This window comes from Scyliorhinus torazame, chromosome 7 (assembly GCF_047496885.1).
Source record: "Scyliorhinus torazame isolate Kashiwa2021f chromosome 7, sScyTor2.1, whole genome shotgun sequence".
Taxonomy (NCBI): domain Eukaryota; kingdom Metazoa; phylum Chordata; class Chondrichthyes; order Carcharhiniformes; family Scyliorhinidae; genus Scyliorhinus; species Scyliorhinus torazame.
This window is the reverse complement of record NC_092713.1, coordinates 73,197,654-74,351,086: the sequence shown is the minus strand read 5'-3', so window position 1 is coordinate 74,351,086 and position 1,153,433 is coordinate 73,197,654. Positions and strand designations below refer to the sequence as shown.

The window sequence follows — 1,153,433 nt, the reverse complement described above, 5'->3', positions numbered from 1 at the left end:
AAGTCACGGGGAACCTAGGTACCAACTGGAAGCTCTACAGGCAGCGATTTGACCTGTACATCCGTGCCACCGAAAAACAGAATGTCTCGGATGACTCGAAGATTGCAATGCTCCTCTTCTACGCAGGTCCGCACGCAACCGACGTTTTCAACTCACTGGTGTTCGAAGAAGGCGAAAGCCAAGCCAAATATGACACGGTCATCCTCAAACTGGACCAGCACTTTCAAGTTGAAGTAAATGAAAGTTTTGAAAGATACCTCTTTCAGCAACGCCTGCAAGGTAAGGAGGAGCTTTTTCAACCCTTTTTGACGCACCTCCGGATTCTAGCGCAGTCCTGCGGTTACGGCACCACCACAGAGTCCATGATCAGGGACCAGATTGTTTTTGGCGTTGCCTCTAGTGGCCTACGCCAGCAGCTTCTTAAAATGAAAAGCCTCACCTTAGCGTCTGCTGTGGAAGCCTGTGTCCTCCACGAAAATGCTACCTGCCGTTTTGCCCGATTTCAGGCGTCCGAGTTGGCACGGAGGGGGTCCCCAGCCGTCGAATCGGCAAGCCAGGCCGCCCACGACGTCGAACGCATCCAGGCCGTCGATTACTTCCCGACCCACGGCCCGGACGACAGCGGCCGATTCCCGCGCTTTTCGCGGTCTCCCGCGCAGGTGCGCGCCAAAAATAACGGCCACAATGAGGGACGCACTGCGCAGGCGCGCCCACCGCAAGATCGCACTGCGCATGCGCAGTGGCGCAACGAACGCCGTGACGTCATGACGTGCGGCAATTGTGGAGCTCTACATTTAAAAGGGCAATGTCCTGCAAAAAACCGACAGTGCCACAGATGTGTCACGATGGGCCACTACGCAGCCCACTGTCGTTCGGCTCAACCCATGGATCCCGCGCATCCTCGACAACCTCGCAGACGAGTCAGGACCGTCCAGCCCACGCATCAAGACTTCCAGTTAAGTGATGCAGATGACCAGGATGCCTTCCGAGTTTCCGTCATTGATGTCAACAAGGTCAATGCCATCAATCCAGCCGATGAGTGGTGTGCCACCCTGACGGTCAACCCGAACTCGTCGCAAGCCCATTAGACTGGACTTATAATACCGTTCATATGTTTAACAAGTTGCACAATTTTACATGATAACCTGTTGTTGTTTATCGTTCCAGAGGTCGTCTGACTGGACAACTGTTCAAGTTTTTTTTTTCTCTTCTTCTCTCGTTCGCATTTATGTTATGTTATGGTACAACTTGGCTCATGTGACGCACCCGACATCGCCCCATGTACATAGTTCCGTCATATGCACATGCTGCACACGACACACACACACTCCTAGATGCACTCACGACACGATCATATTTATCACCACGTAGGCACATATCTTTGTAAAAAGGGGGGATGTCATGATATTCAAACACACACATCATGATGGACACACTAACAGGCAAATCAGAGTACACAACACCACAACCAATCACAGACAAGAACACCAACCATATAAAAAGCACGAGCACGACACCTGGTGGTCAGTAGGTCTGGGGAGAAGGGAACAAGAAAGAGCTGTTAAAACACCACAAGCAGGGAATCCCCCACGTGCAGAGTGCAAAGACCAAACTGTAAATAGTAAGTTTAAATAAAGAAGCGTTGTACCATATGCAACTGTGTTGGCTCATCTGTGTGTCAGAACACCCAACACCACAGCATTGTGGGCAGCCCCATGCCGTCAGGAAATCCCCGGGCATGGGTACACTGCCGGGCGCAACAGAGAATCCCGCCAGCGGAGAATCCAGCCCATGATATTTACCTGTGCAGCAACGCTAATCGGGTATTCCTCATATCATGTTGCTTCTTTAAATACTGCTAGTTGAAACAAAAATATGAATTGATCAATCAACATTCCATATCCCTATATTACATAACTGTCTTCCGACACTGGAGAGTTAACATTGTTTTTTCATAATCTTGGTCCACCCTCTTCAATATTGATCTGTAAAGCTATAGAATGTATCCTGTCTGATTTATCAAACTGCGATGCTGTCATGAGGTTCCAATGATATGTTAAGTCTGCAAGTCGCAGGATATCAACCCTCCATTTAACCCACCAGCTTTCATTATGCTAATTTTCCTTAATATTTTTAAGTCGGATTGCATAGAAGACAACAGTAAAGCATACAAAGTATGCATCACCGCGCAGTTTCATTAGGGCTAAAGCTAAACCCCCTCGGAAAAGCTCAAATTTACTTCAGAATAGCAAAGGAACAAAATAATTAGTCAAATCCAATCGGCTTTTACTATAAATAATTGTGTTTTTGTTTTATTTCAAAAAATACAAACTGAGGTAGACTGCAGTGAAAAACAAGATTTAAAGACTGCAGAAAACTCTTATTTCTTCTGCAGAGCAACAATACCGGCACCTTCAATCAGCCAGAAGCTGCGAGCCATAAACTTCCTCCACTGCTTTATTAGAAAGGCAGATCCATAAAAATTCATCAGGATAATGTGGAGATGAAGCTCGTTTGAACTGCCATCAAGCAATCAACCAATCACTCATACCATGGCATTTACAGCACATCTCATTCCCCAGTTCCTTAAGGACAATTGATTTTCCTGATACCATTAGCATAAAAGCAAGGAAAATGACTGCAGTGCAATATTTTTGGAAAGTTCCAGAAGTAGCAGTGCATCAGAGTGTAACCATGTTAATAAGCAAGTGTACTGCAGTAACACTTTTCAAAAATAAGACCACAAGTAAGCAATTTGAAATACAAATAGACGCAATCAGAAAAAATTAATTAAAATAAATAACATTTTGAAAGAAACTGATCATTAGGCAACATCTAGCAACCATTAGCGTTTTCATAAACTGCAGATTTCCTATTACACATTCCAGAATACGGAGCTGCCTTCTATGTTTTTATTATGAAAAGACCCTACCCCCCTGGGGTTGGAAGAAGTACATGAATATTCACAACATCATCATTATCTTAACCTAAAGAGAAAATTCTATCACACATATTTATGATAATTTCTTGCAATGTCCATTAAGCAAATGACCATAATTTTCAAACAGCAGACTTATCATTTCCCACAAAACAAACATATATTTATCCATAATGTGGGTAGACAAATGCAAGGCTAATTATAACAATACCAAACAAAACTAATTTTAGCAACATACAGTCGTTATGATTTTGCAGCTAAAACATTGCGATCCATAGGCGCAGTTCAAGTCCTGGAGCTGTCAGTCACTCCAGCCCTTTGAATCAGCCAGCCATGTTAGCTCATTTTTCATCTAGGCCTTGAGATCCTCACAAGGACATAAGGCCAGGTGGGGGGGGAGGAGGGAGGAGGTGAAATGCACCCCAGACAGCAGCACAGAACAGGAGACAGTGAATATCCACTCGTTCTACACAATCCGCCCAATTCTCATTTTCACTGACTTCAAGTGGGCTGCTGATTTATCGTTGCTTGTTTTGCATGACTATCCAAAATGAGTATCGGGGGAGGATGGGGAGGGCAGTTAGCGAGAAAAAGCAGAGTGAGAAAGAAAGAAGGGCTGGGAGAGAGAGGAGGGGAACAACCATGAAAGAGCACAGGTGGAAAAGAGAGAAAGAGAATAGGAGGGGTGGGGATTAAAGATAGAGAATAGTAGGGATAGGAGAAAGAGAGATGGGGAAATGGGAGAAAGACGAGATGAAGGAAGAAGGGGAGGGGTGGGAGAGAGTATGCGGGAGGAAGGAAAAGTAGAGAGAAGAGGTGGAAACAAAGACAAAGGTGGAAAGGGTGAGGTACAAAGAGATGTAGAGATAAGGCAGGGGCAAACGAGAGTGGAGAAAATGATTAATGGAGGCTCACAATGCTACCAACATCTTAGGAACATTGTAACCACATACCACTTTTAAATGCACATATTCTGGATATTTTACCCCAAACTAATGTGGGAATAGCTTCACCACTTGGACTTTAGCGGATGAGGAAGGCAGCTCATTACCACCAAGAGCAAATAAGGACAGCCAATAAATGCTGGCTTTGCCATTGAAACCATCACATCTCGAACTGAATAAAAAATGTTCAAAATATGGGGAGAGGAAATATCATTCTTCGTTAAACACCATATATAAAATAGTGCTAATGCTGGGCTACATTAACGTCACCTTCAAGACCGACACATATATATTTTTGGGAGAATAGAGATACTTTTAAGGTGCTGACATCAGAGTAGCATCGAGGTTTTGGGAAGGTTTGGGTTTGGGCCGTGATTTGTGGCATGGGTGCGGTTGCTGGATGTGGCATCAAGGGCAAGGGTGAGGACGAATGATATGAGCTCACGAAGCTTTGACTCAAACAGGGGTACGAGGCAGGGAAGTCCGCTATCGTCATTGCTGTTTGCGCTGACCATAGGGCTGTTGGCGATAGCTCTCAGGGGAATTATGAGAGGACAGATGAAGCATTGGGTGTCGCTCTATGCCGATGACCTCTTGCTGTATGTTTCAGATCCATTGGAAAGTATAGGAAGGATTACGGGCCGTTGGGGAGGTTTGGAGGGTTCTCAGGGTACAAACTGAATGTAGGGAGAAGCCAAGTATTCCCGGTGAAAGAGCTGGGACAGCGGGCTAATTTAGGGGAGATGCCATTTTTGGTAGCAAGGGATAGGTTTAGGTATTTGGGGATTCAGGTAGCGAGGGAATGGGCGGGGCTCCATAAGTGCAACTTAACAAAGCTGGTGGAGGAGGCCAGGGGGGATCTTAAGAGGTGGAATACACTGCACTTAACATTGGCGGAGAGGGTCCAAGTGGTGAAAATGAATATTCTACTGAAGTTCTTGTTTATCTTTCAGGCTCCCCCAATCTTTATACCAAAGGCCTTTTTTTGGAAAGTGGACACGATCACCTCAGACTTTGTATGGGCGGGGAAGGGCCGAGGGTGGGGAGGACCTCGCTACAGAGGCAGAAGCAGCAGGGGGGTGTTGGCGTTGCCGAACTTGCTTCATTATTATCGGGCAGCGAATGTGGACAAGGTGTGGCAGTGGTGGGAAGGGGAAGGGGTAGAGTGGGTTAGGATGGAGGAGGACTCTTGTAAGGGGTCTAGTTTGAGGGCTATGGTGACGACAGCATTGCCAATGGCTCCAAGTAGGTATTCAGGGAGCCCGGTGGTGCAGTCCACGGTGAAGACATGGAATCAGCTGAGGAGGCATTTTAGGATGGAAGGGATGTCGGTGCTAACGCCGCAGTGCGAGAATCATGGGTTTGAGCCGGGGGGGAATGGATAGTGTATACAGGGGGTGGAGGGAAGTGGGGCTGGTCAAGGTGAGGGATCTGTATTTGGAGGACGAGTTCGCCAGTCTGCAGGAGCTAAGGGAGAGGGTAGAGCTGCCGAGGAGGAGTGAGTTCAGATATCTGCAGGTCAGGGACTTTGCATTAAAGGTCTGGAGCGGGTTCCCTAGGTTGCCGGGATACACCTTGCTGTTTCCTCAAACAGTCCAAAGACGTGCGGATTAGTTGAATTGGCCATGCTAAATTGCCCTTAGTGTCGAAAACATGTTAAGTGGGGGTTGCTGGGTTACGGGGATAGAGTAGATACGTGGGCTTCAGTAGGGTGCTCTTTGTGTAAGGGCCGGTGCAGACTCGATGGGCCAAAATGGTCTCCTTCTGCAATGTAAATTCTATGATTCAATGGACCATGTGGTCTACTCCTGCTTGTACTCTTGCAGATTGATGCACAGTAGAATTTTATAAAAATGGTCCTGAGCAGCATGTGGCAATCTGACTTTTAATCAGTTGTATTATAATACTAAAATCTCCAACACAACCACCAGTGCTTGCATTTCATTGTTAGCAGAGATAAAGAATTATTCCTTTGAAGTAGTTACAGGCCTAATATTTACTGTGGATACAAACAAAACTGCTTGCCTATCAAATAGAAGTTACAGAGCAGAAGGAGGCTGTTCAGCCCATCGAGTCTGCAAAGCCCACACCCCCATCCTATCCCCATAACCCAGTAACCCCACCCAACACTGAAGGCAATTTCGGACACTAAGGGCAATTTAGCATGGCCAGTCCACCTAACCTGCACATCTTTAGACTGTGGGAGGAAACCAGAGCACCCGGAGGAAACACACGCAGACACGGGGAGAACGTGCAGACTCCGCACAGACAGTGACCCAAGCCGGGAATCGAACCTGAGACCCTGGAGCTGTGAAGCAATTGTGCTAATCACTATGCTACCGTGCTGCCCTGAAATGAATCAGCCCTCCACATATTATACACAATGATCAAATAGTATACATAAAAGGACATTAGTTATACCCGCCAGAATAAATTACACAGATTCAAAGACCCAAAATAAAATAACACGCCGCTCTGCAAAAAAGAGCCAGAGTTTCACGTTCAGAGGTCGGAATGGGCTCAACCCGACCAAACATAAAATAATCACAAATGGCGTTGGGTGTGATTGCGCACATGCATAATTTCGAGGTCAGTAGGTGCACACACTAGTCACATATATGCCCACCAACAATTAAAGGGTCAATAAAGGACATTAACATTAATTGCATGGGCAGACACACAATGCCTGTGGCTTTGAAGGGCACAGTGACCCTCAACGTCTCCTCATCCAGTTCTTTTCAAGGCTCAATTGGGACATGTGGGGGGGTGACTCAATCAGCTGCACACAGTTGCGTGAAGTTGGTGATTGTCACAATCTTCACATCTGTCACATCCGCACATTTGACCACTACCAGACAGACAAAGCCAGTCAGATGGTGAGAGCCAGAGCTTCGCAGTGATGGCAGGGGTCCCCAAGATCCAGAGTACAATAGATTGCGCTCATGAGCCCATCAAGGTGCCAGCAGAATAGCTGGGAGCTTTCGTCAACCGCAAGACTGAATGTGCAGATCATCTGTGACCATAGGACACAGATTTTGCAAGACTGTACCCATTACCCAGGGAGCTCACATTGCTTACATCTTGTGGTACTCACAGGGACCAAGGTTGCTCGTGGCTCCTGAAAGATTGGATGGATGGCTCTTGGGTGACAAGGGTGATCCTTGAAAAGTTAGCTCATGACCTACTTGCTCACCCAAGAATTGAGGCATGGAAGAGATATAACAGGAGTCGTAAACCCACAAGAGTGGTGGTAAAGTGGACCATCGGGCTGCTGAATATGCGCTCCAGGTTCCTTGGCCGACCTGATTGCAGTATCCTCCAGTGTGTCTCCCTTATAGCATGCTGCACCCTACACAACCTGTTTCTGGCAAAGGGGGATCCACTGGAGGCTGAGGAAAGTGAGACAGCTCCACAGGCCAGGGAGGATGACACCACTGAAGGCTGAAGGGTCTGGGGAAGAGCCTGGGGAGGCAGAGGGTGAGGACATTGAGATGGACAACAGGAACCTTCAGGGACGCAACAACACCAAGGATGCTTTGGTACTACAAATCTTCAAACATGTATCTAAGGCTTCCCCATGCCAATGATAGTGCAAGCAATCATTAATAATAATAATCGCTTATTGTCGCAAGTGGGCTTCAATGAAGTTACTGTGAAAAGCCCCTAGTCGCCACATTCCGGCACCTGTTCGGGGAGGCTGGAACGGGATCTCCGCTAGATCTCCCTGCTCATCCCGTTGGACATCCTACATCTGTAGCCTGATAGACATTTCCAGAGGCTCGTCACCTGCCTCTGACTCAGCACGGTCCTCTTCACGTGTGTTTTGTCCTCACTGCTGTGCATCACCTGCAAAGCTGACGACACTAATGCCCACCAATGAATATTTGCACTGGTGCCTGGGTTCTGAGAAACAGTGCGGGTGCAAAGTCTTCCTCAGAGATTAATGGGGGGGGGGTGCTCGAGGTCGGCAACAGCTCCTAAAATGGTGCATCTGCGGGAGGAAGATATAATATCAGTACTCTCAATCATCATTGACAACATGAAGGGTGGGTGAGCTGAGATGACAATGGAGGCCTGCAACATGGTGCCATAAGCGTTGCAGCTTCAATGAGCACTCTGGCTATGACATCTCCATTTCAGGTGAAAGCGTTGTGTTCTCGATTTTACTTTACCTGGATGGCTCGGATGCGTAGTGTTGAATAAAGAACACAAAGCTTTGTTAACAAACAAAACTATAAATTTATTGCACTACTAACTAAGATTCAATCACATTCCTAAAGTAGAAGGTTTCTCTATTAAACGATGCGATCTCTAACTAGCAGACTTTCTCAAGTACAACTGTTCTCTCTCTCATGCCTCACTATCTTATCCAGCTCTCTCCCAACTCGTGATTCCCAGAATCCCCAAAGTCACATGATATATATATGACTGTTCTGTGGTTCCCTCTAGTGGTAAGAAGCATTATCATTAACTTGTTAACTCTTTACATCCCAGTCAATATACATATCATTACAGAAAGGACCCCATAATGTTTGCAGTACTCACCGAACAAACATCTGTGAACTGCACTCTTATCTTCATCTGACACCCTCTGTCTCACCAAAACCCAAGGAGCAAGTTGGCTGGTGGCACTCCAGCTCCAGGGCATCGCTCTCATACTTTGTGAGGACATAAAGATTTTGAACATCACCAATCATTCTTCAGTGCTCCACAGCATTATGACTTTCTTCTCCTAACAGGGGAAAATAGTGCTTCCTCTCCCTGAAGGTCCATTTCAGCTTGCCCCCCCCACACACACACACAATCCCTACCTACCCCCACCCACTCCCCCCTCCTCCCCACCCCAGACATGGGCAATTAGTAGTGCATGCACTGAGGACAAGCAAGCTGACATTCCAGCCTTGGCAGCACGTGTTTCAGTGCCACTCTCTTAGACCCCTGAGCATCCCGAGGAATGGGCACCCAACTATAATTTTCCGCACAGGTCCATGCGATCTCTGCACTTACCCATGCCGACCGTAGATCATTGAATCTCTTGTGGGGTACTGAAGTAAGACCATAAGGCATAGAAGCAGAATTAGGCCACTCGGCCCATCGCGTCTGCTCCGCCATTCAATCATGGCTGATATTTTTCTCATCCCCATTCTCCCGCCTTTTCCCCATAACCCCTGATCCCCTCATTAATCAAGAACCTATCTATCTCTGTCTTAAAGACACTCAGTCATTTGGCCTCCACAGCCTACTGCGGCAAAGAGTTCCACAGATTCACCACTGTCTGGCTGAAGAAATTCCTCCTCATCTCTGTTTTTTACAAGATTGTCCCTTTAGTCTGAGATGGTGTCCTCTGGTTCTAGTTTTTCCTACAAGTGGAAACATCCTCTCCATGTCCACTCTATCCGGGCCTCGCAGTATCCCGTAAGTTTCAATAAGATCCCCCTTCATCCTTCTAAACTCCAATGAGTACAGATGATCGTACATTCCTCATACGACAAGCTGTTCATTCCAGGGATCATTCTTGTGAACCTCCTCTGGGCCCTTTCTAAGGCCAGCACATCTTTCCTTTGATACGGGGCCCAAAACTGCTCACAATACTCCAAATGGGGTCTGACCAGCGCCTTATACAGCCTCAGAAGTACATCCCTGGTCTTGTATTCTAGCCCTCTCAACAAGAATGACAATATTGGATTCCTAATGCCGACTGAACCTGCACGTTAACCTTAAAAGAATTGTGAACAAGGACTCCCAAGTCCCTTTGTGCTTCTGATTTCCTAAGCATTTCCCCATTTAGAAAATAGTCTATGCCTAATTCCTCCTTCCAAAGTGCATAACCTCTCACTTTTCCACATTGTATTTCATCTACCTCCTCTTTGTCCACTCTCCTAGCCTGTCCAAATCCTTCTGCAGCCTCCTTGCTTCCTCAATACTACCTGTCCCTCTGCAGATCTTTGTATCATCTGCAAAATTAGCAATAGAGCATTCAGTTCCTTCTTCCAAATCATTAATGTGTATTGTGAAAAGTTGTGGTCCCAGCACCGACCCCTGAGGTACACCACTAGTCACTGGCCGCCATCCTGAAAAAGACCCCTTTATCCCCACTCTCTGCCTTCTACCAGTCAGCCAATCTCTATCCATGCCAGGATCTTACCCTTAACACCATGGGCTCTTAACTTATTTAACAAACTCCTATGCAGCACCTTGTCAAAGGTCTTCTGGAAATCTAAATAAATCACATCCACTGTTTCTCCTTTGTCTAACTTGCATGTTACCTCCTCAAAGGACTCCAACAGATTTGTCAGACATGACCTCCCTTTGACAAACCCGTGCTGACTCAGTCCTATTTTATCATGCACTTCAAAGTACTCCGCGATCTCATCTTTAATAACAGACTCTAACTTTTACCAGTGACCGAAGTCAGGCTAACCGGCTTATAATTTCCCGTCTTCTGCCACCATCCCTTCTTAAACAATGGTGTTACATTAGCCACTTTCCAGTCCTCTGGGACCCTTCCTGCCTCCAGTGATTCCTGAAAGATCACCACCAATGCCTCCACAATCTCCTCAGCTATCTCTTTTAGAACCCTGGGGTGTAGTCCATCCGGTCCAGGTGACTTATCCACCTTCAAACCTTTCAGTTTCCCCAGAACCTTTTCCTTAGTGATGGCCACTGCACTCACCTCTGCCCCATGATTCTCTTGGAGCTCTGGCATCTCACTAGTGTCTTCCACCGTGAAGACTGATGCAAAGTAACTTGTCTGCCATTTCTTTGTTTCCTATTATTACTTCTCCAGCCACGTTTTCCAGTGGTTCAATGTCTTTTTTTGCCTCTCTCTTATCTTTTATATATTGAAAAAAACTCTCCCTATCTTCTCTTATATTACTAGCTAGTTTACACTCATATTTCATCTTCTCTCCCCTTATTGCTTTTTTAGTTGTCCTCTGCTCGCTTTTAAAGGCTTCCCAATCCTCTGGCATCTCACTAATCCTCACCACTTTGTGTGCCACGTCATGCCCACTGACATGGATGACAACCTCTGCCCAGGCCTTTTTGGCCAGGTGAGGCAGCCATCTCTTGCCATCCCTTCACATGAGGAAATGCCGCCTGGTACTGACCTCCTCAATCAGGATTCCTAGGCACTCAGCGGAGAAACAGCGGAGTGCCCACCCGACTTGCCCGCCCACCTTCCATGATCGTCAGGTGCTGAGGTCAACCAGGTACGGTTAATGCAAAGCTTCCAAAAACCTCCCTTAGCCTCCCCATGACTCCTGGCAACCTTAAGGGAACTGTCTCTGCGGTTTTTAAACCTCCCGCCGGGTTCCCATTGGACCAGGCACCCAACACATACATAGATTGTTGACCAATAATATTCCATGACTGGATCAGAGCAAATCAGCTCTGTTTGGGGTGCATATAAAATGAAAAGTGAGCAATTCAAGATGGCCACGAGGCGATTCTACTAGGTTTTGCAGTTGGAAGGAGCAGTGAAGGGTCACTTCTGGGATAGACTTCTTACATCCCTCGAAATTTGAGAATTTTACCTAGCAAAAATCGGAGAAAGAAAAGCCAAAGCCTATAATGGAGGAGACAGTATATATTCTTAATTAAAAGTCTGACTGCTCATAAGTTATGAATCATCCAATAATACAAATTAAGACATTTGAATAAAACAGCACCTCAGGACATCTTCTTGAAATAATTCTGGTAGATAATTCAATTTAACAATTCCAAAATACGAATTGACTAATGAACAAAATAAAAATCTGAAAGTGGATGTTAGACATGAGCCCCCACATTTCAATTAAAAAGACAGACAAGTCTTGTATTAATGTTCTGCTTTTCCTATTCCAAAGTCCTCCAAAGCCAGTTAATTATTTTTAAAGTATATCACTGTTGTTTGTGGGCAAGCACAGCTGCCGATTTGCACACACCACCGTCACATAAATAGAATCATAGAATCATAGAATTTACAGTGCAGAAGGAGGACATTCAGCCCATCGAGTCTGCACCAGTCCTTACAAAGAGCACTCTAATCAAGCCCACATCTCTACCCTATCCCCATAACCCAGTAACCCCCACTTAAACTTTTTTGGACACTAAGGGCAATTTAGCGTGGCCAATCCACCTAACCCGTACATCTTTGGAAATAGCATTCAGAAGAAGAATCAGTTAATCTCTTTTGGGGTGTTGGCCGGAAGGAAAAACTTGTAACTCAGAAAGATGCCATGAGATCCTTTACATTCACCGGAGCTCCTTCACATCTCATCCAAAAGACAGCACATCAATTAACAGAGCACGTCAATGCACTAATAACTGAGAGCATCAGCCTTGGTCATACATTCAGGGCCCCTGATTCACAATTTCAACAACTAACCACCAACAATTAGTTTTATTTAGTATTCAGTCTGGGACTAAATTAAATCTGTGGATGATCTTCAACTGAATCAATTTGCTTTGTTTGTCATAGGGGCTGGTTTAGCAAGGGGCTGGTTTAGCACAGTGGGCTAAACAGCTGGCTTGTAATGCAGAACAAGACCAGCAGCATGAGTTCAATTCCTGTCCCAGCCTCCCCGAGCAGGCGCCAGAGTCGCATGCATTCTGCCTCCCACTTCAGAGACTTTAACAACAAAATATAATAATTTGTTTGAAGGCCTACTTGGCACCTAGTATACTTAGCACCGAGTAGTTGACAGATGCGGTTAATTCAATTCTTCCACAGATTTTATTAGATCCCACATGGAATGCAAAATCAGCTATATATCTGAAAAACTCCTTTTGAGAAGCAATAGTAACTGATAGTTATCCAAAAATAAGTTTATTGGGATTACTCAGAGTTTAAGACTCAGTCATCTTCATTTTATCAGCATTGTTAGTGATGAAAAGAGTTCAGTCCTACTGATTTTTTAAAATTTAAATATTTTTATTCTCCTTTTTCACATTTTCTCCCGCATTTACACCCATCAACAATAAACAATAATCAGCAAGATATGTCAATCCCCATAATAACAATGATCCCATCCGCCCACCAACCCCCAAACATCAGCCCGCATGTTTACATAAACAAATGACAAAAAGGAATCAGGGATTACCCATAGCCACCCTTAATCTACACAGCCCCCCTCCCCACCCCCCCACCCCCAACTAATGTTCGATGTTATCCAGTTCTTGAAAGTGCATAATAAATAGTGCCCATGACTTGTAGAACCCTTCCGAGCTTCCCCTGTTCGAACTTAACCTTCTCAGGGGTCAAATATTCTAACAGGTCCCCCCGCCACGCCAGGGCACTGGGTGGAGAGGCTGCTCTCCATCCCAGCAGGATCCGCCTTCGGGCGATCAACGAGGAGAAGGCTATGATATCTGCCTCCGCACCCGTTTCCAACCCAGGCTGGTCCGACACCCCGAATATGGCCTCTTGGGGACCCGGGTCCATTTTCACACGCACCACCTTGGAAATTACCCTAAACACCTCCTTCCAGTACTCCCCTAGCTTTGGACAGGACCAAAACATATGAATGTGATTAGCGCCCCCCCACCCCCGCAACGCTCACACACATCCTCTACTTCTTCAAAAAAATCGGCTCATCCTCGCCCTCGTGAGTACGCTCTATATACCACGTTCAGCTGTATCAGCCCCAACCTCGCATATGAGGTGGAGGCATTCACTCTCCGGAGCACCTCACACCAGACCCCCTCCTCTAAAACCTCTCCTAGCTCTTCCTCCCACTTTGCTTTGATCCCTTCCAGTGGTGCCTTATCCTCTTCCAAAATAGCTCCGTACACCACTGACACTGCCCCCTTCTCCAGTCCCCTTGTCGTCAACACCTCCTCCAGCAATGTGGAGGCCATTCCTCTGGGAAGCTCTGTATCTTCTTCCTGGCAAAATCCCGAACCTGCTTGTACCTAAACACTTCTCCCTGCTCTAGCCCATACTTCGCTTCCAGCTCCCTCAGTCCTGCAAACCCCGAAGAAACAAATCTTTTAGCGTCTTAATCCCCTTCTCTTCCCATTTCCGAAAACTTCCATCGCACCTCCCTGGCTCAAATCTGTGGTTCCCCCGAATCGGCATTTCCCTTGACCCTAAACCCAACCCGAAGTGTTGGCGAAACTGCCTCCAGATTTTCAATGAAGCTATTAATACCGAACTCCATGAATATTTCCCCGGAGCTATCGGGAGCGGCGCTGTTGCTAGTGCCTTCAGCCCCGACCCCCTGCACAAACTCTCCTCCATTCTGACCCACTGAGAATCAACCCCTCTGACCCAGCTCCGCACCTTCTCCACATTCGCCACCCAGTAGTATTACAACAGGTTCGGGAGACCCAAACCCCTTGCCTGCCTTCCCCTCTGTAGCAGCACCTTTCTCACTCTGGCCACCTTTCCTCCCCATATGAATGAGGTAATCCTTCCCTCCATCTCCCTGAAAAAAGCGTTTGGGAGGAAAATCAGTCGGCATTGAAAAATAAACAGGAATCGCGGCAACACATTCATTTTAACCGCCTGTACCCGATCCGCCAGTGACAGAGGAAGGCCGTCCCACCTTGCCAGATCAGCTTTCACTCTCCCCACCAAACTAGTGTTGTTGTACCTGCAAAGCCTCCCCCACTCCCGGGCAACCTGCACCCCCAGATACCTAAAATGAGTCCCTGCTCTACGGAATGGCAGCCCCCCCACCCCTGCCCCCACCCCCGGCCGAGACACCACAAAGTACTCCCTCTTCTCCAGGTTCAACTTGTACCCCGAGAAAGACCCAAATACCCGCAGTAGCTCCAATATTCCTCCTATCGACGCACTCGGTTCCGACACATACAGCAGCAAGTCGTCGGCATATAAGGGCACCCTATGCTCTATCCCCTGATTAATATACTTATTAAAAATATGAATCTGAGGGGACTGACATTTTATAATGTCAGAAAAGACCACAATCAAATTTGGGATGGGGTGTAGATGTAGAGAGTGGATACAGAAATCTGACACTGCTTTCTGTGCCGTGGTCAGCAGTCAGGCTCCGATTGGATTAGGGGACATGAGGAGGCTATGATCTGAACACTAGACTATGATCTGAACACTAGACTAGGCCAGTTGTCCTTAAATTTTTCCATGCTTTTGATGTTGCCAGAATTGTTTTAAATCTGATTACCATAGTTGTGTTGCAGTTTAGGGTTTATAAAATAATTGGGCAGGATTCTAATAAGTTCACAGTTGGAGAAAATGGCAGCAATCTCTGAGTTCACAATGGGTAGACTCTGAAGGTGGAATTTTCCCTAAATTGCAGTGTTGGATCAGGTGGGAAAATCTGTGTTCAACTCGCTGGCTTCACAGATTCATTTTCTTGCCTGATCAAACAGCAAATTTAAAAGTGCTGGCAAGGATCACATAGCCAGTTGGGTGGGGATTCGGGAGAGGTCCGGGGCGCAAAACATGTCGGCAAAGCTGGTTTCAGAGATTGGGATTTCAAAGTGAAGTTGAAGGTCCCACCTACAGACATCAGGGCCAATCCCCCCATTGAATATCTGGAACCCCCCCACATGAATATTGGGATCCCCCCATGAACATCAAGACCCCGACGGGCATGGGGAACACCATGTGAACTCCAGGGTCTGGTAAACAAGACATGAAGAAGAAGATGAAAACAGGAAGAAAGCAGCATAAAGGTGATGGGCGGGATTCTCCGTTGGACGATGCCGAAATCGGGAAAGGCGATTGGGCGAAGAATCGGTTCCGACGCAAAATCGCGGCAGGGGCCGATTTGACGCCCAATTGGAATGCTCCAGCACCTTGACAACTGCGTCAATGTGTTCGGAACACGTGTACAGTAAACACGTTTGCATTCCATTAGTAGGCCCGACCCGGTATTCTCCAGGGCCGAGTTCCCGATGGCGCGGTTCACTTGTGCTTTTAGAAATTGTGAAACCGGCCTGGTGGCTAATGAGGGAGAAAGAGAAGAGGTAGGACCCGGAGAGAAGCGACTGCGGGCTGCCGGGCCGGACACTGGCCGTGCTGGCTGGGTTGGGGGCGGGCGGGGGGTGGGGGAACGGGGAGGGAGGGAATGGGGGGAACAGGCCAAGTGACCAGGGTGACCCCCCATGGGACTGGGGCGGTGTCCAGGCATGGACTTCCATTATGGTGCCCATCTTGCTGCGCACCCACTGACCGCCCACCTTGGCCCCTGGTTCTACAGAGTGACACCGACCATATGGGTGCCCCCACCCCACACCCCATTGGAGAGGACACCTGATCCCGGTGACTGTGAAGGTGATGGTTTCTCTGAACCTTTACGCAACAGGGTCCTTCCAGGCGCCGAGTGGGGACCTGTCCGCGATCTCACAGACATCGGTGCACTGGTGCATCCATGCCATCACGGAGGCCCTATATGCCCAGGCGGATCAATACATCCATTTCACTGTGAACTTTGCCCACCAGGCAGCGGTGATCGCTACCATCAACGGGATTGGATCATATTGGAGTTGCTTATTGTCAGGAGCACCGAGGTGCAGTGAAAAGTATTTTTCTGTGAGCAGGGGTCTCCCGAGTCTCGGGTGGAGGGCTGGCGTCCGAGCTGCTCCCATCATTGCTCGGTTCATGGGGGGGCTCTGGCTGTGGCACTGGCTGGTGGCTGGGGTCGCCAGGTGTACCCGCCCCATCTCCAGCAGATCCTGCAAGACAAAACGCATGATTAGACCGTGGGCCGAGGGGGTGGGGGGGAGGTGGTGGTGTTGGGTGGGAATGGGGGTGAGAGTGGTGTGGGGGTGAGGATGATGTGGGGGTAAGGATGGTGTGGGGGTGAGGATGGTGTGGGGGGTTGTTGGGGGGGAGTTGACACATGAGTCACAGGCACCCTCAACTCAGCGGGGTCTCACTTCCTCGCCGAGCTCCACCTCGATGACCTCCCTATCCTCCGGGCCGTCAATCACATCCAGGGCCCTCTACTTTGCCACAGTGAGGGGCTGCAGGTCTGACGGTCCCCCTCTTTTCTTCTCCCGCTCCCGGCAGTTGTGCGTGGCCTTCTCATGGGGGGAGGGGCACAGAACATGGCAGTGTCAGGCAATCCGACTCATGCAGCCCAGCGGGTCGTTATGTGATGGCCTCAGTGGCCAGGGCACCCGGCCATGGCAGCTGGTGTGGTGCAAGGTGGGTGTTCAGCCGCCCTGCGGGGGTGGTGGGTGGGGGGGGAGGAGGGGGGTGTAGAGGTACAGATGTGTGGGACAGGGGTTTGTGCCAGGGGCACAGTGCTGCTTACTCACCCTGGCCGTCCTGAGGAGGATGTGCAGGTTTTTCCGGCACTGCTGGCCGGTCCGGATGGTGTTGCCCACAGCGCTCACAGCCTCTGCCACCTGCGCCCAGGCACAGTAAACAGCGGTGGCTGGCAGCCTCCTTCCCCGGCTGTGGTACAGGGTCATCCGCCGCTCCTCCACTGCGTCTAACAGGGTCTCCAGCTCGGCGTCTTAGTACCTTTTCAAATTGTGTGTGGGGGAGGGGCGGGGGGAGCGGGGGCTGTAAGTGACAAACCTGAGGGCAGAGATCGTATTTAGCATTTAATTTTACAGTAAAAATCATCTAGCGTCAGGGCCATATAGTTAATTGTAACTCAATCTACCAATAATTCAAGTGTTTTAAATTAATTAATTAGTGCTTAAATGTCACTCAGCAGGGTGCAGTGCTCCAACTGTGAGATGTGGCAGATCTGTGATGCTTCCAGCGTTCCGGCCGACTACATCTGCAGCAAGTGTAACCAATGGCAGCTCCTCACAGACCGCTGGTTCAGTTGGAGCAGCAACTGGATGCACTTAGGAGCATGCAGGTGGCGGAAAGCGTCATAGATAGTAGTTATAGAGATGTGGTCACACCCAAGGTGCAGGCAGAGAGATGGGTGACCACCAGAAGGGACAGGCAGTCAGTGCAGGAATCCCCTGTGGTTGTCCCCCTCTCGAACAGGTATACCGCTTTGGATACTGTTGGGGGGGAATAGCCTATCAGGGGAAAACAGCAGCAGCCAGAGCAGTGGCACCACGGCTGGTTCTGATGCTCAGCAGGGAGGGTCAAAGCGCAGAAGAGCAATAGTCATAAGGGACTCTATAGTCAGGGGCACAGATAGGCACTTCTGTGGACGTGAAAGAGACTCCAGGATGGTATGTTCCCTCCCTGGTACCAGGGTCCAGGATGTCTCCGAAAGAGTAGCGGGCATCCTGAAAGGGGAGGGCAAACAGGCAGAGGTTGTTGTACATATTGGTACTAACGACATAGGCAGGAAGGGGCATGAAGTCCTACAGCAGGAGTTCAGGAACCTAGGCAGAAAGTTAAAAGACAGGACCTCTAGGGTTGTGATCTCGGGATTACTCCCTGTGCCATGTGCCAGTGAGGCTAAAAATAGGAAGAAAGAGCAGCTAAACACGTGGCTAAACAGCTGGTGTAGGAGGGAGGGTTTCCTTTATCTGGACCACTGGGAGCTCTTCCGGGGCAGGTGTGACCTTTATAAGAAGGATGGGTTGCATCTAAACTGGAGAGGCATAAATATCCTGGCCGCGAGGATATCCAGGCTTTGAGTCTGGAGAAGGGTGTGTAGATAGCCTGGGTCACATTGAGATCCAAAAAGACGTGGGGCGAAATTCTCCGTTATCGGCGCAAAATCCGCCGATCGGCGCAAAAAACGGCACAAATCCGACTTGCGTCACGTCGGAAAAATGGGTCTAAAGTCTCCGGCCCGAAATGGGCTAGCAGCGACGTAACGGGATCCGCGCTTGCGAAGTGGTTCACGCCGTGCGGCGTGTATGACGGCTCATAAGGCCGCGCTGCTCCCCCCCACCCGACCGGAACACCCGACTGGATGGCTGGCCGCCGCTCAGCCCCGGGGTTCGAGTCACGGGATGTGGAGGCGCTCCTGGACACAGTGGAGCAGAGGAGGAACGCCCTGTATCCCGGGCACGGCCGCAGAGTTGCCCCACGCCACAGCTGGCGTCTGTGGAGGGAAGTGGCAGAGGCCGTCACCGCTGTGGCCCTAACACAACGGACAGGCACCCAGTGCCACAAGAAGGTGAACGACCGCGTCAGAGGAGGCAGGGTGAGCCTCCCCATATCTCCCCTCCCCCATATCCCCCCCTCCCCCATATCCCCCCTCCCCCATATCCCCCCTCCCCCAATTCCCCATATCCCCCCTCCCCCATATCCCCCCTCCCCCATATCCCCCCTCCCCCATATCCCCCTCCCCCATATCCCCCATATCCCCCCTCCCCCATACCCCCTCCCCATATCCCCCCTCCCCCATATCACCCCTCCCCCATATCCCCTCTCCCCATATCCCCCCTCCCCCATATCCCCCATATCCCCCCTCCCCATATCCCCCATATCCCCCTCCCCCATATCCCTCCTCCCCATATCCCCCCTCCCCCATATCCCCCCTACCCCCTATCCCCCCATATCCCCCTCCCCCATATCCCCCCTCCCCCATATCCCCCTCCCACATATCCCCCTCCCCCATATCCCCCTCCCCCATATCCCCCCTCCCCCATATCCCCCCTCACCCATATCCCCCCTCACCCTATCCCCCTCCCCATATCCCCCCCCCCATATCCCCCCTCCCCCATATCCCCCCTCCCCCATATCCCCCCCTCCCCCATATCCCCCATATCCCCGTGAATCCAGCCCTAACCTTAACCTCTGCAATGCACGCGCAACCGATGGCGTGCATTCATATACCTGCCTAACAGTGTTGCCTTTTACCCCTGCCACCACCCCCCACAGGAGAAGCGCGCACACAACACCAGGGAGCATGTGAGGACTGGAGGAGGCCCCGCTGATGAGAGGCCACTGACCGAACACGAGGAAAGGGCCCTGGAACTGGCTGGCGGACCTGACGACCGGGAGGTTGCTGATGCAGAGGTCGGGGGCATACTAGCAAGTGAGCCACTGACAGTCCGTCCCCATATGCCCCCTCCCCTATATCCCCCTCCCCCATATCACCTGATCACTGCCTGCGTGTCTAACCATGCATGCTTCATTGTGTATCGCAGGACCAAACGTCCAGGAACCCATCCCCGCAGATGCAGACCGCCCGCAGGATGCCCCTCGGAGGCCACGGGAGACAGAGAGACCCGGACCCTCCAGCATGCGACGCCCGCAGGATGCCCCTCGGAGGCCAAGGGAAACAGAGAGTCCCGGACCCTCCAGCATGCGACGCCCGCAGGATGTCCCTCGGAGGCCACGGGAGACAGAGAGACCCGAACCCTCCAGCATGCGACGCCCGCAGGATGCCCCTCACACACCACGGGAGACGGAGAGACCTGGAGCAACAGGGAGACGACACCCCCGTCACGTGCGGGAGCGACCACCCAGCGACGAGGGGGGCAGCCACAGGCCCCCGCCACATCCGAGCCAGGACACCACTACCCAGGACATCACTACCCAGGACACCACTACCCAGGGCACCACTACCCAGGACACCACTACCCGGGACAGCACTACCCAGGACACCCCTACCCGGGACAGCACTACCCAGGAAGACGAAATACCGGACAGTGACTCAGAGTGGAGTGGTGGAGACAAACCCCCACCCCAAAGTGCCATGGACTCAGAGTGGGACAAAGAGCACGACACAACGCCACTGCTGTCACCAACACCCTCCACCATCGCAGAAACACTCACCTCGGTTGGGCACTTTAGTGAAGAGGTGTCTGGTACACTCACTGGTGCGCACAACACAACCGTCCCGGTACAGCAGGTGGAGGTAGGAGCAGCAGAGGGGCCGGGCGGTCGGAGGGCAGCCCAGCCCAAGCGAACATCTGCCGCCCAGATGGATCCCGGGTTCCTGGAGTTTCCACACCCACACATAGATCCGATGCAACCACCGACCCGGAGACGAGCGAAGAGGGTGACGGCCGGCTTGAGGCGGCTGCAGTCGCAGGTGGAGGAGTCCACCCGCGTCCAGGAGCTGGGAGTGGTGCCGGTCATGCGTGCCACCCAGGCCGACACCACACGGGTGGCGTCCGCGGTGGAGGCAATGGGTGCGACGGTGTCAGACATGGGGAACGGTTTGCGAGGCCTGGGGCTTTCTGTGCAGGCGGCGTCTGTGGCCCAGGACATGGCTGCCCTCTCACAGGACGCCGTGAGCCAGTGCCAGCGCCTGATGGCAGAGGCGCTCAACACCATAGCCCAGTCTCTGCAGGCCATGGCCCAGTCTCTGCAGGCCATGGCCCAGTCTCAGCAGGCCATGGCCCAGTCTCAGCAGGCCATCGCTGAGGGCATCGGCGCCAGTGGCCATGTGCGAGCCGGCGTCGCACTGTCACAGACAGGGTTTGCCAACCCCCTAGGCTCCATGGCTGCAAACCTGCAGACCCCTGTCGATACCAGCACGGGCCTCCAGGACTGGCAGCGCCAGATGTCGGGGGGGCGTCGGATGGCCAGTCCGTTCGCATCCCCCACCCATGTAGAGGCCCGGGCCGCAGCCTGGCCCATCTAGGCCAGGACGCCCCCGGAAACGGCCGCCAAAGGGATCCAGTGTCAGAGGGCCGGAATCACAGGAGTCCACCTCCAGTTCTGCTGTACCGTCTGGGGAACCACGTAGACGCATAAATATCCTGGCCGCTGGAGGGTCGGAGAATGACGCCCGAGGTGTTGGGCATCTTGAAAAATATTACGGTAAATAAGTCCCCAGGGCCAGATGGGATCTACCTCAGAATACTGAAGGAGGCTGGAGAGGAAATTGCTGAGGCCTTGACAGAAATCTTTGGATCCTCACTGTCTTCAGGTGATGTCCCGGAGGACTGGAGAATAGCCAATGTTGTTTGTTCATTTAAGAAGGGTAGCAAGGATAATCCAGGGAACTACAGGCTGGTGAGCCTTACGTCAGTGGTAGGGAAATTACTGGAGACAATTCTTCGAGACAGGGTCTACTCACATTTGGAAGCAAATGGGCATATTAGCAAGTGGCAGCTCGGTTTTGTGAAGGGGAGGTTGTGTCTCACTAACTTGATAGAGTTTTTCGAGGAGTTCACAAAGATGAATGATGCAGGTAGGGCAGTGGATGTTGTCTATATGGACTTCAGTAAGGCCTTTGACAAGGTCCCTCATGGCAGACTGGTACAGAAGGTGAAGTCACACGGGATCAGGGGTGAGCTGGCAAGATGGATACAGAACTGGCTAGGTCATAGAAGGCAGAGAGTAGCAATGGAAGGGCGTTTTTCTGATTGGAAGGCTGTGACTAGTGGTGTTCCGCAGGGATCAGTGCTGGGACCTTTGCTGTTCGTAGTATATATAAATGATTTGGAGGAAAATGTAACTGGTCTGATTAGTAAGTTTGCAGACGACACAAAGTTTGGTGGAATTGCGGATAGCGATGAGGAACTGACAGAGGATACAGCAGGATTTTGATCGTTTGGAGACTTGGGCGGGGAGATGGCAGATGGAGTTTAATCCGGATAAATGTGAGGTAATGCATTTTGGAAGTTCTAAAGCAGGTAGAGAATATACAGTGAATGGTAGAACCCTCAAGAGTATTAACAGTCAGAGAGATCTAGGTGTGCTGGTCCACAGGTCACTGAAAGGGGCAACACAGGTGGAGAAGGTAGTCAAGAAGGCATACGGTATGCTTGCCTTCATTGGCCGGGGCATTGAGTATAAAAATTGGCAAGTCATGTTGCAGCTGTATAGAACCTTAGTTAGGCCACACTTGGAGTATAGTGTTAAATTCTGGTCACCACACTACCAGAAGAATGTGGAGGCTTTAGAGAGGGTGCTGAAGAGATTTACAAGGATGTTGCCTGGTATGGAGGGCATTAACTATGAGGAGAGGTTGGATAAACGCAGTTTGTTCTCACTGGAACAACGGAGTTTGAGGGGCGACCTGATAGAGGTCTACAAAATTATGAGGGGCGTAGACAGAGTGGATAGTCAGAGGCTTTTCCCCAGGGTAGAGGGGTCAATTACTAGGGGGCATAGGTTTAAGGTGAGAGGGGCAAGGTTTAGAGTAGATGTACGAGGCAAGTTTTTTACACAGAGGGTAGTGGGTGCCTGGAACTCGCTGCCGGAGGAGGTGGTGGAAGCAGGGACGATAGTGACGTTTAAGGGGCATCTTGACAAATACATCAATAGGAAGGGAATAGAGGGATACGGACCCCGGAAGTGCAGAAGATTTTAGTTTCGACGGGCAGCATGGTCGGCACAGGCTTGGAGGGCCGAAGGGCCTGTTCCTGTGCTGTACTTTTCTTTGTTCTTTGTTCTTTGTCTGCGGACCTCAGGGCTGTCCTCCTTGCTGCCATCTTGTTGGCTGGGATGGTGTGTGTGTGTGGTGAGTGCAGTGTGTATATGCGGCTGCAGCTTGTCAGCCTTTGGGTGTCAATCAAGAATCCGGCGAATCTGGCACCATTTCTCATTGGAATCGATTGTGTTCCACGTGGCGCCGGTGCTAGCCCCTTGACAGTAGCGGAATCTGTCCAGGTGTGCGCCTGTTTTTCTGTCGTAAAGGTCCATGGATTCTGCGCTGGCGTCAACACTTAGTCTCAGAAACAGAGAACCCCGCCCGATGACTTGAGATATGGATTTACTAATTGTGCCATTGCAAATCAGGATTGAAAGTTGTGTGTTATGTGCAGGGAAACACAGGCAAATGAAAGTTTAAAACCCTCAAAACTTCAAAGACATTTCAAGACATGGCTAGTTCAAGGACAAACTTGATTTTTTTCAATGGATGCCGTGAGATCTTAAATCATCAGTCATTATCAGAAATATCGGACTGGATTCTCCGATTTTCAGGCTATGTCCTGACACCGGCATGGGAACGGTGGCATTTTACGACTGAAAATTCGGCGCAAAACGGCCACCCATGCTCCGGTTGGTGGGGGGCTGGCAGGCAAGCAGCGTAGAGCATCCGACTCTAGCTGTTAATACGGCCGGAGAATTACCGGATCCGCGGCCGCGCATGTGCATGGCGGCGTCCTGCAGCGGCCGCGCAGTGAAACATTGCACCGGATGCGCGCGGACCCGGCCTGCCAAATAATGCCCCCCTTTTGGCCGGCTCACGACCCCGGGACCACCCCCCAACAGTGCCACCAGCCCCTGCCAAAGTCCCCTCTGCCCGCGGATCGGCTCTTCCCCGACTGTGGCGGCACTGGACTGAGTCCGCAGCCGCCACGCCGAGTTCCTGACAAATAATAGCTTGAGAGACCCATGCCGTCGGAAACTCGGCTGATCGGGGGCAGAGCATCGGGGGGACGGCCTCAGGCAACATCCTAAGGCTGTTGATACAGCGTGTGGCATACTCCTAGCGTACGCCACTTTGGAGGAGGCGCAGCATTGCAAAAGCGGTGCCGCCCCCGATTTGAAATGAAAATTGCTTATTGTCACAAGTAGGCTTCAATGAAGTTACTGTGAAAAGCCCCTAGTCACCACATTCCGGCGCCTGTTCGGGGAGGCTGTTACAGGGAGGCTGTTCAGCGCGAATGTTGATACTCCGGTCGATCGCCGAACGTGATTTTGGCGTCGCCGACCGGAGAATCCCGCCCACAATATTGAATAGCAAAGCAAGTGAGATCATGAGGACCAAGCAGGCTCACCTGTCACATTAAAGGTAGGTGAAAATGGTGGGCCGTGAAGGTCGACCGGCGTGGGTCGTGAAGGTAGGCCAGCGTGGGTCCCGAAGGATGGCCAGATGGGAAAAATGGGTCCTCAGTCCATTATGGGTCCTCAGTCGGTGAAGATATTCAAGACGAATGTGATAAATTTTTGGATACTAAGGAAATCAAATATTTAGGGTAGAATATTGTCAGCTCAAGAGAAACATTTCTTGACTGAACATTTGTAAAATGTTTGAGGTGCCACTTCAACAGAGTGCTAGCGGATTCATTACACTAACAAATGGACTGTCAATTCCCTTGGACCTGTGGGACAAAATTGTTCTGGTAAAACCAATTTCATGGTGCTGCAAATTGTTTTTAATCAAAGCTCTTTCAACTGTTACGATCTCTGTAGCGACCAATAGTTTTTAAAAATCAATTCAAACTTCCAGTTAACTGTTGAAAGAGTGACACAACAGGATTTTACATAGTAAAACTTTTACAGTATCAAATAAACAAAAAGAATTATCAAATAAACAATATTTTCTTCTTATACATTGATCTACAGAAATAATCTCCCATTCAAGGAATGCGTCTCTCCATCCAAGGATCATGTAGCCTCCTACATTCTGCTTGGCAGCCCAATTAAAGGAGACCTTCTTCTCTGCTGACCGTGATGTCAACTGCAGTCTTCCTGTGATTTTGATTTGTCGGGAATGTCACACAAATGGCTTGCTCTGCACTCATTCCCATAACAACATGAAGTACATTAGCCTTGTATCTAGATAGAAATGTTGATTAGTTATTCTTTGCTTTAAAGCACTTGCATCTTAGAAGTAAATGGACAATTTACAGCACAACTGCATACAACCCAATATTTCCAACACCTTCTGGGACTTTGGGAGACTCAGAGCCTGTTCATCATGGGTACAAATCCCATTATGGCCCATTGCCCAGCCGGCGTAACGGAGCATCCCACCGGCGGGGTGAAACAGAAATGTGGCGCGGTGGGGCAGAGAATCCAGCCCCAGGTCCCTGATTTCCATGGATCTGAATTCATTAAAATGTCCTTTTATGGCTTAACGCCATGTCCTTGAGACCATAAAGCATAAGAGCAGAATTAGGCATCTCAGCCCATCGAGTCTGCGCCACTAATGTCCTTATACGGCTTAACGCCACTGTTTCTGGCAGCATTCGTTGTCTCTCTCCCCCCCTCCCCCGCCCCTGTCAGCATGAAATCACGCCAGCGGGAATCATCACTGGCTTTTGAAAACCCATTTCGGACAGAGATGAAGATAATTTTTTTCATCCAGAGAATGGTGAGCCTGTGGAATTTGTTACAACAGAAAGTAGTTGAGGCCAAAGCATTGGACGTTTTGAAGAAGCAGTTAGATATAGCACTTGAGGCGAAGGCGATCAAAGGATATGGGGGGAAGGCGGGGTTAGGCTATTGAACTGGATGATCAGCCATGATCATAATGAATGGTGAAGCAGGCTCGAAGGGCCGAATGGCCTCCTCCTACTTCTATTTTCTATGTTTCTATGCGGTGGCCATGCCAAGAGCATAGAAATGACTGTAGCCCCAGGTGGTGAAGGACATGGCACTGCCTCTTGGCACCCTTGTCACCCTAGCACTGCTGCGGGACCCTGTGTTTGAAAATGACTGATCCAAAGCCCTCTGGGGGTGGAGAATTTCAAAAATGCATGTCCCTCTGAGTGAAGATATTTCACATCATCTCAGGCCTAAATGATCAGCCCCTTATCCTGAAACTGTGAGCCCTGGTTTCAGACTCCCCAGCCAATGGAGACACGCTGTCAGCATATAGTCTGTCAAGCCCCTTAATAATTTAAATGTTTCAATGAGATCAGGGCTGAAATTCACCATCCATTTGCTGGTGGTGGGATTATCCAGTACTGCCGGCAACGCAATCCCGCCCGTGGGTTTCAAAGCTGCATGGGGTGGCTTCAATAGGATCAGAGAATCCCGCAGCCCGCGAACGGGGCACCGCCTCCCGCTGCCGATAAACACATGGCTGGGAGGCCGGAGATTCCACCCCACCTCTCATTCTTCTAAATCTGCAGGGAATATAAGAAATAGGAGCAAGCATAGGCCAGTTGGCCTTCTCAGCCTGCTCTGCCATTCAACAAGATCATGGCTGGTCTTCTGCCTCAATTCCACTTTCCTGCACTATTTCCCTTCCTTTAATTCTGTTAGTACAAAAAAAAACTATCAATCTCTGTCTTGAATGTACTCAACACCTGAACATTCACAGCTCATTAGGATCGAGAATGCCAAAGATTCACAAATCTTCAACACCTCACTTCTCCACTCTGAGGTCCCCAGCTCCTTCAAAAAGATGACCATAATACCAGTACCAAAGAAGAACAAGGTAGCCTGCCTCAACGACTACCGACCGGTGGCCCTGATGTCTGTTATCATGAAATGCTACGAGCGGCTAGTCATGAGGCGGATCACTGCCAGCCTCCCAGACGGTCTCGATCAACTGCAATTTGCCTATCACCGCAACCGGTCCATGGCAGATGCTATCTCCCTGGCTCTACAATCAACGCTCGAACACATCGACCACAAGGATACCTACGTAACACTGCTGTTCATCGGGACTTCCGGGTGCGGCGATGACCAGCTGAGTCGCACGTTTCGGCAGCTCCCGGTGGAACGGACTTTTGGGCTCTTAATAAGAGCCCCAACGGCAATTTTAACGGCTAAAAGTACTGTGCGGTGAACCAGAAGGGAATCCCCCCTGGATACGGATCAAAAAAGGAGAGGAAGGTGGCCGGGTTGCGGTGGATCCTTTAGAGCAGCGGCAAGGAAGGCAAGCGAAAACCAAGATGGCGTCGGAAGGTGGCAGTTTAATATGGGGCCCTGAACAACACGAGTTTTTGAAACGCTGCGTGGAAGAACTTAAAAAGGAAATGAAGAAGGAGCTGTTGGCCCCGATATTACAGGCGATCGAAGGGCTAAAGGATGAGCAAAAGACCCAGGAGCGGGAGCTTCGGGTCGTGAAGGCAAAGGCTGCCGAGAATGAGGACGACATACAGGGCCTGGTGGTGAAGACGGAGATGCACGAGGCACACCATAAACGATGTGTGGAAAGGCTGGAGGCGCTGGAGAACAACGCGAGGAGGAACAACCTAAGGATTCTTGGTCTTCCTGAAGGTGCGGAGGGAGCTGACGTCGGGGCATATGTGAGCACGATGCTGCACTCGTTAATGGGAGCGGAGGCCCCGGCGGGTTCGCTGGAGGTGGAGGGAGCATACCGAGTGATGGTGCGAGGACCGAGAGCAGGAGAAATTCCCAGAGCCATAGTGGTGAGATTCCTCCGTTTTAAGGATAGAGAGATGGTCCTTAGATGGGCAAAGAAAACTCGGAGCAGTAAGTGGGAGAACGCGGTGATCCACGTATACCAAGACTGGAGTGCGGAGGTGGCGAGAAGGAGGGCGAGCTTTAATCGGGCCAAGGCGGTGCTTCACAAAAAGAAGATAAAATTCGGAATGCTGCAACCGGCAAGACTGTGGGTCACATATCAAGGGAGGCACCACTACTTTGAGACGGCGGATGAGGCGTGGACTTTTATCGTGGAAGAAAAATTGGAATGAGCGGGTTATTAAAAAAGAACGTTTGAAACAAAGTGGTGGGGCGAGTATGGGGGGGCGAAGAGGGGGGTAAAAAGGGGGGAAAGAGGAGTTTTATGTTATTAATCCTGCGATGTGGTAACTTTTCTCTCTCCCACAGGAGGTGGTGGGGGGAGGAGGGGAGGTGGAGGAGTTGGGGCGTTGGCCATTGGGGGCGGGGCCAAGGGGGAAGCGCGGGCTCGGTTCCCGCGCTATGATAATCATGGCGGGAATAGGGAAGCAGGAAAGAGGGGGCGTCGCACGGTGCGAGCCGAGGTCACGGGGGAAGCCGCGGTCGGCCAGAGTTTGCTGACTTCTGGGAGCAACATGGGGGGTGTAACTACGCTAGTGGGGGATCTAGCGGGGGGGTGGGAGGGGGGAATTATTGGGCTGCTGCTGCTGGGGAGAGGGGGGAGCTGGTATGGGGTGAGATGGGCGGGGGGGGCACCGCCTGGGGGGGACACAGCTGCGTGGGAACCGGGTGAGGAGCTGGAAAAAGGGGATGGCTAATCGGCAAGGAGGGGGGGGTAAAAAGCCCCCCAACCCGGCTGATCACGTGGAACGTGAGACGGCTGAACGGGCCGATAAAGAGGGCACGGGTACTCGCACACCTTAAGAAACTTAAGGCAGACGTGGTTATGTTACAGGAAACGCACTTGAAACTGATAGACCAGGTGAGACTACGCAAAGGTTGGGTGGGGCAGGTGTTCCATTCGGGGCTAGATGCGAAAAACAGGGGGGTGGCTATATTAGTGGGGAAGCGGGTAATGTTGGAGGCAAAGACTATAGTGGCGGATAACGGGGGCAGATACGTGATGGTGAGTGGCAAACTACAGGGGGAGACGGTGGTTTTGGTAAACATATATGCCCCGAACTGGGATGATGCCAATTTTATGAGGCGTATGCTAGGACGCATCCCGGACCTAGAGGTGGGAAAGTTGGTAATGGGGGGAGATTTCAATACGGTGTTGGAACCAGGGCTGGACAGGTCGAGGTCCAGGACTGGAAGGAGGCCGGCAGCAGCCAAGGTGCTTAAAGATTTTATGGAGCAGATGGGAGGAGTAGACCCGTGGAGATTTAGCAGACCTAGGAGTAAGGAGTTTTCGTTTTTCTCCTATGTCCACAAAGTCTATTCGCGAATAGACTTTTTTGTTTTGGGAAGGGCGTTGATCCCGAAGGTGAGGGGAACGGAGTATACGGCTATAGACATTTCGGATCACGCTCCACATTGGGTGGACTTGGAGATAGGGGAGGAAACAGAAGGGCGCCCACCCTGGAGAATGGACATGGGACTAATGGCAGATGAGGGTGTGTGTCTAGGGGTGAGGGGGTGCATTGAAAAGTACTTGGAACTCAATGATAATGGGGAGGTCCAGGTGGGAGTGGTCTGGGAGGCGCTGAAGGCAGTGGTTAGAGGGGAGCTGATATCAATAAGGGCACATAAAGGAAAGCAGGAGAGTAGGGAACGGGAGCGGTTGCTGCAAGAACTTCTGAGGGTGGACAGGCAGTATGCGGAGGCACCGGAGGAGGGACTGTACAGGGAAAGGCAAAGGCTACACGTAGAATTTGACTTGCTGACAACGGGTACTGCAGAGGCACAGTGGAGGAAGGCACAGGGTGTACAGTACGAATATGGGGAGAAGGCGAGCAGGTTGCTGGCCCACCAATTGAGGAAAAGGGGAGCAGCGAGGGAAATAGGGAGAGTGAGGGATGAGGAAGGAGAGATGGAGCGGGGAGCGGAGAGAGTGAATGGAGTGTTCAAGGCATTTTATAAAAAATTATACGAAGCTCAACCCCCGGATGGGAGGGAGAGAATGATGGGCTTTCTGGACCGGCTGGAATTTCCCAAGGTGGAGGAGCAGGAAAGGGTGGGACTGGGAGCACAGATTGAAATCGAGGAAGTAGTGAAAGGAATTAGGAGCATGCAGGCGGGGAAGGCTCCGGGACCGGATGGATTCCCAGTTGAATTTTACAGGAAATATGTGGACTTGCTCGCCCCGCTACTGATGAGGACCTTTAATGAGGCAAAGGAAAGGGGACAGCTGCCCCCGACTATGTCTGAGGCAACGATATCGCTTCTCCTAAAGAAGGAAAAGGACCCGCTGCAATGCGGGTCCTATAGACCTATTTCCCTCCTAAATGTAGACGCTAAGATTCTGGCCAAGGTAATGGCAATGAGGATAGAGGATTGTGTCCCGAGGGTGGTCCATGAGGACCAAACTGGGTTTGTGAAGGGGAGACAGCTGAATACGAATATACGGAGACTGCTAGGGGTAATGATGATGCCCCCACCAGAGGGGGAAGCGGAGATAGTGGTGGCGATGGATGCCGAGAAAGCATTTGATAGAGTGGAGTGGGATTATCTGTGGGAGGTGCTGAGGAGATTTTGTTTTGGAGATGAGTATGTTGGATGGGTGCAGCTGTTGTATAGGGCCCCAGTGGCGAGTGTGGTCACGAATGGACGGGGATCTGCATACTTTTGGCTCCATAGAGGGACAAGGCAGGGATGCCCTCTGTCCCCATTATTGTTTGCACTGGCGATTGAGCCCCTGGCAATAGCATTGAGGGGTTCCAAGAAGTGGAGGGGAGTACTTAGAGGAGGAGAAGAACACCGGGTATCTCTGTATGCGGATGATTTGTTGTTATATGTAGCGGACCCGGCGGAGGGGATGCCAGAGATAATGCGGACACTTCGGGAGTTTGGAGAATTCTCAGGATATAAACTGAACATGGGGAAAAGTGAGTTGTTTGTGGTGCATCCAGGGGAGCAGAGCAGAGAAATAGAGGACTTTCCGCTGAGGAAGGTAACAAGGGACTTTCGTTACTTGAGGATCCAAATAGCCAAGAATTGGGGTACATTGCATAGGTTAAATTTAACACGATTGGTGGAACAAATGGAGGAGGACTTCAAGAGATGGGACATGGTATCCCTGTCACTGGCAGGGAGGGTGCAGGCGGTTAAAATGGTAGTCCTCCCGAGATTCTTCTTTGTGTTTCAGTGCCTCCCGGTGGTGATCACGAAGGCTTTTTTCAAAAGGATCGAAAAGAGTATCATGAGTTTTGTGTGGGCCGGGAAGACCCCAAGAGTGAGGAAGGGATTCTTACAGCGTAGTAGGGATAGGGGGGGACTGGCACTACCGAGCCTAAGTGAGTAATACTGGGCTGCCAATATCTCAATGGTGAGTAAGTGGATGGGAGAAGAGGAGGGAGCGGCGTGGAAGAGATTGGAGAGGGCGTCCTGTAGGGGGACTCGCCTACAAGCTATGGTGACGGCCCCATTGCCGTTCTCACCGAAGAAATACACCACAAGCCCGGTGGTGGTGGCGACTTTGAAAATTTGGGGACAGTGGAGACGGCATAGGGGAAAGACGGGAGCCTTGGTGGGGTCCCCGATAAGAAATAACCATAGGTTTGCCCCGGGGAGAATGGATGGGGGATTTGGAATATGGCAAAGAGCAGGAGTAACGCAACTGAAAGATTTGTTTGTGGATGGGAATTTGCAAGTCTGGGAGTGCTGACCGAGAAATATGGGTTGCCCCAAGGGAATGCATTCCGGTATATGCAACTGAGGGCTTTTGCGAGGCAACAGGTGAGGGAATTCCCGCAGCTCCCGACGCATGAGGTGCAGGACAGAGTGATCTCAAAGACATGGGTGGGGGACGGTAAGGTGTCAGATATATATAGGGAAATGAGGGACGAGGGGGAGATTATGGTAGATGAGCTGGAAGGGAAATGGGAAGAAGAGCTGGGGGAGGAGATTGAGGAGGGGCTGTGGGCGGATGCCCTAAGTAGGGTAAACTCATCGTCCTCGTGTGCCAGGCTAAGCCTGATTCAATTTAAGGTGTTACACAGGGCGCATATGACTGGAGCACGGCTCAGTAAATTTTTGGGGGTAGAGGATAGGTGTGCAAGATGCTCGAGAAGCCCAGCGAATCATACCCACATGTTCTGGTCATGTCCGGCACTACAGGGGTTCTGGGTGGGGGTGACAAAGGTGCTTTCGAAAGTATTGGGGGTCCAGGTCGAACCAAGCTGGGGGTTGGCTATATTTGGGGTTGCACAAGAGCCGGGAGTGCAGGAGGCGAGAGAGGCCGAAGTTTTGGCCTTTGCGTCCCTAGTAGCCCGGCGCAGGATACTGTTGATGTGGAAGGAAGCCAAGCCCCCGGGAGTGGAGACCTGGATAAATGACATGGCAGGGTTTATAAAGCTGGAACGGATTAAGTTCGTCCTAAGGGGATCGGCTCAAGGGTTCACCAGGCGGTGGCAACCGTTCGTCGAATACCTCACAGAAAGATAGAGGGAATGGAAAAGAAGAAGGCAGCAGCAGCAGCCCAGGGGGGTTGGGGGGGGGGGTGGGGGTGGGGGGGGGGGGGGGGGGGGAGGAACCAGAAGGACTCTCAGGGTTGTTAATATATATGTATAATATGTATAGGTCGTTGCTGTAAATAATTGTATATTGGACTGTTAAATCATATTTTTGGAGAGTGTTTATCTGAGACAAGGCAGTTGCCATTTAGTTTTAGTTTTCGTTTTTGTTATATATTATTTATTCTTTGTTTATAAAATAGGTCATTGTTATTTATACTGTTATATTATTGTGTAAAGGATACACAATGTACTGTGATGGTTGACCAAAAATTTTCAATAAAATATTTTTTTTTAAAAACACTGCTGTTCATCGACTACAACTCCGCCTTCAACACCATTATCCCAACAAGACTAATAACCAAACTCTGCAATCTTGGACTTGACCCCTCCCTGTGCAGCTGGATTCTTGACTTCCTCACCAACAGACCGCAATCTGTCAGGATAGGCAACAGCACCTCATCCACAATAGTCCTAAACACTGGGCCCTCGCAAGGATGTGTGCTCAGTCCTTTACTGTACTCCCTATACACACATGACTGTGTGGCAAGATTTAACTCCAACTCAATCCATAAGCTTGTGGATGATACGACTGTAGTGGGCCACGATGAATCAGACTACAGGAGGGAGATAAATCACTTGGTTGCATGGTGTACCGAAAACAACCTCTCTCTAAATGTCGGAAAGACCAAGGAACTGATCATCGACTTCAGGAAGCGTAGCACGACACACAACTCTCGTTTGCATCAATGGCTCCGAAGTGGAGATGGTCGATAGCTTTAAGTTCCTGGAGGTCACCATCACCAACAGTCTGTCCTGGTCCACTCACGTTGATGCAACAGTCAAGAAAGCCCAACAACATCTCTACTTCCTACGGAAGCTGAAGAAATTTGGTATGTCTGCATCAACTCTCACAAACTTCTACAGATGTGCGATAGAGAGCATCCTATCCATCTGCATCACAGCCTGTGTATGGCAACTGCTCGATCCAAGATCACAAGAAACTGCAGAGTGTGGTGAATTCAGCCCAACGCATTACACAAGCTTGCCACCCCCACATTGATTCTGTAAACACCTCCCGCTGCCTCAGGAAGGCAGACAGCATTATCAGAGACCCCTCCCACCCAGGCATTGCCTTCTTCCAGACCCTTCCATCAGGCAGAAGGTATTAAAGTCTGAAGACCCGCACATCCAGACATAGGAGCAGCTTCTTCCCCACAGCTACTAGACTCGTCAACGACTCCCCCTTGGACTGATCAGTCCCCTGTAAGAACACTATTCACGACGTCCTATGCTGCTCTTGCTCATGAAATTGCTTTGTTTGGCCCCTTGTTCCGCACTGTAACCAATCACTGTTTGTCGATGTACCATTTGTCAATGTTCTCTGTTGATTATTCTCTTTGTCTAATATGTACGTACTGTGTACGTTCCCTCGGCCGCAGAAAAATACTTGTACTTCGGTACTTGTGACAACAAATCAAATCAAATCTTTGAGTGAACAAATTAGCATCTCACTCCTAAATGGCCAACCTCTTATTCTGAGATTTTTGCTCCTGTGTTCTAAATTCCCCAGCCAAAGGAAACACAATCCTAGAATCTATACTGTCAAGTCCATTAAGCATTTTATATGTTTTAATTAGTTGACCTCTCGCTCTTCTAAACTCCAGGAAACACAGGCCTTGTCTATGTAATGTTCTCTGTTGTGTCTATCAGGATGTTTTGAGAACGTAGTGTTAAACAAAGAACATCAAGCTGAGTTACTGAACAAAGCTGATTTATTTACACTACTTAAATGAGATTTGAACAATTAAACTATACCTCTAATTACAGAACGTTACACTATGCAACTAATCTATCTCGGGCGAGATTCTCCGTTTCCTGACGCCGGTTTTGTAATCGGTGATCGGGCAGAGAATCCATTTTTACGGCCAATTCGGGGACGGTGCCTGTTTTACGCAGGTTGCGCATGCTCTGCTCCCTCCGAAATGGCGTCATCACGGCGCGCACTGCACGCCGTTGGGAAGGCCTCAAGACGTCACCTGAAGGCCCTCCCCCGCTGCTCCGCCCCCGATGGGCCGGGTTCACAACAGCGTGGGGGGCGTGTGTTCCCAGCCACGCAGGAACCCGGCGTGGCGGCTGCGGACTGTGTCTAGCGCCACCAATGTCGGGTGGGAGCCGTGCTGCTGCCTCGGGACTTCCCAGCAATTATCAGGCTGTTTATTTCGTAGAGGCCGGGCGTTTTATACGTGGCGCAGCTCCTAGCCACTTACCGGTTGGAGGATCGGTGCGGGGACGGCGCCAATTTTTCCCACGTAAAACACCATGGATTCTCCGGACATAGCCTTAAAATCACAGAATTTGGCCTCTCACGTCTAAACACCTTTTCCCAGAATTCCAGGAGTCACATGATATTTATGTGACTGCTCCTTATCTCCATATGGTGGTGAGAATTATTAACATCAAATTGTTATCCCTTTGTATTCCTCACAATATACATATTGTTATAGTCTACACAATCTCTGCTCAGACAACAATTCCCTCCTCCCAGAAACCAATCAGGTGAACCTTTGTTGCAATCCCTCGAGGGGAGGATTACACAATTTCAGGCTCATTTCATTGGGAGCAATATATTAGAATGGATATGAGGATTGGTTAATGGACAGAAAATAGAAAGTGGGAATAAAGTAGAAATGTGTCAAATTATCCATTTTACGTACTGCTGATACTCTGCCCACGTCTCACTGCAGTATAGGACTGTGGTGACAACAACTGCTCTATACACAAGGATTTTTATTGAATTGCGAAAGTCTTTGTTGTCAAACATGCATTGCATAAATTTGTACAAGTCTGAGCTGCCGCAGCTGAACCAGTGTGGGATCTCCTCAACAATAGCATTTTGAGGAAGGTAGTTGCAAATTTACAGCAAGTGCTCAACATACACCAGAGTCTCTCCTTCAACACATATGGGAGGTGGGATATTTGGCTGACTAGATCTGGGATGACATCAGCAGCCGCTGACGCTCCCGCGCATTTCACCGGCCGGGGAAGTCCTTTCGGCCCCGGCTGTCGTGGCGCCAAAGGCCTTCCACGCCAGCCGGTGGAACGGAAACCACTCTGGCGCGCGCCTTGCCCCTCACGGTGAGGGCTTGGCCCCTAAAGGAACTGCACCTTTGGCGTGGCCCGACGCCGGAATGGTTCACACCACTCCATCCCGCCGGGACCCCCCACCCCGCCGGGTAGGGGAGAATCCCGTCCAAGATATTTACAGTCATATCATCAAGAAGCAGTTGCAGAATTATGAAGTATCTTAGACATCCAAATCTCTGGTGCACAATCCACAGAGCCTCACGATTTGCTGAGTCAAATGTTTTGATTAAGTTGATGAATGCAGGGAAGAGTTCCTGGTGTTGTTCCCGCCATTCTTCTTGGATTTGACTGGCAAAAAAGATCCGATCAAGTTTCCTCTGGAAGGTCTAAAGCCACAGGAAAAAGGTGATTCAGGAGTCATAGAGTCATAGATGTTTCCAGCATGGAAACAGGCCCTTCGGCCCAGCTTGTCCATGCTGCCCAGTTCCTATCACGAAGCTAGTCCCACTTGCCCGCATTTGGCCCACATCCCTCTATACCCACCCTCCCATGTAGCTGTCTAACTGTTTTTTAAAGCCTCTACCATGGCCTCTGACCTCTCGTTCCAAATGCTCACCACCCTCTGTGTGAAAAGATTGCCCCTCTGGTCTCTTTTGTATCTCTCCCCTCTCACCTTAAACCTATGTCCTCTAGTTCTAGACTCCTCTACCTTTGGGAAAAGATGTTGACTATCCACCTTATCTATGTTCCTCATTATTTTATAGACCTCTGTCATGAGAATGTCGCTTTAAGAAATGGTTAGCTGCTCAAGTTACTGCAGTGATGTCAGAGTGTGGGTGGAGCTCTGGTTCTGCTTTTTACTTTCACTTTGAGAAAAGCTTGGGTGTGTCTGTCTTTTTGGTTTCATTTTTCAGTGTGTTGCCCCTGAAGTCAGACAAAGCAGCTATACTGTTGATCTCTCTGCCATGAAGGACTATCTCTTGATCATTTGGTGAATTCAGAAATTTAAATGTTTTCAGTATTGAATGTAAACCCTGATGTGCTTCTGTTTAAAGTTTGTTAAATCTTTTAGGTGTAAAAGGACGGCATACAGGTTATTTAGTGTTGTATTCTTGATGGGTGGTGTATTTGATTTACTGGTTGCTAAGATGTTCACTGTTTGTTTTTAGAAAGGTTAACTTGAGTTCATAGAATAAACATTGGTTTGCTTTAAAAAATATTTTTAATTTCTGCTGTACCACACCTGTAAAGTGGGCCGTGTGCTCCCCATACCACAATCTATTCAAAGTTGTGGGTCAGGTGAACTCCACTTTGGGATTTTCTAAACCCTGACCCATAACACCTCTATAAGATCACCCCTAAGCCTCCTATGCTCCAGGGAGAATGTGTGTCAGGATTTCCCTGCTATGGACAAGAGAGAAATGCCTCAATAATTTCCACAACATGATTTATTTCCCTTCTTGAGATAGTTACAATTGTCGTGAGGGCGGGGTCTTTTTCCTCCCAAATCCGTAAGATGAATATCTGATGTGAGCAAAAGTCCAGTAGCTTTGAAGACCTCAGCTGGAATACGATTGGGACTGTAGGCATTTGTTGTTTTTCATGTTTGATTGCTAGTTACAGCTCTCCCATCCCCCACTCCTCGTGGAAGCACCCCCGGCCAGCAGCACAGCTCCCGCCGACTGTGGCGGCACTGGACACAGTCCGCAGCCGCCACACCGGGTTCCCGACCACTGAGACCACACGTCTCCCGTGCAATCGGGAACTCGGCCCATCAAGGCTGAGCATTGGGGCTGTACCTTCAGGTGACGTGCTGAGGCCGTTCCAACTGCATGCGGCGCGCACTGCGATGATGCCGTTTTGGTTGGGGCGGAGCATACAAATCCTGCGTCAAACAGGCGCCGCCCCCAATTTCAGCATCAAAAGGGATTCTCCGCCCGATTGTCAATTTCAAAATCGGTGTCGGTGAGCGGAGAATCCCGCCCTAAGTGTTGACGCCAATGGAGAATCCATGGATTTTACAACCAAGAAACCAATGCCGCATCCAAACTGAATCCGCTAGCATTGAGGAGCTAACAACAGTGCGGTGTGGAAAACACCCAATTCCAATGAAAAATGGTGCGGGGTACGCCGGGTCTGTGATCCACACTCGGGAGGCTGACACATTACTTTCCCTACACACACTCATCCCAGCCAATAAGATGGCACTGGTTGTGCTGGAGCAGTCCATACAGCTGATGGGTCGTCTGGGGCCAGAGGGCACCCTGGGGGGGCCTGTGGGGATACATATATGACCTGTGGCACCAGGTTCAAAGCGGGCTGTTAGCAGTCTGCGCAACTGCATGGTTGCATTGCCAGCTGTGGCAATGGTGCTCTGAGTCCGTCCACCCTGACTGCACAGCCCACCTCCTGGCCACCCCCTACTACTCCCCCCAGCCCTGGGAGAAGCCCCCCGGCCAGCGGCACAACTGTCAGCACACTATGGCTATGTTGGACACTTTTCATACCCCCCCTCTCTCCCTCAGCATCCACCACGTTGATTTCACGATTTTTAAAAGCACAAGTGAGCCACGCCATCGGGAACTCGGCCCATCGGAGGCGGAGTCTCGCAGAGGTCCTGGAAGTACCAGGTCGGGCCTGCCAATGATATGCAAACTTAACACTATTTTAACAGAACAATAAACTAAAATAAACCTATATATATTCTCAACAGTCCTGGTCTCCTTTTAGCTTATTAACAGGTGGCATCTTTTAAGGCAACAGTTACCTCCCGTAACAGCCTCCCCGAACAGGCGCCGGAATGTGGCGACTAGGGGCTTTTCACAGTAACGTCATTTGAAGCCTACTTGTGACAATAAGCGATTTTCATTTCATTTCATTTCATTTCTTCTTTTGCAGCCTTTAGGTTGTTCATTTCCATATATTGTGCATTAAGCTGTCCAATTCCAACCAATTTTTCTTGGTATGAATGTATTTGCTGATCCAGTAAATCTTTAAGCATAGACTGATGCCCTTCTTGTATGCACCTCTGTTTACTTCCTTCTTCAGCACATCAATGACCTGCTGTTCATCCTGAAAGTACCCAACATCCTTTTATAACTTGTGTTTTTCTGACTGAGAGATTGCTAGCTGCAACTTAAAGCTTTCTGTCTGATCTTTGAACTCTTCAAGTTGTCGTGTTGGGTGTTCGCTATACAAACAAACCAACATGGTTGTAGATGGTACAACTCTGTTTTATTATTCTTGATAACATCTACTGTATACTTCTGGCTGTGGTTCGTACTTTACCAGTTAACCTGTGGACCCAACCCTTGCACTATCTTAGAGAGGCACTTAGCACATGGTATATGTCTGAGCGGCAAGCTGTGAGCTCTGTGCTCTGAGCTATCTCCTGCTGGAATGAGCGGGAACTGTGGTGTTCCCCGTTTTATATTGCGTGTGCTCTCACTGGTGATTGGCTGTGATGTTGCGTGTGTGTTGATTGGTCGGTTGATCTGTCCATCAGTGTGTGTGTGTTTGCACCATGATATGTTTATATGAATATCGTGATATCCCCCCTTTTCACAAGAATATGTGCCTATATGGTAATAAATATTGGTGTGTACTGAGTGCAGCTGAATATGTGTGTGCAATATCTACAACATGTACATGAGGCAAAACTATATACATAGGAAGGTGTCAGGTGCAACATAGCAACGAGGTTGTACCATAAACAAAACAAGTGCAATCATCAAACATCGAAAGAGAACTCCTGGAACGACAAAAAGAGAAACACATTAACATTGATGCATAACAATTCAGTGAGTCCAATGTGCAAACAGGCTCATAAGTCCAGCCTAGTGGGTGGGCGACGAATTCGGGTTGACCGCCTCAAGGGTGGCGATTCTCCATGGACGACTGGCCGAGTTCCCATAAGGCAAGGGAGCCCGTTGTCCCCGCTCTTGTTCACGCTAGCGATCGAAACCCTGGCGATAACCCTGCAGGATGTGAAAAGCTGGAAGGGCATCCAGGGAGGAGACAGAGAGCACAGTCTCACTCTATGCGGATGACCTGCTCCTATATGTCTCGAAGCTGCAGGGAGGACTGAAGGCAATACTGCAAATACTGAAAGAGTTTGGAACCTTCTCAGGCTACAAACTTAACCTGGGCAAAAGTGAAGCATTCCCAGTGAACCCAAATACGGGAGGGGCAGAGCTGGAGGGGCTCCCGTTTAAAACAGCCCAGAACAGATTCCGTTACCTGGGGATCCAAATGGCCAGAGACTGGACACAGATCCAGAAGTGGAATCTGACCCGCCTGGTGGAGGAAGTAAGAAAAGACCTTCAACGGTGGGGCTCACACCCTCTCTCCCTGGCGGGGAGCATGCAGACGATCAAGATGAACGTACTGGCAAGATTCCTCTTCCTGTTTAGATCCATATCGATCTTCATCTCCAAGGCCTTTTACCAAAATGTAGACAGTTTAATCATGGCGTTTGTGTGGAGGGGTAAGAACCTGAGAATTCCCAAACCGACACTGCAAAGGAGGAAAACCAAAGATGGCTTAGCATTACCAAACCTGCAGTACTACCATTGGGCAGCAACGTCAGAAAGATTGAGGGGATAGATAAACCAACCCCACTCACAGTGGGTACAGATGGAGGAGACCTCCTGCAAGGGAACGACCCTCCAGATCTTGACTACAGCAGCGCTCCCATCCCCTCGGCAAAATACACATCAAGCCCAGTGGTAGCGGTCACACTGAAAACGTGGGCCCAATTGAGACAGCACTTCGGGCTAATTAAGCTGTCCCCCATGACTCCCATCTGCGGCAATCACAAATTCCCCCCAGCCATGCTAGACACCACCTTCAGGAAATGGAGACGGGATGGGGGCACACTGGCAGTTAGGGACTTTTACGTAGGGCACAGACCAGCGACGCTTGATGAACTGACGAAGGAGTGGGAACTGCCGACAGGACAGGAAATGAGACACCTGCAAATAAACACTTCCTCCGCAAAGAGACAGTAGGGTACCCCGGGGTCCCGGAGACTGCACTATTAGAAGACCTAATAAGTACAGACAGTAAAGAAGGGGGACGATGTGGGAAAATGTATGGACAGCTGCTGGGCAGAGCCCGAACACCACTGGACGAGACCAGATGGAAATGGGAGGACGAATTGAGGAGAGAAGTGGGGTGGGGACTCTGGAGCGAAGCACTGAGCAGGGCCAACTCCACATCCTCCTGCGCAAGGCTCAGCCTAATGCAGCTCAAAGTGGTGCACAGAGCACACCTGAGCAGAACCCAAATGAGCAGATTCTTCCCGGAGGTGGAGGACAAATGTGAGCGGTGCCAGAGGGGCCCGGCCAACCACACCCACATGTTCTGGGCTTGCTCCAAACTTGCTGGGTTCTGGACAGCCTTCTCTGAGGCAATGTCCAAGGCTATGGGGGTGAGGGTGAAGCCATGCCCAATTGTGGCAATCTTTGGGGTATCGGAGCAGCCAGAGCTACACATGGGGAAGAGAGCCGACGGCCTAGCTCTCGCTCCCCTAAGTGATATGGGGGGGAAGGTGGACCAGGGTATTGAACTTGATGATCAACCATGATCATAATGAATGGCAGAGCAGGTTAACAGACCAAATGCCTGTATGGGTTTCACCCCCACATCCCAAAGATGTGCAGGGTATGTGGATTGGCCACTTAATTGGAAAAAAAAGAATTGGATACTCTAAATTTATTTTTTTAAAGATCCTGATACTACTGTTTTTAACCAATTTCTGGATTCTTTTAATTTATTTCCCCCAATCAGTATAAACTTTGCTCAGTTCCTCTCTCACAAGTGTAACAGCTTCATCTTTCTTAAACTTTAATTAATGCTCCAAAACTCAAATTCATCGACATAGTTCCACAGCATCAGCATTATTTACAGCCAAGTCATTTTATTTTAAAGCTCTATCTTGCTTTTGTTTTCTCCAGTAGTCTGGAATGCTGACATTCTCTTCTGCTTTGTCTCTTGTGGCTTAGAGTATGCAGGCAGCCTTAATTCACACACAAACAATTTGTTTCCCGCTGTCTTAAACTGTGTGGTCAGTCTAATATTTCAGGCTGTTGGACTTTAACCTGCTGATATTTCAGGGTCATTTTAATCTCAGAAGTCTGACCTTTTAACTCGTTGAACACCTCCAGTCAAACAATTGTTCTTTACAACAGATTCAGAGATAAGCCCAAGATTAGATCAGTATCATTAATAGACAATTTAGACACCACTCCCACCATAACAGAACCACTGACTAAAGCAGTTTTAATTCTGCAGAATCAAAGACCCCTCCCACCTGTTTTACTCACTCTTCCAACTTCTTCCATCGGGCAGGAGATACAAAAGTCTGAGAACACGCACGAACAGACTCTAAAACAGCTTCTTCCCCGCTGTTACCAGACTCCTAAACGACCCTCTTATGGACTGACCTCATTAACACTACACCCCTGTATGCTTCACCCGATGCCGGTGTCTATGTAGTTACATTGTGTACCTTGTGTTGCCCTATTATGTATTTTATTTTATTTTATTTTCATGTACTTAATGATCTGTTGAGCTGCTCACAGAAAAATACTTTTCACTGTACCTCGGTCCACGTGACAATAAACAAAATCCAATCCAGATGCTGGGAGAGGCCTCCACCATCTCACAAGGAATCGCAACCTGGGCCCCATCCATTCTCGCATGCTAATGTGGGTTTTAAATCCACTTAACTATGCTAACGCCAGATCTAACCTGCCCCCGGCATCTACCAGCCTCCCTAGCTGGACCCCAGCAGGCACCGATTGGTACAAGTCCACGCAAACGTGGATCAGGCAGAACAACACCTGGAGGGTTTCCCAGGCTATTTGAGACCCTGGGTAACCAGGGACAGACAGGGTAGGGTGGCATCTAGGCTCTAACCCTGGCATCCAGTCACCTTGGCACTGCCAGGCTGGCACTTTGGCACTGCCACCCTTGCACTGCCAAGTCAGGGGTCAGTGGGGTGCGCAGCAAGATGACTGCCTTGCAGGCCATGGCAATGGCGGTCCATGCCTGGACACCCTGATACCAGAGGGGTCACCCCAACCCCATGGCCATCCCCTGGTCAACCCCCACTCCTCCCGCTCCTCCCGGCAGACTTCCCCTCCCCCAACCAGCCCACGACTGTGCCTCTAGGAACGTGTCCTACCTCCTCTCCTTCTCTCAGCAGCCACAGCATCTGTTTCCCCATTTTTAAAACCACAAATGAAATTCGCCGTTGGTAGTTGGGGGAGGCGGTGGCATAGTGGTATTATCACTGGACTAATAAACCAGAGACCAAGAATAATGCTCTGGGGACCCAGGATCAAATCCTGCCACTGCAGATACCGAAATTTGAAATAAAAAAAAATTGTGAGTTAAAAATCTAATGATGACGATGAAACCAGTGTCGATTGTTGTAAAAACCCATCTGATTCACTAATGTTCTTCAGGGAAGGAAATCTGCTGTCCTTACCTGGTCTGGCCTACATGCGACTCCAGATTCACAGCAATGTGGTTGACTGTTAACTGCCCCCTCAAGGGCAATTAAATAAATGCTGGCATAGCCTGCGACGCCCGCATCCCATGAAAGAATTTTTTTTAAATTCCTCCTGCAGAGGTAGAGCATTGCGGAGGCCCTGGAGAATACTGAGTCAGGCCCGTTAATGATATATCAGCGATGTTCACTGTACCTGTGGCGGAGAACGCATTTTGACACCGCTGTCGAGGCACCGTAGCATGACATTCCATCGGACACCGGCCACGATGTTCGGCTCACATGCGATTCTCCGCCCAATCATGATTCGTGATTCCGGCGCCGCTGGATGGAGAATCCCGCTCTTTGTATATCATACCTTGGGAGTTGCTATTCTCCAATACTACATTTTTAAAAAAATATTTTTATTAGTATTTCCAGTTTTTACAGAGTAACAACTCAAGTGAATCTGGTATCTACAAACAAGTTTTGGCTTATTTACAATGTTTTTTACATGAGGTTCCCCCCCTCCTCTCACCCCCTCCTCTTCCCTCGTTGGTAGTTTAGTTCCCCTCTTAGTGTTGCCGTCTGCCCTGGGTGCCCCGTATTGTGCTCCGCTTCTTTCTGCTGGGGCTTTTATTGTTTAGTGTTGGGGGGGGGGGGGGTGTTACGTGGCCCTCCCCCTCATCCCCTGCCCCCGTGCTTTGTTTTCTGCTTCCCTTGGGTTCCCTTCCCTCGCCCCCCCCCCCCCCCCCCCCCCCCCCGCCTCTCCGCCCTTACTCTTGTGTGTGCCTTCCCTTGTCTTCCTCCTTCTCTTCCCCCCTCCCCTTCCTAGTCGCTATTGGCTTTGGACAGGTCTTGGAACAGGCTGATGAATGGCCCCCACGCTTTGTGGAAGCACTCGTCCGACTCTCGGATGGTGTACTAGATCTTCTCCAGGAGGAGAAACTCCGCCAGGCCTCCCGGCCAGTCTGCAGCTGTGGGTGGTGCTGCTGATCGCCAGCCGAGCAGGATTCTCCAGCGTGCGATTAGGGATACAAAAGCCTGGGTGTCGGCCCTCTTCCCCGTATGAAGATCTGACTGGTCCGATACCCCATGGACTTCCACTCTCGGGCAAGGATCCACACTCACCCTCACAACCTTGGACATCGCCTCGAAGAAGGCTGTCCAGAACCTGATAAGTCTGGGCCAGACCCAGAACATGTGGGCGTGGTTGGTCGGGCCTCCCTGCACCATTCATATTTTTCCTCCACCTCGCTTGATCTGCTGAGCACTTCTACATTGTACTAGCATGCAGGTATGTACATCCCACTTTCGTTTAAAAAACTTACTCACCCGCCCCTTCCAATGGAGCATAACTGGTCACAATGCAACTTTTACATTACTTGCTATTCCTTCTCACCCCTTCCCCTGCAACATGGTTAGATTCTGTAACTTTATAAATTAAGATGGTCTTGAAGCTTAACAGTTCTTCCACTTCTCAGCCTGTTGCCGTTAGAGGAATGGTAGTAGTATTCTGTATTTGTGGATTCAGAAATCCATTTGATTTTTGCGTTTCTTTGAGTTGCATTTAATTTTATTAATAACCATAGAATTCCTTCAACCCCAACCCCCTGAAAGAGCACCTTCACCAAGGCCCACTCCCCACCCTATCCGCATAACCCCACCTAACGTGGGGATTTAGGTTTGGACACCTAAGGGGCAATTTAGAATGGCCAACCCACCTAACCTGCACACCTTTGGACTATGGGAGGAAACCAGAGCACCCAGAGGAAACCCACACAGCCATGGCGAGAAAGTGCAAACTCCACACAGTCATCCAATTGAACCCAGGTCCCTGGCGCTGTGAGGCTGCAGTGCTAACCAGTGTGCCACCCCACAATGTCTGCTTTTTCCGGACACTGTCGGTTAGTCCTGTTCCTTCCGATGGGAATGTGCACTCCATTCATTCCTAGAGGGGACATGAATTTTCTTTATCCATTGTGGCGGCCATGTTCCCGCTGGACATTGATGTTTTATAAATGGAACTTTTCTGTCCACCTGTTTCACCATTTCAGCAAATCATTTGTTTGCTGTTTAATATTCAAATCATTTTTCAAGCTTATGAACCTATTCATTCAGTCCAGCAACTATTCTGGTAAGTTCCGTTGTCTTTGTTTCAAAGTTATCTGTGAGATTCTTTTACAAGATTACCAACTTCAGCTGGGCATTCAGTTCCTTTTGGAGCCTTTCTTCCAGGATCACTAACTGCTTGGGTACTTCCGGACTAGATCATCAATTTGTTTCCTAGGGTTTTCTTTTTTTGCTTTTAAAGTCTGGATATGCTCTTCCACACTGCACATGCAAACTTTCATTTCCTTCAGGTTGGATTGAACTTCAATTATTTCATTGCTCTTTTCACAACTCATGTTCCATATGTGAAAGTTGGCTCTGTACACTGACCAGCTTTTCCTGAGCAGGATATAATTCATGTGTGCCATCCTTTAAGCTCGCATTCTTTAATTTTACTTCTGCTGGTTGTATCTGAGGCTCTTCGTGCTCCTTTGTGAGAACTTTTACTTTTCCTTGCAGCTGTTCAACCTTTTCTTGACATTCTAGATTCTTGGTTTTAATTCCAGCCATCTCATTTTCAACAACTCAATGAATCCCAGTACGGCTGAGACATCCAAGTGCTTTTTCTTCCAGCTCCTTGCACTTCAATGTAAGATTTGATTTTCCGATCTTACTTCCATATTTTCCTTCTCTATCTGTAGCAGAACTTTGTCCTTTGTTTTGGTTTCACTGTTGGACAGCTCTGTCTCTGGGGAAATCTTACCTTGTTTCAGTTCTGTAATTGTGCTACCCATGGCTTCATTATCCACTCGCAGCTTGGAAAGTTTTGTGGCTTTTCCTTTCAATGCCTCGTTTTTCCATTTAGGTGGTTCCTCAGCTCTTCAGTCCCTTTCTCGCGGCCTTCAACTTCCTCCTATAAGGAGCATTGCTAACACTTTTAGCATGTGAAGAAACTTCAACACAGTTCTTCCTTTTCTTTGCAGAGCTCGAGTGCTTAAACTTGAGTTTTCTTGTAATTCATCAGAGTTTCCTCAAGTTTCTTCTTCTGTTCTTCAATTCTGCTGTTTAGGACAGGCTTCATTTAGGGTGGCGCGGTGGCGCAGTGGTGAGCATTTTTCACTGCGCTTAGGACCTGGGTTCGATCCCGGCCCCGGGTCACTGTCCGTGTGGCGTTGTCACATTCTCCCCGTGTCTGCATGATTCTCACCCCCACAACCCAAAATGGGCAGGGTAGGCGCATTGGCCACACTAAATTGCCCTTTAATTGAAAAAAAAAATGAATTGGGTACTCTGAAATTATTTTTGAAAAAGACAGTCTTCATTTCTTCATGCTGCTGAACGGTAATGCATACCTTTTGCATTTGATCTTGAAGGGCAATCAGCATTCTTTCATGTCCCGGTGCAAGGAGCTCACTCTATATTTTTTATAATATGGAAACATATGTATTTCTAAATTATAAAATCTTTCAAACTGGACAAAAGCTTTACAATGACTGATTCACAGACTGGGAACTTCCTGACATTCAGAACAGCTGCAAACTTGTTATGACTGAAGAGGCACTAACAACCCTGGGCGGGATTCTCCATTTTGCCAACAGCACACCCATTCCCGTAGGTTTCCCGGCAGTGTGGGGTGGTCACAATGGGAAATCCCATTGGCAGATGGCGGGAACGGAGAATCCCGCTGCCGGCGAGGGCACAACGCCCAGGAACACACGACTAGCGGACCGGAGAATCCCACCCCCTGTGCTTGCAGAGGCCTAATTCCAAAGGGATTGTACAAAGACACTTTACACTTCAAAGGCAGGCTTTGGCCAATGGAGATAGCTACCGTCTGCTAGGACTAAAGACCCTGAAATCTGTGGTAAATGTATTAATAAATGAAACATTTACCATTGCAATATCCAGAACAGGAATTCATAGATTCATAGAATATACACCCTTTGTCCAAACCTAGCGGAAGAAGTGGTAGTTATGTCACATGACCCCCCCCCCCCACCCCCCCCAAGCTGCCAAAACCTGTAATATTGTCGTGTGAAATTAAAAGAATGTGTGCCATCTTCCATTAACAAAACAGCAGCAGAGCCAGGGGCGAAATTCTCCGGAAACGGCGCGATGTCCGCCGACTGGCGCCCAAAACGGCGCAAATCAGAAGGGCATTGCGCCGCCCCAAAGGTGCAGAATGCTCCGCATCTTTGGGGGCCGAGCCCCAACCTTGAGGGGCTAGGTCGGCGCCGGACAAATTTCCGCCCCGCCAGCTGGCGGAAAAGGCCTTTGGTGCCCCGCCAGCTGGCGCGGAAATGACATCTCCGGGTGGCGCATGCGCAGGAGCGTTAGCGGCCGCTGACGGCATTCCTGCGCATGCGCAGTGGAGGGAGTCTTTTCCGCCTCCGCCATGGTGGAGACCGTGGCGGAGGCGGAAGGGAAAGAGTGCCCCCACGGCACAGGCCCGCCCGCGGATCGGTGGGCCCCGATCGCGGGCCAGGCCACCGTTGGGGCACCCCCCGGGGCCAGATCGCCCCGCACCCCCCCCAGGACCCCGGAGCCCGCCCGCGCCGCCTTGTCCCGCCGGTAAGGTAGGTGGTTTAATCTACGCCGGCGGGACAGGCATTTTAGCGGCGGGACTTCGGCCCATTCGGTCCGGAGAATCGAGCGGGGGGGGCCCGCCAACCGGCGCGGCGCGATTCCCGCCCCCGCCAAATATCCGGTGCCGGAGACTTCGGCAACCGGCGGGGGCGGGATTCACGCCAGCCCCCGGCGATTCTCCGACCCGGCGGGGGGGTCGGAGAATCTCGCCCCAGGAGCTCTGTCCAGGTTTAAATTGTCGGCCCTCATCTACACTGTTCCAATGAGAACATACAAATCTCTCTGCCTGTGCCAACTAAAGGACTAATTCATCTCGACATGCTTCTCCCATCATAGAAGCCAGCTCGACTGGAAAAGTGGATCACCCAGTATCAGGTTCAACCTGCTAACTTTGCTGAAGGAATACACCTTTGCTTCTGGACTCTGGGGTCAGGTGAAACTCAGGTGAAACAATCATTCTAATTTTGTCTGTGGCCTTTGCCCTGTACCTCTTTCTTTCCCTTATCTCCCTTTTATTATGTGAAGTACCAGAGATTACATAGTGGCACCCCCCTCCCCATGTTTGAGTGTGTGTAAAATAAACAAACCCGACCTTGAGTTTGCTGTGGGGTTATTAATAGAGGATTGGGTCGCTCTAAAACTGAGGGATTGGAGAAAATACACCACCATTCATAAAGAGGGAAATCAATTTTTTTAAAAGACCTTTCTCTTTATGAATGGGCTGTTTTAAATTAAACCCACTCGTGTCCATAACATTTAAACTTTTCTCGTTCACCTCTTGCCAACTCACTGTGGGCTTCAGTGCATTGTTTTGTTGCTACTTATAGTTTAAATGCTGCTTTTTCAGAAGTACTATTTAATGTCCTTTTAGCTTCTCATGTTTTTCCATGGCTGCATATTGATTCTTCACGGAGTTTTTCAGGGTCACAGTGTCTTTGCGCGCCTTTTCTGCCTGGTGCTTTTCCTGGCTGCACACCTGCTTGGGTTTTCCCAATTCCTGCTTTGATTCACCAACTGTGGAACTGAGGGCTTTTATTTCCTCCTGGTACCTTTGTGCCATCTCTGAGATTTGTTTGTTCAGATTTCAAACAGCTTGTTTATTGAAGACTTAAGTTTATTGTGATTTTCATAGATTTTCTTTTTTTTTAAAATATATTTATTAAGAATTTTAACACGGTTTTTCACCCTTACAAACAACCCCCCCCCGTAACAAAAAGAAAGAAAGCGCACATAGCAAGACATGAACATAGCAAATCGATATGATACAGAGCATGGTACATTGGATTCCTCCCGTACATGTCAGTTTTCCAGATCCTTCATGTATTTTCTTGCTCAAATACCCCCCAAACAAGCCCCCCCCCCCACGCAGGACATCCCCCCCTCCCCTCCCCCCCCCCCACCCTCCTGGGTTGCTGCTGCTGCTGACCGACCTTCATCTAACGCTCCGTGAGATAGTCTAGGAACGGTTGCCACCGCCTGTAGAACCCCTGCGCAGACCCTCTCAAGGCAAACTTTATCCACTCCAATTTGATAAACCCTGCCATATCGTTTATCCAGGCCTCCACGCTGGGTGGCTTCGCCTCTTTCCACATTAACAAGATCCTTCGCCGGGCTACTAGGGACGCAAAGGCCAGTATGCCGGCCTCTTTCGCCTCCTGCACTCCCGGTTCGTCCACTACTCCAAATAGTGCTAGCCCCCAGCTTGGCTTGACCCGGACTTTCACCACCTTAGATACTGTTCCCGCCACTCCCCTCCAGAACCCCTCCAGTGTCGGGCATGACCAAAACATATGGACATGGTTTGCCGGACTTCCTGAGCACCTCCCGCATCTGTCCTCTACCCCAAAAAACCTACTCAACCTCGCCCCCGTCATGTGCGCTCTATGAACCACCTTAAATTGTATCAGGCTAAGCCTGGCACACGAAGAAGAGGAATTAACCCTACTTAGGGCATCAGCCCTTAGCCCCTCCTCAATCTCCTCCCCCAGCTCCTCCTCCCATTTACCCTTTAGCTCCTCTACCAACGCCTCCCCCTCTTCTTTCATCTCCTGATATATCGCCGACACCTTGCCCTCTCCGACCCATACACCCAAAATCACCCTATCTTGAATCTTCTGTGCTGGGAGCAACGGGAACTCCCTCACCTGTCGCCTCACAAACGCCCTCACTTGCATGTACCTGAAAGCATTTCCCGGGGGTAGCCCAAACTTCTCCTCCAGTGCCCCTAGGCTCGCAAACGTCCCATCAATGAACAGGTCCCCCATTCTTCTAATCCCTGCCCGATATAAGCTCTGAAACCCTCCGTCCATCCTCCCTGGGACGAACCGATGGTTACCCCTGATCGGGGACCACACCGAGGCTCCCATCGCTCCCCTATGCCGTCTCCACTGGCCCCAGATCTTTAGCGTTGCCGCCACCACCGGACTCGTGGTGTACCTTGTCGGCGAGAGCGGCAGCAGTGCCGTCACCAGCGCCCCCAGCCTCTTCCATGCCGCCCCCTCTCCCTCCATCACCCACTTACGGATCATCACCACATTGGCTGCCCAGTAGTAGCCACCCAGATTCGGCAACGCCAACCCTCCTCTGTCCCTACTGCGCTCCAGAAACCCTCTCCTTACCCTCGGGGTCTTATTCGCCCACACAAAACCCATAATACTCCTGCCTACCCTCTTAAAAAAGGCCTTGGTGATTACAATTGGAAGGCACTGGAACACAAAACCTCGGGAGGACCACCATTTTGACCGACTGCACTCTACCCGCTAGCGAGAGCGGCAACATGTCCCATCGTTTGAAGTCCTCCTCCATCTGCTCCACCAGCCTCATCAGATTAAGTTTATGTAGGGCCCCCCAACTCCTAGCTATTTGGATCCCCAAGTACTGAAAGCTCCTTTCCGCCCTCCTCAGCGGTAGATCGTCTATCCCCTTTCCTGGTCTCCTGACTGTAATACAAAAAGCTCACTCTTCCCTACATTAAGCTTATAGCCCGAAAAATCCCCAAACTCCCTTAGAGTCTGCATGACCTCCACCATCCCCTCCACTGGATCCGCCACATACAGCAACAGGTCGTCTGCATAAAGCAATACTCGATGCTCTTCTCCCCCTCGGACCACCCCCCTCCATTTCCTAGACTCCCTTAATGACATGGCCAAGGGTTCAATTGCTAATGCAAACAACAGGGGGGACGGGGGCACCCCTGCCTCGTCCCACAATACAGCCGAAAATACTCCGACCTCCACCGATTTGTAACCTCACTCGTCACCGGGGCTCTGTGTAGGAGCTTAACCCAACTAATAAACCCTCCCCCGAACCTCCGCAGCACTTCCCAGAGGTACTCCCACTCTACTCAGTCAAAGGCCTTCTCCGCGTCCATAGCCGCCACTATCTCTGCCTCTCCCTCCACCGATGGCACCATTATCACGTTTAGGAGCCGCCGCACATTGGTGTTTAGCTGCCTGCCCTTTACAAATCCCGTCTGGTCCTCGTGAATCACCCCCGAGACACAGTCCTCGATCCTCGTAGCCAGCACTTTTGCCAGCAACTTAGCATCCACGTTGAGGAGCGAGATCGGCCTGTACGACCCACATTGCAGTGGGTCCTTGTCCCGCTTCAGGATCAACGAGATCGTCGCCTCAGACGTTGCCGGGGGCAGGGCCCCTCCCTCCCTTGCCTCATTAAAAGTCCTCACTAGGAACAGGGCTAACAGGTCTACGTACCTCCTATAGAACTCAACCGGGAACCCGTCCGGTCCCGGGGCCTTCTCTGCCTGCATACTCCCCAGACCTTTGATCAGCTCCTCCAACCCAATTGGTGCCCCCAAACCAGCCACCTCCTGCTCCTCCACCCTCGGGAACCTCAGTTGGTCCAAGAATTGTCGCATCCCCTCTTCCCCCACTGGGGGCTGGGATCTGTACAGCTCCTCATAGAAGGCCTTGAATGCCTCAATTTCTTTCGTCGCACTCCGCACCGTAGCTCCCCTTCCATCCTTGACTCCACCTATTTCCCTCGCTGCCATCCTCTTACGGAGCTGGTGTGCCAGCATCCGGCTCGCCTTCTCCCCATACTCATACATCGCCCCCTGCGCTTTCCTCCACTGTGCCTCTGCCTTCCCTGTGGTCAACAGGTCGAACTCCGTCTGGAGATGTTGCCTTTCCCTGAGTAGTCCCTCTTCCGGGGCCTCTGCGTATCTCCTGTCCACTCTTAAAATCTCCCCCACTAACCTCTCCCTTTCCATGCCCTCTATATTCTCCCTATGAGCCCTGATGGAGATTAGCTCTCCCCTGATCACCGCCTTCAGCGCCTCCCATACCACCCCCACCTGCACCTCCCCGTTATCGTTGGCCTCCAAGTGCCTTTCAATGCACCCCCTCACCCTCCCACACACCACCTCACCTGCCAGCAGTCCCACATCCAACCGCCACAACGGGCGTTGGTCCCTCTCCTCTCCCAACTCCAGTTCCACCCAGTGCGGGGCGTGATCTGAAATGACTATGGCCGAATACTCCGTTCCCTCCACTTTCGGGATCAGCGCCCTGCCCAGAACAAAAAAATCTATCTGGGAGTAGGCTTTGTGCACGTGGGAGAAAAAAGAAAATTCCCTGGCCTGTGGCCTGGCAAACCTCCACGGATCCACTCCCCCCATCTGATCCATAAACCCCCTAAGCATCTTGGCCGCAGCCGGCCTCTTTCCGGTCCTAGATCTGGAGCTATCCAGTGCTGGGTCCAACACCGTATTAAAATCCCCACCCATTATCAAGCTTCCTACCTCCAGGTCCAGAATGCGCCCCAACATACGCTTCATGAATCCAGCATCATCCCAGTTCGGGGCGTATACATTGACCAATACCACCCACGTCCCCTGCAACTTACCGCTCACCATCACGTATCGACCTCCATTGTCCACTGCGATATTCTTGGCCTCAAACGACACCCGCTTCCCCCCCAATATTGCCACCCCTCTGTTCTTCGCATTCAGCCCCGAATGGAATACCTGTCCTACCCATCCCTTTCTTAACCTGACCTGGTCTGCCACCTTCAAATGTGTCTCCTGAAGCATGACCACGTCTGCCTTCAGTCCCTTCAAGTGCGTGAACACTCGGGCCCTCTTTACCGGCCCATTCAGGCCCCTCACATTCCACGTTATCAGCCGGATTGGGGGGCCTCCCACTCCCCCCCCCCACCCCCCCACCCTGCCGACTAGCCAGCCCCTTTTCTAGGCCAGTCCCGTGCCCGCGCCGCCCTCAACCTCCAGTCCCCCAGACGGGGGACCCCCGCCCCGACCACTTCTTCTGTGTCCAATTCCTCCTCGGCCAGTGCAGCAGCAACCCCTCCCCCCCCCGCCCCGCCCCCCCCCCCCGCTAGACCCCATGTCTAGCTCTTTTGCTCCCCCCATAGCAGTCCCGTAAGTCAGCTGACTCCTGCTGACCCCAGCTTCCCCCGCCGTCCCATTGACCCCCCCCATGTGGGAATCTCCCAATCAATGTGCGCTCCTCCATTCCCCCCCGCCCCATCCTTCCCTAGCGTGGGAAAAAGCCCGCGGTTTCCTGAGCCTGCCCTGCCCCCTCTGGCGCAGCTCCTGTCGCGGCCTTGTCTCATTTCCCCCATCCCCGAGCCTCCCCTCCCTCCAGCACCGGCGCCCACCTTCTCGTACAGTCTTCTCACCCGGTCCCTTTCCCCATCCCCATCCATCACCCAACCCGTGGAACATTTCCTGCGCGTGATTAACACCCTATGTACAACAAACATCGAACATCCCCCCCACCCTCACAAACCCTCAGTTTGAGTCCAACTTTTCAGTTTGGATAAAGGTCCAAGCCTCCTGAGGCGTTTCAAAATAATGATGTTGATCCTTGAATGTGACCCACAATCGCGCTGGCTGCAGCATTCCGAATCTCACTCCTTTCCGATGCAGCACCGCCTTGGCCCGGTTGAATCCTGCTCTCCTCTTTGCTACCTCCGTGCTCCAGTCCGGGTAGATTCAGATCTCCACATTCTCCCAGCTGCTGCTCCGCTCTTTCTTGGCCCATTTCAAGACCCTCTCTCTGTCCGTGAAACGGTGAAACCTCACCACAATCGCCCTTGGCAGCTCATTAGCCTTGGGCCTCCTCGCCAGCACCCGATGTGCCCCATCCAGCTCCAGAGGCCTCGCAGGGCATTCCGCACCCATCAGCGACTCGAGCATCGTGCTCGCATATGCCCCGGCATCGGCCCCCTCCACTCCTTCAGGGAGACCCAGGATCCAAAGATTCTTTCTCCTCGACCTGTTCTCCAGGTCTTCGAATCTTTCCGCCCACCTTTTGTGCTGCGCCCCGTCGGCCTCCAACCTCAGTGCCAGGCCCAAGAATCTCATCCTCGTTCTCATTAACTTTTTTCTGCACCTCCTGGATCTTTACCTCGTGGGCCTTCTGGGTCATCCCTAATCCTTCAATCGCCGACAGCATAGGCGCCAGCATCTCTTTCCGCAGCTCCTCAAAACAGTGCTTAATGAACTCTTGCAGCTCCGGCCCGCCTTCCACTTTATCTCAGGCCGCCGCCATCTTGTTTTTCTTCCCTCGCTTCTCTCGCTGCTCCAACGCCGCTTTTTTTGCCGTTTCACTTCTTTTCCGTTCCATATACAGTGAAGGGGGACCTTGCTCTCACCTTCCCACACGGGACGTCTTCTAAAAATTCCCGTTGGGGCTCCTCTGGAGAGCCCGAAAGTCCGTGATCGCGGGAGCTGCCGAATCGTGCGGCTTAGCTCCGCATCGCCGCAAGCGGAAGTCTTTTCATAGATTTTCAAGGGGCTCGGTACGGGGACCCCAGCTATTCACTATATATATTAATGATTTAGATGAGGGTACTAAATGTAATATCTCCAGGTTGGCAGATGACACAATGTTGGGTGGGAGGGTGAGCTGCGAGGAGGATGCAGAGATCCTTAAGTGCAATTTGGACAAGGTGTGAGTGGGTAAAAGAATGGCAGATGCAGTATAATTTGGATAAATGTGAGGTTATCCACTTTGGTAGAAAAAAAACAGAAAGGCAGATTATTAAAATTAATAAATTAGGAGAAGGGAATGTGTAATGAGATCTAGGTATCCCCATCCACCAGTCACTGAAGATGAGCATGCAGGTGCAGCACACAATAAATAGTATGTTGACCTTCATAACGCGAGGATTCGAGTGCAGGAGCCGGGATGTCTTGCTGCAATTATACACGGCCTTGGTGAGGCCACAACTGGAATATTTTGTGCAGTTTTGGCCTCCTTATCTGAGGAAGGATGTTCTTGCTCCAGAGTGAGTGCAGAGAAGGTTTCCATGCTGCTTCCTGGAATAACAGAACTGATGCATGAGGAGAGATCGAGTCAGTTAAGATTGTATCTGCTGGAGTTCAGAAGAATGAAAGGGGATCGTATAGAAACTTATAAAATTCTAACAGGACTAGACAGGGTAGATGCAAGGAGGATGTTCCTGATGGTGGGGGTGTCCAGAACCAGGGTTCACGGGGTAAACCATTTAAGACAGAGATGAGGAGAGATTTCTTCATCCAGAGAGTGGTCAGTCTGTGGAATCTGCTATCACAGAAGGTAGTTGAAACCAAAATATTGTGGGCAGGGTTCTCCGTTGCCCGACGGCGAAATCATAATTGTCGATTGGGCGGAGAATCCCTTCCGATGTCAAAATCGGGGGCGGCGCCGGTTTGACGCCAGCTTTTGAGTCTCTGCCCCCTCCGAAATGCCGTTATCGTGTCGCACACCGCGCACGTGTTGGCCCGTCATCGGAAGGCCCTCCCCGATGCTGGCACTGAGCCGCTGAAACTGAGAATCCAGTCCACCATGCTTTCAAAAAGCAGTTAGATATAGCACTTGGGGCAAAGGGGTCAAAAGGATATGGGGGGGGAGGCAGGATCAGGTTATTGAGTTGGATGATCAGCCGTGATCACAATGAATGATGGAGTAGGCTCGAAGGGCTGAATAGTCTCCTCCTGCTCCTATAGTCTATGTTTCTATATATACTCAGCTTGAGCATTACATCTCAAATCTTCCAGTTCAGCTCTGATGTGAACAGTTTCCTGCAGAATAGTTTAATTTACTTTTTGCAAATTTTGCTTCTTTTGAGTTTCCTCAGATAGCTTTCCTTCATTCAGAGCCATCTGCTCACTCTGCACTGCCATCTGCTGTTTCATTTTGGGTACTGTTTGTTGCTCCTTGAAGGCTATCTGTGCAGTAACAGGATTTTTTTTCAGGGTGGATCTGCAACTGTTGGTTGTCTCTGTGTGATTTTCTCACACTTTTATTCAGGTTCAGCCTGGTCCATGCAGTCATGGCTTTTTTTAAAAAACTTTTTAAAACTTTTAAAACAGCAGCAATCTATACCTATTTTCCTTTTTTCAATCCTGCAGGAACATTTCTCCCCAAACCAGATGCCAGCGGCGCAACTGAAGATTTTGTTCCTTCGAATCATACAGGTTTTTATCCACTCTGTTGTTTTTGTTTTAATAAGACCATAGGAACTAGGAGCAGGAGTAGGTAATCTGGCCCCTCGAGCCTGCTCCACCATTCAATGAGATCATGGCTGATCTTTTGTGGACTCAGCTCCACTTTCCGCCCGTACACCATAACCCTTAATCCCTTTATTCTTCAAAAAACTATCTATCTTTATCTTTATCTTAAAAACATTTAATGAAGGAGCCTCAACTGCTTCACTGGGCAAGGAATTCCATAGATTCACAACCCTTCGGGGTGAAGAAGTTCTTCCTAAGCTCAGTCCTAAATCTACTTCCCCTGATTTTGAGGCTATGCCCCCTAGTTCTGCTTTCACCCGCCAGTGGAAATAACCTGCCCGCATCTATTCCCTTCATAATTTTACATGTTTCTATAAGATCCCCTCCTCATCCTTCTAAATTCCAACGAGTACAGTCCCAGTCTACTCAACCTCTCCTCGTAATGCAACCCCTTCAGCTCTGGGATTAACCTAGTGAATCTCCTCTGCACACCCTCCAGTGCCAGTACGTCCTTTCTCAGGTAAGGAGACCAAAACTGAACACAGTACTCCAGGTGTGGCCTCACTAACACCTTATATAATTGCAGCATAACCTCCCAGTCTTAAACTCCATCGCTCTAGCAATGAAGGACAAAACCCCATTTGCCTTCTTAATCATCTGTTGCACCTGTAAACCAACTTTTTGCGACTCATGCACTAGCACACCCCGGTCTCTCTGCACAGCAGCGTGTTTTAATACTTTATCATTTAAATAATAATCCCTTTTGCTGTTATTCCTACCAAAATGGATAACCTCACATTTGTCAACATTGTATTCCATCTGCCAGACCCTAGCCCATTCACTTAACCTATCCAAATCCCTCTGCAGACTTCTGATATCCTCTGCACTTTTTGCTTTACCACTCATCTTAGTGTCATCTGCAAACTTGGACACATTGCACTTGGTCCCCAACTCCAAATCATCTATGTAAATTGTGAACAATTGTGGGCCCAACACTGATTCCTGAGGGACACCACTAGCTACTGATTGCCAACCAGAGAAACACCCATTAATCCCCACTCTTTGCTTTCTATTAATTAACCAATCCTCTATCCATGCTACTACTTTACCCTTAATGCCATGCAGCTTTATCTTATGCAGCAACCTTTTGTGTGGCACCTTGTCAAAAGCTTTCTGGAAATCCAGATATACCACATCCATTGGCTCCCCGTTACCTACTACACTGGTAATGTCCTCAAATAATTCCACTAAATTAGTTAGGCACGACCTGCCCTTTATGAACCTATGGGACAATTTCCATTCAGATGTCTCGCTATTTCATCCTTGATGATAGATTCCAGCATCTTCCCTACTACCAAAGTTAAGCTAACTGGCCTATAATTACCCGCTTTCTGCCTACCTCCTTTTTTAAACAGTGGTGTCACATTTGCTAATTTCCAATCTGCCAGGACTCCCAGAGTCTAGTGAATTTTGGTGATTTATCACTAGTGCATTTGCAATTTCCCTAGCCATCTCTTTTAGCACTCTGGGATGCATTCCATCAGGGCCAGGAGACTTGTCTACATTTAGCCCCATTAGCTTGCCCATCACTACTTCCTTAGTGATAACAATCATCTCAAGGTCCTCACCTGTCATAGCCTCATTTCCATCAGTCACTGGCATGTTATTTGTGTCTTCCACTGTGAAGATCGACCCAAAAAACCTGTTCAGTTCCTCAGCCATTTCCTCATCTCCCATTATTAAATCTCCCTTCTCATCCTCTAAAGTACCAATATTTACCTTTTTTTGTTTTATATATTTGCAGAATATATTGTTTTAATTAATTTCAGCTCAGCACGTCCACCACATATCATAATGTTGGCTGTAGACCATTTCTGCAGCTCTCTTATTGCTGTCCTCTGAATGTTAAGCTCTGAGATTGCTGTCTATTCTAAAATGTAAATAGTGTTTTTTTTTGTATTTGTTCACCCTTCCTGTGTTTGGACTCTGCCTCAATCAAGTCTGGCAATGGTCCTCCATGCATTCTGCTGGATTCCATCAGCCTCCACCTCTGTAATGGAGGCGGGGGTTTGTGACCCTTCCTGGTGGTGGGAGCTTTGTAGACTCCGGCATAACAGGAAGATGCTGTCGGCAGCCAATGGCAAGCTGCCTCCGCCACCGGAAAACATACCATGGGCGTTCTGGAAAATTCCACCCGGCGTTTCCTATTTCAGACAATCTTCAATTGTCTTCAATTTCGGCGCATGTCTCTCTCATGCCAGGCTTCAGTTTCTTTAATTTTTCATACCTTGGGATTCTGTTCTGGGTTCATTCATTTACCATTCTTAAAACCGTTGATCACCATATGGGTTTGTTTGGTGACTTACTGAGAGGTCCATAGACCTGTATGTTCAAACATGAACATGAACTATCCTTAACTATGTACATATCCCAGTTACTGCCGTGCCTGGTGCTGCTCCCATGCAGGTTCCTTCGATACTGTTCTCTGAGTCTATTACCACGTGACTCTATACGTCATACTGTGGGTGATGCTATTGTCCAGTCCCACATTAACCCTTGCTCTGCTGAGCGCCTTTACATTATAATGGCATGCATGCACATACAACAGGGAGTAGGAGTAAAGAGTAATTAATCAGAGTAGAAGGTGGGAAATGGTGTTCCATGACGATCAGAGCTGGGACCACTGCTGTTCACAATTTTTGATAATGGTTTAGACTTTGGAATTCATTTCTAACCTGGTGATGACACCACATATGGGGGGGAGAATAATCAATATTGAGGAGGACTGCAACAAGTTGCGAGAAATTATTAACCGACTTGCAGAATGGGCATATAAATGGCAAATGAATTTCAACATAAATAATTGTGAGGTACTACATTATGGCCAAAAATAAGTTGCATTTTTCTTATAAATTGCAAAGCTAAATGGCACCAAGGGAGAAAGGGATGTGGGAGTACAAATGCACAAATCAGAAAGCAGGGACACATAATTACAAGGCCAGAGAAAGGCAAAAAACAAGCACTCAAGCTTTTTCGAGATAAATCAAATTGAATAGTAAAGAAGTTAAGCTAAACCTGCATAAACCTTGGATAGATCACATCAGAAGTGTTGCACTTAATTCTGTTTGCCTTTTATAAAGAAGTTATAAAGGCACTGGAAAGGATGCCAAAAGAGTTTACAAGGATGATTCCAGAAATGAAGGAATCTATCTATCAGGGGAGAATGTACAACCTGGGTCTCTTCTCTTTCTCTGGTGACCTAAAGACATCTTTAAAGTTATGAGAAATTTTGATAGAGTCGACGCAGGGAGGATTTCAATGCAGCTGAGTTGCACTCAGTGGAGAGGCCGAAAGTGGGGTGAGGAAGCCGTATGTCAAAAAAGCAGACTTTGTTTTCTTTCTTTGACTGAGCCACAATATTAGCATCCTATTTCTGGCTTTCCCAACCAAAGAGATTTAAATAGCAGCAAAGTATATATACACAGCTTTATGAATTTAAAGTGCCCAATTCCTTTTTTTTTCCTAATTAAGGGGCAATTTAGCATGGCCAGTCCTGCACATCTTTGGGTTATGGGAGCTGAAACCCACGCAGACACGGGGAGAATGTGCAAACTACACCCGGGGCCGGGATCAAACCCAGGTCCTCGGTGCCGTGAGGCAGCAGTGCTAACTATTGCACCAACGTGCTGCCCCTCCAAATTTCAACAAAATCTACATCAGTTGATACAAGATGCTTCTGTTTAAAGGTAACATATTTCTAGATGAGGAAATTGTGAATTTCTAAATGGTTATTTGATGACAGGTGTTGGGGTTAAGGATTTATCTGGTGCCTTTTAGTTTACTGATTAATTTGTGTTTTGCAGTTTACTATTAAACCAGTTCCAATTCCCACCATGATGTATTAAAAAAGCACCATCAATGCATCATATTGAGTGCTAACAGTGCCTGCTTGGTGAGCAGGCAATAGCACAGTTATAGTCAATGTCTGTTAGTTAATTGAACAACACCATCAGCAGCTGCTTTATGGATATTTGCTTTTCTTATTTTTAATATAATTCTAAATGCTACAATTATTGATGCATCAATTAAATAGACAATATTAATTCTAGGTTTCATAAACAAGGGGGAGATTTTCCATCCCCATTTTCGGCAGGTGACAAATGACGGCAAGGGAGGATATTCCAAAAGGAGGCCACAAACGCCGTCAGGATTTCCGGTTCCGATGTCCCTGCCCCCCACCAAAGGCGTAATGGGGTCCTTGCCATTAAAGGTCGTGAACCCTATTTTGATGTCATTTACCAGACATTTTAATAGAATTTTCAAACAACTCTATCACCAACCACTTTTGGTATTTCCCCAGGGCAATGCCGGGAGGGTGGGCTTCAGGTGGGGAGGTCCATCGTGGGGATTTCCCTGGGGGCCATGCGTATGGTGGGGATGTTCTCCTGTCAGTGTGGGGGAACCTTTTTCTTCTATTTATTTTGTTTCGATTTAAGCGACTCCCTGATCTCTTGAAGGTCAATGTTGTTGGCGGGACAGCCTCTTGCCGGCGTTACCTCGTAGGACCAACCTTCAGAATTTTGTTTGACCAAGTGCCAAAAAATATGGTGGGAAAAGCCAGCAATGGAGCCGACGGACGACACAACACTTTTCCCGCCTGAGTGGACAGCAGACAAAAAAACGGAAAATTCTGCCCATAATTCTTTTTTGATAAATGTGAAGGACTTGTCCAGTTAAGTGTACATATTTGGAATTTTGTTCGCAATACCATCAATACTATAAACCTCTGACATATTTTTGACATTACAACATTTGAGATCATTTGGAGGGGTTCTTTTGGAACTGCCGAGTGTCAAATGATTGGATCAAGCTTTGTAATTTGGGGCTGTTTATTTTTATTGAACCATCTTCTGGCTGATGCTTTGGCTTAAAAATAGAATGCAAATTTATAACCAAATTTGTGCCAAAACCTTTAGCCGAACTAACATTTGAATACCATCAATCTGTCCAAAAACCAAAGACAGCCTTTCCAATTGAGATCAAATTCTTTGGCCGGGATTCTCCATTCCCCCCCCCCCCCCCCACTCTCTGGTTAGCCCACACCAGCCCACCCCTCACACCCATCTGATAGAGCACTAAGGCTGGTTTTAACAGTGGTAACAGGTGTTTAATGTGAACAAATATTTACAGATTTGTGCCCTAGCCCCTATAACTAAACTGTGTCTTGCACCAATTTAACTGGTGTCTAACTTTCTGGCCTTACTGGCCCTAACTCTACATCTAGGTGGTTCCCCAGACGGTACAGCAAGAGTGGAGGCGGCCTGCTGTGATTCCCGCGGTGCGATCTGGGCCCCCATTGGCGGGAGGCTTCTGGGAGACCAGGCCTAGATGGGCCCAGTTGCTGCTCGGGTGTCCCAGGTGGAATGGTGCCACCCCGTTCTGCCCGCTGCCCACCAGACGCACCAGGGACAGGAGGGGCAGAGTCCGAGGTGCTGTCCTGCAGGACTCACCGGCACAGGCCCCATCATCGCGTCCTCCCTCGGGGTGCCTGATGGCCCCCGGGCTACTCCATGGAATGTGGGTGCGAGTGGAGTTATCCCCTGAGGCTCCCCCGCCACCTGGCACTACCAGTCTTGGAGGCCCGTTCTGGTCTCGACCATGGAGCACAGGGAGTAGACCATCTCCATCTGGGACTGCATCACATCACGCTGCGACTGTGCCACTACCTTCTGAGTTTGTGTCACATCAGCCAGTGACTGCGCCATCTCTTTCTGGGATTCGGCCATCTCCCTCTGTGTCTGCATCACGTCAGCCAGTGCCTGGGCAATGCTGCCGACGTTCCCAGCCATGGCCTGCTGTGACTGGGCCATGCTCAGGAGCGCTGCTGTGATGTCCAGGTGGCTCTGGTACATGGTTGCCTGTGTGATGGCAACCTTGTCCTGGGCTTCGGCCAGCACCTGCACAGAACGTCCCAGGCCTTGGACATACTGATCCATAGCCATGACCATTGCCCCCAATGCCTCCACCGCAGACGGCACCGGTGCAGTGTTGGCCTGGGTGGCACGCATTGTCGGCATCACCTCCTGCTGCTGCACGCGGTTGGACTCCTCGAACTGCACGTGTCGGTGCTGGATGCTCGGCGACAATCCGTCATGTAGCCCCTGGCTCTCGACTGCATCGCCACTATAGATGGGACCGTCTGTTCCAGAAGCCCGAAACCCGTCTGGACGGCAGCTAGTCCCTGGGGTCAGCCTGCCCTCTGGTCGTCCGCTCCCTTGGGTGTTCCTACCTCCACCTGCTGTATCGGAGCAGCTGTGTGGTGCGCACCCAGGAGCCTCTTCACTAAAGTGCCCAACCGAGGTGAGTGTCTCTCAGACGGTGGAGGATGTTGGAGACAGCTGCGTCAGAAAATCTGTGTCATCCTCCAACTCGAGCTCCAGGATCTCCTGGGTCTCGGGCAGAGGGCTGGTGTTCAAGCTGCTATCCCCGTCACTGCTCGACTCATGGGGGGTCTCCGACTGTGGCACTGGCTGGGGGCGGGGGACGCCAGATGAACCCGCCCCATCACCAGCAGGTCCTGCAAGACACAAGACAAGATGCATCATTAGACCGCGGGCCGAGGGGTGGTGGGCGTGGGGGTGGGAAGGGTTGGGGTGTGGGTGGTGTGGGGGTGAGGGTGGTGTGGGGGTGAAGTTGACACATGTCATAGGGAATCACAACTAAGCGGGGTCTCACTTCCTCGCCCGCGGCCGAATTCCACCTTAGCGACCTCCCTTTCCTCTGGTCCTCCGACCACGTCTAGGGCCCTCTGCTCTGCCACAGTGAGGGGCCGCAGGTCCGGCTTCCCACCACCAGACCCACACTGCCAACGGCACCCATTTCAACTCATAATGGCTGAGACATTATCAGTCCTGAAACCAAAGCCAAATTCCAGACTCTGAATAATTATCCTTTGTGGAAGTCACTGTGGAGAAGCAAGGTAAAATGACCCAAGACTGTGGTCCTTTGAACAATCTAATATCACCTTTCTGAGTTGTGCAACTTGTCTGCTGTTTAACATCCAACTGGCAGGTCGCACAGACACTCTGTCCATGTTGGACCTCCAGCCCACCTCACCTGACTCTACTGGATGATTTTATATCCTCGCCTACAGAACTGATGCAATCTCTGCGTGCTTAATTCATCAATGCCACCTGAAAAAGTGAATCTTACAACACTGGTCTCCAGCCAGCTGACCATCGAATGCCTACGTGACCATCAAATTCCTCATTGGACTCTGGCTTTGGCACCCTGGAACTCAGGTGAACCAATCTTAATTTCCTCTATGGATCCTGGACTATAAAACCTCCTTTCCTCTATCCTTATCCTACTTTGTGAAGTTGGAGTGGTTTTGAGTATGTACAATAAACTAACCCACTGAGTTAATCGTAACTCAAATTTGCTGTTGGATTATTAGATCAATTGGATCACACAAAACAACGAGGGGTTGAGAAAATACACCACCGCTTATTCGAAAGAAAACTCATTTGAAACAGCTTGCTTTTATGGACAGGTGATAAGAGGAGAACATTGCTGTTTGAACTGACCCCCTCCTATCTGTAACATACTGAATTCCCTTGCTGCAGCACATTTATTTGACAACTTAGCAAATGTTTTGACTTTTTGCTTGAAGCCAGCATTTTGCTTCTCTTTTTTGCTGGAGGACCTATTTTCTGTTTGACAAGTGCCACACACACAGCCTGCACTCTACACATATCTTAAACTCTTACGCATCATGACAGCGTGGCTCATGTCACCTGCTTTATTCCATGCACTGACTTATAAAGTGAGTAAAACATGCATTTCTGCGATGGGAAAATTGAGGCCAACTCCGAATGCAAGCATTTCTCCAGAGAAAAGGAAAGTTGACTGATCTGCAGAGTAGAGGCCTAAAACATGACTTTTGGGGTACAGAAAATGGGGTCACCTTATACTGCAGGTCAACTTATACGCCTCAATCTATGGGAAACATTTAGTCTCTCCACCATCAGCACAGTATGGCTACAGTGTGCATCAGTGTTTATGGGAGATGGTGATAAAGTCACTGGACTCGTAAACCAGAGGCCTGGGCTAATGCTTTGAAGACACAGACCCAAATCTGACCACTGCAGCTGATGGAATTTAAATATAATTCATACATCTGGAATATAAAGCTAGGTTTAGTAATGCTAACCATGAAACCACTAATTGTAAAAATACATTTGGTTCACTAATGTCATTTAAGGAAGGAAATCTGCCGTCCTTACCTGCTCTGGCCTATATATGACTCCAAACCCACAGCAATGCGTTTGACTCTTGGCTTTGCCACAAATGTCCACATCCCTTGAAATCTACAGCATGCACAGCAACTAGCCAAGCCTTCTTCAACAGCACCTCTCAGACCTGCGACCTCTACCACCAATTCCAAGCAGGTCACACATCATCCTGACCTGGAACTATAGATTTTTAAAATTGAACCAGGCTACACTTGTATCCTAGGCCCAGACAGTAAGCTTCCAACTATTATTTCAAATTAAATGAAATGTAAATTTAATTCACAGGGACAGGGAGGTCCTCAGAGCACCACAAACCATTCACAGCTAATAAAAATACTGTTGTCGTTTTGGGAAATATGGATTCAAATTTGCACAATGCTATATTTATATGACCAGAAAATATTTAGTTTTTAGTGATGTTGGTTAAGGGATAAATATTGGCCAACACCGAGAGAACTCCCTTGTTCTTCTTTAAGTAATGCCACGGGATCTCTTATGTCCGTTATGATGACCTGATGAGGGAAGGACCATTCACTATGGTAGGGGAGTCTATGAGGTTGATTAATAAAACATTTCTGAAACTCTTGAACAGCGAGAAATATTTTCACACAAAGGCTGCTGTAGAATGGAATGCTTTGCTGTAGGAGAGTTTGAGCAATAGGCAAATGTGTCCTTCAAGGGAAACCTGGATAACTATTTTCTTTTTATTCATTTACAGGATGTGGGTGTCGCTGGTTAGGCCAGCATTTATTGCCCATCCTGAGTTTCCCTTGAGAAGGTGGTGGTAAGTTGCCTTCTTGAACCGTTGCAGTCCCTGAGGTGTAGGTACTGGGGTCACCTTATACTGCAGGTCAACTGCGCTGTTCAGGAGGGAGTTCCGGGATTTTGACCCAGCAACAGTGAAGGAACGGCGATATATTTCCAAGTCAGGATGGTGAGTGGTTTGGAGGTGGTGTGTCCCAGGTATCTGCTGCTCTTGACCTTCTAAATGGTAGTAATGGAAGGTGCTGCCTAAGAAATCTTGGTGAGTTCCCGCAGTGCATCTTGTGGATGGTACACAAGGCTGCCACTGTTTGACAGAGGTGGAAGAATTGAACGTTTGTGGAAGGGGACGCCATCAAACAGGCTGCTTTGACCTGCTTTGTCCTGGATGATAACAAGCAATTTGGGTGTTGTTGAAGCTGCACTCATCCAGGCAAGTGGAGAGTATTCAATTACATTCCTGACTTGTGCGTTGTAAATGATGGACAGGCCTTGGGGGGCGGCGGGCGGGGGGGGGGGGGGGGGGTTACTCGCCGCAGGGTTCCTGGCATTTGACCTGCTCTGGTAGCCACGGTATGTATATGGTTAGTCCAGTTCAATTTCTGGTCAATGGTAACCCCCACGATGTTGATAGTGGGGATTCAGCTATAGTAATGCCATTGAATGTCAAGGGACAATGGTTAGATCCTCTCTTATTGGAGAAGGTCAATGCCTGGCAATTGTGTGGGATGAATGTTACTTGTCACTTGTCAGCCCAAGCTTGGATATTGTCCGAGCCTTGCTGCATTTGGACATGGACTGTTTCAGTATCTGCAGAGTCGTGAATGGTGCTGAACATTGTGCAGTCATCTGCAAACATCACCACTTTTGAAAATGAAATGAAAATAGCTTATTGTCACAAGTAGGCTTCAATGAAGTTACTGTGAAAAGCCCCTAGTCGCCACATTCCGGCGCCTGTTCGGGGAGGCTGTAACGGGAATTGAACCGTGCTGCTGGCCTGCCTTGGTCTGCTTTCAAAGCCAGCGATTTAGCCCTGTGCTAAACAGCTTTTGACCTTATGTTGGAAGGAAGGTCATTAATGAAGCAGCTGAAGATGTTTGGGCCTAGGATACAACCTTGAGGAACTCCTGCAGTGATGTTCTGGTGCTGAGATGGTTCACCTCCAACCACCACAACCATCTTCCTTTGTGTCAGGTATGACTCCAACCAGCAGAGAGTTTTCCCACCAGATTGCCAGTTTTGCTAGGGCTCCTTGATGCTGTTCTCAGTCAAATGCTGCCTTGGTGTCAAGGTCAGTTACTCTCACCTCACCTCTGGCATTAAGCTCTTTTGTCCACTTTTGAACCAAGGCTGTAATGAGGCCAGGAGCTGAGTGACCCTGGCGGAACCCAAACTGAACGTCCGTGAGCAGGTTATTGCCGAGTAACTGCCGCCTGATAGCACTGTTGACGACTCCTTCCATCACTTTGCTGATGATGGAGAGTAGACTGATAGGGCGGTAATCGGCCAGGGTTGGATTTTTCCTGTTTCTTTTGTGCAGGGCATATCTGGGCAACTTTCCATATTGCCGGGTAGATGCCAGTGTTGCAGCAGAGAATGTTTGAAGCAGAGAAAGGTACAGCAAAAAGATACAAAATAGATGGACATGATTCACCCAAAAAATGACTGTGTCATTTTGGACATATTTGGCGGGGTGTTTCGCGTCGGCTGCATTGACGAGATCACGGCCTGTATTCACCCGCACTTAGTGCAAAAAAATGAACCTCCACGTGATTCTTGCCATGCCTGGCTCCCTTGCCACCTGATTCACCTTACTCACGCCTCAGCTGCTTTCCGTTAACAAGGGGGAGTGCTTTTAAACATTCCCTCAGCACTCACTTCCAGTCAAGTAATGGGAATGCCAGCATGGAGATCTGTTCTTCACTTTGGGGATGCCGACCTGGCCAGGCTTCTCGACGCAGTGGATGAGAAGCCGGGCACCCTGTTCCCGCGAGGGGTTCGGAGTACCAGCAACAGGGTCAGCAATGCCGGCTAGGAGGTAGTGGCAGCTGCAATGAGTGTGGGCAGCATGACAAGGAGGACCAACATCCAATGTAGGAAGAAGACGAACGACCTCCAATGAGCTGCAAGGGTAAATTACCACCTTTCTCCTGGCATCAGACCCCCCTTCCACCCTTCGATTTCCGAAACCCTCTCCCCCCAAATCCACTAACTGAAACCTTGCACCCTCCAAACATCCAATCTTCAAGCTTGTTCCTCAAAACCCCCTGGACTTACTAGCACAATCCTTTAATATTTAGGTGAGATGCCCACACATGCCACTTGCTGTAGGCCCCTCTGTCCCAAAAAGAGTGCAGCTCACATTGCTCCCTCTTTGTTCCTGCAGGAGAAGATAGCCCAAAATAAGATGCCAGCGATGCGAGGCCTCATCTCCATGAGGAACGGGCCCTGGAGATGGCGGGCCCTGGAGATGGTGGACATGCATAAGGATAGAGCAGTGACCGACAGCGAGTTTGTGAGGGAAGTGAGGATCCACTGTCCCTTCATCCAGATGACCTGTGATGATAATGATGATTTGATTTATTGTCACATGTACCAAAGTATTATGAAAAGTATTTTTCTGCGGCTGAGGGAACGTACACAGTACGTACATAGTAGACAAAAAGAATAATCAACAGAGAACATTGACAAATGGTACATTGACAAACAGTGATTGGTTACAGTGCGGAACAAGGGGCCAAACAAAGCAAATACATGAGCAAGAGCAGCATAGGGCGTCGTGAATAGTGTTCTTACAGGGAACAGATCGGTCTGAGGGGGAGTCAATGAGAAGTCTTGTAGCTGTGGGGAAGAAGCTGTTCCCATGTCTGGATGTGTGGGTCTTCAGACTTCTGTACCTTCTGCCTGATGGAAGGGTCTTGAAGAAGGCAATGCCTGGGTGGGAGGGGTCTCTGATAATGATGTCTCCCTTACTGAGGCAGCGCGAGGTATATACAGAAACAATGTGGGGGTGGCAAGCTTGTGTGATGCTTTGGGCTGAGTTCACCACACTCTGCAGTTTCTTAAGATCTTGGGCTGAGCAGTTGCCATACCAAGCTGTGATGCAGCCGGATAGGATGCTCTCAAACATCTGTAGAAGTTTGTGAGAGTCGATGCAGACATGCCAAATTTCTTTAGCTTCTATAGGAAGTAGAGACGTTGTTGGGCTTTCTTGACTGTTGTATCAACGTGAGTGGACCAGGACAGACTGGTGGTGATGGTGATCCCCAGGAACTTAAAGCTATCGACCATCTCCACTTCGGAGCCATTGATGCAGACGTCATGCTACACTTCCTGAAGTCGATGATCAGTTCCTTGGTCTTTCCAACATTTAGAGAGAGGTTGTTTTCGGTACACCATGCGACCAAGTGATTTATCTCTCTCCTGTAGTCTGATTCGTCGTTGTTTGAGATACGACCCACCAGTCATATCATCCACAAACTTATAGATTGAGTTGGAGTTAAATCTTGCCACACAGTCATGTGTGTATAGGGAGTACAGTAGAGGACTGAGCACACATCCTTGCGGGGCCCCGGTGTTGAGGACTATTGTGAAGGAGGTGTTGTTACCTATCCTGACAGATTGCGGTCTGTTGGTGAGGAAGTCAAGAATCCAGCTGCACAGGGAGGGGTCAAGTCCAAGATTGCAGAGTTTGGTTATTAGTCTTGTCGGGATAATGGCGTTGAAGGTGGAGCTGAAGTGTATGAACAGCAGTCTTACATAGGTATCCTTATTGTTGATGTGTTCGAGTGTTGATTGTAGAGCCAGGAAGATAGCATCTGCTGTGGACCGGTTGCGGTGATAGGCGAACTGCAATGGAGCGAGACCATCTGGGAGGCTGGCGTTGATCCGTCTCAAGACTAACCGCTCAAAGCATTTCATGATAACAGACGTCAGGGCCACCGGTCGGTAGTCATTGAGGCAGGCTACCTTTTTCTTCTTTGGTACTGGTATTATGGTTATCTTCTTGAAGGAGGTGGGGATCTCAGAGCGGAGGAGTGAGGTGTTGAAGATGTCTGCGAATACAGTCGCCAGCTGGTCTGCGCAGGCTCTGAGTGCTCGCCCAGGGACTCCGTCTGGTCCATCGCTTTCCGCGGATTCACTTTCAAGAAGGCAGATCTTACTTCTGAGGCTGTAATAGTGGGTATGGGTGCGTCCAGGGCTGTTGGGGCGGGTGGCACTGATGCATTGGCTGACTGCTCAAAGCGGGCATAGAACTTGTTCTGTTCATTGGGTAGGGAGGTTCCAGCCCCAGCTATTCCGCTTTGTGGCCAGTGATCTTGTGTAGGCCCTGCCATAGTTGTCGTGGGTTAGTGTTGTTGGCCTGGGACTCTAGTTTGTCTTTTTACATCCCTGATGGCTTTCCATCCGTCTTACCTGGATTTCTTATTTAGGTCAGGATCGTCAGACTTGAACGCCTCAGTCCAGAACTTCAGCAGGGAGTGAACCCTTTTTTTGAGCCGGGGTTTCTGATTGGGAATACCCGTATTGTCTTCTTTGGTACACAGTCCTCGACACACTTACTGATGAAGTCTGTGACAGTGGTTATGTACTCGTCCAGGTTAGCTGCCGCGGCCTTGAATATGGACCAGTCCACAGACTCCAAGCAGTCGAGGAGGATGTCCTCAGATGCCTCGGACCAGCACTGCACGGTTTTCTTGACTGGCTCAGCTTGAGTTGCTGTTTGTAAGCCAGAAGTAGGAATAACGACTTGTGGTCGGATTTGCCGAAGTGTGGTTGGAGAATGGAGCAGTAGGCACCTTTGATGCTCGTGGAGCAGTGGTTCAGGGTATTTGCACCTCTGGTGGGGCAGGAGATATGTTGATGGAGTCTCAAGTAGGTTGTTGAAGTCCAACAAAATTATCCTTCCCTTTCACTGACCACATGTCCATTGTCTTGCAGGATCTCAATCTGGTAACGCTGGGCCAGCCAGAGTCATGCTCCCCCCCAACCATCCAAGAGGAGAGCTCCAAGGAGAACATGGGCAATTCGTCACAGCAATCACCCTCACCTTCCACCAGTGCACACCTCGGTGGGCGACATGATTAGACAACTTCTTGGGCACAATCTGTTGAGCACCACTCATCTGCTGATGCACATCAGGTGGAGGCAGGAACATCCAAGGGAGTCAGCAGTCGGAGGTCTGCTGGATCCCAGGACTCAGCTGGGTCCCAGACAGATGTTGAGCCTTTGGACAAGATTCTCCCAGAGCTGATTCAGATGACAGGACATAGCCATGATATTCAGGAGGGGCTGTCAATAACATTCCAGCAACTGCAAGGCCAATTGGAGGAGGTCCAAAGCCTTCAGGTGCAGAAGATGGTGCCTGCATTGCATGGCACCCAGGCCATCCCTACTATGAGCACAATACAGCCAGGGTTAAATCATGTCTACAAAGCAAGATTCAATACAAAATAACTTAAAATATTCATTCTAGACTTAAAATCAAGAGTAAAGTAAAAGTAAAATCCAAAAATCCAAAACACTGGTGGGGTCTTCTGGTCCCTCTGAAGGTGACCCCCCCATGACGGGCTCCCCAACAGCGCAGTCAGCGGGCAACGCAAATGGCCATTGCCTTTGGTGGGGCCCGGTGGCCCCATCTGCGAGCAATGGCAAGTTGTCTGCACCATCAGAGAAACCTATAATGGGGGGCTGGAAAATCCCAGCCTCCATTTTCTAAATTAAGTTTATTTGTAGATTTTTTACAATGTATTCACTGCAGAAGAAAATCAAGATCCAAAACTCTCCAAATCTTTCATGTTGCCGTTCTGTATTGCTTAGTTACCTACTTTCCATATTCAACGGTATTATATTAATAATTTGCATTACGGAGCATAAATTAGCATTTCATATTATATCTTCCCCACAGACATCAGACCATTAAGAAACATTGGCATCTAGATATACCTAATTCACACATATAACTGTGACCTTGCTAGTTTCTCATTAATTGATAAAAAATATATATTTTAAAATATTGCTTTAAGTATTTGGGCAGCACGGTAGCACAAGTGGATAGCACTGTGGCTTCACAGCACCAGGGACCCAGGTTCGATGTGCACAGTCCAAAGATGTGCAGGTTAGGTGGATTGGCCATGCTAAATTGCCCTTAGTGTCCAAAAAAAAGTTAGGAGGGATTATTGGGTTACGGGGATAGGGTGGAAGTGAGGGCTTAATTGGGTCGGTGCAAACTCGATGGGCCGAATGGCCTCCTCCTGCACTGTATGTTCTCTGTTCTATTTTTCTTATTTTTCAAAGGATGTGAGAGTCACTGGCTAGGCCAGCAATTGTTGCTAATTCCTAATTACCTTTGAGAAGGTGGTGGACGTCCCCTTCTTGAACCGCTGCAGTCCATGTGGCGAAGGCACTCCCACAGTGCTGTTATGGACTTCCTGGATCTTGACCAGTGGCAGTGAAGGTTGCCCCGGTCAGGCTTTGATGGGAACTTGCAATTCTAAGATTATTTGTAAATAGGAGCCTTATGAAGAATTAAGAGTTTTTTTAAATAGATTTAACTCCTTTCGTCTGATTAGGAGGAGGACAACTAGCGTTTTCAGCAGAACTCGCATTAAAGAGGCCTGGATATATTTGTTCCAATATGTAGCTGTATGAACCTATTTTTGTCTCTGAAGCCAGACTGTGCTGAGCATCAGCCAGGCGCAAATGTTACACTAAATGCCCAGCAGGTGGTACCATTTATTCTCTCACAAAATAATGTTTTCATTCCAATTCTGCCAGTTCTTTCAACAAATTCAAGCATTGCTAATTTTTATTTTTTTGAATCAATTTAAACAGCTGAAACTATTGTATATTTTTTTTAATAATGCACATCATGATACACTTACTGGCACAGCAGCATGCAATTAAATATAAAAATACCAGCTAAAATGTACAAGCAGCAACCCCCACAGGTAGCTAATTGATATTTATCCTGAAGTGCCCTTTTTTTCCCAGGACTGAAACCTTCCTATTTGAGAATAAAATATACGAATTATACACAGGCACAGTTCGCTTTTCTACCCTCCCAGCATGTGTCAATGTCTACCAATCACAGAGACAGGGGACTGGGAAATCAGAATGCCTGTAGCAGTCAGCGTCGCATCATATGATTAAGGATATTTCCCCCTATTGTAAAATCAGAAAGCATGCAGGTCACATTCGCATTTTTCTGCACAGATAGGATTATTTTAATCTAGGTATGGAAATCCTTACAAAAGAAAAACTGTGTCAACAATCTAACACCAACGGATTCAATCACTTTCTTGTTTGAGGAGGGCAGTTTTATTGTAATGTGTAGGAGTAGCACTTCTGCCTGAGTTGTAAGATATGAGTTTGCATCCCACTTCAGAGACTTGAATATGTAATTTTGGCTGACACCTCCGTGCAGTACAGAGGGAATGCTGCACTGTTGTGGTCTTTGATCTGGCTCTTAGATCAATGTAAAAGGTTTCATGACACTACTCAAAGAGGGGACATCTCCCATTGCCATAGCCAATTGTGGCCAAGTGGCCAACAGCCTGAAAAGTTAGGCCAGATACAGAATTGGGCAATCTAAATTAAACAGCAGCAACAGCTTGAGCAGCCAGGCCTGCTGGGAATTCGGACAAGCCCAAGTAAACACAGACACTGGACAGAGGTGAGCAAGGGCAAGTCTGGACTTGTCCTGGAAGCTGGGACCAGAGGTGCTTGAACTTTACCAAATAAATAAGAAGTCTTACAACACCAAGTTAAAGTCCAACAGGTTTGTTTCAAATCACTAGCTTTCAGAGCACTGCTCCTTCCTCAGGTGAATGAAGAGGTATGTTCCAGAAACATATATACAGACAAAGTCAAAGATGCAAGTCAATGCTTAGAATGCGAGCATTTGAAGTTAATTAAGTGTTTACAGATCCAGAGATAGGGTTAGCCCCAGGTTAAAGAGGTGTGAATTGTCTCAAGCCAGGACAGTTGGTAGGATTTCGCAAGCCCAGGCCTGATGATGGGGGATGAATGTAATGTGACATGAATCCAAGGTCCCGGTTGAGGTCGTACTCAATGGTGCGGAACTTGGCTATAAGTTTCTGCTCGGCGATTTTGCGTTGTCGTGCGTCCTGAAGGCCGCCTTGGAGAACGCTTACCCGGAGATCAGAGGCTGAATGCCCTTGACTGCTGAAGTGTTCCCCGACTGAAAGGGAACATTCCTGCTTGGCGATTGTCGCGCGATGTCTGTTCATCCGTTGTCGCAGCGTCTGCATGGTCTCGCCAATGTACTACACTTCGGGACATCCTTTCCTGCAGCGTATGAGGTAGACAACGTTGGCCGAGACACATGCAAACAGGAAGCTTGAGAAACTCGGCATCACCACCAGCATCAACCAAGCCTCCCCGGTACCACAGTAGAAAACAATACAGGGAAATCTATTGTCAACTTGTCGGACTACACCCTTCAACCAGACGAAATCAAAGTCCTCAGCAGAGGGCTCAATTTCTGCACCACCACCAAAATGGACCCCATCAGTCTCGCGGCAGACATGGAGGAATTCATCAGGCGAATGAGGCTTTGGGAGTTCTTCGACAGACCACAAGAGGCCGACAGCGAACCCAATGAGTCAACCAATGAACTGGAACAGCAGACCGAGAGATCTGCGGTGCGGCAACCGAAGAGGAAAGAGGCGAATTGGACCCCTCCGGAAGGCCGCTGCCCTAGACTCGACATGTATGCTCAAGCCGCAGGAGTCGCATCAATGCCAGATTCATCAGTCACATTCACAAGACAGCCCCGAACGTCACCCAAGCACAATGCAACGTCATCCGCGCTCTCAAGACCAACCGCAACATCGTATTCAAACCAGCAGCTAAAGGAGGGGCCACTATCATACTGAACAGAACGGACTACTGCAAAGAAGTATACCGACAACTCAACAACCAGGAACACTACAGACACCTGCAGATCCGACCAGGGATCTGTATATATGTTTCTGGAACATACCGTGTGCTCACCCTAATTTGGAGGCGTACCTGAACAAGAGACCCGGGCTGTTCAAGTGAAGACAAGCATCCAGCAGAGGGCAGTAGAGCGGAGCTGCTGATTGGCAGTTGCAGGGGAAATTTGCATACGTCCGTGTGCTCACCCTAACTTGGAGGTGGTTTGTGGAGGAGCTCTTGTCAAGTGACACTTAAACCCGAACCACTTCTTCAGTTTTTCCCTCCCTACCCCCTCCTCTAACCAAAAAAAACAACCGCTGTAAGGATCAAGAGGAAGGCTCGAGGGCAGGTAGAAGTGGAAAGTTGAACCGTGACGTCACAGCCTGCTGGTAAGGGATTGGCTGGTGACTGGTAAGTAGTTTTTATTTATTTTCCCTCAGGTGTTATCGTGCGGGGCGCAGAGGTTGCTGAGTGAGTGCTTGCTGAGAAGGGGAGTGAATAACAGGTAAGCTCTTTCTTTTTTTTTTATCTAGAGGGGATGACAGGGAAGGTAGTGCAATGTTCCTCCTGGAGAATGTTTGAGGTGAGGGACGCCATCAGTGTCCCTGCTGATTTCATCTGTGGGAAGTGCACCCATCTCCAGCTCCTCAGAAACCGCGTTAGGGAACTGGAGCTGGAGTTGGATGAACTTCGGATCATTCGGGAGGCAGAGTTGGTCATAGATAGAAGCTTCAGGGATGTAGTTACTCCGAAGAATAAAGATAGATGGGTGACGGTGAGAGGGGCTGGGAGGAAGCAGTCAGTACAGGGATCCCCTGTGGACGTTCCCCTTAATAACAAGTATACCGCTTTGGATACTGTTGGGGGGGGGGGGACTTACCATGGTCAAGCCATGGGGTACAGGTCTCTGGCACAGAGCCTGTCCCTGTTGCTCAGAAGGGAAGGGGGAGAGGAGTAGAGCATTAGTCATTGGAGACTCCATAGTTAGGGGGATAGATAGGAGATTCTGTGGGAACGAGAGAGACTCATGGTTGGTGTGTTGCCTCCAAGGTGCCAGGGTGCGTGATGTTTCGGATCGTGTTTTCGGGATCCTTAAGTGGGAGGGGGAGCAGCCCCAAGTCGTGGTCCACATAGGTACCAACGACATAGGTAGGAAAAGGGATGGGGATGTAAGGCAGGAATTCAGGGAGCTAGGGTGGAAACCTAGATCTAGGACAAACAGAGTTATTATCTCTGGGTTGTTACCCGTGCCACGTGATAGCGAGACAAGGAATAGGGAGAGACAGGAGTTGAACACGTGGCTACAGGGATGGTGCAGGAGGGAGGGTTTCAGATTTCTGGATAATTGGGGCTCATTCTGGGATCGGTGGGACCTCTACAAATGGGATGGTCTGCACCTGGACCGGAGGGGTACCAATATTCTGGGGGGGAAATTTGCTAATGCTCTTCGGGAGGGTTTAAACTAGTTCAGCAGGGGCTTGGGAACCTGAATTGTAGCTCCAGTATACAGGAGGTTGAGAGTGGGGAGGTCATGAGTAGGGTTTCAAAGTTGCAGGAGTGTACCGGCAGGCAGGAAGGTGGTTTAAAGTGTGTCTTCTTCAATGCCAGGAGCATCCGGAATAAGGTGGGTGAACCTGCGGCAGGGGTTGGTACCTGGGACTTCGATGTTGTGGCCATTTCGGAGACATGGATAGAGCAGGGACAGGAATGGTTGTTGCAGGTGCCAGGATTTAGATATTTCAGTAAGCTCAGGGAAGGTGGTAAAAGAGGGGGAGGGGTGGCAGTGTTAGTCAAGGACAGTATTACGGTGGCAGAAAGGACGTTTGATGAGGACTCGTCTACTGAGGTAGTATGGGCTGAGGTTAGAAACAGGAAAGGAGAGGTCACCCTGTTAGGGGTTTTCTATCGGCCTCCGAAAAGTTCCAGAGATGTAGAGGAGAGGATTGCAAAGATGATTCTGGAAAGGACTTTAACTTTCCAAATATTGACTGGAAACGCAATAGTTTGAGTCCATTAGATGGGTCTGTTTTTGTCCAATGTGTGCAGGAGGGTTTCCTGACACAGTATGTAGATAGGCCAACGAGAGGCGAGGCCGTATTAGATTTGGTACTGGGTAATGAACCAGGACAGGTGTTAGATTTGGAGGTAGGTGAGCACTTTAGTGATAGTGACCACAATTCGATTACATTTACTTTAGTGATGGAAAGGGATAGGTATATGCCGCAGGGCAAGAGTTATATCTGGGGGAAAGGCAATTATGATGCGATGAGGCAAGACTTAGGATACATCGGATGGAGAGGAAAACTGCACGGGATGGGCACAATGGAAACGTGGAGCTTGTTCAAGGAACAGCTACTGCGTGTCCTTGATAAGTATGTACCTGTCAGGCAGGGAGGAAGAGGTCGAGTGAGGGAACCGTGGTTTACTAAAGCAGTCGAAACACTTGTCAAGAGGAAGAAGGAGACGTATGTAAAGATGAGACATGAAGGTTCAGTTAGGGCGCTCGAGAGTTACAAGTAAGCTAGGAAGGACCTAAAGAGAGAGCTAAGAAGAGCCAGGAGGGGACAGTAAACCAGGGTGAGTAAATTTGCAGATGACACTAAAGTCGGTGGAGTTGTGGACAGTGCGGAAGGATGTTACAAGTTACAGAGGGACATAGATAAGCTGCAGCGCTGGACTGAGAGGTGGCAAATGGAGTTTAATGCAGAAAAGTGTGAGGTGATTCATTTTGGAAGGAATAACAGGAAGACTGAGTACTGGGCTAATGGTAAGATTCTTGGCAGTGTGGCTGAGCAGAGAGATCTCGGTGTCCATGTACATAGATCCCTGAAAGTTGCCACCCAGGTTGAGAGGGTTGTTAAGAAGGCGTACGGTGTGTTAGCTTTTATTGGTAGAGGGATTGAGTTTAGGAGCCATGAGGTCATGTTGCAGCTATACAACACTTTGGTGCGGCCGCATTTGGAGTATTGCGTGCAATTCTGGTCACCGCATTATAGGAAAGATGTGGAAGCACTGGAAAGGGTGCAGAGGAGATTTACCAGAATGTTGCCTGGTATGGAGGGAAGATCTTATGAGGAAAGGCTGAGGGACTTAAGGCTGTTTTCGTTAGAGAGAAGAAGGTTAAGAGGTGACTTAATTGAGGCATACAAGATGATCAGAGGATTGGATAGGGTGGACAGTGAGAGCCTTTTTCCTCAGATGGTGATGTCTAGCACGAGGGGATATACCTTTAAATTGAGGGGAGATAGATATAAGACAGATGTCAGAGGTAGGTTCTTTACTCAGAGAGTAGTAAGGGTGTGGAATGCCCTGCCTGCAACAGTAGTGGACTCGCCAACACTAAGGACATTCAAATGGCCATTGGATAGACAGATGGACAATAAGGGAATAGTATAGATGGGCTTTAGAGTGGTTTCACAGGTCGGTGCAACATCGAGGGCCGAAGGGCCTGTACTGCACTGTAATGTTCTATGTTCTATGTTCCTACAGAAACTCAGCACCCATGGACCAGTTGAACCAGGAACGTTCCTCATCACAATGGACGTCTCGGCACTCTACACCAGCATCCCCCATGACGACAGCATTGCTGCAACAGCCTCAGTACTCAACACCGACAACTGCCAATCTCCTGATGCAATTCTGCAACTCATCCGCTTCATTCTGGATCACAACATCTTCACCTTCGACAAGAAGTTCTCCATCCAGATGTACGGAACAGCCATGGGGACCGAATTCGCACCTCAATATGCCAACATTTTCATGCACAAATTTGAACAAGATCTCCTCACCGCACAGGACCTTCAACTGACATTATACACCAGATACATCGATGACATTTTCCCCTTTGGACGCACGGCGAAGAATCACTGAAACGACTACACAATGACATCAATAAGTTCCATCCCACCATCAGACTCACCATGGACTACTCTCCAGAATCAGTTTCATTCATGGACACACTCATCTCTATCAAGGATTGTTACCTCAGCACTTCGTTTTACCGCAAACCCACGGATAACCTCACGATGCTCCACTTCTCCAGCTTCCACCCGAAACGCGAATGAGGCTCTGGGAGTTCTTCGACAGACCACAAGAGGCCGACAGCGAACCCAATGAGTCAACCAATGAACTGGAACAGCAGACCGAGAGATCTGCAGTGCGGCAACCGAAGAGGAAAGAGGCAAATTGGACCCCTCCGGAAGGCCGCTGCCCTAGACTCGACATGTATGCTCAAGCCGCAGGAGTCGCATCAATGCCAGATTCATCAGTCACATTCACAAGACAGCCCCGAACGTCACCCAAGCACAATGCAACGTCATCCGCGCTCTCAAGACCAACCGCAACATCGTATTCAAACCAGCAGCTAAAGGAGGGGCCACTATCATACTGAACAGAACGGACTACTGCAAAGAAGTATACCGACAACTCAACAACCAGGAACATTACAGACACCTGCAGATCCGACCAGGGAACACACCCGCCAACTCAACAGACTGATCAAGACCTTGGATCCAGACCCTCAAAGCACCATACGTGCTCTCATCCCACGTACTCCCCGCGTTGGAAATCTCTACTGTCTCCCGAAAATACACAAGGCCAACACACCAGGCCGTCCTGTTGTATCAGGCAATGGGACCCTGTGTGAGAACCTCTCTGGTTACATCGAGGGCATCTTGAAACTCATCGTACAAGGAACACCCAGCTTCTGTTTCGACACAACGGACTTCCTACAGAAACTCAGCACCCATGGACCAGTTGAACCAGGAACATTCCTCGTCACAATGGACGTCTCGGCACTCTACACCAGCATCCCACATGACGGCAGCATTGCTGCAACAGCCTCAGTACTCAACACCGACAACTGCCAATCTCCAGATGCAATTCTGCAACTCATCCGCTTCATTCTGGATCACAACATCTTCACCTTCGACAACAAGTTCTTCATCCAGATGCACGGAACAGCCATGGGGACCGAATTCACACCTCAATATGCCAACATTTTCATGCACAGGTTTGAACAAGACCTCCTCACCGCACAGCACCTTCAACCGACATTATACACCAGATACATCGATGACATTTTTTCCTTTGGACGCACGGCGAAGAATCACTGATACGACTACACAATGACATCAATAAGTTCCATTCCACCATCAGACTCACCATGGACTACTCTCCAGAATCAGTTTCATTCATGGACACACTCATCTCCATCAAGGATGGTCACCTCAGCACTTCGCTTTACTGCAAGCCCACAGATAACCTCACGATGCTCCACTTCTCCAGCTTCCACCGTAAACACATAAAAGAAGAAGCCATCCCTTATGGACAAGACCTCCGTATACACAAGATCTGGTCAGACGAGGAGGAGCGTAACAGACATCTACAGATGCTGAAAGATGCCCTCTTACGAACGGGATATGGCGCTTGACTCATTGATCGACAGTTCCAACGCGCCACAGCAAAAAACCGCACCGACCTCTTCAGAAGACAAACACGGGACACAACCGATAGAGTATACTTCATCGTCCAGTACTTCCCCAGAGCGGAGAAACTACAACATCTTCTTCGTAGCCTTCTTTGATGAAGATGAATTTCTTGCCAAGGTCACCCCCACTACTTGCCTTCAAACAACCGCGCAACCTCAACCAAACCATTGTTTGCAGCAATGTGGTCCACGACACCACACAACACTGCCATGGCAATCTCCTCAAGACGTGCCAGATCACCGACATGGGTATCACCATTACACGTGAGAACACCACCCACCAGGTACGCGGTACATACTCGTGCGACTCGGACAACGTTGTCGACCTCATACGCTGCAGGAAAGGATGTCCCGAAGTGTGGTACATTGGCGAGACCATGCAGACGCTGCGACAACGGGTGAACGGACATCGTGCGACAATCGCCAGGCAGGAATGTTCCCTGCCAGTCGGGGAACACTTCTGCAGTCAAGGGCATTTAGCCTCTGATCTCTGGGTAAGCATTCTCCAAGGCGGCCTTCAGGACGCGTGACAATCACCAGGCAGGAATGTTCCCTGCCAGTCGGGGAACACTTCTGCAGTCAAGGGCATTCAGCCTCTGATCTCTGGGTAAGCATTCTCCAAGGCGGCCTTCAGGACGCGCGACAACGCAAAATCGCCGAGCAGAAACTTATAGCCAAGTTCCGCACACATGAGTACGGCCTCAACCGGGACCTTGGATTCATGTCACATTACATTCATCCCCCACCATCTGGCCTGGGCTTACGAAATTCTACCAACTGTCCTGGCTTGAGACAATTCACACCTCTTTAACCTGGGGTTACCCCTATCTCTGGATCTGTAAAGACTTAATTACCTGCAAATGCATGCAGTCAAAGCATTTTCTTGCATCTTTGACTTTGTCTGTATATATGTTTCTGGAACATACTTCTTCATTCACCTGAGGAAGGAACAGTGCTCCGAAAACTAGTGATTTGAAACAAACCTGTTGGACTTTAACCTGGTGTTGTAAGACTTCTTACTGTGCTCACCCCAGTCCAACGCCGGCATATCCACATCTTGACCAAATAAGGACATTATTTTGTGTATTGCCCTGTATCGGTCAGACTCAACGACACCTCAGTTCCAGTATCATACAATCATAGAATTATACAATTTACAGTGCAGAAGGAGGCCATTCGGCCCATTGAGCCTGCACCGGCCCTTGGAAAGAGCACCCTACTTAAGCCCACGCCTCCACCCAATCCCCGTAACCCAGTAACCCCACCGAACCTTTTGGACACTCAGGGGCAATTTAGCATGGCCAATCCACCTAACCTGCCCATCTTTGGACTGTGGCAGAAAACCGGAGCACCCAGAGGAGACCCACGCAGACGCGGGGAGGAAGTGCAGAGTCCGCACAGTCACCCGAGGCTGGAATTGAACCCGGGTCCCTGGAGCTGTGAGGCAACAGTGCTAACCACTGTGCCACCGTGCCGTCCGTATCAGCCAGTCTCAATGGCACCTCAGTTCCAGTATCAGCCAGAATCACCGGCACACCAGTCTAAGCCCAGCAGTCCAATTGCCAAAACATGGGCAGAGAGAAACTCAAAGAGATGTAAACAGCAATTTTAACCCTAGTCGATTATTATAGGGGGTTCCACGAGATTGGTTAAATAAGTGTAGACAAAGATAGGGAACAAAACAGCATTTTCTGGTTGACTGTGGGTTCAATTCACCGGAGTCTTTGGGCAACTGCATAGAATTCAGTTAATGGCATAAAATTCGTAAAATTGGACCAGGACCCTCGTGTCACACCCCACCGAAGGGGGTAGGAGGGTAAAATTTTTGACCCCACCAACGATACACATATGGAGGCACGGATGCTCAGAAGGATGGCCCGAGCCTGGGAAAAAGAGATTCAGGAAATACAGAAGGCAAAGGCGAATAAAAACAGGACAATGAATCCTGTTCAGACAGGCCCAAACCCTGGCCCAATATGAGGGAGACAGAAGCAGAGGGGGTAATTCTAGATGTTCCCCACCACCATGCACTCATTTCACAGCGAGAGGTAGCGATTAGCCAAGGCATCCACCACAAGGGAGGTGCTCCAATTGAGGCCGGATGGGCCATTATGTCAGAGTACAGAGCACCCTGCCAACAGCCGCAGGGACAGGGAATGGGACAGAGACCCCGAACCATGCCACTAGAGGGACTGGCGAGACAAACCATTGTAGCCCCAGTGAGAGAGACTGGGGATCCCACCACCCTATTTCCCCAGGTGGACACAGGTCCCAGGGCTTAACGGTGTCAGGCCTTACCAAGATGGGTGGGTGTGTAGCGTCAAATGGGACAGTGTAGGGCGCCCCTTGATAGAAGGTGAGGTAGGAGGCCACCTCGTTGAGTTCTTATGGGATACAGTGGATCCTCAAGACCCTAAACAGACCCAGAGACATCAACACAACATGGCGCACTAGAAAGAAGATTAGTTTAAGTGGATTCACAAGGTACTTATGGGAGGGAATCAGAGACCAAGCCATGAAAGTTCTGATTAGGGGGCCTAGTATGTTACCACCCGGCCACACTAGTGTGGTGTTGGGTGCTCTGGTGCACAGATGAGTATGTGGTACAACTCTATTTTATTTTAACTCTTGTTTACAGTTCGTTCTGGATACTCTGCACGTGCTGTCTCCCTGAGTGTGTCGTGTAGCAGGTCTGTCCTTGTCCGTGTCTCCAGCTAATACTGACCACCAGGTGTCGTGTTTGTGCTTTTATATCTTTCTGTGATTGGTTGTGGTGTTGTGTGTTCTGATTTGTCTGTTGGTGTGTCTATCATGATGTGTGTGTTTGAATATCATGACATCCCCCCTTTTTACAAAGATATGTGCCTACGTGGTTATAAATATGATCATGTCGTGAGTGCATCTAAGAGTGTGTGTGTGTGTTGTGTACAGCGTGTGTATATGACGTAACTATTTACATGGGGCGATGTCGGGTGCGTCACAATAACAAGGTTGTACCATAACAAAACATGAATGCGAGAAAAAAAACAACTTGAACAGTGGTCCGGTCAGACGATATCTGGAACGATAAACAACAACAGGTTATAATACAGAAGTGTTTGACTTTTTTGAACGTATGAACAGCGTTATAAGTCCAGTCTAATGGGTGACCGCCTCAAGAATAGGCTGGTCCTCAAGCCGGTTCAGCTGTGGAGATTTGGGTTCACACTGGTTCACCTTGGACTGTTGGAGGTGATGCTGTTGCCGAAGTCTCTACTTTTCCATTTGTTGTACTTCGTGCAGTGCTTGGTTTTTCATTCGTGCAAATATAACATCTTTGTTAGTGTTGCCTTGGCTGTGGTTTGGTTTACTAAGTTTTTTTGCTGGCCAGGTGTATATTGTAGCGCGTTCTAACAGCCTATAACACAGTTCCTTCGTGTATTTCTATGTGCTGAGATGTTACTGTAGTTAGTAAGGCCTTAATTATCTGCAACTGAACACCTTCGTTGGTTTGTGGTCCTTGAGAACAACCACATATTGTCTCTATAATTCTATCAATTAATTTTTGTAAACAGCCAGATGATGTGCTGACTATGCGGGGACATTTCGACTGGCATGCCAACTCAAAAGGGAGAAAATACTTGTCTGCTTCAATAAAGTTTGCCCTGGATTTGACAGGTGGCAAGGTCCCAGAAACAGCCTTAGCTTCTGCATGGGGAGGATTTTAGCTGCTGTGGCCTGGTCACGGGTGGCGATGGAAGGGGCACGATCCGTGGCATCTCCACGAAGTCATCCTTGGGAACCAGTGGAGGATCAGTTGCGAGCGTGGAAGGCGGCGCAAAGCTCGCTGATTGCGCCTACGCCCCAATCCATCCGCCCTGCATGCCAGGAACAAGATGGAGTCTTTTTTCTTTTTATGTTTGTGGTGGACGGCATCTTGTAGCCGATGGGTCGTTGCCATCGAAGAAGCACCATCACTAATATCATGCAAGGCGATGACTGTGCCAGATGTGGAAGTTTGCCGAGACCGTGCACGCTGGTTCCGGCCACCTGCTGTGCCGGAAGGGCGACTCCGCAGAGAAACGTCGAAGCATGTCGCCTTGGAGAGAGAATTGTTGCTCGCATCAACGTCTGGCGATGGCGCGAATTGGTGTGTCCGTCTTGGACCGCCGGTGCTGGTCGCCACTGCCGACCCAGTGGGACTGCCACGCGATCCATTCCCTGTCGCCGTGGCATCCGCCGTCACCCTGAGTGTGCCATCACCGAGGCCGCGACACCGCCCGTCCGGAGCAAGGTCTGGCGTGCGCGAATCAGAGTCAGCGCTTGGCTGCTCCCCATCTGGAGTCCCAACAGGCTCACTGGAGGCAGCCGAGATTCCCTGAAGCTGCACTTCTGGAGTCGGAACATGCAGGAATGCACCGACCAGTGGAGAGGCTCGAGCCATCGAGGGTGGAAGCGGTGCGCCGCCACCGCAGTAGTCAGTGGTCCCACCGTGATCGTCGAGTGCCTCGGTACGCACTAGGCGAGGTCTGTCACCTTGCACCTTTTGCATGGGAAGTGGGATGCTGTCGTCACTCGTCTCACATCCCGTGGATAGATCCTCAGTAGCTGCTTGCTGTTCACTAGGGTTGGGTAAATTGTCAGAGTTTTCATCTGGTGGTGCACACCATGTCGGTGGGCTGTCATTGTCTTGCCGTTGTCCTTCATTTGGGCTTTTCTTCTTTGGAATTTTAAATCTTCCCCCAGACATTGCAGAACCTTGTTTATTACCCCCAAATTCTCCCATATGTATGGTCTCGAATATAGGATCCAATGTTTCTATCGACATTGTACTATTTTCCAAAGAACATTCCGGTTCACTTTTCTTCTCAGGTACCTCATATGTATCTTTGTCTAATGTACATGCCTTCATGGTCTCTGGGTCTGATTTTGCTGGGACTGGCATGGTCACAGTCTCTCTTTTACTGTTCTCAATTGCCCACATTATACTCCCCATACATAACTGCTTAATCACTGGGGTTAGTGTGGTTAAACATATAGGTAATTTCTTTAGCAAATCCTCAGTATCCTTCTGTGACCGTGCAGCATTATTAATCTCTGTTCGGCTACAATGATTCTGAAGGTCAGCGCATGAACCTTTTTCCTTCGGGCTTGGAAGAGGAGATTCCTTTGGCTTGTCTTCAGTTGGGCTTGAACAGTCATCAGCGCTGTGCCCTTCATTGTAGCATGAGAGACCGTCATGGTCATGCTGCTGTGCAGTGGAGCATGGTAGGCTGTCATAGCCTTCGCGCTGTTCACGTGAGCATGGCAGACTTGCATCGTCTTCCGCTGGTTGGTCAGGAGAGGTTGCTAGACCCTCATGGTCTTGTTCCTGCAAGGACTGCGCATTGGAGTCAAGCGTTTCTTCTATCGTGGAGGCTGTCCACGAGCTCTCTGTGGAGGCTTGTGACACTGGAGTCACTTCTTTTTCGTGCAAGGGCTGCGCTCTGGAGTCTTGCGTTTCTGCAATTGCGGAGTCTGTCCACGAGCTTGCTGTGGAGGCTTGTGACACTGGAGTCACTTCTTGTTCGTGCAAGGACTGCGCTCTGGAGCCTTGCGTTTCTGCAATTGTGGATTCTGTCCACGAGCTTGCTGTGGAGGCTTGTGACTGTGGAGTCACTTCTTGTTCATGCAAGGACTGCGCTCTGGAGTCTTGCGTTTCTGCAATTGTGGAGTTTTTCCACGAGCTTGCTGTGGAGGCTTGTGACTCTGGAGTCACTTCTTGTTCATGCAAGGACTGCGCTCTGGAGTCTTGCGTTTCTGCAATTGTGGAGTCTTTCCACGAGTTTGCTGTGGAGGCTTGTGACTCTGGAGTCACTTCTTGTTCATGCAAGGACTGCGCTCTGGAGTCTTGCATGTCTTCTTTCATAGAGTCGGGAACGCTGAGCGGGACGTGGACCATGCTCTGTGTGGCAGCAGGCCGCTCTCTGTGGGCTTGCACCGCTCCCTGTCTGTTAATGTCAGGCTGCAGCATCATCCGGCACTGATAAGTTGGGACGTCATATCTGCTGGGTTGAAGATCTTCAAATCCGAAAAATGAATCCGCATCTGCGTCGGATTCAATGTGGGGGCCGCCAATGTGCAACACGAAAGGTTCGTCCGAGTCATAGTCGTATAGGACCACGGAGCTATCATTGGGCTCGCGAGGTCCGGAAACACTGTAAAGATCGTCATCGAAGTATTCGAGGTCGGAATCATCGGCTTGTGCGTAGGTAACTGCTTGTCGGAGGGTTCTTCAGAGGTCAAATTCATCTCCTGGGTCAATTTGCGGCAATGTGCTGTCATTCCAGGTGAGGGAAGGTTGTTTTACAGCTTTAACAGATTTTTGTTTTTTTGATTTGGGACGTTTCCCTTTTAAATTGGATTTGGGACGTTTCCCCTTTAAATTGGTGCGGTCTGGGGCCTCTGACATCCTGACGCTCGGTATGTAGCACGTAGGAAGCGACTGCGCATGCTCAGATCGCTATTCCTTTACCGATGGCCGTTTTCTTGACTGCGCATGCGCAGCATCTCGCGCATGCGCAAACGAAACTTCCGGTTCTGCGCACTGCTCGCGCAACTGTGCTAGCTTGATACCTTTAGCAAGATGGCCGCCGACCTCGATCCAGCCCTCTCTCAGGCCCGGGATTTCGGCCTCTGGGAATTCGGGCTCCGGGATCCCGGCCACGAGGCGAGTACTGCCGCTTTTCTTACCTTTACTTGCCGATTGGATTGCGTTTTCTTCACAGTACTTGGAGAATTTGTCCAGGACTGCCTGGTAATCGTACCTTTGCTGCCTCCTGAAGAACCTGAACCTTGTGAATATTTCTCTTGCCCTTGCACCGGCGATGGTGAGGAGAAATTCAATTTTTTCGCTATCATCCAGGTCTTGGAGTTCAGCTGCCACCAGGAACAATTCGAACACTTGCCGGAATCGCCGCCAGTTTTCGCGGAGATCGCCGGGGCACTGGAGCGGCTGCGGAACCGGGAGCTCTATCATTTTGCCTGGGCACTGCTGGTTTTCTGTGTACACTGAGGTATGCCGGCAGGTATCGATCCACTCCTGTACCATGTGGTGTTGGGTGCTCTGGTGCACAGATGAGCCAACACAGTTGTATGTGGTACAACTCTATTTTATTTTAACTCTTGTTTACAGTTCGTTCTGGATACTCTGCACGTGCTGTCTCCCTGAGTGTGTCGTGTAGCAGGTCTGTCCTTGTCCGTGTCTCCAGCTAATACTGACCACCAGGTGTCGTGTTTGTGCTTTTATATCTTTCTGTGATTGGTTGTGGTGTTGTGTGTTCTGATTTGTCTGTTGGTGTGTCTATCATGATGTGTGTGTTTGAATATCATGACAACTAGTAGACCTCCGCCCAGAAACAGAGCACATCCTGGGCCCTGACTTTATGCGTAAATGCAAACCAGTCCTTTGATCCGACAAACTGCTGGGTTTGGTAGATGGTCGAGGCAGATGAATCCCTGGTGGAAGTTTCCAAAAGGGAAATATACCGACAGGGATTGCACGATGGGAGAACTGTGGATAAAGCCCAATGACTGATACCCGCGAGCACAGGGAATCTGCAAGCATTTGCAAGCCATAAGCATAACTGTGGCTGGATAACAGGGAGGGGGGGCTAGTGATAGAAGACCCCGACCCAAAACCCCAGAAAAGATAAGGCTTCCCTAAACAGGCTGAAGGTGAGGTAGTCAAGGTAATAAAAAGCCTACTATGGCAGGGAGTACTGCAGATAGCCTCCACCAACAATTCCCCATTTGGCCAGTCAGGAAACCGGACAGTTCTTGGAGGCTGACAAATGACTACCGTGAACAGAATAAAACAGTCGCAATCACGCACCAACAATAGTGACCAGCCACAAAACTGTGATGAAACAGGCCCCTCAGGCCAAGTGTTTCACGTGCTGGACAGAAGCAACGAGTCTTGATCGATTCTCCCAAGTAAACAGTACCAATACAAATTGTGCATTCTCTTTTCAGCGTCAACAATACACGTGGACCTGCTTTCCACATTTATATCCCATCAGCGACTGGCGAAAGGGCTGGAAGGATTTTCATGGCTCAGCTGCCTAATTCAATATGTTGACAACCTACTGCTTTAAACGGACACCAGAGGGGGACATTTGAAATTATTAAATGAACTATAGATCCTTCTCACCTCATTGGGGTTAAAAACGAATCCCAAAAAGGCAGAAATCTTGAAATCCCAGGTCTCAGGCTTGGGAACCATAGTCACCAGGGAAAACATGGGATCAAGAGGAAACGTATTGAGTATATAGCCCACTTACTCCTACCCAAAGAAGTGAGCTTGTTGCGTTCCTTTCTAAGCTTGATGGGATATTGCGGGAACCATGTGAAGGTTTTGCCACCAAAGCCTCCCCACAATCAGATCTGTTGAAAAAGAATGCCCCTTGGGAATGGACTGAGCAGCACACACAGGCAGTCTTATAATTAAAACATTCCCTAGCGAAGGCCCTAGCACCACAGGTACCAGACCCAGAACTCCCCTTCGCACTAGAAGTTGCTACCACAAATGCAACACTTGGGGCCGTACATCTACAAGAGTGCCACGGGAGACACGGACCTGTGGCCTATGCTTTCTGGCTCCTAACCCCAGTAGAATAAACTTTCTCGCTGTGTGAGAGATACCTCATGGCTGTTTTCTGGGTGGTACAGCACTTCACAAACATCCCCACCAAGATGCCAGGGACCCACGTTCAATTCCGGCCTTGGGTCACTGTCTGTGTGGAGTTTACACATTTTCCCCAAGTCTGCGCGGGTTTCCTCCGGGTGCTCTGGTTTCCTCCCACAGACCAATGATTTGCAGGTTAGGTGGGTTGGCCATGGTAAAATTCCCTTTGGTGTCCAAAAGATTAGGTGGGATTATGGGGTTAGGCTGTGGGCTTGGGTCTTGGTAGGGTGCTCTTTCAGAGGGTTGGTGCAGACTCAATGGGTCAAATGGCCTCTTTCCGAACTGTAGAGATTATATGATTCTATAAGCCCTCAGGCTGCTGAACTAGCAGCCGTGCTTATGTAGTTAGCCACCCGGCTGAGTTCCCCTCACCGGCAGTCATACACTCGGACAGCAGGCATGTCTGTAATAGTTTAACCGACGTCCTGCCATTGTGAACAAACAAAGAACAAAGAAATGTACAGCACAGGAACAGGCCCTTCGGCCCTCCAAGCCCGTGCCGACCATGCTGCCCGACTAAACTACAATCTTCTACACTTCCTGGGTCCGTATCCCTCTATTCCCATCCTATTCATGTATTTGTCAAGATGCCCCTTAAATGTCACTATCGTCCCTGCTTCCACCACCTCCTCCGGTAGCGAGTTCCAGGCACCCACTACCCTCTGTCTAAAAAACTTGCCTCGTACATCTACTCTAAACCTTGCCCCTCTCACCTTAAACCTATGCCCCCTAGTAATTGACCCCTCTACCCTGGGGAAAAGCCTCTGACTATCCACTCTGTCTATGCCCCTCATAATTTTGTAGATCTCTATCAGGTCGCCCCTCAACCTCCTTCGTTCCAGTGAGAGCAAACCAAATTTATTCAACCGCTCCTCATAGCTAATGCCCTCCATACCAGGCAACATTCTGGTAAATCTCTTCTGCACCCTCTCTAAAGCCTCCACATCCTTCTGGTAGTGTGGCGACCAGAATTGAACACTATACTCCAAGTGTGGCCTAACTAAGGTTCTATACAGCTGCAACATGACTTGCCAATTCTTATACTCAATGCCCCGGCCAAAGAAGGCAAGCATGCCGTATGCCTTCTTGACTACCTTCTCCACCTGTGTTGCCCCTTTCAGTGACCTGTGGACCTGTACTCCTAGATCTCTTTGACTTTCAATACTCTTGAGGGTTCTACCATTCACTGTATATTCCCTACCTGCATTAGACCTTCCAAAATGCATGACCTCACATTTGTCCGGATTAAACTCCATCTGCCATCTCTCCGCCCAAGTCTCCAAACAATCTAAATCCTGCTGTATCCTCTGACAGTCCTCATCGCTATCCGCAATTCCACCAACCTTTGTGTCGTCTGCAAACTTACTAATCAGACCAGTTACATTTTCCTCCAAATCATTTATATATACTACAAAGAGCAAAGGTCGCAGCACTGATCCCTGTGGAACACCACTGGTCACAGCCCTCCAATTAGAAAAGTATCCTTCCATTGCTACTCTCTACCTTCTATGACCTAGCCAAAAGCGAGGCCTGTGGGAGGCCAGAAGATTCATATCGGCAGATGGGAAACCTCTACCATCCGCCCCCCTGCTAATATACATTTTTCAAACTGCCCAAGGACAGGAGTATGGAATCATCAAAGTCAAGGCACACCATGGAACCTCCCCAACCAGAAACATGGGGGCAGATGAATTGGCTAAGTAGGGCGCACGAGAGGGAGATCTATGGCAACTCCCGATTTCCAAGCAGGTAGACGCCATCGCTCTGAGCCAAACTAAGGTTGATGATCTTAAACAGGTGCAGAGCAGCAACGATGAATTAAAACAAATCCAGGCGGGAACACATCTCTGATAAGCTCCTATGACAAACGGAAGGACAAATTGACAGTAAAGGACAGACTTGTCCTTAAAGATGGACAATACGTGGTACCAACGCAGGACTGGAACCAAATTATATACAATGTCCAGGGCCATCAAGGAGCCTTTGGGGTGAGGATTAAGGGATTATGCTGGTGGCCAGGAGTAGGTAAAAATGTACGACACCAGCACCGAACCAACACCGCCAAAGTCTCAGCGAACATCCTTGAGCAGCAAGTCTTCACTCGGTGGGGCCGTCCTTGCAGAATAGTCAGACCAGGGCACTGACTTCACAGCCCAGATAATGCAGAATGTGATGAGTCTATTTGGAATTGACCAAAGGTTCCACATTGCGTATCATCCCCAGTCCAGCGGGATCGTGGTGAGGATGAATTGCACCCTAAAGGGATTGCTCAGAAAAGCTGTCCAGCAGAACAACACAACCTGGGATATAATCCTGCCCTTCGTATTAATGCTGGAGTGGAACACAGTTGCAAATTCCACTGGAATCCTTCCCATCAGCTCCACTCTCACAGTACGAGAAAACGAAACCCCAACCCATGGTCAAAAGGAGAAAAAGACGGGTAGTGATCTGACCACAGAACACGGGGTACATATGACACCGAGACCCATGGAAGTATCTGGTTTGAAGCTTCAATGATGAGGCCATGGAGGAACCAATTCCCGGTAGCCAGAGCTCTCCTACTTAGACAGTAACTCCTTCCAGAAAACATATGGGCACTGCAGCCCCTAATTGGCTTTGTTTTCAAAACCAACAAACCAAGCCTTCATGTAGCCCCAGCCAACAACAAGTTTTTTTAGTGGTCCCCCTCATCATAGGTACATGGCTGGTAATATAAAAAGGGCACAGTCCGCATCCTGATACCGAGAGGCTCCTTCTATGGCCTTCTTCAATGCTCTTCAAGGCTCTAAGTTTTGCCTCATGTATTCATTTCTTCACATCAGCCTCTATGCTTCGGTCGAATGCAGCTGTCGCACATGAAGTCCTGCTTCTATGCTCAAGTTGTATCCTAATTTTTTTAAATTCTCCTCCTTTTTCACATTTTCTTCCACATTTACACCCATCAACAATAAATAATAATCAGCAAGATATGTCAATCCCCATAATAACAACGATCCCATCCGCCCACCAACCCCCAAACCTCAACCCGCATGTTTACATAAACAAATGACAAAAAGGAATCAGGGATTACCCGTAGTCACCCTTAATCTACACAGCTCCCCACCCACCCCCCCCACCCCCCCCACCCACCCCCCAACCAACGCCATCCAGCCTCTGAGAGAGTACCGTACATGATACCCCAGAGTTGTTCCCCCCCCCTCACTCCCGTTCACTGGGCGGCTTAAACCGGCCAGCGTGGAGGCCCCCGCCCGGGTCCCTTTCCCCCTTGCCCGGCCCTAGGAAAGCCCAAAGATCCCCTTTTAGCACACAAACCCCACCTATCCACCTACACCCCAAAGAGCCCTCATTTCGAGTGAAAGTTCCGTCCCTTCCTTTGTCCAAATATATACCACATTGGCTCCTTTAGCCTCTACACCCGCGCGCAGTGATACAAAAAAGAAGAAAATACAGTCATGAGGTTACATCGGCACATGGCCATTCCTCAATTTGTCAGTTCTGCCACAGTCCTTCTGCCTTCGCAAACTCCTCCGCTGCTTCCGCCGTTCCAAAATAAAAGTCCCTGAGCTTATAAGTCACCCTCAGCTTCGCTGGATATACAATGCCACACTGCACCTTGCTAATGTACAGTGCCCTCTTCACCCGGTTGAAGGCAGCCCGCCTCCTCGCCAGCTCCACCGTAAAGTCCTGGTATACACGTATACCAGCTCCAGCCCACTGCACCACCCGCTTCTGCTTGGCCCAGCTCAGGACCTTCTCCTTCACCCTGTACCTGCGGAAGCACAGAGTCACTGCCCTTGGCGGCTCACTCGCCTTTGGTACAGGCCTCCACGACCGATGAGCCCGATCCAGTTCATATCGAGAGGGATCCTCCCCCTCCCCCAATAGTTTTGCCAGCATCGCGGCAAAATACTCAGTCGGCTTCGGTCCTTCAACTCCTTCGGGCAGCCCCACAATCCTCAAATTCTGTCGCCTGGATCTGTTTTCCAGGTCTTCCATTTTTCCTCGCAGATCCTTGTTAGTGTCCATCACCTTCCATATCTCCTTCCCCATCGAGGCAAGTTGATCACCGTGCTGCAATAACGTCTCCTCCACTTCCTTCAGTGCCTCCCCTTGCTCTCGCACCTCCGCCACTGCGCTCGCCACCGCCGTCATCACCGGGGAAACCGCCTCCTCCACCAGCGCACTCAAAACCTCCCTCATCTCCTTCCTCACCATCTCCATGCATTTCTCAATCTGCGCCAACTGCTTTTCGAATTCCGCAGCCATCACCTTAGTTATTTCTTCAGCCGTAAGCACTGCAGCCTCCCCTGGTGCTCCAGCCTCCATTTTCTTTACTGACCCCGTGGTGACCTTTCCACTCCCCAGCGGACTTTCAGCCGCTTTTTTCACGGCCGTTTTTTTGCTGTTTTTTGACATCCTTCTTCTCTGTGCGCTGTCTCCTGACTTTTACTGCCGTCACTGGCCCTAGGACCGGGCGTTACTCCCCAACAATGCCGTTCCCGAACGGGAGCCCTCCAATGCGCGGCTGCCTCCTGCCCGCAGTCACCGGAAGTCCGTTGTTTCCTAATTTTAACCGCACCTTGTGACACTGGATAAAATTTCTCCTCCGAGGGTCAATGTACAGTACAGCTGTGTAGGCCCTGAGGGAACGCCACTCTGGTTTTACTCCTTCAGGTTGTGGTCCTGCCATTAGACTTGTAGACAAGTTCAGTTTCGATGGCAAACTTCTTAGAGTTGCCAGTAATTGGCTCTCTGGTTCTGGAATTCCACGTTGGAAAAGGAACTATCACCCCATCAGTCCCTTTGTCTTCCTGAAATGGTCATGAAAGGGAAACACAGTTCATCGTGTCTTCTTTCTTTGTGAAGTCCTTCCCAATTCATATTAAGCCATACTTGAGTCCATTCCAGTTTGGACAATCTGCATGAATTCTGGAGTCCTTTTGGCAGACGTCCCAAACTGGGTGAAGCTGGCAGCCTCATTGCAAACCATTCCAGCTCCAACGTCCAGAAAACATAACATGACTGGTACTGGCAATTATTTCTTCTCATAGTGTAAATATCCATTGTTGTGGCAGCTGCAGCCCTGGCATGGTCCACCAGCTCTGCCAAAACCCCAAGTAGAAACTCATGAGCGATTCTTTGAGGCCTCAATCATCCTTGTTTTTGTTTTTGCTGTGCTCGTATTCTTCTCCTCATGAGATTTCACCTCTTTTCGAACCATGCGAAGCATACATTTTGCTCCTGTCCTGGAGTATCACACTCATTCTCAGCAACCATGCCCAATTGTCCAGCTATTCCATACCGACACCACCTACCCGTAGGTGGGTAACCACCTTTTACCATGACTTCTGTGGCTGCAAAACTCTGCGTATCATTAGCTGCCGCCTTTTCCTAGTTTACGCAGAATAAAGAAAGACCGGGTAAAGTCCTGATCCCAGCATCAAACCCCTCCTTATCCCAAGAAGCATCAATTTAAACACGGATGCATGACTGCATACAAGCTCGAAACTTCAGAATTTGGGTTAAACCCTCAAAACTCTGGCCAGGCCTGAATTTACACCTGACAAAGTTGACATAGTAAAAGTAAAGGAAGTTGGGAGAATTGATTCCAAAAATGTTTTCAGGGAAAGATTCAACAAATATCTTCACGAGTGGAGAAGAGAGGGTATTTAGGATAAACAGATATTAATTAAGAATAATAAGAGGTGCTACCTTGATAAAAAAAAAAAATTGTGATCAAAACCATGAGAGGCAACGCAGGGGTCGTCCTTGCAAGTCTGATGCAAGTGTTGAAAGGAACCTACCAGACAAGAACTCACCCCGAGCTACCCAGGATACATGTGGTTCTCCCCACCGAATGAATGCAAGGACGGTTCACCACAATGAGAGTATGATGTTCAGATATAAAAATTCAGCAGGTAGTATCTAGAAAAATAAACAGGTGCTCAGATTGCTACTATCTGAGTGTGGAACCCACAAGTGATTGGTGGGGATTCTCCAATAGCGGGTGCACTGAAATCAAGCGTTTGGCCACTGGTGGGGAAGAAGGACTGGAATTAGGTCAAAAATGCCCAGGAAACCTTATAGATGAGGAACATGCAGCCTATGAAATAAGAAGCAGGCTAAAACAGGCCATGAGTACACCCCCCCCCGCCCCCCCGCCCCCCCATTTGTCCTGAAGCCAACCTGGGACCACAAGATGGGTTTGTTTAAAGACACGCAAGCAAAGCACAGAATGACAATATCCATCGCAAATTAGTGCCTGTGGTGGTAGACATAACTAGAATTCAGCTGCCAGAATGGTGTCCTCCCCAACTTAAGAGACTATCCCTCACTTAATCTGCTGGTTACTGAAAAGGGAAATGGGAAGTGATGATGGTAGAGCCAGACCTAGACTAAAGGATCACAGAAAGAGGGATCCAGTTAACCATCTGGCAACTGCATACGGGGCAGGGGTATCCACAATGAATACCTTTGATTTGACAAATTCTATGGACAGTGGATGATAGAGCAGTTGAGGGAGAACCTCACACAAGCTAGCAAGGGAAAGGTCCCATCCTGAATCAGCAACGAGCAAATAGAATACTGTACGGCAGGAAGGAAAACGTATCAAACTGCCAGTTGTGGCAACTGACCATGGTCTGGCTTAATTATTTTTTAATAAATTTAGAATACCCAGGTCCTCAGTGCCGCAGTCCCAGTGCTAACCACTGCGCCACATGCCGCCCATGGTCTGGTTTAATGACACCTGCAGAGGGTAAATCCCTAGGAATGGTATTAGGGATTCCGTTAATCTTAAGTAATAAAATCGGGTTGAAGGTCTTTGAGATTGAAAACATAGGCATTATCTATCTAAGAGGGAATGTGAATGGGCGACGATGGCACCCTACCCTATGCTGTTGAGAAAGAAGGGAGGCTTGTAGGTAGTACTCAGGACAAATGCCAACAAACAGACGAAGTAACCGTACGTCCATACCCAGTATTTCTGAACGAACATGCCCTGTGTGGTTTGCGGACGAGCACAAATTTGAATTGTACAATAGAGGCTCGGAACCTCGACACTGATATCACTTGTGTAGCCTATAGAGGGGGAGGGAGAGTAATGCTTTATAACCTCACTCAAGGAATATCAGTCCCGGGTCGTCAACATGTGACGTCACCAACATTACCTTTTGCATTAGGCCTTACATACCAGCCAGGAGAGGCCTAATCAAATTGATTGACATAGGGTAGCAAGGATAATCCAGGGAACTACAGGCCGGTGAGTCTTATGTCAGTGGTAGGGAAATTACTGGAGAGAATTCTTCGAGACAGTATCTACTCCCATTTGGAAGCAAATGGACGTATTAGCGAGAGGTAGCACGGTTTTGTGAAGGGGAGGTCGTGTCTCACTAACTTGATAGAATTTTTCGAGGAGGTCACAAAGATGATTGATGCAGGTAGGGCAGTGGATGTTGTCTATATGGACTTCAGTAAGGCCTTTGACAAGGTCCCTCATGGCAGACTGGTACAGAAGGTGAAGTCACATGGGATCAGAGGTGAGCTGGCAAGATGGACACAGAACTCGCTAGGTCATAGAAGGCAGAAAGCAGCAATGGAAGAATGCTTTTCTCATTGGAGGGCTGTGACTAGTGGTGTTCCGCAGGGATCAGTGCTGGGACCTTTGCTGTTCGTAGTATATATAAATGATTTGGAAGAAAATGTAACTGGTTCTGATTAGTAAGTTTGCGGACGACACAAAGGCTGGTGGAATTGCGGATTGTGATGATAGTCAGAGGATACAGCAGGATTTAGATCATTTGGAGACTTGGGCGGAGAGATGGCAGATGGAGTTTAATCTGGATAAATGTGAGGTAATGCATTTTGGAAGGTCTAATGCAGGTAGGGAATATACAGTGAATGGTAGAACCCTCAAGAGTATTGACAGAGAGATCTAGGTGTGCTGGTCCACAGGTCACTGAAAGGGGCAACACAGGTGGAGAAGGTAGGCATGCTTGCCTTCATTGGCCGGGGCATTGAGTATAAAAATTGGCAAGTCATGTTGCAGCTGTATAGAACCTTAGTTAGGCCACACTTGGAGTATAGTGTTCAATTCTGGTCGCCACACTACCAGAAGGATGTGGAGGCTTTAGAGAGGGTGCAGAAGCGATTTACCAGGATGTTGCCTGGTGTGGAGGGCATTAACTATGAGGAGAGGTTGAATAAACTCGGTTTGTTCTCACTGGAAAGACGGAGGTTGAGGGGGCGACCTGATAGAGGTCTACAAAATTATGAGGGGCATAGACAGGGTGGATAGTCAGAGAGTTTTCCCATGGTAGAGGGGTCAATTACTAGGGGGCATAGGTTTAAGGTTTAGAGTAGATGTACGAGGCAAGTGCTTTACACAGAGGGTAGTGGGTGCCTTGAACTCGCTGCCAGAGGAGGTGGTGGAAGCAGGGACGATAGTGATGTTTAAGGGGCATCTTGACAAATACATGAATAGGATGGGAATAGAAGGATACACACCCCGGAAGTGGAGAAGATTTTAGTTTAGACAGGCAGCATGGTCGGCACAGGTTTGGAGGGCCGAAGGGCCTGTTCCTGTGCTGTACTTTTCTTTGTTCTTTGTTCTTTATATAGAATGGAAAAGACCCTTGTTAATGCGAATGACAAACTCCGGCAGACCCTTGGACAATATTTTGTGAAATGCGACACCGGAAAAACTACGGAAATCTGGACACGGTTAGCCAAAGTCCACAGAACCCTCTCTAAGGTAGTACAGCAGACGAAGGAAATAAAAAGGGAAATTGAAGAGATTAATGTAACTACTTGGTGGGAGGAGTGGGGCTTGAATATACAGATACCCCATGGGTCCACATCCTCTCACAACTGGTTATATCGTGTATCCTATTCACCGTTAATTTATCAAACCATACTCACAGTAAAATTCATCAGATGGAAAAAGAAACTAACTCAACAACTAAACATTGAAACAATGCTAAGTAGGTGAGAACAGGAGGGGCTACTAAAGAATATATAATGACATTACTTTGGCTATGCATTTCCTCTCAGATTAACTTTGGATTTCAATGTGTTGAAATTTTGTATGGGTTGGTTTCTTTTTTATTTTGATAATGCATTTTTGTACTTCAGACAAGTGAATGTTTTAGTGACAATATTACGGGTATTAAGTGCAGTCGTGTGGCTCCAGGGATTTAGACGGTCTGCCTGGGACCCCGGTATTTGCTGGTGGGAGAGCTTGGTCATGTTTCTGTGATCCTATTCGCTGATGCTCATTGGATCAAGAGGAGGGTCTGCGGCCAAGTGGCCAATGGCTTGAAAATCTAGGCTAGATGCAGAATTGGACAATCAAAAGTAAACAACAGCCAACAGCTTGAGCAGCCAGGCGAGCTGGGAATTCAGACAGACCACGTAAACATAGACACGTGTCAGAGACAAGCAAGGACAAGTGTGAACTTGTCCTGGAAGCTGGGACTGCTCTACCTTGACCAAATAAGGACATTATTTTGTGTATTGGCCAATATCAGCCAGACTCACCGGCACCTCAGTTCCAGTATCGGCCAGTGTGACGGGCACCTCAGTTACCATATATGGAAAGGGCTATGTGCACCTGAGGATGGACCCAGGGGGTCCATATATGGAATCGGCAAGCCCATTGAGTGCTGCAACCACCACCACCCCCCTCCCCCCACCCCATAACCTCATTGGCTGGAAGCCAGAGAATTTTCCAGAAAGGGCGCGAAAGAGATAAGCATAAGAAGAGACATCTGTGAGCTGTAGGCCACACCCCAGCAAAGACTCTACCTCAGCGAAGAATCGACCACCTAGAGAATGCACGGCTACTACAGAAGAGGGCATGTGAGACCAACCTTCACGAAGAAGACCCTGTGTTCAGAGGCCAGGTCATAGGAATTGGCAGAGTTCAGCGAAGGCAGCCTGGCCAAGCTCAACTGCACTGGGAGTATCTCAGATGGACAAAACAGTAATGATATCTTTATTACAGTGACTACATTCACAGACACTAAACTTTTTTAATTTTTAATTTTAAAAAAATTGATATTTTTCCAGAAGACTCCTGGAAATACATAAGATCGATCTTACTGAATCCTCCTAAAATCTCCTGCACAAAGAAGTTTCTATAAAAGGATTAAACAGTCATCTCCCCTCTCTGAATTTAACTATTTGGATTTGTTTTTAAAAGAGTGATCCTTTTTGAAATATTGTTGGTTGAAAATATTTGAACCAAATAGCTATAAAGCCATAGTAGGTCAGTTAATGATTATACAAGGGCTTATATGTCCTCACACATGCAGCTGCTGCCATCTATAGGCATGTGTTTGTTTTGCAATTTTGATAACCTGGCCTCTGAACACTCTTCGTGAAGCTTGGTTGCAATTTGTGCTATAAAAAATTTGAAGTAACCCCAAACATCAAATAGGTTCTTTATTCATTATCTTTATTCATTATTTAGTTAGTTTATGGCAGGGGTTAGGTTACAGGGTGTTGTTGCTAGGGGGGGGGGGGGGGGGGTAGTTCTGCTGACGAGGGAGGGACCTAGGTGTGGGATTATGGAGGAGGTCGGAGGTGGGGGCTGCCAGAAGGCGGGCCGGGGGAAGCGCGACACAGGGGCTGGAGGCGGCCCCAAGAAAGAAGATGGCTGATCGGTGGGGCGCGGATGGGGCGGGGGGGGGGGGCACAGTGCCCCTCAACCAGGCTGATCACCTGGAACGTCAGAGGGTTAAACGGGCCGGTAAAGAGGGCACGTGTATTCGTGCATCTGAGGGCGCTGAAGGCAGACGTAATAATGCTTCAGCAGACCCATCTGAAAGTGGCGGACCAGATCAGATTAAGGAAGGGCTTCCACTTGGGGCTGGACACTAAAATCAGGGGGATTGCGATTTTGGCCAACAAACGGGTGTAATTCGAGGTGGGCAGCACAATCTCGGATGTGGGAGGTAGATTTGTCATGGTGAGTGGCAAGCTTGAGGGAATGTATATGCCTCAAATTGGGATGATGTGGATTTTATTAAGAGACTGCTGGGGAAGATACCTGACCTGGACTCGCACAGGCTGATTATGGGAGGGGATTTTAACACAGTCCTTGACCCCGGCCTGGACCGGTCGTGTTCAAGAACGGGTAAGGTGCAGGCAATGGCAAAGGAACTGAGGGGGTTTATGGAGCAAATGGGGGGGGGGGGGGCTGATCCATGGAGGGCTAGTTGGCCGATGGGGAGGGAGTTTTCGTTCTATTCACAGTTCCATAAGGTGTATTCCCGAATTGATTTTATCATGAGCAGGGATTTGCTAGCAGGGGTGACAGACGTAGAATACTCGGTGATTGCTATTTCGGACCATGCCCGCACTGGCTGGATCTGCAGGTCTGCAAGGAAAGTTTTCAGCACCCTCAATGGAGGCTGGAGGTCGGTTTGTTGGCGGACGAGGCGGTGTGTGAAGGTGAGGAAATGTATGCAAATCTACCTGCAGGCCAATAACACAGGGGAAGTCTCAGCTGCGGTGCTCTGGGAGGCGCTGATGGCAGTGGTGAGAGGGTAGCTGATTTTGATTAGAGCACATAGGGACAGGACAGACAGGGCAGAAATGGACCGACTGCTAAGGGAGATCTTACAGACAGACAGGAGATATGCGGAGACCCCAAAGGCAGAGCTATTAAGGGAACGATGAAGGCTACAGACTGAGTTTGGGGTGTTGTCCACAGGTAAGGCAGTGGAGCAGCTTAGGAAGGCGAGGGGTGCGATTTACGAGAACGGGGAGAAAGCCAGTAGAATGCTGGCACAGCAACTGAGGAAGCGGGAAGCGGACAAGGAAATAGGGAAGCGGCCGGGGAAATAGGGAAGGTAGTCGACGGGGGGGAAACTTGGTAGGAGATCCGGCAGGGTTGAACAAGATGTTTAGGGACTTCTATAGTAAGCTTTACACCTCAGAACCCCCTCCGGGGCTGGAGGGGATGAGGCACTTTCTGTATGGACTGACCTTCCCAAAAATGGGCAGGGGATTGGTAGACGGTTCAGGACCAAAGAAATATTGAGTGGCTTGAGGGCCATGCAATCGGGTAAAGCCCCGGGGCCAGATGGGTATCCGGTGGAGTTTTACAAAAAGTTCTCTGAGATAGTGGGGCCGGTGCTGGTTAGGGTTTTTAATGAGGCAAGAGACAGAGGGGTTTTACCCCCTACAATGTAACAGGCCACCATCTCCCTGATATTAAAACGGGACAAAGACCCGGAGGCATGAGGGTCCTATAGGTCGATCTCTCTGCTCAATGTAGATGCTAAAATTCTGGCCAAGCTCTTGGCAGCTAGGATTGAGGACTGTGTGCCAGACGTCATTATGGAAGATCAAACCGGGTTTGTCAAGGGCAGGCAGCTGGTGGCCAACCTAAGAAGGCTGCTGAATGTGATCATGATGCCCCCGGAGAGTAGGGAGGTAGAGGTAGTTGTGGCAATGGATGTCGAGAAGGCTTTCGATCAGGTAAAGTGGGACTATCATTGGGAGGTGCTGGGACGTTTTGGGTTCGGTGGGGGCTTTATCGACTGGGTCAGATTGTTGTACCAGGCTCCAGAGGCGAGTGTGAGGACGAATAGGACGACATCTGACTATTTCAGACTGTACCGAGGCACAAGGCAGGGGTGTCCCCTCGCCCCACTGCTGTTTGCATTAGCAATAGAGCCGCTGGCAATTGCCCTGAGAGCTTCAAGGGGCTGGTACGGGAGGGGGGGTGGCGGAGTTTCATTGTATGCCGATGACCTTCTCTTATACATCACGGATCCAGTGGCTGGGATGGATGAAATCATGTGGATCCTGAAGGAATTTGGCCGGTTCTCGGGGTACAAACTGAACATGGCAAAGAGTGAGTTGTTTGTAGTCCAGGCGAGGGGCCAGGAGGGTAGGTTGAGGGGGCTGCCATTCAGGCTTGTAGGGGACAGTTTTAGATACTTAGGGATATGGGTGGCGCAGGACTGGGGCCGTCTGCACAAGTTGAACTTATCTCAGTTGGTGGAGAAAATGAGGGCTGAGTTCCGGAGGTGGGATGCGCTCCCACTGACACTAGTGGGGAGAGTGCAGACGGTTAAAATGACAATCCTCCCGAGATTCCTCTTCGTCTTCCAGTGTCTCCCCATTTTCATCCCGCGGTCTTTTTTCAAGAAGGGCAATAAAATGATTATGGGATTCGTGTGGGCGGGAAAGTCCCTGTGGGTGCGGAGATTGGTGCTTGAGAGGAACCAAGGGGAAGGGGGGCTGGCGCTGCCAAACTTTAATAACTACTAATGGGGGGCCAACATAGCTATGATAAGGAAGTGGATGGGGGATGCGGGGTCGGTTTGGGGGCGAATGGAGGCCACTTTGTGCAGGGGCACCAGTTTGGCAGCCCTGGTTATGGCCCCCCTGTCGCTCCCGCCGGCGCGGTACTCCACCAGCCCTATAGTGGTGGCGACTTTGCGGATCTGGGGCCAATGGAGAAGGCACGTGGGGGGAGTGGGAGCATCGGTTTGGTCCCCAATTTGCGACAATCACCGGTTTGCCCCGGGGAATATGGACGGTGGGTTCCGAGCATGGCGTAGGGCTGGGATTGAGAGGTTGGGGGATTTGGTCTTGGAAGGGAGCTTCCCGAGCATGAGGGCATTAGAGGAGAAATTTGGGCTGGCGAGAGGGAATGAGTTCAGGTACTTGCAGGTGCGGGACTTTCTACGCAGACAGATTCCATCCTTCCCGCGCCTGCCATTTAGGGGGATCCAGGACAGGGTAGTGTCCAGCGGATGGATGGGAGAGGGGAGGGTCTGTGATATATATAAGGAACTTATGGGAGCAGAGGAGACACAGACCAAGGAGCTGAAGCTTAAGTGGGAAGAGGAGCCCGGGGGTGAGATGGAAGAGGGCTTATGGGCGGACGCGTTGAGTAGAGTAAACGCGACTGCAACATGCGCCAGGCTCAGCCTGATTCAATTCAAGGTCGTCCACAGGGCCCACATGACAGTGGCCCGGAGGAGCAAATTTTTCGGATTGGAGGACAGGTGCGCCAGATGTTCGGGAGGGCCGGCGAACCATGTCCACATGTTTTGGGCATGCCCAAAACTCAGGGGGTACTGGCAGGGGTTTGCAGATGTTTTGTCCCGGGTACTGAAAACAGGGGTGGTGATGAGTCCAGAGGTAGCTATTTTGGGGGTTTCGGAGGACCCGGGAGTCCAGGAGGAGAGAGAGGCTGACGTTTTGGCCTTTGCTTCCCTGGTAGCCCGGCAACGAATTCCATTGGCATGCAGGAACTCAAAACCTCCGAAGTCGGAGGCCTGGCTATCGGATATGGCGAGCTTTCTAAGTCTGGAGAAAATTGAGTTTGCTTTGAGAGGGTCACTGTCAGGGTTCGCCCGGAAGTGGCAACCATTTGTCGACTTCTTCACGGAAAATTAATCATCAGTGGGGGGGGGGGGGGGAGGCGGGAGGGGGGGGTTAGGGTAAAGTAGATTAGCGGGGTAGTTAGGCTGGTCCTTGTAGGAGGGGAGCTGGTTGTCTTGCACTGTAATGATTGTTTTTTGCACACTGTTTTATATTGTTGTTGTTTATTGTGCCAAAATGTCTTAAAAAAATTGTTTATCAAAAAAAAGAATACAACACAGCAAGCTTGTAACAAGTGCAATGTAATGATTGTGGGGGACTTTAATCTTCATATATAAGCTGCGACAATCAAATTGGCAAAGGTGGTCTACAAGGTGAGTTTGTTGAATGTTTCCTGCAGCAATACATTGTGGAACTGACTAGGGAAAAAGTTATTTTAGATGTAGTATTGTGCAATGAGGCAAAGTTAATTAGTAATGTCATAGTAAAAGATCCACTGGGAAATAGTGCTAATAATATAATTGAATTCCATGTAATGTTTGAAAGTGACATACTCCAATCATAAACAAGAATCTTAAAATTAAATGTAATTAATTGCATAGGCTTGAGGGGAGAACTGTCTAAGTTTAATTGGGTAAATAGACTGAAAGGTAAATAAATAATGGGAAACATTTCAAGAAACAATTCAAAATGTTCAACAAAAATACATCAAAAGACAAAAAACAGCAATAAAGACCCATCCATTGCTCACTCAGAAAGTTAAGAATAGTATTAAATTAAAATAAGAAGCTTATAATGTTGCAAGTCTGGGTACTGAGAGTATTTTAGAAACGAGCAAAGGGCTACCTTAAAGTTGATAAAAATAAAAAAATTGAACATGAGGGTTAGCTGGCCAAGTTTATAAAATCAGATTGTAAGAGCTTTTAGAAGTATATAAAAAGAAAGAGAGTAGCTAAAGTAAATGATAGTCCCTTAGAAGTAGGACAGGAAAAATTGTGAAGAATGAGGAAATTACAGTTATTGAACAAATATTGTGTGTCTCTTCACATTGGAAGACACAAATTGCATACTAAAATAGAGGGTGGTCGAGGGGCTAATGAGAGTGAGGAAATGTTTAAAAGTACGAGAGAAACTTGTGGAACTAGTATCTAACAAATCCCCAGGACCTGATGGCCTATATCCCAGGATTCTAAAAGGGATAGCTGTCGAGATTGTTGATGCTTTAGACATGATTTTACAATGGTCCCATTAGAGTGGAAGTTACCAAAAATAACACCACTTTTCAAGAAAGGAGGGAAAGACGATAAAGTACTATAGGCCAGTTAGGCCAGACATCAGTCACTGAAAAAATGCTGGAATCCATTCTTAAGGAAGTCGTAACATTACATTTAGAAAAGAATATTATGGCTGGAACAAAGTTGACATGGTTTCACTGAAGGGAAATCCTGTTTTGACAAATTTGTTGGAGGTTTTCAAAGATGTAACTATTAAAGGGAGACAGAGAATTGCCTGTGGGTGTAGCATACCTGGATTTCCAAAAAGCAAAAATAATAAGGTGCCACACAAAAGGCTAAAATGTAAGATAAGGGCTCATGGAGTTGGGGTGGTCTATTAACATGGATGGAGAATTGGCTGATGGAAAGGAATCAAAGAGTAGGCATAAACATGGCATTTTCAAGTTAGCACACTGTAACTAATGGAAAGTCACAAGAATCAATGTTGGGGAATGTCACGAGAATCAACGTTGGGGTCGCAGCTATTTACAAGTTACAAGTTATATTTCTGACTTAGATTGAGAGAAAGAGAACAATGTATCCTAAGTTTGCTGATGATGCAAAGTTAGGTGGAAATGTAATAAATGAGGACAACACAGGGCCCTGCAAAGCGATACAGACCGACTAAGCAATGGGCAATAAGATGGCAGCTGCAGTACAATGTGGTGAAGTGTGAAGTTATTCAGTTTGGTCATAGGAATAGAAAAGGTGTGAATCTCGTAAATGTTAATGTTCAGAGACATTTGAGTATGCTGATGCACGGAATGCTGAAGGTTAGTACACATTGCAGCAAGCAATTAGGAAGGCATTTGCCTTTATTGCAAGGGGATCAAAGTACAGGAATAAAAATTTTGCAACAAGGTGAAACCACATTTGGAGTACTTTGTGCAGCTTTAGTCTCCATATTTAAGGCTGGAGGTACTTGCATTGCAGGCAGTACAGCAAATGTTCACCAGATTGGTCGCTGGGATGAGACAGTTGTCCTATGATGAGAGGCTGAGTAAATTGGCCTTATATTTTCTGGATATAAGGAGGATGAAAGGCAATCTCATTGAAGCATGCACAATTCTGAAGGAGCTTGATAGGTTAGACACTAAGAGATCATTTATTTTTATATTAAGTTCATTTGAGAGCACACAGATTATAGCAGAATTACAACCGACAATTGTATATCCAAATTAATTCATATCATAGAATTGACAGTGCAGAAGGAGGCCATTCAGCTCATCGAGTCTGTACCCGCCCTTGGAAAGAGCACCCTACTTAAGCCCATGCTTCCACCCTATCCCTGTAACCCAATAACCCCAACTAACCTTTTGGACCCGAAGGGGCAATTTACCATGGCCAATCCACCTAACCCACACATCTTTGGACTGTGGGAGGAAACCGATGCACCCGGAGGAAACCCATGCAGACATGGGAGAAAGTGCAAACTCCACACAGTCACCCAAGGCCAGAATTGAACCCAAGACCCTGGAGCTGTGAGATAGCAGTGTTAACCACTCTGCCACCGTGCCGCCCATATGAATTGTGAGTTTACAGAATTATTGCAATGTCAAGGTACCCTAGATTCTGACATACAAAAGAATGCCTGTGATACGCATCCTCTCAATTTTCTTTTTAATTCTTTATACATACAGGTACCAGTCAGATTGAGCAAGATAGGAACAGGAAACACAAGCTTTCACTTCTCTACTCATTGAAAACTAAGCTTTGTGTATGAATTTCATTCACTCACATCTAAATGCTACTCTCTCTCTCTTGTCCTGTTTGTGTATTGTATAAACCCCTTTGTTGAGTCCATCAGGAAGTATTCGGACTTAAGAGGAGTGATGCGCCCAGGCAGCAGAGGCACTCAAGTCAAAGCATCCCTGTACATGGATAATGTAACTGTCTTCTGCTCAGATCCACTGTCGGTGCACAGGCTGATCAACCTCTGCAACCAGCTCAAACTGGCCTCAGGTGCCAAGGTAAATTGTGGCAAGAGTGAGGCCATGTTCTATGGGAACTGATCTGACCGTTCCCTTATCCCCTTCACTATCAGGTCAGAAAGCCTGAAGTTGCGGGGGATATGGTTTGGTGGGACCAGGGCATGCGTTAGAAACTGGAGGGAGCGAGTAGGTATAATGAATCAAAAACTGGGCATGTGGAAGTGACACTCTCTCTCCATTACAGGTAAGAACCTGGTCCTCAGGTGTATGGCACTATACATTGTGAAGGGAGGCCCATTTCTCACTCCTGCGCTGTAGCAATCACCTGGACTGTTTTTCACTTCAATTGGAGGTTGAAAATGGAACAGGATGTACAAAATTCTGAATAAAACGGGGGGAAAACATGTTCAACATCTCCCTAATCCTGATGGCCACCTTTGTGTGTGGCTGCATCACGCTTTACAGAGAGCCACGGTACACAAACCCCAAGTGTCACTACGTACTGAGGTTCTATCTGCCCCCAGTGTTGTGAAGGACGAGTCTGGCTGGACTGCAGGAGAACGCTTCAAGTACTTAGACCATGCTGTACCACCTGTCCCTCCTGGAATAAATTATGCAGAGAAACACCTTTGACCACAGGTCCATCAGACAATGGTCTACATGTAATGTCCTGGAGGCCCTGCTGAAAAGGAGATGGTGGTTCCTCTCAGATGGTTCACTGAGCAAACTGTCAAAGTCATTTAGTAGAATGCCTCAACACCAGAACTTTCAAACAAGCACAATGACCTAACTTGGCTGATGGTGAGAAAGGCCCTCCCCATCAGAACCTTCCAACATGTCTGGAGTCTCACCCCATCCGCATGCTGCCCTCGAGGAGACTATAGTGGGGAAGCGACCATTGTGCACCTCCTTGTAGAATGTGCCTTTGCAAAGAAAGTCTGGAGAAGGATGAGGGTTTTTTTGTCACTGATGCTCAATCAATAACTCCAGAAGCGAGATTGGAGACAATTGAAGACTTTATTACACTAGATGTTTCCCCCAGCAGCGCAGGTACAGAATGCAGCTGCTGGGGAGACACGGGCTCTTATACTCTGCCTTACTGGGCGGAACCAGCAGGCAGGCTTAACCAATGAAAACAGTACCTTGTACACCAATGGTCTTACAGCATTACAGGGTACTGTAATACCTCTAGTACCAACTACCACATTCACGGTTCATCCCGAGCAGCTCTGTGACGCAGGAATCTTTGCTCTACGAGCTATTCCCAGGGGCACACGCCAAGACAAACATCAGCTGTACAGGAGAATTATCACCCCAGTGAAGACGCTCTTTGGTCTCCCCGAAACCTGTTGGTCTTCTAGTACACAGAGTTGTCCCTGACACACTAAAGCTTGGGGTAGCTATTTCAGAGGCGCAATGGGGGAATGTCGCTGTCTGAGACCATTCTATCATAGTGAACTGAAAGGGGTGGGATTGTGTACAGTAAATATCACATGTATCACAATTATGTGGAAGTACCTCAGAGTGCCACTTGATCGAGACACTTAAATGCCTTTGCACCATTTGTAATTGCCATTTTGAAATGTCTGTAATGTTCCTTTCACTGTATTCAAGCACCTCAGAATGCAACGTGATCGATGAAGAAAACCTGAATAATATTGCACTTTGTGTGATGTCCATTTTGAAATGTTTGTAATGTTCTTTCAGATATTTTATGAATAAAGTATATTTTTGCAACAAAAAAAAGCCAGTTAAATTTCAATGTGACCTGTTGACAGAAGGTTCCAAGGTTATTTCTAATATTACATTATTTTCAAAAGAACCCCAGAATACTGTTAAACTTAGTTCTGCATTACTACTGCAGCTTGTGAACAGCACTATAATGTGATATATCCTCTTGGTGGTGTATTTGCAAGATAATATAACTACTCGGTTGTGCTGATGCAAGTCAAAACTGCTTGTAAAAAAAAATGTTTGTTTTTGCAAACAACACACACAACATCTGAATGGCAGAACTGACTTTTAAATTTGTGTAACAGTGAGAAGATGTCCCAGTTAAGAAGTGTCTGATTTGCCCTTAATACCACATTGATGCAATCAGCTACATACACTCCTGTCGCAATATTTAAAAGGTTGTGGAAGTGACAAATACAATACAGCACTTTGTCAACATTTGTTTACATTTCAATATTATCAGGACACAGTGATAGTTGAAATGTATTAGAAACAAAGAAAATGCAGTCTATTTGAAAAAGACACAGCTACAATTTTGATAGGGGTTTGCACAGAAATGTGTAGCTGCAGATATTTTGGTACAGATGTAGAGAAAGCAGAACGTAAGCAACAGCCAATCTGAAATAACTATACATTCTCTTCGGATCATAGAATCCTGACTGTGCAGAAGGAGGCCATTCGGCCCATCGAGTTCTTCTGAAAAGACATAGGCATTATTGATACAAAGAGAATATGATTTTAGTTAAGAGAGAATCACAGAATGGTTACAGCACAGAAGTAGGCCATTCAGCCTATCATGTCTGTGATGGCTCCCCGAAGGAGCAATTCACCTAAACTCCACACTCCCCCCTTCTCCCTGTAGCCCTGCACATTCAACCTTTTAAGATAATCTTAAATGAACCTGCCTCCAACATTATTCATTTAGTCACAAAATTATTGTATTACCATATCTTTTAACCTCTTTGATTATTTCCTCTCTCTGAGAACTTTAGGCTTAATTCTGCGGAGTACATTTATATATTCGGAGGCCGATCCCAAAATGCTTTAAGATGGACTTCAGTTCTATTCTTTACTGCTGCAAGATAAAACACACATGGATAATCGTAACTAAACTCTTACTCCAGAAGAAAAATGTTGAATTCTGTTAACTCCTGCATAAATCTCACGGCATTTCCATCTCATCTCTTCCATCCAGCTCAGAATAAACGCATTTTATTCAAACTTGTGTCAAAGTAGGTTACAGCAAATAAACATCCCGGGAAACATTCTTCCCAACAATCAACTATACAATTTGTACATATTTTCCTCCTTTTTCACCCCTCCCCCGCAAGGAACAGCTCCTCAAACACGGTCACAAATATCCCCCACCTTTTCTCGAACTCCCCTGCTGAGCCCCTTAACTCATACTTTATCTTCTCTAACCGCAGGAAGTCGTGCAGGTCACCCAACCATGCTGCTACCCCCGATGGTGATGCCGGTCGCCACTCCAGCAAAATTCGTCGCCGTGCAATCAGAGAGGCGAAGGCCACGACATCGGCCTTCCTCCTCTCCATGAGCTCCGGCTTCTCTGAAACCCCAAATATCGCCACCAAAGGGTCCGGGTCCACTCCCTCCTCCACTATCCTGACAAAGACCGCAAACACTCCCGCCCAGAATCTTCCCAATTTTCCACAACCCCAAAATATGTGCGCATGATTCGCTGGCCCCCGCCCACACTTCTCACACTCATCTGCTACCCCCTGAAAGAACCCACTCATTCTTGCCTGAGTCATATGCACCCTGTGCACCACCTTGAACTGTATCAGGCTCATCCTTGCACAAGAGGAGGTCCCGTTTACCCTACGCAATGCCTCACTCCATACCCCCAATTGATCGCCATTCCCAACTCCGCTTCCCATTTCTCCTTGATCTTCACCACCCGCTCGCCTCCCTGCACCCCCAGCCACTTATATATATCCCCGATTCTTCCCTCCCCTTCCACATCCGGAAGCAGCAGTCGCTCCAGCAGGGTGTATTCCGGCAATCTAGGGAACCCCTTCCAGACCTTTCACGCAAAGTCACTAACCTGTAGATACCTGAACTCACTACCCCTCGGCAGCTCTACCCTCTCCCTTAGCTCCTCCAGACTGGCGAACCCTTCCTCTAAATACAAATCCCTCACCTTGATCAGCCCCAGTTCCCTCCACCTCCTGTATACACTATCAATCCCCCCCGGCTCAAACCCATGATTCGCACACAGCAGCGTTAGCACCAACATCCCTTTCAACCTAAAATGCCTCTTCAGCTGATTCCATATCTTCACCGTGGACTGCACCACTGGGCTCCCTGAATACCTACTCGGAGCCATTGGCAATGCTGCCGTCACCATAGCCCTCAAACTAGACACCTTACAAGATTCCTCCTCCATCCTAACCCACTCTACCCCTTCTCCTTCCCACCACCGCCGCACCTTATCCACATTCGCCACCCAATAATAATGAAGCAAGTTTGGCAACGCCAACCACCCCTGCTGCCTCTGCCTCTGTAGCAGGGTCCTCCCACCCTCGGCACCTTCCCCGCCCATACAAAGTCAGAGGTGATTGTGTCCACTTTCCGAAAAAAGGCCTTTGGTATAAAGATCAGGAGAGCCTGAAAGATAAACAAGAACATCGGCAGAATATTCATTTTGACCACTTGGACCCTCCCCGCTAACGTTAAGTGCAGTGTATCCCACCTTTTAAGATCCTCCCTGGCCTCCTCCACCAGCTTCGTTAAGTTCCACTTATGGAGCCCGTCCATTCCCTTGCTACCTGAATCTCCAAGTACCTAAACCTATCCCTCGCTACTGTAAATGGCATCGCCCCTAAATTAACCCGCTGTGCCTGCTCATTCACCGGGAATACCTCACTTTTCCCTACATTCAGCTTGTATCCCGAGAACTCTCCAAACCTCCCCAACAGGCCCATAATCCTTCCCATACTCTCCAATGGATTCGAAACATACAACAAGAGGTCATTGGCATAGAGCGACACCCGATGCTCCCTCTGTCCCCTCATTATCCCTGTGCCCCTCTGCCGACCCCCTGAGAGCCATCGCCAACAGCTCTATGGCCAGCGCAAACAGCAGCGGTGAAAGCGGGCACCCTTGCCTCGTACCCCTGTGTAAGTGAAAGCTTCGTGAGCTTGTATCATTCGTCCTCACCCTCGCTCTTGGCGCCACATACAGCAACCGCACCCATGCCACAAATCTCGGCCCAATCCCAAACCTTCCCAAAACTTCGAACAAGTACCGCCACTCCACCCGATCAAATGCTTTCTCTGCGTCCATGGACACCACCACCTCCGGTACCAGAGCTCTCAACGGATTCATCACCACATTCAAAAGCCGTCTTATATTACTCGTGAGCTGCCTGCCCTTCACAAAGCTTCTTTGATCTTTTGCAACCAGCCCCGGGACACAATCCTCCATCCTCCCCGCCAACAACTTAGCCAATACTTTCACATCCGTGTTCAACAGTGATATGGGCCTATCTGACCCACATTCATCCAGCTCAGAATAGGCTGAAGTCTTAACTGAAACAATGCCACAAAAAGTGAGTTTGTAGCAAATAATGAATGTAATTTGGTACTGAAGTGTGAAAAAAACTGGATGACTTGCGGTGAAGTAATGTATGGGAAGACGTGCACAAGATGGCTCTTGTTGGAGAACTGAACATTTTGCCCTTTTCCTTGGTGCTTTCTGCACGTGAACGATGGGAAATTCTCATTGTTTTCACATGTAGAACCATAGAATTCCTAAAGTGCAGAAGGAGGTCATTTGGCCCATCGAGCCTCCACCGACCCTCTGAAAGAGCATCCTACCTAGGCCCACTCCCCCGCCCTATCCCAGTAACGCCATAACCCCACCTAACCTGCACCTTTGACACTAAGGGGCAATTTAGCTTGGCCAATTCATTTAACTTGCACATCTTTGGACTGTGGAAGGAAACCAGAGCACCCGGAGGAAACACACACAGACACTGGGAGAAGTGTTTCACACTAAGGCCGGAATTGATGCCAGGACCCTGGAGCTGTGAGACAATGGTGCTAAGCACTGTGCCATCATGTCCAATCTGAGGTATATCCTCAGATTGATTTCTTTATTTTTGATAGGGTTCTTCTCCCTTCAATGGTGGTGGCTGAGCATTCAGCAATTGTTATTTTGGAACATGCCCCACCCAGAGTCCACCCAGGAGGTTAGACACCATACTGTTAGCTGATTAAAAAATTATGAATGTGTGTCCATGGCCAAAGACAATTATATAAAATCTAATAGGTCCGATTCAATTTCACCTTCCACATTATGGGAGGCTGTTAAGATGGTCCTCGGGGGGGGGGGGGGGGGGGGGGGGTGGGGGGGGGAGTTATCTCTTACAGGGAGTATGTGCTGAAGACAGCTAGGGTGGGGCAGCAGAGGCTGGTGGATTCTATTCGAGAGGTGGATCATCAGTACTCGCTTGATCCTACTCTGGAGCTATTGGCAAATAGAATAAAATTACAGACCCAGTTTGAGCTATTGGGCGTGCTTGGGTGGGGGGGGGGGGGGGTGCTGCTCCCAGGCCGCCGGAGGCCCCCCGGGTGGTCGGGTTCTGGACAGGGTGGTACCTTTCCACTTATGGGCACCAGTGCCTGGGTGACAGTACCAAGCTGGCAGGGACACTGCCAGGGTGCCAGGCTGGCAAGCCAAGGTGCTTGGGTGCCAGGTTGCCCATGCCAGGGATTGGGCTCAGCGATGCCATGCCCTTAAGAAGTGGGATGAAGGGGGCTCAAAGAACCCCTAGGAGCTAAGTTGGGGCAGTGGGGAGGTCCAAAGGCAATGGTGGGGATTCTGAAGGGGTCAAAAGATCAGGGTGGCGTTTAAATATGGTGTCCCGATCTCCTGCACTCAGCTCGTCAGTTTGCAGTCTGTAGTGGATTTCACTGTAGATTCATTCATTCAGGTTCTCTGTATAGCAAGCTAGCTTTTCTGGAGAAAGAGACAGAGCAAGAGAGAGAGCAAATCATTGTCTGTCAGCATCCAGGATTCAAACTGAGCTCCTTGTGTCTCTGAAAATCATTCCACTCAGATAACTGTTACCGGACAGAATACAGCCATTTGGCCAATCCCGTCAACCATTCAAACCAAATTCCGCCACACAAAGTCTGAGTTCTCCTGGTTCAAACACTAGCAGAACAATGTACTATGTTGCAACTTTTTGAATTCCTCATTCTCTCGGCTGCTTGACTTAAAGATACAAGTTCATTAAGCATCCATGGAACAAAACTGATAATAGCAAAAATAAGAAAAGTGGAAATAAGGGAATCATCAGGAAGCACCCTTGCACTCTCCATAGCACAGAAGTCCTCGAGTCAGTGGAAGGGTATTTGCTATAAAGGGTTGGAGCATTGGGTGTATGTATGCGGGTGGCCTACTTCTTTATATTATGGACCCAGCCACCTCCATAGACAGCATAATAAAATTGCTTAGCACCTTTGGCTCCTTCTGAGGGTATAAATTAAGCTTCGGGAAGAGTAAATGTTTCCCAGTTTACCCTCCTTGGAGGCGAGTCCAATTGGGGACGTTACCTTTTCACTTTTCCAAGACAGGTTTTCACTATCTGGGGGCTGGCTGACCCACAACTGGGCCTCACTTCAAAAGTTGAACTACACAAATCTGGCTAATGGTATCAGAAGAGGTTTACAGAGGTGGAATTTCTCTATCCTTGGTGGGTAGGGTATTAAAATGAACGTGCTCCTGAGGTTTTTATTTTTCTTTCAGTGACTTGCCATTTTTCTCCCAAGTCCTTTTTTACCAAGGTCAATAAATTGATATCCTCTTTTATTTGAGTAGGTAAGAATCTTCAGCGTTCTGCCTCAAAGGGACAGACAGCAAAGGCGCTTGGCCCTCTCCAATTTATTGTTCTATTATTGGACTTTTAATATTCATAAAACACTGTTGTGGATTAGTGATCCCGAATCTATTTGGGGACAGGATCATTCCTGCTCTACTTCTACTCCTCTTGCCATTGTCACTGCACCCATTGCCTTTTCCTCTCGCCAGATCTTCCTCAAATCCAATAGTGGGGCGGGATTCTCCGAGCCCGCGACAGGTCGGGGAATCGCCAGGGGCACTGGAAATTCCCGCCACGTTGCTCCGACTCCGGGACACGATTCTCCGGCAACCGGAGAATCGGCGCCAATCGCGCCCGCACGGTCACCGCGGCGCCGATCGGGGGCTGCTGAAAGAGGCCCCCACAGCGAGTCTCCGCGGGCAACCGAACAAACTCCCGCCGAGTTCCGCCGAGTCCCGCCAGTATGGTTCCAACCTGGTACCACCCGTCAGGAGCTCGGACCCGCGGCCGCAGTGGACGCCCTGGTGGGGCCCCGGGGGGTTGGGATCTGACTCGGGGGGGGGGGCCTCTACAGGGTCCAGGCCCGCAATCGGGGGCTTCCAATCGGTGGGCACCCGCGATCTGGAGGGGGCCTACCACCTTCCGCACGGGCCCACTGTGGTCTCTACCATGTTGCGAGGTGCCGGCACGGAGGCGGCAACCACGCGCATGTGCCGGCACGGAGATGGCCATCGCGCTCATGCGCGGACCTGCGCCAGCCGTGCAGGGCCGCCATTCGGCGCCGGAGCAGCGCGCAGCACTCCGACGCCGTGCTGGCCCCCTGAAGACTGCTGAATTGCTGGGATAGGAGGCCCGTTGATGCCGGCGTACACCACTCCGGTGTTTACGCCGGGGTCAACACTTGGCCGGGATTTGGGAGAATCCCGGCCGTGGCTTCCTCTCTTAGGATTTGGAAACACTTTGGACAGCATTTTAAGTTCCTTTCCCTTTCTCCACTGACCCCTATTTGCAACAATCACCTTTTAGTGCCATCTGGGTTGGACCCAACATGTAAAACTTGGGAAGTGAAGGGCCTGGGGCTTTTTGGGGACTTGTTTCTGGAGGCGAGGTTTGCCAGTTTTCGGGAGTTAGTTGATACATTCCAGTTGCCCAACTCCAGCTTGTTTCGGCTTTTCCTTCCTTTCCTCTGACACCACGTTCTTCCTTGATGAGGATTGGATTGGATCGGATTGGATTTGTTTATTGCCACGTGTACTGAGGATTCTGTCCCTAGCTAGGCCTGGCATGGAGTCTATTTCAGATCTATATGGCCATATTCTTTTGTTGGATTCTGCTCTGTTCAGCGGTGTGAGGGTGAAATAGGAAAGTGAATTGGGTCCCATTCTTATTGATGGAGCGAGGTCCTTCACAGGGTTTACTCCACGTCCTCATATCCCAGCTGAGCCTGATTCAGTTTAAGGTCCTTCACAGGGCACATTTGATTAAGGCAAGGATGAGCGGGCTTTTTCCAAATGTTGAGGGTAGGTGTGATCCCAGTTCTCTTGGCTCGGCTAGCCATTCGCACATGTTCTGGTCCTGCCCCAGACTCATGGGCTTCATTCTTTAAAAGCATGCAGGAGACACTCCATGTGGAGTTAGATCCGTGTCTGCTGGTGGCCATACTGGGTGTGTCGGATTCGCCGGTAGATGCGGATGTTGTCGCTTTTGCCTCGTTGATAGCCCGAAGGTGAATATTGCTCGGTTGGAGGTCTCCCACTCCACCCTGTGCCTCTGCTTGGTTGGGTAAGTTGATGTCTTTTCTGCATTTGGTGAAGGTCAAATCCACCGTTAGGGTGTCGGTGGAGAGACTCTATCAAATGTCGCAACCATTTAATTCCTTTTTTAAGCAGTCACCGTCAGTTGTTAGTGGGTTCGGTTGGGTTTTGTATTTAAGTTAATTATGGGTTGTGTTTTGTTTTACTTCTATATTTGATTGTGGGGTTCTTTTCTCTTTTGTATTCTTTGGTTTTGATTTATTATAAAAACTTTTTAATAAACATATTTCTTTTAAAAAGGAGGAACGAGCAGTGCTCCAAAAGCTAGTGATTCGAAACAAACCTGTTAGACTTGAACCTGGTGTTGTAAGACTTCTTACTGTGCTCACCCCAGTCCAATGCCGGCATCTCCACATCGTGATTTTTAAAGATCAGTGTCCTGGGACTATTTTTAAAAATTTATAAGCCATGCCCAATTCTATCCAGTTCATTAAACATTACTATAGCTCTAGCCCTCTCTTCTTTAGCTCTCCCTCTCTGCTTTAGTTCTTATCTGTTCTGTGATGAAATAAAACAACTCCAGTAAGTTCAATACCCCTACATCTACAATTTTGCCAGCTTTACAAATTCATAGAATCCATGGAATCGTCACAGTGCAGAAGGCCACTCGGCCCTTTTCATCTGCACAAACCCTCTGAGAGAGCACCCTACCTAGCCCCTCCCCCCCCCCCCCCACCCCCCTCCACTCTATCCCTGTAATCCCACCTAACCTGCACATCTTTGGACTGTGGGAGGAAACCGGAGTACCCGGAGGAAACCCACACAGACACGGGGAGAACGTTCAAACTCCACTGCATTGGCAATTGTATAACAAGAAAACATTGAACGGATCAATGTTAAGCCAGGTATAAAGCACCAACTTAATAAGTGAGAAAATGTATTTTTATATTAAATTCATATGAGAGCACGTCGGTTGAGCCTTTTAACGACAAAGTTGTTAAAGCGGATATGCATTGATGAGTGAAGGTCAAGGAACCCCGTGCTAAACGGCGCCCTGTTGAGGTCTCGGAGGGCACGGCCGTTAACTCTTGGTTACCGGGTGAAAGCGACGTCCGGGTATTTAAATGAGCCTTAAATATGTTGGGCGTGATCCAGATCGCACCGGGTGGAGGGAGTCGGGTGACGCGCGGTCAGCCCAGTGCCTGGTGGGGAGCCCGATTTGGGGCGCTTGCGGGATTCATCCGGCGCGCTCAGATCACGCCGGGTGCAACGCGATTGCTGAATCGCGCCCATGATATTTAACACAAAGTTTCAGACAGCGTTGCTAAGATTATACTGCCAAAATAGCTTCCTCAAATAGTTTATTTGTAAAAGCTGTAAAATAATAAGTATAAAAAGATTCAGCATAAATCTTTCTGACTGATCAACAATTAACCTGGTTAATTCTGTCAAGAAGAATCATTTTTGACACGTCTAAACAGGTAAAATGTTCGACTTCATCATAAAACTGCTGATCCGTGAAAGAGAGTGCAATTGTGTCACAATTTTAATAAGTCACAACATATTACATCCTGTTTTATTCCATTAAATCAACTTTTTCTCACAAATTAGAGCTTTTAACATCTAACAAGTCAAATTTTGTTGATATGATGAAGATGAATTGCATATGTACCCACTAGTTTCAGATACTTAAAAGTAACAAGAAAAGATGGCCAAAACACTACCAGTAAGTAGTTTGTGCTGGAAGCCTAGATGGAACATCATTTTGATGGTTTGTTGAAATGGAAAGTATCAGGAGTTGCACAGAGATGGTAGTGACAACCAAAAGGTCAGCAATTACGTTTCTCTTTCAAAAATTGCATAGCTGTGGTTTCTGCAACTCGATCTGACATTTTCAAACACCTGCATGCCTGAATGACACGCTCCAGTTCATAATTAATAAGGACCAAGGATATAGCATCACGCCACTGCAAATCACCTGATCATCCGAGGCTTGTAATAAGGTTTGCCTATAGCATGTTTTTTCAAACTCTTAGAAACTTACGGTTCCCAGATAGGTCAACACAGCCTAACTGAAAGTTTCAACAGACTTTGATGGGGAACATGAAGAGTTTGTTTTAAAGAGGCAATTCAAAGGTATTCCTTAATTCCATAATACTGAAAGCAAGCCAACTTGCAAATGGTACTCAAAGACAAAAATTAGTTGTACAACTTGATAAACTAATTTTCTCATGGAATAACAATTATTTATGAGTATCCTGTTCGACACTCTCATAACAAGGTGCCAATTACATGCAAGGGGCGCGATTCTCCAGAAAAATTTCCAAGAGCTGTTGTGAGCGGGAACTGCTGCGAGTTTCCTGACACGAGGCCAGCAACACTATTCAACTTTAATTGGTTCACTTAACGAGGCGTCATGGGCTTTTTCACCCCGAATGCCGACTCGCCAGCTGATTCACCGGGACCGCGCTCACCAGCCCCCCTCTAACAATGTTGAGCAGCACTTAGGATGCACTTGCTCAGCCAACCCCATCCAGCTCGCAACAATGGCGCAGAGGAGACCGGCCCCAAGATTCAGGGATGCTGACCTGGGAAGGCTCCTGGACACAGTGGAGGCCAGGAGGGATGGCCTGTTCCCCCAAGGGTCCTGGAGGGTGAGCCACAAGGCAGCCAGGGCTGCCTGGGATGAGGTGGCAGCAGCAGTCAGCTCAGGCAGTGTGACCAGGAGGACTGGCCTCCAGTGTCGAAAGAAGGTCAATGATCTACACCAGGCAGCAGGAGTAAGTAGACACCAACCCTCCCTCAATCCCACTCCCCCTTCACCACCCCCTTCCCCTCACAACTGTGAACCACGCGTGTGGCTAACGATGTCCTCTGTGTTTCCCCTCAGGAAAATCTCTCCGGGAGAGGGCCCAGACTGGCGGAGGGGTACCGGAATTGAGAATCCTCACCTCTTTCAAGAAGCGGGCCCTGGAGGTGACAGGGCGGTCACCCATGTGGAGGCGAGCGGATGCCGCAGAGGTGAGGGACCACCAGGCTCCATCCGGAGGACCTGTCAAAAGTGAGCAGTGATTGTCTTACTGACTGACCCATCCCTCCCACTGAGCACATGTCCATTCTCCCGTAGATCCACCCGACAGCGCTGGCCCATCCCAGGCGGCACCTTCTCCTGACTCTGAGGAGAACACGTCGCAGGAGAGCTCCGAGGATGCAACTGTTGTAGTCACGGCACAGTTGTCATCCCCACCCTCCACCAGCGCAGATACACACACCTCGATGGGAAACGTTAGTGGTCAGACTTCGGGGGCACAATCTGGTGAGCCCCACATTGCTGATGTACATCAGATGGAGGCAGGAATCTTTAGGCAAGACAGCAGTCGGTGGTCTGCTGGATCCCTGGACCTAACTGGGCCCCAGCCTCTGGCACAGAGTAACCCGGGCTGATGGAGACGATAGGGAGCAGCCGGGATGTTCAGAAGGAGTTCAGCGTCACTCCAGCAGATCCGTAGCCGATTGGAGGACCCCAGAGGCTACAGGCACAGGAGATGGCGCCGACAATGAGTGGCACCGAGGCCAACACTTCTAGGATGGCGACCGCAGTGGAGAATCTGGTGCATGACGTCAGTGATGGCCAAGGCTGAGGATCTCGGCAGTATGTCTGCCTCACTGGGGGATGTCACCCAGTACCAGGCCAACCTTGATGAGGTTTTGTGGGACATGTCCCACTCTCAGGTGGGAATCGCCGAGGTGCTGCGGAGCCTGTCCCAGTTGCAGGTGGGAATCACCGAGGTGCTGCGGAGCCTGTCCCAGTTGCAGGTGGGAATCGCCGAGGTGCTGCGGAGCATGACCTGGTCACTGGGGGATGTGTCGCAGTCACGGAGGAGCATCAGCGAGGGCATCGACACGATGGTGCGCACCATGGGGAACCGGCAGGGCTGGCAGAGCCAACTGCCCCTCCATCCCAAGGTGAACCACAGAGCCCCTACCGATGAGGAGGGGGCGCTGTGCCAACACCGACCTATGGGACACGTCCCATGGAGCGGCGATGGTGGCCACCAGCACTCCCGAGTTCCAGCCCTCTGATGAGGCCGCATCTCGGGGTCAGCACATGGGACAGGGCGGCATGGCTGTGCATGTGTCCTCCGACCCCAGAGCCCCCAGAGGACACCCGCCAGGGGCATCGAAGGCCACAGGACGAGGTAAGCAGTTGGCTGCCTCCACCTCAGATTTGCATTCTGGGAAACACCAAGGCGTAGTGGTAGAGCGAGGAGGGCCAGGCACTTTGAGGATCACTGAGGGCACTGGTGTAGGGGGGAGGGATTAGGTAGAATGTGGGGAGGGGATGGGGTTGGGGGCTGGGGGGTGGCACTCTTGGGAATGGGGTATTGCACATCACAATAAACAACTATTTGCACAACCATTATGATGCCTCTGTCACTTTCTTCCGCAATGTGGGCTGACCCCAGAACCCTTTGCCTGTCTCTCCAGGCAATTCCCCCCTCCCTGTGGCACGCTCCCACCCTCCGGTCGTGGTCGTGTCCCGAGAGCTGCGTCCCATCCCCTGGGTCTTCGGTTTTTGGCTGCTGCGTGTGTGGTCTTGACTCCTACATAGAGTGAGGCATCAAGATTTGATTGGAATGCTAGGCAATGACTCCCACATGCTACATGGCCCACCTACCCACGGGAACCCACTTGGCATTTTGGTGCACGATCAATTGCACAAAGACTAAAGTTGGGTACAACTGTGGCTTTATTACAGTCAGATGCATGGCCTCCTGCTGCAGCTGGCGAAATGGCAGGGCACTGGAGGGCATGCATATTTATACAGTTCTCCGTGGGCGGGGCCAGCTGGCAGGAGCTACCGGCGAACCTGTAGTGCAGATCCTACCTTATATCAGCGGCTACAACTGTATTCACATGGTATGATCAGATATGGAGGTACCGTGATACCTCCTTAGTGTCTGGAGGATATTTACAGTCATGGCAGATATATACAGTCAGTGTTTATTATTTACAGTTACAGATCGTTTGAGATGAAGCAATCAGTCGGTCGGGTGCCCTGGTCGTCCTCTGGGATCGTCTGGGCCTCGGTGGTGATTCCGGTGGGAGTCTGCGACTCCGGGAGCATGGCTCCGGCCTCCATGGCAGCTTCATCATCCCTAGATGGCGCTGGTGGGGAGAGCGGTTGACCTGGGAGGGGGGCGCCTGTAGGGGGCGTCGGTGGGTGGGAGGGCCCAGGCAGGAGCGGCGGGAGGACTGACCCTCCTGTGAGGTGCTGCGGAGGGGGTGGGAGTGACCTGGGAGGGGGTGCGCGTGGGGTTCCGGCGGGCGCCAGGTCTCGTAGGGAGACGGTATCTTGTCGACCGTCAGGGAACGCCACGTAGGCGTACTGGGGGTTAGCGCGCAGCAGCTGGACCCTCTCGACCAACGGGTCCGACTTGTGCGCCCGCACCTGTTTTCGGAGCAGGATGGGTCCGGGTGTCGCTAGCCAGGTCGGGAGCACGGTCCCGGAGGAGGACTTCCTGGGGAAGACAAGGAGACATTCATGGGGTGTCTGATTGGTGGTCGTGCAGAGCAATGACCGGATGGAGTGGAGGGCCTCCTGGAGGACTTCTTGCCAGCGGAGACTGGGAGGTTCCTGGACCGTAGGGCCAGTAGGACGGTCTTCCAGACCGTTCCGTTCTCCCTCTCTTCTTGCCCGTTCCCCCGGGAGTTGTAGCTGGTCGTCCTGCTCGAGGCTATGCCCTTGCTGAGCAGTGTTGGTGGGGATGCTTCTGCTGATCGCAGAAGTAGCAGTGCGCGCATCGGCGTGCGGCAGGCGTATTGCGAAGGCAGGGCCCCAGCTGAGGAGGTCATCGGTGGGGTCCAGGAGGGATAGGAAGGGGTAGAAGGGTGGGCTGTGCGCCGAGAGAGGTACGATTGTACATTATGGGATGCAACCATCATGGAGAGCGACAAGGTTTTTGTCTCCGCCAGTTCGATTGTAGCCCCTTCCAGCAATCGTTATCGGATGCGGTCCGACACAATCCCCGTCACAAAGGCATCGCGCATGAGGAGATTCGCTTGTTCTGCGGCCATGATGACCTGACAGTCACAGTTCCGGACGAGTGGAATTAGGGCCCGCCAGAAGTCTTCGATGGACTCACCAGGTAGTTGCGAGCGGGTGGCGAGTACATTCCTGGCGAAGAGCGTGTTCGCCTTCTGCGCGTAGTGTTCCTTAAGGAGTTCCATTGCCTTTGTGTAAGTCGTGGCATCTTGGATCAACGGGAACACGCTAGAGCTCAGTCTGGAGTACAGGGCGTTGATCTTCTGAGCCTCCTTTGGCAAGGGGTCCGCCGCGTTGATGTAAGCCTCGAAACATGCTAGCCAGTGAGTAAAGTCTTTCCTGGCGCGGGCGAGTGCGGATCCAGCTGCAGGCGATCGGGCTTAATTCGGATATCCATTCTGTGGAAAATCTGACTGTAATAAATTGATGCACGATCAATTGCACAAAGACTAAAGTTGGGTACAACTGTGGCTTTATTACAGTCAGATGTGTGGCCTCCTGCTGCAGCTGGCGAAATGGCAGGGCACTGGAGGTCATACATATTTATACAGTTCTCCGTGGGCGGAGCCAGCCGGCAGGAGCTACCAGCGAACCTGTAGTGCAGGTCCTACCTTACATCTCCTATTACAGTGGATCACCACACATTTGTCAGGTGCTCACTTATCCATGATTGCTACTTCCGTCTTAGCGATTGCCTTCAGCCACATGGCCAGAGGCCTCAGCAGTTGGTGGGGGTTATGGGTGATTGGTGGGGCAGACAGGGTTTGCCCCTAGAATAGGGTTGGGATCCAAGGGTTGGCACGGTGGTACTGTGAGTGATTCCCCCCCCCCCCAGTGCCTCCCCCCCAACCTCCAATGGCAGCCCACCCTGCGGAGGCTCCCCCAGCCCCTGCCGAGAACTGGGTGGAAAGCCCCCGGTCTCTTTGCCTGTGAGTAAAGATTGCCACTCACCTCCTTGGTTCGCCACAGAAGCCCTTCCGCCAGGTTCACGTTTTTAAAAAAGGAGTACTAATCAGCTCCAGCATGAGCACTTGCTGGGGAGGTCGGTAAATGACAGGAGGCCATTGGACCATAGGTGGCTCTTGTTAATTGTATGGAAATAGCGATTAAGTGGTGATAATTGGTTTCTCGCCACGCTACGGCGAGATTCCGAATTCGCCTACAGGAGCGGGCCGGTTGCATCGCAAATTGTTTGCTGCCTGGCGCAGGTCCCGTTTTTGGCCTCCCGCTATTCACCGGCCTCGTTATGCTTGAGCATGAGTGTAACGAGGCCGGAGGTTGCACCCAAGAGCAATGACATGATACAAAATCATTTTTAGATGAGCTATTTTCTTTTTCATTTTTATTTGGCTAGTTCATTAGTAGCGCTCCTGTCTCGGAGTTAGAAATTGAGGTTTTCACACCAGTGCATTGTTGAAGGTGCTGTCTTTCAGACAAGACATTAAACAGAGGCCTTGGTTCGATTTACTTGCAGTTCTCAATTTGAAATTATTTTCTTGAGCGTTTCTGTGGGCCTGTTGGAGCTTGCGTATATGCACAATGGCCACAGGATGGCAGTAGTGCTGGCTTATAGAATGATTCATATATGATACGAAGCAGCACAGATATTAAAAACACTTCAACTATTGCAGCGCATACTCCAATACCATTGGTCAAACTGTCTTTTTCTGGAATATATTCCCAAGATTTGGTCAATTCTGGCAAAGCAGTCATTCATTGCTCATCCCGAGTTGCACTGATACAACTGAATAGCTGCTTTGGCCACTTTAGTTCGGAGGCAATCACATTTGGTGTGGGACTGACGTCAAACATAGACCAGACCAAATACAGACAGGGTGGGCAGAATTCTCCAGCCTCCCAGCCCCGTGTTTCTCGGTGGAGCACCACTCTCTGCCTTCAGGATTTTCAACTCTCGCCGCTTGTCAATGGGATTTCCCATGGAAGACATCCCACGCCACCAGGAAACTCGCGGGCTGCCAGCGGAGAATCCCAGCCCGCTGGGATTAAGAATAAACAAAAAGTCATGAAAATCTGACACCTTCATGGTCACATTTTATGATATCCATTTTTTTTTAAATTCCTAGTTATTATTTGTTGTGAGGGCCACGAAGAATCCAGCACGAGTTTCAAGGATACAAAGAAATAACATTTATTTGCAATAACATACATCTACACAACAGCAGCAACCTCACTTGCTGCTTACTCCTTCCTGCTGGTTCCAAACTGGCCAGCTTTATTTATACAGGGAGTCTGCTAATGATTTCTCCGCCCCCCTCATTGGGGAAGCTCATACTCCCACAGGATTGTGGGATTGTCATTAGTCCCCAGCCAATGGTAAGCAGGTAGGTTATAACATCCCTCCCCCCCCAAAGTCCAAGGAATCCACCGAAGACCCTGGCGAAGGAGGGCGTCGGCCTAGTTTTGTCGCAGGCCGGACACCATTTGCACGCGGCGCTGGATCAGGCGGCGTGTAACGAGATGGAGACCGGCGCTTCCGTGATAAATGGCATAACGGTTGTACATCCACGGACCGTGGGCCCGAGGATTCCCCCTCTGATGCGTCCTGTGTCTCCATCTCGGAGTCAGAGTCTGCTGCCTCTGTCATCTTGGCGTCTCTATCTCCGCGCGGTTCTGTAACGACCTGCGCAGGCTTTGAGTGAGGCACCAGAGGAAGATTGTGAGGAATACTTTCCATTGTGTCTGGTCTCTGTGGCTGTAGAAATTAGCTCCGGGGGCGGGGAATCTTTGGAAGGGATAGTCTTCTGCACCGAACGTGGTCTACATGTTTGCGCTGGAGACGACCCTGGGCTTGAACCTGGTAAGATATAGGGTCCGTTTGGCGAAAGATTACGCCAGGGACCCACTGGGCACCACCAGCAAAATTGCGAACGAACACTGGGTCACCGGGCGCAAACTGCCGAATCGGCCGATGCCGAGAAAATCCCTGTCCCTGCCGTTCCTGTGTGCGGCGTACTTTTGCGCCAATGTCCGGGAAAACCATACTAAGGCGGGTGCGAAGTCTCCGGCCCATTAGGAGTTCTGCGGGAGCTACCCCAGTCACCGCATGGGGGGTGGTCCTATACGAAAACAAAAAGCGAGCCAGTCTCGTGTCCATTGACCTGGAAGACTGCTTCTTTAGGCCTCGTTTGAATGTCTGCACTGCGCGCTCCGCCAGCCCATTCAAAGCCAGGTGGTAAGGGGCAGTGCAGATATGGCGTATGCCATTCATCTTCATGAAACTCGCAAACACCTCACTGGTGAATGGAGTGCCGTTATCCGTGACCAGCACCTCGGGGAGGCCATGTGTACTAAAAGACAAACGCATCTTCTCAATTGTTGCGCAGGACGTTGTGCCTAGCATCTTACGCACCTCTAGCCATTTAGACTGGGCGTCGATTAATAAAAGGAACATGGATCCTTGAAAAGGGCCGGCGAAATCCACATGCAAGCGTGCCCAAGGCCGCCCTGGCCATTCCCAGTGATGTAGGGGCGAGGCCGGCGGAAGCTTCTTGTGCTCCTGACAAATGGAGCAGTTTTGGGCCACCTTCTCAATGTCGGTGTCAAGGCCTGGCCACCAGACATAACTCCAAGCCAACATTTTCATTTTGGTCACACCTGGATGCCCATTGTACAAGTCTCATAGTATCAGCTCCTGTCCTTTTTCCGGGACAATCACACGTGTCCCCCACAAGAGGATGCCGCCTTCCACACTGAATTCTGACAGCTTGGAGGAATATGCCCGCAACTCGCCTGGGAGCTGTCTATGCTGCCCACCATACAGGACTATGTGCCGAACCTTTGACAGGGCTGGTTCCGTCTGGGTCCACTCACGGATCTGTGATGCCGTGACAGGCAAGGTGTCCATAAAATTTAGGGTTGCAACCACCTCACCGGTCGTGGGGGTCGACATGGGGCTGGTCGATAAAGGCAATCGGCTCAGTACATTCGCTCTGCGTTCCTGGTTTGTGCTCCAGAGAATACTCGTAGGAAGCGATCAACAAAGCCCAGCGCTGGATCCGTGCGGAAGCAATGGGCGGTATTGGCTTATCCTCTCTGAAAAGTCCCAGCAGAGGCTTATGATCAGTCACGATAGTGAAGTGGCGACCATACACGTACTGGTGGAAGCGTTTCACCGCAAAAACCACTGCCAGGCCCTCCTTCTCGATCTGCGCGTACTTTTTCTCCGCTGCAGTCAATGTGCGGAAGGCGAACGCTATCGGTCGCTCGGCCCCATTCTCCATCTTGTGGGACAGGACGGCCCCAATACCATACGGGGCTGCATCACATGTGACGAGCAAAGGCTTTCCAGGATCATAGTGGGTTAGTAACCCAGACGACGACAATTGTTGCTTTACCCGCCGGAAAGCGGTTTCTTGCGGCTGACCCCCAACCCAGGTGTGATTTTTCTTTCGCAGAAGGTGCAAAGGGGCCAGCGTAGTTGCCAGATTGGGGAGGAACTTCCCGTAATAGTTTACGAGGCCGAGAAAAGAACGAAGATGCGAAGTGTCAGTCGGGGCGGGGGCCTGTTGAATCGCGCGCACCTTCTCTGCGACGGGGTGCAAACATTTGCGGTCTACCCGATAACCCAGGTAGACTACTTCCTTCGCCTGAAAGACGCACTTTGTGCGGTGTAAATGGACTCCAGCCTCCGAAAAGCGTCTAAGGACAGCCTCCAGACTTTCCAAATGTTCCTGCTCCGACGTCCCTGTGATCAAAATATCATCTAAGTAGACAGCGACACGCGGTAAACCTCTCAAAATGCCCTCCATAACGTGTTGGAAAATAGCGCAGGCAGAGGATACTCCAAAGGGCAACCGTGTATATTCATACAGGCCCCGGTGTGTATTAATCGTTACATATGGTCGGGAGGCAGGGTCCAGCTCCAACTGTAGGTAAGCGTGACTCATATCTAATTTTGTGAACGAGAGTCCACCTGCAAGCTTCGCGTAGAGATCCTCGATGCGAGGCATTGGATATCGGTCGAGTCGGGAAGCCGTATTCACTGTAAGTTTATAGTCGCCGCACAAGCGAACAGTGGCATCTGGCTTCATTACAGGTACAATTGGTGCTCCCCAGTCAGTGAAACAGACGGGCCTGATAATACCCAAAGTCTCCAAATGAGTGAGCTCCACTTCTACCTTCTCGAGCAAGGCGTAAGGCACTGGGCGCGCCCGGAAATAGCGCGGCGTGGCTCCTGGTTCGACTTGGATACGGGCTACGGCCCCTTTTATTTTCCCCAAGCCGGGCTGGAATACATCCGGGTATCGTCCCAGCACCTCAGTCAACCCTCCAGAAACTGTTTGGAGGATGTGCTGCCACTGCAACCGCAAATGGCGCAACCAGTCCCGACCCAACAGGCTGGGCCCATGGCCACGCACTACGATAAGTGGGAAACGCCCCTCCTGCAGTCCATAAACAACAGGGGTCATCGTAGTTCCTGCAATGTCCAATGGTTCCCCCGTGTAGGTGGCCAACCTGGCCTGTGAGTCGGTTAATGTAAGGGTCTGTATACCCTGCTTGATGCGGTCGAATGTCCTCTGGGCGATCACGGAGACCGCTGCGCCAGTGTCCAACTCCATCTCAAGCAGGTGACCATTGACCCGTATTGTCACCTTAATGGGGGCCACACAGGGAGCTGCCACACAATGCAGCTGCAGGCAGTCGTCCTCCGTCTCCATGTCCTCAGGAGTAGTCGCCGCAGGTTCATCCACATGGAAGGTACGGCCCCTGGGCTGGTCCCAGATTCGGTCGGAACGACGGCGCCTCTGGCACCCCCAGGACCGGCGTCCACGACGGGGTCTGCGCCTACAAGTCTGACACGGACATGGCTCCTCATCCATTGGTTCTGGAGTAGGCTCCCTTCTGGGAGGAATGTCTGAAGGCCACTGGCATCATCCGGACATCGTCTCGCCAAAGGTACCGCAGGAGTGCGGGGGGACGTTTTCGGATGGAAGGGGTTGCGCCCCAAGGCATGCACTTCCATTCCCTGTATCTCCTGCACTCCTCATTCTGCGCTCTCTCGGGACAATACTATTTGAATGGCCTGTTGAAAAGTCAATGTTGGCTGAGCTAACAACTTTCTCTGGGTGGCCGCATTGTTAATACCGCAAACCAAACGGTCACGTAACATTTCTGACAAGGTCTCACCATAGTCACAGTACTCCACAATCCTGCATAGCTTGGATAGAAAGTCGGCAAGGGATTCTCCTGGGGTCCTCTCAGCGGTATTAAACCGGTAACATTGGACTATCGTGGATGGGGTTGGGTTAAAATGCTGCCCCACTAAATTCACAAGTTCATCAAACGTTTTGGTATCCGGTGCAGCTGGGTAAGTAAGGCTCCTAATCACCCCAAATGTATGCGGGCCGCAGGCGGTGAGCAATATGACCGCCTGACGCTCGTTTTCGGTGATATTGTTTGCCCGGAAATAGTAACACATCCGTTGTGCGTACTGGTTCCAGCTTTCCAGCGCAGCATCAAAAACATCCAAACGTCCGTACAGAGGCATAGTGTAACAGAAAACAACTTCCAACCTGTATCCAGCTAAGTTTTGTCACACACACACACACACACTGGATTATTAGTCCAGGCTCCAACTTCCAAATAGAAATGGCTTTTATAACACATGGCCAGATTTCAGTTTCACATTAGTGTTGGTGCCAATGAAAACAAAACCTAATTGAATTCACTTGAATTTTTAATGATCACAAGAATACAAAATCAGCTAAATAAATAAAATATAGATTTTTGAATGTGTTTCTGGGCTATCCAAAGTGGATACAGTTTTCACTCACAAATACAATGAAAGCAAAGCACTGTGGTTGCCGGAATCCTGAAATAAAACGGAAAGTGCTGGAAAAACACAGCAGGTCTTGCAGAATTAGTGGAGAGAACCTTAAAGGGGGTTTAGCGTCCTCAGCACCAGGATGGGGAGAGAGAATGTTACAAACTGACATGAGCCACTTTGGACCAGAATGGGAGGAGTAATGAGTGGAGAGGTATTTCAGTTTACATTGCTGAGCTTGCAAATACTGTCCATGTCACAGTTCAGGGAGAGCTTGATATGCACCATGCACTGGCCATCATTTCAGGGTTGAGGATTTTTCAACATGTAAACAAAGCTCTTGAGCCCACATTCACTGATGGATCATTAAGAGAAAGAGGACCTTTGAAGGCTAATGCTGTCACTTGTCTGTTTCTCATTGATGGTGCAGAGAGGTGACCATCAGGAAGATGGAGACTGGATTTATCGCTGCTGCATCAGTGCTTACAGACAGCAGAGAAGATTGTGACAGACACTTGGGTCACCAAAGGGAGGAGCAATAATGCCAAGACAAAGGGCATTCCACCAGCCGCAGGGAATGAGTGCTCACAGAGATGTCATACGTGGATGGTTTGCAAAACCCAGGGGCCGGGATTCTCTGAGCCCCCGCTGGGTCGGAGAATCGGCGGGGGGGGCGCGAGAATCCCGCCACGCCGCTCTGCCAGGGGCCGCTGATTCTCCGGTCGCCAGAGAATTGGCGCTAATGTCACCCGCTGGAGAGGCCTCCACGGTGGCCAGGCCCGTGATCGCGGGCTACTGATCGGCGGGTGTGCTCATTCTAGGGGAGGGGGTCTATGTTCCTCTGCGCCGGGCCCCTGTAGGGCTCCGTGTTGCTTGGGGACCGGCGCGGAGATGGCCATGGCGCACACATGCGCGGTCCCGTGCCGGCCGTGTAGGGCCGTCTTTCGGCGCCGGAGCAGCGCGCAGCACTCTGCCGCCGTTCTAGCCCACAAAGAAGGGTCTGGAGGCCTGTTGGTGCTGGCGTCGCACACGCCGGTTTTGACGCCAGCGTCAACACTTGGCCGGGATTTCAGAGAATCCCGGCCATGGTCTACAGAACTCACATCTCTTATATGCAGATGAGCAAGAACCAATGTTGCCAATGGCTCCACATGTCCAGGGATCAGGGTGACTCACATTTGTCACATTCTCCAGGAATTGGCTCCCATGGGAACTGGGCTGGCATCTAGTGGCTGTGAAAGTAAAATAACCAGACTAAAATAATTTCCTATGTAAAACAAAACCTCTGCATCTAGGGCTCAAGTTCCTTTTTGGCAAGACAGTGGCTACACGACTGGTTCCTGCCAGGGCTACACTGGGATCCTCCGTGGGATCTCTCAAGTATCCAAGCACAAATGAGCCCACCGACACCCTTTTTGTCAAGACTCACAATTACGTCAATGTCGTCAGAGACAAGCTAGGATGCCAGAGCTCTGGGCTTTGCTGAGCTTACTGGATTCCCACGGCTTCAGAAAACCATCAACTGCACTCATGTGGCTATAGAAAGCTCCATGGCAACAGGAATTTCAATACATAAACCGGAATGGCTACCACTAGCTCAATGTACAGTCTGTCTGTGACCATAAGAAACTGATCATGCAGGTTTGCGCCAGATACCCAAAAAGTATGCATGACTCACATCTCGAGTAGATCTCGGATTTGGGACATCTTCGGGGGACAATATAGGGTCCAGGGTTGGCTCCTCGATGACAACGGGTACTCGCAAAGGACATGACTGATGATGCCCATGAGACAGCCTCAGACTGCTGTAGAGATGGTACAACTGCTACCTGAGCTTTGGTGGAGCAAACCTGAAGATATGATTCCAGTGCCTGGACAGATCTGGCAGAGCACTCCAGTAGAGTCCCCAGAAGGTGTCACGAATCATCCCAACTTGTTGCACGCTGCACAACCTGGCGCTGCAAAGGGGGGGAGGCCTTGCCAGATGATAAGGTGGAGAAGCTGCACATCTCCTCCGATGACGATGCTTCAAAGGGAATGAGGATGATGACTCCAAGGAAGCCGAGGCTGCAGGTGAAAAGGCCAATACAAAGGTCAGATGAGGCAGACGTGTGGTGTGAGGCCCTCATTGCTACCAGATTCCACCAGAAGTATGATGAGTTGCAATGAGTATTCTCTTGGTCAAGTGCCCTCCATCATGGACCAGCATGAACACTAACATTGCTATTCCTCTCATTTTATCCTTGCATTTCAGTATGAGAGTGAATAGTCACACATCAGGCACACATTGTCCTGATACTTTGAAGCAGATTCGGGAGCATGTGTTCTTGCTGAGATGAGGTGCGAGCTGGAGGAGGGAGTCCTGGCATCAGACATCAGAAGACCCTGCCCTTCAAGTACCCGCCCAGCTTCCCAGTCACAATGGTGCCCTACAAGAGGTAGGAGCTTTTGCGCAATCCTCAGTATATTCGCGGAAAAGGCCGGGTGGAGTGGGACTATCTATGGGAGGTGCTGGGGCGATTTGGGTTTGGTAAGGGCTTTATCGACTGGGTCAGGCTGTTGTACCAGGCCCCGGAGGCTAGTGTAAGGACGAATAGGACGACCTCGGACTATTTTAGACTGTACCGGGGGACAAGACAGGGGTGCCCCCTCTCCCCACTGTTATTTGCGTTAGCTATAGAGCCGCTGGCAATTGCTCTGAGAGCTTCTAGGGGCTGGAAGGGGCTGGAAGGGGGGGGGGGGTGGAACATAGAGTTTCACTGTATGCGGACGACCTGCTCTTATACGTATCGGATCCAGGGGCAGGAATGGGCAAAATTATGGCGATTTGGGGGGAATTTGGCCAGTTTTCGGGGTATAAACTGAATATGACAAAGAGTGGATGTTTGTAGTCCAGGCGAGGGGTCAGGAGGGTCGGCTGAGGGAACTGCCATTTAGGTTAGTAGGGGACAGTTTCAGGTACTTAGGGATACAAGTGGCGTGCGACTGGGGCCGGTTCCACAAGATGAACTTGTCCCGGTTGGTTGAACAGATGAGGGGCGAGTTCCGGAGATGGGATGCGCTCCCGCTGTCGTTGGCTGGGAGAGTGAAGACGGACAAAATGACGGTCCTACCGAGATTTCTCTTCGAATTTCAGTGTCTCCCATTTTTCATCCCGTGGTCCTTTTTTAAGAGGGTTAATAAAATTATCCTGGGCTTTGTGTGGGTGGGTAAGTCCCCGCGAGTGAAGAAGGTGATGCTCGAGCGGAATCGGGGGGAGGGGGGCTTGCGCTGCCGAATTTTAGCAATTATTACTGGGCGGCTAACATGATAAGGAAGTGGGTGGTGGGGCGGGGTCGGTTTGGGAGCGGATGGAGGCAGCTTCATGTATGGGCACCAGGCTGGGGGCATTGATAACGGCACCGTAGTGGTGGCGGCCCTGAGAATCTGGGGTCAGTGGAGGAGGTACGTTGGAGCAGTGGGAGCATTGGTCTGGTCCCTAATATGTGACAATCACCGGTTTGCCCTGGGGAGCTTGGATGGGGGATTCCGAGTATGGCAGAGGGTGGGAATTGAGAAGATGGGGGACTTGTTTTTAGAGAGGAGCTTCCCCAGCTTGAGGGCGCTGGAGGAGAAGTTTGGGTTGGCAAGGGGGAATGAATTTAGATATTTACAGGTGCGGGACTTTCTGCGCAGGCAGGTATCATCATTCCCACTCCTGCCACTACGGGGCATCCAGGATAGGCTAGTGTCTAGGGGATGGGTGGGAGAGGGGAGCGTCTCGGACATCTACAAAGAACTCATGGGGGCGGAGGAGACGCAGACCAAGGGGCTGAAGCGTAAGTGGGAGGAGGAGCTTGGGGTGGTGAGATGGAGGATGGCTTATGGGCGGACGCGTTGAGCAGAGTCAATGCGACCGCTACATGCGCAAGGCTCAGCTTGATACAATTCAAGGTGGTCCACTGTGCCCCCATGACAGTGGCCCGGATGAGTAGATTCTTTGGGGTGGAGGACAGGTGTGTAAAATGTGCGGGAGGACCAGCGAACCATGTTCACATGTTCTGGGCGTGTCCAAAACTTAGGGAATATTGGCAGGGATTCATGTCCAGAGTATTGAAAACAAGGGTGGCAATGAGTCCAGGGGTGGCAATTTTCAGGGTGTCGGAAGACCCGGGAATCCAGGAGGAGAAAGAGGCAGATGTTCTGGCCTTTGCTTCCCTGGTAGCCCGGAGACGGATACTGCTAGCTTGGAGGGGCTCAAAGCCCCCGAAGTCGGAGACCTGGCTAACTGACATGGTGAGCTTCCTCGGCCTAGAGAAGATTAAGTTCGCCTTGAGAGGGTCACTGTTAGGGTTCACACGGAAGTGGCAACCATTCATCGACTTCTTCGCGGAGAGTTAATCGTCAGCAGGGGGGGGGTTAGGGTAGCGTAGACTAGGGGGGTAATTAGGCGGGTCTTGGCAGGATGGGAGTCGGTGATTGCACTATGTCTATTGTTCTTTGTACATTGTTTTTATACTGTTGCTGTTTGTAATGAGAAAAATACCTCAGTAAAATTGTTTATTAAAATAAAAATCCTCAGTAGATTCAGCTGTATGCCTTCAATTTGACAAGGTTCCTTGGGAGATCTATCAACACACTGTGTACCATCGATAGTGAATCAGATCATTCACATTTGGGACAAGGCAGCCAATGATGTTCCACTGAGGTGACTCAGTCATCTCTGATGCATTCATCAAAATCACACTGACATCCAGCACTTTCAGTCAATGATCTTGGGCTGCATTTACCCTCAGCTTGATGTGGATATGGACCACCTGAGCATAACAACATCAAACACGAGCCTGCCAGATATTAAAAGTCTCCCCTTTAACACAGATATTGTCCCCTCAAGGCAAGCCCTGGCTCTTCCAAAGTCCAAAACATTCAGACACCATGGAAGTCCTCAAGGACACACATCATTGCGAATAAAGAGCACTCTCCAGCTTCAGTACATCTCGCTCCTATCCCATTGCTCCCCTCCACAGTGTCTAAAGCAACAATGTTTGCTTCCAGAGCCTGCTCAGAGGCTGTACTGCTCACCAGATATCACCATTTGGAATTTGCATCAGTGACTTCAGCGAGTGCTCAGATGAGGGGATGCACAGTGCTCCATCCCTCGTTTGTGACAAGGGCCGTGTCCTCACAATGGACACAAGTACAGGGTGAGACACTCAAGGTTGGATGTTTGAGTGCCAGGTTAATAATGAGGCTGAGCTTCATGACCTTGAGGTGGAAAGGTGCTCCCACTTATTGGTGCGTTTAGCAGATGTAAACTCGGAAAGTCAAAAACATGGTTGGCTGACAGCAGCACTCAAACTCTGAATGTGGGCTGATAGCATGAAAAGCCTGCCGAGAGGAAGAGAGCACACGGAGTTGCACGATATAAGATTCTTCCCCATGCATGATCACATCTCTCCTTGTAAACTTCATCTTCACCTTACAGTAAAGTAAATGGGGTAGAAGAACACCTCTGCTTCAATCTTACACAGCCAAGCATGAATATGACATGACCCTGCAAAGCCTCTGAACACATACACAACATTAAGGTCAAGGCATCACTGGTACTGAGAATGATCAGGGTAAGGGCCACACTCTGTGGTGAAATAGAAACACACGGCTGAGACAAGAGGCATATGATAGTGACATCTGGGATAAGTGGGGTTGGTAACATGGTATCAGGCCTGAATAGCAACAACACAGCTCATCATAGAAAGGAGGCATACACAAGAGGGGGTGTGAAATAGTTGCAATTCTATTTACATTTGTGAACATGATATGTATGTTTGGACACTCAGGCCACCATTGTGCTCCTAAATCCTTCTAACTTTCCTAACTCTAACACTACATCTTGGTGCTGCCCCAACATCTGCCACAGAGGTGGAGGCAACCTGCTGACTTTGATGACCTTGGCGGCTGTCATCTGGAGGGCTGAGGCCTGGTGGGCCTCAGCCTGCTTTGGGTGTCCTGCTGTGGGGCAAGTGCATCCTTCTCAGCCTGTGGAGCTGGAGGTGATTTGGATGGCCAGAGAGTCACTTGGATCGATGGCCACGGGGTGCCCAGCTGCTGGTCTTCCTCCCTATGGGTACCCGAGGGCCCCTGGCTGACTCCCAAGGAGAAGGGGCGATTTGAGTGAGATCAAAGTACCCTGCCCCCCCCTCTCACATGGCCACTGATAGATGCCACCAAGAGCTATAGTGATCAAGTGCAGTACTTGCATCAGTGCAGGACCAATGTCCTGAACCAAGGTCTCCACGGCGTCCGCCATCTGCCAGTGTTGAGCTCAGTGCGTTGGCATGCCGACGCTATCACCTCAGACTGAACGGGGACAGACTCCTTCACCATCCCTTGTAATCTGTGGAGTGCAGCTGACATCCCTCCCTGATGTTCCTGTGATTGTCGCTGCAGCTCCAGCAACTGATTTAAGACTGGCTCCAGAGGCTCATCATGTGACTCAGACTCAACAGAATTGTGGCCTCAAGCAGTTCTCCGAGTGCCAGCAACCTTGTATGTCCCTGCCTCCATACGCTGTGGACCAGATTGTGACCCTGAGCCTGCTCTAGAACTTGGTCCCATTGAGGTGTATATCTCTGCGCTGATGAGGGGGGTTGTGGGTGAGCACTGTGATGAATCTTCAACTGTGCTGTCTCCAGGTTCTTCCTCGGAGTTGTCATCGGGGCTCGAGCTTGGCTGGCTGAGGACGTCAACCATTTGGCTGAAATTCCTATGAAAGAAAGTAGAGCTAATTGGTGCATGCAGCTGACTGGAAAACAGGTCAACGCACTCACTTTAACACTGACTGAGAGATGAGCTGTTGCAGGATCCTCATGTAGGTGTTTGCCACAACCTCATCATTGCCACAGGCATGGTCCATGTCCTCTCCAGACAGCTCTATGGTGCAATTTTGAAAGGGAGTGAGAACCTTGAGTTGAGGCCCCTAGGACCTCCCCTCCTTTTATTGCGTGTGAACTTGTCCTGCATTAGGATTGATGGAGAAAATGTTATTAAGACACATGCCAGGGCAGATAATAAGGATGTCTGGCACATGTGGGTGGTGAGGGGATCCATGGACGGGATGAGGACACAATCTCCAGATGAGCCCCAATGGAGATGTGAGGGTAAGAGTGAGTGATGAGGTCATTTGAGCTGACAGTGAGTGAGATACCAGTGAATGTGTGATGGGCTGATGAGTGTGTGAGTTGAGAGTGATGAGATGGTTGACTTACCCAGATCATTTATCCTTTTTCTGCATTGGAGGCTGACCTCTAGTGGGCAGTGTTAACTCTGATCATCACTACCACCGCCTCCCGACCCAAGTGGTGAGGTTGGTGGCCCTCGACTACAGCGGAGGTACAGGACATCACGGCGGTCTCCACAGCATCCAGCAGGTGGCAAGGGGAGGTCTTGTGGGCTGCCGTCTTAGAGTCATAGAATCATATAGCACAGAAAAGGCACTTTGGACTTCCGGTGGTGGGGAAATGCTGAACGGACGCACGAAAGGTGACTCTCCTCCTGGGAACTCAACTGTCAGCACTTTTAACCCAAAATAGCCTACTCAACCCGGGAATTCCACCCCCGCCGGCCACTCTCCTCCCAGATCACAATGAAAGAAACATGGCAAGCAACAATAACCCGAGGAGCCAAAGAGACATAAGAGGCAGTAAAATCCAGGAGAGAAAGACTGAAGGAAATAGCTCAGGTGAGGGACAGCAGCGGCAGGCTAGTCGCTACGCCGGAAAGGGTCAACGAGGAAAGGGTCAGCGAGGGCTTTGTGACTTTCTGCCGGGGCTGAACACCTTTGGGCCCCCCGAGGGGGACTCGTGAATGAAGCAGTTCCTTGACTGACTGGACATGCCAGTTGCGGAGGAAGGGAAGAGACGGGGCCTGGAAGCACCATTACAACTAGGAGAAGTCATGGAGAGTATCAAGTCCAAGCAGGAGGGGAAGGCGCCAGGGCCAGGTGGATTCCTGATGGACCTCGACAAAAGATTTGTACCTGCATTGATCCTGAACCTATGGGAGATGTTCGCTGGCTCACAGGAACCGGGAGCAGAATGGGTGAAGGTGGAGGAGAGTTCCTGCATAGGGGCGTCCCTTCAAACCCTAGTCACAACCACACTCCCATCCCCACCCCATCCCTGACCAAACACTCGAGAAGCCCAGTAGTAGTAGCCACGCTCCAGACGTGATACCAGATGAGGCAATACTTCGGCCTAACCCAAATGTCCACCATGGCCCCCATCTGCAACAAACAAAGGTTTACTCCCACAATGATGGACACCACCTTCAAAAGGTGGAGACAGAATGAGAGGACACTGACGGTTAGGGACATGTACACGGACGACAGAGTAGCAACCCTGGAGGAACTCACGGAGCGCTTACAATTGATAAAAGGAAACGAGCTAAGACATATTCAGGTGAAAAACTTCCTGCGTAAGGAAACAATGATGTAACCCCAGATACCAGGACATTCGATAGTCGAAGAACTGGACCTGGGCCACCTAGGGAGGGGAAACTGTGGGGACCTGTCTGGACGACTGTTGGAGGAGGTACGCGCCCCCCTGGATGAAACAAGGGAAAAATGGGAGGAGAAACTAGGCATAGAAAAACGGGGAGGACTCTGAATCGAAGCACTGTACAGGGTGAACTCCACCTCCACATGCGCAGGGTTTAGCCTAACGCGGCTAAAGGTGGTGCACAGAGTGCACCTAACCAGAGCCCTAATGAGTTGGTTCTTTCCGGAGGTGGAGGACAAATGTAAACGGTTCCATGGTGGCTCAGCCAACTACACCCACATGTTCCGGGCCTGCCTCAGACTTGCTGGGCAATGGACAACCTTTTTTGAGGCCATGTCCAGGGTTGTGGGAGTGAGGGTGGACCATGCCCAAAAGTGGCGGTCTTCGCGGTCTCAGACCTGCCAGAACTCTTTATGGGGAGGGGGACCGATGCCCTAGCCTTTGCCTCTCTGATCGCCCGCCGGAGAATCCTGCTCGGCTGGCGATCGACAGCACCACCCAAAGCTGCAGACTGGTTGTCCGACCTGACGGAATTTCTCAAACTGGAGAAATAAAATTTGCCATCCGAGGTCGGAAGAGGGCTTCCACAGGATGTGGAAACCGTTCACCAACTTCTACCAGGATCTGTTCGTAGTCAGCAACCAATAGAATAAGGCGGGGAGATGCAAGCAAGTAACGGGATAGAGATGAAAAAGAAAGAGTGGCGGGGGGGAAGGACACACAAGAAACTCAAGACTAACAAGGGACTAAAACTATAGATGGATATCAGTAAATATGTGCCAGGACAAACTGAGAACAGCAACAAAGGTACGTCAATCAAGGAGGTGGGAGTTGGGGGGGAATGTGGGATGTGCTTCCGCGATTCCTGTTTATATTTCAATGCCTGCCAATTTTCCTGCCAAAGGCATTTTTTAGAGAGATTGAAGGGATGATTACCTCGTTCAAATGGGGAGGGAAGGTGGCCAGAGTTAGAAAGGTGCTACTACAGAGAGGAAGGCAGGTGGGGGTTTGGGTCTTCTGAACCTGATGTATTATTACTGGGCGGCGAATGTGGAGAAGGTACGGAGCTGGGTCAGAGGGGTTGACTCCCAATGGGTCAGAATGGAGGAGAGTTTGGGTGGAGGGTCGGGATTGAAGGTGCTAGAGACAGCGCCGCTCCCAACAACCCCGGGGAGATACTCAAGGAGTCCGGTAGTAATAGCATCATTGAGAATTTGGAGGCAGTTTCGCCAGCACTTCGGGATGGGGGCAGGGTCAAGGGAAATGCCGATTCGGGGGAACCATAGATTTGAGCCAGGGAAGTGGGATGGAAATTTTCGGAGATGGGAGAAGAAAGGAATTAGGACACAAAAAGATTTGTTTCTTGGGGGTTGTCTTGCGGGATTGAAGGTGCTGGGAGCGAAGTATGGGCTGGAGCAGAGGGAAATATTTAAATACATGCAGGTGCGAGACTTTTCTCTCTTTAAAAAATATTTATTTCAAAAATATTTTTTATTCTCCTTTTTCACATTTTCTCCCAAATTTACACCCAACAATAAACAATAATCAGTGACGAACGTAATGTCAATCCCCATATCAATAGCAACGATCCCATCCTCCCACGAAACCCCATACATTAGCCCGCATATTAATAGAAACAAATGACAAAAAGGAATCAGGAATCACCCATAGTCACCATTAACACACACAGTCTCCCTCCCCCCAACCCCCCCCTCCCCCACCCCCCACCCCCACCCCCAATGTTCGATGTGATCAAAAGTGCACAATTAATAACGCCCATGAATTGTAGAACCCCTCCTTCCTTCCCCTCAGTTCAAATTTGACCTTGACAATCGTTAAGAATTCCAGCAGGTCCCCCCGCCACGCCAGGGCACAGGGTGGAGAGGTTGATCTCCACCCTAACAGGATCCACCTTCGGGCGATCATGAGGCGAAGGCTATAACATCTGCCTCCACACCCGTTTCCAACCTCGGCTGGTCCGACACCCCGAATATGGCCGCTCGAGGACCGCGTACACCATAGAACATAGACCATAGAAAAATACAGCACAGAACAGGCCCTTCGGCCCACGATGTTGTGCCGAACCTTTGTCCTAGATTAATCATAGATTATCATAGAATTTACAGTGCAGAAGGAGGCCATTCGGCCCATCGAGTTGCACCAGCTCTTGGAAAGAGCACCCTACCCAAGGTCAACACCTCCACCCAACACTAAGGGCAATTTTGGACACTAAGGGCAATTTATCATGGCCAATCCACCTAACCTGCACATCTTTGGACTGTGGAAGAAAACCGGAGCACCCGGAGGAAACCCACACACACACGGGGGGATGTGCAGACTCCGCACAGACAGTGACCCAAGCCGGAATCGAACCTGGGACCCTGAAGCTGTGAAGCAATTGTGCTATCCACAATGCTAACGTGCTGCCCTTAAGAACAAATTAATCTACACTATATCATTCTACCGTAATCCATGTACCTATCCAATAGCTGCTTGAAGGTCCCTAATGTTTTCCGACTCAACTTTTGGGCTCTTTTTAGGGCCTCCAGCGGCATTTTTCCGACGGTTCCCAGTGTGGGAAGGTGATAGTAACATTTCCCCGGCACTGTATGGATTGGACCAGGAGTGGAGCGGTGAAAAAAGTAGTTTTGGAGCAGAGAAAAGTGCGAGGGAGGAAAATCAAGATGGCGGCGGGCGGAGACCAGGCAGCGTGGGCGCAGTGGTCGCAGGAGCAGCAGGAGTTTCTCCAGCGCTGCTTCACGGAATTGAAGGCAGAGCTGTTGGAGCCGATGAAGGCTTCGATAGACAAGCTGCTCGAGACCCAGAAGACCCAAGGGGCGGCGATCCGGGAGGTGCGGCAAAAGACCTCGGAGAACGAGGACGAGATCTTGGGCCTGGCGGTGAAGGTAGAGGCGCACGAGGCGATGCATAAGAAATGGCAGGAGAAGTTCGAGGACATGGAGAATCGGTCGAGGAGGAAGAACCTGCGGATTCTGGGTCTCCCGGAGGGAGTGGAGGGGTCGGATGTTGGAGCATACGTGGTCACAATGCTGAACACGTTGATGGGCGCGGGTGCCTTCCCGGGGCCCCTGGAGCTGGAGGGGGCCCACCGAGTCCTGGCGAGGAGGCCCAAGCCCAACGAGCCGCCGCGGGCGGTGCTGGTGCGGTTGCACCGCTTCGTGGACAGGGAGTGTGTCATAAGGTGGGCAAAGAAGGAGCGGAGCAGCAGGTGGGAGAATGCAGAGGTCCGGATATACCAGGACTGGAGCGCGGAGGTGACTTACGGGAGTGCTATGGGGGAGCAACGCAGCTAGGGTGGGGGGGGATGCTGGGTTGCTGCTGCATTTACCGAGCTGGAGCCTGAAGAGAGAGTCGGGGCGGGGGTCTGCCGCTGGGGGGAACGGAGAGTGCGGGAGGCGCGGGCACGCGGCTGGCCTAGAAAGGGAGATGGCTAATCGGCATGGGGGGGGCAGCCCCCTGATCCGGCTGATAACTTGGAATGTGAGAGGCCTGAACGGGCCGGTTAAGAAGGCCCGTGTGTTCGCGCACCTGAAGGGACTGAAGGCAGATGTGGTTATGCTCCAGGAGACGCATTTGAGGGTAGCAGACCAGGTTAGGCTGAGAAAGGGGTGGGTAGGGCAGGTTTTCCACTCGGGGTTGGACGCAAAGAATCGAGGGGTGGCGATTTTGGTGGGGAAGCGGGTGTCGTTTGAGGCACTGAGCATCGTGGCAGACAATGGAGGTAGGTATGTGATGGTGAGCGGTAAGCTGCAGGGGGTGCGTGTCGTCTTGGTGAATGTGTATGCCCCGAATTGGGACGATGCCAGATTTATGCGGCGCATGTTAGGCCGGATTCTGGACCTGGAGGCAGGGAGCTTGATAATGGGGGGGGTGGGGGGGGACATCAACACGGTATTGGATCCAGCATTGGACTGCTCTAGATCCAGGACGGGTAAGAGGCCGGCGGCGGCCAAGGTGTTGAGAGGGTTTATGGACCAGATGGGAGGAGTGGACCCATGGAGGTTTGTTAGGCCGGAGGCCAGGGAATTCTCTTTCTTTTCCCACATCCATAAAGTCTACTCCCGGATTGACTTCTTCGTTTTGAGCAGGGCGCTGATCCCAAGGGTGGAGGACACGGAGTATTCGGCCATAGCCATCTAAGACCATGCCCCGCACTGGGTGGAGCTCGAACTAGGGGAGGAGAGGGACCAGTGCCCGCTGTGGCGCCAGGACGCGGGTTTGCTGGCGGATGAGGAGGTTAGCGGGCGGATCCGGGGGTGCATTGAAAGCTACCTAGAGGTGAACGATAATGGGGAGGTCCAGGTAGGGGTGGTCTCGGAGGCGCTGAAGGCGGTGATTAGGGCAGAGAAATCTCCACTAGGGCCCACAAGGAGGGGAAGGAGAGGAGAGAGAGTGAGAGGTTGGTGGGGGAGATTTTAAGGATGGGTAGGAGGTATGCAGATATGTGGGTCGTATAGGCCAATCTCTCTCCTCAACGTGGATGCGAAGCTGTTAGCGAAGGTGTCGGCTACCAGAATTGAGGACTGTGTTCCGGGGGTGATCCACGAGGACCAGACGGGTTTCGTGAAGGGAAGGCAGCTAAACACAAATGTGCAGAGGCTCCTAAATGTAATCATGATGCCTGCAGTGAAGGGGGAAGCGGAGATAGTTGCGGCTATGGATGCAGAGAAGGCCTTCGATAGGGCGGAGTGCGGGTACCTGTGGGAAGTGTTGAGGAGGTTCGGGTTCGAGGAGGGGTTCGTTAGTTGGGTTAGGTTACTGTACCAAGCCCCGGTGGCGAGTGTGGCCACAAATCGGAGGAGGTTGGAATACTTTCGGCTGTACCGGGAGACGAGGCAGGGGTGCCGCCTATCCCCCCTGCTATTTGCATTGGCAATTGAACCTTTGGCGATGGGTTTGAGGGAGTCCAAGGACTGGAGGGGGTTGCTGCGGGGGGGGGGGGGGGGGGGGTTGGGGGGGGGACGCCCGGGTATCACTGTATGCAGACGATCTGTTACTGTATGTGGCGGACCCGGTGGGGGGGATGCCAGAGGTGATGCGGATCCTCAGGGAGTTTGGACACCTTTCCGGGTATAAGGTCAACATGGGGAAGAGTGAGCTATTTGTGATACACCCAGGGGACCAGGGAAGGGGGATAGAGTTTTCGGTACCTAGGGATTCAGGTGGCCAGGAGCTGGGGGGCCCTACACAAGCTCAACTTGACGAGGCTGGTGGAGCAGATGGAGGAGGAGTTTAAAAGGTGGGATATGCTGCCACTCTCCTTGGCGGGTAGGGTACAGTCGGTGAAGGTGACGGTGCTCCCGAGGTTCCTTTTTATATTCCAGTGCCTCCCCATCCTGATCCCTAAGGCCTTTTTTAAGCGGGTCAGCAGGAGCATCATACGATTTGTATGGGCAAAAAGACCCCGAGGGTGAGAAGGGTGTTTCTGGAACGGAGCAGGGACAGAGGAGGGCTAGCGTTGCCCAATCTGTGTGGGTACTACTGGGCTGCCAATGTGGCGATGATACGCAAGTGGGTAATGGAGGGGGAGGGGGCAGCGTGGAAGAGGCAGGTGATGGCGTCCTGTGTGGGCATGAGCCTGAGAGCGCTGGTGACGGCATCGCTGCCGCTCCCGCCGACAAGGTACACCATGAGTCCAGTGGTGGGGGCGACCCTCAAAATTTGGGGGCAGTGGAGACGCCACATGGGGGGAGGCAGAGACTTTGGTGTGGTCCCCGATCCGAGAGAACCATCAGTTTGTCCTGGGGAGAATGGATGGGGGGTTCCTGAGCTGGCACAGAGGAAAAATTCGGGCTCCCCCCTGGAAATGCCTTCAGGTACATGCAGGTAAGGGCGTTTGTAAGACGGCAGGTGAAGGTATTTCCGCTGCTGCCAGCACGTAGGATACAGGATAGGGTGCTCTCGGGGGTGTGGGTTGGAGAAGGCAAGGTCCTGGCGATCTACCAGGAGATGCAGGAGGAGGAGGAGGCCTCGGTGGAGGAGCTGAAAGGTAAATGGGAGGAGGAGCTGGGGGAGGAGATAGACGAGGGTACGTGGGCTGACGCCCTGGGTAGGGTAAATTCTTCCACCTCTTGCGCCAGGCTTAGCCTGATACAATTTAAGGTTCATCACAGGGCGCACATGACAAGGGCGAGGCTGCGTCAGTTTTTTGGAGTGGAGGACAGGTGTGTGAGGTGTTTGGGGAGCCCAGCAAATCATGCCCACATGTTCTGGGCGTGCCCAGCGCTGGATGAGTTCTGGAGGGGCGTTGCGAGGATGGTGTCTAAGGTGGTAAACACCCGGGTTAAGCCGAGTTGGGGGCTCGCACTATTTGGAGTATCGGACGAGCCGGGAGTGCAGGAGGCGAAAGAGGCCGGCATTCTTGCCTTTGCGTCCCTGGTAGCCCGGCGGAGGATTCTGCTACAGTGGAAGGATGCGAGGCCCCCAAGCGTGGAAGCCTGGATCAGCGACATGGCAGGGTTCATTAAATTGGAGAGGGTAAAATTTGCCTTCAGAGGATCTGTGCAAGGGTTCTTCAGGCGATGGCAACCGTTCCTAGACTTTCTAGCGGAGCGTTAGGAGGTGGTCAGCAGCAGCAACCCGGGGGGGCGGGGGGGTACTTGGTGTTTACAACTGTGTTTATTATCGTTTAATGGGGGGCTTGTATATTGGGGGAATACGTGACATAAGCTATAAGATGTTTATTTATGTGTTGTTTGTTTTTTCTATTTCTGTAAGGGGGGGTTTGTTGAAAATACGTTAAAAATTTGAATAAAAATATTTGGGAAAAAAAACGTTTTGTACAGCATAACCTCCCTGCTCTTAAACTCTATGCCTCGGCTAATAAAGGCAAGTATACCATATGCCTTCTTAACCACTGTATCCACCTGCCCTGCTACCATAGGTCTTCTTGGCTTTCAGAGCCATGTCTTCAGTGAAGCAGTGCTGGGCTGCAAGCATTGGGAAGGCTGTACGCTGCTGCTGTTTAAATATGATGCGCACAGTGAAGAAGCAATAAGGTTACGGCGGGTTGGCCAAATTCGAGGCTGCCCGCCCATGATCTGGAATGCTACTGTGCGTACACAATTAATGAGGCAGAAAGCAGATCATACGGCCCAAATATCTGTCATTGCAGCTGGCAGAAAAATGTCATTTTTCACACCCGCTTCTACCCTTAGTGCAATGAGGAGCAAAACCCACACAATGTTTTGAGTCAAGTATGAATCCTCCTCAGAATCTTTGGTTTCTGGTCATTTTCACTACGCCCACTCTTTTAAAAATTCCTGCCGAGAAGCCAGTTTTATAATACTAGGAATGTCCCATTGTACTTTTGGTAGTTGTTTTTATAGCTCAATTAGGTTTAACTGCTGCAGTGCACTTTTACAATACTGTTATATCTTTAAGCACATCAGCATTCCTTTGCTATTTTGGAATATTTTACATTTCTCAATTCCTGCACGACTAGTCCAGAAGAACTGCTGAAGAGCAATTTATAAATAGTTAGAAGATTAAGACAAGATGATCTCTGTTGAAATGTTGTAAATTAAAGGCTGCTGGAGAAAGTGAAAATCATTGGGCGGAATTCTCCGTTTCTGAGGCTAAGGGCTGGATTCACCGTTTTTCAGGCCAACTGCCGACAACGGCATGGGAACTGTGGTGTGTTACAAAGCCAAAATTGGCACCGAATCTTCACCGATCCTGCAACCAGTGAGGGGCTAGCAGCCACGCCGAGTAAAACTCCCAGCTCCCACTATATAAACGGCTGAAGAATGGCCGGGTCCGTGGCCGCGCATGTGCACCGTGACGACCTGCAGCAGTCGCGCGTAAAACATGGCGCCGGCCATGCGTGGACTCGACCTGCCAAATAGTGTCTCCCTGGCCAACCCCCACCAGTCCCCCAGCCCTCGCGGAAGCCACCCCGGTCAGCAGCACGGCTCCCGGCCGACTGTGGCGGTGCTGGACACAGTCCGCAGTCGCCACGCCGGGTTCCCAACCACTGAGACCACACGTCCCCCGCGCGGTCGGGAACACGGTCCATCAGGGGAGGGCCTTCAGGTGACGCGCCAACGCCATTCCAACGCCGTGCGCTGCGTGACGCGATGATGCCATTTTGGGCAGGGCGGAGGATAGGAAACCAGTGTCAAACCGGCGCCGCCCCAATTAGGGCGTCAGAAGGGATTCTCCACCCGATCGGCAGGAATCCTGCCCTAAATGTTGACGCCAGCGCAGAATCAGTTGGACTTTTACAACAGAAAAACCAGTTCCACATCTGGACCAATTTCTCTACTGTTGAGGGACTAGCACCAGCCCCACATGGAACACAATCGCAAAAACGGTGCGGGATTCGCCAGGTCCGTGATTGACACTCGGGAGGCTGACAAGCTGCAGCCGCATACATGTTACATTCCCCACATACACTCATCCCAGCCAACAAGATGCCACTGGTTGCTCTGGAGCATGCCCACACAGCTAATGGGTTGGCTGGGGCCAGGAGGGTGCCCTGGGGGGGGACCTATACAACCCATGGCACTAAGTTTAAAGCGGGCTGTTAGCGGTGTGGGCAGCTGCATGGCTGCTTTGTCAACTGCAGCATGGTGTTCCCTGCCTGTCCACCCTGATCCCACAGCCCACCTCCTGGCCATCCCCCACTACTCCTTCTGGCCCTGGCAGAAGCCCCCCCCCAGCCAGCAGCACAACTGCCAGCAAACTATGGCCATGTTGGACATGTTCCGTACGCCCTCTCTCTCCCTCAGCAGCCGCCACGCCGGTTTCATGATTTCGAAAAACTCAAGTGCACCACGCCGTCGGCAACTCAGCCCATCGGAGGCAGAGAATCACGGAGGCTCCGGAGAATACCGGGTCGGGCCCGTTAATGATATGCAAGTGGTATCTACTGTATGTGCATTCCAGAACACATTGACGCCGCTGTCGAGGTGCTGGAGCATTGCGATTTGGCGTCAAATTGGCGCTTGCCACAATTTCAGTGTCGGAACCGATTCTCTGCCCAATTACCTTTCCCGATTTTGGTGTCGGCTAGTGGAGAATCCCGCCGATTATTTATATTTATTGCCGCCTTATTTTCAGGATGGTATATTAAACAACGGGCGGAATTTTCCAAAAAAATGGCAAAGTGTAATTTCCAACGAGAAAATCGGTGCGTTTCCCGTCAGCCATGGACTGATTTGTTCCAGGAGTGAGAGTATAAGAAATAGGGCTTTGTTATTTTACAAACAAACTTTATTAAAACAAAGAAAAGAAAGCAATATTTTAACTTTTAAACTTCACCTCTAACATTAGCAGATTACATGTAATTTCTTAACCTTAGCACACTAGTTCACATTAAACAGCACTTTAACAGAACATACAACTCTCATGCCACTTACACAAGAAGACAAAGGCAATACTTGCATTTACGAAGCAATTTTTCTTCTGTTAGGAACATTCGTTCAGAACCCTTTTTCAAAGCATGCCTCGATGACAACTTTCATGACCTCTCTCAGTGGATTTCCAAAGCCTTCTCCCCTACCTGTTCAAAATAGGATTTTTTCTCTTTCTCTCTCTAAGCTCTGCCCAAACCCTCGAACAAGGTTCTCTGCAGGGGTTTCCATACTCAAACCCATCAGCGTTATCTTGTCTGATTGACCACTCCCGTTTATACAAAAGTACAGAGCCATGCTATGGCATGCAACAAACCTCCCAGTGATGGACGAAAAGGCCATCAGATTTTGTAATGGACTAATAGCTGGTCAGACAGGAGTTTCCCAAAGAACAATGGGGCATCCTGTATATTCCCACGAAAGGGTTTTTAAGTCTGACTGAGACAATGTAACTCAGCCAGGTGTGGGCATATCCCTCTGACTCCATGCTAGCAGTATTTTGCCTCCGTCGGTTTAACCCCTAAATTGGCTGCTGCATCTTAATCTAATTTCTGGACCCAATTTCCTAATATCTCCCATGCGTAACAACCAGATGATCAGTCTGAAGTGAAGGGTTTGTTGTCCAAACCCTTAACCACGCCATGTACGAAAACCATCTGCCTTGCCTTGCAGGAACTGAAGAGCCTGACCCATCAACCAGCAATGTTCCACCATTTACCCTCAAAAGCACCTCAGAGGAGGACATGGATGAAGCATCACAGTTTTCACCTGCACCATCCACCATCACAGAGACACACACCTCGGTGGGTGAATTTAGCAGTCAGGCTACTGGGCCACTTTCTGGTGAGCACCACGTTGCTTCTGATGCACATCAGGTGGAGGCAGGAGCATACCAGGTATTGGACAGTCAGAGGTCTGCTGGATCCCAAGACACAGCTGTGCCCAGCCAGGTGCCATGCCCCTGGGCACATTCATCCTCCAGCTGCTTGAAATGCAAAGGCAGAGCTGGGAATACCAGGAGGGGTTGCCACTGCAAGGTCAAGTGGAGGAGTCCCAAAGCCTCCTGTCGCAGGAGATGTTGCCATGATGCGTGGCACACAGGGCAACACTGCAAGGGTGGCGGCTGCAGTGGCAAGCCGGAGGCAAGACGTCAGACCCATGACTGCTGAACTCCGAAGCATGGCTCAGTCCATGAGGGCCATGGCTGAGGGGTGCAACACCATGGTCCAGACAATGGTGAGTCTCCAGGACTGGCAGTGCCAGATGACACTGAGGCTTCTGGAGCTCACTCCAGCTGCTCCTCTGTCCCATGGACTAACCCGGAGGCCCACAAACACCAGGAGGGAGAAGGAGCACCTCCCCGGGCCTTCCATCTAGGAGAGCCTGGGAATGACCAGCCCTTCTGATTCCCCCCCCCCCCCCCCCCACCCTTCCTGATACTGGTGCAACTTGGGGCAGTGGGCTCAACAGGTTGATGTGGCAACACCAGTACCACTCGAGAATAGGCCGGGGCCCTCCAGGTCCCAGCTCTCCAGAGGATGCCCACCAGGGGCATCTCAGGCAACAGGGTGTGGAAGGCAGCAGGCCATCTCCACTTCTGATGTGCATCCTGGGAATACACCTAGATGGTGTGGGAGGGTACGCAAGGCTAAGGAATTGTAAGGGCACAGAGTGGGCATGGGTGAGGTTAGGCGCAGCTGGCTCTTTATCAAATGTCATAAATGCACATGTTAGCACATTAAAAACTCTTGTTCTTGTTGTCTGTAAAACATCAGACACTTCGACCGGATTATTATTCGGCCATTTTACCCAGGTTCCCTTATTTGCGAGATGAACAAAGGATAAATACAAGTTTACAATTCAACCAAATTTATTATCGCACACAGTAAAACAGTTACCCCCTTTAAATGATCCCAACTACAACAATCCCAAGATTCTTATACTATCTGTGCTGATGAACTCAATCGAGTTCAATTCTCTGAGGCTCGGTTGTCTCAGGCCTCACATGCTGTTTCCTTCTGTCCTCTAGCCCACGGTCGAACCTTCTCTGTTGCATCTGCATTGAATCTTCGCTGGGGAGGGTCCTGGTGGTCGATTATTATTCCCCTCTTCCAGTCTTTCCAGAAAGTTCTCTGGCTCTCAGCCAATGAAGTCTCAGAGCAGGGGTTGCATCACCCAATGATTGCAATTCTGCAGGACACCAAAAACCCACCCCCAGGTATATTGTTCACACATAACTTTACTCCACATATGGTAACGGTGGAATATCTGGGTGCCAGAAAGTCTAGCTTCATCTGGGTAATCCACAACAATCGATCCATTAGAATGGGACCGATTAACTCCTGATGTCCTGTTTACAGGGTAGGCCCAGACTTGTCCCAACTGTCTGTCTCTGCTCAGAGTATTCAAACTTGGCTGTTCGAATTCCCATCAGGCCCGCCTGTGGGCTGGCTGTGGCTGTGATTTAAAATGTCCAATTATACATTAGGCCTAAAATTCAGGCTGTTGTCCATTTTACCACATTTTTCACAGCCTTCTCAATGTTGTTAACCCTCCTACCAGTGGGATATCGCTTCACCACATCTGGGAATAGCTCTTCTCACAGACCCTCAGAGTCAGGCAAATGGTTAGGCCCTTCAAAGTTAAAACAACATAATTCCTGAAAGGTCTTAGGCATTAATCAGTGCACCCTAGACCCTTGCTGCTAATCCCCCTCTAGTGTTGTGCGACAAAGAGATCCAGGGCTGAACCACATTTGCACATGAGCCGGGGAGTCAGCATGCTGGCAGCAGACAGGCAGGAGTCAGACATAAGCAATAGCTGAGATGCATCACAGGGGTTTTCCTCACTGCAAGTCGTCATCACCCTCCTGCCTTTTCTGATCAGCAGGTCAAGGAATCCCCAAGCCCAGCACCCTGCTGACTTAGGTTTACTGGAACTCTCCTGTGGTTGCTAAGGGGTTAGCACAGTCTTTGCGGGGGGGCATTTCTTGTGCTGTCGGAGAACATGGTGTTCCTATAGTGTGAAGCGGGAAGCAATGAGGGCAGCCCTCGTGAACCCTCACCCACCCTGTCATCCACCCTCCGGCTCCTCGCCAGCCTCTTACTCCTCGCCTTTCTCCTCATCCGAGGCGACGTTCCACTCTTCCAGGTCTTCATCAGTAAGGTGGTCACCCTGCTCCTCCTGCTGCTGTGCCAGGTTATATAGGGCACAGCAGACCATCACGATGTGGAAGACCCTCTGGGAACTGTACTGTGGGGTCCCACCGGACATTATCTGTAAGGTATGATTCTGTGAGTGAAAAATGAAAATGGAAATCGCTTATTGTCACAAGTAGGCTTCAAATGAAGTTACTGTGAAAAGCCCCTAGTCGCCACATTCCGGCGCCTGTTCGGGGAGGCTGTTACGGGAATTGAACCGTGCTGCTGGCCTGCCTTGGTCTGCTTTCAAAGCCAGCGATTTAGCCCTGTGCTAAACAGCCCCTGTATGACTATGTCAAGCTGTTGCTTAACTAGCCTGTGAGACAGCTCTCCCAACTTTGACACAAGCCCCCAGATGTTAGTAAGGCCGACTTTGCAGGGTCGGCCGGGCTGGGTTTGCCATTGTCGTTTCTGGATCCTGAATGGCGGGTGGTCCGTCCGGTTTTATTCTTTTTTTTGTGTTTTCACAGCGGTTGAATACAACTGAGTAGCTTGCTAGGCCACTTCAGAGGGCATATAAGAATCAACCACATTGCTGTGGGTGTGGAGTCACACGTAGGCCGGATCAGGTAAGGATGGCAGATTTCTTTCCCTAAAGAACACTAGTGAACCAGGTGGGTTTTTACGACAATTGGTTTCATGGTCATCATTAGACTTTTAATTCCAGATTTGTATTGAGTTAAAATTCCATCACCTGCCGTGGTGAGATTTGAACCCGGGTCCCCAGGTCATTATCATGTGTCTCTGGATTACCAATCCAGTGACAATACCATGCCACTGCCTCCCCTCTTGCTGACCATCTTGAAATTGTGACCCTAGTCACTGATTTACCAAATAGTGGAAACAGAATATCCTTCTTTACCCTGTCAAAATTCTTCATAATTATGAACACCTCAATAACACCTCAATAAGGTCACCTCTTAATCTCTCTGCTCCAAGGAGAACAAGTCCAATTTCACCAATCTTTCCTTGTATCTAAAATTTCTCATTCCTGGTATCATTTTAGTAAATCTCCTCTGCACTCTCTTGGGCTTTAACATCCTTCCTTAAACAAGGTACCCAGAACTGAACACGATACTCCAAATGTGGTCTGACCAATGAGGTGTAGCATCAGTTCCTTGCTTTTATACTCTATGCCTTTATTTATAACCCAAGATCCTCTAAGCCAGGGTTTTTCAAACTCAGGGTCGCGACCCGCAGGTGGGTCGCGGGTGGGTGTCGGGAGAGTCGTGGAGTGATCGGTTGTGGCGTTCCCGATCGCGGGAAGAAGTTCCCAATTGCTGCGACCGGCTTTTAAGAATGCAGGCCACGGGCAGCCCCCGATTGGTTGCGGTGTTTGAGGGGGCGGGCGGCGCGAGGCTGGACTGTGTGCTGGTCACTGCGCGCAGAGCGGTGGTGGGGTGGGAGAATGGGCTGACGGGCATCCACATGGACACAATGCTAACAGTGATGGCTCCAGCTTGGAGCTCCGCTCTGGTGCTCGCCCTTTGCCGCTGCTCGGCTCGTCCCCCATCACCGATCGGCAGTATGCAACCTGCGGCTACTTGGTCAATCCGGTCAACGGCCAGCACAACGTCCATTTGCACTCACACAACGGTAAGTACTGGTCGGGAAGTGGTCTGTGACTGGGGTGGATGCAGTGAGAGGAAGCCAGGCCAGGTTTGTCAGAATACCGATTAAACGAGACCAGTCAATAGGGCTGGCATATGTGAACACGGGAAGAAACCTACACAGTTATCACTTTGTGTCGACACTCTCTGGAAACCAGGAAGTAAGTGCTTTTGGTGAGAATGGAGCAGGAGGTAACTTGGATGTTTGGATCGTGCGATGCAGTGGATCCAGTAAGAAATAGTGTGACATTGTGTGTGTTTGATTGTACTTTTTTCTAGAATTGGTTACATTTCTAAAGAAATGGGAATATATTTAAAACAAAGTTTGTGTGTAAATGTAGGAATGCACATGCTCAACTGAAGTTGTTTTAATTTTTAGCAGTAAAAAGTCATAAATTTAGAAAAATTAGGTATTAGAAATAAAGATTAAAAGTTTTTTTTAAAATACCAGCTGCGGCCAGCCTTTAAATATGAACGATGAGTCTTTCTGCAAGAGGCAGCGGCAGAGAGAAGGTCACGCGCCCGGCATGTGCAAAATCATAGAGGTGAGATTCCTCCAATTTGTAGCTGCCAGCAAACAAGCAACAGGACTGTGTAAAGAACTGAAGAAGGGTCATTTTGTAATAAGGTAGAGAGGGCCAGAGATACAAACAGACCAGGATCTCACAACTGAATCTGCTGGAGAGAGCTTCACAGGAGAGTCCAAAGCAGGTCAAGGCAGTGCTGGTGTGAGCTGCATGCCAAGCTCCAGGGCCTCTGGTGAATAAACAATTAAGAAGAAACTGAAATCGGGAAGAAAGCAATATAAAGACAATTTCTTGAGGTATGGCTTTAATTGTGCCAATGTAAATCAGGATGCAAAGCCCATGTATGTTATATGCTGGGAAGTACTGACACATAGGACGGGATTCTCCTGCAATCGGCGGGATGGTCCGACACCGGCGCCAAGAACGGTGCGAACCACTCCGCCCTCGGGCTACCCAGAAGTTGCGGAATCCTCTGCACTTCCGGGGGCTAGGCCGGCGCCAGAGGGGTTGGCGCCGCGCCAATCGGCGCAGAAGGGCCGGCGTGTTCTGGCACATGCGCAGAACCGCCGCCGTGTTCTGACGCATGCGCAGGGGGTTTCTTCTCCACGCCGGCCATGGCGGAGTCCTACAGAGGCCGGCACAAAAGGAAGGAGTGCCCCCACGGCCAGGCCCGCCTGCAGATCGGTGGGCCCCGATCGCGGGCCCCCGGCCACCGTGGGGGACCCCCCTGGGGCCGGATCCCCCCGCACCCCCCCAAGGACCGCACCAGCTGGCCTACCAGCCAGGTCCCGCCGTGTCCATGTCCATTTCACGCCGGCGGGACTGGTTGAAAACGGACGACCGCCTGGCCCATCGGGGCCCGGAGAATTGCCGGGGGGCCACTGCCAATGGCCCCTGACCAACGCGGCGTGATCCCCGCCCCCATCCGAAAACCGGCACCAGAGAATACGGCAGCTGGCGTTGGAGCGACGGGGTGGGATTCACGCCGCCCCCCAGGGATTCTCAGACACGGCAGGGCTCAGAGAATTCCGCCCATGAAGTTTAAAACCCTCAAATCTTCAAAGGCATTTGAAGACTAAGTATGGCAAGTTCGAGGACAAACCGCTTGATTTCTTTCAAAACATGCAGCAAGAACTTAAATCGTCAGCTGAAGTCCTCAGCAGAAATGTAACATTGACTGACGAAGCAAGAGAGATCATGAGGACCAAGCAGGCCCACCTGCCGCATGAAAGGTAAGCAATAATGGTGTGTTGCGAAGGTCGGTCGCTAACGTCAGCCGGTTGGTAAAAGTGGGTCCCGGGAAAAAAAGTTTGAAAAACACTGCTAGAAACCTCCTTAACAACTGTTTTAACTTGCCTGGCCACCTTCAGAGAATTATGGCCTTGAACCCCGGGACCCTCTGCTCCTGTACTCCCCTCAAAGTTGTACTATTGAGCCTATATTTATGGAACTTTCAAAAATAACTAATCAAAGAGTGGTCACAAAGAGTAGTCTTAAAAGGAGTACAGCTTGAATAAGGTGTAAAAGTTGGGAATTTCTCCAGGAAGTATTGGCTGAGTATATCTCAAAGTGAAATTTAGTCCAGCATATTAAATTCTATTTGGAACTTGAAAAACAGCAAAGGAAACTGTAAGCTGGTTAGTAGAAACTGCCTGTCAGAGGCAGTTAGCTATCAACCAGCTGTAAGTGATTGCCTGAATAAGCACTAATTGTGGGCAGGAAACTGAATCATCATTGGTAACGGGTGTGGCTCAAAAAAGGTGGGGGAAAAACAATGTTTATTGCTAGCGTTGTGCGTGCATTGTTCTCGTGCTTTACTCCATTGCATCATTACGAGCAACAGAGTAGGGAGTTGTCAGGAGGAAAGGTGCTTATTAAACAGTTTACTAAGAGGCAGCAGTAATGATGCAAGTTGAAGTGCTTCACGCTGCCCGTTGCTTGTGGTTTGTAAAATTGGCAAATTTTGTTTCGACTGGTACCCAGGAAGACACATTTTTCTTCACCTTGCTGGTCACTATCTAAACTTGGCCAAGAAAAGCTCTGCACACACCACCACTGTAGGATCTCTTATTTTCTAATAAGAGACGTGGTCCGGTGGTAGTTTGAGATTGAGTTTATTACAAAACTTGGTTAGTGCACTTTCAAACACAAACAAGGAAACAAAAGCCAAGCAGGGTTCGCACTGTTGCTTCACAGCTCCGGGGTCGCAGGTTCGATTCCCGGCTTGGGTCACTGTCTGTGCAAAATCTGCATATCTTCCCTGTGTCTGCGTGGGTTTCTTCCGAGTGCTCCAGATTCCTTCCATGGTCCAAAAATTTGATTCTCCAACAGTTACAATATTTTCAAAACTTGGTTTTAATATTTCCCCACAACCACCCTTCCAAATGCATTTTAAAATCATTTGTAGACCCCTGCCCTTATTGTGAAGATACTGTGGAATACTGGACTGGCATCAGATCACCCATTTGTTACCTTGGCTTTCTTCAAGAGAGCAGTTATCAAACTACTAGATAAACAAAATAACAATAACATTTGAAGACTGCAGCGTATGTCATGTGGCTGAAACTCCAGGGTCAAATCAGTGCTGACAACCCTAGTTCCATACTATTAAGTAAATACATAAAATCAACAGGGTTATTGAAAGTATTTTGCCACAAGAACAAAACGTTTATCTGGCAGGCTGGGCACAACGGAATGATGTCATTGGATTTCTGTGCATGTGCGGACTAGCGTGCATGTACAGATGGGTATCGGTGGCCATCTTGCTCAGCCACCTTGGGTTGTCAAAAGACACAGTGGTATAAAAATCAATAGTGGATGAGATTCTCTGGCCTCCCCGCGGTGTTTTTCCCAGCATGGGATGCGGCCTGATGTTGGCCAGAGTTGGGATCTTCTGGTCCTGCCGCTGTCAATGGGATTTCCCATTGAATCCGCCCTATGCCACCGGGAAACCCGCGGGCGTGCACCATCCGCGAGACCGGAAAATCGTATCGGCATGAAGCTGGAAGATCTTGTCCAGTATCTACTGATGCACAATGTGGTTGCAAATGGATCAGACAATGTGAAAGTTGCCCTAGAGATTTGGTGCAAAGAGGAGGGAGGTATTGTTTAATGCCACCAATATTTGAAGTGGCTTATGAAAACTTGAGGCAGTAAGTAATTTGAACTATTATCTAGTTTCAATGCAAGTTGATTTGCAGAAAAAGTAAAAAAAAGCTTACAAACTAAAAAGTTGATATAAAAATTCAGAGTTGTTGGGAATCCTTGATCCGACACTTACCTGTGATTCTCTCCATTCCAGAAGCATTTCCTTCCATTATGTACCTTAGTTTAGCACAAAATGATTGTCTTTTACAGCATCTCTACAGTCAGGTACTTATCCAGAGAAAAAGTCATAACTGACTTCTCATTGACAGCCAGCTCAGGTTAGCAAAAACTTAGATATTTACAGAACATTTCATGAACTCGGGACATTCAAAAGTACATCAGCCATTAGAAAGGCCAGGATACATAACATAAAAAGGCACAGCAGCTAATTTTCACACAGAAAAATGTCACAAACAGTAAAGTCAATCTGACTTTAGTGATGTTGGTTGAGGAAAAGGCTTTGGTTCAGACAAAGCGGCAACTTCTCTGCTCTTCTTTGAATTGTACCCACCTGGGCCTCACCCGTGGACCAACGTCAGTCGGAGGCACTCAATGCCATAAATAACCGCTTGCAGAAGGCCTCCCATAACGATGATGGCTATTTGAAGTGGCAGAGTCTGATGAGAATAGTTGAGTCAGGAGAGTGTGTGACATCGTATTTTGTCATTGCAAGAGATGCAAACTCATGATGTTAGACAACAGATATGCATGGAAGTATATCTGCCTTCATTGCTATAATGCAGATGGAGAAGGAAGTGATGGAGATTGGTTGGTTGGAAACAGGCTAGCCCCACCCAGGGGGCAAGGTTGGTGTGAAGTTCAAAGAGAGTGAAAAGAGTGAAGTTTGTGGATGCCAATCCTTCTCACTCATGTTTGCAGCAGTGCTCTGTGGCTCTTGATGACCACCTGATGCTACGGAGGAAGAAGTGGGTGGGCACAGATATTCTTAACAGCACTCTTGTATCTCCTGCCTGAGGGCATTGGAGCCACCTGGGACCTCAAAAAGCCACCATCTAAGGAGGCATCATCACATCAGTCCAGCGCACCCTCCATCAGTCTCAGTGGACATTGTTGCACATTGAGAATGGTTGGCACCAACTAGTGAGCATGGCACAGATAAACCAAAGCAGATAACGGAATCTGTGACGGCTGATGTCAATCTGTATTGGAAGATTAAAGACAGGCCCAGTAATGTTCAGCTTCATGCAGACAGTGAGCCTCAGGGTTCATCTGCAAAGCAATTGATACTAAAACAGTAAGGTGCAGTGTGTGGACATCTGGAAGATTTCCCAGAGTTTGGTCACTGCTGCATGCAGACAATAGAGGAATCCATTATTGTCATTATTGACGCCATGTCTTGGCGTATGAGCAAATTGCCCCCTACATTCAGAGAACAGCAGCCATCATGGAGAACCACACATAGCAGACCACTGAGCGCATGCAAGGGATGTGCACCAGCCTACATAGTATAGTCTGATCTTTGACCAGTGTGGAGCGTTGGCTGTCAAGTAGGCCAAGATGCATGAATCTAAAATGTTCCTGGCATTCGTGATGGTCCTTCGGTCCCTTAGACAGTGATTAATGCTGCATCCAATCCCAATGGCAGAGGCTGTCCATGGAGATGCAGGTGGCAGGACTCCACAGCCTAGAGTTCTATCTGCTGAAGACATTTTGTGCAGCATAATTGCAAGGCCAGCAGCCTGCCTTTAGATTACCTCCAGCCACCATGAGAGCACAAACTAAAAGAAATTGGTATCAGTAGAGAAATGCTGTTCAGAAAATTGATGGGATTGAAGACCAATAAATCCCCAGGACCTGATAATCTACATCCCAGATTACTTAATAATAATAATCTTTGTCAATAATAATAATCTTTATTGTCACAAGTAGGCGTACATTAATACCGCATTGAAGTTACTGTGAAAAGCCCCTAATGAAGTGACCCTAGAAATAATGGATGCATTGCTGATCATCTTCCAAGATTCTATAATGTGGAGATGCCGGTGTTGGACTGGGGTGAGCACAGTAAGAAGTCTTACAACACCAGATTATAGTCCAACAGGTTTGTTTCAAATCACTAGCTTTCGGAGCACTGCTCCTTCCTCAGGTGAATGAAGAGGTGGGTTCCAGAAACATATATATAGACAAAGTCAAATACGCAAGACGATACTTTGAATGAGAGCATTTGCAAGTAATTAAGTCTTTACAGATCCAGAGAGAGGGGTAATCCCAGGTTAAAGAGGTGTGAATTGTCTCAAGGCAGGACAGTTGGTAGGATTTCACAAGCCCAGGCCAGATGATGGGGCTGAATGTAATGCGACATGAATCCAAGGTCCCGGTTGAGGCCGTACTCATGTGTGCGGAACTTGGCTATAAATTTCTGCTCGGCGATAAATTTCTGCTCGGCGATTCTGCATTGTCGCGCGTCCTGAAGGCTGCCTTGAAGAACGCTTACCCAAAGATCAGAGGCTGAATGCCCTTGGCTGCTGAAGTGTTTCCTGACTGGAAGGGAACATTCTTCCCTGGCAATTGTCACGCAATCTCCGTTCATTCGTTGTCGCAGCGTCTAGATGGTGTCGCCAATGTACCACACTTCGGGACATCCTTTCCTGCAGCGTATGAGGTAGGCAACATTGGCCGAGTCGCATGGGTACGTACTGCATCCCTGGTGGGTGGTGTTCTCAGGTGAAATGGTGGTACCCATGTCAATGATCTGGCACGTCTTGCAGAGATTGCCATGGCAGGGTTGTGTGGTGTTGTGGTCGCTGTTCTGAAGGCTGGGTAGTTTGCTGCAAATAATAGTTTGTTTGAGGTTGCGCGGTTGTTTGAAGGCAAGTAGTGGGGGTGTGGGGATGACCTTGTCACCAATGGGGCAATGGGCGGAACTCCTGGCACAGGAGCACCTAAAGCTGAGGGAGTCCATCAAAGAGGACCTCATGGAGACCGTGTATGCAGCCATAGCAATTGCTTTGGCCCCCTTCAAAGAGGCCCCGGAAGAGACAGAAACCAATGGAGAGACTGTGTGGGAACTGGAGGGAACTGCAATCGACCAGGGTGACCGGATCAGCGCACTAGAGACGGAGGTGGAAAGGTTAGTGTTGGCCCAGGATGCACTCAAAGGGAAGGTCGAGGCCCTGTAGAACAGATCCCAGCACCAGAATCTGAGGATTGTTGGTCTGCCTGAGGGTACGGAGGGCAGGAACCCAACAGACTATGTAATGCGGCTGCTGGGGAAATTGGTCAGTGGGGGGAAGCTTCCCCAAACCCCCAGAAGTGGACAGATCCCACAGATCGCTCAGGAAAACGCTCAAATCAGGAGAACCACCAAGGGCGACCATTGCAAAGCTCCACCGATACCAGGACAAGGAGAGGATCCTAAATTGGGCGAGGAGCATGAGGTTCTGTAAATGGGAGGGCCACGCGATCCATATATGCCAGGACATTGGGGCGACCTGACCAAATTTCAGGCTGAGTTCACCGGGCCAAGGCAGCCTTATTTAAGAAGAAAGTTCAGTTCGGAATGCTTTGCACGGCAAAACTGTGGTAACCCATAATAACAGGAAGTTCTACTTCAACACGTCGGGTGAGGCGGAGGAATTCATCAGGAAAAACAGGAAGTCAGCAATAATGGACACAAAGGGACACGAAGATGTTACTTGTCTTTTCATGCCAGGCTTATCTCTACGTATATGTCCACTGGAATGACCACCAACGCACCCCGGAGGGGAGGGGGGGGAAAGAGGAACAAAATGGGCCAAAGATAGGAGGAACTGTTCCCAGGAGGAGAGCCACTGGATGAGCGAGTATGCGAGCATGCAGAGGTAAGAGGAGAGGGAGGGCCACGGTGCAGCTCCCGAGAGGGAGGGAGCACCTGGCAGAAGGGGGATGGGTAAACTACCAGGGTGGGGAGAAGGGGGGTGGTAGAGAGCAAGTGGGGGGTAGTGCAGGGGGAGGGAGATAGATGGGCGGAGGAGAGTAGGATGCTGGTTTCAACAGGTCACACGTGGGGACGGCCAGAACAAATAACACAGCGGCGGCCATCTTGGGTGGCCCCTGGACAAAGTGAAACCCCGGACTGCTGGGGCACATCACGTGTCTGACCCCACAGAAGGAGGGGGATAGAAGTCCCTCCCCCACCCCCATCAGGATGGTCACCTGGAACGCAGGGGACTTAACAGCCAAGTGAAGAGATTGAGTCTTCGCCCATCTGAAAAGCCTGAAGGCCAACATAGTCTTCCTCCAAGAGACACACCTGTGGGAGAAGGATCGGCTGAGGATTAGAAAGGGGTGAGGGTGGGGCAGGGTGCCCATATTGTTCAATAAGAGAATGAACCTTACAGCAACAAAGACGGTGACAGACACAGGAGGATGGTATTTAATTAGCGGTGTCCTGGAAGGGGCACCAGTGGTATTTGTGAATGTGTACGCCCCCAACTAGGATGATGCAGACTTTATAAAAAAGACCATGGCAGAAATCCCCGACCTAAACTCCCACTGACTCATCATGAGGGGGGACTTTAACTGTGTACAGGACCCATGGACGGACAAATCCTGCCCCAAATCAACGAGGCAGTCAGCCATGGTGAGAGAGCTGAACACCTTTATGGAGCAGATGGGAGGAGCTGGACCCATGGAGGTTCACACACCCATGGGAGGAGCTCTCCTTCTCCCAAGTCCCGCAAGGTATACTCCCGCATTGATTTCTTCACAGAAGGGAAATTGGTGCTTCCAGATATATTAAGGGCGGAATATTCCACAATTATAATCTCCGACTATGCTCCGCATGGCGTGGATGTGAGGTTGGAAACAGGCCAGACCCAACGTCCCCCCATGGAGGCTGCACCTAACCCTCCTCGCCAACAAGGCCTTCTGTGAGAAAATATCACAAGCTATCAAGGGATATGTAAACTGCAACCAGAACAGGGAAGTCTCACCCTCCACCTTCTGATTTGAAACAAACCTGTTAGACTGTAACCTGGTGTTGGAAAACTTCTTACTGCACATTCTGGGAAGCGCTGAAGGCGGTAATAAGTGGAGAAATAATCACAGAAAGGCGCTTACGGGCAGAAAGGAGAGGGCTGAAAGAAGAGGACAGAAAGGAGAGTTGGTCGACTCCATACTGGATGTGGATTGATGATACTCCATGGCCCCTACTGTGAAACGACTGGCGATGAGGGGAAAATTACAAATGGAATTTGATCTGCCCTCCATTGGGAAAGCAGTGCACCAACTCCGCCAGACACGGGGGACCTTTTGTTTCTTTTTTTTAAATTTAAGAGTACCCAATTATTTTTTCCAATTCAGGGGCAATTTAGCGTGGCCAATTCACCTACCCTGCACATCTTTTTGGGTGTGGGGGTGAAACCCAAGCAGACATGGAGAGAATGTGCAAACTCCACCTGGACAACGACCCGGGGCTGGGCTAGAATCCGGGTCCATGGCGCTGTGAGGCAGCAGTGCTAACCACTGTGCCACCATGCCGCCCCTTCGGGGGACCTTTTGTGAGCACGGAGACGAGGCCAGCTGCCTGCTGATAAAGCAAAAGCCACAAAGGAAATAGCTCAGGTGAAAGATGAAAACAGAATTCTAGTCACGACATTAGACAGGGTCAAAGAGGTCTTTGTGACCTACTACCAGGATCTGTACACCTCCGAACACCTGGACGGGGACTCGAAGATGAGACAGTTTCTCGACAGACTGGACATTCCAGTCATGAGGGAGGAAAGAAAACAGGGACTGAAAGCACCACTAGCACTGGGGGAGATCATGTAAAGTATCAACTCCATGCAGTCAGGGAAGGCACCAGATCTGGACAGATTCCCAGTGGACTTATAAAAATAAATTCACGCAGCACTGGCCCTGCACCTGAGGGAGATGTTCAATGACTCGCTATCAAGAGGGACGCTGGCCCTAACAGTCCTCTAACAGAGAGAATGGAAGTATCTTCTGGAGGTACTAGAACGGTTTAGGTTTGGGCCAGGATTCACCTCATGGTGATAGCACTCCCATGATATTTCCTGCTGCACCGAGGCACAAGTCAGGATGCCTCTTATCCTACTGCTATCTGCCCTGGCAATCGAGTCACTGGCCATTGCCCTTAGATTGGCGAAGGGGTGGCGAGGCATCCAGAGATGAGACAGAGAGCACAGAGAGCTCTGGGCAGATAACCTGATCCTCTACGTCTCAGCATGGGAGGAATAATAAAACTCCTAAGGGAGTTTGGAGCCTTCTTGGGCTACAAACTCAATCTGAATAAGAGCAAAATATTCCCTGTAAATCCGCTCAGGGGAGGGGGACAACACTATGGGCTAGTGGCAATGTCTGCCATGGCCCCCATCTGCAGAAACCGTAAATTTGCCCCAGCAACGTTAAACGCCTCCTTCAAAAGTTGGAGACAGGACAAGGGGACACTGCTAGCAGGGGACCTATACGTGGACGATAGGATGGCGACTTTGGGGGCACTGACAGACAAACTACAGCTCCAAAAAGGGAATGAGTTACGATACATGCAACTAAGGAACTTCCACCACAAAGAGACAACAACGTTCCCCGACAAGCAGGACATTTCCTGCTGGACAGATTTCTGACCGCGGGCGAACTAGGGGACGGTAACTGCGCCGACATGTACGGACCACTACTGGAGGAAACAAGGTCACCATTGGACGAGACAAGGGAACAAAGGGAGATAGGGGGAGAACTAGACATGGAAATAGGGGGAGGACTCTGGATCAAAGCATTGGACAGGGCAAACTTCATCTTCTCATGTGCAGGGCTGAGCCTAGTGCAGCTAAAGGTAATACACAGGGCACACTTGAACAGAACACACAAGGGGGTTCTTCCCCGAGGTGGGGGACAAATGCAACCGGTGCCAGGGAGGCCCAGCCAACCGTGCCAACATTTTCTGGTCCTCTCCCAGAGACCGCCTTTTTCGAGCCCATGTCCAAGGTTGTGGGGTGAGGGTGAAGCCGTGCCCAAAAGTGGCGGTCTTCAGGGTATCAGAGCAGCCAGAGTTCTTTACGGGGAGATGGGCAAATGCCCTAGCCTTTGCCTCCCTGATCGTCCGCTGGAGAATCCTGCTCAGCTAGGGATCAGCAGCATCACCTGAGGCCGGGGACTGGCAGTCCAACCTGGCAGAATTCCTCAAATTGGAAAACATAAAATTCAGCATCATAGGAGCGGAAAAGGGCTTCCAAAATACCTGGAAGCAATTCACCAACCTGTTTGAGGACCTGTTCATAGCCAGCAACCAATAAGGGAAAGGGGGAGGGGGGGACGGAAACGGACAACGAATCATCATAGAATTTACAGTGCAGGAGGCCATTCGGCCCATCGAGTCTGCACCAGCTCTTGGAAAGAGCACCCTACTTAAGCCCACACCTCCACCCTATCCCCGTCACCCAGTAACCCAACCTAACCTTTTTGGACACAAAGGGAAATTTAGCATGGCCAATCCACCTAACCTGCACATCGTTGGACTGTGAAGGAAAAGTAGAGAGAGGAGGGAGGGGGAGCAGGCGGGGGGGAGGGGGAGGGGGGGGGAGGGTTGTGGAGGGGAAAGGATCAGAGAAAGAGGAGGGGAGTAAACAACCCAGAACACAGGGGAAACAGGGCTGAAGGACCAAAAGGGCATCAGAGAGAGGAAAATAGCCCAGGAAGGATGTCCATTACAACAACTAGGAGGGCACACCTGGGTGACCGCAAACAAGCCCTTGGCACGTTTTAATACCAGGGAGCCACATATAAATAGCTGAACAGGGCAACTGGGGGCCTAAAGCAAACAGGCTTTAAGTCTGTACATATGTTCTCAATTCACATTTTACTCTGTGTAGCCACTTAAAATGGCCAACTCCCGATTCAAAATGGCGAACGGCAAAGGCTGATGGGAAAGTCAGCCAACAAGACAAAAACGAGCAGCTGCAGGTTGGCTGTGTATTTACCTCTGGAAAGGCTAGACAAGATCGATACCAGCAACCATCAGCATAACAAAACACCAGCCATCTGCATACTAATGAGCAATCCCCGGGAACAATAAGCAACATTTAGACACACAAAGCAAAACCAGACTCTTCGGCGCCAGCAGAAATCTACACAAAAGGAGGTGAACGACCACCTCAAGACCGCTCATCGATCAGGGAACCGCTCCAGCATTGGAGAAAATCGAACCAAGTGATTGGGACAAAGTCCAATCACTTGGGACCAGGTACAGGGTCGGCCCCGAAAGGCGGGAAGCCCCTGGGGACTATAAGAATTGAGCCCCAAGTTCAAATCGCTCTCTTCCAGCTCTTCTTCTTCGGCTCGCTGTCAGCTCTTCCAGCTCTCGTCACTCTTCAGCAGCCGACCAAATTTGTAAGTCTTACTTCAACGCTCGCTACGAGATAGGCGCTCCTAGCTACCAGTCTGTACCAACTTCGAATCCCACAGCCACAACCCGAACGAAAGGCCATTTGTTTCCCTGACCTGGTGGGCCAGTTCCAAGTTAAGTATAGGCCTGTTAGTTGTAAGAAGTAGCTTAGACGTAGAATTTATGCATGAATAGTGATTACTGTGTATAATAAATGTGCTTTGATTTAACTCTTACTAATCGGTGTATTGGATTATTGATCATTACTCGGACTTGAACCACGTGGCGGTATCATAAAGATACCTGGCGACTCGAGAGCAAAGGTGATAAAACAGAGCAATTAAACTAAGGCAAAATTAGCAACATCTGTGTGGTACATTCTTAATGCATCCCTTTTATTTTTTATTACTTGTTCTTGTCTCATGTGTGTGTAAATACTGGTGTAACAACATTGTTACCAGCCAAATGTAAATAACCAATAAAAGTACTGTTTAAAAAAATGTTACCACCTGAGGAGGTAAGAAATTTGATTCCATGAAGCTTCTTTATTAGGACATTCTATTTTGTGAAGAATTTGTTTTACTGTTTGGTTATATTTCCCTCACATTCCAATAATTAAACTATATGAAAGGGTTAGAACATTTGACTAGATGTTGGAATACTGAAGGACAATATCTGGGGCTTACATCTCAGGTAAATTTAAAGATATTCTTGACCATGAAAAAAGTACTAGGTTAAAGTCAAATCTGCAAATATTTAAGTAAATACTTGTATGCAAAAGTGATAAGCTGTAGCTCGTGATGCACTGATTCATGCCCATGGTTTTGGCGTAGGTTTACTTCAAAGCTCAGCCCATGCCATCTGGCGGAACATAAGATTAATTTCCTATTGAATTGTTAGATTCTCAAGGGGGAATCGTCTCATTTTGCTGCTGCATATCTTCTAGCCAGATACTGATCAGCATTGGTAGAGATTGGGAGTAAATTGTTTGCTTACCCTCCTGATCAACCAGCAGTGGAGTGAGAGGCAGAAAAATTAAAAGAAGAAAAAATACAAAAAGTGGCTTAATTCAGCTATCCCAACAATTCATTTGCAATGCCAGGCTGGGACCAGTGACCTGGTGACCAAACACCCAGGGTGATAGGGGTTTAAATGTGGGGAGTGGGTTCAGGAAAGGACAAATTTATATATCTGAAGAGAAAGGATAAGGCTGTAGAGCAGAATAGTCATTTGGGTAAATTCAAGCAGATTGTATCAGGAAGGTATGGAGCGTTTTCTAACAGTAATAGAGCATTGGCAACAGGGGCACATTGGCAAGAATAGTAAAAAGTTAAAATTAAGGCATCTTATCTGAATATGCAACACATTTGTAACGGTATAAATGAATGAATGGCATTAGTCGCCATTACCAAGACAGGGTTTCAGGGTGAATAGGATTGGGATTTAAATATTTTAGGGTAGCTGACTTCTAAAAAAAGATAGGAAAATGGAAAGGAAGGTGGAGCAAGCCTGATAAAAGAAGAGATAAAGGCAGTCGGGAGAAAGGACCTAGGTCCAGAAAATCAAGATGTAGAATCAGTATGGTTAGAGCTAAGAAATAATAAATCACAAAAAACACAACTGGGGGTTCTTTAGCCCTCCTTACATCTGAGTATGTGCTGGACTGAGTATGAATCAGGAAATTAGACAAGAATGTAGCATGTACCATAATCATGGTATTTAATCTGCATATAGATTGGACAAACCAAATTAGCAAAATGAGTTTTGGAAAACATTTGAGACAGATTTGTGGAACTGTATTCCAAGGAACCAAGCAAGGAACAGGCTATTTTAGATATGGGTATTGTGTAATGAAACACGTTTAGTAATGTTATAGTAAAGGATCTTATGGAGAAGGTGAATATAGGGGACATACAACGTTGCCAAAACAGCAAGTGTGGGAATTGAGAATGATTTGAAGATTCGCCAAGGAATCGATAAAGAGAATGAGATAAACTGGCAAGAAATATAAAAAATAGATTTTAAGAGCTTTTACAACTATGTCGAAAGGAAATGATTAGAAAATGTAAAAGTGGGCCTTACGGAGGCAAAAGGAAGAGAAATGAGAATGGGGAATAAAGAAATTGCCAAGCTATTAAACAAATAATTTGTGTATGCCTTCATGGCAGAAGACAGAAAGAACACAAACAATTGTTGGGAAGCAAGAGTATAAGGAAAGTGAGGAACGTAAAGTAATTAGCGTTAGTACAGAAAAATTACTGGAGAAGAAAATGGGACCAAAGCTGAAAGATTCCTTGGACCTAATGACCTATAGACTTGGTTTTAAAAGAGGTGGCTGAAGGGATAGTGGGTGTAATGGTTGTGAACTTCCAGAATTCTGGAGACTCTCGAATGCTCGCCATGGATTGGAAGGTAGCAAATGTAGCCTGCTGTTCAAGGAAGGACGGGAGGGAAAACAGGGAAACAAAGGCTTGACATCAACAGTAAGAAAAATGCTAGAACCTATTATTGAGGACAGGGTAACTGGGCGCTTGGAAAACTATAATCTCATTAAGCAAGGTCAAGTCAGTTTTATAAAAGGGATCTACTAAAAAATTTTGAGGGTGCAACTAGCAGGGTGTAAAAGGATGAACCAGTGGATGCAGTACATTCAGAGTTTCAAAAGGCATTAAATAAGATACCACAGAAAAGACTGTTACATAAGGTATGGGCGTATGGTTTGGGGTTAACACATTAGCATGGGTTGAGCATTGGTTAACAAACAGAAAACAGAGAGTGGGACTAAATAGGTCATCTTTGGGACGGCATGCTGTCATGGGTGGCATGCTGCAAGTATCAGAACTTAGATCTCATCTATTTGCAATTTATCTCAGTGGCTTAGGTAATATGACCAAGTGCAATATACCTAAGCTTGCTGATAAGACAGAGCTAGGTAGGAAAGTAAGCCATGAGGACTATATAAAGGAGTTGCAGACAAATATAGACCAGTTAAGTGATTAAGCAAGAAAGTGGTAGATGGGATAATGTCAACATTTCCTGACAGTATTAAAGATATAGATCTCTCCATCAAGAAATAAAATGCTGTTGTTTGTTTATATATATACCACAATGGCTAAGATTTTTTTTAAAACAGATGCATAACCAACCGTTGCCACAAACAATATTTTATGTCAGCATCACTAAAAGTACATATTTGATTCAGTCTTAAAAACATTTATTGGAAAGTTATGTTGTGAATTGACCACCTGTTGTGGAACATGCCTGATTTTAATTTCTGTTGAGTTTGATGCAAATGAAAATCGGGCACTTTGTATAATGGGCAGCCGATCTGGAGCATCAGTTTTCCACCTGAGGGTTGCAATTTAAAAATCTACCCATGTGGAGTATGCATGAATAGCTCAGAGTGACGTGCCTTTTGTTTTTCTCTCTCCACTTGTGGGGAAATACTAATAGCTCTGCTTGACAATAGTGACTGAAATCATAGAGCCATATTCTAGGAAATTATAGGTGTGAACTTACTTCCAACATTGCACCACACTGCACTATATAACAATGCAATTATTTAACCAAAGTGTCTTTCAAGTGCTTACTATGTTATTCCCCATCATTATCTTATTCAAGGACATATATATTTTTTCCATCATAAATAAACTCTGCAGTAACTATTTATCAATACATGATCACTCCTTAACTAAGTGATTAAGCAATCAGTCTGATGAAAAGCAACAGCTTCGACTCCTGTTTGTATGTAAATTTACAGACTCAGTTTCCTTTTTTAAATAAATTTAGAGTACCCAATTCTTTTTTCCAACCAGGGGCAATTTAGCATGGCCAATCCACCTATCCTGCATATCATTTTGGGTTGTGGGGGTGAGACCCATGCAGACACGGGGAGAATGTGCAAACTTCACACAGACAGTGACTCAGGGCCGGGATCAAACAGACTCAGTTTCCTAATGCTCTATTTTTCCTTAACTTCAAAATGCTAAAAAATGTCAAATTAAAATAAGGTTCAATTAGGTATTTAATCAGTATCGGGGACAAAGGAAAAACAGGTATAAAATATTTGTGAAAGAACAGAAAAGAGCATATTCAATTTATAGGCAAATATCAAGTTACTAATTCTCCATAATGTAATGGGAATTGATGCTAACTGAATTTGATAAAATGTGATTTCTGACAAATATATTCTAATTGTGGATTTATGTGGAAACAATTTAAGCAATCAAGTTATGGATTTCCAGTCTGAAAGTGTTGATTACTCACAAGAGGGGCACATGTCCTGAGGTATCACAGTCACTGGTGCTTTAAGGAGCAGTTGAAAAATGATAACTTGCATCAGTGTTCTAATAAACTGATATAATATGGGTCCTTTCCATGATTCCCCCATTCAAGCAGATCCCAAACACATGTAAACTGTCCAGGAGAGTTTCCAAGTGGAAGTAAAATCAAATGAATAAGAAAAAATACAGAGGATTAGTCAAACAGTATGGATTTTGAATTCCAAACAGCTGCCAGCTAAAAAACTCTTTTGTCAGAGGTCTGGGAACAGGTCAGGGGTGCTTACCTTAGAGAATGGTGTTGGGATAAGTGGCCACAGGGAAAGAAGAAAATAACAAACAATATATATAGGGAAGTAAAGAGTAGTCATTGCCAATTCCTCAGAAAGTCGCTTCTTGCCACAACAATAATAATTTCCCATGTTTATGAAATACAAAAAATTTACAATCACAGTAAACTAATCTGTAGGGTAAATGCATTACTGCATTGCTGTAGAGTATTTTATATCTAATTTCATTTTCTTTATTATCGATCTGCCTCGGAAGTTACGGAAATCTTGGCCATAGTAAAATAGAGGATTAAAAAATCAGTCCATATGAAGAAATACCCAGTTTCGACAACTCAGCCCAGACCAGTCTTACACATAATATCATTCATGTGGGTACCTTCCGATCAGGGTTGACAGGAAGCTGGGAGAAGGGTATTGGCCTGGCCTCTTGATTCAGATTGTTGCACAATATAGTTGTCCTTAAAAATAAAGGGTATGCATCGTAAAAAGATCTAATAAACAGGAGGAAATCAAAGGATGTTGCGTCATCTAGGAGTTGCAGAATTTCACCTCGCGCCTGGAAAGAACCCCCAACTTCAGTCAGTCTTGCGATTAATCTCTTACCTGTAACACCGCACATAACCCCCTCATGTCAGCTCGTGACTTCATGGACTATCCGTAATACTTGTATAATGACAGTTGGATAGACATTTAACCAGAATTGTATGACTTATGACAAACCATTGACACGTCAGTGCTTTTTTTGGACAAAATGCAGCCTTCCTTTGGAATGGAAACTGATAAACCTAAAAGGCGAGATCACAACTATAGCTACAGAAAACAGAGACAATCCATTTTAACTCATTTATCCAGGACAAAGAAAAAATGACCTCCCCTACTGGCATGACATTTAGCTGTGCCTTATTTTGACATCCATTATTGTACATGAAAGGACATTCCGACTGTCCCCGTCTCCTTTGGTAAAGAAGTCCTGGTGTTGTTTTAAATTTCACTTTCACCAGTTTCGACATATATCCATGTTATCGTGTACCCTGCCTGGTGTGCCATGTACGTTACGCTACTTACACATTCGACATGCACCTTATCTGTGCTTTACTTGTATAAAATCCTTTTAGTTTCCTTTCAATGTTAAAGAGTCTCCGTTACCCCAGTGTTCCTTGTAATTCAATCCTTTGAAATTAGAGATTAGCATCGCTGCTCTTCTCTGCGCAATTTACAAGATGCGTGTCTTGGTGACCAAAGTTGAACACGGTATTCAAAGATCCTGAAGCAATGTTATTATTGCTGTGCGCTGACCTTCACGGACAGAAATGATTCCTCATGAGATATTGATTTACATAATTACAGTCATTTGCTTTTTTTTTAAAGTACCTTTGAGTTTCCTATCCAAAGTGTTATATCGATATGAAATAAGCGAAATCTGTTAGGTGTACTGGCAGGGGCCTCCCTAATAACATTAGCTGCCATTAAAACTTGGGACATAAGGGGGCGCTGAAGCACAAAACAAGCGGGAAGAGGGCGGCACTTTGAATTCAATACTTATGTTTTCATTAATAATCCCGCGCAAGGTAATTTTCACCAATAATTTGTGGCGGCGTTTATCATTAAATATCGTTTATCGTTTCAACATCATAATTAGTACAGAGCATAAAAGGAAAACTACCCTCATTGTAGCTGTGCCGGGACAAAAACTTTATTACTGAATAAATGCTCTGATAAATGTGTCTCTCAACGCCAGGAGCTCACTTCTTTTAAAGTTACAATTAAGAAATGTCGCAACTGAACTCTGCTGTTGTAACAATTCTTCCTTCGACAAACAGGATAGTCAAGCATCGGGTTTTCAATTATATCAGCAGCATTTTCTAAAAGCTGTTTTAAAGTGTAGCACCCGGACGCACCATTCTGCAAACTGAACTTTTTTTACTTGATGTACTTTATTTATTTTATTTACTTTTTGTACTTTTGTGTCCGCAATATGAAAATAGATAAAGACTTGAATGAAAGGAATACGTGAAACATTTGTGTCCTCAAAATAACGGACTACTGTTGCCTGAGGTTACTGCACTTTACAGAAATTAACGACAATTGAATTCGATCCTTTCAACAGCTAAACTCGTCATTTTTTTTCCTGAACTCGAATACAATTTGCTGCTGATTGAACTCATTAGCTTGTCAGATGGTCTTTACCTTGCATTGTGCTGTATCAAACACAGAGGCCGGTTGCTGATATCTGCCTCATTGCATTTCAGACACCTGCGAGATCTAAGACAACTTTTTCACCAATTGGACAAATTAGTTACACTACTCCAAATGCAATATTTATGTTTTCGTGGTGCATTTATAAGGTTGCATATTTCTTAAATTTAAAACAATCACGGGCACACTCGGTGCTTTAAACCAAGCCGCCAGCTGTACTAACCGCGACCTGGAGAGTAATTGAACAATGGGAGCTGCGAACCCTCAGAGTGGAGACATTTACAAAATCCGTGCTATTTCTTGATAAAAATATAACCTTGCAAATTCTTTCTTAGCTGGGAGTGTGGAGTCCTCGCGCCAAATGTAATAAAAAGTTTCAACTTCTCCCATTGTTTAATGCAAACCCGATTCTCTCTTATTTTCGTAGGAAAGCAAATCCTCTAATGCGTGTTGCCCGCAGTGATCTTGGGGTTCGCGTTGCACTTGAATCGCCTTGAATGTCTGGGAAATTCCGTTTCTTTTTGCTCCCGAATCCTACGATTTGTGAGCAAACGCCAAAACTGGTGCAATCGCCCGTTTCAATGAACGTCGCCAACTTTAACCTGTAATTTTCCTCAAACTGTTGGTGCGATATTGATTTGCTTCTTGCTGCCGGTCTCGCCAATTCATTGGTTGATGATCCGGCACATTGACTCCTTGCACACACTGTCTGCTGTTTGGAGTTTGTGTGAAACATTTCAAGATTATAACTTGGTCCCCCAAATTAACGAACTGTTTTAAATGATAAAAAGTGAAAATATATCGATTTGTTGTTACAAAGTCTGCGTTTCGATCAAATGCAAATAACGTAACGCAGGCCCCTGAAAGCAGCCAGAGAGACATTTGTGTAAGAAAAACATTTCGCGGCCAATGTAAATTTATGAAGTGGGAATCATGTATGGGTAGTTAGGGTTTAGGGCTGGGGGAGTTGGGTGTGTTATTGTGGGGGGTTTGCGTGTGTTGGATCTCTGTTGTTTGAAATGTTAAAATTATAAATGCTTCAATAAAATATTTTCTTTAAAAAACAGTAAATTTATGAAGTGTTTACGGTGCAATTACGGTGTTTTGCTGACATTAGGAAATTGACTCTATTACGTTTAGACTATCTCGGTGCTTTTTTAACTTTAGAATCATTCAAATCGCCTTGTATTTGCCTCGACGTTATTTAATATTGATACTGCACGTGTAATTTTTTTAAAATATATTCTCCAAATAATCATCAAGTTAAATATATCTGAAGGAGTAAGTCCCCTCAAAATACACTTACACCCACCCCCCTTTGCACGCTGTGGCGACAGGTACTTAATCACCGTTTTGGTTTCGGTTTTCATGGTGAATATTAAAAAATAATTTTCCCAGCCGTCAGTAATATACGTCGTTTTCGATGTTTAAAGCTACTGAGCAGATAACTATTTGCATTTCAAATATTTCAAAACGTGCCGAGCTTCTGATATATAGTTCGATTTTGATTTTCTCAAAAATGCCATCTTTCGAACCAGTTTGATTACGTATAATGTCTGCACTTAAGAAAACTTATTAATACCCTGCCTGTAAATACTTAGTGGATAAATCAGTTGATGTTGCCAAAATATTATATGGTGGTGTGTTTATAATTTTAAAAAATAAATACTGAAACAATGTGGCATCAAGAAGCAGGGTGTGGTGAAAAGTCGGATTAATGTCAACACTCGGTTTTAAAATAGGTGGAATATTCAGCGATGAGACACCAAAGCAAAAGACAGAAATTGTGTGACCTCACACAACCGCGGTAGCAATTCTCTCCGAGTCCTGACGCCCGCGACAGTAATCCCAGATATCGAAAGTTATCCTGAACAAATTCAGCTGTGAAGGTTTATTCAGATGTTGGCTACTTTCCTGGGACAGACACTCTGCTACCATCTTAAACACAGTCTTTTTTTTCCAATTAAAGTGGAATTAGGCAACGCAACCAAGTTAGCCGGCTATTAAAGCCCCAGTTTATTAAATCGTTGTATTGTAGCCATATTATGTTTCACTGACTGTAAGATCTAGGAAAAGTTTTGTAACATTGCCGATCTGCTTGCAAAATGTGTGCTGGATTAATAGGCGGGATTATTGCACAGGGTCCATTAAAATAGCGCAGCTATGTCGCATTTTTACCATATGAAGGACGATATTGGTCTGTGAAAATAAAAATTGGAGGGGAAGGGGGGAGTAAACATTTGAGGACAAGAAAACCCATCAGGGCAGCTGATAGAAATTTCCCTGTTCCAAACAGGTTTCATATTTCCCTTCCTGGGCACCAATATATGAGCGGCGGCTGGAAGTTCAACATTGTCCTTTTAGACATGATGTTTACCCAGCCATACTTGATGCAAGAAAGTAAATAGATCAACTCAGCCAGAGTGCCGTTTAGCAGGATTAGGTTGCCATGGTTACGAGTTTGATGAGTTGTGCAATCTTAATTCAATACAGTGAGCCACTTTTTATTATATGTCGACGGTCATAAAGTTTTAATGTCAATCGAGTATATTGTTCCGTAGGAGTTACAAACATGATGCATTTCATGAATCAATGATGGCTTTTTCCTTCCGTGCCCTTCGAAACAATTGGGAGGCAGGTTTGACGGGACAACCCTTCACCAACCCTGTGTTCGCTGGCACCAGGAAATTCCTTTAACATTTTCGGAATGAACACGCGATTTCGATTGCCACAGACTAAATATTCACGATCTCCTGACATTCCTCACTTGTAAAGAAACCAGCCAAACGTACTCAAATTGTGCTGTCAGCTTTGGCTTGGTTAGCGATTTAAGTCAAAATACATGTCCAGAAATTTGTTCACAAAATAACTTTTATTTCTATCAAATGCAACGCACATAACTTTTGACTGTTACACGAAAAAATAAACGCTAGAATCAACACGGATCAGCATCAAGCTTCTATATACAATGCAAATGTGTGAATGGACATCTCTACCGACTTGCTGTAGCCTTTTCCCACAACTACAAATGCGACTAGTTTTCTTTACGTTCGATATTTACACATTTTCCAACGTCTACTTGAAATAAACAGTTGCAAAAACAAGTCCTAACTCAAAGAACCTAGAATATATTTAATCGGCATCTTAAACAGGCACATAGAACGTTGTCCCTCTTCCATTAGAATATCGTAGTTTCTACATATTACATTAATAATTTAGGATTAATTCAGTTTTGCTTATAGACATTACACTTGAGTATCTAAGTACACAATAATCAAAGGAATTCCGTGATTATGGCTATGAATTACAATACCAGCGAAATATACCGTTAACAAAATTGCACGTTAGCACGTTATTGTACAATCATGTTTATTATTATTAAATATTTAACTTTCTCCTCTGCATGTTCTAAAATAGGCACCGGGAAATTACTAACAATCCGGCCGGTGCTGTGTGAAATGTTAAGACGCCTCAGAATGTTGGGACTTACTGTTTATCCGGGTTATTATTTACAACTGATCCGTAAAGTCCATTAGTGTACACTTGATCTTTGTGTAAGTTGGACCTATCTCGCATGAGGTCGCTGAAGGCGTAATCCATTGGTGGACGAAAGCCCAGTGTTGGGACAAGACCTGTTGTGGAATAAGGCGTCATGAAAGCGAGTCCCCGACTATGGGCTGAATATGCTAAGCGAAGAGGATTGAGTCCGAGATGTGGCCCAATGGCATAGGCGTTGGGATCTGTAGTAAAATGGGCCGCATTGGGCTGGAGCGGTGAAAAGGCAGACCTGTTGCCCAGGGTCCCAATGGCAGGAGGCACGGCCCCAGCTACCAGAGGTCGATGTGATGTGGGCCCTTGGACAGTCTGATGAGTCCTGTCCCGGTGCCAAGTTTCATCGGAAACCTTTTCTTGCTCGCGGTTGTTTAGAATCTGCTCGATGGCCTGGACCACGTCCCCCCCACAGCCCTGAAGGACCAGCTCTAGAACACTTCTCTTGTGCGAAGCAAAGACTCTGGTGAGAATTTCAATGGGAGTCCTCTGCCGGGCACCTGTGGACGGGGTGCCCTCCCGCTCATCTTTCTCTGCCTCGGACCCAGACTCAGAGCCCAGCGGCGTGATGGTTCTTGGGCTCTCCTGTCCTTCTTTCAGAACTTTACAGATGGGAGAGCTGAGGAAGGACTCCCCGTCCCCGTTCTCGGAGCCAGATCCGTGACGAGCGTCTGGCGATGAAGTGCCGGGCACACTGCCAGTGCCCGACTCGCTGTCCCCGGACATGGCCTTCACTAAGGACTGCTGTGGGGTCCCAGCTCGTGGCAATAAACTCTTTTGAAATAACTCGTACTTCTGGAGTTTCGATTCTGCAAATCAAGAAATGCAAACTGTTTTAACCTATTATAATCCAATGTGGTTTTATTCTCAGATTCTCACTGCCTGGACAGTTATAAATGACCAGTTGAAAGTTAGCACAAGGCAAGTGGGATTTTGAAACTTTCTGATGTGCATACAAGTTGTATCTTTGACAAGTCACAGTTTGACATTGATAATTTTACTTACAATGATGTGTACTCTGACTGGATCAACTGTATTCAGAATCAGAGGACAGCATATGATGGTTATATATTCAGAACAATTCTCAATGTTGATTTTTCAGATCTTTAAACCGCTCCCCAAATAAAGGAGGAGCGATTATCTGAAACATTTTTTTTGTCAGCGCTGCATTTAAATTGTATTTGGAATTACTTTGCTTCTTAATCATTACTTTTCATTGAATAAAACGTTATTTTTTAAATAAGGCCTGATAGGCGACTTCTCCCATCAAACAGAAAATGGCAGCAAAAGATTTGAACATCAATAATTTGATCAAAGAGAGAAACAGACACCGCAGTGTGTTAGGATTACGCAAATTATTCTTAACATATTGGGAGAATCGGTGTATTTGATTAGTATAATGGATTGCTAAATTGCCTTTCATTATTTCATAATGTGAATTTACAGGGATTAGCATGTGCTGCGATTAATGTTAAACGGATTTGCCTTGTGTTAGTTTTAATTTGAGAGGCAGGAAAATCACATTTTCTTATTTATGCACCATGAAACTGTACAAATATTGTTTAATCTGCATGCAGGAAATAGAGAGAAACATAACTGAATGTTCTCCTGAAGCGAATAACAATGTCCAAATAATTGATCAATTAATTACACACAATTTTTACAGCAGGAACTGGTTATTTTTCTAAATCATAATCTGCTGTAAATTTAGATTCTAAAACGGCTGAGGTATTCATTGATCCAAGTTTTAGGTTGAATTACATTGCAAATCCGAGGCCCAAACCAAAGCTTCAGTGAGGATCAATACCGGGTGAGGCCAGGTCAAGGTGAACTTGTCGGTTTCGTTTCTTCAACTAAAAGCTTTCCGCGCGGCAATTTGATCTTGGGGTAAAAACACTTAGCTAATTATTTAGAAATGTTTATCAAAAAGTAGTGCGCGTTGATTTATGGAAGGTATTGTTAACAAAGTCTTTAAAATAAACTGCAGGCTTTTTTGAGGTAAAACCCCTTCCTTCTACCTAAAGCTGATCCAATATTTGATGGATTTTGAATCGACTTTTTTCGAATTCCCGCGAGTGTGAACAAAGAGTTTTCAATCCACCAGATAAAAAAAGTTTTGAAAACTTTTGAAAAAGAACCTTTTACCTGTGTTACCCTCGGGGCAGACTGACCCAAAGACGTCGTAGGAAGAGCGGGAGGGGATCATGCCGTTGGCAGCCGCAATGGCCAGTCCCTCCGCCGTCCCGTACAGCAGTTGCAGCTCCCGGGCCTCGTTTTCTTCCTGTGCCTGCTGCCTCCTCAGCGCTACCTGGGCCGCCATCACTCTCTGCCTCTCGGCGATCAGGGTGCACTTGGCGCACATGCAATCCTTCCAGCGACAGTAACGTTTGTGGCCCTTCAGAGCCGAGACCACCCCGTGGTTTCTGCAGCGGGCGCACTTGGGAGTTCTCGGGTACTTTTCGGTGGCGCGCAGCAGCAAAGGCGGAGCACGGAGCAGTGCCGCCGACACCGAGACAGGTATGGTTGTCGGAATAGTCTGGGCGGCAGAGAGCTCCGTACGCAATTCCATCACTTCAGGATAGATTGCTGCCGAACGTAATGCGATTGCTTCAAATTGCAGTCTCGGACTAGTTCTTGAACTCTGCTGGACACCGTTGAGACCGCCACGTATTAATGGGTAGGAAAGACAGTAGGAGCCGTGTGGGAAGAAGCGATGATATGTATGACATTAGCATTAATGCTGCTGGATACAGAGGTTCAATGAGTCCAGTCCCGCGCTCTCTCTATTGTTGCTCCTTACGTTTTCATTAGAATGAAATTGACAACATGTGGCGCCTGCGATTGGCCGAATGGCACGCGGGCGAAAGCACACTTCTGATTGGTTATGGTTACTGTTACCTAGTGTCCACCTGAACCTTGCAAAATAACCAAGTGAGCATTACAACAGTATCTTGTAGATGCAACTGTGGCTATGCTAAAGTTGAAGCCTTTATTTTACACTCTGTAGTTAATGCCTTTAACACTGGTAACCAAGTTCTACTTTCTATTGCAGGCCGCCGTTTTAATGATGATGTAATTACCAAGTAACCCAGAAGTTGAATTCTGGGTAAGTAGCAAGTCTACTTTTATTAATTATTTCCTCTAGTAATTGCAGCAACAACAAAAAAAGGAGGGTTTAAACCAGGCTGCTGTCATCAACAGATACAGCTTTTGGAAGAAATAGTACTCTGTTTTATACATTCCAGATCCGTGCTCCAGCAAACCAACATTGTCATTGCTCCCATTGTCAAATCGATATACTTCACCGGCTGCGACCCGCTTTGGGACGCAGGAAAATGCAATTTCTTTCAAAGTGAAACAATTATAACTTTGAAATTGGCATGAAGCGATGTCATCGAATCACGGGTTCGCCAGTAAGTTTTATATACCTTTAGCATGGGTAATACTACCATGGCTCATCCAGAAAGAGGGCAAACTACAAGCGATATAGATCTGGACAGAAATGAAAGCCCTTCGGGGCATTGCACACCAAATCTATTGTCTTCTCTCATCCAAGAAATTGTGATATCAAAAGTGAGAACTCCGTTTATGTAATTTTGTATCCAAAATAGTTTTTTTTTTAAATTCTATATAAATAAACCGCAGTAGAGAACTTGCTCTTCCGTCATCATTGGGGCGAAGAATAATTTTAGTCGCGGAAATTCCGCCACAAGACAATACTTCTGGGAGAGGTACGGGTGAGTAAAGCAAACCGATCCGTGTAGCCGCAAAAAACAGTTCCCGGAAATGGTCGGCGGTGTTCTTGCTGTTGCTCCCGTCTCCTCTCAATTAATGATCACACAATGTGCAACTTTACTTCATGGCTCCCACCAAACTGTGTTGCATTTCCTCCACAACTAAGGACACGCAAAGGAACCAAAATAGAAACGCGTTCTTTATTTAGTCCAACAAGTGAACATCAGAGACGCCAATCTGGGACAGCGAAACTTCAAAATATGTCATGTGAACTGCATCGTTGAAATGTTAAAAAAAACATGAGTATTTTGAAGAGCTAAAACTAGAAAGAGCGACAGAGTCCTAATTAAATGCGGTCTTTCTATCTAAAGCCTGTCGCCCCGTGAAATATTGGAGTTTAATGTTTGACTGTTGATAGCAGAGGTCCCAGCCACAAGATGAATCAATGTTTATTGCAGCTGAAGGTTTGCCTCAGAACAGCAGCGTCAAACATTTCGAGTGTGGTTTATTTTGTTTCCATAATTGGTGATAATTAAGATTAATTGACAAAACATGTCTAGCTATCCACCTGATTTAATTAATTGTCCTGGCGCTTATCCGTTTACAACGCAACATAGTATTATTTAAACAACGTTGCAAAATTGTTGGAAACAACAGCCAAACGAGAGAGAAAAATGTTCTGAATTTGAAAAGGTCCCGCCGAGATGCCGGTCTTCAAACTAACATAAATCAATCAGTTGTCAAACACCTCCTCCTTTATTAGAGCAGGCGGCCTAATTTAACTGGTAATTTCATCCGCCGCTCGCTTTTATTCACTGCAAGGTGCATCGTTTAACCTGAATCGACCAGATTATTTGGAGCAGATTTCGCGCCTCCATACCAAAGAATTGCGGGACGCGGTTTTAATCAAGAGGAAGGGCAGAATGACAGGTCTATGTGGTTATGTAATTCACGTGATATTGACTGCTAATTGGATGTGTGAAATGATAAAGCCCTTGGCTTGCAGAATATAATGTTGTTGCTTGGGTTTATAACATCGAATTCTGTCACCAGGGAAGTTCCAATAGATTATTTAACCCGGCTTTCTGTAAGAGCTGGAAATGTGCAGGCTGAAACATTTTCTACGCTCCATCTTCGCATTTTGTCACGATTTGGAGTACACAGATAATTCCCCCCCCCCCCCCCCCAAAAAAAAATGCTTGGAAAAGGTACCGTTGACAACACGAGATGCTGAAATGCACAGCCGGTCAGTCAGCATCTGCGAAGACACAATGACAGCAACACCTAGTGTCTGCCCGGAATGTAGCATTTAAATCCTCCTCCTCATCTCTTCCCACCACACACACTAACCGCATTCCGTTCACAGGGGCACCGCCGTTTGTTTCAGTTTGCAATGCTCAGCCAGGAAAATATAGCAATAAAGGGACATTTGTCGATTCGTTTAAAAAGAGCGGCCTTTAACGGACAACCTCTCCCTTTTAAACCGTGTTATCTCTCATTTTAGTTCGAATGCATAAATTTTGGTCAAAATCACGCAACGGGTGAGATGTACACGAGGGAAAATTAAACACGACTTAACCAGAACACGGATTGAAATAACTTTGACAGCAACATGACGGTGATGCAATAATAATCAGTTGGAAAACAAAATGTGTGCACATATTGTTACAAACGTTGAAGCCATCGAGTGAAGGAACATCGTAGCTTTAGCCGTGGTTACAAAAGCAAATTTTCTGGGTACGACATGTTATCGAAATAGGACATTGATTGCTAGTGTTTTGTACTCAGGTACAAAGGTGAATGCTGCAACTGCTTATTTTAAGTGGTCTATTTGTTGTTAAAATCTAGATCTAAATTAATTCGCACCGAAAGGGTAAGTCTCAGTTGGTATCCTGTACAGTGACACCAAACTGCTTTAATGAACCTATGTGGGCATGGAAGTAAAATACCATTGTCGGTGTTTCACCTTTTCTGCAATGGGATTAGGCCGAGATCAGGTATTCCTGAGCACTCCCAAAATCAGTATTTGTTGTTGGCGTTGAACAGCGATATACAAATCAATATATCTACAACAAAATATTTATTAAAATGAGCCTGTGCTTCAACGGAGAATTGCCGAGATGAAAGCGCCACGTACACCATCCAATAATAATGTGTATCCAGTTTTAACTGATACACGGCTTGTGTCACTGTTTTCAAAAAATGAACAATCCTGCATGGTGACGGTCTGGTCCCTTCCAAAGCACATATGATGTTGAAGGTTGGTTGCTACATCATAAATGCCTTTATTTTTTAAAAAAATCAGGACTTATCAATGTGCATCCTTTTTTTAATACTCTTTTTACTAAAGTTTTTGAAAACAACATACCAGGATCCTTTTAAGTGTGTAGCTATTATAAAAACTTTCAAATGTACTGACACGTGTGCATAATTTGAATTTAGCTAAATTACGTATTTATCTTTTGAAAAGTTATTAGCGGTATTCTTCTGGTAGATATTCTCACTTCTGCCTGTCAATTCAGTAACAAAACTGCCCAGTATTAATACTTATGCAAGTACTCTGCTTGAATTATCCGTAAGTGTTTATTATACGTCCTCTCTCCTTTTGACAGATGACAGTCCTCATGTACCTGCTAATGTAAATGGTCTTTAAGGTTTCATTTGTTCCAGGGCTGTTCCATTGACTTTTTCATTGTTTACTGAATGAATCAGTGTAAGTAAATGCCATCTGTTTCCCGCTGGTTTAATCTGCACCTTTAATTACCCAGCCAAGAGTCTAATAGAGATGATATTAAACTAAATCTTTTTGACATTAAAAGTAATTATCTCAGGACGAATCTTACACGAATGAATATTACCTCGAAGACATCCGATTTTGACGCTCGCTTTCACAAACGTCACTCAAGTAGATTTACCCAATATTTAAGTTTTCGCACACGGATGTCATCACGTAGTTGGTGTCAATGTGTTGATTAGCTTGTTTCATGCGGTTCGAATTACAACATAAAGATATCATTTTAAAAAATAAAGAAAGCTCATTGCCAACATTCTGAATGTTACATATTGATAAACAAAGTCTGTAAATTACATCTACATTTCATATTCCAAGGTCCGGGGTCTCATTTCGCGTTTCATGTCGATATATGCAGCCAAATAACTTAAGAAAGACGATATTTTGTTTATTTTCAAAGTGGCGGTCATATTTTTTGAAATTGACCTCGATAAATTTAGGAAATAAACGAATTACTCGCCTCGATTTATTCATGCATTATGTTAATAATGAAAAGAATCGCCGCTTCATAAGCAGCTGAAGTATACGCACCCCTTGTATTTATACATGTAAACGAAACGTGTGCACAATAATCACTTATTGTCGTCACAAGTAGGCTTCAATGAAGTTACTGTGAAAAGCCCCTAGTCAGTATACATGCAGTGCTAACTGTCAAACTTCATCTTGTTAACTGGGTTAGCCTCTGGAAGGCCAGAGATTGTAAAAGCGGTTTTATATTTGGTTAACCCGTGTTTACTGTGGTCTCGGTTTAAATCCAACCATCGTTTCAGTGTGACCGAGTCACTTCTTCCTTCAAATAATCCACCTTTGAACAAGTTATTCTTTCTCGGCTATTCTGGAACAAATCCAGGAACATTTTCTTAAAACCCGTAGACGATTGGGTTTTTCCAGGTTTTTAAATTTTCACAAAGGGGAATGATTGACCCAACATATGTAGCAGCATGCTGCTGACCCCTGGCTCCCTGGCGCGGTATTCTCACAGTTTGCTGGCTGTTGCAGTCCCACCTGAAGGCTGCCCAGTCCCGGGTTGCTCCCCGGAGTGGGAGCTGAAACAATTAGGTTACTACAAGGTTAGAGTAGCACATATAACATCAGATAAGCTTTGGGAAACCCAGCACTTATGCACGCTTCGTCTCCTAACTAAGTGTTCATTAGGTTGTTAACCTCTTTGAGAAGCAAAGGGCATGTGATAATGTCCCCTTCACAAATACAATCCTTCCCTTAAGGCAGTTTACAAAACGTAAAAAATAACTGCAGAAATACAGAATTGCATGATACAGTTTTTAATTTTAATTATTTGCAGAACGACAGGGGCAATATTTAATTTAAATGTTAACTGTGTTTAGTTTTCATTTCTGATTCAAATGACGTGCAGATTCAAAACTGCGATTTGAATTAGCACGTTTCAATAAAAAGGCACGTGAGATATATTTTCTCCTTTAGATCAATATATCCATTTTCTGTATTCATTTTTGATGACCCTGGTACTATTGTTGGAGGCTATTTAAAATACCTTTACAGTTTCGTGCCTAGCGCTGGAGTTAACATTTGTGGCACAACCATGTTTGATGCGTGGATGTTGCATTAATGAACTGTTCTCCGCGTTATAATTTTCCCCAAATCACCTCCAGATCGTTGTTGTTGAATGCAAATCAATATTCCCAACAACATTCCACTTTAGACGATTTGCTAAACCGTATTAGCATACGTGCATGTCTGTAATATATGTGCAAGGGTTTAGGGTTTTGTATACAAGCTGGTAATTGTTTTATCTAAATTTCTTAAAGTACCAAGTCCCACGTACCAAAGATCACACATTGTCCTGATACGAGTTGGGTTAAAGGCAACATCTGACAGAAGGCTGTCCATGCCCAATTCATTCTGTTTAATCGCCTTCCAAGAATCGCTGCTGGCAGCGTGTCGGAGCTCTTCAAGTCTAGAAAGTGAATGGCTTTTTAAGCAAACAGCCTCACCTATAAAGACATCCGCCAGTTCCGTTTAATAATGCTCTTATTTCTAATTGATGGAGTTCCAGGGAAGAGCCCGAAATGAGTAACTCTGACCAGATTCCCACAGCTATTGTGTGGATTTTCGGTTCTTTTAGGACCATTTCTGTCTCTCTCTTTATTTTCCAACCCCTCGGGCATGGATTAAAGCGTCAGACAATTTTATCTTCGCACCTCTGCGCCGGTTAAAGGCACTTTGAGGTAATGTGAATAGGGGGGCTTTAAGAGAGAAAAAAAAGTTGCATGTTATTATAACTGCACCACTGACCATTCTGAAAGGGACTACGGCAACTGTAGGAACAAACATCTACTAAGTACTAATTGATCACTTAAAACGACGGACTGTGCACTACATCTTTCGGAGACTAGCTTCAAAACTGTTTACAAAGGAGATGCGTTGGTTTAATACCGACACCAATAGCAATAGCACGTGTCTTTTTATGCAACTAAAAATAAGTTTATTTTAGGGTTACGCAGAAATAGTGCTGGTTACTGCAATGAAAACGATCCTAATTAGATAATTCAGAGGAGTATTTAATCTGGTCGTCCAAAGTAGTCTAATGTGATTCGCTTCAAACTTCATTAGAATAGTTGATTAAAATTGTACGTTAATAGTTGATTAAAGTTATATATCAACGGCACTTATTTCCTCTCTATGAAAACGATTTTCATTTCTTGTGCACCAGGTATTCGCTGTAATTAAAATTCAAACCCCGTCACATACATCTGCTTCGTCTTTGCCAAATGAATTGAAGAGGAAAAAAAGATTGCATTTAGATCACAGATGGGTGCAGGTTTTGGAAGAAATTTGAGAAACACCATTGTCCGAAATCAAAACTCAATGTGTTGCCTGAAAGGAGTATTCTTTAGCCTTCGGAGTTGTATTAGGCTTGTTTTTTAAACTTGAAGTGTTCCACACAATCACTCCGCTCCTAAATGTCACAACCATTCTGATTCCAAGCGTGGCTGATTCTAAATGTTATAAAAAGCTAAAGAAAAAGAGTACAATTATGAAGCAATAATTATGCTACTTAGTTCGCACGCCAAAGCTTCCAAGGAAGCCGTTTCTCGCAGCCTAGACGGTCACCGTGCCTGCTAGCTCTTTCTGCAAAAGGAGGTGGGTAGATGTAGTTGCCAAGAAGCTTATCAGATTTACAGCTCCAGGAGGAATGCAAAGAGTGATAGTAAAGACAATCCCAGACAACAAAACTTGAATTTAATTATCTGGAGTTCAACGTAAAGATCATCAAATAATATACACCGAGGTAGCTATTGGCGCAAAGGATTCTCAAGAACTAGGATTACAGCCGAATAAAAAAAAAACATAAATGTACATCATATTACTCCGGAGTTTGTTTTTAATAGATAAAGGTCCAAAGATGCTTAACTTTAAACCAAAATCTATGTAGAAAATCAGTGGTCCAGCTTTGATTTGTACCGAATGTATTTCCATACGGATCCCATAAAACGTTACCTCGCTGAACAGCATTGAAATTCACGGAGGGAAAACATTGGACATAACTATTTAATTATATGTACCTTATTTCTAATCACATGCAAAATAGAAATATGTTTATAAATACCAATATCCTCCATAATTTGCTCCGCGTGTTTTCTGTTATATGTAGATTAAATTATATCAATATTAGTGTATGAATGTGAATATAAACTTTTCTTTCCATTAAGACGCTGGCTTCCGATGGGAGATCAGTAACTGTTAATTTGAAATGAAAAAAAAAGGACTCGATACCCTAGCGTGTTGACTTGTCCAGTATTTAATTAAAATGCCATCAATTTCTTGGTAATTAATTAGAGGAAGTACAAACAAAGGTAAACAGTGTACAATTTTACTGTTAAATATTAACAGTTAAAAAAATAGCAGCAAATAGAAATATAAACTTCCCTCACTGTCAGAAAGGCAGATGCAATTAAAATAGTGTGGCAAAGGCTGGGAGGTTTCAATGTTTTTATCCTGTTCTTATTGTATCGATATCAATTGAATCCTTGGTTAGTATTTAATAAACAAGCAAAGCTAACGGTGCAATTGTGTATCCGAGTCCAGCTTAGGTTTACTAAATAAATCATCTTCCTTTTTAAAAAAAACATGCAAACAAGAATTACATTGCCATTGTTTGAACTACACGCATTTACTCAAATTCTATCTAACTCTATTACGTTTTAAGAGACACTTCTAGACATAAATGATGAAAAATAATCCACGGTTTCCATTCAACATCAGTATTACAAATTCTAAACAGGCATTACTATTTAAAAAAAATAAATTGGACTGTACAGCTGGCTCTTAGTTAATCTCGTGAAGTCTGAAAGGTTTCCTGCGTTGGAAATAAAATGGCAAAAACGCTCAGGTTGAACCATAGAGTATAGAACAGCAAAACTATTTCATACGTTGCAACTGAATACTACTGGGCTTGTGTGTTATAAACAAATCCAGACAATTGATGTACAACAATAATCTGCCTTTACCCGAGGATTTTTGGAAGCTTGTATTCCTTTATTCTGCCCGTAATGACAATCGGTTGCATTATTTGTGTCTACCTGCATAGATTCTGCTTCTGGGTCTTTTATTATTAACTGTATCCATTTTAATGCGTTCATTTTAAGACTCTACGTCAGTGCAGCTTAATCGACTGGGAGTATTTCCCATGTTTTACCGCTCTCTTCATGACCAGGAGCAATAGCTTCATGAAGATGGATAGTTTGGAACACATGCAATTCAAAAATGTCACAGATAGACAAAATAAAGACAGGAACTCTGAAGAGCAGCGCTATGTAAGGACGTTTCAGCTTTGCCCATTTTACCCGGGGCTTAATCAGTCAACTTAACCCATTTACCTTATGGAACAATTGTTTCATCACAACATTTAAAACTCATCCAGAATTTTTTTTCGGCAGGGCGTTATATTGTGCTTTATATTGTGCGTTGAATGTAATTTATGCAGAGGCGAAATTCCATTTTTACATGAACAATAACCCGGGACTACATGATATTGTGGAGCACATTGAGATTTGATATCTTCGAACAGGATTATGTGGAAAGAAGAAAGCAAAGTAATTAAATATGAAAGTAGATAGATGCATGGTACGTTCCGGCCTCAGTAACCAGTTTGACTGCTACCCTGCCACATTCGCTGACTAACTAGGCGACCGTAAGGACTGTTGCAAAGTTATTGGATCTCAAATGTTAAATTAATGTCACAAATTTACCGAACAACCCCATTAGTCACCACTGGAGTGTGATATTACTCTCAGAAAATCCCAGTTTAATGCGATGCACCAACTCACTCGCAGAGAGGTAAACCACATTAAATGCTAGTTTATAGTTAAGTTGTCATTAAGTTGTTGTTTCAAGCTTGTGAAAATGTATTCTTTTTTTGATCTAATACCTGAAATGTTCAGTTAAATAATGCGGTCAATAATGGTCCCTTCCCAGCGAATTGTTGATTAAGCTCAACTATCAAGAATGATTACATCAAGTGAATGCTAGCAATGCGATTCGGGAGCAGGCTCTTAATGATAACTGGATGTGTCTTTTGAAAAAAGTCGATTAATCCTCCATCCCCTCCAAAATGCAACTTCTATGCCAGCGGTCTAAATTTCTTCAACGGATAATTATTGGTTTTAAAAACACTTGCGTGCGAATGAAAGAAATGCCATAATTGTTTTGTTAAATCAAAAAGACATTGCAACAGGCCTGGGATCGCCTGGAGCGACTCGTTAAAACCACGCGATGACTATTTTTTTTGTCAAATCTGTTGCTTGCGTTTATTCATTTGGAAATGAGTGCGGCTCACAAAGCCATTCCAAATTCCAGACTGGCATCTTTAAAAGGTGTTAAAAGACTGACAGGCATCAAAGCAAAAACTTTCAGACTTTAGTTACAACACGTGTACAGATGGCAGGGGGGTTGTCTTTGAGGAAGTTCGCGCGCGGACTTTGATGAGCAAAGACGGAGCCTGTGTAAAGCAGACAATGAACTATAGGCTTCGATCTATCGACCTTTTGATTAAAACTGCATGGGAAATGTGTACACATGGCGGAGAGCAATGCACAAAAACGGAGTTAGGGCGCTCCATTCCAAACGCCAAGAACGGGTTGCTGCAGTGCTTTTAACCAGATCAGAAGTATTCGACTCGTAGTTGTTCAAGATGAGAGGTTTCCAGAATTGATCACCATATCGACATGCACCGGCACGTCGTGTCACATTTCCATTCTGTGAGGCGAGGAAGAGAACTTTCCAGAACACAGCAACACATCCGAGCTCACACAGCCTTTACCTTTTGCTTCACTATTGAGCACAGTGTAAGCTTGGGGGGATGTCACTAATGAATAATATTGCCGCTGCGCCCGCAAGTACATCCTTAGTTGGAGCAACTCAGCTGGTGCATATGTCAATATTTCTGTCCGCCAGCCAAGCTTCCAGGTCCCTGAAAAAGCGTCCGGGGAAATAGAGAAGGTGTCACCTTTCTAACTTGGGGAAGAGGCTTGTTAAATCTTCCCGCCCGTCCCATGGCATTGTCAGTCCCCATGTCCAACTCAGCCAAAAGCAGGTCAGGATTGAATTGCACAAGTCCAGTCAACGTTTCCCATGACAAACACAAGAACCTCACAACTCTGCCCCTAACTTTACTGGAATCGGCCCAAATTCCAACTCCGCGCCCAAGTTTACTATCGATACTAGTCCTTCCCTTGTTCTCCAGATTCGGCAATATAAAGAGATCGGGAAGATAATCGATATTTACACCTCACAACAAAACACACCTTACATCAACGTTTCAAGATGAACCTCCTCACAAACCTGTCAGCGTCAGATTTGTGCAGACGTTTTAAACAGATGTTGCACAGAATCATTTTGCTTCGACTGTGCAAAGGGACACAGGGCGCACTCTGCCATTAACGCTATGAAATTATATTTTGTATTGTGAAACGAATGGAATTAAACTGACCACCCAAAATATGTGCGAGTCTTGACCAGGTAAATGACATGTGAGTCTTGACCAGGTAAATGACATGTGTGAGTCTTGACCAGGTAAAGGACATGTGTGTCTTGACCAGGTAAAGGACATGTGTGAGTCTTGACCAGATAAATGACATGTGTGAGTCTTGACCAGGTAAAGGACATGTGTGAGTCTTGACCAGATAAATGACACGTGTGAGTCTTGACCAGGTAAATGACATGTGTGAGCCTTGACCAGCTAAATGACATGTGTGAGCCTTGACCAGCTAAATGACATGTGTGAGTCTTGACCAGGTAAAGGACATGTGTGTCTTGACCAGGTAAAGGACATGTGTGTCTTGACCAGGTAAATGACATGTGTGAGTCTTGACCAGGTAAATGACATGTGTGAGTCTTGACCAGGTAAAGGACATGTGTGAGTCTTGACCAGATAAATGACATGTGTGAGTCTTGACCAGATAAATGACATGTGTGAGTCTTGACCAGGTAAATGACGTGTGTTGGGAGTGTGATCCACAATTGGAGGAGCGGCTTCCTGGCGTGTGCAGCCCTTCCATTGAAGTCGCATCTTAAGGTTCAAACCAGCCGAATGATTGTATAATAATCGTATCAAAATTACACAATCATTTATTTAATATTATCCGACTTAAAACTCAAGCAATAGGCGAAACGAACTTCCCTCAGTGACGGAAAACAAAATGCCATTTTCACATGGATGTATTTTCACTTCTACTTGATTACGTATTAAGTGACGAGGTAGCAGAACACACTTCTGTTTTCAATGATCTGTTATTGAAAAACCATAGTTAAATGCAAATCGTGCTCGTCTTTACCGTGACCGAATTTATGGCTGGAATACACAGTGCAGGTTACAAAACCCGACACAGACCATTCATTCATTATTAAAGCTGGCACCGAAATCTCAGCATTAGTGGGAGAAAGTGAAGATATTTCAGCTGAATTGGAAACCACAGCAATCGGTCATCTCACCTGGGAGGTTAGCCAAGGAAGGAAATGGTGGGAAATATTTATTGCTGATATTGACACGACCAATTTTGTTGAAGATGTCAAATCTTAATAAACAATAAAAATGTGTTAAATCTTCAAACTGTAACATAACTCTAGTCAAGATACCTCGAGGAGGAAGATTTTTGCCTTGCACAGATCTCCCGGTCTCCGGATGGTCCCAAGGGAATCGCCCAAAAAGTTTGAACTTCCGATGGGTAATTCCCGTCGAAAAAGTCTCCAACTCGGAGTTAGAGCGAAGACTGGCCGGTTCGGACTTACCTAGATGGTTACCCCGGTAACAGACAGAAAATTCCTCCGGTAACTATACCACAGACATCCCGGGCTGTCCCTCGACACCTCTGACTTCCTCCCACCCAACCTAGCTGGCCAGCACCAACCTTACCCCGACAAGTCCTGACTAGCCCCTGACTTCACCCCACCACCCTACCCAGCGACCACACTGCCCACCAATCACCCCACCCATTGGTCACCCTACCCACCGACTATCCTACCCACCGACCACGCTACCCAGTGTAGCCATCTGGGATGGCCACTTACAAATAGGGACAGAGAAACTCGTAAAGCCTATCGGGTAAAATGGACAAGCCAATCAGGCAGGCTCAGAGCCTGAAAATGTATATTTACAACCACGGAGTCTAGACGGTATCGAAAGTCCGAACAATTAGCATTTTGATGGGCCGATTAGCATTGGACGGCCCATGACCAACAGAACAAAGGACTAGTACTCGAGAGATCGGTACAGTCCCAGACATTTCGGCGGCACTCCCTGTTCAGGGGACGCGTAAACAACGGGGTCAGTGACCGCTTGGGACACACCCAGCTATCCAGATCCCCGCCCACTTATTGGTTAGGAATCGAACGGAGTGATTAGGGATCACCCAATTAGTGGGGTCCAAACTGAAGGACCGCCCAAAAGAGGGCGAAAACCCCCAAGTAGAAGAAGAAGAGTTCGCCATATGTCCATCCTCTCTTGGACCTGGTGCCCGGTCACGACCATCTCCAATTGCAGCAACACCAGAAGCAAGTCCAAGTTCAACGCTCGCTACCAGACGGATGAGCCTAACTGAGCAGCAGTCACTCCGTCGAACTCGATAGATCCAGAATCGAACAGCGGCCACTGTTTCTCTGACCTAAGCCGGGTGCCCGAAGTTAAGTACAGGTTGTCTTAGTCGATAGGTGTAGTTAACTAGTAATGTTTATGTTGCATGACTAATTGTGTGTAAATAAAATACCCTTGACCTTGAACTAACTAACTGGTGTTTGGCTCTTTGATCAATAGCCGGTTGAACCTTGTGGTGGTATCATTTGATACCTGGCAACTCTGAGCATTAGAACATAGATATGAAAAGAAAGAAGGGCAAACCCACTGATTGCCATAATTGGAACAGAGCCATAGAAAAAGACAGAGGAAAAGAAAAGACAACAGTTATTGGCGACATCTGACGGGACTCGATCCAGAAGTGACTGTGTCACTCCGAGAGAACCCACAAACGTGTTTGAATTAGAATCCAAATTTGGCAAAGTAAAAGAAACCACAAGCGAAACCAGTATCGATCAAACCTCCAGAATTCGGAAGTGTGTAATTTGCATGCGTACTAACAAAGGGATATAAGGTAAACTCGATAGATCTTGTTGTGTGAAACTTTCGGGAGTTGCGTAAACCGGAAAAAAGCTTGAACCGTACCTGTGTTTGCACCACCGTTTTATTCCCCCTTGTTCCAAATATCCAGTAGACAGAAGTAATTGTAGGGATGGCCATGAAGGCAATGGAACACCTTATGCATCCACATGAGCCCGAGGTCACAGCAACCAATAGATCAGAACAGTGTCCCGTATGGGAAGACAAGCTTAAGAGAGACCTAAAGGGAAAAGGATGGCCCCTATGGTCGGAATTTTGTGCACATGAAGAAACAGGTCCTGGCAGCATAGGACAGACTTGGTGGGACAGCCTGACCGAGATTCATAAGAAAAGTTTAAACAAGGTTCGTAAGCCGATGGCAATCGTGTCCAGTCTGGCACAATTGCGAGGCACAGAGTAAGTCGTGAGGATGCTCCGCAAGCAGCTTGAGGAGAAGGGGAGAAGTAGAGAGGGAGATATTAGTGAAAGCGAGAGATTAAATGTGCAGCTCCGGGAGCAGTTAGTGGCAAAGGACAAGGAGATGGATGATGTCAAGAGGGCACACCAATCTTGTCTCGCCCACCTTAGCAGCTCCCAAATTCAGTATTATAAGGCCTACCAGAACACGCAACGTGCTGTAATGGTAAGAGAAGAAACAGAGAACCAGGTAGAACAGTTGAGGAAACAGTGCGATGATTTAAAGGCAGCCCTCCGAGCACTCCACAGTTCCACCATGGTACAGAGGCAGAGTTCGGTGGACCATGCCACGTGCAGGCAGCAAATTGCAAAGTTGCAATCCCTGCTATCTGTTCAAAATGGATTCAGAGACACCTTTGGCCTACAGCTAGATCAGGAAGACGGCCCCGATTGGCAGGAACTCAGTGAAACGGTCCAATGGTACGTGAGTGAGACCAAATATCAAGATAGAGCTCCCCAGGCCCCGAAAAGAAAAGCACCTGCACCACCGACTGCACAGGCAGCACCCAACCCAATGAATCCCGTCACCACGCAGTGCAGGGTCACCACAGAAGAACAATCCGATTTTGTGTATAACTATTAACTATTACCCAGTTAAGAGATGCCCGCGATAAGATTGAGACTTTCCACCCCACATCAGACCCACACCACTTTTTCGAACTAGTGAAGCAATAGACCGTCATGTACCGTTTAGACGAAAAGGAAGAGGTAAAGCTCATAGTTATGTGCCTTGGCCCGTCAGTTAGTTCAGCCCTTCCCGACCCACAAAATACAGGAGGAGGTAGCCTCCAAGAAATGAAAACAGCCATTTTAGACGCCATAGGCTAGAATAGAGGAGATCCGGTAGAAGGACTCAACCGGTGCAGACAGAAAAAGGGAGAGCATCCAACAGCATTTGCTGGACGCCTCTGAATCCATTTTACTGCTGTATTTGGTGAGTTAGCCCGCGCCCATTTATCAGCAGATGATACGGCCAAATGGACCCGTGCGCTAGTATCCCATGCCACAAAGGCAGGACAGAAGGCATGTGCCAGTTATGACCCCTCAGACCCGGCACACAATCAAGTGTGGGTTCTGAAACGCCTATTGAGAGCTTGGGAACAATCTGTACAGAGAAAGACAGAGCAGGAGGGAGAGATGCCACAATGAATCCAGTAAGGGCACACCAAGACCCCGCATGGGTAAATGAAGGCAGAGGTACAGCGCAGCACCCCAAGACACAAGAATGTTATAATTGTGGACACGAAGGACATTATGGCTGAGAATGCAATGCCCCCTCAAAGCAGCAAAGGAATCAGCACACAAATGGCCCCCCAGAAACAATGCCAGACCCATCCACAGTGTTAGCGCCTGACCAGATAATTCGGCCATGAATGGCTCCAATTGATGGTGTTCAGGGTCCCCAACTTGGGTCTGCGATACCCTTTGGGATAAGTCCGGAAGACCGGTAGTTGCAGGCACAGTCCGGGGACACCCCGTAGAGTTCCTTTGGGACACGGGAGGGTCCCGAACCATGTTAAACTCCTCCACCATGTACCAGAGAGAGATATGGCCCACAACGGACACCATTACCCTTAGTGGCTTTCCAGGTCACCTCCAGCAGGGACACATCACAGCCCCTGTGGATGTACAGCTCGGTAATATTAAAACAAAACACTCGGTCATTATAGTAGATTTACCCCAGGTGGCAGAACACATCCTAGGCATCGATTTCATGAGTACACACAACCTTTCATTCAACCCAGTCAACCAATGTATATGGAAAATGGCTAGAGCAGTGTGAGCCCCCACCACGCTCACAGTAGGAGATTATGCCCATAGAATCAGCTCAGTAGGAGAGTACTGGTTTGATCCACAAACCATTACCACAGACAAAGTAGTTAGAGAGGTCTTGAAAAGACATAAAGCAGCATTTGCCCAGCACAAGCACGACTGCAGCAAAATCCCAGGTGTTGTAAACATTACAGGTCCCGATCCTAAGCCCCAGAAACGGCACGGCTTCCCCCAGCAAGCCGAGGGAGAGATAGCCAAGGTAATTCAAAGCTTATTAAATCAAGGAGTGATTCGACCCGTAGCATCGACGAATAATGCCCCGATTTGGTCAGTAAGGAAACCTGATGGTTCATGGTGACTGACCATCGACTACAGAGAATTGAACAAAGTGACCCCCCTAGCAGCCCCCACCGTTGCCACGAGTCCCAAGACCATGTTGAGACAGGGTCTCCAGTCGAAAATTTTCACAGTATCGGATATCAGCAATGGCTTTTTGTCCATACCACTGGACAAAGCATGCCAGTATAAATTTGCGTTCACAGCAGTACATGTGTAAGTGCCTTCCACAACTCCCCCTCAATTTTTCACAGACAATTGGCAAACGGCTTATCTAAATTTTCCCGCTCTGAATGCCTTGTTCAGTATGTGGACGACTTGCTCCTACAGATGGACACCAAGGAAGAGCACATTTCGCTTCTTTCCAAATTATTAGGACTACTCACCAAAATTAGATGCAAAATTAACCCCAAGAAAGCCCAAATCCTCCAGGAAAAAGTCACATATTTAGGTACGGTCATCACGCTTGGGAAGCGTGAAATGGAACACAAACGCATTGATTCCATTGTAAATTTGCCCTTGCCCCAAAACGTTACAGCACTCCGGTCATTTGTAGGACTGGTTGGATATTGTAGAAACCACATAGACGGTTTTGCCACAAAACAGCCCCACTTTCCGAGCTCCTGAAGAAACAGGCCCCATGGAAATGGCTTCCACAGCACACGGATGCTGTGGATGCGTTAAAACGCACCCTGAGCACAGCCCCCGCTTTGCAAGCCCCAGATCCACACTCCCCATACGCGATAGAGGTAGGAACCACCGGCCGAACCCTTTCGGCCGTACTCCTGCAGGAAAGGCATGATCGTTTAGGACCCGTAGCTTATGCCTCATGAGTCTTCGAGTCAGTGGAACAGGGAGTTTCAGCCTGAGAAAGGCACCTGTTAGCAGTTTTCTGGGCGGTACAGTACTTCTCGTAAATAACTGGACTCAACCCAGTAACCAGCACACCCCGACACTGCTTTTATTGGACGGCAGACTAAAAGATGGCACAGTAAGCCAATTCGAGCAGCGCGATGGACCCTACTTCTGCAGGGACGTGACATTACTGTAAAACGGACAAAAATGCACACATTTCTGGCCGATAATTTGCACTACGCAGGAACCCCACAAGTGCGAGATCATAGCCCCCAAGTACTGTACAGGCCCCTTTGTTCCCAAGTCGGTACCAAGAAAGACAGGTATCAAACCACAGACGGTCCAGCCCACAGACAAAGCATTGAGAATTTACGTAGATGGCTCCTCCACAGTCCTTGATGGAAAAAGGGTCACAGGATGTGGGATGTATGTAGAGGACGCGCAAGGACGCGCTTTAGAAGGAATTGCTTTACAGTTGCCTGGACACTTAGGATCGCAGGCAGCCGAGTTAGCAGCCATCGCGTACATTGTCCAGCACCCCGATTCATTCCCGACCCCAGCAGACATATATTCAGACAGTTTGTACGTCTGCAACAGCCTAACAGAATTCCGACCCCTGTGGGAATCTAGAGGATTTATTTCCGTCGATGGAAAACCTCTACCCTCAGCCCCACTGCTCAAACATATCCTTCAGACAGCTAAATGCAGGAAATATGGCATAGTTAAAGTAAGAAGTCACCATCGTTCCTCCCCACCCAGTAATGTGAAAGCTGATGCCCTAGCGAAGGCAGGTTCATGGCATGGCCACTTTTGGCAACTCCCCGAGAGTGCCCCAGTACACGCAGTTCAGGTCTCACAGACCAACATCCAAGACTTAGCCCAGGCACAGAAGGAAGACAAGGCATTGAAGGAAATTTCGAAAGGAAACTTCCCAGCCCCCTACGAAAAGTTTAGGAATTCCTTAACGATCCATGAGGGAATCGTTTTAAAAGATGGCATTTATGTATTCCTCACCCAGGACAGGAATGAGATCATTTGTAAGTTCCACAACGGACATGGACACCAAGGGATTGAATCCACCCTTGTCCACCTCAGACCTCTCTGCTGGTGGCCTGATTTGAAAACCGACGTATCTCATTGCGGTGAAAACTGCTTGATTTGTGCACAGAACAACCAGATAGGTATGCGAAGAAAGCGCAGCTATGACACATCCGCCCTGTAAATAGCCCGTGGACAAACCTCCAGTTAGATTATATTGGTCCCCTCTCCCTCTGCAGAAATGGATACAGGTATGTGTTGGTAGTAATCAACACATTTATGAAATGGGTCGAAGCTTTCCCCTCAAGGACAAATACAGCCAAGGCCATGGCAAAGATCTTAACCAAGCAAATGTTTACTAGATGAGGACTCCCCGTAGTATTGAGTCGGACCAAGGTTCGCACTTTACAGGCAGGGTCATGAAAAATGATATGATCATTTTTGGTATAAAGCAAAATTCCACATTTCCATCACCCACAGTCCAGCGGCATTGTGGAACGTATGAATCGGACACTAAAGGCCACACTTAGAAAAATGGTGCAGAAGCACAACACGACATGGGACACAGTGCTCCCATTCACACTGATGTTTATTAGAAACACAATGTTGAGTTCAACAGGATATACCTCCCATAACCTCATGACCGGATGACCCACGAAGGATACTGAGTATTTATTTGGACTTGACCCATGAGAAAGCAGTCCAGCACATGGTAGAAAATATTAAAGCAGCACAGCTCGCTGCAGCTGTTCGACTATGCGTTAAACGAAGAGCAAGGCCTGCAGTACACCAGACAGAGTATGCAGTCGGAAGGCAAGTGATGATAACCTTATACAACCCCAGCTCATTCCTCTCCCCTAAATTTGCAGGACCCTATTCAATCTCGGACAAAGTAAGCCCCTCAGTTTATAAAATCACGTATCCGAACAGAAAATCAGGATGGTTCCATGTAAACCAGCTTAAGGTTTATGGAACGCAGTGCAGCACTCGCACCACCTCTCATTGGCGATGGCAGACAATGAGGACCCACCCACTGACGACCCAATCCCCCCTCCCCCAGCAGAAGTAGCACGTCCACAGACACAACCTTGACCCCGCCCCCAGAATCAAATTTCACCCTGACGCTTGATTCGGCTGCTAGCGACAGCGAAAGCACAACTGAAGCCCCTGAGAGACACGAACAAAGGACCCACGAACCAGGGCCCAGTCACTACAGCCCCAGTGACACTGACCAGGATATGTTCAGCCCCTTAGAGACAATTTATTTGCCCACACCGGAACCTGACCCACCACCTGATGATAGCGACAACCCCCCCTGCCCAGACCGCCCTACGGAACATAACACATTGGCACCGTGATAATTCCTGTCATCTAACAAGGAATGACGAAATGGACCCCACATCGGCACACGCCGCGTTAGCACGAAAACTCCACACGTGAGTTTGGCACCTGGGAGATGGTGATGACTCCGAGTCTGACTCCCACCATGGTCACCCCTTCGAAAATCTTTTTGGAATGGAACCTTGAGGTGTCCAGATGATGAGAGTCAGGAACCGATTGAGATTTACGGTGTCCTGGACTCTGATGGAACCTGCCCGCTTTTATGTTTAATTATTTTAAATGTTGTACGTCCTCTCTTGTACGATTGTGTGTGTCGGCCTCATGGACACTTTCTTGATACAGTCATAACTACTCTTCTGATGCCACATGGCAGTTAGAGAAACAAGTTTGTTGGAGCCCATATATTTACAAATTCTTACCGCTCTTGGAAGGTCACTCAGGCAGTGGAGTAATGGCATTGATCCCTGCCCTGCCTGAGGACCCCCTATAATTTGGTCAGCCAAGTTCGGGCAGTGGAGCAACGGCACTGATCACCGCCCTACCCGGGGATTCCACCCATTCTTGCCCTGCCGCGGATCATACGCATCCCATTCGGAGAATTGTTTTCGAAACTCTTTTGCTGTTCTTTTTCATTCCTGTGGTTTAAAGAATGCAGTTTGCCACAACTTTTGCCCCTTTCCGGCGACCCTTCAGTTGCTAACCCCCCCCACCTACTATTTACATGTCAGAATCACTTGGTTGGAAAAACGAGTTTGCAGAGGACGGAGAAATTGTCCGCCCACTCAGTCCATCAAACACAGGCTGCGAGAGTGCTCGCACTGTGACAGAATTTTTTTTTTGGATGTCTTGTCTCCAAAATGATTGTTAAAAAAAAAATGAGGGAGTCACATATGGTGACAAATTCTAATGGAAAATTGATGTCAAGGAGAAACAGACAGACAAACGAGATATTAAACAACACGATTGTAATAGATACTATGCTTGTTCCCCTAGGAAGATACGAAGATACGAAGACGGAAAAATGCCTGAACAAGATGAAGACGACCCTGATGATCTACGTCACGATCGTCGCTGGAACAGTACCGTTGCGCGCGTTACACACCCCTACCTCCCCTACCACACAGGCCCCGAACACGACTACTCAACACAGCACCCCCAGCCTGGACACTACACCACACATAAACGCAGCCACCGATACCCCCACATGGTGTGAGAATCTCGTTAAATGGTACTCCCTGTCATATACGGTAGAAGCCTTACTAGTGATAGCCATATTGTGCAGTGTCATCCAGACAATTAGATTGCGGAAATGGAGACGGAGAGCCTCCCGCCCTCCAGTTTACTCATTTAGAGCCCCTTTCCTCGGACTCCAGCAAACCCCACACTCTTTCTGAACCTTCCTCTTTAATAAATTCCACGGTTGTTGTTTTGTTAATAAAACGTATGTTTCTGTGTATGAATGTTAGTGATAAGAAGAAATGTGATTTTGCTATTGGATTTTTGTATTGTAAGATAAGTTCTTGGATTGTTAAATAGCAGCATGAGTGTAGTCTTGTTAGAGACAGAGGTTCCCTTTTTTTTTTAAATGGAATGTTAAATGGCCCCTTAGGAATTTGTAGATATGTGTTGTATTTGGGAAATTTAGGTAAATGTTTTTGACCCATAGGACAGAATAGGGTAGAATCTGTCCTTGATTAAGGGTACCCGGCGTTTCAGAGAGCAGGAGAAGACCCAGTATTGTGATCCTTCACGCTTCGAGTTGAGGATTAAGAGGACGGAGTGTAGCCATCTGGGATGGCCATTTACAAGTAGGGACAGAGAAACTCGCAAAACCTAGCGGGTAAAATGGACAAGCCAAGACTCAGGCAGCCTCAGAGCCTGAAAATGCATATTTACAACCAAGGAGTCCAAACGGTATCGAAACTCCGAACAATTAGCATTTTGATGGGCCGATTAGCATTGGATGGCCCATCTACACCAGAACAAAGGACTAGTACTCGAGAGATTGGTACAGTCCCAGACATTTCAGCGCCACTCCCTGTTCAGGGGTCAGTGACCGCTTGGGACACACCCAGCCACCCAGATCCCCGTCCACTTATTGGTTAGGAATCGAACGGAGTGATCAGGGATCACCCAATTAGTGGGGTCCAAACTGAAGGACCGCCCAAAAGAGGTTGAAAACCCCCGAGTATAAGAAGAAGAGTGCGCCATATGTTCGTCCTCTCTTGGACCTGGTGCCCGGTCACGACCATCTCCAATTGCAGCAACACCAGAAGCAAGTCCAAGTTCAACGCTCGCTACCAGACGGATGAGCCCAGCTGAGCAGCAGTCACTCCTTCGAACTCGATAGATCCAGAATCGGACAGCAGCCACTGTTTCTCTGGCCTAAGCCGGGTGCCTGAAGTTAAGTACAGGTTGTCTTAGTCGATAGGTGTAGTTAACTAGTAGTGTTTATGTTGCATGACTAATTGTGTGTAAATAAAGTACCCTTGACCTTGAACTAACTAACTGGTGTTTGGCTCTTTGATTGATAGCCGGTTGAACCTTGTGGTGGCATCATTCGATACCTGGCGACTCTGAGCATTAGAACATAGAAGGGCAAAGAAAGAAGGGCAAACCCACTGATTGCCATAATTGGAACAAAGCCATAGGAAAAGACAGACTAAAAGAAAAGACAACACCAGCGACCACACTATCCAGCGACAACACTATCCACCGACCACCCTACCCGCATTTAACGTTTACTCCCCCGAATACAGCAGCTAGTCCTGTAAAAAGGGAGCACGGCTTTTGCACAGAAACATAGAAAATAGGAGGAGGCCATGTGGCCCTTCGAGCCTGCTCTGCCATTCAGTATGATCATGGCTGATCATCCAACTCAGTAACCTGTTCCTGCTTCCCCCCCCATATCCTTTCATCCCTTTAGTCCTGAGAGCCTATACCTAACACCTTCTTGAAAACATACAGGGCGGGGATTCTCCATATCAGAGACAAAGTGTTGATGGCGGGACAGAGTCGATGGTCTTCTACGACAACTAAATAGGCGCTGGTCCCGGAGCAATTCAGGATCCGTTAATGGACACATACTTGGAACACAATCAAATCCAATGAAAGACACTATGTCCGATTCGCCAGGGTCGGGATTGCCACTCGAGAGGCTGACAAGTAGCAGCTGCAGTAAAGCACTCCACTCCACACACACTCATTCCAGTCAACAAGGTGGCAGCATGAAGAGTGGCACCCTGCTTTGCAGACACCAAGCTGGAGACCCTGTTGGACACCATGGAGGAGAGGCGGGTTACCCTGTACCCAGGGGTGGGAAGGAGAATGCCACCCACTGCCATACACCGGGCCTGGGCATAGCTGGCAGAGACCATGTGTGCCAAGGGCCTTGCTGCCAGGATTGGCCAGCAGTGTTGAAAAAAAGCTGCACGACTTCCTCAGTGCAGCCAAGGTGAGTAGGCAGCACTGTGTCCCGGCACCAACCCCACACACCCGGAGGGTGAGCGGACCGCACATGCTGGCAGTGTACGCGCACCCCACTCTGTGCCACATGCACATGCTCCTGGTGAGGAGACCATGAAAACCTCAATTTTCCCTTGGTTTAACCTGTACCTGGAGAACTTCCCAAACCTCTGAAGCAGTTCCATTATACCCCCATCGATACCTTCGGCTTCAAGACAGATAGGAGCAGATCATCTCCATATAGGGACACTCTATGTTCTATCCCATCCCTCACAATCCCCATCCACAACCCCAGGCTCCTGAGAACAATGGCCAAGGGTTCTATAGCCAATGCAAACAGAAGGGGAGACATAGAGCACCCCTGCCTCATGCTCCGGTGCAATGCAAAATACCCAGAGTTCGAATTATTCGTATGCCTTTGCTTCCTTATATAGCAGACACACGCATGCCCCAAACTTTGGTCTGATCCCAAACCTCTCCAGTACTGACATCAAGTAACCCCATTCTACCCAAATGAACGCCTTCTCCGCATCCAGAGCCATCACCACTTCCATCTCCCTTCCCTCTGCCGGAGAGAGGACCACTTTCAGCAACATGTTAGAAAACCTCTTAACGAACCCTGTCTGGTCCTCCCGGATCACTTCTGGGAGACACCCCTCCAGCTTTAACGTTAACATCTTTGCCAAAATTTTGGCATCTACGTTCAACAGTGAAATGGGTCTATACGACCCACACTCCACCGGGTCCTTATCTTTCTTTAGCAGTAATGAGATGGAGGCCTGCCCCATCGTTTGTGCAAGGCACCCCTGTCTATCGCACCTTCTAATATGCCCACCATCAGTGGAGCCAGCCTGTCTTTAAACTTCTTACAGAATTTGACTGGGAACTTGTCGGACCCAGCCGCCTTCCCTGCCTGCATCCTCCAAATTGCCTCCTTCACCTCTTGCACCCTCATCGACTCCTCCAAGCCTGCTCTATCCTCCTCTCCCAACCTCAGGTACTCGACCCCATCCAAGAACTTCCTCATCGCCCGTTCCTCCTCTGGAGGCTCCGATCTATGTAGGTCTCTATAAAATTCCTCAAATATTTCATTAATCTGCTCCGGAGCCACCACCAACTTCCTCACCTTATTCCATATCCAAACTATCTCCCTTTCCTCTGCCTCCCTTCGAAGCTGGCCAGCCAACATGCGTCCTGCCTTCGCTCCATACTCATATACCGCCCCTTTCACCTTTCTTAGCTGACGTAGTGCTTTCCTCATAGACAGCTGACTGAACCTCGCCTGTAGTTCCTTCCTCTTAACCAGGAGACATGGGTCCGTTCCCTCAGTAAACTTCCTATCTACCTCCAAAATCTCCTTTATCACACTTTGCCGTTCTTCCCTCTCCATCGTCTACCTTAGCCTTGAACAAAATCGTCACCCCTAGACCACCGATTGCAAGACCACCCCCATACAACTAAACATCACATACTTCTCGACCACCTTCCCAATCTTCTCACAGAAGCTCCGGTCTGCTAGTAATCCACATTCATTCTCCAACCCAGCCTTTGAGCTGCCCCCTTTTCCAATATCACATCCATCCAGTGTGGGGCATGATCCGAAATCATAATTGCTGAGTACTCAGATCTCTGAATCCCAGCCAATAGAGCCTTTCCCGCCACAAAAAAGTCAATTCTTGAGTACACCTTGTGCACCAGGGAGGAAAAAGAATACTCCCATATCTCTGGATGTAGGAACCTCCATGAATCTACTCCTCCTAGCACCCCCTTAAGCCAATGCTTTCGCCTCCCCCAGATTGGGACAGCGAACACGGCCGGGACTTGTCCACCTTCGGATCCAACACATGTTCCAATCTCCCCCTACTATCAGCTCATGGATATCCAGATCCGGGACAGTACCCATCACATTCTTTGCAAACCCCGTATTGTTCCAGTTGGGACCGTATGCACTCACTAATGCCACCAACCTACCCTCCAGTCACCCCTCCCTACTACGTACCTGTCTCCCTGGTCCGCCACCACCTTCTCCATCGGAAACCTCACCCTCTTACCTACCAGTACCTCAAACCCCAAGCCCTACTCTCAAAACCGGAGTGGAATACCTGACTCACCCAGCCCTTCCTAAACCTCACCTGACCTTTCACCCTCAGATGTGTCTCCTGCAGCATCACTACATCAGCCATTAAGCTCTTCAAATGAGTGAAAACCTTAGATATCTACACTGGTCCCCCTAACCCCCTCACATTCCATGTTACTATTCTGACTGGGGGTCTCTCATCCCCCCCCCCCCCACCCCCACCCCCACCCCGCACCATCATCATAGCCCCGGGTCCTGCCTCTCAGGCCTAACCCACCCCTTCTTTGTCAACCCCCCCCCCGCAAAATCAACAAAAAAAAAGGGAAACCCGAAGCCCGAGACAGACCCAGCGAGAGCAGAGGAGCGGGGGAAGTGAGAGCAACCTCAGGGTAAGGAACAGCAGCGGGGAAAGAAAGGGAGACAGACAGATGGCTGGAAGAAAGAAAACCACCAAGGTGAAGGGACAGCGAGACGCAAGCAGCAGCAGCAGCGAGGGTGAGGCGCATGAACGGCGGACGCGCAGGCAGACGGCCCCACAAGACGAGACGGAGGTACAGGCAAGCCTGAAAGGGAAAACGATGGCGGACCAAGCAGTGGAGCGTGAGCAGGACGCAGCGACCAGCAGAAAGGAGGTGCTCTGGTCGGAGCTCCAAGCAATGATGAAGGAGACGACGCACAAAATGCAGCAGACAATCGAAGGCCTGGAAAGGGAAGTGAAGGCGCAGAAAAAAACGATTCTGGAGTTGGAGAGGGCCGCCTCGGACCCGAGCGACAGGGTGGTAACCCTAGAAGCCGAGGTCAAAAGGTTAGTAATGGCCCAGGGGAGCCTAAGAGGGAAAGTGGAGGACCAGGAAAATAGGTCCAGACGGCAGAACATTAAAATTGTGGGTCTGCCAGAGGGGATAGAGGGCAGAGACCCAACAGGCTACATCACCCAAATGATGGGCAAGTTAATGGGAAAGGAGGTATTCCCAAACCCACCGGAAATAGACAGGGCGCACAGGTCGCTCCGACCCAAGCCCAAAGCCGGGGATCAATTATTGCAAAGCTGCACCGGTTCCAAGACCGGGAGAGAATCCTAAAGTGGGCCCGGCAAACGAATCAGAGCACGTGGGAAGGGAAGACCATAAGGGTGTATCAGGACATTGGGGCGGACCTGGCCAAAAAGAGGGCTGAGTTCAACAAGGCGAATTCAGCAGTGCACAAAAGCAGGTAAAATTTGGGATGTTATTCCCGGCCAAACTCTGGGTAACATTTGAGAGGAAAGAGCTGTATTTTAACACCCCAGCGGCGGCTGATGAGTTCGTTAGAGCGAACAAGCTGGGGGAAGACCACACGCAACCACAATGAAAGCCACAGGGATAGAAAAGGAAGAGAAAACCAGAACAAAGAGCAGAGGACACACCGCAAACAAGGACAATGGGCTCATTAACTGTGCACATGTGTGTTATTCCTTGCGCGGGACTGTGCTGCCTCGTTTCAGAGCTTGTCTCCTCCCTCAATGCAGTGGGGGGGGGGGGGGGAGTGGAGCGAGGGAAATGAGGGTGAGAAAAGCAAACAGGAGGGCGAGACAAGGGTCAGTAGGAGAAAGTTAAACAGGGCCAGAACTGGGCGAATACTGGGAGGAGGGCCACCGTACTAGCGAGGAGGGCCAGCACGGGAGGGCAGGAAGGAAGGAGGGCCGCGGAACGCCTCTCAGGGGAGGGGGAGCGCCTGGCACAAGGAGGGGAGGCGGGGCAGAAGGGGGAGAGGGAGAACGTGGGGGGGGGGACACAGGGGCTGGGGGGGGGGGGAGGAGTCAGGGGGAGAATGCAGAACAAAAGAGAAGCAAAGAGAAGGGTGAGAGTGAAGCAGTACAGACATCGGCCTCAGCGGGCAGGGAGCAGAGCGAGGAACCAAGAGGGTGCCGCAAACAGCCACTCGAGAGGGCATTAGGGCGGAGGGACACCCCAGAGCGCACCCGTGTGGTGTACACACAACTGGTGGCCACATTGAGTGCCCCCTGGACAAAGGGAAACCCCTGAGCGCTGGGGCCCGACCCCATGGTGAGAGCGGTGACCCTGGCCATTTTGGACGGCCCCCTAGCAAAAGGAAACCCCGGAGTGCAGGGGCGCCTCCACCAGGTAAGTATGGGTGATCCCACAGGACCGGGGGGGTCAGGAACCCCCCCACCAGGATTGTGACCAGGAATGTAAGGGGACTCAACGGCCCAGTGGAAAGATCCAGAGTGTTCGCCCACCTTAGAAGCCTAAAAGCAGACATTATCTACCTACAAGAGACGCACCTGAGGGAGAAGGACCGGCTGCTGGTAAGGAAGGGCTGGATGGGACAGACGTACCACTCATGCTATGGGACGAGGGCTAGAGGGGTGTTGTGTATTGTACTCTGGGAAAACACAGGCTGCAACTGGATGCAGCTTTAACCAAAAGATACTCCAGACCTTGAAGTTAGTTCAATCAGATTTATTGAACCAGTAGCACAGTTAGCATAGTTCTCTATGAGTTCGACTCTCTGCTAACCTCAGTGTGGTTACTCTGTCTGACTGAACCAGACTAGCTCTTAGCCACATGCTGGAGGTGTGATACTATACATACAACCTGACTCACTCTGTAGATGTTCATCAATGGAAAGAGGCGGAGTGTGAGAGCCTCGTGCCTTTTATAGTGAGATACCACCCCTGAGTGTCCTGCCTGCTCATTGGTCATGTCCTGTTCTCTGTGTTCCTTAGCTGCCCGTCTGTATATCATGACATCTCCCCTTTTTAAAAATGTTTTGTTGGCACATGGGAACGTACTTACATGTGGTGGCATATATCAACATATTTACAAGCGGTGGTATATGTGAACGTATTTACATGTGAAGACAGTGTCTAATGTGAGAAAACAGAACATAGCAAACAAAACAAATGCTCATAGAATTTACAGTGCAGAAGGAGGCCATTCGGCCCATCGAGCCTGCACTGGCTCTTGGAAAGAGCACCCTACCCAAGCCCACACCTCCACCCTATCCCCATAACACAGTAACCCCACTCAACACTGAGGGCAATTTTGGACACTAAGGGCAATTTAGCATGGCCAATCCACCTAACCTACACATCTTTGGACTGTGGGAGGAAACCGGAGCACCCGGAGGAAACCCACGCACACACGGGGAGAATGTACAGACTCCGCACAGACAGTGACCCAAGCCGGGAATCGAAGCTGGGACCCTGGAGCTGTGAAGCGATTGTGCTAACCACCATGTGCTGCCCTTATGTTCATAAGTCCAGTCTCTGGGGCTTGCGTCTGATCCTTGTTGACCGCCGGAGGGGTGGCGGTGGGGACGACGGCGCCTTGACAGGCGGGATGGAAGCCTGACTGGTGGCCTCGTAGTTCGAGGTATGAAATGAAAATCGCTTATTGTCACAAGTAGGCTTCAAATGAAGTTACTGCGAAAAGCCCATAATCGCCACATTCCGGCGCCTGTTCAGGGAGGCTGGTACGGGAATTGAACCGTGCTGCTGACCTGCCTTGGTCTGCTTTCAAAGCCAGCGATATAGCCCTGTGCTAAACAGCCCCTGGCTGTTTTTTATCAGGAGGTGGCAAAACAACGGACAGAAATGGAGAAGAAAGCGGTTGCGGGCAGGCAACTTTGCGCAGTGCCCGTCTGTTTTGTCGCACAACAGAACCGTCAGCCATACGTACAACATACGAGCGGGGCGCAGCCTGTCGAACAACGACAGCTGGAGCAGACCAGCCACCATTCGGTGTCTTGATCCTGACAGTGTCTGCCGGGGATAACACGGGCAAATCGGTCACATGAGCATCATCGCCCTGCTTTTGCTGGTTTCGGAGCTGCTGCACCTTCTGCAGCACCGGGAGGTGATCCAGGTTGGGCAAGTGTATGGCTGGAAGTGTCGTCCGCAGGTCCCTGTTCATCAGGAGTTGAGCCGGTGACATGCCAGTGGACAGTGGGGTCGCCCTGTACGCAAGCAGCGCGAGGTAGGTGTCAGAAGCAGAATCTGCGGCCTTGCAGATGAGCTGTTTCACAATGTGCACCCCTTTTTCAACCTTCCCATTGGACTGTGGATAGTGTGGGCTGGAAGTGACATGTTTGAAACGGTATGACTTGGCAAACATAGATCCGTTGGAGACCTCGTGGCTGTTGAAGCACGGGCCATTGTCACTCATGGCAGTGAGTAGGATACCATGCCTGGAGAACGTCTCCTTACAGGCTGTGATGACGGTCCGAGATGTGAGGTTCGAGAGCTTCACGACTTCAGGATAATTGGAGAAATAGTCAATAATCAACACGTAGTCACGACCATTGGCACGAAAGAGGTCGATGCCAACCTTGGACCACAGGGAGGTCTCGATTTCATGCTGCTGGAGCGTCTCCTTGCTCTGCACTGGCTGGAAGCGTTGACAGGTCGCACAGTTGAGGACCATGTTCGAGATGTCCTGGCTAATACCGGGCCAGTAGACAGCCTGCCTGGCTCTGCGTCTGCACTTCTCGACACCCAGGTGACCCTCATGGATTTGGTGGAGCACCAAGCTCTGGAGACTGAGTGGAATGACAATCCGGTCCAGCTTGAGGAGGATACCAGCAATCACCGTCAGGTCGTCTTTTACATTGTAAAATTGAGGACACTGCCCTTTCTACCAGCCATTGGCGAGGTGGTGCATGGCACGCTGCAAGAGGGGGTCTTTGGCTATCTCTTCGCGGAGACGAACCATCTTCTCATCAGACGCCGGGCAGGGTGCTAGCACACAGCTGCACCTGTGATTCAATCTGCCGGATGATTTCCAGCGGTTCACTCGGCAATGTGATGGAGCGGGGCAATGCATCAGTGATGATGCGCTCCTTGCCAGGCGTGTCCACTAAGCCAAAGTCGTGCCTTCTGAGTTTGAGGAGGATGCGCTGCAACCGAAGCGTCATGTCGTTCAGGTCCTTGTGGATAATGTGGACCAGAGGCCTATGATCCGTCTCGACTGTGAATGTCGGCAGGCCGTGGACATAGTCGTGAAACTTGAGAATGCCAGTGAGAAGACCCAGGCATTCCTTCTCCATTTGCGCAGACCTTGTTTCGGTGGGCATCATGGCCCTCGATGCGTAGGCTACCGGTGCCCAGGATGAAGTGTCATCGCTTGAAGCAGCACTGCACCGATGCCATCCTGGCTCTCATCTGTCGAGATCTTCGTCTCCCTGTCTGGGTTGAAAAATGTCAACACGGGTGCATGGGGAGCTTGACTTTCAGCTCAAACCACTCTGCCTGATGTGCTGCCTTCCACTCAAAGGCAGTGGACTTTTCACCAGGTTTCGAAGGGCCGTGGTGTGTGAGGCCAGGTTTGGGATGAACTTGCACAGAAAATTGACCATGCCCAGGAAGCACAACACCACCTTCTTGTCTTCAGGGACCTTCATGGCTTCGATAGAACATAGAACATTACAGCGCAGTACTTGCCCTTCGGCCCTCGATGTTGTGCCGACCTGTGAAACCACTCTAAAGCCCATCTACACTATTCCCTTATCGTCCATATGTCTATCCAATGACCATTTGATAGAACATATCAACATTGATAGAACATGGCCTTGACCTTATCTGTGTCCGGGTGCATGCCCTGCTGAGAGATCTGGTCACCTAGGAACTTGAGTGTTGACATACCAAAGCAACATTTGGACTTGTTCAGCTTCAGGCCATTGGCATGGACACGGTGGAATACCTGCTGGAGACAGGAAACATGCTCCTCAGGGGTCGTGGACCATATGATGATGGCGTCCATGTACACACAAACCCCTTCAATGCCCTCCATCATCTGCTCCATGATGCGATGGACGTTCTCCGATGCCGAGACAATGCCAAACGGCTTGCGATTATAGCAGTATCTGCCAAACGGTGTGTTGAAGGTGCAGAGTCTTCTGCTGGACTCATCCAGCTGGATTTGCCAAAATCCATGTGACACATCTAACTTGTTGAAAAAATGTGCGTGTACCATCTCACTGGTGAGTTCCTCCCACTTCGGGATGGGGTAGTGTTCACGCATTATATTCTTATTGAGGTCCTTGGGATCAATGCAGATGCGCAGGTCTCCCGAAGGTCAGTCGGTTCGGTTACCTTGGAAATGATGTCCTGTTGCTGAAGATCCTTGAGCTGTTCCTTCAGGCGCTCCTTCAGTGGAGCCGGGACCCAGCGTGGTGCATGGACCACTGCTTGGCATCAGGTCGTAGCAGAATCTTGTATTGATATGGCAGCGTGCCCATCCCGTCGAACACATCCAGATACTGAGCGAAGATGTCGTCAATGCCGGCCTGAAGATCCACATTGGAGGATGTCATTGTGTAAACCTGCTGCACGAGGTTCAGTTACTTTCAGGCATGCGCGCCAAGTAGGGAGGCCCTGTCTGGCTGGACAATTTCAAAACGTAACCGTGCATGGGTGCTCCGGTTGGAGACGAGTAGATGGCAGGATCCCAGTGCCGTGATGGCATTTCCGTTGTAGTCCAGGAGCCTGCAGGCTGCTGGAAGGACGTTGGGGGGCTTCTTGATGCATTTGAAATCTGCCTGTGAGAGGAGGTTGGCAGAAGCACCTGTGTCCAGCTTAAACTGGATGGAGCAGTGGTTGACCTGCATCACCGCACGCCATTCGTCCGCAGAATCCACAGCGAGGATGGATTCAATTTGTGATGAGTTGGATGTGGCATATTCACATTTGGTAATGATGCCCACACAGTAGGCGGAGTCCAGGCATTCTTCCTCTGGGTCCGTTGTGCCGCCAGGATCAGAATCCTGTAATCGTTGTTGCACACTCTGAACGCGCCGTCGTCTGAATTGGGAGTGCTGGCCCCTGACTGGTGGTGCAGACCTGCACAAGGCTGCATAGTGTCCAGGCTTCCCGCAGTTTAAACATCGCCTGCCTCTTGCAGGGCAGTGTTTCTTTAAGTGGTCGTTGCCGCAGTTCGAGCACATCATGACATCGGCGTCCTGAAGCTCCACACATCGTTGCACATGCGCAGTGCGGGTGTCGGCCGCTTCGTTATCCCGTTCGCATAGTGCATGCGTGGGGCCCCGGGAAAAGCGCGCAAAATGGCCACTTTCATCAATGCTGAGGCGCTGCATCCGGGAGATGGCCTGCACACTCTCTGCCTCATGGGCAGAGTTTCTCATTTTCAGCCGATCAGTACTGGGCATAGCGATTTTTCGCATGCTCATGCACTGTGCATGTTTCAATCGCGACTGACAGAGTCATATGCTTTATTTTCAGTTGCTGCTCCCTCAGAGGATCAGAGTGAACTCCAAAAACGATTTTGTCTCTGATCATGGAGTCAGCAATATCACCAAAGTTGCAGGACGGCGCTAGCAGGCGGAGGTTAGTTAAGGAGTTGAAAGATTCATCTTTACCTTGTAGACGTTGTTTGAATATGTAGCGCTCGAAGCTTTCATTGGTGTCCACTTCACAGTGACTGTCAAACTTGTCCAGAATGGTCTGAAACTTTGTCTTGTCCTGGCCTTCGGTGAAGTGAAAAGAGTTGAAGAGTTCGATGGCCTGATCACCCGCTGTTGAGAGGAGAAGCGCGATCTTCCTTGCATCAGACACACCCACGAGATCTGAAGCTTCGATGTACAGCAGAAACTTTTGCTTGAATGTCCGCCAGTTGGCACTGAGATTGCCGGAAGTCCTGAGCTGGTGAGGAGCCTGAATCTTCTCCATTGTGCCGGGATCCATTCGCTGGTTGTCACGGAACGGACTGAGGTAAACCACCTACATTAAGCAGTCTCCTGGTAGCATGTTGTGTTATGTACTGTGGGATAACACAGGCTGCAACTGGATGCAGCTTTAACCAAAAGATACTCCAGACCTTGATGTTAGTTCAATCTGATTTATTGAACCAGTAGCACAGTTAGCACAGTTATCTATGAGTTCGACTCTCTGCTAACCTGAATGTGGTTACTCTGTCTGACTGAACCAGACTAGCTCTTAGCCACGTGCTGGGGGTGTGATACTGTACATACACCCTGACTCACTCTGTAGATGTTCATCAGTAGAAAGAGGCGGTGTGTGCGCGCCTTGTACCTTTTATAGTGAGATACCACCCCTGAGTGTCCTGCCTGCTCATTGGTCATGTCCTGTTCTCTGTGTTCATTAGCTGCCTGTCTGTCATTCATTATCTGCATGACTGCATATCATGACAGGGAGTAGCAATATTAATTAGCAAAAGGACGAGGTTTACGGGAACCAAGACAGTTTTGGACCCAGGGGGAAGGTACGTCATGATCAGCGGTGTCCTGGAAGGGGCATCTGTCATACTGGTAAATGTGTACGCTCCCAACTGGGACGACTCAGAATACATAAAGAAGACCATGGCGGAAATCCCCGACCTTGACAGACACTGACTGATTAACTGCGTGCTGGACCCACTGACCGACCGATCAAACCCCAGAACGGGGAAAACATCTGGCATGGCTAGGGAGCTAGGGGCCTTCATGGAACGGATTGGGGGCGGTGGACCCATGGAGGTTTCTGCTCCCGGGAGAAAAGGAGTTCTCGTTCTTTTCGCAGGTGCACAAGGTATACACCCGTATCAACTTCTTTGCAGTGGGGAAATCGGTGCTTCCAGGGATCACGGGAACGGACTACGCCGCGATTGTTATCTCCGACCACGCTCCACATTATATGGATGTGAGGTTGAAGACAGGCCAGGCCCAGCGCCCCACATGGAGGCTGGACACGGACCTACTGGCCAACGAGGCTTTCTACCAAAAAATATCGCAGGCCATAGGTGATTTTGTTAGTAACAACCAAAACGTGGAAGTCTCACCCTCCACCTTCTGGGAGGCACTGAAGGCCGTGATCAAAGGAGAGATCATAGCCTACAAGGCAAGTAGAGATAGGGAAGAGAGGGTGGCCAGGCAACAGCTAGTGGACTCCATTCTGGAAGTCGATAGAAAATACTCCGAGGCCCCGACTGTAGAGCTGCTGGCGGAGAGAAAAAAGCTGCAAATGGACTTTAACCTGCTATCCACTAGGAAAGCTGTGTAACAACTCCACCAGACACGGGGGACCTTCTACGAACACGGAGACAAGGCTGACCGCCTATTGGTTCACCAGCTGAGAAAGCAGGCAGCCATGGGGGAAATAGCGCTGGTTAAGGATAGCAAAGGCAGACTGGTTACAGAGCCAAAGGAAGTCAATCAGGCATTTGAGACCTTCTACAGGGGACTGTACACCTGAGCCCCCCGACGGGGTTGCGGGAATGAAACAGTCCTAGACAGACTGGAACTGCCAGTGGTGGGGGAAGACAGACGGGGGGAGCTGGAAGTACCAATAGACCTGGGAGAAATCATGGAGAGCATCAGCTCCATGCAGGTGGGGAAGGCACCGGGACCCAACGGGTTCCCAGTGGACTTCTACAAACAATTCGCACCAGTCCTGGCCCCACACCTAAGGGACATGTTCGCGGACTCGCTGGCAGGGGGTACCCTGTCCACCACGCTAGCGCAGGCCACAATCTCACTAATAACCAAAAAAGATAAAGACCTGACGGAAAGTGGATCATACAGACCCATTTCACTGCTGAACGTGGATGCGACAATACTCACAAAGGTCCTGGCCAAAAGGCTGGAGGGCTGCTTACCAGAGATGGTTGCAGAGGACCAAACGGGCTTTGTCAAGGTTAGGCAGCTCACAGCGAACATCAGGCGGCTGTTGAATGTGATAATGACCCTCCCCGGGGAGAGAACACCAGAGGTGATTGTCTCCCTGGACGCAGAAAAGGCCTTCGACAGAGTCGAATGGAACTACCTCCTCGAGGTACTGGAGCGGTTTGGGATAGGAGCGGGATTCACCGCCTGGGTGAGGCTCCTATACAACGCTCCCAAAGCGAGTGTCCGAACTAACACCACCAGCTCTGAATACTTCCAGCTACAGAGAGCAACAAGACAGGGCTGCCCCTGTCCCCACTCTTGTTCGCGCTAGCGATCGAACCCCTGGCGATAACCCTGCAGGACGCAAAAAGCTGGAAGGGAATCCGGAGAGGAGACAGAGAGCACAGAGTCTCACTCAATGCAGATGACCTGCTCCTCTATGTCTCGAAGCCACAGGAGGGACTGAAGGCAATACTTCAAATACTGAAAGAGTTTGGAACCTTCTTGGGCTACAAACGTAACCTGGGCAAAAGCGAGGCATGCCCAGTGAACCCAAAATGGGGAGAGACAGAGCTGGAGGGGCTCCCATTCAAAACAGCCCAGAACAGATTCCGTTACCTGGGGATCCAAATAGCCAGAGACTGGACACAGATCCAGTGGAACCTGACCAGCCTGGTGGAGAAAGTAAGAAAAGACCTTCAATGGTGGGGCTCACTCCCACTCTCCCTGATGGGGAGAGTGCAGATGATCAAGATGAACGCACTGCCAAGGTTCCTCTTCCTGTTCAGATCCATCCCGATCTTCATGCCCAAGGCCTTTTTCCAAAACATAGACAGGCTAATCATGGCTTTTGTGTGGGGGGGCAAGAACCCGATGTCATGATATTCAAACACACATATCATGATAGACACACCAACAGACAAATCAGAACACACAACACCACAACCAATCACAGACAAAGACAGGAAACATATAAAAGCACAAACACGACACCTGGTGGACAGTATTAGCTGGAGACGAGGACCAGGACAGACCTGCTACACGACACACTCAGGGAGACAGCACGTGCAGAGTATCCAGAACGAACTGTATATAAGAGTTAAAATAAAATAGAATTGTACCATATACAACTGTGTTGGCTCATCTGTGCACCAGAGCACCCAACACCACACCTGAGAATTCCCAAACCGGCATTGCAAAGAGGAAAAGTCAGAGGGGGCCTGTCTCTACTGAACCTACAATACTACCACTGGGCAGCAACGGCAGAAAAAGTGAGGGGATGAGTACAAGAACCCAACACAGATTGGGCATCCTGTAAAGGAACGACCCTCCAAGCCCTGGCCACAGCAGCACTCCCATCCTCCTCAGCAAGATACACAACGAGCCCAGTGGTAGCGGCCACGCTGAGAACGTGGACCCAGTTGAGTTCAGGATAACCAAAATGTCCCCTATGGTCCCCATCTGCGGCAATCACAGATTCCCCTCAGCCATGCTAGATACCACCTTCAAAAGATGGAGGCAGGACGGGGGCACACTGACGGTCGGGGACTTCTACGTTGGGCGCAGACTGGCGACACTGAACGAACTGACGAGGAAGTGTAAACGCTCAAGAGGACAGGAATTGAGACACCTCCAAATAAAGCACTTCCTCCGCAAAGACACAGTAGGGTACTCCGGGGCCCCAGAATGCACACTACTAGAGGACCCGATAGGCACAAGCAGCGAGAAGGGGGGGGGGGCTATTTGGGAAGATATACGGACAGCTACTGGACAGAGCCCGAACACCACAGGACGGGACCAAACAAAAATGGGAGGACGAATTGGGGACAGAGGTGGGATGGGGACTCTGGAGCAAAGCACTGAGCAGGGTGAGCTCCAACTCCTCCTGCGCAAGGCTAAGCCTAATGCAGCTCAAAGTGGTGCACAGAGCGCACCTGACCAGAACCCGAATGAGCAGGTTCTTCCCGGAGGTGGAGGACAAATGTGGGCGGTGCCAGAGGGGCCCGGCCAACCCCACCCACATGTTTTGGGCTTGCCCCAAGCTTGCTGGGTTCTGGACAGCCTTCTCCGAGGCAATGTCCAAGGTTGTGGGGGTGGGGGTGAAGCCATGCCCAATAGTGGCAATCTTCGGGGTGTCGGAGCAGCCAGAGTTACACATGGGGAAGGGGGCCAACGCCCTTGCTTTCGCTTCCCTAATCGCACGCCGGAGAATCCTGCTCGGCTGGCGATCGGCAGCACCACCCACAGCTGCAGACTGGCTCGCTGACCTCTCGGAATTTCTCCACCTGGAGAAGATTAAGTACGCCATCCGAGGGTCAGAGGAAGGCTTCCCGGATACTTGGGGGCAGTTCGTCGGCCTGTTCCAAAACCTGTTCCAGGCCAGAAACGAGGAGTAAGCCAGGGAAAAAAAAGATGAAGAACCAAAGGACTGCACAATCTGGGGGAGGTGCGGGGGGGAGGGGAGAAAGATGGGGAAACCACAAGAGAAGAGGAAGGGGAGGAGGAAGGGGGGATATCATAGACCGATCCAGAGTACCAGGGTACAGTTAGTCAAATGAAGGACAAAACAAACCTCTCTGTAAAATAAAAGCAAATTAGCGCGGGCAAGAAAAATGTAATGTAGAAAAGTAACAACTGTTTATAAATATGGGAAAAGTCAATAAAAAGATTTTCAAAGAAAAAAACCCATGGTAAAATAAACATTTCCCCCCCCAGCCCAATCTTCACACACCTGAACCATACAACAATCCGCCCCCCCCCCCCCCCCCCAGAATACTGGAGCTGCTGACATTTTTAATTTTCCCCGAGAAAGTCGATGAACAGCTGCCACCTCCGGACAAACCCTAACATTGATCCTCTTAAGGCAAACTTTATTTTATCGAGACTGAGAAACCCAGCCATGTCACTAACCCAGGTCTCTACACTCGGGGGCTTTGAGTCCCTCCACATTAATAAGATCCGCCTCCGGGCTACCAGGGAGACAAAGGCCAAGACGTCGGCCTCTTTCGCCCCCTGAACTCCCAGATCTTCCGACACTCCAAAGATTGCTACCTCCGGACTCGGCACCACCCGTGTTTTTAGTCCCGTGGACATTGCCTCAGCTAAACCCTGCCAAAACCCTCTCAGCTTCGGGCATGCCCAAAACACGTGGACACGGCTTCCCGTGCACCTCGCACACCTATCCTCTACCACGAAAAACTTGCTCATCCTAGCCACTGTCATGTGTGCCCGGTGGACTATCTTAAATTGTACCAGGCTAAGCCTGGCGCACGATTAGGAGGTATTAACCCTGCTTAGGGCTTCCGCCCATAGACCCGCCTCTATCTCCCACTTGCCCTTAAGCTCCTCCACCGGAGTTTCCTCCGCCTCCGAAAGCTCCTGGTAAATATCCGATACCTTCTCCTCTCCCACCCTGGTACTGGAAACTACTCTATCCTGTATCCCCCGTGGCGGCAGCAGCGGAAAGGCCAGCACCAGTTTTCTCAGGAAGTCTCGCACCTGCAAATACCTAAAACCATTCCCTGCTGGCAATTTAAATTTATCCTCCCAAGCTTTCAAGCTGGGAAAGCTCCCATCTATAAATAGATCCCCCATCCTTCTAATTCCTGCCCTCTGCCAACTCCGGAACCCGCCATCTAGCCTACCCGGTACAAACCTGTGGTTGTTATAAATCGGGGTCCAAATCGATGCTCCCTCCTCTCTCTTATATCTCCTCCACTGCCCCCAGATCCCCAGAGCCGTCACTACCACCGGACTTGTGGAGTATCGGGCCGGCGAGAACGACAGAGATGCCGTTACCAATGCTCCCAGACTGGTATCTTTCCAGGACGCCGCCTCCATCCACTCCCATGCCGACCCCTCCCCCACTACCCACTTCCTGATCACGGCTATATTAGCCGCCCAGTAGTAATTGCAGAAGTTCGGCAGCGCCAATCCACCCTCCCCCCGACTACGCTCCAGCAACACTTTCTTCACTCGCGAGGTTTTACCCGCCCACACAAAGCCCAAAATAATCTTATTCACCCGCTTGAAAAAGGCCTTAGGGATGAAGATGAGGAGGCACTGAAAGACAAACAGAAATCTGGGGAGGTCCGTCATTTTCACGGTCTGTACCCTCCCCGCCAGTGATCGTGGGAGCATGTCCCATCTCTTAAAGTCTCCTTTCATTTGTTCTACCAACCGGGATAGGTTTAACTTATGTAGTACCTCCTATTTCTGGGCCACCTGGATTCCCAGATATCGAAAGCTCTTCCCTACCATTCTAAGCAGCAGCTCTTCCAGTCTCTTCTCCTGCCCTCTTGCCTGGATCGCAAACATCTCGCTTTTCCCCCCATATTCAATTTATACCCTGAAAAAGTGCCAAATTCCCCCAAGATTCGCATTACTTCCCCCATCCTCTCCAACGGGTCCGAAATGTACAAGAGCAGGCCTTCTGCGTAGAGCGAGACCTGGTGCTCCACCCCCTCCCCCGAACCAGCCCTTTCCAGTTCCTAGAGGCTCTTAACGCCATGGCCAATGGCTCTATGGCCAGAGCAAACAGTAAGGGGGAGCGGGGGCACCCTTTCCTTGTCCCACGGTGTAGTTCAAAATACCCTGACCTCAGTCGGTTCATACGCACACTCGCTACTGGTGCCTGATAAGAGCAATCGCACCCAGTCAATAAAGCCCTCACCAAACCCAAACCTTCCCAGCGCCTCCCACAGGTAATTCCACTCCACCCGATCAAAAGCCTTCTCCGCATTCATCGCTACCATCACCTCCGCCTCCTCTCCTTCTGAGGGCATCATAATAACATTTAGAAGCCTTCGAACATTGGCCTTGAGTTGCCTGCCCTTAACAAATCCCGTCTGGTCTTCCCCTCTCACCCCGGGACACAGTCCTCTATCCTTGTGGTCAGTATCTTAGCCAGCTGTTTGGCATCCACATTCAGTAGAGAAATCGGCCTGGATGATCCACATTGCTCCGGATCCTTCTCCCGTTTCAAGATCAATGAAATCGAGGCCTGTGACATGGTTGGGGGGAGGACTCCCTTCTCTCTTGCTTTGTTAAATGTCCTCACCAGCAGTGGGCTCAATATCTCTGAAAACTCCTTATAGAATTCCACCGGGTAGCCGTCAGGCCCCGGGGCCTTGCCCGACTGCATGCCCTCCAGCCCCTTATTTCCTCAATCTCAATTGGGGCTCCCAGCCCCTCCACCAGGTCCTCCTCCACCCTCGGGAACCTCAACTGATCCAGAAATTGCCTCATCCCCTCCACCCCAGCTGGGGGTTCCGATTCATATAATTTACTATAAAAGTCCTTAAACACCTCGTTCACCCCCGCTGGGTCCAGGACAGTATTAATGTCTCTACTCTTTACCTATCGCCCTGGCCGCCTCTCTTTTCCTGAGCTGGTGCGCCAACATTCTGCTTGCCTTTTCCCCGTACTCATAAATCGCCCCCCTTGCCTTCCTCAACTGTTCCACTGCTTTCCCTGTGGTCAACAGCCCAAACTCCACCTGCACCTCCGCCGCTCCCTCAGTAGCCCTGCGTCCGGGGCCTCCGAGTATCTCCTGTTCACCTGGAGTATCTCCTCCACTAATCTATCCCTCTCAGCCCATTCCACCTTTCCTCTATGGGTCTGTATCGCGATTAATTCCCCTCTGACTACTGCCTTCAAAGCTTCCCAGACCGTCGCTGCAGAGACCTCCCCCGTATCATTTGTTTCCAGGTAGTTCTGGATGGACTTGTTAACCTGCCCACAGACCGCCTCGTCTGCTAGCAACCCCACATCCAGTCTCCACAGCGGGCGTTGCCCTCTCTCCACACCAGCCCGTAGACCACCCAGTGCGGGGCATGATCTGACACTGCAATTGCCGAGTACTCAGTATCCACCACCTTCGGTATTAGCGCCCTACTCAGAACAGAAAAGTTGATGCGAGAGTATACCTTGTGGACATGTGAAAAAAAGGAAAACTCCTTCGTCCTCGGCCGTGCAAACCTCCATGGGTCTACTCCCCCCATCTGTTCCATAAAACCCTTCAATTCCTTTGCCACAGCCGGCCTCCTCCCTGTCCTGGATTTTGACCGGTCCAATTCTGGATCAATGGACTGTGTCGAAGTCCCCTCCCAAGATCAGGTTATGTGACTCTAAGTCTGGGTTCTTACCTAACACCCGCTCATAAATTTCACGTCGTCCCAATTCGGAGCATATATGTTCACAAGTACCACTCGCATCCACTTCAGCTTCCCACTCACCATTATGTACCTACCCCCCTTGTCTGACACGATTCTCCCTGCCTCGAATGCCACTCGTTTGCTGATCAAGTTTGCTATCCCACTGGTCTTTGAGTCCAGTCCTGACTGGAACACTTGGCTAACCCACCCCTTCCTCAATATCATCTGGTCTGTAACCTTTAGGTGCGTCTCTTCTAGCATTGCCACGTCCGCCTTCAGTTCCCTCAAATGCGTGAACATGCGGGCCCTCTTGACCGGCTCATTCAGTCCTCTCACGTTCCATGTGATCAGCCTGCCACGTCCGCCTTCAGTTCCCTCAAATGCACGAACACGCAAGCCCTCTTGACCGGCCCATTCAGTCCTCTCATGTTCCATGTGATCAGTCTGGACGGGGGCTTCCAACCACACCCCCCAACTAGCCATCACCCTTTTTAGGCCAGCCTCGAGCTCGCGCCCTCTGCTTCCTCGAGTCCCCCACCCGTCCTCCCATTTGTCCCCTAGTAACAGTCAGCAAAGCAGCTCCCCTCTCCCTCCCTCCCCCCACTAGCAACACTAAAAACTCAATCCCCAAGTCAAGCTCCAGCTTAGCACCTGTCCACTCCCCACTGCACTTCCGAGAGTCAGCTGACCCATGCTGACTCAATAGCTCCCGCCCCTGGCACCAAGCAGTCTGTCTCCCTATTGTACACTCCTCTCTCCCCCCACATGAATAAACATTTTAAAAGCATCACTTTCCCCAGTAAACAAACAAGAGAAAGAAAACAGTGAAGAAACAATCACTTTCGAAAAATAGTCACCCAAAAAGCAGAACTAAATTCAAAGCCACCCCCCCCCCCCCAACAAGGTCCCTGCAAGACAGATCCATCCACACAGCCCATTATTTCACATAGAACTACTCAAATTTTTACAATCCAGCACCACAAATCGCTGCCACTGTACTCCTCAAGGCTTAACTGTCTTTTAATTCGCCTCCAGTTTCTTTTCTTTAATAAAGGTCCATACTTCATCTGGTGTTTCAAAGTAGAAGTCCCGTTCCTCATGTGTGACCCACAGACGGGCTGGGTACAGCATCCCGAACTTCACCCCCTTCTTAAAGAGGGTCGTTTTTGCCCGATTGAACCCAGCTCACCTCTTGGCCAAATCCGCTCCCAGGTCCAGATAGATGCGCAACTCACAGTTCTCCCACTTGCTGCTCCGTTCTTTCTTGGCCCACCGCAAAACGTGTTCCTTGTCCATGAAACGGTGAAAACATACCACCATGGCCCTCGGCGGTGCGTTCGCTCTGGGCTTCCTCGCGAGGGCTCTGTGCGCTCTGTCCAATTCCAGGGGCCGAGGGAACGCCCCAGCCCCCATCAACTTCGCCAACATGTCCGTCACATAAGCCTTTGCATCCGATCCCTCACTGCCTTCAGCGAGGCCAACAATTCTGAGATTCTGCCTCCTGTACCTATTCTCCAGGTCCTCCAGCTTCTCCTGCATTCTTTTCTGGCAGTCGTTCATCATCCCCACCTTGCTTTCCAGCACGGTTATATACTCCTTGTGCTCTGACAACTTTGTTCGACCTCCTGGATCGCGCTCCCGTGGGTTTCCTGATTCTGAACCATTTGATCAATCGAAGCCTTAATCGGGTCCAGCGTGTCCTTCTTCAGCTTGGCGAAGAAATCCTCGAAAAACTTCACCAGCTGCTCCGTCGCCCACTGTGCCGTCTCCCCGCGGTCCTTGCCCTCCGCCATGCTGTCCCGTGTTACCAGCTCTGCTTGCGTCTCCCTTATAGGACTTTGTCGTCTCACACGGCCACTTCTGGTCCAATTCTCTATACACCGGAGGGGGATTTTTCCTTACTGTCTCACTCTTCACTGCTTTATCCCATAAAATCCGAAAAAAACGGGAGAAAAAGGTCCAAAAGTCCGTTACAGGCGGGAGCTATCAAATGTGCGACCTACCCCTCCATGGCCGCCACCGGAAATCAAGATTTTGCCTCCTTGACCTGTTCTCCAGGTCCTCCACCTTAGCTTTGAACCCTTTATTCACCTCCGCAACCCTCCGTAGGTCCTCACCCATTGAAGTGATCTTGTCCAAAAGAGAAAATCTCAACAGATCTGGCAGCATCTGTAAGGAGAGAAAAGAGCTAACGTTTCGAGTCCAGATGACTCTTTGTCAAAGTGATCTGGTCAGTGTGCTGCTTTCAACTTCTCTCCTTGATCTCTTATCTTGGCCGCATTCTTCAACACCGCCGCCTTTACCGGAGCCATCGCCTCCTCCACCCACGTTTTCATCACAGCCATCATTTTCCTTCGCATAACATCTATATGCTTGGTGAACAGCCTTTCAAATTCACCAGACATCACTTTGATCAAAGAATCCGCTGTGAGGGGACTGGCGCCACACTGTGCTCCTACCCCACCATAATCTTTTCCGCTTGAGACATCGACTCGCTCGATGACGGGTTTTCGTTCGCCCCCTTCTTTCCGCCGTTCTTCTTCTGGACCTTTGACATCACACCCTTCTCTAAAATCTTCCAACACCGAGTTATACAAAAATCGACCCTGGGATTGGGCTATAAAGATTGAAAAACCATAATTTCGGGTAGGAGCGTCCCCACTAGCGACCTCCGCTTGCATGATGCCACCGAGAGCCCTCAATCACCATCCTAAGCGGCTCCACTAGGTCCGCCGAGGCCTCCTTCCTCTGCTGCTGGAAATTATTTAAAAACTCCACCAGTTGCTCTGTCGACCATTGGGCGGGCAGCGCTGCCCCCTTGCCCTCCACCATCTTGACCTGTAGTGCACCACGAAAACTGCCCTGCTACAGCTGCTCTCTCTTTCTCGTAGTGCTTCTCGTCCTCTGAGCCATATGCCAGACGCGCATTACCTTCCCTGGCCACTCACACACCTTTTGTTCTCAAAAAGCCACCCTTGTTTAGCACAGGGCTAAATAGCTGGCTTTTAAAGCAGACTAAGGCAGGCCAGCAGCGCGGGTTCAATTCCCGTACCAGCCTCCCGAACAGGCGCCGGAATGTGGCGACTAGGGGCTTTTCACAGTAACTCTATTTGAAGCCTACTTGTAACAATAAGCGATTTTCATTTCATTTCATTACAGGTGGGGAAGGAACAACAAAATCCACCTTGAGTGGGAGCTGCGAAATGTGTGACCTCTCACTCCACGGCCGCTACCAGTAGTCCCTAATTTATTGCTGTTTAATTCTAGTAAAATTTAATACCTTCCTTTCCAAACACAGAAAAAAACTTTCTTGATTATTTATGCAACTCCCTACTTTAAAAAAAGTTAAAATGCCAGATATAAACAAATCCTTAAAAAGAACAAAAAAAATCACCAGTGAAATAAACTGTTAATCAAAAAAAAAAGCATATGTAGCTGATGTGGTTTAACATGTATGACCTGCCTGTTAGTGCACCACAATGGGTGCAGTCTATTAGTGCACCTGCGTCCCTTTGTAATGGTTACTTTTAAACAGAATTTGAATGGCAATTCTGACAACACTATAAATTTAACTAAATGCTAAATGAACCAATTTAGTAACACAAGGTGTGGGACAAAATCAATTTAGTACCATAGCAAAACCTGAAGGAATAGGGTTAACTGATGTGGGTGGCTTACATGAAGTGTTTTCCCTTTGCTTGTACCTAAGTGACCGTGAAATGTAATCGGTCACTGACAAGATGAACAGGCCCCAAAACCATTCCCAGGCGTTTTACACATGAAAACTGTGGGCCGTACCAATTTTATTTGCTGGAATATCACAGGGCTGTGCACTAAGGGTCAGAGGCCCAATATTCATGCTCAGCTGTGAAACATTCCTGCAAATTCAGCCATTTCATAAAGCAATTTCTTCTTTCCCCTGGACAAAGTGCAGCAATTGCACATTTTCATTACGTATCCCGGACATGGGCAAAGAGATGACAATCATGGATGTCTGATTTGACAAAAGCCTTGCTGAAATCAGTTTGAATCCTGAATTTGGTTCACCATACTTATGATTATTGCTTCATCCAGAAATATTAAAACTTTTATTCTAAAGAAAATAATTATTTCCATATGGTTTGTGGGTACTAAAAGAGATATTATGGAGAAACACACCAGCCTCCCCAAACAGGTGCCGGAATGTGGCGACTAGGGGCTTTTCACAGTAACTTCATTGAAGCCTACTCGTGACAATAAGCGATTTTCATTCATTCAAATGCATAGCTATGACTTAATTTGATATAGATACTGTTTAGCAAAAATAGCAGCACTGACCCATCAGGCGTGGCATCGGCTCCTTCCTCTGCGACTGGATCCTGAACTTTCTTTCTTTTCTTTTAAACTATTATTGGGGTGGTGAATGCAGAGAAGGTTCAGGGAGGCGGGGCCTTTGTGGTAAGGACTGAGGCGAGTTCACGTAGGGGGTCAGGGCTGCAGGCGCTGGCAGCGACGCCTCTCCCTATGGCCCCAGGGAAAAATTTGGCGAGCCCAGTGGTGGTGGCCACGCTGAATATTTGGAGGCAGTTTCGGCGGCATTTTAAGTTGGGAGTGGGTTGCCGATCAGGGAAAATCACGGATTTGAGCTGGGGAGGATGGATGAGAGGTTCCGGGGATGAGAGGAGAAGGGGATTAGTGAGATGAAGGATTTGTTTATGGGAGCTTGGGTGAGCTGAATGAGAAGTTTGGGTTGGCGCGGGGGATTTTCTGGTACATACAGGTGCGTCACTTTGCAAGATAGGTCTTTCTGACCTTTCCAATAGCACCCATCTCCTCGTTGTTGGAGGCAGTGCTGTCAGCAGTGGTGTTGGAGGGAGGGTCTTCTCTGTGATCTACAGGAAGATTTTGGAAGAGGATAAGGAGTCCATGGAGGGGGTTACTGCTAAGTGGCAGGAAGAGCTGAGGGCGGTGCTGGAGGAGGGATTGTGGTGTGAGGTGCTGCATAGGGTGAATGCCTCAAATCCATGTGCAAGGCTAGAAATTGATAAAGCTGAAGGTGGTGTACAGAGTCCACCTGACAAAGTCAAGGAAGAGCCAGCTGTTCGAGAAGGTGGAGGATGTTTGTGAGCGATGCCCTGCAAATCATGTGCATATGTTTTGGTCCTGACCAAAGATGGAAAGGCTTTTGAGGGTGGTTTTCAGCACCATTTCAGGGGTTTTGCATGTTGATGTGCAGCACAGTCCCTGGAAGCCATACTCAGGATGTCAGACTGGACAGAGTTGCAGATATTTTTAGCCTTGGCTGATTACTCACGGGCGGGTCTTGTTGGGATGGAGGTCAGCATCTCAGCTTCTCCACCCCGTGTCTTGGCGGAGGCGGCGGGAGAAACACCTGCTGGAGTTCTTATTCAGGGAAAAGATGAAATTTGTTGGGGGGTGGGGGGGAGTTGTGATGGATTCTACAAAAGTTGGGTTTGTTCATTCTGCATTTTGGAGAGTTGGTTGTTGTTGACTGATGAGGGAGGGAAGGAGGGGGAGGTATGGGTTAGTGGGGGGGATTTAATGTGGGTGGGTTTGTTTTAGTTGTAAAATGTAAATATGTTGAAAATTTGGATTAATGCACTCCTGGGAATAGTAATTGAAAGGGGCAGTGATAAACCTTTAAAGGGGAAAAATGCTGCAAGGCTATGGGGAAAGAGCAGGGAAGTGGCACTGAAGACATGGTCTCCTCCTATGCCCCCTCTCCTCCTTGCCCAGCCCCTGTATACAAAATTATTTGGAGTTTCATGATTACTTAAATAGTAGCGTTTGCGGCATTTACAAACAGGCTCCCTCCTCCGAGGAATGCTTACTCAATCCAGCCTGGGGTTCAGCTGGATCACCTGTTCAGCAACTCTGCAATTCGACTAGGAAGGTATCACAGCTTTGATCAGAGGCCGAGAGTGATACCACCACGGCCGAATAGCCACGGCTCAGTGCAGCCGGGGGGGGGGGGGGGGGGGGGGGGGCAGAAGAAGAGTTGGAACTCTTCTTCCCCCTGGAGCTGAGTTATCAGACCAGCAGGGGAGCCGCGGCCAAGCGCTGGATCCTGCAGCCGCGGGCTCGAGTTGTAACCAATGCGGACATTTGCACCACGTCCGCGGCTCGGGGCCGTACTCACTATCGCAGCTCGCAGCGCAGACACTGGTACTTGGGCGGCTGTTCCTCACACACGCCGCAGATCTTCATCCGGCCACAGCTCCCCACAGACAAGAGCTGGACTTCCGCCTGTGCCGGCTTCCCCAGGACTGCCCGCCCCCATTACTGATCCTGAACTTTCTAACCCACAGGCCACAATCAGTAAAGATAGGTAACAACACCTCCTCCTACGATCATCCTCAACACCGGTGCCCCACAAGGCTGTGTCCTCAGCCCCCTACTATACTCCTTGTACACCTGTGACTGTGTGGCCAAATTCCCCTCAAATTTGCAGATGACACCACAGTAGTGGGTCGGATTTCAAACAATGACGAGACAGAGTACAGGAATGAGATAGAGAATCTGGTGAACTGGTGCAACGACGATAATCTCTCCCTCAATGTCAACATAACGAAGGAGATTGTCATTGACTTCAGGAAGCGTAGAGGACATGCCCCTGTCTACATCAATGGAAATGAAGTAGAAAGGGTTGAGAGATTCAGGATTTTAGGTGTCCAGATCACCAACAACCTGTCCTGGTCCCCCCATGCCGACACCATAGTTAAGAAAGCCCAACAACAACTCTACTTTCTCAGCAGACTAAGGAAATCTGGCATGTCACCTACGACTTTCACCAACTTCTACAGATGCACCATAGAAAGCATTCTTTCTGGTTGTATCACAGCCTGGATCCTGCTCTGCCCAAGACCGCAGGAAATTACAAAAGATCGTGAATGTAGCCCAATCCATCACGCAAACCAGCCTCCCATCCATCGACTGTCTACAATTCCCGCTGCCTCGGAAAGGCAGCCAGCATAAGTAAGGACCCCGCGCACCCCGGACATACTCTCTTCCGCCTTCTTCCGTCAGGGAAAAGATACCAAAGTTTGAGGTCACGTACCAACCGACTCAAGAACAGCTTCATCCCTGCTGCCATCAGACTTTTGAATAGACCTACTTCGTATTAAGTTGATCTTTTTTCTACACCTTGCTATAACTGTAACATTATATTCTGCAGTCTCTCCCTCCTTCCCCGTGTACGGTATGCATTGTTTGTACAGCATGCAAGAAACAATACTTTTCACTGTATACCAATACATGAGACAATAATAAATCAAATCAAAGGAAATGCAATGGTATACTGTCAGGAGTGTCCCTAGGAGAACTCAGCATTGACTCTGGACTCCATGAAGTCTTATGGCATCAGATCAAATAAAGGAAATTAAGCCTCCCATTGATTGTCGCATATCACCCTCCCTAACTGGTAAATCAATGCTTCTCTATGCTGAACACCACTTGGAAGAATCATTGAGGATAGGTAGCAAGGGCACAGAACATTTTCTGTGTGGGGACTTCAATATCCATCACCAAGAGCTACTCAATAGCAGCTGTACTGGCCAAGATGGTGGGTCCTAAAGGACATTTTTGCCAGATGGGCAGGTGATGAAAGAACCAATGTGATGTGTCAACCTACTTGGCTTCATTCTCACCAATCTACCCATTGAAAATACAACTATGACAATAATGCGAAGAGTGGTAACTGCAATTCTTGTGAGGTGAAAACCTGTCTTGACACTGAAGACACCCTACATTGGGGTTTTTGGCACTACCACTGTGCGAAATCAGATAGACTCAGGATAATCTAGCAGCTCAAAACTGTGCATCCATGAAGTGCTGTGGACCACCACTAGCTGCAGAATTGCGTTTAGCCACAATCTATAAACTCACGGCCAGACATAATCCTCACTCTACAATTATAAGCACTGAGGTACAAAGACACAGTGGACAGGGAAATTAGGTTAAAAGTCAAGATGATGGATAAGCAGTGGAGATATTTCAGAAGTGTTAACAAAGATATATTCCATTGAGAAAGAAGGACTCCATGAGAAGGATGAACCATCTGTGACTAACCTATAAAATTAAATGTGATATCAAATGAATGTTGTGCAGACTTGTGGTAGGCCAGAGATTGGGAGAATTTTAGAAACCAGCAAAGGATGGCTAAAAAAAAAAATTTGGAGAGCTGATGCAGATATGATGGGCCACATGGCCTCCTTGTGCACCATAACTATTCTGTGAAGAAAACGTTGGTCCCTTAGGGGATGAGACTAAGGAGTTAATAATGGGAAACAAGGAAATGGTGAAAGCATTAAACAAATATTTTGTATCTGTCTTCATTGTAGAAGATTCAAAAAGCATCCGAGAATGGAATAATCAAGAGATAAGAGGAACTTAAAATAACAATTCGAGAAAAAGTACTTGAAAAACAAATGGGTCTGTATCCTGGGTTCATCAGAATTATTGGATACATTGATTGCATTATTCTAAAATTTCCTAGTTTGCGGAAAGGTCCCAGCGAATTGGAAAATAACAAATATAAGGCCCCAATTCAAGGAAGGAGGGAGACAGAAAGCAGGATACTATAGGCCTGTTCACTTAACTGTCACTGGGAAAATGCTGGCACCCGTTATTAAAGACATAGTAGCAGGACATTTAGAAAGTCATAACACAATTAAACAGTAAACATGGTTTTATTAAAGGAAATAGTCTTTCAAAATTTATTCCGATTCTTTGAGGATGTAACAATCAGGATGGGTGAAGGGGAACCAGTAGATGTAGTGTATTTGGACTTCAAAAAGACATTTGATACGGTGCCATATACAACACAGGATAAGAGTCCATGGTGCTGAGGGTGTATATTAACATGGATAGCAGATTGGTTAACAAGAGACTTACGATAAATGGGACATTTTCAGGTTGACAAACTAACTAGTGAGATGCCACAGGGATCAGTGCTGGACCCTCAGCAAGTTACAATCTATAATAATGGCTGAAGAGACAGGGTAAACTACCAAATTTCCTGATGATACAAAGATAGGGAGTAAAGCAAGTTGTGAGGACACTGAGCGGAAATTTACGACTCTTCCCGCTGGCAGAATTTTCCACTCTCAGTCAATGGACCTTTGAATAGCTTGCTGAATTTTATAGCTCTGTTGTTCCTGAGACGGGTTGATTAAATTCCACCCGATGAGTCTGTAAAGGAACAAAAGTGGGCAAACATTTGACAGATGGTGTGCAGTGTGGGGAATGGAAAGTTGTCTACTTTGTTCGGAAGAATAGAAAAGCAGAATATAATTTAAATGGAGAGACCATGGAATGCTGCGGTACAGAGGCTGTCCTTGTACATGAATCACAGGATGTTAGCATGCAGATACATCAAGTAATTAGGAAAGCAAATTGAATGTTGGCATTTATTGCAAGAGGAATAGAGTATAAAAGGAAGGTAGTCTTGCTACAATTATATAATGTATTGTTGAGACCACACCTACAGTACTGTATACAGCCTTGGTCTCCTTATTTAAGGGGGGAGACACTTGCATTAGGAGGAACTTCAGGAGAAGATTCACTCGGTTGATTCCTTGGATCTACGGTTTGTCTTATGAGGAAAAGGTACAACAGATTGGGTCTGTAATCATTGGAGCTTAGAAGAATGAAAGGTGATTTAATTGAGGACCTGAGGGGGCTAGACAGGGTAGACACTGAGAGGATCTTCCCCTTAAGAGGGAATCTAGAAAATGGTGAGTGAATTGGGGGGGGGGGAGGGGGGCACAATTTCAGAATAATTTGATACCATTTAAGATGGAGTTCAGGAGAAATTGCTTTTCACAGAGGGCTGTTAATCTTTGGGATTCTCTGCCACAGAGAGAAGTGGACACTCGGTCATTGAAAATATTCAAGGCTGAGTTAACAGTTTTGATCTACAAGGGTGTTAATGATTATGGGGGAGGGCAGAAAAGTGAAGTTAGGTCACAACCAGGTCCGCCACTATCTACTGAACAGTGGAGCAGGTTCAAATGGCCGAATGGCCTACCCCTGCTCCTATTTCTTATATAAGATGTAGAGTAGGGCATGTCAGGAGTAGCACCAGCCATACTTAAAGTTAAGGCAACTGGTGAAGCCACAAAACAGAACAATGCGCATGCTAAGCAGCATGCAGAGATATGTGATCCCACAACCAATGGATCAGATCAAACTTCTGCAGTCTGGCCACACACAGTCTTGAATGGTGGTGGATAATTATACAACTAACAGGAGGAGGAAGCTCCAAAAAAATCCTCATCAATAATGTCAGAAGAGACCAGCATGCTAGTTCAAATCACGAGTCTGAAATATTTGTAAACATCTTCATCCAGAAGTGCGAAGTGGATGATCAATCTTGGCCTCATGCCCGGGTTGCCATACGCTCCTTTCACTGTCGACACTTGGCTTCGGCTTGCCATCGGCGTTTAAACCCAAGGTGGTTAGCTCCTTCCCAAATGTTTTTCCTCCACTTAGGGCAGGGAGTTGTAGGTATCAGGGCTCTGAGGATGTCTGTGAAGCATTTCCCCTGCCATCCTGGGACTTGTTTGCCAGGTCAAAGCTCAGAGTAGTGTGCTTGTTTCAAGAGTCTCGTGTGGGGAATGCAGATGATGTGGCCCACCCAGCGGAACTGATCGAATGTGGTCAATGCTGGGTATATTCACTGACTTTGGTGAACCTATCCTGCCAATGGATTTTCAGGATCTTGTGGAGGCAATACTGGTAGTACTTCTCCAGAGCTTGAGGTGCCTGCTGTACATCGTCCATGTCTCTGAGCTATATAGGAGGGTGGACATCACTACTGCAATGTAGAACAAGTGCTTGGTGACAGGTCTAAAGTCATAGCCTTCAAACACTCTCTTCCTCAGGTGACCGAATTCTGCACTGGCAAACTGATGGTGGGGAACCTTGTCGTTGATGTCTGGGGTTCCCATATGCAGGCGGCGGAGGTTGAATAGATTCCAGTTTGTTCTGTAGTTTAGCCCCATTCCAGCAGGGAGCTTGCTAAGGGTGAGATGGAGCACTGCATGATTTCACACTTTGGAGCACACATTTTCTTTAGCTTTTTTCCAATCTACCCCAATGCTCTTTTTGGTCTCATGTTATCCATGAGATACTCCCTTGGATTCTATACCTCCTTAATTGCTGGCCACCCAAACTCACACCCCAGCATTATGCTAGCTAACATCATCAATGACCCTTCTTCAAAAAAAAATGTCAGAGGTGGAATGGTCGCTGATGATTCCACACTCTTCAGTACCGTTTGTGATCCTCAAATATAAAAGCAGTCTTTGTTCATATGACAACATTCAAGGACAGCACGGTGGCGCAGTGGTTAGAACTGCTGCCTCACGGCGCCGAGATCCCAGGTACAAACCCGGCTCTGGGTCACGGACCGTGTGCAGTTTGCACATTCTCCCCGTGTTTGCGTGGGTTTCGCCCCAACACAAAAGATGTGCAGGCTAGGTGGATTGGCCACGCTAAATTTCCCCTTAATTGGAAAAAATTAATTGGGTACTCTAAATTTAAAAATAAATAATTATGACAACATTCAGGCTTGGGCTGACATATGGTGCAAATGTTATTACCACTTAGGTGCCAGGCATTGACCATTCCCAACAGGAGAGAATCTAAACATTTTTTCTTGACATTCAATTGCATTACTATTGCTGAAATCTCCCACGATCAATATCCTGGGAGTTACCAATGACTAGAAACCTAGCTGGACCAATCATACAAATACTATGACTGCAAGTGTTCTTAGGTTGGGAATTCTGCAGCGAGTAACTCACCTCCAGACTTCCCAAACCTGTCCATCATCTCAAGTCAGATAATATCCTTCACTTGCCTGAATGAGTGCAACTCCTTAAGAAGCTCAACGCAGTCCAGGACAAATATCATCCCATCCACCACCCTAAACATTCACTCACTGATCCAGACAAAACAGTGACAGCAGTGTGTACTGTATTCAAGATGCATTACATCAACTTGCCAAGGCACCTTCAACAGCACCTTCAAACTAGGATTGCCAACTGTGATTAAATGTATTCTTGGAAGTTTAATCATGACATTCCCCCATGCGCCAGCGATGGACACATCCATCCTTCTGATACACTGGACGGGATTCTCCCATTCGGCGGCAGAGTGTCCATGCCGTCGGAAACGCTGGCACATTTCACGACGGCATGAACGGGCCGCTGGGAGTACCAATTCTGGCCCCTACAGGGGGCCAGCATGGTGCTGGAGCGCTTCACGCCGCTCCAACCTCCCATCCCAGTGTGAACTGTGCGACGTGCCAACCCGCGCATGTGCAGTGGCACCGCCGTCAAGGAGGTCATGCACAGTGGCACCGGCGCCAACCCGCGCATGCGCGGTAGCCTCCTTCAACGTGCCGGCCCCGCGCAACATGGAGCGGGAGTTCAGGGGCCGGCACGTAAGAAAATAGGCTTGGGGAGCGAGTGGCCCCATCGGAGGCCTCCCCCGGGGTCGGAGCCCCCTTTACCCCCCCCCCCCCCCCCCCCCCCCACAGACAGACCCTGCACGCAGAGTTCCCACCGGCTGCGACCAGGTGTGGACGGCGCCGGCGGGACTCTGCCTTTTTAGAGCGACCGCTCGGCACATCCATCCCGGAGAATCGGCAGCCCGGCCGCGTAGAGCGGCCCACAACCGGCGCCGTGCCAAACACGGAAATTCTCCGCGCAGCGTGCTGGCATCAGGGCGGCGTGGCGCGGTTGTGAGGATTTTCCGGCCCGGCGTGGGGCTGGGACAATCCCGCCCATTGTGTTCCAATGCCAATTGGAATGCAAAAACACTCATTACCCAATTGGACGACGCTGGACTGTCAGCCAAATAGACCTTATTTCCCATTTTCAGTATTTTTATATCTGGTAAGAGAAATATTCAAAGAAAGTAACAAAAAACATTTTTTTTCATAGATTATCATAGAATTTAGAGTGCAGAAGGAGGCCATTCGGCCCATTGAGTCTGCACCGGCTCTTGGAAAGAGCACCCTACCCAAGGTCAACACCTCCACCCTATCCCCATAACCCAGTAACCCCACCCAACACTAAGGGCAATTTTGGACACTAAGGGCAATTTATCATGGCCAATCCACCTAACCTGCACATCTTTGGACTGTGGGAGGAAACCGGAGGAAACCCATGCGCACACGGGGAGGATGTGCAGACTCCGCACAGACAGTGACCCAAGCCAGGAATCGAACCTGGGATCCTGGAGCTGTGAAGCAATTGTGCTATCCACAATGCTACCGTGCTGCCCACATGTCGTATTAACTTTTCTCCAGGGTTGTGCACAGCAATGTCCTGGAGACTTCAGGCCAATCCTGGAGGGTTGGCAACCCTATTCCAAACCCACAGCCCCCACCACCTTGGAGGGCAATGGCAACAAATGGATGGAACCTCACCCCCTGTAACTTTGCTTCCAAACCACACACAATCCAGACTTGAAATTATATTGTTATTCCTTCATTGTCACTGTATAAAAATCCTGGAACTCAAGACTTCTGGTGGCATAATGTAGGGTGAAGATGTGCATGAGGTGGCTCCCACTGGAGGACTGTACTTTCTGCCCCTTTTTTTAGTACCACAGATTGTTTACTGTTGAAAACCCACATATTTATTTTAATTAATATCTTGTGTAGCTGAAATACCCAAAAATATCAGGGGAAAGAAGGCTGAGAGCAGAAGTTCGTTGATGGAATCTGAGGCCTTTCAGAGCACATCGGCAGGTAAAATGGCGGAGTCAGTCTCTGGTGCCGTCACTCCACTAAAAGCCGAGGTGCTTTCCAGTAAGGAAGGAATTCGAAAAGCACCGATGAATTGTGTCAAAAGATTTCTGGAAATCAATTGAAGATTTGGCCCTTCCCCCCCATTCGAAAACTAATCAGATCATGGAAGCCCAGGGAGCCACGATCAAATATGTGGAAATCGCCCTTCTAAGGGCCACAGTGATTGGATTGCCTTGTAGTAAGTGTACCTACACCAGGTGGATTGCAGCAGTTCAAGAAGGCAGCTCATCACCATTTTATCAAGGGTAATTCAGGGTGAACAATAAATGTTGGTCTTGCCAGTGATGCTCAGGTTCTTCCTCTTTGAAAACCACCATCATTACCTCATCCACAAACTCTATAGACTTTGAACTTGCTGTTATCCTTCAAGGTAATGTTCATCTTTCCCACAACTCCATTTGAATCTCCGCAGGTTCCTGTCGATCACAGTACCACAATGGTTCCAACCAAGTCATAAATAAAAGGTTCTGTTCCCCTTACTCTGATCTTCCTGCAGTAGGAGGATTTAGTTTTGCTCCACTGTTAACACCCTATCTCCATCTGTCTGTACCACAGCACTCTACAATTCCAGCCTGAATCTTTCCTCCTTTAAAACCCTCCTAAAAACCAAACCTGTTTGGCCAAGCTTTTAGTCACCCCTCCTAAAATTCTTCTTTGGCTTGGTGTGCATTTTCTTTCTTCCACTTTGGAACTAAACAAACATAAAATAGTACAATGGAAAAAAATATTTCAAACAGGAATGTAGATGGCAAATAATATAAGATATAAAAACAGATTTGTAGCATGATGTGTGAGCATAATAGCCAATTCTTTTGGCAAGTCCAATGAAGTCTTAAGACAAACGTACAAAATCACATTTATTGTCAAAAGAAAATATTGCAATGCACTTGCAGTTGAAATGTTTTAATATAGTGAAATGCCTGTCAAAAATAATGTCATTAGAAGTGTGTGTTAACTACCTGCAGGTTTCACGTTATTTTAAAACCATATATCTTAACAGTGAAAATTATTACAAAATGTTATTGCTTTCTTTTTTAATGACACAATAGTAACAGAAAAGATTTGCACAGTATGCCAAATTGCCTCCATTACCTGTAAGGTGCTAGCAGACCAGTAGTACAGGGTAATTTACCCCAGGCTGTAGTCAAAGGTTGAAATCTATATGATGATAGGGACTGGTCATCACTGCTTTACAGAAACTTAAATGGTTGAAAAGCTGAATGCTTTTCATCCATGTTTCAAGATGCAAGCATTATCATCTAGTTAATTTTATCAATTGATTTCAGTTCACACCACCTTTAAGACTAACATAACACGTTGTATGTGTTATACATGTCTCATTTGATATAGTTAAATGAGATTCATATAATATAAACTGTAAAGTTTGATTTTTAAAAAGATTAGGGCTTAAAATCATCCATGAAAAAGAAATGTTGCCATTTACAGTAAAATTTGGTGTCTTGGTGATAGCAACACAAAACATTGGTACTTAGCTTTAGAAATAATGGAAATATTAGAGTAGAATTTCTTTAAATTTCAAATATTGAATACTGCATTTGGCAAAATGGTCAAACATTGTACCAGTCTATATAAATATGCCATCAAATACTGCATTTAAAGTCTTATCAGAGGACAGAATACTTTCCTGTAATCACCATTCCCTAAACAGGCCAAGTTCACACAATGCAAGTCCAGATTTATTAATTATATGGTAAAAGTTCATCAAAATTTAATTCCCAAATTTTCTACATCTTCTTGTCCTAATTAAATCATGACCAAGAGTATCTTGATATAAATATATATTTCCCGACAAAACCATCTTAATGGTGGGCCTCCACATTTTACATGCCAAGTATTCCTTGTTCTTTCCTGCATTGTGAAAAATCAGCTCGTCTTACTTCAGCAACTGTAAATTATTTTGTTTATTGATTAAAATTATTTTGTTTCCTGATTAAAAATCCTAGATATTTTGAAGCCCGTTGCTTGGTAATTATTTTACAGGGTTATTCATCAATCTCCCATCAAAAAATTTAACTGGTTAAATGTATTTTTCTGCTTCGCATGAAGGCCATATTCCTTCCACAGATTTGTCTGGTAAATGGGCACTTTTGATATTCAATACCAGGCCTGATCAATGAACGCTATGGTTGCCCAACATTCACTGGCAGCATTTATTGGTTTGCAAATCTCTCAGCTGTTCCAATTAAAAGTATCTCAACGATTAACTGACAAGATACAAAAAAGACTGACAAAATACAAGAACAAAGATGGCTGGTGCTAACAGCCACATGATCCTAACAAATACAAAGTTAGTCCTCTAGCAATTTAGCTTTTTAGGTTAATTCAGACATGTCATTGGAAGGAACAAACTCCTCATTATTTCCAACATGGTTTGCTGTAACTTGTCCAGATATCCACATTAGCCAATAACTCAAGTTGCAGTGTAATTCACAGGGCAGCAATACAAAGTATGTTATTACATTTTGAGCTTCATGGTGTCGTGATTCCTGGGAATTTTGCAAGTTACTAACTCATTTGCAATTGTATCTCATTGTTGTTGCTGCAAATACCATACCCTTAACTTTATGTTTTGTCAGACGTCCATTAGAGCGCAATCCTGGGTGGCATTTGCATCTATCTTGATACGTTGCAGAATCTCTTGAAGGTGAGATGTCAATGATGCCTGTGGTACATCAAGTACCTAGCAATCTCTATCCAGATAAATCCAATGGGTATGGCAACATATTAATTATTTTACGGGACTTGTTAACAAGAGCTTTGGACTAATGATCTTGAGGCACGAGTTCAAATTCCAACATGACCACTGGGAAATTTAAATTCAATTAGTTGCTTGGTAGTACAGAACTTGGGAGTACTGCTGAAAAGAGGCATGCTGTCCAAGCTTTTTGTCTTGCGCTCATTAGAACAGACACAAGAATGCCAAATTTCAAAGGGAGCAACAATTTATACTGCATGAGAAAAAGGTGCTGATTGGTTGACAAGTTGAATCGGAATGGTGGAGGTGTTGCTATGGAGAATGCACCAGGGAACTATCTCCCCTCATGCTTTTGTTTACTACAAAAGGTGCAATGACTAGACATGTTACTTTTTCGTGCAGAGAACAGGTCCCTGCGTATGAATATATGTAGCCTCTAGCAAGTGTTAAGCAAATTGTGAGTTTGACTAAAGAGCCCAATCATTTTTTTTTCAATTAAGGGCAATTTAGTGTGTCAATCCACCTACCCTGCACATCTTTGGGTTATGGGTGTGAGACCCACGCAGACACAAGGAGAATATGCAACCTAAACACGGGCAGTGACCCGGGTTCTTGGCGTCGTGAGGCAGCAGTGATAACCACTGCGCCACCATGCTGCCTTTCGACTTATAATCTTCAAATGGTTGTCAACATACTTCTTAGCACACAGGATTGCTCAACTAGTGCTGTCCAATCATGGAAACACATCTAATGTTAGACATTATGTTCTGAGTTTTGCAAGCATAAGCTGGTTGAGTATAGTTCATAGTCCACCTAATGCAAACAAGCAAGGGGCGTGTTGTTTGATACAATCTGACGGCATTGAATTGGCATGATTTGTGTGGAAGGTAGGGTGTCTTTTTGGCTTGACGACAGCATCATGTTAATGCAAAATACCACTCAAGTATAGTAGCAGCGTAAAATGGCAAGCTTCACCTGTTGCTCAAATTATGGCATAGCGGTTAGCACAGCTGCCTCATGGCGCTGAGATCCCAGGTTCGATCCCGGCCCTGGGTCACTCTCTATGTGGAGTTTGCACGTTCTTCCCGTGTGTCTGTGTGGGTCTCACCCCCACAACCCAATAGATGTGCAGGGCAGGTGGATTGGCCATGCTAAATTGCCCCTTAATTGAAAAAAAAAAATTGGATACACTTTAAAAAAAAATTGTTCAGATATTTAATCTTATAAAGGTAATCTGAGGTAGACTGGACACTTCTCAGGTCCAAAGGTGGTGGCCTCATTCTGTGATTGGACAGAACTTGCTAAACAGTGCCAAGGGTGTTAAGAATTAAACTAACAACCAATTTAAGATTATCACTTTGGCTCGCAATAGCGGCTCACTTAAAAGCCTGCCAGAATCCAGATATTCATATGCATTGTGCCTTTTAAAATAAATTAAACAAAAGCATGGGGGACAATAGTTCCCTGGTACATTCCCCATGGCAATGCCTCAACCAGAGAGGACTTGCCAACCAATTAGTGCCCTTTTCTCATGGAGTATAAATTGTTGCTCCTTTTTTTCCATCTGTCCTGATGAGGCAAGACAAAAAACTTCGACAGCACGTCTTATTTCAGCAATATTTAAATTTAATAATTTTTTTACAAATCAGAAATAAAAAGCTCGCATCAGTAGTGGGGATCATGAAACTACAGGATTGTCATAAAAATCCATCTGATTCACTCATGACCCTTTGAGGAAGAAAACTTATGTCTTTACCCAGTCTGATATATATGTCGCTCCAGGCCCACAGTGGTTGACTCTTAACTACCATCCAAATTGCCCAGCAAGCCACTTTATTATATTCAAAAGGCAGCTCATTACCATCTTCCAGGGGAATTAGGGATAGGCAATAAATTCTGGTCTTGTCTGCGATGTCCACATTCCATGAAATAATAATACTAGGGCGTTGCTTTTTTAATAAAATATTTTGGTCAGTTCTTGAACTGATAGTTTGCAATATCATGATAATCGACAAACCAGTTACAGAATATAAAAGATAACTGTGATCATTTTACATCAAGATAACTCCAAATATAAAGGCTTTTGATTAAAGAGAATACCATTTTGCATCTCCATCTTAAGATTGTCCTCAGACAGTCTGATATACAATGAACCCTTGGAACTCTTTTGGGTGGTGAGACTTAGAAAGCACCAGGAATCTCTCCAAGCAGGAAAAGGTTGAAATTTACCATGGTATGAATAACACTTGGAACATTACTGAAACTTCTGTTGAAAGCTTGTCTCAAAAACATTGAATTTTAGTGCTTGACCATTCTTCATGTGCTGAAAATAGGCCACTTTACAGTAACATTTTCCTGCATTCTTTCCAAATGATGATTTTATTGTTTTCTTCGTTATCATCTAGTGTTTGCTAAATGCTCCAATCAAGTTGGAATCTATCACCAGTTTCTAACAAAGCATTCCACATTATTTTCTTGAAAAGGTTTTTTTTCTATATTCCCCTTCATGCATCTTATTTTAAAATTGTGTCCTTTTTGTCCTGATTTTATCATTAAAATAATCTGTTTGGCATTTATTCCTTTATGATTTTGCACACCTCTATTAAATTTCTCAGTCCTAGAGAATGCAAGATACATGTCGACGAGCAGTTCCTTATAACTCATACCCATATTTCTGTTATCTGCTTTGCTTTTTTCCCCAGGCTATTCCCTCAATGAGCAAGTGCAAAAACTGCACATGCTATTCCAGATATGGCCTCGCCATCATACTGTACAGGAAACCTTTGTTCTTGCCTTTAATTTCTTCTGATATAATCCCGACTTGAACATCAGCTAGATCTCTTTGTTTGCCAACCACTCTAGGAATTTACCAAACTTTCTGATCCCTTTTTAAAATAATTGTTCCTTGAACTGGTTTTATTTATTTGTTCACAGTATGTGGACGTCACAGGCTAAACACATCTTTAATTGCCCTCGGGAAAGTGGTGGTGAGCCGCCTTTTTGTACTGCTGCTGACCATGTGGTGTAGGTGCACCTACATTGCTGTTAGTAAGGCAGTTCCATGATTTTCATCCAGTGACAGTGAAGGAATGGTGATATGGTTTCAAATGAACTTGCAGGTGGTGGTGTTCCCATTCATTTGCAGCCGTTGTCCTCCCTAGGTGGCAGATTTCATGGGTTTGGAAAGTGCTGTTTACGGAGCCTTAGCGAGTTGCTACAGCACATAATGTAGGTGGTACATGCTGCTGCCACAGTGCATCAGTGGTGGAGGGAGTAAATGTTCATGATGGTGTGTCAATCAAGTGGGCTGCTTTGATGTGGATGGTGTGGAGCTTCTTGAGTGTTCTTGAGGGTTGAGCTTCTGGAGTGTTGTTGGAGCTGTACCATTCCAGGCAAGTGGAGGATATTCCATCAATATTCTAACTTGTGCCTTGTAGATGGTCGACAAGCTTTGGGGAGTCAGGAGGCAAGTTACTTGCTGCAGAATTTCTGGCCTCTGACCTACTCTTGTAGTCGCAGTATTTATATGGTTTATATTACCTCTATTAAATGACATTTGTTGCTTACCTGCACGTATTTCTAAATTGTTTATACTTGTAATCTTCTGCATTCTTGTCAATTTGCTACTTTGCGTGGTTTGAACATAAACACACTTTTGTCAGCATCCCAATTATGTCTAAGTGGGTGACAACATTTTTTTAACATATTAAGTTGAAATGTCTGTAATCTTGCTTTTTTGGCATGCATTTCATAAATACAAATGAACAAACTTGGCATTTATATAGCATTTTTCATGACTTCAGGACACCCCAAAGCAGCCAATTAATTACTTTTAAATGTAGCAAATGGCTTTGTTGACACTTTCCTTCAGGCATATGGCTTGTAGTATGTAAAATGAACAGTTTGTATCAAAGCTACACTAATCACATGAACAATAAAATGAAAATAGAATGTGATGTCGAGGAATCTCATTACAATAGAAAATAAAAACCATGTGCAATCTAGGAGACCGATATCTGTAGAAAATGCCCAGAATGTTAGCAAAGGATAACTTACTCTTACCATGTGTTTGGGGCATAAAAGTTTTGAATAGTCTTTTCTTTACACCAATTTATTCCTGTCCCATTCTGATGATGCAGTAATATATGCCTGAAACTAGTTATTTTTCTAACTCCCTGAAGGAGGAGAAAAACAATACCATGCACATGGAAATGATGAGTTCAATAAGTAATACGGCTGCAAATAGAAAATGATATCCGTATTACATTTTACCAAAGCTGAAAACCAAATAAGAAAATCATGTGGTATAAAAATCATACACTTTCTAAATAATACTGTTAAATCTCAATGGCCAAGAATGACCCCATGCCTACTGTGAAATCATAAATTAGGCTTTATGTAGAAATCCAGACATTGAATTATGCACATTTATGAGCAATGTCTCAAGTATGTATTTGAATTAAAACAAATACAGAATTTTAAATCAAAGCACTTGCTCCAAAAATTGGGCAAATTGTAATACAGGTTTTGTGGTTGAATGGGTACAAAGAAACCAATTCTAACTAATATAATTCACTTCACCTTTGAATAGTGCATTGATGAATAAACATAGGCCAGAATAGTGTGAAGGGTGTAAATCAGTGTTCATCACAGATTGCTATCCTCCTATATATCTTTGTAAACATCTACAATTCTTGTGAGGTTGGCAGCATACAGGCATTTTACAATGGTGATGTTGATTTAGGGGTTCTGGAAGAGGCAGATAGTTGTGGCATGTGGCTGGACAAAACAAAGGAGGATCTTGCAGCTTTTGGACACAAGCTGAGCTTTTATCAACTATCTGGGAAGTCAGAGTCCCATGGATCAATTCATTCCTTTGCTTCCAGGAAGAGTGTTTCCTGAGGATAGAGTTTCATCTCAATTAATGTTTCAGTAGGATCAAACTGAGACACCTGTTTAAAAAAAAAAAGAGTATATCATTACATTGCTTCAGTACAAATTTTGTGATGTGTTTAATTAGCTTACTGTTTCACCAGCACAAAAAAAAGAGATTTGAACCAATATAAAAGCAAAATATTTTGGAACCAGTTCTGAACCTTCTGGCAGACCTGTTGAGCTTTTTCAATACTTTTTGTTCTTAATCATAGATTTGATCCATGTAGGGATATTTTATTAATAGTATAGAAGTAGAATATTCAGTAAGAGTTGTCCTCATTTTCCACACATAATAGATCCTATCCCTCGAAATAAGAAACACATCTGAACAAAGGTTAATTGCTCATTTAACCTGGAATCACAGTACCTCAATTGCCATTCACCATACATTGCTATTTTCTGTTCCATTTTCTGTGCCATTTTAGCTTTATTAGTCACATTTGTCCTTTCCAGAGCATAGAGTTTTGTTACTAACTTGATCAGAAATTTGGACATAGGAGCTTGGGTTTTAAGAACTATGCATCACATTTCCAAGCTTTTTAGTCTTCAATGCAGAAACCATGTGGAAGGGAGCGCAGCAAACAGCGTTGAGAAACCTTGGAGGCCAGCACCTACCAGCAGCTTCAATAATGTCAGGATAAGACACATGATAAATATTCAAATTTGACACCGAAGCCGAAGCAATTGATTGCTAATCACTGAACCACCCACAGAAATGCTAATCAGTCGGGATGAACTGATTTCCCTGGTACAGATGATGGGAAATATGCTGGATGATATATTTCCCTTATTTGCATTGCATCACAATGCACCCGTTCCATATCTTGGCCAACATCGTTCCATACACCCAGCAGGAAATCCCACAAGGGGCAAGAATGGCTGTGAAGTTGCCAAATAAAACTGTTTTTATAATTCTCACCTTTGCCCAACTCAGTTCCACTGAAAAATCTGTACAGGGAGGGCAGGAGATCCCTGTTGCATACATTGCTGATGATAGGACTCAAAAATGGTTCAGGCAAGAGAGAAAGAAATATGAATTGTATGATAGTGCTAAGTCTGAATATTTACATTAACAGATTTGAGTCATTTTTCAGCGTTCTGGTTTATATTATGGTCCCCAGCAGTATATTATGTGAAGATCAGAAAAGGAGAAATGACACTTGTGACATTGTATTAAGATTTCATGTCCAAGTCTATAAAAGTTATTAAAGCTGTTCAAAAAATTGTCAGTTAAGTAACAAATGAAAGTAACATTTAAACATTGCTCCACAACAACTAGAGCGTAGTGCCCTAACAGGAACTATTGTGCAAGTGCACTGGGCTGGTGAGAAGGTCATTGTGGTTCATTAGAAGAAAAATTCCTGAAATTCAGCAAACAGGTGGGATGCTAAAACAATGAATATAGGCTGAGAAGTATGAATTATCATCATCATTCCCTGTCATTGCACTGTTGAAGTACTTGAATACTTTTCAGTTGTAATCAATAATGTTAATGCTTACCTTTTAAGTCCATATTTACCACAAAACTTCAGTCGTGTGAACAAAGCACCTACCATGCTAAATTTCTATTTTAGTCAGCTGGTTATACTTTTAATTTAATGAATGAGTTCACATAAACTATTAAAAGATATTTTTTTAAGTGAAAAATATTTGTAATGGCATGAAACTTCCAAAAGAAATAAAAAGCCCAATTTAAACCTATTGTTCATAATTTTTTTTTGATAGATCATATGATGTAAACATTAGCTAAACACTAAAAACGAGGTTGCTTTCAGTCAATAGCCCTGAAAGGGGTCACAGGGATTGTAATGCAGGCAGCAGACCAACTTCAGGCTGCCAGCTAATTTCAATGATTCCAGCTTCCAGCCAGCACCAACAGTGTTGTTGACCATCAGGACTTTGCAGGAGAAACGTATCGGGAGTAGCTAGCACCATTTCATACTAACCCACACCTCTTAAAGGGGAAGTGGAATGAGGTAGGATCAGGTACTGATACGTGTACACACGTGGAGAATACTACAGAATTGCACAACATGGGAGAAATTGGTTTCAAGATTTCTGGAGGCTTCAATGGACACTTACCAGAGGAGGTGGAAAGAAGGCCTTTCTTTATATGCAGAGCCTAGAGGCCCTCAAGATATGCCCATAGAGTGCAGTGGGAGCAGCTAGTTGCAGAGGTAAAATGTCAGGAGTCGAGCTTCATGCTCTGGATGCAGTTTCACAAGAAGTTTAATGAAGCTCACAGGTGTGTTCAAGATCAGTGGATACATCTTTTTTTTAGAAAATATTTTATTGAAGCATTTAAAATTTTCACAGTTTAACACATTAACATTTCTTAAAATATATTTAAAAAAAAAGAACCCCCCAAAAAAACAATGTCCCCAACTGCCTGCGCCCTATTTCCTAGCTATCCGTATACGGAGTTCCCTGTCCTTATTTAACACTGCCATGCCTCCTATTTTCTTCCCCCCTCCCCTAACTGCTGACATTCAATTTTCTTTGAAGAAGTCGATGAAAGGTTGCCATCTTTGGGCAAACCCCTGAGTTGATCCTCTCAAGGCAAACTTGATTTTCTTCCAGGCTGAGAAACCCTGCCATATCGCTGACCCACACACCTGACTTTGGGGGCTCCGAGTCTCCCCCCCATCTCAGCAAAATCCGTCTCCGGGCCACCAGGGAGGAGAAGGCCAGGACATTGGCTTCCCTACCCCCCTTGGCCCCCGGATCATCCGAAACCCCAAATATTGCCAGTTCTGGACTCGGGGATACCCTCCCTTCCAGGACTTCTGATATAACGTCTGCAAATCTCTGCCAGAATCCTCTCAACTTCGGACATGCCCAGAACATATGCACATGTTAGCCGGACTACCCCCACACCGCCCACATCTATCCTCCACCTCCTCAAAGAACCTGCTCATCCGGGCTACCGTCATGTGAGCCCTGTGGACCACTTTGAACTGGATCAGGCTAAGTCTGGCACAGGACGAAGATGAATTAACTCTCTTCAAGGCTTTTTCCCACTTTTCCATTTCCAGCTCTCTTCCCAGCTCCTCTTCCCACTTCTGCTTTACATCCCTGATCGGGGCCCCATCCCACTCCATCGACTCCTTGTATATCACCGAAGTCCTCCCTTCTCCAACCCCAGTTTTTGACATCACATTGTCCTGTAGTCCCCTCAGGGGGAGGCGAGGGAAGCTTGGAACCTGCCTCTGGAAAAAGTTCCGGACCTGAAGATATCGAAACCCATTCCCACCTGGTAACTCAACCTCCTCCTCTAGTGCCTCCAAGGTCGGAAAGCCCTCCTGGATAAATAAGTCCCCAAATCTCTCAATCCCTGCCTGCTGCATCTCCTGAAGTCCCCATCCAGCCTCCCCGGGATAAACTGGTGATTGTTACAGATCAGAGACCACACTGACGCCCCCTCTAATCCCATGTGCTGCCTTCATTGCCCCCACACCCATAGGGCTGCCACCACCAAAGGGCTTGTAGAGTACCGAGCTGGCGAAAATGCCGTTAGTAAAGCCTCCAAACACGTGCCCTGACAGGATGCCGCTTCCACTCGCTCCCAGGCGGCCCCTCCCCCACTACCCACTTCCTGACCATCGATATGTTGGTTGTCCAGTAATAATTAATAAAGCTCGGGCGGGCCAGGCCCTCCTCCATGTGATCCAGCTCCAGAAGTGCCCTCTTTCCTCTCGGGGTTTTCCCCGCCCATACAAAACCTGTAATCGCCGCATTTATTTTCCTAAAAAAAGCCTTTGGGACAAAAATCAGAAGGCATTGAAAAAAGAAAGGCAGTCTTGGGAGGACTGTCATCTTCACCGTCTGGACCCTTCCTGCTAACATTAGCGGGAGCATGTCCCACCTGTGGCAATCCCTTTTCATTTGGTCGATCGCTTTGCCCAGATTTAACTTGTGGAGCTGCCCCCACTCTTCAGCCACTTGAATCTCTAAATATCTGAAACTCCCCGCAACCACTTTAAAATTAACTCCCTCAGTCTCCTTTCCTGTCCCCGCGCCTGGATCACAAACATCTCACACTTTATCGTATTCAGATTGTAGCCTGAAAATCGCCTAAATTCTCCCAGTACCTCCATGATTTCAGTCATCCCCCTACCGGGTCTGTAACATAAAGCAGCAGTCATCCGCATAAAGAGAAACCCTGTGCTCCACTCCCCCCTCACTATTCCACGCCATGCACTCGATGCTCTAACGGCCATTGCTAAAGGCTCTATGGCCAGGGCAAACAGTAATGAGGAGAGCGGGCATCCCTGCCTTGTCCCTCTCACGAGATTAAAATATTCTGACCGGGTTCTGTTGGTTCTCACATTTGCCACCGGGCCTGAGGCAACAGCCGGACCCAGTCCACAAATCTCTGCCGAACCTGCCTAAGATATCCCATAGGTACTTCCACTCCACCTGGTCGAAAGCCTTCTCCGCGTCCATGGCTACTACCACCTCAGCCTCACGCCCCTCGGCTGGTATCATTATAACATTGAGAAGCCGCCTAATATTAGACGTCAGGTGCCTGCCCTTCACGAACCCAGTCTGCTCCTCACCTATTACCTCCGGGACACAATCAGCTATTCTGGTGGCCAAGATCTTTGTCAGTAATTTAACATCCACATTCAAAAGGGAAATTGGTCTGTACGATCCACAGCTCTCCGGGTCCTTGTCTCGCTTCAGGATGAGAGAGATTGATGCCTGTGATAGCGTTGGGGGATGCATTCCTAACTCCTTGAATTCATTGAAAGCCTTGACTAACAGTGGTCCCACTAGCCCCGAAAACCTTTTGTAGAATTCCACTGGGAATCCGTCAGGTCCCGGGGCCTGACCTGTTTGCATTGCCCCCAATCTGTCTATCACTTCACTGAGCCAAATTGCCCCCCCCCCCCCCGGGTTCAGATTCGTATAAACAGCTATAAAATTCACGGAACACGTCATTAACCGCACCCGGGTCCCTCACTACTTTCGCCCTCACATCCTTAATTTTCCCTATCTCTCTTGCCACCTTCTGCTTCCTCAGCTGATGTGCCAACATCCTACTAGCTTACTCCCCATATTCGTACACTGCCCCTTTTACCCTCCTCAGCTGTCCCTCCGCCTTGCCTGTGGAAAGGAGTCCAAAATCCATTTGAAGTCATAGAACATTACAGCGCAGTACAGGCCCTTCGGCCCTCGATGTTGCGCCGACCTGTGAAACCACTCTAAAGCCCATCAACACTATTCCCTTATCGTCCATATGTCTATCCAATGACCATTTGAATGCCCTTAGTGTTGGTGAGTCCACTACTGTTGCAGGCAGGGCATTCCACGCCCTTACTACTCTCTGAGTAAAGAACCTACCTCTGACCTATATCTATCTCTATATCTATCTCCCCTCAATTTAAAGCTATGTCCCCTCGTGCCAGACATCACCATCCGAGGAAAAAGGCTCTCACTGTCCACCCTATCCAATCCTCTGATCATCTTGTATGCCTCAATTAAGTCACCTCTTAACCTTCTTCTCTCTAACGAAAACAGCCTCAAGTCCCTCAGCCTTTCCTCATAAGATCTTCCCTCCATACCAGGCAACACTCTGGTAAATCTCCTCTGCACCTTTTCCAATGCTTCCACATCCTTCCTATAATGCGGTGACCAGAATTGCACGCAATACTCCAAATGTGCCGCACCAGAGTTTTGTACTGTTGCAACATGACCTCATGGCTCCGAAACTCAATCCCTTTACCAATAAAAGCTACCACACCGTACGCATTCTGAACAACCCTCTCAACATGGGTGGAAACTTTCAGGGATCTATGTATATGGACACCGAGATCTCTCTGCTCATCCACACTGCCAAGAATCTTACCATTAGCCCAGTACTGTTATTCCTTCCAAAATGAATCACCTCACACTTTTCTGCATTAAATTCCATTTGCCACCTCTCAGCCCAGCGCTGCAGCTTATCTATGTCCCTCTGTAACTTGTAACATCCTTCCGCACTGTCCACAACTCCACCGACTTTAGTGTCATCTGCAAATTTACTCACCCATCCTTCTACGCCCTCCTCCAGGTCATTTATAAAAATGACAAACAGCAGTGGCCCCAAAACAGATCCTTGTGGTACACCACTAGTAACTGGACTTCAGTCTGAACATTTCCCATCAACCACCACCATTTGCCTTCTTCCAGCTAGCCAATTTCTGATCCAAACTGCTAAATCACCCTGAATCCCATGCCTCCGTATTTTCTGCAGTAGCCTACCGTGGGGAACCTTATCAAATGCTTTACTGAAATCCATATACACCATATCAACTGTTTTACCCTCATCCACCTGCTTGGTCACCTTCTCCAAGAACTCAATAAGGTTTGTGAGGCATGACCTACCCTTCACAAAACCGTGTTGACTATCTCTAATCAAATTATTCCTTTCCAGATGATTATACATCCTATCTCTTATAAACCTTTCCAAGATTTTGCCCACAACAGAAGTAAGGCTCACTGGTCTATAGTTACCGGGGTTGTCTCTACTCCCCTTCTTGAACAAAGGGACAACATTTGCTATCCTCCATTTGCTAAGTCTCTGGTGCTCTTTCAGGAGCTCCTCATTCGGGGACTCCGCATATCTCCTATCCACACGCAAGATTTCTCCTACTAGCCAGTCGAGCTCTGCCCCTTCAGCCCTCTCCCTATGGGCCTGAATCAAAATATATTCCCCTCTGAATACCGCTTTCAATGCCTCCCACACAACCCCAGCCGTGGTCTCTGACGTGTCGTTGGTGTTTATATACCCCCGAATGGTTTCCCTCACTCGCTCACATATCTTATCGTCTACTAACAACCCTGCATCCAGCCTCCACTGTGGGCGCTGAGAGTTTCCAGTGTTCACCTGTAGGTCTAGCCAATGTGGCGCATGGTCCGATACTACGATTGCTGAATACTGTGTCCACTACCCCCGCTTATAATGTTTTGTCCAATATAAAAAATAAAAAAAAAATCGATCCTGGAGTACACCTTGTGAACATGAGAGTAGAATGAATATTCCTTACTCCTTGGCTTCTCAAATCTCCACGGATCAGCACCTCCCATGTGCTCCATGAACCCTCGCAGCTCTTTTGCCATTGCTGACACTTTCTCCGACCAAGGATCTAAGACCGAATTAAAATCACCCCCCATGATCAATCAGTGTGAGTCGAGTTCCGGGATTTTCCCAGCATCTTCCTAACAAACGCGACGTCGTCCCAGTTTGAGGCATTTATATTCACCAGCACCACTGCCATTCCCTCCAGTTTCCCACTCACCATGATAAATCTGCCTCCCGGGTCTGTCACCATTTTCCCCACCTCGAACGCCACCCTTTTGTTAATCAGGATGGCCACCTCCCTTGTTTTGAAGTCCAATCCTGAATGAAACACCTGCCCGACCCATCCTTTATTCAGTCTAAATTGATCCTCCAGCTTCAAGTGTGTCTCCTGTAACATGGCCACGTCCGCCTTTAACTGTCTCAAGTGTGCGAACACACAGGCCCTCTTGACCGGCCCATTCAGGCCACGAACATTCCACGTAATAACCAGTCAGGTCGGGGGGGCTCTTGCCCCCCTCCCCTGTTGATCAGCCATGACCTGTCAGAGGCCAGCCCCTAGCCCATGGCTCGCACCTCCCCAGATCCTCCCATCGGCGGCAACCGCCATCTAGTCTCCATCTCCAGCCTCCTGGAAGTCCCCAAATCGTCAGCAGTACCCCCCCTCCTCCTCCCACCTCATCACTTTTCAGCTCACCCACCACTTTGCTTCCATGAGTTAGCCTTACCAGCTAACCTAGCAGCTCCACCCCTGAAGCCTAAAAGTCTACCCGCTGCTTGATCTTTTACACCCCAGCTCTTAACATAAGTTTTCAGAACAATAGCACCTTACAAATGTAAGGTAATGCATTTTGGAAGGTCTAATGCAGGAAGGGAATATACAGTGAATGGTAGAACCCTCAAGAGTATTGAAAGTCAAAGAGATCTAAGAGTACAGGTCCACAGGTCACTGAAAGGGGCAACACAGGTGGAGAAGGTAGTCAAGAAGGCATACGGCATGCTTGCCTTCATTGGCCGGGGCATTGAGTATAAGAATTGGCAAGTCATGTTGCAGCTGTACAGAACCTTAGTTAGGCCACACTTGGAGTATAGTGTTCAATTCTGGTCGCCACACTACCAGAAGGATGTGGAGGCTTTAGAGAGGGTGCAGAAGAGATTTACCAGAATGTTGCCTGGTATGGAGGGCATTAGCTATGAGGAGCGGTTGAATAAACTCGGTTTGTTCTCACTGGAACGAAGGAGGTTGAGGGGCGACCTGATAGAGGTCTACAAAATTATGAGGGGCATAGACAGAGTGGATAGTCAGATGCTTTTCCCCGGGGTAGAGAGGTCAATTACTAGGGGGCATAGGTTTAAAGTGAGAGGGGCAAGGTTTAGAGTAGATGTACGAGGCAAGTTTTTTTACGCAGAGGGTAGTGGGTGCCTGGAACTCGCTACCGGAGGAGGTGGTGGAAGCAGGGCCGATAGTGTCATTTAAGGGGCATCTTGACAAATACATGAATAGGAAGGGAATAGAGGGATACGGACCCAGGAAGTGTAGAAGATTGTAGTTTGGTCGGGCAGCATGGTCGGCACGGGCTTGGAGGGCCGAAGGGCCTGTTCCTGTGCTATACATTTCTTTGTTGTTTGAGTGCAAAAAGCAAACACAGCCTCCACTTAAGGCCCAAACTCAATGGCCCACCCCTCCCCCTTTACAACATCTTATCAATCCCATCCCCTTCAAACAGAGCCCCAAACAATAGAAGTGTAAACAAACAGGGTAAATGGAGAGACAGAAAAAATTATTTATGTAAAAACTCGAACAGATGTCTTTCCCTCTTAGACCATCTTAATTTGAAAACTCTTCTTCTCCCCCTCCATTCTTTTTTTTTCAGTGGATACATCTTCAAATGGCATTTTTCATCCAACTGCACCACAGCCTCAGACATGCTCACTTGCTGTACTCGCGTCACTCACCACCCAACAATCCATCAATATGGCCTCATACATGACATTCACAGGCTAAGCATTGCTGCAAGCCTCACACACAGATTAATCAGCCTGCACACCATCAGCTATGCAACCACAACAGCTGAAACATATTCCACCACAGACTAGGCAGTTTTGCACTGCATGTCAGTCATACAGTCATCATACTCCCTTATTTTTCTGAGCAACGTATTCTGTACTTCTGAGAAATGGGGCAGGTGACAGCTTGTCCTAACCTACCTTCCAAACATAATTCCCCTGGCAATGATAAACCTATTTCCAAAGGTGTTGCTCTTAAATCCAACTCCAACTATATTCCCTATACACATACGACTGCGTGGCAGAATTTGGTTCCAACTCCATCTGCAAGATTGCTGATGACACGACCGTAGTGGGTCGGATCTCGAATAACGACAAGTCAGAATACAAGAGGGAGATCGAGAACCTAGTGGAGTGGTGTAACACCAACAATCTAACCCTCAATGCCAGCAAAACTAAAGAGTTGGTCATTGACTTCAGGGAGCAAAGTACTGTATACACCCCTGTCTGCATCTACGGGGTCGAGGTGGAGATGGTTGACAGCTTCAAATTCCTAGGAATGCGTATCACCAAAAACCTGTCCTGGCCCACCCACGTCGACACTACGACCAAGAAAGCACAACAGCGCCTTTACTTCCTCAGGAAACTAAAGAATTTTGGCATGTCCGCACTGACTCTTACCACCTTTTACAATGCACCATAGAAAGCATCCTATCTGGCTGCATCACAGCCTGGAATGGCACCTGCTCGGCCCAAGATGGCAAGAAACTTCAGAGAGTCGTGAACACAGCCCAGTCCATCACACGAACCTGCCTCCCATCCACTGACTCCATCTACACCTCCCGCTGCCTGGGGAATGCGGGCAGCATAATCAAAGACCCCGCCCACCCGGCTTCCTCACTCTTCCAACTTCTTCCATCGGGCAGGAGATACAAAAGTCTGAGAACACGCACAAACAGACGCAAAAACAGCCTTTCCCCACTGTCACCAGGCTCTTAAACGACCCTCTTATGGACTGACCTGATTAACACTACACCCCTGTATGCTTCACCCGATGCCGGTGTTTATGTAGTTACATTGTGTATCTTGTGTTGCCCTATTATATATTTTCTTTCTTTTCATGTACTTAATGATCTGTTGAGCTTCTCACAGAAAACTACTTTTCACTGTACCTCGGTACACGTGACAATAAAGCAATCCAATCTCCTTACTTTGATGGAAGAATTGGTAGTCACCATCACAGAGTGGCCAATGATAAGGTCGCTGCCAACGGTGGGGCTGAAATCATCAAAGATGATAACTTCATATCTACACTTACTCACTTCAAACGTTTCTCCCATTCCACAATCTTTTCTGATTTAGAAACTGCAGATGGTTTAAGCAGGAAGCATTTGCCTTCTCCATTGTGCCTTCACCATAATCCTACACTTGTGTCTTTCTTCTTTTGAATACCCAAGAATTGCGAATTGGTCTGGCAATGGTGGAGTTGGAAAAGATGGAAGAGCAGAAAGGCAACAATGATCATCACCATACCCTCGCACTTGCAGCCACCAGCACAGTTACTGACATTATGCTGTCCTCTAAATTGTGCACAAAGTTTGCACTGTCTCAGAGCACAAGGAACACGACGACAGGCACAACTTTGGGAATACATAAGGGTGATAATTTGACTTTTATATGCAATATAGCTCAATTTTATTTCTAAATTAAGTTTGCAATGTTTATTTTGTGGTAGCTTTTATTTTGGCCAAACAGATGATGCGATGATCAGTCACAGAGAAAAGGTAAGGTGCAAGATTGTTGGTGAATGAGGAACTGGGGATGCACCTCTGGTGTTCACCGAGGATCTCTCCTTGCTCCCTTCCTATTTCTCAAATATATGATGCCCATGGCCAACTTCATCTGAAAGTACTGCATTAGTTTTCACATGTAGGCTAACAAAGCCCAGCTCCACCTTACCACCACATCTCTCAACTTCTCCACTGTTGTTAAATTATCTGCTCATCTGATATCCAGTACTGGATGACAAATTTACTTCAATTAATTATTGGGAAGACTGCTCCCATCTCCAAATGTATTTCCCAGCTTCCTACTCCATCCCTCTCCCAATCAATTGCTGGAGACTAAACCGCACTGTTAGTAATCTTGGTGTCATACTCAAGATGAACTTCTGGCCGAAGCTCTGGAATTCCCTGCCTATATCTCTGCTTTTTCACCTCACTTTCTTCCTTTAAGATACTCCTGAAAACCTACTTCTTTGACGAACATTTTGTTCATCTGACCTAATATCTCCTTACGCGGCTTGATAAGGCACATTATGTGGCTTGCAAAGCAACTTGGATGTCTTGTTATTTTTTATTAATTTCTTCTGGCTCCAAGTCTTGAGCACCATTGTCCCTCCCCACATCCGGAAGGAAATTACAACTGGCAAGCTGTGGCGTTACGGTGATGCAGTGGTTAGCATTGCTGCCTCATGGCGCCGAGGACTCGGGTTCGATACTGGCCCCGGGTCACTGTCCGTGTGGAGTTTGCACATTTTCCCCGTGTCTGTGTGGGTCTCACCCCCATAACCCAAAGATGCGCAGGGCAGGTGGATTGGCCACGCCAAATTGCCCCTTGATTGGTAAAGAAATGAATTGGATACTCTAAATTTATTTAAAAAAACTGGCAAGCTATTGAAGAAGATCTACGCCAATCCAAGACTGCCCGTATTTAATGGACTCCTCAACCCACCAGCAGTACACCTTCCTCTTCACGCACCCCATATGGTTAAACCCACTCTGCTGAGGAGTAACAGCTGATAACCTGTGGCTGGAGGATTAGCAGGAGAAAACGTCAATCAGAAACAACTCTCTCACCACAGATCCCACTTTTTGTATAGCCGGCTTTGATTTCCCATGGTGACAGTGGGTCCTTTTAAACTATTTCTGATGTGGCCAAGGCTTCTGTGCAGCCACTCAGCCTCAGTGGGATCACCAAGATCATCCAGATTGCAACTGTGGTGCAGTCCAAGCAAGGGCTCACATTGTCAGGAGTGTCCTCTAACAAAACCTGAAAGCAGGCTTGAAGAACTCCATCTAGCCACTGACAAAGCTTTGCCTAGCTCTGTGATGGTGCACAGGCTAAATAAATAAATTGAGTAAGCAAACTCAGTGATCTCCCTTGTCCTGCAGTGAACAGGAAACTATAAGATAATATACATATTGCCCACTCCAACCTGCAAGGAGCCAGACACATAAATGTTCATTGTCATGGTCACCTTCAAGAGCCACGAACAATGTAGTCATTGCCCAGCTCTGAGGTACAGTGGTTGCAGGCTGCAGATTTCTGCGATTTTGCCCTTACAGATGCGCAGACATCTCTCACATTTTTTTGATGAAGTTAAGTAAGGATATTGATCCCTCATATCCCTAACAGATATAGTTTCCCACTGATAGCTCTTCTCCCCACTCTTCCTCCTCCCTTTTCCAGCAGTTTGTCCTGCCCTGCATGGTCTCTGTTCATCTCCAAGTCACAATGTATTCCAAGGGGAATGTCTACTAGTGCACCAATTAGAATGAACCAGAACATCAAAGTAGGACAAAGTAATACTACACACAAAGTCATAAAACATTGAAACAATCACAAAGATGCATATGATCAAAATTTGAGTGTTGTACAAGATAGGCACAATCAAATTTTCAAAATACTCTGATTTGTCGCAGTACTTTCCTGACATCCAATATTGGATGGGAAAGGATTTTCTCCGATAAATATTGGGAAGACCAAAGTCATTGGTCCGCGGACCCCGCCAAACTCTGTTCCTTAGCCATATTCCATTTCTCTCTATAGCTACATAGTTTGAGGCTAAAACAGACTATTCTGCTGCTAAATCAGACTATTTTGAACTTTGATGTCCTAGTTGATCCTGGACTGAGCTTCTGACTCCATATGTTCACCGTCACAAAGACCATTTACATTCATTGCCGTAACATTGCCCATCGCTCCCCCACCTCAGCTCAAATGATACAGAAACCTTAATCAATGCCTTTATTAACCCTGGAATTTACGATTCTAATGCTTTTCTGGTTGACTTCCCATCTTGAATCCTCCATAAACTTGAGGCCATCTAAACTCTGCTTCCTGTCTCCTAACTTGCACTAATTTTCACTTCTCCTCTGCTCATTGTCCTACACTGGCAATGCTTGAATTTTAAAATTTCACTCCCTTTCTCTGCAATTTCTTTTTATCCCACAACTCTCAGGAGATCGCTGTGTCTTGCAATACTGACCTCTTGTGCATCCTGGATTTTCATTGCTCCAGTTTGCAGCTTATGGTGGGGTCGTTTCCTTTACCTCTATCTGCCTGCTGCAGCCAGTTGCTGGGGCTTCTTTCCTCACTTTCACAAACTGCAGCATCCACATGCCTAACACTGGCTATTTCCAGGTCAATTCCTAACCAACACTGACAATAGATTCAAACTCTGTCTTGTTGGCAGTTATAGTTGACATGTCAGATGCAGCTACTTCCTCTGCTGGGGAGGATGAATTTACTTTGTTGAAAGTATTATTTCAGCGTTTGTCATGACTTGAGCAGGTGCATTGTTTGTAGAACATGAAGTGAAAATAGCACTGCAATATTAGGTGTACTAAACATTTCTTATAGTGCTGCCCACAGCCTAAATTCATTGGTTGGATCACGGATGTTGTGTTGGTAAAAATATTAACTCCAGCAGTTAGATGCAGGCAGGCATTTCATGTGAATACCACATTGACAAGGCAATGTTCTGTCTTTTGATGTCACATTTTGGACAATGTGATATAGCAACTCTGCAAAAAGAGTGCCAGTTATCCGCGCGCTGCTTTATTTTTTCCTTAGGTTATGGACCTTAAATCAATATCCAACCTCGCTTTGTTGGAAAAGGCAAATGAAAATCAGAATTGGTCTGCTAAAATATGGGATGGAGTACATTTGGAATCTCTCATCATTAGCAGTGTTTTGCCCCAGTTGTGCTAACACAAACATGGTAACAACTCACGCAGCTATTTTTCTTCATCTGAGTATTTTTCATTGATGAAACCTAGCTTTCTGATTGGGTACAGGTTACAAAGAAGGTGAATTTCATCAGTGGGAAAGATGTCTTTTGGAATATAAAATTTGGATATTTTAATCACACGGCCAGTTGACAGCACTTTTTTTTAAAGCAATCACTTGTCTTCTGTTATGTGGATCTGGGCTCAAACGCATGGTGGCTTCAGAAGTTAGCTGATGTATGGTGAATTCATATAACTTTTCCAGCAAGACAAGGTTAACTTCTACTACCCGGGTGAATCACCCCGAAGTGGGAGAAGTTGGGAGTGTACAGAAAATCTGCAGGTAGCTAGGAGTGATGATTCCATGACTTTCTGGGAGTTAAAGATGAAAGTGTTGTTCAATTTATTTCTTCGTTTCCCCAGGGTGCTCCTTCACATATCTGATCATCTTTCATTTTTCTTGGGGTGGAATGTTTTGTACTTAATAATAATAATCTTTATTAGTGTCACAAGTAGATTTACATTAACACTACAATGAAGTTACTGTGAAAATCCCTAGTTGCCACACTCTGGCACCTGTTCGGGTACACTGAGGGAGAATTCAGAATGTCCAAATCATCTAACCTTTAGCTAACCATATTCACAAACTGTTCTTTCCACTTGCTGATATATTGCACTTAGGTGGAGGAAGTACATTTCCGTACAACAATTAATCTAGGTTGGGAATGGAATTCAGATGCAGTGAAAAATGTAACTGGTCAGGTAGAAATTTTACTTCAAATTAATCCAAAAACTGTTCAGAGGACAAACAGAGCAATTAATTTAAAAAGTATTTATGTGGGAGACATTTTTGATTTCAATTAATAAATAAGTTATATTAAAATGAAGATCAGACTGTATCCATTATATATTTCAAAATTTCATAAGCTTTATTTATTGTGATAAAAGTGTGGAGGATCACTTGTTTATGTTTCCTCACTTCGGAGAATCCATTTGCTGCAATCAATTGTGCTAGAGTATTGTAATGATATTACACTGGGATTATTTATAAATCTCAGCACAAACGTGTGTACCAGAAAGAGGTATTTTCTAGCTCTAACTCAGATCAGCTTTGTTTTGCAGGCTTGCATCTAATTCGACAGCACTTCTTTTCAAATCCCTACAGGTAACTCTAATCTGGGGAGTTGAGCAAGGATGGCAGGAGCCAGATGCAACCACACCGTACAACTCTGGTAACAATGACTGAGAATACAAATATGTTCTAATGAACACTGTTCACTCAACTGTAACCATACAAATTAGGCTGTATTCAAGATCAATACGCGGATCTATTTTAACAGATAAATCTTTGTTGAAATTTTCAACTCCATGCTACCGGTTAAAATGCTAATAATGGCCTGAAATTGTAAACTTAATTTATTTACCTGCAAGGCTGCATGAGGGGAACACATGCATATGGACTATACACAGGGATCGTGCCTCTTGTTGCCCTTCAAACAGTGAATTCCCCAAGGACAGCAGAGTTTGCAAATGTTTACACCATTATCCAATTAACAGACAATAACACTCGAACATCTGTCAACAAACAAAGCTGTTGTTTTGCTTCGCTCCAAGGCATTTCTGTTCATTTGGCTTGTCTGTGAACTTAATTAACACACCATACTGGCCTATTGTAAATAAACTTTCTGTTCTCTTACTTTTTCATAGGTCTTTATAATATTCTTTTGTCAGTTTATTCTACTTTTTTAATACCAACCTTCTATGGTGATTTAATTTACTTGTTTCACGAAGGGTATAATGTGCATCTATATATTTCCTCAAAAATGGAGATGAAAAACAACTTGAACAGTGCATTTAGATGCAGCGCGACAGGAGAAAATAAAAATGCACATTGACAAATTAAGAGATAGAACAACACCAGAGTGACACACACAGATGAGGCATTTTCTTCACACTTTTATTAGGATCACTCAAACATTAGTTTATCTTCTGCCACTCTTTAATAAACATAATAAAGTTTCTCAATTTGACCCAAACTCATCAGGGCAGCATGGTGGCATAGTGGTTAGCACTGCTGCCTCACAGCTTCAGGGTCCCAGGTTCAATTCCGGCATCCGGTGACTCTGTTTGGAGTTTGCACCTTCTCCCCGTGTCTGCGTGGATTTCCTCCGGGTGTTCCGGTTTCCTTCCACAGTCCAAAGATATGCTAAATTGCCCTTTAGTGCGCAAAAGATTAGGTGGGGTTACTATAGGGTGGAGCCATGGGCTTAGGTAGGGTGCTCTTTCCAAGGGCCAGTGCAGACTCGATGGGCCAAATGGTCTCCTTCTGCAATGTGAATTCTATGATTCTATAATCTGGGCCTCAGTTTTTATCATAGAATTTACAGTGCAGAAGGAGGCCATTCGGCCCATCGAGTCTTCACCGGCTCTTGGAAAGAGCACCCTACCCAAGGTCAACACCTCTACCCTATCCCCATAACCCAGCAACCCCACCCAACACTAAGGGCAATTTTGGACACTAAGGGCAATTTATCATGGCCAATCTACCTAACCTGCATATCTTTGGACTGTGGGAGGAAACCGGAGCACCCGGAGGAAACCCACGCACACACGGGGAGGATGTGCAGACTCCGCACAGACAGTGACCCAAGCCGGAATCGAACCTGGGACGCTGGAGCTGTGAAGCAATTGTGCTATCCACAATGCTACCGTGTTTTGATAAACAGCATAAAACATTATGGCCCAGATCTTCTGAAAACCAGCAATCAGAGTTGGATTGCACCTATGTTCGAACTGTTCCACGTCTAGACACTGTTCTGTATTTCTGGCTTCCCCAGAAATGCAGAGTCCATCGAAAGTTCAATTCCAGTGTTGTAGCATTGGGAGAAAGCCAGGGCATGCCCCTTTTTAGAACACTAACTGCCATATGGTAAGTTTGAAAAGAACTTTTATTGAGGATTTTTGTAATATACAGAAGATAATTGTGGACATACATTGAAAACAAAATAAAAAAAATAACCTTGATTATTGTCACAAGTAGGCTTAAATTAACACTGCAATGAAGTTACTGTGGAAATCTCGCAGTCGCCACATTCCGGCGCCTGTTCGGGTACACGGAGGGAGAATTCAGAATGTCCAATTCACCTAACAGCACGTCTTTCGGGACTTGTGGGAGGAAACCGGAGCACCTGGAGGAAAGACACAGGGAGAACATGCAGACTCCGCACAGACAGTGACCCAAGTGAGAATCGAACTCAGGACGCTGGCGCTGTGAAACAACAGTGCTAACCACTGTGCTACCGTGCAAAAGAAATATATATACATCGGTCATCTTCAGTTATTTACGTCGGTTATTTTTCGTTATTTACAATGCTTACAGCTTCTTGATTTTCATTTTCCAGTAGGCGTTTGGCTCTGGTTGGGCCCCCTGATCCCCTCTCCCCCTTTTCTTCCTGACCCCACACTCCATTCTGGCTGTCTGGCGTGCCTTCTTCCCTCGTCTGCTCTTGTGTCCTGCTCCAGTTGGATTGGCGTGGTGCCGCGTATTTTGCTTTTGCTGGGCTTGGTTGGGCTCCTTGCCTCTTTATTCGACTCCTCCCATCTCTCTCCTTATTATACCGTGGCTACCCTCTCCCTTCCTTTGGCTTATTGGCTGTTGGCTACAAACAGATCTTGGAACAACAGGGTGAATGGCTCCCATGTTTTGTGGAAGCCCTCTTCCAATCCCGGATGGCAAATTAAATGTTTTCCTTCTGGAGAAATTCTGGTAGGTCAGGCAGCAAGTCTGCAGCTATGGGTGGTGCTACTGATCGGCAGGATTCTCCGGCGGGCGACGAGGGAGGCAAAGGCAAGGGGGTCGGCCCCCCCTCCCCAGGAAAAGATCTGCCTGTTCTGATACCCTGAAGACTGCCACTTTGGGGAAAGACTCCACCCTCAACCCCACCATCTTGAACATTGCCTCAAAGAAGGCTGCCTAAAACCCAACAAGTCTAGGGCAAGACCAGAACATGCGGGTGTGGTTGGCTGGGCCTCCTTGGCACCATTTGCATTTGTCCTCCGCCTGTGAGATGAACTTGCTCATTCAGGTTCTGGTTAAGTGGGCTCTGTGTACCATTTTCAGCTGCATTAGGCTTACCCTTGCGCATGTGGAGTAGGAGTTGACCGTGTGCAGTGCTTCGTTCCAGTGTCCCCACCCTATTTCAAACTCCAAGTTCTCCTCCCACTTTTCTCTTGGCTTGTCCAGTTCTGTGTTAGCCCTCCCTAGTAGTCACCCATATATGTCTCCTCAATTACCCTTCCCTGGGATGTCCACATCCATGAGGTTCTCTAACAATGATTGTTGCGGTGGTCGCGTATGTCCTCGTTTACCTAGTAAGAAGTTTTTGACCTGCATGTATCTTAGTTCGTTCTCCATTCAGCTGGAACTTCTCTGTTAGTTCCTCGAGTGTTGTCAATCTGTTGTCAGTATAGAAGTTCCTGTCAGCGTCCCCCCTTCCTGTTTCCATCTTTTGATGGTAGTGTCCATTGTCACGGGCGTGAACCTGTGGTTGTTGCAGCTGGGGCCTTGTCGGCCATTTTGGTTAGCCCGAAGTGCTCTTGCAGCAGGTTCCACGACCGGAGTGTTGCTACCAATATTGGGCTGGTTGAGTATTTATTCGGTGGAGATGGAAGTGCCGCGGCGGCTAGTACCTGGAGGGAGGGGCCCTCCTCCATAAGCACCCACTCCGCTTCTGGCTCTTTTATCCACCCCTTTACCCTCTCCGTTGTTGCCGCTCAATGGTAATATTGCAGGTTTGGGAGGGCTGGGCCCCCCATGGTTCTCGTTCTCTTCAGTACCCGTTTTGGGATCCTTGTGTTCTCCTCCCCCCCCTTATTTTAACTTCCTCCATTCGGCTGGTCAGGTTCCATTTGTGCATCCTTGTCCAATTTGGATCCCCAGGTAACGGAATGTGTGTTGGGCCTTGATACACGATCAATGACCACTAAAACGAGGTTGTAGTCCAACTGAAGGCTTTAATAAGCTATATGTTTCCCCCAGCAGCTCAGGTACAGAATGAGGGCTGCTGGGACGGCACGGGTTCTTATACTCCGCCTCCCAGGGCAGAGCTATTATACACTCTAGCCAATAGCAAGCATACAGGTTCTACCAATGGTACTTTAGCCTCTCAGGTACCGTAATACCTATAATACCACAGGCCTGTTTAAATGGCATTCCCTCCAGCTCCGCCCCTCCCCCTTGCGGGTTCAGCGGGAAGACCTTGCTTTTGCTCAAGTTGAGTTTATAGCCCGAGAAGGCTCCAGACTCTTTCAAGACTCATTCCTTCCATGCTGCTTTGCGGGTCCGAGACGTAGACATGCAGGTCATCCACATAGAATGAGACTCTGTGCTCTCTGTCTCCTCTCCAGATCCCCTTCCGATTCTTTGCCACTTTAAGCACGATCGCCAGTGGTTCTATCGCTAGGGCGAACAGCAGCGGGAATCCCTGCCTGGTGCTCCTGTGCAGCTGGTGGTATTTGTCCGTATGCTCGCTGTGGGGGCGTTGTACAGGAGTTTCACCCAGGCAGTGAACCCCGCTGTTGCCCGTTCTCTGAGCTCCCTACCTGCGTTCCCCTTATCCTGTCCTGTGCTCTGCTGCCTTCAACCTTTCCTTCGTCTCTTTCTTCCCTCGTCCCCAGACCAAGGCAATGCAGTCCCGCGCAAGGTGTTCATCAGTTAGTAAATCAGAAAGTAAAAATCTCTTCCAATGAACTCTTCATTGCAGTCCCTGCTGCCGCTTCTCGAGTTTGTTTTCCAGGACAAACTTGTCCGCATCTGCCTTAGAATGTGACCCAGACTGTGGCTAGGTACAGCATCCCAAACTTTACGCCTTCGCCCTGTTGGATTCTGTCCTGCCCTTGGCTAGGTCAGCCCCAATATCCTGTAGATCCAAATCCTGTAACCTTCCCAGTTACAATTCTTTGTTTGCCTCGCAGCATTTGTTCCCGGTCTTGGTACCGGTGCATTTTGGCAATTATCGCCCTCGACTGTTCCTCGGCTATGGACTTTTGGCGATGTGACCGGTGGGCTTGGTCTATTTTTGGTGGGTTGGGAAAGCTATCCTTTCCCACCAAATTGCCCAGCATTTGGGCCCACATAGTCCGTTGGTTCCCACCTTTGATCCCCTCCGGCAGGTCCACAATCCGTAGGTTTTGATGCCTTGATCGGTTTTCCTGGTGGTAGATTTTCCCCTTCAGGCTCCCCTGTGTCGTGACCAGCCTGGCCACTTTTCTGTCTAGGGCAACGATCCGGTTATCCTGGTCTGATGCGGCTTTCTCCGGCTCTTTAATGGTGTTTTCCTGAGCTTCCAGTGCCTCTCCACCTTGCCTAGGGCCACCTGCATGGTCGCCAGAGCTTCCGCAACGCACCCCTGACCACAGCTTGAATGTTGGTTTTTGTCTCTTCTTTTGTTCTCTCAGTTCCCTTGAGAGATACATCCTCCAGCCATCCTCTAGTGTGCGGGGGCTTCTCGTGCGGCTGGCGGGTCGGTCCTTCTCGCTCTGCCGAGGCCCGAGCTTAGCCGCCTTGTGCGTCGGCCGGCTCGACCGGTTGCTTCTCCTGGCTTTTTCAACTCCAGTTTCCACGCGGCCGCTGGAGTGGCTGTTGTTTGGTATTTTTCCTTCGTATTGCTGTTGGTTGAAGTATGGGAATGTTTTATCCTTTGTATTAGCGGGTCATTTCGGGTGAAAAGAGCCTATTTCCAGGTTTGTGGGAGGGGAGCCACCTGATGTGCGACTTCTCAGCACATCCCCATCTCCGGAAGCCGGGATACTGGAGGAGTTGTCCTGGATGACTCGCCATATGTTAAGTTTAAATGTCCAGTCTGAATGTGAATGAATGGGTAGGGAAGGAAGGGGAGTGATGTAAGTGGGTAGGGTGGCAAGTGAGTGAGGTGGCAGATGAGAGGCTGGCACGTGGGTAGGTAGCATGTGCTTGTTTCAGAGCTTGTTGAGTTGGGTCAGGAGGGATAGTCAGGTCAGTGGTTAGTCAGGTGGTAGTGGATAGTCAGATCTGGTTGGTGAGGCTTGGTTGGGTGGTCAGGGGCATTGTCAGGAGTAATCGAGATGTCAACCCAGGAGTTAGACTAAGATTGTTCTGGGTAATCATTCAGGTAAGTACCACAGAACTTTCTGAAGTCTCTGGTTCCGGCTCAGATTTGGAGACATTTAAAAAAAAAATATTTGAGTACCCAATTCATTTTTTCCAATCAAGGGGAAATTAGGGGCTGGGGTTGGTTTAGCTCACTGGGCTAAATCGCTGGCTTTTAAAGCAGACCAAGGCAGGCCAGCAGCACGGTTCAATTCCTGTACCAGCCTCCCCGAACAGGCGCCGGAATGCGGCGACTAGGGGCTTTTCACAGTAACTTAATTGAAGCCTACTCGTGACAATAAGCGATTTTCATTCATCATTCATTTTCATTCATTTCATTCAAATTAGCATGGTCAATCCACCGACCGTGCACATCTTTGGATTGTGGGGGTGAAACCCACGCAAACACAGGGAGAATGTGTAAACTCCACACGGACAGTGACCCAGAACCAGGATCGAACCTGGGACCTCGGCGCCGTGAGGCAGCAGTGCTAACCACTATGCCACCATGCTGCCCGATTCAGGGACATTTGGAGAGATTACCGGAGAGCAGAGAAATTTCCTGTCGGAAGTTTTAACCTCCCCAGCAATTTCCATGGTGGTATTGGGTTGTACAGCCAGACTCGACGATCCGGAAACTGGAAGATCTCTGCCTATATATTGCATTGTGATATTGTTTCATCCTTTATTTAAAAGTTTAAAGCAGTTTTATAAATGTAAATTATATTACATATTGCAATCCATAATTTTTCTCTCTTAGCTGTTTGATCTGACATTGCGATCCTGGAAGGAGTAGCCTGTCAATTTTAAAAACAGGCATTGCTCAAGTCTTCTAAACCTATAAAGCAATAAATCTTTGCGCATACACATATATACGTAATATTATGTTATCTTTCATAGACAGTCAAATGGTGTCTTAAGGTGAAATGGAATTTTGGCCAGAGATAATTGGACCAGAGTTGAAGTGATACTCCAATCTCCATCATAAATTATATATTCCATTATACATTCCCATATACTAGCCTCACAATAGCAACTATCAATAGAAACATGTTATACTATTATTCTACTATGGTGGGGCTATCAACTTCTGTGAAATCTGTATAATTTAGTCTTTCAAATTGAGTTAATTCTGATGACAATCTGAGATATGATAAACTGTAAAACCCAATTAATTACTGCTCTCCAATGGAGTGGTTTATTTTAAACCAAGCATTTCTCAGGTTATCTGCATTTCCTACTACATTCATAAACAGAAAGTTGTTTTAAGTTGGGGCAAATGTTTAAGTTATTTCAATTATCACAAGTACTTACTGGGCTCAATTTCCAGATTGTATCACCACAAAAGTAACAAACAGAAGTCAATGTGATTTACTAGCGCTAAGGCTTGGAAAGTACATCAATTTTATCAAGGGTCAAAATTCAAATTCAATAAATCTCTTCCTCACCCACAAGACTTTGTATAGAGGATATAATATATACATTGCCCCTGCTAAAAAAAAGTCCTCATTTTGAGTTGCTGCTTGACCAGCAATAGAAACTACATTTATATTCTAGATAAGCATCTGATTTATGTTCTGGATCACTTAGCAGGCATTCCGCTGGATATTTCTAGTTCCCATACCTAATAATTTCAGCAAATTCATACTTTAAAAAATAAATTTAGAGTACCCAATTAAAGGGCAATTTAGCGTGGCCAATCCACCTACCCTGCAAATCTTTGGGTTGTTGGGGTGAAACCCACGCAAATACGGGGAGAATATGCAAACTCCACACAGACAGTGACCCAGAGCCGGGATCGAACCTGGGTCCTTGGAGCAGTGAGGCAGCAGTGCTAACCACTGCACCACCCTTGCAAATTCATACTTACCCTGACTTAAAAACAGCAAGACTATAATATGAAACAACTGCTTCCATTCTTATTACCACTCCCTTTTTGTATTAATAGGTTACACAAGCTTGTGTAGGACTGCACATTCTGGAAGATAATATAGCCTGATCTAGTAAGAAGCAGCTACTAATTTAAAAGTACCAAGTGTTGGAAAAAGCAATGAGAGCAGTTATTTCACATCTACCATGTATTTAATAATCTCAATATTTAAACCATTAGTTAATTTAGTGAGTAAAGGTGGTGTAAATGATATTAAATACAAAAGTTAACAGTAACACCACTATATGCAAAATTAATGTTCTGGTAATCAGGTGTAAATACTTATGAAACATAAAATTAAGTGTTATAATGTAAATTGTTAAAGCAACAAGCCAATATAAACTGTTTGATTTTTGAACTAAAATAAAATTCAAAACAGCATTAAACAACTGTAGTGCATTGTTCTTATCAGCATGATCAATCCTTCATTAAACAATAATGGACTAAATTAAGCTTCTCCCTAAGCTTGGAAGCAGCTGAATTTTAAGTGGGAGAAGACATTTCAAGGGGTTATTAACATACACACCACTTGTTTATGAACAAATAACAGAATTCACTATGTCTCTCATTAGTGGCAAAATGTCAAAACCGTTGTAAAATGAAATGCTACTTTTCAAAATTAGCAAACTGCTGAAACCAAATCAGAAGAGACCTCAATTTATTTTCCATCACAGCTGTTTATAAACAACAAGTAACTGAATGGGGGTGATTTCATTTCATGCATAGATTTGAAAATTTTAATTGGCGTTAATAATAAAATCATTTAAGATATATTTTAAATAGGGGTTGAATTTAAATAGACTATTAATAAATCCACTAAGTATATGTGCATTAGTCAATATTAAATTACAGTTAAATGACTTGCTGTATCTGCTTCTAACACAATCTTGTTTTGTTGCAATGCCAAGTAAAAGGCTTTCTGTATCTTTTTTTCCTGATTGAATACATTTACATTACATTTTGGGTTGCTCTGTATTATTATTTTGTCCCATGGGAAAAATGTCCTATGGTCCATTTTTCTGACTCCTTGAGTTTTTGTCATTTCTCAAATTGAAGTAGTTTGTACCTGCCACGTAGTAATTCCTGTTCTTAGATAGACGAGTATCTTAAAGTATGTCACACTGGTCTATGGACTTTGTGTGTAGGCTGGTGCAGGGAAAATTTACAAGGCTAATATCAGAAATGCCGGGTATTCAGGAAAGAAATGACTGGCTGGGTCTCTTTTATTCCTTTTGTAAAACAGATGAGGGATGACCTAATAAAAACAGTTCTTTCAAATTATGAAAATGCTTACTCTTGTGGGTAAGAGCATAACTAGAGGTCATTAATATACAATAGTTAGTAAGAAAACTAATAGGAAATTCAGTAGAAACGTCTTTACCCTGTGATGAGAATGTGGGACTTGCTGCTGCAGGGAGTAGTTGAAAAAAATACCATGGATGCATTCAGGGCAAAGTTAGACAAACATGAGGAAGAAGGGAGTAGAGGGTAATGAAGATAGATTGATAAGGACAAAGGTGCAAGTGGATTATAAACACCTATATGAACTGGTTCGATCAGATGTCCTGTTTCTGTGCTGTATATCCTTTATAAACGCTTTGAACAGGTAGTGGAATTTAACCATAGCTATCAATTTGGCAAATGTACAGAAAAATTTGGAAGACAAGTACAAAATGTCGAGATTAATTTTATTCACAATAACAAGTACCTGAGAGTAGGTAAACATCCTTTAAGATAACGGTGGATCTTCTGGTATTAACTAATGGTCTGCATTTGGAATGTAGGCACCAAAGTTTACAGTCCTCTTTAATAGGTACATCCAATCAATAATGCTTGGTCACAATTTGAAGATTATTCCATATGTCAACTTTGCAATTGTTGTCCAAAGGCATTTTTTTGAAATTGGCCCAAAGAGCAGTGGTTCAGGGCATTTTTAGGTTCCCCTAGAGATAATATGCACCTAACCTACATTATGAAGGGTCTGATTAAAGTACACCAAAATGGACAAGTAAATAATCTTGCAAAAATGCAGTTATAAATTTGGTGCAAATGCATATTTTTGTGCATTTCTTAAATGTATACTAGAGCTGAAAGGCTAATAACAAAATATTATGGGTTTGTAACTGGCTCTGAACTCAAATAGTAGAAAAACATAATGTAATATTTCTTTGAGTAGACCAGAACTGACCATTCAGATTTTTGCTCCAGTCAGCCCTGAATGTAGATCCCAAGAAATAGATCATGTTATCTAACTAAAGATATCATATTTTAATTGTTTTTTTGCAAAGAATGAACAAGCTAACAAAAAAGATGCATGACAAACTATAGGCTATAAAAATATAATGGTTCAGATGAAAGGTGCTATAGCAAGTGAGCACTGAAGGAATAGGAGGCTCTGCATGGTGAGCCACAATGACTTGGAAAGGTATTTCTGCATTACGCACAGCTTCTTCGATTCCACTGAACAGCAGCTCAAGACAACAGAGGGTGCAATGATGGAATTATACCCCTCATCTAAAGTGATTTGCAGAAAAGATCAAGGAACCCATTGAACGTGTGTTGCAATTGAACGCAAAATTTCCCATGCCCCCTCCTTGAGCTCTGCTATCAGAATATTCTTTGCACACAAAGATTTCCAGTGCGTACACGTAATGTTGCAATGTGTATTATTTGTGTGTAACTAAAATGTGGTGTGTTTTGATTCAGTAAATATCACTTGCAGTATTACAATAAGTGGACATCAAGCTCTTTTCCCATACACCACAGACTGAAATTCTTGCACTTAGAGTGACATATTTTCTCAACAGTGTTTTTGGCAAGCCATAAATATCTCCACTACGCAACAGTAACATATAGTAGTCAAAGCACAGTTAGGAACTCTTCATATGTTGACTGATCTTTTATGAATTTTGAGCACTTTGTTTTTGTTATATTTCATTTAAAAAAAATACATTTGGAGTACCCAATTATTTTTTTTTCCAATTAAGGGGCAACTTATTGTGGCCAATTCACCTAACCTGCACATCTTTGGGTTGTGGGAGCAAAAGCCACGCAGGCACGGGGAGAATGTGCAAACTCCACATGGACAGTGACCCAGAGCCAGGATCGAACCCGGGATTTCGGCGACGTAGGCAGCAGTGCTAACCGCTGCACCACTATGCCACCTGTTTTTGTTCTATTTCAATAAAAAGACCAGTTGTAGACTGTAGAAGCTGCTGGGTATAAAATAGATGGGTCCAATTATAGAAACATGCATTTCAAGGGTGGTGGAGGGTTTTTTAAAGGTGACCCGGATTCTTGTCATAAAGGAGGCAGGAGTTAACGCCGTTTCTTTAAAATTGGCATTAGCTCTATTTTAGACTTTATATTATTTGAAGCAAGCCTTTTGTTCTTCTTGGAGTAAAGTCTAGATCGTGAGCACAAACCCTCTCTTTATTCAGTGCTATTATTTGAAAAAGTCAAAGTACCAGACTCGTTATTGGCTTGGCTCAAAAAGAAAACATGTGCCAAACTGAAAACCTATAATTCAGCATTAGAGATGCATTTAAAATATGCATGCATAATATTAAAGTAATTGCCACTTCGCAAAGAAAGACTGGACAGTGTAATTGCATTCTCCACCTGTTCCAAAATTAATACTGCACTGGCAGTGATATTATAAAGAGATTATTAATAAAGGCAGAAGGGTAAATGACTCCATGAATACTTAAGTAATTTTGCTCAAGTCAGAATTGCGCAAGCCCAAGGTGAAGGCCATGCGGTATAAAGAAAAAGTATTCTAAAATGTTAATAAAATCTGAATTAATAAATAGATATATCAAGGAGTGAGAATGTGAAATAAGTGGGCTTTCATTTGATACAGTCATAATACAAACAATCAATAATCTGAGGATTCTAATGGCTATTGGATAACCATTCTTGCAATTTATGCCATTATATAACATGTGCATGGTTGCTGCCTTGCAATTAACTTCAATACATCTGTCACTTTATAATTTATGTCCTGTAACATGTTTAAGATGTTCTTCTCTTGATTATTTCATTTTTCCTACATTTGTTTAAGGCCTGCTTAAGACCTCACAGCTGTGTGGTAGTTTTTTTCTTTCAAAAAACAAGCAAAATACCAATGCAGTCCTAAATGTTACTTGATGCCCAGAGGAATGTTTTTTAAACCACATATGAGATAATGCTGGTGGAAGAATTTAGAGGTTAAGCTTTTGAAAGCTTCCACAGCAGATGTTAAACATATTCCATCTGGTCACATTTATTAAGAGTTGGTTTTCATCTCATTATCCTCGTAATTCAGAAACTACATAAAAGTATTTTGTATCTGACAACATTATTGTGCAATATAAATATACTTCAAAGTAAAAAGAAAAATAATTGTAAAAAATAATCTATTTGGAATTCAGATCAAGTTACTTGAAAGTATAATCTTTGTTTTAATCTTTCCAAATTGAATGCACATGTAATAAAAACTGTAGCATGTTCATGAAAAGATGATATGAAGCACTTACGTCTCTTCTGGGGAAGGTGCTCAGCAGTTTGTATTCATCCTTTGGGAAACCTTTGGAAGCCACAAAATCAAAGACAACTTGGAGCCTGTTGCTTGCTAAGAAACGCCGTTCAAAGAATTCCCCACGCGGTGTTCTGATGCGTAGTTTGCTGACAAGTTCAGTGCTTTCCTCTCTTGGTTCTGGAGGTAATGATTGCTCAAGGGACAATCGAATAGCCTGGATAAATAAAGAAACAAAGAACTTGAGCAAGCCCTCAGGTCAACTTTATTCTTTATCCACCAACTTTGAGGAAAAATAGTGACCAGGCCAAAGGCATTCCCATTTCAATTAAGGGAATTACTACATTACACCTTGATATACACTAATGGTACAATTTAATGAATAGATTTATGTACATGGAAAGTGTAATACATTATGACTATTGTCTGAAGTATTTTAGCCATCGTATTTTTAAAAATAGGATCATAACTTGAAGGCTGATGACAGCTATAATCTGTTTTCAGTTATTTCTGGTTATTAAGTATGTTTTGCAGATCAGGTACTGACAAACTGTGAGGTTACAAACTAAATTAGCAAGTTTATAAAAATCCTTTCTAAAACGTCAAAGTTTTTAATAAATCTATTTCTCTCTGACCCTGGGCTACTATTTGTATCGTATCACATTTATGTTTTTCTTGCAATTAATGTTAATTTACTTGCACAATTAAAAATTAATGCCTTTCTTAGATGGTAGAACAAGTTGCATTACAACAGAGTCTAAGGGCAGGATTTTTCAGATGGCGGGGTTTCCCATCCCAGTACTGGAAAGGTCAGAGGGGAACACATTCATGCCGATCACAGCAGTCCCACAGATATTTAATGCTCTTAGAAGTCTTAGTTGGCTAGAGGGGGCTCATCCAGTCCTCTCTTGGACAGAGGTCCCACCTCCAAAATTCCTGGCCAATATTTCCAGCAGCTCCAGTGACAGCATGATCAGGACTGGGTCTACAGGCAGTCACCAGATTTTAAGTCTGGAAACCAGGGCCAGTAAATGCAGGTGAGGGTGGATGGGCCACGCTAGGCTTCTAACGCCCCACTTAAAATTGTGGCTAGAGTAGGAGCAGGCTAGATCTTCAACTGGAGGAATAGGCAGACCAAAGGTTTGGCAGTTGTGTGGTCAAGGGAAGTGGTGAAGAGTTGGAGTTGGATGTCATCAGTGCAAATATGATGATGTACAATGTAGAGCAGATGAATGATACAAAGAACAAACTTGCATTTATCAAGGACCTTCCATGGCATCCCAAAGTGATTTGAAACCAACTTAGTACTTTTGAAGTGTATAGTCACTCCTGCAATGTAGGAAATGTGGCAGCCAATTTGCTTACAGAAGGTCCCACAAACAAAAGTCTTGGCTAAAACATTTGGAATAACTTCCCTGCTCTTTTTTCTATATAATATGGGATCTTTCATGCCCACCTGAGAAAGCAGTTGGGGCCTCAGTTTAATGCTTCATCGGAGTATAGAGTATGTAGAGTACTATAAAAAGTATTGTAGGACTGCGATAGCATGACATTAAAATCATGTTTAGATCAGTTCAATTTTTCAAAATATGTGGGGTCAAATAGGGGATTGTGATTTTAAAATGATGCAACTGTATTTAGCTTTGATCATATTAATATCACAACACACACAGAATGATCACTCTGCCATTTTATACTTGCAAACTAGGATATTATCAGATAAGCCGTTTTCTTTTAACAATCAACAGTAGATAGCTCATCAGTGGTGCAAAAGGTATAGTTCATGCCCCAAAGCACTCCAAAATTTGTTCAATACTAACTAAATAAAATGATTACACGATAACATAGACATGAACCATAAAAGGTTATCTATGAATTACCTTGATCAGTGATTACTGGCAAATTGCGCAAGTGTTCTGCAAGTACTTCCTTTCTGCAACACTTGCTCCTTGTTACATCTTTGTCACACTTTTTATGTCAGTGTTTTTCATAATGCATTCTAATGTTCACACTTTTATTTTTAACTGTGTAAATTGTTACACTGTTTGCACAATCATGGGTGACTGCAATATATTTCAGTATCTTGATTTTGTTTAGGTGTTATAACTATGAGGGAGAGTTAAGTTCATTTCCTGCTTCATAATAACGATGTAAAGTTATTATTTTGTCCTACATAGTTATTTTCTATTGTCTTTCAGCGACTCAAAATCACATTCTCAGCATCCTGGAGTAAGTGTCCTCTAATTTCCTGATTCTGACTATGGAAGTAGAGCCAACTAAATACACAGCAGTATTCAAAACACATACAAATTGCTGGTTGCGAGGCGACACAATAGAACAGTAGTTAGCACTGCTGCCTCACGGTGCTGAGGATCCGGGTTCGATCCCGGCCCCGGGTCACTGCCCTTGTGAAGTTTGCACATTTCCCCCGTATTTACGTGGGTCTCACAAAAGATGCGCAGGCTCGGTGGATTGGCCACACTACATTGCCCCTCAAAATAAATGCTGATTGTGGGCCTCAGCTTCTGGCCCTATTCTTGCAGTTTGGCCACTTTGTCCATATTTTATTCTGACATGCTCCTCCTCCACTTTCTGCAGTGGCTTCTGTTCTGGCTCCAAGTCAATTAGAACTCCGACAACTGTCCAGCCTTATTTTCTTGCCCTGCTGGATACATCCTGGTTCAGCTGCACAAGCTGACATCTTACCTTCTCCTTTTGGGGTACCCTAGCTCCAGCACAAAGACAGGCTACTGAAGTTTCTTGATTTACCATGTGCACCCTATCTCTTCATTCAACATCAAAGGCCAATATTTTGGCTTACCTTGCTGTACCGATATCAACACAATATTGCTGGTTAAAGGAGAAGACATTACACCTAACAGTTTAAGCAGCTGATCTTGCTCTCTGACTTGGGTCTACTAGACTTATACATATTTTTTAAAAAGTCTTTTTATTATTGGTTTTGCATTTATAATAACATTGCAAGGAACATTACACAGAAATAAAGAGATATTTACAGAGTGGGTATATGAGGCAAAAAGAAAAGAAAAAATAGGAATATAAACAGGCATGTATACAAAGATAACGTGCATACAGATGCGGGGACCCTCACTTTGGGCCCCCAGTGATCAGTCACCACAACTGTGCCGTATTAACTTTATGCATGTTGCCTCCCGGTATTAAACCATACCGGGGCGTGTTTGGTGCTATCAGGGCGTACCTTATTGCCATTATTGTGATCGCACCCACGTGTTTCTTTGCCCTTCGTCCCCCTGGTTCCTCTGCCTTGCATCCTGGCTACTGACCCCCCCCCCTCCCACCACCTCTAATCTTCCTCTGTTGTCTTTTTTAATTACGGCCCTCCCTCCCCATCCCCTCTTCCCTTATTGGCTGCTGGTTACAAACAGGCCTCGGAACAGGCAGGTGAATTGCTTCCACTTGTGGTGAAAACCTTCCTTCGATCCCCGAATGGAGAATTTTATCCTTTCCAACTAAAGGAAGTCCGCTAAGTCGGAAACCCAGTCCGCGGCCTTGGATGGTCCTGATCTCCAGCTGAGCAAGAGTCTTCGGCGGGCGATCAGGGAGGCAAAGGTTAGGGCGTCTGCCCATAGAGTTCTGGCTGTTCCCATATCCCGAAGACCGCCACTAGTGGGCATGGCTCCAGCCTCACAACCTTGTACGTGGCCTCGAAAAAGGTGGTCCAGTACCCGACAACTCTGGGAGAGGACCAGAACATGTGCATGTGGTTGACCGGGCCTCCCTGGCACCGTTTGCTTTTGTCCTCCACCTCTAGGGAGAATCCGCTCATGTGAGTTCTTGTCAAGTGCGCCCTGTGCACTACCTTTAGCTGCGTTAGACTCAGCCCTGCGCAGGAGTAGGATGAGTTTTCCCTTTGCAGCACTTCAAGCCAGAGTCCTTCCCTTATCTCCATTCCCAGCTTTCCCTCCCACGTCACCTGCATCTTGTTCAGCAATGACCGTACCTCTTCCAATAGTTGGCGCAGCTACCGTCCCCCAGTTCGTCCGCGGTCAGAAGTCTGTCCAGTACAGAGTGTCCTGGCAGCTGGGGGAACATTGCTGTCTCCTTGCGGAGGCTAGAGCTTGTCCGTCAGTTCCCCCAGTGTCACCACCCTGCCGTCATGTAAAGGTCCCCTACTGTCAGTATTCCTTTGCCCTGTCTCCACCTTTTAAAGGAGGGGTCTATCATCGCAGGAGTATATCTGTGGTTCTTGCAGATGGGGGCCATAGTGGACATTGCACCAGTCCAAAGTGGTGCCTGAGTTGGTTCCATGTTCTCAGTGTGGCCACCGCCACTGGGCTTTCTGAGTATTGGCTTGGGGGAATGGGAGTGTAGCCGTGGCCAGAGCTCGCAGGGCTGTCCCCATGCAGGAACTCGCCTCTGTTTTTACCCATTCCGCTCCAGGCTCTGACCCATCCCCACACACATTCTGCAATGGCTGCAGAAGAGGATTGGAAGTGCCAGGCCCCCCATATTCTTCCTTCTCTTGTGGATCCTAGGGTTCTTCACCCCTCCTACACACACAAACGGCAGGATTAATTAGTCTACTTTGGTGAAGAAGACCTTGGGGATGAAGATCAGGAGGGATCTGAACAGGAAGAGGAACCCAGACAGTACGGGGACAGCACGGTAGCAAAGTTGCTTCACAGCTCCAAGGTCCAGGGTCCCAGGTTCAATTCCCGGCTTGGGTCACTGTCTGAGCGGAGTCTGCACGTTCTCCCTGTGTCTGCGTGGGTTTCCTCCGGGCGCTCCGGTTTCCTCCCACAGTCCAAAGATGTGCAGGTTAGGTGGATTGGCCATGCTAAATTGCCCTGAGTGTTCAAAAGTGTTGGGTCGGGTTGCTGGGTTATGGGGATAGAGTGATGGTGTGGGCTTGGGTAGGGTGCTCTTTCCAAGGGCTGGTGCAGATTCGATGGGCTGAATGGCTTTCTTCTGCACTGTAAATTCTGAGACTATGAGACGTTCATCTTAATTATCTGCACTTTCCCCGTCAGGGTATCGGAATTTGATTTGGAACAGCTTGAATGGCAAGTTCCCCAGCTCCGCACCCCCCCCCCCCCCCCCTCCCTCCCTCCCTCCCCCCACCACCACTCAGGTTGAGTTTGTAACCCGAGAAGGTTCCAAACTCCCTTAGGAGTTCAATTAGTCCTCCCACGCTGGCTAGGGGTTTGAGACGTAGAGAAGTAAATCATCCACATAGAGTGAGGCTCTGTGCTTCCTGTCTCCCCTCTGAATGCCTCTCCATCCCTTTTGCTGACCTTAGAACGATGGCCAGCAGCTCAATTTCCAGGGTAAACAGGAGCGAGGACAATGGGCATCCCTGCCTTGTGCCTCTGTGTAGCCAGAAGTATTCAGAGCTGGTGGTGTTCGTCCGTGTGTTTGCCATGGGAGAGCTGTACAGTAGTTTCACCCACGAGGTGAACCCTGGTCCAAACCCAAAATGTTCCTGTATCTCCATCTGACTCTGTGAAAGGCCTTCTCTGCGTCTCGGGAGATGATCACTTCTGGTGTCTCCATCCCGGTTGGGGTCATCATCTCGTTCAGCAGGTGTCTGATGTTCGCAGGTAGTTGTCTGTCCTTGACACAACCTCTCTGATCTTCCCCGACCACCTCTGGGACGACCTTCCATTTGCCTCGCCAAGGCCTTCACCAGGACTTAGGGGCCAATGTTTAGAAGCGAGATGGGTCTGTATGACCCACACTCCGTCGGGTCTTTTGTTTATTTTAGGGATCAGTGATATCGAGACCTGTGCCAGCGTGGGCGGCAGGATACCGCTCGACAGCGAGTCATTGAACATTTCCCACAGGTGCGGGGCCATTGTTATAAAGTCCACCGGGAAGCCATCTGGAGCCGGTGCCTTTCCTGACTGCATGGGGTCAATGCTCTCCATGATCTCCCCCAGTTCTAGTGGTGCTTCCAGTCCCAGCCTCCTTTCCTCCCCCACAGCTGGTAAGTCCAGCCCGTCAAGAAACCACCTCATCTAGGAGTCCCCCTCTGGTGGCTCGGAGGTGTACAGCTCCCGGTAAAAGGTCACAAAGGCCTCATTGATCTTATCTGATGCTGTGGCTAGTTTACCATTCCTGTCCTTCACCTGCGCTATTTCCCTGGTGGCTACCTGCTTTTGCAGCTGGGTGAGCTAGCAGATGTTTGGCCTGGTCCCCATGTTCGTACGAGGTCCCCTGTGTCTGGTGGAGTTGGTGCACTGCTTTTCTGATGGCGAGCAGGTCAAATTCCATTTGTAACTTTTTCCTCTCCGCCAGTAGCTATACGGTCGGGGCCGTGGAGTGTCGCCGATCACCTCCAGCTGTTGCCTAGCCGCACTCTCCTTCCTGTCCCCGAGTGCCTTGAACACTATTAGTTCCCCCCCTTATCACTGCCTTCAGTGCCTCCCAGAATGTGGAGTGTGAGACCAACCCTGTTCTGGTTGCAGGATACGTACCCATCGATGGTTTGTGACATTTTCTCACAGAATGTCTTGTAGTCGGGAGGGCTGTGTCCAGCCTCTGTGGGGAGCACTTGGCCCGACCTGTCTCCAATCTCACATCCACATAGTGTGATGCCTGGTCGGAGATTACTGTTGCAGAATATTTTGCCCCTACCATATCTGGAAGCACCAAATTACCCGCCACAAATAAGTCAATGCAGGAGTATACTTTGTGGACTTGGAAGAAGAAGACCTCCTCCTCTCTCAGGTGGTCGAACCTCTATGGGTCCACCCCCCCATCTGCTCCATAAAGGTGCTCAGTTCCCTTGCAATAGCCAATTATTTCCCTTATTTGGGGCTGGGTTTATCCTTCCTTGGGTCCTGTACACAGTTGACGTCTCCATCGATGAGTTGGTGGGAGCTTAGGTCTGGGATTTCTGCCATGGTCTTTTTGATGCAGTCAGTGTCATCCCAATTGGGGCATACACTTTCACAAGCACCACTGATGTCCCTTGCAGGACACTGCCAACCATTACATACCGTCCCTCCGGGTCCGTCACCGTATTCATTGTTTTAAACGCTATCCTTTTACTAAACAGTATAGCCACCCCCCTCGCCCTCGTTCTGTAGCATGTATGGTAGGTCTTATCCTCAGTCAGTCCTTCTCCCCCAGGTGCGTCTCCTGGAGGAAGACTATGTCGGCCCTCAGGCTTTTCAGATGAGCGAAAACTCTGGATCTTTTTACTAGGCTGATAAGTCCTTTCATGTTCCAGATGACTATTCTGGTGGGGGGGCTTCTGTCCCTCCACATCCCCCTCCTGCAGGGTCAGTCATACTTACCACGTGGACACCAGGGTTTCCCTTTCTTTGTGGCCACCCAAGATGGCCGCTGTTGTCTTCTTTGTTCTGGCCACTGCCATGTGTGACCTGTTGTAACCAGCATTCTAAACCCCCCGCCAGAGCCCGATCCGCCGAGCCCATCTGCCCTTGCTGCTCCCCCTACCCATTGCCTCCCCCCACCACCCCTCCCTTGACCCTTCGCTGCCCCTCCCCCAAAATGTGTCATTGTCCCCCCCTTTCTGCCAGCTCTCCCACCCTCTCGGGAGCTGCACCGCTCCCCCTCCCCCAACTCCTCCTACTTCCGTGCACCAGCATATTTGCCAGCGTGGTGGCTCCCCCCGCCCCCCGGGAGCAGCTCCCCCTACCCTCTGCTCGTTTTATTCCTCTCCCCCCTCTCCCTTCACGTCTCAGTGTACCTTTATCTTCTCTCCCCTACCCCCAGGTCATGCAAGTGCGCAGCATAGAAGTCGAAGTCACATTGTTCATATACGTCCGCTGCTTTTGTCTTCCCAGACCGTTTTTCTGGATGAACTTGTCTGCGCCCTCTGATGTGTTAAAATAATGTTCTTCATTGCTGCACTTTACCCAGAGTCTGGCGGGTACAGCATTCCGAACCAAACCTTGTTCATGAATAATGCCACTTTGGTCCCATTGAACCCAGCCCGGCGCTTAACCAGATCGGCCTCAATGTTCTGATAGATTTGGATTGTATGTCCCTGTCATCTAAAGGACCATGTGCTTCTCGCACAGTTTAGAATTCACTCCTTGTCCTGATATGTGTGGGGTTTGCCGATATTCGCCCATGGGGATTCATCTACTTTGTGCATTTGCCAGAGCGACCTTTCGGCCCGGTCTACCTCTGTGCCTTCAGGTAATCGGACAATCCTTAAGTTCTGGTGGCGAGACCAGTTCTCCTGATCTTTCACCTTCCTCTTGGGCACTCTCTGGATTGTCACCAACTTTGCAATTTCTGAGATGTTCAGGGAGCCCAGCGAACCATGCCCATATGTTTTGAACATGCCCGGCACTTACGGAATTTTGGAAAGGCTTTGCAAAGGCTATGTCCAAGGTCTTGGACACTCGGGTAAAACCAAGCTGGGGGATAGCGATATTTGGGGTATCGGATGATCCTGGAGTGCAGGAATCAAAAGAGGCCGGAGTTCTGGCCTTTGCCTTCTTGGTAGCCCTGAGAAGGCTCTTGTTAATGTGGAGGGACGCGAAGGCCCCAAGCGTAGAGGCTTGGGTCAGTGACATGTTGGGGTTTCTCAGGTTGGAGAAGATGAAGCTTGCCTTGCGAGGGTCCTTGCAGGGGTTCTCCAGGTGGTGGCAACCGTTCCTTGACTTTCTTGCGGAACGTTAGATGGAGGTCAGCAGCAGCAGCAATCCGGGGGGGGGGGGGGGGGGGGGGGGGTTGATTTCATTTTATTTGTAAGGGGCAAATGCCCCACCTTGTTTTGTTTGTTAAATTGTTAATTTGTTAGGGGGTTAAGTTGTTTTTGTTGGCATATTATTTTGTTCTCATTGCATTATATTTTCTTTTGTAGTGGTTTGTAAAAATTATTGGAAAACTTTGAATAAAAACATTAAAAAAAACTTTGCAACTTCTGCCTCGAGCGAGGCATCACAGTCGCTCAGGTCTGCGTCGGCTTTCTCCAGTTCCTGCACTGTCGTCTCTTGGGTCTCCAGTCTCCACTCCGTTTGTGTCAATGCTTCTGTGAAGGGGGCCAGTGCGATTTCTATGGTTGACATGATGGAGTCTCTGAGTTTTTGGAGCTCCATCCACTGCCCTATCGGTGGGTGGGCCAGTGTTTGCGGAGATCGCTCTCGATCTGCCATATCCTGCTCAGCTCCGTCGGCGTGTCTGCGGTCTGCATCTTCCTCCCCTGACTCGTGCTGTTTTTACTATTTTCCAGCTCTATGCCTGGTTTGAGGGCATTTCCTCAGGTGGCTGTTAGATTAGGGTAAGGGTGTTTTTTTGTTGTTGCGGTGTCTGATTTTTGGGTTAAAAGGGCCTATTTTGACGTTTCCAAGGGAGGGCCACCTTTCTTGCGACTGTTCAGCACATCGTCACCACTGGACATTCTGTGTCTACTTAAGCACACACAAGGGCTAGAACAAAACAAATGCACCAATTTCATTCCACATCAGCTCCTCATCCCCCTTATATCTACCTCCCTATATCTAACCCCCCTCTCATGTTGCCCACTGTGCCTTGCTTAGCCTCTCCATTTCTGCCGCTGTCCTCCCATGCCTCCCACTCCTCCTATATCCCTTCTTTGCCCTCACCACTACCAACATCCCCACCCCTGCGGTCCCTCCACTTTCTCTCACCTGTTGTTCTGCTCTACCCTCCCCACGCAACCCTCCCTCCGGCTGGGCTGACCATATTGTTGCCACTAATTACTTTATGATGCAGCCACTTGCTTCAAGCTTTAATTCGTTTTGATCCTTTCACTTACAAATACACATGTTCGTGCATATGTATATATAAAAAGTCTTGCATTCTCCTTCCAGATCCACAAATATTTAACACTATTAGCAATGCTGTTGTTTTTAAAGAACAGAGCGTTTAACTGACAAAAATAAAGCAATTGTCTAATCAGGGAATAAAAATATCAGCAGCTCATTGAACTTCTTTACATATTGTCAATTCCCAATGTTACTTTTCTCCAAGGCTTCTAAATACCATGTGAGTTAACAAAGAAGACTGCCTAACAAGTACAACTTTGTTCATCAAAACAATTAGATTGATAATGTTAATAATACAAGGTAGAACAAATACCAAGCTGAATAAACATTAATTTGCCCACGAGAAAAACAAATAAAGGAAGATGCTTTATCCTTGCATAGAATACCTACAGCTGTATCTGAAAATTAGCAATTGAACAGAGATTGTGGGTAAGCGAATACAATTGTGTGAGAAGCAACTAACAGTCAGCAAGATCTAAACATCAAAACATAAGCAGCAGACATATTGCTAATAACAGTGAAAGCTTTCTAAAGACCATTTCTGCAGGTAAACATCTTCTATTACACTGGCTTATGACAAACAAATTCATTGAGCTACAATAAAAAGGTGACCCAAATGCATCATCACAAAATGGACATATGGAGGTCAATAACTGAGGGTTCATGTGTAAAATCCAAATTATTTGTGATGGTAATCTAACTCCGCCTAATTGCACATAACTCTTCTGCTAAAAAGTCATTGTCTCATAATCCAAATTGGCCCTTTCTCTGGCCCTGTTACATAGGCCAATTGTAGCTTTGTCTACATGCTTTGTGAAGATCAATTATAACTCGGCAGAGATCAGGCACGGAATCAGAGACCGTCTGGATTGACTGAGCTATGCAACATTGTTTAGATATCTAATGGATCATCAATAACTTATATTTATTTATTATCATTAATGTAATGAAATGTAACTTTATGGGAGCACTGCAAATTAAATTATGACACCAATCCACATAGGGAGACTCTAGGTCAGATGAACAAAAGCTTGGTCATGGTGTTAGGTTTTGAAAAATATTTTAAAGAAAAAAAATCAGGTGGAGTGGAAAAGAAAGGAAATTCCAGAGTTTAGGTCCTAGCAAACTGAAAGCACACCAGCACCAATGCTGGAGTGACTATAATGAGGGTTGCTCAAAAGTCCAAAATTAAAAAACTACAGGTATCACTGAGGGTTGTGGGGCTGGTGGAGATTATGGAGATAGGAAAGAGTAAGGCCATAGAGTGGTTTGAGAACAAGGAAGGACATTTTAAAATCGCATGGTTGATTGACCAGGGGCAAATGTAGGTCAGTCAACACATGGGTTATAGGTGAATGGGACTTAGTGCAAGTTAAGACATGGCACTGGAGTTTTGGAAGACTTCAAATTTATTGTAGGTAGAATCTGGGAGACCAGTCAGGAGTGCATTGAAATTGTCAAGTCTAGAACCAACAAAGGCATGAACAAGGATTTCAACAGAAGATGAGTTGAAACAGGGGCAATGTCAGGCAACGCTATGCAGGTGGAAATAGTTGGGCACAGGTTGAGACGGACGAGGAAGGAAAGTTTATCTTTGTCACAGGATGTCATTTGTGGCTTTGATAAGAGCTGTTTTGGCACTGTGACCAGATTGGGCTGATTCAAACATTAAAGAAAATTTGTTTTGAAACTTCATCAATTTGTGCTCGTGCAAAGATTTTACCAGAAGCTTATCTCGGGTTCAGCTGTGACATCAAGGTTATGACAGACTGGTTTAGCCTCTGACTAAATCGAGTTGATAGGCAGTGTACAGAGTTTGGAGCAGAGACCATAGAAAATGGATGTAATCTTGAGTAATTGGCATGGTGGCCAGCTTGATGGAGTACAGCTTTAACAAAATTCTCAACTCAGGAATTTCATGACTGTTGGACATCTGAGCAGAGAGCCAAGAGGTGATGATTAAGGAGTGGTCTGAAAGAGGAAGCAGGACACAGCGAGACACGAGAGCTGAAGCTCAGGGGCTTTAATTAGGTAAGCAGACAGGTGATTGGTTGGTTGGTGAGTTTTACATTTTTCCCTCTAAACTAGTAGAGCAGTTGAAATTAGTACAAGGAAGATGCAAGTACACCGTTGGATTTATAGGTGAACAAATTAAACAACTTACTATAAGAACCGAAAAATTGTCGAGTAATATTTCCAAATTAAAAATCGAAATAGTGAAATAAAATATAAGGATTGCAGGGTAAGTGATATCCTGCAGCTGCAGCCTTTGGGAACTTGCGGACACCAATGTGATCCACAGCAACTACATCTACAGTAAGTGCCAGACACCACTAACACCATTTCTGGGTATGTTCTGTCTCACCGGCACAGTAGTGTACAAATCGGGAGGGAGTTGCCCTGGGAGTCCACAACATCAACTCTGGGCTCCTATGACGTCTCATGGCTTCAGGTTAAACATGGGCAAAGAAATCTGCTGATTACCAGCCACCATCAGCTGATGAATCAGTACTCCTCCATGTTGAACACCACTTGGAAGAAGCACTGAGAGTGGCAAGGGCGCAGAATATGCTCTGGGTGGGGGACTTCAATGTCCATCACCAAGAGGGGCTCAGTAGTACCACCACACACCGAGCTGGCCGGTTCCTAAAGAACATAGCTGCTAGACTGGGACTGTTTAGGGTGGATGCTCCACTTCTCCAGCTGTCACCCTAAACACATTAAAGAAGCCATCCCCTATGGACAAGCCCTCCATATACACAGGATCTGCTCAGGCGAGGAGGAGCGTAACAGACATCTACAGGCGCTGAAAGATGCCCTCATACGAGCGGGATATAGCGCTCGACTCATCGATCGACAGTTCCAAAGCACCACAGCAAAAAACCACACCGACCTCCTCAGAAGACAAACACGGGACAAAACTGACAGGGTACCCTTCGTCGTCCAGTACTTCCCCGGAGCGGAGAAACTACGACATCTTCTTCGCAGCCTTCAACACGTCATCGATGAAGACGAACATCTTGCCAAGGTCATCCCCACTACTTGCCTTCAAACAACCATGCAACCTCAAACAAACCATTGTTTGCAGCAAACTACCCAGCCTTCAGAACAGCGACCACGACTCTACCCAACCCTGCCATGGCAATCTCTGCAAGACGTGCCAGATCATTGACATTAGTACCACCATTACACGTGAGAACACCACCTACCAGGTATGTGGTACATACTCGTGCGACTCGGCCAACGTTGTATACCTCATACGCTGCAGGAAAGGATGTCCTGAAGTGTGGTACATTGGCGAGACCATGCAGACATTGCGACAACGGATGAACGGACATTGCGCGACAATCGCCAGGCAGGAATGTTCTCTTCCAGTCGGGGAACACTTCAGCAGTCAAGGGCATTCAGCCTCTGATCTTCGGGCAAGCGTTCTCCAAGGCGGCCTTCAGGACGCGCGACAACGCAGAACGCCGAGCAGAAACTTATAGCCAAGTTCCGCGCACATGATTACGGCCTCAACCGGGACCATGGAGTCATGGTGCATTACATTCACCACCCCACTATCTGGCCTGGGCTTGCAAAATCCTACCAACTGTATTGGCTTAAGACAATTCACACCTCTTTAACCTGTGATCATCCCTCTCTCCAGTTGCTCCGTCTGGACCTGTAGACTTAATTACCTGCAAAGACTTGCATTCAAAGTATCGTATTGCATCTTCGACTTTGTCTATATATATATATATATATGTTTCTGGAACCCACCTCTTCATTCACTTGACGAAGGAGCAGTGCTCTGAAAGCTAGTGATTTGAAACAAACCTGTTGGACTTTAACCTGGTGTTGTAAGACTTCTTACGAAATGGGATAGACTTCGAACAGATCTAGCAACTCAAGACTGGGCATCCATGAGGCGCTGTGGGCCATCAGCAGTAGAATTGTATTCAACCACAATCTGCAATCGCATTGCCTGGCATATCACCCACTCTACCATTAGCACAAAGCCAGGGGACCAACCCTGGCTCAATGAAGAGTGCAGGAGAGCATGCCAGGAACAACATCAGGCATTCCGAAAAATGAGTTCTCAACCTGGTGAAGCTACAACACAGGACTACTTGTGTGCCAAACAGCATAAGCAGCAAGTAATAAACAGAGCCAAGTGATTCCATAATGAACGCATAAGATCGAAGGTCTGTTGTCCTGCCACATCCAGCATTGAATGGTGGTGGACAATTAAATAACTCACTGGTGGAGGAGGCTGCACAAATATCCCCATCCTCAATGATGGAGGAGCTCAGCACATATGTGCAAAAGACAAGGCTGAGGCATTCGCAACAATCTGCAGCCAGAAGTACCAAGTGGATGATCCATCTCGGCCTTGTGGTAACATGATCAAGGTCTAGTTTTAAGGCCGATTAAATTGGATATCCTAAATTAGAGCATTAGGCATTTTAAAATCAAACACAGTCAAACCTCAGGCAGGCCAGACTTGACTAAGGTCAAATATACAAAGACACAGAAACATATCTAGGCCTGTCCCATCAAAGATCATCGCACTCTACTGTGACCCAGCAGGAAATCATCGCACCCAATTGAAATGCACCGGCCTTTAGAAGCCCAGATCGGGCCAGACCTTCTATCATCTAGAGTTCCTGTCATTACCTTATAAGGCAACAGGTTACATGTAAGCAACACCATGGAGATGGACACCTGGGGGTGGGCCTCTGTGTCCTGTCAGGCAGACATCAAGAAACCCACTGGCTATTGGGACCCCCTCATTGGCCGGAAACCAGAGAAGTTTCTGGAAAGGCGGGGATGGAGAGGGATAAAGGTACGCACCTCAGACACACCAGCAGCAAAGACCCGGCGAGGGAGGTGACCTTGACCATCCAGAAGACTGACCCGAGAATGAAGGAAGGAAGGAGCTGCCATCGAGACTGACCTTCGTGACGACGGATCAGAGGGGCTCAGAGAATCAGTCCTGCAGTTCAACCAAACCATCTTTGCGGGTAGTATTCTTGAATCTAGGTATCCTCTTGTTTTATGTGGGTAATTTAAGGGTTAATAGTATTATTAATAAACTTATTGAACCTTTACTTATGTTTGTCTTTTGTCCATTTTTCAACTAAGGGCACCTGGGAAAAAACTTTGATTGATATACTGATCGAGGACTCTGAAATTTAGCAGATACAACAGTCTCCTCCGGAGGTCCCCAGCATCACTGATGTCAGTCTTCAACCAATATGATTCACTCCACGTGAAATCAAGAAACGGGTGAGGACATTGGATACTGCAAAGGTTATTGGCCTGACAATATTCCGGCAATAGTTCTGAAGACTTTTGCTCCAGAACTGTCCGCACCCCTAGCCAAGTTGTTCTAGTACAGCTACAACTGGCATCTACCCAGCAATGTGGAAAATTGCCCAGGTCAGTCCTGTACACCAGAAACATGACAAATCCAACCCAGCCAATTACCGCCTATCAGTCTACTTTACATCATCAGCAAAGTGATGGCAGGAGACATCAACACTGCTATCAAGAGGCACTTACTCAGCAATAACCTGCTCACGGACGCTCTTTGGGTTCAGTCAGGGTCACTCAGCTCCAGACCTTGGTTCAAACATGGAAAAGTGCTGAATGACAGAGGTGAGGTGAGAGTGACTGCCCTTGACATCAAGGCAGCATTTGACTGAGTATGGCATTAAGGAGCCCTAGCTAAACTGGAATCAATGGGACTCAGGGGGAAAACTCTCCACTAGTTGGAGTCATACCTGGCACAAAGGAAGTTGGTTGTGGTGGTTGGAGGTCAATCATCTCAGCTCCAGGACATTACTGCAGGAGTTCCTCATAGTGACCTAGGCCCAACCATCTTCAGCTGCTTCAGGGCAGCACGGTAGCACAGTGGCTAGCATTGTGGCTTCACAGCGCCAGGGTCCCAGATTAAATTCCCCGCTGGGTCACTGTCTGTGCGGAGTCTGCTCGTTCTCCCCGTGTCTGCGTGGGTTTCCTCCAGGTGCTCCGGTTTCCTCCCACAGTCCAGTGACGTGCTTGTTAGGTGGATTGGCCAGGCTAAATTGCCCCTCAGTGTCCAAAAAGGTTAGGAGGGGTTATTGAGTTACGGGGATAGGGTGGAAGTGAGGGCTTAAGTGGGTCGGTGCAGACTCGATGGGCTGAATGGCCTCCTTCTGCACTGTATGTTCTATGTTCAATGACCACCCTTCTATCATAAGGTCAGAAGTGGGGATATTTGCAGATGACTGCACAATGTTCAGCACCAGACAATTACCTCAGATAATGAAGCAGTCCATGTCCGAATGCAGCAAGACCTGGACAATATCGAGGCTTAGGCTGACAAGTGGCAAGTTACATTCACGCCACACTAGTGCCAGGTAATGACCATCTCCTACAAGAGAGGATCTAACTACCACCCCTTGACATTCAGTGGCACGACCATTGCTGAGTACCCCACTATCAACATCCTGGGGGTTACCGTTGATCAGAAAGTGAACTGGACTAGCCATATTAACATTATGGCTACCAGGTCAGGTCAAAGGCTAGGAATTCTACGGAAGTAACTCACCTCCTCACCCCCAAAGCCTATCCACCATCTCCAATGCACAAGTCAGGAATGTAATGGAATACTCTCCACTTGCCTGGATGAGTGCAGCTTCAACAACACTCAAGAAGCCTGACACCATCCAGGACAAAGCTGCCCGCTTGATCGCTCCCCCTTCCCCAAACATTTAAATCCTCCACCAACGACGAACAGTAGCAGCCATGTATATCATCTACAAGATGCACTACAGTAACTCACTGCAGTCCTTGGACAGTACCTTTCAAACCCATGACCAATACTATCTAGAAGGACAAGAGCAGATGATACCTGGGAACCTCACTCCCCTCCAAGTCACTCACCACCCTGACTTGGAAATATATTGCTGTTCCTTTATTGTTGCTGGGGAAATATCCTGGAACTCCCTCCCTAACAGCACAGCGAGTGTACCTACACCTGAAGAACTGCAGGGGTTCAAGAAAGCAACTCACTACCATCTTCAGAAGGGCAACTAGGGATGGGTAATAAATGCTGTGCTAACCAGCAACGCCCATATCCTGTAAACTAATAAAAATAAAGTGTTTATCGTTTGAGGAATTTTGGTTCAGAGTTGATGAATGTGTATTCTTGTATATATTACCATGACCTGTTCACAGGAAGTGACATGTCTGTAGGACAGGAGCTCTCACCAGTGTGGTTACAGGCATGGTGTGTAAGAACTGAAGGTCTTATAGTGAACCATTTAAGTTCCAGTCCTTTGCTATAATTCCTGTACAACCCAGCAATTTTTAAAATAGGGATGCTGAAGGTAGAACTGGAAGAGCCTCAGCTCTTGGCTTTTTCAACAGGTATGGGGGTTTTTCCTGCATTTGAGGAGAGCAGGGACTGCAGAGATGATGAACAAACTGACCACAGCACCATTTTTCTATTGAGGGGTATGAGCAGCTCGGAGTAAATTAAATGCAGAGCACAAAGGTAATAATCTCTGGAGTATCTCCTAAGAGATAAGCGAATTGCCATAGTTGAAATAAGATCAGAGTGTTGAATGTGTGGCTCACAGATTAATGTAGGAGAAATAGGATTGGGTTCTTGGAACATTGACACCAGTAATGGGAAAACAGAGCTGTACTGTTGCGACGGCCTTCACTTGAAAAATGCTTAGATCAGTATCCTGGTGGATTGTATAACCAGGTCTGTAGAGAGGGTTTAAAACCAATTAGTTGGGGTGGGTGGGGTGGGGGGGGGGAAAGAGAAGGAGAAGCATGACGGTTCACATGAGGTGAAATTTAGAAAGTAAACGAGTAAGTTCAAGGCAATGGTGCAGGGCAGTGATATGATTAATGATAAGTAGAGTGTGGCAGAAAGGGACAGAGCGTACACACATAACAGTGCATCAACATATTGGGTTAAAGGAAAGAGAAATAGTAAAAAAACTGAAATAAATGCTCTTCATCTGAACATTTGCAGCATTCGTAACAAGATGAATGGATTGACAGCACAAATAGAAATAAATGGATATATGATAGCCATAAGACAGATGTGATTGTAAAATGATCAAGGCTAGGAATTGAGTTTTCATGGCTATGTCGCATCTCAGGAGCATACAATGTAATGAAAAGGAGGTGGAATAGCTCTTTTAATAAGGGCTCAGTCCAGTGAGAAATGATCTTGGCTCAGAAGGTCAAGATGCAGAATCAGCTGGTGGAGATAAGAAATAGCAAGGGAAAGAAGTCACTGGCAGGGAGTAATTTACAGGCCCCCTAACAGTAGCCAAATCATAGGTCAGAGTATAAATCAATAAGCAATTGGGGTTTTTAAGAATCATGGGCAATTTCAATCTTCATATAGATTGGATGAATCAAATTGGCTACAAGGGTAGGTCAAAAACTGGGAATTCTGCATTGAAGAACTCATCTCCGGACTCCTCAAAGCTTGTCCATAATCTAGTGTCAATGGGTCAAAATCGTGGAACTCCCTATCGAACAGAAATTTGGTTGTATCTGTATCATATGAACTGCGGTGTTTTAAGCAGGCAGTTCACCACCAAAAGCTCGAGCACAATTAGGAATGGGCAAAAATGCAGGCCTTGCCAGAGACAATAAAATTGCAAGAGTGCTTAATAAAAAAAGCTTCATTTTTTTGCAACAATGCAATTAATAGTCGGTACCTCAACTTGTACTGTCTGAAAAAGATGTTTGCTTGCTCCGTGTGATCATTTTAGATGCATTGATGCATATAAATAATAAAAATTAAGAAAGGTTCAACTGGTTTGTTGAGTTTTGAACAAGGTATCGCCTGACTAGTAAGTAATAAGAATATTTGTTTTCCATTGACAGTAACACCTGAACCAAATAATTGATTAAACACAGATGAAATCACCTGTTTGTTAATCCTGGGAGTGAGGCATTACTTTGTTTCTCACCTCTTAAAACAAACCTTTATCTTGCTTCCATTTATTGCTTATATGTTTTGAGGCAGAAGAAAATTTGTATCGACCTCAGCAGTGGTATCATATTTAACTGCATTAAAATTATTTGTTTCAGACATCATTGAATCTCAAATTCTACAGGGACATTTTTTGTATGAATAAATTGATTTATAAGAGTCATAATTTTAACCGGTCATCTACATGGTGATCATCAGCAGTTTTGCTTCCCTATTTTTGCCACTAATTTGTAAAAATGCAATATTTAATTTATGTTGAAAATAGTGTAAAGTGGGCTATTTTCACCAAAAGGATAAACTGATTTATTCACTCTGAGCAATATCATGGGAGATCTTGTTTAGAAAATAGTCTTAGGGATACTTCAACATTATGCAGGCCACCCAGAGAAAGCAAAACTGCACAAATTAGCTGCCACATTTCAACGTTATAACACTTCAAAAATATTTCATTGGCTTGAAAACCTTGGAATGTTGTGTGGCATCCTTGTCTCACCGGAGTGTGCCATACAACCTAATAGCTTCTCAATACACCGGATGGGCCGCACAACATCATCGGGAAAGCGAAGGGTGGAGGGGTTTGCCTCCTTATCAAGCACAGTGGTTAGAACAATTGCTTCACAGCTCCAGGGTCCCAGGTTTGATTCCTGGCTTGGGTCACTGTCTGTGCCGAGTTCTCCCAGTGTCTGCGTGGGTTTCCTCCGGGTGCTCCGGTTTCCTCCCACAGTCCAAAGATGTGCAGGCTAAATTGCCCGTAGTGTCCAAAAAAAAAAGAAAGGGTAAGTGGGGTTACTGGTTATGGGGATAGGATGGAGGCATGGTCTTAAGTAGGGTGCTCTTTCCAAGAGCCGGTGCAGACCCGATGGGCCGAATGGCCTCCTTCTGCACTGTAAATTCTATGATTCTATGAAAAAACTCCTCCTGGTGCTTGGAGTGGCGACCCTGTTGAACTACTGCTTCCTGGACCTCGAATAGCTGACTATGAAGTGCCGCCCATACTACCTTCCACGGCAGTTCACTTGTGTCATCATCACGGCGGTTTACATCCACCCCAGGCGAAAATGAAGAAGGCGCTTGATGAATTTTACACCGCTATAAATAATTGTGAAAAAGAATATCCGGAGGCCTCGTTCATTGTGGCCGGGGACTTCAACCAGGCCAATCTCAAGAGTGTACTGCCAAAATTTCACATCTCCTGTCCCACCAGGGGCGGCAACATCTCTGACCACTGCTGCACAAACATCAAGGGCGCCCTCAGATCCATCCCACAACCGCACTCGGGCTCGGGTATCACCCCGACACTCTACATACCTACCCTCTGGTCGCGGGTATATCCCCAGTGCTGCCGCCCAGCTCTTGGGTGTGAGATTGTTGGCTGCTGCCCCTGCGGTTGTGGAGCCTCCAGTGTCCAGGCCCCTCAGTCCGAGTGGGATACTAGGCAGTACACTCGCCTGCGACATGTCAACCCACAGGAATTCACAGGTTGGAACCGCTGTCACTGAGCCCCCCCGCTTCAGACTTGGCTCGGTACCCCCATTTTCCAAGATGGCTACTTACCTCCTCCGATCCCCACAGCAGCCATTTCATTAGCTTCCGTTTTTAATAGGTGTGCTAAACGACGCCCGCATGACCGCTCTCTGGGGAGCCTGTTCGATCACAGGAGGCCGTTAGATAGGGGGTCCTCCCCATTAATGGTGATTATTGGTTTCTCGCCATGCTGTGGCGGAATCTGCACCTTGCCAATGGGAGCGGACCGGTTAGATCGGAAACTGATTTCCAATTTTGGACTCTCCAGCGATCTAACTGGCTCGCTTGGATTAGTGCCTGACGGGATGCAGCCATTAGATCACGCCCAATACATGCAAAATTCCTACATTTATCACAGTAGTTTCTCAAAACCATTACCTTTTATTTACAACAAGCATTTACACATTTAGACTTGTAAGATTGGAGCTTCTGCTTCTCCCAGATCTCTTACTTCAGTCATTGTAGCAGCATAATGTACATTATCCCTTTATTAACATCTCCCCACAAGTCTTTATCCCCATCATATTTATATCCTCCTACATTGCCCCTCAAAATCTCATACGTTTACTCTCTGGGGTGCCTTGAACAATCTCCCTCATCATGTTTTGATCTCTTTTTGAGGTTGAGGATCTTCTGTACTTTTCCTTCTGTCAGTGTGCGTGATTTCTCCTGGGTGCTATAGGGCTTCTCCTAAGTCTATCTTCTTCTTCACCAGGATCTGAGTAGAAAGCCCAACCTTCTATTGGCTTTCTCACCAAGGATATTAAGGTGCTGTGGTTTCTCCTCATGGTAGCCTGGTCTGTCTCAATCCGTACGATCTTGGTTGTGGAGTTTTTCAATGATTATGCCTTCCGTCTGTTTGTCTCAGACTCATACTCTCTCACTAGGCCTCAGCAATGGTAACTCTTGTAATCAAAGTCCGAGCCTGGTTGCTTCCCCTTTTTCTTTCACAATGTTTTACCCTCTTGTGGTGATATTGGATTTGAAGTTTTTTGGCAGAGATGGAAGCTTGCCCCTCTCTCCATCTGCTTGAGGATAACAAGGTGAACTGGGTCCATGAATGAAGCCATATTCATTTGTGAAATTGTGGAATAGCTCATTAACAAATTTGCAGTCCATTGTCAGACACTAAGATGTCCAGGATGCCATAAATTCTCTTGAGGGATTCAATGTCTGTTTCAGCTGTGATACAATGCAATCTGTATATTTCAATCTACCATGAGTAGTAATCAATGATAATAAGGAAGGTTTTTCCTTTAACTTCAAATAAATCCATTCCAAAGGTGCTCCCTTGATGAAACTGTCTGTTTACTCCACACAGTTAAGACATCATTTCTTCCCTTGCACATACTCTGTGATGAAGCTATATCTCATCATCTTAGTCTGCATTGTATGCTCTATGTTCTTGAACCACTGGATTTTAGGCAGCATCTTTGCAATTTCTTTCATGTTCAAACGGGTGACTAATGGCTTATGATCTGTTTAGATTTTGAAATGTAGTCCCATAACAGTCTGAAGATTTTGCACATGCCCATGTTGCTCCCAATGCTATGTTCTCTATCGTGGCATTTTGTTCTTCTGTTTCTGTTAGTGATATAGAGGCATAGTAGACTCTTTTGTGCTTACCATCTCTCTGCACTTGAAATAAAACTGACCCCAGACCTGTAGATCATACATCTGCTGCTCCTATGGTTGATAATTCTGGGTCGTAATGTACCAACACTTCAGAAATGATTAAAAGATGTTTGATTCTTTCAAAAGCATTTTGCTAGTCCACATTTTACTACCACTGTTGACCCTGTGTCAACAGCTGCCTCAAGGGTTGCTGATCTCTGCTAAATTTGGCAGGAACGTGCCTATTTGGTTGCCATCCCGAGGAATCTTTGAGGCGCAATTATATACCCGAGTTGTGGAAATTCTTCGATTAATTTTCCTTTTTGAGGATCAGCTATGATTCCAGTGGCTTATACTATGTGACCTAGAATCTTGATCATAAGTTCAGCGAACTCACATTTTTCATTCAATTGGGGACCAAGGGCAATGTGTCCAAGTTTGCAGACGACACTAAAATGAGTGGTAAAGCAAAAAGAGCAGAGGATACTGGAAGTCTGCAGAGGGATTTGGATCGGTTAAGTGAATGGGCTAGGGTCTGGCAGATGGAATACAATGTTGACAAATGTGAGGTTATCCATTTTGGTAGGAATAACAGCAAAAGGGATTATTATTTAAATGATAAAATATCAAAACATGCTGCTGTGCAGAGAGACCTGGGTGTGCTACTGCATGAGTCGCAAAAAGTTGGTTTACAGGTGCAACAGGTGATTAAGAAGGCGAATGGAATTTTGTCCTTCATTGGCAGAGGGATGGAGTTTACGACTAGGGAGGTTATGCTGCAATTGTATAAGGTGTTAGTGAGGCCACATCTGGAGTATTGTGTTCAGTTTTGATCTCCTTACCTGAGAAAGGACGTACTGGCGCTGGAGGGTGTGCAGAGGAGATTCACTAGGTTAATCCCAGAGCTGAAGGGTTGGATTACGAGGAGAGGGTGAGTAGACTGGGACTGTACTCGTTGGAATTTAGAAGGATGAGGGGGGGGGATCTTATAGAAACATATAAAATTATGAAGGGAATAGATAGTACAGATGCGGGCAGGTTGTTTCCACTGGCGGGTGAAAGCAGAACTCGGGGGCATAGCCTCAAAATAAGGGGTAGTAAATTTAGGACTGAGTTTAGGAGGAACTTCTTCACCCAAAAGGTTGTGAATCTATGGAATTCCTTGCCCAGTGAAGTAGTTGAGGCTCCTTCATTAAATGTTTTTAAGATAAAGATAGGTAGTATTTTGAAGAATAAAGGGATTAAGGGTTATGGTGTTCCGGCCGGAAAGTGGAGCTGAGTCCACAAAACATCAGCCATGATCTCATTGAATGGTGGCGCAGGCTCGAGGGGCCAGATGGCCTACTCCTGCTCCTAATTCTTATGTTTGACCTACATCCTGTAAGACTTTCAGGACTGCTCTGATTCTGCAATCATGGAGCCATGTTTAAATATTGTCCAAATGGCATATTATTCCTTCCATGCCTTCTGCAGTGTGAGAAATTGTTCTGTGGAAAATATTTTGTTCAGATACAATTTACTAAAACAATAACGACTGAATGTTGTTCCAAATATGATCAGCAATCTGGATTCTTTTGGCCAGAGCCAACTGCCAAAATCCACTGATTGCATCCAATTTGGTAAATAAAGTATTTTTGGCTAGTTTGGCAAGGAGCTTAGTAGAGTTAAATCTAAGCAGATTCTGATAGAGCCTCTTGGCTTTGGGACTGTAACTACTTCTGAAAACAATTTTGTTGGCATGGTGACTCGCGAACTAACCCCTTGTTGCTGTATCTTTTCAATTTCACCCTCGACTTTGTCCAAGACTGGGTATGGGGCTTTCCTCAATGTAAGGAGGCAAACTGCTTTCGCATTAGCTTGGACAGTGATATGGCTCTTGGTTTCTTGTTCTCATTCCTGAATATTTTTCTTAACCCATAATTATCTTGTGAAATATAAACTGTATGCACATGAACTCTGAAATTCTGAAAGGTATTGGGATACACAGAGTTGTCGTAAAAGGAATTCAATGTAAAGAGTGAAGTTGGAAATTTGAGAGTAGAAGTTCTCTGCAGTATTGGTGAATTGATCATAAATTGAAATTAGTTTAATACTTTAAAACTTGAAAGAAACTTCAAACTACTTAACAGAAGCTGGCTGTTAGTGACAGTGAACACTGTCAAGAAGCTGCAAATGATTTGAACAGGATCTAAATATAGGGGCGGCACTTGGCGCAGTGGTTAGCACTGGGACTGTGGTACTGAGGACACAGGTTCGAATCCCGGCCCTGGGTCACTGTCCGTGAGGAGTTTGCACATTCTCCCCGTGTCTGCGTGGGTTTCACCCCCACGACCCAAAGATGTGCAGGTTAGGTGGATTGGCCACGATAAATTGCCCCTTAATTGGAAAAAAATAAATAATTGGGTACCCTAAATTTATAAAAAACAAATTTTTTAAAAAGGTGAAAAAAATAATGGGTTCAAAACACAGTGAGCAGGAAGCATTCTGAGTAACCGTAACTTGAGTGTGGCTGAAAAATGTTTCTAAATGAAAACAGACACAGTAGTCAGTAAAAGGAGTGCAGCGTAAATAGTATAAACTTTGAGAATTTAGTGAGATAGGGACTTTGGCTCGAAATGAACAGAGGTCTGCTGCTCTTTGCCTTGCAGTGGTTCATGTAAACATGGTGTAATAAGTATTTAGTTTTTTTTTACTGATGGTGTTTTAGTGCTAACTGTGAGTTAGCGTTTGGAGATAGAAAATAAACTTGTGTACTGCTGAGAAAATACATGTTGCCAAAGCTGTTTGTCTTGCACTCATCAGGACAACTTGTAAGAATATAAAATGCAAAAGGTACATCAATTTAAACTTTAGGAGAAGCGACTGCTGATTGGTTGGCAAGTGAACACTTGATCGTTACAGCCATTGCCCTAGAGAATTAATAGATGACTGACAGCTCCAACTGCCAAACTTTGTTTATATTCAAACTAGGCAGGTTGACTGATTGGTCAATGCATTGCTCTGGGAAATGAACCAGAGAATGGCTGTCATATTTTGGTTAGTTGCATCAGGCGCAATGTGTGCACATGGACATTTTGCATGCAAAGAACAGGGTCGTGTATTAACATAAGTAGCTTCCAGCACATGCAAGTGTACCACACTGAAACTGACCGATAGTCTTAAACTGGTTGTCAGCATAATGCTTAGCACACTCAAGATTGTTTATCACATGTTGTCCAATTATGGAATTACATCTAATGTCAGACCATGCTTTGTGTTATGCAAGCACAGGCTGGTTGGGTATGGTTGGCACCTTGCCTGGTAAGAACAACTGAAGGGACATGCTGTTTGATACCATCCGCCAGTCTTTGGGATGTGCAGCTTACATACCTAACATTACACTGGCACTGAAATTTATATCCCGCATTATTCATTTGTGTGACAGGCAGAACATATTTTTAGATTGATGGCAGTATTCTGTTGGCACTGAACACCACTCATTGTAGCCACATGAAACCTGTTGCTCAAATGTTTAAGATATCTTACCATTCCAGAGTAACCAGAGATAGACTGGGCACTTTCCAGGACTGAAAAGTGGCAGTCTTAGGCCCATTCATTAGTTCGCACAAGCAATGACTGATCAGGGTAGTCATTATCTCTTAGGATGGCTATGAGGTGCCTTATATGACTTGGCCGATTTTCACCTGCAACGTGAATGTCTGGTAGTGTTGTGAGGGCTCAAAGCTAACCCGGACATGCGTTTCTGTAATCCTGGCAAAGGGACTGTCCACTGGCTTCAGCCCCTTTGAATTAATTTACAGGCATGAAATGAGGGATTTCCAGAAGCTTTTAAAAGAGAAGTGTCTGAAGCCCAAGGAGGACACCTCCATGTTAGAGTACGTCTCCACATTCCGGGAACGGTCCCCCGCTTAAACCCCTGGCTACCAGGCTGGCAAACACCAGGTGCTCAGTTAACTCTCCCAACCTGAGAGCAGCTGGCCACCCAGCTCAGAAAACTTAAAGAAATCTAAAATGATCAGCTAGGGCATATCACCCTAATAGTCCAGAATGTGGTCGTCGAAGATACTCCACCGATAAAACTAAAGCCCTTCTGGCTGAATCCTGACAAACTGGCTGGGGTCAGGCAGGAAATCCCCAAAATGCTGCATTATGATATAGTTGAGTCTAGCTCGAGTAGCTGGAGCTCCCCCCATTGAATCCAAACCAGATGGATAAAAATGGCTTTGCATTGACAAACTGAATGTAAAGGCAATAACCAGGGTCGATTTCTGTCCAATCCCACACCTTGAGGATTGTATAGACAGGGTGGACTACTCGGCCTACCTCAGCAAAATTGGACTTTTAAAAGACTACTGGTATATTTCCATGCATCCCAGGGCGAGAAAAATCTCAGCCTTTGTCACACTAGGTGACCTACACCAGTCTAAGGCCCTTTTGGCCTTAAAAACACCCCAGCAACCCTTCAGAATTTGAGAAACCAGGTAGCAGCTAGACTCAGCAATTGTACAGTGTACCTGGATGACTTACCACTTACAGCAACACCGTGAGGGATCACTTAGACCACCTGGAGGCAGTATTCCAGGGTCTGAAAAGGGCAAACCTTGTTGTGATGTTGGCATAAAGCAAGATCACAAAGACCAAAGCGACTTACCTGGGACATGTAGTGGGACAGAGAAACGTAATACCCTGCAAAGCCAGATTATGTGCCTTGGTCCATTTCCCTACTCTCAAAAACCAGAGGGAAGTCAAATGCTTTCGAGGGATGGATGTGCGGGTTTGACCAAAAGCTTGTCCTGAACTTCAGCACGTAAGCTGCCACACTAAAAAGAAACTCAAAGGTGGTGTTTACAAGAGGTGTGCAAAGAGGCTTTTATAAAATTGAAAGTCATCTTGGTAAATGAGCCTCAACTAGCTGACCCAAACCTTTTAGGAGGCCATCTATGGGTAGGAGCCATCCCACTCCAGGAAGATGATTCCAGGATTGAGCGTTAGTTGGCTATACTTCCAAAAATCTCAGCAATCACCAAAAAAGGTACTCCATGGTCGGGAAAGAAGGCTTCGGTTCCCTTCACGCTTTCCAGCATTTTGAAATCTATGTTCGCTCAGGCACCGAGAGATCCTAAGCTTGTTTGGCCTTTGGAAATGTTCATGTTACATTCCTGGAAGCCCAGGGCAATTTGCTGTTAACACCCAACACTAAGCACGACTCTGGGCTGACACAAAGCCGACATCAAGCCTACCTCCTTGAAGCCTGGTTCTGCCATTGCCTGTAAAGGGGACCAAGTCTCTGTACATCAACCTCATCTTGCTGTATCATCACCAACATTTAAGGAATTTGGCGACTCCTGTTTTTAGCCAGCTGAACCTGTCTGAACTTTAATTCCTATGTAAAGGAGCCCTCACTGGGCTCTGTCATTCTGTTTAAATCAACTTACTTTCTGCTTATTTAAAAATGGACTTTCTGGGACCAAGGACATGTTGCTATAGGTCACATGATTTGCAAGTTGGACACAGCTCTAGAAACTTCCAACAGTACTTGTAGGTCAAAACTCAACCCTCATCTTTGTGGAATCTCACACCTATCATTGTGTGGACCCATTACAATCAATCAAACAAGGGAACAGCAGATGGTCTGTTCCCCCAGCCTGGACTTAGAGAGGCATTGAAACCCATTATACCTGCAGAGGCTAATAGCCACCATCTATCTCCTAAGGTGAACTATGGATTTGGACCAGAGACATGAAAACTGATTATTAACCTGAAATTTACTCATCAATGGGCAACACCACAGGACGCAAGCTCCTTTGGCCTTTGGAAAGTTTTAATGTTACATTCCTGGACACCCAGGGCAATCTGCTGTTAACATCCAACACCAAGTAGGACTCTAGGCTGACAACAAAGCCTGTGTCAAGTCTAATCCTCCTTGAAACCTGGTTCCCCAGAAGATTCCTGCCATCGCTTGTAAAGTGGACCAGGACTCTGCATGCCAACCTAATCTTGCTGCGTCATCACCAACTTTGAAGGAATTTGGCAACTCCTGCTTTTAGTCAGCTGAACCTGTCTGAACTTTAATTCCTACGTGATGGAACCCTCACTGGGCTCTGACATTCTGTTTAAATCAAATCTTACTGTCTGATTATTTAAAAATAGACTGCAGGGAAAAGCATGAAGGAACCCTCACTGGGCTTTGACATTCTGGACTCTAATATTCATGGAAAATAATATTACTTTTTTTTGTTCCAAATTATTCCTAGCTGTAAAACGTTTTTCTTTTCAACTCCTACTTGTGTGCGTGTATATGGTGCGATGACCATCCTCCGGGTTTCACTGCATGAATAAACACTGCTTCTGATTTAACCATAAAGAGGAACGCTGTGAGTCATTTTAAAATTAAATTCACAAACAGAAAGTTCGGAGGAACACAGCCTGTTTCAGAAAATTAAAATACCCTGCTTAGGGAAAAATAAAGGAATTTCAGTCTGCCTCTCCCCTGTCCGTAACACAGGAAATGGAGTGAGGAGGTGTACTCAAGGTAGTTGCAGGAATCTATAGGCTTGTAGTGAATATTGCCAGAAATGGAAACAGAGAAGTCAAGAAGGGAAGAATCAGAGATGGACCAGGTGAAGAGAGAGAGAATGGTGGAAATCAAAAACAAAGTTGATTAAACTTTCTAGTTCTGGTTGAGAACAGAAGAGGCACCAATCCCTCAATGTACTGCATAGAACTGGAACAAAGGGAAGCTCCACATTTCTCACAAAAAGGCAGGCTGATAGGTACCCACGCAGTTACCCAAAACAACACATTTTATTTGGAGGAAGTTGAAGGAGATGTTCAGTTACTCGTTCAGCCAAGTGGAAGTTTAAGAGAGAAGCACAAAGCTTTCAGGCTGTCCATGTTGCGAGGTGAAGGTGTAGAGGGACTAGCCATCTATGGTGAAAAGACGACAAGTTAGCGCCATGCAACTGGAAACTGTTGAAATGATGTAGAGCATCAGAAGTCACAGATGTCGGTCAGCTGAGTTTTGACTCATTGGGCATTGGCACCAGTTCTGCGCAAAGAGGGGATTAGACCATTGGGAAGGCAGTCACTTGAACTATGCTGGAACCAGTGTCCTGTCAAATTGCATAACCAGGACTGTACAGAGGGCTTTAAGCTACATAGTGGGGGGTGGTTGGGCAGGAAGAGGGTTCACGTGAGGGAACAGTTATAAAGTTAATGAGAAAGAACAAGACATTATGGCAGGGTTGTGATATGGCAAATGATATTCAGAGTGTGACAGAAAAGGACAGAGTAGAATCATAAGAATTAGCCAGCAAATAGGGTAGGGAAAAATTGGTAAAAAGACATAAATTAAAGGCTCTTTATTTGAATGCTCGCAGCATTCTGCCTGGTTAGCAGACAGGAAGCAAAGCGTTGGAATAAATGGGTCTTTTTCCGATTGGCAGGCAGTGAATGACTAGTCGGGCACCGCAGAGATCTGGGCCAACTGTTCATATTAAATATTAATGATTTGGACGAGGGAACTAAACGTATTATCTCCAAATTTGCAAATGTTACAAAGTTGAATGGGAGGGTGAGCTGTGGGGAAGATGCAGAGATGCTTCAGCGGGATTTGGACAGGTTGAGTGAGTGAGCACATGCATGGCAGGTGCAGTATAATGTGGATAAATGTGACGTTATCCACTTTAGTAGCAAAAATAGGAAGGCAGACTATTATTTGAATGGGTGCAAATTGAGAGAGGTGGATTCTCAGTGGAAGCTTGGTGTCCCCGTGCATCAGTCGCTGAAAGTAAGCGTGCAAGTACAGCAGGCAGTAAATAAGGCAAATGTCATGTTAGCCTTCATAGCCAGAGAATTTGAGTATAGGAATAGGGATGTTTTACTGCAATTGTATAGGCATTGGTGAGGCCACACCTGGAGAATCATGTGCAGTTCTGGTGTCCTGATCTGAAGAAGGATGTTCTTGCTATGGAGGGTGAGCTGCGAAGGTTTACCAGGCTGATTCCTGGGATGGTGGGACTGTCATATCAGGAGAGACTAAATTGGTTAGGACTATATTCATTGGAGTTCAGAAGAGTGGGAGGGGATCTCATAGAAACTTATAAACATCTAATAGGATTAGACAGGGTAGATTCAGAAAGAATGTTACCGATGGTGGGGGAGTCCAGAACTAGGGGCCTTAGTTTGAGGATAAGGGGTAAACGTTTTAGGACTTGGTGAGGAGAAATGTCTTCACTCAAAGAGCGGTGAATCTGTGGAATTCACTGCCACAGAAAGTAGTTGAGGCCAAAACGTTGTGTAATTTCAAGAAGGAGTTAGATATAGTTCTTGGGGCTAAGGGGATATTGTGGGGCGGGGGGGGGGGGGGGGAAGCCCGGATCAGGGTTTTGAACGTGATGATCTGTCATGATCATGGTGAATGACAGAGCAGGTTCGAAGGACTGAAAGGCCTCCTCCTCTTTCTATTTTCTATGTCATAATAATAATAATCGCTTATTGTCACAAGTAGGCTTCAATGAAGTTACTGTGAAAAGCCCCTAGTCGCCACATTCCGGCACCTGTTCGGGGAGGCCGGTATGGGAATTGAACCCGCGCTACTGGCATTGTTCTGCATTGCAAGCCAGCTATTTAGCCCACTGTTCTAAACCAGCCTCTATAACTATGTAAGTTTCTATGTATGCAAGGTGGATGAATTGATAGCATAAATCAAAATAAAGGGGAATGATATGATAGCCATTGAGTATTGGCTGCGAGGCAACCAAGGCTGGGAACTAAATATTCAATGTTTTTTAACATTTTGGAAATTGGCAAAGGTAGCCTTGAGGATGAGTTCATAAAGTATTCCATTTTCTTTGAACAATACATGCTGGAACCAACAGGAACTAGCTACTTTAGACTTTGTAATGTGTAATGAGACAGGGTTATTTAATGATCTCACAGTAAACGATCCTTGAGGCAAGAATGATTATGGGATGAGATTTTTTGTTTGAGGGTGAGAAATATGGGTCTGAAACTAGCGTTCCAAACTTAAATAAAGGCACTTACATAGGGAAGACAGAGTTAGCTACAGTGGACTGGGAAAATAGTCTAAAAGGTAAGACGGTAGAGAAGCAGTAGCAGACAGTTGACTTTCAAAGATACGTTGAGAAAGGAAGACTCTACGAAAAGGGTGAGCTGTCTGGCTAACTGAGCAAGTTCGGGATGGCATTAAATTTAAAGAAAAGAACAATGCTGTGAAGATATCTTATGTGGCTGAGTGTCATACGTTGTTTTATAACATTCCTGTGAAGTATATTGGGACATTTCATTACGATAAGGTGCAAAATCAGTGTAAGTTGTTGCTGTTTTAAAGTGGAGAGAGATGCAATTATTAATCGAAGTGGAGCATAGGATACTCATTGTTTAAGCAAAAGTAATTTAAAAATACAAAAAAAAATACGATGCATTAAAGTTAATCGTGCTTCTTCTCAATTAAGATTTTGATGGAGTGTTAATGGCGAGACCACCTTAATGAAGGTAACAAATATTAGTGCTTAAAACATAAATATATCAAAATTTCAGTTAATATAAAGGTTTACCTCACGTTCTTCTTCTTGTTCTTTTCTAATCTGTTCTTGACGCACCTGCTCTGCTATTTCTCTTTCCTGTGCTTCCCTCTTGATTTATAAAAAAATAAATACATTGGAATTTGAACACACTAAATTAAAAGCAATTGAGGAAATAATTTTTTTTAAAAAAGTAGTTGAAGAGCACTGTTTTATCTTTTCAAGATCTATTTCTTATTAATGAAAAAAAAGTACACGTATTCCTTGATAAAATTTATTAATTTATTTAATATGTATACATTTCTAATACAAAAGATAAAAATGTCCCCTTGATTGCATCGTGTATTTGAAAGAAATGCTTAAAAAAAGATAAAACAGTAGGGGTGGATTTCATTAAATCCTGACACACAAACAATTTTTATTTTTATAATGCCTTTAAGGTTGTAAAAGGGCTCAAGGTAATTCACAAGAGCATTATCAAATAAATTGTGACATTAAGCAACCTATTTGGTCTACTGACCAAAAGTTTGGTCAAAGAGGTAGGTTTTGAAAAGTGCCTTGAATGAGGAGCATTCAGGATGTTTAAGGGAGGGAGATTTTGGCAGGCAGTTGAAGGCACAGCCCTACCAATGGCGACGTGATTAAAACCATGATGCTCAAGAGGCCAAAACTGGAGGATTGCAGATATCTCAAGGGGGTTCTAGAAGGTTCAGAAAAAGGAAAGGGAAAAGCCATGGAAGGATTTGAAAACAAGGATGAGAACTTAAACAAAAAAAGACGCATTACTGGACTGGGAACCAATGTAGGTCAGTGAGCACAGGGGTTATGGGTAAATGGGACCTGGAACAATTATTTACCTTTACTGCATCATGGACAATTTACTTTGGATGCAACCAATCTGTCAACTTAACGGATAATTCCAACATTGCTGCAGGAACCTTTCCTGGTTGGCAGCCATGTCAACCTTCAGTAAGTGGTTTTGGAAAGATTCTTTGGAGCTTGTTTTTATCCCAGTCAGAAGTCAATTTTTCTAGTGTGGACACTTCCTCCAAAATGAATGATGAAATATGGGAGACTGAGGAAAACAAATAAATAAACTATTTTAAATGTTTAAAAAGATTTAGAAAAAAATAGAATAGGACAGACACAGGCATCAAGAAGGGATAACATATGGTCACAGTCATCCAGAATGTTTTTGATCAGGCAGTAGAGAGGAAGAATGGAAACCAGATAAAAGGGATTCATGACAAGGGATTAAGGGGGAGCTGAAAGAATTGGGGTAGAGATGCTGCTTTCCAGAACCTGAAACGCAAGGGAAGCTGGAAATTGGCTGGTAGTTTGACAGGACACAGGGCTTCAGAGTAAACCTGTGTGTTTGTTGGAATTTTATAGATGTTTAGATCCAAGAAGCTAAATATTAGGATTTATTTCAGTGGTAGACCAGGAAGACTGGTATAACCGCTGAACCTCCCAGTAGTCTAAGGTTTTATATATAACCCTGAAGTCTTTTAATGGCCCCTTCATATCTTTTTCATTAATTACAATACAATAAATCTAGGTTGTCACATTCACTGTTTTGGCTGAATTGTGAAATGAACAATCAATGACTTAAGGTGAAAAGATTTCAACACATTTTTGGACTATAAACACTAAATCACATAAGTCATATGGTCAAAAGCACAAACATTAAAATCCTTGCTCCAAAATCCATTGTAATCAATTAAAATTGGATCAAAATTAACAGGCTTCTTTATATTTCAACAATTAACTAAATGAGAACTTCCACATTTTTTTTATTCACAATTACTCTTCATATCTGTTTCTGCACCATGAACAGCGTTGCGTTAAAAAAACCCAGCAACATTTGTGAAAATGCGGAAAATATCAGAGTGGCCTTTCAAAAATAAATGTTTATTCGTTCTTGGGATGTCAGCATTAATAGCATGGCCAACATTTATTCCCTATTCTGGTATCCCAAGAACAAATAATGAAAAATATTTATTTTTTAAAGACCAGCATTATATTTTCCAAACATGTTTTTACTTACCAGATTAATCGCCTTTGACAACATATTTTAAAGCTTTTTTTGCATAAATTGTGAAATGAGTTTAAAAAGCAATTTAGTAAAATTCTGTAACTGGGCACATTTGACTGATGGTCTTATATTGTGAGATAATGAAACACTAAGCTACATTTCTCCTGGTACAATAAATATTGCTCCATTATGGAGGTCAAACTGACATTGTTTTAAAAAAAATTAAGATCTTAATTCCAGTTGAAATATAACTCCAGTAGACACCTTTAAAATGAATAATAAACAAGACATGAACAAACCTTAGCACGATCTGCTTCTAGAGAAACTCTGTATGCCTCATCCTGCTCTCGTTTCACCTTTTCCCTTGCTTCACGTTCATCCTTACAAAAGTAACACATTGAACAAAATTAGTGGTAACAAAATCATACTTTATATAAAAATGCTTTAATTGGCTCTGTAACATGAAAAGTTCCTTCTAACTTCAGTTTGCTGTGTGCATCTGGCTGGTCGGCTTCTGAAGTACCTTTAAAATTGACTTGCCGTTGCGCAAGCACGCATTTTCAAGGAAATGTTATTTGTAAATGCCCGGTTTATCCCATGCACAGCACATTCTTAATTTCTAGGATGAACATCGGTGCTGTGGGTTTGCCCTGTACTGAGGTTTTGTGAACAATTTAATATCTCAATTTCAATGATTAAACTTATTAAGGTACAAAGACAATGCATTATATTATAATATATTAATATTGGAACAGCTAGAATTGCACAGACCTTCTTTGGATTAAATTAATATAAAAACATCCATACAGCTTTAAGAGTCTTCCTGCAATTACAGTAGTCTCCAGGAAGCATCCAGCTTCATTCTGGCTAAATATGAAATGCCAAGAAATACCCTGGAAGTTGTGTTGCCTCAGTTGTCAATGTATGTCATGGCCTTAATGCTTCATTGAAATCATAAACTATAAAAAATTACGACAGGATTCCACTAAAACAAAAAGGCTGGCAATGAAAAGCAGACAGAAGACATATTTTGTTTGAAGGGCACCTGTTTCTTTGGGGATATTCCAAATCGACATCTTACCTTCAACAAAATGTAGAAGATGGCCACTTTGGAACATCAAACCTCCCCCCCTCCCGCCCCCTATCAAGATTGTACAATTCATCAAATCCAATTAATATGAGGGAGATGACCAACCTTAAAGGGAGTAGTTTAGTGATAAAGCTCTACCCAATTCTGGTAACAATCAGCATTATGATGGATTCAATATTCAGTCGCCACCTGCTGTGCAGGCACTAAGTTTAAGATAGTGCCAGAACTCGGCCTCCTGCAGTGTTCCAAAGAAGCTGAATGTAAGCTGGAGGAACAACACCTCACCTCATCTTTCAAGTCAGCATTTCACAGGCTTCTGGACTCAACGTTGGGATCAACAATTTCACAACTGTAACCTCTGCCCCCATGGTGTTTCCGTTCTCTCTGAGAATTTTGGTTTTACTTTTGTTTTTCTCTGGTTTTTGCTTTTGGGTGGCATTTGTTCACCATTTTGCCATTCACATCTTCTCAGGGCACATTTTCTGTTCCTTTATTGGTCCTATCACCATTCCCTTTACCTTGCACCAGCAACTCTTTTGCCAATTAATCTCCCTTTTGTTCTTTTTCTCATCCTTCCCCTCTTTTCTTTGCTTATAGCTTTTCTAACTTTTGACAATTCTGATGAAACTTGAAGCATAGCATGTATTTATCTTTCCATAGATGCTGCTTGGTATGCTGAGTATTTCAAATATTTTCTGTTTTTATTCCAGATTTTCAACACCTACTTTATTTTATTTTTGTGAATTAACAACAATTCTATAACTCATTCTTGCCATTAATGTATTGCAAACAGAACAAGAGGTTTATAGTTCCAGCCAAGCACAAGGAGAAATTTCTTTGGAATATACATCAGCCCATCCTTCAGCGATGGTCTAATTAACTTGAAAGATGGCTTCAAAGAAAACACATTTTTTCAATGATTGTAAAGAAACTGGATGATTATGATTCTTATTTTGCTTATCTTAGGCTTTAATTAAATGTAATGGAGTAAAATTATTTTTGCCCTTGATTTGCAGCAGTAAATCACATTTTTGTCCGCCATTTCTAGTCTACAGAAGGGTTCCCACAAGTTGATTTCAATAAAACATGAGGATATGAATGTGGAACCATAGAGCACATAGGGAGTTCTGACTGCTCTGATACCCCAAAGACTGCCACTCTCGGGCATAGCTCCACCCTCAACCTTGGGCATCGCCTCGAAGAAGGCTGTTGTCATGTGAATGTTCCTTTAAGAAATGGGTGTTTATCAAATGGCTGCCATGATGTCATTGTGTGGGTGGAGCTGGGCTCTGCTGTGCTCTTTACTTTCGTTTTGTGGGAAAAGCTGTTTTGGCTCTGTGTTTAGTTTCGCTTTCAGTTGGAGAGCTGCATTCAAACCAAGCAGATGTTTGTATTGATCTCTCTCTGCAATCTAAAGAAAGTAATACCTGTTTCTGTAAGGAATGCAAACCTACTGTCTTTGTTAAAAAGGGTTTTTTGACTTATGGATGTTGTTTGGTAAGTTATTCAGGGTTATCTATAGAGTATTGTATCTTTTTGGAGGGTTATCAGTGTTGGTAGTTGGTAAGATGTTTACTGTGGGTTTATAAAATGTTGATTTGATTTGTCACATGTACCGAAGTACAGTGAAAAGTATTTTTCTGCGGCTGAGGGAACGTACACAGCACGTACATAGTAGACAAAAGAATAATGAACAGAGAACATGACAAATGGTACATCGACAAACAGTGATTGGTTACAGTGCGGAACAAGGGGCCAAACAAAGCAAATACATGAGCAAGAGCAGCATAGGACGTCGTGAATAGTGTTCTTCCAGGGAACAGGTCAGTCCGAGGGGGAGTAAATGAGGAGTATTGTGGCTGTGGGGAAGAAGCTGTTCTTATGTCTGGATGTGCGAGTCTTCAGACTTCTGTACCTTCTGCCTGATGGTAGGGTCTGGAAGAAGGTAATGCCTGGGTGGGAGGGGTCTCTGATAATGCTGTCTGCCTTCCTGAGGCAGCGGGAGGTGTATACAGAATCAATGTGGGGTGGCAAGCTTGTGTGATGCGTTGGGCTGAGTTCACCACACTCTGCAGTTTCTTGCGATCTTGGACCGACCAGTTGCCATACCAGGCTGTTAACTGGATTCATAGAATAAACATTGTTTTTGTTTAACAATACTTTTAGTTCTCTGTTGCATCACATCTGTAAAGTGGGCCCTTGTGCTCCCCATAACCAAAATATATTAAACGTTGTGGGTCAGGTGAACTCCATGATACTTTGGTGTTCACTGACCCCTGGCCCATAATAAATTGGGGGCTCGTCCGGATAAAAGTCTATCTTTCGTGATTGGGTTGGTTTAGTGAATTTAAAGACAGTGAGCGGTGAGCATATTTCTGTTTGCTTTTCAGGTGTGGTATTCCAGTTTACGTAGGGAGTATGTTGTGGACAATGGCTCTTTCAGAGGCTCGGAAATTTTTTGGGGTGAAGAAGGTCACACGCAGTACCTTACGAACAGTGACTAAAAAAAGGCTTTTAGATTTGGCAAAAACATTGCAGTTAACGGTACCTGACAGCATACGAAAAGAAGAGGTACTTACGGCGGGAGCTGAGCATTGAAAGTTGCCCGAGATACAGTCTGACTCATTAGAAATGGCAAAAATTCAGTTACAGATTAAACAACTGGAACATGAAAAAGAATTAAAGCAACTCGAATACGAAATGAGGGAAAAAGAAAGAATAGCCCGAGCAGAACAAGAAAGAGAAAGGGAGGTACAGATCAGGGAAAAAGAGAGAGAGAGGAAAGGGAAAAAGAGAGAGTTTGAACTTCAGAAAATGGCCATTGAACATGACAGTCAGTTAAAATTGGCGGATGTAAAGGGAAACCTACAGTTGGAGGATAGTGATGAGGATAAAGAGAAAGAGCGTCGTAGTCTAAGGCTTGGTGGGGATCTATTTAAATATGTCCACGCATTGCCAAGGTTTGACGAGAAGGAGGTAGAAGCCTTTTTCATTTCATTTGAGAAGGTGGCTAAACAAATGAAATGGCCACAGGACATGTGGGTATTACTGATTCAAACAAAGCTGGTAGGTAGGGCTAGTGAAGTGTTTGCATCACTATCAGAGAAGGTATCTGGGTTGTATGAGGAGGTGAAAAAATCCATCTAAGGTGCATATGAACTAGTGCCTGAAGCCCACAGACAAAGGTTTAGAAATTTAAGGAAAGAACCTGGTCAAACATACATTTAAAAGAATCAAACAAAGTAATTCTGATAGGTGGATAAGGGATTTGAAAATAGACCAAACCTATGAAACTCTCAGAGAAATTCTATATCTGGAGGAGTTTAAAAATTAAATTCCTGATATAGTGAGAACTCGTGTGGAAGAACAGAGGGTTAAAACTGCGAGATTAGCAGCAGAAATGGCAGATGATTATGAATTTGTAGCCATGTAAAATGGCTAACTCCCGATTAGAATGGCCAAACCCCAATTTAAAATGGCGAACGGAAGAGGCTGATGGGAAAATCAGCCAACAGGACTCAAACAGACAGCTGCAGGTAAAACAGTGTATTCACCTCTGGAGAAGTCAGACCGAATCGATACCTGCAGCCATCAACATAACAACACCCCAGCCATCTGCATATAAAGTAGCAATCCCGGGAACAATATGCTATAAATTAGTAACACAAAGCCGACCCAGACTTTTTGGCGCCAGCAGGAGCTGACACAAAGAGAGGTAAACGACCACCCCTTGATCAAGGAATCGCTCCAGCATTGGAGAATATCGAACCAAGTGATTGGGACCAAGTCCAATCACTTGGAACCAGGTACAAGGTCCGCCCCGAGAGGCGGGAAGCCCCTGGGGACTATAAGAATAGGGGCCAAGTTCGAATTGACCCTTCTTCCCTTCTCCTCCCGGCTGCACCCTTCTTCACTCTCTCCAACAACAGCCGAAAGAAACGCAAGTCTTACTCCAACGATCGCTACCAGATAGACACTCCTGACTATTGACCTGTACCAGCTTTGAATCCCGCAGGCTCAGAACCCATACGAAAGGCCATTTGTTTCCCTGACCTGGTGGGCTATTTCCAAAGTTAAGTATTGGCCTGTTAGTTGTAGGAAGTAGCTTAGAGGTAGAATTAATGTACAAGTATTGATTGCTGTATATAATAAATCAGCATTGATTTAACTCTTACTAAGCGGTGTGTTGGATTATTAATCATTACTCGGACTTGAACCACGTGGCGGTATCAGAAAGATACCTGGCGACTCAAGAGCAAAGGTGACAGAACAAGAGCAATTAAACTAAGGCTAAAACGAGCAACAAATTAGTTCATAAATCAAAGTTTGGTTTCTGACATCAGTTTCAGACTGTGAGGGATAGAAACTGGAGAATAGAGAAATACTCAAGTGGCAGAGATAAAGGAGATCTGATTGGAGATAATAAGGAGGGTGGAAGAGAAATGAAAAGTTTCAAATGTTTTCACTATAATAAACTAGGCGATGTAAAGTCACAGTGTTGGTTACTGAAGAAAAGCACTGGGAAGGCTGATGTGATAAAACAGAATAAGTCAGTGGGGTTTGTTAAAGTGGTAAAGGAAAGCCCATGTGAAGCATAGGAGGCACAAAAGATTGTACAGCCTGATCAAGAGGTAATTGATAAGAAGATGTCAGATCTCTTTAAAGAATTTACTTGTGTGGGTAAAGTTTACTCAGGTGTACCAGGAGTAGGTAAAGAAGTCACAATTTTAAGAGATACGGGAGCTAGTCAATCTTTAATGGTATGAGATGAGGAGTTATGTAGTTTGGGAAGAATATTGCCAGAAAAGGTGGTAATATGTGGAATTCAGAGTGAGAAGAGTAGTGTTCCATTACATAAGGTGATGTTGGAATGTCCAGTGAAGAGTGGTGAAGTGGTAGTAGGAGTAATAGAGAAACTATTTTGTCCAGGAATACAGTTTATCTTGGGTAATGATATAGCTGGATCGCAGGTGGGAGTGATGCCTACTGTGGTTGATAAGCCAGTGGAAAATCAGACAACTTTGTGTTGAAGGACGAATATCCTGGGATTTTTCCGGATTGTGTAGTAACACGGTCGGAAAGTCACAGGTTAACACAAGAGGAGAAAACAAAGAGTGAAGATAAAGTTGAATCAGAAATGATTTTTGATCAGATGGTTGGAAAAGAACAAGTGAAGGATGAGGCAGATATTTTTAGTTGAGGAAAATTGGCAGAGTTACAACAGAAAGATTTGGAAATAAAACGGATGTATCAGAAAGCATACATGGAAGAGGAATCCGAGTGTATACCAATGTTATTACCGTAAAAATTATGTCTTGATGAGAAAATGGAGACCTTTACATATGCAGGCGGATGAAAAGTGGGCAGAGGTTCATCAAGTGGTATTGCCGGTAGCGTATAGAAAGGAGGTGTTGAGAGTAGCACATGAGGTACCAGTGGGGGGTCATTTGGGAGTAAGGAAAGCTAAAATACAAAAACATTTTTACTGGCCTGGACTACATAAAGATGTAATTAAATTTTGCCGATCATGTCAGACATGTAAAGTGATAGGGAAACCTTAAGCAGTGATAAAACCAGCACCCTTAATACCCATTCCAGCATTTGAGGAACCTTTACAAGGGTCTTTATTGATTGTGTAGGACCGCTTCCTAAAACGATAAGTGGGAATCAACATTTTTTGACTATAATGCATGTGTCTACTAGGTTTCCAGGGGCCATTCAAGTACGCAATATTACAGCTAGAAAGATTGTGGAGGAGTTACTTAAACTCTTTACCAGATATGGACTACCCACAGAAATACAATCAGATCAAGGATCAAATTTTACCTCAAGGTTATCCAAAGAAGTTATGGATAGCTTAGGAATAAAACAATTTATATCAACTGCGTACCATCCAGAATCGCCATGAGAATTAGAAAGGTGGCATCAGACATTAAAGACAATGTTGAGGGCTTATTGTGAAGATTATCCAGAGGATTGGGATAAGGGAATTCCAATTGTACTGTTTGCAATTAGGGATGCACCTAATGAGTCAACCAAATTCAGTCCTTTTGAAATAATTTTTGATCACGAGGTAAGAGGACCACTTAAATTGAATAAGGTAAAATTGGTGAGTGAGCAGTCGGAACTTACATTATTGGATTACGTGTCAAATTTTAGGGAACGATTAAATTGAGCAGGGGAATTGGCTAGACAACATTTAAAAGTTGCACAACGTGTGATGAAACGGGTAGCGGACAAGAAAGCAAAAGTTTGTAGTTTTGCCAGTGAAGGTAAAGTTTTAGTATTGTTACCAGTGGTAGGTGAACCTTTAAAAGCAAGGTTTTGGTGACCTTATCAGATTGAAAGGAAATTGAGGGGCTAGGCCGACGCCGGAGGAATTTCCGCCCTGCCAGCTGGCGGAAACGGCCTTTGTTGCCCCGCCAACTGGCGCGGAAATGACATCTCCGGGCGGCGCATGCGCGGGAGTGTCAGCGGCTGCTGACAGTTTCCCACGCATGCGCATGGAGGGAGTCTCTTCCGCCTCCGCCATGGTGGAGACCGTGGCGGAGGCGGAAGGGAAAGAGTGCCCCCACGGCACAGGCCCGCCCGCGGATCGGTGGAGCCCGATCGCGGGCCAGGCCACCGTGGGGGCACACCCCGGGGCCAGATCACCCCGCCCCCCCCCCCCCAGGACCCCGGAGCATGCCCATGCCGCCTTGTCCCGCCGTTCAAAAGGTGGTTTAATCCACGCCGGCGGGACAGGCAATTTATCGGCGGGACTTCGGCCCATTCGGGCCGGAGAATCGAGCGGGGGGCCCCGCCAACCGGCGCGGCCCGATTCCTGCCCCCGCCGAATATCCGGTGCCGGAGACTTCGGCAACCGGCGGGGGGCGGGATTCACGGCAGCCCGTGGTGATTCTCCAACCCGGCGGGGGGTCGGAGAATGACGCCCAGGATACTTTTTACTTTTGTTTTGTGCTGAAAGCTGTTTTGGCTCTGTGTTTAGAGAGAAGGCATTGAGAAGGTGGAAGAATCAGCTTTTATTTCCAAACTGGATTTACTTAAATGTTACTCGCAGGCACCTTTATCCGAAAGGGTGAAGGAAATTTCATATTTTGTGACTCCAGATGGTATATACCAATTCAAAGTTATGCCATTTGGCATGAAAAACGCCCCAGCCACATTTCAATAGTTAACTAACAAAGTTGTTTCAGGATTACCCAATTGTGCAGTATACATAGACGATCTGTTAATTTTCAGTCAGATAGGGAAAGAACATTTAAAGCATCTGATGGAGTTATTAGATTGACTTCAGGAGGTGGGTTTGGTGGTAAACCTAGCCAAAAGTGAATTTGGAAATGCCCAAGTCACTTTCCTTGGCCATACAATTGGACGGGGTAGAATGGTCCCACGGGATGTGAAAACAATGTTATTGGGGAGTTTCCAATACCCTTAACATGAAGGGAAATAATGCGATTTCTTGGCACGAGTGGATTTTACTGGAAATTTGTGCCGAAATTTAGCAGTGTGGTCGCTCCACTGACGGACTTGCTAAAGAAGCGTAAAAAATTTCAGTGGACAGCGAATTGTCAACAGGCATTTGATGGCCTGAAGGCTGTGTTAACCGATGCTCCAGTGTTAGAGAATTACAAGGGGCTCTGTGATTGGATTGAACTAAAGTATCTGACCTTAAAGAGAAATGCCAAGGTGTAGAGAAATGGATGGATTGTGCAGAGACGTTCATGTCCAAAGAGAATGTCAATCAAGAGGGATTCCAGTTGGAGGAAGAAGAACTAAAACGGACTATGTTATTATAAATGTTTGCGTGTATTGTTTTGTTAAAAAAAAAGTATATTCACTGTCAATATTTCTTAAAGGAAAGTGAAAAGGTGAAAAATGAAACCATATTAAAGTTGATTGTTTATTGTTTTTCTTGGGGGTGGGGGGGGGGGGGTGGGGGAGGTGTCATGTGAATGTGCCTTTAAGAAAAATGTGTTTTATCAAATGGCTGTAGTGATGTCATTGTGTGGGTGGAGCTGGGCTCTGCTCTGCTTTTTACTTTTGTTTTGTGCTGATAGCTGTTTTGGCTCTGTGTTTAGTTTCGCTTTCAGTTGGGAGAGCTGCAGTCAAACCAAGCAGATGTTTGTATTGATCTCTCTCTCTGCAACTAAAGAATGTCTCCATATCACTTGATGATTTCAAAGTAATACCTGTTTCTGTAAGGAATGCAAACCTACTGTGTTTGTTCAAAAGGGTTTTTTGACTTATGGATGTTGTTTGGAAAGTTATCAAGGGTTATCTATAGAGTACAGTATCTTTTTTGGGGGTTATCAGTATTGGTAGTTGGTAAGATGTTTACTGTGGGTTTATAAAATATTAACTGGATTCATAGACTAAACATTGTTTTGTTTTAAAAATACTTTAGATCTCTGTTGCATCACACCTGTAAAGTGGGCCCTTGTGCTCCCCATAACCAAAATCTATTAAACGTTGTGGGTCAGGTGAACTCCATGATATACTTTGGTGTTCTCTAAACTCTGGCCCATAATACTGTCCAGAACCCGACAAATCTGGAACATGGCCAGAATATGTGGGCGTGGTTGGCCGGGCCTCCTTGGCACTGCTCACATTTGTCCTCCACCTCGGGAAGAACCGACTCATTCGGGTTCTGGTAATGTGAGCTCTGTGTACCACCTTCAGCTGCATTAGGCTTAGCCTTGCACAAATGGAGGTGGAGTTGACCCTGTGCAGTGTTTTGCTCCAGAGTCCCCACCCTATTTCAAACCTTAGGTTTTCCTCCTATTTCTCCCTTGTCTCATCCAGTGGTGAGAGTGCCCTTCCCAGTAGTCACCCATACAGGTCCCTGCAGTTTCCCTTCCCTATGGTGTCCGCGTCCAGTAGGTCCTCTAATAGCTTTTGTTGCAGGGCCGTGGGTATGTCTCTGTTCTTCTACCTAAGAAGGTTTTGACCTGCATATATCTTAATTAGTTTTCCCCGGTCATTTGGAACCTCTCCGTTAGTTTGTCTAGTGTTGACAGTCTGTTCTCTGTGTAGAGGTTCCTGACTGTAAACGTCTCCCCCCCGGTCCGGTCTCCACCTTTTGAAGGAGGCATCCATTTTGGTTGGCGCAAACCTGCGTTTGTTGCAGATGGGGGCCTTAATGGACATCTCAGTTAGACCGAAGTGCTGTCGTCGTTGGTTCCACGACCGGAGTGTGGATATCACCACTGGGCTCTTTGAATGCCTGGTTGGTGGGGGTGGGAGTGCTGCCGTGATCAGGGCCTGGAGGGAGGTCCCCGCTCAGGAGCCCTCCTCCATTCTTACCCATTTGGTCTCCGGCTATATTATCCACCCTTTTACCCTTTCCGCTGTTGTTGCCCAGTGATGATATTGCAGGTTTGGGAGAGCTAGGTCCCCCATGCTTCTTGTTCTGTGCAGGATGTTTTGGGGGATCCTAGCCGTCCCCCACATGCCATGATCAAATTTTCTGCTGAGTTGAAGAAGGCCTTGGGGGTGTCGATCAGTATGGATCTGAACAGGAAGAGGAACCTGGGCAGTGTGTTCATCTTGATCGTCTGCACCATCTCTGCCAGGGAGAGTGGGAGTGTGTCACACCTTTGCAGGTCCTTTTTGACTTCCACCACCAGGCAGATTCCACTTGTGGACGGTGTCCAGTCATGGGCGATTTGGATCCACAGGTAGCAGAATTTGTTTTGGGCCTGTTTAAATGGCAGTCCCTCCAGCTCGGTCCTTCCCCTTGCGGGTTCACTGGGAAGATCTCACTTTTGCTCGGGTTGAGTTTGTAGCCCTAGAAGGTTCCAAGCTCTTTCAAGAGCGCCATGATTCCCTCCATGCTGCTTTGCGGGTCTGAGATGTAGAGGGGCAGGTCATCCGCACAGAGCGAGACTCTGTCCTCTCTGTCTCCTTTCCGGATCGCCTTCCAATTCTTTGCCGCCCTGAATGCGATCGCTAGTGGTTCAATCGCTAGGACGAACAGTAGCGGGAACAGCGGGTATCCCTGCTTTGTGCCTCAGTGCAGCTGGTGGTGTTTGTCCGTCCGCTTGCCATGGGAGCACTGTACAGGGGTTTCACCCAGGTGGTAAAACCCTTTCCAAGTCGGAATCGCATGAGGTACCTCCATTCGACTCTGTCAAATGCCTTTTCTGCGTCCAGGAAAATGATCACCTCTGGTGTTCTCTCCCTGGGTGGGGTCATTATAACGTTCAGCAAGCGCCTGATGTTCGATGCTGGCTGTCTACCCTTGACAAAGCCCGTCTGGTTTTCTGCCACCACCCCTTGTACGCAGTTCTCCAGTTGCTTGACTAGGATCTTGCCCAGTATTTCGCGAATACTTTTAGCAGCGAAATGGGTCTATCGGACCTGCAGTCTGTTGGGTCTTTTTTCTTTTTGGCTATCAGTGAGATTGAGGCTTGTGCTAAGTTTGGCAGCAGGGTGCCCCTCACCAGCGAGTCCATGAACATCTCCCGCAAGTGCGGGGCCAGTGCTATCGCGAATGTTTTTTAGAAGTCCGCCGGGATTCCATCTGGTCCCGGCGCCTTCCCCACCTGCATAGAGATGATGCTCTCTGTGATTTCTCCCAGTTCTAATGGTGCTTCCAGTCCCCGTTTCCTATCATTCCCTACAACTGGTATGTCCATTCCATCTAGGAACTGTTTCAACCCCAAGTCCCCTGCAGGGAGGTGTACAGCCCTGAAAACCGTGGGTCTGCTTGAGGGGTGGAGTGCCCGAGGCCGACCGAGTACTTTGCAAAGATGTTTGTGGAGTTGATGGGGAGGGGGAAGAATCCTCCCGCTACGAGTTGGACATGGCACATTGGTCTCTCAGGCCGAAGCCCAAAGCGAATGAGCCACCAAAGGCAGTTATAATCTGGTTTCATTGGATCCACGTGAAGGAGAAGGTCTTGAGCTGGGTAAAGCAGAGACAAGATTTGAAGTGGGAAGCCATTGGTATACGAATATACTAAGACCTGAAGGCGGAGCTGGCAAGAAGACGGGTGGCCTTTGGATGGGTGAAGGCGGCATTGTATGGCAGCAGGTGGCAATGAATGGTATTGGAGTGAGATTTGGAGTGGCCTACCCTGCGAAATTGAGTGTGGCGCACAATTTGAGGAATTTTTATTTTGAGACAGTGGAGGCGGCGAAAGCGTTCGTTAAGGACTGAGACTGAGATGAGAGTTGGGATTTGGACTTGATTGGTAGGGGTAGGGGTGGCGCTTTTCTTATTGGGTGTTTACTATTTGATTGGGGTTTTGTTTTCTGTTTCTTGAACGAGGGTTTTGTTTCTATGTTTTTGGGTTTTGGTTTTCTTTTTTCCTTATGGGTGTGGTTCTGTATTGTTTCTTGGTTTAAAGGAGGTGAGTTTTGGGAGCATGTGAGGCCAGGTTACTGAGGAGGGAGAAGGAGACACTGGTAGGGGGTCACCGCACTAGCAAACAAAGGTTGGTTAGTGAACAGGAGAGTGGTGGGGGGTGGGGCCGTGGTCATTGGGCTTCGTTGAGCAGGTTACGATGGACCTGGGAGATGTTAATGGTGGGGAGGGGATCGATACTTGGTGAGGTGTTTGCAAGAGGACGTGGGTGGGGGGGGATCCGGGGAGGGGTAAATCGACTGTAACAAAAGGATGGAGTGGGCCTGGCCGGATGGACAGGGCTCAGGAAAATGGTTATGGCGGATAGGAGGGGCAGGGGGTGGTGAGAGACCCTCAGTCAGAATGGCGATGCGGAACATGAGGGGATTGGGGGACTGATGGGTTTCCGGTTGAATTCTATAAAAGATTTAAGGATAGGCTGGTGCCGTTGATGGTGAGAATATTTGAGGATGTGATGGTTAGGGGTGCCTTGCCGCAAACAATGGGGCAGGCCTCCATCTCACTGTTACTAAATAAGGACAAGGATTCAGTGGAGTGTGGGTCATATGGGCCCATATCTCTGCTGAATGTGGATGCCAAGATACTGGCAAAGGTGTTGGTGTTAAGGTTGGAAGGGTGGAAGGGTGCTTCCCAAAGGTGATCGGGGTAGATCAGATGGGGTTCACAAAGGGAAGACAGTGAGGAATGTGAGGAAGTTGTTGAACGTGGTGCTTTCTCCGGCAGAGGGGAGAGAGACGGAGGTGGTGGTGACGCTGGGTGCAGAGAAGGCATACAATCGGGTGGAGTGGAGTTATGGTGGTATTGGAGAAATTTGGGATGGCCTAAGTTTGTGGCGTGGTTGTAGCTCCTATAAAAGGAGCCGGTGGTGAGCTTGCGCACAAATAACATGAACTCAGGGCATTTTGCATTGCACCGGGGAATGGGGGGGTTGGACAAAGGGTGTCCTTTCTGCAGATGATTTGCTGCTGTATATTTCGGAGCTGAGTTCTTCAGTGGGGAGCATAATGGTGTTGCTCCAGAGATTTGGGGTGTTTTCAGGGTACAAATTGAATTTAGAGAAAAGTGAGTATTTTGTGGTTTCCCCACCGCGAGTGGGTGTGGGGGGGCTGCCATTTCGCTTGGCGACGTCATATTTTAGGAATTTGGGGGTGCTGGTGGCCCAGGATTGGGCAGGGCTTTGGACGTTTAACTTCACTAGCTTGCACAAAGTTTATTCCCGTATTGACTTTTTTGTTCTGGGCAGGCCGTTGATCCCGAAGGTGGCGGACGGAAGACTTGGCGATTACAGCCTCGGACCATTTCCCGCACTGGGTGGATTTGCGGCTTAGGGAGGAAAGAGGGCAGCGTCCGCTGTGGAGACTGGATGTGGGGTTGTTAGCGGATGAGGTGGTTTGCGGGCGGGTAAATAAGAGTATCCAGAACTACCTGGAAACAAACGACACGGGAGAGGTAGCGGCAGCGACGGTCTGGGAAGCCCTGAATGCAGTTGTTAGAGGGGAACTAATATCGATCCGGTCTCATAGAGAAAAGAGGGAAAGGGTGGAGAGGGAGAGATTGGTGGAGGAGATATTTCGGGTGGATAGGAGATATGCAGAGGCCCCGGATGCGGGACTCCTGAGGGAGTGGCGCAAGCTACAGATGGAGTTTGAATTGTTGACCACAGGGAACATAGAACATTACAGCGCAGTGCAGGCGCTTCGGCTCTCGATGTTGCGGGAGGTCATGCGGATCAAGCGGTAGAACAGCTGAGAAAGGCTAAGGGGGTGGTCTATGAGTATGGGAAGAAAGCGAGCAGGATGCTGGCGCACCAGCTTAGGAAGAGAGAGGCGGCCAGGGAGATTGGTGGAGTAAAGAATAAAGAGGGTAACTTGGTCTTGAAGATCTACGCGGATAATCTCCTTCTGTATATTCGGACCCACTGGAGGGGATGAGGGAGGTCATGCGGATCTTGAGGGAATTTGGCAGTTTTTCGGGGTATAAACCGAACGCGGGGAAGAGCGAGTTGTTCGTGATCCAGGCTAAAGGACAGGAGAAGAGACTGAGTGAGCTGCCGCTGAGGAGGGTAGAGAAGAGCTTTCGCTACCTGGGAATACAGGTGGCTCGGAAGTGGGAGTCGTTGCATAAGCTTAATTTGACCCGGCTAGTGGAACAAATGGAAGGGGATTTTAAAAGATGGGACATGCTCCCGCTGTCACTGGCAGGGAGGGTACAGACCATGAAAATGACGGTCCTCCCCAGATTTCTATTTGTATTCCAGTGCCTTCCCATCTTCATCCCGAAGGCCTTTTTCAAGCGGGTGATCATCTCGGGATTTGTGTGGGCGAATAAGACCCCACGAGTACAGAGAGAGCTGCTGCAACGCAGTCGGGGGGAGGGTGGGCTGGCGTTACCGAACGTTTGCAACTACTACTGGGCGGCCACATAGCCATGATTAGGAAGTGGGTATTGGGGGAGGAGTTGGCACGGGAGCGGCTGGAGGCGGCGTCTTGTAAAGGCACCAGTCTGGGAGCGCTGGTAACGGCACCCCTGCTGTTCTCGCCGGCCTGTTACTCCACAAGTCCGGTGGTGGTGGTGGCACTGAAGATCTGGGGCAGTGGTGGAGACACAAGAGGGTGGAAAGCGCGTCGGTCTGGACCCTGATATGTAATAACCACAGGTTTCTACCGGGCAGGATGGATGGCGGGTTCCAGAGCTGGTAGAGGGCAGGTATCAAAAGGATGGGTGACCTGTTTATAAATGGGAGCTTTCCCAGCCTGCAGGCGCTGGAGGACAAATTTAAACTGCCGCCAGGGAACGGCTTTAGATATTTACAAATGCGGGCCTTACTGAGAAAACAGGTGGTGGCCTTCCCGCTTCAGCCACAACGGGGGATACAGGATAGAGTAGTTTCCGGTACCTGGGTGGGGGAGGGGAAGGTGTCGGACATCTACCAGAAACTGCTGGAAGCGGAGGAAACCCCGGTGGAGGAACTTAAGGGAAAATGGGAGGAGGAGTTAGGAGAGTTAGGGCTGGGTCTGTGGGCAGAAGCCCCAAGTAGGGTCAATTCCTCCTTATCATGTGCTAGGCTCAGTTTAATCCAGTTTAAGGTGGCCCACCGGGCACACATGACGGTGGCGAGGGTGAGTAAGTTTTTCGAGGTAGAAGACAGATGTGCGAGCTGTGCGGGAAGCCCAGCAAACCATGTCCATATGTTTTGGGCATGCCCGAAGCTTGGAGGGTTCTGGCAGGGGTTTGCCAAGGCAATGTCCAAGGTGCTAGGTACGCGGGTGGTGCCGAGTCCAGAGGTGACGATCTTTGGAATGTCAGAAGACCCGGGAGTTCAGGGAGTGAAAGAGGCCGACGTTCTGGCCTTTGCCTCCCTGGTAGCCCGGAGACGGATCCTTTTGATTGGAGGGACTCGAAACCCCCGAGTGTAGAGACTTGGGTCAATGACATGGCTGGGTTTCTCAGCCTCGAGAAAATAAAGTTTGCCTTAAGAGGATCAATGCAAGGGTTCTCCCAGAGGTGGCAGTCGTTCGTCGACTTTCTTGGAGAAATGTAAAATGTCGGCAGTAGCAGCTTTCTGAGGGGGGGGGGGGGGGGGGGGGGGGGTAAAGTGTTGTTTTCGGTTATTTCAGTTATGTAGTCTGTGAAGATAGAGCCGATTGGGGAAATGTCTATTTTTTCACCATGTTACTGTTTAATGTTTACTGTTCTTTTCCTGTTATTGTTATAAAATTTTACAAATACTTCAATAAAAATATTTTTTTTAAAAAAAACTTCACTAGCTTGGTAGGGAAGTTGAAGGCATGTTTGCTGAGGTGGGACAATCTCCCTCCATCGTTGGTGGGCTGGGTGCAGGCAGTAAGGATGAATGTTTTGCCGCGACTCCTGTTCTGGTTTCAATGTCTGCTAGTCTTTTGCCAAGGCATTTTTAGGGGGGTGGACAGGCTGGTCTTTTATTTGGTTGGGCAGGGAAGGTGGCCAGGATTAGGGAGGTGATACTGCAGAGGGCACGGCGGACGGGAGGGCGGGGGCTAGGCCTCCCAAATATGTTATTTTATTATTGGGCGGAAAATGCAGAGAAGATTGGGGTTAGCGCAGGGAGGGGGAAACTATGTGGGTGAGGATGAAGGCGGATTCTTCAGGGGTCGGGATTGTGGGCGCTGGCAATGGCGCACTCCTGATGGCCCCAGAGAAGTATACGGCGAGTCCGGTGAGGTGGATACACTGAAGATCTGGAGGCAGTTTAGACAGCACTTTAGGTTGGGAGTTGGTTTGGGGGAGATGCCAATTAGGAAGAATCATGGATTTGAGTCTTGGAGGATGAAAGCAAGGTTTCAGGGATGGGAAGAGAGAGGGATTAAGGAAATGAAGGATTTATTTCTGGGAGAGCGATTGGCGAGTCTGGGGAGTTGGTTGAGAAGTTTGGGCTGGTGTGGGGCGAAAGCTTCAGGTATATGCAGCTGTGTGACTTTGCAAGGAAGGTTTTCCTGACCTTCCAGATAGTGCCCGTCTCCTCGCTGTTGGCAGAGGTGCTGTCAGCGGGGGATTTGGAGAGGGGGCTTGTCTCGTCAATGTACGGGAGGATCTTGGAGGAGGATGGGGTGTCCATGGAGGGGGTTAAGGCGAAGTGGGAGGAAGAGTTGGGGGTAGGGCTGGAGGAGGGTCTGTGTTGCGAGGTGCTGCGGAGGGTAAATGCCTCGGCTTCGTGTGCGAGGCTGGGGCTGATACAGCCGAAGGTAGCGTATAGGGCGCATCTCACAAGGATAGGATGAGCCAGCTGTTTGAAGGGGTGGAGGATGTCTGCGAACAATGTGGGAGGGGCCTTGCGAATCATTTATATATGTTTTGGTCCTGTCCGAAGCTGGAAAGGTTTTGAAGGACGGTGTTCAGCATTATTTTGGAGGTTCTACATGTAGACGAGAGCCCGGCCCCCTAGAAGCCATATTTGGGGTTTTGGACCTGCCATAGTAGCAGGCGAGTGTGGGCACCTCGCTGATTGCTCATAGTCAGGTCTAGTTGGTCAGCTTCTCCACCCTGTGCCTTGACGTGATGGGGGGACATGCTGGAGTTTTTGACTCTGGAAAAGTCTGAGGGGAGCAAGTGATGAGTTCTACAATTGTTGGGGCTTGTTCATCATGCATTTTCGGGAGTTGGTTACCATTGTTTGTTTGGGGGGGGGGGTTTGGATGGGCTGGGGGTTATTTTGTGGGGTTGCTTTGTATTGTAGAAATGTTGGAAATTTGAATATAAATACGTTAAAAAAAAGAAAACCCTTTAACCTCAGTTGACTCAGTGCAAAAACTGAGTTGGCCACCACAGACATTCATGATCTACAGTTTCTAAGTAACTGCAGTGTCACTGTCCATTCGACACCAAATTTGCAAGTCACTTTGGATTTCTTCAATTCTGCATACAAGAGACTTGGCCTTATCTCGAATGTTGCCAAAACAAAATTCATATCAACCCAGTCTTAGTCAGTCAAATAGCCCACATCCCATATATTGAAGGAGTTTTACAGCACAGTAATAGGCACTTTGGCCCATTGTGTCTGCGCCGGCCATCAAGAACCTATCTACTCTAATCCCATTTCCAGCACTTGGCCCGCAGCCTTGTATGCTACAGCATTTCAAGTGTTCATTATTATCTAAATACTTAAATGTTGGAAGGGTTCCTGCCTCTTCCACCCTATCAGGCAGTGAGTTCCAGATTCCAACTACTCTCTGGGTGAAAATTTTTTCCGTACATCCCCTCTAAACCTCCTGCCCCTTACCTTAAATCTATGCACCTTGATTTTGACTTCTCTGCTAAAGGGATAGTTCCTTCCTATCCACCCTAGCTATGCCCCTCATAATCCTATACACCTTAATCAAGTCTCCCACAGCCTTCTCTCCTCCAAGGAAAAGAGCCCCAGCCTATCCGTCTCTCTTGATAGTGGAAACACTCCAGCCCAGGCAACAACCTGGTGAATGTCCTCTGCACCCTCTCACGTGCAATCACTTCCTTCCAATAGCAACAAGAAATGTACACAGTACTCCAGCTGTGGCCTCACCAGCGTTTTATACAGCTTCATCATAACCCTCCTGCTCTTATATTCTATGCTTCTGCTAGTAATCGCAAGTATTCCATATGCCTTCTTAACCACCCTATCTACCTGTTCTGCTGTCTTCATCCCTAGTTGCATTTGAGAAGGTAGTGGTAAGCGAAAAGGGATGACCAATAAACGCTTTCCCAGCTAGCAACACCCACATCCTGTGAATGAATTTTTAAATAAAGGTGCACAGTCCAGGTCTCTCAGTAGTACAGGAGCGCGGTGATGACAACTGTCCTGTACACTAGGACTTGTGTTGACTTGTGACACATAAGAGTGCTAGGGAAATTCCAATAATGTCTCCGTTGCGTCCGTTGGATTCATTGGGAGGTCTATCAAACTAATTCTAGTGCTGTTCTTGAAGCCAGGCCCACATGCATTCAGGCAAAATTTCCGTAAAATCAACCACCATGAATGGACACTGTCCAGATGGCTGAAAAGTGTCTCCACTGACAGGTCCTGTTTTCTCAACTCTCAAATGGCCAGTGTTCCAGAGGAATACAAGTAAAATGGTTCAAAGACTCTCTATAGTTCTCCTTGATGTGTGGCAGCATTGACATTAATGACTGGGAGAGGGCAGCACGGTGGCGCAGTTGTTAGAGCTGCTGCCTCACGGTGCCGAGATCCCAGGTTCGATCCTGGCTCTGAGTCACTATCCGTGCGGAGTTTGCACATTCTCCCCATGTTGGTGTGGGTTTTGCCCCCACAACCCAAAAGATGTGCAGGGTAGATTAATTGGCCATGCTAAATAGCCCCTTAATTGGAAAAAATGAATTGGGTACTCTAAATTTATTTAAAAAAAATTAATGACTGGGAGGAGCTTGCTATCAATTATTCAAAATGGTGACAACCTGTCCATCAAGCTGCATCATACTTTGAGTCCAAACACCTTAATGATGGGGCAGAGTGGCAGCAGAGAAAGAAAGAAAGGAAGCAGATCCTGCACTCCAGGATCCCACTATCCCATGGAATGTCCTGCCCTAAGATCTGCGTGTTAAGGTTCAGTCTGTTCAGCTACATGAAGGCCAAGCAGAAACCTGCAACAGACTACGTGTCATCAGGCCCACCCACCACAGAATGCAGTTCAAAACACCCGGTTGCATAATTAATGAGGTCGGAGTCAGAAGATATGTCGTCTCCCACCAGCCACCACAGTGGAAAACACCACGTTCCTAGCCCCTGCCAGAGGACTGAGTCCCAGATGGGAGATTGTCACCCATAGTCTCAGACCTATTCCCCTCTCCCTCAAAATGGATGTAAACTTCAATCATTTTATGGTCGTTGCTACCAAAGGGCGCCTTCGCTATGAGATCAATAATTAATCCTATCTTGTTGGACAATGTCAGGTCAAGTATAGCCTGCTCTCTGGCTGGCTTTAGAATGTGCTGTTCTAAGAAACTACCTGCAAACATTCTATGAACTCATCTTGGCTACCTTTGCCCATCTGACTTTTATAGTCTATATGTAGATTAAAATCGGCCATGATTATCGCCATGTTAGAAATTAGGGGAATGCACGAGGTTAATAGTGAGCTTGAAATGATAACAAAATAACAGACAAGTAATAAGACTAACAGACGACTCGAAGAATAATGAGATGCGATTTGCTCAGTAGCAAGATTAGTAGGCATCGAGAGACATTGAAGAGCGAATGGCCACTTCAGAAACATTGGCCGGGATTCTCCGAAAATGGGGCTATGTCTCCACGCCTGCCGGAAAACGGGCGCGAATCACTCCAGGCTTTTTCAAAAAGTCCGGAGTATTTCTCTGATTTAAAGTGGGATAGCAGGGCCCAGGTGTGCGCCACGCAGCTCCTGCTGCTGATACGGGGCCCTGCATGCCCTGCCGTGGGTCCGCGCATGCGCGTGGCAGCCTTTTTCACGCTGGCCCCCACGCGACATGGCGGAGTTACACAGCGGGCCGGCGCGGAAGAAGATAGGCCCCCCCCCCTGGATCCCGCCTGCCCGCCGATTAGTAGCCCCCGATCGCGGGCCTGGCCATCGTGGAGGCCCCCCCACACCAGGACGGCCAGCGCGGCCGCGAGTCCGAGCTCCCGCCAGGTGGAACCAGGTTGGAACCACGCCGGTGGAACTCGGCCGGTCGATCGCGGAGAATCGTCACGCTACAGTTCATCCATCCTGTAGCCTCCCCCACTCTTATCTAAACAAGCTGGAAATAAACTCAAAACCAGTTAAGACAATTTCAAGAACCGACAGTCCTGCACTCTTGGCTCCTGGGTCATAAGAACATAAGAACTAGGAGCAGGAGTAGGCCATCTGGCCCCTCGAGCCTGCTCCGCCATTCAATGAGATCATGGCTGATCTTTTGTGGACTCAGCTCCACTTTCCGGCCCAAACAGCATAAGCCTCAATCCCTTTATTCTTCAAAAAACGATCTATCTTTATCTTAAAAACATTTAATGAAGGAGCCTCTACTGCTTCACTGGGCAAGGAATTCCACAGATTCACAACCCTTTGGGTGAAGAAGTTCCTCCTATACTCAGTCCTAAATCTACTTCCCTTATTTTGAGGCTATGCACCCTAGTTCTGCTTTCACTCGCCAGTGGAAACAACCTGCCCGCATCTATCCTATCTATTCCCTTCATAATTCTATATGTTTCTATAAGATCCCCCCTCATCCTTCTAAATTCCAACGAGTACAGTCCCAGTCTACTCAACCTCTCCTTGTAATCCAACCCCTTCAGCTCTGGGATTAACCTAGTGAATCTCCTCTGCACACCCTTCAGTGCCAGTACGTCCTTTCTCAAGTAAGGAGACCAAAACTGAACACAATACTCCAGGTGTGGCCTCACTAACACCTTATACAATTGCAGCATAACTTCCCTAGTCTTAAACTCCATCCCTCTACCAATGAAGGACAAAATTCCATTCGCCTTCTTAATCACCTGTTGCACCTGTGAACCAAATTTTTGCGACTCATGCCCTAGCACACCCAGGTCTCTCTGCACAACAGCATGTTTTAATATTTTATCATTTAAATAATAATCCCTTTTGCTGTTATTCCTACCAAAATAGATAACCTCACATTTGCCAACATTGTATTCCATCTGCCAGACCCTAGCCCATTCACTTAGCCTATCCAGATCCCTCTGCAGACTTCCGGTATCCTCTGCACTTATTGCTTTACCACTCATCTTAGTGTTGTCTGCCAACTTGGACACATTGCCCTTGGTCCCCAACTCCAAATCATTTATGTAAATTGTGAACAATTGTGGGCCCAACACTGATCCCTGAGGGACACCACTAGCTACTGATTGCCAACCAGAGAAACACCCATTAATCCCCACTCTTTGCTTTCTATTAATTAACCAATCCTCTATCCATGGCACTACTTTACCCTTATTGCCATGCATCTTTATCTTATGCAGCAACCTTTTGTGTGGCACCTTGTCAAAGGCTTTCTAGAAATCCAGATATACGACATCCATTGGCTCCCTGTTATCCACCGCACTAGTAATGTCCTCAAAAAATTCCACTAAATTAGTTAGGCACGACCTACCCTTTATGAACCCATGCTGCGTCTGTCCAATGGGACAATTTCCATCCAGATGCCTCGCTATTTCATCCTTGATGATAGATTCCAGCATCTTCCCTACTACCGAAGTTACGCTCACTGGCCTATAATTACCGGCTTTCTGCCTACCTCCTTTTTTAAACAGTGGTGTCACGTTTGCTAATTTCCAATCCGCCGGGACCACCCCAGAGTCTAGTGAATTTTGGTAAATTATCACTAATGCATTTGCAATTTCCCTAGCCATCTCTTTTAGCACTCTGGGATGCATTCCATCAGGGCCAGGAGACTGGTCTACCTTTAGCCCCATTAGCTTGCCCATCACTACCTCCTTAGTGATACCAATCCTCTCAAGGTCCTCACCTGTCATAGCCTCATTTCTATCAATCACTGGCATGTTATTTGTGTCTTCCACTGTGAAGACCGATCCCAAAAACGTGTTCAGTTCCTCAGCCATTTCCTCATCTCCCATTATTAAATCCCACTTCTCATCCTCTAAAGCACCAATATTTACCGTAGCCATTCTTTTTTGTTTTATATATTTGTAGAAACGTTTACTATCTGTTTTTATATTCTGAGCAAGTTTACTCTCATAATCTATCTTACTCTTCTTTATAGCTTTTTTAGTAGCTTTCTGTTGTCCCCTAAAGATTCCCAGTCCTCTAGTCTCCCACTAATCTTTGCCACTTTGTATGCTTTTCCTTCAATTTGATACTCTCACTTATTTCCTTAGATATCCATGGTCGATTTTCCCTCTTTCTACCGTCCTTCCTTTTTGTTGGTATAAACCTTTGCTGAGCACTGTGCAAAATCGCTTGTAAGGTTCTCCACTGTTCCACCATAAAGTCTTTGCTCCCAGTCTACCTTTGCTAGTTCTTCTCTCATCCCATTGTAATCTCCTGTGTTTAAGCACAAAACACTCGTGTTTCATTTTACCTTCTCACCCTCCATCTGTATTTTAAATTCCACCATATTGTGATCGCTCCTTCCGAGAGGATCCCTTAACTATGAGATCATGAATCAATCCTGTCTCATTACACAGGTCCAGATCTCGGACCACTTGTTCCCTCGTAGGTTCCATTACATACTGTTTTAGGAAACTATCGCGGATACATTCTATAAACTCCTCCTCAAGGCTGCCTTGACCGACCTGGTTAAACCAATCGACATGTAGATTAAAATCCCCCATGATAACTGCTGTACCATTTCTACATGCATCCGTTATTTCTTTGTTTATTGCCTGCCCCACCATAATGTTACTATTTGGTGGCCTATAGACTACTCCTATCAGTGACTTTTTCGCCTTACTATTCCTGATTTCCACCCAAATGGATTCAACCTTATCCTCCATAGCATCGATGTCATCCCTTACTATTGCCCAGATGTCATTCTTAAATAACAGAGCTACACCACCTCCCTTACCATCCACTCTGTCCTTCAGAATAGTTTGATACCCTCAGATATTTACCTGTTAACTGCCTCACTTGCAGTCACACCTTCCTGTCCCTGACCAAATCAGAATATCTTATCCTAAAGGGGTGTAACCACCTCTTGGAATAAAGTATACAATAATAATTTCATCATAGTCATTGTTAGTCACATAGGTACTTTAGTGTATTCATGGCATACATAGAAGAATTACATAATTTGCAGCCATGACCACAGAAGAAAAGTAACTGAGAGAAAGCCTGAATTTAACATATTTTTCTATTATTGCGACAGATTAGACAAACCTCTTGAACGTAATGCTGTGTTTTGTACAAGTGTCTAATGTCAATATCACCTGGTTTTGTCACCAAGTTGTTGCTTTCAAATACTAAGAGCAATAATTAAGGGTAATCAAAGCTATTAAACAATTTCAGTCTCCTTTACATGTGTAATTTTGGGCAAACAATTTCTATCAAAATGATGTTAGATATCATGTACATAACATCATTTTCACAAGAGATGTATGTATTTCAGTTATTAATCATTTATTCTTGCCCTCTCAGCATTGTGTCATTGGTGCAACCATCATCAATCCCCATCATTTCAATTTCATTTTCAATTTCACCAACTACTGGTCAAACTAACAACATGATTTGACTAAATTTTAAATCTGCTCACCAAAAGTCAATTATTTAATTATGTCAAGGTGGTTATTGGCAGTATTTAAATTTTCTTTATTACCATGTTAATAAAACTGCTGTTAAATTTGTTTCCAGCAGTGCTAGTCACTTTTGCATGGAGTTTGGGCATCTGCCATTTAGCAGTGTGCCCATATTCCACAGTATTCAACTATACCACAACCTAACTCAAGCAATTCACACCTCTTTAACCTGGGGTTACCCCATCTCTGGATCTGTGAAGATTTAATCACCTGCTAATGCTCGCATTCCAAGCATTGTCTGGCATCTTTGAATCTGTCTATATATATGTTTCTGGAACATACCTCTTCATTCACCTGAGGAAGGAGCAGCGCTCCGAAAGCTAGTGACATCGAAACAAACCTGTTGGACTTTAACCTGGTGTTGTAAAACTTCTTACTGTGCTCACCCCAGTCCAACACCGGCATCTCCACATCATAACTCAAGCAAGTAACGATAGGGCCCTCTTATGAGCTGAAGCTTTTGTGCCATCTTCAATCTTTCAAAGACAATCTGAGAAAACCTGAGGCGTAGTCAGTCATTAATTGTAAATTCTTTATGCCTTAGATAGCAAATGCGTACACAGTGAAAGTAATGATCAGACTAAATCAGTACACGCAGTTCTTATTTAGGGATACAAAATAATGAAAATGGTAGACGTTCCCACAAATGGATCAATGCTTCACATAAGCTACTGTATGTACTTCTAACTACCCTCCTTCACACTTAAATCTCCTGAGTCTGAATGAAAACCCACCCTAGAGCACCTTTAATCTCCGTGCTCATAACCAGAGGAGTGAGTGTGCCAGACAACCTGCCAAGCGATCAGGACTTTCGATCACAATGTCTGTGATGTGTTTAGCTATACCAAGATGAGGAAATAAACTGCTTCTATTACCTTTCTGGAAACAAATTTAATGCTTGGCTCTTTAGCATTTGAATTAACTTTCATCATGGTGTTTTAAAACAAGAGTAGGGGTGCAATTTAACGGGAAATGAAAGAGTGTCTCATGTCGGGCGTGTTCAGCCAGGTGTTTATGAGAATGACCTTGCTATTAAAAGGGACTCTGCTTCATTTCTGAGCCTGGGTGAGGAACGCCCTGCCGAGGCTGCATTCAATCCCATTTCCCGCGCTAACGTGCTCTGCTCGTCAGTGCAGGAAGATATGGTGCCCCAATCTCTAGCACAACCCTCCACCACAGCCTCCAATCACCCCCAACGTCTGAACTCGCCAATTAGGAGGTCATCGAGCCTCCCCGCACCCCACCTCATAAGGGCAGGGCACCCCAGGGCCCGATCCCCGGCACGGGCAAATTGCTACCTAAGCGCCGTGTCACGGCCAGCCTGGGTGTTGTGTCACGGGCAGCTTGGCGCCATGGCACTGTGGTACTGACAGGGCACCCATGTGGAATCAGGGATGCCAGTGTATCACCCTTCCCAGAGTCTGACCACTCAGGGGCTCCTGATCACCTGGGAGACCTCCCCCAAAGTACCAGTACATCTGGTTCACGTTTGTGGAAACCAGTGCTAAAAGGCGCCCACTCGGGGTCTCCGAAGCGAGACCCTGTTCGATCCCGGGTGCTGGGTAAAACCGGCACAGATATATTCAAGTGAGACTAATTGTTCACTTGAATATGCAAATCTGGATCTTGACTTCATAGGGCAGGAGGATCCAGGTCACGACACCTTGCAAGATCTCGTGAAGCATGACGACGCCGTTAAATCCCGCGAGATTTACCGGCCTCATTGTATCCCGCATTGGGCGCGATGAGGCCAATAGAATGCGCTCTTGGTCAATTAGCCTTTTGACTTGCTCGCCCATTCAATGGGATCACAGCTGATCTATGCCTAACTCTACATATATCATGGGAACCAAAGTTGTGAAGCCATGAAAGTTTTTAAACCAAGTGGGTGACACACAAAAATATTTTTTGTGCCAAGTCCCATAATACGTCTGGATATTAGAAATCGATTAACCTCAGATTTAAAATTTCTAATAGAACTAACATTAATTATCATTTGCAGAAGAAAGTTTCAAACTTTTGCCACCCTTTGCGTATGCAAGTGTTTCCTAATTTCATTCCTGAAAGGTTTGGCTCTAATTTTTAAGACCATACCAAGTGAGAGATTCCCTACGCAATGAAAATAGTTTCTCCCAATCTACCCCATCTGTTTCCCTTAATATCTTGAAAACATTGATTAAATTGTCCGTTAACCATTTAAATTTCAAGGAATAGAACCCTAGTTTGTTCAATCTCTCCTTGTAATTTAACCCTTGAAGTACAAGTATCATTCAGATAAACCTAGGCTGCACTCCATCCAAAGTCAATATACTTCCAAAGGTAAAGTTTCCAGAATTGCTCATTAGGTTTCAGGTAACGGTCTAACCAGGGTTTTGGGTAGTGGTGACATACCTTTAACACTCTTTTACTCTAGATATAAAGACCAGTATTCCATTTGCCTTTGTGATCGTTTTCTTTACTGTTCACAACATTTTAATAACCTATATATCTACACCCCCCGAGTCTCCTTGGACTGTCACCGTTTTGGGCATTTCAAAAAGTATCTAGTCTTATCCTATTGGTCCTATTCCTTCTGTATCCAAAGTGGATCACCTCACATTTGTCCAAACTGATTGTTACAGTTTTGTCCATTTATTTAATTTTCCAATTTTTTGGTAATTTACTTTAAAATAGAGTTAAATATAACTGTTCCAAAATCCTTTTTGTGAAATAAAATTTATCAAAAGTTTCAAAAATAACTTGCAAGGTTTACAGTCTGAACTTGAGTTAAGATCCTAGCTCTGATGGAAGTACATTTCCATATTCTCTTGATTAAAACATCCTCATTTGCAAAGCAGCTGAGATAAAGAGGAACCATGAAGGTTCTTAAACCAAGTAGATGATGTTCAAAAATAGTTTTTGTTTCTGAATGAATGGGAATTGTCACAAATATTTTCATTTATGTGAAGAAATAATTCTTTCTGACAAGCTATTTCTATAAAATGACACACAATAGTACTAGACATTTGCCAACTGAGATTATAAAGCTAGATATGCAGATTGCAATTTTAATCACATGTCATGATTATAAACTACACACATTAATTTCTGTAAATGTTTCACCCAAGCCAGTGACACATTTGAACTTGGTTGATAGCTTTATGGTAACTGACAATGCATGCAACCCAAATTTTTCAATCAGGTGCAGTGGCAAGTCAAAACTATTTAAGATCAACTCCATTCATCTTGTGTAAAGCAGACTTCCCATGAATCGCAGTAATTACACTGAATGAGTCAGTCATTCAAGCCTCTAAAGCTCCAAGTAACATTTCTGTATTTCAATAATATGACAACCTGCTTTTACTCTTTGAGCTATACAATACAGTTTTAACACACTCGTAAAGTCATATCACAATTTTATTTTTGAACTTCCATAACTAAGATTTTATTCAATTGTGATCTATGAAAAAATTAAATAAGACTAGATTCTCTGGTAAAACAATTAAAAGCAATGCTTATTAACTTTTTCAGAATAGTTGAATATATTTCTTGTTGAGAATGCAAATGAAGTTTATGGGTTTACAAGGACAGCTGGAGGAACTTCAATACAATTAATAAAATCCAGAGACTTCCGGGTGCGGCGATGACCAGCTGAGTCGCACGTTTCGGCAGCTCCCTGTGAAACGGACTTTTGGGCTCTTGATAGGAGCCCCAACGGCAATTTTGACGGCTAAAAACACTGTGCGGTAAACCAGAAGGGAACCCCCCCTGGATACGGATGGAAAAAGGAGGAGAGAGTGGCCAGATTGCAGTGGATCCTTTAGAACAGCAGCAAGGAAGGCAAGCAAAAACCAAGATGGCGTCGGAAGGTGGCAGTTTAACATGGGGCCCTGAACAACAAGAGTTCTTGAAATGCTGTGTGGAAGAGATCAAAAAGGAAATGAAGAAAGAGCTGTTGGCCCCGATACTACAGGCGATCGAAGGGCTAAAGGAGGAACAAAAGACCCAGGAGCGGGAGCTTCGGGTCGTGAAGGCAAAGGCAGCCGAGAATGAGGACGATATACAGGGCCTGGTGGTGAAGACAGAGACGCAGGAGGCACATCAGAAACGATGTGTGGAAAGGTTGGAGGCACTGGAAAACAACGCAAGGAGGAACAACCTGAGGATTCTTGGTCTTCCTGAAGGTGTGGAGGGAGCGGACGTCGGGGCATATGTGAGCACGATGCTGCACTCGTTAATGGGAGCGGAGGCCCCGGCGGGTCCGTTGGAGGTGGAGGGAGCATACCGAGTGATGGCGCGAGGACCGAGAGCAGGAGAAATTCCCAGAGCCATAGTGGTGAGATTCCTCCGTTTTAAGGATAGAGAAATGGTCCTTAGATGGGCGAAGAAAACTCGGAGCAGTAAATGGGAGAACGCGGTGATCCGCGTTTATCAAGACTGGAGTGCGGAGGTGGCGAGAAGGAGGGCGAGCTTTAATCGGGCCAAGGCGGTGCTTCATAAAAAGAAGATAAAATTTGGAATGCTGCAACCGGCAAGATTGTGGGTCACATATCGAGGGAGGCACCACTACTTTGAGACGGCGGATGAAGCGTGGACTTTTATTGTGGAAGAAAAACTGGAATGAGCGGGTTATTAAAAAGAACGTTCGAACAAAGTGGTGGGGCGAATGTGGGGGGCAAAGAGGGGTTTTATGTACTAATCCTGCGATGTGGTAACTTTTCTCTCTCCCACAGGTGGTGATGGGGGGAGGAGGGGAGGTGGAGGAGATGGGGCGTTGGCCATTAGGGGCGGGGCCAAGGGAGAAGCGCGGGCTTGGTTCCCGCGCTATGATAATCATGGCGGGAATAGAGAAGCAGGAAGGAGGGGGCGTCGCACGGTGCGAGCCGAGGTCACGGGGGGAAGCCGAGGTCAGCCAGAGTTTGCTGACTTCTGGGAGCAACATGGGGGGAGTAATTATGCTAGCGGGGGATCTAGCGGTGGGGGTGGGAGGGGGGAATTACTGGGTTGCTGCTGCTGGGGAGAGGGGGGAGCTGGTATGGGAGAGGATGGGCGGGGGGGCACCGCCTGGGGGAGATACAGCTGCGTGGGAACCGGGTGAGGAGCTGGAAAAAGGTGATGGCTAATCGACAAGGGGGGGGGTAGGAAGCCCCCCAACTCGGCTGATCACGTGGAACGTGAGAGGGCTGAACGGGCCGATAAAGAGGGCACGGGTACTCGCACACCTTAAGAAACTTAAGGCAGATGTGGTTATGTTACAGGAAATGCACCTGAAACTGATAGACCAGGTTAGGCTACGCAAAGGATGGGTGGGGCAGGTGTTCCATTCGGGGCTAGATGCGAAAAACAGGGGGGTGGCTATATTAGTGGGGAAGCGGGTAATGTTCGAGGCAAAGACTATAGTAGCGGATAACGGGGGCAGATACGTGATGGTGAGTGGCAAACTACAGGGGGAGACGGTGGTTTTGGTAAACGTATATGCCCCGAACTGGGATGATGCCAATTTTATGAGGCGGATGCTAGGACGCATTCCGGACCTAGAGATGGGAAAGCTGATAATGGGGGGAGATTTTAATACGGTGTTGGAACCAGGGCTGGATAGGTCGAAGTCCAGGACTGGAAGGAGGCCGGCAGCAGCCAAGGTACTTAAAGATTTTATGGAGCAGATGGGAGGTGTAGACCCGTGGAGATTTAGCAGACCTAGGAGTAAGGAGTTCTCGTTTTTCTCCTATGTCCATAAAGTCTACTCGCGAATAGACTTTTTTGTGCTGGGTAGGGCATTGATCCCGAAGGTGAGGGGAACGGAGTATACGGCTATAGCCATTTCGGATCACGCTCCACACTGGGTGGACTTGGAGATAGGGGAGGAAACAGGACGGCGCCCACCCTGGAGAATGGACATGGGACTAATGGCAGATGAGGGGGGGTGTCTAAGGGTGAGGGGGTGCATTGAAAAGTACTTGGAACTCAATGATAATGGGGAGGTCCAGATGGGAGTGGTCTGGGAGGCGTTGAAGGCGGTGGTTAGAGGGGAGCTGATATCAATAAGGGCACATAAAGGGAAGCAGGAGAGTAAGGAACGGGAGCGGTTGCTGCAAGAACTTTTGAGGGTGGACAGACAATATGCGGAAGCACCGGAGGAGGGACTGTACATGGAAAGGCAAAGGCTACATGTAGAATTTGACTTGCTGACTACAGGCACTGCAGAGGCACAATGGAGGAAGGCACAGGGTGTACAGTACGAATATGGGGAGAAGGCGAGCAGGTTGCTGGCACACCAATTGAGGAAAAGGGGAGCAGCGAGGGAAATAGGGGGAGTGAGGGATGAGGAAGGAGAGATGGAGCGGGGAGCGGAGAGAGTGAATGGAGTGTTCAAGACATTTTATAAAAAATTATATGAAGCTCAACCCCCGGATGGGAGGGAGAGAATGATGGGCTTCTTGGATCGGCTGGAATTTCCCAAGGTGGAAGAGCAGGAAAGGGTGGGACTGGGAGCACAGATCGAGGTAGAAGAAGTGGTGAAAGGAATTAGGAGCATGCAGGCGGGAAAGGCCCTGGGACCGGATGGATTCCCAGTCGAATTCTATAGAAAATATGTGGACTTGCTCGCCCCGGTACTGACGAGGACCTTTAATGAGGCAAAGGAAAGGGGACAACTGCCCCCGACTATGTCTGAAGCAACGATATCGCTTCTCTTAAAGAAGGAAAAGGACCCGCTACAATGCGGGTCCTATAGACCTATTTCCCTCCTAAATGTAGATGCCAAGGTCCTGGCCAAGGTAATGGCAATGAGAATAGAGGAATGTGTCCCAGGGGTGGTCCACGAGGACCAAACTGGGTTTGTGAAGGGGAGACAGCTGAACACGAATATACGGAGGTTGTTAGGGGTAATGATGATGGCCCCACCCGAGGGAGAAACGGAGATAGTAGTGGCGATGGATGCCGAGAAAGCATTTGATAGAGTGGAGTGGGATTATTTGTGGGAGGTGTTGAGGAGATTTGGTTTTGGAGAGGGGTATGTTAGATGGGTGCAGCTGTTGTATAGGGCCCCAGTGGCGAGCGTGGTCACGAATGGACGGGGATCTGCATATTTTCGGCTCCATAGAGGGACAAGGCAGGGATGCCCTCTGTCCCCATTATTGTTTGCACTGGCGATTGAGTCCCTGGCGATAGCGTTGAGGGGTTCCAAGAAGTGGAGGGGAGTACTTAGGGGAGGAGAAGAGCACCGGGTATCTTTGTATGCGGACGATTTGCTACTATACGTGGCGGACCCGGCGGAGGGGATGCCAGAAATAATGCGGATACTTGGGGAGTTTGGGGATTTTACAGGGTATAAATTGAACATGGGGAAAAGTGAGTTGTTTGTGGTGCATCCAGGGGAGCAGAGTAGAGAAATAGAGGACCTACCGTTGAGGAAGGTAACAAGGGACTTTCGTTACCTGGGGATCCAGATAGCTAAGAATTGGGGCACATTGCATAGGTTAAATTTAACGCGGTTGGTGGAACAGATGGAGGAGGATTTCAAGAGATGGGATATGGTATCCCTGTCAATGGCAGGGAGGGTGCAGGCGGTTAAGATGGTGGTCCTCCCGAGATTCCTCTTTGTGTTTCAGTGCCTCCCGGTGGTGATCACGAAGGCTTTTTTTAAAAGGATTGAAAAGAGCATCATGGGTTTTGTGTGGGCCGGGAAGACCCCGAGAGTGAGGAAGGGATTCTTACAGCGTAGCAGGGATAGGGGGGGGGCTGGCACTACCGAGCCTAAGTGAGTATTATTGGGCCGCTAATATTTCAATGGTGAGTAAGTGGATGGGAGAGGAGGAGGGAGCGGCGTGGAAGAGATTAGAGGGGGCGTCCTGTAGGGGGACTAGCCTACAGGCTATGGTGACAGCCCCATTGCCGTTCTCACCGAGGAACTACACCACAAGCCCGGTGGTGGTGGCTACACTGAAGATTTGGGGACAGTGGAGACGGCATAGGGGAAAGACTGGAGCCTTGGGGGGGGGGGGGGTCCCCGATAAGAAACAACCATAGGTTTGCCCCGGGGGGAATGGATGGGGGATATGGAATGTGGCAAAGAGCAGGAATAACGCAACTGAAAGATCTGTTTGTGGATGGGAAGTTCGCGAGTCTGGGAGCGCTGACCGAGAAATATGGGTTGCCCCAAGGGAATGCATTCAGGTATATGCAACTGAGGGCTTTTGCGAGGCAGCAGGTGAGGGAATTCCCGCAGCTCCCGACACAAGAGGTGCAGGACAGAGTGATCTCAAAGACATGGGTGGGGGATGGTAAGGTGTCAGATATATATAGGGAAATGAGGGACGAAGGGGAGACTATGGTAGATGAACTAAAAGGGAAATGGGAAGAAGAGCTGGGGGAGGAGATCGAGGAGGGGCTGTGGGCAGATGCCCTAAGCAGGGTAAACTCGTCGTCCTCGTGTGCCAGGCTAAGCCTGATTCAGTTTAAGGTATTACACAGGGCACATATGACTGGAGCACGGCTCAGTAAATTTTTTGGGGTGGAGGATAGGTGTGCGAGGTGCTCGAGAAGCCCAGCGAATCATACCCATATGTTTTGGTCATGCCCGGCACTACAGGGGTTTTGGATGGGGGTGACAAAGGTGCTTTCAAAAGTAGTAGGAGTCCGGGTCGAACCAAGCTGGGGGTTGGCTATATTTGGGGTTGCACAAGAGCCGGGAGTGCAGGAGGCGAGAGAGGCCGATGTTTTGGCCTTTGCGTCCCTAGTAGCCCGGCGCAGGATATTGCTAATGTGGAAAGAAGCCAAGCCCCCGGGGGTGGAGACCTGGATAAATGACATGGCGGGGTTTATAAAGCTAGAGCGGATTAAGTTCGTCCTAAGGGGGTCGGCTCAAGGGTTCACCAGGCGGTGGCAACCGTTCGTCGAATACCTCGCAGAAAGATAGACGGAATGGGGAAAAGAAGGCAGCAGCAGCAGCCCAGGATCGGGGGGGGGGGGGGGGGGGGGGAGAGGAGGAGTAACCAGAAGTACTCTCAGGGTTGTTAATATATACTGTATAGTATGTATAGGTCGTTGCTACAGATAATTATATATTGGACTGTTAAATTATATTTTTGGAGAGTGTTACTTGTGACAAGGCAGTTGCCAATTAGGGCTAGTTTTCATTTTTGTTATTTATTATTTATTCATTTTTTGTTTATAAAATAGGTCATTGTTATTTGTGTTGTTATAATATTGTGTAAAGGATGCACAATGTACTGTGTTGGTTGACCAAAAATTTTCAATAAAATATTTAATTAAAAAAAAAATTAATAAAATCCACAATTCTCATTAGTGGTGATCATGAAACTACTGGGTTGTTGCGAAAACCTATCTATTTCTGTGATTTGTTTTAGGGAAGGAAATCTGCCACCCTTGCACAGTCTGGCCTACATCAGAACCACAGGATAAGTAGCCTCTCAATTGCCCTCTGAATGGCCCAACAAGCCACTGTTTCAAACTGCTTCAGAAGAATCAAAAAATAATAAAAGCAGACACACCATTTGGCATTTAAACAACACCCTGCCTATTTGACCCTGCAAAGTCCTCCTTCCTAACAGCTGGGAACATCAGACACACTTGTGAGAGCTGGTCCACAGACTAGTCAAGCAATAGCCTGACATAGTCATACTCACAGAATCATAACTTACAGACAATGTTCCAGGCTCCTCCACCAACATCAAGAAGTTGTGGCACAGTGATATACAGTCAGGGAGGAAGTCCTGGGAGTCCTCAACATTGACTCCTGACCCCATGAAACTTCATGGTATCAGGTGAAATTTGGGCCTCCTGCTAATTTTGCACTGAATGCCCTTCCTCAGCATCTGAATTATGTTGAACACCATTTGTGAAAATACTGAGGATAGTAAGGACACACAATATTTTCTGGATGGGGGCCTTCAATGTCCAGCTCCAAAAGTGGCTCAGCAGCACCACTACTAACTAAGATTGCCAAGTCCTGAAGCACATTTATGCTTGACTGGGCCCGTGGCAGGTGGTGAGGGAACCAACAAAAAGGGAAATTTGCTTAATCTCTCTCAACAATCCACCTGTTGCAGATGCATCTCTCCATGACAGTATTGGTAAGAATAGCCACTGAACAGTGCTTGTAGAAATGAAATTCCTGTTTCACACTGAGGATACTGTTCACTGTGTTGAAGGGCACTACTACCTATGAGGCATGTAAATAGAACGGAGATAACATTTGAATTTGACACTCTGGCCATCAGCAGAACTGTATTCAGCCACAATCTGTAAACTAATGGCCCTCACTCTAACATTACAATCAAGCTAGGGGATTAACACTTCTTCAATGAGATGTACAGACGACCATGCCAGGAGCAGCATAAGGCATACCTGAAAATGAACTGCCAAACTGGTGAAGCTTCAACACAGGTGTATTCAACGCAGGCTAAACAGGAGAAGTTGTATGTGATAGATAGAGCTTTGCAATTACACAACCAACGATCAGATCAAAATTCTGCAGTCATAGAATTTACAGTGAAGGATGCCATTCGGCCCATCGAGTCTGCACCGGCCCTCAGAAAGAGCACCTGACTTAAGCCCATGTCTCCACCCCATCCCCATAACCCAGTAACCCCAACTAACCTTTGGACACTAAGGGACAATTTAGCATAGCCAATCAACCTAACCTGAACATCTTTGGACTGCGGGAGGAAACTGGAGCACCCGGAGGAAACCCACGCAGGGGAGAAAGTGCAAACTCCACACAGACAGTCAGCCGAGGCCGGAATTGAACTTGGGACCCTGGAGCTGTGATGCAGCAGTGCTAACCACTGTGCCACCATGCCAGTCCAGCAGAATGTGGACAATTAAACAACTTAACACAGGAGGTGGTTCTGCAAATGCCTCCAAGGGCTGTTTAGCACAGGGCTAAATCGCTGGCTTTGAAAGCAGACCAAGGCAGGCCAGCAGCACGGTTCAATTCCCGTAACAGCCTCCCCGAACAGGCGCCGGAATGTGGCGACTAGGGACTTTTCACAGTAACTTCATTTGAAGCCTACTTGTGACAATAAGCGATTTTCATTTCATTTCATTTCCTGATGGAGCCCACAATGTTGGTGCAAACAACAAGGCTGCAGCATTTGCAACCATCCTTAGCTAGGAGTGCTATGTGGATGATCCATTTCAGCTTCCTCCTGTGGACCCTAGCAATAGTCCCCAATCTTCAGAATTAAATTTAGTACATATATCATCAAAAAAAGACTGAAGGCACTGGAAGAGACTTTGGGCCCACAAAATATCCTGGCTGTACTGCTAATGACTTGTGCTCCAGAACTAGCCATAACCTTAGCCACAATGTTTCAGTATGACTATAACACGGTCATCTATCTGGAAATGTGGAAAATCGCCCAGCTATGTCCAGTCCACAAAGGACAAATCCAATTCAGTCCTGTCAAATACTGCCCCATCAGTCTACTTTCAATCATCAGCCAAGTGATGGAATGTGTTGTGGACAGTGGCACTTACTCAGCAAAAACCTGCTCACCAATGTTCAGTTTGAGTTCTGACAGGGCGACTTGGTCCCAGACCTCATTATAGCCTTGCTCTAAACATGGACAAAAGAAGTGAATTCAAATGGTGGGGTGAGAGGGACGGTCATTGTCATCAAGGCAGCATTTGACTGGGCGTGGCATTAAGTGATGGACAATAAATGCTAGCTCAGCCAGTGACACTCACATCCCACGAACAAATTTAAAAAAAGGGACCTAAGCAAAACTGAAGTCATGGAAATCAGGAGGAAAACTCTCAACTATGGTTACAAAAGCAGGTCAGAGGCTGGGGATTCTGTGCAGAGTAACTCACCTCCTGACTCTCCAAGGTCTGTCCACCATCTAAAAGGCACAAGTCAGGAGTGTGATGGAAATCGCTTCATTTATCTGAACAAATACAGCTCCAACAATGCTCAAAGATACTGAAAACCATGCAGGACAAAGCAGCCTGCTTGACTGGCACCCCATCCATCACCTTCAACATTCAATTCCTCCACCATTGGCGCACACTGGTCAAAGCATGTACCATATACAGTAACTCGTCAAGCTTCCTTTGACAGAACCTTCCAAATCCCTGATAGGAGGACAAGGGGGCATTTCGGCATTACTTACTCTCACTTTCCTAACAATGTTTTGGTGGTCAGATTATTTTCTCAGGTTAAATTTTAAATTGGAGAGGAGGGTAAGTATTACTCCCTACCGAGGAATTCCCAACCGTGGCAGATTTTGAGGAGAAGGCATGTGTTTCCCTGAAGGGAGGGAGGAAAACTTTGCGAACAATTTATGTCAGGTCGCTCCTGCCCAGCAAGCAATTGCAAAGTAGCTGTGTCAGAGATATTGGAGTGTGCGTCCTGTCCAACTTCAGAAAAAAAATTCTGGAAAAGCTACATAAAACACAAAACTTACAGGTCTCAAGCCAAGTGTAGAAACATTTTCCCATATAATCTATAACTTGTAATTAAATTTTAAACAGTTTCATAACATTGCAGGTGCACTGAAAAGGTAGAAATGCTAAGTAAAATCAGGGTACAAATTAAAGACTGATGTAGATGATACTGTAATCTGCAATAAGGAAATGAAAGAATTGTTATACGAATACGTTGCATCTCACTTTACAATAGATGAAGAGGACAAACTACTTGCAGCACAAGCCAAAATAAAAACTCATGGTGAGGAAATTAGATTTAATACAAATGTAAAATGGGATAATGGAGAAAATAATGAAAGAAATGTTAGAATAATAATCAAACTGAGACACAACAATTTCCAGGACCAGATGGTTCCTCCTTTAGGGTAAGGGGATTACAGATGTGTTAGCGATATCCTCCCAAAGCTCTCTTGATTTGGGAATTGTGACGTAGGATTACAGAAGTCACCCCACCACTTAAAAAGAGTGGGAGATTGGGGGTAACTATAGGGCTGCAAGTTTAATATAATTTGTAGGGAAGTTACTAGATTTTATTTCTGGGGAAGAGTCAGTGGTAATTGGAAACATTTAAGCTGATCAGAGAGTCACCATATATGTGTGAAAAGTCATGGCTAACTAATCAAGTAGAATTTTGTGAGGTCGTTAATATGGTGGAATATAAATATATATAAAAAGTGCTCCAATTTGGAAACAACCTTGCAACAGGATTTGAAAATTGCTTTGGAGGTAGGGGATCAAAGATGGATAAACTTAGTATTTTCTGAATGGTAACTAGGGACTATTCAGAAGCAGAACAATTTGGGCATCCACATTCACCAACCACCAAAAGCAAGTGCAAAGTTACACAAGACAACAAAATGGGACATTGTTTTTTATCACAAGGGGGGTTGGAACATATGGGGAAGACGTTATCCTTCAATCGTGTAAAGCTTTGGTAGGTTCCCATCTAGAGAATTTGGCTCAGTTCCAGGTACTGCACCTCAGGGTCATATTTTCCATTGTGGGGGTGCAACGCAGATTTATCAGAATGATATCAGGGTTTACATTATGACATCAAGTTGCATTAACCTGCTTGTAGTCCCTTGAGAATAAAGAGTGTTTAATTGAGCTGTTTAAAGTAATAATAGTTCCTCTTCATATGTTCAATTGAATTCTATTTTCTGTGGTGTTGGCATCCAGAATAAGAGGTATGATCGTAAAATCAGAACCAGGCCATTTAGGAGTGAATCAACAAATACCTCTTTCCATAAAAGGGTAACATAAATCTGGAACAATCTTCAGTCATGATCTGACTGAATGACAACATAATAATAAAAACAAAATACTGTGGATGCTGAAAATCTGGAATAAAAATAGAAAGTGCTGAAAAAACTCATCAGATCTGGCAGCATTTGTGGAGAGTTAACATTTTGATCCAACAGGACAACTTCTCCTACTGCATTCTTCCAGCATTTTCTGTTTTTATTATGCAAGTGTTAGGAATGTTCAGTATACAATTAGCTATGTAACGTCATTTCGGGAGTATGAGAATGATCAGCTTTGATGGGAAATGGGTAAAGAAGGCCGATAGCTGTTACAGGGAAACAAGCATGAAACACTTGCTCTGCGGCAATCCCAAACACTGTATATGTTTTTTAAAAATATATTTTATTCAAGATTTTTTGGCCAAACATAACAGTACGTAGTGTTTCTTTTAAACAACAATAAAGCAATATAAATAACAGTGGCCAGTTTTAAACAAATAAATAAATAATATATGAACAGAAACAAAAACCAAAGTAAATGGCAACTGCCTGGTCAAGAATAAATACTCTCCAAAGATACAATCCAACAGTCCAATATACATTACCTAAAACAAGTGCCTATACATATACAATAACATCCCTGAGAGTCCGTCCGATTCCTCCCCCTCCCCCCCTCCTCTCCCCTCCCCTCCCCCCTCCCCCCCTCCCCCTCCCTCCTCTCCCCCTCCCTCCCCCCCTCCCCCTCCCTCCCTCTCCCCTCCCCCCCCTCTCTCCCCCCCTCTCTCTCCCCCCCCACCCCCCCCTCTCCCCACCCCCCCCTCCTCTCCCCTCCCCCTCCCCCCTCCCCCTCCCCCCCCCTCCCTCCCTTCCCCCCCTCCCTCCCTTCCCCCCCTCCCCCTCCCCCCTCAATTGTGCTACCCCTGCTCTTTGCCATGCTCCAAATCCTCCATCCATTCTCCCCGGAACAAACCTATGGTTATTTCTTATCGGGGACCGCACCGAGGCTCCCGTCTTTCCCCTATGCCGTCTCCACTGCCCCCAAATTTTCAATGTAGCCACCACCACCGGGCTTGTGGTGTATTTCTTCGGTGAGAACGGCAGCGGTGCCGTCACCATAGCTTGTAGGCTAGTCCCACTGCAGGACGCCCTCTCCAATCTCTTCCACGCCGCTCCCTCCTCTTCTCCCATCCACTTACACACCATTGAAATATTGGCAGCCCAGTAGTACTCACTTAGGCTCGGTAGTGCCATCCCCCCCCCTGTCCCTACTACGCTGCAAAAATCCCCTCCTCACTCTCGGGGTCTTCCCGGCCCACTCAAAACTCATAATACTCTCCTCGATTCTTTTGAAAAAAGCCTTTGTGATCACCACCGGGAGGCACTGAAACACAAAAAGGAATCTCGGGAGGACCACCATTTTAACCGCCTGCACCCTCCCTGCCAGTGACAGGGACACCATGTCCCATCTCTTAAAGTCCTCCTCCATCTGTTCCACCAACCGCGTTAAATTAAGCCTATGTAATGTACCCCAATTCTTGGCTATCTGGATCCCCAAATACCGAAAGTCCCTTGTTACCTTCCTCAATAGTAAATCCTCTATTTCTCTGCTCTGCTCCCCTGGATGCACCACAAACAACTCACTTTTCCCCATGTTCAATTTATACCCTGAAAAATCCCCAAACTCCCCAAGTATCCGCATTATCTCTGGCATCCCCTCCGCCAGGTCCGCCACATATAGCAACAAATCATCCGCATACAGAGATACCCGGTGTTCTTCTCCTCCCCTGAGTACTCCCCTCCACTTCCTGGAACCCCTCAATGCTATGGCCAGGGGCTCAATCGCCAGTGCAAACAATAACGGGGACAGAGGACATCCCTGCCTCGTCCCTCTATGGAGCCGAAAATAATCAGACCCCCGTCCATTCGTGACCACGCTCGCCATCGGGGCCCTATACAGCAACTGTACCCATCTGATATACCTATCTCCAAAGCCAAATCTCCTCAGCACCTCCCACAAATAATCCCACTCCACTCTATCAAATGCTTTCTCGGCATCCATCGCCACCACTATCTCCGCTTCCCCCTCTGGTGGGGCCATCATCATTACCCCTAGCAGCCTCCGTATATTTGTATTCAGCTGTCTCCCGTTCACAAACCCAGTTTGGTCCTCATGAACCACCCCCGGGACACAATCCTCTATCCTCGTTGCCATTACCTTGGCCAGAATCTTAGCGTCCACATTCAGGAGGGAAATAGGCCTATAGGACCCGCATTGCAGCGGGTCTTTTTCCTTCTTTAGGAGGAGCGATATCGTTGCCTCTGACAGAGTCAGCTGCCCCCTTTCCCTCACCTCATTAAAGGTTCTCATCAGTAGCGGGGCCAGCAAGTCCATATATTTCCTATAGAATTCAACTGGGAATCCGTCTGGTCCCGGGGCCTTCCCCGCCTGCATGCTCCCAATCCCTTTCACTACTTCCTCCGTCTCAATATGTGCTCCCAGTTCCGCCCTCTCCTGCTCCTCCACCGTAGGAAATTCCAGCTGATCCAGAAAGCACAACATTCTCTCCTTCCCATCCGGGGGCTGAGCTTCATATAATCTTTCATAGAATGCCTTGAACACTCCATTCACTCTCTCCGCTCCCCGCTCCATCTCTCCCTCCTCATCTCTCACCCCCCCTATCTCCCTCGCTGCTCCCCTTTTCCTCAGTTGGTGGGCCAGCAACCTGCTCGCCTTCTCCCCATATTCATACTGTACACCCTGTGCCTTCCTCCATTGTGCCTCTGCATTACCCGTAGTCAACAAGTCAAATTCTAAATGTAGCCTTTGCCTTTCCCTGTACAGTCCCTCCTCCGGTGCCTCCGCATATTGTCTGTCCACCCTCAGAAGTTCTTTCAACAACCGCTCCCTTTCCCTACCCTCCTGCTTTCCTTTATGTGCCCTAATAGATATCAGCTCCCCTCTAACCACTGCCTTCAGCGCCTCCCAGACCACTCCCACCTGAACCTCCCCATTATCATTGAGGTCCAAGTACCTTTCAATACACCCCCTCACCCTTAAACACACCCCCTCATCTGCCAATAATCCCATGTCCATTCTCCAGGGTGGACGCTGTTCTTTTTCCTCCCCTATCTCCAGGTCCACCCAATGTGGAGCGTGATCCGAAATAGCTATAGCCGTGTACTCCGTCCCCGTCACCTTCGGGATCAGTGCCCTTCCCAAAACAAAAAAGTCTATCCGTGAATAAACTTTGTGGACATAGGAGAAAAACAAAAACTCCTTACTCCTAGGTCTACTAAATCTCCAGGGGTCTACTCCTCCCATCTGCTCCATGAAGTCCTTAAGCACCCTAGCTGCAGCCGGCCTCCTTCCGGTCCTGGACCTCGATCTGTCCAGCCCTGGGTCCAGCACCGTGTTAAAATCTCCACCCATTACCAACTTCCCCACCTCTAGGTCCGGGATACGTCCTAACATACGCCTCATAAAGTTGGCATCATCCCAGTTCGGGGTATATACGTTCACTAAGACCACCGCCTCCCCTTGCAATTTGCCACTCACCATCACGTATCTGCCCCCACTATCCGCCACTATGGTCTTTGCCTCAAACATTACCCGCTTCCCCACTAGTATAGCCACCCCCCTGTTTTTTGCGTCTAGCCCCGAATGAAACACCTGCCCCACCCATCCTTTGCATAATCTGACCTGGTCTATCAGTTTCAGATGCGTCTCCTGCAGCATAACCACATCTGCCTTAAGTTTCTTTAGGTGTGCGAGTACCCGTGCCCTCTTTATCGGCCCGTTCAGCCCTCTCACATTCCACGTGATCAGCCGGGTTGGGGGGCTCTTTACCCCCCCCCCCCCCCCTTGTCGACTAGCCATCTCCTTTTTCAATCCAGCTCCTCACCCGGTTCCCACGTAGCCGTATCTCCCCCCAACGGCGCCCTCCCGCCCCACCCCATACCAGCTCCCCCCCTCTCCCCAGCAGCAGCAACCCAGTTAACCCCCCACCCCCCCCGCTAGATCCCTCACTAGCGTAATTGCACCCCCCATGTTGCTACCAGAAGTCAGCAAACTCTGGCCGACCTCGGCTTCCCCCCGTGACCTCGGCTCCCACTGTGCGAGGCCCCCTCCTTCCTGCTTCCCTGTTCCCGCCATGATTACCATAACGCGGGAACAAAGCCCGCGCTTCCCATTTGGCCCCCCCCCCCAATGGCTGGCGCCCCCAGCTCCTCATCCTCCCACCCCCCTCCCCCACGACATGGGGAAGAGAGAAAAGTTACAGGGTCGCAGGATTGACAACTTGGGAAATCATCTCTTCCCCCTTTTCCCCCTCTTCACCCCACATATTCGCCCCACCACTTTGTCCCAAACGTTCTTTTTCTAGCCCGCTTATTCCAGTTTCTCCTCGACAATAAGTGTCCACGCCTCTTCTGCCGTTTCAAAGTAGTGGTGTTTCCCTTGATGTGTGACCCACAGTCTTGCCGGCTGCAGCATTCCAAATTTAACCTTCCTTTTGTGCAGCACCGCCTTGGCCCGATTAAAGCTTGCCCTCCTTCTCGCCACCTCCGCACTCCAATCTTGATATATGCGGATCACCGCGTTCTCCCACCTACTGCTCCGAGTTTTCTTTGCCCATCTGAGGACCATCTCTCTGTCCTTATATCGGTGAAATCTCACCACTATGGCTCGAGGAATTTCTCCAGCCCTCGGTCTTCGCTCCATAACTCGATAGGCTCCCTCCACCTCCAACGGGCCCGTCGGGGCCTCCGATCTCATTAACGAGTGCAGCATCGTGCTCACATATGCCCCGACGTCCGCCCCTTCTGCACCTTCGGGAAGACCAAGAATCCTTAAATTCTTCCTCCTCGCATTATTCTCCAGCACCTCCAGCCTTTCCACACACCTTTTGTGTTGTGCCTCGTGCATCTCTGTCTTCACCACCAGGCCCTGTATGTCGTCCTCATTCTCAGCAGCCTTTGCCTTCACGACCCGAAGCTCCTGCTCCTGGGTCTTTTGCTCCTCTTTTAGCCCTTCAATCGCCTGTAATATCGGGGCCAGCAGCTCCTTCTTCATCTCCTTTTTAAGTTCTTCCACGCAACGCCGCAGGAACTCTTGTTGGTCAGGGCCCCATATTAAACTGCCTCCTTCTGATGCCATCTTGCTTTGTGCCTGCCTTCCTGGCCGCTGCTCTAGAGGATCCACCGCAATCCGGCCACTTTCCTCTCCTTTTTCCATCCGTGTCCAGGGGGGATTCCCTTCTGGTTTACCGCAGTGTTTTTAGCCGTTAAAATTGCCGTTGGGGCTCCTATCAAGAGCCCAAAAGTCCTTTCCACCGGGAGCTGCCGAAACGTGCGACTTAGCTGGTCATCGCCGCACCCGGAAGTCAACACTGTACATGTTGTGGTGCAGATCTCAGGAAAAAGGAATTATGTAAAGCCCTGCCAGCCACAACTAATGTGTCATTGGTGCTATTTTGTAGCATAAAGTTATATATCCTATGAGCATTCCCATCATCTTTCCTACCCACTTAACAACATGAGGGCTGCACAACAGTATACACATTTACTGATTGGTGAAAGATAAGACAGCTCTGTAAAGACAGGTTGTTTGATGGGCTGACAGCTCTGTGATTCATGACTTGAAATGCAGAGGAGTCAAAATGTTGACTGTAGTGTTGCACAATTTTCAATGCTAGAGAAGGATTGCAAAGCACAAATCATTCCTTCTATCATGTGATGGAAGCCAGGCATCAATTTTAACTTCTGGGTGGTTGGCTGGCAGTGTGCAGCACAGCCAACTGTTCTGGGAGGGTTAAGAGACAGCTACAATTCAGGACTCCAGCTGCATTGCAATTTGAAGGGGAAAATACAATTTGAAAGTAAACTATCGGAGAACATAAAAACTGACTGTGAAAGTTTTTATAGGTTTGTAAAGGGAAAAACTAATGTTGGCCCCTTACAGTCAGAAACAGGGGAATTCATAACAGGAACAAAGAAATGGCTGAGGAACTTTGTACTAAATTTGTACTTTACTTCTGTCTACACAAAGGAAGGTATGAATAATGTACCGGAAGTTCTGAGAAGCGTAAGTTTTAGTGAGGAGTTGAAGGAAATTATTACTAAATAAATTGTTTTGGAGAAATTATTGGGATTGAAGGTGTACCATCTCCAGGGACTGATAATCGTCAACCCAGAGTACTTAAAGAAGTGGCCCTAGAAATAGTAGATCCATTGGTGGTCATTTTCCAAAATTCTTTGGACTCTGGAATGGTTCCTGGAGGGTAGTGAATGTAACCCCACTCTTCAAAAAGGGAGGCAGAGGGAAAACGGAACTATAGACCAGTGAGCCTAACATCGGTAGTAGGGAAGTTGTTGGAGTCAATTATCAAGGATTTCAAGCACAGCATTTGGAAAGCAGTGGTGTAATCAGACAAAGTCAGCATGGATTTACGAAAGGAAAATCATGTTTGACAAATGTACTAGAATTCTTTGAGGATGTAGAGTTGATCTAGAACCGGTGGATGTGATTTATTTAGACTTTCAGAAGGCTTTCGACAAGGTCTCACATTGTAGATTAATATGTAAAGTTAAAGCGCACGGGATTGTGGGTAGTATCTTGAGATGGATAGAAAGATGGTCAGCAGACAGGAAGCAAAAAGCTGGAACAAATGGGTCTTTTTCTGCTTGGCAACAGTGACTAGTGGGGTACCGCAGTGATCTGTGCTAGGACCCCAACTGTTCACATTATATATTAATGATTTGGACAAGGGAACTAAATGTATTATCTCCAAATTTGCAGATGATAGTTGGATGGGAGAGTGAGCTGTGAGGAGGATGCAGAGATGCTTCAGCAGGATTTGGATTGGCGGAGTGAGTGGGTGCATGTATGGCAGATGCAGTATACTGTGGATGAATGTGGTTATTTATTTCAGTAGCAAAAATAGGAAGGCAGATTATTATTTGAATGGGTGTAAATTGAGAGAGGTGGATACTCAGTGAGACCTTGGTGTTCTCGTGCACAGTCACTGAAAGTAAGCATGCAGGTACAGCAGGCAGTAAAGAAGGCAAATGGTATGTTGGCCTTCATAATGAGAGGATTCGAGTAAAGGAATAGAGATCTTTTCCTGCAATTGTATAAACAAAGAAGCACAGGAACAGGCCCTTCGGCCCTCCAAGCCTGTGCCGATCACGTGTCCTATCTAGACCAACCGCCGGTATCCTTTTATATCCCATCTGTTCATGTGCCTACCCAGATAAATCTTCAAGGTTGCTAACGTATCTACCACAACCACCTCACTTGGCAGTGCATTCCAGGCCACCACCACCCTCGTGTGTAAAAAAAAGTCCCCAGCACATCTCCATTGAACCTTTCCCCCCTCACCTTGAACTTGTGCCCCCTCGTAATTGTCATTTCTACCCTGGGAAAAAGCGTCCGACTGTTCACCCTATCTATAAGCCTAATAATTTTATAAACTTCTATCAGGTCGCCCCTCAGCCACTGTCTCTCTAGGGAGAACAATCCCAGTTTATTCAATCTCTCCTCATAGCTAATACCCTCCACACCAGGCAACATCCTGGTAAATATTTTCTGTACTCTCTCCAAAGCCTCCACGTCCTTCTGGTAGTGCGGTGACCAGAATTGGACACAGTATTCCACATGTCGCCTAACCAACGTTCTATATAATTGTAACATCATTTTTGAGCTTTTATACTCGATACCCCGTCCTATGAAGGCAAGCATGCCATATGCTTTCTTGACCACCATTTCCACCTGTGCTGCCACTTTTAAGGATCTGTGGACCTGCACGCCCAGATCTCTGTGTCTCTATGCTCCTGATGGTTCTGCATTTATTTTATAGCTCCTACCTGAATTGGATCTACCAAATGCATCACCTCACATTTGTCCGGGTTAAATTCCATCTGCCATTTCTCTGCCCAATTTTGCAGCCTATCTATATCCTGTTGTATTCTCTGACAATCTTCATCACTATCCGCAACTCTTGCAATCTTAGTATCATCTGCAACTTGCTAATCAGACCGGTTACGTTTTCTTCCAAGTCATTTATATATATTACAAAGAGCAGAGGTTCCAGTACTGATCCCTGCGAAACACCACTAATTACAGACCTTCATTCGGAAAAACACCCTTCCACTGCTACCCTGTCTTCTATGGCCAAGCCAGTTCTGGATCCATCCAGCTAGTTCACCCCTGACCCCATGTGATCTAATCTTTTGCACCAGCCTGCCATGAGGGACCTTATCAAATGCGCATCAAATGTGTGTAGGCATTGGTGAAGCCACACCTGGAGTATTGTGTGCAATTTTGATGTCCTTATCGGAGGACAGATGTCCTTGCAATGGATGGAGTGCAGTGAAGGTTTACCAGGTTGATTCATGACATGGCGGGACTCTCATATGAGGAGAGACTAAGCCGGTTGGGATTATATTCATTGAATTTAGAAGAGTGAGAGGGGATCTCATAGAACCGTACAAAATTCTAACAGGATTGATTTAGAAAGAATGATGGTGGGGGAGTCCAGAACTAGGGGTCATAGTTTGAAGATAAGGGGTAAACCTTTTAGGACTGAAGGGAAGAGAACTTTCTTCACTCAAGAGTTTTGAATCTGTGGAATTCGCTACCACAGAAAGTAGTTGAGGCCAAAACGTTGTGTAATTTCAAGAAGAAATTAGATCTAGCTCTCGAGGCTAAAGGGATCAAGGGATATGGGGGCAAGGCGGGATCAGAGTATCGAACTTGATGATCAGCCATGTTCATAACGAATGGCCGAGCAGGCCCGAAGGGCCGAATGGCCTCCTCCTGCTTCTCTTTTCTATGCTTCTAAATCGGTGCCTTAACTATATCATTGGGATCCCCGTATGCATGAGGAAGAGGCTCGTCACTCATTTCCAGCAGGTATTTCAGCTGCCCAGTAGTATATATTGTGAAAGTTGCAGTGAGTGGGCTGATAGTCATGTTTAACAGGGTAGTAAGGCAACTAACCTCACTTTCGGGTTCACTTTGTTTTATTAAAGTAAAAATTGTCCTCCATAAATTCAGTGTACAGTTTCTCAATCCCAATTGAAAAGCATAGTTTGAAAGTAGAAAGACAGTTCAGGGGGATGAATTAACAATTGTAAAACATAGCTTTCGATCATTTTAATTTGAAAATTAAGGCATTATTTTAGATGAATGTTCATAATTTTATTTATGAGTTAAATTAAAAATACTGGGTTTCCAAAAATCCAGTAAGTTTATACCACTGAAAAGCAATTTCAATTTCAAGAAGGGCTGCCAGTTGTGCAACAGTGACCATTTTTACAGTAATAAACTTTGACAGCTGAAATAGAAGAATGCACTGTGGAGATATTATCAAATACTGCTGTCTTTAAAATGAACCCCACCCAGTAAACTTGTCAGAAAGAGTTACTGTAATCCATAGAATAGTCTAATCCTCAGGCAAAAGAGTCAGACAGCAAAAGACAGGTGTGCTAAGTTCCAATACTTGTGGTCAACTATGTGTATCTACTCATTAGCTTTGTATGTGACAAATTCAAAAATGTTGTGGTCTGTCATGCAACACTAAGGTATCAATCATCTGGCAATTTAAACATCTTTGTACAAAGCTTTCCAGTGTGAAGTACTCCTACACAAACTCAAAATTGAGACATTTCCATTTGCTGGACCTGACTGCAAAGGTTTGAATTTGCATGCTGCTGGAGAAATACAAACCCCAGCAAAACTCATCTAATTTATTGGTTCCTTGGAGTTAATTAAAGCTGAGCTCATATTTGTTTTGTTCGCTATACTTATGCCAGATTGTATAACTTTTGCAGTTCATAATTTAATATAAATTTCGCAAAATCACCCCTCCATATCAATATCAAATCAGTAACTTGTTCAATAATGTTACAATGAGCTTTCTTGAAAGTCAGATGAAGGGACTTGAAGGTGTGCTTCATAAATTATCAAAAGTTAAATTTACAAGATTGTAATAATAATAATAGCTTGTTGTCACAAGTGGGCTTCAATGAAGTTACTGTGAAAAGCCACTAGTCACCACATTCCGGCGCCTGTTTGGGGAGGCCGGTACATGAATTGAACCCATGCTGCTGCCTTGTTCTGCATTACAAGCCAGCGATTTAGCCCACTGTGCTAAACCAGCCCAAGATTGTGGTGCTGTTACTGTGGTATTAATTGTATTTTTAAGAAAAAGATTAAGGTTTCAAACTGACAAAACTGAGATTTTCTACACTGATAAACAAAAGTGGATATCAATGATATAGCTTAGCTACATTTCTTTGTGCGTGAACCAGTTTGTTGACTTAACTTTTTTCTTCTTCCGTTTACTTATGTTTTCTTTAATAATGCATTCACGTTTTTCAAATGGATCTGGGACTCCTTTATTGACAGCAAACATATACTGTCTCCTTTTACAAATGTAATCTTTGTGTGGCTTTCTGACAGTTCCTGCTATTAAAACCTAAAATCCTGTTTCCTTTGTCAAAGATTGTAAAAACGTGGACTAGATCAACATCTTTCACAATTGAAGCAAAAACACCATGATTGGAAACAAAACGGATCATATGATGCAAGACCAAGGCTCTGAATTTAATTCTGGGTCAATTTTCAGTGGGTGAGTTAACTTTTTCAGTTTAAACCTCATCTATTACAGCCAAAAACAGATATTATATTTTCAATCTCTAGATTTCATTATAATCTCACTACCAAACAGCAATGTATAGTTTAAAACAAGGGTGCAATCCCTTGTGGCAGGCTTTATTTCCAAAGAATGTTTTCAGAAATGTGTAAGAGACAGATCATAAAGTACTCAAAGGATTCCTCCCTGGACATCCTACAGGAAGAGGTGAGGGTCAGGAGAGAACGTTGTTTTCCATGAATGTCAGGAAGATCGTCAACCACTGCATTCATAAATTTGACATTATCAACTTCGCAACCCAGATCGCAGATTCAATGACTGCACTGATATAGCAAGAGTGAGCATGATCATTTAACCCTCTTTCTTTCTGCAACATATGTCAGCAGTCCTTCCTCGCCCTCACCCCTTTCCTCCTAGCACAATGTCTTGTTACACAATCTCTTTGTTCTCATGCCACAAATTCAACTCTTCCTTATTTTTTTCACAAAAAGTCTGCAGAATCAGCTGGTGAAAGAAGGAATGAATGCTCAAAGGGATGAACGCATGACAATGTGGGAGAATCCAGCTAAGAAGGTCATGCGGTGCTGGTCCGAGGAAACAGAAGAGCTTCTACGTGACTGCTTGGAGAGTGGACTGGTCCATATTTAAGAACTCAGCGACCAACTTAAATGAGTACGCCACCACCGTCACAGACTTCATCAGCAAATGTGTGGACGACTGCGTGCCAAAGAAAACGTACGTTCCCCAACCGGAAACCATGGCTCAATGGCGAGATTGACTCCTGACTGAAGGACACAGCTGAGGCGTTCAAGTCAGGCAACCCTGACCTATACAAGAAATCCAGGTACGACCTCCGCAAAGCCACCCGAGATGCCAAGAGAGAATATCAGACCATGCTAGAGTCACAGACTAGCATTACAGACTCTCGGCGGTTGTGGTAAGGCCTAAACAACATAACGGGCTACAAAGCGAAGCTCAGCAGTATCTCCAGCAGCAGTGAACACCTACCCGATGAAATCTATGCTCGGTTCGAGCTGGAAACCAACGATCCGCTGTCGAGTGTCCCAGCAGCCCATAACACACACATACCCACCATCACATGCTTCCAAAGTCAGATCGGTTTCCTGAAAGTGAACCCTCGGAAGGCAACGGGTCCTAAGAGCCTGCCTGGACCAGCTGGCAGATGTGTTCATAAGAACTAGGAACAGGAGTAGGCCATCTGGCCCCTCGAGCCTGCTCCGCCATTCAATGAGATCATGGATGATCTTTGTGGACTCAGCTCCACTCTCCGGCCCGTACACCATATCCTCGAATCCCTTTATTCTTTAGATAGCTATCTATCTTTTTCTTAAAAACATTTAAAGAAGGAGCCTCAACTGCTTCACTGGGCAAGGAATGCCAGAGATTCACAACCCTTTGGGTGAAGACATTCCTCCTAAACTAGGTCCTAAATCTACTTCCCCTTATTTTGAGGCTATGCCCCCTAGTTCTGCTTTCCCCGACCAGTGGAAACAACCTGCCCGCATCTATCCAATCTATTCCCTTCATAATTTTATATGTTTCAATAAGATCCCCCCGCATCCTTCTAAACTCCAATGAGTACAGTACCAGTCTACTCAACCTCTCGTCATAATCTAATCCCCTCAACTCTGGGATCAACCTAGTGAATCTCCTCTGCACTCCCTCCAGTGCCAATATGTCCTTTCTCAGGTAAGGAGACCAAAACTGAACACAATACTCCAGATGTGGCCTCACCAACACCTTATACAATTGCAGCATAACCTCCCTAGTCTTGAACTCCAACCCTCTAGCAATGAAAGACAAAACTCGATTAGCCTTCTTAATCACCTGTTGCACCTGCACACCAACTTTTTGCGACTCGTGCCCCAGCACACCCAGGTCCCTCTGCACAGCAGCATGTTTTAACATCTTACCGTTTAAATAATAATCCATTCTGCTGTTATTCCTCCCAAAATGGATAGCCTCACACTTGGCAACATTGAATTCCATCTGCCAGGCCCTAGCCCATTCACCTAACCTATCCAAATCCTTCTGCAGACTTCCGGTATCCTCTGCACTTTTTGCTTTACCACTCATCTTAGTGTCATCTGCAAACTTTGCCACATTGCACTTGGTCCCCAACTCCAAATCATCTATGTAAATTGTGAACAACAGCGGGCGCAACACTGATCCTGGAGGGACCCCACTAGTTACAGGTTGCCAACCAGAGAAACACCCATTGATCCCCACTCTCTGCTTTCTGTTAGTTAACCAATCCTCTACCCATGCTACCACTTTACCCTCAATGCCATGCATCTTTAGTTTATGCAGTAACCTTTTGTGTGGCACCTTGTCAAAAGCTTTCTGGAAATTCAGATATACCACATCCATTGGCTCCCTGTTATCTACTGCACTGGTAACGTCCTCAAAATATTCTACCAAATTAGTCAGACACGACCTACCCTTTATGAACCCATGCTGCGTCTGCCCAATGGGACAATTTCCCTCCAGGTGCCCCGCTATTTCCTCCTTAATGATAGATTCCAGCATTTTCCCTACAACCGAAGTTAAGCTTACCGGCCTATAATTACCCGCTTTCTGCCGACCTCCTTTTTTAAACAGTGGTGTCACGTTTGCTACTTTCCGATCCTCTGGGACCACCCCAGAGTCTAGTGAATTTTGATAAATTATCACTAGTGCGTTTACAATTTCCCTAGCCATCTCTTTTAACACTCTGGGATGCATCCCATCAGGGCCAGGAGACTTGTCTACCTTTAGCCCCATTAGCTTGCCCAATACTGCCTCCTTAGTGATTACAATCATCTCAAGGTCCTCACCTATCATATCTTTATTTCCATCAGTCACTGGCATGTTATTTGTGTCTTCCACTGTGAAGACTGACCCAAAAACCTGTTCATCTCCTCAGCCATATCCCAGTCTCCTATTATTAAATCTCCCTTCTCATCTTCCAAAGGACCAATATTTACCTTAGCCACTCTTTTTTGTCTTATATGGACAATGGACATCTTTAACCTGTCCCTACTCCTCTCCGAGGTCCCCACCTGCTTCAAGAAGACCACCATCATACCAGTGCCAAAGAAAAACCAGGCGAAGAAAAACTCAATGGCTACCATCTGGTGGCCCTGACTTCAGTCGTAATGAAGTGCTTCGAGAGGTTGGTCATGAAGCGCATCACCTCCATACTCCCAGAACGCCTTGATCCACTGCAATTCGCATACCACCGCAACCGGTCCACAGCAGATGCCATCTCCCTGGCCCTACATTCATCCCTAGAGCACCTCGACAAGAAGGACTCCCACATCAGACTCCTATTTATTGACTACAGATCAGTCTTCAACACCATAATCCCAGCCAAGATCATATCAAAGCTCCAAAACCTAGGACTTGGATCCTCATTCTAGATCCTCGACTTTCTAACCCACAGACGACAATCAGTAAGAATAAACAACTCCTCCTCCACAATACTACTCGATACCGGGCCCCTGCAAGTACTTAGCCCCCCTACTATACTCCCTGTACACACACGACTGCGTGTTTGCTGACGATACGACCATAGTGGGCCGGATCTCGAATAGAGCGAGTCAGAATACAGGAGGGAGATTGAGAACCTAGTGGAGTGGTGCAGCGACAACAATCTATCCCTCAATGCCAGCAAAATTAAAGAGCTGGTCATTGATTTCAGAAAGCAAAGTACTGTACACACCCCTGTCAGCATCAACGGGGTCGAGGTGGAGATGGTTAGCAATTTCACATTCCTAGGGGTACACTACTCCAAATATCTGCCCTGGTCCACCCATGTCGACGATACCACCAAGAAAGCACAACAGCACCTATACTTCCTCAGGAAACTAAGGAAATTCGGCATGTCCACATTAACTCTTACCAACGTTTACAGATGCACTATAGAAAGCATCGTATCTGGCTGCATTACAGCCTGGTATGGCAACTGCTCGGCCCAAGACCGCAAGAAACTTCAGAGAGTCGTGAACACAGCCCAGTCCATCACACAAACCTGCCTCCCATCCATTAACTCCATCTACACCTCCCGCTGCCTGGGGAAAGCGGGCAGCAAATCAAAGACCCCTCCCACCCGGCTTACTCAATCTTCCAACTTCTCCCATCGGGCAGGAGTTACAAAAGTCTGAGAACACGCACAAACAGACTCAAAAACAGCTTCTTCCACACTGTTACCAGACTCTTAAACGACCCTCTTATGGGCAGACCTGATTAGCACTACACCCCTGTATGCTTCACCTGATGGCGGTGCTGTGCAGTTGCATTGAGTACCTTGTGTTGCCCGATTATGTATTTTCTTTTATTTCCTTTTCTTTTCATGTACTTAATTATCTGTTGAGCTGCTCGCAGAAAAATACTTTTCACTGTAACTTGGTACACATGACAATAAACAAATCCAATCCAATCACATAGGCTTCTTTAGCCTGGATTGTCAAGCTTTTCTGAGTGTTGTACAGCTGCAGTTATCCAAGCAAGTGGAGAGTATTCCATCACACTACTGACTTGTGCCTTGTACAAAGGGAGTCAGGAGTTACTTGTGGCAGAATACCCAACTTTTGACTCATGTTTGTAGCCACAATGCGTATGTGGCTTGTAAGTTTCTGATCAATGGTAATTCCCAGTATGTTGATGATGGGGGATTCATTAATGGTAATGCCACTACACGTTGAGAGGAGTTGATCGGAGTGCCTCATTAGACAGTGCCTGGAGCAAATGCCATTTATTAACCCAAGCCTGAATGTTGTAGATTAGATGTCTTGCTGCATGTGAGCATGAGACTGCTTTATTATCTGAGAAGTGGCAAAGAGAACTGAACAATGTGCAATCATCAGAAAACATCCCCACAAGTATTCTACCAGAAATAACTCTTGATTCCCTTTGTACAAGGCACAAGTCAGGAGTGTGATGGAATACTCTCCACTTGCTTGGATAACTGCAGCTCTACAAACTCAGAAAAGCTTATGACCTTATGATGAAGGGAAGATCATTTAGAAAGTGTCTATGGATGGTTGAGCCTGGGAACTGCTCTTAGGAATTCCTGCAGCAACACCATGGAGTTGAGATGGTTGGCCTCGAGCAACCACAACCAATATTTTATTTGCTAGGTAATACTCCAGGCAGTGAAGAGTTTCTCACCAACGTTCGACTGACTTAAATTTTATTTGGGTTGCTTGATGCCACACTCAACAATGCTGTCTGATGTCAAAGGCAGACGTTCTCACTTCATTGCTGGAAATCAGTTATTTTGTCCATATTTGGGCCAAGGCTGTAATGAGGTCTAGAACTGAATGATCTGGGTGAAACCTCAAGCAAACACTGATGAACACGTTATTGGTGAGCATTGCTTGTTAACATTGTCAATTATCCTTCGTTTATAGGCTGGATTTCATTTGTCCAGCTTTTTGTAGATAGGACATACTTTAACAATTTGCCAATTTGTCAGATAGATGCCAGTATCGTAGTTGTACTGAAGTAGCTTGGTTCGAGATGAGAGCAGTCCTGCAGCATAAGACATATAGATTTTGCGATTGAGTGTGCTCAACCATTTCTGGAAATCGTATTGGATGAAGTGAATTGGCTGATGATTGTATTCTGCAGTAGTAGGAATCTTAGTAAGGGGCCATGATAGATGGGTGCAGATGACTCTTCAGTTATCCTCATTGAGGGTGGGAATTTTCATGGAGTGATTCCTTGTTTAATTCTTCACCCCCACTTACAACTGGGTGTTTCAGGACTGCAAAGCTTTTGTCTGATTGGTTAATTGTGGGATGGCTTAGCTCTGTCTATAACATACGGTTTCCACTGTTGAACATACTTATGGACCTTGTTATGCCGCTTCATCAGGTTGGCACCTCATTTTAAGGTGCAACTTGGTGCTGCCCCTGGCATGTTCTTCTGCTCCCCACATTGAACTAGTGTTGGACAATTTAATTTGATGGTAAAGTGAGGGATAATCTGAGCCATGAGGGTACAAGATTCTGGTGTATTACTGTTGATGGGCCACAATGCCTTATGGATGTCCAGTTTTGAACTATGAGATTGGTTCAGAATCTATCGCATTGAATAAGATGGTAATGGTGCACAACAAGATGGGAAGTGCCCTCAGTATGAAGACAAACTATTGGTAGTTACAATGATTATCTTCACTTATTTGGGGAAATTGCTAATATTTTGGTCAGCACAACTGGTTTGCTTAATGACATCTCTGAAGTACTGTATTTAAGAGAAAAAACATGGGTAATCATGTATTGGATCTGATGTTCGGAAACAAGCCTAATTTGGTATTAGACCTTCATTTGATAGAAAAAATCCTGCGAAACATTGACAATAATGTTATTAGGCTCAATGTTCTAAAGGTACTGAAAATCTACAAATAACTCCAGGTTTCAAAATGGCTAATTTTATCAAAATGTTGATGGATTTGAAACAAATCAATCAGTGAAGCCTGCTTGGGTGGGGATGCAACTGATGTTGAATATAAATGGCATGTTTTAAGTACAAATTAAAATAAAAAGTCATGTACATTCCTGAAAGTCTGAAGGAGTTGGAATGGTAACATACTTCGATGGATGACTGATCATGTATAAAGACGGAAAACATATAAATAAAAATGTGTTTATAAACTAAAAATGTACAATAGCAAATAAAATAAAGGCAAGTGCTATGGACAATTGAAGAAATTGGATTGCTAAAATGTTACTGGAGAAGTGTAGCAAACAACCGTAGTAGTGATGTTCAAAAATTTTATTTAGCTATGCTAAGAATCAAAGACTGCATTTGGCCACTGAATGATGTTGAAGGATAGATTAGAAAGAATTCTGTGTATGGCAGAGATGTTAAAAGAGCACTTTGCATTATTTTTATTCTTCAAAATGATGCTCAACTGACAGCATTAAGTGGTGGTATTTACAGAAAGAGTATTCATATAGATGATGATATCATCTTAGGTAGAATAAGGAGCCTTAAAATCAGCTGCTAGCCCAGAAGAATCAACCAAATGGTCCTTAAAATGAGGAGACAGATGCTATAGGAGTCTCTTGTTTGTACATTTAATAACTTTCTTGTGGTGGGGACAATTTTGAAAGAATTGAAGAATTCATATCGTGCCTTTCATGACCTTGGGTTGTCCAATCGCACCTTGTACCCAATTAAGTACTTTTTTGAAGTCCTGTCGTATGCAGGAAAAATAGTGTAGGATACTGAGGTTTTGGAAAGAGTGCAGACAAGGGCCACAAGATAAATTCAGTTTTAAACAATTTAGTTATCTGGATAGCTTAAAATAGCAGGATAGAAACAGAACATGCTGGAAATACTCAGCAGGACTGGAAGTATCTGTGAAGACAGAAACAGAGTTAGCATTTCAGGTCAATGACCTTTCGTCAGAAATGAGTAGTGTGCTTTTGTTTCACTTTGTCTACTTTAGAGAAACAGACTCGGGAATTTGATCAAGGTTTTCAAATCACGAAGATTCAGATTACATCCACAAGAAAGAATGATTTCAACTGGATTATTTTCTCTCTGCATTCTTCGGCATCAGAGTACCAAATGACTCTGACTCGACCACCTCTGCTGGCAGTGCATTCCACGCACCCACCACTCTGTGTAAAAAACCTACCCGGACGTCTCTCCTATATCTTCCTCCAATCACCTAACAATGGTGTCCCCTCGTGACAGCCATTTCCGCCCTGGGGAAAAGTCTCTGGTTATCCACTCTATCCATGCCTCTCATCACCTTGTACACCTCCATCAAGTCACCTCTCGTCCTTCTTCGCTCCAGTGAGAAAAGCCCTTGCTCCCTCAACCTTTCTTCATAAGACATGCCCTCCAGTCCAGGCAGCATCCTGGTAAATCTCCTCTGCACCCTCTCCAAAGCATCCACATCCTTCCTATAATGAGGAGACCAGAACTGGACACAATATTCCAAGTGTGGTCTAACCAGGGTTTTATAAAGCAACAGCAAAACCTCGCGGCTCTTAAACTCAATCCCCGGCAACACACCATAGGCCTTCTTAAAAACCCCATCAACCTGGGAGGCAACTTTGAGAGATCTATGTACATGGAATCCAAGATCCCTCTGATCCTCCACACTTCCAAGAATCCTGCCTTTAACCCTGTATTCAGCATTCAAATTCGACCTTCCAAAATTAATCATTTCACATTTATCGAGGTTGAACTCCATCTGCCACTTCTCAGCCCAGCTCTGCATCCTGTCAATGTCCTGTTGTAACCTGCAATAGCCCGCGACACTATCTACAACTACACCAACCTTCGTGTCATCGGCAAACTTACTAACCCACCCTTCCACTTCCTCATCCAAGTCATTTATAAAAACCACAAAGAGCAGAGGTCCCAGAACAGATCCCTGCGGGACACCACTGGTCACCGACCTCCAGGCAGAATACTTTCCATCCACTACCATTGGCTGTCTTCTTTCAGACAGCCAATTCTGTATCCAGACAGCCAAAATTTCCTGTATCCTATGCCCCCTAACTTTCTAAATGAGCCTACCACGGGGAACCTTATCAAGTGCCTTACTGAAATCCATATACACCACATTCACTGCCCAACCTTCATCAATTTGTCTCGTCACATCCGCAAAGAATTCAATGAGGCTTGTGAGGCATGACCTGCTCCTCACAAAGCCATGCTGACTATCTTTAATCAAACTATGTTTTTCTAAATAATCATAAATCCTATCTCTCAGAATCCTTTCCAATATTTTGCTCACCAGACGCAGGGGAACAACATTCGCCTCCCTCCAATCATCTGGTACTAATCCAGTGGAGAGTGAGGACGCAAAGATCATCGCCAAAGGCGCAGCAATCTCCTCCCTCGCTTCCCATAGTAACCTTGGGTATATCCCGTCAGGCCCAGGGGACTTATCTATCCTGATGCTTTTCAAAATTTCCAGCACATCCTCCTTCTTAATGGCAACCTGTTTGAGTCTATTAACCTGGTTCGCACTGTTCTCACGAGCAACAAGGTCCCTCTCTCTAGTGAATACTGAAGCAAAATATTCATTTAGGGCCTCCCCTATCTCCTCAGATCCTAGGCACAAGTTCCCTCCACTATCCCTGAACGGCCCTACTCTCACTCTGATCATCCTCTTATTTCTCACAAGTGTAGAACGCCTTGTGGTTTACCTTAATCCTTCCCGCCAGGGCTTTTTCATGCCTCCTTCTAGCTCTCCTAAGTCCATCTTTGAGTTCCTTCCTGGCTACCTCGTAACCCACTAGAGCCGTGCCAGATCCTTGCTTCCTCAACCTTACATAAGCCTCCTTCTTCCTCTTGACTAGAAGCTCCACTTCTCTTGTCATCCAAGGCTCCTTCACCTTACCATTCCTTCCTCGTCTCAGTGGGACAAAGCTATCCAGCACTCGCAGCAAGTGCTCCTCAAACAACCCCCACATTACTGTTGTGCATTTCCCCAAGAACAACTGTTCCCACTTGATGCTCCTCAGCTCCTGTCTAATAGCAGTATGATTTCCCGTCCCCCAATTAAATACCTTCCCATACTGTCTGTTCCTATCCCTCCCCATGATTATGTTAAAGGTCAAGGAGTTGTGATCACTGTCACCGAAATGCTGTCCCACCTAGACATCTGACACCTGGCCTGGTTCGTTGCCAAGCACCAAATCCAATATGGCCTCCCCCTAGTCAGCCTATCTACATATTGAGTCAGGAATCCTCCCTGTACACACCTGACAAAATCTGCTCCATCCAAACTACTTGCAGGAAGGAGGTTCCAGTCAATATTAGAGGAGTTGAAGTCACCCATGCCAACAACTCTGTTACTTCTGCACTTTTCCAAGATCTGCCGCCCAATCTGTTTCTCCATCTCTCTGCTGCTATTGGGGGTCTATAGAAAACATCCAATAAAGTGACTGCTCCTTTCTTGTTTCTGACTTCCACCGATACTGACTCAGTAGACAAACCCTCCTTGACTACTTCCTTTTCTGCATTTTTGTTTATTAATTGATATTTTGTGTTTATTAATATCTTCATAATACAAAAACAGAAACCATTTAATCACCAAGAAAACAAAACCATCAGCTTGCAAGCCAGCACATGCTGTCGCCCCCATCCCCAAAAGGTGGCCCCACATTGGTGGAAAGGTGCCCAAATGAGCAACACAGACCACCGGAAAATGACACACAATGTGGGGCATGGCAGAAGAGAAAGAGAGAGGACGGAACGGTTCAACCCAAAAACATTTCCATTGAACAAAACAACCAGCTTTCAAGCCAGCAGACGGTCACTTCTCTCCCCACCCCCAACCTAACAGTAGCTCCACATAGGTGGAAAGACGTCCAAATGAGCAGCACAGACCACCAGAAAAGGACACACTCTTGCCCTGCCCCAAAGGCAGTCCCACATCACTGTAAAGGCGCCCAAAGGAGCAGCGCAGAACACTGGAAAAGGATAGACCGATGTGGGGCATGGCGGAAGAGAGGGAGAGAACACCCCTCCCCTCCCACGAGGAAGCCTAGTTCAACCCAAAAAAGAAACAGCTCCATTACACAAAAAATCAAGACAAAATACAGGGTAACCACAAAAAGCCAAACCCCGCCACGCCCAACAAACAATGAAGAACAACACAAAGCCACCAGCACTTAAGCCATCCAGCCCTCCCCCCCCCCCTCCCCCACTTCTCCCGATTCCAGCAACAGCCCCACGTTGGTGAAATGGCACCCGCAAGCAAGATAGTCCATCGGAAAAAGGACAGGCAGAACACGGCTGAAGGGAGAGAGAAAAAACATCCCTTCCCCTCACCAGCACCAGTGCCTGAATCCCTGGTGCACAGAAGCATGAGGGACTGCAACTGGCGAGCACCCGGCTGCTAGGCACAAAAACAATAAACAAAAAGAGTACAATAACAAACATACAATTCCCCACCAGTGAGACAAAGACCAACATCAGTGCAAAGAGTTACACAGTCAATTGGGCTGCCGCTCTGCCACTCCCACAGTACCGGCATCTGGCCTTCAGACACCATCCAGTTCAATGACTGCAAGAGCAAGTTCTTTCTCCTCCACCATCTGCCTGGCAGCAGGCCAACCAAAATCTAATCCTTGCTTCACTCCAAGATTTTTCAAATATAAATTTAGAGTACCCAATTATTTTTTTTCCAATTAAGGGCCAATTTAGTGTGGCCAATCCACCTACCCTACACATCTTTGGGTTGTGGGGGCGAAACCAACGCAAACACGGGGAGAATGTGCAAACTCCACAAGGACAGTGACCCAGAGCAGGGATTGAACCTGGGACTCAGCGCCGTGAGGCAACAAGGCTAACCCACTGCGCCACCGTGCTGCCCGCTTCACTCCAAGTTGGCAAGCAAAAAGGCAACCATACACAGCAAATACACAGCACCAGGCGTAACAGCTGCAGGCAGGCCGCTTCTCTTCTTTCCCTCCCCTGCTAGCAGCTTGCGGCAGCAGGCTCCTCTTCCCCTCTATCCAACCGGTAGCTGCATTGTTCTCCCATATCCAGGCTTCAAAGTACAAAAAGGCACCCAGCATCCAAAATAAAACACCAGGTCTGGAAACAGGTTACAGCCAAAACAGCAGGAGCTCAGAGAAACACAACTCCAGCCAGCAGCAAGTGCAGGCTTTGGCAAATGTTAAGCCAGCTCCATTGTTAAAGGCAGGTGATGTGCATTGCCTCGACTATAAATGGACACAGTTGGAACAGTTGGCTTTGGGGAACAGAAAGATGCTGGCACTCTGCTGAGATGTGAAAATAAATCTGCTCAAGGTAAAAGACCAGCCTCATGCTTATACTTTCTTCACATGCAATTATCGGTAGCAGAGGATGAACAGCAAGTCTGGGTAATTGGTTGCTGTAAAAGGAGGTTTTTGACTCCATCCTCTGAAGGAGAAGCAGCATACTGCTGTTGACAAATTTAAATTACAGGATGGCAGAAAGATGATGCAAAATACCAGGCCGAGACTATCCACTGATTTTCTCGGAGATGAAACCGGATGAGCAATGGAAAACTGAAGGTGACCCATGGACATGGGTTGCTTCATTATTTTGAAAAATGTATGTATGGCTTTGACTTTGTCATTTCTTGAAAACAGTAAGATTAGGAGTATTTTCTGAATGGAACGTGAATGATTTGGATAATGAAGAGGGATTGAACATTCTGATACTATTTTAGATAAATTCTACAATAAGGATGACTCATTGAAAGCATATGAAGCACAGTTACCCTTTGATAGATTGAAGAAAACAGATGATCAGTCCATAGAGGAATGTATCATGGACTTTGACAGATGGTATAAAAGACTGAGGAGATTTGAACTTTAAATCCCTGAATCTGCATTGGCATTTAAGTTTCTTGATTGTGTATGCGCTTCTCATGTCAACAGACATTTGGTATAGATCGGGGTTCAATTTCAAAGTAAAGACTTTTTTTTTAGTCTATATGACTGCTGCCCTAAACATATTCCTGGGAAGGCAGTCATTTCAAGCTACTTTCCTCGTGAATACAGATAACTCTGTGATGAGGCAACGGTTGGAGCATTTGATGGTGGCTGGGTTTAGAGATCGACAAAACATTAAACACAGATTCCAGTTCAAAGATGGGATTATTGGTAAACCATCTGAAGATGGTGGTACTTTTAACCAATTTGAGGGTCAAGACAAAAAGTCGGTCTCGGATGGCGACCGCAGATGCTTAACTCTAAGAAAAATATGGGGAATGGTGAATCAATGTTATCGGCTTCATTCCAAGTATGCAATGCATTGCCCACAGCGAAGGAATCACTTTTTGAAATAATGCATGAAACAGATAATTCAGAGGCTGAAAATATGATGGGAACTACCATGATGGAATTGTGTCGGCCACTGAGAATTTGGACCCAGTGATGTGTATTTTAACAGCTGATTTATTCAACTGTGCAGTTTTAGATAGTGGTTACACTTCAAAGTGTGTGGGATGGACTAACATAACCGTTACCTGGAGTTTCTTGATGAGGCAGATCAACAGAAGGTCGAAGAGTATGAAAGTGTTACATGTTTCAGGTTTGGAGATGACAACATGTTAATGCCTTCCAAAAGTGTAGTGAAAAGAAAATAATGCGCGTCATCCAAAGGGTAGTATTTTCTTGCAGGATAGCTGGGATCAGCCTTTTCATTAGTGCAGGTGGAGGCAATGGCATAGTGGTATTGTCGCTGGACTAGTAAACCAGAGACCCAGATAAAGATCTGGGGACCTGCGTTTGAATCCTACTACGGCAGGCGATGGAATTTAAACTCAATAAAATATCTGGAATTAAAAATCTAATGATGACCATGAAACCATTGTCAATTGTCGTAAAAACCATCTGGTTCCCTAATATCCTTTAGGGAAAGAAATCTGCCATCCTTACCTGGTCTGGCCTACATGTGACTCCAGACCCACAGAAATGTGGTTGACTCTTAAATGTCCTCTGAAGTAGCCTAGCAAGCCATTGAGTTGTATTCAACCGCTACGAAAACACAAAAAAGGAATGAAACCGGCCAGCCCATCCGGCATCGAACCAGGCACCGGAAACGACAATGGCAAACCCAACCCTGCCTGTTATATTACCCTTGATGGTAATATGTTGTGTTCTTTGTCTTTTGTTCCAGAATGGTCCGTTGAGTTGATGATAAGGAATCCACCAATCATTGGGTTGAAATAAAACAAATTTATTGTCTACCGATTAATTAAATGAAGTTCGCACAACCTACTGAGCTATAGTTAATAATAAAATAATACTGAATCTGTCTAGCAGTAATCAATAATCTCTAATAATATCCTCGTGTTAACTCTCTCTAATCCCTCGTGCTGATCTCAGGCTTTCTTCTTTGCTAAACCAGAATTCCCCGAGGTCTGATTTATATACAGAGAAATGGTGGTGTCCTCTAGTGTTTGAATTACACAGAGATGTAATAATTAACCCTTCACTAGCTTGCCTATATACATATCATTGCACTGCCGACCTTGCAAAGTCATCCTTCCTAACATCTGGGGGATTGTGTCAAAGTTGGGAAAGCTGTCTCACAGACTAGTTAAGCAACAGCCTGACCTAGTCATACTCACAGAATCATACCTTACGGACAATGTTCCAGACACCACTATCACCATTCCTGGGTATGTCCTGTCTCACCGGCAGGACCGACACAGTAAAGGTGGCAGTACAGTGGTATATAGTCAGGAGGGAGTTGTCCTGGGAGTCATGAACATTGACTCTGGATTGCATGAAGTCACATGCAATGGCATCAGCTTAAACATGGGCAAGGAAACCTCCTGCTGATTACCACGTCCCACCCACTATCAACTGGTGAATCAGTACTCCTCCATGTTGAATACCACTTTGAGGAAGCACTGAGAGAGGAAGGCGCAGAATATGCTTTGGGTGGGGGAACTTCAATATCCATCACCAAGAGTGGCTCAGTAGCACCACCACAGTCCGAGCTGGCCGGGTCCTAAAGGACAGAGCTGCTAAACTGGGACTACAGCAGATCCATGACAGAATCGGTAGAAGTAACCACCGCACAGTCCTTGTGGAGACAAAGTCCTGGATTCAAATTGAGGATACCCTCCATCGTGTTGTGTGGCACTGCCGCCGTGCTAAATCGGGTAGACTTCGAACAGATTTAGCAAATCATAGAACATAGAACATTACAGCGCAGTACAGGCCCTTCGGCCCTCGATGTTGCGCCGACCTGTGAAACCACTCTAAAGCCCATTTAGACTATTCCCTTATCGTCCATATGTCTATCCAATGACCATTTGAACACCCTTAGTGTTGGCGAGTCCACTACTGTTGCAGGCAGGGCATTCTATGCCCTTACTACTCTCTAAGTAAAGAACCTACCTCTGACATCTGTCTTATATCTATCTCCCCTCAATTTAAAGCTATGTCCCCTTGTGCTAGACATCACCATCCGAGGAAAAAGGCTCTTAACTGTCCACCCTATCCAATCCTCTGATCATCTTGTATGCCTCAATTAAGTCACCTCTTAACCTTCTTCTCTCTAACGAAAACAGCCTCAAGTCCCTCAGCCTTTCCTCATAAGATCTTCCCTCCATACCAGGCAACATTCTGGTAATTTTCCTCTGCACCCTTTCCAATGCTTCCACAGTCTTCCTACAATGCGGTGACCAGAATTGCACGCAATACTCCAAATGCAGCCGCACCAGAGTTTTGTACAGCTGCAACATGACCTCATGGCTCCGAAACTCAATCCCTCTACCAATAAAAGCTAACACACCGTACGCTTTCTTAACAACCCTCTAAACGTGAGTGGCAACTTTCAGGGATCTATGTACATGGACACCGAGATCTCTCTGCTCATCCACACTGCCAAGAATCTTACCATTAGCCCACTACTCTGTCTTCATGTTATTCCTTCCAAAATGAATCACCTCACACTTTTCTGCATTAAACTCCATAAAAGACTGGGCATCCGTGTGGCGCTGTGGGCCATTAGCAGCAGCAGAATTGTATTCAACCAAAATCTTCAACCTCATTGCCCAGCATATCCCCCACTCTACCATTAGCACTAAGCCAGGGGATCAACCCTGGTTCAATGAAGAATGCAGGGGAGCATGCCAGGAGCAACATCAGGCATCCCGAAAAATTAGGTGTCAACCTGGTGAAGCTAAAACACAGGGCTACTTGTGTACCAAACAGCAGAAGCAGCAAGTAATAGACAAGAGCGAAGCGAATCCACAACACTCACATCAGATCTAAGCTCTGCAGTTCTGCCACATCCAGCCGTGAATGGTGGTGGACAATTAAAAACTCACTTGAGGAGGAGGCTCCACAAATATCCCCATCCTCAATAATTGAGGAGCCAGCACACATGTGCAAAAGACAAGGCTGAGGCATTTGCAACAGTCTTCAGCCAGAAGTGCCGTGTGGATGAACCTCTCAGTTTCCTCCAGAGGTCCCTAGCATCACAGATGTCAGTCGCACCCCTAGCCAAGCTGTTCCAGTACTGCTATAACACTGGCATCTACCTGGCAATGTGGAAAATTGGCCAGGTGTGTCCTGTAGACAAGAAACAGGACAAATCCAACCCAGCCAATTACCACCCTATCAGTCTACTCTCCATCATCAGCAAAGTGATTGAAAAGTAATCGACAGTGCTATCTCAGCAATAACCTGCTCACGGATGGTCAGTTTGGGTTCTGCCAGAGTCACTCAGCTCTTGACCTCATTACAGCCATGGTTCAAATATAGACAAAAGAGCTGAATGCCACAGGTGAGGTGAGAGTGATTGCTCCTGACATCAAGGCAGCATTTGACCGTGTTTGGCATCAATGAGCCCTAGTTAAATTGGAGTCAATGGGAATCAGGGGGAAATCTCTCCGCTGGTTGGAGTCATACCTGGCACAAAGGAAGATGGTTACAGTGGTTGGAGGTCAATCATCTCAGCTCCAGGATATCACTTCAGTTCCTTCAGCTGCTTCGTCACTGGCCTCCTTCCATCATAAGGTCAAAAGTGGGGATGTTTGCGGATGACTGCACAATGTTCAGCACCATTTGCGACTCCTCAGATAATGAAGCAGTCCATGTCCAAATACAGCAAGACCTGGACAATATGCTGGTTTGGGCTGACAAGTGGCAAGTTACATTTGCGCCACACAAGTGCCAGGCAATGACCATCTCCTACAAGAGAGGATCTAACCACCACCCCATGACATTTAATGGCATGACCATCGCTGAATCCCCCACAATCAACATCCTGGGGTTGCCATTGATCAGAAACTGAACTGGACTTGCCATATTAATACTATGGCTACCAGGTCAGGTCAAAGGCTAGGAATCCTACGGCGAGTAACTCGAGTAAATCCTGACCCCCCCAAAGCCTGTCCACTATCTCCAAGGCACAAATCAGAGTGTAAAGGAATACTCTCCACTTGCCTGGATGAGTGCAGCTCCAACACCGCTCAAGAAGCTCAACACCATCCAGGACAAAGTAACCGGTATGGTTGCTCCCCCTTCCACAAACTTTGAAATCTTGCACCAATGACGAACAGTGGCAGGTGTGTGTACCACCTACAAGATGCACTGCAGTAATTCACCAAGAATCCTTAGAGAGCATCTTCCAAACTCATGGCCACCGGCATCTAGAAGGACAAAAGCAGCAGATACCTGGGAATCCCACCACCTAGAGATTCCCTTCCAAGTCACTCTGGAAATATATCGCCGTTCCTTCACTGTCACTGGGGCAACATCCTGGAACACCCTCCCTAACAGCAATTAGTGTACCTACACCTCAAGGACTGCGACGGTTCAAGAAGGCAGCTCACCACAACCTTCTGAAGGGCAACTAAGGATGGGCAATAAATGCTGGCCTAACCAGCAATGCCCACTTCCCATAAATGAATAAAAAGTGTAGTTTCGAGTGACATATCTCCATTGTTAAGCAGATGCTCCATGAACAAAAAGCACAGATGACGTGAGACATGAAGAAATGTGCGTGGGAAGACTGTGAATCTACATTTCACTAGGTTAGGCATTACTGTCTATCAATAAGGAAGCTAGAAATTTCTCATTAAAAAGCTCAAGGAGTCTTGTTAATTCTGGAATAAGAATTTGGTGTACAAAATTGTGATTATTTGGAAGTTGCATTGACAGTTTGCACCTCTGGTGCCATAAAACGAAAGGCTTTACTACGAGGTGCTGTATAAAGAATATGACTACCTTATTGAGCAAGTCAGGGCTTGATGTGAAATTTGTATAAAATATGAGAAGACACCACCACATCCTATTGTGAGCTTGTCACTAGCCAGTGACTTTTACGACGCAGTGGCTATAGACTTAAATGTATGATACAAAGCTGGGGATTCTTTTGTTACACTGCATAGAAATGAAGAACAGATTTAGCGTATCCACTGTAATACATGGCTAAGACAGATAAATCATTGTCAATAAGGCATGGAGAAATGAGTGGGAACAGGATTAAGAACACCAACCAAATTACTGACAGGTAATGCTGGGGAATTTGCCAATTAGGAATTTAAAAACGTGTGAAAATTTGAATATCGTAAGTTATGCACACCATGGTTCAGAGCCTGCTCAGTAATGGTCTGTGAGAGAAACCATGGATGACATGTTGCAAAAATATTGGTTGATCAACCAGATTGTAAATTGTAAATGGTGCTGGCATGAGCAGTATATGCAAATAACTCTTTGCAAATGGTTGAGGGGTGCAGTCCATACCAGTTGGTTTGTGGCAGGAATCCAAATTTGCCTTTGGTCCTATCAGATGCCCCTCGTCTCTGGAAGAAACTTGCATTATCTCTACTTTTTCTGTTCATCTGAATGCTTTGCGCACAGAAAGACTTACATTAATACTCGTGATTAGAACTAGTGATAATTTATCAAAATTCACTAGACTCTGGGGTGTCCCAGAGGATTGGAAAGTAGCAAACGTGACACCACTGTTTAAAAAAGGTCGGCAGAAAGCGGGTAATTATAGGCCGGTAAGCTTAACTTCGGTTGTAGGGAAAATGCTGGAATCTATCATTAAGGAGGAAATAGCGGGGCACCTGAGAGAAATTGTCCCATTGGGCAGACGCAGCATGGGTTCATAAAGGGTAGGTCGTGTCTGACTAATTTGGTAGAATATTTTGAGGACATTACCAGTGCAGTAGATAACGGGGAGCCAATGGATGTGGTATATCTGGATTTCCAGAAAGCTTTTGACAAGGTGCCACACAAAAGGTTACTGCATAAACTAAAGATGCATGGCATTGAGGGTAAAGTGGTAGCATGGGTAGAGGATTGGTTAACTAACAGAAAGCAGAGAGTGGGGATAAATGGGTGTTTCTCTGGTTGGCAACCTGCAACTAGTGGGGTCCCTCAAGGATCAGTGTTGGGCCTGCAGTTGTTTACAATTTACATAGATGATTTGGAGTTGCGGACCAAGTGCAATGTGGCAAAGTTTGTAGACGACACTAAGATGAGTGGTAAAGCAAAAAGTGCAGAGGATACCAGAAGTCTGCAGAAGGATTTGGATAGGTTAGGTGAATGGGCTAGGGTCTGGCAGATGGAATTCAATGTTGCCAAGTGTGAGGCTATCCATTTTGGGAGGAATAACAGCAGAATGGATTATTATTTAAACGGTAAGATGTTAAAACATGCTGCTGTGCAGAGGGACCAGGGTGTGCTGGTGCACGAGTCGTAAAAAGTTGGTGTGCAGGTGCAACAGGTGATTAAGAAGGCTAATCGTGTTTTGTCTTTCATTGCTAGAGGGATGGAGTTCAAGACTAGGGAGGTTATGCTGCAATTGTATAAGGTGTTGGTGAGGCTACATCTGGCGTATTGTGTTCAGTTTTGGTCTCCTTACCTGAGAAAGGACATAGTGGCACTGGAGGGAGTGCAGAGGAGATTCACTAGGTTGATCCCAGAGTTGAGGGGATTAGATTATGACGAGAGGTTGAGTAGACTGGGACTGTACTCATTGGAGTTTAGAAGGATGCGGGGGGATCTTATTGAAACATATAAAATTATGAAGGGAATAGATAGGATAGATGCCAGGTTGTTTCCACTGGTCGGGGAAAGCAGAACTAGGGGGCATAGCCTCAAAATAAGGGGAAGTAGATTTAGGACCGAGTTTAGGAGGAACTTCTTCACCCAAAGGGTTGTGAATCTCTGGAATTCCTTGCCCAGTGAAGCAGTTGAGGCTCCTTCTTTAAACGTTTCTAAGAAAAAGATAGATACCTTTCTAAAGAATAAAGGGATTCGAGGATATGGTGTACGGGCCGGAGAGTGGAGCTGAGTCCACAAAGATCAGCCATGATTTCATTGAATGGCGGAGCAGGCTCGAGGGGCCAGATGGCCTACTCCTGTTCCTAGTTCTTACGTTCTTATTAAAGCAGATGTTTCAGAGAAAATTTGGTGAAATGTACGGCACCACATCAGGCTGACAGGAATACAGTTTAGTCAACGAGACCTGGCCCATTCACTGTGCTTTCTGGCCTTCCACATCTTCACTGCATTTTGCCAATCCACAGGTCTTCTTTCCTGACCTACATCCTGCACATTTAACCAATGTTTCTATTTACCAGTGGATTTTCCTGCCCTTCCTGTGATTGGTGGCACTTTGACCCCTTTAGTAGTAGGCAGTGAGGGAAAAGTGGTATTTGTACAACACGGGAATCAAACCATTAGGTTCATTCTTCGGGACTAACTGGTACTGGCTTTACCTTTACAGATTTGGAACAAAACACAGACAGTGAAGAGGCACTGTGCATTTTACATACATACATATTGGGCAATTATGAGTTGTTGACTGCAGCAAATAGAGAATTGACTGACTAGAAACACTGAAGAGCAAGATAAGGCTATTGATTCAAAAGTCCAACTATCCAAAGGAGGAACTAGTTAACATACATGCCAGAATAAGTATGTATAGAAGCTTCAGTAGAAATGTTAACTTTGGTGAAGAGTCACATAGGTTAAATTGTCAGAAGTAAGGTTTTGATAAAATTGCAAAGGCATTTGTATCAGATTTCAAAATTTAATTTCTGCAGTTACAAAGAGAAAACATCCGTAGATTGGGTTACTGAAATCCAGTTCTGAGAGGAGTTCAACAGTTGACATAATTTGAAATATTTTATACCAATTTAATATGTGTAATGTGACAACCCTATGCTTAATTAACTGGCCATAACTGAGATCAAGTATCTCCCAGGCAAGAGGTTAAAGAAACCAGAGTTCTTGCTCTGATTGAAGAAAGGTTTTGTGTGAACACTGGATGAGGATAAGGTCAGGCGCAATAATATTCACTCTGCACTGACTGATGCACACAGATAAGTAATTACTTGGATAAGATAGTGAAGGCTATCACAATTCATGGAATAGTGTTCTGCAGCATGTGAACAACATCAGGAGTGAAGGGAATTATATGAAAAAAATTTGAAAGTTTTTCTTTAAAAAAAAAAAACTGAAAATGCCAACTCCAAATTTCAATAATGAGAGCAATTTGTTTTAAAATAAACATTGAGTATGTGTATGTTCGTTGGATTAAAAAAAAAGTACATCAAATGCAAAAAAGAAGTTTGGAAACTCCTCACTTTTAAAAGGAGTACTTTTGTCTCAATTAATTTTTTTTTCATCTTCTGAAAATATTTTGCAAGTCCTGTATTGTGCCTCCAATTTGCATTTTAAGAAAAGAATAGTTTTTAAAGTCCGAAGATGGTCTACGGTCGCAGCAAATAAAACATATAAATATTTTCACATCTCTTTACCTCATCCCTTATATCCTCTTGTTGTTGAGCTGCGAAGATCTCCATGGCATTAATCAGCCGCATCATCAAATCATCTACTGTTGTATTACCTAGCAACAAAGGAACACAACCGAGCTTTAAGCTATTAAGATTAATGTATGTTTGATGGAGGCAAGCAATTTCAGCTTTCATTAGAAAGGTATTAAGTAGAGGCACAGTTAAAAAAGGTATGAATTCAAGATTGGATTGAATGTATTAAGTGGCAGGACAGCTATTTTTAACCACATACTTAAACACCCTTGTTTTTAGTTTGCAAGGGAAGATCCATTTGTGAATATTATACTTGATAGAAGAAAAATCTTGAAAAAGATTAATTTACCAGAAAGCATTTTGTGCATCATGCATAGACACAACATAAATCAAAGTACTGTATTCAAATGTTCTCATCCTCAGAATAAACATTCACCAAAGTGACAAATACAATTATTGGATTTTCTAATTTCTGCCGTTTGTCTTGATTGTTCCACAAACAAATTACACTCAGAATATTAATTTTCTACTTGAAATTACCTTGAATCACGTTCAAAACTTCATTGGATGATCGTTTCCCCATTATTATGAGTAGTAAGGGAAACTGATCAGTTTTGTATGTCCGTATGGTTTGGGCCACAACACTACCAAAATGTCTTGTGCACATGCTCAAAAACCTGTAGAAAGAGGGAAAAAACACAACTTGGTCAAGAAAAGCATTCAATAGTCTTTAACCTGTAACTGAGTCAAGCACAAAGCTGAAAATGTTTTTTGCATGAATTAAAATGTATTTCAATATTTTTCAACAGGCTTTGAAAAACATCCTAATCTTTATAATATCCCATATATAAAATGCTCTCAATTGTGCACGTTTGAGATAACGTGCTTGTGTGCCAGTACATATGTATTCGTGAGAGAGAAAGGGTGAGAGTCAGACAGATATCATGGGACTTACTTTTCAACTTTCTGCAGAACCGCAGCAACTTGACATCTCAGCAGAAAATTTACAAATAACAATAAGTGTGATGTGGGCAGGTATGGGAGACATGAAAAACTTTTTCAAAAATCCAGTTTTTGTTGAATATAAATTATAAATTCAAAGTTTTACATGGGATAGAGATTTTAAATTTTATTCAGCACAACACAAATAAAAATGAATTTGTTTGTGTTGGGAGTAGAGGGGATGATTCAGTGTATTTATGTATTAAGAAGTTTAGTTCACGTTGCAATTAATTGAATTCACATCTCTAATCATTGCGATAAATCTTTCACAACTGGTTACCTCATGGCTGCATACTATATTTGAAGAATGAAAAGTCAACAAAGCAATATTTCCTTTTGCAAAATGGCTGATAGTTTGCTAAATGTTGCATACCTAAATAGTCATATTTATTTATGATGATCGCAGACTATAGTAGGGAGGGTTGGAAATTGTTCTTCAAATAAATAATTCAATCTGTTAGAATGTGGTGATTAAATTGGGGGGGGGGGGGGGGGGAGAATTCCACATCCAGAACGGATCCCACAAGCTATTTCCCAATCCTGAGATGCATATGATAAATCTATTCCATTATATTTTAGAAATAAAATTCTTTTACTTCTAATTCAGTTTACAATTGTATTTACTTTATAGATTTCAAAACATTCAAACATCTTCCTTAAAAGGTCTTCAGTAAAAATAATATTCTGCCACATTATCAATTGTAATGAAGTAGAAAAAGATACAAAATCAGATTACCTAGCTTTTTGGCATAAACATGTGTTTAAACAGTACTTCAAACAGCTTCAATTTTTATTTTTTCGATTTATTTTGTTTTAAACTAAAAAGAGAATGCCAAATTTCTTTTATCTATATTCCACAAATGCAACTTGCCAAGATAGGACCAAGTTGTTCAAAGTGAACAATGTTCTGCAACTTTACGGATGGCTAAAATGGACAGCTGAAGGGGTTTTTTGTTTTGCAATTAGATTTAGAACATTTGTCAATTCTAAAAAAGCTATTGATTTTACATATTAAAACACTTGAATATTACATATAACTGACCCTGGTTTTGTCTATTCAATCAACTGGTAAGTCAAGGGGTAGATTGTACCTGCACCAGCAGGTTTAAGTGGAGACCAACATTACAACTATATATGAAAAAATGCAATCTGATTTTACATCTAAATATTTGATGGTAACTCAAATGCCATCGTAATAATGAAATGCAAAGGATGGAGTGCAAATAGAATTTTTTTTGCAGAAAATCCAATTTAATAGTCTGCTGCTCAGATAGCTAGAAATATAATCTGAGGAATGTGGAATAAAACACGGAATGGTGGCACACTGAATATGACCATTACATGAAAATAAATTAAGTAATATATTCTTCTTATTGGTTCAAATATAGAACTATTTCTTGGCCTTGGTTCCAGCTATCATAATTTCTGTGAAGAAAATATCCAGCTATATAAATAACTAAGAAAATGTTGAAGCATTTTCACTAAAAAATTAAGAATAAAAATGATCTGATGTTAGGAATTGCCTCCAAGACAGTTGGCAAGGCCCCCCCCCCCCCTTTGGTTAGTGTATATGTGAAGGAATGAGAGTGCAAGTATCAAAGTGAAAGCCTCCATGATTGTGAGTGAGACAAATTTGTGAGAGTCGAAGATAAAGTGTGTCTATGAGCGAGTATGTGTATGAGAGAGAGGATGAGTCAGACAGATATCATGGGACTTCGCTTTCAATGTTCATAGATCATAGAATTTAAAGTGGAGAAGGACGCCATTTGGCCCATCTAGTCTGCACCGGCCCTTAGAAAGAGCACCCCCTTAAGCCCACGCCTCCACCCAATCCCCGTAACCCAGTAACTCCACCTAACCTTTTTGGACACTAAGGGCAATTTTATCATGGCCAATCCACCTACCTTGCACACCTTTGGACTGTGGGAGGAAACCGGAGCACCGGGAGGAAACCCACACAGACACGGGGAGAACATGCAGACTCCGCACAGACAGTGACCCAAGCCGGGAATCGAACCTGGGACCATGGAGCTCTGAAGCAAATGTGCTAACCAATGAGCTACTGTGCTGCCCTCCGTTCTGCAGAATCACATTCTAAAAGAGAACTGCTTGACATCTAGGCAGAAAATTTACAAAAAACAATAGTGTGATGTAGGCAGGTATGGGAGACAGAGAAAAAAAAATCAATTTTTTGGAATATTACACAGATTAGGTTAAGTAAAAATTTTAAATGAAAGTTTTATGCAGGAGAAAGTTGTTTGTCACTCAGCGCAACACATATAAAAATCAATTAGTTTGTGTTGGGGATAGAAGGGATGTTTGAGTGCCTTTAAGTGCACCCCCCGATTACAAATGAGTAAAAATCAATCTAGCTACTGAATTTAATGCTATTAGATTTTTAACATTTAAAACTCTATTTCATTGCATATGTTTGCCCGATGGAAACAGAAACACAGAAAATGTACAACATAGAATATAGTCATTCTGCATCCAGTCTAATCCCATTTTGTACCTCTTGGTCTGTAGCCTCGTGGTTACAGCACTTCAAGGGCACACCTAATTATTTTTATTAAGTTATGATACGGGTTTCTGCTTCTACCACCCTTTGTGGCAATGAGAGTTCCAAACCCCAAATGTCCTGTGGGTGAAAGGATTTCTCAACTTCCTTCTACAAAAGAATATCCCAAATTTTCTTGTGTGCACTTCACTCCTGGTCTATACATTTGTTTTGTAGGTATATAGGCATATATGGACACCACCAACAGCTGTTGCATTGTAGGTGGTACAACAAAAGAATGTAGCTGGAAAGAAGCAAAAAAATGTCATCCTCCCCTTTGGGCAAGAATAGAAAAGTATATATTTTCCATAGCCTCAGGTTCATCACTACAGGAGCTCCTCAGTAATCCTTGACTGAACGAAAGATACTGTAGGCAAGGAAGTGATCTGGGGAGGGGGATTTCATGAACGGTGTGGCACTAAAGGCCATGGGGAAATGGTTGGATTTTCTCTTGTTCAAAATGGGAATTACTTGTCACGTAGGTGGCATGAATGTTACCAGTCATTTGTCAGGCAAAGCCTATGCAGGTTGACATAATAGTTTCTTGTCATTATCTATGAAGAGTTGTACACTGCAGAATCAATGTGAAAGCTCCAATCATGATCTTAGATTGGAGGGATGGTCGTCAATGAAGAGGGATGGTCGTCAATGAAGAGGGATGGTCGTCAATGAAGAGGGATGGTCGTCAATGAAGAGGGATGGTCGTCAATGAAGAGGGATGGTCGTCAATGAAGTATCTGAAGATCTGAGGAACACCTTCAGTGATGCCCTGAGGTTGAGATGATCGGCCTTTGAAAAACATGCTATTCCTTTGCATCAGGTGTGGTTCCAGCCATTGGACGGTTTCGCCTTTCATCCCTATTGATTTCAAGAAGTCAATGTTAAGGCTCGTTGGTTCCATACCCAACTGTGTGGTGTCTTCAGAGGCATTCAGCTTACGTTAATGGCTGGATCAAAACCACGATGAGTTCTAGTGGAACTTGAACTGAGCATTGATAAGATATTGGAGCACTAAACCATTTGCAATATTTAGTGTCAATATTCTAGTTTGGCTTTTCACAATTCACAATAAAGGTATCTATTTAGTAAGAAAATGTAATTTAACAAATAATGAGTCAATTTGGCCAAAGTATATTCAAAGCAAAACTATATTTATTAACTTCTTGCCTCATAGCCATCGACAGCACAAAAGGAGCCCATTTGGTCCAATGCACGTGGACTCTGAACAAACTTTCTACTTTCCCTACACATTACTCCCATATTTCTTTTACATCACATACATACACCAGGAACAACTCCTCCACTATATCATTGCTAGTTTGGTTTGGCCAATCTATAGGTAATTTAAAGTCACCTATGGTTACAGTTGTGCCCTTGATAAAAGCAAATTACTGCGGATGCTGGAATCTGAAACGAAAGGGAAAATGCTGGAAAATCTCAGCAGGTCTGGCAGCATCTATAGGGAGAGAAAAGAGCTAACGTTTCGAGTCCAATGACAATGGCTTTGACAAAGAGTCATTAGACTCGAAACGTTAGCTCTTTTTGCTTCCTACAGATGCTGCCAGACCTGCTGAGATTTTCCAGCATTTTCGCTTTCGTTGCAGTTGTACCCTTATTGCACACATCTTTGATTTCTTGTTTAATACTTTCCTTTACATCTTTACTACTGTTTGGGGGCCTATAGCCAACCCCCAACAACACTTTCTGCCCTTGGTGTTTCTTATCTCTACCCATATCGATTCCATGATGTTACGAGCCAAATATCCTTCTTCACTATAATATTGATTTCCTCCTTTATTAACAATGCTATGCCACGTCCTTTCACTTTTTGTCTGTCCTTCCCAAATACTGAATACCCCTGGATGTTCAGTTTCCATCCTTGGTAACCCTGCAGCCATGTCTCTGTAATTGTAACTATATCATAACCATTTATATCTATTTGCACTGCCATTTGATCTACCTTATTACCAATGTGAATGCATTAACACAAAATCCTTTAGAACTTGTCTTTTTAACCTTGTTAGTCATATTTGCTTTATTTTGCATTATGATCCTATTTGTTTCTTGCCCTTTTTTTTGCCTTGCACTTTTGCTTCTTCCATTTCTGTCCTTTATTTCTATCCTTGTTCCTCCCTCCCCTATCTCCCTGTTCAGTTTCCCATCCCCCTGCCACTCCAGTTTAAACCCTGCCTGACAACACCAGCAAACAACCCCCTGAGGACATTGGTCCAGGGCCCCACCCAGATGCAACCGGTCTTGCTTGTACTCATTTCACCTTCCCCAGAACCGGTCCCAATGTCTCAAGAACCTGAATCCCTCCCTCCAAGAAATTTTATCACACGGCCTAAGTACCAGAAACGAGTGCTACGACCATTCCTTCACAAGTGACAGACCAAGATTTTGAAAAAAACTGGCAAGACTATATTTGGAATTGTACATACTTCGTTAAAGCCTATCAATAGTGGGGGCGGCACAGTGGTTAGCACTGTTGCCTACCAGTGCCAGGGACCCGGGTCCATTTCCGACCTTGGATTGTCTGTGTGGAGTTTGCACATTCTCCCCGTGTCGTTGTGGATTTCCTCTGGGAGCACCAGTTTCCTCCCACAGTTCAAAGATGTGTAGGTTAGCTGGATTGGCTTTGCTAAATTGCTCCTTAGTGTCCAAAGGTTAGGTGGGGTTAGGGCAGGGATTTGGGCCGAGGTAAGGTGCTCTTTCAGAGCGTCGGTGCAGACTCGATGGGCCGAATGGCCTCCTTCTGCACTGTAGAGATTCTATGAATACACCACTTCCCCAGCTACATATTCATCTGGTATATCCTGTTAGTTTTACTCTCACTAGCCTGTGGCACTGATAATAATCCTGAGATTACTATCTTTGAGGTCGATTTATTTAGTTTACGTCCTAACTCCCTATATATTCTGCTCTAGCGACCTCATCCCTTTTTCTACCTATGTCATTGGTACCGGTATGTACCACAACCAGTGGTTGTTCATTCTCGTGCTCTGCAGCCGCTCAGGGACATCCTTGACTCTGGCAATCATGGGTTATCTAGGGCTTCAACTCCATTTTCCCACCTGCTCCCCATATTCAGCTCAAGAGTGCAAAATGAAACTAACCTCAGAATGAGGTCTGACTGCCTGTGCAGAACATTCTGGAACGGACAGCCACAATCAGCATAAAGTGTTAGTCGAGACACGGGAATTTAAAACAGCTTATTGGCTGCCAGCCAAGTCCATCAAAAGGTGTCATCACTGAGGCCAGACCAGGCAGCACATCGTACCGGTGGTTTCCTGAGGCCAGGCCAAACAGCACACCTGGCCGGGAATTTCCTGTTTTTTTTAGAAAGCAGAAATCCATCTGAATGGAATAGGTTCCCCAAATTGTCCAGGAACAAAAATTATAAAATCGAAAAAGAACAAACTACAAGGAAAAACAAGGGATGGACAAGAATTTACATGATCCCTAAAAGAGGCACAGAGCAAAAATTGTATGTTTCTCTTTGCATTAGAAGACACACATTTCAGTGAGGAAATGAATATCAGCAGAGAAACCTGAAGGACTAAAATCAATCAAATCCCCAGGATCTGATGCACTCTAGGGTACAAAAAGGAGATAGCCAGCACATTCACTATCTCTGTAGCTATGATTTTCCCAAATTCCTTCAATTTGAGAATGGCTTCACAGGAATGGAAGTTGGCAAGCATAACACCATTTTTCCAGAAATGAGAGAGAGAAAACACTAAACTACAAGCCAGTTAGCCTCACAAAAGTTGTTGGAAAAATGCTAGAATCTATTATTAAGGAAGTCTTTTTAACACATTTGGAAAAGCAAAATGTGATTAGAACAAGTTAGCATGGATTTGCTAAGGGGAAATCCTGTTTGACAAATTTATTAAACTTATTGTGTAACTATTAGAGTAGATGAAAAGGGGAACCAGTGGACATCACTCAATTGGATTTCCAAAAGGCATAAGGTACATGACATCGACTGGTTTCCCTTTATCTACCCTAGTAGTTACATCCTCAAAAAATCCCTTTCTTAAATTTGACAAATTTAATATGGCACCAAAGATTAATAGGCAAGAGTGATCATGGAGTTGGGGCTAGTAGAATTGGTTAACAGGTAGAAAACAGAGTGGGTATAAATGGGACTTTTTCAAGTTGTCAGGCAGTGAATAATGGAGTGCCTCAAGGAAGTGCTGGGGCCTCATCTATTTAAAATCTATATTAATGATTTAGATAAGAAGACAGAGTAAGGTCTCAAAGTTTGTTCATATTACCAAGCTAGATGAGAAGACAAACTGTGGGGAGCAGATAGAGAGGCTACAATGTGATATAGGCAGGTTAAATGAGTGGGCACCAAGATGGCTGATGGAATATAATGGAGGGAAGTGTGAAGTTATTCACTTTGGTCATAAGAATAGAGAAGCCGAATATTTTTAAAAAGGTGTGAAACATGTAAGTATCAAAGAGACTTGAGTGTGTTAGTGCAAGGAATGCAGAAAGTTAGCATGCAGGTGCATCAGCAATTGATAAGGCAACTGACATTGGAGTACAGGAATAAAGGTGTTGTTCAGGGTTTTGATGAGACCACATCTGGAATACTGTGTACAGTTTTGGTCTCCATAAATAAGAAAAGAGACGGTACAGCAAAGGTTCATTAGATTGCTTCCTGGGATGGGAGGTGATGCGGGGAAAAGTACAGCTATTCGACTTTAGTGTACTTTAGTCTTCCACTCACGAGAAACCAGACGAAAACCCGTGTTAAAACTAGGCCTCTATTACAAGCTCATAGCAGGGGCTAGTGCCATTCCTAGTTGGGATGCCAGCGGGAACAGATTCAAGAACGGTACAGACAGATATACTTTGAGATTCGGTTACAAGAAATGAGCATATACCAAACATTTGTTACTAGTTATCCATGTCCAATCATGGCTATCAATTAAGGTAATGTATTATTATAATGTCGGCAAGTACTTATTTGTCTCTACTTATCTACTAACTGCTGGACACGAGCAAGATAAAGATATGCCTGAACTGTGGTGTCCCATTCTCCCATCCCATTGTCCAGTGTTTTTTAAGACCCATGAGCAGCAGCTGCATAATGGTCAATTCCATTTCTGTCTTTAAGAATATACCAGTTAGCATGCAGCAGCCTATTGTTTTAAACCCTTTCAAGGGGGTTATCCCATGATGAGATGTTGAGTAAATTGGGCTTATATTCTCTGAATTTTAGAAGAATGAGGGCAATCTCATAGAATATAGAACAGTACAGGCCCTTCGGCCCACGATGTTGTGCTGACCATTTCTCCTAATCTAAGATCAACCTAACCTACACCCCTTGAATTTACTGCTGTCCATGTGCCTGTCTAAGAGTCGCTTAAATGACCCTAATGACTCTGACTCTACCACCTCCGCTGGCAGTGCATTCCACGCACCCGCCACTCTCGGTGTAAAGAACCGACCTCTGATATCTCCCCTACGTCTTCCTCCAATCACCTTAAAATTATGTCTCCTCGTGACAGCCATTTCCACCCTGGGGAAAAGTCTCTGGCTATCCACTCTATCCATGCCTCTCATCACCTTGTACCCCTCTATCAAGTCACCTCTCTTCCTTCTTCGCTCCAGTGAGAAAAGCCCTAGCTCCCTCAACCTTTCTTCATAAGACATGCCCTCCAGTCCAGGCAGCAGCCTGGTAAATCTCCTCTGCACCCTCTCCAAAGCATCCACATCCTTCCTATAATGAGACGACCAGAACTGGACACAATATTCCAAGTGAGGTCTAACCAGGGTCTTATTAAGCTGCAGAAAAACCTTGCGGCTCTTAAACTCAATCCCCCTGTTAATGAAAGCTAACACACCATACGACTTCTTAACAACCCTATCAACATGGGTGGCAACTTTGAGGGATCTATGTACGAGAACCTCTAGATCTCTCTGTTCCTCCACACTTCCAAGAATCCTGTCTTTAATCCGGTCTTTAATCCTTTATTCAGCATTCAAATTCGACCTTCCAAAATGAATCACTTCACATTTATCTAGGTTGAACTCCATCTGCCACTTCTCAGCCCAGCTCTGCATCCTGTCAATGTCCTGTTGTAACCTGCAACAGCCCTCGACACTATCTACAACTACACCAACCTTCGTGTCATCGGCAAACTTACTAACCCACTCTTCCACTTTCTCATCCAAGTCAGTTATAAAAACTACAAAGAGCAGAGGCCCCACAACAGATCCCTGTGGGACACCACTGGTCACCGACCTCCAGGCGGAATACTTTCCATCCACTACCACTCGCTGTCTTCCTTCGGCCAGCGAATTCTGTATCCAGACAGCCAAATTTCCCTGTATCCACATGCACCCTAACTTTCTGAATGAGCTTACCATGGAGAACATTATCAAATGACACATTCTCCACGTGTCTGCATGGGTTTCACCCCCACAAACCAAAGATGTGCAGATTAGGTGAATTGGCCACGTTAAATTGCCCCTTAATTGGAAAAAATAATTGGGTAATCTAAATTTATATAAAAAAAGAAACATATAAAATTCTGACAGGGCTGGACAGACTGGATGCAGACTGGATAAAGTTCAGGCATATCTTTATCTTCCTCAGGTTGGGGGTAGGCCTAGAATAAGGGATCACAGTCTCAGGATACACTGTAGGCCATTTAGGACTGAGATGAGGAAAAACATTTTCCCTCAGAGGTTGGTGAATCTGTGGAATTCTCTGCCACAGAAGGCTGTGGAGGCCAAGTCACTGAACATATTTAAGAAGGAAACAGATAGATTTCTAGACTCTAAAGGTATCAAAGGGTATGGGGACAGGGCGGGAGTATGGCACTGTGATAGAGAATCAGCCTTGATCATATTCAATGATGGAGCAGGCTTGAATGGCCAAATGACCTACTCCTCACTCCTATTTTCTCGGTTTTCATGTTTATTTTTTTTTAACAAAAAGGATTTTTATTAAGGTTTTGCAGAATTTTTCATAATAAAACAGTACTAACAATAATAACAAAACAAACTAGGGTGAACATTAACATAGTGCAAAAAGAGAATATACAATAACAATTAAATAGACATCACTCCACGCGACTCAATCTTCCCACACCATCCCAATGAAGCACTCACCGCACCCCCCCCTATGGATTGCTGCTGCTGCTGACATTTAAATTTTCCCAGAGAAAGTCGACGAATGGCTGCCACCTCCGAGAGAACCCTAGCGTAGACCCTCATAAGGCAAACTTTATTTTCTCAAGGCTGAGAAACCCAGCCATGAAGTTAACTCAAGTCTCCACACTCGGGGGGCTTCGAGTCCTTCCACATTAATAAAATCTGTCTCCGGGCTACTAGGCAGGCAAAGGCCAAGGCGTCGGCCTCCTTCTCCCCCTGAACTACCAGGTCTTCTGACACTCCAAAGATCGCTATCTCTGGACTCGGCACCACCCGTGTGTTAAGCACCTTGGACATTGCCCTCACGAACCCTTGCCAGAACTCTCTAAGCTCCGGGCATGCCCAAAACATGTGGACATGGTTTGCAGGGCTGCCCTTGCACCTCATACAACTGTCTTCTACCCCAAAACACTTGCTCATTCTCGCTGCCGTCATGTGTGCCCGGTGGACCACCTTAAATTGAATTAGACTGAGCCTGGCACATGATGATGAGGAATTAACCCTTGTAGCCAGTTAAAATGTCTGATTCCCGATTAATTTGGCCAAAACCCGATGTAAAATGGCTAACTGAAAAGGCTGATGGGAAAAGCAGCCAACAGGGCACAAACGGACAGCTGCAGACAGAACAGCGTTTTCGGCTCTGGGGAAGTTGGCCCAGATCGATACCTGCGACCATTAGCAGCACATCAACCCAGACATCTGCAGTTTAATCGGCTAAGTTTGACTCCAGCGATCGCTACCCGATAGAGACTCCTAGCCATCGACCTGTATCAGCCTTTGAATCCCACAGGCCAGACCCCATTTCGATAAGCCATTCGTTTCCCTGACCTGGTGGGCCATTCCCAAAAGTTAAGTATTGGCCAGTAGTGGTAGGTAGTAGTCTAGAAAGTAGGATTATTGTGTAAGTATTTATTGCTGTACATAATAAATGACCGTGGATTTTAATCTTACTAAGCGGTGTGTTGTCTTATTAATCATAACTAGAGCTTGAACCACGTGGCGGTATCAGAAAGATACCTGGCGACTCGTGAGCAAAGGTGATAGAATTAGAGCTAATAAAACTAAGGCTAATAAGAGCAACAAATTGGCAACTCCGGCGGGACCCGATCTAGAAGTGGAAAACCACTCCGGGAGAACCCAAGAAATTTGAATCTAATCCAACTGGAAACAAAAAAAACCACAAGTGTTCAAGCGGTTCTGGTTAATAATTCACAATTCGGAAGTGTGTGTATGCATGCGTAACTAACAGGATAATAAGGTAAAACTGATAGATTTTGTTGCGTCAAAACTGTCGGAAGTCGGTATTTTCAGAAATTAGCGCAAGCTGTACCCGCATCTACGACACCACCTTAGCCCCCTGTTCAACGCCTCATGAATCCCGAAGAATTTGCGGTCGCAGTGACCAGCAGCAGGAGAGTGGGACAGTGTCCCATTTGGGAGGAGGAGATTTGGAAATATCTCAAGGGCAAAGGATGGCCCATGTGGGATGATTTCTGCAGTAATGACGACTCAGGTCCCGGAAGTATAGGGCATACTTGGTGAGAGAACATGAGTGAAATCCATAAGAAGTGCTTAGCAAAAGCGCGCAAGCCGATGGCAATTGTGTCCTGTCTGGCACAATTGCGAGGCACAGAGGAGGTCGTCAGGACGCTCCGCAAAGAGGTAGAGGGCATACATCGTATGAGTAAAGTCGATGTCTGCGAGGTGGAGAAAGAAAATCTGGAGTTAAGGCGGAAATTAGTGGCAAAGGACGAAGAGGTGGCTGACGCCAAATGGGGTCACCAGTCTTGTCTGCCGCATTTGAGTAGTTTCCAGTCCCAGTATGAGAAGGCTTATCAGGACACGCAGCGTGCAGTCCTGGTAAAGAAAGAGACAGAGAAGCAGGTGGAGACGCTACAGAAGCAATGTAGTGATCTCAAGGCAGCCTTGAGAGCGCTCCACGCTGCAACCACGGAACAAAGGCAGAGTACCATAGACCATGCGAAGTGCCGAAAGCAAATTGCAGACCTGCAATCACTGCTTTCTGTCCAAAAAGGATTCCAAGAAACCTTTGGGGAAAGTTTAGAACAGGAAGACGGCCCTGATTGGGAAGAATTGCAGGAGACAGCGCAGAGATATGTTCAGGGAACATGTGCGCAGGGAATGCCCCAAAGGAGGAAAGCACCCCCACCCCCCCACACAGCAGGTAGTTCAGGCTCCGATGAACCCTGTAACAACCCACCGCACAGCCACATCAGACGAGGTGGAATTCCTATATTCCACCCCCTTCACAGTGACCCAATTACGGGACGCGTGTGCAAAAATCACACCGTTCCTCCCCGCTTCAGACCCACACCATTTCTTTGCCACCGTCAAACACCAGGCGACCTTGTACGGCCTGGATGAGAAAGAGAAGGTAAAGCTCATGGTCCTAAGCTTAGACCCATCGGTAGCAGCAGCCCTTCCCGACCCACAGAACGTAGGAGGAGGCACCCTTGCAGAAATGCATACCGCGATCCTGGATGCGATCGGGTATAACCGGGGTGACCCCGTGGATGGCCTAAATAAGTGCAGACAGAAGAAGTCTGAACACCCCACAGCGTTCGCAGGACGCTTGTGGATTCACTTTGAAGCCGTTTTCGGAAACGTAGACCGTGCCCATTTGTCCCCAGATAATATGGCCAAATGGACACGCGCCCTTATCTCCCATGCCACAGAAGCAGGACAGAATGCCTGTAGTAATTATGACCCCTCGGAGGAGGCTCATAATGAGAAGTGGGTGGTAAAAAGATTGTCCCGTGTTTGGGAACAAGCGGCTCTCAATAAACCTGCCGCTAAAACCCCCGAGGAAAAGCAAGCCGCCGCAGGCGTGCAGGCAGTAAGAACCACTCTTCACAACCCCACCTGGGTAAGCGAGGGAAAGAGTAGCCCCGCAGCAAAACCGCAAGAATGTTACAACTGCGGACAGTTGGGACATTTTGCCAAAGAGTGCAATGCCCCTAAAAAGCCACAGAGAGCCCAACAGACAGGCACTCTCAGTAAGAAAAAGGCAGAGCCCATACATAGCGTTAGCACCCGGTCGGATCAGACAGACTTGACTGGAACGGACTGACGGTGTACAGGCTCCCCCAGTTGGGTTTGCGATACCCTTTGGGATAGGTCAGGACGACCCGTAGTCACAGCGAAAATTCGGGGACAGCCTATCGAGCTTCTCTGGGACACAGGAGGGTCCCGCACCACCTTAAATTCCTCCACCCTTGGTCAGGACACGTGGCCCACTACAGCCACTATCACCCTCAGTGGCTTCACAGGCCATTCACAGCAGGGACACATCACAGCCCCTGTACCCATCCAAATCGGAACCATTAGCACAAAACACCCCGTAGTTTTAGTCGACCTGCCCCAAACAGCGGAACACATTTTGGGAATCGACTTCATGAATTCCCACCACCAATCTTTCGATCCAGTCAACCAGTGTGTCTGGAAGATGGCGAAATCCGCTAGAGCCCCCGCAACGCTCACCATAGGGGACTACATGAACAAAATTAGCGCAGTAGGCGAGTTTTGGTTCAACCCCACCACACTCAGCACGGACCGACAGGTTAGGGCAGTCCTGCAAAAAAACAGGGCAGCATTCGCGACCCACAAGCACAACTGTGGACGGATGACTGGCTCCGTACAAATAACAGGACCGGACCCTAGACCCCAAAAGCAGTACGGATTCCCCCTAGAAGCAGAGGGAGAAATCCTAAAGGTTATAGAGAGCTTATTAGGGCAGGGCGTTCTAAGATCGGGAGCCTCAACTATGGCCAGTAAGAAAGCCCGACGGATCATGGCGCTTGACCATTGATTATCGGGAACTCAATAAAGTCACCCCCGCAGCAGCCCCCACCGTAGCAACAAGTCCCGAGACCATGCTCAAACAGGGACTCCATGCCCCATATTTCACGGTTTTGGACGTCAGTAATGGATTCTGGTCCATTCCATTGGCAAAGGCGTGCCAGTATCAATTTGTCTTCACTTTCAGAGCGCAGCAGTACACGTGGACATGCCTGCCACAAGGCTTCCACAACTCCCCCTCCATTTTCCACCGACAGCTGGCAAATGGACTAGCGAAATTTTCTCGCCCCGAGTGTCTGGTACAGTATTTAGGTGATCTACTACTGCAGACGGACACAAAGGAAGAGCACATTGAGCTTCTGTCCGAACTCCTGGAATTATTACATTCCATTGGATGTAAAGTCAACCCCAAAAAGGCCCAGATATTGGAAAAGAAAGTGGTATATTTGGGTACTATTATCACACACGGCAAACGCGAGATCGAGCACAAAAGAATTGACTTGATCGGTAAATTGCCCCTTCCCCAAAACGTTTCAGCCCTCCAGTCATTTTTAGGACTGGTTGGCTACTGCCGAAACCACATCGACGGTTTCGCCAGCGAGGCAGCGCCCCTCTCAGACCTCCTAAAGAAAGGAGCCCCCTGGGAATGGCTTCCGCAGCATACGGATGCTGTGGAATCATTAAAACAGTCGATCATAGCCGTCCCCGCACTACAAGTTCCAGACCCGCTTTCCCCTTACGCCATAGAGGTAGCGACCACAGACCGCACCCTTTCAGCCGTGCTCCTACAGGAACGGCACGACCAGCTAAGACCTGTGGCTTATGCCTCCCGAATTTTAGATGCTGTGGAGCAGGGATTCTCAGCCTGTGAGAGGCACCTCCTCGCAGTTTTCTGGGCAGTCCAGTACTTTTCATACATTACCGGACTGAACCCCATCACCATTTTGACCGAGCACACCCCCACCCAACTTTTACTAGACGGACGACTTAAAGACGGTACCGTCAGCCAAATCCGCGCTGCTAGGTGGACCCTTCTCTTGCAAGGACGGGACATCACAGTCAAACGGACAAAGACTCACACATACCTAGCGGACAATTTACAGTACCCCGGAACCCCCCATGAGTGTGAAATCATCTCGCCCCACCATAATACATGCCCCTTTATAGCTAAAACACCCCCCAGAAAACTAGCCACTCCATCTCAGAGCCCCCCTCACCCGGACACATGTGACCCCATTAGGATCTCTGTGGACGGATCTTCTACAGTCTTGGATGGGCAACGCATAACAGGTTGTGGGATTTATGTGGAGGACTCGCAGGGACGCGCCCACGAGGAAATCGCATTAAAATTACCCGGACACTTAGGCGCGCAGGCGGCAGAGCTTGCGGCCATCGCCTACATTGTAGAGCACCCAGATTCCTTCCCCAGCCCAGCAGACATGTATTCAGACAGCCTATACGTCTGCAACAGCCTCACCGAATTTCTGCCCCTCTGGGAAACAAGAGGATTTGTTTCCGCGGATGGGAAACCCCTCCCCTCAACCCCACTACTCCGCCATATTTTGCAAAAAACCAAGGGCAGGACTTTTGGCATTATAAAAGTCCGCAGCCACCATCGCTCCTCCCCCCCCTAGAAATGTAAAAGCCGACGCACTGGCTAAGGCAGGATCCAGGCATGGGTACTTTTGGAAGCCCCCCGAAAGCGCCCCAGTGAGTGCAGTTCAGGTCACGCAGACTAGGATCGAAGATCTAGTAGAGGCCCAGAAGCAGGATAGCGCTCTCACTGAGATCGTGAAAGGGAAGTTTCCAGCCTCCTACGAGAGATTCAGAAATACGATAACCATACATGACGGTGTGGTGTTGAAAGACACCCTTTATGTAGTTCCTGAGCAGGATAGGAACCAATTAATCTATTTATTCCATGATGGTCATGGACACCAGGGAATCGATCCCACCACAGCCCACCTCAAACAGCTTTGTTGGTGGCCAAATCTCAAGGAAGATGTATCCCATTACATTGAGAATTGCCTCATCTGCGCACAGAACAACCCAGATAGATATGCCAAAAAGGCACAACTCAGCCACACCCGACCCGTTAACGGCCTCAGGACTAACCTCCAGATCGATTTTATAGGTCCATTGCCCCCTTGCAGGAATGGCTATAAATATGTTTTGGTGGTCATAGACACTTTTACAAAGTGGGTGGAAGTATTTCCAGCCCGCACCAACACCGCAAAAACAACAGCCAAAATCCTAACCCACCACATTTTTACAAGATGGGGACTCCCCCGCAGTATTGAATCGGACCAAGGTTCTCACTTTACGGGACGGGTCATGCAGAACGTCCTCACGATATTTGGCATAACCCAAAAATTTCACATTGCGTACCACCCACAGTCGAGTGGTATAGTGGAGCGCATGAATCGGACCCTAAAAATCACCCTCCGAAAAATGGTCCAGCAAAACAACACCACTTGGGATTCTGTCCTCCCCTTTGCGCTGATGTTTTTGCGTAACACTGTTTCCACCTCCACAGGTTACACCCCACACACCCTCATGACCGGACGCCCCATGAAAGGGACAGAATACTTGTTAGGTTTAGATCTGACCAGCCCTGAAGTTAGGGCCCTCACCCACGAGAAAGCAGTTGAGCAATTAGTTGCCAATGTGAAAACGGCTCAGTTAGCAGCCGCAGTTAAATTGGGCACCAAAAAGAAACAGAGCAAGGCCTGTTTCGATAAGGCAGTACATGCAACGGAGTATGATATAGGACAACAAGTGATGTTGTCTGTGTATAACCCCAGCACATTCCTGTCTCCGAAATACTCGGGTCCGTACTCCATTACGGATAAAGTAAGCCCATCGGTATATAAAATCAAATACCCAAATGGTAAGACTGCGTGGTTTCACAGAAACCAGTTAAAAGCTTATGGAGCCCAGTCAAACCACAGCCACCACGTCATGCTTGACGCAGCAGACCACACCCTGCCCACAGCCAACGTAACCAGACCAACCCCCACCACGTCCAGCCCAGACACGGACTTGCCCCCGACTCCAGCCCCAAAATCTACACCCCGCCCCGGAACGCCCACAGACTGCAGCAGCAGAGACAGCGACTGTGACTCTGACGATAGCCACAGCACGCCTCCCTACTATCCCCATACAACCGGACCCACACCCAGTGACTCCGATTTTGACTCCAGTGATCCCTTCATGATCACTTTTCTAAACAAACCACACCACCGACCACCGAACCACACGGACAACCCCGACTTTGTCCCCACACAACTCGACAAAACTCATTGGCACCGCGACAACTCCTGCAGACTCGTCCGAAACGATGAATGCAACCCCAACTCACATCACGCAGCCCTCTCAACATTAATTCACTCCAGAGTTTGGCACCCGGGAGAAGGGGACGACCTCGAGTCGGACCCCTAATCCGCCAACCCCTTTGCGACCCTGTTCGCAACAGAGAACTGAGGTGTCCACATGATGATTTAAAGGAGATACTTGGGAGAAGTGTTGTCCTTCCTGATGGAACCTACAAGATGTTTTATGTTGTTCGTACGTTGGTTTAAGTGTTGTTCATTCGACAGGAGAATTTTTTCCACCCGCTTGTTCAGCGGTACCAACTTGTCCACAGATATCTGGTCAACAGACCAGACACTTGTTCAATGGAACTAGCTTATCTGCAGATACCTGGTCAGCAGACCACACGCTCGTTCAGAGGAACTAGCTTTTCAGCTGATACTGGTTCGGGTATTCGAGGGTAGAATCACAGCAGCAACCTCACCATGATGACATTTTTGCCCGTTCTTGTCGGTTGCTCAGGCAGTGGAGAAACGGCATGAGACCCGCCCTGCCTGGGGACCCCCCCGTTGGTCAAACACGCTCGGGTAGGGGAGATACGGCATTGGTAGCCGTCCTACCCGGGGACTCCATCCAAATCTTACCCGTCGCGGCCCATACACACCTCATTTAGCATTTTCATTTCAAAAAGTTTCACTTTTTTTGGCGACCTTTAGGTTGCTGCCATATGCTATTTACATCCTAGAACATTGGGATGGTAAATCAGCACTGGTCCCTCACTGGGAAGTGTGCCGTGTCCTAAAATTTGTTTTGAAAAAAAAATGAGGGAGTCACACATAGTGACCAAATATAAGGGTATAATTGGCCCCAAAAAGGACAGACACACTAACATACCGGATATTATACCAAGATAGTTACAGATACTATGCTTGTTTTACAGAACTCCAGAAGCTCCAGGACCGGAGAAAACAGAGAACACAAAGAAAATAAAAAGAAAGAGGACAGCCATGAGGACTTCTTTCACCGTGATCAAAATCTTTCTTTTAGACATTTGGTTGCGCGGGAACGCGGACCCCATTACTCTAAACCTCCCTGCCGTTAATGTTTCACTGCCCCGCAGGACCCAAAGCCCAGTCACCAGTGACACTGCATCCTCCTGGTGTGACAGGTTCATAACCTGGTACTCCATGTCTTACGTAATTGAAGCACTGTTAGCGTTGGCGATACTCTGCTGTGCAGTGCAGACTATGCGCCTCCGCAAATGGAGAAGGAGAGCGTACCGCGCTCGAACCCCGGTATATCGGATCCAATCCCCTATATTCGGGTATGACCAGACCCCAGCGACCTATAACACAATAATAAAGAACATGCACTTGCGTTTTTCTGTAAATAAAAGATGTACAAAACTTCCATATACAAAAAATGTATGATCCTGAGCTTGACTGCCAAGCCAGGAAAGAGTATATTGAAATTTATGATTGCGACCTCCGGGTGCGGCGATGCGGAGCTAAGCCGCACGAGTCGGCAGCTCCCGCTACCATGGACTTTCGGGCTCGCTAGAGGAGCCCCAACGGAGCTTTTTTCGCCAAAAACTGGTGGGGAAGGGAAGAGAAGGTCCCCCTCCAACGCCTATGAAACAGACCCGAAGTGCAACGGCCAGAAAAGTGGCACTGGAGCAACGGGAGAAGCAGGGTTAAAAAAAACAACATGGCGGCAGCCAGGGACAAAGGGGAGCTGCAGGAGTTCATCAAGCGCTGCTTCGAAGAGCAGCGCGAGGAGATGCGCAAGGAGATGCTGGCGCCTATGCTTTCGGCAATTGAAGGACTCGGGATCACCCAGAAGGCCCACGAGGTTAAGATCCAGGAGGTAGAGAAAAGAGTCAGCCAGAACGAGGACGAGCTGTTGGGCCTGGCGGTGAGAGTGGAGCAGCACGAGGCACTACACAAGAGGTGGGCGGGAAGACTCGAAGGCCTGGAGAACAGGTCGAGGAGAAAGAATCTGCGGATCCTGGGTCTCCCTGAAGGAGTGGAGGGGGCTGATGCCAGGGCTTGAAGCGATGATGGGCGAGGAGGCCCCTTCGAGGTCGCTGGAGTTGGACGGGGCACACCGGGTGCTGGCGAGGTAGCCCCAGGCAAATGAGCCGCCAAGGGCGATGGTGGTGAGGTTTCACCGGTTCACGGACAGAGAGTTGGTCCTGAAATGGGCCAAGAAGGAGCGGAGCAATAAGTGGGACAATGCAGAGATCCGAATATACCCAGACTGAAGCACGGAGGTGGCAAAGCGGAGAGCGGGTTTTAACCGGGCCAAAGCGGTGTTGCACCGGAAAGGAGTGAAATTCGGAATGCTGCAGCCTGCGCGACTGTCTGTGGGTCACATACAAGGGCCAACACTATTACTTCGAAACGCCTGAAGAGGCGTGGACCTTTATACAAACTGAAAAGTTGGACTCTAACTGAGGGTTTGTGAGGGTGGGGGGAGATGTTTGATGTGTGATGGTTGTTGTATATAGGGGGTCAATCACATGCAGGAAATGTTATATGGGCTGGGGGAGAGAGACAAGGCCACGACAGGAGCTGCGCCAGAGGGGGCGGAGTGGGCTGTGGAAAGCGCGGGGTTTCTCCCGCGCGCGGGAAGAAAGGCGGGAAGGGGAACGAAGGCACGCATATGGATTGGGAGACTCCCACACAGGGAGGTCAATGGGACGGCGGGGAAGCCGGGGTCAGCAGGTATCAGCTGACTTACGGGAATGACATGGGGGGAGCAAAAAAGTTAGACCGGGGTCTGGGGGGGGGGGGGGGGGGGGAAGGGTTGCTGCTGCACTGGTTGAAAAGGAATGAGATACAGAGGAGGTGATCGAGACGGGGGCCCCCTGTCTGGGGGACTGGAGGGTGACAGAGGCGTGGACACAGGACTGGCCCAGAAAAGGAGATGGCTAGTCAGCAGGGGGCGGGGGGAGCCCCTCCAATCTGGCTGATAACGTGGAACGTGAGGGGGCTGAATGGGCCCGTGATGAGGGCCTTCTATGAAGAGCTGTACAGATCCCAGCCCCCAGCGGGGGAAGAGGGTATGAGACGATTCCTAGACCAACTGAGATTCCCGGGGGTGGAGGAGCAAGAGGTGGCTGGTTTGGAGGCACCAAGTGGGTTGGAGGAGCTGAGCAAGGGTTTGGGGAGCATGCAGGCGGGGAAGGCCCCGGGACCGGACGGGTTCCCGGTGGAGTTCTGCAGGAAGTACGTAGACCTGTTGGCCCCGCTACTAGTGAGGACCTTTAATGAGGCAAGAGAGGAGGGGACCCTACCTCCGACAATGTCGGAAGCGACAATTTCTTTAATCCTAAAGAGGGACACGGACCCACTGCAATGTGGATCGTACAGGCCGATCTCGCTCCTCAATGTGGATGCAAAGTTGCTGGCAAAAGAGCTGGCCACGAGGATCGAGGACTGTGTCCCAGGGGTGATTCACGAGGATTTGTAAAGGGTAGGCAGCTAAACACCAATGTGCGGCGGCTCTTAAACGTGATAATGATGCCATCGGTGGAGGGAGAGGCGGAGATAGTGGCACCTATGGACGCGGAGAAGGCCTTTGACCGAGTAGAGTGGGAGTACCTCTGGGAGGTGCTGCGTAGGTTTGGGTACGGGGGAGGGTTTATCAGTTGGGTTAAGCTCCTTTACAGAGCCCCGGTGGCGAGTGTAGTGACGAACCGGCGGAGGTCGGAGTACTTTCAACTGTACCGAGGGACGAGGCAGGGGTGCTCCCTGTCCCCCCTGTTGTTCGCATTGGCGATCAAACCATTGGCCATGTCATTGAGGGAGTCTAATAAATGGAGGGGGGTGGTTCGAGGGGGAGAAGAGCATTGGGTGTCGCTATATGCGGATGACCTGTTGCTGTATGTGGCGGATCCAATGGAGGGGATGGTGGAGATCATGCAAACTCTGAGGGAGTTTGGGGAGTTTTCGGGCTATAAGCTCAATGTAGGGAAGAGTGAGCTCTTTGTATTACAGGGGGGGACGAAGAAAGAGAGATAGGGGACTTACCGCTGAGGAGGGCGGAGGGGAGCTTTCGGTATCTGGGGATCCAGATAGCCAGGAGTTGGGGGGCCCTACAAAACTGAATTTGACGAGGTTGGTGGAGCAAATGGAGGAGGATTTTAAAAGATGGGACATGTTACCGCTCTCGCTGGCGGGTAGAGTGCAGTCGGTCAAAATGGTGGTCCTTCCGAGGTTTTTGTTTGTGTTTCAGTGCCTTCCCATCGTGATCACTAAGGCATTTTTTAAGAGAGTAGGTAGGAGTATTATGGGGTTTGTGTGGGCGAATAAAACCCCGAGGGTAAGGAGAGGGTTCCTGGAACGCAGTAGGGACCGAGGAGGGTTGGCGCTGCCAAACCTGGGGAGCTACTACTGGGCAGCAAATGTGTCGATGATCCGCAAGTGGGTTATGGAAGGAGAGGGGGCGGCATGGAAGAGGATGGAGATGGCGTCCTGTAAAGGAACGAGCCTGGGGGCGTTGGTGACGGCACCGCTGCCGCTCTCGCCGACAAAGTATACCACGAGCCCGGTGGTGGCGGCAACGCTAAGGATCCGAAATAGGCCGGCATTCTGGCCTTTGCGTCCCTAGTAGCCCGGCGAAGGATCAGTGGAGATGGCACAGGGGTGTAATGGGAGCATCGGTGTGGTCCCCGATCAGGGGTAACCATCGGTTTGTCCCGGGGAAGATGGACGGGGGTTTCCAGGCCTGGCAGCGTGCGGGGATCAGGAGAATGGGGGACCGCTTCATTGATGGAAAGTTTGCGAGCCTAGGGGCACTGGAGGAGAAATTTGAGTTACCCCCAGGAAATGCATTCAGATATATGCAGGTGAGGGCTTTTGTGAGGCGACAGGTGAGGGAATTCCCGTTGCTCTCGGCACAAGAAATTCAAGACAGAGTGATCTCGGGTGTCTGGGTCGGGGAGGGCAAGGTGTCGGAAATACACCAGGAGATGATAGAAGAAGGGGAAGCGCTGGTAGAAGAGTTGAAGGGTAAATGGGAGGAGGAGCTGGGGGAGGAGATCGAGGAAGGTCTGTGGCTGATGCCCTAGGTAGGGTTAATTCCTCCTCCTCGTGTGCCAGGCTCAGCCTGATACAATTTAAGGTGGTTCACAGAGCTCACCTGACGGGGGCGAGGTTGAGCAGGTTCTTTGGGGTAGAGGACAGATGTGGAAGGTGCTCAGGGAGCCTGGCGAACCATGTCCATATGTTTTGGTCATGCCCGGCACTGGAGGGGTTCTGGAGAGGAGTGGCGGGAGCAATATCTCACGTGGTGAAAGTCCGGGTCAAGCCAAGCTGGGGGCTAGCAATATTTGGAGTAGTGGACGAGCCGGGAGTGCAGGAGGCGAAAGAGGCTGGCATTCTGGCCTTTGCGTCCCTAGTAGCCCGGCGAAGGATCTTGCTAATGTGGAAGGAGGCGAAGCCCCCCAGCGTGGAGGCCTGGATAAACGATATGGCTGGGTTTATAAAGTTGGAGAGGATTAAGTTCGCCTTGAGGGTCTGCGCAGGGGTTCTACAGGCGGTGGCAACCGTTCCTAGACTATCTCGCGGAGCGTGAGAGGAAGATCGGTCAGCAGCAGCAGCAACCTTGGGGGGGGGGGGGGGGGACTGCCTGGGAGGGTGGATGAGCAAGTGATAACATGAAGGGTTGGGGAAACTGGCACGTATGGGAGAGAGCCAGTGTACAACGACGTGGAAATATATCATTTTGCCATGTATATATCTTGCTCTGTGCGATTTCTCGTTATTTTGTTACGGGGGGGGGGGGGTTACTGTTTGTAAGGGAGAAAAATTGTGTTAAAAAACTTCAATAAATATATTTTAAAAAAAAAGAAATTTATGATTGTTGTTGTATGTTTTAGGACGATTGGATAATGCAATGTTTGGTGAGTGTAGTATATTTAGGTGAAAATAGAGGTTCCAAGTTTTTATTTTTTTGGATGCATGCCCCTGCCTGACATAGCGCCCTTAGAATTGTTTAGGTAAAAACTTTTGGTGCATAGCTAGGGTCAGAGTAGTGGCCATGTAGAGGTGTCCCCCCCGGTCAGGGAACGGAAAGGACAAAATTTATGTGATCCTTCACGCTTCACGTTAGGATCACAAGTAGGGGTTGTAGCCACCTAAAATGGCTGATTCCCGATTAATTTGGCCAAAACCCGATGTAAAATGGCTAACCGAAAAGGCTGATGGGAAAAGCAGCCAACAGGGCACAAAAGGACAGCTGCAGACAGAACAGCGTATTCGGCTCTGGGGAAGTCGGCCCAGATCGATACCTGCGACCATTAGCAGCACATCAACCCAGACATCTGCAGTTTAATCGGCTATCCCCGGGTAAAATTGCAACATATTAGCAATTGAATGCCGATCCAGACCTCTCGGCGCCAGCAGTGGCCGAGACAAAGAAAGGTGAACGACCACCCCCCGATCAAAGAATCGCCCCATTATTGGAGCATATCGAACCCAGTGATTGGGAACAAGTCCAATCACTTGGGACCAGGGTTAAGGTCCGCCCCGAGAGGCGGGAAGCCCCCGGGAACTATAAAAATAGGGGCCAAGTTTAGATCGACCCTTCTCTCCCTTCTTCTCCTGCTCGCAACCTTCGCAAGAACCATCGACCAGCAACCGTAAGTTGGACTCCAGCGATCGCTACCCGATAGGGACTCCTAGCCATCGACCTGTATCAGCCTTTGAATCCCGCAGGCCAGACCTAATTCGATAAACCATTTGTTTCCCTGACCTGGTGGGCCATTCCCAAAAGTTAAGTATTGGCCAGTAGTGGTAGGTAGTAGTCTAGAAAGTAGGATTATTGTATAAGTATTTATTGCTGTACATAATAAATGACCGTGGATTTTAATCTTACTAAGCGGTGTGCTGTCTTATTAATCATAACTAGAGTTTGAACCACGTGGCGGTATCAGAAAGATACCTGGCGACTCGTGAGCAAAGGTGATAGAATTAGAGCTAATAAAACTAAGGCTAATAAGAGCAACACCCTGCCCAGGACTTCTGCCCGCAGACCCGCTACCAACTCCTCACCTAGCTCCTCCTCCCACTTGCCCTTGAGCTCCTCCACTGGGGTTGCCTCGCCTCCTGTAGTTCCTGGTAGATATCCGACACCTTCCCCTCCCCCACCCAGGTGCTGGAGACCACCCTGTCCTGTATCCTCAGTGGCGGCAGTGGCGGAAAGGTCACTACCTGTTTTTTCAGGAAGGCTCGTACTTGCAGATATTTAAAGGGGTTTCATGGCGGCAGATTCAATTTGTCCTCTAGCGCCTTCAAACTGGGAAAGCTTCCGTCTATGAACAGATCTCCCATCCTTCTGATGCCTGCCCTCTGCCAGCTCTGGAACCCACCATCCATCGTACCTGGGACAAACCTGTGGTTGTTACATATTGGGGTCCAGACCGGCGCTCCCTCCACCTTCTTGTACCTCCTCCACTGTCCCCAGATCCGCAGTGTCGCCACCACCACCGGACTTGTGGAGTAACGGGTCAGCGAGAACGGCAAAGGAGCCGTTATCAAAGCTCCCAGACTATTACCTTGACATGGCGTCGCTTCCAGCTTCCCCCACGCCCCCCCCCCGACTGCGTTCCAACAGCGATCTCCTTACTCGCGGGGTCTTATTCGCCCACACAAAGCCCGAAATGATCCTACTCACCCGCTTAAAAATGGCCTTAGGGATGAAGATGGGGAGGCACTGAAAGAGAAACAAAAATCTGGGGAGGACAGTCATTTTCATGGTCTGCACCCTCCCTGCCAGTGACAGTGGTAGCATGTCCCACCTTTTAAAGTCCCCTTCCATTTGCTCCACCAACCGGGTCAGGTTGAGCCCGTGCAGGGCATCCCATTTCCTGACCACCTGTATACCAGCGAAAACTTTTCTCTACCATCCTGAGCGGCAGCTCTTTCAGTCTCTCCTCCTGCCCCTTGGCCTGGATCACAAACAACTCGCTCTTTCCCATGTTCAGTTTGTACCCTGAAAAACTACCAAAATCGCTCAAGATCCGCAGAACCTCCCCCATCCCCCCACAGGGTCCTAAATGTACAGGAGCAAATCATTCGCGTATAGCGAGACCTGATGTTCCACCTCCGCCCCCCCCCCCCCGCCGAACCAGTCCCCGCCAGTTCCTTGAGGCTCTCAGCGCCATAGCTAGCGGTTCCATAGCTAGGGCAAATAGTGAGGGGGAGAGGGGCACCCCTGCCTCCTTCCCCGGTGAAGCTCGAAGTACCCCGACCTCAGCCGGTTTGTCCATACACCTGCTACAGGCGCCTGGTACAGCAATTTCACCCAGCCAATAAAACCCTCACCAAACCCGAACCTCGTCAGTGTTTCCCACAGGTACTCCCACTCCACCCGGTCAAAGGCTTTCTCTGCGTCCACGCCGTTACCACCTCCACCTCCCCTCTCTCTGAGAGCATCATAATAATATTCAAAAGTCTCCGGACAATGGTATTGAGTTGTCTGCCTTTAACAAACCCAGTCTGGTCTTCCTCTATCACCCCTGGGACGCAATCCTCAATTCCTGTGGCCAGAATCTTAGCGAGCAATTTGGCATCCACGTTTAAAAGCGAAATCGGCCTGTATGACCCACAATGTTCTGGATCATTCCCTCGTTTAAAAATGAGTGAGATCAAGGCCTGTGACATTGTTGGGGGGAGGGTTCCTTTCTCTCTAGCCTCATTGAAGGTCCTCATCAGGAGTGGGCTCAATATTTCCAAAAATCTCTTATAGAATTCTACCTGGTAACCGTCCGGCCCCGGGGCTTTACCCGATTGCATGCCCTCTATACCCTTGACAATCTCCTCCAATTCAATCGGGGCCCCCAGCCCCTCCACCAGGTCCCCTTCCACCTTTGGAAACCTCAACTGATCCAAAAATTGCCTCATCCCTTCCGCTCCCATCGGGGGCTCCGGCTCGTATAGTTTACTATAGAACTCCTTAAAGACTCCATTCACCCCCCCTGGATCCAAGACCATGTTACCCTCCTTATTCTTTACTCCCCCGATTTCCCTGGCCGCCTCCCTCTTTCGCAGTTGGTGTGCCAGCATTCTTCTCGCTTTCTCCCCGTACTCAAACTGCCCCCCTTGCCTTCCTCAGCTGTGCTACTGCTTTCCCGGTATCCCCCCATGATCAGGTTGTGTGACTCTAAGTCCGGGATTTTGCCGAGCATGCGTCTCATAAATTCCACATCATCCCAATTCGGAGCGTAGACGTCCACAAACACCACCCATTTTCCACTCACCATTATATACCTGCCCCCCTTCTCTGCCACAATTCTCACAGCCTCGAATGCCACACCCTTACTGATCAGAATTGCTTCCCCCCTGGTCTTCGAATCCAGCCCTGAATGGAACACCTGGCCTACCCATCCTTTCTCAATCTCATATGATCTGCAAGCTTTAAACGTGTCTCCTGAAGCATTGCTACGTCTGCCTTTAACCCCTTTAGATGCGCAAACACGCGCGCTCTTTTGATCGGCCCATTCAAACCCCTCACATTCCACGTGATCAGCCTGGATGGGACTAATCACCCCTCCTCCCCAGACTAGCCAGCGCCCTTTTTTTGGCCAACCTCGAGCCCGCGCTCTTCGCTTCCTCGAGCGCCCCCACAGGGAGCCACCGCCCCCGACCCTCAATTGGTACCCCGAAATTGATACCTCCTCAGTCACATCCCCCCTCCCCTCCCCCCCAACAGCCCCACGACACAAAACCCCCCGCCAAGGACCAGCTGAGCACTTGCTCACCCCCCACTACGCTCCCGAGAGTCAGCTGACCCATGCTGACCCCGGCAGCTCCCACCCCTGGCGCCGATCAGACTGTCGCCTCATTGTCCGGACCCCTCTCCCCACATGAATAAACCAATTATACTACCTCTCCAGCCCCAGTGAGTAAATAGTAATACGAAACGAAAAATAAACAGAAGACACTAACATTGCCCCGTGAGGAGACAATTGTTGAACCACGGCGCCAACTTCCCGAAAAATCACACTAAGTACAGGGCCCCCTTCCCCCTCCGTATCTCAACTTTGCCGAAAACACAACTTCCGGTTGCAGCTATGCGGAGCTAAGTCGCACATTCGGCGGCTCCCGCAAAAACGGACTTTTGGGCTCTTTTCAGGGCCCCAACTGAACTTTTTCGACGTTTCCCGGTGTGGGAAGGAGTCTACAACAGCTCCCCATCAGTATATGGCTTCAACTAGGAGTGGGGCGACAGAAAACGTGGTGGCGGACCCGAAGAAGGTGCCGAGGGAAGGAGGACAAAATGGCGACGGGTGGAGACCAGGCAGCGTGGATGCAGTGGGCGGAAGAGCAGCAGGAGGGTATCACGCGCTGCTTCAGAGAGATTAAAACGGACCTGCTAGAGCCGATGAAGGCGTCTATTGATAAGCTGCTGGAGACACAGACGGCCCAGGGCGTGGCGATCCGCGAGGCTCGACAAAAGATCTCTGACAATGAGGACTAGATCATAGGCCTGGCGGTAAAGGTGGAGGTGCATGGGGTGCTCCACAAGAAATGGCAGGAGCGGTTTGAGGAGATGGAGAATCGGTCGAGGTGGAAGAATCTGCGGATTCTGGGCCTCCCGGAGGGGCTGGACGTGGGGGCCTATGTGGTCACCATGTTAAACTCGCTGATAGGAGCGGGGTCCTTCCAGAGGCCCCTGGACCTGCAAGGGGCCCATAGAGTGCTGGCGAGGAGGCCCAAGGCTAACGAGCCGCCGCGGGCGGTGCTGGTGAGGTTCCATCGGTTCGTCGATCGGGAGTGTGTGCTCAGGTGGGCCAAGGAGGAGAGGAGCAGCAGGTGGGAGAACGCGGAGGTTCGGATATACCAGGACTGGAGTGCGGAGGTGGCGAAGAGGAGGGCCGGGTACAATTGAGCGAAGGCGGTGCTGCACAGGAAGAGGGTGAAGTTTGACATGTTGCAGCCGGCGTGACTGTGGGTTACCTCCAAGGACCGGCACCACTATTTTGAGTCTCCGGAGGAGGCGTGGGCCTTTGTTCAGGCCGAGAAGTTGGGCACAGATCGAGGGTCGGGATGGGTGATTGGGGACTGCGGTTGATATGCTATGTTTATTTCTGTTTCGAGGGGGGGTGCCTTTGTATTGCTCCGGGTTCCTTTTTCTGTGTTTTTCTCTTTTGGGTCGGTGCAGGTGGCTGGGGCGGGTTGGGCACTGTTTTGGTTGGGTTGGTCAGGGGGGGGGGGGGGGGGGGGGGGGCTCTTGGAGGGGGGTAGGTAAACGGAACAGGGGGTGTGGATGGCGGTGAGATGGGGCCCCGAGGGGGAGGCCCGAGTCAGGGGTGAGGGGTCCGGGCCTGTAAAAGGAGCTGCGTCAGAGGTGGCTGTGCCTGGTCGGTGGAAAGCGCGGGCGAAGGTCTTAGCCACGAGGATTGAGGATTGTGTGCTGCAGATCATCCACGAAAACCAGACGGGGTTTGTGAAAGGCAGGCAGTTGAACGCGAATGTGTGGAGGCTTTTGAACGTTATCACGATGCCGGCGAGGGAGGGGGAGGCGGAGATAGTGGTGGCGATGGACGCTGAGAAAGCCTTTGATAGGGTAGAGTGGGGGTACCTGTGGGAGGTGCTGAAGAGGTTTGGGTTTGGGGAGGGGTTTGTCAGGTGGGTTAGGCTGTTGTATGAGGTCCCGATGGCGAGTGTGGCCACAAACAGGAGGAGGTCCGAGTACTTTCGGTTGCACCGAGGGACGAGACAGGGGTGTCCCTTATCCCCCCTGCTCTTCGCACTGGCGATTGAACCCCTGGCTATGGCACTGAGGGAGTCAAGGAACTGGAGGGGGTTGGTACGTGGTGGGGAAGAGCACAAGGTGTCACTTTATGCAGACGACCTGCTGCTGTATGTGGCGGACCCGGTGGGAGGAATGCCGGAGGTAATGAGGATTCTTAGGGAATTCGGGAACTTTTCGGGGTACAAGCTCAACATGGGGAAGAGCGAGCTGTTCATAGTTCATCCAGGTGACCAGGAGAGGGGGATTGGCGAGCTACCACTAAAAAAGGCGGAGAGGAGCTTCAGGTATCTGGGAGTCCAGGTGGCCAGGAGCTGGGGGGCCCTGCATAGGCTTAATTTTACAAGACTAGTGGAGCAAATGGAGGATGGGTTCAAGAGGTGGGACGCGTTGCCGCTGTCCTTGGCGCGTAGGGTGCAGTCAATCAAATGACGGTGCTCCCAAGGTTTTTGTTCCTATCCCAGTGCCTCCCCATGTTTATCCCAAAGGCTTTTTTCAAGCGGGTTAACAGGAGTATAATGGGGTTTGTGTGGGCGAGAGGGACTCCGAGGGTGAGAAGGGTGTTCCTGGAGCAGAGTAGAGATAGGGGGGGACTGGCGCTGCCCAACCTCTGTGAATACTACTGGGCCGCCAATGCAACGATGGTGCACAAGTGGGTGATGGAGGGGGAGGGGGCTGCATGGAAGAAGCTGGAGACGGCGTCTTGTGTGGATACGAGTCTGGAGGCGCTGGGCAACGGCGCCGCTGCCGCTCCCTCCAAGGAGGTATACCACGAGCCCGGTGGTGGTGGCTGCCCTCAAAATCTGGGGCAGTGGAGACCCCATTACAGGGGAACCAACGGTTCACCCCAGGAAGAACAGGTGGAGGGTTTGCGGGGTGGCACAGGGCAGGGATACGAAAGTTGGGGGACCTGTTTGTGGATGGGAAGTTCGCGAGCCTGGGTGAGCTGGAGGAGAAGTACGGGCTCCCCCCCGGGGAACACCTTCAGGTACTTACAGATAAGGGCGTTTGCCAGACGGCAGGTGGCGGAATTCCCGCGGCTACGGCCACACACAATACAGGGACAGGGTGCTCTCGGGGGGGGGGGGGGGGGGGGGGGGGGGGGGGGGGGATGGAGATCTCGTAAACTTACCAGGTGTTGCAGGAGGAGGAGGAGGCCTCGGTGGTGGAGGTAAAAGGTAAGTGGGAGGTGGAGTTGGGAGAGGAAATTGAGGAAGGGACGTGGGAAGACGCCCTGGGGAAGGTGAACTCTTCCTCATCGTGCACGAGGCTCAGCCTCATACAGTTTAAGGTGCTGCACAGGGCACACATGACCGGGACAAGGATGAGTTGGTTTTTTGGGGGTGAGGACAGGTGTGTTAGGTGTTCAGGGAGCCCAGCAAATCACACCCATATGTTCTGGGCATGCCCAGCGCTGGAGGAATTTTAGAAGGGCGTAGCGAGGACGGTGTCGAGGGTGGTAGGATCCAGGGTCAAGCCGGGCTGGGGGCTCGCAATATTTGGGGTGGCAGAGGAGCCGGGAGTGAGGAGGCGAAAGAGGCAGGAATTCTGGCCTTTGCGTCCCTGGTAGCCTGGCGAAGGTTTCTTCTTCAGTGGAAGGATGCGAGGCCCCCATGCGTGGAATCCTGGATCAACGATATGGCGGGGTTTATTAAGTAGGAGAGGGTGAAATTCGCCTTGAGAGGGTCGGTACAAGGGTTCTTCAGGCGGTGGCAACCGTTTTTGGACTTCCTGGCAGAGCGGTAGACACTGGTCAATGGCAGCAGCAACCCGGGCGGTGGGGGGGTCACTTTATTATTTTTTGTTTTTGTTATTCACACTGGAGGGTCTGAGGGGGTGTATATACTTGTTGTATTAAGTCGGGGTGTTAATGTTAATTTATTATTTATGTACTGGGGGGGGGGGGGGGGGAGGTGGGTATGGAGGGCTGTTTTTCTGGACTGTGTTTTGTACTTAACCCTGTTGGGTTCCTTTTTCATTTTGTTATTGATATTTTATGAAAACCTTTATAAAAATTATTTTTTTTAAAAAAACTTTGCAGAAAACACTGCACCCTCCAGCCACCACCACAGCCCTTACACGCACCCAACTTTGTATATAATCTTATATTATAAACGGTACCGGTGTTATCCAGCCCCGCCGTCGCATTCCACCAAAGCTTAACTGCCCTTTAATTAGAGTTCAGCTTTTCTTGTTTGACGAATGACCACGCCTTGTCAGTCGTCTCAAAATTGTGATGCCGTTCCTTGTACATGACCCATAGCCTCGCTGGGTGTAGCATCCCAAATTTCACCCCCTTGCTGAAGAGGGTCACCTTCACCCAGTTTGAATCCAGCACGCCTCTTGGCTAGCTCCGCACGCAGGTCCTGGTAGATGCGTTTCACGCTGTTCTCCCACCTGCTGCTCCATTCTTTTTTTGCCCACCGCAAGACAAGTTCCTTGTCTGAGAGGCGATTAAATCTCACCTCGGCGGTTCATTCGCCTTGGGCTTTCTTGCGAGGGCTCTGTGCGCCTCGGCCAGCTCCAGGGGTCGAGGGAATACCCCCGTCCCTATCAGCGCCTCCAGCATTTTGGACACAAATGCTCCCGCAACCGACTCCTCCACACCTGCCGGGAGGCCCACAATTCTCAAGTTCTGTCTCCTGGACCTGTTTTCCAGGTCCTCCAGCCTCTCCTGCCACTTCTTGTGGAGGTCATCCTGCGCGTCCACCTTAAGGGCAAATACAAGCAACTCATCCTCATGGTCAGATAGCTTTTTCTCAATCTCCTTAATCGCTTTCCCTTGTGTCGCCTGAGTTGCGATCATTTGGTCTATTGATGCCTTCATCGGGGCCAGCATGTCCTTTTTAAGATCAGCAAAGCATCCCCTAAGGAACTCCTGTTGCTCCTGTGACCACTGCGCCCATGCATCCTGGTCTATACCGGCCGCCATGCCGTGCCTCGGCGCCACTCCGTACGCTTCTGTCTTTTGGGACTTAAACGCTTCACCCGGCCACTCCTGGTCCAGCTATTCAAACAACAGAGAGGGAACCCTTTTGGCAGTGTTCGCTTCACTAATCTGCCCCAAAAAGTCCGTGAAAACGCATGAAAAAAGGTCCGAGAGTCCATTCCAGATGGGAGCTGCCGAATGCGCGACCTACTCCTCCATGGCCGCCACCGGAAGTCTCGTCACCGCTTCTTCAATGGCCTTTGCGAGATCCTTTCGCAGTTGTTCCCTCTGCTGCTGGAATTCAGCTTTAATAAAGGCCATCAAGTCATAAGAACATAAGAACTAGGAGCAGGAGTAGGCCATCTGGCCCCTCGAGCCTGCTCCGCCATTCAATGAGATCATGGCTGATCTTTTGTGGACTCAGCTCCACTTTCCGGCCCGAACACCATAACCCTTAATCCCTTTATTCTTCAAAAAACTATCTATCTTTATCTTAAAAACATTTAATGAAGAAGCCTTTACTGCTTCACTGGGCAAGGAATTCCATAGATTCACAACCCTTTGGGTGAAGAAGTTCCTCCTAAACTCAGTCCTAAATCTACTTCCCCTTATTTTGAGGCCATGCCCCCTAGTTCTGCTTTCACCCGCCAGTGGAAACAACCTGCCCGCATCTATCCTATCTATTCCCTTCATAATCTTATATGTTTCTATAAGATCCCCCCTCATCCTTCTAAATTCTAACGAGTACAGTCCCAGTCTACTCAACCTCTCCTCGTAATCCAACCCCTTCAGCTCTGGGATTAACCTAGTGAATCTCCTCTGCACACCCTCCAGTGCCAGTACGTCCTTTCTCAAGTAAGGAGACCAAAACTGAACACAGTACTCCAGGTGTGGCCTCACTAACACCTTATACAATTGCAGCATAACCTCCCTAGTCTTAAACTCCATCCCTCTAGCAATGAAGGACAAAATTCCATTTGCCTTCTTAATCACCTGTTGCACCTAAAAACCAACTTTCTGCGACTCATGCACTAGCACACCCAGATCTCTCTGCACAGCAGCATGTTTTAATTTTTTATCATTTAAATAATAATCCCTTTTGCCGTTATTCTTACCAAAATGGATAACCTCACATTTGTCAACATTGTATTCCATCTGCCAGACCCTAGCCCATTCACTTAGCCTGTCCAAATCCCTCTGCAGACTTCCAGTATCCTCTGCACATTTTGCTTTACCACTTATCTTGGTGTCGTCTGCAAACTTGGACACATTGCCCTTGGTCCCCAACTCCAAATCATCTATGTAAATTGTGAACAGTTGTGGGCCCAACACTGATCCCTGAGGGACACCACTAGCTACTGATTGCCAACCAGAGAAACACCCATTAATCCCCACTCTTTGCTTTCTATTAATTAACCAATCCTCTATCCATGCTCCTACTTTCCCCTTAATGCCACGCATCTTTATCTTATGCAACAACCTTTTGTGTGGCACCTTGTCAAAGGCTTTCTGGAAATCCAGATATACCACATCCATTGGCTCCCCGTTATCTACCGCACTGTTAATGTCCTCAAAAAATTCCACTAAATTAGTTAGGCACGACCTGCCCTTTATGAACCCATGCTGCGTCTGTCCAATGGGACAATTTCCATCCAGATGCCTCGCTATTTCTTCCTTGATGATAGATTCCAGCATCTTCCCTACTACCGAAGTTAAGCTCACTGGCCTAAACAAAGGACGCAGAATGCCAAGACAGAGCTAAGCGATTCCACAACCAACAGATACAAAGCTCTGTAATCCTGCTACCACCAGTTGTGAATGGTGGTGGATAATTTAACAACAGGAGGAAGTGGCTCTACAAACATTCCCAGTTAAATTGATAGAGGGGCCCAGCACATGAGTACAAAGTTGAATTTGTAACCATCTTCAGCCAGAATTGCCAAAGTGGATGTCCCATGCTGACTCTCATCTGATGTCCCCTCTATCATAGACCCAGTTGTCTGAAAATTTGATTCAATCCACCTGACATCAAGAAATAGATAACACACACCAGATGCACTGGCACTACCAGACAAAATAGCAAATTGCTCAGAAATATCCAGTCCACAAAAATGAGGACAAATTTAATCTGGCCAATTACCACCCCATCTATCTACTCTCAATCATTAGCAAAGCAATGGAAGGTGTTGTGGATAGTGCTATCAAGTGGCACATACTCACCAATAACCTAAATTTCTCTCTCCAAAGATGCTGCCAGATCTGCTGAATATTTCCAGCATTTTCTGTTTTAATTTCAGATTTCCAACATCCACAGTATTTTTGTTTTGGAAATAACCTGCACACCGATGCTAACTTCAGGTTTCACAGAACCACTCACTCCAGACCTCATTAAGGCCTTGGCGCAAACATGGATAAAGAGTGGAATTCAAGAGGTGAGAGGAGAGTAACAACCATTGATGTCAAGGCAGCATTTCAGAGTTTGGCATCACGGAGTCCTAGTAAAACTGAAGTCAGTGGGAATCTGGGAAAACTCACCAATGGCTGTAGTTATATCTAGCAAAAAGGAAGAAGGTCAATCATCTCATCGCAGGACATCACTGCAGGAGTTCCTCAGTGTAGTGTCCTAGGACCTAGACCCAAAAATCTGAAATTGCTTTATCAATAACTTCCCACCATCATAAAGTCAGAATTGGGGATTTTTTCCCCCTAATAATTGCAGTGTTCAGTTCCAGTCACTATTCCTCAGGTAAAGAAGCAGTCCTCTTCTGAAAGACCTGGATAACAATACAGCTTGGGCTGGCAAATGGTGAATGGCAGCACGGTAGCATTGTGGCTAGCACAATTGCTCCACAGCTCCAGGGTCCCAGGTTCAATTCCGGCTTGGTTCACTGTCTGTGCGGAGTCTGCACATCCTCCCCGTGTGCGCGTGGGTTTCCTCCGGGTGCTCCGGTTTCCTCCCACAGTCCAAAGATGTGCAGGTTAGGTGGATTGGCCATGATAAATTGCCCTTAGTGTCCAAAATTTCCCTTAGTTGGGTGGGGTTACTGGGTTATGGGGATAGGGTGGAGGTGTTGACCTTGGGTCGGGTGCTCTTTCCAAGAGCCGGCGCAGACTCGATGGGCCGAATGGCCTCCTTCTGCACTGTAAATTCTATGATCAATACTGACAGCAAGAGAGCTCTAACCACCTCCCTTGAATTCGATATAACCATCACTGAATGCCCGAGCATCAATATCCTCAGGTTCACAGTTGACCTGAAACTTAACTGGACTAGCCACAAAAACAGGTCAGAGGTTAGATATTTTGCAGCAAGTAACTCACCTCCTGAGGAACTTGCAGGTGGTGGTGTTCCCATGCATCTGCTGCCCTTTTCCTTCTTGGTAGCAGGGGTTGGGGTTTTAGAAGGTGCTGTCAAAGGAGCCTTGGTGATTTGCTGCAGTACATCTTTTAGATGGTACACACTACTGTCACTGTGATTCAGTGGTAGAGGGATTGTCGGTTTAAGGTGGTGAATGGGGTGCCAATCAAGCTGGCTGCTTTTCCCTGGGTAGTGCCAATTTTCTTGAGTGCTGTTAGAGTTGCAATCATCCAGGCAAGTGGAGAATATTCCATCACACTTCTGACTTGTGGTGTGTAGATGATGGACAGGCTTTGAGGAGTCAGCAAGCGAGTTACTCGGCACAGGATTCCCAGCCTCTGACCTGTTCTTTTAGCCACAGTATTAATGTGGCTAGTCCGGTTAAGATTCTAGTCAATGGCAGCCTCTCCCCCCCCCCCCTCCCCCCCCTGTCAAACCAGATATTGATAGTGGTCCTGTAAGCCATACCTTTGTTGAATTTACTATTTAAAGTGCAATTTATCTTTTTATTTGAAGCACTGTTGAACGGCTAATGATTTAAGTATTTAGATTTTGATTTGTACGGTTACAGTAAAATTTTAAAAAGTGATATCTTGGGAGTTGCTGCGGAATCCCCATCTCTTTTTTTAAAAAAATAATTTTTATTAAAGGTTTTCATAAAATATCAATAACAAAATGAGAAAGAAAAAAGAACCCAACAGGGTTAAGTACAAAACACAATCTAAAAAAGCAACCCCCCAAACCCCTCCCCCCGTGCCTAAATAATAAATAAACATTAACACCCCGACTTAAGACAACAGGTGTATACACCCCCTCAGACCCTTCCAGTGTAAATAACATAAACAAAAATAAAGTAAACCCCCCCCCCCAGCTGCTGCTGCCATTGACCAATGTCTAGCATTCTGCCAGGAAGTCTAAGAACGGTTGCCACCGCCTAAAGAACCCTTGTACCGACCCTCTCAAGGCGAATTTCACCCTCTCCAATTTAATGAACCCTGCCATATCGCTGATCCAGGATTCCACGCTTGGGAGCCTTGTATCTTTCCACTGAAGGAGAATCCTTCGCCAGGCTACCAGGGACGCAAAGGCCAGAATTCCAGCCTCTTTCGCCTCCTGCAGTCCCGGCTCCTCTGCCACCCCAAATATTGCGAGCCCCCAGCCCGGTTTGACCCTGGATCCTACCACCCTCGACACCGTCCTCGCTACGCCCTTCCAAAATTCCTCCTGCGCTGGGCATGCCCAGAACATATGGGTGTGATTTGCTGGGCTCCCTGAGCACCTAACACACCTGTCCTCACCCCCAAAGAACCTGCTCATCCTTGTCCTGGTCATGTGTGCCCTGTGCAGCACCTTAAACTGTATGAGGCTGAGCCTCGCGCACGAAGAGGAAGAGTTCACCCTCCCTAGGGCATCTGCCCACGTCCCCTCTTCGATCTCCTCTCCCAACTCCTCCTCCCACTTACCTTTCAACTCCACCACCGAGGCCTCCTCCTCCTCCTGCATCACCTGGTAAGTTTCCGAGATCTTCCCCACTCCCACCCACCCCCCCGAGAGCACCCTGTCCTGTACTGTGTGTGGCAGTAGCCGTGGGAATTCCACCACCTGCCGTCTGGCAAACGCCCTTACCTGTAAGTACCTGAAGGTGTTCCCCGGGGGGGAGCCCATACTTCTCCTCCAGCTCACCAAAGCTCGCGAACTTCCCGTCCACAAACAGGTCCCCCAACTTTCGTATCCCTGCTCTGTGCCACCCCGAAAACCCTCCACCTGTTCTTCCTGGGGCGAACCGGTGGTTCCCCCGTAATGGGGTCCACGCCGAGGCCCTAACTTCCCCCCTATGCCGCCTCCACTGCCCCCGAATTTTGAGGGCCGCCACCACCACCGGGCTCGTGGTATACCTCCTTGGAGGGAGCGGCAGCGGCGCCGTTGCCAGCGCCCCCAGACTCGTACCCACACAGGACGCCGTCTCCAGCCTCTTCCATGCAGCCCCCTCCCCCTCCATCACCCACTTGCGCACCATTGTCGCATTGGCGGCCCAGTAGTACCCACAGAGGTTGGGCAGCGCCTGCCCCCCCATCTCTACTCCGCTCCAGGAACACCCTTCTTACCCTCGGAGTCCCTCGCGCCCATACAAACACCATTATACTCCTGTTAACCCGGGAATCCCCATCTCTTGACCTGCTCTTGTAACCATAGTATGTATATGACTAATCCAGTTCAGTTTCAGGTTCACGGTAACCCCCAGAACATCGATAATGGGAATTCTGCAACTGTAGTATCATTGAATGTCAAGGGGAGATGGCTAGATCCCCTCTTGGAGATGGCCATTGCCTGGAATTTGTGTGACATGAACGCTACTGATCATTTATCGGCCCAAGCCGGAACGCTGTCTGGTCTTGTTCCATGTAGACATGGACTGCTTCAGTATCCAAGGGGTTGTGAGTGGTGTTTAACATTGTGTAATAATCATCACCGAACATCCCTACATTTGGACCTTAGGGTGGAGGGAAGGTCATTGATGAAGCTGAAGATGGTTGGGCAAAGGACACTGTCCTGAGTCCTCCATCATCGCTGTCAAAATGATGGAACACCCTATCTAAAAATACTGCAGTGTACCTCCACTGCATGGACTGCAGCTGACTACCATCTTCTAAAGCACAATTTGAAATGAGCACTAAACGTTGGCTTCAGCAGTTACATCCACATTCCATGAACAAATAATTTAAAAAATAGACAGCCCCTTAAAGTTAGGATTTCTATCCAACATATTCCTCACAAAATGTTATAGTCAGTTGGTGGGGGGGGGGGGGGGGGGGGGGGGGGGGGGGGGGGGGGGTGGGGGGGGTGGAGAGAGAGAGAGAGAGAGGAGAGAGAGAGAGAGAGGGAGGGAGAGAGAGCGAGAGGGAGAGAGAGGGAGAGAGAGAGGGAGAGAGAGAGGGAGAGAGGGAGAGGGAGAGAGAGAGAGACGGAGAAAGAGAGAGACAGACAGAAGAAAGAGACAGAGAATGAGATGAGATTCAGAGACAGAGAGAAAGAGAGAGAGGGACAGAGAGAGGGGAAAGAGGTCATATATATTTCAAGTAACAATTTTTGAGGCACAGAACTATTTTGGATTTGCAATATATTTATGCTTGGAATTAGTTTATGACTTTTAATTTGAGGTGCTATATATAACTTCCCTCATATAAAGAATCATTCATTAGTATTTGGACTATGTGTTTATTTTCAATGTTTAGGTTGCCTTATATTTGAAGCATGGAGGGAACACGTTTGTCAATCCCCCACCTCTTTAACAATTATCTGACAAGGTCTAGTGATATTATTCTACTGAGACAAATACCTTTTATCCCAGCTTCTTGTGTTGCTAGGAAATCATTTACAAGTGCACCATCAAACAATACTGTAGTAATTATGAATAATTGACAAGGAGAAGTGAACAATGAACAAGTCCATCTGAAACCTTACACTAATAAAGTCATTAGATGCTGCCCTTTCGATGGTTCTTTAAAACTTCTGAAGTTACAGGAATACACTAGCTCATTTGTGAGGATACTGCTAAAGAATAGATGCTGTTGGCAGAAAGCAGGTCTAGTGTTAAACCATGCTGCAAATTGATCTCGACATATCAAAAGCTGTGGAGAAAAGGAGAAAATGAGAGTGTCCAACATAATCCAACGGTAATAGGAGCCCCGAAAAACCAGGAAGAAACAGTGGGAAAGTGACAAAGGCTCCAGATGTTGTGGAATCTTAATCTTTTGTAAAATAGTTTGTAAAGGGCTCTACTCAGGGAGCCCTAAATAAGGCTGATACTTTAACTACCTCTTTCTACACACAACGTGCACAGACGGAACGTTTAGATGACTACTCTACTGGAAAACAGTTCAGATCATGTGCCCCTCTGTCCCTCTCCACAGAATAACAATTAAACTCCATCTGTTTCCTAACTACCTACAGCGAAATCCCTATTCAGTAGGCTAAGCAGCAGGACAACATAAAACTTTGGAAGCCGTGTCCTGCACAGAGGCCCACACCTGTAGTGGATTTGCAAATGGGTCAAATGGGACCAGCACGGTCAACTGCTCTCCATCCAGGCATGCATCATTCAAAGCCCTGTTTGTGCCAAGGGTCAGCAGCTGTGAATATGGTTAATTACTTGATGATTAGGAATGACAGGTGAGGAAAACCTGCTGAAAGGTGCCCAAGCTACTTAACACTCTAGGTTGCATGGCAGATGCAGGAGAAGGAAGGGTGCAATTCCCAACATGCACACCGTATTAGCCTATAGCTGCACAATACCAAATAAACACAATGTCAACACGCTGAAATTAACATGCGAGTAAACTGTTAAAAACTATTCACAAATATCGTCAATTCTCTCTGTGGCATGAATGCTAGCTGACATGTCAATTCTGCTTTAGACTAATAATTATCTGGATTTTCATCTGTCAACAACAAACTGCTGGGACACATACAAAAAAGCTTTTTAAAGGACTACCAGAAAGAAAATTAAAGGTACTATAAAGGTCATTAGTTGTCATTTTGTTCAGTAAATTTACAACCCCACTTTTCAAGAGCAAATGTTTTTCAAATTTGTTACTTATAAAAATCTTGAAATAGTAAGTGAAGAGCAAAACAAAACAACTCCAGGCCACCAATTCAGCTTGAGGATTACAGATGGCTGCAAAGGATATTCTTACTGGGCCAAATTATGGAACAAGGCAGAGTTCAATAATGCCAACTGGTAGCTGAAAAGATTAATTACCAAATAAAACAAAAGTATGACTGTATTTTACACCTGCAATATCCCATCGAGAATTAAATTGTCACAGTTAAAATGAATTTCCACAGTGAAGAAATATTTCTGAATAACACGGTCATTAACGTACCCTTGAGGAATTTTTTGAAAAATACCACGTGTCTATTATTAAAAGCTTTATATCACAATGTAACGTAATATTGTGTGTATTGCATTCTAAGCTTGTGCCCAGCTTTCAGTGATGTGACTGGCCCATGGTGTGGTGTATGCAAAGCCCAAATTCAATTTAGCCAGATCACACCATGAGCCAATTAGATCCTCTCAATTTACTTTTATCATTTCCATCATTCATATTGTAAGTAAAGGGAAAATCAGGTTAACAAAGTGTTGTAATGTAGAACTGATGATTTTAGACAGTAGTAATGTTAATTGTAAGGCTGTGTGAGTAGGGAAGTAAGATTAAATATCAATATTGTTACAATGCATTAACATTTAAAAAGCAATCCACATACCTAATTTTTTTTTAAAAAAAGTATTTTTATCCCAAATTTAACATTTTTACATGTTACAACAAATTCAAACCCACCCAACACATTAAACCTCACACACACCCATACCTCACCCCCGCCCCCCCCTCAACAGTCAATGGTAACAACTCTCCAAAATGCAGAATAAACAAACCCCAACTTCTGTAGAACCCACCACTCTTCCCCTTTAGAGCAAATTTCGCCTTCTCCAGGGCTAAGAACCCCAGCAGGTCCCCCACCACTTGGGAGGCACAGGGTGGAGAAGCTAACCTGCACCCCAACAAGAGCCGCCTGCGATCAATCAGTGAGGCGAAGGCTAAGACATCTGCCCCCACACCTGTCTACAACTCCGGCCGGTCCGACACTCCGAATATGGCTTCCAGGGGTCCAGGCTCCATATCAACATGCAAAAACCCTGAAGTGGTGCTGAAAATTGTCCTCCAAAACTAATCCCCTTCTCCTCCCATCCCTGAAATGTCGCATTAATCCTTCCCGGCTCAAATCCCGTGGTTTTTCTGATCAGCTCCCCCCCCCGCCCCCCGATCCCACTCCCAACCTAAAATGCTGCCGAAACTGCCTCCAAATCTTTAGCGTGGCCACCACCACCAGACTCCCTGAATACTTACCTGGAGCCATCGGGAGTAGCGCCATTTCCAGCGCCCGCAACCCCAACATGAGCCCGCCTTGATCTTTACCCACAAAGACCCCGCTTCCCTAATCAATCTATGACCCTTCACTGCATTCGACGTCCAGCAACAGTACATCAGGGGCGCGATTCTCCGACCCCCCGCTGGGTCGGAGAATCGCCGGGGGCTGGGGTGAATCTCGCCCCCGCCGTGTCCTGAATTCTCCGCTACCAGAGAATCAGCGGGGGCGGGAATCGCGTCGCGCCGGTCGGCGGGCTCCTCCCGGCCCGCAGTGGGACAAAGTCCCGCCGCTGTCAACCCTCACCAGCCTGCATGGATTGAACCACCTACCTTACCGGCAGGAGCAGACAGCGCGGGCGGGCTCCGGGGTCCTGGGGGAGGCGCGGGGGGTGGCCCCAGGGTGGCCTGGCCCACGATCAGGGCCCACCGATCGGCCGGCGGGACTGTGCCGTGGGGGCACTCTTTTTCTTCCGCCTTCGCCATGGTCTTCACTACGGCGGAGGCGGGAGACCCCCTCCACTGCGCATGCGCGGGGATGCCGTGAGCGGCCGCTGACGCTCCCGCGCACGCGTCGCCCGGCGAAGTCCTTTCGGCGCCGGCTGGCGTGGCGCCAAAGGCCTTTCCCACCAGCCGGCGGGGCAGAAATCACTCCGGCGTGGGCCTAGCTCCTCAAGGTGAGGGCTTGGCCCCTAAAGGTGCGGAGAATTCCGCACCTTTGGGGCAGCATGACGCCGGAGTGGTTCCCGCCACTCCATTACGCCGGATTCCCCCGCCCGGCCGGGTAGGGGAGAATCCCGGCCCAGACTCGGGAGGCCTGCCGTCCCTCTGCAACACCATCTTCCTTATCCTGGCCACCTTCCCCACCCATACAAACATAGAGATCAGCCTATCCACCCCTCTTAGAAAATGCCTTTGGCAAAAAGACTGGCAGGCACTGGAACAGAAACAAAAATTGTGGTAAAATGTTCATCTTCACTGCCTGTTTCGGCCCGCCAGTGAGAGCGGAAGATTATCCCACCTCAACAAATCTGCCTTCACCCTCCCCACCAAGCTAGAGAAATTTAACTTCCGAAGTCCTGCCCAGTCCCGGGTCACCTGCATTCCCATATACATAAAGAGAGACGCTGCCAGACGCTCACCCACCTCAGCCCTGCCCCGGAGAAGAAACCACAAAATACTCACTTTTCCCCAAATTCAGTTTATACCCTGAGAACGTCCCAAATCTTTGGAGCAAACCCATTGTGTCCCCACTGAGCAGCCCGGCACCAAAATGGATAATAACAAGTCATTGGCATACAAGGACACCCTATGTTCCACCCCCACCCCCCTCACTATCCCGAGCTCCTCAGCGCAATGGCCACGGTTTCTATAGCCAAAGAAAACAGAAGGGAGGACATGGGGCACCCCTGCCTTCTTCCCCGGTGTAATGAAAAATACCCTAAATTCATTTCATCATGCGCACGCTCTCCACCGGTTCCTTATACAGCAACTGCACCCATGCCACACATTTTAGCCCATTCCCAAATTTCTCCAACACAGCAATCAAATAACTCGACTTCATCTGCCTTCTCTGCATCTAATGGCAGCACCACCTCCAACTCCCTTCCCTCTGCCGGAGAAAGCACCACATTCGGCAGCCGCTTCACATTCAATGACAACTGATGCCCTTAACAAACTCCATTTGATGCTCCCAAATCACCATCGGAAGGCACACCTCCAAGTCTAACGCCAGCACCGTTGCCAATATCTTGGCGTCCACATTCAGCAGAGATACGCGCCTATATGACACACACTCCACCGGGTCCTTATCCTTCTTAAGCAGCAACGAGATGGAGGCCTGCCCAATGTTTTTCAGCAAGACGTCCCCTGACCATTGCGTCCTCAAACATTTCTTTTTTTAATAAACATTTTATTGAGGTATTTATGATTTTATAACAATAACAGAAGAAACAGTGTACATGCAAAATAAACATAGTGCAAAGGCCGTCTTCCTCTCTCACAGGTCCCACCTTTCTTACACACTAATCTAAACAAAACTAAATCTCAAATCCCCCCCACACTGCTGACGGTTAATTTTCCCCAAAGAAGTCGACGAACGGCTGCCACCTTCGGACGAACCCTAACATTGACCCTCTCAGGGCAAACTTGATTTCCTCCAGACAGAGAAAGCCAGCCATGTCCGTAAGCCAGGTCTCTAACTTCGGGGGCTTTGAGTCCCTCCAAGCTAATAGTATACGTCTCCAGGCTATACTCCAGGGAGGCAAAGGCCAGACGTCTGCCTCTTTCTCCTCCTGGATTCCCAGATTCCGGCACTCCGAAAATCGCCACCTCTGGACGCGGTGCCATCCTTGTTTTTAACACCTTGGACATGACATCCGCAAACCCCTGCCAGAATCCCCTAAGCTTAGGACATGTCCAGAACATATGAACAAGGTTTGCTAGTCCTCCCGCACACCTTGCGCACCTTTCTTCTACCCCAAAGAACCTGCTCATCCGGGCCACTGTCATGTGAGCCCGGTAAACGACCTTAAACTGTATCAGGCTGAGCCTGGCACATGCTGAGGACGCGTTGACTCCATTCAACGCATCCGCCCAGAGACCGTCCTCTATCTCTCCTCCTAACTCCTCTTCCCATTTGTGTTTCAACTCCTCGGTCTGCGTTTCATCTGAGCCCACGAGTTCTTTATAAACGTCCGAAACCCTCCCTTCTCCCACCCACATTCTGGAAACTACTCTGTCCTGTATCCCCCTTGGTGGTAAGAGCGGGAAGGTTGTGACCTGCCTGCGTAGGAAATCTCGCGCCTGCAGGTACCTAAACTCATTTCCTTTTTTAAAAAAAATATATTTTATTCAAGATTTTTGGCCAAACATAACAGTACGTAGTGTTTCTTTTGCACAACAATAAAGCAATATAAATAACAGTGGCCAGTTTTAAACAAATAAATAAATAATATATAAACAAAAACAAAACTGAATGGCAACTGCCTTGTCCAAAATAAATACTCTCCAAAAATACAATCCAACAATCCAATATACAAATACCTATAGCAACTACCTATACATATTATACATATACAATAACATCTCTGAGAGTCTGTTCGATTCCCCCCCCTCCCCCCTGGGTTGCTGCTGTTGTCTACTTCTTTTCCATTCCCTCTATCTTTCTGTGAGGTAATCGACGAACGGTTGCCACCGCCTGGTGAACCCCTGAGCCGAACCCCTTAACACGAACTTAATCCGTTCTAACTTTATAAACCCTGCCATGTCGTTTATCCAGGTCTCCACACCCGGGGGTTTGGCTTCCTTCCACATTAACAATATCCTGCGCCGGGCTACTAGGGACACAAAGGCCAACACGTCAGCCTCTCTCGCCTCCTGCACTCCTGGCTCTTCTGCAACTCCAAATATAGCCAACCCCCAGCTTGGTTCGACCCGGACCCCCACCACCTTCGAAAGCACCTTTGCCACCCCCACCCAGAACCCCTGTAGTGCCGGGCATGACCAGAACATGTGGGTGTGATTCGCTGGGCCTCTCGAGCATCTCGCACACCTATTCTCTACCCCCAAAAATTTACTAAGCCGTGCTCCAGTCATATGCGCCCTGTGTAACACCTTAAATTGTATCAGGCTTAGCCTGGCACACGAGGACGATGAGTTTACCCTACGTAGGGCATCAGCCCACAGCCCCTCCTCAATCTCCTCCCCTAGTTCTTCTTCCCATTTCCCTTTCAGCTCATCTACCATGATCTCCCCCTCGTCCCTCATTTCCCTGTATATGTCCGACACCTTACCATCCCCCACCCATGTCTCTGAGATCACTCTATCCTGCACCTCCTGCGTCGGGAGCTGCGGGAATTCCCTCATCTGTTGCCTTGCAAAAGCCCTCAATTGCATGTACCGAAATGCATTCCCTTGGGGCAACCCATATTTTTCCGTCAGCGCTCCCAGACTCGCAAACGTCCCATCTACAAACAGATCTCTCAGTTGTACTACCCCAGCTCTTTGCCATGCTCCAAATCCCCCATCCATTCTCCCCGGAACGAACCTATGATTGTCTCTTATCGGGGACCACACCGAAGCTCCCGTCCTTCCCCTATGCCGTCTCCACTGCCCCAAAATTTTCAATGTAGCCACCACCACCGGGCTTGTGGTGTATTTCTTTGGTGAGAACGGCAACGGTGTCGTCACCATAGCTTATAGGCTAGTCCCCCTGCAGGACGCCCTCTCCAATCTCTTCCACGCCGCTCCCTCCCCTTCTCCCATCCACTTACACACCATTGAAACATTGGCGGCCCAGTAGTACTCACTTAGGCTCGGTAGTGCCAGCCCCCCCCTGCCCCTACTACGCTGCAAGAATCCCCTCCTCACTCTCGGGGTCTTCCCAGCCCACACAAAACTCATAATACTCTTCTCGATTCTTTTGCAAAAAGCCTTTGTGATCACCACCGGGAGGCACTGAAATACAAAAAGGAATCTCGGGAGGTCCACCATTTTAACCGCCTGCACCCTACCTGCCAATGACAGGGACACCATGTCCCATCTCTTAAAGTCCTCCTCCATCTGTTCCACCAACCGCGTTAAATTAAGCCTGTGTAATGTACCCCAATTCTTGGCTATCTGGATCCCCAAGTACCGGAAGTCCCTTGTTACCTTCCTCAACGGTAAATCCTCTATCTCTCTACTCTGCTCCCCTGGATGCACCACAAACAACTCACTTTTCCCCATGTTCAGTTTATACCCTGAAAAATTCCCAAACTCCCCAAGTATCCGCATTATCTCTGGCATCCCCTCCGCCGGGTCCGCCACATATAGCAACAAATCATCCGCATACAGAGATACCCGGTGTTCTTCTCCCCCCGAGTACTCCCCTCCACTTCCTGGAACCCCTCAATGCCATGGCCAGGGGCTCAATCGCCAATGCAAACAATAACGGGGACAGAGGACATCCCTGCCTCGTCCCTCTATGGAGCCGAAAATAGTTAGACCCCCGTCCATTCGTGACCACATCGGGGCCCTATACAGCAACTGTACCCACCTGATATACCCATCCCCAAAGCCAAATCTCCTCAGCACCTCCCACAAATAATCCCACTCCACTCTATCAAATGCTTTCTCGGCATCCATCGCCACCACTATCTCCGCTTCCCCCTCTGGTGGGGGCATCATCATTACCCCTAGCAGCCTCCGTATATTTGTATTCAGCTGTCTCCCCTTCACAAACCCAGTTTGGTCCTCATAAACCACCCCCGGGACACAATCCTCTATCCTCATTGCCATTACCAGAATCTTAGCGTCCACATTCAGGAGGGAAATGGGCCTGTAGGACCCGCATTGCAGCGGGTCTTTTTCCTTCTTTAGGAGGAGCGATATCGTTGCCTCTGACATAGTAGGGGGCAGCTGCCCCCTTTCCCTCGCCTCATTAAAGGTTCTCATCAGTAGCGGGGCCAGCAAGTCCATATATTTCCTATAGAATTCAACTGGGAATCCGTCTGGTCCCGGGGCCTTCCCCGCCTGCATGCTCCCAATCCCTTTCACCACTTCCTCCGTCTCAATCTGTGCTCCCAGTCCCACCGTCTCCTGCTCCTCCACCTTCGGAAATTCCAGCTGATCCAGAAAGCACATCATTCTCTCCTTCCCATCCGGGGGCTGACCTTCATATAATCTTTCGTAAAATGCCTTGAACACTCCATTCACTCTCTCCGCTCCCCGCGCCATCTCTCCCTCCTCATCTCTCACCCCCCCTATCTCCCTCGCTGCTCCCCTTTTCCTCAGTTGGTGGGCCAGCAACCTGCTCACCTTCTCCCCGTATTCGTATTGTACACCCTGTGCCTTCCTCCATTGTGCCTCTGCATTACCCGTAGTCAACAAGTCAAATTCTACATGTAGCCTTTGCCTTTCCCTGTACAGTCCCTCCTCCGGTGCCTCCGTGTATTGTCTGTCCACCCTCAGAAGTTCTTTCAACAACCGCTCCCTTTCCCTACCCTCCTGCTTTCCTTTATGTGCCCTAATAGATATCAGCTCCCCTCTAACCATTGCCTTCAGCGCCTCCCAGACCACTCCCACCTGTACCTCCCCATTATCATTGAGTTCCAAGTACCTTTCAATACACCCCCTCACCCTTAAACACACCCCCTCATCTGCCAATAATCCCATGTCCATTCTCCAGGGTGGACGTTTTTCTTCCCCTATCTCCAGGTCCCCTAAGCTCATTTCCACCCGTCAGTTCAAATTTCTCCTCCAACTCCCTCAGGCTGAGAAAGCTCCCCTCTATAAACAGATCTCCCATCCTCTCGATCCCTGCTTTTTGCAATCTCCGAAACCCTTCATCCAGCCTCCCCGGGATAACCGATGGTTATTGCAGATTGGAGACCAGACCGATGCTCCCTCTGCTCCCACATGTTTCCTTCATTGCCCCCAGACTCTCAGGGCCGCCACCACCACGGGCCTGGTGGAGTACCATACCAGTGGAAACAGCAGAGGCGTCATTACCAATGCCCCCAAACCTGTGCCCTTACATGATGCTGCCTCTACTGGCTCCCACATCGACCCCCCCCCCCCCCCCCCCCACCCCCACCCCCAAACACGCACTTCCTAATCATGGCGATATTTGCAGCCCAATAATAATTACTAGAGTTCGGCAATGCCAACGCGCCCTCCCCCCGGCTACCCTCCAGCATCCCCTTTTTCACTCGCAGGGTCTTCCCGCCCATACAAAGTCAGAGATCACCTCATTGACCCGTTTAAAGAAGGTCCGTGGGATGAAGACGGGGAGACACTGAAACACAAACAGGAATCTTGGGAGTACCGTCATTTTCATTGTCTGTACCCTCCCAGCCAATGATAGCGGGAGCATGTCCCACCTTCGGAAATCTTCCTTCATTTGGTCTATTAGTCGGGTCAAATTTAACTTATGTAGCCATTCCCATTCTTGTTACACTTGGATGCCTAGGTACCGAAATCTTCCCCTTATCACGCTAAACAGCAGTTCCCCCAGTCGCCTCTCCTGCCCCCTTGCCTGGATCGCGAACATCTCACTTTCCCCCCATGATCAATTTATAACCCGAAAACCGGCCAAATTCCCCCAGAATCCTCATAATTTCTTGTATCCCTTCTAGTGGGTCCGAAACATGTAGGCGCAAGTCATCTGCGTATAGGGAAACTGTGTTCCATCCCTCCCCGAACCAGCCCCTTGAGGCTCTCAGCGCAATTGCCAGCGCGAACAGCAGTGGGGAGGGGGGGCATCCGTGCCTCGTCCCCCGGTGCAGCCTAAAATAGCCCTATGTCAATCTGTTCGTCCGTACGCTCGCCACGGGCGCCTGATACAGCAGCCTAACCCAGTCGATGAAGCCCTGTCCAAACCCAAACCGCCCCAGTACCTCCCACAGATAGGTCTATTCCACCCGATCAAATGCCTTCTCTGCGTCCATCGCGACCACTACCTCTACGTCCCTACCCTCTGGGGGCATCATGATCACATTCAGCAGCCTTCTAACGTTGGCTGCCAACTGCCTGCCCGTAACAAATCCCGCCTGGTCCTCCTCAATCACGTCCGGAACGCAGTCTTCGATCCTAGAGGACAAGATATTGGCCAACAGTTTGGCGTCCACATTTAATAAGGAGATCGGTCTGTAGGACCCGCATAACTCCGGGTCCTTATCCCGCTTCAGGATCAGTGAGATAGTGGCCTGTGACATCGTCGGGGGAAGCGTCCCTCGCTCCCTTGCCTCACTGAATGTCCTCATCAGCAGCGACCCCAGTATCCCAGAGAACTTTTTATAAAACTCCACTGGGTACCCGTCCGGTGCCGGGGCTTTACCCAACTGCATGGCCTTCAGCCATTCTGCTATTTCTTCCATCACGATCGGGGCCCCCAGCCATTCTACCAACCCTTCGTCCACCTTCGGGAACCTCAGCCCTCCTAAGAATTGCCTCATCCCCTCCGGCCCAGCTGGGCCTCCGACTCATTCAGCCTGAATCTCCGACCAGGTTCCCATCCCTGTCCCTTACTTTCCCAATCTCCCTGGCTGCCTCCCTCTTTCTGAGCTGCTGCGCAAGCATTCTGCTGGCCTTCTCTCCATATTTATATATCACACCCCTCGCCTTCCTCAGCTGCTCCGCTGCCTTCCCTGTAGTTAACAAGCCAAACTCCGCCTGCAGCCTCCGTCGTTCCCTTAAAAGCCCTGCTTCTGGGGTCTCCGCATATCTCCTGTCGACCTGAAGTATTTCCCTTATCAGTCGGTCCGTCTCTGCTCCCTGTGGGCCCGTATCAAGATCAGCTCCCCTCTGACCGCGGCTTCCTCGCTAGCGCTCTGGGGATTGGATGTCGGACTGTTAGCGGATGAGGAGGTGTGCAGGCGGGTGAGGATATGTATCCAGAACTATCTGGAAGTTAATGACACGGGGGAAGTCTCAGCTGCAATGATCTGGGAGGCGCTGAAGGCAGTGGTCAGAGGGGATCACCTCTTCCCACCATTCACCCCTCCCTGGTCCATCAAAACTTGCTCGACCAGGCTGCAAGACCGTGGTCTCTCCCCCCACCACATTCCCATTCACTAGCCAACCTTAGTTTGCTCGCGCTGTGACCGCCACCAGAGCCCCCATTCCTCCCCACCATACCCTCCAACAACCCCCCACCCCCAGCCATACCGACAGAGTGGGGAGACCACATCCTCCAAACAAAACAAAAACAGGCCATAAGAAGAGCCAAGAACACATGTAAAAAAAATCCTATTGAAAAAAAGAAATCCAAGAAAAAAGCTCAAAGAATAAACATTCCCAGTCCACACCATCAAAGTCTAGATCCCAACTCTCATCTCCGTCCCAGTCCTTTAGCCATAACAAACACCTCCGCGGCCTCAAAATAAAAGTGCTTCTAGTTCTGGGTAGACCACTCTGAACCTCACCCCACTGCTGCACAATGCCGTCTTCTCGCCAACTCCGCCGTCAGGTCTTGGTATATACGTATACCAACGCCTTCCTACTTCGTTTTCCGCTTCTGCTTTGCCCAGCTCAAACCCTTCTCCATCATGTGATAACTATGGAAGCAGACTATGATCGCCCTTGGTGGCTCATTTCTTCTAGCCTTCAGCCGGAGGGACTGATACGCCCTGCACATAGAGGGAGGGCTCTTCCCCCTACCCATGAACTTGGCGAACATGCCTACAAAATACTCGGTCAGCTTCGGGCCCTCCACCCCCTCTGGCAGACCCAGAATATTCAAGTTCTGTCCCCAGGGCCTGCACCTTGGCTCTTAGCCCTTTATTGACTCCGCCACCCTCCGCAGCTCCTCATTCTTCGAGGTGAACTGGTCGCTATGTTGCGACAATGTCTCCTCCACCCCCTTCATCCTCTCTCCTTGCTCCCCCACCTCAACCAACATCTTTGTTCATGCAATCTTTATCGGGGCAAGCGCCTGCTCCACTTATTCTTTCAGTGAAGCTGTCATCTCCCTCCGAATCACCTCTAAACGGTTGATGAACAGCCTTTCAAACTCCCCCGACACCACCTCGGTCAGAGTCTCCACCGTGATGGAGCAGCCCCACCCTACGAACCAGCACCCGCCATCTTTCCTCCTGCTGGACTCACAGCAACACTTTCCGGTAGACTTTGGCTCGCCACCTTCTTTCCCTGACCTTTCTTCTGGAACTTCGACATTCCACCGACTCCTTATGACTCCCCACACCAGCTCATCCAAAAAGTACCCGAGACCAGGCATAAAGACCCAAAAAGCAAAGACTCTAGCAGGAGCCACCTAACGTGCGACTTCCACCGGTAGTGCCCGCTTACCTAATTTTAACCAATAGGACTACACCGCAAGATTTCACCTTTGTTTTTTCAACAAAACCAACTATTGTATATGAAAGGCTTAGAACAAGCACTATCAACATAATAATATAGGTTATGCATTCAGGTATACTTCCTACCAACCTCAAGAATTCTCTTATAAGATAAGTTTTAAAGTTATCCACTTCTGTAGGGACCACCCATAAATATGTCACAGTGGTCTGGAGAAGTTTCCGAACTCCAGATATTCTCAGAGATAAAACTTTCATTTACCCTCCTTAATCGTGGAGGCCTCAGTGCCTTGTCCTGGTCTGATTACTTTTCCAAAACATCCAAGCTACTCTGTTGGTTATTTTTATTCTCCCACCATCTTCAAACTGGGCAATCTTCCAGCTTCTGTTCCTCACAAAATTCAAACGGAGATTAAGCACCCCTCCCCCTTGAATAAAACAGGGAAGCCCACCCCCCCAGATCTGAATAAAACAGGGAAGCCCCCGCCCCAGATCAAACAGAGAAGGACAAGAGGGGACTATTGACATTTGGGCATCCTGGATACTCCACAAATTTGGACTATGCTTGCATCCTGCAGAGGAAATTTAATTTTGCCACAAAGCATCAATTCAACACGGATTACAACAGTTATGAGTGATAAGCCTAACTTGATTGGTGTAGCGAATAAGTGCAATGGGCAGTCTCTGATAGTGAGAAAGGCCATAATGTCCACTGGTCAGCCACCACCCAGCTCAAATCAGAGAACCTCCAACTAGCAAGGTGCTGACTTGCCATGATCAACCTGCTATAATGGGTGCTTGGAGCGTAGACTCTGCTCAACAAATGGACCAAATCTATCACACTAGGCAAACAAAACAAACCAAAGGAAAAATGATGGTAACTCTTCAATTGGCAAGCTAGAACATCAGGATGATGCGAATAGAACCGCCAGACGGTTTGCAGCTGGTGACAATGCCCGCGAGTCAACTGTGAATAATATGGAATGATCATTGACACAGCTTACCTAGGAGGGCCAATCTTACTTTGGCAGGACAAGAGTTCATAGGAAACCTATGAGCAGGGTGTAGGCTTCACTGCTGAAAATGTTCGAACCACCCACATATAGTCCAGAACATGTTCTGTCTGCCCTTCAACTCAATCAGGGCCAGTTAACCTCTGCTGTGCTCCACGAGAAAGGTGAAAGATCAGTTCTTCAGAGAGCTTGACCTGATACGAGCAGATCCCCAGGTGAGAATATATTTACCTGCTGGGAGCTTCAGTGCTAGACTGGGCACAGACAATGAGTCATGGCACTCCTGCCTCAGGTGTTAAGTAATGGGTTTAGAGACATTGCAATTAGTTGTCTCATTTATGTTAAGTATCCATTAATTGACACTGATATGTAAAGGGGCTTCAGGTGGCCTCTGTCAGGGTGGTGTGTTGTTAACAGTTTTGTGCAGAGGCAGTGGAAGTGAAATAAATGGTGTTTGGTGAAAAGGAACAAGAACTTTAGACTCTTCATTTCACAGCAACTAAAATGTATAACAATGGTAGCAGAGGATGGTTGCTGTGCAAATGTGAAGGTTTGAAAGATACAACTTTTCCTGATCAAACCAAGGAGTGAGTGAGAAGGAAAAAAGATACATGGCTGAACCCAGGATAAAGATGGCTGGATATGACTATCCTCCCTTATTTTCTGAAAGGGAATCGTACGACCAATGGAGAAGTGCAGTAGTTATGTGGACTAAAGTAACTGCTTTGGGAAAGAGAAAGCAAGGTATGGCATTGGCTCTTTCTCTACCATATGGCAGTAAAATCCGAAACAAAGTGCTTTCTGAGCTGGAATTGGAAGAGTTAGACTCAGGAGGAGGTCTGGAGACTTTATTACATTATATGGATAAGATTTATAAGAAAGATGACTTGTTAAGTGCGTATGAAGCATGGTCGGATTTTGATAAGTTCCGGAAAATGGAGGATATCTCCATGGAAGACTATATAATGGAATTTGGCAGACTATATAAAAGGCTGCAGAAACACAATCTGGAATTTCCACAGTCTGTGTTGGCCTTTAAATTACTTGACTGTGCTAGAGTGAGCAACATGGATAGGCTCCTGGTTTTGACAGGAGTTCAGTTTACTGATAAGGATACCTTATTCAAACAGATGACAAAAGCTTTACAAAAGTTTCTGGGGAAACATTCGATTCCGATGGCTCTGATGACCCAAATAGGTCAGCCTGCAATAAGGCAGAATATGGGAGATACACTAGTAACAGGATGGCGAAATCGTATGGCTACGAACAGGGCTCAAGACAATAGACGGAGACCGAGACAAGGAAATTATGAAGACAGAAACCCAGTTAGAACCTACAATAGGAAGTTGAACCCCAGAAATGCACGGGGCATGATAAATCGATGTTTTCGATGTGACTATCAATACCATTATGCTTTCAACTGTCCAACTCGTTATGATAGAGTGTTTGAAGCGACACATGACACGGAAGAGTCAGAAGAGGAAAAAGATAGTGACCAGAAAGAAGGCAGTGGCCTATTGACAAGCAGTTTTACGCCGGTAATGAGGGTGTTGGTTGCAGAATCCTTCAACTGTGCTGTATTGGACAGTGGCTGCACATCTACTGTGTGTGGAATTGACTGGTTAAAATGTTACCTGGACTCTTTGAATGCTGAAAATCGTAACAAGGTTAAGGAATTTGAAAGTTCCACAAGTTTCAGGTTTGGGGATGATAATACTCTGAAGTCGCTGAAAAGAGTGGTGATCCTTTGCAATATTGCCGGAGTGAATCATTTCATTAGCACGGCTGTTGTATCAAGTGAGATACCTTTGCTTCTGAGCAGACCATCGATGAAGAAAGCACACATGAAACTGGATATGGAACAGGATAAGGCAACAGTTTTTGGAAAGACTGTGGACTTACAATTTACACAGTCGGGACACTATTGTATTCCATTACTGACAAATCATTTTTCAAGTAGAGTGGTTAATGGTGTGTTAATGGCAGTTGAAAATGGGACTTTAGCTGATAAAAAGCTTGTAGTATTAAAACTGCATAGACAATTTGCACATCCGTCTCCTCGGAGGCTGAAAAATTTATTAAAGAATGCAGGGGTAAGGGATGACGACTATACTAAACTGATGGAACAGGTTAGGGACCGCTGTGAAGTTTGTAGGAAGTACAGAAGGACACCAGTACGACCGATAGTAACCCTACCTTTGGCCAGGGATTTTAACAACATTGTGGCCATGGACCTTAAGATCTGGGATAAAGCAAATAATATATTTATTTAGCGTTTTGTAGATTTAGCAACCAGATTTAGTCAATCAACAATTGTACGAAGTAAAGAAAAGAAAGTAATTCTGGATCAAATCGTGGAAAAATGGATAGGGACAGGAATGGGTCCACCGGCAAAATTCCTTACGGACAATGGGGGAGAATTTGCTAATGATGAGTTTAGGGATATGTGTGAAAACATGAATATCAGAGTTATGAATACGGCTGCAGAAAGTCCATTTAGTAATGGTGTCTGTGAAAGAAATCATGCTGTCATCGATGACATGCTTCGGAAAATTTTGACAGATCGACCAAATTGCAGGCTAAATTCAGCTTTAGCATGGGCAGCACATGCAAATAATTCATTGCAGATGGTTGGGGGCTATAGTCCTTATCAATTAGTGTTTGGTAGAAATCCTAAAATTCCATCCATTTTGGATGACCAGCCTCCAGCTTGGGAGGGGACTACAATTAGCTCTGGTTTTGCTGAACATTTAAATGCATTACATAGCAGTAGAAAAGCTTTTTTGGAAGCAGAAGTCTCTGAAAGGATTCGCAGAGCTTTAAGACATGACGTACGGCCATCAGATGCCATTTTTCAGCAAGGAGACATGGTATACTATAAGAGAGACAATTCTGACTTCCGGGTGCGGCGATGACCAGCTGAGTCGCACGTTTCGGCAGCTCCCTGTGAAACGGACTTTTGGGCTCTTGATAGGAGCCCCAACGGCAATTTTAACGGCTGAAAACACCGTGCGGTAAACCAGAAGGGTGTTCCCCCTGGACACGGATGGAAAAAGGAGAGGAAAGTGGCCGGATTGCAGCGGATCCTTTGGAACAACGGCAAGGAAGGCAAGCAGAAACCAAGATGGCGTCGGAAGGTGGCAGTTTCATATGGGGCCCTGAACAACAAGAGTTTTTGAAACGCTGCGTGGAGGAGATAAAAAAGGAAATGAAGAAAGAGTTGTTGGCCCCGATATTACAGGCGATTGAAGGGCTGAAAGAGGAACAAAAGACCCAGGAGCAGGAGCTTCGGGTCGTGAAGGCGAAAGCAGCAGAGAATGAAAACGACATACAGGGCCTGGTGGTGAAGTCGGAGATACAGGAGGCACACCAGAAACGATCTGTGGAGAGGTTGGAGGCACTGGAAAATAACGCAAGGAGGAACAACTTGAGGATTCTTGGCCTTCCTGAAGGTGTGGAGGGGGCGGACGTCGGGGCATATGTGAGCACGATGCTGCACTCGTTAATGGGAGTGGAGGCCCCGACGGGTCCGTTGGAGGTGGAGGGAGCATACCGAGTTATGGTGCGATGACCGAGAGCAGGAGAAGCTCCCAGAGCCATAGTGGTGAGATTTCTCCGTTTTAAGGATAGAGAAATGGTCCTTAGATGGGCGAAGAAAACTCGGTGTAGTAAATGGGAGAACGCGGTGATCCGCGTCAATCAAGATTGGAGTGCGGAGGTGGCGAGAAGGAGGGCAAGCTTTAATCGGGCCAAAGCGGTACTTCACAAAAAAAAGATAAAGTTTGGAATGCTGCAACCGGCAAGACTGTGGGTCACATATCAAGGGAGGCACCACTACTTTGAGACGGCGGATGAAGCGTGGACTTTTATTGTAGAAGAAAAATTGGAATGATTGGACTACGAAAATGAACGTTTGGACAAAGTGGTGGGACGAGTGGGGGGGGGGTGGGGTGAAGAGGGATTGTATGATTAATCCTGCGGTATGGTAACTTTTCTTTCTCCCACAGGTGGTGATGGGGGGAGGTGGGGAGGGAGAGGAGATGGGGCGTTGGCCATGGGAGGCGGGGCCGAGGGAGAGGCGCGGGCTTGGTTCCCGCGCTATGATAATTATGGCGGGAATAGAGAAGCAGGAAGGAGGGGGCGCCGCACGGGGCGAGCCGTGATCACGGGGGGGTAGCCGAGGTCAGCCAGAGTTTGCTGACTTCTGGGAGCAACATGGGGGGAGTAATTACGCTAGCGGGGGGTCTAGCGGGGGGGGGGGGGGGGGGGGGGGGGGGGGAGGGGGGAATTACTGGGTTGCTGCTGCTGGGGAAAGGGGGGAGTGGGTGCGGGAAAGGATGGGCGGGGGGGCACCGTCTGGGAGAAATACAGCCGCGTGGGAACTGGGCGAGAAGCTGGAAAAAGATGATGGCTAACCGGCAAGGGGGGGGGGGTGGGAAGCCCCCCAACTCGGCTGATCACGTGGAACGTGAGGGGGCTTAACGGGCCGATAAAGAGGGCACGAGTACTCGCACACCTTAAGAAACTTAAAGCAGATGTGGTCATGTTACAGGAAACGCACCTGAAACTGATAGATCAGGTTAGGTTGCGCAAAGGATGGGTAGGGCAGGTGTTCCATTCGGGGCTGGATGCGAAAAACAGGGGGGTGGCTATATTAGTGGGGAAGCGGGTAATGTTCGAGGCAAAGACTATAGTGGCGGATAACGGGGGCAGATACGTGATGGTGAGTGGCAAATTACAGGGAGAGATGGTGGTGTTGGTAAACGTGTATGCCCCGAATTGGGACGATGCCAATTTTATGAGGCGAATGCTGGGACGCATCCCAGACCTAGAGACCGGAAAGCTGATAATGGGGGGAGACTTTAACACGGTGTTGGAACCAAGGCTGGATAGGTCGAAGTCCAGGACTGGTAGGAGGCCGGCAGCAGCCAAGGTGCTTAAGGATTTTATGGAGCAGATGGGAGGGGTGGACCCGTGGAGATTCAGTAGACCTAGGAGTAAGGAGTTCTCGTTTTTCTCCTATGTCCATAAAGTCTATTCACGCATAGACTTTTTTGTGTTGGGTAGGGCATTGATCCCGAGGGTGAGGGGAACGGAATATACGGCTATAGCCATTTCGGATCATGCCCCACACCGGGTAGCCTTGGAGATAGGGGAGGAAACAAGAGGGCGTCCACCCTGGAGAATGGATATGGGACTAATGGCGGATGAGGGGGTGTGCTTAAGGGTGAGGGGATGCATTGAAAAGTACTTGGAACTCAATGACAATGGGGAGGTTCAGGTGGGAGTGGTCTGGGAGGCGTTGAAGGCGGTGGTTAGGGGGGAGCTGATATCAATAAGAACACATAAAGGGAAGCAGGAGAGTAAGGAACGGGAGCGGTTGTTGCAAGAACTTTTGAGGGTGGACAGACAGTATGCGGAAGCACCGGAGGAGGGACTGTATAGGGAAAGGCAAAGGCTGCATGTGGAATTTGACTTGCTGACCACAGGCACTGCAGAGGCACAATGGAGGAAGGCGCAGGGTGTACAGTATGAATATGGAGAGAAGGCGAGCAGATTGCTGGCACACCAATTGAGGAAAAGGGGAGCAGCGAGGGAAATAGGGGGGGGTGAGAGACGAAGATGGAGAGACGGAGCGGGGAGCGGAGAGAGTGAATGAAGTGTTTAAGACATTTTATAAAAAATTGTATGAAGCTCAACCCCCGGATGGGAGGGAGAGAATGATGGAGTTTTTGGATCGGCTGGAAATTCCCAAGGTGGAAGAGCAGGAAAGGATGGGATTGGGAGCACAGATCGAGGTAGAAGAAGTGGTGAAAGGAATTAGGAACATGCAGACGGGAAAGGCCCCGGGACCGGACGGATTCCCAGTTGAATTTTACAGAAAATATTTGGACTTGCTCGCCCCGCTACTGACGAGGACCTTCAACGAGGCAAAGGAAAGGGGACAACTGCCCCCGACTATGTCAGAAGCAACGATATCGCTTCTTTTAAAGAAGGAAAAGGATCCGCTACAATGCGGGTCCTACAGACCAATCTCCCTCCTCAATGTAGATGCCAAGGTCTTGGCCAAGGTAATGGCAATGAGAATAGAGGAATGTGTCCCGGGGGTGGTTCATGAGGACCAAACTGGGTTTGTGAAGGGGAGACAGCTGAACACGAACATACGGAGGTTGTTAGGGGTAATGATGATGGCCCCACCAGAGGGTGAAACGGAGATAGTAGTGGCGATGGATGCCGAGAAAGCATTTGATAGAGTGGAGTGGGATTATCTGTGGGAGGTGTTGAGGAGATTTGGGTTCGGAGAGGGGTATGTTAGATGGGTGCAGCTGTTGTATAGGGCCCCAGTGGCGAGTGTGGTCACGAATGGACGGGGATCGGCATATTTTCGGCTCCATAGAGGGACAAGGCAGGGATGTCCTCTGTCCCCATTACTGTTTGCACTGGCGATTGAGCCCCTGGCGATAGCGCTGAGAGGTTCCAAGGGATGGAGGGGAATACTTAGGGGAGGAGAAGAACACCGGGTATCTTTATATGCGGATGATCTGCTACTATATGTGGCGGATCCAGCGGAGGGGATGCCAGAAATAATGCGGATACTTGGGGAGTTTGGGGATTTTTCAGGGTATAAATTGAACATGGGAAAGAGTGAGCTGTTTGTGGTGCATCCAGGGGAGCAGAGTAGAGAAATAGAAGACCTACCGTTGAGGAAGGTAACAAGAGACTTTCGTTACCTGGGGATCCAGATAGCTAAGAATTGGGGCACATTGCACAGGCTAAATTTGACGCGGTTGGTGGAACAGATGGAGGAAGATTTCAAGAGATGGGGCATGGTAGCATTGTCAATGGCAGGGAGGGTGCAGGCAGTTAAGATGGTGGTCCTCCCGAGATTCCTTTTTGTGTTTCAGTGTCTCCCGGTGGTGATCACGAAGGCTTTTTTCAAAAGGATAGAAAAGAGTATCATGGGTTTTGTTTGGGCCGGGAAGACTCCGAGAGTGAGGAAGGGATTCTTACAGCGGAGTAGGGATAGGGGGGGGCTGGCACTACCGAGCCTAAGTGAGTATTATTGGGCCGCTAATATTTCAATGGTGAGTAAGTGGATGGGAGAGGAGGAAGGAGCGGCGTGGAAGAGATTAGAGAGGGCGTCCTGTAGGGGGACCAGCCTGCAGGCTATGGTGACAGCCCCATTGCCGTTCTCACCAAGGAACTATACCACGAGTCCGGTGGTGGTAGCTACACTGAAGATTTGGGGACAGTGGAGACGACATAGGGGAAAGACCGGAGCACTGGGGGGGTCCCCGATAAGAAACAACCATAGGTTTGCCCCGGGGGGAATGGATGGGGGATATGGAATGTGGCAAAGAGCAGGTATAACGCAATTGAAAGATCTATTTGTGGATGGGAAGTTTGCGAGTCTGGGAGCGCTGACCGAAAAATATGGGTTGCCCCAAGGGAATGCATTCAGGTACATGCAATTGAGGGCTTTTGCGAGGCAGCAGGTGAGGGAATTCCCGCAGCTCCCGACACAAGAGGTGCAGGACAGAGTCATCTCAAAGAAATGGGTGGGGGACGGTAAGGTGTCGGATATATATAGGGAAATGAGAGACGAAGGGGAGACTATGATGGACGAACTAAAAGGGAAATGGGAAGAAGAGCTAGGGGAGGAGATTGAGGAGGGGATGTGGGCAGATGCCCTAAACAGGGTAAACTCGTCGTCCTCGTGCGCCAGGCTAAGCCTGATTCAGTTTAAGGTATTACACAGGGCACATATGACTGGAACACGGCTCAGTAAATTTTTTGGGGTGGAGGATAGGTGTGCGAGGTGCTCGAGAAGCCCAGCGAATCATACCCATATGTTTTGGTCATGCCCGGCACTACAGGGGTTTTGGATGGGGGTGACAAAGGTGCTTTCGAAAGTAGTAGGAGTCCGGGTCGAACCAAGCTGGGGGTTGGCTATATTTGGGGTTGCACAAGAGCCGGGAGTGCAGGAGGCGAAAGAGGCCGATGTTTTGGCCTTTGCGTCCCTAGTAGCCCGGCACAGAATATTGCTAATGTGGAAAGAAGCCAAGCCCCCGGGGGTGGAGACCTGGATAAATGATATGGCGGGGTTCATAAAGTTAGAGCGGATTAAGTTCGTCCTAAGGGGGTCGGCTCAAGGGTTTACTAGGCGGTGGCAACCGTTCGTCGAATATCTTGCGGAAAGATAGATAGGGGAGAACAAAGAAGGCAGCAGCAGCGGCCCAGGACTTGGGGGGGGGGGGGGGGGGAGGGATGGGGGGGGAGGGGGGGGGTGTGGCCTGAGACAAGGCAGTTGCCAATTAGGGCTAGTTTTTATTTTTTGTTATTTAATATTTATTTATTTGTTGTTGTTTTTGTTTAAATTTAAAAAAGGTCATTATTATCTGTATTGTTACAATGTTGTGTAAAGGATGCACAATGTACTGTGTTGGTTGACCAAAAATTTTCAATAAAATATTATTTAAAAAAAAAAAGAGAGACAATTTTAATGAATGGAAAGGCCCAGGGAAGATCATAGGCATAGGTGGCAAAATAATTATTTTGCACTATGATAATCAAACTGTTAGGGTCCATTCAACAAGGATAATGGGTACAGATTACAAATTTTCAAATTTAGACAGAGCAGACAGACATGACGAGGAACCAGAATCATCTGGTACGCATGTGTTACAGAACTATGAGGACCAATTAACTGATATAGACAGGGTTTCTGTGGAGGAACACAACACTTCTGGTGAGTTAAAACAGGCCATTTTTCCGAAAGGGCAACTGCCAAAAGTTGGTACAAAAGTGACATACTTGCCTGAAGGGTCTAGTCAATGGAAGGATGCAACTGTTATTAGTGGAGCAGGGAAGGCCACTGGAAAGTATAAACATTGGTTGAATGTACAGCATTCAGGGGAAGGAGTCAAGACAATGGATTGGGAAAACAAAGTTCAAAAATGGAGGGCATAGAAACGCAGTGCCAGTTCAGATAGTACATCGGATAGTGAACAGGTCCGCAGGAAAAGGTCGAAAACTATTGAAAGGACATCCCACAGCAGAAGGGAAAGATCAAGCAGTAGCAGTACAGAACGAGATACCAGGTGGGAGAGGGGACGTAGTTTGTCAAGATCTCGGAACATGAGTAAGACTACGAATACTAATAGGAATAGAAGCCCACATGCACGTGAGATTTTGGTGGCTTCAAATAAATTAGATGAAAAAGTTATTAAAGAAGCTAAACAGCAAGAATTGCATAGTTGGAGGGAATTTGGGGTATACATGGAAGTACCGGATAGGGGACAAAGAGCTCTATCCCACAGATGGATTTGCACGTAAAAGGTTCTTCCGGATGGAACTTATAAGGCAAAGGACAGGCTCGTGGCAAGGGGATTTGAAGAAAACTTAGAAGATCAGGATTTAAGGGTAGATTCACCTACAGCAGGAAAGGTTATTTTAAAGATCTTCTTGGCTCTATTAGCCACAAAGGCATGGGAATGCAAATCTATAGATATAAAAGCTGCCTTTTTGCAGGGGCATCAGCCCCAGAGAGACATTTTTCACCGTCCTCCTAAAGAAGCAGCTAACACAGAAGGGGTACTCTGGAAGTTGAACAAATGTGTACATGGATTAAATGATGCATCTAGTCTGGTATTTTTCATTAAGGTCAGTTTTGCTAAAGTTAGGATGTTGCCAGTTGAAAGCAGATCCTGCAATGTTTTACTGGCACTATAAAGGAAACCTTTCTGGCATTTTTATGATGCATGTCGATGATTTTTTGTGGGGTGGGACTAGTGATTTTGAAGCTATTGTAATCTCTGGTTTGAGGAAAGAATTCAGGGTTGGAAGTCAGGCTTCCGGTGCATTTAAATATATTGGACTGGAAATTGGGCAGACTAAGTTAGAACATAAGAACTAGGACCAGGAGTAGGCCATCTGGCCCCTCGAACCTGCTCCGCCATTCAATGAGATCATGGCTGATCTTTGTGGACTCAGCTCCACTCTCCGGCCCGTACACCATATCCCCGAATCCCTTTATTCTTTAGAAAGGTATCTATCTTTTTCTTAAAAACGTTTAAAGAAGGAGACTCAACTGCTTCACTGGGCAAGGAATTCCAGAGATTCACAACCCTTTGGGTGAAGAAGTTCCTCCTAAACTCGGTCCGAAATCTACTTCCCCTTATTTTGAAGCTATGCCCCCTAGTTCTGCTTTCCCCGACCAGTGGAAACAACCTGCCCGCATCTATCCAATCTATTCCCTTCATAATTTATATGTTTCAATAAGATCCCCCCGCATCCTTCTAAACTCCAATGAGTACAGTCCCAGTCTACTCAACCTCTCGTCATAATCTAATCCCCTCAACTCTGGGATCAACCTAGTGAATCTCCTCTGCACTCCCTCCAGTGCCAATATGTCCTTTCTCAGGTAAGGAGACCAAAACTGAACACAATACTCCAGATGTGGCCTCGCCGACACCTTATACAATTGCAGCATAACCTCCCTAGTCTTGAACTCCATCCCTCTAGCAATGAAAGACAAAACTCGATTAGTCTTCTTAATCACCTGGTGCACCTGCACACCAACTTTTTGTGACTCGTGCACCAGCACACCCAGGTCCCTCTGCACAGCAGCATGTTTTAACATGTTTAACTGTTAGGGGCAACTTTACGTCAGCAATCTTATTTGGAAAGCATCACCCCAATAGCAATTAGTCGTGGCCGACTTTCACAAAAAGACGCAATGGTTTCAAAGATAGAAAAAGAGCAACTGCGAAGTTTAATTGGGCAACTGAATTGGTTAGGTAGACAGACTAGACCGGACGTGAGCTTTGATGTCTTAGAGTTGAGTACAAAAATTAACGATCCCAAAGTGGAAGACATAATAAGAGCAAATAAAGCGTTGGCCAAACTAAAAATGCAGGAGTGTGTTTTGAAGTTCCCGGTTTTAGGTGACCGTAAGCACTTGAAACTCATAGTTTATAGTGATGCATCCTACGCAAATTTATGTGATGGGGTTTCAAGCGCAGGAGGTTTTATAATTTTCCTTTTGGGGAACAATGGTAAATGTTGCCCACTTGTGTGGGAAACAAAGAAAATAAGGAGAGTGGTAAAAAGCACTTTGGCTGCTGAGACGTTAAGCCTTGTAGAGGCGGTGGATATGGCTTTTTGCACAAGTATGATATTGACAGAAATTTTGGATTTGGGGATTTGAGCAATATACCTATTGACTGTCACATTGACAATAAATCTCTGTGGAAAAATGTGCACTCTACAAAAAGTGTCAATGAAAAGAGGTTACGGATAGACATCGCAAGTTTGAAGCAGATGTTGGACAGAGGGGAGATAACAAAAATTAAATGGGTCGACAGGAGCTATCAACTGTCAGACTGTTTTACGAAAAGAGGGGCGAGTTCACAGAAACTTTTGGATATTGTTAGTGAAGGGCGCTTGTTTCTGTGACTTTTTTCTTTTCTTTCTCGTCCAAACAAAAAAAAGGGGGGAACATCATGTGTGTGTTTTTGAGTTTCTTGAAATTTTGTTTTCACCTAATTATTTTTTTTCTCCAAGGGGAGACGGTTAAGTAATGGGTTAAGAGACATTGCAATTAGTTGTCTCATTTATGTTAAGTATCCATTAATTGACACTGATATGTAAAGGGGCTTCAGGTGGCCTCTGTCAAGTGGTGTGTTGTTAAGAGTTTTGTGCAGAGGCTGTGGAAGTGAAATAAATGGTGTTTGGTGAAAAGGAACAAGAACTTTAGACTCTTCATTTCACAGCAACTAAAACGTATAACATCAGGCATGATCATAGAATAATAGAATTTACAGTGCAGAAGGAGGCCACTCGGCCACTGGGTCTGCACCGGCCCTTGGAAAGAGCACCCTACTTAAGCCCTCGCGTCACCCTATCCCCATAACCGAGTAACCACACCTAACCTTTTTTTTGGGACATTAAGGGCAATTTTAGCACAGCCAATCCACCTAACCTGCACATCTTTGGACTGTGGGAGGAAACCAGAGCACCTGGTGTGTACTAGGGTTAGGGTGCAACCCTTGAAGCTTTTTCATTTGAAGCAGGTCATTCTCATGTCCATGGTTTATCAAGATAATACCGAACAGTTCCTAGACTTGATTAAACAGGTGCTCTCCAGCATTGCCATAAGACCACAAGACATAGGAGCAGAATTAGGCCACTCGGCCCATCGAGTCTGCTCCGCCATTCAATCATGGCTGATCATAGAATTTACAGTGCAGAAGGAGGCCATTCAGCCCATCGAGTCTGCACCGGCCCTTGGAAAGAGCACCCTACTCAAGTCCACGCCTCCACCCTATCCACATAACCCAGTAACCAACCCCACTTAACCTTTTTAGGACACTAAGGGCAATTTAGCATGGCCAATACACCTAACCCGCACATCTTTGGACTGTGGGAGGAAACCAGAGCAGCCGGAGAAAACCCACGCAGACACAGGGAGAACGTGCAGACTCCGCAGAGACAGTGACCCAAGCCGGGAATCGAACCTGGGGCCCTGGAGCTGTGAAGCCGTGCTGCCCTGATACTTTTCTCATCTCCATTCTCCTGTCTTCTCCCCATAACCCCTGATCCCCTTATTAATCAAGACCATCATTGTCATGCAGAACACAGAAGCAAAATGGAACATATTTCAAGACACCATTCACAATACCCCACACTCAACACACGAGAAGCAAGAGTTGATATCTGGCTAACATCATTGCAATGGAAACTTACATTGAAGCCAAGCGATCCACTCTCATTAATTGCGACAGAGATTTGAGCAAGATGATTTTGACTCCACTAAGAGCTACTTGAAGCACAGTCCAACAGACTGTTAGGTGCTGCGCCGATGACTACTGGACACAACTTTGCCAGTTTATCTAGATGTCTTCTGACATAGGGAATTCTAGGGACATGCGTGCTGGGATTGAAAAGGCAACAGATCCATCAAAGATTCCATCCTTAAAAACAAAGGAGGGAGAGTTCATCACTGACTGCAATAAATATCTGGGGAGATGAGTGGAACACTATCAAAATTCCATGGATTCTGTAAGATTCTCATGGATTGGACAAAGGTTCATGTAACACCCCTGTTCAACAAAGGGAGAAAGGTAGAAAGTAGGAAACTATCGACCAATCAGTTTAACATCTGTCGTTGGGAAAGTGTTAGAATTCATTATAGGACATTTGGAAAGTGTCAAATCGCAATTCATCAGAGTCAGCATGATATTACGAAGGACAAAACATGTTTGACTAATTTGCCAGAGTTCTTCGAAGATGTAACAAGCAAAGTGGATAATGGGGGTCCTGTAGATGCAGTGTATCTGGGGTTCCAGAAGGCATTTGATAAGGTATCGCACAAAAGGCTAATACACAAGGTAAAATCCCATGGGGTTGGGGTAATATATTCTCTTTGATAGAGAATTAGCTAACCAACGAAAAGCAGAGAATTAGGTCTTTCTCTGGTTAGCAAACTATAACTAGTGGCGTGCCACAGGGTTCGGTCCTCAGGTCCCAACTCTTTACAATCTATATTAATGAATTGGATTCAAGAATAGAATGCACCATAGCCAAATTTGCAGACGACACTAAAATAGGTGGGAAAGCAAATTGAACTGAGGAAATAAGAAATTTACAAATGGATATGGATAGGTTAGGTGAGCGGCCAAAATGTGGCAGATGAAATTTAATGTGGCTAAGTGTGAAGTTATCCATTTTGGTCGGAGGATTAAAAAGACAATTTATCTAAATGGAGAGAGATTTTAAAATGCTTTGGTGCAGAGGGATCTGGACGTCCTTGTGCATGAATCGCAGATTAGTATGCAAGTGGAGCAGGCAAAAAGGAAGGCAAATGGAATTTTAGCATTCATTGCTAATGGAATAGAGTATTAAAGTAGGGAAATGCTGTTGCAACTATATAGCGCATTGATGAGACCGCATCTGGAGTACCGTGCACAGTTTTGGTCCCCTTACTTGAAGAAGGCCATCAATGTAGATGGATTCCAGGTATGAAGGACTTGCCTTTTTGAGCAGTTTAGGCCTATACTCGCTGGAGTTTAGAAGAATGAGGGGAAATCTAATTGACGTATACAAGATACTAAAGGGGATATTTACAGGGTAGATGTAAAGTAGATGTTTCCTCCTGTTGGGCAATCAAAAATGAGACATTGTAGTTTTAGGTTAAGGGGTGACTGATTTAAAACAGAAAGGAAGAGGAATTACTTCATTCGAAGGGTTGCGAATCTGTGGAATTCTCTACCCCAGAGTGCAGTGGACACCGGAACACGAAACAAATTTGGGGCGACAGATAGGCTTTTAAATTTGGGATAAAGGGTTATGGGGAGCGGGCAGGAAGGTAGAGATGAGGCCAAGAAGAGATCAGCCATGATTGCATTGAATGGCAGAGCAGGCTCGAGGGGCTGAATTACCTACTCCTGCTCCCAGTTCTTATGTTCTACTTGTGCTGAATTCTAGGGAGAACAAAAGGACGTTCTAAATACCATAGTGAGCTTGCCTGTCATGGAAGAGTTGGATATTTAACCCATAGTGGAGGAGCTTAGCAAAGCTATTGACTCGCTTGCCATAAACAAAGTTCCAGGTGATGCTATAGCATGTGAACTCATCAAGCAGCGAAATTGGCATTTGATGAGCATTTGGACAACTTCTCTGCCTCTGCTGGAGGGAGGGAGCAGTACCTCAGGGTACGTGTGATGCAAAGGTTGTGGCCCTTTACAACAAGGTGACGGCAGCACTTGCAATTATCGAGTTATCTTCCTGTTGAACATCACGTGAAAATTATTTGCCCATGTTGTTGCCCTGACCACACTCCGGATCCTGGCTGAACTCATCAATCCTGAATCGGAGTGTGGTTTCAGAACTGCAAAGATCCACAATTGACATGATCTTCTCAGTCCGGCAGCTGCAAGAGAAATGCCATGAATGAAGGAGACTATTATCAAACTCACCAAAGCATTTGACCATGTGAGCAGAGGCAGCCAACTTAAACTGCTGGAGAAAACTGGCTGCCCAATAAGGCTGCTTAATGTGATTTCCTCTTTCTCTGACATTATGGTGGGCTAGGTCAGCTATGATGGTCAACATCCAAACCATTTGATTCCACAGTGGGGTCAAACGGGGTTGCGTTCTGATGCTGAGCCTCTTTGCTGCTGTTATAAGCTTTCAGGTCATCTGCAGAGAGTGTCTACTTACATACAAGTACTGGTGGAAAGCTGTTTAGCCATTCTCAGAGCTCTTCTACACCAATGATACTGCACTAGCATTCCATGCTGAGGAACACCTTCAACGGCAATGTACAGACTCACTCATGCCTGTAAAGAATTTGTTTTGATCGTCAGCACCAGGGAGACGACTCAAGCTCTAGGTTGTTATCAGACAGCCATCTATCAGCATTGATCTGCTGGATGTCCATTCCTGCACTACAGGGACACTTGCAAATGAGACACGAAGTTGGCAGACATTGATGCAGACAATCGCCGACAGCTGTAATTTCTGGAGATTGACTGTCTGAACAGGCATTAGAAGGAGTCAGGAAAACTGGTAAGCTTAGCTGATCAAGAAGAGGGCCCAAAGGAAACAGAGGTCAGTGAATCCTACAGCTTTCAGTCCACTGTCCTCATCTTCAGAAAATATGGCAGAGACTACCAAGCCAGAGTGGAGCTCTTGAACTACACCAGCTAATGTTCAATATAGTTACCACCAAGGCGTAAATCATAGTTTCACAAGTTGTACGGCTGCCCAAGAAACAATTAAATACGCTAGTTGTTATATAAATGGGTTGAGACTAAGGTACAAGAGGACAGCACTGTAGCACAGCGGGTAGCACTGTTGCTTCACAGCTCCAGGGTCCCAGGTTCGATTCCCGACTTGGGTCACTGTCTGTGCAGAGTTTGCACATTCTCCATGTCTGCGTGGGTTTCCTCCGGGTGCTCCGGTTTCCTCCCACAAGTCCCGAAAGACGTGATGTTAGGTGAATTGGACATTCTGAATTCTGCCTGTGTACCTGAACAGATGCCGGAGTGTGGCGACTAGGGGCTTTTCACAGTAACTTCATTGCAGTGTTAATGTAAGCCTACTTGTGACAATAAATATTATTATTAGGAGCAAGTGTGGAGTGCGATCAACATGTACAGTGAGCTTGGAATTGGGTTGTGATCGAATTACCCAGTTAAAACTTGCAAGATTTTGTTGTGATTACTGCGAAGTGCATGTTTAATTACTGTATACTTAATAACTCTGACATCTGACATTTAATGTTGTCAACCCTATTGATTTGAAGATTAATTTATTATTAAGAATAAATTTGGCATCCCATCCTTATCTGGGAAATAAAGGAATAAAAGTGAAAAATGAGATTTGAAAAAAATAAGAAAGAGAATCGGAAATATTCATCCTAGAAGCATATTGACTGAATGAAATAGGTATGAAAGCTGAAAAATTAGACAACGGAAATGTTTCCATGAAGTAATTTATTTGAAGCATTTCTTATGTCCAACAGATTTCATTCAACAATTAACTTTATTCTTTCGCATAATTATTTAAACCTACATTATTTAATCCCTGAAATAGGAAAGATAAATATATAAATTCACACAGAAGTATACTTAAAAATATTACTTGACAAAAACTATTTATTTTCAAAATGAATTTACTTTAATTTGTTTCCCTTTTCATTTGATTAGATTTACAATTTTTACGATACGATCTCTAGTAATCATCTCTACATCCTCAGTGTTACACTCAAGAATTCTCAGAATTAGAATCTACATCATAGAATTTACAGTGTAGAAGGAGGCCATTCAGCCCATCGAGTCTGCACCGGCTCTTGGAAAGAGCACCCTACCCAAGGTCAACACCTCCACCCTATCCCCATAACCCAGTAACCCCACACAACTAAGGGCAATTTTGGACACTAAGGGCAATTTATCATGGCCAATCCACCTAACCTGCACATCTTTGGACTGTGGGAGGAAACCGGAGCACCCGGAGGAAACACACGCACACACGGGGAGGATGTGCAGACTCCGCACAGTGTCCCAAGCCGGAATCAAACCTGGGACCCTGGAGCTGTGAAGCAATTGTGCTATCCACAATGCTACCACGCTGCCCCATCTGTATGAATTTCCTCAATGTTTTTTAATACTCTGAATATTTCATCATCAGTGTCAAAGGCAGTGTCTGTAATATCACTCTGTTCATTTTCAGAGTCACTGTCTGCATTTTCATTGTTTGTTGAAACGCTAAGTAATTTATTAGAAGTTCTTCCTTCTTCAGCCAAAATAAAGAGATTTTTTGGTGATCCCACACAGCTGTTATATTTTCTGATGTTTCTTAGGAAGTGTTTTAATTTTGTTGCTGTTCTCGTAAGAAGAATGGGTCAGGCTTAAGGGTGACAATTATACTTTACCATTTGCGCAGCAAACACTTTGTTGCACCGCAATATTCACATATACTTCTGATTACTGTCAATATTCTGGGTCTGCTTCAATGAGCATCATAAATGAAAGCTTCCTTAAGGAGTCTTGATTGCAGCCGTGGTTCTTGCATTTTGTCAACCTCTTGCTCTCACCTCTTCATTTCCCTTTCTCTAATTGTTGTCTGTCACTTTCCATGAACCGTTTGCCTTTTACTCCAGCCCCTTCAACTTCCCTGTCTCTGTGAGCCACCTATCACTTTCCCTTGCCCTTGCCAAGGAATTAATGAGTATTGTCTCAGAACATAACTTACATGAAACAAAAAGGAAAAACACACCAGTGAAAGAAAGTTGAGGATTTATGATATATGTTTGTTGCATTCTTTCTTGGAATGCATGGTTAAGGTTAAGTATGTTTGAGTTATGGGGTTAGTTGGGACACAGTGTAGGCAGGGCCATGGCACCTTCTGAAAGGAAGCCAAAGATGTCATGCCCAGCCCCCAACTCCAGTAGGTCTGGTTAGATATCCACTCCCCAACGACATGTCCTTTGGCCAAGGTATCATCCCATCAAATTTGGGTGAGATTGGCCCAAGGACCTCAGATGTCAACAAACAAACAGAGAGAGATGTTTTGCTTTTATATGCATTGTCATGCAAGAGTGCCTTTAAGAAATGGATGTGTAAGCAATGTACCTTTAAGAAAACAGTGATGTCAGAGAGTGGGTGAAGCTCAGCTCAGGTCAGCCATTTTGCAGGTTTTTAGTTTCAGTTTTAAAAGCAGTGTCTGTGTGTTTCCTGACAGCTGCAAGTTTTGCAGTTTGGTTTTGCTGAGAGCAGCTAAAAAGTGCCTGGCTGCTTTTGCTGAGAGCAGTTTAAGAGTAGAAAGCCAGTTTGCGACAGTCTCTGCCATTCTACAGAAAATATATATATATCCTTTAACCTGATGTGATACTGTTTAAAGGTGTTAAGTCTCTTGGAAGTTTGAAGGAACATTTTAAGGAATTATTTACTGTTGCAATATTTTCTGAGTTATCTTAGTAAGGGGGTTAAGAGATCCAATGTTTATTTAAGATGTTAAGTTGAGTTCATGGAATAAACATTGTTTTGTGTTTAAAAACCCACGTGTCCATAACTGTAATCCCACACCGAGGGAAAAGCCGCGTGCTTAGAAAAGCAACAAATCCATTAAAGGGAGAGGTTGGTTGAACTCCATGATACATTTTGGGGTTCTGAAAAACCTCGCCCATAACAATTGGGGGCTCGAGAGGATAAAAGTCAATCTTTTGGATTAGCTTTTGTGAACTTAAAGACAGTGAAGGATTGTTGCTTTTCCGGTGTGGTATTTTAGTTTAAGTGGGGAGAGTGTTGTGAACAATGGCTCTTTCAGAGGCTCAGAAATTTTTGAGGGTGGAGAATGTCACACGTAGTACTTTACGGGCAGAAATAAAACGCAGACTGTTAGGATTTGGCAAGAACATTGCAGTTAACCTTACCTGATAAAATGCGAAAAGATGAAGTAATTATGGCGGTGGTTAAGCATTTAAAGTTGCCTGAGATAGAGTTTGACTCATTGGAAATGGCAAAAATTCAGTTGCAAATTAAACAAATGGAACATCAAAAAGAATAAAAGCGGCTGGAATACGAGAGTGAGAGAGAGGAAAACGAAAGAGAAAGAGAGAGAGAGGGAAAAAAAGAGAAAGAGAGAGAGAGGAAGAAGAAAAGGAGAGAGAAGAAAGGAGAAAAGAAAGAATAGCCCTAGCAGAACAAAAAGATAAAGAGAGGGAGTTTGAACTTCAGAAAATGGCCATGAAATATGACAATCAGTTAAAATTGGCAGACGTAAAGGGAAACGTACAGTTGGATGATAGTGATGAATAGTGAGAAAGAGCATCATCGTCGAAGGCTTGGTGGGAATCTATTTAAATATGTCCAAGCATTGCCAAGGTTCGACGAGAAGGAAGTGGAAGCCTTTTTCATTTCATTTGAGAAGGTAGCTAAACAAATGAAATGACCACAGGACATGTGGGTGCTACTGATTCAAACAAAGCTGGTAGGTAGGGCTAGTAAAGTGTTTGCATCACTACCGGAGGAGGTATCTGGAACGTATGAGGAGGTGAAGAAATCCATCTTAAGTGCATATGAGCTAGTGCCTGAAGCTTACAGACAAAGGTTTAGAAATTTAAGGAAAGAATTTGGACAAACATACATGGAATTTGAAAGGCTCAAACAGAGTAATTTTGATAGGTGGATAAGGGCTTTGAAAATAGACCAAACGTATGAAGCTCTCAGAGAAATTATACTTTTGGAGGAGTTTAAAAATTCAATTCCTGATGTAGTGAGAACTCATGTGGAAGAACAGAGGGTTAAAACTGCGAGATTAGTAGCGGAAATGGCAGATGATTATGAATTAGTTCATAAATCAAAGATTGGTTTCCAACATCAGTTTCAGCCGGTGAGGGATAGAAACTGGGGACATGAGAAATACTCAAGCGGTAAAGGTAAAGGTGATCTGATGGGAGACAATAAAGAGAGTGTACCTCAGATTAAAAAAGAAATCCAGGAGGGTGGAAAAGAAATGAAAAGTTTCAGATGTTTTCACTGTAATAAACTAGGCCATGTAAAGTCACAGTGTTGGTGGTTGAAGAAAAGCACTGGGAAGGCTGATGTGGTAAAACAGGATAACACAGTGGGGTTTGTTAGAGTGGGAAAGGAAAGCCCAAGGGAAGCGAAGGAGGTGCAAACGATTGTACAGCCTGTTCAAGAAGTAATTGTTAAGAAGGCGATAGATTTATTTAAAGAATTTACTTGTGTGGGTAAAGTTTATTTATGTGTATCAGGAGGAGCAGGTAAAGAAGTCACAATTTTAAGAGATACAGGGGCTAGTCAATCTTTAATGATAAGAGATGAGGAATTATGTAGTTTGGGAAGAAAGTTGCCAGAAAAGGTGGTGATATGTGGAATTCAGGGTGAGAGGAGTAGCATTCCATTATATAAGGTAAGGTTTGAAAGTCCAGTGAAGAATGGTGAAGTGGTAGTAGGAGTAATAGATAAACTATCTTGTGCAGGAATACAGTTTATCTTGGGTAATGATATAGCTGGATCGCAGGTGGGAGTGATCCCTACTGTGGTTGATAAGCCAGTGGAAAATCAGACAACTGAAGTGTTGAAGGACGAATATCTGGGATTTTTCCGGATTGTGTAGTAACAAGGTCGCAAAGTCACAGGTTAAGACAAGAGGAGAAATCAAAGAGTGAAGATGAAGTTGAAGTGCAATTATCAGAAACGATTTTTGATCAGATGGTTGAAAAAGAACAAGAACAGGTGGAGGATGAGGCGGATATTTTTAGTTCACGAAAATTGGCGGAGTTACAACAGAAAGATGTAGAAATAAAACGGATATATCAGAAAGCATAAACAGGAGACGAATCTGAGAGTATACCAGAGTGTTATTACCGTAAAAATGATGTCTTGATGAGAAAATGGAGACCTGTACATATGCAGGCGGATGAAAAGTGGGCAGAAGTTCATCAAGTAGTATTGCCGGTAGGGTATAGAAAGGAGGTGTTGCGAGTTACACATGAGGTACCAGTGGGAGGTCATTTGGGAATAAGGAAAACTCAAGCTAAAATCCAGAAACAGTTTTATTGGCCTGGACTACATAAAGATGTAGTTAAATTTTGTCAATCATGTCACACATGTCAAGTGATAGGGAAACCTCAAGCAGTGATAAAACCAGCGCCCTTAATACCCATTCAAGCATTTGAGGAACCTTTACAAGGGATCCTCATCGATTGTGTAGGACCACTTCCTAAAACGAAAAGTGGGAATCAATATCTTTTGACTATAATTGATGTGTCTTCTAGGTTTCCAGAGGCCATTCCAGTATGTAATATTACAACTAAAAGGATTGTGGAGGAGTTACTTAAATTCTTTACTAGATATGGACTACCCACAGAAATTCAATCGGATCAAGGAACAAATTTTGCTTCAAAGTTATTCAAAGAAGTTGTGGATAGCTTAGGAATAAAACAAATTAAATCAACTGCGTACCATCCAGAATCGCAGGGAGCGTTAGAAAGGTGGCATCAGACATTAAATACAATGTTGATGGCGTATTGTCAAGATTATCCAGAGGATTGGGATAAAGGAATTCCATTTGTATTGTTTGCAATTAGGGATGAACCTAATGAGTCTATCAAATTTAGTCCTTTTGAACTAATTTCTGGTCAGAGGTAAGAGGACCACTTAAATTGATTAAGGAAAAATTGGTGGGTGAGAAATCGGAAATTACACTCTTGGATTACGTGTCAAATTTTAGGGAACGATTAAATAGAGCAGGTAAATTGGCTAGACAACATTTGAAAGTTGCACAAAATGTGATGAACCGGGTAGCGGACAAGAAATCCAAAGTTCGTAGTTTTGCCAGTGGGGATAAAGTTTTAGTGTTGTTACCAATGCTAGGGGAGCCTTTTAAAGCTCGGTTTTGTGGACCGTATCAGATTGAAAGGAAATTAAGTGAGGTGAATTATGTGGTAAAAACACCAGATAGAAGGAAGACTCACAGAGTGTGTCATGTGAATATGCTTAAAAGGTACTTTGAAAGGGAAGGAGAGCAAAAGGAGGTTTTAATGATTCTAACTCAAAGTAACAAACCAAATCCAGATGACTGTGAATTTGACATACCTCAAATAAAATTGGAAAATGAGGATGTTCTTAAAAATTGGGATGAATTGTTGAGTTACCTTCCAGAGGAAAAACGAACTGACCTGAAAGAGTTATTGATATCACATGGGCAAGTCTGTACAGATAAATTGGGAAGTACTAAAATGGCTATATCTGATGTAGATGTGGGAAATGCTGTTCCTATCAAATAACATCCATATAGACTTAATCCTTTAAAATTGCTACAGGTTAACAGAGAGATTGAGAATATGCTGAAGAATGACATAATTGAAGTGGGTTGCAGCCAATGGAGCTCCACCACAGTGGTGGTACCTAAACCAGACGGTACCCAACGGTTGTGAGTGGACTATCGAAAGGTGAATGCAGTTACAAGAACGGACTCTTATCCTGTCCCACCATTGAAGGATTGCATGGAGAAAGTGGGACAATCTGCTTTTATTTCCAACTTCCAGACAGGGAAAGAACATTTAAAACATCTTATAGAGTTCTTCGAACGACTTCAGGAGGCGGGTTTGGTGATGAACCTAGCCGAAAGTGAATTTGGAGAAGCCCGAATCACTTTCCTTGTGGAGTTTCCGTTATCTTCAAGACAAAGGGAAATAATGCGATTTCTTAGCATTAATGAATTTGATCGAACCTTTGTGCAAAAGTTTTGTGGCGTGATTACTCCACTGATGGACTTGCTAAAGAAACATCAAAAATTTCAATGGTCGGCAGACTTTCAACAGGCATTTGACTGCCTGAAAGCTGTGATCACCAATGTTCCTGTATTGGAGAATTACAAGGGGCTCTGTGGTCAGATTGAACTGAAGTATCTGATTCTAAAGAGAAATGCCGAGGAGTAGATGAGAAGGATTTCAGTTGGAGGAAGAAGAACAAAGAAAAATGGGCTATATTATTATACCTGTTTGCATATGTTTTTTTTTTAAAAACGAAAAGATATATTTACTGTGTACATTTCTTAGTGGATGGTGCAAAAGTGAAAAATGAAACCATCTTGAAGTTGATGGTTTATTTGTTTTTCTTGGGGGGAGGTGTCATGAAAGAGTGCCTTTAAGAAATGGATGTGTAAGCAATGTACCTTTAAGAAAACAGTGATGTCAGAGAGTGGGTGGAGCTCAGCTCAGGTCAGCCATTTTGCAGGTTTTAGTTTCAGTTTTAAAAGCAGTGTCTGTGTGTTTCCAGAGAGCTGCAAGTTTTGCAGATTGGTTTTGCTGAGAGCAGCTAAAAAGTGCCTGGCTGGTTTTGCTGAGAGCAGTTTAAATGTAGAAAGCCAGTTTGCGACAGTCTCTGCCATTCTACAAAAAATATATATCTCCTTTAACCTGATGTGATACTGTTTAAAGGTGTTAAGTCTCTTGGAAGTTTGAAAGAACATTTTAAGGAATTATTTACCTTTGCAATATTTTCTGAGTTATCTTTGAAGTAAGGGATGTTAAGAGATCCAATGTTTATTTAAGATGTTTAGTTGAGTTCATGGAATAAACAGTGTTTTGTGTTTAAAAACCCACGTGTCCATAATTGTAATCCCACACCTAGGGAAAAAGCCGCGTGCTCGAAAAAGCAACAAATCCATTAAAGGGAGAGGTTGGTTGAACTCCATGATACATTTTGGGGTTCTGAAAACGCCTCGCCCATAACAACGTAGATAGACACACTTACCCAGAACGTCTCTTATCCGGGGATTGCACTGTGGAGGTACCCCAGGTGATGTGTTGGAGAACCCCTTGGGCGCCCCCAGGTAAGGACTGCATAGGAATTGCCCAATTTTTTTAATTTCCAATGGACAATCACCCCGCACCTGGAATTCCAATTTAAATCGGACAATTTGGGTATTTCTGACTCTCCTGGCAGAACAGTTATGCAGCAAATGTTAGAAATCCACTTCTAACTCCTGGGTTAACAACAACCCCACCTCCTGACCCCCTGACCACTTTCCTGGCTTGGCCCCGCCTCTCAACGATCCCGCATCCCACACGCCCTGCCCATCCCCCAAAGCAGCCGCCCCCTCACCCACCTGACAATTGGACCCTCCACTATGACGACCCAAACCCCCTCCCCACCAGCCGACACCCCGGCCTCTCATCCAATGACCTTTTCTCTTTTTTCAAAGTAGCTGGGACCTTTAAACCTACCCGCTTTACGGCATCTAGTGCTGCACAAAGGGGGCAAGTCTTTGCTTCCCCCAATGCTGTTGCCCGAAAGAGAAAGGACTCTGGAGCTGCTGCACATTTTTCACCAGGCCAGGGATGGAAGGTCACACCAGAAATGTGCAGTTCGCGACATGGGTAAATAAAAAGGAGTGGAGTGGCAATTCAATGAATATTGCTACACCACCAAAATTCTAGGCCAATTATACCTCTTATAATAGCATTTCCCCCACTTCACTCTCCATTGATTTTCCAATTTAGATATTCTCACTCTATTTGCTTCAGTGTCCTGGACCTGGTCCGCTCCCAGGTCCATCCCAAGTACTCCAGTTCTACTCTGTTGCTTCTCAGGCCTGTTGTACATCATCCCGCTCCATGCCATTCCTGTCTCAATTGAACTTCATCCACAGTAAACCTTTCCTATACACAGTAGCCCCATTCAGATTAGGTTCAGTTTAGGTTGAGAGAGACATAGCCTTGGGATCCATGCTGAGGTGAATGTCAACCTATTGATAGTAATAGGGTCATAGAGCTCTATATCAGGGGTCAAATGTCACATTCCCCAGTGTTACCAATAAATTCCTAAAGGACATTTTCTATCAGCAATATCAAACAATATTTTTGCAAAAAAATTAAAAATTTATCTCTACAAAATGGGGTACCACTTAGATTACACAATATTCACCTTTGGGTTTGTTTACACTTCTTCAAAGTAACATTAAAGATGGATCAGAGTACATTTAGAAAATGCATTTTTCCTGCTTGTACGAAGTCAATAAAAATAATAAGTTCCAATTAAAACAAATGTAAGTTAGAGAATAAAATTGTGTACCTTGCTCTGTTAGATTCCCTTGTCATGTCCCATGCCCAAGTGATAAAATTTTGACTGAGGTAGGAGACAATAGATTCAGCACACAGCAGTTGGGAACAGAACACATTTGTAAGAACACTGTCATCATGATGGAGGTAGATGGCAAGCAGCTTTCTCTGATAAAATAAATGACAGATTAATGATTTAAACATTTTCAATACAAGTAACCCACCTCTATAACATTCCTCATCATACAAAAATATATATTACTTACAGCTCCATTATTAACACAGAAACTATACTGAATATTAGCACTGCAATGGAAATTTTTGCACAGCTCCCAGATGCTACGACATCATACAAGAAGCTTCATGCATTTTACCCTTACAGAACAATAGAGATGAAGTCTTATAAACCTCAAAAATAACAGTGCAGATAATTAAAGCAACTTTTGGCTAATATCACTCAATACGATTTTTCTTTTCAATTAAATTTAAGTTGTCCAATTAATTGCAATGTTTTGACTGCTTCATAATTTCTATACCTCATTATTTAATTTATTCAACACAAATTAAACCTATGAATTGCAACATTTAGATCTTTGCTGCCTTGAAGCAAACAGAGATACTGCAAACAAGTATTTTGACTTATTTTACACAGCTAAGGGCTTTGTTCAGTTTCTCATGCTAATGGGACATTAATATTTCATTTTATTATAGAATGCGGAGAAATGCATAATTTGTTTGCTGAGAAATGTTATGCTTAAATTTGGATTATGTTTGGATCAAGATCTTTATAAATTACCAACAAAAACTGCAAATTAGAAAATCTTTATATCACAACAGATTTAAATCATTCATTGATCGATTTAATGTCAACAAAAATAGAAAACACTGCAAATTTTACAGAAAAGAGACATGACTTCTAACACATGTTGCAGTTGCTGGATAAAATCTGGCATGAATTGCATGCACTAAATGAGATAAGCAGCTTGTGGTTTCTGTCCATTCAGAATTGTGCATCTATATTTGGATATCATAACTGGACAGGTATATCACACTACATGCTTAAATCAAATTATCATTGAGAAATGGGGTGGCATGATTAAGGTTTCTGATACACGAAACAAAAAGACAAAAATGTTGTTGAATAATGTAACTGTGAGGTGAATTGGACATTCTGAATTCTCCCTCAGTGTACCCGAACAGGTGCCGGAATGTGGCAACTATGGGATTTTCACAGTAACTTCATTGCAGTGTTAATGTAAGCCTACTTGTGACAATAATAAATATTATGATTATTATAGTTGTAACCATGGATTATATTCATGTTTAAAGAATTGTTTTCTCCTATTAAAATAATGTGAACAGATGTATTATATAAAATAAAGAATCTGCATCTATATAAGCATCTCACACCTCAGGATAATCCAAAGTTATAGAATTTACAGATTCTTAACCAATGAAGTTCTTCAGAAGTATAGTTCATAGAAATATACAGCACAGGAGGCAGCTATTTGATCCATGTCTGTGCCAATTTGTCCAATTAGTTCCATTGCCTAGCTTTGAGCCTTTAGTCCTGCAAATCTATCCTTAACAAGCATAAATCCAAAAGCTGCTGTTGTAATGCAAGAAAAAGCCTTTTGGCCAAGATGAGCGTGAGATCAGGTGTAATGCCTGGATTTGGTATGTCTCTCTTGTGGGGACCATGAATTAGATTCAATTTGAATTGTTTTTTGGAGCAGACAAGGAGCTGCATTAGGGGTTTGCCCCTCTCCACACTCTGAGCTCTGGCTTTGTAACTCTGATAAAGTAATTAAAAAAAAGACAAAAACATTGCAACCAATTTTCATGCAGCAAGGAACCACAAATGTCAATGAGACAAATGACCAGATAAACGTTTTCCTTTCTTAAGTGGTGTTTAGTTGAAGGATAGATGTTGGTAAATCAGGTAATGCCCATAGTCTTCATAGAATGCCAAAGGACCTTTTCTCAGCCTCAGTTTAATGCCTCATCTGAAGGACAGCACCTCCAACCGTAGATCACTCCTACGATTCTATATTAGAATGGCGGTCAGGATTATACGCTCAAAATTCTAGATTGTGACTTGAACTCAAGCCTTCTCACCCAGAAATGAGAATGCTACCAGCACTGACCCAAGGCTTACACCTATTACACATCTACTATAGAGCAACATTTCATACAAAATATGATATATATCAAGCATCATCTATTTTTATTGGTTACAACATCACTTTCCAAAACTTGCAGTGACAACATCAACTTAAACATTAATCACATGAAAGTGAAGAATGGCCCTGAAATATGCATCCGGTACAATCTTTTGCCTTAGAAATTGCAATTTACAGTTCAAATACAACAGGTTATCCTGACTAAATCTGAACTTCGAAGTCCCATGCTGCCAATACAAAATATTTGATTAGGATATAAAATATGTTGATGGACTTGTGATGCTTAATTAAAAAGAGGCAGAAGATCAGGCACAGTCGGTTCAGTTGCTCATCCATTCTACATTTCAAAGCCCAGTGTGCAATATCCAGGTTACTCCACTAGAATTCCTGCTATTGTCTGTGGTTTGTTAGAGGAGGGGGGCAAGGCTATGTTTGCTCAATGATTAGGCTTCAGAATAAGCTTCTAGCTCCTAGAGAGACAGCTACCCACTCATTCATTGGGTCAATTCAAAAGCCTGGAAAGATTAAACACCCCTGCTGAGCAGGCAACCAAATGCAGGCAGAAAAAAAGAAATAAAAATTCTTTAAAAACTCTTAGATGACTTCATTATTTTCTGCATACGAAACTTTAAGACAGTGTTTAGTTAGTGAAAAACCCACATTGACCTTTTCTAAACCCTTAATCTGTTCTTTGTAGTACTGTTGCTTTGTGGCAAGCGGATGGCTTTCCTCTCTTTTCACTGTAAGCCATTAGAAAAGGTCTTGTGAAACAGTCACACTACTTAAGGATAAATTCCCACCTCATCTCCCCCCCCCCTCCCCCCCACCCATCAAATACTACACAGAAAACAAGAGAAGCGACTTGTATAGTGTAGTAAAAAGGACTGCGCACCGCCTGTGCCTAAGATGATAATTTACGAGCACATTATCAGTTACTGAAAAAAATTCAAGATCTAGACAGGGTCTTGTATCTTTGAACAGAGTAGCAGAGGGACAGAGGTTTCACGGCTGAGTATCAATTTTGTAATTCACTGTGCCAAGAAATGATGTGATGTGCAACAAAAGCAGCTCTGTTATCACTAAAAGCATTTTAGCTATGATATTGGCATGAATCCTGCAGTTAGGGAGAAGTGTATGTGAATACAGATTTATTTAGCAAGTTGCAGAGAGGTTTAAATGCTAGAAGTGTATTTTCTTGTACTAGAAATCAGAGGGTTTTAAATTTGGCTGTGCCTTTTATCAGTTGTGTTCAGGCAGTTTTCTTAGGATTGTGTTGAAGGTGATCAACAGCAGATGAAGCAACAGGTTTAATTTTAAGTGAATTAGTACAGAAGGAAATGTTGAAGGAGATGCATTCTGACCACCATGTACAGGTCTGTTCAGCCCATAGATTGACGCGATATTAAGTTGAAAATGTTGTCAATGAGGGCTTGCCGTGTGGATTCTGTTGCTTGGTGGTTCAACAACAGTCCCTTTGGTTCAGTATCTTTATATTGCCCTGCATGGGGCTTCCGGTGGCACGATGTAAGGGGAAGACGCGCACAAGGTGGCTCCCGCTGGAGAATTGATCTTGTTGCCCTTTTCCTTGGCTCCAAGGGTGTATTACTCTTCGGAAACTTGTGAAATGTGACGGGGTCGTGTTTTCTCTTTCCCAAGATGCCCAGTGGAGGCAAAGCCAAGAAGGTTTTGAGCCGACTTCCGCTTGTGACCAGGGAGTGATTGGTCACATAAAGGGCTGTGCCTGTTCAAAGTCACAAAAGGGCTCTTTTTACCCAGATCCGGGTGGAATTTTGATGAAAAGGCGTGGGTGAATGTTACAGGAGTAGTTTACCCCTGGAATGGTATGTCTTCTGATCACCAGACCCGGCAGAAAACAGTGAGAGGTTTGGCTGGAAAGTTGAAACAGTCTTGTGCTTCTTGTGTTTAACATCTGTTTGTTTGCTTTTGGTGAAGGCTACCTGAAGTTCAGGGGAAGTCCTTGTTTGGGTGGGGCAGGGTAAGGCCAGCAGGAGGCCTTCTTCTTTGAGCTGAGGAGTGGGGGGGGGGGGGGGGAAGAGGGAGGGGTAGGTCATTAGGATGTGCCTTTGGGCAGGGGCAGCCACGCTAGCAGGTTATGCTGGTGAAAGGAAGTGAGGTGGTGGGGGAGAAGGCCAAGGGGGGGGGGTTGGGGGGGAGAAGGGGAAGGGGAAAAACGGGGTGTGGGTTTCTGTGACGCGAAGGGGGGTGAGAGATGACATGGTCAAGGGCGAAGAAAGGGACCATCTGGGATGGGCTAGGTACAGAGTGGAATTAAAGGGGCAGGAGTTAAGTGGGGAAGATGACGGACGGTAGAGGGGATTGGAGGCACAAGCCTCCGGTAAGGTTGGTAATGTGGAACGTCCGGGGACTGAATGGGCCGGTTAAAAGGTTGCCGAAAGCGGAGGTTGTCTTTTTGCAGGAGACACACCTCCGTTTGAAGGACCAGGTTAGGTTAAGGAAGGGGTTGATCGGGCAGGTTTTTCACTCGGGGTTTGATTTGAAGTCGAGGGGTGTGGCGATTTTAATGAGCAAAAAAATGGGATTCGTGAGTGCGGAGGTGGTGAGGGATCCAGGTGCGGGATATGTGATTGTGAGTGGGGTATTGGAAGGGGCACCGGTAGTGTTGGTAAATGTTTATGCCCCAAATTGGGATGATGTGGGTTTTATGAGGGGGTTGCTGGCAGCAACCCCGGATTTGGCCACATACCAGTTGATCATGGGAGGAGATTTTAACTGTGTCCTGGAGCCAAGGGTGGATAGATCGAGCCCCAGGTCAATGGGTAGGGTACGAATGGCAAGGGAGTTGGGGGGGTTTATGGAGAGGATAGGTATGGTGGATCTATGGCGCTTTCAGAACCATGGGGGAAGGGGGTATTCCTTCTTTTCACACGTCTATAAGGTGTATTTGAGTTAATCGGGAGATTTTGGTTGGGGTGGAGGGGCAGAGCATGTGGGAATAGTTATCTCGGACCATGCACCCCACTGGCTGGATATTCGGTTCAGTACGGAACGAGAGCAGAGGCCGGGGTGGAGGTTTGACTCGGGATTGTTGGCGGATGGAGGTTTTTGTGATAAGGTGCAGTTGGCGATTAGGGATTATGTGGAGTTGAATCAGAACGGGGGGGGGGGGGGGGGGGGGGGTGATTTTTTGGGAAGCACTGAAGACAGTGGTCCGGGGAGAAATTTACGGTTCGTGCGAATAAGGAAAGGAGGGTGAAACATGACCGTCTAGTGAGCGAGATAGCGGAGGTGGACAGGGAATATTCGAGGGTGCCCACTGTGGTGGGATTGGCGAGGAGGAAAAAGTTGCAGGGGCAATTTGACAGGCTGACAACGGGGAGGGCGGTAGGGCAACTGCGTAGGGCAAGAGGGGTGCAGTACGAGTATGGGGAGATGGTGAGCCACATGCTGGCTCACCAGCTGTGGAGGCAGGCTGCGTCCAGGAAAATATTGAAGATCCGGACTTGGGGCTGGGGATGTGGTGTCAGAGCCACGGAAGATAAATGAGGCATTTAGAGAGTAATACCAGGGACTTTATGAGGCAGACCCAGGAGGAGAGGAGAGGGACATGGGGTGGTTTCTGGACGAGCTGAAATTTCCCCAGGTGGAGGAAGCAAAGAGGCAGATTGGAGGAGCCCCTGGAGGGAGGTGCTGGATAGTATCAGGGGTATGAAGTCGGGAAAGTTCCCTGGACCTGATGGGTACCCGGCAGGATTTTATAAGGAATTTGCGGCGGACCTGGCACCACATCTGTTGGGGGCGTTTAATGAAGCACTGGAGAAGGGGGAGTTGCCGGAGACGATGAAGCAGGCAGTAATCACACTAATCCCCAAAAAAGGGAAGGATCCGGTGGAATGTGGATCGTATAGACCCATATCACTATTGAACACGGATGTGAAAGTATTGGCTAAGTTGTTGGCGGGGAGGATGGAGGATTGTGTCCCGGGGGTGGTTGCAGAAGATCAAACAGGCTTCATGAAGGTCAGGCAGCTCGCGAGTAATATAAGACGGCTGTTGAATGTGGTGATGAATCCGTTGAGAGCTCTGGTACCAAAGGTGGTGGTGTCCATGGACGCGGAGAAAGCATTTGATCGGGTGGAGTGGCGGTACTTGTTCGAAGTTTTGGGAAGGTTTGGGATTGGGCCGAGATTTGTGGCATGGGTGCGGTTGCTGTATGTGGCGCCAAGAGCGAGGGTGAGGACGAATGATACAAGCTCACGAAGCTTTCACTTACACAAGGGTACGAGGCAGGTGTGCCCGCTGCTGTTTGCGCTGGCCATAGAGCCATTGGCGATGGCTCTCGGGGTCGGCAGAGTGGCAGGGGATAATGAGGGGACAGAGGGAGTATCAGTTGTCGCTCTATGCCAATGACCTCTCGCTGTATGTTTCGGATCTGTTGGAGAGTATGGGAAGGATTATGGGCCTGTTGGGGAAGTTTGGAGGGTTCTCGGGATACAAGCTGAATGTAGGGAAAAGCGAGGTATTCCCGGTGAATGAGCAGGCACAGCGGGCTAATTTAGGGGGGGATGCCATTCACGGTAGCGAGGGATAGGTTTAGGTACTTGGGGATTCAGGTAGCGAGGGAATGGACGTGGCACCATAAGTGGAACTTAACGAAGCTGGTGGAGGAGGCCAGGGAGGATCTTAAGAGGTGGAATACACTGCACTTAACGTTGGCAGGGAGGGTCCAAGTGGTGAAAATGAATATTCTGCCGAGGTTCTTGTTTATCTTTCAGGCTCTCCCGATCTTTATACCAAAGGCCTTTTTTCGGAAAGTGGACACAATCATCTCTGACTTTGTATGGGCGGGGAAGGTGCCGAGGGTGGGGCGGACCCTGCTACAGAGGCAGAGGCAGCAAGGGGGGGTTGGCGTTGCCAAACTTGCTTCATTATTATTGGCGGCGAATGTGGACAAGGTGCGGCGGTGGTGGGAAGGAGAAAGGGTAGAGTGGGTTAGGATGGAGGAGGAATCGTGCAAGGGGTCTAGTTTGAGGGCTATGGTGACGGAAGCATTGCCAAGGGCTCTGAGTAGGTATTCAGGGAGCCCAGTGGTGCAGTCCACGGTGAAGATATGGAATCAGCTGAGGAGGCATTTTAGGGTGGAAGGGGTTATTGGTGCTAACGCTGCTGTGCGTGAATCATGGGTTTGAGCCGGAGGGGGATGGATAGTGTATACCAGAGGTGGAGGGAAGTGGGGCTGGTCAAGGTGAGGGATTTGTTTTTGGAGGAAGGGTTCGCCAGTCTGGAGGAACTAAGGGAGAGGGTAGAACTGCCGAGGGGTAGAGAGTTCAGGTATCTACAGGTTAGGGACTTTGCACGAAAGGTCAGGAACGGGTTCCCTAGATTTCCGGGACATACCCTGCTGGAGCGAATGCTGCTTCCGGATGTGGAAGGGGAGGGAAGAATTGGGGATATATACAAGTGGCTGGGGGAGCAGTGAGGCGAGCGAGTGGTGAAGATCAAGGAGAAATGGGAAGCGGAGTTGGGAATGGAGATCAATTGGAGAGTATGGAGTGAGGCACTGCGAAGGGTAAACGGGACCTCCTCTTGTGCAAGGATGAGCCTGATACAGGTAAGGTGATGCACAGGGTGCACATGACTCGGGCGAGAATGAGTTGGTTCTTTCAGAGGGTAGCAGATGAGTGTGAGACGTATGGGCGGGGGACAGCGAATCACGCGCACATGTTTTGGGGTTGTGAAAAATTGGGAAGATTCTGGGCGGGAGTGCTCGCGGTCTTAGCCAGGATAGTGGAGGAGGGAGTGGACCCGGACCCTTTGGTGGCAATATTTGGGGTTTCAGAGAAGCCGGAGATCATGGCGAGGAGGAAGGCAACTAATTTTGCTGGAGTGGCGACCAGCATCGCCACTGGGGGTAGCAGCATGGTTGGGTGACCTGTATGACTTCCTGCGGTTAGAGAAGATAAAGTATAAGTTAAGGGGCTCAGCAGGGGAGTTTGAAAAATGGTGGGGGATGTTTGTGACCGTGTTTAAGGAGCTGTTCGTCGCAGGGGTTGGGTGAAAAAGGAGAAATATCTGTATAAGATGTACAGTTGATTGTTGGGAAGAATGTTACCCAGGGTGTTTATTTGCTGCAACCTACTTTGATACAAGTTTGAATAAAATAAGTTTTTAAAAAAAAAATGTTTTGAGCCGAAACCCATCGACGAGTCAGAGGCTCTCAGGAATCTTCTGGAGAAAAGATGGAGGCAGCTTCTTCCACTCAAAAGGCTCTCATTAGCGTTTCGGCAAAAAAGCTTGATAAACACCGACAAAACTGGTCGGTGGATAGTAAAAGATCAGTTGACGAGGCCTTGGCCCCCAATCGTGTGGTTCTTGAAAAAACTACTGAGACCGTTGAAAGCCATGGAGTCACGACTAAGAGCATGGAGGTGGCACGATCGAATTACCTCTCTGGAATCCATCTGGTCTTGGTGGTTAAAGCGAAAAAATCATTAAGAACCAAGCTGAATGACCTGAAGAACAGGTCCAGGAGGCAGAACCAGTATTGTGGGATTACTGGAGGGGATTGAGGGCCGTAACCCCTCAGACTATTTCTCGGGCATGTCCCTCAAGATGGTGGGCAAGAGCCATTGCTCACTTCGACTAAAGCCTCATTCTGAAGATCCATCGGTTTTGTTAAATGTAGGTTTTAGTCTTCGTTTGCCACTGTTTTATTTGCTCTTGGGTGTGGTTACATTCAATGGTGATGGCCTTTTTGGGATGGAGAGGGGGAGGTTTAGGGTTAGTCTTCTGATGGTGTCTGTGGCTTTTCTTTGTCCAGTTTTCTGATTTGCCTCAGTGACCATCTTGGGTGGATCTGCTCGCTTTATTTTTGTCCCTTGGTTAATTTCTCTATTTCTCTTGTTGGGAATGGTTGCCTCAGGATTAAGGGGTGTTGAGAGACCCCCAATCCGTCTGGTCACCTGGAATGTAAAAGGTTTGCATGGCCCAGCAAAACGGTCGAGGGCATTTGCTCATCTTTTTTTTTTTTAAATAATGTTTATTAAAGGTTTTCATAAAATATCAATAACAAAATGAGAAAGAAAAAAGAACCCAACAGGGTTAAGTACAAAACACAATCTAAAAAAGCAACCCCCCAAACCCCTCCCCCCCGTACCTAAATAATAAATTAACATGAACACCCTGCCTTAAGACAACAGGTACATACACCCCCTCAGACCCTTCCAGTGTAAATAACATAAACAAAAATAAAGTAAACCTCCCCCCTCCCCACCCCCCGAGCTGCTGCTGCCATTGACCAATGTCTGGCGTTCTGCCAGAAAGTCTAAGAACGGTTGCCACCGCCTAAAGAACCCTTGTACCGACCCTCTCAAGGCGAATTTCACCCTCTCCAATTTAATGAACCCTGCCATATCGCTGATCCAGGATTCCACGCTTGGGGGCCTCGTATCTTTCCACTGAAGGAGAATCCTTCGCCGGGCTACCAGGGACGCAAAGGCCAGAATTCCAGCCTCTTTCGCCTCCTGCACTCCTGGCTCCTCTGCCACCCCAAATATTGCGAGCCCCCAGCCCGGTTTGACCCTGGATCCTACCACCCTCGACACCGTCCTCGCTACGCCCTTCCAAAATTCCTCCAGCGCTGGGCATGCCCAGAACATATGGGTGTGATTTGCTGGGCTCCCTGAGCACCTAACACACCTGTCCTCACCCCCAAAGAACCTGCTCATCCTTGTCCTGGTCATGTGTGCCCTGTGCAGCACCTTAAACTGTATGAGGCTGAGCCTCGCGCACGAAGAGGAAGAGTTCACCCTCCCTAGGCCATCTGCCCACGTACCCTCTTCGATCTCCTCTCCCAACTCCTCCTCCCACTTACCTTTCAACTCCACCACCGAGGCCTCCTCCTCCTGCATCACCTGGTAAGTTTCCGAGATCTTCCCCACTCCCACCCACCCCCCCGAGAGCACCCTGTCCCGTACTGTGTGTGGCAGTAGCCGTGGGAATTCCACCACCTGCCGTCTGGCAAACGCCCTTACCTGTAAGTACCTGAAGGTGTTCCCCGGGGGGAGCCCATACTTCTCCCCCAGCTCACGAACTTCCCGTCCACAAACAGGTCCCCCAACTTTTGTATGCCTGCCCTGTGCCACCCCGAAAACCCTCCACCTGTTCTTCCTGGGGTGAACCGGTGGTTCCCCCGTAATGGGGTCCACGCCGAGGCCCTACCTTCCCCCCTATGCCGCCTCCACTGCCCCCAAATTTTGAGGGCCGCCACCACCACCGGGCTCGTGGTATACCTCCTTGGAGGGAGTGGCAGCGGTGCCGTTGCCAGCGCCCCCAGACTCGTACCCACACAGGACGCCGTCTCCAGCCTCTTCCATGCAGCCCCCTCCCCCTCCATCACCCACTTGCGCACCATTGTCGCATTGGCAGCCCAGTAGTACCCACAGAGGTTGGGCAGCGCCAGCCCCCCCCTATCTCTACTCCGCTCCAGGAACACCCTTCTCACCCTCGGAGTCCCTCGCGCCCACACAAACCCCATTATACTCCTGTTAACCCGCCTGAAAAAAGCCTTCGGGATAAACACGGGGAGGCACTGGAACACGAACAAAAACCTTGGGAGCACCGTCATTTTGATTGACTGCAGCCTACCCGCCAGGGACAGCGGCAACGCGTCCCACCTCTTGAACTCCTCCTCCATTTGCTCCACCAGCCTTGTAAAGTTAAGCCTATGCAGGGCCCCCCAGCTCCTGGCTACCTGGACCCCCAAATATCAAACTCCTCTCCGCCCTTTTTAGTGGGAGCTCGCCAATCCCCCTCTCCTGGTCCCCTGGATGAACTACGAACAGCTCGCTCTTCCCCATATTGAGCTTGTACCCCGAAAGGTCCCCGAATTCCCTAAGCATCCTCGTTACCTCTGGCATTCCTCCCACCGGGTCTGCCACAAACAGCAGCAGGTCGTCCGCATAAAGCGACACCCTATGCTCCTCCCCACCCCGCACCAACCCCCTCCAGTTCCTCGACTCTCTCAGTGCCATAGCCAGGGGTTCAATCGCCAGTGTGAAGAGCAGGGGGTACAGGGGACACCCCTGTCTCGTCCCTCGGTGCAACCGAAAGTACTCGGACCTCCTCCTATTTGTGGCCACACTCGCCATCGGGACCTCGTACAACAGCCTAACCCACCTGACAAACCCCTCCCCAAACCCGAACCTCTTCAGCACCTCCCACAGGCACCCCCACTCTACCCTATCGAAGGCTTTCTCAGCGTCCATCGCCACCACTATCTCCGCCTCCCCCTCCCTTGCCGGCATCATGATAACGTTCAAAAGCCTCCGCACATTCGCGTTCAACTGTCTCCTCTTCACAAACCCCGTCCGGTCTTCATGGATGATCTGCGGCACACAATCCTCAATCCTCGTGGCTAAGACCTTCGCCAGCACCTTGACATCTACATTTAGCAAGGAAATCGGTCTGTAAGACCCACATTGCAGGGGATCCTTGTCCCGCTTCAGGATCAAGGAGATCAGTGCCCGGGACATCGTCGGGGGTAAAGCCCCCCCCTCCCTTGCCTCATTGAAGGTCCTAACTAACAGCGGGCCCAACAGGTCCATATATTTTTTATAGAACTCGACCGGGAAACCATCCGGCCCCGGTGCCTTCCCCGCCTGCATGCTTCCTATCCCTTTGATCAGCTCCTCCAGCCCAATCGGGGCCCCCAGTCCCGCCACCAGTCCCTCTTCCACCTTTGGAAACCTCAATTGGTCCAGGAAACGGCCCATCCCTCCCTCCTCCCGTGGGGGCTCGGATCGGTACAATTCCTCGTAGAAGTCCCTAAAGACCCCATTGATGCCAACCCCACTCCGCACCACGCTCCCTCCCCTGTCCTTAACTCCCCCGATCTCCCTAGCTGCGTCCCGCTTCCGAAGCTGATGCGCCAGCATCCGGCTTGCCTTTTCCCCATACTCGTAGACCGCCCCCTGGGCCTTCCTCCACTGCACCTCCGCCTTCCTGGTGGTCACCAGGTCGAATTCAGCCTGGAGGCTGCGCCTCTTCCTCAACAATCCTTCCTCAGGTTCTTCCGCATACCTCCTGTCTACCCTCACCATCTCCCCCACCAGACTCTCCCTCTCCCCCCCGCTCCCTCCGATCGTTGTGGGCCCGAATGGAGATCAGCTCTCCCCTCACCACCGCCTTCAGTGCCTCCCATACCATCCCCACTCGGACCTCCCCGTTGTCGTTGGTCTCCAAGTACCTTTCTATACTTCCTCGGACCCGCTCGCTCACCTCCTCGTCCGCCAAAAGCCCCACCTCCAAGCGCCACAGCGGGCGCTGGTCCCTCTCCTCCCCATCTCCAAGTCCACCCAATGCGGGGCGTGGTCCGAAATGGCTATTGCCGAATACTCGGTATCCTCTACTCTCGCTATCAGCGCCCTACTCAAAATGAAAAAGTCGATTCGAGAATAAGCCTTATGGACATGTGAGAAGAATGTCAATTCCCTAGCCCCCGGCCTTGCAAATCTCCAAGGGTCCACCCCTCCCATTTGGTCCATAAATCCCCTCAACACTCTAGCCGCCGCCGGCTTCCTACCCGTCCTAGACCTGGAGCGATCCAGTGCAGGATCCAACACCGTGTTAAAGTCTCCCCCCATTATCAGGCCCCCCACTTCCAAATCTGGGATCCGACCCAACATACGCCGCATAAAACCCGCATCGTCCCAGTTCGGAGCATACACATTGACCAGTACCACCCTCTCTCCCTGCAACTTACCACTTACCATTATGTACCTACCGCCATTATCTGCCACAATGCTCAACGCCTCGAATAACACCTTTTTTCCCCACCAAGATTGCCATCCCTCGATTTTTGGCATCTAGCCCCGAGTGAAACACCTGACCTACCCACCCTTTCCTCAGTCTTACCTGGTCTGCCACCTTCAGGTGTGTCTCCTGGAGCATAACCACATCCGCCTTGAGCCCCTTCAGGTGCGCGAACACGCAGGCCCGCTTAACCGGCCCATTCAGTCCCCTTACATTCCAGGTTATCAGCCGGATTAGGGGGCTACCCGCCCCCTCCCCCGCCGACTAGCCATGACCCCTCCTCGGCCAGCCCGTTCCCCACAGCGGCATACCCCCGTCTTGACCCACCCCACTCGCTCCAGCTCCTCCTTGATCTTAGCAGCAGCAACTCGATTCCCCCCCACCCCACCCCCCCCACCCCCGGCTAGGACCCATCCTAGCTGGTTTACTCCCCCCATTGCGCTTCTGCAAGTCAGCTGACTCCTGCTGACCCCGGCCACTCCCGCCTCCCCTTCGACTCCTCCCATTGTGTGGCACACCCTCCTCTCCCGCTCCCCATTCACAGGCACTCCCCCTCCGTTCTAAGCGCGGGAAACAATCCTCGCTTCCCCTCCCCGGTCTCCCCCCCCCCCCCCCCAGTCTTCGCCGCGGGAAAAAAATCCCGCGCTCTCCACCTACCAGGCCCCGCCACCAACCAAAACAGTGCCCAACCCGCCCCATCCACCCTCCCCAACCCGAAAGAGAAAAACACAGAGAAAAAGAAACCCCAAACAATGCAAAGGGCCCCCCCCCCCCCCCGAACCAAAATTAGGCATAACATATCCACCGCAGTCCCCAATCGCCCATCCCGACCCTCAGTCTGTGTCCAGCTTCTCGGCCTGAACAAAGGCCCACGCCTCCTCCGGAGACTCAAAATAATGGTGCCGGTCCTTGTAAGTAACCCACAATTGCGCCGGCTGCAACATGCCAAACCTCACCCCCTTCCTGTGCAGCACCGCCTTCGCTCGATTGTACCCGGCCCTCCTCTTCGCCACCTCCGCACTCCAGTCCTGATATATCCGAACCTCCGCGTTCTCCCACCTGCTGCTCCTCTCCTTCTTGGCCCACTTGAGCACACTCCCGATCGACGAACCGATGGAACCGCACCAACACCGCCCGCGGAGGCTCGTTAGCCTTGGGCCTCCTCGCCAACACTGCATGGGCCACTTCCCATCAGCGAGTTTAACATGGTGACCACATAGGCCCCCACGTCCGGCCCCTCCAGCCCCTCCGGGAGGCCCAGAATCTGCAGATTCTTCCGCCTCGACCGATTCTCCATCTCCTCGAACCGCTCCTGCCATTTCTTGTGGAGCGCCTCGTGCGCCTCCACCTTTACCGCCAGGGCTAAGATCTCGTCCTCATTGTCAGAGATCTTTTGTTGAGCCTCTCGGATCGCCACCCCCTGGGCCGTCTGTGTCTCCAGCAGCTTATCAATAGAAGCCTTCATCGGCTCTAGCAGGTCCTTTTTAATCTCTCTGAGGCAGCGCTGGATACCCTCCTGTTGCTCCTCCGCCCACTGCCTCCACGCTGCCTGGTCTCTGCCCGCCGCCATTTTGTCCTTCTTCCCTCCCTTCTTCTGGTCCACCACCACCTTTTTAGTCACCCCGCTCCTAGTTAAAGCCATATACTGACGGGGAACTATTATTAACTCCTTCCCACACCGGGAAACGTCGAAAAAGTGCCCTTGGGGGCCCTGAAAAGAGCCCAAACGTCTCGAGAGGGAATCCTTTTGGCAGTGTTCTCTTCACCAATCTGCCCCAAAATGTCCGTGGGAACTCCTGAAACAGGTGTCAGTGTCCGTTCCAGACGGGAGCTGCCGAATGCTGACCTACTCCTCCATGGCCGCCACCGGAAGCCTCGTCCCCGCTTCTTCAGTGGCCCTGGTGAGATCTTTTCACAGTTGTTCCCTCTGCTGTTAGAATTCACTTTTGATAAAGGTCCTCAGGTCAGTTTGCAGCTTTAAGCTTGCCCTTCCCCCGCTTGCATGCTGGAAGGGGCCCTGTTTATCCTGTTGCAGCCAAATCTTCCACTGCTTCTGCCGGGCCTGGCAGCCAAAAGACACAACACTCCTGGGGGACACCGTCAGGGGAGTGTTGCAGTCCTCTTGCCACACCGGGAAATGTCAAACAAATGCCGTGGGGGCCCTGCAAAAGAGCCCAAAAGTCCGTTCCAAGCGGGAGCTACGAATATGCGACCTAGCTCTGCATAGCCGCACCCGGAAGTCCCGGCATTTGCTCATCTTAAGAGCTTAAACTCCAACGTTGTTTTTCCAGGAGACCCACTTTCTTATCAGGGACCAGACCAGGCTGTGCAGGGATTGGGTTGGGCAGGATTTTCATTCCGGTTTCGACGCAGGGCCAGGGGTGTGGCGATTTTAATTAATAAAAGAGTTCAGTTCTCCTCTCACATTATAGCTGACCCAGTTGGTCGATATATTATTGTTATGTAGCTCCCTGTCGAACACCCCGGTAGTCATGGTCAACGTTTAAGCCCATAACTGGGATGATACGAATTTCCTTAACTCCCTGTCAGCTTCCCTCCCCAACATCAGTGTTCTGGACTCGAGTTTTTTTTTCACATGTCCACCATGTGTATTCCCGTATTTATTTTTTTCAATTTGGATAGGGCTCTCCTCTTCGGTGGTGGCGGCTGAGCACTCAGCAATTGTTATTTCTGACCATGTCCCACACTTTATTTATTTGTTGCTAGAATCTGGCCCCACCCAATATTTACCCTGGAGATAAGGTACTAGTGTTGGCTGATAAAGTTTGTGAGCAGGTGCCCACCCCCATAGAGGACTACATAAAATCAAACCGGTCTGACTCAATCCCATCTTGCACATTGTGCTCTTAAGGTAGTCCGGGGGGGGGGGGGGGGGGGGGGGGGGGGGGGGGGGGGGGGGGGGGGGGATTGTGCTCTTAAGGCAGTCCGTGGGGGGGGGGGGGGGCGGGGGGGTGATGTATGCTGAAGACAATAAAGTTGGCGCAGCAGAAGCTGGTGGATTCCATTCTAGAGGTGCATCACCAGTACTTGCTTGATCCTACAACAGAGCTATTGGTGAATATGAAAATAGAAAATACTATAGCCCAGTTCGAGCTACTATCCACTAGCAGGGTGGTACATCAGCTCCAGCGCTCCAGGGGCACTTTTTATGAGTACATCGAGAAAGCCAGCCGTTTCCTGGCACACTAACTCAAACATCAAATGGTCTCTGATGAGATCACTCAAATGTTTTTCTTTTTTTCTGGTTAGGACAGCACCTATTGCCCATCCCCAGTTGCCCTTCAGAAGGTGGTGATGACTTGCCTTCTTGAACCGCTGCAGTCCTTGAGGTGTAGGCACACAAACTGTGCTGTTAGGGAGGGAGTTTCGGGATTTTGCACCAGCGACAATGAAGGAACGGTGATATGTTTCCAAGTCAGGCTGGTGAGTGACTTGGAGGGGAACTTCCAGGTGATGAGGTTGCCATGTATCTGCTGCTCATGTCCATCTAGATAGTAATGGTCGTGGGTTTGGAAGGTGCTATTGAAGGAACCTTGGTGAGTTACTGCAGTGCACCTTGTAGATGACACACACGGCTGTTATTGTTCCATCAGTGGTGGAGGATTTGAATGTATGAGGAAGGAGGAGCAATCAGGCGGGCTGCTCTTTCCTGGATGGTGTCAAGCTTCTTGAGTGTTGTTGGAGCTGCACTCATCTAGGCAAGTGGAGAGTATTCCATTACACTCCTAACTTGTAGATGGTGGACAGGCTTTGGTAGGTCAGAAGGTGAGTTACTCACCATAGGATTCATAGCTTTTGACCTGCCCTGGTAATCACAGTATTGATATGGCTAGAACCGTTCAGTTTCTGATCAATGGTAACCCCCAGGATGTTAATTGCGGATGATTCAGCAATGGTAATGCCATTGAATGTCAAAGGGCTGTGGTTAGATCCTCTCTTGTTGGAGTTGGGCATTGCCTGACACTTGTGTGGCGCGAATGTAACTTGCCACTTGTCAGCCCAAGACTTCGGTTTGTCCAGGTCTTGCTGCATTTGGACACGGACCGCTTCATTATCTGAGGAGTCGCAAATGGTGCTGAACATTGTGCAGTCATCTTCAAACATCCCCACTTCTAACCTTATGATGGAAGGGAGGTGAAGATGGTTGGGCCTAGGACTCCTGCAGTGATGTCCTGGATCTGAGATGATTGACCTCCAACCACCACAACCAACTTTCTTTTTGCCAAGTATGACTTCAACCAGCAGAGGGTTTTCCCCCTGAGTCCCATTGACTTCAGTTTAGCTGGTGCTCCTTGATGCCATATTCGGTCAAATGCTGCCTTGATGTCAAGGGCAGTCACTTTCATCTCACCTCTGGCATTCAGCTCTTTTGTCCATATTTGAACCGAGGCTGTAATGAGGTCAGGAGATGAGTAACCCTGGCGGAACCCAAACTGAGCGTCTGTGAGCAGGTTATTGCCGAGTAAGTGCTGCTTGATAATAGTGCTGATGACTCCTTCCACACGAGTAGACTGATAGACAAATCCAACCCCGCCAATTACTGCCCTGTTTCCTGTGGGCAGCACGGTAGCACAAGTGGCTAGCACTGTGGCTTCACAGTGCCAGGGTCACAGGTTCGATTCCCCACTGGGTCATTGTCTGAGCGGAGTCTGCTCGTTCTCCCCGTGTCTGCGTGGGTTTCCTCCGGGTGCTCCGGTTTCCTCCCACAGTCCAAAGACGTGCAGGTTAGGCGTATTGGCCATGATAAATTACCCTTAGTGTCCAAAAAGGTTAGTAGGGGTTATTAGGTTACCGAGATAGGGTGGAAGTGAGGGCTTAAGTGGGCCGGTGCAGATCGATGGGCCGAATAGCCTCCTTCTGCACTGTATGTTCCAAGTCTGTGTCTGTGTACAGGGCACACCTCGGCAATTTTCCACATTGCCAGGAAGATGCCAGTGTCGTAGCTGTACTTGAACAGCTTGGCTAGGGGTGTGGCATGTTCTGGAGCACAAGTCTTCAGTACTATTGTTGGAATATTATCAGGCCCCTCAGCCTTTGCAGCATCCAGTGCCTTTAGCCATTTCTTGATATCACGTGGAGTGAATCATATTGGCTGAAGACTGACATCTGTGATGCTGGGAACCTCCAGAGGAGGCCAAGATGGATTAACCACTTCTGGCTGAAGATTGTTGCGAATGCCTCAGCCTCGTCTTTCACACATATGTGCTGGGCTCCTCCATCATTTGAGGATGGGGATATTTGTGGAGCCTCCTCCTCCAGTGAGTTGTTGAGGACTCCCAGATACTTAATCTGGACAGCAACCTCGTTTCCACCCTTCTCCAGGTCAATGCAGCTTTTAAATTCTATTACTGCGCCCTTTATAAATAGGAGCCCCCTGCAGAAATTCATCATTTCTAGCTTTCTGGACAGTCTACCCATCCCAACTGTTGAGGTGGGGAAGAGCTGTGAGTACTACCCCATGCCCCACTTGAAGCAGGATTTGTGAAGGGCCGACAATTGTTGACCAATATATATTGTAGAATTTACAGTGCAGAAGGAGGCCATTCGGCCCATCAGGTCTGAAAAAGCCCCTGGAAAAAGCGCCCTACCAAGCCCACACCTCCACCCTATCCCCATAACCCACTAACCCCACCTAACCATTTTGGACACTAGGGGCAATTTATCATGGCCAATACACCTAACCTGCACGTCTTTGGACTGTGGGAGGAAACCGGAGCACCCGGGGGAAACCCACACGGACACGGGGAGAACGTGCAGACTCCGCACAGACAGTGACCAGGAATCAAACCTGGGAGTCGGGAGCTGTGAAGCAACTGTGCTAACCAGTGTGCTACCGTGCCGCCTTCTAAATGTCATCCTTTCTAGCTTCCCTGTACCCGGAGAGGATTGCATCTTTTGATGCTGAAAGGTATTCGACAGAGTGGAATGGGAATATATATTTTATATTCTCGGGAGATTTGGATTTGGCCATACATTTGCTTCTTGGATTTGTTTGCTATTTCATGCTCCTATGGCCAGTTTTGATATGAACACTCTGTACTCAAATTACTTTTCCTTGAATCGGGGCACTAGGAAGGGCTGCCCACTCTCTCCACTTCTGTTCGCCACACACTATCGCGTTGAGGTCCTCTAGTCAATGGAGAGGTATTAGTCCAGATGAGGTGGAAGATCAGCTATCTCTCTGTGCAGATGACTCATTTCTATATATTATGGACCCAACTCCCTCCATCAACGGCATAATGAAGTTGCTTAACACCCTCAGCTCCTTCTCTGGATATAAATTGAATCTGGGCAAGAGTGAACGTTTCCCGGTTAACCTCCCATGGCAGGCGAGCCCAATTTGGGACGTTATCTTTTCGCCTCTCATTATCTAGGGGGCTGGGTGGCCCACAACTGGGCCTCACTTCATAAGTTGAATTTCTTAAGCCTGATTAGTTGTGTTAAAATTGACTTACTGAGGTGGAACAACCTTCCTCTATCCTTGGCGGGTAGGATTCAAACAACTAAAATGAACGTATTCCCGAGGTTTTTCTTTTTCTTTCAATGTCTTCCCATTTATCTGTACAAATCTCTCTTTATCAAGATTAACAAATTGATATATGCTTTTATTTGGGTGGGTAAGAATCCCAGAATCCGTAGCGTTCTACTCCAATGGGATAGACAACGGGGAGCCCTGGCCCTCCCCAATTTATTGTTTTACTACTGGGCTGTTAACATACAAATGATTTTGTTGTGGATCAATTCTATTTGGGGACAAATGGAGGGTGGCTCTACCACTACTCTCCTTGCTATAGTCACTGCACCATTGCCCTTTTTTCCTGCTAGATTTTCCTCAAACCCATTGGTGTTCTCCTCCCTTAGGAGTTGGAAATAGTTTCAACAGCATTTTAAGCTTTTTGCCCCATCTTCGCGAGCCCCATTTGTAATAATCACCTTTTCCTACCTTTTGTTTTGGCGGAACATGAAAATCTTGGAAAGGGAAGGGTCTAGAGCATTTTGGGAACCTGTTCATGGAAGGGAGATTTGCCAGTTTTAGGAAGTTGGCCGACAATTTGCAGTTACCCAACTCTTGCCTTTTTCGTTATTTTCAAGTTCACGGCTACTCGAGTACTGCTTTTCCTTCCTTTCCTTTGGTGCCATCTTCTTTCTTGCTGAAGAGGATTTTTTCCTTTGCTGGGCCTGGCAAGGTGGTCTATTTTGGTCCTATATTGCCATATTCTCTCGTCAGATCCCTCCCTGTTAAATGGGGTGATGGCGAACTGGAAAAGTGAATTGGGCTCCATACTTACCGGTGAGGTTTGGAGGGAGGCCTTTCACAGGGTCAATTCCACACCCTCACGTGCCAGGTTGAGCTTAAGGTGTTACACAGGACACACTTGACCAGGGTAAGGATGAGTGTGTTTCCCAAATGTTGAGGATAGGTGTGATCGCTGTTCTCTAGACCCGGCTAGCCACACTCAAATGTTCTGGTCCTGCCCCAAACCCGTAGGCTACTTACTGGGCTTCCTTCTTTAGCACCATGTCAGAGATACTCCGTTTGTATTTAGACCCATGGTAGCCATATTTGGGGTGTCAGATTCACCAGTGATTCAGTCTGGGGTACAGACGCATGTTGTCACCTTTGCCTCACTGACAGACCGGAAGCGAATATTGCTTGGTTGGAGGTCTCCCACTCCGCCTGGTGCCTCTGCTTGGTTGGGTGACTTAATAACATTCCTACACTTGAAGAAAATCAAATTCACTATCAAGAGATCAGAGGAGAGATTCTACTCAAGATGGCAACCATTTATTTCCTTTTTTAAGGATCTAGACACTGTCCTCTATTAGGGGGTTTAGTTACAGTATTTAAGTTAATTTTGTGTGTTGGTTTTTAAAAAAACTTTCATATTTGTTTGTGACCTTTCTTTCATTTTTGTATTCTTGTGTTCTCGTGTGTGCTGATTATTATTTTTGTTTAAATGTTTTTTTAAAGAGTACCCAATTATTTTTTTCCAATTAAGGGGCAATTTAGCACAGCCAATCCACCTACCCTGCACATTTTTGGGTTGTGGGGGTGAAACCCACGCAGACACGGGAAGAACGTGCAAACTCCACACACAGAGTGACCCAGGGCCGGGATCGAACCTGGGATCTCAGCGCCATGAGGCAGCTGTGCTAACCGCTATGCCATAATTTGAGCAACAGGTGAAGCTTGCCATTTCCAATTAAGGGGCAATTTAGCAAGGCCAATCCACCTACCCTGCACATTTTTGGGTTGTGGGGGTGAAACCCACGCAGACACGGGGAGAATTTGCCAACTCCACACGGACAGTGACCCAGTTTGTGTTGATTATTATGTAAAACTTTAGTAAACATACTTTTATATTGCCCTGCACTTTCATGCTTAAGTTTCTTTGGATAGAAATTTTGCAACATGTAGAGCACTAGGAATTCTGTGGAAGATCGTTGTGATGCTATATTGGATGATGTCCAAATCTCTTCATTACATCTGAAGTGCTGTCTGAAGAGGCCAATAATAATCCTGATAGCTCTATGCGATTTGTTAAATCCTGGGTGGCATGGTAGCACAGTGGTTAGCACTGCTGCTTCACAGCGCCAGCTGGCAAATGCCAGCTTGGTCACTGCCTGTGCAGAGTCCGCACATTCTACATGTGTTTGCGTTAATTTCCTCCAGGGGCTCCGGTTTCCTCCCACAAGTCCCGAAAGACGTGCTTGTTAGGTGAATTGGACATTCTGAATTCTACCTCAGTGTAACCGAACAGGCTCCGTAGTGTGGTGACTAGGGGATTTTCACAGTAACTTCATTGCTGTGTTAATGAAGCCTACATGTGACGAAAAAAAGATTATTATTAAATTTCCCCTCTGTTGCTCTTCATGGTGGTTAGAGGCTAGGATAAAAAAGGTGGTATTGATCTAACAAGAAACCTGCTAGTACTTATTTTCTAGAAAATAATACTGATGAAGTACATCGTCTTAAAATTAATATGTCATGTCTACTGCATGGGAACTGGATATTCACTTGCAGATCATTTGTGACCATTAAAACAGGATCATGTATATTGGTAAAGTGGAAGTGACTCCAGCTTACCAATGTGATCCAATGCGTGTGCAAAGGTCAATACGGCAACATGGGTGTGGGGAATCCTACCATCTGAAAATACAACCGTCTCATTTTATTGCCTGTTGAAACTGTTTGATATATTGACCTGAAATTTGTGATCAGCATTCAAGCAAGGAGGCTTGCTGCTGACCTTGAAGAAAGCCTTGTTGAAAGATCTAGTGATCTGTATCGAGAATTTTTACCTCTCTCATCTTGCCACTAATTGAAGAATTCTTTAATGAGGATTCCCAGTGTGGAGCTGCTCTGATGTCATTGAGCTACTCAAGCAGCCAATTACATAAAATAATTCTCACAGACAGGTAACGCACCAAATGAAAAGAACCGACATCAAATAACTTCTTAAAAAATTGAATAAAGCAAAATAAAGATTGGGACATACACATGGAATGAAGGTGACCTCATGATGAAAATTATTTAATTAAAAAATCTTGTATTTAATCAAGCGAGATTATAAAAACACTCCACAAATATATTATTATATTTCAGGGCAAGGGGTAGTCATTATTAAGCTCAACATTAAAAACCCAGTTATACCAGACTGAAGAAGGTACAAGTACTTATGGAGTTTCTAACAGCGATGTGATTATTGAAAAGGGGATGTTCTCACCATATCAACTTATTTCAGTGATTGCCAGCTTTGGGTGCGGAGTGGGGGCACACCACAGCCTATGGCAGAGCAATGAATGACAGAACAAAACTTCTGAATTTCTGTGTCAATCTAATCTTGCACTTGGAGCATCTCAAGTTATTTCACCCATCTCACTTCTCATTCATAATCAGTGTTCTCTACCACTCTCCCAATTAGAATAAAACATTTCTCATGCATCTTCACTGCCTTCCTCCCTCAGCCTCTACACCAAGTAATTGCTCATTCTTAGTAATTTCAACCTCCACCTCAATTTATCATGCTCGCGCATTGATTTTACTGCTCGTTTATCCCGCCCTAAATGTCTCCCTCCAGGTAAATGCCACAACCCTTGTCATGGCCACTCCTTAACCTTGCTATCTCATGTGGTCACACTAGTCCGATCATATCAATCATAGACAAGTCCCTCCCTATCACTTCCTTGTTTCATTCTCCACTTCCATTCCCCTACCACACCCCAAACTCATCTCCTTCTATATCTGCCCAAAACTAAAACTCTACACCATAAGACCATAAGACATAGGAGAAGATTTAGGCCACTTGACCCATCGAGTCTGCTCCGCCATTCAATCATGGCTGACATTTTTCTCATCCCCATTCTCCTGCCTTCTCCCCATAACTGCTGATCCCCTTATTAATCAAGAACCTATCTATCTCTGTCTTAAAGACACTCAGTGATTTGGCCTCCACAGCCTTCTGAGGCAAAGAGTTCCACAGATTCACCATCCTCTGGCTGAAAAGTTCCTCCTCATCTCTGTTTTAAAGGATCGTCCTTTTAGTCTGAGATGTGTCCTCTGCTTCTAGTTTTTCCTACAAGTGGAAACATCCTCTCTGCGTCCACTCTATCTAGGCCTTGCAGTATCCTGTAAGTTTCAATAAGATCCCCCCTTATCATTCTAAACTCCAACGAGTACAGACCCAGAGTCCTCAACCGTTCCTGATAGAAGCTCTTCATTCCAGGGATCATTCTCGTGAACTTCCTCTGGACCCTTTTCAAGGCCAGCACATCCTTCCTTAGATATGGGGTCCAAATGGGGTCTGATCAGAACCTTATACAGCCTTAGAAGTACATCCCTGGTCTAGTATTCTAGCCCTCCTGACATAATGCTAACATTGCATTTGCCTTCCTAACTGCTGACTGAACTTGCACGTTAACCTTAAGAGAATCGTGAACAATGTCCCTTTGTGCTTCTGATTTCCTAAGCATTTCCCCATTTAGAAAATAGTCTATGCCTCTATTTCTCCTTCCAAAGTGCATAGCCTCATACTTTTCCACATTATATTCCATCTGCCACTTCTTTGCCCACTCTCCTAGTCTGTCCAAGTCCTCCTGCAGCCCGCCTGCTTCCTCAATATTACCTGTCCCTCTACAGATCTTTGTATCATCTGCAAACTTAGCAACAGTGCCTTCAGTTCCTTCTTCCAAATCGTTACTGTATATTGTGAAAGGCTGTGGTCCCAGCACCGACCCCTGAGGTACACCACTAGTCACAGGCTGCCATCCTGAAAAATGCCCGTTTATTCCCACTCTCCGCCTTCTGCCAGTCAGCCAATCCTCTATCCATGCCAGGATGTTACCCTTAACACCATGGACTCTTAACTTATTTAACAGTCTCCTATGCAGGACCTTGTCAAAGGCCTTCTGGAAATCTAAATAAATCATGTCCACTGGTTCTCCTTTCTCTAACTTCCTTGTTACTTACTCAAAGAACTCTAACAGATTTGTCAGACATGACCTCACCTTGACGAAGCCATGCTGACTCGGTCCTATCTTATGCAATTCCAAGTACTCCGCGATCTAATCTTTTTTCAAAAACATTTTATTAGGGTATTTATTGTTTTTATAAGAACAATAACAACAACATGAACATAGTATATAATACATTGCCATCCCTGACACGTTCTTCACACCCCCAACACAGAAACAATAGCCTAACCCCCCTTAGATTTCTGCCTCCGCTGACATTTAATTTTTCCCGAAAAAGTCGACAAATGGCTGCCACCTCCATATGAACCCTCACATTGACCCTCTTAGGGCGAACTTTATTTTCTCAAGACTGAGAAACCCAGCCATGTCGCTAACCCAGGTCTCTGATTTTGGGGCTTCAAGTCCCTCCACATTAACAGTAACCGTGTCCGGGCTACCAGGGAGGCAAAGGCCAAAACGTCAGCTTCTTTCGCCTCCTGGACTCCCGGCTCTTCCGACACTACAAAGATTGCCACCTCTGGACTCGGCACCACCCTTGTTTTAAGTACCGTGGACATGATATCAGTGAAACCTTGCCAAAATCCTCTAAGCTTCGGGCATGCCCAAAACATGTGGACATGATTTGCTGGCCCTCCCGCTCACCTCACACACCTGTTCCCTATCCCAAAAAACTTACTCATCCGGACCCCGTCAGGTGTGCCCTATGAACTACCTTAAATTGTATCAGCTGAGCCTGGCACATGATGAGGATGTGTTAACCCTGCTAAGGCATCCGCCCACAAACCCGCCTCTAATCTCTCCCCCTAGCTCATCTTCCCACTTACCCTTTAGCTCCTCTATCTGAGTTTCCTCCGACTCTATAAGCTCTTTGTAGATATCTGATACCTTCCCCTCTCCCACCCCCGTTCTGGAAACTACCCTGTCCTGTATCCCGATGGTGGCAGGCGTGGAAAGGTCGGCACCTACCTTGACAAAAAATCCCGTACCTACAGATGCCTAAACCCATTCCTCGCTGGCAGTTCAAATTTCTCCTCCAAATCCTTCCAACAGGGAAGCTCCCATCTATAAATAAATCTCCCATCTTCTTGATCCCTGCTCTCTGCCATCTCCAAAACCCTCCATCTAGCCTTCCCGGTACGAACCGATAGTAATTGTAAATCGGGGCCCAATGCTTCCTCTACTCTCCTATATTTCCTCCACTGCCCCCAGACTCTCAGGGCCACCATCACCACCGAGCTTGTGGAGTACCGGACTGGGGAGAACGGCAGAGGTGCCGTTATCAGTGCCCCCAGACTTGTGTCCTTGCATGATGCCGCCTCTACACGCTCTCACACCGACCCCCCCACCCACTTCCTAATCATGGCTATATTTGCCGCCCAGTAGTAGTTGCAAAAGTTTGACAGTGCCAACTCACCCTCCCCCCCGGCTATGCTCCAGCAACACTTTCTTCACTAGCCAGGTTTTACCCGCCCACACAAAACCCAAAATCACCCTATTTACCCGTTTAAAAAAGGCCCTCGGGATAAAGATGGGGAGGCACTGAAAAACGAACAGAAATCTGGGGAGGACCGTCATTTTCGTGGTCTGTATCCTCCCCGCCAGTGACAGTGGGAGCATGTCCCATCTCCTAAGGTTCTCCTTCATTTGCTCTACAAGCTGGGACAAGTTTAGCTTGTGCAATGACTCCCATTCCCATGCCACCTGGATTCCCAGATAGCGAAAGCTCCCTCCCACCACTCTAAACGGCAGCTCTCGCATTCTCTTCTCCTGCACCCTCGACTGGATCGCGAGCATCTCACTTTTCCCCATACGCGATCTCATCTTTAATAAGGGACTCTGAAATCTTACCAATGATCGAAGTCAGGCTAACCGACCTATAATTTCCCATCTTCTGCCTCCCTCCCTTCTTAAACAGCGGTGTTCCATTAGCCATTTTTTTCTTTTTCTTTTCTGCTGTCCTTGACATCTCTAATCAGCCATGGATGCCATGTCCTCCCCTTAGTATGTTTCCTCCTCCTTGGGATGAATGTCTGTTGTGCCTCCCGAATAACCCCCAACAACTCCTGCCATTGCTGTTCCACTGTCTTCCGTGCTAGGCTCCTTTTCGAATCAACTCTGGCCAGCTCCTCCCTCATTCTTTGTAGTAACCCTTATTTAATTGTATTACCGTTGCATTTGATTGCAGCTTCTCCTTCTCAAACTGTAGGGTAAATTCTATCACGTTGTGGTCACAGCTCCCTCAGGGTCCCTTCAGCTTAAGTTTCCTCACCTTAAGTTCCCCAACTAATCTACACCTGCACTTATAAAATCTCGACTGGGATTTGGTCCTCCATTCACCACAACTGCAGATACTGAACAGTACCCTCACCTCCGATTCCCTAGTCTTCAATAAAATGTTACTCTCTCCGACCCTGGCCATTCCTTCAGTATGGCCCTCATCTCGCTTCCCAAGTCCAAGGAACAGAGATTTGAAAGGATGTGATGGAAAACTCAGTTAACCAAGTATTGCCAGATTTGTCTGAACACACAAGGTATTATTCCATCCTGCTCTCATTTGTTAAAACTGATCATAATTTCAAGTTCATCCTGGAATGCAAACATACCCCCTCAGCTTGTTTTCTCAACTCTAAACCTTCTACTTAAACCCCTCTTCCCCCATCTTCTCCACCCTCACCTCCAACAATAGGCATGAGCAGCTCATGAATTTCCTTGTCTCTCAGACTGAGACAATCCAAATAGGTGTCTGCTGCATCACTCCCTTCCACGAGTCCAGTGGGCTAAATGTGCCCCGTAGTTCTCCTTTGCCCGCTCCCTGAAATTGCAACTTTTTAGACTTTGTCTCCCATCTTGCCTGAACTTCACTCTCAACTCATGGTTTCCAAGAGACCCGCCGCCTGCTCCATTGACCATATTCCCAGGTAAACTGATCATCCAACTTTCCACCAGCCCAACTCAGGTCTCTTCATTACCCCTCTCAGATTCGTAGAATCGCAGAATTATCACAGGACACAATTGTCATAATATACACCAGTATATTATGGTGCAGACACACACGCACACACACACACACTGATGGATATGCAGTGGGACCAATCAGCAGACACAACACCACAGCCAATCACCAGTGAGAGCACACGCACTATAAAGACAGGGGACAGGAGAGTTCCCGCTCATTCTAGTAGCAGCCAGCTCCAAACATTGAGCTCACAGCCTGCAACACAGACATTCACCATGTGCTGAGTGCATCACCTGGTTAGGACTAGGCAAGGGTCAACAGTTAAAGCTGGTATTGCATTTACCCACAGTTCAAGTATGTTAATATAGTTAACCTTATAATAAAATAGAGTTGCACCACTTCCAGTGTTGGTGACCTGTTTGTGATCCAGAACGCCCAACACATCAATGTCATTCAGCCCAGCAGGTCTGCACTGGCTCTCTGAATGAGAAATTAAGCTAGTGCCTGTCCCCCTAACTTCTTCCCGGAATGCAAAACATACTTCCTTTTCAGATAACAACCTTCTGAATTAATTGAGTCTGCCTCCAAAACAATCTCGGCGGTGCATTCCAGATCCTAACCACTCACTGCATGAAAAAATGCTTCCTTACGCTGACACTGCTTCTTTTGCTAACTACCTTCAATCTGTGCTCTCTATTCTCATGGGTGGTACAGTTTTTACATATTTGCTCTGCCCAGACCCCTCAAGGTTTTCAATACGTCCATCAAATCAAAATACCTCAGCCTTCTCTTCTCCAAGAGAAACAGTCCCAGCTTGACCAATTTAATCTCTTTGCAATTGAAGTTCGTCTTCCCTGGAACCACTCTTGTGAATCTTTTCTGCACACTCTCTCATGCTGTCACATCTTTCCTAAAGGGTGAATTGAATTAAATGCAACATTCCACCTGAGGCCAAAACAGTGTCTTATACAAGCTCAACATAACCATTCACTTGTACTCTTATGTCCCTATTCCCTTACCGGCTGAGGTTATTCATGAAGGCCTCGCCTTCTCAATCATACCTCTCTATGAGGTGTGGTGATCCTCAGGTCAAATCATTAGTCAGCTCTGCCCCTCAAAGGGGAAAGCAGCCTGTGGTCATCTGGGACCATGGCGACTTTACTTATGTCCCGATTTAAAAAGCGGAGTATAGTACATGCTTTATTAACTGCACTCGCAACAAGTCCTGCCACTTTCAATTACTTATGCACATAGACATCCAGGTCCCTTTGCTCTTGCACCCCATTTTGGAGTTAATTTTTCTTTAAAACAAAATCCTTGACCCAACTGTCCTTGAAAACTACTGCTTTGTTTCAAACCACCTTCCCAAAGTCCCTCAGCATGCTACCACCGCCCAAATCCAGGCAACGTGCCTCAATGACTACCGTCCGGTAGCCCTGACTTCAGTCATAATGAAGTGCTTTGAGAGGTTGGTCATGAAGCGCATCACCTCCATACCCCAGAACGCCTTGATCCACTGCGATTCACATACCGCCGCAACCAGTCCACGGCAGACACCATTTCCCTGGCCCCACACTCATCTCTACAGCATCTCGTCAACAAGGACTCCTACATCAGGCTCCAATTTATTGACTCAGCTCCGCCTTCAACACCATAATCCCAGCCAAGCTCATATCAAAGCTCCAAAACCTAGGACTTGGCTCCTCACTCTGCAACTGGATCCTCGACTTTCTGACCCACAGACCACAATCAGTAAAAGGAAACAACAACAACTCCTCCACAATAGTCCTCAATACCTGGGCCCCGCAGGCTGCGTACTTAGCCCCCTACTCTACTCGCTGTACACACACGACTGCATGGCAAAATCTGGTTCCAACTCCATCTACAAGTTTGCTAACAATACGACCATAGTGGGCCTGATCTTGGATAATGAGTCAGAATACAGAAGGGAGATAGAGAACCTAGTGGAGTGTGCAGCGACAAAAAACTCTCCCTCAATGCCAGCAAAACTAAAGAGCTGGTCATTAACTTCAGGAAGCAAAGTACGGTACACACCCCTGTCTGCATCAATGGGGCCGAGGTGGAGATGGTTAGCAGTTTCAAATTCCTAGGGGTACACATCTTCAAAAATCTGTCCTGGTCCACCCACGTCGACGCTACCACCAAGAAAGCACAACAGCGCCTATGCTTCCTCAGGAAACTAAGGAAATTCGGCATTAACTCTCACCAACTTTTACAGATGCATCATAGAAAGCATCCTATCTGGCTGCATCACAGCCTGGTATTGCAACTGCTCGACCCAGGACCGCAAGAAACTTCAGAGAGTCGTGAACACAGCCCAGTCTAGCATACGAGCATGCTTGCTATCCATTGATTCCATCTACACCTCCCGCTGCCTGGGGGAAAGCGGGCAGCATTATCAAAGACTCCTCCCACCCGGCTTACTCATTCTTCCAACTTCTTCCATCGGGCAGGAGATACAGAAGTCTGAGAACACGCACAAACAGACTCAAAAACAGCTTCTTCCCCACTGTCACCAGACTCCTAAACGACCCTCTTATGGACTGACCTCATTAACACTACACCCCTGTATGCTTCATCTGCAGCCAATGCTTACGTAGTTACATTGTGTACCTTGTGTTGCCCTATTATGTATTTTCTTTTATTTCCTTTTCTTTTCATGTACTTAATGATCTGTTGAGCTGCTCGCAGAAAAATACTTTTCACTGTACCTCGGTACACGTGACAATAAACAAATCCAATCCAATCCAATCCTTGTCCATTCTGCCCAGAACTTCATGTTTGAATCTCTTCAATAAGGTGTCTACCCTGCCTCAGTACTGAAGCAGCTGAAAAGTAAGCTTTCCCTCCTTTTCCTTCTCGGTATGTCTGCCGGCTGACTACACTATTCTCCTCCAACAACTCTCCACTGTCATCCAGGTCGATGGGGCTGCTCTCAGCTGACTCAATTCTTATTCATCAAATTGTAGCCAAAGTATCACTTACAATGATTTCCTGCTCCAACACTGTTACCTCTGGTGTCCTACATGATTCTATCCTTGGCACCCACCCCTACTTCTCATCTATGTACTGGCCCCGGTGACATCCTCTGAAAGCACAGTTAGTTATTATATGCATGCTGATTAAACAGTTGGTAGAAATGGGTAATTTTCAGGTCAGCAGGCTGCAACTAGTGGTGTACCATGGGCATAGTGCTGAGGCCTCCATTATTTCATCTATATTAACGACTCAAATGAAAGGACTAAGCCTATTGTAGCCAAACATGCTAATTATAGAAAGATACAGAAGAAAGCAAGTAGTGAGGAGGACATAGGGTCTGCGAAGGGATATAGATAGGTAAAGTGCATGAATGCGGAGGGATATAGATAGTGTTATGGGCCCGGCGGTTTCAGAACCCCAAAATGTATCATGAGTTCAACCAACCTCCCCCTTTAATGCTATTGTTGCTTTCCCGAGCCCACGGCTTGTTCTCCAGGTGTGCTATTACAGTTATGGACACGTGGGTTTTTAACCACAAAACAATGTTTATTCCATGAACCCAACTTAACCTCTTAAATAAACATTGGATCTCTTAACACCCCTTACTTCAAAGATAACCCCGAAAATATTACAACACTAAATAATCCTTCAGTTATTCCTTTCAACATCCATGAGACTTAACACCTTTAAACAGAAACACATCAGGTTAAAGGCTTTACTATTATGAGTTTAAATCACCCAAATGATCCAGAGATAGTCTTTCATGGCAGAGATCACAGCAGACCCAGCTCACTGCAAACACAGAAACACCCCAAGCTCTTTTCCTCAAAACTGAAACTTCAAAAATGGCTGAACTGAGCTCAGCTCCACCCACTCTCTGACATCACTGATGTCTTAAAGGTACATTGCTTAAACATCCATTTCTTAAAGGTACTCTCACATGACACCTCCCCCCGCCCCCCCCAAGAAAAAAAAACCCAGCAACTTCAAGATGGTTTCATTTTTCACTTTTGCACCATCCACTAAGAAATGCACACAGTAAAAATATTTTTTTGTTTCACAAAAAAAAAAACCACGCAAACAGGCATAATAATATAGTCCATTTTTCTTTGTTCTTCTTCCTCCAACCGAAATCCTTCTTGATTGACAGTCTCTTTGAACAAGAAAGTCTCTGCACGATCCATCCATTCCTCTACTCCTCGGCAATTCTCCTTAGAATCAGATACTTCAGTTCAATCTGACCACAGAGACCCTTGCAATTCTCCAATACAGGAACATTGGTGATCACAGCTTTCAGGCAGTCAAATGCCTGTTGAAAGTCTGCTGTCCATTGAATTTTTTAACGTTTCTTCAGCAATTCCATCAGTGGAGTAATCACACCACATAGCTTTTGCACAGCTGTTCGATCAAATCCAGTCATGCTAAGAAATCGCATTATTTCTTTTCGTCTTGAGGGTATTGGAAACTTCGCAAGGAAAGTGATTCGGGCTTCTCCAAATTCACTTTTGGCTAGGTTCATCACCAAACCTGCCACCTGAAGGCGATCGAAGAACTCCATACGATGTTTTGAATGTTCTTTCCATGTCTGGAAGTTGTAAATAAAAGCAGATTGTCCCAATTTCTCAATGCAATCCTTCAAACGCCGGATAGGATAAGAGTCCGTTCTTGTAACTGCATTCAACTTTCGATAGTCCACACACAACTGTTGGGTACCGTCGGTTTAGGTACCATCACTATGGGTGAGCTCTATTGGCTGCAATCCACTTCAATTATGCCATTTTTAAGCATACTCTCAACCTCTTTGTTAACCTGTGCCAATTGTAAAGGGTTAAGTCTATATGGATGTTGTTTGATAAGAACAGCATTTCCCACATCTACATCAGATATAGCCATTTTAGTACTTCCCGATTTATCTCTCCAAACTTGCCCATGTGATATCAATAACTCTTTCAGGTCAGTTCGATCTTCCTCTGGAAGGTAACTTAACAATTCATCCAAATTTTTAAGAACATCCTCATTTTCCAATTTAATTTGAGGTATGTCAAAGTCACAGTCATCTGGATTTGGTTCGTCACTTTGAGTTAGAATCATTAAAACCTCCTTTTGCTCTCTTTCCCTTTCAAAGTACCTTTTAAGCATATTCACATGACACACTCGGTGAGTCTTCCTTCTATCTGGTGTTTTTACCACATAATTCACCTCACTTAATTTCCTTTCAATCTGATACGGTCCACAAAACCGAGCTTTAAAAGGCTCCCCTACCACTGGTAACAATACTAAAACTTTATCCCCACTGTCAAAACTACGAACTTTGGATTTCTTGTCCGCTATCCGTTTCATCACATTTTGTGCAACTTTCAAATGTTGTCTAGCCAATTCACCTGCTCTATTTAATCGTTCCCTAAAATTTGACACGTAATCCAAGAGTGTAATTTCCGATTTCTCACCCACCAATTTTTCCTTAATCAATTTAAGTGGTCCTCTTACCTCATGACCAAAACTTAGTTCAAAAGGACTAAATTTGGTAGACTCATTCGGTGCATCCCTAATTGCAAACAATACGAATGGGATTCCTTTATCCCAAACCTCTGGATAATCTTGACAATACACCCTCAACATTGTATTTAACGTCTGATGCCACCTTTCTAACGCTCCCTGCGATTCTGGATGGTATGCAGTTGATTTAAATTGTTCTATTCCCAAGCTATCCATAACTTCTTTGAATAACTTTGAAGTAAAATTCGATCCTCGATCCGATTGAATTTCTGTGGGTAGTCCATATCGAGTAAAGAATTTAAGTAACTCCTCCACAATCCTTTTAGCTGTACTATTACGTACTGGAATGGCCTCTGGAAACCTAGTAGACACATCCATTATAGTCAAAAGATATTGATTGCCACTTTTTGTTTTAGGAAGCGGTCCAACACAATCGATTAGGACCCTTGTAAAAGGTTCCTCAAATGCTGAAATGCGTATTAAGGGCGCTGGTTTTATCACTGCTTGAGGTTTCCCTATCACTTGACATGTGTGACATGATTGACAAAATGTAACTACATCTTTATGTAGTCCAGGCCAATAAAAATGTTTCTGGATTTTAGCTTGAGTTTTCCTTATTCCCAAATGACCTCCCACTGGTACCTCATGTGCAACTCGCAACACCTCCTTTCTATACCCTACCGGCAATACTACTTGATGAACTTCTGCCCACTTTTCATCCGCCTACATCTGTACAGGGCTCCTTTTTCTCATCAATCTCATTACGGTAATAACACTCTGGTATACTCTCAGATTCCTCTTCCGTATATGCTTTCTGATACGTCCGTTTTATTTCTACTTCTTTCTGTTGTAACTCCGCCAATTTCCTGAACTAAAAATATCCGCCTCATCCTCCACCTGTTCTTGTTCTTTTTCAACCATCTGATCAAAAATCGTTTCTGATAATTGCACTTCAACTTCACTCTTTGATTTCTCCTCTTGTCTTAACCTGTGACTTTGCGACCTTGTTACTACACAATCCGGATAAATCCCAGGATATTCGTCCTTCAACACTTCAGTTGTCTGATTTCCACTGGCTTAACACTTCCACTTCTCGTCGAACCTTGGCAATGCTTGGACGTATTTAAATAGATTCCCACCAAGCCTTCGACTATGACGCTCTTTCTCACTATCCTCATCACTATCCTCCAACTGTACGTTTCCCTTTACGTCTGCCAATTTTAACTGACTTTCATGTTTCACGGCCATTTTCTGAAGTTCAAACTCCCTCTCTTTATCTTTTTCCCTGATCTGTATCTCCCTTTCTTTTTCTTTTTGTTCTGCCTGGGCTATTCTTTCTTTTCTCCTTTCTCCTCTCTCCTTTTCTTTTTCCTCTCTCTCTCTTTTTCCCCTCTCTCACTCTCGTATTCAAGCCGCTTTAATTCTTTCTCATGTTCCATTTGTTTAATTTGCAACTGAATTTTTGCCATTTCCAATGAGTCAAACTCTACCTCAGGCAACTTTAAATGCTTAACCACTGCCATAATTAACTCATCTTTTCGCATTTTGTCAGGTAATGTTAACTGCAATGTTTTTGCCAGACCCAACAGTCTGCGTTAGTCTCTGTCCATAAGGTACTGCGTGTGACATTCTCCACCCCCAAAAACGTCTGAGTCTCTGAAAGAGCCATTGGCCACAACACACTCCCCACTTAAACTAAAATACCACACCGGAAACGCAACAATCCTTCACTGTCTTTAAGTTCACAAAAGCCAGTCCAATAGATAGACTTTTATGCCCCTCGAGCCCCCAATTGTTATGGGCCAGGTGTTTTCAGAACCCCAAAATGTTATTGTTCCTTTTCCGAGCCCATGGCTTGTTCTCCAGGTGTGATATTACAGTTATGGATACGTTTTTAAACACAAAACAATGTTCATTCCATGAACTCAGCTTAACCTCTTGAATAAACATTGGATCTCTTAACACCCCTTACTTCAAAGATAACCCCGAAAATATTACAACACTAAATAATCCTTCAGTTATTCCTTTCAACATCCATGAGACTTAACACTTTTAAACAGAAACACATCAGGTTAAAGGCTTTACTATTATGAGTTTAAATCACCCAAATGATCCAGAGATAGTCTTTCATGGCAGAGATCACAGCAGATCCAGCTCACTGCAAACACAGACACACCCCAAGCTCTTTTCCTCAAAACTGAAACTTCATAAATGGCTGAACTGAGCTCAGCTCCACCCACTCTCTGACATCACTGTTTTCTTAAAGGCACATTGCTTAAACATCCATTTCTTAAAGGTACTCTCACATGACAATAGGTAAAGTGAGTGAGTTAAAGTTTGGGAGAGTCCCACCCCATCTCTCGGGTGCCACAAAGTCTGAGTTCTCCTGTTTGAACACTAGCAGCACATATACTATGTCGCCACTTCTTGAATTCCTCATTCTCTCTGCTGCTTGACTTAAAGATACATGTCCATTGAGCATCCATGGATTAAAAATAATAACGGCAAAAATAAAGAAAGGGGAAATAAGGGAATAAACAGGAAGGACACGTACAATGTGGAGAGAATTTCTGCTTTCATGGGGAAATCTAGAACCAAGGGACTTTCCATTTAAGATCAATCAAAGCATAAGAGGAAGCCTATAATGTGGCAAAGAGTAGTGGGAAGTCAGAAGATTGGGAAGGCTACAAAAACAAACAGAGGATAACAAAGAGAGAAATAAGGACTTCCGGTTGCGGCGATGACCAGCTGAGTCGCACGTTTCGGCACCTCCCGTTTTAACGGACTTTTGGGCTCTTATCGGGAGCCTCAACGGAAATTTTTCACGGCCAAACTCAGTGTGAGGCAATAAAGGAAGGAGTCCCCCCGGGTGTGGAAGGAAAGAAGCGATAGTAGTGGCCAGATTGCGGAGGATCCTCTGGAGCAGCGGCAGAGAAGAGAAGGGAGAAACAAGATGGCGGCTGAGGGAGCCCAGATGGTATGGGGCCCGGAACAGCAGGAGTTTCTCCGGCGATGTGTGGAGGAGCTCAAGAAGGAGGTGGTGGCGCCGATGTTACTGGCGATTGAGGGATTGAAGGAGACGCAAAAGACCCAGGAGATGGAGCTCCGTGGAGTGAAGGCAAAGGCAGCCGAGAATGAAGACGAGATACAGGGCTTGGTGATGAAGACGGAGACGCACGAGGCACTACATAAGAGGTGCATAGAAAGGCTGGAAGCCCTGGAAAATAGCTCGAGGAGGAAGAATTTAAGGATATTGGGTCTTCCCGAAGGGTCAGAGGGAGCGGATGTTGGGGCGTATGTGAGTACGATGCTCCATACTTTAATGGGAGCTGAGGCCCCGATGGGCCCCCTGGAAGTGGAGGGAGCATACCGGGTCCTCGTGAGAAGACCTAAGGCAGGGGAAATACTGCGAGCAATAGTGGTGAGGTTCCACCGCTACAAAGACAGAGAGATGGTCCTGAGATGGGCTAAGAAGACACGGAGTAGCAGGTGGGAGAACGCGGTGATCCGCGTGTATCAAGATTGGAGTGCGGAGGTGGCGAGAAGGAGGGCGAGTTTCAATCGGGCCAAGGCGGTGCGCCACAGGAAAAAAGTGAAATTTGGAATGTTGCAGCTGGCAAGACTGTGGGTTACACACCAGGGCAAACACCACTACTTCGAGACGGTGGAGGAGGCGTGGGCATTTATTCAAGAAGAGAAGTTGGACTAGATTTGAGGAATGGATGTTTGGAAAGAAGTAGCGAGGTGGTGGCAAGGAATTGTAAAGGGGAGAGGGGGAGGACTTATCTGTAAAAATGTTGGACTGGGAGAATTTTTTCTCCCCCACCCCCAGAAGGGGGACACACGAAGAAATGTGGGCGCCAGTGAGGAAGGGGACAGGGAAGGGGAGAGGGAACTGCGCCATTAGGGGCAGGGCCGAGAGGGATGCGCGGGCTTTTCTCCCACGCTACGGAAATTGTGGCGGGAAAAGTGGGCGCAGGAAGGAAGGGGGCCCCACATGCAGGGAGGCCAAGGGTAAACGGGAGAAGCCGAGGTCAGCCAGAGTTTGCTGACTCCCGGAAGCAATATGGGGGGAGCAATCAAGCTAGAAGGGAATCTTCCTAAGTTGTTGGGCCAGCAACCGGCTCGCCTTCTCTCCATATTCATACTGCACTCCCTGTGCCTTCCTCCATTGTGCCTCCGCCTTACCCGTGGTCAACAAGTCAAAGTCCGTGTGCAATCTCCGTCTTTCCCTGTATAGCCCTTCACCTGGAGCCTCAGCATATTGCCTATCCACCCTCAAAATCTGGTTGAACGTGAGAGGGTTGTTGTATGTCGCGGACCCAGTGGAGGGGATGCCTGAGATAATGCAGACACTCAGGGAGTTTGGAGAATTTTCAGGATATAAATTGAATATGGGGAAGAGTGAACTGTTTGTGATGCACCCCGGGGAACAGAGCAGGGGAATAGACGATTTACCGTTGAGGAGGGTAAGAAGAGATTTCCGGTATTTAGGGATCCAGGTGGCCAGGAACTGGGGAACCTTGCATAAGCTTAACTTGGCACGACTGGTAGAGCAGATGGAAGAGGACTTTAGGAGGTGGGACATGGCGCCCCTGTCATTGGTGGGCAGGGTGCAGGCGGTTAAAATGGTGTTCCTTCCGAGGTTTCCTTTTGTGTTCCAATGCCTCCCTGTGCTGATTACAAAGGCCTTTTTTAAAGAAGGTGGACAAGAGTATTATGAGCTTTGTGTGGGCTGGAAAGACCCCAAGAGTAAAGAGGGGGTTCCTGCAGCGCAGTAGGGACAGAGGGGGACTGGCACTGCCGAGTCTAAGTGATTATTATTGGGCCGCCAACGTGTCAATGATATGTAAGTGGATGAGGGAAGGGGCAGGAGCGGCGTGGAAAAGACTGGAGATGGCGTCCTGTAGGGGAACGAGCTTAAAAGCACTGGCGACGGCGCCGTTACCGTTCTCCCCGAAAAAATACACCACAAACCCAGTGGTGGTGGCAACTTTGAAAATTTGGGGGCAGTGGAGACGACATAAGGGAGTGATGGGTGCCTCAGTGTAGTCCCCGATAAGGAACAACCATAGGTTCGTCCCGGGAAGGATAGATGGGGGATTTAAATCTTGGCAGCGAGCAGGAATTGCGAAATTGCAGGACTTGTTCTTAAACGGGGCGTTCGCGAGTCTGGGAGCACTGACAGAAAAATATGGGTTGCCACCTGGGAATGCATTTCGCTATATGCAAGTGAGGGCATTTGTGAGGCAACAGGTGAGGGAATTTCCGCAGCTCCCGGCGCAAGAGATCCAGGACAGAGTGATTTTGGGGGCATGGGTGGGTGATGGTAGGGTGTCAGATATATATAGGGAAATGAGAGACAAGGGGGAGACGATGGTAGAGGAGCTGAAGGGAAAATGGGAGGAGGAGCTGGGGGAAGAGATTGAGGAGAGGCTGTGGGCTGATGCCCTAAGTAGGGTAAACTCTTCGTCCTCATGTGCCAGGCTCAGCCTGATACAATTCAAGGTTCTACACAGGGCGCATATGACGGGAGCAAGGCTGAGTAGGTTTTTTGGAGTGGAGGATAGGCGCGGGAGGTGCGCGGGAAGCCCGGCGAACCACACCCACATGTTTTGGTCATGTCCGGTATTGCATGGGTTCTGGGTGGGTGTGGCAAAAGTGATCTCGAAGGTGGTGGGGGTCCGGGTCAAACCAAGCTGGGGGTTGGCTATATTTGGGGTTGCAGATGAGCCAGGAGTGCAGGAGGCGAGAGAGGCCGATGTTTTGGCCTTTGCGTCCCTAGTAGCCCGGCGAAGGATTCTACTTATGTAGAAAGAAGCTCAGACCCCGGGTGTGGAGGCCTGGATCAACGACATGGCAGGGTTTATAAAACTGGAAGAGATAAAATATGCACTAAGAGGTTTGGCTCAAGGGTTCACCGGGCGGTGGCAACCATTCCTCGACTATCTCACAGAGCGATAAGGGAAAATAGGAAAGGCAGCAGCAGCAGCCCGGGGTGGGGGGGGCAGGGCTCATTTGGGTCTTCCGGGGTTTTATGTGTGTGTTTATATATTAGTTATTTATATTTGATTTCACAAAGTTACTATTTTAGTTATTATTTCTGTTGTTTCTTATTTTGTTGTTGGCAGTTGCCGTTAGTCAGCATATCATTTATTTAAAAAACGATCAATGTATATATTATTACAAAGTCGTAAAATGGGAAAGTTTTGTTTGATCGAAAAACTTTAATAAAATATATTTTTAAAAAAAAAGAAAGGCTGGAAGCCCTGGAAAATAGCTCGAGGAAGAATTTAAGGATATTGGGTCTTCCCGAAGGGTCAGAGGGAGCGGATGTTGGGGCGTATGTGAGTACGATGCTCCATACTTTAATGGGAGCTGAGGCCCCGACGGGCCCCCTGGAAGCGGAGGGAGCATACCGGGTCCTCGTGAGAAGACCGAAGGCAGGGGAAATACCGTGAGCAATCGTGGTGAGGTTCCACCGCTACAAAGACAGAGAGATGGTCCTGAGATGGGCTAAGAAGACACGGAGTAGCAGGTGGGAGAACGCGGTGATCCGCGTGTATCAAGATTGGAGTGCGGAGGTGGCGAGAAGGAGGGCGAGTTTCAATCGGGCCAAGGCGGTGCTCCACAGGAAAAAAGTGAAATTTGGAATGTTGCAGCCGGCAAGACTGTGGGTTACACACCAGGGCAAACACCAGAACTTCGAGACGGCGGAGGAGGCGTGGGCATTTATTCAAGAGACGTTGGACTAGATTTGAGGAATGGATGTTTGGAAAGAAGTAGCGAGGTGGTGGCAAGGAATTGTAAAGGGGGGGAGAGGGGGAGGGCTTATCTGTAAAAATGTTGGACGGGAGAATTTTTTCTCCCCCACCCCCAGAGGGGACACACACGAAGAAATGTGGGCGCCGGTGGGGAAGGGGACAGGGAAGGGGAGAGGGAACTGTGCCATTAGGGGCGGGGCCGAGAGGGAAGCGCAGGCTTTTCTCCCGCGCTACGGAAATTGTGGCGGGAAAAGTGGGCGCAGGAAGGAAGGGGGCCCCACACGCAGGGAGGCCAAGGGTAAACGGGGGAAGCCGAGGTCAGCCAGAGTTTGCTGACTCCCGGAAGCAATATGGGGGGAGCAATCAAGCTAGAAGGGAATCTAGCGGGGGGGGGGGGGGAGGGATTAACTGGGTTGCTGCTGCTGAGGGTAAGGGGGAGCTGATATGGGATGGGATGTTCGGGACGGGAGGGCGCCGCCTGGGGGACAAACGGGTGCGTGGGACCCGGGTGAGGAGCTGGTTTAAAAAAGGGGATGGCTAGTCGACGATGTGGGGGGGGGGGTGTAAAGGGCCCCCCAACCCGGTTGATCACGTGGAACGTGAGAGGGTTGAACAGGCCGATTAAGAGGGCAAGGGTATTGGCGCACCTAAAGAGGCTGAAGGCGGATGTGGTTATGCTTCAAGAGACGCACCTGAAAGTGGCGGATCAGGTCAGATTAAGGAAAGGATGGGTGGGACAGGTTTTCCACTCAGGATTAGATGTGAAAAATAGAGGGGTGGCAATACTGGTGGGAAACGGGTACTGTTTGAGGCTAAGACCATAGTGGCGGACAGTAGGGGCAGGTACGTGATGGTGAGTAGCAGATTGCAAGGTGAGGCGGTGGTGCTGGTGAACGTATATGCCCCGAACTGGGATGATGCGGGTTTTATGAAGCGTATGTTGGGGCGCATCCCGGACCTCGAGATGTGAAATTTGGTATTGGGGGGGGGACCTCAACACGGTGCTGGACCCAGGGCTGGACCAGTCCAGATCTAGGACCGGGAGGAGGCCGGCTGCGGCCAAGGTGCTTAAGGGGTTTATGGAGCAGATGGGAGGAGCAGATCCCTGGAGATTTGCTAGACCGAGGAGTAAGGACTTTTCCTTCTTCTCCCACGTCCATAAAGTATACTCCCGGATAGACTTTTTTGTCGTGGGAAGGGCGCTGATCCCGAAAGTGGCAGGAATGGAATATTCAGCTGTAGCCGTTTCAGATCACGCCCCACACTGGGTGGATCTGGATCTAGGAGAGGAGAAGGAGCAGCGCCTACTTTGGAGATTAGACATGGGACTGTTGGCAGATGAGGGGGTATGTGGAAGGGTGAGGGGATGTATTGAAAGGTACCTAGAGGTCAACGATGATGGAGAGGTCCAGGTGGGAGTAGTATGGGAGGCGCTGAAAGCGGTGGTTAGGGGGGAGCTGATTTCCTTAAGAGCCCACAAGGGGAAAGAAGAGGGTAAAGAAAGGGAGAGACTGATCGGGGAGATTCTGAGGGTGGATAGGCAATATGCGGAGGCCCCGGATGAAGGGTTATACAGGGAAAGACGGAGACTACAGACGGAGTTTGACCTGCTGACCACGGGTAAGGCGGAGACGCAGTGGAGAAAGGCACAGGGAATACAATACGAGTATGGGGAACAGGCGAGCCGACTGCTGGCCCAACAACTTAGGAAGAGGGGGGCGGCGAGAGAGATCGGAGGAATTAGGGACGGGGAGGAAAGGATGGAACAGAGGGCGGAGAGGGTGAACGGGGTGTTCAAGTCATTCTATGAGAGGCTGTATAAGTCCCAACCCCCGGAGGGGAAAGAGGGAATGATGCACTTCTTGGACCAGTTGGAGTTCCCGAGGGTTGAGGAGCAGGAGGTGACAGGTCTGGGAGCGCAGATTGAGGTGGAGGAGGTGGTAAAAGGAATCGGGAACATGCAGGCAGGAAAGGCCCCGGGACCAGATGGGTTCCCGGTGGAATTTTACAGGAAATATGTGGACCTACTGGCCCCACTCCTGGCGAGAACCTTCAATGAGGCTAAGGAAAGGGGGACACTACCCCCGACGATGTTGGAGGCGCCGATATCGTTCATCCTGAAACGAGACAAAGACCCGCTGCAGTGCGAGTCATACAGGCCCATCTCCCTCCTAAATGTAGACGCCAAGTTACTGGCCAAGGTGATGGCGACTAGGATAGAGGACTGTGTCCCAGGGGTGGTACATGACGACCAGGCAGGGTTTGTTATAGGGAGGCAATTGAATGCCAACATACAAAGGTTGCTGGGGGTAATGATGATGCCCCCACCGGAGGGGGAGGCGGAGATAGTGGTGGCGATGGATGCAGAGAAGGCATTCGATAGAGTGGAGTGGGACTACCTGTGGGAGGTACTGAAGAGATTTGGATTTGGAGAGGGGTTCATCAGATGGGTTCAGCTCCAGTACGGGGCCCGGTGGCAAGCGTGGTTACAAACAGGCAACGATCCGACTATTTCCGATTACATAGGGGCACAAGACAGGGGTGACCCTTGTCCCCGTTACTGTTCGTGTTGGCAATCGAGCCATTGGCCATAGCTCTGAGGGGCTCCAGGAAGTGAAGAGGGGTGCTCAGAGGAGGAGAGGAACATCGGGTGTCATTATATGCGGATGATCTGCTGCTATATGTGGCGGACCCAGTGGAGGGGATGCCTGAGATAATGCAGACACTCAGGGAGTTTGGAGAGTTCTCGGGATACAAATTGAACATGGGAAAGAGTGAACTATTTGTGATGCACCCCGGGGAACAGGGCAGGGGAATAGACGATCTGCCGCTGAGGAGAGTAGCAAGGGACTTTCGATATCTAGGGATCCAGGTGGCTAGGAACTGGGGAACCTTGCATAAACTTAACTTGACACGACAGGTAGAGCAGATGGAGGAGGACTTTAAAAGGTGGGAGATGGTGCCCCTGTCATTGGCGGGTAGGGTACAGGCGGTCAAAATGGTGGTCCTCCCGAGGTTTCTTTTCGTGTTTCAGTGCCTCCCCATACTGATTACAAAGGCCTTCTTCAAGAAAGTGGATAGGAGTATTATGAGCTTTGTGTGGGCTGGAAAGACCCCAAGGGTAAAGAGGGGGTTCCTGCATCGTAGGAGGGACAGAGGGGGACTGGCACTGCCGAGCCTGAGTGATTACTATTGGGCCGCCAACGTGTCTATGATATGTAAGTGGATGAGGGAAGAAGAAGGAGCAGCATGGAAAAGGTTGGGGAACAAGTTTAAAAGCACTGGCGACGGCGCCGTTACCGTTTTCCCCGAAAAAATACACCACAAACCCAGTGGTGGTGGCGACGACTTTGAAGATTTGGGGGCAGTGGAGGCGACATAGGGGGGGGTGACGGGTGCCCCGGTGTGGTCCCCGATAAGGAACAACCACAGGTTCGTCCCGGGAAGGATAGATGGGGGATTCCAATCTTGGCAACGAGCAGGAATTGTGAAATTGAAGGACTTGTTCTTGGACGGGACGTTCGCGAGTCTGGGAGCACTGGTAGAAAAATACGAGTTGCCACCTGGGAATGCCTTTCGATATATGCAAGTGAGGGCATTTGCAAGGCAACAGGTGAGGGAATTTCCGCAGCTCCCGGCGCAGGGGATCCAGGACAGAGTGATCTCGGGGGCATGGGTCGGGGATGGTAAAGTGTCCAATATATACAGGGAAATGAGAGACGAGGGGGAGACGATGGTAGAGGAGCTAAAGGGTAAATGGGAGGAGGAGCCGGGGGAAGAGATTGAGGAGGGGCTGTGGGCTGATGCCCTGAGTAGGGTAAATTCCTCGTCCTCGTGTGCCAGGCTCAGCCTGATCCAATTCAAGGTTCTACACAAGGCGCATATGACGGGAGCAAGGCTGAGTAGATTTTTTGGAGTGGAGGATAGGTGCGGGAGGTGCGCGGGAAGCCCGGCGAACCACACCCACATGTTTTGGTCATGTCCGGTATTGCATGGGTTCTGGGTGGGTGTGGCAAGAGTGATCTCAAAGGTGGTGGGGGTCCGGGTCGAACCAAGCTGGGGGTTGGCTATATTTGGGGCTGCAGAAGAGCCGGGAGTGCAGGAGGCGAGAGAGGCCGATGTTTTGGCCTTTGCGTCCCTAGTAGCCCGGCGAAGGATTCTACTAATGTGGAAAGAAGCTAAACCCCCGGGCGTGGAGGCCTGGATAAACGACATGGCAGGGTTTATAAAATTGGAGCGAATAAAGTACGCTCTAAGAGGTTCGGCTCAGGGGTTCACCAGGCGGTGGCAACCGTTCCTTGACTATCTCGCAGAGCGATAAGGGAAAACAGGAAAGACAGCAGCAGTAACCCAGGGGGGAGGGGGTACATGTGGGTCCTTGTTTTTTTTTTGTTCTTTTCCATGCTAGTTGTTAATAATTATATTTATTTTTTCAATGTTACTATTTCTTTTTCTGTACTTGTTGTTAGTTAATATATTGTTTAAATAACGGTCAATGTACATTTTGTTACAAAGTTGTAAAAATGGAAAATTCTTTTTGATCGAAAAACTTTAATGAAATATTTTTTTTTAAATAAGGAAATAAGGGAAGAGAGGATCAAATATGAAGGTAGGCTAGCCAGTAACATTAGGAATGATAGTAAAAGTTTCTTTAAATACATTAAAAACAAATGGGAGGCAAAAGTAGACATTGGGCCGCTCCAAAATGACGCTGGTAATCTAGTGATGGGAGGCAAGGAAATAGCTGAGGAACTAAATAAGTACTTTGCGTCAGTCTTCACAGTAGAAGACATGAGTAATATCCCAACAGTTCAGGAGAGTCAGGGGGCAGAGTTGAATATGGTAGCCATCACAAAGGAGAAAGTGCTAGAGAAACTAAGAGGTCTAAAAATTGATATATCTCCGGGCCCAGATGGGCTACATCCTAGAGTTCTAAAGGAGATAGCTGAAGAAATAGTGGAGGTGTTAGTTATGATCTTTCAAAAGTCACTGGAGTCAGGGAAAGTCCCAGAGGATTGGAAAATCGCTGTTGTAACCCCCCCTGTTCAAGAAGGGAACAAGGAAAAAGATGGAAAATTATCGGCCAATTAGCCTAACCTCGGTTGTTGGCAAGATTCTAGAATCCATTGTTAAGGATGAGATTTCTAAATTCTTGGAAGTGCAGGGTCGGATTAGGACAAGTCAGCATGGATTTAGTAAGGGGAGGTCGTGCCTGACAAACCTGTTAGAGTTCTTTGAAGAGATAACAAATAGGTTAGACCAAGGAGAGCCAATGGATGTTATCTATCTTGACTTCCAAAAGACCTTTGATAAGGTGCCTCACGGGAGACTGCTGAGTAAAATAAGGGCCCATGGTATTCGAGGCAAGGTACTAACATGGATTGACGGTTGGCTGTCAGGCAGAAGACAGAGTCGGGATAAAAGGTTCTTTTTCGGAATGGCAACCGGTGACGAGTGGTGTCCCGCAGGGTTCAGTGTTGGGGCCACAGCTGTTCTCTTTATATATTAACGATCTAGATGACGGGACTGAGGGCATTCTGGCTAAGTTTGCCGATGATACAAAGATAGGTGGAGGGGCAGGTAGTATGGAGGAGGTGGTGAGGCTGCAGAAAGATTTAGACAGTTTAGGAGAGTGGTCCAAGAAATGGCTGATGAAATTCAACGTGGGCAAGTGCGAGGTCTTGCACTTTGGAAAAATGAATAGAGGCATGGACTATTTTCTAAACGGTGACAAAATTCATAATGCTGAAGTGCAAAGGGACTTGGGAGTCCTAGTCCAGGATTCTCTAAAGGTAAACTTGCAGGTTGAGTCCGTAATTAAGAAAGCAAATGCAATGTTGTCATTTATCTCAAGAGGCTTGGAATATAAAAGCAGGGATGTACTTCTGAAGCTTTATAAAGCATTAGTTAGGCCCCATTTAAAATACTGTGAGCAATTTTGGGCCCCACATCTCAGGAAGGACATACTGGAACTGGAGCCGGTCCAGCGGAGATTCACACAGATGATCCCAGGAATGGAAGGCCTAACATACGATGAACGTCTGAGGATCCTGGGATTATATTCATTGGAGTTCAGGAGGTTGAGGGAGATCTAATAGAAACTTACAAGATAATGAATGGCTTAGATAGGGTGGACGTAGGGAAGTTGTTTCCATTAGCAGGGGAGACTAGGTCCCGGGGGCACAGCCTTAGAATAAAAGGGAGTCACTTTAGAACAGAGATGAGGAGAAATTTCTTCTGCCAGAGAGTGGTGGGTCTGTGGAATTCATTGCCACAGAGGGCGGCGGAGGCCGGGACGTTGAGTGTCTTTAAGACAGAAGTTGATAAGTTCTTGATTTCTCGAGGAATTAAGGGCTATGGAGAGAGAGCGGGTAAATGGAGTTGAAATCAGCCATGATTGAATGGTGGAGTGGACTCGATGGGCCGAATGGCCTTACTTCCGCTCCTATGTCTTATGGTCTTAAGATACAGATGAGGAAGAATTTCTTCTCTCAGAGTTGTAAATCTTTGGAATTCTTTACCCCAGAGAGCTATGAAGGCTAGATATATTCAAGGCGGAGTTAAACAGATTTTTGAAACACAAGGGGGTTAAGGGTTATGGGAGACAGGCAGAAAATTGGAGTTGAGGCCATGATCAGATCAGTCATGATCTTATTAAATGCCAGAGCAGGCTCAAAGGTCTACTCTTGCACCTAGTTTTTAATGTTATGTTCTTATGACACCTGCTCTCGCTCACAATCACCTCTCCCAACTCCTTCATTCTTGCTAAATTACCAGGCTGCATATCACCATTGAGCATTCATTTCCTCCAATTAAACATCGGGAACACTAAAGCCATTGTTTTTATCTCTCCTCTCTCCCTACCAACTCTATTCCTCTCTTGGGCAACTATTGAAATATGACTGTTCACAAACATGATGTCATATCTGACCCAGAGTTTAGTTTCTGACCATATATTACCAAGGCTGCTTTTTTCCACCTGCACAAAATCCCCCAATTTCACCTATCTCAGTTTCATGTTTTCTAATTATTTGGATCGGACTATCTGTGTTACCATTGGATCTCATTTCAGGCTTCAAAAGCAGAACAACGTCACTACCAGCTTAATTTTTCAAGACATCAAATAGATTTATTAAACCATGAACATGTGAAGAATCTCACAATTAATTATGTTTTACAATTGAAAACATTTTATCTAACACCTTGGAAAGACAAATAAATGAGTTGCAATCTAATACCAAATGATTCTCTTATTAATGTCTTTAATAAATGTCACCTTCTTTAATTCTTATTATTCTTTTGAAGTGATCCCATTCATAGAAAATTCCAGGTGTGATAGAAATCAGGTTTTGTAGTTAGCTATAGATGAGGTAGATAGGGGGTTTAAATAAGAAATCATTGGGAGTAATTGACTGAATCATATTAACCATGAGAGTAAGAGAAGCTGACTAACTGGAAATTAATCAGATAAGACTTAAAATGTTCATATTTTGCAAGTTGTTCGAGACTGAACAGAATCCAAGGCCAGTGATAAAAGACTTCATTGTTGGCAGATGCCTTCCCAGGCCTGGACAGATCCAATTCCATGGTAACAGTCAGTCAGGGTTATAATGACTTATCGAAAACTGTGTTAATCTAATTAATATTAGAGGCATAATTGGCACCGAGGGTATGGAAAATTACAAAATCACACCCAAATCATTTATCTCATAAATTGACGGACAGACAGTTCGGCCGAATTGAGTGAATTATAAATTAGTTAAAGCCAATCACAGCTGCAAAGAGGGCAACACTTTAAGATAGCAATCTTAAAGATCAGTTGTCGGGATGAGAAAATTCATTCTGGAATCAATCTATCACTTTCTGACACCCATGTCTTGCTGCTGCCTTTGCTATCGCCATTTTTCTTCTGTTTAAATCACTCAGTCATTTTGTACTGTGCATCTTGATTTGAAGAAATTACCAAGAAATATAATTGTATTTTGAAGCCAACTACTGTATTTGCTAAAGACAATCGATCTGACTAGCTTGCTGCAGGACTAGTTGGAACTTTCTCTTAATTTTGTACTGAAATTGAATCACCAGTAGACACTAAAAAGCTGACGAATAAAGTTTCAAATAACTTTGCCAAAAAGTACAGTCTGAAATTTCTGTTATTTGGGAACTAAGAAGGGATAACGCATATCCAGGGTTCTGAATAGACACAGAGATCCATCAAGGTGTTTGACCTCGCAATGACGAGGGATTTACATGTCCCACGGGTTAGCTCAGTTGGCTAGATGGCCGGTTTGTGATGCACAGCAATGCCAACAGCGTGGGTTCATTTCCACTACTGGCTGAGATTATCCATGAAGGCCCCACCTTCTCAACCTTGACCCTCGCTTGAGGTATGGTGACCCTCAAGTTAAAGCATCACCAGTCAGCTCTCTCTCAAAAGGGGGATAGCAGCCTATGGTCCTCGGGGACTAGAGAGACTTTCATATGTCCAAATCAGTAATACCATGATCAGAATTCACAAGGTGATGCTCGCATGATATTACATTGTTAATTTGGAGAACGCAGGCTGGGAATTGCTACAAAACTGGCATGTGGAGATGCTGCAATCCTATATATGGCACTTACTGCAGTCAGGATAGATTGAAGAAGGGTGTGTATACAGAGTTGATGGCAGAGGGAACCAATTAAATGAACTGCTTTGCCCAAAACAAGGTTGGTGTGTCTCTCCTGTAGATAAGGACATATTCAGTCAATATACACCTGCTGCATCTCAACTACAATGTAGCCCTTTTGTTTTTTTCCTCATCAACCAAATAAAGCAAAGAGGATTATTTGGAAACAGCTCTCCAAAAATAATCTAATAAGAATAGCAATAAAAATAATACATCAGATTCAACTTGAAAAACTGCAGATATGTTTTTAAATTAATCTTTTTGACTTTTTCCCCAACATTATGACTTCTCCGAGGTTCCTCACTAATGGCACCAACGATGGCAAATGGAGAACTTCCTATGCACCGATAAGGGTGAGGGCATCAGAGTAGGTTTAATTTATGTTGTTATGTAATGGTCTTTCATTGTTTTACAAAATGCACATCAAATACAACTTATTAATACAGAAAGAAAAATATTTTTCCTCAAATAATAATTGGTATTAGAATTAAAACATGGGCTATGCTCAAGACTGGAAAAACATTCCCCTACATAGATATGTAATTAAACCTTTCATTCAAAATCATAGAATTTACAGTGCAGTAGGAGGCCATTCGGCCCATCGAGTCTGCACTGACCCGTGGAACACGCACCCTATCTAAGCCCACACCTCCACCCTATCCCCGTAACCCAGTAACCCGACCTAACCTTTTTGGAGACTAAGGACAATTTAGCATGGCCAATCAACCTAACCTGCACATCTTTAGACTGTGGGAGGAAACCAGAGCACCCGGAGGAAATCCACGCAGACACGGGGAGAACATGCATACTCCACACAGACAGTGACCCAAGCCAGGAATCGAACCTGGGTCCCTGGAGCTGTGAAGCAACTGTGCTAACCACTGTGTTACCATGCCGCCCAATATGTTGACAAAATCACTAAAAACTTCTATTATAGTTATAAAAGGACTGAAGGTACAGGAATAAGTAGATTCTACCATATGGCTTTCAATAAGTGTGCTATGAAAAGAGGCACTTATATGAAACAGAAAATATAGTATGTAACCTGAAGGTTCCCTTCATCTGCTAGTAGTTGAAATGCAAACAGTTCAAATATTTCAGGTCAAAAAGACAAAGGCTGAAATAGCATAATTTTCTGTGCAGAATACCAAGCAATGCTTGGGACATTTTCTTCCTATTGTTAAGATGTGAAATATTTCACATGTATACAAACCAAGATATAAAAGCACAGCTGGAAGAAAGCTCATAAATCAGGTTCTAAGCTTTTTATTTGCTACAGTTTGAGATTGCCACATTTAATTTCAGCTTTTTCCTCCCTAAAAAAGCACATCCTCCCTTCTGTTACAATCATACAAGTCCAAACTCCACTGTTTCCCTCAAAAAAGAGTTTCTTACAACCTTCTGTGAAATAACACTAATTAGTAATACCAGGTGACATTCTATAATTAATTACAACTTTAAGGGTCTATTGGAAAGTATACAATCAAAGAACAAGCGACATTACCATTGATAGATTTCAGGTATTCCTTTTGTCATATAAGACTGCCCAAGTTAACACCATTTATCAGGTTCAGCATTTTACTCTTTTATACTCGTAAAATAACTTACAGTAGATATCTAGTGTTTATTAAAAATAAAGCTGACCACACAAACAGCCACAAAAACTCCTTGCTCCCGGCATCAAATTTTCTGTCATTTAATATGCCATTCCATTGCCAAGGTGGCATATCAGTGCCATTAGGTTTTACACAATATAATTCCAGATATATGGATGAATTCTACATTATCATTAAATAAATTTGCCTAGTCATTTCCAAATCATGGCAATGCTGCAAATCAATGTAAATCTGGGTTTGTTATTGTCTTCCATTCTCTAAAACATGCTTGCAATTTTCCTAATATGTATGTGATATACCTTCAATTCACCAAGAGGCCGAGTGAGTGAACATAAGGCTTTATTAGTCGTGAACTTGCCTAGTCAGAGTCGGTTGTGCAGATGAGTGTGCCACCTGCAGGTGGCCAGGTTATATATGGCCCCAGTGAGGGCGGAGCCAGAGGCGGGGCCCACCGGGGTTACAGTACAGCACCTGGAAGCAGCTCGCATCACCACTTCCAGGTCATAGGTTACAATAGGTGGATACAATGGTTACAGTGTCATGCATTATGGTGAATACATTCACCACATTCATCCCCTGTTAAAAAATCAAGTCCAGCGGGGGTGACGTGGGGTCATTACATATTCAGTCTCTCTGGAGGCCGGATCGTTCTCTTCAACCTCCTCAGCTATGGCGGTGCGGTTGTGTCTGGAGCTGGAGCCTCTGTCCGGCGAGTCGGAGACGGTTGGGGTGTGGGGGCAGACAGGGGGGTGGTGGGTGGCGGCAGTGTCGGTGCAGGACAATTCAGGAGACCCAGGGCGGCGTACAGGGTGCTTGGGCGCGTTGGCAGGGGAACCAGCTGGTGCCAGGTCTCGTAGGGAGACCGTATCTTGCTGTCCGTCCTGGTGCGCGATGTAGGCATCCTGGAGGTTGGTGTGGAGCAGCTGGACCCTCTCGACCAGCGGGTCGGTCTTATGGCTCCTCATGTGCCTCCGGAGAAAGACAGGTCCCGGATGACAGCCAAGATGGAAGCGAGACCCCGGAGATGGACTTCCTGGGGAAGATAAACAAATGATTGCGAGGGGTCTCGTTCGTGGCTGTGCAGAGGAGTGATCTGATGGAGTGGAGGGCGTCGGGGAGGACCTCCTGCCAGCTGGGGATTGGGAGACATCCAGACCTGAGGGTCAGAAGGACGGCCTTCCATACTGTCGTGTTCTCCCTATCCAGCTGCCCGTTTCCCTGCGGGTAATAGCTCGTAGTCCTGCTCGAGGCGATGCCTTTGCTGAGCAGGTACTGATGTAGCTGATCACTCATGAACAATGTACCCCGGTCGCTGTGGATGTAGGCAGGGAAACCGAACAGTGTGAAGATGCTGTGCAGTGCCTTTATTACAATGGCCGAGGTCATGTCGGAGCAGGGGACAGCAAAGGGGAAGCGGGAGTACTCGTCGACGACGGTGAGAAAATATATATTACGGTTGGTGGAGGGGAGGGTCCCTTTGAAATCGATACTTAGGCGTTCAAAGGGCCTTTACCAGGCGGGCCTTGTCTGGCCGGTAGAAGTGCGGTTTGCACTCTGCGCAGACTTTGCAGTCCCTGGTCATTGCCTTGAGCTCCTCGGTGGAGAACGGCAGATTGTGGGCCTCAATGAAGTGGGTAAGCCGGGTGACCCCCGGGTGACAGAGGTCATTGTGGATAGCCCTAAGTTGGTCATCTTGCGCGCTGGCGCATGTGCCACGGGACAGGGCATCTGGGGCTCGTTGAGCTTCCCAGGATGATACTTGATATCGTAATTGTAGGTGGAGAGTTCGATCCTCCACCTCAGGATTTTGTCATTCTTTATTTTGCCCCATTGTGCGTTGTTGAACATGAAGGCGACCGACCGCTGGTTGGTGACGAGGGTGAACCTCCTACCGGCTAGGTAGTGCCTCCAGTGCCGCACGGCTTCCACTATGGCTCGTGCTTCCTTCTCGACCAACGAGTGTCGGATTTCGGAAGCGTGGAGGACTCTAGAGAAGAATGCTACTGGCCTGCCCGCCTGGTTGAGGGTGGCGGCCAGGGCGACGTCTGACGCATCACTCTCTACCTGGAAGGGGGCGGACTCGTTCACCGCGTGCATTGCGGCCTTGGTGATGTCGGCCTTGATGCGGCTGAAGGCCGAGCGGGCCTCATCCATCAGGGGGAAACTGGTGGTTTGAATAAATGGGCGGGCTTTGTCCGCGTAGTTGGGGGTCCACTGGGCGTGGTAGAAGAACAGCCCCAGGCATCGTTTTAGGGCATTGAGGCTGTGGGGAGGGGGGGGGTTCTGTAAGGGGGCGCATACGGTCGGGGTCGGGGCCTAGGACTCCGTTCTCCATGACATAGCCGAGGAAGGCCAGTCGGGTAGGGGAACACGCCAAGGTTCTGGTAGGCCACCTCTAGCGAGGTAGCTAGCTTTACCGTGTCCCGCAGGTCGGAGGTCCCGTTTTCCAGCAGACGCTGCCCGATATAGTTCGAGCGGACCCCCACCACGTAGGTGTCCCGGATCTGTGAGTTCATATGCTCCTCCGCCGTCACATCTCGATAGCTGCAGTTCCTCGCGAGTAGAGTCAGGGTTTCCAAATACTCGTCCAGCGATTCTCCGGCACGATGACGGTGAGTAGTGAGGAGGTGTCTAGCGAACACCTCGTTTACGGGCTTCACGAAGTGCGCCTTGAGGGTTGCGACCACCTCCTCGTACGTTGCCACTTTCTCAATCATTACCGAGATTCGATGGCTCACCCAAGCGTGGAGGAGTCGCAGTTTGAGGGTCTCCGAGGGAGCTGTTGTGGAGGAGTCGATGTAGGCCTCGAAGCATCAAAGCCAATGTTCAAATATTTCCTTGGCTTCGGACACGCGGGCGTCGAGTTCGAGCCTGTCTGGCTTTAGAGCGGCTTCCATGGTGCTGTCTACGACTAATAAATTGACATACCTTCAATTCACCAAGAGGCCTAGACAGCGAGTGAACATAAGGCTTTATTAGTCGTGAACTTGCCCAGCCAGAGTTGGTTGTGCAGATGAGTGCCATCCGCAGGTGGCCAGGTTATATATGGCGCCGGTGAGAGCAGAGCCAGAGGCGGGGCCCACCGGGGTTACAGTACAGTACCTGGAAGCAGCTCGTATAACCACTTCCAGGTCATAGGTTACATTAGGTGGATACAATGGTTACAGTGTCATGCATTATGGTGAATACATTCACCACAGTATGTATTTAACGTCAGGTAAAAATACTTGATCAATGCGTAATAGAGAATGTTAGTTGTAACTCATTATATTGCAAACTGCGTCAAATGTTAGGGAATTCCACTGAGTAATACAACTCAAAACATAGAATTTAAATGTTTCCATTTGCTACGTAGAGAAAGAATGATTCAGGTATCAGCATTAAAATGCAATCAGTCCAAACTTGAAATGGTAAAACTCTTTCTCCAAACAGCAACCTATTTATCACAATTTCTAATAAAGCATATAACTTTGTGTGGTAAAATTTAGAGTGATTCACAGGAAAACTATGGGAAGTTATAAACTGGAAATTGTCCATAACATTCTATGTAAATTTTAATCCAAAGATTCCATTTCTTGACATTTGTTGGGATTCAACTATACATTTTTTAAATAAAAAAGGACATCAAGTGAAATTGGAAAAGATAAAAAATGGTCAAATGGGCTACGCTAATCTGTAGATAATCAGTTTAAAGCATCCTGATTAGACGAACTGTGAGTGGCGTCGTGAGAAAGACTTAATCAAGTGCAGTGTTTTACTTAGCGATTAAGTATATATCATTTGATGGTATTCCAAAATCCTTCGTAATCCAGCCACTCAAATAAACATTTAATGAGTTTAGGTTCAAAAACCCTGGCAGTGGATTTAGGTCAAAACAGGTTTTAGCACCATATTATTTTCCTTCCTTTTATGTGGTTAGTTGTTTCAAATATTTTTCTTTACCAGAGAAATAAATTGCAGAATTTGAAATCTAACTTTATAAAGAAAAACATTTCTGTATTTTACATAAAATGAGACCAATGACATAAGGATGCCTCGATTGTATAAAATTCCATTAAAACGTTTAAGTAGAATGTGCCTTGTTAAAAAGTAATATTGAAAAGGATCGACATACAAGTAATGATTTTTGTAATTTTGTAAAAAATAGCCTTGAACAAGAGAGTAATAATTAACTGAACTTTGCTGATGCTGGAGTAAACAACGTGGCATGTTTGTGCTAGTAGAGGGGAAGGATAATTTTCAGTTAATGTGCTTATTTAAGTTAATTGAAGCATAAGGCAAGAGATAAAGCACTTCAAATTTAGCTTAAGGTCACCTACTGCAGCACAAAGCTCATTGTGTCACTTACTACAGCCAATGTTTCTCATTTCAGGAGGAAAAAACATTTTTGTCCCTCTTTTTATGGAATTTTAAATTAGGAATTTATAACTTGTTCCATTTTGTTTATCCTGTGTATATTGAACATTTAACAACTTGAATTCTGTTCTCCACTCCAAATAGCATTGGTAGAAATTAAGAGCTGCAAGTTATCCAACCAGCTACATATTTTAGTTAATTCTGCAGGTTCTGCACTTGGGGGAGGGGGAGGGAAGAGGTACTTGCAAGGAAGGAGATGCTGCCCTTTTTTTAAAAGACATAGCCTATTCAAATGAAAGGATTGAAAAATTAATGCAGATTGAGCTAATATAATGAAAGGTCACTTACATCTCTGGCTTTTCCATAGAAAGCTTCTTGAAAGGCAGCTTCAAGTGATCCAATGAAGAATACAGGGTGACAGTCACCGTATCTGTTATGTGACAAGGAAAATTAAATTTGATTCATGCAACAAAAAAATTGTACTGGGGTAAACAGTCACATTACCATACACACATGACATGAGAAAGAGGAGAAGAAGCAGGCCATACAGGCCCTTAAACCTCCTCAACCATTCAATAGGATTGTGGCTCAACTTTTAAATGAACTCCACCGTCCTGGACTATCTTCATATCCCTCAATTCCCTTGGCGTCAAAAAGCTTAGTCTCGATTATACTTAACAACTGAGCATTTGCAGCGCTCTGGGGAAGAGAACTAGTAAGATTCACAACACGTTAAGCAAAGAAATTTCTCATTTTGGTCCTGAGACTAAGGCCCCTAGTTTAAGGCTCTCTAGCCAGCCTGTCAAGCCCTCTAAGAATTTTATATCTTGCAATGAGATCATAACTCATTCTTCTAAATTCTAGAGAATATAGATAGGCCCACTCTAAGCAATCGTTCCATGTGGAGTGGGAACTCAGCAAGATCGGAGCAGATAAAAGAGTGGCAATGGAATAGACTCAAGACCATGAAAATTGGGAACTCAGGAAGACCGGAATGGATAAGGAGCATCAGGCAAGCAAGCCCAAACGTGAGACATCAGTGAGACCAAAGCAGGTAAAAGAACTCTTTGGGAGCAGACAGATCATATTCAAAAAACAAAATCAAAGCATGAGATCACATGAAGTAATTAGTTGGGGAGTACTTTATTCTCTCTCTAACCTAGGACACTGGTCTAAACTCAGGATACGTTAACAAGAGAATTAAATAACTAAAATTAATAGTCTAAACAAGATCTTAACTAGATTCTAAAAGAGGAAGGAGAGATTAATTTTCTTTTTTTTTTAAATCATCGACGGACAACTGAGACCTGTCGTTTACAGTGTCTGCACCATGGGGGAACTTTATGACACTTAAGGTGTGTTCAGGACCACACATGTAAGAAATGTTTCCAACTGCTTGAGTTCGACTCAGGTGTTTCCTGACTAGAAGGGCAGCTGGAATCACTGCAGAACATTCCGGTAGGATGCAAGATTTCTGGATTGTGTACTCCAGGAGGTGGCACCCCCACAGACAGAGACTTCAGCATTTCAGAAGAGTGATAATGGTGTTCCTCAAGGGTCAATGCCACCTCAACAGCCTTTTTTGATATATCTAAAGGACTTGGACATTGGAATGCAAAGAAAAATTTCAAAAATTGCCGATAATATATGAAGCAAACAGTGAGGCTGATACCAATTTATTTCAGCAAGACATAGAGAAGCAGGCAGAATGGGCAGATAAGTGGCAGATAGAATTGAATATCGAGAAGTATTAAGTAGTGCATTGTGGAAAAAGGGATAGGGCGAGGCAATGCAGACTTGATGGCAAAGTTCTAAAGAGTGTCGCTGCACACCCAAAATTACCAGACTCTCTCAGCTTTAATGAAAAATGCTGTTCTTCCATCCTTCTCACCAAGAATTGTAAATATTTTCACAATTCTCACATTGTACTTCTTCAGTCACCATCTTCTCGATCAATGAACCGGTCCATTTCTCTTTGCAGTCTCTTTAGTTCCTCCTCACAGCTTACCTTCCTACCTAGCTTTTGTATGTTTTTAAAAAAAACATTTTATTGAGGTATTTCTTTGCCATTGTAACAGCAACAAAATCAACAATGTACATAACAAGGAAAATATTAACAGTGCAAATACCGCCTCCCTCTCCCACAGGTCCCTGCCTAACCCCCCACCCCCCTTCTGCTGACGATTAATTCTCTGCGAAGAAGTCGATGAATGGTTGCCACCTCCGAGCGAACCCTAACAGAGACCCTCTCATGGCGAACTTAATTTTCTGCAGGCAGAGGAAGCCAGCCATGTCCGATAGCCAGGTCTCCGATTTCGGGGGCTTCAAGTCCCTCCATGCTAGTAATACCCGCCTCCGGACTACCAGGGAAGCAAAGGCCAGAACATCTGCCTCTTTCTCCTCCTGGATTCCCGGAACCTGCGACACCCCAAAAAACACCACCTCTGGACTCATTGTCACCCTCGTATTTAATACCTTGGACATGCGTCGGCAAACCCCTGCCAAAATCACCTCAGTTTTGGGCATGCCCAGAACATGTGGACATGGTTCGCTGGCCCCCTCGCACACCTGTCCTCCACCCCAAAGAATCTGCGCGTCCGGGCCACTGTCATGTGAGCCCGGTGAACAACCTTAAATTGGATCAGGCTGAGCTTGGCACATGTTGCGGACGCGTTGACCCTACCCAACGCGTCTGCCCAAAGGCCCTCCTCTCTCTCCCCCCAGCTCCTCCTCCCATGTTTGCTTCAGCTCCTCAGTCTGCATCTCCTCCGAACCCATAAAGCTCTTTATATATGTCCGAGACGCTCCCCTCTCCTATCCATCCTCTAGAAACCACCCTATCCTGAATCCCCCTTAGCGGCAGGAGTGGGAAGGTTGGTGCCTGCCTCTGCAGAAAGTCCCGTACCTGCAGATATCGAAATTCATTTCTCCCCGCCAATGCAAACTTCTCCTTCAGCGCCCTCATACTCGGGAAGCTTCCTTTTATAGTCCCCCATCCTCTCAATCTCTGCTCTCCGCCAAATTTGGAACCCCCCGTCCATCCTCCCTGGGGAAAACCAGTGATTACCGCAGATTGGGGACCATACCGATGCCCCCTTTGCTCCCACATGTCTCCTCCACTGCCCCAGATTCTCAGGGCCGCCACCGCCACTGGACTGGTGAAGTATCGCGTCGGCGGGAACGGCAGAAGCGCCGTTACCAGCGCCTATAGACTTGTGCCTTTACAAGATGCCACCTCCATGCGCACCCCCCCCCCCCCCCCCCCCCCCCACCAGCCACCTCCCCACCATGGCTATATTAGCCGCCCAATAATAATTGCTGAAATTCGGCAGCGCCAGCCCACCATCCGCCTCCCCTCTACTCCGCTCGAGCATTGCCCTCATCTCTTGCGGGGACTTGCCCCCCCCCACACAAAGTCCACAATAATTTTATTGATCCGCTTAAAAAAGGACCGCGGGATGAAGATGGGGAGGCATTGGAAAACGAATAGGAAACTCGGGAGGACCGTCATTTTTACCGATTGAACTCTGCCCGCCAGAGACAACGGGAGCGCATCCCATCACCCCATCACCAGCGGGCCAAGTTCAATTTATGTAGCCAGTCCCAATCCCTCGACACTAGGATACCCAGATACCTGAAACTGTCCCCTACCACTCTGAACGGCAGTTCCCCCAGTCGCCTCTCCTGACCTCTCGCCTGGACCACAAACATCTCGCTCTTCCCATATTGAGCTTATACCCCGAAAACCAGCTGAATTCCCCTAGAATTCCCATAATTTCTTCCATCCCCGCCATTGGGTCTGAGACATACAACAGTAGGTCATCATCCGCATACAGAGACCCTGTGCTCCCCTCACCCCCCCCCCCCCCCCCCCCCCCCAGACCAGCCTCATCCAGCCCCTTGAGGTCCTCAGAGCAATTGCCAGCGGCTTTATAGCCAGCGTAAACAGCAGTGGGGAGAGGGGGCATCCCGCTCTCGTCCCCCGGTGCAGTCTGAAATAGTCTGAAGTCGCCCTGTTTGTCCGTACACTTGCAACCGGAGCCCAGTATAGCAACCTAATCCAGTCAATAAAGCCCCTCCCAAAACCGAACCGCTCCAGCCCCTCTCATAAATAATCCCACTCAACCCGGTCAAAGGCTTTCTCCGCATCCATCGCGACCACTACCTCAACCTCCCTACCTTCCGGGGGCATCATGATCACGTTTAACAGCCTTCTTACATTGGCCACCAGCTGCCTGCCCTTAACGAACCCCGTCTGATCCTCCACAATAACGTCCGGTACACAGTCCTCAATCCCGGAGGATAAAATTTTGGCCAGAAGTTTGGCACCTACGTTCAACAAGGAAATCAGCCTGTAACATCCACATAGCTCCGGGTCCTTGTCCCATTTCAGGATGAGCGAGATCATGGCCTGTGACATCGTCTGGAACAGAACCCCTCTTTCCTTAGCCTCGTTAAAAACCTTCATCAGCACCGGCCCCAATATTCCGGAGAACTTTTTATAGAACTCGATTGGGTACCCCGTCCGGTCCCGGGGCCTTACCCGACTGCATGGCCTTCAAACCCTCCACTACCTCCTCCAGCCCGATCGGGGCCCCCAGCCCTTCTACCAGTTCCCCATCCACCTTCGGGAAAGTCAGCCCCTCCAAGAAGTGCCTCATCCCCTCCGGCCCCGCAGGGGATTCCGACCTATACAACCTGCTATAAAAGTCCCGAAAGGCCTTGCTCACCCCTGCCGAGTCCCCAACTAAGTTCCCATCCCTATCAATAACTTTTCCTATTTCTCTAGCTGCCTCCCTCTTTTGGAGCTGCTGTGCAAGCATCCTGCTGGCCTTCTCACCGTGCTCGTAAACCGCCCCTTTCGCCTTTCTGAGCTGTTCCACTGGCCTCCCTGTGGTTAACAAACCAAATTCCGGCGTTCCCTTAAAAGCCCTGCCTCTGGAGCCTCCGCATACCTCGTATCAACTCGTTGAATCTCTTTTACCAATTGGTCCGTTTCTGCCCAATCCGCCTGTCCCTGTAAGCCCGGATCGAGATCAGCTCTCCTCTCACCGCTGCCTTCAACGCTTCCCAGACCACCGCTGCCGAGACCTCCCCCGTATCATTTACCTGCAGGTAATTCAGCATGCACTTCCTCAGCCTCTCGCACACAGCTTCGTCCGCCAACAGCCCTACATCCAACCTCCATTGAGGGCGCTGCTTGCTATCCATATTCACCTGCAGGTCCACCCAGTGCGGAGCATGGTCCGAGATTGTGATTTCCGAGTACCCAGTGTCCACCACCCCAGTCAGTAGGGCCCTACCCAAGACACAGAAATCGATCCGGGAGTACACATTATGTACGTGGGAGTAAAAAGAAAATTCCTTCGCCCTCGGCTGCCTAAATCTCCATGGATGCAGCCCCCCCCCCCCCCCCCCCCATCTGCTCCATGAACCCTTTCAGCTACTTTGCCATTGCTGGCACCTTGCCCATTCTCGAGCATGACCGGTCCAGGCCGGGATCAATAACCGTATTAAATTCCCCTCCCATAATCAGCTTGTGCGAGTCCAAGTCCGGATTCTTCCCTAACACCCTCTTTATAAAATCCCCGTCATCCCAATTTGGCGCATATACATTGACCAGCACTACCTTCAGCCACTGCAGCTTGCCACTAACCATGATATATCGACCTTCCACATCCAAAACTTCTTCTCACCTCAAATGTCACCCGCTTGTTAACCAAGAACGCAACCCCTCTAGTCTTTGTATCCAGCCCAGAGTGGAAAACCTGACTAACCCAGCCTTTCCTCAACCTGACCTGGTCCACTACTCTAAGGTGCGTCTCCTGCAGCATTATCACGTCCGCCTTCAGTCCCCTCAGGTGCGCAAACACACGTGCCCTCTTTACCGGCCCATTTAGCCCCTGAACATTCCAGGTGATCAGCCTAGTTGCGGGGCAAAGTGCCCCCCCACCCCGCCGATCAGCCATCCCCTTGCTTGGGCCCGCCTCCAGCCTGTGCCGCACCTCCGGCCCGCCCCACGGCGGCCCCCACGCACGACCTCCTCAGTGTCCCTCCACCGAAGTCCCTCCCTCATCAGCAGAACCCAACCCCCCTCCCCTCCCAGCAACACTACTCTAAAACCTAACCAATCTAGTAAACAAAACATATACACCCCCCCCACCGTGCTTCCGTGAGCTAGCTCACCCAGCTAGCTTGGTGGCCCCCGCCGCCAAGAAGTCTCCCACCTATTATTTCCTTGCTCCCCCCCCCCTCTCATACAAACAAACTCCCTCATCTAACAATCCCCAAATAAACACCCAACAGCAAGAAAACACAAAAACAAAAGCACCACCCACCAAAACTCAAACAGGCACGTCTCTATCCCACAAAAGTGCACATCAATAAAAACAAAAGGGACATTGCCAACATCTACCAAGTAAAAGAACCCAAAAACGAAAAATCAACTCCCCCCCCCCCCACCTTTTTCTTAAACAGAGCTCCAAAAACAGTCACGAAACAATAAGAGAAGGCATAACCAATTTAAAGACAGGAAAACAAAACCTCCAAAAAATACCAAGGGGAGGGGAAAAAAACAGAAAAAAGGGGCCCAATATAGGCCAACAGGTTGTCTCAAAGTACGAGAGTTCTCAGACCCCCACCAGTCCTTTTCTTTTCGCAAAGTCCAGCGCCTCATTGGGCGACTCAAAATAGTGATGCTGGTCCTCATGCGTGACCCAAAGACGCGCCGGATACAGCAGACCGAAAATAGACTTGACTTGGTTAAAGCCTGCCCTCTTCCTCGCCACCTCCACGCTCAGGTCCTGGTACACCCACAGGATGCTGTTGTCCCACTTACAACTCCGCGTTCGCTTGGCCCACCGAAGAATGCATTCCTTGCCCAGGAACCTATGGAATCTCACCACCATTGCCCTCGGAGGCTCCCCCGCTCGCGGCTTCCTAGCAGGCGCTCGGTACGCCCTGTCCACCTCCAACGGTCGGGGAAACGCCCCCTCCCCCAGCAGCTTTTCGAACATACCCGCTACGTATGCCCCAGTGTCTGCCCCCTCAGCTCCCTCCGGGAGCTCGACAATTCTTAAGTTCTGCCGGCGGGACCGGTTCTCAAGGTCCTCCACCTTCTCCAGGAGCCTTTTCTGCTGTTCCCGAAGCATCCCTACCTCCAGCTCCACCGCTGTTTGATGCTTCTTCTCAACCTTCTGAATCGCCCGATCCTGGGTGTCCAATCTGCTCTCTAGCCGATCGATCGATTCTTTAATCGGGTTCAAACATTCCCGCTTCTGCCTGGCAAAACCATCCTGGATAGCCTGCATCACGGGGTCCACTGGTCACTGCGCTGCCACCCCAGGGGTCCGGTCCTCGGCCATACGGTCTCCCGCTGCAGTTCAACACAGCTCGTGGCTAACTTCTTATTTCTGCCCTTTTGTGCACTTCTGGTCCTTTTCTCCATACACCGATACGTGGAAACAGTGCCCAGCCCTACCAAGCTTTGTATTGTTAGCACACCTTGAAATATTACACTGGGTCCCCTTGTTTAATTCATTGACAAATTGTAAATGCTGAGGTGCAAGTACTGATCCTTGTGGCACTCCACTAGCTTCATACCATCATCCTCAAATTGACCCATTTATTCCTACTCTCGGATTTCTGTCTGTTAACGAATCCTTAATCCATGCTAATATGTCAACTCTAATCTCATGAACCTTAATCTTTTCTAAACATACGGTACGGGGAGGGGGGCACGTGACATGAGCGTGGGAGCAGCTGCATTTTCTTCAGCTCCGGCTCTGCTCATTTTGCAATGCTTTACTTTTCATATTTGTCTTTTCTTGGGATACATCTCTTGCGCTATGTCCCTGGAGGATCCTGAACGGTGTTTTGCAAAGAGGAGCAGAAATAAATTGCAGAAAATCGTCGTGTGACCTTATAGAATTTAGTGCAAAAGGCCATTCGGCCCATCGAGTCTGCACCGGCCCTTACAAAGAGCACCCTATTGAAGCCCACGTATCTACCCTATCCAAACCCAGTAACCCCCACTTAACATTTTTTGGATACCAAGGGCAATTTAGCATGGCCAATCCACCTAAACCGCACAACTTTAGACTGTGGGAGGAAACCGGAGCGCCCGGAGGAAACCCACGCAGGCACGGGGAGAATGTGCAGACTCCGCACAGACAGTGACCCTGCCGGGAATCGAAACTGGAACCCTGGAGCTGAAGCAACTGTGCTAACCACTATGCTACCGTGCTACCCCAGCTATCTTGGGGCCTGGGGTGGGAGAGGGCTCTCGCCTTTGTACTGGATGATGGCCGCCATTGAGAATTCTGTTCTGGATGAAGAACCCAGCTCTGTGGTGCAGGTCTTTAGAGCTTACTTTGAAGATTTACGATGTATCCTTGGAAAAATGGTGGAGGCACCCGAGACATTTCTTGCATTCAGAAGAATACTTTCCTTGGTGAGGGCCTGCCTTCAAGATCCTGCCGCATGGTGTGACGCTTATCCCGTCAGGTTCTGGAGGTAGGGGGCCAGGCAAGATGTGTCCATGAGCCAGGTCCCTGGCGCGAAGTGGGAGGTGAGTTTACGATTGTGTTTGAAGATTGGCTGCTATGCTTTGGTATTCCTGATTTGGAGGCTGGGAGCACAGAGTATCTGATCTTTGAGGCCTGGGATGCACGCCACGCCTCCCCCCCCCCCACCCCCAACGGCATGGTGGAAGTGAAGGTGCTTCATTTGTTGTAATCCTTGGGAGATCCTAACGAGTGTTCGTTGATCCTGTCCTGGTGTCAGCCTTCTCGAGCAACATAGATTGTGTAATTATCCTGCAATTCTTCTGTAACCCTGGACATTACTCCCTTGTGACTATGTTGTTGATTGCTTATTGCTGTCTTTTCTCCTGCAAGGGTGTGTGAGCACGAGGCTGAAAGTTGCCGGTTATCCTGTTCTAGCAAAAATCATAGAGCCAATTATGTGAAATGTGTTCTGAGCAATTTAGCTCCTTTTTGTCATTATGTGTTATAATCCCTGTGGTCATGGGAGGGAAATGCCTTTTTGACACCCCTTATCTTGTTTATAATGAAGTTGAGTGGAGCCAGGACGGGATGCTGGGTGGATGTTGGAGTTGGATGATGGGGTTAGTTAAGTCCTCATTGAGGTGGAGGATAGCCCCCCAGTTACAGCTAACTGTATTAGGTTTTTATTTTTGTTATTTTGAATTTAAGAATCTGTGCCTTTCTCCTTTGATGGCCTGGGCAGATTATGTATCCTGGGGAGGACTGGGTTCCTTCTGACTCTTCCTTGAGGTTGGAGTTTTTCCTCTGCGTCTTGTTTTTTTAACAGCTATCAAAATGGGAGGATATAAGTGGTGCTGCACGGGTTTGGTTTAACCTTGGCTGGTCTGTTGAAGAGGGAGATTTTCTTCGTATTCTTCCTGTGATGGCAGACACTGCTGGCTGATGGTTGATTGGGTGACACAGTAGCAATGGTTAGCATTGTTGGTTCACAGCGGCAGGGACCCGGGTTCAATTCCCGGCTTGGGTCACTGTCTGCGGAGTCTGTATGTTCTCCCCGTGTCTGCATGGGTTTCCTTCCGGCGCTCCGGTTTCCTCCCACAAGTCCCAAAAAAATATGCATGTTAGGGGAATTGGACATTCTGAATTCTCCCTCAGTGTACACAATAGGTGCCAGAGTGTGGCGATTAGGGGATTTTCACAGTAACTTCGTTGCAGTGTAAATGTAAGCCTACTTGTGATACAAATGAAGATTATTATTATATATTTAGATCAGTCCAGGCATTCTTCTCTTCAGGGTTTTTTCCCCTTTTCCACGCTTCATCCTGGTGAGCAGGGTGCTGTTACAAATCCTGGTCCAGTCCAGTGGTTTAGGGAGATCTTCCATGGTTGTACCGGGGAGGAGGGTATCTTGCCCTCCTCCCAGGGTGCCCAATTATTGGGTGTCCTTTTTTAAAAAACATTTTATTAAGGCATTTATGGTTTTATAATAACAAAAGACACAAGTACAGATATAAACATAGTTCAACGCGTAACACACCCCTCCATCTCCCGCCGTTCTCGCCTAAGCTAGACTGATATAATCTAAACCCCACCCCCCACCTTTATTGAATCTACTGACGATTCAATTTTCTCCGAAGAAATCGATAAACGGCTGCCACCTCCGAACGAATCCTAATAATGAACCTCTCAGGGCGAACTTGATTTTCTCAAGCCTGAGAAACCCAGCCATATCACTAACCCATACTTTTGTTTTTGGGGGCTTCGAGTCCCTCCACGCTAGTAAGATCTCCGGGCTACCAAGGAGGCAAAGGCTAAAACATCAGCCTCTCTCGCCCCCTGGAAGACCGGGTCTTCCGACACGCCAAAAATCGGCACCTCTGGACCCGAAGCCACCCTCACCTTTAACATCCTGGACATGACATCTGCAAATCCCTGCCAGAATCCCCTGAGCTTCAGGCATGCCCAAAACATGTGGACTTGATTTGCGGGCCCTCCTGCATATCGTCCACATCGGTCCTCTACCCCAAAAAACCTGCTCATCCGGGCCACCGGCATGTGTGCCCGGTGAACCACCTTGAATTGTATCAGGCTGAGCCTGGCACATGATGAGGATGTATTGACTCTGCTCAGGGCATCCTCCCACAGACCCGCCTCTAACTCCTTTCCCAACTCATCTTCCCATTTACGTTTTGTCTCCCCTATCTGGGTTTCCTCCCATTCCATAATTTCTTTTTTTTCCCTTCTTTTTTAAAATAAATTTAGGGAGTGCCAATTATTTTTATTTTTCCAACTAAGGGGCAATTTAGCATGGCCAATCCACCTAACCTGCACATCTTTGGGTTGTGGGGGTGAAACCAACGCAGACATGGGGAAAATGTGCAAACTCCACACGGACAGTGATCCAGGGCCGGGATTCGAACCCGGGTCCTCAGCGCCGCAGTCCCAGTGCCAATCACTGCACCACATGCCGCCCGGCCACTCCAGAAGTTCTTTGTAAATTTCCGATACCTTCCCCTCCCCCACCCCTGTTCTAGAAACTACCTTGTCCTGTATCCCCTGTGGCGGAAGGAGCGGAAAGGTAAAAACCTGCCTTCGCAAAAAATCCCTCACCTGGAGATATTGGAACCCATCCCGTCCCGGCAATTCAAACTTCACGTCCAGATCGTCCAGACCAGGAAAGCTCCCATCAATAAACAGATCCCCCAGCCTCTCAATACCCGCTCTCTGCCACCCCCAAAACCCCCCATCCATCTTCCCCGGCACAAACTGGTGGTTACCACCGATTGGAGTCCACACCAACACTCCCTCTACTCCCAGATGCTCCCACCATTGCCCCCAGGCTCTCAGGGCTGTCACTACCACTGGGCTTCTTGAGTAACCGGGCCAACGAGAACAGCGGAGGTGCCGGTACCAATGCCCCCAAACTTGTGCCCTTACATGATGCCGCCTCCACCCGCTCCCACACAGACCCCTCCCCCACTACCCACTTCCTAATCATGGCTTTATTAGCCGCCCAGTAATAGTTCCTAAAGTTGGGCAGTGCCAGCACTCCCTCCCCTCGGCTCCGCTCCAGCAACACTTTATTCACTTGCGGGGTTTTACCCGCCCACACAAACCCAGATATCACCTGTTCGCCCACTTAAAAAAGACCTTTGGAATGAAAATAGGGAGACACTGAAAAACAAACAAAAATCTTGGGAGAACCGTCATCTTTACGGAATTGTTGGGTGTCTTGAGGATTCTTCTCTTCGGTATGGGGTTTTCCCGGCTGAGGCTGGAGTAATCATCCATTTCTTTCAGTGTAAATGGGGGCTGTGCACTGCTCTAAATGTAATAGGCGAGGTGCAGGTCTGGCTGGAGTGTGGGTGTTGGGGTCTACTGGCGGTCCTGGGGGTATTGATTCCGGTGTGTTGGAAGGTGCTGGGCTAGGCCAGATCCCATGCTGTGGCTGGTATCCTGTTTCCACCTGGTGATATCTGGGTTTGTGTGGGCGGGACTTGGAAAGTCCTTCTTGAAGCTTAGAGTTTTACACCACAGAATGGGGCCCTTCGGCCCATTGTGTCTGTTCAGGGCATCAAGTATCCATCTATAAAAAAGTGAGGAGATACACTTTGGAAGGAGTAAATTGACAAGGAAGTATTCAATGAACAGCATGACACTAGGAGGTTCTGAAGAACAAAGGGACTTTAGCCTGTTTGTCCATAGATCATTGACGGCAGAAGGGCAGGTTAATAGGAAGGTTAAAAGGCATATGGGACACTTGCCTTTATCAATCGAGGCACAGATCGCAAAAGCAAGGAGGCCATGTTGGAGTTGTATAGAACTTTGGTGAGGCCACAGATGGAATACTGTGCGCAGTTCTGGTTGCCATATTATAGGAAGGATGTGATTGCACTGGAGGGGTGCAGAGGCAATTCACCTGGATGTTGCCTGGGATGTCATATCATTCGAGGGTATGGGCCAAGTGCTGGTAAATGGGATTAGGTAGGTAGGTCAGGTGTTTTTCATGCGTCGGTGCAGATTTGATGGGCGGACGGGTCTCTTCTACACCGTGAGATTTTAATCCCATTTTCCAGCACTTGGTCCGTAACCTCGTATGCTATGGCGGTTCAAGTGCTTATCGAAATGCTTCTTAATGTTGAGGGTTCCTGCCTCTACCACACTTTCAGGACGTGAGTTCCAGATTCCCATTACCCTATCAGTGAAAAGGTTTTTTCCTAAAATCCCTAAATTCTCTGCCTATTACCATAAATGTATTCGCGCTGATTATTGACCCCTCAGTAAAGGAAACATGTCTTCCTTATGTAAGGATCCTTTTACTTACACACACACACACGATGTGCGATTTGGTTTGGCTTGTGGAGACCCCCCTATCACTGATGTTTTGCCGAAGTCAGACAGACTCCAAAGGGGAAAGTAATAGATTAGTAGGTTGTTATCTAGTTTAATTATTGTATGTTTTAACTCTTTTCTTGTTATAAATAAAGTTATTGTGTTTTTGCTTACAAATCTGGTGTCTGTGTCATTGGAGCACCCTCGGGCCAAAGATCTCAACAGGATTATATTAATTACTTGTTTTTAAAAATTGTTTTTTCAAATAAAGGCGTACTTTAGCGTGGCCAATTCACCTGCTCTGCACATCTTTGGATTGTGGAGGTGAGACCCACGCAGACATGGGAAGAATGTACAAACTCCACACAGACAGTGACCCGGGCCTGGTCAGGATCAAGCCCAGGTCCTCAGTGCCATGAGGCAGCAGTGCTAACCACTGCACCATCGTGCCGCCCTAATAATTATTTGTTAATTCACTTATGTTACAACTCCGGGTCAAGGGGGCTGGAATTAACCGCGTCTAGGCCAGGATGTTGTAACATAAATTGAGGGCTTGGCTCTGGTATTTTAAACATTAAGACAGCGAATTTGGGTTACAGCATAAATTAAAAAGTTTGTAGTGATATAACAAGAAGGCCCTAGAAGCTAAGCATTTTCTCCAGATGGAACACTTAACGCTGGATTATTTGGAGGGGCTCCGCAGAGACCCGCTAGTCGAATTGGCAGGGAACTTAAACTGGTTAAATCAGCTGGAGCTACGAAGATGAGGTATTTGAAGCGAATGCTAAACATTTAAATTTGATGGAAGTGCGAGGAGCATTGGGGCCCCGGCGAGAGTGTAGCTTCAATGAGACTTCCAGTGGGAAAATGGAGCTGGAGAGTTTGGTTGCCGTTAAGAGCATGAAAGGGGCTGGTTTAGTACAGTGGGCTAAATAGCTGGCTTATAATGCAGAACAAGGCCAGCAGCGCGGGTTCAATTCCCGTACCAGCCTCCCCGAACAGGCGCCGGAATGTGGCGACTAGGGGCTTTTCAAAGACACATCATTGAACCTACTTCAGACTCGATGGGCCAAATGGCCTCCTTCTGCACTGTAAGTTCTATGATTCTATGAACGTAGAGGGGAACCTAGTCCTAGAATGGAACTCAGTGGCGATATGGTTAAATTTATACAGGCTCTCCCAAAATTCAAAGAGAAAGTAGAAACGTTCTTTAGGGCTTTTGAGAAAATAGCAATCCAAATGGAGTGGCCAAAAGCAAAGTGGACATTACCCCTACAGAGTAAATTGACGGGGTTAGCACTGGAAGCTTATGCTGCTTTGTCAGAGCAGGAGTCTAAGGATTATGATACAGTAAAAAAGGCTATTCTGGATGCATACGAATTGGTGAGGACAAAAATTTTGTTTATCTGGATGATTACTGGAACACTCCCCGCCCCCCCAGCAGAGGTGCTATTTAGTTTGGCCTCTGGAGACCCCCGGCATCAGTGCTATTTGGTCTGGCCCAGTGGATGATATTCCAGAATGTTCTGCCAAGCTCAGCCAGTCTCCATTTTTGTAGAGTGAAGCACACTCTTTTGAAGAGGCAGTTTATATATCTCTCCCTCCTGATGAATACTTCTTTTGACATAGGCATGAAGAGCCACAGTTTATCTCTCTCTCTCCTGATGAACAATCATTTGTTAAGTTTCAAGAGGCAGTTTATCTCTCTCCACAGTCAGTTAAACCTGCAAGAAGATAGTCGACTACAAAATCAGCAATAAGAACATATCACTCCCATATTTTAATCCCTATCATTTTACCCCTGTCCCTCAGTCTGTGTGCACCTGTCTTGTGTGTATTTGGGTAGAGAATGGGATGGTCAAAGGGGAAATTATTTTTTTTCCATAAATTTAGAGTACCCAATTCATTTTTTCCAATTAATGGGCAGTTTAGTGTGGTCAATCCACCTAGCCTGCACATCTTTGGGTTGTGGGGGCAAAGCCACGCAAACAAGGATCAAAGGGGAAATTATTAGATGAGTATGTCTTTATCTAGTTTAATTATTGCATGTTTTAACATTTTTCTTACTGTAAATAAACAGTCATTGTGTTTTTATTTCCAAATCTGGTGTGTATAAATCACTGAAGCAGTCAAGGGCCAAAGATCTCAACAGGTTTATGAGAATTATTTGTAAATTCACTTATGTTGTGACTCTGGGTCAAGGGTGGCTGAAATTTACTGTGCTCTAGCCCAGGTGTCATAACACTATCTACCCTATCTGTATCCTTCATAATTGTGTATGCCTCAATCAAGTCCCCCCTCAGCCTCTCTTCATAGCTGAAATGTTCCAGCCCAGGCAACATCCCGGTGAATTGCCTCTGGACCATTTCTAGTGCAATTACATCCTTCCTATGGTGTGGCAACCAGAACTGCACACAGTATTCTAGTTGTGGCCTAATGAGCGATTTATACAACTCCATCATAACCTCCCTGCTCTTATATTTTATGCATCAGCTAAAAAAAAGGCAATTATCCTTTCTTAACCACCTTATCTACCTGTCCAGCTGCCTTCAGGGACCTATGGACATGCACCCTAAAGTCCCTCTGGTCCTTTGTACTTCCTAGCATCCTACCGTTCATTGTGTATTCCCTTGCCTTGGTAGTCCTCCCAAAACGCATCACCTCACACTTTTCAGGGTTAAATTCCATTTGCCACTGTACTGCCCATCTAACCAGCACGTCATATCGTCCTGCTTTCCTCTTCCCCGTTTACCACAACACCAGTTTTTGTGTCATCTGCAAACTTACTGGTCATACCACCCACATTCCCGTCTAGCATATTAATGTACACTACAAACAGTAAGGATCTGCACCGATCCCTGCACAACACCACTGGACACAGGCTTCTAGTCACAAAAACAACCTTCGACCAACATCCTCTCCCTTCTGCCATTGAGCCAATTTTGAATTCATTTTGCAAAATTGCCCTGGATTCCATGGGCTCTTACCTTCTTCATCAGTCTCCCTTTTGGGATCTTACTGAAGTCCATATAGAGAATGTCAACTGCACGGTCCTCATCTACACACAGAGTCACCTCCTCGAAAACTTCAATCAAATTTGTGAGGTATGATCTTCCCTTGTCAAAGCAGTACCGAGTATCCTTGATTAATCCTTGCATGTCCAACTGGAAATTAATTCTGTCCCTCAATAATTTGCCTACTAGTGATGTTGGGCTTACTAGCCTGTAGTTACCTGGTTCTTTCCTACTTTCCTTCTTGAATAATTGTACAGTGGCTGTCCTCCAGTCCTCTGGCAGCTCACCCATGGCCAGAGAGGATTTGAAAATTAACGTCAGAGTCCCTGCAATCTCCTCTCTTCCCTCACACAGCAGCCTAGTATACATCTAAACTGGGCTTTGGGATTTATCCACTTCTAAGCCCGCTAAAAGCACTAACAATTCATTCCTCTCAATGCTAAACTGTTCAATTATATCACAGTCCACTCCCTGCTTTCTATACATACATTATCCTTCCCATAGTGTACACAGATGCAAAATACTCATTTAATACCTCATCTATGACTTTCGGTTCCACACACGGGTTGCCCCGGGTTGCCGCTTTGGTACCAAATAGGCCCTACTTTTTCCATGGTTATCCTCTTGCTCTTAATATACTTATGAAACACCTTTGGATTCTCCTTTATTTTCCCGGTCGGTGTTTTTTCATGTCCCTTCTTCGCTCTCCTTATTTGTTTTTTCAAGTACCACCCCCCTCCCCCTCCCACCCTGCACTTTCTGTACTCTTCTAAGGCATCCGCTGTTTGCAGCCCTCTATATCTACCATAAACCTCCCTTTTTTTCCTGATCCAATCCTGTGTTTCCCTTGACACCCAGGGTTCTTTGGCCCCATCCTTTACCTTTACAGGAATGTGATAAAGCGAGGGGACTCCAACGAGCTTCTTAAAAGTCCTTTAGTTCAGCAACAGCATCATACATGCACAGGGCCCGGTTACCTTTCACCGGTTCCTTGTTAGCTGGCTCTACAGCTGCCGGGCCTTTTATGCTAGTGATGGGTTAACTCAGTCCAATTGAGCATGGGGAACAATCATCCCCAGCTGGGATTGGTAGATGGGTTGGGGACCGCGATCAGGACTGAAAAAATATTGGTGGGCTTGAGGGCCATGCAATTGGGTAAAGCCCCGGGGCCAGATGGGTATCTGGTGGAGTTTTACAAAAAGTTCTCTCGAGATAGTGGGGCCGGTGGTGGCTAGGGATTTTAATGAGGCAAGAGACAGAGGGGTGGTACCCCCGACGGTGTCACAGGCCACCATCTCCCTGATATTGAAACGGGACAAAGACCCGGAGGCATGTAGGTCCTAAAGGCCGATCTCTCTGCTCAACGTAGATGCTAAAATTCTGGCCAAGCTCTTGGCGGCTAGGATTGAGGACTGTGTGCCAGACATCATTATGGAAGATCAAACCGGGTTCGTCAAGGGCAGGCAGCTGGTGGCCAATCTAAGAAGGCTGCTGAATGTGATTATGATGCCCCCGGAGAGTAGGGAGGTAGAGGTAGTTGTGGCAATGGATGCCGCAAAGGCTTTCGACCGGGTTGAGTGGGACTATCTATGGGAGGTGCTGGGACGTTTTGGGTTCGGTGAGGGCTTTATCGACTGGGTCAGATTGTTGTACCAGGCTCCGGAAGTGAGTGTGAAGACGAACAGCATGACATCCGACTATTTCAGACTGCACCGTGGGACAAGGCAGGGGTGCCCCTCTCCCCACTGCTGTTTGCATTAGCAATAGAGCCGCTGGTGATTGCCCAGAGAGCTTCTAGGGGCTGGAACGGGGGATTGGGGGGGGGGGGGGGGGGCGGATGAAATCATGGGAATCCTGAAGGAATTCGGCCGGCTCTCGGGATACAAACTGAACATGGCAAAGAGTGAGTTGTTTCCAGTCCAGGCGAGGGGCCAGGAGGGTAGGTTGAGAGGATCGGGAATTTGTTCTTGGAAGGGAGCTTCCCAAGCAGGAGGGCGTTAGAGGAGAAATTCGCGCTGGCGAGAGGGAATGAGTTCAGGTACTTGCAGGTGCGGGACTTTCTACGCAGACTGATTCCATCCTTCACACGCCTGCCACTTAGGGGGATCCAGGACAGGAGGGTTTTGGATATATATAAAGAACTTATGGGAGCAGAGGAGACACAGACCGAGGAACTGAAGCTTAAGTGGGAAGAGGAGCTCGGGAGTGAGATGGAAGAGGGCATATGGGCAGAGGCGTTGAGCAGGGTAAAAGCGACCGCAACATGCGCCAGGCTCAGCCTGATTCAATTCAAGATCGTCCACAGGGCCCACATGACAGTGGCCTGGATGAGTAAATTTTTCAGGTTGTAGGCAGGTGCGCCAGATGTTCGGGGGGGCTGGCGAACCATGTCCACATGTTTTGGGCATGTCCAAAACTCAGAGGGTACTGGCAGGGGATCGCGGATGTTATGTCCCGGGTACTGAAAACAGGGGTGGTGATGAGTCCAGAGGTGGCTATTTTTGGGGTTTCGGAGGACCCGGGAGTCCAGGAGGAGAGAGAGAGGCTGACGTTTTGGCCTTTGCTTCCCTGGTAGCCCGGCGACGAATTCTGCTGGTGTGGAGGGACTGAAAACCTCCGAAGTCGGAGGCCTGGCTATCAGATATGGCGAGCTTTCTTGGTCTGGAGAAGATCAAGTTCGCTTTGAGAGGGTCACTGTAATGGTTCGCCAGGTGGCAACCATTGATCGACTTCTTCGCGGAACATTAATAGGGGGGGGGGGGGGGGGGTTGTTAGGCTGGTCCTTGTGGGAAGGAAGCTGGTTTTCTTGCACTATAATGACTGTTTTTTGCACACCGGCTTATTTTATTGTGCCAAAATGTCTTAATAAAATTGTTTATCAAAAAAAAAGATTGGTTCGGATAAGGCGTCACCGAGCAGGGAGGCAGGACAGGCTGGCGGGTACTCCACCAAGTATTTTGTCCAGCCCAACACCCTCACCAGTCACACAGAGGGCGAAGCTGCCAACAGCTGAACCCAGGGATGGCGTGCACCATGGCATCGGACCCATCAACCAGAGGCTCAATCGACGTGGCATGCCTTCCAGCCACAGAGGGACAGGTGGGGGGAAAATGTCAGACAATATCCCATAACTCCCAAACGCACAGGAATTTTAAAAAAAATCAGGCACTCTAAAGTTTACCTAAAATTAAAGCACCTACCAAAATGCCCAGGGAGCTGTCGCCCTGACATTCTTACAGTACCTCTTCACAGGCAAACAAACCCACAGTGCAAATTTTAAGAAAAACAGCAGGGCTCTGCACAAGCTGCCACAGAACCATAAGTCACATATGGAATGCCCAGTCAATTCAACACCAACAGAGTCGCTGGGCACAAAACCTGCAGTCGTACAACAACTGTCAGCTCGCAAGCAAAACATCACTGGTGCAAATCCCACAGTCCGAGCAGCCCCAGTCTTTCAAACACAATGCCGCACTCACGATCAGAATGACGTTCCAAAAGGGCGGCGGCAACTCGAGAACGGACCACTCTGCCAATATCAGGAAACAACAACAGAAGAGATGGACGAAACGCTACGCGACCAACACCAGAAGTCGCTCAGAAGATACCGCATCCAGTACTGCGAGACACGTCAGACTCCAGATCACTCCCAGCGGACACACTTCACAAGTCGGCAGCAAAAACCCGACCCAGCGCTCGCCTTCCATGACATTACAGGCTCCGTAAAAAAAAAACCACAACAAAAAAAACTTTGTACCGTAGTCCACACGTAAAAAATAAATTCCGGTGAGGTAACATAGCTGAACAAGCAGCCCGCCAACAGCTCCAATTCCATCCTCAGCGCCAATGTGATAAAGTGAGGGGAATCCAACGAGCTTCTTAAAAGTTCTTTATTTCAGCAACAGCATCATACATGCACAGGCCCGGTTACCTTTCACCGGGTCCTCGTTCTTTTTTAGCTGGCTCTACAGCTGCCGTCCTTTTATGCTTGTGCTAGGTTAACTCAGTCCAATTGAGCATGGGGAACAATCATCCCCAGCTGGATGAGTCCTCTGCAGGTTACTACACGTTATTACAATGAACATGATGGCTTTCCTTTCTGAATGACTCTCACTGCTCTGATGTGTATTTTCATACAAGTAGCTGTTCCCAGTTCACTTTGGCCAGTTCCTGTCTTATCCTATTAAAATCGGCCTTGTCCCAATTCATTGCCAGTCCATTTTTGTCCTTTTCCATAACAACCATAAAGCCTACTGAGTTATGGTTACTATGGCCAATATGCTTCCCCACATCTCAGTTCTACCATCTGCCCGGCTTTGTTCCTTAAAACTAGGTCAAGTGGACTTCCGGTGGCGGCAATGAATGAGTGAGCCGCACATTCGGGGGCTCTCACTCCGGCGGGATTTGAGGACCTGATTCCCCAGTTTTGCGGGACTGCGGAGCGCTGGAAAGACGGCCACGGAGGTGCTGAGGAACGTGCAGAGCTGCATGGAACTGCGGGAGAGCAGAAAGCAGGGAAAACGGGAGAGGAAGGGACAAAGGCAAGGTGCAGGGGAAGCTGACCCGGGAGCAAAGATGGCGGCCTACGGACCTCGGACCCGGCGATCTAGCAAGCGCTGGAAAACATTCTGCAGGTGATAAAGAGCAGTTTTGAATCGTTGAAGCGGGATTACTTGGACCTACTTCAGAAGGCAGTGGATCAGCTGAACCAGAGACTGGATGCCCAGGACGTAAAAGTTCAGGAGCTGGGGGAGGCGGTGGAGGAGCAAGCTGATGCGCAGACGATTGCTGCGCTAGAAGTCGACGGGTTGGAGGAGAGACAGAGATGACTGCTGGACAGAGTAGAGGAGCTGGAAAATAGAGCCCGTAGACAAAATCTGAGGATCATCGGCCTCCCGGAGGAGGCGGAGGGAGCTGATGCCACTGTGTTCGTGGCGGACCTGTTGATGCAGCTGATGCAGGCTGAAGCCTGTCCGCGACCGCCGGAGCTGGAGGGGGCACACAGAGTACAGGCGAGACAGGTGCGTCCGGGGGGGGGCCCCCCCATCCGATGGTGATTAGGTTCCACAGGTTTGTGGAGAAGGAGCGGGTGCTGCAGTGGGCAAAGAGCGCTAAGAGCAGCACGTGGAATAACAGTGTCCTTCACATTTACCAGGACCTAAGCCAGGAGGTGGCCAGGCGGTGAGCAGCCTTTAAACAAGTTAAGGAGGTGTTGTTCAAAAAGCACGTGAAGTTTGGTCTGCTCTTCCCAGCCCGTCTTTGGGTTACGCATCAGGGCCAACACCACTACTCCTTCGAGCCCGAAGAAGCGATGGACTTTGTGAGGGATCAGGGGCTGGTCTCGGAAAAAGGACACACGGACGCAAGCTAGGGTCCGAGAATTACTGGTTGAAGGGACACCTACTGTGCCTGGACTGTAGGTCGACTGTTTACTGCTTTAAAGGTGCCTTGTGGTGAATTTTTTGTGGGCAATTTTTGCCCCCTTTCGAATGGTCTTCCTCCTTTTTTCTGTTGTTTTTTTTTCTCCCTTTTCTTTTTTCTTTCTTCTGTTGTGGTGGGTAACTTTTGTTGGGCTCTCTGAGTGCGCTGGAGCCTGTATTGTAACAAAAGGGTGGCCGGTCAGCAATGGGAATAAAAGATGCTGGTTGGGGGCTTTTATTTCATTTATGTCTATGGTTTTTATGTTTGTTTCGGATGGGGGATGTACGGGTACTGGGTTATTGCGGTGTTGTATAATTTTTTTTTTGGGTGCTCAGAAAGGGACGTGGGTTAACACTTTTCTGTGTACACAGCTGGAACTGTATTGTACCTGGAGCAGCCGCGCGGTGCTGTTTGATGTTTACATCTTGTTTGATCTTTCCCATCTTAGTGAGACTGCTCTAGGGGGTCGGAGTGGGGGAAGGTGTGCTGGGAGATGAGGTCGGGGAAACAATGGAAGTGAGACAAGGGGGAGCCGGAGCGATGAGTCACCGGGGCTAGCAGATTGGCTAGTCAAGGGAGTCAGGTAGGGAGGGAGAATACAGCCAGTGAATGGCAGGGGTTGGGTTATCGGGGGATGTTGCTGGGGGGGCGGGGAGTTATTTTGCTGACGTGGGGGGATCTGAAGTAGGTAATGGGAAGGAGGTCGGGGGTGGAGGCAGCCAGGAATGGCACGGCGTATGGTCCGGGGGCAGGCCCAAGAAAGGTTATGGCTGACCGGCGGGGGGGGGGGGGGGTTGGGCCCCCCCACCAGGCTGATCTCCTGGAATGTCAAGGGGCTAAATGGGTCAGTTAAGAGGGCACGTGTGTTCGCGCATTTGCGGGCTCTAAAGGCGGACGTAATTATGTTGCAGGAGACACATCTGAAAGTGTCTGACCAGACTAGGTTAAGGAATGGCTGGATCAGCCAGGTCTTTCACTCGGACTTGGATTCTAAGTCCAGGGGGACTTATGATCAATAAGCGGGTTCAATTTGAGGCAGAGGGCGGAGTCGCAGACGGCGGGGGGCAGATTCCTTATGGTAAGGGACAAGCTGGAGGGGAAAAGAGTGGTGCTGGTGAACATATATGCGCCGAACTGGACGGGTTGCATCGAAACTGGAGAGGTATAAATATCCTGGCCGCGAGGTTTGTTAGTGTCACACTGGAGGGTTTAAACTAGTATGGCAGGGGGGTGGGCACGGGAGCAATAGGTCAGAAGGTGAGAGCATTGAGGGAGAACTAGGGAATAGGGACAGTATGGCTCTGAGGCAGAGCAGACAGGGTGAAGTTGCTGAACACAGCGGGTCTGGTGGCCTGAAATGCATATGTTTTAATGCAAGAAGTATTACGGGTAAGGCAGATGAACTTAGAGCTTGGATTAGTACTTGGAACTATGATGTTGTTGCCATTACAGAGACCTGGTTGAGGGAAGGGCAGGATTGGCAGCTAAACGCTCCAGGATTTAGATGTTTCAGGCGGGACAGAGGGGGATGTAAAAGGGGTGGCGGAGTTGCGTGACTGGTTCGGGAGGATATCACAGCTGTACTACGGGAGGACACCTCAGAGGGCAGTGAGGCTATATGGGTAGAGATCAGGAATAAGAAGGGTGCAGTCACAATGTTTGGGGTTTACTACAGGCCTCCCAACAGCCAGCGGGAGAAAGAGGAGCAGATAGGTAGACAGATTTTGGAAAAGAGTAAAAACAACAGGGTTGTGGTGATGGGAGACTTCAACTTCCCCAATATTGACTGGGACTCACTTAGTGCCAGGGGCTTAGACGGGGCAGAGTTTGTAAGGAGCATCCCGGAGGGCTTCTTAAAACAATATGTAGACAGTCCAACTAGGGAAGGGGCGGTACTGGACCTGGTATTGGTGAATGAGCCCGGCCAGGTGGTAGAAGTTTCAGTAGGGGAGCATTTTGGGAACAGTGACCACAATTCAGTAAGTTTTAAAGTGCTGGTGGACAAGGATAAGAGTGGTCCTAGGGTGAATGTGCTAAATTGGGGGAAGGCTAATTATAACAATATTAGGTGGGAACTGAAGAACCTAGATTGGGGGCGGATGTTTGAGGGTAAATCAACATCTGACATGTGGGAGGCTTTCAAGTTTTAGTTGAAAGGAATTCAGGACCGGCATGTTCCTGTGACGAAGAAGGATAAATATGGCAATTTTCGGGAACATTGGATAACGAGAGATATTGTAGGCCTCGTCAAAAAGAAAAAGGAGGCATTTGTCAGGGCTAAGAGGCTGGGAACAGACGAAGCCCGTGTGGAATATAAGGAAAGTAGGAAGGAACTTAAGCAAGGAGTCAGGAGGGCTAGAAGGGGTCACGAAAAGTCATTGGCAAATAGGGTTAAGGAAAATCCCAAGACTTTTTACACGTACATAAAAAGCAAGAGGGTAGCTAGGGAAAAGGTTGGCCCACTGAAGGATAGGCAAGGGAATCTGTGTGGAGAGCCAGAGGAAATGGGCGAGGTACTAAATGAATACTTTGCATCAATATTCACCAAAGAGAAGGAATTGGTAGATGTTGAGTCTGGAGAAGGGTGTGTAGCTAGCCTGGGTCACATTGAGATCCAAAAAGACGAGGTGTTGGGCGTCTTGAAAAATATTAAGGTAGATAAGTCCCCAGGGCCTGATGGGATCTACCCCAGAATACTGAAGGAGGCTAGAGAGGAAATTGCTGAGGCCTTGACAGAAATCTTTGGATCCTCACCGTCTTCAGGTGATGTCCCGGAGGACTGGAGAATAGCCAATGTTGTTCCTCTGTTTAAGAAGGGAAGCAAGGATAATCCAGCGAACTATAGGCCGGTGAGCCTTACGTCAGTGGTAGGGAATTACTGGAGAGAATTCTTCGAGACAGGATCTACTCCCATTTGGAAGCAAATGGACGTATGAGTGAGAGGCAGCATGGTTTTGTGAAGGGGAGGTCGTGTCTCACTAACTTGATGGAGTTTTTCAAAGAGGTCACAAAGATGATTGATGCAGGTAGGGCAGTGGATGTTGTCTGTAAGGACCTCAGTAAGGCCTTTGACAAGGTCCCTCATGGTAGACTAGTACAAAAGGTGAAGTCACACGGGATCAGGGGTGAGTTGGCAAGGTGGATACAGAACTGGCTAGGTCATAGATGGCAGAGAGTAGCAATGGAAGGATGCTTTTCTAATTGGAGGGCTGTGACTAGTGTTCCGCAGGGATCAGTGCTGGGACCTTTGCTGTTTGTAGTATATATAAATGATTTGGAGGAAAATGTAACTGGTCTGATTAGTAAGTTTGCAGACGACACAAAGGTTGGTGGAATTGCAGATAGCGATGAGGACTGTCAGAGGATACAGCAGGATTTAGATTGTTTGGAGATTGGGTGGAGAGATGGCAGATGGGCGTTTAATCTGGACAAATGTGAGGTGATGCATTTTGGAAGGTCTAATGCAGGTAGGGAATATACAGTGAATGGTAGAACCCTCAAGAGTATTGAAAGTCAGAGAGATCTAGGTGTACAGGTCCACAGGTCATTGAAAGGGGCAACACAGGTGGAGAAGGTAGTCAAGAAGGCATACGGCATGCTTGCCTTCGTTGGCCAGGGCATTGAGTATAAGAATTGGCAAGTCATGTTGCAGCTCTATAGAACCTTAGTTAAGCCACACTTGGAGTATAGTGTTCAATTGTGGTCGCCACACTACTAGAAGGATGTGGAGGCTTTAGAGAGGGTGCAGGAGAGATTTACCAGAATGTTGCCTGGTATGGAGGGCATTAGCTGGGAGGAGCGGTTGAATAAACTCGGTTTGTTCTCACTGGAACGACAGAGGTTGAGGGGCGACCTGATAGAGGTCTACAAAATTATGAGGGGATAGACAGAGTGGATAGTCAGAGGCTTTTCCCCAGGGTAGAGGGGTCAATTACTAGGGGGCATAGGTTTAAGGTGCGAGGGGCAAGGTTTAGAGAAGATGTACGAGGCAAGTATTTTTACACAGAGGGTAGTGGGTGCCTGGAACTTGCTACCGGAGGAGGTGGTGGAAGCAGGGACGATAGTGACATTTAAGGGGCATCTTGACAAATACATGAATAGGATGGGAATAGAGGGATACAGACCCAGGAAGTGTAGAAGATTGTAGTTTAGTCGGGCAACATGGTCGGCACGGGCTTGGAGGGCCGAAAGGCCTGTTCCTGTGCTGCACTTTTCTTTGTTCTTTATCAAAAGAGTGCTGGGGAAGATCCCGGATCTAGACTCACGTAAGTTGATAATGGGGGGGGACTTTAATACGGTCCTTGACCGGTCATGTCCCAGAACGGGCAGACTCCCAGCAATGGCAAGGGAGCTGAAAGGGTTCATGAAGCAAATGGGGGCTGTGGACCCATGGAGAGCCAGACAGCCGACGGGAAGGGGCTACTTCGCATGTTCATAAAGTATATTCTAGGATTGATTTTTTTTCTGTGAGCAGGGACTGTGTAGGGGAGCTAAGGAATATAGAATACTCGGCAATCACTATCTCGGACCATGCCCCGCACTGGGTGGACCTGCAGGTCGGGGGGGCAATGGAGGTTAGACGTAGGACTGTTGTCGGAGGAGGGAATATGTGAGACTTCAGAAGTGTATGCAAAATTACTTGCAGGTGAACGATACGGGGGAGGTTTCAGTAGCGATCCTGTGGGAGGCACTGAAGGCAGTAGTGAGGGGGAGCTGATCTCAATTCGAGCGCACAGGGTCAGGGCGGACAGAGCAGAAATGGACAGATTAGTTAGGGAAATTCACCCAATAGACGAGGAGCATGCGGGGTCCTCGGGGGTGGACCTACTCAGGGAGAGACGGAGATTGCAGGCGGAACTGGGGGTGCTATCCACGAGTAGGGCCGTGGAACAACTTAGGAAGGCGAGGGGAGTGGTGTATGAGCATGGGGAGAAAGCCAGTAGATTGCTAGCGCAGCAACTCAGGAAGAGGGAGGCGGCCAGGGAAATAAGTAGAGTGGTTGATGGGGAGGGGAGCAGAGTGGAGGACCTGGCAGGACTGAATAAGGTATTTCGGGACTTCTATAGTAAGCTGTACACTTCAGAACCCCCGGAAGAGCCGGAGGAGATGAAAAGGTTCCTGGAAGGACTAACCTTCCCAAAAGTAGGCAGGGGACTAGTGGACGGGCTGGGGGACCCGATTAGAGCGGAGGAGGTATTGGGGGGCCTAAAGACCATGCAGTCGGGGAAAGCCCCGGGACCGGATGGATACCCAGTAGAGTTTTACAAGAAGTTCTCGGAGATAGTGGGACCGGTCCTGACAAGGGTTTTTAATGAGGCAAGGGACAGAGGGACCCTGCCATTGACGATGTCGCAAGCCACCATCTCGCTGATACTGAAGCGGGACAAGGACCCGGAATCCTGCGGGTCATACAGGCCAATCTCCCTGATCAATGTGGATGCCAAGCTCCTGGCGGTTAGAATTGCGGACTGCGCACCGGAGGTGATTGGGGACGATCAGACAGGGTTTGTGAAAGGCAAGCAGCTGACAGCTAACTTGAGAAGATTGCTTAATGTGATCATGATGCCCCCGACGGGCAAGGAGGTGGAGGTAGTGGTGGCAATGGAAGCTGAGAAGGCCTTCGACCGGATGGAGTGGGGCTATTAGTGGGAGGTGCTTGGACGGTTTGGGTTCGGGGAGGGACCGGTTAATTGGGCCAGACTATTGTACCAGGCCCCAAAAGCGAACGTTAGGACGAACAGGATAATGTCAGATTATTTCAGACTACACCGCGGGATCAGGTAGGGGTGCCCACTCTCCCCGTTGCTGTTCGCGCTGGCCATAGAGCCGTTGGCGATGGCGTTGAGAGCTGCGAAGGGGTGGAAGGGAATGACTAGGGGGGGGGGGGGGCGACACCACACATAGGGTCTCTCTCTATGCGGTCGACCTGCTCCTGTACGTGTCGGACCCGCTGGCCGGGATGGAAAATATACTGGAAACATTGAGGAAGTTCGGCCGGTTTTCAGGGTACAAATTAAATATGGCCAAGAGTGAGATGTTTGTGGTGCAGGCAAGGGGCCAGGAGAATAGACTGAAGGAGCTGCCATTTAGGCTGGTGGAGGAAAGTTTCCGGTACTTGGGGATACAGGTGGCACGAGACTGGGGCAGGTTGCACAAGCTAAATTTGACTAGGGTGGTGGAACAAATGAAGAGGGAGTTTCGGAGATGGCTTGCACTCCCGCTGTCACTGGCGGGGTGGGTGCAGACTGTAAAGATGACAATCCTCCCTAGATTTTTGTTCATCTTCCAGTGCCTCCCGATCTTTATCCCACGATCTTCTTCAAAAGGACCGGCAAAATCATCATGAGCTTTGTCTGGGCGGGAAAGTCCCCACGGGTGAAGAAGGCAATGCTTGAAAGGAGCCGCAGCGAGGGGGGACTGGCATTGCCGAGTCTGATCAACTACTACTGGGCGACTAACATAGCCATGATAAGGAAGTGGATGGTGGGTACGGGGTCTATCTGGGAGCGAGTGGAGGCGGCTTTGTGCAGGGTCACCAGTTTGGCAGCCCTGGTCACGGCTCCCCTACCGCTGTCTCTGGCCAGGTACTCCACCAGCCCGGTAGTGGGGGCGGCCCTGCGGATATGGGGCCAGTGGAGGAGGCATGTGGGGGGGGGGGGGGGCATCTGTCTGGGCTCCAATATGTGATAACCATCGATTCCCCCACGGGAACATGGATGGAGGGTTTAGAACATGGCGACGGGTGGGGAGGGTGGGCGATATGTTCCTGGAGGGGAGCTTTGTGAGTTTGAGGGGCTTGGAGAAGAAATTTGGGCTGGTAAGGGGAAATTACTGTAGGTACTTACAGGTGCGGGACTTTGTACGCAGACAGGTCCCATCCTTCCCACGCCTCCCGTCAATAGGGATCCAGGACAGAATAGTCTCTAGAGGAGAAGGAGGAAAGGGTAGAGTCTCTGATATCTACAAGGTGCTCATGAAGGGGGAAGAGTCCCAGACGGAGGAACTGAAACTCAAATGGGAGGAGGAGTTTGGCGGGGAGATGGAGGACGGGCTGTGGGCGGAAGCTCGGAGTAGGGTAAACTCAACCGCAACATGTGCCAGGCTCGGCCTGATACAATTTAAGGCCGTTCACCGGGCCCACATGACGGTAGCTCGGATGAGCAAATTCTTTGGGGTAGAGGACGAGTGCGCTAGATGCGCAGGAGGACCAGCGAACCATGTTCACATGTTTTGGGCATGTCCTAAGCTTAGGGGGTACTGGGAGGGATTTGCGGGGGTCATGTCCCGGGTGCTGATGAGTCCAGGGGTGGCAATTTTTGGGGTTTCGGAAGACCCGGGAGCCCAGGGGGAGAAAGAGGCATTTATTCTGGCCTTTGCTTCCCTAATAGCCCAGCGGCAGATACTGCTGGCATGGAGGGACTCAAAACCCCCGAAGACCGAACTATGGCTTTCGGACATGTCAAGTTTTCTGGGTATGGAAAAAAAATTAAGTTCGCCTTGAGGGGATCTGTACTGGGGTTCGCCTGATGGTGGCAACCATTCATCGACTTCTTCGTGGGAGCGTGAACGTCAGCATGGGGGGGGATTAGCGTAGAGTTGGATGGATAAATAGGCGGGTAGTGTCTAGGGGAGAGGAGCAGGCATGTGCAGCATGGTTTGATTGAAGTATTGGTTTTATATTGATGTTTGCACATTTCTGTTATCCGTAACTGTTTACAATGCCAAAAAAACCTCAATAAAATTGTTTGTTAAAAAAAAAAGTAGGTCAAGAGACTCCCTCTCTTGGAGGACTTTCTATGTGCTGGCTCAAAAGGCTTTCTTGGGTGCACTGGAAGAATTCCGGATTGTTTCAGTAATGCACACTGACTATCACAATTAATAATGGGGAAGTTGAAATCCCTACTATTATTATCCTATTGTTTTGACACTTCTGAGATTTGCCTGTAGATCTGCTCTTCTACGACTGTTTAGGGGCCTATAGTACACTTCCAGCAACGTGATTGTCCTGTTTTTGTTCTAAGTTGCACCCACATGGCCTGAATGGAGGTGCCTGATAACATATCATCCCTCTTCACTGCAGTAATTGACTCCTTGATCAATATTGTGACATCACCTTCTCTTTTACACATGAGACACACACATACATACGAGACACACAACACACACACACCCTCCCCCAAAGATTCTATCCCTCCTTCAACCAGGTCTCTGTGATAGCAATAATATGCTACTCCCATGTGTGTTAATCAACACCCTCAGTTCATCGGCCTTACCTGCAAGACTCCTAGCAATAAAATAAATGTCATCCACCCCTGCCACACTTGTGCTTTAACATATCTATCTTTGTTCTGCCTTCCAGAGTGACTTGGTTTTTCTTCTTTATTTAGCTGTGCTTGACCCCGTATTATAACTCTACACTGTGACCCACCCCACTTTCCAAATCAGTTTAAACCCTCCGATCAGCTCTAGCAAAGTTCCTTGCAAGGACATTGGTCCCATTCCGATTCAGGTGTAACCCAACTGACCTTTTTTTTTTAAAAAAAAGATATTTTATTCCAAACGTAAACAATAACAAAACCACATTCAAACAAAACAGAGTTAACAGTTTGTACATTTTGTCCCCTTCCCCTCCAGCAGCTCCGAAATGCCAATATCACCACCATGGAGTCCCGTCTTCACCTCGGCCCCCACTATCGTCGATAAGGTCTCAAACACCGCCTCCCAGAAGCATTCCAATTTCTTGAAACCCCAAAACATGTGAACATGTGAACATGATTCGCCAGCCTCCGCCCACACTTCTCACATCCATCCATTACCTCTGAGAAGAACCCACTCATCGGAACCCGAGCCATGTGTACCCTGTGCACCACTTTAAAGTCAATCAAGCTCATTCCAGCACAGGAGGAAGTTGAGTTCACTCGCTGCATCGCCTCACACGCTAGAGACCCCATCCTATCTCCCTCCCCAACTCCCCCTCCCACTTCCACTTAATCCTTTCCACCAGCACTTTACCGTGCTCTCCAAACCACCCATATGTGTCCCCGAGCCTGCCCTCCCCACCTCATCTGGGAGCAACAATTTCTCCAGCAGTGTGTACTCCGGTAATTTGGCATTGTCGGCAGATCCTTCAAGCAAGGACCTACACCTGCCAGTACCTGAACTCCCCCTTGGTAACTCAAACCTCTCCTAGTTCATCCAACCCAGCCAATTTCCCCTCCCAGAACATATCCCGGACCTGCTCCAAACCCTCATCCCTCCACTGCCTATACACCCCATCCATCCCTCCCAGCTTTAACCTGTGATTCCCAGAGTGGCGTCAACACCGACATTGGGTCCAATTGAAAGTGCCTCCTCAGCCGACTCTCGATCTTAATAGTCGACTCCACCACTAGACTCCCTGCATACTTCCTCGGGGCTAATGGCAATAGGGGCATCACCAGGGCCCTCATACCTGAGCCCCTTCCCCCTCCAACCTGATTCACTCCCCCATTCCCCCAAAACGCCTCATCTCCTCCACATTCACTGCCCAATAGGAGTGTATCAGGTTCAGTAGTGCCAACATCCCTCTCTGCCTCTGCTTTTGTAGAGAGCCTCTTCACCCTCGGCACCTTCCCTGCCCACACAAATTCATAGACCACCGCCTCCACCTTCCGGAAAAGACCTCAGGGAGAAAAATCGTGAGGGACTGAAAAACAAACAGAAACCTTGGCAGCACATTCATCTCTGCCACCTGCACCCTCCCTGCCCACCTTATAAAGTACTCTTCCACTAACCCTGTCAAGTTCCACCTATACACTGTACTCCACTCATGCGCTACCTGAATCCCCAGATACCTAAACCGCTCCCTTGCCACCTTAAAGGTAGCGCGCCCCCAGGTTTTCCACTCCGCCCTGCCACGTTCACTGGGAACACCTCACTCTTTCCCAAGTTCAACTTATAGCCGTAGAAAGCCCTGAATCACTCCAACAAGCTTATAATTATGTCTGTACTTTCCAACGGGTCCGAAGCAAACAACAGGTCGTCCTCATACAGTGATACCCAGTGCTCAATGCCACCACCCCCACCCTCACAATCCCTCGCCACTCAGTCGACACCCAAAGGGCCATCATCAAGGGCTCAAGTGCCAAGACAAATGACAACAGCGACACCAGGCACCCTTTCCTTGTCCCCCGATGCAATCCAAAATACTCAAAACTCGTCTCAAAGAACACAGAAAAGTACAGCATAGGAACAGGCCCTTCAGCCCTCCGAGTCTGTGCCGACCATGCTGCCCGTCTACACTTCTGGGGTCCGTATCCCTCTATTCCAATCCCCCCTCGCCCTCTGCAGCTGCCCCACCGCCTTGGCCCCCATAAACACAATCTTCATTTATTTATCAAGATGCCCCTTAAACATCACTATCGTACCTGCTTCCACCACCTCTTCCAGCAGCGAATTCCTACTACCCTCTGTGTAAAAATTTCCCTCACACATCTCCTCTAAATTTTGCTCCCGCACCTTAAACCTATGTCCCCTAGTAATTGACTCTTCCACCCTGGGAAAAAGCTTCTGATCATCCACTCTGTCCATGCGCCTCATACTTTTGTAGAAATATTGCAGGCTTTTTCCGGCTACAAGTCACGTTCGTTCAAACACTAACCATGTGGGACGCATACAACAAGCGAACCCACGCCACAAATTTCGGTCCAAACCCAAATCTTCCCAGAACCTCAAACAGGTACCTCCAGTTTACCCGGTCAAATGCCTTTTCCAAATCCATGGACACAATCTCCTCTGGCACCCTCCCCATGACGGAGTCATAATTACATTCAGTGACCTTCTAATGTTACTAGAGAGCTGCCTCCCCCTCGCAAAGCCAGTTAAGTCCTCCGAAACCACCTCCGGGACTCACCCCTTCCAACCTACATGCCAACACCTTTGCCAGAACTCGCACGTCTGTGTTTAGCAACAAAATGGGCCTGCAGGACCCACACTCCAGTGGGTCCTTCCCCTTTTTCGGGATCAACAAAATCGACGCCTGCGCTAACGTAACCGGAAACTCCCACTTTTCCACCACCTCACTAAACATATCCCCCAGGTGGTGGGCCAACTCCGTCGCAAACTGCATCTAAAACTCCACCGAAAAGTCGGCCGACCCTGGGGCCTTCCATAACCCCAACGGCTCCTCCAATGCCTGACCATTCTCCTCCTCCAACTCTGGGAACTCTGATACATCCAGAAACTGTGACATATTTTCCACCTCCCCCACCGGGTAAGCCCTGTTCAACCCTTCGTAGAATGCCTAAAACACCTCTCCGGCTCCAAACCACCTCCCCCTTCTCCGCCCTCACCTGAAAAATCTCCCTGGACACTGCCTGATGCCGCAACTGGTGGGCCAACATACGACTCGCCTTTTCCCCATACTCGTACTGCACCCCCTCACCCTTTGCAGCTGTCCCACCGCCTTGCCGGTTGTCAACCGGTCAAACTTCTTCCTCTTTGTCAACACTCCTTCATGGGGGCTGCTGAGTATCTCTTGTCCACCTCCACTATCTTCTCAAATAACCACCGGTGCTTCTTCCATCTCATCCTATCCCTATGGGCCTTGAACAAAATAATTTCCCCTTGAACCACCACCTTCATTCAAGGCCTCCCAAAACGTAGCTGCTGACACCTCACCATTCTGGTTGAGCTCCACATAGTTCTTAATCGCCACTCTCACCTCCCCAAAAACTCATCAGCGAAAAGTCCCGAGTCCAACCTCCTCTCCGGATTCTGCACCTGTCTCAAACAAAGCCTGACATCTAACCAGTGCGGCGCAATGTCTGAGATCACAATGCCTGCATATTCTGCCCCAACAGTCCCTCAGCACCGTCCGGCTCACCACGTAAAAATCAATCCCGGAATACACCCTAAACACATGCGAGAAGAATGAATACTTCCTTCCTCCCAGGTTCCCGAACCTCCAATGATCCACCATCCCATCTTTTCCATTAACCCTCCCAGCTGTTTTACCATTCTCGACCTTCCCATCCACTTAGGGCTCGACCTATCCAACCTCGGCTCCATTACACAATTAAAATCCCACCCCCCATGATTGACTGGTCAGTGTCCAAGTTGGAATCGCTCCCAGTAATCTCTTTACAAAACCAACATCATCCCAATCAGGGGCATACACATTTACCAACACCACCAATGTCCCCTCTAACACCTCACTCACTGTCACAAACCTTCCCCGGGTCCCGCACCTCCCTGGCCCCCATAAACCCAATCTTCTTGCTTGACAAAATGGCCACCCCCTTGACTTCGAATCAAAACGCAAATGAAACACTAGTCACACCATCACTTCTTCAGCCTCATCTGATCTTTCACCCAGAGATGCGTCTCCTTCAGGAAATTCACTTCCGTTCTCAAGCTCTTCAGGTGTGCAAACACCTGGGATCTCTTGACTGGCCCATTCAGCCCACGGACAATCCATGTCACGACTCTCACTGGAGGCGTATGCCCCCACCCCCCTCCAGTGTCCGCAATCACCACACTTGGGCTCAGCATCACCCATTCAGACTTTAAACTGGGTCCATCCATGGCCCCCTGCCCCGCCCATGACCAAACTCATCCCCCATGCTTGCCAAGTCAGTCACATTCCTCCCAACCCAACCCCCAAACTGGCCAATCATCGAAACCGCCCCCACCCCCTCCCATTGCATTCCCTTTTAGTAGCATTGCTCGTTAGCGTGGAGACTCCTGCCCAAAGGCACCCTCCAACACTCCCCCATCACTCCTCCCAAACAGCTCACCGTAACTTGCGGAACAAGCACACAATTGCCATAAAAAGTATCAAAGACATCAACACATCCCAAAAGCCCCCAAAATACTACTATTACAAAAAAAATTAAAATCACAAGTCCTACTGAACAGAAATAGGAGGCGGTGGAAGCAATCACCCCCTTACAAATTTACAACTTCTTATCTTCACCCACCCCCACATCAGCAAACAAGAATAACAAAACCCAACTTTCGAGGACATTACTACTACATCCAAAGTCACCATTCAGCTTTCCCCCGGCTTATGATCCCTGATAAAGTCATTTGTCTCCTCAGATATCCCAAAGTAATATTCCCGGCCAGCAGAGGTTACCCAAAGTCTGGCTGGGTACAACATCCCAAATTGAATCTGTCACCGGCACAGCGCTGCCTTGGCCTTGTTGAACCCCGCATGCAGCTTGGCCAACTCTGCTCCAATGTCCTGATAAATCCGCTCCAATGTCCTGATAAATCCGGATTTGATTTCCCTCCCATTCACAGACCCGTTTTGCCCTGGCCCACCTCAGGATCCTATCTTTGTCCAGAAACTTATGTATCTGCACAATCACTGCCCACGGCAGACCCCCACTCTCGGCTTCTGCCTCAGGAACCCATGGGCCCAGTCCCACTTCTGGGGCCTTGTCCAATACCTTCTCCTCCACCAAACTAACCAACATCCTCACAACATAGTTTGTGGCACTCGTTCCTTCCACTCCCTCCAGCAGACCCACAATCCAGATTTTGTCGCCTGAACCTATTCTGGTCCTCCAATTTCGACTACAACGACTTGCACAGATCCCCAGGATCATCAGCTCTGCTTGCAAAAACAAAATACTCTCACTCTGGTCAGATACCACCTTCTCCACCTCCTGGATTGTCACCCTCTGTGTTTCGAGGCACTTTTCCACCCATTCCAGGGATCCACGAAGAGGTGCCACTGCCCCCTCAATCGCCTTCGACCAGTCGTTCCGCATTTCCTTCCTTTGCTGTTGAAACTCCTCTGTAATGAAGCCCATCAATTGTTCCATCTGCAGCTATCCTGTCGACGATGACCCTTCCCCCTCCACCATTTTCATAATTGGTACTACGCCACGGGTCTCCTCCAACTCCTTCGCCAGGTCTTTCACCGTCTTCAGCCGGGTCTGATAGCCCGTAAACATGCCCAGCTAGGGGAGAACTTCTCCCCTTACACTCTCTGTGCCTCGTTTCTGCCGAATCTACCCAAAGCACGGGTGAAAAGGGTCTAAACCAACACCTTCAAGCAGGAGCTGCCTGTGTGCGACCACTCACTCATCTTCCCCAAAAATGAATCCAGTGATCCAGGAAACTAAAGCTCTCCCTCCAACACCACCTCTTAAGCCACGCATTCATTTGCCTATTAGAGATGTCTTGGGGATTGCTTTTTCGGTGCAATGGGCCTGGGGTTGAGCTGAGTCCTGTATTTTGGGTGACATCCTGTTGCCCCCCCTGGGGGGTGGAACACTTTCATGATTGAATGAGTAGATTGGTCTCTTCCTCATTAATGGGTGGTCGGTGTGCGTCAGGGAAATAAGGAACCAGGACTGGGCCGTGATCCGTTGTTATCCTGTTTTTACTTCTGGAAGCTCGAGCTCTTTATCCTCTCTGTTTTTCTTGGGAGGTGTTATAACCTGCCTGCTTACCATTGGCTAGGGACTAATGACAATCCCACAATCCTATGGGAGTATGAGCTTCCCCAATGAGGGGGGTGGAGAGATCATTAGCAGACTCCCTGTATAAATAAAGCTGGCCAGTTTGGAACCAGCAGGAAGGAGTAAGCAGCAAGTGAGGTCGCTGCTGTTATATATATATATATATATATATATGTATGTTATTGTAAATAAATATTATTTCTTTGCATCCTTGAAACTCGAAACTCGTGCTGGATTCTTCGTGGCCCTCACAAAAGGAGGCCTTTCATAGAATTCATAGAATTTACAGTGCAGAAGGAGGCCATTCGGCCCACCGAGTCTGCACCGGCTCTTGGAAAGAGCACCCTACCCAAGGTCAACACCACCACCCTATCCCCATAACCCAGTAACCCCATCCAACACGAAGGGCAATTTTGGACACTAAGGGCAATTTATCATGGCCAATCCACCTAACCTGCACATCTTTGGACTGTGGGAGGAAACCGGAGCACCCGGAGGAAACCCACGCACACACGGGGAGGATGTGCAGACTCCGCACAGTCAGTGACCCAAGCTGGAATCGAACCTGGTACCCTGGAGCTGTGAAGCAATTGTCCTATCCACAAGGCTACCGTGCATGCCTTAAAGGCATGATCATAATCCAAACATGTTGTTGCTGGTCCTCTCTGTATCAATGTATGGAATGTTGGTTCTGTACTGGACCCGAGACTGGGGTTACGTTGCGCTGTGTGGTATATATGAGATTTTCGCGTATTTCCTTTGCTTTTTTTTGTAAGGCTGGGTATAAAGAATCAGTGATTGGTTCCTGCATGGATGCAGATGGGGTTGGTGTCCGAGGAGTGGAGACTGTGTTGTGTCATTGGTGCTGCTAGAGTTGAAGGAGATATATATTGGTGTGTGTGCCCGAACATGGCACGGAAAATGTTTCCTGACCTCTTAGTAATTGTGAGCAGAAGCTTTGTGGGAGTGTGTGCACCATTATACCATGTTTTCATGGCTTCATCCTGTTTCTCCCTTGGTCTCTGGTGGGGCTTATAGAGGCATCTAGCTATGCTTAATGATTGTATTGAGCCAGTGATAATGTTGTTGTTCCCCTCTGTATCCATGTATGTCGAGCTGTTTTTTCCTCCCTTGCTTACTGCAATGTATTCATTTGTTAATTTCTTTATTTAAAAAATGTAAAATTATAATAAATATACTTTAAAAACAAGTGGTTCCTTATTGTATGGCTTCTGAAAATACAAATATGTACATCAACTGGTTTCCCACATCCAGCACGGTAGCACAGTTGCTTCACCGCTTCAGGTCCCAGGTTCAATTCCCGGCTTGGGTCACTGTCTGTGTGGAGTCTGCACATTCTCCCTGTGCCTGTGTGGGTTTCCTCCGGGTGCTGCGGTTTCCTCCCACAATCCAAAGACATGCAGGTTAGGTGGATTGGTCATGCTAAATTGCCCTTAGTGTCCAAAAAGGTTAGGTGGGGTTACTGAGTTACGGGGATAGGGTGGAGGTGTGGGCTTGGGTGAGGAGCTCTTTCCAAGGACCGGTGCAGACTCCATGAGCTGAATGGCCTCCTTCTGCACTGTAAATTCTATGATTCTATGATCCACCCTGTTAGTTACACCCTCAAAATCGCTAATCGATTTGTCAAACACCATTTTCTTTCTATAAAACGACAAGTTTAAATGATTGTCCAAATGTGCTGTTACCATGTCTATATTAATAGATATATTCTAGCATTTCTCTTTTTCTCATACTAAGCTAATCGACCAATTGTTCCCCGCTTTCTCGCTCTCTTCTTGAACAATGGGATTATATTTTCTACCTTTCAATCCATGAGGAGCCGCCTTTCTAGAATATAGGGAAATCTAGACGGTCAAATCTAATGCATCCACCATCTCTGAAGTCATCTTTTAAACTCCTAGGATGTAGGTCATCAGTTGTAGTGGATTTGTCAGCTTTTAAGTCCCATTAATTTCTTCAGTGCTTTTGCTTTCCTTCCTCACTCTTGTTAGACCCTTGATTCCCCACAATCATTTTTTGTTCCCTTTGTCTTCTGTGGTGAAAACAGACGCAAAATACTTTTTTAATGCCACTGCTATTCTTTATTCTCGTTATAATTTCTACTGCCTGTTTCAGAGACCTATGTTTATTTTTGTTCATTTCTTCTTTCTGCATACTTGCAAAAGCTCTCACAATCTGTTTTTATATTTCTTGCTAGTTTACTCCCATTCTATATTCCCCCTTTCAACAATTTCTTGGATCATCTCTTCCTTATTTTTTAATTCCTTTTTTGACAGCATATTGAGTGTCTCCTTAGTCTAATACTATTCTTAACTTTTCTAGTTAACCACGGTTGTATCACTTGAGAGAATGTATAATCATTGAAAAAACGGAATTATTTCTGGAAATGCTTGCCATTGCTGATCTGCCATCATAGTTTTAGAATCTGATTTTGTCAATTAGATAAAACATGAAATTAACTTAAAATAGAGATTACAAAATTTATCCTTCATCAGAGGTAACACAAATTCAGGAAATAAGGAAAGTTCAAGTTAATGCATACCACCCACACAGAAATTTCCATTTCCAATTTCTAAAATAATATGTTTAAATACAATTGTTTACTGTAGTATATCAATTTTATTCAACTTGTGAGAAAGACTTTTACAATACACTCACAACTGCTACAAGTAATAAAGTCTTTCCCATAAGTTTGTACGCCACATTAGTTCATTGTGCATTTTCCACACCATTTTGAGTACAATGGAATATCACTCAACAAAAAAGTGGCATGTGTACTTTATATAATGAAATCAGAATGTCATTTACAATATCCATTCTAAAAATAAATAGATGAGATCTCAATATTACCACTGAATTACCAATTCCATCATTGGTCAAACCATCCAGCTTCCTCCTTTAAAACTTACCTAAAAAAAAATCCCTTCAATAACTATTTCCCCAAACAACACCAATGCTCATGATCATTTCTGTGATCTAAAGTAGAAAGACGTGAACCTGTAACAGTGTGACTGGATTGATTTCCTTTTCCCTGCCCCCAACTCATTCATGACATCTGGGCATTTCTAGCAATGCCAGCATTCACCATCCATCCTTAGTTGTCCTCAAGAAGGTACCGGTGAGCTGCCTTCTTGAACTGCTGGAGTCAGTGCTGCTTTGAAGAATGTACTAATATTTTGACTTAGTGACGATGAAGGAAAAGGAATATATTTTAAATCAGTTTGTGTGTGATTTGGAAGGGAGCTTACAGGTGGTGATGTTCCCTTCAGCCTGAAGCCCTTGTTCTTCAGGCAGTAGAGCTCATGGATTTGGATGGTGCTATCAACGAAGCCTTGCAATAACTGCAGTGCATATTGTAGATGGTGCATGCTACAGCCACAGTGCACCAGTGGGAGATGGAGCGAATGTTTATGGTAGTAAATGGGGTTGGTCAAGTAGGCTGCTTTTTTAAAATAAATGTTTTTATTAAAGATTTTTCATATTATACAGAACATCCATTTTATATTCTATTTCATATTATAAGTGTGAACAGACATTGAAAACAAAAGAAAAAAAATATTTATATATACACACACATCGTCTTCCGTTATTTACATCGGTTACAGCTTCTCGTTTTATATTCTCCAGTAGGCGTTTAGTTCTAGCTGGTTCCCCTGCTTAGCTCGTCCCCTTTTCTTCCTGAACCCCCTCCCCTTCTAGTCATCTGGCATGTCATCTTCCTTCATCAGCTCTTACATCCTGTCCCTGTTGGGTTGGCGTGAGGCCCTGTATTTTGTTATTTGTTGGGCATGGTTGGGCTCCATGTCTCTTTATTCCTCCCCTCCCCACTTTTCATTGTTATACCGTGACTATCCTCTTCCTTCCACTGACTTTTTGGCTGTTGGCTACAAACAGATCTTGGAACAAGTTCTCTTCCGACCCCCGAACGGCAAAATTACATTTTTTCCAGATAGTTCAGACAACCAGTCTGCAGCTTTGGGTGCTGCTGCTGATCACCAGCCAAGCAGGATTCTCCAGCAGGCGATTAGGGAGGCAAAGGCAAGGGCATTGGTCCTCCTCCCCATGAAGAAATCTGGCTGTTCTGAAACCCCAAAGACTGACACTCTTGGGCAAGGCTTCACCCTCATCCCCACCACCTTGGACATTGCCTCAAAGAAGACTGTCCAAACCCAGCAAGTCTGAGGCAAATCCAGAACATGTGGGTGTGGTGGGCCGGGCCTCCTTGGCACCGTTCGCATTTGTCCTCCTCCTCCGGGAAGAACCTGCTCATTCGGGTTCTAGTTAAGCAGGCTCTGTGTACCACTTTCAGCTGCATTAGGCTTAGCCTTGCGCAAGTGGAGGTGGAGCTGACGCTGTACAGTGCTTCACTCCCAAGTCACCACCCTATTTCAAACCCCAAGTCCTCCTCACACTTTTTTCTTGTCTTGTCCAGTTGTGTGTTAGACCTCCCCAGTAGTCGCCTATACAAGTCGCTGCAGTTCCCCTTCCCTAAGATGTCCGCGTCCAGTTGGTCCTCTAACACCGCTTGTTGTGGTAGCCGTGGGTGTTTCCTCTTTCCCTATGGAAGAAGGTTTTGACCTGCATGTATCTTAGATCGTTCTCCCGTCAGCTGGAACCTCTCTGTTAGTACCTCGAGGGTTGTCAATCTGTTGTCAGTGTATAAGTCCCTAACTGTGAGCGTTCGCCCGTCGTGCCTCCTCTACCTTTTGAAGGTGTCGTCCATTGTCGCGGGCGTGAACCTGTGGTTGCAGATAGGGGCCTTATCGGATATTTTGTTTAGCCCGAAGTGCTTTCACAGCTGGTTCCAAGATCGGAGTGTTGCTCTCACCACTGGCTCATTGAGTATTTATTAACTAGGGGTGGAAGTACTACCGTGGGCAGGGCCAGGAGGGAGGTCCCCCTGCAGGAGCCCTCCTCCTTAAGCAGCGACTCATCTTCTAGCTCTTTTATCCACCCCTTTACCCTGTCCGCATTGGCCACCCAGTGGGAATATTGCAGTTTTGGGAGGGCTAGGCAACCCGATGATTCTCGCTCTCTGCAGTATCTTTCTTGGGATCCAAGCGTCTCCCCTCCCCCTTGCGCGCGCACACGCACGCACGCACACGCACACACACACGCACACGCACACACACACGCACACGCACACACACACGCACACGCACACGCACACGCACACGCACACGCACACGCACACGCACACGCACACACACTATCAGTTCAGTTTTTCTAATGCGTTGAAGGCCTTGTGGATGTAGATCAGAATGGATCTGAACCGGAACAGGAATCTGGTCAGCACGTTCATCTTGATCGTCTACACTCTTCTTGCCAGAGAGTGTGTGTTACATCGCTGCAGGTCCTTTTTTGCTTCCTCCATCAGGCTGGTCAGGTTCCATTTGTGGATCCCTGTCCTGCCATGAGCGATTTGGATCCCCAGGTAGCGGAATTTGTGTTGGGCCTGTATAAATGGCATTCCCGCCATCTCTGCCCCTCCCCCTTGTGGGTTCACCGGGAAGGCCTCACTTTTGTCCAGGTTGAGTTTGTAGCCCGAGAAGGCTCCAAACTCTTTCATAATTCTTCCCATGCTGATTTGAGGACCCGAGATGTAGAGGAGCAGTTCATTGAGCGAGTCTGTGCTCTCAGCCTCCTCTCCGGGTCCCCTTCCAGTTCTTTGCCGCCCTAAGCGCGATTGCCAGTGCTTCGATCGCTGGGGCGAACAGCAGCGGGGACAACAGGCATCTTTGCCTTATGTCTCTGTGCAGCTAGAAGTACTTCGAACTGGTGGTATTTGTCGTGCGCTCGCTCTGGGAGCATTGTACAGATGTTTCACCCAGTTGGTGATTCTGCTCCAAGCCCGAACCGCTCCAGTACCTCTATGAGGTACTTCCATTCGACTCTGTCGAAGGCCTTTTCTGGGTCCAGGGAGAAGATCACCTCAGGTGTTCTCTCCCCGGATGGGGGCATGATCACGTTTAGCAGGTGCATGATGTTCGACGTTAGCTATAGAACATAGAACAATACAGCGCAGTACAGGCCCTTCGGCCCACGATGTTGCACCGAAACAAAAGCCATCTAACCTACACTATGCCATTATCATCCATATGTTTATCCAATAAACTTTTAAATGCCCTCAATGTTGGCGAGTTCACTACGGTAGCAGGTAGGGCATTCCACGGCCTCACTACTCTTTGCGTAAAGAACCTACCTCTGACCTCTGTCCTATATCTATTACCCCTCAGTTTAAAGTTATGTCCCCTCGTGCCAGCCATATCCATCCGCGGGAGAAGGCTCTCACTGTCCACCCTATCCAACCCCCTGATCATTTTGTATGCCTCTATTAAGTCTCCTCTTAACCTTCTTCTCTCCAACGAAAACAACCTCAAGTCCATCAGCCTTTCCTCATAAGATTTTCCCTCCATACCAGGCAACATCCTGGTAAATCTCCTCTGCATCAGGCTGGTCAAATCTATCTACCCTTAACAAAGTTTGTTTGGTCTTCCGCACTACCTCTGGTACGCAGTCCTCCACCTTTTGGCTAGGATCTTCGCCAATACTTTTCGCGTCTACATTTAACAGCGAAATAGGTCTGTTGGACCCGCATTCTGTTGGGTTTTTGTCTTTCTTGGATATCAGCGAGATTGAGGCTTGGCTAGGGTAGGTGGCAGGATGAATCTGTGAGCATCTCCCGCAGGTGCGGGGCCAGTGCCGTCGCAAATGTTTTGCAGATGTCCACTGGGAAACCGTCTGGTCCCGGTGCCTTCCCCGGCTGCATGGAGTTGATGCTCTCCATGACTTCTCCCAGTTCTAGTGGTGCTTCCAGCCTCCCTTTCCTATCCTATCCTCCCCACGACTGGCATGTCCAGTCCATCGAGGAATTGCTTCATCCTCAATTCTCTTGCTGGGGGCTTGGAGGTGTACAGCCCCCAGTAGGTCTTGAATGCTTTGTTGACCTTTTCCGGCTCCGCTACTAGGTTGCCTTCGCTGTCCCTAATCTGAGCTATTTCCCTCATTACTGTCTTCTTTCTCAGCTGGTGAGTCAGCAGGCGGCTGGCTTTGTCTCCGTGCTCATACAGGGTAACCCATGCTTGGTGTAGTTGGTGCACTGCTTTCCTCTTGGAGAGCAGGTCAAAGTCCATTTGTTGCTTTTTCCTCTCCGCCAGGAGCTCTACAGTCGGGACCTCAGAGTATCGCCGGTCTACTTCCAGTATGGAGTCGACTAGCTGCTGCCTAGACATCTTCTCTTCCCTATCTCTGTGTTTTGTATGCAATAACTTCACCCCTGATCACAGCCTTCAGAGTCTCCCAGAACATGGGAGGGCGAGACCTCCCCATTCTAGTTATTAGTAATGTATATGGCCTGTGCTATTTTCTCACATAAAGCCTTATCAGCCAGGAGTGCGAGTCCAACCTCCATGGGGGCATTGGGCACGGCCGTCTGCAACCTCACATCCATGTAGTGTGGAGCGTGGTCGGAGATTATGATTGTGGAATATTCCGCTCTTACTACCCCTGGAAGCACCGATTTCCACTACAAAGAAGTCGATCTGTGAATATAAGAGGAGAACTCCTTCTCCCCCGAGTGAGTGAACCGCCATGGGTCCACAGCCCCCATATGCTCCATGAATATGCAGAGTTCTTTCGCCACATTGGAGGTCTTTCCTGTTTTTGGATTCGACCTGTCTGTCATTGTGTCCTGTACACAGTTGAATTCCCCCCCACCATGATTAGTCGGTGCGTGTATATGTTGGGGATTTCCCCCCATGCTCCAGGACACCTATGACCATGATGTACCGTCCCCCTGGGTCCATAACCATCCTTGTCACCGTAAACGCCGTCCTCTTATTTAGCAGTATATCTACCCCCTTGGCTCTCATCCCGTAACAGGAATGATAGGTCTGTGCCATCCAGCCCTTCCTTACCCGCAGTCGGTCCTTTTCTCTCAGGTGCATCTCTTGGAGGAAGACTATGTCGGCTTTCAAACTTTTCAGGTGGGCGAAGACTCTGGATGTTTTCACTGGGTCGTTAAGTCCCCTGATATTCCAAAGCAGGCTGCTTTTTCCAGATGTTAAGTGTTGCATTCATCCAGGCAAGCAGAAAGTATTTAATCACACTTCTGACTTGTGGAAAGGCTTTGGAGAGTCAGTAGGTGAGTTACTCACAGCAGAATACCCAGTCTCTGATCTGTTCTTGTCGCCACAATCTTTATATGTTGGTCCAGTTATGTTTCTGGTCAATGGTGACATTCCCAGAATGTTAACGGTGGAGAATTTACCGGTGCTAATCTTATTGAATGTCAAAGGAGGTGGTGAGACTCCCTCTTGTTGGAGATGATTGTAGTTTGGAATTTATGTGGTGCAAATGTTACTTGCCACTTATCAGCCAAAGCCCAACAGTGGTCCACGTCATGCTGCATGTGGGCACAGCTGGTACATTGTCTGGGGAGCTACAAATGAAAAAATTGCATTTCTGAATAAACATTCTCACTTCTGACCTTATAATGGACATCATTGATGAAGCAGGTGAAGACTGTTGGGCCAAGGGTGCTACTCTGGGCATGATCCAATAGCCTCACTGCACCTGAAAAGCAGCTCGCCACAGCGTAGCGTGGCCAATAAAAGCGGGGCCGACCCTGCTCCCGGATCTACCCGGCTTGCAACGCCTTGCGGGATCCAACGTAATCTCGCAAGGTGTTGCGATGTAAATCCCGCCCATTGTGGGTGGGATCACTTTTAGGCAAATCTGCATAATAGAGCGAAGCAGCTAGTCTTACTGTAACGTGCAGATTTCAGAGGTACCGGAGGCTTTTGGATTCATCTCCTTCACCTGAGGGCGAGCACCGTTCAGCTCTGGTGCCCACAAACAGGGACCAGATGGAACAGCATTCGTGGGGGTCTCCCATGGGGTCAGAGGCCCCAAGCTGCATGCCCTTTGGGCAGGGTAGTGCCCTGGCACTGCTGGTGCCAACTGGGCACCCTGGAAGTTCCCTGGCATAAGCACTGGCCAAGATGGCATTTTCTGCACACATGCAATCGGGCCAGTGGTACCCTTTGGGGGTGTGAGGACCCTCCCCTAGTGCTTCAGGCTGGGGGCTCGGGGATGGTTTCGGGGGGCCTTGGAGCTCCCCAGTGTACAAAATGGGGCTATGTTCAGCCTCAGCCGTGTGTTCCCTGCTGAGGCCCCTTCTACAACGTGACTGTCAGGAAGCGCACGGCTAAATACACTCGCTATGGGACTTTGTTCCCATTTAGTTGAATTGAGCCCTCTGAATAAATGTCTTTGCAGAAATTTTGCAAACAACCAGACCAGCTCTCTTGGAAATCTCTGCAGCCGACTGGCTCAAATGCAAGAAAGTACTGAAACTTGGTTCAGCAGGTATTGAAGACCATCTATTGCAAACTTGCAACATCCAACATGCCCACAGGAAGGTGAGAGGTGGCACAGCTGTAGAAATTTCCCCCAAGCACCAACAATGGCAATATGAACTACCAGTTCTGTGGACATCCATACCAACCCTGCATTGGACTCTTCAGTCAAGAGCGGACCAACAGAAGAGATGATGAAATCTTTTACAGTTTGAACACACTCAAACAAGGAATCTATTATGACCTGGGAAACTCCTGCAGCTATATCTTGGGACTGAGATGATTAGCCTCCAACAAAAATCATCTTCCTTCGTGTTTGGTACGAATCCAGCCAGTGGAGAGTTTCACCCCACTCTCATCCCCACTGACTTCAATTTTACCAGAGTGTCTTGATGCCACACTTGGTCAAAGGCTGTGCACAGATGTCAGGAAATAATGACCTGAATTAATAATATGCCAATGGCTTTGTTAACTTGCATAAATATATTTCTGCATCAGTTCAATTACATACTAGTAATTCAGATGTATTATTGCACAATGTAAAATATTAACAAAGTTAACTTTTTACAGTATATTTGAAGCAGCAAGAAAACTGAATTTGCAGTGAAAATAGTTTCCAGTATTTCACTTCAAGAGCAATTACTGAGAGCAACTATGATCATTGACTTGGAATTTACAGTCATAACATAGGAAGGAAATTTCAGTTTGAACAGTCCTGGCACACAGAGAGAAAGGATGCTGGACGAGATATCTAATTAAAACTTGATTAGAATGATAAAACAGCAGAGACCTTATGGAGAAGTTGAATTTTGAATTCAGTGAATGGAGGAAAACTACATACTATTTATGGCTTGCTGGTCAAGTGCTTTTCATTCTTTTGCCAGGACTCAACATTCATTTTTCCAGTTGATATCATTTGTTAGAATTGGTGTTTTATAGAATAATTTGCAAATTTTGCCAGATTAGAATTGGATAAAGCCTGCATATGATAGATGTCACGTTAATAATACAAATGAGAACAGGCTGAATATAGAAGGTTCAGACGGGAAGTGAAGGAGGAAATAAAAGACAAAGGGAGAACGCAGAATTTTGTGCTAGCAACAGGGGCCTAAGCCGTTGGCTGTAGAGCTGGTGAGAACCTGGCTTTGCAGTTTCCCGGGAACGCTGTTAGTGGTATATGCCAATCAGACAATTCGGCAGATCAGCAGTAGGTCTTTTTCCAGGATCAGTATCCCGGGGATGAAATTCCTCCCGTCGAGAGTTGCCAGCTAGTCAGAGGCTGGCAGCTCTTTTGAACGGCACCACCACCGGAATTGAAAAGTTTTCTATAGGCAGATGAATAGTAAAAGAGTTGTAAAGGGTTTTTACCAGGACCATAAACTGTAGGTGCAAAAGAAGACCATTCAGCCCATTGAATCTGCTCTGCCATTCAATGTGATCATGACTGATTTGTTATAATCCCTCAAATCCACTTTCCCATAGATGCTGCCAGATTCAAAGTGAAAATGAAAATCGCTTATAGTCACAAGTAGGCTTCAAATGAAGTTACTGTGAAAAGCCCCTAGTCGCCACATTCCGGCACCTGTTCGGGGAGGCTGGTACGGGAATTGAACCGTGCTGCTGGCCTGCCTTGGTATCCTTTCAAAACCAGCGATTTAGCCCTGTGCTAAACCAGAATGAAGAGGTAGTTGAGATAGACGGCTAACATTGATAAAGAGGCGACATTAAAGAGGCTGGCCGTTCTTGAAATTGATAAGTCATCAGAATCAGATGGGATGCATTTGATTATGCTCAGGAAGCAGGAGTAGAAATTGAGGAAACAGGAGTGGGAATTGGGGACGCACAGCCCATGATGTTTCAATGCTTCTTAGATATATGGTTGATGCCAGAGGACTGAAGAGTTTCAATTGTTACACAATTATTCAAAAAGAGCTGCAAGGATAAACCCAGCAACTCCAGGTAATGGGAAAGTTTTTAGAAACTACAAAATTAACTGTTATGTGGAAAAGTGTTGATTAATCAAGGAAAACTGCACAAATTTGTTAAAAGTAAATCATGTTTAACTAACTTGGCTGATGTATTTATAAGGTAACAAAGAAAGTTGATGAGGGTATGGTGGTCATGTGGTCTAAATGGACTTCCAAAATGTATTTAATAAAGTGCCACGTGATAAGCTTGACAACAAAATTGAAACCCATTAGATAAATGGGACAGTGGGAGCATGGATACAAAGTTGACTGAGTGACAAAATAGAGAATTGTGGTAACAGTTGTTTTTCAGACAAGTGAACAGCAGGTTTCCCTGAGGTCAGTACTAGGAACACTGCTTTTCTTTATATAACTTAGTGACTTAACTAGGGTTTGCAGGGCATAATATCAACATCTGCAGGTGATACATAAACCTCAAAGCAATGTGAACATAGGTAATAGGCTTTAAGGGGACCTGAGCAGGCTGGTGGAATGGGCAGAAATGTGGCAGATGAAATTTAATGCAGAGAAGTATGAGGTGATACATTTTGATTGGAAGAACGAGGAAATGCAATATAAAGTAAAGGTACAATTCTTAAGAGGGTGCAAGAACAGACAGACCCAGGAATATATGTGCACAAATCTCTGAAATAGGCCAAGCAGCTTTAGAAAGCAATAAAAAAGGCACATGGAGTACTGAGCTTTATGAACGGAGGCACAAAATACAAAAGCAAGGAAGTTATGATGAATGTTTATAATACACTGGTTTGGCGTCAACTGCCGTATCATGCCAATTCTGGACCCATTATTTAGGAAGGACATGAAGGCTTTAGAGATCATGCAGAAAAGATTGGGGACAAAGGATTTGGAGGGACTTTGGTTACATAGAGAGATTGGAGAAGCTGGGGTTGCTGTCCTTTGAGGGGAGGATATCAGGAGATTTATTGCTGATGTTCAAAATTATGAGGGATCTATAAGAGAGGGTATATAAGAGTGAAATTATTCCCATTAGCTGAAAGGTCAAGCGTCAGCAGACTCAGGCTTAAGGAGATTGGCAAACAAAATAAGGTGACACGAGGAAAAATAATTTTTTTAATGCAGTGAGTGGTTAAGAGCTGGAATGCACTGCTAAGAAGGTGGTGGAGGCAGATTCAATCGTATTTTTCATAAGCACCGGAATAGAAAGAATTTGGAAGACTACAGGTAAAGAGTTGGGAACTCAGTCTAGCTAAATATGGGTGGCACGGTAGCACAGTGGTTAGCACTGTTGCTTCACCTGCCACGGTCCCAGGTTCGATTCCTGGCTTGGCTCACTGTCTGTGCGGAGTCTGCACGTTCTCCCCGTATCTGCGTGGGTTTCCTCCGGGGGCTCCGGTTTCCTCCCACAAGTCCTCAAAGACGTGCTGTGGGTGAATCAGACATTCTGAATTCTCCCTCTGTGTACCCGAACTGGCGCCAGAGTGTGGCGGCTAAGGAATTTTCACAGTAACTTGCAGTATTAATGTAAACCTACTTATGACACTAATAAAAGATTATTATTATTATATTTCCTGCAAACGTTGCCACAGTCTCAAGAGGCCTCCTCCTATGCTATGATCTATGATTGTCTCTGTACTATAAGATTTCCTTCACATACCTATTCAAAGTTTTCAACTATCCCCTGATGTTCACAATTCTTTTCCATTACTGTTAGTTGCATCTTATCAAACTGGAATCATTTGATTAACATGGGCCCAGATTTTGCCGTTAGCAGACAATAAGCAGAGCACAAACAGGACTCCCCTTCTGTACTTACAGCCGACCCGTAGACATTGTAGGCTTTTGTGCGGCAACTTACGGACATCAAGTGTATGACAGTGCAATGCACACTACAGGGAATCTGAGACCTAGCCCATCTCTAAACTAATCAACTTGGAGAATCATTACTGAGTCATGGTGGGTCGAAATCAGGAAGCCCCAGTTAGAATATTTAATTCAACATAGAATCAAATATAGAAAACAAAATAGAAAGATGGGATTACGAGACAGATGTAAAATATGTTTCTTTCTTATTTAAAAAAAATCTCCAATAATTAAAATTGGAACGAATGAGCCGTCACACAAGAAAATTCTTAGTGCCAGTTGCACTGACTGGTTGGAATTAAGACTTATCACATTGTTATAAGTGGACAAGCCCCAACTATTTGAGGATACTTAATGGGTACGTGTATCTAGTGGGTTAGTATCACAATACCACGCCTTTCACATATGTTTGAATGCAGAGTGTCGTGATAAGGTACGAACCCAGGGAAATTAGCAAAGGACAACGCGAACAGCAACTTCCTGATTTTCATCTTAAAACATGGTTAATTAGACACTAGAACAACTTATTAATTGTTAACAGTGACCACTGATCACCTCACTGTTATTCCAACTGCAAAGTTCAGGTCATTGTCCGACAGGCGCATGCACATAGACACCCACAGGCTTCGGAAAAAACGCCAGCATCACACAGCATCAGAATAGTTATTGCATAGGTCAGATGTAAAGTTTAGTTTTGACATCTTACTTCAATGTGGTCTCCCAATTTTAACTTCACAACACCCTCTAAAGCACCCAAGTGGATGGAAAGATCTCCACAGAGGTGCCAATTTGTGGATAGCCTTACCCTGTTAACCAGCACTGACCAAGAATAGAGTTGAAACTGCCCAAACTCAATTTAGGTAAACACCCTTGCGGTGAAAAAAGTGAAGACACTTTTATCTCATCAATTTGGCATGGAAGTGATTATATTCATATTCTTCATGTTTATCATTTTATTCTGAGATTTTCTCTGGACAAATATTACATAGATTACATAGAATTTACACTGCAGAAGGAGGCCATTCGGCCCATCGAGTCTGCACTGGCTCTTGGAAAGAGCACCCTACCCAAGTCCACACCTCCACCCTATCCCCATAACCCAGTAACTCCACCCAGCACTAAGGGCAATTTTGGACACTAAATGCAATTTAGCATGGCCAATCCACCTAACCTGCACATCTTTGGACTGTGGGAGGAAACCGGAGCACCTGGAGGAAACCCATGCACATACAGGGAGAACGTGCAAACTCCGCACAGACAGTGACCCAGCGGGGAATCGAACCTGGGACCCTGGAGCTGTAAAGCAATTGTGCTAACCACCATGCTACTGTGCTGCCATGTCTAATTAGAAGTTGCAATCTTCCCTATAATTCCTGATTCGTCCACTGTCTTTGCATTAACTGTTGCAAATTGATTTTTTATTTATTATACCTGACATTTAAAATTGTTCTCAATTACCTAACATTAGAGAAGAATTTTCTTTTAATCAATATTAAAAGTGGCATGGACTTCTCCTTCAATGGAAAAAAAACTGTACCTTGAAGAAAACTCTGCGGTAAATTGTAACAAGGCATCTCCCTCATTTTCAGCATCATCGGGCACTGGGGTAGAAATAAGTTAAAGTTAACTTTTAGATCACAAAGAGACTTGGAAATGTTCAAAAGTTCCACAAGCACCGTTCATTCTGATTTCAGGAAAATACTTTTCTCAAACTTGTGGGAAATAACCCAGCCTCAAAAAAAACCTAGACGACAGCTTTAAGTAATTTAAAAACAGTTGAGAATTGCCTGGATCATATTTGCGTAAAGTACAGTTATACAATTTCACTTTACAAGTTTATTGTAAACCCATACCTTATTGACACAATATTTTAGTGTTGCATTCAAAGTTCATAAAACGGGTAGGTAAAATGAAAGAAACAACATTATTTTTAAACTTTGATGGCACAAACATCAAGGTTTGGGATAACTGTTTGCATTTAAACTGCTGTACAATTCATAACAGTCATTTTTCTATTAAAAACAAGATGAACAAAAATCATCTGAGGTTTAAAACTTCAAATCATGTATATTCCAATATTGAAAAATACTCACTTTTTAGGTTCATTTTTGTTTGAAAACAGTGTGGTACGACCATAAGGCAAACATACACCAAGGTCAGATTTACTCAAAACAATACTTTACAAACGCGTTGGCCAATGGTAAAGGGAGGCACTGTGGCACAGTGATTAGCACTGCTGCCTCACAGCACCAGGGACCCTAGTTCGATTCCGGCCTTGGGTGATTGTCTGTGTGGAGTTAGTTCTCCCAGTGTCTGCGTGGGGTTTCTCCGGATGCTCCGGTTTCCTTCCACAATCCAAAGATGTGCAGGTTAGGTGGATTAGCCATGATCAATGAGTGGGGTTATGGGGATAGGATGGGGGAGTGGCTTACGTAGAATGTTCGTTCGGAGGGTTGGTGTAGAATCAATGGCCCGAATGAACTCCTTCTGTACTGTAGGGATTCTATGGATTTGGTCGCCGCATTATAGGAAGGATGTGGAAGCATTGGAAAGGGTGCAGAGGAGATTTACCAGAATGTTGCCTGGTATGGAGGGAAGATCTTATGAGGAAAGGCTGAGGGACTTGAGGCTGTTTTCGTTAGAGAGAAGAAGGTTAAGATGTGACTTAATTGAGGCATACAAGACGATCAGAGGATTGGATAGGGTGGACAGTGAGAGCCTTCTTCCTCGGATGGTGATGTCTAGCACGAGGGGACACAGCTTTAAATTGAGGGGAGATAGATATAAGACAGATGTCAGAGGTAGGTTCTTTACTCCGAGAGTAGTAAGAGCGTGGGATGCCCTGCCTGCAATAGTAGTGGACTCGCCAACACTAAGGGCATTCAATTGGTCATTGGATAGACATATGGACGATAAGGGAATAGTGTAGATGGGCTTTAGAGTGGTTTCACAGGTCGGCGCAACATCGAGGGCCGAAGGGCCTGTACTGCGCTGTAATGTTCTATGTTCTGTAAGCGAATTCCGCTTAGGGCATTCGCTTTGCCCTGAGGGGAAATAAAATCTAGCAACGAATGTTTTTTTATATTTTTAAATTGTACTTTTTGAAAGTTCTTCCAGAAATATTGTTCATGAATTGATCTACACTTTGACTTCACAGTACCAGTGGAGGTTTTTCATTGATACCTGAAGATTTCTTGCCATGACATTTGCATAAACTGTGAAGAATGTGGAGTAAGAGCTGGGGCAGCTATTAGGTTTTAGCAGAAATAGTTTTGAACAAATAAATAATCTTTATTATTGTCACAAGTAGGCTTACATTAACATGGCAATGAAGTTACTGCGAAAATCCCCTAGTTGCCATACTCCGGCGCCTGTTCAGGTACGCTGACATATGTTTACAAATGTTATTTAAATTTCTTCAAATACAACTATACTTGCAGTCTAAACCTGATTCTGCACTTTAAATTACATCTTTTGAATTTACTAAAATTTGTAACTTTATAATATCTGGTAAGTCATATAACTAATGTGGTAGAAATAGTGGGGTGAGGGTTCAAATGAGGGAAGATGTGGTAAATTAAAGGCAAAGGACAGGATGAGAGCATTGTGGCAAAAAGGGAAATGAAAATCAGAGCATGTCAGGAAGAGACAGAATGTGCAAACTTAACAGTGTGACAGCAGATAAGACCAGAGTTTGCAGAAATAGTAAAATGCAGAACGAAAGGCACTGTGCCTGAATGTACGTAGCATCCATAACAAAATGGATGAATTGTCTGCTCAATTACAAATAAATATGTATGACCTGTCAACCATTACAGAGACATGGCTGCAAGGTGACTAAGGATGGGACTTGAATATTTAAGAGTGTTTGACATTTCAGACAGACAGGAAACAAGGAAAAGATGGTGGGGTAATCCTGTTAATTAAGGATGACATTAACACAACAGTGAAAGATCTTAGATCAAAAGAAAAAGATGTAGCATTAGTTTGGGTCGAGATAATAGATAGTAAAGATAAGAAGTCGCTTGTGGAAGCATTTAACAGGCTCCCCAACAGTAACCACATTATACAAAGGGGTACGGTTAGCCTTACTTCTGCAGTGGGTAAATTGTTAGAAGGTATTCTGAGGGATCTACATGCATTTAGACAGGGCAAGGGCTAATTAGGGAAAGTCAGCATGGCTTTGTAAGGGGAAAGTCATGTCTCACGAATTTGATTGAGTTTTTTAAAGGGGTAACTAAGAAGGTAGATGAGGGCAATGCGGTCGACATCGTCTACATGGACTTTAGCAAGGCCTTTGACAAGGTACCACATGATAGGTTGTTGCAAAAGGTTAAATCTCAGAATCGAGGGCGAGGTAGCCAATTGGATACAAAATTGGCTTGGCGACCCAAACCAAAGGGTGGTTGTGGAGGGTTGTTTTTCAAACTGGAGGCCTGTGGCCGGTGCTGGGTCCACTGTTATTTGTTATATATATATATATATATATATTAATGATTTGGATGAGAATGTAGGAGGCATGGTTAGCAAGTTTGCAGATGACACCAAGATTGGTAGCATAGTGAATAGTGAAGAAGGTTATATGAAATGAAATGAAATGAAATGAAAATCGCATATTGTCACAAGTAGTCTTCAAATGAAGTTACTGTGAAAAGCCCCTAGTCGCCACATTCCGGCGCCTGTTCGGGGAGGCTGGTACGGGAATTGAACCGTGCTGCTGGCCTGCCTTGGTCTGCTTCCAAAGCCAGCGATTTAGCCCTGTGCTAAACCAGCCCCATGTTGCAATATAAGATTGCAACAGGATCTTGAACAATTGGGCCTGTGGGCTGGTGAATGGCAGATGGAGATTAATTTGGATAAACGTGAGGTGATGCATTTTGTTAGATCAAATCAGGACAGGACCTACTCAGTTAACGGTAGGGAATTGGGGAGAGTTACAGAACAAAGAGATCTAGCGGTACCGGTTCATAGCTCCTTGAAGGTGGAGTCGCAGGTGGACAGGGTGGTGAAGAATGCATTCAGCAAGCTAGGTTTTATTGGTCAGAATATTGAATACAGGAGTTGGGACGTCTTATTGAAGTTGTACAAAACATTGGTAAGACCACACATGGAATACGGTGTTCAGTTCTGGTCACTCTATTATAGGAAGGATCCTGTTAAACTAGAAAGAGTGCAGAAGAGATTTACGAGGATGCTACCAGGACTTGATGGTCTGAGTTATAAGGAGAGGCTGGATAGGTTGGGATTTTTTTCCCTGGAGCGTAGAAGGCTTGGGGGAGAACTTGCAGAGGTCTATAAAATAATGAGGAACATAGATAAGGTAGATAGTCAACATTTTTTCCCAAAGGTAGAGGAGTCTAGAACCAGAGGGGAAATTTCTTCACACAGAGTGGTGAGCATCTGGAATGGGCTGCCAGAGGCAGTGGTTGAGGTGGGTACAATTTTTTCCTTTATAAAACAGTTAGATAGTCACATGGGCAGGATGGATATAGAGGGATATGGGCCAAATGCGGATAAGTGGGACTAGCTTAGTGATAGAAACTGAGCGGCAGGGACAAGCTGGACCAAGGGCCTGTTTCCATGCTGGAAACATGTATGACTCTAAATAAAGGGGCTTGTAAGAAAGGAATGACAATAACCTTGGGTGATTTTTATCTACATATCGACGATTCAGATCGGCAAAGATAGCATTAGGATGTTCCTAAAGTGTTTCTGGGACAATTTCTTAGAGCAGCATGCTCTGAGTGTCAGCTATTCTAGAACTGTAATGTGCCATGAGTCAGGATAACCTCACAGTAAAGAAGCCTTTAGGTAGCAGTGGTCATAACATGATGAAATTTCACATTCAGTTTGAGGGAGTGAAGAATAGGTCTAAGACTAGTGTTTAAAACTTCAATAAAGACAATTACAATGGTACAAATACAGAGCTGGCTTAAGTGAACAGGGAAAATAGGTTAAAGGGTAGGGCAGGAGAGATGCAGTGGCAGACATTTAAGGAGATATTTCATAACACTCAGGAAAGATATATTCCAATGAGAAAGAAGAAAGACTCTAAGAAAATAAATTCCTTCCGTGGCTAACTAAGGAAGTGAAAGATAATATCAAATTGAAAGTAAAGGTATACTTCTGCAAAAATTAGTGGTAGGTCACAAAACAAAGAATGACTAAAAAAAAAGCAGAAATTTGAGTATGAAAGAAAGCTAGCTAGAAACAAAAGAATATCAGAGTTTTTACGAGTGTTTAAAAATATAAAGAACTACTAAAGTGAGGATTGGTCCTCGAGAGAATAAGTCTGGATACTAATAATGGGAAATAAAGAACTCATGGAAGTGTTCAACAGGTATTTTGGGCTGAATTTTACATGCCTGTGGTGGGCTTATTTTCCACAAGGGGGCAGTTAAAATCAATTGAGCGCCCAACCGCCACCTTCCTGTTGACCCCAGAGCTCACCCCCGTAATATAAAGAGTGGACGGGCACTAGAATAGGCAGCCCACCTGCCAGATTTAAATAAGTCCTTAAGGGTTAATTAGGTTCATTATCAAGACTCTGATAATACACTTCCCACGTCATGAAATGGTTGGCTGGTTAAAGGGCAAGAAGGAAGGGGGAATGAGTCCTTGGACGCTGCCCTTTGCTGACCATGTATTGGCACCCCACCATGGTTGAACCTTCCCCTTCCTTCTGAAATGTTACCTTTCTAAACTGATCACCCTCTCCCACTATACCACCCCTCTCCCTAACCTACCCAAATCTTCCCAGCCCAAGACCCCAGAATTACCTGCTCTAGCTATCCATCATCTCCTTCTTCTGTAGTCCCAGCAGTGGCCACTGATGCCTCTGTGATGCTGTGCAGAAGGCAGTATTTCTGCCCCAATGAGAGGTGGAAGTCCCACTCGGCCCTCATTAATCCACCAGCAGTGCTTTATTGCATGCAGGCACCCTAGGTCCTCAAAAGAAGTGGCTGCGAAGATATTAGATGCATTGATTGTAATTTTCTAAAATTCTGAAAAGGTCCCATCAGATCGGTAAACAGCAAATGTAACTTCTCTATTCAAGAGAGGAGGGAGACAGAAAGTAGGGAGCTGCAGACCTGTAGGCCTAACATCTGATTTCAGGAAAATGCTAGAATCTATTATTGAGGAGGTTATAGCACGGCACTTAGAAATTATTAATGCAACCGGAAAGAGTCAACATGGTTTTATGAAAGGGAAATCATGTTTGACAAAGTATTATTATTAGAGTGGATAGAGGGAACCTGGAGATGTGATGTACTTGGATTTCCAAAAGGCATTTGATAAGGTGCCACATCAAAGGTTACCACACAACCAGGGACCAAAAAATCGTGGGAGCGGTGTCGTGCCGGATTTCGGCAACAACGGCCATTCTCCACCCCATGGTTCATGCACTTATCATTTTTCACCTTTTGCCAAAATGCTTCTACACCTTCGTTTCCTGAACTTGGGTCATCTCTCGCTATTGTGCTAATACTATCTTTAATTAAGAGAGATAGCCATGCACCTTTTCCTAGCTTCCCGTCCTTCCTAAATATCATGTACTCTTTCATATTCAGGACACAATCTACATCATCCAGTAGCTATGTCGCTGTCATAGCTATCAGACTGTACTTATTTATTTCTATTAGCAGATCACAGGATCAGAATCACAAAAGAATACAGTGCAGAAAAGACTCTTTGGTCCATCAAGTCTGCACCGAAGCATGAAAGACACCTGACCTGCCTACCTAATCCCATTTGCCAGCACTTGGCCCATAGCCTTGAATGTTATGAAGTGCCAAGTGCTCATCCAGGTACCTTTCAAAGGATGTGAGGCAACCCGCCTCTACCACCCTCCTAGGCAGTGCATTCCAGACTGTCACCACCCTCTGAGGAAAAATGTTTTTCCTCAAATACCCCCTAAACCTCACCTTGAACTTGTGTCCTCTTGTACCCTACCCTTCAACTAAAGGGAACAGCTGCTCCCTATCCACCCTGTCTACTCCCCATATAATCCTCTACACCTCGATCAGGTTGCCCTCAGTCTTCTCTGCTCCATGTTCCATCCCAGGCAACATTCTGGTGCATTGCCTCATACCCCATCAAGAGCAATCACATCCTTCCCATAATGTGGTGACCAGAATTGCACACACTACTCCAGTCGTGGCCTGACCACAGTTTTATACATTTCCAACATGACCTCCCTGCTTTTATAATCTATGCATCAATTGATAACGGTAATTGTCCCATATGCATTTTTCACCACCCTATTAACCTGTCCTTCTGCTTTCAGAGATCTATGGACAAACACTCCAAGGTTCCTTTGTTCCTCACAACTTCTCAGTGTCGGACCATTCGTTGAATACTTCCTTGTCAAATTACACCTTCCAAAGTGTATCACCTCACACTTTTCAGGGTGAAATTCCATCTGCCACTTATCTGCCCATTTGACCATCCCTGTAACCCAAGACACAACCTCGCTGTTTTTTAAAATAAATTTAGAGGACACAATTCATTTTTTTTCCAATTAAGGAGCAATTTAGCGAGTCCAATCCACCTAACCTGCACATCTTTGGGTTGTGGGGGCGAAACCCACGCAAACATGGGGAGAATGTGTAAACTCCACACGGACAGTGACCCAGAGCCGGGATCGAACCTGGGACCTCGGCGCCATGAGGCATCAGAGCTAACCCACTGGGCCACCATGCTGCCCCCACAACCTCACTGTTAACCACCGGCCAATCTTTGTATCATCTGCAAACTTACTGATCCTACCCCCCACACAGTCATTTATATAAATGATAACCAACACAGATCCGTGGTATGCCACTGGACACTGGCTCCCAGTCACAAAAGCAACTATCTATCATCACCCTCTGTTTCCTTCAGCTGAGCCAATTTTGAATCTACCTTATCAAGTTACCCTGTATCCCATGTGCATTTGCCTTCTTTATAAGTCTCCCATGTGGGACCGTGTCAAAGGCTTAGCTGAAATCCATGTAAATTACATCAACTGCACTACCATCACCAACACAACTGGTCACATGCTCAAAAATACAATCAGGTTTGTTAGGCAGAACCTTCTAAGACTAAGCCATGCTGACTATTCCTGATCAAACCTTGCCTCTCCAAGTAGAGATAGATTCTCTCCTTCAGAATTTTCTCCAATAGTTACCCCTACCACTGACGTGAGATTCATTGGCCTGTAGTTCCCTGGCTTATCTCTTTAACCTTTCTTAAATAGTAGAACCACATTAGCTGTTCTCCAGTCCTCTGGCACCTCCCCCATGGCCAGAGAGGAATTTGGGTCAGAGCCCCTGCAATCAACTCCCTCGTCTCCCACAGCATTCTGGGACACAATTCATCCGTACCTGGAGATTTGTCCACTTTTAAGCCTGCCAACACCTCAAATACCTGGTCATTCCCGATGACAATTTGCTCAGGAACCTCAGTCTCTCTCCCTGAGCTCCATATGTACCTCCTCATTCTCTTGGGTGAAGACAGATAGAACATACAGTGCAGAAGGAGGCCATTCGGCCCATCGAGTCTGCACCGACCCATTTAAGCCCTCACTTCCACCCTATCCCAGTAATCCAATAACCTCTCCTAACCTTTTTTGGTCACTAAGGACAATTTATCATGGCCAATCCACCTAACCTGCACGTCTTTGGACTGTGGGAGGAAACTGGAGCACCCGGAGGAAACCCACGCAGACACAGGGAGAACGTGCAAACTCCGCACAGAGTGACCCAGCATAGAATCGAACCTGGGACCCTGGCGCTGTGAAGCCACACTGCTATCCACTTGTGCTACCATGCTGCCCAAATGTGAATTATTCATTCAACATCCGACCAATATTATCTGGCTTTTTTTAAAAATTGTTCATGGGGTGGGTGTCACAGGCTGTGCCAGCATTTAGTGTCCATTCCTAATTGCCCATCAGGGGGCAGTTAAGAGTCAATCACATTACTGTGGGTCTGAAGTCACATGTAGGCCAGACCAGGTAAGATCGTCAAATTTCCTTCCCTAAAGGACTTAGGTGAACCTGATGAGTTTTTATGACAATTGACAATGGTTTCATGGTCATCATTAGACTTTTTAAATTCTAGCTTTTTATTGAATTCAAATTTCACCATCTGCAGTGACGGAATTTAAACCTGGGTCGCCAGAACATTACACTGGGTCTCTGGTTTACTGGTCCAATGGCAATACCACTATGCCACGGCCTCCTGCTCCACCCACAGATTTCCCCCTTGGTTCCTAATGGGCCCCACTCTTTCCCTGGTCATCCTCCTCTCATTGATATCCATCAGTTCATCGGTTTTGTTTTGAATGCTACGTGATGTGTTGGGTGTTCTGGATCACATACAGGTCACCAACACTTGAAGTAGTGCAACACTATTTTATTAAAAGGTTAACTATTAAAACATACTTGAACTGTGGGTAAATACAATACTAGTTTTAACTAAAGACCTTTGCCTTTGTCCTAACCAGTTGATGCACTCAGCACATGGTGAATGTCTGTGTTGTAGGCTGTGAGCTCTGTGCTCCTAGCTCGCTGCTACTCGAATGAGCGGGAACTCTGATGCCCCCTGTCTTTATAGCGCGTGTGCTCTCACTGGTGATTGGTTGCGGTGTTGTGTATGTTGATTGGTCCCACTGTGTGTCCATCAGTGTGTGTCTGCACCATGATATACTGGTGTATATTATGGCAATACGTGCATTTGTAACCTCTCACATTATTTGCTGATTTACTCTCAGATTTGTATTCTCTGATCCTTCCTGTCACGTCCGTTTATCATTTCCCACATTAATACCTTTTCTGTTTCCTTGTCTCTATTCTTTGATTCAGCACATCTTCCAGCATTTGAACCCTTTCCCCTTCATTTTAGTTTAAAGTCCTCTGTATGTCTAGTTATGCAGCTTGCCAAAACACCAATCCCAGCATGGTTCAGGTGTAGACCATTCCCCTGGTACAACCTCCACCATCCCTAGTACTGGTACCAGTGCCCCAGGAACCAGAATCCAATTCTCCCACACCAGACTTTGAGCCAAGCATTCATATCTCTAATTTTATGTACTCTATGCCAATTTGCACATGTCTCAGGTTATAAGCCAGAGTTTATTACTGTTGAGGTTCTGCTTTTCAATTTACTGCCTAGCACCTCATACTGGCGATGCAGAACCTCTCTCCTAGTTCTATTTATGTCATTGGTAGCTACATGGCCCATGGCGATTGGATCCTCTCCCTCCCATTCTAAGCTCCTCTCAAGCCCTAGCAGATGTCCCAAACTCTGGCACTTGGTAGGCAACACAGTCATCTGGACTCCTGATCTTTCCTGCAGTAAATAGCATCAAACCCCCTGACTGTCCTGTCCCCAACTACCACTAATTCCTTTTTGCTCTCCCCACTTGAATGACTTCCTGGACCACAGTGCCATGACCAGTCAGCTCATCCACCCTGCAGCCCCAACTCTCAACAAAACAAGCTGAGAGAACTTCAACCTATTGGACAATTGAAAAGGCTGAAGCTCCTGCACTCCTGCCCTTTGAGATTCTTTATCTGACTCACTCACAGTCATACTCTGCTGTCCCTGATGATTGACTAAATCGGAAGACCCTAACCTCAGGGGTGTGACGGTCTCTTGGTACAAAGCATCAAGGTAACTTTCCCCTCCGCGACGTGTTGCAGTGTTTGCAGTTTTAGTCGAAGCTCAAGCTGCAAACATTAACGCAGATGTGTTTGCCCTGAAACACACTGGCATCCAGGTGGTCGCACATGTTGCAGCCATGACACATCACCAGTCCCACCATCCCTAAGGTGTTAAATTAAATACTTAATATTATTCAATTACTTATTTTCCTTTTATGTATTTTATTAACCTTACCATCAGTTCATGTACTATTTTAAACTTTAGGAATAAAATAGACCTTAACCACTTACCAGATACTTACCCAACAGCCAACTTCTTTCCCTGTTGTAGAATAAGAATCAATTCTTACAGGCTGCAAATATTGGAAAGAGCGAAAGGACTCCCTCACTCACCAAACTCAAGGTATACACTCAGTTCCAAACTGCATCCGTTTGCAAAAATCATAGAATTTACAGTGCAGAAGGAGGCCATTCAGCCCATCAAGTTTGCATCTGCCCTTGGGAAGAGCACCCCACTTAAGCCCACACCTTCACCCCATCCCCGTAACCCAGTAGCCCCACCTAACCTTTTTTAGGACACTAAGGGCAATTTAGCATGGCCAATCCACCTAACCTGCACATCTTTGGACTGCTGGGAGGAAACTGGAGCACCCGGAGGAAACCCATCCAGACATGGGGAGATTGTGCAGACTCTGCATAGACAGTGACCCAAGCCAGGAATCAAACTGGAAACCCTGGAGCTATGAAGCATCGGTGCTAACCACTGTGCTACCATGCTGCCATTTGAAGAGATGCCAGACAGCAAGACTGCACTAAAGTCCCTTGAATTCATAGTGAACTGAACTGCAGTTACAGGAACCAGATAAACCAGTGAGCTAATTAACTACTCAGCTCGCTCAGTAAACTGTGTTTTCACTGCCTAAGAATGACAAATATTCTCCATCTGGAATCACCTATTTTTTCATATTTCAAAGGTGGCATCATGGCTCTTATCAGCAAGTCACAAACTGGCCTTTCGCTGTATCTCTTCATTATCTACCGTACCTTCAATATTTGGCTATATTCCACCCCTGTTGATCTCGTTTAAATCCTTACTGTCTAGCACCCACTTTCCCACACAATTACAATATGATAAAATTTACCCTGCAGTTTCAGAGATAGAAGCTGAAATCAGGTGTAATGGTATTACAATTAAGTAAGAGTAACTACAAAGACATGAAGAAAGAGCTGGCCAGAATTGATTGGAAAGGGAGCCCAGCAGGGAAGACAGTGGAACAGCAATGGCAGAAAATTTTGGGTGTTATTCGGGAGGCACAACTTAAATTCATCCCAAGGAGGAGGATGAGGCATCCATGGCTGACAAGGAAAGTCAAGGACAGCATAAAAGCTAAAGAAAAAGCAAGGATAGTGGGAAGCCAGGGGATTGGGAAGCCTTTAAAAGCAAGCCGAGGACAACTACAAAAAGCAATAAGGGGGGAGAAGATGAAATAGGAGTATAAGCTAGCTAGTAATATAAAAGAAGATAGCAAGAGTATTTTTCAATAGATAAAAGGTAAGAGAGAGGCAAACGTAGATATTGGACCACTGCAAAATGAGGCTGGAGAAGTAATAATGGGAAACAAAGAAATGGCAGAGGAACTGAATTGTTACTTTGCATTAGTCTTCACGGTGGAAGACACCAGTAGGATGCCAGAGCTCCAGGGTTCATAGGTGAGTGCAGTGGCCATCACTAATGAGAAGGTTCTGGGGAAACTGAAAGGTCTGAAGGCGGATAAATTACCTGGACAAGATGGACTACACCCCAGGGTTCTGAAGGAGATAGCTGAGGAGATTGTGGAGGCATTGGTGGTGATCTTTCAGGAGTCACTGGAGGCAGGGGACTAGAAAGAAGCTAATGCAACACCGTTGTTCAAGAAGGGAGTGAGGCAGAAGACGGGGAATTATAGGCCGGTTAGCCTGACTTGGGTCATTAGCAAGATTTTAGAGTCCATTATTAAAGATGAGATCGCAAAGTACTTGGAAGTGCATGATAAAATTGGACTGAGTCAGCACGGCTTTGTCAAGGGGAGGTCATGTCTGAAATATCTGTTGGGAGCTCTTTGAGGAAGTAACAAAGAGGTTAGACAAAGGCGAACCAGTGGATGTGATTTATTTGGATTTTCAGAAGGCCTTTTGCAAGGTGCCGCATAGGAGACTGTAAGAACCCATGGTGTTAAGGGTAAGATCCTGGCATGGATAGAGGATTGACTGACTGGCAGAAGGCAGAGAGTGGGATAAAAGGGTCTTTTTCAGGATGGCAGCCGGTGACTAGTGGTGTGCCTCAGGGAAGCAGGCAGGCTGCAGAAGGATTTGGACAGGCTAGGAGAGTAGGCAAAGAAGTGGGAGATGGAATACCATGTGGAAAAGTGTGAGGTTATGCATTTGGAAGGAGGAATGGAGGCATAGACTATTTTCTAAATGGGGAAATCAGAAGTACAAAGGGACTTGGGAGTCGTTATTCAAAATTCTCTTAAGATTAACGTGCAGGTTCAGCCGGCAGTTAGGAAGGCAAATGCAATGTTCGCATTCATGTCAAGAGGGCTAGAATACAAGAGCAAGGATGTACATCTGAGGCTGCATAAGGCTCTGGTCAGACCACATTTGGAGTATTATGAGCAGTTGTGGGCCCCGTATCTAAGGAAGGATGTGCTGGTCTTGGAAAGGGTCCAGAGGAGGTTCACAAGAATGACCCCTGTAATGACGAGCTTGTCGCATGAGGAACAGTTGAGGACTCTAATCTGTACTCGTTGGAGCTTAGAAGGATATGGGTGCATTTTATTGAAACTTACAGGATACTGCGAGGCCTGGATAGAGTGGATGTTTCCACTAGTCAGAAAAACTAGAGCCCGAGGGCACAATCTCAGACTAAAGGGACCATCCTTTAAAACAGAGATGAGGAGGAATTTCTTCAGCCAGAGGGTGGTGAATCTGTGAAACATTTTGCCGCAAAAGCCTGTGGAGGCCAAATCACTGAATGTCTTTAAGACAGCGATAGATAGGTTCTTGAACCTAAGGGGATCGGGGTTATGGGGAAAATACAGGGGAATGGGGAGAAAAGTATCAGCCATGATTGAATGGCGGAGCAGGCTCAAGGGGCCGAGAGACCTAATTCTGCTCCTATATCTTATGGTCTTAGACTCTTTCCTTCCTCATTCACTACATCATGTAAAACCTCACCCTAAATGATTTAAATCTACATCTCAACTCTGCCTGCACCTCTCTTCTGAATGTGCTGTTCTCCTGTGCTCTTAAAACATTTCCCTCCACATATGTTCTCCTGACTCACATTTATTGTCATCCCCCAATCTTATATCTTCACGTAACCTTTCCAGTCCTCTGGATTTGGATCACCGACAAAGCAACCTTTGTCCAATTCCTCATTTCCCTTACTACATCATCTCCACTTCCTTCTACATTTGTCCCTGGGGGGAAAAAAATCTCCTAATTTTTTGTATTATTACTTTTGTTTCTAATCTCTGAATTGCCCAGACAATGACACTCCATTCACATCTTCTGCAGCTGTTGACTTGAAAATCCATTCCTGCACCCATCTTTGATGTCTCCTCCCCCCCCCCGCCCCCAAAACCGTCACATTTCACATCCTGTTCATTTTCTCCAGTATAGGCCCACCTTTGCGCTCTCATATCCAAGAGGCGCAAACTGGTATACCATGGGATTACCTAGCCATCGCCGAAACTGGTTCATTACATTAGTTCTATCAGGATTTGGTTCTCTCTGTCAAAATATACATGACACTAGGAACATCCGGAAGGGCAAAGATAATCCAGGTTTATTTTCTCCACTACAAATTGCCCTTTGGCAATCCTCTCCCTGTGGTGCTAAGCAGCATTGCACCATCCATGAAGCAAAAAAATAGGAAACTTGGGCCTGAAACTGAATATGATCATTCTTCAGTCACTTGGCTACAGAATTGGAATATTGCTGAAATGAGGGACATGTTGCTCAAGCTTTTTGTTTTGAAGTCATAAGGACAAATGCAAGAATGCCAAATCGAAATGATGATCACAATGTATGTTACAGGAGTAAAAGGTTGGCAAATTGACTATAATTGATCAAAGCGCTGCTGTGGAAAAAGCAACGAGGACTATAGGCTCCCAAGTCCTCGGAAAATTCAAAAAAGATGCAAGGCTTGAACATATTCTTTTTGCTTGCAGAGAATGGGCCTCTGTGTATGAACTTATGTTGCTTCTAGCAAGTGTAAATGAGCCATGATACATGCTTGACTGATTATCTTAAATTAGTCATTTGGCAGCACACGACTTGAGTATTGCTAAAAAGACTTGTTTTGGATTGACAGCAGAATCCTGTTAATGGAAAATACCAATCACGTAGCCACTATCTAGTGGCAGCATGAAACGGCTTGCATAACCGGTTCTTCAAATTTTTGACATACTTCACCTTTCCAGGCTAATTTGAGGAAGACCAGGCACTTCTCAGATCCAAAGATCCTTTGGCCCATTTGCAAGCTAACAATGATCTGATCAGGGTGGCCTTCATCACACAGTATAGCTTTGATGCCCTCTATTTCTACATCAAGCTTTGAACTAACTTGGGTTCTATTTACAATATTACTGATAAAGCCAATCTTACAGCACATGGAGCTATACAAATCCCAACTAATATATTGACAAGTAAAAGTAGACTTGTGGTGCACAGTAGTGGAAAACTCATTAGTGGATTTCTCAACTAGCACATTGATAAGAGGAAGCGTGGGAGACTTCTCTGTTTCAAAAGTGACTTTGAGTACAGAATGGGGCGTATTAAAGTGTATACGGAAATCCTTACACATGGCTGTAGATTAAAAGAAAGTGTACCTATCATTTATATACCATAAATGTGCACTGGGTAGGAGGTTAGGGCTCATTCCATTATTAGCATATTTCTTGTGGAAAGTGATGAAAACGTTTCAGAGTGCTGGACCTGCAGGGGAGTCTACTTGCCAACCAATCAGCACCCTTTTCTTTTGTCATATAAACTGTTGTGATCATTTGAAATTTTACATTCTTGTTTTTGTCCTGATGAATGCAAGACAAAAAACGTTGGTCTCCTTTTAGCAATGACCATTCTCATTCATTGAATCCTTTGCATTAGCAACATCTTTTTCATGTTGTAGAAAATGCAATTCACTGTGAAATAGTAAAGACAAAACAGAAGAGCTAAACTGCAGAATAACTTGGTGCAAAAGGTACACACTGTGTTGGACAACATTGGTATTAAAATACTCATTGGAGATTTCCGGTGCAGCGGCCTGCAACAGCCAGTCGTACGTTAGGTGGCTCCCGCGAAGGTCCTGGCACTTCGGGCTTTTTTGAGTTCTAAACAGACAGCCTGGCAGAGGAAGTGAAGGTTAATCGGGGGATGTCGAGGCAGATGTTGAAGAGAGGCAGAGGAAGGAAATCTCAGGCACCGAGCTCAATGAAAATCCCAGGAAAGATGGTTGGGGGGGGGGGGGAAGAGAGAAAGAAGCCGTATCTATCACCCTCTATATGATGGCAGGGTTGATGGTGAAAGAACTGGAGAAGTTCGGTGGGGAGATGGGCGACTGATTTCAGAGGCATGGCCAGGAAATTAGGATGTCTTTTACAGCTATAATGGAGGCTGCTTTGGGCCCGATTAGGGAGCAGCTTAGCAAGACAGCTAAGGCGGTAGGCCAGCAGGCTGAGAAATTGAAGGTGTGGAGAATGAGGCTCTGTTTCAACAGGGAGAACGACTCATGTCGTTGGAAGGCGAAACGGTGCTTGCCGGCGACAGAAATATGGGCCTCAAAGCAAAAATTAGATGACATGGCAAACAGGTCCAGGCGCATGAACCTCAGCTGGTGGGTCTGCCGGAGTGATTCAACGACTCAAGGCCACCTGAATCCTTCTCTGCAAAGTTTTCGCAGCTGATGAGTGGAGATGAGATGGACACACTGGGGCCTTCAGGCAGAAGCCAAGACCAAATGAGCCACCACATGGTACGGATACAAGTGGGCTGGTTGGTAGAAATAATCAGGGAGGGGGCATTTCCTCTGTTCTGTATTCATGTTTATTCTCGTTTGTGGGCTCAGTAGTTGTCGGGATGGTGGGGGATTTTTTTTCTTTTTATCCCCTTGCGTAGTTTTTTCTTCAATGTGGTTGGGGGTGAGAACCATGAGGGAGGGGAGAGCCTGGGGGAGGAGCGAAGGAATTGGGATGATACAATGTTCATGAAGCGGTGTTGGCAGCGATACCAGATCAAGGCACACACCAACTTATTATGTGTGGGGAAATCAGCTGTGTGCTGGATCCGACGGTGGATGGATCTCAGCCAAGGTCATTGGTTCCGGGGGTATGGCGAAGGCATTACTTGTATTTATATAGGAAATGTGGCTGGGGCAGACCCTTGGAGTTTTCGTTTTTTTCCTCGGTACATAATGTGTTCTCCACGATTGACTACTTTGTCATGAGTCGGGCGCTGCTGGCAGGGGTGAAGAAATCGGAGTACTCAGTGGTGGTCATTTCTGATCATGCCCCACATCGGGTGGACCTGGAGTTGGAGGTAGGCTGGGGATGCTGTGAGGGATGGCGTGTTAGATGTCGGGCTGCTAGCAGATCTGGGATTGTGTAATGATCTTTAGGGATGTCCAGGATTATATCTTGAACAATGATAATGGGGAGGTCTCACCCTCGAGACAACAGAAGGTGCTGAAGATTGTAATCAGGGGAGAAGTTGGTGGATGATGTCATAGAGGTGGATCGCAGATATGTGCGCAGTCCATCCCCAGAATTATTAGCGGATAGGAAAAAAAGGCAAATGCAGTTCAATTTGATCTCCACAGATGCAGTTAAATGGATTTGATCTCCACAGATGGGGCGGTGCATCAGTTGAGGCAAGCTAAAGGGACAATTTCTGAGTATGGAGAGAAGGCAAATTGGCTCCTTGCATATCAACTGAGGAAACGGGAGGCTACGCGGGAGATTGTCCAGATTAGGGTTTGGTTTCGGCTCAGGAGAATGTGAATGGGACACTTAGACCCTTTCCATGAGGAGTTATACAAATCCAAACCACCTCGGGGTGGGTGTGGTGGAACCTCTGGGGGAGTTGGTCTATACCAAAGTGTGGGGGGGGGGGGGGGGGGGGGGGGGAGGTGAAGGAGGAACTAGATGCCCCTTTGGGGTTGGAGGAGATCAAGAAGGCGCTAAAGTTGATGCAGCCGGGGAAGGCAACCCCGGTGGAATTTTATTAAAAAATTGTAGATCAGCTGGACCCGCTGTTGTTGGGGATGTTCAGGGATTCCTTTGAGAGAGGTGCCTTGCCACAGTCACTAGAGCAGACGTGATTTCTCTGCTCCTGAAGAAGGACAAAGATCCCACAGACTGTGGGTCATATTGTCCAATCTCCCTGTTAAATGTGGACGTGAAGCTCCTCACTAAGGTGTTGGTGTTAAGACTGCAGCCTTGAGGTGGTTGGAAAAGACCAAACAAGATTTGTAAAGGGGCGGAGGTTGACGGCAAACGTGGGACGGTTGCTGAACGTGGTTCTTACACCGGCAGAGGGTTCAATTCCGGGAGATCATTATTTTGCTTGATGCGGAGACGAGTTTGACTTGACTGGGTAGAGTGGGGCTACCTTTTTGTGATAGAGAAATTTGGGTCTGGACCAGGCTTCGTAGCATGGGTGCTGTTGTATGCAGCCCCAATTGCCAGTTTGGCACTAACAAAGTAACTTCTCAGCCGTTTCTGCTATACTGGGGTACCTGGCAGGGATGTCCAATGCCCCCTTTGTTATTTGTCTTTGCAACAGAGCCACTAGCCATGGCGCTAGAAAAAGAGTGGAGTATAGGTTCTCACTATATGCCAACGATTTGCTATTATACGTTAGGCATCTGGAGGCCTTTTCAGTGGGAAATATTATGGGGATCTTACAGCGTTTTGGGATCTTTTCTGGCTATAAGCTAAATATAGGAAAGAGCGAGTACTTTGTGGTTGGGGCACCAGGGTGGAGAGGGAGGCTTGAGGGTTACCGTTGGTTAGCAGGAAATAATTTTTGGTATCTGGGCGTCCAGATAGCAAGGGACTGGGGGAAACTCTGGAGGTTGAACTATACAAATCTGATGGGGGAGGTCTAGGCAGACCTGCAAAGATGGGATGGCTCCCATTATCCCTACCGGGCCAAGTACAATTGATTAAGATGAATATCTTACCAAGATTTTTATTTCTATTCCAGTGCCTCCAGTATTCCTGCTCAAGGCGTTTTTCAGAGATTAACCGGCTTGTGACTGGGTTTATTTGGGCGGGTAAGGGCCCAAGGATCAGGAGGGTGGTGCTGCAGAGGAAGAGGCAAGCTAGGGGCTTGGCCTTGCCAAACTTTCAATATTATTATTGGGCGTTAATGCTGATAAGGTAGAGTGGTGCAGGATCTCGTAGGAGCTGTGGGTCCGGGTGGAGGCAGAGTCTGTGAGGAGGGCAAGCCTGGGGTTGTTGGTAACGTCTCCACTCTCGTTGGTGCCGAAGAAACACTCGACTAACCAGAGTTAGTCGAATGGAAGGAGAAGGAGTTGGAAAAGGTGGGAGATTTATTTCTAGATGATCGGTTTGCGAGATTGTGGGAGCTTAAGGAGAAATATGGGGTTACAGACGCTGCCGGTTCAAGCATCTCCAGGTGCGTAGCTGGGTGAAAAAGTACGTTCCTGCCCTTTCGGTGAAGCAGCCTTCTACCTTGCATGAGTTGATTTTGTCCTGCTCGGGGTCAGAGCTGGCCAGTATGGTAAGCATATTTCAGCGGATAGTGAGGGAAGAGACGGGCTCGGTTGAGGGAGTGAAGGCAAAGTGGATAGAAGAGTTAGGGCAAATTGTAGAGGAGGAGGTTTGGAGCGATGCACTGAGGAGGGAAAACACAACCTCGTCCTGTGCGAGGCTGAATCTTATTCAGCTAAAAGTAGTTTTGAGCACACCTCACGAAGGATAGAACAAGATTTTTTTCGATAGGGGTGGAGGATAGATGTGGTCGGTGTTCACGGGGACCGGCACACGATGCACACATGTTCTGATCGTGCTCAAAGCTGGTGGGCTTCGGGAGATCCTTTTTTGATACCATGTCAGCAATCGTGCCCATTGGTTGCAGTTTTTGGGGTCTTGGATGTACTGGAGCTCCGGTCGGGGGGAGGGGAAGGCACACTGGCCTTTGCCTCACTTTTGGCAAGGAGGCGGATCCTCTTAGACTGCAGGTCGACTACACCACCAAGTGCCTCGGCATGGCTGGATGATCTTGATGGAGTTTTTGGACCTCGAGAAGTTCATGTTCACCACGAGAGGGCCGATGGAAGAGTTTTACCATAGGTGGCAGACGTTTATAAAGTTGGCCACTGTTAGCTGTTAGGGGGATGAGATAGGGTGGGGGGAAAGAGTTTTGTTTATATGTCTATATTGTTATGCGTAGGGGGGTTGTTACTAGTTTTGTCTTATTGTTTGGTTTTGTGCAAACTTTGTATAAAAATTGTTAAAATTCTCAATAAAAATATTTCCAAAAAAACATACTCATTGGTGACTTCTTTGATCCTGAAGATACCATGCCAAAAAGTTCACCATCGTCAACTCCAAACTCAGTAGCATCTTCAAAATCATCTCCCTCACTGTCACTGACCATGTGAACATCAGTACACTGTATAAAGAATTGAAAGCAATCAAGTTAATAAGCTCCAGCATTGGACAAGTGCAATCAAAACAATTATTAAAGCAATCTGTATTGAAAGAGCACCAATGAGGAAACACTTTTAAATATTAAACCACATGAGAAAGCTGCATCAAAAACTAGAGAAAACCATATGAACCAAAGCTTTTGCATTTCCTTTATTGATTCTCTTTGTTAATTCTTCAAATAATTCTATGTGACTGGATAAGAATGACCTGCCCAATTAAAATTCTGGCCCCACAATTTCATCTCATATCTCATGGTTTCGTACCAACTGAAATTAGATAAACTGGTGTGCAATTTCATGATTTGTTTCTTTTTGGAATCCCCAACTTTTCTTGAGATCCATTTATGAAATATCAGATTTCCAAGACTAAATTTGAGTTTTCTTTTTGAATAATTATCTCGATAAGAAGTTCTACTTCTAACTACGGCGCTTCCACAATCCCTGTGCTCATTTCCTCTGTGAAAACTGAGACTATATATTTATTATCTCTGCCATTCCCTCAATTCATCGATATTTCTTCACCCAATAAGTGGCCTTAACCATACTTTTAATAGTAAGAACTCTTACAACACCAGGTTAAAGTGGACTTTAACCTGGTGTTGGAAGACTTCTTACTGTGCTCACCCCAGTCCAACGCCGGCATCGCCACATCATATTTTTAATAGTCTTCTTACTATTGTTTTTGTTTTTTCCTGAAAACTTTACCACTCATTCCATTATGCTTTTTAACCTTGTGTGCAATTTCCCTGCATTGTTTACACTTGCCCTGGCTTTAATCATATTATGTTGCCTCCAGGTATTCAAAAATAACTTTTTAAAGTTTAAAATACACAATCTTTTTTCCCTTCCTGGAATGGAACTAACACAAGGAGAAAATATTAAACTTTCTGGTAATATGCAAACCATGCTTTGAATGATATAAGAATACCCAGTTTATGCTTTTCCTGTTCATAAAGTACTCACTCTTGCTGGGATTAGATGGTAACTGCTCCCCTGCTACCTCACTAAAATCATAACTCTATTGGAGAGCACAAGGTGAGTCTTAACAGCACACAGTTCAACTATGAAGGGTATCACAACTAGTATCACAGAAAACCTCATGCACTTCACCCAACATCCACAAACTTGTATATTTCAGTACAAATCACAGAGACCATTCCCTAGCTGGCATCCAAGGAAAATTACTTGCTCTCAAGTGCCTTCCAGTTCCCGTTGTTTTGGCTGCCTGAAGAGAACTGAAAATTGCTTCAGTAACCTGCTTGATCGCTTACTCCATTTCCAAATGGAGAAATAGCTAGTTAATGGCATACATTTCTATTTAACAGAATAAAACTCTACACATTAAAATCATGCACACAAATCAGTGCCAGAACACTTTAATAAATATGCATTCTAAACAATACAGCGCCGATTCAAACTATTAAGTGATCAAGTCTATGAAAATTCTGATTCAAATTTTAAAATTTAAAATTGCAGATTCCAAAGAACATAAAAAGTTTGATTGTTGGGGAGTCAACCATTTAAAATAGTTACTGTGCATGCTATGATTGGAAGAATCTAGGCCAAAGTATTGTAGCCATACAAGATGCCTCATTTATAGCTATTCAAATCTGAAAATGCATTTATTTGCATTATGTCAATCCGAAATATATGTTGAACAGTATACATTTTTACTATGTAGCTAATTCTCCAAAACAAGTTTTATTATAGCTTGTCTGCTCATACAATCTGAAATTGAAAAAGGAAAATTAACACCACGATCAGAGTAAGGCGAGTGATTTTCATTCACATTTAAGCAGCAATAGAGCCAATATTTCAGTAACATAACCCAAAGCAAGCTGATAATGTGAAGACAAAAAAATCTATTCATTAAATTATTCACAGAGTCATTTATAGACAGGCTGTTCATGTTAATTACATGCAACCACAGCAATAAAGCTGCAGTGGCTTATTTAAAAAAGGTGACCAAAAGCAGCCCAGAAAAAGGCACACATTTCTCATTTGTCTAAATAAGATTAGTTGGAAAACAATTACTTCAGAAACTTATGGAATGCGTACAGCCTTTACTGAACATGACTAATGGGAATATATGGCAACAATTTTTTACCTGATACTTTATCTAAATTTGTGTTCATTTGGGCGGCACCGTAGCACGGTGATTATCATTGCTGCCTCACATTGCCAGGGACCCAGGTTCAATTCCGGCCTTGGGTGACTATATGTGTGGAGTTTGCACTTTCTCCCCGTGGACTACTTCCGGGTGCCCTGGTTTCCTCCCATGGCCCAAAGATGTTGCGGTTAGGTGGATTGCTATGATAAAATTGACCTTTGGTATCCAGGAATATACAGGTTAGGTGGGGTTACAGGGATAGAGCAGGGAGTAGGCCTAGGTAGGATGCTCTTTCAGAGGGTCGGTGCAGACACAAGGTTGAATAGCCTCCTTCTGCAATGTAGGAATTCTATGATTCTTCTAATCTATGGTTTCTTCTCCTCCCCTGCTCTTAGAGATTCTATACTACCAGAATAATGAGAGAAAGTTGGGTCTCACTCCCCGCTCCATATATCAGCTTTTTCCTGTCCTAGCAGGTATCAAGAGCACACAACATGGTCTGAACATCTACAATTATTTTTTTTCCCAATGGATATGGACGATAATAGAAAAGACCACATTCATTGTCCTACTTAGCTACACCAGAAGCTTGTGGTACACTTTTGCTGTGAGGTGATGGAGCTGAACAGTGATGTTAGCTGGTGAATTCCAAGACTGATTTAGCAACAATAAAGGGACAGCAATATATGTTCAAGTTCAGAATGTGCTTGACCTGGAGTTTAACTTGTAGATGATGATGTTCACATGATTTTATTGTTCTTGTCTTAATTAGAAATCTAGATGGTCCCTTGAAAATAAACTTAGGTACTGCAGTGCATTTTGTGACAGGCACTTATTGCAGTTGTAATATGTCAACCATACAGTGTGTGGGCTTTGGCTCACTGACAGAATTCTCAAGAAGTCTTGTTACATCCTCAGTGTATGAAATAAGGTTCAACAACTTAAATCCAGGCAAGTAGTGAGAATACCAGGTACGGTAGCATAGTGGTTATTTACAGCACTAGAAATCTAGAGTACTGGGTTAATGATACAGAGACATTAATTCAAATCCCACAATGCAATTCAGGAATGTACATTCAGAAAATTAAATTATTTGGAATAAAAAGCTGGTATCAGTAATAGTAATTGGACTTTAACCTGGTGTTGTAAGACTTCTTACTGTGCTCACCCCAGTCCAACGCCGGCAACTCCACATCATCAGTAATAGTGACCATGTACCTAACCACTGAATTATCATATAAACCACTAGGTTGACGAATGTACTGCAGGGAAGGAAATCATCTGTCCTTATCCAGTCTTGCCAGCCCCCCCACCCCACTTGGGCCATCTGTTCCCTGTTCCTAGCTGCTCTTTGACCCACTGCTCGTCTTTGTTCTGCCATTCACACATTCTAATCTCTTTATATGCCACTATCAACACCATTCTTAGCCTTAATCAACCCCATTTACATTCCTTTTCCCTTTCTGTCCACAACACTTTGTCAATCTCCATCTATCGATGGCCCACTACCCAGCCCCACTGCTCCATGCCCACCTCCCCACAGTATAAATCTGACTCTATTCCCAGTTTTCTCCAGCTTTGACAAAGCGTCATGCAGACTCAAAATGTTAGCTCTCTTCCGTCTCCACAGATGCTGTCAGGCCTCTTGAGATTGTCCAGTATTTTCAGTTTTTGAGGCCTATATGTGACTCTAGATCAGCAGAAAAGTGTTTTTTTTTCTTATTCATTCATGGAATGTGGACAATACAGGCATTTACTGCTGATCCCTAACTACTCGAGAAGGTGGTGGTTGATTCTTAACTGCCCTCTGAAGTGGCCGGGGAAACGACTATGTTGTACCAAATGCTACAAAAATGCATACCAAGAAAGACTGCCCTCGAAGCAGAGCTCAATACAACAAAGGCCCAACCAAGCCAGTTGGTTCTGCAAAGTCCTCATGTGTGAGCAAAATTAAATGTGACAAGAAATGGGCAGCACGGTGGTGCAGTGGTTATCACCGCTGCCTTACGGCACCAAGGATCCGGGTTCGATCCCGGCTCTGGGTCACTGTCCGTGTGGAATTTGCATATTCTCCCCGTGTCTGTGTGGGTCTCACCCCCACAACCCAAAGATGTGCAGGGTAGGTAGATTGGTTAAAAAGACATACAGGGCCCTGGACTTTATAACTGGTGGTACAGGGTACAAAAATAAGAAAATTATGATGAACCGTTATAAAACACTGGTGTGCCCACAACTAGAGTACTGTGCTCAATTCTGCGCACCATACTTTAGGAAAGATGTGAAGGCTTTGGAAAGGATGCAAAACAGATTTACAAGAATGGTGCCACAGTTGTTGGACTTCGGCTAATAGGACAGATTGGCGAACCTGGAGTTGTTCTCCTGAGAGAAGGTCGAAAGGAGATTTGAGCAATGTGTTCAAATTCATGGGGCATCCAGGCAAAGTAGATAGTGAGAAACTGTTCCCATTGGCAGAAGGGTGGATGCTCAGAGGACGCCGATATAAGGTGAATAGCAATTGAACCAATGGTGACATGAGGAGAAATGCTTTTACGTAGTGAATAGTTAGGATCTGGAATGCACTGCCAGAGAGGATGGTGGAGGCAGATTCAATCGTCGCTTTCAAAAGGGAATTGGATAAGCACCTGAAGAGAAAGACTTTACATGGCTACAGGGGGTGGGACCAGCTGAGTTGCTCTTTCACAGAGTCGGCAGTAATACAACGGCCAAAATTGCCTCCTTTTGTGCTGTAACCATCCTAAGATCCTATGAGATGTTTTCTTATAAAACCAATGTGTAGCAAATAAATCACTTCAAATTTTAACAAATTAAAAAGCAAAACTTTTGTTTTACCTCTTCAGAGTGTTCACGGGTTTGAGCAGGTGAAGGTCTTTTACTAACTGTTAGTCGATGGCAAGGATAATTGAGCCCAGCGGCAGCCAAAGCAACCTGCAAAAGGTTTGAGGCAGAGTAACAATAAAATATTTGATACAGATATCTCACAGTCAGGTTAATACAAATTTGCAGGATTTTCTAGCTTCCTGTTTTGGTCATAAATAAATTATCCAAAACGTTTTGAATGTCTACTATTTTGCTTTTAGTTTATGTGCAAATTCTTTACAAATCACTCATTAGGCCTCAGCTGGAGTACTGTGTACAACTTAGCACACTACACCAGGAAGGATGTGAAGTCCTTGTCGAGGGTACAAAAGGAGGTTCAGTAGCATGATAAGGTGGAGAAAATAACCTCCGAGCAGAGAAATTTAAGGGAAGACCGAGGGAGGGATTAAAATTTTTATGGGGTTTTGATAGGGCAAATTGAAAAACTTTCTCGACAAAGTGGATCAGAGGTCATTGATTTCAAATAATTAGCAAATGAATGTGGGGGGGGGGAAGAATTAAGAGAATTCTCGCCGAGAGTTGATAAAATTCGGAATCTCTGAAAGGGTAGTGGAAAAAAGTTATTTTGGAACTTTCAAAAAAGCAATTAGACATTGCACTTTGCCACGTTATGGGGAAATATCTCAATAATGGGATTAAATACGAGTGCACTTTCAAAGAACCAGCACAGGCACAAGGAAGGGGCTGTGCTCTAAGATGCTATCTAACCTTCTAATTTTGTTTTAGTATGACAGATATCAATAGATGTAAAGCAGAATCTTCATTTACTTAAAGATTCAGCATCTACTTTGCAACAGCACATGACAGTATCAAATAAAGAAAGCTCCTTTTTCTTCCAGTAACAAGAACTATACGACAATGCCATTATATCCACCCTTAACTCTCGTGAAAGCAACATACCGCCCTCACTACAGCTGAAGATGTTTCGATAACACTACTGCACAAGAATTGTAAATTGCCAGCAAGGAGTGAGGAGAAAAATAGTATGAACTAGGTTTAAATAAGATAAGTAAGTAGGTTTGCCCTATTTTCTCCATTCTCTTGTTTTATTGGGCCATTTAAAATCTGAAACTTGCAAACCATTACGAAATGTTGAAAAGCTCTCCAATATGCTCTCCAATATTGAAACGTAGCTTCTTTCTTTTCATACCTCTCTCACTTGCCTTCTTTGTGAGAAGCCTCATCTCAATGAGATTTAAAAAGCAGCAATCATACATGCAATGACCACAGTAATTTATTGAGACACCTTCGCTTTCTCATCTTGCATATGCTGATGACTTTCTTCCAGTCACCATTTATATCTTTGCCAGAAAAAGAGAGACATTTTTTGTAGAAGTTTTTTGTCTTGCACTCATCAGCACAATTCACAAAAATACCAATGTCAGGGGAAACAACAACTTTATACTGTATGAGAATAGTGTGCTGATTGGATAGCAAGTGGACTTTGGTTGTTTGAGGGTTGTCAGGGAGAATTCACCAGTTGATGGTGACGGATAATGAACTGCCAATCTTTGTTTGAAATTTAAGCCAGGCAGTTCTCAAAGGAATAAACCAGCAAATAAATGACCGTCTCTGAAACAGGCGCAATGTGTGTACATGTTCTTTCTATCTGTAAAAAAAAAAAGAGACCTCTGTACTAAAATATGTAGCTTCCAGTACATGAAAATGCACCAGGATGCGAGCCAGACTATCTTAAATTGCTTGTGAGCATTTTTAGCACAGCGAGGATTATTTATAAAGGTCATCCAATCACACCTCAAGTTGGATACTGTTTTTAAAGTTTAAAAGCATGGACTGGTTGGGTACCATAAGGCATAGGAACAGAATTAGGCCATGGAGCAGACTGCTCCGTCATTCAATCTTAGATGATACGTTTCTCATTCCCATTCTCCTGCCTTCCCCCATAACCCCTAATTCCCTTATTAATCAAGAATCTATCTATCTTTGTCTCAAAGACAGTCAATGACTTCACCTCCACAGCCTTCTGCGGCAATGCGTTCCTCAGATTCACCACCCTCTATCTAAAGAAATTCCTCCTCATCTTTGTTTTTTTAAATATTTTTATTAAATTTTGCATTTTTACACTGTACACAAAGAATTTTTTGTGATGAGACAGTAACAGCTTACATGTTGTACCTTTTCATTTGCCCCCCGCCCCCCCCCCCCCCCCCCCCCCCCGTGTCCCCCGTTGCCACCCCCCCTTCTCCTCTTCTGCTATTTCTGGATCTTATCCTAGGGGGCATGCCCGGAACATGTGGGCGTGGCTGGCAGGCCTCCCTGACACCCTTCACATTTGTCCTCTACTTCCGGGAAGAACCTGCTCATTCGGCATCTTTTCAGGTGTTTTCTGTGCACCACTTTAAACTGCATGAGGCTTAGCCTTGCGCAGGAGCAGGTGGCGTTGGCCCTGTTCCGTCCCCACTCTAATTCCGTCCCTATCTGTCCTCCCATTTGTCCCTTGTTCCGTCCAGTGGGGAGTGTGTCCTTTCTAAAAGTCGTCCTTATATGTCCCTGCAGTTCCCCTTTCCCAGACTGTCTGCGTCCAGTAATTCCTCCAACATTGTGTCTCTCGGGGCCCTAGGTATCGCTTCGGCTCCTTGAAGAGAAAGCTTTTGATTTGCAAATGTCGGAGTTCCAGTCCATTCTGTAGTTCGAGTCTCTCCATCAGCTCTTCTGGGGTCACTAGTCTGTCCCTTGTGCAAAAGTCCCCAACTGTCAGTGTCCCTCCATCCTGTCTCCACCTCTTAAGGTGGCACCTGGCACGGCTGGTAGAAACCCATGGTTACCACAGATGGGGGCCATGGTGCACACCTCGGTTAGCCTGAAATGCTGACTCATCTGGTTCCAGGTTCTTCCAGTTGCTACTACCACTGGGTTGGTTGAGTGTTTTGCTGGCGGGGATGGGAGTGCTATTGTGGCGAGGGCCCGGACGGTCATCCCTGTACAGGAGGACTCCTGCATCCTCACCCATTTAGTGGTTGGCTCCTTCACCCATCCCCTCACTCTCCCGGCCGTGGCTGCCCATGGCAGTATTGCAAGTTCGGGAGGGCCAGACCTCCATGCTTCTTCTCCTTTGCAGTGTTTTAGGGATTCTCAGATCCCCCCCCACTCCCCTCACATAAATGCCATAATCATTTTGTCTACTGTTTGGAAGAAGGCCTTGGGGATGAAGATCGGTATGGATCTGAACAGGCAGGGGAACCTGGGCAGCACATTTATCTTGACTGTCTGCAACCTCCCCGTCAGGGAAAGCAGGAGTGCATCCCATCCCTGCAGGTCTTTTTTGACTTTCCCCACTAGACTGGTCAGATTCCACTTGTGTATCCCTGTCCAGTTGTGGGCTATCTGGATTCCAGGTAGCAGAATTTGTTTCAGGCTATTTTAAATGCTAGTCCCTCCAGCTCTGCCCCTCCCCCTCTCGGGTTCACCGGGAAAACTTTTGCCCAGGTTTTTTGCCCAGGTTGAGTTTGTAGCCCGTGAAGACCATAAGACTATAAGACATAGGAGTTGAAGTAAGGCCATTCGGCTCATCGAGTCCACTCCACCATTCAATCATGGCTGATTTCAACTCCATTTACCCGCTCTCTCTCCATAGCCCTTAATTCCTCGAGAAATCAAGAATTTATCAACTTCTGTCTTAAAGACACTCAACGTCCCGGCCTCCACCGCCCTGTGTGGCAATGAATTCCACAGACCCACCACTCTCTGGCTGAAGAAATTTCTCCTCAGACTCAGAACTCTCTCAGAAGCATTGTGATTTCATTCATGCCGCCTTGCGAGTCCGCGATGTAGAGGAGCTGATCACCCGCATAGAATGAGACTCTGTGTTCTCTGTCTCCTCTTCAAATTACCTTCCAGCCTCTCATGTCTCGCAGGGCGATTGCCAGTGGCTCAATTGCCAAGGCGAACAGGAGCGTGGACAGTGCGCATCCCTGCCTGGTGCAAATAGAAGCATTCAGAGCTGGCGGTGTTAATTCAAACTCTCACCTTGGGGCCATTGTACAGGAGTTTCACTCATGAGGTGAACCGTGTCCCTAGCCCAAACCGCTCCAGTACCTCAATGAGGTATTTCCACTTGACTATGTCAAGGGAGACGATTACCTCTGGTGTTCTCGCCCCCGATGGGGTTGGTATCACAGTCAGCAGCCAACTGATGCGCTCGCAGTTAGCTGTCTATCCTTACCTATATCTGTCGGGTTCTCTGCAACCACCTCTGCTACGCAGCTCTCCAGTTTCTTGGACTTTTACGAGATCTTCACGTCCACATTGAGCAGCGACATGGGTCTGTATGATCCGCATTCCGTTGGCTCTTTGCCTTTTTTGGTTATTAACGATATGGTGGTCTGTGTTAGTGTTGGAGGCAGGGTGCCCCTCTCTAGCAAGTCTGCGAACATCTCCCACAGGTACACGACGAGAGCCGGTGCAAATTCTTTGTAGATGTCTGCCGGGAACCCGCCTTCATGGAGTTGATGTTCTTCATGATCTCTCCCAGTTCTATTGGTGCTTCCAGCTCCCCACGACTGGCATGTTCAATCCATCGACGAACTGTTTAATCCCCGAGTCCGCCTCAGGGGGTTTGGAGGTGTACAGTCCCTAGTAGAAAGCCTCCAATGCTTCGCTGACCTTTTATGGTTCAGTTACCAGTCTGCCTCTGCTGTCGTTCCCCTGTGCTATTTCCCTCGTGGCTGCCTGCTTTCTCAGCTGGTGAACCAGCAGGCTGCTAGCCTTCTCTCTGTGTTCATAAAACGTCCCCCGTACCTGGTGGAGTTGGTGCACTGCCTTCCTGGTGGATAGCAGGTTAAAGTCAATTTGTAGCTCTTTCCACTCCACCAGAAACTCTACGTTCAGGGCTTCAGAGTATCTACCTCCTGTCGACCTCCAGGATGGAGTTGATCAGTTGTTGTCTAGCCGCCCTCTCTTCCCCATCTCTATGAGCCTTGTAAGCTATAATTTGTCCCCTAATCACCGCCTTCAGTGCCTCCCAAAACATGGCAGGTGAGACTTCCCCCTTCCGGTTGTTACTGACGTACTTGCCTATGGCCTGTGATTTTCTGGCAGAAGACCTTATCGGCCAAGAGGGTCCTGTCCAACCTCCATATGGGGTGTTGGGCATGGCCTGTCCCCAACCTCACATCCATGTAATGTGGAGCATAGACTGAGATTACGATCGCAGAGTATTCCACTCCGACTATTTCTGGAAGCACCACAATGAAGTCGATGCGGGTGCAGACTTTATGTACTGGTGAGAAGAACAAAAATTTCCTCTCACCTGGGTGCAGGAACCGCCATGGGTCTACTGCCCCTATCTGCTCCATGAGCGTTCCCAGTTTCTTAGCCATAGAACATAGGACATACAGTGCAGAAGGAGGCAATTCGGCCCATCAAGTCTGCACCGACCCACTTAAGCCCTCACTTCCCCCCCTATCCCTGTAACCCAATAACCCCTCCTAACCTTTTTGGTCACTAAGGGCAATTTATCATGGCCAATCCACCTAACCTGCACGTCTTGGGACTGTGGGAGCACCCGGAAGAAACCCACGCAGACACGGGGAGAACATGCAGACTCCGCACAGACAGTGACCCAGCGGGGAATCGAACCTGGGACCCTGGCGCCGTGAAGCCACAGTGCTATCCACTTGTGCTTCCATGCCACGTCTGTCGTTTTCCCCATTTGGGGGTTGATCTGTCCGTCAGTGGGTTAAAATCCCCCCAACCCCATGCTCAGTTGGTGTGTATCTATGTCGGAGATTTCCACCATGGTCTTTTTTACAAAAGTGTAAATGTGGGCATGCACACATTTACCAGGACTACTGGTGCCCCGTCCAGAACACTGCTGACCATGACGTAGCACCCCCCTTGGTCCGTAACCATCATTGTCGCCTTGAACGCCGTCCTCTTGCTTATCAGAATAGCTACCCCCCTTGCCCTTGCCCCATAGCAGGAATGGTAGGTCTGTTCCACCTAGCCTTTTCTTACCCGCAATTGGCCCTTCTCCCTCAGGTGCCTCTCCCTGGAGGAAGACTATGTCGGCTTTCATACTTTTCAGGTGGGAAAGACTCTGGATCTTTTCACTGGGCCGCTAAGTCCCCTCAAGTTCCAGGTGATAATCCTGGTGGTGAGGTTTCTGTCCCCCACTTCCTGCAGGATCAACCATACGTATCTGGTGGATGCGCCCCTGCACTCCGGTATTTCCCTTTGCTCGGGGGCCATCCAAAATGGCCGCGGTCACCATTCTCACCACGACGCTGCACCCCTGCGCTCCAGGGTTTCCCTTTGACCAGGATCCACCCAATATGGCTGCCAACTATGTGTACGCCATGTGGATGAGTCCATGCACTCGGGTTTCTTTTTGTTCAAGGGCCCTCCAAAGTGGCTGCTTGCGGTTCCATCTTGTTCCATCAACCCAAATCTGACCTGCTGACATCAGTCTAGAACCGTTCCCTTCATTATTATGTTCCCCCTGTGGTCCCAATTCTCTCCTCCATCCCCTCTTCTGCCACCACCACCCCTTCCCATGCCCCCCTTTCCTATTTGATCCCCTAACTACTCCCCCCATCACGGTGTGTGTCCCCCTCCGCCAGGTGCTTGCGACCTGCTGGGAGATGTGCCTTGCCACCCGCCCCCCCTTTCATACTTCCTAGCGCTAGCTTTACCCGCAAGTGTGGTGGCCCCCCCTCCCGGGGTTGCTCTGACCCCCTCCTATGCCCGTCTTTTGCTGCCCTCGGTCTCTCCTCACCCTCTCAAGTGTCCCGCTGCCCTCACCCCTTTCTTCCTATGAGCTAGTGCTCCTGCTCATAGCCAGGCAGTGCCGTCCCTCACAAAAATTGTCTATGTCCATCACTTTCTTTTTTTCCCTCCCTTCGTCTTCCTCACCGCAGCTTTGTTTGCCTTTTGTCCAGGCCGTTCGCGCACATGAACTCATCAGCCTCTGCCGGGGTGGTGAAATAATGTTCTTTATCCTGGAATGTCATCCAGAGTCTGGTTGGGAATAGCATCCTGAATTTTATACCGTTCTTGTACAGATCTGACTTTGCATGGTGGAACTCGGCCCTGCATTTGCCAGGTCCGCCCCAATGCCCTGATACACCCTTATTCTGTGTCCTTCCCAACTGCTCGCTTTGGTCTGCTGTGCCCAGTGCATGATCCTCCCCCGATCCTGGTACTGGTGCAGCTTGCCGATTATCGCCCTCGGCTGCTCCCCGGCCTTGGGCTTTGGTCGGAGTGAACCGTATGCCCCGTCGATCTCCGGTGGTTTGGGGAAGCTGTTTCTTCCAATCAAGTTGCCCAGCACCTGGGCCACATAGTCAGTCAAGTCTCTGCCCTCGATCCCCTCTGGCAGGCCCACTATTTGTATATTGTTTCACCTGGATCCCCTCCAGGCTCCCTTGGGTCACCACCGACCTCCCAACTTCTTTATCTCGACCACCAGGGCGACAATCCAGTCGCTCTGCTCAGCCGATTCCTTTTTAAGCTCTTGGATTGTTCTTCCCCGAGCCTCCAGCTTCCTTCCCATCCCGTCTGTATGGCAGCCAGCGCCTCCGCCACTGCCACCGACTGCTACCTGGATCTCCACCTTTATCTCATCCTTCATTGTGGACAGCTCCTTAGTCAGAAATATCTTCCATCCCTCTCCAGGTGGGGGGAGCCCATCGTCCGGGTTGTCGGTCTCCCTCTCTTGGGGGTGGCCGGGGACCCTTCACCTCGTGGGTCTGCCGACTCGCTCGCTGCTCTTGCCGTTTTTCACCGTGTCTGGCTTCCCAGCGGCCTCTCGAGCTACTGTTTGCTGGCATTCTACTCTACTACTTTTCCTTTTTAATTGAGGAGCTGAATGAGTCTGAGTTTTCGGGCTAAGGCTGGTTTAGCTCAGTGGGCTAGACAGCTGGTTTGTGATGCAGAACAAGGCCAGCAGTGCGGGTTCAATTCCCGTACCAGCTGAGAATTCTGAATTCTCCCTCCATGTACCTGAACAGAGCCGGAATGTGGAGACTAAGGGATTTTCACAGTAACTTAATTGCAGTGTTAATTGAAGCCTACTTGTGACAATAATTAAGATTGTTATTATCATTATTAAATTTGGCCAAAGCTGCTGATTTTGTTGTGCTCTGGAGGAGAGCCACCTGATGTGTGACTACGCAGCACAGCCCCGTCACCAGAAGTCAAAATCCTTATCTCTGTTTTAAAGGATTGACCCTTCAGTCTGAGGCTGTGCCCTCGGGTTCCAGTTTCTCCTAATAGTGGAAACATCCTCTCCACGTTCATTCTATCTAGGCCTCTCAATATTCTGTAAGTTTCAATGAGATCCCCGCCTAATACTTCTAAACTCCACCGAGTACAGACCCAGAGACCTCAACCACTCCTCATATGACAAATCCTTCATTCTGGGGATCATTCTTGGAACCTCCTCTGGACCCCTTCCAAGGCCAGCACATCCTTCCTTGGATACGGTGCCCAAAACCCCTCAATATTTCAAATGGGGTCTGGCCAGAGTCTTATACAGCCTCAACTGTACATCCGTGCTCTTGTAATCTAGCCCTCTCGACATGAATGCTAACATTGCATTTACCTTCCTAACTGCCAACTGAGCCTGCATGTTAACTTTAAGAGAATCCTGAACTAGGACTCCTAAAGTCCCTCTGTGCTTCTCATTTCCGAAGCTTTTTCCCATTTAGGAAATAGTCTATGCCTCTATTCTTCCTAAAAAGTGCATAACCTCACACTTTTCATGCATTCTATTTGCCACTTCTTTACCCACTGGGCTAGCTCTTGGAATATAGTGTTCAATTTTGATCGCCACACCACCAGAAAGATGTAGTGGCTTTGAAGAGGGTACAGAGAGGTTTACCAGGATGTTGTCTGGTATGGAAGGCATTAGCTATAGGAGAGGTTGGATAAACTTGGTTTGTTCTCACTGGAACGACGGAGGTTGAGGGGCGACCTGATAGAAGTGTACAGAATTATGAGGGGCATGGACAGTGTGGATTGTCAAAAGCTTTTTCCCCCAAGGTGGAAGAGTCAATTAAAGGGACGGAGGTTTAAGGGACGGAGGTTTAAGGTGCGAAGGACAAAGTTTAGAGGAGATGTGCGAGGGAAGCTTTTTTACACAGAGGGTAGTGGGTGCCTGGAACCCGCTGCCGGAGGTGGTGGAAGCAGGTACGACAGTGACATTTAAGGGGCGTCTTGACAAATACATGAATAGGATGGGAATAGAGGATATGGCCCCCGGAAGTGTAGAAGATTTTAGGTTAGACGGGCAGCATGATCGGCGCTGGCTTGGAGGGCCGAAGAGCCTGTTCCTGTGCTGCACTTTTCTTTCTTCTCCTAGCCTGTCCAGGTCCTTCTGCAGCCTCTCTGCTTCTTCAACACTACATGTCCCCCTACATATGTTTGTATCATCTGCAAACTCAGCAACAATGCCCTCAGTTCCTTCTTCCATATCTATACCTTGCCTGTTGTGAACAGTGGATGGGATGTCCTGTTTGATACGATCCACCAGTCTTTGGGAGATACAGCTTACATAGCTAGCATTACATTGGCACTAAAATTCATATACCACATCAATCATTTGTATGATAGGCAGAACGCCATTTTGGCTTGATGCAGCATCCCGTTAGTGGCAAATTATACTCGTGTTACTACTGCATAGTAGCAGCATGAAACAGTGAGCTTTACCTGTTGCTCAAATATTTGAGATACCTTGCCCTTCCAGGGTAATCTGAAATAGAGTGGGCACTTTTCACTTTGCTGTTTACAACAAAGAGGTACAGACCATACCCAATGAGACCGTGCTTATAAAACGCAGTGTCCAATATTAGATGTGATTCTGCGACTAGACAACATTTGCGAAATAATCCTCAGTGTGCTAAGAATTACACTGACAACCAATTTAAGAGTCGGGCTCACAACATGGTGCATTTGCATGTGCTGGAAACTACATATATTAATGTACAAGGCCATGTTCTTTGCAGACAGAAAGAGCTTGTACATACATTAGCTGCAGCTAAACAAGTGGCAGCCATTTGCTGGTTCATTCCTCAGGGCAATGTCTTGACCAGAGTAAATCTGTCTGGTTTAAATTTCAAACAGTGTATGGCAGGTAATTGTCAGTCATCATTAACTGGTGCATTTCCATGGCAACACCTCTGCCAGAGTCTGCTTGCCAACCAATCAGTATAAATTTGTTTCTCCGACATTGGTATTCTTGTGAATTGTTCTAATTAGCAAAAAGCTTTGACAAAAAATGTCTCTTATTTCAGCAATGTTAAAGTTCTGTTCTACCAAAGGACTACTTACATTTTTCTTGGATTTGTCTTTCTTCCTCCCTGTTGATCATATAAACCCCTCAGTTGCCTCCCCAATCCCAGGATCATAATTCTTGTCCTGGCCATTGAGGTGCATTTCAACGCACTCAAAACACTATTTCAGCAATTTTCTTCTCATTCTCGGTTTGCATTTTTGAAAATAAACATGCTTGGTATTGGAAATTTTTATCACTAATTCCAAATTTTAAGCTGCTTTTCCAGCAATTGCCAGGCCATTCCTGAATTTTCTTTTCATAGACTTTAAGTGCCAAACCTTATTTCTGAAGTTTTGAATACATCCAAATCCATACGTCTCTGCATAAAAAGAAATTGGAGACCTCCATGCACAGTCAAATTTTGCATACTTTAGATGTCTTTTTCTGTGCAATACCTCAGCTTGGATACGATGGGGTAAACTTTGGCATCAAGGCACAAACTTGTGGGTTCAAGTTCTACTCCAGGTCTGGAGCACAAAAATCTAGACTGACGCTCAAGTGCAGTACTGAGAAAATACTGTACTGTTGGAGGTGCTATCTTTCGGATGCCATGTTAAACCAAGACCCTTTTTGCCTTCTCAGGTAAAAGACCCTATGACAATATTTCGAAGAAAAACAGGGAAGTTGTTGTCAGCATTCTAGCCAATATTTATTCCTCAAACAACATCACAAAAACTGATAACCTGGTCATTATCACATTACTATTTGAGAGAGTTCGCTGTGAGCAAATTGGCTGTTGTGTTTCCAACATTACAGCAGTTACTCTCTCTCTCTTCAGGTACTGTGCCTGAAGAGAGTATTGGCAACCATGGACCATTGCAGACGATGAACGTAAATGTGGTTAGTCCATGGTTTTGCTTGAAAAGGTACTGCATACAACAGTGACTACTCATTGGCTGAAAAGTCCTTTCGGGAGTCCTGAAGTCATGATAGGCCCTATATGATTGCAAGTCTTTCTTTTTGTTTTACACTTTAGTTGTAAAAAAATTGTTTTTCTACACCAAGACTCATCTATTTATTAGCACTTGTATTGAACCCTTTCTAGCTCATTATTTCTAGCTCATTACTCCTGCTACATTTTAGAGTTCCCAACGACTCTACAGTTGCACCAAACTACGTGACATTGCTGCCCAGATGACAGCTGTTACGGTCTCAGTTGATGTTACAATTGAACAGGAACATTCCAGAATGAAACCCTGGCTCAAAAGATTGTAGGTGTAATTCTCCGTAGCCCAAGTCCGAAATCGGGAACGGTGATCGGGCGGAGAATGGCTTCTGACGGCAGAATCGGGGCAGGTGCCGGTTTGAAGCTGGTTCGTGAGGCTCTGCCGCCTCCAAACCGACGTCATTGGGACGTGCGCAGCCGCAACGCCATTGGTGCATCATCAGCCGGCCCACCCACGATGCTCCGCCGCCGATGGACCAAGTTCTTTCCATTAGCAATTTGCATTCCAAAATCAAGTCCAGGTTTTTCAAATGGCTCTTTTAAACAAAGGTTCTGCTCCACAGTGACTCCAGTATTCAGGTTTCACATCACCCCCTTTAGGATTTCTTTCTCTTAACTTCTGTATGAACTGTTCATTATTGCTTTAAATCTCGATTCCCAGACTCTATTGACATGGCATCAAACTTTTGATTCACCTCTGAAATCTGCTTTCCCACTTTAAATCTGGTTTCTGCAATTATCTCTTTAACTCAGAACACTATTCCTTTAATTTTTCTGAACAATATCTTGGTCTCTGTTCTCTTAACTTCAATCATCTTAAAACATTCTTTCTGTCCCAATTCCCTGGTTATCTGGACAGTAGCTGGTTCTGTGGGACGCCTGGCTCTTTGCACGCCCCATGTCCTGTCCAGTTTCTCCTGGCAGAATTGAGATGTTCACTCCTCGGTCTCCTGTCTCCAACTGCAATATATCCAGCTAAAACGAAAACTGCAAAGCTTTTCTCTCTTACAAGGACCCCAGTTGATAAGCAATCACTGCTAGTTTATTTACTCTTCACATCATAGCCCTCTCCAAGCACAATTGAAACACAGTTGGAATTTTCCACACATACAAACATCTTTGTCCAGCATGAATATAGGTCTTACCCTTCCATACACAGAAATTAGATCAACATAAAACTACACCTTGTTTCTAACATTTACCAATACAAATATAAATCCTTTACAACCACCTTCTGCACAAACAGAATCCAGATACCATGCAATATAGGACACCACAAGACATTTTGAAGACATCCAGGCACTTAATATGTACAAAATAAATGATGAGATAATAATGGATAACTTAATATTAGTAGCTAATATTAAGGAGCTTGGTTATTAATGCAACTTGTAACCATTAACTGTTTATTTTCAATTGTACAAATTTATAAATCTGAGAGAAAGTCTGCTTTTAAGTAGACTGCTGTCCATGCGTACATTTACAATGTTTTCCCTCCCCCACTCTTGTTTTTTTGTTTACTTTTTAGTGCATTCAAATATAGAACAAAATGACACCTTTGGAGCTCCATTGAGCCAGGTACAAAATACAGGTGATGCTTACCTATTCAATTTTGATTTGTTAAACTAATTAACAGTGAGACAGTAGGATACGAAGGGATTAATTAAAATAAATCAACACATTATAATCAACACATCATTCTAACACATGGTTGCATTGTCTGGTTAAGAATTTACTTTTGTAAGTTATGCCAATCTCAATATTACATGTATAATAAGTAAATATGACCTGAGAAATATACTATGTTTACCGATGCTATTTTAATGAATATCGTAAAAATGTGAAGGAGCGAATGAGAATGTCATTTCAGTAATTGAACAGAGAATAGTTTGTTTCTATGTTTCAAGACCTCAGGGCCCAAAGTGATTTATCTTGGAGACAGCAGCTAATAAAGTTAAAACAGAATAGCTTGTTTTACTTTAATTGCCTTTATGCCATCCCACAACGCAAAGCAAATCCTCTGTGACCAAGCCAAGATACACATATTAAATTTTCAGGTTAATAAACAAGATGGTTAATTATGGAGGCAATGGCATTTTAGTAAAATAAATTGACTCACTGCAGAAACCTCTGATTTGCAGATCCTGGCTAACAAATCTAAACGTGGCAAATCAGCTATCATATTGTTATATAATTTATTCTTACATAAATAATACTTTTTTTCATAAATTATCAGCTGATGTTATACTCATGATTTGGATTCACGTAATGATAATATGGTGAACTCAAAGTGTACAACTGCATGGAACATTTAAATCAGTAAATCAAATTAAACTTTTTTTTTTTAAAAGTGAGTTGTCAACAAAATTTCAGCTCCCAAATGAGTTACCCACTCAAGGTTCAATTACCAATAAAAAATACATTTATATGCTGATTAATTAAAAAAATTAAGGGGACTGATAGGCGCGTTACCAAAATCCAATACAAGCCACAAAAATGAGAAATTCCAGAACTCGGGTTCTAGTCAGCTGAACGCATGGTCGACAATAAATCAGAATTATCAGAATAAATTCATAATTAACAAAAATCAGAGATGCCGCAAGAAGCTAAAATTGGGGAATCGCAGTTATCTCTGAGGATTGTACGGCTGAAGGAATGTAGAGATAGAGGGTTGAGACCTTGGAGGGATTTGAAAATAATGATGAAAAGTACTATTTAAAGCATCTTCCAAACATGTTGTATCAGGTTACAATATTGGAACATTGAGGTTTTTAAAAGGATAAGGCATGGCAGGAGAACTCAAAGCCTTGGTTTGTTCCTGTTGCTGCATGTGAGAGGCAGGGAACATTTCCAGTGCCCGGGACCAGCATGTCTGCAGGAAGTGTGCAGCTACAGCTCCTGAAGTCCGCGTTTCGCAGCTGGAGCAGTGGCTGGGGACACTGTAGAGTATCTGTGAGGCAGAGTGTGCTATGGATAGCACATATAGCAAAGTAATCACACCGCAGGCTCAGACTCCACAGGCAGGAAGGCAATGGCTGACCACCAGGCAGACAAAGAGAGCGAGGCAGGCAGTGCAGGGATGTCCGGTGGCCATTCCCTTGCAAAATAGATGTACCATTTTGGATACTGTTGAGGGGAATGACGTCTGAGGGGAAAATAGCAACAGCCAAAATTGGTTCTGCTACAGACGGGAGGAGTAAAAAGTGTGGGAATGCAATAATTATAGGGGATTTGATTGTAAGGGGAAAAGTGATAGGCAGAGAAATCAAGGAACCAAGGCCCTGTATCAGATAATAACACTGTAAAAAATAGTAAGAAAGGGACAGGGTATGTTAAAAGGACTAGCCTTCAGGTTTTATACCTGAATGTGCGGAGGATTAGAAATAAAACGGATGATTTAGTTGCGCAGATAGATGTAAAGGGATATGATATAGTTGGGATTACGGAGACATGGCTCCAAAGTGACCAAGGACGGGAACTAAACATAGAGGGCTATTCAGTTTTTCAGAAGGACAGACAGAAAGGAAAAGATGGCGGAGTTGGATTGTTGATTAAAGAAGATATTGATGACTTCCGGGTGCGGCGATGACCAGCTGAGTCGCACATTTCGGCAGCTCCCTGTGAAACGGACTTTTGGGCTCTTGATAGGAGCCCCAACGGCAATTTTGAAGGCTAAAAACACTGTGCGGTAAACCAGAAGGGAATCCCCCCTGGATACGGATGGAAAAAGGAGGGGGAAGTGGCCAGATTGCAGTGGATCCTTTAGAACAGCGGCAAGGAAGGCAAGCAAAAACCAAGATGGCGTCGGAAGGTGGCAGTTTAACATGGGGCCCTGAACAACAAGAGTTCTTGAAATGCTGTGTGGAAGAGATCAAAAAGGAAATGAAGAAAGAGCTGTTGGCCCCGATACTACAGGCGATCGAAGGGCTAAAGGAGGAACAAAAGACCCAGGAGCGGGAGCTTCGGGTCGTGAAGGCAAAGGCAGCCGAGAATGAGGACGATATACAGGGCCTGGTGGTGAAGACGGAGACGCAGGAGGCACATCAGAAACGATGTGTGGAAAGGTTGGAGGCACTGGAAAACAACGCAAGGAGGAACAACCTGAGGATTCTTGGTCTTCCTGAAGGTGTGGAGGGAGCGGACGTCGGGGCATATGTGAGCACGATGCTGCACTCGTTAATGGGAGCGGAGGCCCCGGCAGGTCCGTTGGAGGTGGAGGGAGCATACCGAGTGATGGCGCGAGGACCGAGAGCAGGAGAAATTCCCAGAGCCATAGTGGTGAGATTCCTCCGTTTTAAGGATAGAGAAATGGTCCTTAGATGGGCGAAGAAAACTCGGTGTAGTAAATGGGAGAACGCGGTGATCCGCGTTTATCAAGACTGGAGTGCGGAGGTGGTGAGAAGGAGGGCGAGCTTTAATCGGGCCAAGGCGGTGCTTCATAAAAAGAAGATAAAATTTGGAATGCTGCAACCGGCAAGACTGTGGGTCACATATCGAGAGAGGCACCACTACTTTGAGACGGCGGATGAAGCGTGGACTTTTATTGTGGAAGAAAAACTGGAATGAGCGGGTTATTAAAAAGAACGTTCGAACAAAGTGGTGGGGCGAATGTGGGGGGCAAAGAGGGGTTTTATGTACTAATCCTGCGATGTGGTAACTTTTCTCTCTCCCACAGGTGGTGATGGGGGGAGGAGGGGAGGTGGAGGAGATGGGGCGTTGGCCATTGGGGGCGGGGCCAAGGGAGAAGCGCGGGCTTGGTTCCTGCGCTATGATAATCATGGCGGGAATAGAGAAGCAGGAAGGAGGGGGCGTCGCACGGTGCGAGCCGAGGTCACGGGGGGAAGCCGAGGTCAGCCAGAGTTTGCTGACTTCTGGGAGCAACATGGGGGGAGTAATTACGCTAGCGGGGGATCTAGCGGGGGGGGGGGGTGGGAGGGGGGAATTACTGGGTTGCTGCTGCTGGGGAGAGGGGGGAGCTGGTATGGGAGAGGATGGGCGGGGGGGCACCGCCTGGGGGAGATACAGCTGCGTGGGAACCGGGTGAGGAGCTGGAAAAAGGGGATGGCTAATCGACAAGGGGGGGGGGGGTAGGAAGCCCCCCAACTCGGCTGATCACGTGGAACGTGAGAGGGCTGAACGGGCCGATAAACAGGGCACGGGTACTCGCACACCTTAAGAAACTTAAGGCAGATGTGGTTATGCTACAGGAAACGCACCTGAAACTGATAGACCAGGTTAGGCTACGCAAAGGATGGGTGGGGCAGGTGTTCCATTCGGGGCTAGATGCGAAAAACAGGGGGGTGGCTATATTAGTGGGGAAGCGGGTAATGTTCGAGGCAAAGACTATAGTGGCGGATAACGGGGGCAGATACGTGATGGTGAGTGGCAAACTACAGGGGGAGACGGTGGTTTTGGTAAACGTATATGCCCCAAACTGGGATGATGCCAATTTAATGAGGCGGATGCTCGGACGTATTCCGGACCTAGAGATGGGAAAGCTGATAATGGGGGGAGATTTTAATACGGTGTTGGAACCAGGGCTGGATAGGTCGAAGTCCAGGACTGGAAGGAGGCCGGCAGCAGCCAAGGTACTTAAAGATTTTATGGAGCAGATGGGAGGTGTAGACCCGTGGAGATTTAGCAGACCTAGGAGTAAGGAGTTCTCGTTTTTCTCCTATGTCCATAAAGTCTACTCGCGAATAGACTTTTTTGTGCTGGGTAGGGCATTGATCCCGAAGGTGAGGGGAACGGAGTATACGGCTATAGCCATTTCGGATCACGCTCCACACTGGGTGGATTTGGAGATAGGGGAGGAAACAGGAGGGCGCCCACCCTGGAGAATGGACATGGGACTAATGGCAGATGAGGGGGTGTGTCTAAGGGTGAGGGGGTGCATTGAAAAGTACTTGGAACTCAATGATAATGGGGAGGTCCAGGTGGGAGTGGTCTGGGAGGCATTGAAGGCGGTGGTTAGAGGGGAGCTGATATCAATAAGGGCACATAAAGGGAAGCAGGAGAGTAAGGAACGGGAGCGGTTGCTGCAAGAACTTTTGAGGGTGGACAGACAATATGCGGAAGCACCGGAGGAGGGACTGTACAGGGAAAGGCAAAGGCTACATGTAGAATTTGACTTGCTGACTACAGGCATTGCAGTGGCACAATGGAGGAAGGCACAGGGTGTACAGTACGAATATGGGGAGAAGACGAGCAGGTTGCTGGCACACCAATTGAGGAAAAGGGGAGCAGCGAGGGAAATAGGGGGAGTGAGGGATGAGGAAGGAGAGATGGAGCGGGGAGCGGAGAGAGTGAATGGAGTGTTCAAGACATTTTATAAAAAATTATATGAAGCTCAACCCCCGGATGGGAGGGAGAGAATGATGGGCTTCTTGGATTGGCTGGAATTTCCCAAGGTGGAAGAGCAGGAAAGGGTGGGACTGGGAGCACAGATCGAGGTAGAAGAAGTGGTGAAAGGAATTAGGAGCATGCAGGCGGGAAAGGCCCCGGGACCGGATGGATTCCCAGTCGAATTCTATGGAAAATATGTGGACTTGCTCGCCCCGGTACTGACGAGGACCTTTAATGAGGCAAAGGAAAGGGGACAACTGCCCCCAACTATGTCTGAAGCAACGATATCGCTTCTCTTAAAGAAGGAAAAGGACCCGCTACAATGCGGGTCCTATAGACCTATTTCCCTCCTAAATGTAGATGCCAAGGTCCTGGCCAAGGTAATGGCAATGAGAATAGAGGAATGTGTCCCGGGGGTGGTCCACGAGGACCAAACTGGGTTTGTGAAGGGGAGACAGCTGAACACGAATATACGGAGGTTGTTAGGGGTAATGATGATGGCCCCACCAGAGGGAGAAACGGAGATAGTAGTGGCGATGGATGCCGAGAAAGCATTTGATAGAGTGGAGTGGGATTATTTGTGGGAGGTGTTGAGGAGATTTGGTTTTGGAGAGGGGTATGTTAGATGGGTGCAGCTGTTGTATAGGGCCCCAGTGGCGAGCGTGGTCACGAATGGACGGGGATCTGCATATTTTCGGCTCCATAGAGGGACAAGGCAGGGATGCCCTCTGTCCCCATTATTGTTTGCACTGGCGATTGAGCCCCTGGCGATAGCGTTGAGGGGTTCCAAGAAGTGGAGGGGAGTACTTAGGGGAGGAGAAGAGCACCGGGTATCTTTGTATGCGGACGATTTGCTACTATACGTGGCGGACCCGGCGGAGGGGATGCCAGAAATAATGCGGATACTTGGGGAGTTTGGGGATTTTTCAGGGTATAAATTGAACATGGGGAAAAGTGAGTTGTTTGTGGTGCATCCAGGGGAGCAGAGTAGAGAAATAGAGGACCTACCGTTGAGGAAGGTAACAAGGGACTTTCGTTACCTGGGGATCCAGATAGCTAAGAATTGGGGCACATTGCATAGGTTAAATTTAACGCGGTTGGTGGAACAGATGGAGGAGGATTTCAAGAGATGGGATATGGTATCCCTGTCAATGGCAGGGAGGGTGCAGGCGGTTAAGATGGTGGTCCTCCCGAGATTCCTCTTTGTGTTTCAGTGCCTCCCGGTGGTGATTACGAAGGCTTTTTTTAAAAGGATTGAAAAGAGCATCATGGGTTTTGTGTGGGCCGGGAAGACCCCGAGAGTGAGGAAGGGATTCTTACAGCGTAGCAGGGATAGGGGGGGGCTGGCACTACCGAGCCTAAGTGAGTATTATTGGGCCGCTAATATTTCAATGGTGAGTAAGTGGATGGGAGAGGAGGAGGGAGCGGCGTGGAAGAGATTAGAGAGGGCGTCCTGTAGGGGGACTAGCCTACAGGCTATGGTGACAGCCCCATTGCCGTTCTCACCGAGGAACTACACCACAAGCCCGGTGGTGGTGGCTACACTGAAGATTTGGGGACAGTGGAGACGGCATAGGGGAAAGACTGGAGCCTTGGGGGGGTCCCCGATAAGAAACAACCATAGGTTTGCCCCGGGGGGAATGGATGGGGGATATGGAATGTGGCAAAGAGCAGGAATAACGCAACTGAAAGATCTGTTTGTGGATGGGAAGTTCGCGAGTCTGGGAGCGCTGACCGAGAAATATGGGTTGCCCCAAGGGAATGCATTCAGGTATATGCAACTGAGGGCTTTTGCGAGGCAACAGGTGAGGGAATTCCCGCAGCTCCCGACACAAGAGGTGCAGGACAGAGTGATCTCAAAGACATGGGTGGGGGATGGTAAGGTGTCAGATATATATAGGGAAATGAGGGACGAAGGGGAGACTATGGTAGATGAACTAAAAGGGAAATGGGAAGAAGAGCTGGGGGAGGAGATCGAGGAGGGGCTGTGGGCAGATGCCCTAAGCAGGGTAAACTCGTCGTCCTCGTGTGCCAGGCTACGCCTGATTCCGTTTAAGGTATTACATAGGGCACATATGACTGGAGCACGGCTCAGTAAATTTTTTGGGGTGGAGGATAGGTGTGCGAGGTGCTCGAGAAGCCCAGCGAATCATACCCATATGTTTTGGTCATGCCCGGCACTACAGGGGTTTTGGATGGGGGTGACAAAGGTGCTTTCAAAAGTAGTAGGAGTCCGGGTCGAACCAAGCTGGGGGTTGGCTATATTTGGGGTTGCACAAGAGCCGGGAGTGCAGGAGGCGAGAGAGGCCGATGTTTTGGCCTTTGCGTCCCTCGTAGCCCGGCGCAGGATATTGCTAATGTGGAAAGAAGCCAAGCCCCCGGGGGTGGAGACCTGGATAAATGACATGGCGGGGTTTATAAAGCTAGAGCGGATTAAGTTCGTCCTAAGGGGGTCGGCTCAAGGGTTCACCAGGCGGTGGCAACCGTTCGTCGAATACCTCGCAGAAAGATAGACGGAATGGGAAAAAGAAGGCAGCAGCAGCAGCCCAAGATCGGGGGGGGGGGAGGAACCAGAAGGATTCTCAGGGTTGTTAATATATACTGTATAGTATGTATAGGTCGTTGCTACAGATAATTATATATTGGACTGTTAAATTATATTTTTGGAGAGTGTTACTTGTGACAAGGCAGTTGCCAATTAGGGTTAGTTTTCATTTTTGTTATTTATTATTTATTCATTTTTTGTTTATAAAATAGGTCATTGTTATTTGTGTTGTTATAATATTGTGTAAAGGATGCACAATGTACTGTGTTGGTTGACCAAAAATTTTCAATAAAATATTTAATTAAAAAAAAGAAGATATTGATACCATATTGAGGAAAGGTATTTGAACAGATGATGTGGAATCTGTCTGGGTGGAGTGAAGAAACATCATGGGGTAAAAAACATTCGTAGTGGTGGTATACAGACCATCAAACTGCAGTGGTAATGTTGGGAATAGCATTAGACATAAAATCAGAGTGATAAAGGAACAGCTGTGATTATGGGTGACTTTAATCTGCATATAGATTAGGTGACTCGAATTAGTCACAGTACAGTAGACGGGGAATTTCTGGAGTGGGATGGTTTTTTGGACCTGTATGTTGAGGGACCAACAAGGGAACAGGCATCTTGGACTGGGTGTTGTGCATTGAGAAAGGATTAGTTGGCAATCTAATTGTGAGAACCCTTGGGGATGAGTGACCATAATGTGGTAGAATTCTTTATCAAGGTGAGGTAGTTGATTTTGAGACCAATAAAGGTAAATAAGATGGTATGAGGCATGAGTTGGCAAAGACAGACTGGGAAACAATACTGAAAGGAAGGATAGCAGACAGACAATGATAGGCATTCAAAGAACAAATAGATTGTTTATTCCTATTTGGCACAAGAGTAGAAAGGGAACTGTGGCCAAACCATGGCTTACAAGGGAAATTAGAGATAGTATTAGATTCAAAGAGGCATACAAATTAGCAAGGAAAATAAATAGACCTGAAGATTGGGAACAATTTAAAATTCAGCAAAGGCAGACCAAAGGATTAAGATGGGGAAAATACAATAAGTAAACTAGCAGGGAACATAAAAACTGACTGTTAAAATTTCTATAGGTATGTATGGCTGAGGAACTAAATTCGTACTTTGCCTCTGTCTTCACAAAGGAAGACATGATTAAGATACCGGAAGTTCTGAGAAGCATAAGTTTTCGTGAGAAGCTGAAGGAAATTAGTATTAGTAAAAAAATAGTTTGGGGCGAATTAATGGGATTGAAGGCGGACAAATCACCAGGGCCAGATAATCTGCATCCCAGAGTACTTAAGTGGCCCTCGAAATAGCAGATCCTTTGGTGGTCATTTTCCAAAATTCTTTGGACTCTGGAATGGTTCCTACAGATTGGAGGGTAGCGAATGTAACCCCGCTATTCAAAAAGGGAGATAGAGAGAAAACAGGGAACCAGTGAGCGTAACGTCAGTAGTAGGGAAGTTGTTGGAGTCCATTATCAAGGATTTCATTGCACAGCATTTGGAAAGCAATCGTGTAATCAAAGTCAGCATGGATTTACTAAAGGAAAATCAAGCTTGACAAATCAACTAGAATTCTTTGAAGATGTAACTAGTAGAGTTGACCAGGGGGAAACACTGGATGTGGTTTATTTAGGCTTTTAGAAGACTTTCAACAAGGTCTCACATAGCAGATTAATATGTTAAATTAAAGCGCATGGGATTACGGGTAGTGACTGGAGATGGATAAAACACTGCTTAGCAGACAGGAAACAAAAAGTTGGAATAAATGGCTATTTTTCTGATTGGCAGGCAGTGACTGGTAGGGTACCGCAGGGATCTGTGCTAGAGCCCCAACTGTTCACATTATATGTTAAAGATTTGGATGGGGGAACTAAATGTATTATCTCCAAATTTGCAGATTGTACAAAGTTGGGTGAGAGGGTGAACTGTGAGGCTGATACAGATTCGCTTCAGTGGGATTTGGAGTGAGTGGGCACATGCATGGCAGATGCAGTATAGTGTGGATAGATGTGAGGTTATCCGTTTCGGTAGCAAAAATAGGAAGGCAGACTATCCTTTGAATTGGTGTAAATTGAGAGAGGTGGATACTCAGCGAGGCCTTGGTGTCGTCGTGCATTAGTTGCTGAAAGTAAGCACGAGGTACAGCAGGCAGTAAAGAAAGCAAATGGTATGTTGCCTTCATAGCGAGAGGATGAGAGTATATGAATAGAGATGTTTTACTACAATTGTATAGGGCATTGGTGATGCTACACCTAGAGAATTGTGCACAGATTTGGTGTCTTTCTCTGAGGAAGGATGTTTTTGCTATGCAGGTAGTGCAGCGAAGGTTTACCAGGCTGATTCATGGAATGGCAGGATTGTCATATGAGGGGGGACTAAATTGGTTAGGATTATATTCATTGGAGTTTAAAAGAGTGAGAGGGGATCTCATAGAAACAAAATTCTAACAGGATTAGATAGGGTAGATTCAGAAAGAATGTTCCTGACGGTAGGGGAGGAGGTGGGATCAGGGTATTGAATTTGATAATCAGCCATAACCATAATGAATGGCAGAGCAGGCTTGAAAGGCTGAATGGCCTCCTCCTGCTTCTATTTTCTATGTTTCTTTTGCATTTCAAGAAGATTGCACCATTTCTCATTTTTATGCAGGATTATAAACCAGTAAATATGATTTAGTCTGCGGTAACATTTCAAAGAGAGAGTAATTTTTTTTAAATGCCAATTAAGGGGTAATTTAGCATGGCTAGTCCACCTACCCTGCACATCTTTTGGGTTGTGGGGGTGAGACTCATGCAGGCACGGCGAGAATGTGCAAACTCCACGTGGGCAGTGACCCGGGGTCAAGATCGAACCCCGGTCCTTGGTGCCATGAGGCAGCAGTGATAACCACTGCACCACCGTGCCGCCCCCAAAACAGAGTAATTATAAAGCAAAACATAGACTGTGGTGCATGTTCAACAAATAAAGGTGGATAAGCAAGTGAATTTAGACAAGAAATTGCAGTTCAAGTCTCAATTATCCTATGTCATAATTTATCACAATCAACATCAGTTTTATTAACAATTTTATCATGTGTGTGTTGAAAGGAAGGTCATTAGCTCTTGTCAAATGCTTTAATTTACTTTGCAAAAAGGTTAGAGACCTAGAAAGTGCTATGAAACAACAACCTGCCTGGGCTGGCCTGTTACCACATTTGAAGTGGCAGGGTTAAAGTGCTTTGGTCAAAGCAATTTTGAAAAATGCGCCCACAATTAAAAGGGAACTTAGATGTGATATTCTGGAACAAACTAGATATCAAAACAGACATGCAGGTCCAGAGCAATTATCTTGGAAACTCTTGTGTAAATAGCACAGAGACTGTAATCTGTACCCGTTAGGCCAGCATTGTTCTGACAATATGTGAATCTTATGCTCTGGTATATTTGCTTCTTCTGTTTCACAAAATTATATTTAATTTGATCAAGATAACAAGATTATAACAGACAAAAAAAAGTGTATCTTATAAATTTAAGTTGAAACTGTCAAACTGGAGTACAAGTGATTTAAAAAAAACTAATATTGCCTTCCCCCTCCCCCCCCCCCCCATATGATCTGCTCGTAATTACAGTTGAGTATTCCATTTAAAGTTCATCTCTTTTTATGAAAATTTATTCCAAGAGTTGAGATGATTTAGCCTCTCAAACCTGTTAATTGTACTGATGTTTATTATTGTGCCTAGGAACTAACTGTGTCAATTACTTGGCATAGTCTACTTAAATATACTTCCAGGTGAACTAAGCTAATGCTTCAGGCCTGTGACCTGTCATCAGAAGTGGGAAAAGTTGGAAATGTAATAGATTTTGAACAACGGGTGAGTGGGTGGGACAAGGATAAAAGTGAGATGTTACAGGATGAAAGACAGAAGAGATTGAACAACAGAAGAGTTAGTATTCCAGGGCTAAAGAGAATGGTGATGTGACAAGAAAAGAAACAAAAGATCTGCCTCCAGCAGATGTGCTGCTGACAGCAAACAGAAAAAAGGGGGAAACCAAAACATGCAAGGAATTGGGCACCAAGATTATGGTCTGAAATTACTGGACTCAGTACCGAGTCCTAAAGACTGTAAAACGATTTATCGAAAGATGAGGTGTTGTTCCTTAAGCTTATGCTGAGCTTCACTGGTTTCACTGGAACAGTGCAGTAGGCCAAGGTCAGAAATGTCAGTGCATGTAAGTGGACAATCAAAATAAGCAATCAAAAGTTTAGAACATAGAACATTACAGCGCAGTACAGGCCCTTCGGCCCTCGATGTTGCGCCGACCTGTGAAACAACTCTAAAGCCCATCTACACTATTCCCTTATCGTCCATATGTTTATCCAATGACCATATGAATGCCCTTAGTGCTGGTGAGTCCACTACTGTTGCAGGCAGGGCATTCCACACCCTTACTACTCTCTGAGTAAAGAACCTACCTCTGACATCTGTCTTATGTCTATCTCCCCTCAATTTAAAGCTATGTCCCCTCGTGCTAGACATCACCATCCGAGGAAAAAGGCTCTCACTGTCCACCCTATCCAATCCTCTGATCACCTTGTATGCCTCAATTAAGTCACCTCTTAACCTTCTTCTCTCTAACGAAAACAGCCTCAAGTCCCTCAGCCTTTCCTCATAAGATCTTCCCTCCATGCCAGGCAACATTCTGGTAAATCTCCCCTGCACCCTTTCCAATGCTTTTACATCCTTCCTATAATGCGGTGACCAGAATTGCACGCAATATTCCAAATGCGGCCGCACCAGAGTTTTGTACAGCTGCAACATGATCTCATGGCTACGAAACTCAATCCCTCTACCAAAAAAAGCTAACACACCGTACGCCTTTCTAAACAACCCTCTCAACCTGGGTGGCAACTTTCAAGGATCTATGTACATGGACACCGAGATCTCTTTGCTCATCCACACTGCCAAGAATCTTACCATTAGCCCAGTACTCTGTCTTCCTGTTATTCCTTCCAAAATGAATCACCTCACACTTTTCTGCATTAAACTCCATTTGCCACCTCTCAGCCGAGCGCTGCAGCTTATCTATGTCACTCTGTAACTTGTAACATCCTTCCGCACTGTCCACAACTCCACCAACTTTAGTGTCTTCTGCAGATTTACTCACCCATCCTTCTACGCCCTCCTCCAGGTCATTTATAAAAATGACAAACAGCAGTGGCCCCAAAACAGATCCTTGTGGTACACCACTAGTAACTGGACTCCAGTCTGAACATTTCCCATCAACCACCACCCTTTGTCTTCTTCCAGCTAGCCAATTTCTGATCCAAACTGCTAAATCACCCTGAATCCCATGCCTCTGTATTTTCTGCAGTAGCCTACCGTGGGGAACCTTATAAAACACTTTACTGAAATCCATATACACCACATCAACTGCTTTACCCTCATCCACCTGTTTGGTCACCTTCTCAAAGAACTCAATAAGGTTTGTGAGGCACAACCTACCCTTCACAAAACCGTGTTGACTATCTCTAATCAAATTATTCCTTTCCAGATGATTATACATCCTATCTCTTATAAACCTTTCCAAGATTTTGCCCACAACAGAAGTAAGGTTCACTGGCCTATCGTTACCTGGGTTGTCTCTACTCCCCTTCTTGAACAAGGGGACAACATTTGCTATCCTCCAGTCTTCTGGCATTATTCCTGTAGACAAAGATGACTTAAAGATCAAAGCCAAAGGCTCAGCAATCTCCTCCCTAGCTTCCCAGAGAATCCTAGGATAAATCCCATCCGGCCCTGGGGTCTTATCTATTTTCACACTTTCCAGAATTGCTAACACCTCCTCCTTGTGAACCTCAAGCCCTTCTAGTCTAGTAGCCTGAATCTCAGTATTCTCCTCGACAACATTGTCTTTTTCCTGTGTGAATACTGACGAAAAATATTCATTTAGCACCTCTCCTATCTCCTCGGACTCCAAGCACAACTTCCCACTACTGTCCTTAACTGGCCCTACTCTTACCCTAGTCATTTGTTTATTCCTGACATATCTATAGAAAGCTTTCGGGTTATCCTTGATCCTACCTGCCAAAGACTTCTCATGTCCCCTCCTAACTCTTCTTAGTTCTCTCTTTAGGTCCTTCCTATCTAACTTGTAACTCTTGAGCACCCTAATTGAACCTTTATGTCTCATCTTTACATAAGCCTCCTTCTTCCTCTTGACAAGTGTTTCGACTGCTTTAGTAAACCACGGTTCCCTTGCTCGACCACTTCCTCCCTGCCTGACAGGCACATACTTATCAAGGACTCGCAGTAGCTGTTCCTTGAACAAGCTCCACATTTCCATTGTGCCCATCCCCTGCAGTTTTCCTCTCCATCCGATGCATCTTAAGTCTTGCCTCATCGCATCATAATTGCCTTTCCCCCAGATATAACTCTTGCCCTGCGGTATATACCTATCCCTTTCCATCACTAAAGTAAACGTAATCGAATTGTGGTCACTATCACCAAAGTGCTCACCTACCTCCAAATCGAACACCTGTCCTGGTTCATTACCCAGCACCAAATCCAATATAGCCTCGCCTCTCGTTGGCCTATCTACATACTGTGTCAGGAAACCCTCCTGCACACATTGGACAAAAACGGATCCATCTAAAGTACTCAAACTATAACGTTTCCAGTCAATATTTGGAAAGTTAAAATCCCCATAAGAACTACCCTGTTGCTTTTGCTCCTATCCAGAATCATCTTTGCAATCCTTTCCTCTACATCTCTGGAACTTTTCGGCGGCCAATAGAAAACCCCCAACAGGGTGACCTCTCCTTTCCTGTTTCTAACCTCAGCCCATACTACCTCAGTAGACGAGTCCTCATCAAACGTCCTTTCTGCCACCGTAGTACTGTCCTTGACGAACAATGCCACCCCTCCCCCTCTTTTACCACCTTCCGTGAGCTTACTGAAATATCTAAACCCTGACACCTGCAACAACCATTCCTGTCCCTGCTCTATCCATGTCTCCGAAATGGCCACAACATCGAAGTCCCAGGTACCAACCCATGCCGCAAGTTCACCCACCTTATTCCGGATGCTCCTGGCATTAAAGACACACTTTAAACCACCTTCCTGCCTGCCGGTACACTCCTGCAACTTTAAAACCTTACTCATGGCCTCACTACTCTCAACCTCCTGTACTGCAGCTACAATTCAGGTTCCCAAGCTGTTAAGTAATGGGTTAAGAGACATTGCAATTAGTTGTCTCATTTATGTTAAGTATCCATTAATTGACACTGATATGTAAAGGGGCTTCAGGTGGTGTGTTGTTAAGAGTTTTGTGCAGAGGTTGTGGAAGTGAAATAAATGGTGTTTGGTGAAAAGGAACAAGAACTTTAGACTCTTCATTTCACAGCAACTAAAACGTCTAACACAAGCTGCTGCTGAACTTGGGCCATGCTTGCAGGCTGAAGGGTGGTGTTCTGCAAAGAGCTTACCCAATCTGCCTTTGGTGTCCCCAATGTAGAGGAGAGCACAATGTGAGCAGTGAGTACAGTTGACTAAATTGAAAAGAGTACATGCAAATCACTGCTTCACCTGGAAGGAGTGTTGACAGCATCCTAGGCCAGTGGTTCCCAACCTTTTTTACATCATGGCACACGTCTACACTATAAAAACCTTTCAGGAACACCTCCTATTTTCTCCAACTGAACTGCCCTCTCGCAAAAGTTTTTCATCATGTCAAGCCAATCATCATGTCAAGCCAACTTTCATTAGTTTAAGAACTTTACAATGAAAGCCTTAACGCCATTTGCATGTCAAATACAACATTTGAACCGGTTTCTCCTTTTCTTAACTTTATTGGTTTATGCTTCTTGCCCCTGTCATCTTCCCTTTCTGGGAACTTTTTTTTTTTTTTAAAACTTCTCTCGGTCTTTGTTCCTGTTTTTAAGCAACCTGTCCCAGTTCTCCCTCACTTCTTTAGGCTTTTGTGCCCTTTTTGTGTTTTTGCTCTTTCTGCAGGCGCACGGGGTCTTTGTCTTCAACTGTGGTTGGCATCTCCAATTCGCAAATAACCTGGGATCCCATGCATGGGTCAGCCAGGAAAGGGTTGCACATGCGCGATTCGGAATGTTTTATGTTGGTAATCCAAACTGTGCTTGTGCCAGCCAGGAAAGGGCCACATGTGCACACTTCTGATTTTTGTTTTACATCGGTTGGGCCCATGCACATGCCCCTGACCAATATAAAAGTTTTGAACCACGCATGTGCGGCCAACTCCCAACCAGCGCATGCACGGGGGACCTGAGATTCATTATGACTTGGAGATATCGACCACGGAGCTGAAAACGAAGATTAGATTTATTTTATTTTCATTAATGTTTAATCATTTGAATTTTTTTTGCGGCACACTTTTGGAGCTTGCACGGCACACCAATGTGCCATGGCACACCGGTTGGGAACCTCTGCCCTAGACCATATCCACCACATTTCCCTCAATTCTGCTCTCAGCCCTTCCTTTCCTCTCATAACTATTGAGGTTCCCCTTGACCTCACCTTCCACTTGACCAGCACCACATTCAACAGGTAATTTTCTGCCATTTCTGGCATCTCCAAAATGATGGCTTGCTCTCTCCTTTAAGCATTCCAAAGGGATTGTTCCACCTGCGGTACTTCGGTTCACTCCTCAGTTACCCCTTCCCACGCACCTTTCCATGCAACCATCTGCCCTTTTACTTCTTCTCTACATCTTCTCTATCATCCAAATCCAAATCCAAGTCCCCAAACAGTGATTGGATGAATCTGGCAGAAATCAGAATGTCTGATTGCTGCCCACATCATTCATGTATTTCTGGCATTCACAGCGGTAAATTATTCAGTGACTAATTTTTGTTACATTTCTACATGGTTTCCTTTGTTACATTTTTGACTTTTTATTGCTACTTCAGCAGGCAGTGTGGCAATGCCCTGCTCCATTTTGCTACAGTGTCAACAATACCACGGTCAGTTTCCCAATTGAAATCCTCCATCCTGAGCTTTTCAGAAGATCAAGAGGGGAACCGACAGAAGAATGCCAAGTAGGTAAGGGTGCACCAAAAGTATTCTGTTCTCACATACACAAATCCTGACACTCACATCTACCAGCAGAAAAACACATCTCTCATTTTATCAAAGGACTGTAGCTTGCAAAAATTAAATAAGTATTTATGAGTGATCTTTCACCCTTCCATTTCACAAGAATCTCATCCTCCAAGATTTTAGTATCAGACTATCACTGAGAGAGACCAACATATATTTAGCACAAGCTCAATCATCACAGATTCAGTTCAGCCCCTTTGGAGAACAGGTTGAGCCTTTTTGGTTCTTCAGAGTAGGAAAATAGGGCAGCACGGTAGCACTAGTGGATAGCACTGTGACTTCACAGCGCAAGGGTCCCAGGTTTGATTCCCTGCTGGGTAACTGTCTGTGCAGAGTCTGCATGTTCTCCCTGTGTCTGCGTGGGTTTCCTCCGGGTGCTCCGGTTTCCTCCCACAGTCCAAAGACGTGCAGGTTAGGTGGATTGGCCATGATAAATTGTCCTTAGTGTCCAAAAAAGGTTAGATGGGGTTATTGGGTTACAGGGAGGGATTAAGTGGATATGTGCAGACTTGATGGGCCGAATGGCCTCCTTCTGCACTGTATGTTCTATCCCACAATCATGTTGATTTTCTTCTGGCATGATAGTCATAGTGTGTCAAGTATAAACACTGGTGGGAGGTTGAAATATTCTTTTAGTCTTCATCATAGTCATAGAATTTACAGTGCAGAAGGAGGCCATTTGGCCCATCGAGTCTGCACCAGCTCTTGGAAAGAGCACCCTATCCAAGGTCCACACCTCCACCCTATCCCCATAACACAGTAACTCCACCCAACACTAAGGGCAATTTTGGACACTATGGGCAATTTAGCATGGCCAATCCACCTAACCCGCACATCTTTGGACTGTGGGAGGAAACCGGAGCACCCGGAGGAAACCCACGCACACACGGGGAGGATGTGCAGAATCCGCACAGACAGTGACCCAAGCCGGAATCGAACCTGGGACCCTGGAGCTGTGAAGCATTTGTGCTACCCACAATGCTACCGTGCTGCCCTCATCTGTTAAAGAGACACAAGATATAACTATAGGGACTTAATTCTACTTTTCTTTCATAGTTTCCAAACCCACTCGGATTTAATCAGATTTGTGTAAATATGAGCATAAATGCTACAGACCGTAGACAAGTCTCTGGTGCGGACTAAGGTACAAATGGTGTTTTATTCCAGAGAGAAAGAATACCAGATTTTGATGCTTCCTTATAACTTCATAGTAACTTAATTGTAGTGTTAATGTAAGCCTACTTGTGACACTAAGAAAGATTATTAAAACTCATAGAAAAAAGCGCAATACCCCAAATTGGCTCAAAGAGCTCTAGGTAAGGGTACGCCAGTAATCTAAGTTGAAAACAATTTTAAAGGGCCTGTCTTATTTGCTGAGTGGTTCAAAGATGTTTTTAAAGAACTGATGAGGATTTTTTCTGTTTTTTTCACCTTCTACATGATCATACTCATCAAACTTATGCATTATTACAGATAGCAAGGATGATTATAGAACACGTATTTTTCTTGGTTACAAAAAGGTTGCAAAGCAAAAAGAAATGCAACTGTGTAATGAGAAAATAAATATGAGCAATATTTATTTAAATGGATTTTTTTTTTGTTTTTCCATCAACTCTTGAAAACAGAGGCTAAACTTTAGCCTGTAACAATAGTGTAAGCATTGTTATTTTGACCCCTTTAGGTTTCTGCGCTATACTACATAATCTCATCATCCAACAGGACCTAACAGACTCTTGCTGGCACGAAGTAGCAAATCAAACACAAATCCCATCAGGGAATGGTCTAGAGCCCTCAGTTCTTAGCAATGAAAGCTGTTATCATTTTCTGAATTACAAGAACTATAAAAGGACACTCTACTCAAGCTATCACTGAATGTCACCTGAAAGCAATCACAAAAGGGCTCTACCTAGGCTTATCTCTGAGCTCTGTCACTAAGGCAACCAGAAGGGAATAAGTTTCAGTGGGTCTATGAATTTAGGAAACCATAAAAGCCAGGGCTAAAAGGTATGTGCAGCCTCTCAAAGATTGACTGCATTAATACATTAGCAAATACTGTGAAACACTGGATAAATGTCAGCAATTATGGAAAGACTCCTCATAACAATGTATGATGGCTGTCAACCCCCTGTGGTGTGATATGTAACTGTCATTCACTCATGCTTAAGCTCTATTTTTCACTGACCTGAACCTACATCACAACATACAAATTGGTTTCAAAGTAGAACTATCAAAAGCAAATTAATCCTTGGTTGGTTCTTGTCAAAGATTTTACAGTGCCTGATGATATTTGCCTCATTGAAGTCCTTGTTCATGAAATTTTACATCGCGCCTCAGCTTCTTGAGTTAACGATTGCAGTACATAAAAACAAATAGTCAAAAGCTGCATTTGTTTCTGTTCATTTAAATTTACTTGCTGGATGTGAAAAAGACCCACGGTGCCATGGGAACCATTTTCACTACATTTCTTGTTAACCTCAAGCTCAATAAACAGGAAACTAGATAGGCTTGCTGTAATTGGATTCCTGTATAATCTCGAGTCTCTTCTGAACCTGATGGACCTGGCTCATCTGGCAACATCAGTTAACTTAATCTAAGTCAACACTCATTTAATATATTATTTTTGGATCCCTTTAGGTAGTAAAAATACATTGTCTGCTGCAGCTCTCACTTTAATGAGAGATGGGATACTGTACGAGTTGTCAATAACTCTTTCTGTTTTAGCACATCCTCACAAGGGAAGTAATATATAGACTTCTTCTGGTCAGTAAATGTTTTTGTGTTGAGGAAGTTTAACTGGGACAAAATAAAAACACAATCAGGCCAGACTTTCATTTTACAATTTAACAAATTTATAAGGGTGGCACAGTAGCACAGTGGTTAGCACTGTTGCTTCACAGCACCAGTGTCCCAGGTTCGATTCCCACTTGGGTCACTGTCTGTGCGGAGCCTGCATATTCTCCCTGTGTCTGCGAGGGTTTCCTCCTGGTGCTCCGGTTTCCTCCCACAAGTCCCGAAAGACATGCTTGTTAGGTGAATTGGACATTCTGAATTCACCCTGTGTACCCGAACAGGCGCCGGAGTGTGGCGACTAGGGGCTTTTCACAGTAACATCATTGCAGTGTTAATGAAATGAAAATCGCTTATTGTCACAAGTAGGCTTCAAATGAAGTTACTGTGAAAAGCCCCTAGTCGCCACATTCCGGCACCTGTTCAGGGAGGCTGGTACGGGAATTGAACCGTGCTGCTGGCTTGCCTTGGTCTGCTTTCAAAGCCAGCGATTTAGCTCTGTGCTAAACCAGTCCCAGTAAATGTAAGCTTACTTATGGCACTAATAAAGATTCTAATATTATTATTACATGTTTTCAGTTTTTGAGAACCATAACATTTCTACAGTACAGGAGACCATTTGGCCCATCGAGTCCACACCAACACTACCTAGGCAACTCCCCCTCCCTATCCTTATAACACCACCTAACCTGCACATCTTTGGACACTAATTTAGCATGGCCAATCCACCAAACCTGCACATCTTTGGACTGTGGGAGGAAGTGGACACTGGAGGGAAACCACGCAGACATAGGGAGAAAGTGCAAACTCCACACAGTCACCCAAGGCCAGAAATGAACCCGGGTCCCTGGCGCTGTGAGGCAACAGTGTTAACCCGGAATAATTTTTAACATTGCAAATTATGTCTGGAATTCTAATTACTAGTAGAATTCACTTGAAAGTTCATAATTTGGTATAGCAAGTTCATTCTGTTACTATTTAAAAATAAATCAAGTAACATTTTATAAAGTATTGACCTATTTCCTGACACAAAACCACTCCAAAATATTGGAACTTTATTTTGATTGCGGTTTTTCTTTTTTTGAAACCAGTGACAACTCTGTACCATTTTGGGACATTAGTAACAGGATCCGATTCCCAGTAACTGTTCACCTTTAAATAGAATGATGATACAATTAGCCAATATCACACAATGGTGACAAACCCACGGATCACTGGTAGTTGGACTCTGTACCATCATAAAAGATCACTTCTTAGAAGTACAAATTTTCCATAATCCTATTTTCTTTGTAACACAGAAACAGAGAGATTACCATCAAATCAGCAATACATGTAAATTCAACCGGGGAGAAATAATATTGAGGAATAATCTAGCAATACAGCTAGACGTGGAATACCTCGAGTGAGAAATACACAGTTCGTACCCCAGTTTAGGACGGCAGGTTCTGAGATGGCAATCTGCCCAAAAGTTTCAAAAAGTCAAATCAGACCTTAAATTAGTGTGGGCTACTCTCACAATGTGAAACTCTCCCAAAGGTGCGAGGAGAGGGATAGTTCAAAGACTCAAGAAGAAATTCACAATTTTCGAACAGTTTTTCAAGAAAACCTATCATCATTAAGAGGATGTTTGAAAAGCTGATAAGTGATTCATGATGAACACAACCAGTGGAACAAGATGATCAGAGCAACATCTGGGGAACTGACTCAGCCCGTTACTGCAACTGAAAGAATTATTCCTTCAGGTGTAGTGACTGATTCACAAAAGATAGCATGTAAAATTAAGATTCAATCTACAGTGGAAACACCCAGTGGCTTTGCTGGCACATTATTCAGACTGCTGCGCCAACAATGTGAACTCGTGATTGAGTGGAACTGGGGCTGTTTATTGAAGAGATGTTGCTTTTTTTCCACCAACAGACATCTTTTTCGCCTTGGGGTGTTGTTTCCTAAAGGCACCATGAAACCTTTTCCAATTGATTTGTATTCATATGCAAACACGAAAAAGGGCTTCAACTACAGGATACATTACAATATCTAATCATGTTCGCACTTGGGCAGGACCTCCCGTCTTTAGAACATAGCCAACTATGTTTCTGCCTCTTCTGGAGGGGGAAATGCCACATGCTGATAGAGTGGGCAAGGGGAGAGGGCATAGGATCCAACAGGAACCAAAGCAGATCCACAATAATCAAGTAAGGAACAACTTGTCAGCTCATTGCTGAAATAAATGGCATCATGAAAGATATCAGATACCTCAGAAAATGGTGTGTTATAACCTGCCTACTGACGATTGGCTGGGGACTAATGACTATCCCACAATCCTATGGGAGTATGAACCTCCCCAATGAGGGAGGCGGAGAAACTCCTACTATAAATAAGCTGGCCAGTCCAGGAACCAGGAGGAAGGAGAAGGTAGCAAGGGAAGTTACTGCTACTGTTATGTATATATTGTTATAGTAAATAAACGTTATTATTTTGTATCCTTAAAACTCGTGCTGGATTCTTCGGGGCCCTTACAAAATGGTGCAACCAAAATTAACAGCACATATGGTAACCAATGGTCAGTAGCGACAATATACTCAAAGACAATGGCAGTGGTTCATTTCAGACTGTACACTAACTTTGACAATGGTACTTTGCGAAGCCAATGTGTCTCTGTCAAATAATGCAATAAATTAACCTTTTCTTTTTTGAAGAAGCAACATAGAAGTTTGACACAAATAAGAATGGCTTCAAACATGGTCCCAATTTGTATCGGAGATCTGCTCTGCGAATAGTTAGCACTGATGTTGAAGTCTGCAGAGGAGACAATAACGGGCCCTGAACAGTAGCAATACAATCAACACCAATTTGTGTCAGAATTAGTCCAAGGACAGCAGAGATAGCTAGGAGCGGGGAGCTGAAGGAAGGTGGTTCCATAGTGGTCCAGAAACAGCAGGTGTAGCCTGTGTTTGTGTTCTTCTTCAGGTCAATTTTTGGAAGAAAGTGGTGAAAGTTCCAGTAACGTCACCAAGAGATGACGACAAGCCCTTTAAGCCCCTTTGTAATGCCTGGTGGTGGCTTCATTGAACTAGTGGAGCGTGATGTTGGAGGGACTAATATCTAAAGTGCTATTTACTTAGAAATATGAGATGATGTTGAGGCAGCAGCGTCGTGTAGTTTTAACTGTACCAGGTCATCATAGGACAAACTGTAAGCTACCTGTGTGACGGATGTGGCTTTTTCTCTATTTTGTTTGACAGCAAGCTGCAGATATGCAGTCAGTAAGATTTGATACAGATAAAGATGTTGCAGTTACTTTTGCCAGGAAAGAATTACAAGCAATGAAATGAAATTAAATGAAAATCACTTATTGTCACAAGTAGGCTTCAAATGAAGCTACTGTGAAAAGACCCTAGTCGCCACATTCCAGCGCCTGTTCGGGAAGGCTGTTACGGGAATGCAGACAAGACATTATGCTAATCCACCACTTTAAAGTCTCAAATGCACCTTATGCAATGCTGAAATTTAATTTTCCTGATAGTCACGTTAATACTGGAAAAAAATCCAATCTGAAAACAAAATGTGTTCTTTCAAAACACTGAAGAATTTTCAAATTGAAATATTGTGAAGGCTGTTTGAAAAATATTTAAAGCTGGAAGCATTCATACCTTTTGAAGTTTAGACATCTATGAGTGGAGTGCGAGTGGGCAAGTGTCAAACATCTTTATACTGCAGTGGAGAAGATGCAGCGATCGGTAGGGGCGAGAGACACGGCGCCCGTGAGAGAGGGGGGCGAGAGACACGGCGCGCGCACGAGAGAGGGGGGCGAGAGACACGGCGCGCGCACGAGAGAGGGGGGCGAGAGACACGGCGCGCGCACGAGAGAGGGGGGCGAGAGACACGGCGCGCGCACGAGAGAGGGGGGCGAGAGACAAGGCGCGTGAGCGAGAAGGGGGGGCGAGAGACACGGCGCGCGCGCGCGAGAGAGAGAAGGGGGGGCGAGAGACACGGCGCGCGCGCGCGAGAGAAGGGGGGGGGGCGAGAGACACGGCGCGCGCGCGGGAGAGAAGGGGGGGCGAGAGACACGGCGCGCGCGAGAGAAGGGGGGGCGAGAGACACGGCGCCGGCGCGAGAGAAGGGGGGGCGAGAGACACGGCGCGCGCGCGCGAGAAGGGGGGGGCGAGAGACACGGCGCGCGCGAGAGGGGGGGGCGAGAGACACGGCGCGCGCGAGAGGGGGGGCGGCGAGAGACACGGCGCGCGCGAGAGGGGGGGGCGAGAGACACGGCGCGCGAGAGAAGGGGGGCGAGAGACACGGTGCGCGCACGCGAGGGAAGGGGGGGGCGAGAGACAGGGCGCCGGCGCGAGGGAAGGGGGGGCGAGAGACACGGCGCGCGCGAGAGGGGGGGGGGGGAGGAGAGACACGGCGCGCGCACGAGCGAGAGGGGGGGCGAGGGACACGGCGCGCGCGAGAGGGGGGGGCGAGAGATACGGCGCGCGCGAGAGGGGGGGGCGAGAGACACGGCGCGCGCGCGCGAGAGAAGGGGGGGCGAGAGACACGGCGCGCGCGCGCGAGGGAAGGGGGTCGAGAGACACGGCGCCGACGCGAGGGAAGGGGGGGCGAGAGACACGGCGCGCGCGAGGGAAGGGGGGGCGAGAGACACGGCGCGCGCGAGGGAAGGGGGGGCGAGAGACACGGCGCGCGCGCGCGAGAGGGGGGGGCGAGAGACACGGCGCGCGCGAGAGGGGGGCGAGAGACACGGCGCGCGCGAGAGGGGGGGCGAGAGACACGGCGCGCGCGAGAGGGGCGGGGCGAGAGACACGGCGCGCGTGCGCGCGAGAGGGGGGGGGCGAGAGACACGGCGCGCGCGCGCGAGAGAAGGGGGGGCGAGAGACACGGCGCGCGCGCGCGAGGGAAGGGGGTCGAGAGACACGGCGCCGACGCGAGGGAAGGGGGGGCGAGAGACACGGCGCGCGCGAGGGAAGGGGGGGGGCGAGAGACACGGCGCGCGCGAGGGAAGGGGGGGCGAGAGACACGGCGCGCGCGCGCGAGAGGGGGGGCGAGAGACACGGCGCGCGCGAGAGGGGGGCGAGAGACACGGCGCGCGCGAGAGGGGGGGCGAGAGACACGGCGCGCGCGAGAGGGGCGGGGCGAGAGACACGGCGCGCGTGCGCGCGAGAGGGGGGGGCGAGAGACACGGCGCGCGCGCGCGAGAGAGGGGGGGGCGAGAGACACGGCGCGCGCGCGCGAGAGAGGGGGGGCGAGGGGCACAGCGCGCGCGCGCGAGAGAGTGGGGGGGGCGAGAGACACGGCGCGCGCGCGAGAGAGTGGGGGGGGAGAGACACAGCGCGAGCGAGAGGGGGGGCGAGAGACACGGCGCGCGCGAGAGGGGGGGCGAGAGACACGGCGCGCGCGAGAGGGGCGGGGCGAGAGACACGGCGCGCGTGCGCGCGAGAGGGGGGGGCGAGAGACACGGCGCGCGCGCGAGAGAGGGGGGGGCGAGGGGCACGGCGCGCGCGCGAGAGAGTTGGGGGGGCGAGAGACACGGCGCGCGCGCGAGAGGGGGGGGCGAGAGACACGGCGCGCGCGCGCGAGAGGGGGGGCGAGAGACACGGCGCGCGCGAGGGGGGGGCGAGAGACACGGGGCGCGCGCGCACGCGAGAGGGGGGGGGCGAGAGACACGGGGCGCACAAGCGCGAGAGGGGGGGGCGAGAGACACGGGGCGCGCACGAGAGGGGGGGGCGAGAGACACGGCGCGCGCGAGAGGGGCGGGGCGAGAGACACGGCGCGCGTGCGCGCGAGAGGGGGGGGCGAGAGACACGGCGCGCGCGCGAGAGAGGGGGAGGGCGAGAGACACGGGGCGCGCACGAGAGGGGGGGCGAGAGACACGGCGCGCGCGAGAGGGGCGGGGCGAGAGACACGGCGCGCGTGCGCGCGAGAGGGGGGGGCGAGAGACACGGCGCGCGCGCGAGAGAGGGGGGGGGCGACGGGCACGGCGCGCGCGCGAGAGAGTGGGGGGCGAGAGACACGGCGCGCGCGCGCGTGAGCGAGAGGGGGGGCGAGAGACACGGCGCGCGCGAGGGGGGGGCGAGAGACATGGCGCGCGAGGAGGGGGGCGAGAGACATGGCGCGCGAGGGGGGGGGCGAGAGACACGGGGGGCGCGCGCGCGCGAGAGGACTGCGAGCGGCGCGCGCGCGCACGAGAGGGGGGGCGAGAGACACAGCGCGCTCGAGAGGGGCGGGGCGAGAGACACGGCGCGCGCGCGCGTGCGAGAGGGGGGGGGCGAGAGACACGGCGCGCGCGCGAGAGAGGGGGGGCGAGGGGCACGGCGCGCGCGCGAGAGGGGGGGGGCGAGAGACACGGCGCGCGCGCGAGAGGGGGGGGCGAGAGACACGGTGCGGGCGAGCGCGGCGGGGGGGACAGGGCGCGGGCGATTTGATACAGATAAAGATGTTGCAGTTACTTTTGCCAGGAAAGAATTACAAGCAATGAAATGAAATTAAATGAAAATCACTTATTGTCACAAGTAAGCTTCAAATGAAGCTACTGTGAAAAGGCCCTAGTCGCCACATTCCAGCGCCTGTTCGTGAAAGCTGTTACAGGAATGCAGACAAGACATTATGCTAATCCACCACTTTAAAGTCTCAAATGCACCTTATGCAATGCTGAAATTTAATTTTCCTGATAGTCACGTTAATACTGGAAAAAAATCCAATTTGAAAACAAAATGTGTTCTTTCAAAACACTGAAGAATTTTCAAATTGAAATATTGTGAAGGCTGTTTGAAAAATATTTAAAGCTGGAAGCATTCATACCTTTTGAAGTTTAGACATCTATGAGTGGAGTGCGAGTGGGCAAGTGTCAAACATCTTTATACTGCAGTGGAGAAGATGCAGCGATCGGTAGGGGCGAGAGACACGGCGCCCGTGAGAGAGGGGGGCGAGAGACACGGCGCGCGTGCGCGCGAGAGGGGGGGGGCGAGAGACACCGCGCGCGCGCGAGAGAGGGGGGGGCGAGGGGCACGGCGCGCGCGCGAGAGAGTGGGGGGGGGCGAGAGACACGGCGCGCGCGCGAGAGGGGGGGGGCGAGAGACACGGCGCGCGCGAAGGGGGGGGCGAGAGACACGGCGCGCGCGAGAGGGGGGGGGCGAGAGACACGGGGCGCGCTCGCGCAAGAGGGGGGGGCGAGAGACACGGCGCGCGCGCGCACGAGAGGGGGGGCGAGAGACACGGCGCGCGCGAGAGGGGCGGGGCGAGAGACACGGCGCGCGTGCGCGCGAGAGGGGGGGCGAGAGACACGGCGCGCGCGCGAGAGGGGGGGCGAGGGGCACGGCGCGCGCACGCGAGAGAGTGGGGGGGCGAGAGACACGGCGCGCGCGCGCACGAGAGGGGGGGCGAGACACACAGCGCGCGCGAGAGGGGCGGGGCGAGAGACACGGCGCGCGCGCTGCGCGCGAGGGGGGGGCGAGAGACACGGCACGCGCGCGAGAGAGGGGGGGGCGAGGGGCACGGCGCGCGCGCGAGAGAGGGGGGGGGCGAGAGACACGGCGCGCGCGCAAGAGGGGGGGGGCGAGAGACACGGCGCGGGCGAGCGCGGCGGGGGGACAGGGCGCGGGCGATTTGATACAGATAAAGATGTTGCAGTTACTTTTGCCAGGAAAGAATTACAAGCAATGAAATGAAATTAAATGAAAATCACTTATTGTCACAAGTAAGCTTCAAATGAAGCTACTGTGAAAAGACCCTAGTCGCCACATTCCAGCGCCTGTTCGGGAAGGCTGTTACGGGAATGCAGACAAGACATTATGCTAATCCACCACTTTAAAGTCTCAAATGCACCTTATGCAATGCTGAAATTTAATTTTCCTGATAGTCACGTTAATACTGGAAAAAAATCCAATTTGAAAACAAAATGTGTTCTTTCAAAACACTGAAGAATTTTCAAATTGAAATATTGTGAAGGCTGTTTGAAAAATATTTAAAGCTGGAAGCATTCATACCTTTTGAAGTTTAGACATCTATGAGTGGAGTGCGAGTGGGCAAGTGTCAAACATCTTTATACTGCAGTGGAGAAGATGCAGCGATCGGTAGGGGCGAGAGACACGGCGCCCGTGAGAGAGGGGGGCGAGAGACACGGCGCGCGCACGAGAGAGGGGGGCGAGAGACACGGCGCGCGCACGAGAGAGGGGGGCGAGAGACACGGCGCGCGCGCGAGAGAGGGGGGCGAGAGACACGGCGCGCGCGAGAGAAGGGGGGGCGAGAGACACGGCGCCGGCGCGAGAGAAGGGTGGGCGAGAGACACGGCGCGCGCGCGAGAGAGGGGGGCGAGAGACACGGCGCGCGCGAGAGAAGGGGGGGGGCGAGAGACACGGCGCCGGCGCGAGAGAAGGGGGGGCGAGAGACACGGCGCCGGCGCGAGGGAAGGGGGGGGCGAGAGACACGGCGCGAGCGCGCGCGAGGGAAGGGGGGGGCGAGAGACAAGGCGCGTGAGCGAGAGAGGGGGGCGAGCGGCGCGCGCGAGAAGGGGGGGGCGAGAGACACGGCGCGCGCGCGCGAGAGAGAGAAGGGGGGGCGAGAGACACGGCGCGCGCGCGCGAGAGAGAAGGGGGGGCGAGAGACACGGCGCGCGAGAGAGAAGGGGGGGGCGAGAGACACGGCGCGCGCGCGCGAGAGAAGGGGGGGCGAGAGACACGGCGCGCGCGCGGGAGAGAAGGGGGGGCGAGAGACACGGCGCGCGCGAGAGAAGGGGGGGCGAGAGACACGGCGCTGGCGCGAGAGAAGGGGGGGCGAGAGACACGGCGCGCGCGCGCGCGAGAGAAGGGGGGGCGAGAGACACGGCGCCCGTGAGAGAGGGGGGGGCGAGAGACACGGCGCTGCGCACGAGAGAGGGGGGCGAGAGACACGGCGCGCGCGCGCGAGAAGGGGGGGGCGAGAGACACGGCGCGCGCGCGCGAGAGAGAGAAGGGGGGGCGAGAGACACGGCGCGCGCGCGAGAGAGAGAGAAGGGGGGGCGAGAGACACGGCGCGCGCGCGAGAGAGAAGGGGGGGCGAGAGACAGGGCGCGCGCGCGCGAGAGAAGGGGGGGCGAGAGACACGGCGCGCGCGCGGGAGAAGGGGGGGGGCGAAAGACACGGCGCGCGTGAGCGAGAGAGGGGGGCGAGAGACACGGCGCGCGCGCGCGAGAAGGGGGGGGCGAGAGACACGGCGCGCGCAAGAGAAGGGGGGGCGAGAGACACGGCGCGCGCGAGAGGGGGGGGGCGAGAGACACGGCGCGCGCGCGAGAGAAGGGGGGACGAGAGACACGGCGCCGGCGCGAGGGAGGGAAGGGGGGGGCGAGAGACACGGCGCGCGCGCGCGAGGGAGGGAAGGGGGGGCGAGAGACACGGCGCGCGCGTGAGAGAAGGGGGGGGGCGAGAGACACGGCACGCGCGCGCGAGAGGGGGGGGGCGAGAGACACGGCGCGCGCGAGAGGGGGGGGGCGAGAGACACGGCGCCGGCGCGAGGAAGGGGGGGCGAGAGACACGGCACGCGCGCGAGAGAAGGGGGGGGGCGAGAGACACGGCGCGCGCGCGCGCGAGAGGGGGGGGGCGAGAGACACGGCGCGCGCGAGGGGGGGGGGCGAGAGACACGGCGCGCGCGCGCGAGAGGGGGGGGCGAGAGGCACGGCGCGCGCGCGGAGAGGGGGGGGCGAGAGGCACGGCGCGCGCGCGCGAGAGGGGGGGGCGAGAGGCACGGCGCGCTGCGCGCGAGAGGGGGGGGCGAGGGGCACGGCGCGCGCGAGAGGGGGAGGGCGAGAGACACGGTGCGGGCGAGCGCGGCGGGGGGACAGGGCGTGGGCGACGGGGGGACAGGGCGCGGGCGACGGGGGGACAGGGCGCGGGCGAGCGCGGCGGGGGGACAGGGCGCGGGCGAGCGCGGCGGGGGGACAGGGCGCGGGCGAGCGCGGCGGGGGGGACAGGGCGCGGGCGAGCGCGGCGGGGGGGACAGGGCGCGGGCGCGCGAGAGAAGGGGGGACAGGGCGCGGGCGCGCGCGGGCGGGGGGACAGGGCGCGCGAGAGAAGGGGGGACAGGGCACGCGAGAGAAGGGGGGACAGGGCGCGCGAGAGAAGGGGGGACAGGGCGCGCGAGAGAAGGGGGACAGGGCGCGCGAGAGAAGGGGGGACAGGGCGCGCGAGAGAAGGGGGGACAGGGCGCGCGAGAGAAGGGGGGACAGGGCGCGCGAGAGTAGGGGGGACAGGGCGCGCGAGAGAAGGGGGGCACGGCGCGCGAGAGAAGGGGGGGCACGGCGCGCGAGAGAAGGGGGGGCACGGCGCGCGAGAGAAGGGGGGCACGGCGCGCGAGAGAAGGGGGGGCACGGCGCGCGAGAGAAGGGGGGGCACGGCGCGCGAGAGAAGGGGGGGCACGGCGCGCGAGAGAAGGGGGCACGGCGCGCGAGAGAAGGGGGCACGGCGCGCGAGAGAAGGGGGGCACGGCGCGCGAGAGAAGGGGGGGCACGGCGCGCGAGAGAAGGGGGGGCACGGCGCGCGAGAGAAGGGGGGGCACGGCGCGCGAGAGAAGGGGGGACACGGCGCGCGAGAGAAGGGGGGACACGGCGCGCGAGAGAAGGGGGGACACGGCGCGCGAGAGAAGGGGGGACACGGCGCGCGAGAGAAGGGGGGACACGGCGCGCGAGAGAAGGGGGGACACGGCGCGCGAGAGAAGGGGGGACACGGCGCGCGAGAGAAGGGGGGACACGGCGCGCGAGAGAAGGGGGGACACGGCGCGCGAGAGAAGGGGGGACACGGCGCGCGAGAGAAGGGGGGACACGGCGCGCGAGAGAAGGGGGGACACGGCGCGCGAGAGAAGGGGGGACACGGCGCGCGAGAGAAGGGGGGACACGGCGCGCGAGAGAAGGGGGGACACGGCGCGCGAGAGAAGGGGGGACACGGCGCGCGAGAGAAGGGGGGACACGGCGCGCGAGAGAAGGGGGGACACGGCGCGCGAGAGAAGGGGGGACACGGCGCGCGAGAGAAGGGGGGACACGGCGCGCGAGAGAAGGGGGGACACGGCGCGCGAGAGAAAGGGGGACACGGCGCGCGAGAGAAGGGGGGACACGGCGCGCGAGAGAAGGGGGGACACGGCGCGCGAGAGAAGGGGGGACACGGCGCGCGAGAGAAGGGGGGACACGGCGCGCGAGAGAAGGGGGGACACGGCGCGCGAGAGAAGGGGGGACACGGCGCGCGAGAGAAGGGGGGACACGGCGCGCGAGAGAAGGGGGGACACGGCGCGCGAGAGAAGGGGGGACACGGCGCGCGAGAGAAGGGGGGACACGGCGCGCGAGAGAAGGGGGGACACGGCGCGCGAGAGAAGGGGGGACACGGCGCGCGAGAGAAGGGGGGACACGGCGCGCGAGAGAAGGGGGGACACGGCGCGCGAGAGAAGGGGGGACACGGCGCGCGAGAGAAGGGGGGACACGGCGCGCGAGAGAAGGGGGGACACGGCGCGCGAGAGAAGGGGGGACACGGCGCGCGAGAGAAGGGGGGACACGGCGCGCGAGAGAAGGGGGGACACGGCGCGCGAGAGAAGGGGGGACACGGCGCGCGAGAGAAGGGGGGACACGGCGCGCGAGAGAAGGGGGGACACGGCGCGCGAGAGAAGGGGGGACACGGCGCGCGAGAGAAGGGGGGACACGGCGCGCGAGAGAAGGGGGGACACGGCGCGCGAGAGAAGGGGGGACACGGCGCGCGAGAGAAGGGGGGACACGGCGCGCGAGAGAAGGGGGGACACGGCGCGCGAGAGAAGGGGGGACACGGCGCGCGAGAGAAGGGGGGACACGGCGCGCGAGAGAAGGGGGGACACGGCGCGCGAGAGAAGGGGGGACACGGCGCGCGAGAGAAGGGGGGACACGGCGCGCGAGAGAAGGGGGGACACGGCGCGCGAGAGAAGGGGGGACACGGCGCGCGAGAGAAGGGGGGACACGGCGCGCGAGAGAAGGGGGGACACGGCGCGCGAGAGAAGGGGGGACACGGCGCGCGAGAGAAGGGGGGACACGGCGCGCGAGAGAAGGGGGGACACGGCGCGCGAGAGAAGGGGGGACACGGCGCGCGAGAGAAGGGGGGACACGGCGCGCGAGAGAAGGGGGGACACGGCGCGCGAGAGAAGGGGGGACACGGCGCGCGAGAGAAGGGGGGACACGGCGCGCGAGAGAAGGGGGGACACGGCGCGCGAGAGAAGGGGGGACACGGCGCGCGAGAGAAGGGGGGACACGGCGCGCGAGAGAAGGGGGGACACGGCGCGCGAGAGAAGGGGGGACACGGCGCGCGAGAGAAGGGGGGACACGGCGCGCGAGAGAAGGGGGGACACGGCGCGCGAGAGAAGGGGGGACACGGCGCGCGAGAGAAGGGGGGACACGGCGCGCGAGAGAAGGGGGGACACGGCGCGCGAGAGAAGGGGGGACACGGCGCGCGAGAGAAGGGGGGACACGGCGCGCGAGAGAAGGGGGGACACGGCGCGCGAGAGAAGGGGGGACACGGCGCGCGAGAGAAGGGGGGACACGGCGCGCGAGAGAAGGGGGGACACGGCGCGCGAGAGAAGGGGGGACACGGCGCGCGAGAGAAGGGGGGACACGGCGCGCGAGAGAAGGGGGGACACGGCGCGCGAGAGAAGGGGGGACACGGCGCGCGAGAGAAGGGGGGACACGGCGCGCGAGAGAAGGGGGGACACGGCGCGCGAGAGAAGGGGGGACACGGCGCGCGAGAGAAGGGGGGACACGGCGCGCGAGAGAAGGGGGGACACGGCGCGCGAGAGAAGGGGGGACACGGCGCGCGAGAGAAGGGGGGACACGGCGCGCGAGAGAAGGGGGGACACGGCGCGCGAGAGAAGGGGGGACACGGCGCGCGAGAGAAGGGGGGACACGGCGCGCGAGAGAAGGGGGGACACGGCGCGCGAGAGAAGGGGGGACACGGCGCGCGAGAGAAGGGGGGACACGGCGCGCGAGAGAAGGGGGGACACGGCGCGCGAGAGAAGGGGGGACACGGCGCGCGAGAGAAGGGGGGACACGGCGCGCGAGAGAAGGGGGGACACGGCGCGCGAGAGAAGGGGGGACACGGCGCGCGAGAGAAGGGGGGACACGGCGCGCGAGAGAAGGGGGGACACGGCGCGCGAGAGAAGGGGGGACACGGCGCGCGAGAGAAGGGGGGACACGGCGCGCGAGAGAAGGGGGGACACGGCGCGCGAGAGAAGGGGGGACACGGCGCGCGAGAGAAGGGGGGACACGGCGCGCGAGAGAAGGGGGGACACGGCGCGCGAGAGAAGGGGGGACACGGCGCGCGAGAGAAGGGGGGACACGGCGCGCGAGAGAAGGGGGGACACGGCGCGCGAGAGAAGGGGGGACACGGCGCGCGAGAGAAGGGGGACACGGCGCGCGAGAGAAGGGGGGACACGGCGCGCGAGAGTGTGTCCACAGAATATTCAATTTGGAATTAAACGATCAACAACATTCTTTCCAGATTAAAGTTTAAAAAATTGAAGAATATCTCAATCAAACATGTCACATTTGATTCTAAGTTACCTAAAGCAGACCATGATTCCAGTCACGAACAACAACTCGGTTAAAAGTATTGACATTACTCAAACTAAAGTTAGAAAATAGTATTTTGCGTCATTGCGTACTTTTTCAAAATGAGAATCTTAGCGGTTCTAACATGATTCCCTCATACCGTAAATATTTCTGTATTAAATCATACCAGTAGTTCAAGCATTAACAAAGTGATTCAGCTAACCAAACTCAAAGCCTCAGTGAACAGGATTTCATTCGAATTGAATCAAAAAATGTAAATCAGTTTACAAAAAGTTTGAGAATGTATTTAATGGTGGCCGAATTATTTCAGAGGATTATACATGCAGATACTAAAACATCTTGAAATGTTTATACAGCTGACTGGTCTCAACTATAGGTAAATCTGAAAAGTAAGCTCTTGTGCCTTACGCGTCTCTTCAATTATGAAAAGATGTTTGGCTAATGGCTACAATGGTCATATAAAAAAAAGAGTAATGCAGAAATGAAAATATATCAAAACCACAAACTAACAAAAGCAGCAGTAGTACTTAAAAGAACATCTGCAGAAAGAATGTCTCTCGCCTATTCATTACACAATACTAAGGATTGAATCACAGTACAAATTCTTTAAAAATAAATTGTACTCACAGAGTCATCCTCGGCAGTGGCAGGCCAGCCTTCCCAAATCTGGTGACGGACGTGGATGTTTGTGAGATCAAATATGTTACGTTTTACCTAATAAAGAGAGTTTAAAAAAAGGATGTAATACACTGCACTTTGTTTTTATTTAAAGTCATTTCAAGCACAGTACATTTCAATGCAAGTCTTTTCAAAATTCTTTCAGGCGATGTGGGGTTGCTGACTGGGTCAGCAATTGTTGCCTATCCCTAATTTCCCTCAAGAAGGCGGTGGTGAGCTGCTACCTTGAACCGTTGCTGTACATGTGGTGTTGGTGTACCAATGGTGCTGTTAGGAAGGCAGTTGCCAGTGAGAGTGAAGGGACAGAACTAAAGTTCTAAGTTAGAATGGTGAGTGGCTTGGAAGGGAACACACAGTTCCCATGAATCTGCTGCCCTTGTCCTTCTTGGTAGTAGAGGTCACGAGTTTGGAAGGTTCCTGTTGAAGTAAACTTAATAATGAGTTGCTGCAGTGCAACTCATTGTGTGTAGTACACACTGCTGCCACTGCATACGGTGGTTGAGGGAGTGAATATTTTTGTCATACCAAATGTAAATAAACTGGTCAGTTATTCATACGCTCTCCACAACAGGAGCCTTCGTATTATACTTTTTTTTCCCCATTTATTCATGGCATGTGAGCATTGCAACAACTACATAATTTGTTGCCTATTTGAGAAATGTTCTGAGAATAGAAGGACCCAAACGGTTACAGAGTATCATAAATGGATAGCAGAAGGATGAGTACTGAATCATTAGTAGGAATAATGAGTTCAGAGTATGCGACAAATTAAAATAGGTTAGTCTCAGCTTCCAATACAAGTTAAATGCTAAATGAGTTAATACATCAGAACTGCAACTATGGTAACATTTTGCTGATGAAAAGTACTAGCACATTTTGATTGCTCAATTGTTTTTTTCCATGTCTGGCAAATTTTGAAAAGATTCCACTCAAATACATATAATAAAATCTACACAGTGCTAGTTTAGTACTGTTCATTATAAAACAATGAAAAATTTATCCGAAAGGGGAAAATTCAAAATGTTATGCTTTATGCATCAATAAATGAAGGCAACGTACATTATACAGGTTCTTTATTGGTCCTGCAAATTAATAGCAACTTAGATTTCCATAACTTAGACAAACCACAATAAACCTTAGACCTAACCCTAATCTGAAAGAAAATCCTCAAGGACAGAAATGTCCACAATGCAACCACACATTTCAAGAAACTGATCTTCATTAAGCTTTGCACATTAACCTTGAGAGCTATCAATGTCTTTTCACTCACAGTAACAGAAATAGGCATGGCAACACAAGTTCACTCAAAACTGCATTTCGTATTTCCTTTGCAAATCAAATTTGTTTTTACAAATGTTTGAAAGACTTAGTAACTCCACTGAATTGGAATATTTCAACAACTTTGAACATGCTCAAACATGGGAAACCTTTTTCTCCAATATGAAGAACAACTGCTCATCACTATTCTTGTTGCTGTCAATCAGCTAGCTTGCATCCATATTGTCACTGTCCCTTTAACTCAATGGGCTTTAACTATTCCGGTAAACCTATTATGTGACACCTTGTCAAACATCTTTTGGAAGTCCAAATGGACCACATCAACTGCATTACTAAGCTCTCTGTTATTGCATCAAAAATTAAATCAAGTTGGTTAAACACAATTTGCCTTTAATAAATTTATGCATTGCTTCCTTAATTAATCTACACTTCTAACTGTTAAATTCATCTTAAATCATCATTTATACAAGTTTCCCACTATAGAGGTTAAACTGATGGTCTGTAATTGCTGGATCAATCTTAACACACTTGTTGAACAATTCTAATTCTCCAGTCCTCTGATGCCACCCCCATATTTAAGGAGGATTAGAAGATTATGACCAGTATCTCAATTTTAACACTAACTTGCTTCTGATCTGTCACTGGTGACTTAGCAACTTGAAATATAGCCAGCCTTTCTAATCTTTAAAAAAAAAAAATTAGCATACCCAATTCATTTTTTCCAATTAAGGGGCAATTTAGCGTGGCCAATCCACCATGCACATTTTTAGTGGGGCGTAACCCACGCAAACACGGGGAGAATGTGCAAACTCCACATGGACAGTGACCTAGAGCCAGGACCGAACCTGGGACCTCAGCGCCGTGAGGCAGCTGTACTAATCACTGCGCCCTCGTGCTGCCCCTCAGCCTTTCTAATCTAGCCTATCCAGTATATAACTACCTCATCATTCAAAATGATTATGGCAGCATCTTCTTCCTTGGTGAAGGACAGATGCAAAGTACTCATTAAGAATGTTTGTCATGCCCGATTTCTATGCGTAAATCCCCCTTTTGGACCACAATACTGCTCTCTTACTATTGATATGCTCATTGGAGGACTTTTGGATTCAATTGTACATCAAGTGACATTCTCTGTACATATTCTTTTTTGCTTCTAATTTCGTTTTTCACTTCCCTCTGAACTTACTATATTCAGCTTGGTTCGTCTCGCTTGTATTATCAACCTGTCATATACACACTTCCAATGTGGTAAAAGTTCCAAGTTATTCAATCACAAAGTTTAACAGATGATATCTATTGGAAAATTAACTTTGTGTCCGAGCAAAAGAATGGAAAAGCACTTGACCCCCCAAACCCAAGTATGTTGTTTTGCTCCATTTCACTGATACATTATTCTTTCTCAGATATAGGATCCTCAACTTTTGCATACCATGGTCATTTCAGTTAAAAATATTATGTTTTCTCTGCTGGTCCATATTGTCCCACACTGCACTTAAGTACCATTTCTGTCAGATTGTTATGCTCAGTTTTAACTATTGATTGCAATATTTTTACTGAACTGAACATTCATCACAGTTTACTTTTCAAGTTTGCCCCGAGTTGCTTTCTTATTTAAAACTTTGTTTTTTTTCCTCCACCTTGCCGTTTACCTTTGCTCTATATCCATCTGCTGCCCCAAATTCAACTCCTCCATCAGGTCTCTAATTCCAACCAAATTTTAATCGGATATCTAGTCCCAACAGCTTTTCTCTTTCTTTATGCTGAGAACTGTTCAACTGAAATCTCCTCACCATAATATGCTTGTAAATTCTATGTTCATGGTTGCTCTCAGTAATTGCTTTGGCAAATGCAATACCAGAAAACTATTATAGCAAAATTAGGTTTCTTGCTCTTGCAAATGCCCTGTTAACCTTTGTTGTGAATATTTTACATTGTTTTATAATAATAAATCAGAATTACTAGTATGGAATTGTACTGATACAAAAATATATTTTTAGAAGTTAACAAAGCCATTGGTAAATATTTGTTTTATATTATAAACCTAGGTCATTATTTAATGTGGTAAGAGTGACTGCCCTTGACATCAAGGTACCATTTGTCCAAGTGGGGCAAAAACCCTAGTAAACTGAAGTTAATGTGAATAACAGGGCCGGGGGGGGGGGGGGGGGAGAAGAGAGGGAGAGAGACTCTGCACCTTGATTCATACCTAGTCAAAGGAAGGCGGTTTTTCTTGTTGGTGGCTTACAGAATACACGCAGTAGTGTAATGGCATCTGTATTGTTTCTTATCTCTAACCAAACACATTTTATCCTTGTTTCTTCTAAGCCATGCACTCTCTCCAGCACTGTAGTGTTCTCCTTAATCCATACCGGCACATCCTCCTTTCCTTCCTTAACTTCCCTGAATACCTTGTATCCAAGAAAATATAGTATCTAGTCTTACCTTTTTTGATCCAGATCGCACTTACCACTATATCATATTCCCATCTGCCTATGTGCACCTGCAGTTCATCAATCTCATTTACCACACTTCATGTGTTTACATGTGTGAACTGCAAACTGAAATGGGTATTACTGTACTTATTCCCGCTTGGTCTAACCTCATGTAATGCTTTATTATTGCTTGGTGCTATCGGTCTTTCCCAATAGTCTGCGCGCCTTACTTCTCCTTTTGAGTGCAATAACCCTGCCAAATGAGTTTATACCCTCTTCTCCAGCACTATCAACCAGCTCGCAAGTAAATCAGTTCCAGCCCTGTTGAGGTGCAACCCGTCTGATCTGAGAGGTCCCACGTGTCAGAGAATTCCCAAGAGTGGTTGTGAAGACATCGACTCGGATGTTTTGGTAGCAACTGTTTATTGTTCACTACAGAGACTACTTCTTCAGTAGATTACCAGACACCCAGTGCTGGCTGGCAATTCTTTATATACACATCTGAGTATAATTAACTGATCAATACCCAATACTTATTTACCTTATTGCCTTAAACTACTGGATATCTAACATCCATCAACAGGACCCAAGTGATTCCCAACTTTTCTTTAAATTAAATTGATATGTAAACAAAAGCTACTTTGAGAAATACAAAATGATGATATATGTTATTTTATTATACAATCAATCTTTAACATACTCCATATTTCTCCCGTGGGGGGTGGTTAGCAGTTGGTTGGACGGCTGGTTTGATTTGTGGAGTGATGCCAGCAGTGCAGGTTCAATTCCTGTGCGGGCTGAGTTTGTCCATGATAGCCCTGCCTTCTCAACCTTGACCCTTGCCTGAGGCGTATTGACCCTCAGGCTAAATCACTAACAGTAAGCTCTCACCCAAAAAGCAGAGAGCGCCTATAGTTCTCGGGGCCTACGGCAACTTTCATTTCTCCTGTCTTACAAACAAAAAAATTTAATAAGGTTATAAAATTAAAATTTCCGTGTTCTCATAATCCATAACACATGGGGCATGATCCAACCGCCAAGCTGCAACCGAAAAGCAGCTCGTCAAGGCGCAGCATAGCCAATGAAAATCAGGAGACCCTGCTCCCAGGATCTACCCGGCTCGCAACGCCTCGCGAGATTCAACGCAATCTCACCGAGACGTTGCTTTGTGAGGCAGTAAGTCCCACTCTAATGTGCAGAATCCCGAGGTACCTGAGGCTTTGGGATTCAACCCCTTTGCCGCAGAGATCCCGGGCAAACACCGTTCAGCACTGGTGCCCACAAACGGGGACCAGACTGAATGGCACTTGTGGGGGTCTCTAAGGAGATTGGAGGCCCCCTGCTGCATGCCCTTTGGGCATTGCTGGTGCCACCTGGGTTCCTAGCAGTGCTACCCTGGCACTGCCAATGTGCCCAGGTGGTATTTTCTGCACGTGTGCGATCGGGCCACTGGGATTGCCCGGTGTGGGTGATGGGTGCAGGATCCCTCCCATATTGCATTCGGGCAGAGTGGCATCAGGGATTGTTTCGGGGGGGATCTCAAGAGATCGGGATGCCATTTAAATATGGCATCTCGATCTCTCGCTACAATTTTTAGCTGGGGGAAGGGCAATTATGATGCCATTAGACATGACTTGGGGGGGGGGGGGGGGGGAGTATGTTGGAGAAGTAGGCTGCAAGTGTTGGGCACACTGGATATGGGGAGCTTATTCAAGGAACAGCTACTGTGTGTTCTTGATAAGTACGTACCGGTCAGGCAGGGAGGAAGGCGTTGAGCGAGGGAACCGTGGTTTACCAAAGAAGTGGAATCTGTTAGGAGGAAGAAGGAGGCCTATGTGAAGATGAGGTGTGAAGTTTCAGTTGGGGCGCTTGATAGTTACAAGGTAGCGAGGAAGGATCTAAAGAGAGAGCTAAGACGAGCAAGGAGGGGACACGAGCAGTATTTGGCAGGTAGGATCAAGGAAAACCCAAAAGCTTTCTATAGGTATGTCAGGAATAAAAGAATGACTAGGGTAAGAGTAGGGCCAGTCAAGGACAGGGATGGGAAGTTGTGTGTGGAGTCTAAAGAGATAGGCGAGATACTAAATGAATATTTTTCGTCAGTATTCACTCAGGAAAAAGAGAATGTTGTGGAGGAGAATGCTGAGACCCAGGCTATTAGAATAGATGGCATTGAGGTACGTAGGGAAGAGGTGTTGGCAATTCTGGACAGGCTGAAAATAGATAAGTCCCCGGGGCCTGATGGGATTTATCCTAGGATTCTCTGGGAAGCCAGGGAAGAGATTGCTGAGCCTTTGGCTTTGATTTTTATGTCATCATTGGCTACAGGAATAGTGCCAGAGGACTGGAGGATAGCAAATGTGGTTCCTTTGTTCAAGAAGGGGAGTAGAGACAACCCCGGCAACTATAGACCGGTGAGCCTCACGTCTGTTGTGGGTAAAGTCTTGGAGGGGATTATAAGAGACAAGATTTATAATCATCTAGATAGGAATAATATGATTTGGGGTAGTCAGCATGGCTTTGTGAAGGGGAGGTCATGCCTCACAAACCTTATCGAGTTCTTTGAGAAGGTGACTGAACAGGTAGACGAGGGTAAAGCAGTTGATGTGGTGTATATGGATTTCAGTAAAGCGTTTGATAAGGTTCCCCACGGTAGGCTATTGCAGAAAATACGGAGGATTGAGGGTGATTCAGAGATGTGGATCAGAAATTGGCTAGCTGAAAGAAGACAGAGGGTGGTGGTTGATGGGAAATGTTCAGAATGGAGTTCAGTTACAAGTGGCGTACCACAAGGATCTGTTCTGGGGCCGTTGCGGTTTGTCATTTTTATAAATGACCTAGAGGAGGGCGCAGAAGGGTGGGTGAGTAAATTTGCAGACGACACTAAAGTCGGTGGTGTTGTCGACAGTGCGGAAGGATGTTGCAGGTTACAGAGGGACATAGATAAGCTGCAGAGCTGGGCTGAGAGGTGGCAAATGGAGTTTAATGTAGAGAAGTGTGAGGTGATTCACTTTGGAAGGAATAACAGGAATGCGGAATATTTGGCTAATGGTAAAGTTCTTGGAAGTGTGGATGAGCAGAGGGATCTCGGTGTCCATGTACATAGATCCCTGAAAGTTGCCACCCAGGTTGATAGGGTTGTGAAGAAGGCCTATGGAGTGTTGGCCTTTATTGGTAGAGGGAATGAGTTCCGGAGTCATGAGGTCATGTTGCAGCTGTACAAAACTCTGGTATGGCCGCATTTGGAGTATTGCGTACAGTTCTGGTCACATCATTATAGGAAGGACGTGGAAGCTTTGGAGCGGGTGCAGAGGAGATTTACCAGGATGTTGCCTGGTATGGAGGGAAAATCGTATGAGGAAAGGCTGATGGATTTGAGGTTGTTTTCGTTAGAGAGAAGAAGATTAAGAGACTTAATAGAGGCATACAAAATGATCAGGGGGTTAGATAGGGTGGACAGTGAGAGTCTTCTCCCGCGGATGGAAATGACTAGCACGAGGGGACATAGCCTTAAACTGAGGGGTAATAGATATAGGACAGAGGTCAGAGGTAGGTTCTTTACGCAAAGAGTGGTGAGGCCGTGGAATGCCCTACCTGCAACAGTAGTGAACTCTCCAACATTGAGGGCATTTAAAAGTTTATTGGATAAGCATATGGATGATAATGGCATAGTGTAGGTTAGATGGCTTTTGTTTTTTGACTTCCCATGTCGGTGCAACATCGTGGGCCGAAGGGCCTGTACTGCGCTGTATCGTTCTATGTTCTATGTTCTAATTGGCAGTTCCGGTGAGCGTAGCTCCTCACTGTACAAAACAGGGCAATGTACGGCCTTGGAAGAGTTGTGTCCAAGGTGTCACTCATCGAGAATATCCAACAATTTATTTGGACAAGCAATTCTCTTTGTGAAACAATCCAATAATTGGTGACTTGTGTCAACCCATTTTATTTGTGAAATCTCCTTCCTTGCCGACATCTTTGATAAACTCGCGAGATCAATCCTCAACCTCTTTTCTGTAACACTGTCAAATGAACATCGCACCACAGCGAACAATTATCTACATACATAGCATTCTATAAGCATATTCTCCCCCCCCCCCCCCACCCCATTGTCCCTTTTTTGGAGTTCCTTTAAAATACATAGCCATAATTGTTGCTTCTACCAGCACAAGCATCTCCACAGCTATGGTATTTTTAACTGCTCTCTTTAATTTCCATGCTAATGGACAACATTTATTTTTACTTGCCACTAAAAATATAATGAATTCTGCTGTGCTACCATTGGGAAGTTTAGCATGATGTGAGGCATCACAAAGAATTACTAAATTTCATCCGTTCTGGGTCATCCAAATTTGGAAATCTGAGTTTATATTCTTCTGAACATAATTTCTTCAATGTCCTATTTGTTTTGAGCACTTTTCCAACAATAGCATATTTCAGCATGATGCTCAATGCTGGCAAGCATGCGTTCTGGTTTGTATGCATAGCCAGTTTAATTATCCAATTAAGCTTCTCAATTGGTCTGCTTCTTGTTTGGTTGTAGAAGCATCCTTTTGAGAGGATCTGGATTGATTTATTATGATCCTATTAACATTCTCTAGGTAAGAAGCGAGTTAGGGTTCTGACCAACTCTAGATACTTAAAGAAGCCTAACTTCCAATTTTGAATTCCTTTATAATTTCATCTATCTAAAATGCCACAGATTCGCCCCTATAGGAAATCACCTTTGTACGATAAGAAAGTGTCTGCTAGTTTTCTTTCATTGTACCAATAAAATATTGATGGATCTGCTTTGAGTTGAAGACAACCAGTTCACAATAGCACAGTGGTTAGCACGGTTGCTTCACAGCGCCAGGGTTCCAGGTTAGATTCCCGCTTGGGTTACTGTCTGTGCGGACTCTACACATTCTCCCCGTGTCTGCATGGGTTTCCTCTGGGTGCTCCAGTTTCCTCCCACAAGTCCCGAAATATGTGCTTGTTAGCACATTGGACATTCTGAATTCTCCCTCAGAGGCAAGTGCTGCGGTCGTTTTTCAACCATCTCGAGAGCTCACTCTCCGCCCCGCAACCACCGCCAAAACTCGCCCCGGAGTGACTGTGGAGCTTCTCCCGACTCAGCGTTCATGGATCGAGCAGGATACCAGGGCCAGGAACAAGACTCTGGTCAATCGTGTGAGGGCGCTGTCCCCCGGCTGCACACAAATCGTCATTTGCCCCCAGGAGGCCGCACGTATTTCCTGGAGAATTTTGACACGGAGGATCCAACCCTACCGCTGTTCTGTGCTACTGGCCCCAGAACGGTAGCTATCCGGGTGACGCTGCTGCTAAACGGACATCCCACGGAGATGGAATTGGACATGGGAGCGGTAGTTTTGGTCATCAGTTTACGTACGTTTGCGGCCATTTGAACAGGTCTTCAGCCGCTAGAGCTTCATGACACAGGGGCCAGACTGGCCATGTATACCAGGGAGCCCTTAGAAATCGAGGGCACCGCCCAATTGCTTGTGGCATACAGAGACCAGTACGCATGCCTATCATTGGTGGTTGTACGACACAACAGGCCCAGTGATTGGCTGCGTCATCTACATTTGGATTGGCAACGCGTGTACCAGATGTATCCCCAAGGGCTGGATGGAGTGCTGTCCAAGTTCCAGTCCGTTTTCGCCTAAGTCCTCGGGACCATTAAAGGTGCTATGGCACAATAAATGTGGAGGAACGCTCCCAGCCCCGATATTTCGCACCCGTCCTGTGCCGTACGCACTTTGCACCAAGGTAGACCAGGAATTGGACCGTTTGGAGCAGCTGGGGATTATTTGCCCTATCCACTATGGCGATTGGGCCATGCCCGTGGTCCCCGTGTTGAAAGTACTAACCACTGTGCTACTGTGCTAACCACTATTCAATTATAGTACGTTGCCTCACGCCACAACCAGCACCGCGTCGGCAGAGTAACTCATGGGGCTCCGACTCCGGATGCCTCTCAGACTCGTCCTCCCTGACGGCGGGGCACGGGTCAGTCAGCGGCAGGATCGCTCAGAGACGGACTCCCACCATGTTATGTGCGGACCTTCAGGGCCGGAGCCACATGGATCCTTGGGGTAGTCTTCCACGCAACTGGGCCGGTCTCCGATGCGGTCCAGGTGCATGCGGCAGAGCCACAGCGCCATCTGGACCACTTACGATGACGTGACCAGGAACCGCCGGCGCCAGGCGCGGAGGCCCAACGAAAGACCCAGATGCCGTGCCTCATACAGCCAAGGAGGAAGCCATTGAAGGTTTACTTCACAGTAAAGATATTTCACTTGATACCACATCAGTACTAATAAAATAATTCACCCCTTCTGTCTTATACGGAATTACTATTATTTTTAGTGACTTCAACGTGCTGCCATCATCCAAACTTAGTCAAGTAGAACCGTCATATTCTTTGACTTTACTTCTGTCTTCCTCACTTAAAGAATCCTGTAACATTTTAGTCAGTCGTCTACTCCACATAACGTGGATGTGCACCCACCATTTAGAACTGTGCAACGAAGGGCAGCACGGTGGCACAGTGGCTAGCACTGATGCATACAGCGCTGAGGACCCGGGTTCGAATCCCAGCCCTGGGTCACTATCCACGTGGAGTTTGCGCATTTTCCCAGTGTCTGCGTGGGTTTCACCATGCTAAATTGCCCATTAATTGGAAAAAGAGAATTGGGTACTCTACATTTATATTTTAAAAAAAGAACTGAGACTTCCGGTGACGGCGGGCGGGAGGCGGCCGCACAATGGAGGGCTCCCGTTCGGGAACGGCATTTTCGGGGCTTTAAGCCCGGTCCCAGGGTCCGCGGAGGCGGCAGAAGAAGGGAGAAGGCACGGAGGAGGCACAGTGAAGACACAGGAGGAAAAAAAGAACAAAGAAAAATGTCGAGGGTGAGCAAGAAAACGGCCGAAAAGAAAACAGCTGGAGGTCCGTCGGGGAGTGGAAAGGTCACCGCGGGGTCACCAGGAAAAATGGAGGCTGGAGCACCAGGGAAGGCCGCACTGCTTACGGCTGAAGAAATAACCAAGGTGATGGCTGCGGAATTTGAAAAGCAGTTGGTGCAGATTGCGAAATTCATGGAGACAGTGAGGAAGGAGATGAGGGAGGTTTTGAGTGTGCTGGTGGAGGAGGCGGTTTCCCCGGTGAGGACGGAGGTGGCGAGCGCAGTGGCGGAGGTGCAAGAGCAAGGGGAGGCGCTGAAGGAAGTGGAGGAGACGTTATTGCAGCACGGTGATCAACTTGCCTCGATGGGGAAAGAAATGCGGAAGGTGATGGATACTAACAAGGATATGCGAGGAAAAATGGAAGACCCGGAAAACAGATCCAGGCGACAGAATTTGAGGATTTGAAGGACCGAAGCTGACTGAGTATTTTGCCGCGATGCTGGCAAAACTATTGGGGGAGGGGGGAGGATCCCTCCCGATATGAACTGGATCGGGCTCATCGGTCGTGGAGGCCTGTACCAAAGGCGAGTGAGCTGCCAAGGGCAGTGACTCTGTGCTTCCGTAGGTACAGGGTGAAGGAGAAGGTCCTGAGCTGGGCCAAGCAGAAGCGGGTGGTGCAGTGGGCTGGAGCTGGTATACGTGTATACCAGGACTTTACGGTGGAGCTGGCAAGGAGGCGGGCTGCCTTCAACCGGATGAAGAGGGCACTGTACATTAGCAAGGTGCGGTGCGGCATTGTATATCCAGCGAAGCGGAGGGTGACTTACAAGCTCAGGTAATTTTAGTTTGGAACGGCGGAAGCAGCGGAGGAGTTTGCGAAAGCAGAAGGACTGTGGCAGAACTGACAAATTGAGGAATGGCCATGTGCCGATGTAACCTCATGACTGTATTTTCTTCTTTTTTGTATCACTGCTCGCGGGTGTAGAGATTAAAGGAGCCAATGTATATATTTGGACAAGGGAAGGGACGGGACTTTCACTCGAAATGAGAGTTCTTTGGGGTGTAGGTGGATGTGCGGGGTTTGTGTGCTAAAAGGGGATCTTTGGGCTTTCCTAGGGCCGGGCAAGTGGGAAAGGGACCCGGGCGGGAGCTTCCATGCTGGCCGGTTTAAGCCGGCCAGTGAACGGGAGTGAGGTGGGGGGAGGGGCTGCGGCCATCGGAGCCTTGCAGAACAGGGTCCGAGTGGTCTAGCCGGGGTGGAAAGTTGGGGGGAGGAACCAAGGTTGGGAGGAGGAGTTTTACAAGAGGCAGTGGACGGGAGGAGCTGGAGACCTGGGGTGGGGCTGTGTAAGATTAAGGGTGACTACAGGTAATCCCTGATTCCTTTTTGTCATTTGTTTATGTAGAGGTTTGGGGGTTGGTGGGTAGATGGGATCGTTGTTATTAAGGGGACTGACATATCTTGCGGATTATTGTTTATTGTTGATGGATGTAAATGTGGGAGAAAATGTGAAAAATAGAGAATAAAACATTTTTTTTAAAAAAAAGAACTGTGCAACGGAACCAAACTGTGGCTGGAATACTCATTACTGGACTGAAGCTTCTGGTGACACAATTCCTTCTGATTGGTCAGTATCGCCCATGTCCAACTTTTATGTCATATTTTGACTCAAATTCCATGTTTTTAATTTTTGGGCAATTCAATGCATTGTGAGAGTTGCATTTGAAGCACGAGATGACCACCGCTTGGCTATTCCTGGGGTTCATCCTCTTTCCATAATTGTCCTACTCCCACCGCCTGTCATACTATTTGTTTGTAATTCTCCTTTCATATAGACGTTTGGGCCTATATTCGAATGGTCTTCAAATGCTGTTAGTATTGTATCCCCCATCTTTGATGTCGCTGCTGAAGATCCATAAAAGCGGCCAAAGTAAATGCTTTCCCAGAAATTTAAGGCTTCAGGCATTTGATCCAAAAGCATTTCTCTCGCTTTGAATTTAACTCTGGTTAAAACCAAGAGCCATGTTTGCTATCCTTCCACAGACCAATAATTTAAAGACAAGTACTGATTTAGGGCTTTCCAAGTGAACTCGTTGCAATCTTGTATGTAGTCAATTAAACTCCTTGATGTATTCTTCTTGGAAAAAACATATATTTTTCTAAATTTATGGAAGTCTGACCAAGCCTCAGAGGCATTCAATAAGTAATCTTTCATATAAATTTTATCCATGAACTTTGAGAAAATGTCAAACCTTCTTCATTGTCCTGTTCAGAGGAGTCTTTGCAGCAGATCTTGCTGCTGGCAGCAAGCAAAAGTGCCAGAGCCATTCCTCGCTTTCTTTTTGGCTGGGACATAACCAGTGCCCACATATCAACTACATTTTTCCATTGATCATAAAAAGTTCAGTTTCATAAAACTGTGTGAAAAAACATATCCTGCCAGCGTACACATGGTTTCAGTCATCTGTGGTGGGGAAGTTGCTGGAATCAAACATTAAGACAGAGAAGACTGAACATTTGGAAAGACAAAGCTCAATCCACCATTGTTATGAAGGGTAAGTCATGCTTGACAAACTTGCTCGTGTTCTTTGAGGATATAACCAGCAAGATGGATAATGGGGTACTGTGGATGTGGTATATCTAGACTTCCAGAAGGTGTTTGACAAGGTGCCGCATAAAAAACTGATCCAGAAGGTGAGGTCTCAGGCGATTAGGGGTAGAGTACTCAACTGGATTGAGGATTGACTGACTGACAGGCAGCAGAGAGTCAAGATAAATGGGTCCTTCTCTGGCTGGCGAACTGTAACTAGCGGGGTGCCGCAGGGTTCAGTCCTTGGACCTCAACTATTCATTATATATAATAAATGATCTGCAAGCAGGAACAGAGTGTAGCATAGCAAAATGTTCTAAAATCGGTGGGAAAGCAGGCAGTGAAGAGGAGATAAAGATCTTGCAGACGTATATAGATAGGCTAGGAGATTGTGCCAAAGTTTAGCAGATGGAGTTTAATGTAGATAAGTGTGAGGTTTTCCATTTTGGCTGAAAAAATAGAAAGGAAATTATCTAAATGGGAAGAGGATTCAAAATACGCCTGGGCAGAGGGATCCGGGTGTCTTTGTTCATGAATCTCAAAGTCAGTATGCAGATACAGCACGTAATTAAAAAGGGAAATGGAATCTTAGCGTTTATTGCAAAAAGACTGGAATATAAAAGTAGAGAAGTGTTATTGCAATTATATAGGGTGTTGGCGAGACCATATCTGCAGTATTGTGTCCAGTTTTGGTCTCTTTTTTTTGAGGAAGGATGTGGTGGCATTAGAGGCAGTTCAGAGGAGATTCAATCCATCAACTGATTCCAGGGATGAAAGGGTTGATGTACGAGGAGAGATTAAATAGTTTGGGCTTATACTCGCTGGCATTTTGAAGGACGAGAGGGGATCTGATAGAGGTATACAAGATACTGAAAAGGATTGACAAAGTAAACGTAGACCAAATGTTCCCCCTTGTAGGGCAATCTAGAACAGCAAGTCACAGATATAGGTTATGGGGTGGTAGATTTAGAACTGTGATGACGAGGAACTACTTCTCACAGAGGGTGGTGAATTTGTGGAACTTGCTGCCCCATAGTGCGGTGGAATCTGAGTCATTAAATGGTGTCAAGAAGGAGATAGATATATTTCTGAGGGAGGGATAAAAACAGGCTAAAGAGATGTGGGACACAGGTATGGAGGTGGATTTGAGACCAGGAAGAGATGTGCCATGGTCGGATTGAATGGTGGAGCAGGCTCGAAGAACTGAATTACCTGCTTCTGCTCCTAATTCCTATGTCCTACGTCCCTATCTGTCCAGTTATAACCAATGTCCTACGTCCCTATCTGTCCAGTTATAACCAATCCGGGCCCAGTAACAAGAACAAGAATAACTGACCAAGTAGAAAATCAAATCGGAATGCTAAAAATTATTTGTTACAATGCAAGGGAGGCAAAGAGCCTGTGTTTTGGGAACTATTTAAATTGGAACAGATAAATAGTCATTTGTATTTGTTTCAGTACCATACACTATCATGGTTCTTTGTGATAGGATCTTCTGTACAGATATAAAGGAGGAAAGCAGAATGGCAATTGTCATTGCAGTTTACTGACCAACTTTGATTCATCACACCCATATAGAGTATTAAGAGGTAATGCCACTCCAGTTTGTCAGAAATACTCTCCCCATCAATTAAAATCTAATTTGTCTGCCAACCATGTTTTAATCAACCTCTTCAATTTATTCTGTGGATCCCATTTTGTTCCTTCTTGCTTGTAAATAAGTAATATCTTACCATTATGCCAACGGAGGAACAAATACAGTTGATATAACTTTAGGGAAAGTACTATTTTGATTTCGTAAATAAATCAGCAGTACTAAAGTTCTGTTAAATCCCGTCAAAAAAAATTGGACAATTTTTTTTTGAAGGAGAGCGAAGTGAAGAGAAAAGGCACTTTAAAATAATAATCTTTATTGTCACAAATAGGCTTACATTAACACAACAATGAAGTTACTGTGAAAATCTCCTAGTCACCACACTCCAGCGCCTGTTCGGGTACACAGAGGGAGAATTCAGAATGTCCAATTCACCTAACAAGCACGTCTTGTGGGGGGAAACTGGAGCACCCAGAGGAAACCCATGCAGACATGGGGAGAACATGCAGATTCTGCACAGGCAGTGACCAAGCCAGGAATCAAACCTGGGTCCTTGGCACTGTGAAGCAACAGTGCTAACCACTATGCTACCGTGCACACACATACAACAGATACTTTTAAAGACTGAAGATCTTGAGATAACTCTGCTTTCCTCAGGCGCTAGGTGAAGAACCAATTTAAAACCTTCATTATGAAACTTAAGGATTCATTCCAATGGGAGTGTATGATACTTGTCAGGGCACACCATGCTTAAACCTTTTCGATTTGGCAAGGATGAAATTGATCACTTTTGTTTCCAAAAGTATGTGTACGGACTTCCCATGCCGGTAATGTGCTGAGTGGATGCATGAAAGGTGGCTGTCCTGGACATGCAAAGGTAGGCATTTTCAACCAAAAATAGCCCACTAAATCCAGGGGAAAACCCCTCACCCGCCTCCAACACCACCAAGATATGCTGAGAGCATGAGCTGAGAGGGGAAATCTGAGGGGATGGAAAACATGCAGCGCAACGAGGTCCCGGCCACACCTGAGCGGGAAGGACCGCTGGATCGTACGCAGTACCTGCCCCCGACGAACAAATGGGGAGAGTTCCTAACGCAAGAACTCCAAGAGCTCAAGGATGCCATCAAAATGGAAATGATGGCATCGGTAAAGGTGGCGTAACGGAGATGCTGGGCACCCTGCAAGCAGCTTTGGAGATGGAAAGGCAACTGGAGACGCAGGACGCAACGATCAGGCAGCAGGAGAAGACCGCGACCGATCAAAGCAATCGGACTGCCTTATGAGAGACAGAAATGGCAAGATTGGCGGCGCGCAAGTGACACTAAGGGGGGAAATCGAGGACCAAGGAAATCGGTCGCACAGTCAAAACCTCCACATTGTTGGCCTACCGGCCGGAGGGAACCGAGGGCAGGAACCCTACGAAGTATGTGGCCGAGATGCTAGCCACAGTGTTTGGAAGGGAAAGCTTCCCCAAACTCTCAGAAATGGACAGAGCCCACAGGTCACTCCGGCCAAAGACCAGCCTTGGGCCAGTGTGAAGCTGTTCTGGTACAAAGACCAGGAAAAGATCTTAAATTTGACGAGACACACAAGGTCCTGCAATTGTAAGGGTCACTCTATCCGGTGTACCAAGACATTGGGGCAGACCTGGCCAAACGCCAGGCAGAATTTAACAAAGTCAAGGCGGCCCTTTATGAAAACAATGTGCGGTTCGGAATGTTGTACCCCACCAAGCTCAGGGCAGGGAGTACTATTTCACCACACCGGCAGACGCCAATGAGTTGTCCACAAGCATGGGCTGGGGAGGCAATGTAACCAGCAATGAACCAGACACTGCAACGTGTCAAACTACGAAGTATGGAGAGACTATCTGTGTTGGACTGAACTGCCTCGTTTCAAACTCTGATGTTGAGTCTCAGAAAGGAGAGGGTGAGAACAGCAGGTTGCAGGGGAAGCGAGGAGGAGGAAGGGGCAACAGATATCCATCAGCCGGCGGGAAGTACAGATCTATAGATCAACCCGAGGAGGCAAAAGTCCCCCGGGATGGGGGCATGGATTGCAAGGGCGCATCCACAAGGGAAGTATGGTTGATCCCACAGGAGGGAGGGGAGAGGGGGGGGGGGCAGAACCCCCCCCATCAGAAGAGTCACCTAGAACGTCAGAGGGCTTAACGGCCCAATGAAAAGATCCAGAGGCTTCACTCATCTGAAAAGTATGAAAGTAGACATAATCTTCCTCCAGGAGACCCACCTGAGGGAGAAGAACCAAATGCAGGCAAGGAAGAGTTGGGTGGACAGACTTACCACTTGTGCGACGGGATGAGGGGTGGCCATACTGCTCAATAAGAGGACAGCATTTACAGCGACAAGGGCAGTTACAGACGAAGGGAAATGGTAGGTCATGGTTAGTGGTGTCCTGGAAGGGGCACCAGTGGTCCTCGTAAACGTGAACGCTCCCAACTGGGACAACACGGAAATCAAAAAGACCATGGTGAAAATCCCTGACATTGACAGGAGGGGATCTTTAACTGGGTACTGGACCCACGGACAGACAGATTGAACCCCAAATCGCAATTTTCAATTTTCATCCCAGATTTGGGGTTCGATCTGTCTGTCCGTGGGTCCTGTACCCAGTTAAAGACCCCCTCCTGTCAATGTTGGGGATTTTCACCATGGTCTTTTTGATTTTCACGTTGTCCCAAGGGACTTTCTACTGCTACGGATCTACTGCAGAAGCTGCAGGGGGGGGGGGGGGGGGGTACTGTTGACTGTTTGATATCTGAATGCCATGTGTTTGTCTGCTGCAGCCCCTTTTGTCATGCTCTGTGTCAGTGTGACTTTGCAGTTAGTCTGCTGCTGGGAGTTGCAGGAGGGGAGGGTGCGGCAGGTTGATTCGGGTATGTAACTTCTTTGTACTGCTGACTGTTTCATGTTTAATGTGTATTTGGTTTCTTTGTGTAACTACACTGTTGTGGCTGTGTTTCTCTACTGATATTTTGTAGTGACCAGGTGCCTGTGTGTATGGCACGGTGTCTTTTCCGAGTCAGTTCATGGTTAATGCGATGTGTGGACTGTTAGTTGATTGTTTTTTATCATTTTGTATAAAGATATTGTTGACCATTAATAAACAAAATATTCTCTAGTGGTGTTGCAAGTTGTTTGCTGCTGCTTGTGGCTGCAAATGCCTGGAAGCTGCTGTTGCTGTTTCCTTTTTCTGTAGCTTGGAGTAAGGAAAGCGAGGATGGAAGATGACCTGCTGCCTGGGCTGGAGAAGGGGAAGGAGAACTCTGTATCTCTTCTCGGCATGCTCTGGGTCGGTGTGATTTTTCACTGCTGCTGAGGAGTCTACACCGATTGAGTGGTGTTTGCTACTTGTTGCTGCTTGCAGCTGCCTGGAGGCTGTGTTTGATGGCTGCCGCCTCTTTGCTTTTATGGCCTGAAGTAAGGAAAGGAAGGATAGTAAGATGACCTATTGCCAGAGCTGGTTAAGGGGTGCTGTTTCTCTCTTCTGGCGTGCTCTGTTTCAGTACTGAGGGGTCTGCTGCTGGGAGCTGCAGGAGAGGGAGAAAGGGGTGGATTGATCCAAATGAGCAACTTGATGAAGGTGTTGAAGAAACGCATTTGCAGATTGCTGGTGATTTTATTGTAAGTGTGGCGATTTCTGCATGTCAGCTAGCACATCGCTGCGAGTCGGACACGCTGAACGTCAAGGTTGTTTTTCTGCACTTTGAACACCAGTGGAACATGTGGATACTGAGCTTTGGTTCTGATTAAATTAGACCATATAAAGAGGCCTGTAAAACGGAGGCTCATGGAATGAGATTGATCCATAAAACAACTGAACAGCAAGGATTTTCAATTTCTGTTGAGGACCTGAGAGGGGTGATAATATGTTTTGGTTTTCTGTGCACAAATGAACGGTTGTAGCTTTTGTGTTTGTACCGATATTCTGTTGCGAAAAGGTGCTTGTGTGTGTATGGTGTGGTGCCATTTCCTTGTTAATCGATGGTTGTATAATATGTGAATTGTTGTGCATTTGGTTTTCATTTTTTTGTATGGAGGTACTGTTGATCGTTTAAAGAAACAAAATATTCTCAAGGGCATTCCAGTGGGTACACATACCATGGGCTGGATTCTCCAATTCTGGGACTATGTCCCCACACTGGCGTGGGAACGGTGGGGAAAACTGGCGCAAAACGGCCACCGAGTCCCCGTTTTGCTGGGGGCTAGCAGGACGGCAGCTTAGAGCTCCCGGCTCTAGCTGCTGATACGCCCCGGAGAATTGCCAGGTCCGTGGCCGCGCATGCGCACGGCGCGACCTGCAGCGGCCACGCCATGCTTCATGGCAGAGGCCGCTCACGGACCCGGCCCGCGAAATAGTCCCCCCCCTCTTCCACCGGCTCGCGCCCCCCGGACCACCCCACCACAGTGCCCGCAGCCCCGAATAATGTCCCCCCCCCCCTACCCGCGGATCGGCCCTCCCCCGACTGTGGCGGCGCTGGACTAAGTCCGCAGCCACCTTGCTGAGTACCCGACGGATGAGACCACACGTGTCCCACGCCGTCGGGAACTCGGCCGGTCGGGGGTAGAGCCGGGGGGGGGGAGGGGTCCTCAGGCAATGGCCTAAGGCCGTCGATACGGCGCGAGTATGCCGCATTGGAGGGGGCTGGGCATCGAGAAAGCGGCGCCGCCCCCGATTCGGTCGGGAAATGTGATACTTCGGCCGTTCGACGAACACAATTTGGCGTCAATGACCGGAGAATCCCAACCCCATGTATCAGGCAAGTGTAATTGCCCAGCATTCCAATCAAACGGAGGGGCCTGGATACTCTGCCTGAACCCTGGAGGCATCCAACACCACAGAGGCAGCAGCCAACAATTAAACACTTTAAGCTGGGCTTCAGCACTGGGAATATCCTCGCAACCAGAGGATGCGTGTGGGAACCAGGGGAGGGTGCATAAGGTCGGTCCCACTAATGATCCTGGCAGGGTTCTGGGGTCTAGGGGCCCCTACATTGGCCAGGGTTGCATGTGCTGGGTGGGGTCTCCCAGCACAACCAGCTTGTTGGATGGCACTCTGAGAAGGCGGGACACATAAGTGTGGAAACTATAACTGATTTTCGGCCTCTGGCCGTCTCCAATTCCTTACAGATATCACAATCCAAACTGAGCAGTGGCAGCCCTCGCGGTGCTGATGGCAGGCCTGTCGCCGGAGAAGGCGGCGGCAGCAGTGTCGAAGCAGGCTCGAGGCAGCACCTCATGTGCATGGGGCCGCTGCACACCCTGCAGACCCGGCCGCCCATCAGGCCAGGCTGGGGAGAGGCCAGCAACAGCCCATGGTGTACAGGCATCATTGGTCGTTTGAGATTCCGAACAGCATGTGCCGCAGGAGACTCCGCCTCAAACAAGGGGACGGTGTGACACTTGTGCCATCTCCTTGTGGACTTGGCACCCCGTGGAGGAGGATACCCATTCCATGGCTGTGAAAATTACTGTAGCCACCGGTTCATTCCAAGGCTCGAGTGGGGACTTGTGCAACATTTCACAACCTACAGCCCACAAGTGCATCCGTGAAGTCACAGATACCCTGTATGCCCGGGCAGCTGACTATATTAACTTCGAGCTGGACCAGGTCCATCGCCGGGATGCCCCAGGTCCATGGGGTAATTGATGGCACTCATGTCGCATTGCGTGCACCAGGCATCAGGGTATGCCCTTCATTAACAGGAAGGGGTTCCACTACCTGAAAGTTCAATTCATGTGCGACCACCACGTCCGGGTCATGCACGTGTGTGCATGCTGACCAGGGAGTGTACAAATCAGCTACACCCTGGGTCATAGAGATCCTCGGTGTCTTCGTGGACCACCCTAGCAGGACTGGATGGCACTTGGGGGTTATGGGGTAACCACTGACATCCTGTCCTGGCTGATGATGGCAGTACGAAGGACGAAGACTTGCTATAACGAGGCCCATGTTGTCACCCGTGCGGTCATTGGACGGTGCACCAGACTGTTCAAAATGTGCATCCAATGCCTGGACCGCTCTGGTGGTGCACTGCAGTACACCCCGCAGAGAGCCTCCCGCTTTGTGGTGGTCTGCTGTGCCCTCCACAACCTGGCATATCAGCGGGGCGACGTGCTGGAGGTGGAGGGACATGCAGCATCATCTGAGGAGGATGACGAGGAGGGGCCAGACTAGGTGGGGCTGGAGGATGAGCCTGTGGAGGACCCGTGGGAGCAGCCGGAAGAAAAGGACTGGTGTCGGTGGATAAGGTCCGGCATGTCCGATGGGCCAGGGAAGCTCTCATCCTCGCCCGCTTCTCATAGGACGAGGTGTCGTCCATCATCTCACCTGCTATGCGGAATAACGTGACACGAGGCTACACATGGAGGGTTTGAATGTTTTAATTGTGCACTTATGAAACCCTACCTCTCCCTAGTGAACGATGGTGCCTCCCCCCCCCCCCCCCCCCCCCCCCCCCGGCGCTACTCCCCAGCACCCACTCAGTGATCCTCAATCTTCTTAAGCTTCCTTGTTCTACTGCTATGTCTAGGTGTGTCCCCAGGACGCGGATCGGAGGTGAAGGCAGCCTGCTGATTTTCGTGCCTGTGGCCTTTGATGCCACTGGTGAACGTCTTTTGGAGGGCCTGGGCCGGAGGGCATTGCTGTGCCACCTGTCCTGTCCGTTGACCTCCAGACACGTTGAGGTAAGGAGGGGGATACTGGGAAGAGACTGCCATTGCTCCCTGGTGGGGGGCTTCGGGTCACCTCCAGCGCACCTCCATCGATCGATATGGAAAGATCATCCGTGTTGGGTTCGAAGACATTTTCTTTTTATTCGTTCATGGGATGTGGGCTTCGCAGACTGGGCCAGCATTTATTGCCCATCCCCGAGGGCATTTCAGAGTCAACCACATTGCTGTGGATCTGGAGTCACATGTAGCCCAGACCAGGTAAAGATGGCAGATTTCCTTCCCTAATGGACATTCCTGACCCTGATGGGTTTTTACGACAATCAACAATGGTTTCATGGTCACCATTTAGACTTTTAATTCCAGATTTATATTGAATTCAAATTTCACCATGCCATGGCGGAATTCGAACCTGGGTCTCCAGAGCATGGCTCTGGTCTCTGGATTATTAGTCCCGCGACAATACCACTGTGCCACTACCTCCCCTTTTCATTTCAGTATTGAGTAGCAGAGAAAAATTTCAGGAAAGTGAACAAATTTTAGATGGACGATTTTAAACTGCAGTCTTGAGGTATTGCTTCACCCCAAAAGCATAAAACATGGTCAAATGTATCACATGAATAAGCTACAATCAAAGACAAACTTAAATTGATTAAAACAAACGGATTAATAATTTTGCTACAATATTTTAAGACTGCTCCAAAAAGCTAGGCGTCACCTACCCCTCATACCAGTCAATGTCCCTGATTCAAATTTTTACCAAAGTTATAATTGGGGAGAAAAAGACCATTACATATTGAAAAGTTTGAAATTACCCTCAATCTCTACATTCTCGTTTTCTGAACCACACATTAATAACTAACAGTTCATGCCCGCCCATGCCATCTCTACCTTGTAGAAATTTTCCAAGAAGCACTTTATGATAGCAATATGCAACATCTCCTGCCAACCAGGGTAGATGCATATTCAAGACTGTAGGCCAATTATCCAAATTGACAGGATCTCAATACATATCAGCAAAAATATGATCAGTAGCTCAAGATGTTTACTTTCCAACTTAAGAGCCTGAACAATTACTTATCCTACAACCAATCTTTTCTCACCTCTACTCTTTTAAGCAAAAATACTCCAACTCATCAGATTGTTTCATTATTGATGAGACAAGCAAAATAAGTGTTCTGGACAAATCCTAAATGAAGGGAAATCTTTTCTATTTTACTTCTTAGCTTTTTTGATTGTGGGCACATTTAGTCTTCAATGCTATCATAGGCTTGTGCAATAACACGAAGTAGACCCTAAATAGATGTGGTCACCAGGCATTAGTGGTGTTTCATTCAGCATATTCTATTCTTTGGTACCCCTCACTTGTCTAATCAATCAAATTCAGTGACCCTTCACTAAATTTAAAGAAAACCTTTCCTTCCATAAGAAAAATTAGCATACTTTTCTTGTTAGATTCTGCCCTTCAATATTGCAAGCCCAATACAATTTCTTAATCCCAATTCTAAACTACCATTCTGAGTAGACAAATAGTGATATTGGCTGTTTCAGAACACCTAGAATGAAAATTTAATCTTTCAAGTTAAATAATTTCAAGTCTATAAATGTTAAATCAGATAAATCAAAATCCATGTGAGAAAGAGATTAAAAGGTCAAGTTAAATTCAATTGAAGATATAAATAAGCTCAAGTGTTCAACTGCCAAATAAAACACAAATTAGTTTACTTCAATTCTAGAAATATCTCAACAACTATGGTTTATCCAAAGTATTAGTAGAATCTCCACTTGCATCATCAGTAACAAATCAAAGTCATGACATGCTTGTTAACCCATTATGCTCTTCAAATATTAAAGGATCTTTGAATGCAATTTCCTATTATCTAATCAAAAGACCAACAGGAATCCCACTACCGCAAAATATATGGAAGGCGTCAAGAAAGTTGTTAATTTTTCTTTTATGAGCAACTGCAATAAGCATAAATTTGATCCAATGCGAAAGAAAATTAACCTGATTTGATGTCATTCATGATAAGTCAAGCAAGATGAGCAAGTCACTGCACAAGGAAGTGACTGTGTCACCTGAAGTGTGACACCATGAGCCCGGTTTGAAATTGATATTTCGCCACTCTGCTGAAGAAAAGGATGGTGTCAAAAGTTCAGAAAAACCAGATCACAACACTTCCACAAAGAAACAAATAAGATTCTTCGGCACTTGGAACTGCATAAAGCAATTTGGTTAGGAATATTTAAAATAGAGATAATGCTTAAAGTGGACGAGCCCACTAGTTCTATCAAAACTAAGCACTATGGAAAACCTCTGGTTGTCAGTGAAAAAACTCAAATATACCAGCAACTTAGTTTAATGCATTCCTTGATTATTTAGGGGCAGTGAACTTCAAATATCAAACTAGGAGTTTTGAACATCCCCGATAAAATGGAGTGCAACGTGTAAAACCTCATGGAAAACAACTACAGTGCACAAAGGTACTTAATCATATCTCTATGATTAAGGTGAATTGGACATTCTGAATTCTCCCTCAGTGTACCCGAACAGGCGCTGTAGTGTGGCGACTAGATTTTCACAGTCACTTCATTGCAAAGGAACTTGAAAAAGTTCCTTTTTCAAAGGCCTTTAGAAAATTTGTACGACCTTGTAAAATAAATGGAACCTGTGGCGTATAGACGTTGTCTCATTTGTTTCCAATTCATAGCTCTTACCTTTTTTATTAAGACACATGAAATTTAATATTCTACAGGAAATTTAATAAGATTTCAAAATATACACCACTGTGGTTAACAGAATTCTGCTGCTTTAAGTGAAGTACGTGGCCCATATTGAAAATTGAAGGACAATTAGGGTGTTTTGAAATTCCTTCACAGAATGCATTATAAGTAACTACTTTAATATGTTTAATAAGATTTCATCTCCTCTGGAGTGAGATTATGCACCAAATGCGACATCATTCTGTGCCAGGATGAGCCTGATACAGTTTAAGGTGATGCACAGGGCACATATTACTCGGCTCAGATGAGTGGGTTCTTCCCGGAGGTAGAGGACAAATGCGAGACGTGTGCAAGGGGGTCTGCGAATCATGTCCATATGTTTTGGTCTTGCCCGAAGCCAAGGGGATTCTGGACCTCAATTTCGAGACGCTGTCGAAGATTGTGGGGGTGAGGATGGCGACCTGTCCATTGGTGGCGATCTTCGGAGTTTCCGAGCTGCCAGAGCTACTGGGGAGGAGGGGGGGCCCCATGTTGTGGCCTTTGCCACTCTGATCACCCGGCGGCGAATTCATTGTCGGGGTGGAGATCAATAGCGCCACTGAAGGTGTAGGTGTGGTTGGGAGATAGAGGAGTTCTTACATTTGGAGAAAATGAAGTTTGCTTTTAGAGGGTTAGAGCACACAGCACAGTGGTCAGCACTGTTGCTTCAGAGCAGCAACGACCTGGGTTCGATTCTCAGCTTGGGTCACTGTCTGTGTGGAGTCTGCACGTTCTCCCCGTGTGTGCAGGTTTCCTCCGGGTGCTCCGATTTCCTCCCACAATTCCCAAAAGACATGCTTGTTAGGTGAATTGGACATTCTGAATTCTCCCTCAGTGTACTCGAACAGGCACTGTAGTGTGGCAACTAGATTTTCACAATCACTTCATTGCAGAGGAATGTAAGCCTACTTGTGACACTACTAAAGATTATGTATTTATTTATTTAAGAGAGATTTTAAGTAAAATTTTAGGCTGTTTTACTCTCTCTTCGAGGATTTGTTTTTCACCAGTGGGTGGTGGTTGGAAAAAGGGGGGGGGGTGTTAGCTGAGGGGAAAGAAAGGGAAAAATGACAAACTGTTCGCAATTTGGTTGTATCTTTTGTTGACTGTGATTAGCCTAAAATCAGCAATTCGGCATGTCCACATTGGCTCTTACCAATTTTTTACAGATGCATCATGGAACGCATCCTATCTGGCTGCATCACAGCTTGGTATCGTAACTGCTCAGTCCAAGACCATAGGAAACTACAGAGAGCCGTGAACACAGCCCAGTCCATCACATGAACCTGTCTCCCATCCACTGACTCGGTCTACACCTCCCGCTGCCCTGGGAAAGCAGGCAGTATAATCAAAGACCCTTTCCACACTGGTTATTCTCTCCTCCAAACTCTTCTATCGGGCAGAAGATACAAAAGTCTGAGAACAAACACGTAACAGATTCAAAAACAGCTTCTTCCCTGCAGTTACCAGACTCTGAATAACCCTCTTATGGACTGACCTGATACCTCCACGCATCTTCTCTATTGTGTAGCACTGCATTCCGTAAGCTTCACCCGATGTCTATGTCTCTGTATTTACGTTGTGTATTTATCGTATGTCCTATGTTTTTCATGTATGGAACGATTTGCCTGTACTGTACGTAGAATAATACTTTTCCCTGTACCTCGGTATACGTGACAATAAATCTAATCTAAAAAATCTAATCTAATATTGGTCATTAGGAAAATGTTGGAATTATTTGCAGTCTCATGCATTAACCACAAGGTTTAGCATGTAGGTATAGCAAGTAATTAGGAAGGCAAATGGAATTTTAGCCTTTATTGCAGAGGTTGAAATAGTACATATTGTTTTGGTCTCCTTATTTAAGGAAGGATGCACATGTATTGGAGGCATTTCATACAATGTTCAATAGGCTGATTCCTTTGATGAAGGGGTTGTTTTATGAGTAAATGTTGAGCAGGTTTATGCTATACTTTTTATGATCTTACTGATTGCTGGAGCAGGCACAAGGGCTTATTCCTACTCCCAATTCTTACGTTCTTATGCTGCAGCCACAACTGCAGAACTGGGAAAGAACCACATTGCCAGTATCTGTCGAGGTGACTGGTGATGAACCTTTATGCATTTGGCCATTTCCACACTGGAGCTGAAAACATTTGCAGTATCTTGCAGTTTGCCATTCAATGCAGTATAAGGCAGGTCACTGAGGCACTCATCAATGAGAGCTAACACATTTCTTTGCAGGTGCCACATATCAACTCGGCCTTCTATTGAAACTGAAAGGATTTCACCCCCTCAACATCCAGCTAACGTGTGCCCATAAGCAGCAAATCATGAATGTCAATACCCAGTATCCTGGCAACAGTCATGATGCTTTAAGCCATCAGTCAACTGTGTCAGCTATATTTAAACTACAAAGGCATACCAAATAGTGGCTACTGGGTGACAAGGGCTAGATGCTGACTATCTGGTTGATGACTCGGAGCGCAATCCACACCCATATTCACAGCATGCATAAAATAAAAAGCTATCCTGCCACATGAAATGTGATGGATTAGATCATCAGAATGTTGGAACAATGTTTTGCTGCTCTGGAACATGCAGTACTTGGAACAGCAGGTGTCAAGACTCATGGGGTTTGCTGCACAACTTCACCATAACATAGCCTTTGCCACCATCTGGATAATGAGCAGCCGAGGCACAGGGGCATGAGAAGGAGGAGAAAGAGGAAGGAAGGGAGAAGGCAATTTACAAGATCCCGATCTGGCTAGGAATGTCTGGGAACAACTTGCCCAAAAGAAATACTAGTAACTGCAACCTAAATTCCTCATTTACCAGCCTTAGATTTTATCTTCCCGCTGCTTGGCCAGAAAGCAAAAACAAAAGGCAATACAAAATAAGCATTCCAATAAAAATGTATAGATTTAATCATGACACATTGGATACAGGAGTCAATACTCACCTTTGTGAATTCCATTAGTTCCTGTCTTGTGTGGCGTTGCCTTCCCGAGTGTTCCTATGCAGTGCTATCCCAGTGGTTGCAGACTTTCAGTGAAGACTGTAAATGGTCTTAGAGGATGACCACAAGCAGTTGTGGGCCTAGAAGGCCCAGGTGCAGGCCGTACCATTTCAGCATATGCAGCAGCAGCTCAAGTGGCTACCAGGGAATAATAGCAAAGGCCTTGGCAGAAGTGGAAGGTTTTTGGGACAAATGTCACCTTCCCGAGAAAGGTCAGCAAGTTCCTCCATCCTCCATAGAGACACTGCCACACTAACAGGGCAGCACCTCAGTAATTATAGTAATCTGTTGGAGGACAGATTGATGAACTGCTGCAACACCTTGCAAATCTCTTTGCACACCACAGCCATGATCACAGCAGTCTGAGTTTGCACTGAAGCACTCAGACTTTGGGTGGTTTCTGCTGGCGATGCAATGGAAACGGAGACATTGGCCATCAGATGCCGCATCGTGGTTTGGCCCAAAAGTACAAAGCCCTGTGCTAATTTAGTGCTCGATTTGCCATGTTCCTTGATTTTAACCACAGGCTTTCTGGCAGTCTTCCCAGTGCACCAAATATGCCCATCAGAATTTTTCCATTAGCTGCAGTATCAAGTATTTATTCAAGTCTTCTGCAGCTGAACTCGTGTGCAATCTCACCCTCTGACAAGCTAGCATCTGCACAATTGTTGCCCCTTATCCTCACTGCAGGTCATTTATACCTAGTGGCTTACTACTATCCTTTATATGAGGGATAGCGTCAGTATCTGAGGTGGCGATTAAGAGTCTAAAATTAAGTGTCAAAGCATCTTCATCAGCATGGTCTTCTTGTTATTCCTCCACCTGTCCCACCAGGTTGCACTTCTTATTTTTATTTCTTTCAAATTCCAAAGGTAAGGTTGTGGTTAGGACAGGTAGGATAATCAAGAGATAGGGGCCAGTAATCCAGAGACCCAGGGCAATGCTCCAGAGACCTGGGTTTGAATCCCACCAGGACAGATAGTGGAATTTGAATTCAATAAAAATCTGGAATTAAAAGTCTAAAGATGACAATGAAACCATTGTCGACTGTCATATAAACCCATCTAGTTCACTAATGTACTTTCAGGAAGGAAGTCTGTTGTCCTTACCTGGTCTGGCCTACTTGTGACTCCAGGCCCACAGCAATGTGGTTGACTCTTAAATATCCTCAGGGGTTGGCAGTAAATGCTGGCCCAGCGAGCGACGCCCATATCCCATGAACAAATTTTTTTAAAGCGCATACTATTTGTTGCTTGCAAATCAGAAGAGCACACGGGTTATGGGGAGGTGGGATGTGAGAATGGGGATTAGGATACCATCAGATTTGGTAGTTTCAGCCCCGCCACTTGCCAAGGCCTCAAGCAACAGCTGGCCCAGTAATACTCAGCATCATCTCTTGTATCGGCATCCAGGAATATCTGTTACTCTTTGTTCCTGTTGCCTTTGGTTGTACCTGACCTAGTCATACAACAGAGAACAGAGAGTGTCATGCAATCTATTTGGGTAATGTGGCTGGCATGGTTGAATATCTTGCAGTGTGTGCAACCTGTGAGTTGTAGCTGCGAGGCTTTCAGCAGGGCTAAGCATTTGATGGTGCATTTAAGAATGTCAGATATGAGTCCTGATTGATGAAGGTTGGTTGATAACTGAATGACGTGGGTCTGATGAATAGAGCAGTGTCTGCATTTTAACACGTCTAGAGGGCCTCCTAACCTCCGGCAAACACAGAGGGCAAAGAGGGCGAGATTCTCCAATGGGGCTATGTCACACACAAACACGCACGCGCGCACACTTACCTTCCAGGTCCCGCCGTCTGAGGTGTGAGTAATTCACCTGGCAGGACTGGGCCAATCTCATCGGCCACTCGGGGCCCAGAGAATCGCCGGGGGGGGGCTGCTGTCAAGGCCCCCGACAGGTGCGGCAAGAATCCCGCCGGCGCATAAAAAACAGCGGTGAAGAATAGGGAATCCGCCGTCAGGATCCCCCCCCCCCCCTCCCAGGGTCGGAGAATCCCGGCCCTGATATCTATCCATTCTCCTTTTCACCCCCTGCACCATGGTCTCCATGAAGCTGTTCTCTCTCATGCTGTGCCATCTTTCTAATAATAATAATAATCTTTATTAGTGTCACAAGTAGGCTTACATTAATACTGCAATTAAGTTACTGTGAAAATCCCCTAGTTGCCACACTCCAGCGCCTGTTCGGGTAACACTGAGGGAGAATTCAGAATGTCCAATTCACCCAACAAGCACGTCTTACGGGACTTGCGGAGGGAAACTGGAGCGCCCGGAGGAAACCCACGCAGACATGGGGAGAACGTGCAGACTCCGCGCAGACAGTGACCCAAGAAGGGAATCAAACCCAGGTCCATGGCCCTGTGAAGCAACAATGCTTCCCAGGTAAGTTGCCTCCTGTACAAAAGCCAGTACGTGGTCTGAGCATAATGCACATACCCTTGGAGATGTAGGCTCACTTGAATCAGTACAAGTGATGCAGCAATTCACAATATTAGCTCGCTGCTGATGCATCCTGCCAATGCAAAGCATGGTTAGCGTTGACTGGATACTGAAATCATTGAAAGGAGCCAGCAGCACAAAGTTGGCATGCTGCTTGTATTCAATCAACTATACACATTAGTTGTGCATTAATCACAATTCCTTTGCACATTTCCTATTTTGCACATTTGCTATTGCATATAGCTTTCACTCCTTTTTGGAAATAGTTAGTTCTCTTTTCTGTCAGCAATCATAATTGGAAATAGGTATCCAAAATTCAGGGTAAACGTGACAATATAGCCTTTCACAAAATGAAAATATTGCACATGAATATATAGGCTTAGGAAGCAGTTTCAAAATGCCAAACGGTTGAAATTTCTTTAGTTAACCTAAATTACAGAAGTAGAAATCCAGAGCTTTTGCTGTATATTCTTTAAGATTATAAATAGTTAGGCATCAAGAATCCTATAGCACTGACATGCCATAACTGTATTAATTTCTTTATTTTCAACTTTTCATAAGATAATAGAGGCAGAACTTCAACAACAATTTATATCGATACAATACATCTAAAATATGGCACGGCACTTGGCAGGAACGTTGGAAACAAATTATGGCCTGAACTATATCAGGAGATACGAGGTCAAATGACCAAGAGTTTAATTAAAGAGTTAAGTTTTAAGGAGTGTCCTAAAGGAAGAAGACAATGGAGAGAGGAATCGCAAGGTGGACATTCCAGTGCTTGGGAACCCGGCCACTTATGATGGAGCAATTAAAATCAATGATATGAAAGAGACCAGAATGAAAGTAGCATATTTTAAAGAGTGTTTTGAGATTGAAAGGAGTTACAGGGATAGGGAAGAGCTTGATCATGGAGGAATTTGAAAACAAGGGAGAGAATTTTAAAATCAAGATGTTGCTTGACCGGGAACCAATGTAGGTCAGCGAACATAGGGGTGACAAGACGAGTGGGACTTGCTACGAGTTAAGACGGGGGAAACAGGTTTTGGATGACCTCAAATTTACAGAGGGTAAACATGTGGACCAGCCAGGAGTGCATTGTAACAGTCAAGTCTAGGGGCAATGAAGGCAAGAATGAGGATTTCAGCAGCAGATGAGTTGAGACGGGAAGAAGTCAGGCGATGTTATGGAGGTGAAAATAGTCGACCCTTGTGATGACACGAATAGGAGGTTGTAAGAACATCTCTGTCTGGTCAAATGTGACACCAAGACTAGCTTAATCTCAGATGTTACAGGGAGAGGGATGAGTGCAGTAGCTAAGGAATGGAGTTGGAAACTGGGATCAAAATGGCAATAATTAATTGGAGGAAATTTCAATTTATTCAGCACTGGATATTGGTTAATCAGTTTGATAATTTAGCAATAATGGAAGAGTCGAGAGACTTTGATAACAGTTGTTTCGTTACGGTGGCGGGAGCGGAAACTTGATTGGGGTCATTCAAATATTGAGTTCAGGAAAGATGGGATTGAATTTGGGAAGCAACAATACATCAAGGACTTGAGAGGAAAGGGAGTTTGGAGATTGTTTGAAAGGACTGTGGGGTCAAGGGAGAATGCTGATGCAGCAGGTTTAAAGGAGAGAGAAACGATACCTGAAGAAAGAGAACCGTTTACGATATCAGTTATTCATGGGAGTCTACGGGGAGGAGGCGGGAGAAGGAGGGTGATCAGCAGTTTAGTGAAAATAGAAATCTTAACTATGTTCGGAATTATAATTACTTGTTTTATTTGCATCATCATCACAATTCAGCAATGTTACCATCATGATTTTTCACTAAATCAATTATCTATCCATCTATCTAACAGGAGCGAGGGAAAATGAGTTTGGATCTTATGGATAAGGTGAGCTCAGAGATGACATGAAGAGAGGTAGGAGAGAAACTAGGGCAGGATGGAATTTCAGTGCTAGAGCAGGGAGCAGCATTAAAGGAAGTTTGGTCAGTTGGACTCATGGAAAGAGAGGACACGATAGATGAACCTGATTGGATAATATCCATGAGCTCGACACACTTGTTGAAGGAGAGGGTGGAGGGGACAGTGAAAAGTGGCTTTAGAAGACAGGCTTCACTAGAGAAGTGAAACCTGGGATTACCTTCATTTGAGAATGAGCCTGGAATAGCGAGCGGGTTTAGCAGACAAGAACAGAACCTGAAAGTGCTTTAAGTGGTCCAGCCAGATCTGTTAGTAGATGGCTAAATCAGTTGTCGGCCATATCCTTTCAAGTCTGCAAACATTGGGCTTAAGGAAGTGGAGATGAGGGCTATACCAGGTGAATGGCCAGGCCGAGAGAGAGTAATGATTTCATTGCGTCTAAGGCTTGGGTATCAAAGCAGAGTTGAAGGTACAATTAAGCAAACCAGTAGCTGCAGAAATATTGTGGTGAATGGAAGGCCAAAGGCTAGGTAGTTGGAATTTAACTCAATGAATTGAGAGGTACCTTTTCCAGGGGCAGATACAGGAGGAACGGTTGAGGCATGGAAGGGGAAATGTGTGTGGAGGGTGATGTAAGAAGGTGATCAAAGATGGCCTCATCTGTAACTGTTATAATGAAACGAGGAAGCCCAAGTGCTAAACTGTGCTGGCCTGGGTCTCCGAGGGGAGGGGATTCGATCCAATGTAGGCATATTCAAGTGAGGCTAACTACTCACTTGAGTATGCAGATCGCGATGCCTCGCGATATCCCGTTAAATCCTGCGAGACGTAACAAACCGGGTAAATCTCGCACGTGACCTCTCACTTGATTTACTCAAGTCAGGCGTGGCGCAGCCGTTAGATCGCACCCAATAAACCTTGTGTTACAATATAGACATCATAGAAGAAACCTACATCCTTACTGAAAATTCAGATAAGATGTACAACTTGATGAAAACCATCTGAACATTTCTGTTCCATAAAAGAGTTGCATTAATTTTGTTCAGGATTTCATCATGGCAATCAGATCTTGAGCAGAATATTAATGTAATGATGTTAAATGAAGAATGATCTTTCAACATGAGACCTGCAGCTTGCCAGTTCCCCTCTCTTCAATAATCTGTCAAGAGACTAGATTCAATTTTTCTATCTGAATGTGAGATGATATTCACAGAATTGGTGCCTTGCTTTACTGTTCTGGATATCAACATTAGTTACTCCGAAGGTTGTGATACCGTCAAGTGGAAACATCCTTCTTCCCAGTGGGTCTTTGTACACAAATGTGTTTGAACTGTAGTTTTTGTTTGTAATAATAGGACTACTTGTAAGATACAAGTGGAGGGGTTCTCTCATAAATACTTAAAGATGGGGCTGAGCGCTTAATTTTTACACTAATTTTGAACATGGGAACAAAGATGGACAAGAGAGTACAATTTGTTTTGGATATGTGTTGTATGAGAGGCAGTGAATCAGATGAGAGTATTAAAGTGGATACAGTTCAATAATTTGATGCTATTGAAAAGACAAGACTTTTTAATATAATGATAAAATGGAAATAATTTCCAATTTTTAATATAATAAGAAAAATAAAATAATTTCCCACCACATTCATATTCATATAGACGGTCAATTGGGGAAAGAATTGCAAGTAATTTACAAAATATATGGCAGCACGGTGGCCTCACACACCAGGGACGCAGGTTTGATTCCGAACTTAGGTGACTGTGTGGAGTTTGCACTTTCTCCCAGTGTCTGCGTGGGTTTTTAAATTTGAGGCGCAAGACCACAATTGTAATATACAAGTGTATTTCACAACTTTAATCCATCATTTAATGTAATTTCTGAGAAGCACCTGAGTTGACATCAAATAACAAGGTGGCTAAAAATTCAAAACAAGTCTTATAAATAAAAGCATCTGTCAAACTGAAAGACAGAATTAGGACAAAAGAATGCTATTTTTGTGCTACAAATTTAATCAAATCCCCAACCAAAAACACTGCCCAGTCATTTGTAAATAATATCTTCATAGGTTATGCAGTTTATGGCTGCGTGGCAAACCTGATTTGCTTTTGCAAATAGACTAAAAATTAATGTGAACACTGTACAGAAAACAAAACTTGTTTCGAAACAACAATAAGTATTAAAAACCTTTGCATCTATATTTTGGTTAATCACATGTAATAACTACAAGCAAAGGAAATGCATTTTTTGTTTTAGGAAATTGAAATCAAAACCATTTTATAAATACCTGCAGAACTCCTAGAGCGTTGCACCGTCAGAGGATACATTGCTTTGTAACAGGGATGTTTATACCTTAGAAAGAAATACCTTAAGTTTATATAGCGCATTTCACAAACCTGTGTGCTTCAAAGCCAATTAAGCACTTTTAAGTGTAATCACTGTTCTAATCTAAGGTAATACAGCAATGAGATAAACTGTTAAATAATCTGTTTAAGGTATTGTTGAGCGAGGGATTAGTTTTGGCCGAAATGTCAGATGAGGGACATCGGAGCCACTAATTTATAGTAGCTAAATAAATCAAATTCCATTTTTGGGGTATTCATGGGTGCTTTGGAAATTAATTTTCCATTGCTCTTTAAAAACTGTAAATGAAGTCTCTATTTATATAAATATTCATTTATCAATGCATTAATTAGTATTCCTTAATCATTTTATAGCTGAGAATACATAGCACAGTATTTTGAACGTTTTATGAATTACAATTACTAAGGAATATCTAGTATTGAGCAGTACTGGACAGAGAAAATTAGATTTGAGGTGGCGGAGCTTTGATCGATCTAATGATGGACCTAGGCTTTGTTTGGACTGGGTCACAGAAGTGAGCTTCGATAGCACTGGGGTTAGAATTGGGCTGTAGCAGTATTCGCAGATTTTGTTTGCACTGTGGTCACCAGGCCTTTGGGAGAACCTGGCATCATGAAGTAAAAATTTTAAGACATTAGAAGATACCAAAAGTAATTTAATGCATGAATGCAATTAATTATATGCATCTTTGAACTTATGTTTAAAATTTTGTTTTGAAATTTCAGTTCAAGAAAAAAGTCAGGCAGCTAAACTTTATTTTGAAGTATTTATTTCAAAAATAGAGTTTTTGTATGTGTTAATAATAAAACAAATATAGTAATATATCTATTATATGCATATAAATTTAAAATATCCTTTTGATTTAAAAATGTGTGAGAGATTTTTTTTTAACCAAAGAAGCCATGAAACTGCCATGGTAGCACATCCCCCCCCATATTGGATGGTAATGCTTTTTAGGTGCGCAGTTTCATGAGAATTATAAAAATACCTTGGACATGACTTCAGACATCAGCATGTCTTCTGTTGTTTCACGATTATAAGGGTCTTGTTTGGCAAAACTATCCAGGGTTGACTGCTACAAGGAAATCTTTTAATAATTGTCGTCCAATGCAGTTTTCAACAATGTTTAAATTTGAAACTCGAGCAAAGTGCTAATAGCCAATACACTGCGGGCAGCACAGAAACTCATTCCACATGAGCTTCAGTCAGAGATACAAGTACAGCTCTGTCCTGTATTGCATTTACACCTAACAAGGCTCCACAGCAACACGAGAGGATCACAATTTCCACACTGTGGCTTAAAGAAGCTGGCAAGTAGTACTTCTCTCTCTGACCCTTCACATTCTTTCTCTCAGCCCTTTCCCTCTGACAAATTATCTAGTCATTCAGTCATTTGTTGTTTTTGAGGCTTTGCTATGTGCTAATTGGTGGTAATGTCTATCTGCATAATAACATTGAAAGCACTACAAAATTAATCTATTGGTTGTAAAGTGCTTTGGGATACACTCACAACATGAAAAGGAAAGTTCACTCATTATCTTCTCTGCTACGTATTTTGTATCATTATCAAAATACCATGTAAATTCCGGATAGCAGGACACTATAATAGATCAATACCTTTCATTATTGAAAAATCTGGTTGAATTTCGTATTACTTTGTTCCCTATATCTTGATGAACTGTTCATTTAAATGTTTTTTTCCCTTTTATATACAAACTCAAATTCTGAGGAAAATATATTTATACAAAACATAATGACCGTCTTCAGATTAGTGATGCTATGTTCATTGGGATGTTCCATTTCACATGCCTCCTTGTCAAGAATATGAACTATGCATTTCTCCTGAATATCACAACACCCAAGATCAGCATTTAATCTTGTCTATCACTAATTTGGAAGTATCATTATCTTGCAACTTTGCAAATCTGCATTCAATTGTACAGTTTAGTGCTGGAGAAAGGGAATCATTTTGGAATGTGAAAATATTCACGTGAATAACACTATCTCACTGCAAACGAGAAACTTGCAACATCCAAGCTAGATAAAATATTTTTCATTGAAATCAGACTACATTAGCTGCAATACGTACACATCCGTAAACATATGTTCATTCATACACATTCTGTCCCAGTTCAACAACATGTTGCTTCAAAAGTTTAAACTTCCGCAACTGATGGGGGGGGGGGGGAATTATGTAAAATATTTTTATCCAATTTATGGGTAGATTCCAACTTATATAAACAAACCTAAGAATGTTTTCCTAGCTCCATTCGTCAGGAGTTACCCAAGTTTTCCCAGGGAAGACCGATTTCAGGAATGCGTGGTTTGTGTATGCACACTGCTGACCTCTGCTCTTCACCAGAGTTCAGATTCAGACATTGGCAAGAATCCAGAGGTGGGGAGCAAAGGTCAGCAGCATTAATACACAAATCATGCACTTCTGAAATTGACCTCTGATGGGGAAACCTGAACGCCTTCATAATGGTTGAAGATATAATGATTTCATGCAAGTTAAAAAACAATCTCCAAGTGCAGATGAAATGCATGAAATGCTCGAGAAATGCTTTCAGCGTATGTTCGATTGCCTTTTAAAAGCTCTTGTAAAAGTTTTTTCTCTCTTTCAGAGTCATCATTTAATGACAAAGTCAGATATTCTATAATTGTTTATATTTGGAACCATTTTTCCCTTCATTCATTATTACAATCAATTGCAGTGACTGCTCTGAAGAAAGTAGCACGGAAACACTTCAGTGGTTCAATTCACTGGATATCACCAAATCATTTTATAGAGTTTAAAAGAATGTGTAAGCACAAGTGTTTTAACACATTCACCAATCTATTAAAAAAAATCAACCCAGATTTGTTTGAAGAACTGAACACAATTATTTGCTGCTCTTGATAACTTCCTAAACATTCCTGAATTAAAAATGGGAACATATTCTTGCACATATTATGTTCAGCTCTTCTAATTTTTTTTTTAAAAACTGTGCTAATTTAAAGACAAATCCTCATATTTAGACATTTTGGTTTTATTCAAGAGTAATCTTTTTACAGACAAAAACTATTTATTTCCAATTATATTTTGATTTTTTAATGCTATCTGATCAAGGAGAAAAAGCGTCTCTCTTTGATTACACGTTATTGCCAAGAACCATGACATTCAATAGCTTCCACCTCCCTCTCTCTAATCAACAAGAAAAAAAGGATTAAAATAAACAAAAGAAAATATAAAAAAGGTACTGCTCAGCTCTGACCAAGAGTTCCTTCAAAGAAATTAAGCTTCTCACCACCCCCCACCCCCCCCCCTCCCAAGCCAGCTACATCCAAAAGGCCCAATTTCCAAACCCAAGTATTTTTCACAACACCTCCTTAAAATTAGCCAAATAGTTTTTATTGCTGCTTTTAAATCTAATAATATTTCCCAAATAGGTCTCCATATATTTTATAAATAAGAATAGGCAACGGTAATGGAGCTTAAATGGCAAGACTTCAAATAGATTATAGGAGTAACAGGACAATGGTGTGCACATGCAAAAGTGATAGCACAAATAGACAAGGCCATAAAAGAGAAAAATTGTATTGTATCAACAATCATAGGTGACAAAAACAGACACTAAAAGCAGAGACAATATTAACTTAATACAAATCAACTTGTGACTTGCTAGGCAGCTTGAACTTTCATTACGGCATGTACACAAATACACCTTAAGCATTTACCTCCCTCCTTTTTCTTCAATCACATCATTTTCACCAGCCTATCTGGGGCTTATGACAATAAAATGTTTTCAGTTGGATTAGATTGTATACGATGATGTACACAATTACAAAAACTTCTAACTCACATACTGAACATACATCAATCCTTTTAAAAGAGTTTGCAAGATATTCATAACACAAGGGTTACTTGAAATTCCTGATGTATTTGCATGAATGATTTGTTTCGTCCCCACACACACCCCACAGTTCTCGTTCTTGCTTTACTCACAAGTATTAAAATGAGGTATATATCATCTCAATTTAGACCTTCAGCCAAGAGACAAGAGGTTGAAATAGTTCTCGTACATTTCAGCCAGTTTCTTTGACTTCAATGAATGGATCACTATTTTTCTGGGAATAATAACTTGAAATCCGAATTCTAAAAATTAGGGTCAAACAATCCATTACTTCTCCAGTCCAGTGATTTTGCTATGTAGTCAACTAATCTATTGAGCTTATTCCTCCTATCAAAATTGCACATTCGTTTTTTATTCATAGCCAAAGTGATTTTTTTGACAATGATAATTTGGAGAAGACTGGATTCAGTGATAAAGAAATTGACATTTTCAAACTCATTTTAATGAATTTTAACATTAGAAGCACTTTAAAAATGTGCGCATCCAATCAAAACCACATTTCTGCACCATTTCATTGTGTGGGAGGCGGAGAGTCAAGTTTAAATATTCAGTCGTCTGGATATCTTTTATTATAAAAAACAGTTGTTTATTTCCTTTACATGTAATTCAAAAAAGGTTTTGACAAACACTGCATTCATTCTCAAATCAGCATGGTCTAACCAACTCTGATTTATGCAATGATTGCTCAGCCAAACTGGTCTCTGCCTGGAAAACTAGGTTAAACTTAAGGTGCCATCAATGACAGCTAGGACTATGCCTGCCTGACTCCACTGAAAATTGGAGCAATGATGAAATAGGAGAAACGCTAGTCCACTGTTTTGCATACTCCTCTAAGTCCTCAACTCCTGTTGCCAACCCAATTACTCAAAGTTTTCTCATCGCACTGCTTTTCTCCCTCAGCCTCTGTGCTGAGTGACTTCAACTTCTTATCGCAAATAATCATGCTGAGTTCACTAACTTTCTATCCTCCCTTAATCCCTCCTTCCAGAAAATCTTCCCAATCCTCATTCACGGCTTCACCTTGCCAGCTTACATGGGCCCATAACCTTCTCTCCGACCAACAACTTAAAGTGTGACGACCCGGAAGTGCGGGCTTACGCTCGAATTTTTTTTCCCCTGCTTGAAGCTCTGACCTGTGCTGGAGCTGCTCACTGAAAACTCCAGCTACAGCGCTAATCTGGACTACTTGCCTCGATGTTAGGCAAGTTTTTACACCTTTTTATTTGCACTTTTATTTTTTGGTCTAGCAGGGGCAGAAGACATCATTTTGGCAGGTTAATGTTTTACATTATTAATGATTAGCGTTTAGAAATATGTTTTAAATGCAAACAAAGTGAAAGGAAGATATATATATTTAAACTTTGGTTTGTCATGAGGTTGTTAATTCCATTAAAAGGGTACTTTACTGTATAAAGTGAGTTTGGAATTACAGAAAGTGAAAGATTTTTTTTGAAACTTTGGTTTGTCATCAGAATGTTAATTCCATTAAAGGGATTATAATGGATAGAATGCGGTGATCACTCTCCAATGAGTATGACTGTCCACTTAAGATACTCAGTGTTACTGGTCACGGGTTCAGTGGGTCCTTGGTTGGCTGATGAACCAGATCCTCGGGCCGCATCTTCAATCACTCATTTGGTAGGAGTTTCCAAAAGGTGGGATCAGTTTTTGGACACTAGGTCGCAGGTATTCCTTTCTCATGCTCCTTTTTCTGGTCTCCTTTTGCCGCCAGGTGTCTCGTGACCCTTCAATCAAGCAGTTCCTCCAAGTCAGTCTCTTCTGAGCAAAGGTCTCCCAGACATTGACGTCTATGTTCCATTTTTGAGGTAATCCTTCAAGGTGTCTTTGAAGAGCTTCCTTCGTCCTCTTGTTGGGGATCCTTCCTTCATCCTTCTCTTGTTGGGGATCCTTCCTTCGTCCTTCTCTTGTTGGGGATCCTTCCTTAAGCTGGGTGAAGAAGATTTGCTTTGGCAGTCAGGACTCTGACATCCCAAGCATGTGGGCGGCCCAGCAGAGTTGGTTTTGGATGATCATGGCCTCGATACTGGTGCTATTGACTCCTTCAAAGACAAATGTTAGCATGCCTGTCCTCCCAGCTCATTCAGTTGGATTTTGTAATGTGTTTTAAGCTGCGTTGTTTAAGAGTCTCCCTGAATAATGTTCATTTTAAAAAATATATAAATTAAGAACACCCAATTCATTTTTCCCAATAAAGGGACAATACAGCGTGGCCAATCCACCTACCCTGCACATTTTTGGGTTGTGGGGGTGAAACCCACGCAAACACGGGGAGAATGTACAAACTCCATATGGACAGTGACTCTGACCCGGGATCGAACCTGGGACCTCGGCGCCGTGATGCAGCAATGCTAACCACTGCGCCAACATGCTGCCCTGTAATGTTGATTCATGCATGCCTCAGTGATTACTTCAAATGCTTTAACAAAGTTTAATACCTTAGTTGTCATATGCTAGCTTCCTGTAAGTTGTGAACTATCTCTCTGACAGGTATTGCAATGAATCAATTATCCACCCCGAAGAGTGTACAGCCAAAGCACATCCTGAAATGATGTCAGAGGAGATGTGTGCCAGGACACTGCGCTTCAGCAACTGCTGCTTTAGGACTTTGAGCTTGTAACATTAATAGTTGATATGTCAAAAACCTCCCCTTCCTCTCCTCCTTAGAAATAGATAGAATCGTTGTGTTTATGCAGGGAAATTATTGACCATTGTGTTTAAGTGAGAAAATATATTTTATTGTAAGAAATATGATAAAGTTAATGTTAAATTAAATGTAAACTGGTTTCAAAGTATTGAATTTCTAAAATGATTGTTAATAAATGTTTTACATTAAACTTTACAAGTTTCTACAAATGTCTGACTGAAATGTCAAAGCACAACATTTAATTATGAGATAATAATAAGTGAATAAGATAATTGAAGTAAACAAGGCAGAAACATAATAACACGGGTACCATGGTGGCACACTGGTTAGCACTGCTGCCTCAACACCAGGTGTTCGTATTCAGACTTTGAGTGAGCGTGTGGTGTTTGCACATTTTCCCCGTGTCTGCATGGGTTTCCTAGAACCATGGAATAGAACCATAGAATTCCTATGGTGCAGAAGGAGGCCATTCGCCCACCGAGTCTGCACCGACCCTCTGGGGAAAAAAAAAAAAAAAAAGAGCACCCTACCGAGGCCCACTCCGCTGCCATATCCCCAGAACCTAACCTGCACATCCCTGGACACTAAAGGACAACTTATCATGGTCAATCTACCTAACCTGCACATCTTTGGACTGTGGGAGGAAATCAGAGCACCCGGAGGCAACCCAAGCAGACACAGGGAGAATGTATAAACACCACACAGTCATCCAAACCGGAATTGAACCTGGGTCCCTGGCGCTTGGAGGTAGCAGTGCTACCCATTAGTCACCGCAGCCTGGTTCTCTTCTGTAATACAGCTTCCATCTCTGCTGCTGCGTATGGTCATATACTTTAACCGGATACGAATCTAGTCGAAGTACATAAAGTGCTTTTGGGTTCTGCTCCCGATTGCTCAAAATGTTCTTGAAGATAAAGATAACAACTGTCTTCCTAAATCTCTCTTCGTCTCTTCCAGTCTCAGCTCAAACAAGGGTGAGGAGCTCATTGATTTGTCACTAAGATTGAGACCATCTTATCAACAACTAAAATTGCCTCCCCCCTAGTCAACCAGTCCAAACTTGCTCAACATTTGTCCCTACACTAGTCTGAATTTGCATCTTACGTAGGAACTTACAAACTAGGGTTGGCTACTCATCCTCTTGAACCTGCTCTGCCATTCAATATCATAGTTGATTAGATTGTAAGCTCCTACCTACCCTCGATAATCTTTCACTTCCTTGGTTATCAAGAATCTATCTACCACTGCCACAAAAGTAACTGACCCAGCATCCACTGCTTCACCCCTCATGCGCCTTCCAAGTTCACCTTGTCTACAAGATCCACTTTCTTCTCCCTCAACCCTATTCCTACTTATCTGCTAACCATCTGATTTATTTTCCTTCAACTCATGTTTTAAAGGTTATATAGCATATTTCATGACCAACAGATGTCCTAAACATTTTATAACCAATTAAGTAGTCACTGTTGTAATGTAGACACCTGGCAGCCTTGTTCACAGCAAGCTCCCAAAAATAGCCTTTATTTGAGCAGATAATCTATTTTTGTGATGTTAATTGAGGGATAAATATCAGCCAAGACATGGAGTAGTGCCATGGGATATTTTATATTCACCCAAGAAGACAGATGGGACCTTGGTTTAATGTCTCATCTCAAATATGGCACTTCAAACCATTCAGCACTCTCTCAGCACTGAACTAGATTTTCAGCCTTGCTTTTTGTTCTAACGTCTTGGAGTGAGATTTGAACCCATAATCTCCTGGCTCAAAGTGCTGCCAAGTGAGCCATGGCGAACATCATTCATAGTTCTCACTCCTCGGGTACTATTCTCCCCTCCTTCAAATCTTCCATCAATCCTTTCCTCCAAGAGGTTGCTGTCTGTAATTGTATGCTTACCCAGAGAGCGCACTGTTTTTTTGTTTTTTAAAAAACTATGTTTATTCAAGTTTTTCAATGAATTTTTACAAAACACTCCAAAAAGGAAAGAAAAAAGGGAGGCTTTACGCCATCCCCTCCAACAACTTAACCCACTAAACATTAAACTATCTAACAAACTGAAAGAAAAAAAAAATAGGGCAAACACCCCTTATAATAATAAAAACGAGCCAAATCCCCCCTTCTCCCCCCTGGGTTGCTGCTACTCTTCACCTCCATCTAACGTTCTGCGAGTAAGTCTAGGAACAGTTGCCACCGCCTGGGGAACCCCTGCACAGACCCTCGCAAGGCAAACTTTATCCTCTCCAACTTGATGAAACCTGCCATGTCATTAATCCAAGCCTCCACGCTTGGGGGTTTCGCATCCCTCCACATTAGTAAGATCCTCCTCCGGGCTACCAAGGACGCAAAGGTCAGAACTCCGGCCTTTTTCGGCTCCTGTACGCCCCGCTCATCTGATACCCCGAATATTGCTATCCCCCAGCTCGGCTTTACCCGAGTATCCAAGACTTTGGACATAGCCTTGGCAAAGCCCTTCCAGAACCCCTCTAGCACTGGACAGGCCCAGAACATATGGGCGTGATTCGCTGGGGTCCCCAAGCACCTCACGCATCTGTCCTCCACCCCAAAGAACTTGCACATCCTCGCCCTTGTCATATGTGCCCTGTGAACCACTTTGAACTGGATCAGGCTCAGTCTGGCACAAGATGAGGAGTTAACCTTACCCAGTGCCTCCGCCCACAAGCCCTCATCCAGTTCCTCACCCAGCTCCTTCTTCCACTTGCCCTTCAGCTCCTCCACCGAGGCTTCCTCTGCCTCCTGCAACTCCTGATAGATCGCCGGGACCTTGCCCTCTCCCACCCATACACCCGAGGTCACCCTGTCCTGAATCCTCCGTGCGGGAAGGAGCGGAAATTCCCTTACCTGCCTTCTCACAAACGCCCTCACCTGCATGTACCTAAAGCGTTTCCGGGGGGGTAGCCCAAATTTCTCCTCCAGCGCCCCCAGGCTAGCAAAAGCCCCGTCGATAAATAGGTCCCCCATCCTTATAATTCCCGTCCGATGCCAGCTCAGGAATCCGCCATCTATCCTGCCCGGTGCAAACCTATGAATGTTCCGTATCGGGGACCAAATTGAGGCCCCCACCTCACCCCTGTGCCGTCTCCACTGCCCCCAGATCCTTAGCGTCGCCGCCACCACCGGGCTCGTGGTGTACCGTGTCGGCGGTAGCGGCAAAGGTGCCATCACCAACGCTCCCAAGCTAGTGCCCACGCATGACGCCGCCTGTAATCTTTTCCACGCCGCCCCCTCTCCCTCCATTACCCATTTCCGAATCATTGCCACATTGGCTGCCCAGTAGTAACTGCACAGGTTCGGTAGCGCCAGCCCACCCCTGTCCCGACTATGCTCCAGAAACAGCCTCTTGACCCTCGGGGTCTTACTTGCCCATACAAACCCCATAATGCTCCTGCTTACTCGCTTAAAAAAGGCCTTGGGGATCAGGATGGGCAGGCACTGGAACACAAACAGGAACCTAGGGAGGACTGTCATCTTAACAGACTGCACCCCTGCCTGCCAGGGAGAGTGACAACACGTCCCATCTCCTAAAGTCTTCTTCCATCTGGACTACCAACCATGCCAAATTAAGTTTATGCAGGGCCCCCCAACTCCTGGCCACCTGGATACCCAAATACCGGAAACTCCTCTCCGCCCTCTTAAGCGGCAGCTCCTCCAGCCCCCTTTCCTGGCCCTCGCATGCACCATAAAGAGCTCACTCTTCCCCACGTTAAGCTTGTAGCCTGAAAAGTCCCCAAACTCCCTAAGGATCCGCATGACCTCTACCATCCCCTCCACTGGATCTGCGATGTACAAAAGCAGGTCATCAGCATACAACGAGACCCGATGTTCCTCCTCTCCACGGACCAACCCCCTCCAGTTTCTAAATTCCCTCAACGCCCTGGCCAACAGCTCAATTGCCAAAGCAAACAACAGAGGGGACAGGGCACCCCTGTCTCGTCCCACGGTATAACCTAAAATATTCTGATCTCCACCGGTTCGTAGATACACTCGCCACCGGGGCCTGATATAACAATTTGACCCACCCTATAATCCCCTCCCCGAACCTACCAAGCACTTCCCATAGGTACTCCCACTCCACCCGATCAAAGGCCTTCTCCGCATCCATTGCCGCCACCACTTCTGCCTCCCCACCCTCCGAGGGCATCATAATCATATTCAGGAGCCTCCGCACATTTGCATTTAGCTGCCTGCCCTTCACGAACCCCGCCTGGTCCTCGTGTACCACTCCCGGGACACAATCCTCAATCCTTGTGGCTAGGACCTTTGCCAGCAACTTGGTACCTACATTAAGGAGCGAGATCAGCCTATACGAGCCACACTGCAGCGGGTCCTTGTCCCACTTGAGGATCAGCGCCCGAGACATTGTCGGGGGTAGAATCCCTACCTTCCTCGCCTCATTGAAGGTTCTCATCAGCAGCGGACCCAGCAGATCCACAAACTTCGACCGGGAACCCATCTGGCCTGCATACTCCCCAAACCCGTAACCAGCTCCCCTATCCCAATCGGGGCCCCCAGGCCTTCCACTTGCCCCTCCTCCACTCTCGGGAACCTCAACTGGTCCAGGAACCGCCGCATCTCCCCCCCCCCCGCCCCCCCCCCCCCCCCCCCGGGGTTCTGACTTATACAGGTTCCCATAAAAGTCCCTGAATACCTTGCTTATTTTAGCCGAACTTCACACCGTGTTCCCCCCTCCGTCCCCGATTCCTCCAATTTCCCTCGCCACCTCCCTCTTGCGTAGCTTCTGCGTCAGCATCCGGCTCGCCTTCTCCCCATATTCGTATACTGCCCCCTGCACCTTCCTCCACTGGGTCTCAGCTTTCCCTGTGGTCAACAAGTCAAATTCCATTTGGAGGCTCCGTCGCTCCTTCAGCAGCCCCTCTTCAGGGGAATCCGCATACCGCCTATCCACCCCTTAATATCTCCCCCACCAACTTGTCCCTCTCCATCCTCTCCCTCTTCTCCCTGTGAGCCCTAATTGAGATTAACTCTCCCCTAACCACCTCTTTCAGAGCCTCCGAAACCACCCCAACCGGAACTTCCCCATTATCATTGGCCTCTATCTAACTCTGAATGCACCCTTGGACCTGCCCACAAACCTACTCATCTGCCAACAGTCCCACATCCAAGCGCCACAACGGGCGCTGGCCCCTTTACTCCCCCAACTCCAACTCCACCCAGTGTGGGGCGTGGTCTGAAATCGATATGGCCGAATATTCCGTTCCCTCCACTCTTGTAATCAGTGCCCTACTCACCACAAAGAAGTCTATCCGTGAATCGGCCTTGTGGGAGAAAAAAAAAAAGAGAACTTTCTGCCCGCCGGCCTAGCAAACCTCCACGGATCCACTCCCCCCATCTGATCCATAAACCCCCCGAGAACCTTGTCCGCAGCTGGCCTCTTGCCTGACCTCGACCTGGATCGGTCCAGTACTGTATTAAAGTCCCCCCTCCATTATCAGGCTCCCCGCATCCAGATCCGGGATCCAACTCAGCATGTGCTTCATGAACCCTGCATCGTCCCAATTTGGGGCATACACATTCACCAGCACCACCCGGGTCCCCTGCAGCTTACCACTCACCATCACATATCGACCCCCATTATCAGCCACAATGTTCAGCGCCTCGAACGACACCCACTTACTCACCAGGATTGCAACCCCTCTATTCTTCGCAACCAGCCCCGAATGAAAGACCTGCCCCACCCATCCTTTTCTTAGCCTGATCTGATCCACCACCTTCAAATGCGTCTCCTGGAACATAGCGACTTCTGCCCTCAGTCCCTTTAAGTGCGTGAACACCCGGGCCCTCTTGACCAGCCCGTTCAGGCCCCTCACGTTCCATGTGATCAGCCGGATCGGGGGACTACCCGCCCCCACCGCCCCCCTCCCCGCCTCCGACTAGCCATCTCCTTTCTTAGGCCAGCCACGTGCCCACGCCTCCCACACTCTCCAGTCCCCCAGGCGGAGGACACCCACCCCAACTCTCCCTCTTACCTCCAGCTCCCTTTCGGTCAATGCAGCAGCAACCCAGTTCCCCCCCCCCCCCAAAACCCGGCTAGAAATCTACCTAGCCCCCTTGCTCCCCCCATTGCACTCCCGTAAGTCAGCTGACTCCTGCTGACTCCAGCCACTCCCGCCTCTGCCAACGATCCCCCGTTTAGATTCCCCGTCAAAGTCCCCCCCTCCCTCTTCAAATCGATACGGACATCCCTCCGGTACCCCACCTTCTCTAGCACGGGGGAAAAGCCCGCGATTTTCTACCTGGGCCGGCCCCGCCCCGTGGCGCAGCTCCTTCCTCCTACAGCCTCTCCCCATTTCCCGACGACCCAGGGCCTCCTGCTTCCCCTCCCCCTTCGAACATGAGGAGCGGCCCCTCCAAAACAGTACCCATGCCCATTAAAACACACATAGCACATCCAATCACCCCTTCCCACTCCCCAGCTTTCCCAAAACCCACAGCAAACCATTAGTTCGAATCCAACTTTTCATTCTGAATAAAGGTCCACGCCTCCTCCGGCGTATCAAAATAATGGTGGCGGTCCTGAAAAGTGACCCACAATCGCACTGGCTGCAACAGCCCGAACTTCACCCCCTTACGGTGGAGAACCGCCTTGGCCCGGTTGAATACTGCCCTCTTCTTGGCCAGCTCTGCACTCCAGTCTTGGTAGATGCGGATCTCCGTATTCTCCCACCTGCTACTCCGTTCCTTCTTCGCCCATCTCAGGACGTGTACTCTGTCCATAAAGCGGTGAAACCTCACCACTACGGCCCTTGGCAGCTCATTTGCCTTAGGCCTCCTTGCCAGGACTCTGTGAGCCCCATCCAGCTCCAGGGGCCTCGGGAAGGCTCCCGCGCCCATTAGCGTATTCAGCATCGTGGCTACATAGGCCCCGATGTTGGACCCCTCCACACCTTCAGTTGGACCCAGAATCTGGAGATTCTTCCTCCTCGACCTGTTCTCCAGGTCCTCAAACTTTTCCTGCCACATTTTATGCAGCGCCTCATGCACCTCCACCTTCACCGCCAGGCCCAGGATCTCGTCCTCGTTTTCGGAGGCTTTCTGCTGCACCTTTCTAATCGCCACCCCTTGAGCCTTCTGGGTCTCCATCAGCCTCTCAATCGACACTTTCATTGGGGCCAGCATCTCTGCTTTCAGCTCCGCAAAGCAGTTTTTCAGGAACTCCTGCTGCTCCCGCGACCATTGCGCCCACGCTGCCTGGTCTCCGCCCGCCGTCATCTTACTTTTTCGCGCCCGTTCTCCTCTCTTCTCCAAGATCCCTTTTTTGACCGCTCCACTCCTAGTCCACTCCATGCAATGCTGGGGAACCTTACTGCTGCCTTCCCACACCGGGAATTGTCGTCTAAGTGCCGCTGGGGTTCCTCAAAAGGGCGAACGTGCCACCTTCCCAGGCATAGCCGCAACCGGAAGTTTCAAGAATGCACTGTTGAGGTCCACCTTGACTGCAATCAATGGAACATCTCTGGATTGATGCGAATTTCCATTGTCTACTGTCAAGCCTTGCTGTTAAAAATTCCATTACACCTTGTTGCATGGGTGTAATTAGATTTTTTTAAAATAAATTTAGAGTACCCAACTCATTTTTTCCAATTAAGGGGCAATTTAGCATGGCCAATCCACCTAGCCTGCACATCTTTGGGTTGTGGGGGGAAACCCACGCAAATACGGGGAGAATGTGCAAACTCCACACGGACAGTGACCCAGAGTCGAGATCAATCCTGGGACCTCGACGTCGTGAGGCAGCAGTGCTAACCACTGCGCCACCGTGCTGTCCGTAATTAGACTTTTAATTACATAATCACTGCTAAGCACTGTCACAGGCCCCAAAAAAGCTAATTTTATATTCATGGAATACAAAATTTCGCCATTATGATTTTTAAACAAGATCTTTGTAGGCAGCTTCCTTCAAGGTCAATTGTAAGCTTCACTGATGACTGCAAAATTTGAATCCTTCCAACCAGTTTTCTGCCCTTGTCAGGGTACCAAAACATCTCATCAAAATTACATCCTTCGTGACTGTGACAAAGATAAACTATCTCTTCTCATATTTTGACTTGTATGCTGCTTTTGACACATACGAGCACAACATCCTCTTCCAATATCCTCTTACATCATCCAGTTGGGTGGGAGTCCATTTGCTTTGTTCCATTCTTATCTAACCATAGCCAGATAATTACCTGGAATGGTTTCTCTTCTTGCTCCCATGTCATTACCTCAGGTATCCCCAAGGGTCTATCCTTGGCACCCTCCTGCATCTCATTTACAAGCTGCCTCTTAGTATAACAGAAAACACAGTCAGTGTCCATAAGTACCCTGATAACATCCAACTGTACCTCATCACTATTTCCTCGATCGCTCCAATGTCTCTAAATTATCAGACAGCTTGTCTGACATCTAGTACTGGATGAAAACATTTCCTCCAAATTTCAGCCAAACACTGGGAAGACCAAAACCATTGGCCCAGATGACTCAATCAGCAGAAATTCTGGGCACATTGCCACTGCCCACTAGGTTTTGTGTGCTCTGACAAAACTACCCAGTTTCCGATTCCAGCTGAAACAGAAATGGGTCAGCGTAACCTTGCCAGGTAAAGTCTAGTGAGCGTAGGAGAATCAAAGAAAAGAGAGGACACAACCTCTTTTTATTGCACTAATTCCTATATTCAGGTGCAGGTGAATAAGTGATGGATCAGTGAATGGATGGGTGGGTGGGGAATGAACAGATGAGTGAGTGAGTAGGCAAGCGAGTGAGCAAATGAGCAGCCAGGTCAGGTCAGGTGGGTAGTTGGATCAGAGATGAAGTTGCGCCAGAGGGTGTCTGGTCAAGTGAGTAGTGCGAGTGGTTTTCAGCTCAGTTATACTGGCAACCGGAGTTAGACTTTGTGTAGCACCTCGGTAACATTTTACCAAATTAAAGGTGCTATATCAATACATGTTGTTTTGGTGTTATTATAGTTGAGACTTCTTAGTAAGTAAACATCCTTTGACAAACCAGAGGAAGAACTGTATTACAAATTTCACAGTTACCAGATCTAGAACAACTTAAAATAGCTGGAAAATGCTACATGTTTCTTAACCTGAGAAAGTGAAGGTTCTCAAAATGAATTTGATGCCCAAAATCAATGTAATGTTCTCCCTTTACCACTGATGGCAAAGCACGCATGTTTAACAGCTGACTAATATGAGACACACGGATGTAGCAAAATCTTGGATTTTAAATGTTATAGTTAGACTTTCAAATTACTATGCCCAGAATGATGCATCAGTTCCTAGAAATGCTATTTAGTCATTTCAGAACATACTTCTGTTTATACTAAAAACCTGTGGGTTACTGTAACATTTTGGATTTTTACTTGTATTGATTGAGCCGAACTTTGTTAAACCATCCTATTTCTGTAATGTTAATTGAAGCTGATTAAGACAGGCAAAAAGATATTCAGGCTGGCTGCTGTAATATTTTGAAATGTTAAAGGGGACATATTTGTATACAATCTCAAATATTTCACAATGTAACCTCCTAGGCAAAACCCAGATGCAAGTATCAAAATTAGACGGATTGACACAAGGGAAAAAAAGAACAAACTTGCACTTTCATGGCACCTTTCATGGCTTTGGAACTCCCCAAAGCACTTTACGGCCAATACAAGTATCTGTAGCTTTAAATCACAATACTATCAGGGTCATTTAGCTGTAATAGCCAATCACTGACAAGCATCCTCGGTGCTCAGCAAAGATAGTTACTCAACGCTGATGGCTAGCTATTCAGGCTTAATGGAACAAAGATGGACATTATTTTTCTACAGTTCACAAGGTGGATTCAATTCAGAGACCTTGGTGATTGGCAGCTTGACAGAACAAATCCAACCATACAGTCTAAAAGTAGGTGGTTCTTTTTTCCTCCCCTTCCGAGACCAAGGGCTAGTGGGTGAACTGAAGCAGTCTGTAACAAGAAGTTAGGGGCAGTTATCATTGGAATGGTTAATTTGAAAATAGATGACTTTCTATAGAATGTAAGCATTGTAATGTATATCACTGTGAAATTGTACTCTTTGGATCTGATGTTTTAAGTGCAATAGGATAGTTTGTTGATTTGTAGTCATGCTTCATCTGAATTAAATGCTTTCTGGTGTGCTTTCTTTGTGCATTCTGGACACAAGCTCGGTCTACCGAAGTTACAGAGTGCTGAGCCCAAAAGAACACCCGGTGCAAACCAAAATATTGTGGTGGGGGCCAAATTTTGTTTCAAACTGAATACTCTAAAAACTGACTATTTAAAATATATAGTATACCCTTGTATTTTTTTTTGCGCTCTGTACTGGACTATATGTTGAAAAAACAGGTTTACATGGTTGGTGATACTTGTTAGTGGTCAAAACCATCCATAAAATATTGTCCTTGCGGCAAGCTGGAATTAAGAAGTGGTGATTGGTCAGAGTGTCAACAAATAAATCTGACTTTAAACAACTAAAATTGGGTGAACGACATGTGAACTCAAGATGCATTATACTGACTAAAGGGAAAAAAATGTTTGTGGAGTCATACAGAATTTCTTTTACATATCAATTATTTGTTTTAAAAGTATAAATTGTTCAACAAATTATGAAAACCTCATTTAGAAGATCTCAAAACTATTTTTCAAAAAGTAAAGTTGTCCGTTTGGAATATTATATATTATCTTGCATAGAAATTAACAACAAAACATTTTGACCAAGCAGTGCAATACTCAGGTTAAGGCTTATCAAGCCATGAATAAAATTTTAAGCACAGTTGCTTCAGTTTACTGCAGTATATCCACATATGATATTACGTCAGCTCTCAACAATTAGAACAAAAATACAAATAAAATCAGTCATGTCAACAGAAGTTTCTGAGTTTTCTAACATTACTGTTAAACACAGGGAGACCTCTGCTGGATGATGCATTTAGTAGGCTACTCAGTTTTATACTGATTAACAGCGCAGCTTGTCAAAAATAATTATGCTTTTGGGCCATTATAAAACCAGAAAATCTAGAATTCTTTGTATCAGAGCAGATGTAATCATTTATTCAGTAATCCAATCCAAACATAAATAGCCAATATTTAGCAAAAAATATATTTTAGTGACTTGCATTCTAAAATATCCCACTGCCCCAGGGGAAATTTAACTGTGGAGCATCTTGAATATTTAAAAAACAGATAATTGGGGGGAAATGTATGCTTGGATTATGATTTTGCCATTAAATGTTATGTATAAAATTAGGAACACCTTTCAATCTGCATGAAAGGATCAGAGTTTGATAACCACAAAATGTTGTGGTTAGAACGCATTCACTCTTGCATTAATTCTGACCTTATTTGGATTCAATAGTAGTATTTTCTCATTAAAATTCTGATTGCATTAGTAGAAACTCAGCTTTGCTTTCATTTTTAAATCAGAAGTAGCTTCCTAGTTTGCATCCAAGACCCTACTCACATCTGACACACATGGTTAAAGGGCCCTTTTTATACTAAGTTTCAGGTGTGCAAATTCAATTCTGAAAAATAAGGCAATTTTAAAGGAACTGATTTTACAATTTAGTACCAAAAGTGGAAACATTGTACGTCCTGAATCTTCTTTACTCAAGAGAATGGTGAGAATGTAGAACTTTCTACAACACTGAGCAAGCAAGACAAACAGCATAGATTCATTTCTGGGGTAACGAAGCATATCAGGGAGAAAAAAATAGAAAAGTATATTAGGGTTAGAAGACATTAAGCACAAGGGAGCTTTTGTGGAACAGCAGAGACCTGTTGGGTCAAATGAACTTCATCTCATCTGTAAACACTGCATATATAATACTATCATAAGGTTTAACTATAAACATCGTATCGTCTACTGAACCTCACCATTTTCCTTTTACTAAATGCCTTTTTTTTTACATGTATAGTACCAGAGAATCATTACAATGCAGTTAGTCAAGCATGCAGAATACTTACATACCATGACCATATAATAGAACTTTAAAAGACAAAAACAATTTGGCCTGCAATCTCACATGGGTTATCTTTTTAATTCTATTCCCCTTTTTAATTTTTTCCAACATTTGTGCAGTTCCCTTTTGAAATCTATTTATAGATTCCATCACAATTTCTGGTAGAGCTTCCATGCCCTAACCATTTGCAAAAAAGGTTTTTGTAGACTCTCTCTTTGTTCTTTTGCTTAGAATCCAAACTTAGGTGCTTTAATTACTGATTACAGTAAATCAATTTTCTCCTTCTATCTTATCAAGCCCCTTAATAACTTGGAGTATATTTACTAACCTCCTTTTAACCTTTAGTTGTGCCTCAGTTGGCACTGTTACCATGGAGTCAAAAGGTGGCAGATTTAAGTCCCATTCCAGTACTTGAGCACATAAATCTTGGCTGACACTCCAGTGCAGTACTGAGGGAGTGTTGTGCTGTCGTAGGTGCCATATTTCAGAGATGTTTAAACCTCACCTACCCCTTCAGGTGAATATATAAAATCCAATAGCACTATTTTGAAGAGCAGGAAAGTTGTCCCTCCTGTCATGGCCACATATTTATCCCTCAAATTAACAGCATAAAAACAGATTATCTGCTCAGTATGTTTGTGGGAGCTTACTGTGTGTAAATTGACTCTGTTTCCCACTTTGCAACAATGGCTACACTTTGAAAGTACTTCACTCGCTGCAAAGTGCTTTGGGGTGTCCAGTGGTCATGAAAAGCATCACATAAATGCACGGCTTTCTGTCTAAACAATGAAAAATAGTTTGCCTAGTTCTTCCAAATAAATAAAGCCTCTGATCCCTAGTGGGGTGTTAACAAAACCATTTTAGTATCTTCTCCGTGGCCTTGAAGTACTTCCTCATAGGGAACCCAAAGCTGGATACATGAAACTAACTGCAGCATAACCAATGGTTTATACAGGGTGTAAGTATTTGGCATAACATCTTAGCTTTTTACAAAGTATATTATGCACCTAATTTTGAACACAGTTTTATTTCATGTGTCAACTTGTTCTCCCTTTGTAAAGATTTGTGGAGCTGAAAACTGAACCCATGAAAAGGATTATTATTTAATATATATTTCCTAATTTTTACTCCAAAGTGTATCATTCACATTTTTCCACAATAAGTTTCACCTCATACCTACCTTCCCAATTATTAGTAAGTTGATACCCTTCTGCAGCCACATTTAAACCTCTTCGCAGTTCAGGGGAAGTGCACTTAGTTTGTCATAACTCATGCTAAAGATTGTCATACTGTGCATATACTGGAGTTACCTTTTATCATTTGGAATTACATTCAATAAGTGTTAACAGCACACGAGATAGTATATCTATATAAACCTTTATGAAAGCATGTTTCGGACCAATTTTACCAATCTAAAATTATACTCCAGTTGAATACACCGGTGTGCGCAATTAGGAATGGGGCCATCCAAAATCTGGGATACACTTAAACATATAAATTTCAAATGAAATTCAAATTTCAATGAAAGAATATAAATTATTGGAATGTATTTTCAACAGCTTCAGGAAAAGCTCAATCTAGTTCAGCTTCTAATTTTGCATTTGGGTACTTATTTATGCTACTAATGATAAAATTAACAAAATAACACAATTTCTATCAGGAAATAACTGAAGCAGTGCTCAGAAGAGCTATCCAAAGCAAACAAGGAGACCTCCATACAAAGATTCTTGTGTGAACTGTGCTTGCTGTTCTTAAGCTTTTGTGCCTATGTCTGAACAGCTGCAATGGGGTAACATAAATGAATCTCATCTTGGTTGTACCTAATCCATTGCTGGGTATGAAAAAGAAAGTCAGTGTCAAAACTAAACAAAGATTGCCATGCTAAGAACACATGCTTTTTTTTTTTGCAGCTGTAAAAACCCCAACAAAATCCTCAGTCTGTCCCGTCTAGTCACGGACCTGCAACTCGACTAGGCATAATTTCTGCCACAATTTGCAAACATTTGCTCTGAGCTTACTGTTGCTCATATTAAATGTGAACAGGTCAAACAGTCAGAAAAAAGATGTTTAAATGTTTGGTGGGACTGTACTTACTAATCATTTTATTTTGCCGCTCTGGATCAATAAATTACAGGAAACCCAGTGTCATACTACTATTCTTCATTTAAAATGCAGCTTGGGTTTTGCGGTATTTATCACCAAGCAAATGAACAAGCTGTTAAACCGCCATTTAGATTAGTGTGACCTCTATCTGCACAATAGTTTCCAATTATTGTAACGTATTTTGCCCCAGTTTTACAATAAAGCGGTGCATAATTATAGCATTGTTGATTGGGATAGATTTTCATTGAATAATTTTGCTAAGGCTAAACAAAATTGAACATGCCACAAAATTTAAATATTTATATTTGAGACAATGAACATCTGGAATCACTATATGAAGAACATGAGATGAAGATGACAAATTCAGAGAAAATCTTGCTTATGGCAGTATTGATTTTTTTTTAAATGTGAAGATACTTTGATTTAAAATACCAAATCCTTCAGGCTATTGGCCATAATGCTCGATTACAGGGCTTGAAACAGGAAGACAAATTTTAGACCCCATCTTGTTGCATTCACATAATTCACCAAGTGTAAGTATTTATGAAGTTAGACACAAGCATGAATCAATTTATTTCTCCTGTTCTACCCCATTTAAACAGGTCACCATTACAGCACTCTCCACCCCTTAGTACACTACATACTTCCCAATGGTTCTCCGGAGGAGACACAAGTAAATAATGGGTAAGAGAGTCAATGTCAGTTTTTTGTCGAAGGTTTTGCACCTCTTTTCCTTACATTAGTTTAGTTTATTGCCTTCTAAGTCTTGATACTGCCAATGAAACAGTACAGTAATAGGTTCACAACTGGGAAATTCAAGTGTAAACCCCAAACCAAGGTAAAGTTTATCCCCGAGCTTCCCTTTAGGGGGAGCTTTAGCAAATTTTGACATGTTGCAGTGATGGGGTTGGTTGGTGGAGGAGAAGAGTTTTTTTTTAAATGTAAGAATGTATCTTTAGCACTAAAACCTACAGGCTTCTGATCAGGGCACCAAAACAAGAGTAGGTTGTAAATTTAGTAAACTGGAAGTAAATTTAATATTGTCTATTTATAGGTATACATCAGCTATAAAATTGCTAAGCAGTTTAAAATGGGAGCAGATTGAGCGCTAAAATTAGATTAAGGATGTTCTAGTTTATGGACATAAATTCAACCAACTGTAACTAAATGTTGCTGTTGTTTTTATATTCATAAATCTCAAATAGTGCACTTAAAACATCTGAAATGGCTTCCCATTTATACACACAAATAATGCACTTAAAACAAATTCCATATAAAAGGCTTTAAGGCTTCTTCTCCCTTTCATAGCACTTTTATTTCTGTTTGCTGTAATCTGCCTTTCACTTTTTCATTGCTGCAGAGCAAACAAGGAGCTCAGAGCTTTGAAAAGACAGCTCAATGTGTAATGGTCCACCAGAATTAATTTAGTTGCACAAAATCTATTCAATGCAGCTTTCTCAACCATTTTGAGCTCAACACAGATCTGTCTTTGTAATTCTAGTAAGCACTTAAAGTGCACAGTAGGTGTTCATCAGTACCATCTGGTCAAAAGCAAAACAAGCTACCGATTCTCTCTTTGAATAGAATAAAGCAAGTGTGAATTAATCTGTTCAATTAGCACTATTACAATCTGTCAAGTGCATATCGCAAAACAGGATTATTACAGTCATAGTCACACCACAATAATTCAAATTTTTTAAAAAACTCAAAATTTGTTAATTTAATCAACAGGTGAAACAGTAATCATAAGTGGCTTGGATTTTTCAGATTTCAGATTCAGTTGAATCGCATGCAAATACTTATGCTTTTAATGAAGAATTGATACAAAATGGATTATCATCAGTAAAATAACTAGTTGTGATATACCACTCTTCCAAAATCCTTACAATGTCATATTAACAGGATTTGATGGCCTCAGTTAAATATACGCCAATCAAAATTTCAATTGGCCATTAAATATTTAAACATTTCAGAACTTTACAATAATAAGCGTGTCCCAATTTTCATTTCTAAAATGATATCATACCATGTCCATGACAAAACAATGAAAAATATTGAAACTATAATAATAATCTTTATTAGTGTCACAAGTAGGCTTACATGTACTGCAATGAAGTTTCTATGAAAATCCCCTAGTCACCTGTTTGGGTACACAGAGGGAGAATTCAGAATGTCCAATTCATCGGACAAGCACGTCTTTTGGGGCTTGTGGGAGGAAACCGGAGCACCCGGGGGAAACCCACGTAGACACGGGGAGAACATGCAGACTCCGCACAATCTGTAACCTAAGCCAGGAATCAACCCAGATCCCTTGTGCTATGAAGCAACAGTGCTAATCACAGTGTTATCGTGCCGCCCAGTAATGCTGGCCAGGATCATGAAAAGTTGTCATCTTGCATTATTTTCAAATGCGTGCAGTCCTCAGGAGTTTAAAAAATAACTGCCTTTTTTCCTGATCAAACTATTGCAAAATGTTCAAACATTATTGATATTTCTCAATAAAAGGGAAAACTGAAAAAATACATCAGCAAATAATTTTTTCATTGTTTGGAGATAAATTATTAAATATTGCAACACTGAGTCAAGCCATTTGGCCCATCAAATTTATACATGTCTTACTTTACAAACCATCTAGTATAACCTCACTATTCTTTTCCTATAATATTTAAAATTCATATTTTCTAAAGAGCAGCACTATTTTAAAACAATTCCACGACTCCACTTCAATAATGATCGGGGGCAAAGCATAATCACATAATAAATAATTTTTTTTTTCTATGTTCTCCTTCTCCTGCAAACCCCCCCCCCCCCCCCGCCCGCCCACACCTTTTTGATTCTTTGTAATGACTTGAAATTTGTGTGCTCAACACTATCTCACCAATCAGTGGAAACAACACAGCATTGTTTAGGTCGATTGGCCAGTGAGGGCTTAAGTGGGTCGATGCAGACTCGATGGGCCGAAGGGCCTCCTTCTGCACTGTATGTTCTATCATAACCCTTCATCATCTTCAAAACCTCCATTACCCTTAAAGGTTTTGACTATTTCACTGTTACAGTGTATATGAGGAAGAGAGAAATCAATTCTTCTGGATACACAATACAAAGGGTTCATACTAAATGTGACCTTGTACTGCCTTTACAATTATCTAACTGATATGCGCCAGGGCGGTTGCCATTGGAGAGTCAAAGTATTCCATCGCCATTCCATATTTAATATTTTAATATTTTAAATACTTTAATATTCCATATTAAAGGAGCCTTCTTTCACTTAGGCTAACGGAATGCAGCCAATATAAGATGCAGAACAACACCCCACCCAACCCACAGAGGTTCTATGGATGCATGCATCAGTGTGCTGCTGAGACACAAAAATGCTTGGGTTTCATTTTTAATGTGCTAAATTGGATCATCTTAACCAAAGCTACAGAAGAGACATGAAAACTGAACCCATCGACAAATAAATCAAATCAAACTTGACCAATTAGCACCCCATCAGTTTAGTCATCAACAAAGTGATGGAAGGATCATTGGCAGGGCTATCAAGCAGCACTTGCTCAGAAACAACCTGCTCATGGATGCTCAGTTTGAGTTTTGCCAGAGTCACTCAGCTCCTGACTTCATTACAGTCTTGACCCAAAAACTGGAAGAACTGAACACAAGAGGGGAGGTGAGGGTGACTACATTTGAGATTTAAGGCAGCATTGACCAAGTGTGACATCAAGGAACCTTGGCAAAACTGAAGTAAATGAAAATCAGGGGGAAAGTTTCCACTGGCTGGAATCGTACCTAGCACTGAGGAAAATAATTGCAGTGGTTGGGGGTCAATCATCACAATCCCAGAACATGGCTACAGGAGTTCTTCAGAGTAGTGTCCTAGGCCTAACCATCTTTAGATGTTTCATCATTTACCGTCCTTCTACCATAAGATCAGAAATGGGGATGCTCACTGATGATTGCACAATGCTCAGCACCATTCACAATTCCTCAGATACAGCAAGACCTCGACAACATCAGGCATGGGTTGATAAATGGCAAGTAACATCCACACCACAAAAGCACCAGGCAATGGCCATCTCCAATTAAGAGAATCTAACTATCTCACTTTGATGTTAAATGATTCAATTGCTCAGCAGACTCTCGGGAGCGTAGTGGGGGGAGGGGGGGGGGGGGGGGGGGTGAGCAAGTGCTCTGCTGGTGCTTGGCGGGGTGTTTTGGGTTGTGGGGCTGTTGGGGGGAGGGAGGGGTTGCTGCTTTGCTGATAGAGGAAGTATCAATTTTGGAGTACCAATTGAGGGTCGGGGGCAGTGCCCCCCCCCCCCCCGTCCAGGCTGATCACGGGGAATGTGAGGGGTTTGAATGGGCCAGTCAAAAGAGTGCGCGTGTTCGCGCATCTAAAGGGGTTAAAGGCAGACGTAGCAATGCTTCAGGAGACACATTTAAAGCTCGCAGATCATACGAGATTGAGAAAGGGATGGGTAGGCCAGGTGTTCCATTCACGGTTGGATTCGAAGACCAGGGGGGTAGCAATTCTGATCAGTAACGGTGTGGCATTCGAGGCTGGGAGAATTGTGGCAGATAAGGGGGGCAGGTATATAATGATGTGGAGATGCCTGCGTATATAATGGTGAGTGGAAAGTGGGAGGTGGTGGTGTGGATCCCTGGAGGTTTGCGTGGCCGAGAGCGAAGGAGTTCTCGTTTTTCCCGCATAGACTTCTTTGTCTTAAGCAGGGCGTTAATCCCAAAGGTGGTGGGGACAGAATACTCAGCAATCACAGTCTCGGACCATGCCCCGCACTGGGTGGAGCTGCGGCTTAGTGAGGAGAGAGGGCAGCGCCCACTCTGGAGACTGGATGTGGGGTTGCTGGCGGACGAAGAGGTTTGCGAGCGGATTAGCAGGAACATCCAGGATTACCTAGAAACAAATGATACGGGAGAGGTAGCAGCGGCAACGATCTGGGAGGCTCTGAAGGCAGTTGTCAGAGGGGAGCTCATCTCAATTCGATCCCATAGGGAAAAGAGAGAAAGAGCGGAGAGGGAGAGATTGGTGGAGGAGATACTTAGAGTGGACAGGAGCTACGCGGAGGCCCCCCGAGGCGGGGCTACTGAGGGAAGGGCTGAGTCTGCAGGCGGAGTTTGAACTGTTGACCATAGGGAAAGTGGTAGCACAGCTGAGGAAGGCAAGGGTGGCAGTTTATGAGTACGGGGAGAAAGCGAGAAGAATGCTGGCACACCAACTGCGAAAGAGGGAGGCGGCCAGGGAAATCGGGGGAGTAAAGAATAAGGAGGGTAACATGGTCTTGGATCCGGGGGGGTGAATGGAGTCTTTAAGGAGTTCTATAGTAAACTATACGAGCCGGAGCCCCCGACGGGAGCGGAAGGGATGAGGCAATTTTTGGATCAGTTGAGGTTTCCAAAGGTGGAAGAGGACCTGGTGGAGGGGCTGGGGGCCCCGATTGAATTGGAGGAGATTGTCAAGGGTATAGAGGGCATGCAATCGGGTAAAGCCCCGGGGCCGGACGGTTACCAGGTAGAATTCTATAAGAAATGTTTGGAAATATTGAGCCCACTCCTGATGAGGACCTTCAATGAGGCTAGAGAGAAAGGAACCCTCCCCCCAAAAATGTCGCAGGCCTTGATCTCACTCATTCTTAAGCGAGGGAAGGACCCGGAACATTGCGGGTCATACAGGCCGATTTCGCTTTTAAACGTGGATGCCAAATTGTCAGCTAAGCTTCTGGCCACAAGTATTCAGGATTGCGTTCCAGGGGTGATAGAGGAAGACCAGACTGGGTTTGTTAAAGGCAGACAACTCAATAGCAATGTCCGGAAACTTTTGAATTTTATGATGCCCTCAGAGGGAGGGGAGGCGGACGTGGTAACAGCGATGGTCGCAGAGAAAGCCTTTGACCGGGTGGAGTCGGAGTACCTGTAGGAAACGCTGGGGAGGTTCGGGTTTGGTGAGGGCTCTATTTGCTGGGTCTCGCTATACGCGGATGATTTGCTCCTGTACATTTCGGACCCTGTGGGGGGGGGTGGGGGAGGTTCTGCGGATCCCGAGGGATTTTGGTAGTTTTTCAGGGTACAAACTGAACATGGGAAAGAGCGAGTTGTTTGTGATCCAGGCCAAGGGGCAGGAGGAGAGACTGAAAGAGCTGCCGCTCAGGATAGTAGAGAAAAGTTTTTGTTACCTGGGTATACAGGTGGCCAGGAAATGGGATGCCCTGCACGGGCTCAACCTGACCCGGTTGGTGGAGCAAATGGAAGGGGACTTTAAAAGGTGGGACATACTCCCGCTGTCACTGGCAGGGAGGGTGCAGACCGTGAAAATAACTGCCCTCCCCAGATATTTGTTTGTCTTTCAGTGCCTCCCCATCTTCATCCCCAAGGCCTTTTTTAAGCGGGTGAGTAGGATCATTTTGGGCTGTGTGTGGGCGAATAAGACCCCGCGAGTAGCGAGTTCGCTATTGGAGCGCAGTCGGAGGGGGGAGGGGGGGAGGAGGAGCTTTCCCAGTTTGAAGGCGCTAGAGGACAAATTTAATCTGCCGCCAGGAAACGCCATTAAATATCTGCAAGTGCGAGCCTTCCTGCAAAAACAGGTAGTGACCTTTCCGATGCTGCCGCCACTGAGGATACAGGACAGGGTGGTCTCCGGCACCTGGGTGGGGGAGGGGAAGGTGTCGGATATCTACCAGGAACTATAGGAGGCGGAGGAAACCCCGGTGGAGGAGCTCAAGGGCAAGTGGGAGGAGGAGCTAGGTGAGGAGTTGGAAGCGGGTCTGTGGGCAGAGGTCCTGGGCAGGGTTAATTCCTACTCATCATGTGCCAGGCTCAGTCTAATTCAATTTAAGGTGGTCCACCGGGCACACATGACGGCAGTGAAAATGAGCAAGTTTTTTTGGGTAGAAGACAGCTGTATGAGGTGCAAGGGCAGCCCTGCAAGCCATGTCCACATGTTTTGGGCATGCCCGGAGCTTGGAGCGTTCTGGCAAGAGATCGCGAGGGCAATGTCCAAGGTGCTTAACACACGGGTGGTGCCAAGTCCAGAGATAACGATCTTTGGAGTGTCAGAAGACCCGGGAGTTCAGGGGGGCGAAAGAGGCCAACGTCTTGGTCTTTGCCTCCCTAGTAGCCTGGAGACGGATTTTATTAATGTGGAGGGACTCGAAGCCCCCTAGTGTAGAGACTTGGGTTAACAAAATGGCTGGGGGTCTCAGCCTCGAGAAAATAAAGTTTGCCTTAAGAGGGTCTAGGTCGGGATCTCTCGGAGGTGGCAGCAGTTCGTCGACTTTCTCGGGGAAAATTAAAATGTCAGCAGCAGTAGCAATCTGTAAGGGGGGGGGTGAGTGCTTCATTGGGACGGTGTGGGAAGATTGAGTTGCATGGGGTAATGTCTATTTAATTGTTATTGTATATTCTCTTTTTGCACTATGTTAATGTTCACTCTAGTTTGTTTTGTTATTATTGTTACTACTGTTTTATTGTGAAAAATTCTGCAAAACCTTAATAAAAATACTTTTTTATTTAAAAAAAAAATGATTCAATTGCATTACCATTTCTGAATCCGCCACTATTAACATCCTGGGGATTACCATGGAGTATAAACCGAACTGGACGAGCCATATAAATACTGTGACTACAATTGCAAGTCAGAGGTTAGGAATTCTGCAGAGAGTAACTCATCTGCTGACTCCCCAAGGCCTGTCCATCATCTACAGGCCACAATCAGGAGTGTGTGAAATACTCTCCATGTACCTGGATGAGAGGAGTTCCAACAACACTCAAGCTCAACACAATCCGGGACAAAGCAGCCAACTTGACTGGAATCCTAGCCACCACCTTAAACATTCACTCCCTCCAGCACCGACGCAGTGTGCCAGCATTGTGTCCCATATCCAATATGCACTGCAAACTCACCAACACTTCTTCAACAGCACCTTCCAAACCCAAGACTTCTACCACCTAGAACAGCAAAGGCAGCAGATGAATGTGTACACTTCCACCCGTGAATTCTCCTCCAAGCCGCAATACATCCTGACTTGAAACTATATTGTCAGTCCTTCACTGTCGCTGGGTCAAAATCCTGGAACACCCCGTCTTACAGCACAAAGCCTCTGTTGCTCACATAAGTCGAGGATTTGGGAGTTGGGGGGGGAATAGTTGGATAATGAGCGGAGGAGGGTATGGGAGAACAGTTGGGAGGGTAGGGAAATTATTGGAAAATATTCTGTAGATGAGGGCGGTGCATTTGATGTCGTCAACATGGACTTCAAAAACGCTTTTGACAAGGCCCCACATGAGAGACTGATCAAGAACATAGTGTGCAGAAGTAGGCCATTCGGCCCATCGAGTCTGCACCGACCCACTTAAGCCCTCACTTCCACCCTATCCCCGTAACCCAATAACCCCTTCCAACCTTTTTGGTCACTAAGGGCAATTTATCATGGCCAAGCCACCTACCCTGCACGTCTTTGGGCTGTGGGAGGAAACCAAAGCACCCAGAGGAAACCCACTCAGACACGGGGAGAACGTGCAGACTCCGCACAGACAGTGACCCAGTGGGGAATCGAACCTGGGCCCCTGGCGCTGTGAAGCCACAGTGCTATCCACTTGTGTTACCGTGCTGTCCCATGCAAGAAGGTAAGAGCCCATGGAATCCAGGGCAATTTGGCAAAATGGATCCAAAATTAGCTTAGTAACAGGAGGCAGGGGGTGATGTTCAAAAGTTGTTCTTGTGACTCGAAGCCTGTGCCCAGTGTTGTACCGCAGGAATAGGTGCTGGTTCCCTTGCTGTTTGTAGTGTACATTAGTGACCTAGAAGTGATTGCAGGGGATATGAACAGTAAGTTCGCAGATGTCACAAAAATTGGTGGTGTAGTAAATAGTGAGGAGGAAAGCCTTAGATTACAGAAATGTAAATGTGAGGTGATGCACCTCGGGATGAGTAAAAGGCAAGGGAATACACAATGAACGGTAGGACACTAGGATGTACATAGAACTAGAGGGGCCTTGGGGTGCATGTCCAAAGATCCCTGAAGGCAGCTGGACAAGGAGATAAGGTTGTTAAGAAGGTTTATGGGATACTTGCCTTTATTAGCCGAGGCATAGAATTTAAGAGCAGGGAGGTTATGATGCAGCTGAAGAAAACGCTCATTTGGCCACAACTAGAGTACTTTGTGCAGTTCTGGTTGCCGCACTATAGGAAGGATGTGATTGCACTAGAAAGTATACAGAAGAGATTCACCAGGATGCGGCCTGGGCTGGAGAGTTTCAAATATGAAAAGACACTGGATAGTCTGGGGTTGATTCCCTTAGAGCAGAGAAGGCCGAAGGTCCTTATCGAAGTGTATGAAATTATGAGCGATTTATAGATAAGGTAGATAGGAAGAAACTTTTCCCTTTAGTAGAAGGGTCAATAATATGGGGACATAAATTTACAGCAAGGAGCAAGATATTTAGATGGATTTGAGGAAAAACGTTTTCACCCAGAGGGTAGTGGGAATCTCGAACTCACTGCGTGAATAGGTGGCAGAGGCGGGAATCCTCACAACATTTGAGCAGCATTTAGATGGGCACTTGAGACACCAAAGCATACAAGGTTATGGGCCAAGTGCTGGAAAATGGGATTAGCATAGGTGCTTGATGCACGGCACAGACATGATGGGCCAAAGGGCCTCTGTGCTGTAAAACCCTAGCATTCTATGATAGTCAGGGTACGGTGGGAGAATAATTGGAGGGGAGAGGGTAGGAGATTAGTCAGGGGAGATGGGGTGGGGGGGAGAGAGAAGAGAAGAGAGAGAAATCAGGGGGTCAGTAGTATAGTTATCCAGCAGTTTGAAGTGATTTAATTCTTCTAATTTTTGCTGGGTATCTGGGTACCTATTATGTTAAGTGAATTGGAACCATCAGAAGTCTCCAATTTAAAATCTTTTTCCTCCCCACTTCTTTTCTTTTAAATGTTTTTCTGGAATTTTATGGTGGTTTATGAAGCACTGATAGTGCGCACAACTGAAATGTTAATTTGTCTGTTTTTCTCCACATACACTGACCGGCTGATTGGATATTTTTTGTCCCAAGAAACAATTATTTAAAGAAGAAAACCACAGGAGCAGTACTACCTCTTAATTTGCAAGCTGAAAATCTGAGACATAGCATATGAGAATGAAGAACAGATGCCCAAAATCAGGGGGTGCTTTATGCATAGTGCCATAAATATTAAAATAACACTTTCTATTTGGCTATTCTTTCTTCCTCTTCCCAATTCTAATCAATTTAGTTTCTTGCAGTGCACCTCTTTGTCAGATTATTCCATGCCCAATATTTCCTTCTACTGTCTCTTCTTTTTCTACAGGTCATAGTAAACATTTCAGCAGGGTTCACACTGAACAAAGGGACTTCAGATTGATTAACAGTCAACTAAGCTTTATCACATTACTTAGCTCACGACTCAGCATTACGCACTGGATCAATATTACATAACTGTTTCAGAAACAATATTGAGCAATTAGTTACTTTCAAATTACACACTTAAAAGGTGAAATAAATTTTATGGTTAACCAAATTCAACAAACAAGATTGTTCCATCGTAAATGAATAAGATGTGCAGCTGATCAAAAATGTATAAGTGAACCAAGCCTGATCTATAATCATTTTGCTGAAAATAAATAGAACTTCCTAAATTCTTCACTATAGCCTCGGCAGTCAAGATAGATATTAGCCATAATCCTAGTGTTTCTAACTGTATAAAATGGCATCAACCAAGCATCATATAAACCAAGATTGCAATTATCAAACATGACAGCTCCAATACAGTAGCGTGATGCAGTTTTGCATCTGTGGTTATCCGAATAGTCCATTTGAAAAATCAGTCACAATGAGGCACAGTAGTGCAAAGTAGCACTGGGCACAGCTCTCCATCAATAAAGATCAGTGACAGAAAGAAAATCTGAATGAGGTAAAGGAGATAATAGCATTTGAATATTAACAAATAAATAATTCCAATTTAAAAATAATATCTGGAGGAAATGTTCTAAGTAGATTTCTTGCCTCTTTGGCAACCTTAAGAACCATTTAAATTAGACCAAGCTTCTGCGTCATCGATAAATGGGAGCTATTTTGTGTACATTGATCCTGCATTCCTATTTTCTTCTGATAAAAGTGCGTCAAAACTGAAATTTACAGATTACCAGCAAACAATAAAATTATAACTGTGAAGTAGGTGTGATAATGGAACATCATAAGACGGACACCGGTGTTTATTGGGGAATCATGTAGATCTCAATAAAGAAAGGAACGAGATTTGCTAATTTCATTTTGAAGGATAATAAATTGAGTTGCTGAACACAGAAATTATGAACTGCATTTTACTAAAATTGCAGTGAAATGAAGTTCAGTCTATGCCAAGATGTTGAAGGAATTGCAGAGATATGGCTAAAAGCATCAATGGAGCAGAATATTTTTTTATAAGAGTACAAGCAATTATTCAGAAGTGATGGAGGACAGGGAAGGTGATTTGGTAAATGACAATAGAGGTTGAAGTAGTCAAGCCATCAGAAAGTAGTCAAACCACAGAAAAGCCCAAGTTATTAATTAGCTATCTTCTATGGGAACATGGCCAGAATATGTACAGGGTGTGGGGTCTTTCCTTTCTTTTAGTCCGATATTTTGGGGGTTGTCGATATTAGATCATTTTCGTCGGCGAGTCCCAACTTCTAGCACCTTCCAGATTCACTTCATTAGCCAATTATCTGAATAAAATGCTTAGTAATATGACTGGGATAGAATATTGTAATTTGGAATTACTGTTTTGCCTCCACAAGTCAATTTTCTGTCCATAACTATGAAATATCACATTGGATCTTGGTCCAGTTTCAAACTATTAAATATGCACTTACTATACAAGAGCCGGGATCGAACCTGGGACCTCAGCGTCGTGAGACTGCAGTGCTACCACTGCGCCACCGTGCTGGCTTCGCAAAGACGACTTTTAGCTTATTTATGGTGGGTTGAGAAGCAACATTGCTAGAGCAGGAGGCTCAAATGCTTAAATAATGTGCCTTGATAAAACTAAATAACTGAGTGTAAATCTGTATCAAAAAAAGTGTAGTAATACTTGGGAATTGTTAGTATAGAACTGCTTCTTGGCACAGCATACTGCAATGAGGGCTACAAAAAAATCATTGATTTAGCAATTATTAAAGAGCCATGGACATTTACAATTCTTAATGAAGCCACTCCACCACTGGCATTTGTGATAATTCTCTGCTACATCTGCTGTAGATAATGGTTGAGCGCAAGCTAAGGCTGATGTTTTTCTTCTCTCTATAAGCACAGAGATCAACTAATTTAGCAAAGAGTAGAGATGAAATGTACTAGCTTTTGAACTCAGTGCCATAATTGGCAGGATATTCACCTTTTGAAACAACAATGATAGATTTTTATAACAGGTATTTACAGAAACAATGTCAAATTCCAGTTTTGTAACATGGAATTCCGTGACTTTTGAGGATCGCATTTCATGATTGCACCAGGTTTAGCCAGGCAAGCTTATAATGAGGGTGGCATGAATCAGTATCATTATAACCAAGAACTTCAAAATACGTACTGTGTATAGCAGGATTTTAATGGAGTTTCCAAATGCAGTGTACAATACATAAAGTGCCATATAATTAACTGCGTCCACATGATGATGGACTACATAACAAGTCTGATAATTACTGGCTTCTTAATGAGTGAAGTGCATCAGGCTGAGCTGATGACATATTTGGAAGTTGGATTGCAGCAGTGACTGCATTCTATACTGCGTTACTCTTAATTAAAAATCAGTTAATTTGAATCATCTTATCGGTTAAACTTTTATTGAGTGCTAATTGACCCATAAACGGGAGGATTATTTACATTATTTAACACTAATTATGACATAATTCAAATTTAGATAAAACATCCTCAGAATTACCAAAAAGTACAATTTATCATGGCATACATTGGAAGTAATAATATAATTATTTTTATTATGTAATGGAATGTGGGCATTATTAGCAAGGCCTGCAATTGTTGCCCATTCCTAATTGCCCTCAAGAAGATGGAGATGAGCTGCCTTCAACTGTTACAGTCCATTTGGTGCAGGCACACCCACAGTTCTGTAGCATAAGGAGATCCAGGAATATGATGAAAGAACGGTGATATGGTTCCAAGTCAGGATGGTATGTGGCTTGGAAGAGAACTCAGAGGTGCTAATATTCCCATGTATCTACTGCTCCTATCCTTAGAGGAGATAGAGATCACAGGTTTGGAAGGTGCTATTGAAGGAGCCTTGATGAGTTGCTCCATTGCATCTTGTACATCGTACACACTGCTGCTCCTGTGCGTCAACAGTCAAGGGAGTAAATAAGTAGGTTGGTGGATGGGGTGCTGGTCAAGCGGGTTCCTTTGTCCTGGATGGTGTCAGGTTTCTTGAGTGTTGAAGAAGCCGCACTCAACCACAGAAGTGATTATTCCATCACACTCCCAGCTTTTGACTTGTAAATGGTGGATAGACTTTGAGGGAAATGAGGAGGCGAGTTCCATACCTCATAATTTCTGACCTTGGACCTGCTCTTGTGTCTACAATGTTTCTGTGGTTGGACCAGTTAGTTTCTGTTCAGTGTTAACCTCACCAGGATGTTGATAGTGGGGAATGCAGTGATGATAACGCCATGGATATTAAGGGAGGTTGAATTCTCTCTTATTGAAGGTGGTCATTGCCTGGTGCTCTTATAGAGAGGTGAGATAGCTTGGGGGAAGCCAGAGTGATCGTGGTGGGGTGGGGGATGTGGAGTGGAAACAGCACTGTTATCACAAGGACAGCTGTTGCTGAGAGGGGGCGACCCTTTGTGGAAACTCCCACCAGCCCTTCCCTCCCATAGAGGCTCCTGGGAAGCTGCCTGGTTTCAATGCATGTTCGCCCTAAGAGTCAAGGGCAGGAGCAAAATACCCATGGAGGTGGAAGTGGCCCTTAATTTATTTATTTTTAAAAAATAAACATTGTATTGAGGTATTTTTGGTATTGTAACAACAACAAAATAAACAATGTACGTGAAACTATAAACATAGTGCAAAAGTCATCTACCTTCCTTACAGGTTCCACCTTTATTAACCCCCGACTCGAAGCTAAACTAAACCCCCCCCCCCCCCCCTTTCTGCTGACGATTAATTTTCGTCCGCGAAGAAGTCGACGAACGGTTGCCACCTCCGGGAGAACCCTAACAGTGACCCTCTCAAGGCGTACTTGATTTTCTCCAAACAGAGAAAGCTAGTCATGTCCGATAGCCAAGTCTCTGACTTTGGGGGCTTTGAGTCCCTCCAAGCTAGTAGTATCCATCTTCGGGCTACCAGGGAAGCAAAGGCCAGAACGCCTGCCTCTTTCTCCTCCTGGATTCCCGGGTCTTCCGACACCCCGAAAATCGCCACCTCTGGACTCAGTGTCACCCTTGTTTTGAACACCGTGGACATGACATCTGCAAACTCCTGCCAATATCCCCTAAGTTTCGGACATGTCCAGAACATGTGGACATGGTTCGCTGGTCCTCCCGCACATTTTGCACACCTGTCTTCCACCCCAAAAAATCTGCTCATCCGGGCCACTGTCATGTGAGCCCGATGAACGACCTTGAATTGTATCAGGCTGAGCCTGGCACATGTTGCAGACGCGTTGACTCTACTCAACGTGTCCACCCATAGACCATCCTCTATCTCTCCTCCCAGCTCCCCCTCCCACTTGCCCTTCAGCTCCTCGGTCTACGGCTCCTCTGACCCCATAAGTTCCTTGTAAATGTCAGAGACGCTCCCTTCTCCTACCCACACTCTGGAAAATACCCTGTCCTGAATCCCCCTTAGCGGTAGGAGAGGGAAGGTTGACACCTGTTTACGTAGGACGTCCCGCACCTGCAGATACCTGAATTTGTTTTCCCTCGTCAACCCAAACTTCCCCTCCAGCGCCCTCATACTCAGAAAGCTCCCCTCTATAAAGTTGTCTCCCATCCTCTCAATCCCTGCTCTCCGCCATATCCGGAACCCCCCCATCCATACTTTCCAGGGCAAACCGGTGATTATAACAGATTGGGGACCAGACCGATGCTCTCTCTGCTCCCACATGCCTCCTCCATTGCCCTCAGACGCTCAAGGTCGCCACCACCACAGGGCTGGAGGAGTACCGTGCCGGCGGTCACGGCAGAGGCGCAGTTACCAACGCCCCCAAACTGGTGCCCTTGCATGAAGCCGCCTCCATACGCTCCCATGCCGACCCCTGCCCCACCACCCACTTCCTGATCATAGCTAAATTCGCCACCCAGTAATAGTTACTAAAATTTGGCAGCGCCAGCCCGCCCTCTCCCCGACTCCACTCGAGCATTACCTTCCTTACTCGCGGGGTCTTGCCCGCCCAAATGAAGCCAGTGATCACTTTGTTAACCCGTTTAAAAAAGGACCACAGAACAAAGACGGGGAGACACCGAAATACAAATAGGAATCTCGGGAGGACCGTCATCTTCGCCATCTGCACCCTCCCAGCCAGCGATAATGGAAGCACGTCCCATCTCCGAAAATCTTCCTTCATTTGGCCTACTAGTCGGGCCAGATTTACTTTGTGCAGCCGGTCCCATTCCCGCGCCACTTGAATGCCTAGGTACCTAAAGCTCCCCCTACTAATCTAAACGGCAGCTCCCCCAATCGCCTCTCCTGTCCCCTCGGCTGGACCGCAAACATCTATCTTTTCCCCATATTTAGCTTATACCCCGAAAACCGGCCAAATTCCCCTAGAATCCTCATGATTTCTTCCATCCCCTCAATTGGGTCCGAAACATACAGAAGCAGGTCGTCTGCATAGAGGGAGATCTGTGCCCCCCCCCCCCCCCCCCGACCAGCCCCTTGAGGCTCTCAGAGCGACTGCCAACGGCTCTTAAGCTAGCGCGAGCAACATTGGGGAGAGGGGACATCCCCCTGTCTCGTCCCCCGATGCAGTCTAAAATAGCCCGATGTTGTCCTATTCGTCCGTACGCTTGCCACAGGAGCCTGATACAGCAACCTGACCCAGTCAATAAAGCCCCGCCCAAATCCAAACTGTCCCAGTACCTCTCACAGGTAATCCCATTCTACCCGATTAAAAGCCTTTTCTGCATCCATTGCTACCTCCACCTCCCTACCTTCCGGGGCATCATGATCACGTTTAACAAACTTCTTACATTGGCCACCAACTGCCTACCCTGAACAAACCCCATCTGGTCCTCCACAATAACGTCCAGAACACAATCCTCAATCCTGGAGGACAAAATTTGGGCCAGCAATGTGGCATCCACATTCAACAGGGATATCAGCCTGGAGGACCCACACAGCTCCGGGTTCTTGTCCCGCTTCACAATCAGTGAAATTGTGGCCTGTGACATCGTCGGGGGCAGCACCCCTCTTTCCCTTGCCTCATTGAACATCCTCATCAACACCGGCCCCAATATCCCAGAGAACTTTTGATAAAACTCCACTGGGTACCCATCCGGCCCCGGGGCTTTACCCAACTGCATGGCCTTCAGACCCTCCACTATCTCTTCCAACCCGATCAGGGCCCCCCAGCCCTTCTACCAGCTCCCTGTCGACCTATGGGAAATTCAGCCGCTCCAAGAAGTGCCTCATCCCCTCCAGCCCCGTAGGGATTCCGACCTGTACAGCCTACTGTAGAAATCCCTAAACGCCTTATTCACCCCTGCTGAATCTCCAACCAGGTTTCCATCTCCTTCATTTACTTTCCCTATCTCCCTGGCTGCCTCCCTCTTTCTAAGCTGCTGTGCAAGCATTCTGCTGGCCTGCTCTCCATGCTCATATTTCGCCCCCCCCTCGCCTTTCTCAGCTGCTCCATCTCCCTCCCTGTGGTTAACAAGCCGAACTCCGCCTGTAGCCTCCGCCGTTCCCTTAAAAGCCCCGCCTCTGGGGTCTCTGCATACCTTCTATCAATCTGTAGTATCTCCTTTACCAGTCGGTCCGTCTCTGCCCTGTCCACCTTCTCAGTGTTGGCCCGTATCGAGATCAGCTCCCCTCTGACCACCGCCTTCAGTGCTTCCCAGACCACCGCTGCTGAAATTTCCCCCGTGTCGTTGACCTGCAGGTAGTTCTGAATACATTTCCTCAGCCGCTCGCACACCCCTTCGTCAGCCAAAAGTCCCACATCTAACCTCCATTGCGGGCGCTGGTTACTGTCTTTACTAACCTGCAGGTCAACCCAGTGCGGAGCGTGGTCTGAGACTGTGATCACCAAATACCCCATGTCCACCACCTCTGCCAGTAAGGCCCTGCTCAAAATAAAGAAATCAATCCGGGAGTACACTTTATGCACGTGTGATTAGAAGGAGAACTCCTTCACCCTCGGCTGCCCAAATCTCCATAGATCCTACCCCCCCCCCCCACCTGCTCCATGAACCCTTTTAGTTCCTTTACCATTGCTGGCACCCTGCCCGTTTTCGAGCTTGACCGGTCCACGCCAGGGTCAATAACCGTGTTGAAGTCCCCTCCCATGACCAACCTGTGCAAGTCCATGTCCGGTATCTTCCTGAGCATCCTCCACATCATCCCAATTTGGCGCATACACATTTACTAATACCACCTACACCCCCTCCAGTTTCCCACTGACCATAATGTACCGACCTCCCACATCCGAGACTATTCTACCCGCTTCAAACACCATCCGCTTATTGATCAGGATCACGACCCCTCTGGTCTTTGAGTCTAGTCCCGATTGAAAGACCTGACTGACGCAGCCTTTCCTCAATCTAATCTGGTCAGTTACTGTAAGGTGCGTCTCCTGCAACATTACCAAGTCCCCTAAGATGCGCGAACACACATGCCCTCTTGACCAGCCCATTTAACCCTCGAACATTCCAGGTGATCAGCCTAGTTGGGGGGGGCTCATTGCCACCCCCCCCCTTCGCCGATCAGCCATCCCCTTTTTTGGGCCCGCCTCCAGCCCATGCTCCACGCCTCCACCGGTCCGCCCCCAGGCAACCTCCGCCCTAACCACCTCTCTGTCCCTTAGCCCAAGTCCCTCCCTCATCAGCAGAACATTTACTCATCCCTCCCCTCTAGTAACAACACTCCGCAACCCAACCCCTTCAATAAACCAAACATATGCACACCCCCCACTGCGCTTCCGTGAGCTAGCCTGCCCAGCTAGCTTGGTGGCCCCCATCCCCGGCGCCAGATAGTCTCCCACCTATTGTTCCCTCCCGCCCTCCGCCCCGCTCATACAAACATACTCCAACATCAAACAATCCCCACACAATTGCCCGACAGAAAAACATCCAAGATCTAAACAAGCGCACCTCCATCCCCCAACAGTGCAAGTGAAAACCTTAACTCACTCAGCTCTACCGCTGGTCCCAAATCAATGCAAAAGGAATTACAAACAACTTCCACAAAACGAAAAACGACAAACTTTTTTTTTTTAAAACAGGAAAAAAAAAGAATGTGGCAGCAAAGTTCAAAAGTTCTCAGCCAACACCAGTCCTTTCCTTTTCGCGAAGTCCAGCACGTCCTCAGGCGACTCGAAATAAAAGTGCTGTTCCTCATGCGTGACCCAGAGGGCCAGATGCAACAGTCCGAACTTCACCTTTTTCTTAAAAAGGATTGACCTAATCTGGTTGAAGCCTGCTCTTTTCCTGGCCATCTCCACACTCGGGTGTTGGTAAACCCGCAGGATACAGTTGTGCCACTTACAGCTCCATGTCTGCTTGTAGAATGCGCTCCTTATCCAAGTACCTGTGGAATCTCACCACCATTGCCCTCGGGGGAGGGTCTCCCATTTGCGGCTTCCTCGCGAGCGCTCTGTGTAGCCTGTCCACCTCCAAGGGTGGGGAGAATGTCCCCTCCCCCAGCAGCTTCTCAAATATACCCACTACGTATGCCCCAGCGTCCGCTCCTTCGGACCCCTCCGGGAGCCCAACGATTCTCACGTTCTGCCGGCGGGATCTATTCTCTAGGTCCTCCACCTTCTCCAGGAGCCTTTTCTGCTGGTCTCTCAGCATCCCCACCTCCAACTCCACTGCAGTTTGATGTTCCTCCTGCTCAGCCAGGGCCTTCTCTACTTTCAGGATCGCCCGATCTTGGGCGTCCAATCTAAGCTCCAGCCACTCAATTGACTCTTTTATCGGGTCCAAGCAGTCCAGTTTCTGCTTAGCAAAGCCTTCCTGAATAACTTGCATCAGCTGCTCCGTTGACCTTTGGGTCAACAAACCGCCATGCTGTCTCCTGCTGCAGCTTCAGTCCAAGCCTTTTCTGTCTTTCTGTTTCTGCCTTTACGAGCACTTCTAGTCCTTCTCTCCATGCACCGATGTGGGAATTCAGTACATAATTGCCTCTGTCATCAGTTTTACAATTAAAGTACGGTCGAAAATCGGGGGGGAAAGATCCAAAAGTCCAACCAGAGCGGGAGCCACCAAATGTGCGACTTACTTCTGCATAGCCACCACCGGAAGTGAAGTGGCCCTTAATTGACCACTTAAGTGGCTCAATTTGCCACCCAGTGGCCATTTCGCCAGCCCTCAATACCCAGCCCATGGCGAATGGACCTGGAATATTTAACCCATTGTCTTGCCACACAAAAGTATAACACAGATGCTGACCTATATTTGTGAATATAAATAACTGAAAAAAAATTGTTCTGCACAGTATCTTATCTTATCACAAAATTATACTAATATTCCATTTAATTTGCAAATGAAATATGCATAGACAAATTAATTCCATAGAAAATGTTTACAAATATTTTGTTTTAACTCATAAATACCAGCTTAAAGGTACAAATGATTATAACACATAACAGATTGTCAATTTCAATAACTGTATGATGAGGAAGAATAAGTCTGAAGCTGTCCTGTACCTTAAAACAGATTTCCAAGTCAGCAAAGTCACAAGACTTCCAGTTCCTCAGACACTGGGGTGAACGGGTTTATATACTTGTGCAATTATTCCTAATCCTTCCCCAACTGGGGACAGCTGTGATTAATTACCAACTTAAAGCATGCATTTCATTCCAACACTAATTCAACATTAAACATTAACACAAATCAATCAATTTCTTAGCACAAGTCAGAACTGATAATTGAAGACAAGGTGAATTATTAGTTTGAACTGTAGAATTATATTATTTGATGGATCAAATGACATATCCAATGTGCATTCATTCTAGAACACAAGACTAATAGTCTACCGTCCATCAATACCTACTATGTCCCTGATCTAGCCTTGACATCAGGTACCAACTTTGGGATCCATTGCTTCCTCATGCGAGGAAATAAATTAGCTTAAATCATAGAATTTACAGTGCAGAAGGAGGCCATTCGGCCCATCGAGTCTGCACCAGCTCTTGGAAAGAGCACCCTACCGAGGCCCACACCACCCTATCCCCATAACCCAGTAACCCCACTCAACCAACCCCAAGGCCAATTTTGGACACTAAGGGCAATTTAGCATGGCCAATCCACCTAACCTGCACGTCTTTGGACTGTGGGAGGAAACCAGATCCTCTTTGGATCCTCGCTGTCTTCAGGGGATATCCCGGAGGACTGGAGAATAGCCAATGTTGTTCCTCTGTTTAAGAAGGGTAGCAAGGATAATCCCGGGAACTACAGGCCGGTGAGCCTTACTTCAGTGGTAGGGAAATTACTGGAGAGAATTCTTCGAGACAGGATCTACTCCCATTTGGAAGCAAATGGACGTATTAGTGAGAGGCAGCACGGTTTTGTGAAGGGGAGGTCGTGTCTCACTAACTTGATAGAGTTTTTCGAGGAGGTCACTAAGATGATTGATGCAGGTAGGGCAGTAGATGTTGTCTATATGGACTTCAGTAAGGCCTTTGACAAGGTCCCTCATGGTAGACTAGTACAAAAGGTGAAGTCACACGGGATCAGGGGTGAGCTGGCAAGGTGGATACAGAACTGGCTAGGCCATAGAAAGCAGAGAGTAGCAATGGAGGGATGCTTTTCTAATTGGAGGGCTGTGACCAGTGGTGTTCCACAAGGATCAGTGCTGGGACCTTTGCTCTTTGTAGTATATATAAATGATTTGGAGGAAAATGTAACTGGTCTGATTAGTAAGTTTGCAGACGACACAAAGGTTGGTGGAATTGCGGATAGCGATGAGGACTGTCGGAGGATACAGCAGGATTTAGATTGTCTGGAGACTTGGGCGGAGAGATGGCAGATGGAGTTTAATCCGGACAAATGTAAGGTAATGCATTTTGGAAGGTCTAATGCAGGTAGGGAATATACAGTGAATGGTAAAACCCTCAAGAGTATTGAAAGTCAAAGAGATCTAGAAGTACAGGTCCACAGGTCATTGAAAGGGGCAACACAGGTGGAGAAGGTAGTCAAGAAGGCATACGGCATGCTTGCCTTCATTGGCCGTGGCATTGAGTATAAGAATTGGCAAGTCATGTTGCAGCTGTATAGAACCTTAGTTAGGCCACACTTGGAGTATAGTGTTCAATTCTGGTCGCCACACTACCAGAAGGATGTGGAGGCTTTAGAGAGGGTGCAGAAGAGATTTACCAGAATGTTGCCTGGTATGGAGGGCATTAGCTATGAGGAGCGGTTGAATAAACTCGGTTTGTTCTCACTGGAACGAAGGAGGCTGAGGGGAGACCTGATAGAGGTATACAAAATTATGAGGGGCACAGACAGAGTGGATAGTCAGAGGCTTTTCCCCAGGGTAGAGGGGTCAATTACTAGGGGGCATAGGTTTAAGGTGAGAGGGGCAAGGTTTAGAGTAGATGTACGAGGCAAGTTTTTTACGCAGAGGGTAGTGGGTGCCTGGAACTCGCTACCGGAGGAGGTAGTGGAAGCAGGGACGATAGATACATTTAAGGGGCATCTTGACAAATATATGAATAGGATGGGAATAGAAGGATACGGACCCAGGAAGTGTAGAAGATTGTAGTTTAGTCGGGCAGCATGGTCGGCACGGGCTTGGAGGGCCAAAGGGCCTGTTCCTGTGCTGTACATTTCTTTGTTCTTTGTTCAGAGCACCCGGAGGAAACCCACGCACACACGGGGAGAACGTGCAGACTCCGCACAGACAGTGACCCAAGACGGGAATCGAACCTGGGACCCTGGAGCTGTGAAGCAATTATGCTAACCACTATGCTACTGTGCTGCCCTCAGCAACAGTCCAATATTTGGTCTATTCTCAGCCAGTGAAATTGAACAGGTGAGAGGAAGGGGAAAAGCATCAGAGATAAAACATGGAACCCAATTTCATCTATTAGTCTCAGGAATGACATTATCTTCAGCAGCATTGTCTCCCATAATGCTGCACATGTGAAGTTAAGACAAAGGAATTCAGGTAAAGATGGGTTAGTAGGTGGGGATAATTCAGCTCCCATTTTAAAGAAATACACATTCAATTGTTTGTTGTTATGTCAATATTTATGCTGAGAGCTACTTATATGAACTTGTCATGCTGCAATGATACTCTCCACCAGTTGTGGTACTGCAGTGCCTTCACTGGTGGGAGACTGTACTTGCAGCCCAAGTTTACATCAGCTGTTTCCTTTACCAATTTATAATGAAATTATAATGAAAGACTTCCGGTTGCGGCTATGCGGAGCTAAGCCGCACGAATCGGCAGCTCCCGCGAAGACGGACTTTCGGGCTCGATAGAAGAGCCCCAACGGGATTTTTTTTACACAGCCAACCCGTGGGGAAGAGAGGAGAGAGGTCCCCCACTAACCTGTATGGACCGGACCCGCAGCGCAACGGCCAAAAAAACGGCACTGGAGCAGCGCGAGAAGAAGGGTAAAATAAACAAAATGGCGGCGGCCGGGGACAAAGAAGAGATGCAAGAATTCATTAAGCGCTGCTTCGAGGAGCTGCGCAAGGAGATGGTGGCGCCGATGCTGGCAATAATTGAAGGACTTGGGGCAACCCAGAAAGCCCATGAGGTGAAGATCCAGGACAAAGTGAGTGAGAATGAGGACGAGCTCTTGGGCCTGGCGGCGAAAGTGGAGCGGCACGAGGCGCTACACAAGACGTGGGTGGGAAGACTCGAAGACCTGGAGAACTGATCGGAGGAGAAACAATTTGAGGATCCTGGGTCTCCCAGAAGGAGTGGAGGGGGCCGACGCCGCGGCATATGCGGGCACGATGATCGGGGCGCTGATGGGCGCGGAGGCCCCCCCCGGGGTTGCTGGAGCTGGAAGGGGCGCACCGGGTGCTGGTGAGGAAGCCCAAAGCAAACGAGCCGCCAAGGGTGATGGTGGTGAGATTGCAACGGTTCACAGATAGAGAGAGAGTCCTGAAATGGGCCAAGAAGGAGCGGAGCAGCAAGTGGGACAATGCTGAGATTAGAATATGCCCGGACTGGAGCACGGAGGTCGCTCAGCGGAGAGCGGGTTTCAACCGGGCCAAAGCGGTGCTGCATCGGAAAGGAGTGAAATCTGGAATGTTGCAGCCAGCGCGACTGTGGGTCACATATAACGGCCAACATCATTACTTTGAAATGCCCGAAGAGGTGTGGACCTTTATATTAACTGAAAAGTTGGACTCTAATTGAGGGTTTGTGAGGGTGGGGGGTATTTGAGGGTTGAAGTATGATGGCGGTTGTATATAGGGTGCGGTAAGCACGCGCAGGGAATGTTATATGGGCTGGGGACGAGAGACAAGGCCGCAACAAAAGCTGCGTCGGGGGGGCGGGGCAGGCTCTGGAAAGCGCAGGGTTTTTCTCCCGCGCGCGGGAAGAAAGGTGGCAGGGGGAGCGTAGGAACACCTACTGATGGGGAGATTCCCACACGGGGGGGGGTCAAAGGGATGGTGGGGGAAGCCAGGGTCAGCAGGCGTCAGCTGACTTACAGTAGTGATATGGGGGGAGCAAAAAAGCTAGACAGGGGTCTAGCGGGGGGGAGGAAACAGGGTTGCTGCTGCACTGGCCGAAAGGGAATGGGACACAGAAAAGGTGGCCGGGACGGAGGTGAGGGAGACGTGGACACGGGACTGGCCCAGAAAAGGAGATGGCTAGTCCGGGGGGGGGGGGGGGGGGGCTCCAAATGTATACGGTAAATAATGTATATGGTAAATGTATACGCCCCGAACTGGGATGATACTGGATTTATGAAGCGCATGTTGGGGCGCGTCCCAGACCTGGAGGTAGGAGGACTGATAATGGGAGGAGACTTCAACACAGTGCTGGACCCAGCACTGGACCGCTCCAGATCAAGAACGGGAAAGAGGCCGGCGGCGGCCAGGGTGCTCAGGGGGTTTATGGACCAGATGGGGGGGGAGTGGACCCATGGAGGTTCGCAAGACCGCAGGCCAGGGAATTTTCTTTCTTCTCCCACGTGCACAAGGCATACTCCCCGATAGACTTCTTTGTGCTGGGCAGGGCGCTCACCCCGAGGGTGGAGGGGACGGAGTATTCGGCCATAGCCGTGTCGGTCCATGCCCCGCACTGGGTGGAAGTGGGGCTGGGAGAGGAGAGGGACCAACGCCCGCTGTGGCGGTTGGATGTGGGACTATTGGCAGATGAGGTGGCGTGTGGTAAGGTAAGGGGGTGTATTGAGAGGTACTTGGAGGCCAACGACAACGGGGAGGTGCGAGTGGGGATGGTATGGGAGGCGTTGAAGGCGGTGATCAGGGGAGAGCTAATCTCCATCAGGGCTCATAGGGAGAAGATATAGGGCAGGGAAAGGGAGAGGTTAGTGGGGGAGATTTTGCGAGTGGACAGGAGATACGCAGAGGCCCCGGAGGAAAGATTACTTGGGGAAAGGCGAAGGCTCCAGACGGAGTTTGACCTGTTGACCACGAGGAAGGCGGAGGCACAGTGGAGGAAGGCGCAGGGGGCGACCTACGAGTACGGGGAAAAGGCCAGTCGGATGCTGGCACACCAGCTCCGTAAGAGGGCGGCAGCGAGGGAAATAGGGGGAGTCAAAGATGGTGGGGGAGCTATGGCCCAGAGTGCAACGGAAATAAATAAGGTATTCAAGGCCTTCTACAAAGCTGTACAGATCCCAGCCCCCAGGGGGAGAAGAGGGGATGGGAAGATTCCTGGACCAACTGCGGTTCCCGAGGGTGGAGGGGCAGGAGGTGGCTCGTTTGGGGGCACCAATCGGGTTGGAGGAGCTGAGTACGGGTTTGGGGAGCATGCAGGCGGGGAAGGCCCTGGGGCCGGACGGGTTCCCGGTGGAGTTCTATAGAAAGTATGTGGACCTGTTGGCCCTGCTACTAGTGAGGACCTTTAACGAGGCAAGAGAGGAGAGGTCCCTGCCCCCGACAATGTCGGAGGCGACAATTTCCTTGATCCTGAAGCGAGACAAGGACCCACTGCAATGTGGATCGTACAGGCCGATTTCGCTCCTAAATGTGGACGCTAAGCTATTGGCAAAAGTGCTGGCCACGAGGATTGAGGACTGTGTCGCGGGGGTGATACATGAGGACCAGACGAGATTTGTAAAGGGCAGGCAATTAAATACGAATGTGCGGCGGCTTTTAAACGTGATAATGATGCCATCGGAGGAGGGAGAGGCGGAGATAGTGGCAGCCATGGACGCGGAAAAGGCCTTTGACCGAGTTGAGTGGGAGTACCTCTGGGAGGTGTTGCATAGGTTTGGGTTCGGGGGAGGGTTTATTAGCTGGGTTAAGCTCCTTTACAGCGCCCCGGTGACGAGTGTGATGACGAACCGGCGGAGGTCGGAGTACTTTCGGCTGTACCGAGGAACGAGGCAGGGATGCCCTTTGTTTGCATTGGTGATCGAACCCTTCGCCAGATCACTGAGGGAGTCTAATAAATGGAGGGGAGTGGTCCGCGGGGGGGGAAACAGCATCGGGTGTCGCTATACGTGGACGACCACCTGCTGGATGTGGCGGACCCAATGGAGGGGATGGTGGAGGTCATGCAGACTTTGAGGGAGTTTGGTGAGTTCTCGGGCTACAAGCTCAATGTAGGGAAGAGCGAGCTTTTTGCACTACAGGCAGGGGACCAAGAAAGAGGGATAGGGGACCTAGCGCTGAGGAGGGCGGAGGGGAGTTTTCGGTATCTAGGGATCCAGATAGCCAGGAGCTGGGGGGCCCTACACAAACTGAATCTGACGAGGTTGGTGGACCAAATGGAGGTGGACTTCAAAAGATGGGACATGTTGCCGCTCTCGTTGGCGGGTAGAGTGCAGTCGGTAAAAATGGTGTTCCTTCCGAGGTTTTTGTTTGTGTTCCAGTGCCTCCCCATCGGGATCACCAAAGGCTTTTTCAAGAGAGTAGGTAGGAGTATTATGGGGTTTGTGTGGGCGAACAAAACCCCGATGGTAAGGAGCACAGTAGGGACCGAGGAGGGCTGGCGCTGCCAAACCTAGGGAGCTACTACTGGGCAGCTAACGTGGCGATGATCCCGTAAGTGGGTTATGGAGGGAGAGGGGGCGGCATGGAAGAGGATGGAGATGGTGTCCTGCAAAGGAACGAGCTTGGGGGCGCTGGTGACGGCGCCGTTGCCGCTCTCGCCATCAAAGTACACCACGAGCCCGGTGGTGGCGGCAACGTTAAGGATCTGGGGCCAGTAGAGATGGCACAGTGGTGCAGTGGGAGCCTCGGTGTGGTCCCTGATCAGGGGTAACCACCGGTTTGTCCCGGGGAAGATGGATGGGGGGTTCCAGGGCTGGCACCGGGCGGGGATTAGAAGAATGGGGGACCTGTTCATCGACGGGACATTTGCGATCCTAGGGGCACTGGAGGAGAAGTTTGAGCTACCCCCGGGAAATGCATTCAGATATATGCAGGTGAGGGCTTTTGTGAGGCGACAGGTCAGGGAATTCCCGCTGCTCCTGACACAGGAAATTCAAGACAGGGTGATCTCGGGTGTATGGGTCGGGGAGGGCAAGGTTTCGGCAATACACCAAGAGATGAAAGAAGAGGGGGAAGCGCTAGCAGAAAAGTTGAAGGGTAAATGGGAGGAGGAGTTGGGGGAGGAGATCGAGGAAGGTTTGTGGGCTGATGCCCTGGGTAGGGTCAATTCCTCCTCCTCATGTGCCAGGCTCAGCCTGATACAATTTAAGGTGATTCACAGAGCGCACTTGACGGGGGCGAGGTTGAGTAGGTTCTTTGGGGTAGAGGACAGACGTGGAAGGTGTTCAGGGAATCCGGCGAACCATGTCCATATGTTTTGGTCATGCCCGGCACTGGAGGGGTTCTGGAGAGGAGTGGCGGGAGCAATATCTCAGGTGGTGAAAGTCCGGGTCAAGCCAAGCTGGGGGCTAGCAATATTTGGAGTAGTGGACGAGCCGGGAGTGCAGGAGGCGAAAGAGGCCGGCATTCTGGCCTTTGCGTCCCTTGTAGCCCGGCGAAGGATCTTGCTAATGTGGAAGGAGGCGAAGCCCCCTAGCGTGGAGGCCTGGACAAATGACATGGCTGGGTTCATAAAGTTGGAAAGGATTAAGTTTGCTTTAAGGGGGTCTGTGCAGGGGTTCTACAGGCAGTGGCAACCGTTCTAGACTACCTCGCGGAGCGTTAGAGGAAGGTCGGTCAGCAGCAGCAGCAACCCTGGGGGGGGGGGGGGGGGGGGGGGGGGGGAGAGGAGGAGAGATTGTTTGAGGGGACGGACGAGCGGGGGATAACATGGAGGGTGGGGGAAACTGGCACAAATGGGCGAGAGCCAGTTTATAAAGCTCTGTAAATATATAATCTTACCATGTATATATCTTGCTCAGGGCGATTTTGCATTATTTTGTAAGGGGGTTATTGTTATTGTTTGTAAGGGGGGAAAATTGTTTTGTTAAAAAACTTTAATAAATGTATTTTATTAAAAAATGAAATTATGATGAAAACAATGACAGGAACTGCTACAAGATATAATATTTTAAAATAAATTACTAGTCAATCTTCCATGAATGCAATTGGGTAGAGGTGTTCAAAAGTGGTTCAGTTCCTATTTTAAAATCATACCTCTGTACTTACTTTCATATTATTGATTCCAATGTCCACATTTATAAAGGAATTTGTCTATATAAAGAGTCCCACTAATGATGTTTTCTTACAAGTGGTGACACTACAGCATCTTCTTTGCAGGTTGGGTAAAAAGGCATTTGTTCTTATTTTAATTATAGACACAATAATTTAAAATGGGAAAGTTATGAATTTTACTATTACTAAAGTGCTCACCGCTGTACTGATAAAATTACTCTGTCGGTAAGCATTTTAAAATAATTATGACAATCAGCCCCCACTCCCCTAGATTTTGGCTTCAACAGAATTAAAATATTTATAAAGTATCACATAGATTTATTCACAACTCATCGATGTTACACAAAAGTCAGAGATATCATGTACTTCTCCTTAGTTTTCCCCCTCATAGTACAAATGAAATTCATTGCAAAATTAATTCAAAGTAAATTATGCTTTTTAAAACTGAAAATCAACATCTTGTTAGAAGACTTTTAGTTACATAGAAGTTAAAGTGCCAAGGAATTTCATTCAAATTTAATACATCAAGTTAATAATTTATGATATAATTTAAAGCATGTGCATTGAAATCAGAACAGCTAGGAATACATTTGAAACAATTAAACATATCAGAATAGTTAACTATAATTGTATTAAATATTTATATTCTACAGTAATTCTACAGTAACAGTAAAAAAAACAAAGCAAACAGAATTTTATGAACCTACATATTATGAATTATTAATTGTCATTTTCAGAAAAGCCCATGTTTAATTTAGAAATGAATTTAAGACGACTTCTTCAATTTGCCAATTATTCACAAATCAAACAGTTCGCATACTATGTATACAACCAAAACTAATAGGGGGGAAAACAGACTGAATGGTATCTTTATGAAGACTATTTCAATACTACTTTATCCCCGTTTGACAAGTATCAATTACTCAACACCGATTTAGTACTTGACACATCCATGTTTTGATAAACTGTTTCCTTTCCATTCAAAGCTTAATATATTGCTAATCTTAGTGTAGAATTCTGTGCAGAAAAACATCTTTTACTTCATTAAAAATTCCACTCAACATATTCTGATTTAAAGTATAAAAACATGTCTTTAAACATGATTGTTGGAATTTAAGTTTTTACTATGCCATATTTTGTTAAAAAATACTTTGTATTGCAACATTCTGTTCCCTGTCGCATCTAAACCAATAAAAATGTGAAATAATATAGAAGTTCTCCAAAAATTCCAACCAGAGCAACATTTAACGCCATATGCCAATGCACTCCTGTTTACAGTCCACAGTGTAAACAACACATTCCCCATAGCTCACAACGTTGAAAGTAAAATTCTTCCAAACTTGTCATCATTGATAATTTGAGAAAATAGATCCAGATAAAAGCAAAATAGTGTCAGATGCAACTGTGACATACCTGTTTTAAAAGTATATTACCCAGTAGTTAGAACATTTCCCAAACAAAAGTTGCAGGTTGATACTCAAGTTGTTCACCACTCAAATGTGTCTGGTACAGCAGAGAGAACATTAGTTTTTTTCGAAATTCAGAATGAAATAGGGAAAATATATTTTTGTATCTTTTTCATTCTTAGAAATATGCACATTCTCCACATATCAAAGTTAAGCCTATCTTAATTGACTTGAGCAAATAGTCAAAATAAACGCAAAGCTCCTCATGACCTCCTTCTGTGCCATCAAGTGCTATGATTCTGGGGAAGCCACATTAGTGTGCATAAAAATGTTCAAAACTATATATAGGTGGTTCCCCACATGGTTTCCCTGAACCCATTCTGCCAGAAGCACCATTATTAACTGTAGAGAAACTGTCATAAGGGGGACACTGGCAGAATCTTAGTCCCTTTTAATCATCGCGCGAGGTCAAGGCTGGAGACCTGGTCACTTGTTATTGCTGAAAAAGGACTTCCTGCTGATCAATGATTGATGAGTAGATTCTGCTGACGCAACCTCAAACACCAAACAGATAGATGCGGCCATCAAGGTAAAAAAACTTTTTATTGGACGTCACATCCATTATGGAAAAAGGGATAGCCGGTCTTGGGAGTATTAAAAATTAACATGGAAAGTGTTTTATTTCTATCAGGTGATTAGACCTTTAGTTCTAGCACGAGTTGTAGCTGAGAATTCCAATGCTGTGCTATGACCACACTCAAGCATTTGTTAAAGCCCTAGATACAGAGGAAATTACAAATGGCAGTATCTTCAATTGACTGCTTTACTCTTCATCTTTCACACCCATTCTCACCACACTGCACTGCTTCGTACTAAAACTCTATCCTTAACCTCTTCAACTTCCTCCAAACCTGCTCATTCACCTAAAGCAATCCATTACTTTGGTTATTCTTAAAACATTTTGGTTATTTTTAAAACATAAATAAATTTGTGGTGTTTTGCAATTCAGCCCAAGAATATTCCATGACATGGCAATATGGAAATAGGTGTACTCTAGATTTAGGAATTATGGACAATCACCTAGCTATATCATTTGAATAATTTGATACATCGATTTGATATATTGAATTTAGCCATCTCCAGCATGAGGAAACTGATTTAATATCCCAAGGCCTTATGTTGGATAGGATATTCATGTCTTCTGACAATTGTAAAACAGAAGCTTAGAAGCCTGTTCTCTTCTGTCTGATGGAAACCCTTTGAATTGCAATAAATTAGAAAATTGTCATCAAAATGGTGGGATTGAAGAGATCTTTAAATTTACAGTTTCATTCGTGAAAGGTTCCAGATTGTCCTCTGATGATTTCTAAGCACATGCATTTATCATGAGTCCTCATTTCCTTATAAACCTGTACAGGCAGCCATCTATGTGGAGAAAGATATTCAACGGGCCATTGCTTAGAATCTGGGAGGCCTAGAGCCATGGTAGGAGCCCTCTGATATAGATCCCACCATGCTGCAGGAACCATTTTGTGATTTGAACTTAGAAACGCTTTGTGATTTTTTAAAAATTAGGCATTGAATGGCCCATGGCACTTTTGCAACAGATGCTGATTTTTAAAGTTATCAAAAATTGTCTTGGAAGTTTGCAATCATGGGATCAAAGGATAGTTTTGCCAAAGTTGCTGTTGTAACCAGCAAGTAAGACATTAGGCATGATGATGCCACTTTACAAAATGCCATGGATTTGATCCCAAATTGATTCAGGGCAGTGACGTTCTATGACGTTCACCCAATGGATTTGGTGGAATGCTGCTCAGTCATTAAGATCCCGAAAGGCAAGTTCATATCATCGGAATTGTGATTAGATTTGGAATTAACCTCTTTTTTGGTAGAGTGAATGCATCTGGAAAGAACTTAATACAATATATATAATATATTTAACATGTTGCCTGTGAACATGGATCATTAAAAACAATAGTGTGTCAAATTCTGCGCAACACACTTTATAAAGGGCAAGACAGCTTTAAAGACAGTACAGGAGAGATTTGCTATCATGGTTCCAGGAATGACGGGAAAGCTGGGGTTGTTCTCCTTAAAACAGAGAAACCAAGAGGAGGTTATTGGAAGTGTTTTTTAAAAAATGGATTCAATTGAGTAAATAAAGAGCAATTGTTTCCTGAATAATTGCTCAAGCCTTAAAATAAGATCACACAGTGTAGAGGATAGCATATTAGCAGGGGTAGAGGTTTGGTTATCTAATAGGGAACAGAGTAGCTATGAGGAGCGGTTGAATAAACTCGGTTTGTTCTCACTGGAACGACGGAGGTTGAGGGGCGACCTGATAGAGGTCTACAAAATTATGAGGGGCATAGACAGAGTGGATAGTCAGAGGCTTTTCCCCGGGGTAGAGGGGTCAATTACTAGGGGGCATAGGTTTAAGGTGAGAGGGGCAAGGTTTAGAGTAGATGTACGAGGCAAGTTTTTTTACGCAGAGGGTAGTGGGTGCCTGGAACTCGCTACCGGAGGAGGTGGTGGAAGCAGGGACGATAGTGACATTTAAGGGGCATCTTGACAAATACATGAATAGGATGGGAATAGAGGGATACGGACCCAGGAAGTGTAGATGATTGTAGTTTAGTCGGGCAGCATAGTCGGCACGGGCTTGGAGGGCCGAAGGGCCTGTTCCTGTGCTGTACATTTCTTTGTTCTTTGTAGAGTAGACATAAATGGCTCATTTTCCAGTTAGCAAGATGTGGCGAGTGGAGTGCCACACGGATCAGCTTGGGGTCTTAACTAGTTACAATTCCATCAATGATTTGGATGAAGGGACCGAATATACAATTGCTAAATTTGATGATACAAAGATGGGTAGGAAAGTAAGCTGTGAAGAGGACGCAAGGAATCCGATGAGGAATTATAAATGGGTTAAGTGATGGGCAAACATTTGACTGATACAGTATAATGTGGGAAAATGTGAAATTGTCCACTTTGGCAGGAAGAATAGAAATGCAGCATATCATTTAAATAGATAAAGATTACAGAACTCTGTGGAACAGTGGGATCTGGATGTCCTGGTACAGGAGTCTGAAAAAGAAAGAATTCTGGTACAGCAAGTGATTAGAAAGGCAAACTGAATGTTCCATAGAATCCCTACCATACAAAAGGAGGCTATTCGGCCGATCAAGTCTGCACCGACCCGCTGAAAGAGCACCCGATCTCAGCCTACTCCCCTGCCCTTTCCCTGTATCCCATACCCCACCTAATCTGCACATCTTTGGACTGTGGGACCTGGAAGAAACCCACACAGACATGGGGAGAATGTGCAAATTCCATGCAGGCAATCTCACCCAAGGCTGGAATCGAACTTGGGTCACTGATGCTGTGAGGCCGCAGTGCTAACCACTGTGTTGCCCATGTTGGCATGTATTGCAAAGGGAATTAAATATTGGAAAGTGGGAAAGCTTTACTCAGGCAGTGCAGGGCGTTGATGAGACCACATGTAGAGTACCTTGGACAGTTTTGGCCTCCTTATTTAAAACAGGATATAAATATGTTAGCACTTCAGAGAAGGTTCACTTGACTGATGCGTGGAATGAGGTGGGGAAGAGGAGATCATCATATACGGAAAGGTTGGGCATGTACCCAGTGTGGTTTAGGAGTATGAGAGGGGGTTTAAGAGGCTGGATGCTGAAAGGATGTTTCTCTTACAGGAGAGACAAGAACTAGGGAGCAGTTTAAAAAAAGGGGTCTCTCATTTAAGATGGAAATTAGGAGAATTTTTTTCTCTCAGAGCCATGGGTCTTTGGAACTCTCATCCCCAGGGAGCAGTGGGGGTAGCGTCATTGAATATTTTTAACCAGATAGATTTGTGATGAACAAAAGAGTCAAAGGTGATCAACGGTAGGTGGACGTGTGGGGTTGAGGCCACAATCAGTTCAGCCATTATCTTATTGAATGGCGGAGCAGGCTCAAGGGACCAAATGGCCCACTCTTGCTCCTAATTCATATGTTTGTCTCCAGAGGGCACAGATGTAAAGTAACTAACAAGAATCAGAGGCATCATGAGGTAAGACCTATTTAACAGTATGGTTAGGATTTGGAATGCACTTTCTGAGAGAGTGTTGATAGATTCAACAGTAGCTTTCAAAAGGTTAAAAAATACTCAGGAAAAATTTGCTTCACGTAGAGCCAGAACAGATTTGATAAGCCAAACAGCTGCACTAATCTATGATGTTGTGGTTCCATGATTTTCAGAAAATATTCTGTTAAGTTTTGCAAGTCAGCCCAGATATCCATGGCCATAGCCCAGAGTGACCATGACAATTTCAATGCAAGACAGCAGTTGCTACATCAGCAAATTTCAATGGGGAGTTTTTATTGAATTTGAATTGGTTCAATTTGAATTTGAACTAGTTTTTGGAGCAAGCAATGAGACAGATTAAGGGTTTGCCATGTCCACTCTGTGCATTGGCTTTGTAACTTTAAGAATGGGATAACAAATTTAAATTTTAAAACATCTGTTCAGGGCAGCACGGTGGCACAGTGGTTAGCACTTATGCCTCACATCACCAGGGACCAGGTTCAATTCTGGCCATGGTGGACTGCCAGTGTGGAATTTGTACATTCCCCCCATGTCTGCGTGGGTTTCCTCCAGTTTCCTCCCACAATCCAAAGATATGCGGGTAAGGTGGATTGGCCATGCTAAATTGCCCCTTAATGTTCAAAGATTAGGTGGGGTTACGGGGTTTGGCAGGGGAGCAAGTTCTTTCGGAGGATCGGTGTAGACGTGATGGGCTGAAAGGCCTTCTTCTGCACTGAAGGGGTTCTATGATTCTATTCTAAGGCTGATATTTGTTGCAAGTACATTGATGCTTTATCACATCATCCTCTTCTCCCTACCCCTCTTCAGGGAAATCACATTTGCAATTACCTGTAGTTCCCAGAAAAACTCCTGTGGGTTCACTTGATGGAAATAAAAAGGAATTCCCTTGCTGGAAGGAACAAGATTTTTGTTAGATTGACCAGAACATATGGATTAATTGAGTGCCAAACCCTTCATACAAAACACTGATAATCTATTAAAGGGTTTGCACTATAAATCTAGTTACCCACTGCAGAGGAAGCCACTTGTTAACAGTATTGATCGATTTTCCTTTTATTGAAACGGATATCTTAATAAGAACAGTAGTACTTTCCTGTTGTTCCAAAGATGCAGTAAACAGCACCAACCAGGGCCAATTCTAAATACTTTGAAAAAATTCTGAAAAATGAGAGCAAAGATGCACTAGCTGCTTTAGATATTGAGCAAGAATATGAAAACTGAAAGTTCACAGGACTAACCAGCATTTTTAATGAGTCAAAATCATTGTTTTAATTCACCAACAGAAGCAATAGCCGTATTTCGAAGGGGAGAACAAGTCCCAAGCTTTTAGTGATTATGAGTTGGACACAATGTGGGTAAATTTAAATATTTCATGACGTTTTATGTGCAGGCTAAGCAAACGGTTTTCCAGTAACAGGTCAGGTTAGGTTGAAAACCTGTGTGGTGGATACTAAACTATGAAAAATGTTTACAAAGTGGGACCTTGTTAACCTATTACCTTGGTAGATTATACAAAACTGATTGAGAGCTAAAGTATCAGATTTGTGGAACCATAGAATTCCTACAGTGCAGAAATAGGCCATTTAGCCCATCGGGTCTGCACCAAACCTCTGAAAAAGCACCCTACTACCTAGGCCCACTCCAGCGTCCTATCCCCGTTATCCCATAATCCCACCTAACCTGCACATATTTGGACACTAGGGCTATGTAGCATGGCCAACCGACCTAACCTCCGTATCTTTGGACTGTGGGAGGAAGCCGGAGCACCCAGAGGAAACTCATGCAGACACGGGGAGAAAGTGCAAAGTCCATACAGTCACCCAAGGCTGGAATTAAACCCGGGTCCCTGGCGCTGTGAGGCAGCCGTGCTAACCACTGTGCCGCCCTTTTTGTGATTGTGATTTGGAAATTGACTGTAGAAAAGGGTCCCCAAGAAGGAAATTTGAAACTCTTTTGAGATCATTCTGCTTAAGTACTGCAAAATTAATTTTCAATTCTGGAATTCCCTCATATTTCTGCCCCTCTTCAGCTCAGGGTCATATGGACTGGAAACATTAACACTCCTTCTCTCTTCTCAAATACTCCCAGATCTGCTGAGTCTTTTCACTATTTTGTATTTTATTGCAAACGCAAACTCCATTAATGAAAAATGCAGACCATTTCAACTGATCACAGAAATTGGCTGCAGAAAGAGAAATCAATCAGCATCTGTACCAGCTCTCAAAGAGCTACCCATTTACTTTTATTCCCTTGCCCTTTTCCCAAATTTCAATTTTTCAAATATTTATCCTTTTCCTTTTAAAAGGCTGTTATTATAGATTCTGCTTCCACCACTGGGCAAAAATCCTCTGCATGAGAAAGCATTCTCCTAACCTCTGCCTTCAGTCTTTTGGTAAAGATCTTTCATGTAAGCTGTCGCTAGATGGGTTTCTGCAAAACAAGGCAATCACAGCATATGGAAAACAAAGAGTAAAAAGTTCTGGAAAACAATGCATGCACATGTGGCTTTTTGTACATCTACGTGGGTGAAGAGTGCAATTTTTAAACTGAGCCATAAGTCTGATATTCAAGTTGTCTCTCCCGAGAGGTTGGGCAAAGTTGGTGCACAGGCATGATCAGCTGACGGATGAGTACAACAAGATATGCGCTTCATAGAATCCCTACAGTGCAGAAGGAGGCTATTTGGCCCATCGAGTCTGCACTGGCCCTCCGAAAGAGCACCACTTCCCCACCCTACATCTGTAACCTCACCTAAACAGCACATCTTTGGACTTTATTCATCCTGGATGGATGAACATCAAATTCCTGTGGCACCCTGACAAAAGCACGCACATGCAGACACTCGGTGGATCAGGCTTAATTATATAAGTTTACTGATGTTCACCGTCAAGGCCCACAGTTGAATAACTACTTGAATGAGGTGCCAGTGCATGGTCAGTATCCTTGGAACCATATTGCAGCAAGAGTTGGAAGTCTTCAAAGAGGAGAAATGGAATGAAGAAAACAAACAATAAAATAAATCTGAGGAGTCTCACAGACTCAACATTTTAACTGTTTCTCTCTCCAAGATGCTGCCAGACCTGCTGGATTTTTCCAGCATTTTCTGTTTTTCGTTTAAATTTCTAGCATCCATAGTATTTTGCTTTTATCATAATAGAACGATTCAGTCGTGGTCTGTGAAATTGTCAGAAGAGAAATTGCTCCATTTCTCAACCGAGAAATCAAACATTACAGCTACCACCTTAAATTTTCTGTTCAGAGGTTGGTGAGGCAGTATTAACATCCCCAAATTCTGGAATCCACCTTTAAATTTATTGCATTGATCAAGCTTTCAAAAAAATTAATTGACATCTTGAATTGTAATTTAATTTTAATTTAGCAGTTTTTTCAATTATTGATATAATGACAAGAAAATGTGTCACCCATTTCCATTTAAATTGTTATTAAATAATATTTGAATCGATAGTCATTTTGCAGTAACGGATAAGAGCAACTTACATTTCGGAAGGATAAAAGTAATGGAAGATCTTATTGGAGCCAATGGTTATCAACCCAAGCAAAAGTATCGGTAGCGGAGTACAATAGTTGCTCTAATCCAATTTTAAATTAGATGTTTTTCTGCAGTACTCAAAACAGCAAAAGAACTATCGGAGGTCTCATGGCAATCTCTACCTATTTTTGAAGCACATTAGTACAGCACATGTATGAAAGCTACTGGAAACTATGAGCAATAATAGATCAACCCATCATTATGAGACTCTCCAAAAACACTCCAGGGTAGCATGAAAAAATAATTCACAGAAATGTAGACTCAGTCAGGTCTCACCTTAGTTAATGCCCAATAAAAGCATTGTTAGTGGTAACAGCTCAGGCTATATTTGCTGTTTTAACTCCTGGACCGCCAGCCTTGGTGAATGTAACAAGTTTACTTTGAGGTTGCACCCCCCCACCCCCCCTTCCCAAAACTGGGACTCTTTCTACCATGCTAATAAAAGCACAGAACAGCTCAGCTAACTTGTCTTTTTATAAAGATAATACAGCCCCTTTAAAGTTCTTACTTTAAGACAAGCAAACAAGAAATCAGAGGTTTGTGCAATAATTAGCAAAAGATTAGAACCTCTTTAGCAGAGTTTCTATAGGTGATAATGAGCTATTTGTACCTCCTAACTCCAATGTTACTCACCTCTTGTACAGTTCTGGTGCCCGGAAAGTTCAGGCTATAATCCCGTTGGGCTTCTCGATGCGTAATGATCAACATGAAGTTTTGATTTAATGACTCCTGTAGGGCACTGAAAGAGTGGAGATAAAAACAACAGAATCAGGGAAGAGCATGTTCAAACTTGCTCTCAGCATTACTATATGAAGCCCCAAGAGTACATTGACTATCAGATGGGCAAGTCTTAACAAATTCGGTTATAGTCTGTTCATAAGGCAAAAGGGTATGATGAGTGACCAGAAAGATATAACCAGTTAGTTTATTTCCTCTTTAATTTGAGTGTAATTATTCAAATGATACACCAATTATTTGGAGAAATTCATACTCAAGAGTTAAATACTTTATAAGTTAAAACTGATTTGCAAAACCATTCAAGTATTTCCTACATTACATCAGCTAAATAGAAAGATTATTTTACCAAATGAATCATTCTCTTGTAATTACTTAGCGTACTTTTATAAACTCCTTTACTGTTCCATTTCAGATTTTAACCTATAACAAAATAAACATCTCCAATCACGTTATGCTGTATTGCCTATGGAACTCAGCTATCAATCAAGACAATCTGATTTTATCACCCAAAGTTGTAACAACAATGGTTAATAAAGTAGATGAAAGATGAGAAGTTACATAACTCCTTTGACATTTCACATAGCAAATTAAATCCTGATTGGGGGGGTCTTGCAAATGATGGGTGTTTGGTTTTTGTTGCTCACTCCTGAAAGTACACACTTCTTCTCCATACTTTCCGTTTCTGTATCAGTCATCCTAAAATCTAGAAAGGTAGAATGGTCGACTAACAGCTTATAGAAACTGCACAAAAATTAGAAAGATCAGGAAGCTCTGGAATCAGCAACTCCACACCATGGATAGGAAACACCTGGCATTTCAGAGTGGCAAACTGAAGTCAAAAACTCAAATGGTGGGGGAACTTGAATCTGCTTCAGGTCATTTGAACTTTTATACAAAATATCATGCAATGTACCAGTACTGCTTCCCTCTTTAAAGCACTGTTCTCATTTATTTTTCTAATACTGATCTGATTAATAAACAATATTATGCTAATTTAAAACATTACTGTTAAAATGTTTAATGAAACTAAAATGTTCATGCATAGTAAAGTTTTTGTTTATAGATATGGAATGTGCAAAAGTGTATTTTATGATTGAAACGTAATTGTATGATTCTGATTTAACAAATTAAAATTTTACTCCTGGGAATTAGGAATTAATGAATTTGCATTTATATAGCATTTTACAAACAACAAATTTCTTTTGAAGCCCAGTAACAAATATTATGGAAATAAATGCAACAGCCAAATTACACACAGGAAGATCCCACAAACAGTAAATAAATGATTGAACCCATCATTTGTTTCTGATAGTGTTCGCCGAAGAAGGATTGTGGCTTGGGACAACTGGAGAACACCCACTCTTCTTTCAATAGAGCTATGGGATCTTTCATGTCCACTCAAATAGGATGATGGGTGCCTCAGTTTAACATTGCATCCAGAAATGGCACTTCTGACAATGCATCATTTCTTAATATGAAACTCAACTACAGTACTCTTCCCTCGAAAGAATCAAAACACTGAAATGTTGACATTAAAACGGTTCAATAGTCATAGAAAAAAGGAAAATAAAAATATTTTACCTAACTCTGATGAAGATAGTGTGCTAAATGTGAAGGTGTTTGTGTAACAATAAAAAAGGGAGAAGATGCTGTGAGGTTGGTGCTGGAATACCTACTAACTTCCCATCCTGGGCCTCACTGAATTAAGAAAAAGAAAACTAGATGGCAGTAGTCCAACCTAGGTTTAACATATGCCTCCCATAGGATCAATCACAACAGTAGAAGTCTGGGAGCAGGCTGCCGACAAATCACATTTTCAACAGTGAAAGTACACTGAAGAACTGGGCATAGCAGAGCTTGAAAATAAAGTTGCCACACACACTCACATATATATATATATATATACACACACACTTTATGGGCAACAAACATCATTTTAAATTAAAAGCTTTTTCACAATAGTGTAACATTTGGTTCTAACTCCTTTTTTTCACCACCCTCTTTCCAATATACACACTTCACATTATTTTGATACAGACAATCCTAAGAGAGCATCAAATAATTTTAATATGCATTTATTAAAATACTATTCAGATTCACTTTGATTTTAGTCACACAAAGTACACATGAAGCAGGTGTTTTCTGAGAAAAGCAAATTTGATACGCCTTTGATGGTTCCAACAATTAATAAGTTATGGCACACAGTAAAGACATTCTTTTACTATGAGTACAATACTAGCTTAAGCTAACAGAATCCAAGTTTACTGTAATTACTGCATATTTACATAAAGTAAAAAATATTAAATCACTGTGAGCAAGTAATGTTTGATATGGCTTGTACAGCTATATTTGGCAGATTGATGTTTAAAGGACAGACAACACGTGACAGCCTGAAAATCCAGCAAATACGCTTTTGCTGAGGCTTGAGTGTTTATTTTGTATTTCAAATTTGGAGATTTTCATATGCCATCGCATGCAATTCCAAACTACAAATTATAGTTCTGAATTAATCCAACTTTTAAAGCAAGCTCAGCTCTGTATTATCGCATTCCCCAAGGTCTGATCAAATTAATGACAAACAATGATCTGAGCTACAAAATGCATCTTACATAATTAACGCTCTGTTACAAATGTTAATGAATGCCAAGCTATCTGAAGGTCTGTTCCTCTCACAACATCAGTTTTTCTTGAAGAAAGTGTCATCTTTTTCCCATGTTTAAAAAGTACCCACCCAAAGAAATACATTTATCCACCTTATTCCAAAATCTTGCTAATTATTTTGGGAACAATTATTGCTTACTTACCACCAGACATTAATTACAGAGAACAGATTACAAATCTTAATATATGCCTCTTTGGTTCTTCAAATGCTGTAGATAGTGAAGTAATGACAATCAGAAGAGTGCTTCCAATTGTTTTGTTAAAAATGCCTATGCCAAGTTGCACTAAACTGTACGGTTATTCTCTTTCCTATGCATACCACATTGCATCCACTTACAATGCACTGATTATCACATATCCAACTTGTGTCATTTACGCCATGACCATTGTAATCTGACAAGCAGCTCCCCCTCCTTCACTGAGAACTCTCCTTCTGATGTGTCCTGGGAACATCTCCAACATAGCAGTATTTGACAAAGATTAGCAGGGTTTCAAGATTTCAGGCTTAGAATTCAGTCCAAGCTTCCACTCTACAGCTATCTTGAACTTGTAGCTCTTCTCCTCCCCCAAACCCCATCCTCCGATTCCGTAGCGCCATCCTGACTGAATTAGTGTAGTTTGCCAGCAAAAAATAATGCCCTCAGTTTTATGAAAATGTATCTGTCCAGTTTATCTAATTCACAGAATACAGTTCAATGTGTGGACTCCATTCATCACATTTGTTTGCGTTGAACATATAGAATTACTTTAGCTTCAACAATGGAAATGTTTCTTAAGAGTTACTTTCTTACGTAAATTAGTAAGATGGACTACAGTTATGAAATGAGGACCTAACTCAATAATTTTTATTGAGGGAATTCAGCACAAAGTGGGGAAAAGTGCTGTGTTGGTCTTTTACCAAGCAAGGAGTGGTCCATGACCAAATGAGAGACAATGAGGTATAAGATCTGAAGTCAGGAGACATTAATTAGGCAACATAGAACATAGAAAATACAGCACAGAACAGGCCCTTCGGCCCACGATGTTGTGCTGAACCTTTGTCCTAGATTAATCATAGATTATCATTGAATTTACAGTGCAGAAGGAGGCCATTCGGCCCTTTGAGTCTGCACCAGCTCTTGGAAAGAGCACCCTACCCAAACTCAACACCTCCACCCAACACCAAGGGGAATTTGGACACTAAGGACAATTTATCATTAGCCAATTCACCTAACCCGCACATCTTTGGACTGTGGGAGGAAACCGGAGCACCCGGAGGAAACCCACGCAGACACAGGGAGGACGTGCAGACTCCGCACAGACAATGACCCAAGCCGGAATCGAACCTGGGACCATGGATCTGTGAAGCAATTGTGCTATCCACAATGCTACCGTTAATTAGGCAAGTAGGTAGATATCTGGTTGGTGAGTTTTAAAAGCTTCTTTTCCTCTAAACTAAGGCAGTATAGATTAAACTGGGGCCTGGGAGATACAAGTACTGTATTAAATTTATTATTTGATTAGTTAAACTCATATAATTAAGTAATATAATTACAGATAATCAATGATATTTAACATAATTAAACTCTAATTAGTAATCAAAATACAATGGAGATGGCAGGGCAGGTGAGGTGCTGCAGCTCTTGCATATGGAGTTGATGCACACCAGTGTGATCCACAAGCTTTTGTAGCTTAAGGAATGTTGGCTCAGAGTTGTAGAACTGGAGTCTGAGCTTTGGACACTGCAATAGATCAAGGAGGAAGAAAGTTACCTGAACACTTTATTCCAAGAGGCAGTCGATATGGTCTTTGATCAGGGATAGGAGGGTATGACAAGCAGCGACAGACCACAGGAATCCAGAAAGTAATACTGGAGGTGCATCAGTTTAGGTTTTCTTATTGAGATATACTTGCATTGGGGACAGCTCAGTGAAGGCTCCCTGGGTTGATTGCTGAGAAGAAAGGATCGTCTTAAAAGGAAATATTGAACAGGTTGGGCCTATACTCATTGGTATAGAAGAACGAGATGTGGTCTTATTCAAACATATCAGATTCTGCGGGAGCCTGACAGGGTAGATGTTGAGAGGATGTTTCTCTTTGTGAAGGAATCTAGAACAAAGTTTCAGAATACAACAAAGAACAAAGAAATGTACAGCACAGGAACAGGCCCTTCGGCCCTCCAAGCCCGTGCCGACCATGCTGCCCGACTAAACTACAATCTCCTACACTTCCTGGGTCCGTATCCCTCTATTCCCATCCTATTCATATATTTGTCAAGATGCCCCTCAAATGTCCCTATCGTCCCTGCTTCCACTACCTCCTCCGGTAGCGAGTTCCAGGCACCCACTACCCTCTGCGTAAAAAACTTGCCTCGTACATCTACTCTAAACCTTGCCCCTCTCACCTTAAACCTATGCCCCCTAGTAATTGACCCCTCTACCCTGGGGAAAAGCCTCTGACTATCCACTCTGTCTATGCCCCTCATAATTTTGTATACCTCTATCAGGTCTCCCCTCAACCTCCTTCGTTCCAGTGAGAACAAACCGAGTTTATTCAACCGCTCCTCATAGCTAATGCCCTCCATACCAGGCAACATTCTGGTAAATCTCTTCTGCACCCTCTCTAAAGCCTCCACATCCTTCTGGTAGTGTGGCGACCAGAATTGAACACTATACTCCAAGTGTGGCCTAACTAAGGTTCTATACAGCTGCAACATGACTTGCCAATTCTTATACTCAATGCCCCGGCCAATGAAGGCAAGCATGCCGTATGCCTTCTTGACTACCTTCTCCACCTGTGTTGCCCCTTTCAATGACCTGTGGACCTGTACTCCTAGATCTCTTTGACTTTCAACATTCTTGAGGGTTCTACCATTCACTGTATATTCCCGACCTGCATTAGACCTTCCAAACTGCATTACCTTACATTTGTCCGGATTAAACTCCATCTGCCATCTCCCCGCCCAAGTCTCCAGACAATCTAAATCCTGCTGTATCCTCCGACAGTCCTCATCGCTATCCGCAATTCCACCAACCTTTGTGTCGTCTGCAAACTTACTAATCAGACCAGTTACATTTTCCTCCAAATCATTTATATATACTACAAAGAGCAAAGGTCCCAGCACTGATCCCTGTGGAACACCACTGGTCACAGCCCTCCAATTAGAAAAGCATCCCTCCATTGCTACTCTCTGCCTTCTATGGCCTAGCCAGTTCTGTATCCACCTTGCCAGCTCACCCCTGATCCCGTGTGACTTCACCTTTTGTACTAGTCTACCATGAGGGACCTTGTCAAAGGCCTTACTGAAGTCCATATAGACAACATCTACTGCCCTACCTGCATCAATCATCTTAGTGACCTCCTCGAAAAACTCTATCAAGTTAGTGAGACACGACCTCCCCTTCACAAAACCGTGCTGCCTCTCACTAATACGTCCATTTGCTTCCAAATGGGAGTAGATCCTGTCTCGAAGAATTCTCTCCAGTAATTTCCCTACCACTGAAGTAAGGCTCACCGGCCTGTAGTTCCCGGGATTATCCTTGCTACCCTTCTTAAACAGAGGAACAACATTGGCTATTCTCCAGTCCTCCGGGACATCCCCTGAAGACAGCGAGAATCCAAAGATTTCTGTCAAGGCCTCAGCAATTTCCTCTCCAGCCTCAGTATTCTGGGGTAGATCCCATCAGGCCCTGGGGACTTATCTACCTTAATATTTTTTAAGACACCCAACACCTCGTCTTTTTGGATCACAATGTGACCCAGGCCATCTACGCCCCCTTCTCCAGACTCAACATCTACCAATTCCTTCTCTTTGGTGAATACTGATGCAAAGTATTCATTTAGTACCTCGCCCATTTCCTCTGGCTCCACACATAGATTCCCTTGCCTATCCTTCAGTGGGCCAACCCTTTCCCTGGCTACCCTCTTGCTTTTTATGTACGTGTAAAAAGCCTTGGGATTTTCCTTAACCCTATTTGCCAATGACTTTTCGTGACCCCTTCTAGCCCTCCTGACTCCTTGCTTAAGCTCCTTCCTACTTTCCTTATATTCCACGCAGGCTTCGTCTGTTCCCAGCCATTTAGCCCTGACAAATGACTCCTTTTTCTTTTTGACGAGGCCTACAATATCACTCGTCATCCAAGGTTCCCGAAAATTGCCGTATTTATCTTTCTTCCTCACAGGAACATGCCGGTCCTGTATTCCTTTCAACTGCCACTTGAAAGCCTCCCACATGTCAGATGTTGATTTGCCCTCAAACATCCGCCCCCAATCTATGTTCTTCAGTTCCCGCCTAATATTGTTATAATTAGCCTTCCCCCAATTTAGCACATTCATCCTCGGACCACTCTTATCCTTGTCCACCAGTACTTTAAAACTTACTGAATTGTGGTCACTGTTACCGAAATGCTCCCCTACTGAAACATCTACCACCTGACCGGGCTCATTCCCCAATACTAGGTTCAGTACCGCCCCTTCCCGAGTTGGACTGTCTACATATTGTTTTAAGAAGCCCTCCTGGATGCTCCTTACAAACTCCGCCCCGTCTAAGCCCCTGGCACTAAGTGAGTCCCAGTCAATATTGGGGAAGTTGAAGTCTCCCATCACCACAACCCTGTTGTTTTTACTCTTTTCCAAAATCTGTCTACCTATCTGCTCCTCTATCTCCCGCTGGCTGTTGGGAGGCCTGTAGTATACCCCCAACATTGTGACTGCACTCTTCTTATTCCTGATCTCTACCCATATAGCCTCACTGCCCTCTGAGGTGTCCTCTCGCAATACAGCTGTGATATTCTCCCAAACAAGTAGCGCAACTCCACCTCCCCTTTTACAACCCCCTCTATCCCGCCTGAAACATCTAAATCCTGGAACGTTTAGCTGTCAATCCTGCCCTTCCCTCAACCAGGTCTCTGTAATGGCAACAACATCATAGTTCCAAGTACTAATCCAAGCTCTAAGTTCATCTGCCTTACCCGTAATGCTCCTTGCATTAAAACATATGCACTTCAGGCCACCAGACCCGCTGTGTTCAGCAACTTCTCCCTGTCTGCTCTGCCTCAGAGCCACACTGTCCCTATTCCCTAGTTCTCCCTCAATGCTCTCACCTTCTGACCTATTGCTCCCGTGCCCACCCCCTGCCATACTAGTTTAAACCCTCCCGTGTGACACTAGCAAACCTCGCGGCCAGGATATTTATGCCTCTCCGGTTTAGATGCAATCCTTCTTATACAGGTCACACTTGCCCCGGAAGAGCTCCCAGTGGTCCAGATAATGGAAACCCTCCCTCCTCCACCAGCTGTTTAGCCACGTGTTTAGCTGCTCGATCTTCCTATTTCTAGCCTCACCGGCACGTGGCACAGGGAGTAATCCCGAGATTACAACCCTCGAGGTCCTGTCTTTTAACTTTCTGCCTAGCTCCCTGAACTCCTGCTGCAGGACCTCATGCCCCTTCCTGCCTATGTTGTTAGTACCAATATGTACAACGACCTCTGCCTGTTTGCCCTCCCCCTTCAGGATGCCCTCTACCCGTTCGGAGACATCCTGGACCCTGGCACCAGGGAGGCAACATACCATCCTGGAGTCTCTTTCACGTCCACAGAAGCGCCTATCTGTGCCCCTGACTATAGAGTCCCCTATTACTCTTCTGCGCTTTGACCCTCCCTTCTGAACATCAGAGCCAGCCGTGGTGCCACTGCTCTGGCTGCTGCTGTTTTCCCCTGATAGGCTATCCCCCCCGACAGTATCCAAAGGGGTATATCTGTTCGAGAGGGGGACAACCACAGGGGATTCCTGCACTGACTGCCTGCCCTTTCTGGTGGTCACCCATTTCTCTGCCTGCAACTTGGGTGTGACCACATTTACATAACTGCGATCTATGACGCTTTCCGCCACCTGCATGCTCCTAAGTGCATCCAATTGCTGCTCCAACCGAACCATGCGGTCTGTGAGGAGCTCCAGTTGGGTGCACTTTCTGCAGATGAAGCCATTCGGGACGCTGGAAGCCTCCCGGACCTGCCACATCTCACAGTCAGAGCATAGCACCCCTCTAACTGACATTGCGTCAATTAATTAAAATTAAAATTAAAATTTGTCTTTTTTTTTTTTAAATATTTTTTTTTAAATTTCAAAGTTACTGTCAACTATTTGTTTCCTAGCACTAGATTTCTAATAGAAATGCGATAGCTAACTATAAGGAGTTCCAATTCAAGGCAGCGATGAGGAGAAATTCCTTCTTTGAGGGTCATTAATCTTTGGAATTCTCTATCCCAGAGAGTAGTGGAGGCTGGGTCATTGAATGTATTCAAAGTAGATTTCTTATCTACATCTACAGGGCAGTCAAGGGCTTGAGGGGCTCAACGGGCTAATAACGCACCAATTTCTTATGTTCTTGTTTATCAGAGTTGTGCTTTAAGGTCAGACAATACTAGTGATACAACTAACTGTCAATCTAGTCTTGCATACATAGTACAGAACTGCTTTGATAGGAAGTGGTTCTTTAATGACCTTTGTTTCCAGTCTTTTGGAATTGACATTGCAGAGCAGACACCTAAACAGTGACTCAACCAGAGATGAAGGGACTGAGCAATAATGAAACTGGGTAAACTGGAGTTATATTCCCTGGAGATGAAAAGATTTAGAGGTGATTTAACAAAGGTGTTTAAAACAATGAAAGAAATTAACTGAATAGGTAGAAAATGTTTCTTGCCACTAATATCAAAAGCAGAGGAACCCAGAATTAGAGGCATAATCTTAGAATTTGAACTACATTTACTAAGAGGAAATCCAGGAAACAATTCACACAAAACGACATGTGAACATACAAAACGGCACATAGAGAGTCATAAAGACAATCAATTGAATCAATGATAAAATAAACATACTTGAGAAGTCGGGTGTTATGGAATATGGTAAAACAGTACGGTTAAAAAGATGGGCAACATGCTCAATGGGGCAAATAGCTTACTTCTGTTTCTAAATTGCTTAAAAGCTATGAATGGAATCTTTGATTTCTGGCTTAAAAATACCCACATGCTCCTTGGTGAGAAATCACATAGCTGGTTTAAACAGAAGAACTTGTTCAACATTGCTGCTCAGGCGCTGGTGAGTGGGAGGGAAACCACCTATGTAAATCAGCCAGTCATGGCAGCATTTCCTTCTTTATCTTGCAATGTTGCTGCCAGCAAGAATGCAGTAAGCTAAGTACAATATGTTTTCTAATGGTTACAATTAAATTGGGAAACCTGATCTTTCAGGTCTACCTAAATAGCGGAGTTATTTCGCTGAAATAATGGCTATTTCTTTCAAAAATCTGGCAAGACAAATATAACAATTAATGTAATTTTGGGTAACCAACATGTTAATGTCGCTTGGTAGTACAGAACTGGAGATTTGCTGAAATAGAGAGAAATGCTGTTGAGGTTTTATGTGTTACATTAATCAGGACAGATGCGAGAATGTCAAATTTCAAAAGAAACAACAATTTATTATAATAATAATCTTTATTAGTGTCACAGTAGGCTTACATTAACACTGCAATGAAGTTACTGTGAAAATCCCCTCGTCGTCATACTAATGTTAGAGTACACGGAGGGTGAATTCAGAATGTCCAGTTCACCTAACAAGCACGTCTTTCGAGACTTGTGGGAGGAAACAGATGAGCCCAGAGGAACCCCACGCAGACACGGGGAGAACGTGCAGACTGTGCACAGTCAGTGACCCAAGTCGGAAATCGATTCCGGGTCCCTGGCGCTGTGAAGCAAGTGCTAACCACTGCTGATTGGTTGCCAATTTGACTCTGATTGGTCACGGTATTGACATGGAGTGCGCACCGGCAAACTACTGTTCCCCATACGTTTATTTAATTCAACAAAACTGCAATGCCTGCATTTGTTCCTTTTGCCTGCAGAGGGCAGGTTCCTGCATATGAATACATGTAGCTCCTAGCAAGCGTAAGGGAGCCATGTTGTGAATCCAATTGAGAATATTAAATTGGTTGTTAGTTCTGCGATTCAACAGCACTTGCTGAACAACCCCAAGTGTGTTAAGAATTACACTAACAAATGTAAGCTGTCGTGAAAAGCTTTCCATTTGACAACTGGAAGGCTTTTTAAAAAATGAAGGCTCTATACTACTGACGAAAGGAAACTTTAATGGATAAGACTGATTTTCTCAAAATTTCCATCATGCGGAGAGTTCCAAGAGTGCACTATGTATCTGACTTGCCCAGCGTGAATACATCCATTATGCAGGATCTGGAAGTTTTAAGTGATGTTTACTGACAAAAATCAAAGACAGGATTTTTTAAATTTTTTAAATCAGCCATCAGGGGATTAGAGTTTCTATAATGCTCCTTTGCAAAAAAAATAAGTTGGTCATACTTTATTTTGCCAAAGACATTTATCCCAATTTCTCACCCTCATTCATGCCTTTGTTACCTCTAGACTTGATTACTCCAACACAATCCTAGCTGGTCTCCAATATTCTATCGTCCATGAACCTGTGGTTATCCAAAATTGTGACCTAAAATGGCTCCCCATCTAGCAACGCTAGATTTGAAATCTTTCATCCTGGTTTTCAAATCTTTCCACAGCTTTGCCCCTGCCTACTGTTGCAACCTCCTCCAGTCGCACAATTCTCTGGAGTATCAGCATTCCCCCAATTCTTCTAGACATTCCCACTTTCGGTAAAGACAATTGAATTTTCACATGAAAAGCCAACAGTACAGCCAACTTCCTACTCACTCCCTGGCAAAATGAGCAGCCCACAGAGCAGATGGCTGGCACTCAAGTTAAGTGCAAGAAGAGAACAGGGAAGTTAAAACTTACTTGGTGGTCCTCTATAAGGTATCTATCTTTGTATTGGTAAACATTAGGAATAAGGTATTGTTTTAAGTGGGCTTGATTTTATGTTTCTGTGCCTGGTAGGGTAAAACCTATAGTTCGATTAATCCTGGACAAAGGTGCTTGTATGTGTGGGGGTTAGTTATGTTCCAACTGTGTTTCTATTGTGCGTAGCGAGGGCTACAGCGTGAAGAATAAATAGGTTAACAGAGGTATGCAGGTGTTGCAAAGCAAAAGGGACCTTGTATGGTGGAGAAGCTTTTACGTTTTAGTTTAGCTAATTTGATTGCAATTGGAGATAGATGGTGAAGGAGAAGGCAGCTCTCACAGCTCTGCTAGAAGCAGTTGGTTTTCGAAGTCTGCAAAGGAATCATCTCTCTCAGCCTTGTTACAAGAAAATCCATACCATGGGGTAATAGTTAAGAAAACAAGTGCAGAGATCTGAAGAGCAGCTAGTTAAGGAAACTGAGAAATCAAGAGAGGTTTACAAGAAATGTGAGGTTAAAGGTACTAGAACAGAGAACTGGTCAATAAAGGCAGACAGAGCTGCGAAGGAGGCTGAGACGACAGAAAGATATCTGAAGTGATTTTCAGGTTTGTGAGATTTTACGATAGCCTGTGGAATGCGAGTTGAAATAACCATGGAAATTGATGGCTGGATCTTGGGAGTTTGTGTAAATGCAGTTAGACAAAGAAAAATGGATAGCACGGTAGCACAGTGGTTAGCACTGTTGCTTCACAGCTCCAGGGTCCCAGGTTCGATTCCCGGCTTGGGTCACTCTCTGTGTGGAGTCTTCACGCTCTCCCAGTGTCTGCGTGGGTTTCCTCCGGGTGCTCCGGTTGTCTCCCACAAGTCCCGAAAGACGTGCTGTTAGGTAATTTGGACATTCTAAATTCTCCCTCGGTGTACCCAAACAGGCCCCGGAATGTGGCAACTCGGGGCTTTTCACAGTAACTTCATTGCAGTGTTAATGTAAGCCTACTTGTGACAATAAAGATTATGAATTAAAACCTAAAAGGGGGTGGTGTAAACTTTACTGCAAGGGAAGTTGAATAGAAACGTAGAGAGGTTATGCTTCAATTGCACAGGGCACTAGTGAGACCACATTTGGAATACTGTTTGCAATTTGCATTGAGTGCTGAATTTGGGTGCATTTGAGTGCTATAGTGAGAGTTTGGTGACTGAGGGATATTAAGGCTTCATTTTTATCTGAAGTCTAGTCTTTCTTTTATTTAGTTAATTAACTTAAAAGTTGCTGTTTGGGTTTAGAAGGTGAGTTTTCAATCCGCTTTGAACAGAGGTTCTACTTGCAGCTGGAGCTTGTTAATTAGTTAACTGAATTATGCCAGTTTTCAGAGGCTAAAGTCAGACAGTATAAAGGTGAGCCAGTTTACAGTGCAGACTTTGTTTGCACCGAGTGCTGAATTTGGGTGCATTTGAGTGCTATAGTGAGAGTTTGGTGACTGAGGGAGTGTTGCATTTGGGTACATTTGAGTGCTATAGTGAGAGTTTAGTGATTGAGGGACTGAGGTGAGGAGGGAGCATGTTACTCCTTTCATTTCATTTCCTCAAGAGCGAGAAGGGAGCCGGGCATTTACAGAGTGCAGCTGACTGGGAACAGAGTCGGAGGGCGGAGTTCCAGTTGGTCCACAGGACAGCTACATTCTGTAAGGTAAGAGTTGTTTGTTTTGGGGATTTTTAATTTGTTTTTAAAAAAAAATTTTAAATGTTATTTTGTGTTTGATTTGTTTTTGGGGGCAGCAAGCTATCATTCTTCCATTTCACAGAATCACCAATTTTCGAGGGTTCACTGAGGAGAGTAGCAACAGTATATATTATATATATTTTTTTATAAAAAGGGTCTAATGGGTATTTAATCTTTCTTTTTCTTCCTCCTTTAAATCTCTGTGAATTCAGATCAGAGGGGATGGAGGCTAGGGCAGTTGCATGTTCCTCCTGTAGGATGTGGGTGGTGAGGGATACCAACAGTGTCCCCGCTGACAATACCTGTGGGAAGTGCACCCAACTCCAGCTCCTCAGAGTTCGCGTTAGGGAACTGGAGCTGGATGAACTTCGGATTATCCGGGAGGCAGAGGGGGCGATAGAGAAGAGTTACAGGGAGGTAGCCACACCCAAGGTACAGGACAAGAGTAGCTGGGTTACAGTCAGGGTAAGGAAAACGAACGGGCAGATAGTGCAGGGATCCCTCGTGGCCGTTCCCCTTCAAAACAAGTATACTGTTTTGGATGCTGTTGGGGGATTACATACCAGGGGAAGGCCTTGGCAGCCAGGTCTCTGGCACTAAATCTGGCTCTGTGGCTCAGAAGGGAAGGGGGGAGAATAGAAAAGCAATAGTGATAGGAGACTCAATGGTTAGGAGAATGGATAGGAGATTCTGTGGTCGCGAGCGAGACTCCCGGAAGGTATGTTGCCTCCCGGGTGCCAGGGATGTCTCGGATCGAGTCTACAGGATTCTTAAGGGGGAGGGGGAGGAACCAGAAGTCGTGGTGCACATAGGCACCAACGACATAGCTAAGAAAAGGGATGAGGATCTAAAAAGTGATTTTAGGGAGTTAGGTTGGAAACCAAAGAGCAGGACATAGTCATGGAGAGGGATAGGAACACACAGTATGGGAAGGTATTTAATTGGGAGAGGGGAAATTATATACTGCTATTAGACAGGAGCTGAGGAGCATAAAGTGGGAACAATTGTTCTTTGGGAAATTCACAACAGTAATGTGGGGATTGTTTAAGGAGCACTCGCTGCGAGTGCTGAATAATTTTGTCCCACTGAGACGAGGAAGGAATGGTAAGGTGAAGGAGCTTGGATGACAAGAGAATTGGAGCTTCTAGTCAAGAGGAAGAAGGAAGCTTACGCAAGGTTGAGGAAGCAAGGATCTAACTCAGCTCTAGAGGGTTACAAGGTAGCCAGGAAAGAACTCAAAATGGACTGAGGAGAGCTAGAAGGGGGCATGAAAAAGCCCTGGCGGGAAGGATTAGGGAAAACCCCAAGGTGTTCTACACTTATGTGACAAATAAGAGGATGATCAGAGTGGGAGTAGGGCCGATCACAGATATTGGAGGGAACTTGTGCCTAGAGTCTGAGGAGATGGGGGAGGCCCTAAATGAACACTTTGCTTCAGTATTCACTAGAGAGACGGACCTAGTTGCTCATGAGAACAGTGTGAACCTGGTTAATAGACTCGAACAGCTTGATATTAAGGAGGAGGATGTGCTGGAAATTTTGAAAAGCATCAGGATAGATAAGTCCCTTGGGCCCGACGGGATATACCCAAGGTTACTACGGGAAGCGAGGGAGGAGATTGCTGCGCCATTGGCGATGATCTTTGCGTCCTCACTCTCCACTGGAGTAGTACCGGATGATTGGAGGGAGGCGAATGTTGTTCCCCTGTTCAAGAAAGGGAATAGGGAAATCCCTGGGAATTACAGACCCATCAGTCTTACGTCTGTGCTGAGCAAAATATTGGAAAACATAGTTTGATTAAAGATAGTCAGCATGGCTTTGTGAGTGGCAGGTCATGCCTCACAAGCCTCATTGAATTCTTTGAGGATGTGACGAGACACATTGATGAAGGTCGGGCAGTGGATGTGGTGTTATTTGATAAGGTTCCCCATGGTAGGCTCATTCAGAAAGTTAGGGATTATGGGATACAGGGAAAGTTGGCTGTCTGGATACAGAATTGGCTCGCCGAAAGAAGACAGCGAGTGGTAGTGGATGAAAAGTATTCCGCCTGGAGGTCGGTGACCAGTGGTGTCCCGCAAGGATCTGTTCTGGGACCTCTGCTCTTTGTGGTTTTTATAAATGACTTGGATGAGGAAGTGGAAGGGTGGGTTAGTAAGTTTGCCGATGACATGAAGGTTGGGGGAGTGGTAGATAGTGTTGAGGGTTGTTGCAGGTTACAGCAGGACAATGACAGGATGCAGAGCTGGGCTGAGAAGTGGCAGATGGAGTTCAACCTTGATAAATGTGAAGTGATTAAATTTGGAAGTTCGAATTTGAATGCTGAATACAGGGTTAAAGGCAGGATTCTTGGAAGTGTGGAGGAACAGAGGGAACTTGGGGTCCATGTACATATAGATCTCAAAGTTGCCACCCAGGTTGATAGGGTTGTTAAGAAGGCGTATGGTGTGTTGGCTTTCATTAATAGGGAAATTGAGTTTAAGAGCTAGCTGCAGCTTTATAAAACTCTAGTTAGACTACACTTGGAATATTGTGTCCAGTTCTGGTCGCCTCATTATAGGAAGGATGTGGATGCTTTGGAGAGGGTACAGAGGAGATTTACCAGGATGCTGCCTTGACTGGAGGGCATGTCTTATGAAGAAAGGTTGAGAGAGCTAGGGCTTTTCTCACTGGAGTGAAGAAGGCAGAGGTGTGACTTAATAGAGGTGTACAGGGTGATGAGGGGCATGGATAAAGTGGATAGCAGATACTTTTCCCCAGGGTGGAAATGGCTGTCACGAGGGGACATAATTTTAAGGTGATTGGAGGAAGGTATAGGGGAGATGTCAGAGGTAGGTTCTTTACACAGAGAGTGGTGGGTGCATAGAATGCACTGCCAGCAAATGTGGTGGAGTCAGAGTCATTAGGGACATTTAAGCGATTCTTAGACAGGCACATGGACAGCAGGAAATTGAAGAGGTGTAGGTTAGGTTGATCTTAGATTAGGATAAATGGTCGGCAAAACAACGTGAGCTGAAGGGCCTGTACTGTGCTGTACTGTTCTATGTACTGTGTACACTATTGGTCATCTTATTTAAGGAAGGATGCATTCAGAGAGGATTTACCAGACAAATACCTGGAATGGCAGGTTGTCTTACAAGGAATGATTGGACAGGCTGGTCTTGAATCCATTTAAGAGGGGACGTGATTGAAACGTACACGATCCCAAGGGGTCTTAATAAGGTGGATGTGGAGAGGATGTTTCCTCTTCTGGGAGAAATTAGGGGTCATCCATTTAAAAAGGAGATGAGGTGAAATGTTGTCGCTCAGAGAGCCGTGGGTCTTGGGGCTCTCTTCCTGAGAAGCTGGTGGAAGCAGAATCTATAAACATTTTTAAGGCAGAGGTGGAAAGATTCTTGGTGGGCAAGGGGGTGATAGGTTACTGGGGGTAGGTGGGATGCAGGTCTGAAGTTACTATCAGATTAGCCATGATCTTATTAAATGGCGGAGCAGGCTCAAGGGGCTAAATGGCCCACTCTGCTCCTCGTTAGTATGTTCTCAAGGGCAATTAAGGATGGGCAATAAATGCCGGCCCACCCAGTGATGCCAACATCACGTAAATTAATTTTTCAAACTTCTTAGCTTTATGATTCAGACCTAAAAAATCATATGATTGATGACAAACACATGGTGCATCAGGATATTTTAAAGTAACAATCTTAGGACCAGTCAGATCGTAAAAATCATGAATATTTTGGTATTTGCTCATTCTTAAGGGAACAGTTCTATCCAAATTACTATGATACTTTACAGATCTCTTTCAAGCAGCATTTAAAAATTGCAATTTAAACAAAACAAACATTCAATTCAAGATCCAGACTCATACTCAACAAATGCCAAACTCTATTAATTGAAGTAGAAACACATCACGATATAGAACATAGAACTTTACAGCGCAGTTCAGGCCTTTCGGCCCTCGATGTTGCGCCGACCTGTGAAACCACTCTAAAGCCCATCTACACTATTCCCTTATCGTCCATATGTCTATCAAATGACCATTTGAATGTCCTTAGTGTTGGCGAGTCCACTACTGTTGCAGGCAGGGCATTCCACGCCCTTACTACTCTCGGCGTAAAGAACCTACCTCTGACATCTGTCCTATATCTATCTCCCCTCAATTTAAAGCTATGTCCCCTCGTGCTAGACATCACCATCCGAGGAAAAAGGCTCTCACTGTCCACCCGATCCAATCCTCTGATCATCTTGTATGCCTCAATTAAGTCACCTCTTAACCTTCTTCTCTCTAACGAAAACAGCCTCAAGTCCCTCAGCCTTTCCTCATAAGATCTTCCCTCCATACCAGGCAACATTCTGGTAAATCTCCTCTGCACCCTTTCCAATGCTTCCACATCCTTCCTATAATGCGGCGACCAGAATTGCACGCAATACTCCAAATGCGGCCGCACCAGAGTGTTGTATAGCTGCAACATGACCTCATGGCTCCTAAACTCAATCCCTCTACCAATAAAAGCTAACACACCGTACGCCTTCTTAACAACCCTTATATGGAGAGGGACAGTTGGCTGACCAACATGAAAAGTTCTCTCTTTCACAAAGAAAAACTTACAAAAATGACTGGATATTTTATGAGAATTTTCTGTCAGTTCTGTGACTCGGTAGTAATCTGACCGGGCAGATGATCTGTTTTATACCATTGATTTGAAATGGAATGAAAATCAGGCATGTTCTACAATGATAAGCAATCCACTCAATCAGATTACTCCCCACGCAGTGGTGACTGTGAAAATTTACCTCAGTGTGCCAGTAGGAATACAATGTGTGTGTGTTGGGGGGGGGGGGGGGGGATAATTTCGCCTCAGGCTAATCATTCAATTTTGCTCAATTCTTTGTGGCTGTGAATGCACCACCTCAAAACTATTCCACCAGAACCAAACCATTGACATAGAACTGCACTTTCACCCCAATGTTATGTTCAAAATACTTTCTTCAAATACAACCCACATCGAGAAGTGTTTTGCAGTTCAAAGTGACAATGGACTTCCTAAAAATATTAACTATGAAATCTTCTGCACCAGTATACACTTTACACAGAAGAATCGGTGCTTGGAAGGTCAGGAAACATAGGCGATTCTCCTTCGCGTATCAAAATCAGTAGACCTTTAGTAATCAGACATGATTCTCACTGAATGCTAGCTGTCGGATTTTAATCATGCCCGCCACCTAGTGGCAAGGTAAAGCAATAGTATTAATTCCAGATCTTAATCACACTATATTTTAACACTTGCAAATAAAATCCAACCCAAATATAATGCTTTTAAGATTTCAAATTAACTGTATCTTTTGAATATGCCCAAAAGAAAAAAAAAATTACCATCATGTTTTCTGAGCCCCAAACTCCCAAAATTTAGAAGACAAACAAGACTTTTAGCCCCAGATTTTCTGATCATGGCAAAAAAAAGATTGAGCATGCCATGACATAGGTACTCGTGGGCAGGTAGCTCAGAGATGCTGCTCCAAATTTTCTGTCAGGAGCACCGCCACTAAATTTGAATATCTTCTCAAAAGAGCTCGACTTGTACGATAATTGGCCGAGTTGCAGATAACCAGATAAAGTTGCAATCAGCAGTGTGCACAGCTGTAAAGGTGAAAGGTAATCTCATTGTTCAACCTGGAGATCTTATGCTGTCCCTCAGCCTTCACCACCACTTCTGAAAAAGTGCATCATCTGCTTGCTACAAACAGGCGAATGTGCAAAAGGACACCGTGTACAATCGTCCCAAAAGTTACACCAGTTCCAACTTAGGTTTGTGCCAGGTTTAATGGGCTCCACACAAATTACAAAATTGAGTTGAGTTTCCGTCTGCATCTACCAATTTTGAAGCTGAAAAGTTAGTAGTCCTGCTGAAGGAAGTGGTGTAACAAAGAAAGCTGGCTTTATTTGGAGTTGTAGGCCACTCTCGAACAAACTAAAATGTGGAAATTGCATGGAGGAAGGGCACCAATGGAGTCAAAGGAAGAAATATGCTGACATCAGGAGGAACACAAAATTAAATGTACTCTGAATTTTGCACACAAAAACCAGTCAAATTCCAAGATAAGAACATCTACACAAGCCTGAAGCAGGAGATACTGCTTCAAATACTGCACACAACGATTTCCCTTTTGGAGCAACAGTCTTTCTGAGACAGCAGATGCTCAAGTGAGGTGCGTCACCATAGTGCAGTTTGTATAATACCAGTCCAATATGAAACTCATCTTCTGAGCCTATTGAAAATACAGAAACAATTTTCTAGGACTGGCCAGGCTAAATTGCCCCTTAACTGAAAAAAATGAATTGGGTACTCTAAATTTTAACAAATAAGTTTCTCGAATGTTGTTGTTGACGCTGCACTCATCCAGGCAAGTGGAAAAGTTTCCCATCACAGACTACTGCCTTGGAGATGGTCGACAGGATTGTCTCATTAAAAGAGCGCGAAGAGAACGGCGGGGACACAGTAAAATACATGAAGAGGCCGGAAGGGATACAGTAAAAGAGCACGAGAGCGGCGGGGACACAGTAAAAGAGCTCAAGGAGAGCGGCGGGGACAGAGTAAAAGGGCGCTAGGAGAGCGGCAGGGACAGAGTAAAAGAGCAGGAGGAGAGTGGCGGGGACAGAATAAAACAGCACGAGGAGAGCAGCAGGAAAAGAGTAAAAGGGCGCTAGGAGAGCGGCGGGGACAGAGTAAAAGGGCGCTAGGAGTACGGCAGGGACAGAGTAAAAGAGCGCGAGGAGAGTAGCGGGGACAGAGTAAAACAACACGAAGAGAGCAGCGGTGAAAGAGTAAAAGTGCGTGAGGAGAGCGGCACGGCACAGAGTAAAAGAGCGCGACGAGAGCGGCGGGGACACAGTAAAAGAGCGCGAGGAGAGTGGCGGGGACACAGTAAAAGAGCGCGAGGAGAGTGGCGGGGACAGAGTAAAAGAGTGCCAGGAGAGCAGCGGGTACGGAGTACAAAGAGAGCGAGGAAAGCGGCTGGGACAGAGTAAAAGAGCGCGAGGAGAGCGGCGTGGACACAGTAAAAGATCGCAAGGAGAGCAGCGCGGGACTCCAAGAGCACGAGGGGAACGACGGGGAGACAGTAAAAGAGCGCGAAGAGAGCGGCGGGGACACAGTAAAAGAGCGCGAGGAGAGCGGCGGGGACACAGTAAAATAGTGCGAGGAGAGCGCCAGGGACAGAGTAAAAGACCGCAAGGAGAGCGGCGGGGACAGAGTAAAAGAGCTCGAGGAGAACGGTGGGGACAGAGTAAAAAGGCACGAGAACGGCGGGGACAGAATAAAAAAGAGCGGCAGGAGAGCGGCGGGGACAGAGGATAAAAGGGCGCGAGGAGAGCGGCAGGGACTCAGTAAAAGAGCGCGAGGAGAGCGGCGGGGACAGAGTAAAAGAGCGCAAGGAGAGCGGCGGGGACAGAGTAAAAGAGTGCCAGGAGAGCGGAGGGGACGGAGTAAAAGAGCTCGAGGAGAGCGGCGGGGACACAGTAAAAGAGCGCAAGGAGAGCGGCGGGGACAGAGTAAAAGAGCGCAAGGAGAGCGGCGGGGACAGAGTAAAAGAGTGCCAGGAGAGCGGCGGGTACGGAGTACAAAGAGAGCGAGGAAAGCGGCTGGGACAGAGAAAAAGAGCGTCAGGAGAGAGGCAGGGACAGAGGATAAAAGCGGCGGCGACAATGCATAAAAGTGCGCGAGGGGAGTGGCAGGGTCACAGTAAAAGAGCGCGTGGAGCGCGCCAGGAACAGAGTAAAAGACCGCAAGGAGAGCGGCGGGGACAGAGTAAAAAGGCGAGAGGAGAACGTCGGGGACAGAACGAAAGAGAGCGAGGAGAGCACCGCAGGACAGACTAAAAGAGCACGAGGTGAACGGCGGGCTGACAGTAAAAGAGCGTGAGGAGAGTGGCGGGGACACAGGACAAGAGCGTGAGGAGAGCGGCGGGTACACAGTAAAATAGTGCGAGGAGAGCGGCGGGGACAGAGTAAAAGAGCGCGAGGAGAGCGGCGTGGACACAGTAAAAGATCGCAAGGAGAGCACCGCGGGACTACAAGCGGGACTACAAGAGCACTACAAGAGTAAAAGAGCACGAGGAGAGCGACGATGAGACAGTAAAAGAGCACGAGGAGAGCAGCGGGGACACAGTAAAAGAGCGCGAGGAGAGTGGCGGGGACAGAATAAAAGAGTGCCAGGAGAACAGCGTGGACGGAGTAAAAAGAGAGCGAGGAAAGCGTCTGGCACAGAGAAAAAGAGCGTCAGGAGAGAGGCGGGGACAGAGGATAAAAGCGGCAGCAACACTGCATAAAAGTGCGTGAGGGGAGTGGCAGGGACACAGTAAAAGAGCTCGAGGAGAACGGTGGGGACAGAGTAAAAAGGCACGAGAACGGCGGGGACAGAATAAAAGAGCGCGAGGAGAGCGGCGGGGACAAAGTAAAAGATTGCGAGGAGAGCACCGCGGGACAGACTAAAAGAGCTCGAGGAGAGCGGCGGGGACAGAGTAAGAGAGCTCGAAGAGAGTGGCGGCGACACAGTAAAGAGCACGAGGAGAGTGGCAGAGACACAGTAAAAGAGAGCGAGGTGAGCGGCAGGGACACAGTAAAAAAGCGCGAGGAGAGCGCCAGGAACAGAGTAAAAGACCGCAAGGAGAGCGGCGGGGACAGAGTAAAAGAGCTCGAGGAGAACGGTGGGGACAGAGTAAAAAGGCACGAGAACGGCGGGGACAGAATAAAAGAGCGCGAGGAGAGCGGCGGGGACAAAGTAAAAGATCGCAAGGAGAGCACCGCGGGACAGACTAAAAGAGCATGAGGGGAGCAGCGGGGACACAGTAAAAGAGCGCAAGGAGAGCGGCGGGGACAGAGTAAAAGAGCACGAGGAGAAAGGTGGGGGCAGAGTAAAAAGGCGAGAGGAGAACGGTGGGGACAGAATGAAAGATCACGAGGAGAGCACCGCTGACAGACTGAAAGAGCACGAGGGGAACGGCGAGCAGACAGTAAAATAGCGCGAGGAGAGCGGCGGGGACACAGTAAAAGAGCGCGAGGAGAGCGGCGGGGACAGAGTAAAAGAGCGCAAGGAGAGCGGCGGGGACAGAATAAAAGAGCGCGAGGAGAGCGGCGGGGACAGAGTAAAAGAACGCGAGGAGAGCAGCGGGGACAGAGTAAAAGAGCACGAGGAGAGAGACTGGGACAGAGCGAGAGCGGCGGGGGGGGGGAACAGTAAAAGAGCACGAGGAGAGCAGCGGGGACAGAGGATAAAAGAGCGGGGGCGACACTGCATAAGAGAGCGCGAGGAGAGCGGCGGCGACACAGTAAAAAAGCGCGAGGAGAGCGGCGGCGAGACAATAAAAAAGCGCGAGGAGAGCGACAGGGACACAGTAAAAGAGCACGAGGAGGGTGGCAGGTACAGTAAAAGAGCGCGAGGGGAGCGGCAGGGACACAGTAAAAGAGCGTGAGGGGAGCTGCAGGGACACAGTAAAAGAGCTTGAGGAGAACGGTGGGGACAGAGTAAAAAGGCACGAGAACGGCGGGGGCAGAGCGGCGGGGACAGAGTAAAAGAGCGCGAGGAGAGCTGCGGGGCCAGAGGATAAAAGAGCGACGGCGACACTGCATAAACGAGCGCGAGGAGAGCGGCAGCGACACAGTAAAAGAGCGCGAGGATAGCGGAGGGGACACAGTAAAAGAGCGTGAGGAAAGTGGCGGGGAGACAGTAAAAGAGAGCGTCGAGAGCGGTGGGGACAGAATAAAAGAGCGCGAAGAGAGCGGCGTGGACACAGTAAAAGAGCGCGAGGAGAGCGCCAGGGACAGAGTAAAAGAGCTCGAGGAGAACGGCGGGGACAGAGTAAGAGAGCTCGAAGAGAATGGCGGCGACACAGTAAAGAGCACGAGGAGAGTGGCAGAGACACAGTAAAAGAGAGCGAGGTGAGCGGCAGGGACAGTAAAAAAGCGCGAGGAGAGCGCCAGGGACAGAGAAAAAGGCCGCAAGGAGAGCGGCGGGGACAGAGTAAAAGAGCTCGAGGAGAACGGTGGGGACAGAGTAAAAAGGTACGACAACGGCAGGGACAGAATAAAAGATCGCGAGGAGAGCACCGCGGGACAGAATAAAAGAGCACAAGGAGAGTGGCGGGGACAGAGTAAAAGAGTGCCAGGAGACTGGCGGGGACGGAGTAAAAGAGCTTGAGGAGAACGGTGGGGACAGAATAAAAGAACGCAAGGAGAGCGGCGGGGACAGAGTAAAAGAGCGCAAGGAGAGCGGCGGGGACAGAATAAAAGAGCGCAAGGAGAGCGGTGGGGACAAATTAAAACAACGCGAGGAGAGCGGCGGGGACAGAGTAAAATAGCACGAGGAGAGACGCTGGGACAAAGTGAGAGCGGCGGGGGGGGGGGGGGCAGGAAAAGAGCGCGAGGAGAGCAGCGGGGCCAGAGGATCAAAGAGCGGGGGCGACACTGCAGCAGAGAGCGCGAGGAGAGCGACAGGGACACAGTAAAAGAGCACGAGGAGGGTGGCAGGGACACAGTAAAAGAGCCCGAGGGGAACGGCAGGGACACAGTAAAAGAGCGTGAGGGGAGCGGCAGGGGCACAGTAAAAGAGCTTGAAGAGAACGGTGGGGACAGAGTAAAAAGGCACGAGAACGGCGGGGTCAGAGGGGCGGGGACAGAGTAAAAGAGCGCGAGGAGAACAGCGCGGACAGAGGATAAAAGAGCGGCGGCCACACTGCATAAAAGAGCGCGAGGAGAGCGGCGGCGACACAGTAAAAAAGCGCGAGGAGAGCGCCGGCGGGACAGTAAAAAAGCACGAGGAGAGCGGCAGGGACACAGTATAAGAGCACGAGGAGTGTGGCGGGGACACAGTAAAAGAGCGCGAGGGGAGCGGCAGGGACAGAGTAAAAGAGCGCGAGGGGAGCGCCAGGGACAGAGTAAAAGACCGCAAGGAGAGCGGCGGGGACAGAGTAAACGAGCTCGAGGAGAACGGTGGGGACAGAGTAAAAAGGTTCGAGAACGGCGGGGACAGAATAAAAGATCGCGAGGAGAGCACCGCGGGACAGAATAAAAGAGCGCAAGGAGAGCGGCGGGGACAGAGTAAAAGAATGCGAGGAGAACGGTGGGGACAGAGTAAAAGAGCACGAGGAGAAAGGCGGGGACACAGTAAAATAGCGCGAGGAGCGCGGCGGGGACACAGTAAAAGAATGCGAGGAGAACGGTGGGGACAGAGTAAAAAGGCACGAGAACAGCGGGGACAGAATAAAAGAGAGCGAGGAGAGCGGCGGGGACAGAGTAAAAGAACGCAAGGAGAGCGGTGGGGACAGAGCAAAATAGCACTAGGTGAGAGGCTGGGACAGAGTGAGAGTGGCGGGGGGGGGGGCAGTAAAAGAGCGCGAGCAGAGCGGCGGCGACACAGTAAAAAAGCGCGAGGAGAGCGGCAGAGATGCAGTAAAAGAGCACGTGGAGAGCGGAGGGGACACAATAAAAGAGCGCGAGGAAAGTGGCGGGGACACAGTAAAAGAGAGCGTCGAGGAGAAAGTAAAAGAGCGCGAGGAGAGCGGCGGGGACACAGTAAAAGAGCGCGAGAAGAGTGGCGGGTACACAGTAAAATAGTGCGAGGAGAGCGGCGGGGACACAGTAAAAGAGCGCAAGGAGAGCGGCGGGGACAGAGTAAAAGAGCTCGAGGAGAACGGTGGGGACAGAGTAAAAAGGCACGAGAACGGCGGGGACAGAATAAAAGAGAGCGAGGAGAGCGGCGGGGACAGAGTAAAAGAACGCAAGGAGAGCGGTGGGGACAGAGTAAAATAGCACTAGGTGAGAGGCTGGGACAGAGTGAGAGCGGCGAGGGGGGGCAGTAAAAGAGCGCGAGGAGAGCAGCGGGGCCAGAGGATAAAAGAGCGGCGGCGCATTGCATAAAAGAGCGCGAGGAGAGCGGCGGCGAGACAGTAAAATAGCGCGAAGAGAGCTACGGGGACACAGTAAAAGAGCACGAGGAGGGTGGCAGGGACACAGTAAAAGAGCGCGAGGGGTGCGGCAGGGACACAGTAAAAGAGCGTGAGGGGAGCGGCAGGGGCACAGTAAAAGAGCTTGAAGAGAACGGTGGGGACAGAGTAAAAAGGCACGAGAACGGCGGGGTCAGAGGGGCGGGGACAGAGTAAAAGAGCGCGAGGAGAACAGCGCGGACAGAGGATAAAAGAGCGGCGGCCACACTGCATAAAAGAGCGCGAGGAGAGCGGCGGCAACACAGTAAAAAAGCGCGAGGAGAGCGCCGGCGGGACAGTAAAAAAGCACGAGGAGAGCGGCAGGGACACAGTATAAGAGCACGAGGAGTGTGGCGGGGACACAGTAAAAGAGCGCGAGGGGAGCGGCAGGGACAGAGTAAAAGAGCGCGAGGGGAGCGCCAGGGACAGAGTAAAAGACCGCAAGGAGAGCGGCGGGGACAGAGTAAACGAGCTCGAGGAGAACGGTGGGGACAGAGTAAAAAGGTTCGAGAACGGCGGGGACAGAATAAAAGATCGCGAGGAGAGCGGTGGGGACAGAGTAAAATAGCACTAGGTGAGAGGCTGGGACAGAGTGAGAGCGGCGGGGGGGGGGGGGGGGGGGGGGGGGAGGAGAGAGACAGTAAAAGAGCGCGAGGAGAGCAGCGGGGCCAGAGGATAAAAGAGTGACGGCGACACTGCATAAACGAGCGCGAGGAGAGCGGCAGCGACACAGTAAAAAAGCGCGAGGAGAGCTGCGGGGAAACAGTAAAAGAACGCGAGGAGAGCGGCTGAGACAGAGTGAGAGCGGCGGGGGGGGGACAGTAAAAGAGCGCGAGGAGAGCAGCGGGGCCAGAGGATAAAAGAGCGGCGGCGCACTGCATAAAAGAGCGCGAGGAGAGCGGCGGCGAGACAGTAAAATAGCGCGAGGAGAGCTGCGGGGACACAGTAAAAGAGCACGAGGAGGGTGGCAGGGACACAGTAAAAGAGCGCGAGGGGAGCGGCAGGGACACAGTAAAAGAGCGTGAGGGAAGCGGCAGGGGCACAATAAAAGAGCGCGAGGAGAGCGCCAGGGACAGATAAAAGACCGCAAGGAGAGAGGCGGGGACAGAGTAAAAGAGCTTGAGGAGAACGGTGCGGACAGAGTAAAAAGGCACGAGAACGGCGGGGACTGAGTAAAAGGGCGCGAGGAGAGCGGCGGGGACAGAGGATAAAAGAGCGGCGGCGACACTGCACAAAGAGCGCGAGGAGAGCAGCGGGGACAGAGGATAAAAGAGCGGCGGCGACACTGCATGAAAGAGCTCAAGAAGAACAGCGGGGACAGAGTAAGAGAGCGCGAAGAGAGTGGCGGGGACACAGTAGAAGAGTGCGAGGGGAGCAGCAGGGACAGAGTAAAAGAGCGCGAGGTGAGCGGCAGGGACAGAGAAAAAGACCGCAAGGAGAGCGGCGGGGACAGAGTAAAAGAGCTCGAGGAGAACGGTGGGGACAGAGTAAAAAGGCACGAGAACGGCGGGGACAGAATAAAAGAGCGCGAGGACAAAGTAAAAGATCGCGAGGAGAGCACCGCGGGACAGACTAAAAGAGCACGAGGTGAACGGCGGAGAGACAGTAAAAGAGCGCGAAGAGAGCGGCGGAGACACAGTAAAAGAGCGCGAGGAGAGCGGCGGGGACAAAGTAAACGATCGCGAGGAGAGAGGCTGGGACAGAGTGAGAGTGGCGGGGGGGGACAGTAAAAGAGCGCGAGCAGAGCGGCGGCGACACAGTAAAAAAAGCGCGAGGAGAGCGGCAGAGATGCAGTAAAAGAGGACGAGGAGGGTGGCGGGGACACAGTAAAAGAGCACGTGGAGAGCGGAGGGGACACAATAAAAGAGCGCGAGGAAAGTGGCGGGGACACAGTAAAGGAGAGCGTCGAGCGCGGCGGGGAGAAAGTAAAAGAGCGCGAGGAGAGCGGCGGGGACACAATAAAAGAGCGCGAGGAGAGCGGCGGGTACACAGTAAAATAGTGCGAGGAGAGCGGCGGGGACAGAGTAAAAGAGCTCGAGGAGAACGGTGGGGACAGAGTAAAAAGGCACGAGAACGGCGGGGACAGAATAAAAGAGAGCAAGGAGAGCGGCGGGGACAGAGTAAAAGAACGCAAGGAGAGCAGTGGGGACAGAGTAAAAGAGCACGAGGAGAAAGGCGGAGACAGAGAAAAAAAGGGCGTGAGGAGAGCGGCGGGGAGAGGAAAAAGGCGAGAGGAGAACAGCGGGGACAGAATGAAAGAGCGCGAGGAGAGCACCGAGGGACAAAGTAAAAGAGCACGAGGAGAGCGGCGATGAGACTGTAAAAGAGCGCGAGGAGCGCGGTGGGGACACAGTAAAAAGGCGAGAGGAGAACGGCGGGGACAGAATGAAAGAGCGCGAGGAGAGCACCGCGGGACAGACTAAAAGAGCATTCGGGGAACGGCGGGCAGACAGTAAAAGACCGCAAGGAGAAAGGCGGGGACACAGTAAAATAGTGCGAGGAGAGCGGAGGGGACACAGTAAAAGAGCGCGAGGGAAGTGGCAGGGACACAGTAAAAGAGCGCGACGAGAGCGGCGGGGACACAGTTAAAGAGCACAAGGAGAGCGGTGGGGAGAAAGTAACAGAGCTCGAGAAGAACGGCAGGGACTGAGTAAAAGAGCGCGAAGAGAGCGGCGGGGACACAGTAAAGAGCACGAGGAGAGCGGCGGAGACACAGTGAAAAAGTGTGAGGAGAGTGGAGGGACACAGTACAAGAGCGCGAGGAGAGCGGCGGGGAGACAGTAAAAGAGCTCGAGGAGAGCGGCGGGGACACAGTAAAAGAGCGCGATGAGATCGGCGGGTACATAGTAAAATAGTGAGAAGAGAGCGGCGGGGACACAGTAAAAGAGCGCGAGGAGAGCGGCGGGGACAGAGTAAAATAGTGCGAGGAGAGCGGCGGGGACACAGTAAAAGAGCGCAAGGAGAGCGGCGGGGACAGAGTAAAAGAGCACGAGGAGAGGGGCGGGGACAGAGTAAAACACTGCCAGGAGAGCGGCGGGGACAGAGTAAAAGAGCACGAGGAGAAAGGTGGGGACAGAGTAAAAAGGCGAGAGGAGAACGGCGGGGACAGAATAAAAGAGCGCGAGGAGAGCAGCGTGGGACAGAGTAAAAGAGCACGAGGAGAGCGGCGATGAGACTGTAAAAGAGCGCGAGGAGAGCGGTGGGGACACAGTAAAAAGGCGAGAGGAGAACGGCAGGGACAGAATGAACGAGCGCGAGGAGAACACCGCGGGACAGACTAAAAGACCATGAGGGGAACGGCGGGCAGACAGTAAAAGAGCGCGAGGAGAACGGCGGGGACACAGTAAAATAGTGCGAGAAGAGCGGCGGGGACACAGTAAAAGAGCGCAAGGAGAGCGGCGGGGACAGAGTAAAAGAGCACGAGGAGAGGGGCGGGGACAGAGTAAAACACTGCCAGGAGAGCGGCGGGGACAGAGTAAAAGAGCACGAGGAGAAAGGTGGGGACAGAGTAAAAAGGAGAGAGGAGAACGGCGGGGACAGAATAAAAGAAAGCGAGGAGAGCGGCGGAGACAGAGTAAAAGAGCACGAGGAGAGAGGCTGGGACAGAGTGAGAGCGGCGGGGGGGGGGGGGGAAACAGTAAAAGAGCGCGAGGAGAGCAGCGGGGCCAGAGGATAAAAGAGCGGCGGCGACACAGCATAAAAGAGCGCGAGGAGAGCGGCGGCGACACAGTAAAAAACGCGAGGAAAGCGGCGGCGAGACAGCAAAAAAGCGCGAGGAGAGCGGCAGGGACACAGTAAAAGATCACGAGGAGGGTGGCGGGGACACAGTAAAAGAGCGCGAGGGGAGCGGCAGGGACTCAGTAAAAGAGCGTGAGGGGTGCGGCAGGGACAGAGTAACAGAGCTTGAGGAGAACGGTGGGGACAGAGTAAAACGGCACGAGAACGGCGGGGACAGAGTAAAAGAGCGCGAGGAGAGCGGCGGGGACAGAGGATAAAAGAGCGGCGGCGAAACTGCTTGAAAGAGTGCGAGGAGAGCGGCGGCGAGACAGTAAAAAAGCGCGAGGAGAGCGGCAGGGACAGAGTAAAAGACCGCAAGGAGAGCGGCGGGGACAGAGTAAAAGAGCTTGAGGAGAACGGTGGGGACAGAGTAAAAAGGCACGAGAACGGCAGGGACAGAGCGGCGGGGACGAAGTAAAAGAGCGCGGGGAGAGCGGCGGGGACAGAGGATAAAAGAGCGGCGTCGACACTGCATAAAAGAGCTCAAGAAGAACGGTGGGGACAGAGTAAGAGCGCGAAGAGAGTGGCAGGGACACAGTGAAGAGCACGAGGAGAGTGGCGGGGACCACAGTAAAAGAGCGCGAGGAGATCGGCGGGGACAAAGTAAAAGAGCTCGAGGAGAACGGTGGGGACAGAGTAAAAAGGCACGAGAACGGCGGGGACAGAATAAAAGAACGTGAGGAGAGCGGTGGGGACAGAGTAAAAGAGCACGAGGAGAGCGCCGGGGACACAGTAAAATAGCGCGAGGAGCGCGGCGGGGACACAGTAAAAGAGCGCGAGGAGAGCGGCGGGGTCAAAGTAAAAGATCGCGAGCAGAGCAGCGCGGGACAGAGTAAAAGAGCAGGAGGAGAGCGGCGATGAGACAGTAAAAGAGCGCGAGGAGAGCGGGGGGATCCAGTAAACGAGCGCGAGGAGAGCGGAGGGGACACAGTAAAAGAGCACGAGGAGAGCGGAGGGGCCACAGTAAAAGAGCACGAGGAGAGCACCGCGGGACAGACTAAAAGAGCACGAGGGGAACTGTGGGCAGACAGTAAAAGAGCGCAAGGAGAGCGGCGGGTACACAGTAAAAGAGCGCGAGAGGAGCGGGGGGGACCCAGTAAATTAGCGCGAGGAGAGCGGCGGGGAGACAGTAAAAGTGCGAGGAGAGCGGCGGGAACACAGTAAAAGAGGGCGAGGAGAGCGGCGGGTACACAGTAAAATAGTGCGAGGAGAGCGGCGGCGACACTGCATAAAAGAGTGCGAGGAGAGCGGCGGCGACACTGCATAAAAGCGCGAGGAGAGCGGCAGAGACACAGTAAAAGAGCGCGAGGAGAGCGGGGGGAACCAGTAAATGAGCGCGAGGAGAGCGGCGGGGAGACAGTAAAAGAGCTCGAGGAGAGCGGCGGGGACACAGTAAAAGAGCGCGATGAGATCGGCGGGTACATAGTAAAATAGTGAGAAGAGAGCGGCGGGGACACAGTAAAAGAGCGCGAGGAGAGCGGCGGGGACAGAGTAAAAAGGCGAGAGGAGAGCGGCGGGGACAGAGTAAAAGAGCACGAGGAGAAAGGTGGGGACAGAGTAAAAAGGCGAGAGGAGAACGGCGGGGACAGAATAAAAGAGCGCGAGGAGAGCAGCGTGGGACAGAGTAAAAGAGCACGAGGAGAGCGGCGATGAGACTGTAAAAGAGCGCGAGGAGAGCGGTGGGGACACAGTAAAAAGGTGAGAGGAGAACGGCAGGGACAGAATGAACGAGCGCGAGGAGAACACCGCGGGACAGACTAAAAGACCATGAGGGGAACGGCGGGCAGACAGTAAAAGAGCGCGAGGAGAACGGCGGGGACACAGTAAAATAGTGCGAGGAGAGCGGCGGGGACACAGTAAAAGAGCGCAAGGAGAGCGGCGGGGACAGAGTAAAAGAGCACGAGGAGAGGGGCGGGGACAGAGTAAAACACTGCCAGGAGAGCGGCGGGGACAGAGTAAAAGAGCACGAGGAGAAAGGTGGGGACAGAGTAAAAAGGAGAGAGGAGAACGGCGGGGACAGAATAAAAGAAAGCGAGGAGAGCGGCGGAGACAGAGTAAAAGAGCACGAGGAGAGAGGCTGGGACAGAGTGAGAGCGGCGGGGGGGGGGGGGGGGAAACAGTAAAAGAGCGCGAGGAGAGCAGCGGGGCCAGAGGATAAAAGAGCGGCGGCGACACAGCATAAAAGAGCGCGAGGAGAGCGGCGGCGACACAGTAAAAAACGCGAGGAAAGCGGCGGCGAGACAGCAAAAAAGCGCGTGGAGAGCTGCGGGGACACAGTAAAAGAGCGCGAGGAGAGCGGCAGGGACACAGTAAAAGAGCACGAGGAGGGTGGCGGGGACACAGTAAAAGAGCGCGAGGGGAGCGGCAGGGACAGAGTAACAGAGCTTGAGGAGAACGGTGGGGACAGAGTAAAACGGCACGAGAACGGCGGGGACAGAGTAAAAGAGCTTGAGGAGAACGGTGGGGACAGAGTAAAAAGGCACGAGAACGGCAGGGACAGAGCGGCGGGGACGAAGTAAAAGAGCGCGGGGAGAGCGGCGGGGACAGAGGATAAAAGAGCGGCGTCGACACTGCATAAAAGAGCTCAAGAAGAACGGTGGGGACAGAGTAAGAGCGCGAAGAGAGTGGCAGGGACACAGTGAAGAGCACGAGGAGAGTGGCGGGGACCACAGTAAAAGAGCGCGAGGAGATCGGCGGGGACAGAGTAAAAGAGCTCGAGGAGAACGGTGGGGACAGAGTAAAAAGGCACGAGAACGGCGGGGACAGAATAAAAGAACGCGAGGAGAGCGGTGGGGACAGAGTAAAAGAGCACGAGGAGAGCGCCGGGGACACAGTAAAATAGCGCGAGGAGCGCGGCGGGGACACAGTAAAAGAGCGCGAGGAGAGCGGCGGGGACAAAGTAAAAGATCGCGAGCAGAGCAGCGCGGGACAGAGTAAAAGAGCAGGCGGAGAGCGGCGATGAGACAGTAAAAGAGCGCGAGGAGAGCGGGGGGGATCCAGTAAACGAGCGCGAGGAGAGCGGAGGGGACACAGTAAAAGAGCACGAGGAGAGCGGAGGGGCCACAGTAAAAGAGCACGAGAAGAGCACCGCGGGACAGACTAAAAGAGCACGAGGGGAACTGTGGGCAGACAGTAAAAGAGCGCGAGAGCGGCGGGTACACAGTAAAAGAGCGCGAGAGGAGCGGGGGGGACCCAGTAAATTAGCGCCAGGAGAGCGGCGGGGAGACAGTAAAAGTGCGAGGAGAGCGGCGGGAACACAGTAAAAGAGGGCGAGGAGAGCGGCGGGTACACAGTAAAATAGTGCGAGGAGAGCGGCGGCGACACTGCATAAAAGCGCGAGGAGAGCGGCAGAGACACAGTAAAAGAGCGCGAGGAGAGCGGGGGGAACCAGTAAATGAGCGCGAGGAGAGCGGAGGGGACACAGTAAAAGAGCACGAGGAGAGCGGAGGGGACACAGTAAAAGAGCGCGAGGAGAGCGGAGCGGCCACAGTAAAATAGTGCGAAGAGAGCTGCGGGGACACAGTAAGAGAGCACGATGAGAAAGGTGGGCACAGAGTAAAAAGGCGAGAGGAAACGGCGGGGACAGAATAAAAGAGCAAGAGGAGAGCAGCGCGGGACAGAGTAAAAGAGCACGAAGAGAGCGGTGATGACAGTAAAAGAGCGCAAGGGGAAAGGTGGGGAGACAGTAAAAGAGCGCGAGGGGAGCGGCGGGGACACAGTAAAAGAGCGCGAGGAAAGTGGCGGGGACACAGTAAAAGAGCGCAAGGAGAGCGGCAGGGACACAGTAACGAGGAGAGCATGCGGAGAGCGACGGGGGAAGAGTAAACAAGCGCGAGGAAGGTGGCGGGGGCAGAGTAAACAAGCGCGAGGAGAGCTGCGGGGGCAGAGTAAACGAGCGCGAGGGGAGCGGCGGGGGCAGAGTAAACGAGCGCGAGGACAGCGTCATGGACACAGTAAAAGAGCGCGAGGAGAGCGGCTGGGACTCAGTAAAAGAGTGCGCGGAGAGCGACGGGGACAGAGTAAAAGAGCATGAGGAGAACGGCGGGTTACGCAGTAAAAGTGCGCAAGAGTGCGGTGGAGACACAGTAAAATAGCGCAAGGAGAGCGGCGGGGACACAGTAAAAGAGCGCGAGTAATGCGGCAGGGACACAGTAAAAGAGCGCAAGGAGAGCGGCAGGGACACCGTAAAAGAGCGCAAGGGGAGCGGCGGGGAGACAGTAAAAGAGCACAAGGAGAGGGGCGGGGACACAGTAAAAGAGCGCGAGGAGAGCGGCGGGAACTCAGTACAAGAGCGCGAGGAGAGCGGAGGGGACACAGTAAAAGAGCACGAGGAGAGCGGAGGTGCCACAGTAAAAGATCGCGAGGAGAGCACCGCGGGACAGACTAAAAGAGCACGAGGAGAGCGGCGGGTACACAGTAAAATAGTGCGAGGAGAGCGGCGGGGACAGATGATAAAAGCGGCGGCGACACTGCATAGAAGAGCGCGTGGTGAGCGGCAGGGACATAGTAAAAGAGCGCAAGTGAGCACCAGGGACAGAGTAAAAGACCACAAGGAGAGCGGCGGGGACAGAGTAAAAGAGCTCGAGAAGAACGGCGGGGACAGAGTAAAAAGACACGAGAACGGCGGGGACACAGTAAAAGAGTGCGAGAGGAGCAGCGGGTACACAGTAAAATAGTGCGAGGAGAGCGGCGGGGACAGAGTAAAAGAGCGCGAGGAGAGCGGCGTGGACACAGTAAAAGATCGCAAGGAGAGCAGCGCGGGACTACAAGAGCACAAGTGGAACGGCGGGGAGACAGTAAAAGAGCGCGAGGAGAGCGGCGGGGACAGAATGAAAGAGCGCCAGGAGAGCACCGCGGGACAGAGTAAAAGAGCACGAGGAGAGCGACGATGAGACAGTAAAAGAGCGCGAGGAAAGCGGCGGAGACACAGTAAAAGAGCGCGAGGAGAGTGGCGGGGACAGAGTAAAAGAGTGCCAGGAGAACAGCATGGACGGAGTAAAAAGAGAGCGAGGAAAGCGGCTGGCACAGAGAAAAAGAGCGTCAGGAGAAAGGCGGGGACAGAGGATAAAAGCGGCAGCAACACTGCATAAAAGTGCGCGAGGGGTGTGGCAGGGACAGAGTAAAAGAGCTCGAGGAGAGCGGCGGGGACAAAGTAAAAGATCGCGAGGAGAGCACCGCGGGACAGACTAAAAGAGCATGAGGGGAACGGCGGGGACAGAGTAAAAGAGCGCAAGGAGAGCGGTGGGGCCACAGTAAAAGATCGCGAGGAGAGCACCGCGGGACAGACTAAAAGAGCATGAGGGGAACGGCGGGGACAGAGTAAAAGAGCGCAAGGAGAGCGGCGGGGACAGAGTAAAAGAGCACGAGGAGAAAGGTGGGGGCAGAGTAAAAAGGCGAGAGGAGAACGGCGGGGACAGAATGAAAGAGCGCGAGGAGAGCGGAGGGGACAAAGTAAAAGATCACGAGGAGAGCACCGCTGACAGACTGAAAGAGCACGAGGGGAACGGCGGGCAGACAGTAAAATAGCGCGAGGAGAGCGGCAGGGACACAGTAAAAGAGCGCGAGGAGAGCGGCGGGGACAGAGTAAAAGAGCGCAAGGAGAGCGGCGGGGACAGAGTAAAAGAGCGCGAGGAGAGCGGCGGGGACAGAGTAAAAGAACGCGAGGAGAGCAGCGGGGACAGAGTAAAAGAGCACGAGGAGAGAGACTGGTACAGAGCGAGAGCGGCGGGGGGGGGAAACAGTAAAAGAGCGCGAGAGCGGCGGCGACACAGTAAAAAAGCGCGAAGAGAGCGGCGGCGAGACAATAAAAAAGCGCGCGGAGAGCGACAGGGACACAGTACAAGAGCACGAGGAGGGTGGCAGGTACAGTAAAAGAGCGCGAGGGGAGCGGCAGGGACACAGTAAAAGAGCGTGAGGGGAGCTGCAGGCACACAGTAAAAGAGCTTGAGGAGAACGGTGGGGACAGAGTAAAAAGGCACGAGAACGGCGGGGGCAGAGCGGCGGGGACAGAGTAAAAGAGCGCGAGGAGAGCTGCGGGGCCAGAGGATAAAAGAGCGACGGCGACACTGCATAAACGAGCGCGAGGAGAGCGGCAGCGACACAGTAAAAAAGCGCGAGGAGAGCTGCGGGGACACAGTAAAAGAGCGCGAGGATAGCGGAGGGGACACAGTAAAAGAGCGCGAGGAAAGTGACGGGGAGACAGTAAAAGAGAGCGTCGAGAGCGGTGGGGACAGAATAAAAGAGCGCGAAGAGAGCGGCGTGGACACAGTAAAAGAGCGCGAGGAGAGCGGCAGGGACACCGTAAAAGAGCGCGAGGAGAGCGCCAGGGACAGAGTAAAAGAGCTCGAGGAGAGCGGCGGGGACAGAGTAAGAGAGCTCGAAGAGAGTGGCGGCGACACAGTAAAGAGCACGAGGAGAGCGGCGTGGACACAGTAAAAGAGAGCGAGGTGAGCGGCAGGGACAGTAAAAAAGCGCGACAAGAGCGCCAGGGACAGAGAAAAAGACCGCAAGGAGAGCGGCGGGGACAGAGTAAAAGAGCTCGAGGAAAACGGTGGGGACAGAGTAAAAAGGTACGACAACGGCAGGGACAGAATTAAAGATCGCGACTAGAGCACCGCGGGACAGAATAAAAGAGCACAAGGAGAAAGGTGGGGACAGAGTAAAAGAGCACAAGGAGAGTGGCGGGGACAGAGTAAAAGAGTGCCAGGAGACTGGCGGGGACGGAGTAAAAGAGCTCGAGGAGAACGGTAGGGACAGAATAAAAGAACGCAAGGAGAGCGGCGGGGACAGAGTAAAAGAGCGCGAGGAGAGCGGCGGGAACACAGGAAAAGAGCGCGAGGAGAGCAGCGGGGACAGAGGATAAAAGCGGCGGCGACACTGCATAGAAGAGTGCGTGGTGAGCGGCAGGGACATAGTAAAAGAGCGCAAGTGAGCACCAGGGACAGAGTAAAAGACCGCAAGGAGAGCGGCGGGGACAGAGTAAAAGAGCTCGAGAAGAACGGCGGGGACAGAGTAAAAAGACACGAGAACGGCGGGGACAGAATAAAAGAGCGCGAGGGGAGCGGCGGGGAGACAGTAAAAGAGCACAAGGAGAGGGGCGGGGACACAGTAAAAGAGCGCGAGGAGAGCGGCGGGAACTCAGTACGAGAGCGCGAGGAGAGCGGAGGGGACACAGTAAAAGAGCACGAGGAGAGCGGAGGTGCCACAGTAAAAGATCGCGAGGAGAGCACCGCGGGACAGACTAAAAGAGCACGAGGAGAGCGGCGGGTACACAGTAAAATAGTGCGAGGAGAGCGGCGGGGACAGAGGATAAAAGCGGCGGCGACACTGCATAGAAGAGCGCGTGGTGAGCGGCCGGGACATAGTAAAAGAGCGCAAGTGAGCACCAGGGACAGAGTAAAAGACCGCAAGGAGAGCGGCGGGGACAGAGTAAAAGAGCTCGAGACGAACGGCGGGGACAGAGTAAAAAGACACGAGAACGGCGGGGACACAGTAAAAGAGTGCGAGAGGAGCAACGGGTACACAGTAAATTAGTGCGAGGAGAGCGGCGGGGACAGAGTAAAAGAGCGCGAGGAGAGCGGCGTGGACACAGTAAAAGATCGCAAGGAGAGCAGCGCGGGACTACAAGAGCACGAGTGGAACGGCGGGGAGACAGTAAAAGAGCGTGAGGAGAGCGGTGGGGCCACAGTAAAAGATCGCGAGGAGAGCACCGCGGGACAGACTAAAAGAGCACGAGGGGAACTGTGGGCAGACAGTAAAAGAGCGCAAGGAGAGCGGCGGGTACACAGTAAAATAGTGCGAGGAGAGCGGCGGCGACACTGCATAAAAGTGCGAGGAGAGCGGCAGAGACACAGTAAAAGAGCGCGAGGAGAGCGGGGGGGACCCAGTAAATTAGCGCGAGGAGAGCGGCGGGGAGACAGTAAAAGTGCGAGGAGAGAGGCGGGTACACAGTAAAATAGTGCGAGGAGAGCGGCGGCGACACTGCATAAAAGAGTGCGAGGAGAGCGGCGGCGACACTGCATAAAAGCGCGAGGAGAGCGGCAGAGACACAGTAAAAGAGCGCGAGGAGAGCGGGGGGAACCAGTAAATGAGCGCGAGGAGAGCGGCGGGGAGACAGCAAAAGAGTGTGAGGAGAGCGGAGGGGACACAGTAAAAGAGCACGAGGAGAGCGGAGGGGACACAGTAAAAGAGCTCGAGGAGAACGGTGGGGACAGAATAAAAGAACGCAAGGAGAGCGGTGGGGACGAATTAAAAGAACGCGAGGAGAGCGGCGGGGACAGAGTAAAATAGCACGAGGAGAGACGCTGGGACAAAGTGAGAGCGGCGGGGGGGGCAGGAAAAGAGCGCAAGGAGAGCAGCGGGGCCAGAGGATCAAAGAGCGGGGGCGACACTGCAGAAGAGAGCACGAGGAGGGTGGCAGGGACACAGTAAAAGAGCCCGAGGGGAACGGCAGGGACACAGTAAAAGAGCTTGAAGAGAACGGTGGGGACAGAGTAAAAAGGCACGAGAACGGCGGGGTCAGAGCGGCGGGGACAGAGTAAAAGAGCGCGAGGAGAACAGCGCGGACAGAGGATAAAAGAGCGGCGGCCACACTGCATAAAAGAGCGCGAGGAGAGCGGCGGCGACACAGTAAAAAAGCGCGAGGAGAGCGGCGGCGGGACAGTAAAAAAGCACGAGGAGAGCGGCAGGGACACAGTATAAGAGCACGAGGAGTGTGGCGGGGACACAGTAAAAGAGCGCGAGGAGAGCGGTGGGGACAGAATAAAAGAGCGCGAGGATAGCGGCGGGGACAATGTAAAAGAGCACGAGGAGAGCGGCGTGGACACAGTAAAAGAGCGCGAGGGGAGCGGCAGGGACAGAGTAAAAGAGCGCGAGGGGAGCGCCAGGGACAGAGTAAAAGACCGCAAGGAGAGCGGCGGGGACAGAGTAAAAGAGCTCGAGGAGAACGGTGGGGACAGAGTAAAAAGGTTCGAGAACGGCGGGGACAGAATAAAAGATCGCGAGGAGAGCACCGCGGGACAGAATAAAAGAGCGCGAGGAGCGCGGCGGGGACACAGTAAAAGAATGCGAGGAGAGCGGTGGGGACAGAGTAAAAGAGCACGAGGAGAGCGGAGGGGACACAGGAAAAAAGCACGAGGAGAAAGGTGGGGACAGAATGAAAGAGCGCGAGGAGCACGGCGGGGACAAAGTAAAAGATCGCGAGGAGAGCACCGCGGCACAGACTAAAAGAGCACGAGGGGAACGGCGGGCAGACAGTAAAAGAGCGCAAGGAGAGCGGCGGGTACACAGTAAAATGGCGCGAGGAAAGCAGCAGGGACACAGTAAAATAGCACGAGGAGGTTTGCGGAGACACAGTTAAAGAGCACGAGGAGAAAGGTGGGGACAGAGTAAAAAGGCGAGAGGAGAACGGCGGGGACAGAATGAAAGAGCACGAGGAGAGCGGCGGGGACAAAGTAAACGATCGCGAGGAGAGAGGCTGGGACAGAGTGAGAGTGGCGGGGGGGGGGGGACAGTAAAAGAGCGCGAGCAGAGCGGCGGCGACACAGTAAAAAAGCGCGAGGAGAGCGGCAGAGATGCAGTAAAAGAGCACGAGGAGGGTGGCGGGGACACAGTAAAAGAGCACGTGGAGAGCGGAGGGGACACAATAAAAGAGCGTGAGGAAAGTGGCGGGGATACAGTAAAAGAGAGCGTCGAGCGCGGCGGGGAGAAAGTAAAAGAGCGCGAGGAGAACGGTGGGGACAGATTAAAAAGGCACGAGAACGCCGGGGACAGAGCGGCGGGGACTGAGTAAAAGAGCGCGAGGAGAGCGGCGGGGACAGAGGATAAAAGAGCGGCGGCGACACTGCATGAAAGAGCTCAAGAAGAACAGCGGGGACAGAGTAAGAGAGCGCGAAGAGAGTGGCGGGGACACAGTAGAAGAGTGCGAGGGGAGCAGCAGGGACACAGTAAAAGAGCGCGAGGCGAGCGGCAGGGACAGAGTAAAAGACCGCAAGGAGAGCGGCGGGGACAGAGTAAAAGAGCTCGAGGAGAACGGTGGGGACAGAGTAAAAAGGCACGAGAACGGCGGGGACAGAATAAAAGAGCGCGAGGAGAGCGGCGGGGACAAAGTAAAAGATCGCGAGGAGAGCACCGCGGGACAGACTAAAAGAGCACGAGGTGAACGGCGGAGAGACAGTAAAAGAGCGCGAGGAGAGCGGCGGGGACACAGTAAAAGAGCGCGAGGATAGCGGCGGGTACACAGTAAAATAGTGCGAGGAGAGCGGCGGGGACAGAGTAAAAGAATGCAAGGAGAGCGGTGGGGACAGAGTAAAAGAGCACGAGGAGAAAGGCGGGGACAGAGAAAAAAAAAGGGCGCGAGGAGAGCGGCGGGGACACAGTAAAATAGCGCGAGGAGCGCGGCGGGGACACAGTAAAGGAGGGCGAGGAGAACGGCGGGGGCACAGTAAAAGAGCACGAGGAGAGCGGAGGGGACACAGTAAAAGAGCACGAGGAGAAAGGTGGGGATAGAATGAAAGAGCGCGAGGAGCGCGGCGGGGACAAAGTACAAGATCGCGAGGGGAGCACCGCGGGACAGACTAAAAGAGCACGAGGGGAACGGCGGGCAGACAGTAAAAGAGCGCAAGGAGAGCGGCGGGCACAGAGTAAAAGAGCACGAGGAGAAAGGTGGGGACAGAGTAAAAAGGAGAGAGGAGAACGGCGGGGACAGAATAAAAGAAAGCGAGGAGAGCGGCGGAGACAGAGTAAAAGAGCACGAGGAGAGAGGCTGGGACAGAGTGAGAGCGGCCGGGGGGGGGGGGGAGAACAGTAAAAGAGCGCGAGGAGAGCAGCGGGGCCAGAGGATAAAAGAGCGGCGGCGACACAGCATAAAAGAGCGCGAGGAGAGCGGCGGCGACACAGTAAAAAACGCGAGGAGAGCGGCGGCGAGACAGTAAAAAAGCGCGAGGAGAGCGGCAGGGACACAGTAAAAGAGCACGAGGAGGGTGGCGGGGACACAGTAAAAGAGCGCGAGGGGAGCGGCAGGGACTCAGTAAAAGAGCGTGAGGGGAGCGGCAGGGACAGAGTAACAGAGCTTGAGGAGAACGGTGGGGACAGAGTAAAACGGCACGAGAACGGCGGGGACAGAGTAAAAGAGCGCGAGGAGAGCGGCGGGGACAGAGGATAAAAGAGCGGCGGCGAAACTGCTTAAAAGAGTGCGAGGAGGGCGGCGGCGAGACAGTAAAAAAGCGCGAGGAGAGCGGCAGGGACACAGTAAAAGAGCACGAGGAGGGTGGCGGGGACAGAGTAAAAGAGCTTGAGGAGAGCGGCGGGGACAGAGTAAAAACGCACGAGAACGGCGGGGACAGAGCGGCGGGGACGAAGTAAAAGAGCGCGGGGGAGAGCGGCGGGGACAGAGGATAAAAGAGCGGCGGCGACACTGCAAAAAGAGCGCGAGGAGAGCGGCGGGGACAGAGGATAAAAGAGCGGCGTCGACACTGCATAAAAGAGCTCAAGAAGAACGGTGGGGACAGAGTAAGAGCGCGAAGAGAGTGGCAGGGACACAGTGAAGAGCACGAGGAGTGTGGCGGGGACCACAGTAAAAGAGCGCGAGGAGATCGGCGGGGACAGAGTAAAAGAGCTCGAGGAGAACGGTGGGGACAGAGTAAAAAGGCACGAGAACGGCGGGGACAGAATAAAAGAACGCGAGGAGAGCGCCGGGGACACAGTGAAATTGCGCGAGGAGCGCGGCGGGGACACAGTAAAAGAGCGCGAGGAGAGCGGCGGGGACAAAGTAAAAGATCGCGAGCAGAGCAGCGCGGGACAGAGTAAAAGAGCAGGAGGAGAGCGGCGATGAGACAGTAAAAGAGCGCGAGGAGAGCGGGGGGGGATCCAGTAAATGAGCGCGAGGGGAGCGGCAGGGAGACAGTAAAAGAGTGCGAGGAGAGCGGCGGGAACTCAGTACAAGAGCGCGAGGAGAGCGGAGGGGACACAGTAAGAGCACAAGGAGAGCGGAGGGCCACAGTAAAAGATCGCGAGGAGAGCACCGCGGGACAGACTAAAAGAGCACGAGGGGAACTGTGGGCAGACAGTAAAAGAGCGCAAGGAGAGCGGCGGGTACACAGTAAAATAGTGCGAGGAGAGCGGCGGCGACACTGCATTAAAGTGCGAGGAGAGCGGCAGGGACCCAGTAAATTAGCGCGAGGAGAGCGGCGGGAACACAGTAAAAGAGGGCGAGGAGAGCGGCGGGTACACAGTAAAATAGTGCGAGGAGAGTGGCGGCAACACTGCATAAAAGAGTGCGAGGAGAGCGGCGGCGACACTGCATAAAAGCGCGAGGAGAGCGGCAGAGACACAGTAAAAGAGCGCGAGGAGAGCGGGGGGAACCAGTAAATGAGTGCGAGGAGAGCGGAGGGGACACAGTAAAAGAGCACGAGGAGAGCGGAGGGGACACAGTAAAAGAGCACGAGGAGAGCGGAGCGGCCACAGTAAAATAGTGCGAAGAGAGCAGCGGGGACACAGTAAGAGAGCACGATGAGAAAGGTAGGGACAGAGTAAAAAGGCGAGAGGAAACGGCGGGGACAGAATAAAAGAGCAAGAGGAGAGCAGCGCGGGACAGAGTAAAAGAGTACGAGGAGAGCGGTGATGACAGTAAAAGAGCGCAAGGGGAAAGGTGGGGAGACAGTAAAAGAGCGCGAGGGGAGCGGCGGGGACACAGTAAAAGAGCGCGAGGAAAGTGGCGGGGACACAGTAACGAGGAGAGCATGCGGAGAGCGACGGGGGAAGAGTAAACAAGCGCGAGGAAGGCGGCGGGGCAGAGTAAACAAGCGCTAGGAGAGCTGCGGGGGCAGAGTAAACGAGCGCGAGGGGAGCGGCGGGGGCAGAGAAAACGAGCGCCAGGCGAGCGGTGGGGGCAGAGTAAACGAGCGCGAGGACAGCGTCATGGACACAGTAAAAGAGCGCGAGGAGAGCGGTGGGTCGAAAGTAAAAGAGCTCGAGGAGAACGGTGGGGACAGAGTAAAAGTGCGCGAGGACAGCGGCATGGACACAGTAAAAGAGCGCGAGGAGAGCGGCTGGGACTCAGTAAAAGAGTACGCGGAGAGCGACGGGGACAGAGTAAAAGAGCATGAGGAGAACGGCGGGTTACGCAGTAAAAGTGCGCAAGAGTGCAGTGGAGACACAGTAAAATAGCGCAAGGAGAGTGGCGGGACACAGTAAAAGAGCGCGAGGAGAGCGGCAGGGACACCATAAAAGAGCGCAAGGGGAGCGGCGGGGAGACAGTAAAAGAGCGCGAGGAGAGCGGCGGGAACACAGGAAAAGAGCGCGAGGAGAGCAGCGGGGACAGAGGATAAAAGCGGCGGCGACACTGCATAGAAGAGCGCGTGGTGAGCGGCAGGGACATAGTAAAAGAGCGCAAGTGAGCACCAGGGACAGAGTAAAAGACCGCAAGGAGAGCGGCGGGGACAGAGTAAAAGAGCTCGAGAAGAACGGCGGGGACAGAGTAAAAAGACACGAGAACGGCGGGGACAGAATAAAAGAGCGCGAGGGGAGCGGCGGGGAGACAGTAAAAGAGCGCGAGGAGAGCGGCGGGGACACAGTAAAAGAGCGCGAGGAGCGCGGCGGGGACACAGTAAAAGAGCGCGAGGAGAGTGGGGGGGACCCAGTAAATGAGTGCGAGGAGAGCGGTGGGGACACAGTAAAAGAGCGCGAGGAGAGAGGAGGGGACACGGTAAAAGAGCACGAGGAGAGCGGAGGGGACACAGTAAAAGATCGCGAGGAAAGTGGCGGGCACACAGTAAAATAGAGCGGCAGGGACACAGTTAAATAGCGCGAGGAGAGCGGTGGGTCGAAAGTAAAAGAGCTCGAGGAGAACGGTGGGGACAGAGTAAAAGTGCGCGAGGTCAGCGGCATGGACACAGTAAAAGAGCGCGAGGAGAGCGGCTGGGACTCAGTAAAAGAGTACGCGGAGAGCGACGGGGACAGAGTAAAAGAGCATGAGGAGAACGGCGGGTTACGCAGTAAAAGTGCGCAAGAGTGCAGTGGAGACACAGTAAAATAGCGCAAGGAGAGTGGCGGGACACAGTAAAAGAGCGCGAGGAGAGCGGCAGGGACACCATAAAAGAGCGCAAGGGGAGCGGCGGGGAGACAGTAAAAGAGCGCGAGGAGAGCGGCGGGAACACAGGAAAAGAGCGCGAGGAGAGCAGCGGGGACAGAGGATAAAAGCGGCGGCGACACTGCATAGAAGAGCGCGTGGTGAGCGGCAGGGACATAGTAAAAGAGCGCAAGTGAGCACCAGGGACAGAGTAAAAGACCGCAAGGAGAGCGGCGGGGACAGAGTAAAAGAGCTCGAGAAGAACGGCGGGGACAGAGTAAAAAGACACGAGAACGGCGGGGACAGAATAAAAGAGCGCGAGGGGAGCGGCGGGGAGACAGTAAAAGAGCGCGAGGAGAGCGGCGGGGACACAGTAAAAGAGCGCGAGGAGCGCGGCGGGGACACAGTAAAAGAGCGCGAGGAGAGTGGGGGGGACCCAGTAAATGAGTGCGAGGAGAGCGGTGGGGACACAGTAAAAGAGCGCGAGGAGAGAGGAGGGGACACGGTAAAAGAGCACGAGGAGAGCGGAGGGGACACAGTAAAAGATCGCGAGGAAAGTGGCGGGCACACAGTAAAATAGAGCGGCAGGGACACAGTTAAATAGCGCGAGGAGAGCGGTGGGTCGAAAGTAAAAGAGCTCGAGGAGAACGGTGGGGACAGAGTAAAAGTGCGCGAGGTCAGCGGCATGGACACAGTAAAAGAGCGCGAGGAGAGCGGCTGGGACTCAGTAAAAGAGTACGCGGAGAGCGACGGGGACAGAGTAAAAGAGCATGAGGAGAACGGCGGGTTACGCAGTAAAAGTGCGCAAGAGTGCGGTGGAGGCACAGTAAAATAGCGCAAGGAGAGCGGCGGGGACACAGTAAAAGAGCGCGAGTAATGCGGCAGGGACACAGTAAAAGAGCGCGACGACAGCGGTGGGGACACAATATATGTGCGCGAGGAGAGCGGTGGGGTGACTGTAAAGGAGCGCAAGGAGACCGGCGGAAACACAGTAAAAGAGCGCGAGGTGAGTGGAGGGGACATAGTAAAAGAGCGCGAGGAGAGCGGAGGGGACACAGTAAAAGAGCACGCAAGAAAGTGGCGGGGACACAGTAAAAGAGTGCAACGACAGCGGTGGGGACACAGTATATGAGCGCGGGGTGAGTGGGGGGGGACCCAGTAAATGAACGCGAGGAGAGCGGTGGGGACACAGTAAAAGAGCGCGAGGAGAGAGGAGGGGACACAGTAAAAGAGCGCGAGGAGAGAGGAGGGGACACAGTAAAAGAGCACGAGGAGAGCGGAGGGGACACAGTAAAAGATCGCGAGGAAAGTGGTGGGCACACAGTAAAATAGAGCGGCAGGGACACAGTTAAATAGCGCGAGGAGAGCGGTGGGTCGAAAGTAAAAGAGCTCGAGGAGAACGGTGGGGACAGAGTAAAAGTGCGCAAGGAGAGCGGCAGGGACACAGTAAAGAGAGCGGCGGTGAGCGTAAATGAGCGTGAGGAGAACGACGGGGGAAGAGTAAACAAGCGCGAGGAGAGCTGCGGGGGCAGAGTAAACGAGCGCGAGGAGTGTGGCAGGGAGAGAGTAAAAGAGTGCCAGGAGAACAGCGGGTACGGAGTAAAAAGAGAGCGAAGAAAGCGGCTGGGACAGAGAAAAAGAGCGCCAGGAGAGCGGCGGGGACAGAGGATAAAAGCGGTGGCGACACTGCATAAAAGGTGAGCAGCAGGGACACAGTAAAAGAGCTCAAGGAGAGCGCCAGGGACAGAGTAAAAGACCGCAAGGAAAGCGGCGGGGACAGAGTAAAAAGGCACGAGAACGGCGGGGACAGAATAAAAGAGCACGAGGAGAGCGACGGAGACTGAGTAAAAGAACACGAGGAGAGCGGCGGGGACAGAGTAAAAGAAGGCGAGGAGAGCGGCGGGGACAGAGTAAAAGATCGCGAGGAGCGGGGCAGGGACACAGTAACGAGGAGAGCGGCGGTGAGCGTAAATGAGCGTGAAGAGAGCTGCGGTGACACAGTAAAAGAGCGCATGGAGAGCGGCGGGGAGACAGTAAAAGAGCTCGAGGAGAGCGGCGGGGACACAGTAAAAGAGCACGAGGAAAGTGGCGGGGACACAGTAAAAGAGCGCAACGAGAGCGGCGGGGACACAGTTTAAAGACCGCGAGGAGAGCGGTGGGGAGAAAGCATAAGAGCTCAAGAAGAGCGGCGGGGACAGAGTAAAAGAGAACGAAGATAGCGGCAGGGACACAGTACAAAAGTCCGAGGGGAGCGGCAGGGACAGAGTAAGAGAGCGCAAGGAGAGCGGTGAGGGCTTCCGGGTGCGGTGATGACCAGCTGAGTCGCACGTTTCGGCAGCTCCCGGTGAAACGGACTTTTGGGCTCTTGATAGGATCCCCAACGGCAATTTTGACGGCTAAAAACACTGTGTGGTAAACCAGAAGGGAATCCCCCCTGGATACGGATGAAAAAAGGAGAAAGTGGCCGGATTGCAGTGGATCCTTTAGAACAGCGGCAAGGAAGGCAAGCAAAAACCAAGATGGCGTCGGAAGGTGGCAGTTTAACATGGGGCCCTGAACAACAAGAGTTCTTGAAATGCTGTGTGGAAGAGATCAAAAAGGAAATGAAGAAAGAGCTGTTGGCCCCGATACTACAGGCGATCGAAGGGCTAAAGGAGGAACAAAAGACCCAGGAGCGGGAGCTTCGGGTCGTGAAGGCAAAGGCAGCCGAGAATGAGGACGACATACAGGGCCTGGTGGGGAAGACGGAGACGCAGGAGGCACATCAGAAACGATGTGTGGAAAGGTTGGAGGCACTGGAAAACAACGCAAGGAGGAACAACCTGAGGATTCTTGGTCTTCCTGAAGGTGTGGAGGGAGCGGACGTCGGGGCATATGTGAGCACGATGCTGCACTCGTTAATGGGAGCGGAGGCCCCGGCGGGTCCGTTGGAGGTGGAGGGAGCATACCGAGCGATGGCGCGAGGACCGAGAGCAGGAGAAATTCCCAGAGCCATAGTGGTGAGATTCCTCCGTTTTAAGGATAGAGAAATGGTCCTTAGATGGGCGAAGAAAACTCGGAGCAGTAAATGGGAGAACGCGGTGATCCGCGTTTATCAAGACTGGAGTGCGGAGGTGGCGAGAAGGAGGGCGAGCTTTAATCGGGCCAAGGCGGTGCTTCATAAAAAGATAAAATTTGGAATGCTGCAACCGGCAAGACTGTGGGTCACATATCGAGGGAGGCACCACTACTTTGAGACGGCGGATGAAGCGTGGACTTTTATTGTGGAAGAAAAACTGGAATGAGCGGGTTATTAAAAAGAACGTTTGAACAAAGTGGTGGGGCGAATGTGGGGGGCAAAGAGGGGGGTTTAAAAAGGGGGGAAAGAGGTGTTTTATGTACTAATCCTGCGATGTGGTAACTTTTCTCTCTCCCACAGGTGGTGATGGGGGGAGGAGGGGAGGTGGAGGAGATGGGGCGTTGGCCATTGGGGGCAAGGTCAAGGGAGAAGCGCGGACTTGGTTCCCGCGCTATGATAATCATGGCGGGAATAGAGAAGCAGGAAGGAGGGGGCGTCGCACGGTGCGAGCCGAGGTCACGGGGGGAAGCCGAGGTCGGCCAGAGTTTGCTGACTTCTGGGAGCAACATGGGGGGAGTAATTACGCTAGCGGGGGATCTAGCGGGGGGGGGGGGGGGGGGAGGGGGGAATTACTGGGTTGCTGCTGCTGGGGAGAGGGGGGAGCTGGTATGGGGGAGGATGGGCGGGGGGGCACCGCCTGGGGGAGATACAGCTGCGTGGGAACCGGGTGAGGAGCTGGAAAAAGGTGATGGCTAATCGACAAGGGGGGGTAGGAAGCCCCCCAACCCGGCTGATCACGTGGAACGTGAGAGGGCTGAACGGGCCGATAAAGAGGGCACGGGTACTCGCACACCTTAAGAAACTTAAGGCAGATGTGGTTATGTTACAGGAAACGCACCTGAAACTGATAGACCAGGTTAGGCTACGCAAAGGATGGGTGGGGCAGGTGTTCCATTCGGGGCTAGATGCGAAAAACAGGGGGGTGGCTATATTAGTGGGGAAGCGGGTAATGTTCGAGGCAAAGACTATAGTGGCGGATAACGGGGGCAGATACGTGATGGTGAGTGGCAAACTACAGGGGGAGACGGTGGTTTTGGTAAACGTATATGCCCCGAACTGGGATGATGCCAATTTTATGAGGCGGATGCTAGGACGCATTCCGGACCTAGAGATGGGAAAGCTGATAATGGGGGGAGATTTTAATACGGTGTTGGAACCAGGGCTGGATAGGTCGAAGTCCAGGACTGGAAGGAGGCCGGCAGCAGCCAAGGTACTTAAAGATTTTATGGAGCAGATGGGAGGTGTAGACCCGTGGAGATTTAGCAGACCTAGGAGTAAGGAGTTCTCGTTTTTCTCCTATGTCCATAAAGTCTACTCGCGAATAGACTTTTTTGTGCTGGGTAGGGCATTGATCCCGAAGGTGAGGGGAACGGAGTATACGGCTATAGCCATTTCGGATCACGCTCCACACTGGGTGGACTTGGAGATAGGGGAGGAAACAGGAGGGCACCCACCCTGGAGAATGGACATGGGACTAATGGCAGATGAGGGGGTGTGTCTAAGGGTGAGGGGGTGCATTGAAAAGTACTTGGAACTCAATGATAATGGGGAGGTCCAGGTGGGAGTGGTCTGGGAGGCGTTGAAGGCGGTGGTTAGAGGGGAGCTGATATCAATAAGGGCACATAAAGGGAAGCAGGAGAATAAGGAACGGGAGCGGTTGCTGCAAGAACTTTTGAGGGTGGACAGACAATATGCGGAAGCACCGGAGGAGGGACTGTACAGGGAAAGGCAAAGGCTACATGTAGAATTTGACTTGCTGACTACGGGCACTGCAGAGGCACAATGGAGGAAGGCGCAGGGTGTACAGTACGAATATGGGGAGAAGGCGAGCAGGTTGCTGGCACACCAATTGAGGAAAAGGGGAGCAGCGAGGGAAATAGGGGGAGTGAGGGATGAGGAAGGAGAGATGGAGCGGGGAGCGGAGAGAGTGAATGGAGTGTTCAAGACATTTTATAAAAAATTATATGAAGCTCAACCCCCGGATGGGAGGGAGAGAATGATGGGCTTCTTGGATCGGCTGGAATTTCCCAAGGTGGAAGAGCAGGAAAGGGTGGGACTGGGAGCACAGATCGAGGTAGAAGAAGTGGTGAAAGGAATTAGGAGCATGCAGGCGGGAAAGGCCCCGGGACCGGATGGATTCCCAGTCGAATTCTATAGAAAATATGTGGACTTGCTCGCCCCGGTACTGACGAGGACCTTTAATGAGGCAAAGGAAAAGGGGACAACTGCCCCCGACTATGTCTGAAGCAACGATATCGCTTCTCTTAAAGAAGGAAAAGGACCCGCTACAATGCGGTTCCTATAGACCTATTTCCCTCCTAAATGTAGATGCCAAGATCCTGGCCAAGGTAATGGCAATGAGAATAGAGGAATGTGTCCCGGGGGTGGTCCACGAGGACCAAACTGGGTTTGTGAAGGGGAGACAGCTGAACACGAATATACGGAGATTGTTAGGGGTAATGATGATGGCCCCACCAGAGGGAGAAACAGAGATAGTAGTGGCGATGGATGCCGAGAAAGCATTTGATAGAGTGGAGTGGGATTATTTGTGGGAGGTGTTGAGGAGATTTGGTTTTGGAGAGGGGTATGTTAGATGGGTGCAGCTGGTGTATAGGGCCCCAGTGGCGAGCGTGGTCACGAATGGACGGGGATCTGCATATTTTCGGCTCCATAGAGGGACAAGGCAGGGATGCCCTCTGTCCCCATTATTGTTTGCACTGGCGATTGAGCCCCTGGCGATAGCGTTGAGGGGTTCCAAGAAGTGGAGGGGAGTACTTAGGGGAGGAGAAGAACACCGGGTATCTTTGTATGCGGATGATTTGCTACTATACGTGGCAGACCCGGCGGAGGGGATGCCAGAAATAATGCGGATACTTGGGGAATTTGGGGATTTTTCAGGGTATAAATTGAACATGGGGAAAGTGAGTTGTTTGTGGTGCATCCAGGGGAGCGGAGTAGAGAAATAGAGGACCTACCATTGAGGAAGGTAACAAGGGACTTTCGTTACCTGGGGATCCAGATAGCTAAGAATTGGGGCACATTGCATAGGTTAAATTTAACGCGGTTGGTGGAACAGATGGAGGAGGATTTCAAGAGATGGGATATGGTATCCCTGTCACTGGCAGGGAGGGTGCAGGCGGTTAAGATGGTGGTCCTCCCGAGATTCCTCTTTGTGTTTCAGTGCCTCCCGGTGGTGATCACGAAGGCTTTTTTTTTTTAAAGGATTGAAAAGAGCATCATGGGTTTTGTGTGGGCCGGGAGGACCCCGAGAGTGAGGAAGGGATTCTTACAGCGTAGCAGGGATAGGGGGGGGCTGGCACTACCGAGCCTAAGTGAGTATTATTGGGCCGCTAATATTTCAATGGTGAGTAAGTGGATGGGAGAGGAGGAGGGAGCGGCGTGGAAGAGATTAGAGAGGGCGTCCTGCAGGGGGACTAGCCTACAGGCTATGGTGACAGCCCCATTGCTGTTCTCACCGAGGAACTACACCACAAGCCCGGTGGTGGTGGCTACACTGAAGATTTGGGGACAGTGGAGACGGCATAGGGGAAAGACTGGAGCCTTGGGGGGGTCCCCGATAAGAAACAATCATAGGTTTGCCCCGGGGGGAATGGATGGGGGATATGGAATGTGGCAAAGAGCAGGAATAACGCAACTGAAAGATCTGTTCGTGGATGGGAAGTTCGCGAGTCTGGGAGCGCTGACCGAGAAATATGGGTTGCCCCAAGGGAATGCATTCAGGTATATGCAACTGAGGGCTTTTGCGAGGCAACAGGTGAGGGAATTCCCGCAGCTCCCGACACAAGAGGTGCAGGACAGAGTGATCTCAAAGACATGGGTGGGGGAGGGTAAGGTGTCAGATATATATAGGGAAATGAGGGACGAAGGGGAGACTAAGGTAGATGAACTAAAAGGGAAATGGGAAGAAGAGCAGGGGGAGGAGATCGAGGAGGGGCTGTGGGCAGATGCCCTAAGCAGGGTAAACTCGTCGTCCTCGTGTGCCAGGCTAAGCCTGATTCAGTTTAAGGTATTACACAGGGCGCATATGACTGGAGCACGGCTCAGTAAATTTTTTGGGGTGGAGGATAGGTGTGCGAGGTGCTCGAGAAGCCCAGCGAATCATACCCATATGTTTTGGTCATGCCCGGCACTACAGGGGTTTTGGATGGGGGTGACAAAGGTGCTTTCAAAAGTAGTAGGAGTCCGGGTCGAACCAAGCTGGGGGTTGGCTATATTTGGGGTTGCACAAGAGCTGGGAGTGCAGGAGGCGAGAGAGGCCGATGTTTTGGCCTTTGCGTCCCTAGTAGCCCGGCGCAGGATATTGCTAATGTGGAAAGAAGCCAAGCCCCCGGGGGTGGAGACCTGGATAAATGACATGGCGGGGTTTATAAAGCTAGAGCGGATTAAGTTCGTCCTAAGGGGGTCGGCTCAAGGGTTCACCAGGCGGTGGCAACCGTTCGTCGAATACCTCGCAGAAAGATAGACGGAATGGGAAAAAGAAGGCAGCAGCAGCAGCCCAGGATCGCGGGGGGGGGGACCAGAAGGACTCTCAGGGTTGTTAATATATACTGTATAGTATGTATAGGTCGTTGCTACAGATAATTATATATTGGACTGTTAAATTATATTTTTGGAGAGTGTTACTTGTGACAAGGCAGTTGCCAATTAGGGTTAGTTTTCATTTTTGTTATTTATTATTTATTCATTTTTTGTTGATAAAATAGGTCATTGTTATTTGTGTTGTTATAATATTGTGTAAAGGATGCACAATGTACTGTGTTGGTTGACCAAAAATTTTCAATAAAGTATTTGATTAAAAAAAAGGAGAGCGGTGAGGACAGAATAAAAGAGCTCGAAGAGAACAGTGGGGACAGAGTAAAAGAGCGCAAGGAGCGGGGCAGGGACACAGTAACGAGGAGAGCGGCGGTGAGAGTAAATGAGCATGAGGAGAGCGGCGGGGGCAGAGTAAACGAGCGCCAGGGGCAGAGTAAACAAGCGCGAGGAGAGCGGCGGGGGCAGAGTAAACGAGCGCGAGGACAGCGGCATGGACACAGTAAAAGAGCGCGAGGAGAGCGGCTGGGACTCAGTAAAAGAGTGCGTGGAGAGCGGCGGGGACAGAGTAAAAGAGCATGAGGAGAACGGCGGGTTACGCAGTAGCGCAAGAGAGCGGTGGAGACACAGTAAAATAGCGCGAGGAGAGCGGCAGGGACACCGTAAAAGAGCGCGAGGAGAGCGGCAGGAACATAGTAAAAGAGCGCGAGGAGAGCGGAGGGGACACAGTAAAAGAGCGCGAGGAGAGCGGCGGGGACAGAGTAAAAAGGCGAAAGGAGAACGGCGGGGACAGAATAAAAGAGCGCGAGGAGAGCAGCACGGGACAGAGTAAAAGAGCACGAGGAGAGCGGTGATGAGACAGTAAAAGAGCGCGAGGAGTGTGGCGGGGACAGAGTAAAAGAGTGCCAGGAGAGCGGCGGGTACGGAGTAAAAAGAGAGCAAGGAAAGCAGCTGGGACAGAGAAAAAGAGCGCAAGGAGAGCGGCGGGTACAGAGGATAAAAGCGGCGGCAACACTGCATAAAAGAGCGCAAGGAGAGCACCAGGGACAGAGTAAAAGACCGCAAGGAGAGCGGCGGGGACAGAGTAAAAGAGCTCAAGAAGAACGGCGGGGACAGAGTAAAAAGGCACGAGAACTGCGGGGACAGAATAAAAGAGCGCGAGGAGAGCGGCGGGGACACAGTAAAAGAGCGCGAGGGGAGCGGCAGGGACACCGTAAAATAGCGCTAGGGGGAGCGGCGGGGAGACAGTAAAAGAGCGCGAGGGTAACGGCGGGGAGACAGTCAAAGAGCGCGAGGCGAGCGGAGGGGGCACAGTAAAAGATCACGAGGAGAGCGGGGGGGACACAGTAAAATATTGCGAGCAGAGTGGCGGGGACACAGTAAAAGAGCTCGAGGAGAACGGTGGGGGGGGGGGGGGGAAAAGAGTAAAAAGGCACGAGAACGGCGGGGACAGAATAAAAGAGCGCGAGGAGAGCGGCGGGGACAGAGTAAAAGAGCGCGAGAGGAGCGGCGGGGACAAAGTAAAAGATCGCGAGGAGAGCACCGTGGGACAGACCAGAAGAGCTCGAGGAGAGCGGCGGGGACACAGTAAAAGAGCACGAGGAGAGCGGAGGGGACACAGTTAAAGAGCGCGATGAGAGCGGTGGGGAGAAAGTAAAAGAGCTCGAGAAGAACGGCGGGGACAGAGTAAAAGAGCACAAAAAGTGGCGGGGACACAGTAAAAGAGCGCGAGGGGAGCGGCAGGGACACCGTAAAAGAGCGCTAGGGGAGCAGCGGGGAGACAGTAAAGAGCGCAAGGAGAGCGGCGGGAACACAGTAAAAGAGCGCGAGGAGAGTGGAGGGACACAGTACAAGACCGCGAGGAGAGCGGTGGGGAGAAAGTAAAAAGCACGAGCATAGCAGCCGGGACACAGTAAGAGAACGCGACAAGAGCGGCGGGGACACAGTAAGAGCACGAGGAGAGCAGCCGGGACAGAGTAAAAGAGCGTGCGAGGAGAGCGGCGGGGACAGGGTAAAAGAGCTTGAGGTTAAAAGAGCGGCTGGGACACAGGATAAAAGAGCGTGAGAACACAGGATAAAAGCTCTCCACAGGACAGCGGCAGGGACAAAGTAAAAGAGTGTGAGGAGAGCGCCGGGGACACAGTAGAAGAGCACGAGGAGAGCGGCGGGGAACCAGAAAAAGAGCACGAGGAGAGCGGCGGGGACACAGTAAAAGACCGTGAGGAGAGCGGCGGGGACACAGTAAAAGAGCACGAGGAGAGCGGCGGGAACACAGTAAAAGAGCACGAGGAAAGTGGCGGGGACACAGTAAAAGGGAGCGGCGGGGACACAGTTAAAGAGCGCGAGGAGAGCGGTGGGGAGAAAGTAAAAGAGCTCGAGAAGAACGGCGGGGACAGAGTAAAAGAGCACGAAAAGTGGCGGGGACACAGTAAAAGACCGTGAGGAGAGCAGCGGGGACACAGTAAAAGAGCACGAGGAGATCGGCCGGGACCGAGTAAAAGAGCGCGCGAGGAGAGCGGCGGGGACAGGATAAAAGAGCGCGAGGAGAGCAGCACAGGACAGAGTAAAAGAGCGCGAGGAGAGCGGTGGGGACACGGTAAAAGAGCGGGAAGCGAGCGGCGGGGACACAGTACAAGAGCACGAGTAGAGCAGTGGGGACTCAGGATAAAAGAGCGGCAGGGACACAGGAGAAAAGAGCGCGAGGACACAGGATAAAAGAGCGCAAGGGGATCGGCGTGGACACAGTAAAAGAGCACACGCAGAGAGGCGGGAATACAGTAAAAGAGCGGGAAGCGAGCATCGGGGACACAGTAAAAGAGCGCGAGGAGAGCAGCGGGGACACAGTAAAAGAGCGCGAGGAGAGTGGCGGGGAGAGAGGAAAAGAGCACGAGGACAGAGTGAACGAGCGCGAGGAGAGCAGCGCGGGAGAGACTAAAAGAGCAGGAGAGCGGCGGGGACAGAGTAAAAGAATGCGAGAACAGCGGCTGGGACAGAATAAAAGAGCACGAGGAGAGTGGCGGGGAGACAGCAAAAGAGCACGAGGAGAACGGCGGGAACACAGTAAAAAAGCGCGAGGAGAGCGGAGGAGACACAGTAAAAGAGCTTGATGAGAGTGGCGGGGACACAGTAAAAAAGCATGAGGAGAGAGGCGGAACACAGTAATAGAGCACGAGAAAAGCACGGGGACACAGTAAAAGGGCGCGAAGTGAGCACGGAGGAAACAGTAAAAGAGCGCGAGGAGAGCGGCGGGGAGAGAGGAAAAGAGCACAAGGAGCGCGGCGGGGACACAGTAAAAGAGCGCGAGAGAGCGGAGGAGACACAGTAAAAGAGCACGAGGAGAACGGCAGGAACACAGTAAAAAAGCACGATGAGAGTGGCGGGGACACAGTAAAAAAGCACGAGGAGAGAGGCGAAACACAGTAAAAAAGCACGGGGACACAGTAAAAGAGCGCGAAGTGAGCACCGAGGAAACAGTAAAAGAGCGCGAGGAGAGCGGTGGGGACAAGGTAAACGAGCGCGAGGAGAGAGGTGGGGACGCAGGATAAAAAAGCGGCGGGGACACAGGATAAAAGAGCGCAAGGACACACCATAAAAGAGCCCAAGAAGAGCGGCGTGGACAGAGTATAAAAGTGCGCGAGCATAGCGCCGGGGACTCAGTAAAAGAGCGCGATGAGCGCGGCAGGGACACGGCAAAAGAGCACGAGGAGAGCAGCGGGGACACGGTAATAGAGTGCGAGGACAGCGGAGGCGACACAGTAACAGAGCGCGAGGAGAGCGGCGGGGAGAGAGGAAAAGAGCACGAGGAGAGCGGCGGGGACTTAGTAAAAGAACGCGAGGACAACGGCTGGGACAGAATAAAAGAGCGCGAAGAGAGCGGCGGGGACAGAGTAAAAGAGCGCGAGGAGAGCGGGTGGGACAGAGTAAAAAAGCGCGAAGAGAAGAGTGCGAGGAGAGCAGCGCGGGACAGGGTAAAAGAGCACGAGGAGAGTGGCGGGGAGACAGTAAAAGAGCGCGAGGAGAGCAGTGGGGACACAGTAAAAAGCACGAGTAGAGAGGCGGGGACACAGTAAGAAAACGCGACAAGAGCGGCGGGGACACAGTAAAAGAGCGCGCGAGGAGAGCGGCCGGGACAGAGTAAAAGAGCGCGCGAGGGGAGCGGCGGGGACAGGGTAAAAGAGCTCGAGGTTAAAAGAGCGGCTGGGACACAGGATAAAAGAGCGCGAGAACACAGGATAAAAGCTCTCCACAGGACAGCGGCAGGGACAAAGTAAAAGAGGGCGAGGAGAGCGCCGGGGACACAGTACAAGAGCACGAGGAGAGCGGCGGGGACCCAGAAAAAGAGCGCGAAGAGAGCGGTGGGGACACAGTAAAGACGCGACGAGAGCGGCGGGGCCGCAGTAAAAGAACGTGAGGAGAGCGGCGGGGACACAGTAAAAGAGCACGAGGAGATCGGCTGGGACAGAGTAAAAGAGCGAGCGAGGACAGGGTGAAAGAACTCGAGGAGAACAGTGGGGACAAACTAAAAAAGGTGCGAGGAGAACGGCATGGACAGAATAAAAGAACACGAGAAGAGCGGCGGCGACAGAGTAAAAGAGCGCGAGGAGAGCAGCACAGGACAGAGTAAAAGAGCGCGAGGGGAGCGGCGGGGAGACAGTAAAAGAGCGCGAGGAGAGCGGCAGGGACACAGTAAAAGAGGGCGAGGAGAGCGGTGGGGACACGGTAAAAGAGCGGGAAGCGAGCGGCGGGGACACAGTACAAGAGCACGAGGAGAGCAGTGGGGACTCAGGATAAAAGAGCGGCGGGGACACAGGAGAAAAGAGCGCGAGGACACAGGATAAAAGAGCGCAAGGGGATCGCCGTGGACGCAGTAAAAGAGCACACGCAGAGCGGCGGGAATACAGTAAAAGAGCGGGAAGCGAGCATCGGGGACACAGTAAAAGAGCGAGAGGAGAGCGGCAGGGACACAGTAAAAGAACACGACGAGAGCAGCGGCGACACAGTAAAAGAACACGATGAGAGCGGCAGGGACACAGTAAAAGAGCGCGAGGAGAGCGGCAGGGACACGGTGAAAGAGCACAAGGAGAGCAGCGGGGACACTGTAATAAAGCGCGAGGAGAGCGGAGGCTACACAGTAACAGAGCACGACAGGACAGAGTAAAAGAGCACGAGGAGAGTGGCGGGGAGACTGTAAAAGAGCACGGCGAGGACACAGTAAAATTCCGCAAGGAGAGCGGCGGGGACGCGGTAAAAGAGCGCGACGAGAGCAGTGCGGAAAGAGTAAAAGAGCGCAAGGAGAGCGGCGGGGACAGAGAAAAAGAGCGCGAGGAGAGCAGCGCGGGACAGAGTAAAAGAGCACGAGGAGAACGGCGGGAACGCAGTAAAAAAGCGCGAGGAGAGCCAGCGGCGTGGACACAGTAAAATAGCGCGAGGAGAGCGGAGGAGACGCAGTAAAAGAGCGCGAGGATAGCGCCGGGGACACAGTAAAAGAGTGCGAGGATAGCGCCGGGGACACAGTAAAAGAGCGCGAGGAGAATGGTGCTGTAGCAACCTGGGATGGCCACTTCCCGATTACAAAATGGACACTTTGCAAAGATTGCAGGGAATATGGACATTGCTGAGAAAACAAGCGGGTTCAGAGCTTGTCTGTATATTGGAGCCGCAGCTCCCAGACAAGACCAAAACTGTAGGCCCATTAGCATACTAATGGCCCATCTCCTGGGACAAAAGAATAACATTTGAGTAACCGATACTACGGCAGACACCCCGGCGCCAGAGGAGACCGAAACAAAGCAGGCCAACGGCCACCTAGGACACGCCCAGCCATCGGGGCACCCACCCCTTTATTGGATGAAATCAAGAAGAATGATCGAGAAACAGCCTGATTGGGGCCAAGTGCAAGGCCCGCCCAAAAGAGCGCGAAGCCCCTTTGGGTACAAGAAGGAGCCCCCAAGAGAGAATCGCTCACCTCGACGCGCACCCACACACACACTCACCTCGACGCGCACCCACACACACACTCACCTCGAGACACACGCACACACTCACCTCGAGACACACACACTCACTCACCTCGACACACACACTCACTCACCTCGACACACACACCCCGACGCGCACACACTCACCTCGACGCACACACACACACTCACCTCGACGCACACACACACTCACCTCGACGCACACACACACTCACCTCGACGCACACACACACATACCTCGACGCACACACACACATACCTCGACGCACACACACACACACCTCGACGCACACACACACACACACCTCGACGCGCACACACACACACACACCTCGACGCACGCACGCACACTCACCTCGACGCGCGTACACACACCCACCCACACACACAGGCACACGCCCACACACACAACACGCACCTCGTCGCACACACACACAACACTCACCGCGGCGCGCGCGCGCACACACACAACACACCTCGGCGCGCGCGCACACCCCTCGGCGCGCACACACCTCGGCACACGCGCACACCCCTCGGCGCACACACGCACATCGGCACACACACACACACGCACACCTCAGCACACGCCGGCACACGCGCACCTCGGCACATGCACACCTCGGTACAGGCACATGCACACCTCGGCGCGCACACACCCCTCGGCACACACACTATAGCCACCTGAGTTGGCCACTTCCAGCCTTAAAATGGAGAACCTCAAAGGCTGAAGGGAAATTCAGCCAACACAGGCAAAGACTAGCAGGCGCAAGTTACAAGTTACTGTGTATTAGACTCTGCAAAAACCCAGACAGCATCGATACAAGCAGCCATCTACATAGTAATGAGCGATCCCCAGGAAGAGTCGAAACATTTGAGGTAAACAAGGCCAAGCCAGACTCCTCGGCGCCAGCAGGAGCCCACACAAAAGAGGTTAACGGACACTTAAAGACCGCCTAACGATCAGGGAACAGCTCCAGTGTTGGAGAAATCGAACCAAGCGATTGGAACGAAGTCCAATCACTTGAAACCAGGTACGGGGTCCGCCCCGAAAGGCGGGAAGCCCCTGGGGACTATAAAGTAAAGCCCCCAAGTTCAAATCGTCCTTCTTGACAGGGTCACTCAGCAATGCGAAGCAACCCTTGACAGTGACCTGTCCGGCAGCCTCCAAAGATGTAAGTCTCAAGTCAATGCTCGCTACGAGATAGGCGCTCCTAGCTACCAGTCTATACCAGCTTTTGAATCCTGCAGTTTCAGAACCCGAACGAAAGGCCATTTGTTCCCCTGACCTGGTGGGCCAGTCCGAAGCTAAGTATAGGCCTGTTAGTGATAGAAATAGCCTAGAAAGTAGAGTTTATGCACGAGTAGTGATTTACTGTGTATAATAAATTTGTATTGATTTGAATCTTACTAATTGGTGTGTTAAGTTATTGATCATTACTTGAACCTCGTGGCGGTATCATCAAGATACCTGGCGACTCTACAGCAAAGGTTATCACACACACACACACACTACACACACGCACACATATATATATAAAATTCTGCCGGAAAGCCTTCCGAGGCGGGTTCGTCTGATGGACTGGGCAAGCTGTGATTGAGCCGGAAATGATGCTTTCTATAGTGCATCTGTGAAAATTGGTATGAGTCAATGGGGACATGCCGAATTTCCTTAATTTCCTGAGGCAGTATAGGCTATGTTGTGCTTTTTTGGTCATAGCATCGACGTGGGTGAACCAGGACAGATTGTTGATGTGCACATCTAGGAATTTGAAGCTGTTAACCATCTCAGCACCATTGATGCTGACAGGGGTGTGTACGATACTCTGCTTCGTGAAGTCAACGACCAGCTCCTTAGTTTTGCTGACGTTCAGGGAGAGATTGTCATTACACCACTACACTCAATTCTGTTTCTCCCTCCAGTCCTCTGACGCATCGTTGTTTGAGATCCGACCCACTATGGTCGTGTCATCAACAAACTTGTGGATGGAGCTGCAGCCAGTGTTTTGCCACACAGTCATGTGTGTATAGGGAGTATAGTAGGAGGCTAAGTACACAGCCTTTCGGGGCCCCAGTATAATCATAGATAGATTTACACTGCAGAAGGAGGTCATTCGGCCCATCGAGTCTGCACCAGATCTTGGAAAGAGCACCCCACTTAAGCCCACACCTCCAGCCTATCCCCATAAACCAGTAACCCCACCTAACTGAGGGGCAATTGATCACGGGCAATCCACCTAACCTGCATATCTTTGGACTGTGGGAGGAAACCGGAGCACCTGGAGGAAACCCACGCAGACACGGGGAGAACGTGCAGTCTCCGCACAGGCAGTGACCCAAGCCGGGACTCGAACCTGGGACCCTGGAACCGTGAAGCAACTGTGCCAGCCACTGTGCTGCCATGCCCCCCATATTGAGGACGATTGGGAGAAGGTGTTGTTGTTTCTCCTTACTGATTGTGGTCTATGGGTCAGGAAGTCGAGCATCCAGTTGCAGAGGGAGGAGCTACGTCCTAGGTTCTGATATGAGCTTGGTTGGGATTATGGTGTTGAAGGCGGAGCTGTAGTCAACGAACAGGAGTCTGACATAGGAGTCTTTGCTGGCTAGATGCTTCAGAGATGAGTGCAAGGCCAGGGAGATAGCGCCTGCTGTGGTGGTATGTGGATTGCACTGGATCATGGCATTCTGGGAATATAGAGTTTGTGCGTCTCCTGACCAACCTCTCGAAACAGTTTTTATAATGATAGATGTCAAGGCAATCGGATAGCAGTCAGTGAGGCACGTTGCCCGGTTCTTCTTTGGCACCGAGGTGATGGTCTTCTTGAAGCAGGTTGGAACCACAGAATGGAGTAGGGAGAGCTTGAAGGTGTCCGTGAACACACCCGGCAGTTAGTCTGCGCAGGATCTGAGTGCACGACCAGGAATTCGGTCAGGATCCGTTACTTTCCAACGGTTCACTTTCAAGAAGGCCGATCTGACTTCAGAGGATGTGACAGTGACTCGAGCTTTGTCTGGTATTGTCTCTTGGCGTCCTTGATGGCTTTGCAGAGGTCGTACCTGGTTTCCTTATATAGGTCAGGGTCACCTGTCTTTAACGCCTCAGACCTGGCCTTCAGTAGGCAGTGAATCTCCTGGTTAAACCATGGTTTCTAATTTGGGAACGCATGTACTACCTTCTTTGGCATGCAATCTTCTACTTGGGTTGCATAGGGGGACGAGGCAGGGGTGCCCCTGTCGCCCATGATGATCGAGGCCTTGGTTTTGGGCCTTCGGGAGTGGCAAAGGATTGTGACGGAAGGTATGACTGTATGCGGATGACCTGTTGTTGTTTGTGTTGGACCCGTTGGAAAGTATGGGCAGAATTATGGGCTTGTTGGAGTGCTTTGCGGCTTAGCGGATCTGGGAGGAGGTCTCTGGTGTGAGGCGATGCGACGAGTGAAGTGAACTTCCTCCTGTGCCAGAATGAGCTTGATTCAGTTTAAAGTGGTGCACAGGATACACATGACTCAGGTTCAGATGAGGGATTTTTCCCGGGGTAATGGATGGATGTGAGAAGTGGGGCGGGGGGCCGGCGAATCATGTTCACATGTTTTGGGGTTGCGAGAAGTGGACAGCTTCTGGGAGGCGGTGTTCAGGATCTTATCAAGGATAGTGGGGGCCGAGGTGAAGCTAGAATCATTGGTGGCGATCTTTGGGATTTCGGAAGTGCCGGAGGGGAAGGGGACTGATAACACAGCCTTCACCTCGGATTGCCCGGCAATGGATTCTTTTGAATTGGAGGTCAGATACGCCACCAAGGGTTGCGGCTTGGCTGGGAGACCTGTACGAATTTCTCTGGTGGAAAAGATTAAGTTTGCCTTAAGGGGGTCATAAGAGGGCTCCGTGGTACGGTGAAGGCTGCTCATGACGATATTTGAGGAGATGTTTGTCGGGTTGGGTGGGGGAGGGGGGATTAAAAGGGGAAAAAATGTACAGACTGTTAAATCTGCCTTGTTGGAATGTGGTTTTGTTGTAATTGTTTATGTTTGGAATAAAATATATATATTTTTTTTAAATCCACCATACACCATTTCTTTTTCTACAGCAAATGCCACAGAAGTCTGATTCGGTCTATTCCTCCGATTGCTAAACTTTTGTCTGGATGTTTCTGGAACTAAGTCGGACTGATGTGCTTAAAACTTTCGTCGTATTATAATCTGAAAACTATTAATCTGAAAGAGATGAATAAATCTTAACTGGTGTCCATACCAAAGACTATCCGAATTGTCTACATTTCTATAGATTATAAACTTTGTAGCAATTTTTGCAAATGATACAAACTACGTTTCAACTTCTTTGCCATTGAATTTTGGCCCCAAGTGAATACTCCTTAAAAGTTCAACCAGGACATGCAGCTAACTCATCATTCTTTCTCTATCCAGTTCAAAATTTCTAACTTCCCTCTACCTGGGCAGCATGGTAGCACAGTTGCGTCACAGCTCCAGGGTCCCAGGTTCGATTCCCGGCTTGCGTCAGTGTGTGTGGTGTCTGCACGTTCTCCCCATGTGTGTGTAGGTTTCCTCCGGGGGCTCCGGTTTCCTCCCACAGTCCAAAGATGTGCAGGTTAGGTGGTTTGGCCATGCTAAATTGCCCTTAGTGGCCAAAAAAGGTTAGGTGGAGTTACGGGGATAGGGTGGATGTGTAGGGATAGGATGGAGGTGTGGGCTTAGGTAGGGTGCTCTTTCCAAGGGCCAGTGTACACTTCTGCACTGTAAATTCTATGATTCTACTTTTGCAAGTTAAGGCTTTTGTTTTCTTCCTTTTGGAATTCTAATTAAACTTTTTACATCACTCTTTCGAGTTCAAGGTTTTCTCATTTCCTTTTCTTTCTCGAATTCTGTTAGTTTAATTTGAAACCAAATCGTGCTAATTCAACCGGTCTTTTATCTGGATAGGTCTTCTCCCTCACAGTTCAGGTGGCAAGCCAGTAATTCAACAATTTCTGCCTTTTAGCGTTCACTTTTTAATCTATTTACACCCTCTCTGCTATTTTCAAATTAACCTTTGTTGACTAGTGCAAGACACTCACAGACAGGACCTCTTTCTCAAGGAATGCGTCCAAAATGGGGACAGCCATCTTAGCTTTTCAGGAATATAGCAACAGTCACTGTGAAATCTCTTTCCTTTAAACTCTGGCAAATCCCAGTACATTCATCTCAGCCTGTGGATTCGAAATTCTGCAGGAGCACCCACCCAATTTGTCACGATCGTCATAGTGAGCAATAACCTTTTAAAAGAAATTCAAACTTCCAGTGAATGACTGAAGATATTATATGTCAAGATTTTACATTTTAAGACATTTACAAAGTAAAAGCAACATTGAATAAGCACTATTTCAGCAGACAACTCTAAAGTACAGAAAAGTTCCCTGCATTTATCTTTTAAAACAACCAAAAATCCCCCCAGGCCGGTTCAATCAGAAGGTTAGAGTGTGGTGTTTATTAGCTCTGACAATGGGGGTTCTATCCTCCTATCAGCCAATGCAATTCCTGGGGCCTGCCTCTTCTACTTGCCGCATCAAGATATCATGAGTCATGATTAGTAACGTGCATCAACTGAGGATGCTACATAGAGAGAGAGAGAGAGAGAATGACCAGCACTGAACCAAATTGTCAGCTCCAACTGCAAAGTCAAAATTATGCATCAGAAAATCGTAAACTTCCCTCAGTCCCCATGAGAACATCAGTTTTGCTCAACAACTCTGAAAATTTCACCCAAAGCACCACCACTGAGAAAAAAACTATGCATTCACTTATTTTTAGATCAACTCCATCTCAATTATTATTTATACAGTTTATGCCCAATTGTTAGTGTATATTTGAAGTTCGACAGAGGACTAGACCAGATTCATGTTCATCAGAAAAGAGAGATGCAGGCCTTTGGTGCACAAGGATCTAAAGTAACATTTCATTTAAACTGAAATATTTAAAATAGCCGAATATAAATATAGTAATCAACACATTCTGAAACTTTGTCAGCCTTTACCTGAACATTAACCTATTGTTTCAGATGTTGTGTATTTCCAGTAATGAACATAAAAGACTCTGTGAAGCCACGTATGTTTATAAGAGTTTTATCTCAAAGCTTTTAATTTTTCTGCCTCTTAGCGGGTATATAAATTTTTTCAGGAAATTGATACGGGGCATAATAACTTTTTGACATAATATATTGCTTGCTAATGCACTCACTGCTAATTTTAAAATCATTTAGACAAGGTAATCTTACAGCATAGCTGCAGACCTCCCACCCATCTAGATTCAATGAGGCTGAAATTCTGCAATGTTTCGCCTGCTCGCCCATCATAGCTGTCGGAAGACCTATGGACATCCTGGAAAAATAGCATAAACAGTAACAAAATGAAGCTTTTCCAGGGTTCCTGTGGCTCTTCCACTTGTCTGTCGTAATGCCAGTGAGAACCCTGCGAAAATATACCCCCCAAATCCAAGCCTGTAGCAAGGCTTTGTTGATTAGTCTGAATTAAATTTGCTGTTATTCACACTTCGTCAGACAGATCACATGGAAATTGAAAAAGCGTTCCCACTCAGTTATTGTACTCCCACCAGTCAACCTGACAGCATCAAAATACATTCAAACAAATCAATGCCGACATTACCAAATACCATATTAACACAAGAAAATTACAACAATTTCACAACAGCTTACCTAGACTGACTGGTTGCTGGTCCATCTGATCCTGGTTGAGCTATGTCAGGTGTGAGAACATAAAGGCTATTATTCTTAGGCAAGTGAAGAGACCGCAGAATAGTCTACAGATGGGGAGAAAAACAAGTGCAAGTTAAATCTCAAGGATTTAAAGCAGATCAAAATAATCTTAATAATGTGACAAAAAACAAAACGGTTAAGAACTATGCTTACATTCCAGGAGGCTAAGTCCTTGAAACACAATCTAAACAGTACCCAAAATTTCTGATCACCTTGGTTCCCAACTTAACAACCAGAATACAAACCTTAAATGGTATGGATCCTCTCAGTGGAATACATGCGTATCAAAATGAATAAAGATATAAATTATTTGTGTTGGGTTTTTCTAGTGCCACCTCATTTGGTCCCAAACAAAGACCAAGAAAGGATTTAAAATAGCAGATCTGATAAATTTTGGTCTCCCACAGTACATTATCACAGCAATGATTAGTTTGCCAATGAAGTTACATGTTACTAACGGATTTTTTTTTGATGCACGTGATGGCAATTATATAAATGCCATTACATGGTGACTGTTCGTCTAAAAGGTCACAGGTGGCCTAATGAACATTCTACCATCCTGATACATGATGCAATGAGTAGGGAGTTGCTGAGCAATCATAGAAATCAATTTCAAATAAGTCTTGTTACAATCCTAGATGATGTTACTACTGGACAAGTCAGATTCCAGGTTGGAACCAGATTTGACCGATCAAAACTTTTATTTTTTGCTTGGAAACTTGGCTACTGAACAGATTCATAGGGATTGCTGATGGACTTTCAACAAAAGAATAAAACATTGATTAAACAAGAAAAGATAAACTATAATGTTTGCTGCTGACAGGTCCATGAGTGAGCAGCAAATGTGGGAGAGGAACAGGCTGTGATTAGAGGAACAGGTTGATTCAGAATCTTCAAGCTCACTGGCCCATCCTTCTAGCATTTTCAAAAAATGCTCCCGGAGACATATGGAGGAACTTTGCAGCCCAAGCTTGTTCCAAACTGAAAATAATATAAGCCAATTAATGAAATCTATCCTCATAATTTATTCTTTATGGTATCATCATGGTGGTATTATCGTGGTGGATCAATGCTGCACCCAGCCCAAGGGCAATATGTAATGCCTATTTGCAGTATCCAAAATGGAATGCAGTGCTACAGATGGAATCTGACTAAGGCTCTGTATAACTGAAGCATATCTTTCTCCCATTTTAAGAATTAACATTTTATTACCCATTTTGATTTCTTTTTGAATCGCGCCCTCGCTTTTTGTGCATTTGTTTGCCTGGATACATAAATCAATTTGCTTTTGCCCAGTCCTAGTTGGTCAATGTTTAGAAAATATTCCAATTTGTACTAGTTGTATCCAAAGTACATGGCCTCACACTTACATCATTGAACATATAAGCAAGGAACAGTAGACCATTCAGCCCCTCAAGCCTGTTCTGCCATTAAGATCATGGTTGATCTGATAGTAACCTCAAATCTGCATCCCACCTACCCTCAATAACCTATCAATTCCTTTCTTACCAAGCATTTATCCACCTCTGCCTTAAAAATGTTCAAAAGATTCTGCTCCCACCACCTTTTCAGGAAGAGTTCCAAAGACTCAACCTTCAGATAATTTTTTTTACCTCATCTCCATTTAAGGGTGACCCCTTAATTTTAAATAGTGACCCCTAATTCCAGATTCTCCAACAAGAGGAATATCCTCTCCATATCCACCTTGTCAAGACCACACGGGATCTTATGTTTCTATCAAGTCACCTCTTATTCTTCTAAACCCCAGCGGATACATGTCTAACCTGTCTAATCTTTCCTCATAAGACAACCTAACCCACTAGTTTCAAGTATTAGTCTGGTAAACTTTTTCTGAACAGCTTCCAACACATTTATATCCTTCCTTTAAAAAGGTCACCAACATTGTACACAGTACTCTAAGTGTTGGCTCACGTTTGCTCTATATAACTGAAATATAACTTTCCTACTTTGATATTCAATTCTCCTTGCAATAAATGATAACATTCGATCAGCTTTCCTAATTACTTGCTGTGCCTGCACACTAGCATTTTGCGATTTAGGACACCCAAATCCCTCTGCATCTCAGAGCACTGTAATCTTTCACATTTAGATTTAAAAGTTTCTTCTTTATTCTTCATGTCAAAAGGGTCATTTCACATTTTCTCACATTATACTCCATTTGCCAGATCTTTGCCCACTCACTTAACCTATCTATATATTTTGTAACCAAAGATTAAATGCTGGAAAATCTCCGCAGGTCTGGCAGCATCTGTAGGGAGAAAAAAAGAGCTAACGTTTCTCTATATATAAAGATATATATTTATTTTGTAGCCGCCCTGTGTCCTCTTCACAACTTAATTTCCTACTCCCTTTGTGTCATCATCAAACTTGGCAACCATCCCTTTATCCAAGTCGTATCTATAAATTGTTAACAGTTGAGGTCCCAGCACTGATCCCTGTAGCACACCATTTATTACCTCTTGCCAACCTGAAAAAGACACATTTATGCCTACTCTCTGCTTCCCATCAGCCAGCCAATCTTCTATCCCTGTGAATATGTTATCCCCTATACCACGAGCCATTATTTTCTGCAATAACCTTTGATGTGGCACTTCATCAATCCAGAAATCTAGGTACAGTACATTCACTGGTTCCCCTTTATCCACAGCACATGTTACTTCCTCAAAGAAGTCCAATGTGATTTCCCTTTCACAAAATCATGTTAATTCTGCTTGATTACCTTGAATTTTTCCAACTGCCCGGTTATAACCACTTTAATAATAGCTGCTAATGTTAAGGACATGGCCGATGGCAAATGCAGAGTTGTTCAAATCCCAGAAAAGAAACCTGAAACAATTGCCCTCAACTGCAATTTTCTAATGTGGCATAGTTAAGAGGTAAGGTTTGAAATCCAGAGAATGTTGTTCCGGGCATTTTGTGATGATTTTAATAAAATCAATGTTTGTTGAGAAATAGAACAAACAAGAAAATAAACCAGAAGTATACTTAATTACAATGGCTCTACACAGTATCATTAATTTAAACAGTTCAGGGAGGCACGGTGGCGCAGTGAGGCGCACTGCTGCCTCACGGCGCTGAGGTCCCGGTTTCGATCCCGGCCCCAGGTCACTGTCCATGTGGCGTTTGCACAGTCTCCCTGTATTTGCGTGGGTCTCACCCCCATAACCCAAAAGATGTGCACGCTAGGTGGAGTGGCCATGCTAAATTGCCTCTTAATTGGAAGGAAAAAAAAATTGGGTGCTCTAAATTTATTTCTTTTAAACTAATTTAAACAGTTCCAAACTGGGATTAGTTATTGAGGAGAGTAGTCAGGCACTCTTGTGGTCACAGATGTGTCTCCAGGATGGTGTGTTGCCTTCCAGGTGCCAGGATCAAGGATGCCACGGAACTGCTACAGGAATTCTGAAGGAAAAGGTGAACAGCCAGAAGTTGTGGTGCATGTTGGTATCAATGACATAGGAAGAAAGAGAAATGAGCTCCTCATAGCAGACTTTAGGGAGTTAAGTAGGAAATTGAAAAGCAGGTTTTAATCACTGGATTATTCCCAGTGCCAATGTAACAGTGAGCCTAGAAGCAGAAGTATAGAGCAGATGAATGCGTGGCTGGAGAGATGATGCAGGAGGGAGGGCTTTAGATTCCTGGGAATTCGGATCATTTCTGAAGAAGGTGGGCCCTGTACAAGTTGGACAGGTTACATCTGAACAGGAATGGGATCAACATCCGCATGGGGAGTTTGCTAATGCTGCTGGGGGCGGATTTAAACTAAATTGGCAGAGCGATGGGATCCTGACAAGTAATTCAGAGAGAAGTTGAGATAGAATTAAAAGTTAACATGCCAGTAAGTGAGTCTGAAAGGCAGAGGAAGCATAGGCTAGATAAGAAAGTAGTGAGTCCAGCAAAGCTGAATGGAATATATTTTAATGCAAGGAGCCTGAGGAATAAGACAGACAAGCTGAGGGCACAGATAGGTATGTGGGAATATGCTATCATAGCTATGATAAAAGCGTGGCTGAAAGATGGGCAGGATTGGTAACACATTCCTGGTTATAGGGTATTCAGATGAGATGGGGATAGAAGAGGATGGAGGAGGTTGTCGTAATATTGTTCAAGAAATCAATTAAATCAATTATAGCACTGAGGAGAGATGATATCCTGGAAGGAGCTTCAAATGAAGCAATATGGATAGAAGTACCAGCCTCCCCGAACTGGCGCCGGAATGTGGTGACTAGGGGCTTTTCACAGTAACTTCATTTGAAGCCTACTTGCGACAATAAGCGATTTTCATTTCATTTCATTTCATTTCAAGTAAAAATCACAAAGGGGCAAACACACTGTTGGTATGTTTATAGACCCCCAGTCAGGGAGAGATAGAGGATCAAACATGTTATCAAGTTTCAGAATATGTAGGAACAAGAAGGCAGTAATAGTAGGGGATTTTAACTACCCAAACATTAACTGGGATAATTTTAGTGTGCAGGTAGGGAGGGCACAAAATTCTTACATTGCTCCCAGAAGAACTTATTTAGCCAGTACATAGAAAGCCAAAAAAGGACAGGAAATTCTGAACCCAATATTTAGAAATGAGCCCGGGCAGGTGGAAGGCACATCAGTAGGTGAGCATTTTGGAGTTAGCGATCATAATTCAGTTGGATTTTGGACAGTTATGGAAAAGGATAAGGATGGGTCAGGAATAAAAGTTCTTAAATGGGGAAAGGCTAATTTTACTAAGACAAGATACAATTTGGTGGACTGGGAGCAAGTCCTTGTAGATAAAACTTTGTCAGAGCAGTGGAAGAGTACAGGGAAAATATGTTCCTGTAAAGGCAAAGGGTGGGACCAAGACGAGAGAACCCTGAATGTCAAGAAACATAAAGGTCAAGATTGAGAGGAAAAAAAGCGAAGCACATGGCCATTACCAAGGGCTCAATACAGCAGGGTACCTAGAGAAGTATAAAAAAGTGTAGGGGGAAAGTTAGGAAAGCTAAGAAAGCATGAAAAAACTTTGGCAGTTAGAACAAAGGGAAATCCAAAGAGGTTTTTAAAAATATATATAAAAGAGCAAGAGAGTAACTTGGGAAAGAGTAGAGCCAATTGTGGACCATATAGGTAATATGTGTATGGACCCGGAAGACAATTAATATTTGCGCAGTCTTCACAATGGAAAAGGTGCAGGTGTAAACATCAGGGTGGAGGACTGCAAAATATTAGAGGAAATTGAGAGAGAGAGAGAGAGAGAGAGAGAGAGAGAGAGAGAGAGAGAGAGAGAGAGAGAGAGAGAGAGAGAGAGAGAGAGAGAGAGAGAGAGGAGGTACTAGCAGGTTTAGCAGCCTTAAAAGTCTTAAGCCTTAAAATGGGCAACACGGTAGCACAGTGGTGAGCACTGTGGCTTCACTGCTCCAGGTTCCCCGGTTTAATTCCCACTTAGGTCACGGTCTGTGTGGAGTCAGCACGTTCTCCGTGTCTGCATGGGTTTCCTCCGGGTGGTCCGGTTTCCTCTCACAAGTCCTGAAAAACATGCTTGTTAGGGGATTTGGAGATTCTAAATTCTCCCTCGGTGTACCTGAACAGGCGCCATAGTGCAGCGTCTAGGGGATTTTCACAGTAACATCATTGCAGTGTTAATGCAAGCCTACTTGTGACACTAATGAAGATTATTAAAGTGGATAGATCCACAGGCCTGGATGAGATGTATTCCAGGCAGTTGAGGGTTGGAAGGGTGGAGGTATCAGGGGCACAGGTGGTAATTTCCAAAATCTCTCTGGTCACAGGTAACATGCTAGAGGACTGCTAATATTGTCCCATTATTAAAAAGGGTGGTAGGGTTAGACCAAGAATTTGAAGGCCAGTCAGTCTAACCTTAGTGGTGGGGCAGTTACTAGAAAAAATTCAGAAGGACAGATGGACATGGATTAATCAGGGATAGTTAGCGTGGATTTGTTAAAGGAAGGCAATGTTTGTCAAATTTAATCACATTTTTTGTAGAGGTAACCAGGAATGTTGACGAGGGAAATGCATTTGACGTGGTCTACTTGGACTTTAGTGAGGCTTTTGATAAGGTCCTTCATGGCAGACTGGACAAGAAAGTCAGGGCCCATGGGATCCAAGGCACATTGGATCCAAACTTGGCAGAGAGGCAGGAGGCAAAGGGTGATGGTAGAGAGATGTTTCTGTGACTGCAGGTCAGTTTCCAGTGGGGTTCCGCAGGGTTCAGTTTGGGGCCCTGGGTATATGTGATGTATATTGATGATTTGGACTTAAATGTAGGGGGCATGAACACAAAGTTCACGGATGATGTGAAAATTGGCATGGTGGTAAACCCTGTGAGGAGGATAGCCGTTCACTGCAGGAGGATATCCATGGACTGGTCAGGTGGGTAGAGCAGTGGCAATGGAATTCAACCTGGAAAGGTGTGAGGTAATGCACTTTGGGATGGCTAACAAAGCAAAGGATTTCACTATGAATGGTAGGACCCTGTAAAGTACTGAAGATCAGAGGGACTTTGGAGTACATATCCATAGATTTCTGAAGATGGCAGGGCAGGTAGATGAGGTGGGTAAGGTGCCATATGGGATACTTGCCTTTATTAACCTAGCCAACACATAGGATACAAGAGCAGGAACTGCAGAAAATTCTGGCTCGGCCACAAATGGAGTACAGCGTGCAGTTCTGGTCACCACATTACAGGATGTGACAGTACTGGAAAGGATGCAGAGAAGATTTATTAGGACGTTGCCTGGGTTGTGGGGTCTGAGCTATGCAAGTAAAGACTGGATAGATTGGGGCTGTTTTCCTTGGAGCAGTGAAGGTCAAGAGGGGACCTGATAGAGGCGTATCAATTATATGTGGCACGGGATTGTGAGTGGGAGTAGGGAGTGTCGCCGCACACAGACGACGTGCTGCTGTTCGTGTCGGACCCATTGGAGAGTATGGGGACAATTATGGACATACTAGAGGGGTTTGGGGCCTTCTCAGACTACAATTTGAATCTCGGAAAGAGCGAGGTGTTTCCAGTGAATGTGGCGGGTCAGGGGCCAAGCTTGGGGCGCTGCAGTTTAGGGTTGCCAGGGACAGATACAGGTATTTGGGGGTTCAGTTGACGGGGGAGTGGGCGACGATGCACAGGTGGAACCTGGCAAAGTTGGTGGAAGTGGTTAGAGAGGACTTTAGGAGATAGGAAACGTTACACCTGATATTGGCGAGCGGGTCCAGATGGTAAAAATGAACGTTCTGCCAAGGTTTCGGTTTGTATTTCGCGATCTTCATCCCGAAGACCTTTTTCCAGAAACTGGATGCAGCAATCTCAGAGTTCATATGGGCGGGAAGATACCTAGGGTGAGGAACGACCTGTCACAGAGGCAGAAAGGGGGGTTGGCGCTAACAAACCTGTTGCATTACAATTGGGCGATGAGTGCAGAGTTGAGGCAGTGGTGGGAAGGAGAGGGGTTAGAGTAGGTTAGGGTGGAGGAGGAGTCCTACAGGGGGTCAGCCTGTAGCCACCTAAAATGGCTGATTCCCGATTAATTTGGCCAAAACCCGATGTAAAATGGCTAACCAAAAAGGCTGATGGGAAAAGCAGCCAACAGGGCACAAACGGACAGCTGCAGACAGAACAGCGTATTCGGCTCTGGGGAAGTCGGCCCAGATCGATACCTGCGACCATCAGCAGCACATCAACCCAGACATCTGCAGTTTAATCGGCCAACCCCCGGAACAATTGCAACATATTAGCAATTGAATGCCGATCCAGACCTCTCGGCGCCAGCAGTGGCCGAGACAAAGAAAGGTGAACGACCACCCCCCGATCAAGGAATCGCCCCATTATTGGAGCATATCGAACCCAGATTTGGGAACAAGTCCAATCACTTGGGACCAGGGTTAAGGTACGCCCCGAGAGGCGGGAAGCCCCCGGGAACTATAAAGATAGGGGCCAAGTTCAGATCGACCCTTCTCTCCCTTCTTCTCCTGCTCGCAACCTTCGCAAGAACCATAGACCAGCAACCGCAAGTTTGACTCCAGCGATCGCTACCCGATAGAGACTCCTAGCCATCGACCTGTATCAGCCTTTGAATCCCACAGGCCAGACCCCATTTCGATAAGCCATTCGTTTCCCTGACCTGGTGGGCCATTCCCAAAAGTTAAGTATTGGCCAGTAGTGGTAGGTAGTAGTCTAGAAAGTAGGATTATTGTATAAGTATTTATTGCTGTATATAATAAATGACCGTTGATTTTATTCTTACTAAGCGGTGTGCTGTCTTATTAATCATAACTAGAGCTTGAACCACGTGGAGATATCAGAAAGATACCTGGCGACTCGTGAGCAAAGGTGACAGAATTAGAGCTAATAAAACTAAGGCTAATAAGAGCAACAAGCCGGAGGACCTTACTGACGGTGGCGCTCCTGCTGAAACCAAGGAGGTAAACGGTGAGCCCGGTGGTGCAGTCCACCATTATGGTATGGAACAAGTTGAGGAGACACTTTAGGATGGAGGGCATGTTGGTGCTGATACCGCTATGTGGGAACCATGGGTTTAAGCAGGACGAGACAGATGGCATGTATAGGAGGTGGAGAGAGGTGGGGCTGGTGAGAGCGAGGGATGTATATCTGGAGGAAAGGTTTGCAAGTCTGGAAGAACTGCGGGAGAGGGTTCAGTTACAGAAGGGAAGTGAGTTCAGGTACATCCAAGTGTGGGACATTGCGTGGAAAAAATGGAGAGGGTTTCCCAAGCTGCCAGAGTATACCCTGCTGGAGCGGTTGCTGCTCCCCGATGTGGAAGGGTAGGGTCGGATTGGGGATATGTATGGGTGGCTGGGGGAGCAGGGGGGGTGCGCAGGTGGTAAGGGTTCAGGAGAAATGGGAGGAGGAGCTGAGGTTGGGTGGGAAGAGGAGAGAAAGAGATAGGATGGGGAATGTGGAGTGAGGCGATGTGCAGGGTGAATTCGACCTCCCCGTGTGCGACAATGAGTTTGATTCAGTTTAAGTTAGTGCACAGTGTGCATATGACTCTGGCGAGGATGAGTGGGTTCTCCCAGGGGGTGGCAGACGAGTGTGAGAAGTATGGACGAAGACCAGCAAATCACACACATATGTTCTGGGGCTGCGAGACGTTGAAGAGATGCTGGGAGGGGATGTTTGGGACGCTATCAAAGATTTTGGGGGTAGAGGCTAGGCCGGATCCTATGCTGGCAATTTTTGTGGTCTTGGAAATGCCGGAGCTGATGGAGGGGAGGAAGGCCGAGGTTGTGGCCTTCGCCTCTCTTGTTGCCCGGTGAAGGTTTCTGTTAGAATGGCGGTCGACATCGCCACCCAAGGGTGGCAGCCTGGCTGGGGACCTGTACCACTTTCTCCGGCTGGAAAAGATCAAGTTGGAATTCAGGAGATCAGCGGAGGACTTGTATTAAAAAAGTAAACGTCTGACTTCCGGTGACGGTGGGCGGGAGGCAGCCACACAATGGAGGGCTCCCATTCGGGAACTGTTTACCGTTTACTGTTTGTGGGTGGGGTGTAAATTTTAAAGGAAAATGTGAAAATGGGGAATAAAAACATTTTTTTTTTTTTTTTTTTTTTTAAAAGTAAACATCTATGAATCTAACCACCTTCAGAGCTAACTATCCCCAAACTGTCCCATAACACCTTATAGATTTTAAGATCTATAACAATCCAGTAACTGTTACCACACAATATAGTTACATAGCTTGAGATTGCTTTGGAGGTACTCCAGCAGCTTGCTTTTCAAATCGGGTTTCCTTCATACACTATTTGCTGAGAGTTAAACAGTTAGCCCTGCTGTTGACTGAGATCTAGGACAACAACTTCCAGCACAAGTTTAAGTAACTCCTTGTTTGTTGGTGGGTGTAAATTTGGATGGAAATGTGAAAAAGAAGAATAATTTTTTTTTTAAAGTTTAAGTGGCTCCTTAAATACGTTTTCTCCCCTTTGATGTTTCCTTTACATGACCTAACTTTTAAAACTGCACTCTCCCAGACTAATATACTTTCCATCACTTGATTTATGCTTTTACGGTTTACAAACAAAATAAACTCACTTAACCAGATCCAATCGAGGGCGGTAGTGAGAAGTGAATGAGGGGGATTCTGGGCGAAGTCGGCTTGCTCGCCACCACTGAGAACCCAGCGTGAAAGAAATATTACATTGCTGTAGCGTTTCCATCCTTCCCTCCTCCTCAAACCAAAAAAGAGAGGCTGTTAGATAATTGTTTGTGACTTAGAAACAGCAGAGCCTCAGGGACTATGGGAAAGCATGAGATGTGTATGGCATGCAAGATGTAGGAGATTTTGGATTCACAAGACATCCAGGGCAGTCATATCTGCAAGAGTGCCAGAGGGTAGCAGCCTTGAACAACATGTGGCGGATTTGGATCTCTTCACTGCGCACCATAGAAGAGGGAAAGAGGTTTCTGGCACACAGTCGTACCAGAAGATGGTCACTCCAAATCGTGATAGGTAGGCAAGGAGTGTAGGGATGGCAGCAGAGTGGGTGACCATTCGTCAAAAGGAAAAGAGACAGCATATCCATGAAACCCAGACTCCTTGGAGCCATTTACCAGGTATGAAATTTTAGATTCATATGAAGTGCGCAATACAACTGAATCAAGTGTAAATGACTCGAGGTAAAACCATACAATCCTGGTGTCTCTAGGAAAAGAGAGTGAGTTTGGTAGGCAGACTAGAAACATGCTAGTAGTTGTATGTATGTAGTGAACAAAATTGGGGAACTGGAAGCAAAAATTGCTCGAAGAGTGTAGCATTCACAGAAACGTGGATCAAGCCAGAAGAGGATTGGATACTCAATATTCCGGGTTATAAGATTTTAGTAGAAACAGGGTGGGCAAAAAAGGGGTGTAGCAGTCTTGGTCAAAGATAATATCATAGCCCTCAGCGGCCCCAGCCCCTCGGCCGCCACCAGCCGCCCCTCCCACTCGGCCATCACCAGCCGCCCCTTCAGCCGTGAGAGCCGCCCCCACCCCCGCCCCCCCTCTCCCAACCCAGCCACCCCTCCCTCGACCAACCCAGCCGCCCCCCCCCCCCTGGCCAACCCAGCCGCCCCCCCCACCCCTCGGCCAACCCAGCCGCCCCCCCCCCCCCCCCACCCCTCGGCCAACCCAGCCGCCCCGCCCGCCCCCTCGGCCAACCCAGCCACCCCTCCCTCGACCAACCCAGCCACCCCCCCCCCCACCCTCGGCCAACCCAGCCACCCCCCCCTCGACCAACCCAGCCACCCCCCCACCCCCCTCGGCCAACCCAGCCGCCCCTTTCTCTCTCTCTCCCCCCCCCCCCCCCCTCGGCCAACCCAGCCGCGCCCCCCCCCCCCCCCCCCCCCCGGCCAACCCCCCCCTCTCTCCCCCCCCCCCCCAGCCAACCCAGCCGCGCGCCGCCCCCCCCCCCCCCCCCCCTGGCCAACCCAGCCGCCCCTCCTTCCTCGGCCAACCCAGCCCCCCCCCCCACCCCCAGCCACCCCCCCCCCCTCGGCCAACCCAGCCGCCCCTCCTCTCCCCCCCCCCCCCCCCCCCCCGGCCAACCCAGCCCCCCCCCCCCCCCCCCCCCTCGGCCAACCCAGCCGCCCCTCCTCTCCCCCCCCCCCCCCCCCGGCCAACCCAGCCCCCCCCCCCCCCCCCTCGGCCAACCCAGCCGCCCCTCCCCGCCCCTCCCCCCCCCCCCCCCTCGGCCAACCCAGCCGCCCCTCCGACCCCCCCCCTCGGCCAACCCAGCCGCCCCTCCCCCTCGGCCAACCCAGCCGTCCCTCCCCCAACCCAGCCGTCCCTCCCCCTCCTCGGCCAACCCAGCCGCCCCTCCCCCACCCCCAACCCAGCCGTCCCTCCTCCTCAACCCCCCTCGGCCAACCCAGCCGCCCCTCCTCCCCCAGCCGCCCCCAGCCACTCCTCTCCTCAGCCAACCCAGCCACTCCTCTCCTCAGCCAACCTCCACCTTTTCCTCGCTTCCTGTCCTTCCTAAATATCCGGTACCCTGCAATATTCAGGTCTCAATCCATGTCCGCCTGCAGCCATCGTTCCAGAATGATTATAAAATCATTCCTATTTATTTCTACGTTCACTTCACCACAATAAACTTTGTCTGCCACAGTTGGTTTTTTTTTAATTTTAGAGTACCCAATTTATTTTTTCCAATTATGGGGCAATTTACTGTGGCCAATCCACCTACCCTGCACATCTTTGGACTGTGGGGATGAAACCTCTGCAAAGACGGGGAGAATGTGCAAACTCCACACGGACAGTGACCCATGTAACTAGTAGAGTTGATGAGGGGGAGCTACTGGATGTGGTTTATTTGGACTTCCAGAAGACTTGCAAAAAAAGTCCCACACAAGAGATTAGCATGTAAAGTTAAAGTGCATGTGATTGGAGGCAGTGTATTGAGATGGATAGAAAACTGGTCGGCTTACAGGAAACAAAGAGTTGGAATAAGGTCTTTTTTCAAATTTCAGGCAGTGACTAGTAGGGTACTGCAGGGATCAGTGTTAGGAACCCATGTATATTAAAGATTTAGATGATGATAATAAATGTAATATCTCAAAATTTACACATGACACAAAGTTGGGTGAGAGGGTGAACTGTGAGTGGGATGCAGAGATGCTTCCCTTGTGATTTGGACAAGTTGAGTAGGCAAATACTGGACAGTGTGAATAATTGAGAGGTTATCCCCTTTGGTAGCAAAAACAGGAAGACAGATTATCTGAATGGCTGCAAATTGAGAGGGAGGATTGTGCAATGAGCCCTGTGCACCCTTGTACGCCAGTCACTGAAAGTAAGCATGCAGGTGGTCAAGAAGGCAAGTGATATATTGCCCTCCATGGTGAGAGGATTGAAGTACAGGAGTAGGGATATCTTGCTGCAGTTATACAGGGCCTTGGTGAGATCACACCTGGAATAGTGTGCGCAGCTTTTGTCTCCTTATCTTAGGAAGGATGTTCTTGCTATGGAGGGAGTGCCGGAAAAGATTTACCAGACTGATTCCTGGGATGGCAAGACTGACATATGAGGAGAGATTGAGTCGGTTAAGACTATATTCACTGGAGGTTAGAAGAATGGAGATTATTATTATCTCCTGGAATTCTATAAAATTCTAATAGGACTAGACAGGGTAGATGAAGGATGTTCCTGATGGCAGGGGAGTCCAGGGCCAGGGGTCACCATCTGAGGATACAGGTAGACTATTTATTGACTGAAATGAGGAGAACTTTCTTCACCCAGAGTGATGAGCCTGGGGAACTATCACAGAAAGCAGTTGAGGCCTAAACATTGTATGTTTTCAAGGAGAAGTTAGATATAGGCCAAAGGGATAAAAGGTTACGAGGGAAAGCAGGAACAGGTTACTGAGAAAGATGATTAGCCATGATCATAATGAATGACAGAGCAGGTTCGATTAACCAAATGGCCTTCTCCTGCTCTTATTTTCTATGTTTCTATGTTTAATATTCCTTGCAAGCTTTTTTCCATATCTCCATCATGAAACTCTCTCTCTTTGTACCCCTTTGTCATTTTTATACAGCTTTCCCGTTCCATTGAATTTGCACTTTTTCTTAAATTTAGTGAAACCTTTACTTTTAGCTTGATACAGTTTCTTACCTCATTTGGTGGCCTTGGTGTTTGACTACAGAAGTGGAACTTTAGTCTTTTGGGGATTAGTTGAGAGTATGCATGGCAGCGCTGATTTCTGCCTTTCGAAAGGATCTATGTCAGCAGTGAATTTGTTGTTATTTTGGAATTGGTTTCAGGATATAGGATGTGAGCATTGCTGGAAAAAACAGCATTTGTTGCTCAACTCTAAATGTCCTTCAAAAGGCGATATGAAGCAATCTTCTTACGATAGTGGCGTTTAAGGGGCACCTTGACAAATGAATAGGATGGGAATAGAGGGACACGGACCCTGGAGGTGTAGAAGAGTTTAGTTTAGACGGCAGCATGGTCGGCACAGGCTTGGAGGGTTGAAGGGCCTGTTTCCTGTGCTGTGCTTTTCTTTGTTCTTGAACTGCCACAATCCATCTGGTGTAGGTACACCCACAGTGCTATTTCGAAGGGTATTTCGGGTTTTTGACCCAACAACAATGAAGGAATGGTGGTATAGTTTCAAATCAGGGTGGTGTGCAGCTTGGAGGGGAACGTGCAGTGATGGTGGTGGTCCATGTATCTGCCACCCTTATCTGTCCAGGTGGTAACGGTCACTGGTTGGAAGGTGTTGTCTAAATAAGCTTGGTGTGTTTATGGTACACATGGCTGCCACTGTGCACAGGTTGGGGAAGAGAGTGAATGAAAATGATATGAAATGAAAATCGTTTATTGTCACAAGCAAAGTTACTGTGAAAAGCCCCTAGTCGCCACATTCCAGCGCCTGTTTGGGGAGGCTGTTACGGGAATTGAACCGTGCTGCTGGCCTGCCTTGGTCTGCTTTCAAAGCCAGCGATTTAGCCCTGTGCTAAACAGCCCCTGTGAATGATTAAGGTGCTTAATTTTTTTTATGTTTATCTCTGTCGCTCCCTTTCCAGGTCTCTTTTTCTCTCCTCCAAAAGCCATCAAAAAATGTAACATTCTAATTACTCACTATAAATATCCTGCATGAGTGAAATTCTTTATCACATAGCCTGGACTCATCAAGAAAAACACTTTATTTTTGTCAAACTATGTACAATTCATGAGATTGTGGAAAATCTCAATTATTTATTTAGCTGGTAAAATTTTAAAAACCGATTTTCCATCTGAAATTTTTGAAATGTAAAAAGGTAAAAACAGATTCTGCATGTGCAGAGTTCATTAACAAAGGAAGAAAGTGTTCATATTTTTCAAACATTATCCAAACACAAGTACTTGCATTATCATTGGTTAATGTATTTCTTCTTCAAGAATACTCAAAAAGATGAATTGGAGATGAAAATATGGTTAAAACCCGCATTGTTGTGGCACAGTATCTTGTTCAAATTGCAAACATCTCAGAAATCAAAAGTTAAACCTAAAATTCTGCTGGGCGCAGCATCTTGGTGACTACTGAAGTATCTGAATGTTTTAAAGTACCTCAGAAAATACTGATATCCATTTTACAAACCAAGTTATAAATCTAATAATCTGTCAAGTATTGGGAACTACTAATCTCCCGAGATGGGTGGGTAATTTCAATTTCTCTTTCCAGCAATGCATTTAAAAGGAATAAAACAAAAGTTATTATAGTCACCATATGGAAATCAAATCCAACATGAATTTAATATGACAAAGAAAACTTACACTGTCGCTTACATCAGTTGACTTCCAACCTTTTAACTGCATTTGAGATAGAGGAATTTGTAGCTCATTTTCTAATATTTGCTTGATAGCACCTGAAAGATTAAAAAACTTCATTAATTCAATGTTAATTCCAGCAAATTTGCCAAGTGCCAAGGCAATATTAAAAACTACTGAAACAAAACACTCCTCACCATTCATACACATAACAGGCATACTTGTTACCAAACAACATCTATGTTATGGAGTAGACGGCTGTGGCCTCTCTGCAAAATAACTATATGGTGTTGCAAACTGAGTTTGGTCTCCAATATTTTGAGCTGTCTGGGCCAGCCCAAAACACAGACTGAGGAAAGGGATAGAGTTGGGTCTAATATGACAATTTCAATCTTCTCAATGTTTGGCTCAAAATTATTGCTTATTCAAGACTAGATTTTGGACAAAGCAGACTGACAACAATGTGGCAATTAAGGGCTAGCTTGATGTGATGTGTCATAAGCCAAGTCTGGAAACTGACCCTGTATCTGCAAAGATGTTACCAAGCAGAACTATTGTTGTCAGTCTGCTTTGTCCAAAATCTAGTCTTGAATAAGCAAGTGACGGCTCCAGGGTCCCAGATTCAATTCCCGGCTTGGGTCACCGTCTGTGAGAGTCTGCACATTCTCTCCATGTTTGTGTGGGTTTCCTCCGGGTGCTCCGGTTTCCTCCCACAGTCCAAAGATGTGGTTAGGTGGATTGACCATGCTAAATTGCCCTTGGTGTCCAAAAAGGTTGGGTGGTGTTACTGGGTTACAGGGATAGGGTGGAGGTGTGGGCTTGGGTGCGGTGTTCTTTCCAAGTGCCAGTGCAGACTCGATGGGCCGAATGGCCTCCTTCTACACTGTAAATTCAATGAAGATTGAATTTAAAACAGCATTTTAAAATTAGAGCTGGGCCATTTAGCAGTGAAAACAGGATGCATTTTTTCCGTACAAAGGAAAAATCCAGAATGTGCTGCCCCAAAAGCCTGTGAATAATAGGTTAATTTATTATAATAATAATATAATCTTTATTAATGTCACAAGAAGGCTTATATTAACACTGCAGTCAAGTTACTGTGAAAATCCCCTACTCTGACTCTGAGATCAATAGATTATTTTTAGGGCATCAAAGGGAATGAGACAATGGCAAGTAAATGAAGTGCAGGTACTGATGTAAAAACAGAAAACATTGGAAAGACTCAGCAGTCTGGCATGTGGCAAAATAGACAGTGGCCTGTATTTTAGGCCCGATAAAATCAGGCCTAAAATACTAAATTAACAATGGGACATTTTAAATCAAATTACAGTCAGAACCACAGACAGGCCTGATGGGATTTTGAACTTGGCCAAGCTCTAATACACAGAACACATACAAACTGTCAGGACATGTCTAGATCTGCCCTGTTAATCACCCATCAGGAGATTGGTCCTATTCACATGGATCGATTGTTGGGGCCGCCCAGATAAAGCTAGACTTTCTGGCACCCTGTTACTATAGGGAGTACGGTTACATGCAAACAATACTCCGAGGAATGGACATCTGGGTTGGGTTCCTGGTGTCCTGCACAGTTGCAATTGGCAATACCATTGGGTATTGTGACCCCCGAACCGAGACCTCATTAGCTGAGGGCTAGAGAACCTCCTGGCAAGACAAGAGGGGCAGAAAGATCGACCATGGGGACCCTCAACAGCGAAGAATCCATGCAGAGGTAAACGAGAAGATTGGAAGACCGATCAGAGATGGAAGGAAGCAGCATGCGAGACCCAACTTCACAGACAAAAGGCCCTGAGGAAATAGAGACTCAGAATCGGAGCCGCAGTTTGACTGAGTCCATATCGCTTTGGGTAGTATTAAGAATCTTGAGATCATTTAGTATTGTTTTGGGATAATTTAAGATGGGTTTTTACTGTTTGACAAATAAATTTGGTTGAATCATGCATTTGTATTTGACCTTAGTTCATCTCGCAAAGGCAGGCGCTTGGGTAAAATATTTTTGAGTAATAAACTGGTCGAAGTGACTGAGGTTTTACAGACAACAGGCAGCATCTGTGGTGAGAAAGTGTTAATGTTTCAAGCTCTGAAGAGGAGTCATACGGACTCAAAGGGTTAACTGCTCTCCACAGATGTTGCCAGACCTGCTGAGTCTTTTGTTTTTATTTCAGATTTCCAGCAACTACAATATTTTGCTTTTATTTGAGTGGCAGTACAGATTAGCCATTTACGAATTAATAACAAAATAGGTTTGAAGAGCTGAACAGTCCCACTCTCCTATTCACCAAGAGGAAATAATAACTTAAAAAATAGAAGAATTGGCCCCTCGAGCCTGCTCTGCAATTCAATATGATCAAGGCTGATCTTCTACCACAGCTCCATTTTCCTGCCCACTCTCTATATCCCTCGATTCACTGAGATTAAAATATTGATCTATTTAATATACGTAACAAAGGACCAACCACAAACATCTGGTGTTGATCAACAGGGGAGTAAAGGTTTTGGGGGGCATGGAAAAAGGCCAGTCTCCCAACTTTCTGTCTGCCCCTTTGAAATGTTGCATACCCTGGAATATTTATTTCGCCATCCTTTTTTGAAAAAATATATTTTATTCAAAACATAAACAACAACAACAAAACCACATTCCAAGTTTGTACTTTTCCCCTTTTAACCCCGTCTCCCGCAACGAACAGCTCCTCAAATATTGTCATGGACGGCCTACACCATTCCTCGGAGCATATGTTTTACCCTCTTCTGGCAAACCTAATCTTTTCCAACTGGAGAAACTTGTACAGGTCTCCAAGTCAAGCCGCAACCCTCGGTGGCGTATCTGACCTCCAATTCAAAAGAATCCATCGCCGGGCAAAGCGGCGAAGTCGCAACATCAGCCCCTCCGGCAGCTCCGGCACTTTTATTTTCCATCCTTGGTCAGTTTGCAAACCATGTCTTCATAACAGTGATCAGGTCCAAATTTGCATAGCTTGTTCAGCTATCCTATTACAAAAGCTCTGTACTTTCAGAGCGTGCTTAATTTTCTTTTACTCCTAGTCTTTCCATAGACCTTAGTTGCTAATGCATTACCATTAAATTTTGTCCCATTCTACTCATATTTAACAAAATCAACAGGGTGAAATCCATTCTATATAAAAAGGGTCTCGGGTTTGGTCTCATATACCGAGCCCACTTCTATGTGTTTGTTGGGGAGAAGGATCACCTTTTTTACTCCCCTGAAGAGGCAAGCCTTTTTGGACAGCTCAATTCAAACTCGGTTTAATTCTCCTTTATATTGGTGTCTGCATGGGTCTCACCCCCACAACCCACATATGTGCTGGTTAGGTGGATTGGCCACGCTAAATTGCCCCTTAATTGGAAAAAAAATAATTGGGTACTCTAAATTTAATTTTAAAAAGATTCTTTACTTGTTAATCTTCAAGAGTAACGGCTGACCCTGGAGTGAGAGGCAATGGGGGAATCTCCATTTCACCTTGTAACTTTGAATGTATGGGGTCTAAATTGGCCAGTGAAACGGGCATAGGTTTTTGCTCATCTTAAGGGTCTAAACTTGGGTATTGTACTTCTACAGGAAACCCACCTGCAGGTGAAAGACCAGATAAGGCTTCACAAAAATTGAGTGGGGCAAGTGTTTCATTCAGGCTTTAATGGTAGGGCTAAAACCACAGCAATGCTAATCCATCAAATAATACAATTTTCTCCTTCTCAGATTATGTAGGACCCCAATGGTCATGACATTGTTGTCTGTGGTTGGCTGGAAGACACTCTGGTTATTTTAGTAAATATTTATGCTCCCAACTGGGACGATCCAAATTTTATAAACTCTCTAGTTATAAACTCAGACTCGAATCGGATGATTTTAGGTGACCTAAATGAGCATTGGACCCTAAATTGGACCATTCCAATTCCTCCATTCTCTGACCCCATCAGTGATGTCCAGGGCACTGGTCTCATTTATGGGACACCCAAATTGATTTTTTTTATGATTGACAAGTCCCTCCTCCCTGATGGCAGTTGAATACTCGGCAATTGTCATCTTTGACCATATTCCTCATTTTGTTGAATTTAGTTTTGATTTTAGCCCTCTCAAACGCCCACCTTGGAGACTAGACACTACTTTGTTGTCCAATGACAAATTTGGTGAGCATTTGTCTGGTGCCGTAGCAGACTTTATTAAGCTCAATGAAACAGAGTAAATATCTCCTTCAACACTCTGGGAAACCCTAAAGACCATCATAAGGGGAGGGGGGAGAAGAGATCTCATATAAAGGTCACATCATGAAAGTAGAGAGAGTGGAACGACAAAGGCTAGTGGACTCCATTTTGGAGATTGACCACCAATATTCACTTGCCCCAACGCCAGATCTATTGAAGCACAGAAAAAATTTACAACTCCAATTCGAATTGATATCTACGGACAAAGCTGAGCATCAGTTCCAATGTTCCGGGGCATCTTCTAGGAACATGGGGAAAAGGCAGGTCGTTCTCTTGCACATCAGCTCAAGAGCAGACTGCCTTCCGAGGATACCCTTTAATTCAGAAAAGGGTAGGTAACTTAGTGTCAGTTCCTCTCCAGTTTAATGCAGCTTTCAGTTCATATTATCATAAGCTATACGAGTCAGAGTCTCCTCCAAACACTTTAAGGTATGAAGAATTTTCTAGATAGTCTACACATCCTGGCCATTGAGGAAGGCAGGAGATAGGAACTAAAATCTCCCTTAAGCCCAGAAGAAATAAAGAATGTATCGAATGGCAACAGTCTGGCAATGCCCCTGGTCCTGATGGCTTCCCAACCAAACTTTATAAAAGGTTCTCAGAGCAGCTCACGCCTCTTCTATTGGACATGTTTAATGATTCACTATCTGGGGGGGGGGGGGGGGGGGGGGGGTCCACTACCTCTGACCCTCACTCAGGCCTCAATTCTTGTGCTCCTTAAAGGGGGGCAAGGATCCAGTAGAGTGTGGGTCACACCAACCCATTTCACTTCTTTACACAGGCGTTAAACTACTGGGTAAAGTCCTGGCATCCTGAATGGAGCCCTGGGTCTCAGTTGTGTCAGAGGACCAGACAGGCTTTATTAAAGGCAGACAGTTGTCGGCCAATGTCCAATGCCTCTTAAACATGGTCCTTTCCTGCCCCTACTGCTCGGGAACCTGAAGTCATGGTATCTTTGGATGCTGAAAAAGCATTTGATAGAGTGGAATGGAATTACCTTTGAGATTTTGGGGAGATTTGGTTTCGTCCCTACATTTTCCTCCTGGATTCGTCTGATACACAATGCCCCTAAAGCCAACATCCATATGAATACAGTTGCCTCAGAATACTTCCCGTTAGGCAAGGGCACTAGACAGGGCTGCCCCATTTCTCCATTGCTCTTTGCAATAGATATTGAGCCCATCTTGATAGTGTTGAGGTCACCAGATGGGTGGAAAGATATACACCGGGAGGAAATGGAGCATCGGGTCTCATTCTACGCTGATGATCTACCTCTATACTCCTCAGGAAACAACATAATGAGGACTCATTACAGCATTCGGCACCTTTTCAGGCTAAAAATTAAATGTGGGTAGAAGTGTCTTCCAATGAATCCATCAGCCAGAGGGGCTCAACTTAATTCACTGCCGTTTCGTCTTTCGCCCTCTAATTTCAATTCCTGAGGATCCGAGCAGCCCAGAACAGGGCTTTGCGTCACAAACTGAACAATTCAAGCCTCATCGGTAATGTTAAAGCAGATTTACAGCTGTGGAGTAATTTTCCTTTCACTCTTACAGGCAGGATCCAAACTATCAAGATGAATGTGCTCCCAAGATTTCTATTTTTATTTCAGTGTATCCCCATTTTTTGCCCAAATCATTTTTTTATTAGTTACCGAATTCATTTTCGCTTTTATTTGGGCAGGCAAGAATCCCAAAGTCTGCAGCTCTCTGCTTCAGGGAGACAGGGAATCAGGAGATTTGGCCCTCCCGAATCTCCAGTTATATTATTAGGCTACCAACATACAGAAAATCCTGCAATGACTTAGTGACCCTGGCTCGAATTGGGGTAAAGTGGAGGCTCGGTCTTGCATTACAATCTCCTCCCCATGTGCCATAATTACTGCACCGCCACCCTTCTTTCCTGCGGGTCTTTTCTCGAGTCATGTGCTGATCGCCTCCCTCAGGATTTGGAAGCAGTTCCAGAAGCACTTAAATCTGCTCTCACGGTCTTCGCTTGCCCGGATCTGCGACAATCACTTCTTTGTGCCTTCGGGCTTGGACCACCCATCATTTAGGTCTGGGGGGGGGGGGGGGGGGGGGTATAGCCTTATTTTTGGATCGAGTAATGGAAAAATGGGCTGGGGAGCTAGGCCTGTACTTATTGAGGAGGTTTGGAGGGAAGCCCTCTCTAGGATAAATTCCACTTGATCTTGCTCCAGACTGAGTTTGATTCAGTTCAAAGTATTACAGAGAACTAAGGCGAAGAGGAGTGGATTCTTTTGAGATGTTGAGAACAAGTGTGATCACTGCTGACTTACACCAGCTAACCACATGCATATGTTTTGGTCTTACCCTAAGCTTGCTGGATACTGGGTTTCCTTTTTTTTTACAATATCTAAGATTTTAGGGGTGGCCCTCGAACCTTGCACGCTGGTAGCAATATTTGAAGTCTCAAACTCTCCAGCATTCCATTCAGGGGTAGATGTGGATGTTTTCGCCTTTCCCTCTTTAATAGCCAGGAGGCGAAGACAGCTTAATTGGAGGCCCCCCATGCCACCTAAAGCATCCGCATAGATGGAAGATGATGTTATTCCTGCATCTGGAGAAGATTAAATATACACTTAGAGGCTCGGTGGGGAGGTTTTATCAGAGATGGTGGCCATTCATCTCTTTCTTTAAGAACTGGACACGGTCGAGAGTAGAGTTAGAAGGGGGTTAGTTTAAATATAATAGTTGCTTAAAGCAATGTATTTGTTTTTCACTTCTTTGATTCTATACCTATATTATACAGCTGCTGCTTCACTGCTCCAGGGTCCCAGGTTCGATTCCGGCTTCGGTCACTGTCTGTGCGGAGTCGGCACATTCTCCCAGTGTCTGCGTGGGTTTCCTCCGGGTGCTCCGGTTTCCTCCCACAGTCCAGATGTGCAGGTTAGGTGGGTTGGCCGGCCATGGTAAATTGCCCTTAGTGTCCAAAATTGCCCTTAGTGTTGGGTGGGGTTACTGGGTTATGGGGATGGGGTGGCGGTGTTGACCTTGGATAGGGTGCTCTTTCCAAGAGCCGGTGCAGACTCGATGGGCCGAATGGCCTCCTTCTGCGCTGTAAATTCTATGATAATCTATATACTTCTTCGTCAATATTGTTGTTACTGTTCATAAACTCAATAACTATATATATTTTTTTTTAAATCTTCCCAACTCGGAACACATGGTGATATCTTTCTGGTGTAGTCCTGCAGGCCCAACGTTGCCTTGGACTGTGAATATACTAATCAGGACCAATATAAAAGCACTACATTTCACTCAGTGAAGCTCCAAATATTGCTAGGTTTACAAAAGTGATCTTTTGGGGATAAAGTCAAGCTTTTAAAAATAAATAGTACAGGTCCGATATCCAAAATCAATCAGGCCCAAGACTGTGGCAGATTTCAGATCACCACCGGATCAGGTGAGAGCAGGCAAGTGATAAAGGTAAGCATGTTACTTTCAAGTTTCTGAACTGGCCTGAGGTTGTTCCATCTTTGTTTCGGAGATTAGCAATCTCTCCTAATTATTTGTGCTGATCATACCGTGCTGATCAGTGCAGCACGGTAGCACAGTGGGTAGCACAGCTGCTTCACAGCTCCAGGGTCCCAGGTTCGATTCGCGCTTTGGGTCACTGTCTGTGCGGAGTCGGCACATTCTCCCCGTGTGTGTGTGGGTTTCCTCCGGGTGCTCCGGTTTCCTCCCACAGTCCAAAGATGCGCAGGTTAGGTGGATTAGCCATGATAAATTGCCCTTAAGTGTTCAACAAGGTTAGGTGGGGACTTCCGGTTGCGGCAGGGATGAGCTAACCGCACGTTTCGGCGGCTCCAGCTCCGACGGAACTTCAGGCTCTTTTAAGAGCCCCAATGGGGACTTGGACGGCCGTGAAACCCGGTGCGAGGCGCGAGGGAAGGGAGTCCCCCCCGAACGACGGAGGGAAAAACCGGCGGCGGCGGCTGCAGCCCGAAGAATCTGCAGCCAGAAGGTCAGAGGGAGTGGAGCAAAATGGCGGCGGAGACAAATGGGTTGCTGCTGCGGAAATCCAAAAGGAAATGGCTAAAGAGAGGGTGGTCGGGGGCGGAATGCGACGCTGGGGGAGCGAGCGGGAGCGCGGAGGCGGGATATGGGACTGGCATAGAGAAGGTAATGGCTAGTCGACACGTGAGGGGGGCGGTAGCCCCCCAGTGAGGCTGATCACGTGGAACGTGAGAGGCCTGAATGGACCGATAAAAAGGGCCCGAGCGCTCGCGCATTTGAAAGGACTAAGGGCAGACGTGGTTATGCTCCAAGAGACGCACCTAAAGGTGGCGGACCAAGTTAGGCTAAGGAAAGGATGGGTGGGACAGGTGTTCCACTCAGGACTGGACGCAAAGAACAGAGGGGTGGCCATTTTGGTGGGAAAACGGGTAGCATTTGAAGCAAAGAACATCGTAGCAGATAGTGGAGGTAGATATGTAATGGTGAGTGGTAGGCTGGAGGGAATGGAGGTCGTGTTGGTTAATGTGTATTCCCCAAATTGGGACGATGCGGGGTTCATGAGACGGATGCTGGGGCTTATTCCGGACCTGGAGGCAGGAAATTTGATTTTAGGAGGGGACTTCAATACGGTGCTGGACCCGGGGCTAGATAGATCCAGCTCAAGGACTGGAAGAAGGCCGGCAGCGGCCAAGGTACTTAAGGGGTTTATGGACCAAATGGGGGGGAGTGGATGCATGGCGATTTCTTAGACCCAGGGCTAGGGAGTATTCCTTCTTCTCCCACGTCCATAAAGTGTACTCCCGGATAGATTTTTTTGTTTTAGGAAGGTCGTTGATCTCTAGGGTGGAAGAAGCTGAATACTCAGCCATAGCGGTTTCGGATCATGCCCCACATTGGGTGGACCTGGAAGTAGGAGAGGACAGGGAGCAGAGAACACTCTGGCGATTAGATGTGGGACTGATGGCGGATGAGGGAGTGTGTGCAAGAGTGAGGGGGTGTATCGAGAGATACCTGGAGGTCAATGACGACGGCGAGGTCCCTGTGGGAGTGGTCTGGGAAGCACTAAAAGCGGTGGTCAGAGGAGAGCTGATTTCTATTGGGGCCCACAAAAGGAAAACAGAGGCCAAGGAAAGGGATAGATTACTGGGGGAGATTTTAAGGGTGGACAGGGAATTTGCAGAGACCCCGGAGGAGGAGCTGTACAGGGAGAGGAGACGACTCCAGACCGAGTTTGACCTTCTGACCACCAGAAAGGCGGAGGTACTGTGGAGGAAGGCACAGGGGAGGAGGTATGAATATGGGGAAAAGGCTAGTCGCCTGTTGGCGCACCAACTGCGAAAGAGGGCAGCAGCGAGGGAGATAGGAGGAATTAGGGATGAAAGGGGAGACACTGTGCGAAGGGCAGGAAAGATAAATGTGGTGTTTAAGACCTTTTATGAAGAACTGTATAGGTCTCAGCCCCCAGAGGGAGAGGAGGGGATGCGGCAGTTCCTGGACCAGTTGAGGTTCCAGAAAGTGGAGGAGCAGGCGCGGGCAGGCCCTGGGGGTGCCGATTGAGGTGGACGAGGTTATTAAGGGACTGGGAAGCATGCAACCAGGGAAGGCCCCGGGGCCGGACGGGTTCCCGGTGGAATTCTACAGAAAATATGTGGACTTGTTGGCCCCGTTGTTGGCGAGGACGTTCAATGAGGCCAGGGAAGGGGGGATACTACCCCCGACAATGTCGGAGGCGACGATATCGCTAATTTTGAAGAGGGACAAAGATCCGATGCAGTGTGGGTCTTATAGACCTATTTCACCATTGAACGTGGACGCCAAACTGCTAGCAAAGGTGCTGGCATCGAGGATAGAGGACTGTGTCCCAGGGGTGGTGCACGAAGACCAGACAGGGTTCGTAAAAGGGAGACAATTGAATGTTAACGTGCGACGGCTATTAGGGGTGATAATGATGCCCTCAGTGGAGGGGGAGGCAGAGATAGTGGCGGCAATGGACGCAGAGAAGGCATTTGATAGGGTGGAGTGGGAGTATTTATGGGAAGTGTTAAGGAGGTTTGGGTTTGGGAACGGGTTTATTCGCTGGGTTAGACTACCTTATGGGGCACCGACGGCAAGCGTAGTTACAGGTCGACATAGATTGGAGTATTTCCGATTATATAGGGGAACAAGACAGGGATGCCCGCTGTCTCCATTGTTGTTTGCGCTGGCAATTGAACCTCTGGCCATGGCGCTGAGAGACTCCAGGAAATGGAGAGGGGTGACGAGAGGGGGAGAAGAACACAGAGTCTCGTTATACGCGGATGACCTATTGCTATACGTGTCGGACCCAGCAGGGGGGATGATAGAGGTTATGCGAATCTTGAGGAGGTTCGGGGAATTTTCGGGGTATAGGTTAAACATGGGGAAGAGTGAATTATATGTGATACATCCAGGGGACCAGAGTAGAGAGATAGAAGGCTTACCGTTAAGGAAAGTGGAAAGAAACTTCCGATACTTGGGGATTCAGATCGCTAGGAGCTGGGGAACCTTGCACAGACTTAATCTGACACGGCTGGTAGAACAAATGGAGGAGGACTTTAAGAGGTGGGACATGCAGCCTTTATCGCTGGCGGGCAGGGTGCAAGCAATTAAGATGATGGTCCTCCCGAGGTTCTTATTTGTATTTCAATGTCTCCCTATTTTAATCACCAGGACCTTTTTAAATAAAATAGATAGGAGCATTACGAGCTTTGTGTGGGCAGGGAAAGTTCCGAGAGTAAGGAGGGGGTTCCTTCAGCGCAGTAGGGACATAGGAGGACTGGCACTACCGAACTTGGGAGATTATTATTGGGCCGCCAATGTGGCAATGATACGTAGATGGATGATGGAGGGTGAGGGAGCGGCGTGGAAAAGGCTGGAGAGAAGGTCCTGTAAAGGGACGAGTCTAGAGGCGCTGGTGACGGCGCCGCTACCGTTCTCACCGAAAAAGTACACCACGAACCCGGTGGTGGCGGCAACACTGAACATATGGGGACAGTGGAGTCGACAGAGGGGGGTGCGGGGAGCACTGGTGGGGTCTCCTATCAGGAACAATCATAGGTTCGCCCCAGGAAGAATGGATGGAGGATTTCAAAGCTGGTACCAGTTGGGAATTAGGAAGGTGGGAGATTTATTCATAGATGGGACTTTTGCGAGCTTGGGAGCACTGGAGGAAAAGTATAAGTTACCCCGGGGGAATTTCTGAGATATATGCAGGTGAGGGCGTTTACTAGACAACAGGTGAGGGAATTTCCGCGGCTCCCGACACAGGGGATACAGGACAGGGTGCTTTCAGGGGTGTGGGTCGGAGAGGGCAAGGTGTCAGAGATTTATAGTGAGATGAGGGAAGATGGGGAGGAGTCGGTGGGCGAACTAAAAAGAAAGAGGGAAGAAGAATTAGGAGAGGAGATAGGAGGAGGGTATGTGGGCTGATGCCCTAAGCAGGGTAAATTCCTCTTCCTCATGCGCCAGGCTTAGCCTGATTCAATTTAAGGGGCTATATAGAGCACACATAACGGGGGCAAGATTGAGCAGGTTCTTTGGAGTGGAGGACAAATGTGGGAGGTGTGGCGGGAGCCCGGCAAACCACGCACATATGTTTTGGGCGTGCCCGGCACTGGAAGGGTATTGGAAGGGAGTGACGGGAGTGATTTCGCAGGTGGTCAAACCAGGCTGGGGGTTAGCTCTATTTGGAATTGCGGAAGAGCCGGGAGTGCAGGAGGCGAAAGAGGCCGATGTCGTGGCCATTGCGTCCCTCGTAGCCCGGCGCAGGATCCTACTCATGTGGAAGGAGGCGAAACCCCCCGGACTGGAGGCCTGGGTAAACGATATGGCGGGGTTTATTAAACTGGAGCAGATAAAGTTTGCCCTGAGAGGATCGGCTCAAGGGTTCACCAGGCGGTGGCAGCCATTTCTCGACTACCTAGGGGAACGTTAGAGGGAAGACGGATGACCAGCAGCAGCAACCCAGGGGGGAGAGGGGGGAGGGGGGGCTCAGTTGAGTATAGGTCAATAGAGTACGAGGTTTTGTTACTTGTATATTATTATTATTATTATTGTTAAAAAGTTTAAAAATTTCTGTTTTGTTACTGTTATCGTTTCGCTTGTTTTGTAAGCGGGAAAAATGTTGCTCAGGGAAAACAATTTCAATAAAATATATATATTTTTTAAAAAAACAAGGTTAGGTGGGGTTACTGGGTTACGGGGATAGGGTGGAAGCGTGGGCTTAAGTAGGGTGCTCTTTCCAAGAGCCGGTGCAGACTCAATGGTCTGAATGGCCTCCTTCTGCACTGTAAATTCTATGATTCTATGATTTGTCTTAACCAGCGAGACATTCTCAGTGACGAGAGTTCTTCATATTTAATTTCCAGGCTAAGGGTGCCATAAATACTGTTCAATCATTACAGTGAGCTCACGGATGTGATTCATGTAAGCACCCACTTGGACCACATATTGTATTTCAAAGAATTTACTATTATTAATTTTTTCTCCTCTTTTACGCTGTTGCATGGACTGAGAGAAAGCTGTCTGGGTTTTGGACAATATCGGTTTTCAGACAGCTGAACTTGGGAGTACTGTACCTGTATCAGAGCAGGGGTGGTGGTAGCAAAGTATATGTAACATTTTCCTGGTCAGTTTATCCACACCTGCATTATTTCAAGAATCATACATTTTTAAATCTTACCAACTGTGTTGGTGTCTTCAACTACCACTTCCACATTTCTGTCACGGTATTCCACTCTGAAATTTAGCATTCTTGGTTGTCTTTCTACAATTGGCCTGGATGGTATTATGGGGCAGATAGCTGGAGAATTGGAAGAGGAGGAGGAAGAAGGTTGGCTGGTGGGACCGTACACTGGATCCTGAGATGTTTCACCACTAACAAACTCACTGCAAACAGAGTAAAAGACATTTCAAAGATAAATGATAAAACAGATTAAAATGTTTACAGTATAACAGCAATGAGAAACGATTCTAATCCATAGAACTATCACTGGTTAATTTCAGTTGTAAATAGCTGCTTCTGTAATAAGTTATCTCCATACTATGCATTACAAATATTTGCATCCCAATACATATATTTCACTTAAAACTGCTTTTGGGCAGCCAGGTGCAATGCTGGTCAAATCATCAACACACTGCAAGATCACTGAGTGCCTAAGACAGAGATAGATAGGTTCTTGATTAATAAGGGGATTAGGGGTTATGGGGAGAAGGCAGGAGATTGGGGATGAGAAAATATCAGCCATGATTGAATGGCAGAGCAGACACGATGGGCCGAGTGGCCTAATTCTGCTCCTATGTCTTATGGTCAAGATGGTGAAAACAGGATTTTGTACCCACATTTTTTTGATGACAAGCTTCCAACCCCAGCTGGTGGTGATTTTTTTTCAAACTATTATAAAGTACAAAATACCACAGGACCCATTTATGAATAAAAATAAGCACCAAGAAAATAGCATGAAATAAATCACATCTTTTATTATAAATTCATAACTATTTACACATAATATACATTTAAGCACAGAGGTTTAGACATCTTCACAATAAATTTCAAGTCATGAGACAAGATTAATTTCCTCTACTGTATGATTTATTTTTACAATTAAGCAACCAGCTCGTGAAATTTGGTATGTGAAGGAATTTTACGGACTTATCGCTTTCTAAAATCTAGGAAAGTTTGTATTTTGTAATTTACAATTTAAATTTTAAGTCAGGCTAAACAAGCTTCCAAGAGGCAGCTACAGTTCGTTAATTAGGTAGCAAGTTCAAATTGGTTTCTCTAGTCAGCAGTGCCGGACTCAGCTCTTTAGAATTTCAACTAGTATAAAAACAGGCGGTCTTGCTAAGCGCACCATTTAAGCTAGCTACTTCAAATTTGGTCCATGGTCATGGACAGGAGGATGTGACGGAGTGATACAGATGTGGGGATCCCGAGCCTTAGCCCTTGCAATTGATTAACAGGTTCGAGGCTCTTACAGCTTGCGTGGACGAGAGAGGGACTGCAGGGAGGATGAGCAAACTGTCCCTTGCTTACATCCATGAAATCTTAATCGCAACAAATGCAACACTTGCTCTTTCTCCTTTCCACTGTGCAACACCCCTAATGTTCCTTCCAGCTGAATCTGCGATTTACATACCTCTTTCAATTTGGTAAACTTTATTCATTGCTCACAATGTGGTCTGCTCTACTTTAGGGGGAACAAATACTGATTGGGTGACCACTTTGTGGAACATCTCTGTTCAGTCCACAAGCATGATCCCAAACGTAATGGCACCTGTCATTTGAATTCTCCTCGCATGATGAACTCTCTGCCTTTGGCCTCCTTCAGTGTTCCAAAAAAGCTGAATACAAGTTTGAGGAACACTGAATCTTTCAATTTGGCACTTAAAAGCTTTTGGTTTGACAAGGTGCCACATAAAAGACTGATCCAGAAGGCTAGAACACAGGGGTGGGGGCAGAGTACTAGATTGGATTGAGGATAGGCTGACTGACAGAAAACAGAGGGTTGAATCTAAATGGAAAGAAGATTCAAAACACATCGAGGCAGAGGGATCTGGGTGTCTGCGTTCATGAAGAATCGCAGAAAGTACTGCATGTAATTAAAAAAGGGAAATGGAATGTTAGCGTTTATTACAAAAGAACTGAGTGCAGAACTGTGGCGGCACTGTTGCTAGCACTGCTGCCTCATAGCTCCACGGTCCCGGGTTCAATTCCGGCCTCGGGTGGCTGTGCGAGTGGAGTTTGCATTTTCTCCCCATGTCTGTGTGCGTTTCCTCCGGGTGCTCCGGTTTCCTCCCACAGTCCAAAGGTATGCAGGTTAGGTGTATTGCCCCCTTAAGTGTCCAAAGGTTCGGTGGGGTTACTGGGATAGGGTGGAGGCGCAGACTTAAGCTTAAGTAGGGTGCTCTTTCCCAGGGCCGGTGCAGACTCAATGGGCCGAATGACCTCCTTCTACACTGTAAATTCTATGGAAAGTAGAAAAGTGTTGTTGCAATTGTACAGGGTGTTGGTGAGACCTCATCTGGAGTATTGTGTCCAGTTTTGGTCTCCTTATTTGAGGAAAAATGTGGTGGCATCAGAAGAAGTTCAGAGGAGATTCACCAAATTGATTCCGGGGATGAAAGAGTTAACATCCAAGGAGAGATTAAACAGTTTGGGTTGAGATTCACTGGGGTTTAGAAGGATGAGAGGGGCTCTGATTGAGGGATACAAGATACTAAAAGGAATTGACAAAGTAAAAGTAGACCAAATGTGCCCCCTTGTAGAACAATCTAGACTGAGAGGTCACAGATATATGTTGAGAGGCGGTAGATTTAGAACTGAGTTGAGGAGGAACTACTTCTCGCAGAGGGTGGTGAATTTGAGGAACTCACCAATCCATGAAGGGCAGCACGGTAGCATTGTGGATAGCACAATTGCTTCACAGCTCCAGGGTCCCAGGTTCGATTCTGGCTTGGGTCACTGTCTGTGCGGAGTCTGTACGTTCTCCCCGTGCGTGCGTGGGTTTCCTCCGGGTGCTCCGGTTTCCTCCCACAGTCCAAAGATGTGCAGGTTAGGTGGATTGGCCATGATAAATTGCCCTTAGTGTCCAAAATTGCCCTTAGTGTTCGGTGGGGTTACTGGGTTATGGGGATAGGGTGGAGGTGTTGACCTTGGGTAGGGCGCTCTTTCTAAGAGCTGGTGCAGACTCGATGGGCCGAATGGCCTCCTTCTGCACTGCAAATTCTATGAAATAGTGCAAAGGAATCTGAATCATTAGATGGTTTCAAGGAGGAGGCAGATATATTTCTAGAGAAAAAAATGGGTTAAATGGATATAGGGGACATATAGGATGAGGATTTGCGACCAGGAAGAGATCAGCCTGATTGAATGGAGGAGTAGGCTCGAAGGGTTGAATTGCCTACTTCTGCTCCAAATTCCGATGTTCCTGGTGTGGCAATAATTTAAGAACATAACTTCTACTCCCATGTTGTCTCCTCTTTCTTTGGAGGTTTTTGGTTTTATTCTATTCATTCCTCCTCTCGACACATCTTTTATTTCTTTACCCATTACCACTTCCTTTGGCCTTGGACTGCCAATGCTTTTGTCATGTAATCTCGGTCTTCCACCATATCACAAAGCCTTTCATATACACACCCTTTCACTTGCTTAAAACCCATTACATTTCTAACTTTACCCAGTTCTGATGAAAGGTCATCAAGCTGAAGTATGAACTCTGTTTCTCTCTCCACAGATTCTGCCTAGCCTGACTGTTTCCTGAATTTGTGGTTTTTAAATCACAAATATAAATATTTGCAAAACCATTTATAGCAGAACAATGAAGATAAAATGTTAAGGTGAATATTTATACAAAAATAATCCCTGTTTGGAAAACACCAGTCTCGAAGACTCTTGATAAAAGTTAAATTTTCTAAGTCCAGATAACATTTTTTGAAAACGTTAACACTTCAAGAACTTCAAAATTTGTGCTGGAGCCCTTAACATATGAAAAAAAAGAAAGATTACTTACCTCTGTAAAATGCCATTCTCTTGTGGAATTATTCCATTAATAGCCGCCTGCAAATAAAAGGTTTAAATGTCAAAAGGCTATCATGACCATTGGATGTGGCCGAATAAAACTCTAGGATGTGAACATTCCAGTGCCAGATAATGGTAGAGTTTTGGCAGTCATTCCCATTTCTCCCACTGTTAACGTTGGGGCAGCCGAGAAAGAAAATGTCAGGAAAGCCTAGAGAAAAACAGGAACTGAGGAAATGCTATCCTTATGGCACCATTTATTGGAAAGAACACATACCTACTGTTATTAAGCCATAAAAATGTTCCAACCAGACTTGCAGGCACAAATGGATTTATGGAATTTTACAACACAGCTGTCTTTCAGCTCACACATGTGCTGAAATCAAACTGTCAACTTATCCCATTTCCCTGCCCTTTGAATTGTCTTTTTCAAAATATTCATTTCACCGCTAAAACCTATTCATAATTACGTATTCACCAATGCTACTGGAAGCAAATTCAATGCCCTTACGACTTCCTGCGCGAAATAATTCTCCTAATCTTTTCTATCAGTCTTTCGGTTACCAACTCACTGACCAGTCAGAATCATGTTCCCCTCTTTACCTGATCAAAAAAATCTTTTGAGAAACTGAACAATTTTTAAACCTTTGTTGTCTAATTGTAAAAGTCACAATTTCATTTGTCTTCCTTTCGAAGAGTTTCTTAGCTCTACAATGTTATAATCTTAGTAATTTCAGGGGTCAGCTGGACATGACAGAATACATCTGTAACATATTTTCAAGATTCCCTAAAAGTAGACACAATGGGCTGTAACATCCATGCTCCAGTTACCTCTCAGAACCACGATAAGCATTTGCATGGCAATTGCTCAGAAGTGCTAACTTCCTCTGGGCAATTGTGCTGCACTATGAACTATTCAAAAATGTGACTTAATAACTAACTTTGGATCTCCAAGGGTCCACGCAAGTAGTTAAAAGAAATAAAACCTCTTCTAACTTCTGTGCAAGTATTTTAAACACCCAGAATGATGCCACATGGGAACCCGCCCACTCTCACACCCTGCCGACTAACCATCCCCACATGGTATTCCCCACCCCTGACATCCCTATGGGATTCCCTCCTCCCCCATACACACAGGCCTGATTCCCATCCACGGACCTACCCTAGATCAGATTCGACCCAGCTGGAACCCCATCTGACCTTCCTCATTTACGACTTCAACAACTCCTTCCCAAATGTCCACTCCCCTCACTCCTATCGATGGCCAATATCTAACCCTAACCACTCCCAATCCTCCCCCCTCCCTCCAACTCTAATCCACTTAACTTGCACACTTACCTTCTCCTTGGCCTACCAATTTCAGTCAAACCTTTAAACCTTCTTGCTTTATGACAGCTAGTGCTGTAAAAAAGGGGCATGACCACCTTCATTTCGACTCTCTTAGACATGACACTGGGCTGCCTGGATGTAGTCTATCCGGCCTGAATTGGAAGGTCGGATGAGGCGGGCAAAGAAGAAATTTGGCAACGGTAAGTGACCATGGAGTGGCAATCTGATGCTGATTGCCACTCCAAGGAAGTTACAGCCCAATATTTTTCCTGATGCCTAACTAAATGTTTTGCATAGCATGCCAGCATTATCCCTTTATTTCCTGTGAAAGTATGTCTGTCATTACATAAATCATCTGCTGTTTGAACCTTTTCCATTGTTCGTCTTCAATTTTTGTTAGTTCTCTTTCTATCTCACTGAAATTAGGTGCAATGCTAGAACCCTGAGCACCCTTTACCGACAAAAAGTCAAGACCAGTCGAATATTTCACTGCTCAACTAATTAATAAAATGAATAGCTTTTTAGGCTCTGCTTCAAAACATCTGAAATGAAGTGTTTACATGGATACACATATTGCACTTCTATATTCAAATCAGCTCAAGTTTCCACATACAAAATACAACAATTTTCTTAGTCGCCAATTACTCTCGCTTTGCACACACATTGCATAACCACTTCCCTTCCTTGATTCTATAGAATTCATAGAAATCGCTACACTGCAGCAGGCCACCATTCGGCCCATCGAGCGTCTGGTCACATTTCGCATATTTACTGAAAACATTAGAATACAAGATATATTTGTGCCTGTAAAGCCATGTGGAGATGCCGGGGTTGGACTGGGGTGGGCACAGTAAGTCACCTGATGAAGGAGTTATGCTCCGAAAGCTAATGATTCCAAATAAACCTGTTGGACTTTAACCTGGTGTTGCAATACTTCTTACTATGCCTGTAAAGGTATAGGGAGGAGGGGGGGAGGGGGGGCGGTTTATAGTTAATCTCTTTGTGCTTAATAAGGTTTTATTCCTTTAGTTAAAATCAACAGACCTGCAACTCTGTTCATCCATGGCTCTAAACAAACAGGGTTCCATTGAAATCGGACTGTCCAATAGTATCAGCTGGGATTGTAAGTGACGTAATGTGCAATTCATTTTTGGCACATTCTCTCTCACTGGCATGTATGGCTGTCATGTGACAAGTGGAATGCCACAGGGGTCAGTCCCATAGAGATAAACTATTTATAATCTATATCAATGATATGGATCTATGTTTGCTAAATTTGCTGACATCACAAAGAAAGGTAGGAAGATAAGTTGAAGAGGACAGAAGGTGTATGCAAGGGGACAGATAGGTTAAGTGAGTAGACAAAAAAATTAGCAGATGGTGTGCAATATTAGAAAATATGAATTTGTCCACTTTGAAAGGAAGAATAGAAAAACAGCGTATTATTTAAATGGAGAGATCACAGAACTCTACACGAGGGGGATCTGGGACTTCCTCAAACACGAAACACAAATAATATGTAGATACAGCAAGTGATTAGGAAAGCAAATGGAATGATTTTTAAACATTTTTATTCAAATTTTTAATATTTGAACATTTTTACAAAGAATAAAGACAAACCCCTGCCTTCCCCACCCCTCAAACTGCCCTCCTCACCCCTTGGCGGCAACCAGATCCACAAAGTGTAAAATAAACAAACTCCATCTCTTGTGGAACCCCTCATCTGCCCCTCTCAGAGCAAATTTCACCTTCTCCAAGTACAGGAACTCCATTCGATCCCCCAGCCACGCCGGGGAGAAGCTGACCTCCAACCCAACAGGACCCGCCTGCGAGCGATCAACGAGACAAAGGCCAAGACATCCGCCCCACACCCGTCTGCAACTCCAGCAGCTCGGACACCCCAAATATGGCCTCCAGAGGACCAGGCTCCAAATCTAAGCTTCCCTCTACTAATCTAAACGGCAGCTCCCCCAATCGCCTCTCCTGTCCCCTCGCCTGGACTGCAAATATCTCACTTTTCCCCATATTTAGCTTATACCCCGAAAACCGGCCAAATTCCCCTAGAATCCTCATGACTTCTTCCATCCCCTCTAACTGGTCCGATACATACAGAAGCAGATCGTCTGCAAAGAACGAGACTCTGTGCTCCACCCCCCCACACCAGCCCCTTGAGGCTCTCAGAGTAATTGCCAATGGCTCTATAGCTGGCGCGAACAACAGTGGGGAGAGGGGGCATCCCTGTCTCGTCCCCCGGTGCAGTCTAAAATAGTCCGATGTTGGGTATTTGTAGTTTTTAATAATAATAACGATAACAGCAACATAAACATGGCACATAAAACATTTCCATCCCTATCACGTTCTTTGCACCCCCAACAATGAAACAATAGCCTAACCCCCCACCTAGATTTCTGCCTCTGCTGACATTTTAATTTTCTCCGAGAAAGTCGTCGAACGGCTGCCACCTCAGGACGAACACTAACATTGACCCTCTTCGGGCAAACTTTATTTTCTCAAGACTGAGAAACCCAGCCATGTCACTAACCCAGGTCTCTAATTTCGGGGGCTTCGAGTCCCTCCACATTAACAGAATCCGTCTCCGGGCTATCAGGGAGGCAAAGGCCAAAAGGTCAGCCTCTTTCGCCCCCTGGACTCCCGGCTCTTCCGACACTCCATAGATCGACACCTCTGGACTCGGCACCACCCATGTTTTAAGTACCGTGGACATTGCCTTAGCAAAATCTTGCCAAAACCCTCCAAGCTTCGGGCATGCCCAAAACATGTGGACATGATTTGCTGGACGTCTCACGCACCTCGCACACCTCTACCTCAAAAAGCTTGCTAATCCGGGCCACCGTCATATGTGCCCGGTGGACTACCTTAAATTGTATCAGGCTAAGCCTGGCACATGATGAGGATGTGTTAACCCTGCTTAAGGCATCTGCCCACAGACCCGCCTCTATCTCTCCCCCTAGCTCATCTTCCCACTTGCCCTTTAGTTCCTCTATCCGAGTTTCCTCTGACTACATAAGTTCTTTGTAGATATCTGATACCTTCTCCTCTCCCACCCATGTTCTGGAAACTACCCTGTCCTGTATCCCCCGTGGTGGCAGGAGTGGGAAGGTCGGAACCTGCCTTCTCAGAAAATCCCGTACCTGCAGATATCTAAACCCATTCCCTGCTGGCAGTTCAAATTTCTACTCTAAACCCTTCAAGCTAGGGAAGCTCCTGTCTATAAATAGATCTCCCATCCTCGCAATTCCTACTCTCTGCCATCTCCCAAACCCTCCATTCAGCCTTCCCGGCACAAACCAATGGTTGTTGTAAATCGGGGCCTAAAACCAATGCTCCCTCCACTCCCCGATATTTCTTCCACTGCCCCCAGGCTATCAGAGCCACCATTACCACCAGGCGGGCTTGTGGAGTACCGGGCCAGCGAGAGCGACAGAGGTGCCGTTATCAGTTTCCCCCCCCCACAAACCCACTTCCTAATCATGGCTATATTAGCCGCCCAGTAGTAGTTACAAAAGTTTGGAAGCGCCAACCCAACCTCCCCCCGACTACTTTCCAACAACACTTTCTTCACTAGCGGGTTTTACTCACCCACCCAAAACCCAAAATCACCTTATTCACCCGTTTAAAAAAGGCCCTCAGGATAAAGATGGGGAGACACTGAAAGACAAACAGAAATCTGGGGAGGACCAACATTTTCACGGTCTGCACCCCCCCCTCCAGTGACAGCGGGAGCATGTCCCATCTCCTAAAGTCCTCCTTCATTTGATCTACAAGCCGGGACAAGTTTAACTTGTGCAATGTCTCCCATCCCGTGCCACTGGATTCCCAGATAGCGAAAGCTCCTTCCTACCATTCTAAACGGCAGCTTTCCCAGTCTCCTCTCCTGCCCCCTCACCTGGATCACGAACATCTCACTTTTCCCCCATATTCAATTTTCCAGTTCCTGGAATCTCTTAACGCCATAGCCAATGGCTCTATGGCCAGAGCAAACAACAGCGGGGTGAGGGGACACCCTTGCCTTGTCCCTCGGTGTAGTTTAAACTAGCCCAACATCAGCCGATTCGTACGCACACTTGCTACTGGTGCCTGATACAGCAACCGCGCCCAATCAATGAAGCCCTGACCAAACTCGAATCTTCCTAATACATCCCACAAATAATTCCACTCCACCTGATCAAAGGCCTTCTCCACATCCATCGCAATCACCAGCTCCATCTCCCCCCCCACACACCCTTCTGAGGGCATCATGATAACATTTAAGAGCCTTCTAACATTGGCCGTGAGTTGTCTGCCCTTTACAAACCCCGTCAGTTCTTCCCTGATCACCCCCGGGACACAGTCTTCTATCCTTGTGGCCATCTTAGCCAGCAGTTTGGCATCCACATTCAATAGGGAGATCGGCCTGTATGCCCCGCATAGCTCAAGGTCCTTCTCCCGCTTCAGAATCAATGAGATCAAGGCCTGCGACATTGTTGGGGGAAGAACTCCCCTCTCCCTTGCCTCATTAAATGTCCTCACCAGCACTGGGCCCAATATCTCCGAGAACTTCTTATAGAATTCCACCGGGTAGCCATCCGGCCCCGGGGTCTTGCCGGACTGCATGACCTCCTGCTCCCTCCATTATTTCTTCAATTTCAACTGGGGCTCCCAGCCCTTCCACCAGATCGTCATCCACCCTCGGGAAGCTCAGCTAACCCAGGAACTGCCTTATCCCCTCCACCCAGCCGGGGGTTCCGACTCACATTATTATTATTATTACAACAATAATAATAGCTTGTCACAAGTAGGCTTCAATGAAGTTACTGCAAAAAGCCCCTAGTCGCCACATTCCGGCGCCTGTTCGGGGAGACCAGTACGAGAACTGAACCCCGCTGCTGGCCTTGTTCTGCATTACAAGCCAGCTGCTCCGCCCACTGTGCTAAACCAACGCCGAAAAACTTGCTATAAAAGTCCTTCATTCACCCCCACTGGGTGTAGGACCGCACTTGCACCTCTGCCCTTTACTCTCCCCATCTCCCTGGCCGCCTCCCTTTTCCTCAGCTGGTGTGCTAGCATTTTACTGGCCTTTTCCCCATACTCATACACCGCACCCCTTGCCTTCCTCAATTGTTCCACCGCCTTCCCTGTAGATAACAGCCCAAACTCCACCTGTAACCTCCGCCGCTCCTTCATTAGCCCCGCGTCCGGGGCTTCCGAATATCTCCTGTCCACCTGTAGTATCTCCCCAACCAACCTGTCCCTCTCTGCTTGTTCCACCTTTTCTCCAAGGGCCCATATCAAAATTAACTCCCCTCTAGCCACTGCCTTCAGAGCTTCCCACACCGTTCCTACTGAGACTTCCCCCATATCATTTATTTCCAAATAGTTCTGGATGAATTTGCATACCCGCCCACACATTGCCTCATCTGCCAATAGTCCCACATCCAACCTCCATAACGGGCGCTGCCCACCCTCCATACTAACTGGGCAGCACGGTAGCATTGTGGATAGCACAATTGCTTCACAGCTCCAGGGTCCCAGGTTCGATTCCGGCTTGGGTCACTGTCTGTGCGGAGTCTGCACATCCTCCCAGTGTGTGCATGGGTTTCCTCCGGGTGCTCCGGTTTCCTCCCACAGTCCAAAGATGTGCAAGTTAGGTGGATTGGCCATTATAAATTGCCCATAGTGTCCAAAATTGCCCTTAGTGTTGGGTGGGGTTACTGGGTTATGGGGATGGGGTGGAGCTGTTGGCCTTGGGTGGGGTGCTCTTTCCAGGAGCCAGTGCAGACTCGATGGGCTGAATGGCCTCCTTCTGCACTGTAAATTCTATGATAACCCGTAGATCCACCCAAAGTGGGGCATGATCCGACACCGCGATTGCCGAGTACTCCCTATCAACCACCCCCGGCAGCAAAGCCCTGCTCAGGATAAAAAAGTCGATCCATTAATATACTTTGTGGACATGGGAGAAAAAGAAAACTCCTTCACTCTTGGCTGTCCAGACCTCCATGGGTCTACTCCCCCCATCTGCTCCATAAACCCCTTTAATTCCTTCGCTACAGCTAGCACCCTCCCTGTCCTAGATTTTGACCGGTCCAATCCTGAATCAAGGACTGTATTGAAATCTCCCTCCATGACCAGATTATGTGGCCCTCGGTGCGGGATCTTATCTAACACCCACCTCATAAATTCCACATCATCCCAGTTTGGTGCATATACATACACGAGTACCACCCGCATCTCCTCAAGCCTCCCACTCAGCATAATGTACCTGCCCCCCGTGTCTGACACGATTCTCCCTGCCTCAAATGCCACCCGTTTGTTAATCCCGTACCAGCCTCCCCGAACAGGCGCCGGAATGTGGCGACTAGGGGCTCTTCACAGTAACTTCATTTGAAGCCTACTTGTGGCAATAAGCGATTTCCATTTCCATTAGCGCGACTCCCCTGGTTTTAGAGTCCAGCCCTGAATGAAATACCTGGCCGACCCACCCCTTCCTCAATCTGGTCTACAACCTTTAGGTGTCTCACGTCTGCCTTCAATCTCAGATGCGCGATTATGCGAGCTCTCTTAACCGGCTCATTTAGCCCTCAGACGTTCTAAGTAATCAGCCTAGTCGGGGGGGGGGGGGGGGGGGGGGGGGGTTCCCACCCGCCGATCAGCCATCCCTTCTTAGGCCAGCCGCCAGCTCGCATCCCTCGCCTCCTCGGACCCGCACTCGGACATTCGCCGTCCTCGACCTCCCCTTTGTCCCCTAACGACAGTTCCTCCCCTGTCAGCAGAGCAGCTCACTCCCACCCCTCCCTCCCCCCTAGTAACAGCACCAGAAACCCAACCCCCCCCCATATCAAACTTATCACCTGCTCACTTTCGTGAGCTAGCTAACCTAGCTAGCCTGGCAGCTCCCGCCCATGCCACCAGACATCCTGGGCGGGATTCTCCGACCCCCGTCGGGTCGGAGAATCGCCGGGGTTCAACGTGAATCCCGCACTCGCCGTCCTCCAAATTCTCCGGCCCCCCCAAAAAATCGGCCCGGTGTGAGTCGCGCCTCTCGCCTCGGAGAATGGCGGGGTCCGGCGCGACTCAATGGGCCCCGGGACTGCCCAAATTCTCCGGCCCGCGATGGGCCAAAGTTCCGCCCGTCATTTGCCAGTCCCGCCGGTGTAAATTGGAGTAGGTCCTTACCGGCGGGACCTGGCGGCGCGGGCGGCCTCCAGGAGGTGCCCCCACGGTGGCCTGGCCCGCGATCGGGGCCCACCGATCCGCGGGCGGGCCTGTGCCGTGGGGGCACTCTATTCTTCCGCACCGGAGGCTGTAGCGGTCCACCATTGCCCATGCGGAAACAAAGCCTTCTGCGATTGCGCGGGGATGACGCCAGCACACGCTGGCGCTCCCGCGCATGTGCCAACTCACGCCAACCGGCGGTGGCCCTTCGGTGCCGGTTGGCGAGGCGCCAAGCCTTTTCCCGCTGGCCAGCGCAACGCAAACTACTCCAGGTCGGGCCTAGCCCCTGAAGGTGCGGAGGATTTCGCACCTTTGGGGCGGCCCGACGCCGGAGTGGTTCACGCCACTCGGTCCCGCCGGAGTTGCCCGGCCTGCCGATTATGGAAGAATCCTGCCCCCTATCTTCCCATTGTTCTCTTTCCTCCCTCCCCCCGCTTGGGCATACATATTCAAAGCATCACAGTCCCCAGTAAACAAACAGTAGAAAAAAATCCCTCCACCCAACTTACAATGGAACAGAGTTAACTTTTACATTTCTGGGCAGCTGCTCGAAACATCTTATCACAACAAAAAACAAAGAAAAATGGAAGGGGCAAACAAAACTAACAGAAGTGGTTTTGACCAAATCCCCACCGCAATGCCATCCCCCAGGGTTCAGTGACCTTAATCCCCTGCCAGCCTTTGGTCCTTGATAAAGTTCATAGCTACCACTGCGCCACCGTGCTGCCCAGGCACATGATCTTTGTGGGCAAGTCACATAGCTTTTTTTCTCGTCACTTCTTGTGTTCATTCCTTTTCAGCTATGCCGAATGCACGTACACTTGTTCTCATTCGCACTCACATAGGCTGCACACATGTATCTGGGGGACTTGCGTACAATAAGCTGCTTGCAATTTCCATCTGTTGTTTATTTGTTCACGCTGTACATAAAGGTCTTCTGTTTGACACACTTTCTTACTTATGTATTTTCAGTTCATTTCTCTTGCTTTAGTGAATGCATTGCTTCATGGTTTGTTTTTCTCACGCTGTAATTTTTGCACACAGGAGCCCACAACCACAACCACAAACCAGGAACGGTGAAGGCAGAAAATACACTGTATAGAATTGCCAAGTTGGCTTTTGCATGCATACAGTCATGAGTAAAGCACAATGATAACTCCAACACAGCAAGAATGGACAGGCATGGGACAACCAACTAACGAACAAGAAAGAAAAATACAAAGAGAAAGGGAGACAAACACAGCAAGAAGAATCAGGGCAAAAAGAGTACAAGAAGAGATAAACCATGATTGTAAAATTAATGTATCATCTGGAACCTTCCCAATAGTGCCAAACAATTGTAAATTGAATGAGTTAGCAGGTTGCATTCTGGTGTAGCAGAGTGGCAAAGCATATTGTGCTCCCACACTGGAGCACAGGTGACCCATCAGACAGAGGCCAATGTAACGGTTCCCCACAATGTGGAGAATAAAAGTGTGGCCGAGGCAAACAAATCCAAAGTTACAGCATTTTTCTTTTTTTGCACATTTTTTGCAGGAAATTTTAAATTTTACAACATATAGAAAAGACAATCAATTTTATCCAACTTTTATTTATTCTTTTAAAATAAGCATTTTATTGAGGTATTTTTTGGTTTTACAACGACAAAATAAACAACATACATAAGTCGATAAACATAGTGCAAAAAAAAAAAAAAAGCCCGCTACCTCCCTTGCAGGTCCCACCTTCATTAACCCCCTACTCTAAACTAAACGAACCCGCCCCCCCCCCCCCCTTCTGCTGACGATTAATCTTCTGCAAAAAGTCGACGAATGGTTGCCACCTCCGGGCGAACCCTAACAGTGACCCTCTCAAGGCAAACTTGATTTTCTCCAGGCAGCCAAAGCTAGCCATGTCAGTAAGCCAGGTCTCCGACTTCAGGGGCTTGGAGTCCCTCCAAGCTAATAGTATCCGTCTCCGGGCTACCAGGGAAGCAAAGGCCAGAACGTCTGCCTCTTTCTCCTTCTGGATTCCCGGATCCTCCGACACCCCGAAAATCGCCACCTCCGGACTTGATGCCACCCTTATTTTTAAACACAGTGGACATGACGTCTGCAAACCCATGCCAGAATCCCCCGAGCTTTGGGCATCCCCAGAACATATGGACATGGTTCGCTGCGCCCCCCCCCCCCCACACACACACCTGTCTTCTACACCAAAGAACCGGTTCATCTGGGCCACTGTCATGTGAGCCCAGTGAACGACCTGAAACTGTATCAGGCTGAGTCTGGCACATGTTGTGGACACGTTGATTCTACTCAACGCATCCACCCAGAGACCATCCTCTATCTCTCCTCCTAACTCCTCTTCCCACTTGCGCTTCAGCTCCTCAGTCTGCGTATCCACTGACCCCATGAGCTCCTTATAGATGTCGGAGACCTTCCCTTCTCGCACACTCACTCTGGAAACTACCCTATCCTGAATCCCCTTTGGTGGTAGGAGCGGGAAGGTTGAGACCTGTCTACGTAGGAAGTCCCGCACCTGCAGGTACCTAAATTAGTTTCCCCATACCAATCCAAATTTCTCCTCCAGCTCCCTCAAGCTAGAAGCTCCCTTCTATAAACATATCCCCCATCCTCTCAATTCCTACCCTCTACCATCTCCGAAATCCCAAGTCCACCTTTCCCGGGGCAAACCGGTGGTTATTACAAATTGGGGATCAGACCGATGCTCCCTCCGCTCCCACATGCTTCCTCCATTGCCCCCAGACCCTCAGGGTTGTCACCACCACGGGGTTGGTGGAGTACCGTGCCGGTGGGAACGGCAGAGGCGCCCCCAAGCTGGTGCCCTTACATGAAGCCGCTTCCATACACTCCCGTGCCGACCCTCCCCCCACCACCCACTTCCTGATCATGGCTATATTCGCCGCCCAATAATAGTTACTGAGGTTTGGCAGCGCCAGCCCGCCCTCTCCCCGGCTCCACTCAAGCATCCCCTTTTTTACTCGCAGGGTCTTGTCCGCCCATACAAAGCCCATGATAACTTTGTTAATCTGTTTAAAGAAGGAGTGCGGAATAAAGATGGGGAGACACTGGAACACAAACAGGAATCTCGGAAGGACCGTCATCTTCACCGTCTGGACCCTCCCAGCCAGTGACAGCGGGAGTGCGTCCCACCTCCGAAGATTGTCCTTCATTTGGTCCACCAGACGGGCCAGATTAAGTTGTGTAACCGTTCCCATTCCCACGCCACTTGGATGTCTAGATACCTAAAATTTCCCCTACCTCTCTAAACGGCAGCTCCCCCAGTCGCCTCTCCTGTCCCCTTGCCTGGATCGCGAACATCTCGCTTTCGAACTAAAGATGGAGACACACTGGCACACAAACAGGAATCTCGGAAGGACCGTCATCTTCACCGTCTGGATCCTCCCAACCAGTGACAGCGGGAGTGCGTCCCACCTCCGAAAATCATCCTTCATTTGGTCCACCAGACGGGCCAGATTAAGTTTGTGTAACCGTTCCCATTCCCGCGCCACTTGGATGTCTAGATACCTAAAACTTCCCCCTACCACTCTAAACGGCAGCTCCCCCAGTCGCCTCTCCTGTCCCCTTGCCTGGATCGCGAACATCTCGCTTTTCCCATATTTAGTTTGTACCCCGGAAACCGGCCAAATTCCCACAGAATCCTCATGATTTCTTCGATTCCCCCCACTGGGTCCGACACATACAGGAGCAGGTCGTCTGCGTAAAGTGAGACTCTGGGTTCCATCCCCACCTCTCTCTCTCTCTCTCTCTCTCTCTCTCCCCCCCCCCCCACCCCCCCACCAACCCCTTGAGGCTCTCAGCGCAATTGCCAACGGCTCTATAGCTAGCGCGAACAGCAGTGGGGAGAGGGGGCACCCCTGCCTCCTCCCCTGGTGTAGCCTAAAATAGTCCAATGTCGTCCTATTCATCCGTACGCTTGCCACAGGAGCCTGATACAGCAACCTGACCCAGTCAATAAAACCCCGTCCATATCCGAACCTTCCCAGCGCCTCCCACAAATATTCCCATTCTACTCGATCAAAAGCCTTCTCTGCGTTCATTGCAACCACTACCTCCACCTCCCTACCTTCTGGGGGCATCATGATCGCATTTAGCAACCTTCTTACATTGGACACCAACTAACAAACCACTTCTGGTCCTCCTCAATGACGTCCGGAACACAATCTTCAATCCTAGAGGACAGAATTTTGGCCTGCAGTTTGGCGTCCACATTCAATAGGGATATCGGCCTGTAGGACCCACACAGCTCCGGGTCCTAATCCCGCTTCAGAATCAGCGAGATCGTGGCCTGTGACATCGTCGAGGGAAGCAGTCCTCTCTCCCTTGCCTCATTGAACATCCTCATCAACACCGGCCCCAATATCCCAGAGAACTTTTTATAAAACTCCACTGGGTACCCGTCCGGCTCCGGGCTTTACCCGATTGCATGGCCTTCAGACCCTCCACTATCTCTTCAATCCCGATCGGGGCCCCCAGCCCTTCTACCAGCTCCCAGTCTACCTTCGGGAAATTCAGCGCCCCTAGGAAGTGCCTCATCCCCTCTGGCCCTGGTGGGGGTTCCAACCCGTACAGCCTATTGTAAAACTCCTTAAACGCCTTATTCACCCATGCTGAGTCTCCCACCAGGTTCCCGTCTTCATCCTTTTCTTTCCCCATCTCCCTGGCTGCCTCCCTCTTTCTAAGCTGTTGTGTAAGCATTCTGCTGGCCTTCTCTACGTGCTCATAGATCCTTCAATGCCTCCCAGACCACCGCTGCTGAAATTTCCCCCGAGTCATTGACCTCCAGGTAATTCTGAATACATTTCCTCAACCGCCCGCACTCCTTGTCCACTAAGAGCCCCAAGTCTAACCTCCAGTGCAGGCGCTGATTATTGTCTTTACTAACCTGTAGGTCAACCCAGTGTGCAGCATGGTCTGAGATTGTAATCGCCGAGTACCCGGTACCCACCACCCCAGTCAGTAAAGCCCTGCTCAGAATGAAGAAATCGATCCGGGAGTACACTTTATGCACGTGTGAGTAGAAGGCAAACTCCTTTACTCTTGGCTGCCCAAATCTCCACGGGTCCTCCACCCCCCCATCTGCTCCATGATTTCTTTTAGCTCCTTCGCCATTGCTGGCACCCTGCCCGTTTTTGAGCTTGACCGGTCTAAACCAGGGTCAATAATTGTATTGAAGTCCCCTCCCATGACCAGCTATGCAAATCCAGGTCCCGTATCTTCCCTAGCATTCTCTTTATAAACTCCACATCTTCCCAGTTTGGCGTGTATACATTTACTAATACCACCTGCAACCCCTCCAATTTCCCAACCACTTGCACCCTCTTCAATTTCCCACTGACCATAATGTACCGGCCTCCCCCATCTGAAACTATTGAACCGCCTCAAACACCACTCGCTTGTTGATCAGGATCGCGCCCCTCTGGTCTTTGAGTCCAGTCCAGAGTGGAAAACCTGTCCGACCCAACCTTTCCTTAACCTAATCTGATCAGCTACTCTAAAGTGAGTCTCCTGCAGCATTGCCACGTCCGCAGTCAGTCCCCTCAGATGCGCGAACACGCGTGCACCCTTGACCGGCCCACTGAGCCTTCTTACATTCCAGGTGATCAATCTAGTTGGGGAACTCATCGCCACCCCCTCTTTACCGATCAGCCATCCCCTCTCTTGGGCCAGTCACCAGCCCGCACCCCGCACCTCCACCGGCCAGCCCCCAGGCAGCCTCCGCCCCCAGGCAGCCTCCGCCCCCAACCTCCTCTCTGTCCTTCAGTAACAGTCCCTCCCTCATCAGCAGAACATTTCCCCCCCCCCCCCCCTCCCCCCCCCCTCCCCCCCCCCACCTGGTAAAAGCACTAAATAAATCAACCCCTTTGATAAGCCTAACATCTGTTCACCCCCCCACTACGCTTCCGTAAGCTAGCTCGCCCAGCTAGCTTGGTGGCCCTCACCCCTGGCGCCAGACAATCTCCCACCTATTATCCCTTCCCCACCCTCTCCCTCCCCCGCTCATACCTACATATTCAAATGAAAAACAATCCTAACACAACTGTCCGACAGATGAAAAAAAAAACCCTAGTTGAACTCAAAACAAAGGAAAAGGTCAAGCAAAAGATCCAGCATCTGAACAAACACACCTCCATTCCCCCAACAGTGCAAATATAAACGTTTACCTCACTCAGCTCTGCAGCTGGTCCCAGATCCATACAGCAGGCATTACACAATGTCCGGAAAAACCCCCACAAGAAACATTTTCTTTGCAAAACATAAACGCTACAGCCAAATTCCAAGTTCAAAGTTCTCAGTCCGACACCAGTCCTTTCTTTTGCGAAATCCAGCGCTTCCTCTGGCGACTCGAAATAGAAATGTTGTTCCTCGTATGTGACCCAGAGGAGGGCCGGGTTCAACAGTCCGAACTTCACCCTTTTCGTGAAAAGGGTCGACCTGATCTGATTGAATCCCGCTCTTCTCCTGGCCACCTCCGCACTCAGGTATTGATAAATCCGTAGGATACTGTTGTCCCACTTGCAGCTCAGTGTCTGCTTGGCCCACTGTAAACACGCTCCTTATCCAGATATCTGTGGAATCTCACCACCATTGCCCTCGGGGGGGGGGGGGGGTCATCCTCGCAAGCACTTTGTGAGCCCTGTCCACGTCCAAGGGTCGGGGGAATGCCCCAGCCCCCAGCAGCTTCTCGAACATGGCCGCTATGTATGCCCCAGCGTCCGCTCCTTCGGACCCCTCCGGGAGCCCAACGATCTCAGGCTCTGCCGGCGGGACCTGTTTTCTAGGTCTCCACCTTCTCCAGGAGCCTTTTCTGCTGGTTTCTTAACAACCCACCTCTAACTCCACCGCTGTTTGATGTTCCTCCTGGTCAGCCAGCGCCTTCTCTAATTTCTGGATAGGCCGATCTTGGGCATCCAATCTAAGTTCCAGCTGCGAAATTGCCTCTTTTATCGGGTCCAAGCAGTCCTGCTTCTGCCTGGCGAAGATCGCCTGGATAACTTGCATCAACTGCTCAGTTGACCGCTGGGTCGACAAGCTGGAGGCCCGGTCCTCCGCCATGCTTTCTCCCACTGCAGCTTCAGCCCAAGCCTTCTCGGTCTTTCTGTTTCTGTCTTTAAGAGCACTTCTAGTCCTCCTCTCCAGGCACCGATGTGGAAATTCAGTTCACAATTGCCTCAGTCATCAATTTTTCAAATCAAGTCCGGTAAAAAAAAAATAAAAAAAATTTAAAAAAAAATTGGGGGAAAAGGTCCAAAAGTCCACCAAATGTGCGACTTACTCCTTCATAGCTGCCACCGGAAGCCCTTATCCAACTTTTATAACAATACCTGCACCAACCAATCCCATATTCCCTTCATTTATCCAAAACCCTCTTCCCCTTCCTCCTACCCATTCGCCTCTTATTTGCTCATGACTTTAAAAAAGGAAATGAACGGCATCCACCTCAAATAGAACTCTCCTCCGACCCGCTGATGGAATATTTGATTTTTTTCCAAGCACAAAAGTTTCTGACGGTGTGGCCCTCCCATATGCATTCTCGTGTTTCCTTCGCCCACCTCAGGACCCTATCCTTGTCCAGATACCTGTGGAGTTGGACTATGATTTCCCGTGGCTGCTCCCTAGATCGGAGCTTTTAGCACAACAACCAGTTGGCCCGGTCCATTTCGGGAAGGTTTATGAAAAACTCCTCCCCCACCAGCTTCGCCACATAGTCTGTTAGTCTGCAGCATTCGTGCCTTCTCTGCCTTCCGATCCTCAAATTTTGGAGTCTGGAGCGATTCTCCAAATTGTCAACCTTAGTCTTCAATGCTTTTTGCCCCTCCGCCACCTCTGCTTCCAAGGAGGCGATTCAGTCATCATGATCAGAGACCGTCTCCTCCACCTTCGGAATCATTGAGCCCTGCATCTCTAACCGTTGTTCCAACCTGTCCAGAGCTGCATGAATTGGCTTGGTCACCATTGCCAGATCATCCGTGACTGCCTGCCACTGCTTTCGAAACTCCCATAAAAAATTCCACCAGCCTCTTAGTTGCCTACTGAGGGCAACGACACAGAGAGCTCCACCATTTTCTACCCTCCTGCAACACACGGGGCTCGAGTCCGAAGAGGAGCCCTTACCCTACATTCCTCATGCTGGAGCCGGCAGACATACCATGTCAGGGGAGGACCCCAAACTCTTCAACTACCCTACGTTTTCACTTGAACAGCACCCATTAAATGGGCAAAAAGTGCCAAAAACTAAATCCTCAAGCAGGAGCCACCTTATGTGCGAAAATGGGCAGCACGGTAGCATTGTGGATACCACAATTGCTTCACAGCTCCAGGATCCCAGGTTCGATTCCGGCTTGGCTCACTGTCTGTGCGGAGTCTGCACATCCTCCCCGTGTGTGCATGGGTTTCCTCCGGGTGCTCCGGTTTCCTCCCACAGTCCAAAGATGTGCACGTTAGGTGGATTGGCCATGATAAATTGCCCTTAGTGTTGGGTGGGGTTACGGGGATAGGGTGGAGGTGTTGACCTTGGGTATGGTGCTCTTTCCAAGAGCCGGTGCAGACTCGATGGGCCGAATGGCCTCCTTCTGCACTGTAAATTCTATGAAATCTATGAAATCTCACTTCACAGCTGCCACCAAAGTCCTCAAGTTACGCCGTTTTTCTCCTGAAGATTTTGTTTTTCCATCGATGCAGAGTAAGTTCATATATACATTACATCTTTTATAATTTTAGACAACCACTAAATGCAGGTCATTAAACCACATCCCACAATTTCTATCGCTTGTATTTTTGCTGTATTACTGTTAGGTTTCCAACTTTCTCTGCTGTTATGATCAATTGTGGCACTTCTACACTAAGTCTATAATATTGAAGAAAAGCATAGCGAATTTCTATGCAGGTCTGATTCTCCAGTAAACAACATTGAAGTATAACAGAGTTGTCCCGGGGAGGATGGACGGGGGGGGGTTTCAGAGCTGGCATCGGGCGGGGATTAGAAGAATGGGGGACCTGTTCATTGATGGGACGTTTGCGAGCCTAGGGGCACTAGAGGAGAAGTTTGGGATACCCCCGGGAAATGCTTTCAGATACATGCAGGTGAGGGCGTTTGTGAGGCGGCAGGTGAGGGGATTCCCATTGCTCCCGGCACAGGAAATTCAAGACAGGGTGATCTCGGGCGTATGGGTGGGAGAGGGGAAGGTGTCGGCAATATACCAGGAGATGAAAGAGGGGGAGGCGTTGGTAGAGGTGAAGGGTAAATGGGAGGAGGAGTTGGGGGAGCAGATTGAGTAGGGGCTATGGGCTGATGCCCTAGGGAGGGTTAATTCCTCCTCCTCCGGCTTCGCCTGATACAATTTAAGGTGGTTCACAGAGCGCACTTGACGGGGGCGAGGCTGAGTAGGTTCTTTGGGGTAGAGGACAGATGTGGGAGGTGCTCAGGAAGTCCGGCGAACCATGTCCATATGTTTTGGTCAAGCCCGGCACTGGAGGGGTTCGGGAGGGGAATGGCGGGAACAATATCTAAGGTGGTGAAAGCCCGGGTCAAGCCAAGCTGGGGGCTAGCATTATTTGGAGCAGTGGATGAGCCGGGAGTGCAGGAGGCGAAAGAGGCCGGCATTCTGGCCTTTGCGTCCCTTGTAGCCCGGCGAAGGATCTTGCTAATGTGGAAGGAGGCGAAGCCCCCCAGCGTGGAGGCCTGGATAAATGACATGGCTGGGTTCATTAAGCTGGAGAGGATAAAGTTTGCCTTGAGAGGGTCTGCGCAGGGGTTCGACAGGCAGTGGCAATCGTTCCTAGACTATCTCGCGGAGCGTTAGATGAAAGTCGGTCAGGAAAACTGGCATGTACAGGAGGAATCCAGTGTACAAAGCTCTGTAACATATTGTTTTACCATGTTTATATCTTACTATGTGCGCTTTCTTTCTATTTTGTTCTGAGGGGGGGGGGGGGAAGAGAGAGTTTGTTTGTTAAGGTGAAAAACTGTGTTAAAAAACTTCAATGAATATTTTTTTTTTTTTAAAAAAGAAGTATAACAGAGTTATATTCTGATAAGAATATTGCATTTCAAAAAAATGCTTGAACAAACAGCTGAATTAAAATTAGCCAATACAAATCCAACTATAATTATAGCTTTCACATTTTCCATGTTACTTTACATTAGCACAGGAGGCTTATGTCCTAAGAAAAACAAACCAGCTTCTTCAGTCTTTTCACATTACTCAAGTCCTCCATCTCTGGTACCACTCTAAAAGAAAACTATTTCCTGCATCCTCTCCATGGTCTTGATAACAGCAAGTAACTCACCTCCTGGCTCTGCAAAGTCTGTCCATCATATACAAAGCAGAAATCAGGAATGTGACAATATTCTTCAATGTTGGAGATGAACACAACGCCAACAACACAATAATTCCTACATCATCCAGAGCAAAGCTGCCGCTTGGTTGGTACCCTCTCAACCTTCTAAAATATTCAGTCCCTCCACTATCAATGCACAGCAACAGAAGTGTTTACCACCTACAAGATGCACTACAGCAACTCACCAATCCTCCTTTGACAATTTCCCAAACCTGCAACCTCCCCCACCAAGAACAGACCTGGGAAAACAATGACTCGCAGAAGTTTCCAATTCATCCCAGGACTACAGCTGGGAAAGCACACATGGTGTGCCAGGGAATACAGACTGTACATGCATTACTGCTCTTGGCACCTGGCTGATCAGCGTTAGGAGTTGTGAAAGCAAAATCCAGATATCAGAGAGCTTCAAGGGAAGTACTTCACAGCCATTCTAAGTATTTCCAGTAAGCTGGAGTCAGCCAATGATCAGAGGTCAGATGTAGGGTTTTCTGGGGGAATTCAGCTGAACAAGGGCATTGAGCACAAGGTAAATGTGTATTCAAGATATTGCAGTTTTGATTTGCTTTTTTGGATGTACCTCATCAAGCATGGTGGCACAGTGGTTAGCACTGCTGCCTCACAGCCACCAGGGACACAGGTTCGATTCCAACCTCGGGTGACTGTGAAGTTTGCACATTCTTCCCGTGTCTGCGTTTCCTCTGGGTGCTCAGGTTTCCTCCCACAGTCCAAAGATGTGCAAGTTAGATGGAGTGGCTATGCTAAATTGCCCCAAGGTGGGGTTACGGGATAGGGTGCTCTTTCGTCAGGTCGGTGCAGACTAGATGGGCCGAATGGCTTGCTTCGCCACTGTAGGGATTCTATACTCTCTATATAGTTTTGTTACCACATTTTTCTCATTCCCTCACTGAAGGCGTTGATCCTTACTGAGGCCTGGTGTCATGGTGCAGGCAGTCCAGCATTTGAACCTGGGACTTTCAGGTCTACATTGGCATACACTGTGTGCCCTCACTCACCAGGATGGTTATATACCCATTAGCTTCCACAAGTGTGTACGCACTGTCAACTTTTCAGATCATAAATTCCTATAGCCACAGTTATAATGGTATCAGGGAAGTGGAACAAGAATCCTGGGGAAGCTTTCTTGCAAATTAATGAACACTAAATTAGACACCAATGCTGGCTGTGCATTTATTTTGAATGTTATTACACTTTTCCTGATTTCAGGTGTTGTGATTATGCCTAGTATGGATGGTTGACAGGTGACAAGATGGAAAATTGTGCTTTGAGCCTTCATTAACCAAATGTTTAATCAATCTAAATGGTGGAAAGGGGTCAAACCTCAGCAGAGCCAAGAACAAATGACTTGCTATATGGGGGCAGGGATATAAACAGTTTCCAAAAGGATAGAGAAAACAATATTACCTTGAATCCTTGAGTATTACCTGGGTTAGTTTCTCATGTTTTCACTTCTTGGTATGGGAATACTGACTCCCTGTACCAAAGTGAGAAGCCAATTGTTTGGAAGTTTGACCTAGCTTGGACAGTTGCAGATGGTTCAATGGCAGATTTGTAATTGGTCTGTTCAGATGACGGCTAGGCAATCAAGTGATTGAGTTAAATCAGTCTTCTGTAGGCTTCTCTATGTAAAGAAGTACAATAAGGAATTCCCCATGCACTGAGATTGGTAGGGGATTTGTGTATTGCAATTACTTATTTTTTTTAATTCATTTATGGAATGTGGGTGTCGCTGGTTAAGCCAGCATTCATTGCCCATCCCTGCTTGGCCTTCAAGTGGTGGGGAGTTGACTTCTTGAACCGCTGCAGTACTAGAGGTGTAGGTACAAACACTGTGCTGTTAGAGAGTTCCAGGATGTTGCCCCAGCGACAGTGATAGACCTGAAGTCAAGGTGGTGAGTGACTCGGAGGGGAACCTCCAGGTGGTTGGGTTCCCAGGTATCTGCTGCTCTTGTTCTTCTAGATGGTCGTGGTTGTGGGTTTGGAAGGTGCTGTCCAAGGAACCGTGTTGAGTTACTGCAGGCTTGGGCTGACGTGTGGCAAGTTACATTTGTGTCACACAAGTGCATCTTGTAGATGGTACACATGGCTGCCACTGTTCATCAGTGGTGGAGGGTTTGAAGGTTTGAGGAAGGGGGAGCAATCAAGTGGGCTGCTTTTTCCTGGATGGTGTCGAGTGTTTTTGGAGCTGCACTCATCCAGGCAAGTGGAGAGTATTTCATTACACTCCTGTTATAGGCCAGGGTTTAGAGAACCCCAAAGTGTATCATGGCGTTCACCTGACCCACAACTTTTATAGATTGTAGTTATGGGGAGCACACGGGCCTACCTTACTGGTGTAGTGCAACAGAGCGTTAAAGTACTTTTAATTAAAACAATGTTTATTTATGAAACCAGTTAACACTTTATAAACCCACAGTAAACATCTTAACGATTGCTGAAAGCTGGTGTGAAGCCTGCGACACAGGGGAAGATGGCAGAGGGTCAGGATCCGAGCTTGCCGGCCCAGTGGTTGACGGATCAGTTAGTGAGCTTCCTCCACAAGAAGTTTGCCCAACAGAGGAAGAACTTGGGAGGACCTGGCCAGGGTGGTGGATCCAATAAAGGCGGGGATCGACCGCATGGAGATGAGGTTAGAGCCCCAGGACCAGGCGATCCAGAAGGTGAAGGAGGCGATGGGAGAGCACAAGGAGCAGCTTGTCTCGATGGCTGCGGAGATGGGGCTGATGAGAGATCAACAGAGGAGGCTGCAGGACAAGGTGGAGGACCTAGAGAATAGATCGCGCAGGCAGAACCTGAGGATCGTGGGCCTGCCAGAGGGCATTGAGGGAGCGGACGCCGGTGCACATGTATCACAGATGTTTGAGAAGCTGCTAGGTGAAGGAGCATTTGCTCGGCCCTTGGAGGTGGACCGGGAGCACAGCTTACGAGGAAGTCACAAGGGAACGAGCTGCCAAGGGCAATGGTGGTGCGACTGCACCGGTTCCTGGATAAGGATCAGATTTTGAGGTGGGCCAGGCAGACGATGTGTTGTACTTGGGAAGGCAGCGAACTGCGCATGTATCAGGACCTGGGTGCAGAGCTGGCCAAAAGGAGGGTGAGGTTCAAGAAGGGGGTGAAGTTCAGCATGCTATATCCAGCGCGTTTGTGGGTAACATATGAAGGCCGGGAACTCTATTTTGGGTCACCAGAGGAGCTGATGGAATTTGTTAGAGACAATGGACTGGCAGAAGAAGGAGGACACTGAACTCTGGAGGGGATGTTCCTATTTTGTATTTTGGTTTTCTTCTGGTTTATATGAACCACTTTTGCACTGAATTTGGGGTCTCGATATGGGAACACAGGGAGAAAGCGGAGCGGGTGGAGATGGATAGTTTAGTGAGGGAGATTCTCCAGGTAGACAGGAGCTACTCCGAGGCCCCGGAGAAGGAGTTGTTGAAGGAGCGGCAGAGGCTGTAGATGGAGTTTGGGTTGCTATCTTCAGGGAAGGCAGTGGGGCAGTTGAAAAAGGTGAGAGGGGCGGTGTATGAATATGGGGAGAAGGCTAGCAGGATGCTAGCACACCAGCTGAGGAAACGGGAGGTGGTGAGGGAGATTGGGAAAGTGAAGGAACTGAGCGGGGAATATAATCTTGGACCCGGTGGGGGTGAACAGGGTGTTCAGGGATTTTTTAGAGCAGGCTATCTGAGTCAGAACCCCCAGCCAGGGTGGAAGGGAAGAGGCAGTTTTTGGAGGGATTGGAGTTTCCGAGCGTGGAAGAAGAGCTGGTGGAGGGCCTCGGGGCCATAATTGGACTGTTTGAAGTGGTGGAGGAGTTGGAGGCGATGCAGTCAGGCAAGGCCCCGGGGCCGGATGGGTACCAAGTGGAATTTTATAAAAGGTTTTCAGGAGTGTTGGGGCCCCTGCTGGTAAGGGCGTTAGCGAGGCTAGGGAGCGAGGGGTGCTCCCTCCCACGATGTCACAGGACTCGATTTCTCTCATCTTGAAGCGGGATGAGGACCAGGAACAATGTGGGTCGCACAGGCCAATCTGCCTTCTGAATGTAGATGCCAAGCTACTAGCCAAGAACTTGGCCTCGAGATTAGAGGACCGTGTGCCAGGGGTGATGGGGAGGACCAGACGGGGTTTGTGAAGGGGAGGCATTTAGCGGCGAACATTCGAAGCACAGGGTCTCGCGATATGTGGACGACCTACTTTTGTATATTTCTGACCCACTGGTGGAGCATTGGAGAGATTGTGGGGATCCATGGGGAATTCGGCTGGTTTTGGGGTACAAATCGAAGTCTTTTCGATTCAGGCAAAGGGACAAGAGAGGAGATTGAGGGGGATGCCATTCAAGGTGGTGGGAGGGAGCTGCTACACAAGCTGAATTTGGCTCGGTTAGTGGAGCAGATGAAGGGGGACTTCAAAAGGTGGGTTATATTCCTGTTGTCACTGGCGGGGAGGGGCAGATGGTAAAGATGACTGTTCTCCCAAGGGTTTTGTTCATGTTTCAGTGCCTGCCTATTTTTATCCCCAAGGCTTTCTTTAAGAGGGTGAATGCGGAGATTGGGTAAGGAGTTTGGCGGTATGGGCGGGCAAGACCCCTCGGGTAAAGAAGGCGCTGCTAGAGCTGGGTCGCAGGCAGAGCCTTACCGAATTTCAGCAACTACTACTGGGCGGCAAACACAGCAATGGTCAGGAAGTGGGTAGTGGGGGAGGGGTCAGTGTGGGAGCTGGAGACGACAGCCTTATGTAGGAGCACAGGTTTGGGGGGGGGGGGGGTGGCTTTCCGTGCTTGGCGGAGGAGTTTGAGCTGCCCGGGGGGGATGGGTTCCGCTATCTGCAGGTGAGGGACTTTGCGCGGAGGCAGGTCTCGACCTTTCTGCACCTGCTGCCCCAGGGGATACAGGACAAGGTAGTGTTGAAAATGTGAGTGGGGGAAGGGAAGGTCTTGTAAATTTATAAAGAACTCGAGGAATGGGAGGATGCCCCGATAGGGGAGGGAAAGTGAAAATAGGAGGAAAAATTGGGTAAGGAGTTCGAGGCGGGATTGCGGGAGGATGCCCTGAGTAGAGTCAACACATTGTTATGGGCCAGGGTTTAGAAAACTCCAAAGTATTTCATGGAGTTCACCTGACCCACGATTTTTAATAGATTTTGGTTCTGGGGAACACAAGGGTCCAATCTCCAGATGTTAAGCAACAGAGACCTTAAGTATTTTTAAAACAAAGTTTTTCTATGAACCCAGTTAACATTTTATAAACACACAGTAAACATCTTATCACCTACAAACACACGTAACCCCACAGATACAATACTCTGTGGATAACCCTTAATACCTTTCCTAGCAACATCCACAAGTTAAACCCTTTTAACAAAGACAGCAGGTTTAAATTCTCTACAGAAACAGGTATTATTTTGAAATCATCAAGTGAGCTGAAGACATTCTTTAGCTTGTAGAGAGAGAGATCAATACATATCTGCTTGGTTTGACTGCAGCTCTCCAACTGAAAGCGAAACTAAACAGAGCCAAAAAGCAGCTTCTAGCTCAAAACGAAAGTAAAAAGCAGAGCAGAGCCCAGCTCCACCCACACAAGGACATCACTGCAGCCATTAGATAAAACACACTTTTCTTAAAGGGACTCTCACATGACAGCGTCCTCGTTGTGTGCCAGGCTTAGCTGGATACAATTCAAGGTGGTCCACAGGGCGCATATGAGCAGATTCTTTGAAATGGTGGAGGACAGGTGTGGGCAGTGTGTGGGGGGGCCCGCAAATCATGTCCACATGTTTTGGGTATGTCCGAAGCTTAGGGGGTTTTGGCAGGGATTTGCCAATGTCATGTCAACAGTATTGAAGGCACCAGAGGTGGCGTTCTTTTGTGTGGCGGAAGACCCGGGAGTCCAGGGGGCGAGAGAGGCTGATGTTTTGGCCTTTGCCTCCCTGGTTGCCCAGAGACGGATCTTATTGGCGTGGAGGGACTCGGAACACCCAAAATCAGGGGTATGAGTCAGTGACATGGCCGGGTTTCTCAGGCTTGAAATGATCAAGTTCTCCCCGAGAGGATCGATGCTCGGGTTCGCCCGGAGGTGGCAGCCGTATGTAAGCCACGTTGGCTGGGTTTGGTTGTTGGTTGGTTGTTATTTGTCTGTTGTTTTTTCCTCTTGAAAATTGTTAAAATTATACATGCCTTAATAAAATATGTTCTTTTTTTAAAACAGATAATGCTTTGATACTACTGCTAATGTCTGAGCAGTAGTATCAAAGACATTGTCCCCAACACACGCCCTACTTAAACTGGAATACCACATCTGAAAAACAAACACAAATATGTTCACCCCTCACTGTCTTTAAGTTCACTAAGCCAACCCAATCACGAAAGATAGACTTTCATCCCACGAGCCTCCAAATAGTTGGGCCAGGGTATAGAAAACTCCAAAGTATATCATAGAGTTCACCTGACCCACGGAAGTTTGGGGGGATGGAGAAGGTCACACGCAGTACCTTACGAACAGAGACTAAAGAAAGACTTTTAAATTTGGCAAAAACATTGCAGTTAGCATTACCTGACAGCACACGAAAAGAAGGAGGTCCTTGCAGCAGTAGCTGAGCATTTAAAATTTCCTGAGATACAGTCTGACTGGTCTTACTTATACCGAATAAAATATAACCACCATCACCAGGAAGGTTAGCACTTCAAATTATTTCAGAGTTTAGGAAAAGAAAATACAGGGTTAATTGACTCCCTGAAATCTGGGGAGGAGATGTGAAGTTGGTCTCCTTCGAGCAGAAAAAGTTACGGGTAGATTTAAGAAAGGCACTCAAAGGATAAATTGTTTCTGGTGAGAGAAGCGTCAATAACCAGAGGACTCAGATTTATGGCAATTGTCAAATAATCAGAGAATAGTTTTGAAGACCAATGAGCAGTGAGCTCCAAGATATGCATAACTGAAGATCTCAGCAAGCAACTTCTGTTTAATTTTTGAGTCCAATTATGGGCAACTCGCCGATTAGTTGTTTATGCAAAAATACGATAGATTGCAGTGTATAAGAAAACTCCAAAGTATTTCATGGAGTTCACCTGACCCACGATTTTTTATAGATTTTGGTTCTGGGGAGCACAAGGGTCCACTCTCCAGGTGTTAAGCAACAGAGACCTTAAGTATTTTTAAAACAAGGGTGCACATTTTTTCAGCCCCAAAAATGATATTTTTGCATACACTCAAAGTATAACTAGACTCCCCCACATGCTGAATAGTTAGCCTCAATTTTCCACTCTACAGCAAATGGATATTTTACTGATCAGCAACTCATAATTGGACACAAACGATCAAGCAGGGGATAGCCTAGGATACACCCACACAGAGAAAACCCCACATGGCAAATGACAACCAACGGTTCACTTCGCTGTTTGGCTTACAAGTCAACCTCAGTTTCTGGAGGGTGAAAGCAAATTATGCATCGATATCCATGAGTTGGAAAAGCATGTTCAGTTCCTGCCAGAGGTGCAGCTGAGGTATAGATTTTTAGAAGTATGATGAATGTAATAGGAAGTGAAGAGTATGTAATTTCATGTTAGGGTTTTGAAAGTATTAAAAGTTAACCGGTGTGGAATAATCACGGATAGCTTGGACGTACTCAAATGAGTTTACCATGGAACAGATGACAGATGCACATAGTAGCACCTCCTTTAAAATGTGGTGTATGGTTATTAAATCCCTGCTCTAGGAATGAGAGGTAGAGAGAGAATACAGATCACTGGTGACCCACAAGATGTGATGACTGTCTCTGAAATGCCTTTTGGCTTCTCCCCATTTTCTTTACTTATTTTCCTTTATTGGTTTCCTTTCAACACCATATTGTAAATCACATTAAAACAGCATTGGCAAGACAAAAAACAAAACACTGAAAATCTGAAATGAAAACAGAAAATGTTCGGCTCGAAGTACTCAGCAGGATCAGTAGAGAGAGAAAGAAATTACACTGGACCAGATAACATTGTAAAGAGGGGTGACTAAAAGCATTGTTCACATTCAGCCAACAGAATGTGAAAGAAAGATAACTTTCGGTTTTGTTATTGCATGCAATGCATCATTATCATGGCATAATTATAATAACAGTGCTGCTTATTTGTACCAAAATTTATTTCTATTTAATTGTTAATTTCTTGATTCTCTCTGTCCGGAACCTGCATACAATTTTTCCATTTAAATGTAACCTTCCAGCAGAAAGGTTAGCCTACCCTCAATCTGGAATGGCAAGGACAGAAGAAACATGGGAACACTACCATTCCCCTCCATGCCATACATCATCCAGACTTGTACCTACATTATCTTTCCTATACTGTCGTTGGGTTCAAAATTCAAAAATCTGAAACTCTCTTCTTAACATTACTGTGGGTGTACTGAAAGCACATGAACTACAGCAGTTCAAGGCAGCTCACCACCACCACCAAGGACAATTACAAAAGGGTAAAAAATGTTGACCTTGCCCACAACACTCATGAACCCATGAAGGAATAAAAACTCCTTTTTAAAATACAATACCCAAATGAGACCTAACCAATCTTTTGCAAAGTTTTAACATATTTTGCTGTTTTTATACTCTACACCTCTATTAATGATGAAGTCAGAATTTTGAATGCCTTTTGAAAAAAAAAACAATCTTCCCTAACTTGTCACACCACCTTTGAAGATGTGTGTACAAACACCCCAGGCTCTTTATTCCTGGACCCCACATTTAAATTCTATTCTTATTAAAATGTGTTGAATTTCATCTGCATTGCGCTCACCTATTTCACCAGATTATGCCCTCAAGACTGTTTACTATATTTCCAAGTTTCTTGTCAACTGCAAACTTTCAAATTATGCTTTATATTCCCAGGTCACTAATATAAATCAACAAAGCTGCAATTTCGACCCTGAGGGAACAGCAATATATAATTTGTTCCAGTCCAAAATCAATTGCTCACCAATACGCTCTACGTTCTGACCTTAATCCAATTTTGTATCAATGTCACCTGTTCCTTAATCCACAAGCTTTAATTTTGCTTACAAGTTTACAGCGTAGCATTTTGTCAAACTTCTTCAGAAATATGCTCACAAACCCTTTCCATTACTTCATTTAAAAAACTCTAAATTAGTCAATTACCTGCCTTTCCATAAATCCCTAACTGTCCAAGCAACAGTTAATTTGGTCATGAATTGTTGCCTGTAGAAAGTGTCCTCCTACCAAGATTAGACAGTGGTGTGGTGGTATTATTGCTGGTCTAATAATCCAGAGACCCAGGGTAATGATCTGGGGACCCAGGTGCAAATCCCACCATGGCAGGTGGTGGAATTTAAACTCAAATAAAATATCTGTAATTAAAAGTCTAATGATGACCATGAAACATTGTCGACTGTCATTAAAAATCCATCCGGTTCATTAAGCTGCCATCCTTACCTGATCTGGCCTATACTCCAGACCCACAGCAATGTGATTGACTCTTAAATGTCCTCTGAAATTGTCTAGCAAGCCACTCAGTTGTATTCAGCCGCCACAAAAATGCAAAAAAATTGAATGAACCCGGACAGACCACCAGACATCGACCCAGGCTCCAGAAACAACAACGGCAAACCCAGCCCCATCTGCCCTGCAAAGTCCTTCTTACTAACATCTGTGGGCTCCCAAAGTCTCATGGCTTCAGGTTAAACATGGGCAAGGAAACCTCCTGCTGATTACGTACATCCACCATCAGCTGCTGAATGAGTACTCCTCCATGTTGAATATCACTAGAATAAGCACCGAGGATGGGAAGGGTGCACATTTTACTCTGGGTGGGGGACTGCAACGTCGATCACCAAGAGTGGCTCGGTAGTACCACCACAGACCGGGCTGGCTGGGTCCTAAATGATATAGCTGCTAGGCTGGGTCCTAAAAGATATAGCTGCTAGACTGGGGCTGTAGCACGTGGTGAGGGAACCAACAAGAGGGAAAAACATACTTGACCTCATCCTCACCAACCTGCCTGTTGCAGATGCATCTGTCCATGACAGTATCAGTAGAAGTGACTACCGCATAGCCCATGTGGAGACAAAATCCCATCTTCAGATTTAAGATACCCTCCATCTTGCTGCGTGGCACTACCACCGTGCTAAATGGGATAGATTTCAAACAGATTTAACAACTGGCGCAGTGGGCCATCAGCAGCAACTGAATTGTACTCGACCATAATCTGCAACCTCCTGGCCCGGCACATCCCCCACTCTACTATTACCACCAAGCTAGGGGATCAACCTTGGTTCAATGAAGAGTGCTGGAGAGCATGTCAGGAGCAACACCAGGCATGCGGAAAAATAAGGTGTCTACCTGGTGAAGATACAACACGGGACTACTTGTGCGCCAAACAGCATAAGCTGAGAGTACAAGACAGAGCTAAGCGATTCCACAATGAACACATCAGATCTAAGCTACGCAGTCCTGCCACATCCAACCGTGAATGGTGGTGGATCATTAAACAACTCACTTGAAGAGGAGACTTCACAAATATCCTCATCCTCAAATGATGGAGGAGCCCAGCACGTGTGCAAAAGGCAAGGCTGAAATACGCAACAATCTTCAACCAGAAGTGCTGAGTTGATGATCCGGAAGTCCCCAGCATCACAGATGCCAGTGCTCAATACAATTCACTCCATGTAATATCAAGAAACAGCTGAAGGCACTGTACACTGCAATGGTTATGGGCCCTGACAATATTCTGCCAATAGTACTAAAGGCGTCTGCTCCAGAACTTGCCACACCCTTGCCAAGCTGTTCCAATATAACTACAACACTGGCATCTACCTGCCAATGTGGAAATTTTCCCAGGTATGTTCTGTACACAAGAAAAAGGACAAAATCAATCCAGTCAATTACCGCCCTATCGGTCTATTCTCCATCATCAGCAAAGTGATGGAAGGAGTCATCGGCAATGCTATCAAGCTGCACTTACTCAGTAATAACCTGCTCACGGATGCTCAATTTGGGTTCCACCACAATTACTCAGCTCCTGACCTCTTTACAGCTTGGTTCAAACATGGATAAAAGAGCTGAATGCCAGAGGGGAGGTGAGAGCGACTGCCCCTGACATCAAGGCAGCATTTGACCAAGTATGGCTTCAAGGAGCCCTTGCAAAATTGAAGTCAATGGGAACCTGGGGGGGGAAACTCTCTGCTGATTGGAGTCATATCTGGCACAAAAGAAGATAGTTGTAGTGGTTGGAGGTCAATCATCTCAGCTCCAGGATATCACTGCAGGAGTTCTTCAGGGTAGTGTCCGAGGCCCAACCATTTTCAGCTGATTTACTAATGGCTCCCCTGCCATTAGAAGGTCAGAATCGAGGATGTTTGCAGATGACTACACAATGTTCCACACCATTCACAACTCCTCAGACAATGAAACAGTCCATGTCCAAATGCAGCAAGATCTGGACAATATCCAGGCTTGGGCTGACAAGTGGCAAGTTACATTTATGTCACACAGTGCCAGGCAATGACCGTCTCCGACAAGAGTATGTCTAACCATTACCAGTTGACATTAAATGGCATTACAATCAACATCCTGGGGGATTACCATTGATCAGCAACTGAACTGGACTAGCCATATTAATACCGTGGCTACCAGAGCAGGTCAAAGGCTAGGAATCCTACAGCGAGCAACTCATCTCCTGACCCCCCAAAGCCTGTCTGCCATCTACAAGGCACTAGTCTGGAGAGTAATGGAATACTCTCCACTTGCGAGGCCTGCAACTCCAACAACACTCAAGAAGCTCAAAGCATCCCACTTGATTGCTACCCCTTCCACAAACATTCAATCCTTTCACCACCGAACAGTGGCAGCCATGTGAACCATCTACCAGATGCAGGAACACGCCAAAGTTCCTTAGGCAGCACCTTCCAAACCCACAACCACTATCATCTAGGATGACAAGAGTAACAGATACCTGGGAACTCCACCATGTGGAGGTTCCCTTCCAAGTCACTCACCACCCTGACTTGGAAATATATCGCCGTTCCTTCACTGTCGCTGGGTCAAAATCCTGGAACTCCCTCCCTAACAGCACTGCGGGTATACCTATACCTCAGACTGCAGAGGTTCAAGGCGGCAACTCACCACCACCTTCTGACGGGCAACTAGGGATGGGCAATAAATGCTGACCTAACCAGTGGTGCCCACATTGCATGATGAATAGAAAATTTTAAAAGACTGACCTATAAATCGGTAAATTTATCACTCTCCCCTTTTATTATAGAGATATAGCATTTCCAATACTCTTGTCTGGCACCACCCCATTCTCCAAGGAAGACTGCGCTTAACACTTCTGGAATTTCCACCCTTACCTCCCTCAATTGCTAAGGATGCATTCCACCCAAGCCAGATTATTTTTCTATTTTAATGGCAGGCAGTACTTTTGTTTAATCTGTTACATTTGTTTAATCTGTTTTTATCCTAATATCACTGCTGCTGCTGCTGCTACACTGACAGCACCCTCTTCTCTAATGAAGACAGATGTCAAGTACTTATTTAGTACCTCAGCCATGTCCTCTGCTTCCACAAAGGTATCTTTTTTTGGTCTCCGATCAGCCCCACCCCAGCCCCACCTTTCGACAATTTTAATGTAGGTAAAAGGCTTTCAAATTCGTTTTTGCGTTACCCATTAATTTATTTCCTCACTTTCAGCCACTGGACTCAAAATGAAATGATCTTAGATACACAGCCCATGTTTCAAACATATAATTCCATGACACAAAGATATTAGCAGTCCCAGATAGATTACAAGCATGTCATGAACATAATATGCACAATGAATAATGTAGTCAAGGATAGGCAAAATAAGTTCTGTTCCAAGGAAAGCCTGGTCATATCGCTGTGCGAGAGGTGTTGGATACTGGATCTAGGTTTCAGTTTCTTTAGTCAATTTTGAAAAAGAGTACTAAAATGCAAAATTTCTTATTCAAAAACATTCTGCCAGAGTTATGTAATGTCAACCTCAACAAGGTGGGTTCAGGCATGTGTTGAATTGGACAAGTTTAGGTGGGATTATGCGAGAGGCTTTACAATTGTTCTCAATGCCACTGGGCTATGGAGGAGAAAAAGAGAGCACGCAAGCGTGTGGAAGGGTAGGATCAGACTTGGCTGTGAGGCACCACTTGTCAATGGAAATTAAGATGGATTAAATGAGAATATAGGAACAACCATTTCCACCCGACTTGTAAACACCAAAACATAAGAATACCTGTACCAGCAGTAATATGGTAGATCATCAGAAAAATACTAACCAAATCTACCACTACACCATCAGCAACAATCTGCACTTACACTATACCTTTAACATGGTAAAGAACCCCAAGGCACTTCACAGGAGTGTAACCATACAAAAATGTGAAACTGAGCCACATTAGGAAAAGTGTGAAAAGCTTAGACAAAGATGTCGATTTTAAGGTGCATCTTGAAAGGAGCAACGGAAGGAAATTCCAGAACTTAGAACCAAGCCAAAAATGTTTGTGCAACAAGGAAATATGCAATTATAGAATTTATAACCTGTAGTGAAATGCAAAGGATTCTAGGCGACTTCAGATAGGTAGAATTATTAGACTTCAAGTGGGCAGATATATTAGTTTTCCCTTTATCTTTTGTCAAGACTGGCCCAATACATTTGTACCAAATAACCACGGCAGCACAGTGGTTAGCACAGTTGCTTCATAGCTCCAGGGTCCCAGGTTAGATTCCAGGCTTGGGTCACTGTCTGTGTGGAATCTGCACATTCTCATGTCTGTGTGAGGTTCCTCCGGGTGCTCCGGTGTCCTCCCACAATCCAAAGATGTGCAGGTCAGGTGGATTGGCTATGCTAAATTACCCTCAAGTGTCAAAAAAAAAAAGGTTAGGTGGGGTTACTGGGTTATGGGGATAGGTTGGAAGTGTGGGCTTAAGTGGGGTGCTCTTTCCAAGGGCCGGTGCAGACTCGATGGGCCGAATGGCCTCCTTCTGCAGTGTAAATTCTATGAAACTATGAAACCGAAGTGGCCTCAGCATTACAGCATTCAATGCAGTTACTGCATGTCATACAGGATGAAGTCCATACAAAAAACAGAACATGACATTGCCACATTAGGCACATGCAAAGCAAAGGAAAGGACTATGGAAGTGTTTAGTAAACTATTTTGATAAAAATAAAATCTCTCGCAAATTAACATCACACCAGACACCAGCAAAGTCAAAAACAGGTAAGGAAATGGCGGCCCCTCCAGATCCTCTCCCAGCCTCGTTATCGGCAGAGATTTTCCAGGCTGAAACTCTCTTCTCCCAGCTTTGGCTATGTTGGAGGTGGTAGCGGCCCAGAGGAGGCAGAGGTTGGAAAACAAACTTAAAACGGCAGAACTCAGTCAGTCAAAATTCCACCAAACAGTAGAAAATCTCATCCTTGGACACAGGTAACAGAACTTTGCATGAGCTCAACTTCATGAAGGGTGGAAGGTCACCCAGGAGAGCACAAAGAGTCAACAAGGAGGTAACAAGGGCCTGGTTGAGATTTTTATCACATGGGCTGAGGCAGGGGTAGACACAGGTGATATTATTAACACTGCAATGAAGTTATTGTGAAAAGCCCCTGGTCGCCACATTCCGGCACCTGTTCGGGTACACGGAGGGAGAATTCAGAATGTCCAAATTACCTAACAGCAGTTTTTCAGGAGTTGTGGGAGGAAACCAGAGCACCCGGAGGAAACTCACGCAGATACAGGGAGAACGTGCAGACTCCACACAGACAGTGACCCAAGCCGGGAATCGAACCTCGGACCTTGTGCTGTGAAGCAGCAGTGATAACCACTGTGCTACAGTGCCGCCCATTGCAAACAGCCTGTTTCAGTTTCAGACAGTAGTCAGGTAGATGGATAGAATCGGTGGCTAGGTAATGACGTTTGCGGCATTGACAGAAGGCATAGCTTTGATCTTCCTAATAATTTTTTTAAAATAAATTTAGAGTATCCAATTATTTTTTCCAATTAAGGGGCAATTTAGCGTGGCCAATCCATCTAACCTGCACATATTTGGGTTGTGGGGGTGAAACCCATACAGAAACGGGCAGAATGTGCAATCTCCACAGACAGTGACCTGGGGCTAGGATCGAACCCGGGTCCTCGGTGCAGTAAGCATTAGTGCTAACCACTGCGCCACCCTCAATCTTCCCAATAATTCAGTGGAGCAAATCTCTATACATCCAATACTGGATGTTGGATGAGCAGCATAACAAATCATAGATAGTGGGGATGTTGAGGCATCGTGTGAAGCATTGTACTTGTGCGGTTGGAAGTTGCGTTTACAGATGATGCAACCGAGGGCCATCATGTGGATGAGAAATGGGATGGATGCAGATGAATCAAAAGTGATTTATGTTGTGCCACCAGAAACCCCTGCATGTCACACTTCAGCAACAATCCAATCTTACTATAATTCAGAATTTTTTCTTCAGGAATTGAATGGTACAGCAAATTAGTTGTTATGCATTTCACATTTTTCAAGAATGTCACTAATTATTGAAAGACTTCCTGAAATTATTCTACGATTTAAAATTGTTAGTTTCACAATTGGCATCAGGTACTTACCACTAAATCCCAATTATTCTGTTCGAGCAATGTAATAGCTTCATCAATATTTTCAATTCCTGTGCATGCCTAGAAAAGACAAAAAGTATTGTTTAACAAGGAAAACATTTGTAAACGTTAGCAAATAGGAGAGATATTTACAAATGATATAACTTTGGATTGCACAACTTGATCTACCAATCTACACCTTGTAACATGATGCATCTTTTGAACTTAAAATTGAAACAAGGTGGTGGAGATCAAAGAGCATGGGCTGGAAAAGGTAGCCGTGTGTGGACTAGGGTGGGGTGGGGTTGAACATAGCATTTGATTACCCATTCAAATTTAAGGGAATAAAATCTAAGATTCTGCAACTTGTCCAAATAATTTAACCAGATGCAGCTAATGCACCATGCACGTCATTTTGCTTTATATCGGTCTCTTAAATTCATATGCAAAATAAAGCCATGTATTTATAGCGGTCACAAAATAAATTAACATAGTTGTGTAATTCAAACCCCAAAGCAGCAGAAAAAAAAACAAGATCATAATTTGTTAAAAATTGAATAAATATTTAATCACAGAGGCACATGCCAGTTACGGTTATAAAACACAGAGCACCCTCCAATTCATTTTAAGCAATGCCAGAGTTGCTCAACTACTATTATAAAAGAAAGGTCACTATTTTAAATATACAGACAATGCTTTGGGAAATGATTTTCACTGACTCACACCACCAGCAAGATCCTGGAATGACCATGCAATTAAAATTAACATTTTCCATTACTGTAAATCAGTAGTCCTGATAGCAAATTGCATTACATGGTACAACTTCCTGGTTGTCTTGAAAGGGTTTATCATGCATCTCAGCATAAGCAACACTGGAGAAAATAATCAGACATTCACACATCTAATAGAACTTAAACCTGCTGCCCAAGTGCAAAACGGGTACAGCAGATTGGCTGCCCAATATACAGTTTTGCGGTCAAACCGTGAGTTGAAAATCTACTCCTCAATATTTAGTCTATGCTTAGCAAAATAAATAATAAAGGATTGATTTCAATAGGTGATCCTATTAAGGACAGCAAGGTGGTGCTGTGGAGCACCAAATCACAGTCCTAAACTGGAACACAAGGGTGATAAAATTAAACCGAGGAGTCAATCTGTATGCTACTATGCAATAAGGCACCACGCATAATAATGTTCTGCAATACAATCTTTGTATAACTAATCAGGAAATAAGCATTGATGGTGTCTTGTTATATTCTTAATTATCTAATCGTGAATGGAGTACCAATTGCAACGCCTCTCCTCTCACTCCCGCACTGTTCTGGTGCCACAGAAAGTCTACCCTGTCACATCCCACTTTTCATCTACATGCTACCCCTCAGTGACATTCAAAAACAGTGTCAGCTTTCACATGTACCCTGACAACACCCAGCTTTACCTCACCACCACTTCTCTACTGCCAATGAATTAGCAGAATACCCATTTCGAAATCCAGTATTGGGTGAGCAGAACGTTGCTCTCCAATTAGACTGAAGCCATGGGTCTCGCTCCACACGACCACTACCATATAGGACAAGAGCAGCAGATACCTGGGAACCTCACCACCTGGATGGTTCCCCTCCAAGTCGCTCGCCACCCTGACTTGGAAATATATTGCCGCTCCTTCACTGTCGCTGAGGCAACATCCTGGAACTCCCTTTCTAACACCTGAAGGGCTGCAGCGGTTCAAGAAGGCAACTCACCACCACCTTTTGAAGGGAAACTAGGGATGGGCAATAAATGCTGGCCTAGCCAGCAATGCCCACAACCCATGAATGATTTTTCTTTCTTTCTTTTTTTTTTATTTAAAAGTCTACATCCTTCTCCCTAACAACTGAGGCTGAACCAAACGGTTCACAAGTTGGATGTCATATTTGGCCCCAAGAGAAGTTTCCACACCTCCGTAACTTCCCCTGCTTCAACTTATTTGCTGCCGAAATCCTCATCAAGCCTCAGTTGCCTCAACATGACTTCCGATGTACTCCTGGTCAACCTCCCACTTTATATTCTGAGTAAATTTGAGGTAATTCAAAACTCTTCCAGTGTCCTTACACTGAGTACTTTCCACACATCACTCCTGCATCTGCAATGGTGGGATTTGAATATTGATCTCCAGAGCATTCACCCGAGTCCCTGAATTACTCGTCCGTAGACAATATCACTATGTAACTGCCTCCCCAGTTAGGTCAAGTGCTTGCAGAAGGTGGGATTATTAATGTGAGACGTAACATAGGTATTCAACATTAGAAAGCATTTTGATAGCAGGAGAAACTGTTTCATCTGGCAAGTGGGTTAGTAACCAGAGGTCACACATTTACAACAATTGGCAAAATAAAGAGAGAGAAATGATTTTTCTCATCCCATGCAGAGGGCTATGAAGATCTGAAAATACTGGAGAGGATGGTGGAAGCAGATTCCATAGGAGGTTCAAAAGGACATGTACCTGAAGAGGACTAATATGCAGGGTTATGGGATTAAATACTGATGGCCGTGCTTCAGCTGCCGGGGCCTTAAGCTCTGGAATGAGCTACCTAAACATCTGCACCTCTACTTTGTTTTCCTCCTTTTGAAAAAAAAACTTCTTTAAAATTTACCTATTTAACTAAGCTTTGGGACATCTGCCCTAATATCTCCTTATGATGCTCAGAGTCATATTTTGTTTTAGAATGTCTCTGAAGTGCCTTGGGGCATTTTATTGCTTAAAGGCACCATACAAATACAAGATGATGCAAATTTCAAAAAGAGTTGGCATAGATACGACAGACCAAAAGCCTCCATTGCATGCTGCAAGATACGCATTCCTTTTCCCAGGCCCTCTGCTTTCACCTTTGTTCCTCCTTCCAATCACTGTCCTGGCCCTTCTTCTTCTTCTTAAACGATTCCCTTTCCCTAGCCCACTTCCCTGAAGCTTACCATCCTGATGTCACTGCCCCCAAGAATGTTGCTGCTTTCTCTGATGTCATCTGCATACATCTGTCCTTTCCTATCCTGATCCTGTCCCCTAGGAGCACAGATCAAAGACTGAACACCGAGGACCTCCCTGGTCTGCATGACTGTGAGCACAAACATTATACTTACCAACCGAGTCATCATAGGATCACGGATTAGGCTGCTTTAGGTATAACTGATGAACGTATCCATATCAAACCATGGACCCTATTTACTAGGCCCACAAAAGCATGACATAGCTCCATATTTGAAGTGGGTAATACTAAGCTACATAATAATAAACTAAAGGTTCAGCAGAACAATTTACACCTGCCCTCAAGAAGAAAACGGCTCTGATTCCATGTAGCTGCAAGATAATTGGCATGGAATCCAGGCTGTCAACAAAGCTTTAAAAGATGAACACCAGGGGGAGCATTTCCTCTTCCTCTCAACATCTGGGGGAACATCTTGCCCCAATTTGTATTCTCACCTGCTTTTTCTCCATCATTATCATTAATATCAGTCATACTGATATTGGAGGTAGCTATTCGGCTCAATGAATCCATATCGGCTCTCTGTAAAGCAAAACAGTCGGTTCTGTTCCCCACTCTAACTCCGCCAAAATTATTTCCCTCGGGTGCCTATTTATGTTTAGAATCACCGGATTATCTCTGTAGACATCAAGTTCCAGATCATTACCACTTAAAAAGAAGTTGTTCCACACATCCTCCTGGTATTTCTTGCCCCAAACCTTAAATCTGTGACCCCCTAGTCCTTGTACCATCAGATATTGGGAACAGCCCTTCCCATAGCAATCATGAGCAAATAGCTAGCACAGACACAATAGGCAAAAAAGCTTTTAGTACTGTACACTTTAACACTATAATAAATTACTAAAAATAAATTGTAGCCATGGAAAGAAACTGGTCATAAATTTCATATTCCCTCCCCTTCAAAACATTAAGACGTTTCTGCCCGAATATCAACTTATCAGTATTGCAAATTTTGATCCTCTGATTAAAAACAGGAATTAGCAAATTAAGACCAGAAATATTATAAATTAGTCAACACTTCATTTGATGCAGTCTACTGATTCAGTTGCTGTTCTACAGTTCCAGTTTGTCATTCAAACAGCTGGTCAAATATTTAACATTAAAGTAGCGGTACCTGCATTTTGACAGATAATCCCAAAGCCCTGTACCCAAATAGATTTATGATTTTGTGACACTCAACATTTAGTTTACACTGAATATTCCATATTTGCTATAAACATTTCCCCCATCAGAATTGACTTAACTCATAAAACACTAAAAATTAATTCAAACATCAAATGTGACAATTGCCCAAGACATTTAATACAGATTACATGGATTGAAGATCAAACTACTTCAATGGAAGATCTACATAAACTGGTTAATTATATGGAGTTAAACATCAACTGTACTTGGACCTGTACTTGTCTACACCTATTTAAAATTTTCACAGAATACAACAGGACCTCCAACCACACAAAACAAAACCCAGTTCGGTACATTCACGTCAAGTGATGAACTGCATGAGGGGCATCTGTCGCCTTTGCATTTTGTGATGCCTGGGCTGCTGCATTCCTTGCGACAAACGAGAATGTCCCACCAACCCGCACCATTGGAAGTATAATCGGTTATATATATCATGTTTAAAGATGCATGTTTGGCAAAGAATGAGGTCAGCTACATTTCAGACCTGCAACATGTGGGCAATTATTTACATGACAACCAGGTTGCCGGTCCAACACATCCGCCATTTCACACAAAACAGGCAGTAAAGTTTCTCCTTCGGCCACAGTTCGTTAAACAAGACGTGAGAAAAATCTGTGAAAACACCGAATGCACCTGAAAGTCGGCAAGAATCATCTCTCGATCCATGGCCGCCATTCTGCTGCTTCTTTAACTGTGCGGGGCTGCTGAGAGAGGGAGGGAGCTGGCCTCTCACCAACCTTCCCCTGGCCACTTCTCAAAACTAACCCACACACTTTAACAGCCTTTCTCGGCTTTGCCTTCAGTCTGCAGCTACCGGCCAGAACGGCACAAATTAAAATTAGGTTCTACTATATGTTAAAGGAAACAAACGATTCGCTAATACCCCCAGTAAGAATGAGCTTTTCCTCGTCGTTTTACGGCACGGTCGTTCCGTAAATTTGCTTGTCACGCTGTCGTGAAGGGAAATAAACGTCGCGTTTACGGCCGTCTCCCCACGTGATGCAGCTGTCAACTGGTTCTGGAACCTGGGCCGAGCCGGGGCACGTTGCCAGCACAGAGTAATACCTCCCCAGCACAGAGCAACTGCTGTCCAGCACACTGCAATCCCTGTCCACACAGAGTAATCCCCTCCCCAGCACACAGCAATCCCCTGTCCAGCACACTGCAATCCCTGTCCACACAGAGTAATCCCCTCCCCAGCACACTGCAATCCCTGTCCACACAGAGTAATCCCCTCCCCAGCACACAGCAATCCCTGTCCAGCACACTGCAATCCCTGTCCACACAGAGTAATCCCCTCCCCAGCACACTGCAATCCCTGTCCACACAGAGTAATCCCCTCCCCAGCACAGAGCAATACCTCCCCAGCACAGAGCAACTGCTGTCCAGCACACTGCAATCTCTGTCCACACAGAGTAATCCCCTGTCCAGCACACAGCAATCCCTGTCCACACAGAGTAATCCCCTCCCCAGCACACTGCAATCCCTGTCCACACAGAGTAATCCCCTCCCCAGCACAGAGCAATACCTCCCCAGCACAGAGCAACTGCTGTCCAGCACACTGCAATCTCTGTCCACACAGAGTAATCCCCTCCCCAGCACACAGCAATCCCTGTCCACACAGTAATCCCCTGTCCAGCACACAGCAATCCCTGTCCACACAGAGTAATCCCCTCCCCAGCACACTGCAATCCCTGTCCACACAGAGTAATCCCCTCCCCAGCACACAGCAATCCCTGTCCACACAGAGTAATCCCCTGTCCAGCACACTGCAATCCCTGTCCACACAGAGTAATCCCCTCCCCAGCACACAGCAATCCCTGTCCAGCACACTGCAATCCCTGTCCACACAGAGTAATCCCCTCCCCAGCACACTGCAATCCCTGTCCACACAGAGTAATCCCCTCCCCAGCACAGAGCAATACCTCCCCAGCACAGAGCAACTGCTGTCCAGCACACTGCAATCTCTGTCCACACAGAGTAATCCCCTGTCCAGCACACAGCAATCCCTGTCCACACAGAGTAATCCCCTCCCCAGCACACTGCAATCCCTGTCCACACAGAGTAATCCCCTCCCCAGCACACAGCAATCCCTGTCCACACAGTAATCCCCTGTCCAGCACACTGCAATCTCTGTCCACACAGAGTAATCCCCTGTCCAGCACACAGCAATCCCTGTCCACACAGAGTAATCCCCTCCCCAGCACACTGCAATCCCTGTCCACACAGAGTAATCCCCTGTCCAGCACACAGCAATCCCTGTCCACACAGAGTAATCCCCTCCCCAGCACACAGCAATCCCTGTCCACACAGAGTAATCCCCTGTCCAGCACACAGCAATCCCTGTCCACACAGAGTAATCCCCTCCCCAGCACACAGCAATCCCTGTCCACACAGAGTAATCCCCTCCCCAGCACACAGCAATCCCTGTCCACACAGAGTAATCCCCTCCCCAGCACACTGCAATCCCTGTCCACACAGAGTAATCCCCTCCCCAGCACACAGCAATCCCCTGTCCAGCACATAGCAATCCCTGTCCAGCACAGAGTAATCCCCTCCCCAGCGCACAGCAATCCCTGTCCAGCACAGAGTAATCCCCTCCCCAGCACACAGCAATCCCTGTCCAGCACAGAGTAATCCCCTCCACAGCACACAGCAATCCCTGTCCAGCACAGAGTAATCCCCTCCACAGCACATAGCAATCCCTGTCCAGCACAGAGTAATCCCCTCCACAGCACATAGCAATCCCTGTCCAGCACAGAGTAATCCCCTCCCCAGCACACAGCAATCCCTGTCCACACAGAGTAATCCCCTCCCCAGCACACAGCAATCCCTGTCCACACAGAGTAATCCCCTCCCCAGCACACAGCAATCCCTGTCCACACAGAGTAATCCCCTGTCCAGCACACAGCAATACCTCCCAGCACAGAGCAACCCCTGTACAGCACATAGCAATCCCTGTCCACACAGAGTAATCCCCTCCCCAGCACACAGCAATCCCCTGTCCAGCACATAGCAATCCCTGTCCAGCACAGAGTAATCCCCTCCCCAGCACACAGCAATACCTCCCCAGCACAGAACAACCGCTGTCCAGCACACAGCAATCCCTGTCCACACAGAGTAATCCCCTCCCCAGCACACAGCAATCCCTGTCCAGCACAGAGTAATCCCATCCCCAGCACACAGCAATACCTGTCCACACAGAGTAATCCCCTCCCCAACACACTGCAATCCCTGTCCAGCACAGAGTAATCCCCTCCCCAGCACACAGCAATCCCTGTCCACACAGAGTAATCCCCTCCCCAGCACACAGCAATCCCTGTCCACGCAGAGTAATCCCCTGCCCAGCACACTGCAATCCCTGTCCACACAGAGTAATCCCCTCCCCAGCACAGAGCAACCCCTGCCCAGCACATAGCAATACCTCCCAGCACAGAGCAACCCCTGCCCAGCACACAGCAATCCCTGTCCACACAGAGTAATCCCCTGTCCAGCACACAGCAATCCCTGTCCACACAGAGTAATCCCCTGTCCAGCACACAGCAATCCCTGTCCACACAGAGTAATCCCCTCCCCAGCACACAGCAATCCCTGTCCACACAGAGTAATCCCCTCCCCAGCACACTGCAATCTCTGTCCACACAGAGTAATCCCCTCCCCAGCACACAGCAATCCCTGTCCAGCACAGAGTAATCCCCTCCCCAGCACACAGCAATCCCTGTCCAGCACAGAGTAATCCCTCCCCAGCACACTGCAATCCCTGTCCAGCACAGAGTAATCCCCTCCCCAGCACACAGCAATCCCTGTCCACACAGAGTAATCCCCTGCCCAGCACACTGCAATCCCTGTCCACACAGAGTAATGCCCTCCCCAGCACACAGCAATCCCTGTCCACACAGAGTAATCCCCTCCCCAGCACACTGCAATCCCTGTCCACACAGAGTAATCCCCTCCCCAGCACACAGCAATCCCCTGTCCAGCACATAGCAATCCCTGTCCAGCACAGAGTAATCCCCTCCCCAGCGCACAGCAATCCCTGTCCAGCACAGAGTAATCCCTTCCCCAGCACACAGCAATCCCTGTCCAGCACAGAGTAATCCCCTCCACAGCACACAGCAATCCCTGTCCAGCACAGAGTAATCCCCTCCACAGCACATAGCAATCCCTGTCCAGCACAGAGTAATCCCCTCCACAGCACATAGCAATCCCTGTCCAGCACAGAGTAATCCCCTCCCCAGCACACAGCAATCCCTGTCCACACAGAGTAATCCCCTCCCCAGCACACAGCAATCCCTGTCCACACAGAGTAATCCCCTCCCCAGCACACAGCAATCCCTGTCCACACAGAGTAATCCCCTGTCCAGCACACAGCAATCCCCTGTCCAGCACACAGCAATCCCTGTCCACACAGAGTAATCCCCTCCCCAGCACACAGCAATCCCTGTCCAGCACAGAGTAATCCCATCCCCAGCACACAGCAATACCTGTCCACACAGAGTAATCCCCTCCCCAACACACTGCAATCCCTGTCCAGCACAGAGTAATCCCCTCCCCAGCACACAGCAATCCCTGTCCACACAGAGTAATCCCCTCCCCAGCACACAGCAATCCCTGTCCACGCAGAGTAATCCCCTGCCCAGCACACTGCAATCCCTGTCCACACAGAGTAATCCCCTCCCCAGCACAGAGCAACCCCTGCCCAGCACATAGCAATACCTCCCAGCACAGAGCAACCCCTGCCCAGCACACAGCAATCCCTGTCCACACAGAGTAATCCCCTGTCCAGCACACAGCAATCCCTGTCCACACAGAGTAATCCCCTGTCCAGCACACAGCAATCCCTGTCCACACAGAGTAATCCCCTCCCCAGCACACAGCAATCCCTGTCCACACAGAGTAATCCCCTCCCCAGCACACTGCAATCTCTGTCCACACAGAGTAATCCCCTCCCCAGCACACAGCAATCCCTGTCCAGCACAGAGTAATCCCCTCCCCAGCACACAGCAATCCCTGTCCAGCACAGAGAAATCCCTCCCCAGCACACTGCAATCCCTGTCCAGCACAGAGTAATCCCCTCCCCAGCACACAGCAATCCCTGTCCACACAGAGTAATCCCCTGCCCAGCACACTGCAATCCCTGTCCACACAGAGTAATGCCCTCCCCAGCACACAGCAATCCCTGTCCAGCACAGAGTAATCCCCTCCCCAGCACACAGCAATCCCTGTCCACACAGAGTAATCCGCTGTCCAGCACACAGCAATACCTCCCAGCACAGAGCAACCCCTGTCCAGCACATAGCAATCCCTGTCCACACAGAGTAATCCCCTCCCCAGCACACAGCAATCCCTGTCCAGCACAGAGTAATCCCCTCCCCAGCACACAGCAATCCCTGTCCACACAGAGTAATCCCCTCCCCAGCACACAGCAATCCCTGTCCACACAGAGTAATCCCCTGTCCAGCACACTGCAATCCCTGTCCACACAGAGTAATCCCCTCCCCAGCACACAGCAATCCCTGTCCACACAGAGTAATCCCCTCCCCCGCACACAGCAATCCCTGTCCAGCACAGAGTAATCCCCTGTCCAGCACACTGCAATCCCTGTCCACACAGAGTAATCCCCTCCCCAGCACACAGCAATCCCTGTCCACACAGAGTAATCCCCTCCCCAACACACTGCAATCCCTGTCCACACAGAGTAATCCCCTCCCCAGCACACAGCAACCCCCTGTCCAGCACATAGCAATCCCTGTCCAGCACAGAGTAATCCCCTCCCCAGCACACAGCAATACCTCCCCAGCACACAGCAACCCCCTGTCCAGCACATAGCAATCCCTGTCCACACAGAGTAATCCCCTGTCCAGCACACAGCAATACCTCCCAGCACAGAGCAACCCCTGTCCAGCACATAGCAATCCCTGTCCACACAGAGTAATCCCCTCCCCAGCACATAGCAATCCGTGTCCACACAGAGTAATCCCCTGCCCAGCACACAGCAATCCCTGTCCACACAGAGTAATCCCCTCCCCAGCACACAGCAATCCCTGTCCACACAGAGTAATCCCCTCCCCAGCACACTGCAATCCCTGTCCACACAGAGTAAGCCCCTGCCCAGCACAGAGCAATCCCTGTCCACACAGAGTAATCCCCTCCCCAGCACACAGCAATCCCTGTCCAGCACAGAGTAATCCCCTGTCCAGCACACAGCAATCCCTGTCCACACAGAGTAATCCCCTGTCCAGCACACAGCAATCCCTGTCCACACAGAGTAATCCCCTCCCCAGCACACAGCAATCCCTGTCCACACAGAGTAATCCCCTACTCAGCACAGAGCAACCCGTCCAGCACACAGCAATCCCTATCCAGCACAGAGTAATCCCCTCCCCAGCACACAGCAACCCCCTGTCCAGCACATAGCAATCCCTGTCCAGCACAGAGTAATCCCCTCCCCAGCACACAGCAATACCTCCACAGCACAGAGCAACCCCTGTCCAGCACATAGCAATCCCTGTCCAGCAGAGAGCATTCCTGTCCAGCACACAGCAATCCATGTACAGCACAGAGCAATCCCTGTCTAGCACAGAGCAACTCCTGTCCAGCACAGAGCAACCCCTGTCCTGCACAGAGTAATCCCCTCCCCAGCACACAGCAATACCTCCCCAGCACAGAGCAACCCCTGTCCAGCAGAGTAAACCCCCACCCAGCACAGAGCAACCCCTGTCCAGCACATCGCAATCCCTGTCCAGCACAGAGTAATCCCCTCCCCAGCACACAGCAATCCCTGTCCAGCACAGAGTAATCCCCTCCCCAGCACACAGCAATTCCTCCCCAGCACAGAGCAACCCCTGTCCAGCAGAGAGCATCCCTGTCCAGCACAGAGTAACCCCTGTCCAGCACATAGCAATCCCTGACCAGCACAGAGTAATTCCCTCCCCAGCACACAGCAATCCCTGTCTAGCACAGAGCAATCCCTGTCCAGCACAGAGCAACTCCTGTCCAGCACAGAGCATCCCTGCCCAGCACACAGCAATCCCTGTCCAACACAGAGTAATGCCCTCCCCAGCACAGAGCAATCCCTGTCCAGCACATAGCAATCCCTGTCCAGCAGAGAGCATTCCTGTCCAGCACACAGCAATCCATGTACAGCACAGAGCAATCCCTGTCTAGCACAGAGCAACTCCTGTCCAGCACAGAGCAACCCCTGTCCAGCACAGAGCAATCCCTGTCCAACACAGAGCATCCCTGCCCAGCACACAGCAATCCCTGTCCAACACAGAGTAATGCCCTCCCCAGCACAGAGCAATCCCTGTCTAGCACAGAGCAATCCCTGTCCAGCAGAGAGCATTCCTGTCCAGCACAGAGCAATCCATGTACAGCACAGAGTAATCCCTGTCCAGCAGAGAGCATTCCTGTCCAGCACACAGCAATCCCTGTACAGCACAGAGCAATACCTCCCCAGCACTGAGCAATTCCTGTCCAGCACACAGCAGAGAGCACCCCTGTCCAGCACTAGAGTAATCCCCGACCCAGCACAGAGCAATCCCTGTCCAGCACAGAGCAATCCCTGTCTAGCACAGAGCAATCCCTGTCCAGCACAGAGCAATCCCTGTCCAGCACAGAGCATCCCTGCCCAGCACACAGCAATCCCTGTCCAACACAGAGTAATGCCCTCCCCAGCGCAGAGCAATCCCTGTCTAGCACAGAGCAATCCCTGTCCAGCAGAGAGCATTCCTGTCCAGCACAGAGCAATCCATGTACAGCACAGAGCAATCCCTGTCCAGCAGAGAGCATTCCTGTCCAGCACACAGCAATCCCTGTACAGCACAGAGCAATACCTCCCCAGCACAGAGCAACTCCTGTCCAGCACACAGCAGAGAGCACCCCTGTCCAGCACAAGAGTAATCCCCGACCCAGCACACAGCAATCCCTGTCCAGCACAGAGTAATGCCCTTCCCAGCATAGACAACCCTGCCCAGCACAGAGAAATCCTTCCCCATTAGAGAGGAATCCCTCCCCAGCACAGAGCAATCTCTGTCTAGCACAGAACAATCCCTGTCTAGCACAGAGCAATCTCTGTCTAGCACAGAGCAATCCCTGTCTAGCACAGAGCAATCCCTCCCCAGCACAGAGAAATCCCTCCCCATCACAGAGGAATACCTCCCAGCACAGAGCAATCCCTGTCTAACACAGAGCAATCTCTGTCGAGCACAGAGCAATCCCTGTCCAGCACAGATTAATCCCGAGCGCAGAGCAATCCCTCCCCAGCACAGAGCATTCCCTCCCCAGCAGAGAGCATCCCTGCCCAGCACACAGCAATCCCTGTCCAGCACAGAGTAATGCCCTCCCCATCAGAGAGCAATCCCTCCCCAGCACTAAGCAATCACTCCCCAGCACAGAACAACTCTCCAGCACAGGACACTCCCTCCCCAGTACAGAGTAATCCCTCCCTGTACAGAACAATCCCTCCCTTTCCAGGCTAAAATGCCCAATTCCCGCCAGTCTTTTCTCGTGTTTCAAATCTGAATACCAAGCATCGCCTTCTTGACTCTTTGCACTGCCTCTAACACTTGAATGCCTCATTTTGCCTCAGCAATCAAAACAAGACATAGCATCAAGGTGTGGTACAGCCTGAGCACTATGACATCCTCTGCGTTATTGTCAACTGTTTTGTCTATGTGTTGACTTTGTTGGTGGGCCATATTAAGACATGGATTTGCAGGTGTTGTGCTGAGGGAACCTTGCCAAGCATTGCCGGGGGCCGGGGTAAAAATATGCAAACCCCACCATCTCCACCCCACAAGTACAACTTGCAATAACAGAGAAAAACTAAATGGAACAACTGGATAAAAATATTCTCTTATTTAAAAATACTCTCAGAAGAGGAAGAGGCAGAGGCAGCAGAGTTGTTGGCTGTGTGTGGAACAATCCTCAAAAATTCTTAGTGCCCAGAACCCCAAGAATTCCTAGACCACAAGACATTGGAGCAGAATTAGACCACTCGGCCCAATTCTTAACTTGGTTCCACTTTTTACTCCATCCTTTGCTATTTCAATATCATTCATGCAACGCACATGCACCACTTGCTTTTCATAGAATCTACAGTGCAGAAGGAGGCCATGCGGCCCATCATGTCTGCACCGGCCCTTGGAAAGAGCACCCTACCCAAACCCACACCTCCACCCTATCCTCGTGACCCAGTAACCCTACCCAACCCAACCTTTTTGGACACCAAGGGCAATTTAGCATGGTCAATCCACCTAACCTGCACATCTTTGGACTGTGGGAGGAAACCGGTGCACCCGGAGGAATCCCACGTAGACACAGGGAGAACGTGCAGACTCCGCACAGTCAGTGACCCAAGCCGGGAATCGAACCTGGGATCCTGGAGCTGTGAAGCAGCTGTGCTACCGTGCCACCCACCATTGGGTGTAGCGCTTTGTACTTGCCTGCATTAAATTTCACCTGTCAGTTATCTGCCCACCTACTTATTTTATCCAACTCACTCTGATCCCACTGGTTCTCACAATTTAGTATCATCTGCACATTTGGCAACTTGCACTGATCTTCTGAGGCTGGGGCATTTATCTAAGTCAAAAACAGCAAGTTGTCCAATTGCCAAACCCTGAGGCAATCCAACAGCAACAACCTGCATTTATATAGCACCTTTAACGTGGTTAAAATATCCCAAGATTCTTTATTGGAGTGTTAACAAACAAATTTGAGGCTGAGGCACCGAACAGAATTGTTGAAGCAGATGACCAAAATCTTGGCCAATGATGCAAGTTTTAAGGAATGACCTGAAGTGGGAAAGAGAAGCAGACAGGATTAGGGGGGGGGGTCCCAGAGTTTAGGGTCTAGATTGGGGAAGGCACAGATGCTAATGGTGGAGCGATTCAAATCAAGGATATGTGAGAACTGAAGGAGCACAGAGATCTTGAAGGGGTTAGGATTTGAGGAATTTTCAGACATGGAGGGAGGGAGGAGGGGTTGATTGTGCACAAATATAACCATAGAACCATAGAGTTTCTACAGTGCAGAAGGAGGCCAATCGGCCCATCGGGTCTGCACCGACCATCTGAAAGAGCACCCACACAGTGGGTTTACACTGAGTGCTGAATTTGGTGCATTTGAGTGCTATAGTGAGAGTTTGGTGACTGAGGGAGTATAAGGGTTCATTTTTATCTAAAGTCTAGTCTTTCTTTCATTTAGGTAATTAACTTAAAAGTTGCTGTTTGGTTTAGAAGAAGGTGAATTTTCAATCAACTTTAAACAAAGGTTCTACTTGTAGGTACTTGCAGCTGCAGCTTGTTAATTAGTTAATTGGATTAGGCCAGTTTTCAGAGGCTAGATTGACAGTATAAAAGTGATCCACCGACAGTGCAGACTTTGTTTGCACTGAGTGCTGAATTTGGTGCATTTGAGTGCGATAGTGAGAGTTTGGTGACTGAGGGAGTGCTGCATTTGGGTACATTTGAGTGCTATAGTGAGAGTTTGGTGACTGAGGGAGTGCTGCATTTGGGTACATTTGAGTGCTATAGTGAGAGTTTGGTGACTGAGGGAGTTAGGTGAGGAGGGAGTAAGGTGCTCCTTTCATTTCATTTCCTACATTTCCGCAAAGAGCGAGAAGGGAGCCAGGAGTTTACAGCGAGTGCAACTGACTGGGAGCAGAGTCGGAGGGCAGAGATCCAGTTGGTCCACAGGACAGCTATATTCTTGAAGGTAAGAGGGGATGGAGGCTAGGCCAGTTGCATGCTCCTCCTGTAGGATGTGGGTAGTGAGGGATACCATCGGTGTCCCCGCTGACTATACCTGCGGGGTTGCACCCAACTCCAGCTCCTCAGAGACCGTGTTCGGGAACTGGAGCTGGAGCTGGAAGAACTTCGGATCATCCGGGAGGCAGAGGGGGTTATAGAGAAGAGTTACAGGGAGGTAACCACACCCAAGGTACAGAACAAGAGTAGCTGGGTTACAGTCAGGGGAAAGAAAACAAACAGGCAGACAGTGCAGGGATCTCTCGTGGCCGTTCCCCTTCAAAACAAGTATACCGTTTTGGATCCTGTTGGGGGGGATGACCTACCAGGAGAAGGCTCTAGCGGCCAGGTCTCTGGCACTGAGTCTGGCTCTATGGCTCAGAAGGGAAGGGGGGAGAATAGAAAAGCAATAGTAATAGGAGATTCAATGGTTAGGGGAATAGATAGGAGATTCTGTGGTCGCGAGCGAGACTCCCGGAAGATATGTTGCCTCCCGGGTGCCAGGGCCAGGGATGTCTCCGATCGTGTCTTCAAGATCCTTAAGGGGGAGGGGGAGGAGCCAGAAGTCGTGGTGCACATTGGTACCAACGACATAGGTAGGAAAAGGGGTGTGGAGATAATAAACAAGTTTAGGGAGTTAGGCTGGAAGTTAAAAGCCAGGACAGACAGAGTTGTCATCTCTGGTTTGTTGCCGGTGCCACGTGATAGCGAGGCTAGGAATATGGAGAGAGTGCAGTTGAACACGTGGCTGCAGGAATGGTGTAGGAGGGAGGGCTTCAGGTATTTGGAAAATTGGAGCGCATTCTGGGGAAGGTGGGACCCGTACAAGCAGGACGGGTTGCATCTGAACCAGAGGGGCACCAAATTCCTGGGAGGGAGGTTTTCTAGTACTCTTCGGGTGGGTTTAAACTAATTTGGTAGGGGAATGGGAACCGGATTTGTAGTCCAGCAACTAAGGTAGCCGATATTCAGGACGCCAAAGCGTGTAGTGAGGCAGTGGGGAAGGGAACACTGACAAAGGAGAGTACTTGCAGGCACGGAGATGGGTTGAAGTGTGTATACTTCAACACAAGAAGCATCAGGAATAAGGTGGGTGAACTTAAGGCATGGATCGGTACTTGGGACTACAATGTGGTGGCCATCACGGAAACTTGGATAGAAGAGGGGCAGAAATGGTTGTTGGAGGTCCCTGGTTATAAATGTTTCAAGCAGGGGATCTTTAGCACAGGGCTGAATTGCTGGCTTTGAAAGCAGACCAAGGCAGGCCAGCAGCACGGTGCAATTCCCATAAGAGCCTCCCTGAATGTGGCGACTAGGAGATTTTCACAATAACTTCATTTGAAGCCTACTTGTGACAATAAGCGATTTTCATTTCATTTCATAAGATTAGGGAGGGTGGTAAAAGAGGTGGGGGTGGCATTGGTAATTAGAGATAGTATAACAGCTGCAGAAAGACAGTTTGAGGACTATCTGCCTACTGAGGTAGTATGAGGCAAAGTAATGGAAAGGGTACTGAGGGATAGGATTTCTGAGCATCTGGAAAGACACTGCTTGATTAGGGATAGTCAGCACGGATTTGTGAGGGTCTTGTAGGTCTTGCCTTACAAGTCTTATTGAATTCTTTGAGGAGGTGACCAAGCATGTGGATGAAGGTAAAGCAGTGGATGTAGTGTACATTGATTTTAGTAAGGCATTTGATAAGGTTCCCCATGGTAGGCTTATGCAGAAAGTAAGGAGGCATGGGATAGTGGGAAATTTGGACAGTTTGATAACGAACTGGCTAACCGATAGAAGTCAGAGTGGTGGTGGATGGCAAATATTCAGCCTGGATCCCAGTTAGCAGTGGCGTACCGCAGGGATCAGTTCTGGGTCCTCTGCTGTTTGTGATTTTCATTAATGACTTGGATGAGGGAGTTGAAGGGTGGCTCAGTAAATTTGCAGACGATACGAAGATTGGTGGAGTTGTGGATAGTGAGGAGGGCTGTTGTCGGCTACAAAGAGTCATAGATGGGATGCAGAGCTGGGCTGAGAAGTGGCAGATGGAGTTTAACCCTGAAAAGTGTGAGGTTGTCCATTTTGGAAGGACAAATATGAATGCGGAATACAGGGTTAACGGTAGGGTTCTTGGCAATGTGGAGGAGCAGAGAGATCTTGGGGTCTATGTTCATAGATCTTTGAAAGTTGCCACTCAAGTGGATAGAGCTGTGAAGAAGGCCTATGGTGTGCTCGCGTTCATTAACAGAGGGATTGAATTTAAGAGCCGTAAGGTGATGATGCAGCTGTACAAAACTTTGGTAAGGCCACATTTGGAGTACTGTGTACAGTTCTGGTCGCCTCTTTTAGGAAGGATGTGGAAGCTTTGGAAAAGGTGCAAAGGAGATTTACCAGGATGTTGCCTGGAATGGAGAGTAGGTCTTACGAGGAAAGGTTGAGGGTGCGAGGCCTTTTCTCATTAGAACAGTGAAGGATGAGGGGCGACTTGATAGAGGTTTATGAGATGATCAGGGGAATAGATAGAGTAGACAGTCAGAGACTTTTTCCCCGGGTGGAACAAACCATTACAAGGGGACATAAATTTAAGGTGAATGGTGGAACATAAAGGGGGGATGTCAGAGGTAGGTTCTTTACCCAGAGAGTAGTGGGGGCATGGAATGCACTGCCTGTGGAAGTAGTTGAGTCGGAAACATTAGGGACCTTCAATGAATGAAAATCGCTTATTGTCACAAGTAGGCTTCAAATGAAGTTACTGTGAAAAGCCCAGCAGCTATTGGATAGGTACATGGATCACGGTAGAATGATACAGTGTAGATTAATTTGTTCTTAAGGGCAGCACGGTAGCATTGTGGATAGCACAATTGCTTCACAGCTCCAGGGTTCCAGGTTCGATTCCGGCTTGGGTCACTTTCTGTGCAGAGTCTGCACATCCTCCCTGTGTGTGCGTGGGTTTCCTCCGGGTGTTCCGGTTTCCTCCTACAAGAACCTTTCTTGTAGATTGTGGAGAGATTTAGAAACGTGGGGTGAAATTCTCCGTTATCGGCGGAAAGTCCGCCGATCGGCGCAAAAAACAGCGCAAATCCGACTTGCGTCACGTCGGAAAAATGGGTCGATAGTCTCCGGCCTGAAATGGGCTAGCAGCGACGTAACGGGATCAGCGCTTGCGCAGTGGTTCACGCCGTGCAGCGTCATACGTGCTGCACGGCGTGACGGCTCATAAGGCCGCGCTGCTCCCCCACCCGACCGGAACACCCGACCGCAACACCCGACTGGATGGCTGGCCGTCGCTCAGCCCCGATGTTCGAGTCACGCGATGTGGAGGCGCTCCTGGACGCGGTGGAGCAGAGGAGGGATGCCCTGTATCCCGGGCACGGCCGCAGAGTTGCCCCACGCCACAGCCGGCGTCTGTGGAGGGAAGTGGCAGAGGCCGTCACCTCTGTGGCCCTGACACCACGGACAGGCACCCAGTGCCACAAGAAGGTGAACAACCTCGTCAGAGCAGGCAGGGTGAGCCTCCCCCATATCCTCCATATCCCCCCCTCCCCCATATCCCCCCTCCCCCATATCCCCCCGTCCCCCATATCCCCCATATCCCCCCTCCCCCATATCCCCCCTCCCCCATATCCCCCCTCCCCCATATCCCCCATATCCCCCCCTCCCCCATATCCCCCCCACCCCATATACCCCCCTCCCCCATACCCCCCTCCCCCATATCCCCCCTCCCCCATATCTCCCATATCCCCCCTCCCCCATATCCCCCCTACCCCCATATCCCCATATCCCCCATATCCCCAAGTGAATCCAGCCCTAACCTTAACCTCTGCAATGCACGCGCAACCGATGGCGTGCATTCATATACCTGCCTAACACTGTTGCCTTTTACCCCTGCCCCCCCACCCCACAGGAGAAGCGCGCACACAACAATAGGGAGCACGTGAGGACTGGAGGAGGGCCCGCTGATGAGAGGCCACTGACCGTACACGAGGAAAGGGCCCTGGAACTGGCTGGCAGACCTGAGGACCGGGAGGTTGCTGATGCAGAGGTCGGGGGCATACTAGCGAGTGAGCCACCGACAGCCCGTCCACATATCCCCCCTCCCCTATATCCCCCTCCCCCGTATCACCTGATCACTGCCTGATGTCTAACCATGCATGCTTCATTGTGTATCGCAGGACCAAACGTCCAGGCACCCATCCCCGCAGATGCAGACCGCCTGCAGGATGTCCCTCGGAGACCACAGGAGACGGAGAGACCCGCACCCTCCAGCATGCGACGCCCGCAGGATACCCCTCGGAGACCACGGGAGAGGGAGAGACCCGGACCCTCCAGCATGCGACGCCCGCAGGATGCCCCTCGGAGACCACGGGAGACGGAGAGACCCGGACCCTCCAGCATGCGACGCCCGCAGGATGCCCCTCGCACACCACGGGAGACGGAGAGACCTGGAGCAACAGGGAGACGACACCCCCGTCACGTGCGGGAGCGACCACCCAGCGACGAGGGGGGCAGCCACAGGCCCCCGTCACATCCGAGCCAGGACACCACTACCCAGGACACCACTACCCAGGACACCACTACCCAGGACACCACTACCCAGGACACCCCTACCCGGGACAGCACTATCCAGGAAGACAAAATACCGGACAGTGACTCAGAGTGGATGGGTGGAGACGAACCCCCACCCCAAAGTGCCATGGACGAAGAGCACGACACAACGCCACTGCTGTCACCAACACCCTCCACCATCGCAGAAACACTCACCACGGTTGGGCACTTTAGTGATGAGGCGTCTGGTACACTCACTGGTGCGCACAACACAGCCGTCCCGGTACAGCAGGTGGAGGTAGGAGCAGCAGAGGGACCGGGCGGTCGGAGGGCAGCCCAGCCCAAGCGAACATCTGCCGCCCAGATGGATCCCTGCAGTTCCTGCAGTTACCACACCCACACATAGATCCGATGCAACCACCGACCCGGAGACGAGCGAAGAGGGTGACGGGCGGCTTGCGGCGGCTGCGGTCGCAGGTGGAGGAGTCCACCTGCGTCCAGGAGCTGGGAGTGGTGCCGGTCATGCGTGCCACCCAGGCTGACACCGCACGGGTGGCGTCCGCGGTGGAGGCAATGGGTGCGACGGTGTCAGACATGGGGAACGGTTTGTGAGGCCTGGGGCCTTCCGTGCAGGCGGCGTCTGTGGCCCAGGACATGGCTGCCCTCTCACAGGAGGCCATGAGCCAGTGCCAGCGCCAGATGGCAGAGGTGCTCAACGCCATAGCCCAGTCTCTGCAGGCCATGGCCCAGTCTCAGCAGGCCATGGCCCAGTCTCTGCAGGCCATCGCTGAGGGCATCGGCGCCAGTGGCCATGTGCGAGCCAGCGTCGCACTGTCACAGACAGGGTTTGCCAACCCCCTGGGCTCCATGGCTGCAAACCTGCAGACCCCTGTCGATACCAGCACGGGCCTCCAGGACTGGCAGCGCCGGATGTCGGGGGGGCGTCGGATGGCCAGTCCGTTCGCATCCCCCACCCATGTAGAGGCCTGGGGGCCATCGGGCACCTCGAGGGAGGAGGAGGTGGTGTGGTCCGTCCCGGCTCCCTCTGTAGGGGAGGTCCCGGTACACCGCAACACCTCGGACTCCCCCCCTTCCGTCCCAGGTGCATCGGGTGGGCAACGGGCAGGACAGGCTGGCAGCTCGCCATCCCAGTCGCCCGGGCCGCAGCCTGGCCCATCTAGGCCAGGACGCCCCAGGAAACGGCCGCCAAAGGGATCCAGTGTCAGAGGGCAGGAATCACAGGAGTCCACCTCCAGTTCTGCTGTACCGTCTGGGGAACCACGTAGACGTAGTCAAAGGGCCCGTAAGGCCAAACAATTAGACACTGAGTAAGTTGGCACGGGTGCAGGGCACAGATGAGTTTTAGGGGCTAGGGCACGTGCATGAACTCCTTTGGTTATTAAAGTCAATGTTACACCTACCGAAGCTGCCTTTGTGCTCTGTCCAAAGTGTGCGGGGGTGTCATGTACGTTGAGCGCAAGTGTGTGTGTGAGGGGTGGTCTTACCTCAGCCCCAGGTGAGTCTGCCCCCTTCCCCCTGGGCCGCCATCAACATCCCCCGGGCAGAGGACGGGACCGTGCGCTGCAGTGTCAGAGCCGCATGCAGGGATGGTCCGGGTGGATGGTGGTACTGTGGCCATGGGTCAGACATAGTCCAACGATGTAGAGCCAGGAGCTCATCGCAGGGCGGGTTGTCATCATCCTCCATGGCCTGCGATAGACACGCGTCCACCCGTAACTGTGTGAGCCCGGCCCGTTGTGCCGCAGGTGGATCGGCAATGGGGGGGGGGGGTGCATGCGGGTGGGGTGGGTGGGGTTGGGGAGGGGGGTGAGGGTGCTGGGTGGGTGGATGGGTGGGGGGTGTGGGTGGTCGGCTGTTGCCATGGTGTGCGGTCTGTGGCCATACTACCCGATTCCCACGCCCATCTAGTCAGTGAAGCGGGCGTTATTCAGTCTGTCCCGTGCCCGCTGGGCCAGCCGGTAACGGTGGACAGCCACCCGCCTGTGTCTATCCCGTCTGCCCTGACCATTGCCCCCATCCCCCTCATCTGGGGAGGACTGGGCCTCTTCCTGCTGCTCCTCCACTCCGCCCTCCTCTGCCTGCGGCACATCGCCCCTCTGCTGGGCTATGTTGTGCAGGACGCAGCACACCACAATGATGCGGCCGACCCTATCTGACCGATACTGGAGGGCGCCCCCAGAGAGGTCCAGGCACCTGAAACGCATCTTCAGCACACCAAAGCACCTCTCGATCACTCCCCTTGTCGCTACATGGGCATCATTGTAGCGGTTCTCCGCCTCATTGCGTGGCCTCCGTATAGGCGTCATCAGCCACGATCGCAATGGGTAGCCCCTGTCGCCCAGCAACCAGCCCCTCAGCCGGGGATGGCGTCCCTCGTACATGCCGGGGATGGATGACCGCAACAACACGAATGAGTCGTGTACACTGCCTGGGTGACGGGCGCAGACGTGCAGGATCATCATGCGGTGGTCGCAGACCACCTGTACGTTCATCGAATAGGTCCCCTTCCTATTAGTGAACACGGCCCTGTTATCTGCAGGTGGCCGCACGGCGACGTGCATCCCATCGATCGCGCCCTGGACCATGGGGAACCCGGCAACGGCAGAGAGGCCCACAGCCCGGGCATCTTGGCTGGCCCGGTCCACGGGGAAGCGGATGTAGCGGTGCGCCATGGCATATAGGGCATCTGTGACTGCCCGGATGCACCGGTGCACCGATGTCTGCGATATGCCGGACAGGTCCCCACTCGGTGCCTGGAATGACCCCGTTGCATAAAAGTTCAGGGCCACCGTAACCTTGACGGACACGGGGAGAGGGTGTCCCCCGCCAGTGCCACGCGGTGACAGGTGTGCCAGCAGGTGGCAGATGTGTGCCACGGTTTCCCGGCTCATCCGGAGTCTCCTCCTGCATTCCCGGTCCGTGAGGTCCTGGTATGACTGCCGGGGCCGGTACACACGGGGCGCCCTCGGGTGCCTCCGTTGCCGTGGGGCCGCGACGTCCTCCTCCCCCTCCTCGTCCTGTCGGTCAGGTGTCCCTCCAGCCTGGGCGGCTGCCACCTGCCCCTCTGCGGCAGCCTGCGCCGCGTCTCTGGCACGCTCCTCCTCCTCCTCCTCCTCATCCAGGGCAACATAGACATGAGCGGCTGCCACCACGGCGGCCAACATCGCTGGATTATCTGAAAACATGACGGCCTGGTGGGGGGGAGGGGAACGATGACATGTCATCATTGCCCATATCCCCTCCTCCCCCCAGCCAGGTGGCATGGACCGCATGGGTCCAACTGTTGGAGGCTGGCACCTGGCCAGGTAGACCAACTCACTTGCCCTCCCATCCCCCTCCTCGGCACGGACCCCCCCCCCAACCTCCACCCCAGCACGGACCCCCCCCCAACCCCCAACCTCCACCCCGGCACGGACCCCCCCCAACCTCCACCCCAGCACGGACCCCCCCAACCTCCACCCCAGCACGGACCCCCCCACAACCCCCAACCTCCACCCCGGCATGGCATGGACCCCCCCCAACCTCCACCCCAGCACGGACCCCCCCCAACCTCCACCCCAGCATGGACCCCACCCCCCCAACCTCCACCCCAGCACGGACCCCCCCCCCAACCTCCACCCCAGCATGGACCCCCCCCAACCTCCACCCCAGCACGGACCCCCCCCCCCAACCTCCACCCCAGCACCGACCCACCCCCAACCCCCAACCCCCAACCTCCACCCCGGCACGGCACGGACCCCCCCCCAACCTCCACCCCAGCACGGACCCCCCCCCAACCTCCACCCCAGCACGGAACCCCCCCCAAACCCCAACCTCCACCCCGGCACGGCACGGACCCCCCCCAACCTCCACCCCAGCACGGACCCCCCCCAACCTCCACCCCAGCACGGACCCCCCCCCAACCTCCATCCCAGCACGGACCCCCCCCAACCCCCAACCTCCACCCCGGCACGGACCCCCCCCCCAACCTCCACCCCGGCACGGACCCCCTCCCGGCACTCCCCCGGAGCCCAGGCTACTCTAACCACCCCCCCCCCCGCCGCACACACACACACACAACCCGAGACACACCTCTCCTCACGCAATCAGACTGCGGCCACGCCATTGCCTACCCAGAGCCAACCCCCCAGGCCGTCACTCACCTCCACTGGGGGGTCGGAGAATGACGCCCGTGATGAGAATTTAAAAACTGAGTTGTTGACAGACCAGGAGTTAATGTTGGTCAGAGAACATAGAGGTTGTTTTTACCCCTACGAGATCCATGGGGAATGACCTAATCAATCTCCTTGTGGGGTTCGTGGAATATGGGCACCCCCGCTGAGGGGTGGAGGCCCAACTGCAGGGCTGGGTAATTCCCCGAGGTAAAAGCCAGCCCAAGAGGGGGTTGGCATATTTGGATGGTCCTGGCTGGGACTTGGAGTGTTGCTTAGTTGCTGTATTTCCTAACTGGGAGTAGGAAATAAACTACTTTTGACTTACCTTTTAGAGCTTCTCATTGACTAAAATAGAAGTGATACATGAGCATTTGGTGCAATTTAAGATACGAATAACTGAGTTTTGGATGTGGGATGGAAGATGGAAGTCCAGTCAGGAGAGCATTGAAATTGTCAAGTGTCTAGGTAACAAATGCAAGGATCGGGTTTCATCTACAGATGAGTTAGAATCATAGAATCATAGAATTTACAGTGCTGAAGGAGGTCATTCGGCCCATTGAGTCTGCACCTGCCCTTGGAAAGGGTACGCCACCTAAGCCCACACCTCCACCCCATCCCCGCAACCCAATAACCCCACCTAACCTTTTTTTTTTGGACACTAAGAGCAATTTAGCATGGCCAATTCACCTAACTTGCACATCTTTGAACCACTTCCATCTATTCAACGACAAGTATTAGTTGCTTTCAGAGCATTAAGGAGTTCCATATCTATTTGCCAGGTTTATTCAGAATCTTTGTCAATCTGAGCAGGAAAAGTAAACCCCCATATTTTAGGACTTAGTTACAGAATATTTCTCCCAGTTTCTTTTTTTCCCGTCTCTTGGCATACCATGTGATGCCTGCAACCATTTGTTCCTCTTCCATGCAAATTTCCTGTCTTATTTCCTTCCTAACCCTCCCAAATTCCTTGCATCTTGGGCATTCCAGCTATCCAAATTGATGTATCAATTCCAGTTCTACCAAATATCCAGTCCTCTGCCTAATGACCTCTGGATGGCACTATAACTTTAATAATCAAAAATAAAACTGCAAGCCTGACAATACCTTTCTGGATTCTTGTAAATCTAGCTGAGACCTTTAATAAACTGGATCTCAAAACAGAAAATCTCAACCTATGTAACTTTTCCTTTGAGCGCACTCATTAAAATAATGAATTTAAAATTGTAATCATATTAAGGTATTTTGCACAGTTATTCTTACTTTTTGAATATTTAATTATTTTGTACTAATCATCTTACCGTACCCACTTCCTCACTGAATTCAATATAATAATTAAGAATGAAGATCATAAAGATTTTTAGTAACAGCGAAAGCTTATTCAGCCCAACAAGCCCAACAATACCCATTAACTAACGTCTTACCATATCCCATCAGTTGAACAAATTGTTTGGCTAAACTTTGTTGATCCTCTTCAATCTATTCTCGATCTCCTCTTCCATGACAATGGCCCCAACTTGCTCAGCCCTACCTTGGAATTCTGATACCCCAGAACATCTTGGTTACTTGCCTCTTCACCCATTCAAGGACAATAACATTTTTCCTATGATGCACGATCAATTGCAGAAAGACTAAAGTTGGGTACAACTGTGGCTTTATGACAGTCAGATGCGTGGCCTCCTGCTGCAGCTGGCGAAATGGCAGGGCACTGGAGGTCATACATATTTATACAGTTCTCCCTGGGCGGGGCCAGCCGGCAGGAGCTACCGGCGAACCTGTAGTGCAGGTCCTACCTTACATCTTCTATTACAGTGGATCACCACATTCACCCGCTGTCAAAAATGAGTCCGGCGGGGGTGACGTGAAACTATATACGATTAATGAAATTATGTACAGTGGTAGAACATAGAACATAGAACATTACAGCGCAGTACAGGCCCTTCAGCCCTCGATATTGCGCCGACCTGTGAAACCACTCTAAAGCCCATCTACACTATTCCCTTATCGTCCATATGTCTATCCAATGACCATTTGAATGACCTTAGTGTTGTCGAGTCTACTACTGTTGCAGGCAGGGCATTCCACGCCCTTACTACTCTCTGAGTAAAGAACCTACCTCTGACATCTGTCTTATATCTATCTCCCCTCAATTTAAAGCTATGTCCCCTCGTGCTAGACATCACCATCCGAGGAAAAATGCTCTCACTGTCCACCCTATCCAATCCTCTGATCATCTTGTATGCCTCAATTAAGTCACCTCTTAACCTTCTTCTCTCTAACGAAAACAGCCTCAAGTCCCTCAGCCTTTCCTCATAAGATCTTCCCTCCATACCAGGCAACATTCTGGTAAATCTCCTCTGCACCCTTTCCAATGCTTCCATATCCTTCTTATAATGCGGCGACCAGAATTGCACGCAATACTCCAAATGCGGCCGCACCAGAGTTTTGTACAGCTGCAACATGACCGCATGGCTCCGAAATGCAATCCCTCTACCAATAAAAGCTAACACACCGTACGCCTTCTTAACAACCCTCTCAACCTGAGTGGCAACTTTCAGGGATCTATGTACATGGACACCGAGATGTCTCTGCTCATCCACACTGCCAAGAATCTTACCATTAGCCCAGTACTCTGTCTTCCTGTGATTCCTTCCAAAATGAATCACCTCACACTTTTCTGCATTAAACTCCATTTGCCACTTCTCAGCCCAGCGCTGCAGCTTATCTATGTCCCTCTGTAACTTGTAACATCCTTCCGCACTGTCCACAACTCCACCGACTTTAGTGTCATCTGCAAATTTACTCACCCATCCTTCTACGCCCTCCTCCAGGTCATTTATAAAAATGACAAACAGCAGTGGCCCCAAAACAGATCCTTGTGGTACACCACTAGTAACTGGACTCCAGTCTGAACACTTCCCATCAACCACCACCCTTTGTCTTCTTCCAGCTAGCCAATTTCTGATCCAAACTGCTAAATCACCCTGAATCCCAAGCCTCCATATTTTCTGCAGTAGCCTACTGTGGGGAACCTTATCAAACGCTTTACTGAAATCCATATACACCACATCAACTGCTTTACCCTCATCCACCTGTTTGGTCACCTTCTCAAAGAACTCAATAAGGTTTGTGAGGCACGACCTACCCTTCACAAAACCGTGTTGACTATGTCAAATCAAATTATTCCTTTCCAGATGATTATACATCCTATCTCTTATAAACCTTTCCAAGATTTTGCCCACAACAGAAGGAAGGCTCACTGGTCTATAGTTACCGGGGTTGTCTCTACTCCCCTTCTTGAACAAGGGGACAACATTTGCTATCCTCCAGTCTTCTGGCATTATTCCTGTAGACAAAGATGACTTAAAGGTCAAAGCCAAAGGCTCAGCAATCTCCTCCCTAGCTTCCCAGAGAATCCTAGGATAAATCCCATCCGGCCCTGGGGACTTATCTATTTTCACACTTTCCAGAATTGCTAACACCTCCTCCTTGTGAACCTCAAGCCCTTCTAGTCTAGTAGCCTGAATCTCAGTATTCTCCTCGACAACATTGTCTTTTTCCTGTGTGAATACTGACGAAAAATATTCATTTAGCACCTCTCCTACCTCCTCGGACTCCAAGCACAACTTCCCACTACTGTCCTTGACTGGCCCTACTCTTACCCTAGTCATTCTTTTATTCCTGGCATATCTATAGAAAGCTTTAGGGTTATCCTTGATCCTACCTGCCAAAGACTTCTCATGTCCCCTCCTGGCTCTTCTTAGCTCTCTCTTTAGGTCCTTCCTAGCTAACTTGTAACTCTCGAGCGCCCTAACTGAACCTTCATGTCTCATGTTTACATAAGCCTCCTTCTTCCTCTTGACAAGTGTTTCGACTGCCTTAGTAAACCACGATTCCCTTGCTCGACCACTTCCTCCCTGCCTGACAGGTACATACTTATCAAGGACACGCAGTAGCTGTTCCTTGAACAAGCTCCACATTTCCATTGTGCCCATCCCCTGCAGTTTTCCTCTCCATCCGATGCATCCTAAGTCTTGCCTCATCGCATCATAATTGCCTTTCCCCCAGATATAACTCTTGACCTGCGGTACATACCTATCCCTTTCCATCACTAAAGTAAACGTAATCGAATTGTGGTCACTATCACCAAAGTGCTCACCTACCTCCAACTGTCCTGGTTCATTACCCAGTACCAAATCCAATACGTCCTTGCCTCTCGTTGGCCTATCTACATACTGTGTCAGGAAACCCTCCTGCACACATTGGACAAAAACGGACCCATCTAAAGTACTCGAACTATAGCGTTTCCAGTCAATATTTGGAAAGTTAAAGTCCCCCATAACAACTACCCTGTTGCTTTCGCTCCTATCCAGAATCATCTTTGCAATCCTTTCCTCTACATCTCTGGAACTTTTCGGAGGCCAATAGAAAACCCCTAACAGGGTGACCTCTCCTTTCCTGTTTCTAACCTCAGCCCATACTACCTCAGTGGACGAGTCCTCATCAAACGTCCTTTCTGCCACCGTAATACTGTCCTTGACTAACAATGCCACTCCTCCCCTCCCCCTCTTTTACCACCTTCCCTGAGCTTACTGAAATATCTAAACCCCGGCACCTGCAACAACCATTCCTGTCCCTGCTCTATCCATGTCTCCGAAATGGCCACAACATCGAAGTCCCAGGTACCAACCCATGCCGCAAGTTCACCCACCTTATTCCGGATGCTCCTGGCATTGAAGAAGACACACTTTAAACCACCTTCCTGCCTGCCGGTACACTCCTGCAACTTTGAAACCTTACTCATGACCTCACTACTCTCAACCTCCTGTATACTGGAGCTACAACTCAGGTTCCCAAGCCCCTGCTGAACTAGTTTAAACCCTCCCGAAGAGCATTAGTAAATTTCCCCCCCAGGATATTGGTACCCCTCTGGTCCAGGTGTAGACCATCCCGTTTGTAGAGGTCCCACCGACCCCAGAATGAGCCCCAATTATCCAGAAATCTGAAACCCTCCCTCCTGCACCATCCCTGTAGCCACGTGTTCAACTCCTCTCTTTCCCTATTCCTCGTCTCGCTATCACGTGGCACGGGTAACAACCCAGAGATAATAACTCTGTTTGTCCTAGATCTAAGTTTCCACCCTAGCTCCCTGAATTCCTGCCTTACATCCTTATCCCTTTTCCTACCTATGTCGTTGGTACCTATGTGGACCATGACTTGGGGCTGCTCCCCCTCCCCCTTAAGGATCCCGAAAACACGATCCGAGACATCACACACCCTGGCACCTGGGAGGCAACACACCAACCGCGAGTCTCTCTCGTTCCCACAGAATCTCCTATCTATCTCCCTAACTATGGTGTCTCCAATGACTAATGCTCTCCTTCTCTCTCCCTTTCCTTCTGAGCACCAGGAACAGACTCTGTGCCAGAGACCTGCACCCCATGGCTTACCCCTGGTAAGTCCCCCCCCCCTAACAGTATCCAAAGCGGTATACTTGTTACTAAGGGGAACGACCACAGGGGATCCCTGTACTGACTGCTTCCTCCCAACCCCTCTCACCGTCATCCATCTATCTTTATTCTTCAGAGTAACTACATCCCTGAAGCTTCTATCTATGACCACCTCTCACTCCCGAATGATCCAAACTTCATCCAACTCCAGCTCCAGTTCCCTAATGCGGTTTCTGAGGAGCTGGAGATGGGTGCGCTTCCCACAGATGAAATCAGCAGGGATACTGTTGGCGTCCCTCACCTCAAGCATTCTGCAGGAGGAACATTGCACTACCTTCCCTGCCATCCCCTCTAGATAAAAAAAAAGAAAACAAAAGAAAGAGCTTACCTGTTATTCACTCCTCTTCTCAGCAAGCACTCACTCAGCAACCTCTGAGGGACGATAACACCTGCACGATAACACCTGAGGGAAAATAAAATAAAAACTACTTACCAGTCACCAGCCAATCCCTTACCAGCAGGTTGTGATGTCACGGTTCAACTTCAGTCTACTTCTACCTGCCATCGAGCCTTCCTCTTGATCTTTACAGCGGTTGTTTTTTTTTTTGTTTCGAGGAGGGGTAGGGAGGGAAACACTGAAGAAGTGTTTCGGGTATAAGTGTCACTTGACAACAGCTCCTCCACAAACCACCTTCAAGTTAGGGTGACCACAACAGAGGTATGAATGAGTGGGGTGGGCCTTGTCCCCATAGTTTGGGACCCACTGAGCGTAGTAAGAAAAGAACCCCAGGCAGCGTTTGAGGGCCTTTGGGCAGTGGGGGAGGGGAAGTTCCATGAGGGGGCGCATGCACTCGGCGTCGGCCCGAGAAGTCCGTTTTGGACTGTATCGCCGAGAATGGCTAACCGGGTTGTGCTGAACACACACTTCTCTTTGTTGTCGGTCAGGTTGAGAAGAGTGGCAGTGCGGAAGAATTTATCGAGGTTGGCATCGTGGTCCTGCTGGTCATGGCCGCAGATGGTGACATTATCTAAGTACGGAAAGGTGGCCCGCAAACCGTACTGGTCGACCATTCAGTCTATCACCCTATGGAAGACCGAGACCCCATTTGTGACACCGAAAGGGACCCTAAAGAAGTGGTAGAGGTGACCGTCCGCCTCGAAGGCAGTGAATGGCCGGTCCGACTTCCGGATGGGGAGCTGGTGGTAGGCGGATTTCAGGTCAATTGTTGAGAAGACCCGGTACTGTGCAATCTGATTGACCATATCAGATATGTGTGGGAGGGGGTACGCGTTGAGCTGTGTGTACCGATTGATGGTCTGGCTGTAGTCCACGACAATCCTGTGTTTCTCCCCAGTTTAAACCACGACCCGCTTGGGCTCTCCAGGGACTGTTGCTGGCCTCGATAATACCCTCCTTAAGCAGCAGCTGGACTTCAGACCTGATGAAGGTCTTGTCCTGGGTGCTGTACCGTCTGCTCCTAGTGGCAACGGGCTTGCAATCCACAGTTAGATTGGCCAAAAGGGACTTCCGGGTGCGGCTATGCAGAGCTAGGAACGGACTTTTGGGCTCTTTACAGGGCCCCCACGGCATTTGTTTGACATTTCCCGGTGTGGGAAGAAGACTGCAACATTGCCCTGACAGTGTCCCCCAGGAATGGTATGTCTCTTGGTTACCAGACCCGGCAGAAACAGTAAAAGATTTGGCTGTAACTGCAGGGGAGAGAGGGGCCTCTTCCAGCATGCAGGCGGGGGAAGGGCAAGCTTAAAGCTGCAAGCTGACTTAAGGGCCTTTATTAAAGGTGAATTCTAGCAGCAGAGGGAACAACTGTGAAAGGATCTACCAAGGCCATTGAAGAAGCGGGGACGAGGCTTCCGGTGGTGACCATGGAGGAGTAGGTCGAGCATTCGGCAGCTCCGGTCTGGAACGGACTCTCAGACCTTTTTCAGGAGTTTCCACAGACCTTTTGGGGCAGATTGGTGAAGCGAACACTGCCAAAAGGATTCCCTCTCGAGACTTCTGGTTATGGCTTTGCGGAGCTAAGTCGCACGTACGGCGGCTCCCGCAAAAACTGACTTTTGGGCTTTTTTCAGGGCCCCCAAGGGCACTTTTCCGACGTTTCCCGGAGTGGGAAGGAGTTAATAATAGCTCCCCGTCAGTATATGGCTTTAACTAGGAGCGGGGCGACAGAAAAGGTGGTGGTGGACCAGAAGAAGTGAGGGAAGAAGGACAAAATGGCGGCGGGCGGAGACCAGGCAGCGTGGAGGCAGTGGGCAGAGGAGCAACAGGAGGGTATCCAGCGCTGCCTCAGAGAGATTAAATGGACCTGCTAGAGCCGATGAAGGCTTTTATTGATAAGCTGCTGGAGACACAGACGGCCCAGGGGGTGGCGATCCGAGAGGCTCGACAAAAGATCTCTGACAATGAGGACGAGATCTTAGGCCTGGCGGTAAAGGTGGAGGCGCACGAGGCGCTCCACAAGAAATGGCAGGAGCGGTTCGAGGAGATGGAGAATCGGTCGAGGCGGAAGAATCTGCGGATTCTGGGCCTCCTGGAGCGGCTGGAGGGGCCGGACGTGGGGGCCTATGTGGCCACCATGTTGAACTCGCTGATGGGAGCGGGGTCCTTCCAGGAGCCCCTGGAGCTGGAAGGGCCCCATAGAGTGTTGGCGAGGAGGCCCAAGGCTAACGAGCCTCCGCGGGCGGTGCTGGTGCGGTTCCATCGGTTCGTCGATCAGGAGTGTGTGCTCAGGTGGGCCAAGAAGGAGAGGAGCAGCAGGTGGAAGAACGCGGAGGTTCGGATATATCAGGACTGGAGTGCGGAGGAGGCGAAGAGGAGGGCCGGGTACAATTGAGCGAAGGCGGTGCTGCACAGGAAGGGGGTGAAGTTTGGCATGTTGCAGTTGGCGCGACTGTGGGTTACCTACAAGGACCGGCACCATTATTTTGAGTCTCCGGAGGAGGCGTGGGCCTTTGTTCAGGCTGAGAAGCTGGACACAGTCCGTGGCCGCCCTGGTGGGGGGCAGGGGGATCAAACACCTGGGGGGCTTCATGGGCGGCCAGGGCAGCGATCAGGCAGCTCGGATCCGCGGGTGCGTGCCATCTCGGGGGGCCTACATCTTGCAGCTGCCTCCGCAGTCCGAGTCCGCCATCACACAAAGCGCGGCCACTGCAGGCCGCCGCTATGCGCATGTGCGGACTCGCGATCGGAAGTGCGGGAGCCCGTATCCGCAGCTGAAGTTGGGAGAAGCATTCAGGGGCCCTGCCAGCCCCTGCAAGGTCAGAGAATAGCTCTAGATTTTTCCGAGGAAAGTCAAAAGTGAAAAGCCAGTGCTTTTACACTGGCGTGGGGACATAGCCCATATTTTGGAGAATCCAGCCCCTGATCTCCCATCTGTGCAATGGCTCACCTGCATTCATGAGGCCATAAAGTAAGGGGCATGTCAACACAGCTGCTTGAGCATTTTGTCTTCCTGCTCAAATAACTAGATTCCTAAGTCACATGGAACTATTTCCCTTAAGATAAATAGCAAAGGCTTTTGCAGCCATATTCTTCCCAAATTACTTTAATTTCTGCTAATAATTTTTTTGGATGGAAGGTTCCTATAAGCAAATGAACAGGATGCCCGATATCTCGGGTATGGAGAAATCATCAGAGGATCTCACCTTAGGTGGATCACCACTACCATAATTCAGGTGTTGAATCATAAGAAGGTACACTATACAATATCATAGTATTGAATGAATTGATATGAGAAAATGCTGTGAGCACCTTTCCACTTAGTACATCACAAGGTAGCTGACCCATCATATTTATCTCATTTGTGATGCTTGGTTAGCAGTTCAAATACCCAGATTAAACTATCAATATAATTCCCTCATTACATTTGGAATCAGATTTAATTTAGTAAAATGGTAGGCTCCAAGTTCTGCATTACTTACCAGACTTGCTACTAATATTTTTTTTGCCAGGTCAAGAACAGGGCAATACGTCCTCTATTTAGGCTCTTGCTGAATTTACATCAAATTCATGTCATTCCTTCTCCATCACCTTTTCTTCCGTCATTAGTTGAGGTAACCAAAATTTGATCAGAGCTACCCTGTCATCTTATGTACTGGTCATATATTTGTGAAGCAACCTCACTTTACGAATACACTGTAAAAAAAGAAAAGAAAATTGATTTACGATGCAACTGCAAAACAATCACTTGCTTGTGATTCTCAGAAAGTAGCACTGTTGGCACAATGTCCTGTGCATTTTCATTCACAGAGAGTCTATTTAATGTAAGGGGCAGGGTTTGTTTTGCAACATGCAGTGAGACCAGACCTCCCCATTGATGGCACAGGTATGCAGTTCCATGAGAAAGCAAATTCTGAATTTGCTGAATTTTTAAAATCAAGGTTTAAGTGTGTAAGTCAGTTTCCCTCGCCTTATTCCAGAAAGACAAACAAAAATATTTTCATTGAAACACATTAGTCATCACCATAAAGTATGCAGAGGTTAAATACTCAGATTGCACATCTGGATAATGATGGACGTGTCAGGAATTTCTGGCTTGCAAGAGAACCGTTCCAGTGCATGAACATCAACTAAGTCAAAGATATGAAAACAGTTTCAGAATCTCCCATGATGTAGGAACTGTAATATCTTCAAATGTTTTCAATCACTCAATTTTGCATCTTCAAAGCTGTGCAAAACCTTCATTAATTGGAAAATGTCATAAGATAATGTTCCTTTTAAACAATTCCTACAGTACATAATGTCAGAGCTACACTTATAAAGCTTCATCTCATTTGTCTGGCTTATTATCCAATTTTTTCATAGAATTTCATAGAATTTACAGTGCAGAAGGAGGCCATTCGGCCCATCGTGTCTGCACCGGCTCTTGGAAAGAGCAACCTACCCAAGGTCCACACCTCCACCCTATCCCCATAACCCAGCAACCCCACCCAACACTATGGGCAATTTTGGACACTAAGGGCAATTTAGCATGGCCAATCCACCTAACCTGCACATCTTTGGACTGTGGGAGGAAACCGGAGCACCCGGAGGAAACCCACGCACACACGGGGAGGATGTGCAGTCTCCGCACAGACAGTGACCCAAGCCGGAATCGAACCTGGGACCCTGGAGCTGTGAAGCAATTGTGCTATCCACAATGCTACCGTGCTGCCCCCAATTAATAATTTCACACCAAGAAAGTTGGTATAGCTATGTACCAACATACATTTCTTCTTCCCATATTTTACTAGCAAGGAACTATCCACTCCAACTTTGAATCGTCGTTATGATTACTGTCAGGCATTTTACACATTTCAAATTGCTTGCTTTGGAATTGACTTGAGCTCGCTGCGTAATGTGAGAATGAGGAAGTCGCTTGGGAAAATCATAGCATAGGAGGACTTCCACAGTCTTACCACTTGAAAAACTATCAGTTAGTTTGTCACTGTTCCTGGACCTGAGAATGATGGAAGAATAACTCAGAAAGGTTTCAGTATTGATCTGTGCCGGTTTAACAATTTGCTGCAGGGATACAGAATTAGCCTTAGAATTCCAGGATAGGGAGGGGGAAACTGGACATGGATGTCATCCCAAGCCCCCTACCAAAAATACTTGCATGTCAATGCCAAGAAAAGACATAATTGGGCTCAATCCTTGCTATGCATACATCCGTGAAAACCAATGGCGGGATTCTCCATCTCGCCAGCCGGCCAATGGGGTTTCCTATTGTGGGCAGCTCTACGCCGTCGGGAAATCCCCGGGCATGGGTTCGCTGCCGGCAAAGTGGAGAATCCTGACAGCGGATAATCCAGCCCCATATGTTTGTACCAGCAAAAATAGACACTGGGTTCCAAAACTGGGAGGAAAAGTCTGTAATCACGTTGAAAGACCTATCCTGGAAGGTCATTTTGCAACATTTGAAGAATTGAGGGCGAAATACGAGCTCCGAAGGAGGGAGAGCTTTAGATATATGCAAATACGGGCTTTTGTAAAGAAGATCTTCCTTATGTTCCCATTGTTATCCCCTTCTTCTTTGTTGGAAGAGGCGTTGATGGTATTGGAGATAAAAGGGAGAATTATCTTGGCTATTTATGGAAAGATTATGGAAACAGGATCAGAATCCATGGATAGGGTAAAGGCCAAATGGGAGGAGAAATTGGGGAAGACTTTGGAGGAAGGGCTGTGGTGTAAACTTTTACGGAGGGTAAATGCATCAACCTCGTGCACGAGGTTGCCACTAATACAATTGAAGGTAGTTCACAGACACATTTGATGAGTCGAGAATGAGTTACCTGTTCAAAGGGGTTGAGGACATTGGTGAAAGGTGTGGGGGGGGGACCTTCTGAATTCCAATGGATATAGGTTCTGCCTACCCAACCCTTCCTCAGAAGACACCCCCTGCCCACTGCCATGCCAGTTATTGGATGAGTAAACCTGCTCTAACCTGCATCTAATGCATTTATAGTTGTTCTTAAATAAGGAAACCAAAACTAACCAGTACTCTAGATGTGGTCTCAGCCACACCCTCTATAACTGTACCAAATGTTACGACACTCTGGGACATGTGCGGTCAATTCCAGTCTCACATGCCCAGGAGTCACAAGTGAATTAACCAATAATTCTTATAAAAATACCCAGGGCCGGATTCTCCGACCGCCGACGCCAAAATTGCGTTCGGCAATTGGCCGGAGACTCCCCGTTTACGCCCGAATCGGGGTCGGTGCCGTTTTTGCGATGCTTTGCTCCCTCAAAAACAGCGTACCCAGGGAGTACACCGCACGCCGTATGGACAGCCTCAGGACGTCACCTGAGGCCCTCCCCCGATGCTCCGCCCCCAATGGGCCGAGTCCCCGATGGCGTGGGACACGTGTGCTCACTGCATCCGGGGACCTCGCATGGCGGCTGCGGACTGAGTCCAGCGCCGCCACAGTCGGGGGGGGGGGGAGCCATTCCACTGGCGGGGGCTGGGGGGACTGGCGGGGGTGGTCCAGGGGTGGCGAGGATCGTTACAGGGGGGCAGTTTTTGGTAGGCTGTGTCCGTGCGCGGCCGGCGCCATGTTGCACGGCGCGGCCGTCATCCTGAGCATGCGCAGTCACGGACCTGGCCATACTCTGGCCGTATCTGCAGGTAAAGCTGGGAGCTTTACGCTGCTCAGTTGCTAGCCCCCCACCGGACAGAGGATCAGTGCGGGGGCGGCGCTGACTTTCTGGCGTAAGACCAGACGGATCTGCGGATATAGCCGCAGGATCAGAGAAACCAGTCTCCAAAGTCTTTGACCCTTGGCTGCCCTGTAATCACAGTCACCAACTTTGTAAATGTAAACCGGTTATTGTTTACTTATGACAAGAGGTAGAATGAAATATGTAGTAAATACATCTGGTTAACTTTTTAAAAATTATTCTATGGGGTGTGGGCAGCAGGGGCACGGTCAACATCTGTTGCCCATCCCTTATTGCCTTTGAACTGAGTGCCATATTTTAAGAGACAACCACATTGCTGTTGATCTGGACTCACATGTAGGCCAGACCAGCTAAGGATGGCAGATTTCCTCCCCTGAAGGACATTAGTGAACCAGATGGGTTTTTACAACAATCGACAATGGTTTCATGTTCATCGTAAGCCTTTTAATTCCAGATTTTTATTGAATTCAAATTTCTGCTTTGGCGGGATTTGAACATGGGTCCCCAGAGAATTACCCTGGGTGTCTGGATTACTAGTCCAGTGACAATACCACTATGCCACAACCACCTGGCAATTTTCCCCACCCTCTACACATACATATATAAGACAATCAAACACAGGGAGGTGGAAAGGGGTACAATCATAAGTGGAGGGAAGAAAGAGTCTTTGTTTCAAATGATGGTTCTTGAGCAAACGTTTCTTCACAGCAAGCTTGCAGATTAAAGTCTTTGGTTTGCAGCCTGTAATGATCTTTGTAGATTCATTCATTCAGGTATTCTAGTTTAAAAATGCATTACTAGCAGCTTTTCCTGGAGAGTCCCCTTGCTTCACATCAAACTTTGCTTTCAGTTCGTGGTTTGTCTTCGGGCCTCTGTAGTGTCAGGAACTCAGTCCTCACAGGCTTTCTGGAGAGAAAGTCTGCCCTCACAACAGCCTTCTGGAGAGAGTTAGCTGGTTCTTTCGTAGAATTAACAGTGCAGAAGGAGACCATTTTGCCCATCGAGTCTGCACCAGCTCTTGGAAAGAGCACCCACCCCACTTAAGCCCACCCCATCCCCGTAACCCAGTAACCCTACCTCACCTTTTTGGACTCTAAGGACAATTTACCATGACCTAACCTGCACATCTTTGGACTGTGGGAGGAAACTAGAGCACCTGGAGGAAGCCCACGTAGACACGGAGAGATCGTGCAGACTCTGCACAGACAGTGCACAAAGCTGGGAATCGAGCCTGGGACCCTTGAGCTGTGAAACAACTGTGTGAACCACTGTGCTACCGTGCTGCCCCAACTCTCTGGAGAGAGTTAGCTGGGTATTTCTATAGAGCTTGAAAATCATTCCAGTGGGATCAGATCCAATCACCACATGTTACCAGGCAGAGCACAGCCTTTTGTGCCAATCCATTGGCCACCAGTCAATCATTCAAACTGAGTCCCAACCCATTCCTGTCACTGATGCTGGCCAGTCTGCAACTCTAGTTTAAATCAACATAGCCTTTGGATTCTTTTTTTAAAATATTTTTATTTCCCTCCTTTTTCACATTTTTATCCAAATTCAGACCCCCCAACAATCAACGGTGACAAATGCAATGTCAATCCCCTCCCTCCCACCAACCCCCAAACAATCCTCAACATTTTAAATGTTCAGGAATCCACCATCCAACCATACATAGTCACCAACAATATACACAGTCCAACCGCCCCCCCTACCCCAACCCTCCTTTCACCCTAACCCCCGCCCCCTGTAATGTTCAATGTCATCCAATTCTTGAAAGTGCATAACAAACAAAGTCCATGAATTGTAGAACCCCTTCATCCTTCCCCTCAACTCCAACTTCACCTTCTCGTGTGTTAAAAACTCCAACAGGTCCCCCCGCCAGGCCAGGGCACAGGGTGGAGAAACTGACCTCCACCCCAACAGGATCCACCTTCGGGCAAAGGCTAAAACATCTGGCGCCGCACTCGCTTGCAACCCCGGCCGATCCAATACCCCGAATATGGCCTCCAGAGGACCCGTCTCATGCCTCACATTTACCACCTTCGAAATTACCCTGAACATCTCCCTCCAATACCCTTCCAGCTTTGGACAGGACCGAAACATATGAACGCGGTTTGCGGGCCCCCCCCACAACATTCACAAACATCCTCTACTTCCTCAAAGAGTCGGCTCATCCTCGCCTTTGTGAGGTGCGCCCTATACTCCACCTTCAGCTGTAGCAGCCCCAATGTCGCACACAAAGATGAGTCATTTACCCTCCGGAGCAACTCACATCACAACCCCTACTCCATGCTCTCTCCCAACTCTTCCTCCCACTTTGCCTTCATCCCTTCCAGCGGTGCCTTCTTTTCTCCCAGGATCACCCCCTAAATCACCGAAACCCCCCCTTCTCCATTCCCCCGTTTTCAGCACCTCCTCCAACACTGTGGAGTGAGACGTCACCGGAAAGCTCTGTATCTCCTTCTTAGCGAAATCCCAGACCTGCAGATACCTAAATATTTCCCCCTGCCCCAACCCATATTTCGCCCCCAGCTCCTTCAATCCCGCAAACTGGCCCCTCAGAAATAAATCCTTTAATGCCCTGACTCCGTTCTCCTCCCATCTCCGAAAACTCCCATCCCACTTCCCTGGCTCAAATCTGTGATTCCCCCGAATCGGCATTTCCCTTGACCCCGCCCCCAGCCTAAAGTGCTGGCGCAACTGCTTCCAGATTTTCAATGTCGCTACTACCACCGGACTCCCTGGTGCCAACGCCCTCAGCCCCGATCCCCTACACAGACTCTCCTCCATTTTAACCCACTGGGAGATCCCCCCCTCTAACCCAGCTCCTCACCTTCTCCACATTTGCTGCCCAGTAATAACAGCCTTCTGTATTCTTCCTGTTTGAATTAAAGATACAGGCTTTTTGCCTTTAAGTCAGATGTCCATTAATCATCCATGGATCTAAAATGTAACGGAAAAATAAAAGAGTGGGAAATAAGGGAATAAACAGGGAGTAAACAGGAAAAACCTTACACAAAACATTTTTATATTCCATTCTCGTTGCAATAAATTACAAAATTCCAGTATATTCCTAATACTTTATGTACAATCTTCAGCTCCTTCATCAATTATCTTCCTTCCATCATAATGTCAGAAGTGGATGTTCTCCGATGATTGCACAATGTTTAGTACTATTTGTGACTCCTCAGATGCTGATGTAACTCAGGACACATAGATCTCTCTGTATCTCAGAGTTATGCAATGTCTCTCCATTTAAATAATATGCTGTTTTTCTATTCTTCCTGACAAATTGGACAAGTTCATATTTTCCCACAGAATACCCCATCTGCCAATTTGTTTGCCCACTCACCAAAGCTATCTATGCCCTTTTGCAAAAACCTTCTATCCTCTTCAAAACTTTCTTTCCTACCTATGTTTGTGTCATCAGAAAATTTCATATTCACATATTTGATCTTTTCGTCCAAGTAACTGATCGTCCTCCTTCAGGCAACATGCCCTAAGAGGGCATTGGTGACCGTGCACTTCCATTGGATTGACCCATGATTATGCTTCACAAAGAGCCATACCTGGCACAAAATAAGATGATTGTAGTTGCTGGAAGTCAGTCATCTCAGCTCCAGGACATCACTGTGGGAGTTCATCAGGGGAGTTTTCTAGACCGAACAATCTTCAGCTCCTTCATCAATTATCTTCCTTCCATCATAATGTCAGAAGTGGATGTTCTCCGATGATTGCACAATGTTTAGTACTATTTGCGACTCCTCAGATGTTGAAGTAGTCCATGTCCAAATGCACCAAGACCTGGACAATATCTAGGCTTGGGCTGACAAAAGACATTCACACCAAACAAATGCCAGGCAATGATCATCTCCAATGAGAGACAATCTAACCATCACCCCTTGACATTCAATGACATTACCATCACTGAATCCACCACTATCAAAATCCTGGAGGTTATCATTGACCAGAAATTTAACTGGACTAGCCACATAGATACTGTGGCTACAAGAGCAGAGGCTAGGAATCCTGTGGTGAGTAATGCACATCCTGACTCCACAAAGCCTGTCCACCAGCAACAAGGCACAAGTCAGGAAGTGTGATGGAATACTCATGAAGCAACTTAAAAAGCTTGTCGTCGTGCAGGTCAAAGCAGCCCGCTTGTTTGGCATCCCTTCCACAAACATTCACTCCCTTCACCATCAACGAACGGTGGCAGATGTACTGCAGAAACTCACCAAGGCTCCTTAGACAGCGCCCACCCAATTTACAACCGCTACCATCCAGAAAGTAGCAGATACATGGAACACCATCACATGGAAGTTCCCCTCCAAGCTACTCACCATCCTGGCTTGGAAATTTATTGCTGTTCCTCGTCACTGGGTTAAAATCCTGGAACTCCCTCCCTATTAGCACTGTGGGTGTATCTACACCATATGCACCGCAGCAGTTCAAGAAGGCAGCTCACCACCACCTTCTCAAGAGCGATTAGGGATGGGCAATGAATACTGGTCGAGCCAGCAAAACCCATATCCCTTAAATGAATAACAAAGAAAATACCGTATTTTGCCATTGCCTTTTTCAGGATGGCTGACCAGGGAACTCCCAGTCTTACCACCTGACAGAAGACCTATTAGAAGGATTTACAGGCTGATAACCAACCTGTTTGGCCATGTTATGAATGCATATTCCAAGGCCATCAAGCCCTGAAGTGGGACTTGACCCCGGAGCTTCTGGCCTAGAGGTAGGGATGTCACTTACTGGACCACAAGGTCTCCAAGTCATTTATATAAATTGTAAATAGTTGGTGCCCTAGCACTGATCCTTATGGCACTCCACTTGTCACATCTTGCCAACCCAAAAATGGCCCATGTAGGCCTGCTCTCTGTTTCCTGTTGGTTACCCAATCCTCTATCCATGCTAATATGTTACCCACTATGTCATGAGCTCTTATTTTGCATGGGAACCTTTGATGTGGCACCTTGTCAAATATCTTCTTTAAAATCTAAGTCCAGAACTGTAATATCCCACACGGAACCTACGTGGTGGGAATGCTTGTCTTCCCTGTGCTCCTGTCGGAGTACGAGCTTCCCCGCTTGGGGTGGGGCATCTCAATTAACCCATGGATATAAGGTCAGCCAGTAAGGCACCGGCGCAGAGAAGAACCGGGAGGAATCTATCAAGTAGTGTATATATCATTTGTATAAATAATTTTTTTTCCTATTTTACTCGGTGTCCTTGTGTCCTTATTAAACTGGTAGCGTGGAGTAAATAGAGCCACCTCCCCGATTTTCTGGACCCAGGTTTGGATTTCTTTGATTCACCATGCTTCTGTTTGGGTGGTTAGATGCATTTGATGCCGATGCTGAAGACTGGAACCAATACGCTGAACAAATCTATTATTTCTTCTGGGCCAACTTCACGAGAACAAGTGCCAGCCGGTCATACTATTGGCGGCCTGTGGACCGCATACATTCAGGATGATCTGGAGTCTCACGTCCCAGCGATACCGGATACGCAATCATCCGATTTCATCCCCGATTGTTTGGTGTGATATTAATAATATGGAAACTCAGAAAAAAGTTTTGGGTGAAGATTCCCTAACATTTCAACATGCACTGTAGATCTCCCTGTCCCAAGAAAGCGCAGAATGTGTTGTCCAAGAGATACAAGGGATGGCGGTGAACGTCTTTAGGCATCGCCCCTCATGTGGTATCGCCACTGCCTGGACTGAACTCCCTGGGCGAAGAACCAGCCGCCGAGACGGGCGATGTCACTGGACTGGGCTGATGGCGATTCCGCCCTGTGTGTGACGTGTGGACGCCGGTTCAGGCACACCCACAGGCGACAGGAGGACCAGCGCTCCAGGCACCCCGGTCGAGGTAGGCGCCAGCCCCGGGCCAGCTGTTGCATCTGGATGACCCAGAAGAGGCAGTGAATGAGATTGAAATGCAGCTGAACTGTGTGGCAGTGCCCTGTGTGGCCCCTATTCATGTTCTGACACAAGTGAATGGTCATATACTCCAAATGGAGCTGGATTCGGGAGCAACCGTTTCTGTGGTGGCGCACAGCACTTTTGACCTTATTAAACAAGGAGTGTATAATTGTCTTTGGCTGACATGGTGGCTCGTTTGGCCACTATACAGGAGAACGACTAAATTTTGTGAGGTTCACCTTGCTTTGATGGTTTATGGGCACCAATCAGTGCGCCTTTGCTCATTGTTGTGCAAGGAAACGACCCCAGCCTGTTGGGCTGTGATTGGCTATCCCAGCTGCAGTTGGATTGTCCGCATATCCTTCAAGTAGGATCTTGCGGTCTGTGTATACCACTGAGCAAATTCCAGAAGGCTTTCCAGCCTGGTTTGGAGACCATTAAAGGGGCCTTGGCCAAAATCCAGGTGGACCCAGAAGCTGGAAGTATGTTACAATTATTACGCACAAGGGACTCATGAGTATACTCATCAGGGTAGGTCGTGCCTCACAAATCTTATTGAGTTCTTTGAGAAGGTGACAAAACAAGTGGACGAGGGTAAAGCAGTTGATGTGGTGTATATGGATTTCAGTAAAGCGTTTGATAAGGTTCCCCACGGGAGGCTATTGCAGAAAAGACAGAGGCATGGGATTCAGGGTGATTGAGCAGTTTGGATCAGAAATTGGCTAGCTGGAAGAAGGCAAAGGGTGGTGGTTGATGGGAAATGTTCAGCCTGGAGTCCAGTTACTAGTGGTGTACCACAAGGATCTGTTTTGGGGCCACTGCTGTTTGTCATTTTTATAAATGACCTGGAGGATGGCATAGAAGGATGGGTGAGTAAATTTGCCGATGACACTAATGTTGGTGGAGTTGTGGACAGTGTGGATGGATGTAACACGTTACAGAGGGACATAGATAAGCTGCAGAGCTGGGCTGAGAGGTGGAAAATTGAGTTTAATGCAGAAAAATGTGAGGTAATTCATTTTGGAAGGAATAACAGGAAGACAGAGTACTGGGCTAATGGTAAGATTCTTGGCAGTGTGGATGAGCAGAGAGATCTTGGTGTCCATGTACATAGATCCCTGAAAGTTGCCACCCAGGTTGAGAGGGTTGTTAAGAAGGCATACGGTGTGTTAGCTTTTATTGGTAGAGGGATTGAGTTTCAGAGCCATGAGGTCATGTTGCAGCTGTACAAAACTCTGGTGCGGCCGCATTTGGAGTATTGCGTGCAGTTCTGGTCACCGCATTATAGGAAGGATGTGGAAGCATTGGAAAGGGTGCAGAGGAGATTTACCACGATGTTGCCTGGTCTGGAGGGAAGATCTTATGAGGGGAGGCTGAGGGACTTGAGGTTATTTTCTTTAGAAAGAAGAAGGTTAAGAGGTGACTTAATTGAGGCATATAAGATGATCAGAGGGTTGGATAGGGTGGACAGTGAGAGCCTTTTTCCTCGGATGGTGATGTCGAGCACGAGGAGACATAGCTTTAAATTGAGGGGTGATAGATATAGGACAGATGTCAGAGGTAGGTTCTTTACTCAGAGAGTAGTAAGGGCGTGGAATGCACTGCCTGTAACAGTAGTGGATTTGCCAACATTAAGGGCATTTAAATGGTCATTGGATAAACATATGGATGATAAGGGAATAGTGTAGATGGGCCTTAGAGTGGTTTCAAAGGTCGGCGCAACATCGAGGGCCGAAGGGCCTGTACTGCGTGTAATTTTCTATGTTCTATGTTCTATACTTGGATCCCGTTCGGAATATTTATGGCATGCGTCATCTAGAACATCCTGCGTGACTTGCCGCGCATTGGAGTTTACTTAGACGACGTGTTAGTCATAGGGGGCATGGAACAAGAGCATGTGCAGAACCTCAAGGCGATATTGAAGCAGTGTTCTGAATATGGGGTTCAACTGCCCTGCATGAAATACATGTTTCACGCAAAATAAGTCGTATATTTGGGATATAGGGTGGAACGAGACAGCCTCTTTTCTTGGACTAAATACTATGGATAATTTATTCAAAATTGTGCTACCGCCCTAGCCCCCCCCCCCCCCCCACCACCACCACCAAACCCCCACCCCAACTTGCTCTTGAAGAAGGTCAGCCCTGGGCTTGGGGCCAGGCCCTGAATGCGGTGTTTACAGAGGTGAAGCAGTGGTTGTCCTCCTCGGGGGGGGGGTCTCTTCCGTGAAGACAAGGCAATACCGCCAATAGCTTCTGTAAGGATCCAGCGCTGGGCTGCTATTGGCTTCTTACAAATACTCTTTTGAGCACTGCCCAGCGAATTAGATTGCCCATGCGGATGCATGAGCTGTCTTCCTCTGCAGTTCTAATCCATTGAACCCCCCAGTGGACAGCCTCCCCAAACAGACGCCGGAATGTGGCGACTAGGGGCTTTTCACAGTAACTTCATTGAAGCCTACTTGTGACAATAAGCGATTTTCATTTCATTTCATTTCACAAAGTAATTGCTGTCCTGAATTTTATGGTCTCTTTCCCCATCACTGCCTCATGCCTTCGTGACTGATTGCAAACCCATCTTGTACTTACCAAGGTGTGACATCTGGTGCTATATGGGGAGGGGACAGCAGCGACAGCTACCAGGGGAGTTGAAGGCTATCTCCTCCAAATTGTCAGAGCTGACTGTGGAGGACAGGTACTCGTGACCGATAACGGGGCCTCTTTTAGCAAGCAAAGAATTTGCTGCTTTTGCAAAAGCAACGGGATTTGCCAGTTCAACATCAACCTCTTCAACATTTTGCACCTGACGACATGGTGTTCATTCGGAACTTCAATGATGGTGCTCGCTGGAATTGTCGTCTGTCAAACAAGACCAGTCTCTTACCAAGTTCGGGTCTGGGGGCAATCAATAAGACAACATCTGGATCACATTTGCTCATGGAGGTTGTTCCCTCGTGAACTACCATGGAAGAAACCCATCCTGGATCCTCCTGCTCGATTGCCGAACCATCCTACTCTGATGCCTCCACTCTCTCTCGACACCGACATGCCCGACGTTGTGACTTTTGACTCTGAAATGGAGAAGCAGATCTCTGAGGTCTCGGACACCAACTCCGTAGTTCAGCTGTCTCCAAAGATCTGCCACAATGTTCCTGCTGCAGATGACGTTTACCTGCGCGGTATACATCAACTGATCAGGCGCATCAGCTCCATGATCACTTGCCGGAGCCGAAGAGACTCTGACATCCTCCACCTGCTCAACCTTCTACACCTCATTGGTCATTGAGAAGCTCTTCGGAATTCATGGGGGAAGGAATGTAATATCCCGAGCTGAACCTACAGGGTCGGAATGCTTGTCTTCCCCATGCTCCTGTCGGAGTACGAGCTCTCCTGCTAGGGGTGGGGTATCTCAATTAACCCATGTATATAAGGTCAGCCAGTAAGGCACCGCCGCAGAGAAGAACTCAGTAGGGATCTACCGGGTAGTATACATATCGCTTGTGTAAATAAAATTTTGTTCTTATTTTACTCAGTGTGGACTCCCCGGGCGGGATTCTGTGATCCTGAGGCTAAGTGTTGACGCTGTCGGAAACGCCGTCGCGTTTCTTGACGGCATCAACATGGCCTCAGGATCAGCAATTCTGGCCCCTACAGGGGGCCAGCACGGCACTGGAGCGGACCACACCGCTCCAGCTGCTGATACCGGCGTAAACTGAGCGCCGCGGGGTCCGCGCATGCGCAGTGGGACCGGCGCCAACGCATGCAAGCGCAGTGGCTCCCTTCAATGCGCCAACCCCGACACAATGTAGCGCAGGGCTACAGGGGCCGGCTTGGAAGAAAGGAGGTCCCCAGCCAGAGAGGCCGGCCCGCCGATCGGTGGGCCTGGCCACATCGGAGGGCCCCCCCCCCCGAGGTCGGACCCCCCCACCCACCCCCCCACAGGCCGCTCCCCAACCCTTCCACGCCGAGTTCCCGCCAGCTGTGAGCAGGTGTGAACGGCACCGGCGGGACTCGGGTTTTTTACGACGGCCGCTTGACCCATCCCGGGCCGAGAATCGGCAGGGGGTCCACATAGAGTGGCCCCCGACCGGTGCGGTGCCAATGCGCCCGCGCCAATGCGCCGGCGCCAATGGCACCGATTCACTGCTCTGCGGAGAATCGCATCCCGGCGTCGGGGCAGCATGGCGCGATTCATGCCTGTCACGGGGATTCTCCGGCCCGGCCCCGGGTTGAGAGATTCCCGCCCCCCATGTCCTTATTAACAGAACATCCACAAGTTTCCCTATATCCAAGTTGCTTGTTACTTCCTCAAAGAACTCCAATAGATTAGTGAATAATGATTTCTCTTTCACAAAACCATGTTGACTCTGCCTGATTGTATTGAGATTTTCTCAGGCTATAACTTCCTGAATAATAGATTCCATCAATTTCCCTACGACAGATGTTAAACTAATTGGATTGTAGTTTCCTGCTTTCTGTAATTATTTTAAGTTCCTCCCTCCCTTTACTCCCTGATTCACAAATATTTCTGCGATGTGATTTGTATCCTCTACAGTGCAAATGCAAAATATCTATTCAATTCATCCGTCACGTCTTCATTTACATTATTAATTCCCCATTCTTCCTCTGTAGAGGGCCACAGCTCACCTTACTTATCATTTCCTTTTTAAATACATGTAGAAGCTGTTATTATGTTTTATGTTTCTAGTTAGTTTTCTCTTGTACTCTGATTTTTCTTTCCTTATTAATGTTTCAGTTATTCTTTGCTGTTCTTTATATTCTTTATATTCTGCCCAACCTTCTGACCTGCAATTGACACAAAATTATACACTTTTTCTTTTAATTTGAGATTTCTTTTAAACTTCCTTCATTAGCCTCCCCTTAATGTCTTTCTTTTTCATTGGAATCTTTCTTTTCTGAACATTCTGAAATGTCTACCACTGCAGCTCTATTAACCTATCCCTGAATATAATTTCCCAGTGCACTTTGGCCAGCTTTGTCTTCATAATTGCCCCTATTTAGGTTAAAAACACAAGTGGTAGAGCTTGCGGGTTTGGAATGTGCTGTTGAAGGAACCTTGGTGAGTTGCTACAATGCATCTTGTAGATAGTACACACTACCATTGTGAGTCTGTGGTGGAGGGAGTGAATGTTTGAGGTGGTAGATATAGTGGCAATCAGGTGTGCTGCTTTGTCCTGGATTGTGTGTAGCTTCTTGAATGTTGTGGGAAGTGCACATCCAGGCAAGTGAGAGAATTCCATCACATCCCTGATTTGTGTTTTGTAGGTGGTGGACAGGCTTTGGGGAGTCAGGAGGTGAGTTACTCTCTGCAGAATTCTCAGCCTCTGACTTGCTCTGGTAGCTACAGTATGTGAATTGCTGGGCTCATTCAGTTTCTGATCAATGGCAACTTCAAGGATGCTGAGCATGGGGGATTCAGGGATGGTAATGTCATTGAATGTCAAGGAGGGATAATTGGCTTCTCTCTTGTTGGAGGCCTGGCACTTGGGTGGCACAAACATTATTTGCCACTTACCAGTCCAAGCTTGAATATTATCAAGTCTTCTGCATATAGATACAAACTGCTTCAGTATCTGCGAAGTCACGAATGATGCTGAACATTGTGCAATCACCAACGAATATCGTTGATGGAGATGGAGAGAAGGTCATTGATAAAGTAGCTGGAGATGGTTGGGCCTAGGACACAACCCTGTAGTGGAATCCCTGCTGTAATATCCTGGAACTGAGATGATTCACCTGCAATAACCACAATTATCTTCCTTTGTGCCAGGTATGACTCCAACCAATGGGGAATTTTCCCCTTGATTATCATTGACTTTGGTTTTGTTTGAGCTTCTTGATGCCATACTCGAGCAACTGCTACCTCAAGGGTAGTCAGTCTCTCCTCTCATCTGCAGTTCAACTCTTTTGCCCATGTTTGGACCAAAGCAGTAATGAGGTCAGGAGCTGACTATCCCTGGCAGAACCCAAACTGAGCAGCAGTGAGTAGTTTATTGCAAAGTGATGCTTGATAGCAATATTGGCATTTCCTTCCATTACTTTGTTAACAATTCAGAGCAGACAGATGGTGCAGTAATTGACGAGGTAGGATTTGTCCTTTTTGTTGACCTGTATAATTTTCCACATTACTGGATAGATACCAATGATGTATTGAACAGCTTGGCTAGGAGCATGGCTACCTCTGGACCACAAGTCTTCAGTTCTATTGCTGGAATGTTGTCAGAGCCCATAGTCTTTGCAGTATCCAGTACCTTCAGCCATTTCTTCATATCATGTGGAGTGAATCAAATTGGCTGGGTTCCTCATCATTGAGGATGGAGTATATGTGGAGCCTACTCCTCCAGTTAAATTGTTTAATTATCCACCACCTTTCATGGCTGGATGTGGCAGTACTGCAGAACTTAGATTCCATCTGTTGCACAATGGCAGAGAAAGCAATTAAAAAGGGTACCAAACATTGGGCTGAATTTTCAGGGCCCCTGATGACTGGATCAGAGGTGGGGGTGGCATCTCGTGCCATGGTAATTTCAAGGTATTGATCCTGGTACTAGTTACAATGAACAGCACAGGGTGAAGAAGGGGCAGGAATTATGTTCTCCCTCCATTTCAGGTCAATTAAACTTTTTAAAAAGCTTGATTAAAATTTTTTTGAAGGTTGAAGGTGTGGGCTGGGATTCTCTGAGCCCACGCCGGCTCGGAGAATCGGCGTTGATGCTGAGATGGCCCGCGATTCCGATCCAACGCCGGGACGCGATTCTCCGGTGGCAGGAGAATCGCCGCCAGCCACACGCGCACGTTCGACTTGCCGCCGGTCGGGAGCCAATGAAAGAGGCCCCCGCAGCGTTTCTCTGGGGTCAACTGGCCGATTTTCCTCCGGCGTGGTTATAACATGGTTCCACCCGGCGGGAGCTCGGACCCGTGGCCGCGTTGCTGTCCTGGTGGTGGGGCAGGGGAATCAGACTCCGTGGGGGGCCTCCGCGACGGCCAGGCCCACGATCGGGGGCCACCGACTGGCAGGTGCGTGCGATCCGGGGGAGCCTACCTTCTTCCACGCCGGTCCACTGTGTGACTCCGCATGCGCGGACCCGCAGCCGAATGCCGCATGCATGCGCGAACCCGCGGCTGACCGCCGCGCGCATGCACGGACCCACGGCGAGCAGTGCAGGGCCATGTACGGCAGCTGGGGCAGCGCAGAGCACTCCAGCGCCGTGCTGGCCCCCTGTGACCAACAGAATCGCTGAACCAAGAGGCCCGTTGACATCGGCGTGAAACACTCTCAACCAGGCTGATCACATGCAATGTGAGAGGGATGAATGGGCCGGTCAAGAGGGCATGTGTATTGGCATATCTGAGGAGTCTAAAGGCAGGCGTGGCATTTTTGCAAGAAACGCATCTGAAGATTGGGGATCAAACTAGGCTTAGGCAAGGGAGGGTGGGGCAGGTATTTAAGACATAGCAGCAGAATTAGGCCACTCGGCCCATCAAGTCTGCTCTGCCATTCAATCATGGCTGATATTTTCTCATCCCCATTCTCCTGCCTTCTCCCCATAACCCCTGATCCCCTTATTAATCAAGAACCTATCTATCTTTGTCTTAAAGACACTCAGTGAATTGGCCTCCACAACCTTCTGCGGCAAAGAGTTCCACAGATTCACCACCCTCTGGCTGAAGAAAGTCCTCCTCATCTCTGTTTTAAAGGATCGTCCCTTTAATCTGAGATGGTGTCTTCTGGTTCTAGTTTTTGCTACAAGTGGAAACATCCCCTCCACGTCCACTCGATCCAGGCCTCGCAGTATCTTTTAAGTTTCAATAACATCCCCTCTCATCCTTCTAAACTCCAACGAGTACAGACCAAGAGTCCTCAAACGTTCCTTATAAGACAAGTTCTTCATTCAAGGGATCATTCTTGTGAACCTCTTCTGGACCCTTTCCAAGGCCAGCACATTCTTCCTTAGATACGGGGCCCAAAACTGCTCAAAATACTCCAAATGGGGTCTGATCAGAGCCTTATACAGCCTCAGATGTACATCTCTGGTCTTGTATTCTAGCCCTCTTGACATGAATGCTAACATTGCATTTGCCTTTTTAACTGCCGACTGAACCTGCACATTAACCTCAAGAGAATCGTGAACAAGGACTCCCAAGTCCCTTTGTGCTTCTGATTTCCTAAGCATTTCCCCATTTAGAAAATAGTCTATGCCTAAATTCCTCCTTCCAAAGTGCATAACCTCACACTTTTCCACATTGTATTTCATCTTCCACTTCATTCCCCACTCTCCTAGCTTGTCCAAGTTCTTCTGAAGCCTCCGTGCTTCCTCCATACTACCTGTCCCTCTACAGATCTTTGTATCATCTGCAAATTTACCAACAGTGCCTCCAGTACCTTCTTCCAGATCATTAATGTATATTGTGAAAAGTTGTGGTCCCAGCACAGACCCCTGAGGCACACCACTAGTCACCAGCTGCCATCCTGAAAAAGACCACTTTATCCCCACTCTCTGCCTTCTGCCAGACAGCCAATTGTTACGGGCGAGGCGTTTTCAGAACCCCAAAATGTATCATGGAGTTCAACCAACCTCACCCTTTAATGTATTTGTTGCTTTTCCTAGCACATGGCGTTTTCCCTAGGTGTGGGATTACAATTATGGACACGTAGGTCTTTAAACACAAAACACTGTTTATTCCATGAACTCAACTTAACATCTTAAATAAACATTGGATCAGTTAACACCCCTTACTTCAAAGATAACTCAGAAAAAGGATGATGTGGAGTTCATGAGGCGGGTGTTGGGGAAGATCCCAGAATTGGACTCCCACCGGTTGATAATGGGGGGTACTTTAATACAGTTTTGGATCCAAAGTTGGATCGGTCGAGTTCAGGTCGGGGAGAGTATGGGCGGTAACGAAGGAACTGAGGGGGTTTATGAAACACATGGGGTGGGTAGATCCATGGAGGTTTGACAGGCCAAGGACGAAGGAAATTTTATTTTTCTCACACGTGTATAGAGTGTACTCCCGAATCGACTATTTTACTATTTTGTGTCGGATAGGAAGTTGTTGCCAGGGTTGGTCAGGTCAAAGTACTCGCCAATTGTAGTATCGGACCATGTGCTGCACTGGGTGGACTTGCAGGTAAACAGGGGGGGGGGGCGGTGTTGGATGTGGGACTGTTGGCAGATGAGGGGGTTGAGGCAGTCTGTGAGCGGATGAGGGCGACCATTCGGGAATATGTGGAGCTGACCGACACGGGTGAAGTTTCAGCCGCCACGCTGTAGGAGGCATTGAAGGCAGTATCAAGGGGGGAGTTTATTTTGATACGGGCGCACAGGGATAAGGCGGAGAGGGCTGAGATGGCGAGGGTATTGGAGGAGATCGTGCAGGTGGACAGGAGGTATTCGGAAGGTATTCGGGCAGTTGAGGAGGGCAAAGGGGGCATGAATAGGGGGAAAAGGCGAGAAGGATGTTGGCACATCAACTGAGGAAGCAGGAAGCAGCGAGGGAAATCGGAAAAGAGAAGGATGGGGGGGAACACGGTCTTGGATCCGGTGGGAGTGAATAGGGTGTTTGGGGATTTTTACAGGAGGCTGTATGAGTCAGAATCCCCTGGCGGGGCAGAGGAAATGAGGTGATTTTTTGAGGGGTAGGAGTTCCCAAGGGTGGAGGGAGACCTGGTGGAGGTGGAGGAGGGTCTTAGATTGATGCAGGCGGGGAAGGCCCTGTGCCCGGACGGGTTTCCGGTGGAATTTTTCAAAATGTTTTCGGGGACCTGGGGCCTCTGCTGGCGAGGGCGTTTAATGAGGCGAGGGAGCAGTGAGTGCTCCCCCTGACGTTATCGCAGGCCTCAATCTCCTTAATTTTAAAGAGGGATAAGGATCTGGAGCTGTGTGGGCCCTACAGGCCAATTACGCTGTTAAACGTGCACGCCAAATTACTGGCTAAGAACTTGACCTCAAGGATCGAATGTTGTGTGCCAGGGTGATAGGGGAGAACTTGATGGGGTTCGTTAGGGAGAGGCATCTGTCGGCCAACATCAGGAGGTTACTGAATGTTATAAGGATGCCTTCGGAGGGACGCAGTGTGGAGGTGGTGGTCGCCATGGACGCGGAGAAGGCCTTCGATTGGGTGGAGTGGATTATTTGTGGGAGGTACTGGGGCAGTTTGGGTTTAGCCAGGGGTTTGTGGACAAACCGGGTGAGCTCAGAATACTTCAGGCTGCACCAGACGACAAGGCAGGGATGCCCACTCTCTCCATTGCTCTTTGCCTTAGCTATAGAGCCACTGGCAATGGCGCTGAGAGCATCAAGGGACTGGCAGGGGATAGTGCGGGGGTGGCATGGTGGAGCACAGGATCTCGCTATATGTGGATGACTTGCTGCTGTATATTTCAGACCCGCTGGAAGGTATTGGGGGGGTTATAAGGATTTTGGAGGAATTTGGCCGGTTCTCGGGTATCAATTGAATTTGGGGAAGAGCGAGGTCTTTCTGATCCAATCCAGGCGAGGGGGCAGGAGAAGAGGTTGGAGGAGTGGAGGAGTTGCTGTTTAGGGTGGTGGGGGAGGGGGGAACTTTTGGGACTTGGGCATTCAAGTGGAGCGGGGGTAGGAGCAGCTGCACAAGCTGAATTTGGCTCGGTTGGTGGAACAGATGGAGGGGGATTTTAGGAGATAGGATGTGTTCCCACTGTCATTGATGGGACGGGTACAATCGGTGAAGATTTAAAAAAAAAATTTAGAGTACCCAATTCATTTTTTCCAATTAAGGGGCAATTTAGCGTGGCCAATCCACCTACCCTGCACATCTTTGGGTTGTGGGGGCAAAACCCACACAAACACGGGGAGAATGTGCAAACTCCACACGGACAGTGACCCAGAGCCGGGATTGAACCTGGGACCTCGGAGCACTGAGGCAGCAGGGCTAACCCACTGCCCCACCGTGCTGCCCCAATCAGTGAAGATTACAGTCTTCCTGAGGTAATAATTTTGAATACCCAATTAATTTTTTCAAAATAAGGGGCAATTTTGCATGGCCAATCCACATAGCCTACACATCTTTGGGTTGTGGGGGCGAAACCCACGCAGACATGGGGAGAATGTGCAAACTCCACACGGACATTGACCCAGAGCCGGGATCGAATCTGGACCTCGACGCCTTGAGGCAGCAGTACGAACCACTGCACCACCATGCTGCCCGTCTCCCGAGGTTCTTGTTTGCATTCCAGAACTTCCCAATTTTTATTCCTAAGGCTTTTTTGAGGAAGGCGAACGCAATGATTTCAGGGTTTGTTTGGGCGGGTAAAACCCCGCGGGTGAAGAAGGTGCTTCTGGAGCGAAGTCGAAGGGGGGTGTTGGCTTTTCCGAATTTAATGAACTAATATTGGATGGCGAATATGGGGGGGGGGCCTGGAGAGGGGTTTCGGGGGTGGCATTGGGCGGAGATTGAGCGGTTTGGGGATCTGTTCATTGACGGTGGCTTTCCAAGCCTGGAGGAGTTGATAAAACTCATCAATTGCTCCATCTGAGCATTTCCCACTGACGACGACCCTTCCCCCTCTGTAATTCTCGCAATTGGTACTGCAACACACTCCTTAGCCAAGTCCTTCACTGTCTTCTGCTGGTCTGATAGCCAATGGACGTGCTAATCCAAGGGAGAGCCTCTTCTCCTCCACCTTCCGCTCCACTTTACTGATGAAGTGACCCCGTTAACGGATAAAATGAGGCAAAACCACCACCTTCGATCTGAAGCTGCCCTGTGTGTGACCACTCACTCCATGCTGCATGGTCGGCACTGGAAGTCTCCCTTAACATTTTTTTCCTTTTTCTCCTCCCTGCTGGCAACGTCCGGGTCCTCAAACAGGGATATGAACAGCCTCCACCTCGCCCAGAAGCCCCACTCCGAGCCCCGAAGGGCAAACTTAATCTTCTCCAGCTTAACGAATTCTGCAACATCCCTAATCCACCACCCGACACCCTCGGTGGCTCCGCCGAACTCCACTCCAGTAGAATTCGCCGCCGGGCGATCAGAGTGGCAAAGGCCACTATGTCAGCTCCCATCCCCTCCAACAGCTTCAGCAATTCCAGCACTCCAATAATCGTCACCAGAGGGCCCAGCGACATCTCCACCCCAACAATCTTCGATAATGTTTTGAATATCGCGTCCTAAAACCCCACCATAACCATAAGACATAAGACATAGAAGCAGGATTTGGCCACTCGGCCCATCGAGACTGCTCCGCCATTCAAGCATGGCTGATATTTTCTCATCCCCATTCTCCTGCCTTCTCCCCATAACCCCTGATCCCCTTATTAATCAAGACATTCTTGGACATGACGAAGACATGATTTGCTGGTCCTCCTCCACATCTCTCACACTTATTCTCTACCTCTGGAAAGAACCCACTCATCCTAGCCTGCTTCATATAAGCCCTAAGCACCACCTGAACTGTACTAAGCTCATCCTGGCTCAGGATGACGTAGCATTGTCCCGGTGCATAATCTCACTCCAAACCCCCCATCCCAACTCCATGCCCAGCTCCTCCTCCCACATCCACTTAACCTCCTTGATTGGCCCTGTGCCCACCAGCCATCTGTAAATATCCAAATTAACAATCTTCCCATCCCCAACTCATCTGGCGATAACAACCTGTGCAACAGAGTTTGCTCCGGCAACCGAGGGAACGAGGGCACCTTCCACACAAAATATCATAACTTTATTTATCTGAACACCGCCCCCCCCCCCCCACCAATCCCCACCATATCTCTCCTGCAACTCCCCCAAGCTCACAAACCTTCCTTCCATGAACAAGTCCCTCATCCGTTCCACCCCTGCCCTGTACCACCGCCTATATGCCACATCCATCCCCGCCAGGGCAAACTGGTGCTTTCCATAGATAAATGCCAGCACCGACATTCCCCCCCCCCACACCAAAATGCCACCTCAGCTGGTTCCAAACCTTTAAGGACGAAGCCATCACCGGACTGACTGTATACTTCCCCCAGCAAACGGAAGCAGGGCCGCAGACAGAGCCCTTAGACTTACACCCACACACGATACCTCCTCCACCTGCACCCACTCTGTCCATTCCTCCCCCCACCACTGCTGGACCTTCTCTGCTTTCGCCGGCCAATAATAATCCAGCAAGCTAGGGAGTGAAAGACCCCCCCCCCTCTGACCCGCTACTTCCTTTGTAAAAACACACACCAAATCCGCAGCGTCTTGCCAGCCCATACGAAAGCTGAGATTATACCGTCCACTTTACCAAAAAGCACCTTCGGCAGGAATATCAGAAAGGACTGAAACACAAAGAAGACATCTTGACCGTCTGCACCCGCCCAGCTAATGAAAGTGGGAGGACATCTCACCTCTTTAGCTCCCCTTTCATCCCCTCCACCAAGCCAGACAGATTCCATTTATTCATCATGTCCCAGTCATGAGCCACCAGAATACCCAGAAACCTAAACCTACTCCCAGATAACTTAGGTAGGGCAGTCAATAGTGCCCCGTCCCCAGGGACATTCACCAGGAACACTTCACTTTTGGTCATATTAAATTTGTAGCCCGAAAAAGCGCCAAACTCCTTCAATGTACCCATAATCCTATCCATACAATCCAACAGATTTGAAATATACAGCAAAAAAGTCACCTGCGTATAGCGAGACTCCATGTTCCCTTACTCCCCATACAATACCTGTCCACTCCCCGGATTCCCAGAGCGCAATAGCCAATGTGAACAGAAGTGGGGATAACAGGCATTCCTGCCTCATACCCGGCTATAGCCGGAAATCCCCCAAGCTGATCAGATTTGTCCTGACATTAGCTGTAGGGGCCGCATATAACCTCACCCATGAGATAACGTGGGCCCAAACGTGAACCTCCCCAAAACCTTGAACAAATACCTCCACTCTACCTTATCGAATGCCTTCTCCATATCCATAGACACAATAACCTCCAGCATCCTGCCCTTAGGCGGCGTCATAACCACATTCAATAAACATCTAATATTACTCGACAGCCGCTTCCCCTTCACAAAACCCGTCTGATCCTCCAACACCACCCCAGCACACACCCTGGAGCCTTGGCCAGCACCGTCACATCCGTGTTTAATAGGAAGATGGGTCTAGACGACCCACACCCCACCGGGTCCTTAACAAAATCAATGCCTGATCCAGCGGGGCCGGCAGCTCCCCCCGTGCCAAAGGAGTTGTAAAAAATCTCCAAGAAATGTGGGGCCAATTCCGCTGCAAACCATTTGTAAAAATCACCTGGGAAACCATCAGGTCCCTGAGCCTTCCCTGACTGCATCAACCCAATTGCCTACATCACCTCTTGTAGCCCCAATGGAGCCACCAATCCCAGCCCCTTCTCGCTCGCATACTAAATTCTAAAAGGACACTGACTTCCTGATTATTGTCCCAAATGAGACAGACTAAATTAGTTGAGTGTACTTCTAGGCTTATTTAGGAAAGAAATTAAGGAAATGTAATTACTTTCTTCCGTTCCCTACTATGTTCCTACTTCTTGGTTCCCTCATGTTCTTCCCCCTACAACTCCCAATAGCTGTCATCTATATCATGATCTGACCTGCAGGCAGATTTATAGGTAGAATTTCAAGTATGGTGAGGGATTGGCGCTCGCCATCCTGAGAGTCAGCGCCTAACACACAGCCGCCGACTCATGAATTGCCCCTGCCATTTAATGCTCACTTCAGCATTGATTGGCAGTGGACAGCATTTCTGTCTGCCCTTAGAAGGAAGTCCCACCTGTGACAGCTGTTCGCCAATCTGCTTGGCCGACAGCTCTTGAATTTAGCCAGGCACACTGCTGCAGTGTCCAGAAACAGTACTCTCCCTGGGACTAAGTCCCGGGATCTTCGAAAAGTTAAGTCCCAGGAGCGGGAGGACACCCGAGGGGGCGGGAGGGGGGTGTCGGTGGGGGAAATTACAGCATTGATGGGTAGGCCAAGAGGGAAGGGGGACCAGGAGCTCCAATGAACCAGGGGGAGAGCTCGCCTCAACTAAGAGGGGGCCTTCAGAGTGAGGCGCCCCCCACCTTCCCACCCAAGATGGGGAAAACTGTAAATGTTACTTTCCCACTCTACTCGCACCTGCTCCCGCCAGCCAGAAAATTGAGGCTCAGTGGGATAAGGCCCTCAAGTGACCATTAAGTGGCCACTTAAAGGCCTTAATAGGTGAATGGGCAGGTTTCCCGCAAAAGGCTCAGTCTGCCCAAGCCTGAAATTGCATCTTGATTTGGATGGACATGTTCCCAGGGGAACCCCGTCCATTCAATTTAACGCTCACCCCGCCTTAGTGTCGTGTAAAATTCTGCGCTATATTTCAGTGGTCTTGTTCTGGGCCTGCAGTTTTTCACTATTACTGAATTGTGAACATGGTACTCCATAGTAACAATTACTTTTAATGTTTATGCTTTAAATATAATCAAAGGACAAACAGTAGAGGAAGCATACCTTAAGGCAGCTTTAGTTGCAAATATTTAAGCCTATCTTCTTGTAAATTTGGAGTGTACATATTGTGAAACTTCATTAAATTTCTACAAATATACATTATACATGACTGTGATTGGCAGGTTATGAGGTTTAGCCAACACTAATGATTTAACTTAATAACTTTTCTCTTTCTGAACTAGAATGACTCCGCAAGGCAAGACTAGGTTGGCAAGATATTTCTTTGAATACTGACCTGAAGTTCAGAACAGTTTTTATAAGGTGCTAAGAGTCAGAGGTGACAATGTTTCAAGTCTGAAATGACATCCTCCTGATACACTGCACAATGAGCAATTAAATAAGTGAATTAGTGAACAAATGGTGGTAAGCTTTGGAAAAATCAATTATGTAGTCAAACTATGAAGAAAAAGCACTTAGTTGTTTAAACCACCTTGACTGTTTTCTATCTCGTAAGAATGCTTTCTGATATTTGTTCAGTTATGAAAGTTAAAAGGTGAAGTCCTGGTTAACTCTTGCACAATGCACTCCTGATGATCCTGCTAGTGTTAATAGAACAGGATATGGGCAAGACCCCAGCTGGCTAGATTCCACAAGGACAAACATAGCATTGTGCAAAGTAAACAGTCATCAAGTTACTGACTAATAGAGTGTTATAGTGATTGAAAAGTTGGTCAAAACTCCACTATTCTCCCAGCAAACTACATTTGTCCTAATTTCAGGATTAAAGTGATCTGATTTAGTAATCTGGGAATTCCTCAACAATTGAGCACGGTGCAGCTTTGGAAGCACAACAAAGCACAGAGGTTGTCGAAAACGTGATCCCATTTATTTTCAGAGCAAAAAGTGTGTTACAGTTGTGACATTGCTTTAATGCAATCTGTAAAAAGTGAGTGTGCACCATTATGTATGACAGGAAGTGATGTCATACAGCATGTGACACAGCAGCAGGCATTATGTTGATACCCAACCTCATGAATTCGATCGAACCTAAAACAGAATCCATCAATAGTAATCTGAAATTTGCACCAAGTAAATGTTGGTTTGAAAAATTAGTGAGGAGCTCATTGAGGAGTTCAGTTTGATTTTTTCTTTTGAATAGATCCACACATTAATGCATGCACAAAGGAATTGAATAATGCAATGGCATAGTACACTGTCTTTTCACATGAGCTATATCCAGTTACTAACAAAACTTCTTCACCCTAATGCCTATAATTCAACATGAAATAACTTAGGGCAGTTACAACACAATTCTTAGAGCTCACAAGCCGTTAGTGCACATTATCCCCACTTCAGAACAAAATGTTTATTTGAAGGTGTTCTAACTCTACAGCAGGCCCAAGGATCTGTAACCTCAGAGTCCTTGTGGCCTCACCTGAATATGATCTATCCAGATGAGGAGGGCTTAAATCCCTTAAACCAGGGACTGCTGTTGCTCTCTTTGGTTGTTTCTAAATATGACAGTCAATATGGCCGCCTTCCTTAATCCTAATTACGTTTGCACGAAATACTACAGACTAAACTATCGCTACTGCTAAAGCCTATACTTAGCTTTGGGCGCCCACTCAGTCAGAGGAACAATGGCCATTGTTCAGTTCTGAGGCTGCTGGGGTCGAAGTGGTAGAGGGGAACAGCTAAGGTCATCCGTCTGGTAGCGAGCGTTGACCTTGGACTTACTTGCTTCTGGTGTAGATATTGGAAGGGTCTCTCTGCTGTGAGAGCTGATTCCAAGAGAGCAATTCTTTCTTGGGGCCTTCTTCTTATACCCGAAGGGGGCTTCGCGCGCTTTTGGGCGGGCCTTGAACTTGGCCCCAATCAATTGGGCCATTTCTTAATCATTCGCATTGATCATGACCAATAAAGGGGTGGGTGCCCTGGTGGCTGAGCGTGTCCTAGTTGGCCGTTGGCCTGCTTTGTTTTCTGCTTTCGGTTTGGGGAACTGGCGCCGCGAGGTCTGGGGCCAGATCGGTTACTTAAGTATCTTCCTTTGTTCCCGGAGATGGGCAATCCATATGCGAATAGGCCTACAGTTTCAGTCTCGTCTGGGAGCTGTTTCTCCAATATGCAGACAGGCTCTGTGCCTGCTTGCTTTCTTAACATTGTCCATTATTCCCTGCAGTCTTTGTAAATGTCTGAGACTATGTCTGGAGTTCAGGATGGAGACTGCCTACAACTTTGGACCCTGGAACACCACAGCAGTGGATCAGGGAAGCATCGCAGGTGGGCCTTCCAAATCAGGTGTCATTTTCTTTCCTCAGAATGCTCCAGGAGATCCATCTTTGTTCTCAAGAGGTTTACCCTCTCCTCCTCCCCCCCCCCCCACCCCCCCGCGCCGCCCCCCCCCCCCCATCATACATCTCATCTTTCTCTTGATGGGCTTGGTTGAGTTTCATTGCCTCGAAGAAGACTGTCCAGAACCTGGAATTTCTAAGGCTTCCCTGAGCAGGGTGCTGGCCAAGGGTAGTTACATTAAAGAGGCTGGAGATTTTCCCCTTAAGTGTCAGTTTTGCAAGGCAGTAGCACTCTCACTTTAAAAGGTTGTGCGTTCAAGCTCTACTCCAGGGTTAAAGCACATAATCTAGGCTGACACTTCAATGTAATACTCCCATTATTGAGAAAGCATTGCATTGTGAGACTGTGGTGTCTTTTGATAAAATGTAAAAATTGACGGACAGTCTTTGGTTGTCGTGGATTATTTTTGAAGAAGGATAAAGAGTTCTTCCCGTATCTTGGAAAACATTCCTCCATCAACCAACACAACCCATAAATTAGGGTTCTGTGCAATCGGCAGCATGTCCACTGCTGGCCCACCGCCCCCACGCCACCACAATCTTACAAGTGCCAGGGAAGGTGCAGATGGGTAGATTACCCATGGCCCAATTGAAGTCCATAAATGGACAACTAATACCCAATTAAGAATTTCTTCCAGCTGCTGTTCTGTGTTAATGGACGATGAGAAAGGCCTGATGTGTAGCTTGTTAATATAACTCTGCAAGCTGCTAGCCACAAAATGAGGGGGTGGTCTCTTGCCGGGTCCCTCTGTGTCAATCAGAGGCCTCTCCCAGAGTTCTGCCTCCCCACATTCACCCCCACTCCCTGCCCCATCCAACATGCCCCCCAGCACCCCCTTGCTAGGACCTGCCAGCCTGGTCCCTGGGAGATGCTTGAGATATTTTAGTGTCTAGGTCCATTGCTGAGTACCATTTCCTTGGCCTCCATGCAGAACCAGCAGGGGGCACCACTTCTGCTGGTGGTTCCAGTGTGCAGAGCTGCCAGTTTCCCATTGGCCAGCAGCTCAATGAGGCAGGACTTCCTCCTGAAAACGGACATGTTCTGCCTTATACTAATTAAAGGAATTTGCCCTGAAAATGAAAGTGAGGCAAGGCAGTTGTGGTTTAAGTTATGTAGGATATCACTGGTAAACAGGTGACAACAGGAGTTTTTAAGTAGCAGAATTAACTCCAGAACCAAAGTACATGAAATAGAGGAACAACCCCCAATACTTTACATTGCCCTGGAATTGCTAAGGCTTCCCTGAGCAGGGATTCCCTTCAGCCGCCTTCTGTGCCGCTTCGCCCGAGGCTGTGCTTCAATTTGCGGTGTCACTGGGTCGTATGGTATATATTGGTTTGTCGACTGCCTTTTCCTTGCCAACCTCCGAAGTGTTATTGCCAATATAGATGGTTGGGTCCCCTAGCTGAGGGCTGGCCCCTGGCACAGAAGTGACGTGAATGAACGCCAATGCTGCCAGCTGCGCATCCTGTAGTGCGGGCTCCTGCTTTTTGAGATGGTCCAAATCCTTCTGCCGGACTCTCCCCTGGATTTTAACTTTGTAGAAGACAGGTCCTGTTCTCTCCAACACAACACCTGGGAGCCAAAGTGCCCTGTCTCCAAAGTTGCGGGCATAGACCATGTCCCCTGAGTGAAACTGCTGCCATGGCATCCTCAAGTCATGGCTTCGCTTCTGTGCCTCCTGCTGTACCTCCACTTTCTGTTGAGGTTCGAAAATGTGAGGAAAAAGCCTTCGGCCCATCAGCAGTTCTGCAGGGGTGATTTCCATTGTCATGTGTGGCGTTGTGCGATAGTTAAAAAGTTACACCAGTTGCGTGTCCATGGAGCCTGTGGTTTGTTTTTTTATGTGGAGTGGAGCCAATACGGTGGCCAGGTCGGCAATGAACTTTCCATAATAATTTCCAAGTCCTAGGAACGACCGGAGTTTAGTGGTATTCTTTGGGGTTGGGGCCCCTTTCATGACCTGAACCTTATCATTCACTGGGTGTAGACCAGCCCTGTCCACTCTGTACCCTCGGTAAGTTACTACTCTAGCGCGGAGCACACACATGCTCCTCTTAAGTTGGGAAAACCGCCGGGAAAACCACTGGGAAAACCGCCCGCATAAATCTGGCAGGTTGTCCACATGTCCCTTCTCCATGGTACTCGCGATGAGCACATTGTCTAGATAGACGATCACTGCAAGATATTTTCCATCACATACTGAAAAATTGCCAGGGCAGATGAGACCCTGAACAGGATGTGGTGCATGTCAAGTTTTGTAAGAGAACACCCTCCAGCTAGTTTTGTATAAAAATCTTCCACTTTCAGCATCGGGTTATGGTCCAGGCATGAAGCTCCAATTACTGTGAGTTTGTCATTGCCACAGAGTCAGACAGATTTGTCAGGCTTCATTACTGGCACCATTTTTAAAAAAAATCATATTTTATACAAACTTGTATCAAAGCAGGTTACAACAAGTAAACATCCAGGGAAACATACTTCCCAACAATCAACCATACTGGTACCATGAGTGTGGCCCACTCCGCATATTGTACAGGGTGTATCATCCCCAGATACTTCAGGCACTAAAGCTCCGGGTCAATCTTGGCAAGCAATGCTTAATCCTCCACAACCTGGCTGGGGGGGCACGCACAAGATCGGGGGGGGGGGGGGGGCAAGTCACAAGATCCTGGCTCGCAGTGATCTCGCCGGCTGTCTTGGTCGGTATTCTCTGCATCGAATTTGGTGGTTCTGGTTATCCTGTGTCCTCCATCCATATATTTGGCAATGTGGTCGGCTCTGCCCTTCATCCTTGGGGGAGGTATCCCATAGGAATGCGGTAGTTCCCGAGTGCTTGGTCCAGCTGCGAAATTGCCTGTGGAGTTGCCCTTTTAGGTGGAGAACTGGTCTGACCGGCTTTGTCCCGTGATACAATGGGTGTTCCAAACGGAGGGTGGGCCGACCGATGGATCCATAGTCCATGGACCCTTGGAGCTCCTGCACTTGTTTCTCAGCGTGCTGACGGGACAATGACAGTTCGATGGCTTGTTTTAAGTCCCAGGGTGGGCTCCGCCAACAGCTTCCTCTGAGCGGCTGTGTTGTTTATCCCACAAATCAGTCTATCCCTCAACATTGCGGAGAGGGACAGCCCAAACCTGCAATGCTGGGCCAGATACCTAAGGCAGGTCAGGAAGTCAGTGCCCAATTCACCTGGAGATCGCATTGCCGTATTAAATCTGCCACCTACTTGGGAAGCTCATACTCCAAGCGTCCCACGGGGAGATCAACAATGGTTTCCCCACGGGCCTTGTGGGGGTTATGACAAAAGGGAAAGGTGATGGGGCAGAAAAGAAACAATGATACAAAAGACGTGCCTCGAGCAGCTGAGCTGCTGTCTGCAAATAAGGGGAAAAAACAAGACATGCAGAGAAAAGAACATGCATAGTTTATAGTCTGAAACTGTTGAACTCAATGCTGAGTCCAGAAGGCTCATAGTGTCTAATAGAAAGATGAGGCGCTGTTCCTCAAGCTTATGTTGGACTTCACTAGAACAGTGCAACAGGCCGAGGACAGAGCATTTCCAGCATTTTCTGTTGTCATTTTGTGTTGTCTGATAATTTAGCACATGGCCATTTGTAGGGCATTGTTGCACAACCTGACTGCCTCCATCACATCAGTAATTAAATCTCATTAGCCACGGAGCACTTTTGAATACTGCAAGTACGTGAACGATATTTTATAAAAGCAAATTTTTTTTTTTTTTGTTGCTTCATGGTACACTTTATTTGCCAGTTTTACCATTTTGATTGCGAAATGGAGAGTACTTTATTTCTTATGCTCATTGAATGTGGCTGAGTTAGACAGATCTTTGATCAACAAGGGAGTCAAGATTCTGGGGGGGGACAGGTAGGAAAGTGGAAATCAGGCCACAGTCAGATCAGCCATGATCTTATTGAATGGCAGGGCAGGCTCAATGTGCCGAAAGGCCCACTCATGCTCCTATTTCTTATGTTCTTAAAAACAAGGCAGGAATTAAACTTAAGTCCCTTTTTCACAGGGCCATAGGCCAAGGATCAGTCCTGGAAGCTTTCTAGCCACTGCTTTTAACAGCAGCCAGAAGGATGTAGTCACAGCAGAGGCACATAGGAACATAGGAATGAGGAGCAGATGTAGGCAATTCAGTCCTTCGAGCCTGCTCCGCCATTCAATCAGATCATGGCTGATCTCTTCCTAGTATCAAGTCCATCTGCCACCTGTTGCCCATATCCTTTTAACCCGTTTATTATCAAAAATATATCTATCTTTTTCTTGAAAACATTTAATGACTCAGATTCCACTGCACTATGGGGCAGCAAGTTCCACAAATTCACCAAACTTGCGAGAACTGGTCCTCCTCATCTCAGTTCTAAATCTACCACCTCTCATCTTATATCTGTGACCTCTCGTTCTAGTTTGCCCCACAAGGGGGAACATTTGGTCTATGTTCACTTTGTCAATCCCTTTTAGTATTTTATACACCTTGATCAGATCCCCTCTCATCCTTCTAAACTCCAGCGAGTATAAGCCTAATCTGTTTAAATCTCTCCTCATACATCAACCTTTTCATCCCCGGAATCAACCTGGTGAACTTCCTCTGAACTGCCATCCTTCCTTAAATAAGGTGACCAAAACTGGACACAATGGCCGGGATTCTCCGAGCCTGCGCCGGGTCGGAGAATCGCCGGTGACATGGGAAATTCCCGCAACGCCGCTGGGACGCTATTCTCTGGAGAATTGGCGCCAATCGTGCCCGCACGATCGACGTGATGCTGGTCGGGGGCTGCTGAAAGAGGCCCCCGCGGCGATTCTTCGCGGTCGACCTGCCGAATTCCCACTGAATCCCGCCGGAGTGGTTCCAAGCTGGTACCACCCGGCGGGAGCTCGGACCCACAGCCTCAGTGGCCGTCTTGGTGGGGGGAGATCTGACTCCGGTGGGGGCCTTCACGGCGTCCAGGCCCATGATCGGGGGCTACGGATTGGCGGGCGCCCGCAATCTGGAGGGGGCCTGCCTCATTCTACGCGGGCTCGTTGTAGGTCTCCGCCATGTTGTGCGACGCCGGCGCTGAGATGACCACCACGTGCATGCGCCGGCGTGGAGACGGTCGTCGCGGGCATGTGCGGACCCGCGACGGCCGTGCAGGGCCGCCTTTCGGCGCCGGACCAGTGTGCAGCACTCCGGTGCCGTGCTGGCCCCCTGAGGAACGCTGAATCGCTAGGCTAGGAGGCCCGTTGATGCCGGCGTACACCACTCCGGTGTTTATGCTGGCATCAACACTTGGCCGGGATTTCGGAGAATCCCGGCCAATACTCCAGATGTGGTCTCATCAACACCATGTGCAATTGCAAAAACACCTCTACTTTTATACTCCAGTTCTTTTGCAATAAATGCTAACATTCCATTTGCCTTTCTAATTACATGCTGTACCTGCAAACCGACCTTCTGCGATTCATGAACAAAGGCACCCAGATCCCTCTGCCCAGACTCATGTTGAATCTGCGTTCCATTCCAATCTCCCAGCCTATATATATCCGTCTGTAAAATCTTCATCTCCTCTTCACTGCCCACTTGCCTACCTATTTTAGTATCATCTGCAAAGTTTGCCATATTACACTCTGTCCCTGCTTGCAGATCATTTATATAAATTGTGCACAGTTCAGGTCCGAGGACTGACCCCTGTGACACCCCACTAGTTACAGTTCACCAACCAGAGAAGGACCCATTTATCCCAACCCTCTGCTTTCTGTCAGTCAGCCAATCTTCAATCCAATCTCGTACTCTACCCCTAATCCCCTGCGATCTCACCTTCTGTACCACTGCTGGGGTTCACTGGGGCATGCAACGGTGGTTGATTTCCTACCCCCAATTCAGTCCAACTTGGTCCAACTAAGGCATGACTGGGGGAGTATTTGGGCTATTTACATTACCTGAACTTACAGATTGAAGCAATTTCAGCACACAGCAGGAGGATTGGACTTCGCCCACGCCTGCTTAGCATCTAGGCTTTGGGCCTAGAGGAATATTATCCCTTCTGTTTTAATAAGGAGACTGCTCAAATGATGAAAGAATTAGGAGATCTGGAAAATGGAGTTTGAAATCCAAAGTACATTTTTGGATTCATTGAGCCTTATCTTCCTACGTAACCTCAAACATACTGGTACCAGGCGGCAATGATCTCTGCACTACTGTATGCTTCAGAGACCAGGAAACGTATAGCAGGCACCTCAAAGCACGAGAGGGGTACTGCAGTGCTGCCTTCACAAGATTCTGCAAATCCAGTGGCAAGAAAGTTGATCCAGCAGCAGTGTCCTCTCCCAATCCAACATGCCCAGTATTGTGGTACTAATCACTTAAACTAGTAACTCCTGGCGAGACATGTCATTCATGTGCCTGACACCAAATTTCCAAAGAACTTTGAACTCAGTTGCAGCAGGAGGCTCCCAGGAGAATACTGGATACACTTGAGGGATGTTCTGAAAGCATCCCTGAAGAGATCAAACATCCTCGCTGATTCACGGGGGTCCCTGGCTTGTGACCGACCAAACTTAAGGTTTATTCGAGAAAGTTCCAAACACAATGAGACACTTTATTGGGACCATGCAGCGAGAAAATCAAGGCATCGTAGACAGCACAAATCTCCCAGCATTTAATCTGCCCTGCATATGGCAAGGTCTGCAAATCACACATTGGACTTACCACCCATTGGTACAAACCGGAGTGGAAGCAAGTAATTCTAGATCCCAAGGGACTGCCTAAGGAGAAGACTGCAGTTACCACTGCAATACTGAATTGCACACTATTATTTCAATGAATGAATTTCAGCAGCTGTTCTTCCTCATCCTTAGTCATGGTGTTTTTTGCTGCCCAGGTTATACTTCCCTGTGTGGTGCAGCATTATCTTTATTTTTTTAAAACAGTGCAAATGGTCAGCTATTGCTGCATGAGATAGGAAGGTACAGTTCCTTGCATGCATACTCAAACATGCATGCACCACTGCCAGACTCAAATTGCCAGTGAAATTTCAAACATTTGGAAAGAATTATTTTTGAACATCAAGGATCGACGAAGCTCAGAAAGCTGCTCATCCAAAATGAAGCTTAAACTGTGTGTTAAACACCAACTGGTCTCACTGCCTGTGCGAATTCTGACATTTCTAAAAATGTGCAATGCCGAATCTTTGGTATTGGTGCAGGTCTGCACCCAAAGGTAAAGGGCGCAATCTACTGGCCGCGTTGCGCTGGGTGCAAAAATGAGCAGGCTTGCTGGATAGCGGGAGAGGCTGAAATCGGAAACCAAGCCAGGCACCAATCGGTTTCCCAATCTAACCAGCCCATTCCCGTTGGTGAGATCCGGATCCCACCACGGAATGGCGAGAAACCAATTAAGACCAATCTCCATCCCATTAACGGGAAGGACCCTGGAATGAATGGCCTCCCGTGATCTAATCACCTCCCAGCGAACGGTCACAGGGGTGCCGTTTAGTACACACATTTAAAAATGTGAAGCTAGTGCAATGGTTGCTGTGGGGATCTGAAGAGGTGAATCGCCTTTGTTTTGTTATGCTCTTGACGTAGCATAAGCTGCTTCCTTGATGTGCACTCTGACAAAGGAAGGTTCAGACTTGGAGATAGCTTTAACACGTTTATTAAACGATTAACAATTCCCTTACTTGGACTCGACGCTACTGTTAATCCTTCTATAGCTACCCAGACTGAATAACCAGTCTGCTACAATCCACATGGTGGGAGTGATGTTCAATCAACCCTGTGTTTGTACTCACTGAGAGTCTCCACTGGAAAGAGACTGAGCATGTGTGATGTATCCTTTTATATGGGTTGGTGTAATGCCCTCCTGTGGAAGTGTCACCTCTGTGTGTATCGTGAATGCCCATTGGTCGTGTCCTATCTTATTGACCTATTGGTTGACTGTCTGTGTGTCATGTCTCTGGTGCTCCCTCTAGTGTCTAGCTAGGTGTAGTGTATGTACATTAACCCTTTGTGTACTTACAGTGATGTGCATCACCACATCCCCCCCTTTTTTCATGTTACATATTTTCTGTACAGTGTAAAAGAAAATTGAATAAACTAGGTAGATGAGTGATACTCTGTACAAGTTATGATAACTGATCATTAAACAATAAGTCCAAATCATATGCATGAGTCCAAAGTTCATTAATTATTATGGTCGAGTGGCGTTCTTGTTGATGGTGGCATTGCATTGTAAACACCATCAGTGTCCCTGTGCTGAAGGAACCAAGAAGTGGTCAAATCACTTCGTTGTTGGATTTGGACGCTTTTTTTTTTCTTTCGATGCTTGTGGTGGTAATTCTTGACGGCATCTGTCCTGAAAGCCAGGTTGCCTGTTGGTAGTGTAGCAAATGTGATGCATCGTCCTACCATGGTATGTCATTGTACTGAGCTGAGCAGTAACAGTGTCCCTCATTTGCAGAGTTGTACCATGTCGTACCAGTCGTAGTTCCATTGGTGTTGTTTTTGTCGTGCTTGTTGTCGACGTTGTTGCCTTTGGTATGCTTCTTGTTATTGTCTTTGATTTTGTTGTTGTGTTGGTTGATTTTGTTGTCGTGTTTGCTGCGCTCAAGGACCACACTGTGGGTAATACGAGTTCTTCACACAGTTACTCGTGTTAGCGTGCTTTGTGGCATCTGCTGTCTCCTTGAGTGTGCCGTCACTGAGTTTGCGGCGCTCCCCGTCTGGGTCATTCCGGCTTACTTGAATCAGCTTTGGCTTGTCGCTGCTCCCCGTCTGGAGTCATTTCAAGTTCACTTGCATCTCCTGAGGTCTCTTGATGCTCCACGTCCGGAGTCATTTTATGTTCACTTGAATCTTCTGAAGTTTTGTGATGCTCCCTGTCCAAGGTCAAAACAGTCAGGAATGCATTTGCTTGCGGAGAGGCTCGAGCAAGTGAGGTGTGAAGTAACATGGTGTGACTGGAGTCACCAGTAGTCTCGCTGTGATTGTCGAGTGCCTCTGTACATTCTAGCTGAGGTTTGTCACGTTGCACATCTGGTATGGGAAGTGGGATGCCGTTGTCACTTGTCGCACATACAGTGGGTAGAGCCTCAGTGTGTCCTTGTCGTTCACTTGAGCTGGGTAGACTGTCAGAGTCTTCTTCGTGTTCACTGGAGCATGGTAGACTGTCATAGTCTGCTTTCTGTGCACTTGAGCGTGGCAGACTGTCATAACTTGGGTGAGGCAGACTTGCATTGTCTGCTGCTGGTTGCTCAGAGGAGGTTGCTAGACCCTCATGGTCTTGTTCATGCAAGCACTGCGCTTTGGAGTCTTGCATTGCTTCTGTCGTGGAGGCTGTCCACGAGCTCGCTGTGGAGGCTTGTGTCACTCCATCTGTGGAGTTTTGCAGCGTTCCTTGTGTGGAATCGTGCATTGGTCTCTCTGTGGAAACTGTCATCACTTCTTGTTCATGCAAGGACTGCGCTCTGGAGTCTTGTGTTGCTTCTATTGTGGAGTCTGTCTACGAGCTCTCTGTGGAGGCTTGTGTCACTCGAGTCACTTCTTGTTCATGCAAGGACTGCGCTGTGGAGTCTTGCATTGCTTCTATCGAGGAGTCTGTCCACGGGCTCGCTGTGGAATCTTTCATCGCTTTCTGTGTGGAGGCTGGGACCCTTTGTGGTGCGTGGACCACTCTCTGTGTGGAGTCGGGGACCCTTCACGGTGTCTGGACCACTCTCTGTGTGGCAGCAGGCCGCTCTCTGTGGGCTTGTACCGCTCTCTGTCTCTTGGTGTCAGGCCGCAGCATAATCCTGCACTCACGAGTCGGGATGTCATATATGCTGGGCTGAAGATCCTCAAATCCGAAAAACTCGTCGTCGGGGTCGTCAATGTGCAACACGTCTAGTTGCGGTTCGGATTTGGTACTGGGGTAGCCTCCCAAGGTGAAAGCTTTGTCTGAGTCATTGTCTTCCAAGACCATATCATCACGTTTTGTGTCGGAGCTGGCATTGGCCTCGCGATGTCCAAAGAAGAAATCAAAGTCTGAGTCATAGTCTTCAAGGACTGTATCATCTCTTTGGGTGCTGCTAACTGCTTGTTGCAGGTTCTGCGGAGGTTATTTTCAGCTACTAGTCGAATTTCAGGCATTATGCTGTCGTTCTAGGTGAACAAATCTGGTTTTGAGGCTGTAAAAAAAAAATTCCGTGTTTTGGAACATTTCCCCTTTAAGTGGCCGTTATCCGGGGCCTCTGACGTCATAACGCGCGTGACGTAGCGCGTAGGAAGCGATTGCGCATGCGCATATCGCTGTTCCTTTACTTGGGGCCTTCTTTTCAATTTCGCATGCGCGGGTCCTTCCTGTTCTGTGCGCTCTTCGCGCAACTGCGCATGTGCAGCACCTTTTCTAAGGTGGCTGCAATTCAAAACTGCCGTTCGTTGCTGCAAGCCTATCTCATGGTGAGTGTTGGCACCTCTTTTACCTTTTCTTCTTGTATGTTCCTCGCAAAAGTCTTGGAATTTGTCCAGGACTGCCTGGAAGTCGCCCTTGTTTTGCCCCTTTGAGTATCTGAAGGTCTGGAAGATTTCAGCTGCTTCTGAACCCGCGATGAGTAGAAGCTTTATTTTCTCTGCATCCCGCCACGCCATTTAGGTCGGATGCTACCAGGTAGATCTTGAATCTCTGCCGGAACCAACGCCAGTTTTCACTGTGATTTCCGTGGCACCTGAGCCGCTGCGGAACCGGAATCCCGAACATCATCTTACCTGGCTGTTGTTGCTGGTTGTCACTGTTCGCTGAGTTGAAACTACATGGATTGAAACAGTTCACTCCTGGACCATGTTTTGTTATGCTCTTGTCGTAGCATAAGCTGCTTCCTTGACGTGCACTCTGACAAAGGAAGGTTCAGACTTGGAGATAGCTTGAACACGTTTATTAAACTATTAACAATTCTCCTACTTGGATTCAACGCTACTGTTAATCCTTCTATAGCTACTCAGACTGACTAACTAGTCTGCTACAATCCACATGGTGGGAGTGATGTTCAATCAACCCTGTGTTTGTACTCACTGAGAGTCTCCACTGGAAAGAGACTGAACATGTGTGATGTATCCTTTTATATGGGTTGGTGTAATGCGCTCCTATGGTAGTGTCACCTCTGTGTGTATCGTGAATGCCCATTGGTCGTGTCCTATCTTATTGACCTATTGGTTGACTGTCTGTGTGTCATGTCTCTGGTGCTCCCTCTAGTGTCTAGCTAGGTGTAGTGTATGTACATTAACCCTTTGTGTACTCACAGTGATGTGTATCACCACAGCCATCTTTGAAATCGGGCAGTCAGTCCAGGGGCACCGGAGCTGCTGCCCCAATGCTCTGGGAGGAGTGGAGGAGACCCGGGAGGAGGGTGGGCCCTTGTCTGGGGGCAAGGGGACTCAGCGTCCGTGGGTTACCATGCCACCCCCGGATGGTTAGTACCCATAAGGGAGCAGCTCCAGCTGCTGACTGTCTGTCCCATCGAACACTCCCGTGACAGAGTCCCGTCCGTGGTGATATGGCAAAGGTTAATTTAACCCTAACTGACCATGTTGGCTGCTGGCTGCACAGCTGAAGGCGATTGCTAAAGGGGAATTGGCATTTCTAGTAATGTAAGCACCTCACAGCTCCCAAGTGGATCCCTGCGGGTACACATGCCATGAAGCAGATAGTTGTTACTGCCAAGCATCCCAATCAGGTTGTGAGTCCTGGACACTTATCCTTAACTCCGGAGGCATCAACACCACAGAGACAGCAGAACACCCAAAAACTGGGCCTCAGCACTGGGGTCACCCCTGCGATCAGAAGGTGTGTGTGTGTGGACCGGGGAGGGAAACAGCATCAGGTCCAGGCCACGTTTCCAGTGGGTGTCTGGGGTCCAGGGTCAGGGGTGCAGCACCCAGGGGCCACTGCTGTGGTGGACTGCCCTGTGGTGGCGTTGGCAGGCCAGGCGGTCAGATGCCGGAGAAAGTGGCGGCAGCAGCATCGTCAGAGGCTTGAGGCAGTAGCCCAAGTGCAGGGCCCTGCCCCACACCCTGAGGGCCCGGCCACCAGCAGGCCAGGGAGGAACCCAGAGGGGTAGACCGGCGACAGCCCAAGGTATACGGGTGTTGCTGGTCCTTCAAACAGATGATGGACAGCATGTGCCGCAGGAGGCTCTGACACAACAAGGAGATGGTGCGGCACCTGTGCCATGTCTGTCACATGGAGGAGGAGAATACCCGCTCCCGGTAGCCATCAATGTCACAGCAGCCCTGAACTTCGACGCCTCAAGATTATTCTAGAGCTCGAGTGGGGATTGTGTGGCATAACCCAACCAACAGCCCACAAGTGCATCTGTTAAGATCACGGGTGGCCCTGTTCACCCAAGCAGCTGACTACATAAAGTTTGACCTGGACCAAGCCCCTCAAGATGCCCAGGTAGTAGGATTCTCCGCCACGCCAGGATGCCCCTGGTCCAGGGGGTAATAAATGGCACGCATGTTGCCTTGCATGCACTGGGCGGTCTGGGAGCATCCTTCATCAACTGAAAGGGGTTCCATCCCTGAACGTCCAACTTGTGTGTGGCCACCACCTCAAGATCATGCATGTGTGCGCACACTTCCCTGGGAGTATGCACGACAACTGCATCCTGGGGCAGTCAGAGATCCCGGCAACTTCGATGGACACCCCACGGTGACCGTTTGGCTCTTGGGGAATAAGGGGTACCTGCTGAGGTCCTGGCTAATGATGCCAGTACGGATTTCGGAGACCAGATATAACGAGGTCCATGCAGCCACATGGGCTGTCATTGAGCAGTGCATCGGAATGCTTAAATTGTGGTTCCGATGCCTTGACCGGCTCTGGTGGTGCACTGCAGTACACCACCCAGAGGGTCACCCGCTTTGCAGTGGTCTACTATGCCCCCCACAACCTGGCATAGCGGCGGGATGACGTACAGGAGGGCGGAGGAGGAACATGTGGCCATCTCTGAGGAGGATCCAGACCAAGAAGAGCTGGAGGACAAGCCCGGAGAGGAGACGCGGGACTAGCTGGAGGATGGAGGACTGGCGGCAGTGAGGGTCCACCATGCCCGGAGGAACAGGGAGGCCCTCACCTTCGCCCATTTCTCATAGAACGTGGCTTTGTCCGTCACCTCTCCCCCTCCCACCCACCATCCCCTCACACCCTTATCCTCCTCCACCGTCCAACTCACACTACACCCTCCCTTCTCCCCACCGACCATTTCCCCCACCCATTCACCTATTATGCTAGAGGGTAGGAGGGACGATGCAGGCGCAGGGTCATTGGGAGTGTGGGGAGCCTGCAGGCATAACCGGCAGGGCCGGAGCCAGGGGGCTGATGCCAACTCACTCATGTGGCCCTGTGGAGTTTGTAGAGCTTCTTGTGGCACTGGGTGGTGATCCTCCAGGTGACACTCCCCGGGTTGACAGCCACTGCCCTGTCTCCCAGGCAGCACTGGCTGCCCTGTGTCTCACCCTTCGAACCCCTTGGGGGAACAGGGTATCCCGTCTGGACACAACTGTGTCCATCAGTCTGGCCAGGTTGGCATCCCCGAATCGTGGAGCTGATCTGCACGGTGGCATGGCTGCGTGCTGTCTGCCGTTTGTTTTGTAGGATCGGTTTAACTGCTGTCCACCCTCGTTAGCGGTGAGCTGCGGGCAGTGACACGGTGAATCAGCCGGTGGGACAGTCATTTGCGGCGTGAAGCCTGTGGGGCATCATTAAGTGCCTTAATTAACATTAGATACCGGTGACTCACTCCCACACTTAGAAATCTTTCAGTTAGATCGCGCCCAAAGTATAACTGTACTCTAAGGCAGTGTTTGTAAGAATCAACTCTAATTTAGAAATGAGTGTGGTGTGATTTTGTGACAGTAAACTGGGTTAAATTGATTCTGAACCAAGACCTTGGTGTGAATATGTTGTTCATCGGAATAAATAATCAGTGTATAGTTGTGGTAATCACCACTGTTGTATATATTAGGAGATGTGTGGTAAGGCCCTGTACTACAGGGGGTAGTCCCTGCCTGCTCTCCTCACTGACCAACGGTCGGTAGCTTTCATGTTTAACAACACACAGCGGGGCAAGATCAAAAACAATAAAATCTTGCGGTGCAGGATCGAGCTCTCCACCTACAACTACGAGATTTTGTATCGCCCCAGTAAGCTCAACGAGCCCCCCGATGCCCTATCCCGAGCTACATGTGCCAGTGCACAGGTGGACAGACTCCGGACCCTGCATGACAACCTTTGTCACCCGGGAGTCACACGGTTGTACCACTTTATCAAGGCCCGCAATCTGCCCTACTCCGTCGAGGAGGTACGGGCAATCACCAGAGACTGCCAGGTCTGTGCGGAGTGCAAACCGCACTTCTACCGGCCGGACCGCCCGCGCCTGGTGACGGCTTCCCGCCCCTTTGAACGCCTCAGCGTGGATTACAAAGGGCCCCTCCTCTCCACCGACTGTAACACGTATTTCCTCAGTGTGGTCGATGAGTACTCCAGATTCCCCTTCGCCATCCCATGAAGGTCTCTTCGCCTTCCCCAGGAAGTCCACATCCGGGGTGTCACTCCCGACCTGGCTCGCAGCTCCAGGACCCGTACTCCTCCGTAAGCACGTACGACTCTACAAGGCGGACCCGTTGTTTGAAAGGGTGCAGTTACTCCACGCTAACCCCCAGTATGCCTACGTAGCATACCCCAACGTCCGCCAGGATACTGTCTCCCTCAGGGACCTGGCACCAGCAGGTTCCACACACACACACCCCTCCGGCCCGGCGCCACCCTCCCCGCCCCCGGCGCACCCAGCAGCAACCCTCCCGGGACCATCAGTCCTCCCCCTGCCCACGCCCGAGGATGAGGAGGATTTTGGCACGCTCCCCGAGTCACCGAGGACCAGACTGGCACCGGAATCGCCGCCACCACTGCGTCGCTCCCAACGTCAGATCAAGGCTCCGGACCGGCTAAATCTGTAATTGGTTCGGGACTGTTGAAACACCATGTACTGGACTCCAAAATTCTTTTTGCCTCTGTCTATTTAAACTTGTTCTGTATACAGTTCTCCGCCTCCCCCGCCAGACTCAATTTTAACAGGGGGTGAATGTGGTAATCACCACTGTTGTATATATTAGGAGATGTGTGGTAAGGCCCTGTACTACAGGTACGGGGGTAGTCCCTGACTGCTGGCTCCGCCCAGTAGGCGGAGTATAAATATGTGTGCTCCCCATACAGTAGCCATTTCACCAGCTGCTGTAGGAGGCCACACATCTTAATGTAATAAAGCCTCAGTTGTATTCAACTCTCGTCTTTGTGCAATTGATCGTGCATCAATATATTACACTAAAGTTTTCAGAGGATGGACCTCCGCATCAAGCCGGATCGTCTGCAGCTGGATCCGCAATCAAGCAACGCCAAAAAGGACTTTGAACATTGGCTAGTTTGCTTCGAAGCTTACATCAGGTCTGCACCAGACCCAATTCTCAAAAGATCCAGATCCTCTACTCGCGGCTGAGCTCCAACGTTTTTCAGCTTATCAAGGACGCGCCGACCTATGATGAAGCCATGGCGCTACTGAAAGAGAATTACGCCCAGCGGACGAACATGCTCTTTGCCAGACACATACTCTCTACCCGTAGTCAGCTCCCTGGTGAGTCCGTAGACGATTTCTGGTGTGCTTTAATTCCCCTTGTCAGAGGCTGTGACTGTCAGGCCGTCACGGCCACGGAACATTCAAACCGCCTCATGCGGGACGCTTTTGTCTCGGGGATAGGGTCAGGCCACATCCGCCAGCGACTTTTAGAGGGGGCTACGCTCGACCTTGCAGAAACCAAAACGCTGGCGCTATTGATGACAATCGCCTCGCGCAATATCCAGGCCTACACCCTGGCCGCACAGCCCACTGCTCCTACGCATCGTGGACTCCGCAGACTGCCGCCCCACCGGGGATCCCACTCAGCCAATCCTACGCCTGTGCCATACACCAGCCAGCCAACCCCGGGGGCCCCACATGTTACTTCTGTGGGCAGCAAAAACACCCCCGCCAATGCTGCCCGGCCCGCAACGCCCCTTGCAAGGCCTGCGGCAAGAAGGGGCACTTCGCCGCTGTGTGCCAGGCCCGCTCAGTCACCGCGATCACCCCGACCCCCCCGTGTACGGACAGTGGGCACCGCCATCTTCCCCTCCTCGGACCATGCGCGGCCAGTGTCGCCGCTATCTTCCCCTCCTCGGACCATAAGCAGCCCATGGGCGCCGCCATCTTTCTCAACCCCCACCACGTGCGGCCCAGTGGGCGCCGCCATCTTGTCCACCTCAGGATCTTCAGTCGCCGCCATCTTCTCTTCCCCATGGCACATGGGCACCACCACCATACCAGGACCCGTGCCCCTCAGGCACCCCATCGTCCGACACCAGCGACATCCGGCCGCGACTCGCCTCGGTCACAATTGACCAGTCTCGCCCGCACAATCTAGCCACCCCCTCGACAAGCGTGAAGATCGATGGGCACGAGATCCCCTGTCTGCTGGACTCCGGGAGCACCGAAAGCTTCATCGATCCCGATATGGTAAGGCGCTGCTCCCTCGCGGTACACCCTGCCGATCAGAGAACCTCTGTGGCCTCCGGGTCCCACTCCGTGGTGATCCGGGGGTACTGTATAGACATGCTCACGATCCAGGGCGTAGAATTCAGCGGCTACTGCCTCTACGTCCTCCCCATCCTCTGCGCTGCCCTGATACTCGGACTTCCAGTGTACCTTCCAGAGCCTCACATTGAAATTCGGCGGGCCCCTACCACCCCTTATTGTGTGCGGCCTCGCGACCCTAAAGGTCAACCCACCTTCCCTATTCACAAACCTAACCCCGGATTGCAAACCCGCCGCCACCAGGAGCAGATGGTATAGCACCAAGGAGAGGACCTCCATCAGGTCCGAGGTCCAGAGGCTGCTTCGGGAAGGCATCATCGAGGCCAGCAACAGCCCCTGGATATCCAAGTGGTAGTGGTGAAAACTGGGGAGAAACACCGAATGGTCGTGGACTACAGCCAGACCATCAATCGGTACACGCAGCACGAAGCGTACCCCCTCACATGCAGATCTGATATGGTCAATCAGATTGCACAGTACCAGGTCTTCTCAACTGTAGACCTAAAATCCGCCTACCACCAGCTGCCCATCCGTAAGGTGGACTTCCCATACACTGCCTTCGAGGTAGATGGCCGCCTCTACCATTTTCTTCGGGCTCCCTTCGGCGTCACCAACGGGGTCTCAGTCTTCCAAAGGGAGATGGACCGAATGGTTGACCAGTACAGGCTGCGGGCCACTTTCCCGTACCTAGACAAGGTCACCACCTGCGGCCACGATCAGCAGGACCATGATGCCAACCTTGCCAAATTCCTCCACACCGCCACTCTCCTAAACCTCACCTATAACAAGGAGAAGTGCATATTCAGCACAAACCACTTAGCCATCCTCAGCTATGTGGTCCAGAACGGAGTTCTGAAGCCCGACCCCGACCACATGCGCCCCCTCATGGAACTCCCCCTTCCCCACTGCCCCAAGGCCCTCAAACGCTGCCTGGGGTTCTTTTCTTACTATGCCCAGTGGGTCCCAAACTATGTGGACAAGGCCCACCCACTCATCCAGTCCACTCTTTTCCCCTTGACGGCCGAGGCTCAACAGGCCTTCAAACATATTAGGGCCGACATTGCCAAGGCCGCGATGCACGCAGTCGACGAGACATTACCCTTTCAAGTGGAGAGCGACGCATCAGACGTCGCTCTAGCCGCCACCCTCAATCAGGCAGGCAGGCCCATGGCATTCTTTTGACGAACCCTTAATGCCTCCGAAATTCGAAACTCCTAAGTTGAAAAAGAGGCCCAGGCTATCGTTGAAGCTGTGAGGCGTTGGAGGCATTACCTGGCTGGCAGGAGGTTCACTCTCCTCACTGACCAACGGTCGGTAGCTTTCATGTTTAATAACACACAGCGGGGAAAGATCAAAATCGATAAAATCTTGCGGTGGAGGATCGAGCTCGCCACCTACAACTACGAGATTTTGTATCGCCCCAGTAAGCTCAACGAGCCCCCCGATGCCCTATCCCGAGCTACATGTGCCAGCGCACAGGTGGACAGACACCGGACCCTGCATGACAACCTTTGTCACCCTGGAGTCACACGGTTGTACCACTTCATCAAGGCCCGCAATCTGCCCTACTCCGTCGAGGAGGTACGGGCAATCACCAGAGACTGCCAGATCTGTGCGGAGTGCAAGCCGCACTTCTACCAGCCGGACCGCCCGCGCCAGGTGAAAGCCTCCCGCCCCTTTGAACGCCTCAGCGTGGATTACAAAGGGCCCCTCCCCTCCACCAACTGTAACACGTATTTCCTCAGTGTGGTCGATGAGTACTCCAGATTCCCCTTCGCCATCCCATGAACGTCTCTTTGCATTCCCCAGGAAGTCCACATCCGGGGTGTCGCTCCCGACCTGGCTTGCAGCTCCAGGACTCGTACTCCTCCGTAAGCACGTACGACTCCACAAGGCGGACCCGTTGGTTGAAAGGGTGCAGTTACTCCACGCTAACCCCCAGTATGCCTCTGTAGCGTACCCCGACGGTCGCCAGGATACTGTCTCCCTCAGGGACCTGGCACCAGCAGGTTCCCCACACACACACCCCTCCGGCCCGGCGCCACCCTCCCCGCCCCCGGTGCACCCAGCAGCAACCCTCCCGGGACCATCAGTCCTCCCCCTGCCCACGCCCGAGGATGAGGAGGATTTTGGCACGCTCCCCGAGTCACAGAGGACCAGACTGGCACCGGACGCTCCCAACGTCAGATCAAAGCCCCGGACCGACTAAACCTGGAATTGGTTCGGGACTGTTAAAGCACCATGTACTAGTCTCCAAAATTTTTTTTGCCTCTGTATATTAAAACTTGTTCTGTATATAGTTCTCCGCCACCCCCGCCGGACTCAATTTTAACAGGGGGTGAATGTGGTAATCACCACTGTTGTATATATTAGGAGATGTGTGGTAAGGCCCTGTACTACAGGTACGGGGGTAGTCCCTGACTGCTGGCTCCGCCCAGTAGGCGGGGTATAAATATGTGTGCTCCCCATACAGCAGCCATTTCGCCAGCTGCTGTAGGAGACCACACATCTTAGTGTAATAAAGCCTCAGTTGTATTCAACTCTCCTCTTTGTGCAATTGATCATGCATCAATTGTTATTCTACTTCAAAGTGTGTGTCGATGTTGCAGAGACTGAGTGAAGTCTGGCAGCAAAGCAGTCCCAGCTCCTTCACCTCGATAAATTATGCAAATAAGAGTAGGTGCAACAGCACAAATTTATCTCACACTCTGTGTAACCACACTTTTGAAATAAATTTGTTTACTGCAATGTTTATGTATCAAGAATGATACAGCATTTGAATTCTGATCATTTTGCTCTAAATATACCTCCGACCCACCTGATTTAACAAGAACTGCATGCAACCAGTAAAACAAATGCTGTCTTGATTGTAGACTTGTTACTTTCCTATTTCAACCACAAAACCTCTGTTTTATTTTTAACATATTTCTATTGACCTATTGCAAGGGTTATAATGTGAAGTGTACTTAAGATCAACAGTGATAACAGCAATGTACAAAAGCTTTTCCAGTGTAAAGTATTATGGCTAAATACAATTTCATTGTTAAATAGGTAAAAATTATGGTTTGTGTTATTTTAGCTGTTTAGCACAGGGCTAAATCGCTGGCTTTGAAAGCAGACCAAGGCCAGCAGCACGGTTCGATTCCCGTAACAGCCTCCCCGAACAGACGCCGGAATGTGGCGACTAGGGGCGTTTCACAGTAACTTCATTTGAAGCCTACTTGTGACAATAAGCGATTTTCATTTTTTCATTTCATTTTACAATTAAATGGCATCTCCCTCCTTATTCCATAATAAATGCCAAGATTAAAATAGGCTTATCATATGAACTAAGGGCGGAATTTTCCATTCTGGAGACTAAGTCCGATGGTGGATGGGAAGGTCGGTGCAATTCCCACTGGGTGGTCGGGCAGATGAACACATGCAATATTCTGCCTTTCAGTTAATTAATTATGCATCTGTGAGGAGCTCAATGAATCTTGTGGTGGGGTGAGTAGGAAGTCACCTACCCTGCCATTACCTCAGAGTTGAAAGTGCTTAAGGTCACCCAGTCAGACTTCGACTCAATGTAGGCCAGGGGCTCGGCACTACTCCTGCAGAGCCCTTGTGGTCACAGTTCATCCTGGAAAAGCTGGCAGGTGTGAGCAACCACATCCTGGGACATAAGAGGGTGCCTCCAACATTACCTTTTGTTCATCTCCAGATAAGAGCACAGGCAGCGATGCACGCATGGTCAGGCAATGCTCGCCATTGCAGTATTCCATATTGGCCAGCCTCCTGCCTGAATAGAGGCCCAGCTGCCACTTGCTGATCAGGCCCTTGCTCCTTCTGACCCTGTGCCAACCTGCGATGGGCCCTCATCTGCATGAGAGCCATTACCAAGGCAGGGTTGCCTGCAGCCTGCATCATCGATGCCTCAGTGGATGTGTAAACGGATTGGTGATACATTAAGTGAGTATGTTCTTAACGTATTTCCCTCTATCTCAAAGCCAGCAAGCAAGTGGCTTCACCGTGCCTCCGTCTAGACATGGCAGCCCCATCCCTTCCATGCAAAGGACATCCTGGAGGACGAGAGATGGGTGTTCCTCATGTTCATTCACAAATACGTATGGAGACATTGCTATTTGACCAGGTTGATGAGAGCCATGTGCAAGAAACTTCATGTGGACACTTTTCTGCCTGTCTTCACTATCCTCGAAACTCTATAAAGGGCGGAATCTTACCAAAACAAGGCAAAGTGTCAGTTCTGGTGGGAAAAATGGTCTGAATCCTGCCGATGGCACGATGGGATTTCTCACGGAATTTTGAGCCTCTTTGCCAAAAGAAAGTGAGTGGGCGTGGTGTACACCATTGCTCTAGTGGCGCGGGCCGCTTAGAGCCGGGAACCGACTCCAAACAGATCAGGGCGCCACCTTTAAAGGGCACTGCAATGAGCACTATAGTCTAACGACGCTCAGCCACAGCACGGAAGTCACCTCCCCCCCCCCCCCCTCGACATTCTTCACTGGCAAGCCCCCCACCAAACCCGACATTCACCGCCAGTATCCCTCCCCACTCAACATCTGCTCCCCCCCCCCCCGCATTGGTGCGGCCCTGGCACTGCCCAAGCACAGGTTGGCACTGCTAAAACCTGTGCCAGGGCAGTGCCAGGACTCTGCCTCAGCATGTCCCTTTTCCCCCGTGTCCCCCTCACGGGGGGGGGGGGGCATGGAATTTCCAAAACCCAATCACACCGGAGAGAATCGCAGTTTTCAATTCTCTCTGGATTAACCCTAGAGTGACCCTTGCCTTGGCAGCATCAAAAAGCTAACCGCATAATCCCTTGTTGATCATGACCATTCATCCGGGAGGATGGAAGTTAGAAGTCGTGGATTGACTTCCGGTTGCGGCGATGCACTGCTAAGCCGCACATTTCGGCAGCTCCCGTTCTAATGGACTTTTGGGCTCTTTTTGGGAGCCCCAACTGAAATTTTTTCGGACCAAACCCAGTGTGGGGTGACGAAGTAAGGAGTCCCCCCGGGTGTGTATGGAAAGGATCAGTGGTAGTGGCCAGATTGTGAAGGATCCTTTGGAGCAGCGGCAGAGAAGAGAAGGAAGAAGCAAGATGGCGACGGATGGAGCCCAGACGACATGGGGCCCGGATCAGCAGGAATTCCTTAGACGGTGTGTGGAGGAATTAAAGAAGGAGGTGCTGGCGCCGATGTTGTTGGCAATCGAAGGGCTAAAAGAAACGCAAAAGGCCCAGGCGATAGAGCTCCGTGGGGTGAAGGAGAAGGCAGCTGAGAACGAGGATGAGATTCTGGGCCTGGCGGTAAAAATGGAGACGCACGAGGCGCTACACAAGAGGTGTATCGAAAGACTCGAAGTCCTGGAGAACAGCTCGAGGAGAAAGAACCTCCGGATTCTGGGTCTCCCCGAGGGAGTGGAGGGAGCTGACGTTGGGGCTTATGCGAGCACGATGCTCCATTCGCTAATGGGAGCTGAGGCCCCCTCGGGCCCCCTGGAGGTGGAAGGGGCTCACCGGGTCCTTGCGAGGAGACCAAAGGCTGGAGAACCACCAAGGGCGATAGTGGTGAGATTTCACCGCTTCACCGACAGAGAGGCTGTTTTGAGCTGGGCCAAGAAGGTGCGGAGTAGCAGGTGGGAGAATGCGGTGATACAAGTGTATCAGGACTGGAGCGCGGAGGTGGCGAGAAGGAGAGCGAGTTTTAATCGGGCCAAGGCGGCGCTTCACAAGAGGAAAGTAACGTTTGGGATGCTGCAGCCGGCGCGATTGTGGGTCACGTACCAAGATAGACACTACTATTTTGAAACGTCGGAAGAGGCATGGACCTTCATCCAAAAAGAGAAATTGGACCAGAACTGAGGGACTGATGCTGTGGGGGAGATGATGATGTTGATGTACAGAAATGTAAATTGGGGAATGGGAGGTTCACCGTATCGGGATGATAGATGGGGAGAGGAAAGGGAAGAGAAGAATCCCTTTTTTTTTCTTGACGGGAGGACACTGAGAAATGTGGGCGCCGGTGGAAAAAGGGACATGGGTGGGGGATGGGGAAGGGGAACGGGGCTGTCGGGGAAGCTGCGCCATAGGGGGCGGGGCTGATCTAGGAAAGCGCGGGGTTTTTCCCGCGCTAGGGAGATGATGGCGGGAAGATAGGCGCAAGGAGGATGAGAGTTCCACACACGGGGGGGTCAAGGAGAGAGCGGGGCGGCCGGGGTCAGTTGGAGTCAGCTGACTTTCGGAAGCATTATGGGGGGAGTAACCATGCTAGATGGGGATCTAGTGGGGGGGAGGGGAGGGGGGGACAACTGGGTTGCTGCTGCTGGGATCAAGAGGGAGCTGGCAAGGGAAGAGGTGGTCGGGACGGGAGTGCGCCGCCTGGGGGACAGGTGGGTGCGCGGGACCTGGACGTGGGACTGGCCTAGAGTAGGTGATGGCTAGTTGGTTTGGGTTGGGGGGGGGGGGTGCCGGGCAGCCCTCCAATCCGGCTGATCACGTGGAATGTGAGAGGCCTAAATGGGCCGATTAAGAGGGCCCGAGTGTTCGCGCACTTAAAAGGACTGAAGGCAGACGTGGTCATGCTTCAGGAGACGCACCTGAAGGTGGCGGATCAGGTCAGGTTAAGGAAAGGATTGGTGGGACAGGTGTTCCACTCAGGGTTGGACGCGAAAAATAGAGGGGTGGCTATATTGGTGGGGAAACGGGTGTCGTTCGAGGCTAGGAATATAGTGGTGGACAACGGTGGTAGATATGTGATGGTGAGTGGTAGATTGCAGGGAAAGGAGGTCGTGCTGGTAAATGTATATGTCCCAAACTGGGATGATGCGGGATTTATGAAGCGGATGCTGGGATGTATCCCGGACCTGGAGCTAGGAAGCCTGGTAATGGGGGTGGGATTTCAATACTGTGCTGGATCCAGGGTTAGATCGGTCTAGATCCAGGACCGGAAGAAGGCCGTCAGCGGCCAAGGTGCTCAGGGGGTTTATGGAGCAAATGGGGGGAGTGGATCCGTGGAGATTTGCTAGGCCGTTGGCCAAAGAGTTTTCCTTTTTCTCCCATGTTCATAAGGTATACTCCCGGATAGATTTCTTTGTTTTGAGTAGGGCACTGATTTTGAGGGTGGCAGGAACGGAGTACTCGGCCATAGCCATTTCAGACCATGCCCCGCACTGGGTGGATCTGGAGCTTGGAGAGGAGAGGGAGCAGCGCCCACTCTGGCGACTGGATGTGGGACTATTGGCGGATGAGGGAAAATGTGGAAGGGTGCGGGGATGTATTGAAAGGTACCTGGAGGCCAAAGATGATGGTGAGGTCCAGGTGGGGGTAGTATGGGAAGCGCTGAAGGCGGTGGTGAGGGGAGAGTTGATCTCCATTAGGGATTACAAGGAGAAAAAAGAGGGCAAAGAAAGGTAGAGATTAGTGGGGGAGATTTTGAGTGTGGATAAAAGATATGCGGAGGCCCCGGACGATGGACTACATAGGGAGAGGCGAAGACTTCAGACGGAGTTTGACCTGCTGACCACAGGAAAGGCAGAGGCACAGTGGAGGAAGGCACAAGGGATGAGATACGAATATGGGGAAAAGGCGAGCCGGCTGCTGGCCCACCAGCTTCGTAAGCGGATAGCGGCGAGGGAAATAGGGGGCATTAGGGATGAAACGGGAACTACGGTGCGGAGTGCAGGGAAGGTAAATGAGGTGTTTAAGACCTTTTATGAGAGGCTATATAGGTCCCAACCCCCGGAGGGAAAAGAGGGAATGCAACAGTTTTTGGACCAACTAAGGTTCCCGAAGGTGGAGGAGCAGGAGGTGGCAGGTCTGGGGGCGCCAATCGGGGTGGACGAGATGACTAAAGGGCTGGGGAACATGCAGGCAGGGAAGGCCTGGGACCAGACGGGTTCCCGGTGGAATTTTATAGGAAGTATGTGGACTTGTTGGCCCCGCTGTTGGCAAGAACCTTTAACGAGGCCAGAGAAGGGGGGACTCTACCCCCGACAATGTCGGAGGCGACGATATCATTAATCCTGAAGCGAGATAAAGATCCGCTGCAATGCGGGTCATATAGGCCTATCTCGCTCCTGAATGTAGACACCAGGTTCCTGGCAAAAGTGCTGGCGATGAGGATCGAGGATTGTGTCCCGGGGGTGGTGCATGAAGACCAGACAGGGTTTGTAAAGGGGAGGCAATTGAATGTTAACGTGCGACGGCTGTTGGGGGTGATAATGATGCCCCCAGTGGAGGGGGAGGCAGAGATAGTGGCAGCGATGGATGCAGAGAAGGCATTTGATAGGGCAGAGTGGGAGTATTTATGGGAGGTGCTGAGGAGGTTTGGGTTCGGAGAGGGGTTTGTCAGTTGGGTTAAACTCCTCTATGGGGCCCCAGTGGCAAGTGTAGTCACAAATCGGCAGAGATCGGAGTATTTTCGGTTACATAGGGGAACAAGGCAGGGGTGCCCTCTGTCCCCATTACTGTTCGCGCTGGCAATTGAACCACTGGCCATAGCGTTGAGAGACTCTAGGAAATGGAGGGGGGTGGTTAGAGGGGGAGAGGAACACCGAGTGTCACTCTACGCAGATGACCTACTGCTGTATGTGGCGGATCCTGTGGAGGGGATGACAGAGGTTATGCAGATATTGAGGGAGTTTGGAGATGTTTCGGGATATAGGCTTAATATGGGGAAGAGTGAGCTTTTCGTAGTACGCCCCGGGGATCAGGGATGAGGGATAGACGGCCTGCCGTTAAGGAGAGCGGAAAGGTGCTTCCGATATTTGGGGATTCAGGTAGCCAGGAGCTGGGGATCTTTACACAAACTCAATCTGACGTGGCTGATGGAGCAGATGGAGGAGGATTTCAAGAGGTGGGATATGCTGCCGCTCTCACTGGCGGGTAGAGTGCAGGCGGTCAAGATGATGGTCTTCCCAAGGTTTCTTTTTGTGTTTCAATGTCTCCCCATTCTGATCACTAAGGACTTTTTTAAGAAAATAGAAAGGAGTGTTATGAATTTTGTGTGGGCAGGGAAGATCCCGAGGGTAAGGAGGGGGTTCTTGCAACGCAGCAGGGACAGAGGGGGACTGGCGTTGCCGAATCTGGATGATTATTACTGGGCCACCAATGGAGTGATGGTTCGCAAGTGGATGAGGGAGGGAGAGGGGGCGGCGTGGAAGAGGCTGGAGATGGCGTCCTGTAAAGAAACAAGCCTAAAGGCCATGGTGACGGCGCCGCTACAGCTCTCCCCGAAAAGGTACACCACGAACCCAGTGGTGGCAGCAACCTTAAGGATCTGGGGGCAATGGAGGCGACATAGGGGTGTGACGGGTGCCTCGGTGTGGTCCCCGATCAGGAACAACCATAGGTTTGGCCCAGGAAGGATGGACGGAGGGTTCCAGAGCTGGCATCGGGCAGGAATTAGGAGATTGAGAAACTTGTTTATTGACGGGACGTTTGCGAGCCTGGGAGCGCTGGAGGAAAAGTATGAGTTGCCCCCGGGGAATATCTTTAGATACATGCAAATGAGGGCGTTTACGAGGCAACAGGTGAGGGAATTTCCGCTGCTCCCGACACAGGGGATCCAGGATAGAGTGATTTCGGGGGTAGACATTTCCAGTGAAGACATTTCCTGTCACCCACCAAATTTCCCCCATCATTATAGACGCACCCAATATCATCATTCCTCTCCCCTCTGTCACCCTTGAACTTCCCCGAGCCTATTACCATCAGCCTTCACTTGCCTTTGCTCCCCTCAGATCCAACACCCTTACCATCCCTATGGCCACTCTGATCATTTCTAGGACAACGTGGAAAAATGTATGGCCAAGGAAGAGTAAAGATGAGGGAGCAGAAAGAGAAAAGAGCCAAGAAATACAGGAAAAATAGGAAAGTTATATGAACGTCACAAGGAGGAAGAAATTAAGTAAGATTGCCAAACAAATAGAGGCAGATTTGAGTTGTTTGTATGTATGTGAATGCAATACTAATTTGCCACTAAAAGGCCTCAATTTGCCTCTGGGAGGGAGAGCTGTCCTTGATCTTCCCTGCCCTACTGAATCGGAAGGAATAGTGAAGATGATGGGCACTCGACCTCTCGCCTGCTCTTCTGATTCTAATGCCTAATCTGTTGCCCAGCCCACTCCAGAGAATGGAATTAAATTCTGCCCATTAAATCTTCTCTTTCTTTCTAATTATTAGGATGTCACTAATAATGGCTGGCCACTTGAAAATGAAAAATGAAAATCGCTTCTTGTCACAATAAGCTGATCTTGTGCTGATCTTGAACTTCACCCACCTATGAGATGCTTCACCCTCTTCAAGGGTTCTCATAACTGACTAACTAATTGCATGGTCAAGGTCAAGTTAGAAAAATAGTGTGCAGCACCTATCAACCACCACTTTCTACCCTCCTCCACCAAACTCCCACCATCACCGTAGACCCACCCAATATCACTATTCCTTTCTCCTCTGCCACTCTTGAACTTGCCCGTTACCCTGGGCCCTAACACCATTCACCCACACATACCTTTCCGCCCCTCAGAGCTCACACCTGTTACTGTCCCCATGCCCACCCTGACCTTGTCACCTCCCATTATCCAAGCCACCTGTATTATTACCCTCCATGGCCCCCCCTGCCCCTGATGAAACCTTCACCCACCAGACTCTCAACCTGGACCGCAGTCACCTCCCTCTCACTGTTCCCTTCTATCACCAGTACCCTGAGTTCTCCCCATGCCCAGGGCCCTGCCATTGATACCACTGACCCTGTCCTCTCAGATACCACGACTGACCCTGCTCTCTGAGACACGGCACCCCCACTCCCCAGACAATCTCCTCTTCCCCAGGCACTCTTCCCACCATTCCCCGTACATCTGCCTTCCCTGCCCAGCCATCATTACACCCTTGCTGTTCTCTTCCAGTTTTCGCCTGCCTCCCTTGACCAACCTTGGTGCAGCATTTGCTAAGGCATCCGAGTAAAGTTATGGAAGATCTCCAAGAAGGAGAATGCAACACCTGTGATCCTCAAAGTTGTGGAAGAGGTGAAGTTTGCCAGTTGCACACTACTCACAAACAATTGTAAAACTGAACGTTCTAATTTCCTGCTGGCGGGGAACTTAATTTGAAGGGTGAACTGAATTCCAGCTCGGTGGCCGTTTAATGAGTACGGGTCAGATGCTCGTGTATGCAAATGGAGTTCTCTACATTTTTCGTCAGGAAGCTCAACCTGCCTTTAACCCACCTTGAAAGTCAGGAGAACAGAATTCCAACAGTTTATCCCGCTGTCAGGAAAGGATATTCTTGTATCCTGCCAAATTAAGTGCCCTCGCCCACCATGATTCCCACTGCTGGCAAGTGCAGGAAATTCCACCCACAACCAGATAATCTACTTTTGTGTTGTCGATTGAGGGTTAATATTCCCTATCCCCTCTCATTTTCTGACCCACCTGACGATATCCTCACCTGCCAGACTCTCACCTTCGACCTGCCACATCTCACTTGCCCCTCTGTCTGTGGCTGCTCCCTCTAAGTAGCAGTACCTGGAGTTCTCCCCCCAGGACCTCACCCTTGACACCATCAACCACACTCACTAAGACACTCCTCCATCCTCAACTTATCAGATACTCTCATCCCTCCTTTCCCCAGCATTCTCCCTCTGCCTTCCCCCGACATTGCCCCCCTTTCCTGGGCACTCTCCCATCCTTGTCCCATAGGCCTGCTGCCCTGACATGCCTTCACTCCACCCTTTCACTCTGCCACTCCTCTCCATCCCCTGCTGCCTTTGCCTGTCTCCCTTGTCCAGACTTGGACCACTGTTAGTTAATTGCACTCAATATGAGTGAAGTTATGCAAGGTCCTCAAGAAGGAGAAGCAATATTTACAGATCTCAAAGTTGTGGAAGAGGTGAAGCTTGTCAGGTGCATGTCACTTATCAATAGTCATAAAACTGAAAGTTCTAAATTCTCACTGGTGGGGATCTTAACTTCGAAGAGGTGCTTAATTCCACCAAGGTGGTCTTTTAATGAGCATGCAAACAGAGTTCTTGACATTGTTTGTTGGGAGGCTCAGCCTGCCTTTAACCTGCCTTGAAAGTCAGGAGAACAAAATTCCAGCAGTTTATCCCACCTTCAGAAAATAGATATTTTTCCTCCCACCCACGACGATACCCGCTGCTGGCGGGAGCAGAAAATTTCACCCTAAATCTTTAACACTTCTTCTTTTACATTCTCCCATTTTGTTTGGGGTTGCCGCAATACTGGTCTCCATCTCCTGCATCCCTGTTACCCCATTTCTATTCCAATCCTGTTGCGTTTAAGTCTCGCACCGTCGCACCTTTCCATCTGGTCTTAGAATCATAGAATTTACAGTACAGAAGGAGGCCATTCGGCCCATCGAGTCTGCACAGGCCCTTGGAAAGAGCACCATACCTAAGCCCGCACCCCCACCCTATCCCGAAACCCAACAACCCCACCCAACCCCTTTGGACACTAAGAGCAATTTAGCAAGGCCAATCCCCCTAACCTGCACATTTTTGAAACCGGAGCACCCGGCGGAAACCCACGCAGACACGGGGAGAACATGCAGACTCCACACATACAGTGACCCAAGCTGGGAATCGAACCTGGGAGCCTGGAGTTGTGAAGCAACTGTGCTAACCACTGTGCTACCGTTCCCCCCCATCTTAGGTCTTCCTCCTGGGAGTCCCATCTCCATCACTCACCTCACCACATTTCTTTTCTCTCTCCGCACAGATGACCATACCATTTCAATCTCTTCTCAGCTACTTTCTTTGATGCTCCCACAATCTTCATTGACTCACTGATGTGCTGGTTCCTGATTTTGTGCTTTCTCATTACTCCACACATCCAACCCAACACCTGCATTTTCTCTAGTATCCAGTCACTGTCACTCTCTTCTTGGTGTTGACCAAGTTAAATATTTATTATCAAAGGCAAAATTAAAATACGAAACGTGTACCATTGATGCTTCCAGTGAACTGTGAGGGTTATATTTTCCAGGTGAGATAGCAGTGCAGATTTGGCCATTACCTCACTGTTCTAACCCGATCCTGACTCTGCTCATTACTCCTTTCCTGCCCACCATGTGCAAATATCAGAGAGCGAAGGAGCCCTAGTTCTGGGCATGGTGTGTCCATATCTGCTCTTGCTGCTCCCCAGAACCACCAGGCTTCACTTGGTGACAGTTCCTGGGGTGAGAGTGAAATGCCAAGAATCCTTAAAGGAAGGAAGGAAACCTTTTGGCAAACTACTTGCTCACCATATTGTCATGCAGTACTCATCTATTGAAGGTCATGGTCTCATACAAGGCCATCATTGGGAGAACTTTCTCTTAAATTATGGTGCCTCTTATGATGTTGCAGCACTAATCTTGCTACAGTTCTGCCAGAAAATCTCTCAACTGCAAAGTTCAACTACATCCTATCTTGCTGAGCATTCTCCACTAGATCACTCCTCACCACTATTCAAATTTCAGCAACACCCAGCTTTCACTTTCTATTTATTTCATCACTTCCCTATTTATCAATGCACTGTTGACATTCACCCTAATCCTTATGCAATGTGATTCATGTGTCTCCTTGACACCATAACTTAATACACTGTATCCATTGGTAAAGACCAGGAGCAAGATTCTCTGTTGGCTGATGCCAAAATCACGAAATGCGACTGGGCGGAGAATAGGTTCCAACACCAAAATCACGGCGGGGGACGATTTGACGCCAAATCGCAATTCTCTTGTCACCTCGACAGCGGCGTCAATGCGGTCTGGAACGCATGTACAGTAAACACCGTTTGTATGCTATTAGCAGACCCAACCTGGTATTCTCCGGGGCCTCTGTGATGCTCCACCTCTGATGGGCCGAGTTCCCGACAGCGCGGTTCACGTATGCTTTTAAAAATCGTGAAACTGGCGCCGTGGCTGTTGAGGGAGGGAGAGGGGATACGGAAAGTGTCCAACATCTGACAGTTGGGCTACAGTAGAGTACAGTAGAGGGAGCGGGAGTAGCGGGGAGGGGGGGGGAGGGGTGGCCAGGGGGTGGGCTGTGGGGTCAGGATGGATGGGCATGGAACACCATTGCGGTGGCCGGCAAGGCAGCCATGCAGCTGCACATGCTGCTGACTGCCCACTGTGAGCTTAACACCACGTGCCGTATAGGTGTCCCCCCAGGCCAGCCCCCGGGCGCCCTCTGGCCCCAGCCAAACTATCAGCCGTATGCTCGCGCTCCAGCATAACCAGTACCATCTTGTTGGCTGGGATGAGTGCGTGTGGGGAATGTAATGTGTATGTGCGGCTGTAGCTTGTCAGCCTCCCGAGTGTCAATCATGGACCCAGCAAATCCCACACCATTTTTCATTGGAAACGATTGTGTTCCACGTGGTGCCAGTGCTAGCCCCTCCGCAGTTGCTGAATCGATCCACGTTCGGCGCCAGTCTTGCTGTTGTGAAAGTCCACGAGTCCTGTGTTGGCGTCAACACTTAGTCTCAGAAATGGAGAATCCTGCCCCAGACCTTCTCACTCTCACACGTCTGTTTTTTCCCACACTGGCTCAGCTGAACCAAATGGTGCACTCTTAGAGAGCTATCATATGAAGAACAATTCTAAAGTTGTATCAGCAACTCAGTTAAGTATTGACAGACGTGCATACACTGCATAACAGCAGAGAGCATTAAGGAGTCCAACTCGATCGTTAGTGGAAATTGGGAGAATATCATGGAAAAAATAGCTACCTCATGCAGCTTCAGGCATTGCTCGTAAATGAGTCCAAACAGACTATGTAGAAATTGTCTTCTGACATATGCATGACAACAGATACTATATCCATGCCACTGAGCTCCACTAAACTGCAGAGTGATGTAGCACTTCAGAACCTACCAGCAATGGGTGCAGTGATGGTCCCATGGGTCATCGATCTGGTCAGGAGGGAAAGATTGCCATTCCTATGGCCTAGATATTCTGATGTGGGAAAGACACCGTCAGTATCATCAAATTTAAGGAAGTGTTAGACGACCACCCCCACATAGCAGACAGATTGTATAAAAACATTTGGCTCTGTTTAATCAATGTGTATACCCCAGCTCAAAAGATTGAGCAATTAGCCATCTTCCAGAAACTCCCATGCTTGTCAGCAATGCCTCGGCTGATAATGCTAGGAGGTGACTTCAACTGCATCATCACTGTGGCTGGATGTCCAGGAGGGCAGACAGCCAACCAGGACTACATCCAGGCTGCTGATGGAAGTAGTAAAAGATGTCAAACTGCACAGTGTCTTCAGTAATCCAACAGATGAAGAGCAATGTAGATGAAGACAGACAGGTCCACCTGTTGCAGGACAGACTTACTGTTGTGTGCCAACCATGCATAGCTGGAGACACTCATTTGTGTTCTTTTCTGACTGATGCCTCCTACTGACTGACTGACACCCACTAGACTACCCACAGCAGGACATGGAAGCTGAATGTGAAATTGTTGACACCAGAAAAAATGGAGTAATGCAAAAGGGATTCCAAGTGTTGCAGCTTCATGAAACCCCTCTTTGAGTCCCTGATACACTGGTAGGAAACAATCAAAGTGAACATCAAGAGGTTCTTCATCCTCAAAGGTATTCAGAAGGCAAAAGAGAATTTTTAAAAAGGGTGAAAGCCTCCCTGTCCATGGACAAGATAGTAGTATTTTGCTTAGATCTGCTGGAAATTAGCAGACCAGTTCGAACAGGCCTCGGGAGCCAAAGTAAATCAAGTCATGAGTGAGGCTATGTGTTTTGTGAACTGGGCAGACTGATCTTTTGTCTCCATCACGATCAAATCTGACGACCATATGATTTGGAGGGACCCGGGCGTGCACCAAAAACTAGGAAGAATGTACAGCCAAGGTAAACCCTGACTGGGCATGTGGGGGCAACACACCCTCTCCATTGCAGTTCATAACCTGGTCATCAGATGTGAGATGCGGGTGGAGAGGGAGGAACGGCAACGGTTGATAAAAGAGATTTTGGAGGTGGTCAGGAGGCACGCAGGGACCCGGGTCCGGGGCTCCTGGCAAAGAGGAAGGAGTTGCAGGCGAGGTTCGACCTTCTGTCCACAGGGAAAGCAGTGCATCAACTGAGAAGGGCGACGGGGGCTCTCTCTTAGCACGGGGAGAAGGCAGGTCGTATGTTGGCAGGTCAGCTTTGTAGGCAAGCCACGGCGGGGGAGATGGTTCAGGACAGGATGGGGGAGTTGGTGGTGGCCCCGGAGCGGATTAACAAGGTGTTTGAGGAGTTTTATAAGGAATTGTATAAGTTGGAACCACCAGAGGTTGAGCAGGGGATGAGAGAGATTTTGGGGAGGGCTAAGAGTGTCCGAGGTTGGGCAAAATGAAGAAGGCGAAGCTGGTGGAGCCAATGGGGGTAGAGGAAGGGAAGGCGGCAAGCAGGAAGATTCAGGTGGGGAAAGTGGCAGGGCCAGATGGGTTCCCGGTGGAATTTTACAAGAAATTTAAGGATAAGCTGGCGCCTTTGTTGGTGGAAATGTTCGAGGGCACAATGGTCAGGAGAATTTTGCGAAAAACAATGGGACAGGCTTCCGTCTTGTTGCTGCTGAAGAAGGATAAGGACCTAGTGGCGTGTGGGCCGTTTAGGCCCATATCTCTGCTGAATGTAGATGCCAAGATACTGGCAAAAGCGCTGACATTAAGGTTGGACGTGGGCCTTCCGAGGGTGATTTGGGAGGATCAGATGGGGTTCGTTAAGGGCAGACAGTTGTCATCGAATGTGAGGTGGCTGCTGAACGTGTTGCTCTATCCGGCAGAGGGAAGTGAGTTGGAGGTGGTGGTGGGATTAGATGCGGAGAAGGCATTTGATGAGTGGAATGGAGTTATCTAATTACAGTGTTGGAAAAGTTTGGGATTGGGCCTACGTTTGTGGCATGGGTAAAGCTGCTGTATAAGGAGCTGATGATGAACGTGCGCACGAATGATATGAATTCAGGGTATTATTTATTGCACCGGGGAATGAGGTAGGGGTGTCCCATGTCCCCCCTTCTATTTGCATTGACGATAGAGCCCTTGGCCATTGGGCTGAGGAGCTCGGAGTTGTGGAAAGGTTAGTGAGGGTGGTGGGATGGGGGTGTGGAAAATAGGGTGTCCTTGTATGCAGATGATTTGCTGTTATACATTTCGGAACTGGGCTCCTCAGTGGAGGACATAAGGGTTTGCTTCAAAATTGCTAAATTGCCCCTTGGTGTCCAAAAGGTTAGGTTGGGTTATGGGGATAGGGTGGAGGCATGGGCTTAAGTTGTGTGCTCTTTCCAAGGGCTGGTGCAGGCTCGATGGGCCGAATGGCCTCCTTTTGCCCTGTAAATTCTATGATTCTATTCAAAGATTTGGGACATTTTCAAGGTATAAGCTGAATCTGGGGAAATGCGAGTATTTTGTTGTTTCCTCTCCAGGGGCGGGAGCTGGGGTATGGGAGGTTGCCATTCCATCTCACTTCAGGTGCCTGGGGTTGCAGGTGGCCCGGGATTGGGCAGGGCTTCGGAAGTTGAATTTCTCAAGCTTAGTGGGGAGGGTGAAGGCTGAATTGTTGAGGTGGGATAATCTTCCTCTCTCGCTGGCGGGCCGGGTACAGACAGTGAAGATGAACATTTTTTACATAGAATTTTTCAAGAGGGTGGGCAGGCTGATTTCTTCATTTGATTGGGCAGAGGATGGAGCATGGCATGGGGTACGAGTGATCAAACAGGCACTGGCAAGGCTGCACCAGAACAGCTGCTGAACGATGCACGATCGCATCTCCATGGTAGACAGATGTCTATCTTTGCATACTTCCTTTGAGGTCAGACATATGGAAGAGGCATTTATGACCCCACATCATGGGCCAACGGGATGCCACCTGGATATATATGCTGTGCTAGTCTTTGTGTGGAAACTCAGTGTCCCTCCTTCTGCCGATGGGAAAAACAGGCCCTAAAAAATAAAGAGAGGTCCAAAAGCACTAAAGAGGCCCCTAACACCAGAGTACTGAGTCGTACAGAAAAGGAGCACCTTGGGTTGGATGGCTCACAGTCATGGGTTTGCAGATGACGTACCTAGAATGGCAACCCAAGAGAGTGAGGAGGCATCAAGCTCATAAGTTCACCGCTGAAAATGAGTGGGAGGAGAGTGAAGCCCTTAACCCCTAACTGTTTGTGTCCATTTATGCAGGTCTCGGCAGGCCTCGTCAGGGAAGTGGGGATGGGGTGCAGTCTGCAGTCCACCAGCGCAAATACTCTGATGTCTTTGAGGATTTGCTCATGATTGGATTCAGGGTCACAATCTGATGAGTTCATCATATAGGCACCCAAGCAGCTGACAGGGGCTGTGACAGCCAAGGCACTGGCCGTCAGAGGGCTGTGGGAGGTCAGGCTCATGCTGAGCCCCAGGCTAATGATGGGCCTCTCATGTCAGCCACATTGATCTGCCAGATTTGCAGTAAGAGGTAAAAGAACATCTGGTAGAGCTTCAAGAAGCTATGCGTATTCACATGCAAACGAGGTAGGAGCCCATCTAGGCCGTGTTGCCATGTCTTAGCTGTGCACGTGCATTGCTTCCCCGAACAAGAAGGTTGATGATCCTCATGGAAAGCCAGATCCAGAGCACCACTGAGGCCAAAATGTCTTGCAGACCTGCCTTGTCCATAAGCTCAATGCAATAGCAACGAAGTGAGAGAGAGAGACAAGATACCTGGAGTCTCCACCAGGTCCCCGTCCTTCTCGGATCAGCGGAGAGGTATGTGTGCTTGCATGGCAGGAGGAGCAGTTGCCTTAAACATCAGGGGCCTTCTCTCAGTGTGCACTGTGTGGACAGCGGTTCTTCATCTCTTCCCGAGCACCTCCAGTAACCATGGCTATGGTGGGGAGGGTACCTGCACCTGACAACACCCTCATCGTGCTGGAGCCCTCCAGGCCTCAGGCAGCCAGTTGAGGGCAGGCAAAGCCAACCCAGGTCACCGAGCAGCCTAATCATCAGCCTGCCTCCACTCCACTGCGAGCACAGGGGTGGTACCTGGTAGAAACACTCGCAAACCCATCAAAAAGAGCAAACTATGCATTCACAGGTGTTGTGACTTGAAACATGTCAAAATCAGATAGGGTGCTTCCAAAAAACGTTTTGCACGGTTACTGGTGTTAGTTTATGCATTTATTGCTGCCTTGTCACCTGCACCCTTGCTTCCTCAATGGGGTGGGGTACCCCAGTGTAGGGTAGGCTGCCTTTGGTCAATACCTCAGCTGTCTCAGTGCACTTGGTGCAGCTGGGCATTAGGCAATGGTGTGTGATATGAAGGAGGCGATACGCATGCAAAGTGAGAGTGAATCTCTATTACATAGGTATTGGAAGGGTGTCCTGAGGGGTCTTGACAGGGTGGATGTGAAAAGGATGGTTCCTCTTGTGGGAGAATCTAACACTATGGGTCACTTCTTAAAAATGAGGAGTCGCCCATTTAAGATGGAGATGACGTGAATTATTTTCTCTCAGATGGTTGTGAGTCTTTGGAATTCTCTTCCTCAAAAGGTGGTGGAAGCAGAGTCTTTGATATTTTTACGGCAGAGGTAGATAGATTCTTTTTTTTTTTGTAAAACAATTTTTATTAAAGGTTTTCATAAAATATCAATAACAAAATGAAAAAGGAACCCAACAGGGTTAAGTACAAAACACAGTCCAGAAAAGCAACCCTCCATACCCCCTCCCCCCTGTACATAAATAATAAATTAACATTAACACCCCGACTTAATACAACAAGTATATACACCCCCTCAGACCCTCCAGTGTGAATAACAAAAACAAAAAATAATAAAGTGACCCCCCCCCCCGCCCGAGTTGCTGCTGCCACTGACCAGTGTCTACCGCTCTGCCAGGAAGTCTAAGAACGGTTGCCACCGCCTAAAGAACCCTTGTACCGACCCTCTCAAGGCGAATTTCACCCTCTCCAACTTAATAAACCCCGCCAGATCGTTGATCCAGGATTCCACGCTTGGGGGCCTCGCATCCTTCCACTGAAGAAGAATCCTTCGCCGGGCTACCAGGGACGCAAAGGCCAGAATTCCGGCCTCCTTCGCCTCCTGCACTCCTGGCTCCTCTGCCACTCCAAATATTGCGAGCCCCCAGCCCGGTTTGACCCTGGATCATACCACCCTCGACACCGTCCTCGCTACACCCTTCCAACATTCTTCCAGCGCTGGGCATGTCCAGAACATATGGGTGTGATTTGCTGGGCTCCCTGAGCACCTAACACACCTGTCCTCACCCCCCAAAAAACGGCTCACCCTTGTCCCGGTCATGTGTGCCCTGTGCAGCACCTTAAACTGTATGAGGCTGAGCCTCGCGCACGATGAGGAAGAGTTCACCCTCCCCAGGGCATCTGCCCACGTCCCTTCCTCGATTTCCTCTCCCAACACCTCCTCCCACTTATCTTTTACCTCCACCACCAAGGCCTTCTCCTCCTACTGCATCACCTGGTAAGTTTCCGAGATCTTCCCCACTCCCACCCACCCCTCCGAGAGCACCCTGTCCTGTACTGTGTGTGGCCGTAGCCGCGGGAATTCCACCACCTGCCGTCTGGCAAACGCCCTTACCTGTAAGTACCTGAAGGTGTTCCCTGGGGAGAGCCCGTACTTCTCCTCCAGCTCACCCAGGCTCGCGAACTTCCCGTCCACAAACAGGTCCCCCAACTTTCGTATCCCTGCCCTGTGCCACCCCGCAAACCCTCCAGCTGTTCTTCCTGGGGCGAACCGGTGGTTCCCCGGTAATGGGGTCCCCGCTGAGGCCCCAACTTCCCCCTGTGCCGCCTCCACTGCCCCCAAATTTTGAGGGCAGCCACCACCACCGGGCTCGTGGTATACCTCCTTGGAGGGAGCAGCAGCGGCGCCGTTGCCAGCGCCCCCAGACTCGTACTCACACAAGACGCCATCTCAAGCCTCTTCCATGCAGTCCCCTCCCCCTCCATCACCCACTTGCGCACCATCGTCGCATTGGCGGCCCAGTAGTATCCACAGAGGTTCGGCAGCGCCAGTCCCCCCCTATCTCTACTCCGCTCCAGGAACACCCTTCTCACCCTCGGAGTCCCTCGCGCCCACACAAACCCCATTATACTCCTGTTAACCCGCCTGAAAAAAGCCTTCGGGATGAACACGGGGAGGCACTGGAACAGGAACAAAAACCTTGGGAGCACCGTCATTTTGATTGACTGCACCCTACCCGCCAGGGACAGCGGCAACGCATCCCACCTCTTGAACTCCTCCTCCATTTGCTCCACCAGCCTTGTAAAGTTAAGCCTATGCAGGGCCCCCCAGCTCCTGGCCACCTGGACTCCCAAATACCTGAAGCTCCTCTCCACCTTTTTTAGTGGGAGCTCGCCAATCCCCCTCTCCTGGTCCCCTGTATGAACTATGAACAGCTCGCTCTTCCCCATGTTGAGCTTGCACGCCGAAAAGTCCCCGAATTCCCTAAGAATCCTCATTACCTCTGGCATTCCTCCCACCGGGTCCGCCACATACAGCAGCAGGTCGTCCGCATAAAGTAACACCCTATGCTCCTCCCCACCCCGCACCAACCCCCTCCAGTTCCTTGACTCCCTCAGTGCCATAGCCAGGGGTTCAATCGCCAGTGCGAAGAGCAGGGGGGATAAGGAACACCCCTGTCTCGTCCCTCTGTGCAATTGAAAGTACTCGGATCTCCTCCTGTTTGTGGCCACACTCGCCACCGGGACCTCATATAGCAGCCTAACCCACCTGACAAACCCCTCCCCAAACCCGAACCTCTTCAGCACCTCCCACAGGTACCCCCACTCTAGCCTATCGAAGGCTTTCTCAGCGTCCATCGCCACCACTATCTCTGCCTCGCCCTCCCTCGCCGGCATCATGATAACGTTCAAAAGCCTCCGCACATTCGCGTTCAACTGCCTCCCCTTCACAAACCCCGTCTGGTCTTCATGGATGATCTGCGGCACACAATCCTCAATCCTCGTGGCTAAGACCTTCGCCAGCACCTTGGCACCTACATTTAGCAAGATCGGTCTGTAAGGCCCACACTGCAGGGGATCCTTGTCCCGCTTCAGGATCAAGGAGATCAGTGCCCGGGACAGCGTCGGGGGCAAACCCCACCCCCCCCCACTCCCTTACCTCATTGAAGGTCCTAACTAACAGCGGGCCCAACAGGTCCATATATTTTTTATAAAATTCAACCGGGAAACCGTCCGGCCCCGGTGCCTTCCCCGCCTGCATGCTTCCTATCCCTTTGATCAGCTCCTCCAGCCCAATCGGGGCCCCAAATCCCGCCATCGGTCCCTCTTCCACCTTTGGAAACCTCAATTGGTCTAGGAAGCGGCCCATCCCTCCCTCCTCCCGTGGGGGCTCGGATTGATATAATTCCTCGTAAAAGTCCCTGAAGACCCCATTGATGCCAACCCCACTCCGCACCACACTCCCTCCCCTCTCCTTAACTCCCCCGATCTCCCTAGCTGCGTCCCGCTTCTGAAGCTGATGCGCCAGCATCCGGTTTGCCTTTTCCCCATACTCGTAAATCGCCCCCTGGGCCTTCCTCCACTGCACCTCCGCCATCCTGGTGGTCACCAGGTCGAATTCGGCCTGGAGGCTGCGCCTCTTCTTCAACAATCCTTCCTCAGGCTCTTCCGCATACCTCCTGTCTACCCTCACCATCTCCCCCACCAGCCCCTCCCTCTCCCCCCCGCTCCCTCCGCTCCTTGTGGGCCCTAATAGAGATCAGCTCTCCCCTCACCACCGCCTTCAATGCCTCCCATACCATCCCCACTCAGACCTCCCCGTTGTCGTTGGTCTCCAAGTACCTCTCTATACTTCCTCGGACCCGCTCGCTCACCTCCTCGTCCGCCAACAGCCCCAACTCCAAGCGGCACAGCGGGCGCTGGTCCCTCTCCTCCCCCATCTCCAAGTCCACCCAATGCGGGGCGTGGTCCGAAATGGCTATTGCCGAACACTCAGTATCCTGAACTCTTGCTATCAGCGCCCTATTCAAGATAAAAAAGTCGATTCGGGAATAAGCCTTATGGACATGTGAGAAGAATGAAAATTCCCTAGCCCCCGGTCTTGCAAATCTCCAAGGGTCCACCCCTCCCATCTGGTCCATAAACCCCCTCAGCACTCTCGCCACCACCGGCTTCCTACCCGTCCTAGACCTGGAGCGATCCAGTCCCGGATCCAGCACCGTGTTAAAGTCTCCCCCCATTATCAGGCCCCCCACTTCCAAGTCTGGGATCCGACCCAACATACGCCGCATAAAACCCGCATCGTCCCAGTTCGGGGCATACACATTGACCAGTACCACCCTCTCACCCTCTCTCCCTGCAACTCGTGGGCAGCACGGTAGCCTTGTGGATAGCACAATGGCTTCACAGCTCCAGGGTCCCAGGTTCGATTCCGGCTTGGGTCACTGTCTGTGCGGAGTCTGCACATCCTCCCCGTGTGTGCGTGGGTTTCCTCCGGGTGCTCCGGTTTCCTCCCACAGTCCAAAGATGTGCGGGTTAAGTGGATCGGCCATGATAAATTGCCCTTAGTGTCCAAAATTGCCCTTAGTGTTGGATGGGGTTACTGGGTTATGGGGATAGGGCGGAGGTGTTGACCTTGGGTAGGGTGCTCTTTCCAAGAGCCGGTGCAGACTCGATGGGCCGAATGGCCTCCTTCTGCACTGTAAATTCTATGTCTATGTCTATAACTTACCACTTACCATTATGTACTTACCGCCATTATCTGCCACAATGCTCAACGCCTCGAATGACACCTTCTTTCCCACCAAGATCACCACCCCTCGATTTTTGGCATCTAGCCCCGAGTGAAACACCTGACCTAACCACCCTTTCCTCAATCTTACCTGGTCTGCCACCTTCAGGTGTGTCTCCTGAAGCATAACCACATCCGCCTTGAGCCCGTTCAGGCGTGCGAACACGTGTGCCCGCTTAACCGGCCCATTCAGTTCCCTTACATTCCCGGTTATCAGCCGGATCAGGGGGCTACCCGCCCCCCTCCCCCGCCGACTAGCCCTGACTCCTCCTCGGCCAGCCACACGCCCGCACCCCACACCCGGCCCGTTCCCCACAGCGGCATACCCCCGTCTCGACCCCCCCCCACTCGCTCCAGCTCCTCCTTGACCATAGCAGCAACTCGATTCCCCCAGCTTGGACCAATCCTAGCTGATTTACTCCCCCCATTGCACTTCCGCAAGTCAGCTGACTCCTGCTGACCCCGGCCCCTCCCGCCTCTCCCTCGACTCCTCCCATTGTGTGGCACACCCTCCTCTCCCGTCCCAATCCATAGGCTCTCCCCCCCGTCCTTCCGTTCTGAGCGCAGGAAACAACCCTCGCTTCCCCGCCCCCTCCAGTCTTCAGCGCGGGAAAAAGCCCGCGCTTTCCACCTACCAGGCCCCGCCACCTCTGACGCAGCTCCTTTTACAGGCCCGGTCCCCTCACCCCTGACTCGGGCCTCCCCCTCCCCCACGGGGCCCCATCTCACCTCCAAGAGCCCCCCCCCCCGACCAACCCAACCAATACAGTGTCCAACCCGCCCAAGCCACCCTCACCGACCCAAAAGAGAAAAACACAGAGAAAAAGAAACCCGGAGCAATACAAAGGGCCCCCCCCTCGAAACAAAAATCAACATAGCATGTCAACCGCAGTCCCCAATCGCCCATCCCGACCCTCAGTCTGTGTCCAACTTCTCGGCCTGAGCAAAGGCCCAAGCCTCCTCCGGAGACTCAAAATAATGGTGCCGGTCCTTGTAGGTAACCCACATTCGCGCCGGCTGCAACATGCCAGACTTCACCCCCTTCCTGTGCAGCACCGCCTTCGCTCGATTGTACCCGGCCCTCCTCTTCGCCACCTCCGCACTCCAGTCCTGGTATATCCGAATCTCCACGTTCTCCCACCTGCTGCTCCTCTCCTTCTTGGCCCACCTGAGCACACACTCCCGATCGACGAACCGATGAAACCCCACCAGCACCGCCCGCGGAGGCTCGTTAGCCTTGGCCCTCCTCGCCAGCACTCTATGGGCCCCGTCCAGCTCCAGGGGCCCCTGGAAGGACACTGCTCCCATCAGCGAGTTCAGCATGGTGACCACATAGGCCTCCACGTCCGGCCCCTCCAGCCCCTCCGGGAGGCCCAGAATCTGCAGATTCTTCCGCCTCGACCGATTCTCCATCTCCTCGAACCGCTCCTGCCATTTCTTGTGGAGCACCTCATGCACCTCCACCGTTACCGCCAGGCCTAAGATCTCGTCCTCATTGTCAGAGATCTTTTGTCGAGTCTCGCAGATCGCCACCCCCTGGGCCGTCTGTGTCTCCAGCAGCTTATCAATAGACGCTTTCATCGGCTCTAGCAGATCCGTTTTAATCTCTCTGAAGCAGCGCTGGATACCCTCCTGCTGCTCTTCCGCCCACTGCATCCACGCTGCCTGGTCTCCGCCCGCTGCCATTTTGTCTTTCTTCCCTCGCACCTTCTTCGGGTCCACCACCACCTTTTTTGTCGCCTCGCTCCTAGTTGAAGCCATATACTGACGGGGAGCTATTATTAACTCCTTCCCACTCTGGGAAATGGCGAAAAAGCGCCGTTGGGAGCCCTGAAAAGAGCCCGAAAGTCCGTTTTTGCGGGAGCCGCCGAATGTGCGACTTAGCTCCGCAAAGCCGCAACCGGAAGTCCGGTAGATAGATTCTTGATAAGCAAGGGGGTGAAAGGTTATTGGGCGTAGACAGGAATGTGGAGTTGAGGTGACAATTAGCCATGATCTTATTGAACGGTGGAGCAAGCTCAAGGGCTCTACTCATGTTCCTAATTCATATATGTTTGTATCATGGCTGCAGGAAGTGGGTGCGAATGAATTGTCCTACCCCTTCCTTGCCTCGGGTGCAAGGGGCTAATCATGTTGACTCACTTGCTCAAACCCCTCCTCCCCATCCTCCTTGTTGGAAAGGTGTGGTGATCAACTGCATCTTTCTGACTTCCCCATCTGCAGTGCTAGGCTGTGCACGGCACAGAAGACTATGATGGCACAAAGGATCCTCACTGGAGCATCCTGTAGGGCTCCACTGGATCAGTCGAGGCACCAGAATCTCATGTTTAGCAGACCAGTGGTCTGCTGGAGGGTCGTTCAGGTTTACCTGTGGCTAACATTCCTTGCTGAGGGTCCACCACCACAATAAGTTCCCAATGTTGCTGTGAGCCCACCAGAAGACTAATCTCCCACTCTTTGGCATCTGTTGCCAGAGGCCAACAATTGCCTCTTTCCCCTCTCTTCCACCCAAGGTCAAAGACAAATCAAGGCGATCCACAATCTGACAATTACAGTCTTCTGCACGCGGAACTGAGGCCTTGCCACCCTGTCACCAATTTTAATCGTTGAGATCTGACTGCCCGTGATCTCATTAGATCCCAGACTCTGCATTAAATTGCTGACAATTTGCAAGTCTAAAGTACCGGCTCAATGAGCCCTTTCATAGTGCCAATTGGAAATTTTGTGTTGCTGGTAGAATGCAGAACCAACCTCACGATGTCAGGATTTCAATGCAGCATGTCCCCTTCCAATTCTATGGTCCCTCCCATGCGGCTCCCAACCCGCATCCAAAGGACCCATTAAATTCCACCCCCAGAGTCTCAACATAATGATGTGCTACCTTCAATAAGGGTGCGCTGGGGTAGAGATCATCACCCACCTCCTTTTGGAATGTGCCCTTTGCAAAAAAGGTCTGGAAAAAGAGGTAATGGGTCCTATGACCCATTTGGGGCCAAGGACTGTGCTCTATCTGATTCCCCTCTTACACAGTTGAGTATGAACACAATAATTGGGGGCAGGGTTTCCACTTAACAAGGGGAAACTACTGAATATAAAACCCTTGACCTGGGTGCATGTCAGGGAGGGTGTCCCTTCGAGGAGTTATAGTTTTGTTATTTGTGTTTACCATAATAAACCAGTTCTTCATTTTTACCCTAACTTGTATTCCTTTTGTTGTCTCTCCCGTCGGGTTCTACATTGACGACAAGACTGGGATGGAGCTGCCGCAGCCACCATGCATTATATCAACAATCCACTTCGTCAAGGCCCACAGAGGCCTCCACTCCGAACGGTGAGATGCTGCACATTGGGAAACTTGAACAGTTCGATGCTGGCACTGATGACTGGACCCAGAACGTAGAGCGGATGCAATATTTTTTTCAGTCGAACACCACTGTTGGAGATGAACGACAGACCATTACCAAGCTGACTGCAGTCAGGGGACCCACCGATGCGCTCATCATGAGCCTCACGCATCCGGACAGGCCGGACTCCAAGTCTTTCACCGTGTTGGTGGCACTGGTCGAGGCACACCTTAACCCGCAGCTCCCGATAATGCTTCGCCGGTACCGTTGTCACACAGGCTTGCAGGCCCAAGGAGAATCAAATGGCAAACTTTGGTGCTCTGAAGGACACTCGCCGCCTCATGTGAGTTTGGGCTGCACTGTCCGAATCCTTACAGGACCATTCCAACTGTTTGCTCCGAGACGTCGATGCCCAAAGGAAATTCCTTACGGAGGCCCACATAACCTTCCAGCGGGCAAGGAACATCGCCAATTCCCAGGAGAGAGCAGTGCGAGGGGTCCAGGAGCTGCGGGACATGTTGGTCCTGAATCTTGGTAACCGAAGCGACCATTGACCGACCGCTCCCAGGCCTGAACGGCGCCAGTTTCTGCGAAATGGGACCATGGGACCCAAGGCTGTCGCTATGGCGCACCTGGGCGCAACCTGGAGAATTCCCCTGAACTGTAATGCCAAGATGGGGGCCACAGGCCATGGGCTGGACACCGCAAACAGGGTCAGAATGCCGCGCAGGCCCATGAAGGCGCCCGTTCCCTGCCAAACCCCTGGACATTATCGCCCACCCTAGAGGCCAAGCATACTATGTTGAAGCCAAAGAGGATGAGTACCAGCAGTTACACTGCATTACAGTCCCCAGGATCACACACACCCGGATTACATTAAAGGTGAATGGCCACCCCATTGAAATGGAGCTCGATATCGGAGCGGCAGTCCCGCTGATCAGCTTCCGGACATTCGCCGTGATCAACTCCGGTCTCCAACCTTGGACCTTTAGGATTGGCGATTTACACTGGAGAGCCTTTGGCCATTGAGAGTACCACCCACATGACCATGGAATATGGGGACCAGTCGGCATGTTTGCCCTTGGTGATAGTCCGTGGAAGAGGACCCAACTTACTGGACCACGATTGGCTGTGCCACTTAAATTTGGAGTGGCAACGCGTCTGCCCCCATGGCCCAGAAGGAGTGCTGGCAAAGTTTCCAGGAGTTTTCACTGAAGGTCTCAGGACGATAAATGGTGCAGTGGCCAAAATCAGTGTGGATGAGGATGCGCTACCCCATTATTTCTGCACCGGCCCAGTGCTGTACACGCTGCGGCCAAAGGTTGACGCAGAACTGAATCGGTTGGAGCATTTGGGCATCATCCGCCCCGTTCACTTTGCCGATTAGGTTGCGCCAGTGTCCCCGGTGCTAAAACCCGACGGGTCCATTGGTCTGTGTGGGGACTACAAGATGACAGTGAACTGGTCTCTCGCCTTAACCGTTACCCAGTCCCACGCATTGAGGACATGTACGCAAAACTCAACGGTGGAACAAAGCTTGACATAAGCCACCGTACCTACAGCTGGTCCTAGATCCTGACTCTCAGAGGTACATGACAGTCAACACCCACAGAGGGCTGTATGAATACACCCGACTGCCTTTTGGGGTTTCATCGGCCTGTGCAATTTGCCAACGCGTGATGGAAAACATCCTGCGAGGCCTACCCAGGGTGGCCGTATACCATATACTCCTCACTGGGGCCTCGGACAAAAAACATTTGGAGAACCTGGCCGAAGTCCTCTGGTGTTTTGAACAGGCCGGCGTCCACCTCTGCAGGAAGAAGTGCATTTTTAATGCCCGCAAAATCAACTATTTAGGGTACTGGGTCACTAGGGGGGCCTTCACCCAATGGAAGGCGAGGTGCAGGCTATCTGGCAGGCTCCCATCCCTCAAGGCCCGACCGAACTCCGCTCCTTTTTGGGACTCATTAACTATTACGGGAAATTCATCCCCAACTTGGCCACGCTGCTTAGCCTGCTCCACCAATTGTTAAAAAAAGGACACCAATGGGAATGGAACCCCCCACACCAGAAGACATTCCAAGAGATCAAGTGGCAGTTGTCATCCAAGAAGCTGCTGACACACTTCGACCCAGAAAACCGGCTTCTCCTGACGTGCAATGCTTCCCCTTATGGCGTAGGAGCTGTTGTCACACACTGGATGCCCGACAGGTCAGAGCGGCCAATAGCTTTTGTGTCGCACACAATAGCCGACATTGAGCAGAACTATTCCCAAATCGAGAAGGAGGGTCACGCTGTTGTATTTGGGGTGAGGAAGTTCCAATAGTGTATCTATGGCCATGCATTTAAGGTCTACATCGACTATAAGCCTTTATAAACCTCCTATTCAAAGAGGATCGAGTGATTCCCCCAATTGCGTACGCCAGGGTCAAGTGACAAGCGTTACTCCTAGCAGCCTATAAGTACACACTGTAAAACCGCCCGGGCAGCGGATTCCACATACGGACGCACCAAGCCACCTGCCCCTATCCATAAGACGGCCGGCTCCTGCCTCAGCCGCAGAAGGAGTAGTGGCCCTCCACTTCATGGATTCTTTGCCAGTCTCGGTGGCCTACATAAGAGTAGACCCAGATGGATCCATAGCTATCTCGGGTCTGACACATGGTTCAGTACGGGGGCCAACACAGAGCTTTGCCCAACAATCTGCAGGCATATCCAAGAAGCTCCTGGAGCTGAGCATGAGGATGGTGTCTTATTGTGGGGGACACAGGTGGTATTCCCGGAAGAGGTTGTGCACTCTTGTTACATGACCTCCATAGTTGACACCCAGGGGTATCCAAGATGAATATGCTTGCCCGCAGATATGTCAGGTGGCCTGGGGTAGACTTGGAGATTGAGAGATGGCCCAGTACTGTGGGACGTGCCAGGAGAACCAGGAGGCCCCACCAGCTGTGCCAGTGCACCCTGGGAATGGCTGGGGAAACATTGGTCCCACATCGACATAGAGTTTGCCAGCCCATTTCAGTGGGGAAATTCCTAGTTATGGTAGATGGCCACTCAAAATGGCTCAGAGTCCACAAGGTACAAACTGTGAGCACAATGACAAGCGTGGAAAGGCTGCGGCACACATTCAGCACTCATGGGATGCTCGAAGTATTGGTGTCGAATAACGGCACCGCATTCACCAGCAAGGAGTTTGAGTCATTCATGACCTGAGACGATGGTGGAGGCAGGTACTTCGCAACATTTAAGAAGCATCTGATTCGGCATGTACGGACCGCCCCGTATCACCCAGCCTCGAACAGTTTGGCCAAGTGGGCGGTCCAAACTCTCAAAAGGGCAATGAAGAAACTGATCACAGGGTCTTGGGACTTGCGACTGGCTCATTTTCTCTTCAGTTACTGGTCGATTGCTCATGCTACCACAGCTGTGGCACCAGCAGAGTTGCTGAAGGGGTGTCAGCTCCGGACCTGCCTCAGCCTCGTCATTCCTGACATAGACGTTCGGATCTGCCAGCGACAGGACCGCTCCGAGGCGGACATTGGTCGACATTCGCCGCTGCGTCACTTCAAACCCAGGTGCAATTTTGACGCCAGCACGTGCTGCTCTGGGCAACTGGTCCAGTTTCCTATTCGGACTGGACACAGGAACGTGAAGCCAGCTGTCACCTGGACCACATCTAGCGCCGCACACGGAGCCCTCCAGAACAGGTTCTAGATACGCCAATGCGGGTCCACCCAGGGTCCCCGTCGCTGCCTAGCTCGCCACCATCACCTCGTCCCGTCGAAGTCCAGGAAGCTGAGATGCCAGACAGGAGGCTCTGACACTGATTCGGACATGGTCACAGGCCCACCCACTGTAGTCGTTCAGCGCCCTTGCCGCTAGCACTGTTGCCAGTCCACCACTCCTGCCTCGACGCTCCACCGAAGGTTTTGGTCATTGGTGCGTTACACACCTCCCAGACCCATCCCGTCAATGCCGGACCATTGTCCACTCTCAAAATGAACAAGAGGACCTCAACCTGAGGACATGGACGTTTCTCCAGACTTCCAATGGGTGGTGGAAATATGGAAAATGCGACCTGAGACGATGGTGGAGGCAGGTACTTCGCAACATTTAAGAAGCATCTGATTGATCACTTAAACCGCCAAACCATAGTAGGCTATGGACCAAATGCTGGTAAATTGGATTAGTATAGGTTGGTATTTGATGGTCCGCACAGACATGATGGGCCAAAGGGCCTGTTTCTGTGCAGTATGACTCTATGGGGGCCCGGGGGGGTGGGTGGGGGGGAGGTGGGTGTTACGACCCCTTTGGGGGCCAAGGACTGTGGTGTATAGGATTCCCCCTTACACAGCTGAGCATAAACTCCCCGGTAATTTTGGGGCAGGGTTTCCGCTTAACAAGGAGAAACTACTCAGTATAAAAGCCCTGACCTGGGTGCAAGTCAGGGAAGGTGGCCCTTCGGGGAGAGGAGTTATAGTTTTGTTATTTGTGTGTACCGTAATAAACCAGTTGTTCATTTCTACCCTACCATGCATTCCTGCTGTCTCACCCGTCGGGTTCTGCAATGGTTTTTGTCAGAGTTCATCCTGAGCTACTTCGTAACGCAGGACTGTGTTCTCTGTGGGCTGTTCCCAGGATGCACACCAAGACAACCCTAAGCTGCTTCTAGAGAATTATCAACTTGGTGAAAGACATTCTTTGGTCTGGCTAAAGCTTGTTGATCTTCCAATGCAATGAGCTGTCCAGGCCCGAGGGGTGTAAGCCGGCACTTTCCAAGGTCCAGGACGATAGTTGGTGGAGCCACTAGAAAGGCTCAATGGAGAATGGCCACAGTCACAGTGTGCTCTGTCCCCCACTCAGTAGTTTCCCTCTGACCCTGCTAGTAGTCACTCTGTTCCTCACCCCGCAACCTGGTAGTCACTCTCCTCCCTTCTGCTTGGTAGTCGCTGTCTCTCTGTGACAGTCAGTTGCTCTCCCCACACTCATCGCTGGCGTTTCGCCATATTTTCAGGCCTAAGACTGAAGGAAGCTGCTCCTCCAATCAGAGACTGGGTCTCTCCCACCTTTGCTGCTGGCACGTCCACGAGTGATCATATCAACAGCAAACGCGGGAGAGAAACAGCCTGTGATTTGAGGTGCAGAATCTTTCGAGTTACTTACCAGCATTGTAAACAGCGGGTCGGCACGCCGAATAGAAATGTGTGGTGAGCTGTACAGTGGCCCAAGGACTGCAGGCTTGACAAGCCTGGTCTAAGGCTTTCCCACCATAGTACACCGAGGGGCTGGAACCCATGAAAAACTCCTTGAGCTGTATGAACCAGAGAATGTTTGGACATGAAGTGTTTGGACATTTGAAGGCTTAAGGGGTGCTCTTTCCAAAAGCTGGTGCAGACTAGATGGGCTGAATGGCCTCCTTCTGCACTGTAAATTCTATGATTCTATGAAACGTATGTTGTAAAAATAACATGTATTTGTCTGATGTGTGTCAGATACATTCTGATCTTATCACTTTGAATCCTCAAGATTCTAAAAAGCTGTATCTGCACAAGTACTGCACAAGTGCCATTTATTTGCCAGAGAGAACTGAACAATAATAATAATCTTTATTGTCACAAGGACAATATTAACACTGCAATGAAGTTACTGTGAAAAGTCCCTAGTCTCTACATTCCGGCGCCTGTTCGGGCACACGGAGGGAGAATTCAGAATGTCCAAATTACCAAACGGCGGTCTTTCGGGACTTGTGGGAGGAAACCGGAGTACCCGGAGGAAACCCACGTAAACACAGTGAGAACATGCAGGCTCCGTACAGACAGTGACCCGAGCCGGGAATCGAACCTGGGACCCTGGCGCTGTGAAGCAACAGTGCTAACCACTGTGCTACCATGCCACCCCAAATGAGCTTTTATTCAGGTGTGAAAATGTCAAGTTTAAATAGCCACCTGAATTGCTGCTGAAACACCTCTGTTTTCCTGGTTAGTTGTTGAGCTCTGGGAACTTTCATTGTGCAGGTTAAATTTAGAGCAAAGTTCCAAACAATTTGAAAAGACCTCAATCTTCTTCTGAAGATGTTAATTGTGCCAATAAGCACTCGCCTCTATGGAGTTGGTGTGCATTTCTTGCCAGCATCCACATATGCCTCCTTTAAACGTGTAAGTGGACATGTTGGACCTGGGTTATATCCCATCCCAGAAATCAAATGTTTTAACTCCTCACTTGCCCCCAACCACCGATTTTAAGAGTTAAAACCCCACCATACTATGCATAATTCTGAATATTTTTCCATGTTCCATTATTTGCCAAAGATGCTTATGTTTTTTTTAATTAGTTCTTGGGATGTGGGCGTCACTGACCAATATTTGTTCCCCATCCCTAAGTGCCCTTGAGCTGATTTACTTGCTCGGCCATTTTATGCAAGATGTTTATAATAATTATTTGTCCTAAAATTTCCAAAGAATGAGTAAATATAGGAGATTTTTTTTTACTGTTACATTAAATGAAATAAAATACTTAGCTAGTCCAGAAATTGAAGAGTTGGAAAACAAAGTTCCTCCACCCCCAATGGTTCCTCCAACCCGACCCTCTCCTGCTCTCCCACCTCCGGACACTCCAGTTGCTCCAGAAATTCCTTCATCTCCGACTGTTGTTCTAAATCTTGATTAATATATACCCTCACTCTTTGTCTGTTTCACAATTGATGGGTTGACTTCAGCCATCATAGGCCTCTGCTCTGGATCTGTCCCAAATGCTTCTACCTTGCTTTGTTTCTCTCCATCTTCAAAACCTTTTCAAAAGCAACTTATTAGTATCTTCCCTAATTCTTCCCCCAATTATTGCTTGGTGTCTGGCTAAATTAGCTGGATTATATAAGGGTAAATTGATGTTAAAAACAAGAATATGAATTTCACTTTAACCTACTGTACCAATATAGACCTCATAATGCTAAGAGAAAATGTCACCAATAACATTATATGATCCTTTTTAGCTGTATCTTAATCTAATTTAAATGCTATTTAAATATATTTATGCTTGTATCATAAGACCTAAAATATACAGAATCAGTAAAATTTTCATTTCTTCCTATCTGGATATGTATTTAACGATTCAAAACCAGGCCATGAGTCACAACTGATCTCTGGTCCAGCTGTAAACTAAAAACAGAGATTCAATATGAGTTAATCAATAAGACACACTGAATCTAGGCCTAATGCCTTGTTGCTTTCATCCCATAATTATTGACTCCATCCCGTGACATTTTATCGCTGCTAGTTCGTGTGATTTTGGCCTTAATACTGTTATTTGTTGATTTTGATCACACCTACAAAGAAAAGTTTGAATAATTAAATATTGACTTTATGAAATTCTAATTTTACTGTATGTCGGTAACATTAAATAAGATCAATGGTGGTATAATATTTTACTAACATTCAATACATCTGAGAATTACAGTATTATTATGGCACAGTAAATACTTTTAAATTGATGCTATACTGCATAAGTACAGGATTCAGCTATATTTTATGAAATAAGGCAGTACGGTAGCACAGTGGTTCGCACTGTTGCTTCACAGCGCCAGGGACCCAGGTTCGAGTCCTAGCTTGGGCCACTGTCTGTGTGAAGTTTGCATATTCTCCTGTGCCTGCGTGAGTTTCTTCCGTGTGCTCCGGTTTCCTCCCACAAAGTCTCGAAAGACATGCTTGTTAGGTGAATTGGACATTGTGAATTCTCCCTCAGTGTACTAGAACAGGCGCTGTAGTGTGGCGACTAGGGGATTTTCACAGTAACTTAATTGCAGTGTTTATGTAAGCCTACTTGTGACACTAATAACTAATAAAGATTAATATGCTGATAATATTTCAGTGAAATAATAGAGCTGCATTGACAATGCTGATTCTCAAAGGCAATTAGAGCATATATGTTGGCCTTGCCAGTGACACCCATCTCTGTGAATGAATTCTTAAAAATGAAATAACCTGAGAAACCGAGGCTGTGAACTCAAGAAGAGACAGTGTTGTACAGGTAATGTCACGAGACTAGTAATCCAAAAGTCCAAGATAATATTCTGGGTGCACATGTTTATATCACACCATGGCAGCTGTGGAAGTTAAATTCAATTAACAAATCTGGAATGTAAATCTAGTCTCCGTAATAGTGAGCATGAAACTATTAACAATTGTTGCAAAATCTCATTTGGTTCACTAATGCCCTTCAGAGAAGGAAATCTGCCTTACCTGGTCTGGCCGCTATGTGACTCCAGACCTACAGCAATGCAGTTGAGTCTTAACTGCCCCACAAAATAGCCTAGCAGACCACTCAATTTAAGGCAATTAGGAATGGGCAACAAATGCTGGCCTTGCAAGTGATGTACACATCCCATGTAAGAATAAAAAATATGAAAGTCCTCGGTCTGTCCCACCATTGTAGCCCAAACAATGACATTCTCTTTTGACCCCACAGGAGTATCTGGTGTTAGGATGCGGTCACTTCTTTATTATTCCTGATTGATGTTCTGGTATCCCTTTAGTGCTGTTTTGGAAATCACTAGTCTTATAGCGAATGCTGATGACCATAAAAAAAATTCTAAAACTGCTGCAATTGTAAGGGGCTTGAAAATAATTATTCTGTCAGTATTTTGAACATGAGGAGGCCCGTATCAGCTTCTGGAAGGGCGAATTAATCTTAGTATCCAAATTGCTCAGTCTTCAGTTTCCAGAATCCCAGAATAGGACTTTCTTTCCCACTCTCTCCAACCTCATTGGCCTACTGTAAACAAGCTGTAAACATATATGAGCCCAACCTGATTCCTTGATTCCATTGTGGCACACTTCTGATAGTCTTATGGTGGGAATGACCATCTCGTCCCAGGGGAATTAAAAGTAAATGTATTCCAAGCAATCACATTATTGAAAATTGACATAGAAAATACCAGGCCAGCAATCAAAAGAGGGAATGAACATAAGCTCGATCCTCAAGCCGCATCTCCAACTACACACTTGGCAGGTACTTCTGGGAGGTGGTATTGGTCCATGGACTCGAGATTGCTGGCATTCCTTTCTCAGGCTCCTTTTCCAGACCTACTCTTGCCGTTGGGTGTTCTCGAAGATTTGTGTCCCTTCAATCAGGAGGTTCCTCCAAGTAGGTCTCTTCTGAGCAAGGGTGTCTCAGGTGTTGACATCTATGTTGTATTTATTGAGGTAAGCCTTCAGGTTGTATTTGAAGAACTTTCTTTATCCTCCTCTTCTTTGGGAACCATCCTTGAGCTGGGCAAAGAAAATTTGCTTCTTCAGGGCCCTGGCATCCTAAGCATGTGGCCGGCCTAGCGATGTTGGCTTTGGATGATCATGGCCTCGAAGCTGGTGCTCTTGGCTCCTTCAAGAACACTGATGTTAATATGCCTGTCCTCCCAGCTGATGTGGAAAATCTGTCTCAGACAGCGTTGCTGGTACCTCTCCAGGCCTTGAGGTGGCGTCTGTACATAATCCAAGTTTCTGAATACTCAATATGACCTGTTCATAAACATCAGGTTGTGCAGAGGAATAGTTTTCTTGAAAGGTTTTCTGTCAAATCATGTGAAACTTTCAGTCATAAATTGCAAAGGTAAATATTCAGTATTTTTTTAAAAGAAAAGACAATAACTTTATATAATTCTGGAAAGGCTGCAGCTTGGCCAAGCTTTTAATTGCTGCCTAGGGCCTACTCATGGTGCTATTGACAAACTTCTTCACTTTTTATTGACAATCCACATTTTTTGTTAACATCTATTGTTCCTAACATAAAAACTAGTTTCGCGTTTTTTTTTAAAGATCTAATTTAAACAGCTTTCCAAGTTGCTCTGCAAGCATTTCTAGACCGTGTTTCCCTGCGACACTGAATGTGAAGAAAAATAAGTTTGAAATAATATCCTAATAATATCCTAAATTAATGCCAAGTAGCAGCAATTGTTCTGCTTCCAAAAAAACAAAAAATCATAAATTTATCATTCTTTATGGCAATCCAACTGAAAATGCTGTGTTTTTTTGGGATCAGGGAATATATTTTCAAACCGTACCAATGATTACCCTCATGTTCCATTCATTGCATATCAATTTAACAAGTTACAATAAGGTCATTTTTATTCAATCAGCCCTGCTTCAAAATTATTAGCATAAAATTATGAAAAAGGGGAAGGGCATGCACACTGAGCTTTGAAACAACCAATGTTCTGTAAGATGCAGTCTGTTTTTGCAACCATCTCATGTGATTGACTGAATTGTACAGGATTGGGCCTAGCCTGTTTCCCAAAAGTCACCGTCCATAGCATGGTGCTGTATAACATAGTTTGATAATTGTACACTGTCCTAATTTTATATTGCCTTTTTGTATGTGAACCTGAAGTGTTCACTCAGTATTTTAAATTGTGAGTTGAGAAACATCAGGATTAGGCCACTATTTGGGCGACTATTGCGAAAACTGACTGCAGTATATCTATATCAGCTTCTTTACAGATATCTATATTTGTAAAATGTATAATTCCAGAGGTTAGACCTGTTTGTTGGCCTGATTGACTTCTCATCAGAAACACTGCTGGTTATTGTTAGGTGCCAATAGTTGTTAAATCCCTACATAATGGAAATAACAAATAGTGGCATTATTGAACAAATGAAATAAGAACAGTTGTGGTGAACTAGACCTTTCTGCCCACTTTATTTCCTGATTTAAAGCTCAATAAAATCTTGAAAATGAACTGCATGAGCGAACTAAAGAACCATTAGGCAATGCTCAAAAATCGGAACTCATCGATAAAAATCTGATGAGCTTCTCCATTGCTCAATTGTCCAATATGGAAGTGTATGTTACATATTAAATATGGGCAGACTTAATTCCCAGTCTGTAATGAGTGGGAGATCTTGACTGAGATGGCAGTATGGAACACTACAATTAGGCTGCAGGAGGAGAGGAAGCAGTCAGTGTTGCTGCTCCTGATAGCTGTGCAATAAACCCTGACCTAAAGTATATGTGTGCAGGTATCTAAAAGAGCCATGGCTGAATTTGATTGTGATATTTTTTATGATTGAAAACCTGGCCAGTCTACAGCAAAGGCTATGGACTTTGTCAACATGTCAACAACATCCTGGCTGCAATACTGAAGGCTCATGCTCCAGATCTAGATGCACACGTAATCAACTTATGCCTGTACAGGTTAGAAGACTGGTATCTACCTAACAACATACAAAATTGCCCAGGTATGTCCAGTCCACAAAACCCAGGAGTCCAGAAATCGCAGACAAATCCAATCTGGTCAATTACTGCTCCATCAGACTATTCTCAATCATCAGTATAGCGATGGACGTTTTCATCGACAGTGCTTTTCAGTGATATTTACTCAGCAATAATCTGCTCAAAAATGCTCAGTTTGGGTTCTACCAGAAACACACAGCTCCAGACCTCATTACAAACTTAGTTCAAACATGGACAAAAGAGCTGCATTCCAGAAGTGAGGCAAGAAGGATTGCCCTTGATTTCAAGGCAACATTTGAGTGTGGCATCAATAAGTCCTAATACAATTGATGTCAATGGGAAAAGGGGGAAAGCCCTCTGCTAGTTTGACTCGTACCTGGCACAAAGGAAGATTGTTGGAGGCCAATCATCTCAGCCCCAGGACATCACTGCAGGAGTTTCTCAGAGGAGTGTCCTGGGCCCAACCTGCTTCTTCATCAATGATTTTCCCTCTGTCGTTGGATCAAAAGTGGAAATGTTCACTGATGATTGCCAATGTTCTGCACTATTTCTAAATCCTCAGATACTGAAACAATCTGTGTCCATTTGCAACAAGACCTGGACTACATTTGACTGATAAGTGGCCAGTAACATTCACTTCACAAAAGTGTCAGGCAATGACCATCTCCAACGTAACAGGTTAGAAACTAACTATCTCTCTTTGATGTTTAACAGACTACCATAGGTGAATACTCTACCATCAACATCCCTGGTAGTGATCATTGACGAGAAACATAACTGGACTAGCCACATAAATACTGTGGCTACAAGAATCGAGTCTACTCCTGACTCCTCAAAGCCTCTCCACGATTTACAAGTTACGAGTTGGTAATGTCATGGAATACTGTCCATTTGCCTGGATGAGTGCAGTTTTAACACTCACGATGCTTGACACCATGCAAGGCAAATCAGCCCAATTGACTGGTACCTCAGCCATCCCTTTAATATTCACTCTCTCCATCACTGGCATTCTGTGGCAATAGTGTGTATCATCTACAAATGTACTGCAGCAACTTGCCAAGAGTCCTTCAACATCACCTTCTGAATCTGCAACCTTACCACCTAGGACAAGGAGTGTATGGGAACATCACCACCTGCAACTTCCCCTCCAAGTCACATATTGGCAATCCTTCATTGTCACTAGATCAAAATCCTCAACTCTCTTCTGAACCAAGAATCTGGGTGTATCTAAACTGCATGGACTACAGCGGTTCGAGAAGGGGGCCCATCACCATCCTTTCATGAGTAATTAGGGATAGGCAACATTCACATGCCATGAACAAATGTTAAAAACCAACACATTAAAAAATCGTTACTTTTGTACAGATGAGAGGACCACTGATGTCCAAAGGAACATGCCCCAGGAAGGGTTAGCATCTTCAGGATATTAGGGAGGAAATTTGGTATAAAAGGAAAGAAAAATAAAGTTTTAAAAGTCATAGTTTATAGGAGTGTGGGTTGCTTTCATTCAAGGTACTGTTACAGCAAGTCACGATTGAAGGGTTTTGACATTGAAAATGCACCCGTTGGTCATCGCATGCTTAATTGGTCAGTCCCTCTCGAGAAAGTGAATGCTTTTTCAGTCCTGTTGACTTGGCTCCCTGATCTGATCCCATGCAAGGGGAACGCGTTTCACGTCTTATTCAAACATAACATTCATACTTTAAAAAAATTTTAAGTATATTCTTGTTGCTTCACACCAGAGTGCTGCGCCTAATTTAAATGGAATATCGGGTCCTGATACTGATTAGACATACATGCGATGATTTGCAGGATACCATCTTGAATACATATTCAACTCAGCTACGTCAGGCATGGCTGAACTTGCTCCTGCAGTGACAGCTGCCTGCAGTGAGCGCTGCTGAAGGGACCGGCCACATCGCGCCCTTTACACCACTTGTCACTTTCGACAGATCTCGTTTGCATTTACAAAAGCTGGCACCTGGATTGAGGGACGGTGCGCGCCTTTACTCGGGTGGCCAGTTTATTAACGTTGTGGAAAAATCTAACCTAACCAACGTCCCCCCACCACACACACCAACCCATCCACCCGGGCTCCTTGCAAACGCTCCGCCATGAGAGCGAAATGCCTGAAAACCCTCCAGCTCTGACACACCGAAGGCCCGGACTAGGAATCTCTAGTCTGACCTTCGCGTAAAATGCAAATCAGTAGGTTAAGAAGTGGAGTGGGGGTTGGCTCTTTCAATTTACATTGTACAGTTTTAAAATTCGTCCGCGTCCGATAGTGGGAATCCGTCAGCTCAAAATGCTAAGGTGGACGCCCGAGCCGAGAGCCCGAAGGGGAGCGAGCACCGACAGTGAGAGAAGCCGAGGAGTGAATCGACGCACTGGGCTGAGCTTCCAGCTGTAGACCGTAGCTGCCATTTCCGTTACGACGCTGTGTGGGCGGCACTGGCAGCAGCCGGAGGAGCGCTCATTTTTAAAATTTGATGATGTCAATAAGTTTTTTTTCCTCCCCAAAACTGCTGCGAGCGACCAACAATTACGGAGCCGCCAGTATTTATTTTCTGGGGGGAGAAAGACGGCAAAGGCTGATCGCTGCGAGGACAACTGTGACTGGATCGTTCACAGCGGCGACTTTAACCGTGAACATTTGCACATTAACCGGGAGGCGAGTTACTTTCCTGTTTTTGAAACGAGCACAGGATATCGCAATGAGCAGCAGCTGCCTCGCAAGCCCGGGACTGGAGATGTCAGCGCTGGCGGGACTCACTCTCTTTGAACGGCGCGGCTTCGTGGCATTTTTCTGCAATTTAGTTTGACTGAAAGAGTAAGTGGAACCAACAACAAAAAAGGAGAGACATCTATCAACCAGAAGGAGTTTGATGCCCAGAGCAGCCTTTCATTTACAGTGAAGTAACAGTTGCAAAATGGGCGGGAAAACTGCAAAACATTCAAATATTGCATCTCTATCGGGGATACAGTAACCGATTCAACTGTTGTATTTTCCGACATTATTTCGAGATTTGTTTTTACAATTGCGAAGGAGAGATACAAACTATCCACGCAGTGGCCGGGAAGAAGTTAACCGTATTTTGATTTTTTTTTTGTGTCTCTGCTTTGGGGTAACGTGGGACAAATCACTTGAAAATGTTAACTTTGAGATAGCCAAGCTATCCTTGGACTTGTATCACGTGTATTATATTGATGAGAAAAAGGGGGCGGACCGGGCAACGTCATTACTAGGATCACACATCAATTACTCTAGGTTAGTAAATACTATACTACAGAGCGGGACTAGATTCTTCATCTCCACCATACCTGTTGGTGTCTGTGCTTATCGGATTTCGACATTTTTTTTAAAGTATTAATAATGGAAACAGCAGATGCATCAGACGGTGACAAACTAACAAGCGCGGCAGCCAAAGGAGACTCGAAAGAAGTCAACGCTTTGCTAGAAAACGGGGTGAAAGTGGATGCACTCAATAAGTTTGGCAGAACTGCACTTCAGGTTAGTCTAGTTATTCTTTTTTTCCCCTATCCTACGCATTGCATTTTCGTCCGACAGAAAAAATACTCCTGCGTCCAATAATGCATATTTTATTTTCTAAAAACAAGAATGTGCACCTATTTTCGGCTATGTGTCAGCTGTAGTTACAGTAGCGGACGCATTGCTGAAATAGCCACTGAATTAAAAGACATCTTGGTTAAAAACAAACACATTTTGCTTTGAAGGTAACGCTGCCTGATAGTACGATTCTCTCTGCAAGTATATTTTTGGACGATGCGATTTTCCCACTTCTAAAGGTGAAATTCCCAGAAATGATAAAACGTTCACGTTTTCAGTTGAATGATGCTTACAGAAATGTAGAATTGCAACGTGGACTGTCTTGGACAGCACATTTTTATTTTGCAGTGTACATCATTCGGATGCATGCAATGTTTCAGGTCGTGGCCGTGCATTCACCCCTTTTCAAATAAGCTGAAGCACTGACAAGAATACTTCATTGCAGAAGCGACACAGATTCAAAGCCTTTTTGTAAATAAGTATTAACGTTCTCAAGTAACCAACATGCCCCATAATTGGCAAACGAAGGCAATTGATTTTGCTATGAACAAATATATTTCAGTGACACTGGGTTCAAACATACCATCAGTGTTCTCGGATGCTAAGTATGAATAATCCCACGCTAGTTTAATTGATGGCACATTGCACAGAATATAAAAATATGGCTTTATATATCTTCACCTTTCTTCGTTACAAACATTCATTGTTTTTCGATAAAATAAAGATTATTGGTCTTGCCAGCGACGCCCACACCCCTGATGGTCGCAAATTTGAGGTTAGTTTCATTCAGGATTCAGCAACAGCTATTAGGCAACTGGGTGGTGGAAATGACTTGAATGCAGAATAAGTAAGTAGTTTACTGCAAGAAAAAGCTGTTTAGAATAAATAGATTATTTTGCTTAAATACTTGCATTAAATATTTAACGTGCAACAAGCCACGATATTTTATTCCAATTAAAATATTTTTGTTATCGTAGGTTTGAAAAGATCTTATGAAAAGTAGATATTGGCTAAAACCAGTTGAGGTTGATTTTTAGACGGGTGTTCCGGTGGGTCAATCGCAGTCAACACAGCTATGATTTGCAAAACGAAAAAATGAAGCTCTCCTGTTAAATAATAAAGTAGCTACATTAGTAAAATTTTAAACAACAGTATACGATTTAGTATTCTGGACTACTTCGTTTAATATTTCATTTCAAACGTCACTTTTATGGAATCACCTTTCTAAGAGTCACAGTAAAATTAAAACTTTATAAACAAAATTGTGTCGTTACTATTAATTTGAGATGCTGATACTCATTTGTTTTGAACAACAGTATAACCCTAAATTCAAAGTCTCAGTAAATAAATCATATTTTATCTCTTGTATATTAACTTTTAAATCACCCATCCCACAATTACCTCCTATACTTGCAAGATAGGACACCAGCTGGGAGTGACGATTTTAAATAATGGGTTTCATTTTTGCATATTATAAATATTATTGTTTTAGAAAACGTGATCATTTTTGTTTACATTTTATATTAAAATGTCGATTGTACTAAACGTTGTGAAAATAGGAGTTCATAGTTTGACTGTCGTGATTCTCGAAACACTTTTGTGGTTGACCTCGAATCGCGTTTTAACTGTGCAGTGAAAAGATGTAATATCGTACAACGTTTTGATTCAAATTAATTAATTAAATCCTCTAATGCCTCTAGATAACCCGAAAACATCTGTAAAATAAAATGTTGTTTTCTTTCGTATCGATTTGTAGTAAATATTTTCTTTTGGAAAATGTTCAGGTAAAATATAGAAATAGATTGGTCCAATCACAGCTGAAGGACAATTGTGAAAAAAAGCTATCACGAATTTCGTTAAATCAAATGTTAGAAATGTTTGCAGTGCAACAGCTGCTGTTCGCTACATAACAAGAAACAATGAGGAAATGTTTGTTACACTATGTGTGATAAACAGAGTTGCTTCAGATTTTAAAATAACTTTGTAGAGGTAAAAGTCTCAGTCTGACCGTGTAACCTTTAATCCTGCAATGCTACATATGGGTGATATTTAGATGTGTATGGTGATACACATTTTCACGTTTTCTTTCTATCACACACGTTCCATCCACCTTTCTATATTTCCAGGTGATGCAAACGGGTAATACAATAATAGCCAAATCATTACTGAAAGCTGGAGCTAAACCAAACCAGCAGGATCCTGGAGGATTCGCACCTGCTCACGATGTAGCTCGGGAAGGCTTTCTGGACACTTTGAAAATTTTGGTGGACTTTGGAGCAAACGTAAATATTAAAAATTCTGAGGGCAATCTGCCCATCCATCTTGCTGCACAGGAAGGCCACACCGATGTAATTATTTTTTTGGCAAAGAAATCAAACCTCTCGCATAAAAATGAAAAGGGACAAACTCCATTTGAGCTAGCCCGGATGTACAAGAGGACGGAGGCAGTGCAATGGATGGAACAGAATCTATAAAACAAGCGTGATAAGCAAGTGCAGTCTTACAGTATTTATTGTAATTGTCAGTTAACCTATATACATTTGTTTCCATTATTTTTAATTCCATATAAAAAGTACTTTCATCGATGTTTTAAAAACATGTTTATGTTTTTCTTGTCATCATGCTGAATTTGCTTTGTATGTTGCAAATTAGTATTAAATAGAATCTGGCAAATATTATTGTTCCATCGGTTATTAAGGGCAAAGTTTAATGTCGCAATGTCTAATATTTGACATTAAATTGTTACATGAAACAATGAAGCTAACACAAGGGATAATTTTAAATGATTGCATTAGTTGCTTGAGACCTTGCCCTTTCTAGGGAACACCGCTATTTTAATGTTCGTATAAACGACTGTGCTTCTACATTATTTTAAACGTCTAATTCTTCGTGTTTGTTTCATTTGATTTTTTTAAATTTTCAGTGGACTGGCATGGGTACATTACTTCCTGCCCGTCTTCCCAAGTGAAGCCATGAGATGTAGCTGATAAACATTATTTAATGTTTTCGTTTGTTTAAATGAAAATTAAGTTATAAGCTTTGTATTTACTCGATGTAAATATTGCATTGCTTTCGTGGAGTTGAAATGTACCAAAATAGGCTATATAATTTATAAAAGATTTAACTGCTCCTTTGTTCCAATAAATGCTTCCTTGTAATTGTAAAACAGTTATCTATTTTAATGCTGTGAATGGTTTTGCGTTTCCTGAATTAATTTATTTTATTACTGTGGCTGGTAACATAAAAGATGCAATTTAACGTTTAGCTCCCTCTACAAGTCCCATCACATCGCATAATAAAGGATGTTTTTATAATAGATCTGAACAATAGAGCTTGTCATTCACAGGGATCTATGTGTGGAATAAAAAAAAATTATCTTGATAACTGCTCCGTAATTTATTAACATGGTTTAATTGTCGTGTGCGTTTTGTCTCTACTAATATTGTTATAATTGGCAGATCACGTTATCTGTAGTCCAAGCTAAATAGTGAATTTCACGGAAGAAGCCATGGCTTAAAAATAGATGGAAATCTTTTCCACACTACATTCACACCACGCAGTTCTGTTTAAATAAATCAATATTTCGACATTTAAATGTGGTTTGACTCAGTTCGATTATTTTATCGAAAGTAACCTTTTAACTTCATCAGCGAAATTAATTCATGACTATGGCGTAACATAACTTTTAACGAAAAATCTTAAAGAACGATGTTTTCTAAAACTCGGAGCATATCACTTTAATAAATAGCAAAGCTCCTCGATTTCACTTGACCATAATGCCCGAGGAAGGTGACGAAGTAGCATTGAAGCAAGTATTCGGACAATCTCACAAATGTTATGCAATTCACAACACGTTAGTAGATGCGAATATATAAATTAAAACCTACCAATATACAAAATCCAAAGGTTTCCTGGCGCTTTGAATAATATCGTGTGCATGCAAATAACAGATTCATGACAGCATTTGGAAAATAACACCGGCTATTTATTTATTTTATCAGTTTGTTCAAACTACCGCATTTGCTTTCCGCAAAATACAAGTTTATTGATATCTTTATGAGGAATTGTAATATCGTGCTTGAAGTATCTCAGAAAAATTAGACATTTAATTTGTAATTGAGATCGTAAAGTTAAATGCGTGGGATAAAATGCTGTCGATACGTGGTTTGATAAATGGGAAGGTAAATTAATCAGCGTGATGTGTAAATGAAAGTGATCCGAAATGTGGAAACATGAAAACTGTTACAATATGAATAGAGAACATGTTTACACGCCTGCCAGTGACAATCTGCAGACCGATACTTCTATAAAATGACAGTAAGAAGTCTGTAAAATGAAACAAAGACTCCAAACTAAGGACATTACCCTGTCATTTGTTTAGTTTCTCAACGGATTATACTTTAAAAAAATCTGGGAGTTTAAAAAAAAACGCTATTGCTGACATTTTAAAAAAACCGTTACAATTTGTGCCGAGTTTCTTTTCCTCTTTTGGGGGAAGGGGGGGGCTCTTGTTTGAAACATTTCTAATATTTTTTTCCCGCCGCCCACTCGGATCGTCAATTCAAACGTTTGAGTTTTGGGTGAAACTTTAGGAATTTTTTTTTTGATTTGATTTCGGAAAAAAAGACGTTGAAATGAAGGGGGGGGGGGGGGCGTCCAATTCACCACACCTCCTGGCGTCCTTACGTGAAACGTTCTGCTTCCTGTTGCAGAAATGTCCGCAAAACTAAGTTAACGCTGTCTTTTTTTCTGGAAAAATAAAGATTTTGGATGAACATCTTAAAGATAGATTGACCAATGTTTATACTGTGCTGGTTCTCCCGCCCAGAGGCAGTGAGCGCTGGGCCAGTGAGGATGTTGCACAGGGTCACCTCAAAGTGAAGGAAAACACTTGAATCTCGGTGTGACAGCTCAAGCCCCGGAGATTGGGAGTGTGTTTGTGTGAGTGTGAGTCTGTTCACTGCTAAGAGGACAGACAACTGCTGACAAGCTTGTGATAACCTGAGTGAGGAACCCGTCCCCGACTCAGCCACTTCCTCTCCCTCTGGCCCCTCCGTCCGCACACAAAACACACGCATGTCGGTTCCTTCACTTTCACACAACAAGCCGCGCAATCACAGAATGAAGTCAGCAAATATTATCACCGCAAAAACCCTCCCAGAGGTCTGCTCTAAGCCCCGATTTTCAACTCCGTGAATGCCGGTTTTCCCAGAGAGTTTATGTTTGGTGTTGTGACACTAATGCGAACTGGATTGTCCACTCTGTTAACCACCAGCCACATTGTGGCTAATTAGAATTCCAGAAGCTGCTAAACGCAAATAAAAGAGCTGACCTGAGATCTCAATGCATGTATTCGCACGGCGGGAGCACGCACGTACGTTACAATGGGAAGGCAAACGCAGTGCCATTTTTAAAAAGTGTGTATGCTTCATTTTCTTAGCTACTGCTTATTGGTCGCTAAAATGGTCTGTTGTACAGGTGAGAATGCCAGATTTCCGCATCATGGAAACGCCGAAGATTATACACGGAGAAGACAGCTGGAATCCCGCCTAGTTTGGTCGATTGGAATGACCACTCCAAACTGGCTGAAGCAAGTAAGTCCAACCAGTAAACCCAACAGCATAGCAAACGACAACGAATATCTTTGAATGCTCAGGGGAGCCATCCTGAGAGTCAATATTCTCAGTAATCTTTAACATAAAGTCAAAGTATCACTCCTAGCTGCTGGACAAAACCTGATAACTGCACTGGGATGTTGTGTGTCTGAAATTTATGTCACAATCCCAAACTTTGGTGAAAGTGTAACATTTGGGACTAAATGGCGGTAAGTTAAGTAAATATACACTCAATGTTACATTTACCTATGTGTAAGGAATTGTCCACTAAAAATATATTTAAAAAATTAATTCATGGGATATTAGCATAACATTGGAAAGCACGTTCCCTGGAAGACGTCACTGGATCTCGACATTTTCAAAAGACCATGCAATTTGTAAAGGGGCGGCGAGAAAGGGGGGGGGGGTACCCGCTCGCCTCCAATTAACGGGTTGTTGAACGTCTCTGAGGAGCAATTTTGAATGTTCAATCGGCAGGCACAGGTCAGGGTGCAGCTGGTGCGAACAGAGCGGGAAGCTATGAGGGCAAATGGATGGATGCTCAACCAGTAGCAGAGTTGGCATTCCTGGTACTGAGGCTTGCACTTTTGAGCAGTGAGTGGGAGGGCTCCTGAGAGCTGTGTGAGGCTGCTGAGACAATGTGGACAGCAGAAGTTGACAGAGGGAAGCCCGAGTGAACGGATCAGCGAGCTGAGGGAACTGCTTGAAACCCTGACGTTTAGAGAGAGGAGGAACTTCAGGTCCGGAAGAAGCCAGAGGAGCATAGAAAAGGTGCTACCCAAAAGTGAAGGTGTACCATCTAATAGTCAGCTACCTATAAATGACAGAGTATCAATGCCAGGAGGAGAGTGCAACATCTAAGCACTTGACCAACCAGAAATACTATTATATATCTCCTATGGCACAGTGGTAGTGTTCCTCATTGGGTTAGCAGCCAGGTCTTCAATGGGTAGTCCTTGTCTCCACAGAGACACCCACTGAGGTTGTGTGGTAAAGAAAAAACCTGCTGAAGATGCAACATTCATGGAATTAGGGCAGGCGGTGGAGTAGAATTATTGTCACTGGACTAGGAATCCAGAGACTCGGGGTTTGAATACCACCATGGCAGAGGTGAAATTTGAATTCAATAAAAACCTGAAATTAAAAGTCCAATGAAGATCATGAACGATGGTTGGTTGTTGTAAAAAATAACATGGTTCACTAATGTCCTTTTGGGAAGAAAATATGTAATCCTTACCTGGTCTGGCCTACATGTGACTCCAGACCTACAGCTTTCAGAGATTGACTCAAATGCCCTCTGAAATGACATAGCCAGCTATTTGTTTAGGGCAATTAGGGATGGGTAATAAATCCTGGTCCAGCCCACATCTCTGGATACCTGACATAGACATGCATGATGGCCTTGCAGTCAATGGTCCCAAAGTAGCTGGATATTCAGGGACTCTTCCAACTCCCAAGTATAGCTGCTCCGTGTGTACCACTGTTATGAAACTGACAGCGCTCTGAGTTAAGCAGTCTCATCCGTGGCGAAGTATAATATAATTTGCGGCCTTTGTAAATGAGGAATCGGTGATCAGTTGTGGACAGCTGAATGTGATATCCTGCAGATCCTTGAAAAGAGTCTGGGGGGAAGACTTTAGCACTGCTGTGATCTTTTTGGCCATTGGCAATGTATGGCACTCCCGTTCCCCTTTGGGCTCTGCTTCCAGAAGTCTGTACATGTCAGCCACTATCTGTTGTGAGAAGCTAAGGTACCTGAGGCGTTGTTGCTCTGACAGGTTGAGGGAGCTCACTGTCGGCCTATATGCCTTGTGCTGCGGCAATTGCCTCCTTCGAGCTAGAGCTCTCTGTCCATTTCCTGTCACGTATAGGTGACTGTGGAGAAGGCAATGCCTGTAGCTCTTGCTCCTTGTTGGGGTGGCTGATCCTGCTGCTCCTCCTCCGAGATCCAGCTTAGTGCTCCATAGGTTGCTCATAATTTGCAGTGTGTTATCTATTGTCTTACTGCCAAGAAATTGTTAAAACATATTTTTATTGGCATTTGTATTTAAAAAGAGCTTTGCAGACAAAGAACAATGGTAATAGAAGTTATCACAGTAAAACCGACAAACCATCAGCCCCACGTTGTTACCATATCCGTGACTGAGGTTCCAGTACCATTTTTAAAAATAAATTTAGAGTGTCCAGTTCATTTTTTCCAATTAAGGGACAATTTAGCATGGCCAATCCATCTACCCTGCACATCTTTGGGTTGCGGGGCGAAATCCACGCAGACACGGGGAGAATGTGCAAACTCCACATGCACAGTGACCCAGAGCCAGGATTGAAGTTGGGGTCTCAGCGCCGTGAGGCAGCAGGGCTACCCACTGCGCCACCGTGCTGCCCCCAGTACTATTTTACATTATTTACAAATGTTCGTTTACACAGTATTTTGAAGGGCTCTTCCTGGGACTCCTACTGCTTAGTGGTAGGAGTTGCACCCAGCTTTGCCCATATATTTACACAGATTGCTGGGACCCTTCCCCTCACTTGTCAATTATCTTTGTTCCAATGGTGGGGAGGAAGCCCATTCCCCCCCTGGAGTTTTTGAGGATGGTGGTCTGGTCCATTTCCCTGGATTAGCTCATGTGGGAGGAGTTTGTGTTCGCTCCCGTGGGTGGTCCTCCTCCCCATTCCTTCTGCACTATTTGTGATCTCCCTTCCACCAGGTGACATTGCCTTCCCCCTGCTTCCATAACTGCCCCTCCCCCCGACCTAGTTAGCTGCTGGTTACAAAATGGTCTGTGAAGAGGCTTGTGAAATTTCCCAAGTGTCGTGGAATTTCTCCTCTGACCCTCTTGTTGCAAATTTTAGTTTTTCTTGTCTCAAGAACCCGGTCAGATCAGAAAGCCATTCCGAGGCTCTGGGTGTCGCTGCCGACTTCCAACCTAGCAGAAGTCTCCGCCTGATTGTTAGTCAGGCGAAGGCTAGGACATCCACCCCCTTCCCCGTCCAGAACTCTGGGTGCTCTGACATCCCAAAGACCGCCAAAGATGGGCACGGCTCCCACTGCCTTGGACATAGCCTCAAAGAAGGCCGTCCAGAACCCAACAAGTTCTGGGGCAGGACCAGAACATGTGGGTGTGGTTTGACAACCCCCCCCCCCCCCCCGGCCCACTCGCACTTATCCTCCACCTCCGGGAAGAACCCGCTCATTTATGTCTTTGTTAAGTGCGCTCTATGCACTACCTTGAGCTGCATCAGGTTTAGCCCAGCACAGGAGGAGGTGCAGTTGATCCTGTGCAGCACCTCGGTCCAGAGTCCTCCCCCTATCTCCATGCCCATCCCATCCCCCCCCATTTCCGTCCGGTCTCGTCCAGTGGGGTCCCAACCTTTTCTATGAGTCGTCTGTAGATGTCGCCACACTTGTCATCTCCTACCCAGTCCAGCCCTACCACCCTGTCCAGACATGTGTGTCCAGTTCTCTGGGGCATCGTTTTTGTCTCCTTACAGAGAAAGTCATACAGCCGCAGATACTTGAGCTCGTTCCCTTTTGGGAGTTGGAACCTCTCTTGAGTTTCCCCAGGATCGCCAGTCTCTGTCGTCCATGTACATGTCCTCTACCGTCCGTGTCCCTCTGTCCTCCCTCCATGTCCAAAATATGGCATCATGCTCGGCGGTGTGAACCTGTGGTTGTTGCAGAGGGGGGCCTCTATGGGCATCTCACCAAGTTTGAAGTGGCGCCCGAACTGGTTCCATCTCCTTGGGGTGGCTACTACCACTGGGTTCCTGGAATGTGTGTGGGAGTGGGGCCGGGAGTGCTGCAGTGGCCATTGCTTGGAGAGACGTCCCATGCAGGAAGCCTCCTCCATTCGGACCCAGTCCGCCTCCGGTTCCCTTTGCCACCCCCTCACCCTCTCCGCGTTTGCCACCCAGTGGTAAAGTATGAGGTTCGGTAGGGCCAGGCCTGCCATGGGCTGCTCCTGCTGTAAAATAGTCTTGCGTACCTGAGGAAATCTTTGCCCCCAGACAAAGGCTATGATGAACATGTCGACCCTGGTAAAGAAGGATTTGGGGATGAAGATTGGGAGTGTTCTGAATACGAAGAGGAACGTAGGCAGCACGTTAATTTTGACCGTCTGTACCCTTCCAGCCAGCAAAAGATAGTGAGTCCCATCTTTGCAGGTCCCTCTTCATATCCTCCACCAGGCTGGAGAGGTTCCATTTGTGGAGCCTCTTCCAGGTGTGGGCCACTTGGATCCCCAGGTACCTAAACTTGCTTTGGGTCACTATAAACGGCAGTTCCTCCAGCTCCACTCCTCCCTTTTGGGGGTTTACTAGGAAGATTTTGCTCTTTCCAAGGTTGAGTTTGTAATCTGAGAAGGCGCCAAACTCTCCAAGGAGTCCGGTTATCTTTCCCATGCTGGCCAGGGGGTTCGACATGTAGAGGAACAGGTTATCTGCATAGAGCAAGGTTCTATGCTCCCTGCCCCTTCTCCGAATGCCCGTCCACCAATCCGCCGATCTAAGGGCGATAGCCAGCGGTTTGATTGTCAGCGTGAACAGGAGCGGGAACAACGGGCACCCCTGCCTTGTTCCCCTGTGCAGCTGGAAGTATTCGGAGCTGGTGGCGTTTGTCTGTACGCTCGCTGTACAGGAGCTTAACCCAGGTGGTGAACCCTGCTCCGAACCCAAACCATTCAAGCACCTCCATGAAGTACCTCTATTCTACTCGGTCAAAGGCTTTCTCAGCGCCCAGAGAGATGATCACCTCTGGTGTCCTCTCCCTGGATGGGGTCATTGATGAGGTCATTATTATGTTCAGCAGGCATCTGATGTTCCCTGTTAATTGTCTGCCCTTGACAAACCCAGTCTGATCTTCCGCGATCACTCCTGGCAGGCAACTCTCCAGGTGCCTCACCTGTGCTTTCGCATCAGTATTTAGGAGAGAGATGGGTCTGTACGATCTACACTCTTTGTAGGGTCTTTATCTTTCTTTGGGGATCAGTGAAATCGAGGTCTGGGCCATCATAGACGGATGGCCCCCCTTTAACAATAAGACATTGAACATTTCCCCCAGGTGGGGCCAGCACTGCTGAGAATTTCTCGGAAACGTCTACCGGATACCCATTTGGTCCTGGCACTTTCCCTGACTGCATGGAATTGATGCATTCCATGATTTCACAGCCCTAGCGATGCTTCCAGCCCTTGTTTCCTGTCCACCCCCACCATCGATATATCCAGTCTGTCGAGGAACTGTTCCATCCCCGAGTCCCCTTCCCGGGGCACGGAGGTGTATAGCCCTCGGTAAAAGTTCGTAAAGGCATCGTTAACCTCATTTGGGTCCTCTACCATCCTCCCATTTCTGTTCCTAACTTGTGCTACCTCTTTTGCAGCTGCCTGCTTTCTCAACTGGTGTGCCAGCATGCAGCTGGTCTTGTCTACATGTTTGTAGAAGGCCCTCCCGTGCCTGGCAGAGCTGGTGGACTGCTTTCTGTGTGGAGAGCCGATCAAATTCCATCTGCAGCATTTTCCTTTCAGCTACAGGTTGGGGCTGTGGAGTATCGCGGAGTCACCTCCAGTATGGAGTCAATCAGCCGCTGCTTGGCTACCCTTCCTTTCCTGTCTCTTAAGGGTCCTAAAGGCTAATATTTCACCCCGATCACACCTTCAGTGCCTCCCAGAACGTGGAGGGTGAGACCTCCCATTCTGGTTATGGATACACTGAGTGCTGAATTTGGGTGCATTTGAGTGCTATAGTGAGAGTTTGGTGACTGAGGGAGTTAGGTGAGGAGGGAGGAGTAAAGTCCTCCCTTCATTTCATTCCCTACATTTCCTCAGAGTGTGAAGGGAGCCGGGAGTTTACAGAGACTACAGCTGACTGGGAGCAGAGTCGGAGGGCGGAGTTCCAGTTGCTCCACAGTGCAGCTATATTCTGTAAGGTAAGAGGGGATGGAGGCTAAGGCAGTTGCATGCTCCTCCTGTAGGATGTGGGTGGTGAGGGAAACCACCGGTGTCCCCGCTGACTATACCTGCGGGAAGTGCACCCAACTCCAGTTCCTCAGAGACCGTGTTAGGGAACTGGAGCTGGATGAACTTCGGATCATCCGGGAGGCAGAGGGGGTAATAGAGAAGAGTTACAGGGAGGTAGCCACACCCACAAGAGTAGCTGGGTTACAGGTAGGGGAAAGAAAACAAACAGGCAGACAGTGCAGGGATCCCTCGTGGCCGTTCCCCTTCAAAACAAGTATACTGTTTTGGATGCTGTTGGGGGGGGATGACCTACCGGGGAGAGGCCCTAGTGGCTAGGTCTCTGGTACTGAGTCTGGCTCTGGGGCTCAGAAGGGAAGGGGGGAGAATAGAAAAGCAATAGTGATAGGAGACTCAATGGTTAGGGGAATAGATAGGAGAGTCTGTGGAGCAAGACACCCGGAAGATATGTTGCCCCCAGGGTGCCAGGGCCAGGGATGTTTTGGATCGTGTCTTCAGGATCCTTAAGGGGGAGGGGGAGCAGCTAGAAGTCGTGGTGCACATTGGTACCAACGACTTAGGTAGGAAAAAGGGTGTGGATGTAATAAACAAGTTTAGGGAGTTAGGCTGGAAGTTAAAAGCCAGGACAGACAGAGTTGTCATCTCTGGTTTGTTGCCGGTGCCACGTGATAGCGAGGCTAGGAATAGGGAGAGAGTGCAGTTGAACACGTGGCTGCAGGAATGGTGTAGGAGGGAGGGCTTCAGGTATTTGGATAATTGGATTGCATTCTGGGGAAGGTGGGACCTGTACAAGCAGGGCGGGTTGCATCTGAACCAGAGGGGCACCAATATCCTGGGAGGGAGGTTTTCTAGTACTCTTCGGGAGGGTGTAAACTAATTTGGCAGGGGAATGGGAACCAAACTTGTAGTCCAGCAACTAAGGTAGCCGATGTTCAGGACGTCAAAGCGTGTAGTGAGGCAGTGGGGAAGGTAACACTGACAAAGGAGAGTACTTGCAGGCACGGAGATGGGCTGAAATGTGTATACCTCAATGCAAGAAGCATCAGGAAATAGGTGGGTGAACTTAAGGCATGGATCGGTACTTGGGACTACGATGTGGTGGCCATCACGGAAACTTGGATAGAAGAGGGGCAGAAATGGTTGTTGGAGGTTCCTGGTTATAGATGTTTCAATAAGATTAGGGAGGGTGGTAAAAGAGGTGGGGGGGTGGTTGCATTGTTAATTAGAGATAGTATTGCAGCTGCAGAAAGGCAGTTCGAGGAGGATCTGCCCACTGAGGTAGTATGGGTTGAAGTCAGAAATAGGAAAGGAGCAGTCACCTTGTTGGAAGTTTTCTATAGGCCCCCCCAATAGCAGCAGAGATGTGGAGGAACAGATTGGGAAACAGATTTTGGAAAGGTGCAGAAGTCACAGGGTAGTAGTCATGGGTGACTTCAACTTCCCAAATATTGAGTGGAAACTCTTTAGATCAAATAGTTTGGATGGGGTGGTGTTTGTGCAGTGTGTCCAAGAAGCTTTTCTAACACAGTATGTAGATTGTCTGACCAGAGGGGAGGCTATATTGGATTTGGTACTTGGTAATGAACCAGGGCAAGTGATAGATTTGTTAGTGGGGGAGCATTTTGGAGATAGTGACCACAATTCTGTGACTTTCACTTTAGTAATGGAGAGGGATAGGTGCGTGCACCAGGGCAAGGTTTACAATTGGGGGAAGGGTAAATACGATGCTGTCAGACAAGAACTGAAGTGCATAAGTTGGGAACATAGGCTGTCAGGGAAAGACACAATTGAAATGTGGAACTTGTTCAAGGAACAGATACTACGTGTCCCTGATATGCATTTCCCTGTCAGGCAGGGCAGATGTGGTCGAGTGAGGGAACCATGGTTGACAAGAGAGGTTGAATGTCTTGTTAAGAGGAAGAAGGATACTTATGTAAGGCTGAGGAAACAAGGTTCAGACAGGGCGCTGGAGGGATACAAGATAGCAAGGAGGGAACTGAAGAAAGGGATTAGGAGAGCTAAGAGAACATAGAACATAGAAAATACAGCACAGAACAGGCCCTTCGGCCCACAATGTTGTGCCGGACCTTTGTCCTAGATTAATCATAGATTATCATTGAATTTACAGTGCAGAAGGAGGCCATTCGGCCCCTTGAGTCTGCACCGGCTCCTGGAAAGAGCACCCCACCCAAACTCAACACCTCCACCCAACACCAAGGGCAATTTGGACATTAAGGGCAATTTATCATTGGCCAATTCACCCAACCCGCACATCTTTGGACTGTGGGAGGAAACCGGAGCACCCGGAGGAAACCCACGCAGACACGGGGATGACGTGCAGACTCCGCACAGACAGTGACCCAAGCCGGAATCGAACCTGGGACCCTGGAGCTGTGAAGCAATTGTGCTATCCACAATGCTACCGTGCTGCCCTTAAGAACAAATAAATCTACACTATATCATTTTCCCGTAATCCATGTACCTATCCAACAGCTGCTTGAAGGTCCCTACTGTTTCCGACTCAACTACTTCCACAGGCAGTGCATTCCATGCCCCCACTACTCTCTGGGTAAAGAACCTACCTCTGATATCCCTCCTATATCTTCCACCTTTCACCTTAAATTTATGTCCCCTTGTAATGGTTTGTTCCACCCGGGGAAAAAGTCTCTGACTGTCTACTCTATCTATTCCCCTGATCATCTTATAAACCTCTATCAAGTCGCCCCTCATCCTTCTCCGTTCTAATGAGAAAAGGCCTAGCACCCTCAACCTTTCCTCGTAAGACCTACTCTCCATTCTAGGCAACATCCTGGTAAATCTTCTTTGCACCTTTTCCAAAGCTTCCACATCCTTCCTAAAATGAGGCGACCAAAACTGTACACAGTACTCCAAATGTGGCCTTACCAAAGTTTTGTACAGCTGCATCATCACCTTACGGCTCTTAAATTCAATCCCTCTGTTAATGAACGCGAGCACACCATAGGCTTTCTTTACAGCTCTATCCACTTGAGTGGCAACTTTCAAAGATAGACCCCAAGATCTCTCTGCTCCTCCACATTGCCAAGAACTCTACCGTTAACCCTGTATTCCGCATTCATATTTGTCCTTCCAAAATGGACAACCTCACACTTTTCAGGGTTAAACTCCATCTGCCACTTCTCAGCCCAGCTCTGCATCCTATCTATGTCTCTTTGCAGCCGACAACAGCCCTCCTTACTATCCACAACTCCACCAATCTTCGTATCGTCTGCAAATTTACTGACCCACCCTTCAACTCCCTCATCCAAGTCATTAATGAAAATCACAAACAGCAGAGGACCCAGAACTGATCCCTGCGGTACGCCACTGGTAACTGGGATCCAGGCTGAATATTTGCCATCCACCACCACTCTCTGATTTCTATCGGTTAGCCAGTTCGTTATCCAACTGGCCAAATTTCCCACTATCCCATGCCTCCTTACTTTCTGCATAAGCCTACCATGGGGAACTTTATCAAATGCCTTACTAAAATCCATGTACACTACATCCACTGCTTTACCTTCATCCACATGCTTGGTCACCTCCTCAAAGAATTCAATAAGACTTGTAAGGCAAGACCTACCCCTCACAAATCCGTGCTGACTATCCCTAATCAAGCAGTGTCTTTCCAGATGCTCAGAAATCCTATCCTTCAGTACCCTTTCCATTACTTTGCCTACAACCGAAGTAAGACTAACTGGCCTGTAATTCCCAGGGTTATCCCTAGTCCCTTTTTTGAACAGGGGCACGACATTCGCCACTCTCCAATCCCCTGGTACCACCCCTGTTGACAGTGAGGACGAAAAGATCATTGCCAACGGCTCTGCAATTTCATCTCTTGCTTCCCATAGAATCCTTGGATATATCCCATCAGGCCCGGGTCACTTGTCTATCCTCAGGTTTTTCAAAATGCCCAACATATCTTCCTTCCTAACAAGTATTTCCTCGAGCTTACCAATCTGTTTCACACTGTCCTCTCCAACAATATCGCCCCTCTCATTTGTAAATACAGAAGAAAAGTACTCGTTCAAGACCTCTCCTATCTCTTCAGACTCAATACACAATCTCCCGCTACTGTCCTTGATCGGACCTACCCTCGCTCTAGTCATTCTCATTCTCATATTTCTCACATATGTGTAAAAGGCCTTGGGGTTTTCCTTGATCCTACCCGCCAAAGATTGTTCATGCCCTCTCTTAGCTCTCCTAATCCCTTTCTTCAGTTCCCTCCTGGCTATCTTGTATCCCTCCAATGCCCTGTCTGAACCTTGTTTCCTCAGCCTTACATAAGTCACCTTTTTCCTCTTAACAAGACATTCAACCTCTCTTGTCAACCATGGTTCCCTCACTCGACCATCTCTTTCCTGCCTGACAGGGAAATACATATCAAGGACACGTAGCACCTGTTCCTGAACAAGTTCCACATTTCACTTGTGTCCTTCCCTGCCAGCCTATGTTCCCAACTTATGCACTTCAATTCTTGTCTGACAACATCGTATTTACCCTTCCCCCAATTGTAAACCTTGCCCTGTTGCACGTACCTATCCCTCTCCATTATTAAAGTGAAAGTCACAGAATTGTGGTCACTATCTCCAAAATGCTCCCCCACTAACAAATCTATCACTTGCCCTGGTTCATTACACAGTACTAAATCCAATATTGCCCCTCCTCTGGTCGGACAATCTACATACTGTGTTAGAAAAGCTTCCTGAACTCACTGCACAAACACCACCCCATCCAAACTATTTGATCTAAAGAGTTTCCACTCAATATTTGGGAAGTTAAAGTCGCCCATGCCTACTACCCTATGACTTCTGCACCTTTCCAAAATCTGTTTCCCAATCTGTTCCTCCACATCTCTGCTACTGTTGGGGGGCCTATAGAAAACTCCTAACAAGGTGACTGCTCCTTTCCTATTTCTGACTTCAACCCATACTACCTCAATAGGGTGATACTCCTCGAACTGCCTTTCTGCAGCTGTTATACTATCTCTAATTAATAATGCCTCCCCCCCACCTCTTTTACCACCCTCCCTAATCTTATTGAAACATCTATAACCAGGGACCTCCAACAACCATTTCTGCCCCTCTTCTATCCAAGTTTCCGTGATGACCACATCGTAGTCCCAAGTACCGATCCATGCCTTAAGTTCACCCACCTTATTCCTGATGCTTCTTGCGTTGAAGTATACACACTTCAACCCATTTCCGTGCCTGCAAGTACTCTCCTTTGTCAGTGTTCCCTTCCCCACTGCCTCATTACACGCTTTGGCGTCCTGAATATCAGCTACCTTAGTTGCTGGACTACAAATCCGGTTTCCATTCCCCTGCCAAATTTGTTTAAACCCTCCCGAAGAGTACTAGAAAACCTCCCTCCCAGGATATTGGTGCCCCTCTGGTTCAGATGCAACCCGTCCTGCTTTTACAGGTCTCACCTTCCCCAGAATGCGCTCCAATTATCCAAATACCTGAAGCCCTCCCTCCTACACCATTCCTGCAGCCACGTGTTCAACTGCACTCTCTCCCTATTCCTAGCCTCGCTATCACGTGGCACCGGCAACAAACTAGAGATGACAACTCTGTCTGTCCTGGCTTTTAACTTCCAGCTTAACTCCCTAAACTTGTTTATTACCTCCACACCCCTTTTCCTACCTATGTCGTTGGTACCAATGTGCACCACGACTTCTGGCTGCTCCCCCTCCCCCTTAAGGATCCTGAAGACATGATCCGAGACATCCCTGGCCCTGGCACCCGGGAGGCAACATACCTTCCGGGAGTCTCGCTCACGACCACAGAATCTCCTATCTATTCCCCTAACCATTGAATCGCCTACAAGTATTGCTTTTCTATTCTCCCCCCTTCCCTTCTGAGCCCCAGAGCCAGACTCAGTGCCAGAGACCTGGCCGCTAGGGCCTTCCCCCGGTAGGTCATCCCCCCCCAACAGCATCCAAAACGGTATACTTGTTTTGAAGGGGAACGGCCACGAGGGATCCCTGCACGGTCTGCCTGTTTGTTTTTTTCCCCCTGACTGTAACCCAGCTATTCTTGTCCTGTACCTTGGGTGTGGTTACCTCCTTGTAACTCTTCTGAATCACCCCCTCTGCCTCCCGGATGATCCGAAGTTCATCCAGCTTCAGCTCCAGTTCCCTAACACGGTCTTTGAGGAGCTGAAGTTGGGTGCACTTCCTGCAGGTATAGTCAGTGGGGACACCGGTGGTATCCCTCACCACCCACATCCTACAGGAGGAGCATATAACTGGCCTAGCCTCCATCCCCTCTTACCTGACAGAATATAGCTGCCCTGTGGACTAACTAGATCTCCGCCCTCCGACCCTGCTCCCAGTCAGCTACACTTTCTATAAACTCCTGGCTCTCTTCTCACTCTTTGCGGAAATGTCAGAAACAAAATGAAGAGAGGGCATGAAAAATCTTTGGCGGGTAGAATCAAGGAAAACCCCAAGGCCTTTTACACGTATGTGAGAAATATGAGAATGACTAGAGCGAGGGTGGGTCCGATCAAGGACAGTAGTGGGAGATTGTGTATTGAGTCTGAAGAGGTAGGAGAGGTCTTGAACGAGTACTTTTCTTCAGTATTTACGAATGAGAGGGGCCATATTGTTGGAGAAGACAGTGTGAAACAGACTGGTAAGCTCGAGGAGATACTTGTTAGGAAGGAAGATGTGTTGGGCATTTTGAAAAACTTGAGGATAGAAAAGTCTCCCGGGCCTAACGGGATATATCCAAGGATTCTATGGGAAGCAAGAGATGAAACTGCAGAGCCGTTGGCAATGATCTTTTCGCCTCACTGTCAACAGGGGTGGTAGCAGGGGATTGGATGGTGGCAAATGTCGTGCCCCTGTTCAAAAAAGGGAATAGGGATAACACTGGGAATTACAGGCCAGTTAGTCTTACTTCGGTTGTAGGCAAAGTAATGGAAAGGGTACTGATGGATAGGATTTCTGAGCATCTGGAAAGACACTGCTTGATGAGGGATAGTCAGTATGGATTTGTGAGGGGTAAGCCTTGCCTCACAAGTCTTATTGAATTCTTTGAGGAGGTGACCAAGCACGTGGATGAAGGTAAAGCAGTGGATGTAGTGTACATGGATTTTAGTAAGGCATTTGATAAGGTTCCCCATGGTAGGCTTATGCAGAAATTAAGGAAGCATGGGATAGTGGAAAATATGGCCAGTTGGATAACGAACTGGCTAACCGATAGAAGTCAGAGAGTGGTGGTGGATGGCAAATATTCAGCCTGGAGCCCAGTTACCAGCGGAGTACCGCAGGGATCAGTTCTGGGTCCTCTGCTGTTTGTGATTTTCATTAATGACTTGGATGAGGGAGTTGAAGGGTGGGTCAGTACATTTGCAGACGATACGAAGATTGGTGGAGTTGTGGATAGTGAGGAGGGCTGTTGTCGGCTGCAAAGAGACATAGATAGGATGCAGAGCTGGGCTGAGAAGTGGCAGATGGAGTTTAACCCTGAAAAGTGTGAGGTTGTCCATTTTGGAAGGACAAATATGAATGCGGAGTACAGGGTTTAAAAAATATATATATATTTCTTAAAGATTTTTAGCACAATTTTTCTCCCTTACAAACAATAACCCCCCCCCCCCCCCCCCCCATAACAAAAAAAAAAAAGAGAAATCGGGCAGAGCAAGATATATTCATGGCAAAATGATATATTTACACATCTTTGTACACTGGCCCTCATCCGTACGTACCAGTTTCCCCAACCCTTCATGTTATCTCTTGCTCATCCACCCTCCCAGGTAGTCCCCCCTTTCCCCCCCCTCCCAGGACGTCTCCCCCCCCCCCCTCAAGGTTGCTGCTGCTGCTGACCGACCTTCCTCTAACGCTCCGCGAGATAGTCTAGTAACGGTTGCCACTGCCTGTAGAACCCCTGCGCAGACCCTCTCAAGGCGAACTTAATCCTCTCCAACTTTATGAACCTAGCCATATCATTTATCCAGGCCTCCAGGCTGGAGGGCTTCGCCTCCTTCCACATTAGCAAGATCCTTCGCCGGGCTACTAGGGACGCAAAGGCCAGAATGCCGGCCTCTTTCGCCTCCTGCACTCCCGGTTCGTCCACTACTCCAAATATTGCTAGCCCCCAGCTTGGCTTGACCCGGACTTTTACCACCTGAGACATTGCTCCCGCCACTCCTCTCCAGAACCCCTCCAGTGCCGGGCATGACCAAAACATATGGACATGGTTCGCCGGGCTCCCTGAGCACCTTCCACATCTGTCCTCTACCCCAAGGAACCTACTCAACCTCGCCCCCATCAAGTGCGCTCTGTGGACCACCTTAAATTGTATCAGGCTGAGCCTAGCACACGAGGAGGAGGAATTAACCCTACCTAGGGCATCAGCCCACAGACCTTCCTCGATCTCCTCCCCCAGCTCCTCCTCCCATTTACCGTTCAACTCGCTTCCCCCTCTTCTCTCAACTCCTGGTGTATTTCCGACACCTTGCCCTCCCCGACCCAGACACCCAAGATCACCCTATCTTGAACTTCTTGTGCCGGGAGCAACGGGAATTCCCTCGCCTGTCGCCTCACAAAAGCCCTCACCTGCATATATCTAAACGCATTTCCCGGGGGTAACTCGAACTACTCCAGTGCCCCTAGGCTCGCAAACGTCCCGTCGATGAACAGGTCCCCCATTCTTCCAATCCCCGCCCGATGCCAGCTCTGGAACCCCCCGTCTCTCTTCCCCGGGACAAACCGGCGGTTACCCCTGATCGGGGACCACACCGATGCTCCCATTGCACCCCGGTGCCGTCTCCACTGGCCCCAGATCCTTAGCGTTGCCGCCACCACCGGGCTCATGGTATACTAGTCGGCGAGAGCGGCGGCGGTGCCGTCATCAACGTCCCCTGGCTCGTTCCTTTACAGGACGCCATCTCCATCCTCTTCCATGCCGCCCCCTCTCCCTCCATAACCCACTTGCGGATCATCGCCGCATTTGCTGCCCAGTAGTAGCTCCCCAGGTTTGGCAGCGCCAACCCTCCTCGGTCCCGACTGCGTTCCAGGAACCCTCTCCTTACTCTCGGGGTCTTATTCGCCCACACAAACCCCATAATACTCCTGCCTACTCTCTTAAAAAAGGCCTTAGTGATCACGATGGGAAGGCACTGAAACACAAACAGAAACCTCGGAAGGACCACCATTTTGATCGACTGCACTCTACCCGCCAGCGAGAGCGGTAACATGTCCCATCTTTTGAAATCCTCCTCCATTTGCTCCACCAACCTCGTCAGATTCAGTTTATGTAGGGTCCCCCAACTCCTGGCTATCTGGATCCCCAGATACCGAAAGCTCCCCTCCGCCCTCCTGAGCGGTAGGTCCCCTATCCCTCTTTCTTGGTCCCCCGCCTGTAATACAAAGAACTCACTCTTCCCTACATTGAGCTTATAGCCCGAAAACTCCCCAAACTCCCTTAGAGTCTGCATGACCTCCACCATCCCCTCCATTGGATCCGCCACGTAATGCAACAGGTCATCCACATATAGCGACACCCGATGCTCTTCTCCCCCTCCATTTATTAGACTCCCTCAATGACATGGCCAATGGTTCGATCGCCAATGCGAACAACAGGGGGGACAGGGGGCACCCCTGCCTCGTCCCTAGGTACAGTCGAAAGTACTCCGACCTCCGCCGGTTCGTCACTACACTCGCCATCGGGGCTCTGTAAAGGAGCTTAACCCAATTGATAAACCGTACCCCGAACCCAAACCTACGCAGCACCTCCCAGAGGTACTCCCACTCTACTCAGTCAAAGGCCTTCTCCGCATCCATAGCTGCCACTATCTCCGCCTCTCCCTCCTCCGATGGCATCATTATCACGTTTAAGAGCCGCCGCACATTGGTGTTTAGTTGCCTGCCCTTTACAAATCCCATCTGGTCCGCGTGGATTACCCCCGGGACACAGTCCTCGATCCTCGTGGCCAGCACTTTTGCCAGCAACTTTGCATCCACATTGAGGAGCGAGATCGGCCTGTACGATCCACATTGCAGTGGGTCCTTGTCCCGCTTTAGGATCAAATAAATTGTCGCTTCCGACATTGTCGGGGGCAGGGTCCCCTCCTCTCTTGCCTCATTAAAGGTCCTCACCAGTAGCGGGGCCAACAGGTCTGCGTACCTCCTGTAGAACTCCACCGGGAATCCGTCCGGTCCCGAGGCCTTCCACGCCTGCATGCTCCCCAAACCCTTGCTCAGCTCCTCCAACCCAATTGGTGCCCCCAAACCAGCCACCTCTTGTTCCTCCACTCTCGGGAATCTCAGCTGATCTAGGAATCGTCTCATCCCCTCTTCCCCCGCTGGGGGCTTGTATCTGTACAGCTCTTCATAAAAGGTCTTGAATACCTCGTTTATTTTCGTTGCACTCCGAACCGTGGCTCCCCTTCCATCTTTGACTCCCCCTATTTCCCTCGCTGCCATCCTCTTACGGAGCTGGTGTGCCAGCATCCGACTAGCCTTTTCCCCATACTCGTAGGTCGCCCCCTGCGCTTTCCTCCACTGTGCCTCCGCCTTCCCTGTGGTCAACAGGTCAAACTCCGTCTGGAGCCGTCATCTTTCCCCAAGTAATCTTTCCTCTGGGGTCTCTGCGTATCTCCTGTCCACTCTCAAAATCTCCCCCACTAACCTCTCCCTTTCCATACCCTCTGCCTTCTCCCTATGAGCCCTAATGGAAATTAGCTCTCCCCTGATCACCGCCTTCAACGCCTCCCATACCACCCCCACCCGCACCTCCCCGTTGTCGTTGGCCTCCAAGTACCTTTTGATACACCCCCTCACCTTCCCACACACCACCTCGTCCGCCAGCAGTCCCACATCCAGCCTCCACAACGGGCGTTGGTCCCTCTCCTCTCCCAGCTCCAGTTCCACCCAGTGCGGGGCATGGTCCGAAACGGCTATAGCCGAATACTGAGTTCCCTCCACCCTCGGGATGAGCGCCCTACCCAGAACAAAGAAATCTATCCGGGTGTAGGCTTTGTGTACATGGGAGAAGAAAGAAAATTCCCTGGCCTGCGGCCTTGCAAACCGCCACGGGTCCACTCCCCCCATCTGATCCATAAACCCCCTAAGTACCTTGGCCGCCGCCGGCCTCTTTCCAGTCCTTGATTTGGAGCGGTCCAGTGCTGGATCCAACACTGTATTGAAGTACCCTCCCATTATCAGGCCTCCTATCTCCAGGTCTGGAATGCGCCCCAACATGCGCTTCATGAATCCTGCATCATCCCAGTTCAGGGCGTATATGTTTACCAACACCACCCACGTCCCTTGCAGCCTACCGCTCACCATTACATATCGCCCTCCATTGTCCGCTACAATAGTCTTGGCCTCAAATGACACCCGCTTTCCCACCAATATTGCCACCCCTCTATTCTTCGCGTCCAGTCCCGAGTGGAATACCTGTCCTACCCATCCCTTTCTTAACCTGACCTGGTCCGCCACCTTCAGATGTGTCTCTTGGAGCATGGCCACGTCCGCCTTCAGTCCCTTTAAGTGCGCGAACACTCGAGCCCTCTTCACCGGCCCATTCAGTCCCCTCACATTCCACGTTATCAGCCGGATTGGAGGGGCTCTCACCCCCCCCCCCCACGCCCCGCCGACTAGCCATCTCCTTTTCTGGGCCAGTCCCGTGTCCACGCCTCCCTCACCCTCCAGTCCCCCAGAGGGGGGACCCCCGTCTCGACCACCTCTTCTGTGTCCCATTCCCTTTCGGCCAGTGCAGCAGCAACCCTTTTTTCCCCCCCCTTCCCCCCCTCCCCTCCCCCCGCTAGACCCCTGTCTAGCTTTTTTGCTCCCCCCATGTCACTCCCGTAAGTCAGCTGACGCCTGCTGACCCCGCCGTCCCATTGACCTCCCCGCGTGGGAGTCTCCCAATCCATATGCATTCCTTCGTTCCCCTTCCCGCCTTTCTTCCCGCGCGCGGGAAAAAACCCCGCGCTTTCCAAAGCCCGCTCCGCCCCCTCTGGCGCAGCTCCTGTCGCAGCCTTGTCTCTCTCCCCCAGCCCATGTAATATTTCCTGCGCGTGATTGACCCCCTATATACAACAACCATCACACATCAAATCCCAAAACATCCCCCCCACCCTCACAAACCCTCAGTTAGAGTCCAACTTTTTGGCTTGTACAAAGGCCCACGCCTCTTCAGGCGTTTCGAAGTAATAGTGTTGGCCCTTGTATGTGACCCACAGTCACGCTGGCTGCAGCATTCCGAATTTCACTTCTTTCCGGCACAACGCCGCTTTGGCCCGGTTGAAACCCGCTCTCCGCTTTGCAACCTCCGTGCTCCAGTCCGGGTATATTCGGATCTCTGCATTGTCCCCACTTACTGCTCCGCTCCTTCTTGGCCCATCTCAGGACCCACTCTCTGTCCGTGAACCGGTGGAACCTCACCACCATCGCCCTTGGCGGCTCATTTGCCTGGGGCTTCTTCGCCAGCACCCGATGTGCCCCGTCCAACTCTAGCGGCCTCGAAGGGGCCTTCGTGCCCATCATCGTCTCGAGCATCGTGCTCGCGTATGCCCCGGCATCAGCCCCCTCCGCTCTCTCAGGGAAACCCAGGATTCGCAGATTCTTTCTCCTCTACCTGTTCTCCAGGTCTTCGAGTCTTCCCGCCCACCTCTTGTGTAGCGCCTCGTTCTGCTCCACTCTCACCGCCAGGCCCACGAGCTCGTCCTCGTTCTGACTGAATCTTTTCTGTACCTCCTGGATCTTAGCTTTGTGGGCCTTCTGCGTGATCCCGAGTCCTTCAATTGCCGAAAGCATAGGCGCCAACATCTCTTTGCGCATCTCCTTGCGCTGCTCCTCGAAGCAGCGCTTGATGAACTCCAGCAGCTCCCCTTTGTCCCTGGCCGCCGCCATTTTGTTTTCTTTCCCTCGCTTCTCCCGTTGCTCCAGTGCTGCTCCTTTGGCCGTTACACTTCTGGTCTGTTTCATAGAAGTTGGCAGTGTTTGCTTCACCAGTCTGCCCCAAAAAGTCTGTGGAAACTCCTGAAAAAGGTCTGAGAGTCAGCTCCAGACGGGAGCTGCCGAATGCGCGACCTACTCCTCCATGGCCGCCACCAGAAGCCTCGTCCCTGCTTCTTCAATGGCCCTGGTAGATCTTTTCACAGTTGTTCCCTCTGCTGCTAGAATTCACCTTTGATAGAGTCAAGCCAGATTGCAGCTTTAAGCTTGCCCTTCCCCCACCTGCATGCTAAAAGAGGCCCTCGTCTACTGCTGCAGCTCAAGCCAAATCTTTCACTGTTTCTGCCGGGTCTGGTAGCCAAAAGACACAACACTCCTGGGGGACACTGTCAGGGGAATGCTGCAGCCTTCTTCCCACACCGGGAAATGTCAAACAAATGCCGTGGGGACCCTGTAAAAGAGCCCAAACGTCCGTTCCAAGCGGGAGCTGCCGAATATGCGACCTAGCTCTGCATAGCCGCACCCGGAAGTCCGTCGCGGAATACAGGGTTAACGGTAGGGTTCTTTCCAATGTGGAGGAGCAGAGAGATCTTGGGGTCTATGTTCATCTTTGAAAGTTGCCACTCAAGTGGATAGAGCTGTGAAGAAGGCCTATGGCGTGCTAGCGTTCATTAGCAGAGGGATTGAATTTAAGAGCCATGAGGTGATGATGCAGCTGTACAAAATCTTGGTACGGCCACATTTGGAGTACTGTGTGCAGTTCTGGTTGCCTCATTTTAGGAAGGATGTGGAAGCTTTGGAAAAGGTGCAAAGGAGATTTACCAGGATGTTGCCTGGAATGGAGAGTAGGTCTTACGAGGAAAGGTGCTAGGCCTTTTCTCATTAGAACGGAGAAGGATGAGGGGTGGCTAGATAGAGGTTTATAAGATGATGAGGGGAATAGATAGAGTAGACAGTCAGAGACTTTTTTCCCAGGTGGAACAAATCATTACAAGGGGACATAAATTTAAGGTGAATGGTGGAAGGTATAGGGGGGATGTCAGAGGTAGATTCTTTACCCAGAGAGTAGTGGGGCATGGAGTGCACTGCCTGTGGAAGTAGTTGAGTCGGAAACATTAGGGACCTTCAAGCGGCTATTGGATAGGTACATGGATTACGGTAGAATGTTGGGGTGTAGATTAATTTGTTCTTAATCTAGGACAAAAGTTTGGCACAACATCGTGGGCCGAAGGGCCTGTTCTATGCTGTATTTTTATATGTTCTATGATACATAATTGTTGATGGCTTGGAATATTTTAGTACAGAATTCCTTATTGGCGAGGAGAATTGTGTCCAGCCTCCATGGGGTACGTTGGGCCCGCCCCTTCTCTAATCACATATCAATGTAATGTGGCGTGTGGTCGGAGATTATAGTCGTGGTGTATTCCGCCTTTGTTACCCCTGGAAGCACCCTTTTCCCTCCAACAAACAAACCTATGTATGAGTAGGCCGCATGCACGTGGGAGAAGGAGAATTCTTTTTATGTCAGGTGGTGAAACCTCCACGGGTAGCCCCCCCCACTGAGCCAGGGAGGTGGGATGGAAATTTTCGGAAATGGGAGGAGAAGGGGATTAAGACACTCAAAGATTTGTTTCTTAGGGGTCGGTTTGCAGGATTGAAGGAGCTGGAAGCGAAGTATGGGCTGGAGCAGGGGAAATGTTTAGATACATGCAGGTTCGAGATTTTGCCAGAAAGGAGATACAGAGCTTCCCGGTGGAGCCGGCCTCCACCTTGCTGGAGGAGGTGCTGATGACAGGGGGACTGGAGAAGGGGGTAGTGTCAGCAGTTTACAGAGCTATTTTGGAAGAGGAGAAGGCACCACTGGAAGGGATCAAAGCAAAGTGGGAGGAAGAGTTGGGAGAGGATATGGAGGAGGGATTCTGGTGTGAGGTGCTCCAGAGAGTGAATGCCTCCACCTCAGGCGCGAGGTTGGGGCTGATACAGCTGAAAGTGGTATACAGAGCACACCTCATGAGGATGAGTCGATTCTTTGAAGGAGTGGAAGATGTGTGTGAACGTTGTGGGGTGGGGGGGGGGGCGGCACTAATCATGTTCATATGCTTTGGTCCTGACCAAAGCTAGAGGATTACTGGAAGTAGGTTTTTAGGGTAATTTCTAAAATGGTGCACGTGAAACTGGACCCGGGCACCAGGGGGGCCATATTATCATAGAATTTACAGTGCAGAAGGAGGCCATTCAGCCCATCGAGTCTGCACCGGCTCTTGGAAAGAGCACTCTACCCAAGGTCAACACCTCCACCCTATCCCCATAACCCAGCAACCCCACCCAACACCAAGGGCAATTTTGGACACTACGGGCACTTTATCATGGCCAATCCACCTAACCTGCACATCTTTGGACTGTGGGAGGAAACCGGAGCACCCGGAGGAAACCCACACACACACGGGGAGGATGTGCAGACTCCGCACAGACAGTGACCCAAGCCGGAATCGAACCTGGGACCCTGGAGCTGTGAAGCAATTGTGCTATCCACAATGCTACCGTGCTGCATATTCAGGGTGTCGGACTAGCCAGGGTTGGAAACGGGTGCGGAGGCAGATGTTGTAGCCTTTGCCTCGTTGATCGCCCGAAAGCGGATCCTGATGGGATGGAGAGAAGCCTCTCCACCCTGTGCCCTGGCGTGGTGGGGTACTTGTTGGAATTCTTGACTCTTGAGAAGGTTAAGTTTGAACTGAGGGGAAGGATGGAGGGGTTCTACAATTCATGGGCATTATTCATCATGCACTTTCAAGAACTGAATAACATCAAACATTAGTTGTGAGGAGGGGGTAGTGGGAGGGTTGGGGGAAGGGGGGTGGTGTGTGTTGATGGTGACTATGGTTGATTCCTGATTCCTTCTTGTCATTTGTTTATATGAACATGCAGGCTAATGTTTGGGGTTTGGTGGGAGGATGGGATCGTTGTTATTGATATGGGGATTTACATATTTGTTACTGATTATTGTTTGTTGTTGGGCGGGGGGGGCGCTTGGCGAAGCCCTATTTGCTGACCAGCTTCCGCTCATCGCCGCTACGTACTCCGTTGGGTTCCTCCCCTCCGTTTCTTCTGGCAGCCCCACGATTCTTCAGTTGCGTCAACGCAATCTGTTTTCCTGGTCGTCGACCCTTTCTTTTAGCCCCTTCTGGGTTCTGATCAGGATCGTCATCTTGGACTTGAGCGCCGCGATCTGGTCCCCTTGGTCCGTGGGGGCTTCCCGAAGTCTCTTGCCTTCATCTCCTGGGCATCAAGCCTCCACTCAATCTTGGCCTTTGCTTCCCTCATGGGAGCCTTTGCAGTTTCCACTGCTGTTCCGACGGCTGCCAAGAGGTCTTTTCTCAACTTCTTCCTGTGTCTCTGGAGTTCGGAGGTGATGAAGCCCATAAGCTTGTCCATCAGCACCTGAGTCTGCGCTGGGAGCTTTGTGGGGATGGCCCTCCCTGGTTTCGTGCCACCATGTGTGGCTGCTGTCTCTGATGCTGAGGTAACCCGCTTCTTAGTCTTTGCGGCTTTTCGGCTGGGTGGCTGACTTTTTCCCATTCTTCTTGTCAGTGCGGTTGCCGGGAGTTAGGCTGGGGGATTGTAGGTACTTTTGGTGCCCGTTTGCTGAGGTTAGAAGGCCGTAGTCGAAAATTTAATGCGAGAGCCACCTTTCGTGCAACCGCTCATCTTATGGCCACCGGACGACTACTGCCAAGAAGTTGAAATGCAGCTCAGGATACTCCAACGCATTTTGAAAGTAAGTACACAAAACTACAATTGCCTCTGAAACTTTCAGACCAACAAAATTAATCCTGTCAGCACAATTGGATGAATGGCCTCAGGCTGATCATCCTATGACTTAATGAAGTCTATCAGCTATCGGTAAAATGACAGTAGTAGGTCCTTGGATTGTATTGAATGAGTTTATTAATACAACCAAATAACAATTGGTTTTAAAATCCTCAGCCATGATTTCATCCCTCCATGACCTCACCTCCTTATCTCTGCCCATTGGCCTCCGAGATCTCTTTGTTTCTTCAATTACAGCTTCTTGTGCAGCCCCAGTTTCATTCACTTTACCTTACAGCTGCCAAGACTGTAAGCTCTGGGATTCCCCCTCTGAACATTCCTTCCATGAAGACATTTCTTAAAACCTATCACTTTGATCAAGAATTTGGTCATCCTTCCTAAACATTTCTTATGTGGTTCAGTGTCATGTTTTGTTTGACAACATTCATGTGAAGCACCTTGGGGCAGATTATAACATTAAAGGCACTAAACACATGCAAGCTGCTGTTGTTGACAGGTCCACTAGGGGCTGTGGTAGAGTAAGGAAGATGCGGCCATGAAAGTCATCTACATTGACTCCAGACCCCGTGAGGTGTTGGAACAGATCAAACTTGGAAAGGGAAGTGTTCTGTTAATTGTCAACTACTACTCTTCTCCAGTTGATGAATTATTCCTCCTCCATGTTGAATATGACTTGGAGGAAGCACTGAGGGTAGCGAAGGCACAGAGTGTATATATCCTCACCAACCAACGTAGTTGCAAGTATCCATGAGAGTTTTGACAGGAGTGAACACCACGCAGTCCTTGTGGAGACATGTTCCATCTTTGCAGAGAGGATACCCTCTATCACATTGTGCACGGCACTACCCTTGTGATAAATGGCAATAGGTTTTGGAATAGTTCTGCCCGCTAAACGGCAGCAGAATTGTATTGCAAAGCAATCTGTAATCTCATGGCTTGGCATACCAACACTCTACCATTTATGATCAAGTCAGTGATCAATCCTGGTGTAATCCGGAAAATGGAAGAGCATGCCAGGAGCAGCATCAGGCTTATCTGCAAATGAGATGCCAACCTGATTAAGTTACAGCACAAGATTGTATGTGTCTGAATCATGTGGTTTTATAGCACAGAAAGACATCATCAGGCCTGTCCTACCTGTTCCAGCTTTTTGAAAGAGCTGCCCAATTCAATTATACAACTCTGTTTTTTCCGCATAATCCTGCAGATTAGTCCTCTTTAAGTATATGCATTCACCCACTCACACCACACATAACCATATCCTACATACATGCCCCTCACATGCATCCATACCCAATGGTATCCAACACACACACATCCATTGGTTTATTGACCAGTGAATCCAGGCTAGCTTTCTGCTACATTAGTACTAGCCACTGTGTATTTTCACTTCTTTCATTTCCTAGCTTAATGAGTGTTTCTCCTGAAAGCTCTGCCCCAAAGTAAATAATCAATTAATCTGATTTTGTTCATATTGATGATGGTTAAAGAATAAATATTGCCCAGGGTGGTGAGCTGCTGTGCTTTCACAAATAGAGGCGCCTCAACAGGTAGATGAGACTTAGATTTAAACTCTCAACCTAAAGACAACCTTTGACAGTGTGCAGGAGGAGAAGAGAAAGAGATGTAACTGCTGAAAAGGCTGTGGCACGGTGGTGCAGTGGTTAGCACTGCTGCCTCACTTTCTCAACCAAAGGATCCAATTTATGGCTCTGCACATGCTTCTGGAGGAGGACAGGCCCGGGAACTGTCAGCCATGTTGGGAGCGAAACCCCGGAGGTGGACTTCCTGGGGAAGGCAAACACAGGTTCGTGAGGGGTCTCATTAGTGGTGGTGCACAGGAGCGACCGGATGGAGTGAAGCGTGTCGGGGAGGACCTCCTAATAGGGGGAGACTGGGAGATTTCTAGACCGAAGGGCCAGCAGGATGGCCTTCCAGACCGCCCCGTTCTCCCTCTCCACCTGCCCGTTTCCTCGGGGGTTGCAGCTGGTTGTCCTGCTCGAGGCGATGCCCTTGCCGAGCAGGAACTGACGCAGCTCATCACTCATGAAGGAGGATCCTCGATTGCTGTGGATGTAGGTGGGCAAACCGAATAGGATGAAGATGCTGTGCAGGGCTTTGATGACCGTGGCAGAAGTCATGTCGGGGCATGGGATGGCGAAAGGGAACCCCATGTATTCCTCAGTTCCGTTGAGGAAGTACACGTTGCGGTCAGTGGAGGGGAGGGGCCCTTTGAAGTCCATGCTGAAGCGCTCAAAGGGGCGGGAGGCCTTCACCAGGTGTGCTTAATCTGGCCGGTAGAAGTGAGGCTTGCACTCTGCGCAGACTTGGCCGTCCCTGATTACGGTCCTGACCTCCTCAATGGAGTAGGGCAGGTTGCGGGCCTTGACAAATTGGAAGAACCGGGTGACTCCCGGGTGGCAGAGGTCATAGTGGAGAGCCCGGAGTCGGTCCACTTGTGCGCTGGCACATGTACTGCGGGATAAGGCATCAGGGGGATTATTGAGTTTCCCTGGGCGATACAAGATTTCATAGTTCTATGTGGAGAGCTCGATCCTCCACCTCAAGATCTTGTCATTTTTGATCTTGCCTCGCTGCGTATTGTTAAATATGAAGGCAACCATGTTGGTCAGTGAGGAGAGTGAATCTTCTGCCGGCCAGGTAATGCCTCCAATATCGCACAGCTTCCACAATGGCTTGGGCCTCCTTTTCGACAGAGGAGTGCCGAATTTCGGAGGCATGGAGGGTGCGGGAAAAGAAAGCCACGGGTTTGCCCGCATGGTTGAGGGTGGCGACCAGAGCTACGTCTGATGTATCGCTCTCCACCTGAAAGGGGAGAATCTCGTCGACCGCGAGCATCGTGACCTTGGCGATGTCCGCCTTGATGTGGTTGAAGACCTGGCGGGCCTCAGCCGTCAGGGGGAAAACTGTGGACTTGATGAGTGGGCAAGTCTTGTCCGTATAATTCGGGACCCACTGGGCGTAATAGGAGAAAAACCCCAGGCATCGTTTCAGGGCCTTGGGGCAGTGGGGGAGAGGGAGTTCCAGGAGGGGGCGCATGCGGTCGGGGTTGGGCCCTCTGACTCCATTTTCCACGACGTAGCCAAGGATGGCTAAGCGGTTGGTGCGGAACACGCATTTCTCCTTATTGTCGGTGAGGTTAAGGAGTTTGGCGGTATGGAGGAATTTTTGGAGGCTTGCATCGTGGTCCTGCTGGTTGTGGCCGCAGTTGGTGAAGTTATCTAGGTACGGGAAGGTGGCCCGCAGCTCGTACTGGTCAACCATTCGGTCCATCTCTCGCTGGAAGACCGAGACCCCATTGGTGACACCGAAGGGAACTCTAAGTAAGTGATAGAGGCGGCCATCTGCTTCGAACGCAGTGTCTTGGCGCTCCTCCGGGCGGCTGGGGAGCTGGTTGTAGGCGGACACAAGTCAACTGTGGAGAAGACTCGATACTGTGCAATCTGATTGGCCATGTCAGATATGCGTGGGAGGGGGTATGCGTCGAGCTGCGTGTACCGGTTGATGGTCTGGCTGTAGTCACTGACCATCCTGTGCTTCTCCCCAGTCTTCACTACCACCACTTGAGCTCTCCAGGGCTGTCGCTGGCCTCAATGATCCCCTCCCGCAGAAGCCGTTGGACCTCCGACCTGATGAAGGTCCTGTCCTGGGCACTGTACCGTCTGCTCCTAGTGGCGACGGGCTTGCAGTCCAGGGTGAGGTTCGCAAATAGTGAAGGTGGATCGACCTTAAGGGTCATGAAGCCGCAGACGGTGAGGGGGAGGGGGGGTGCACGTCGTCCGCCGAATTTCAAAGTAAGGCTTTGGAGATGGCATTGAAAATCAAGGTCTAGTAACAGGGCAGCGCAGAGGTGGGGTAGGACGTAGAGCCTGAAGTTGCTGAACTCTATGCCCTGAACGGTGAGGGTCGCGACACAGTACCCCCGGATTTCCACGGAATAGGATCCGGAGGCCAGGGAGATTTTCTGGGTGACGGGGAGTACCGGGAGGGAGCAGCGCCTTACCGTAGCAGGGTGGATGAAACTCTCTGTGCTCCCGGAGTCAAAGAGGCAGGTCTCGTGCCCATTGATCTTCGCCGTTGTCGTAGCGGTCGCGAGGTTGCGGGGCCGAAACTGATCCAGGGTGATGGAGGCGAGCTGCGGAAGATGTTGGGAGTTTCTCAGGTTGGTCAGCGGTGGTGGAGGTATCAGCGGGCAGCGAACGGCCAGATGAGCCGGGGTCCTGAGGCGCAGTCCAAAATGGCGCCGAAGATGGCAGCGCCCACGGGGCTCACATGGCGGGCAGCATCAAAATGGCGGCGCCCACGGGCCGCATGTGGCTTGCGGTGGAGAAGATGGTAGCGCCCCTGGATCGCACGTGGGGGTGTAGTAATGCCGGGCCTGGAAACAGCGGCGACTGACCGGGCCTGGCAAACGGAAACAAAGTGGCCCTTCTTCCCACACCCGTTGCAGGTCGCGCTCCACGCCGGGCAGCGTTGCCTGGGATGTTTGCTCTGTCACACAAAAATAACACTTGGGGGCCCCCCGGAGTTGGCTGGCTGCCGCATGGCGCAGGCTTGCGGTGAGCTCGAGTCGGCAGCTGGTGGGGCCCACGATGCCGCCGCACGGTCGGGGTGTAGGCCTCCAGATTACAGGAGGCCACTTCTAGTGAATTAGCAAGCTGCCTAGTCTCTGCAAGATCGAGTGTACCCCCTTCCAATAGTCGCTGGCCCATGCAGCCACCCAAGCTGCCGTTGAGCGGTGGATCAGACTCAAATTGCGGTTCTGATGCCTGAACCACTCTGGTTGTGCACTGCAGTACACCCCCAGAGGGTCGCCCACATTGTGGTGGTCTGCTGTGCCCCCCACAATCTGGCAAAGCAGTGTAGCGACATGCTGGAGGTGGAAGAACAAATGGCCACCTCTAAGGAGGATGAGACAAACCAGGAGGGTTTAGAGGACAAGCCGAGGGGGGATCAGCAGGACCAGCCAAAGGATGGGCAGGCGGCAGCGGCGAGAATCCAGCAAGCTCGGAGAGCCAAGGAGGCCCTCATCCTTGCCCGCTTTACATAGGACGTGGCCTGCCTCACGGCGCCAAGGACCCAGGTTCAATCCCGACCCGGGTTATTGTCCTTGCGAGGCTTGCACATTCTCCCCATGTCTGCGTGGGACTCCCCTCCACAACCCAAAGATGTGCAGTGTAGGTGGATTGGCCATGCTAAATTGCGCCTTAATTAAAAAAGAAATACATAGGACGTGGCCTCATCCGTCATTCCCATCCCCTCCCCCCACCTTGTTCCACTCTCCCAGGGCCTGTGTAACATCACTTCAGGGCGATGGGACTGTGTTAGCGCTGTCAGCATGTCACTGTCGAGGGCAGGGAGTGATGATAACCCTCTGAGAAGTGGGCATTGGTGCTCCTCAATCTATGCCATAGTCTGACCCCTGCCTGTCCGTTGAGTGCTTGCTTATACACATCACCTACATGCGGTATGCTGAGGAGGGAGGGGAGGGTTGCGAAGAGGCATGCAGGACCTCCATGCCCGGGAAGCTGGGGCAAGGGATTGGTGCTCAGCCCGCATAACGGAAACAATGCCAGGGGCACCATATTTCTAGAGTGCAACTTTTTATAATGCTTTATATATGTGTCCCCAACTGCCCCAATCCCCCGATGGTGCCTTCCCCCTCCTCTCAACCCCTCCCACCCCCATTATCGCACCCTTAACACTAACCCCCTCAAGCTCACTCGGTGATCCTTGACCTGCTCAGCCATCCACGCTCTACCACTGCACCTGGATGTGTCCCCCGGATGAATATCAAAGGTAGTTCTCCCAGTGAGCCAGAGAAGACACAGCCAGAGTGAGACACAACCAAGAGTGAGTTTGGGAATTTGAATCTAGGTGGGAATTGAATCCAATCCAATTGGTAAGACTGATTCTTTTAAATTTCAGGAGTTTAAACTAATTTAAATTAATCTAGAATTGTGCAGTGTAGGTTAACAAGGGCTGCCCCACCCACTCACATAACTGGTTGGCAGTTAAGTGTCAGTCACTTTAATCTACTTTGATCTAAAAGCAGGTGGGGGAGGGGAGTCAACTCAGGACAATTTAAAAAGAGCACCTTGTAACTCACTCCCAGTGAGTTCTCCCAGTGAGCCAGAGAAGACACAGCCAGAGTGAGACAAAACCAAGAGTGAGTTTGGGAATTTGAATCTAGGTGGGAATTCGAAGCTTGTGGGGGAGGAGGTGCTTTTTATCCCTGGTAAGTGACTGGTAAGTAGTCTTTCTTTTCATTGTCTAATTTATTTATTTTTTCTTTCGTTTTTTGGAATTGTAGTTGTATAAGTTTACCTAAGGTTTAAGACATGGCAGGTGATCCCAGACCCGTGTCATGCTCCTCATGTGCGATGTGGGAGCTCAGGGACACGTCCACTGTCCCTGACTCCTTCACGTGCAAGAAGTGTGTCCAGTTGCAGCTCCTGTTAGACCGCTTGATGGCTCTGGAGCTGCGGATGGACTCACTTTGGAGCATCCGCGATGCTGAGGACGTCGTGGATAGCATGTTTAGCGAGTTGGTCACACCGAAGGTGAAAGGGAGATGGAAAATGGGTGACCAAAATCAGAGCAAGAGTAGGAAGGCAGTGCAGGTGTCCTCTGCGATCACCTCCCTGCAAAACAGATATACCGCTTTGGATACTGTTGAGGGAGATGACTCACCAGGGGACGGCAGCAGCAGCCAGGTTCATGGCACCGTGGCTGGCTCTGCTGCGCAGCTCAGCAGGAAGAAGAATGGCAGGGCTATAGTGATAAGGGTCTCAATCGTGAGGGGAATAGACAGGCAGTTCTGCGGACGCAATCGAGACTCCAGGATGGTATGTTGCCTCCCTGGTGCAAGGGCAAAGGATGTCTCGGAGCGGCTGCAGGAAATTCTGGGGGGGGGGGGGGGGGTGAGGGTAAACAGTCAGCTGTCGTGGTGCACATAGGCACCAATGATATAGGTAAAAAACGGAATAAGGTCCTACAAGCTGAATTCAGGGAGTTAGGAGTTAAACTAAAAAGTAGGACCTCAAAGGTAGTAATCTCAGGATTGCTACCAGTGCCACGAGCTAGTCAGGGTAGGAATGTAAGGATAGATAGGATGAATGCGTGGCTCGAGTGATGGTGCAAGAGGGAGGGATTCAAATTCCTGGGGCATTGGAACCGGTTCTGGGGGAGGTGGGACCAGTACAAACCGACTGTCTGCATCTGGGCAAGACTGGAACCGATGCCCTAGGGGGGGTGTTTGCTAGAGCTGTTGGGGAGGGTTTAAACTAATGTGGCAGGGGGATGGGAACCAATTCAGGAAGTTGTAAGGTAGTAAAACAGGGACAGAAACAAAAGACAGTAAGGGGGAAAGTATAAGGCAGAGAAGCCATAGTCAAAAATCAGAAAGGGCGACAGTACAAGGTCCAGTGACTGAGGGGAGCTCAGTGAATAGGCCCAGTAATACTGAAAGGAATAAAACGGGAAGTAAAAACATTAATGGTAAGTGACGCGGCAGGTTGTTACATGAAGATATGGGTTCAACGACAAGGAAAATGAGGAGAAAAGTTAAGAGGAAATATAACTTAGGAGAGGTTACTGATCAAGGTGGTAAGATTCAAAACAGAGGTAAAAAAAGCCAACATAAGTGTACTTTACCTGAATGCTCGTAATATTCGGAATAAGGTAAATGAGTTGATGGCGCAAATCATCGTGAATGACTAGGATTTAGTGGCCATTACTGAAACATGGTTGAAGGATGGTCACGACTGGGAGTTAAATATCCAAGGGTATCAAACTATTCGGAAGGACAGAGTGGATGGTAAGGAAGGTGGTGTAGCTCTGTTATTTAAGGATTACATCCGGGCAATAGTAAGGGATGACATCGGTGCTATGGAGGACAAGGTTGAATCCATTTGGGTGGAAATCAGGAATAGTAAGGCGAAAAAGTCACTGATAGGAATAGTCTATAGGCCACCAAATAGTAACATTATTGAAATAACGGATGCATGTAGAAATGGTACAGCAGTTATGATGGGGGATTTTAATCTACATGTCGATTGGTTTAACCAGGTCGGTCAAGGCTGCCTTGAGGAAGAGTTTATAGAATATATCCGCGATAGTTTCCTAGAACAGTATGTAATGGAACCTATGAGGGAACAAGCGGTCCTAGATCTGGTTCTGTGTAATGAGACAGGATTGATTAATGATCTCATAGTTAGGGATCCTCTCGGAAGGAGCGATCACAATATGGTGGAATTTAAAATACAGATGGAGGGTGAGAAGGTAAAATCAAACACTAGTGTTTTGTGCTTAAACAAAGGAGATTACAATGAGATGAGAGAAGAACTAGCTAAGGTAGACTGGGAGCAAAGACTTTATGGTGAAACAGTGGAGAACCTTCCAAGTGATTTTTCACAGTGCTCAGCAAAGGCTTATACCAACAAAAAGGAAGGACAGTAGAAAGAGGGAAAATCGACCGTGGATATCTAAGGAAATAAGGGAGAGTATCAAATTGAAGGAAAAAGCATACAAAGTGGCAAAAATTAGTGGAAGACTAGAGGACTGGGAAATCTTTAGGGGGCAACCGAAAGCTACTAAAAAAGTTGTAAAGAAGAGTAAGATAGATTATGAGAGTAAACTTGCTCAGAATATAAAAACAGATAGTAAAAGTTTCGACAAAGATATAAAACAAAAAGGAGTGGCTAAGGTAAATATTGATCCTTTAGAGGATGAGAAGGGAGATTTAATAATGGGAGATGAGGAAATGGCTGAGGAACAGAACAGGTTTTTTGGGTCGGTCTTCACAGTGGAAGACACAAATAACATGCCAGTGACTGATAGAAATGAGACTGTGACATGTGAGGACCTTGAGAGGATTGTTATCACTAAGGAGGTAGTGATGGGAAAGCCAATGGGGCTAAAGATAGACAAGTCTCCTGGCTCTGATGGAATGCATCCCAGAGTGCTAAAAGAGATGGCTAGGGAAATTGCAAATGCACTAGTGATAATTTACCAAAATTCACTAGACTCTGGGGTGGTCCCGGCGGATTGAAAATTAGCAAATGTGACACCACTGTTTAAAAAAGGAGGTAGGCAGAAAGCGGGCAATTATAGGCCAGTGAGCTTAACTTCGGTAGTAGGGAAGATGCTGGAATCTATCATCAAGGAAGAAATAGTGAGGCATCTGGATGGAAATTGTCCCATTGGGCAGATGCAGCATGGGTTCATAAAGGGCAGGTCGTGCCTAACTAATTTAGTGGCATTTTTTGAGGACATTACCAGTGCGGAAGATAACGGGGAGCCAATGGATGTGGCATATCTGGATTTCCAGAAAGCCTTTGACAAGGTGCCACACAAAAGGTTGCTGCATAAGATAAAGATGCATGGCATTAAGGGTAAAGTAGTAGCATGGATAGAGGATTTGTTAATCAATAGAAAGCAAAGAGTGGGGATTAATGGGTGTTTCTCTGGTTGGCAATCAGTAGCTAGTGGTGTCCCTCAGGGATCAGTGTTGGGCCCACAATTGTTCACAATTTACATAAATGATTTGGAGTTGGGGACCAAGGGCAATGTGTCCAAGTTTGCAGGCGACACTAAGATGAATGGTAAAGCAAAAAGTGCAGAGGATACTGGAAGTCTGCAGAGGGATTTGGATAGACTAAGTGAATGGGCTAGGGTCTGGCAATGGAATACAATGTTGACAAATGTGAGGTCATCCATTTTGGTAGGAATAACAGCAAAAGGGATTCTTATTTAAATGATAAAATATTAAAACATGCTGCTGTGCAGAGAGACCTGGGTGTGCTAGTGCATGAGTCGCAAAAAGTTGGTTCACAGGTGCAACAGGTGATTAAGAAGGTGAATGGAATTTTGTCCTTCATTGCTAGAGGGATGGAGTTTAAGACTAGGGAGGTTATGCTGCAATTGTATAAGGTGTTAGTGAGGCCACACATGGAGTATTGTGTTCAGTTTTGGTCTCCTTACTTGAGAAAGGACGTACTGGTACTGGAGGGTGTGCAGAGGAGATTCACTAGGTTAATCCCAGAGCTGAAGGGGTTGGATTACGAGAAGAGGTTGAGTAGACTGGGACTGTACTCATTGGAATTTAGAAGAATGAGTGGGGATCTTATAGAAACATATATAATTATGAAGGGAATAGATAGGATAGATGCGGGCAGGTTGTTTCCGCTGGCGGGTGAAAGCAGAACTAGGGGGCATAGCCTCAAAATAAGGGGAAGTAGATTTAGGACTGAGTTTAGGAGGAACTTCTTCACCCAAAGGGTTGTGAATCTATGGAATTCCTTGCCGAGTGAAGCAGTTGAGGCTCCTTCATTAAATGTTTTTAAGATACAGATAGATAGTTTTTTGAAGAATAAAGGGATTAAGGCTTATGCTGTTTGGGCCGGAAAGTGGAGCTGAGTCCACAAAAGATCAGCCATGATCTCATTGAATGGCGGAGCAGGCTCGAGGGGCCAGATGGCCTACTCCAGTTCCTAGTTCTTATGTAGGGCCAGCCTACCGTGTCTGTGGCCTTTGATGCTCCAATGGTGGGTGTCCCCTGGGGCCAGCAGCACATGCCCCACCGTGCCACCTGTTCCGGGTGCTGACTCCGTGATGCACCGTAGTCTTGGGTGAGCTGATGGCCGCCGTTGCCACTCCGTAGGGTGGCTCTGGGTTGGCACCCAGCGCACCCTCCTCCCAGTCTTTGCCTTTCGGGCCCTGGGGTTCACCTTGTGAAGGAGGCAGCTGGATCGAGCCCCAGCTGCCATGCGTCATCTGGCTCTGCCAGACCTGGTGACTCCCCAATGTGTGCAGCAGTATTGACACCCTCGGTGATGCTCCTCGTTGACTGGGGCATACTCCGCAGCGCCTCGGCTATGCCCATCTGAGACTGGGACATTTCGGCAGGGCCTTGGCTATGCCGAACCGAGACTGGGACACCTCCTCCTGCAACCGGGACATGCTCTGGAGGACCTCGGCAATGCACAACTGAGACTGGGATATGCTCCACAGCATCTCATCAAGTCCACCTGGGACTGGGACATGCTGTCGCGGCGCTCAGCCATGGCTGCCACTGACTAAGCCATGTCATGGACACCTCCTCTTATGGTGCCGACGTCGTGCACCAGGCTCTCCACTGCAGTCAACACACTAGCAGTACCATGCATTTCCGGCACCATCTCCTGCACCAGCAGCCTCTGGCACTCCTCCAATCGGCTATGGACCTCCTGGAGTGTGGCTGACATCCCCCTCTGAAAATCATAGCTGCACACTAGCGTTTGCATCAGCTCTGGTTGAACCTAGTCTGGAGGCTCAGCATCTGTCCTGGGATACAGCAGATCTCCGAATGCTGTCTCACCTGGGTGTTCCTGCCTCCACCTGATGTGCATTGGCAACTGTGTGGTGCTTACCAGAATCTTACCTAGAAGACTGACCATCACTGACTCCCACTGAGGTGTGTTTCCCTGCTGTGGTGGTGGGTGGGGATGGCAGCTGTGCTGCAAATACTGTGGCCTCCTCGGAGCTCCCCTCCAAGGAGTTCTCATGGGAAGGAGTGGCGGGGAAACCACTCAGGAAGGGCCGGCACAGTCGGATGAGGATCCTGCAGGAAAATGGACATGTGGCCATGGTAGGGATGGGTCATTCTGTACTGCATTATCAACTCGTGTGTGTATGACAGGTCATTTGATTGGAGGGCCAGTGGAACTTCACCTCTGTGCTGTAGGCCAACCTCTACGTCAGTGACAGATCTGTCCTCGGCCACCCCACCTTATATCATTATTTATCTCCTTTGTTGTTGCTCACAAATGACCTGGGGCCTGGAAGACGGTATCAGCTGCTCACATGGAAGCCTAAACTGGACATGCCTTTAGTTCTCAATTTGTGCTTTTTTAATGATTCTCGAGCAGTATTTAGAAGACTGTAAAACAAGACACAAAGTAAAAAGTAATTCATAATACTGATACTGAAAGATGCAGGACTCAGAGATATAATGGTCTCAAATTTTCCACTGGGCTGTGATGGAAGGCCAGTATAATAACAAGAAGCAGAGTCGAGCAAAATATATGAGGGACCCAACAATTTTGGACCTTCAAACCAAAGAAATTAGTCCATAAGAAATAGGAACAGGAGGAGGCTGTACGGCCCTTTGAGTCTGCTCCGCCTTTCAATAGGATCATGGTTGATCCAACATTCCGCACGTTCATTTTCCTGCCCTTCCCCTGTAACCCTTGATTGATTCCCTTACTGATCAAGAGTCTATCTATCTCAACTTTAAATATACACATGGACTCTTCCCCCGCAGTTCTCTGTGGTCAAGAGTTCCAAAAACTTACAACCCTCTCAGAGAAAAAATTCCTCTCTTAAAGGGACACCTCTTTATTCTGAGACGATGCCTCTTGGTCCCAGACTCTCCCAAGAGGGGAAACATCCTCTCAGCATTTACCCTGTGCTCCTTAAGAATCCGATATGTTTCAATGAGATCACCTCTCATTCTTCTAAATTCCAATGAGTAGAGTCCCAACCTGTTTAACCTTTGCTCATAAGACAATCCCTCCATACCAGGGATCATCCTAGGGAACCTTCTCTGAACCACCTCCAATGAAATATCTTTGCTTAAATAAGGGGATCAAAACTGCTTGCAGTATTCCAAATGTGTTTCACCAGTATCTTTTACAGTTGCAGCAAGGCTTCCCTACTCTCGTATTTGTTGTACCTGTAAAACTGGTTGTACTTTCAACCAGTTTACTTATTCAAAGGTTTTTTCTGGGGTGTCTTAATTTACGAGGAGACAAACCACAAACAAGTTCAAAATTCAACAATATTTATTAATACAATGAATCCTTATATTACCCACATAAAACAAGAGGATGCCCCAGATTTAAGTAGACTACCCGCAAAGATGGCTTGGTAGGCTGTGGATCTAATCGCTGGAATTCCTCTGGCCCATCTTCACAAAGGTGGTTCTCACTGGCAGTCCCTTCCTTCCTTCCTTCCTTCTGGTCAAGGTCACCTCACACACTGAGTCTTTGCTGCTGGTGTGTCTGAGATGTATATGTTTAACCCCCTCTCTCCCCGCCTTTCCAGAAACTTCTCTAGCTTCTTGCCAATGAGGTCTCGGGAGGGGGGTCCCAACAGCCAATGGTCCGGTTGATGACCGTTTGACAGGCCACTTGAGCCCGCCCCAGGTGGCCCATCTCTGGTGATGTGGGCTGCGCAAGACCTGTTCCCATATCATAGAATTTACAATGCAGGAGGAGGTCATTCAGCCCAATGAGTCTGCACCAGCCCTTGGAAAGAGCACCCCACCCAAGCCCACACCTCCACCACATACCCGTAACTCAGTAACCCCACTTAACCTTTTTGGACACTACGGGCATTTCTAACAAGGCCAATCCACCGAACCTGCTCATTTTTGGACTGTGGGAGTGTTATACCGTCAATTCACTGTGAGACCGTGAGAATGAGTGAACATTAGACTTTATTATCCATGAACTCGCCTGCCAGTATCTGCTGTACAAATGAGTGCCACCCACAGGTGGCCGGTCTATAGCCCCGGTGAGGGCGGAGCCAGAGGTGGAGCCCACCGGGGTTCCAGTACAATATCTCCATATCATCACTTCCAGGTCATAGGTCACAGCATTATACAGACAGCTCATGCATTAGGTGAATACATTCACCACAGGGAGGAAACAAGAGCACCCGAAGGAAACCCATGCAGGCACGGGGAGAACATGCAGACTCCGCACAGACAGTGACCCAATCCGGGAATCGAACCTAGGACCCAGGAGCTGTGAAGAAAAGTGCTTACCACTGTGCAACCGTGCCAAGGTAACAGTAGTAACTCTGGGTGACGGAAAGCCTGGCTCGATCTGGGCTTCGGATAATAGACATGTGCATTTCAATGGGGTACGGCGATCTCCTGCTGGGTCTCAGTAGCGTGCGATGATCTTTGATGGGTGATTGAATGGGACAGGCGTAGACATGTTCTGGCAGCTTGTCTGTTGGTTGTGTATTTGACTTTGGTCAAGTCTGAATTCCAACAGCCTTCCTGAGGTTTGACTGCAGTCTGATCTTAAAATGTCCAATTCTTTAATTTAGGATATCCACTTTAATCGGCAAATTCTTTCATTTAAAATACCCAATTTTAATCAGGCCTAAATCTAGGCCTTGCTAGGTTGCTACATACTCCAACCCCCTTGATTCAAGGGCCTACATTCCATTAGCTTTCTTGATTACCTGCTGCACCTGTGATAGCTTTCTGTGTTTTGTGCACAAGTACACTCCAGTCCCTTTGTTTTGCAGCTTTTTGCAGTTTTTCTCCATTAAAATAATACCCTTTTCTTTACTTTTTGCCGACTTACTTAATCGATCAATTCCTTTTTGCAAATTGTTTGTATCCCTCTTGCAACTTTCCACCTATTTTTGTGTCGCCTGCACATTTGGCTACAGTACATTTGTTTCCTTCCTTCAAGTCACGAACATATATTGTAAACAGGTGCGAGTCCAGCACTGATCCCTGTGGAACCCCACTGGTTACAGTTGCCCACCTGTAAAATAATCCGGTATCCCCACTCGCTGTTTCTTGTGCATTAGGCAATTCGCCATCCATGTCAATATTCTACCTCCAACACCATGGGCTCTTATCTTAAGACTTTACATTTTGTGAGTTACCTTGTTGAATGTCTTCTGGAAGTCCAAATACATATCTACTGGTTCCCCTCTATCCACTCTGGTTGAGACTTCCTCAAAAACTAATAAATTAGTCAGACACAATTTCCCTTTCATGAATCCATGAAAGCTGCTTGATTAGATTACGAAATTTATGCAGGAATTTCTCCTGATGGTGGGTGGGTCTTCCCTCTTGTAGCTTGACATTGTAAAAGGAAGTGGGATAACAGGACGGTTTTATTTGCGGGGAATTGTCTTTAGTTTGACTTGTGTGCTGCAACATACTGTTGGCACGATACAGGTGTACTATACCTATCATGAGAAGGAAGTGTTCCAGGCTTGGTTCAAGGTCTGAAACATTCGTTGCCAAATGTTTGGCCCCTATGAACTCAGCTCTTTCACAAATTCTTACAGTTGTTTACAGCCAATGGAAATTCTCACTTGAAATGGGTGGTACTTTAATTATGGGACATCTGTAATGTTTTCAATCTTACACATGTATATTGTTATTAAGATGTATTCTCTACCCTTGCACTAAATTGCAACCACTCCTACAATTCTCTTTTTTGAGATAATGATGGGCGATGGAGGACGTGTGATAACCCAGAATGAACATCATTCACACTGACAGAATAGGTTAATAAGAAGTTGGGGGTGTGATGGTAGTTAAGCTCATTTGGGAACATTCCAAATTTTTGCTTGTGAAAGTGATCATGAATTGAATTGAAACACAGGCCCTGATGTTTACTTAGGGATGCATTTGAAGCAGGATTATCTGGTATTGTTTCGGAAACCTGGAAGTAAGGTCTGTCTGAATCGTTTTAATTCAGTCACCTCATTATCATTTTATTTCTAGATTTGGTATTGATTGTGCAGCAGTGGAATATGCAGGAATTCGGTGTTGGGAACAACAAAGGAAAAACTCTCAGGATGGCATCAGAATGACCAAAGGCTGTGACTCTCTTCGATTACACCTCGCTGAAGGTGGTCTAAGAGTTCAGCAGCAGTTGCCAAGTGCCATGCTCCTGGATTCAGTGAAGTAGTCACTTAAATAATCAGACCATGTCAGAAAACATATATACAGTTCCGCATTCCCATATGCCTTTACTCTGTTTTGTCAAGTCTACTGCATCACATCACTGTTCATAGCCACTTGCCTTGTACATGAACCTATTCTGTCTAGGCATTTTCTCGCATCCTTGTCACCACATCCTTTTTTTAAAAATATATTTTATTGAAAATTTTTGGCCAACCATCACAGTACATTGTGTATCCTTTACACAGTAATATCACAATATAAATAACAATGGCCAGTTTTATAAACAAGAAATAAATAATATATAAACAAAAACAAAACTAAATGGCAACTGCCTTGTCCCAGATAAATATTCTCCAAAAATATGTTTTAACCGTCCAATATACAATTATCTATAACAACAACCTATACAGATTATACTTATATACTTATATATTAACATCCCTGAGAATCCCTCTGGTTCCTCCCCCCTCCCCCCCCCCCCGGGTTGCTGCTGCTGTCTTCTTCTTTTCCATTCCCTCTATCTTTCTGTGAGGTATTCGACGAACGGTTGCCACCGCCTGGTGAACCCTTGAGCCGATCCCCTTAGGACGAACTTAATCCGTTCCAGCTTTATAAACCCTGCCATGTCATTTATCCAGGTCTCCACACCCGGGGGCTTGGCTTCCTTCCACATCAACAGTATCCTGCGCCGGGCTACTAGGGACGCAAAGGCCAAAACATCAGCCTCTTTCGCCTCCTGCACTCCCGGCTCTTCTGCAACCCCGAATATAGCCAACCACCAGCTTGGTTCGACCTGGACCCCCACCACCTTCGAAAGCACCTTTGTCACCCCCACCCAAAACCCCTGTAGTGCCGGACATGACCAGAACATGTGGGTGTGATTCGCTGGGCTTCTCGAGCATCTCGCACACCTATCCTCTACTCCAAAAAATTTACTGAGCCGTGCTCCAGTCATATGCGCCCTGTGTAACACCTTAAATTGTATCAGGCTTAGCCTGGCACACGAGGACGATGAGTTTACCCTACTTAGGGCATCAGCCCACAGCCCCCCCTCAATCTCCTCCCCCAGCTCTTCTTCCCATTTCCCTTTCAGCTCATCTACCATAATCTCCCCCTCATCCCTCATTTCCCTATATATGTCTGATACCTTACCGTCCCCCACCCATGTCTTTGAGATCACTCTGTCCTGCACCTCCTGCGTCGGGAGCTGCGGGAATTCCCTCACCTGTTGCCTCGCAAAAGCCCTCAGTTGCATATACCGGAATGCATTCCCTTGGGGCAACCCATATTTTTCGGTCAGCGCTCCCAGACTTGCAAACGTCCCATCTACAAACAGATCTCTCAATTGTGTTACTCCTGCTCTTTGCCATGTTCCAAATCCCCCATCCATTCTCCCCGGAGCAAACCTATGATTATTTCTTATCGGGGACCACACCGAGGCTCCCGTCTTTCCCCTATGCCGTCTCCATTGCCCCCAAATTTCCAGAGTAGCCACCACCACCGGGCTTGTGGTGTATTTCTTCGGTGAGAACGGCAACGGCGCCGTCACCATGGCTTGTAGGCAAGTCCCCCTACAGGACGCCTTCTCCAATCTCTTCCACGCCGCTCCCTCCTCTTCTCCCATCCACTTACATACCATTGAGATGTTGGCGGCCCAGTAGTACTCACTCAGGCTCGGTAGCGCCAGCCCCCCCCTATCCCTACTACGCTGCAAAAATCCCTTCCTCACTCTCGGGGTCTTCCCGGCCCACACAAAACTCATGATACTCTTCTCAATCCTTTTGAAAAAAGCCTTCGTGATCACCACCGGGAGGCACTGAAACACAAAGAGGAATCTCGGGAGGACCACCATTTTAACCGCTTGTACCCTCCCTGCCAGTGACAGGGATACCATGTCCCATCTCTTGAAGTCCTCCTCCATCTGTTCCACCAACCGCGTTAAGTTTAACCTATGCAATGTACCCCAATTCTTGGCTATCTGGATACCCAAGTAGCGAAAGTCCCTTGTTACCTTCCTCAGCGGTAAGTCCTCTATTTCTCTGCTCTGCTCCCCTGGATGCACCACAAACAGCTCACTTTTCCCCATGTTCAGCTTATATCCTGAAAATTCTCCAAACTCCCCAAGTATCCGCATTATCTCTGGCATCCCCTCCGCCGGGTCCGCCACATACACCAATAAATCGTCCGCGTAAAGAGATACCCGGTGTTCCTCTCCTCCCCTGAGTACTCCCCTCCACTTCCTGGAACCCCTCAATGCTATTGCCAGGGGCTCAATCGCCAGTGCAAACAATAATGGGGACAGAGGACATCCCTGCCTCGTCCCTCTATAGAGCCGAAAATACGCAGACCCCCGTCCATTCGTGACCACGCTCGCCATCGGGGCCCTATACAGCAGCTGTACCCATCTAATATACTCATCTCCAAAGCCAAATCTCCTCAACACCTCCCACAAATAATCCCACTCCACTCTATCAAATGCTTTCTCGGCATCCATCGCCACCACTATCTCCGCTTCCCCCTCTGGTGGGGGCATCATCATTACCCCTAGCAGCCTCCGTATATTCGTATTCAGCTGTCTCCCCTTCACAAACCCAGTTTGGTCCTCATGGACTACCCCCGGGACACAATCCTCTATCCTCATTGCCATTACCTTGGCCAGAATCTTGGCGTCTACATTTAGGAGGGAAATAGGTCTATAGGACCCGCATTGCAGCGGGTCCTTTTCCTTCTTTAGGAGAAGCGATATCGTTGCCTCCGACATAGTCGGGGGCAGCTGTCCCCTTTCCTTCGCCTCATTAAAGGTTCTCATCAGTATCTGGGCAAGCAAGTCCACATATTTCCTATAAAATTCGACTGGAAATCCATCCGGTCCCGGAGCCTTCCCCGCCTGCATACTCCTAATTCCTTTCACTACTTCCTCTATCTCGATCTGTGCTCCCAGTCCCACCCTCTCCTGCTCCTCCACCTTAGGAAATTCCAGCCGGTCCAGGAAGCACATCATTCTCTCCTTCCCATCCGGGGGCCGAGCTTCGTATAATCTTTTATAGAATGCCTTGAACACTCCATTCACTCTCTCCGCTCCCCGCTCTATCTCTCCTTCCTCATCCCTCACTCCCCCTATTTCCCTCGCTGCTCCCCTTTTCCTCAATTGATGGGCCAGCAACCTGCTCGCCTTCTCCCCATACTCATACTGTACACCCTGTGCCTTCCTCCACTGTGCTTCTGCAATACCCGTTGTCAGCAAGTCAAATTCTACGTGTAACCTTTGCCTTTCCCTGTACAGTCCCTCCTCCGGTGCCTCCGCATATTGCCTGTCCACCCTCAGAAGTTCTTGCAGCAACCGCTCCCGTTCCCTACTCTCCTGCTTTCCTTTATGTGCCCTTATTGATATCAGCTCCCCTCTAACCACTGCCTTCAGCGCCTCCCAGACCACTCCCACCTGGACCTCCCCGTTATCATTGAGTTCCAAGTATTTTTCAATGCACCCCCTCACCCTTAGACACACCCCTTCATCTGCCATTAGTCCCATGTCCATTCTCCAGGTTGGATGCCCTTCTGTTTCCTCCCCTATCTCCAAGTCTACCCAATGTGGAGCGTGATACGAAATGGCTATAGCCGTATACTCCGTCCCCCTCACCTTCGGGATCAACGCCCTTCCCAAGACAAAAAAGTCTATTCGCGAATAAACTTTGTGGACATGGGAGAAAAACGAAAACTCCTTACTCCTAGGTCTGCTAAATCTCCACGGGTCTACTCCTCCCATCTGCTCCATAAAATCTTTAAGCACCTTGGCTACAGCCGGCCTCCTTCCAGTCCTGGATCTCGACCTGTCCAGCCCTGGCTCCTGCACCGTATTAAAATCTCCCCCCATTACCAACTTTCCCACCTCTAGGTCCGGGATGCGTCCTAGCATGCGCCTCATAAAATTGGCATCATCCCAGTTCGGGGCATATACGTTTACCAAGACCACCGCCTCCCCCTGTAATTTGCCACTCACCATCACGTATCTGCCCCCGCTATCCGCCACTATGGTCTTTGCCTCAAACATAACCCGCTTCCCCACTAGTATTGCCACCCCCCTGTTTTTCGCATCTAGCCCCGAATGAAACACCTGCCCCACCCATCCTTTGCGTAGTCTAACCTGATCTATAAGTTTCAAGTGCGTCTCTTGTAACATAACCACGTCTGCCTTAAGTTTCTTAAGGTGTGCGAGTACTCGTGCCCTCTTTATCGGCCCGTTCAGCCCTCTCACATTCCACGTGATCAACCGGGTTGGGGGGCTTTTTACCCCCCCCCCTTGTCGATTAGCCATCCCCTTTTTCCAGCTCCTCACCCGGTTCCCACGCAGCTGTGTCCCCCCCCCAGGCGGCGCCCCCCCGCCCACCCCACCCCATTCCGGTTCCCCCCTCTCCCCAGCAGCAGCAACCCAGTAACTCCCCCCTCCCACCCCCCCGCTAGATCCCCCACTAGCGTAGTTACACCCCCCATGTTGCTCCCAGAAGTCAGCAATCTCTGGCCGACCTCGGCTTCCCCCCGTGACCTCGGCTCGCACCGTGCGACGCCCCCTCCTTCCTGCTTCCCTATTCCCGCCATGATTATCATAGCGCGGGAACAAAGCCCGCGCTTCCCTTTTGGCCCCGCCCCCCATGGCCAACGCCCCATCTCCTCCACCTCCCTTCCTCCCTCCACCACCACCTGTGGAAGAGAGAAAAGTTACCGCATCGCAGGATTAATAACATAAGACTCATCTTTCCCCCCCTTTTTCCCCCCTCTTCGCCCCCCATACTTGCCCCACCACTTTGTTTCAAACGTTCTTTTTTAGTAACCCGCTTATTCCAGTTTTTCTTCCACAATAAAAGTCCACGCCTCGTCCGCCGTCTCAAAGTAGTGGTGCCTCCCTTGATATGTGACCCACGGTCTTGCCGGTTGTTGCATTCCAAATTTTATCTTCTTTTTGTGAAGCACCGCCTTGGCCCGATTAAAGCTCGCCCTCCTTCTCGCCACCTCCGCACTCCAGTCTTGATATACGCGGATCACCGCGTTCTCCCACCTACTGCTCCGAGTTTTCTTTGCCCATCTAAGGACCATCTCTTTGTCCTTAAAACGGAGGAATCTCACCACTATGGCTCTATGAATTTCTCCTGCTATCGGTCGTCGCGCCATCACTCGGTATGCTCCCTCCACCTCCAGCAGACCCGCCGGGGCCTCCGCTCCCATTAACGAGTGCAGCATCGTGCTCACATATGCCCCGACGTCTGCTCCTTCTACACCTTCAGGAAGACCAAGAATCCTTAAATTATTCCTCCTCGCGTTATTCTCCAGCACCTCCAATCTTTCCACACATCGTTTATGGTGTGCCTCGTGCATCTCCGTCTTCACCACCAGGCCCTGTATATCGTCCTCGTTCTCGGCAGCCTTTGCCTTCACGACCCGAAGCTCCCGCTCCTGGGTCTTTTGCTCATCCTTTAGCCCTTCGATCGCCTGTAATATTGGGGCAAACAGCTCCTTCTTCATCTCCTTTTTAAGCTCTTCCACGCAGCGTTTCAAAAACTCGTGTTGTTCAGGGCCCCATATTAAACTGCCACCTTCCAACGCCATCTTGGTTTTTGCTTGCCTTCCTTGCCGCTGCTCTAAAGGATCCACCGCAATCCGGCCACTTCCCTCTCCTTTTTCCATCCGTATCCAGGGGGGATTCCCTTCTGGTTTACCGCACAGTGCTTTTAGCCGTTAAAATTGCCGTTGGGGGGAGATTTATTTATAGATGGGACTTTTGCGAGCTTGGGAGCATTGGAGGAAAAGTATAAGTTGCCCCGGGGAAATTTCTTGAGATATATGCAGGTGAGGGCGTTTACTAGACAACAGGTGAGGGAATTTCCGTTGCTCCCGACACAGGGGATACAGGACAGGGTGCTTTCAGGGGTGTGGGTCGGAGAGGGCAAGGTGTCAGAGATTTACCGAGAGCTGAGGGAAGAGGGAGAGGAGTCGGTGGGCGAACTAAAAGGAAAGTGGGAAGAAGAACTAGGGGAGGAGATAGAGGAGGGTATGTGGGCTGATGCCCTAAGCAGGGTAAATTCCTCTTCCTCATGCGCCAGGCTTAGCCTGATTCAATTTAAGGTGCTACATAGAGCACACCTAACGGGAGCAAGATTGAGCAGGTTCTTTGGAGTGGAGGACAAATGTGGGAGGAGCCCGGCAAACCACGCACATATGTTTTGGGCGTGCCCGGCACTGGAAGGGTATTGGAAGGGAGTGACGGGAGTGATTTCGCGGGTGGTGAAGGCCCGGGTCAAACCAGGCTGGGGGTTAGCTCTATTTGGAGTTGTGGAAGAGCCGGGAGTGCAGGAGGCGAAAGAGGCCGACGTTGTGGCCTTTGCGTCCCTAGTAGCCCGGCGCAGGATCCTACTCATGTGGAAGGAGGCGAAACCCCCCGGACTGGAGGCCTGGGTAAATGATATGGCGGGGTTCATTAAACTGGAGCAGATAAAGTTTGCCCTGAGAGGATCGGCCCAAGGGTTCACCAGGCGGTGGTAGCCATTTCTCGACTACCTAGGGGAACGTTAGAGGGAAGACAGATGACCAGCAGCAGCAACCCAGGGGGGAGGGGGGGGGAGGGGGGAGGGTTTTAGTTTAGTTTAGGTCAAAGATAAAGAGGTTTTGTTACTTGTGTATTGTTAAAAATTTCTGTATTGTTATTGTTGCGTTTGCTTTGTAAGAGGGGAAAAATTGTTGTTTGGGAAAAATTTTTCAATAAAACATATTTAAAAAAAAAAAATTGCTGTTGGGGCTCTTATTAAGAGTCCAAAAGTCCGTTCCACCGGGAGCTGCCGAAACGTGCGACTCAGCTGGTCATCGCCGCACCCGGAAGTCCTTGTCACCACATCCTGAGGCAATGTTACTGTTATTGAATATATTGCATCCATTGGGTGAATACATGCTTATTACATTCACTCATCGGTGTGTTTTTCCCTGTCACAAGAGCAAGCAACATAGAACACAAGGGAAAGATCGAGAACCAAAGGTGAGTCTCCACAATTTTGCAGTTCACAACTAAAGCGGAGGAGCCACTGGCAATCGATGCTTTGAAAACTTGACCCAGAGGAGATTGGAAGCTGGGTTGACTTGGTTTCAACAGCGGGTGAATTGTGATTCCCTTCATTGTGAAAAGTTGCAACATTTTTACTCTGTTAGTACTAACTTTGCTGGGATCTTCACACATGTAACAGCAGTTGGAGGCCCATTATTATGGATGACCGTCCTCAGAAGAGAAGATTTTCAAATAATTCTTTTTACACCAAGCAGGTCTTTTTTCTAATTGGCAAAGCCAGCATTTATTGCCCACCTGTAACTGTCCTTGAGAAGTTGGTGCTGAGCTACCTTCATGAATCACTGCAGTCCATTTGGTGAGGTAAACCCACAGTGCTGTTAAAGCTAGAGTTGCAGGATCTTGACACAGCAATAGTGAAGGAACAATTTCAAAGTCACAAGATGTGTAACCTGGATGGAAACTTACAAGTGGCGTTCCCATGTACCTGTTGATAGTGCTCTTCTGGGTGGAAGAGGTTGAAAGTTTGGAAGGTGTTGTTGAAGGAGCTTTGACAAGTTGCTGCACAGCATCTTGTAGATGGTACGCACTGCTGCCACTGTGATGGCTGGCCTGCTTTGTCCTGGATGGTTTCAAGTTTCTTGAGTATTGTTGGAGCTGCATTCATTCAGGCAAATGGAGAGTATTCCATCACACCCTGGCTTGTGCTTTCTAGATGGTGCACAGTTTTTTGTGAATCTGGAGGTGATTTATTCAGAATTCCCCACCTCTGACACGCTCTTCCAGACATATTATTTATACAGCAGTAGCAAGAACAAAGAACAATACAGCACAGGAACAGGCCCTTCGGCCACCAAACGTGTAACGGTCATGATACCAACCTTTGCCAAAACCCTCAGCACTTCCTTGTACTGTACCCTCTATACCCATCCTATCCATGTGTTTGTCAAGATGCCTTTTGAACGCCGTTAATGTATCTGCTTCCACAACCTCCACTGGCAACGCGTTCCAGGCACTCCCCCCTCTCTTTGTAAAAAAAATCTGCCTCGCCCATCTCCTCTAAACTTTGCCCCACGGACCTTAAACCTATGCTCCCTGGTGACTGGTTAAGGTTAAGGTTCCAATCCAGGGTAACCTCAGAATGTTCATGGTGGGATATTCAGCAATGTAATGCCGTTGAACTCCACTCTGGGAAAGAGTGCCTGCCCATCCACTCTATCCATGCCCCTCATAATCTTGTAGACCTCTATCAGGTCACCCCTCAACCTCTGTCTTTCTAATGAAAACAGTACGAGTCTATTCAGCCTCTCCACATAGCTAACACAACCTCCTCTGCACCCTCTCCAAAGCCTCCACATCCTTCTGGTAGTGTGATGACCAAAATTGTGCGCAATATTCCAAGTGCGGCCTTACCAAGGTTCTACACAACTGTAGCATGATTTGCCAGTTTTTTTACTCAATGCCCTGTCCAATGAAGGCAAGCATTCTGTATGCTTTCCTGACTACTTTGTCCACTTGTGCTGCCACCTTCAAAGATCTGTGGACCTGCACGCCCAGATCTCTCTGACTTTCTATATTCCTAAGAGTTTTGCCATTTACGCTATATTTCCCCTCTGTGTTAGACCCATCAAAATGCATGACCTCACATTTGTCCGGATTAAAGTCCATTTGCCATTTCTCTGCCCAAGTCTCCAACCTATCTATGTCCTGCTGTATCTTCTGACAATCCTCAACACTATTTGCCACTTCACCAACCTTGGTGTCATCCGCGAACTTACTGATCAGACCGGCTACATTTTCCTCCGTTAAGGTTCCAATCAATGATAACCTCAATGTTCATGGTGGGATATTCAGTAATGTAATGCCATTGAACGTCAAGGAGAGGTGACTAGATTCTCTCTTCTGGCGATATTAATTGCCTGGCACTGCCACATATTTGCCCAAGACTGAACGTCGTCCAGGACTGCTTCAGCATCTGAGGAGTTGCAAATGGTACTGAACATTGCCATCATTTAAAAAAAAAAAAATATTTTATTGAAAATTTTTGGCCAACCATCACAGTACATTGTGTATCCTTTACACAGTAATATAACAATATAAATAACAATGGCCAGTTTTATAAACAAGAAATAAATAATATATAAACAAAAACAAAACTAAATGGCAACTGCCTTGTCCCAGATAAATATTCTCCAAAAATATGTTTTAACAGTCCAATATACAATTATCTATAACAACAACCTATACATATTATACTTATATATTAACATCCCTGAGAATCCCCCTGGTTCGTTCCTCCCCTCCCCCCCCCCCCCCCCCCCCCCCCACCCCCGGGCTGCTGCTGCTGTCTTCTTCTTTTCCATTCCCTCTATCTTTCTGTGAGGTATTCGACGAACGGTTGCCACCGCCTGGTGAACCCTTGAGCCGATCCCCTTAGGACGAACTTAATCCGTTCCAGCTTTATAAACCCTGCCATGTCATTTATCCAGGTCTCCACACCCGGGGGCTTGGCTTCCTTCCACATCAACAGTATCCTGCGCCGGGCTACTAGGGACGCAAAGGCCAAAACATCAGCCTCTCGCCTCCTGCACTCCTGGCTCTTCTGCAACCCCAAATATAGCCAAACCCCAGCTTGGTTCGACCTGAACCCCCACTACCTTCGAAAGCACCTTTGTCACCCCCACCCAAAACCCCTGTAGTGCCGGACATGACCAGAACATGTGGGTGTGATTCGCTGGGCTTTTCGAGCATCTCGCACACCTATCCTCTACTCCAAAAAATTTGCTAAGCCGTGTTCCAGTCATATGCGCCCTGTGTAACACCTTAAATTGTATCAGGCTTAGCCTGGCACACGAGGACGATGAGTTTACCCTACTTAGGGCATCAGCCCACAGCCCCTCCTCAATCTCCTCCCCCAGCTCTTCTTCCCATTTCCCTTTCAGCTCGTCTACCATAATCTCCCCCTCGTCTCTCATCTCCCTATATATGTCTGACACCTTACCGTCCCCCACCCATGTCTTTGAGGAACATTGCCATCATTAATCAACATCCCTACTTCTGACCTTATGATGGAAGGATGGTTATTTTATTTTTTTGAATAACATTTTATTGAAGGCATTTTAAATACATACATAATCACAAAAATACAAAAGCTAACCGCGGCAACAGGTAATAAAACCCCTTCTTTCAGCAACCCCCCCCAACAACAGTCCCCACCCACCTCGCTGCCACCCTGGTATCCGCCTCCCTTTTCCAAGTTATCACCCCCCCCAAACAAACGCCTCTCCCAACTCCCGTGACTTAATACCCTTTAAAGAAGTCGATAAACACCACAAGATGCTTCCCCCCCCCTCCACCCATCAAATGGCGAACTTATTTTTTTCCAAATGCAGTAACTCTGCCAAATCGCTCACCAAACCCCAGCCTTTGGCGGCTCGGAGTCCCGCCAACACAACAAAATCCGTCTCTGGGCTATCAGGGAGGCAAAGGCCAAGGCATTACCTCTCTCCTCTCCTGTACCCTCGGATCTTCTGACACTCCAAATATCACCAGCTCCGGACTCAGAGCTAACTCCTCCACAAGATCTGACATTACCTCCGAAAATCCCTTCCAGAACTCCCTCAACCTCGGACACGTCTAAAACATATGCACATGGTTCGCCGGGCATACCACCCACACCTATCCTCAACCCCCGAAAAGAACCGACTCATCCTGGACACTGTCATGTGAGTTTTATGCACCACCTTAAATTGAATAAGACTTAGCCCAGCACACAATGACCCTCCGCAAAGCTTCCCTCCACGCTCAGGCCCTCAACTCCCCCACTTGCGCCTGACTTCCTCCAAGGAAACATACTCCCTTTTTAACAGCTACCCATACATGTCCGCAACCCTACCCTCCCCAATTTCATCCTCAGATAGAAGCTTATCCTGCGGCACCGAGGTCGGAAGCGCTGGAGAGGATAGCACCTCCTTCCTAACAAAGTTCCTAAGCTACAGATACCTGAACCTATTCCCCTTTGGTAAATGGTACATCTCCTTGAGCTCTTCAAGGTCTGCAAACCTTTCTCCCACGAACAAATCCCTGAAATACTCTTTCCCCACATGCCACCACCCCCAGAACCTCGTATCCAACCCTACCAGCGCAAACCTATGATTGTCGCAAACCAGCGCCCACAACGACATGCCTTCCAGTCCAAAGTGCTGTCGACACTGGTTCCAAACCCTCAGTGCTGATATCACCACAGGACTTGTGGAGTACCGAACCAGCAAGAACGGAATGGGCACGAACAGCAGTGCCCTGAAGCTGCTTCCCTTACACAAGGGCGCCTCCACCTGCCCCCAAACCAACCACTCCTCCATCGCTCATTTAATAGCCTTTGCAATGTTTTCTGCCCAGTAGTATTTCAACAAACCCGGCACTGCTACCACCCCACCGCCCCCACCACCATTGATCCCTCTCCAAGAACACCCTCCTCACCCGCGAAGCCTTTCCCACCCACACAAACCACAAAATCAACCCATTTACCTTCTTAAAAAAGGACTCAGGGACTGAAATCAGGAGATTCTGAAACATAAACAAAAGCTCCGGCAGCACCACCATCTTCACTGTCTGCACCCGCCCCATCAAAGGTGATGTGTTAGGCAGGTCGGTTCGGTGTGGACTGCACTTGATGCAGCGATGCGAGTAAAGGACCTCGAACACTGTAGAAGATCCAACACGGTTTTATTGTACGATAGAACTAACCTACAGATTTAACTGTGGGTCGACACTATACTGAACTGACTGGAGACCTTGTACTAGCCTGACCAGACTTACTATCTACCGCATGGTGTTTGCACTGTGCTAGCTCGTGGACTCTGACTGTCTCAGTGGGTCCAGAGAGAGAGCGGGAAACCTAGTGCCCTCTGGCTTTATAGTGGTGGTGTCCTGTCTGGTGATTGGCTGCACTGTGCCGTGTGCTCACTGGTCCTCCTGTGTGTCAATCACTGCCTGTCTGCACTTCATTATATACATGCGTGGATATTATGACAAAAGGCATCCCACCTCTTGAAGTCCATCTTCATTCTCTCCACCAGCCGCCAAGTTCAGCTTGTGCAGCTGGGCCAAACTCTGCATCACCATTATCCCAAGACAGCGAAAGCTCGCCTCCACAGCCTGAAACGGCAATTCCCCCACCTCCTCTCCTATCCCCCCGCATTAATTGGGAACATCTTGCTTTTCCGCATATTCAATTTGTACCCCAAAAAGCAGCAAACTCACCTAGAACCCCCATAGTCATATCGAAGCTCGCAACCGGGTAAATACAACAGGACATCTGCATTCAAAGTAACTTGGTGCTCCGCTCCCACCCACCCCCTCAAATTCCATCGACCCCCTAAGCACTATTGTCAATGGCTCTATCGCTAGGGCAAAGAGCAGTGGAGAAAGCAGGGACCCCATACCTTGTCCCCTGGTGCATCCCAAAGTAATCTGAACTAACCTTGTTCGTCTGAACACCGCCTTAGGCACCTTGTACAGTAGCCGAACCAATTCGCAAACCCGAACCAACCCAACACCTCAAACATGTACGTCCATTCAACCCGATCGAACGCCTTCTCCACGTCCATTGCTACCACCACTTCTACTTCGCAGCCTCCGTACATTCGACGACAGCTACCGCCCCTTCACGAATCCCGACTGGTCCGGACGCAATCCGTTCCCGTGATGCCAGAACCTTTGCCAAGAACTTTGCATTTACATTGAACAACAAGATTGGGCGATATGTTCCACACTTTAACCTTCTTTAAAATGAGTAATATTGAGGCCTGCGATAGCGTGGGGAGGGGGGGGGAGAAGAGGAGCGAGGGAGGGGGGGGGAAGAGGAGCGAGGGGGGGAAGAGGAGCGAGGGGGGGGGAAAGAGGAGCGGGGGGGGGGAAAGAGGAGCGGGGGGGGGAAAGAAGAGCAAGGGGGGGGAAAGAGGAGCAAGGGGGGGAAAGAGGAGCGAGGGGGGGGGAAAGAGGAGCGGGGGGGGGAAAGAAGAGCAAGGGGGGGGAAAGAAGAGCAAGGGGGGGGAAAGAGGAGCAAGGGGGGGGGAAAGAGGAGCGAGGGGGGGGAAAGAGGAGCGAGGGGGGGAAAGAGGAGCGAGGGGGTGAAAGAGGAGCGAGGGGGGGGGAAAGAGGAGCGAGGGGGGGAAAGAGGAGCGAGGGGGGGAGAAAGAGGAGCGAGGGGGGAGAAAGAGGAGCGAGGGGGGGAGAAAGAGGAGCGAGGGGGGGAGAAAGAGGAGCGAGGGGGGGAGAAAGAGGAGCGAGGGGGGGGGAAGAGGAGTGAGGGGGGGGAAGAGGAGCGAGGGGGGGGAAAGAGGAGCGAGGGGGGGGAAAGAGGAGCGAGGGGGGGGAAAGAGGAGCGAGGGGAGGGGAAAGAGGAGCGAGGGGGGGAAAGAGGAGCGAGGGGGGGGAAAGAAGAGCGAGGGGGGGAAAGAGGAGCGAGGGGGGGAAAGAGGAGCGAGGGGGGGAAAGAGGAGCGAGGGGGGGAAAGAGGAGCGAGGGGGGGAAAGAGGAGCGAGGGGGGGAAAGAGGAGCGAGGGGGGGGGAAAGAGGAGCGAGGGGGGGAAAGAGGAGCGAGGGGGGGGAAAGAGGAGCGAGGGGGGGGAAGAGGAGCGAGGAGGGGGTGAAGAGGAGCGAGGGGGGAAGAGGAGCGGGGGGGAGAGGATCGTGGGGGGAGAGGATCGAGGGGGGCAAGAGGAGCGAGGGGGGGAAAGAGGAGCGAGGGGGGGGAAAGAGGAGCGAGGGGGGGGAAAAGAGGAGCGAGGGGGGAAAGAGGAGCGAGGGGGGGGAAAGAGGAGTGAGGGGGGGAGGGGGAAGAGGAGCGGGGGGAAGAGGAGCGGGGGGAAGAGGAGCGAGGGGGGGGGGGAAAGAAGAGCGAGGGGGGGAAAGAGGAGCGAGGGGGGAAAGAGGAGCGAGGGGGGGAAAGAAGAGCGAGGGGGGGGAAAGAGGAGCGAGGGGGGGGAAAGAGGAGCGAGGGGGGGGAAAGAGGAGCGAGGGGGGGAAAGAGGAGCGAGGGGGGGAAAGAGGAGCGAGGGGGGGGAAGAGGAGCGAGGAGGGGGGGAAGAGGAGCGAGGGGGGAAGAGGAGCGGGGGGGAGAGGATCGAGAGGGGGGAAAGAGGAGCGAGGGGGGGGAAAGAGGAGCGAGGGGGGGAAAAGAGGAGCGAGGGGGGGAAAGAGGAGCGAGGGGGGGGGAAAGAGGAGTGAGGGGGGAGGGGGGAAGAGGAGCGGGGGGAAGAGGAGCGGGGGGAAGAGGAGCGAGGGGGGAAGAGGAGTGGGGGGAAGAGGAGCGAGGGGGGGAAAGTGGAGCGAGGGGGGGAAAGAGGAGCGAGGGGGGGAAAGAGGAGCGAGGGGGGGGGAAAGAGGAGCGAGGGGGGGAGAAAGAGGAGCGAGGGGGGGAGAAAGAGGAGCGAGGGGGGGAGAAAGAGGAGCGAGGGGGGGGAGAAAGAGGAGCGAGTGGGGGAGAAAGAGGAGCGAGGGGGGGGAGAAGAGGAGCGAGGAGGGGGGAGAAGAGGAGCGAGGAGGGGGGAAAGAGGAGCGAGGAGGGGGGAAAGAGGAGCGAGGGGGGGGAAAAGAGGAGCGAGGGGGGGAAAGAGGAGCGAGGGGGGGGGAAAGAGGAGTGAGGGGGGAGGGGGGAAGAGGAGCGGGGGGAAGAGGAGCGGGGGGAAGAGGAGCGAGGGGGGAAGAGGAGCGGGGGGAAGAGGAGCGAGGGGGGGAAAGAGGAGCGAGGGGGGGAAAGAGGAGCGAGGGGGGGAAAGAGGAGCGAGGGGGGGGGAAGAGGAGCGAGGGGGGGGGAAAGAGGAGCGAGGGGGGGAGAAAGAGGAGCGAGGGGGGGAGAAAGAGGAGCGAGGGGGGGAGAAAGAGGAGCGAGGGGGGGGAGAAAGAGGAGCGAGGGGGGGGAGAAAGAGGAGCGAGGGGGGGGAGAAAGAGGAGCGAGGGGGGGGAGAAAGAGGAGCGAGGGGGGGGGAGAAGAGGAGCGAGGAGGGGGGAGAAGAGGAGCGAGGAGGGGGGAGAAGAGGAGCGAGGAGGGGGGAAAGAGGAGCGAGGAGGGGGGAAAGAGGAGCGAGGAGGGGGGAAAGAGGAGCGAGGAGGGGGGGAAAGAGGAGCGAGGAGGAGGGGGTAAAGAGGAGCGAGGAGGGGGTAAAGAGGAGCGAGGAGGGGGGAAAGAGGAGCGAGGGGGGGAAGAGGAGCGGGGGGAGAGGAGCGGGGGGAGAGGAGCGGGGGGGGAAGAGGAGCGGGGTGGGGGGGGAGTTCACCATCGACTCATTATACATCACAAATAGCAGGGATCCCAGCTCCAACCCAAACATCTTATAAAACCCGGCTGGGAACCCATCCAGCCCAGGGCCTTCCCTGCCTGCAGCACCACCACGCAATCCATCACCTCCCGCGGACCAATCGGGGCCCCCAAGCCCTGCACCTTCGCTACCTCAACTCTCAGGAACTCCAACCCGTCCCCAAACCGTCTCATTCCTTCAACCCCCACCGGCGGCTCCGAGTTATACAACCTCTGATAGAAGGCCTCAAAACCCCCATTCACCTGCTCCAGCTCTGATATCACTGAGCCCCTCTCATTCCTCACCCTTCCAACTCGCTTTCCCCCCATACTCATAAACCGCCCCTCTGGCTCTTCGCAGTTGTCCCACCGCTTTTCCAGTGGACACCGGCCCTCTTACCACCGCCTTCAGTGGCTCCTACAGCATGGAGGCAGAAACCTGCCCCCATTATTGAGCTCCACTTAATTTTGGATGGCTGCCCCCCACCCTCTCACAGATCCCCTTGTCCGCCAATAATCCCACATCCAATCTCCCCCGCTGAGCCTCCGTCTGCACCACCTGCAAATCCACAATCGCCGAATACTCCTATCCAACCACCCCTGACAACAATGCTTTTTCTAAAACAAAGAAATCAATCCGGGTGTGCATCCAGTGCACGTGCTCCATACGCGTAATAATCCTAACAATTCCCTCGCCGTAGCTGAAACCTTCAGTGACCATGGGCACGACCGGACCAACCTTGGATCGAGAACTGTATTTAAAATATGCCCCCATAATCAACCGATGCATGTCGTGGCCAGGAATCCTCCCGAGAACCCGCCTCACAAAATCCACATCCCAATTTGGGGCACATACATTCACTAGCACCACATGCATCCTCTCTAGATTCCCGCTAACCATCACAAATTTACCCTCTGGATCGGTTACAATATTGCCGACCTCGAAGGCTACCATCTTGTTGACCAGACCCACCACTCCCCTCGTTTTCATATCTAGCCCCGAGTGGAATACCTGCCCCACCCAGCGCTTCCACAGCCTCGTCTGGTCCCCCAGCTTCGGGTGCGTCTCTTGAAGAAATACTCCTTAAATGTGCGAAAACGCGCCACCATTTGACCGAGCCATTTAAACTCTGTACGTTCCACATAATCAACCGAGTCGTGGGGCTCACTCACGTCGCCGATCAGCCATATCCCCTCTTTAGCCAACTCCCCCAGGTCCACGTCTCACTCACCCTTGGGCCCTCCCCAAGATGTCCGATGCCATCTCCTCTTAACCAAATGAGCCACATCATCACCTCCCATGTCAGCATCCCTCACCCCCCCGCCTCCCTACCCCCCAAAAACAAAGATAAAGAAAACCCAACCACCCCTCCCCAGGTTGACCCCCCACTTCATTCCTGTTAACTAGCCAACCAGCTAGCATGGTGGCACCCACTCGAGGCCTCTGTCCACCCCACTTCCCCACAACCGCCTCTTATCTGCAAATCCCCCAAACCAGTAAAAAAAAAACACTCACCCACTCCGCACCCATATTCATTGAATATAACAATTGCCCATCGTGTAAACCCACATTCCCTACTTTAGCATCTCCAAAGTTCAGTGTCCTCACACACCTCCCAGTCCATGGTTCACATAAATTCACTCGCCTCCTCCGGCGTGTCAAAATAAAACTCTCTTTTCTGGTGTGTGACCCACAGACCAGCAGGATACAACATCCCAAACTTCACCCTTTCTTGTAGAGAGCAACCAATCGCTGCTTGGCCAACTCCACACCCAGGTCCTGGTAGATCCTCAGCATATTTTCCTCCCAGGTGCACTTTTTTGTTTGCTTCGCCCACCTCAATATCTTCTTATCAAGAAAATGATGCAGTCGTACCACCATCGCTCTTGGCTTATTCCTCAGCACCCTGTGTACTCGATCCACCTCACGGGGGCGGTCAAAGACCTCCTCCCCTACCAACCTCTCCAACATACTCGCTACATATTTTGCGGCCTGCGTTCCCTCAATCCCCTCAGGCAGCCCCACAATCCTGAGATTCTGTCACTGGAATGTTCTCGAGGTCCTCCATCTTCTCCCTCAACCTCTTATGGCTATTCGCCACAAGCACCATCTCCGCCTCCAGCAAGACCAGTCAGTCCTCATGTTCCCCCAATGACTCCTCCACCTTTTGTAGAGCCAGACCCTGCACCTACAGCCTCTGCTCCACTCTCTCAATAGCCACCCTATGCACCCTTTGATTGACCTCATACCTCATCTGCTGGAACTTTGCATTTAAAAAGTCCACAAGCTGTTTGGTAGACCACTGGGAGGGCAACGATGCCCCAGAATCCTCCACCATCTTTCCCTGTGTTGCACCTCGAATAAACCTTTGCTCAAGCTGCTGCCTCTTACTTGTTACACTCCTCATCTGGTAAGCCCCACCAATGGAGTATTGCAATTCCTCCGTGTTCATGCATCACACACCAGAAAACCCCCTCCAAATTGGATGGGAAAGGACAAAGTAATTCCACTTCGAGCTGGAGCCACTAAATGTACAACCACTCACTCCATGGCTGCCATCGGATGTCTCAAAAGTGATGTCCTGGAACTGAGATGCTTGGCCTCTAACAACCACAACTATTTTCCTTTGAGCTGTGTATTCTAAAACCACTACAACCAGAGAAATTTCTACTTGATTTCCATGAAGTAATTTTGTTAGGGCTCCTTGAACTATTCACGATCCAATGCTGCCTTGGTGGTGAAGCTGGAGTTGTTTTCTGAAGAGAAGGGTGAGAGGAGATTTGATAAAAGCGTTCAAAGTCATGAGGGGTCAGAAAAGAGTAGACAGAGAGAAAGTGTTTCAATTAGCACAAGGGCCGAGAACCAGAGGATGCCAATTTAAAGTCATTGGCAAAGAACCACCGGTGACATGAGGAAAATATTTGTGAGCAGCAAGTGGCTATGATATGGAATATATAGCTGAGAGAGTGGTGGAGGCAGGCTGAAATGTGGTATTCAAAAGGGAATTGACTTGGTTATGGTGAAAAGGCAGAAAGGGGGACTAGTTGAGTAGCTCTTACAGAGTGAAAACAATCCTAGTTATTCAACCTCTCCTCATAGCCAACACCCTCGAGACCAGGCAACATCCTGGTGATCCTTCTTTGCACTCTGTCTGTCATGATATTCAAACACACACATCATGATGGGCACACCAACAGACAAATCAGGACACACAACACCACAACCAATCACACACAAAGACAGGAACCATATAAAAGCACGAACACGACACCTGGTGGACAGTAGGTCTGGGGACAAGGACACGGACACGACCTGTTTTAACATCACAAACAGGGAATCCCCACGTGCAGAGTATCAAGACAAAACTATACATAGAAAGTTTAAATAAAATAGCGTTGTACCATATACAACTGTGTTGGCTCATCTGTGTGTCAGAACGCCCAACACCATATGGTACAGGAGTGGATCGATACCTGCCAACTAACCTGCCATTCTGGACATGGACCACACCGACAAACCGCAGCCGTTGCAAGTCGCGGGGAACCTTGGTACCAATTGGAAGCTCTTCAGGCAGCGATTTGACCTGTACATCCGAGCCAACGGCAAACAGAGTGCCTCGGATGAAACAAAGATTGCACTGCTACTCTTCTACGCAGGGATGCACGCCCTCAATGTCTTCAACTCACTGGTGTTCGAAGAAGGGGAAAACCAATCCAAGTATGACACGGTCATCCTCAAACTGGACCAGCACTTTAATGTTGAAGTGAATGAAAGTTTTGAAAGATACCTCTTTCAGCAACGCCTGCAAGGTAAGGAGGAGCTTTTTCAACCCTTTTTGACGCACCTCCGAATTCTAGCGCAGTCCTGCGGTTACGGCAGCACCACAGAGTCCATGATCAGGGACCAGATTGCTTTTGGCGTTGCCTCCAGTGGCCTACGCCAGCAGCTTCTTAAAATAAAAGGCCTCACCTTAGCGTCTGCTGTGGAAGCCTGTTTCCTCCACGAGAATGCAACCAGCCGTTTTGCCCGATTTCAGGCGTCCAAATTGGCACGGAGGGGGTCCCCTGCCGTCGAATCGGCAAGCCAGGCCGCCCGCGACGCCGAACGCATTGAGGCCATCGATTACTTCCCGACCCGCGGCCCCGACGAGAGCGGCTGCTTCTCGCGCTTTTCACAGTCTCCCGCGCTGGTGCGCGCCAAAAATAACGGCCACATCGAGGGACACACTGCGCAGGCGCGCCCACCACAAGATCGCACTGCGCATGCGCAGTGGCGCAACGAACGCCGTGACGTCATGACGTGCGGCAATTGTGGAGCTGTACACTTAAAAGGGCAATGTCCTGCTAAAAACCGACAGTGCCTCAGATGTGGCAAGATGGGCCACTATGCTGCCCACTGTCGTGCGGCTCAACCCATGGATCCTGCACATCCCCGACAATCTCGCAGACAAGTCAGGACCGTCCAGCCCACGCATCAAGACTTCCAGTTAAGTGATGCAGATGACCAGGATGCCTTCCGCGTTTCCGTCATCAATGTCAACAAGGTCAATGCCATCAATCCAGCCGATGAGTGGTGTGCCACCCTGACGGTCAACCGATTGCGCGTCACCTTCCGTCTGGACACCGGCGCATCCGCCAACCTGATTGCATATTCTGAATTACAGGCCATGAAGGTCAAACCACCCATCACGCCATCCCGGCTCAAGATGGTTGATTATAATGGGAACGTCATCCCGTCCATAGGGTCTTGCCAGCTACAGATAACTCACAAGACGCACACGGCCACACTCCCCTTCGAAGTTGTCGGCTCATCAAAAGACTCGTTACTGGGCGCACAGGCGTGTAAGGTCCTTCACCTGGTACAGCGCATTATGTCTCTCTCTCCAGATGAGATCTCCGACTTCCCGGATGCTGAGTTCCACGCAAATCTCCATTCCCTCCTTGCTCACGACCAGGAGGTTTTTGAAGGCATGGGGACATTGCCATACACGTACAAGATTCGACTCAAACCGGACGCCATCCCTGTCGTTCACGCACCTCGCAGGGTTCCTGCGCCACTCAAAGACCGCCTCAAGTTGCAGCTGCAGGCTCTTCAGTACCAAGGGGTCCTATCCAGGGTCACGGAGCCCACGCCATGTGTCAGCTCCATGGTCTGTGTAAAGAAGCCCTCTGGCGAGCTCCGCATATGTATTGATCCTAAAGATCTGAATAACAACATCATGCGGGAACACTATCCCATCCCGAAACGAGAGGAACTCACCAGCAATATGGCGCAAGCCAAAATATTTACCAAATTGGATGCGTCCAAAGGATTTTGGCAGATCCAATTGGACCCGGCCAGCCGAAGGCTATGCACGTCCAACACCCCTTTTGGCAGATTCTGCTACAACCGGATGCCATTCGGCATCATTTCAGCATCTGAAGTTTTCCACCGCATTATGGAGCAGATGATGGAAGGCATCGAAGGGGTACGTGTATATGTGGACGATATCATCATTTGGTCCACCACTCCGCAGGAACACATGCATCGTCTACGACGCGTCTTCACCCGCATACGACAAAATGGCCTGCGTCTCAACCGCGCCAAGTGTGCCTCCGGCCAGACTGAGCTGAAATTCCTCGGGGACCACATCTCACGATCAGGGGTCCGTCCCGATGCAGACAAAGTTAGCGCCATCACAGCCATGCCACGGCCGGCTGACAAGAAGGCTGTCCTAAGATTCTTGGGCATGGTCAACTTCCTTGGGAAGTTCATTCCCAACCTGGCTTCTCATACAACGAATATGCGCCATCTCGTAAAAAAATCAACAGAATTCCACTGGCAACAATCGCATCAGCTGGAATGGGAGGAGCTCAAGCACAAACTGGTCACGGCACCAGTGTTGGCGTTCTTTGACACGGCTCGCCCTACAAAGATCTCAACGGATGCCAGCCAATCTGGTATTGGAGCGGTACTCCTGCAAAAAGGCAGCACGTCGTCATGGGCCCCGGTTGCATATGCCTCACGAGCCATGACCCCTACCGAACAGTGCTACGCGCAAATAGAAAAAGAATGCCTGGGCTTGTTAACTGGACTGGACAAGTTCCACGACTATGTGTATGGTCTTCCACGATTTACGGTTGAAACTGACCACCGCCCCCTGGTCAACATCATTAACAAAGACCTGAACGACATGACCCCTCGCCTCCAGCGCATCTTACTTAAACTCAGGAGGTATGATTTCGAACTGATCTACACTCCGGGGAAGGATCTCATCGTGGCGGACACGCTCTCCCGAGCAGTGAGCATACCACCAGATGCGGAGGGGTTCGTGCCTCAAATTGAGGCACACGTGACTCTGACAGAAGCAAATCTGCCAGCTGATGACCCAAGTCTGGCCCACATACGCGCAGAGACGGCGACTGACCCCCTTCTACAGCGAGTGATGCGCCACATGGCGGAAGGGTGGCTCAAAGGGCAGTGCCCCCAGTTTTATAATGTGCGAGATGACCTTACCAACATAGACGGGGTCCTTATGAAATTAGACAGGATTGTTATTCCGCACAGCATGCGCCAGATGATTCTTAATCAACTACACGAAGGCCACTTGGGCGTTGAAAAATGCAGACGAAGGGCCCGAGAGGCGGTATATTGGCCGGGTATTAATGAAGACATAGCCAACATGGTGCTCAATTGCACAACCTGTCAGAGGTTTCAGCCGGCGCAACCTCCGGAGACGCTTCTACCACACGAGTTGGTGACGTCCCCCTGGGCGAAGGTGGGTGTTGACCTATTTCACGCGCTCGGCAGAGATTACATCATTATTATAGATTACTTCTCAAACTACCCATTAGTCATGCCTCTACATGATCTGACGTCGTCCGCAGTCATTGGGGCCTGCAAGGAAACATTTGCTCGCCATGGCATTCCAAGGATTGTCATGTCAGACAATGGACCCTGTTTCGCCAGCCGTGAATGGTCGTCCTTTGCCGCAGCATATGGTTTCACTCATGTGACATCCAGCCCTCTACATCCACAGTCGAATGGGAAGGCAGAGAAGGGCGTCCACATTGCCAAGCGGCTCCTGTGCAAGGCGGCTGCTGCCGGATCGGACTTTAACTTCGCCTTGCTGGCCTATCGGTCGGCCCCGCTTTCCACGGGTCTCTCGCCAGCGCAGCTCCTAATGGGTCGCTCCCTCAGGACGACGGTACCATCCATCCTGGCACCAACAACGGACCATGAGACGGTTCTTCGTAACATGCAAATGCAGCGTGATCGCCAGAAAAGTCAGTACGACACACGAGCGACGGACCTGCCCCCCCTGACCTCCGGAGACAAAGTACGCGTCCATCAACCGTATGGTGGCTGGTCAGCACCGGCCGAAGTCCTCCGACGTGTGGCTCCCCGCTCGTTCCTGATTCGCATGCCGGATGGTTCAGTGCATCGCCGCAATCGGCGTGCCCTTCGCCGACTTCCACGCTCGCAGCCACACAGTACACACACGCCAGATCCTCAACAGTCTTCCGAGGATGACTTTGTGGAGCTGCCGCAGATCACGCCCTCTTCATCGCCACCCATGGCCACGCTTGCACATCAGCCGGTGGTTCTTGACCCACCCTTGAGGCGGTCAACCCGAACTCGTCGCAAGCCCATTAGACTGGACTTATAACACCGTTCATATGTTCAAAAAGTTACACACTTCTGTATTATAACCTGTTGTTGTTTATCGTTCCAGATATCGTCTGACTGGACCACTGTTCAAGTTTTTTTTTCTCGTTCGCATTCATGTTCCGTTATGGTACAACCTTGTTGATGTGATGCACCCGATATCGCCCCATGTAAATAGTTACGTCATATGCACATGCTATACACAACACACACACACTCTTAGATGCACTCACGACACAATTATATTTATTACCACGTAGGCACATATCTTTGTAAAAAGGGGGGATGTCATGATATTCAAACACACACATCATGATGGACACACCAACAGACAAATCAGAACACACAACACCACAACCAATCACACACAAAGACAGGAACCATATAAAAGCACGAACACGCCACCTGGTGGACAGTAGGTCTGGGGACAAGGACACGGACACGACCTGTTTTAACATCACAAACAGGGAATCCCCACGTGCAGAGTATCAAGACAAAACTGTACATAGAAAGTTTAAATAAAATAGCGTTGTACCATATACAACTGTGTTGGCTCATCTGTGTGTCAGAACGCCCAACACCACACTGTCCAGAGCTTCCACATCCTTCTGATAATGTGATGACCAGAACTGCACGTAATACTCCAAATGCGGCCTAACCAAGGTTTTATATAGCTGCAACATGATTTCCCAACTCCTGTACTCAATGCCCCGGCTGATGACGGCAAGCAAGCCAAATGCCTTCTTAATCACCTTGGCCACCAGTGTTGCCACTTTTTGGAACTGTGGACCTGCATGCCCAGATCCCTCTTTATGTTAATGTTCCAGAAGATTCTGCCATTTACAGTATAATTCATACCTAGATTTGATCGTCCAAAATGCATCACCTCGCATTTGTCCGGATTAAACTCCATCTGCCATTTCTGTGCCCAAGTCTCCAATCTATCTATATCCTGTTGTACCCTCTGACAATCCGCGGCACTATCAACAACTCCGCCAATCTTTGTGTCATCTGCAAACTTACTAATCAGACCACATATTTTCCTCCAGATCATTTATATATACTACAAACAACAGAGGTCCCAGCACTGATCCATGCGGAACACCATTGGCTACAGATCTCCATTCAGAAAAACACCCTTCCACCGCTACCCTCTGTCTTCTATAACCAAGCCAATTCTGTATCCATCTTGCCAGTCCATGTGATTTTAGTTTTTGTACCAGTCTGCCATGTGGAATCTTGTCAATCGCCTTACTAAAGTTCTGCTACCAGAGGCTGACTTGAAGCCATTTTACATCCCATTAATGGGATGTGGGTGAAGGCCCAACCAGAATTGTCTCCCCGTCCATTATTAGCACTGCCAGTGGGATAGCATGCCGGTCCAGACCAATGTGGTGTGGACGTCTCCTCGAAGAACGCCTGGGGAAGCTTGCGGAGATCGGAAGATGGAGGGTTCCAGTGCCTGTAGACCCTGGAGCATTGGAGAATGGAGCACCAACCACATGGATTGTAGCGGTACAGCAGCTTTCAGGATGTGGTTCTTTGAGCTGTTGGTGCACAGCTGCATCAGGTATTATTGGATAGCGATGGTCTGTGCTGTGAGGGGGATTAGACAGGGAGCAGTGGCATGGAGACCTGGGGAAGGTGTGGAGCCTATAGAGAGGGGCAGTGAGGTGAGTCTGAGCAGTTACAGGTTCACATACCCTGGCGGTGAAGATGAGGTCATTCACCTATTTCTGGCACTGCAGGGTAGTCCTCTGGTGGAGGTTAGGGCACTGACCACCCTAGCGGCTTCCTCCCATGCATGGTTGGTTCCATGGTTCGTTTCACCTTTCATCCTCCTGGCACAGGACTTGCCTCCACTACATTGAGCAGCACATCGAGGGGAGCATTGCTGAATGTTGGGGGACCGGAGCTCCCAGGAATCACCGGACCATCTTTTCCTTCGACGACGGGCTTGCAACAAAGAAGTTGATGTTTGGGCGCCTTTTAAATTGGCACCCAGATATTATCATGGGGTGTGTGTCATACAGCCTGCCCCACTGCACAATACATAGGAAAAGCCCCGACTGCATAATTTATTAGGTAAGCATTATGTGATTTGGCATGAACTCCCATCAGCCTCTGCAGCAGGAAAAATTCCTGATCCCTGCCCAAACATTGGGACTTAGGCCCAGAATGGAAAATGCTAGCCCTTAGTTTCTCAGGTTGAAATGCAGACATTTCAGTGAGTGGCCATTTAATAAATTTTAAATTTGACACTGGAGCCAGCATAACAGTCCTGTTGGACAAAGAACCGTGGCTAAAAATGTGTGGCAATGAACCACTCTATGGACACAGAGGAATCTGACTTCCAGTCATGGGCATCGCAAAGATATGGCGGCAAAGGAATCTTTGAGGTGATGTATGCCATCTGCAACCAACCTTTCTCTCTCTTGAGCAGAGATGTCCTGGTTCTCCTCAAAATGGTAGAAGATGCCACGGCAACCACCATCATTAATCTTACAGGACCGCATGTTCCTGCATATTGAAACAAAAAAGTATCCTTATTAGGACTTTGGCTCAGAACTGCCCTTTCTCTTTGTGGAATAGTTTGTCCATTCTCGTTACAGGTGCTGGGAAACCTTCAATGGTGAGACCAGCTAACCATCCAGGAGGTAACCATGACGCCTCCTGCAGAGAATGTAAAAGAGAGTGACCAGCAGCCTGATGAGCCTCAACCTATGGCTCCAACGATGGTACAGCAAGTCAACTACATAACCACTGAACATACACTGCAACTCCCAAACAGCGTGCCAAAGCCACAAAAGACAATGGCACCTGGTAGCAGCCATCCATTGGCAATAGCGAAATGTAGAGGTGAGTTTACCACTATTTTTGGATCGTCTGTAAATTTTAATGTTGTCCTCCCTAATTCCAAGGGTAAACGCACTCAACTTTGCAAAACTTTAGTGCCGATTTTTATTTGGAAGATTTTATACACATCTTGTGATTCATTGGGCAGAAATTTATGGTCCTACCTGATGGATTTGAAGGTGGAGGGGAGCTCGTAAAATGCAGCATGTGGCCTGCCGGCCATCTCGCCCGCCCTGACCAGTCTCTCAATTGGCCTGTGGAGGTGTGAGGTGGCTCACCCATTCCTGGGCTTATTGAGGCCCTAAAGTGACCATGTTCCTCACCTGGCCCGCCACTACTTTATCCAAGACAGGGGGAGGCCCACATCAAATGCGTAGCCTGACAACTTTTACTGGGCAAGCTGGTATCAGACAATGCAGGGTTGGGGGGGCTCTCCTTAAGGGTCCCCTGTGCTCATCAGAGGTAACCCACTCCCCACACAAGGTCATATGCCACCCTTAACCTTCCCAACCCGAGCTCTCAAAACCAGCTGTCCAGCCCCCTCACAGGGATCGCCAAAATCTTGAACTTACCTGATGTCTGCCCTTCATTAGCTCCTCTTCTTCAAACAGTACCTATGGTGCCAGCAGTGGCCAACATTCAAACCTGGTGCTGCTGGGACGACAGAGCCGCTGACAAATTAGATTGGCCGACAGCTCTCTAAGGTGAGATTTCCTCCTGAGTGAGGGGCAGAAGTTACACCTCCAGCCAATTAAAGCTCCATTGAACATTAAGTGGCTGCAGAGCAGCTGGTATCGGCTGAGATGTCTTTCCAGCCAACTGTTTGGGTTGTGGGTTGGTAAACCTGGTTATCTGAAAAATCTTCCCCATTAAGCAGTAGACATTTTAGTTAAGTATCTGCAGTGACCATTAATAAACAAATTACCACCTCAATTATTAATGCACTAATTTAATGCATTGCTATTAAATTCAGCAACTCTTTCACCATAGGATTTAAGATTGTATATCTGCTTAGAGGCTAGTTACATTGGTGTCTGACGGCACTGATGGAAGAGTTATTGAAACGGTTATGATGCAAAAATCAGGGCAAGTGAAAACTATTGACAAAAATATGTTGCTGGATTTGATTTTTCTGCAGTGGGGGAAATAGGCTTGAATTCAGAAATTCGCAGATGCGAAAAGTGCGCACAGTAAAGGAAAGTCAGATTGTGCATGCGCACTCGATTCCTATGCTTTACGTCACGAGCGTCATGACGTCAGAAGACCCAGACCACGCCCACTTAAAAAGGAAATGCCCAAAAATTACAAATAAGAATTTTAAAGCTACAAAACACAAAAACGACAGAATGAAGCCCGAGCCTCCACCCACAGTTAAAGAATACCTCCGCAGCACCCTGGAACAAGCAGTTTGGAACACCCAAAGAGGAGAGCACAATGACAAATCCAGAGCAAAAGATTTATTTATTGACGATTACTACTCAGAAGATAAGTTCTTTATTGGACAGAGAGAGCACATTGACAAATCCAAAACAAAAAGAGATGATTTGTTCATTGAAGACTACTGCTCAGACATAGATGAGTTATTCGGAGTTGATGATCATTGCATCAGCAACACGGTTGAAAAGCTCAACACGACTCTACTCATTGTAGATGAATCCAAAGCATGATGCCATGGCAGATCGTTGATACATTGGATGACAGCAATACCCAAGAAGAAGGCGACGCCATGCAGAGAGCACAAATCGACTCCACAGAGGGAGTAATACAAGCCTCCACAGCAAGCTCATAGACAGACTCCAGAATGGACGCAATTAAAGACTCCGGAGCGACAACCGTGCACGAGGAAGACTATGAAGGCCTATCCGCCTTATATGAGCAACCAGCAGCAGACTATGAAAGTCTACCCAGCTCATGTAACCAACAAGAAGACATTGAATGTCTACCCACTGTATGTAAAAACAGTGACAGTGATCACACTCAACATACAGAGTGTGCAGGATCACAGCGAGACTGACAGATCTCAGCTCTTCTGTACAGAAGCACAGAGTAGGACTACTCTTGGGTCCAGTGAGACCACGTCAATTGAAATCTTGAAGATTTTGACTCGAGAAGAGGAGCACCAAGAAACCAAAGGTGATTCACGTGAATCAGAAATAACTCCTGAAGAGGAGCATAAAGAGATCACAGATGATTCAAATGTACCGGAAATGTCTCCAGCAGAGGAGCACCAAGGAAGCAAAGAAGAGCAATCAAATCCACCAAATGACTGATGACACCAACATTAATACAACATCAGATCATTCTCACAATTCTCAAGAAGAAACGCTCAATGTAAAAGACACCACAAAGGACACTGACACCAATAACTGTGACAATTACTCAAATTATCCACACGGAACACTCATTGAGCGCACCAAGAAGCACAGCAACGACAAAAACTACAAGCACAACAAGAAGCATAACAAAGACAACAACAAACACGGCAAGAACAACGACGAAAACAACAAAAACAAAAACAACGGCACGACGACAACAAAAACAACAAAGACAGAAACGACAATGACACACCGACCTGTACAACTCTGCACATGAAGGACAATGCAAGATTACACTCCAAAACTACGACAAGAGTACAAACATGACATGGCATGGCAACAAATCTCACAAATTCACATATTTGCTCCACAACAAACGAGTGAACCAGCTTTCAAGAAAGATGACATACAGAATCAATACCACAAGCACAGGAAAAAGTCCAGGTTAGACAACAAAATGATTCGACCATTCAAACACCTCATTGATGACTTCTTGGTTACTTAAACACAGGAACACTGACGGTTGTTCGCAAAGAAATAACAACATCAACATCACCACTTCAACAACAGAAGAAGAAAGCAACTCAACCGAACGAATTCATAAAGTTTGGACTCACAAGTTTTTTTATTAAGATTGGACTCATAAATATTAATTGGCTTTGTATTATCATCACAAATTGTACACAGCGTTATTTGTCTACCTGTCTCAAGCAAACTGCATCCATTATGTTTGTTCAATTTTCATTACAACATACAGAAAATAGGTAACACAAGAAAAAGGGGGCGACGTAGTGATCTCTGCATGTGCATGTACACAAAGGGGTTAATGTGTAATCAGCAGCACCACATGATCACTAGAGGGCCGGACCAACAGGGGTATAAAAAGCAACCACATTGTGCCTCCCTCAGTCTCTCTCTCTCGGGTGCACTGTGACCAGGACAATATAAGAATAGTTCAGATGGCTAGTGGAGTTACGTATAGTTATTGTAGTTAGATCTTGTTTACCTTAACTTTGATACTAGTAATAAGGTTAAGAACTCATGCACTTGTTGTTATAGTTACTCAATAAACCTTTGTTGTTACTGGACGAGTTTGAGTCTTTTTCATCGAGATTTAGAAGACCTCACCATCAACCAAGGATTGAGTAGCACGAGTTACCTACCACACAGATAACAAAACAGTGTCCTAGGCCCAACCATCTTCAGCTGCTTAGTCAATGACCTCCCTTCCATCATAAGGTCAGAAGTGGGGAAGTTCGCAGATGACTGCACAATGTTCAGCACTATTTGCGACTCCTCATATAATGAAGCTGTCCATGTCCAAATGAAGCAAGATTTGCACAATATCCAGGCTTAGACTGACAAGGGGCAAGTTACATTCGCACCACACAAGTGCCAGGTAATGACCATCTCCTAAAAGAGAGGCTCTAACCATCGCCCCATGTCATTCAATGGCATGACCATCGCTGAATCCCCCACAATCAACATCCTGGGGGTTATCATTGATCAGAAACTGAACTGGACTAGCCGTATTAATATTGTGGCTAGCAGGGCAGGTCAAAGGCTAGGGAGCCTACGGCGAGTGACTCGCCTCCTAACCCACCAAAGCTTGTCCACCATCTATCAGGCACAAGTCAGAGTGTAAAAGAACACTCTCCACATGCCTGAATGAGTGCAGCTCAACAACACTCAAGAAGCTCAACACCATCCAGGACAAAGCATGCCCATTTGATTGCTACTCCTACAAATATTCAAACCCTCCACCACCAACAAACAGTGTCCGCCATGTGTACCATCTACATGATGCACTGCAGTAACACACCTCAGTTCCTTAGACAGCACCTTCCAAACCCACGACCGCTACCATCAAGAAGGACAAGAGCAGTAGATGCCTGGGAACCCCACCATCTGGAGGTTCCCCTCCAAGTCACTCACCACCCTGACTTGGAAATATATTGCCGTTCCTTCACTGTCGATGGGGCAAAATCCTGGAACTCCCTCCCTAACAGCACTGTGTTGTGTACCTACACTCAGGGACAGCAGCTAATCAAGAAGGCAACTCATCAACACCTTGTGAAGGACAGCTAGGGATGGGCAATAAATGTTGACCGAACCAGTGACGCCCACATCTCATAAAATTTTTTTTTTAATTGCTACAGGACCGATTGGTATGTGGGCGTGGCCATGACACAGAGAAAGCTACTATCAGAATTTACCCTCAACCTTAAAAGAGTCAGAGAACTGGCATTGACCCTGGAGTATGCTGAGAAAGGAGCCCAGGAACTTCAAGGGTCAATGGACGCTAGTGAACTCAATATAGGGAGGCCCTTGAATAAAAAGACCAGGGTCTGGTTTCTCCACCCCGCCACGCCACATTTCTGTTTCACCCCCGCCAGCGGGATTCTCCGTTACGCCAGCTGGTCAATGGGGTTTCTCATTGTGGGGCAGCCCCACGCCGTCGTGAAACCCCCGGACAGGACCTCATCCTGTCTCCTTCTTTGCAATAGGGTCCTACTAACCCTCGGTGACTTGCCTGCCCAAACAAACTCCGGAATCAGTTAGTTCACCCTTTGAAAAAAGGCTTTGGGAAGGAAAATTGGGAGGGATTGGAAAATAAACAAGAACCTTGGCAACACATTTATCTTAATGCCAGTATCCTCCCTGACAATGTCAGATGCAGGATGTCCCATATTTTGAAATCCCCCCCATACATCCTCAGGTTGGATTCTCCATTAATCGGACTATGTCCCCACGCCAGCGTCAAAACAGTAGAGTTTTACACCAGAAAAACTGGCATCAAAGGGATGCGAATTCCGAGCCTTGCAGGGGGCTAATAGGGACTGGGGTAGATCCCGCAGCTTTTGCTGCAGATATGGGCCCCCGCGCTTCCGGGTCAGAGGCCGTGCATGTGCACGGCGGTGGCCTCCAGCGGCCGCGCGTGCTCCATGGCGGACTCGGACTGCGTTGCTGGACCCTGAAAATAGCCACCCCCCCCCCCCCCCGATCGGCCACGAGCCTGACCCTCAACGCCCACAAAAGCATCTACAGGCTGCCTATAAGGCCCACCCCCCCCACCCTCTGATTGGCCCGCTCCCGCCCAGGGCAGCCGCGGACTGAGTTTGCAGCTGGCATATGTTTATCACGACCGGCTGGAGCACATTAGTTCCATGCCGCTGGGACTTCGGCCGGTCGGGGGCGGAGGATTGTGGAGCGGGCCTCTGGCCAAGGCCCCAGGTAGGTCCCAGTTGACGCGGCATACTCCCGAGAACGCCGTTTTTCAGAGCCCTCAGAATCGGTGAACTGGTGCCAATCCCGACTTCTTGGATATGGATTCTCTGCCCTCGTGCCGGCTGCAATTTCGGCATTGGAGTGTGGAGAATCCAGACCCTCATTTTTCCCGATATTCAATTTATACCTGGAAAAGGCCCCAAACCTCACAAGTAAGTCCATCATTCTCACTAAACTTTCCAGTGGATTCACCATTGACAACAATAAATAATCAGCGTATAATGACATCCTATGCTCTCTACCACCCCCCCCCCCCCGCCCCACAATCCCTTGCCACTCATTCAAAGCATGGAGCTCAATCACCAAGGGCTCAATCGCCAACGCAAACAACAATGGCAACAATGGGCATCTCTGCCTTCTCCCCAATACAGCCCAAAATGTCCCAAATTTGTCTCGTTCGTTCTCACACTCGCCATAGGGACGCATACAATCATAGTACCCAAGCCACGAACTTCGGCCCAAACCCAAACCTCAAGGACCTCAAACAAGTATCGCCACTCCACCCGATCAAAGGCCTTCTCCTCGTCCATAGATACAGTCACCTCAGACGCTCCCCCCTCCCCAGGGTAACAGCCACATTCAATAGCCTCCTAATATTACTGGAGAGCTGCTGCCCACGTCTGATCCTCTGAGACCACATCCGGCACATACCCCTCCAACCTCCAACCTCCTCGACAATAACTTAGCCAACACTTTTTGTCTATGTTCAACAGCGAGATGGGTCTATAAGACCCACACTCCATCTGGTCCTTGTCCTTTTTTGGAATCAGTGAAATAGACGCTTGCGCCAGCGCATCTGGCAGCTCCCCACTATCCACTGCCTCATTAAACATACTCAAAAGGTGGGGGGGCCAATTCTGCCAAAAACTGTTTATAAAATTCCGCCAGAAAGTCGGCCGGACCAGGCGCCTTACCTGCCTGAATTCTCCGCACTTCCGGGGTCTAGGTGGACGCTGGATGGGTTGGCGCCACAGCAGCCGACGGTGAAGGGACTGCACGAGTCTGCGCATGCGCCAAAGGGCCGGCGTCATCCTGCGCATGCGCGGAACCGCCAGCGTATTCTGCCACATGCGCAGGGGGTTGTCTTCTCCGCGCCGGCCATGGCGGAGTCCTACAGGGGCCGGCGCGGCAGGAAGGAGTGTTCCCCACAGCACAGGCCCGCCCGCAGATCGGTGGGCCCCAATCGCGGGCCATGCTACCATGGGGACCCCTCCGGGGTCGGATCCGCCCGCGCCCACCCGAGGACCGCACCAGCCGACTTACAGCCAGGTCCCGCCATGTGGTACTATGTCTAATCCACACTGGCGGGACTGGCCAAAAATAGACGGCCGCTCGGCCTATCGGGGCCCGGAGAATTGCTGGGGGGGGGGGCCCGCTGGCAACGGCCCCCGACTGGCGTGGTGTGAACCCGCCCCCGCCTGAAAACGGCAGCCTGCGTCGGGGCGGGATTCGCACCGCCCCCGGTGATTCCCCGACCTGGTGGGGGGTCGGAGAATCCCGCTGATAGAATATAAAAGCAAGGAAGTGATGCTACACCTAAACAAATCCATGCTCAGACCACATTTGGAGTATTGTGTTCAGTTCTGGGCAACTTATTTAAGGAAGACTGTTAAAGCCCTTGAGAGAGTGCAGAGGAGATTTACTAGAATGATACCAAGAATGAGGAATTTTAGAAACAAGGAAAGATTGGAGAAATTGGGCTTGTTCTCCTTGGAGCAGAGAAGATTAAGAGGCATTCCGGCCTTATTAAGGTGTTCAGAACTCTGAACAATTTTGCCAGGGTAAAGTAAGATTCTGGGCGGGATTCTCTCAGCCCGGGGCCGGGCTGGAGAATCCCCGCTACCGGCGTGAATCGTGCCACGTCGCCCCGACGCCGGCACGCGATTCTCTGCAGAGCGGAGAATTGGTACCATTGAGAATCGGTTGGGGGCTGCTCTACACGGCTTACCTGCCGATTCACGGCCCGGGATGGACCGAGCGGCCGTCGTAAAAACGCCGAGTCCAGCTGGCGCTGTCCACACCTGCGCTCAGCCGCGGGGACCCGGCGTTCAAGGGGGGAAGCCTGTGGGGGGGGTCCGACCCCGGGGGGCCTCCGATGTGGACTGGCCTGCGATCAGGGCCCACCGATCGGCAGGCCGGCCTCTCTGGCTGAGGACCTCCTTTCCTACGCGCCGGTCCCTCTAGTCCTGCGCTATGTTGCGTGTTGAAGGAGCCCACTGCGCATGCGCGGATCCCGCGACACCCAGTCCCAGTTCGCGCCGGGATCAGCAGCTGGAGTGGCGTGAAGGGGCCAGAATTAGTCCTTGGCTCGGCCCATTCACGCCGTCGTAAAACGCGACGGCATTTACGACGGTGTGGACACTCAGCCGCGGGATTAGAGAATCCCACCCATTCTGTTTCCACCATGTCAGTGGTATGTCAGTGACGAGGGGTCATAATTTCAAGATGGTCAGCAAGAGAGCTAGGAGTGAGATGAGTAGAAACCTCTTTACTCAGAGTTTTGGGGGTTTGGAATGTGCTGCCTGGGAGAGTGGTGGAGGCGGATTCCATAGGAGATTTCAAAAGAGAGCTGGATATATATTTGAAAGTAATGAATTTAGAGGGCTTCGGAGATATAGGGCTGAGGAATGGGACTAGCTAGGTTGCTCTTTTGCGAGTCGGTGCAGGCATGATGGGCTGAATGGCCTCCTTCCGTGCTATAAATAACAAACAAATTACGGAATTTGATTTGATTGCTTTTCTGTCACTTCTTGTTCTATATTTTATAAAAGCCAGCATGTTTGAATTTCTTCTTACGTCAACCAAAAAGGTGCACGATTGTTTAATTTTATTTTCAAGTCTACACATTTAATGTGTAACACGCTATCTATATATGTCACAATAAAAGTAGTCAATGGTCACAGTTTGTGGTATCTTTAGTATACTGTAGGTCACAATCAGTGAGAGGTCAGCAAGACATTAAGTATGTCCATAAGTGAGGTGCACGCCAGATCATGGTTTGCTGGCCATTCCCCAGGCACAGTCTTGCATTGCAGACACACCTTGAATGAAGAAGGAATGGCAGTATCCAGAGAATTGTGTGCTATGTACTGATTTGCTTTGAAGTACTCATTGTAGATTGAAACTTCCAAAACAAAGAGAAGTAATATCTTCAAAAACAGTACAGCATTTGATGTGGGAGAGAATAATGGTTAGCAAATGCCTGTGACCTTTGTGGGAGCTGCATTTTATGCCAGCGGCAGTCAACTATGAAACAGGTCCCTGTTTGAAAAGAACTGGAAGCAGGTGTTGACAAATGACACCTCGCTGCCGTTGCCTCAGTGCAGGAATGAACATGTAGACTAGAAGATAACATGAACCATCAGTGTTGTTCAGTACTGTTAAAAAATTTTAATGGATCGTTGGAGAAACTGTAAACCCATTGTTCAATACCAAAATATAAAATGTTATGGAGAAATATTTTTCTTGTGCTGTTATACTGCAGGTACTTGTTCAATAATGGCACCTGCTTTAGAGTGATAGGAGCTGTCAAACTAACTTTGCATGTTCTCTAGCCTGGCAAAGAAGGCTTTCACATATGTATATATGCATGCACGACAACGCTTCACTCACTGGTGTCCAAATACTAGTTGAGTTATAATGTTCATGAACAGCTGACGTTAAAAAGGCACAGGTAGTTCAAAGACAGCATATTGAGCCAAACAAAATTTTCAGATTCACTTTGCACAGACTGCAGTTACACTGCCAGAATTTGCTGCACCATCAGATAAGGAAATTAATTTGCTCGTTTGTGTGTTTTTTTTATCAATGATATAAAAATTACATTGCATCAGTGCAAAACTGCAGTATTATAGGAATATTAGAATCTTGGCGACATGGAAAATAATTTTATTCAATTTCTTAATTTCATAACTTTCGGAATAAAAGGTGTCGCATTTTGCATATGCCTATTACATCTCAAAGTGCTACGCAGGAAATGTCGGCATCCTATTTTAAAAATGCCGCAATGCAAAATGTTCAAGATACCTTAAGTCATCACATGGAAAATGTACATGTTACATTTGCTTCTATAAGAAAAAAAACTGCTGATGCTGGAAATCTGAAATGAAAACAGAAAATGCTGGATAAATACAGTGACCGGGATTCTCCAGTCTGCCAGCCGTGTTTTCCTGGACGGCGAGCCCTCGTCGGCAGCGGGATTCTCCGTTCCCGGCACCATTGTGGCCACCCCACGTCACCGGAAAACCATGGGCGTGGTTGTGCTGCCGGTGCAGGGGAGAATCCTGCCAGCGGAGAATCCCGCTGGGTAGGTCTAGCAACATTTGTGGAAAAGGATCACATGGACTCTAAACATTTGGCGAGATTTTCCAACCGCATTGCGCACGCGCCAATCCCGTTGCACCAGGTGCATCGCAGGAGAGGCCCAAAACGGGCTTGCTCCAGGTGCCGAGCTGATCAATAGTCACCCGACACACTGCACCCAGCGCGATCTGGATAATGCCTTCACTGGGTGTGATCCAGATAATGATATTTTAATGAACTATTGGACTCATCTAAATATATGCGGTCTGTTTGAGGCCGCATTCTCCCAGAAGTCACCAGCCGCACCAGCAAGCACCGCACCAAGACCTCACTCGGGCGCGGATTAGTACTGGTCTCCATAAACGGAGACCAGGCATGATGGGTCCACGCCACGGAGCTCGGAGGCCATTGGAGCCCCCTGGTTGGTCAGCGACAGGGAAGGGCAGTGCCCTGGTACTGCTCCAGGCACCTATGCCAACCTTGCACTGCCAGTATGACATGTTGGCAGTGCCAGGGTAAGTTCCCAGGTGCCAGGGCCAAGGTGCCACTTTGGAACTCCCAAGAAATGGGCATGAAAGAGGCCAGGCCCATGAAAGGGGGGTGAAGGGAGATATGAAAAGCGGGGAGGGGTGAAAGGGGCATAGAAGGGGCATCATGAAGAGTGGAAGTTGAAAGCGGGTCCTGAAAGAGGAGGCCTCAGGGTCTGGGACCCTCAGCGACCCCATAGTGGGGTATGCTCATTTGGGGTGTGGTGATGCCCACAAGGATGGATGAGTGTGGGGCAGGAAAACCCTCATGCCAGTGTGGTGTGGGGCTCACGCTAACCTTTAATGGTTAGGTTGCCCCTCAGAGGTTGAGGATTTGGGTTGTTGCCCAGTCTGCAGGAGGGGGTCGCATTGGGGCTGGTTTAGCACGCTGGGCTAAATAGCTGGCTTTTAAAGCAGACAAACGCAGGCCAGCAGCACAGTTCAATTCCCGTACCAGCCTCCACGAACAGGCGCCGGAATGTGGCGACTAGGGGCTTTTCACAGTAACTTCATTGAAGCCTACTTGTGACAATAAGCGATTTTCATTTCATTTCATTTCATTTCATTGTCTGTGGGTGGGGGACCCTCAAACTCACATTGAGATCGGGCACCCTTTCAAAATGGCGCCCGGATCTCTGAGGAGCCAGTCTTGCTGACGAGTTTAGTTCCCCACTACAGAACAAAATTCTAAGGGTGCGATTCACCCAAATAATGACTAAGGGTGTGATTTCCCAGAAAGATTTCTAAGTGTTGTAGTGAGCGGGAATTGTCACAAACTTCCCTGTGCTTGGTCCAGTGAGGCAGCAATTTTATTCAACGTTAATTGGTCTACTTAACAAGACCTCATGGGTTTCGCGCTACAAATGAAGGCTCGCCAGCCAATTCGCCAGCACCGTGCTTGTCAGCCCCTCGCTAACAATGTCGAGCAGCATTTTTTTTTTAATAAACATTTTATTGAGGTATTTTTGGTATAGAAACAACAACAAAATAGACAAGATACATTAAACCATAAACATTGTGCAAAAACCGTTTACCTTTCGTACAGGTCCCACCTTCGAGCAGCATTTAAGCAGCATTTACTCAGCCAACCCCAGCAGCTCACAACAATGGCACCGAGGAGTCCAGCCCCAAGATTTGGGGACGCTGACCTGGGGAGGCTGCTAGATGCCGTGGAGACCAGGAGGGATATCCTGTTCCCCCGAGGGTCCAGGAGGGTTAGCCATAGGGCAGTCAGTGCTGCCTGGGACGAGGTGGCGGCAGCTGTGAGCGCTGGCAGTGTGTGACCAGGAGGACTGGCCTGCAGTGCAGGAGGAAGGTCAATGACTTACACCGGGCAGCACGAGTGAGTAGACACCAATGCCACCCCAGCCGAGATCTGTCCGCCACACGGGAGCATCCCCCCAACTCTCCATGCAATGCCCTCCCCTTCAAGGCCCCCCACAATCCTCCTTTCACACCCCCCCTCCCACCACTGTGAACCACGCGTGTGGCTAATGATGTCCTCTCTTTGTCTCCTCAAGAAAAGCTCTCCCACAATCGCTTGGAGAGGGTCCAGACAGGTGGAGGCGTGCCAGACATCACAGTTCTCACCCCCTTCGAGGAACATGACCGGTGTGGCCGAGGACAGGTCGGTCACTCATGCAGAGGCTGGCGGATGCCGCAGAGGTGAGGAACCACTGGACTCCACCCGGGCGACCTGTCAAATGTGACTTGTTATTGCCTTACTGACTGACTCATCCCTCCCAGTGACCACATGTCCATTCTCCTGCAGGTCCTCCAGCCGACGGAGCCGGCCCATCCCGGGCAGCTACCTCTCCAGCCTCCCAGGAGACCACCTCAGAGGAGAGCTCTGAGGATGCCACCATAATAGTCGAGGCACAGCTGTCATCCCCACCCTCCACCAACGCAGATACAAGCACCTCGGTGGGAAATGTTAGTGGTGAGGCGTCTGGGGCACAATCTGGTGAGCACCACACTGCTGCTGCTGTTGCACATTAGGTGGAAGCAGGAACCCCCGGGCGAGACAGCAATTTGAGATCTGCTGGATCCCAGGACCCAGCTGGATCCCAGCCTCATATTGAACCTGTGGAACAGGGTTATCTGGAGCTGATGGAGACATTAGGGAGCGGCGGGGACATTCAGAGGGAGATGTCAGCGACACTCCAGCAGATTCATTTTGCTTGTGGGAGTCCCAGAGGCTACGGTGCAGATGTTCCACAAATGCATGGCACCTAGGCTAACACTGATAGCGTGGCGACCGTAGTGGAGAGCCTGGTGCACGACATTGGCACCAGGGAAGGTGTCCAAGGCGTTGTACAATCGGTGATGGCCATGGCTGAGGGTCTCGGCAGAATGTCTGCCTCGCTGAAGGATGTCACTCAGTGTCAGGCTGACTTTGGTGAGGTTCTGTGCGACATGTCCCGCTCTCAGATGGTCAAGGTGCTGCAGAGCTTGTTCCAGGTGGACATTGCCGAGGTGCTGCAGCCATGTCCCAGCCACTGAGACATTTGCAGCGTGAAGCCCATGGAGCCTCATTAAGTGGGCAAATTGACGTTTGATACTGGTGACGGCCTCGACGGGTTAAGTGTCGGGATGCCCACGGCAGTTCCTGCTCGCTGCCACATTTAGATGCTTTTCCATTAAATTGCACCCTAAGCTGGCTCAAATCACCCCTCCAATCTCACTCAAAATGACAATCAGGACGCGATCTACCGGTCGCATTGCGCTCGAGCGAGAGAAGTTGATTCCGAGAGAGGCCTCCCGTGGGCTTCCTGGCAGCCTTGATGCCCCACGAGATTTACCCTCACAAGATGTTGGAATCAAAATCTTGCCCAAAATGGGCATGACCAAACGGCGCGCCTAAGTAGGGTTTGAACCTACTTAGGCGAGCTTACCTGGTATCTACTGGTCTCCCACCGTCTACCGGCCTCCTCAGGGACGCCACAACCGGGTGCCATTCAAATGAGGTCCAGGTCGAACACACCTGGGACGTCTCCCAGACCATCGGATGCCGTTGGGTAGCAGGCTTCCTTCTGATCACTGGCACCTTGCCATTGCTGCCCTGGTACTGCCAATGTGCCACTGCCAAGCTGGCAGGAGCACTACCAGGATGCCAGTACAAGGATGCCCAGGAATCACTGCCAAGGGTCAGATCCTGAGGGGGGCCAAGCCCATGAAAGGAGGGTGGAGGGGTATATGTAGGGTGGGTTGGGGCAGGGCAGGTAAGAAGGAGCTTCTGGGAGGTTCGGGGTGACGGTTGGGGGTCCTGGAAGGGGGAGGGCCTGACCATGGGGGCCCCCAGGGACCCCATTGCAGGGTGTCATCACTTGAGTGTGTGTGTGGGGTATTGACCATGTGTATGAGGAGTGACAATGCCCATGGGTATGGGGTGTGAGGGACCTACAAGCTCACTTAGGGATTGGGATACCCTTTCAAAATGGTGGCCCGATCTCTGAGGAGTTGGTCTGGCCAGCGCGTTCAGCTCCTCAATGATGAAAAAGTTGGCTAAACCGGAGAGAAACTCCCCGGGGCCCAAAAAAGTGACTAAGTGTCGTTATATAGCAGTGATGACCTCGCCGAGGAAAACTTCCAGCAAAACCCACCGCAAATGACACTAAGAAACGTTTCCGTTACATCGCACTCTGAATCAGTTTTTTGGGTGAATCACGCCCAAAAATTGTGTTTCTCTCTCCACAGATGCTGCCAGACCTTCTGAGTTTATCCAGCATTTTCTGTTTTCATTTTACATTTGCTTCAGTTTGGCTCAATATATGTTTAAAAAATCATTGTTTGTTGAATATGGAGTTGTTTTAAATATTGAAATTTACCTAGATTTAACAGGTAGGTAAGAAAATAGAATTAAGAAGCAGCAAAAAGTTATGAATAGACAATTGTTGAGTCGGAGGAAGTGAATTTGTCGTGTTGTGTACTCTGGGATAACACAGGCTGCAACTGGATGCAGCTTTAACCAAAAGATACTCCAGACCTTGAAGTTAGTTCAATCTGATGTATTGAACCAGTAGCCCAGTTAGCACAGTTCTCTATGAGTTCGACTCTCTGCTAACCTAAGTGTGGTTACTCTGTCTGACTGAACCAGACTAGCTCTTAGCCACGTGCTGGAGGTATGATACTGTATGATACTGATACCCTGACTCACTCTGCAGATGTTCATCAGTGGAAAGAGGCGGAGTGTGAGTGCCTCGTGCCTTTTATAGTGAGATACCACCCGAGTGTCCTGTCTGCTCATTGGTCATGTCCTGTTCTCTGTGTTCATTAGCTGCCTGTCTGTGCCTGTCTGTATATCATTATCTGCATGTCTGCATATCATGACAGAACTAACAAAATCAAAGAATTTCTTCATACTTTTCACATCATGGGCGAGATTCTCCGACCCCCCGCTGGGTCGGAGAATCGCCGGGGGCTGGCATGAATCCCGCCCCCGCCGGTTGCCGAATTCTCCGGCACCGGTGATTCGACGGGGGCGGGAATCGCGCCGCGCCGGTTGGCGGGCCTCCCCCGGCGATTCTCCGGCCCGGATGGGCCGAAGTCCCACTGCTAGAATGCCTGTCCCGCCGGCGTGGATTAAACCACCTCTCTTACCGGCGGGACAAGGCCGCGCGGGGCGATCTGGCCCCGGGGGGGCCCCCAGAGTGGCCTGGCCCGCGATCGGGGCCCACCGATCCGCGGGCGGGCCTGTGCCATGGGGGCACTCTTTTCCTTCCGCCTTCGCCATGGTGGAGACCATGGCGCAAGCGGAAGAGACTCCCTCCACTGCGCATGTGCGGGATGCCGTGAGCGGCCGCTAACGCTCCCGCGCATGCGCCGCCCGGCAATGTCATTTCCGCGCCAGCTGGCGGGGCACCAAAGGCCTTTCCTGCCAGCTGGCAGGGCGGAAATCAGTCCGGCGCAGGCCTAGCCCCTCAAGGTTAGGGCTCGGCCGCTCAAGGGGCGGCGCGATGCCGGACTGATTTGCGCCGTTTTTGGCGCTGGTTGGCGGACATCGCGCCGATTACGGAGAATTCCGCCCACTCAATTCGGTGTATTCAGCTAACAATAAAATTCACAACAACTTGTATTCATATAGCACCTATAATCTTTGTAAAACATTCCAAAGTTATCAAACACAATTTGACAATGAGCCACAAATTAGGGCATTTGATCAAAATGTTTGAGTCAAAAGGTTAGGTTTTAAGGAGCATAGAGAAGCAGACAGGTCAAAGCATAGGAAGCTCAGAGGGTTATACAATAAACACATACAAAAATACAATTCTGTGCGTTTTCCATTATTCATTTAATGTGAGAAGAGCTTGAAACAACATAGACAGATTGTCCTTCATTTTAGAAATACCTTATCCACCTGGGCCTAATGTTTGATTTCAGTTTCATTTTCAGAATTATAAATTTCATCTGAACATTGGACACTGGGGATTTATAGTCACTGTGGACAAATGCTTTGCCTGTGAGTGTGTGTGTGTGTGGGGGGGGGGGGGGTCAGAGAGGTGGGTGGCTTTAGTGTGTCTGTGTGTGAGACAGAGAAAGTGAGAGACTCCTGCATCTTAAAAGTTGTAGTTTTCACTCTTTTCAAATAGTAATATCCAGAGTGAACTAGCTCTGATAACCCATGTTACATGGCAGCAGGATTAAACAATAGGACTCTATAGTTGGTCTGGGGGAGGTGCAGTGCAGATAGAAGGTTGTGGTTTCTGTTGACAAATTCTGTAAGGATCAGAGCACTGTACCGTGAGAGTTGTTTTTAACCTACAGCTGACGAACAATGATGCCAAGTGTATAACATCTGACATGAAAAATCAGACAGAATATTTACAAATGACAACAGTGAGGCATGAGGAGCAGCAGCACGTTTGATATACAATTTGTGGTAGTATGTATTGGGGGTCATGTGGGACTGGAAGCCCTAATGTCATTGGCTGACAGATCCCGGGTCCTGGTTGGCCGTTGACCTCAGCCCTGAAGGCGAAGTATAAGAAGCCGGTGCCTTCCCCCGCAGGCCAGTTTACTATCGGGCTGCTGGGGAACAGACACGCTTAATAAAGCCTCATCGACTTCACTCTTTTCGTCTCATGGAGTCTTTGTGCGCTACAATTTATTAAGCGTGCCTAAAAAGGACTATGGAGCTCAGGATCATTCCAGAATGCCTGAGGATCAGCCCCCACGCAGTGAATGCGGCAGCAGCCTTCAAACACTGGCAGACTTGCTTCGAGGCCTACCTCAGACCGACCACTGGCCGGGTCTCAGACGAACAAAAACTGCAGGTCCTGCACTCGAGGGTGAGCACGGAGATTTTCACCCTCATTGAAGACACTGACGATTTCCAGACGGCGTTCGCAGCACTGAAAAGTCTCTATGTCCGCCCAGTTAACCAAATCTACGCTCGCTACCAGCTCGCGACAAGACGGCAAGCTCCCGGAGAATCGATGGACGAGTTCTACGCCGCGCTACCCGCGCCTACGGCCCCGACCGCGCGGCAGGCCATTGGGCCCCGTACGTACCCGTCGCGGAAAACCCCCCCCCCCCCGGACACCCCACAGGCTTGCGCGGCCCAAACGCCGAGTCGCACCGGGGGCGCCCGCTGTTATTTCTGCGGCCAGGCGAACCACCCCCGACAACGCTGTCCGGCCCGCGCAGCCATCTGCAATAGCTGCGGGAAAAAGGGCCACTATGCGGTGGTGTGCCGATCCCGCGAGGTCGCCGCCGTCCCGGGGCCAGGGGGAGCCCTACAGGCAGTCTATGCCTCCCAACCCCCCCAGCACGCCATGTGCGACCGGCAGGCGCAGCCGCTCTGGGTCCCGACCACCGCGGCCCCGGGAGAACTGGGAGCCCTGCACGCCGCCCACGCTCCCCAACCCCCCTCCCCGCAGTCCATGTACGACCCGCCGCCGGCGCTCCCGATTTGGGTGCCGGCCAACACTCTCCACGGAGAGGAATGGGTCTTTCGCGTCCCGAACGCCACCCTCACCCCCCTCCCGCGCCCCACGCCTGACACGCCGGCTCTGCCGACTTGGGCCCCGACCACCGCTGTCCCCGGTGAGGGAGCTCCGCGCGGTCCTAGCGCTCGCCGCCCCACGCCTGTCCCGCCGGCGCCGCCGACCTGGGCCCTCACCCCCGCCCCGCGCCCCACGCCTGACCCGCCGACCTGGGCCCTCACCCCCGTCCCGCGCCCCACGCCTGACCCGCCGACCTGGGCCCTCACCCCCGTCCCGCGCCCCACGCCTGACCCGCCGACCTGGGCCCTCACCCCCGTCCCGCGCCCCACGCCTGTCCCGCCGGCGCCGCCGACCTGGGCCCTCACCCCGCGCCCCACGCCTGTCCCGCCGGCGCCGCCGACCTGGGCCCTCACCCCCGTCCCGCGCCCCACGCCTGACCCGCCGGCGCAACTTACCCGCAACTAGGGAGCTCCGCGCGGTCCTAGCGCCCGCGGCCCTGGCGCTCGCAGAGAGGGAGCTCCGCGCGGTCCTAGCGCCCGCGGCCCTGGCGCTCGCAGTGAAGGAACTCCGCGCGGTCCTAGCGCTCCCCAGACCCCCAAGCACACCATGTGCGACCCGCAGACGCCGCCATTTTGGGTCCCGACCACCACGAGGGGAGGAGGGGCGCCGCAATCTTGGACCGCCCCCGACCTGTACGACTCATGGGGGCGGCCATTTTGTCCACCCCCGACGCCATCTTGTGACCCCCCAGCCACGTGCGATGTATGGGGGCAGCCATTTTGTCCATCCCCGACGCCATCTTGGACGGCAACAACGGACCACACCCCACTACTACAACCACGGCTCGCTTCGGTTACGCTCGATCAGGCTCGGCCCCGGACTCTCCAGACGACGACGACAACGCTCCTAATTAACGGCCACGAGACGCCATGCCTAGTCGACTCCGGGAGCACGGAAAGTTTTATACACCCCGACACGGTAAGACGCTGTTCCTTAACTACCTACCCCAGCGCACAAAAGATTTGCCTAGCTGCAGGATCCCACTCCGTACAGATCCAGGGATTCTGCATAGTCACCCTAACGGTACAGGGGAGGGAATTCAAAAACTACAAACTTAACGTCCTTCCCCAACTCTGTGCCCCCACATTACTGGGATTAGACTTCCAATGTAACCTACAGAGCCTTACGTTTAAATTCGGCGGCCCCATACCCCCACTCACTATCTGTGGCCTCGCTACCCTCAAGGTGCAACCCCCGTCCTTGTTTGCGAACCTCACCCCGGATTGCAAACCCGTCGCCACTAGGAGCAGACGGTACAGCGCCCAGGACCGGACCTTCATTCGGTCCGAAGTCCAGCGGCTACTAAAGGAGGGCATAATCCAGGCCAGCAATAGTCCCTGGAGAGCGCAGGTGGTAGTAGTGAAGACAGGGGAGAAACAAAGGATGGTCATTGACTATAGCCAGACCATCAACAGGTACACACAACTAGACGCGTACCCTCTCCCCCGCATATCCGACATGGTCAATCGGATTGCCCAGTATAAAGTCTTCTCCACCGTGGACCTCAAGTCCGCCTACCATCAGCTCCCCATCCACCCAAGTGACCGCAAGTACACAGCCTTCGAGGCAGACGGGCGATTATACCAGTTCCTACGGGTCCCTTTTGGCGTCACAAACGGGGTCTCGGTCTTCCAACGGGAGATGGACCGAATGGTTGATCAACATGGATTACGGGCCACGTTCCCGTACCTCGACAATGTAACCATCTGCGGCCACGATCAGCAGGACCACGACGCCAACCTCCAAAAATTCCTCCAGACCGCCAAAGCCTTGAACCTCACGTACAACGAGGACAAGTGCGTTTTTAGCACCGATCGGCTAGCCATTCTGGGCTACATAGTGCGCAATGGGATAATAGGCCCCGACCCCGAACGTATGCGCGCACTCATGGAATTTCCCCTCCCGCACTGCCCAAAAGCCCTGAAACGCTGCCTGGGGTTCTTTTCGTACTACACCCAGTGGGTCCCCCAGTACGCAGACAAGGCCCGCCCCCTAATACAGACCACGACCTTCCCTCTGTCGACAGAGGCTTGCCAGGCCTTTAGCCGCATCAAAGCGGACATCGCAAAGGCCACGATGCGCGCCATCGACGAGTCCCTCCCCTTCCAGGTCGAGAGCGACGCCTCCGACGTAGCTCTAGCGGCTACCCTTAACCAAGCGGGCAGACCCGTGGCCTTTTTCTCCCGAACCCTCCACGCCTCAGAAATCCGCCACTCCTCAGTGGAAAAGGAAGCCCAAGCCATAGTGGAAGCTGTGCGACATTGGAGGCATTACCTGGCCGGCAGGAGATTCACTCTCCTCACTGACCAACGGTCGGTAGCCTTCATGTTCGATAATGCACAGCGGGGCAAGATTAAAAATGACAAGATCTTAAGGTGGAGGATCGAGCTCTCCACCTTCAACTACGAGATCTTGTACCGGCCCGGAAAGCTGAACGAGCCGTCCGATGCCCTATCCCGCGGCACATGTGCCAACGCACAAATTAACCGCCTCCAAACCCTCCACGAGGACCTCTGCCACCCGGGGGTCACTCGGTTTTACCACTTCATCAAGTCCCGCAATCTCCCATACTCTTTAGAAGAGGTCCGTACAGTCACAAGGGACTGCCACATCTGCGCGGAATGCAAGCCGCATTTTTTCAGGCCAGATGGAGCGCACCTGATTAAGGCTTCCCGCCCCTTTGAACGCCTCAGTCTCGATTTCAAAGGGCCCCTCCCCTCCACCGACCGCAACGCATATTTCCTTAATGTAGTGGACGAATACTCCCGCTTCCCTTTTGCCATTCCCTGCTCCGACATGACCGCGGCCACAGTCATTAAAGCCCTGAACAGCATCTTCACGCTGTTCGGTTACCCCGCATACGTCCACAGCGACAGGGGGTCCTCTTTCATGAGTGACGAGCTGCGCCAGTTCCTGCTCAGCAAGGGCATAGCCTCAAGCAGGACGACCAGCTACAACCCCTGGGGAACGGGCAAGTAGAAAGGGAGAACGGCACGGTCTGGAAGGCCGTCCTACTGGCCCTACGGTCCAGGGATCTCCCAGTTTCACGGTGGCAGGAGGTCCTCCCGGACGCTCTCCATTCCATCCGGTCGTTATTATGTACAAGCACTAATCAAACGCCGCACGAGCGTCTCCTTGTCTTCCCTAGGAGGTCCTCCTCTGGAACGTCGCTGCCAACCTGGCTGGCGGCCCCAGGACCCATCCTGCTCCGAAAGCATGTGCGGGCACATAAGGCGGACCCGTTGGTCGAAAGGGTTCACCTCCTCCACGCAAACCCCCAGTACGCCTACGTGGAGTACCCCGACGGCCGACAGGACACGGTCTCCCTGCGGGATCTGGTGCCCGCCGGCACCACGCACACCCCCCCGACACCATCAACCCAACCGCCCCCCTTCCTGCCACCGCCGCACCCCGCGACCGCCCCCTTCCCAGGAGGATCAGTCCCCCTCCCCTTTGCACCGACAGCTGAAACCGTGCGGCTCCCGGAGGCGACAACGCTGGTACAAGCACCACCACCACCGCGGGGGCCGAGGCGATCGACACGGACGACCAGACCGCCCGACCGACTCGTGGCGTCGATGTAAAACAAAGATGGACTGTTCAATGAACATTTTGTTTTTCCTATACCCTCTGTAAATAGTTGTAACAGGACGATACTGTCCAATACTGTACTACCATGTAACTGTTCTATCCTCCCAGGACCAGCCCTGTAAACCCTTACCACCATACGAAGCATCACCCCGCCGGGTTCATTTTTGACAAGGGGTGAATGTGGTAGTATGTATTGGGGGTCATGTGGGACTGGAAGCCCTAATGTCATTGGCTGACAGATCCCGGGTCCTGGTTGGCCGTTGACCTCAGCCCTGAAGGCGAAGTATAAGAAGCCGGTGCCTTCCCCCGCAGGCCAGTTTACTATCAGGCTGCTGGGGAACAGACACGCTTAATAAAGCCTCATCGACTTCACTCTTTTCGTCTCATGGAGTCTTTGTGCGCTACACAATTTAAATTATGAAATAAATACAATTCATTTTTGTGCAATTGAGCAAGATTGATTTTTATCTGGAATTCAAGGACTGCCCAACATCGAGACACTGGGCTGGATTCTCCGTTTCAGTGGTTAAGTGCCGAGTCAAACGGAGAATTCCCGGGCGTTTTATGACCCGAAAATCGGCGCTGAACACTCACTGATTCCAGGACCGGTGAGGGGCCAGCAGCAGCGCCGGGTGTAATTCCCAGCTCCCATGCCAAATTGTATTTGGGCAGTACGGTAGCACAAGTGGATAACACTGTGGCTTCACAGCACCAGACTCCCAGGTTCGATTCCCCACTGGGTCACTGTCTGTGTGGAGTTTGCATGTTCTCCCCGTGTCTGTGTGCGTTTCCTCCGGGTGCTCTGGTTTCCTCCCACAGTCCAAAGACATGCAAGTTAGGTGGATGAGCCATGATAAACTGCCCTCAGTGACCAAAAAAAAGGTTAGGATGGGTTATTGGGTTACAGGGATAGGGTGGAAGTGAGGGCTTAAGTGGGTCGATACAGACTCGATGGGCCGAATGGCCTCCTTCTGCACTGTACGTTCTATGTTCTAAAACGGCCGGAGAATGGGCGGGTCCCTGGCCGCGCATGCGCTCGGCGATGACCTGCAGCAGTTGCGCCGTACAACATGGCGGCGGCTGTGCGTGGACCCGACCCGCCATCCGCGACCCCACAGGCCACCTCCCAGCCATCACGGAAGCCCCCCTCCCGACCAGCGACAAGGATCCTGGCCACGTGTGGCGGCGTTGGACACAGTCCACAGCTGCCACGCAGGGTTCCCGACCGCTGAAACCACATGTCCCCACGTAGTCGGGAACACAGCCCATCGGGGGTGGAGCATCATGGGAGGGCCTGCCGATGACGCGCCAACGCGTTGCAACAGCGTGCTGTGAGCGAATTGATTATGCCACTTCTGAGGAGGCAGCGCATGGGTAACCAGCGTCAAACCACTGCCGGCCCTGATTTGGGTGTCGGAGTGGATTCTCCGCCTGATTGCCGATTACGATATCGGCGTCGGGCAACGGAGAATCCTGCCCACTGTCTTGCTATTCCTGCAGTCTCAGCAGCAACCATCCAGATTTGTAGCGCTCCAATGGCTACCAAACTGTCAGTCTTCTGACTGGCCCAGCATCTTTGAGAGTTGCAACCACTTCATTGGTTGCTGCTGGTAATATCCTCCCCATAGTCTTGTCATCCATCCACGTGGCCTTGGGACCCACTCTTGGTCCCAAATGCTGAGCAACCGGGGATTTGGTAGAATTTGGCCCAGGAAGCCAGATAGGCTTACAGCATATTGAATGATCAATTTGTTAAAGGTGCCAGTGATAGCACACGTTTCAATACTCTATCTGGTGCTGTGGCACACCATGTTAATTGTATGTCAATACATTTTAATTATATGCAAATGGAGGGCATGAATTTGAGTTTCATGTGAGCACAGTTGGGATGATTGAATTACTGAGTTATAATACTTATAATGTTTCACTCACTCTTAGACCAAATAAAGATTAAATACTCCGGTATCATCCTTCACCAACTCGCTTTCCAGAATAAAACACAGCAGAGAACAGTAAATCGACCAAAGAAAAGGATTTTCATTAGAATTAAGGAATTTTTAAAAATTGAAGCTTTTACAGATGGGCGAGGAAGGAATAAACACATATAATACCAACATCTCAAGTGCCCACCGCAAAGTCAGTAAAGCAAAAAATGTAATCAATTACTAACAAGTCCTTCAGATGAATGAAGGACAAAGATACATATGCAGTGCCTATTTTTAACTCAATAGACTATTAAACCCCCAATCTGGCAGGGAAGATGCACAGAGACATTTATTACCAGAAGTATGTCACCTGCCATATTAGGGAATAAAAATAAATAAGTACTCTTTATGCATGCCTGAAGCATGCCTTTGCTTTGTTAGGCCTTTTGTCATGGTCATGTCCCATGCCTGTAAAACCTATTGGGAAGATGGACACTTTACCTGTTTTTTTAAACAAAGGCAGCATGGAATGGAAAATTTACATTAACAAATGGACTCAGGGGAGTAATGTGACTTAATTAATGGTTTCTATGCAGACAAGGGTTTACACATGTCTGAACATGCCTCTGTTAAGTAATTAAAACGTACATGTCCTAGTGGAGGACATTCCATTGAAGAGAATCAGAATGGAATAGGGTCACTTGGGGAATTTACAGGTATTATTGTCTGGATATTTACAGAAACTCAATTGACTTGCTTTTTGAAAACTTGAAATCTAACAAAGTGATTTGTGAAGGAACAACTTTGTCATATGCAGATATGAACAGCCGCCACTCATTCCCCATTATGTGGCAATCACTTATAACATTGAATCCTTTGTGTGGACAATGGAATGAATTAGTGCTGTTGTCACATGACTGAAACTGGCTGTAGATTTTTCAATATCTGATTAAGCCACAAGGGCAGCCCAATGGGTCAGTCTGGGAGACAAGGTCTAGAGGGAAACCATCTTTTGTCCAGCTAAAGAACCTGTCTCAAAAGTCATCTTCGGCAGAGAAGTGGGGCTTACTAATTTTCCCTGCAAAATTGTAGTTCTTCGCTACAGGAGCTCAATCAGTTTCATTCAGAGACAGAAATTTCTTGTTGTGTGGAGAGGCCAAGCGTGAATTCATCACCAGAATCATCTGACCTTCATTTTTCTTCAGCGCATCAAAAGATAATACTTCAGGCCTGCAATGTTTCAACTGTCATCCTGAGGACAGATTAGAAGTGACCTTTTTGATACTGAAGTGTAACAGGCAGATAAGCAAATATAACGGGAAAAGTGGCAACTAATGACATCTTGTGAGCCCAGAGCAGAAATCTGACAGAGGCAAGTCGGGGCATGTCTTGGTTTATCACTTTACTGGCATGTCGTGGTTCATCACTTCACTGATTCTGTATAACAGAAGGGCTCTTGGGGCAAGCAAAAAAGAAAAGGAAAGCATTATGATCTGGGAGCCACCATTACAGAAGGAGGGCGCTTAGCTTGGAGCTCAGAGAAGAAGAACAACCATTGCAGGAAGAGTACCCTGAGTTCAGAGAAGAAGAAACAACATGGCGAAAAGAAGACCCTGAGCTCAGAAAAGAAGATATCCATATCAATTGGCTGAAGACTGGCCAGTTTCCTCACCAGTGCAGAAACTACCTAGATCTCACCAGTGAGGCTAAGTCGTCACTGTACTATAGTCTCAGAAATCACGATTTCTGAGTAAAGTACAGTTGTACTAAATTTAAGTGCCTTTATTTTGACCAAGCAGGGTCTTGGTCAACATAAGGTAATTAAATGCATGTTACATCTTTGGAAATCATATTTTCGTGTGAGTGTATGCAACTGTGCGAATGAGGTGAGATGATGAGCGGGAAATTATCCCACCTTCAGTTACTTAGATTGATTGGAGAAGTTGGGACATTTCTCCATGGGGAAGAGAACTTTGAAAGGAGATTCAAAAACATGAGGGAACTGGATGGGGGAGAAAATATACCGATTGGTGTAAGGGTTGAAATGAAGAGGGCACAGATTTAAGGTGATTGGCAAAAGAAGCAACGGTGACATGAGGAAAATTATTTTAACAGAGTGAGTGTTTAGTGTCCGGAATGCACTGGCTGACGTTGTGGTGGAGGCAGATTTAATCATTGCATTCTAAAGATCATTATCTGCAAAGGAAAAATATGCAGGGCCACGGGAGAAAATAGGAAATAGATGAATTGCACTTGTGGAGAGCCCGCATGGACACTAAGAGCTGAATGGCTTCCTTCTGCGATATAACCATTCTGTGAGCTCTCCCATCTGTAATACTTTGCATGTACAAGTAATGGGACTATTGTCTGTTTGAGGCCCCCATTTCAAGAATAATTTGGCGTGAGGTCCTCTGCACTGAAACCAACCGCATTGGAATGATTTGCAACCGAGGATTTTCTCCTTATCTGAATATGGAGCCAGGAGTGGCTATGATCCCATATTTAGAGAATGTCTGCCACTGTTCTTGACCCCTCTCCTCTGATCACCACCACTTCCAACTCCCATCTAATCGCAACTATTCTTGAACCCTAGTCCTCTTCCGACCCCTGTAACCTCAGCTCCTATGATTGCAGGACTCAAACCCAATCTGATCCCTGGCCCAACTCCCGGGTGAACATATGTGAGCGTTGCTATGATGCTAGCAACAGCCCAATTCCATTAGAAGGTAAAAGGCCAAGTAGAAGGGTCACCTTGAACCTCACCATTCATTTTACCTGCGTCCCCACACAGTGTGCCTAAAAATGAGTGTGTCCATACTTCACTTTTTTATAATAAGCAAATTTTATATATTTGTAGGAAAACACCATTGCAAGCTTTCTGTGTGTGATGCTTTTGTTTTTTTATTATTATTAAGATGTGCAATATTTTTATTTCATTGTCTATAATGTGATATATTACTTCAGCAAATTTTCCGTGTTTCAATAGTGGGCATTCAGGTTATGCCAAATGTGCAGTAAACATCTGAAACCGCCAGCTAGCTTCCAGACCACTACTAAGCAATGCCATGGAACTTTCTAATGATGCTTCTTCATTCAACTGGCTAACATGATTTTTGGTTGATCTGTGAGTTATTTCCCCTGGAAATCACCGTTTTTCAGTATTCTATGAGATACACCAATGTATTTCTTCTCGAAGTTGAAGGTCAGGACGAATACTACAGTATGATGATGTGGAATCTGTCCATGTTTGGAATTTACTGCTGCTAGCTGTGGCAACACCACAGAACAGCTGCAAAGTTTACAAAGTATGGAAATAAACCAAAAGGGAAGTTGATAAAGTTTTGTATTGCATATATATTGCACACAGTTAAGAAGAATCATTGGTTGTAAAAATATCATCGGAATATTTCCAAATTAGAATAATATTTAGACTATGTAAAGAATCAGAAATGTTGATACATAGAATCCCGATGGTGCAGAAGGAGGCCATTTGGCCCATCGAGTCTACACCGACCCTCCAAAAGAGTACCCCATCTCAACCCACCTTCCCATCCTACCCCTGAAACCCCACCTAACATTAAGACACTAAGGGACAATTTAGAATGGCCAATCCACTTAACCTTCAAATCTTTGGACTGTAGGAGGAAACTGGAGCACCCGGAGGAAACCCACACAGGCACGGGGAGGAAGTGCAAACTCCACACAGTCACCCGAGATGGGAATTGAACCCACGTCCCTGGCGCTGTGAGACAGCAGTGCTAACCACTGTGTCACCCCATGTGTAAAGAGATGTCTAAAACTTTTTACTTACATACTATATTATAATGTATTTTGGCCTGTTTAAATAATGTATTGTTATCTCTTAGCGAACAAGTGGCTTATTCCCAGAAGTGGCTTTCCAGCAACTAAGATATAATGACTTGTCTTCTAGTTTCCCTCACTATAAACAGGACTAAGCTTTGCCCTGCATCTCCAGTTATAGCCCACAAGAGATCAAGCAATTAACATATTAAGAGCTGCAGCAATGTATACATCTCATAGCTCATACACGAACGAGGGACAACAAAATTGGACTCTCTAGCGTTGTTTGCGTAGGTGCTGCAAGAAGACCTAAAGTCTGCAAAAGGCACACAGCCTGCTTCTGTCACCTATGGCATGACCCATGCAGCGCCTAGGCCGGGAAAGTTACTAATGTGGGCATACTCTGTGTGTGCTCCATTCTGGCTGGTGTGATACAGTTTCCGAGACCTGCCTCACAAGGGTTGATTGAGATCCTATGCTAATCACTCACAGCTGAAGATGCATTCATTAAATGTGGCGATCCATTTAACGTCCATTCACTTTGATGGGGCTGGCAAATCCCGCCGGCGGGAGAGGCTGGAAAATTCCCGCCCAAGTCTGCAACAGATATGAGGTTGTAATTGCAGTGCTTCTGGGTACATAACATGACCAACACATCAAGCAGAATCTGCAGAGAATAGAAGCTTTGCAAACAGGGAGGATGAGGGTGGCACTACACGGAAAGCCCTACCGCCATGGGTTTTCAAAGAGCACTTCTCCTTTCTCCACTTCACCCTGAAGCAATGTCTGAGGTGGCTCAGATTCTGTAAGGTGGCATTCAAAATATTGTGTCACCTCCTTGACCAGCACTTGCAACTCCCCATTAGGGTGAGGATAGAGCTGCTAGTGGACATAAATGTTACACTCGTGTTAAACCTCCACATGGTCAGATCATTCCAGGTGGGAGCACGTGACATAGCGAACATCTCCCAGTATGCCATCCATAGCTGTATCTGGAAGGTGATGGAAGCCCTCTGCATGAAGTGAGGCATTTTAATTGTGTTCTCATTAGGCAGAAGGGAGCAGGATGAATGGGCAAAGGGGCTGCAGGATTCTCTCAGCGACTGCATGCATACGATCTGTGAATCTACATGTCAACAGTGAGAGATATTGGAACTGCCAAGGCTATCTTCCATCAATGTGCACTTGGTGTGTAATGATACACAAGCCATTATGTTGATGAATGCCCACCATCCTGGCAGCAGCTATGAAGTCTTCATGATCTGAAAGTCCGCCATTCCTGCCATCTTTGCGTCTTCAAGGGGCGGCACGGTGGCGCAGTGGTTAGTACTGCTGCCTCACAGCGCAGAGGACTCGGGTTTGATCCCAGCCCCGGGTCACTGTCCGTGTGGAGTTTGCACATTCTCCCCGCGTCTGCGTCAGTCTCATCCCCACAACTCAAAGATGTGAAGGGTAGGTGGATTGGCCACACTAAATTGGCCCTTAATTGGGAAAGAACATTTCTGGGTCTCCAAGAGGAACCAGAGTGTAGCTGCTCAGAGATACGAGCCACCTCCTCTACATATTACAATGACCACTCTCCGCCACATGAGCTCAAGAGGACAACAGCTGGATTACAAAAGCCATGAAGTTAAATGAACAGTGATATTCTCAAGCAACAATGCTCTTGCCTGGACTCCACAGGACGAGCACTATAATGTTTGCTGGAGCACGTTTCCAAGTTTGTGCTGGATTGTTGCTGGAAGACGGGTGACAATGAGGTAGAGAATCTGAATGTTCGGCCTGAGTCCTAATTGCTTGGTACAGCTTATGGGTGAATAATAAATTCTGCGGTGGGTAGGAGATGCCATCTTCAGATCCATTCACTGACCTTGAGAACTGAATGAGATTACTGAACTTTTTCTAGCATTGCTGCCAGGTCCTCAGGGCTAGATGGGGAGTTGACCTCTTCACTGGCCACTTACCCTATGGAAGGCTTCCCTTGAGGCCACCCACGTGTAAACATGGCCTCTCTCCTCTTGTTCACCTCTACCACAAAGGTTTTCTGTGTTGAACGTGGGAGCCCATTCTCTACCCCAATGCTCCAATTGTTTTGTTTCTCGCAGCAAATTGTAGCACTGGCTGTCAACAGCAGCTTTCTTTCAATCAGTGCAACTGCTCTTTTTGAGGAGCATCCTGCTCTTTTCTTTTATAAATTTAGAGTACCCAATTCATTTTTTCCAATTAAGGGGCAATTTAGCGTGGCCAATCCACCTACCCTGCACATCTTTGGGTTGTGGGGGCGAAACCCACGCAGGCACAGGGAGAATGTGCAAACTCCACACGGACAGTGATTAAGAGCCGGGATTGAACCTGGGACCTCGGCGTGTGAGGCAGCAATGCTAACCAATGCACCACCATGCTGCCCGAGCATCCTGCTTTTGAGGGTTGGAGAATAGCTGGAACTCAGGCTAGTCTCAATGCTATTAGTCCCCCTGTTGAACATGCAGCCAGCCAGCAGCACAGGTCATGCTCAGCTGCACATTACAATTAAGTAAATGAAGAGATACCCAAAGCTTCCATGCCTCAATGGGATTGTGAGTAGGCAGATCGCAAATTGTGATACCCACAGCCAAAATTGTGATCTAGAGGTTGATCAGATTCTCAGCAGTTTAATGCTGAAGGTCGCAACTTGGAAAACGTAAATGACTGTATTTGTTGATTCATAATAATGTGTGTGGTAATCTTTTTATTTTGTTGCATTTGATGTAACCTGTAGCTAGAAAATTGTATTACCTATTTTAACTGAGATTAACTGTGATTCTTTATCTAACCTTCATCTTGATGTATATGAAGGCTGTATTTCAAATCCATATTACTAGGAACTTCAATAAAATTCACAGTATTAGATGTGTAATATCATGGAAACCTCCTTTAGAAATCTTTGCTTTATCCATATCTTTCTCAGGGCGCGATTCAGTGACCACATTGCACCTAGCACGGATCAGGGTGCGCCGGGTGAATAACGGGAGAGATAAAGATTGCGCCGGGCGTTAACCATTTTGCAATTCAGCCGGCCCACTCCCTATGGCGAGTTCCAGATTTCGCCCCAAAATGGCGAGAATATCATTAACCCTCATTTGCATTCATTTCAATCTCATTAACGAGATTGAAGTCGAATGCAGCGGCCTCCCAGGAATTATTCGACTCCCCAGCGAGAAATCACGTGGGTGTTGTTTCCCTTTTCAAAAACATGAAGCTGGCGCAATGGTTGCTGAGAGGAAGTGCGGAGGTGAGTAGCCGTTTCCATTTTCCGGCATGCAGCTCAAGGGCATCAGAGCTGTTCTAGTGCTTGGCGGGGGGGGGGGGACGGGGGGGACAGTGAAGGTCCCCTTAGGGTGATTGGGGTTGATCGGGGAGACTTTGTGTTTATGAGGCCTTCAAGCCATCTCTAAATATTGTGGAGATCTATGACAGGGACTACCAGAGTGGCAGCCTGTCTCTCCTACGAGACACTTCCAGGATAGAGCCCTGCTGCAGCTTCGATCCTGAAATTCAATTTCACTCCCTTTGACTGAGAGCAGCCTCTAGCTTCACAGCTAAGGGCTATTTCAAATGAGGAATTAGCCTGGTCAATTATGAGAGTACCGCACGCTTCTCAACTCCCAAGTGCCTCCTTGAGGGCACATGTGCCATGTCTCAGAGGATGATTAGTGCATTGCACATCCAACAACCTTTATGCCTGAACAGTGTGCCTTTAGTCTAGGAGTGTCGGCACTATAGAGGCAACTGCCAACAATTAAACACTAAAAGAGCAGGGCTTCAGCGCTGAGGATCCTCTCGCGACCAAAGGATAAGTTTGTGGATGAATGGAGGGCAGCCGAGCATGGCCTCCCTAATGCTCCTGGCAGAGGTCTGGGGTAGAGGTGCTCCTGATGTGGCCAGGGGGGTGAGTGTGCAGAGCAAGGTTTGCCAGCACAAGTGGCTCATTGGATGGCACTCTGAGAAAAGGCAGGACAGTCATGATAAGGGTAGGGGTGGCTTGGGGGAGTTGAGGGTCCCAGGATGGAAGACCTAGCTGATTGTCAGTCTCTCTCCTCCAAATCCTTCCAGATATAACTATGTTTGCTGGTGTAGGTCCCGCGGAGGCTGCCCTCGCATTGGTTGTGGCAACTGAGGTGGTGCTTTGGAAGGCAGCAGCGACAACTCAGGCTGGAGACGGTACCTCATGTGCAGGGGGCCACCACACACCCTGACAACATGGCCACCCATCAAGCTGAGGAGGGACCCAGAAGGGGAGGTCAGTGATGGCCCAAGGTGTACTGGCATTGTTGGTCATTCAATGAGCTGACAGATACAATGTGCCACAGAAGAACCTACCTCTGACATCCCCCCTATATCTTCCACCATTCACCTTAAATTTATGTCCCCTTGTAATGGTTTGTTCCACCTGGGGAAAAAGTCTCTGACTGTCTACTCTAGCAGACCTGATGGGCCGAATGGCCTCCTTCTGCACTGTAAATTCTATGATAATCTATGATTAATCTAGGACAAAGTTTCGGCACAACATTGTGGGCCGAAGGGCCTGTTCTGTGCTGTATTTTTCTATGTTCTATGTTCTAAGACTGCGTCTTAACAGGGAAACAGTGCGGCACCTGTGTCAAATCCATGTGGCACCCCGTGGAGCAGCCCTCAAGTTTTTTGCCACCAGATCATTCCAGGGCTCAGGTGGGGACCTGTGTGGCATTTTCCAATCTTCTGCCCACAGCTGCATTTGGGAAGTCACAGATGCTCTGTATGCACGGGCATCAGATTATATCACCTTTGAGCTGGACCAGGCTCACCAAGATGCTTGGGCTGTAGGATTTGCTGCCAGCGCCAGAATGCCCCATGTCCAGGGGGCGACAGATGGCATGCATGTTGCCCTGCGAGCACTGGAGCATCATCCTATATTAGAAGGAAGGGGTTCCACACCCTGTATGTTCAGATCATGTGTGACCACCACCTCCGAGTCATGTATGTATGTGCCCGCTACAGCAGGAGCATGCATGACAGCTACATCCTGGGGCACTTGGAGATCCCGGTCTCTTCCAGGATCACCCCAGGATGATGGGTTGGCTTGTGAGGGACAAGAGATAGTCGCTTAGGTCATGGTTGCTGATGCCGGTGCGGAGGCCTGAGACTAAAGTGGAGGCCCGTTACAATGAGGCCCACATTGCCAACTGTTCTGTCATTGAGCGGTACATCAGCCTGCTCAAGATGTGGTTCCGATGCCTTGACTGCTCTGGCGGTGCCTTGTGGTACACCCCCCTGAATGTCTCCCATTTTGTAGTGGTCTGCTGTGCCTTCCACAATGGAATAGGATGGGGTGACATGCTGGAGAAGGAGCAGGAGGGATATGCGGCCTCACCTGAGGAGGTCCAGCAGGATGGAAGACAGACAGCGGCAAAGGTCCAACATGCCAGGAGGACCAGGGAGGCCTTCATCGTCTCCAGGCTTTCCTAGGATGAGGCTGTGTTTGTCAGCTCAACCCCCCCGTCACCCCATTTCCCTGTCTCTCCCCCCCCCCCCCCATTCCCCTCCCCCCCAATCGCAAGGCGTGTATCTCTGCGCTGGTGGAAGGTGAATGTAACGCCTTGCCAGTGGTCTGCTCGGAACTCTCCTCTGAGGTGCTCGCTGGATTGGGGGGGGGGGGGGGGGGCGCGGGGTATGACTCCGAATGGCCCGGCCTCATCAGATGGTGATCCTGCGAGACAATGAACATGTGGTAAGTGAGAGGGAAGGATAATTTTTTGGGACATGTACAACTTACATGAGACAGATCATCTGGGTGAAGGGGCAGTGGATTGGATCCTCAATTCTCTGGTGCAGGTTGACCTTGCTGTCGCTGACTGCTCTCTCCTTGAGCAACCCGGCGATTTCCAGATTCTGTTCCTCATAGATGGTGAGGACTTGAATTTCGGGGATTTTGCCCCCCATCTTGGCCCTTTCCCGTTTATTATGGGCTACCTTTTCCTATGGAGACAAAGAGGGCATTTTGAGTCACATATTTGATGGGTCGGGGGCTCTGTACCAGGTGGCACGTGTGGGCACCATACCTGGACATGAAGGGGCTGTCCTGTTGAGTGCCAGGGGGTTCTGCAGAACAAGCAGGAAGTTTGGATGTGGGGAGGGTGGGGTGTTAGCCAGTCAATTGCTGGGGAGGAAGGGGTTTGGGAATTTGAGGGGTGGCAGGCGGAACTGATTCCAGGAAGTGGTAATTTAACCTTACAGTTCGTTGGTCTTCTTCCAACATTGGTCGGTGGACGTTCTTATCATGCTGCCCACACTGACAGCCACTGCCATTGCCTCCATTGCCTCCAAGGTAGACCCTGTTGCTGATCCTCCAAGCCCCTCAGGGGAACAGGGTGCCCCACCTCTCATCCAGAGCATTGAGAAACTTTGTGAGGTCGGCATCTCCAAAGCGAGCAGCAGGTCTGCGCGCTGCAATGCTTGTGGGGTGACTGGGAATGAGTGGAGAGGAACCGCTTAAAAGAAGCTCTCCCTTGTTCGCAGTAAGTAGCTGAGGTGCGAGTCTGGTGAATCAGAGGGCGAGGGAGCCAGTGACGTCGAGAATCCCGTGGAGGCTCAATTTTGGCACAAAGTGCCAGTGAATAAGGACCACAACATCGCCACGTGGCCATCATGAAACACCCTGCCAAATGTGCCCAAATCGGTCTTTTAACTTGAGACCGCTAAATCACGCTGTGCCAGAAAATCTGGACGTGAAAGCTGGGCGACCCCGCTCCCGAGATCTACTCGGCTCGCAACGCTTCGCAAGATTCAATGCAATCTGTGAGACGTTGCAAGCAGAATCCTGCCCACAATGGGGGACCAGATGGAACGGCACTTGTGGGGGTCTCCAAGTGGATGGGAGACCCTCAGCTGCAGGATGGTGCCTTGGCATTACTGATGCCACCTGGGTACTGAGGATTCTTTTTGGGGGTGGGGTGGGAGGTCGGGGATTCTTTTCGAGGCCTCAGAAATCAGGAATCCATTTTTAAATGGTGTCCTGATCTCTCGCTATAATGGGGAGTTCCAGCGAGCAGAGCTCCCATTGTAAAAAAACAGGGCTGTGTGCGGCCTCGTTGAATAGCCATGTGATTCTCGGTACTTTGGAGTGCCAAGAAACACCCGGCTAAACACACTCGCTCGGGGACTTGGTTCCCTTTTGGGAAGATTGCACCCTCAGTCTTCTATCTTCTTCTTTTATCTCTTAATGAACATCATTCTGTTACTTATCAAAGCTTACCAATTTTCTAGCTTTGACTTTAGCTATCACTTTCCAATTCCATTGTCTTGAAGTTGCAACTCCAATTTTTCTACATTTCTGCAGACGACAGCCTCATTCACCTCTCCCCAGATATGCCTTGTAGATAATAAGGGGGAATTCTCTGAAAATGGGGCTATGTCCCCACACCTGTGAGAAAATGGGCGAGCATCGTTTGGTACTGGTCCCCACAAACTCTCCAGGAAAGTCCAGAGTGATTCTCCCTTTTGAAGGGGGCTTGCAGGACCCCGGAGTAACCCATGCAGCTCCGGCTGCCGATACAGGGCCCTGTACTTCCGTCCGGGACATTATATCGCGCGCCCGCCGATTGGTGGCCCCCGATCGCGAGCTTGGCCGTCCTGGAGGAACTGGGTCCACAGTTGCCACTCCGAGCTCCCGCCGGGTGGAACCATGAGTGAACCATGCTGGCGGGAACTTGGCCAGCTACCGGCTGAGAATCGCCGTGGGGGCCTCTTTCAATGGCTCCCGACCGGCGCTGCGTCGACCGCGAGCGTGCGACTGACAGCGATTCTCCGGTCTACGGAGAATTGCGGGAAGGCGTTGGACCCGATTTCGGGTCTGGCGCCCCATTCTCCGCCCCCGCGCCGAGCGCGATTTCGGCACAGAGGCTTGGAGAATCTCGCCCAGGATTTTTCACACAATAATTTTCATCTGTGAACTGTCTGTATTATCTGTGACTACTGATATCATTCTTCTCTTTTTATTGAATATGGTCAGGTTCCAAATTCCACCTCTATAAAGTTCAATTTAGTTCCTAAAAGAAAATAATCCCTTGGAGAGGGTGCAAAGGAATTTTACTACAATAGTACCAGGGTTGACTAACTTCAGTTATATGGAGAGAAAAGAGAATATTGGATTTTTCCCCTTAGAACAAAGGAGGTTAAGAAGAAACTGAATGAAGACGTTCAAAATTAATGAAGAAGTTCAAAATTAATGAAGATGTTCAAAATATGATAAAGGGAGAAATTGTTTCAAACTGTCGGGGAAAGCAGAGGACACAGATTTCAGCTAATTAACATAAGAACCAGATGAGGAGATTTTATTTTAAGATCTGGAAAGCAATACCTGAAAGGGCGCTGGGAGCAGATTCAATATAAACTTTCAAAAGGGGAGTGTATCATTTATGTTTGAGGTAAAAAGACTGTTTAGATATGGGGAAAGGGCAAGGGAGTGCAAGTAACTGGATCCCTCTTTCAGAATGCTGGCATCGGCATGATGGGCCAAGCAGGCTCCTTTGTGCTGTACGATTCCATGTTACTGCAATGTCAAAGAAACTAGTAAACATTAACTTACAGGATCTGTGATAACATTCCAGAAATCTATTATTATAGTATTTTACTGTAAAATAAACGGAAAAGACCTTTCTAAATTTCCAAATTAAAAATGCAACCTTTGTAGAAATTCAAGGCCTTCTTTGAGTTTTTACCTCCTGAACATATGGAAAGTGAAAAAGGTATTGGCCCACAACTTTTAGATTCCCCAATGTTGCATTAAGGGGGTCCTCCAATGATGCGCTGGGGAATCCCTCTAGGTAAGGGGTTACCCAGCAATTGCCCAGAAGTACTAACTTCTCCTGGGCAATTGCGCTGAGCTGGGAACCATCTGACAGAAGCAATTTAAATCATTAACTTTGGATGATTCTGCATGTTTTACCCCATAGTTACTCTGAAAGAGTTAGAGGGAAAAAAATCACTTCTAACTCCAGGGTATCTATTGAAACACCCAGCCTCACAAGGGACACCCCCTCCACACCACACAACCTCCTCCCCCAGGGGACCCACCATCCAGATTGACCCTACCCCCTTTTGCCTCTCCCCCGCCCTCATTGTCTGAATCACTTATCTTTTAATTGTTCCTTTAAACACCTTCTTTATGGCAGGCTTCACTGCTCCTGGTCTCATCCAGCCTAAGTGAAGGAGGTTGGGTGAGACAGGGGCTTTGGAATCTCAGCGTGGGTAAGTCTGCCAAGAGTGGCAATCTGCCGGAGATTGCCACTCTGAGGAAGTTACGGGTCATTGCATTTGACAAATGAGGCTTTGTTATACTATTTAATACAAGTGTATGAACATCTGACTGATCTGGCAATTGTCAACAGTGGCGGCTTGAAATGCACCTGTAACATAATTTTTCGGTGCAGTGGTGACTTTGATAGGCTGTATGCTGGATGTGATCTTCAGGCCATTTTCTAGTAGACAGCACAACTTGACAATTGCCTTCTCTCTCTGCAGGATTTCACTTTCCGTTTTGCAAAGCCAGGACAGGCATTGGGTGGCCCAATGTAATGCTGATACAGAGTACTGTGTGTACAGCTGTCTTTATTTATATAATACCCCAACTGACACATGGGGGAAAAAAAATCACCCAATGAGAACACAATTAATCATGCTCTTTATGTACAATAATACCCAGTTAATTAACCTGTTCCTGACTTAAAGCAGCCCATCAAATCAACAAAATTAAACAATTGTTACTATTGAATGGTTAGAAGTAACATGAAAATACAAAAAAATAGTACATATGCCTCGACTTTCGCTACAGAGATTAAACAATGCTCTCCTCGGTGTTCACACTCCACTGGTCTCTTACAGTTCCACTTCATCTGAACTAATACGGCAAGGAGATTGCCATTACAAAACTGATTAGTGCCATTTGTGTTGTTGGGTGACAAAAAAATGACTTTGACACAAAATTTTATGAAAACAAAACAAATGAACAATAATATTTGAAAAATAGACAAGCTTTACCCTTCACAGTGGGTTGGATTGTCATCCTTAATGCGGGTAGTGGGAATCGGGAACATGGAAGTGTCCAGCTCCTAGCTCGGCCTGCCCGCCTTTGGAGAAAGTGCCTGTAAGGAATGGATTTTCATTATGGGTGGCAGGTGTGGCCTGCAATCAGGCCAACTGATCCGGGAAAAAGCTTGGATGCAGCCAAAGGGACTGTCACCTGTGAAGGCATTCTTTTTAAAATGCCCTCCTCGGTGCTGTGGAACTTCTTCTCAGTTATAATAAAACAGAATTGCCCTCAAGGCCTCACCCCCCCTCCTCACCTCCACACTCTCCCCATCCATACCATCCCATGCCTCCACCAGCCTCCTATGACTATTCATGCCCCCTCTGCAATGGTAGCCTGCCAAACAACTCCTTTGGTCTCTCATGAGCCCACTCCAGGCTATGGCACTTACATGTTCATTCACCCACAATACACCGTATATAATCAATGAACCCTACAATGACATTATAATGTGTGAAAAAAACTTTAAAACAACAGTCAGTCATTGATGCCTATCCACTTACTTAAATTCCTTTTGACTACAGTTCAATAAAAGTGTCAATCATCCAGACCCTTTCTGAAATCCCAAGCACTTCAAATCTCTTTATCTTGTATAAATAACCATTGTGAAATTGACAGAAGAGACAAGAGAACCAGAGATATTGATCAAGTTATGTTTTCCCTGGGGCTCAGGTGTTTGTGTGCTTTCGTGGATTCCTGAGTTCTCAGCCAAATATACAAAATGAGGCATGGCTGATAGCCTTTAAATTCATTAGCCTGTTGAAACACATGAGCCCCAGAGAAAACACTGCTTGGGGGTAAATCTCAGCATGAGGGATTGAGGGACCAATGGGGTTGTTTGGGGGCACACCTTAGCTTGACTAGAATTAGGGGTTGTTTGATGAGACGTGGCTTGGCACAGGGAGCATGAAGAGCATCTTTTGAATTTATCTTTCAAAATGTTTCCTCATGCAGATTATGGTTCATGACACTGATTTGAAAATCTGGCACAAATATTTTACAGCAAGTGTTAGGCCCCTGGGCAAATAAGGGGTCGAATGCCTTTTTGGAGCCCTGTGCGCAAATCTGGGTTTCCTTGAAACGGCTGCCTCCTGAGCTCTGCAGCCTCACAGGCAATCATTTAAAAAAAAAATTTAGAGTACCCAATTTGTTTTTTCTTCCAATTAAGGGGCAATTTAACGTGACCAATCCAGCTACCCTGCACATTTTTGGGTTGTGGGGGTGAGACCCATGCAGACATGGGGAGAATGTGCAAACTCCACACGGACAGTGACCCGTGAGACAGCAGTGCAAACCACTTTGTCAACATGCCGCCCTGTAACAGGCAATCTTTAAAGGGATTTTTGTCGGCCATCACCAAAAGTGTTGGGTTTTTAAACTGAATATGGCACAACGTGGCTCCATATTCAAACTGTGTGGACTGCCGTTGGCTATTGCTTCCTGCTGTTGTGACCTTGAGCTCTCCTGATAGCCATTTCCACCATCTCAATTACCACCACTACCATTACAAGTTACTTCCCTCCTGATCATTCCATCTGTTAGCCTCTGGCTGCTGTTGAGTAAAGAGTCAAGAGCTCTGCTCCTTTTCCGAAAGACCTTTATTTTTCCTTGAACACACTCTGCACCAAACTCTATCATCACATCACATGCTCCAAAGGGCACCTGTAGCTTCTTTACATATCTGTATCAATTATTGGATCAATGAGACATCTAATTGGGATGTTTCTTAACCCATTCCTTAACTGTCTCCCTTTCCTTGGAGAAAAAAAATAATTTGGTGAAAACAAAATTTCAAGAAATTCAAAAACACATGCAATTTCCCCCCCTCTTTTTTTGGAAAACCCCCCCAAACAGTTCCAAAAGTTTCTGCGAAATAACCCCTCTTTTCTTTAAACAGTCGGACAATTGATAGCTACTGTCGACCCATTTAATTTTTGCTATCTCTCCTTTGTCCAACATCTGCTTCAAATTTGCAATGTCTATCCTTCACCTTTTCTTATTGACACTTTTTGTAGATTGCATATTTTCCCACAGGGATTTATTGTCAATGTGACACTCAATGGGTATGTTACCCAAATCTCCTAATCCCAAAATGTCTGTCAATATCTGAGATATATAAAAGGCCATACCTACCACCTCTACAAGGCTTAAAGTCTCAGCAGCCAGAGTGTTTTTGATCACTCTCCTTATTTTCTTTGTTTCCCACACAAGAGGGCAACATTTACCATTGTTTCCCACAAGGAACATTTTAAAACCTCCTGCGCTTGAAACCCCATCACATAAAGTTGCATAGGACGCATCACTATAAACCATGAGTTTCAAGTCCTAAGATCACCTAAAACTGGGAACCTCAAAACACACTCCTGCATTTTTAGTTTGACCAACGCTTTATTTGCTCTCATTATATCTTCCACTTTAGGATCATTCATTTTTGTACTGAACTCTAAGACATCAAAACTAACGTCCGGTTTAGTCTGTCTACCTAACCAATTCAGTTGCCCAATTAAACTTCGCAGTTGCTCTCTTTCCATCTTTGAAACCACTGCGTCTTTTTGTGAAACCCAACCACGACTAATTGCTATTGGGCTGATGCTCTCCAAATAAGATTGCTGACGTAAAGTTGCCCCTAACTTAGTCTGTCAGATTTCCAGTCCAATATATTTAAATGCACCGGAGGTCTGACTTCCAACCCTGAATTCTTTCCTCAACCCAGAGATTACAATATCTTCGAAATCACTAGTCCCACCCCACAAAAAATCATCGATATGCATCATAAAGATGCCAGTAAAACATTGCCGGATCTGCTTTCAACTGGAAACAGCCTAACTTTAACAAAACTGACCTTACCGAAAAATACCAGACTCTAGACGCATCATTTAATCCATATACACATTTGTTCAACTTCCAGAGTACCCCTTCTGTGTTAGCTGCCTCTTTAGGAGGACGGAGAAAAATGTCTCTCTGAAGCTGATGCCCCTGCAAAAAGCCAGCTTTTATATCTATAGATTTGTATTCTCAGGCCTTTGTGGCTAATAGAGCCAAGAAGATCTTTAAAATAACCTTTCCTGCTGTAGGTGAATCTACCCTTAAATCCTGATCTTCTAAGTTTTCTTCAAATCCCCTTGCCACAAGCCTGGCATTTGCCTTATGAGTTCCATCCGGAAGAACCTTTTCCATGCAAATCCATCTGTGGGATAGAGCTCTTTGTCCCCTATCCAGTACTTCCGTGTATACCCCAAAATCATTCCAACTATGCAGTTCTTGCTGTTTAGCATCTTTGATAACTTTTTCATCTAATTTATTGGAGGCCAAGGTCTCATGTGCATGTGGGCTTCTACTCTGAGTAGCATTCGTAGTCTTATCCATGTCCCGTATCCCGCCTGGTATCTCGTTCTGTATTGCTACTGCTTGATCTTTCCCTTCTGCTGTGGGATGTCCTTTCAATAGTTCTCGATCTTTTCCTGTGAACCTGTTCACTATCCTATGTATAATCTGAACTGGCACTGTCTTTCTGTGCCCTCCATTTTTAAACTTTGTGTACCCAATCCATTGTCTTGACACCCTCCCCTGTATGCTGTACATTCAACCAGTGTTTACACTTTCCAGTGGTTTTCCCTGCTCTACTAATAACAGTTGCATCCTTCCATTGACTAGATCCTTCAGGCAAGTATGTCACTTTTATACCAACTTTTGGCAGTTGTCTTTTCGGAAAAATGGCCTGTTCTAATTCATCAGAAGTATTGTGTTCCTCTACAGAAACCCTGTCTATATCAGTTAATTGGTCCTAATAGTTCTGTAACACGTGCGTACCAGATGACCCTGGTTCCTCATCATGTCTGTCTGCTCTGTCTAAATTTGAAAATCTGTATCCATTATCCTTGATGAATGTACCCTTACAGTCTGCTTGCCATGTTGCAATCTATGCCTATGACCTTCCCTGGGCCTTTCCATTCATTAAAATTGTCTCTCTTATTACTATGTCTCCTTGCTGAAAAGCGGTATTTGATGGCTGTACATTATACCTTAAAGCTCTACAAATTCTTTCAGAGACTTCTGCTTCCAAAAAAGCTTTTCTACTGCTATGTAATGTATTTAAATGCTCAGCAAAAGCAGAGCTAATTGTAGTCCCTTCCCAAGCTGGAGGCTGGTCATCCAAAATGGATGGAATTTTAGGATTTCTACCAAACACTAATTGATAGGGACTATTGCCCCCAACCATCTGCAACAAATTCTTCCCATGTACCGCCCATGCGAAGGCTGAATTTAACTTGCAATTTGGTCTAGCTGCCAAAAGTTTCCAGAGCATGTCATCTATTACTGCAAGGGTTCTTTCAGACACACCATTACTAAATGGGCTTTTTGTCCTCATAATTTCCAAGTCCCAATCTCCTTCCATACTCTTGTAACTTGTTCGGAACCGTACGATCTCGCCATCCTGTCAGTAGTGTATCTTCCATAGTCTGCTTTATTGCTGACTAACCCATTTGTGTCATAAGAGCCATAGGAAATGAACGTTTCCCCAGAAACTTCTTATAAGACCATAAGACCATTAGACATAGGAGCGGAAGTAAGGCCATTCGGCCCATCGAGTCCACTCCACCATTCAATCATGGCTGATTTCAACTCCATTTACCCGCTCTCTCTCCATAGCCCTTAATTCCTCGAGAAATCAAGAATTTATCAACTTCTGTCTTAAAGACACTCAACGTCCCGGCCTCCACCGCCCTCTGTGGCAATTAATTACACAGACCCACCACTCTCTGGCTGAAGAAATTTCTCCTCATCTCTGTTCTAAAGTGACTCCCTTTTATTCTAAGGCTGTGCCCCCGGGTCCTAGTCTCCCCTGCTAATGGAAACAACTTCCCTACGTCCACCCTATCTAAGCCATTCATTATCTTGTAAGTTTCTATTAGATCTCCCCTCAACCTCCTAAACTCCAATGAATATAATCCCAGGATCCTCAGACGTTCATCGTATGTTAGGCCTACCATTCCTGGGATCATCCGTGTGAATCTCCGCTGGTCCCGCTCCAGTGCCAGTATGTCCTTCCTGAGGTGTGGGGCCCAAAATTGCTCACAGTATTCTAAATGGGGCCTAACTAATGCTTTATAAAGCTTCAGAAGTACATCCCTGCTTTTATATTCCAAGCCTCTTGAGATAAATGACAACATTGCATTTGCTTTCTTAATTACGGACTCAACCTGCAAGTTTACCTTTAGAGAATCCTGGACTAGGACTCCCAAGTCCCTTTGCACTTCAGCATTATGAATTTTGTCACCGTTTAGAAAATAGTCCATGCCTCTATTCTTTTTTCCAAAGTGCAAGACCTCGCACTTGCCCACGTTGAATTTCATCAGCCATTTCTTGGACCACTCTCCTAAACTGTCTAAATCTTTCTGCAGCCTCCGCACCTCCTCCATACTACCTGCCCCTCCACCTATCTTTGTATCATCGACAAACTGAGTCAGAATGCCCCCAGTCACGTCATCTAGATCGTTAATATATAAAGAGAAAAGCTGTGGCCCCAACACTGAACCCTGCGGGACACCACTCGTCACCGGTTGCCATTCCGAAAAAGAACGTTTAAGGCCTCTATCATCTGCTCGAATAACGTATCATTATCCTCAAATTTAACTCCTGTCAAAACCAGGAGCCTATCCATATTGGACACTCCAGCACAGCCCAGTAACTTAAAAGCCAACAGACTGTGGAAATTCCAGGCGGTGCTTGTGCAGCCTTCTGTATAGTCTTCTAAATTCCATTATATAGCCCTCCATTGAGATAGCCTCTGTTTTCCGGAATGTATCAAATTCTGACCAGGCTTCATACGCACTTAACAAGTCATCCTTTTGATAAATCTTATCCATAAAACGTGATAGTCTCCAGACCTTCTTCTGAGTCTAATTGTTCCAATTCCAGTTCAGAAAATACTTTGCTTTGGATTTTACTCTCATAAGGTAGAGGAAGAGCCAATGCCATACCTTGTTTCCTCTTTCCCAAGGCAGTTGGGAAAACCTTAGTCCACATAACAACTGCACTTCTCCATTGGTCGTACGATCATCTTTCAGAAAATTATGGCGGATAGTCATATCCGGCCATCTTTATCCTAGGTTCAGCCATATTTTTTTTTCCTTCTCACTCACTCCTTGGCTGATGCAGAATTTTTTTTTTTCTGTAAAAGTTGTATCTTTCAACCCTTTACTTTTACACAGCGACCATCCTCTGCTACCATTGTTAGCCTCTGGCTGCTGTTGAGTAAAGAGTCAAGAATATATTCAAGAGGCAGCTGGAGATAGCACTTGGGGAGAATGGAATCAAAGGCTATGGGGAGAAAGCAGGATTAGGCTATTGAGTTGAATGATCAGCTGTTTAGCACAGGGCTAAATCGCTGGCTTTGAAAACAGACCAAGGCAGGCCAGCAGCACGGTTCGATTCCCGTAACAGCCTCCCCGAACAGGTGCCGGAATATGGCGACTAGGGGCTTTTCACAGTAACTTCATTTGAAGCCTACTTGTGACAATAAACGATTTTCATTTCATTTCATGCATGATCGTGATGAATGGCGGAGCAGGCTCAAAAGGCCTCCTCCTGCTCCTATTTTCTATGTATCTATGTAAGAGCTCTGCTCCTTTTGCCAAATACCTTTATTTTTCCTTGAACACACTGCACCAAACTCTATCATCACATCACATGCCCCAAAGGCCACCTGTAGCCTCTTTACATATCAGTGTCAATTATTGGATCAATGAGACATCTAATTGGAAAGTTTCTTAACCCATTCCTTACCACCCTCCACCCTTCTGTTTTCACCCTTCTCCTATTTTCTCTCTCTCCCAGTTGCCCCCTTCTCCCACTCCCCTTTAAAGATTTACCTGAGGGCCATTGCTGGTGATGTAGTTGCCCAATTATCAAGATCTTCTCTCTGGTAAGATGCATTAGGATTCCCACGTGGTGTCCAGTCTGAGGTCTAATATTAGGTGTGCCTCAGGTCTATCCATTCAAGTGAATGAACCTCCCCCCTTAAATTCTCAGAATTAATCGAATGCTAGTCTGTATAGAAATAGTAAGAAGTCTTACAACACCAGGTTAAAGTCCAACAGGTTTATTTGGAATCACTCGCTTTCGGAGCGCAGCTCCTTCATCAGATGAGTGAAGAGGTGGGTTCCACAAACACATATATAGACAAAGTCAATGATGCAAGATGATACTTTGAATGCGAGTCTTTGCAGGTAATAAAGTCTTTACAGGTCCAGTCGGTGCGACTAGAGAGAGGGATAATCACAGGTTAAAGAGGTGTGAATTGTCTCAAGCCAGGACAGTTGGTAGGATTTCGCAAGCCCAGGCCAGATGGTGGGGGGGTGAATGGAGTGAGACATGCATCCAAGGTCCCGGTTGAAGCCGTACTCATGCGTGCGGAACTTGGCTATCAGTTTCTGCTCGACGATTCTGCGTTGTCGTGCATCCTGAAGGCCGCTTTGGAGAACGCTTACCCGAAGATCAGAGGTTGAATGCCCTTGACTGCTGAAGTGTTCCCCGACTGGAAGGGAACATTCCTGCCTGTTGATTATTGCACGATGTCCGTTCATCCATTGTCATTGGTGAGAACACACCTGGAATATTATGTACTGTTTTGATCTCCTTATTTGAAGAAAGATGAAGTGGCATTGGAGGCAATTTAGAACATAGAACATACAGTGCAGAAGGAGGCCATTCAGCCCATCGAGTCTGCACCGGCCCACTTAAGCCCTCACTTCCACCCTATCCCCGTAACCCAATAACCCCTCCAATCCTTTTTGGTCACTAAGGGCAATTTATCATGGCCAATCCACCTAACCTGCACGTCTTTGGACTGTGGGAGGAAACCGGAGCACCCGGAGGAAACCCACGCAGACACGGGGAGAACGTGCAGACTCCGCACAGTGACCCCGCGGGGAATTGAACCTGGGACCCTGGCACTGTGAAGCCACAGTGCTATCCACTTGTGTTACCATGCTGCCCGATCTACATTTAGAGGAGGTTCACTAGGTTGATTCCAGAGATGAGGGGTTTGTCGTATGGAGAGAGATTGAACAGTTTAGGCCTATAATCTCGAAAGTTTGGAAGAATGAGGAGAGGTGAAATTGAGATATACAAGATGATAAAAGGTATGGATAAAATAGACGTGGATCGGATGCTTTCTCTTGTGGGGCATTCTAGAACGAGAGGTCATAGTCTTAGGATAAGAGATAGCAAATGTAATACAGAGTTGAGGAGAAACTACTTCTCCCAAAGAATTGTGAATCTGTGTAATTCGCTACCCCAGTGTGCGGTGGATGCTGGGACAATGAGTAAATTTAAGGAGGAGTTAGACAGATTTTTAATTGGTAATGGGTTGAAGGGTTATGGAGAACGCACAGGACGGTGGAGGTAAGGCCAGGATGAGATCAGTCATGATCGAATGGCAGAGCAGACTCGATGGGCCAAATTCTGCTCCAATATATCTTTTTTTAAAATAATTTTATTCTCCTCCTTTGTCACATCTTCTCCCAAATTTTAACCCACCAACAATAACAAATAAGCAGTAACGAATATAATGTCAATCCCCATATCAACAACAATCCCATCCTCCCACCAACCCCCAAACTGCCCGCATGCTAACATAAACAAATGACAAAAAGGCATCAGAAATCACCCAAAGTCACCATGAACACATACAGTCCCCTCCCCCCAACCCTCCCCCACTAATGTTCGATATTATCCAGTTCTTGAAAGTGCATAATGAATAACACCCATGAATTGTAGAATCCCTCCATCCTTCCCCCCAGTTCAAACTTAACCTTCTCAAGAGTCAGGAATTCCAACAGGGTGGAGAGGTTGCTCTCCATCCCAACAGGATCCGCCTTTGGATGATCAATGAGGCAAAGGCTACATCTGTCTCCGCACCCGTTTTCAACCCCGGCTGGTCCGACACTCCGATTATGGCCTCCCGAAGGCCCGGGTCCAGTTTCACGTGGACCACTTTAGAAATTACCTTAAAAACCTCCTTCCAGTAATCCTCCAGCTTTGGACAGGACCAAAACATATGAATGTGATTTGCAGGCCCCCCACCCCCCCGCAACATTCACACACATCTTTTACCCCCTCAAAAAGCTGGCTCATCCTCGCCCTTGTGAGGTATGCTCTATATACCACCTTCAGCTGTATCGTAGTGAAAAGTAGTGCTCCTATAGACCTTATGAACTTATACTATTAGTGCTTGTTTTCAGGCCCTGTCCAATTTCCTGACCAGGGAAAGGAATGTGGTAGTGTGTTACAGCTCACTCAGGGAGTTCAGATTATTTTAAAAATACATTTTTATTAAAGGTTTTCATAAAATATCAGTAACAAAATGAAAAAGGAACCCTACAGGGTTAAGTACAAAACACAGTCCAGTAAAACAACCCTCCGTACCCTCCTCCCCCTGTACATAAATAAATTAACATTAACACCCCGACTTAATACAAGTATATACACCTCCTCAGATCCTCCAGTGTAAATAACAAAAACAAAAAATGAAGTGACCCCCCCCCCCCCCGAGTTGCTGCTGCCATTGACCAATGTCTACCGCTCTGCCAGGAAGTCTAAGAACGGTTGTCACCACCTAAAGAACCCTTGTACCGACCCTCTCAAGGCGAATTTCACCCTCTCCAACTTAATAAACCCCGCCATATCGTTGATCCAGGATTCCACGCTTGGGGGCCTTGCATCCTTCCACTGAAGAAGAATCCTTCGCCGGGCTACCAGGGACGCAAAGACCAGAATTCCGGCCTCTTTCGCCTCCTGCACTCCCGGCTCCTCTGCCACCCCAAATATTGCGAGCCCCCAGCCCGGCTTGACCCTGGATCCTACCGCCCTCAACACCGTCCTCACTATGCCCTTCCAAAATTCCTCCAGCGCTGGGCAGGCCCAGAACATATGGGTGTGATTTGCTGGGCTCCCTGAGCACCTAACACACCTGTCCTCACCCCAAAAAAAACAACCCATCCTTGTCCCGGTCATGTGTGCCCTGTGCAGCACCTTAAACTGTATGAGGCTGAGCCTCGCGCACGATGAGGAAGAGTTCTCTCTCCCCAGGGCATCTGCCTACGTCCCTTCCTCAATTTCCTCTCCCAACTCCTCCTCTCACTTACCTTTTACCTCCACCACCGAAGCCTCCTCCTCCTCCTGCATCACCTGGTAAGTTTCCGAGATCTTCCCCACTCCCACCCACCTCCCCGAGAGCACCCTATCCTGTACTGCGTGTGGCTGTAGCCGCGGGAATTCCACCACCTGCCGTCTGGCAAACGCCCTTACCTGTAAGTACCTGAAGGTGTTCCCCGGAGGGAGCCCATACTTCTCCTCCAGCTCACCCAGGCTCGCGAACTTCCCGTCCACAAACAGGTCCCCCAACTTTCGTATCCCTGCCCTGTGCCACCCCGCAAACCCTCCACCTGTGCTTCCTGGGGCGAACTGGTGGTTCCCCCGTAATGGGGTCCTTTCCCCCCTATGCTGCCTCCACTGCCCCCAAAATGTAAGGGCAGCCACCACCACCGGGCACGTTGTATACCTCCTTGGAGGGAGCGGCAGCGGCGCCGTTGCCAGCGCCCCCAGACTCGTACCCACACAAGGCGCCGTCTCCTGCCTCTTCCATGCAGCCCCCTCCCCCTCCATCACCCACTTGCGCACCATCGTCACATTGGCGGCCCAGTAGTATCCACAGAGGTTGGGCAGCGCCAGTCCCCCCCTATCTCTACTCCGCTCCAGGAACACCCTTCTCACACTCGGAGTCCCTCGCGCCCACACAAACCCCATTATACTCCTGTTAACCCGCCTGAAAAAATGCCTTCGGGATGAACACGGGGAGGCACTGGAACAGGCACAAAACCCTTGGGAGCACTGTCATTTTGATTGACTGCACCCGACATGCCAAGGACAGCTGCAACGCATCCCACCTCTTGAACTCCTCCTCCATATGCTCCACCAGCCTTGTAAAATTAAGCCTATGCAGGGCCCCCCAGCTCCTGGCCACCTGGACTCCCAGATACCTGAAGCTCCTCGCCGCCTTTTTTAGTGGGAGCTCGCCAATCCCCCTCTCCTGGTCCCCTGGATGAACTACGAACAGCTCGCTCTTCCCCATGTTGAGCTTGAACCCCGAAAAGTCCCCGAATTCCCTAAGAATCCTCATTACCTCCGGCATTCTTCTCACCGGGTCTGCCACATACAGCAACAGGTCGTCCGCATAAAGTGACACCCTATGCTCCTCCCCACCACGCACCAACCCCCTCCAGTTCCTCGACTCTCTCAGTGCCATAGCCAGGGGTTCAATCGCCAGTGTGAAGAGCAGGGGGGACAGGGGACACCCCTGTCTCGTCCCTCGGTGCAGCCATCGGGACCTCATACAGCAGCCTAACCCACCTGACAAACCCCTCCCCAAACCCGAACCTCTTCAGCACCTCCCATAGGTACCCCCACTCTACCCTATCGAAGGCTTTCTCAGCGTCCATCGCCACCACTATCTCCCCCCCCTCCCTCGCCGGCATCATGATAACTTTCAAAATCCTTCGCACATTCGCATTCAACTGCCTCCCCTTCACAAACCCCGTTTGGTCTTCATGGATGATCTGCGGCACACAATCCTCAATCCTCGTGGCTAAGACCTTCGCTAGCACCTTGGCATTTACATTTAGCAAGGAAATCGGTCTGTAAGACCCACACTGCAGGGGATCCTTGTCCTGCTTCAGGATCAAGGAGATCAGTGCCCGGGACATTGTCGGGGGCAAAGCTCCCCTCCCTTGCCTCATTGAAGGTCCTAACCAACAGCGGGCCCAACAGGTCCATATATTTTTTATAGAATTCGACCGGGAAACCGCCCGGTCCCGGTGCCTTCCCCGCCTGCATGTTTCCTATCCCTTTGATCAGCTCCTCCAGCCCAATTGGGGCCCCCAATCCCGCCACCAGTCCCTCTTCCACCTTTGGAAACCTCAATTGGTCCAGGAAGTGGCCCATCCGTCTCTCCTCCCGTGGGGGCTCGGATCGGTACAATTCCTCGTAGAAGTCCCTAAAGACCCCATTGATGCCAACTCCACTCCGCACCACACCCCCTCCCTTGTCCTTAACTCCCCCGATCTCCCTAGCTGCGTCCCGCTTCCGAAGCTGATGCCCCAGCATCCGGCTTGCCTTTTCCCCATACTCGTAAATCGCCCCATGGGCCTTCCTCCACTGCACCTCCGCCTTCCTGGTGGTCACCAGGTCGAATTCGGCCTGGAGGCTACGCCTCTTCCTCAACAATCCTTCCTCGGGCTCCTCCGCATACCTCTTGTCTACCCTCACCATCTCCCCCACCAGCCTCTCCCTCTCCCCCCGCTCCCTCCACTCCTTGTGGGCCCTAATGGAGATCAGCTCTCCCCTCACCACCACCTTCAGTGCCTCCCATACCATCCCCACTCGGACCTCCCTGTTGTCGTTGGTCTCCAGGTACCTCTCTATACTTCCTCGTACCCGATCGCTCACCTCCTCGTCCGCCAACAGCCCCACCTCCAAGCGCCACAGCGGACGCTGGTCCCTCTCCTCCCCCATCTCCAAGTCCACCCAATGCGGGGCATGGTCCGAAATAGCTATTGCCGAATACTCAGTATCCTCTACTCTCGCTACCAGCGCCCTACTCAAGATGAAAAAGTCGATTCGGGAATAAGCCTTATGAACATGTGAGAAGAATAAAAATTCCTTAGCCCCCGGCCTTGCAAATCTCCAAGGGTCCACCCCTCCCATCTGGTCCATAAACCCCCTCAGCACTCTAGCCGCCGTCGGCTTCCTGGCCGTCCTAGACCTGGAGCGATCCAGTGCCGGATACAGCACCGTGTTAAAGTCTCCCCCCATTATCAGGCCCCCCACTTCCAAGTCTGGGATCCAACCCAACATACGCCGCATAAAACCCGCATCGTCCCAGTTCGGGGCATACACATTGACCAGTACCACCCTCTCTCCCTGCAACTTACCACTTACCATTATGTACCTGCCACCATTATCTGCCACAATGCTCAACGCCTTGAATGACACCTTCTTTCCCACCAAGATCGCCACCCCTCGATTTTTGGCATCCAACCCCGAGTGAAACACCTGACCTACCCACCCTTTCCTCAATCTTACCTGGTCTGCCACCTTCAGGTGTGTCTCCTGAAGCATAACCACATCCGCCTTGAGCTCCTTCAGTGCGCGAACACGCGGGCCCGCTTAACCGGCCCATTCAGTCCCCTTACGTTCCAGGTTATCAGCCGGATCAGGGGGCTACCTGCCCCCCTCCCCTGCCAACTAACCGTGACCCCTCCTCGGCCAGCCACGTGCCCGCATCCCACACCCGGCCCGTTCCCCACAGCGGCATACCCCCGTCTCGACCCCCCCTCACTCGCTCCAGCTCCTCCTTGACCATAGCAGCAGCAACTCGGTTCCCCGCCCCCCCCCCCCCCCCCCCCCCCCCCCACACCCCCGGCTAGGACCCATCCTAGCTGATTTACTCCCACCCATTGCACTTCTGCAAGTCAGCTGACTCCTTTTTTTAAATAAATATTTTATTGAAAATTTTTGGTCAACCAACACAGTACATTGTGCATCCTTTACACAATATTATAACAACACAAATAACAATGACCTATTTTATAAACAAAAAATGAATAAATAATAAATAACAAAAATGAAAACTAACCCTAATTGGCAACTGCCTTATCACAAGTAACACTCTCCAAAAATATAATTTAACAGTCCAATATATAATTATCTGTAGCAACAACCTATACATATTATACAGTATATATTAACAACCCTGCGAGTCCTTCTGGTTCCTCCTCCCCCCCCCCCCCCCCCCCCCGCGATCCTGGGCTGCTGCTGCTGCCTTCTTTTTTCCATTCCATCTATCTTTCTGCGAGGTATTCGACGAACGGTTGCCACCGCCTGGTGAACCCTTGAGCCGACCCCCTTAGAACGAACTTAATCCGCTCTAGCTTTATAAACCCTGCCATGTCATTTATCCAGGTCTCCACCCCCGGGGGCTTGGCTTCTTTCCACATTAACAATATCCTGCGCCGGGCCACTAGGGACGCAAAGGCCAAAACATCGTCCTCTCTAGCCTCCTGCACTCCCGGCTCTTGTGCAACCCCAAATATAGCCAACCCCCAGCTTGGTTCGACCCGGACCCCCACTAATTTTGAAAGCACCTTTGTCACCCCCATCCAAAACCCCTGTAGTGCCAGGCATGACCAAAACATATGGGTATGATTCGCTGGGCTTCTCGAGCACCTCGCACACCTATCCTCCACCCCAAAAAATTTACTGAGCCGTGCTCCAGTCATATGCGCCCTGTGTAATACCTTAAACTGAATCAGGCTTAGCCTGGCACACGAGGACGACGAGTTTACCCTGCTTAGGGCATCTGCCCACAGCCCCTCCTCGATCTCCTCCCCCAGCTCTTCTTCCCATTTCCCTTTTAGTTCATCTACCATAGTCTCCCCTTCGTCCCTCATTTCCCTATATATATCTGACACCTTACCATCCCCCACCCATGTCTTTGAGATCACTCTGTCCTGCACCTCTTGTGTCGGGAGCTGCGGGAATTCCCTCACCTGTTGCCTCGCAAAAGCCCTCAGTTGCATATCCCTGAATGCATTCCCTTGGGGCAACCCATATTTCTCGGTCAGCGCTCCCAGACTCGCGAACTTCCCATCCACAAACAGATCTTTCAGTTGCGTTGTTCCTGCTCTTTGCCACATTCCATATCCCCCATCCATTCCCCCCGGGCAAACCTATGGTTGTTTCTTATCGGGGACCCCCCCAAGGCTCCAGTCTTTCCCCTATGCCGTCTCCACTGTCCCCAAATCTTCAGTGTAGCCCCCACCATGGGCTTGTGGTGTAGTTCCTCAGTGAGAACGGCAATGGGGCTGTCACCATAGCCTGTAGGCTAGTCCCCCTACAGGACGCCCTCTCTAATCTCTTCCACGCCGCTCCCTTCTCTTATCCCATCCACTTACTCACCATTGAAATATTAGTGGCCCAATAATACTCACTTAGGCTCGGTAGTGCCAGCCCCCCCTATCCCTGCTACGCTGTAAGAATCCTTTCCTCACTCTCGGGGTCTTCCCGGCCCACACAAAACCCATGATGCTCTTTTCAATCCTTTTAAAAAAAGCCTTCGTGATCACCACCGGGAGGCACTGAAACACAAAGAGGAATCTCGGGAGGACCACCATCTTAACCGCCTGCACCCTCCCTGCCAGTGACAGGGATACCATATCCCATCTCTTGAAATCCTCCTCCATTTGTTCCACCAACCGCGTTAAATTTAATCTATGCAATGTGCCCCAATTCTTGGCTATCTGGATCCCCAGGTAACGAAAGTCCCTTGTTAACTTCCTCAACGGTAGGTCCTCTATTTCTCTACTCTGCTCCCCTGGATGCACCACAAACAACTCACTTTTCCCCAAGTTCAATTTATACCCTGAAAAATCCCCAAATTCCCCAAGTATCCGCATTATTTCTGGCATCCCCTCCGCCGGGTCTGCCACGTATAGTAGCAAATCGTCCGCATACAAAGATACCCGGTGTTCTTCTCCTCCTCTAAGTACTCCCCTCCACTTCTTGGAACCCCTCAACGCTATCGCCAGGGGTTCAATCGCCAGTGCAAACAATAATGGGGACAGAGGGCATCCCTGCCTTGTCCCTCTATGGAGCCGAAAATATGCAGATCCCCGTCCATTCGTGACCACACTCGCCATCGGGGCCCTATACAACAGCTGCACCCATCTAACATACCCCTCTCCAAAACCAAATCTCCTCAACACCTCCCACAAATAATCCCACTCCACTCTATCAAATGCTTTCTCGGCATCCATCGCCACTACTATCTCCGTTTCACCCTCTGGTGGGGCCATCATCATTACCCCTAACAGCCTCCGTATATTCGTGTTCAGCTGTCTCCCCTTCACAAACCCAGTTTGGTCCTCGTGGACCACCCCGGGACACATTCCTCTATTCTCATTGCCATTACCTTGGCCAGGATCTTGGCATCTACATTTAGGAGGGAAATAGGTCTATAGGACCCGCATTGTAGCGGGTCCTTTTCCTTCTTTAAGAGAAGCGATATCGTTGCTTCAGACATAGTCGGGGGCAGTTGTCCCCTTTCCTTTGCCTCATTAAAGGTTCTCGTCAATACCGGGGCGAGCAAGTCCACATATTTTCTATAGAATTCGACTGGGAATCCATCCGGTCCCGGGGCCTTTCCCGCCTGCATGCTCCTAATTCCTTTCACCACTTCTTCTACCTCGATCTGTGCTCCCAGTCCCACCCTTTCCTGCTCTTCCACCTTGGGAAATTCCAGCTGATCCAAGAAGCCCATCATTCTCTCCCTCCCATCCGGGGGTTGAGCTTCATATAATTTTTTATAAAATGTCTTGAACACTCCATTCACTCTCTCCGCTCCATCTCATCCCTCACTCCCCCTATTTCCCTCGCTGCTCCCTTTTTCCTCAATTGGTGTGCCAGCAACCTGCTCGCCTTCTCCCCATATTCGTACTGTACCCTGTGCCTTCCTCCATTGTGCCTCTGCAGTGCCCGTAGTCAGCAAGTCAAATTCTACATGTAGCCTTTGCCTTTCCCTGTTCCCGGTGCTTCCGCATATTGTCTGTCCACCCTCAAAAGTTCTTGCAGCAACCGCTCCCGTTCCTTACTCTCCTGCTTCCCTTTATGTGCCCTTATTGATATCAGCTCCCCTCTAACCACCGCCTTCAGCGCCTCCCAGACCACTCCCACCTGGACCTCCCCATTATCATTGAGTTCCAAGTACTTTTCAATGCACCCCCTCACCCTTAGACACACCCCCTCATCTGCCATTAGTCCCATGTCCATTCTCCAGGGTGGGCGCCCTCCCGTTTCCTCCCCTATCTCCAAGTCTACCCAGTGTGGAGCGTGATCCGAAATGGCTATAGCCGTATACTCCGTTCCCCTCACCTTCGGGATCAACGCCCTTCCCAGCACAAAAAAGTCTATTCGCAAGTAGACTTTATGGACATAGGAGAAAAACGAGAACTCCTTACTCCTAGGTCTGCTAAATCTCCACGGGTCTACACCTCCCATCTGCTCCATAAAATCTTTAAGTACCTTGGCTGCTGCCGGCCTCCTTCCAGTCCTGGACTTCGACCTATCCAGCCCTGGTTCCAACACCCTATTAAAATCTCCCCCCATTATCAGCTTTCCCATCTCTAGGTCCGGAATGCGTCCTAGCATCCGCCTCATAAAATTGGCATCATCCCAGTTCGGGGCATATACGTTTACCAAAACCACCGTCTCAGTCAGCTGACTCCTGCTGACCCCGGCCACTCTCGCCTCTCCTTCGACTCCTCCCATTGTGTGGCACACCCTTCTCTCCCGTCCCCATCCATAGGCTCTCCCCCTCCTCCTTCCGTTCTAAGCGTGGGACTGGACCTTCATCAGGTCAGAGGTCCAAAGGCTGCTGAGGGAAGGGGTCATCGAAGCGAGCAACAGTCCCTGGAGAGCTCAAGTAGTGGTGGTAAAGACCGGGGAGAAACATAGGATGGTCATTGTCTACAGTCAGACCATCAACAGGTTTACGCAGCTGGACACGTACCCTCTCCCCCGTATAGCCGACCTGGTAAACAGGATTGCGCAATACAAGGTCTTCTCCACGGTGGATCTCAAGTCCGCCTACCACCAGCTACCCCTCCGTAATAGTGACCGCAAGTACACTGCCTTCTAAGCAGATGGGCGGCTCTATCAATTTTTAAGAGTTCCCTTTGGTGTCACTAATGGGGTCTCGGTCTTCCAGCGAAAGATGGACCGAATGGTTGACCGGTACGGCTTATGCGCAACGTTCCCGTATCTGGATAACGTCACTATCTGCGGCCATGACCAGCAGGACCACGACACCAACCTCCGAAAATTTCTCCAGACCGCGAAAATCCTTAACTTAACGTACAATAAGGATAAATGCGTATTTAGCACCTACCGTCTAGCCATTCTAGGCTACGTAGTGCGAAATGGAGTTATAGGCCCAGACCCTGAGCCCATGCGCCCCCTTATGGAGTTCCCCCTCCCTCACTGCCCCAAGGCCCTGAAGCGCTGCCTCGGGGTTTTTCAGTTATTACGCACAGTGGGTCCCCAACTACGCAGACAAAGCCCGACCCCTAATCCAGTCCACAACCTTCCCCCTGTCGACGGTGGCCTGCCAGGCCTTCAGCCGCACCAAAGCAGACATTGCAAAGGCCACGATGCGCGCCATCGACGAGTCCTTCCCCTTCCAGGTCGAGAACGATGCGTCCGACATAGCTCTGGCGGCCACCCTCAACCAAACGGGCAGACCCGTGGCCTTCTTCTCCCGTACCCTCCATGCTTCCGAAATTCGCCATTCTTCGGTCGAAAAAGAGGCACAAGCCATAGTTGAAGCTGTGAGACATTAGAGGCACTACCTGGCCGGCAGGAGATTCAATCTCCTCACGGACCAACGGTCGGCTGCTTTCATGTTCGATAACGCACAGCGGGGCAAGATTAAAAACGACAAGATCTTGCGGTGGAGGATAGAACTCTCCACCTTCAACTACGAGATCTTGTACCGTCCGGGGAAGCTAAACGAGCCTCCTGATGCCCTGTCCTGCGGCACTTGTCCCACGGCACAAGTGGACCACCTCCGAGCCCTCCACGAGGACCTCTGGCACCCGGGGGTCACTCGTTTCTTCCACTTCATCAAGACCCGCAACCTGCCCTACTCCATCGAGGAGGTCAGGACAGCCACCAGGGACTGCCAAATCTGCGCGGAGTGCAAACCGCACTTCTACCAGCCATAGAGGGTGCATCTGATAAAGGCTTCCCGTCCCTTTGAATGCCTCAGCATGGATTTCAAAGGCCCCCTCCCCTCCACTGACCGCAACACGTATTTCCTGAACGTGATTGACGAATACTCCCGGTTCCCATTCGCCATCCCCTGCCCAGACATAACCGCAACCACCATCATCAAGGCCCTCCAGGGTATCTTCACACTGTTCGGTTTCCCCGCATACATACACAGTGATAGGGGGTCCTCCTTTATGAGCGACGAACTGCGTCAGTTCCTGCTCAGCAGGGGCATTGCCTCAAGCAGGACGACCAGTTACAACTCTCGGGGAAACGGACAGGTGGAGAGGGAGAACGGAACGGTCTGGAAGACTGTTCTACTGGCCCTACGGTCCAGGAACCTCCCAGTCTCCCGCTGGCAAGAAGTCCTCCCGGTGGCCCTCCACGCCATCCGGTCGCTGCTCTGTACAACTACCAATCAGACTCCTCATGAATGTCTCCTTGTTTTCCCCAGGAAGTCCTCCTCCGGGACCTCCCTCCCAACCTGGCTAGCGACACCCGGACCCATCCTGCTTCGGAAGCACGTGCGGGCGCACAAGTCGGATCCATTGGTCGAGAGGGTCCACCTGCTACACGCTAACCCCCAGTACGCCTACGTGGCGTTCCCCGACGGCCGGCAAGATACAGTCTCCCTACGGGACCTGTCGCCAGCCAGAACCCCATGCGCACCCGAAACATTACCCCCCCCCCCCCCCCCCCCACAGCACCTCACTGGAGGATCAGTACTCCCACCGCACCTGCCTAGGCTCGCCCACCCACCGACGCCCCCAACAGGCGCTCCCCCCCCCGTGTCAACCGTTTGCCCCAACAGCGCCGTCAAGGGGTGACGAAGCTACCAGGGAGGCCGAAACCACGCTCCCAGAGTCGCAACCACATGGACCCCCACCAGAATCACCACCGAAACCCAGACGATCCAGAAGGACGACCAGGCCACCCGATCGACTGATTGCTTCGCTGTGACTTTAACCGTGAAGGAACACTTTGTAAATATTCTCGACAGCCCTGTAAGGAGGTATCACGGTACCTCCATATCTGATCATACCATGTTAAAGGCGACTGTTACCACTGGCCACCACTCCCGCCAGACTCTTTTTTAACAGGGGGTGAATGTGGTATTATCAGGTATTGCGGTACCTAAGAGGCTGGTGACCATTGGTTAAACCTAGGAGTTTACCATTGGCTCTTGATACATAGCTCCGCTCTGACAGGCGGAGGATAAGAACCGGTGCCGTTCCCAGCAGCCTTCACTTTCTGTACCAAAGCTGCTGGGGAACAAGTTCTAGTCGATTAAAGCCTTCAGTTATGAAATCACTTCGTCTTGAGTGTAATTGATCGTGCATCAGCTTCCCCACCCCGGCCCCGCCCCCCCAGTCTTCAGCGCGGGAAAAAGCCAGCGCTTTCCACCTACCAGGCCCCGCCATCTCTGACGCAGCTCCTTTTACAGGCCCGGTCCCCTCACCCCTGACTCGGGCCTCCCCCTCCCCCGTGGGGCCCCATCTCACCTCCAAGACCCCCCCCGACCAACCCAACCAAAACAGTACCCAACCCGCCCCAGCCACCCTCCCCGACCCAAATGAGAAAAAACACAAAGAAAAAGAAACCCGGAGCAATACAAAGGCCCCCCTCTCGAAACAAAAATAAACATAGCTTATCAGCCGTCGTCCCCAATCGCCCGTCCCGATCCTCAATCTGTGTCCAACTTCTCGGCCTGAACAAAGACTCACGCCTCCTCCGGAGACTCAAAATAATGGTGCCGGTCCTTGTAGGTAACCCACAGTCGCGCCGGCTGCAACATGCCAAACTTCACCCCCTTCCTGTGCAGCACCACCTTCGCTCGATTGTACCCGGCCCTCCTCTTCGCCACCTCCGCACTCCAGTCCTGATATATCCGAACCTCCGCGTTCTCCCACCTGCTGCTCCTCTCCTTCTTGGCCCACCTAAGCACACAGTCTCGATCGACGAACCGATGGAACCTCACCACCACCGCCCGCGGAGGCTCGTTAGCTTTGGGCCTCCTCGCCAGCACTCTATGGACCCCTTCCAGCTCCAGGGGCCCCTGGAAGGAACCCGCTCCCATCAGCGAGTTCAACATGGTGACCACATAGGCCCCCACATCCGGCCCCTCTAGCCCCTCCGGGAGGCCCATAATCCGCAGATTCTTCCGCCTCGACCGATTCTCCATCTCCTCGAACCGCTCCTGCCATTTCTTGTGGAGCGCCTCCACCTTTACCGCCAGGGCTAAGATCTCGTCCTCATCGTCAGAGATCTTTTGTTGAGCCTCGCAGATCGCCACCCCCTGGGCCGTCTGTGTCTCCAGCAGCTTATCAATAGACGCCTTCATCGGCACTAGCAGGTCCGTTTTAATCTCTCTGAAGCAGAGCTGGATACCCTCCTGCTGCTCTTCCGCCCACTGCATCCACGCTGCCTGGTCTGCACCTGCCGCCATTTTGTCCTTGTTCCCTCGCATCTTCTTCGGGGCCACCACCACCTTTTTTTAAATTTTTTTTAAATAATATTTTATTGAAAATTTTTGGTCAACCAACACAGTGCATTGTGCATCCTTTACACAACATTGTAACAATACAGATAATAATGACCTTTTTAAATTTAAACAAAAACAACAACAAATAAATAAATATTAAATAACAAAAAATAAAAACTAGCCCTAATTGGCAACTGCCTTGTCTCAGGCCACCCCCCCCCCCCCCCATCCCTCCCCCCCCCCCCCCCACCCCCCCAAGTCCTGGGCCGCTGCTGCTGCCTTCTTTGTTCTCCCCTATCTATCTTTCCGCAAGATATTCGACGAACGGTTGCCACCGCCTAGTAAACCCTTGAGCCGACCCCCTTAGGACGAACTTAATCCGCTCTAACTTTATGAACCCCGCCATATCATTTATCCAGGTCTCCACCCCCGGGGGCTTGGCTTCTTTCCACATTAGCAATATTCTGCGCCGGGCTACTAGGGACGCAAAGGCCAAAACATCGGCCTCTTTCGCCTCCTGCACTCCCGGCTCTTGTGCAACCCCAAATACAGCCAACCCCCAGCTTGGTTCGACCCGGACTCCTACTACTTTCGAAAGCACCTTTGTCACCCCCATCCAAAACCCCTGTAGTGCCGGGCATGACCAAAACATATGGGTATGATTCGCTGGGCTTCTCGAGCACCTCGCACACCTATCCTCCACCCCAAAAAATTTACTGAGCCGTGTTCCAGTCATATGTGCCCTGTGTAATACCTTAAACTGAATCAGGCTTAGCCTGGCGCACGAGGACGACGAGTTTACCGTTTAGGGCATCTGCCCACATCCCCTCCTCAATCTCCTCCCCTAGCTCTTCTTCCCATTTCCCTTTTAGTTCGTCCATCATAGTCTCCCCTTCGTCTCTCATTTCCCTATATATATCCGACACCTTACCGTTCCCCACCCATTTCTTTGAGATGACTCTGTCCTGCACCTCTTGTGTCGGGAGCTGCGGGAATTCCCTCACCTGTTGCCTCGCAAAAGCCCTCAATTGCATGTACCTGAATGCATTCCCTTGGGGCACCCCATATTTCTCAGTCAGCGCTCCCAGACTCGCAAACTTCCCATCCACAAATAGATCTTTCAATTGCGTTATACCTGCTCTTTGCCACATTCCATATCCCCCATCCATTCCCCCCGGGGCAAACCTATGGTTGTTTCTTATCGGGGACCCCCCCAGTGCTCCGGTCTTTCCCCTATGTCGTCTCCACTGTCCCCAAATCTTCAGTGTAGCTACCACCACCGGACTCGTGGTATAGTTCCTTGGTGAGAACGGCAATGGGGCTGTCACCATAGCCTGCAGGCTGGTCCCCCTACAGGACGCCCTCTCTAATCTCTTACACGCCGCTCCTTCCTCCTCTCCCATCCACTTACTCACCATTGAAATATTAGCGGCCCAATAATACTCACTTAGGCTCGGTAGTGCCAGCCCCCCCCCTATCCCTACTACGCTGTAAGAATCCCTTCCTCACTCTCGGAGTCTTCCCGGCCCAAACAAAACCCATGATACTCTTTTCTATCCTTTTGAAAAAAGCCTTCGTGATCACCACCGGGAGACACTGAAACACAAAGAGGAATCTCGGGAGGACCACCATCTTAACCGCCTGCACCCTCCCTGCCATTGACAATGCTACCATATCCCATCTCTTGAAATCTTCCTCCATCTGTTCCACCAACCGCGTCAAATTTAGCCTGTGCAATGTGCCCCAATTCTTAGCTATCTGGATCCCCAGGTAACGAAAGTCTCTTGTTACCTTCCTCAACGGTAGGTCTTCTATTTCTCTACTCTGCTCCCCTGGATGCACCACAAACAGCTCACTCTTCCCCATGTTCAATTTATACCCTGAAAAATCCCCAAACTCCCCAAGTATCCGCATTATTTCTGGCATCCCCTCCGCTGGATCCGCCACATATAGTAGCAGATCATCCGCATATAAAGATACCCGGTGTTCTTCTCCTCCCCTAAGTATTCCCCTCCATCCCTTGGAACCTCTCAGCGCTATCGCCAGGGGCTCAATCGCCAGTGCAAACAGTAATGGGAACAGAGGACATCCCTGCCTTGTCCCTCTATGGAGCCGAAAATATGCCGATCCCCGACCATTCGTGACCACACTCGCCACTGTGGCCCTATACAACAGCTGCACCCATCTAACATACCCCTCTCCGAACCCAAATCTCCTCAACACCTCCCACAGATAATCCCACTCCACTCTATCAAATGCTTTCTCGGCATCCATCGCCACTACTATCTCCGTTTCACCCTCTGGTGGGGCCATCATCATTACCCCTAACAACCTCCGTATGTTCGTGTTCAGCTGTCTCCCCTTCACAAACCCAGTTTGGTCCTCGTGAACCACCCCCGGGACACATTCCTCTATTCTCATTGCCATTACCTTGGCCAAGACCTTGGCATCTACATTGAGGAGGGAGATTGGTCTGTCGGACCCGCATTGTAGCGGATCCTTTTCCTTCTTTAAAAGAAGCGATATCGTTGCTTCTGACATAGTCGGGGGCAGTTGTCCCCTTTCCTTTGCCTCGTTAAAGGTCCTCGTCAGTAGCGGGGCGAGCAAGTCCAAATATTTTCTGTAAAATTCAACTGTGAATCCGTCCGGTCCCGGGGCCTTTCCCGTCTGCATGTTCCTAATTCCTTTCACCACTTCTTCTACCGTGATCTGTGCTCCCAATCCCATCCTTTCCTGCTCTTCCACCTTGGGAATTTCCAGCCGATCCAAAAACTCCATCATTCTCTCCCTCCCATCCGGGGGTTGAGCTTCATACAATTTTTTATAAAATGTCTTAAACACTTCATTCACTCTCTCCGCTCCCCGCTCCGTCTCTCCATCTTCGTCTCTCACCCCCCCTATTTCCCTCGCTGCTCCCCTTTTCCTCAATTGGTGTGCCAGCAATCTGCTCGCCTTCTCTCCATATTCATACTGTACACCCTGCGCCTTCCTCCATTGTGCCTCTGCAGTGCCTGTGGTCAGCAAGTCAAATTCCACATGCAGCCTTTGCCTTTCCCTATACAGTCCCTCCTCCGGTGCTTCCGCATACTGTCTGTCCACCCTCAAAAGTTCTTGCAACAGCCGCTCCCGTTCCTTACTCTCCTGCTTCCCTTTATGTGTCCTTATTGATATCAGCTCCCCCCTAACCACCGCCTTCAACGCCTCCCAGACCACTCCCACCTGAACCTCCCCATTGTCATTGAGTTCCAAGTACTTTTCAATGCATCCCCTCACCCTTAAGCACACCCCCTCATCCGCCATTAGTCCCATGTCCATTCTCCAGGGTGGACGCCCTCTTGTTTCCTCCCCTATCTCCAAGTCTACCCAGTGTGGGGCATGATCCGAAATGGCTATAGCCGTATATTCCGTTCCCCTCACCCTCGGGATCAATGCCCTACCCAACACAAAAAAGTCTATGCGTGAATAGACTTTATGGACATAGGAGAAAAACGAGAACTCCTTACTCCTAGGTCTACTGAATCTCCACGGGTCCACCCCTCCCATCTGCTCCATAAAATCCTTAAGCACCTTGGCTGCTGCCGGCCTCCTACCAGTCCTGGACTTCGACCTATCCAGCCTTGGTTCCAACACCGTGTTAAAGTCTCCCCCCATTATCAGCTTTCCGGTCTCTAGGTCTGGGATGCGTCCTAGCATTCGCCTCATAAAATTGGCATCGTCCCAATTCGGGGCATACACGTTTACCAACACCACCATCTCTCCCTGTAATTTGCCACTCACCATCACGTATCTGCCCCCGTTATCCGCCACTATAGTCTTTGCCTCGAACATTACCCGCTTCCCCACTAATATTGCCACCCCCCTGTTTTTCGCATCCAGCCCCGAATGGAACACCTGCCCTACCCATCCTTTGCGCAACCTAACCTGATCTATCAGTTTCAGGTGCGTTTCCTGTAACATGACCACATCTGCTTTAAGTTTCTTAAGGTGTGCGAGTACTCGTGCCCTCTTTATCGGCCCGTTAAGCCCCCTCACGTTCCACGTGATCAGCCGAGTTGGGGGGCTTCCCACCCCCCCCCCCCCCCTTGCCGGTTAGCCATCATCTTTTTCCAGCTTCTCGCCCAGTTCCCACGCAGCTGTATTTCTCCCAGACGGTGCCCCCCCGCCCATCCTTTCCCGTACCCACTCCCCCCTTTCCCCAGCAGCAGCAACCCAGTAATTCCCCCCCCCCCCCCCCCCGCTAGAGTAATTACTCCCCCCATGTTGCTCCCAGAAGTCACCAAACTCTGGCTGACCTCGGCTTCCCCCCGTGATCACGGCTCGCCCCGTGCGGCGCCCCCTCCTTCCTGCTTCTCTATTCCCGCCATAATTATCATAGCGCGGGAACCAAGCCCGCGCCTCTCCCTCGGCCCCGCCTCCCATGGCCAACGCCCCATCTCCTCTCCCTCCCCACCTCCCCCCATCACCACCTGTGGGAGAAAGAAAAGTTACCATACCGCAGGATTAATCATACAATCCCTCTTCGCCCCCCCCCCCCCACTCGACCCACCACTTTGTCCAAACGTTCATTTTCGTAGTCCAATCATTCCAATTTTTCTTCTACAATAAAAGTCCACGCTTCATCCGCCGTCTCAAAGTAGTGGTGCCTCCCTTGATATGTGACCCACAGTCTTGCCGGTTGCAGCAATCCAAACTTTATCTTTTTTTTGTGAAGTACCGCTTTGGCCCGATTAAAGCTCGCCCTCCTTCTCGCCACCTCCGCACTCCAATCTTGATAGACGCGGATCACCGCGTTCTCCCATTTACTACACCGAGTTTTCTTCGCCCATCTAAGGACCATTTCTCTATCCTTAAAACGGAGAAATCTCACCACTATGGCTCTGGGAGCTTCTCCTGCTCTCGATCCTCGCACCATAACTCGGTATGCTCCCTCCACCTCCAACGGACCCGTCGGGGCCTCCACTCCCATTAACGAGTGCAGCATCGTGCTCACATATGCCCCGACGTCCGCCCCCTCCACACCTTCAGGAAGGCCAAGAATCCTCAAGTTGTTCCTCCTTGCGTTATTTTCCAGTGCCTCCAACCTCTCCACAGATCGTTTCTGGTGTGCCTCCTGTATCTCCGACTTCACCACCAGGCCCTGTATATCGTTTTCATTCTCTGCTGCTTTCGCCTTCACGACCCGAAGCTCCTGCTCCTGGGTCTTTTGTTCCTCTTTCAGCCCCTCAATCGCCTGTAATATCGGGGCCAACAACTCTTTCTTCATTTCCTTTTTTATCTCCTCCACGCAGCGTTTCAAAAACTCTTGTTGTTCAGGGCCCCATATGAAACTGCCACCTTCCGACGCCATCTTGGTTTCTGCTTGCCTTCCTTGCCGCTGCTCCAAAGGATCCGCTGCAATCCGGCCACTTTCCTCTCCTTTTTCCATCCGTGTCCAGGGGGAACACCCTTTTGGTTTACCACACGGTGTTTTCAGCCGTTAAAATTGCCGTTGGGGCTCCTATCAAGAGCCCAAAAGTCCGTTTCACAGGGAGCTGCCGAAACGTGCGACTCAGCTGGTCATCGCCGCACCCGGAAGTCGCCACCACCACCTTTTTTGTCGCCCCGCTCCTAGTTGAAGCCATATACTGACGGGGAGCTGTTGTAGACTCCTTCCCACACCGGGAAACGTCGAAAAAGTGCCGTTGGGGGCCCTGAAAAGAGCCCAAAAGTCCGTTTTTGCGGGAGCCGCCAAATGTGCGACCTAGCTCCGCATATCTGCAACCGGAAGTCTCGGGAGTTCAGATTATTGTGGCAAAATGCATTTTTACATGCATGTCGTAGTCTGGATCATGTCTAGGCATAGAGGCGTCAACGTTATTTTTATTACATGGCTGACCAGGAATCTCTCCCATCTGCCATTGGTATGGAAGGATTTGCAAGTTGACATTCGTTATGGACACACCTTTCTTTGCCATCAGTGGGACTCAAAACTGAAGCTTCTGGTTTATTGTAGATAATGACAATGTGCAATGGCTACATATAGGACCAAATGGGTATAATCTATAACTGGTTCGGCACAAGAATTTGTTCACTCTAAAAAATTGCACAGCTCTGTCACGCTTGAATTTGCTTGCATAAGCTTGCAGGAAATGTATCACTTCATCATACAGCTGTTTGGCTTATAATACTAATGTACCTAATGGTTGTCTGTGTTGAAGCCCTAGGGGCTTTTCACAGTAACTTCATTTAAAGCCTACTTGTGACAATAAGCGATTTTCATTTCATTTCATTTTCATAATAGTTAAGGGCAATTGCGACTTTGACAATCATTTGTTGAGCTTGTGAATGAGTTTCACTGAGTATGTGGCACAACTGTCATGGTGTTCCTTATAAATCGCAGCATCCAAGGACATGACCACTTTGACATAGAGTCTGGATGGCAGTATCAATGGGTGGATGAGAGTGTCTCTGATGAAACCTGGGGCGTCATTCTCCGACCCCCCGCCGGGTCGGAGAATCGCCGGGGGCTGCCGTGAATCCTGCCCCCGCCGGTTGCCGAAGTCTCCGGCACCCAAGATTCGGCGGGGGCCGCGCCGGTTGGCGGGGCCCCCCCCCCGCACGATTCTCCTGCCCGGGTGGGCCTAAGTCCCGCCGATAAATTGCGTGTCCCGCCGGCGTAAATTAAAGCACCTATTTACCGGCGGGACAAGGTGGCGCGGGCGGGCTCCGGATTCCTGGAGGGGGGCGCGGGGCGATCTGACTCCGGGGGGTGGCTCCACGGTGGCCTGGCCCGCGATCGGGGCCCACCGATCCGCGGGCGGGCCTGTGCCGTGGGGGCACTCTTTCCCTTCCGCCTCCGCCACGGTCTCCACCATGGCGGAGGGGGAAGAGACTCCCTCCACTGCGCATGCGCGGGAAACTGTCAGCGGCCGCTGACGCTCCCGCGCATGCGCCGCCCCGACATGTCATTTCCGCGCCAGCTGGCGGGGCAACAAAGGCCGTTTCCGCCAGCTGGCGGGGTGGAAATTCCTCCGCCGTCGGCCTAGCCCCTCAATGTTGGGGCTCGGCCCCCAAAGATGCGGAGAATTCCGCACCTTTGGGGCGGCGCGGTGCCCGTCTGTTTGGCGCCGCTTTGGGCGCCAGTCGGCGGACATCGCGCCGTTGCGGGAGAATTTTGCCCAAGTTTCAACTGATCTGTATATTCCTAGTGATCGACTTCTTCCTCCGAAAAGCACTGATTTACCATTTGGAAACCAATGGTGTCATTACTGCAATTAAAGGGGACAAAGGCACTACAACAGTTGGTACTAAGGCTATTTATTAATGCAGCGATAATATATATATATGATTATTGTAGATATATTATAGTTTTTTCAAATGTTTATGCATACATGAAGGAAATTCAGGGGGTGGGATTCTCTGATAGCCGTCGCCAAAATCGGGAAAGGCTATTGGAGAATCGGTTCCAACGCCAAAATCGTGGCAGGTGCTGATTTGACGCCAAATTGTAAGGCTCCAGCACCTCAACAACGTTCCAGAACGCACGTAGAGAGACATAATTTGCATATAATTAGGGGCCCAACCTGTTATTCTCAGGGGCCTCCGCGATTCTCCGCCTCCAATAGGCCGAGTACCCTACAGTGCGGTTCACTTGTGATTAAAATTCGTGAACCCGCCGTGACGGCTGGTGCGGGAGAAGGGGAACGGAAAGTGTCCAACATCGGCATAGTTTGCTGACAGTTGTGCCGCTGGCCGTGGGGGCTTCTGCCAGGGCCGGCGGGAGTAGAGTGGAGTGGCTAGGCATTGGGCTGTGGGGCCGGGTGGACGGGCACGGAACACCATTGCAGCAGCTGACAAGGTAGTCCTGCAGCTGCGTAGACCGCTAACAGCCCACTTTGAACTTTGTGCCACAGGTCGTATAGGTGTCCCCCAGGGCACCCCCCTGGGTGCCCTCTGGCCCCAGCCCGACCCATCAGCTGTATGGGCACGTTCCAGCCTAACCAGTGCCATCTTGTTGGCTGGGATAAGTGTGTGTGGGGAGTGTAATGTGTATGTGCGGCTGCAGCTTTTCAGCCTCCCGAGTGTCAATCACGGACCCGGTGAATCCCGCACCATTTTTCATAGGAATCAATTGTGCTCCACGCGGCACCGGGGCTAGCCCCTTAATAGAAGTGGAATCAGTCCAGGTGTGGCGCCAGTTTTTCTGTCGTTAGAAGTCCATGAATTCTGCGTTGGCGTCATCACTTAAGTCTCAGAAATGGAGAATGCCGCCCAGTTTTTCTGGGAGACTAATGCCGTTAGATTCATCTGAGCTAAAGAAAGCCTCTGAACTGAATTTCTGCCAACTCTGAAACTCCTACTGAATAGTTTGTGAGAAAGGTCTTTGTGTAGTTACAGTACTACTGTGCACCAACCTTAAAACTTGTTCTAATGCAAAACATATTTTACTTGCTGTGTATAAGGAATACTTAAATAATTCACATTCAATTTCTAATGTTCCTCTTACAAGGGTCTTGTAGAATTTCCCACCAAACATAAGTACTTTAAATGCACAGATGTTGGTGTACACGTGGGAGGTGAAACCATTTTGTGCATAATGCAGGTATCCTTTCTCTTTGTCCTTTCTGAATTCAAGATTGAATTTATAGTCTGTAGCACACAAAGGCTTTTTTGTTCTATAATACTGGTAATTCTGTGAGCTTATAAAAACAGTTCTTTATTGGTATTTTCCAATTTAACTGAAAAACACTAAAAGAAATTAGTGAGTGACTGTTCACAAAAAAGCTCAGATACTACAGCGTCCATAGTGCCCATTTGAAATAAAAAGCAATGACATGTTATCAATCTGAAAGTCTCTTGTATCTTAAGCTATCTATACAATTTGAAAATTCAAAGTAACTGGAACTAAGCGGGCAGATGGGACTGAGATAATGGAACCAAAATAGATAAACTGAAGATCTTGGCTTTGATTGTGAGTGGTCAATCACTCGTATGTATATACTTGTTACACAATCTAACTCATGCTTTGATATCGGTGCACCCCTTATCACAGTTTGTGTCAATCAGTAATTAAGCCATGGCCTGAGTTTTCAAGTTGGTGATGCTTGGTACCCACCAACTGGACGGTCAATGTGGAATGCATCCCTGCTGACCCTGACAGGTCCGCTGACTTTTCATACTCCAGTGAGTGTCGATTGGCTGCAGGCAGGACTTCCGTCCTCACTTGGAAGGAAGTCCCGCCTTGGAGAGATGTCAGCCAATCAGATTAGTGTTATAACTGTTGTAGACAGAGGTAAACACTCCACAAGAGGCCAGGTTAACAGGATACAACTCCCTTTATTCTCACACCAGATACAACAATAACTCCTCTCCAGTCCCCGCAGGGTCACCTTCCCCGAAGTACTCCCAGGGTGGGATTTATAAGCTGTAGGGAGCTCCTCCAATTGGGAGGAATTAGTCCTCTATTATAAAAAACCCTGACCTGGGAGCATGTCGGGGAGGGAGACCATTCGGGGAATGTAGAGTGTAATATCGTAAATAAACATAATCTTGGTTTTCTACCCACCTGGTCAATGCGTGCTGCTTTTGCAGATTCAACAATTAGCCTACAACTCTCCAGCCCATCCAGACACAGTGCTATAGTGGCCAGAAGAGATACTGCAGTGCTGTGCCTGAGACTAAGGACAGGCAGACGGTGTCAAGGTGAGTGGCAGGGTTCCTGGAGAGTGGACGGTAGGAGATGCCCTGGAAGGTCGCTTAGAAAATAAACCTTGTTTTCGACTCTCCTTTCCGGACTCCTCCATGACTATGAAAGTGGCGACGAGGATAAAGAGGAACTACAGTCAGCGCTGCTAACCATTTGGAGCATGAACCCCTCTCGGCTTGAGTAACATTTCAGTGCATTATGGAAACACCTGAGAGGGCTACCATATGTGCTGGTCCTGGTCACTGGAGCCATGGAAAGAGAACACCGGAGTAACCTAGATGAAGTCCTCCGCTGGTTTTCCAAGATGGGAGTCTACCTCAAGAGGGGAATGTGCATTTTCTACGCCAAGGAAGGTACATACTTGGGCCATCACATAGATCGGGAGGGCCTACACGCTGTTGAGGAGAAGCTGTGGGCGATAAAACAAGCCCCCACACCAGAAAACTCAATACAATTAAAGTCATTTTTGGGTCTCGTATGCTGCTGTGGGAAATTTATTCTTGGCCCAGTAACCAGCCTCACCCCACTACACACATTGCTGAAGAAGTACCAAGAATGAGGTGGCATGGTGGCACAGTGGTTAGCAATTCCGGCCTTGGGTAACTGTGCGGAGTTTGCACTTGCTCCCCGTGTCTGCATGGGCTTCCTCCTGGTGCTCCAGTTTCCTCCCACAGTCCAAGATGCGCAGGTTAGGTGGGATTACGGGGATAGGGTGGGGAGTGGGCCTAGTAGGTGCTCTTTCAGATGGTTGGTGCTAACCCAATGAGCTGAATGGCCTTCTTCTGCACTGTAGTAATTCTATTCTATTCGAACGGGCATGGAGAGCACTTCAGGTGGAGTACTTTGCATTACGACCCCTTTGGATTCTGGGTCTCCCTGAAGGAGTGGAGGGACTCGAATCCGGGGCATATGCGAGCACGATGCTCAATTCGCTGACGGGCGTGGGAGCCTTCCCGAGCCCCCTGGAGCTAGATGGGGCTCATCGGGTCCTGGCAAGGAGACCCAAGGCCAATGAGCCTCCAAGGGCTGTAGTGGTGAGGTTTCACCGCTTTATGGATAGAGAGTGTGTCTTGAGATGGCCAAGAAAGAGCGGAGCAGCAGGTGGGAGAACACGAAGATCCGAATCTACCAGGACTGGAGTGCAGAGGTGGCCAAGAAGAGAGCTGGCTTTAATCGGGCCAAGGCGGTGCTCCATCGGAAGGGGGTGAAGTTCGGTATGCTGCAGCCAACGCGATTATGGGTCACATTCCAAGATCGGCACCACTATTTCTAAACGTCTGAGGAGGCTTGGAGCTTTATACAGACTGAAAAGTTGGACTCAAATTGAGGGTCTGTGGTTGTGGGGGGGATGTCTGCTGTATATATGGTTTTAACTACGTGTAGGGAATGTTCGCTTGATGGAGTGCTGGATGGGGATGGGTGAAGGGATTTGATGGGGAGGCTGTGGGAGAGTGTTGGAGGGAGGGGAGGCCCGGGGATGGGAGAATTGAGATAAGGTCGCAAAAGGAGCTGCGCCAGAGGTGGCGGGGCCGGCTCAGGAAAGCGCGGGCTTTTTCCCACGCTAGGGAAGGACGGCGGTGGGGGTCGGAGGAGCGCACACTGACTGAAGGGCAGGGGGGATTCCGGATTCCCACACTGGGGGGTCGATGGGAAGGCGGGAGAGACCGGGGACAGCAGGAGTCAGCTGACTTACGGCAGTGTTATGGGGGGAGCAAAAGAGCTAGATATGGATCTAGCGGGGGGGGGGGGGGGGGGGGTATAGGGTTGCTGCTGCATTGGCCAATGGGGAACTGGAAATAGGAGAGGTGGTCGGGGCGGGGGTCCGCCATCTGGCGGACTGGAGGGTGCGGGAGGAGCGGGCACGTGACTGGCCTAGAAAAGGAGATGGCTAGTCGGCAGGGGGGGGGGGGGGGGGGGAAGCCCCCCAATCTGGTTGATCACTTGGAATGTGAGGGGCCTGAATGGGCCGGTTAAGAGGGCCCGAGTGTTCGCGCACTTAAATGGACTGAAGGCAGACATGGTCATGCTTCAGGAGATACATTTGAAGGTGGCAGACCAGGTCAGGTTGAGAAAGGGATGGGGAGGACAGGTATTCCATTCGGGGCTGGATGCGAACGAAGAACAGAGGTGTTGCAATACTGGTGGGGAAGTGGGTGTCGTTTGAGGCCAAGAATATTGTAGTGGATAATGGAGGTCGATATGTGATGGTGAGCGGTAGGTTGCAGGGGGTGTGGGTGGTACTGGTAAACGTATATGCCCCGAACTGGGATGATGCCGGATTTATGAAGCGCATGCTGGGTCGGATTCCGGACCTGGAGGCAGGAAGCTTGATAATGGGTGGGGATTTCAACACGGTGCTGGATCCAGCATTAGATCGCTCCAGATCCAAGACGGGGAAGAGGCCGGTTGCGGCCAAGGTGCTTAGGGGGTTTATGGACCAGATGGCGGGAGTGGATCCATGGAGGTTTGCTAGGACCCTGGCCAGGGAATTCTCATTCTATTCCCATGCACATAGAGCCTACTCCCGGATAGATTTTTTTGTTTTGAGTAGGGCGCTAATCCCGAAAGTGGAAGGAACGGAGTATTCGGCCGTAGCCATCTCAGACCACGCCCCGCACTGGGTGGAGCTGGAGTTAGGAGAGAAAAGGGACCAGCGCCCGCTGTAGCATCTGGATGTGGGATCACTGGCGGATGAGAAGGTGTGCGGGAGGGTGCGGGTGTGCATTGATAGATACTTGGAGGCCAATGATAACGGAGAGGTGCAGGTGGGGGTAGTCTGGGAGGCGTTGAAGGCGGTGGTCAGGGGAGAGTTAATCTCCATTAGGGCCCACAGGGAGAAGAGAGAGGGCAGGGAGAGGGAGAGGTTGGTGGGGGAGATCTTAAGGGTGGACAGGAGATATGCAGAGGCCCCCGAGGAGGGACTACTCAGGGAGCGGCAAAGCCTCCAGAGTTCGACCTGTTGACCACAGGGAAAGCAGAGGCACAGTGGAGGAAAGCACAGGGGACGACGTACAAATGTGGGGAGAAGGCAAGCTGGATACTGGCACACCAGCTCCATAAGAGGGTGGCAGCGAGGGAGATAGGTGGAGTTAAGGATAGCAGGGGGAATACGGTGTGGAGTGCGGAGAGAGTAAATGAGGTATTTAAGGACTTCTATGAGGAGCTGCACAGATCTGAGCCCCCAGCGGGGGAAGAGGGGATGCGACGATTTTTGGATCAACTGAGGTTCCCGAGGGTGGAGGAGCAGGCGGTGGATGGTTTAGGGGCGCCAATTGGGTTGGAGGAGCTGGTTAAAGGATTGAGGAACATGCAGGCGGGGAAGGCCCCGGGGCCAGATGGGTTCCCGGTCGGGTTTTATAGGAAATATGTGGATCTGCTAGGCCCGTTGTTAGTGAGGACTTTCAATGAGGCAAGGGAGGGGGGGACCCTGCCCCCGACAATGTCCGGGGCGCTGATCTCACTGATTCTGAAGCGGGAGAAGGATCCACTGCAATGTGGGTCGTATAGACCGATCTCGCTCCTCAATGTGGATGCTAAGTTGCTGGCAAAAGTGCTGGCTACGAGAATTGAGGACTGTGTTCCTGGGGTGATTCATGAGGACCAGACGGGATTTGTAAAGGGCAGGCAGCTAAACACCAATGTGCGGAGGCTCCTCAACGTGATTATGATGCCATTGGTGGTGGGAGAGGCGGAGGTAGTGGCAGCTATGGACGCGGAGAAGGCCTTCGACTGGGTGGAGTGGGAGTATTTTTGGGAAGTGTTGCGGAGGTTTGGGTTCGGGGAGGGGTTTATCAGGTGGGTCAGGCTCCTATATAGAGCCCCGGTGGCGAATGTGGCTACGAATCGGCGGAGGTCGGAGTACTTTCAGCTGTACCGAGGGACGAGGTAGGGGTGCCCCCTGTCTCCCTTGTTGTTTACATTGGCAATCGGGCCTTTGGCCATGGCACTAAGGGAGTCCAGGAAATGGAGGGGGTTGGTCCGAGGGGGAGAGGAACATCGAGTGTCGCTGTATGCGGACAACCTGTTGCTGTATGTGGCAGATCCAGTGGAGGGGATGGTGGAGGTCATGCAGATCCTAAGGGAGTTTGGGGACTTCTCGGGCTCAACGTAGGGAAAAGTGAGTTCTTTGTGGTGCATCCAGGGACCAGGGAAGGGGGATAGACGACCTACCATTGAAGAGGACGGAAAGGAAATTTCGGTACTTGGGGATCCAGGTGGCTGGGAGCTGGGGGGCCCTGCACAAGCTCAATTTGACGCGGTTGGTGGAGCAGATGGAGGAGGATTTCAAAAGATGGGATGTGCTGCCACTCTCGCTAGCGGGCAGGGTACAGTCGGTTAAAATGATGGTCCTCCCGAGGTTTCTCTTTGTGTTCCAGTGCCTTCCCATTATGATTACCAAGGCCTTTTTTAAACGGTAGGAGCATCATGGGTTTCGTGTGGGCAAATAAGACCCCGAGGGTAAAGAGGGTGTTTCTGGAGCGTAGCAGGGACAGGGAGGGCTGGCGCTGCTGAATCTGTGCGGCTATTATTGGGCAGCCAACGTGGCGATGATCCGTAAGTGGGTAATAGAGGGAGAGGGGGCGGCGTGGAAGAGGTTGGAGATGGCGTCCTGCAGGGGCACGAGCCTGAGGGCGCTGGTGACGGCACCGCTGCCGCTCTCGCCGACAAGGTACACCACGAGTCCGGTGGTAGCAGCAACGTTGAAGATCTGGGGGCAGTGGAGACAGCATAGGGGCGAGGTGGGAGCCTCGGTTTGGTCCCCGATTTGGGAGAACCATCGGTTTGTCCCGGGAACGATGGATGGGGGGGGGCGGGTTTCGGAGCTGGCATCAGGCAGGGATCAGAAAAATGGGGGACCTGTTTATAGATGGGACGTTTGCGAGCCTAGGGGCGCTGGAGAAGTTTGGGTTACCCCCGGGAAATGCGTTCAGGTATATGCAAGTGAGGGCGTTTGTGAGGCGGCAGGTGAGGGAATTCCCGTTGCTCCTGGCACAGAGGATTCAGGACAGGGTGATTTCGGGTGTATGGGTCGGAGAAGGCAAGGTTTCGGCGATGTATCAAGAGATGAAAGTAGGGGAGGAGGTTTCGGTAGAGGAGCTAAAGGGCAAGTGGGAGGAGGAGCTTGGGAGGAGATTGATGAGGGTCTGTGGACTGATGCCCTGAGTAGGGTTAACTCCTCTTCCTCTTGCGCCAGGCTCAGCCTAATTCAATTCAAGGTTACTCACAGAGCGCATATGACAGGGGAGAGGTTGAGTAGGTTCTTTGGGGTGGAGGACAGATGTGGGAGGTGCTCGGGAAGCCCGGTGAATCACGTCCACATGTTCTGGTCGTGCCCGGCACTGGAGGGGTTTCGCGAGGACTATGTCCAAGGTGGTGAAAGTCCAGGTCAAGCCGAGTTGGGGGTTGGCACTATTTGGGGTAACGGACGAGCCAGGAGTGCAGGAGGCGAAAGAGGCCGGTATCCTGGCCTTTGCGTCCCTGGTAGCCCGGCGGAGGATCTTGCTATTATGGAAGGACGCAAAGCCCCCCAGTGTGGAAGCCTGGATAAATGACATGGCAGGGTTCATTAAGTTGGAGAGGATAAAGTTTGCCTTAAGAGGGTCTGTGCAGGGGTTCTTCAGGCGGTGGCAACTGTTCCTGGACTATCTCGCGGAGCGCTAGGAGGTCAGCAGCAGCTCCCGGGGGGGGGGGGGGGGGGGGGGGGGGGTCTCTGGGCAGGTGGGAGGTTTCCCCAAGGGTACTTTTGAATGCTATATGGGGGGGTTAATATATGTGGGAGAAACCCAATGTATCAGTAGTTTATTATTTTTGATTGTGATGTTTGTGTTCTTTCTTCTTTTTGTTATGGGGGGGGGGTGGTTGTTTGTTATAAAAATATTGTTGGAAAAATTTGAATAAACATGTTTAAAAAAAAAACTAATGAAGTCAGTTACTGTAGTGGCGTACTCGTTCAGGCTGGTCGCAGTGTTTTTCAATACCGACCAGTCGACTGACTCTAAGCAGCCCCGTAGGAGATCATCTGATTCCTCAGACCAACATTGCACGACTTTCTTTGACGGATTCTCCCGCTTCAGTTTTTGCTTATAAGCCAGGAGCACAGCCTTTTGGTCAGATTTGCCAAAGCGGGCGATAGACTGGTAGACATGTTTGATATTTGTGTAGCAGTGGTCCAGGATGTTTGGGCCTCAGGTGGAACAGGTGACGTGTTGGTGGTAACTTGGTAGTACGCTCTTGAGCTTGGCCTGATTGAAGCCTGCTTGGCACTTGTGTGGCGCAAATATTACTCGCCTAGATATTGTCCAGGTCTTGCTGCATTTGAACATGGACTGAGGAACTGCGAATAATGCTGAACATTGTGCAGTCATCAATGAACATTCCCATTTCTGACCTTATTATAGAAGGAAGGTAATTGATGATGCATTAATGAAGTTGGCTGGGCCTAGGACACTACCCTGAGCTCCTGTAGAGATGTGCTGAAACTGAGATGCTTGACTTCTAACAGTGATATCTTTTGTGCCAGGTATGGTTCCAACCAGCGGAGGGTTTTCTCCCCAATTCCCATTGACTCCAGTTTTGCTGGGGCCTTTGATGCCACATTTGGTCACATGCTGCCGAGGGTAGTCACACTCACCTCATTTCTGGCATTCACCATGTTTGAACCAAAGCTGCAATGAGGTCAGGAGCTGGATGCACCTGACGGAACCCAAACGGAGCATCAGAGAGCAGGTTATTGCAAAGAAAGTTCTGCTTGAAAGCGCTGATGATCACCCAAAATTAGGAAGAAACTACATTGTGAAGAGGACATGAGGCTTGATATGAGTGGGTGGGCAAACTTCTGGCAAATGGAGGATAATGTGGGAAAATGCAAAATTGTCCATTTTGGCAGGGAGAATAGAATAGAAGCATATTATCTAAATGGTGAGAGATTACAGAGCTCTTAGATGCAGAGAGATCTGGATGTCTTAGTGCATGAATCACAAAAGACTAGTATGCAGGTACAGCAAGTAATTAGGAAATCGAATATCATCCTATCTTGCAACGGGAATTGAATACAAATGTAGGGGAGTTATACTTCAGTTATACTGGGCACTCGTGAGACCACATTTGGAGTACTGTGTACAAGCATTGGTCACCTTATTTAAAGAGGAAAGTAAATGCGTTGGAAGTAGTTCAGAGAAGGTTACCAGACTAATACCTGGAATGGGGGGATTACGAGGAAAAGCTGGACAGACTATGCTTGTATCCGACTAGGTTTGTATCTGACTAGGCTTGTATCCGACTAGGCTTGTATCTTGACTGAAACAAAGAAGATCCTGAGGAGTCTTCACAAGGTTGATGTGAAGTGGATGTTTCCACTTGTGGGAGATTCTAGAACTAGTGGCCACGGTTTAAAAATAAGGGATCACCCATTTAAAATGGAGATAAGGCAAAATCTTTTCACTCAGAGTCTTGAGTCTTTGGAACCCTCCTCCTGAAAAGGCAGTGGAAGCAGAGTCTTTGAATATTTTTAAGTTAGAGGTGGATAAATTCTTGGTAAGCAAGGAGGTGATAGGTTATCAGGAGTAGACGGGAAGTTTGAGGTTACTATCAGGTCAGTCATAATCTAATAAAATGGCGAAGCAGGCTCAAGCGGCTGAACAGCCTACTCCTGCTCTTTGTTTGTATGACTCCTTGCATCATTATTGATGATTGAGAGTAGACTAATGGGCAATTGGCCAGGTTAGATTTGTCCTCCTTTTTGTGTACAGTATTGCTTGGTGGATGCCAGTGTTGTAGCTGTACTGAACAGTTGCAAAATGTCTGGCTGCCGACTGCTAAATTGCTCTTTTACTAATCTTTGTCCGTTTCTTCCTCTGCCAGCTCAGCTGCCCGCTCCTTGAGCTCTGTAGGTCAGGCTGTCTCCTTCCCATCTTCTCTCACTGTCTCTCCTATTGTGCCATAACTTTTCATGTGCAAAGAGAGAAGCTGGTGTTGACAGCAATTGTTTCAGGTACTTTTAATGCTTCCCCCCTCACAAATAATTCACTTGATTGTGTGACAAGTAGTTGAGTCCACAGGACTCTTGACCAGCACCCTTCAGAGTAGTGAGTCCATGCAGATAGAAAGAGAAGGTTCACAATGGCATGTCGTGCAGTGCCTGGTGGTGCCCTCAACACCTAACCTTCCTCTCACCCTCCCTAACCCATAGAGCACCTGAGCTATGTGTTGCCACCCACAATGGCCTCTCGACCTGCAGACTAGATGGACTGCAGTGACACTATGAGGCAGCACCGTATCAGGCTGAGTAGCTGTTCCCCCTACCATTCAGTGAGGCGAGTGTAATCAGTTGAGAGATCACTTTACCCTGGTGGCATGGATTAGGACATACATGCTTTTCCAGCACTTCAAGTCAGTCCTCCTGTGGAGGCCATGGGCACTGACCACCCTGGTGACATCCTCCCATGCAGGGCTGGTCACATGGCTCAGTCTCTTCCTTTCTTCCTTGGGCACAGAATGTGCTTCCTGGCCTCCAGTGCATTGAGCAGCACATCGAGGGAGGTGTTGGTGAATCTGGGGGCTGGTACTCCCTGGGATTGCCGGCCCATCTCCTTCCGCAGTGGATTCACAAACAAAGAAGTTAAAGTTTGGATGCCTTTTAAATGCGGCACCTGGATATGATGGTGGATGTGCGACATCCAACCTGCCCCACCATGCAACTTGTTGGGAAACCATAATTAATTAGGCCAACATTGCACAATTTGGTGTGAATTCCCAGCAGCCTCTGCAACAGGAAATACTCCCAGTTTCTGCCCCTGCTACGGGACTTAGGCCAGGAATGGAAAATCTTTCAGACTGGTATTACATCGTTAATCTTTCTGTGAAAGGAAATTGTTCTCCTTTTCTTATATTGCATGTTCAGTAAATAATCATGACCCTATTTTCCCTAGCTTGGGTCTTTTGCTGGTGCTAATTCTGGGTCATCTGGAATCATCTGTTCCCTTGACATCATTGCCATCATTTTAGTACAGTGTAATAGTCTGGAAACATGGAAGAAAAAGTATTTGGATGAATCAAACTATTTATATTAGAGCTTTATAATGTTTTGTCAGTTTTATGTCTCGGGTACATATTTATATCCGGTTCACATACTTATGGTTCGATTTTCTAATATATTCTACTTGCAATCTAGAAATGTACAAAATCCAGGAATGCCTTGATCCTAAACATTCCAGATTGGAGATGTTACAGTGTATTAATCAAGTGACAATTTAATTTCTGAGAAAATAACTTGTCCTGTCTCAAAATACAAATATAAATAATCAATTTTTTCCAATATGAAAATGAAATGAAATGAAAACCACTTATTGTCACAAGTAGGCTTCAAATGAAGTTACTGTGAAAAGCCCCTAGTCGCCACATTCCGGCGCCTGTTTGGGGAGGCTGGTACGGGAATTGAACCGTGCTGCTGACCTGCCTTGGTCTGATTTCAAAGCCAGCAATTTAGCCCAGTGTGCTAAACCAGCCCCTGCCCAAACCAGCCCAATATTCGCCCTGCTATGTCTTTTTTCTGAAAGCTTTGTCTGGATGGTTCCAGTACCTCAACCAACTAATTGTCTTATCAGTGTTGTCTGAGCCTAATTTTTATTCCACCGGATTTTCACAAGCACAGATGGAATAGTACTGGACAGTGTTCAGAGATCATGGGCTGGATTCTCCATTACTGAGACTACGTGTTGACGCCAGCGCAAGATTCGTGGAGTTCCACGACAGCAAAACTGGCACTGCACCAGGACCGATTCAGCTCCTGTCAAGGGACGGGGACCGGCGCCATGTGGAATACAATCGATTCCAATGAGAAACAGTGCCGGATTCACTGGTCCATGATTGACGCTCAGGAGGTTGACAAACTGCAGCCGCATATACACTGCACTCCCCACACACACACCACCCCAGCCAACAAGATGGCATAGAGGTGAGTGGCACGCAGTTTCACAGACGCCAAGCTGGACACCCTCCGGGACGAGGTGCAGGAGGCAGTTGACCCTGTACCCCGACCTGGGAAGGAGGTTGCCAGCCGCTGCCATTCGGCGTGCCTGGTCGCAGGTGGCAGAGGCCGTCAGCAACACCGCCCGGACCGGCCAGCAGTGCCGGAAAGACTGCATGACCTCCTCAGGGCAACCAGGGTGAGTCGGCAGCACTGTGCCCCTGGCACTAACCTCGTCCCTCACACCCGTAACACTAGCCCCCCCCCCAACCCAGAGGATGGCCGGACCCCCACCCTGCACCCTCCTAACCACTTAGGCCGCCAGCTACCCAACCCCTGGGCTGCACGCTTCAGACTGTCTAACACTGTCGTTTTCAGTTCCGCTCCCAGGAGAAGGCCACTCATTATTTCCGGGAGCAGGAGAAAACTGGAGGGGGCCACCGGACCTGCTACCCCTGACCATGGTGGAGCAGAGGCCCAGGCCGGCGGCCCGAAGGAAAGGGAGGTCTCCTGGATGGAGTTCAGCCGCGGGTGACGGTGAGACCCTGCTGAGTTGCGGTTCCCCGTGACATGTGTATCAACATCCCCCCCCCACCCCAACCCCAGCCCCTCACCCACATACCACCCTCACCCCCACACCATGCGCACCCGCACTCACCCACGGTCTAATCATGCGTCTTGTCTTGTGCCTTGCAGGACCTGGTGATGGGGCGGGTCCATCCAGTGTCCCCCACCTCCAGTGTCACAGCTGGAGCCCCCCCATGAGCCGAGCACTGATAACGAGAGAAGATCGGACGGCAGTCCTCGACCCTAAACTCAGGACACCCTGGAGCTCGCGTTTGAGGATGACACAGATTTCCCGTCACAGCTGTCTCCAACACCCTCCAACATCCCAGAGACACTCATCTCGGTTGGGCACTGTAGTGGAGAGGCTCCTGGGACACTCTCTGGCGAGCGCCACATAGCTGATCCGGTACATTAGGTGGAGGTAGGAATACACGAGGGAGCGGACGGTCAGAGGGTGGGCCGACCCCAGGGACTAGCTGCCATCCAGACGGGTTTGGGGCTTCTGGAATGGACAGTCCCATGGATTGTGGAGATGTAGTCGCAGAGCCAGGAACTATATGAGGGGTTGTCGGCGAGTACCCCAAATTTGCAGTTAGAGGAGTCCAACCGCATGCAGAAATGGGTGGTGGTGCCGACCAAGCGTGCCACCTAGGCCAACAGCGCACAGGTGGCGGCCATGGTGGAGGCATTGGGGTAGCATGTCCAAGGCCTGGGGCATTCTGTGCAGACATTGGCTGAGGTCCAGGACACGGTTGCCACCTCACAGGCAGCCACGTGCCAGAGCCACCTGGACATCGTAGCGGCGCTTCTGAGCATGGCCCAGTCACAGCAGGCCATGGCTGGGAACGTCGGCGACATTGCCTAGGTGCTGGCTGATGTGGCGCAGACACAGAGGGAGGTGGTCCAGTCCCAGAGGGAGATGGCGCAGTCACTGGCTGATATGACACAGACCCTGAAGGTGGTGGCATAATCGCAGCGTGATGTGGCGCATCTCCAGTGGAGATGGTCCACTCCCTGTGCTCCATGGGCGTGAGCATGCAGACCCTGGTCGAGACCAGAGCGGGCCTCTAGGACTGGCAGCGCCAGGTAGCGTGGGAGTCTCATGGGATATCTCCACTTGCACTCCCATTCCTTGGAATAGCCCGGGGGCCATCGGGCACCTCGAGGGAGGAGGAGGTTATCGGGCCCTTGACGGTGACTCCTACAGGGGATGTGCCGGAACACCCCCTGTAGGAGTCTCGCTTCCTGCCCATGGTGCATTTGGTGGCCAGCGGACAGAACAGAACCTGGGACACCCAAGCAGAAGCCTGGTCGCCCCAGAAGGGGACCCAGGTCGCAGGGTGGGAATCACAGCAGGCTGCCCCCATTCCTGATGTACTGTCTGAAGATCCACCAAGACGTAGCATTTGGACCCTAAAGGCCAGAAAGTTAGACACCAGTTAAGTTGGCAGGGGTGCAGGGCACAATTTAGTTATAGGGGCTTGGGCACAAATCTGTATATATGTTGTCATATTAAATACCCGTTACCACTGTTACAACCTGCATTGGTGTTCTATTAGATCGGTGTGAGGGGTGGGCTGTTCAGGGCTGGCCAGAGAGGGGGTGCAGGGAAGGGGAATGGGCAGACATTGTGGGTGGCCTGGGCTCCCCCCACCGACTGTCAACCTAGGGATTTGATGCAACTGTGTGATGGAATGACCGGCTCGCATGCGGGGATCACCCAGGTGGACAGTAGAAAGTGCTACCGTGGGCATGAGTCAGATTTTATCAGATGTGGAGTACCAGAGCTCATCACTTGCAGGTTGTCATCATCCTCCATCGCATGGACCAGTTACTGCCAACCCGGGGCCTGCACCTTGTAGTGTGGCAGGTATGTATCACAGAGGGGGTTGCAGGTGAGGGGGTGACGGCTGGGGGGATGCGGTGTCCATGCCCCTGGCCAGTTCCTCCCGCCCCACCTCACCAAATCGGTGAACCTGGAGGCACTCAGAGTATCCTGTGCGCGTTGGCCCCATGACCTGCCCATCCTCACCGCCCCCGAATCTTCCCCATCGGACGAGAGCTGGCGTTCATTCTCCTCCACCACATTGCCCCCCTGGTGTGCGACGTTGGGGAGACGCAGCTGGCTGCCATAATGCGGGCGACCATCTCAGCATCATACTGGGGTGCCCCTCCAGAGTGGTTCAGGCACCTGACCGCATCTTCAGGAGGCCGAAGCAGCGCTCGATCACGCTCCTCGTCGCTGCATGGGCGTCGATGTTGGGGTCTCCGCGTCGGTCTGTGGTCTCCGGATAAGCGTCATCAGCCATGACTGCATCGGATAACCCCTGTCACCCAGGAGCTAACCCCCGAGCCGGGGGGGATGGTGGAGGGGCATCTCAAACATGTCAGGTTACGTCGAGTGTGCCAGAATGAAGTTGTTGTGCACACTGCCCGGGTATCGGGCGCAGACGTGAATGATGTGCAGCTGATGGTTGAGGCAAACCCCTTTCGGTTGGTGTACAGCGGCCTGTCATTTGCAGGTGCTCGTACGGGGACATGCATCCCATCGATCACCCCTCGGACGCGGGGCATGTCGGCGATGGCGGCAAACCCTGCTGCCCGAGCATCCTGGTGGGCTCGGTTCACATTGAAATGGATATATTGAGACGCCTGAGCATATAGGGCTCCGTGGCGGCACGCATGCACCTGTGCACCGAGGTCTGTGAAAAGTCGGACAGGTCCCTACTCGGCACCTGGAAGGACCCCATGGCATAAACGTTCAGGGCAACGGTCACCTTGACTGCCCCCAGGAGTGGGTGTCCTCCCCCATACCCCCGCGGTGCCAGGTGTGCCATCATCTGGCAGATATGTCGCTCTGTCTCCCTGCTCAGCCGGAATCTTCGCCGGCATGTCCGGTCCAGCAGGTCCTCGAATAAACGGCGCAGCAGGTACATTTGATGCCTCATGCAGCGACTCTCCCTCCTCGGCCTGTTGGGCAGCTGGGTCTCCATCCTGGGCGGCTGCCTCCTGTTCCTCTTGGGCACGCTCCGCTGCGGCATGCTCTGCCGCGACAGCTTCCTCCTCGAGCACCTCCAGCTCATACAGCTGCAGGGCATCCCCAAGCCTGCGGCGACTAGGGAGAAAGCCATCATTGCTGGGTGAATTCCAATATCCATTGTCTGCAGAGGCTGAAAGGCCGCCATATTAGCATGGTGCGTACCCCTGTGCACAACCAGGTCCGCCGGGCTACATGGTGGCCCTGCGGGCTCCGCCCCATGTCCCACCCCTGGCCCTGTCTGTGCCTGGCACCATGGGGGCCTCTGGCCCTGGCGCCTGTACCTGATGCCAGGGGTACCATCGGCTGGCACTGCCCTTACCAGAGGTACATTCCGCCCGGCGCCCCTGTTGGGGCTACAGTGGTCGTTTCCCTGGGTGAGCCGCCTGATGCAGCCGAGTTGACGGGGTATGGCAGAGAGTGAGTGGGGGCACCATAAGGCCGGTGTCACTCTGCAGAACCAGGGGCCAATGTGGGTGGTCAGCGGGGTGTGTAACAAGATGGCTGCCTTACAGGCTGAGGGACCAGTGGTCCGTGTATGGGCACCGCCCCAGTTCCATGGGGGGGTCACACCGGCCCATTACCCCATCATCCCCCCTCCCCCACCCCCCTTCCCCAGCCTTGGAAGGGTCTCCCCCAACCCCAGCCAGAGTCTGGCCCGGCAGCCAGCAGTCGCTCCTCTCTGTGGCTCACCTCCTCTCTCTCCCTCATCAGTCATGACCCTGGTTTCACAATTTTTAAAAGCACAAGTGAACCACGCCGTCGGGAATTCAGCCCATTGGAGGCAGAGGCCCCGGAGAATACCGGGCCGGGCCCGCTAATGATATACAAATGGTATCTACTGTATGTGCATTCTGGAGCGCACTGACACCGCTGTCAAGGTGATGGAGAATTGCGATTTGACATCAAATCGCGCCCGCCACGATTTTGGCGTCGGAGCCTATTCTCCGCCCAATCGCGTTTCCTGATTCTGCCGTCAGCCAATGCAAAATCCCTCCCCACGCACTTCATGATTTTTGTCTTCCAAGTACATTCTGTCTGAGCTATGATGGGAATAATGAACTTGTTTGAAGAAGAATGCTCAAAAAGAAATCTATCCCAAATCCAACAAAGAACAAAGAACAAAGAAATGTACAGCACAGGAACAGGCCCTTCGGCCCTCCAAGCCCGCGCCGACCATACTGCCCGACTAAACTACAATCTTCTACACTTCCTGGGTCCGTATCCTTCTATTCCCATCCTCTTCATATATTTGTCAAGATGCCCCTTAAATGTCCCTATCGTCCCTGCTTCCACGACCTCCTCCGGTAGCGAGTTCCAGGTACCCACTACCCTCTGCGTAAAAAACTTGCCTCGTACATCTACTCTAAACCTTGCCCCTCTCACCTTAAACCTATGCCCCCTAGTAATTGACCCCTCTACCCTGGGGAAAAGCCTCTGACTATCCACTCTGACTATGCCCCTCATAATTTTGTATACCTCTATCAGGTCGCCCCTCAACCTCCTTCGTTCCAGTGAGAACAAACCGAGTTTATTCAATCGCTCCTCATAGCTTATGCCCTTCATACCAGGCAACATTCTGGTAAATCTCTTCTGCACCCTCTCTAAAGCCTCCACATCCTTCTGGTAGTGTGGCAACCAGAATTGAACACTATACTCCAAGTGTGGCCTAACTAAGGTTCTATACAGCTGCAACATGACTTGCCAATTCTTATACTCAATGCCCCGGCCAATGAAGGCAAGCATGCCGTATGCCTTCTTGACTACCTTCTCCACCTGTGTTGCCCCTTTCAATGACCTGTGGACCTGTACTCCTAGATCTCTTTGACTTTCAATACTCTTGAGGGTTCTACCATCACTGTATATTCCCTACCTGCATTAGACCTTCCAAAATGCATTACCTCACATTTGTCCGGATTAAACTCCATCTGCCATCTCTCCACCCAAGTCTCCAGACAATCTAAATCCTTCTGTATCCTCAGACAGTCCTCATCGCTATCCGCAATTCCACCAACCTTTGTGTCGTCTGCAAACTTACTAATCAGACCAGTTACATTTTCCTCCAAATCATTTATATATACTACAAAGAGCAAAGGTCCCAGCACTGATCCCTGTGGAACACCACTGGTCACAGCCCTCCAATTAGAAAAGCATCCCTCCATTGCTACCCTCAGCCTTCTATGGCCTAGCCAGTTCTGTATCCACCTTGCCAGTTCACCCCTGATCCCATGTGACTTCACCTTTTGTACTAGTCTACCATGAGGGACCTTGTCAAAGGCCTTACTGAAGTCCATATAGACAACATCTACTGCCCTACCTGCATCAATCATCTTAGTGACCTCCTCGAAAAACTCTATCAAGTTAGTGAGACACGACCTCCCCTTCACAAAACCATGCTGCCTCTCACTAATACGTCCATTTGCTTCCAAATGGGAGTAGATCCTGTCTCTAAGAATTCTCTCCAGTAATTTCCCTACCACTGAAGTAAGGCTCACCGGCCTGTAGTTCCCGGGATTATCCTTGCTACCCTTCTTAAACAGAGGAACAACATTGGCTATTCTCCAGTCCTCCGGGACATCCCCTGAAGACAGCGAGGATCCAAAGATTTCTGTCAAGGCCTCAGCAATTTCCTCTCCAGCCTCCTTCAGTATTCTGGGGTAGATCCCATCAGGCCCTGGGGACTTATCTACCTTAATATTTTTTAAGACACCCAACACCTCGTCTTTTTGGATCACAATGTGACCCAGGCTATCTACACCCCCTTCTCCAGACTCAACATCTACCAATTCCTTCTCTTTGGTGAATACTGATGCAAAGTATTCATTTAGTACCTCGCCCATTTCCTCTGGCTCCACACATAGATTCCCTTGCCTATCCTTCAGTGGGCCAACCCTTTCCCTGGCTACCCTCTTGCTTTTTATGTACGTGTAAAAAGCCTTGGGATTTTCCTTAACCCTATTTGCCAATGACTTTTCGTGACCCCTTCTAGCCCTCCTGACTCCTTGCTTAAGTTCCTTCCTACTTTCCTTATATGCCACACAGGCTTCGTCTGTTCCCAGCCTTTTAGCCCTGACAAATGCCTCCTTTTTCTTTTTGACGAGGCCTACAATATCACTCGTCATCCAAGGTTCCCGAAAATTGCCGTATTTATCTTTCTTCCTCACAGGAACATGCCGGTCCTGTATTCCTTTCAACTGACACTTGAAAGCCTCCCACATGTCAGATGTTGATTTGCCCTCAAACATCCGCCCCCAATCTATGTTCTTCAGTTCCCGCCTAATATTGTTATAATTAGCCTTCCCCCAATTTAGCACATTCATCCTAGGACCACTCTTATCCTTGTCCACCAGCACTTTAAAACTTACTGAATTGTGGTCACTGTTACCGAAATGCTCCCCTACTGAAACATCTACCACCTGGCCGGGCTCATTCCCCAATACCAGGTCCAGTACCGCCCCTTCCCTAGTTGGACTGTTTACATATTGTTTTGAGAAGCCCTCCTGGATGCTCCTTACAAACTCCGCCCCGTCTAAGCCCCTGGCACTAAGTGAGTCCCAGTCAATATTGGGGAAGTTGAAGTCTCCCATCACCACAACCCTGTTGTTTTTACTCTTTTCCAAAATCTGTCTACCTATCTGCTCCTCTATCTCCCGCTGGCTGTTGGGAGGCCTGTAGTATACCCCCAACATTGTGACTGCACCCTTCTTATTCCTGATCTCTACCCATATAGCCTCACTGCCCTCTGAGGTGTCCTCTCGCAGTATAGCTGTGATATTCTCCCGAACAAGTAGCGCAACTCCGCCTCCCCTTTTACATCCCCCTCTATCCCGCCTGAAACATCTAAATCCTGGAACGTTTAGCTGCCAATCCTGCCCTTCTCTCAACCAGGTCTCTGTAATGGCAACAACATCATAGTTCCAAGTAGTAATCCAAGCTCTAAGTTCATCTGCCTTACCCGTAATGCTCCTTGCATTAAAACATATGCACTTCAGGCCACCAGACCCGCTGTGTTCAGCAACTTCTCCCCGTCTGCTCTGCCTTAGAGCCACACTGTCCCTATTCCCTAGTTCTCCCTCAATGCTCTCACCTTCTGACCTATTGCTCCCGTGCCCACCCCCCTGCCATACTAGTTTAAACCCTCCCGTGTGACACTAGCAAACCTCGCGGCCAGGATATTTATGCCTCTTCGGTTTAGATGCAACCCGTCCATCTTATACAGGTCACACCTGCCCCGGAAGAGCTCCCAGTGGTCCAGATAACGGAAACCCTCCCTCCTACACCAGCTGTTTAGCCACGTGTTTAGCTGCTCTATCTTCCTATTTCTAGCCTCACTGGCACGTGGCACAGGGAGTAATCCCGAGATTACAACCCTCGAGGTCTTTTAACTTTCTGCCTAGCTCCCTGAACTCCTGCTGCAGGACCTCATGCCCTTCCTGCCTATGTCGTTAGTACCAATATGTACAACGACCTCTGCCTGTTTGCCCTCCCCCTTCAGGATTCCCTCTACCCGTTCGGAGACATCCTGGACCCTGGCACCAGGGAGGCAACATACCATCCTGGAGTCTCTTTCACGTCCACAGAAGCGCCTATCTGTGCCCCTGACTATAGAGTCCCCTATTACTATTACTCTTCTGCGCTTTGACCCTCCCTTCTGAACATCAGAGCCAGCCGTGGTGCCACTGCTCTGGCTGCTGCTGTTTTCCCCTGATAGGCTATCCCCCCCGACAGTATCCAAAGGGGTATATCTGTTCGAGAGGGGGACAACCACAGGGGATTCCTGCACTGACTGCCTGCCCTTTCTGGTGGTCACCCATTTCTCTGCCTGCACCTTGGGTGTGACCACATTTACATAACTGCGATCTATGACGCTTTCCGCCACCTGCATGCTCCTAAGTGCATCCAATTGCTGCTCCAACCGAACCATGCGGTCTGTGAGGAGCTCCAGTTGGGTGCACTTTCTGCAGATGAAGCCATCCGGGACGCTGGAAGCCTCCCGGACCTGCCACATCTCACAGTCAGAGCACAACACCCCTCGAACTGACATTGCGTCAATTAATTAAAATTAAAATTTGTCTTTTTTTAAAATACTTTTTTTTAAATTTCAAAGTTACTGTCAACTATCTGTTTCCTAGCACTAGATTTCTAATAGAAATGCGATAGCTAACTATAATACTCTCCGATCTCTGGCTTAGATATCCTCTAAATTATAATTAAGTTATTATGTTTAATTAGTTCCCAAATACTCAAATTTTTTTAAAATTTAGGTTAGAATCCCAACCAGCCACTCTGGCCACAGCTTTTCTGTGATGTCACTTTAGTTTCCCCCCGACACACACAATTTGAAAAAAGGTATAAAAGTAAAAATAAGTAAAAATCACTTACTTACCTTCTTACCTTCTGAGTGTCTTAGATGTTCTCAGGTTCTCTCGCTGACAGAGACTGCTCCCCCACCTCCGAACCTTGACCTGCACAATGCTAATAATATAATAATAATATAATATGGCACTTACCTTACACCAATGGGTCTTATTATTCGGTTAGAGGAGGAGGGCGGGTGGGAGACACTACACGTGTAGTGTCTCGGGTTTCCTCTCCACCAGAATTTATTGGTTGGGGGGGGGGGAGAGACTTGCCAGAGGTCCGCGGATCGAACTTCCGGTTCCCGCCTTATATAAAAACAAATAAAACAGAAAAGAACAGACACGGGACCAGGCAAGGCTTTTTAAATACACTACTCACCTCCCAGAAGGCCCCTGCGCACCGCTGCCGCCGAAATCCAAAGGGCTGCTCCTGTAAAGGTAAGGCTTTTAAATACACTACTCACCTCCAAGAAGGCCCCTGCGCACCGCTGCCGCCGAAATCCAAAGGGCTGCCCCTGTAAAGATAAGGCTTTTAAATACATTACTCACCTCCCAGAAGGCCCCTGCGCACCGCTGCCGCCGAAATCCAAAGGGCTGCTCCTGTAAAGGAAAGGCTTTTAAATACATTACTCACCTCCAAGAAGGCCCCTGCGCACCGCTGCCGCCGAAATCCAAAGGGCTGCTCCTGTAAAGGTAAGGCTTTTAAATACACTACTCACCTCCCAGAAGGCCCCTGCGCACCGCTGCCGCCGAAATCCAAAGGGCTGCTCCTGTAAAGGTAAGGCTTTTAAATACACTACTCACCTCCCAGAAGGCCCCTGCGCACCGCTGCCGCCGAAATCCAAAGGGCTGCTCCTGTAAAGGTAAGGCTTTTAAATACACTACTCACCTCCCAGAAGGCCCCTGCGCACCGCTGCCGCCAAAATCCAAAGGGCTGCTCCTGTAAAGGTAAGGCTTTTAAATACACTACTCACCTCCCAGAAGGCCCCTGCGCACCGCTGCCGCCGAAATCCAAAGGGCTGCTCCTGTAAAGGTAAGGCTTTTAAATACACTACTCACCTCCAAGAAGGCCCCTGCGCACCGCTGCCGCCGAAATCCAAAGGGCTGCTCCTGTAAAGGTAAGGCTTTTAAATACACTACTCACCTCCAAGAAGGCCCCTGCGCACCGCTGCCGCCGAAATCCAAAGGGCTGCTCCTGTAAAGGTAAGGCTTTTAAATACACTACTCACCTCCAAGAAGGCCCCTGCGCACCGCTGCCGCCGAAATCCAAAAATCCAAAAACAGCAGAAACTACTTCTGATTAGAGAGTCTGAAAGGAGAATGGGAAGGCAAAGAGATGGAAAAATGTAAAGAAGGAATTTCAGAGTGAAGGGTCTGGAATAGCTCGAGGTATAGGTTCTATTGTTGAGGTAAATAGAGAAAGAAAAGAGCAACCAAATGTTTCGGCAGGGAGAGTACAGTTCTACAACAGTGTTAGGACGAATCAAAGTCACAAGGCATTTAAAGAAAAAAGGATGAAAAGTTTAAATTTGAGGTGTGTGGAACTGGGAGGTAATTAGGTCAGCGACTTATTAGGCAGCACGTGCAGCCTCCCACCGCTGATGACACTGGAGTCCCCCTCTGTGTCCTGTTCCCAACTCTACCACAAGTGTCGGCACTGCAGTCTTCCCCACCATCAATAGATCTCTTGTTGCCCATTCTTTGCTGCCCATTTCTATTGCTGATTTGCTTTTGGGGGCTCTCCTTTCCCATTCTCTGCTGCCACCTGGCCTGTTCCTGGCCTTTTACCAGCTGAAAAGCTACTTCCCTTATGCTTGCTGTCTCTGCTCTTTTACAGCATTTCTCAGTCACTGGTACATTCCCAGGACATTATTGGTGTTCGGCTGACACTTGTTCCATGCTGTCAAACATGACCTGTGATTGGTCTTAATTTCTGATTGTGGTCGAAGCAAAATATGAGATTATTTATCCTAATTAAATTTGAATATGTTTTGTTAATGGATGCTACAGCTAACTTATAACTGTTATAACTAATTTTCTTCCTTTGATTTAAAAATGAAAATATTTGCAGATATAATGGGCTTTTTCTCCGCTGGCAGGATTCTCCATTTCGCCGGAAGCACACCCATGCCTGGGGATTCCCTTGTGGCGTGGGGCTGCCCACATGGGAAACCCCATTGGCCAGCTGGCGGGGGCATGCCCACCAGAAAACTGGTGCAGCAGAACGGAGAATCCCGCCCAACATTACAAATCCGCCATTTAGTAGTCATTTTTGTTGAGTTTGGTCTTCTATACCTTGCAAAGGAAACCACCAAACACCTTGACTTGTCCAAACCAGGATCTTTATTGAGTCCCGTGTGGTAAGATAGCAATCTGTTACAGAGCATGTTATCATGGAGTCTCCTTATTACTCCTTTGGAACTATACCTAGCATCGACCATTCACCTATTTGTCTTATGCCGATGGCCAGATGTGTCTTCACTTTTAAGAGACCCTGGTCACATGACCACGGTCTTGAGACCGCATGGTGTGTCTGCACTGCCACCTGCTGGTTGGAGATCGCACACCATCCATCTGCGATATTGCCTACAGGCATCTCACCACAATTTTATTCTCAGAATTTTATTCCGTTAAGTGTGTGGTGACAAGCACAGCCAGAACTAAAACATTCATGTCTAACCACATTGACCAGAAGAGACTAAATGAAGTAACTGTCCTGAAACCACATTCAGAACTCTATTCTACAGGATGGAATTAAAATCCTTAACAGTTTCCTCCTGACAATGAATCACGCAGTGTACTACCAGTAGAATTCAGCATCTTAACAATTCAATGTATTAATCTTGCCATTATTTCATGTACAGAATAATAAACAAGGTCTGAGTATTTCAGATGTACAATCCAATTCTAAATCCTGATGAAAATAATGGGTGGAATATTCCTGCCCTGTTTGTGGAGAGTGTCATGGCGAGCTGGAGCGGAAAATATCGGGAGAAAGCCAAAAATTGGTCTACATTGTCGTCAAACCAGGTCGTGATCATCCTCCCCACTTGTCAATAGTGGGTCACACTTCCTGCCGCAGCATGTCAAGAACACAGGATTGCAGGACTAGGCCTGTACTGGGGTGATCATGATGTGGAGATGCCGGTGTTGGCTGGGGTGGGCACAGTAAGAAGTCTTACAACACCAGGTTAAAGTCCAATAGGTTTGTTTCGAATCACTAGCTTTCGAAGCGCAGCTCCTTCCTCAGTTCAGCTGAACTTTTGAACTTTAACCTGGCGTTGTAAGACTTCTTACTGTACTGGGGTGGGGGAGTGATGCACTATCAATTACTACAAAGACGAGAGTAGTGAATAATCGAAGCTTTATTGAGCAAAGATGTGTGGCGAAGTGTAGCTGCTCCCAGAATGGGAGCAGCTTCGGTGAGCACACACAATTATACGCCGCCTACTGGGCGGAGTCAGCAGGCAGGGATTTACCCATGTACCTCTAGTACAGGAGCCTTACCGTACTACATCTAATATACACTTAGTGGTGACTATCACATTCACCTCCTGTTAAAAAAGAGTCCGGCGGGGGTGGTGGAAAATTTACAAGTTCAGGCAAAATTTACAAGTTCAGGCAAAATTTACAAGTTCAGTCGGTCGGGTGCCTTGATCCTCCGCTGTGATCGCCTCGGTCCCGGTGGTGATGCGGGCGCCGACTTGGTGACCTGTGACTCCGGGAGCGTGTTGTCGTCGTCTTCATCACGCCCGAGTGGAACCAGTGGGAGGACGGATCCTCCTGCGGCGAGGGCTGTGGTGAGGTGCGCTGGGGGGAGGGTGAGTGGCGCCTGGGCAACCGGAGGGGGGTGTGTCGGGTAGTGGGACGTGGGTGGGGATCCAGCGGGTGCCAGATCCCGGAGGGAGACTGTGTCCTGGCGCCCGTCGGGGTGCGCCACATAGGCGTACTGCGGGTTCGCGTACAGTAGTTGTACTCTTTCGACCAACGGGTCCGCCTTATGGGTCCGCACGTGTTTGCGAAGGAGGACGGGACCAGGAGCTGCCAGCCATGTTGGGAGCGAAACCCCAGAGGTGGACTTCTTGGGGAAAGCAAGGAGACATTCATGGGAGGTTTCGTTAGTTGCGGTGCAGAGGAGTGATCGGATGGAGTGGAGCGCGTCGGGGAGGACATCCTGCCAGCGGGCGACCGGGAGATTTTTAGACCGTACGGCCAGCAGGACGGCCTTCCAGACAATCCCATTCTCCCTCTCCACCTGCCCATTTCCCCGGGGGTTGCAGCTGGTCGTCCTGCTCGAGGCAATGCTCTTGATGAGTGATGCACGATCAATTGGACAAAGACGAGAGTTGAATACAACTGAGGCTTTATTGCTCCAAGATGTGTGGCCTCCCACAGCAGCTGGCGAAATGGCTGCTGCACGGAGGACACACATATTTATACTATGCCTATTGGGCGGAGCCAGCAGGCAGGGACTACCGCCGTACCTGTAGTACAGGTCCTACCGTACATCACCTAATATAGGGGCAACAGTGGTTTACCACATTCACCCTCTGTTAAAATTGAGCCCGGCGGGGGTGGTGGAGAACTATATACAGCAATTGAATTTACATATACAATATTTGCAAAAAGAAAATGTTCTTTTGAAGTCCAGTGAGCCAGTTAGAGGTTTAACCGGTCCGGGGCCTTGATGTGCCGCTGGGAGCGACGCAGTGGTGGCGGCGATGCCGATGCTGGTCTGGTCTTCGGTGACTCCGGGTGCGCACCAAAATCCTCTTCATCCTCGGGCATGAGCAGGGGGAGGACGGATGGTCCTGTGGGGGTTGCTGCTGGGAGCGCCTGGGGAGGTGGGGGGGGGGGGGGTGGAGCAGGGTCAGAGGTGTCTGTGTGTGTGGAACCTGCTGGTGCCAGGTGTCTGTGGGAGGCAGTATCCTGGTGGCCATCGGGGTACGCCATGTAGGCATACTGGGGGTTTGCATGGAGCAACTGCACCCTCTCCACCAACGGATTCGCCTTGTGGAGTCGGACGTGCCTACGGAGAAGGACGGGTCCTGGAGCTGCGAGCCAAGTCGGGAGCAACACCCTGGATGTGGACTTCCTGGGGAAGGCAAAGAGACGCTCATGGGGTGTGTTGTTAGTGGCGGTGCAGAGTAGTGACCGAATGGAGTGTAGTGCATCAGGGAGGACCTCCTGCCAGCGAGAGGCCGGGAGGTTCCCGGACAGTAGGGCCAGTTGGACGGCCCTCCAGACCGTCCCATTCTCCCTCCCTACCTGTCCGTTTCCTCAGGGGGTTATAACTGGTCGTCCTGCTGGAGGCGGTACCCCTGCTGAGCAGGAACTGACGCAGCTCATCACTCATGAATGAGGATCCCCTGTCACTGTGGATGTAGGCGGGGAAACCGAACAGAGCGAAGATTGTGTTGAGGGCTTTGATGACGGTGGCAGACATCATGTCGGGCCATGGGATGGCGAAGGGGAATCTGGAGTATTCATCGACCACACTGAGGAAATACGTGTTACGATCGGTGGAGGGGAGGGGCCCTTTGAAATCCACGCTGAGGCGTTCAAAAGGGCGGGAGGCCTTCACCAGGCACGCATGGTCTGGCTGGTGGAAGTGCCGTTTGCACTCCGCACAGACCTGGCAGTCCATGGTGATTGTCCGTACCTCCTCGACGGAGTAGGGCAGATTGCGATCCTTTATGAAATCGTACAACTGTGTGACTCCCGGGTGACAAAGGCTGTCGTGCAGGGCCCGGAGTCGGTCTACTTGTGCGCTGGCACATGTATCTCGGGATGAGCGTCTGGGGGCTCGTTGAGCTTACCGGGGCGATACAAAATCTCGTAATTGTAGGTGGAGAGCTCGATCCTCCACCTCAAGATCTTATCACTCTTGATCTTGCCCCGCTGAGTGTTATTGAACATGAAGGCTACCGACTGTTGGTCAGTGAGGAGAATGAATCTCCTGCCGGCCAGGTAATGCTCCAATGCCGCACAGCTTCAACGATAGCTTGGGCATCTTTTTCAACGGATGAGTGCCGAATTTCTGAGGCATGAAGGGTGCGGGAAAAGAATGCCATGGGCCTGTCTGCCTGATTGAGGGTGGCGGTAAGGGCGACGTCTGATGCGTCGCTCTCCACTTGAAAGGGCAACGTCTCGTCTACTGCGTGCCTGGGGAACCCTGGGGAAGTGATAGAGGCGACCGTCTGCCTCAAAGGCAGTGTATGGACTGTCTGCCTTACGGATGGGGAGCTGGTGGTGAATGGTTTTGAGGTCTACCGTTGAGAAGACCCGGTACTGTGCAATCTGATTGACCATATCAGATATGCGTGGGAGGGGGTACGCGTCGAGCTGCGTATACCGATTGATGGTCTGGCTGTAGTCCATGACCATTCTGTGTTTCTCCCCAGTTTTAACTACTACCACTTGGGCTCTCCAGGGGCTGTTGTTGGCCTCGGTGATGACTTCCCGAAGCAGCCGCTGGACCTCGGACTTGATAAAGGTCCTGTCCTGGGTGCTGTACCGTCTGCTCCTGGTGGCGACGGGTTTGCAATCCGGGGTTAGATTTGCGAATAGGGAAGGTGGGTTGACCTTTAGGGTCGCGAGGCCGTACACAGTAAGGGGTGGTAGGGGCCCGCCGAATTTCAGGGTTAGGCTCTGGAGGTTACACTGGAAGTCCAGGCCGAGTAGTAGGGCAGCGCAGAGGTTAGGGAGGACGTAGAGGCGGAAACCGTTGAATCCTACGCCCTGGACGGTGAGCGTGACAGTAGAGTACCCCCGGATCGCCACGGAATGGGATCCGGTGGCCAGGGAGGTTCTTTGATTGGCGGGGTATACCGCGAGGGAGCAGCGCCTTACCGTATCCGGGTGGATGAAGCTTTCGGTGCTCCCGGAATCCAGCAGGCAAGAGGTCACGTGTCCGTCGATTTGATACTCTCCCTTATTTCCTTAGATATCCACGGTCGATTTTCTCTCTTTCTACCATCCTTCCTATTTGTTGGTATACACCTTTGCTGTGCACTGTGAAAAATCGCTTGGAAGGTTCTCCACTGTTCCTCAACTGTTTCACCATAAAGTCTTTGCTCCCAGTCTACCTTAGCTAGTTCTTCTCTCATCCCATTGTAATCTCCTTTATTTAAGCACAAAACACTAGTGTTTGATTTTTTCTTCTCCCCCTCCATCTGTATTTTAAATTCCACCATATTGTGATCGCTCCTTTCGAAAGGATCCCTCACTATGAGATCCTGAATCAATCCTGTCTCATTACACAGGACCAGATTTAGGACCGCTTGTCCCTCGTAGGTTCCATTACACATACTGTTATAGGAAACTATCGCGGATACATTCTATAAACTCCTCCTCAAGGCTGCCTTTACCGACCTGGTTAAACCAATCGACATGTAGATTAAAATCCCCCATCGTAACTGCTGTACCATTTCTACATGCATCCGTTATTTCTTTGTTTATTGCCTGTCCCACCATAATGTTACTATTTGGTGGACTATAGACTACTCCTATCAGTGACTTTTTCGCCTTACTATTCCTGATTTCCACCCAAATGGATTCAACCTTATCCTCCATAGCACCGATGTCATCCCTTACTATTGCCCAGATGTCATCCTTAAATAACAGAGCTCCACCACCTCCCTTACCATCCACTCTGTCCTTCCGAATAGTTTGATACCCTTGGATATTTAACTCCCAGTCGTGACCATCCTTCAACCATGTTTCAGTAATGGCCACTAAATCATAGTCATTCACGATGATTTGCACCATCAACCCATTTACCTTATTCCGAATACTACGAGCATTCAGGTAAAGTACACTTATGTTGGCTTTTTTACCTCTGTTCTGAATCTTAACACCTTGATCGGTAACCTCTCCTAAGTTATATTTCCTCTTAACTTTTCTCCTAATTTTCTAGCAACCGCCCCCCCCCCCCCCCCCCCCCCGCCCATAGGACGTCGGTTCCAGTCCTGCCCAGGTGCAGACATTCCGGTTAGTACTGGTCCCACCTCCCCCAGAACCGGTTCCAATGCCCCAGGAATTTGAATCCCTCCCTCTTGCACCATCTCTCGAGCCACGCATTCATCCTATCTATCCTGACATTCCTACCCTGACTAGCTCGTACCACTGGTAGCAATCCTGAGATTACTACCTTTGAGGTCCTACTTTTTAGTTTAACTCCTAACTCATTGAATTCAGCTTGTAGGACCTCGTCCCGTTTTTTACCTATATCGTTGGTGCCTATGTGCACCACGACAGCTGGCTGTTCACCTTCCCGCCCCAAAATGTCCTGCAGTCGCTCCGAGACAATCTTGACCCTTGCACCAAGGAGGCAACATACCATCCTGGAGTCTCGATTGCATCCGCAGAACCGCCTGTCTATTCCCCTTACGATTGTGTCCCCTATCACTATAGCTCTGCCATTCTTCTTCCTGCCCAGCTGCGCAGCAGAGCCAGTCACGGTGCCATGAACCTGGCTGCTGCTGCCTTCCCCTGGTGAGCCATCTCCCTCAACAGTATCCAAAGCGGTATATCTGTTTTGCAGGGAGATGACTGCAGGGGACACCTGCACTGTCTTTTGGTCACCCATTTTCTATCTCCCTCAGTACCTTTCACCTGCGGTGTGACCAACTCGTTAAACGTGCTATCCACAACGTTCTCAGCATCGCGGACACTCCAAAGTGAGTCCATCCGCAGCTCCAGAGCCGTCAAGCGGTCTAACAGGAGCTGCAATAGGACACACTTCTTGCACGTGAAGGGGCCAGGGACAGCGGACGTGTCCCTGAGCTCCCACATTGCACACGAGGAGCATGGCGCGGGTCTGAGATCTCCTGCCATGTCTTAAACCTTCGGTTAACTTCAACAACTACGATTTCCAAAAAAAACAAATCAACGAAGAAAAATAAATAAATATTCCAATGAAAAGAAAAGAAAACAGAAAAACGACTTATCAGGGATAAAAAGCACTTCCTCCCCACCCAGCTTCGAATTCCCACCTAAATTCAAATTCCCAAACTCACTCTTTGCTGTCTCACTCTGGCTGTGTCTTCTCTGGCTCACTGGGAGAACTCACTGGGAGTGAGTTACAAGTTGCTCTTTTTAAATTGGCCTGAGTTGACTCCCCTCCCCCACCTGCTTTTAGATCAAAGTAGATTAAAGAGACTGACACTTAACTGCCAACCAGTTATGTGAGTGGGTGGGGCAGCCCTTGTTAACCTACACTGCACAATTCTACATTAATTTAAATTAATTTAAACTCCTGAAATTTAAAAGGAGCTTACTTACTGATTTGATTTGATTCAACTCCCACCTAGATTCAAATTCCCAACTCACTCTTTGCTGTCTCACTCTGGCTGTGTCTTCTCTGGCTCACTGGGAGAACTCTGCCACCGTCATTAAAGCCCTTAATTCTATCTTCAGTCTGTTCGGCTTCCCCGCCTACATCCACAGTGACAGGGGATCCTCATTCATGAGTGATGACCTACGTCAGTTCCTGCTCAGCAGGGGTATCGCCTCCAGCAGAACGACGAGCTACAACCCCCGGGGAAATGAACAGGTAGAAAGGGAGAATGGGACGGTATGGAGGGCCGTCTAGCTGACCCTGCAGTCCAGAAACCTCCCAGCCTCCCGCTGGTAAGAGGTCCCCCCTGATGCACTACATTCCATTCGCTCATAACTCTGCACTGCTACTAACAGTACACCACATGAACGTCTTTTTGCCTTTCCCAGGAAGTCCACATCCGGGGTATCGCTCCCAACTTGGCTTACTGCTCCGGGAACCGTGCTTCTCCATAAACATGTGCGGCTCCACAAGGCGGATCAGTTGGTGGAAAGGGTGCACCTGCCCCACGCAAACCCACAGTACGCCTACGATGGCCGCTAGGATACCGTCTCCCTCAGGGACCTGGCACCAGCAGGTTCCACCCCCACACCACCCCCGTCGCCCCCAGCGCCACACTCCCCTCCCCCGTCGCCCCCATCACCCCCCCCAGGACTGTCCGTCCTCCCCCTGCCCACCCCCGTTGATGAAGAGGATTTTGGCACGCTCCCGGAGTCAACTTCGACCACGACAGTGCCAACATCGCCGTCACCACATCGTCGATCCCAAAGAACCATCAAGGCACCGGACCGGCTGAACCTCTGACCGGCCCGCCGGATGCCAAGAGACATTTTTTTTACTGCTCTGTAAATATTAAAAATTGCTAATTGTATATAGTTATCCACCACCCCCGCTGGAGTCAATTTTAACAGGGGGTGAATGTGGTAAACCACTGTGTTCTGATATTAGGGGTTGTACGGTAGAACCTGCACTACAGGTTCACCTGTGGCCCCTGCATGCTAGCTCCACCCAGGAGGCGGGTTATAAATATGCGTGGCCTCCAGCTCGCAGCCATTTCGCCAGCTGCTGTGGGAGGCCACACATCTGATACTAATAAAGCCTCAGTTTGGATTCAACTTCGTCTCCAGTCAAATTGATCGTGCCTCACATATTATTGGTAAACTAGACCTATTTGACCAAGGGCCTGAAGATTGGAGCCAGTACATTGAACAGCTCTGCTACTTTTTCTCCGCAAACGAGATCACAGGAAAGACAAGCAGAAGACGATACTTCTGACAGTGTGTGGGCCCCAATCGTATAAACTAATTTGGAACCTCACGTCCCCACATAGGGTGCTCTTTTCGGGGATCAGTGCAGACTTGATGGGCCAAGTGGCCTCCTTCTGCATTGTCAGAACTCTGTGGGGCGGTACTGCTGCGAGGTGCGTGGCAGAATCAACAGACACAGCAGAAAACCTGGGATTTCGGCAGGAGCGGTGCGCAAGTGATTTCTGGGAGGTAAGTTTCTCCTTCAAAAACACTTACCTTCACAGGAGCAGGCCTTGGGATTTCGGCGGGAGCGGTGCGCAAGGGATTTCTGGGAGGTACGTTTCTCCTTTAAAAACACTTACCTAGTCCCGTTTCTGTTCTTCTTTTCTGTTTTTTTTTAAATATAAGGCGGGAACCGGAAGTTCGACTTCTGGGAAGGCCCCCCCCTTCCCAACCAATAAATTCTGGTGGAGAGGAAACCCGAGACACTACACGTGTAGTGTCTCCCACCCACCCTCCTCCTCTAACCTAATAATAAGATCCATTGGTGTGAGGTAAGTGCCATATTATATTATTATTATTAGCATTATTATATTATATTATTATCATTGCGCAGGTCAAGGAGACACAGCCTGAGTGAGAATTTGGTAGTTTGGTGCAGTGAGGTAACCAGGAAAGGTAAGTGGTTAATCTAATTGTGCTGTTTTTCAGTTAAAAGTGCAGTGTAGATTAGTGTCCGATTGGCTGAAGCTGCCCCCACCATAAACTTAAATTAAACTAATTAATTAATGAGTGATGGCTGGTCAGGTGCTTGAGCTGCTTGATGTAGGAGCTGGCAGGTCCCATTGCGAGCTGCAGCGACCACATCTGCAGTAAGTGTTGGCTGCTCGAAGAGCTCCGGCTCAGAGTTGATGAGCTGGAGTCTGAGCTTCAAACACTGAGGCACATCCGGGAGGGGGAGACTTACCTGGACACTGTGTTTCAGGAGGCAGTCACACCTGTCAGAGTAAGTAGTTTAAATCCTGCCAGTGGCCAGGGACAGCAGGATGTGACTGCAAGTCAGGCAGGTAAAGGGAACCAGCAGTCAGGAACTCAGGAGCCACAGCCCTTGACTCTGTCCAACAGGTATGAGGCACTTGCTCCCTGTGTGGATGGCGAACAGGGTTGCAGGAAGGATGAGTCAGCTGACCAAGGCACCATGGTTCAGCAGGTATTGCAAGGGGAGGGAGTAAATAGGCAAGTTGTAGTTGTAGGGGATTCTATTATCAGGGGGATAGATAGTATCCTTTGTGAGCAGGATAAAGAGTCCCGCATGGTATGTTGCCTCCCCGGTGCTAGGGTGCGGGACATCTCTGACCGGCTTGAAAGGATACTGGAGAGGGAGGGGGAGGATCCAGTTGTTGTGGTCCATGTTGGTACCAACAACATAGGCAAGTCTAGGAAAGAGGACCTGTTTAGAGATTATAAAGAGCTAGGATTCAAATTAAAAAACAGGTCCTCAAGGGTCATAATCTCCGGATTACTGCCCGAGCCACGTGCAAATTGGCATAGGGAGGCAAGAATAAGGGAAGTTAACACGTGGCTGAAAGAGTGGTGTGGGAATGAGGGGTTCCTTTTCATGGGACACTGGCATCAGTTTTGGGAGAGGGGGGACCTATACCGTTGGGATGGTCTCCACCTGAACCGAGCTGGGACCAGTGTTCTGGCGAAAAGAGTAAATAGGGTGGTCAATAGGACTTTAAACTAAAGAGTGGGGGGGAAGGGAAAGTCAGGGAACCAAGAGGTGAAGTAATCAGCGGGGAGCGTAGCTGCTTAGCAATACAAAAAAACACGAACAGACAAAACTCAAGAGTGGTTACGATTGTCCCCATCCCACAAAATATGACAGTGTATGGAAAGGCTCAGTAAACCAAGGTCCACCACACTAAGAAAACAAAAAGGGACGGTCAATAGAGAATTAAAGGTGCTATATTTAAATGCGCGCAGTGTACGGAACAAGGTAGATGAGCTTGTGGCCCAGATTGTGACTGGCAGGTATGATGTGGTAGGCATCACAGAGACATGGTTGCAAGGGGTTCAGGACTGGCATTTAAACATCCAGGGATTCACAACCTATCGAAAAGACAGAGAGGTGGGCAGAGGGGGCGGGGTTGCCTTGTTAATTAGGAATGAAATTAAATCAATAGCACTAAACGACATAGGGTCAGATGATGTGGAGTCTGTGTGGGTAGAGTTGAGGAACCACAAAGGCAAAAAAACCGTAATGGGACTTATGTACAGGCCTCCTAACAGTGGTCAGGACCAGGGGCACAAAATGCACCACAAAATAGAAAGTGCACGTCATAAAGGCAAGGTCACAGTGATCATGGGGGACTTCAATATGCAGGTGGACTGGGTAAATAATGCTGCCAGTGGACCCAAGGAAAGGGAATTCATTGAATGCTTACAGGAGGGCTTTTTGGAACAGCTTGTGATGGAGCCCACGAGGGAACAGGCCATTCTGGACTTAGTGTTATGTAATGAGCCAGACTTGATTAAAGATCTTAAAGTAAGGGAGCACTTAGGAGGCAGTGATCATAATATGGTCGAATTCAATCTCCAATTTGAAAGAAAGGTAGAATCAGATGTAAAGGTGTTACAGTTAAATAAAGGTAACTACAGGGGCATGAGGGAGGAACTGACGAAAATCAACTGGGAGCAGAGCCTAGTGGGAAAGACAGTAGAACAGCAATGGCAGGAGTTTCTGGGAGTAATTGAGGACACAGTACAGAGGTTCATCCCAAAGAAAAGAAAGGTTATCAGAGGGGGGATTAGGCAGCCATGGCTGACAAAGGAAGTTAGGGAATGCATCAAAGCAAAAGAGAAAGCCTATAATGTGGCAAAGAGTAGTGGGAAGTCAGAAGATTGGGAAGACTACAAAAACAAACAGAGGATAACAAAGAGAGAAATAAGGAAAGAGAGGATCAAATTTGAAGGTAGGCTAGCCAGTAACATTAGGAATGATAGTAAAAGTTTCTTTAAATACATTAAAAACAAACGGGAGGCAAAAGGTGACATTGGGCCGCTCCAAAATGACGCTGGTAATTTTGTGATGGGAGACAAGGAAATAGCTGAGGAACGGAATAAGTACTTTGCATCAGTCTTCACAGTAGAAGACATGAGTAATATCCCAACAATTACGGAGAGTCAGGGGGCAGAGTTGAATATGGTAGCCATCACAAAGGAGAAAAATGCTAGAGAAACTAAGAGGTCTAAAAATTGATAAATCCCCGGGCCCAGATGGGCTACATCCTAGAGTTCTAAAGGAGATAGCTGAAGAAATAGTGGAGGCGTTAGTTATGATCTTTCAAAAGTCACTGGAGTCAGGGAAAGTCCCAGAGGATTTGAAAATCGCTGTTGTAACCCCCTTGTTCAAGAAGGGAACAAGGAAAAAGATGGAAAATTATAGGCCAATTAGCCTAACCTCGGTTGTTGGCAAGATTCTAGAATCCATTGTTAAGGATGAGATTTCTAAATTCTTGGAAGTGCAGGGTCGGATTAGGACAAGTCAGCATGGATTTAGTAAGGGGAGGTCGTGCCTGACAAACCTGTTAGAGTTCTTTGAAGAGATAACAAATAGGTTAGACCAAGGAGAGCCAATGGATGTTATCTATCTTGACTTCCAAAAGGCCTTTGATAAGGTGCCTCACGGGAGACTGCTGAGTAAAATAAGGGCCCATGGTATTCGAGGCAAGGTACTAACATGGATTGACGATTGGCTGTCAGGCAGAAGGCAGAGAGTTGGGATAAAAGGTTCTTTTTCGGAATGGCAACCGGTGACGAGTGGTGTCCCGCAGGGTTCAGTGTTGGGGCCACAGCTGTTCTCCTTATATATTAACAATCTAGATGACGGGACTGGGGGCATTCTGGCTAAGTTTGCCGATGATACAAAGATAGGTGGAGGGGCAGGTAGTATGGAGGAGGTGGGGAGGCTGCAGAAAGATTTAGACAGTTTAGGAGAGTGGTCCAAGAAATGGCTGATGAAATTCAACGTGGGCAAGTGCGAGTCTTGCACTTTGGAAAAAAGAATAGAGGCATGGACTATTTTCTAAACTGTGACAAAATTCATAATGCTGAAGTGCAAAGGGACTTGGGAGTCCTAGTCCAGGATTCTCTAAAGGTAAACTTGCAGGTTGAGTCCGTAATTAAGAAAGCAAATGCAATGTTGTCATTCATCTCAAGAGGTTTGGAATATAAAAGCAGGGATTTACTTCTGAAGCTTTATAAAGCATTTGTTAGGCCCCATTTAGAATACTGTGAGCAATTTTGGGTCCCACACCTCAGGAAGGACATACTGGCACTGGAGCGGGTCCAGCGGAGATTCACACGGATGATCCCAGGAATGGTAGGCCTAACATACGATGAACGTCTGAGGATCCTGGGATTATATTCATTGGAGTTTAGGAGGTTGAGGGGAGATCTAATAGAAACTTACAAGATAATGAATGGCTTAGATAGGGTGGACGTAGGGAAGTTGTTTCCATTAGCAGGGGAGACTAGGACACGGGGGCACAGCCTTAGAATAAAAGGGAGTCACTTTAGAATAGAGATGAGGAGAAATTTCTTCAGCCAGAGAGTGGTGGGTCTGTGGAATTCATTGCCACAGAGGGCGGTGGAGGCTGGGACGTTGAGTGTCTTTAAGACAGAAGTTGATAAATTCTTGATTTCTCAAGGAATTAAGGGCTATGGAGAGAGAGCGGGTAAATGGAGTTGAAATCAGCCATGATTGAATGGTGGAGTGGACTCGATGGGCCGAATGGCCTTACTTCCACTCCTATGTCTTATGGTCTTAAAACCAGACCAGGTCATCCGGGTTGGACTGGAGTCAAGACTTGGAAGAACAGGGCGTCAACCTAACACAGGGGTGGACTGCTACCATGGTGGGGTGGGGTGGGGGGCTGCAAATTTCGAGAAATTGTGTGCTTTCATTGGAGGAGAAGTTTGAGGGGGCGAGCCTGGTACACAACTTGACTAACTCCAGGCCAATCATGCGGAGGCATGCAAACCCCAGCCAACAGCGAGTTTTCATGTGGCTCTGGGACCAGGGTCAAAGGAAAAGTGCATTGATGCAAAAAGAAACAGCAGCAGTCCACAGCATCACTGAACATGCTAAGAGGAGCATGCTGTATACCATTTTAATGTGTTTCAGTTGAGTGGGATGGCGCAAATTGAAATTGCCTTAAAGGTGAATGGCAAACCTTTGAAAATGGAAGTCGATGCTGGGGACTCGGTAACCACTGTGGAGGATCACTCCTTCAAGTGTATCTCCAATGAAACAGAAACTTTGAACTTGAGCAACACCACAGCCAAGCTTTCCACTTACACCGGGGAAACCATGGAAATTCTTGGAATCAGGATCTCGCCGTAGCGTGGCGAGAAACCAATTATTACCACTTAAGCCGACATTTAGCGGCCTCCCCAACAAGTGCTCACGCTGGGGCCGATTAGTACGCCTTTTGAAAAACGTGAACCTGGCGGAAGGACTTCTGTGGGTATCCGAGGAGGTGAGTGGCCATCTTTGCTCACAGACAAAGAGCCCGGAGGCACTGGGCTTACTGTGCTCAGCAGGGCGGGAATATTCGGCTGGGGGATCCTCCGCAAGAATGGGCCGCCATGGGGGGGGGGGGGGGGGGGGGAAGAAGTCACTGGGGGGGAGCCCTGGAGCAACTGCTCGCGGCACCACCATGCCAGCCCCTGGATTGTGTGTACCCGTTCCGGGAGCAACTCTTGTCCCTGCCCGTCTGCCCCAATGACCACCTGTAACCCCAACCGACTGCTGAGGCCTCTGGCTGTGCAGCTGAAGGCTATTGCCAATAGGGAATTGGCAATCGTGGTTAAGTGAGCACCTCACAGATGCCAAGTGGATTCCCGTGGGTGGGCGGGTCATGTGGGAGTTATTACCTGCCATCCCAATCACACTCTGATGCCTGGCTACTGTGCTTGAACAGTGCAGGAGGCAGGAACACACATGCGTCGTCCGAACACCCAGGGGATGGGCCACAGCTCCGGGGACATGTCTACTGCCAGAAGGTGGGTGAGCGCCATGGAGAGGGGGGGTGCCTGGAGAGATGGGCAAAGGGTCCGGGGTTCAACCTGCATTGTGGAGGAAAGTGACAGAGGCAGCATAACGGTTGTCCAAAAAGAAGTTTAATGTGCTGTACAATACCCCACTCCCGGTGGTGCCACCCCTCCACCGCTCCTCCTCCCCCCCCGAAACCCCCCCCCCCCCCCCCCCCCCCCCCACCTCCTCCCGGTGCCCTCAATGATCCTCAACATGCCTGGCCCTCCTAGCTCTACATCTATGTCTTGGTGCTTCCCCAGGATGTACACTTGAGGTGGAAGCAGCCAGCTGCCTACCTCGTTCTGTGGCCCTCGATGCCCCTGGCAGGCGTCCTCTGGGGGCTCTCTGGGTCCAGAGGGCCCCAGCTCACTTGTCGGAGGCACATGCACAGCCGTGCAGCCCTGTCCTGTGTGCTGACTCCAAGTCACGGTCTCATCAGAGGGTTGGAAATTGGGGGAGCTGGTGCCCACTGTCACAGCCCCATGGGACGGGTCCGGGTTGGCACTCAGCGCCCCCTCTTCCCGGTCGGTGCCCATGGAGTCAACCTTGGAGAGGGCAGCCGGTTCGAGCCTCAGTTGCCCCAGCATCATCTGACTCTGCCAGCCCTGGAGGTTCCCCAATGTCTGCACCATGATTTTGACGCCCTCGGCGATGCTCCTCAGTGACTTGGACATGCTCTGCAGTGCCTCAGCCATTCTCACCTGAGGCTGGGACAAGCTCCGCAGCACCTTAGCCAGCCCATCTGAGAGCATGACATGTCCCGCAGAATGTCATCAAGGTTGGCCTGGTACTGGGTGACATCCCCCAGTCAGGCGGTCATTCTGCCAAGGTCCTCGGCCATGGTCGTCACCAACTGCACGACGCCTTGAACTCCTTCACTTATGGTGCCGACGTTGTGCACCAGACTCTCCTCTGCGGTCGCCACCAGAGCAGTGTTGGCCTCGGTGCCATATCCTGTGCCCGTAGCCTCTGGGACTCCTCCAAGTGACTATCAATCTGCTGGAGCGACGCAGACATATCCCACTGAACATCCTGGCCGCTGCCTATCGTCTCCAGGTAACAAACCTCCAGAGGCTCAGCATCAGGCTGGGATCCAGCAGCCCTCCGACTACTGTCTTGCCTGGGGGTTCCTGCCTCCACCAGATGTGCATCATCAGCAATGCGGTGCTCACCTAGACTCCTGACCACTGGTATTTCCCACCAATGTGTATGTATCTGAGCTGGTGGAGGCTGGGGATAACAGCTGTGCCGCGATTATAATAGTTACATCCGAGAAGCTCCCCTCCAAGGAGTTCTCCGAGGAGTCAGGAGAGGTGGCCGACCGGGATGGGCCGGCTCCATCGGCTGGAGGACCTGCGAGAGAACGGACATGTGGCCAGTGGGAGGGATGGGTCAGCAAAGCAATCACTGTTCACATTTGACAGGTCCTCTGGGTGGATTCCGGCAGTTCCTCATCTCTGCGGCGTCCGCCAGACTCCGTGTCACCTCCAGGGTCCACTCCTCGAAGGAAGTGGAATTCTGATGTCCGGCCCCCTCCGCCAGTCTGGGCCGTCTCCTGCCGATTGTTGGAGAGCTTTTCCTGAGGAGACACAAGAGAGGCCATTGTTATCCACACACGTGGTTCACAGTGGTGGGAGAGGGTGGAGGGAAGGCTGAGGAAGTCGCATGGGGAGTTGGGGGTCTGGATGCTCCCTTGGGGGTGGGGGGCGTTGGTGTCTACTCACTCGTGCTGCCCTGTGTAGGTCGTTGACCTTTTTCTGGGACTGAAGGCCAGTCCCCCTGGTCACAATCCCCGAGCTGACGGCTTCGCCACCCCGAGCTGACACCGTCGCCCTGGCTGCCTTGTGGCTCACTCTCTGGGACCCTCGGGGAAACAGGACATTTTTCCTGGCCTCCAACGTGTCCAGGAGCCTCCCTAGGTCAGCATTCTTGAATCTTGGGGCTGGTCCGCTCTGTGCCATTGTTGTGACCTGGCTGGGGTTGGCTGAGCAAGTGCAACTTACGTGCTGCTTGACCTTGTTAGTGGGGGGCTGGTGAGCGCGTTCCCGGTGAATCAGCTGGTGAGCCATCATTTGCGATGAGAAGCCTGTGAGGCCTTGTTAAGCAGACCAATTAGCATTGAATTGCATTGCCGGCCTTGCTGGGCCAACTGCTGGGAAGCTCGGGGCAATTCCCGCTCACTACCACACTTAGAAATGTTTCCGGAGAATAGCACCCTAAGTTTTCAAGAAGCAGTCAGACATAGCACTTTGGGTGAAGTGGGTCAAATGATATGGGGGGAAGGTGGGATCAGGTTATTCAGTTGGATGAACAGCTATGATCATAATGAATGTCGGAGTGGGTTCGAAGGGCTGAATGGCCTCCTCCTGCTCCTATTTTCTTTGTTTATAGAGAACAAGAGGCATGTCTGCCCCTGGTGGTTGTGGAAGGGCACTGACCCAACCTAATCAGAAGGGACGGATTACAGCAAATCAAAGAATAAAGAATTTTCTGGAAATTTTAATTTCCAACGGTCACGATGTCCTGAGAAGATATGAGCATGTTTTTCACAACGAATTAAGTCAGATTAAAGGCGTCAATGCCAAAATCTATGTTGAAACTAAGCTCAAGAGATTGGAAGAACTGGGCATTGTCAGACCGGTTCAGTTTTACGAGTGGGCGGCACTCATAGTTCCCATTCTTAGCCGGATCATTTCTTAAGAATCAGCGGAGGCTGAAAGTTATATATAAATGAGACTGCCCAGGTGAATCGGTACCCGATTCTCTGGATCGAGGACCTCTACGCCAAGCTGGCGAAAGGCCTCACTTACTCTAAATTAGATCTCAGCCATGCATACCTTCAACTAGAATTGAAGAGTTCCAGAGGTTCGCCATCTCAGGGTTGCCATTTGGTGTCGCATCAGCTTCCGCTATTTTCCAGTGTACGATGAAAAACCTCCTCCTAGGGATTCCCAAGGTGATGGTCTACCTTAATGATGTTTTGGTTACCGGCACCACTCCTGAAGAGCACATGTCTCGCCTGGAGGAGGTGTTAAGAAGGTTTTTGGATGCAGGGGTCCATCTCAAATCTGAAAAGTTTACATTCCAGGCCTCAGAAATGACATATTTAGGTTTCCACGTAGATGCAACAGGGTTGCAAACCGTCGAGGAGAAGGTCAAGGCTATCCGTGAAGTCTCAGCGCCCAAGAATGTAAGTGAGCTTAAATCCTTCTTTGGTATGGTAAATTATTGAAGATTCATTTTGAATTTAGCCACAGCATTGGCACCGTAAAACTAGCTACTAAAGAAACATCAACAATGGCAATGGAGGGAGAATCAAGAATCTTTTTGTTTGGTGAAGCAAGCTTTTCCTCAAACCTTTTAGTTTACTTCAACCCTGGAAAACCAATCATGCTCACATGCGATGCATCCCCATCGCCTGTACCTCGAGGACCCTTTCAGAAGCAGAGCAAAACTACACTCAAATGGAGAAAGAAGGTTTAGCAGTTATATGGTGTGAGGAAATTCCACCAATATGTGTACGGACGATGGTTTGACATAGTCACCGACCATAAGCCGCTACTGGGCCTTTTGAGGGAGGACAAACCAACACTACCAATAGCCTCAGCTAGAGTGCAGCATTGAGTCTTGCTGCTGGTGGTGATATACCTTCAATTCACCGAGAGGCAGAGAGAGCGAGTGAACATTAGGCTTTATTCGTCATGAACTTGCCAAGCCAGAATCGGTTGTACAGATGAATGCCGCCGACAGGCGGCCGGTCTATATATGGCCCCGGGGTTACAGTACAGTACCTGGAAGCAGCTCGTATCACCACTTCCAGGTCATAGGTCATAGGTTACAGTATCATGCCTGCATTAGGTGAATACATTCACCACAGGTGGCCGACAATTATGTATCCTCAGATCTTAACCGCTTTCTCCTAGCTTACTTCTCCTACATCTCATAACCTCTTTTGAGTTAAAAGGTACAGTTGGTGAAAACATGTCGCACTTATTTCCCTGCCGCCACTGTAACCCATGTGCCTTCCTCCTTCTAGATGCCCAGGCAGAAGAAAAAAAGATGGAAAATTAGAAAGGCTGAAATGAGAAGAAATACCATGATTTGCTCTTGCATTTTCAGCCACATGCTCAGATACTTATTTTTAAGAGTACCCAATCAAGTTTTTCCAATTAAGGGGCAATTTAGCATGGCCAATCCACCTATCCTGCACATCTTTTGGGTTGTGGGGGCGAAACCCACGCAAACACGGGGAGAATATGCAAACTCCACACAGACAGTGACCCAGAGCCGGGATTGAACCTGGGACCTCGGCGCCGTGAGGCAACAGGGCTAACCCACTGCGCCACCGTGCTGTCCTTACATGCTCAGATATAAACACTGGGAAGCTTGTGGTGTAGTGATAATGCCACTGCACTAGTAATGCAGAGGCCCAGGCTAATGTTCTCGAGACGCGGGCTCCAAGTCCATCTTCATAGCTGGTGGAATTGAAAGTTAATTTTAGTAACAATGACCATGAATCCATTGTCAATTGTCTGGTTCACTAATGTCCTCAAGGGAAGAAAATCTGCCATCCTTACTTATGTGGTTCACGCTTAACTGAAGAGAACCCTGAAATTGCCTAATAAGCCACTCAGTTCAATGGCAATTAGGGATGGGGAACAAATGTTGGTCCTTGCCAGCAATGCTCACATCCCGGCGAAGAATTAAGCTAACTGAATATCTTAGTGAAATGCATACATTTGGTATTTACATGAAGTAAGATGTTGCATACAAACAGCTTGCAGCCAAAGTACGGGAAAAAGGACAAGGTTGCAGACAAGCTCTGCTGCAGAGTACTCAGATGAGGATTTAAAAAAAAATTATTTCATGGGATGTGGGCATTGCTAGCAAGGCCAGCATTTGTTACCTATCCCCCAAATTGCCCTTGAACTAAGTAGTTTGCCATGCCATTTCAGTGGGCAGTTAAAAGTCAACGATGTTGTTGTGGATCAGGAGTCACATGTCGGCCAGACCAGAAAAGGATTTCCTTCCCTGAAGGACATTGGTCAACCAGATGGACTTTTACAACAATCAACAATAATTTCATGATCAACATTATTGAGACTAGCTTTTAATTGCAGTTTTATTAATTTAATTTAAATTCCACCTGCTGCCATGTGGGAATTTGAACACATGTTCCCATCACATTCACCTGGGCCTCTGGATTGCTAGTCCAGTGACATTACCGCGACATGTACAGAATGATTCATAAGCAACGTTCCTCAGGTTGGGTGGGGTTGCTGGGTTACGGGGATGGGGTGGGGATTTGGGCTTGGGTAGGGTACTCTTTCCAAGGGCCGGTGCAAACTCGATGGGCTGAATGGCCACCTTCTGCACTGTAAATTCTATGATCACAGTCTCCGCCTATGTACAATTAAATGCTTGATTCATTGGCAGGCTTGCCAGAAAGCCTGGAAGTGTCTGGAACCAACTTGGAACTGGGCTTTGCACACGGCTTGGAAGTGGTGGCCGACACCATTAGCACATTTCTGGACCCAAAAATGATGCAGCATTTGATAGTCCATGTCTCAGCTTTCATTGCAGCACATGCCAGAAAACACCCAACGTCAGGCTGCTGCAGTGGAAGCTCAGACTTTTGTGATGCTAGACCAGCAATGGGCAACCTAGGCTAGTGAGTGGGCAACATGAGTGGCGCTCCTTCATCTCACTGGGCCTGTGCACAAACTGTGACCCTTGAATAAAATTGAATACGCTAAATAAACCTAAAATATTTCATATAAAGTTATAAAAACTACTTAATCATCGACTTCAAGTTGTAAAATCAAATTAAATATTTATGTTTGATCGAACGCAGAGAGAACACACGGCTCTCACGGTCAATGTTGCGTGCAATCAGCCTGCACCTTCCTTCACATTCCCTTGTTTTACGTTCGCATCATGTCAGTCATTCCAGTAGAAAAAAGCTGTGCAGATGGAAAACAGCAGAATGTGCCAACTGTACACATGCGCAAGGGTCAACAAATATCCCGTGGGCCGCAGTCAGAACCCTGATGGGCTCCGTGTAGCCTCCGGGCCACAGGTTGCCCACCATTGTGCTAGATTATTGAGCTGCCAAGGGAGCTCCGACTGCTGCCATCATGATTGCAAATACCAGTGTTCAAAGGAATGTGCTATGTGTCACAACAGCCCAACAATCTTTCCTCCAGCAGGTTTCCAGAATTTCTAAGAAGAAGTTACAGTGGCAATCTGCAGTAGTGTTCCACTCACCATATTTCAGGCACCGGATTTTTGTATGCAATACGACATGATTTTGTTCATAAATTTGATTTGTAATGTTTGTTTGGTGATGGTTTTAATTTTACCATTTTGACCAAATGAATGATTATTGACAAAGAGAAGATAAGATGTGGAATATCTGTGATGTGAATGGAGAATTGAGGTGCATTTCCTGACATTGCTGGCCTTCCCTGCATGCACCCTAATGCCCTCACCAAAAGCTGTTCAACATGATCCCACCAGAAGTTTACATACAACATAACAGCATTTGTAGCAGAGAAAAACTGGGTACAATAAGAGCTGATTTCCACAGCTATAACATTTATTTAAAGAGAGGGTGTTGGCCCCATCTTGTGGTAACTTTCAACCAAAACAGCAAGATCCACTCTGGGGTGGTCTATCCTAGCTTCATGTCTCCTTGGCTCAGTTCTGAGCACTTTCACTTCTAAGCTAGTCGGTTGTGAGGTTCAAGCTCCATGACAGGTCACATGCACATACTCGAGTCAATACATGGCCACTGGAGGGCTGCCTTTGGATGGGATATTAAACATCTTTTCAGGTTTGAAATTAAAGATCTCATGACAAAATGTGAAGAAGAGCTGGGAGTTCTACAGATACCTTTGTCAATGTTTCAGTTTTGACTAAAATCACCAAAGAAAAGCCAGCAGTCATTCGTCAGATTTGCTGTTTATGGACCTCCGGTGGCGGAAGGAGTAAGTCGCACATTTGGTGGCTCCCGCTCGGGTCGGAATTTTGGACCTATTCCTCCGATTTTCTACCGGACTTGAACTGTAAAACTGAAGACAGAGGCAATTGTGTACTGAATTCCCACATCGGTGCATGGAGAGAAGGACTAGAAGTGCTCGTAAAGGCAGAAACAGAAAGACAGAGAAGGCTTGGGCTGAAGTGGGAGACAGCATGGCGGAGGACCGGACCTCTGGTCGACCCAGCGGTCAATGGAGCAGCTGATGCAAGTTATTCAGGAAGGCTTTGCTAAGCAGAAACGGGACTGCTTGGACCCGATAAAAGAATTGATTGAGCGGCTGGAGCTTAGATTGGACGCCCAAGATCGGGTGATCAAGAAGGTGGAGAAGGCGCTGGCTGAGCGGGAGGAACATCAAACTGCGGTGGAGTTGGAGGTGGGGATGCTGAGAGATCCGCAGAAGAAGCTCCTGGAGAAGGTGAAGCTCCTAGAGAATAGGTCCCACCGGCAGAACTTGAGAATCGCTGGGCTCCTGGAGGGGTCTGAAGGAGCGGACACTGGGGCATACATCGCAGATATGTTTGAGAAGCTGCTGCGGGATGGGGCATTCTCCCGACACTTGGGAGGTGGACAGAGCTCACAGAGCACTCGCGAGGAAGCCGCCCCAAGGGCAATGGTGGTGAGATTCCACAGGTACTTGGATAAGGAGCGCATTCTACAGTGGGCCAAGCAGACACGGAGCTGTAAGTGGGACAATAGTATCCTGCGGGTCTACCAAGACCTGAGTGTGGAGGTGGCCAGGAGAAGAGCAGGCTTCAACCAGATTAGGTCGATCCTTTTTAAGAAAAAGGTGAAGTTCGGACTGTTGTATTCGGCCCGTCTCTGGGTCACGTACGAGGAACAGCACTTTTATTTTGAGTCGCCTGAGGACACGTGGATTCGTGAAAAGGAAAGGACTGGTGGTGGACTGAGAACTTTTGAACTTTGCTGCAACGTTCATGTTTTTTTTTCCCTTTTGTTTCTCTGTTCTTTAAAAAAAAGTTTCTCATTTTTCGTTTTGTGGAAGCTGTTTGTAATGCCTTCTGTGGCAGAGCTGAGTGAGTTAAGGTGTTCATTTGCACTGTTGGGGGATGGAGGTGTGCTTATTCAGATTTTGGTGTTTTTTTGTCGGGCAATTGTGTAGGGATTGTTTGATGTTGGAGTATGGAGCGGGGCGGGGGAGGGAACAATAGGTGGGAGACTATCCGGCACTAGGGATGGGGGCCACCAAGCTAGCTGGGCGGGCTAGCTCACGGAAGCGCAGTGGGGGGTGTGCATATGTTCGGTTTATCAAAGGGGCTGGGTTACAGAGTGTTATTACTGGGGGGGGGGGGAAATGTTCTGCTGACGAGGGAGGGACTTGGGCCAAGGGACAGAGAGGAGGTTGGGGGCAGAGGCTGCCTGGGGGTGGGTCGGTGAGGCGCGGAGCATGGGCTATCGGCGGGCCCAAAAAAGGGGACAGGCTGATCGGCGAAGGGAGGGGGGGCAATGAGCCCCTCAACTAGGCTGATCACCTGGAATGTTCGAGGGTTAAATGGGCCGGTCAAGAGGGCATGTGTGTTCGCGCATCTTAGGGGGTTGAAGGCGGACATGGTAATGTTGCAGGATTCGCACCTTAGAGTAACTGACCAGATTAGATTGAGGAAAGGCTGGGTCAGCCAGGTCTTTCACTCGGGACTGGATTCAAAGACTAGAGGGGTCGCGACCCTGATCAATAAGCGGGTGGTGATTGAGGCGGATAGAATAGTTTTGGATGTGGGAGGTCGGTACATTATGGTCAGTGCGAAACTGGAGGGGGTGCAGGTGGTATTAGTAAATGTGTATGCGCCAAATTGGGATGATGTGGAGTTTATAAAGAGGATGCTGGGGAAGATACCGGACCTGGACTCGCACAGGGAGGGGACTTCAACACAGTAATTGACCCTGGCTTGGACCGATCATGCACAAAAATGGGCAGGGTGCCATCAATGGCAAAGGAACTATCGTCGGCCTTTGGTGCCGCCACGAGCAGCCAGCGGGGCCGGCTTAAAAGCCGGCGAAGAACCCCGCGCGGGTGTCGGAGGCTGAGGCGCCGGGCCCGGCAGGCCGGAGCAGCGGGGGCGGAGCTTCGAAGAGGTCGAGGCGGCAGGCCCGAGGCCCGAGCGCCATGTAGGGAGGGTGCTCCACGTCGGATGGCTCCCACCTAGGAAGAAGAAGGTTTGAAGCCTGGTCCCAGGTGAATGTAGAGGAGAAAGAAAGAAGATTTATGGAAGTTTGGTAAAAGTTTTTTTTTCTCTCTCTCTCAAAAAAGAAGAATGTCAGATTGATGAAGGGCAGGAGGGTGAAGGGGGAGAGAGGAGAAAGGAAAGAAGATAAAAAACAATAAGCCGCTAAAGGATGTGAAGAGCAGCGTCGAAGAAAGAAGGAAACGCGGGTTCGCCGCCGAAGAAGAAGATGAGCAAAAGCAAAAGTGTTGACAGGATGGCGGAAGCCGAACTGCAAGGCGGGGCCGCACCACTTACGGTGGAGAAGATGACCGAGGTGATGGTGGTGGAGCTGGAAAAACGTTTGGTGAGGCACATGGAGATCCTGAGGAAAGAGACGGCGGTCGTGTTGAGCTCATTGTTGGAGGAGGCACTCGGCCCGATCAGGGTAGAGGTGGCAAAGGCATTGGCCGAGGTGAGAGAGCAGGGCGAGAAGATGAAGGAGGTGGAGGAGGCCGTGACACGACACAGCGACCAAGTCACCTCGATGGAGGACGAGCTGCAGAGGGTGGTGGAGGTTAACAGAGGGCTCCGAGCAAAGCTGGAAGACTTAGAAAACCGCTCAAGGCGGCACAATTTGAGAAGTGTGGGCTTGCCCAAAGGGACAGAGGGCCCAAGGCCAACGCAATACTTCGCTAAGAAGTTGGCAGAGCTGATGGGGGAGGGTGAGAACCCCACCCTGTACGAGCTAGACCGAGCTCATCGGTCATTAAGGCCGAAGCCCAAAGTGAACGAGTCGCCAAGGGCAGTAATTGTCTGCTTCCATAAGTTTTGCATGAAGGAGAAAGTATTAAGCTGGGCGAAGCAGAAGCGTGAGGTGCTGTGGGATGGTACTGTGGTTCGGATCTACCAGGACTGGACGGTGGAGTTGGCAAAAATACGAGCAGCGTTTGGGCGAGTGAAGGCGGCTTTGTACAAGAAGGGGGTGCGATTTGGTGTAGTGTACCCGGCGAAGTTGAGAGTAACATATAAAGCCAAAGACTTTTATTTTGAGACAGCGGAGGCGGCTGAGGCATTCGTGAGAGCAGAAGGCTTGGGACAGACGTGAAGAGCGGAACTGGAAGAAAGACTGTGGACGGTGTTTGAGCGGCTGGAAAATGTACAAATGTTACAACTTTCTTTTTACTGATTTGTATTGAAATTTACTTCTCTTTGCATTGTTACAGAGTTCAAGTTTATGGCGTTCTGTGTTGCGACAGTTAAATGTTATGTTCGTGAATTGTAGGGGTTGGATTGTTGGGTTTGTTTTGGTGTTTCTTTCTTTGGGACTGGGTGGAAGGGGGCGAGAGGTCTTGGCGGGGGGAGCCACCCGCGCTAGCTAACTAAAGTCAGTTAGTGAACGGGGGTGAGCTGAGAGGAGGACTGCGGACATTGGAGCCTGGATAGCAGGCTTCAATGGGCCTACGAGGCGAGCAAGAGGGGGTGGAGGGAGGGATGTTTTTGTAGGGGGGGTTCTTGGGAGGGGGGGGAAGGGGTTTGATGTTAACAATGGACAGGGGCGGGTCAGGCTTATGGGGCAGGGCCCGGTGGTATGGTGATGGTGGATAAGAAAGGTGGGGGGGGGGGTGAGAGACCCCCAGTAAGGATAATCACGTGGAACGTGAGAGGGCTAGGAGGTCCGGTCAAGAGTGCTTGCACATCTTAAAAGTTTGAAAGCCGATGTAGCAATGCTGCAGGAGACTCACTTGAGGGTGAAGGACCAGGTGAGACTTAAAAAGGGCTGGGTTAGCCAAGTGTTTCACTCCGGATTTGATGGAAGGGCTCGAGGGGTAGCGGTGCTGGTCAGCAAAAGGGTACGCTTCCAGATGGAGAAGGTGGTGGCAGATCAGGGGGGTAGATATGTGATTGTGACAGGGGCATTGGAGGGGAGATTAGTGGCGCTGTTAAGTGTATACGGTCCCAATTGGGACGATGTGGGATTCGCGAGGAAGGTGGTTGGGGCTATTCCCGACTTAGACACGCATGAGCTGATTGTGGGGGGGGGGGGACTGGAACCTGGTGCAGGAGCCAAGGTTGGATAGCTCACGGCCGCGCTCGCTGGTCCCATCAGGGGGGGGCGAAGGTGCTGGCTGGGCTAATGGTGGAAATGGGAGGGGTGGACCCTTGGAGGTTCCTGCACCCAAGGGAACGGGAGTATTCGTTTTTCTCAGCGGTCCAGAAGGTATACTCACGGATCAACTTTTTTGTGGGGGGGAAGGCTTTGCTGGTTGGAGTCAAGGGGTCGGAATACTCTGCAATTGCAGTGTCAGATCACGCTCCACATTGGGTGGATATGGTGCTGGAGAAGGGGGCAGCGCAGAGACCGGGGTGGAAACTGGATGTGGGGCTTTTGGGGAACCAAGTATTCTGTGAGAAAATTGAAAAGGTAATTAAGGAATATGTAGGTTTCAATTGTACGGGTGAGGTGTCGAAGGCAGTCGTCTGGGAGGCTCTAAAGGCGGTGGTGAGAGGTGAGGTAATTTTGTTTAAGGCTAGGGTGGATAAGGAGGAGAGGTTGGAGCGGCAGAGGGTAATAGATGAGATGTTGGAGGTAGACAGGAGGTATGCAGAGGATGGGGACCCGGCGAAGCTGGAAAAGAGGAAGGAACTACAGGCGAGCTTCGACCGATTGTCCACCAGGAAGGCGGTGCGCCAACTGAGACGAGCAAGGGGTGCAGTTTATGAACATGGAGATTCATGTTAGCAGGTCAGCTCCAGAGGGAGGCAGAGGCAAGGGAAATTCTTCAGGTGAAGGATAGGGCAGGGAAGTTGGTGGTGGCCCCAGTGCTGATTAACAAGGTTTTTGAGGAGTTTTATGAGAGGTTGTACAAGTCAGAGCCACTCGGGGGAGACCGTGAGATGCAGGAATTTCTCGATGGGTTGGAGTACCCGAGGCTAGGGGAGGGGGACAGGGCTACATTAGAAGGAGCAATAGTGGAGCAGGAGATAAAGGATGCGATTGGGAGGATGCAGTCGGGGAAGGTGGCAGGGCCGGATGGGTTTCCGGTGGAATATTATAAAAAATGTAAGGATAGGTTGGCACCCCTGATGGTGGGGATGTTGGAGGAGGCGATAGGGAAGGGGGCAGGCCTTGGAGCAGGCATCTATTTCCCTGTTACTAAAAAAAGATAAGGATCCGACGGAGTGTGGGTCGTATCGGCCCATATCACTTCTGAATGTGGACGTAAAAGTGTTGGCGAAGGTACTGGTGGGTAGGCTGGAGGAGTGCCTTCCGAAGATGATAGGGGAGGATCAGACGGGGTTCGTGAAAGGGAGGCAGCTGTTTTCGAACATTAGGAGGGTTTTGAACGTTGTTATGGCACCGGCGGAAAGAAAGGAAACAGAGGTAGTTGTGGCATTGGACGCCGAGAAGGCGTTTGATCAGGTAGAATGGGGGTACCTGATGGCAGTGCTGGAGTGTTTGGGATTGGACCAAGGTTTGTGAACTGGGTAAAGCTATTATATAAGGAACCGAAGGCGAGTGTCCGCACAAATAATATCAGTTTGAGATATTTCTCTCTCCACCGTGGGACAAGACAGGGATGTCCTATGTCCCCCCTGCTGTTTGCACTTGCGATTGAGCCGTTGGCCATCGCATTGAGAAGTTCGGGAGCATGGAAAGTAATAATGCGGGGGGGGGGGGGGGGGGGGGGGGGGGATAGAGCATAGGGTGTCCTTATATGCCGACGATTTGCTGCTGTATGTGTCGGAGCCGAGTGCGTCGATAGGAGGAATATTGGAGCTACTGCGGGTATTTGGGTCTTTCTCGGGGTACAAGTTGAACGTGGACAAGAGTGAGTACTTTGTGGTGTCTCGGCCGGGGGTGGGGGCAGGGGTGGGGGGGCTGCCATTCCGTAGAGCAGGGACTCATTTTAGGTATCTGGGGGTGCAGGTTGCCCGGGAGTGGGGGAGGCTTCGCAGGTACAACATCACTAGTTTGGTGGGGAGAGTGAAAGCCCATCTGGCAAGGTGGGACGGCCTTCCTCTGTCACTGGCAGGTCGGGAACAGGCGGTTAAAATGAATGTGTTGCCGCGATTCCTGTTTATTTTTCAATGCCTACCGATTTTCCTGCCAAATACTTTTTGCAGGGAGATTGAGGGAAGGATTACCTCATTCATATGGGGAGGGAAGGTGGCCAGAGTGAGAAAGGTGCTGCTACAGAGGGGAAGGCAGGCAGGGGGTTTGGGTCTCCCGAACTTGTTGTCCTACTACTGGGCGGCGAATGTGGAGAAAGTGCGGAGCTGGGTCAGAGGGGTGGATTCTCAGTGGGTCAGAATGGAGGAGAGTTTGTGCAGGGGGTCGGGGCTGAAGGCACTTGCAACAGCGCCGCTCCCGATAGCTCCGGGGAAATATTCAGGGAGTCCGGTAATAATAGCTTCATTGAAAATCTGGAGGCAGTTTCGCCAACACTTCGGGTTGGGTTTAGGGTCAAGGGAAATGCCGATTCGGGGGAACCACAGATTTGAGCTAGGGAGGTGGGATGGAAGTTTTCAGAAATGGGAAGAGAAGGGGATTAAGACGCTAAAAGATTTGTTTTTTCAGGGTCGGTTTGCAGGATTGAGGGAGCTGGAAGCGAAGTATGGGCTCGAGCAGGGAGAAGGGTTTAGGTACATGCAGGTTCGGGATTTTGCCAGGAAGGAGATACAGAGCTTCCCAGAGGAACCGGCCTCCACAGTGCTGGAGGAGGTGTTGACGACAAGAGGACTGGAGAAGGAGGCAGTGTCAGCGGTGTACGGAGCTATTCTGGAAGAGGATAAGGCACCACTGGAAGGGATCAAAGCAGGAGGCCATATTCGGGGTGTCGGACCAGCCAGGGTTGTAAACGGGAGCGGAGGCAGATATCATAGCCTTCGCCTCGTTGATCGCCCGAAGGCGGATCCTGCTGGGATGGAGAGCAGCCTCTCCACCCAGTGCCCTGGCGTGGCGGGGGGACCTGTTGGAATACTTGACCCGTGAGAAGGTTAAGTTCGAACTGAGGGGAAACTCGGAGGGGTTCTACAAGTCATGGGCACTATTTATTATGCACTTTCAAGAACTGGATAACATTGAACATTAGTTCGGGGGGGGGGGGGGGCTGTGTAGATTAAGGGTGACTATGGGTAATCCCTGAGTCCTTTTTGTCACTTGTTTATGTAAACATGTGGGCTGAGGTTTGGGGGGCGGATGGGATCGTTGTTATTATGGGGATTGACATATCTTGCTGATTATTGTTTATTGTTGATGGGTGTAAATGTGGGAGAAAATGTGAAAAAGGAGAATTAAAAAATATATATTTTTAAAAAGTACATGAGAAGAAAAGGGAATAAAAGAAAATACATAATAGGGCAACACAACATATACAATGTAACTACATAAGCACTGGCATCGGATGAAGCATACAGTGTGTAGTGTTAATGAGGTCAGTCCATAAGAGGGTCATTTAGGAGTCTGGTGACAGTGGTGAAGAAGCTGTTTTTGAGTCTGTTCGTGCGTGTTCTCAGACTTCTGTATCTCCTACCCAATGGAAGAAGTTGGAAGAGTGAGTAAGCCGGGTGGGAGGGATCTTTGATTATGCTGCCCGCTTTCCCCAGGCAGCGGGAGGTGTAGATGGAGTCAATGGATGGGAGGCAGGTTCATGTGATGGACTGGGCGGTGTTCACGACTCTCTGAAGTTTCTTGCGATCCTGAGCCGAGCAGTTGCCATACCAGGCTGTGATGCAGCCAGATAGGATGCTTTCTATGGTGCATCTGTAAAAGTTGGTAAGGGTTCATGTCGACATGCCGAATTTCCTTAGTTTCCTGAAGAAGTATAAGCGCTGTTGTGCTTTCTTGGTGGTAGCGTCGACGTGGACCAGGACAGATTTTTGGAGATGTGCACCCCAAGGAATTTGAAACTGCTAACCATCTCCACCTCGGCCCCGTTGATGCTGACAGGGGTGTGTACAGTACTTTGCTTCCTGAAGTCAATTACCAGTTCTTTAGTTTTGCTGGCATTGAGGGAGAGATTGTTGTCGCTACACCAGTCCACTAGGTTCTCTATCTCCCTCCTGTATTCGGACTCATCGTTACTCGAGATCCGGCTCACTATGGTTGTATTGTCAGCAAACTTGTAGATGGAGTTGGAACCAAGTTTTGCCACGCAGTCGTGTGTGTACAGGGAGTAGAGTAGGGGGCTAAGTACGCAGCCTTGCGGGGCGCCGGTGTTGAGGACTATTGTGGAGGAGGTGTTGTTGTTCATTCTTACTGATTATGGTCTGTTGGTCAGAAAATCGAGGATCCAGTTGCAGAGTGGGGAGCCAAGTCCTAGGTTTTGGAGCTTTGATATGAGCTTGGCTGGGATTATGGTGTTGAAGGCGGAGCTGTAGTCAATAAATAGGAGTCCAATGTAGGAGTCCTTGTTTTTGAGATGCTCTAGAGATGAGTGTAGGGCCAGAGAAATGGTGTCTGATGTGGACCGGTTGCAGCGGTATGCGAATTGCAGTGGAACAAGGCGTTCTGGGAGTATGGAGGTGATGCGCTTCATGATCAACCTCTCGAAGCACTTCATTACGACTGAAGTCAGGGCCACTGGTCGGTAGTCATTGAGGCACGTTGCCTTGTTCTTCTTTGGTACCAGTATGATGGTGGTCTTCTTGAAGCAGGTGGGGACCTCGGAGTGGAGTAGGGACAGGTTAAAGATGTCCGTGAATACCTCTGCCAGCTGTTCCGCGCAGGCTCTGAGTGCACGGCCAGGGATCCCGTCCGGGACCATCGCCTTCCGAGGGTTCACTTTCAGGAAGGCCAATCTGACTTTGGAAGCTGTGATGGTGGGTATGGGTGAATTATGGGCTGCTGGGGCACTCGACAGCGGATTATTGGTTAGCTGCTCAAACCGAGCATAGAATGCATTGAGTTCATCGGGGAGGGGTGCGCTGCTGCCAGAGATACTGTTCGGCTTCGCTTTGTAGCCCGTGTGGTAGTATGTATTGGGGGTCATGTGGGACTGGAAGCCCTAATGTCATTGGCTGACAGATCCCGGGTCCTGGTTGGCCGTTGACCTCATACTCCGCCCTGAAGGCGAAGTATAAGAAGCCGGTGCCTTCCCCCGCATGCCAGTTTACTATCGGGCTGCTGGGGAACAGACACGCTTAATAAAGCCTCATCGACTTCACTCTGTTTGTCTCACGGAGTCTTTGTGCGCCACAATTTATTAAGCGTGCCTAAAAAGGACTATGGAGCTCAGGATCATTCCAGAATGCCTGAGGATCAGCCCCCACGCAGTGAATGCAGCAGCAGCCTTCAAACACTGGCAGACTTGCTTTGAGGCCTACATCACATCGACCACAGGCCGAGTCTCAGATGAACAAAAACTGCAGGTCCTGCACTCGAGGGTGAGCACGGAGATTTTCACCCTCATTGAAGACACCCGCGATTTCCAGACGGCGTTCGCAGCACTGAGAAGTCTCTACGTTCGCCCA

The 1,153,433-nt window shown here is 48.1% G+C and overlaps 3 protein-coding genes across 6 annotated transcripts; 1 reads left to right on the top strand and 2 right to left on the bottom strand.

Annotated features, from left to right (window-relative positions):
* Nucleotides 1-172,374: 172,374 nt before the first annotated feature.
* dmrta2 (DMRT-like family A2) lies at nucleotides 172,375-175,868 on the bottom strand. The gene is made up of 2 exons (XM_072510914.1): nucleotides 175,216-175,868; nucleotides 172,375-173,879 (listed from the first exon to the last, which is right to left on the bottom strand). The coding sequence occupies exons 1-2, from the start codon at nucleotides 175,637-175,639 to the stop codon at nucleotides 173,008-173,010; spliced, it is 1,296 nt and encodes a 431-aa protein (XP_072367015.1). The 5' UTR covers nucleotides 175,640-175,868; the 3' UTR covers nucleotides 172,375-173,007.
* A 61,407-nt stretch (nucleotides 175,869-237,275) lies between these two features.
* faf1 (Fas (TNFRSF6) associated factor 1) lies at nucleotides 237,276-849,881 on the bottom strand. Of its 3 annotated transcripts, none has more exons than XM_072510911.1 (19): nucleotides 849,588-849,881; nucleotides 844,762-844,830; nucleotides 810,229-810,275; nucleotides 806,400-806,605; nucleotides 793,485-793,576; nucleotides 778,156-778,259; nucleotides 714,710-714,815; nucleotides 622,347-622,433; nucleotides 576,092-576,187; nucleotides 570,971-571,094; nucleotides 551,304-551,367; nucleotides 501,199-501,280; nucleotides 446,537-446,691; nucleotides 369,321-369,457; nucleotides 368,772-368,860; nucleotides 299,254-299,334; nucleotides 296,953-297,030; nucleotides 265,491-265,706; nucleotides 237,276-237,852 (listed from the first exon to the last, which is right to left on the bottom strand). In XM_072510911.1, exons 1-19 carry the CDS (start codon nucleotides 849,627-849,629, stop codon nucleotides 237,769-237,771), a joined length of 1,959 nt encoding a protein of 652 aa, XP_072367012.1. In that variant the 5' UTR covers nucleotides 849,630-849,881; the 3' UTR covers nucleotides 237,276-237,768. The 3 variants fall into 3 exon arrangements, with proteins under 3 accessions (XP_072367012.1, XP_072367013.1, XP_072367014.1); XM_072510912.1 differs by having other exon boundaries at nucleotides 793,497-793,576; XM_072510913.1 differs by lacking the exon at nucleotides 576,092-576,187.
* A 111,851-nt stretch (nucleotides 849,882-961,732) lies between these two features.
* Nucleotides 961,733-966,696, top strand: cdkn2c (cyclin-dependent kinase inhibitor 2C (p18, inhibits CDK4)). Of its 2 annotated transcripts, XM_072510910.1 has the most exons (3): nucleotides 961,733-963,012; nucleotides 963,110-963,255; nucleotides 965,439-966,696. In XM_072510910.1, the coding sequence occupies exons 2-3, from the start codon at nucleotides 963,118-963,120 to the stop codon at nucleotides 965,784-965,786; spliced, it is 486 nt and encodes a 161-aa protein (XP_072367011.1). In that variant the 5' UTR covers nucleotides 961,733-963,012; nucleotides 963,110-963,117; the 3' UTR covers nucleotides 965,787-966,696. The 2 variants fall into 2 exon arrangements, with proteins under 2 accessions (XP_072367011.1, XP_072367010.1); XM_072510909.1 differs by having other exon boundaries at nucleotides 961,734-963,255.
* Nucleotides 966,697-1,153,433: the final 186,737 nt, after the last annotated feature.

Coding starts and splice junctions, on each gene's coding strand:
- cdkn2c (XM_072510910.1), top strand. CDS start 963,118: ATGGAAACAGCAGATGCATCAGACGGTGACAAACTAACAAGCGCGGCA. Junction 963,256..965,438: donor TTGGCAGAACTGCACTTCAG/GTTAGTCTAGTT, acceptor CTATATTTCCAG/GTGATGCAAACGGGTAATAC.
- dmrta2 (XM_072510914.1), bottom strand. CDS start 175,639: ATGGAATTGCGTACGGAGCTCTCTGCCGCCCAGACTATTCCGACAACC. Junction 173,880..175,215: donor CTGCCCCGAGGGTAACACAG/GTAAAAGGTTCT, acceptor CTTGATTTGCAG/AATCGAAACTCCAGAAGTAC.
- faf1 (XM_072510911.1), bottom strand. CDS start 849,629: ATGGCGGCCATGGATCGAGAGATGATTCTTGCCGACTTTCAG. Junction 299,335..368,771: donor AAGAGGATATAAGGGATGAG/GTAAAGAGATGT, acceptor TACTTTTGTAAG/GATGAACGTGAAGCAAGGGA. Junction 265,707..296,952: donor AACAAGAAGAAGAACGTGAG/GTAAACCTTTAT, acceptor TTATTTATCCAG/GCTATTCGATTGTCCCTTGA.